The following is a 996528-nucleotide window of genomic DNA, read 5'->3' as shown; positions in this document are numbered from 1 at the left end:
ATATATATATATATATATATATATGTATATATATATATATATCCCTAAACTCCAATGTAAAAGATGGAAACTTCTGAGATGAAATGCTTGCTTCTACTTGGAAGAAGCAAGAGAGAACAGAGAAGAGAAGGACCTCTTATGCTAAATAAACAAGAAATACTTTAAATTTTTTTGCCCCTCAACTATCATATATCTCATAAATTTTTTCCAGTATTGGGTGAGAAGAAAGTTTCATCACAGAATTGTGTTCAAATGACTTCAGGTGTCTGGCTTAGGTCAGTGGAAACTGTAAATCCAGGAGACTTTAAACTCATCCTTGTTTTGTAGACATCTGCAAGAGAAAGAGGAACTTGCAGAGAGAATCGAAAGAGGGAGAGAGAGATGACTCAGTATGCTATCTAGTGACAAAGCAAGATCCAGAGCCCACATGTCCTAATTCTGTGTTGTGAATGGTACACAGGCAATGAACTTCAATGAAAGACGGTCTTTTCTCTGCAACCTTGTTACTCAGAAGAGCTCCCTAAATCTCTCATTCAACTTGACCCAGCTCCCATACATATGACTTCTTCTGCATAGTGGATGTGACTATCTCTTAGGTATTTATTGAAAAATAATTCTTAGATTCATGGTACTTGAACTTGTTTCCTTCTATCAGTTCAGTTCAGTTCAGTTCAGTCGCTCAGTCGTGTCCGCCTCTTTGCGACCCCATGAATTGCAGCACGCCAGGCCTTCCTGTCCATCACCAACTCCCGGAGTCCACCCAAACCCATGTCCATCGAGTCAGTGATGCCATCCAACCATCTCATCCTCTGTCGTCCCCTTCTCCTCCTGCCCCCAATCCTACACAGCATTAGGGTCTTTTCCAATGAGTCAACCCTTCGCATGAGGTGGCCAAAGTATTGGAGTTTCAGCTTCAACATCAGACCTTCCAATGAACACCCAGGATTGATCTCTTTTAGGATGGATTGATTGGATCTTCTTGCAGTCCAAGGGACTCTCAAGAGTTCTCCAACACCACAGTTGAAAAGCATCAATTCTGCGGCGCTCGGCTTTCTTCACCGTCCAACTCTCACATCCATACATGACCACTGGAAAAACCATAGCCTTGACTAGACGGACTTTTGTTGGCAAAGTAATGTCTCTGCTTTTAAATATGCTATCTAGGTTGGCCATAACCTTCCTTCCAAAGAGTAAGCGTCTTTTAATTTCATGGCTGCAGTCACCATCAGCAGTGATTCTGGAGCCCAAAAAAATAAAGTCTGACACTGTTTCCCCATCTATTTCCCAGGAAGTGATGGGACCAGATGCCATGATCTTAGTTTTCTGAACGTTGAGCTTTAAGCCAACTTTTTCACTCTCCTCTTTCACCTTCATCAAGAGGCTCTTTAGTTCTTCTTCACTTTCTGCCATAAGGGTGGTGTCATCTGCATATCTGAGGTTATTGATATTTCTCCCAGCAATCTTGATTCCAGCTTGTGTTTCTTCCAGCGCAGCGTTTCTCATGATGTACTCTGCATATAAGTTAAATAAGCAGGGTGACAATATACAGCCTTGACGGACTCCTTTTCCTACTTGGAAGCAGTCTGTTGTTCCATGTCCAGTTCTAACTGTTGCTTCCTGACCTGCATACAGGTTTCTCAAGAGACAGGTCAGATGGTCTGGTATTCCCATCTCTTTCAGAATTTTCCACAGTTTATTGTGATCCACACAGTCAAAGGCTTTGGCATAGTCAATAAAGCAGAAATAGATGTTTTTCTGGAACTCTCTTGCTTTTTCGATGATCCAGCGGATATTGGCAATTTGATCTCTGGTTCCTCTGCCTTTTCTAAAACCAGCTTGAACATCTGGAAGTTCACGGTTCACGTATTGCTGAAGCCTGGCTTGGAGAATTTTGAGCATTACTTTACTAGCATGTGAGATGAGTGCAATTGTGCGATAATTTGAGCATTCTTTGGCATTGCCTTTCTTTGGGATTGGAACGAAAACTGACCTTTTCCAGTCCTGTGGCCACTGCTGAGTTTTCCAAATTTGCTGGCATATCGAGTGCAGTACTTTCACAGCATCACCTTTGAGGATTTGAAATAGCTCACCTGGAATTCCATCACCTCCACTAGCTTTGTTCATAGTGATGCTTTCTAGGGCCCACTTGACTTCACATTCCAGGATGTCTGGCTCTAGGTGAGTGATCACACCATCGTGATTATCTGGGTCGTGAAGATCTTTTTTGTACAGTTCTTCTGTGTATTCTTGCCACCTCTTCTTATACATGCCCAAATATATTCCATGCTATTTAAGCTGTATCACTCAGCAACCTAAAGGGTTGTCAATTAATCCTTATTCATCTGGCCTCTGAAAATTTGTATTTATTTCTTTAGGTTTTCCAAATAACCCCTATATGTTATCTTTCTTCTTTGCAAAAATGAATGCAGTGTTTTGTTCAACTACCCCAAGTCGATTTGAAACTCAGGTTGTCATCTTGGCTTGCAGATCTGTGTCCCTCATTGTACCAGCCAGTCACATGGATGGATCTAGGGAACTGCTTTTCCATATTTACGTGTCACAAAGTTCACAGGGCATATTCTCCACAAACAATGTATGTTACATGGGGAAAAAAAGATAATTATAAATGAAAACAGGGTCTGACATATTTTTCAGCCACTTGAAATCTCCATGGTTTTATTTCATGTCATTCTCAAAGCACATCTCTTCAGAATGCTGGCTGGCATGTTATTTTCCCATTTGAAACCTACACCTGGGAATTGAACAATGCTTAGCAAATCAGCGAGGCCCAACAGTAAGATGTAATTTTAATTCACTTAGGCAAGAGCTGTATTTCACTGCAGCAAGTTGACAAATCATAGCCATCTCTGTAGGATGTCAGGAGTTATCTCTCAGTCAACTTTAATGATAGCCAGGGGTCTCAAAGTTGGCCAACATGAATTGGGAAGGAGCCAAGACCAGAGAGTAGAGTGCCAACCACGTAATGAATTTCATGCAGAAACTCCGTAGAGGACTCAACCACTTATGATTCCCACGCAGTATCTTTTTCCAGCTCCACATTAGGACAGACGATCTTAAAAATATGTGTTTTTTGTTTGTTTTTTTTTACTCTGGCTTATGTATTCATTTGAGAAGACTTATAAGAATCAAATCAAGTTTACATATACATGAACCATATCACCTTTGTTGGAAAAGCAAAATGACCCAAAATTGAGGCTGTAGAGAAAAACCCATGAAATAATCATTGTAGTCATGTCACAAAAGATTAGCTAGGACATACCTGGACATACCATATTGGCACACTTTCCAATAGGATGCTTCAGAAGAAGTTAAATATCTACCATGTGGAATTTTATGTGCATGACACAAATTTCTTCTTGTTCCAAATGGTGCTCAAAGAAGGATCAATATCAATCGCTTGCTTCAATTTTTCTTTTGGGATTATTTTTGTTTTTCATTTACAGTAGGCTATGTTAGCCTTTATTTGAACAATTCTGGAAAACTGGTCATTTGAAGGGATATTATGCACGTTCAGTTCCATTCAGTTCAGTCTCTCAGTCGTGTCCAACTCTTTGTGACCCCATGAACTGCAGCACACCAGGTCTCCCTGTCCATCACTAACTCCCAGAGTTTATTCAAACTCAGGTCCATTGAGTCAGTGATGCCGTCCAGCCATCTCATCCTCTGTTGTCCCCTTCTCCTCCCGCCTTCACTCTTTCCCAGCATCAGGGTCTTTTCAAATGAGTCAGTTCTTCTCATCAGGTGGCCAAAGTATTGGAGTTTCAGCTTCAGCATCAGTCCTTCCAATGAATATTCAAGACTGATTTCCTTTAGGATGGACTGGTTGGATCTCCTTTGTGTCCAAGGGACTCTCAAGATTCTTCTCCAACACCACAGTTCAAAAGCGTCAATTCTTCAGCACTCAGCTTTCTTTATAGTCCAATTCTCACATCCATACTTGACTACTGGAAAAACCATAGCTTTGACTAGACGGACCTTTGTTGGCAAAGGAATGTCTCTGCTTTTTAATAAGCTGTCTAGGTTGGTCATAACTTTTCTTCCAAGGAGTAAGCATCTTTTAATTTCATGGTTGCAGTCACCATCTGCAGTGATTTTGGAGCCCAGAAAAATAAAGTCTGTCACTGTTTCCACTGTTTCCCCATCTATTTGCCATGAAGTGATGGGACCAGATGCCATAATCTTAGTTTTTTGAATGTTGAGTTTTAAACAAACTTTTTCACTCTCCTCTTTCACTTTCATCAAGAGGCTCTTCAGTTCTTCTTCGCTTTCTGCCATAAGGGTGTTGTCATCTGCATATCTGAGGTAATTGATATTTCTCCCAGGCATCTTGATTCCAACTTGTGCTTTATCCAGTCCAGCATTTCTCATAATGTACACTGCATATAAGTTAAATAAGCAGGGTGACCGTATACAGCCTTGACATACTCCTTTTCCAATTTGGAACCAGTCTGTTGTTCCATGTCCAGTTCTAACTGTTGATTCTTAACCTGCATACAGATTTCTCAGGAGGCAGATCAGGGGGTCTGGTATTCCCATCTCTTTAAGAATTTTCCACAGTTTGTTGTGATCCACACAGTCAAAGGCTTTGGCATAGTCAATAAAGCAGAAGTAGATGCTTTTCTGGAACTCTCTTGCTTTTTCGATGATCCAACGGATGTTGGCAGTTTGATCTCTGGTTCCTCTGCCTTTTCTAAATCCAGCTTGAACATCTGGAAGTTCACAGTTCACGTACTGTTGAAGCCTGGAGAATTATGCTAGTAGCCTTTCATAAAATTTACTGAACTTTAATTAGGGGTGAGCTGAATGAATGCGAATAGTTCTAGATACTGTTAGGTGGGGGGAGGGGGGGAGCTCTTGAGTTAAGAAGTAATGAAATTTTAATCAAAGCTGTTTAAAGGCTGGGGGAAAGGAGAAGGCAGCCCCACCAGCTTAGAATCTGAATAAGACTTGCTGGACCAGCTGAGTTACAGATGTAAGAGCTGAGGCAAACTTTCCAGCTCAGGTCTCCCTCAGGTCTTCCCTGAGATCTCCAAGAGCTCCAGGTTTACAAAGGACCAGTTATTACCACGAATTCTCAAACAAAAATGCCCCTGCTTTTTAATAGTTAAGATAATTGACACACAGCCAGCACATCAGGGCTTCAGTTGCTGAAGTGATTTACCTAGTTTTCATTGGCTGCGGTGAAGGACAAGAACCCTTCAGGTGGCACTGTCATTCTTGGCCAGACTTAACCAAGAAAGCTCTTTTGCTGATGGCCTCATTCTCTCAGGCATGACTGAGGGAGATAGGATTGTTCTGACTTCAGTTCGGAGTGAATGAGTATTAATACCAGCCTGTGACTCTTTCCATCTTAGAACTTCAGCAAGTACACATTCAGTTATTCCCTGACTCCAAGTCTACTTTGAAAGAATGGGATCGAGTGTCTAAGAACACCATGTCTCCTGTCATTTCAGTAATGCTGTCCAGCGGCTATGGCTGGAAAAGCTGCTGTTTACAATATAATCTTGATAAGGAAAGTGACCCCTGAAAACCATCTCCTCTTTCACTCTTTCCAAAAATCACAGGACTTTATTGTTCTAATTTTAGAGTTCTAGGAGGTTTCAGGGGCTTCTCTGGTGGCTCAGTGGTAAAGAATCTGCCTGCAATACAGGAGACTTGGATTCTATCCCTCAGTTGGGAAGATCTCCTAGAGAAGGGAATGGCTACCCACTGCAGTATTCTTGCCTGGAGAATCCCATGGACAAAGGAGTCTAACAGGCTATAGTCTATGGGGTTGCAAAGAGTTGGACACGACTGATAGATTAACACTTTGTCTTTTCACTTTCATGCTCCCTGCCAGGAGCCTAGATGAACTACCTGAATTTGGGACTCCATTGCCCAGTTCCAGAGGAGAGGGAGGCTGTAGTATTCTCTAGAAGAGTGACAAATGGGAACCATCAAGAAAGCTGGCAGATTAGCAGGGTCTCACCTTTGTTTAGGAAGACGTGGTGGCTCAGATGGTAAAGAATCTGTCTGCAATGCGGGAGACCTGGGTTCAATCCCTGGATCAGAAAGATCCACTGGAGGAGGAAATGGTAACCCACTCCAGTATTCTTGCCTGGAGAATTCCATGGACAGAGGAGCCTGGAAGGCTACAGTCCATGGGGTCACAAAGAGTTGGACACGACTGAGCAACTTTCACTTTCACCTTTGTTTAAAATCAAGTCAAGCTAGCCTTTCAGTCACTCTGTTTTTATAATGATTTACCTTTTAGACCTCAAAGCCCGTTTGATTTCTGCAGTAGCTCTCTGTTCTTTTAAAGGAATCCATCCCTTTCCTTTCGACTGTGATTATTATGACAATGAAGGTCATGCAGATGAACTGGTTACATGTAATGAACCTTGTATATTCATTTTGAGAAAAAGATATGTATAGGATTGTTGAGGAGTAAAAGAAAGACATGGGAAACTGGAATTCTTTTAGGTGGCAAGTTGTAGAGAAGAAAGAAGTATACCTTATTTTGTATACGATGTACCTTTGGGACAGTTTTCTAATATGTTGCCAATGTTTTTAGTAACATCACAGGTCTTTGCTGTAGTGTTTTCCCCATTTGTAATAGACTATTATTGAGCTAGTGCAATTAAGCCCTGAAGTGTGTGCATTGAGAGAACCTGCGAGAAAATACAAAGCCATAGATCTTGATTTACTTCACTGACCTGTGTAACTTTATGTCTGGGTTTTCCCATCTGAGACAGATTGTTTTATGTAGAGTGTCACCAAAGACTTTTTCCTTCCAGTTTATAGAAGAAAAAAAAAAAAGAGACATTATTAATAAATGACATGACTTTTCATCTGCGTGGTTTTCCTTCCATCTTTTCTGTTGGCTACAGAAAGATGTCGGTTCTAAGGAGGATTTGATGTGCCAGGGAACACAAAGTGCGGTGGAGATTCTGGGGGAGATTGGAAGGTGAGGTTGGACCATGTGCACTGGGTAGAGGTCCAACTCTCACAGCCTGGCTGCAGCCCAGCGCCCAGCCTCCTGGGGAACATGGTTCTGCCAGCAGCAGCCGTCTCCCAGTCCAGACACACCTGGTACTGCTGGAAGCAGGCCAGGGTGAACAGTGACGATATGCCCAGTTCTCAGCGTTCCTCCACATGGAGTCAGGGACAACGTGGCAGAGCCTGGCCCCAGAGCATCTGGACCCTGACAGCTGTGGCCATTACCCCCTTTGGTTTCAGCTGCTATGAAAGGGTCATGAATTTCTGGCTGGCGAAGCATTTATTAGACTGGCATTTCTCAAAAGAGTTTATAAATGGTTCCAGGTGTGAATGCATCTCCTTGATTCAGGACCACTGTAGTGAGGTTTTTATGACAGCAGTGAACCTCCTCCTCCTCCTCATTCTACTCTGTGCTCCTTCCTCTCCGTGTCTGTTACTTTCCTTCAACCCTCTTTCTTTGGACATGTTTTAGAGAAAGGATATCAGTTACCAACTCCATGTATTTGCAGGGTAGCAAGTTCCAGATTGCACATGGGGTGTTGACTTAAGACATCAGTCAGGTTTTATGTTGTGTATTTCAGTTTGTCCATCTGATTGGTGGCTAAAGTGATGACTTCAGAATATTAATATACAAATATTTTCTGAACAACTCTTATATACAGAACACTGTTTTAGGTGCATCGGAGAGAATAAAGATGGAAAAAATCCTACTCTTTGCCCCAAGCAAGAAGTCAGGGTGAGGTCGGACCAGGCAGGTCTAAGGCAAGTCTTTTGAGGATGCTCAGAAACGAGTTTGCCAAGTCCCAGGTTCCAAACTGGAACGTGGTTGTGACAATGCTACTTGTGAAATCTGGCCACACATTGTGGCTGATGATAGAATCATTCCCAAGGGTGAGGACAAACAAGAATGCTTGTTGAAGAAGTCACTCTTAAGTTCTGGCCAACCCAACATCACAGGTGTTTCAACAAATGCCATGGTGTGCAAAAATATCTTGAGCATACCTGCTGTACAAGTAGGAGCCGGTGTTGACTTATGGTCTGAGCATTTACACCAAGTCTACCCATGACAAAGGAAAACCAGAAGTTATTGTGGATACCTGAGTCATTCTGCATTGGTCTCCTCTACCATTTACTGACTCTGATTTGCAGGAACTCAGAAAGTAGGGGGAACAAATTAGGCTACTATGCCTACTGTTTGAAGCTCAACTATGCCTTGGAGGATACAGAGAAGACACATACCCTATGCAGTGGAGACAAGGTTTTTATTTGCTTTTGATTTCACTTAACTGCCCAAGTGTGCTACGTAAAGTCACAGTTTTGGAACACAACCACCTGGGTTTGAATCCTGATTCTGTCTCTTGGTAGTCCAGTGACCTTATAAAAATTACCTTTCCTCTCTGCCTCAATTTCCTTACAATACTACTCATCTATACCTTATAGGGTTCTCAACGGGATTAAATATGTTAATCAATAAAGCATTCTTAAAACAGCACATGGTATATAATAAGTATATGACTCATGGGCTTCCCTGGTTGCTCAGTGGTAAAGAATCAGCCTGCCAATGCAGGAGACACAGCTTTCATCTCTGGGTTGGGAAGATCCCCTGGAAAAAGAAATGGCAACCCACTCCAGTATTCTTACCTGGGAAACCCACGGACAGAGGAGCCTGGTGGGCTACAGTCCATGGGGTCGTGAAAGAGTCAGACATGACTTAGCGTCAAAACCACAACAAAAAAATCTATAATTTTCCAAAATGACTTTTTTTAGGAATCTTTCCCTGTCTTAGAATCTAAGCCTGTTAAAGAGCAAACGGTCTTAGTTTAATGTTTAGGTTGTTAATACTGATGAACTGGCTTTTCTACTGTCACAGGCACCTCTTGTTTTCAACTGCAATCATGTCTTGGTGTCTATCGTCATGAATCCTCCTAGCATCCAGGAATGGGCAGTCTATCAGTGGAAATTACGTGAACTTGAGTTTTGATGTCCTGGCTGAACTTTGAGGAATGGTCTGTTTTTTATTCTCATTTAATAAAGTATAGATGTGGTAGCTCAAGACGAAAATGAAGTTCGGATGCCAAATATTATTTTTTTTTTCCTCGTGGCTTCAATTGCGTTAAGAAAGAAAACACTCTCTTGCCAATATATAAAGTATTTGCCAAGTTTGGATTTCTCTTCCAAACTGAACTGCAAATAACCTGCTTTCCTTGGCTAAATCTACTTGGGAAATAAACTTAAAATGTGTCTTTAATCAGATAGGACCAAATCGTTACATCTTAGGGTTGAAGAAAAAAGTTAAACTATGAAGAAGGGAACTTGGAGGCTATTTTAACTGCTCCCCAAAGGTCCATACACATATTGTTTTATAACATGCTTTAAAAAAGTTAATATATAGTGAACATATTTCCACACATTCAGTCATCTTGAAGAGTCAGACTGTAACGGATGCATAGAACTCCCTTGTATGACTATTCCACATTTTTTTAACCTAATTCCTAACTATTGGATATTTAGGTATTAATTTTCTTACAGTTATGTGGTAAGTATTGTAACCATCATTTGATCAATTTGGTGTATGCTGTGGTAAATATTCTTAAGATAAATCTTTGTTCACACCCATGACCATTATCTTAGGATAAAGTGTAGACAAAAAATTGACAACTCAAATGTTATAAACATTTTAAAGCCATGTGCTACATATTCACAGATAATTTCAACATATGATAATGGCTACTGAAGGGAAGTTTAAATTAACCCAATAAAAAGGTATGTAGAAAAAATCATAATAATTGCAGTTTGGCACCTAAAATATTTATTAAAATGGAGTCCATGGAGGCAAAAGTAACAAAGGGTAATCTTCAGTGCTCAAAAAAATAATTGAATATTATTCTTCTGGAGGGACAAATTTATTGGTATTAGCCCTCTTGTTGCTAATATGATGAAAGTGAAAGAGGAGAGTGAAAAAGTTGGCTTAAAACTCAACACTCAGAAAACTTAAGATCATGGCGTCTGGTGCCATTACTTCATGGCAAATAGATGGGGAAACAGTGTCAGACTTTATTTTGGGGGGCTCCAAAATCAGTGCAGATGGTGACTGCAGCTATGAAATTAAAAGGCGCTTGCTCCTTGGAAGAAAAGTTATGACCATCCTAGACAGCATATTAAAAAGCAGAGACATTACTTTGCCAACCAGGGTCCATCTAGTCAAAGCTATGGTTTTTCCAGTAGTCATGTATGCATGTGAGAATTGGACTATAAATAAAGCTGAGCGCTGAAGAATTGATGCTTTTGAACTGATGCTTCTTGTTGGAGAAGACTCTTGAGAGTCCCTTGGACTGCAAGGAGATCCAACCAGTCCATCCTGAAGGAAATCAGTCCTGAATATTCATTGGAAGGACTGACGCTGAAGCTGAAACTCCAATACTTTGGCCACCTGATGAGAAGAACTGACTCATTTGAAAAGACCCTGATGCTGGGAAAGATTGAAGGTAGGAAGAGAAGGGAACGACAGAGGATGAGATGGTTGGATGGCATCACCAACTCAATGGACATGAGTCTGAGTAAACTCTGGGAGTTGGCAATGGACAGGGAGGCCTGGCGTGCTGCAGTCCATAGGGTCACAGAGTTGAACACAACTGAGAGACTGAACTGAACTGAGTCCTCTTGTTGCATGCTGGAAGATTTTTCTTTTCTAGGTAACATGTGCCTTATGTCTTGTCTTTAGGTTGAAATAGGAAGTTAAAACAAGGCTTCCTTCTCATATATGGTCTTCATCCTTCTGGTAATATCCACATCAATTACATTTTAATGAAAGTATTTTAAATGGCATCCTCCTTGGCAGCTGCTGCCTCTTGTCTTCCAGTATCAGCCTGTTTTGCTTTTAAGGAAACCCAGCCCTCTTCTTTCTTAGATCCTCTGGTTTGTATGACGCTGACCCCGCCCTTCATCATAACTCAAAGGGAGTTACGTGCCTGTCAGGTCATTGAGACCCAATTCTAGATCGTGCATTGGCACTTTTAAGAAGGAGCTACCATCTTTCCTTTAGCATTATGTGCATAGTGTAAGACAGTAAGGATCACACTAACAATACAGCAAGGGTAGATGTGTTGGAGAGGAGGCATTTAGCATATCTCAAAGGAGACTTCATTGGTGTTGAAGATATGCATTTAAGAGAAATAAATAGCAATTTAACAGAAAAGAGTAAAAAGGGACATGGACCCAAATACCTTCCATCAGAAGTATGTACAGAGAGAAAAGCAAGAGCCTAGATCTGTATGACAATCATCATAACATGAAGATTTGGTTGGTTCAGCTCAGGATGACTGCTTGGCTAACAGCAAGTAGTACTCCCAGCAAACAGTAAAGTAAGTAGGTAAGTAATAACAACAATAATAGTTGCCTTGAGTCCCATTTTCTTTGCTCCTAATGCAAAAGTTTCGATTGCAAACATGGAATTGAGTGTCAGAACTGATTCTGCAGCACTTAACCAGAGAAGGTATGCAGAGGGGAGCAGAAAGCCTATGCTTCTCAAAATCTTTAGGAAAGATCTTGCCCTAAAGACTTCTGAAATGGAAAAACTAGCTTCCATTTCTGGTTAGGATGTAGAAAGTTGCCAAAGATTGTCACACTCATCCTGACAATGAGTACAAGTCTGATAAGCTATATGTCATGGTAATTGAAAGCCTGACAGAAAGATGAAGATGCAAAGAAACTGAAATGAACTAAATCTTGGGAAGAGATAATCCATTCTTAGGAGATGAGTTATCCCATGGCTGCTTTCTTTCTAGTAGCACCAGAAATTGTTTTCCGTCAGAGAGTGGGGTAATGAGAAAACCAGGTGAACTGCTCGTAAACTTTTAGTGTCCATGTGTGGGTTGGCGTGAGGGGTTCAGATTCCTAGGCGACACAGTTACCTGTTGATCTGAGCCCATCTACCAGTTCTTTCCTGGGAGAGCCTCACCAGTTGTGTGCAGCAGGATACTGAACGTAGATGCAGAGCAGAAGGGTTGAGAGAAATCCCCTGGAGGAATGCTGGCTCTTCTCCGGGTAGAAGATAATGGTCCGCCAGTACGCTAAGGAGGCCGGAAACATAGAGAATCCCTTCCACCCCGAGATGTAGAAACCCAAACAGTGGGAGGCAATGGCCCACGGAAGATGGAGTGGGGGAGGGGAGGCAGGAAAGCTGAGAGAGATCTCCCCCTGGAGCACGCAGAACCCCTTCAGGATTCACTGACCTTCCACTGAGGGCATGGCAGTGGCCAACAGAGGCTGGAGGTGAGGCCAGAAAGTTAAGAAAAATCTTCAAGTTCATGGGACCCCCCCCCAGCAAGTACAAGGCAATGACTCCCCACATCTTTGCATAGGCATAAGGTAAGTGATATTTAATATAAAATTAATATGTTCATTTTCTTATTGCCTTATAACTTGACTTTCAAAAAATTCTCTCTCTGTACAGTAGGCTTCTTTCTCAAAATTGGAGAAGATGTGTATCAGCCTAGCATCACAGGTAAGTGTTTAAAAAAATAATAATATATATATATATACACACACACACACTTCAGTATGTCTTGCACATAATTTTCTACACAAATTCTTAGGCAGTGACAATGATGCAGAAACACCTCATACAATTCTTGCCAAACATTTATTAGATTTTTCACATGGAGACACACACACACAAACGAGTTTATTAACTGTATTGTACGATAATTATTTACTATTCACTACATAGAAGTGGATCATCATAAAGATCTTCCTCCTTGTCTCTTTACCCTTGGTAGGCTGAGGACAAGGAGGAAGAGAAGGGGTGGGTCTTGCTACTGTTGATGAAAGTAACACACAGTGAGGTCAAACAAACTGAAACATCAGAATTTGGAGCACAGAAAGTTTTATTGCAAGGCCATGCAAGGAGACAGGTGGCCCATGCCCTACAAGTCTGGAACTCCCCTAAAGGGTTTTGGCAAAGCACCTTTAAAACCCAGGTGAGGGAGGGGACTCTCACTGTCTGTGATCAGCTGTGTACAAGTCCCTACAGAGCTAATGGTTTGGTAGCAGGGTGGTGTCACAGGGGTTAACATTATCAGTCCTTTGGTTCCAGGAGAGGCCTGGGGCTATGTGCTCATGGTCCTCAATAGCTAACACCTTCCATTGGAGGTGGGTGGAGAGTGGGTTAAATCTGCCAAACAACTCAGGAAATGTGCATCAATTACTATTATCTAGGTACTTCAGTGAGGAACTAAAGCAGAGGTTATGTGAGAAGGCCTGTCCTGGGGAGGCCCCATAGGTTCTTGGTGAATTAAACTTTCTCAGGAGTAGAAGAGATGGAGGAAGTGGGAGGGGAGGAAGGAGAGGCGGGCACACTCAGTGTAACTTTTCAGAAATGCATCATCATAATTTCTATCTGACTTTCTTGCTTTTTCGTTTGTCTAAAAATATTTCAATATGGTACCTGTCCTTTTCCCACCGTTTTATTTCATTTCAGTGTGCATATCATGGTAGAGTCCATGTCCTAAGAGAAGTCAGAGCAGCCTTAATAGTCAAACCCCTTCTGCTAGATTGTCTAATGTAAATTTGTCTGCTGGCACTGCTTCTTCTACATCTTCTTCTTTATCATCTGACACTGGTTGGGGAGTGCTCATCTCCATCAAGTTGACTTCTGTTAATTCCTCTGGTGTGGTGTCCATTAGCTCTTGAATTTCTCTGTGACTCATATCTTGAAACTCTTGACACACCCCTAATCCCCACCCCCCACCCCCCACCCCCCCACCCCTTTGCCATGTCTACAATCTCATTCCTGACTTCCTTGATTGGCTCTGTTGTAAATTCTATGCACAACATCTGGAACAGTTTTTTCTGGCCAGAATTTATTATTTCAGGTTTGATGGCTTTCACTTTTTCCATAGAGTACTGTGTGTAATGAGCCTTGAAGCCCCTTGTGATCCCCTGATCTAGAGGCTGAATTACAGACCTGGTGTTTGGGGGCAAGTAGATCACTTCGACTTTGTGGATGTTGGCCGATTGCATTGTCCAACATCAAAAGAACTTTAAAAGTCAGTCTGTTACTGGCAAGGTACTTCCTGACTTCAGGGATGAGCATTGATTGAACCAACCCAGAAAAAGGTCTCATTGTCCAAGCCTTCTGGTTGTACAACCAAAAGACGGACAGTTGGCATTTACTGTCTCCGTTTAAGACTTGCAAGTGAGCAGCTTCATAGGTAAAGGGAGTCCTAATCGTAAACACAGTTGCATTTGCACAAAACAGTAGAGTTCTCTTCTTCCTTCCTATCTTAAATCCTGGTGCTCCTTTCTCTTCCTTAGTAGCAAATGTCTCTTGTGGCATTATTATTTTTTTTTTTCCAGAACAGGACTCCTGTTCAGGCAGAAATCCTTTCTCCCCAATAATTTTCTTAATGACATCGGGGAACTGATAACTACCTCTCTGTTGGCAGAAGCTTCTTTTCCTGTCTTGGTATTTTTTAAGCCAAACCTTTCTCTGAAATGATCAAACCATTCTTTGCTGGCATCAAAGTCTCCAGCTTTAGATCCTTCGCCTTCCTTTTGCTTTTTCTCAAGTTTCGTTAATCTATGAATATTCCTTTCTTATAGCAATCCTGCAAGTACATAAAAGCTGCATTTGCAATATGAGATAAAAAGATGCTTCACAAAAAGTACAGGGTTTTCACACCTGCTGGGATAGCTGCAGTGATGACTATGAATTTTCTTTTGTTTACAATGGTCCTTACATACAATTCTTTTATCTTGAAATGGTGGGAAACTGCAGACCTCAATCTACAATATATATCCTCAAAATATTAAAAATAGAACTGCCATATGATCCAACAATGTCACTTCTGAGTCTGTTTCTGAAGGAAATAAAATCACTATCTGTACCTCCATGTTCACTGTAGCATTAATTACATTAACCAAGATTTTGAAACAAACTCTGTGTCTATTCATGGATAATGAATAAAGAAAATGAAGTATCTGTCTATCTGTCTATCTAATACTTACCTGTCATCTATATCTGTATATCTAGATATTATACATAATAGAATATTATTCAGTCTTAAAAAATAAGGAAATCCTGTCATTTGTAACAACGTAGGTGAATTCTGAGGGCATTATCTTAAGTGAAAGAAGTCGGACAAAAAGAGACAAATACTGTATGGTCCTACTTACATGGCAAATCTAAAGAAGAAAAACAAATTCATAGAAGTAGACAATAGAGTGGGGGTTGCGGGGTGGAGAAACGGGTAAAGTTAGTCAAAGGTAAAAGGTTCTAACAAGTACGTTCTGGGGAAGTAATGTAGAGCATGGGGACTATAACTAACAACACTGTATTCTACATTTGAAAGTTGCTAAAAGAGTAGATCTTAAAAGACCCCATCATACACACACACACAAACTGTAAGTATGTGAGGTGATGAATATGTTAATTAATTGTAGTGTAATCATTTTGCAATATATTATGTAGATAAAATCATTACATTATATACCTTAAACTTAGACAATGTTATATGTCAATTATATCTCAATAAAACTGGGAAGGAGGTCAACATATGAAAATTGATGGCATTTAAGAAAAACTTGGAGACTATCTTTTGATCTTGACCTTAGAATAAGCAAAAATTTGGTGGGATTAAAAAATTGCTAATTATTAAAATAAGTTGGTCTTCATCAAAATTGGAAGTTTCTGTTCATCAAAAGACACCATTAGGAAAACATTTTTATCAAGTTTGAAATAGGCAAAAGTAATATATGGTAATAAGAATAGTGTTTGCCCTTTGCCTAGGGAACAGGTGAGAAATAACTAGAAGTGTTATGAGGAAACTGCTTAGGATAATGGAAATCTTTGTATACCTTGATTTGGTAGGTAGTTATATCAGTGTGTATACTTTCTGAAAGCCAAGGAATTGTACACCTAATGCTTGTACCTTAATATATGTTATTTATACCTCAATTTTTAAAAAATGTTTATTACATGCAAATTCGCTAGCAATAAGAGAAATATGGTTTTGAAAGTAATTAAAATAACATGCAAAGATACCAGTCCTGGCTAATGGAGAGCTTAAATATTAGCCAAGAAGACAAAGCAGCACTTTTACTGAAAGCAGAGTGAGTAGACCTTGGTAAGATATCTGGAACTCAGAAATGTAGGTTTTATGCTACTACAGGATGCAAAAGCAACTATTTTTCAACTATTTTGGGACTCAGATGCCTTTGAGATTCCATCAAAGTTATGATCTCTGGCCCAAAGATATATATATATATACACACACACACATATATATAAAACCTATGTACACTTTGCTGTTCTTGATGAAGAGGGTCCTGTTTCTTTAGTGGTCTATCCAAATACTGGATTGCAATTTTGTAAGAACATTTCATCCTCCAGTCCCTATAGCCTTTCCACTAGCTGCAGCGTGTCAGAGCCCACCAAACCCTCTGCTAGTGTTTTCTATCCACACTGGTGGGAGTGCCCTTAGCTCATGATAATTATCCGTTTGCTGTGATCCTAAAATGGGGTTGAGCTCAGTGGCCTGGGGATTCCCACTGGGAAAATGAACCCACCTCTAAATCCAAGTCACTCTGAGTCAAAGGATCAATCAGTATGTAGACATTACCAAGAATATGATTCTCACCATGAACCACTTGATGGAAATAATTGCCTGTAAGGTCATGTGTGTTAAACTGCTCCTGAATATGGAAAGAGAGCTCAGAGCTACAGGTTGATTGGTATTTGTATTTTTGACCAGTGTGGAAAATTATCTGTGACTAATTTGTTTTTTTCTTGATCCCAAGTCATTGGCCCAGCTCTATCTTAGACTATCTGTGAATGGATGTAATCTGACCTAGTTTTTCCGGTAAATGAGTATGTATTCCACTCTCTGCCTTAGGTAAGGAAGAGAACATTCAGATTTTTCACTAAATATTATATCCACGACCTATCTGTTCCCAACTTTTTTGAAGAAAGAAATCTCTTTAGGCTAAGCATATCTCAGAAGAGTTGCATGTTAGTTTCTTCTTTTTTGCTCCCTAACTCCTTATTTATAGCTTCAAGATATTGGCAGGAACAAATTCCTTCAGCTATTTTTTGCATAACGTTGTCTAAATACTTTATTTTGGGGCCCCTTTTTTTCCTCACCCATCTACTTGTAGTGTCTATAAAAATAGACCCTCAAGCTGCTTAAAGGCAACCACTCTGCAGTATATCCCTGAATCTTTAATTATAACAACAACAGTCGTTAGGTTATTTAGAATACCTTAGGCATGGATGCTGAAAACGACTCCCAAGTTGGCCACCGAAAAACTGAGTAGCCTTTGCTAATTAGTATGGGTCACAGGTCATCCAGGAGGATACCTCCATTGCATGACTCGAGGTGGGTCATGGCTCTTGCATGAAGATTATTCAGTTATGTTTACTCTGTTGTAATCTTCGAAAGGACAGCCACATCCCTACGCGAAGTTAGGATGTCACATGAGGGGTGAGGTCCCTTATGATGTGAATAAGTAAAAGGAAACAGAAAAGGCAGCATGTGGTTGAGTCCTGGGCAAAAGTGAAGGTCTAGCCCTCATAGTCCTGACCAGCAGCCCCTAAACTTAGCTGCCTATCAGCACTAGTAAAGGAAATTTTAAAACATACATGAATTTCTAAGCCCATGTCCAGAGTCTGATTCAGTAAGCATGGGGTGAGTTCTATCATGTGAATATTTTAAAATATGATCAGACATTTCTGATACATGTTCATATTTAGAATTACTTCTTATACCAGTGTCCATAATCCTTTTGGATCATTGATGCTGTTCAGAATCTGATGAAAGCTATGAGCCAATTTCTTAGAGAAATGCATATATACCCTCCAAAAATGTATGGGGGGTGGATCATCTAAACACCATGTCTGATCCCATCTCTCTGTTGCCTACAAGTACCCAATGATTCTCCTATAACTGATTGAGATCACGTTCCTTTACATGGCTTTCTAGGTCTTCCAAGACTGCTTCACTGTGTCATTCCAAGTTTCCTCTAGTTTTTAAGCAACAGTGAACTGTATACTGCTACCTGAACGTGTTTTTAGCCTCTTTACCTTTGTTGATGTGCCTGTTGCCTGGGATTCTATTCTCTTTCCTTCCCCAGCCTATGATAAGTGACTATTCATTGATACTTTTAGATTGAATTCAGACAATTCTTCCTCCAGAATTTCTGATCCAGTCTCCCTAGTCCACTGCCCAAAGTGTGCTCAGTTCTCTTTATCTGTTCTAACATAGCATCTTGTGCATATTTCTTTCTTAGCACATACCATTCTGGAGTTTTCTGTTTCGGTGTCTGTCTGGCACACATGGGGAGATAAATGAGAGCAGGAAAGCTATCTTTGTCATTTTGTCAACCAGTCATTAGATAGTGCCTGCCCAGAGTTTTCCCAGCAGTCATGCACAGATGTGAGAGTTGGACCATAAAGAAGGCTGAGTGCCGAAGAATCGATGCTTTCGGACTGTGGTGTTGAAGAAGACTCTAAAGAGACCCTTGGACAGCAAGATCAAACCAGTCAATCCTGAAGAAAATCAGTCCTGAATATTCATTAGAAGGACTGATGCTGAAGCTGAAGCTCCAATATTTTGGCCACCTGATGAAAAGAGCCGACTCACTGAAAAAGACCCTGATCCTGGAAGGATTGAAGGCAGGAGGAGAAGGGGATGACAGAAGACGAGATTGTTGGATGGCATCACCGATTCAACGGACATGAGTTTCAGCAAACTCCGGGAGATGGTGAAGGACAGGGAAGCCTGGTGTGCTGTAGTCCATGGGGTGGCAAAGAGTCGGACACGACTGAGCAACTGAACAACAACACCCAAAGTTAGCACTCAGTGAGTGTTTGTTGACTGAATACCTGGGAAGAATTTGGAAGGCTTGGGAAGGCAAATGCAGGCAGAATTGATTCAATATGCTCTTTATACCATGGAAGCAGAGTCGGAAGTTGGAAGCAACTTTTTGGTGAGGGTCATGCATTAACGTAACTGAACATTTGAAAGCAGAGGGAACACTGTATCTGGCCAATCAGAATATCTAAATTCAGGCTTCTTTCACTTTTCTTTTGTTATCCCCCAACTTCAGTAAAGTCATATTTAATCATACTAGCTCTTGTTTCTCCTGTGCTCTGAGAAGTCAAGGGCAGAATTTATAACTAGAGCAAAGGTTAAAATTGGATATTCTCCACCCTCCCTCACTCCCCAACTCTCCTTTTTGTGCTACTTGGGAAAGCTGATGTTTTGCTCTTTCGTTGGTTTCCATTAAACAAGGCATGTATGGCTGCACTAGTTGTTCATTTGTTCACATTTATTCATTCGAAGGGACTTCTCAGGTGGCGCTAGTGGTAAAGAATCCACCTGCCAAGGCAGGAGACACAGGAGTCATGGATTTGATCCCTGGGTCAGGAAGATCCTCTGGAGTAGGAAGTGACAACCAATTCCAGTATTCTTGCCTGGAGAATCCCATGGACAGAGGAGCCTGGCGGGCTACAGTCCATGGAGTCGCAAAGAGTCAAACACAGCTGAGTCAGTATTTGTTATGCATGCACATTCATTTAAAAATTATCCGTGAAGTGCCTATCGACACTAATCCTTGACTAACTTAAAGTCTTATTCTCTTCTAGAAAAAGCCCTTAAGCTACAAAAATTTTTTGAAAATTCATCAGAAAGGTCTTTCTCATCCACCAAACCACTCGTACACACACACACACACACATTAAGTGGATCTGGCTGCTGGAGGCGTGACTATGGAAAGACTTTCTTATCTGAGACCCGGATGCTTTTATGTTAACGTAGAAGAGTTCTGAGGCTGCATCTGACATAAGTCTTGGCAAAATGCTAACAGGTGAAGCAGGAAGCTGAGGTCCTTTTGCCTCTTCTGTTTTTGACATTTACTTTCCTCTTCATACCACCAGATGGGTAGTGGTTCATCAGTTGATATATTTAGCAACCTGTAAAAAAATTACTGTACTCTGGAGAGAGGAAGGGGTGAGTATGGGTGGTATTTTTTTAAACTCTATTATTATTAGCGAGGTTAGATTTTTTTTTTCTATTTTGATAGCTGTTATGCAAAGCAGCAACCTTAAAATCATGCAATGAATTATGAATCAGAGTATAAGAGCACAAAGCATTCTTCTAGATAAGTCTGGGACAAGGTTCATTGTTGTGTACTGTCATGAGTGGGATGTGAAGAACACTGATGGTGGCTTATACCCTTGCCTTGCTCCACAGACCATGGTGCACTATGAAGGAACCTCTATCTTAGGTCTGGGGACTGGATGTCTCCTAGCAAGGTGTTTGTCTGCGGAGGTCAAAAGAAGCGTAGGCAGTGTCCACATCATGCAGGGACACATGGTCTTGGTGGACCAGAGATACTGTGGGTCATGTCAAAACTGGAAAGTGGGTAGAAGAATTAGAAAATTCCAGGTGATGAAAATATGTCAGAAGTTAAGAGAATAGGATCATCAGGAACATACAGTGGCAAGAACAGTGAACCAGAACACTTCATTCAAATAAAAGTCAGTGGACTTCTCTTCTGTCTATGGTGGTGTAGCTGGTTGTGGGAAGCTTCCCAGGTGGTCCTATTGGTAAAGAGTCTGCATGCCAATGCAGAATATGCAAGAGATGCAGTTTGGTCCCTGAGTCGGGAGAATCCTCTGGAGTAGCAAATTGCAACCCACTCCAGTATTCTTGCCAGGGAAATTCCATGGACAGAGGAGCCTGGAGGGCTACAGTCCATGGGGTCACAAAGAGTCAGACATGACTGAACAACTGAACACACACACGTGCACGTGCAAACACACACACACATACATACACAGCTGATAGTGGACCAAACCTACCATCAAGACAACTAGAAAAGCAGACAAAAAAGGCTGTTTGAAAAAATGAGTTAGGGGCCTAGACTGAGAGGAAAGAGGAACTTAATTAGGTAAGCACAATATTCCATGCCCCACTTTGCCTGAGGAACATTTGCCTATTCATTAAGCTCTGCAGGGTAAGGGGCTGAGAAGTTAGGCAGAGAAATGCCAAAAGAGGCAGGGATCTGGCAGAGCTCTTGGAAATCTCATGGTGACAAATAGACAAATATCAGGTTTGGGACCATTAAGGCAGCCATGACTTGAGACAATAAGACTGTGGAGATAAGATGCTGAAGGGAAGAGGCCATGGGTAATAAACTGAGTAAAATTCACAGGATAAAAACCAAGTTTTGGTATCCTCCCAGTACTGAGGGGGACACAGATTAAAATCGAGACACCATGAAGGAATAAGGGTCTATTAAACATCCCAAATTCTTAGTTGGGACCCCTGAAAGGTTAGACTCAAGACTATAGACAAACAGAAATAGAGAAAACTTTCGGTCTTAAGTCTAGCTTTGAGATTGCTACTGGGAATGAGATAATCTACCTCACCAGTTTCACCACTCTTCTCTCCTTGAACCTGTTCAGTCAGTCGTGCTCATGTTCAGTCACTAAGTTGTGTCTGACTCTGCAACCCTATGGACTGAAGGCCGCCAGGCTGCTCCGTCCATGAGATTTCCAAAGCAAGAATACTGGAGTGGGTTGCCAGTTTCTCCTCTAGGGGATTTTCCTGACCCAGAGGTCTAACCCATGTCTCCTGCTTCTCCTGCATTGGCAGGCAGATTCTTTACCACTGAGCCATCTCAATGCAAAGAGGCAAGAGACTCTTAGGGAGGTATGAGGCTAAGACAAAATAGTATATCATTCGCCTGCCCCTTTTGGAATGTTCTCTATCAACATGTCCTCTTTGGGAAGCCATTTGCTTCTCAACGTGTCCTACTACCTTGATAACATAATGTGTGGGAAGTGACTCAAGCTAGCTCTCATAGTTACCAGCTGTCCCAGAAAACAAACACATGAGTAACAGAGTCAGCTCCCCAGAAGATACCACATGGAGACGAACAGGGGCCCTAGTCATATGGGTCTGTTACTCAGCCTTGATTCATTCTATTCAGGTCTCATCTCTTTCATTTGAACATACCAAGCTAATTTCTACATCAAGGTCTTTACGTTTTTTTGTACCTTTTGCCTTGAGTGCTCTTCCTCCAAAATATCTGCATGGTTTGTTCCCTCACTTCTTTCAGAATCTCACTGTGACCATCACAGTTAGCGCTTTCCAGATATCTGTATCTAAAATGTCAAAGCCTTCATATAAGGACTTTCTATCTCCTTCCTCTTTACCATTCACCACTATCTAATATATTACAGATTTTTCTTCTTAATATTATTATTTTCCCCTAAGAAAATGTAACCTCTAAAATGGGAGTTTTCATTATTGTATTCCTAGTGTCTCTAGCAAAGATAATAATCTACTTAATAAGGGACTTCCCTAGCACTTCCATTGCTGGGGGCATGGGTTCAATCCCTGGTCAGGGAACTAAGATCCCACATGCTGCGTGGCACAGCCAAAAAATAAAATTAAGTTAAAAAATAATAGTCTATTCAATCAATATTTGTTGAATTAATGAATAAATGAGTTGAATACAGTGGATGGCTTATATTTGAAAAATAGAAGTGTGGATGCAATAGGAGGAAGGTAACATCTCTGGATTTTCAGAAGGTGGCAAGGTCACAACAGGTGAGTATGACCTCCAAGGCCGTGGTATTGGAGCTGAGTTTTAGAGGATGAATGGCAGCTGGAATTGGGAATTTGAAGGGTTTGAGGTACAGACTGATTCTTGGGTAGGAGCTGGAGAGGGAAATGTGAGGTGTGAGCGAGGAATCCTGAGAAGCCATGTGTGAATGAGCACACACAGAGGAGGGTTGGAAGATGAAGCTGGGGATGTCAGGATACCAAGGATCTTGAAGGCTAGGATAGGGCTTGGGGTTTATTTTTGTATGAAAAAAAGACAAGTCTTGCAAGCAGGGACTTGACAGAATTGGAGCTGCGCTGTCTGAATATCAATTCAGCAATCAGGGGAGTGGTTTGAACAGTAGATGGGGGGGGAGGTGGATAGACCAGTTGCGAGGCCATTTTAATAATCCAGGCAAGAGTTAATGAAGGTCTGAATTAGGGTGACAGAAAATAGAATGAAGAGGAAGAGGCAGAAAGAAGAGGTGTCAAGGAGGTAGAATGACAGGTCTTGACAGTTGATTAGGAATGGAGGATGAGAGACAGGACTCCCTCATCCTGACTGTGACGCTTCAAGCTCGAGTGATGGACAGGTGGTGAAGCCACTAATAGAATAAAAGAACTGAGGGGAGGAAACTGCTTTGAGGGTGGAATTGGGATTTAGGTTCTTGTCTGGATTTGAGATTGCTCGTGGCATCTTTATCTTTTGGGGGACTTTACCCCTTCTCCTTCCTGAACCATGTTCCTTTGCCCCATGGAAGTCCACATTTTCTAGTCTAACCTCATATACTAGGTGCTCATGTGTTGTGGGATGTATATAGGGTTCTTTCAGTGAGCCCATCTGGACTGGGGCTCAAGGTTTGGTGTAGCCAGAGTATGGTTCTAATTTCTTTATTTGTCTCGCTTGCTGTCAGCTGCTGCAAACTCTAGAGAGGATCACAATTGAGCCAAATGATGAAGATCAGTTTCCTGGAGGATTAGGTTCAAAGAAAGCAGCCTCTAGTGCCAAGGTTCTGTAGGAAGGATCTAGAGCTTTCCCAATGTGTCTCCACCACACCCCCAGGGATGTTTCACAGCTCAAAGCACAAGGTTGGCTATCATGATGGATTCCTTCTGAGATGCTGGCCAGCAGTTTACTGAGCATTGATTAAGTGTCATGTATATACTTTAATGACCAGCAGAATGCTCTTCATAACAAAAGAGTGGCATCGATAGCTCCAATTGCATTAATTACAGAAAGGTGGGGCAAGGGAGAAGATGGGTTTTATATGAAAGGATTTGTTTGATGTTAATGACTCATTCCTGAAAGTTCTAAGAAAATCAGAATTTTCTGTATCCTAGCTGCTTTTAATTGTTAGTGAGAAGTGCATTAAAGAAACCATGCTGCCATTCTTGTGTAAGAAGAAAGTTGTTTAACAATGGGACCAACCATTTTTTCATTTACTTGGCTAAAGTTTTTTCAGATAAGAAATAGCATGGTATACAGGAGAGAGTATGGCCGTTAGTATGAGATAGACCTTGTTCATGGTGTGGACACTGTTAATTGCCTATCTCACATAATTTCTGCCTTCCTCCTTAAGAGAGCAGCATTTTTTTCTGGTTCTGGAATATGCCTGATTGGCTTAAGACAATCCTGTCCAGTGATTGGTTGATGCCAATGATTGGTTGATCAACGGGCATGTGAACCCCAACTGGACCACTGAGAAATGAGGTAAGATCTGCTGGGGATTCTAAAAAAGTCCTTGCTCACCCTTTAGGGACAACTTCTTAAAGTAATTCTTTCTGACCACTAAGTGTGAAATAAGGAGCCACCATCCCACGACCGTGAGAGGAGCTATCTTTAGGGGTGACACTGAAATCATGAACGTCTGACAGAAGGAATCTGAGCCCTCGGGCATACTTTGGGGCTCCTAGATAGAGTAACCCTAAATTATATACCACTGCTGGACTTGCAGTTCTGCGAGCCAGTAAATTTCCTAATTGTTTACAGCCGCTTGAATCGTGACTGCTTTAACTTGCCCGTGAAAGCAGCTTAATTGATACAGCCACTAACTAATTTAGGACCTAGGCAGATTGTTTTGCCATGCTAGCCTCAGGATCCACATCCATGAAAGGAAAAAGAAAAGAAGAAAAGAATGGAGACTTTTAGAAAAGATGGTAATTTACCAGTTGAGCTAAGGTGTTTGGGAGTCATCAGAGTTGACTGCTTTCATGTTGCATTTCCACTGATGCCCATAGCTTCTCCCAGTAGAGGTTGAGAGGTTTCTAGTTGGACAAGACTCAGCAACATGACAATAAAATTGGCATCTTTTGCTTCAAACATGAGAAGCAGCTGCTGCTTTTTACGTTCTTGATTCTTAAATTCCCCTGGTCCTGACTCCAATGGATGCTAGACAAATTCTGCTGAAATAATGCCTCTGCCCTAGAGACCTTTTGTGCAAAGCCTCTTCTTAGTGTCAGGAAGGATAGAGCTAGGAATCCACTGAACTTCCAGACCTGCTTGTGTGGCTGTTTTCTGCAAGCTGTCAATAAATATCTAGTGGAACTGGGTGTGGTCTGGGATTAACTTTGTTAGGGCTGCCATAACAAAATATCACAGACTGGCTAACTTAAACAGCAGAGATTGATTTTATCATAGTTTGGAGGCTGGCAGTTCAAGATCAAGGGCCTGGTTGGCAGAGTTGATTTCTTCTGAGACCTCTCTCTTTGACTTGTAGATAGCCATCTTCTCCTGTCTTTACATGGTCTTTCCTCTGTGTTCATGTCTGAGTCCAAATTTCCTCTTATTGGGCTTCCCTGGTGGCTCAGATGGTAAAGAATCCACCTGCCATGCAGGAAACCTGGGTTCAGTCCCCGGGTCAGGAAGATCTCCTGGAGAAGGGAATGGCTACCCACTCCAGTAATCTTGCCTGGAGAATTCCATGGACAGAGGAGCCTGGTGGGCTACAGTCCATGGGGTCACAAAGGAACTCATTTTTTAATTTAATTACCCCCTTAAAGATCTCCAGATATGCTCCCATTCTGAAATACTGGGGCTTAGGGATTTAACACATACATGAATTGTATGTTGGTGGGGGGAACTCAGCTGAAATCATAACAGGAATACAGCCCAGCACTAGAAAGACGAATCCTGAGAGGCAGCTTATTTTGAATATGAACTCTTTGCCCCTGATACTCTCTTGGTTTATTTCATGAGCCACCCCTCAGTGAAGTGATGGACTGAAGAGTTGCAAACAGATCAATTTTCAGCAGCAAAAGAGTTCTAGATGGGGTTCTGAATCTTTCCTTTTTTTTTTTTTTTTTTGCAAGAAACTCTGATCCTTTACAAATATATGCCATTACTCACTGACAGTACATCCTATTACTGTTTTTGCTGATTCTATGCAAAGTGATAAATTTAGCCTAACTCTTTCTGAGTTGTAGGTAAAATGCATTGAGTTACAGAAGAAGAAATAGCAAGCTGTCTGCAAAAATATGTTCAGTGGTAGGATGACTATAATCCGTGGAGATTATGTTCTGCTGTAGCAGAACTACAATTGTGGATAGCCTTCATTAAGCATTTGTTCTGTTACAGGCTCTGTACTAAATGGGTTATGTATGCTACCTCATTATCCACGAAACAATGCCGTGATATTATCATTCCCATTTTTCAGATGAAAAAAATTGACACTCAGAGAAGTGAAGGCACTTTGCTCAGGTTTGTTACTCTGTGTGGACCTGTCGCCCATGCTATTATTAACTACTAAACTCACCTCTAGGAAAAGATGGCCTTGATTTTTGTTTAGGGAGGTGTGGAATGGGACATGATAGCTAGTGATACTTTGCTGAACTTTAAATTATATAACTCTAGAGCTGGAAGAGCTCATGAGATCATCGAGTCCTTGCTCAAGGATGTGCCTTCAGTGAGTTAAAAAGTTAGAACAGTAATTCTGGTTTTCTGATTCCAGGAGGTCCCACTGATTCCCCATTTACTGTGTAATAATGATTATAACGGGCTTCCCAGGTGGCTCAGTGGATAAGATTCCACCTACCAATGCCGGAGACACAGGAGGCACAGGTTTGATCCCTGAGTCAGGAAGATCCCCTGGGTCAGGAGAAGGAAATGGCAACCCATTTTAGTTTTCTTGCCTGGAAAATCCTGTGACAGAGGAGCCTGGTGGGCTGCAGTCTCTGGGGTCGCAAAGAATCGGATACAACTGAGCATGCACACACAATAATCATAACAAAAACACGATGTTGTTTTTAGAGCCTCTTTTTTTTCAAAATGTTTCCACCTACTTAAAATTAGAACAACAGTGACTTCCCTGGTGGTTCAGTAGTTAAGACTCCTCCACCTTCCAATGCAGGGGACATGTTTTGATTCCTGTTCAGGGAACAAAGATCCCTCATGCCAAGGGGCAACTAAGCCCTGGCGCTGCAACTACTGGGCTGGCATTCGGGAGCCTGTGCACCACAACTGTAGAGAAACCTGAGCGTTGTAAGGAAGAGCCTCCGTGCCCGCAAAGATCCCACATCATGTCCAAATAAATATTAAGAATGAAAAAATAGAACAACAGGCTTTAATTGGCTACGCAGAAAATGGCCTGGGCTTCTCCAGGTGAAGAGGAAATTAACCTTGATGAACAGGAAATGTCTTAGCAGCCATGTTTCTACCCAGCGCGGGCTGTTGTTAGCCTGGATCCCGCTCCTTAGGATTGACTGGAAGGAGCGGACTGTAACTCGCTTGGTCATCGCCCTGGGGCAGAGAACACAGCTTTCAGAATCAGAACACAAAGGACTAAATGAATGTTAAGAACAGAACTTGTGCACGGAGTAAACTTGAAGGAAGCCGTTATTTCCAAGGTAAAGCCAGAAATTAACATATCACTAAGTATTCTGGGTTGTTGTTTTAGTGGTTAAGCCATGTTGGACTCTTTGGGGACCCTATGGACTGTAGCCTGCCAGGCTCCTCTGTCCTTGGGCTTTTCCAGGCAAGAATACTGGAGCAGGTTGCCATTTCCTACCCTAGGGGATCTTCCCAACCCAGAAATCTGAACCTGTGCCTCCTGCATCGCCTGCATTGGCAGGCGGATTCTCTACCGCTTAGCCACCTGGGTAGCAAGCCACAAAATCCGTTGCTGGCCAAAACCCAGAGAGGGGGGAAAAAATACAAAACAAATGCTTCCTCTTGCTATAAGGCACTTCATAAGCTAGAAAAGAGGGTTGGAGAAATCAGATTTATAACAGAGAGGAACCAGGAAACTCCAAAGAGTCTCTAAAACTAGAATGAACATCTTCTGTCACGGGTTTACTTCAATTAAAACTCCTCAAGAGAAAGTTCAATTGGCTCAGCTTAGATTACATGCCTGCGTGGATTGGTTAATGAAAGCCTCTGTAGGGGTGGCCTCCAGAGTCAGCTTCAGGTGCGAAAGTGCAAGGACAGGCACCTGATTTCCTGCCCTTTCCATTGAGAACACAAAACCATCTCAGGATCCCTTTTTACTCTTTAAAATTATTGAGGACCTCAAAGAGCTCTACTTTACGTAGTTATCTTACTAGAAATTACAACTGATACATCTTTTAAAAATGTTTTCATGCCTTTATGTTATAAATGGCATATTTTAAAAATGAGGATAGTTGTATTCTCTAAAACCAGAAACCTTAGCAGAAAGAGAGATGCCCTTTTATATTTTTTGTTAATTTCTTTATATCTGGATTACTAGAAGACAGATTTTCATACCTGTTTTTGCATCTGCTTTCCTGTAATATTTTATTTTGGTTAAAGTTTATGAAAGAAAGATGTGAAGTAGAAAAGGGGATGAGTATTTTAAAGCCTTCTAGATGATTGCAGAAATTCTTCTTTGATATTATACCAAAACTTAACAAGTAGTAGTTTCTTACAGTCTGAAACCTGGCTAATAAACTTTCACGCTCAGATACTTTAAAATCCATTAGTAGCTGTTGCACATTGTATGGGTCTCTTACCCATGCATGACTTTTGTATCATCAGGCATTGGTCATTTGGGAAATATTGATTAACTGAGTTATGCGGATCTTCCAAATGTTCCCACATTTCACTGATGGTATACAAAATCATAGTGATCAGAAACACCACCATCTCATGCAAAAAATACTTAAGCACTGGGACATTGTCAAGTTTATAGTGGCAGTCACTGTTTTCTATTATTTCTATATTTCTATTTCTATATGTTTTCTATATAGATTTTCTATATCTAATTTTCACATGAAAACTTAAATTTTATTAGTAGCAAAAAATATTATTAGTTATTGTCTCCAAAATGACATTCTCATTTCACTCATTTTTGAGAAAGTGCCCAATATTTAGGTCTGAATAATCATCTTTCATTCTTTCAAGGCCAAAGGGAATTTCGTGCGGGGGGGGGGAACAATATGGCTCACACACAAGCCCCTGCACAAGTGCTTCCACTCAAAACACCGTGTTTCTGCATAGAAGAAGCACTATGTTTCAGCTCAGCTCAGTGGCTCAGTCGTGTCCGACTCTTTCTGACCACGTGGACTGCAGCACACCAGGCTTCCCTGTCCATCACCAACTCCCGGAGCTCACTCAAACTCATGTCCATCGAGTCAGTGATGTCATCCAACCATCTCATCCTCTGTCATCCCCTTCTCCTCCTGCCTTCCATCTTTCCCGGCATCAGGGTCTTTTCAAATGAGTCAGCTCTTCACATCAGGTGACCAAAGTATTGGAGTTTCAGCTTCAGCATCGGTCCTTCCAATGAATATTCAGGACTGATTTCTTTTAGGATTGACTGTTTGGACACCTCATTTCATCATAAAAAAATATTTAAATGACATGTACTTGGGAGCCAAGGCCTAATAAATTAATAATTCATATTGCTTCATCAATGACATTTTAAAATGAAACTGGCTTTTAAAATTGTATGTGGTGGTGAAGAAATGGATACAATGGCTACTAGTATTATTTGGTGGCACTTCTTAAATTTATATAAAAGTACCAGTGATTTGACTTGTTGCTTTTTTTGAGTCACTTCTTACCTAGAATTGATTTAAAAAAAATTTTTTTTAAGGTCACACAGCATTTGTTTGATGCTTTATTTCTCTATTTTTGGTTATGCTAGGTTGTTGCTGTGCATGTGGTGCGTGGGGGCTACTCTAGCTGTGGTGTGCAGGCTTCTCATTGCAGTGGCTTCTCTTGGAGCATGGGATCTAGGGCATGGGGACTTTATCAGTTTTGGCTCACGAGCTTAGTTGCTCCGAAAGGTGAGATCTTCCTGGACCCGGGATTGAACCTTTGTCTCCTGCATTGTCAGGCAGATTCTTAACCACTGGACCACCAAGGAAGTCCTAGAAATAACCTTAAAATTCAAAAAATTTAAAAAGTAAAAATATAAATAACACCTGTATATTTTTTATTTTGATTCACCAATTTTAGTATTTTGTTCCTTTTTTGCCTTATTCCGTTTGCCCTCTTTTTTTTTTCTGAAACATTTTAGAGTAAGTTACACATATAATTGACATTTATTCCTAAATATTTCAGTCTGCATTTCCTAAAAGGATATTCTCCCGAGTAATCCCAGTACTTTGATCAACTTTATAAAGTTACGTTGGTACAATATCTCTATTGATTATATTCCAGTTTTGTCATAGATAACAGAACTAAACACAATACCTACAATTGTGTTTAATTCTGTTATCTATTCAGCTTCTTTTATTTTGGAATATACTTCCACAAACTTTTGTTCTTTTAAGACATTGACATTTTTGAGAGTAAAGGCCAGATTCCCACATTCTGCATTTAAAAAAAAAAAACACTTTTTTTAAAAGAAAAAAGATCTTTATTTTCTGTTCATCTAATGTTTTATTATGATTAGATTCCGATTATGCATTCTAGGTCAGAATCCTGCATAGGTGTCCTTCTCAGGAGCCACATCACGGAGCCCACCCTAGTCATATGTCATAATGTTAATGGTGATCACCAGTTAGGGTGTGGTCTGAGTTATCTTCTGTACAATCACTGTGCTTTATTTTTCTCCTTTACCACAATAAATAATCTGTGGGGAGATACTTTAAGACCATGCAGATATCCTGCTGCTTATCCGTTGATGAGATTTAGCATCCATTGATGATTCTTGGTTGATCTAATGTTTATTATGGTGGTTACAATATATATATACACATATATATATATACACACACACATACATATATCTCCTATCCATCCATCATTTATCTTTCTACCTTCTATTGACATAAATTTATGAATTCTTATTTTTTCAGTTGTTTACAATACATTCTTGTACTTAATTATTTAGTTGCTAAAACTGTCCCAGCTCTTGCCAAAGGGAACCCTCTGAGCTACTTCCTATGTCTTTGTAATGTGTCCCACTCACTTTTCATTCTTCTGAGCACTTTCTTACTTTCTGGCATAAGTTATCACCTCATTTCGTACCTACCTACCTTGCCCTAGTCCCTGACTCAGCTGTTTCTTCAGGGTGGCCTGATTCCTTTTAGATCCCATTGCTCTTGCACCATCAGGGGGTCAATGTCAAGTGAAAAGGGCAAGTAAAGTCTTAACGTTGTTATGAAAATAGTTTTGACCTCTTGGACTCCCTGAAAGTGTCTCAGGAACTCCCAGAAATCTGTGGGCACTTTGAGAACTGTTAATGAGTATAAATTATGCTTAAGTCTATGGTCAGGTGTTTATAATTTATATTGTATAATGTGTGTTAAATCAGCCTCATTGGAGAGCTGAAGATACCCACTTAGCAGCTGTGAGATCTTAGTTACTTGGCCTCTCTGGGTTTCATTCTCATCATCTAGAATTAGGGATGATATTACTTCCCAGTACTGCTGAGGATTAAATCCAATAACTCACCTAAATGTTGGATGAAAGGCCTAATATGGAGTGAATGCTTCATAAATGATGCCTTTAGGGGGCAGGTATCTTGTCTCTTTAGTTCACACATCATCAGATTGAGGAATGGTATTCAGGCATGGAAGGAACTGCACTCACAGATAAACCTTTTTTAGTTGCTAGCTCCTGGACTTTGAGCAGATGCCATAATGGCATGAGGTTTGATGGTCTTAGGAGAAGGATAAATCTATGTTGTATGTGAGAGAGAGGCAAACTGTGGTCAGAGGGCAGTCTCTGGTGAATGTAGTTTCCGAGATGGTCACAGCAAGATCTCCCATCCTGCCCCTTGTATAGTGTGAAGTGCCACTCCTTGCATTGAGAAGTGAGGTCTGTATTTCCTCCCTATGAACCTGGGTAGGCCTTTGGCTCTGGCAGAACGGATGCTCTGAGTCATTCGATGCTATGTCCTAAAAATCAGCGCAGCTTGCACTAGGGTGTCTTGGAATGCTCGCTATTGGAAGCAGCCCTGTCTGTGAGGAAGCAGCAGCCACAGGGAGAGGTCACATGGAGATGTTCTGGTACACAGTCCCAGGTGAGGTCTCCAATCACAGCGCCAACTACCAGACATGCAAGTGAGGAAGCTTTGATTCAGTACCAGCCTCTCTCTGATGCAGCCACGTGAGCAAGCTGAGCAAAGACTGCTCAGCTCAACCCAAATAGCCCTCAGAACCATGAGAAATAAGAAGAAAATAATGTTGTTGTTGTAAGCTACTACATTTGGGGTGCTTACTTATACAGTGATAGATAGCAGTCCCTATCCATAGGTAGAAGCTAAGAATGGGTCACCTCTACCCCAAACATGAGCTATGAAGTAGGTCATAGGTGATGTGAAGACACTTGTCCAAACTTGGCAAATGCCGCAAGCAGAGGCCTGATGAAGAAAGACGCTTCACAGACTTATACATAATGACTATTGCTCTTCTGGAACCGAATTGCAAAGTGTGGGGTTAGTGGTTTCTGGCATGAATGACACCCACTGGGTGCACTTGAGGCAGCTGTAGCAGTCCTTCCATTCTTTCCTTCCTTCCTGTTTTCTTCTTCTCTCCTCTCCTGAACCTCCTTCTCCTCTTCTGCCTTGTCCTCACACTCTTTCTTCTGCACCCATAGCAGTTTGATGAAAAAAGGAAAGAACATGAATGTTGAAGGTAAGCTGGCCTAGGTTTAAACCCGCTTATCAGTAACTTGACTTTGGGCCTGTTCTCTTTTCTCTCCTAGCCTCACTTCTTCCATCTGTAAATTATAATTTACAGGGAATCATTGAGGTGATTAGATGGCATTATTAAAACATTCAGCATGTTGCTAGGCACGTTGACGATCACAATCCACAATCCATGTTTCTCTCACACAGCCAGAGTTTTCTCCTTTGCTTTTTCCAAAGCTCCTCGGCCTCTTTCCCCAGATAATCCCATTTCACAGATGCTGTTTTTTTTTCTGCTCTTAGTTTGCTCTGCCAGTGCCCCCAGCAGACGTACCAATTCCAGATGCTGAGAGAAAAGCCCTTGATTCCGGCTGAATGCAGGGATGATATTCGCTAACATGCAGATGGCACGTTAGGTACCTGTGGGGAGCTTGTGTTCTGGATTGGAAACTGGCAAAGACAAAATCTCTTGGCAGAAATGGGCTCCTGATCACGGGTAGGCAGGAAAGAGCAGAGGAAAATGAAGATTGACTGATGGCACTGAGTCACTCCTCTGGAGTCGAAATCTGCACCCATATCCCAGGTACAAGTGAAGTAGCTGGCCCCTGGGAAGGAGTAGTTTATCTGAATGAGAAGGGGAGCTGGGATTTGGGGAGAGAATATCTTGGAGAAGAGAGTTGTACCCACAGGGTGTTTAATTACCTAACTTTGTGTCAGATGCTTGTGTGGGCTAAATGGGCCTGATCTGGCAGTGAACGCACAAAGTCGACGGGAATTTTGAGGGCAGATCAAATACACCACCAGGAGAACTGTGAACTTTGCAGCCAAACAAGGCTCCAAGGCTGAACCAAATGATGTGACAGAACACGGCATGTATCTAGGCATTTCTAAAGAACAACAACAACGACAAAAAATGGTGAAACAGGAAACTGCATTTATAAAGACCATTGCAATAACCACATGGTGGGAAATAGGACTCCAGGGTAAACAGTGAGAGCTGTTTTTGTCCAGGGAGCCTTTGTTATGGATACTTGTATTTCTATACAAATCTTTTCCTTTTGGCCTTGGTTTCTATTTTCAGACTCCAATCCAAGGGTTCACAGATTGGACTCACAGATTGCTAGTACTAAAGAGATCCTTAGAGATCACCTAGTTACACCCTGTCATTTCTTGGCCAAGATTACTAAAGCCCAGCAAGGTCTAATAAATTCTCTAAGAACACACAGCTAGTTTGGAGTCAGGCCAAGACTGGAAGCTTGGCTGCCTGATTCCCTCTTTCACAGTCTCTCTTTATTCCACAGCTTCTCAGAAAGTAAAGGGTCTGTACTTTCTTTGGTCAACCACTAAGTGTGAAAGTGTTAGTCACTCAATCATGTCCAACTCTTTGCAACCCCGTGGACTGTAGCCCGCCAGGATCCTCTGTCCATGGAATTCACTGGGCAAGAATACTGGAGTGGGTAGCCGTTCCCTTCTCCAAGAGATCTTCCCAACCCAGGGATCGAACCTGAGTCACCTGAATTGGCAGGCAGATTCTTTACCACCTGAGCCACCAGGGAAGCCTCTACACATGAAAAATATTTATTAGATGCCACCAACAGTTCTCTAATATGTCCACATTTTTGCTCTAAGTGAAATCACTTCCTCCTTCAGGAAGATTCCTAATAATCTGAAAGAGAAGTACTCCTTAAATACAGGGCATAGTTCAGTGGAAACTAGCTCAAAGTTGCTTACACATTTATTCAACAAATATTTATTAATCACCTGCTGTGCTCCAGTTACTGTATTTATCATCACAGTTTCAGTTATGAACCAAACAGTCAAGTGGCACAGAACAGAGAGACTCAGTGCATACATGTCCAGTAGATACAGATCCAGCATTTAGAGTTGACCACACCTTTAATACATTGTGGGGAAATAAATGGAATATGTTCTACGAGGGCTGCGAGGTAGTTATTTTTGCTGTGAATTAGTCAGATCTTATAATGTCATATTTGGCTCATAAAAACTGTTGACGAGTCAGAAAAAATTATTATAGCAATTTTTAAAAATGACTCTTATATTCCTATAAGGACAAAAATAAATGGGAGTGAGGTATTTGAATTAGAATTTAGAAACTCAAGAATGGCTTGAAGCTAACTTGAATGTGGGGAAATGTTAACTGGACAGGCTCTATCTTCATAGAGAACTTTGCAAAAGAAAATGAGCTTCAGGCTCAGTGGGAGAGATTGAGGATGGACGTAAAGAAACTTTTCTTAGCATTCGAAGTGATACACCTGGACTTGGGGGTCTAGTCTACACAGTTGGTAGAGGAGGGGAAACTTTCTTTTCTGTTGGTTAGTTCTTTCCTTCTAAGTTCTTGGTCAGAAACTGTGCTGGTAATGTTTTCAGTTTTTTCCCCAATGTTTCGGCAGAATCATGAAATGTTTGAGGTTCTGCAGCCCCTGAGTTCCTGCTCTGTCCCCCTGAGCCTGTCCATCGGCATCAAATCCCTTCAGACTTCCTCTGATGAGAGCAGATTCTCCACATCGCAGTGCCTGTGAGTCTGTGTGGCGGCTCCTCCCAACCACATTCCTCAAGCACAGACATTTAAGATCTTAATCTCCAAGTGTGGTTCTGGGCAGGATTAGCCCTACCCCATGTCAATTGAATATCCAGTGATTTCTATGCATATTAAAGTTTGAGAGGCTTTGTTCTGGAACACTGGCCACTGAGGAGGACATACTTGACTTCAAACCTTGGCTCTGCTGTCATCTGACTCTGTGACCATGGCTAAGTCACCTACTCTACTGAGATTCCCTTTCCTCATCTGTAAAATGGATATAAGAGTTCTTGCTTCTTAGACTCTCAGAAAGGCCTTTCCTGGTTATCTGACTTCACATGCATCCTTCCTATTACACTGACCTCAGTTTATTAAGTTTCTCCATGATCACAGTTACTACAACTTGAAGTTACTAGTGTCTGTCTTGTTTAGAGGGCTTCCTAGGTGGTGCTAGTGGTAAACAACCTGCCTACCAGTGCAGGAGACTTAAGGGATGCAGGTTAGGTCCCTGGGTTGGGAAGATCCCCTGGAGAAGGAAACGGCAACCCACTCCAGTATTCTTGCTGGAGAATCCCGTGGACAGAGGAGCCTGGTGTTCTACAGTCCATGGGGTCACAAAGAGTCAGACACAACTAAAGCAACTTAGCATGCACATCTTGTTTAGAATGTATGTTCTGTGAAGGCAGGAACCATGTCGCTCCTTGATATTTGATATTTTCAGGACTTCACACAGTACCTGGCACCTAAAGGGCAGTTCCATATTTGTTGAATAACTGAATATTATAATGGTTGTTATGTAATGCAAGAGAAACAGCTCCATGTCTGACTTGGAGAAAATGTCCACTAAATGGTAGCTATTGGTAAAACTGACTGCGTAATTGTGAAGCCCAGCATAAAATGAAAGTGCAAAGCCCCTGGTTCAAAAAAATTATGAAGAATTTCAAGATGATGACAACCGAATATTAACCCAAGGGCCCTTCTCAGCCCTTTATGGGTCCAACTATATGGGTTGCATGCCCAGGAGGCTGGCCCTAGGTATCTATAGTGTTGCTATTACTGTGGTTACTCTGTGGTTGATATGGTCACCACCCTAGGAGGGTTGTCTCCCCCTTCTTCTTGCGGTGTGACACAGGCCAAGAGTCCCACAGGGCACCTTGCCTCCTGAGACTCAGCTCGCCCTCCTCCACCTGCTCTGATGAAGAGACTAAGAGATAACTGGAAACTTGACAAATTGCAAAACAGACCCTGTCCAGTCAGCCGGGCCTAAACTCTTCCTCATAGCACAGTGCTGATTTATACCTGATTAGTAAAGGTGGTGTTTATTGAATCAGCAAAAGTTCTGCAAATGTGCGCTGAACAGAATTTCAGATGAGTTTCTGTAGTGCATGTATACATAATGTATGGCTTTTAATTTCCTTGATAATGTAAAAGTACAGTCTGAGATGAGGAACGAGGCAGACAGACTCACTCAGTTCTAATGTAACAACTTCTCTTTATGAGAAACTGAAAATCAGGGCAGGGCTTAGAATATAAAACAGTCAGGAGGAATTGAAGCTGAAAACAGGGAGAGATGAATCCACTCAAAAACAACCAGCACGGTGGCGCAACTGGTTCTCGGATCAGCTGGATGGTGGGAGCCTGATGACCAAAATCAAGGTGTTCCCAGGGGTCCCAGCCTTGCGGGACTTAGCATGACATCCTTACTGGGCTACATTTATCCTTTCAGAGCCCAGGTCCCTTGAGTTGAGCCGTTCAGCAGGGAAAATCACGCACCTCCTGCCTACCTTTGTAGGCAGAGAATAAAGAATGTTACTCTTGTGAAAACGTTTTGTTCAACATGGGACGCAAAAGCAAGGCAGTATGCTCTGTAGAAAGAGCACTGGCCTGGAAGTCAAAAAGCACAGTTTCTGATACATATTTTCCTATTTATTAACTATCCTTCTTCGGTGCCTTGGAGCCAAGTGGCTAGATCTGGGAGAAAATTTCAGAGCTGCTACTATCTGGCTGGGTAAACTTGGACGGAGAGGAGTCCTTTAAGTCCTCTGAGCCTCAGTTTTCTCATCTGTGAAATGGGACTGAACTAAATCCAAGAGAATATGTAGCACACCTGGCAAGTCCTCAACATTTCTTTCAGAGCTCCGTTTTCCCTACTGTTGATTGGGATGTTAGAAAACCTCAAAGCACTGTCCTGCCATCTGACACTCCTGTGTGCTGCGTTCAAGCTGGGGACATCTTATGGCCCCTGTAGCTCCTCATCCTCTCTTCCACCGGCCCCAATTTCCCAGAAGTTTTCTGGTTCTCATACTGCAGGGCCTTTTTTTTCAGAGTTATTTGTCAACTGCACTTGCCAATGGTATTAACTTGTAACTGTGGTGGAAGCTCCCTTGTAGAGACGTGTGCTTGAATTGAAAGATTTTGAAACCAAAAACACCTTCCAGAGGCAAAAAAGCAACTAGCTGGAATTTATATCCGGAGACACGGGCCCTCCAGGTGTACCTTCCAAACACACAGCTCAGGCACTATATACTTGCGAGGTCCATTTGAGCCAAGGTTTTAACTACCTATGGGGTTTGAAATGCAAGAACAGCTTAATATATCTGCTCAGCCTTAATGACTGTATGATTTTGATGATGACCATCTATTGTTTTATTCTACACCATTCTCAGCATTACATAGAAATCTGCTTGTGCTGTGCTCAGTCATGTCCACCTCTTTGAGACCACGTGGACTATAGCCCGCCAGGCTCCTCTGTCCGTGGGATTCTCCAGGCAAGAATACTGGAATGGGTTACCATTTATTCCTCGAGGGGACCTTCCCAACCCAGGAATTGAACCCGCATCTCCTGCATTGGCAGGCAGATTCTTTACCACTGCCATCTGAGAAGCCCAGAAGTCTACTTATTAGACACAGATCATAGTGGCTGTACAGTTCATGATTTTCCCAGCAGCTGTGTGTGTGTTTCTCAGCTTCCTCTAGCACAGACACTACTCCACTCTAGCCAACCCTGTAGACCCAGGACCCTAGGCTTCCCCAACTGCCATAGCTTCCCCTACCATAGTGAATGGCTCTGGAGGTGGCCATGTCACTCAAGGCAGGCCAATTTTGTCCTTTCTCTAGATTTTTCCAGCAAACTGCTAAACACAATGAAAAAATGTGAGGCCAGAGTGATATGCAGCCCGGTTTCCCTGTTGGCATATAGCTATAGAAATGAGACAGATGGACAGTCATATAGATCACTGATGATATTCTAGCCAGTGCATTCCTGCCCTTTCCAAGGTCACGTCACTCACAAACAGAAGTCCTCAAGTCCTCATTGTGCAGTCTGATACAAACATCCATATGGACGAACAACAAGACGTCATTTCTCTCAGAGTTACGATTACAGAGGTGATGTTACAGTGTGTAATAGAGCACAGGGTGTGATTAAGTAAAGGCTGGTGGGTACAGACTACTCTTGCAAGAATGCTGGTGGGAAGAGGAAGAAAGCGGTCAGGCAATGGTGGATGTGATATTGTGATATAAGAAATGCACATTTGGTCTTCCTCCCCAGTTTCTGGCATAGAACTTCTAAACCCTTTGAGTTTCTGGGTGACAGGAAGAGTGACAAGATTCCTTTGCTATCTTTTTTTTTTTTTGACTGTGCTGGATCTTAACTTTTGGCAGCCAGACTCTTTAGATGCAGCATGTGAGCTCTTACTTGCATGTGGGATCCAGTTCCCTGACCAGGAATTGAACCCTGGGCCCCCCTGCATTGGGAGCACAGAGTCTTAGCCACTGGACCACCAGGGAAGTTCCAATGGACCACCAGTTCCTGTTATTTTTAATAAGCTTTTAGAAATACAACGAGTTTACGCTGATGAGGTCACTCTTGGTGGGCTTCCAGGTAGCTTCGGGTGGAGGGCTGGTTGCCAAAGGAACCAACCATGTGAGCAAAGGGCACAGACTTTCAGTCCTACCCTCTGACCTCTCAAGAAGGAGGGGCTGGAGATCGAGTTAACAACCAATGATCAATGATTTAATCAACCATATTTATAAAACGGAACCCCCATAAAAGCTCTAAAGAAAAGGGCCCTCAGAATTTCTGTTTGATGAAACGCATCCATGTGCCAAGAGGGTGGCATACCCCAAACTCGATAGAAACAGATAGAAACAGAAGGATCTCCTACACTTGAGATCCTTCTGGACCTTGTACCTCTTCATCTGGCTGCTGACTTGTATCCTTTCTATTAGCTTCTATAATGAACCAGTACTAGTAAGTAAAGTGTTTCCCTGAAATCTGTGAGCTGTTCTAGCAAATTTTTGAGCCCAAAGGGAGTGTCATGGGAACCCCTGATTTATAGCTGGTTGATCAGAAGTACAGGAGACCTGGCCTTGCGATTGGCATCTGAAGTGTGGGCAGCCATGTGAGACTGAGCCCTTTAACTTATGGAGTCTAACTCCAGTTAGTTAGTGTCAGAATTGAGTTGAGTCATTGTACACCCAATTGGTAAACTGAGAATTGGTTGTTGTTGTGGAAAAAACCCTACATATTTGATGTCAGATGTGTCCTGATGTTGTAAAAAAAAAAAAAAAAAAACACAAAAAACCAAATCTTATTAATAGCATAGCAGACTCAAAGGAAGGTAGATTTTTGAGTCTAAAGGAGAATTATAGCTGCCTATGTTATCTCTCTTCTCTTTAAGATGGGGAGAGGATAACCAAGGGAGCAAAATCTCAGGAGACATGCAGAAGTTGCCGGAAGGGGCAGTACTGTTGGTCAGTATAGACACTTCCCCTTTGAAAGCACAGCAGAGGAAGAGAAAACGATACTAGAGAAAATCTGAGAGATGGAGAGAAGTTGAGGGAACTCATGCTAGGGTGGCCATGATTTTCTCACTGCAAGTGGAAGATTTGGGAGATTAAATTGCTGTTCAGAGGTGTTTCCCTCTGGGGCTTGGGCTCTGCTCCTATGCTCTCTGGAACCACCCAAGGGCCAAGGAAAGGAGAGGGTGGTGGCCAAAACAGATCTCAGGAAGAACAAGGCCTTTGGTGTTGATGTCTACACTGTAATTGATGGGTTGGCATTGACTGTCATAACTCAACCTCCCTCCCACATCAAAGACATCCATTGAGGCTGTGAGAGCCTGCTGTGCACACTGCTGTGGAGGACAGACATGTTCTGTTAAATCAGTGAACCTGACAGAGCAGAGGGAATCAATGGGCTATTTACCCAGGTAATCTTTCTTTCATCTTTTAGTCAACTGCTATAAGGACATTTCCCAAGGGAATGTTTTCTGATGTCCTGATCCCACTGGGATTGTGGAGAGGGACTGTCCTATGGTGCCATGACTCTATATTATCCTCTGGTCTCCAAGATGGCAGATTCATGTGAAGCCTTAAGGGAGTGTCACTTGCCTTAAGAATATTCTACGGCCAACTGAGTTGTTTGCCAACTTAGCTTTCTGTTTTTATTTTGACTTCACAGTTGAGCAAGTATCAAATACAGAGGGTAAGACTCTGATCATATAGGTAGGTGGATCTAGTTTTGAATCTCATTGCAACTCTGATGACTTTGCATGACCTTCACAAAGTTATTTAACTTCTTTACTGTTCCATTCTTCACCTGTAAAAAGGCATAATGAGAACCTACTTAATCTACTGTGAATATTAAATAAGAAAACATATGTAAAATTCTTAGGTATAGCCAGCATGTAGTGAGTACTCACATAGGTGGACTCAAAGATGGCTAGAGAGATAATCTAGTACTCGTTATTCCTTCTTGTATCACAAGATTTGGAGACTTTTTTGGTTTGTTTTTGTTTTTTTAATCTGTCATGAGACTCCAGTGTACTTTGGGCATGAATCGAAGTGAAAGTGTTAGTCACTCAGTCATGTTGGATTCTTTGCAACCCCATGAACTGTAGCTGTTCAGGCTCCTCTGTCCATGGAATTCTCCAGTCAAGAATACTGGGGTGGGTTGCTGTTCCCTTCTCCAGGGGATCTTCCTGACCTAGGGATCGAACCTGGGTCTCCCTCATTGCAGGCAGACTCTTTACTTCCTGAGCTAACAGGGAAGCCCTACTTTGGGCATTTATTTACGTAATTAAGCAAGGAGGTCAATTTAAAGCTTCTGTCATTAGCTTTATTTTTAATCAAGTGACTCGTTGAAAGGTAGACCACTAGGTCTCTCTGGTCAGTAAGTTTTATCATATACTAAATCTAATCTATTGATATTGACCACTTAGGGCATGATAGTGAGGATTTTCTAGGCCAGATTGAAAGAAGTGCTATGATTGATTAGTGATGTCAGGCCAAGACATGGTTAGGATTGTGACTTAACCTCTTCCACATATGTGCTGACTCTGTATAGACCCTGAAGTCATGGATCACAGATGCAAGTCAGAGGCCAAGGAATGTTACATAAATTTCAGAATTGCCAATGCTCATGGAGAAGTTACCTGCTGATTTGAAGAGGCTAAAGCAGTGGCTGTCATTAAAACCAAGGGCACTGAACAGTGGATGGCTATAATGAGAAAGAAACAGCATTTTGCAGTCTTGTACTTAGAGAATTACAGTGCATGGTGCATGTATAAATCTGGAGCCTCTAGAATTGACAGGTTTAAGACTGTGTCTGCACAATCTCAGGGAAATGTTTACAAAGTTAAAAAAAAAAGTGCCGATCAACTGGTTGATGTCATCAGGACTTGCCTGATTTCCTGCTTCATGTCTGTTCCTCCCCACAGTTGGAATTATTTGAGCCCCATGTGCAGCTCAGCTGGGGCCACCCCATACCCTGAACCTAATTCTTCCTGCTGTCAACAGAGATTTTAAGAACTCTAGTGGGCTGTGAGGTCACCTAGTACCACCCACCCTGGCATCTAACCCAGCTGTGGTCTGAGTCTGGTCTTGTTGCCTTGAGCCCTCAAGGGTTGGGATCCACCTTTCTGATGTCCTTGAAGATAGGCCTGTCGTCACCTTGTTGGTCTAGATCTTTAAACATGATTTTTTCCACTGAATTTTACATACACCTGTAAGGGTATCTGTCCTCTTTCCTCTTTCTTTCATGTATCAGAGGCTTTCTAATTATACAGCCTGCACCTTATTAGTGAGGTTTTTCATTTCCACAGGGGATGTTTAGGTGACGGAAACAAGGTGAGCTTTGAAATTAGCCAGACCTAGCTTCCAGTTTCCGCTCAGCGTTTTCTTAACTCTGTGGCATTTAAGCACATGGGTCCATTTTCTCATTTATAAAATGTTAATAACACGGCAGGGTGTTATATCCTGGAGGAAATAGACAAACACATTGGAGGACCTAGCATATAGGAGTTGCTAACACATGAACAACTGACAACAAAATAACACTAACAATAGCTATTATTTATTGAACACTTACCATGTGTGAGACATTGATCCAAATATTCTCCATAGTAAAATTAATACTATATTTCACATTTCATAGACAAAGAATCTGAGGTTTAGCAAGGTCAGTAACTTACCCAACCTTACCCAGAGAATCCAGGGCAGAGCCTGGGTTCAAGTCAAGAGCTGCTTATCCTGATGACCTCCTTTAATCACACTACAGGGTCAACAATAACATAAGTATCTTCCATCCATTGGGGTGAATGTTCTTGTGTTCTCTGAAGCTGACTTTGTCCCAGGCATTTACTGTGCCCCTCTGGACATAAATGATGACAGTTTTCCTCTACCCATTCCCCTCAGTATGCCTCATTCTGTTCCCATGGAACATTTTATGGCTGACCATGTCAAAAGATATGACACTCTCAAGTCTGTTAAGACAAATAACATTTGAGTTTTAAAATACTGAATTGATTTTACAAACAGTCCTGGGAGCAATTTTCAAATCTGGGCTCCCCACTAACAAAGTATCAATAATTTCCCTTAATTAATGGAAAATAAGCATCTCCTTGGAGAAGGAAATGGCAACTCACTCCAATATTCTTGCCTGGTGAATCCCATGGACAGAGGAGCCTGCGGGCTACAACCCATGGGGTCTCAAGAGTTGGACACGACTTAGTGACTAAACCATCACCACCAAACGTCTCCTATAAATGGGTTTTTCCTTCCATGGTCCTTCTCCTCAGACATACAGGACTGAATGGGCGTATTTCATGCCTGAGGATGTCATGTGAGACTAGGTGAACAGGTTGTAGATCCAGAGCAAACCTTGTGTATGAATCTACTTGGCCCTGCCCTATGATGGTGCTTCCTGCTCCCTCTGTTCCTGTTGGATGTTGTTTCTATCTTTGCATTAAAGGTTAGCCAGAACAATGAGAATTTTCTGTGACTCCAGGAACTCAAACTGGGGCTCTGTAAAAACCTAGGGTGATAGGAGGGGGTGAGAGCTAGAAGGGAGGTTCAAGAGGCAGGGGACATATGTATACCTATGGTTGATTCATGATGATGTATGGCAGAAACCAACACAATATTGTAAAGCAATTATCCTTCAATTAAAAATAAATTGAAAAAAATAAAAATTGGAAAAAATTTTTTAAAGTTTAGGCTGTAGTAACACTGATGGACCTTGAGATTATCATACTGAATGAAGTAAATCAGATTAGGAGAAATAGCATATGATATCCTTTATATGTGAAATCTAAAAAGTGATACAAATTAACTTATTTACAAAACAGAAACAGACTCACAGACTTGGAGAACAAACTTATGGTTACCACAGGGGGAGGGTAGAGGGAAGGGATAATTACGGCATTTGGGATTGCCATGTACACACTTCTATATTTAAAATGGATAACCAACAAGGACTTACTATGTAGCACAGGAAGCTCTGCTCAATATTATGTGGCAGGCTGGATGAAAGGGGAAGGGAGTTTGGGGGAGAATAGATACATGTATGGCTGAGTCCCTTTGCTGTCCACCTGAAACTATCACACCATTGTTAATCAGCTATACTCCAATACAAAATAAGTTTGTTCTTTTTTTAAAGGCTAGGCTGGAGTCATAGGGAGTGAAATCTTTTTGTAGGGTGGCTGTAATCAAGCCAATGAATTATGAGGAAGTTGTTAAGATTTGGCTACCAAAATACCAAATGACCATGAAGGTGATCTGGCAGTGGAGAACAGAAAAGAATTTATTGATCCAAATACTATCCCGAGTACTTTGTGTACATTATCTTATATAATTATCCAATAATCCTGGGAGGGAGTCATTATTATTTCCATTTTTACGACACTGTGATTCAGAAAATTAAATAACCTGTTACTGAACAGACTAAACAGTTACTAAATAACGCTACAACCCAACACATTTTATTATAAAACCTACCTTTTGATTCCAAGGTTCAAATAGTGAATAATGAATATAAACTCTCCAAATTGGTGTCAGAATTTCTCACTGATTCAATACCTATTATACCAGATGCATAATTAGAATCTACCCAAAACTGATGTGAGTTTACAGCCAGAGTCTGAAATTGAGAGATGCCGTTCAGCTATTTGCATACAAATAGACTATAATTATTATGAAGGATGGTCCATTACAGAATTCAGTTTAGCTTGCATTTTAGCGAAAACCATAAAGTCAGCTAGGAAAGAGTTAGCTTTATTAATTACACTTTTTGTAAGCACAGTTTTGTTTTTGAAGGTTTCTGAATTGATGTGCTCAAGGAAAAAAAAAAAAAAAATACCCAGGGGCTAAAATTGAATAATCAACATTGTGGGTAATGAGACTAAAGTTTTTTAAAGTTTTGGTCTCTTTCAAAGGAAAGTGCCAGAAATCTCAACCATCATTAGATTTTGCATCTGATTTCAGTGTTAAATCAGTGCTTTACTGTCAACTTGTGGGACAAGTGTTAGGTAGGATAATCTCCTTGGAGCATCAGAAGATTCATGGATTCCAGACTCACCACTCTGGCTCTTTCTCTTTTTTTGTTCTGTACTGACAAAGGTCTGTATAGTCAAAGCTATGGTTTTTCCAGTAGTCATGTATGGACGTGAGAGTTGGACTATAAAGAAGGCCAAAAAACTGATGTTTTTGAACTGTGGTGCTGGAGAAGACTCTTGAGAGTCCCTTGGACAGCAGGGAGATCAAACCAGTCAATCCTAAAGGAAATCAACCCTGAATGTTCATTGGAAGGACTGATGCTGAAGCCAAAGCTCCAATAATTTGGCCACCTGATGCAAAGAGCTAACTCATTGGAAAACACCCTGATACTGGGAAAGATTGCGGGCAGGAGGAGAAGCAGGCAACAGAGGGTGAGATGGTTGGATGGCTTCACTGATTCAATGGACATGAGTCTGAGCAAACTCTGGGGGAGAGTGAATAGTGAAAGAGAGCCTGGTGTGCTGCGTCTATGGGGTTGCAAAGAGTGGGACACGACTGAGCAACTAAACAATAAACAACAATAGTCATGGAGGCCATTCTGCTGAGGTTACCATAAGAGATAAAGTATGGGATTTAGAGTTAGAAAATATGGGTCTGAAAGCTGTATCATTACTTCCTTGTGTCTGTGGAATATTTATTTTACCTCTCTCTGTTTTATAGCCTCCTCTGAAAAATGAGAATTATAATGGCCTATACCTCAAAGGGGTGCTGTAAGAATGAAGTGAGATAAGAAGATGAAGTCCTCAGCATCGTTCATGGCATAAGGTAAATCACTCTGAATAAAAATCGTTAATAATTGTTAGAGGATTGACTTAGTGCATGTAACCTAATAAATTCAGGAATGCATGTGCTCTAGTCAAAGAGTTGTGTGTCACATCCAGGGAAACTCAGTCCTAAACTAAAGGCACTTAAAAGCAATAGAAATCTCCTATTTGCATTTCTTGGAGAAGATCAAAGAGAATGTCATTACTAAGCCACCTTGACACTTTGTAGCATCACTTTTCCTTTTTTTCTCCCATTCACTTACACCCTGTAGCTGCCTCAATATCTCTTTCTTTATAACCTCAACTCCAAAAAAGACTCTTCCTTGATAACTAGGCTTCAAAGTTTTTTGATCTCTCATCTCCTCACCCCTTTTTCTATCACTTTATTATGTAGGTCAACTTAGCTTCTCTCTCAGTAAGCAAAAAATCCTTTCTTAGTAGAATTGAGAAGGAGTGAGAACTGAACAGGCATAGCAGGATTATTTTTAAGGGGCTGGAGGTGGAGTGGGGGTGGCTGTGAGCACTCATGGACAGAAAGCTTTAGTTACACCCACAGATATAATCTCTGGAGCAAGGAAAGTTCTGGCTTCTAAGCTGTTTACCCTATACCTGAAGCCCTACTTTGTGAAGAATGTCATTCCACTTAACTGTGTAGAGAGGGAGTGATCCATAAGAAAATCCTCTGTGTCAATGCATGATCATTCCACATGAACTGGCCAAACTCAGGAATGCTGTGACGGCTGCTTTTAGATATTCAAAAATGGCCAAACTAGAATCAATAGAATTGAATAGAATTGAGAGAAGTAGACTTGTAGCTTGGTTGAATGAAGAATGTTCATCTAGTCAAAGCTGTTGGAAGACAGAATGAGCCTCCTGAGGAGGCAATGAGTATCCAGTGCCATAGATGTTTAACATAAGGCTGATGACTTCTCGGCAGACATATTGTAAATGGTGAAAGCATCTGAGTGGGGTTGGATGAACCACAGAGGTCTCTTTCCTTGCTGAGATTCCATAATCTTAGAACAGAGTTTAGTGCAAACCACCAATATTGACAGCTTATAGCTCCTAATCTATAGTTCATGGCATCTGAGAAGGAATTTTCTGGGGGGTGGGATTCTGTGGTCTAGTACTTTCTCTGATTCTGTCTCTTCTTTCCTTGGCTATAGTAGCATAGTTCTCATCCTCACCCCAGTGCCTGTGTAATTCCTGTGAAATGGCTGGTGTGATTTCAAACTTTATTGATCTCTTCCTGCCAGTCTAGAGGTCAGAGGAAGTATGAGTCCAGGAGATCAATATTATGGGAAGGGCAATATAATGGGCACATGTCTGGACCTTAGGAGCTCTGGGCTCTTGTCCAGGTTCTGGCACTAATTCTGTAAACCCCATCTCATCTCTGAGTCTCCATTTCCTTATCTTTAAATGAAGTACAACATAGCTTCTTTCTAAGGTTCCCATGGTTTTTTCAACTCATGATATTCAGGGGCTAAATGCCCCTCTGATAAGAAGTGAAATGACTTGGGAAAATCGTTAATAAAGTGAAACAGCATTTGGAATCTTAGTATTATGCTGTTACTAATATTCATTATGGGTTTCCCTGGTGGCTCAGTGGTAAAGAATCTGCCTGACAGTGCAGGAGACACAGGTTCCATCCCTGGGTTGGCAAGATTGCTAGAGAAGGAAATGGCAACCCACTTCAGTTTTCTTGCCTGGGAAATTCCATGGCCAGAGGAGCCTGGTGGGCTACAGTCCATGGGATTCCAAAAGTGTCAGACACGACTTAGTGACTAAACAACAACAGTATTCATTCTGCTCCTACTATATGCCACATACTCTTTTAAGGCATAAAATATGTAGCAACTGACAGGGCAGATAAGGTGCCTGCCCTCACAGAGGTTACATTCTGGGATCTATAGAACCGATAGACAGGTGAACAAATAGACAAGCTCATTTCATATTGTGAAAAAGATAAAATAGGATGTTATGTTTGAAACTGATCATGGAAGTCTAGAACAGCCTGTCTGAGAAAGTCCATTTGAGCTGATTTTCTAATTAGGATAGGGACCAACTATATGAGGACATAGGAGAGAGTGAAAAATAAGGGCAAAGACTTTGGGTTTGTTTAAGGAGCAGAAGGAAACTTTCTGTGTCTAGAACATGATGGTAAGGAGGGACCAAGATGCTCTAAAAAGTAGACAACACACAGATCATCATCAGAAGAGTTAATATTTAATTTCATGTGTATGGGGCTAGTGCATTTCTTGAAGGACACCACAGAGAATCCCATTGCTAACTACCTCAGCACTTGTAACTGGCCAAGATGGTGGTAAATTCAGCTGAAGGGCTAGAACTGGCATGATAGTGACCTGGGCCAGGTGGTAGCAAGAGACGTAGAGAGAAGAGGATGCGTTCTAAAAACATCACAGTGGAGCCAGTGTGACTTATATTGAAGTAGGTATGAGGTACGGGGAGTACAGAAGGCGAACTCGAAATATAGAATTACTTTTTCTCTCTGAGCATTTGAGAATGGATGTATCATGGGAGAGGAATAGGTGTTATTAAAAATACGAGAAAAAATAACAGTGGCTATTATTTATTAGACATTTATTACATGAGACCTGTGTCTGCTTTATGTCTCCAGCTCTATAAATTTGTTGAAAGTCATTGTATGTCAGGCATGATTTTAAGAACCTTGCCTACATTATTTTATTTAATTCTTAGTCAGTATTCGTTTACACAGTGACTCAGGAAGATTAAGTAGCATAGCAAATAAGCTATAAAACTAGGGTTTAAACCCAAGTCAGTCTAATTCTGAAATCTGGTTTCTTAATATCTATACATTTATTTCCTAGCATATCAGACCATATAAAGGGAACTGGTAGCTAGTTCTGGGGAACTGAGCAGCCTCCTGAGAGGCATCCTCAGGTTAATACTAGCAGAGAGGCACGCCTACAAGGAATGACTTCAATAAAAATTGAAGAAAAATGGAAGTCGATTTGAGTATCTGAACTAACCAAAGCTTCCATACTATGTACTCTCCTAACATGACCATAGCAAGACTCTAATGCTGTTTTCAAAATCTGGTTTGTAATTCCCCAGTGTTACAGGTACACAGTGAAACCTGAACTATCTGTAAAATAAATGATGACAAGTCTAGTCCATGGATATCTGGCTTTTTTTAACCAACAGAAAACACTTTTTCCATATAGAAAGGTGGCTGAACGTGTCAGTATCATCTAATGATATCAAAGAAGGAGAATTTTTTTTTTATGTGTCATAATTACCAAGAACTAGGCACACTGGGTAATGTGTTCTGATTTTTTATAATTGTGTAGCCAGTCACATCCTCAGAGATCAAAAGAGCCTTTAAGAGAGAAACTTCTAGGCTGATTTCAGGAACAGGAATCAATGTGAAGTTACATATTTAGCACATTAACTCAATGCTAGGAAGATGTACTCTTTTCCTTCCTTTAAGATGTCTGGAATAATGACAAAAATTGATGAAGACATGAGAATTAAGCCAAGTTCTGTAGGGATAGGTTGGGTATATTGCCAGTTTCTCATTGTTTAACCATCATTCCTTGACTGCCCTTCAAGGACTAATGAAAATTGGTGAATCTACCTCTCTTACATCTTTGCCAACTCCTCCTTCTTCTGATCTGCCTTTATTTCTGGAATATTCTTCTACTCAACTAATAAATTGCAGTGCTGTATGATTTCATGTTAAGGCTTGGCTGTGAGCTCTTTGAAGGTTGTTCATATCTTATTTATCTTCATTTATTCTGAGTTAGATTCCTCAACCTTAAACTTATGTACTACATTACATAACTGGAAACCCAGATACAGAACAGAAAGCTGGGTTAATCTGGTGATACTGCCCTGTTTCCCTGTCACTCTTTTGACCCTTGGCTTTCCTGTCATTAAGCTGGTGGCAAGATGTGGGCAGCAGTTATGAACTTCACATCCATATGTGGCCATAACCAAAGAAATAGGTCTTCCTGATGGCTCAGTGGTAAATAATCGCCTGTAAAACAGGAGTCGAAGGAGACATGGGTTCAATCCTTGGATCAGGAAGATCCCCTGGAGGGGGGCATGGCAGCCCAACCTACTCCAATATTCTTGCCTGGAGTATCCCATGAACAAAGGAGCCTGGTGACCTGCAGTCCAAAGGGTCACAAAGAGTAGGACACAACTGAAGCAGCTTAGCGCACATGTATGCCCTTCCTGTGATGGTTTCTTCAGACCAAGGAAGAGCTTTTCCAGAAGCCTCCAAACAACCTTCTTAGTCTCTATGGCCAGTGAAGAATAAGTCACAGTCAAGATGAAAGAGTTTACCATGATCGTCTTAGATGAATCAGCTCCCGCAACTGTATGGCTATTATCCCATGCAGGACTGTAAGAAAGAAAGATCACAATGTTCTCTACCCAGGTCCAAAGCCTACTATAGAACTTGAGGCTTAGATAATGCTCAATGAGTGTTTTTTTGAGTAAATAAGTGAATTACAATGACCCACTGCCTAATAAGCCCCTTTCAGAATGTCTGTATTTATAATCAGTACCATTTACCTGGTTTGGCACTTAATTATATATTTTGTATTGTTCTTTGATAGTGTCATATATGTTAAGACAATTCTTGTCTTAAGAATTGGTATTAACTTTCTAAATACAGGATCCATATCACATAAATATTAGTTGATCGAGTGAATCTTGCTTTCTTGGTATGCTGTCAAGTGTGAGACCAAGAGTGGACATGTAAGACATGTAACAGTTTATTAGTGAGCTTTGCTCTGCAGTTATTATTATATCTCATAGGAAACCAGGTAAAAAGGAGAAAAGTTCTTGTTATATTTAATTTAACTAAAGCTGTATGGAACTCAATTTAGATTTAAGCTGAAGCCAACAAGAAATTAATCACTGGGATAAGAAGGTCATATGTGTATGTGTGTGTTAGTCGCTCAATTATGTTTGACTTTTCGTGACCCCATAGACTATAACCTACCAGGCTCCTCTGTCCATGGAATTCTCAAGGCAAGAATACTGGAGTAGGTTGCCATTCCCTTCTCCACAGGATCTTCTTGACCCAGGGATCAAACCCAGGTCTCCTGCATTGCAGGCAACTTCTTTACCATCTGAGCCACCAGGGAAGCCCTAAGACATGCCTCACTCAGCATTAGGCACAGAGTGTCTGTTTAACAGCAGTGTATGCTCTCTTCACTGTCTGCTGGAGTGAGCCTGGCCTTGGTCATCAGATTAAAGAACCTGGGAGTGGAACAGCATTGAGAGAATGAACTGCCCCAGGTTGACTAAAGTATCCACGTGGCCATAGAGGTGGCAGAAAAAGCGCCTCACAGTTGTTGACACTTATAGCAATGCTACAGTGTCAGGCATTGTTTATTTGTTTTGCATATGAAGCATTTTGTCTTCTCAACAATTCCAGGAGGTAGGTGCCATTATGAGCACCATTTTTCAGTTAAGAACATTGAGGTTTAGAGAATTAAAATGGCTTGCCCAGGGTCATACTGTTAGTAAATGGTAGTGTCAGGATTTGAATTCAGGAAGGCTGTCTTCAAAATCTATCCTCTTTCCCACTGCTAAAGATGGTCTTGAATTCAAAGCTAAATGCAAAGAGCAAGAAGAGGTCAAAAACCAGGTTTAAAAGGTTAAAACAAGGGGACTTCCCTGGTGGTCCAGTGGTTAAGAATCTGCCTTGCAATGCAGGGGACTCAAGTTCGATCCCTGGTCGGGGAGCTGAGATCCCACATGCTGTGGGGTAACTAAGCCTGAGCACCACTGCTACTGATCCCACGTCAAAGATCCCAACACAGCCAAGTAAATAAATAAACATTTTTTAAAAAAGAAAATTAAAACCAGGAAAATTATCAATAGCTCAGGAAGAAAGATTTGAGATGCTGCTGCTGCTAAGTTGCTTCAGTCATGTCCGACTCTGTGTGACCCCATAGACGGCAGCCCACCAGGCTCCGCCGTCCCTGGGATTCTCCAGACAAGAACACTGTTCTTGTCTGAAGATTTGAGATGAGTAAGAGCAAATTGTTCAGGACTCAGTACAAAAAAAAATAACACAAAACATTGAACAAAGGTGGTCTTTTATTTGAAGCCAAGCATTTGTTGAAAGAAGTTGTCTTAATAGCTTAAAGTTATTATATAGAGCTTGATGGTCTTTGCTCTCTCACAAATTTTGATCTAGCTAAGAAGATATGGATGACATATATATGAAATGGGACTTCCCTAGTAGCTCAGATGATAAAGAATCTGCCTGCAGTGCAGGAGACCTGGTTTCAATCCCTACAGTCCATGGGTTCTCAAAGAGTTGGACACAACCGAGGGATTAACACTTTCACGTTCATATATGAAACATTAATAAATTATATAAGAAAGTAGATACTCAAGAGTAACTGAATAGCATATGGACTATTAAAAGATTGTATGAGAGGTCTTTTTCTATGTTGTCATCATTCTGTATTTCATATGGATTGAATTCACAGGCAAAAACTGGGCATTGTCTTCCCTAGAGTTAGACGTTCCAAGTGCCAGGGACTATTTCCCTGCAGTCTATGGAAAGAATCCACCTGTAATGCAGGAGACCCCAGTTTCATTCTTGGGTCAGGAAGATCCCCTGGAGAAGGGAAAGGCTACCCACTCCAGTATTCTGGCCTGAAGAATTCCATGGGCTCTATAGGCCGTGGGGTCACAAAGAGTCAGACAAGACTGAGTGACTTTCACTTTCACTTACGGAAATACCTTTATGAGTGGCACTTTGAGAAGGCAGAACACAGCAGCGCTGGCTTGCCTGGCTGCAGCATGCCCAGCGGTGCTGTACATTGGAAACCTTTTCAGCCTGTTAGCAGTGTTGCCTGACCCTGCTTGTTGAATGTCGTTCATGTGGGCCTTCTGTAAGAAGGCTTATTTCCTTTACTGTATTTGGCTGAGACAGCAGTACCGTGGGTGGCTTCAGTATTAAGTTTGGAGCAGAGGAAGTATTGCAACGCATGCCAAGAATTGAATTTTATTTTTAAAAGCTACTTTTCACAGAATTGAATATCTTGACCCTCCCCAGTTACAGCAGACCCATCACACATGTGAATTGGTAGAAGGTGGGTGACTTGAGCATCCTTTAGTGTCAAGTACATTTTCTTTATAGGACTAATCTCAAGAGAGAACACTTCCTTTTGGGGACCCTTATCTCTCAAACTCTTTTTTATGGCTCCCCCCACCCCCTGTTCTCATTTCCAGCACTGTTTTAGCATCATGACAAGCTTTGTGACTGAGGTAGATTGCTTTGCTTTGTGAAAGAGCAGATGTATTTTGTGGTTTCACACTCAAGTGTCTTGTCCTCTGTGTGACCACTGGGATGAAATAGTTCAAATGTAAATCTGGGAAGTGGGGTTGATGGAGAAAATCAAGACCACCAAAAGCTCAACGCTGCAGACTTCGGAAAAGCATTCACTTATCTTCCCCTTCAAATGGTTCTAGATGATACAGGATGAGAGCATCCTTGGAAGATGCGGTGAAGCAAATGATGAGGCATATAAGACACCAAAGAGGTCTGCAGGTACGAAGCCTTGAAGCATCAGTGGCATCATTACCCTCCTATCTACTGATCCTCGGGCTTTATTTCTTAGTTGCAACAATGCCCAGGTTTTTAGGATATGAGTACACTCCAGCATTCTTGCCTGGGAAATTCCATGGCCAGAGGAGCCTGGTGGGTTATAGTCCATGGGGTTACAGAGAGTTGACACGACTTAGCGACTAAACAACAACAAGAAATGCTCATGACTTAGAGGACAATGAGTAGAAATTCCAGGTCTCAAGAGTGCAAAGGCAAAGCTGACGCACTGAGTATGAGAGGAGAAGGCTTATCTGTTTTCTCAGCTGTAGCAGGGAAATCCTGATGTAGCTCCGTGAAGGCTACAGGCAGGATCAATGTGCTAGTGTGGTTGCGGCATTAGGGAAGCATGTCATAGTGTTTTGGCTTGTGGGTGGTCTACCTTCTCCTTCCTCAGCTTTGGCTCCTAGACCTGGAGGCCTCTCTCTCCAACAAGACCGTGGGCTGCCAAGCTGCCTGCTGGGAAGGACTTTGGAAGCCTTACAAAGCACAGTCTCTATCAGATACCCGCCAGGGCAAGTTTTGCTCAGGATTGCTATCAAGTTGGCTGTGTCTTCCTTTGAAATGTGCTTTAAGAACTGATGTACTTGATCTTTTAAAAATTCTATTTATTTATTTGTGGCTGCACTGGATCTTTGTTGCTGTGCACGGGCTTTCTCTAGTTGCAGGGATTGGGGGCTACTCTCTAGTTGCAGTGCGTCTTCTTGTTGCAGTGGCTTGCATGTCCTAGAGGCCGTTGCATCTTCAGGGAGGTGCATCTTCTTGTTGCAGTGGCTTCTCTTGCTGCAGAGTATGGGTTCTAGAATACGAGGGCTTTAATAATTGTGGCACGTGGGCTCAGTAGTTGTGGCTTCCAGGCTTTAGAGTGTGGGTTCAGTAGTTGAGTCACATGGGTTCAGTTGCCCCTCAGTATGTGAGATCTTCTGGGACCAGGGATCAAATCAGTGTCCCCAGCATTGCAAGGCAGATTCTTAACCAGTGTACCACCAGGGAAACTCGATATATTTGATTTTTGACTTTGCTTAACATTGGGTATTGGAGAAGGAAATGGCAACCCACTCCAGTACTCTTGCTTGGAAAATCCCATGGACGGAGGAGCCTGGTAGGCTGCAGTCCATGCGGTCATGAAGAGTCGGACACGGCTATGCGACTTCACTTTCACTTCTCATTTTCATGCATTGGAGAAGGAAATGGTAACCCACTCCAGTGTTCTTGCCTGGAGAATCCCAGGGACAGAGGAGCCTGGTGGGCTGCCGTTTGTGGGGTCGCACAGAGTCGGACACGACTGAAGCGACTTAGCAGCAGCAGCAGCAACATTGGGTATTAACTCAATGCTCAGTCTTGTTGCCTGTTAATCAGTGCTCTTTGGAGAAAGGTCCTCACGGTAAGGCTGCATCCCAACCCTTTAAACATCTGTCCTTCCTCAGGTGCTTGAAATGTGAGGGGTGTGAGGAGCAGGGAGAGGCACATTTGTCTCTTCCTTTGACGGTTTAAATGTTTCAGAACTTTCAAGTGATTTCAAGGATACTTTAAATCCATGTAAATAAGGTTTCAGAAAAGGTAGAGCCTAAGAGAACAATGCGCTCTGGGTCCAAAAATCATAATTATCAACTAAAGACTAAAGGATGTGTATAGCTTTGATGGTTATTTACGTATGTGTGCATTTATTTATTGGTATCCACCCTCCAGCAAGAAAGACATGAGAAAGGAAGGTGAACATGGGAAGATCCCAGAATTCATTGACAAAAAGGTCCTGTTCTCTTTTCCCAAGACTGGACCCACAGAAGACACCAGATGTGAGGGATGAGTCACACATTGAGTCAAGGTTGAGGTAGATGGGACCGGACATGTAGAAAAGCCAGAAAATGTAGAGCAACAGTGCCGCGGATCAAAATCAGGTAGCAGGTCTCAGGATAAATGTAACTTCAGAGCCATCTGGCCTCTAGGAGATGTTCACAGCCTCTCTCCTACTCCAAGTTCCAAATTTTACCCTCAAGGAGAAATATTGGTAAAGGACCAAGGTCAAGATCATTTATTGTGCCTCAGTGCTAGACGTTGGGACCTCTTTCCTAACAAAGAGGATGAGCCCTGGGTCCCCTGTGGCAGGAGTTTCTCTGGAGTCCTCTGGCATCTCCTGGAATCTCCTTTCCTCTCTTCCTTTCTCAAGACATATGCAGAAGGAGGGCCTGAATTACAGGTTCAGGAATTGCCCTGCTCTAGGAATGTCCTGGAGTTGATGACTAGACCAGCTGACAAGGACAAATGCTAACTCTCTGGCTTGTCTTGGCCTTGATGTGATTTTCTGTGGATCTGCTTTCCCTCTTCATGGCTATGGGCCCAGGGGAAGAAGAGGAGAGGATTGCTTTTTATCCTAGACAGGCCTTCACATTGTCCAGCTTTGCTCTGTGGGAACTGCAGATGGAGATTGATGTTGGAGCTAAATTCTCATGGAATAAAATGTCTTTGTTACACTTTTCTTCTCTGTACTTATCTTCTTGGGTTCCTTGTGGAGGGCATTTGTAGGAAGGCAGGATTCAAGGATTTGGGATTCTGTATCTTGGCCAAATACAATTTTCTCAATGTCTTCCTGTCATGTCATGATTTATGGCCCACAGAAACTGAAGAGGCAGAACAAAGAGTTTGGACACAAGGGCAGGATGCCAGCAACTAGGAGAACCATAGAAATTAAGAAAAATTGGTCATTCATTCTCAGTCATTCAAAAAATACATATGTTGGTGCTGTATAAAATGGAATTGCAGATACCTAAAATGAGATCCCTTTTGTTGAACGGTTCACTATTTAGCAGGGCAAATGTACTTACAAATGAATATTTATCATCATTGGGAGAAGTGCCGTATTGAAGAGGAGTATTGTAGTAAGTTATAACCACTGGGCAGAACTCCAGACTCTCCCTCCCAAAACCCTGCCCCATTCTCCACTCCTTCCTGTCTTTCTATCTTTGTAGTTATAATTTTTAATATCTGTAAATATATAACGCATTTCCATGGATGTAAAAATTCAACTGCTCAAAGCTTTCTCAAAGCCAGTGCAGGGGTGGTAGATGGTAAAGACCAGTCCAACCCTGGGCTCCATTTTCCTTTAGTTTCTTCTTCTTGGATTTCTTTTTTTCTTTCAGAGGCACTGGTTATACACACAACCAAATGATAGGTGTGGTTCTAAGGGGAAAAGGAGAAAGGACACAATAAGGGACTTTAATGCCAACATGGGCACATTCTTGACATGTCATGTGACCTAGGCTGGCTCACCAAGAGTGAGTACTGGCATATGGGGACCAAGCCTTAACCAGTAAGAACATTGCCTTCTCCTGGCCTCATCACCTGTGAACATCAGGGAGGATGCCTGTGACAGGATAGAGGGCTGGGTGTTTCCTCATTGGGGACTCCAGCTCTCCAACGGAACGGAAGTGGGTGGGTTGTGATTGGAGATAAACCAGGGATGAGAATCCTGTGAAATATGATGTGTTGAAGAGAACGAGTTCCTTTTCCTTTCCCTCCTAGAAGAGAGAAGTTGTCTGTTGCTTGGCATCTACATCTCAAAAATAATTAAAGTATACTTGGGAGGTTGGGAAGATAATGTGTAAAGACTGTGGAAAGATGAATAGAATCCCTTTATCCCCGCTGGCAACAATAGCAAAGAAAGAGCTGAATAAATGATGCTTTTGCTGTTGTGATTAAAAGATAGCTTTGTTGGGGATAGCATGGCCTGAGCCAGCCTTCTCAGACTCTCAGTGGAGAGGAAGAGGCAGGCTATCTTCCTCTTGATGGTTCAGAAAGGTGGATATTGGACTGGAAAAGCAGAGTTCACATCTTTGCTGGGTTCTAGGTTCAAACTCCTGTTTTGATTTCCTAAAGCTGTGTAACAAACTACCCCAAAACAGTGATTTAAAATGACATTTATTGATTTATTCATTATTCTGCAATTTGGACAGGATTTAGTAGGATCAGCTCATCTCTGCTCCATGTCACATTGGCTGCCATGGCTCATCCAGAGAGAGTCAAGTGGGGCTAGAAGATCTTCTTCCAAGATGGTTCACTAGTGAGCTGATATTGTCTATTGGTGAGAGCTTGACTGGGACCCTCGGTTAAGACCTCCATTCTCCTCATGTGGTTAATTTGTTCTTGTCACAGCATGGTGATTGGGTTTTGAGAAGGTGTATCCCCAAAGCACACATTCCAAGAGGACAAAGCTCTCTTTTCACCAAGCTTGCTAATATCCCATTGGCCAAAGCCAGTTGCATGACCAAGGCTAGGAAGTTGAAGAGGTGGAGGAAGGAGGGAATGACACCAGTCATGGATGACATCATTAATGGTTCACTGGTGGCCACCAAAGTGAGGTTCACTAAAAAAAAAACACAAAAAAACAAAAAAATGTGAGATGTAAGAATTTACAACTAAAATTCTGAATTCAGAGCAGATTCTCTATCCACTAGCTTCTATTCTTCATTGTAACAAATTCTTATGAATTATTCTCTGTATTGATGCACTCAAAATCTTCAAATACGCCTGGAAGATGCCAAGCAGACTTTGCTAATGTGCTACTTCCCTCACCCTTCATTTTCCAAAATATAAACATTTTAGATGAATGTACAAGGAGTCCAGGGCTGGGTGGATCAATGAATTAGGTCTAATACATGCAGTTTCATGAGTCTGAATTGAACCATCTGAAAACATCCTCAGATCTGCTCACCTCCCCCTGTTCACTCTGCATGAACAAGTTTTAAAAAAATTTTATTGACAAGGAATGAATTCTCTGAAACCAGCAGCAGAACCATTGTATTTTACCAATAGGTGCTCATTACCTGAATAAATGAATAAAATACTTTCTTTGCAAGAGGAAAAAATATCCATTTAGTGATTGAAACAATTTTCTCTTTTATAGCTAGTAGTATTAATTAGCCTCCCCTTTCTCTCCCCTTTTAAAAAGAGGGTGTTTTAATTGTTACCTTTTTCCATATCCTTTTTTTATGTCTGCAGTTTCCAAATTGATACTTGGCCTACTAGTAAGATCTTAAAAATAGGCTTGCATTACTTTTGAGAAAGACAGTTTTCAATTAATTAAAAATGATTTCATTTCAAAACTTAGAAACCTACTGTGAATCCTGAACCTAATATTTATGTTCTGTAATTGCATGAAGGAGGAATGCAGAAATAAATTTGGTTGAATGTGTAATTGGCATGCTTGTAGTAAGATAACTGTTTCAGCCTCTTACGCTTCCCAGGGAATGTACAGAAGTCTCAACTTCCACCAAAAGCTTTTGAATTCTTTGGCATCAAGTGATTTAGGAGTGGAAATGTGCAGAGAGCAAGTGGGGTACCCACTGGTGGGCTGAAGGAAGAGAAGGATCGAGCAACCCTCCCTTGGGGTCCTCTCCAGATTTCTTTGTGTAGAGGAAGTAGTGCTTGTATATGTTCCATGTTTCTGATTTCTCCTAGAGCTAGAGACCTGGAAACAGCTGTAACATTCCCACACAATCAAAACTGTGTTGCTTTCTCCTTTTTTCCTCCAGCTGAACCTCTTTCTTTGCCATAGACCTGTCTCAATACACATTACTCTAAAGAATGGTATTATTGATTAAGTCCTTATGTTACCGGAAGGGGGACCCATTCCAGTGCTTGAGACTTGACACCTGTCTAACACTCTGAAATGAATTGTCCAAGGAGACACACATGTTGGCACAGCAAGAGATTTTACTGGGAAGGTGGAGAGCACCAGGGCAAGGGAACCCAGAATAGTGCTGCCATGTGGCTCGCAGTCTTGGGTTTTATAGCCATGTGGTTAGCTTTCCAGGTTGTCTCTGGCCAATCATCTTGCTTGTGCCCATATTTGGTCCCATTCAAGGCTCTTCCTGGTGGCACACACAGCTCTTTGTCAGATGATTTCTAGCACAAGAATTTCTGAGAAGTTGGTGTGTGTGTGTGCTAAGTCACTTCAGTCATGTCTGACTCTTTGTGACTCCGTGGACTGTAGCCTGCCAGGCTCCTCTGTTCATGGGATTCTCCAGGCAAGAATACTGGAGAGGGTTACCATTTCCTTCTCTAGGGGATCTTACCGACCCAGGGATCTAACCCATGTCTCTTACAGCTCCTGCATTGGCAGACGAGTTCTTTACCACTGCTCCACCTGGGACAATATTATGGGCTGATGTCTTCTCCCTCCTTTTGTCCTCTCCCAGATTCTCCTGGCTGCTGGTAGTTTATCAGTTCTACGTTCCCTATTTGGGTCCTCTTGTTGTGAGACGATGCATGCAAGTGGTGATTATCCTTCCTCGCCAGGGCGGGTGGTTTCAGTCAATGGTTCCCTAACACTTACAGGAACTTGGATTGGATAATGCTACTTACATGTATTATCTCTCAACTCTAAGAAGTAGACGTCATTATTTTTCTCTTACAGATGTGGAAATCAAGACATAGAAAGGTTAGGTGATTGGTCTAAAGTCACACAGCTTGGTTCTGAGCTTAATTCTAGAGTCCTTTTCTCCAACCATTACTTCATTGCCTTTCATGTTAGTAAGGAGAAAGTTACCAAAACACCTAAGGTTCCTTTTCCCTGTGTAGGTGACTTCTCCTAGGAGAGACAAGCTTTGGAGGCAGGATAGTACTTTTGAGAGCATAATTTGGGATCAGCAGATGCTAGATCTGTCTTTGGTTGTCTGTGTGACTGTGGGCAACTAGTTCATTTCTCTGAGCTTCAATGGTCTTGTGTACAAAGTAAGAATCAGAGCGGCACACTGTAATGGTTAAGACTGTGACCTACTTGAAAAATGAAATGAAGTAATAGTACATGCTACTACATGGATGAACCTTGAAAACATGATACCAAGGGAAAGGAGCCAGTCAAAAAAGACTATCTATTATATAATATCCAACAGGGGAAAATCTATATATACAAAAAGTAGATTAGTGGTTGCCTAGAGCTGAGAAGAAAGGGGGAAATTGGGAGGTGACATCTAAATGATATAGGACTTCTTTCTGGAGTAGAGAAAATGTTCTAAAATTTGTTATGGTTGTGCATCTCTGTGAATATACCATTGGCCACTGATGTACACTTTAAATGGTGAATTGTATGGTCTGTGAATTGTTGTTTGTTGTTCAGTTTCTAAGTCGAGTCTGACTCTTTGTGACCCCATGGACCGCACCATGCCAGGCTTCCCTGTCCTCCACTGTCTCCCAGAGTTTGTTCAAGTGCATGTCCATTGAGTTGGTGATGCTATCTAACCATCTCATCCTCTGTCACCCCATTCACCTTTTGCCTTCAATCTTTCCTAGCATCAGGGTCTTTTCCAATGAGTTGTCTCCTGGCATCAGGTGACCAATGTATTGGAGCTTCAGCATCAGCCCTTCCAATGAATATTTAGGGTTGATCTCCTTTAGGATGGACTGGTTAAATCTCCTTGCTCTCCAAGGGGCTCTCAAGTGTTCTCAGCACCACAATTCAAAAGCATCAATTCTTTGGTGCTCAGCCTTCTTTATAGTCCAGTTCTCACATCTGTACATGACCACTGGAAAAACCCCATTAATGGGGCCTGTATGCCTCAGCATCCTCACTTGTAAGATTGGAATCAGAGTACCTACTCCATGGAGTTGTTGAGAGGATTGAACGCACTAAAGTACGCAAAAGCATGGAACAGTGTCTGGCACCCATAAACTCTTTTGTTTTTAATTGGAGTATTTTTAAAATTGGGGTATAGCTGCTTTTGCTACAATACTGGAAAAGGTCAGTTTTCATTCTAATCCCAAAGAAAGGCAATGCCAAAGAATGTTCAAAGTACCACACAATTGCACTCATTTCACACGCTAGCAAAGTAATGCTCAAAATTCTCCAAGCTGGGCTTCAGCAGTACATGAACAGAGAACTTCCAGATGTTCAAGTTGGATTTACAAAAGGCAGAGGAACCAGAGATCACATTGCCAACATCTGATGGATCATCGAAAAAGCAAGAGAATTCCAGAAAAACATATACTTCTGCTTCATTGACTACACTAAAGCCTTTGACTGTGTGGATCACAACAAACTGCGGAAATTTTTTAAAGAGATGGGAATACCAGACCACATTACTTGCCTCCTGAGAAATATGTATGCAGGTCAAGAAGCAACAATTAGAACCAGTCATGGAAATTGGGAAAGGAGTACGTCAAGGCTGTATATTATCACCTGGCTTATTTAACTTATATGCAGAGTACATCATGCTAAATGCCTGGCTGGATGAAGCACAAGCTGGAATCAAGATGCCTGGGAGAAATATCAATAACCTCAGATATGCAGATGAAACCACCCTTATGGCAGAAAGAGAAGAAGAACTGAAGAGCCTCTTGATGAAAGTGAAAGAGGAGACTGAAAAAGCTGGATTAAAATTTGACATTCAAAAAACAAAGATCATGGCATCTGGTCCCATCACTTCATGGCAAATAGATGGGGAAACAGTGACAGACTTTATTTTCTTTGGCTCCAAAATCACTGCAGATGGTGACTGCAACCATGAAATTAAAAGATGCTTGCTCCTTGGAAGAAAAGCTATGACCAACCTAGACAGCATATTAAAAAGGAGAGACATTACTTTGCTGACGAAGGTCCGTCTAGACAAAGCTATGGTTTTTCCAGTAGTCACGTATGGATGTGAGTGCTCAGTCACTTCAGTTGTGTCTGACTCTTTGCGACCCTGTGTCCTGTACCCTACTGGGCTCCTCTGTCTATGGGATTCTCTAGGCAATAATACTGCAGTGGGTTGTCATTTCCTTCTCCAATGGATGTGGGAGTTGAACCATAAAGAAGGCTAAACAGTGAAGAATTGATTCTTTTGAACTGTGGTGTTGGAGAAGACTCTTGAGGGTCCCATGGACAGCAAGGAGATCAAACCAGTCAGTTCTAAAGGAAATCAATCCTGATTATTCATTGGCAGGACTGATCCTGAAGCTGAAGCTACAATACTTTGGCCACCTGATGTGAAGAGCTGACTCATTAGAAAAGGCCGTGATACTGGGAAAGATTGAAGGCAAATGGAGAACAGGGTGACAGAGGATGAAATGGTTGGATGGCATCACCGACTCAGTGGGCATGAATTTGAGTAAACTCCTGCAGTCCATGGGGTCTCAAAGAGTTGGACAGGACTGAGTGACTAAAAAACAACATAGTTGCTTTGAATTCTCAGATGGCTCAGTGGTGAAGAATCTGCCTGCCACTGCAAGAGTCTCTAGAGCTGCAGGTTCGATCCCTGGATCAGGAAGTTCCCCTGTAGGAGGAAATGGCAACCCTCTCCAGTATTCTTGACTGAGCATGCATGCTCCAATAGTTGTTTTACAATGTTGTATTGGTTTCTGCTCTACAATGAAGTGAATCAACTATATGTATACATGTATATGGAGAAGGAAATGGCAACCCCCTCCAATATTGTTGCTTGGAGAATCCCATGGAAGAGGAGCCTGGTGGGCTACAGTCCATGGGGTCACAGAAAAGTTGGACTCAACTTAGTGACTGAACAACAATACATATATCTCCTCCCTCTTGTACCTCCCTCCCACTCCCCTACCCCATCCATCTAGGTTACCACAGAGCATTGAGATGAACTCCCTGTGCTATAATACTTCAGGTTCCCAATAGATATCTGTTTTACACATGGTAGTGTGTGTATGCAATAATTGTCATATTTCTATTATCAGTATTAGTACAATGTCTGACCTATGAGAAATGTTTTGTAAGTGGCAGCTATTGGTAATAGCAACTAGGACATCACTGTTTAAGGGAATTATCTGAATTTTAGAAATCCTGTGATGGAACTGCTTTTGGAAATCAACCACAGTGGACCTAAAGAGTGTTGTGCTCATCCTGCCGAGAAGCCCTGAGTTTTGGGTTCTAGTCTTACTCTCTTGACTCTGTGCCCTTGATCACATAGACAGACATTCAGAGGTGTTTGGCATCACCCACCATCGGGAAGGTCCCAGGGGTGACTTCATCCTGTCAGCCCCCAAAGCATTGTGCCCATGGGCCTGCCGAGTCCCAGGCTGGATGGGAGAGTCCTCTCACTGCCCGTGAAGCTCTCTCAGGAAAGAGATGCTGGGACTTACCTGGTGGTCTAATGGTTAAGACTCCGTGCTTCCAGTGTAGGAGATGTGGGTTCAATACCTGGCTGGAGAACTAAAGTCCCACATGCCACGTGATGTGATCAAAAAATAAGACTTTAAAAAAAAAATAAAAAGGAAAGAGATGCTAAAACCCTCCTCCCAGCTTCTCAATATTTGAATTCTTCAGTGCTGACTTGCACACACTTGCAATCTGTTCCTTTTTCTGGCTTAGCTTCAGGAAAACTTTGAAGCCAACATTTTGCCCAAGAATGATAATCGACTTCATTCAGGCTACAAGTAACACTCACCCCTTCTGTTTCCTTCAGATGAACTGTGATCTGTTTTCTTCTTAAACGGCTAGCATTGTTTCTCAGATCCTGTCAAGAGCAGACGGTGATAAAAATCCTAACTTAATGAAAACATAAACATTTTCGCATCGTAACCTTGTAATATGTGGAAGTCAAAATGATGTAAGGGGAATTATTTTTTAATTCCTCAACACAAAGGCCATTCAGAACCTACACAGATGACTCAAAGCCAAAGAAAGTTGAAGGAAGAGGACAAAGACGAGGACTCAGCTTCTTCACTGTGTTCATGAAACTTTTGAGAGATTTGAACATCCTTAGCCACTTGAGAGCAGACTGGAAGCCCATGCCCTTGGCGAGGCTCATCACTTACCTTGTTATTTACTGGGGAGGGAAGTTGAGTGCCGTATGAATGACTGACAGAGCTGGGCCTTTTATTGGACTGCATTTTTTTTTCTCTAAATGGGTTGAGTTCCTGTGAAATCCTTCGTTCCTCACATGGCCGCTATGAATCATCACTGGAGCCAGATCCGTCATGGAATGCCAAGAGCCTGATACAGGCTGATGCCTTGCCTTGGCCAAGAAATCTGGGAAAGCGGCATTGTGATAAAGTTGCTTCTTATTTGACTGCCTTTCTTTTAAAATAGAAACTTCTGTTACTCACAGGAAGGTGCCAGAGGCTGTTTGCATCTCCTTTTTCTGTGCAAAAGTGCTTGATTTTTAAGTAGCCTATTTTTATCATCCTTTCCCACCATTCCCAGACTTCATAATGCTGTTTTGAGGACATGGGAATATGGCTCCCAAACTTGAACCTTGTGGGTGTGCTGTGAGGCTGAGGGCAGAGGAATGGACCGTGTGGTTTGCTTGGCTTCTGTCCTATTTGGAAACTGGAGAAGAAGTCACATTCACAGTGCAAGTTAGAGTAGCTGAATGTAAAACAATCGCTGGGACCATTTCCCTTGAAACGGAATTCATTTCAAACACTTTCACTGAGTACCTGCTAAGGACCAGGTGCTGTACTAGGGGCTTGGGTATTTAAACATTTGATGTGGTCTCTGTGCTCCAGTGAGGAGGTAATGGTGATGATGTAAAGGACACAGGCATGTAACTAATAGGCGTAAGTTATGTTTGGGGTGCAGAGGGAAGTGTAGTCTGTTCTACCTATGGGGTGTCAGGGAAGTCATCATATTGAAGTGATACTTTGGAGCTTTAAAGAGGAATAAGTGTTCTTCTCATGGATGGGCTTGGAGGGCACTCTTGTTTCAGTGATTCATCCCAATATGATATCAGGGAATTTTTTTTTTTTTAATGCAACAAGGATTCTCCACAGTAAACCACAAGGACCATGCTTGATGTATCATTGGATCCCTGACAGATAGAAATCAAAGAGGGACACTAGGGTTTGTATATGGCAACAAGATTGAACCATGGCATTCTTAACATTTGGGACTGGATAATTTCTTTCCATGAAGGGGCTGTCCTATGCATTGTAGGATTTTTAGCAGAAACCTTGCCTCTACCCACTATATACCAATGGTACCCCACCTCCATCAGTCATGAGAACTCAGAAATGTCTTTGACATTGCCAGATGTCCCCTAAGGAGCAAAATTACCCTTGATTGAGAAACTCTGGGCTGGAGAGTCATTTGGAACAATTCTGGAGCTAAAGAATGGGAAGGGTGGCTGGCAGAACTTTAGAAATACTAGACACATGCAGCCTACATGGGTTGGCTTGGGAGAACTGTTTATTAGTATATAAATAACTCCTTGGGCTGCTCATCTGGAGATCTGCTTATCACATGGAGAGCAATGTGGAGTATGGGGCTTGTCAGGTGGCACTCGTGGTGAAGAGCGTGCCTACCAATGCAGGAGATGTAAGAGATGCGGGTTTGATCCCTGGTCAGGAAGATCCCCTGGAGGAGAGCATGGCAATCCACTCTAGTATTCTTTCCTGGAGAGTCCCATGGACAGAGGAGCCTGGCAGGTAATATTCCATAGGGTCACAAAGAGTTGGGCACAACTAAAGCAACTTAGCAGCAGCAGGAATATAGAGGATGAGAAGCAGCTTAATAATATATTGCTGTGCTGTGCTTAGTTGCTCAGTTGTGTCCAACTCTTTGTGACCCCATGGACTGTAGCCCGCCAGGCTCCTCTGTCCATGGGGATTCTCCAGGCAAGAATATTGGAGTGGCTTGCCATGCTTTCCTCCAGGGGATCTTCCCGAGTCAGGGATCAAACCCAGGTCTCCTGCATGGAAGGCAAATTCTTAACCGTCTGAGCCACCAGAGAAGCCCAATAATGTATTAAACACCTGCAATTCAGAACATCTGTTCAAATGACTTTCCACTTGGAACTCGTAATTGAAATTACCTTTGATTTCCTTAGTCTAAGTCCTAATACATGGAGGAGATCTCTCCCAATTGGCAACCAAACCAGCTTTGCATTGGGACTTCTCTGAAAGCTACCAGCCTTTCTTTAAGAGGTGACCCCAGAGTGTCACCACATGAATTTCCCTTTTGAGTCAGACTCTCAGAAAATGTGCTCACCAAAGGTGACCAAATTCATCTGACCATTTCTGCATGACTTGGTAAGATACAGAGGACGTTTCCATTTTATAAAACAAAGTGTGCATATCTATTCAAAGCATCAAGATAGAGGCCATTTTTTAGAGCCAACCAGTTATGGGGCATACAAATATGAGGGGCACAGAGTCTCTGTTATACAAGGGTTCTCAGAGCTAAGATTATTAATAGAATTCATGGTGATTTGAAAGAAGTTAATTAACCTCTCTGTATCCATTTTTTCCTTTGTAAAATGAGGTAATATAAATACGTATCTTTTTATGGGGTTGGTGAGAATTGCAAGGAAATCATCCAAGAACGATATCAGCAGAGTGCAGTGAGCACTTTACACATGTTAATGGCAATTTATTGTCACAATATTTCAATGCCATCATCATATGCTTGGAAGCTCTGAGAGCATCAAGACGGGATCCTTGATTGAGGGCAGACAGTGGGAATCAGCAAAGGCTCTCTGTAACGGGAGAAACCCAGGAGGAGTCCTGAAGGAGGAAGACCTAGAAGCTGGGCAGAGTGAGCAAGGCAAGGGGGTGTTTTCAGCCTTGCTGTTCTCTCTACTGAACCAACCATCCCCAGATCTCTGAAAGACTCACTGCCTACCTCCAGTGGGACTTTGCTCAAATTTGCTTCTTTCTCATTAAGTCCTTCTACCCACATCCTGCAGTCCATGGAGTTGCAAAGAGTCGGACATGACTGAGCGACTGAACTGAACTGAACCCACATCCTGTGTAAAACTGAACTTTTCTTTCTTTCACAACCTATCTCCTTGCTTTGTGTTTCTCCTGGGAGTATGTCACCATCTGACATTTTGCTTATTGATAATGTTTATTGTCTGCTGGAAGGTAGGCTCCAGGAGGATGGAATATTTCTAAAGTTCATTCACAGCTATGTAACTACTCTCTAGATTCTAGAACAGTGCAGGGCACAGAGCTGGAGGTTAAGAAATATTTGTTAAATAAATGAATTAAAAGCATGTGGTCAGAAGCATAAGGGTGAAAGAGAACATCTGTTTAGGAAAATGAAAGCAAATTGATATGGCTTAAGCATAGAATGTATGATTTGAAGAAAGAAGAAATTAGGCTGGGGAAGTCATAGAAAGCCTTCTTTGACCTTGACCTTTACCTGAGGAACCATTTGAAAGATTTAAAGGATGGTCATATTTTTATTCTATAAAGCTCACTCTAGCATCAATAAGGGACTTCCCAGGGGGGTGCTAGACCTAGAAGCTGCGCAGAGTGTGCAGGACAAGGAGGTGATTTCAGTCTTGCTGTTCCCTCTATTGGACCAACAATCCCCAGATCTCTGAAAGACTCACTGCCTTTCAGATAGGAAGGATGCAAAGAAGAGGAAGCTGACTAAGGACAAGAGGAGCAGTCACTTGATCCTTGTCTGTTAAGATGAAAATGAATGAAGGTCTGACCTGGACATAGGTGATATGGATGAGGGGACATCTTTGAAGTGAGGAAGTTGGAAGGGCAAGAAGTGATGGTTAATTGGATGAGGAAGGTGAATGGTGAGTGGGGAACCTAAGATTATTTCAAGATTTTAGACTTGGACATTGCCCAAGCAGGCAGGTGCCCAAGACTGGATGCATCTTACACTTTATTCTGAGACTTTATTTTATTTGTTTATTTTGTAATTGAAGGATAAAAGCTTTTTAATGTTGTGTTGGTTTCTGCTGTACAACAATGTGAGTCAGCCATAAGTATACATATACCCCCTCCTCTTGAGCCTCCCTACCACTTCCCTCCCATCATACCCCTCTAGGTCATCACAGAGGGCCAGGCTGCCCTCCCTGTGTTATACAGCAGCTTCCTACTAGCTATATATTTTACACATGGTAGTGTACATATGTCACTGCTACTTTCTCAACTTTCTAGAGTAAGGTGTGTAAAGACAATGCACCCCCACCCCCGGAATGTTTCAGGACCCCTGAGTCAACAACAGAGGTAGCCATCCTGATAAGATGATTCTGATTATTTTTCTTTCTGCTTATTTGCCCTATGACTCTGCCTTTGTCTTGGTTTGTATTAGACCCAGGAGCAGATGCTGAGCCTAGGATTTGAGTACAAGCAATTTATTATGGAGATGATGCCTGAAAACATGGATAGAGAAATTGGTACATCTAACAGAGAAGGAAAAGAAGTCGAGAACGAGTGCTTTATTGAGCAGGTTACCATTGTGAGCATCTGGGACTCAGTTCACTGATACCTCTGGAAAATTGGGTAAAAAGTGGTTCTCAAAATATGGACCTAGGTGCAGCAGTATTGGCATCAGCTGTGAACATGTTAGAAGTACAAGTTCACAGGCTCCATGCTGATCTACTGTATTAGAATCTCCAGGGATGGAGCCCATGAAGGTATTTTAACAAATGCTCCAGGTGATTCTTCTGTATATTAAACTTTAGAATCACTGGTATAGAATATGTCTTAACATTAGCCCCCATGCACAACAAAAAACTGGATGTATTTTTCTACCAACTCTGGTTCTTTGGGGTCATTAAAAATAAAAGTAAAGAGTAAATGGGAGATAGATAGTTGTCCTGTAACCTTGAGTGAATTGATTTTTAGATATATTCTGTGCTATGAAGTGTTTTCCATGATTATACCCGAATTTGGCTTACAGGGTGATGTTTTCTAAGTACTGTGGGACAAGTTGAAATTAGTCTTATTCAATTTTATCCCCTTGCTGGAGCCCTGCTTCACTACCTGTCACATATTTCTTTTCACACTGAGACCTCTTTTCCTTGTGCTTGACCTGTGGTGAGTTGGACATCATTTATAAGAGTCATAGAGAAAAAAGAAAAAAAAAAAGAGAACAGGAATAAGTACATATTAAAGTTGGCATAATTGAAACAAGCTGAATGATAAAGACTCACTGGCTCGTGATGTGAAGTTTTGAGTAACCTTGGTCAGGTTTCTGAAAAGTTTCAGAAAATGTCATAGACGCAGAGGTTTTTGAAACAAAGACTTCAGTTGTTGCCTAAAAACCAACCTCAGGACTGGTATACTGTTGGGAATTTGACTCTTCCTTTGGTGATGAACTGTTCACTTTCCTAAAGCTTCTGAGTTGTAGGATTTGATCACTACTCTCTGGCTCCTTGCATGAAGATTTCACTTGGTTAACAGGGGGTACTCATGAGGAGAAAAACCTAATACCCAGAAGTAAATAACACACACCCAACAGAGTATTTCTCTACTCGCATTTAGCAAGGCTCCTTACATCCCAGTGTGCTGTACTTTTGTGGATGAATTTCAGATGGTAGCTGCTGAGGTGACCAAGTCATAGACATCCTCCCTTCCCCCACGTCCTAATCTCATCATTTTAATGGAAAGAACATCTACCCGTTATTCTTTGGGAACTCAAAACCAAGCCCTCCCCAGTGACAGTTAATAATAGTTAATTCTGTTGGTAACCACATCTCACTCCTTCAATCTCTTCTCCATTTTCACTCTCCCTAGAGATGTCCTCACTCACAAGTCTTTAAATATCACCTTACAGTCACTCAGTCACTCGGTCATGTCCGACTCTTGCAGCCCCATGGACTATAGCCTGCCAGACTATTCTGTCCATGGGATTTCCCAGGCAAGAGTGCTGTAGTGGGTTGCCATCTTCTCCAAGGTTGCCATTTTCTTCCTGACCCAGGGATCAATCAAACCCACGTCTCCTGCATTGCAGGCAGATTCTTTACCACTGAGCCACTTGGGATTCCATGTTGATAAATTCAAATTTTCTATCTCATTCATCTTTATCTCAGACTTCTGCTGACAGCTCCTGTGGCTGGCTCCCGAAACTCAGCTCATCTAGAAGGAGGCTCCTGATCCTCCTCAGGGGTCCTGAGTGTGCTCCTTCCGCAGCGTTTCCCATTTCTAAAGAGCATACCTCCATCCATGCTGTTGCTCAAGTCAGAAATTTGGGAATCATCTTTGTCAGTTTCCTTTTCCTCATCCTCTGCATCTCTTCGTTTACTTAAGCTTTGTTGATTCTGCTTCTAGACTGTGTCTTGAAGCCATCTACTTATCTCCATGTCCGCTGCTCCTCCAATAGGGCAATCAGTGGCCTCTGAAGTGCTCTCTCAGTAGTCTCTCTGCAATCTCCTCATCCCACGGCAGCCAAGGTGAACTTTATGAACACAGAACTGATTGTGTCCCTCTCCTGCTTGAAATTCTTCAAGGATTTTCTATAGCTTTTAAGATTAAGTTCTAAAGATCCACAAGGTCCTTTAGAATATAGCTCTCCAGCCTCAACTCTTGTTTCTCTCTCACTCAAATTCTCTCCAAACTCAAGGTCTTTCTTTCCGCTGCTCTTGGTCTGGATAATGCCTATCTCACTCTAAGTGCTGTTTCTCCAAAGGAAGCCTTCCCTCGTTCCAATGAACAGGTTAAAATTGTCCTGTTCATGATGTCCTGCTCACACAACTTTTCTTTTACAGAAAATATAAAAAATGATTCATTTTCCGTGTGATTATGTATTTACTATCTATTGGCCAAACTAAGCTATGAATTTGTAAGGACAGAGACCATGTCTGTTTTGTTTACTTCTAAATTGTTGGCATGTTTTACAGAGCTGGACACTAAGGGAATACTCAGGTGTCAGTTGACTGGATGGATGAGAGATGTTGGCACTAGTTAAATTCCAGAGTGATTAAAGATAATTAAGGTGTCCAGAAAGACTTGGGAGAGAAAACTGACCTAGTGAGCCAGTTGTGAGAGGTTCAAAATGGAGAGCCTGGGATACTTCCTTCCTCCATTCTGTGTACTAAACTATAGAGAAGAGATTTAGGGATCACCCAACAAATAGGACCAGAGTGTCTTCTTAATGAAGCTATTCAAGACTCAGTCATCTCTTACAATTCAGAGCTCCTGGTAACCTGGTTAGAGAAGCATGTTCACTTAGAACATGGGCCTGATTCATACACCTGGCGACTGGTACAAGATGGAAATGGGAATGGAGAAAGAAGGGAGAGGAGACAGGGAGAGTGAGAAAGAAAGATCCCACGTGGTGGAGGAAGCCCTTCCCATACTGAGACAAGAAGCAGAGAAGAAAGACCCTTTCTGCCTAAGAGCCTGGATGTCAAGGGAGCAAGAGACCACATTGAGGGGGCTTAATGAATGGATTGACTTTATGCTGGATGCTAGCCTGGATGCTCCCTTTATTTTTGGAAGAGAGTAAGGCAGTAGTGAGTGGAATAAGAGGGCTAAGTGCTCGTTCTCATATACCTCACTTATTGAAAGTAAACAAAACCTCCTCTCTAAGAGGAAAAGAAATAAGCTTTCTCCTCCTGAGGCCATGAAGCTGAATGTTATCACATGCCCTAGTATCACTTCTGGAGCAGATCCTAACAATTTCCTCCTTTTAACTATTAATTTGGTGATTTCCTATTGTGAAACACTCCATTATTCTTACCTGGAGAATTCTGTGGATAGAGGAGCCTCACGGGCTACAGTCCATGGAGTCACAAAGAGTCAGACACAAGTGAGCAACTAACACTTTCACTTTCCCCATTATACCTTATATCTATATTATGTATATCCCTCAAGAGAAGACTCTACACGTGGACATCACCAGATGGTTAACACCGAAATCAGATTGATTATATTTTTGCAGCCAAAGATGGAGAAGCTGTATACAGTCAGCAAAAAACAAGACCGGGAGCAGACTGTGGCTCAGATCATGAACTGCTTATTGCCAAATTCAGACTGAAATTGAAGAAAGTAGGGAAAACCACTAGACCATGCAGGTATGACCTAGATCAAATCCCTTATGAGTATACAGTAGAAGTGACAAATAGATTTAAGGGGCTAGATCTGATAGAGTGCCTGATGAACTATGGACAGAGGTTCATGATATTGAACAGGAAACAGGGATCAAGACCATCCCCATGGAAAAGAAATGCAAAAAAGGAAAATGGCTATCTGAGGAGGCCTTACAGATAGCTGGGAAGAGAAGAGAAGCGAAAAGCAAAGGAGAAAAGGAAAGATATTCTCATCTGAATGCAGAGTTCCAAAGAATAGCAAGGAGAGATAAGAAAGCCTTCCTCAGCGATCAATGCAAAGAAATAGAGGAAGACAACAGAATGGGAAAGACTAGAGATCTCTTCAGGAAGATTAGAGATACCAAGGGAACATTTCATGCAAAGATGGGCTTGATAAAGGACAGAAATGGTATGGACCTAACAGAAGCAGAAGATATTAAGAAGAGGTGGCAAGAATACACAGAAGGACTGTACAAAAAAGATCTTCACGACCCAGATAATCACGATGGTGTGATCACTCACCTAGAGCCAGACATCCTGGAATGTGAAGTCAAGTGGGCCTTAGAAAGCATCACTACGAACAAAGCTAGTGGAGGTGATGGAATTCCAGTTGAGCTATTTCAAATCCTCAAAGGTGATGCTGTGAAAGTATTGCACTCGATATGCCAGCAAATCTGGAAAACTCAGCAGTGGCCACAGGACTGGAAAAGGTCAGTTTTCGTTCCAATCCCAAAGAAAGGCAATGCCAAAGAATGCTCAAACTACTGCACAATTGCACTCATCTCACACTCTAGTAAAGTAATGCTCAAAATTCTCCAAGCCAGGCTTCAGCAATACGTGAACTGTGAAATTCCAGATGTTCAAGCTGGTTTTAGAAAAGGCAGAGGAACCAGAGATCCAATTGCCAATATCTGCTGGATCATCAAAAAAGCAAGAGAGTTCCAGAAAAACATCTATTTCTGCTTTATTGACTATGCCAAAGCCTTTGACTGTGTGGATCACATAAACTGTGGAAAATTCTGAAACAGATGGGAATACCAGACCATCTGACCTGTCTCTTGAGAAACCTGTATGCAGGTCAGGAAGCAAGAGTTAGAACTGGACATGGAACAGCAGACTGCTTCCAAATAGGAAAAGGAGTATGTCAAGGCTGTATATTGTCACCCTGCTTATTTAACTTATATGCAGAGTACATCATGAGAAATGCTGGGCTAGATGAAGCACAAGCTGGAATCAGGATTGCTAAGAGAAATATCAATAACCTCAGATATGCAGATAACACCACCCTTATGGCAGAAAGTGAAGAAAAACTAAAGAGCCTCTTGATGAAAGTGAAAGAGGAGAGTGAAGAAGTTGGCTTAAAGCTCAACGTTCAGAAAACTAAGATCATGGTATCTGGTCCCATCACTTCATGGGAAATAGATGGGGAAACAGTGGAAACAGTGTCAGACTTTATTTTTTTGAGCTCCAAAATCACTGCTGATGGTGATTGCAGCCATGAAATTAAAAGACACTTACTCCTTGGAAGGAAGGTTATGGCCAACCTAGATAGCATATTTAAAAGCAGAGACGTTACTTTGCCAACAAAGGTCTGTCTAGTCAAGGCTATGGTTTTTCCAGTGGTCACGTATGGATGTGAGAGTTGGACGGTGAAGAAAGCTGAGTGCCACAGAATTGATGCTTTTGAACTGTGGTGTTGGAGAAGACTCTTGAGAGTCCCTTGGACTGCAAGGAGATCCAATCACTCCATCCTAAAGGAGATCAATCCTGGGTGTTCATTAGAAGGACTGATGTTGAAGCTGAAACTCCAATATTTTGGCCACCTCATGTGAAGGGTTGACTCATTGGAAAAGACCCTAATGCTGGGTAGAATTGGGGGCAGGAGGAGAAGTGGGCGACAGAGGATGAGATGGTTGGATGGCATCACCGACTCGATGGACATGGGTTTGGGTAGACTCTGGGAGTTGGTGATGGACAGGGGGACCTGGCGTGCTGCAATTCATGGGGTCACAAAGAGTCGGACACAACTGAACTGAACTGAACCGAACCTCTTTATGAATCAGTATCTCCCAGTAGTCTTTGGGTTTTTTGGAGGAAAGACCACACCTTTTTCACTAGTGTAACTTCTAGGTCTATGAAGAATTTTTTAACTCAATAATCTTTACCATATGCATATGCACACTAAAAAGTGGTCAGGATCTGAAGATGTTGAGATGCTGTTAATAACATTCCAGCTTTGAGGAGATTATCTGTTTTTGTTGGTCTTTGTGTTGTTCCTGTACTGTTCTAAATCACTAAAGTCAATCCATGATCACTATAATTCTGTACTTCTCCAAATAATCCAGGAGTATATATTTTAATTTTCTCCCTAAATAATCCAGGGAGAGACAATAGGAAGCCATGATTTTAGGTATTCAGATTCCACATAGGTTTGCAGGAGCATTTCAAGTTTACAAAAACTCTCTGGAGGTTGTTGCAAATTATTTATAAATAATGAACTGAAATGATTAACCTCTTCATATGCATCTGAATGAGATTATCCTTTTTATTTTTCAGCCCAGGTTTTGTGTGTATATGTGTGTGTTGAGAGACACTTGGAAATTAGAATATTAATAACTATATCCTGCTTTTAATGAGGACCTGGAGATAATGAGATCATGGCAGCATAAACCTAATGCTACACAGCTAATTTAATCCAAGGATTTCTATGCTACACAACAAGATAAAGGCCTTAAACTCTGTCAAGGTCTCTCTCTCTTTCTAATGATGGATTTCCCAAAACACAAGGGTATATGACACAGCCGCTCATGTTTAAACTAAAAACTGTTTTTCTCTTTGCTGTATGATCAGTGAAATGTGTCAGTCCCCAAGACATGACCAAACAGCATCAAAGCAGGAATGAAAATGCAGACGTTGTCTGCATAATACTTTTGAAAGCCACCAGGAGACTATTAAGAGATTTGAGACCAAACACTACAGTAGTAAGATTCTTAAGAGGGGATGGTTAGTTGTTATGAGAGTCACGTCTGTATGTTTGGGGAGTGGAGCATTGTTACATGTAGAGTAAAGAGAAAAAGAAAGCAGATTAAGGTATTTAAAAAGGGATTCTTGGGGATTTTTAAAAATTGGTTGTTTTAATTTTAGATTTTTTTTTTTTAGATCTTAAGATATTTTAAAATTTTATATATCAGATGTTAGGTAATTTTACATATTTAGGTATTTTAGTGATTAAAAAAATATTGGGAAGACTTTTGACACTGAGTTATGTTAGCCATGTATCTGTACATTTTTCTTTTTTTTTTTTGACTGTGCAGTGTAGCGTGTAGAATCTTAGTGCCCTGACCAGGGATCTAATGTGTATCCCCTGCATTGAGAGTTCAGAGTCTTAACCACTGGACCACCAGGGAAGTCCTGGTGTCCGAGCTTCTCGGTGTAGATTGAGAGATGGAGGTCTCAGGTGAGTCTAAAACAAATTCAGGCTATCCAGGCATATCTATGAAGTGGTGGGGGCAGTAGCCTTCAGCACTCTATTTATCTGAGGTGGTTTATGTGAGATTGAGGAGTTTTTCTTTCTTTCAAAAAGCCTTGCTTCATGGAAAACGAAAGGATTGAGGGACATGTGGAACATTCGAGTGTCTGAACCCAGACCCATGGATTCATATTGATGCCCTGTGGTGGCGTGGGGGTGAGTAGAGGGGCTACTCTGCTACAGGTTAGAGGACCCCTTTCTACCAGTGAGACTTGAGAAGATAGTCCTGTTTTGGGGAAATGTGGAATGATGATAGAGTGGAGACTGTGAAAAAGAAATAACTCCCTGCTGCTGCTGCTGCTGCTGCCGCTAAGTCACTGCTAAGTCGTGTCCGACTCTGTGCGACCCCATAGACGGCAGCCCACCAGGCTCCGCCATCCCTGGGATTCTCCAGGTAAGAACACTGGAGTGGGTTGCCATTTCCTTCTCCAGTGCATGAAAGTGAAAAGTGAAAGTGAAGTCGCTCAGTTGTGTCTGACTCTTCGCGACCCCACGGACTGCAGCCCACCAGGCTCCTCTGTCCATGGGATTTTCCAGGCAAGAGTACTGCAGTGGGTTGGCATTGCCTTCTCCTAAATAACTCCCTAGCTCCCTGTAACGTTACTGCTTTAGCATTATAAAGATTTGCTTATGGATCACAAGGAATTAATGGTTGGCATGGACACTAGTGTTAGCACATACCTGGACCACTTGTTTATGTTAGAGAAAGGAGGAACTCAGTGTAGACCTGATGTTCTTAGAACACTATGACAAATGAATGTCATATTGTCAGAATTTCATCCCTCGGACAAGGCTGTATGGACCAGGGTCCATACTCAGCTTGTCACTAGGCTCACACTTTCTTTCATGGAAACTCAGTATGTCTCATAAAACTCCAGGTTGAAAACCACCACAATCAACACGATTTAAGATGGTCATTGCTGGTGATACTTGAGTGAAAATGTTAGTCATCTAAATTCAACAAGTGCTCTACCCAGATTGAGTACATCAGAATACGGAGAAAGACTTCAGCCCTGTTCAGCCTTGTTCTTCACCATCCTCTCCAAACAGGAGGATGGCTGAAGTGAATATTAAAGAGGAGGGATTGTAAGTGGCCACAGTGTTGGCCACACACAGTCTCTTTCTTCCTTGAGATTCTTTTCCTCTAACATGCAATATTCCTGAGATAGGTAAACTACGTAGTCATTTTACTGGGGACATTAGATGATATGAAAAAAAGTGGGACTTGGGCTTCCCTTATAGCTCAGATGGTAAAGAATCCACCTGCAATGCAGAGGACCTGGGTTCTATTCTTGGGTTGGGAAGATCCGCTGGAGGAGGGCATGGCAACCCACTCCAGTATTCTTGCCTAGAGAATCCCATGTACAGAGGAACCTGGCAGGATATATAGTCCACGGAGTCGCAAAGAGTTGGACATGACTGAGTGTAACTAAGCATAGGGGAGTGGAGCATTTGATGAGGAAGAAAGAGTGCAGGAAGAGAAAGTACAGAATAGATCACAAATTTCACTGACATTACAGGTTGGTGTGGGACAAGCTCTGCTCACAGTCATCCTCAGGTTTTAGTGTGTGAGATCCATCTTTGGTGTTTCCACCTTAAGATGCAGTTTTGCCATCCCTGACTTTACATATTCAGAGTAAATATATTCCTGTGAAACTTGAAGCCAATATATTACAACACAGCGTGGGTTTCCCAACATGATCAATTCTGGTTGTGCATTGGCCATAAAGCAGGATCTTTCATCCAAACATGACAAAGTGCTTTATGTGTAGTCTGTATTTTTCTCCACTTTTTACAGTTAATAGAGAGAAAGGTATTGGGTTGGCCAAAAAGTTTTTTTGGGTTTTTTCATACCATCTTATGGAGTAACTCAAATGAATTTTTTTGGGCAACCCAATAGAAAGCTGCCTGGCTGCCTGGAAAACAAAGGCAGAGCTAGAAATAGAACCTAGAAGTCTAACTTCTCTTTTTCACACTCTTTCTAAAATTATGGGGCTGTTTCTTTCCTCCTCCTCCTTGTCCCATTGCTTTTCCCACTTGTGACTGTTGTTCACACCAGAACTTCACAGAAAAGACTTCCCTGGAAGTCAAACACATAGAATTGTGATAGCAAAGTCCTGAATTTTCAACAGCCTATATTCTTGGAATACCAGGGTAGGATATTTCTCATCATTGAGAGAGCTGTTCAGAACTCATTATGAAAGTGTTACTGAGAGGTTTATATTCATATCTAAGCCAGATATTATTGGAATGTATTTCTTATGTTAGAACTTGATATTATGAGGTTAAAATGGGGTTAAATTATATCCTTGGTAGGATTTTCTGAGGATTAAATGGAATAGTTTATATTAAATGCTTAACTACTTTTTATTTTATGGCTGTAGATGAAAGGGGAAAAAGTTACCATACTGAAACCTTCAATTTAACATAACTCAAATAATTTAAGTTCCATAAATATTTCCTGTATATCTATTTTGTGTGAAGAAGTACCTTCTATTCCCAGAAAGATGAGATGTTAACTGAATTATATCACATTTGGTTCTGTGTGGATGGTTATGGGAACCATTGTGCAGGAAAACAATATACCAACAGTAATATTGGTACCATCTTTGTTGGACATTTCTTTAACATAATGGCTCAGAGCATAGGTTCTAGAACTAAAACTGCCTTAGATCAAATCCTGCTTCTGACCCTTTCTGGCTATCTGACCATGGTACGTTTCTTAATCTGTGCTGCAGTTTCTTCATAATATTAATAGTACTTATTTCATAGAATTGCAGAGATTTTACTTTTATTTTTTAAATATTGATTTATTTGGCTGCACTGGATCTTAGTTGCAACATTCAAGATCTCTTAAAAGTTCAATTCATGTAAGACATTAAGAGTCATGCTTAGCTTGATGGTAAGTGCTCATTCACTGTTAACTCATCCTTATGTGTTGCAGCTTGACCAGTCAGGGTGTACTGTCTGTCACCTAGAAGTTTCGGCTGGGTCTCCATCACAGCTTCAAAGGAGGAAGTACCCTGTTGGGTCATGGTATTCTAGAGTCTGTTCCTCCATTTACATGTTCAGACTCACAGTTTTGTAAATGCACTGAAACTTATCTGAAGGCTGATTTATTAATTTGCCACAAAAATATAACCACTGTGTACTGTAATGGTTAAAAGTCTGAACTCCAGAGATGTGTTCTAACTTAGCTTCAAGCTCTGACATAGCTGCCTGTTCTTGGACAAGTTACTTATCCCATCTGAGCTTCAGTTTCCTCTCCTGTAAGGTTAAAATCATAAGTATACCATTTTCTGCAGAATGTGATGAGGATTACATGCTATAAATCATGTAAAGCACTTAGTACATGGGGGGGGGGAAGCTATGAAGATGTCAGTTCCTAGGTTCTCCTTTCTGAGTTCTCAGCTTCCCTTACAGTTAGATGAGACCATGTGCCTGAACTCTGGCCATTGGAACGTGAACACAGGTGATGTGCATCAATTCCAGACTGGCTCACCAAACCTCCATGTGCATTTTCTGTTCTGTTTCTCTATCCACAAGTTACCTTAATAAGTCTCTGCAGACTCAGGGGACAAGAGTGCCAATGATAGAAGAAGCTGAGATTCCTGATTAAGTGTAGGCTAGGGCCTCCCTGTTCTTTCCAGCCAAAACCCACACACAAGCATAAATGAGGGAGAAATTTTAAAACTTTTATTGGGTTAAGCTGCTGAGATTTAGGGTTTTTGAAACAGGATTTTTAGCCTGGCCTGTTTAGCACAGTAGCTGACTGATCAAAATGATCAGCAAATATTAGCTATTAATAATAGCCATCATCAGCAATCAGACCTTGATGCTCATGGTCACAGTTCTCTCCCTGTTTGTGGCTCCATGTGAGAAATTAAATAATGGCGCTCTACATTTCTCAAAACACTTGCGAGTAAAGGAATCAGAACAAAGGGATGTTGATGCTTGTTAGAGCCAAAGCAACAGTGATTCTGACAAACAACGGAGAAACAGTAATACAAACCCACTGCTTCCTCAGTAGTGAACCTGGATTGACCATGATGCTTGTATTTTCTGATTCAGTCAAGACAGGGCTAGGTAAACATTGATACATTTGTTCCCTTTGGAATAGCCATTTAGAGATGGTATGTCCATCATCCTCATAGTGCTTGCATATCCTTTCTTCAAGCAAGGTCCAAAGCAGTTGATGCAATAAAAGGCTCTAAGTTACCAAAAATCTATTTTTTTCTCTGTTACATTGATTCACCCTGACATACCAAATTGATGCTATGTGTATGCAGTTGGAGATATATTAGTAGAACTTATGCTCCCTCGAGGCTCTTCCCTAGTCACCTTGATTGGAATTTTAAGCATTACTCTAAGCTCTTTTAAGAACCAATTTGTTGATGTTGACAGTTGGGTTGGGTCATATTTGAGGGATAGATTTTAGTAATTAATTTTCAGAGAATAACCTTATCTTTAAGTTCGTAAAGCCACCTGACTTTTGCCCATAATATTGTCTCACTGCTTTGGTTTCCATTTATATTTTGTGCCCTTCAAACTTTTACTGAGGCCAGTTGACATCACTGGACATTCTTTTTTTTTCCTTTTAAAATATTTATTTAGCTGGGATCTTCCATCTTCACTGCAGCCTGTGGGATCTTTAGTTGTGGTCTGTGAACTCCTAGTTGTCACATGTGGGAACTAGTTCCCTGACCAGGGATTGAACCCCGGCCCTGTGCATTGGGAGCATGGAGTCTCAGCCACTGGACCACCAGAACAGTCCCCTCATTGGATGTTCTTTTACATCTCACCTTTCCCAGGTATCTGCCACCTCCTACGCTACTTTCAGAAGCTTGATTAAGTCCCTGTGGTAGCTAGCATGATGTATTGGCACAGCCCAGTGGAAACAATGCATTTCTAGAGACTTACCATCTACCATCAGTGGAGTTAAAGAGAGCACTCTAAAAGGGGAAGCATGATAAACTTATGCCCTCATATTACTGTAATTCTGTATCATTTAACAGACTTCCCTTTTGGTTTCATCCTTGGGTCAGGAAGATGCCCTGAAGAAGGTAATGGCTACCTACTCCAGTATTCTTGTCTGGAAAATTCCATGGACAGAGGACCCTGGTCAGCTACAGTCCATGAGATCTCACAGAGTCAGGCACGACTTAGCGACTAAACAACAACAGCAACAACAACAAAGGTGCCAAGAAGTAAGAGTATAATTATGAATAAGTTGCACTTTTGTGCTGGGAGAGCCCATGAACTTGTAAGGGAGAAACAGACATATTATTATTCCATGACTACTGGTTATTTTTAATAGCTAATTTGTTTTTGTTCACTTAAAGAATGCCTGAGTTATACACAACTTTTGTACCTTTTAACGGAGACATGATTCATATACAGTGAAGCACACAAATCTTAGGTATAATGCTCAATAAATATTTACATGGATACTCACAGAACTATCACTCAGTTCAACATACCTAGCACCTCAGAATATGCACCACCCAAAAAGATACCTCTGACACTACAGATTAGTTTTGTGGTTTTGAATTCTGCAGAAATGTACTTATATGAGCCTCTTGTGTCTAGCTTCTATTGCCTAAGATTATCTGTAAGATTGATGTTACTGAGTGTTGTCATAGATTCATCCATCTTGCTCTTGAATGTTTTGGTGATTTATAATTTGGGGACTTTATGATAAAGCTACAGTGAACATTCCTGTATAGGCATTTGCTGGCTATAAGCATTCATTTTTGAGGGCTATAGACACAGGATTGTAATTATTGGGTTACATGTTTGCTTTAGTAGATTCTTATAAACAGTTATACACAGAGTATCAATTTGTATTCCCTCTAGTAATGAGAATTCCAGTTGTTACCCATCCTCACCAAAACTTAGCTTTGTTAATTAGCTCTTTAGTTTTAATTGTGTATCTTATCATGGTTTTAACTTTCATTCCCTAGTAACTAACAGATTTATTTATTTATTTGGACGTTTGGAAAAGGTCAGTTTTCATTCCAATCCCAGAGAAAGGTAATATCAAACAATGCTCAAACTACCGCACAATTGCACTCATCTCACACACTAGTAAAGTAATGCTCAAAATTCTCCAAGCCAAGCTTCAGCAATACGTGAACCGTGAACTTCCAGATGTTCAAGCTGGTTTTAGAAAAGGCAGAGGAACCAGAGATCCAATTGCCAATATCCGCTGGATCATCGAAAAAGCAAGAGAGTTCCAGAAAAACATCTATTTCTGCTTTATTGACTATGCCAAAGCCTTTGACTGGGTGGATCACAATAAACTGTGGAAAATTCTGAAAGAGATGGGAATACCAGACCACCTGACCTGTCTCTTGAGGAACCTGTATGCAGTTCAGGAAGCAAGAGTTAGAACTGGACATGGAACAACAGACTGCTTCCAAATAGGAAAAGGAGTACGTCAAGGCTGTATATTGTCACCCTGCTTATTTAACTTATATGCAGAGTACATCATGAGAAACGCTGGGCTGGAAGAAACACAAGCTGGAATCAAGATTGCCAGGAGAAATATCAACCTCAGATACGCAGATGACACTACCCTAATGGCAGAAAGTGAAGAAGAACTAAAGAGCCTCTTGATGAAAGTGAAAGAGGAGAGTGAAGAAGTTGGCTTAAAGCTCAACATTCAGAAAACTAAGATCATGGCATCTGGTCCCATCACTTCACAGGAAATAGGTGGGGAAACAGTGGAAACAGTGTCAGACTTTATTTTTTTGAGCTCCAAAATCACTGCTGATGGTGATTGCAGCCATGAAATTAAAAGACTCTTACTCCTTGGAAGGAAGGTTATGGCCAACCTAGATAGCATATTTAAAAGCAGAGACATTACTTTGCCAACAAAGGTCCGTCTAGTCAAGGCTATGGTTTTTCCAGTGGTCATGTATGGATGTGAGAGTTGGACGGTGAAGAAAGCTGAGCGCCGCAGAATTGATGCTTTTGAACTGTGGTGTTGGAGAAGACTCTTGAGAGTCCCTTGGAATGCAAGGAGATCCAATCACTCCATCCTAAAGGAGATCAGTCCTGGGTGTTCATTGGAAGGACTGATGTTGAAGCTGAAACTCCAATACTTTGGCCACCTCATACGGAGAGTTGACTCATTGGAAAAGACCCTAATGCTGGGAAGGATTGAGGGCAGGAGGAGAAGGGGATGACAGAGGATGAGATGGTTGGATGGCATCACCGACTTGATGGACATGGGTTTGGGTAAACTCCGGGAGTTGGTGATGGACAGAGAGGCCTGGCGTGCTGCGATTCATGGTGTTGCGAAGAGTTGGACACGACTGAGCGACAGAACTGAACTGAACTGATATTCTCATGTGAACTGCTTTTTAAGGATTTTGTCTTTTAAAATAAAAAAGTATTGTTTCTTTTTCTTATTATATGTAGAAATTCTTTACACATTCTAATTATGAATATTTGGTAGGATCTGTCTACCCATCTATCTATCTACACAAACACACATATATACACACATATATTCACTGTATTATCCTTATAATTTCTGTAAGAACTGTAGTGACGGATTTTTTTTTCCTTCCCTAATTTGTTTTCTCTCTCTCTTTTTTTCCTCTTGATCAGTATTGTTTGGAGTGTATCAATTTTGTAAGCCTTTTAGAAAACATTTTTTGCATTTGTTGATTTTTCTCAATAGCCTTTCTCTTTTCTATTCAGTTGATGTCTATTTTTATTTAATTGGTGTAGATTTCTATTTATTTGGTGTCTACTTTTATTGTTATTAGCTGTTTCTACTTTGGGTTACATTTTTCTTCATTTTTTAGCTTCTTGAAAAAATGAAATCTTAAAGCACTGGTTTTAATTTTTTTTTTTCTTTTTCTAATATATGCACTGTTTTAGCTTTATGCCACACATTTTAACATGTGGTATTTCATTGCTATTAAGTTCAAAATAATTTTTAATTTTCCTTATGGCTTTTCTTTGAATCTTGGACATAGTTGCAGATTTGCTTGCTTCTCCTTTTATTTCTGTTAACTTTGCTTTATGCTTTACACATTTGGAGGCTGTGTTAATTGCATATAAATTTCAGCTCTATCTTTTTGCATTTTCCCTTTTACTATTATAAAATGCTCTTAACTCTTGCCTTGAAGTCTACCTGATATTAATGTAGCAACCTCAGCTTTCTTTTGATTAGGTTTGATTTGTTTAGATGTTAAAAAATGATTTTACTTTCACATTTTTAAATAGACTTATATTTACATTCTGTCTCTTATATATAGCATGTAAATTTGGGTTTAGTAGTCTGAAAACATATGCCTTTAATTTGATTTGAAAAAAATCATTTATATTTAATGTAATTGCTGATATAGGTTTTATGCTTACCATCTTATTTCTTATTACATTTTTTCCCTTATTTTTTGTCTTCTTTTAGGTCAATCAGGTATGTATTTTGTAAATACATTATATGTTACAGACTCCACAAGATATTATTAATGTTGTTACTTTAAAATTTAACATGCATGTTTAAATTTATGGTTGTTACCAGGTATTTTCTGCTAAAAACTTGGGGTCTGACTGCAGCTAGAATTATGATTCTACTGTCAAAAAAAAAAAAAAGACTTTGCTTAATGCATGATAAAGGGGGACATGAAGAAGAAAGAGAGGCAGAGTAGAGGTAGAACAGGAGCTAGTGAGATGGCAGAAGGTCAAAACTTTCTGAAATCGTTTCTCCTTGAAACTCCTAGTTGCCAGACCTTTTATAACTACTACAGAAATATTGAAGTGCCTGCTAAGTATGTATTTTTTATAGAATAATTTATTGATTTATTCAACCATTTTTTCCAGTCATCTGTAAAACATCAACGAAGCATATATTCCAGTTCTGGGCTAATTGCTTAATATAAAATGATTAAAATTAGATAAACATAGTTCCTGGCCTCAAGGAACTCATAGTCTATAGGCAAAGCATATATATATACTATAAACAAATATGGATAAGGTCTCATTTAATTCAGAAAAATGGTTTGAAATTTAATTAGGTCACCCATGTCTCTAAAAATCTCCAATAGATTTCCATTAGACTTGGAAAAACTCTAACTCTTTGGGGTGGTCTGCCAGTGCCTGTCTCTGTCTTCATCTTTTATGACTGCTCTCTCACGCACCTTTTCCCTGGGACCCAAATTCATCGCTCCCTCAGCGTTTCTGCCCTCATAGTTCTGTCAGTTTACAACATTTGTCTCAAACTTGCCATGAGACTGATTCCTTCACACCTCAACTCTCAGTTTAAATGTCATGTCCATAGTGAACATCTGACCACTCTACCTTAATTCTGTCTACCTTGCCAAGTAATTTTTACATTACCAAAACCTGAAATCATCTCATTTATTAATTTTTTCCTGTGTTCCCTCTATTGCGATGTAAGTTTCATAACAGTAGAGATCTGTTTTTCTTCATTTTTGTATCCCAATTTCATTGTATATAGTGGGTGTTGAATTCATGAGGGCTTAGAGTGGAGTGTGACACCTCCCCTCCATGATACTCTCTTCTTACTCTCCTGAAGTTCCTTCATTCCAAGGTTTTGACAATAGTTGGTGCCAGGACTCTGAAGGGCACTTCTTTGCCATAGACTGAAGAAGTTGAGGCATTATTCTACTTATAGGAGATAAGAGGAACGTAGTAAGGGTTGGAGTAAAGAAGATATTAGAGGCAGAGTGGTACACTACTTGTCTCCTTTTGATGCTCTTCCCTCCAAATTATGACTCATGAATAGTTGCTGTTGATTATAGAAATCAAAGTGTTGAATTTCATCACAAAGTGATCTAATGATGGAAAAAAGCAAAGATCAAGGAAGCTAAAGCTTGAGAGATAGAGCAGAGGAGATGGGTGTTGGGCTGCACCAAAAAGGCCAGCAAGCCCTGTACTTGCCCAGCCTCAAGTCCAAAAAAAGAGCCTGGAGTCAGCAACAGAGACATCAGTGCTTTAAGGGATAGGGAAATCTTATATGTTTGAAGCAAGGTCTTAGAGTGATACCCTGCTGTGTGCAGCAGATGGCAGGCAGGACATACAGACATGGCAGCAGTCTTCACTGGGGTATGCTGGGAGGTGGAGAGAGGGGTTACCAGTTACAGGGGGGATTAAAGTCAGGTTGGCTCATTGATTACCATGGAAACCAGCAGAGGAGCAAGCCCCTCACTGCCCTTTTGATAAGCCATTCTGGTGGAGATGTTCTGATATAAATATTAGAAAAATCATTAGCTCTGGCAAGGGCCAGGTATATAGACATTTGCTGATTAGGCTCCATGATTAAGAGGAAAGATCAGTCGTGTGAGTAGGGTATGGGTGAGGCAGAGGCAGGTCAAGTGAGGATGTTCAGAGAGCAAGAGAAAAGTCATCTTGAGTGGCCTGATCATATGCACAAATATTGAAGGGGCACTTCTTGAGGCCACAGAAATGGGAAGTTCAATGCAATCTTGCCTAGCTCTCGTAGGGTAGGGAGAGAATGATAATTAAAATCTTTGCTACATTAAAGAATTGTGCATTAAAAGATATTCTAAAATGGAGGAAATGATTGAGAAATGATTAAGCCTGTCCACTGGATGCAAGAAGGGGGCTGTTCTGTAAAGTCTTTTCATACTGCATGTAATGACTAAGGTAAATCTTGAAGAACCAGTCAGTGTTTTCCAGGTAGACAAAGCAGTTGTGAGTGAAGAGTGTTTCAAGAAGAGACAGCAACATGTGTAATAGCATAATGGTGTGAATCAGTATTCATTTTTAAAAAAAAATCATTCAATCACCCTTAGTGAGTTCCTACTAATTGCCAGGCTCTGCACCAATCATGGAACTGCTGGGATTCCATTTTGCCCTGCAGGCAGCAGACCAAGGTAGAAGTTCAGAGCATAAGTTTTGGTGTCAGATGGACTTGAGTTCAAATCTTGGTTCTACTACTTCTGAGTTGTGCAAACTTGGGCAGGTTATTTAATCTCTTTGTGCCTTGGTTTACTTGCTATGGGTATACATAAGAAAACGCATGTCAGGCACTTTCCCCAGTGCCTCGTGCTTAGTCGTTCAGTCATGTCTGACTCTGTGACCCATGGACTGTAATGCTCCAGGCTCCTCTATCCATTGGATTCTCTAGACAAGAATACTGGAGTGGGTTGCCATGATCTTCACCAGGGGACCTTCCCAACCAAGGGGTCGAGCCTGGGTCTCCTGCAGTGCAGATGGATTCTTTACCATCTGAGCTACCAAGGAAGTGCCCAGTGCCTATATGTGACCAAACATCAGCCAGTAGTCCGTCTGTCATGTTGTTCATTTGGTATAAATGAGTACAAAATACTTGTGTGGGTGTACAAGATAATGAACTTTTTAACTATTGCAGGAAGGGGGACCCCGTCTAGGGCCTAAGAAGGCGCCCTTGTCTAACACTCAGAAATGACTCGTCTGAGGAGACACACGTGCTGACACACTAGGAGACTCTGTGGGGAAGAGGGTGCCTGAGCGGAGAGCAAGAGGGTGAGGGAACTGCCAGAGTTCCTTATAGAACTCTGCCACAAGGCTCACAGCCCTGGGTTTTATGGTGATAGGATTAGTTTCCGGGTTGTCTCTGACCAGTCCCTCTGACTCAGGGCCCTTCCTAGTGATGCACACATCGTTCAGCCAAGATGGATTCCAGAGAGGAGGATTCTGGAAGTTTGGTAGAACATGAGTCATTTCCCTCTAACCTTTCTCGAATTCTTCTGGTTGGTGATGGTTTGTTACCTCTGAGTCCCTTACCAGACCTCCTGTCATAAAATAACTCATGCAAGTTATGGTGAGTGGCCAGAGTGGGTGGTTTCAATCAGTGTTTCCCCTAACATAACCACTGGCAGGTCTTCTTTGTAGTACATCATTATGGGGAAGGCTAGAAGTTTTTCCAGGCTCTTCTCCTGGGGCCAGGGGTGGGGATTCTTGATCTCATTCCACTGGTTAGGAAGAGTTTTCACATAGAGGCAAAGCATCCTTGTACTTCTCTCCCGGGGGTGGGGGTGGGGGGGGGAGTTGCTGGCTGGGTACATCTGCATCACAGCTTTCTGGGTAAACTGGTCACTCCCTACAGATTCGTTATCATGCTAAAAGTGTCTCCTCCCTTCCTTTCTGGAGCTTTTACAGCTGTTCCTGGAAGGAGACCCAGTTGAAAGGATTGTTATAGACCCGGAACAGCTGGGATCTTTAACGATCTGTCAACAGCTCACAGCGGAAGTTCCAACACCCTGAGGTAATGATGAGGGTGGTGGAAGGCTCTGAGGAGGAACCGATTCTGCAATAAGCTAAAAGCTCCTTGGAAATCTTGTGACACAGCTATGGAGAGGCTAGTGGCTGGAGAGGGACATGGGGAAGGAGGAGAGGAGAGGTTCTTCACCAGCGATGTCTGGAGGGCAGACAAATGAGATCCTGGAGGAGACTTCCAGTGTGGGCAGTAGGGGAGACGTCCTGGGGCCAAGAAATTACAGGCTCATAATAAACTGGTCAAAGCAATCAATAGTCACATTGATTGTCATTTGCTCACAAATTGCACACCTGGTGTCCCTCAGCAAATCTTGGCCACAAGACGTAGACTGCTGATTCTGAAGGTTATGGACAGTAATTACTCTCTGTCCCATCACCTGTCACAGTATCAGCCCTAGGACCCTTGGTCTCTTGATTCCAAAACAGGGTACAAAGGACCCAGCAAGTTAGTATGGAGAGTGGTGCTTCTTGCATGGCTGCATGGTCTGATGGCCCCATTTGTTTGATTTTCAGGAACATTAATCATAAGCTAAGAGATCCAAGACCCTGTTATTTTGAACTTTATTCCATTACCCGGGATTACCACCCTGCATTTTTCAGAATTATTTTGGCTTTTGTTTGTTTTGTTTTCCTTGGTTAGGATTAATGACACAAGTCCAGCCATAAGGAATAAATAAGAAATTGTTTGTCAGTAAAAATTTAAGTCAGAAAGGATTTTGTTTGTTGGTAAATTCAGATGATGAAAAGCTCTGGACATGGCTCTATCCAGAAGCACATGATGTCTTCAAGTCTTTGTATGTCTCTATTGTCATCTCTCAGTTTTACATTTTTCTGTTATTCTTTATGTGAGAGGTTTCCTCCAGAAGGTGGCAGAGAAAGTCCCTAGTGGCTCTGAGGCTTTATTCTACTAGCTTCCACAAGTCCAATGTACAGAGGGAACCCCTTGCTGAAAGGCTTTAGTGTAGAGGACTCTCACTGGTTAAACTGCCATGTGTACATCTTGGAACCAGTCAAGTTGCCCCTCATCAGCAAAGTGTGTGTCACAGATGAGTCTATCCTTGATAGGGGTAATAGGGTCATTTGTATATGAACAGTTTTGAATGAAAGTGAGAGTTGTGGTGGTTCTCATGTGGCAAATTGGGGTGCAGCAAGCAGAACATGAGTGAATGTGTTCAGGGGAGGTAAAAATTCCAGATGTTTTACTCCATACTGAAACTAGGTTTCAAGTCTGTATTGCTCTTCCAGCTTTGATAGGCGAACTCTTTACCACTGTGCCATCAGGAAAGCTTGTACTGCTCTTCCAATCATGAGTCCCCACACAGTGGATAGAAAGTCTGGTTCAATTCAATTCTACAAACATTTACCAGGCACTCACTATGTGCCAAGATCTGTGGGAGGCCCTGGGAAAGCAAAGATGAATGAAAATAAACTCCGCTGTCAGAGATCTCACAATTGATGACTAAGGCTGTAATAGTATGGATGAGGTTCTGTAGAGTGGGATGGACAAAATCCCACAAAAGCACAGAGAAGGGAGTATTCATCATTGATCAATGACTGACTGGGTGCTGAGAAGACTCTCTCAGAGGGTCTTCAAGACTTTGAGTCTTTAAGGTTGAGGAGGGTTTTGTTGGAAGAGTTAGAAGCAGAGGAAGCATTCCAAGCAGAGGTACTGGCATGTGCAAAGGTACAGAGGTATGTTGTGTGGTTGAACCTGGATGAGACAGAACAGGGAAAGAAGGCTTGTTAGGCTATGTCAAAAGCTTAAGTGAAGTTATGAATTCCCAAGTTTGGGAGGGGAGAGTGGTAGGCAGGTTCTAAGATGACACCCAGTGATTCCCTTGTATAGTCTCCTCCTCTTGTGGGTGGGTGGACCCTATGTATATGAGGACATATTACTCCATGAGGAGGTTGTGTTCCATGGCACAGTTGACTGTAAGCAAAGGAGACCTAGTGGGAAAGGCCTAATCACATGAACCCTTTACAAGCAGAACATTTTCCCCAGCTGGTAGCAAAAGAGGAAATCAAAGATTTGGATGTATGTGGTCATATGGAAAATTCTGAGAATGGCCTTTGGCAGCTAAGAGCAACACCCAGCTGATAGCCAGCAAGATAACAAGGACCTCGATCCTATAACCACAAAAAACTAAATCTTCCTATCCTTAAAAGAGCTCCAAGTGGATTCTTCCCCAAAGTCTTAGCTCAGCCTGGCTGGCACCTTGCTTTTGGCCTTTGTAAATCCTTCAGCAGAGAACTCAGTTGAGCCTGCCCAGTTTTCTGAGATCCAGAACTGTGAATTAGTCAGTGGGTCTTGTTTTAAGCTGCCAAGTTTGTGATGGTTGGTTCTTTATTAATAGAAAACCAATATAGATGAGAACAATGAAGAGCTCATAATAGAATTGTACCTAATTGATTCCAAAACTCTCACAGAAGTGTAGGCTCCCTGGGTCTGGGATTGTGTCTTGTGTTTACCAGTCTATAACCAGCACCCATTGCTCTGCCTGGTACACAGAAGACAGAATGCAAGAATCACTTGAATGAATGAATTGGTGAACGATCAATTCTAACCACTATTACACTTTGCACACTCTCCAGATGGCTAGTCAATGTATAGCCTGTCTGTGTGTGTGCCACTCTGCCTGTAAGCCTGAATTCCTAAGATGAACCTACAGCAGCCAAATGACTATTTCCTAAGCCAACAAGTTGTTTTGGAGTATCAGTTCTACACACAGTGCTATGCTAGCCTTTCTGCAGCTACAACCCAGCAGCTTAAAGCTCCATCTCCAATCTTGAGGAAGATTGTCGACTTACTGGGGAGTGAAGATCATCAAATGGAATGTAATTAGAGGCAGTGTGTTATGGGGAGAAAATCAATGTGTTTGTAATGAAAGAACCTGGGTTTTAGACCTGGCACAGTCACTTACTAGCCTTGTGACCCTAACCTATTATATAATATTTTTTGAGCCTCAGTCTCCTCATCTCTTGGGCACCATGGTAATATTTATATCTCATTGCTGTTGTGACACTCATACAAAATGTTGGGGAAAAACAATTTGCAAGCTCTAAAGTAATGTCCATATTAGTAGCAAAATGAAATACTAGGAAAGTTAAAGATAACCCTAGAAATTGCTAGAGAGTATGGCTTGTGTTGAGATTTCAAAGAATTCATGGTGGCAAGGATTTGACAGAATGTGGTAAGGGCATGGAAAGGGTGGGGGTGACTTTGGGGCAGAAGTATATCTAGAATTCATTTTTAAAACCATTTAATGCACAACCTTAAGTGGCTTTTCTCCTCCTGGGAATCAACTGCATTCAATGAGTGCTGAAAAATTTGGCAAACGAAGAGCACAGAGACTTTAATATTCTTGTATTACTCAAGGATTCCATCCTTTCAGCATGGCTGGAGCAATCCAGCAGTTACGAAGATTTTAGACAATGACTCTGATCTCAATAAAAACACAAATTGCTTGATTAGGGTAATTACCAAGTGCTTTCTTGGCAGTCTGATGGGGTCAGTCAATAAGGTCAAACTAAATTTCTTTCCTGCCAGAAAAGAATGACTCAAAACAGAGTCCCTTTGTGTGATATCCCCAGGGACTTGCTTCAATTAGTCCAGACTGTAGGTTTGAGGGAGTCAGGAGACAAAGCAGCTGCCCAAATCGGGGGATGCCTACTCTTTTCCTGTTTGGTAAATTCCTAACCACACTTTGATGGTATGGGCCTGGGGCAAAGGGAGATGCTAAAGAAATATTTTAAGGTGACTGCAGAATAATAATAGTAACAAATAGATGCTAAGAAGAAATACAGAATGGTGTGAATCTCAGCCAAAAGCATTGAGCAGACTGAATTGAGGAGGAGCTACCAACTATAGGATGATGACAGACTAATCTGTTGGTTTGTCTATATTATATTCTTTCCCTCTTCTTCTGGTAATGTAACTCTTCTTTTCTCTGGAGGCTGAGTGGGGCTAACTTATCTGGCTCTCCCCTCTAGTTACAGTGTTGGGCATGTGACCTAGGTATGTCCAGTAAAATACCCATAACTTTTGGTCATAGTGATTTAAGAATGAATACACGTCCCAGGCTGAACCAAAAAATCAGAACACTCCCTGATTCCCTTTGGACATAGGTATCAGGGAACGTGTCTTTTGTTAGGCTGCTAGGGTTGCTAAACTAGATCTTGTGCTACTGGAAACCATCATAGAAGAAATACCGTAGAAGACATACCTAAAACATGGAGAGGAAGAGACTGAGCCCTGATGACTTATTTTGAATCTCTGTGTCCAGTAACATTTGAAGACACTCATTTGACTTCCCTGTTATAGAAACTAAAATTCCTTTTTGCATGTGTGTCAAACTTCTATTCCTTGCAATTGAAATTAGCTTAACTTATATAAATACCAAATCCAAGGATCAAAAAGCTTCCCACTTGACAATACTGACATTGATTCATTAGTCTAGAGCCATCTAGGCATTAAGTACAAGGCATTATTCTAGATGTTAGCAGCTACCAAGATTCCTTTAACTATCAGTAAGCATTACTGAGGAACATGCATGAATCAGATGCCAGAAGTTATTGTGACATTCTTTTTTGCCCTTGAGGACATCCCAATATAGAAAGACGTATAAACAAATCACTAAGTCTGCAAGTGTTTTGAGAGTTCAGAGCATGATGCTTCATGGTTAAAGATTACTTCCAAAAGCAGGGGTACAAAAATATGATTAAAATATTTAAAACATGATGCTTGCTGTTACTGAGCTTGCTGTTAAGATAAAGAGGAAAGACATTCAAAAGATGAAAACTCATGTGCTAGAAAACAATGGGAGATTAGAACCCAATGGCAGGTGGTATAGCCAGTGGCTATGGAGTTAGACAAGGGAATGATCCTGGAGAACTCTGTTCATCGGGGAGGGCTTCCTGAACAAGGTTAACCTTGGAAGGGGCTTTCAAGACCAGATTAGATTCTAATTGGTTGCACATGATGCAGCTAGGAACTTTAGATCTAGATAGACAAGTAAGTAAGAGGGTGTACCTTTGGCCTCTGCCAAGATCAGCCTTTTCTGGTGGCTGGGAACCCTTCAGGGAGGCTGGAAATCCTGAAGTGAGGGTTTTTCATTAACAAAGCTTGGATATTCAGAGATCTCCTAACACCTTCCATATTTGATCAAATTTACTTTCATCTACAATTATGAAAAAAATGAATACCTAGAATATCAGTGGTTTAAACAAGAGTGATGTTTATTTCTCTCTCAGATGACTGAACATAAGCATTTGGGGTCTGGCATGGTTTCTCCAGGGTTCAGAGACTTAAGCTTCTTGTTGTCTGCTTTCTAGAGGGTAATGCCCTTGTCCACATTGTCACTGCTATGTTTGAGTCTCATAACAGGGAGTGAGGAAGAACGAAGAGGGGACTCACATCCCTTTCCTATGAAGGCAGGACCTAGAAGTGCATTAGTCATTACTGCTCATATTCCGTTGGCTAGAACTCAGTCACATGGACACAGCTAGCAGCAAGAGAGGCTGGGAAATGTAATCTGAGCATTCATGTATTAAAACCCAGGGATTCTAGACTTAAGGAAAAGAGAAGCATAAATATCAGGACACAACCAGTCTGTGTTACACATTCCTTTTCTAGGAGGCTGTTGTGTTGATGGCTAAGGAACACATGCGCTGAAACCCTTAACAAGAGCTAATCCACTTTCTTCTTTTTCCTAACCCCAGCCCTTAGCTTCCAAACGAGACTGAGAAAATGTAAGAAGAGAGAGAATGTTTGTTAAACACTATTTAAGGAAATTTCTGAAGCAGTTTAATCTCTACATCACTATTATGAAACAGACATAATTATCCCCACTTTAAAAATAATGATCTGAGATACAGAGGTGGGGAAGTAGCATTACTGACCCATTAAAAAGAACCAGGCACTTTATAATCATTAAATATGCCCAGCATTTAATGTTTGTTAACTCATTAAATCCTCACAATTCAGTCAGATAAACATCATTTCTTCTTGCGTATAGGAAAACAAACATTGGGAAGATAAGCCTGGAATTTGAATTCAGTTCTAACTCCAAAAGCCAGAATATTTCCATTGTACAAACATACTACTTCCCACCATTGTCAGCTACAACTTTTTGTCAGTATGAGTTGATCCTTTTATTCACTTACTCATTAATTAATCAATCCATCACTTTAACAAAAGATTTTCAAGCACTCAGAGTGTGTCAGGCTCAAGTCCCTGACCTCTTATGGCTCACATTCTAGATGGGGAAATTGAATCATTGAAACAAACATTTATTGTATGTTTGTTATAACTTAGGTCTGGTGTTATAAAGACAAGTACAATGCTTGGCATATAGTAGTACTCAATAAATATTGAATTAATTAAAGATATAACCCTAAGGGACTTCATGGTCTATTAGTTCAGATTCAGAACAATGTGAATTGGGGAAAGGATGCTACCTGCCTACAGCTGTAAACTGAAAGACAATCTTTAGATGTGCTGGGTGTGAAGAACTGTTGGAGTCAGGACCACCTTCTCAATGTCTCCCTTGTACACTCATCTCTGAGCTCCCTGTGAGAAGCATATGCTCTGAGCTCCCAGTGAAAACCAAGCAGAACCCAGGCAAAAAACACTATTTGAGCTTAGAGCCAGTGCTAGCAAATGAGTTCATTCCTTGGCTTGCAGGGGTTGCCTTGTACTAAAAATCTGGTCATGGTTTCAGGGTGACTAAGGGCAGATTGAAAAAGAGGAAAAAATGACAAGAACCCCTTAAATACATCTGTATCAAATCAACCCTGGATTTGGTAATGAACACAAGTCATTCCTGAATCAGATGGGCCCAACATGGGGAAAATTTTGCTGCATATATTCTATGTATTGCCCTTTTGGTTTTTCCCCCACCTGTCATCCTCCAGGGTACTTCTGAACCACATATCTAAGAGTTATCTGTGTGAGAACCAAGGATAATGATGGCTTCCTGATGGAGATTTCTTAAAAGAAGAATGAATTTTAATATTTGGACGGGTGCCCAGATGGAAAAAAAGTATGAAAAGGAAGAGAGAGCATTGAAGTAGAATGTTTGTAGAATGGAAAATGAAGTGAGAAGGGTGCAAGAATTCTCATTACTCCAGGCACCTCTATGGGGCTGCTGGCTTTTTAGTGGAATGATCGGTATCTCTATTCCTATTGTGCTGCTGATAGTTGACAAGAGAATCTCTGACTATGAAAGAGGAAAAATTGAGGGTAATAATAATTCTCGTTGAACTTTGGGGTCATCTTTTAACCTGTCTCATAATGTAGTTGTGTTTTGAGTTAGGGAAATGGCTAAAAATGATTTCTTTAGGGGTAGAAACTTTTAATTGCAATGTGGGTGCACACCTCCAGAGTGGTGTGATGTTTGGAAGATCTGTAAGGGGGAGAGGAAATAAGTAGAATCAACCCAGGAAAGCAATCAACCCAAATATTTATATCCAAAATGAATGGTGCCATTAACTTAGTCACCTCAGAAAGTTATATACTGATTCCTCTGAAGCTCTCATAGAAAGAGTATTTTTGTAAGCTTTCTTCTCTTCTTTTTTATTATTGTTATTATTTAGAGGAGGAAATGCAGCTATGCTACACAGCATGTGGGATCTTAGTTCCCCAACCAGGGATGAATCATGTGCCCCTTGCAGTGGAAGTGCAGAGTCCTAACCACTGGACTGACAGGGAAGTCCCTTATTTTCTTTTCTTCAAAATGCCTTTATAGCCATTATCTGTGCTCTTCAGTAACATAATTCTTATTGCTTTCTAGTTTCTCTTTGTTTAAAAATACACCAGCATATTAGGAAGGGTGGTAAGGAAATAAAAAAGAAATATAGTTGATATCTTAGCATGAAAAAATCAGTTGCATTCCTTGAAATGATCAAACAACCCTTGTTTATTGTAGGAAATGTCTAAAATTAACAAAGAAAAAAAGAATTTTCTTGTAATCACAGCCACAATAAAAAACACTTGTAACATCTTTCAGGCTTTTTAATGCCTACCTATGTGGCAGATTTGATGACTCATTATCACAGCTGAGGTGGGAGAGAATAAAAAGATAATTAATTCCCCCATTTCACCTCTTTCCTTTCTACTCTCTTCTCTCAAGACATTCAAATTCTACTGAGGGGGAAAAAAGCACTCTTGTCTTTGTCTTCCAAGGTTTAAGCTCATTTGTATTTGGGTTTGTGTGTGTGTTGAATGTGTGTATGTGAATTGGGTTTGAGGAATGAAAACTGAGATGTAACCAACCAAGGTTTTAGTTTTGAAGATTAGGCTTATGGAATTAAGAGAGAATTGTGCTATGTGGGGGTGGAAAGAGATAAATTGGCGCTTTTGTATAAAGGGTGGGGATAGCCCTAGAAGAGAGCTGATGTGCCCAAGGGAGGTTGAAAGGAGACAATGGAGCTTGAAAGGGTCTGAGATCTGCACCCCTCCCACCCAGCACCCCAGAGTGGCAAAATATCTGGTGATGTGTCCCTGGGGAGAGAGCACTGAACATCACTGTTTTGAGATCAGTGGCAGAAACTTCCTGTAGCCAAACCGATGACAAGTCCAGGGCTCTGAGCAGCACCTCTCTTCCCATCTCCAGGACAGCTGCCCTTGTCAGTATCAAGATGTTCTATGAGGAACTGTGGTAACAGAGGCACTTGACAATAGTCTAGAAGTAGGCACCTTTTCCATTTCTCGGTACCACGTTATCCCTGGGTTAATAGAAAGATCCAAAGGAAAGTATGTGTGTAGGTGGGGGTGGGGGAGGGGTATGAACTAACAGTCCCTGACATGGTTCTTCCTTTCAGCTAGGCAGGATGGGACTCTAAACCAGATTTCATCCAATTTAGAAAAAGAAAAGTGGTAATTCTTGCATCTGTATGGAAGGAGCAAATTCATGCCTGATATAGATGTGTTTTTCAAACACAGTAAGAATGGAATCACACTGTATAATGTATCGTGATCATTCCATGCTGTTAAATATTCTTTGCAACATAATTTAAAGTAGCTGCATAATAACTCTTTGTGTAGCCAACATATAATTTATCTACTTCCCTATAGCTGGATATTTAGGTGGTTTCTACTAGTTTTATAAAAATTTCTGAGATTAAACAATTATATTGCTATATGTCTTTACTCACATCCCTTATTTCATTAATTTCCAAAAGAATTCCCAAGTTGAAGGTTTTCCAGAATTCTAAAACTCTTGAACTCTTGATGCATATCAATAAATTTTCCCACAGAGGGAGTGTCTTACTTCTCACCAGTAGAATAGGAAGTTGCCCATTTCCTGGCACTCTGGTCAAACCTGGGAAGTAATGTTTTAAAAATGTTGGCAATTGGATGGGTGAAGAATGGTATTGCCATGTTTTAACACTCCCTTTAAAATAAAAGGACCATCATTTCTGTTCATCAATCACCTTAGTTTTAGACTTTTAAATAATTTGTAGACCTGATCTTCCTCCATAGATCATCGATTGCCCTGCTGAACATAGATCACAAGATGTGTTGTATAATAATAAGATGACTAATAAAATGACTCCACCTAGATGCAAAGAAGTTGGGGGTCAGGTGTAAGACAGAAGTGTCCCTGGCTTAGCTGCTACTACCCAGCCATGGTTCTCTGTTATCAAAGAAGAGACAGGTATCTTGGGGGGCAGGTAGCCATCTTTGTGACAACTACTTGCAAACTATGCACCTGGATGGGTTACTTCACCCCTCTACGTGTCCATGTTCTCATCTGTTAGATGAGAAGGTAATCATTTAGAGAAGGTAATACCTACCTTGTTGGAAGACTAAATGGGACAGTTTTATAATGCTGTGAGCAGAGTGGTGGCATGTAGTAAGATCTCATGAAGAGTCAGCTGCTCGTATAAATATTTAAGTCTTTATTTGGGGATCCTATGTTGGGATTCACCTTTTACAAAATTGTAGACATTATCTGTGCTTCATTTATCTGTATACGTATAATGACTTGTTTTCCTTAATAAAATTTTGGTTTTCAAGAAATGTACATTACAAAAATTTTCAAGTTTAAAATAGAGAAAAAGGAAGAGAAAAAGAAATCCAAAACTGTGATTCTTTTCTGTATTCTTTCCAGTCTTTCTTTATGTGCATATGTTCACATTGCTGTAATCATCATGTGTATATAATTTTGTACCCTAGCTTATGCTTTTATGTTAATTTCATATTGACATCTTGTCCTTACATTTTTCCTTTCTGGTATTGTCTATATTGTCCCCTGGAATGAATGTTCTGTAGTTTCTGTGATGATTCCTGTAATATCAAACATTTGGTGGTGTTTCTAATTTTTATTGCTATCATAAATAGCATGATTGTAAACATTATCTTTTGCATGGTGTTTTACATATTTTGACTTATTCCTTAGGATTTGGAACCAGAAATTAATTGCCAAATTGCATTTACCAACTGACAATGTCCCCAACAAGCTGAAAATACATTTTAGTGCACTCTAGGTAGCAAGGCTTTCTAACTTTCAGTTATAAATATCATACCAACTTGCAAAATGTAACCTCAGTGCCTTTTCTAAAAATTATCTTTCCATTATTTTTTTCTTTTTAAAAAAATTATTTATTTTAATTGGAGGCTAATTACTTTACAATATTGTAGTGGTTTTTGCCATACATTGACATGAATCAGCCATGGGTGTACCTATGTCCCCCATCCTGAACGCCCCTCCCACCTCCCTCCTCATCCCATCCCTCAGGGCCGTCCCAGTGCACTGGCCCTGAGCACCCTGTCTCATGCATCGACTGGTGCTCTATTTTGCATATGGTAATATACATGTTTCAATGCTAGTCTCTCAAATCATCCCAAGGGACACATACAGACTGAAAGTGAAGGGCTAGAAAAAGATATTTCATGCAAATGGAGACCAAAAGAAAGCAGGAGTAGCAATACTCATATCAGACAAAATAGACTTTGAAATATAAGCTGTGAAAAGAGACAAAGAAGGACACTACATAATGATCAAAGGATCAATCCAAGAAGAAGATATAACAATTATAAACATATAAGCACGCCACATAGGAGCACTGCAATATGTAAGGCAAATGCTAACAAGTATGAAAGGGGAAATTAACAGTAACACGATAATTGTGGGAGACTTTAATACCCCACTCACACCTCTGAGAAGGCAATGGCACCCCACTCCAGTACTCTTGCCTGGAAAATCCCATGGATGGAGGAGCCTGGTAGGCTACAGTCCATGGGGTCGCTAAGAGTCGGACACGACTGAGCGACTTCACTTTCACTTTTCCCTTTCATGCACTGGAGAAGGAAATGGCAACCCACTCTAGTGTTCTTGCCTGGAGAATCCGAGGGACGGCGGAGTCTGGTGGGCTGCCATCTATAGGGTTGCACATAGTTGGACACGACTGAAGCGACTTAGCAGCACACCTATGAATAGAGCAACCAAGCAGAAAATTAGCAAGGAAACACAAACTTTAAATGATACAATGGACCAGTTAAGCCTAATTGATATCTATAGGACATTTCACCCCAAAACAATGAATTTCACCTTTTTCTCAAGTGCACACAGAACATTCTCCAGGATAGATCACATCTTGGGCCATAAATCTAGCCTTGGTAAATTCAAAAAAATTGAAATCATTTCAAGAATCTTTTCTGATCACAATGCAGTAAAATTAGATGTCAACTACAGAAAAAAAAAAAAACTACTAAAAATGCAAACATATGGAAGCTAAACAACATGCTTCTGAATAACCAACAAATCATAGAAGAAATCAAAAAAGAAATCAAAATATGCATAGAAACAAATGAAAATGAAAACACAACAACACAAAACCTATGGGATTCAGTAAAAGCAGTGCTAATGGGAAGGTTCATAGCAATAAAAGCTTACCTCAAGAAACAAGAGAAAAATCTAGTAAATAACCTAACTTTACACCTAAAGCAACTAGAAAAAGAAGAAATAAAGAACTCCAGGGTTGGTAGAAGGAAAGAAATCATAAAAATTAGGGCAGAAATAAATGAAAAAGAAACAAAGGAGACTACAGCAAAAATCAACAAAACTAAAGCTGGTTCTTTGAGAAGATAGATAAAATAGACAAACCATTAGCCAGACTCATCAAGAAAAAAAGGGAGAAGAATCAACTCAACAAAATTAGAAATGAAAATGGAGAAATCACAACAGACAACACAGAAATACAAAGGATCATAAGAGACTACTATCAGCAACTATATGCCAATAAAATGGAAAACTTGGAAGAAATGGATGAATTCTTAGAAAAATATAACCTTCCAAAACTGAACCAGGAAGAAATAGAAAATCTTAACAGACCCACCACAAGCATGGAAATCGAAACCATAATAAAAAATCTTCCAACAAACAAAAGCCCAGAACCAGATGGCTTCACAGGTGAATTCTACCAAAAATTTAGAGAAGCGCTAACACCTATCCTATTCAAACTCTTCCAGAAAATTGCAGAGGAAGGTTAACTGCCAAACTCATTTTGTGAGGTCACCATCACCCTAATAGCAAAACTCAGTGCCTTTCAATATGCATTTCTTTCCTGACTTGTGGTGAATAGTTTTCTCTTTTACTTTCTAGAGCTAGTTATTCTTCCTCTTTTGTGATTTTTTTTTTAAGAACCATTATGATAGCTTCTTGAATTGAATTATCTTAAAACTGGTTTTCTCTCTACCTCAGAATGCTATTACATTGTCACCAATGGTTATTTAGTATCCACTTTATACACAGAATTGTCTGGGCATTTGGTCTGGGTAGAATAATGGGAGAGAGCTGGATCTGATGGAGAGATGGGGCTTGGGCATTATAGCAGATGAAACCCAAAAGAAGACATAATGAGGCTGAACACCTTCTTGGATGTTTATTGGCATTTGATTTATTCTTTTCTGAATTGCCCATTTAAGTCATTTGTTCATTTTTTTCATTTTTTTTCTTGATCACTTATGGATACTCTGTATATTTTGATTATGTTTTCAAATGTTTTGCTGTATGTGTATGAGACAAAGGAAGTTATATATAGATTGCATTAAACTATTTTGTTATGGAGCCACCATAACAAAATTCCACAGACTGAATGGCTTAAACAACAAACATTTATTTTCTCACAGTTCTGGAGGCTCAAAGTCCAAGATCAAGGTATCTGCAGGTTTGGTTCTCTGAGGCCTGTCTCCTTGGCTTGCAGGTAGCTGCTGTGAAATAATAGAAAATGTACATATTGGTCTCTGTCTGCATTTGCTGGCACAGACCTCCTAAAACCTTTGTAATGTCCTAAGTGATAAGAATACTACAAACATCTTTTGTTCTAATATTTATCTTTGACCCTGGTTCCTGACACAGAGCTCCTAAGGACTTTGGGATTTCCTAGATAACAGGAGTATCTTTTGTTCTAAAGAGGCAACTCCTGGATGGCTTCAGAATGGGGGCTTGTCACAAGATAGACCAAGTTATGGTTCAAAGCTTGGAAATTTCAGCTCATCTCCCATTCTCTGGGAAAGGAAGAGAGGGACTGGAGACTGAGTTATGCTATGCTATGCTATGCTAAGTCGCTTCAGTCATGTCCGACTCTGTGCAACCCCATAGACGGCAGCTCACCAGGCTCTGCTGTCCCTAGGATTCTCTAGGCAAGAATACTGGAGTGGGTTGCCATTTCCTTCTCCAGTGCATGAAAGGGAAAAGTGAAAGTGAAGTCGCTCAGTCGTGTCTGACTCTTAGCGACCCCATGGACTGTAGCCTACCAGGCTCCTCTGTCCATGGGATTTTCCAGGCAAGAGTACTGGAGTGGGGTGCCATTGCCTTATTATGCCTGTGTGATGAAGTTTCCACAAAATTTCCCCAAGGTCCTCAGTGGCTCAGATGGTAAAGAATCTGCCTGCAATGCAGGAGACCCAGGTCCCTGGGTCGGGACAATCTCCTGCAGAGGGAACGGGTACCCATTCCAGTATTCTTGCCTGGAGATTTCCATGGAAAGAGGAATCTGGTGGGCTACAGTCCATGGGGCTGCAAAGAATCAGATACGATTGATTAACACTTTCACTTTCACTTTTTCATGTGATGAAGTCTCCACAAAAATTTCCCAAGGTTTGGGAAACTTCCAGGTTGGTAAACACCTCAGTGTTCAGGGAGGGCGATGAATCCCAGTCCACGAGAACGGAAGCTCCTGCACTGAGGACTCTTCCAGAGTCTCCCTTATGTATCTCTTCATCTGGCTGTTCACCTTTATCCTTTATCATATATTTTATTATATAATCAATTGCTGAATGTGTTTCCCAGAGCTCTCTGAACTGCTTTAGCAAATAATGGAATCCACAGAGAGGGTCATGAGGACCTCCTGTGTGTAGTCAAGTAAGACCAAAGTTGTGGGTAACCTGGAGACCTACTACTGAGGGGAAAGCCTTGTGAGACTGAACCCTTAACTTGTGGGGTCTAATTTAACTCAATTTAGTTTCAGAATTGCATTGACTTGTAGTTCACCCAGCTAGTGTCAGAGAATTGGTGGGTATGGGGAAAAAAACCCCACATATCTGGTGTCAGAAATACTGTGTTTGAGAAAAAGGAGAAACACAGGGCGTTTTCCCTGGATAGCTGCCTCCTCATCGTGTGTTCACAGGGTTGGCCCTCTGTGCAACTGTTCCCATTTGTCTAATTCCTCTTCTTGAAAGAGTGCCAGTTAGATTGGACTAGGGACCACCCTAACAACCTCATTTTAATCTAGTCATATCCTTTAGGGCCTTATCTCCAAATGCAGTCACATTCTTAGGTACTTGGGGTTAGTACCTTAATACATGAATTTTGGGGGTGGAGTGACACAATTCCACTCATAACATACATACCTATATTATGTATGTATACATATATAGACTTTTATATACATACATACATTCATATATACATAAATAAAAACATCTTTTAAAATTTATTCATGATAGCTCTCCACATAATACTTATTTGCATGTTTATTTTGTTAAATCAGATAGCATAGTTGAGTTTCCTAGAAGCAAAGGCTGGAATGGCAATTTGCATACAGGTAATTTATAAGAGACATACTCCCAGGAGAAAACTGTAAGTGCAGTGAGGGAATTAGGATGGGGAAGGGGAAGAAGCTGGGATGTGATTTGTGGTTAGGTCCAGACTCAGCTTTAAGAGAATGGTAAGAGCAAACAGCAGCTTTGGCTGAAAATGACAATGGTAGATTCTCCAGAGAACATTTGCAGTGGTACCTGCAGAAGCTGGGCTAGGGCACTCCCAAGAGAGAAAAGATCCTGGGACACCTGGACCAGATACCAATAGCATCTGCAATATTTTGCCTGACACTTGGCCCATATATAGAAAATAGTCTCCTATATTTGCTGATATTTTCTTCTGATATTTTTATGGCTTAAAAAATACTTGAAATTTATTTTCCTATCTAGTATGATGTAGAAATATCATATAATCTTTTCCTAATGGCTAATGAGTTTTCTCAATACTAGTCATTGAAATAGATTACTGAGGCCATAGTAAGTGGGAAATTGCTATTTGGTGTCAACAAGGGCACCTCTCTGAGGTGAGAGCACAAGCTTTTTGCTTTTTTATGATAATGAAATATTTCATTTATTCTGCCTCAAATAACTACTATTTGAGAACGCATAATATTTATACTATTAATGGAACTTAATCCCTGTTGGATCAGACGGTAAAGAATCTGCCTGCCGTGCAGGAGACCTAGGTTTGATCCCTGGGTCAGGAAGATCCCCTGGAGAAGGAAGTGTCTACCCTCCTAGTATTCTTGCCTGGAGAATCCCAGGGACAGAGGAGCCTTGTGGGCTACAGTCAATAGGGTCGCAAAGAGTCAGACATGACTGAGCAACTAACACACCATCTAAGAGAAGTCCAACTTACATTTTTTTCACATTTCAATACTGGATATTAATCAGAGAGATAGTCAAAATAATTATGGTCAAAGTTATTAGGTCAAAAACTTACAATAAACGTTGGATGTTAATTTTGTTGTTTTTCCTGTTTAGTCACTAAGTCATGTCCAACTCTTTTGTGACCCCATGTGGCCTGCCAGGCTTCTCTGCCCTTGAGATTTCCCAGGCATGAATACTGGACTGGGTTACCATTTCCTTAACATACAATTCAATTTTTGGTGTACAGTTCTTTGGCTACAAGAAAGAACTTTTGCTTTACTCCATTAATAGAAATATCTCAGTGCTGGAGTGGCCTCTTCTTATTTCTTCTGCTGTTGATTTTTAGCATAGTTATTTGTGATTGCATGAATGGAATTGGGTGGAAAGGTATTCATTGTGTTTATTCTAAATAAGAGAACATAGCCAATTACTATAGTAATAAGGAGGTAGAAGATCAGTGCAATTGCCCAATATTTTTGAAGCCAATGGGTTAGGCCTAAGAGGCTCTGATTAGTTCTTCTTGATCTAGGATCAAACATTTATCCCACTTATGCTCCCAGAGTGAGCAGGTAATAGAGACAAAAGTGATGAAATTGGCCATTAGAAAGGTATTTTATATTCAGCGTTGATGTTTAACTCAAGCAGTGAGGTCCTATCACCATGTCTGGGAAGGTTTGTTCTTAGGGAGTGCCTGGTCCCTAAACTCCTGGAACTGAACCTCTGAGAAGATGGAAGGTTAAGTCTGACTCCATGATCCTTGTTCTATCACTGCTTCTCTTTCCTCTCAGGAGAACTGGTCCACATGAACTTCCAGACTCTCTTCTTCCTGGAGATGCTCTTGCCCCAGTGGTTGTCGCTGCTGCATTTTCTTCATTAAGGAAAGCACCTCTGCCTTGGCTCATGGTGTATTTTCCTCCCTGGGGAATCCTGGGAAGATGCTTTCGTCCATCTTTCCTACAAAGTCCAACTCCTCTGGCAAGTGACCTTCCTTCTAATCTTGGCAAAACCCTGCTGAGTCCTTAGTTGACCTCTTATTCCTTTTACAGTAGAAAAAGAGTTGTTCTATTATTTATCTTAACTTTTCATAAAATCTTCATTTTATTCTTTACTTCACTTTTCTTATCATGTTGGTGCACTCCCTTCACCTCCAGCAAACTTCCCCTTCCTCCCTGGGAAGGCTACCTGCTGTGTATATTTTTATAATTCCTGTGGCTTTCTCTTATCATGGATGACTTCATGTTAAATTAACTCAGTCTGGCTTGGGGCATTCACACCCATGATTGCTTTAGTGCTACAGTGACCTTGCTGGAAATATCTAGTATTGCTGATAAACTCTCTGAAAAATGCTGACTTTAGCTTAGTGTGTAAACTGTCAGGGATGGGAGTTGGACATATCCCTGATTTCAGACCTGAAATTTGCTTGTTCAGTTGAATCAGAAACTAATGTAACAGGGAATGAAGTCTCCTAGCTATAGTAAAGAAGGAAGTAGGGTTACTATCCAATGTAAATTATACCATGCGACCATTAAGTAGGAAAATGGTCAGAGAGGCTGGTGAAATTGAGGCTTTTCCCTTTGAATCAGCCTACAAACGACTCTGTCGAGGTCATAATCAGTGAACGAGACAGGGTCAATGATATTTGGGTCTAGCTGTGGGTACTGAATACCAAACATATCCTGGGTGGCAGACGTTCTCCCTGAAGCTATTTGTTGTGCAGCTCCAGTAGGTCAGAAATGTTTGGAAGGTAAGATCAATACAACCTATCTGATCCAGTCTGTTAACAATTTAGATCTGTTATACTCATTCATTCATTCATTGTTCTTTTTCTTTTTCTTTTTATACAACAGGACCAAGCTAACCCTCAACCAAAACTGTGAAGTAGATAGTTAATTATTTTTGTGCCAATCACCTCCTCTTTTGAAATATTCTGCTTTCCCCCACCTTTCTCAGGTGCTGAGGGTCATCATATTTGCTCTTTCCTTCCTTCTAACATTGCATTGCTTCTCTTGACTCTTGCTACTTCTCTAAAACATACCCCTCATGGTTCTCTTCCCACAGAACCCTGATATTCAGGGTTAGACTATCCAGCTAACCCCAAACTCACTGGACAGTCTGGCTAACCATGTATCTAAGGTGCTGTAATATTGCAAACTCAACAGTGAGTTACTAACAATTTCTGGCATCCAAAAGGGGGCCTTTTTGGAGAAGTCTTTTTTAGAAGGTGCTAGTAAATTGAGAGGGTCAGTGGAGAATATGCAAGTGGCTGCCTACTTTCAAAGCATAATTGTTAAAAAGTTTTTTAAAAAAGACTTTCCTATAAAATACTATGGATTTGGGTTAGAAATAGATATTAGATAAAATACCAAACTGTGTCATATCCTACAGGGCAATGTGACCATAACTTTAGGGATTATCTATACTACTGGGTAGAAGTCATTTGCAAGTGTATTGTATAAAAATGTACAGGTTAACTTGTGAAAGTGTCCCCTCTAAACAATAGCAAGAACAATGTCAAATGGAAGTATTTTCTCCTAGGTAATTAAAAAAATCTTTGGGTAGGCTTGTGAAGCAGTGTTGTAATATCACACTGACAAGGACATATTTCATTTTTTCCAGGGGTTGAAGATACACACACACTGATGTTTTATATGTGTATGTATATATAATAATATATATTGTGTACAGTATTATATATGCTAGGTACATATAAAATGATGTAAATATATATTTATACAAATACATGCATATATATTTCTGTTTCTCTCTATATAAAGCCTACATAACCACTTTAAAAAAATTGAAGTATAATTGACTTATATATTAATTTCAGATGTAAAACATAATGATTTGATGTTTTAATAAATTACAGAATAATCACCATGATAATGCTAGTGACCATCTGTCACCATACAAAGTTACTACAATATTATTGACTATATTCCTTATGCTGTACATTACATCCCTGTGACTTATAAGTAGAAGTTTGTACCCCTTAATATCCTTCACCTATTACTACCGTCCCCCCTACTGCCCCCACTTCTAGGAACTACTAGATTGTTCTCTGTATCTATGAGTCTGTTTCTGTTTTGCTATCTTTGTTCATTTGTTTTGTCTTTCAGATTTCACATATAAATGAAATCATACGGTATTTGTCTTTCTCTGTTTTATTTCATTTAGTATAAGATCCTCTAGGTCCATACATACTGTCACAAATGGCAAGATTTCACTCTTTCTTATGGCTGATTTCTCATATGTGTGTATCTTCTTTCTCAAGATTGCTTTGGCTGTTTGGGGCCTTTTGTGGTTCCACACAATTAGGATTATTTATTCTAGCTCTATGAAAAATATCATTGGCATTTTAATATGGATTTCCCTGAATCTGTGGATTGCTTGGATAGTATGGACATAAGAACAATATTCTTCCAATCCATGAGCACAACATATCTTTTCATTTATTTGTGTCATCTTCAATTTCTTTCATTAAGGCCTTATAGTTTTCAGAGTATAGGACTTTCACCTCTTTGTTTAAATTTATTCCTAGGTATTTAATTCTTTCTGATAGAATTATAAATGTATTGCTTTCTTAATTTCTCTTTAGGATAGTCCATTATTAGTGTATATTAATAGAAATACAACACATTTCTGTATATTAATTTTATATTTTATAACTTTAATGATTTGTTCTAATAGTTTTTTTTGGCAACACCCTTTTATAGTATCATATTGTCGGCAAATAGTGACAGTTCTACTTTTTCTTTTCAAATTTGGATATCTTTTATTCTTTTTATGTCTGATTGCTGTATTTAGAACTTCCAGTACTATATTGAATAAAGTCATTAGAGTGGGCATCTTTGTCTTGTTCCTAATTTTAGAGGAAAAGCTTTCAGCTTTACACTGTTGAGTATGATGTTAGCTCTGGGATTGTCATATACAGTTTTTATTACATTGGCGTATGTTTCTCTCACACCTGCTTTGTTGAGGCTTTTTTTTTTTTATCATGAATGGATGTTGAATTTTGTTAAATCATTTTTCTGCATCTATTGAGGTGATCATAGGATTTTTATCCTTTGTTTTGTGAAAGTGAAAGGTGAAAGTGTAGTGACTCAGTCACGTCCAACTCTCTGCAACCCCAAGGACTGGCAGGCTACCAGGCTCCTCCGTCCGTGGAATTTTCCAGGCAAGAGTACTGGAGTGGGTTGCCATTTCTTTCTCCAGGGGATCTTCCTGACCCAGGGATTGAACCTGGGTCTCCTGCTTTGCAGGAGGACGCTTTGCCATCTGAGCCACCAGGGAAGCTCCTAGTTTTGTTAATGTGGTATGTCACATTGATTTGCAGATATTAAACCATCCTTGCCTCTCTGGAATAAATCCCACCTGATCATGGTATATGATCTTTTTAATGTATTGTTAAGCTCAGTTTGCAATATTTTGTTGAGGATTTTTACATCTATGTTCACCTGGGATAGTGGCCTCTAACTTTATTTTTGAAGTTCCTTTGTCTAGTTTTCGTATCGGGGTAATGCTGGCCTCATATAGTGAGTTTGGAAGTTCTCCTTCCTCTTCAATTTTTTTGGGGGAGTCACTTAAGATGAATAGTTATTAACGCTTTAAAGTTTTGGTAGAATTCCCCTGTGAAGTTGTCTGTTCAAATTTTCTAATTCTTCTAGTCTTGGAAGATTGTATGTTTCTAGTAATTTATCCATTTCTCTAGGTATTGTTCAATTTGTTGATGTATAACTCTAGTACTCACACATAATTCATTGTATTTCTGTGGTATTGCTTGTAATTTCTCTTTTATTTCGATTTTATTTATTTGGGCCCCTTTTTTCTTGATGAATCTGGCTAAAGGTTTATCAATCTTGTTAACTTTTCAAAGAACCAGCTTAGTTTTATTGATCTTGTCTATTTTTTGTCTGTATTTCATTTATTTCCACTCTGATTTTACAATTTCCTAACTACTACTAACTTTGGATTTTATTTGTTATCTTTCTAGTTACTTTAGGTAGAAAGTTAAATTGTTTATTTGGGACCTTTCTTGTTTCTGGAAGGTAAGTCTGTATCACTATGAACTTCCCATTTTTTCTATGTTCCATAGATTTTGGATCATTGTGTTTCCATTTTCCTTTGTATCAAAGTTATAAAAAATTTCCTCTTTGATTTCTTCATTGACCTGTTTTTTTGTTTAGTAGTATATTATGTAATATCCATGTGAAGACATTGTGTATCTTCTCTGTTATTTGTCTTCTCTTGGTGTCCTTGTGGTTTTATAATTGTCTTTACTATTAATATTATGTTTCTCTTGTGTGTGTCTATATCTATTGTATTGTTTTCATTTGTGATTGCCATAAGAATCATAGATCAGTTCAGTCACTCAGTTGTGTCTGACTCTTTGTGACCCCATAGACTGCAGCATATCAGCCTTTCCTGTCCATCACCAACTCCTGGAGTTGCTCAACTCATGTCCATTGAGTTGGTGATGCCATCTAGCCATCTCTTCCTCTGTCATCCCCTTCTCCTCCTGCCTTCAAGCTTTCCCAGGATCAGGGTCTTTTCCAATGGTCAGTTCTTTGCATCAGGTGGCCGAAGTATTAGAGCTTAAGCATCAGTCTTTCCAATGAATATGCAGGACTGATTTCCTTTAGGATGGACTGGTTGAATTTCCTTGCAGTCCAAGGGACTCTCAAGAGTCTTTTCCAATACCACAGTTCAAAAGCATCAATTCTTTGGCATTCAGCTTTCTTTATGGTCCCACTCGCACATCCATACATGACTACACCAGCAAAGTAATGTCTCTGCTTTTTAATATGCTGTCTAGGTTTGTCATAGCTTTTCTTCCAAGGAGCAAGCATCTTTTATTTTCATGGCTTCAGTCATCATCTGCAGTGATTTTGGAGCCCAAGAAAATAAAGTCTGTTACTGTTTCCATTGTTTCCCCATCTATTTGCCATGAAGTGATGGGACCAAATGCCTTGATCTTAATTTTCTGCATGTTGAGTTTTAAGCCAACTTTTTCACTATCCTCTTTCACTTTCATCAAGCGGCTCTTCAGTTCCTCTTCTCTTTCTGCCATAAGGATGGTGTCATCTGCATATCTGAGGTTATTGATATTTCTCCCAGCAATCTTGATTCCAGCTTGTGCTTCATCCAGCCTGGCATTTCACATGATGTACTCTGCATATAAATTAAATAAGCAGGGTGATAATATACAGCCTTGGCGTACTCCTTTCCCAATTTGAAAACAGCCCATTGCTCCATGTCCGGTTCTAACTGTTGCTTCTTGACCTGCATACAGATTTCTCAGGAGGCAGGTCAGGTGGTCTGGTATTTCCATCTCTTTCAGAATTTTCCACAGTTTGTTGTGATCCACAAAATCAAAGGCTTTGGCATAGCCAGTGAAGCAGAAGTAGATGTTTTTCTGGAGTTCTCTTGCTTTATCTGTGATCCAACAATGTTGGCAATTTGGTATCTGGTTCCTATAGGTTGATATCTATGGTCCTCCAGTTACCAGAGGACCATAGATATCAATCTATAAATATAGCAGTTTATTTTAAGCTGGCATTTGTGTTTGAATGTGTTCTAAAAGCATTACATATGTCACATGTACCCTCCCAATATTTTGACATCATTTTTTATATCCTTTTATCTTGTGTATCCTTTATTTATTATAGTTAATTTTACTACTTTTGTTTTTTAGCCTTCATAGTAGCTTTGTAGTGGCTGATCCACTACCTTTACTATATGTTTGCCTTTACCATGAGATTTTTTTCTTTTATTTATTTTATTATTTCTATGTTACAGTAGAAAAATGACCTTTAATTTTCCACTTAAAGAAGATCCTTACAATTTCTCATAAGACCAGTTTAGTTGTAATGAACTTCCTCAGTTTTGCTGATTTCCAAAACTTAGTCTCTCCTTTACTTCCAAATGATAACCTTGAAAAGTAGCAAATTCTTGGTTGTAAGTTTTTTCCTTACAGCACTTTAAATATATTGTGCCACTCCCTTCTAACCTACAAAGTTTCTGCTGAAAAATCTGCTGCTGACGGTTTTATGAGGGTTCCCTTGCATATAACTAATTGTTTTTCTCTTTCTGCCTTTAAAATTCTCCATTTTTAGCATTTGTCGTTTTAATTACAGTATGTCTTGGTGTGGATCTTTTAGGGTTCATTTTGTTTGGGACTTGCTGTACTTTTTGCATCTGGATAGCTTTGTCTTATCTTTGAAGGTTTCCGTCATTATTTATTCAAATAAGTTTTCTACCCCTTTCTTTCATTGCTCCTTCTGAAACTCCTATAATGTGAATGTTAGTATGCTTGATATTGTCCCAAAGATCCCTTAAACTGTCCTTATGGTTTTAAATTCTTTTTTTCTTTTTGTTGTTCTTATTGGGTGATTTCTATTATTCTTTCTTCCAGATGGCTTATGTGTTTATCTAATCTGCTTAGATTAATTCTCTTCAGTTTATTTTAAAATTTCGTTTATTATATTCTTCAGCTCTGACTGGTTCCTTTTTATTGGAATGTAATTGCTTTACCATATTGTGTTAGCTTCTGCTGTACGTTGAAGTAAATCAACTGTATGTATTGGACCTACCCTCTTGGACCTCTCTGCTTCCCTCCACCCCCTATCCCACCCATCTAAGTCATCACAGAGCACAGAGCTGAGGTTCCTGTGCTTTATATTTATAGTAGGTTCCCACTAACTATCTATTTTACACATGGTAGCATACATGTGTTAATCTCAGTCTCCCAATTCATCCCACCCTTCCCTTGCCCCCTATGTCCACATGTGCATTTCTCTAAGGAGATATGGACACAGATAGTCACACACGTACAAACACACACAGAACTCCATGTGAAGACGAAGGTAGAGATACATTGATGCTTCTACAAACCAGGGAACACCAATGATTGCCAGGAAACCATGAGAAACTAGGAGAGAGACATAGAATAAATTCTTCCCTCCTAACTCTCATAAGGAACCAACACTACTGATACCTTGACCTCATATTTCTAACCTCCAGAACCTCCAAACAATTTCTGTTGTTTAAGCTACTCAGTGTGTGCCGTTTGTCACTGCAGCCCAAGGACTCTAATACAGGGACTCCAGAGCATGGGCCCCCGATTTCTCTTCTCTTTGTCCCTCATGTACCAGAGCAGTTTACTCCAAAGTGTGTTCTCTGGAGATGGGAGCTTCCCCAGATCTTCCTGAGGGACCAGAGGAGACCAAGCCAATAGGTCTGTAGGCCCATATCTCAGCAGAGCAGCCCTGCATCCTGTGTTTTTATACCTTTTAGGCCTCCATATAAAAATTTGCTTTCAAAAGCAATTCATTTGTCAAAACAGTTGGAAACCCCTGCAGCTACCCTAACAGTGGGGGCTCCTTTTTTCACCACTTTGTGAAGCTTCCAAATGTTCTTGTGCAGTGTTTTCTCAGTCTGTGCTGGACTATGATAAATTCCCTCTTGTGATCACTGTTTTCAAGGCTGAACAATGGACCTGCTCCTGGAAATGTGAAGTCAGGAAAGAGGAAGTCTCCAGGCACTGAATTAACAGGGCTGTTTTTCCCCACCCAGCTCTAGAAGGCCAGGTTTCTAAGCCCTCCCCAGAGAGCAGGGTCTGCCAGCAGCATGGCTGGGGCAGGGAGCTGGGGGTGATTACAGGCAGGAAGAGGAGAAAGAGAATGATATGACTTGTCCTGACCCCATGATGGTTTTTGAAAAGCAGTTTTATCTGGCTTGGGTTCCTGCCTCACCCCTCTGACCCAAGGTGGTGCTCACCACCTTTGCTCTCACCTGTAGGTACTGCTCTCTGTCCAGAATCAAGGGCTCATTTGCTCCATTGTGTGGTGAGTACTTTGGGTCATCTCCGCTGTCGGCTGGTATGGACCTAAAGACAGCCCTTCTACTAGCCTCCCAGAAATCTTCACTCTTCTCTTTGCCCCATGATCCAACTGCATCACACATTCACGGAGCAACTGATTAGGACTTCATGGTCAAGTCTGTTAGTTGCTCAGTCATGCCCTATTCTTTGCGACCCCACGGACTGCAGCCCACCAGGCTCCTCAGTCTTTGGGGTTTTCCCTGCAAGGATACTGTAGTGGTTTGCCATTTCCTTCTCCAGGGTCATGGTCAAGGGTATTTCCGTAACTACACTTGTGACCACAGGCCATGGAGAGATGAGAAGTAGAGCAGTCGCAATAATGAGATAAAAATTAGCCCTGTGCTATGCATGGTTCTGAGCACCCTAGCAATTCTATTAGGTAGGTACTACTATCCTCATCTATTACTGTTGTTGTTTAGTTGCTAATTTGTGTCTGGCTCTTTTCACAATTCCATGGACTGTAGCCCTCCAGGCTTCTCTGTCCATGGGATTTTCCAGGCAAGAATACTGGAGTGGGTTGCCATCTGACTAATGATGAAATTGAGGCTCAGAGAGGTTAAATAAGTTATCTAATGTTGCATGGCCCATAAATGAGAGAGCAGGAATCCAACTCAGGCAATCTGGCTCCAGAGCCCTGCTCTGAAGCACCATGTACATCACCCTTAATGGAGACTCACAGTAGAAGGCCTCAGTTACAGGCCCAGGAGAATGAATGTTTGGATGTGTTTCTGTGGTCTAAGAGAGTGTTGAAAATAATGGGGAAGGTACCGGTTAATAGTAATCCACAAGTTAAAAAGGATGTTACCTGTTATACAAAGAGCATAATAAGAGCTACAGTAATTACTGAGGTAAATTGCCATGGTGACTTTTTTTTTTTTTTTTACCAAACACAAACAAGTGGCAGATTATTACAACCTCTCATTGGGCCTTAGGCGAACCTAAAGGAAATGTTAAAGTATCAAAGGGAACCCCTTCTCTCAACCACAGTAAGGTGGCTCGGTATCACTAAAGGTGATAAATAGCCAATACATTTTATCATCATTTCCATATCTGATTTTCCTGGGAAGTTAGGAGTCTTTGCCAAGAATGTCCTAGAAATGAATGCAAGCAAAGAATTCTTTTCTCTTCTTAGTACCTATTTTTAATGCCATGTTGGTTCTATGGTCCTTCCTCTGCAGGTTGTGGAGTTGAACTACTTTGCTGGATGGTAGCCTTTGCCACCTGTGGGGTTAGCTGTCCCAACCCTCCTCTGGAGACAGGTTTCAGTGTGATTTCCATGGCAGGGTCCAGATGTGACCTAAAGCTGAGAGACCAGATCATACCTGATTGATGGCCACAGCTGCCTGACTAATTGGTGTGTGGACCTCCCTGCCTTCCTGCCATACCAGGCTCTAGCTTACAGAATGCCATTCTTTGCTTGTCCTCACACTGGTGGAAAGTGCAATTCCCGGCTTCAACATGTGAGACCATGAGCTCCAGTTCACCCAGGCTACATGCCCGTGAAGTAATTGAAGCCGGAGCTTCCAATGGACTCTCACTGCTGGGCTGAGCAGGAGGTTAAAAGACACAACTGCTAATGGGCACTGAAAACATTGCTGTCTCCCTGGAGGCAAGAGGCGCTCGCACAGGAGATCGATATGGCAGCAATTATCCCGCTTCTATCATTGTCCCTTTTCACCCAGACCAGATAATGGGAGGGTTGTCCGCAGAGTCTGCTATTAATATTACGTGGAGAACTGGAGGTGAGACCGGAGGAGGCAATGGCCCCATTTCCAAGTGCCTTCTGCCGTGGACGTTTGATTATAGGACTATTGACCAGTCTATTCTTCTAGACAGATCTTCTCTTTAAAAAAATTCCTCCATGGAAGTTCAGTTTATGAAACAGCAATGAGCAAAGATGGCAGGAGTCATTGATGCGTCATTCCATGTTACCATGGCCCAGCTTGAGTTCACCAGCCGAGGTGGGCAGTGTGTGTACCTCCTTCTCTGTCTACGAGTTTTCTTCTGCAGCTCCTACAGCGGCTCTTTCAGCTGACCCACCAGGGTCACAGGAAATTGAGGGGTTTGTGATGCCCTAGGGGCCACCATCAGGCTTCTCAGGTGGTGCTAGTGGTTAAGAACCTGCCTGCCAGTTCAGGAGACATAAGAGACACAGATTTGATCCCTGGGTCAGGAAGATCCCCTGGAAGAGGTCATGGCAATCCACTCCAGTATTCTGGCCTGGAGGATCCCATGGACAGAGGCGGCTGATGGGCTACAGTGCATAAGGTCGCACAGAGTCGGACACAACTGAAATGACCGAGCACATGCTCACACAGGGCCACCCTCAAACAATTAGGTTTCAGACATGGCAGAAAAATGCTCCAGTTTTCTGTCGCTCAGTGGGAATATTTGAGATGAGTTCTACACAAATCTTCAGAGTGTCTCCAATAGATTGTGGCCCTGCTGTTCTCAGAGATAATCTACTTATGAATACACCCTTTGTGGCTTCTTTTACCATCCTAGTTTTTCTTCCCCCACCTGTGCTTCCTGGGATCTTCTTTCAATATATTATACTACCCATGTCTTAATCACTTTCTCAGGATGTTCATCTAGGGGCATCAAGTCAAGACAGCAGGGAAAGAGGCTCAGAGCTAGATCATTTGGCTTCCTCCTTTTCCCTGGCCCTGGCCCAACACTCCTCCTCCCTGGAACTCCTGTGTAACTCCAAGCATGCTACCAAGGGCTGTCTATCTCCTTTTCACACTGAAAACCCCTAAGGCTTAATTGATGTGTTCCCCCCACGAAGTCCTGCTCTTCTTATCTTTGAAAGGAGAAGGCAATGGCACCCCACTCCAGTGCTCTTGCCTGGAAAATCCCATGGATGGAGGAGCCTAGTAGGCTGCAGTCCATGGGGTCGCTAAGAGTCGGACACGACTGAGCAAATTCACTTTCACTTTTTCACTTTCATGCATTAGAGAAGGAAATGGCAACCCACTCCAGTGTTCTTGCCTGGAGAATCCCAGGGAAGGCGGAGCCTGCTGGGCTGCCATCTATGAGGTCGCACAGAGTCGGACACGACTGAGGTGACTTAGCAGTAGCAGCAGTATCTTTGAAAATGGCCCCACCATTCCTCCAGTTCCCCTGGGCCAGAAACTCTAGTCTAGTCTTATACTTCTTATGGTCCATTGGCTAAACTCCTGTTGCTCCTCATATACAATTAATGTATATCCTCCCAATTCTATCATCTAAATAGATCTTGAACACTATGGTTAGAACCCATCCTAACCATCTCCACTACCGTAATCCTTCAGACCCTACATGTCCTGGGAAGGGTGTTTGCTTGGTGTTGTCTCCAGTAGATGCTGTTGGTGCCATATCCAGTACTCCTTGACAGCTCTTGGTGAGTTCAGTGAGTGCTGCAGGTAACAGCTTAAACCTGTGGACTTCTGCAAAGAATTATGCTTGGCTTACAATCCATCTAATTCAGGGATGCTGGGAGATTAGACCCTCTTACTCCCCAGGAACATCTGATGACTGATGCAGAGTTCAGTGATGCCCAGACCCTCGTGTCAAGGTGGGACCACTATGTGGTACAACCTGAACCCCATCACACTCTGTGGATCAAGTCAAGGGTGGGCTATCTGGGACCAAATCTTTTCTGTGTTTCTCTCCTTTCCTTATTGTTTTCTCTTCACTCACTTATTTTTCCCTGGAGAGCAGTCCATTTAAATAACATGGACCAGAATACTCATCTTGGGCTCTGCCTCTAGATAGCTCAACATGAAAATCTTCATGAACTAGTGGCACTGATCTTACTCTTTATAAAATATTCTCCGCTGCAGTCAAACATTTGGGAAATTTATATAGGCAATGTTATCCATTCTTTGCTTCAGTCCTTCTTTGGAATAAGTTTCTCGCTTGTCCCTTTTTCTGTCTCTTGAATTTTCTTCTTCTCTCCATCCCCTTTGAATCAATGGCCCTGTGGAACCATAAAATTTTCTTGCTAAACTGTGTGAAGAATTTTTATATTTGTTTTTCAAAGTATGTATATCAGTCTATTAGTTTTCTTTTTTTGAAATGTCCTTTTCTGGTTTGGGTACCAGAATAATGCTGGCCTCATGGAATGAGTTGATAAGCAAGGCAAAGTTAGTTTCAGTTCTTCCTTAAATACTTGATGTGTGCACAGTCACATCTGACTCTTGCAACCCCATGGACTGTAGCCCGCCAAGCTCCTCTGTCCGTGGAATTTCCCAGGCAAGAATACTGGAGTGGGTTGCCATTTCCTCCTCCAACTATATACCTGGTTTGCCACTTCTATCTTTTCTCCATCCCCAGCGTGCCGCCTGCCTCTAAATTCCAGAATGCTGCAAGGCCTTCTGTAGCCATGTTATAATGTGCTGGGACTTATTTCCTGCATGTATAAACTGAGAATGGTAAAAATACATAAATTTCTGAATCTCTTGTTGTGCTAGCATTCTGTGTTTTCCAGGTGGATTTGCATGCTGTTTACATTTTTACCTTTTTAAAGAAGAGGATTTCCCATCTATCCCCACTGACCAAGAGTCCTGATTGATAATAGACTGCAGACACACTGCAAGTATATAAAGATCAAACAAATGCACATTTCTAATGAATTATTTACATTGTGTATAAGCGTTAGTGCAAGTGGTTTTGTTGAAATGGAATCACAAGTCAAAAATCAGTGCTGGATGAAGGGATGGGAATATTTCTCATTTCCAGTTAGTTGGAGGAAAAGAGTTCTGGGAAGAGCAGAGATTTTAAGGACTTGTGTACCAGGGCAGGGAGAAGGCCCAAAGGCATTTTAGCAAAGAGAAAAATCTTCCAGTCACAGGATATAGAGCAAGAGAAAAACTAAGATGAGGAAGAAAGAAGTATCTATTTAGATCTTTTGCCCATTTTTGATTGGGTTGTTTGTTTTTTAATATTGAGCTCCAGGAGCTGTTTATATATTTTGCAAACAAACTGATGGTTACCAGGAAGGGAGTGGGGAGGAGGGATAAATTGGGAGATTGATATTGACATATATGCACTATTACTTATAAAGTAGATAGCTAATAAGGACCTATTGTATAGCACAAGAATCTCTAGTCAATACTCTTTAATGACCTATATGTGAAAAGAACCCTTAAAAAAGATAGATATATGTATATGTGTAACTGATTCACTTTACTACATACCTGAAACTAACACAACATTGTAAATCAACTATATTCCAAATTAAAACAGAAAGAAAGAAAAGATGAAGGAAAAAGAAATGGTAAATGTGGTGGGCTCTCTGTCCATCCTGAGCAAAGCAAAACCCAGGGACTCCTGCACTGTCAGTCATGTTGCATTTATATTGAAGGTAGGAGTTATTAGGTGCTTCATAAAGAAAGTGAACTGGAAATATTGTGGAAATAGTAGTAATAGTGAATATAAGTATAGCCAATATTTACTTACTGCTTACTATATGCTAGATTTTGGACCAAGTGCTTTACATGTATGACTTTGTTTAATCACTCCAACATGGAGATGCAAAAGATAATATCATGATTTCCCCTTTATCCATGAAGAGACTGAAGTATATTATTTCTAGCAACTTTTCAAAGGCCATGCAACTGTTAAATGTTGCAGTTAGAATTCAAATGAAGTTTTGTCTAACTCTAAAATTTGATACTGATTCTGATTCACTAACATAAATCCTAAAATAAATAAATAATGTGCATACTTAACAAGTTAGAACAAACTTATCCAGGAGGATATTGACTGAATTCTCTGGTTGAAGTGACCTCAGTTCGAAATCTGAGATTTTCCCCTCTTCTGAACATGAACTATTTAAATCCTCAGCACATTCTAAAGATTCAAACTGTTTTCTCAGAAATCGACCGGTTCATTTCCTCGCTGAGAATTATAATTGGGGGAACTTCAGCAGTGGTAGCCAAACTTTTCAAATTACATAAATAGAAACAAATGTGGATGTGCTTTTCAGAAGAGGGGAGGTTATCTTTTTTTCTTTCATATTTTCCCCTTTCTTCCTCCCTTCCTTTCTACCTTCTTTCTTTCTTGCTATGCCAATTTTAATAAAGTCTATCATCTGCCTTTCATTTTCCAAAATAAGTCTTGCCTTACAAAAGAAATAGTACCAGCATGTTTAATTTTTTACCCTGAAATGATATTAGAAGGACAATTTTAAATAACCAAACATCATTTAAATAACCTGACATCATTCCTTGTGAAATCCTTTTTAATAACTGAGCATCTCTTATATGTCAGACATTGTGCTTAGCACATATTTTATTTCACAACATACTTTAAAACTGAGCACTATTATTCTCATGGGGTTAAGTGATAGTATTCTTTCTAGTTTAAAAAAGAATAAACTGAGGTTGAAGGTGAAAGTGTTAGTCACTCAGTAGTGTGGGACTTTTGTGGCCTCATGGACCATATCCCACCAGGTTCCTCTGTCCATGGGATTCTCCAGGCATTTTCCTTTAATGGAGTGGCCTGCCATTCCCTTCCTTCTCCAGGGGGTCTTCCCCAGCCAGGGATTGGACCCGGGGTTCCCTCATTGCAGGCAGATACTTTACCATCTGAGCCACTAGGGAAGTCCAAACTGAGGTTGATGGAGAATAAATCACTTATTCAAGGTCACACAGATAGAAAATGGTAGAGGTAAGATTAAATCTAAGCTGCCTGATTTTAAGGACTGTGCACGTAATCCTAACATCATATTGTATCTCACCAGAAGAAGAGGTAGTCCTACCAAATTCACAGGAGACATGAGTAATGGTTAACTCTTAGACATCTATGCATCGCTTTGTCCATTCGTTCATCCATGCATGCATCCATCAATCCATCTATCCAAAAAGTATTCATTACATGCAATGTACTGGCTTTCCAAACAAGCAGAGAAATTAGCTGCTTGGAGTTTTATATCCCCTTAGTATTCTGCAGTGTTTCTATAAGATAGAACTTGAGGAAGGATATGCTAGAAGAAAAAAAGTTGAATGCTTTGTTTCTCCAAATAATTAAGATAGTGTGTGACTCTTTTTTATTTTAAAGAAGTTAGATTTATTTATTGATTTATTTTTAGGCTAACTGACTTAGTTCCCCCATCAGGGATCAGACGCTCGCCTCCTGCATTGGAAGCATGGAATCTTAACCACTGGACCACCAGGGAAGTCCCGATAGCATATGACTTAAATAGGCACAAGATTAAGGAGCAGGCAGGACATAAAAAGAGAGGTCAGAAGAACCGATTCAAATGTATTTTTTTTTTTTAATGGCTACTGAGATGGATGAAACTGGAGCCCATTATACAGAGTGAAGTAAGCCAGAAAGAAAAACAACAATACAGTATACTAATGCATATATATGGAATTTGAAAGATGGCAACGATAACCCTATATGCGAGACAGAATAAGAGACACAGATGCATAGAACAATTTTATGGACTCTGAGGGAGAAGGTAAGGGTGGGACGTTCTGGGAGAATAGCATTGAAACATGTATATTATCATATGTGAAACAGAACACCATTCCATGTTCGATGCATGAGACAAGGGCTCAGGGCCGGGGCAATGGGATGACCCAGAGGGATGGGATGGGGAGGGAGGTGGGTGGGAGGTCCAGGAAGGGGAACATATGTAAACCCATGGCTGATTCATGTCAATGTATGGCAAAAACTATTACAATATTGTAAAGTAATTAGCCCCCAACTAAAATAAATAAATTTATATAAAAAAAAAAAAAGAGAGGTCAGAATAATGCATCTCTTACTCTACTAGCACTTTCCTTTAATGGGGACGGAAAACTTGATATCACTCACTCGCTCTGTTCCACTTTCTTCCTGCTGGAGCAGGCTCAACAGATTTTTCCTTGCAAACCCTTGCTTCTGTGGAATTCTTCAACCTGGAATATACTCAGCAACATTCTATACCTGTTATGTGCCAGGTGCTGAGTCATACAGAGTCCCTTCTTTTCTTCAGTAGAGCTCAATAGATGATCATTTTCTCATGTTTTGCTGTGCCTTGCTTTCCAAATGCCAGTCCAACTGGACTCGTCAGAATCACCCAGGGGGCTTTAGTAACCAGTTTCTGTTTTTGAGAATCAATGGAGCAAAATGATTGAAGGCAGCTCTGAAGGCTGAGTGCCTGGGTTCAAACTCAGAAATCGTAACTTGACTAAGGTCCACGGCCTTAGTCAGGTTACTTAACCTTTCTGAGTGGTAGTTTCCTCATCATAAAGGAGAATAGTAATAGTTCCTAATTCACAGAGTTAGGATGTCAGAATTTAGAGAGTTAATGTTATGCATAAAACACTTAGAAGGTGTGTCTGCCAAATAATGTTGTAGTTTATTAACTAATATTATTATTGAAAGTGTAAATCATGAAACTCTGCTCAGATGGACTAGATGAGAATTTCTGGAGGCCAGGCCCAGGATCCTTTTTTGTTTTCCAGATGATTCTGTTTCTGGGTCTTGTTTTAGACTCACTGACAGAGTGAAGTGAAGTGTTCTTAAATGTGAGTCTGAGTCCTAAGTCTGTTTATCTCTCTTTTTAATCAGTGCTTTTATTTGATTAGGTCCTGTTGTATGCTAAGTCGCTTCAGTCTTGTGAGACTCTTTGCGACCCTATGGACTATAGCCTGTCAGGCTCCTCTGTCCATGGGATTCTCCAGGCAAGAATACTGGAATTGCCATGCCCTCTTCCAGGGCATCTTCCCACCCCAGGGATTGAACCTGTGTCTCTTCTGTCTCCTACATTGGCAGGCAGGATCTTTACCACTAGTGCCACCTGGGAAACCCCTATGGATCTCATTTTTTTTCCAAACATCTTTTTCTTGTCTGGATTCTACTGAGTCACCTTCTTAAGATATGAGTTGATCAGGGACTACAACTCAGAAACTATCAGCTGATTAAATCTACCCCTGCATATGATCCATCTGGTTATTATTCACACCGTTTGGTTCCACCTGTGAGATTATAAATCCCTTGGTATAGACCCACATCTGTGGGGTTGTAGAGCCAAAACTCAATAAGTGTCAAGTTCAGTAATGAACCAAACACATAGTTCAAGCAGGTACTCTCATTATATCTGCCACAATCATTTATAAAGTTTTCCTTCCACTGATAGGAATACTTTGCTTGATATTAGTCATGATAAATCAGTATTCTATTTTTATAAATCTTAAAAATATAAAACCAGTGTGAAAAAAAATCACATAGTGAATAAAATATCACATAGTTTGGGTTACCTGTCTCATATATCTAGGACTCTTGTCTTTTGTGATGTTGATCACACAGCCTAAGTAAGACAAAGAAAGAAAGGAGAGGTCTATGAAAAGCAAGTAGGTTGATTAAACTTGCTGGTACACTATATGCCCAATGACTCCAGGGTGAAAAGTGATGACTTTAGGAGATACAAATTGGCTTCCTGGTCAACAGTGATCCCTGTAGGGCAATGGAGCAGTTGTTCCTCTCTCTCCTAAACCACTGATTTTACAAGGGACTGCCATTCTGATTTGTCCACGGTGTCGACACAAGACCCTTGTTGGGAGTTTGAATTTGGACTGCTGTAACAAAGTAGCAAAGATTGCGCCTGCATGTGCATGCTCAGTTGCTTCAGTCATGTCCAACTCTTTGAGCCCCTGTGGACTGTAGCCCGCCAGGCTCCTCTGTCCATGAGATTCTCCAGGCAAGACTACTGGAGTGGCTTGCCATTCCCTTCTCCAGAGGATCTAGATTGGCTTTCTTATAAAGAGCAGAAATTTACTTCTCACAGTTCTGGGGGGTGGAAGTCCAAGATCTGTACCAGTGTGGCTGGTTCTGGTGAGAGCCCTCTGCTAGATTGCAGATGGCTGACTTTTCGTATCTTCACATGGCAAAAAAAAAAAAAAAAAAGAGGGATGAGAGATCTCTCCAGGGTACTTTTATAAAGGCACTTATTTCACTTTTGAGGCTCCATACTCATGACCTAATTACCTTCCAAAGGCCCCACCTCCTATTATCATCACATTGGGGGTTAGAATTTCAACATTGGAATTTTGGGTAGACACATACATTTGGTCCATTGCATTGGTCAAGAAGAGACCTTGCATCAGAGTGCCTTCTTTTTTTAAAATTGTGTTTATGTTTTTTTTTTTTTAATTTAATTTTTATTTGAGTATAGTTGGTTTAAAATCTTGTGTTAATTTTAGACATACAGCAAAGTGAATGTTATATATATTGTTATTTTAGTCGCTAAGGCATGTCCAATTCTTTGGAACCGCATGGACTGTAGCCTACCAAGTTCCTCTGTCCATGGGATTTCCCAGTCAGGACTATTGAAGTGAGTTGCTGTTTCCTTCTCCAGGGGATCTTCTTGACCTGAGGATCAGACTGGCATCTCCTGCAACGGCAGGTGGATTCTTCACACTGAGCTACCAGGGAATATATGCACATATATGTACAGGGATATATGTACATATCCACTCTTTTTAATATTCTATTTCCATATAGGCCATTACAGAGTATTGAATACAGTTCCCTGTGCTATACAGTAGGTCCTTATTCATTGTCTATTTTATATATAGTAGTGTGTATGTCAAACCTAACCTTCCCATTTATGCTCCTCTTCCCTCCGCCGCCACAGTTACCCACTGGTAACCATGTTTGTTTTCTATATCTGTGACTCTACTTCTGTTTTGTAGATAAGTTCATTTGTACCCTTTTTTAGGTTCCACATACATGAGATATCATATGGCATTTTTTGTCCTTTTCTGTCTGATTTACTTCACTTAGTGTGACAATCTCTAGGTCCATCCGAGTTTCTGCAAAAAGGAATTTCTGAATTGAAAATATAGATGAATATCACTGTATGGCCATGGACAGCCTCATGCAGTTGGTGGCTTAAAGAATAAATCCAGCAGGCAGAGAGATGCCTCGATAAGAGACAGTAAAGGGGAGGGATGGAGTCAAAGCAGCATTTGAGGCCCTGATGTGAGTTCTTTCAGCCTCACTCCAACCCCATACTCTCTACAGGGTAGTATGTGAAGTCACTGCTTTCTCTTTTTTGCTTATGTTACTATGAATTGGTTTCATTTGAGGACCATGGAATTCTGACTTGGTAAAGTGGAATTAGGTTTAGAGTTTTACACTTAGTATTCTATTAATAGAACTGTATGCCAGTATCGTATTAGTATACATTTGGATGTCTAAACAGTGTCACATGGTTGGCTCACAACAAAGTTGGGGTTAACTAACACCCCCAGATATTTTTTGGATAACTACTGTCTAGTTCTATTTCTGTCTCTCTGCAATGGGCATTTAATTTTTTTGACCTAATGGAAGATTTTATCTTTATCTTTCTTAAATTCTATCTTGGTGATTTTAATAGCTCCGTATTCTAACTTATTAAAGTTTGAACATTGATTTTTGTCGTCTATCATATCATCTCTCCCTTGTGAGTTATGTCATCTGCAAATTTGACAAATGTATGCTTTACATCTTCAAATGTGTATATGTTATACAATATTAAAATTTTGAAAAAGTTGAGTGGTTTTGACTTTGCAGTTTCCCTTCTAGAAACTTGCATATGCATAGCTTCTCACATATGCATAAGGAGATATGCTGAAAGCTATCCCACGTAGCACTGTTACAGAGAAAAGTGAGAATAACTACCATATCCAGTAATTGATAGATGTGTTTTATTCAATGAACTACATTGTTACAATTAAAAGAAGTGAATTAGAATGTTAAGTATAAACACTGATTGTTTTCGAAACATACTGATGACAAAATCAATGTGCAGAGTGATATTTACAGGGCAATATGATATCAAAACAAAATGTTGTGTCAAAATGGTAAAAGATAGTGAATTTGGGGCAGTAGGAACATGGGTAGTTATTATTGCTATAGACTGAATATTTGTGTTCCCCAGAGTTCATATGTTAAATCCCAACCCCTAATGGAATGGTATTTAAATGTGGGTCCTTTGGGAGTTGTTAGGTCGTGAGGGCAGAGCCCCCAAGAATGGGACTGTTCTCTAAAAGAGACCCCATAGAGTTCCCTTGCCTCTTTCAGCCATGAGCAGTGATAGCAAGAAGAAAACCCTCTATGAATCAGGGAGTAGGCTCCATCAGACATAGAAGCTGCCAGCACCTTGATCTTGGACTTTCTAGTCTCCAGCATTATAAGAAATGAATGTCTGTTGTTTAGGCCACCTGTCCTTGGTATTTTGGTATAGCAGCCTGAATGAACAAAGACCACTATATTATACTTGTGATTTTCTGAATGTAAAAAATTCTGAAATATAATCTTTGGCACTCCAATAGCAGCATCCATCAATGTGATTGACCAAGAAAGCAAATGAACTTGGTTTGATTTGACAAGTTCTACAGAGACTGGCTGGTCTGTTCCCAATTTTTTTCTTGGGCCTAGAGGAAGATTACACTGACCAAGGTCCCTTGCAGTTGGATCAGGGTCACCTGACTGTGTTCTGGTCAATGGAATATAGATCTGGGCATCAAACTCCCTGCATGATCCTCTATGCTCACTCTTCCCTTCCATAGTGACAGTGAAGCCAAGGGATGAAACGAGTTACCAATCAGAAGACAGCCATTTAGGGCAACTGCCCCTACTACATCAGACTATCATGTAAATGATAAACCTTAGTGGTGTTACGTCATTGAGAACCAGGGATGTTATTTTAGTGGTTAGTGCTGTTTACCCTTTAGATGCACTATCTGTTCTACAAAGATTTATTCATTGAGAGAGTAATATTAAAATTATAATGGAAGATAGAAAGCTTTCTACTATCCTGTCATCTTTCAACATTTTCCCCTCTTCACTTTCCACCATAATCTGTAGATGCATTTAAAGAGAGCTGTAATTAACTCATTGCAAAATAACTTGGAAATAACTATTCCCTAGGCAATGGCACCCCACTCCAGTACTCTTGCCTGGAAAATCCCATGGACGGAGGAGCCTGGTAGGCTACAGTCCATGGGGTCGCTAAGAGTCGGACACGACTGAACGACTTCACTTTCACTTTTCACTTTCATGCATTGGAGGAGGAAATGGCAACACACTCCAGTGTTCTTGCCTGGAGAATCCCAGGGACAGGGGAGCCTGGTGGGCTGCCGTCTATGGGGTCGCACAGAGTCGGACATGACTGAAGCGACTTAGCAGCAGCAGCAGCAGCAGCAGGGACAACATTTTTGAAGTTGTCTTTTTTCCTTCTTTTGAGAGTTATTTTAAATCTTTTTTCCTTCTTTTGAGAGTTATTTTAATATACATTCTTGAAGCACAAAATATTTACTTTTTTTCAAAATAATTACATCAATTTGCAATACTATCTGCAGTTTTCCTGCAATATTACAAGTGCTAGCTTTTAGCAATTTTGTTTTTTAAATGAAAATGGTTGTACCTTCCTGTATATTAAAAAGAATATTATAGTCTCCTTTGTGAACTTCAGACAGTACAGAAAAAATTTATGTGTGTGAACACACACATTCATGCACATACACAAAACTGTCAGTTATAAATCTCCATGTAACCTACCTTAGCAATATATTATGGGCACTTTTTATGCCAACAAATACAGATCTACATTATCATTTTAAAACATGAGCTGTCCTTATCATAAACCACTAGCCAATGTGGCTATTTTAATTAAATTAAAATTCATTAAGTAACACAAAATTAAATTAAAAAATCACTTTCCTGTAATACTGCCACATGTGGCTAGTAACTATTGTATAACACAAATGCAGAACGTTTCCATTAATACTGAAAAATCTGTTTGTACAGCACTATCATAAATTTATGAAGGTTTGCATAGGTTTATTGAACAAATCCTCTATTTTTGATATTGTTATCCCCAGTGTATTCTTTTTTTATGTAAATGTTTCAGAGCAAACATTATGCTCTAAGTGTAGTTTTTGGTTCTTATAACTTGGTGATACTTATCTTTTATGATTATTTTTCTTCCAGTTTTATTGAGACATAGTTGACTGCAACACTGTATAAATGTAAGGTGGAGAGCATAATGATTTGACTTCATACGTCATGAAATGATTACCACAATAAGTTTAGTGAACATCTGTCATCTTATATAGCAAAATTAAAAATATAGAAAATAATTTGTGTGTGTGTGATGAAAACTTTAGTATTCACTCTCTTAACAGGTTTCATATATAACATATGGCATTATTAGTCATCTTTGTACATTACATCCCTAGTATTTATTTATCTTATAACTGGAAGTGTGCACCTTTGGACCACTTTGATCTAATTTCCTTTTCCCCGATCCTCTTGCTTCTGGTAAACTCGAATCTGATCTCTTTTCTGATGAATTTATTTGTATGCTTTTGAATTATAATCATTCTATAATTCTAAGTTTATGTTATACAACATGGTGATTTAGTATTTCTATACCTATCAAAATGACACTACAATACATCTTGCTATGATATGTCACCATGCAAAGACATTGCATAGTTTCTATGTTCCCCACACTATACAGTTCATACTCATGACTGATCTATTTTGCAGCTGGAAGTTTAATTTTTCTTATCTATTTCTTTCTTTCCTTGACCTCCTTCCCTTGAGGCAACCACCTGTTCTCTGTACCTATGAGTCTGTTTCTGTTGTTTGTTCATTTGTGTTGTTTTTTAGATCCCACGTATGAGTGAAAGCATGCAGTATTTGTTTTTCCCCGTCTGGCTTATTTCATTTAGCATTATACCCTCTCGGTCCATCCATGTTGTTACAAACGACAAGATTGAACTCCTCAATGTTATGTGGCAGCCTGGATGGGAGGGGAGTTTGGGAGAGAATGGATACATGTATACATATGGCTGAGTCCCTCCGCTGTTCACCTGAAACTATCATGGCATTGTTAATCAGCTATACCCCAATACAAAATAACAAGTTTAAAATAAAAATAAAAGATCATTCCTTCTTATGGCTCAGCAATCTATTGTATAATCTGTCACATCTTTATCCATTTCTCTATTAATGGACAGTTGAGTTGCTTCTATATCTTGGCTATTGTAAATAATGCTGCAGTGAACATAGGGGTGCATATATATTTTCAAATTAGTGTTTTTGTTTCCTTTGGATTAACACTCAAGAGTGAAATTCCTGAGTCACATGGCAGTTCTATTTTTAATTTTCTGAGGCATCTCAGTGCTGTTTTCCCTAGTGGCTGCACCAATTTACATTCCCAACAACAGTGCACAAAGGTTTTCCCCACATCCTCCCCAACACTTGTTATTTGTTATCTTTTGGATAATAGCCATTCTGGCAGGTGTGAGATTATATCTTTCTGTCATTCTGATTTGCATTTGCCTGATGATCAGCAAAAACAAGACCAGGAGCTGACTGTGGCTCAGATCATGAACTCCTTATTGCCAAATTCAGACTTAAAGAAAGTAGGGAAAACCACTAGACCATTCAGGTATGACCTAAATCAAGTCCCTTATGATTGTACAGTGGAAGTGAGAAATAGATTTAAGGGACTAGATCTTATAGAGTGCCTGATGAACTATGGACGGAGGTTCGTGACATTGTACAGGAGACAGGGATCAAGACCATCCCCGTGGAAAAGAAATGCAAAAAAGCAAAGTGGCTATCTGAGGAGGCCTTACAAATAGCTGTGAAAAGAAGAGAAGCCAAAAGCAAAGGAGAAAAGGAAAGATATTCCCATTCGAACGCAGAGTTCCAAAGAATAGCGAGGAGAGATAAGAAAGCCTTCCTCAGCGATCAGTGCAAAGAAATAGAGGAAAACAACAGAATGGAAAAGACTAGAGATCTCTTCAAGAAAATTAGGGATACCAAGGGAACATTCCATGCAAAGATAGGCTCGATAAAGGACAGAAATGGTATGGACCTAACAGAAGCAGAAGATATTAAGAAGAGATGGCAAGAAAGAATACACAGAAGAACTGTACAAAAAAGATCTTCACGACCCAGATAATCACAATGGTGTGATCACTCACCTAGAGCCAGACATCCTGGAATGTGAAGTCAAGTGGGCCTTAGAAAGCATCACTACGAACAAAGCTAGTGGAGGTGATGGAATTCCAGTTGAGCTATTTCAAATCCTACAAGACGATGCTGTGAAAGTGCTGCACTCAATATGCCAGCAAATATGGAAAACTCAGTAGTGGCCACAGGACTGGAAAAGGTCAGTTTTCATTGCAATCCCAAAGAAAGGCAATGCCAAAGAATGCTCAAACTACTGCACAATTGCACTCATCTCACACGCTAGTAAATTCTCCAAGCCAGGCTTCAGCAATACGTGAACCGTGAACTTCCAGATGTCAAGCTGGTTTTAGAAAAGTCAGAGGAGCCAGAGATCAATTGCCAACATCCGCTGGATCATTGAAAAAGCAAGAGAGTTCCAGAAAAACATCTATTTCTGCTTTATTGACTATGCCAAATCCTTTGACTGTGTGGATCACAGAAAACTGTGGAAAATTCTTCAAGAGATGGGAATACCAGACCACCTGACCTGTCTCTTGAGAAACCTGTATGCAGGTCAGGAAGCAACAGTTAGAACTGGACATGGAACAACAGACTGGTTCCAAATAGGAAAAGGAGTACATCAAGGCTGTACATTGTCACCCTGCTTATTTAACTTATATGCAGAGTACATCATGAGAAGCTCTGGGCTAGAAGAAGCACAAGCTGGAATCAAGATTGCTGGAAGAAATATCAATAACTTCAGATATGCGGATGACACCACCCTTATGGCAGAAAGTGAAGAGGAACTAAAAAGCCTCTTGATGAAAGTGAAAGAGGAGAGTGAAAAGCTTAAAGCTCAACATTCAGAAAACTAAGATCATGGCATCTGGTCCCATCACTACATGGGAAATAGATGGGGAAACAGTGGAAACAGTGTCAGACTTTATTTTTTTGGGCTCTAAAATCACTGCAGATGGTAATTGCAGCCATGAAATTAAAACACGCTTACTGCTTGGAAGGAAAGTTATGACCAACCTAGATAGCGTATTAAAAAGCAGAAACATTACTTTGACAGCAAAGGTCCATCTAGTCAAGGCTATGGTTTTTCGAGTAGTCGTGTATGGATGTGAGAGTTGGACTGTGAAGAAAGCTGAGCGTCAAAGAATTGATGCTTTCAAACTGTGATGTTGGAGAAGACTCTTGAGAGTCCCTTGGACTGCAAGAAGATCCAACCAGTCCACCCTAAAGGAGTTCAGTCCTGGGTGTTCATTGGAAGGACTGATGTTGAAGCTGAAACTCCAATACTTTGGCCATCTCATGCGAAGAGTTGACTCATTGGAAAAGACCCTGATGCTGGGAAGGATTGGGGGCAGGAGGAGAAGGGGGCGACAGAGGATGAGATGATTGGATGGCATCACTGACTCAATGGACATGAGTTTGGGTAAACTCTGGGAGTTGATGATGGACAGGGAGGCCTGGCGTGCTGTGATTCATGGGGTCGCAAAGATCGGACACGACTGAGTGACTGAACTGAACTGAACTGATGATCAGTGATGTTGAGCATCTTTTCATGCACGTGTTGGTCATCTGTGTGTCTTGTTTGGAAAAATGTCTATTGGTGTAGGTTTATTGAACAAATCCTCTATTTTTGATATTAAGTAATCCATAATGTATACTTTTATCTATTATAAACAATATTGCCAGGAATATTTTTGTAGCAATCTTTGGGCAAATTTGTGATTACTTTCTGAACTCTGAGGTGAGGCTCCAGCAAATATGGCACAAGCCAGTTTCATCTCTGATCCAGCTCTTGCTACATTTATTTCCTGATTTTCTTTCTTTGACTTCACTTCCTCACTGTTAATCACATCTGGATTCTGTGTTAGTTCATTTGGACTGCTATACCAAAATATCATAGACTGGGTGACTTAAACAACAATCATTTATTTCTCTCAGTTTTGAAGACTGAGAAATCTAAGATCAAAGTGCTACTAGATTCTGTGTCTGGTGATGGTCCTCTTCCTGGATCATAAATGTTTTTCCTCTTGCTGTAACCTCACTTGGTCTAACGAGGGCAAGGGAGCATTCTGAGGTCTTTTTTGTGAGTTCTAATCTCATTCCTGAGGGCTGCACGTTCATGATCTAGTCAACTTCCAAAGGCCCTACTTCCAAATACCATCACACTAGGGGTTAAGACTTATCAAAATTGAGGAAACATACAAATATTCAGCCTAGAGCTGATGCTTTGTCATCTCATTTTTGAGCTGTTGTTCCATAGACCTATTTGACCTTTAATGTCTCTCTAGATATAAAAAACAATAATTGTCTACTTTCTGCTTTTTTTCTGGAATTAAGTTTTCAAAAATATTCCCCTTATTTACTTCTGTATAAATCAGTGTAGATGAAGTTGTGCTACAGTAACAAAACCCCAAACTTCTTAGTGACTTAGCACAACAAGATTTTCTTTTTCACTCATAGCAGGTGGCTGGGGCTCTGCTTCAAGTTATCTTTACTCCAGGATACAAGTAAGATGGAATGCCCACTGTTTGGAAAGAGGAGGGATGGAGGGAGAAAGAGCTTGGCAAATTCACACACTAATTCTTAAAGCTGCCTCCCAAAAGTGTTACATATGAATTCTACTCACATTTCAATGATCAAAACAACTCACACCATCCTGCCTAACACTAAATGAGATGGAAAGTACATGTGCCTAGGAGAACAACCAGAAACACTCAGTAAAAAGCATTAACAATGCATCCAATATTATTTCTCTTTTACTAGTTGTGAAAGTTTTTGCAAAGGCGTAGTAATATAAGGGTGATATTATAAACCTAACATTTACCATGTGTCAAACATTTTGGTAAGTATTTTATATACTTATTCCACTTAACTGCCACAGTCTTTATTTTCCATAGTGATTAACCTCAGTTTATAAATGAGGCACAGAAAAAGCAATTATCTTGTCCAAGGTTGCATGGCTAGAAAATGGTGGAACTTGGATTCTGATTCTAGAACTCACAGGAGAGCTTCCTTCTGTCGTTATTTGGGTGCTACCAGTTTTTTTCCCATAGAAATTAAGCAGAAAGCTGGATGAAAGAGCATCATAAGAGTAGAAAAGTCTTCAGCAACCTGAAAAAAGGGAGAAAGGCCCCATGAGTCAAGGGCATTGGAAACCTGGGTACTTTGCCTAATTTTTCTCTGTTGAAACTACTGCAAAAGTGTGGCCTCACTGAGCTGGAGCAATATCTAGTTCCTTAGGGAGGATTTTTTTCAATTCAGCAGAAGAATAATATTAAAAGTAGTTCAGTTAAGAGAAAAAAAGTCTTTGGCCTTGGGGGTTTTTTGCTTGATGTGGCTACAAATACATTCTCCCAAACAGCTACCTTTGTTATTTATGTTTGATTAATCCCAGTCTCTCTCCAGTATGCCTTTGCTTCTAGACCTTACTCCTTCAAATCACAAGAATTTTTCCCTCTCAAGCCTATAGTCCTCTGACTAGTGTCATTTCATAGTGAAAAATGGCTTGGAATGGCACAATGATTTCTCTTTCCTATTTAGCCAGAAGAACTGTGGCTTGGCCCCAGCTATAGAGAAATTGACTCCAAGTGTGGCCATCTTCCATCTGCTCTTGACCTGCTCATGAGCTTTGTCATGATTACCCTGCTTTCCTTCCTGCAACTGCCTTAGAGGAAAGGTAGTTATTGCTTTTCACAGTTGGTACTGAAGCTGGCAGGCATTCCTCAGTTTGCGGTTCACATGGGGTTGGCACCGTTCCCTGGTTCACAGCGGGTGACTCTGTGTTCCCCCCAAGCCCCGTCTCTTCTTCCATGGTCATTTCAGTGATTTTCCCTGGGGAGGAGTGGAAACTGTGTTTATGTTGTCATCCTTCCTGTAAGTCTGTTTTCTATTTTCTCAAACTTTTCTTTTTTTTTTTTAACTTAACAGATGTTGCAAAGTTGCTTAAATTTGCATTTCTTGATTACAAGTTAGCTGGAACATTTTCCCAGACATTTGTTTTCTATTTGTATTTTCTCTTGTGTAAATTTTGTTTGTTTGAGACTTGATCATTTAGCTATTGAAGTCCTATGGGCAGTTTCTAAAAATATATGAACCCATTCTGAGATCATTAAGGAATTGTTCCTTTCTATAATTTTTGACGGAAATATTTTCTTTTCAGTTATGTTTCCTTTTCATTTTATGTACAGTTTATAATGACTCTTTGGTCATGTTATTACTCTCTTGAATTGTTTTCTTTCCTAATTTGTTTACCTGTTTAGTGCTTGGCTCTTCTGCCTAGAATGCAGGCTCCTTGAGAGCATGAATCTTGTGTGGCCTGCTTATCACTGACAACCTATAATAGTGCCTGGCAGAATAGTTGCTTAGTAAATATTTATTATATAAAAATATATTTAATTGCAAAATAACCATCTCTTCTTAATGGCATAAATGTTGGACCTGTTTTTTCCCCAGATTATTTGATTAAAAGAAAACATTTAGTGTTTTTTAGTTTTCCTGGAATATATCTATATTTTTTACCCTTCATATTATTATCTTAACCCCATATATTATGTTTGTTTTCTTCCTCTTTTATAGGAAGTATTTTAAAATCATATATTAAATTATTGTGTTCTATAACTTTTCTAATTTTGAACTATTACCATATGGGTTGCATAATTATTACTTAAAATACGTTTTGAAATAAACCTCATAAATGTCACCTTTTGTCATAGTTCTTATAAGAATATTCTTTAATAATGATACTCATATTCTTCCATTTTAATTTTAGAATTTTGGGAGGATTATTACTGATAGCTCCTCATAATTGCTACCATCTTTTCTAAATGCCAAGAAACTAGATTAATTTGGTTGTGGATTGGCATCAAACTTACCTGTTTGTCATATCCAGCAGGCCTCTTTCCCCATTTCTAAAACTCTAAATATTTCCCTATCTCTGAACTTTTGTACCCTCTTCCATTTTTCACAGCTGCTTGAATGCTATTAACAATTGCTTTGAGATTGTAACTGTGAGTGTATTTAGTATCCTGGAACATAGTTCTCTTTGTATTGTTGATTCAAATGTATTAAATGAGTGAAGGGCATTTTTGTTTTGTTTTGTTCTTTTTTGAATTGAAAGTATTTGCTTTACAATTTTGTGTTGATTTCTGGGGCTTCCCTGGTGGCTCAGATGGTAAAGAATCTGCCTGCAATGCAGGAGACCTGGGTTCGATCCCAGGATCGGCAGAAACATAATGAGGTACATTTTGAATTGTCTTCATTGATATCTTAAGTTGTAATTTTCATCCCATATGCTTTCCAACCTTCTACTTTAAAAACTTGAACCACAGTTAAATCAGAAAACTATGTAGTCATCCATTCACATTCTCCATTCATTCAATCAAAAAAGTACTTCTTTTCCAGGTTTTATACCTGGCTCTGGAGGTTATGACCATGGACAGTATCCATGCTTTTATGTAGCTTAAACGTGGAAGTCTTTTCTTTCCTCAGTACTAAAAATAACTAGAATAACAGATAAAAAAGGATAAGAAAGAGGAAACCACTGAAATTTTCTTGTCTTTAGATTTTTAATCAGAATAGTAGAATTTTTAGAGACACATTTCAGTTATTTTTCCCCAGTTTTATCTTTTATTCCAAAGTTAACCATCAAAAGTTAGTAGCAAATTGTGGGCTTGATAAACCTTCTTAGACCCTCTGTCTCATCTTGAGTATATATTCCAAGACCACAAACCTACACTATTAATTGGTCAGGTCTGAGCACCATAGAAGGGACTACCAACTAGATGACTCTTTTCCTTTTTTGAGAAACTACCTGTGTTCTTTCACAAAGGATCAGCCTTTGATTTCTTCCTAGCAGTTGGTACAGGATGGTCTTACTTCATCAGGAGGTATGAAATTAACCTCCAGGTGGAAACTCTATTGTGCTTTCCTCATTATCTTTCCTTCAGTCTCTCATTCTTCAACTCTCTTAATCCTTACCATTCATTTCTCTATTCATTATCAATGGCTTTATTGATTTCTGTTTACAATCTTTCTACTGTTCTCTCTTAAGAATCTATCATTCTCTCTTATAAGGGTGGTATGAGAGGGCATTCCCCAACACTTGCATTCATTTTCTTCTCTAACAGATTATATAAATAGCAAATGCAGTTGAGTTTTCAACATGAACTTCCATAAGCCTCTTATCCTTCTCCATCAGAGGGCAAACAGACTGAAAACCACAATCACAGAAAACTAACCAATTTGATCACATGGACCACAGCCTTGACTAACTCAATGAAACTATGAGCCATGCTGTGTAGGGCCACCCAAGAAAGATGGGTCATGGTGGAGAGTTCTGACAAAATGTGGTCCACTGGAGAAGGTAATGGCAAACCACTTCAGTATTCTTGCTTTGAGAACCCCATGAACAGTATGAAAAGGCAAAAAGATAGGACACTGAAAGATGAACTCCCCAGGTCAGTGGGTTCCCAATATGCTACTGGAGATCAGTGAAGAAATAACTCCAGAAAGAGGGAAGAGATGGAGCCAAAGCAAAAACAACACCCAGTTGTGGATGGGAATTGTGACAGAAGCAAAGTCCAATGCTGTAAAGAGCAATATTGCATAGGAACCTGGAATGTTAGGTCCATGAATCAAGGCAAATTGGAAGTGGTCAAACAGGAGATGGCAAGAGTAAACGTTGACATTTTAGGAAGCAGTGAACTAAAAGGGACTGGAATGGGTGAATTTAACTCAGATGACCATTATATCTACTACTGTGGGCAAGAATCCCTTAGAAGAAATGGAGTAGCCATCATAGTCAACAAAAGAGTTTGAAATGCAGTACTTGGATGCAATCTGGAAAACGACAGAATGATCTCTGTTCGTTTCCAAGGCAAACCATTCAGTATCACGGCAATCCAAGTCTATGCCCCAACCAGTAATGCTGAAGAAGCTGAAGTTGAATGGCTCTATGAAGACCTACAAGACCTTCTAGAACTAACACTAACTAACAAAAAAGATGTCCTTTTCATTATAGGGGACTGGAATGCAAAAGTGGGAAGTCAAGAAACACTTGGAGTAACAGGCAAATTTGGCTTTGGAGTACAGAATGAGGCAGGGCAAAGGCTAATAGAGTTTTGCCAAGAGAATGCACTGGTCATAGCAAACACCCTCTTCCAACAACACAAGAGAAGGCTCTACACATGAACATCACCAGATGGTCAATACCGAAATCAGACTGATAATAGTTTCTGCAGCCAGAGTTGGAAAAGCTCTACACAGTCAGCAAAAACAAGACCAGGAGCTGACTGTGGCTCAGATCATGAACTTCTTATTGCCAAATTCAGACTTAAATTGAAGAAAGTAGGGAAAACCACTAGACCATTCAGGTATGACCTAAATCAAATCCCTTACGATTATACAGTGGAAGTGAGAAATAGATTCAAGGGATTTGATTTTATCGACAGAATACCTGAAGAACTATGGATGGTCCAACCACACCATCCTAAAGGAAATCAGTCTTGAATATTCATTGGAAGGACTGATGCTGAAGCTGAAGGTCCAATACTTTGGCCACCTGATGAGAAGAACTGACTCATTTGAAAAGACCCTGATGCTGGGAAAGATTGAAGCTGGGAGGAGAAAGGGATGAAAGAGGATGAGATGGTTGGATGGCATCACCGACTCAATGGACATGAGTTTGAGTAAACTCTGAGAGTTGGTGATGGACAGGGAGGCCTGGCATGATGCAGTCCATAGGATCACAAAGAGTTGGACATGACTGAGCAACTGAACTGAACTAAAAGAGTTACTTTTGTATTCATCATGTTGCTGCTCAGATTAGTGAACTTCCACCACCACCCCCCCAACTTGCTCCATCCACACCTGCTCCCAAGCTTTCTGTAAATCCTGCAAAAAGAGTTTAGAAAAATCAAGTTGTTTTTCATGGAGATTATAAATTTGAGAGATACAAATACGGACTGGGCTTCTGGTATATGTAGGGGTTGATAAAGGAAGTTAGAAGGAGGTTTAAGCTATATAAAAATGGTAACCTTAGATGAGAGAGGCCAGTTGACTCTGATCTGCTTAAAAGGCCAAGGAGAGGCTTATTCTGGTCAGTGCCCCAGGAATGACTGAACCTAGAAAAGTTTGTGCCACCAAAATCACTCTAGAATTGGAGGCAAATCCACAACCAGAATAATTAGCATTGGCCTGGTCAGCACATCTCTTTTTTGTAGTCAAAGTGTATTCATCAGTTCAACACTTTTTCATTCAGCATCTATAAAATGTCAGATATTGTAATAGGTTCTGAAGTTATGGGAGACAAAAGACCCCTCATACAGAAATCTTAAGGAGGTATTGCAGTACTGAGGTGCAGATGATAATAAACTGGATAAGCAGGGCAATGATAAAGGAAGTGCAAGATGCTATACAAACCTACAAAGGAGGCATCAAATTTACATCAGATGCATTAGAGAAGGTTTTCCGGGAATAAATCACTTCTCCAAAACCTAACGGTTAAAAAGTCCTTAGCTAGTCAAAAGTGAGATGGTTATGGGTTTGAGTGGTGATCCTGGCTGAGGGAGAAAGGGTATATTGATGTCATTTACCATTTGGCTATTTATGTTTGGACCTCTGTTTCATCATAAATAAGTTAAAACTGAGATCATTTAAAATCTGTTGTTTTTATCCAGCTACATATTGGAGTTGGGCTTCCCTGGTGGCTCAGAGAGTCAAGAATCCACCTGCAATGTGGGAGACCTGGGTTCAATCCCTGGGTTGGGAAGATCCCCTGGAGGAGGGCATGGCAACCCACTCCAGTATTCTTGCCTGGAGAATCCCCATGGCCAGAGGAGCCTGGTGGGCTACAGTCCGTGGGGTCACAAAGAGTCGGACATGACTGAGTGACAAAGCACACATACTGAGTTGTATTACCCTACTGACTAGAATACTCTGAGTCCAATGGCCAAGGCTCTGTTCTCCCTGGACAGTGCTTGGCTGGGTGCTGCCAACATTGGCCTTGATTGCTTCCTTTTTTGTTTTTTCTCATAATTGGCCAACTTGCTCCCTTTCTCCATCCCCAGCTCCAAGCTGGACATACTCTCAAAGCTATGATAATGTATTCCAATAGGTTGTCTCAAAGTTCTGTTGGCTTAGAAGCTATCCTGCCTCCATCAAGCGTCTCTGTATATGTGTGTCCTGACCAAGAGTTCTTATTTTGCAATTTCTTGGAAGAAAATCTATTGTTCTATTGCTAGGATCAGCTGATTGTAGTTTTCTCATACTCCAAACTTAGGATTTGCTTTCTTTTCAGTAGACAGAAAAGAGCACATATTTAATTTGGAATGAATAGGTCTTCTACCCAAAGGACCACTGTACAGTAATAGATGCTGCTCAACACTAAAAATACTCATTCATATTCAAATATTGTGATTGTCTATAAGAAATGGTACAGTTGTGATTCCAGCAGTTGAGAGGAAATTGACTCTGTTTTCTTAAGTTCCTTTAAACCTTAGATTCTTTTAAATCAATCTCCAAGAGGAAACACTTGTGCTTTTCCCACTTAAAACTAGAAGATAAGTCATCAGAAGATAAATTAGAGTTGATATAGTTCAGTAGCACAGAGTCTCTGAAATGAAGATAAAAATGTCAAGAACAAAGGATTATAAAGACTTGCTCTTATTGTATGGAAGAGGGGAAAACATATCTTTATGAGATTCTTGCCACACTAGCACTGCAGAAAAATCAGGTCATACTGCACTTTAAAAACTCTTAGATGACCTTTCTGGCCTGTCAGAATTAGTGGAGAAAATTTTATTGATACTCAGATCTATTGACGTTTTACGTGCTGAACTTTCTTGAGAAATTGGGACAACATGCCATTTTAAGTTTCAGTTCTACTTTTCTCTTACTGCAATAACTTTTGATCACACCTATTTTTTTCTTTGCCCCTTTTTTGGGAGGGGAATGAAATGCTTTAGAAAATGTCATCCTTGAAAGTTTTGGTTGATGTTATCAGGGACTGTCATTTTTGTTAGTCATCAGATGGCTCTGTGTCATTTATGTCAATGTATGAAAGTAACTAACCAAGAAATTTCATCAACTGACTATGTGGATCGTTCATATACAAGTATCTAGACCTCTCTGCCATAATTTTTTTTTTCTTCAGAATAAAGCACTCCCCATTTTCAGCCCCCAAGAAGTGACTTTGCTCTTTCAGAGTGACATGACTTTTGACCTCTCTGCTTGAGGGAAATGAAGGGTGACTTGTCTGTGGGTAACCACGAAGTGGTCCTTTGGTTATGAACTCATCCAGAGTTGACCTTTGGTTATGAACTCATCCAGAGTTGACTGGCCAGTGTTTGTGTAATAGATACACAGAGCCTCCAACACTGTGGGTGGATTGAGAGGTATCTGGAAAATGTAATATTCTTTAAATTACCAAGAAGTAATTTGATCTGAATAAGGCAACTCCAAAGAGAGCTCATTATGGTTCACCAAAATGCAATTGCAAACTGTAATTGGATTTCTTTTTAAGATGAACAGCACACCCAGGGAAGTGGTGCATTTATCATTTTTGTCAATCCCTTTCTAGAACTTGAGCACTAGGGGCGATGGCACACGGTGTCACCCCCTTAGGAACAGAGCGTGCTCTCTAACTCAGATAGAGTAGGCAGACGTGCTCTTTCCGTACACCGTAGCCAATAGTGTGTTTTGAGCAGAGGAGGCATTATTCAGTGGGCATTTTTAGAAGGTTAACCTGAGAGCAGTATTTAGAGAAGATTGGAGGTCATGAAAGAAATTTGAGCATGGAAGAATATAAGACTGTTGTATAGCCCAAACTTGTCATGATGGGGGTCTGGACCTAAGAGGAGGTGGTGGGATTGGAATGGAAGATGGGGGTGTGAGGGATAATTCAGTGTGACTGCACCCAGAATGATTAATAACTTGTTTCATATTAGAGATAGTGTTTAATGGGAAGAACCCTGGTCTTGGAATCTGGAAGAATAAAGAGGTTTCCAAGGCAAGATTGAGGCTTTGTTTTCTATTTTAAGAAAGAACGGAGTTGAAATACAATGATCTCCAGTTCCTTTCCAGGCCTAACATTTTAAAATGGGAAGACTTTAAGGCATTACAATTTTGCCCCTCATCCCTGTCAGGATGCTTAACATTAGGAGACAGCAAAAGGAACATTTGTTATTTGGTGTATCTCTGACTTCTCATTGGCACCCTGACACCTTTAATAGATCCCTGGATAAGCAAAACCCTGTTTTAAAACCACAACAAGTTTTCTGATCCTTTCCAGAGTCAAGATCAACTGTCTTGTATGTACATATATTGGTGTATGGCATCTCATAAACTAAGTTTGCAGTAAGGAATAAATGGCCTATAATGGCTAAAGCAGAGCTTCAGGTGGTGCTATGGTAAAGAATCCACCTGCCAATGCAGGAGACTCAAGAGATGCAGGTTCAATCCTGCGTCAGGAAGATCCCCTGGAGTAGGAAATGACAACCCACTTCAATATTCTTGCCTGGAAAATTCCATGGACAGAGCAACCTGGTGGGCTACAGTCCACCAGGTCACAAAGAGTCAGACATGACTGAGCATGCACATTCCTCACCCCAATGGCTGAAACATTTTTTTGTTAGAGCTGATAATATTAATAATCTTTGTAGAGCTGACCTAATTTTTAGAAATATCCCCAATCATTTAGATTTCTCAGAAACACTATGAGGCACATCACCATTGGAGGTGCCAACACGTCTATTTTACAGATGAGAAAACTGAGGTGTGGGGCAATTTAAGTAGGTTGCAGAAGATCACCTAGCTAATAAGTGACAAAGAAACTGAAATGCAGACGTTCTTACTCTAAGTCTGTTGCATTTTCCATTCTATTAACATTTTAAGTCCCTAGTCAAGAATATAGAAGAAGTATTTTTGGTCCAGGGGCATTTGAAACAATCCAGTGATCACCATTTGGTCTTTTTTTTTTTCCCCCCACCTACTTTCAGATATAGTCCCTGCAACGGTCTCATTTGAAATGGTTCTGACAACATTCTACCTGGTAATCCATAGCAATAATGATCATAATCACACTTTCTCCCCAACCATCACAAAGAACGTTTAGTATATTAATGCTGTTAATTAATCTTCATGACATCTTAGCAAATGAAGCAGACTGCAAGCAGGAGGTCCCACTTGGCTGACTGGGAAGCTGAGGTAGGAAGGAACGTTAGGGAGCTGCCTCAAGGTGAGAATAAATCAGCAGAGTTGGTGAGCCAAGAATAGCCTTTTCACAGCTGAAGCTTAAGAGTCTATTGGGAAGGGACTTGTGCTATTCTCCTTAGAAGATTACTGTTCAGACACCAGGAAAAATTACCACTTTAAAGCCAAGCTTTTCTTTGCTTACTTATTTTTCAATGCTTTTGAATTCACTGCTTCTTTTCCTTTGGGGTCTGTACCTTTTTTGCAACTGGGGTGATTTCATCTTTCTCTCTTCTGGGAGAACATGCCTAATTGTCCGGCAGATGACAGTCTGTTTGCCCCTGCAGTGGCCATCTCTGAGACCAGAGCACTCCAGTTTTTAATGATTTCTTAGGAATTTGTCCCCTGAGTCTCCCCCTCCTCTGTTCAGGGCCCTAGGGTGTAGTCTTGTCTTTACAGCTCCCACATCTCCATCCGGATGAAGAGCGTTTGTTTCTGATGTTGTATTTCAATAGTTTATTTTCATCAAAGAGAAGATTGAGTGACTTCATCTCTCTTTGTTAGAAATGATGACTGTGTCCGTAACCACGTGCTCGGTCCAGACCCTGTGTGGTTTCTGTGGTTACTGCAGCACTGGGAATGGGGACTCGGGAGCAGTGACGGATTGCCCTGTGGCCAAGCTAAGGAGAGTGTTGTTTCTCTGTGGCAGGGAGTCCGGTTATACTGGGGGGAAAGGAACGGGATTCCTGTAGGCTGACAGGAAGACCATCGTTATCTGTGGGAAAAGGAATGATTATGTTGCTCTGTTGTTGGGAAATGAGGTAGCCTTTAACCTTGAGCCCAAACGAAGAATCCCGTTATGATTTACTTTGGCACTGCATTTAAACTCTCCACAATAATTAACCATCTTTCATATATCACCAGGATATTAGTTATCCAAAAAATATTATGCTGATGGTAAAAGTATCTGTAAAGGCCTAAGCCACTTAGTTCAGCAAAGATAACAGGACCAAAACAAAGCCACACTAAAACATGACCAAAGTATTTGTGCTACCTCTTTTCAAATCATTGTCTGATGTTTTCTTAAAAGCGTCATGAGATCCAGGCAGGTGGTACAAGCATGAGGAAGAGCCTAGGTAATCCCTTTTTTTTTTTTTTTAAACAAAGCATTTGCTCAATACTTATCTTCTATGACTGGAGACAAGTGAAATGGTAGAGGATAAGATTAAAATGCTGGCAGATTTCTAGCAGCTTCAAGGCCAGAGAGAGGGAAATAAATGCTATACATGTTGCCACCTGCCATTCTCAAGTTCATGGCAGACATCACTAATGGATCACATTATTCTTCCCTGCTGAGTCTGTCCTCGGTTCACAATCTGTCTCACTGTGGCACTAAACATAGTCACAGTCAAGCTTTAGGACTTGGTTCCCTGGTTGAAACTTCCCTGGTGGCTCAGATGGTAAAGCATCTGCCTACAATGTGGGAGAGCTGGGTTCGATCCCTGGGTCGGGAAGATCCTCTGGAGAAAGAAATGGCAACCCACTCCAGTACTCTTGCCTGGAAAATCCCATGGACAGAGGAGCATGGTAGGCTACAGTCCATGGGGTTGCAAAGAGTCAGACATGACTGAGCGACTTCATTTTTCCCTGTTTTAGAGCAAGCTGACTTACCTTGCTTTCCTCCAGAGTAAAACCAAAGGTACAGAGAAACTGGGCATGTGTGGTGGGTGGAGTGGACCGTATTAATATAATTAAAATGTTTTTCAAGAAAGCTAGGCTAATCTGCACAGAAGGCAATGGCACCCCACTCCAGTACTCTTGCCTGGAAAATCTCATGGATGGAGGAGCCTGGTAGGCTGCAGTCCGTGGGATTGCAAAGAGTCAGACATGACTGAGTGACTTCACTTTCACTTTTCATTTTCATGCATTGGAGAAGGAAATGGCAACCCCCTCCAGTGTTCTTGCCTGGAGAATCTCAGGTATTTCAGAGCCTGGTGGGCTGCCGTCTATGGGGTCACATAGAGTTGGACACAACTAAAGTGACTTAGCAGCAGCAGCAGGCTAATCTGAAGTCTGCAGCTATGATAGAATTATCTGCAAGTTTAGAACACTTAAAATTGCACCACTAATGAAAGAAATGCAGTTTAAAACATCAATATTTTATCTTTTGAATTAAAAATTTGATAATACAAAGAGTTTGGGGAAGGATTGTGGAAGCATATAACCTCATAGATATAGTATAAATTGATACATAATTTGGAGGGCAATTGAGAAGTAGCCCCCCAAATATTAAATGCATATACCATTTTTCCTAGTAATTCTACATCTATGGATGTTTCCACAAGTATTTAAGAATATATATTTAAAGGGTATGCATGATTTTGTAGTACACTGATTGCAAAATAATTGATTGAAGAATTAAAGATTACAATCTCTGTATCTCTCAATAGAGTACTATGTAGGCATTCAGACTATTGGGATAGGTACAAAATGGTAAATGGCTTTGTTTCTTTACAATTCTTCGATTCCTAGCTGATGTTTCCTGCCAGTTGTCTTCATGCTTGGCCGTATAACATGTGTTGCCCATGAGACGTGAATGGGTATGATATTTGTCACATTCTGAAATGTGGTTGCCTAGCTAGTCTGGGACTCTAGTTCCAACTCTCTGTCACAGGAGCATAATGTCACATAGTGGCTCCTTTCCCAGTTGGGGTTCCAAAATGAGAAAGTGAGTTGAACAGAACTTATTAGAGCACCAGATGACTCCAACTAAGTCAAGCCAAGCCCAAGAACTACAGTTGATCTGCTACTCTTGGTGACATAAGCAATACATAAATGTTGTAGCCACTGAGAGTTTGAGGTTGTTTGTTCCATAGCATTCCTGCAGCAAAACCTGACTGATGTATCTCATGTAGAAAAAAATGTCAGGAATATGCTGAATGAAAAAAAGCTAATTATATAGCAACACAATCAATATGATTTGCATTTAAAATATCTATTTATCTATCATCTATCTATCCATCCATCTTTGCTTGTATTTTTTGTTTGTTTGGGTTTTTTCTGTAACATCTTAAGAAAGTTTGTTTGTTTGTTTTCCTGTACCACCTTAAGAAAAACCCAAATGACCTTTTTGGCGAACCCACTATATGTACAGAAAATATCTGAAAAGATATAGAGAGAACTATCAACCATGGGCACCTCTGGAGTGGTTGGGGGCAGGAGGATGAGAGGGAAGAGAGGCTTAGTATTTAATTCATATTTTTACTATTTGACTTTTTCACCAACATGGGTTACTTTAATAATTAAAATATTAAGAAAAGTTTTCATTTTTAGTATTTGCTATTTCAGGTACTATATTCTAATTTTGAGCTTTGCTTTTACCAAGTCATTATACCTTTAAAATACTATGATTACTGGTGGGAAAGAAATCCACAAGAAATGCTCAAGCGCTGATAAAACAGAAATATGAGCTGTATCCTTTCAGCAGAGACATAATCTCTAACTCTCAGAGATTAGTCCCCAACACTGAGAAGGTCAGTGGAGAAAAGTGAGGGGAAGTGGCAGTGATGAGTTGCTACTGGGTTTGCATTCTTTTGTCACCAAGACAAAGGCAAATACTGAAAAATTTGAAGGCAGAGTGGTAGATACTTTCTCTCTCACCTTCTCTCACTCTCTTTCCATCTCTTAAAGCCAGAATTGACTATTTCCCTGTAAGAAGCAAGAAATCATATTCAGAATGTGTTTAACTTTTTTTTCTTTCTAATTTGAGAAATTACAAAAAAGCCTGACCCCAGAAAAACCTGAGAAGTAATCCTTTCTCTGTTCTATCCCAGACCAAGAAAACTGGTCTTTGTTTTGCCTTACTTCTTTGTGGGAAAAACAAAGATCTCTTTTCCCTTGAGGCCGTTGTCCTACTGTTTCCTCTTGGAATATTCCCCCACACCTTTGCCTTTCACCTCATTACTTCCTGGTCACATTCACAGCTCAGAGGTCACATCATTTAGACACCTGCTGTATCCCCCAGGCCAGGAGTTGTCCTCCTGTGTGTCCCAGTCCTCCTTACCATGTCTGTAACACAAGCATGGAACCATCGTGTGCTGCTTTCAGTGCCTGTTGATTTGTCTTTCTGACCCATTAAGGTCTTTAAGGTCAGGCACTGTGGCTTATTTATCATCATACCCCTAGTAACCAATCTTGTGCATGGAATTTAATAGCTGCTCAGTAAATATTTGTTAAATATTTGATGAAAAAGAGTGCTGATAGGATAAAGTAATTTGTTCCCAGATGTTAATGTCTTGCCCTTTAGGAATGTTTGCCTTTTAATATTGGGTTGGCCAAAAAGTTTGTTTAGGTTGAAAAAAAAAACAAATGAATTTTTTGGCTGACCCAATAGAAAAGGGCAGGCAAGAATTTTGAATTCTTCTACTAACAGGCTGGTAGGGGACCTACTTTTTTTCCAAAAGAGTCTTCTGATTCCTAGGGTGACCAAGGGTCTGGATTTGGCTGAAACTGAGGAATTTCCCAGGATGCGGGACTTTTCACTGCTAATATGGGTGTGCGTGCGTGCGTGCGTGCTCAGTCATGTCTCTTTGTGACTGCATGGACTGTAGGCCTTCAGGCTCCTCTGTCCATGGGATTTTCCAGGCAAGAATACTGGAGTGGATTGCCAATTCCTCCTCCAAGGGCTCTTCCTGACCCAGGGATGGAACCGGGTCTCCTGTGTTTCCTGTATTGACAGGTGGATCCTTTACCACTGTGTCATCGGGAAGCCCCAATGTAGGGATATTCTTGGGCCAAGTAGGATGACTAGTCTTTCCACTTTTAGATCAATCACGTAAGAATTACCAAGTCTTCTTATATACATATCAAGGAAAACTGTGCTATTCTCCTCTCACTAGAATTCAGAAACAATACCATTGTTGACAATATTTTCATTTCTCCTCCCCTCTAAGGATCATCACATCTTAACTGATAAGATTCATTTGGTTACTCAATGGATACATCAAAGATATAAATTGAAGCTTTCCATCCCTTCCTGCTGTGTCCACAGAAGGTTGTCAATCAACATGAGGAATTTAGAGATTAAGTACTTAAAGGGCAGGGACTGTGGCTGTTTTTATAGTGACAGGAATAGTACTGAACCAGTGCACCTTTCTTATCATAGCCCTTTCATGCCAATAGTGGTGATGAGAGAGAAATGGTTTCAAGATTATTAGGCATACTCTGACTTACCATGAGTTATTCAATATGGCTTAGAGTCAGGACTCTTACGTAAACACATCTCAAGTAATCCTCCAAGGGATGTTTATATGCTGGAGCCAAACATACAAAGCCCTTGTCTTTGTTGAATCTGAAGTTTTCTACCAGAAATCAAACTGCTTTTCCCCAAAAGAGAAGGGTTGGCTAAGGCAGCTGCTGGGCACAGCTGTGAAACCCAGGGATTTCTAGATCCAAACTCTGTCAAGAGATCAGCTCTCTGGCCAGCAGCTGTGCCCCAGCTGTGATGAAACATGAAGGGCTCCCCCAGAAGACAGCTGAGACTGAACCAGACCCCTGCTCCCAAGTGCTAAGTCTTCTCGGAACACTGAGGTTTACTCTGGAAGCATCAGATTGCACCAAGTAGGGATGTTCTCCAAACTGTGCCTTGGCCAACCTTTGACCTCTTCATAGACTTCCTCCCTTCTGTGATTTTCTGTAGAACTAGTGATCTGGGTGAAAAGGGACATAAGGAGCACATTAATTAAAAAGAGAACTGCCTTGACCACCTACTCAGTCACCTACCGTCAAGTACTTCTCTGTGGCAGTAGGCACATCATAGGTAGTTTTATCACTTTCCTTGCTACTTCTATCCACAAAGTGAGGCTCTTAAGCAACCTTGGGGAGAACATCAAGGTGGTAAGTTTCTAAGTGGAAGCAAAGTTTACTAAAGAGATATATTCAAAAAACTTTTTTAGGAGAACAGTACAGAGGTTCCTTAAACAACTAAAAATAGAGCTACCATATAACCTAGCAATCCCACTCCTAGGCAGATACCCAGAGAAAACCATAATTCAAAAGGATGCAAGCACCCCAGTGTTCATTGCTGCACTATTTACAATAGCCAGGACATGGAAACAACCTAAATGTTCATTGACAGAGGAATAGATAAAGATGTGATACATAACAATGGAATATTACTCAGCCATTAAGATGAACAAAACAACACAATTTGCAGAGACATGTATGGACCTAGAGATTGTCATATAGAGTGAAGTAAATCAGAAAGAGAAAAACAAATATCATATAATATTGCTTATATGTGGAATCTAGAAAAATGATACAACTGAACTTATCTGTAAAGCAAAAATAGAGTCAAAGAAGTAGAGAACAAACGTACGGATACCAAGGGGGAAAGGAGGAGTGGGATGAATCGGGAGATTGGGATTGACATATGTTTAAACAGATGACTAATGAGAACCAACTGTAGAGCACAGGGAAATCTACTCGGTGCTCTGTGGTGACCTATATGGGATGGAAATCTAAAAAAGAGTGAATGTATACATATGTATAACTGATTCAGGCTTCCCAGGTGGCGCTAATGGTAAAGAACCCACTTGCCAATGCAGAAGACATAAGAGATGTGGGTTCAATCTCTGGGTCAGGAAGATCCCCCTGGAGGAGGGCATGGCAACCCACTCCAGTATTCTTGCCTGGAGAATGGCATGGACAGAGGAGCCTGGCAGGCTACAGTCTATGGGATTGTAAAATGTTGAACATGACTGAAGCAACGTGGCCTCCATGGCATGCAACTGATTCACTTTGCTGTACAGCAGAAACTAATACAACATTGTAATGCAACTATACTCCAATAAAACAAAAACCAAAACCACTGTTTTAAAGATAACATGTTGACAGGATGGTTATTAAAACTGTGATAATAAGCTGTTAGAAGAAGCAGTGTAAATGGATGATAGTAAAACAGAGAGAGTAGGAGGTGAAGGGAAGGACATTAATGACTGACTGTGTAGCCCATCCCTTCCTCCTTTCCTTACCCTCACATTAGGCTTGAGATCCTGACCTTACAACTTGGTTAAGCCACTTATTCCAGGGATGCTTATGATGCCTGCTTTGTTTGCTTCTCCTGTGGCTCTTGGGTAGAGGTGATCCCTTAGAATGGGAGTGATCACTAACCGTGAATGGTGTCATGGCAAGCAACATCTCTCTCCACAGTAAGAGAAAAAGGAATATCTGCTGTACTAGCTATCATTGCTGAGTAACAATCCACCCCCAAACTTGGTGGCATAAGACAACCATTCTTTTTGCTCACAGATTCTGTGGGTAAGGAATTAGGACAGGGCGAAGCAGGGGTGACTTTTTTCTGCTCCATTGTGTCTGGTACCTCAGTTGGGGAGACCTAAAGACTGAAAGTGATGTGATGGATGGAGACTGGACTCATCTGGCTGCATCTTTACTTACATCCTTGGAGGTGGATGTCGGCTGTCAACAGGACCTCAGCTGGGCTATTGGCTGGAGCACTTACATACAATTTTCTCTCCATGTGGTCTCTTGGCAGGGGCTAGTTTGGGTCGCCTTATCACATGGTGACTGGTTTCCAAGACCGAGTGTTTCAAGACAGCAGGAGTGCCTGACATTTTTTATCTTCCCTTGGAGGTCACTTCTGTCCTTCCCTGTTGGTTGAGACAATAGCAAAGTTCTATTCAGCTCGAGGTGGAGGAGACATAGACTTTATCCCTTGATCAGGGGAATTTTAAGGTCACATTATAAGATGAGCATGTTGGATGGTTGGTGTTCCTGTCATCTTTGGAAGATATTATCTGCTGCATCCTTGTAAGTTAAAAGTTTTAGAGAGTGGTTAGAATTTAGGAAAGGTTGGGGGACTGGAAGTCATGATTTTTTTTTTCTTTGACAATTCTTCTGAGTTTTCTTCCTGAATATATCCTGTTGGTTAAGCTCCTTACATTTGTCCTTGCAACTTCCTCCACCATGAATGCACTTTCTTGTCTTCCTTGTCAGACATACTTTGATTGAATGTTCCAGAGAATTCTGTTGGTAACTCATTGGTAAAATCTTTTCTAGTGAACCAGGGAAGAATTAGTCACACATTTCTCTGCGCTTCAAATAATAACTAATGTGTAGTGAGCACTTTTCTATGTACGAGGCACAGTTCCAAGTAATTTGCATGGTTTAAATAATTTATGCTTCCCAGCAAGGCTGTAAGGTAAAAAGACATTATTATTATTTTAACTTTACCAATGAAGAAACTGAGGCACAAAAATGACATAACTCAGCTGAGAACACATAGCTTTAAAGTGGTGGAGCCAAGACTGAAGGCAGAGTCAGATAGTACGCCACTCCTAGAGGGACAGTTGGGAAAAAGACTTCAGAGTGATGTCTATAGAAAATATTTACTAAGTAGTTTGGCCAAAGAGTGTAGGTAGGAAGTGGAATAAAATTCTTGAAACTTTGGTCAGTTCAGTCTTTTCAGTAACCTTAGACACCAACTCCCTCCAGTGAATCAATTAAGATCAGGTGTTGAAGCACTAACAAGAAAAAATTTTCCAGCAGTGTAAACCAACTTATACAAGAGAAGCATACAGGGAGCCTGAAAACACACAATTTAAAAATCATTATTTCATAAATGTTTCTGCAAAGTCAGGGAAGAGTTAAGGATATGATTGTCTCTTTTCTCCTCATGGAAGAGAAGGGGAATTTTAAACAGCTCCTCTTCCCCAGCTTGACAGTATTCTGGTTTTCGAGGATAATTGCTCAGATGCACAACCTTCTCTCCTTGAGAAGCCTGGCAAATGCTTTAGGTGCTTTCTTTTTTTTCCTTTGCGTTCTTCCCGACCCTCCCCACCGCCCTTCCACTCAACACACATCCGTGCATTTGCTAAGCATGAACGTCGTTGCCCGACCTCAGACTCCAGGCATCTTTTTACTTTTAGAAGAGTTTCTAAAGTGAAAGAGTAAGAGGTGGTCCAATGTCATTGGGCCATACTTAATTTTTCTCAAGAGATAATAATAGCAACTGTAGTCTGATTACATGAGTAGTTAGCATCAAATATGCAAATACCTTGTATGTTTGGAGATTGTTAGTCCTCAAGGCGCCAGGAAAAGCAGAAGCTCCAGGGAGGAGAAAACTCAAACTTCTCAGATGCAGAAATTTCATCCAAAAGTCATCCTAGACTTTTATGTCTTGTAAGATGCTTTCCAAAGCCTTCATGGTCCCATTTTTCTGCTGCCCATACTGATACTACTGCCACAGTCCTGAACTCCCCCTCTGACATCTAAATGAGATTATAGGCAACCATGCATTGTTTTTAACTTTGGAAATCCATCACTCACTCTCTGAGGCTTTGAAATGGTCCAGTACCCAAGAGGCAGTTAAAATGATTACCTCCATTCATGCTGGAGGAGCCCATCAGGAGGACATGTCAGCCAGTTGACATTGGAGCTAGACCAGGGCAAGAAGTAAGGTTCTCATTTCCTTCCCTGTTCTTGGAAGGTCTGTTCTGTCAGCAGTTTCCAGAGTGGGAGCTGCTCCAAGGATGCAGCTTTGAGAGAATAAGGGGTTGTTGAAACCATATGGATAAATGGAAGGTATATGTGACTGAATCTAGTTAAGGCTTCTATATAAACTTTTAAGATTCTGCTGGGCAGGTGCAGACATCTATTCATCTTGTCATACCCAAGACAAGCCTTGCATATGAGTTTTCTTGATTGTAAAGACTGCCACCTACCAATATGGAGTAGCTGCCTCTTTCTTCAATCTCTCCTCGCCCTCCATGTATGGGGCCAGTTTATGAACCCCCACATTCCATGTGACCAATTCAAATACTCCCCCAAGCCCAAGATTCCCAGCATGGTGCTCATCTGAATGCCATGCTAGTCCTCTCCAATTCATCTTTTTATAACCCTACTTTCTACTATTTTCCTGTGATTGAATCGTGTAAGTTTATAGAAATAATGCTTCCATCAAACTGTAGGGTTTGAGACAAAATATATAAGACTTCAACATTTACAGAATTTTCATTAAGAATTGAATTGGCCAGAATGTTCAGTAAGATCTTACAGAATACTCCAAATGAACTTTTTGGCCAACCCAATATTCCCTAAGGGAGCTATTAGCCTTCAAAAGTGATCTTTAGAGACCAGCATTTTCTTCTTGATGAGTTTCAGGTTCCAACATGGCTGTTTCAGCCATTTTTGTATGCTCCCTCTCTGGGTCTTTGTGAATTAATTAATCGATTGGAAATTCGTTTTTTGGTTTAAGTATTATCAATGTGCTTTTTTCTGTCTTGATTTTTTTTTTTTTTTTTTGCTATTTATTTGAATCTCAAGAAGAATTACAGATATGCCCTATTGGCTCTGCCTGTGGCTACTTCATGCTCAACTCAATCCAAAGATCCGATTTTGGAGAAGGGACACATGTACTGTACTCTGGGACAAATTGCTGTACTCTGCTCCTTAGCCATCAAATATCCTTTGTTAACATTCTCATTTTCTACTAAATGAGCTATTGTGGCTACAAGTCAGTGGTTCCAATTCAGAATTTGTAGCACAATAAACAAAGTGTAAAATGTATGTAATGAGGACTGCCTCTAATTTCCCTTAATTGCACTTTGAATTACAGCCAGCCCGACCCTGACACCAACATTACTTCCTCAATACATAGCCTTGATGTACAGCAAATTTTTCTTATATGACAGGTTTATTTCTTTGTTGAAGAACTATTTAAGAGGTATTTCACTGTATGTTGCAAAGATGTAATTGGGCTCTGGCTGGTTTAGTCACTTAATAGGTATGGTCATAATGATATGTCACTTCACAGTATATGAGCTCCTCATTCCTTTTCAGGTTGATTGCTTTATCTCAGAGACATCAAATGGAGTCCATCGAAAATAACACCTATGGGAAGATGAACTGGAGATTTATTTCTCACTTTAAGTTCAGGGCTTTGGTATGTTCAGAGAAGGCTGGTAGCTTCATATCAAATAAAACTGAAAAAAGAAAGATAGTGAAATCTATGAATAAAATTATTATCTCTTAAGATTTAAAGTGTATTTTCCTTGAATGACAGGGGAAATCTGTAGAGGTATTGATTACTCACCAATTAACCATCAGATACAAAAGGAGTGAGGTGCTTTGGGATTAAATTTATGGTGATAGTGATATCACTTGCAACATATCATTTAATCCAAAATTAGTTTTTATTTTATTGTTTGTATCACCAACCTTAGTACTAATTTCTAATTCAGTCTGAATGCTGTTCTTCTTCTTATTTTCTTTTTGTATTTGTCTCCATTTGCTTTCATCACTGTATTTATCATAAATGAGCTATATTTATTGTAAAACTCGGAAATAAGAACATAAGTGTTGAGGACAGGTAGATTCAAGAGAAGGAAAGATGTGAAAGTTTGAAAGGGCCAGGTGATTTGGGGCATAGCACAGTAGGACTCAATGAGTAAATCCCCAGGGGTGATCTGATCTGAAAGGACATTGGTTTGTGTGATGGCCAAGTGGCATTGTTTTGAACAAGTGTAACTATAGTAACATTGGTGGTGACAGGAATATGGCTGGCTGTGGTCATCAGTGGTGGCTGCTGCAGTGATCTTGTGGCTCCATACATGTATTCAGCAGTAGCAGCATCAATAGCAGAGCCTCTGTCAGACAAAAGCATTTGCCATGACGTCTTCAGTGGGTGCCAATGACATGATGGACAGTTTTAATGTCAGGAATGACTTATGATATCACCACAGCAGTTAAAGAAAGTGGGGAGGAAAAGAGCTGAAACACTGTAGTTTCCAATTAAACGAGTGTTCCAAGTGAGATACCTGCTGTGGATTGTCAGAGGCTGAGCATCAGGCGTGGGGTTAAGAGGCTATTTTTTCAGGAGAGTTGATAGGAGCAAAGTCAGAGAGGACCAGTATATATCTTGTAAGACTGTATTAAATTGAATAGCAAGGTGTAAAGCAGGAAAAACAATGTCTTGGTTCTTATTACAAATTAGCTAATTTTACTAATATAGTAATAATATTATATTACAGTTTCCTCTTGTTAAGCAATTATTAAGTTCAGGGGCTGAACCAAGGTCTTTGTTTGTAAAATATAGACAACATTTTTGTGCCACGACTCTAGTTTATAGACTATTATAGACTGAATTGTACCCTCCCCATCCCAAATTCACATGTTGAAGCCCTGACTTCCAGTTGAACTGTATTTGAAGATGGAAATTCTAAGGAGGCAATTGACTGAATGAGATAAGTGCTAAGTCAGTTCAGTTGTGTCTGACTCTGTGTGACCCCATGTACTATAGCCTGCCAGGCTCCTCTGTCCGTGGGATTCTCTAGACAAGAATACTGGAGTGGGTTGCCATGCCCTCCTCCAGGGCATCTTCCTGACCCAGGGATTGAATGTGCATGCGTCTCTTATGTCTCCTGCATTGGCAGGTGGGTTCTTTACCGCAGGATTCTAGCGCCACCTGGGAGATCATAAGGGTGGGGCTGTAATCTGACGGGACTGATGTCCTTACAAGAAGACACCAGAGCGCTCTCTCTTTCTGCTCACACAGAGAAATGCCCATGCCAGGACACAGTGAGAAGTCATTGTCTACAAGCCAAGGAGAGATGTCTTGCCAGAAACCAACCCTTCTGCCACCTTGATTGTCAAGCCTCTTAAATGGTGAGAAAACCAATTTCCATAGTTTAAGCCGCTGAGTTGATGGTATTCTGTTGCAGCCGGTTGAGCAGACTAATACATATACCAAAAAACAAACATAAAAACCAACCTTTCCTCCCCAGTCCTTTATTTTCCATAATTCAATTTATTTTCTATGACCCTACTTGCTCTCCTACCCAACTGACAGGAAGAACACTTGATCTAACCAATTAAAGCTTTCTCAGCTTTCTGATTTTTAAAACAAATTTTTTTAAATTAACTTTTACTAGATTATAATTGCATTACAGTGTTGTGTTAGTTTCTACTGTACAGCAAAGTAAATCAGCTATACGTATACATCAGTTCAGTTCAGTTGCTCAGTCATGTCTGACTCTTTGTGACCCCATGAGCTACAGCATGCCAGGCCTCCCTGTCCATCACCAACTCCCGGAGCCCACCCAAAGTCATGGTCATTGAGTCGGTGATGCCATCCAACCATCTCATCCTCTGTCGTCCCCTTCTCCTCCTACCCTCAATCTTTCCCAGCATCAGGGTCTTTTCAAATGAGTTAGTTCTTCTCATCAGGTGGCCAAAGTATTGGAGTTTCAGCTTCAACATCAGACCTTCCAATGAACACCCAGGGCTGATCTCCTTTGGGATGGACTGGTTGGAGCTCCTTGCAGTCCAAGGGACTCTCAAGAGTCTTCTCCAACACCACAGTTCATATACGTATACATATATCCCCTCTTTTTGGCTTTCCTTCCCGTTTAGGTCACCACAGAGCACTGAGTAGAGTTCCCTGAGCTACCTGGTAGGTTCTCGTTAGTTATCTATTTTATACGTAGTATCAGACTTTCTGATTTAAAATGAACTGTTTGGATAATTGCTCTCTCCCCTCTGTTTTCCCAAGATGGTACCTGGGAGCAGAGTGACACTTTTTTTTTTTTTTTTTGCCTGGATTTTTAAAAAATATATTCTTTCCCACTGTGGTTTCTTACAGTAGGACATTGTTGTTTATCTACCCTATGTATAGTAGTTTACATCTGCTAACCCCAAACTCCCACTTTATCCCTCCCCCAACCCCTCGGCAAACATCAGTCTATTCTCTATGTCTGTGATTCTGTTTCTGTTTTGTAGATAGGTTCATTTGTGTCATATTTTAGATTCCACATATATCATACGGTATTTGTCTTTCTGACTTAGTTCACTTATGATAATGTCTAGGTCCATCCATGTTTCTGTAAATGGCGTTATTTCATTCTTTTTTTAAGCTATATATGTACCACATACTCTTTATCCATTCACCTGACGATGGGCATTCAGGTGCTACTATGAACATAGTATGCATGTATCTTTTCAAACGATAGTTCTGTCTGGATATATGCCCAGGAGTGAGGTTGCTGGATTATATGGTGATTCTGTTTTTAGTTTTCTGAGGAACCTCTATACTGTTTTCCACAGTGGTTGCACGAATTTACATTCCCACCAACAGGGACACTTTCTTCTGCTTGAGGTGTTGAGGTCTGAGGTCCTTCTGGTCATCTCCAGGGAAGGGATTTGTGCTGTATCCATTGTCGAAGTATCTGCAGTGGAGGAACTTGTTTGCATGTCGCTTTTAGGGCCTGGTGATTCCCCCCATAGTGGACGTGGGTCTCACCTTAGCTGTCCCTGGGACTGCTGATCCTTAGGGTCTGACTGAGGCTTCTTCTTCCATCACTGAAGGCTCCTGGGAATGTTAGATCCCCCACAGACTCTGGGAAAGGGGTGAGGGCAGGGTTGTGGGCAGAGGGTAGAAGACTAGTCTCTCAGGCAGTTTCATATGGTGCTTTCCTAGGTCATTTCTACACCACCATCTAGACGCCATGTTGATCTTCCTGCCTTATAGACTCAGGGCATCTGTAAAAGGCAGGAGCTCTGGGAGGCAAGGGATACTTGTGTTCCTTTGTAACCCTTGTCTCTAACTGGAGGCTTTTAGATTCCCCCCAACATTATCCTCAGAAGGACAAGGAAATTAATTCACTCGTATCTGTCCTCCAACTTTTCTTCTCTCATTCTCAGGCTCTAACTGCTTATTTTCTACTTCAACTCCATTGACACAAACTGCCCTTCAGTCCAGTCCTCTCCCTTCCTCACCTCAAGGCTTATGCTAAGACCCTGGGCCCTGGTCTTTCTAGCTTTGGCTCTTGATTTATAAAGCTCAGCTTTCAGGGTTCAAAAAAAACACCTCATCAAAACCCAAAACTCTGAAAATTCAAAGCACTATCTTTAGCCTATCAGTCCTACAATGAATAGCATCAACAAATCTAAATTTTAAAACTCAAAGCCAAGCAGTGATTTACTTGATCTAGAGTAGTCTATCTTCCCCCTGAAATATTGGATGTCTCAAGGGTGACAGGGAAATGAGCAATAATTAAGGGTTTAAAAGGAAAGACAATACATTGATTAAATATTTTCAAGATACTCTAACTGCAGTCATTTCTTGTTAGTAAATCTTTCCACATTCAACCTTTCCCCACAAAGCATCTTTGTCTTTATGTCTTTACTGTTTCAAAGAATGTAGGAGCTAATGTTTGTCTAGATTCTGTTTTGATCCCCGCTTCTCCACAGAGTTCAATCAGCAATAGCAGTCAGAGTTTTTGCAGGGAACAGAGATAAGCCTTGAAATGACCTTGAATTACTAGAGGGTCCACAAGCAGCATTTTTTTTGGTAAAATCTAGAGAAAGTGAAGGGTGCCGCTCTGACCCCAATCCCATCACCTCCCAGCCTTAGTTACTGTTTTGTCTCTGGCAACAGGAAGCCAAAAGGCAGCACTGGCTGAGCAGAGGCCACTTACTTCTATGTAACCCAAGTTATGAGTTGACTTTCCAGCCAGACTTTGGAATCTGGTTTCTTTCTCTGAAACACAACTTGTCCAAATCAGTGAATTAATGATGTGACTTGTAGCTGCCAGAATCACCCTTGCCTTTCCAAGAAGGGTCTTGGTTCTTTCAAATATTTAGATTTCAAGAAATCAGCTTTAAAGTTGCTTACGCTGCTCATCCTTCTCTTTTTTCTCTTGGTTGTCTCCGTATACTGTTCCTCAGTAGGTGCATTAATTCTGTTAGAGAAATCCCATTATTGGCAACATCCAATTTCCAATATGGCAGAGTAAGCATGGAGTAGCAATGGCCAAGGGATGGGCATGTGAGGAAAGCTTCAGGTAGCCTCCCAGGGTCCTATCATTCTAGTAGGGTATGAATGAAGTAACTGAGAGTTCCTTAGACTCTCAATGGGGCTACAGAATTGGAGAAAGGACTGATGGATAGGAAAATGTCTGAAGTCCCAAGAAGGAAGCTGAAGAAGGCAAGAATCTTTTGATAGAGGCTTTGGCTGAGAGCGCCAGCAAGACATCACAAAGATTAGACCTGATCAGTCCTATCTGAATGGATGTCAGATCTTGATGCTTAGAGCTTCGTGGATCCAATTTTGGCAGAACAGATGAACAAGGAAAGAGGCCAGCTGCCTGAAAGTCATGCATAATATGATGCCTCAGCTGCAAACTGGCAAGGGTTAGAAGCTAAAACATCATATAATATTCCCTCCACAGACTTACTTATCCTCAGATAGAAGGTGAGATGCAGCAGGGTAAACCTTAAAAAGAATGAATTCTTACCCAGGTGGTCTCGAATTTGAATGGGATAAGCACTGAGAAAGGTATACTTTAATTTGGATTTATAAAAATCACTGAATAAGAATGGAGTGGACTAGAACGTGATAAAATATATCTTTTGCTATAGACAGATGGGCAGTTTATAAAGTTGGTTTCACTGATTCAAAAAAGTTATTTTTTTTTTCAAATTTGAGTTTTTATACTTACCCACTGTATTCGTTTATTACTTTAATCAATCCTGTAAGGAAATTAGGCTCTGAGAGATCAAATACTTTGCTCAAGGTCATAGTTAGTAATTAGCAGAGCCAAGACTTTAATTTATCTGAAATCAAAGCTTGTGATTCTAACTACTGTGCCTATACCTCAGAGTTATATGGCTATTATTTTTAGACCCTGTGTTGTTTTTCATCTGTATGAGGGTGTGGCCTGAAAAATAAGAGCTATTAACTATAGCCTGTTGTAAATGTCCTTTATTTGCCTTTGTTCTTAGTTCTTGTTTTTTCTTATCCCCCACTTCTTTAATCTTTCTGATTTTGTACCCTTTATCATGCTAATCCTCTATTTTGTCCTTTTTTTTTTTTTTTACCACTCCACTGAGCCCCCAAGGGTGATGATCAGTTCCTCTCAAAGCCTTCTATGCCTACAACAAGCTGTATGGCCCTCAGACCATATCACATGGAGCCACCTGGCCTAGCATCTTCCCAAATTTCAAGCAGGAAGCAGAACATGAAGACCACACTGCCATTGGATTTAGAAGCCTCCAAATTAAGAGTTCATTGTGTTTGAGAGGTCCAGGAGGATTGAATTTCAGATGAATGGAATAATCATCTTCCAGAGAAGTAAATTTACTTGGCAGGTTTCCACTAAAATGGATTTTAAAAAATGTCAGATGGAACTAAAACATTTAAGACATATGGTGCATTAACTAAATGTTTAAACATTTGCCTTTAGCTGCGTGAACATATCATTGATGAGATGAGCTCAGTGAGCTATGCTGAACATCTTTGACGGAATCACTGTCCAGTAGAGAGCTCTGTTTCTTGAATCTATTTAATATAAACCATCCCCAGATGCTTACAACAGATACCAAATATGTGTTATAATTTCACTGCTGAATGCAAATGCACATAAAAATGAAAGATCCAAAATGAGAAAATCTATCTGTAATCTCAGTCATTACCTTTTAGTTGAAATCGCTTCTCTATGAGAAGGGTGCAAAGAAGAGTATCATTAGGCATGAAGCAGTGAAAGTTCTGGGGTGCCATCATCCCATTCTACTGTCTTCCAAAAAATCCCTTAATACTTTACTGCAGAGTCAGCTTACATGCAGCAAGTGTGGGAGTGCACCCCCTCACCCCGTGTCCATAGCAGACATTGTTAATCAGACACAACACTTAATTTTCCTGCTGAGCCTGCACTTGGCCTGAGACTTTTTCTCCACCCAGCACTCCAGGCAACCACTATCAATTGATCCAAGTTGGCACTTAAAACGAAATTTATCTGCAGTCTCCAGACACAGAACAATGCTGGAGAGGTGGAGTGTTTCTAAATCTGATGTACCTAACAGATGTGATAATTGTGGGTCCTAGGCCATTGGATACTGTTGGGGTGCCTTGGGTTCTGGAAAAATCCACCAGCAATAGGACTAGCGTCTATCTAATTGTATAAAGGGCCAGTATTCTGTCTTCTAGGCAGACTGATTCCACACATACCTGTAGCCTTTCCTCCTTCACACTCCGTTTCAGATCCTCAAGCTGAGAATTCTAAGCCCATTTGAAATAGAATGAGTCATGAACTACCAGAGAACCTGAAACTAAGGTAATCATTTAAATTCTGGATACCACAGAGAACTTCCTACAGTAAAGGTACATGTATGTTGATGGGCAGATGGAGTGGAACTTGTTTTTAAGATGTGATCTCATATGCGTTCACATTTCCTATGTTGGCTGTAAATAATAACAGCTACTATTTATTTATCTGACAAGGTATTAAGCACCAAAGGACATGCACTTTCTTTGTAAAAAATTAGTTTATTTATTTTAATTGGAAGAAAATTGCTTTACAATGCTGTGATGGTTTTTGCCATACATCAGCATAAATTAGCCACAGGTATACATGTGTTTCCCCCCCCCAGTCCTGAACCCCACCTTCTACCTCCCTCCCCACCCCATCCCTCTGGGTTGTTCCAGAGCACCAGCTTTGGGTCCCCTGCTTCATGCATTGAACTTGCACTGGTCATCTGTTTTACATATGGTAATGTACATGTTTCAGTGCTATTTTCTCAAATCATCCCACCCTCACCTTCTCCCACTGAGTTCAAAAGTCTGTTCTTTATGTCTCTGTCTCCTTTGCTTCCCTGTATGTAGGATCATCAGTACCATCTTTCTAAATTCCATATATATGTGTTAATATACAGTATTTGTCTTTCTCTATGTGACTTACTTCACTCTGTATAATGGGCTCCAGGTTCATCCACCTCATTAGAACTGACTCAAATGATTCCTTTTTATAGTTGAGTAATATACCACAACTTCCTTATGCATTCATCTGCCGATGAACATCTAGGTTGCTTCCATGCCCTAGCTATTGTAAATAGTGCTGCAGTGAACACTGGGGTACATGTGACGCTTTCAGTTCCGGTTTCCTCAAGGTAAATGCCCAGCAGTGGGATTGCTGGGTCAACTGACAGTTCTTTCTTCAGTTTTTAAGGAATCTCCACACTGTTCTCCATAGTGGCTGTACCAGTTTGCATTCCCCCCAACAGTGTAAGAGGGTTTGCTTTTCTCCATACCCTTTCCAGCATTTATTGTTTGTAGACTTTTTGATGATGGCCATTCTGACCGGTGTGAGGTGATACCTCATTGTGGTTTTGATTTGCATTTCTCTAATAATGAGTGATGTTGAGCATCTTTTCATGTGTTTATTAGCCATCTGCATGTCTTCTTTGAAGAAATGTCTGTTTCCCACTTTTTGATTGGATTGTTTGTTTTTCTGGTATTGAGCTGCATGAGCTGCTTTTATATTTTAGAAATTAATTCTTTGTCAGTTGTTTCATTTGCTATTATTTTTCCCATTCTGAGGGTTAGGACATGCAGTTTCATTTAATCTTTATATTATCTCTCTAAATACAACATCCCCATTTTATCACTGATGAAACTGAGGCCTATGATGCTGGGGATCTTAATCTAAGATCATACAGACTGTATATGTCTGTGTTGAACACAGTCTTGATGGAAACAGATGGCTAATTCTAAAAGATAATTGAAGACAGTTTAATGAAAGAACTTTTTACAGAGATGAGGATAGGATTTCTGAGAAATCTGTATGCAGATCAAGAAGCAACAGTTAGAACCAGACATGGAACCACAGACTGGTTCCAAATTGGAAAAGGAGTACGTCAAGGCTATATATTGTCACCCTGCTTATTTAACTTATATGCAAAGTACATCATGACAAATGCTAGACTGGAGAAAGCACAAACTGGCATTAATATTGCTGGGAGAAGTATCAATAACTCCAGATACACAGATGACACCACCCTTATGGCAGAAAGCAGAGAGGAACTAAAGAGCCTCTTGATGAAAGTGAAAGAGGAGAGTGAAAAAGCTGGCTTAAAACTCAACATTCAAAAAACTAAGATCATGGCATCTGGTCTCATCACTTCATGGCAAATAGATGGGGAAACAATGGAAACAGTGAGAGACTTTATTTTCTTGGGCTCCAAAATCACTGCAGATGGTGATTGCAGCCATGAAATTAAAAGATGCTTGCTCCTTGGAAGAAAAGTTATGACCAACCTAGACAGCATACTAAAAAGCAGAGACATTACTTTGCCGACAAAGGTCTGTCTCGTCAAAGCTATGGTTTTTTCAGTAGTCATGTATGGATGTGAGAGTTGCATTATAAAGAAAGCTGAGTGCTGAAGAATTAATGCTTTTGAACTGTGGTGTTGGAGAAGACTCTTGAGAGTCCCTTGGACTGCAAGGAGATCAAACCAGTCAATCCTAAAGGAAATCAGTCCTGAATATTCATTGAAAGGACTGATGTTGAAGCTGAAACTCCAATACTTTGGCAACCTGATGCGAAGAACTGACTCATTTGAAAAGACCCTGATGCTGGAAAAGGTTGAAGGCAAGAGGAAAAGGGGATGACAGAGGATGAGATGGTTGGATGGCATCACCAACTCAATGGACATGAGTTTGAGTAAACTCTGGGAGTTGGTGATGGACAGGGAATCCTGGCGTGCTATAGTCCATGTGATCTCAGAGTGTCGGACATGACTGAGCAACTGAACTGAATTGGATAGGATTGAGGGAACCGATGCAGAATGATTTTAAAGCCTCCAAAGATGGGCAATGATTGAATCCTTTTTACTACTCTAGACATCATGTTGCTGAAAAAGCAAAAACTTGAGTGAGAGATCCCTGAATATGCTGGTGCCTTAAGGGGAGTAAGTTCCTTACTGTCCAAACCAACCATGTCTTGGCTGGCTGCAAAGGATACAGGAGAGGACAGAACCTGTGTCTCCAGATTGGTCCGATCTAACAGAAAGCTAGAGCTGAAGGAACTCAGACCTCCACAGAATCAGCACAAAGCAGAAAGAGAATCTGAGGGGCAATGAGAAAAATGAGCTGACTTGTGGACCAGCAGTGAAATATAGTATTGCTCAAAAAAAAAAAAAAAAAAAAAGAAATATAGTATTACTCTGAGCCCATTCTCATAACTCCTACTGTATATTTCACCCCTTGCCTGAGGTTTAGGAGGTCTCGATCTAGAGGTTCCAGCCAGAGAAGAGAGAAAGACAACTTAACCATCCTGAGCAAACCATGGTAGTACATGCTGTCCTTGGCACATAACAAGTGTTCCATGAATGCTACTTATGATTATTTCTTCCTCTTCCTTTTTCCTCCTTTTGTCTGATTCCCTCTTTTTGTGCCTTAATTACTTGACCAGAGAGTTGGTACTCAGTGCACAGGAAACTGATTTGTAATTTCCAATGCTTTGCTTATAGTGTTTAATTTATAATGAGATGTGAGTGTGTTAGTGTTAGTCAGTCAGTCGTGTCCAACTCTTTGCGACCCCATGGACTGTAAGTCTGCCAGGCTCCTCTGTCCATGGGATTTCCCAGGCAAGAATACTGGGGTGGGTTGCCATTCTCTTCTCTAGGGGATCTTCCTGACCTAGGGATCGAACCTGGGTCTCCGACATTGCAGGCAGATTCTTTACAGTCCGAGCCACCAGGAAATGTGAGGTGGGTATTCATCCCCAATTTCCAGAAGAGGAAATTCAACTTCACTGTTGTGAAAGCCAGTATTCTTCTTCAATGTGAAGTTTCCTGTAGCAAGTCAGCAGTAACATACTCTCAGAGGATGAAAAAAGAAAGAAGATGACTGTTGGAAAAACAACAACAACAACAACAAAATGATAGCTATTTTAATAATTGTTAAATTTACCCAAGATTTATCAAGGCATAGATAACTTAAATTAAATCACAGGAGGTTCTTGGGCCATCACCCCTTCTACATCTCTCTCTGTCTCTCTCTTCCTCAGTCTTTCCTCCTCCTGCTGAGTCACTTCAGTCATGTCCAACTCTTTGTGACCCTGTGGACTGTAACCTGCCAGGCTCCTCTGTCCATGGGATTCTCCAGGCAAGAATACTGTAGTGGGTTGCCATGCCCTCCTCCAGGGGATCTTCCCAATCGAGGACCGGAACCTGTGTCTCATGTCTCCTGCATTCACAGATGGGTTCTTTAGCACTAGCGCCACCTCTACATTTTTACCTTAATCCCATCACCTTCCATTTACCTACCACCTTTCCTCATGCTTTCTTCTCCTTTTACTTCTGTTCCTGCCCTTTCACTAGTGTTGATGAGCTGCATCTTAGGGATGATGCTTGCAAGCTCTAAATTCAAACTGTCTAGATTCAAGTCCTACTTCTGTCATTGTTAAGAATGTGACCTTGTGTAAGTTATTTCATCTCTTTGAGTCTCAGTTTCCTTATATGTAAAATAGGATAATAAAAGTATTCATAATGGAAAAATTAATAATGAATATTAAGGGCTTAGTATCATAATTATTATTTCTCTCTCTTCCTTTGTCTAACTTTCCTTTCCACATTTTCCCCAAAGTTTTAGTCTTCAGTATCAAATCTTTGCTGACTTGTAAATTCATAAAAACGCCAAAGACTGGTGAATTTTATGACTCAGATTGTAGAAGAAAAATGCAATGAGGGAGTTAGCAGCATTGGAAATGTGGTAAGGAATGCTTACAAATGAGAAGTTGCTTGTTCATGTGTGTTTTGAAAATGTGTGTTTTTGTGGTTTGAGAGACTTCTTGAAGGCAGTGTCCCTGTTGCATTCAGTTGAAAGATGACAGCAACCGCCACCTCCAGGAATAGCAGGTATTACTGGAGAAGCATCCTTTCAGATGGGAGCTGCAGAGACCCACGGGTTGACAGAAGAGTTGCGTAATTGCTCAGTATTTAACTCTCCCTGGAATGGCTTAAAGAGGGAGCTATGTGCGAAGTGAACTTGTGGATAAATAACTCTGGCACAGAGCTCTGCACCATCTGCAGACGTTGCAGAAATGAGCAGGGGAAGCCAACGAGCTGTGAGTGACAGAGATTAATCTTCAAAGTCACAAAGGCATGTAGTTCTCTTTGGAATTCAGGCAACACTGGAGAGCGTCACAGCCCCAGAACATTTCTTTGAGGCAATGAAGACATTTATCAGCCATAACTTTCAGGTGACTGCGTGTCCTAGAATCCTTGATACTGTAGAATCAAAAGAACCCAGAAGAAAGACACTTCCTTTTAAAAGCAGGAGAAGTAGGAAAATGATTATGTTCAATTCTTCACTTAAAACGACTCACCGTGGTGCCTTAGAGGAAGTTGACCTACCACATCCAAAGGGCTGGGAAGGACACAGAGAGGTCACCACACCCTACAGGCTGCTCTTCTTTCCAGCTGGCATATGGATTCCCCATTTGGGATGTTTGGGAATTATACTTTTTGGAATATTCACTTGTTGATCAAAATGTGTTTTTAGAAAACACATTTATAATTATAAAATAGTTCTGTTGAAAAATGCTTTAAAAATAAAATTCTAAAAATGAGAATACCACATATCCATTTACATTTAACAAAATAAAAAAATTTTATTATGTTGATTATATGAAACATTAAAAATGATATACACAGAGTAACTGCTTGATATACTTCCCATACACTAATCAATTTCTTGGTATTAACTGCTTCTAATACCATTTTTCTGGGGTTCTCAAAAATGTATTTTCTTTTTCAACTTAGTCTCATTGAAAAATTTTTTTCATAAAATTGCCTGTGGTCTTTTTAAAAATATAGTTTATAGCTAATAAAATGTAAATTATTGGCATATTTAATCAACTAATCTGTGGCCCATAGTATTTTTAGTTGAGAAAATACTCTTTTCAGATACAGAAGTACATAGTAAGCTAGGAGAAAATACTGCTAATGAAGTATATCCTCAATTCTGTTTTTAAAATAAAAATGTGTAATATGTCAGCCCAAATATTTTCATGAATACTCCTTTTTGCCTCCATTCAGAATATTTCTTTGAAAGATATTTTAATCAAAGTATTTCAGTGGTGCTTATGAATGCTTCTCTGAACTCAGATGCTGCAAAATCATAGGTATTGTTACTTTAACTCCATTCCAGTTTGGAATATAAATTTATCCAGAAAAATAGGAGTTACAACAAGAGTCTCACTACAAGTTGAAACATTCCAAAACTACATTATAGAATTTTAAATTTAAATATTTTACACAGCAAGAGGATTCATCCTTTTATTTGTTCACGTCTCACTACAAGTTGAAACATTCCAAAACTACATTATAGAATTTTAAATTTAAATATTTTACACAGCAAGAGGATTCATCCTTTTATTTGTTCATGTCTTGCTGATATTCACAGATATTTAAAAGATAACTTTAGTGATGTTTCATTAAATCATGACTTTCTGGAAAACCTACACCAAATATCTGTTAGGTTTTGAAATCATTGCTGATGTTTTCTCAGCAGATTAGCACTTTACAGTTTCACATGGTCACAGATATCATTATGGCTCCCCAGTTAGACAAAAATGCTAGCACACATTTTGTGCAAGTAATGTGTTCATCAACTTTCTTAAGAAGTTTAGTACTTAAATTTTCATTAAACATGTGATTTCTTTCCCCTAGAATTCACTGCTGCTAAAGAGTTATTCAAATATTTTTAAAGTTACCAAATAATAATATAACTAAAAAGTTATAGATTTAGAGCATATGATAAATAATAAAACCACTGTAGTATGAATTATTCTCTACATACTCTATGGGAGGACTTTCAGTCTCTATTTCCCATATGTTTTACATTCACCTAACCCGCAGATCTCAGGTTTCCCCTGCCCCTGTGCCCTGGTACTCTGGTGGCTTCATGGATCTTGCTTGTAGCGCTGGCCATGGCACCATTTGCACGTGTGCTCATTGACTTGGAAGGGGCGGTAGTATTAAACACTTCTGTCACTAACACCACCAAAGACTGAAGGGGCTTGCTTCCCAAGCCTAGTGTAGAAGATCACTTTATTTCCTTCCAAGAAAGGTATTATTACACTGCATCTAGAAAGAAATAAGAAAGAAAGGTCATCTCTAGTTGGTTTCCAAATACAACCAGCTATTAAGTTGAGAACTCTCTTTATGGCATGTGCAGTTCACATATGGACTAGCTGAAGCCATGGCAGAAGCTAATTGTTAAAGTGGAAAGCCTAGAAAATTCAGAACGTTTTAATACAATTATTAATAATAATACTTTTATGAAAAACCTGAAACACATGCTTAAACAGATTGAGTGCCAGGACACTAGACATAATTATAGTTTGAGGCAAACCTGGATATTTGCGTCCCCTACTTGGCATTTAAGAGGCCAATATTCAGACCATTCTGGACCAAATTCTGGCTGTGTCAATTAATAGCTGCATGACTATAAGCAGATATCTACCCTCAACCTTCTCATTAGCAAGTTGAGAACTAAACTTCCTGCCTTACTGGGCTGTTGTAAGAATGCATGGAAAGTGTCCAGAGCAAGGACCAGGTACACAAAGCAGCTGCTCACTGCTTGAAACAGAGTTGTTATCACCATGCTCCTCTTGTGTTGTGCTGTGTTAAGTCGCTTCAGTCATGTCCAACTCTTTGCGACCCTGTGAACTGTAGCTTCCCAGGTTCCTCCGTCCATTGGGATTCTCCAGGCAAGAATACTGGGATGAGTTGCTGTGCCCTCCTCCAGGGGATCTTCCTGACCCAGGGAGCAAACCCTGTCTCTTGTGTCTCCTGCATTGGCAGGTGGGTTCTTTACCACCTGGGAAACCCATGCCCTCTTACCAATGACTTACTGGGTACAAATGTCATGGGATGATTGTTATCCAGGTTGATTTTTCCTGTGAAATATGAAGCAGGATCAGAAAGAATCAGGAAGAACAGAAAAAGGAAGAAAAGAAGGTGGTTGAGTGATGTAACAGCCCTGCAGTATTGGTAAGGTGGTTTAGATTTGTGTTCTTATTCCTTCAAAATAAGAACAGAAACACTGTTTATCAAGGCCTCTCTAAGCCCAACCCTCGAGTAAATATTTACTCCTTTTCATAATGTCACTGGCATGCTGCAGTCCATGGATTCACAACGAGTTGGCCATGACTTAGTGACTGAACAACAAATCAGTGTCACTGGTGCTTTCCCTATAACTGCCATATGGGGCACTGTTATTATTATCTCCATTTTACAGATAGGGAAACTGAGGCTTCAAGAGTTTAGATAACAAAGGACTTTCCTGGTGGTCCAGTGGTTAAGGATCTGCCTTCCAATGCAGGATATGCTGGTTCGATCCCTGGTTGAGAAATAGGATCCCACATGCTGAGGAGGAACTAAGTCTGCCCACAGTATCTGCTGAGCCTGTGTGCCACAACTAGAGAGAAGCCCATGCATCGTGAGGAAGATCCCCCATGCTGCAACTAAGATACAACACAGCCAAGAGTAAATAGGTATTAAAAAACAGTTTAGAGAACAAGAGCTAACACAGAATGTGAAAAGTGAAAGTGATAGTCGCTCAGTCGTGTCCAACCCTCTGCAACCCATGGACTGTAGCCAACCAGGCTCCTCTGTCCATGGAATTCTCCAGGCAAGAATACTGGAGTGGGTTGCCACTCCTTTAGATATAAAACCCATGCTCCTAAGTCTATGCTTTTTAATCTACATTACTTCTCAGAAGTTACAAGGGCCCCTAGCGCACTCACATCTGGAGTGTCCTACCTATAGTTATGTCCAGCAACACTAAGTAGTATTTTATGGGAAGATTAGAAAATTAGAAATCCTTAAAAGATGGTTCATCTCTAAATTTATCTAAATGGTTTTCAGATGTATTTGTAATTGTTAGCTATTGGCAAATAGCAAGTTTTATAATGTCTCATCCAATAAGTATAAACTATTAATAGTCTATGTTGCAGTAACACATAACCTCCACATATCAGCTGTTATGGTAGCAAAAGATTATTTCTTGGTCATATTACCTGTCAATTGCAAATCCTTAAGGTAGGAACTCAGGAAATGGGATTGATAAGATAGTCACTGTCGGTTACCAGCCAAAAGGAAGAGAACTCTTGAGGATCTCATGTTGATGATCCAGTTTAGAAGTGATACACTCACATCCCCAGAAAACTCACTGGGCAGAACTAGCTGCATGGCCTCAAGCACAAAGGACCTAAGGAGTACAATTCTTCCATGTGTATGGGAAAGGAGAAATGAAAATATTTGGCAAAAGCAACAATTGTTGATACAAAGGAATCATTGATTCCTACAAACGTTGTAAATTATTATTTTCTCTTAATTTTTGTAAAATGTTCCATTTCAAGCTTCATGTGGTTCCCTCTACTCAATGTATTCTATTATTAGGTAAAGAAATCCTTGTTCACATATTTTAACAAAATTTCCACCTTATTTCCAATGGAAGAACATCAGGTTGAAGAGTTACTTCTGTCTTTTTGAAGAAGTTCTATTAAAAAAAAATGACATCAACTCCTACCTAAGGGGGATTCCTTAAGGAAATGTGTCATTTTCTTGTCTGGAAGTCAATGAGCTCAAAGAAAAATAAGAGTAGGGCTGAAAGGATGTGGAATAAAAGATCCAGTTAATGCCTGAAAGATGCCAAATTGGAAAGTGTTACTGTTCCTTGTATCATCCATCACTGCAAATGGCTCAGCAGGAAAAAAGACCATCTCAAGCTGGCAGTCTTGCCATGGAAATAGATCATTTCAATACGGGTGGCAGAACTGCGGAGCTCAACATGGCCAGTGACATTCCATCAACTAGTGATGAACGAAGAAAGGTAAGAACTGAGTGAATGAAAATTCAATCAAGTCCAATCAAAATAGTGTTCAATAAATCTGGGAAATACTCTTGTATTGGATTTTTTTTTTGGTCCCTAAATATTAATCAGCTATAAATTACTTTCAAGTTATCCATTCAGCTTTTTAAAATGGATTGGGCTTTTCATAGAAATCTGTATTCAAAGGTAAAGATGGAATTTAATGTCCTTAGCTTAGATGTACTTCAAAAAGTGAGTGGTCTTTTTGGCTGCATTCTTAGCACATAATGAGGAATGAGAGTGCAGGAGACATTTCAAATGCATGGAGCTGGAGACATGCAGTGTAGAGACTGGGAACAAACTCAAATTTCAGGGCCTTCAACACCACCCACAGATAATTCTTCATTGTTTCTTTATTAAACTCCTATTTGGTGTTCAAGAAGAAGTAGGATAATTCAATTCCAAATATAATTATTGAACACCTATGAATGTGCCTGAAAGTTCTTTGCATACTTCAGTGAACCACATGAGGGGAGAAGTACAATTATTGTTGTAACGGCACCACACTTGAAACTGCAAAGGCAGTGCAGGTCAACAGAGCAGGCAATGAAGAGAAAAGTGACAAAATAATCAGCCGTTAGATTGAAGTATTGATCAAGGTTTATGTTTTGCAGAGTAACTGTAAGTCCAAAGTAAGTATTGGTTAAAAATTAGTTGATGTCTATGTCAAAGCACATTTAAAATATTATAAAGAAAACATTTAAATCTCGTTTTATACCTGTGTAATTCTAATCTGTAAAATATTAATACTTTATCCCATCAGCTGATTAGTTAAGAAGATTCTTTATGTGATGTTAAGTTGGCATTCATTTGCAGCCACATGAATGGACCTAGAGATTATCATACTAAGTGGAGTAAGTCAGACAGAAAAAGACAAATATCATATGATATCACTTACATGTGGCATCTAAAGTATGATATAAATGAATTTATTTACAAAACAGAAATAGATTCACAGACATAGAAAACAAACTTACGGCTACTAAGGGGAAAGGGGGTGTGGCAGGGATAAATTAGAAGTTTGGGACTAGCAGGTACAAATTACTATATATAAAATAGATAAACAAAAAGGTCCTACTGTATAGCACATGAGAACTATATTCAATATCTTATAATGACTATAATGGAAAAGAATATGAAAAGAATATATGTGTATATGTGTGTGTTATATAATCACTTTGCTGTATACACCTGAAACTACCATAACACTGTCAATCAATTGTACTTCAAAAAATAAATTGTCAGCATATTTAGTTATCATTCAATACATAGACATGATTGTGGGTGATTAGCACTTCACAGCTAATAGGTTTTTTTGAGACTTACAGCAATATCAGATGCTCTTAAAAAAATATTTTAATGAAAATTAAAAATTTTCACCTTAAAATCTGTAAATTCCCCAAATTATTATTGATATAACAATGGTACATTAACTATAAAAGAAACTTAATAACCTTACAGTATTAGTTGAAAATATATGATTTCAGCTAATTGATATAATTATATTAATATATGACAAAATATAGTTTAAGAAGGAAGAATTACTGGAGATAAAGATGACCATTAATCAATGATAAATCATTCAATTTACCAGGATGTAATAATTCTAAATTTGTATAAACCCAGTAACCTCAAATATATCCAAAAAAATTAATAGGTCTATAAGAAGGAAGTGGCAATTTCACAGTGTCTGAAATTTTAGTGTTTTCTCTCAATTGACACAACAAGCATATAAAAAAAAAATCAGTAAGGGTGTTGAAGACTGAATGAAACCTGCTAGAGATTTATAAATCACTGTATCCAACAACTGCAGAATACATGTTACTTCTAATTAAACGTAAAAGATTGATGAAATTTTCCATGGTGAAGCCACAAAATTAGTCTCAACAGATTTCCAAGGATGGGTTATCAGTGGCAAAGATTAGTTAGATGGTTACTAACTATGCTTCCTCTTCCTGCATCCACCACATTTCAGTCTCCTTGCACCTAGATGGGAATATGGGATTAGTTCTGGTCAAAGGAAAGTAGGTGAAAGTGATAATGCTATTTTTAAACCTGACCACTGACTATATCCTATGTGATCTCTAACCACTCTCTCTCTGCACTCATCAGCTAGCTCAGTGCAGCAGGGTGTTCAGTGAGGCCCTGGGGGACAAAGCACCTAGGTACATCTAGGCTACATAGATGTAGCCTGGATACCTGAGTTATTATTTGGAGGGGAGCCACTCAGGAAAGTCCACTGAACAGTAGCCTGATGTGAGAAACTTGTTTGTGTGTCAGGCCACTGAGATTTTAAAGGTTCTCATTCTGCCAAGTAGTTGACTAAAATGGTATTGTGCAAATTGCATTCTCTGACAAAACTGCAATTAGGTTAAAAACTTAGCATAAATAATAATGAGAAGAAAAGCTATAACCTCAGAAGTTTCAAAACACATTTTATAAACAACTCAGGTACAAGAATAAATAACGATGAAAATTAGAATGTACTCAAAGCTGCATAATAATTTAAACACCAATTATCTGGATGTGTATGAATAGCTTAAACAGTATTTATAGGGAAAATATTGCCTTAAGTATTAACATTAAAAATAATGAGGGCTCCAGAAATAAATCCATACACCTATGGTCAATTGATCTATGACAAAGGAGGCAAGAAATACAATGGAGAAAAGACAATCTTTTTTACAAGTGGTGCTAGGAAAATTGGACAGCTGCATGTAAAACAATGAAATTAACAATAGAACACCTCACACCGTATGAAAAAATAAACTCAAAATGAGTGAAAGATGCAAATATAAAACATAATTCTACCATTTTACTTTCCTACCAGCACTTCATGAGGATTCCAATTTCTCTACATTCTCACCAACATCTGTTGTTTCTTTCTTTTTTTTTTTTTTATAACAGCCAGAGTAAGTTTGAAGTGGTATCTCTGTGGTATCCTGGATGGGGAAGATTCCCTGAAGAAGGGGATGGCAACCCACTCCAGTATCTTGCCTAGAGAATTCCATGGACAGAGAAACCTGGCAAGCGACAGACCATGGGGTGGCAAAGAGTTAGACACAACTAAGTGACTAACACACACACACAATTTAAATCTTTTTTTTTTTTTTAATGTGGACCATTGTTAAACTCTTTATTGAATTTGTTACACCATTGTTTCTGTTTTATATTTTAGTCTTTCAGTCTCAGGCATGTGGGATCTTAGCTCCCTGACCAGGGATTGAACCCACACCCTCTGCATTGGAAGGCTTAAGTCTTAACCTCTGGATGGCCAGGGAAGTCCTTGTGTACACTGTTTAATGTGAGGCGGTGTTCCCAGCACTGCCGGCCAGGGCTCTGGCCCTCCTCACAAAGCTGCAATTTTTGGCCTCAACACCCTTAACGCAGATGTGGTATAGAGATACCCAGGGGAGGTGTCTGGAGAAGCTAGAGAAACCAGAAGAAACGGCCCTCCCGTTCCCCAGCAAAAGTACACTTTAAAAGGGAAAGACACTGAAAAAAAACCTGAAGGGAAAAACTATTGCAAAAGGGGAAATCAGGATCCTTAAAACCAAAGTGCTGTACATGCTTAAAACATTAAGTAAAAATATTACATTAAAGACACTGAAGACAGAGTACAAATTTCAGGACGCCTTCATCGGGTCTCCCCGCTTGACTGCAGTGCTTTGGGGCCCGAGTGGCACAGAGCGGGCGCTGGGCTCACCCATCGTGCCAATGGACCAGTCCTGTCCACGCTCCTCAAACGGGCAATCGGGGGCTGGTTGCCCAGTCTAGACTAGAGAGCAGGTGGGGCGTCCTTCGGTCCATCCTCGGGGTGCTCAGGGGCACTGGCTGAGACTCCGCATCTCCCCTACAATGTCCCCGGCTCCCTGCCCTGTGGTCTCCCTTAAAATCTAACGCCCCCTCCTCCATTCAGTGTCAATGGGATAGCCCCGGGAATGGGTGTGGGGGAAAGCCTGATCAAGGCGCACTAGCAGCTGCTCCCCGCAGGCCTGTTGGAGCAGGGTCACGGGGCTTTTCCTCCCCCAGCCCACGGGCCCTGTGGGCGCAGCTGCACTTGGTCTCACTGATGCACAGCTCCAGGAGGCTCTTGCTGGCCGGCTTGGCGACCCTGTGTTTGGGCGCTCAGTGGCTCTGGAGCCAGCCCGTGAGGTCCTTGCGCATGGACTTGGGCCACAGCGTGAGTCTGGTGCGGCCAGGCTGGCTCTGGCACCCGAGAAGGCTGACCGGAGCGATGCCACGCATCTCCATCACCGCCCCCCGCGCCGTCACGCCCTTGACCAGCAGTCTGGCCAGCCAGGACGGCAGCTCAGGGGGCGTGGCCACCCGCAGGTGCGGCAGGCAGGTCACGCGCTCTACATGTGCAGCCCGAGGAGGGCGAGGACGCCGCGGGCGGCTCCCCGTAGGTCCCGGTGAGCACGCCCGGCTCGCGCACTAGCTGGACGCCCCTCTCCAGCGCGGTCCAAGAGTGGAAGGGCAGCTCGGGGGCCCCAAAATGCGGGAAGAACTCCCAGCCCTGGCGCCGGGCCAGAGGCCACCAGGTGAGCCGCTCAAGTCCTGTCCGCCGGTCCTCCGGGCAGGGCAGCCAGAGTTGAAGATGGCGTCGCTGGTCAGGTCGCCCAGCAGCACCAGATCCCCAAAATTCAGGGACAGTGTCAGCTCCTCTGGTCACACACATGCAGGATCCAGGTAATCCTGAGCTCCTTAGGGTTCTGCTAGAAGCCGGGAACTTGGTGTCTGTGTGGTAGCGTCCCCTTCCTCGAGGTGGAGGTGGGGGCGGCGCTCGCTTATCTGAGGCCCCAGCCACCCTGGGCAGAGAAGGTCGGGGAAGCCCGGACGGGCCCTGCCGCAGGAGCAAGATGGATGGCTGGGCCCTTTGACTCCCGAGGAACCACCCAGAGGGATGCCCAGGCCCTTAGACTCCTGGTGGAGCCCCCAATATGGAGTAGTGGGCAGCTCCTCGGCTTGAAAATACCCAATCCTCATTCTCATTAAGGTCCAACCCATATAATTTTTTATTTCATTGCTCGTGCTTCTGGTGTCATATCTTTTGTATGTGGTAAGACATAGTGATACAATTTCATTCATTTCATCTAGTTGTCTTAGCACCACTTGTTGAAGAGAATATTTTCCCCCATAGAATTGTCTTGGCACCTTTGTTGAAAATGACCATAAATGGATCTACTTGTCAGTTCAATCCTAGTGATCAGTTTGTCTATTCTTTTGCCAGTACCAGACAGTCTTGATTACTATATCTTTGTACTGTATGTTTTGAGATTGGGAAGTGAGAGTACTTTTAAGTTTGTTCTTAATTTTCAAGATTATTTTGTCTTTGCTTAGTCGTTTTCATGTCCATAGGAATATTAGGCTAAGTTTGTTACTTTATGGAAAAAAAAAGATAGCTGAGATTTTGATAGAGATTCCATCAAATTGGTGAATAATTTGGGAAGAATTGCTCTTTTTTTTTTTTGCTATGTTGGGTCTTAGTTACAGCATATGGGATCTTAGTTGTCACATGGAGGATCTAGTTCCCTGACCAGGAAAGGAACCTGGGTCCCCCACATTGAGGATGTGGAGTCTAAACCCCTAGACCACCAGGGAAGTCCTAAGAATTGCTAGCTTAAAATAGTCTTTCATAAACACAGATGTCTTTCTGTATATTTAGGTCTTTAAATTCTTTTGATGCTGTTTTGTAGTTTTTAGTGTATAACTTTAGTTAATTTTATTACTAACAATGTTATTCTTTTTGTGGGGTTGTAAATGGCATCTGGTCCCATCACTCTATGGGAAATAGATGGGGAAACAGTGTCAGACTTTACTTTTTTGGGCTCCAGAATCACTGCTGATGGGTGACTGCAGCCATGAAATTAAAAGACGCTTACTCCTTGGAAGGAAGGTTATGGCCAACCTAGATAGCATGTTTAAAAGCAGAGACATTACTTTGCCAACAAAAATCCATCTAGTCAAGACTATGGTTTTTCCAGTGGTCATGTATGGATGTGAGAGTTGGACGGTGAAGAAAGCTGAGCGCCGCAGAATTGATGCTTTTGAACTGTGGTGTTGGAGAAGACTCTTGAGAGTTTCTTGGACTGCAAGGAGATCCAATCAATCCATCCTAAAAGAGATCAATCCTGGGTGTTCATTGGAAGGTCTGATGTTGAAGCTGAAGCTCCAATACTTTGGCTACCTCATGCGAAGGGTTGACTCATTGGAAAAGACCCTAATGCTGGGTAGGATTGGGGGCGGGAGGAGAAGGGGACGACAGAGGATGAGATGGTTGGATGGCATCACCAACTCGATGAACATGGGTTTGGGTAGACTCCGGGAGTTGGCGATGGACAGAGAGGCCTGGCGTGCTGCAATTCATGGGGTCGCAGAGAGTCGGACACGACTGAGCGACTGAACTGAACTGAACTGAAATGAAATTGTGTTCTTAATTTCATTTTTGCCTTGTATTGCTAGGGTAAAGAAATACAGTTGGTTTTTGTGTATTGATCTTAAATCCTGCAATCTTGCTGAACAAGGTTTATTAATCCTAGTGGTTTTTAAAGTGAATTTCCTTAGGATTCTCTGTATACAGAATGATGCCATCAGTAAGTAAGAAATTTTTAATTTTTCTTTTCAATATGCAAGCCTTTAGAATTTTTTTCTTAATCTATTTTCCTCACTAGAACTCTAGTATTATGTTGAATAGGCATTTTTGTCTTGTTCCTGATCTTAGCATGAAAGGAATCAGTGCTTCACTGTTAATTATAGTGTCAGCCGTGGGTGTTTCATAGGTGTCCTTTATCATATTGAGGAAGTTCTCTTTTCTTGCTCTTGAGTGTCTTTATCATAGATAACAACAATATTGGGTTTTGTCAAATGATTTTTCTACATGTTTGGAGATGAGTTTTTTGGTCTTTTACTCTATTAATTTGGTGCATTACTTTGACTGATTATATTTTATATGTTGAACCAACCTTGTATTCCTGGGATAAATCCCATTTGGTTGGAGTGTGTAATCCTTTTTATATGTGTCTGGACTCGGTTTGCCTCTGTTTTGTTGATAGTTTTTGCAACTGTATTTATAAGGCATATTGATTTATAGTTTTTCTTTTTTTAGTGATTTCTTTGTGTGGTTTTCGCATCAGGGTACTACTGGGCTCAGATGGTGACTTGTGAAGTGTTCCTCTTATTTTTTGAAAAAAATTTATGAGGGATTGTTATTAATTCTTCTGTAAAAATTTGGTAGTATTCACCAGCAAAATTATCTTGGCCCTGGGTTTTTCTTTGTGGGGAATTTTTTGATTACTAATTCAGTCTTTTACTTCCTTAAGCTCTATTTAACTTTATTTTTCTTTTGAGTCAGTGTTATTAGTTTGCATCTTTATAGGATTTCGCTTATTTTGGTAGAATATTTAATTTGTTGGTATACCATTATTCACAGAATTTCCTTATAATTTTGTCAGGTTGATAGGGAGGTCCTCTTTCTTGATTTTAGTAGTTTTAGTCTTTTCTTTTTTCTTTCGTCAGTTTAGCTAAAATTTTCTCAGTTTTGTTGATATTTTCAAAGATCCAACTTTTGTTTTATTGGCCCCCTGGCTGAGTGGGCTGGGAGCACTGGGGGTGTGTGGGGTTGGCAAAGTAGCAATGGCAGTATTTGGGGAGTGAATGAAATAGGTCGAGTGAGTAGGAGCCTTTGGGTGACAGTGAACACGGGGACCTTCAGGGAGTCTGATCCAAGTCATTGGGCAGCTCTGAGTCCTTGGCAGAGGCCCAGAGGCCTGCATCCCAGGGACTAAAGGCCCTTGGACCCTCAGACTTTGGGGCCCTCAGTGGATCTGAGGCTACTGCCTGCTTTCAGTAGACCTCCCCGCAGAGCGGGGTGCTAAGGCCCTAGATTTCGGTGGCAGTGATCTCCTCCAGGCAGATGCAAGGCATTGGTTCCGCCAGGCCCAGGTCCGCAAGTTCCCGGGCCTCCAGCTCCAGACTGAGTTGCTGCAGCTCCTGCTCCAGCTGCCGGTTACGTCGGTACATCTGGATGTAGCTGTGCTGCAGCTGCTTCTGGTAGCGGATCACCTGCTCCTTCTCTTTTAAATTTTTTTTAATTTCCTTTATTTCCACTCTATTCTTTATTATTATTATTTTCCTTTTGACTTTAGGGTAGTTGGCTTTATTGTTTTATATTTTTAAGGTGGAAAGTTATTAATTTGAGGTCTTTCTCTTTTAAAATACAGGTATTTACAATTATAATTTCACTTTAATCACTGCTTTATCTGCATCCTATACATTTTGGTATGTTTTGTTCTCACTTTTATAAACCTCTACATATTTTCTAATTTCTCTTGCAATGTGTTATTTGACCCATTGGTTATTTAGTATTGTGTTGTTTAATTTTCACCTATGTGTAAATTTCCCATATTTGCTTCTGTTATTTATTTTTGTTCCACTGTGGTCTGAGAACATAATTTGTATAATTTCAGTTCTTTTAAATTTACTGAGATTTATGGCCTAACAAATGGTCTGTCCTGAAGAATGTCCCATGTGCAGTTGATGAGAATATATTTTGCTGTTGTGTGTATGTCAGTAAGGCCACCCAGAATGCTGGTTACCTCTGGATGGGAGGAATATGATTGGGGATGGATTCACAGGGTGCTAAGGGGGTTATCATGCTGGATATCTCTAATCTTTGGTGAGTACATGAGCATTTTATTATTTCTCTATTAGATGTACATATATATTTTTATTCACTCATATATTTTACTGTTAAATGTATTCAGCCAGCCATGAGACTGTATTGTGTCAGTCCCATGTTCTGCTTACAGAGAATATGGCTTAAGGACCAGGATAAGCTACAAGCGTTCTGGATTTTTGAGACTATCAGGAAGAAAAATAAATGTTTGCTATGAGCACAAAAGTGGCTTTTGCACTTGCCTTCTCACAGCTAAATGAGATGGTGTTTTTAAAAGGTAGCTTTGAGAAAACAAGTGCATGTTAAAGGAGATACTCAGTGAATTCTTGCAGTAGTGTTAGAATCTGAGCAGACCTTCCTGTCCCCAGGAGGATTTGATGTCAGGTAGCATACGTAAGAGACTTCCCAGCTGGCTGAGTGGTGAAGAATCCACCTGCAATGCAAGAGACGTGAATTTGATCCCTGGGTCAGGAAGATCCCCTGGTGAAAGAAATGGCAACCCACTCCAATATTCTTGCCTGGGAAATCCCATGGGCAGAGGAGCCTGATGGGCTACAGAGTCAGGCGTGACTTAGTGACTGCGCAGCAGCAGCAGCATGTGTAAAGCTGTGTCACTCTGTAAGTTCCTCTGCAGGTACAAAATGATAGCCAATGCTTGATGTTAGAGTTTTATATTTAGATCGATCATCCTACCTTTCAGTTGTCTGTACGCAAGTGATGTGGACACGTTGTAGGTTTATAGAAGGTTTTCAGAAGCAACCAAAACATAGATACAGGCAAGAGAGGTTGGCTGTGTGACCGAGAGAGTGTGGGCTTTTACATCCTGGGCAAATCAAGAACTTAATGCTGAGAAAATTGATGTCATAAGAAAAGATGATATCCTGAAGTGACTTTTGCAGTGTGAAAAGAATTGAGATAACATAGGGCATTAAATGAAATTTCTGAATAAATATCTAAATGGCCCAGAGAGTTAAATTAATGTCAGATGCCTGTGCATTTTGTTTCTAGAAGCCGTCTCCATTCACAATTCTTTTGACTGCTATGATCAAAGGAAAGATCCTTTGACACGCCAAGAAAAGTTTAATACAGGCACAGCTTAAGAAATATTAATGAGTTACTGGACTAGTAAGTGTGAAAGTAAAGGCTACAGTCAGGCTTCAGCACAGAGCTGAACATTTTTCTTACAAATAACACAGACAGAAAAAAATTCTCTGAAAAAAAAAATGTGAATCAGGAAAAGAGAGTAACTGATACGGAGGTTGATTTCTAATTATAGTGCCACAAATTAGACAAGAAATCTTTACTTACAACAATGCCTAGGGCAAGTCAGTCAGCTTGATTGGAGGGAAGGTTTGGCAAAATTAATGCTGTTAATAAATGACAGAGATTTTAAGTATTATATTGTATTAACATTTAAATGTGAATTTTTCCAGGTTTCTGGGGAAAAGCACAAACAAATCACACGAAAACATTTTATGTACTCAGCACTATAGTAAGTAGTGGGGCAAATCAGATAAACAATGAATGAAATATATTTCCTTCCTGTGTAGACTTTAGAATCTAGTTAAAGAGACACTATCTGGGTGAAATAATGAGATAAAAATATGAGGCAGAATCAGGGTACGTGCTCTTATGGACGATTCTTAGCAACCTCACTCTCTGGGTCCTGGTAAAGAACCAGGCAGTGGAAGCATTTGCTGCTTGACCACCCAGGGATTCGCATTCATTCTTGTACCTCTTTTAGCTTATATGCAAAAATCGCAATGCCTCCTAGTGACTCTTTGTTATAGAGCTTTCTACCAATTAAAAAGAGGAATTTAAAGGAATGAAAATTGCTTGAAGCAGGAGCATTGGAAATGATAAAAGGGCAACTAACATTGAGAAGGGAAACATAAAGTCTTTCATACGCATGACTTGGAAAGCAGAACCAGCTGAGAACATTTAGCAAATGAGCAAGCAAGCAAGCCTTCCCCTCCCAGGCCTTGCTCTGTGCTGTTGTCCAGTGCTATGGCGGATAGCCACGTGCTGACTTCATCATTAACAATACGTTAATGGCTTTTGTATATATTTGATTAAGCCAGAAATTGTGTAATAAGTTTGGGAAATCTTTCCATCAAAATTAGTTCAAACACAACCTTTTGGCATGCAAAGGGAATAAGCTTTAGTTCTCAGGACGAATCACAGTGGACCACCTCATTACCCAACCATACTGGATAAATGAGGCATTACTCTATATCAGTGAGTCTGCTATTGTGTGGTGCAAGACATATTTTCTATATTATTATAAAATAAAATTATAATACTATTTTTGCAATATCGTAACTTTTATAGTGGTTCCTAAGGCAGCAAATTAGCCAGATTTCAGTCACACTAATGGAAGGATCTTCTGGATCAAATGGCTTATTAAATAAACTCAAATGAAAATTAGTATATATTTCATGTAGGTCTTCTGTTTTAATATTTGAATATAGAGTTTTTCAGTGTTCTGCGATAGTGCACAGCACAGTAAAAGGCAATGGCAAAGAATATCACTACCCATGGATATTTTATTATAAAAGGAAAACTGTGCATTTAGATTTGTGATCGGAACAGAGTCTGAGGAGTATTTATCATGATGGCAACACTGATTTTGGAAAAACAAAAGAAGATGAAGGGAGCAGAAACCCAGGCTTAAGCAACAGCATGTTTTTCTTTTATTGATTATTCATTTATTTTTGTGGGATTTCAACAGTGAAAGAGACCTGAGAAACCATAAAATCAATCTCTCAAATTGAAGTTGAAAGAAGTGAATCATTTCTTGCACCCACCAAGTGGTAGTAATTAACTTGCGGGCATCTCTGTTACTCTTCTATTAAGCAGTTCTCTTAGGGAATCAAATTTATTTTAGTTTACTTATTGGATTCATCCTCAGCACTCAAGGTGCTTTTGAAGGATATGATGCAAATTGTTAGCATCATTTAACATTTATTGAATTATAGCATCACATGACTTAGAGCAGACACTAGACTTAATGAGAAAAGCAAGACGTTCCATTCCCAGTTTACAGAGAGAGTAACTAAGACAAGTGCGAGGGGAAAGACTTGTTCAAAGTCAGACAAAATTTTGAGAGGCGATTAGGACCCAGTTTGGTTATTCTTGGTAGATTGCTGTTTTCACTTGTACATAAGCTGAATTTGCTGGGAAATATATATCATGAAGAAAAAGAAGAGTTAATTTTTGAACTTGGGAATGTAGTTGGGATGTGCAAGCATAAATAATTGCAGGAGTGGTGGTTAAACTCCTGTATTTACTTAGCTATCATTCTGTTTGCATTTGTAATCAGTCTCTGCCAATTGGTATTTGTTACTAGCCAACAAGAGAAGGGAGGGACAGCAATGGGAAATAGTAAACCCAAATTATCTTTTATAAGTGTGTAAATTGATGGATATGGTAGATTTTTTCAGTGTAGAAACTCAAAGTTCTGTACCTCATTCTGTTTCAGAAAACATTTTGGTTGTGTCAGTAGACCCAGAGCCAAAGGGTTTATTTACAATTGTCTTTTCCAACTAGAATGAACAAAAGGGAATCCTAGATCACAGAGGATTTTAGTCTCTCAGTTGGGACCCTTCAAACCCCTAACATACACAGACAGAGCTGACTCTGAGTTCTTTCTATGCTGTTTCCCTGGTCACGGCTGCCCACTATTCTGTTCCAACCCAAACTCTGCTATGATTTCGACCCTATGTCTCTGGCTGAAGAAGGCTGCTTGGAGTTCTGGGTTGATGTTTGTGTATATGGAGGGGCATGTGTCTTTCTTTCTTCGGGCTTGGCCTTGCCACTAAGTCTATAAATAGGGTTTTAATCCTCTGGACTTCTTCCTAGGAAATTCCAACTTTGGCTGGAATTTTGTATTTTAGAATTTTCTGTCCATGTGATTAAGTCTTTTTGGCCTCCTGTTCTCTGCCCCCAACATCTTATTTTATCCTTTTCTTTTATTTCAAATAAAGGCATTTCTACTGAAGGAGGAAGAAAGTGGGACTAAGGAATGATGAATACTAGAGATCAATTAATGTATTACAACCCAAAATGATTGTTTTTGACTCACGATTTCTGAAAATATACATGATAGATCTTCAACGTTAGGAAAAAGATGAACAAAAAGAAAGAGAAAATGTTTACTGTGTTATTGATCTTCCTTAACTGAATTCCTTCATCTCAGAAATAAGCTTGCACAAAAGCTTCTGCTTGTGCCTGCTGGGTAGATGTATGCTTCTGAATCCACATCATTCCTATTGCTTCTGCCATTTCCCAGCCCTTGTCAATGGCCACCTCTTCTCATACAAACAGAACCATACAAAGCATCTAAAGGTCTCCTGGTTTCTAAAGGGATAAGAATTTGTTTCTGAACTGAAAGGAACTTTTTCCTGACAAAATCTGATCAGTTGAGGATAAAACATCTAACAGGTCAATACTACTTTCCTGGTGACAGCCCTGAGTGGGTGACCCTGGAAAAAGATCCAGTACAAATGAAAGACAAGAGTAAAAGGAGTTACTGTGCTCAAGCACAGGAGGGGTGAAGAACACACCAATAGTGATCATATATATTCCAAGTTTGGTTAATATCATAATAGATTGACACATATTTCCTTGGAGACATGATTAGAGGAGAAAATTGTGAATGTTTGGGGAATCAAGGAGACTTCAATGAAGAGAGATGGGAATACCAGACCACCTGACTTGCCTCTTGAGAAACCTGTATGCAGGTCAGGAAGCAACAGTTAGAACTGGACATGGAACAACAGACTGGTTCCAAATAGGAAAAGGAGTACGTCAAGGCTGTATATTGTTACCCTGCTTATTTAACTTACATGCAGAGTACATCATGAGAAGCGCTGGGCTGGAAGAAGCACAAGTTGGAATCAAGATTGCCGGGAGAAATATCAATAACCTCAGATAAAAAGATGACACCACCCTTATGGCAGAAAGTGAAGACGAACTAAAGAGCCTCTTAATGAAAGTGAAAGAGGAGAGTGAAAAAGTTGGCTTAAAGCTCAACATTCAGAAAACTAAGATCATGGCATCGGGTCCCATCACTTCATGGCAGATAGATGAGGAAACAGTGGAAACAGTGTCAGACTTTATTTTTCTGGGCTCCAAAATCACTGCAGATAGTGACTGCAGCCATGAAATTAAAAGACGCTTACTCCTTGGAAGGAAAGTTATGACCAACCTAGATAGCATATTAAAAAGCAGAGACATTACTTTGACAACAAAGGTCCGTCTGGTCAAGGCTATGGTTTTTCCAGTGGTCATGTATGGATGTGAGAGTTGGACTATAAAGAAAGCTGAGCACTGAAGAATTGATGCTTTTGAACTGTGGTGTTGGAGAAGACTCTTGAGAGTCCCTTGGACTTCAAGGAGATCCAACCAGTCCATCTTAAAGGAGATCAGTCCTGGGTGTTCATTGGAAGGACTGATGTTGAAGCTGAAACTCCAATACTTTGACCACCTGATGTGAAGAGCTGACTCATTGGAAAAGACCCTGATGCTGGGAAAGATTGAGGGCAGGACGAGAAGGGGATGACAGAGGATGAGATGGCTGGATGGCATCATCGACTCGATGGTCATGGGTTTGGGTGGACTCAGGGAGTTGGTGATGGACAGGGAGGCCTGGCATGCTGCAGTTCATGGGGTCGCAAAGAGTCAGACACGACTGAGCGACTGAACTGAACTGAATGAAGAGAAGGCTTTAGAGACAGGTATAAAAAATGTCTGAGAAGGAAATAGAGGTTGGTAGTTTCAAACACAGAGGTGGTTATGCTGAGTGTGTCTGGGGAAAACAAACTGACTGTAGATACACGGGAGAGTGAAAAATGAGTCCAGGAAAAAAGCTTATTGCAGAGGTCTGAAACATTTATACTTGAATTGGTCGCCAATGGTTTTTAAGCAGGATTGTAAATCGGTTTGAAGTTGGAGAAAATTGAAGGGTAGACCAGAAAGACTGGAAGGGAAGTAGAATTAGCAATCAGGAGAATTTTGTAGTAGCATAAGTAAGAAATCTTGAAAATCTAATACTCAAATTTCACTGGCTATGTCTTCATGAAGCCAACATAGCTAATGATCAAATAAGCCCTAGATCCCTTAGTAAATTTAATAAAAATCTCTGGAAACCCTCCAGAAAAATATCACGTTTGCACATACTTAGAAAACGTTGCTTATATCTCAGAGTGTTATAGATCCCTGGGAACCAGGAAGCATTTAGGAAACTATGAGCTACAAGCTAAGCATCTTTGAGTCTGAATGATTTGATTGGCATTTGAAAAATGAACCAGTTATGTAACAAAAATTGTTTACCATTTTGACATAATGTAGATTGGCATTTCACAACTTTTTTTTTAAATAACCTGATGTGGAGGTTGTGGTCAAACAATTTTGGCAATGACTGCATAACTCTGTTATCCTCTGGAAGATGAATATCACATACCGTCATGTTAAATGTTCTACAGTAAAGAACACTGGCTTAACTCTGTTTACTCCAGGGCTTCCAGCCATTAATCCAATGGTTTTCGGAACCCGACCATGCAGCCTTCACCCAGAGACACCTGCCAAATTGTTTCACAGTCTTTAGATATAAATGGAACTTAGGCTCCAATGACATCAAGTCCCTTTAGATCTGCCTTCACCTCTCTCAACGCTGCTTCCTGTGAACCAGGAGATGTACATTCTGGTCTTACTAACTAGCTGTGTGATCTTGGAAAAATTATGTGCCTCAGAATTCATTTCTGGAAAAGAAGAGGGGTGAATATCTATGCCCTGTATCAGTGGTCCTCAAACCCGAACGTTCATGAGAATCACCAAGAAGACTTCTCAGAGCCCCATGCCAGCGTTTCTGAGTGTGAAGGCAGGGCTGGAAACCTGAGAATGTGCATTATTGTGGAGTTCCCAGGCGATGCCACTGTTGAAGGTTCACGAACCAAGCTTTGAGAACTGCTGCTCAGTATGTTTAACATCCTGTGAAGACTTAGACTCTCTCATTTAAGTAATTTCTTCTCCAGAGCTGGTGACTAACTCACTGCCTGCTAACTCACTGCTCCTGTTTTGGGTCTGCAGGGCCACACAATTCTCCATGTGTTATTTTGTATAATGGTCACTATTGGTGTTTTCTGAGGAAGGCTGTATCATCATTCCTGTTGCTCTTGCCATTTCCCAGCCTTTGTCAAAGGCAGCCTGTCTAATACAAACAAAATCATACAGAACATATGCTTTTTATAATTTATGATGCAAATGAGCTTCTTTGCAAAACAGACAGACTTAGAGCACAAACTATGGTTTCTGGGGGGATGAGATAGTTAGGGAGTTTGAGATAGACAGGTACACATTTCTATGTTTAAAATGGACAACCAACAAGGACCTATACTGTAGAGCACAGGAAACTCTGCTCAATGTCATGTGGCAGCCTGGATGGGAGAAGAGTTTGGGGGAAAATGGATACATGTATATGTATGGCTGCGTCCCTTTTCTGTCCACCTGAAACTATCACAACATTGTTAATCAGCCAATGTGTTTGTAAACTCCAAGACAAAATTAAAAAGTTTTAAAACAACAAAAAATATCAAATGTGTAGAGAGGACACTAATGAAGTATGTTACTGTTGCTGGCATGGTATATAGCAAAGTTTTTTTTTTTTAATTAGAGGATAATTACTTTACAATAGTTGGATGGTTTTTGCTGTACATCAGCATGAGTCGGCATTAGGTATACATATGTCCCTTCCCTCTTGAACCCCCCTCCCCCTCACTCCCAATCTGCCACCCCTCTAGGTTGTCACAGAGCACTGGCTTTGGGTTCCCTGCATCATACATCGCACTCCCCTGACTGTCCATTCATATACTCTGAGGAAACCAGAATTGAAAAAGACACATATACCCTGATGTTCACCACAGCAGTATTTACGATAGCCAGGGCATGGAAGCAACTTAGATGTCCACTGACAGATGAATGGATAAGGAAGTTCTGGTACATATACACAATGGAATTACTCAGCTATAAGACGGAATGTGTTTGAGTCAGTTCTAATGAGGTGGTTGAACCTAGAGCCTATTATACAGCGTGAAGTTAAGTCAGAAAGAGAAAGACAAATATCATCTATTAACACGTGTATGTGGAATCTAGAAAGATAGTACTGATGATCCTACTTGCAGGGCAGCAAAGGAGACATAGACATTTTGGACACAGTGGGGAAAGGAGTGGGTGGGATGATTTGGGAGAATAGCTTTGAAGTATATAGCAGACTTTTTTGGATACTACATATTTGATGAATCAAGCCAACATGCAGTTAGACTTGGTAATACAAAGAACCTATTTACATGACATTTCTGTTAGGGGAACACTGCTCTGTTTAATGTGTATGTGAGTGTAGATGCTTCTCAAACAGGAAGGATTTCCTCTATTCAAAATGCATGGAAGCAGCTTCTGCAGCCAGGGCTGGGACAAAGTGATGACATTGATAAAACTTGACTTTGGGGCCCCTTCACTTTGTGTTCAGTCATTTAATAAATATTTACCGATCGTTGGCGTATAAGGCATTAAGCTATATCCTTTGGGGGATGCAAAAATAAATCAGATCAAATCCTTGCCCGCAATGGAATTTATAACCTAGTGTGAGACTTAAGATGTGTGCATTCATGGAGACAGTGAGCAGGGCTGCTGCTTTATCGGCTGGGCTCAGTGACAGCGAATCTAATTACTAGCTGTGTGACCTTGGACAGTTTATGTAACCCTGTGAGCCTCAGCTTCATAATGGTGGGTGAAATTATGCCCCTTAGGATCAATTATGGCTTCATTGTAAAAACCCATATAAAATGCTTTCTGCCATGTTCAGAATATATTATGTATTCAATAAATGTAGCAGTTTTTAAAACTATCATCCTGAAAGTATAGTGATAAATATAACAGATAATTTTTGAATGCTTATTATGTGTTGGATATTCAACTGAGAATTTCTCATGTATTACTTCATTTGTTCTACACCAACCCTTAAGAAACGGATAGCATTTCGTTTTGAAGATGAGAAACAGAATTCAGGGACCTTAAGTAATTGTCCTAAGGTGCTACAGCTTACAAATGCCTGAGCTGGTACTTTAACAACAGCATTCTGTCGCTAGAGCTTGTGCCCTTAACCACTATGTATAGTGCAACTTAGTGGCTTCCCAGGTGGCTCAATGGTAAAGAATCCACTTGCCAAATAAGGGACATAGGTTCACTCCCTGGGTCAGGAAGATCCCTGGGAGAAGGAAATGGGAACACACTCCTGTATTCTTGCTTGGGAAGTCCCATGGACAGAGGAGAGTGGTGGACTACAGTCCATGGGCTCACAAAAGAGTCAGACACAACTTAGCGACTGAACAGCAACAACTAAATCAGTGCTCGAAGAGGGATAAACAAGATGTTTGAGGAAGTCAGAGGTAGGAGCAAAAACGTCTGTCTAGGAGGAACTGCTACTATGATAAAGCCTTACAATTTGAGCTGGGGCTTGAAAGAGAGGGTATTTTGGCTCTACATGTTCTCACCTGCTCTTTTCTTATAAACATATTTATTGATTCCATAAATACGTATCCAGCACTTATTTTGTGTCAGGCATCGTGGGGCGTCAGAGATGCAGCAGAGTGTAAGAAGGGCATAGCATCACTGATTCAGTGTTCATACCTTCATGCAACCTCTGATCCATAGGGGGAGGTGCCATTCGATAGACATTTAATGAGTAATTATGAGGGAGAAATTTAGAACGTGGACTTAGGAACTATGAACTGAGGGCTCACTCCATCCCAGGCTGTGCTACGTGTCACGGAAGACACAGACGTGAAGTAAAGATGTGGGTCTCTCTGCTCAGTAGTTAGACTTCCCTGGGAAGAACTTTAGGTTTTCTTCATGTTTCTCACAGCTGTGTATTCCTTCTTGCAGTGGAAATGTTTCCAATCTGAAATTCATTCATTGGTAGTCACTTACGAGCTCTAAATTTTTAAATAAACCAATGTGATTGGATAACATTAGAAAACTGTTGACTTATTTCTGCCCCTCCCCTACTTTTATTTTTGATCACTGTCTTCTACCATATCCCTCCATTCATGTAGGTAGAGTTTGGTCCACACATGGCCTAAGAAAATGGATATTACAGGGCAGGAAATAGGGAAAGCTCAGTCTTTCTGGCTCTAGTTTTAAGAGCCTATTCCCTGAAAGGAAGGGATAGGACTCTTGGCATAACGCACTCCAGTTAGAAAGTCTCCCTGGGAAGAGAATGCCATTAGCAATGTTGGACAATGACTGGGATTACATTTCTGCTTTATCTCAGCTGTGACTGAGGCATTGAAAAAATATTCAGTTAAATTATAGAAAAATAAAGGTTATTACTTCTTACTTGATGGCATAAGTAGATAATATTGGAATCCATTGCACTGATTCATGCTAAGATTTATAATCTTTTCCAGGTATCTTTTAATATGATATTCACTCATTCAGCAAATATTTCCTGAGCATCTCTTTACCATGTACCAGGGAAGAGGTAGAGACTAGTATGACAAGTTAGAACAAGAATAGACACAGTTCTTGATGAATAATTTTTATTTTCAAGGCAGAAAGTCATTAATCAACTAATTAAACAAATGGATGCAAAATTACAAGTGTGGAAATAGCCATTGAGGAAAAAGATATAGGGACTATATAGCAAGGGACTCTGACCTTTTCTGAGGGGACTGAGAAGTCTCTCTGGGAAGTGACATTTGAATTGAGATCTTGAAAATGATCAGTAGCTAATTAGGTAAAGAGGAGAGAGTCAATGTTCTTGGCAGATAGGATATTTCAAGCATTTGTGTGATGGCAGAGCCACTAGAAAAAAATCTTGGTTGGAGGGAGGTGAGAGAGAAACTTTTGATCACAGAATGAGGGCAGCTGCTGACATGAAGGGCTTTCCTTGGCGTGAAGACATATTCTGTACGTGGGTGCTGCCTGAGTGTGTCTCCCATTATCTTTGTGTGCGTCTCTCTGAAGCCTCAAAGCTCAAAGTGTCAAAGGCTGAACTCTTCATCTTTCCCCAAATCTGCCCCTGCTCTTGAGCATCCCATCTTGACAAATGATGGCTTTGTCTTTGCATTTTGTATGAGCCAGAACTCTCAGCTTCATCTTTTCCTCATCCTTCTTCATCACCTATGTCCAATCAATCTCCAAGTTCCATCAATTCTGTCTCATTAATTTCACTTGCAACTAATTCACTTCACTCCACTCCCGCTCCCACTGCCTTAATGGGGGTCAGCACCCTTGCACCTGGGCTCTGTGCATATTGAGCTACTTTACAATCTTGGGAGAAGCTGCATGCTTCCCTGTCTCCAAGTTTTTATGCATCTCTTTCCTCTGCCCAGAATCCTCCTTCTGTCCTTCTCCCAGTCTTCAGCTAAGAGCTCCTGTTCACCCTCATGACATCTCTCCTTAGAGAAGCCCACTCTGGCCCTTAGTCACAACCACTATGGAAGATGAGGTTGGCTTTTCCTCCTTTGTGTTCACTCTAAAGTACCTTGTGCTTATTCCCATCAGACAACTGTTTATTTATATAGACCTGGCTGTCCAACATGGTAGTCACTAATTACTGTGGTATTAAACATTTGACACATAGCTAGGATAGAGTGAGATACACTGTTTGTGTAAAATACCATATTGCAAAAAAGTACAAAAGATGGGAAATATCAGTTAATTTTTTAATACTGGTTGCATTTTGAAATAATAGATACAGCAAGTCAAATAAATAATTATTAAAATAAAATTCACCTGATGCTTTTTTACTTTTTAAAACATGTCTACAAGAACATTTAAAACTATAAATGTAGCTCACCTTTGTGCCTCGCATCTCATTCCTATTGGATGTCACTGGCCTACATGCTAAACAGCTAGAGCAGGGGTCAGCAAACTATGGCCCATGGGCCAGATCTGTTCTGTCACCTGTATTTGTAAATAAAGTTTTATTGGAACACAGCCAAGCTCATTCACTTACATATTCTCAGTGGTTCTTTCCCAGTAGGGCAGCAGAGTTGAACAGTTATGATAGAAACTACCTGGCCCCCAAGCCTAAAATAGTTACTCTTGCTCCTTTTTAGGAAAAGTTTGCTGACCTCTGTCCTAAAAGGCTGATATTGTATTTTATTCATCACTGTATCTCAAATCATTGCACAATATCTGGCACTCAGTAAATGCTGAGTGAATAAATATCTAACCAGTAGATGTTTGTTGAATGAATACACATTTGAGATTATAATGACAGGATCGTCACTCACATCAGTTTATCACCCACAGCTTTGGTGACCATGTAACTACAACTAAAAATTGAAATATGACCTGATAAACAGTTATATAATGGGACAAAAATCTTATACAATATTTAAAGTTAGAACTCCCTGTAAAAACCCAGAATACGTGGTCCCCACTTTCATCATCTTGAAATATCTTTTTTTTTTTTTTTTTGACCATACTGTGCAGGATCTTAGTTCCCTGACCAAGGATCGAGCCTGTGCTCCCTGCATTGGAAGCAGATAGTTTTAAACACTTGACTGCTAGGAAAGTCCTCATCATGAAATATCTTGACTTTGGAAGAAATAGATATTTTAATTATGCCTGAAAACAGGGTGGAGTGTTGTATAAATGAGAAAGAGAGCTGTCTCAAATGTTAGACATTAGGATTAAGGGTTTAGATCTTAACAAACTTTATTGTCCCATGGGTGCTCTATTGATATTGTAGAAAGGAACCTGAAAACTAATGGGCAGAGAGATGATGGTGGCTAAAGACCAGCAAAGAAAAGACTCCCAGAAATTAGTATTTCAGTCTCTTTGCAGGAGATCCTGATTCTCCAGAAAGGATTCCCAGATGCAATTTCCCTGTAGGTTCATTCCATGAACCTGCAGGCTTTCTACAGGCAGCTTTCTATAGGCAGGTTTTTGTTTTTTTTTTTTTAACATTTTTTTATTTTTTAATTGAAGAATAATTGCTTTACAGAATTTTGTGGTTTTCTGTCAAACATCAACATGAATCAGCCATAAGTATACATATGTCCCCTCCCTCTTGAACCTCCCTTCCATCTCCCTCCCCATTCCACCCCTCTAGGTGGATACAGAGCTCCTATTTGAGTTCCCCGAGACATACGGCAAATTCCCATTGGATATCTAGTTTACATATGGTAATGTAAGTTTCCATCCCCTCATGTCCATGTATCTGTTCTCTATGTCTCTTTCTCCATTGCTGCCTTGCAAATAAATTCATCAGTACCATCTTTCTAGATTCCATATATATGTGTTAGTACATATTTATCTTTCTCTTTCTGAATTACTTCACTGTGTATAACAGGCTCTAGGTTCATCCACCCCATTAGAACTGACTCAGATGTGTTCCTTTTTGTGGCTGAGTAATATTCCATTGTGTATATGTACCACAACTTCTTTACCATTCCTCTGTCGATGGGCATCTAGGTTGCTTCCATGTTCTAGCTATTGTAAGTAGTGCTGCAATGAACAGTGGGATACATGTTTCTTTTTCAATTTTGGTTTCCTCAGGGTGTATGCCTAGGAGTGGGATTGTTGGGCCATATGTTGGTTTTATTCCTAGCTTTTTAAGGAATCTCCACACTGTCTTCCATAGTGGGTGTATCAATTTACATTCCCACAAACAGTGCAAGAGGGTTCCCCTTTCTCCACACCCTCTCCAGCATTTATTGTTTGTAGACTTTTTGATGATGGCCATTCTGACCTGTGTGAGGTGATATCTCATTGTAGTTTTGATTTGCATTTCTCTAATAATGAGCGACGTTGAGCATCTTTTCATGTGTTTATTAGCCACCTGTATGTTTTCTTTGAAGAAATGTCTGTTTAGGTCTTTTTCCCACTTTTTAATTGGGTTGTTTGTTTTTCTGGCATTGAGTTGTATGAGCTGATTGTATATTTTGTAAATTAATCCTTTGTCAGTTGTTTCATTTGCTACTATTTTCTCCCATTCTGAGGGTTGTTTTTTCACCTTGCTTATAGTTTCCTTTGTTTTTACAGGCAGTTTTTGCTGGAAATGTAAAGCAGCAAATCACATGGAAATCTGAATTGGTTTGTGTACATAGAAATTAATTCTTATATCTTAAAAATGGCATTGAGAATGAGTGTTGGAAGAGAATTAAGTATATCTTCACACTTTCATCCAAATATACTCCTGTCATTTACTCTCTGTTCACAAATCTGCAGCTGTTAGAAGACACAAAATAGTTCTCTGTTGCTTTCCTCTGTCAAATTGTTGGTGAAAATTATTTTACAAAATCGAAACATCCAAACTTACCACAGATGAGAATCAAATTTTGGGTCTTGGTTATGCAACATCATTTCATCTCATAAGAACCAGTTATTTTTAAAAAAATTGTAACATTTCTCAGTGTTGAATTTTTTTTCTTTTTTAGTAATTAAAGTTGTAAAAGCAACTCAATATCTTCATTGGAGCAGGTAGATTCCACAGGGCTTTTCTGAAGGGAGGCAGAGTTTTCCTTTATTAGAGCATATTTGGGGTGAAAACAAAAGAAGAATGAGTGTAATAGTCATTAGCAGCATATGTGATCAGTATAGAAAGAAAATATTAAATATTTGATAGTTTTTACTTCAGCTGGTTCAGAGAAATGAGGGATTATAAAGTTAATAAGATCACAAAACTGACTCTGTTCATTCATCCGTCCACCCACTCATTCATCTATCTATCTAGCAACAGCTGCTTATTAAATTACATTTATTAAAGTACTATTTGTCCAGCTCTGTAGTAGATGTTATAGAGATACAAGGGAAACAAAAGACAGTTCTATGAATCTAAGAGGATTCATAGAATGCTAGGTGTGAAAATGATGTTATGGTAATTCAACACTGTCTTTTTGCCATAAACAGCTGTTACGTGCTTTGTGTAACTGTATTCACAAAGAATTGTATGGTGGGCCACAGAACCATAGTTCATAATCTGATAATTTTCTACTGATACCAGTTGGATAAGTCAGACATATTTATCTATCTACAGAGCTAGAGAGTAAATAATTCCAGGTCATCATGTAAGAAAGTGTGAGATGACTGGATGCACCTGATCTATAGGGCTTTGAAAATTATCCATCATTAATCAAGGTTAAAAGAAGGTTGAAAGGTGGACTGGAATGTGGAGCTGACCATAAAGGAAATACAGAGCTTGGAATCATAAATGGTAGAGAGAAGACATTCTAGAAGACCAACAAGGAAGACAAATGCAAGGGGAGAGGAATTAAGCAAAAGAGAAGGGAAAGAGAGACAGGTTAGGCAATAGTCAACCAAAGTGGAGGGAGTGGCCTTGTGTGGAATAGAGGCCACCATGGGGAAGTTGGTGGGTTGAGGTTGGGTCGGTGAGGTGATATCATTAATGTAAGAAGGTTGAATGCCTATTGGAGAGATTGTTTTCTATTAGTAAGAGGCTAAAATGTAAGCCAGGTTTGGGGAAGATTCATGTGCTGCACTCCCACTCTAGAGAAAGATAGAGGGTTCCTTCAGGACCAGAGAGAAACCCAAAAGGAAAGAAAATCATTCTGGCAAATTAAATAAATATGGCAGTAAGTGTATCATGTTTCCTTTTTGCATATTTTTATATTGCATATCACATCCTGATGTTCAATCAAAATTTACTAGTTTGGTGGGAAAATATAAATGAGAATATTTGAAAAAACCCACAGAAAACTAGTAACATTGAGGATACGCACACATTTATTTTCAGAAATAGTCAATTTCTACTCCACTTGGGTTTGAATTTTTTTAAGGTTTTGATATACTGCTCAAATTATGGTTTATGTAGGATGAAATGCATCCTTAAACACTACACTGTGACAGTAATATCTACAAATCACTCAGAACACCATCACTGGCAGATAGTAAATATTTTATATCTTATTGAAAAATAATATTTTTCTTATAAAGCATTAGAATCATATTCCTTTTAGGCTCTTCCCAAAGTTTTCCCATGAAAAGCATAAAAAATAATTATGCCTATTAGCCAAGGGCTTTTACCAATAGACTTTGCTTCTTCTCTTCTAGTTCATCTTATCTGGCAAACTCTTTCTTTGAGACACAACTGATATATTGAACTAGAGATGGCTTTAAAAAATAACAATCATGCCTAAAGCTTCATCATGCAAATTTTCCAGTGAATTTTTAGGGTAGGAGTTTTGGGTTTGGATTTTAACTTCCACAAATTTGGCATACCATATTCGGTTCTGTGTCATCACTGGGTATTGCCACTGTATGTACATGTGGAATTGGTAGGGAAAAATGGTCTATAGCTCTTTACTTCTTTTCCTTTCTCATTTCTTATAACGTAAGTAGAAAATTTGTGTGTGTTCTCAGTTGCTTCAGTCATGTCTGACATTTTGTTACCCTATGAGCTGTAACCTGCCAGCCCATCAGTCCATGGAATTCTCCAGGCAAGAATACTGTAGTGGGTTGCCATGGCCTCCTCCAGGGGACCTTCCCAACCTGGGGATCCAACCCATATCTCCTGCGTCTCCTGCATTGAAGGGGGATTCTTTACCACTGAGCCACCGGGGAAGCCCAAGTAGAAAATTTATATCTACATGTTGTGTTCAGTTGCTCAGTCTTGTCTCACTCTTTGCAACCCCATGGACTGCAGCGCACCAGGCTTCCCTGTCCATCACCATCTCCCAGAGCTTGTTCAAACTCATGTCCACTGAGTCAGTGATGCCATCCAACAGTTTTGTCCTCTGTCGTCCCCTTCTCCTCCTGCCTAATGCCAACCTTCAGTATTTATCCAACTCTTTTTATAAATTTGCAAAAGATGACCATTCACTGTGATCAGGCTCTTTCAACTCCTTGACAGTTGATGCCTTTATCTGCATAAATAACTTGCCTTTCAGTGAAGTGGGGTGATAGAGGGAAAGCATGAGCATTCGTTGCCTGTTGTTGCTGAGAAAGTGAAGTTGGAAAGTATAAGCAGGGATGTGACTTACCCTTTATCTCCTGAAGGCTTGACTTGAGTAACTGGCTACCTTGAAAGTGAAAGCGTTAGTCACTCAGTCGTGTCTGACTCTTTGCGACTTCATGGACTGTAGCCTGCCAGGCTCCTCTGTCCATGGAATTCTCCTGGCAAGAATAGAATCTTCCCAACCCAGGGATTGAAACCAGGTCTCCTGTGTTACAGGCAGATTCTTTACCGTCTGAGCCACCAGATGGTTTAATATTTCCTTAAACATTGCTCCTTGTTCTTTTCAAGGACTAGCTAATCTAATGAGGGAAACAGACATACATAGACAACTTGTACAATGGAAGGAATGTTATAAAGTGAATTAAACAAAACAATATATGAACATATGAGATTTGCCCCCTTTTCTAAATTGACAGAGAAGATTGCCTCCTCATTTTAGTTTCTGCACACTCTTCTGAACATAAGCATATTTGTAGATTGTGATATGAGGGTACTATTATTCTCCTCTATTCAGGATGGACATCCTGGATAGATATTACAGTTGGCAGAAAGATGTTTCTGTGCTCATTCTCAGTGTGGCTAAGATTGTGGGAAAGTGGGCGCTTATACTTTGTTGACAGCAGAGTGTTTCAGAGGACATCAGTCAACTGATTCTCTTTGAAAGCAGTTTGGTAATATGCTAGATGAAGGTGTTGTGTATCTTGATTACTGCTCAGTCCTTAATGCCTAAAAGTCAACTTGAGCACATTAATAAATGTCAAAATATTCACAAGTTTGCATATGCTTTGATGTACAAAGTTTAAGAATTAGAAATCATATGAATCTACCATTAAGATTTAGCTATAAGAATATACATTAGTGAAAGAAAGTGAAAGTCACTAAGTCATGTCCAACTCTTTGCGACCCCATGGACTATACAGCCCATGGAATTCTCCAGGCCAGAATACTGGAGTGGGTAGCCTTTCCTTTCCCCAGAGGATCTTCCCAACCCAGGGATCGAACCCAGGTCTCCCACATTGCAGGCAGATTCTTTACCAGCTGAGCCATATTTATCATATTAAAACTCAGAACAGCTTAATTAGGTTTAACACTATGAAATTTAATTAAAAAATTATATAACATCCCTACCATGGACTATTGCATACCCACAAGTGATGATATTGCAAAAAGTATGAATGAATGATATAGAAAAGTGCATGAGACTATTTTATAAGTAGGCCATAAAATAGAGCATAGAGTATTAATCCATTGTTATAAGATGATAAACTAAGAATTTTTAAAAGGATGTCAAAGAAGGGAGTTTATTTTTTTTAATTAGTTTAGTTTCTATTTTTTAACTTTACAATATTGTATTTGTTTTGCCATACATTGACATGAATCCACCATGGGTGTACATGTTTTCCCCTTCCAGAACCCCCCTTCCACCTCCCTCCCCATCCCATCCCTCTGGGTCATCCCGGTGCACCAGCCCCGAGCACCCTGTATCATGCATTGAACCTGGACTGGCGATTCGTTGCACATATGATAATTTACATGCCTCCATGCCATTCTCCCATATCATCCCACCCTCGCCCTCTCCCATAGAGTCCATAATACCAGAGGCTTAGGTATTGCCTTAGATAACAAACTCCAAAATTTTAGCAGGCTTGAAACAGTAACTGTGTAGCCAGTTGGCTTTTGTGAATCAACAGGGAAGCTCAGCTTATCATAGCTGGTCAGGTTCTCAAAATGAAGCAAACTCACAATCAATGCTGATCACTATTCCATATGGAAAAGAGCTCTGGAAGTTTCCACACTGGGAAATAAATGCTGTAACATGGAAGTAAAAGATGACAGTTCTGTTCACAACTCAAAGGCGAGATCTAGTCACATGTCCCACCCACCCAAAAGGGAGCAAGTTATTATAATCCTCCCATGTAATTGGGATTGAGAGTTAGAAATATTTGCTGAGTAGCACTAAGGATACCACTTATGGTATCAATATTCGGTACACCTGGTTTGTCTCTAACAAGACAATCCAAAAGTCATATCCAATCAGGGCATCAAAATCCAAGCCTATGATGTCAGGGTGGTGCCGGATGGTCTGGATATGGCTCCTTTTGATCTTCAAACCTACTGAAAAATAGATGATCTTTGCCTTGCAACACATATACAGAGCGGTGGAGTAGGGGCAGGGTGTCTATAGCACTACCATTTGGAAAGGGAAAGTAGCTGATTCACATCAATCCTAATATAACTGCAGGTTCCAGTCTCCTGGCGATAAGGAAACCTTCTTGATTAGTTTCTGATGGGCTCCTGAGAAAGGGTTCTTCAGTCCGTTGTTCCATGTAGCCCTTGGATCTGCCCTTTAGAGGTCTTTTTTTTTTCTATCATTTGTCTTTGCTCCATTTGAAAAGTGCACTACAGAATGTGCCCTGCTTTGAGGGTGAGAAGCTTAGACTGAAAATGCTCTTGGAAGCTCACAAGCCCAACTGTTGTTAAAGTTTCTGTCTTTAGACTACAAAAAACTGTCACAGTCATTTTTAGAAGGCTCATAGCTTCTTTGGCTGTACAATTTTCAAAAAACATTAATCAGCTTCTTTTTATACTTGATTATGGTCAGTTCCTTCTGCTAAAAGTCACATGTGCAGTTCTTTATTGAGACATTCCCTCTCTCTGCTTCACCTTTACTGCAGTTATCTTAAACTGACCAGGCTTCATTGGAAGAGCCACAAGATCAGGCTTTTTTGTTTGGCCTATTTTGTCCAAATGAAAGACTAACTAAGTGCCATCTTAACTCATTCAGATGTTTAAGAGTGGGTGTGAAAACCATACCCTTGGTTTATTCTTTGACATATGGCTATGTTTTAATCTTTCAGTCTTTTCCGCAATTGCTAATAAGAAACAATTGCGTCTTCAAATTATGCTCCCTAGATTCTCTGGACCATCTCTGTTACCCTCTGTACTTGCTTACAAATCACTTAATGGTGTTCTTCACTCATTGCTTTTATTGTCTGTACCTTTTCAGAGGCAGCCAACAACAGTCAACATCTGCTAGAAAAGTTCTGTTTCCCAGTCACTTACTGTAAAACTGCAAGTTCACAAAGTATATTACCTTCCTTTTAAATTACCACAAGTGACATTTTCACAAAATAGATTGTCTGTGCATGAATTGTTATCTTTATAGCTACAACCAAAGATTCTTTGCTGCTAGACACCTGACTGCCAACCCAATGTCATATGCCTTAGGTTGCTGATATGGTATTACTCCAGTTCTAGGCACTTATTTTGTATTAACTACAATAAGAGAGATCTAGTTTTGTAGGTCTCAGTTTTGTAGGTCTCTGAAATTTTATTGTCATCAAATAATTTTGTCCCAGTTTGAATGAAACATTCAAACTCGTAAGAAATGATGAAAAAAATGCTGATTTGTTAATTTAAAGTTGAGAGTCTATTTAAGCAGCTAAAATACCTGTGTTTTCTAACCAGAACATATTCTGAGTCAAGAGATCCTAGAAACTATTACTTTAATCTGAATATTTCTTGGTTACTAAGTGTTAATGGATTGCTTGATCATGAGTAGATATCATTGTAGAATAATACATCCAGTCTCTGAAGAAACTTGACTTCTCTTGTATCACAATAGAGCTCAGCACTTCATTAAGAGGCACATGAAGTGTTAGATAGGGCTCTCCTCTTGTAGCTTATATTCTAGGAGACAGAGACAGACAACAAATGATGACCACAAAATAACACATAATGCAACTGCATTTTAAATAATAAACCTGAGTCATGGGATGTAATGTAACTTGGACGAGGGAGTGAAGGAAGATATATTACCTAGAATGGCCAGTGAAAGTCATTCTAAGTGATTACATTAGAGCCAAGACTCAAATGAGGGGGAAGGGGAGATCACAGAAGATCTGATGAAAGGACATTCTATGCAGAAGAAACAGCAGATTCAAAAGTCCAGTGGAATGAATGGGCTGAATGTTTTGGAAGGATAGAAGAAGGCCTGGGAATGAGAAAAGCGGTGATGAGAGATGTATGCAGTCACGTCTGAGAGATTGACTGGGGATGTATTGTGTACAGTTTTGTTGGTCATGTTGAGAAGTTGGTGTTTTACTCTAAGTCCAGTGGAACCACTGGAGACTATTAAGCAACAGATAAATTTGATCTGCTTTATGCTTTAAGAAGATCACCCTGGCTAGCTGTTTGGAGAAAGAACTCTGGCAGGAAGAGTGGTAATAACCCACTGAAGCCAAGGTAGGAGACATTGGTCACTTGGGTTAGAGCTGCATAGCAATAGAGATAGTATTAAGTAGTGGGATCTTGAAAATATTTTGGAGATAAGAGTTGGCAAGTTTTGCAGACAGATTGAGAGACATGAGGAAAAGTAAGAAAATGAAGGTTATTTCAAGTTCTTTGACCCAAGAAACTTGGGGTAATGATACCATTAACTGTGATAAGGAAGACAGCTAGGGGTAAATCAAGAATTTTATTTTGGACATACTAAATTTGAGGTGTCTATTAGACAGCTACAGAGGCGACGTCAAGTAGGCAGTGGATATATAAATCTAGAGCCCGGGGGGGTGTTAAGAGCTGGAGATAGAGATTTATGAATCATCAGTACAAAAATGTTATTTTAAGCCATAGAGGAGGATGAGATCACCTAGAAAAGGAATTTGGAGAGAAAAGAGGGTGGACGACAGAGTTCAGGGTTAGCAGAGGAGGAGGAACCAGAAATGGAAATTAAGAAGGAGCAAAGTTGAAGTTGGAGGAGCGTCAAGAGTGAGGGGTGTTGTGAAAACCAAGCAGAGATATTTCTGCGAGAAGGAAGTCAAGTGCTGAAAGTTGATAAATACCCTGATCCAGCTTCCTGCTTTATGTTTCTCTTGAGCACCCACAATACCATGTCCATCTCTCTAACTTTTGATCCTCCTGGGAAGAAGGATTAGTTTATGATTATGGAATAGTTAATTGCTTGTATTATTATTCCCTTTTGGTCAATTATATTAAGAAGTGAGTGAGAGGCGGGGCTAAGATGGCGGAGGAATAGGACGGGGAGACCACTCTCTCCTCCACAAATTTATCGAAAGAACATCTGAACGCTGACCAAACTTCACAAAACTACTTCTGAAGGCTGGCTGAGGACGTCAGGCTTTCACAAAAACTGCGCATTATCTTCAAAAGAGGTAGGAGAAATTATAAAAGATAAAAAGAGAGACAAAAGAGTTAGGGACGGAGACCCGTCCCGGGGAGGGAGTCGTAAAAGAGGAGGAATTTCCAAGCACCAGGAAACCCTCTCACCGGCGGGTGTGGGGGAGGATTTTTTATCTCGGAGGGCAACGTAACTGGGAGGAAAAAATAAATAAAATCCACAGATTACGTGCCTAAAGCAACTCCCAGCAAAGAACCCCAGACGCTCGCATCATCCGCCACCAGCAAGTGGGGGCTGAACGGAGAGGAGCGGGCGGCATTGCCTAGGGTAAGGACCGGGCCCGAGTGCCCCGAGGGCAATCTGAGGGAGCTAACGTGAGATAGTAACCTAAACTGTGGGACAGCGAGAGAGAGAGAACTATCCCGCGAAAAGCCCAACTCTAAGGCACTGCCGGCCCGCTCACAGAACAAAGGACTGAGCGATACCAGAGGAGAGCTAGCCGGCTGCGGATCGCCCCATCCCCCGCGGGACACAGCGGGCAGGCGGGGCCCGCCAGAGCCGGAAAGGGGCAAACTCGGCTCCAGAGAGGGCACCCCCTACCAAACTGCAAATAGGCTCCCAGTTTCTAAGCAAAGACTGCCTGAGATCCCGGAGGGTCGACAGCCGCCGGGAGGGTCGCAGCCAGAGACCAGCTCCCCAGAACCGACACAAAGCACACCGGAGCCGGGCGCGCCCGTAAACCGAGGCGGGGACCAGGGAGGTGATAAGCTGCACCGCCCCAACAGGGGACAGCGCCCTCGCCAAACTCCTGGCCGCCTGGGCAGCTCCGACCGGGAACGGCACAAGCCGCCGGCGAAACCGAGTCTGCGCCCTTGTGGAGTAACCGGGAGCCTGAACCTGAGCGGCTTAGACCTGGGAAGTGCACGCAGCTCAGGGCCCGCTCCCCGGCCGAGTAACCTGAAGCCTGAGCAGGGTAGACGGGGAAAGCACACACGCCGTGAGCGGGGGCGAACCCAGTGCGGCCGAGACACTGCGAGCTTACCACACACACGCCAGAATTGCAGTGTTCCTTCCTCCCCACAGCACGATTGAACAAGCGAACCTAAAGAGATCACCTCCACTACTTTGTTGCAGGGCGGAAATTAGATACTGAAGAGATCTCCAAACAGAAGCCAAATAAACAGAGGGAAGCGCTTTGGAAGGGACAGGCCAACAGATTAAGATCCCTGTAGTTAATACCGACTGCATTAAAAAGGACCTATAGATCTTGAAAAGTATAAGCAGGAATAAGGATCTATCTAAAACTGAGCAGATCCCACACTGCTCACAACAGCTCCAGAGAAAGTCCGGGATATATATATTTTTTACTATTATTATTTTATTTTATTTTTTTAATTTTTTTTTGTTTTTAATTAAAAAAAAAATTTTTTTTTCTCTTCTTTCCTTTTTCTTCAAGTCCTCTATTACACCTTTAACTTTCATCTTCATAACCCACTATTAACTTGCAAAAAAAAAAAAAAAAAAAACCCTATTTTTGAAGCAAACTACATACATATATCTTATTCCTTTTGTGTTTTCTTTTTTTTTAATGTTTTTTTCCTGTTCTACATTTTTTTACTGTTTCTTTTTTTACTGTTTTACTGTTTTTTTTTCTTTTTACACTGTTTCCTTTTTTCTTTTTTTTTTTTAGATTGTAAGTTTTATAAGAGTCTAACCTCTACTCTAGATTTTTAATCTTTGTTTTACATATTTGATATCAACTTTGTACATTTAAGAACCCAATCTTTAGGACCCATTTTTACTCAGGAGTGTGATCACTGGCCTGATCACTCTCTCCCCCTATTGATGCTCTTTCTTCTCCCCCAGGGAACCTCTATCTCCCACCCTCCTCCTTCTCTTCTCAACCCAATTCTGTGAATCTCTGAGGGTGTTCTGGGTACCAGAGAACACTTCAGGAACAGGATACTGCCCAGATCTCTCTCTCCCCTCTCAATTCCTCCCTTTCTACTCATGCTCACCTCTGTTACCTTCCTCCCCCACCTCTATGTATCTCTGTGAATCACTCTGAGGGTTCCAAACTGTGGAAAGCACAGAGGGAAGTGCTTACTGGCTAGATTGCTCTCTCCACATTTGAATTCCCCTCTTCCCCTCCTGGTCACCTCAACCCACCCACCCCCACCTCATCTCTCCATGTAACTCAGTGAACATTTCTGGGTATCCCTCACTGTGGAGAATCTTTTCACCATTAACCTAAAAGTTTTATTATTGAGGCTGTATGGAAGGAGAAGTCTTGAGGCTACTGCAAGAATAAGACTGAAAGCCAGGGGAAACATTAATTAATAAGAGGCCATCCAATAGCCTCCATAAATTCACTGAAACCAAGCTCCACCCAAGAGACAATAAGTTCCAGAGCAAGACATACCACGCAAATTCTCCAACAACGCAGGAACATAGACCTGAGCATCAATATACAGGCTGCCCAGAGGCACACCAAATCCATAGACATCTCAAAAATTAATACTGGTCACTCCATTACACTCTAGAGAGCAGAAATCCAGCTCCACCCACCAGAACACCGACACAAGCTCCCCCAACCAGGAAACCTTGACAAGCCACCTGTCCAACCCCAACCGCAGTGAGGAACCTCCACAACAAAGAGGAACTTCATACTACCAGAATACAGAAGGGCCACGCCTGACACAGCAATCTAAACAAGATGAAAAGGCAGAGAAATACTCAGCAAGTAAAGGAAAATGAGAAATGCCCACAAAGCCAAACAAAAGAGGAGGAGATAGGGAATCTATCTGAAAAAGAATTTAGAATAAGGATAATAAAAATGATCCAAAATCTTGAAAGCAAAATGGAGTTACAGATAAATAGCCTGGAGACAAAGATTGAGAAGATGCAAGAAATGTTTATCAAGGACTTAGAAGAAATAAAAAGGAATCAATATAGAATGAATAATGAAATAAAGGAGATAAAAGACACTCTGGAGGGAACCAACAGTAGAATAACGGAGGCAGAAGATAGGATAAGTGAGGTAGAAGATAGAATGATGGAAATAAACGAAGCAGAGAGGAAAAAAGAAAAAAGAATCAAAAGAAATGAGGAAAACCTCCGGGACCTCTGGGACAATATGAAACGCCCCAACATTCGAATCATAGGAGTCCCAGAAGAAGAAGATAAAAGGAAAGGCCATGAAAAAATACTCGAGGAGATAATAGTTGAGAATTTCCCTAAATTGAGGAAAGAAATAGTCACAGAAGTTCAAGAAACCCAGAGAGTTCCAAACAGGATAAACCCAAGGCGAAACACCCCAAGACACATATTAATCAAATTAACAAAGATCAAACACAAAGAACAAATATTAAAAGCAGCAAGGGAAAAACAACAAATAACACACAAGGGGATCCCCATAAGGATAACAGCTGATCTTTCAATAGAAACCCTTCAGGCTAGAAGGGAATGGCAGGACATACTTAAAGTAATGAAAGAGAATAATCTACAACCCAGATTACTGTACCCAGCAAGGATCTCATTCAGATATGAAGGAGAATTCAAAAGCTTTACAGACAAGCAAGAGCTGAGGGAATTCAGCACCACCAAACCAGCTCTCCAGCAAATGCTAAAGGATCTTCTCTAAACAGGAAACACAGAAAGGATGTTTCAACACGAACTCAAAACAACAAAGTAAATGGCAACGGGATCATACTTATCAATAATTACCTTAAATGTAAATGGGTTGAATGCCCCAACCAAAAGACAAAGGGTTGCTGAATGGATACAAAAACAAGACCCCTATATATGCTGTCTACAAGAGACCCACCTCAAAACTAGGGACACACACAGGCTGAAAGTGAAAGGATGGAAAAACATATTCCATGCAAACGGAGACCAAAAGAAAGCAGGAGTCGCAATACTCATTTCAGATAAAATAGACTTTAAAATAAAGGATGTGAAAAGGGACAAAGAAGGACACTACATAAAGATCAAAGGATCAATTCAAGAAGAAGACGTAACAATCATAAATATATATGCACCCAACATTGGAGCACTACAATATATAAGGCAAATACTAACAAGTATGAAAGGGGAAATTAACAATAACACAATAATAGTGGGAGACTTTAATACTCCACTCACGCATATGGATAGATCAACTAAACAGAAAATTAACAAGGAAACACAAACTTTAAATGATACAATAGACAAATTAGATTTAATTGATATTTACAGGAGTTTCCACCCCAAAACAATCAATTTTACCTTTTTCTCAAGTGCACATGGAACTTTCTCCAGGATAGATCACATCCTGGGCCATAAATCTAGCCTTGGTAAATTCAAAAAAATTGAAATCATCCCAGCCATCTTCTCTGACCACAATGCAGTAAGATTAGACCTCAATTACAGGAAAAAAACTATTAAAAGTTCCAACATATGGAGGCTAAACAACACGCTTCTGAATAACCAACAAATCACAGAAGAAATCAAAAAAGAAATCAAATTATGCATAGAAACGAATGAAAATGAAAACACAACAACCCAAAACCTATGGGACACTGTAAAAGCAATACTAAGGGGAAGGTTCATAGCAATACAGGCGTACCTCAAGAAACAAGAAAAAAATCAAATAAATCAACTAACTCTACACCTAAAGCAACTAGAGAAGGAAGAAATGAAGAACCCCAGGGTCAGTAGAAGGAAAGAAATCTTAAAAATTAGGGCAGAAATAAATGCAAAAGAAACAAAAGAGACCATAGCAAAAATCAACAAAACTAAAAGCTGGTTTTTCGAGAAGATAAACAAAATTGATAAGCCATTAGCCAGACTCATCAAGAAACAAAGGGAGAAGAATCAGATCAACAAAATTAGAAATGAAAATGGAGAGATCACAACAGACTCCACAGAAATACAAAGGATCATAAGAGACTACTACCAACAGCTATATGCCAATAAAATGGACAACTTGGAAGAAATGGACAAATTCTTAGAAAAGTATAACTTTCCAAAACTGAACCAGGAAGAAATAGAAGATCTTAACAGACCCATCACAAGCACGGAAATCGAAACTGTAATCAGAAATCTTCCAGCAAACAAAAGCCCAGGACCAGACGGCTTCACAGCGGAATTCTACCAAAAATTTAGAGAAGAGCTAACACCTATCCTACTCAAACTCTTCCAGAAAATTGCAGAAGATGGTAAACTTCCAAACTCATTCTATGAGGCCACCATCACCCTAATTCCAAAACCAGACAAAGATGTCACAAAAAAGGAAAACTACAGGCCAATATCACTGATGAACATAGATGCAAAAATCCTTAATAAAATTCTAGCAAACAGAATCCAACATCATATTAAAAAGATCATACATCATGACCAAGTGGGCTTTATCCCAGGAATGCAAGGTTTTTTTAACATCCGCAAATCAATCAATGTAATACACCACATTAACAAATTGAAAGAAAAAAACCATATGGTTATCTCAATAGATGCAGAAAAAGCCTTTGACAAAATTCAGCATCCATTTATGATTAAAACCCTCCAGAAAGCAGGAATAGAAGGAACATATCTCAACATAATAAAAGCTATATATGACAAACCCACAGCAAACATTATCCTCAATGGTGAAAAATTGAAAGCATTTCCCCTAAAGTCAGGAACAAGGCAAGGATGCCCACTTTCACCACTACTATTCAACATAGTTTTGGAAGTTTTGGCCACAGCAATCAGAGCTGAAAAAGAAATAAAAGGAATACAGATAGGAAAAGAAGAAGTAAAACTCTCACTGTTTGCAGATGACATGATCCTCTACATAGAAAACCCTAAAGACTCTACTAGAAAATTACTAGAGTTGATCAATGAATATAGTAAAGTTGCAGGATATAAAATTAGCACACAGAAATCCCTTGCATTCCTATACTCCAATAATGAGAAAACAGAAAGAGAAATTAAGGAAACAATACCATTCACCATTGCATCAAAAAGAATAAAATACTTAGGAATATATCTACCTAAAGAAACAAAAGACTTATATATAGAAAACTATAAAACACTGATGAAAGAAATCAAAGAGGACACAAACAGATGGAGAAATATACCGTGTTCATGGATTGGAAGAATTAATATAGTGAAAATGAGTATTCTACCCAAAGCAATCTACAGATTCAATGCAATCCCTATCAAGCTACCAATGGTATTTTTCACAGAACTAGAACAAATCATCTCACAATTTGTATGGAAATATAAGAAACCTCGAATAGCCAAAGCAATTTTGAGGAAGAAGAATGGAACTGGAGGAATCAACCTGCCTGACTTCAGGCTCTACTACAAAGCCACAGTCATCAAGACAGTATGGTATTGGCACAAGGATAGAAATATAGATCAATGGAACAAAATAGAAAGCCCAGAGATAAACCCACGCACATATGGACACCTTATCTTCGACAAAGGAGGCAAGAATATACAATGGAGAAAAGACAATCTCTTTAACAAGTGGTGCTGGGAAAACTGGTCAACCACTTGTAAAAGAATGAAACTAGAACACTTCCTAACACCGTACACAAAAATAAACTCAAAATGGATTAAAGATCTAAACGTAAGACCAGAAACAATAAAACTCCTAGAGGAAAACATAGGCAAAACACTCTCCGACATAAATCACAGCAGGATCCTCCATGACCCACCTCCCAGAATATTGGAAATAAAAGCAAAAATAAACAAATGGGACCTAATTAAAATTAAAAGCTTTTGCACAACAAAGGAAACTATAAACAAGGTGAAAAGACAGCCTTCAGAATGGGAGAAAATAATAGCAAATGAAGCAACAGACAAACAATTAATCTCAAAAATATACAAGCAACTTCTGCAGCTGAATTCCCGAAAAATAAACGACCCAATCAAAAAATGGGCCAAAGAACTAAACAGACATTTCTCCAAAGAAGACATACAGATGGCTAACAAACACATGAAAAGATGCTCAACATCACTCATTATTAGAGAAATGCAAATTAAAACCTCAATGAGGTATCATTTCACACCAGTCAGAATGGCTGCTATCCAAAAGTCTACAAGCAATAAATGCTGGAGAGGGTGTGGAGAAAAGGGAACCCTCTTACACTGTTGGTGGGAATGCAAACTAGTACAGCCACTATGGAGAACAGTGTGGAGATTCCTTAAAAAACTGGGAATAGAACTGCCATATGACCCAGCAATCCCACTGCTGGGCATATACACCGAGGAAACCAGAATTGAAAGAGACGCGTGTACCCCAATGTTCATCGCAGCACTGTTTACAATAGCCAGGACATGGAAGCAACCTAGATGTCCATCAGCAGACGAATGGATAAGGAAGCTGTGGTACATATACACAATGGAATATTACTCAGCCATTAAAAAAAATACATTTGAATCGGTTCTACTGAGATGGATGAAACTGGAGCCCATTATACAGAGTGAAGTAAGCCAGAAAGAAAAACAACAATACAGTATACTAATGCATATATATGGAATTTGAAAGATGGTAACGATAACCCTACATGCGAGACAGAATAAGAGACACAGATGCATGGAACAATTTTATGGACTCTGAGGGAGAAGGTGAGGGTGGGACGTTCTGGGAGAATGGCATTGAGACATGTGTATTGTCATATGTGAAACAGAGCACCATTCCATGTTCGATGCATGTGACAAGGGCTCAGGGCCGGGGCAATGGGATGATCCAGAAGGATGGGATGGGGAGGGAGGTGGGTGGGGGGTCCGGGAAGGGGAACACATGTAAACCCATGGCTGATTCATGTCAATGTATGGCAAAAACTATTACAATATTGTAAAGTAATTAGCCCCCAACTAAAATAAATAAATTTATAAAAAAAAATAAAAAAAATAAAAAATAAAAAGTCGTTAAATATAAAAAAAAAAAAAAAAAAAGAAGTGAGTGAAATGGCATCTTGGTTAATCAGGAGGCACTTGGGTCTCTGCTCCAACATTGACATCAGTGGTGGTAACTACTTATTTGCTGGAGGAAGGTCATTTAACATCTCAGAGGCTTGGTTTTCACTTTTGCTTCCTGCCAATAACAATACTCACATTAGAGTCTTGTTGTGGGAATTAATTAATATAATGTATACAGGGTGCTAAGCTCAGTGCCTGGCAAAAGGTAATTAGATCCCAAATGGTAGCTTTTATTAGCTTTTTCCCAGATGCTGATTGGTTAAGTATGGAAATGGTTCACCATCGAGTTATCCTGGGAAGATGAATTGGTGATTGTTTAGGACAGTGTTGAAGAGGTGGTATCTACATGCTGTTGCTATAGCATAGAAGCCAGTCACTCAAACTGTAATTAAATGCCTCCTGCTGCTCCAGCCCTGACTAGCACGCACTCATCCTTTTGAGTAAGGATGTGTAAAATTGAGATAAGTGATGTTTTAAGAGATTGCTCATCAATGGTAGAAACGCATCTCTGTGCTTCTCTGTGAAAAATTATCCAGGCCTGTCGGTACATCAGGCTGCGAGGGAGCAGATAAAGTAGGGGTAGGGGCCTCTGCAGAACCGAGAAAGGATCATGAACTTCATTAAAATAAACAAGCATTTCCCCACCTTCATCAACTCACAAACCTGTCTTAGCCTCTGAAGCCCAACAGAGTGGGTCATGGATATAATTGAGCAAGTGTCTCGGATTCATTTTCCAGAAAATGAGGCTGTTAGCCCTAGCTGCTCTCTGAGAGGTTTTCGTTAAGCTGTGTACGATTCCTCTGAAACTGTTACAGTTCCTCTCGTGGTCTCTCTGTACCAGCCCCTGTCGTGGGTGGAGGCGGCTGGGTGGCAGTGGGTGCCCTGGAGTAGGGTAGGGAGTCGGTAGTAATGGAGATGTAGCAGTGCCTTCCTCCCAGCTGACACCCCCAGTCTCTTCCAGGGTATCTCATCTCGAATTTTGAAATAGGACTTTCACCACATCTCCCTTACAAACGCCTATTTTTTAGTTCAAATTGACCTGTTCGGTTAATTTTCCCTTGAGAGGAGACATCATGTTGGCTTCATTGTCAAGAAGGTCATAAGCTAACTGAGGAACTATACCTCAGTTTGAGTCTTGATTCTGTCACTTAAGATCTCTGTGATCTTGATGAAATTGATTAGTTGCTCTAATCCTGGATCCTCATCTACAAAATGAGACTGATTACTGTTGTTTGCTGCTGCTGCTGCTGCTGCTGCTAAGTCGCGTCAGTCGTGTCCGACTCTGTGCGACCCCATAGACAGCAGCCCACCAGGCTCCCCCGTCCCTGGGATTCTCCAGGCAAGAGTACTGGAGTGGGTTGCCATTTCCTTCTCCAGGGCATGAAAGTGAAAAGTGAAAGTGGAGTCGCTCAGTCGTGTCTGACTCAGTGACCCCATGGACTGCAGCCTGCCAGGCTCCTCCGTTCATGGGATTTTCCAGGCAAGAGTACTGGAGAGGGGTGCCATTGCCTTCTCCTACTGTTGTTTAGCCTATGGTTTAGATTAATAAATTAACCCATATTAAGGCCTTAGTCTTATTTACCTAATGCTATTGAGTCTTTGGGCTTCCCTGTGGCTCAGATGGTAAAGAATCTGTCTGTTCAATTCCCTGGAGAAGGGAATGTCTACCCACCCCAGTATTCTTGCCTGGAGAATTTCTTTGTGACCCATGGACTGTCCATGGAATTCTCTCAGCCAGAATACTGGAGTGGGTAACCTTTCCTTTCTTCAGAGGATCTTTCCAGCCCAGGGATCGAACCTAGGTCTCCCGCATTGCAGGTGGATTCTTTACACGTGAGCCACAAGGAAAGCACAACTGAGTCTCTAGTAAATGTTGAGAAGATATTTGTCTCTATTATGTAAGAATAAGGCTTTCCAGGTGGTGCTAGTGGTAAAGACTGAACAGATGTGGGTTCAATATCTGGGTTGAGAAGATCCCCTGGAGGAAGAAATGGTACCCCACTCAAGTATTCTTGCCTGCAAAATTCCATGGACAGAGAAGCCTGATTGGGCTACAGTCCATGGGGCTGAGCTCAGCTGAGCGCTCAGCTGAGCAGCTGAGCATATGTAGGAATACTGAGAAGCTCATTTTAAGAGCTTCTTCATGTTGTTTTCACTAGTGGTATTTTACATATTGTTGGTGGTTTCAGCATTTTATTCCTTCTCTCTGATGCTCTGAAGAAAGAGATACTATGTTGGAAGCACCTAGGTTTATGATATAGTGGAGGAAAATGACACATCCTCTAGTTTTATATTTATAATAACGGCTAACCCATCAAACAAAATGTCATCACAGAGGTGGAGTCATTTAACTGAATATGTTTATCTTTAGGGTGTTTTCAGCTGCATGTAATAGAAAACTGACAGAAACTGGCTTAAATAATAAGGAAGTGTATCTCACAAAGCTCCAAGGCCAGAGGTAGGATAAACTCAGCCTGGTTCTGAAGGATCCACTGTTTCCACATCTATGCCATCCTGTCCTCAAAGGATGGTCGTTCCTTTCAGACTTGTCCCTCTCTGGTCCCAGACAGGCTGGTAGAATCCCAGGCATCACCTGTAGATACAACCACATCTAGAGAAATAAGGGCCATTTTCCCTCATGTCTCTTTTTCATAGGATCCTACTGATGACTGTAAGAAATCACTAGCATTTGCAACCTTCTGAGCGATTCCTATGCTTTTCACTCACACAACAGCTTCCTTAGGCATGGAGATGACCTCAGGAGTTCAGCTCAACAACTTGCCAGCCCAGCATCCCAAGGTCCTCTCTTCTGTCTGTGTCTATCTTTTTCCACATGGGCAATTGCACATTTTAAAGTCTATTACTTGGAAGAACCTCATTCCTTGTTCTAGTTGTTTTTATCAATCTGGGTTATCTGTCACAAGCAGCAGAAAACAACTCTGGCTGATTTAGGCAGGAGATAAATTTACTTTAAATGTACTAAATAGTTCCAGAATGATCCTTAATTGTCTTCTGCTATAAAGGACATTATGGAGACCTTTGGCAAAATCTGAATAAAGTCTTTTGCAAATTAGATAATAGTATTGTATCTATATTTATTTGGTGATTTTGAAAATTGTGCTGTGATTATATAAGAGAATTTCTTTTTATTGAATACACAATGACATTTTAGGGAAAAGATATCCTGTCTCCAATTTACTACTAAGCAGTTTAGGAAAAATACACACTCAGAAGGATAAAGCAGTGTAGAGTAATATTAACATAGAGAAATTGGCTGAAGGGTAGTCAGAGATTTTTTTGAACTATTCCTGTGACTTTCTGTGTAGTTTCTTATTAATTATTTTTAATTGGAGAATAATGGCTTTACAATATTGCATTGCTTTCTGCCATGTATCAGCATAAATCAGCCAGAAGTATATATATGTCCCCTCCCTCCTGAACCTCCTTCTCACCTCCCAACCCATGCCACTCCTGTAGGTTGTCACAGAGCATCAGATTTGAGGTCCCTGCATCATACAACACATTTCCATTGGCTATCTAATTTTACATGTAGTAATGTATATGTTTCCATGCTACTTTCTCAATTCATCCCACCCTATCCTTCCCGCAGTGTGTCTACAAGTTTGTTCTGTCTGCGTCTGCATTTCTGCCCTTCACATAGGTTCATCAAGTGCCATCTTTCTAGATTCCACATAGATGTGTTAATAGACGATATTTGTCTTTCTCTTTCTGACTTACTTCACTGTGTATAATAGGCTCTAGGTTCATCCCGCTCATTAGAACTGACTCAAATGCATTCCTTTCTATGGCTGAGTGTGTTGGTGTCTATATCCAGTGAAAAAATTATTTTTTAATGACGCAAAGAGATACTGGCTAAGGTAGCAGTGCTGTAGCAAGTCCAGCAACGTGCGTTAATAAATCACTGAAGACAATGAGGACGATATTTAATGAATAGCTCAGGAGTGGCCTAGATTGCAAGAGACTCGGACTAAAGACCTTCAGAGTCAGAAACAGTGCTCCAGATGACTCCACGGAGCTCAGCCCTGTGGACAGAGCTATCACCTCCATGGTGTACTGCTGGCCATTGAGGTTTGCACTGCCACTGTGGCTGGTGCGTGGCACTCTGCTCCGCCATCAGCATGGTTGCAGCTGCTGCTCACGGATGGCCATGGCCATCACTGCAGAGACTTGTCGCAAGGGCGTTTGTATTTTAGTTTCATCACATTAGATTCCAAGTCTGGGATGCCAGTTTAAGAGAGTCCAAGTCATGGGTCTTTACCTAGGCACAAATCATGCTTGTAAAAATGCCCATCAGGAAATTTCAGTCTCTAGAGTGACACACAAGTCATCATGCTTTGCCACAAAGGGAGGGATTCTTCAAGGAGGAGTGGATTTCAGACACCACACAACCCACAAGAATGACAAATGTCCGTTGCATGATAGTGTTTGCAGTCCTCTCCCTTAAAATGTCAGAATTCTGGATGTTGTTCCATTGAAGGTGGGAGCAAAAGAAAATGCATTTCTTTCAAAGTGGAAAGAGTGAATTATTCACAGATGTTGGATCCTAACTGGCATGTATACTCACAGTGGGGGTTAATATGGAAGAAATTACCGTTGGTGAGATTTAACTACCCTCTGACATTACATGGAAAAACCGAAACCTTTGTTTTCAGTTGGATTTCATTTATTCTCGATATTCTTTATTCTGGACATTGTTTTTTCATTCTGTCTCGCGTGCTTTTTAAAATTTTCCCCTCTTCTTTTCTTTTCATAAAGATGACTTGGTTATTTTACATAAGGCTGCCACTTTTGCCTCAGAAGATATTCAGTTCTTGTCTCGCAAAAAGAAAATCCAGTCCACAACTCTGGTCCAGTATTTAGTGCAAAGCAGAGACTCCACACACTTTTGTTTCTTATTCAAACCTTGTTTTATTATGTAATATAAATGTGTATAACATAATATTGAGGTCTTAAGTTCTAATTGTCTAATAATGTGTTAAATGCTGTTTGTGCATTAAGCATTAAGAATACTTTTTTGCTCCTCTTATCTAGTTGGAAAAGAAAGACTCATACTCAGCTAAGGAAAAAACAGCAGTGTCATATAATTCTTAAGAGCATAGTGCTTTATTTTTATAAATGCCCCCAGTAAAGAAGTGATTAGAGGAAAGTAGAAAGATATGAGAAATTGTACTTTAAAAGTATTTGACATCTGGTTGGAATTGTTATGTTGTTTGATGGTCCAAAGTTCCTTCAGAGGGATCGAGGGAATTTTAACATTTCATCTGGCAGTCAGATCTGGAGATGAATTTAACTGGCCTTCAGTAGTCCTGGCCTGTTCCTGAGAGAGAGGAATGATTGAGAGGGAGGGGTGGCGAGGAAGAAGAAGCCTTTACTTACACTCCTTCAGGGATGATTCAGGTGGACAGTCTGAATTATGGGTCTTATTGGCAGCAAGTCAGTATTGCCAGAGTGGGTTACTGCAAGATGCTTTAGCTGGGGACCACTTTGAAAACCACTCATCAATTACAGTTGGTACCTGGCATAGTAGCATGAATACCCTTGATGGCTTTTGTCCAGGAAATTTGAAGAAACCTGTTGTCTCTGATCTCATCTAACCACCTCTTCCTTCATGGATGACCCTTCTTACCTTATAGACCTCAACTGTTGATCCCAGACCTGCCAGTCCAAGCTGTATATCAATTATTAAGGCCCAGTGCAGGACAGTGACTTTACAAATAGTCTCAGCAATGATCAAGACCAACATTAGTATTTGTTAAACCACCGAGTGATTCTGTGGTCGCTAGTCCCAAGTGAAAGGATCAAATTTGAGATTTCTAGATACCTGACTCACGTTAGGTTAAAGCAAAAGTCCAGACTTTTTCAGAGTTAATTTGGCTATAGCTGTTGCTTATTTGGGGCTTTCTCAGTGGCTCAGCTGGTAAAGAATCCCCTTGCCAGTGCAGAAGATAAAAGAGACATGGGTTCGATCCCTGGGTCAGGAAGATCCCCTGGAAAAGGAAATGACAACCCACTCCTGTGTTCTTGCATGTGAAATTCCATGGACAGAGAAGCCTGGTGGGCCACAGTCATGGTTAAGAACTACAGCTGGTGAACTTATTCACAAAACAAAAACAGACTCACAGACTTAAAGAATGAATTTATGGTTGCCAGGCAGGGAGGGTGGGAGGAAGTGATAGGGAGTTTGGGATCGACATGTATACTTTGGTATATTTACAATGAATAACCAACAAGAATATACTGTATAGCACAGGGAGCTCTGATCAGTGTTTTGTGGAAGCCTGGATGGGAGGGGAGTTGAAGGAGAATACATACATGTATATGTATGCCTGAGTCCCTTTTCTGTCCACCTGAAACTATCACCACATTGTTAATCGGCTATATCCCAATATAAAATAAGTTTAAAATTTAAAAAAAAAGAACTAGAATTGAGTAACTGCAAATAATAAAAAATGTTTGTACTCATATATCTGATAAAAATGGAAGAATATCCATGTCATATCTTCTTTCTCATAGCTTCCTGTTCCTTCCTCCCATAGCTGTTCTACACAGGGAAATTCTCCATATTCTCTGTCCCCAGTCCAGGCTACTTGCTTTCTTCTCTGTGGCCTCCCTCTCCCTTCAGCCTTGGTCCTTATTGTGTGGACTGACTTAGTTGCTTTGGCTTAGTCCTTCCTCCTACCTTCTCTTTCTGGGCCTGCCTCTCTGCAGCCATATCCCAGATTCTGCATGACAAATGTTCTAGTACCTGGACTAGGAAAGACTCCTGAGCAGAAGAGGTGAAATGGGGGAGGGGGGAATCAGGAAATACACACTCCTAAAGCTTGTTGCAGTTGCACGTGGCAGAGTTGATTACATGAGATGAGTGATGTTTCTCGTTTCTTAACTTTAAAATCATTTAATATGCCTCCTAGGTAGTTTTCTGATTTGGAAAACCACAGAAGAAAAAAAGAAAATGTGTAATGCTTTCTAGAATTCTTTTGTCAGAATTCTGCTTCAAATTGTGGAAACAAATTTACCAGTGAATCTGATTCTGGATGTAGTTTCATGAAAGAAAATCTGTCTCTTCTGTCTGCACTCAGAGTTGATTGGCTCCTGTGAATCTTCGCACCTGTGCTCACCAGGCAGCGTGCTCGACATGGGTGAAATGGGAATGTAAAGGCTTGACTGCCTGATGGACAGACAGACAGAGGGATGATTGCAGTATGTGAAGAAAAATGTACCAGAGGGGTTGTATGTATCGGGCAATGGGAACACAAGGTAGGAAGCATCTACATTTGTCTGCAGGAGGTGAACCTTAAATTAACTCCCCAAAATGAATCATTCTGCATTACACAGAAAAGGAAGGTATGAGAATACATAAGAGGCTGGAAGAGATGGAGCTGAAAGAAAATAATTGAAACCGAATGTGACTGGTCAGATTCCCTTTAATCTACACAGTAAGGGCTCTTGGTTTTCCTCATGGGGAGTTCAGAAACTTTTGAATCACTTCTACAGTCACCATGGCAGTGGTTCTCAGTGTGGCCTGCTGGCTAACTGGTAGGCTCAGAGGTCAGACTGTCTAGGTTTTCTTCTGCTGGTAGAGTGCCATTGAACAGTGCACCTGGCTTCCCTGTGTATCAGTTTCCTCATCTATGAAATGAGGATATCCCCTTTCCCAGGGTTGTAGTGAAGATTTAATTCATCCCCTAAGACATTTAGAACTGTACCTAGCATAGGTATTAGAGTGAAAAAAGAAAAAAAAATGAACTGTATTGTGCATTCTCTTTCAAACATCAATAAATTGAATGTTCTGCAACATTCCAAGATTTGATCTTCTAACAAGGTTGGCCTTGGGAATAATTAGGTGAATAAGACAGCTCTCTCTATGTTGCAAGAAGGGTCATGTCAGCTGTCCTCTGTTCTGCCCTGCCTCCCTTATTTAGGAACGTCATGATACCCACTGGTTAAACATTACTAGTATCTGAAGATAGTTGACAATTAAATTATTATTAAGCTCTAATATCTGGATGTAATAAAGTTATCAGAGATGAGAACACAGCCTAGAGAGGATGGGTCACAAACCTGGTAAACTGAAGGTACAACATGAAAAATAAAGGAATAAAAATTAACTTTTGTCTGTAGCATAATATATGATTTAAACTTTGTTCACAATATAAATATTAATTATTGTTTATGAAACACTTTAACATGTTATCTCATTAGAGGGTTAAATTTATCTTAAGAGATGTAGGTAGAGCATCTTTCACTATTAAGAATGTATCCAAAATAAGAAAATCGAGGCACAGGTGAATACTAGTCTGGCAACTTTTTTTTCTAGTGTCCCATCTCTGTATGTCGCTCTACAGTGTTTTTATTGATAAGGAAGGAAAAGCCTAAAATCCAGTTTGGAGAGTTTCTGGTGGTGCATTTGCTATGGAAGTGAAAGTGTTAGTCCCTCAGTCACGTCCGACTCTTTGCAACCCCATGGACTATAGTTCACCAGGCTCCTCTGTCCATGGGATTCTCCAGGCAAGACTATTGGAGTGGGTTGCCATGTCCTACTCCAGGGGATCTTTCTGACCCAGGGATTGAACTTGAGGCTTCTGCACCTCCTGCATTGGTAGGCATATTCTTTACACACTGCACCACCTATATTTATCAAGAAATCGTAGTCACTGGTAGTATCTGCTGCCTAGGGTGGAGAACTTGCTTGGGATATATATATTACTCATGGTTACAGGCTAGCCTGTTATAACAAGGCTTTAGAGTTGCTACCTTATCTTTGTAGACACATAACAACAATGATGGACAAAGAAATGGACACAGAATTTATTTCGTGAATATTTCTATAGCCTAAACTGTGTGTAGAGTCACCATGGAGTGGCTCAAGGACCTTACAGAGAAATTGAGGAGGTGTAAACTGCACATATAAAGAGTTCAATAAGAGTAAATGATGAAAGAAAATGAAAGGAAATAAATGAAAATATCTTTAGGTAACATACTTTCTAAAGCCCCTACAAGTTAAGTGGAAATGAGTGACTGACAGAACGTCTCATAAACTCAACTCCCACTTAAAATATGTACCCTATACTCAGGAGGCTACAAATCTCTTATGACTGAACAAAACCCTTATAGAATAAGCATGTGGAGAGAAAAGAGAGACCTAGATGAAGACACCAGAGCATAAGCTCCATGAATTCAGGGAAAAAACTTGAATTATTTGCTGAATCTCTAGGGTTTAGTATAGTACATTAGTAGATGCTCAAAAAATATTTACTCATTTAATGGGTGAGTGGATGCATGGATAAATGCCAGAGACAGCCATAGAAATGAAAGAGTATATTATAAAGTACTCCAAGTTGGTGCAGTGTCTTTTCATGTTTTTATTCTTGGCATGTAACACATAATAAGTGTTCAATAAATGTAGTGGAAGGAAGGAAGGAAAGGAAGGAACATGGGAGTGAATATCATAGGATGGTAAGACTGAAGGGAAATTTGTAACATTTTTGGCCTTTCACTTAAGAAAAGGTCTGAGTATGGAGCCAATCTAACCAACCAATCAAACAAAAAGCCTCATAGAAGTGACATTTAAAAGTGTTAATCAGTCTAACAGAAAGCAAGGGGCTAGAGTTTGAGAAAGAGTTCTGAATTGAAGTCAGTTTGAATCCTCACTTTGCCAATTTCTCCATCTGTGACCTTATACAAGTTATTATACTAATTGGGTCTCAGTGTTCTCATCTCTTCAAGGGGAATTACTGTGCTACAAAATTTTTATAAAGATTAAAAAAGGTCGTGTATTAAAATGTGTTCAATAGCATAGTAAATGTTTATATAAAGAAAGAAATTCCTCAAATATGTTGAACTGCTAAATGTTAATAAATATACTAAGGAAACATTTTCTTTCCTTATTCTTTAGGCTAGAATACTGGAGTGGGTCATTTTTCCCTTCTCTAGGGGATCTTCCCAACCCAAGGATCGAACCCAGGTATCCCGCATTGCAGGCGGATTCTTTACCAGCTGAGCCATAAGGGAAGCCCAAATGTTAATAAATATGCTAAGGAAAGATTTTTCTCTGGAATATTGTAGAAGGAGAAATGGTAACTAAAATTACAAGTATCTTGTCTTAAAATTTAATTTTTGGAAAACCTTAGTTCTTTTGGTTGGTGGCATGTCTAAGAGGATTTTGCATATTAGTGAAAGTGCTTAAAAAATAATATAACGTGATAGTGTAAATTATCTGTCACGTTGTGCCACAAAAATTCTTCAATATTTAATTAAAAGCTCCGATAACTGAGAATTCAAGAATTGTCAAGAACATTCACTGAGGGTTTAGACTAGTGGTCGGAGGACTTTGGCTGTCAACTCCAAAGCCAAACTTTCTCTCCTGGTTCAGATTACTGGGAAAACTTGGAAGGAATGGCTCCAGCTGCTATAATAGATGCCTAGGGTTTCAGCAGGAAGTGTAGACATTAGTGCCTGTTTTGATGTGCTGTCCTATCTGAGTTCCAGGATAGGTTTTTTTTGGAGAGTCAGTAATAGAAGGAAATGAGAAGCCTGTCACAACTAACAACCCCTAGGAGTCTCTAGGGGTTGTGTCAAGGGTAGCCTTCAATCCTGCAGGGGTTACAGCTATGCCAAGAAAAATGTAAAGTTTTAAAAATATTAAATAAATGAGAACAGTCCTTTCAGTTTCTTATACTATACATAGTGCCAGCTCTGGGCTCAGGGACAAATCCACTGACAAGTGATTAATATCAGGGAGAACCACCCAAATCCAGAGACATGCATAATTCTGCCTCCGTCTGTTCTTGGTTGACAATCACTTGGATAAGACACAGTCACTTGGATAGGATATACCAGCCAGGTCAAGTGTGGCCATGGCAAAAGTTGAGTTCCAGTTTATCCTTGCCACTAGTGTTCTGTCATGTAAGGGATCCTAGTGGGGTGGGAGATTTGTTTTCTAGACAGTGTCTTTGTGAGCTAGGATGACACTTTCTCTCTCTTGACCCTTTAATGCAGTTTGGTCAAGTCACACAAGAAAATATCCAGGCACCTTGCCCCCAGGTCTCCCTCTACCTTCTCTGACCTAAAGTAACCCCAGCACTCAACTAAAACCGGAAACACAGAAACAGAAAAAAATATTACAGCTAGCCAGGTCCATTATGGTGATCCAGTTACCTACTCACACTTCATTTTACGGATGAAAAAGATGAGGACTTGAGAGGTAATGTAGTCATGTAACTGGCTTGTGATCAGAACCAAACTAGAGCCCCAAACTCCTGGCAACCAGGCTAAAGTATTTTCCAGCATTCACAGCTTGAGAAGCAGGATGCTCTAAAGATGTTGAGTTGAGTTGCAGAAAAGAAGGAAAATAGGAGAAGCCTACAAAGATAAAGTCTGAGCAAGAGATATTTGCAGACTGAATGCAATTTTAAAAAAATAAAAAGAATTTAATATGCATGTGCATGATGTGAAAACTAAAGGAATCTGTTAATGTTTTGTTGTTGTCGTTGAGGCACTAAGTTGTGTCCGACTCTTTGTGACCCCATGACCTGCAGCATACCAGGCTTCCCTGCCCTTCACTATCTTCCTGAGTTTGCTCAAACTGTTAATGTTTAAATGATATTAAAAGGAGTAAGCACTGATGGCCTTCCAAGGAGATGAATGAATGAATGAACCAAAGATTTCTTTGTCTTGATATTTCTTGTCCTGATAAGTCTGGTACTCAACTAGGTCAGGTATATAAAAAAGAGACAGGGTTGTGATCCTCATGGGTTTGAATCCATTGGACATCAGACGCATGAACCATTGTAGGGAGCAGCTGAGCTGGACCCAAAGATTCAAGTCTGTCTGCATAGGTCTTCTCTAATGTGAAAGGAAAAAAAAAAAAAAATGGAACTGAAAAGATAATGGAAATTTCACCTTGTGTTTATCAAGAATTGCTGAAGATTTAAGTTATATGAGTTGTTGTTGTTCAGTTGCTCAGTTGTGTCTGACTATTTGCAACCCCTTGGACTGCAGCATGCCAGACTTCCCTGTCCTTCACCATCTCCTGAAGCTTGCTCAAACTCATGTCCATTGAGTTGGTGATGCCATCCAACCATCTTGTCCTCTGTCACCCCTTCTCCTCCTGCCTTCAATCTTTCCCAGCATCAGGGTCTTTTCCAATGAGTCAGTTCTTCCCATCAGGTGGCCAAAGTACTGGAGTTTCAGCTTGAACATCAGTCCTTCCAATGAATATTCAGGACTGATTTCCTTTAGGATGGACAGGTTGGATCTCCTTGCAGTCCCAGAGACTCTCAAGAGTCTCCTCCAACACCACAGTTCAAAAGCATCAATTCTTCAATGCACAGCCTTCTTTATGGTCCAGTTCTCGCATACATACGTGACAATGGGAAAAGCCATAGCTTTGACTACACAGACCTTTGCTGGCAAAGTCATGTCTCTGCTTTTAAATATGCTGTCTAGGTTTGTCATGGCTAACCAAGTTTTCTGAGAATAGCTCTAAATTCCCCAGGATAGGCTGATCAGTGGAAATATCATACATCCTCTGCCTATGAAGTGGATTCAATCAGCCAGCCAACTGGTCAACCATTCTGTTAATGGTCAGTTCAATCCAAATGGTTAACTGGTGGGATATGATGAATATAGCCATTGTGTCTCCTCATCTGTAGGTTCTGGGCAATGCCAACTTCCCCTCCTAGTCCTCTGAGGTTGTGATGTTGATATGTACTGTCTTATGTGGTACATCTATAGAGTGACTATTTTAAATGAAAAGTGGTAAGATTTGGCAGTAATCCAGTTTTGAATAGGGAGCCTACCACTGAACCAGGTAGGCTCCAGACTAGACAAATCATGGAAAAATGTTCTTTAGAATAGTGCCTAAGGTTGCAGGCTTCACGTATAGACTGACTAGCTTAAATCATGGCACCATCCTTTACTGGGTCTTTCAGCTAGTCACTTAACCTGTTGCTGTGCCAGTTTTCTTATCTGTAAAATATAGGAATAATAATTCCCCTCTCCTCAGAACACTGTAAAGATAAAATTAGGGAATATTTACAAAGAGCTTAAAAGAAGGTATAACACAAAATAAATGGTTAATGTTAAGTGCTAATATTATTAATCAATTAATGCTAGTGGTTAATATTAACTATATTATTTAAATGTAGAAAATTATGTTGACATAAGGAAATTACAGATGAACATGCTATACTCTTTAAACATGTATGCTATGATATAGAAACATGATATAAGATAATTAGTGGTAATTGTAACATTACTAGAAGCAGTGATTGAAGAAATATTTTCTGGCTGTCTTTTGGGTTATTCAGTCTCCTTAGGACACCAGGTAACAATTAGCTGGAAACTTGGCATCATCTGGCTTTTTCCTTGAGGTTTAAGCAGAAGGTAGTTGACTCACTGGTTCAGTGGGCACAACAGTACAGTGGCAGATACCATGGAGCCTCTGCTATAAGCTCAGAGATGGAAGAAACACAGATCAAATATGGTTCCTGTCACCAAGGTCTATATAGAATAATGAGGGAAAGAACGCTTACACCACTGGCTATAATCCAAAGAGTAAGAGCCATACTATTTTCTCGGAGAAACCCACATTTGGTTCTTTTAACTACACCATCCGCCCCCATGTTTATCCTCCCTTCTCTTTCTCCACCTAGTTTAGGAATCCTTATTGTACATTGACAAACCTCATGTTCCTATCTTTTGTAGCCTTTGTCATCATTGTGATTTAAAAATATATATTTTTACAATTTAAAGTTTAAAGTTGTCCCATCCCACTTGACAATAACTTACCAAAAGCCGAGACCATATCTTCCCTTCTTGCTGCTAAGTCTTCAGTCCTTAGCACAAGGCCAAGTGCAAAAGTACTTTATAATTTTCACTGAGAGAATAAAAGTGGAGGGTCCTGAATAGTAGGACTGGGGAAAGGTCCACAGGGGAGGAACTGGGTCTGAAGGTAGCACAGAGAGATACTGTGGAGGAAACACAATTCAAACCTTTAAAACCAACTGCCTGTTCCCAAATAACTGTCGGACTTGTTCCTACCACATGGGCCCTTGTTTACTTGAATTGTGTAATCATTTTGACATTTTGGAGAAAAATTTACTAGACAAAATAAGCCGACTGCTCCAACTGGGTCAGGCGTTTGAGTTTAACTGCTGTTTCCTCCAGTCAGGAGCTCTGCACATGTAACTACACTCACCTGAGCATCAGCGTCCACATCTACATGAAGAAGCACCATCCATCCCCACTGAGCTGTTGTGGGGACTGAGCTGGTACATGAGGGAGAATCCTGTTGTCAACTGCAAGCACAGATGAGCCCTGCTTATTAGTATTATTGTCCATAACTGTATTTGCAAAAGTAATAACCACAATGAAGCAAACAGCTCTTAACAACTGCCTGTCATCAAAGGAGGTCCCGTAGAAGTCCCAGCAAGTGGCAAGTTGATGTGCTTTACAAATCCAGGTTCTCAGAGAACCTGGGAAGCAGCTCCTCGGCAAGACAGGAGCATGCCAGCTTTCTGTCCCTCTGAATCTGGGCCAGGTCTGATGCCTGAATTTCGTGGATGATAATAAAAGCATTGACATTAAGTATGTTGCCAGGAATCAACAACCTATTCAGGGTAAGATACTATGGCACAGCAGTCCCCAAACAATATGTGTTTTTAAAAATATGCTTAAAACTCCAAGTGCTTTGTGTGGCTGCTTTGCAAAATCACTAGAGCTGAAGTATTTGTATTTTAATGTTTATCCCCAAACTGACCTGCTGTTTTCAAATTGCCCAGGAAACGAAATGTCGAAAATGGAAGGAAACCAGCACAAGCTACATTTAGAAATGCAGTGTTAGTGAGGCAAGCTGCGGGGTTCTGATACCTTAACAGCACCATAAAATGCTCATAATTAAATAACTGTTTTTCTTAACATAGCTGTTCCTATTTTTTTCCCCCAGCCACTTATGTAAAAGCATTTAATGTTCATTCTTTCATTACCAACCAGAGACTCTTGTAAAGAGGTAACTGGTCCCAGAAATTGTTAAAAATGTTTTAATAATGGTGTCCTTTACAAAGGGGAAAATGTATTAGAAAACAAAGTCAGCCTCTAGATACTTCCTGTGGTTATTCTTATTGGCAGTTGGCCCACAAATGATTTCTATGGAAGAATATTGTGCCATGGAGCTACTACATGAACAAAACTGCTAAAAGCAATAACAGAATGCATGCGGATTATCAGTGTCCCAGACACAATGACAAAACGAGGCTGCCAGCGGCTGAAACAAGAGTGACAGGTTTGCTGGGGAAGCATAAGGTGAAGCAGCTAGGCTTCCAAATTCAGATGGTCCGTGACTTACAATGGTTTGACTTGTGAGTTTTCAACTTTGTGATGGTGTGAAAGGGATATGCATTCAGTAGAAGCCATACTTTGGGTTTGGAATTTGATTTTTTTCCCCCAGGCTAGTGATAATGCAGCATGGTACCCTCTTGTGATGCTGGGCAGCATCAAGATCATGAGGGTAGATAACCATTCTCTGTCCATACAACCATTTGGTATTTTGCTTTCAGTAGAGTTTTCAATAACTTAGATGGGACGGTCAACATTTATCATAAAATGGGTTTAGTGTTAGATTATTTTGTCCAACTGTAAGCTAATACAAGTGTTTTGAGCACATCTAAGATAGTTGAGGCTAAGTTGTGATGTTTGGTTACACTTTTGACTTAGGGCACTTTCAACTTGAGGTGGGTTTATCTGGATGTAACCCCATCGTAAGTTGAGGAAGATCTGTAATTAAATGGGAAGAATAAAGGAAGTGGGACCAAAACCAAGCTAGGATTTATAGTCCTCCTACCATGTACCAGCATAATTCTTACAGTATTTTGAAAGCCTCACATCAACTGTGTGAGATGAATATGCAGCTGACACTGAAGTAGCTTAAGTAACCATCTCAAGATTGCACAGTTAAGAGTTGGCGGAGCTGGGATCATGTCTTCTATCTGTGTGACTTAATCCCATTTATTCTCTGTTATTCAGTGAATAATATTGAGAGAGCAAGTTAAGCTATTAAGGCTTGAATGAAATGGGGAAATGTTCTGAGGTAAGTGGAAAGTGCTGTACACTGTTACTTTTCCAAGTATGGTCCTGTGTCACTTGACTCAGAATCACCTAAAGACTTGTTAAAAATGAAAAATCCCAGGTCTTTCTACTTTAGACTATGGAGTTAGAATCCCTAGGTGTGGGGCTCAAGGATATAAGGATATTCATTTTCCCCCAAGAATATAAAGTGGTTCTCATGCCTATCTGGGAACCAACCATAACCACCAAAATGCCTTAAGTTGTTCCCTGTGCTTACCTTAATGGGGGTGTTCTCAAAGAAGATATCTCCCATGGCACTGTTTTTTAGTGAAACACATTTGGAGAAACTGGTTTATACTTAATGCAATTACAGACTCCTCTGACTCATCTACTGTGTGAAAGGAAGTCCTAGAAATCTGAATTTGAGGTTACTGTAGATTTCTGTGGTATGATGGACATCTATAAACGTCATTCTGTGTTTATGTTCCTGTACCCAAATGGAAGATCTGTTTTCAGCTCAAAATCTAACCAGCTAGTAATTTTTCCCACAAGAATGATATATTTATTAGTTGTCTATTGCCGTGTAACAAATGACAACTCAATGACTTATAACAAAAATCATATGAATATGAAAGACACTATGAGGAATGAAAAAACCAACCTGAGAAGATTATGTGTGATTTAAATCATCCAACATTTTTGAAATAACAGAATTATAGAAATGGAAAACAGATTAATAGTTGCCAGTGGTTATGGATGGTGTGCAGGATAGATGTGACTCTAAAGTGGTGGCACAAGGTATATCTTCATGGTGATAGAGCAGTTCTACATCTTGATTGCCATGGTGGTTATACCACATATACAGTGGCTAAGATGACATAGAACTCTACTCTAAATGGTACCTGTTTTTGTTTTTGATACGGTGCTAAAGTTATGTAAGATGTAACTATTGGGGTGAAGTGTACAGGAGGCCTCTCTGTGTCATTCCTGAAATTTCCTGTTAATATATAATTATTTTAAAACAAAAAGTTTAAAAAAAAAAAATTTAAAAACCCACAAAAGTGAAAGTAATGAAAGTCACTCCGTTGTGTGTGACTCTTTGTGACCCCATGGACTGTAGCCCTCCAGGCTCCTCTGTCCATGGAATTCTTCAGGCAAGAATATTGGAATGGGTAGCTATTGCCTTCTCCAGGGGATCTTCTCAACCCAGGGCTCAAACTGGGGCTCCTGCATTGCGGGCAGATTCTTTGCCATCCGAGCCACTAGGAAAACCCATAAACAGTGATTACTTCTTAGTCCTCATTGATCAGGAATAGAATGGTGGGTGTGTCTGCCTCAGGGCCTATTGTGAGTTTTCAGGGAAGTGGAGGACAGGAGCTGAGGAATCATCTGAAGGCTGGATTGGGGGATAATCCGCTTCTAAGCTCATTCATGTGGTTCTTGGCAGGATTCAGTGCCTCAGGGGCTATTGGATTGAGGAACTCAGCTTCTCACTGGTTGTCAGCTGAAATTCCCCATCTGTTCCTTAGCACTTGGACCTTTCCATAAATCAGCTCACAACATGGCAGCTGGGTTTTCTTAAAGCAAGTGAGAGAGAGTGGATGAGTACCTGGGTGGTAGCCACAGTCCTTTTAGAAACTAAATTTTATAGAATCTAAACTCATATTCTCTTCCTTAGGAGTGAGTCAGACAGCCCAGCCAACACTCTGAGGCAGGGTGTTACACAAGGCAGGGTGTCACACAAGTTCATGTAGGAAGTTACATGAACTTCTGGGGCTGGGGATCATGGGGACCCATCCTAGATGTTGTCTACCGCAAGGGCATTTTAAAATATCCTTCTTTTTGACACAATATGGGGGAAATGATAGGCAGAATATGCACAGTGATCATATTAGAGGAAGAATGACATAGCTCGAGCATGAGTAGTCATTCTGAGGTTTATAACTGAGGCAGCCAACTGGTATTTTTCAGTCTATTTAAAGAAGCAAGCCTCCACAGCAATCACAATGTCAAAGACTATACTGGGAGGGACGTCAGTAAACTCATACACAAATTCATAAGCAAATGTCAAAGATTTCTCACGAACAGTGGTAAAGGCCCTTGATATGAAAAGTAAACATTATGGATATTTATTTCAAGATATGCCTGATGATGTCTTTGTAGGTTGAGATGGCCAAAACCAGGGCGAGGATAACCGACAAGAAGTGTATCCCCATGCTTAATTGGCAAAGATTGTTCTCATGGGGACTGGTCTCTTCAATAGGGGGCAGGCCAGTTGTCTCCTTCAGACAGGTGAGAGACTTCTAAAGCCTTACAGTCTTTCTTCTTCTCTAGGTCCCACTGAGACATAAACATACCATTTGGTGTGGCCAGAGTTGAACTTGGACTGAGAATTGGAATAGGGCTGTCCTGCGCCTGTTAGGCTAGGTGGGCCCCTGGTAGTTATGTGCTGTATACATGAGCTGCTGATGGAGTATTTGTGCTGGTCCCCAGACTTTCCCTGTATCAACTCCATGGAAAAGGCTTTGTCCAACTCTTTACCCCAAGATGCTTGATCAATAGTGTGACAGCCTCACCTAACTGTTAGCTATTATAAATGAACTCTGAACAGCCTTCTCTGGAGTATTGCGCATTGAGGAACAACTTGCAGGTTTTCTCCAGAATTTTTTCTAATGTTGCCAGAAGTATTGGATCTACTATAGTGATCTCCGTGGCACTCTGGAGCAGGTTTTCTCTTCAGTCAGTAGGTGCTGAATGCAGTGGTAGAAGGGATTTGCTGACAAAGGGAGCCAGAGGCATGATAATGATAACAAATGTATGTTTGAGTGTGTGTGTGTGTGTGTGTGTGTGACATGCATGCCCCATGTCAGCCACTGTCCACCATCCTGGTGGCAATAGTTGGGAAATAACTGGACACTTTGTGGTTATAAACTTCCAGCTGTGCCTGGAAATGCCATGTGAGAACTGGCCCCTGCTAATCCCTCCAACCACACGAAATACCCCTTTCAGCTTCACCCTTGCATGTTAAGCTCCAGCCACACTGCTCTGGGTTTAGTTCCTCAGACATGCCAAGGTTTTTTCTAGCCTGTGGGCATTTCTAAATGATGTTCCATTGTGTGTTTCCTTCATAGTTGTCTTTCAGAGCAAAAGTTGTTTTTCATCTTTATTCTTAAAAATCATAATTACTGCTTATAGACCTGTTACATTAAAATCACACTTTAAATTGCATTTTTGGAGCTACTGAAATGCAAATTTAAAATGTAATTTTGGGTCCCAAACGCACATATCACTGCAGCTCTCTGGCGTAGTGTCCCTCATAGTTTTTAATCACAACTTACAATTTTTTCACTTGAGTGCTTACATTTGAGGGAGGTGGTTTCTTCCCTTACAGGCTGTGAATTCTGCAATGGTAGGATCATGACCCTCTTGTTTGTCATTATATTTTGGTGTATGTTAGACATTCAGTGAATAAGCTTAATATATTCTTGAGAATCTCACAAACAGTTTCCATTCTTTTAACACACAGAGGCTAGGAGTCTGGGCCAGGTAGATAGCTGACCACTGAGTTGTCTTTGCTAGTGTGGATAGGCAATGAGATAGCTAGAAGGTATAAAACCGGATTAGAGAGAGACAGGGAATCCTGTGAAGGAGGAGGCTGGACATACATTGTCTGGTGTTTCCTGAGCTAGATGCAGAGTGTCAGCCTTACCTTCCCATGATGGCAGACATGATGGTGATGGATGTATGTAAAGGCCTGGCCAGACAAAAAGGAAATGACAATTTAGTTAAATCAGACTGTTCCCAAGCAATAGAAACTTATTTTGTATCAAACTGTGTTGAGCCAGAGGTGCCGAGATTAGCAGAGGTTATTTTCAGAGTGACAGCTATGAATTGTGTTTATCACTCCATTAACAACAACAGGCACACCTTCGAGATACTGTGCATCCTCTTCCAGACCCCTGCAATGAAGCCAACATCACAATACAGTGAGTCACGTGAATGTTTTTGGCTTCCCAGTGCATATAAAAGTTACATTTACACTCTGCTGTAGTCGGTGAAGTCTGCAGTATGTCTAAAAACAATCTACATACCTTAATTAAAAATGCTGTATTGCTAAAAAAAAAAAAAATGCTAACCATCATCTGCCAACACTGGGTTGCCACAAATCTTTAATCTGTAAAAAACTCAGTATCTGTGAAGGGCAGTAAAGTGAAGGGCAATAAAACGAGGTATGCCTTTATCATGATCAAAGCGCCAAAACCGGAACGTACGACAAAAGCTTGAGGGCCTAAATAGTTAACTGCACTATTTTGTTTCCAGAACCTCAAGTGTTAGAAACACCTATTACTGAGATCCATTTGTCTCAGCTGCTTAACACTGCCACTGGTAAAGACAGTTGTGTATTTTGGAGAAGAAAAGAGAATCAGTTTCTTCAGAGGCCCTTCCTCCCGCTGTCTCTGTAAATGTCTCTGGAGGCTCGAAAGAGCACAATACTTAAGTGGAAATTTCACACTGGCAGAGGCAGCTGGCGCTCACAGTGTCTTTGTTTCTGCCTTTCTTTCCGACATTAGTATTAAATGACATTTCCCAGACCCTTCTCGTTTAGGTGGAGCCACGTGCCCTAGCGTGGGCAGTAGGGAGGCATGCCGTTTCCTGCACCGGCCCATAAAACCTTCCATGCATGATCCTCCGCCTGTGATGTGAATAGGAAACAAACTGTTATTGTGCTAAGCCTCGGAGATTGGGGGATATTTGTGACAGCAGTTAGCCTTCCCTGACTAATACAGCCATTGTTCCACGAGACAGGGTCTAAAATCAAACATTTCCCAAAGTATCCGATGGTTCCAAGGTCACGCTTCATTGCCTTGAATATGGGAACACACGGCAGGATGCCCCCAGCTTCTGTCTGCAAACAGAAAACAGTTTAACATAAGTGGGCGAAATGAGTCAGTTCACAGTTGAACACTGTCAGGTAACCCGTGGTTTCATTTGCACATGTGTGTATATCTGTACTCACGTGATGCCAAAATACTGGTGTGATTAAAATGTAGGCATTTCACACCATTTGGTTACAGGCTGGTCAGTCATAATATTTAGTGTGAGAGACATTTTTCTTCTCAAAATGCCCTTTCAGTGTTTCATACCCTTGCTTGTATGAAAAATACAAAGTCGTCTTGAACCTAAGATGCAGGGGTAGTAAAAACACTGGTAATAAACAAGCCTCTTATTTCAGTGTAAAAGGACCAGTGTTAAGCTAACTGGAAATATAGACACTGAAGGCACTGGAGGCAAGTCTTGGCTCATTTTGTACAGGAGTAAAGGGCAGCATTCGAACAACTAAGATCATGGCATCCAGTCTCATCACTTCATGGCAAATAGATGGGAAAACAATGGAAACAGAGAGAGACTTTACATTCTTGGGCTCCAAAATCACTACGGATGGTGACTGCAGCCATGAAATTAAAGGACCCTTGCTCCTTGGATGAAAAGCTATGACAAACCTAGACAGAGTATTAAAAAGCAGAGACATCACTTTGCCGACAAAGGTCCGTCTAGTCAGACCTATGGTTTTCCCAGTAGTCATGTATGGATGTGAGAGTTGGACCATAAAGAAGGCTGAGCACTGAAGAATTGATGCTTTTGAACTGTGGTGTTGGAGAAGACTGTTGAGAGTCCCTTGGACAACAAGGAGATCAAACCAGTCAATCCTAAAGGAAATCAACCCTAAATATTCATTGGAAGGACTGATGCTGAAGCTGAAGCCCCAATACTTTGGCTATCTGATGTGAAGAGCTACCTTATTGGAAAAGACCCTGATGCTGGGAAAGACTAAAGGGAGGAAAAGAAGGGGATGACAGAGGACAAGATGGTTGGATGGCAGCACTGATTCAATGGACATGGGTTTGAGCAAACTCCAGGAGATAGTGAAGGACAGGGAAGCCTGGCGTCTGCAGTCCATGGGGTCTTAAAGATTCGGACACGACTGAGCAACTGAACAACAACAAAGGGCAACTGTGTGCTTACCAGGTTGCTCCGTGGTAAAGAATCAGCCTGCCAGTGCAGGAAACGCTAGTTCCATCCCCGGGTGAGGAAGATCCCCTGGAGAAGGAAATGGCAACCCACTCGAGTATTCTTGCCTGGAAAATCCCAAGGACAGAGGAGCCTGGCGGGCTGCAGTCCAGGGGTTCACAAATAGTCAGACATGACTGAGCGACTGAGCACCCATCCTAGGTCAGGTTCCCTGGAGACTGAGTCTGAGCTGGTGGGTCTTGTGTAAGTGGGTTATTGGGGCTGTTCTCTTAAAGAAACCATAAGAAAGGAGAGAATTAAGATAAAGCAGAGAAAGAAGCTAGCAAAGATATGATTCCAGGGGACGTTCAGTCCCATCTGATCTCATAGAGAGCCCTGAAGCACGAGTGATACCACAGAGTTATTTCACCTCGAGGAACCAGTCATTTACTGTGGGCCATCACCCAGGGTGAGGTGTGTAACTTCTCAGACATTCCCATGCAAGGTGGCTCCCACTGACCAAGGTCAGTTCTCCAAAGAAGGATATGGCCAGGTATCATCATTAGCCATCCTTCACAGGTTTCAGGAGAAGAGTACACTGCCCTTGTGAAGGGACTGTGAATGGAACCCCCATCATCTTCACCAGTTCCCCACTTGGCATTGCTTAGATCCACTTGATTCTCACCTTACATTTATGCCACTCATGCAGAGCTCCGCTAGGAGTCTCACTGATCATAGTCGCTAATAGTCCAAGATCATAATCAGTACACATCATCTCTACTCCACTGCCCTTCAAGAGTCTCCTCCCTCTCACCCAGCATCTCTGCTGGTCAAGATAACGCCTGGTAGGGTGACCTCAATCTACGTCCTACAATCTGGTAGGGTTCTAAGCCCCGGGTTCCTAGCCCTCATCTGGCTATGGTTGCTGTCTTTGCCTGCCATGCTGTGCTCAGCTGAGTCGTGTCCGACTCTGTGACCCCATGGAATGTAGCCCACCAGGCTCCTCTGTCCGTGGGATTTTTCAGGCAAGAATACTGGAGTGGGTTGCCATGCCCTCTTCTAGGGGATCTTCCTGACCCAGGGATCAAACCCACGTCTCCTGTGTCTCCTGCACTGCGGGCGGATTCTTTACCGTTGAGCCACAGGGGAAGCCCTGATGTCCTTGCCTATTTACAACTAAAACTGAGCACCAGGAGGTGCCCAGTTTATCCTCTGAGTTATAGATGTATTATGAACTGCTCTTATGTAGCTGTACCTCTATCTCTTCGTGATAATCAGGGTCAGCTGCCTCTGTCCACATACATTTCTGTTGGTCCACTGGTACAAGGAGCCCAAAGTGACCAGAAACAATAATTTTAAGTTTAGTGAAATTCTTAATGTTTCTCTAATGGAAAACATTCCCCCTCTGGGAACCAGGACCCTCTATAACCACATGAACTGAAGTTACATGGATAAGAATCACAAACTCCTAGCTAGGTCACTGGAAATATGGAGAAGATGACTGTTCATGCTGTATTCTGCGGTTCCTGGACCCATGTGTATTCTACTGCTTGGACGGACACAAAGCACTGTAGCTCTTTCTGCTCTTGCCCTGGGATTTGATATTGTTTTTAATCACTGTCTTGGATGAGAGGTTTCTGCCAACTGCTAAAATATCCATTCTGATTATACATTTGAGAACCAGGTGAATAGTACTATGTGGTTCCATGTTTCCAGTGGACACATTGTGAAATTGTTCTGTACAGGAATTCACTTCTTCTTGCCTCCTTGGGAAACCCTGCACTGTGTGTGTGTGTGTGTGTGTGTGTGTGTGTGTGTGTGTGTGTGTGTGTGTGTGTGTGTGTGTGTGTGTGTGTGTGTGTGTGTGTGTGTGTCTTCAGTCATGTCTTGGGAAACCCTGCACTGTGTGTGTGTGTGTGTGTGTGTGTGTGTGTGTGTGTGTCTTCAGTCATGTCCAGCTCTTTGTGACCCCATGGAGTGTAGCCAGTCGGGCTCCTGTGTCCATGGAATTCTCCAGGCAAGAATACTGGAGTCGCTCGCCATTCCCTTCTCCAGGGCATCTTCCTGACCCAGGGATGGAGCCCAGGTCTCCCACAAAGCAGGTAGGTTTTTTACCATCTCAGCCGCCAGGGAAGCCCTCTGCCCTGTTACACGGACATAGATAGTGCTTTGGGTCTCCAGGTGTCACTATAAAATTGAACCCAGCATCCAACAACCCACAAAGTACTTGGGTATTTTTCTTTCTGCAGTATATTGTTACTCAAGGAAATAACTCTAGGTCACATTGGTGAAGGACTGTGTTTTCTTGCTGTGGTGTCCTAGAGTCCTTCTTCTCCTTTAGTTGTTAGAGTCTACGTTTGAGAACTATCTCCACTTCGGAAACTGGGCAAAGGATTGTGGTTTTTCTCTAGGGCAGCTGACCTCAGCCTTGTGCTTATCCATTCTTGACTTATTTTGATTATATAAGCAGTATCCTTGCTGGTTTTCTGTCTGTCTTTCCCTTAACAACACATGTTCTTTTAGCCGTATCTCTAGATCCCTGTGTTCCAGAACCTCCTTTCTGGCAGCAGCTCCAGCCTGTGTACTGGTTAAAGCAGTTATGCCCACCTTCCTTCTGATGGTTCAGCGCTGCCACCTGACCTCTCTCATTTGGACTGTTACCATCCCCATTGCTACCAAGGAGCCCAGCCCTCTACCAGCATGTCCTGCTGTCAGTCCTGTTCGCCAGAGAACAGACACTAATGAGCTTCTCAGCAATGCTGCTCTCCCCCTCACCAGAGCCTTGGATAAAACAAATCATTCTCTGAGCCCTCCAGAGGAACATAGTTGTCTGACGGATTCCTGGTCATATAGTGTACATACATTCTTGAATGCTCACTTCTTTGAGCTTTTTGGTCCTTTCTTTTATAGTTTGCCACTGAAATCCAGGTATCTTTTCTGCATTTAACATAAACATTACTTTTCCCCAAGCTTCTGAGGGCCATCCCTGCAGTGTATCAAGTAAAGTGCCCAGGCTCTTACCAAGATGTTAGGTCCTGTATCAGGAGAGGTGTCCCTCCATTGATAACAATTATCAGCTGTGTATTTCACCTCCCTTGACAACACCCTCAAGATTCTCTCCTAGGCTTATGCTCAGTGATAGGGTCTAACTTTTTCCCTGTCAGTGCACTGACTTTGGTTTAGGACACTGTGTTTAGGCTGGTATTCAATCTCCTCTGAAGTTTTCTAACTCTTGAAATTAGGTTCTGAGCTCAGTTTTTAGCACAGTCAGCCCTCCAGCAACAGAAGGTAGGGGTCTTTTTGAACATCACCAAAGAGGCTTTCTGATATTCACACCTAGCTTCAAGTAGATGATTAACTAAATCTGCGTTTTCTCTCTTCACAATGCAGCTACCCAGTTCTATAGTCCTTATGAAAACCACTTCCTCAATACCTCTAAGAGGCCAGGGACATTACCCATAAGCCTGTGTGCACCCTTGTACCTGTATCACAGCCCATTTATTCAAGGTGAAAAATACTAGTACACAGCTGCACATGCCAGGGACTCTCAATTATCTGTCTCTGAGAATGAGGCTTTCATTACCATCCAGAGCTGAAAATGGGATTTTTGTGTAATTAATTGATTAAGGAAGTGCTCTCGGGAGACACCTACGATGGCGTGAGGGTGCAGGATATAACAAAGGACGAAGCCAAGCAAAGATGAGGATTGAGATACAATCAAGTCTAATCTTGTTCCCACAGGGAACTACACTGACTGAATGACAACTCAGAATTGCTCCACTTTGAGGCCAAGGGGACTAGACTTTTGTATCCTTGAATCATTCTGTCACTGGCCATCTACCGCTCCCAAGGAGGGGTTATGTAACCTCCTAGACATCAGGTGAGGCATCTCTTGTCAGCTGAGGACAGTTTTCTAGAAAACAGTGTGCCCCCAGAGGCTGACACTGGAAGAAGCTGGAGGATGGGTACACCAGCCTTGTAAAGGGATCTGGGCAAGGTGCCAACAAATCTGTTGTAGTGAAGGAGGTCGCTGCATGCTGAATGGTCAAAGAAGCTGCCATAATAATGGAGAGGCTCAAACTCTGTGACTGAGGACACAGTGTTATGACCACGATTGTTGATGTGCCAATTAGTTTGGTGATACATTAATTAATTCACCCATTCACTTGTGCATTTATTCAGCAAATCCACATTGCGTGCCTGTTGTGGCAGACACTGCCCCTCTCGGCACTGGATATACAGCAGGGAAATAGAAGATGTGGTCCCTGACTTTCTTAAGGCACTCTTAGCCTGGTGAAATGGCACCCCACTCTAGTACTCTTGCCTGGAGAGTCCCATGGACAGAGGAGCCTGGTAGGCTGCAGTCCATGGGGTCGCTAAGAGTCGGACACGACTGAGTGACTTCACTTTCACTTTTCACTTTCATGCACTGGAGAAGGAAATGACAACCCACTCCAGTGTTCTTGCCTGGAGAGTCCCAGGGACAGAGGAGCCTGGTGGGCTGCCATCTATGGGGTCGCACAGAGTTGGACACAACTGAAGTGACTTAGCAGCAGCAGCAGCCTAGTGACAGACATCACTGCACCACCATATCAATGGAGTTGCACTGTGTGTGCATTAACCAACACAAGTCAAACTGTATACGCTCAGAACAAAAAAGATTTAATGCTGTAGATGGTGTGGGCTGTTTTGCCCAATATCAACTCACTGAATGCATTCCCTGAATTCAGTAGGAGACAGCAGATATGACATGGCTGTTTTCTCAATCACAACTTAGCCCAGATAGAAGTTAACCTGCTATGTTGAATATTATTCAATTTAGCCTAAATAGAACTTAACCTGTTATGTTGAATATTATTCTACTGAAACTCATTAAAATGGATTTCAGTTTAATTTTTAAGGTCAGCACATTCCAACTACTGTTTCTAAAACATGAGAACACAGCTTATGAGTGAAGGGATCCAAATTTCTGGAATCTTCCGAGTAGGTCTGTTACATGTAACTGGATGTAAAACTTAAGCTGGATCTAGGTGTCTATGATCTAGACCAGTAATCCTCAACCTTTTTGGCAGTGACTGATTTCACAGAAGGCAGTTTTTCCATGGATTGGGGGTAGGGGGAGTGGTTTCAGGATGATTCAAGTGCATTACATTTATCATGCACTTTATTTCTAATCTAGTGCCGCTGCTGATTTGACAGGAGGTACTGGTCTGCGGGCTGGAGGTGGGGGAATCCCTGATCTAGTCTACCAAATTCTCATAGGTGCCAGCCAGGCCCATTGATGAGCATTTTTCTTTAACTGCAGCCTGTGTGGAGCTATTTGAGTCCTGGAATGGGCAGACTTTGGGTGGGGAGAATGCTAGTTTCTTTAAGAGTCCACATACAAATAAGTTCTCTTAGTTTTGTCCAAGCCCAGACTGATTTGCTGATTCCAGGTCCTTGGCCTCTGCTTTCCGCTGGAGGGAGGGAGCGCAGAATTTGTATCGATTAGTTAAAGGCAAATCGGAGTCAGCTGATGTGCCACAGTGGCAGTATTGAGTTGTTGAGTTGAATTTGTGGCTTGCCTTGAAATGAAAGCTTTTTATTGGATTATTGTGAGGATGGGTAATGAAAGCAAGTAGTCATCGAAGTTATTGATGGCTTTGTGTTTGGAATCAGTGACTAGAGTACACATGGCTAGTTGATTTGCTAGATTAAGACATAAAGGATGAATGTTAATTGGTGAAGTGGTTGTGAATAGATCATCATAATGCATTCTTTCCTTGACGATTGGAGAAAATTTCAGTCCTTGAAAAGGAATTTAGAAAAATCAATATTCTGTTTGAAGCTTATTTTTACAAAAAAAAAACCAATCTATCAGGGTCAGAGAAACTATGGAGTTACATGACATCTACTGACGGTGGGGAGTATCACAATTCAGTCTGTGCTGAGAGACTTTCTCTCCCACCCATAAGTATTTGTAACAAATATCTGTTTGTGGAAATATTGTGGCTCTGGCCCATGTAACTAGAAACCCAGTGCTGAAGTTCCTTCCTTAGTCAGCTTTTACTCTTGCTGGGGATTGGATGGGAAGTTGTCGGGCCCAGGAGCTAGTTTTCGATTTAACTTCTTTCAGATTGAAGGATGATCCTAGCAGCCTGCTTCTAGCCCTGCCAGAGAGCAGCCTGCAAGAGATTTGTGGGCTGCATTGTACACAAGAGCAAAACACATCACTGTCTTTCTACCAGAAGGGTGCTGCGCGCTCTCACAAAACAACCATCTAGTGTTACTTCGAGAAAGCCCTTGACTCTGTATCTAGGCAGAGAAAATTAGATTCTTAACATAGGGAAGGAATTACCATTCTTGCTCTATTGGTTATCTATTGCCACAGTAATACTGCATTAAAAACAGCTACAAACCTTAGCAACATGTATTAATGAACATTTCGTTCTGTTTATGCATCTACGAGTTAGTCAAGTGGTGATGCTAATTGGGTCAAGCTAGACTGAGCTCAGCTGGGCTCACTCATGTGTCCGTGGTCAGCTGGCAGGGTATCCAGGGCTAATAGCCTGGGCTTTGCTCCACGTGGTCGCTCATCCTCCAGCAAATGAATCCAGGGTTGTTTGCCAGGCAAGGTCTAAGAGACCAGAGGAAAGCTGTCACAGCCTGTTGAGGCTTGGAACTGCCAGGGCTTTGTTGTTGTTCAGCCACTCAGTCATATCTGACTCTTTGCGACCCCATGGACTGCAGCATGCCAGGCTTCCTTGTCCTTCACCATCTCCTGGAGCTTGCTCAAACTCATGTCCATTGAGTTGTTGATGCCATCCAACCATCTCGACCTCTGTCATCCCCTTCTTCTCCTGCCTTCAATCTTTCCCAGTATCATGGTCTTTCCCAGGGAGTCGGCTCTTTGCATCATATAGCCAAAATATTGGAGCTTCGCTTCAGCATCAGTCCTTCCAATGAATATTCAGGGTTGATTTCCTTTAGAATGAACTGGTTTGATCTCCTTACAGTCCAAAGGACTCTCTAGACTCTAAAAAAATTTATTTATTTTTGGCTGTGCTGGGTCTTACTTGCTGCGTAGGCTTTTCTCTAGTTGTGATACAAGGGATTCTCATTGCAGTGGCTTCTCATGTTGCAGAACTAGGACTCTAGGGTGCATGGGCTTCAGTAGTTAAGGCTCCTGGGCTCTAGAGCACAGGCTCAATAGTTGTGGCCCACAGATTAAGTTGCTCCACAGCATATGCCATCTTCCTGGATCAGGGAGCAAACTCGTGTCTTCTGCATTGGCAAGCGGTGCCACCAGGGAAGCCCAAGCCTTTATCTTTCGTGTGTTCAAATGGCTGAAGCACATCATAAGGGCAACCCAGATTCACCAAGATGGGAAGAGCTTCAAAGTCACCTGTGAAGGGCATGGAACCACGAAGGGATCAAGAACTGGAGCTGTCGTTGCAATAAACTTGCTGCTAAGTTGCTTCAGTTGTGTCCAACTCGTTGTGACCCTATGAACTGAAGCCCACCAGGCTCCTCTGTCCATGGGCTTCTCCAGGCAGGGATACTGGAGTGGATTGCCATGCCCTCCTCCAGGGATTTTCTCAACCCAGGAATCGAACCCACATCTCTTGTGTCTCCTGCATTGGCAGGCAGGTTCTTTACCACTATTGCCATGTGGGAAGCCCCAACTTATCATACGCAATTGTGCACCAAAGTTCCAGGTGAAAGTTCCAAAGTTCCACTGATTGATTCCTCAGTGGTCCACGATAAGCCCATCAAAATCAGAGTAAGAGGAATCAGTACTTCTGTGTCAGTGTTTCCTGAACTGAATTGCTAGAGCGGTCACTGACTGACACAGGCAGCGTTTGTCTTCTGTACCCTGCTCACCTGTCTTTGAGCTGTCCTTCAGCTATTTTCCACTTTTCAAATCTGCTCTTCAGCAGTGTTTAGGAAAGAAGCTTTTAAATTATGTCCCACTGAGGTGAAAATGACTGCCAAAGGCAAAATGCATGGAGTCTCACTATGTCTTTTCATGGAGTGAACCAAAAGGATGGAGTGCCAGGTATAGAGTTTCAGGCATTGGACAATAATTTGCTATGGGCAGGAAATGTCCTTCTCCTGGAATTGCCTCCCTGTGGAAGAACAGGGCTTTGCTGCCTGTGATGTGGATTCCGATGGAACTAAACTACTCAGTAGATGCATTGGGAATTTACTTGACCTTTCTGAGCCACCCGTATCTTCATCAATAAAATAAGAATATATACTTCAAGACTTAGTGTACAATCCAAAAAGGTGATATAATGGACTCTGCTCTTCCTGGCAAAAGGTAGACTTATAGCAAAGTTCCTTCCTGCATCACCCTATTCTGTTCGACTCTCTACATTTAGCTACATATACAAGGTTGACTCTAGATTTCTGTCTGAGAACCACTGACAGGGTAAGAGAAAGCAGTGATGGGTATCTCCTTGTTGGCATGTTGTAGTTGTTGTTCAGTCACTCAGTCATGTCCAACTTATTGAGACTCCACATAGACTGCAGCATGCCAGGCTTCCCTGTCCTTCACCATCTCCTGGAGCTTGACCTACTCCTTTCCCAATTTGGAACCAGTCTATTTTTCCATGTTTGGTTCTGACTGTTGCTTCTTGACTTGCGTACAGGTTTTGCAGGAGGCAGTGAGATGGTGTGGTATTCCTATCTCTTTAAGCAGTTTCCACAGTTTGTTGTGGTCCACACAGTCAAAGGCTTGAACATGATTAATGAAGCAGAAGTAGATGTTCTTCTGGAATTCTCTTGCTTTTTCTATGATCTAATGGATGTTGGCAATTTGATCTCTGGTTCCTCTGCCTTTTCTAAATACAACTTGAACATCTGGAAGTTCCCAGTTCACATACTATTGAAGCCTGGCTTGGAGAATTTTGAGCATTACTTTGCTAGCATGTGAAATAAGTGCAGTTGTGAGGTAGTTTAAACATTCTTGGTATTGCCTTTCTTTGAGATTGGAATGAAAACTGACCTTTTCCAGTCCTGTGGCCACTGCTGAGTTTTCCAAATTTGCTGGCATATTGAGTGCAGCACTTTCACAGCATCATCTTTTAGGATTTGAAATAGCTCAACTGAAATTTCATCACCTCCACTAGCTTTGTTTATAGTGATGCTTCCTAGGACCCACTTGACTTCACACTCCAGGATGTCTGGCTCTGGGTGAGTGATCACACCATCATCATTATCTGAGTCATGAAGATCTTTTTTATATAGTTCTTCTGTGTATTCTTGCCACCTCTTCTTAATATCTTCTGCTTCTGTTAGGTCCATATCATTTCTGTCCTTTATTGTGCTCACCTTTGTATAAAATGTTCCCTTGGTATCTCTAATTTTTTTGAAGAAGATCTCTAGTCTTAATCTATTGTTTTCCTCTATTTCTTTGCGTTGATCACGGAGGAAGGCTTTCTTATCTCTCCTTGCTATTTTTTGAACTCTATATTCAAATGTGTATATCTTTCCTTTTCTCCTTTGCCTTTTGCTTCTCTTCTCTTCTCAGCTATTTGTAAGGCCTCCTCAAACAACTATTTTGTCTTTTTGCATTTCTTTTTCTTGGGGATGGTTTTGATCATTGCCTCCTGTACAATGTCATGAACCTCCATGCACAGTTCTTCAAGCACTCTATCAGATCTGATCCCTTGAATCTATTTGTCACTTCCACTGTGTAATTGTAAGGGATTTGATTTAGGTCATACATGAATAGTCTAGTCTGAATTTGGCAATAAGGGGTTCATGCTCTGAGCACAGTCAGCTCCCGGTCTTGTTTTTGTTGACTGCATAGAGCTTTTCCATCTTTGGCTTCAAAGAATGTAATCAATCTGATTTCGGTATTGACCATCTGGTGGTCCATGTGTAGAGTCTTCTCTAGAGTGTTGTTGGAAGAGGGTGTTTCTTATGACCAGTGCATTCTCTTGGCAAAACTCTGTTAGCCTTTGCCCTGCTTCATTTTTTTTCCCCAGTGCCAAACGTGCCTGTCACTTCATGTATCTCATGACTTCCTACTTTTTCATTCCAGTTCCCTATGATGAAAAGGACATCTTTTTTTGGTGTATTTCTAGAAGGTCTTGTAGATCATCATAGAACCATTCAACTGCAGCTTCTTTGGCATTAGTGGTTGGGGCATAGACTTGGTTTACTGTGATACTGAATGGTTTGCCTTGGAAATGAACAGAGGCCATTCTGTTATTTTTGAGACTGTACCCAAGTACTGCATTTCAGATCTTTTGTTGGCTATGATGGCTACTCCATTTCTTGTAAGGGATGCTTGCCCACAGTAGTAGATAATTCACCTGAATTAAATTCACCCATTCCAGTCCATCTTGGCATCACTCCTTGTTGGCATACACTGTGTTTATTGATCATTGAGGGTATGAAATGTCTGTATTGTGGTCTCTGCCCATGAGGAATTTATAATTTGGTGGTACTTAGGAGTGAGACTGAGTTGTTGAGCCTCTGGCTAAAGAATTCTTCTCCTATGTCTTCTCACTGACTTTTCCATGTCCTTCACTAAAAATCTGATTGTCTAGAGAACAGAATGCCTCACACTGAGAACTGGCTGAGTCCGTTCGTGAGTTCAACAGTGGGCAGGGACCCAGAGATGGAAGATCCAACTCATGTTGGATAAACATGTGTTATAATAGGGTAAGGCTTTTAACAAGATGCCTAGTATACAGTATGCATACATACCTGTAGTCCATCAAAATGCTGGCTCTCTCTCTTTCCTGTAGTGGCCTCATCTGAGACTAAAAAGCAACAACTTTAGTCCCGATATAACTAATTAACAGTTTAATAAATGCCCAGTCATTTCAAACAGCTGGATTGTGCATTTTTTTGAAGGCCAAGACTTGTATTTTTCTTGTGTTTGTTTGGAGTTGACTTCACTTACACTTTTTAGAAAGATGTATTATTCTAAAGGATAGCATGGGAAAGTTCTTTTGTAGTGATGGAGTAGTTCTGCATCTTGATTGTGGTGATTGTTACACAGTATGTACGTGTTATAAAATTGCATAAAACTATACATACATACACATATGAAAGCCTATAGGCAGATGTAGGCAGATGCTTTACCATCTGAGCCACCAGGGAAGTCATATGTATGTATACATATATACATATATACATATGAAAGCATGCAAAAATCAGTGCAATCTGAATAAATTCCATAGACTATACTAGTGTCGGTGTTCTCACTTTGATATTATTCCATATTCATGTAGGATACTACTGTTGACTGGAGCTGGATGAGAGTACATTACACTTATCTTGTACTATTTTTTAAGCTTACTGTGAGCCTAATTCAGAATGGAAAGTTATTTTTTAAAATGTATTAGTATTTTCTATTTGCTCTTTTAAAAATATTGGAGGATAATTGCTTTATGGTGCGACGGCAACCCACTCCAGTACTCTTGCCTGGAAACTCCCATGGACGGAGGAGCCTGGTAGGCTGCAGTCCATGGGGTCGCTAAGAGTCGGACACGACTGAGCGACTTCACTTTCACTTTTCACTTTTGTGCGCTGGAGAAGGAAATGGCAACCCACTCCAGTGTTCTTGCCTGGAGAATCCCAGGGACGGCAGAGCCTGGTGGGCTGCCGTCTATAGGGTTGCACAGAGTCGGACACAACTGACGCGACTTAGCAGCAGCAGCAGCAGCTGTACAGCAACAATGTTGTGCTATACAACAATGTGAATCAGCCATATGTACACTCCCTCCCTCTTGAACCTCCCTACCCCCCTTCTGCCACACCACCCTTCTAGGTCATCACAGAGCACCAAGTTGAGCTCCCCGTGCTATACAGCAGCTCCCACTAGCTATCTATTTTACATACAGTAGTGTACATACTGAATGGCCTCTTGATGAAAGTGAAAGAGGAGAGTGAAAAAGTTGGCTTAAAACTCAACATTCAAAAAACTAAGATCATGGCATCCGGTCCCATCACTTCATGGCAAATAGGTGGGGAAACAATGGAAACAGTGACAGACTATTTTCTTGGGCTTCAAAATCACTTCAGATGGTGACTACAGCCATGAAATTAAAAGATATTTGCTCCTTTGAAGGGAAGCTATGACAAACCAAGACAGCATATTAAAAACCAGAGATAATACTTTGCCAACAAAAGTCTGTCTAGTCAAGGCTATGGTTTTTCCAGTAGTCATGTGTGGATGTGAGAATTGGACCATAAAGAAAGCTGAGCACCGAAGAATTGATGCTTTTGAATTGTGATGTTGAGAAGACTCTTGAGAGTACCTTGGACCACAAGGAGAGCCAACCATTCAATTCTAAAGGAAATCAGTCCTGAATATTCGTTGGAATATGAATGATGCTGAAGCTGAAGCTCCAATACTTTGGCCACCTGATGTGAAGAACTGACTCATTGGAAAAGACCTTGATGCTGGGAAAGATTGAAGGCTGACAGAGGATAAGATGGCTGGATGACATCACTGACTCAATGGACATGAATTTGAACAAGCTCTAGGAGTTGGTGATGGACAGGGAAGCCTGGCATGCTGCAGTCCATGGGGTCACAAAGAGTCAGACATGACTGAGTGAACTGAACTGAGTGTATATATGTCAGTGCTACTCTCTCAGCTCATTCCAGCCTCTCCTTTCCCCATTGTGTCCACAGACCTGTTCTCTACATCTGCATCTCTCCTGTCCTGCAAATAGGTTCATCAGTAACATTTTTCTAGATTCCATATATATGAACTATTACATGATATTTGTTTTTCTCTTTCTGACTTACTTCACTCTGTATGACAGACTCTAGGTTCATTCACATCACTACAAATAACCCATACCCGTGTGCTCTTATAGGAACTACAGTACTTCTTCAGTGTGACTTAACCTGCTGTTTGTGTGTCTTTTCCTCTTGAACACCAGAACTCTGTCTTGCTTAACTTTGTATCTCCAGGTAGAACCTGGCTTTCAGCAAATAGCTATTGAATTATTGAATGCATACTTTCATGAATGAATGGATGAGTGAGTGAATCTCCCTTTTTGAGGAATCTAAGGTTGGCTTAATTAACTATAGCCAATTAACTAAAATGTGTTAAGGCCGCTTGTCTTGGCTCACATAGTGGCAGTTTGAGGTTTTCCTGACCCTACTGCTCTGTACAGTTCAGGAAGTGACTGTCTTCAGGAGGCAGGTCAGTTACATGGTGTCTAATGACTATGTATGAGTGCCCATCCTGACTGTTCTCCGTGGGACAACGTTTATCTGAAATTAAACTGAAGCAAACAAACCTTTACTCATGCTGTTGTTCTCTTCGCCCAGAATGGTCTGTGCTTATCTGTAGCAGCAGGCAGGACTAAATGATCTGATGTGGGGAAAACACCACAGAAGAAAAGCTGGCCCTGAGGCTCCATCACCTGGCACTGCTCACACAGGGTCGTTTTAATAATATTTTCCATTTCACTTTCCATTCACAAAACACTTTGCAGCCATCAACTAATTAGTCTTCTCTGATCAGAGTCAATAGCTGTCCACTGCATTACCTTTAAATATTTAACTGTGTTCAGAGAAGAACAACAACAGAATCCCCAAATCAGCAGTCGAATGACATTGTCAAATGCCAGATAACACTTTCTGTGTTCCTCTAACCAGGACTACGATGCTCTGCAGAACAAAGCCCTGATTGCGTAGGAGATGCTGTAGGAAGCAGAGAAAGATTGTCTGATGATCATCCTACTCCCAACCTGAAACTCATGGTAGCTTCCGTTTGGTCCCATAGTGGAAATTTCCTGCCAAAGCTCACAAGGTCATAAGTTATGGTCTTTGCCTCCAGAACCAGGTTTTTCCTGTGTCCAGCTCCCAGTTGTTTTCCATATTTTGGATACATTGGACAGTCTTTCCTGGCTTCCACATTCACCTGTCCTTTTCCACCTCTGAGACCTTTCTCCAGGATGCCCATCTGTCTTTTCCTTCTCTTCCTACCAGTTTCTCAGACCTCACATTCCCAGCCACAGAAGTACTTTTTTTTTTAATGGAGTATGGCTGATTAACAATGTTGTGATAATTTCAGGTGGACAACAAAGGGACTTAGCCATATGTATACATGTATCCACTCTCTCCCACACTCCCCTCCCATCCACGCTTCCACATAAGCAGAGTTTCCTGTGCTCTATAGTAGGATCATCTCAGTTATCCATTTTAAATATAGCAGAGTGTACATGTCTATCCCAAACTCCCTAACTATCTCTTCCCCCATCCTTCCTCCCTGGCAACCGTAAGTTCTCTAAGATTGTGAGTCCGTTTTGTTTTTCAAATAAGTTCATTTGTATCATTTCTCTTTAGATTCTGTATGTAAGGGATATCATACGATATTTCTCCTTTTCTGTCTGACTTACTTCACTCAATATGACATTCTCTAGATCCATCCATATATCTGGAGAAGAACATGGTCCAAAAGGATACATGTACCCCAGTGTTCATTACAGCACTATTTACAGTAGCCAAGACAAGGAAGCAACCTAAATATCCATCGACAGAGAAATGGATAAAGAAGATGTGGTACATATATACAATGGAATATTACTCATTCATTAAAAAGAATGAAATAATACCATTTGCAGCAACAGTACATTGTTAGGAAAGACTTCTGAGTCATCCTGTGTTAGATGAACTTACCTTGTGTTACATTCTCAGAATACTTGATATTTCTTTTTCAACCAGTATCATAATAGTATTTAAATAAAATTATTTATATAACTAGCTGTTGGTCAACCACCTTCTCCTTTATACTAGCAGCTCCATGTAATTCTGTGGAACTAGTACAAACAATAAGTATTTATCAAAAAAAACTGTATACATTAATGAACCAATGAATTAATATCATGGACTAAGAAAGAGCATGGGAGGAGGCAGATGATGACCTTTAAAGGAATGTTTCACTTAATCCTCTTAAGCTACTGAGTCAGCTACCTATAGAGAAGTTAAAATTCTTCCCCAGTGAATGTATAAATAAACATGGTACATTCAGACAATGGACTGTTACTCAACAGTAAAAAGAAATGAGCTATCAAGCCCTGAAAAGATAGAGAATGTGTATTACCAAGTGAAAGAAGTCAATCTGAAAAGGTTACATACTCTGTGATTCCAACTATATGACATTCTGGGAAAGGCGAAACTATGGAGACAGTAAAAAGGTCCGTGGTGGCTGGGGTCTGGAGAACGGGGAGGGATAAAGAGGCAGAGCACAGCGGGGTTTAGGGCAGTGAAAATAACCTGTATGATACCATGATGGTGGATCCATGTCATTGTATTTTTGTCTGCATCCATATAATGTGTAACACCAAGACTGACCTGTAAACTATGGGACTTTGGGTGATTATGATGTATCCATGGAGGTTCATCAGCTGTAAGAAATGTTCTGCTCTGGTGGGGGATGTTGATAATGAAGGAAGCTAAGCACCAGTAGGAGCAGAGGTGTATCGGAAATCACTGCACCTTTCTTTCAGTTTTGTTGTGAATCTAAAATGTTCTAAAAAACTGTCTTAATTAAAAAAAAAAAAAAAAAGCTGATTGGTATCTGCCCTGAAGGTTGGGGAAAGGAGGCTTGAGGACTACCTGGCTCCCTGTTGGTGGGTATGAAGTCTTCTTTGAGGGTGTTGAAATGGTTCTGAAAATAGATGGTTGTTCAACATCGTGAATAGACTAAATGCCATTAAAGCATACAGTTGAAAATGGTTAATTTTATGTTATATGAATTTTACCTCAATAAATAATGTGTCTCCCCAGAATCTTTTCTAGCAAAAATGGCCCATGAAACAGTAGTTGCCTCATGCTATTATATCTGTGGAGATGAAGTCAACCTAAAAATATAAGGGAGAATTTAGAAAAGAAAAATGCAAACTGCCATTATAAGCAAATTTTCTGTGGTTTCAGAGCTCTTGGCCTATTTCTCAAAGAATGAGTAAACACGTTGACCAATATTCTCACTTATATTTTTCTGCCCAGTAAAACAGATAATCTTTGATGTAGGAATATACTTTTTTAACATGAGTCTCAAGTGAGTTATTTTTATTTTGAATGAGAATATATAAAGCGAATCAGTTTTAATTTTTGAAATTGGCACTTATATAGAAAAGATTGTTCACTAAACTCTGCAGCCTTACACACTGATTTCTTCCCCGTGGCACTTGTCTTCTTTCCAGCCTCATTTTGTGTCTTAGAAGTCTTGCACTGAATTCTATCCAGGGGTCACTATGTCACTGGAGGTCTTTTCCTCAAAATTTTTTTTTCTATGCATTTCATCTTCTTTCACAAGTCTCAAAAATTCAGCTTTACTCCCACCAAGGATTTGGATGACAAGAATAGTTGTTTTTTTCTCATGTTTTTGTCAGATTTCAAAGCTTCCCTGGTGGCTCAGCAGTAAAGAATCTTCCTGACAATGCGGGAGACGCAGGTTCGATCCCTGAGTCGGGAAGATCCCCTGGAGAAGGGAATGGCAACCCACTCCAGTATTTTTGCCTGGAAAACCACATGGAGGGTTAAAAGTCTCTTACCTCTTAGTTTTCCGTGTTTTGGAATCTGTCATGCATAAACATCCATCATTAACTGAATGAGAAAATGTGTGTGATTGCTTTGGAAATAGCTAATGAAATAAAAGCACATAAAGAATGTAATGAGGATTTGTTGGGAAACTAAATTCTTATCCATTGTACAGAATGAATTGTCTACTGCTCAGATTCGTATGTTGAAGCCCTAACCCCAAATGTGAGCTCTGCCCTGAGATGTGCAGTTTCCTTTTGCCTGTGCCCGCTCCCCTTCCTCTTCTGCACTGGCCTCCCCGAGCCTTCCACCTCTCCAGCCACTGCACACTTCACGCAGTGCCTTATATGACTTAGCTCTGTCTTTCTGTTCTGGATCCCGCGTGCCTCCTCATTTTCTCCTGGTCCTCTTTGTGATGCCAGGCTCAATCCCCATGGTACAGCATCTATTTGCCAACCTTCTCCAAGGTCCTCCTGGGCACAGAGACTGTCTCTTCAGTGTCCACTTGTGCCTCAGGGACAAGACTTCGCTGGCAGATCCTGCACTGGATGACCAGGCTCCTCTGGCCATGGGTGACTTCTATTTCCCATATCCCTTTATCTTAATGGGATGGACTTATTAAGGACCTCCAAGAAAACCCTACTGAATGGAAGCAAATACTTTATGGGAGTTGCTTGTGAAAGTCTTTAAAATGATTCTTTTTAAAAGGTTGGCAGAAATCAAAGGACCAGACAGACTAGGCGTAGCAATACCATGAAACCATCCATATAGATAATCCTTTATTATCTACTGCATGTGGTGTATAAATGCATTTTGGACAGAAAAAGGAGTATGCCAGTATAGTTATTTTGTCCATAGAGAATCATTTTTGTATGACCACTGAGTCAAATTTTATTTTTATTCCTACTGATATGCAAAAACTTCACATTTTTTATGTATGTATTTTGATGAGTTTAGACATAGTCATGTATCTATGAAAATCACAGATATTTTTGAAGATTGTACTTGGAGGACAAGGGAAAAGCAGAGAAGTAAAGAAAATATTCAGTATTTGAAAAGAAAAATCCTCCATTTGACTCTTGGCTCAGAAATAAAATTTCTCAGTTTTAGAGAAAATGTCTGGTATCCTGACTTTACAGTCTTTCAAATAGGAAAAAATATACATCCTCCACTAAATTGTAATAATGGCTAACAATGCATCAAGAGCTTATTATGTGCCTGACAGTGTCTGCTGGGCTTGCCTTCTTATGGAAGTTTAAATGTTACTTGAAAGACTGCTGTTCCTCTAGCTGCAAATTCAGATCCTCTCAGTCAGCCGTGGGTAGTGGGCAAGGCTTACAGCTACTAACTCTGCAGAAATCTGATAGTGTGCCAGCAGGCAGGACCTGTCTGTGCAGCTTTGCTTGTTCACAGTTGGGGAAGGGACTGTCTTACACAATTCTCATTTTGTCATGTCATTTTCCTTGGGTGCAGTGCCCTGCCATATGATGCTATGACATGGGGAGCAGAACCCGAGGTTTAAATTTCCAGTGTCATGGTTGCCAAATGCACGCTCCCTGAGATGTTAAATCAAGAGGAAGTGACTACGTGCTTGGGAGAGACTTCGATTCGTGGGTCCTGAGACGGACACGAATCCAAAGGCAGCTGTAGGCAGCTATTTTGGATTTGATGCAAATGTGAATCACAGTCTGTCAGGCACTCTCTGATTGTGATTGACATATTTACTGTTGACAATACAAGGTGAACCTGGCAGTCCTCTTAGACATGTGGCCCTTTGCCTCAAGACAACGTTCAGGATGAGAATAGAATGTGGGATTTTGTTCCAGATGTGCATCTGCCTGGGTATATTTTTTAAAAACTCTCTTGAGAATTCTCCAGGCTTCTTTTGACTGACAGCTAGCACAGAAGTCTTGTCATCCAAACATGTAAATCTTCGACAACTGGCACACATGTTGTTACAGACAGGGTTTAAGATCTTGAGCGTGAGGGCTCTTCATAGCTGTTGGCTCCTTATACCATCACAATTCTTTGCAAGTTTGGGTTCTTCATTGACCACAGGATACTCTTGGACCAGAGCTGATGAAAGGGCACAAGTTCCTGAAATCATAGTAACAAAGAATGGTCCAGAGAGAGGTTTTTATCTTACTTCGGCAAGGTCTAGTATTCTGGATAATCTAGAAGTTTCTAACACATTGGAAAGATTGAAGGCAGGAGGAGAAGGGGACGACAGAGGATGAGATGATTGGATGGCATCATTGACTCAATGGACATGAATTTCAGTAAACTCCAGGAGTTGGTGATAGACAGGGAGGCCTGGCGTGCTGTAGTCCGTGGGGTCGCAAAGAGCTGGACACAACTGAGCGACTGAACTGAACTGAACACATTGCTCAGGACATGTGGTTTGCAGAATGTTAATGGGTGCCAGGAAAGAACTCTGTCGTCAAGTAAGTCTGGAACTTGGGAGGCTTGTGATGCCTCACTTTTGGAGTGTCTGGTGTATGATATAAGTTCTGAGATGCCCCCAGCTAAGGTACTTGTAAAATGTCAACCATATGACCTCAAGTAATTGTGGAATGCTTTCCAATAGTATCTCTTGTATCTTTTAACATCTGTTAACACTGTGTAGGATGCATTTTGGAAAAAAAAATACATATATATGAAAAAGTTTTCCAGTAGTCATGTATGGATATGAGAGTTGGACTATAAAGAAAGCTGAGCACCAAAGAATTGATGCTTTTGAACTGTGGTGTTGGAGAAGACTCTTGAGAGTCCCTTGGACTGCAAGGAGATCCAACCAGTCCATCCTAAAGGAAATCAGTCCTGGGTGTTCATTGGAAGGACTGATGTTGAAGCTGAAACGCCAATATTTTGGCCACCTCATGTGAAGAGCTGACTCATTTGAAAAGACCCTGATGTTGGGAAAGATTGAAGGCAGGAGGAGAAGGGGATGACAGAGGATGAGATGGTTGGATGGCATCACCGACTCAGTGGACATGAGTTTGGGTAAACAACGGGAGTTGGTGATGGACAGGGAGGCCTGGCGTGCTGCAGTTCATGGGGTCACAAAGAGTCAGACACAACTGAGTGACTGAACTACTACTACTATATGAAAAAGACTTTCATTCCCTAAAGCTAGTTTTCCAAATATGACCTGGCAACTCTGATTATGGAATGAGAGGAGAAGAAATGTGGGATTTGTCTGGAAAAGGCAGGCTAGAAGCCTTGCAAGGAAGTAAGAGGACAGCTGGTGATTTAGCAGCTGGGCACTTACTCTGCAAGGCTCAACTCAGGTCCTCCCTGCCCACGATGGCTTCTCTGATGACCCCATCCTAGAGTCACTTCTCTTTCCTGCTCATGCCACTCACTGGCCACTTGACCAAACTGAGTCATATTCATGAAGAGTAAGCATTTGAAACTGACTTGAAAAACACAATTCCTAACCATAACTTTTCTTTTAAATCCTGAGCTCAGGCCTTTTTTTTTAAGTGATGGAGAACCAGAATAGATATTTTCAGTTACTTTTTATATGCATAGATCACATCACTACATTTTTGTTGATACTTTGAATTACTGGTTAAAAGTGTATGAATTTTGTGAAGACTTTTGCTACCTAGTACCCAAAATCCTTTCAGAAAAGTTTTACCAGTTTACACTTCTATTGGTTTTGTTTGAAAGTGACTCTGTCGGTGGACAGGATGTACCTTTACATATTATAAAGTTATTATTAACTATTTATATGATCATTAGTCCCTGGGAACAAGAAGGAACAAATCGGCTCCCAGTATATACTAGAGGCTGTGTCCTCTCAAGGCTGTGTCCTAGTTACTGACTAGGTAACTCTGGGGCTTTCAGTTGTTTATGGCTGCCTGGTGATGGTTGCTTGGTGATGGCAGGCTGCCATCAGCTGGCTCGGGAATAACCCATTATAGCATCCAAAAGCTTCTGGCATTTCCAGAAAAGTGTTTTCCTTGTCAGGTCCCATCTACACACTTTAACTGGGTCTGCACATGGCAGCTTTACAGTAGCATGATATTTACAAGTTTGATCACCTCACCCTGCAAACCCAGGGAGTACCATCACCAAGGAATGCAGCCAGGTCTGTCAGATCCCATTATCTAGGTGGGCAGCCCATTTGCCAATCTTGCAAGTCCTTCCTGTAAAGGAGAGCTGAAAAAAGAATTTGTCCTGTGGGTCCTGGTATTCCCTAGACCCTATAACACCAAAACTAAGAAAAATAGTAAGAATAAAGCTAACATTTTTCAAGACCAAACCCTATCCCAAATACTGTCTGACCACTCCATATGCATTGTGCTGTGCTGTGCTTAGTCGCTCAGTTGTGTCCAACTTTTTGGGACCCCATGGACTGTAGCCCACCGGGCTCCTTTGTCCATGGGAATTCTCCAGGCAAGAATAATGGGGTGGGTTGCCATGTCCTCCTCCAGGGGATCTTCCCAACCCAGGGTTCGAACCCAGGTCTCCCGCATTGCAGGTGGATTTTTTACCATCTGAGCCCATGAATACTGGAGTGGATATCCTATCCCTTCTCCAGGGTATCTTCCTGACTCAGGAATCAAACTGGGGTCTCCTGCATTGCAGGCAGATTCTTTACGAGCTGAGCTACTAGAGAAGCCCCCATATGCATTAACCAGCAACTAAAGAATCTCTTTATATCAGTCATCTGCTTATGAACCTTTTCAAAAACTTTCCAAATCACTTTGAGTAAAAGCCAAGAGTCCTTCTTAAGAACATCAAGGCTCTACACAGTTCTCCCACCTGGCCTCCCACCTCCCCTACTGTAACCTATAGTAGGTGAGGGATATGAACTCAACCCTCACTCTGCTCAGAACAACTGAACCTCCTCACTTTTCCTCAGATACAACAGACACATTTTGGCCTTAGGACCATGTGCCCTCTCCCCTCTGCCTAGAATATTTTGACAATGGATATCTCTGACTGCATACCCACTTCTGCTCTTTACTCAAAAGTCACCTTCTCAGTGAGGTCTTCTTTGGACAATTTACTGATTTGTTATTCAAATGTGTGTGTGTTTTTAAAAAATTTTATGTATTTTAACTGCATTAGGTCCTTGTTGCTCTGAGTGGGCTTTCTCTAGTTGTAGTGAGCAGGGGCTACTCTTCATTGTGGTGCTCGGGCTTCTCGTTGTGTAGGGCTTCTCGTTGTATAGGGCTTCTCTTGTAGAGCATGGGCTCTAGACTGCAGGCTCAGTAGTTGGGGCACATGGACTTGGTTGCTCCATGGCATATGAGATCTTCCCAGATCGAACCTGTGTCCCCTGCATTGGCAGGCAGACTCTTAACCACTGGAACACCAGGGAAGCCCCTCAAATCTTCCTTTCTTGATTGATTGATTGATTTTTTTTTTCATAGCACTTAACCTGATCTATATGCTTAGTTTGTCTGGTGTAAAGTCTGCTTTCCCTCATTAGAATGTAACTCTCAGAAGGGATTTGTCTCTCTTTCTTGCAGTGGTATCACCAGCAGTTGGAAGAGTGTTTGGAATATAGTAGGTGCTCAGTAAATATTTGTGCATAATGAATAAACTCGCCTAACTCTCATATCAGCCCTGGGGGAAGTTTCTGTTGTTTTCTTCAGTTTTTTGGTTGAAACATCTTAGACTTTGAGAGGTTAAGTAATCATCCCAGCAAGCAGCAGCACTGGAGTTTGAGCCCCTGCTCTTCGCCACACCTCCTCCTGAGAGCTGTGAGAATTAAAATCGTCCCCCTGCACCAGGTGGCACTGGTGGTAAAGAACCTGCCTGCCAGTGCAGGAGACATAAGAGACATCGGTTCAATCCCTGGGTCGGGAAGATCCCCTGGAGAAGAAAATGGCAACCCACTCCAGTATTCTTGTCTGGAAAATCCCATGGACCAAGGAGCCTAATGGGCTACAGTCCATGGGGTTGCAAAGAGTTGGATACGACTGAAGCGACTCAGCACACATGTGCACCTCATGAGGCTTAGCCTGAAGAGCCAAATATTCAAAACTCCAAGCTGGCCCCAACCTAACATTCTGAACAGAGCATCGTATTCTGCCTCACAGGACTTCCCTGATGGTCCAGCGGTTAAGACTCTACAGGTCTTCCCTGATGGTCCAGTGATTAAGACTGCACTTCCAGTGCAGGGGTCATGGGTTTGATCCTTGTTTGGAGAGCTGAGATCCCACATGCTGCATGGCATGGCCAAAAAATAAAATTCTGTCTCACATTCTGACCTTCAGCCAAACAAACTGTGGTGTTTGTTGCCTCTTCTCTGATTTTTCTCACACTGCTCTCTTCCTGTCCAGTGAAGCAGTGAAGTTGCTCAGTCGTGTCTGACTCTTTGCAATCCCACGGACTGTAGCCTACCAGGCTCCTCCATCTATGGAATTTTCCAGGCAAGAGTACTGGAGTTGCCATTTCCTTCTCCAGGGGATCTTCCCAACCCGGGGATCGAACCCAGGTCTCCTGCATTGCAGGCAGATGCTTTACCATCTGAGCTACCAGGGAAGCCCCTCTTCCTCTCAACTGATTGAAATTCTTTCCATACTTCTAGGCTCAAGTCAAATGCCACATCTCCCTGAAGCCCTCTGATGATCGTTCTCTTGTTCACGTAGTTGTACATCATGACCTTCTTCTTTCTACATTTCTTACAGCAGAGGCCACATCTGTTTGACTTTTGTCTTTTCCACAATGTTGTATGGACACTCTAAACCCCCAAAATCTATTTACCAAACACATAGATGCCTCATGCCACAATGGGGTAACATATTCTACTGAAAGTCGCTAAGTTGTGTCTGACTCTGCAACCCCATGGAGTATAGCCAGCCAACCTCCTCTGTCCGTAGAGTTCTCCAGGCAGGAATACTGGAGTGAGTTGCCATTCCCTTCTCCAAGGGATCTTCCAGACCCAGGGATTGAACCTGAGTGTCCCGCATTGCAGGCAGATTCTTTACCATCTGAGCCACCAGGGAAGCCCCAACATATTCTAAGTGGGGAATATTTCCAAACATGGACATCCTAAGCCATGAAAATAGAGTTTGATGCTGAACACGAAGCTCAGTTTAGGAAAGAGAAGGACTAGGTGGCTCGTTGGTTACATAAAAATTGCCAGTCCACTTAATCAGCACAATCTAGAAAATCAGTCCAGCCAGGGGTTCAGTTGTTTGACATTTGTGGACAAAATAACAAATACAGATTGAATTTCCTCTGCTTTATGTGGTGTTTTTCTGCTGTTATATAAAATGCCCTTAGACGCTGAAGGTGCTCTACAAATATGAACCTACTGTTTCTTTCAGGAACACGTAATCGAGTCAGAGTGTGGTGTGGAGAATGAGAAATGAGAAAGGGAGGATATATTGAAAACAGATACACATCTCATGATATTTTGCTGCTGCTGCTGCTAAGTCGCGTCAGTTGTGTCCGACTCTGTGCAACCCCATAGACGGCAGCCCACCAGGCTCCCCCGTCCCTGGGATTCTCCAGGCAAGAACACTGGAGTGGGTTGCCATTTCCTCCTCCAGTGCATGAAAGTGAAAAGTGAAAGTGAAGTTGCTCAGTCATGTCCAACTCTTCGCGACCCCATGGGCTGCAGCCTACCAGGTTCCTCCATCCATGGGGTTTCCCAGGCATGATATTTTACATCCTCATAAATAAGAATGCACTTTAAAGCCATATGTGTAACTTCATTTTACATTAACAGCAGAGTTCAGTGTGTTGGATCAGAAGGAGGACTTGGGAGGCTTACCCTTTCTTGTGACTCTGTTTGTAATTTTTGACTGCTAACTCATTGGGTAAGCATTGTGATCTCAGTGACCGAATGAAACAGGCATGTTTTAAAAACAAAATATATTTTAAAATAAATTATACATATATGTTTATATGGACTTCCCTGGTGGCTCAGGTGGTAAAGAATTTGCCTGTAATGCAGGAGACCCGTGTTCTATCCCTGGATCTGGAAGATACCCTGAAGAAGGGAATGGCAACCCATTCCAGTATTCTTGCCTGGAGAATTCCATGGACTGAGGAGTCTGGTGGGCTACAGTCCGTGGAATCACAGAGTCGAACACAACTGAGTGACTAACAGTTTCATATATATATATATATATATATATATATATATATAACATTTATGAAACAACCTTAAGTTTTTAGCATCAGAAATATCATAAGAAGCCAAATGCAGTTTCCCGCCATGTGAGGTATTGCTTGGCATAATTAATCAATTAATTAACTGATTAATTGTTTAATTAAATTGCCTATCAGTTTAATCCCATCTTCCTACCCCTGCCTTTTCTCACTTTTTCAGGGGTTTTTCATTGCCTGTTGCCTCCTTGCGTCTCCCTCAAAGCCCAGACAACAGACTGATGGGGATTTGAGCAGAAGGATGGGACTAGGCTTCCCGAGAAGACACCCTAGGTGCTGCCTAGATGAACAATGAAATCAGTGATAAGGACTTTTATGAACCACATTACTATTTGTATTGCCAGTGCTATTTTAGAAAATTACATTTTCTAGTAGATCAAAAATATGCATTTACACGTCTTAGCAGAGGTCTTATACTTTAGATCAGGAAACCATGACGGCCAGTCATTTTCAATCCTGACACACCTCTGAATCAAGTTGAAGGTCTTAATTAAACCAAAGTAGTCTTGCCTGAAGCACAAATGCTGACATACCATTAATACACCTTGAAATTGTTTTTCCTCAGCACTGGGCATGAATAAAAAGCTTTAGCATCTGCTTCTGAAGCTAGATCCAAACCTGGGTCTCTAGACCATCATCTTTGGGGACTTTTAATAAAGGTCCATGAAGGAAAGTATCTATTGACAAAATTTATTTATGAAATATGGGGGAAACTCAGTTAAACAGGTTTTTTCCCACTTTTTTTTTTTCTGCTAAATTTCTCTGAGTTATTAACATGCTATGCCAGGCATTGTGAATCTCCGAGGGGAGACTATAGCATGTATGTTCCCAAAGTTATTTGACCAGGGAATCCCCACGCCTCTTTTTTTTCAAGGGCATCTGTAAGACTCATTTCTATGGAGCACATTTTGGAGAATACTTATGAGAATTATAAATCCCATAAAACATAAAATTCTCGTATAAATCATGTGTATAAATAAATCATTTCTGTGTGAGAAATGTGAACAGTAAACATGTCTCTTGTATGGGAGAAGGAGACACCCATGGATGAAAACTCTGGGCACCCAAGATCTTTAGGAGGCAGAGTTGAAACATGAGCCAAGAGAAAGCCAAGTAAAGAGATCCTGACTTTCCTAACAGTACTAGAGAGAAGACAGGACATCAGGTTCAGTTGCTAATTGAATCATAATTAACATGGATTTAATTATAATAAACACAAGGTCAGACAGATTTGATCATGAAATCAAATGATTTCAGAAGACCGTAATCTGCTTTTACAGTACCAGGGTGGAACCAGACCTTTTAATTCTCATCTTTCTTGCAGAAATTAACTACCATTCATTTTCCATCGAAATTCCACGTGATGACAGCTGTAGGATCTGCACCTTCAGTGTCTACTTAAATTCACTGCTATTGAGACAGATGCCTTATGGGCCTCTTTTTGTGTCTGCAGATGTGACTGGTCAGAGCGACTGGTCAGGGTGACTGTTCTGAGACGTTGCTGGAGCTGTGACAACTCAGTATGAATGGAAGATGAGCTCTGATCTGCAGCTTCTCCCACTCCTAATCTAGTGATTTCACACTTTTCAATCCTGTTTAAGTAACGAACTAACTACTTAAATGTTTCTTTTGAAAATAGGTTCATTTATTGGCTTAATAGCTTAGGGTGCATTGTTTGCAAATTCAGCCCTGAGGGCCCAATCAGAAGATGACATATGTCTGGTTTGGCCACTGCAGAAATTGATTGAAGGAGCCTCCTGCAAGCTTTCTGGTACTCTGCTGAACAGGAATTAAAATGCAAACAAGACATTTTCCTTAGCTTTAGCGATACCACTGAGAGGTTTTCCACCTGTTAAAGAAGAAGGAACTGAGGCCAGTTCAAAGGAACATCTTGGCTTTAAAAAATAAACAAAAAATAATAAAGGTTTTCAAGTGGGTGTCATTTTGAAACAGAGCTATGTGTTTCCAAATATGGCAGTTTAGCAGGGATTCAAATAAAAATTGTGCAGCGCCAATTTTACCTTGCCTGTCTGGCAAGGTAACACTGGGTAAGGCTACTCAAGGTCCTTCTTTCTCTGTAAAAATTGGGAGTAGGTTTGGATTGTCTGGAAAGTGTTCTGGCTACAAAGACTGTGTGATGCAAGCTGTAGGGAGTGACCTTCCTTCTCCTCCTGGCTCCTGTTGAAACCAAAGAAAGTGGAGCTTCATGCCTCCAGCTGAAGCAGGGCACCAGAGACCTCACCTGTCTCTTCTCCCACTTATCCCATCTCCCCTGTGATCATGAACTCTGCTTAGCTTCTCAATTCAATCTAACCCATAGTGTTTGAGTGGACCATAGCACCGAGAAAGCAAAAGTCAGTTTCAAGTTCAGAAACTACTCAAATTGATTCCAAAAGAAAAATAGAGAGTGAAAGAGATTATATTATCACTGCTGCTAAGTCACTTCAGTCATGTCCGACTCTGTGTGACCCCATAGACGGCAGCCCACCAGGCTCCCCAATCCCTGGGATTCTCCAGGCAAGAACACTGGAGTGGGTTGCCATTTCCTTCTCCAATTGTATTATCACTAGTAACTGAAAAATACAAGAGTGCGTTTCCTTCAGGTACGGCTGTATCCAAGTGCTAAAATGGCTTTGACAGCATTTTCTTACAGCTCCTTTGCCTTCTGGTTTGGCTTTATTCTCAAGCAGGTTCTCCCTTCATAGGAGTAAAATGGCTACCAGTAGCTCAAGACTTCTATTCCAGTATAGCAACCCCAACGAAAAGAGAGAATTTCTTTCTTCTTAAGTCCCAAGATTCATTTAACATCTGTCGAACAAGTGGTAGGAGGCATAGCCGTGGGCAAGACAGGTGAAGCCTCTGCCCTTGCTGGTTGGAACCTCACTAAAGGAACTTAGGTGGAGTGTATGTCCCTGAACCAATTTCTGTGTTCAGGGGATTGGGGTCTCCTCTCTAGCCAGGTTAGGTCTGGATGACTCCTGTTGCCATCCAGCAAAGCTGATGTTTCAGAGGAGTTCTCCCTTGTCCCCACAACCTCACTGTCTAAATGATGCTTTCTGTTTCTCTCCTCATCATGAGGCTCATTATTAACTCCAGTTTCGGAAGAAATGACAATGATAGTAAATGTTTATTGAATGGCTTTGCACGTAGTAACTCATGCAGTCGTTTAACTATAAGGGTTAATTTTGAATCTGTACTGGTTTCTGCTTCTGTGACTTTAATTCTTATTTTGCTACCTTTGTTATTATTTATTGTTGTTGTTCAGTCCCTCAGTCGCGTCCACCTCTTTGTGACCCCATGGACTGCAGCACACCAGGCTTCCCTGTCCTTTACCACCTCTCAGAGTTTGCTCAGACTCATGTCCATTGAGTCCTTGATGCCATCCAACCATCTCATCCTCTGTTGCCCCTTGTTATTATAGGCATACACAATGGCCTGCCTCAGGGGGCCCTGCCCACCCCACTCTGCCTGACCCTTGAGTTAGGGTGCCTTTGTTTGGCTCACAGGGAGATAGCCTGACCCTGCCCAACTGTGAAGGGCTGTAAGGAAGTGAAACTAACACATCCCCCTGCCTGAGGCTTGCCATTCTAGGAGATAGTTGCAGGAATTAAGTAGTCTTTTCGCTTTGTTTCCTCACCTGTCCCCATCTCTGATCCATAAAAGAACCTGGCTTCCAGTCCCTGACAAGATGGTTATTTTGAGGCACTAGCCTGCTATCTTCTCGGTCAGCTAACTTTCCGCATAAAGTTGTCTTCTTTGCCTCAACACCTTGTCTCACGAGCAGAGTGAGCTTGGATTCGGTAACAGTCCTCACCACAACCCAGAGGTTATGTGCTCTTTATGATGACCACGTAAGGATGAGTAAACAGAGGTACAGAGGGGTAGGGAACGTTGCTGTGGTGCCCTGTGAGGCTGGTTCCTTATTGTGGATAAGCTGAAAGTTATTACTCCTTTCCTCCCATCTGATTCCTTTCCTATAGCAAGGGGAGAAGGTGACCTAGAGAAAGTTCAGGGGAAAAAGAATGTCATCCTTTCTAAGCAGCAACCCCTTGAGGTATATTTCACCTCATGTAATAGGTATGTTTCTGAAACGTATTTGAAACTCTCCCTTCTACAAATCAATTCCTCTTTTCACTTTATAGTCTTTGATAAAACACCCAATGTATCGTAGACTCTGCCTTTAATGGAGTTTTCTTGAATGCATGATGGCTTGAAAGAATTGGGCACTGTTTGGAGCTTGGGAGTCTTTATGAGATGGTGGATTTTGTTACAGTGAGTGCTTGTTAAAAATGGGTTCTCACCTATAAGCATCTAGCTCACCCTAATTGATAAGTTGACTCCATCTTTTATGACTATTGTGCCTCTCTTCTTATAGAATTGGCCACCTTTTGATTTACTCAAAAGCAATAGTATGGCTTTGCACCAGTTTTGCAGATTTTAAATATCTTTTCCGCAGCTCAGAAACATACCAGCTACTTTCTAGCCTCTCTGTAAAGGTCACTTGTATTCTTGTGATGCTTCTACTAGAATAAACTTGAACTAAAGATTAATCCCTTTAATTCTATTCCTGACTAAGTTTGGTGAACCCAGGTGACAACATTGTCTTGAAGTGGCCAGTTACTGAGCCTCTCAACTAGTTAACGATAGAAAAATGAGGGGAAGTAGTTGTTAGATGTCCACTGGCTTTGACTTACTCTTTGAAATATTGATTCCGACAACTGATTTTTGTATGTTATTGACACAGCAGATCGTTCAAATGTGTAGTAAGTCAGTCTCCAAATGTGAGGTGTAACCCATATGAGTAATCATCTTATACCAGATACATTAAAATAATTTTGTCTTTCCTAAGTGAAAGTGTTAGTCACTCAGTCATGTCCGATTCTTTGCGACCTCATGGACTGCAGCCTACCAGGCTCCTCCGTCCATGGAATTCTCCAGGCAAGAATACTGGAGTGGGTTGTCATTTCCCCCTCCAGTGGGTCTTCCCGAGCCAGGGATCAAACCCAGGTCTCCTGCATTGCAGGCAGATTCTTTACCATCTGAGCCACCAGGGAAGCCCCTGTCCTTCCTAAGACCTCTAGAAAAGGCAGACAGAGGTTTTTGAGAAGAACTTATGTTTGTCAATTGATTAGGAAAATGAAAGATCTATCCACTCTCCCTTTAAAGGAGTTGATGTTTCTTGGCGCTTTGGAAACAGAAGACAAAATGCCTTTGACCATCGGGTCATCAATTTCAGAGGCTGTTGTTTTCTGGGTAGTTAGAGTTCAAGATTTGTTATGTTTGACAGTCATTTGTAGCTTCCTTCTGAGTAGAATAGATTTTCAAATTACAAATCACCAGGCAAGCATCAAACTGAATGCAAAAATCAATGACCCATCACAGTTACAAGCATGTCGATGGCCATGGCATGGTGAGTAGACCATCGCAGAGAACGACATGCTTGAAGAAGAACAGACAAGGGCGGCTTTGTTTACCCACTTCTTATCTCTGCCTTCAGCTCCCACCACCCTGACCTGCCATAGAAATGTGTCAGTGAATTTAAGTCAAGTAATAATCTGTGACTAATCTATACGCAGCTTCTAAGCCATTTCCTTCCCTTCATTTTGGCAGAGGCTTCTGCTTTCCACAAATGCCCTCCCTTCACAGACTCCCTCCTGCCATCCTCATCTACATACGGGCTTCCGACAGCTTCTTGCAACCCTGAAGCTCTGTTGGCAAGAAAATGGAACTCTATTTTTTAAGATCTTCAACTGGAAGCCTGTGGCTGCTCAATGGGAAAATCCAAGCTTCTTTTATTATTACTTGTAACAACAGCTGCTGTTTCTGTTACGGAACCAAACTTGGGTCTCCTCACCTGAGCAGTAAAGCCAGTCTACTGACACTGGGTTGTGGTGAAGGAAATTGCAATATTTATTGCACTGCACCAAGCAAGGAGTTCAGGACAGTAAGTGCTCAAAAAAGGCTGAATTCTCTGATGGGTTTCAGCAAAGCATTATTAAAAACAAAGTGAGGGAGCAGGATCTCAGGGTGTGTGAGCAGCTTGTGCGCAGTTCTCTGATTGGTTGATGGTGAGATAACAGGGCTGTGTCACAGGAGTTAACATTATCTAGCCTTAGGCACCAGCAGGTCTGGGGGCTACCTGCTCATGATCATCAAGTAGTTAATTTCTTCTGTTGGTAGTGGTTTTAGCATCAATAAAACAACTCAGAATATGTGCATCATATACTGTTGTCTAGGTGCTTCAGAGAAGACCTACAGCAGAGAATGTTGGGGAGGGGTCTGTCCCGGGAAGGCCCCGTAGGGTCCTGTGCTGTTTCTGTGGACACGTTCTACTTGCAGGCACTGTGGTAGCATTTTTGAACTTTGTCTCATAGATTCTCTGGAGGTGTCTGCTTGGTCAACATGGTTTCTCCCATTCGATAGATAAGGAGACGGAGCTTCCAAGGAATTAAGTAACTTGGCCAAAGTGATTTAAGACCAAGTGTGTACTCTCAACAACAGCACAAAAATCAGAGACTCATAGTTTTTACCTGGAGATGAGTGTCTCTTTCAAAAGGAATGCCTCTTTATGAGAGCTCTTTTTAAAACTTGTTTTAGAATACTTTTAGAGTTAAGCAAAGTTGTAAGGATACGACAGAAAGTTCCTTGACATCTTGAACTCAGTTTCCTCTGCTGTTAACATCCTATGTTAGCTTCATACATTTGTGTAGTATGATACACTTATCATAGCTAATGAACCAGTATGGGCACATTATTATTCAGTAACTTTTCATAACTTTTTTATATTTCTTGAGTTTTTGCCTTATATCTTTTTTCTGTCTCAGCATCCTACCCCAAATACCATATTTCATTTAGTTATCATGTCTCCTTAGGCTCTTCTAGACTTTGCAGTTTCTCAGACTTCACTTGCTTTTGATGACCTTGACAGTTTTTGAGGAGTTGTGAGCAGATATTTTGTAGAATGTCTGTTAATATGAATTTATCTGATGATCTTCTCTGGGATCTCAAGACTGCTGCACAAACACATGATAGCTTCACCAGGAAAACTTGAATTAGCTTTAAATTGTCAGAGCCTAGGCACACAGATGAGGACAGGAATTCCCTGCTGCTTCAGAGTCAGTTTTAAATGAGTCATTTAGGCAAAATATGTATATTTACCAAATGGCTCAGTGGTAAAGTATCTGCCTGCCAAGCAGGAGATGCGGGTTCGATCCCTGGGTTGGGAAGATCCCCTGGAAAAGGAAATGGCAAACCACTTCAGTATTCTTTCCTGGGAAATTCCGTAGACAGAGGAGCATGGCAGACCACAGTCCGTAGGATCGTTAAGACTTGGACACAATTTAGCGACTAAACCATCACCACCACATATATATGTACAGCAAGGACAACTACATTCATCTGGGTGAACCAATAGAAGGACACATTTCATAAGAAATCTTTCACCCCAGAAATCTCTCTCACACCCACACACAATGTACCAGATATTTATATGAAAGTTAGAAGTTTACAGACTAATAAGGTGAGCAAAGCCATGATTTCAGTTAATGATAAAATTGTCATTGTAAATGACATGTGTGGCCAACAAAAACAGATGTCCACGTAACAATTTGGAGCCATCCAATGCATAAAGCAATTTTTAGATAATCTGCTAAGCAGATATAGTATCAAAATGTATTCATTGTCAATTAGATGTACATCCAGGCTGTTTGTCTAATTGACCAGTTAATTTCCAGGCTGTCTCAGGAGCTACTAAACATGGCTTACAATGGAGCCCTTGGTACTGCACCTCAGAGTGACCTAATGTTGATAAACAAAGGAACAGATCCCTGCTTGCTCAAAGTACAGAGTTCAGGGTGCTGCGTTCTGTATGCAGAATCAGATGCTTCAACAAGCTGTTGTTGACTCAGTCTGAATCAGTAATGCAGTAGTGCCATAATGTATCATCCCGTTTGAATGCCTGGCAACTGAAACTATTGTTAAAAAAAGACATCTTTCACCAAGATTGGAGACAGAGAAAAAAAACTTTTCTGTGAAGCTTTTTATGATGGATGTTCTATAAAACAGACCTGATATTGGCCATTTGAGGGAATGACAAGGTCTCTCCCTTTCTCCCCCAGCTCCTGGCTTCCAGGAGCTTCCATCTCAACTCTTGGTGTTCAATTGAAAGTTCTTCTTAATGTCAGCACTGGATTACATTCATTGTCTCCCACTTTGATAACTGCAAATAAAAAGAACAATCCCCCCTCCCCCCAAAAAGAATAATCCAGGCTTCCCAGGCTTTCCAGTGGTTAAGAGTCTGCCTTGCAATGTAGGTGACACAGGTTCAATCCCTGGTACGGAAAGATCCCACATGCTGTGGAGCAACTAAGCCCATGGGCCACAACTACTGAGCCCAAGTTCTAGAACCCGTGCTCCACCGTAAGAGAAGCCGCCGCAGTGAGAAGCCCACACACCAAAACTACAGAGTAGCCTCCACTCGCTGCCACTAGAGAAAGGCCCACGTGCAACAGCAAAGACTCAGTGCAGCCACAAATAATAAAAATAAATTAATTAAAATTTTTTTAAAAAGAACAATTCCAATTTCTTTCTGAAAGACTATTCATTAGAATAAATAGACAAGATTTATTACAAATGAGATAGAATCCTCTGAAGCAGCAGTCAAGGCGAGTTTTCTAAACATCCCACTGATGGCATAGGCTCCTGTTTGCAGTTCTCTCCACTTCTCCCAGCTGCCCTTGGCTCCAGGTGTAGCCGTGATGCTGGAATGCAGCCAGGGAAAGAGCTGGAAGAGATAGCAGGTCTCTGATGGTTGAGCAGCACACGGGCTTTCTCCTCCACTAAAGGGCTCTAAATATTCTTCATGGCGCTTGGTTTTGAAGCCCCTCGTCATCTGGAAGCCTGCTTCGCATCAGAAGTTGGAAGCAGTCTGTTATTGATTGCAGCTGTGTCTTTGTTTGGCAGAGGAAGAAGGTGTAGAAAGCAAATGTAGTCCCATTTGGTAAGGACACCTTCCAGGTGAACAACAGTCAGGAAAGATGTCTAGAGACAAGGTTAAGAGCCACGGAGACAGAACTGACAGGCCCCCGGGTAGATAAGTGCCTTGTCTTTTAAAGGGACCCTCCCTCTTAGAAGTGCGTGCATGCCTGCTTAGTCACTTCAGTCCTGTCCGACTCTTTGTGACCCTATGAACTGTATAGCCTGCCAGGCTCTTCTGTTCATGGGATTCTCCAGGCAAGAATAATGGAGTGGGTTGCCATGCTCTCCTTCAAGGGATCTTCCCAACCCAGGCATTGAACCTGTGCCTCTTGCATCTCTTGAGTCTCTTGCATTGGTGGGTGGGTTCTTTACCACAAGCACCACCTGGGAGACGCCCCCCACCCCAGAAGTACCGGGAACAAAAACCAGCTTCCTGTGTACCCTTTATTTATCAGGACCTAGGACAAATATGTGCATTTGTGTGTGTGTGTGAATGTGAATGTATTACAAGCCCTTAACAAGCTTGTCTCACCTCCATACACACTGGTATTTCGGCGGCTCAGTGTATTTCACACATATCATCAAATGCCATCTCACTTGATGTAGAGAAAACAAATAGTAACTGAGTTCCTCCTCCTGCCTTCATCTCTGAACTGGGCCTGCAGAATGGTATTTGGGGAGTCACCTCAGAGGTGTTCACCACTCAGAAAACTCCTAAAAATTCCTGATACAATGCTCTGCCCTTTTGCTGAGACCCACATTTTAATTTTTTCCTGCAAAGTGTAAGTTATTTATCTGCTGAGTGAACTTAACTGCCAGCCCAGCAAGCACATGATAGTGGAGTTTTGTTGTAGAAGAACAACAGCTCTTAAGATAGAATCATGACTTGATTCCTTTGTTGGAAACAAGAAGTCCTGAAATGTATACCGTTTGCTGGATTGGAAACGGCAATGTAGAGAGAGTCAAGAGGACTTCAGGTAAATGTGGATGATTACGTGTAAGTGTGTATCTTCTCTCCTGCTTGAACAGTTACTGAGGCTGAGGAAGGAAATTTATAAAGTGGAAACTAATAAGAACCAAGAGAACAAAACAAGAGGCAATAGGAGGCAAAAGATGGTAACAATTACTTGGGAAATGTGACTGGATGAAGGAGCAGTGACTGACAGCATAGTAGAGGTAGTTATGTGCTGGGTGCCTGCAGATGCAGGAACTGCATGAGTTAGACGGCCAGCATCTTTGGAAGCAGGAGAGAGGCAAGGACTGAGTGTGGGCGAGGACTGGCCGCAGGAGACATTGTACTATGCATCTGGATTCCCAGGTCTTTTTCCAGTCCTCAGAGCCAGGTGTTTTCTTCCCCCACCTGCCCCAACGCACACACATACCCAACACACACACATACATACACATTCACACGAAAGTTTATTTCTTGGAAAAACTTAATCTCAGGATCAGAACCTGTGATGGAACTGAACCACAAAATGGAACCATGTATAGCAGAAAAAGTGGGTGAGGGTGAGGCTGAAAATGGGGGTGGAGGAACTAAGTGAAAGCTTGCAGAACGGAGGGGCCCAGTCCTCACATCTCCACAGCCTGGTGTACAGACAAGTAAGAGATGCAAGGATTTGCCAGCAAAGAAACTAAACAGCTATAGAGAAGAGACTTGCAGATATTGGTACTTAAAGATCCTGTAATGTTTACGTCCAGTTCACTGCTCAGTCACCCTATGATAAAGACTGCCAGTCAACAAGCCCCAGTTACTCACACAAAATTGGAATTTTAGTACCTCTTCCAAATATTGCCTGATATTTGAGGAAAATCTTCAGTATGAAAGACTGAGGCCAAAATAACAACCAGAAGAAAGGACCTGGGATGAGAGTGACATGAGTGGAAAAAGAAATGCTGGAAGAAAATACACACAAATTGACCTCAGGGAGATATAATGATATATTGCTCCCCTGCTTTGGGACAGGAAAAATCAATGGAAAAAAGAACATGGTTGCTAAAATTAAAAATTTAAATCAAAGTTTTGAAAATAAAATTGAGGAAATACTCTAGAAGACAATAAAAATACAATAAGAAAATTCAAGAAAAATATAAGAAAATTAGAAATCCAGTATAATAAAAAATTTCAACATGTAGAAATTCCAGAAGAAAAGGGAGAAATTAAGTGGTAATACCAAAAATTTGCCCAGCACTGAACAAACATCAATTACCAGATTAAACTGGCTCATTCAATGCCTAACACAGTTAATAAAAGAAAAGCTACACCAAATACAGTATGATAAATTTCAGATACCAGATATACAGAGAAGATCCTAAAATCAGAATGAAGTTGGACCAGAAGACAACAAAAGGATTCATAAACATTCTTGAGGAAGCATGTCTTCACTTTCACATTCCAAGTACTTCTAGGTCTCGGTCAAATGAGAGAGTAGCATTAAAAATATTTTCAGATATGCAAGGACTCAGAAATTTTCCCTCTCAGGCTCTGTTATGTAGAGTGGTACTGGAAGATATGCTCTTACTAAACAAGGTAGTAAATGAGGAAAGCTCAAAATGTGAAATCAAGAAACAGACCATTGAATATAAAGATGAGATGAAAAGAGGTCCCTTAATATCAAGAGAGCTGGCCTAGAAGACAACTGCTCAGATTTGGGAAAGAAGGTGAGGGGTCTGGGAAAGGGTTGGAGCTGACGAAACATGCATGTGTGCTAAGTCACTTTGGTCGTGTCCAACTCTTTATGACCCTATGGACTGTAGCCTTCCAGGCACCCCTGTCCGTGGGGATTCTCCAGGCAAGAATACTGGAGTGGGTTGCCATGATCTCCTCCAGGGGATCTTCCCGGCCCAGGGATTGAGCCCATGTGTCTTATGTCTCCTGGATTGGCAGATGGGTTCTTTACCACTAGCACCACCTGGGAAGCCCCTGATAAACTCTCATGCAAACCAAGTTTGCAGTCAAATGCATTTGACTTTGTGGAGAATTGTGTGTGTGTGTTTGTGTGTGTGTGTGTGTGTCCGTTCGGGGAGGGGTGTAAGGAAGAGTTACTGATTGACACATAAGAAAATTAATTTTTAAAAAAGACAACATAAACTCCAGGAAAAATAAAAAGTTATAAAAGAAAGGTAACTTTGCTTAACAGAGAACAATATTCTTGTAGTCATAACATATAAACACACACTCTGACTTAACCAAAAAATGTGGACAGAAATATTTTTGAAGGACAGACATGTAAGTGAAACTTTGTGTGTTAGTGTCTGCAAGGACTGGAGCGGACCTTTATCTACTGGAATGTAAGTAGTCAGTATCTCAAATTGATGCATGAAAAGATAAAATCAGTACATTTTGAAATTAAGGAGGTATGCTGCTGCTGCTGCTGCTGCTGCTAAGTCGCTTCAGTTGTGTCTGACTCTGTGCGACCCCATAGATGGCAGCCCACCAGGCTCCGCCGTCCCTGGGATTCTCCAGGCAAGAATACTGGAGTGGGTTGCCATTTCCTTCTCCAGTGCATGAATGGGAAAAGTGAAAGTGAAGTCACTCAGTCATGTCCGACTCTTAGCGACCCCTTGGACTGTAGCCTACCAGGCTCCTCCGTCCATGGGACCTTCCAGGCAAGAGTACTGGAGTGGGGTGCCATTGCCTTCTCCTAAGGAGGTATAGTCTAGAAAAATACACCTAAGTGAATCAAAAGTAGTTGCTATTGAGAAGCAGAACAGCTATTTTCTTTTATAAGCCCTTTCCTACAATTTGGCTTTTCAACAATGTTTATATATTTCTTTGATAAAAATAAAAATTCATTAAAAAATTAGGAGCATGGATAACATTTTTTAAAAGGTATTGAATAGGTCTGGGCTTCCCTGGTGGCTCAGTGGTAAAGAATCTGCCTGCAAAGCAGGAGCCATAGGGGCTGCAGGTTCCATCCCTGGGTCAGGGAAGATCCCCTGAAAGAGGAAACCAACTCACTCCAGTATTCTTGCTTGAGAAATCCCATGGACTGAGGAGCCTGGTGTGCTACAGTCCATGGGGTTGCAAAGAGTCGGACATGACTGAAGTGACTGAGCATACAGGCAAGCATTGAATAGGCCTATGCAATTGATAACTGGTTCTTATCTACAACATAGAAGTCTGGAATAAATTAAAAAGTAGAATATGCTATATTAAAAAAAAGTGTCACTTAAACTATTTAGTCATATTTTGGTAAATTTTATTGGGGCCAGAAGCAAAGAGTATGTTATAATGACCCTTTTACATTTGGAAAGTCTTGAAGATCTCTGATTATATCCCAGTAATGTCAAAGATTTATTGAACTAAATCCAAACTAACAAAGCAAACAAATTATGAAGAGATTTTTTGGCATCAGCAAGAATTCCTTCATTTTTTGAAGTGTTTGTGAGGATTCCTTTAAATAGCAGCCTCCTCTGGTACACTGAAGTGTTAGTAGATATCAACCTCTAGTGAAGAATCTAGGGAAGATCGAAAGAAGAGATGCTTAAATCTAAAGAGCTCAGAGTTGCTACTGGTCCTTGATTTCTAAGAAGATAAGATAAATCAGCGCTGGCACTGCAGGAAGAGACTTCCTTCACCAAAGTCTGACATCTGTGCTTCTGTGAGGAGAGAGAGACCCACTGCTTTATTAAGCAGGGTGCATATTTACAGCTGTTGACTGTAGTGACCAAACAGGTGAACTCGTCTCAGCTTGACTTGGAAACTGCTGAGATTAAGAAACTTCCAAACCACTGAAAACATTTTTTTTTTTTTGAGAAAGAAAAATCAGTCCCCTTGAACAGTGCTAAAGGTGAAATTTATGTCACTTTTGAAAAATTTCTGACCCTTCTTGTTGCAAAAGTAATGTAACTGATAGAGTTGCCTTAACTGGCAGGAGAGCAGCAGCCAGTGTTATCTTGAGGGAGTAAACATAAAGGGTAGGTCATCTTGCAGCCTCATTAGGCTAGGCTTGCTAAGACTGGGTCCCCAGGGCCCTGTGTGAATGGATGACAACAACCAGTCCCTTTTCTCTCACTCGAGCCTGAAAATTCATCCCCAAGTAATAAGAGCACAGAACCAGCTAAAGAGCAAAGCTGGGAACAGCTCCCTTGCAGTGCATTTTTATCTCCTTTGTAGAAAGACATCATCTCCTGGACCCGGTACCTCCAGCACATCCAGATGTCTACTCAAGGCATTCTCTTTCACCACCCCACCCCAACTCCCCACCTGCAGGTGAGGCTGATGCATCCAGTTTCCTCAGAGTGTTTGGGAAAAAGAACAAGAAAATCGAAGCAGGCAGCCTCTTTTGTTGACATTCCAGAACAGAAGGACATTTCAGTCTTTAAGACATCTCACCAGGGAAAGAAGATTCCAGTGTAGCAGGAGGGAGGCCGGCAGTGTTCTGCAGCAGATTTAGATTTATGCAAGGCCAGTGAGGAACAGCTGCTACCTCTGTCAGTGCTGAAAGGACACAGGAGCCCTGAGTAGCAGCTGGGCAGCCTCTTCTTACAGGGAACTTAGAAGGAGGCCTAGCATTTTTTCCCTGTGAACCTGGGCAGCCCCCCTTCCCCCACTTCCCTTGCTAATTTCAAAGGCCCTCACAGATGCCAAAGCCAGCAGCCAAAGGTTGCTGAGAAACTTCAGCGAGATAAAAGCTTGAATGATTCAGGATGACGATTCCTTCTCCTTTGACTGCTGGGTGTTAATAACAGTCACTGCTTCATGGGGTTGTTGTGAGGATTAAAGGAGTTATTAATTAAATGGAAGATGATTAGAAGAATGTGTGACCCGATGAGTGTTAGCCGTCTTTAATAATAGTAGTCCTGGTAGTATATGAAAGATCAATGAGAACGTGAGAGATGAAATTGTACTTTGTCTAAGGAGGCAGTTGGGTGACTGGATGACTGGATATTATCTGACTGAAGTGTATTTTTGTTTTTATTTTCATTACTCTAGGAGGTAAGTCAAAAAGGATCTTGCTGCAATTTATGTCAGTGTTTTGCCCAAGTTTTCTTCTAAAAGTTTTATAGTATCTGGCCATATGTAATAAGGTCCTTCATCCATTTTGAAATTGTTTTTGTGTATGGTGTTAGGAAGTGTTCTAATTTCATTCTTTTACATGTAGCTGTCCAGTTTTCCCAGCACCTCTTATTGAAGAGGCTGTTTTTTCTCCATTGTATATTTTTACCTCTTTTGGAAAATATAAGATATCCATAGGTGTGTGAGTTTATCTAAGAGATTTCTATCCTGTTCCACTGATCTATATTTCTGTTTTTATGCTGGTACTATAAATGTCTTGATTACTGTAACTTTGTAGTATGGTCTTAAGCCAAGGAGCTTGATTCCTCCAGCTCTGTTTTTATTTCTGAAGAGTGGTTTGGCTAATCGGGGTCTTTTGTGTTTTCATACCAATTGTAAAATTGAAAAAAAAATATGTATTTATTTTATTTTTGTCTGTGCTGAGTCTTCATTGCTGCATGGGCTTTTCTCTCGTTTTGGAGAGCAGGGCTACTCTTCACTGCGTGCTCAGGCTTCTCATTGTGGTGGCTTCTCTTGTTGTAGAGCATGGGCTTTAGGGCATGTGGGCTTTAGTAGTTGCAACTCTTGGGCTCAGTAGTTGCAGCTCCCAGGCTCTAGAGCTCAGGCTCGGTAGTTACGGTGCACAGGATTAGTTGCTCCTTGGCATGTGGGATCTTCTTGGACCGGGGACTGAATCTGTATCTCCTGCATTGGCAGGTGGATTCTCTACCACTGAGCCACCAGGGAAGCCCTAAATTTTTTTTATCCCAGTTCTGTGAAAAATGCCATTGGTAATTTGATAGGGATTGCACTGAATCTATAGATTACTTTGGGTAGTATAGTTATTTTCACAATACTGATTGTTCCATTGAAGTCAAGTGTCACAGATCTGAATGAGGATTTCTGCATTGGAGGAAATGGTTCAACAGAGACCTGCTACTGAAGTCTAGCAAGGTTATAGAAACTGGACCCATCAGAAGTTGGGTATTGAATACAGAGAATAAATGTTATTAACTTATTCATTTATGAATATTTTGGAGACTTTGGGTGAAAGCCTTCTTGAATAGTTGAGAATATTGAGGGGCAAGGTTAGATCAACTTTTCCTAAGGACATGCCTCCCAAGAAAGTAGGAGACCCTCAGAAAGCCTTTGTCCTTTATTACATGTCATGTTCTCTTATGAAAAGAAGGCTAAGATAAAAACCGAATGATAATCTCAATAGATGCAGAAAAAACCTTTGACAAAATTTAGCACCAATTTATGATTAAAACTCTTCCAAAAATGGGCATAGAAGGAACCTACCTCAACATAGTAAAGGCCATATATGATAAGCCTACAGCAAACATTATTCTTAATGGTGAAAAACTGAAAGCATTCCCCTTAAGATCAGGAACAAGACAAGGGTGTCCACTTTCACCACTGTTATTCAACATAGCTCTGGAAGTCTTAGCTACAGCAATCAGAGAAGAAAAAGAAATAAAAGGAATCCAGATCAGAAAAGAAGAAGTAAAGCTCTCACTGTTTGCAGATGACATGATACTGTACATAAAAAAACCTAAAGATACTATCAGAAAATTACTCGAGCTAATCAGTGAATTTAGCAAAGTCACAGGATGCAAAATCAATGCATAGAAATCACTTGCATTTCTGTATACTAACAATGAAAAATCAGAAAGAGAAATTAAGGAATCAATCCCATTCACCATTGCAACAAAAAGAATAAAATATCTAGGAATAAACTTAAATAAGGAGAAAAAAGAACTGTACACAGAAAATTATAAGGTACTGATGAAAGAAGTCAAAGATGACGTAAACAGATGGAGAGATATTCCATGTTCCTGGGTAAGAAGAATCAATATTGTGAAAATGACTGTACTACCAAATGCAATCTACAGATTCAATGTGATCCGTATCAAATTACCAATAGCATTTTTCATAGAACTAGAACAAAAATTTCACATTTTGTATGGAAACACAAAAGACTGCGAATAGCCAAAGCAGTCTTGAGAAAGAAGAATGGAGCTGGAGGTATCAACCTTCCTGACTTCAGATTATACTACAAAGCTACAGTCATCAAGACAGTATGGTACTGGCACAAAAACAGAAACATAGACCAATGGAACAAGATAGAAAGCCCAGAAATAAACCTATGCACCTGTGGGTACCTTATTTTTGACAAAGGAGGCAAGAATATACAATGGGACAAAGATAGCCTCTTCAAGAAATGGTGCTGGGGAAACTGGACAGCTCCATGTTCATTTCAGTTCAGTTGCTCAGTCATGTCTGACTCTTTGCAACCCCATGGACTGCAGCACGCCAGGCCTCCCTGTCCATCACCAACTTCCGGAGTTTACCCAAACTCATGTCCATTGAGTCAGTGATGCCATCCAACCATCTCATCCTCTGTCGTCCCCTTCTCCTCCCACCTTCAATCTTTCCCAGCATCAGAGTCTTTTCAGATGAGTCAGTTCTTCACATCAGGTGGTCAAAGTATTGGAGTTTCATTTTCAGCATCAGTCCTTCCAATGAATATCCAGGACTGATCTCCTTTAGGATGGACTGTTTGGATCTCCTTGCAGTCCAAGGGACTCTCAAGAGTCTTCTCCAACACTACAGTTCAAAAGCATCAATTCTTCAGCGCTCAGCTTTCTTTATAGTCCAACTCTCATATCCATACATGACTACTGGAAAACCCATAGCTTTGACTATGGTTGGTAAAGTAATGTCTCTGCTTTTTAATATGCTGTCTAGGTTGGTCATAGCTTTTCTTCCAAGGAGCAAGTGTCTTTTAATTTCATGGCTGCAGTCACCATCAGCAGTGATTCTGGAGCCCAAGAAAATAAAGTCTGTCACTGTTTCCACTGTTTCCCCATCTATTTGCCATGAAGTGATGGGACCAGATGCCATGATCTTAGTTTTCTGAATGTTGAGCTTTAAGCCAACTTTTTCACTCTCCTCTCTCACTTTCATCAAGAAGCTCTTTAGTTCTTCACTTTCTGCCATAAGGGTGGTGTCATCTGCGTATCTGAGGTTATTGATATTTCTCCCAGCAATCTTGATTCCAGCTTGTGTTTCTTCCAGCCCAGCATTTCTCATGATGTACTCTGCATATAAGTTAAATAAGCAGGGTGACAATATGCAGCCTTGACGTACTCCTTTTCCTGTTTGGAACCAGTCTGTTGTTCCATGTCCAGTTCTAACTGTTGCTTCCTGACCTGCATACAGGTTTCTCAGGAGACAGATCAGGTGGTGGTAGTCTCATCTCTTTAAGAATTTTCCAGAGCTACATGTAAAAGAATGAAATTAGAACACTTCTTAACACCATACACAAAGATAAACTCAAAATGGATTAAAGACCTAAATGTAAGACCAGAAACTATAAAAATCTTAGAGGAAAACATAGGCAGAACACTTGATGACATAAAGCAAGATCCTCTATGACCCACCTGTTAGAGTAATGGAAATAAAAACAAAAGTAAACAAGTGGGACATTATTAAACTTAAAAGCTTTTGCACAGCAAAGGAAACTATAAGCAATGTGAAAAGACAACCCTCAGAATGGGAGAAAATAATAGCAAATGAAACAAATGACAAAGAATTAATTTCCTTTGGCCACAAGGCAAGTGGGATCTTATCTTCCCCACCAGGCATCAAATGTGCACCCCATGTATTGGAAGACAAAGCCTTAACCTCTGGGCAGCCAGGGAAACCCTCTTGTTTATGTTTTGATACTATCCCTTCATCCAGGATGAAGGCCAGATGTTTAGTTCTTAAACATTCTGAAAGGAACTGTTCATTAGTGGTGAAAAGAGTCGATAAAGAGTAGGGTACCTTCCTGGAGAGGTGTGATTGCATTTCTTCAAATTTTAAGTGAACCTTATTCCTATGTGATAGAGGTCTACTTTAAAGCATGATAGCCTAGCTGTCCATCAACCCTTCTCTGCTTGGGGGTTGGTAAAGGAGGAGGAATTGTACGTAGATAATTCAAAATAAACAGAGGTTTGTTTGACTGATATCTGAAAAAAAACTCATATAAAATTAACTATTGTCCATAGCAGGGCAGTAGATAAAGGAGAGAGGAGCAGTGGTTTGCCTGAAAAAGTCACACTGGTATTAAAAACTTGCCAGAATCAGTACACAAAGTGGATGATCCACTTGTGAGTAACCAGTGACTGAAATACAGCAGTAAGACAGCAGTTGCAGTGAAACAACCTCCAGAGTTTATGAAGTGATTTTTTTAAAAAAGAAAACAAATTGGCTTCAGCCTCCTAAAATAGGCAGGCATTTCAAACTAGAGATGGCTCAGTGGTAAAGAATTCACCTGCCAATAAAGGAGACGGGTTCAATCCCTGGATCCTGAAGATCCACAGGAGAAGGAAATGGCTACCCACGGCAGTATTCTTGCCTGGGAAATCGCATGGACAGAGGAGCCTGGCGGGCTACAGTCCATGAAGTTGCAAAGAATCAGACACAACTGAGCACAACACAGCTAGCTAGTCTAATTCATTTGTAAATTCATACATAGCAAACTATTGATTTAATGATCTCGGGAGGTTAACACAAGCCTTGCTCTGGCTTTTTCCTTCTTGTTGCTCAACTTGTTGCAAAACTGTGGTCTCTGGATTGCTGATTAGGAATAGCTTTGCTTTTAATGGCTCAGAATCCTCCCCATACTGTGGCCTTGATGTGGAGAAATCCCTGGTATTATAATGCCTTTGGACCCCTCTGAATCTCTGAGTCACCAGTGTGTACAGTCCTGATTCCTGGACTTTTCTGCTATAATCATTCTCAGACCTGAATCACAGGCACTGGGTCTTCAGAGGCCAGACTTTGGAATCAGACTATCCATATTTAGACCTTAGCACTGAATCCTGGCTCTATATTTACTGATTGGGCTTGAATATACCTAGATTTCCTCGTGCACGAAATAAGGGAAAATAATAGGGTACTTTTAAGATCTCACTGTAAATACACACACACACACAACAGTGCATAATGAAAAGAGTTTCTTAATGCTAATTACTCAGATTATTACAGATATATGCTTATAGTTTAGTTACTTTTCTTTAATTCCTTTCTTCCTTTTTTTCTCTTCTTCTTCCTTCTTTTATTAAGATTTCTCCCTTGTAGTTTCTTTTTCCTTATTGCCATCATTAATCTTCATCCTGTCACTATTGTTATTGTAGCCAAAGAACAGGCTATAGACCCACTTGATTTTGGCAAATAAAATGGTGCTATGTATGGTGGTGAGTGGAATGTAGACAGGGTCAGTGTTAATACTTAGATGATACAAAGGCTAATAAATATACCTTCTTAACAACCCCTCGCCCAGAAGGAATGTGGGTGGAGGCAGGAGCAAGAGAGGGGAGGCGTGAAAGAGGAGGAAGGAGGGAGAAGATGGGAGGAGAACAGGGTGAAGAAGAGCAACAGAAAACCCTGAGGGAGACATACCCACAATGTCCAGAACATAAGCATGAGTTATTTCCCAAAGTATTTACCATCTTATCGTGGGGAGAATTTACCCTTGATTATAAGCACTACCATAGTTAACACCAAAGTTTAATTATGTGCATCAGGAAAACCTCCTTTTATGAGTGAGTGAGATGGAGACCAAGAGAACAATGGAAGCTTTAGGGGAATGAGATGAGCAGGTTGATACAATATTAGCTAAGGGGGTGAATCTGACACAGATTAAAAGAGCACTGACTCACAGGAGGAAAGTCAGAAGCCATTCCACCTTTGGGGTGGGGAACAGCCATGTCGCCTTGGTCATGACAAGCTACAGTGTGTTCTACTGGCTGGATGGCATCAGTGAGACTGAGAAAGCCTTATTTTGATTTTTAGGTGACACCACGGATTACAGAGTGAAACATTTTCATCTGGAACTGAGGAGATGGATCTGAAACCCAGAAAAACTGACCCATTATTTAAACATAGTGGAATGAGCTCCCTGGCTGGGAGAGGGGTCGGGAGATGGACAGCCAGGTTGGAACTCGGACTTGTGTTATCCCACTAAGCTCCAGCATGTTTCATCAGCCTCCGGACAAGAGTGTGAACTTTCTCCTCATTCGCTTAGAGCCTGGTCCTGTGACCTGACCCTTGGCAGAAGGAGAGTTGGGTTCTGCCCCATCTTACCCTGGAACTTCAGAAAACTGCTTACTCCTTCAACAACTCAGCTTCATCATCTGCAAAACGAGTGATGGAAGAATCCCTTCATATCAGGTTGGTGTTATTAAATTATTTATTGTTGACTGTGCTGGGTCTTCGTTGCTGCGCAGACTTTTTTTCTAGTTGCGATGAGTGAGGGCTGCTTTGTTGGGGTGCGTGGCTTCTCATTGTGGTGGCTTCTCTCGTTGCAGAGCATGGGCTCTAGGGCTCACTGGCTTCAGTAGTTGTGGTTCCCGGGCTCTAGAACACAGGGTCAATAGTTGTGGGGCACGAACTTGGTTGCTTTGGGGCTGTAGGATCCTCTCCCATTAGGGACTCAACCTGGGTCTCCTGCATTGGCTGGCAGGCTCTTTACCACAGAGCCACCAGGGAAGCCCAGGTTAGTGTTAAAAAATTGTGTCCTCTGGAAACCCTTCAAGGACAGCAGTCTGAGGGGATGGCCAGAGTGGGAATAGGTTGTGTTTCAGTTTTCCTTACATCCCGCCTGCCGCCACCACCAGCCGCACCACCATTGAGAGCAGCTTTTTCTTCCATGAACTATGTGTTTGCACTGCAGGGCGATATTCGGTCTGCAAATGGCTTTTCAAGGCTAAGATTGAAAACCCACCAGCGTCGGCCATCTCTAGCATTGCTTCTGCCTCTTACTTTCTGTTTCTCATGAGGTGACATGAGAGTATGCTGTGCTGAAGACGTAGTGGGAAGAGGGCCCAGATAGAAGTAAATTGGAAAAATGAGTAAGTGGGGGGTCCCGGGGCTTTGGCTGAGGGAACCTACAGCGCGTGCTTGGGAGGAGGCGAGGAAAGGTCTGCGTCTTGCTTGAGGGGGTTGTTCTCCCCCCACCTCCTTCCCAGTGGTGTCTCTCAAATGCAGAATTAATCCCTCCTGCTTCCAATTATGGGCAGAATCCCATTTGGAGCACCTGTTTCTTACTAAGAGTGTGCTCTGTAGTCTGTACAAGGACAATGATAAAAAATAGGTGCTGTTAATCGCCCTATTTTGGATACACATTACAAGATTGAGTCACTGCAGGGCTGGTTGCTGTAAATGTCCAGCCCTCTCTCTGTTTTTTTTAAGAATTTTATATATTTATTATGTTTGGTTGCACTAGATCTTCAGTGCTTCACATGGGCTTTCTCTTGTTGCAATGAATGGGGGCTACTCTTCGTTGGGGTGCATGGACTTCTTCACTGTGGGGGCTTCTCATGTTGCAGAGCACAGGCTCTAGGGACTATGGGCTCAGTTAGTTGTGGTGCCCAGTGGCACCCAGGCTTAGTTGCTTGCAGGCATGTGGAATCTTCTCGGACCAGGGATTGAACCCATTTGCTTTGCATTGGCAGGCAGATTCTTATGCACTGTGCCACTAGAGAAGTCCTACTGAGCTTTCTTTCTCTCCAGTTGATGGCAGAGGTTCAGATAGTAGCATATTTTTGTTGATGTAATGGGTTTACAGTGATGAAATTACTGCCATTCAAAATACGTGGATTCTAGAAATCTCATAAATATTGTGGAAACCCTTCTTGTATTTGCATAGAACATAGCAATCCAGGGAACTCAGCAGTCTGAACTCTTCACAGAGGTGCCCACAGCTTGATTCTGAAACTGCCCTTCATCTGGCAATTGTTTCTGCAATTGCCTGATTCATCCTCTAAAATTAACAGAATCTCTGCTTCCAGAACACTGCAGCTTTGGTTTATGCAATGGCATGGTCAGAATAAAAGGGCAAAGTTCTGGGAGTTCATCCAGGTTATAGAGCAGGTTCTATGCCTCTTTTGTCCCTTTGCTGGCTTTGGTTTAAGGCCTGTTTCTAGTAGAACCTGAGAGCAAAGTTTTGGATCAGAAACGTACACGTTTCTGTAAGCAATTTACACGTTGCTACTCAAACTGTGATGGATGCAATCAGCAGCATAGTTTTTCCCTGGGAGTTTGTTAGAACTACAGAATCAGACCTACCCCAGACCTACTGAATCAAAATCAGTATTTTAATGGGATCCCAGGCATTCATGCACGTTCTGTTACAGACTTCACCTACCTTGGAGTTTTAGTTGTTGATACCAAAAGAGTCCATTAATTGTGAAGCATGAGATTGGCTTAGGCCAGTTTGCAACAGAAAGCAAGGAGAATTCCCAAGGATTTTATGCTGGGATCTTTCTGCAAGGAGCTAGAAAAGAAGAGGGGAAGAGAAGCAGGGATAGAAATAAAGCTTAGCTGAGGTTGCAAACTCACAGGCTTCCACAGACAAGGTCAGTAAGGGAAACAGAAAGTAGGGGTCACGGGGGACCACTGAGAACTGGAGAATGCGTGCCTCTTTCAAACACAGCTGCCACTGCTCTGATCTGGATGGTTGCTGCACTGAAATTTGGGCTCAGCGTTGTCAGACCTTCTGACTTTTTCAAGAGCCTGTAACATACATTTTAATGGAGAATTCCCTGATTTTTATTCAGTGAGGTCCAGTAGACTAAATATAATTTTATCAGCTATAACAACTGAGTGTACTCAGTCACTAAATCCTCAAAAGGGCTGTGGCAAGTCATTTCTTCTCTCTGTATTTCTATGTGTGCATTCCTTCCATGGGTTATTATTAGAGGACATGTAATTTTCCAAATGCATTAGGATAATAACCACGTGCTTGGGAGACCTGAGCCAAAGGCTCTGAGAATATATCCCTGGTTTCAGGTGGAGGTGATACCCCTTGGAAAGCCCGTTACCTGCAGTTTTCTAATGGGGTCTCAATTTTCTGATGGTGAATCCAAGGGTTTCACACTACTTAACCATCCATTGCTATGTGAACAGGTTACTAAGCTTTGCAATTTGAGGGTACATAACTGAGTTCAGAGTTGAGGTGTTTGATAGAGTTTTATTTCTGTAGAGAGATACCAGACATGGGGGGAGCAGTGGGAGAAGGTGGGAGGGCTCAGACCCGCCAGATGAATGTAGTGAGCAGCTTCCCTGGGGATGTGCCTCAGAAGGGAATCATTTTCAAGACGTTGTCTAAAGATCCCCTGTATTAAAATAACTTGGAGTGCATTTTTGAAATGCAGACTCCTAGGTCTACAGGAGTAGATAGACACAGACTCCTGCGAATACAAATCTGCTAAATAAAAATCCAGGGAATGAAGCCATGGAAAAAAAAATCTCACAGATACTCCAGATCATTTGTATGTATATTAAAATTTTAGAGCAATAGCATTTCAGTGAGATAATGCTAGGTGGTAGCTGATTGTTCTCTATTTCTACTGAGCATAGAGTAAAAAGAAAAGCACTTAATCTACTGTGAAAAGAATAAGGGTGTGTTGGAAAGGACAATAGGATTGAGATGCTGGAGTGATAGTATCATGCCATCGAGAGAGCACCCTGACTTAGACCAGGTACACGTGTTACACTGGCGCTGTAAGCCAGTTCTCTAGGGGGAATAATGCTCTGATTTGTAGTGTCTCCCTGGTTCTGTTGTATAGATACTCCCACCATGGCCAGTGTCTTGCCACCAACATGTCGTCACTGAATGAGAAGTTGGGAGCGAACATGAAGAGCTTGCTTTCATGAGCCTGTGCCAGCTGACTCCAGCTGACCACAGACAGCTCCTCACAGAGCAGCCCTAGAGGGAAATGGAAGTGCAAGGATAAGGCTTCATAAAGGAAAAAAAAAAAAAAATATATATATATATATACACTATATCCCATATTCATGTATATACACCACATATATATACACACACACATCATATATATGTATTCACATGCCATATATATGTATACACACACATATATATACATATATACACACACCATTTTAAATGGTATATATGGGCTTCCCTGGTGACTCAGACAGTAAAGAATCTGCCTGCAATGCAGGAGACCTGGGTTCAATCCCTGGGTCAGGAAGATCCCCTTCTTATATATGGTGTATTATGGTGTGTATATATTATATATATATACACCATGTAGTGAAACCGCATAGAAATTTGCACTAAATCCCAGTGTAGTGCTTCAGATAGCTAGATTGGACTAGGTGGAAGGCTCCTTTACCTTAATGATATACACACCTGGGCTGGGCTTCCCAACATGTCCATGTGAGTCACCGGTGGATCTGGTTAAAGAGCAGATTCTGGTTTAATTGGCTCTGGAACATGGCCAGAGAGAGTTTGTGTTTCTAACAGGCTTCCAAGTGAGACAGCTGATGCTGGTCCATGGGCTGCGTTGAGAATGTCAGCCTAGAATCAAAACAGGTTAAGTCATTTTGCTCCTTTTCCTTGAACACTAACCAAAGCCTCAAAGCTTATACTCCAAAGGGGTTGAAAAGCCATACTCTAGTTAGCACCAGAGGAAATGGAGATAAAGAACTCCAAACATGAGAAAAATTGTCCTGGTATTTGGTCAGCCAGTTCCACAGTGTTCTTCCTCAGGAAGAGAGTAATTGGAATGGGAAGAAAGGTTTCTTTTGCCTAGAGACCAAAATCAAAAGTTCCCTGCTTGTGTGGGTGACTGAAAATGGAGATCAAGAGCAAAAGCTGACTCTGAAATCTGCTTTGCAAGAGATGGCTGCAAACATAGTAAACTGATTGCCCAGCACGGATATAATAAATCAGTTGCCTATAGAGGTCATATTAGATTTGAGAGGATCAGGCGCATCCACTGTGGTTGGGGGTTCTGCCTGATGTCCCTTTTTTATATGTACCACTTTAGTGCTCCTAAAGCATCTTTGAAAGATTAGCACTGGCTTTTGGAGCCAAGAAAACCATTCTTGCTAGTGAAACAACAGGTCTCTCTCTTTCAATGTCTGGACAATGACGGAGTGAGTGTATTTGAGTGTTTTTGGATGTTAAGCATTGTGGTAGTTATTTCACTCTATTTTTATTCAAATCTCTCACCAATTATGTGGGAAAGGTCCATATAGTCAAAGCTATGGTTTTTCCAGTAGTCATGTATGGATGTGAGAGTTGGACCGTAAAGAAGGCTGAGGACCGAAGAATTGATGCTTTTGAACTGTGGTGTTGGAGAAGACTCTTGAGAGTCCCTTGGACAGCAAGGAAATCAAACTAGTCAATCTTAAAGGAAATCAACCCTGAATATTCATTGGAAGGACTGATGCTGAAGTTCCATCTTTGGCCGCCTGATGCGAAGAGACAGCTCATTGGAAAAGACCTTGATGCGGGGAAAGATGGAAGGCAAAAGGAGAAGGGGGTGACAGAGAATTAGATGTCTGGATGGCATCACCAACTCAATGGATATGAGTTTGAGCAAATTCTGGGGGATAGTGAAGGACAGGGAAGCCTGGCATGCTGCAGTCCACAGGGTCACAAAGAGTCAGACACGACTGAGTGACTGAACAACAACAGATTACTGCCCTAATTCTCAAGTGAGAAACTGAGGCACAGTGAGATCATTCAGTGTGCCTGATGTCAAGGAACAAGTTTCAGAGCCAGAATTTAAACCCAAGTCTGTTTCTGCATTTTCTGTGTATGTTTGTCCTTTTTGCTTCTTAATTGTAAACTTCTGAGAATAAGGATTATGCCTTCTTTCTGTATTTCATCATTGAATACCCAGACAGGATTGTGTCTGTGTGTGTGTCTGTTGTTTATATACACAAAATATCTATACACAATACTGTGTTTCTTGGAGCCCTTGGGGACTGAGAACTGTGCAAATAAAAATGTTAAATCCACATTATTTATCTACTTATATGTTCATATAAGTCAATATGTTATAAATAATTCCAAGCTAGTTTATGATTATTGCATATAATTTTCAGTATGCCACTGGTAGAATTCACTAATAATGTACAAGAAAATACATGTGGTATGGTATGAGCACATATCTGGACCACTTAGGGAGAAGCCAACAGGCCCAACAGCAGAATAGAGTTGGGAAAGCTATGTATATCCCAGTGGGCATAAGACTGGAAGACACTTAAAAGCCTAGCATGATCAGGTCAAGATGATAGAATGGGAGAACCCTGTGCTCACTTCCTCCTGCAGACACACCAAAACTAAAACTGTTAATGCATATACAGGAACTATCTCTGAGAACAACCTGAAGATGAGCAGAACTGATTTTCTACAACTGAGGATAAAAACAAACTGTTATGGATCACAACAAACTGTGGAAAATTCTTAAAGACATGGGAATACCAGACCACCTTACCTGCCTCCTGAGAAACCTGTGTATGCAAGTCAAGAAGCAACAGTTAGAACCAGGCATGAACAATGGACTGGTTTCAAATACTGTCAAGGCTGTATATTGTCACCCTGCTTATTTAACTTATATGCAGAGTACATCATGTAAAATGCTGTACTGGATGAAGCACAAGCTGGACTCAAGATTGCTGGGAGAAATGTCAATAACCTCAGATATGCAGATGACACCACCCTTATGGCAGAAAGCAAAGAAGAACTGAAGAACCTCTTGATGAAAGTGAAAGAGGAGAGTGAAAAAACTGGCTTAAAACTCAACATTCAAAAAACAAAGATCATGGCATCCGGTTCCGTCACTTCTTGGCAAATAGATGGGGAAACAATGGAAACAGTGACAGACTTTATTTTCTTGGGCTCCAAAATCACTGCAGATGGTGACTGCAGCCATGAAATTAAAAGATGCTTACTCCTTGGAAGAAAAGCTATGACCAACCTAGACAGCATATTAAAAGGCAGAGACATTACTTTGCCGACAAAGATCCATCTAATCAAAGCTGTGGTTTTTCCAGTAGTCACGTATGGATGTGAGAATTGGACCATAAAGAAAGCTGATCTGTGTAGCTTCCTATAAACCTCAAACTCAAGTGACACTCAGGAGAGGGAGTTGAATAACCCACACTCATGAGGGAGAATCCGAGGTCCACAGCATTATTGGTCTTCTTGACCACCTTTCATTTGTTCAGGAGCAGAGCACTGATGCTCAAAGTCATGGACTGCTCCCATCTGGGAAAGGGCTTTCCTTCCTTGTGTTTCTGCATGCCATGGGGTAAGAGGTCCGTGCTTCTTGAAATGAGAGCCAGCTCTGTCAAGCTCTAACCTTTGTAAGTGTGCAGACACTGTGGATGTTGGCCCAGTTACTATTTTCTGCTTCCTTCCTGGCAAAGCCAGCCTCCAATGACAATGGCTAAAATGTTAGATACTCACTTGCCCAGTATCTGTATGGCTCCAGGTGGTCATGCCACTCATTCCTGCCAAATAGATTTAAAGAAAAGCATGTTAGGAAGTGGGGCTTCCCTGGTGGTTCAATGATAAAGAACCTGCCTGCCAGTGCAGGAGTTGGGGGTTTGATCCTTGGATCAGGAAGATTCCCTGGAGAAGGAAATGGCATCTGGTTCTAGTATTCTTGCCTGAAAAAGCCCATGGACAGAGAAGGCTGGCAGGCTATAGTCCATGGGGTAGCAAAGAGTCATACATGACTGAGCGACTGAGCACACACACACACATGTGTTAGGGAATTCAGAGTAAAATTTTCTTCCCTGATGAAAAATTGTGCTGTGACCGAAGAAGTCCTAAATCCCCTCTGCCTTGCCTGTGGTCTGGTGGTGTAAACGTGTAGTGTCTGGAACTGTAGCAGCCATCACAACACCAGCATGCGGCAAGAAGCCTAAAGACTGAGCCAACAAGTCAGGGGTGGAAGGGAGGAAGGATGAATACAGCCGGGGTCCTTGATGTCATTGTTCATCTGCTGACCCAACCTTGGGACCCAGACTCCTTGTTCTGGAGGGTAACTAGAAGTGTTTTTGTTTAAGCCATTGTTAGATGTTCTGTTGTTTGTTATTCAAACCATCCTAAGTGATACACAAGTTACATAATCTCTCTGAACCTAAAATTTCTCATCTAAAAAGTGAGGTCAGCACCACCTAGGAGAATTGGGGGTAACTAAGTATTTGGTACATAAGTCACCTGACAAAATGCCACCTCAGAATAGATACTCAGCACATTTTAGCTAAACGCAAAGAAAAACTGGGAGTGTGATGCACTGTATTTGGCCAGATGTGAATATTGCCACAGCTATTTGATGAACCTTCTCATGTATAGAGTGAACATACAATGATTTTTTTCTTTTGCTTTACATCGGTTTATGTTATTACTCTGGAGAAGAAAATGACAGCCCATTCCAATATTCTTGCCTAGAGAACCCCATGGACAGAGGAGCCTGGCAGGCTATGGTCCATGGGGTTGCAAGAGTCAGACGTGACTTAGCAGTTAGAGAGAGAGAGATGTTATTACTTTGTAAATATCATGTATGGGTAAATATGCAGATCCACATTTATGTTTTTATCTCCAACTGTCACTTTCACTGCTTAGTTGGGGAAGAGACTATTTCTCCTTTTTCTGGGAAAGAAGGGAGATTATCGCAGTTGAGTTTAAAGGCTCAGAAAACAGCCTGGATATATACAATAGCTACCCACTTAAGAACTCTTTCTACAGATGTCTAGGCTGGTTTAAGCCTCATCATATCAGGTTTTCCTGCTAACATTTTCCGAGTTTGTATAAGCTTCAGCAGACCAGACTTTACCAGAACCTTGGACAGGATGCTCATTGATCTACTATGCAAACACTATGAAACCCAGTCTTCCTCCCAGATAGAGGAAATACATTCCCTGGTGAAGCTTCCTCTCTTTTGTTACCCATCTCTTTGTCCTTTCAGAAGTAGCTGCTCTCACAGACTCCTGGGTGGTTGCTGAAATTGGCTTTATTTTTCTGTTTCTTAGAAAGCAATCAACTTGTCTATGAAAATCATCTTCCATTGTCAGGCCAACAATGGCTCTTGCAGCCTCTTCTGTGTCTTCAAGTGGAATTCAAAAGGCATCAGTCTCTTCCAATTCCGAAGGGCCAGAAAGCAGCTGAGGCTCAGCTCCTGAAGTATCTGATGAAAGTACTCCCATGTCTTTCTTCCTTCTCAAGGAAGTATACAAAATGGCCCTTTCTCATTGGAAATTTTCAAGAGGGGTGGAGTAGACCACTTCTTGTATGTTCCTCATATCCACTTTTTTTGCAGCACATTACACTTCAAGATGCAGAGACCCACATCTTTGGTAACAGTGGCTGTGGGCTGGTCTGGCATAGGCTGGTGCTGAATTGGACCAGCTTCCAAGGGAGGCAGCCCCAGGCCCCATGCCCATATTTTCCTTGCAGATTGAGGTCACATGGTTATGTGTGTGTATTAGTTGCTCAGTCATGTCCTACTCGTTGTGACCCCATGGACTATAGCCTGCTGTCCATGGAATTCTCCAGGCAAGAGTACTGGAGTGGGTTGTCATACCCTTCTCCAAGGGATCTTCCCCACCAAGGGATCAAACTCAGGTCTCCCGCATTGCAGGCAGATTCTTTACCATCTGAGCCACCAGGGAAGCTCCATATGGTTCTTCTCATCAAATCCAGAACCAGAACGTGGCTCAAAACGCATCTTTTATAACTAGTGTAGACTCCTGGAGGCAGATGGTCAGTATAGACAGTTCAAGTCTTACGACTTCTCAACTTCATGATGGAACATGATACACATTCAGTAGAAACTGTGCTTTGACTTCTGATCTCTTCCCCAGCCAAGGGATATGCAGTGTGATACTCCCTGTGATGTGGGGCCTCTACAGCAAGCCCCAGCTCCTAGTCAACCACATGGTCACAAGGGTAAACAACTGACCCACTTCTACTCCCCCACCACCATTCTGTTTGTCACTTTTGGTACAGAAATGCTGCAGAAGGCAGTCCACCCTCTACCAGGAGGTAAAGAGGAGGTAAAACCCCTTCTCGCTCAGTTTTTTTTTTTTTTAATTCTGTGGCCAGTCATGGCTTAGAAGAGCATATCACTGCCAAGAGCCCTTGGAGCACAGGTCTTAACTGATTTCTAGCTAACAGACCTTGCAGAGTGAAGTGCTGTGCTCTGCCAAAGAATTGCACTCGTTTGCTAGATGCATTTGGATTCTCCTTACAGTGAAATGCCTTGAGTATGCCTGTTGGCTTCTGAGCAAGGATGTAACTAGAGGCAGGAAAAGACAGGAAAACAGGAGGAAGAAAGTGCAAAGGATACCTGGGGGCAGGACATAAAAAGGGAAATGTTGTTTGTTCTATTTTTTGATAAGGCCTTCTTTTACCTTTCCATGACTTGCCTGTTCAAATAGTCCTTCTTACTGCAGAAGGAGAAAATAAGTTACATAAGGTAATAATAAGGTAATATATCTCCTTCTGTGAAAGCAAGCCAGATTCTATTCTCATGTTCTAGAGAGTCATAGTTCTTAAATAATGCTGGTCCTTCCACTGCAGCTAAGGGGAGACAGTGGGCCACAGCAGGAATGCTTGACATTTACTAAGCACTTGTGTGAACCAGGCCTGTGCTAAGTGCTGTACAGATATCATCACACCGAGTGTGTGTGTGTGTGTCTGTCTGTAAGGGTTCAACTGATTGCTAAGGTCGAGGTCTTCCAGAGGCATTCAGATGATAATACTGCATACGTCGGTCTATGTTTTACCCATGTTTTTGCATCTTTTATCTCATATACTGGTTACGAATGAGGACCTCAGAGCCAGACTGAGATTTGAATCCAGTTCAGGTACTTTCTAGCTGCATAGCCTAGGGCAAGTGGTTTAACTTCCCTGAGGTTCCATTTCTTGGTTTATAAAGTAGGAGAATTAATAGTTCCTATTTCATGAAGTGCAGATTAAATGAGTTATTACACAGACTTGGCACAAAAAAATCTATCATTTTCATTAATCCTCTATGATTCATCCTCCAAGGAAAATATAGTCATTGCTTTCAGTACTCCCCTCCTTTCTAGTATGTGCTTCAGGTTCTTCATTTGTAAACAGGGAATACTATATGTCTCATGTGCATGTGCGGAGAAGGCAATGGCACCCCACTCCAGTACTCTTGCCTGGAAAATTCCATGGACGGAGGAGCCTGGTAGGCTGCAGTCCATGGGGTCGCGAAGAGTTGGACACGACTGAGCGGCTTCACTTTCACTTTTCACTTTCATGCACTGGAGAAGGAAATGGCAACCCACTCCAGTGTTCTTGCCTGGAGAATCCCAGGGACGGCGGAGCCTGGTGGGCTGCCGTCTATGGGGTCGCACAGAGTCGGACACGACTGAAGCGACTTGGCAGCAGCAGCAGCAGCATGTGCATGTGTGCTCAATCGCTCAGCTGTGTCTGACTGCGGCCCCATGGACTGTAGTCCTCTAGGCTTCTTTGTCCTTGGGATTCCCGAGGCAAGAATACTGGAGTGGGTTGCCATTTCCTCCTTCAGGGAATCTTCCTGACCCAGGGATCAAACCCATATCTTCTGTGTCTTCTGTATTGGCAGGCAGATTCTTTACCACTGAGCCACCTGGGAATATGATTGTTTTAATGACTCTGCATCCATTTGAATGCAGAGTTCCAAAGACTAGCAAGGAGAGGTAAGAAAGCCTTTCCTCTATTTCTTCCGCAAAGAAATAGAGGAAAATAATAGAATGGGAAAGACTAAAGATCTCTTCAAGAAAATTAGAGATACTAAGGGAACATGTCATACAAAAATGTGCACAATAAAGGACAGAAATGGTATGGACCTAACAGAAGCAGAAGATATTAAGAAGAGGTGGCAAGAATACACAGAAGAACTATACAAAAAAGATCTTCATGACCCAGATAACTATGATGATATGATCACTCACCTAGAGCCAGACATTCTGGAATGCGAAGTCAAGTGGGCCTTAGGAAGCATCACTATGAACAAAGCTAGTGGAGGTGATGGAATTCCAGTTGAGCTATTTCAAATCCTAAAAGATGATGCTGTGAAAGTGCTGCACTCAATATACCAGCAAATGTGGAAAACTCAGCAGTGGCCACAGGACCAGAAAAGGTCAGTTTTCATTCCAATCCCAAAGAAAGGCAATGCCAAAGAATGCTCAAACTACCACACAGTTGCACGCATCTCACATGCTAGCAAAGTAATGTTCAAAATTCTCCAAGCCAGGCTTCAACTGTACATGAACCGTGAACTTCCACATGTTGAAACTGGATTTAGAAAAGGCAGAAGAACGAGAGATCAAATTGCCAACATCCACTGGATCATTGAAAAATCAAGAGAGTTCCAGAAAAACACCTTGACTACGCCAAAGCCTTTGACTGTGTGGATCACAACAAACTGTGGAAAATTCTTAAAGAGCTGGGAATACCAGACTACCTGACCTGCCTCCTGAGAAATCTGTAAGCAGGTCAAGAAGCAACAGAACTGGATACAGAACAATAGACTGGTTGCAAATCAGGAAAGGAGTACGTCAAGGCTGCATATTGTCACCCTGCTTATATGCAGAGTACATCATGCGAAATGCTGGGCTGGATGAAGCACAAACTGGAATCAAGATTGCTGGAAGAAATATCAATAACCTCAGATGTGCAGATGACACCATCCTTATGGCAGAAAGCAAAGAAGAACTAAAGAGCCTCTTGATGAAAGTGAGAGAGGAGAGTGAAAAAGTTGGCTTAAAACTCAACATTCAGAAAACTAAGATCATGGCATCTGGTCCCATGACTTCATGGCAAATAGATGGGGAAACAGTGATAGATTTTGTATTTTGGGGCTCCACAATCACTGCACATGGTGACTGCAGCGATGAAATTAAAAGATGCTTACTCCTTGGAAGAAAAGTTATGACCAACCTAGACAGCATATTTAAAAGCAAAGACATTACTTTGCCAACAAAGATCCGTCTAGTCAAGGCTATGGTTTTTCCAGTAGTCATGTATGGATATGAGAGTTGGACTATAAAGAAAGCTGAGGCTGAAGAATTGATGCCTTTGAACTGTGGTGTTAGAGAAGACTCTTGAGAGTCCCTTGGACTGCAAGAAGATCCAACCTGTCAATCCTAAAGGAAATCAGTCCTGAATATTCATTGGAAGGACTGATGCTGAAGCTGAAGCTCCAATACTTTGGCCACCTGATGCAAAGAACTGACTCACTGGAAAAGACCTTGATGCTGGGAAACATTGAAGGCAGGAAGAGAAGAGGACGACAGAGGATGAGATGGTTGAATGACATCACTGACTCGATGGACATGAGTGAGTAAACTCCAGGAGTTGGTGATGGACAGGGAAGCCTGGCATGCTGCAGTCCCTGGGGTCGCAGAGAGTCAGACACAACTGAGTGACTGAACTGAACTGAATGACTTAGGGACTTAATATATGTAAAGTATTACCCTCTATACTATGTATGTAAAGTATTACACCTATATTATCTGTTCACAGAGTGCCTTCCATAAATGAGTTTGAACTTCTCTTGATGTTGTAGTATGGAAACTTATTATAAGATTTTTGTTTTATCTTTAATTTTGTGGGTGCCAATCAATAATAATGCATTCACTAATGTATAAATTTACTCTTTAATATGTGAATTACTTTGACCTCAAAAGTATTGTTTCTTGCATCAAGTATAATGAAAAAAAAGAAATAACTTTTTAAGGCAATATGCAAAGTTGAAAGGTCATTTCCTAATCCGTAAAAACTTATGAACCAAAATGAACGTTGATTCAAACAAAAGTGAAAGTGCTGGTCGCTCAGTTGTGTCCGACCCCATGCACTGTAGCCTACCAGGCTCTTCTGTCCATGAGATTTTCCAGGCAATAATACTGGAGTGGGTAGCAATTCTCTTCTCCAGAGGATCTTCCCAATCCAGGAATCAAACCCCCAAACTTGACCATACTAATTGAATATCTGTGATGGTCATGGTACTCTGTTGGATAGAGAAAGAGGGAAAATTAATCCAAACCCCAGAGAGCTTTCCACCTCCCCAGGCAGACAAAGCACACACATGAAGCCGCAACATAAAAGCAGAGCGTAGGGCATGATTGACCTACAAGTCCACTGAGTTCAGAGATGGTGGAAATCAGTGTGAACGCTGTTAGGGCCGGCAGTGGGTTCAGAGGAGCCTTGAAGAATTATTAAGGATTTTAACCAGACAGAAGAAGAGTGCTCAGGGCATCCAGGTTGAGGAAGAGGATAAGCCAATGCTGGATTCACCAGCATGTGACATAGGAAGGCTGGAAGTAGAGCCTTCTGAAAGGGAGCTGTCAGCTATCTGGGTCTGTCTCAGGAAGGTTAGCATTTAGAATACAACGGCCAGGGATTGGAGATTGACGGGACAGAAGTGATAGACCGAAATGGATGGAATCGGAAAAGCTCAGGGTAGGGGGAGAGTTGGGCTTCCCAGGTGGCGCTAGTGGTAAAGAACCTGCCTGCCAATGTAGGAGACCTAAGAGGGAAGGGTTCGATCCCTGGGTCAGGAAGATCCCCTGGAAGAGGGCATGGCAATCCACTCCAGTATTCCTGCCCAGAGAATTCCATGGAGAGAGGAGCCTGGCGGGCTGCCATCCGTAGGGTTGCACAGAGTCAGACACGACTGAAGTGACTTAGCCTGCATCAGGAGAAGAGTTAGGGATTTACTGACAGAGAAAATGGCAATGGCAATGCATCTGCTTGAGCTTTGACATTTCCTCAGTGCGAGGAAACTTGAAGGCTGCTTTGTTGGAAGCAGCTGGAAGAAGAACTGGCTGCAGAGAGGGGGAAATAAATGATGATGAATTGCAACCTTATTTTGAACTGAACTCCACATAGAGGTAAGGATATCTAACATCTAGGTATCCTTTCCCTTCTCTGTGGATGACACAAGACTAGACCCTTATTTCATTCTATCCTTGTAAATGGCCAAGTGGATTGTTAAGTGAAGCAGTGGTAGATTTAAAGTATTTAGCTTTTGTAAATATAAACTTTCCAGTTTTCAGAAAACAAAGATCATGGCATCTGGTCCCATCACTTCATGGCAAATAGATGGGGAAACAATGGAAACAGTGACTCCAAAATCACTGCAGATGGTGACTGCAGCCATGAAATTAAAAGATGCTGGCTCCTTGGATGAAAAGCAATGACCAACCTAGACAGCATATTAAAAAGCAGAGACATTACTTTGCTGACAGAGGTCCAATAGTCAAAGCTATGGTTTTCCCAGTAGTCACACATGGATGTGAGAGTTGGACCATAAAGAAAGCTGAGCACTGAAGAGTTGATGCTTTTGAACTGTGGTTTGGAGAAGACTCTTGAGAGTCCCTTGGACTGCAAGGAGATCAAACCAGTCAATCCTAAAGGAAATCAGTCCTGAATATTGGAAGGACTGATGCTGAAGCTGAGCTCCAATACTTTGCCCACCTGATGTGAAGAACTGACTTATTGGAAAAGACCCTGATGATAGGAAAGATTAAATGCAAGAGGAGAAGGGAATGACAGAGAATGAGATGGTTGGATGGCATTACTGACTCGATGGACATGAGTTTAAGCAAGCTTTGGGAGTTGGTGATGGACAGGGAAGCCTGGTGTACTGCAGTCCACGGGGTCGCAGAGTTGGACATGACTGAACAACTGAACTGAACTGAAATATAAACTTTTCAGTTTCACATCTGTTAAAAAATAAGATCCATATAACATACTATTTGGCCCTTGTACAGAGAGGAAAACCTAGTCATAAGCAAGCTGAAAAATTTGCCCAAAGGAACAGCTGTGCATGCATCAGTCACTCAGTTCCATCTCTTTTGCGACCCTTTGGACTATAGCCCACCAGGCTCCTTTGTCCATGGAATTTTCCAGGCAAGAATACTGGAGTGGGTTGCCATTTTCCTCCTCCAGGGGATCTTCCCAACCCAGGTATTGAACCTGTGTCTCCTGAGTCTCCTGCGTTGCATGCAGATTCTTCATGTGCTAATCCATTGGGGAAGCCCAAAGGAACAGCAGGTAAGCAGCAAAGCTGGAATATAGGGATTTTGTCTTTAAGACTCACACCCTTGCCAACTATTCAGGACTCAGTCTCCTAGGGTGAGAATTCTCTAAGAGCTGAGATGTTACTCTCACGATCTGGAAGCATGAGACTCTTCACTATCTTCTCCTATCCTCTTCCCCACAAATACAGTATCTTGTAAACAAGTAAATAACCCAGTACTTGTGCAAAAATCCTTCAGAGATTCAGGGGAAAAAATACATGCTCAAAACAGAAGCTAACAGGCCCAGGAAATTCCCCAAACTCTCTGACCTCACAAGGCCAATAGACTGTATTTCTCGAACCTTGCGTGGATTGACAAGAGCAAGCAACATATAGGAATCCATCAAAATGAGCAAGGTAATAAATGCGCTACAACTCTGTTTTATGCTTTAGTTATTTCTCACATGGACTACTGTTAGCACCTTGGCAGGTCCTTTTCATTCATCCATCTTGTTTTTACTGTCTATTCAAAACATAGAAGCACATTAATTTTTTTCCCCCACCAACTGTAATTCTCAAACCACCCTTTGCACAGGCAATTACACCAGTTTTCTATTTCATCAGAGAATTCAATTTAAAATTTTAGTGCCAGTGGTTCGAATACTTACTTCATACATAACTTCAGGTTTGTATAGTGTTAATTTACATTTATGTTTCCGTTCACACCTTGCATTCTTTAATTGATTTATTTGTTAGCGATGCCATCTGTAGATTTTAAGTACTGAGCTTTCACAAATGACTTTTCTTCCCCCTCCCGAATCTGTTTTGAAAACTATTTCCCTCACCTTATTGCAACTAAAGCTGAGCTACATTCTTGTTTCCTGAGTGGAACATTTTTAAGGCATTGCCTTCTTGTATCTTTAGGTTGTTACAAGTCTGAGCATAGAGAGCAGTAATTTTTTAACCACAGAGATATTCTTTTCCTGTGGAACCCCTGGGAAGGAGACCTCTAGCTTGAGCTCTGTTATCTGCTCTATAGGCACCAAGAAAATCTAACTCCCTGTACTGTAAAACCAGGCCTTTGATTCTTTGGATTGGTTGCTGAGCCTCTAATTTGTAAAGAAGAAGTCATCTAAGAAGCCTGGAGTTTGTGTATATGGACAGCTCTCTTCTAGCCTGTATTCTGTAACCTTTGAGCAAAGGGTCCTTTCTCTCTTGGTTTTATCCACCTCCTAACCTGGTGCCCAGAGTCTGTAGGTGATCTACAAATGGCTGTTAAATGAATAAATTATAAATCCAGTTATTTTATCAGTCTTAAAACAAGACATGGCCATGTTCAGCATGAAACGAGGAACATGAAGAAGTGTCATCTTCCCTTTGTTTTCACTCAACCTCTCTAATGTCTTGAAATGATTATGACCTGTAAGGACAGAAGATCATGCATCAGTCTGCTTTTCCTTTGCCTCTAAAAGTTGTTGACTCGATGTCGTTCTCTCTTCAGTTTTTCCCTCGTCAGTTTGATTGTGACTGAGAAAAGTGAGGGCTCTTTGCCCCTGACACATGAGAGTGTACAGTCAAAAATACCTTGGTTTCCAACCTAGAACCTATTATACAGAGTGAAGTAAGTCAGAAAGAGAAAGATAAATATATTCTAACGCATCATAATCTAGAAAAATGGTACTGAAGAATTTACTTACAGGGCAGCAATGGAGAAACAGACATAGCGAATAGACTTGTGGACTTGGGGAGAGGGAAGGAGAGGGTGAGATGTATAGAAAGAGTAACATGGAAACTTACATTACAATGTGTAAAATAGATAGCCATATTCCTTTGCTGTATGGCTAAGGAAACTCAAATAGGGGCTGTGCATCAACCTGGAGGGGTGAGATGGGGAGGGAGAAGGGAGAGAATTTCAAAAGGGAGAGGATATATGTATACCTAGAATCCCTGGGACAGCAGAGCCTGGTGGGCTGCCGTCTATGGGGTCGCACAGAGTTGGACACGACTGAAGCGACTTAGCAGCAGCAGCAGCAGCAGCATGGCTGATTCATGTTGAGGTTTGACAGAAAACAACAAAATTCTGTAAAGCAATTATGCTTCAATAAAAAATAAAAAAATACCTTGGTGTATAGGTGAGTTTTAGGGTTTTGTCTTCTTGAAGGTCTTTGCTCCAAATATTTAACTGGAAAAGTCAATCCTTCCAGATTATTTCCATGCTCATAAATCTACATACAGCAATGCCTCTTACCTTGGCTGAAGGTTGGAATCACTCGGGAGCTTTAAAATACATTGCTGCCTGGATCCCACTCTAGCCATCCTGATTGAATTGGCCTGGACGTGGCTTCTGCACAGGAGTTTTAACATTTTTCCAGTTGATTCTAATGTTCAAGCCAAGGTTGAGAAGTACTCATGTAGAGCATTATTTTTAAATACTTAAAAGGCTAGAACTCTAAATATGGCATGAAACATTTTATTTTATATCAATACTGCTATTTTAAAGAATTTTTCATGTTAAAATACTCATGACTGTCACTGAACTGCATAGAAAATTTTTTTTTGCAGTGAACTTGTATAACTTGTCATTAAATATGCGTATATTTAGACCCTACCTTAGAGATTCTGATTCAGTAAACTTGCACTAAGTCCAAAATCAGCATTTTTAAAAGTGCACCCAACTTGATTCCTGTGTTCACTGAACTTGACGAGGTATTGCCTCAAAAAGGCATCTGAATAAGTTAAACAAGTTAAGGTAGTTCTAGACTACCTTAGGCACATGCCACTTGGTGATCTTGTGATCCGGTGTCATAGAAGAGTAAGACCTCAAAGTACAGAAAAAATATAGGTTTACTTTTTCCCTTTAAGTTTTGAGCTATTTGGGGAATGCAAATTACATATTGACAACAGTAAGAATTTCCCCCCCAAAATGTATGCATGAATGAATCATCAGTACATTCATACATTTAGTGATATAAATGCATTAGTGTACAATTCAACCCTATGTAAAAATATAGATATTAAAACTTAAATATATTAACTCTACTTCAAGTTTTAAAAAAAGATATGAAAGAATTCAAGACTGCTTCCATGTTAAAAATACATATACATCTGGAATACCTTTCAATTTAGTCTTAAAAAAACCAGTCCTTGGACCACAAATGTTTTAAAGGAATAGGAAAAATTTTAAGGCATCCAGTTATGTTGCACAAATTTAAGAATATTCAGGATAACAGTCTTTGAGCTTTAGACAAAGTACACATTTTAGTTTAAGGCTGAAAGACTCGTCTATCTAGCTTAAACTTCCTTGGGAATTCAAGGAAAAGAAAATGAATTACTCAAACTGGAGCTACATCAAAATGTCAAGTTAACACATTTTGGCTTGTAATGGTGCCAAAGGATCTAATCCCTGAATGATGAGGGCCTTGGGTTTCCAAATCATTTTAAAGATAATTTCATTACCAGGATGCTGGACCTTTCATTTTATTTTTTTCTTAGCTCTTTTCTATTTCTGTTTTAACCCATGCAAGGCTAACCAAGACCTGATAAGATCACATTGCAATTTATTGAAAAACTTGCAAAACAAAAGACCGCAAATAAAAATGTTAACACAGAAGACTACAAATCGAGAAAAAAAATTAACAATTTTCTCATGATAGTCAGTGATGCATTTAGTTTTCTCTAAACTTTTGTTAGGTTTTTGAGAGTTGAATAACTTATATTATCTGAGAGAGTATTAGAACCAAGGAAGAACAGCAGTGGACTGTGGTTGCTGTTGTTGTTAGGTTTTTCTTACAAATTTTCTGGTTGGTTCTTTTCCCCCTAGTATATGTTCTGTGCTCAGTAACTTTTCCATGATTTTCACACCTGATTCCTAGCCAGAGAGATGGGCTTATAACCTGGGTGATCTAATCATAGTACCCATGTGTATAACAGTTGGCCCAAAGGTTGGCTACATGACCCAAGCTGTGCTCATCAGAGTCCACTCTAGTTCTTAACATAGAGTGGGAGAAGGGGCCCAGACTCTGGGGTCAGGGCATGGAAAAGATGTAATAAGCCAGTGGGAGGCTATCTTTTCCAACATATGGAGAAAGCCTGTCTACAGTAGGAAAGGATGAAGCAGAGAGAGAGTGGAAATTAGGGGTAAGCAAAGAGAATCCTAGGGCATTGAATCTTGGTTCTATTTCTTGAAGCCTTAGTTTCTGCAGCTTTTCTATGCTGCTATCAGCACATCTTAAGCATCATTTCTTGCTACAAGAACTAATAAATTCCCTTTTTGGCTTAAGCCATTTTGAATTGGGTTTCAAACATTGGCAACTAAAATTCTAACACAGAATATAAGATCAATTAATCCCACTTAACATTGTACGGACAAGAAAACTGAGATTCACTTGCGCAAGGCCATACATCATGACTGAACTTGGCTGTTCAGTCTCCTGGCATGCTCTCCCTCAAGAAAATGTTGAAACTTTGTTAGGGGAGTCTGTGTTTTTAATAACTCTCAACACATAACCAGGGCTTCCCAGGTGGCACTAGTGGTAAAGAACCTGCCTGCCAATGCAGGAGACGTGAGACATGGGTGTTATTCCTGGCTCAGGAAGATCCCCTGGAGAAGGGCATGGCAACCCCCTACAGCATGCTTGCCTGGAGAATCCCATGGACAGAAGAGCCTGGTGGGCTACAGTCCATGGGGTCGCAGAGTTGGATATGACTGAAACAACTTAGCACAACACATAACCAGTCTCAAGTAGACTAGTGAGTGACTGGGTAAACTGGTATCAGTTTTGAGGACTTCGAGAACAGAGAATTTGAGGTTCTCAGTATTTGGGGCTCCTGCTCTGTAGCTGAGTAGCTGCATTGAATCTTGCTCCATAGAGAGGCTATCTATAGAATCAAGCCCCCAAAGATGCAATTTCCATATTCCCTTCAAGAGATGAGTTTGTGACACCTTGAATGATCTGAAGAGTTGAGTATGATTTTAAAAAAAACAACAGAAAACCCCACTTGGTTAAAACATTTTTTATAACTGTTTCACAAGTTGTTAGTATCAAAACACTAAATTCCCAGTAGTAATCTGCAATCTACTATGCAAAGAACATACAGTGAAAACCTGTAAGAAAAACCCTTACATGTCCACCTGATGATAGGCTAAATAAACTGTAAAACCCTTAGATACTGCAGACTGCTGGTGCAGATTGAATAACTGTCTTCTTGTCATAACCTCATATACCTTTGGGCTTCCCAGGTGGCACTAGTGGTAAAGAATCCACCTGCCAATGTAGGAGACACAGGTTCGATTCCTGGGTCAGGAAGATCCCCCAGAGGAGAAAACGGCAACCCCCGCCAGCATTCTTGCCTGGAAAATTCCATGGACAGAGGAGCCTGGTGGGCTACAGTCTGTGGGGCTGCAGAGAGTCAGACATGACTGAGCGACTAAGCACGCACAGCACACCTATACTTTTACCTTCTGCTTTGTAACTGCTGTGCTTTCCACTGTGGGCAGAGTCATCTCCCCATTTGACTAACACTGTGCTTGCTCAGGAGAACTTGTTCTGACAAATGTACAGTTAGGTCTAAAGATGTCTCCATGCTTTGGCTTGTCTTGTGCCTCCGCCACTTGTTAAAGGTGGGCATCTGCATAACCTAACATGAATAGGCAGTATTTGCAAATGCTGAAAAATCCCACAGGTACCTAAGGGTATACACTAAAAAGTAAGTATCTTCTTTACCCTCATCCTCAACTACCCAGGTCCCTCCCCAGAGGAATTTGGTACCCTCCAGAGATTCCAATTATTACTAAGTCAAATAGCAGTATTTATTGAGTTAGAACCAAGGCCAGAGGGTAGGGGCTACTGGATCAGGCTGGAAAAAGTCCTTCCTGAGGAAAATCTGACTCTCTTATTTGAGGATGCACTATTTATAATCTCAGAGTCCAGCTCCTGCAGGCAGACCTATAAAGGACTTATTTCTGTAGATCAACTACCAAGCTACAAAAGCATTTGTCATAGTGTTATCTCATTTAAACTCTTTAAGAATTCAGTTTCCAAAATTTGCTTAAGGTTACTTTAGGGTATACTTGAAAAATCAGATAGGGGATTGCTTCCTGGCCTAAAGCAGGTAGCAAATAAACACAGTTGGCATTTCAACAAAATTTTCTCTCCTTTTAGAGATAGAGCATGCCAAGTAAGAACCACGATACGATAAAAGAAATCTTAATTTTCATCTACTTACAGCAATAGATAAGCTAACTGTTCTCTCATTCTAACCTTCAGTTCAGTTCAGTCATCAGTCGTGTCCAACTCTTTGTGACCCCATGGACTGCAGCACGCTAGGCCTCCCTGTCCATCACCAACTCCCAGAATTTACTCAAACTCATGTCCATTGAGTCAGTGGTACCATCCAACCATCTCATCCTCTGTCGTCCCCTTCTCCTCCCGCTTTCAATCTTTCCCAGCATCAGGGTCTTTTCAAATCAATCAGCTCTTCGCATTAGGTGGCCAAAGTATTGGAGTTTCAGCTTCAACATCAGTCCTTCCAATGAATATTCAGGACTATTCCTTTAGGATGGACTGGTTGGATCTCCTTGCAGTCCAAGGGACTTTACTGGGACTCAAACTAAAATTTTAAAATTGAGCTCAAATGGTAACTTTTATGTTTAATTTGTACCACAGATGGACTGAACTTTATATTTTCATCTGCAAGAATGTTTAAACCTTTAATTTTCTCCTAAACGGGTAATGAAATGAACAAAACAATCAGTGATCAAATTTAGAAATTTATTTACAAAAGTTAATTATTTTTGCTTTTAAAAAACAATTATCCAATTCATGAAGAGTAACCAAAAACAAATCTCATCAAAATGTATTACAACAGTCTTTTACAGAATAGCTTTTAAAAAAAACCAACAAGTACTTTAAATGTAAAACCAGTGTAAAAAATAAAAACTTTAATTCTAGTGATTAGACTGAAAACAGATAAATCATCTTCTTCAAAGGGAAAAAATACTTGAGGGGAAAAAAAAACGGTGTAACATGCGTAAAGCCGGAAATTTAAATATCAGTTTAGTTCCTCATTGCTAACATGGCATTTATATCCCAGATGAGATTTCGTAATTGATCCATAATTTGCTTCAGCTGTTGATTCTTCTGTTTGAGTTTCTGCAGAAACAAAAGAATTTATCAAAAAATGTTTCATGAAATATAGACTATGAAGATCTAAGATTAAAATGTTATAAGTCAGAACTCTAATGAACCAGACAGAAATTAAGCTATACACTTCCTTAAGGCAGAGTAGGAGTAGGAAATGGCAACCCACTCCAGTATTTTTGCCTGGAAAATTCCATGGACAGAGGAGCCTGGTGGGCTATATTCCATGGGGTCCCAAACAGTCAGACACGACTGAGGGACTAAGCACACACTTCCTTAAGTCAGAAGGTCTCAATACTTTTCTGGCCATGAACATCCATTGAAAGGCATAATAAATTCTAATTCAGCCTACAGAGCCTGTGGCTCCAGCCCCTACCTCCTCTTCCTCCTCCACTTGAACCACCAAAGAAAATAAGCTAAATATTCGATTATAAAACCTAAGCATATAGGTTTCCACAAGGCAGTGTAGCCTAATGGTTAAGAACACAAGCCCTAAAGCCTGGATTCTCTGGGTTTATGCTCAGCTCCTTCACTAAGGAACTATTACTTAATCTCTCTGTGCGTCAGCTTCCACAACACAAAAATGGGGATAATAACTGAACCTATCTCATAAGGGTTGTTACGAAGCGTAGAAGATCTGATTCACGTCAAGTGTCAGCAGTGCACCTGGCATACAAGTAAGTGACAGTGAGTGAGAAGTCCAAGCATTAGCTGCTCAGTTGTGTCGGACTCTCAGAGCCCGCCAGGCTCCTCTGTCCATGTGACTCCCCATGCAAGAATACTGCAGTAGGTGGACGTACGCATTCAACAAATGTTACTGGTAGGCACAGAACATAAACTGTCAATAGAGAAGATAAAGTATAATAAAAATGCAACTGATCTTTCAAACAAGTGGCAGAAGTCACTACTTTCTGTCAGCAATCTACTTCTAATTCTGCAAACTGAAGACAGAATGCCACAGCCCTGATAGAATCTTCTTCATAACTGAGACTTGCTGGATGCCCTGAGTGCACATGGCATTTGTCTGTTATCTGCAGATCTGGCTCTCTACCAGGCCACAGTTTATAAACTTCTTAGTAAGCATCCTTTCTTCAAATTGTATGTAGTAAATGTCTGTGTAGATAAAACAAGATCAAAACAGAGAATTTCAAAGTGTTCACTAGTTATTATAATAATCTTTACTGTTAAGTGACCTCTTGGAAACATTACATTTGGAAGTAATATATTTAGTTAGATAATTTTAAAGACACTACATTAAAATACCTCTAGATCAAGTAGTACACGTACATTATAAAGAGACCTAGAAATCTTAATTTTGATTTATTAAAGAGCAAACTGAGATTAAATAAATTGCTCATATTCTATCTAGAGTTAAGAGAGGTAACAGGAGGAAAGAAGCCAAAAGAGAGGAGGAAGAAATTCCTATTGGTATTTAACTTCTTGAAAGGCCAAGTTTGGTGAAAGAAGTTTAGTGATCACATTTTCAGTACTCATTAAGAAGTAACTAGAAGTAATAAAATTATATTAATGAGTGGTTAAAAAAGAGACTTTCAAATCAGTATCAAAACAGAGGTTACAGATGGCTCCCACAATGGTTTCCTCAATGGAATAAATGCTACTTTCAAGAATACTCACTTGGAAATATAAATTATGATATTAAAAAATTTAGCTTCATTAACTCAAAAAATAAAGAGAACTAAAAAAAGGTAGGATATTTTCAAGGTAATAATCAACTCTAGGGAACAGTAAAAAATTTTTATTTAAAGTATGGCATATTATAAGGCATTAGGATAGTTTGTCTCAAAGAGACCACTAAGTTTTAAATTTAAAAAAATTAGCATGCAACTAAAAAATACCTGGGGCCAAAACACATCGTGAAAATAATCAACAGCAAAGCTGACAGCTTATTAGTGGTTAAACTGTAAATAAATTTTCATGACATGATACAGGATTTAATATATACAATCTTGCCACTGATTGCTTTTAACAGAGGTTGACAGCTGCTATTATCAAAATCCATCAGCTGTGCCTAATTTGTTACATTAACAGGTGAATGTGTAAGTGGAGTACTTGTTTATGCTAAGTAATACTATGTAATTTAATATTCATCCAAAGGCTGTGACAATTGGTCAAAGCAGTCTGTCCTCTATATCCATGGTTCTGCATTTGCAGATACAGTCAGCTGCAGATTGTGTAGTACTGTAGTATTTTATTGAAAAAAATATGCATGTAAGTAGACCCGCACTATCCAAACCTGTGTTGTTCAAGGGGCAACTGTGGTTGAAAAATCAAACCAATTAATTTCAATTTTTAATAGCATCTGTGTAATTATGTAATTAAATTGTTATTTAGTCGCTCAGTCATGTCTGACTCTTTTGGGACCCCATGGACTACAGCCCGCCAGGCTCCTTTGTCCATGGGATTCCCCAGGCAAGAATACTAGAGTGGGTTGCCATTTCCTTCTCCAGGGGATCTTCTCAACCCAGGGACTAAACCCACAACTCCTATACCGGCAGGCAGATTCTTTACCACTAAGCCACCAGGGAAGCCCGTAATTAGATTAGACCAACATTTTACCATCTGAAGGTAGTTATTTAAAATAAACATTTTTCACAGAAACACTCAGGTATGTGTGCCATTAAGGGAGAAAAATATATCAATTGATCATGAGTTTACTCAGTGTTTTATAATTTTTCAGTTAGTATTTTAATCTTATATTCCAGAAGGGAGGTACAAAATTTGAAGAAGTAGAGGAAAGGAAAAAAGAATTAGTAGCACTAATTATACATAAGATAACTTGGTTAACAGGATATATATTATGTCTAATTCACACTTATGATGCTTTATTTAAGGAATGTTAAGGAATGAGTTAAAAAACCTCTTTGGGTCAAAAAATCCACTTTGGTTTTTAGCTGTTAACTTTATTCTCTTTTGCCTTTTTAAGGAGAATTTCAATTTGAGTTAAACAAATCTTAGTCCTCTCCCCTTTTTAAAAAAAAAAAAATATATATATATATATATTTTCAAACTTTAAACTTTTTAGGATGGACCTAGAGCGTCATTCAGAGTGAAGTAAGCCTCCCCCCCCACTGCTTTTTTTTGTCTCTGTTTAACACTTAGTTCTTCAGTCTTTCCTCAAATTAGACTAACAATTTCCAGGAAGTAAGAGAGAGCCATGAGGCCAATCAAATGAATACTTCTGCCACTCAAGAGAAGATACTTTCTCTCTAAATTCTCTTTAAATTTTTTTCCAATGGAAATATAGGGCTAAGCTTTAAATCTGTTTAATTTAAAACATTTATGGATTCTTTCCTTTTTTGTAATAATCTTTAGTTTAATACCATGTTAACTGAAACAAGTTTTACCCCAAAGCCAGAAGCACGTACAAACAGCAAATTCAACAGATTCAAATGGTTTAATCAAAATCAAAAAGCATTTTCAAATGCCTGAAGTAGAAATGGAAACAGAATTTAAAATATGGGCTTTTAGTCGAAAAATAGATAAACTTTCAGAAATACTATTTTGTGAATTGAAATAAACTTATTGCAGATAAACACTGTGGACTAAACACATGTTTCTTTTTTTCTCAAACCCTAATAAAATGGCAGGAGGGGAATGAAAAGGCTATAAATTTATGTGGAGAAAAATGATCAGAAAGGAAACAATAGCAGATGCCAGGTAGCACATTTTAAGATGGGGCATAGAAGGGGAATAGTGAATGAGAGGAATGGTAAATGACATAGGAGGAAACCACTGTACCACCCAGAAGGATGCCACTGAGAATGGCTGATCCTCCGTGAACCGGAGGCAAGTGCCACGGCAGAGTCTGCTGTGAGGCCTGGGGACGGACGCTGGAGGGGAAGAGCTACAGAAACAAACGAGCGCCTAGGGTGCTCATTCCTGCTTCTCACCAACACGGGACTGAGTCCCCTCCCCAGGGTTCCACACCCACTCCCCCTTTCAGGGAACCAGGAGGTTTGTTTCTTATGAACCGAATAGCTGGGGATTTGGGGATTCAGTGCCACCAGCACAGCAGAAGGCAAGAAGACAAGAGACTATCCCTTTGTGTAGGACACTGGAAGATTCTGAACAGCCCTAAAGAAAAAAATCTCAGCAAATGATCCTTGGGGGTCCCCCAAAGAAAAAAGCCAGCTTGTTTCCAATCTTGCTATGCTGAAAGCCAACCCACAAAGCCTATGATTAGTGTCTTAGTGCCTTGCTCCCAAATAGAAATAGCTCATGTTTAAGCATCAGATGCTCCACATATCTTTGATCCTCCATCTACAAAGACAACAAAATATAATAGACAGGGGTTGATAAACTATGGCACATGACCTGTTTTTGTAAGGCCTGTGAGCTAAGGGTGTTTTCTTACATCAGAACAAGGACCACTATGTCTCACAAAGCCCAAAAATATTTATAACTAGGCTCTTTAAAATCTACCAAATGTCATATGAAAAGATTTGGTAGAACACTTTCTAATTTCTGAGGGAAATTAATTTACAACATATAATTTTATATCCAGCCAAACAATCAACTGGACAGATACACAAAGACTAAAAACTTAAGTCCCTGCATTTCTCCTGAAGAAGCCACTGATATATCGACCTTACAAACAAAGGAGGAAATAAACTAAGAGAGGGGAAGATGGGAGACTGAGGAGATAGTAAAATTAACTGAAGAGGTGAAGGAAAGGCCCCAGAACAGTAGTTGAGCACCATGCTTAGTGAGCATTCAATTCAGACCTAGCAAGATGGTCCTAGCATGACGGAGGACTCTGAGGGCGGGGGGTAGGGTGGGGGGAACGAACCTATAAGTCATCTGATAATTTGATGCTGGAAAGCTGGAAAACAGTACTGAGCTGCTCCCACAGATGCGTAAAGAATTAATCAAAATTTTTCAAAATTACAGAACTATTAACTCTAGGAAAACAAAAAATTGTTCAAGGAAATATAACTCTGGTTTCCTATGTGGTGTAGCAATAAGCAGTATCTTATGTGCCAGAATATTTACTGAATCCCAATTATGACATAACCACACTGAAAGAATTGGGGGAAGGAAAGAGGTAGGTGGGTCCTAAACAGAGACCATAAAGAGACCTACATCCTCATGTGGAGAAATACTTTTACATATCATATGCTTTGTATCAATTATATCCTTCTCTTAAAATTCACAAAATTCTAGCTAGTAAGAGTTTTTTGATTACACACTGTCAAGGAATTACTATATTCTGATTATTTGAAAGGTCATTTTAACAAAATCAAGAATAGGCTATTTCAAAACCATATTAGAAAAAGGGAGCAACTTAGAGAAATAGAAAGTGAAATGAAACTTATCTTTAGAGAAATGATCTCATTCTGAAGCTTTTCTCTCCCCCACCCCACCAAAATATCATAATATCTTCTAGGTTAGAGAACAAACTATATTTAAGTCACATGTAGCATTCTGAAATCAAAGTTATCATCACAATGGTGTTTTATTTACATATACATTTCATTTTATAACTAACATCCTTACTACAGAGAAAAATAATAGAACACATGCATTGTGAATTAATATATAAGATTATCAACAGAAACATATAGCATTTCTTAATATATGGATGTCTCATCACTCTGGACTACCAAACACCACTTACTCTTCAAGATCTAATTTAAGTTTCCCCTCCTAATCCCTGCTGTAAATTCTTCATGCTTATTATTGTCAGATTTGCTGAAAATATTCTTAATATATAGTTCACCTCATAAAATTTTCTTAAATGTTATTTTAGAAAAATCTATCAATCTTTTTTTCCTGAGTTTTGATATATATTTTTCTTTTAGTTTTCTAATATTTTGTTTTATAAATCTTATTTTCAACTCTGAAATTCATTTTGACACATGGTGTGATGTAAAAACTAGCTAAATTTTCCCCAAAGTGTCTATTTTTAAAGACTAATTTTCCACATAATCCCTCTTATGTCATATTAAATTCTCATATATTAATATAATAGGAAGACAGTTTTTCTGAATATTATTTCACTAATCTGTCTGTATAATCATAAGGGATTTGATTTAGGCCATACCTCAATGGTCTAGTGGTTTTCCCCACTTGCTTCAATTTAAGTCTGAATTTGGTAATAAGGAGTTCAAGATCTGAGCCACAGTCAGCTCCCAGTCTTGTTTTTGCTGACTGTGTAGAGCTTCTACACCTTTGGCTGCAAAGAATGTAATCAATCTGATTTCAGTATTGACCATCTGGTGCTGTCCATGTGTAGAGTCTTCTCTTGTGTTGTTGGAAGAGGGTGTTTGCTATGACCAGTGCGTTCTCTTGGCAAAACTCTATTAGCCTTTGCCCTGCTTCATTCTGTACTCTAAGGCCAAATTTGCCTGTTACTCCAAGTATTTCTTGACTTCCCACTTTTGCATTCCAGTCCCCTATGATGAAAAGGACATCTTTTTGGGGTGTTAGTTCTAGAAAGTCTTGTAGGTCTTCATAGAACCATTCAACTTCAGCTTCTTCAGCGTTACTGGTTGGGGCATAGACTTGGATTACCGTGATATTCAATGATTTGCCTTGGAAATGAACAGAGATCATTCTGCCATTTTGAGATTGCATCCAAGTACTGCATTTTGGACTCTTTTGTTGACTGTGATGGCTACTCCATTTCTTCTAAGGGATTCTTGCCCACAGTAGTAGATATAATGGTCACCTGAGTTAAATTCACCCATTCCAGTCCATCTTAGTTCGCTGATTCCTAGAATGTGGATGTTTACTCTTGCCATCTCCTGTTTGACCACTTCCAATTTGCCTTGATTCATGGACCTAACATTCCAGGTTCCTATGCCATACTGCTCTTTACAGCATTGGACTTTGCTTCTATTACCATTCACATCTACAGCTGGGTGGTGTTTTTGCTTTGGCTCCGTCTCTTCATTCTTTCTGAACTATGGATGGAGGTTCATGACACTGTACAGGAGACAGGGATCAAGACCATTCCCAAGAAAAAGAAATGGAAAAAAGCAAAATGGCTGTCTGAGGAGGCCTTACAAATAGATGTAAAAAGAAGAGAAGCCAAAAGCAAAGGAGAAAAGGAAAGATATACTCATTTGAATGCAGAGTTCCAAAGAATAGCAAAGAGAGATAAGAAAGCCTTCCTCAGTGATCAGTGCAAAGAAATAGAGGAAAACAATAGAATGGGAAAGGCTAGAGATCCCTTTGAGAAAATTAGTGATACCAAGGGAACATTTCATGCAAAGATGGGCTCAAAAAAGGACATAAATGGTATGGACCTAACAGAAGCAGAAGATAGTAAGAAGAGGTGGCAAGAATGCACAGAAGAACCATACAAAAGAGATCTTCACCACACAGACAACCATGATGGTGTGATCACCCACCTAGAGCCAGACATCCTGGAATGTGAAGTCAAGTGTGCCTTAGGAAGCATCACTACAAACAAAGCTAGTGGAGGTGATGGAATTCCAGTTGAGCTATTTCAAATCCTAAAAGATGATGCTGTGAGCACTCAATATGCCAGCAAATGTGGAAAACTCAGCAGCGGCCACAGGACAAAAAAAGGTCAGTTTTCATTCCAATCCCAAAGAAACGCAATGCCAAAGAATGCTCAAACTACCGCACAATTGCACTCATCTGGTAGGCTGCAGTCCATGGGGTCGCTAAGAGTCAGAAACGACTGAGCAACTTCACTTTCGCTTTTCACTTTCATGCATTCGAGAAGGAAATGGCAACCCACTCCAGTGTTCTTGCCTGGAGAATCCCAGGGACGGCAGAGTCTGCTGGGCTGCCATCTATGGGGTCGCACAGAGTTGGACACAACTGAGGTGACTTAGCACATGCTACTAAAGTAATGCTCAAAATTCTCCAAGCCAGGCTTCAGCAATACATGAACCGTGACCTTCCAGATGTCCAAGCTGGTTTTAGAAAAGGCAGAGGAACCAGAGATCAAATTGCCAACATCCGCTGGATCATCAAAAAAGCAAGAGAGTTCCAGAAAAACATCTGTTTCTCCTTTATTGACTATGCCAAAGCCTTTGACCGTGATCACCACCACAAACTGTGGACAATTCTGAAAGAGATGGGAATACCAGACCACCTGACCTGCCTCTTGAGAAATCTGTATGCAGGTCAGGAAGCAACAGTTAGAACTGGACATGGAACAACAGACTGGTTCCAAACTGGAAAAGGAGTATGTCAAGGCTGTATATTGTCACCCTGCTTATTTAACTTATATGCAGTGTACATCATGAGAAACGCTGGGCTGGATGAAGCACAAGCTGGAATCAAGACTGCCAGGAGAAATATCAATAACCTCAGATATGTGGATAACACCACCCTTATAGCAGAAAGTGAAGAAGAACTAAAGAGCCTCTTGATGAAAGTGAAAGAGTGAAAAAGTTGGCTTAAAGCTCAACATTCAGAAAACTAAGATCATGGCAATAGATGAGGAAACAGTGGAAACAGTGGCAGACTTTATTTTTTGGGGCTCCAAAATCACTGCAGATGGTGACTGCAGCCATGAAATTAAAAGGCGCTTACTCCTTGGAAGAAAAGTTATGACCAACCTACATGACATATTAAAAAGCAGAGACATTACTTTGCCAACAAAGGTCCATCTAGTCAAGACTGTGGTTTTTCCAGTAGTCATGTATGGATGTGAGAGTTGGACTATAAAGAAAGCTGAGTGCCGAAGAATTGATGCTTTTGAACTGTGGTGTTGGAGAAGACTCTTGAGAGTCCCTTGGACTGCAAGGAGATCCAACGAGTCCATCCCAAAGGAAATCAGTCCTGAGTGTTCATTGGAAGGACTGATGTTGAAGGTGAAACTCCAATACTTTGGCCACCTGATGTGAAGAACTGACTCGCTGGAAAAGACCCTGATGCTGGGAAAGATTGAAGGCAGGAGGAGAAGGGGACGACAGAGGATAAGATGGTTGGATGGCATCACCAACTCAACAGACATGAGTTTGAGTAAACTCAGGGAGTTGGTGATGGACAGGGAGGCCTGGCATGCTGAAGTCCACGGGGTCACAAAGAGTCAGACATGACTGAGTGACTGAACTGAACTGAATCTGTCTGTTCTTATGCCAGTATTTCACACGTAATTATTGTTTTTATAATATGCTTCATCTAACATTTTAATTTTTGAAGCAAAGAGTCTGTTCGTTTTATTACTCTAATTGGAATTTTTTTATTATATGTATTTGAATATGTTCTCAAGGAAAAAAGTTCCGATTTTTTATTTGTTTTTTGATTGGTATTGCACTAAAATCTTACTATTTTTGTGCAATCTCAAGAGAATTCACATGTGTACTTGGAGTGTTACTAACACTATTCTGTAAAGCAATTATCCTTCAATTAAAAAATAAATTAAAAACTATGAAATAATCAAGACTGGCATTTTTAGAGTAGTTATTGCCCATGTAAGAACGTCATGTGTTTTTTCAACTGTTCAAAGTTTCTTTATGAGTCTGGCTAAAGGTTTATGAATTCTCTATATCTTTTCAAAGAACCAGCTCTTTGCAATTGTTTTCTTTGTCTCTATTTCATTTATTGCTACCCTGATCTTTATGATTTCTTTCCTTCTACTAACTTTAGGTTTTATCTGATCTTTCTCTAGGCGTTTTAGGTGTAAGGTTAGGTTCTTTATTTGGGACTTTTCTTGGGATGGGATAGTTAGGGAGTTTGGGTTGGACATGTATACGCTTCTGTATTTACAATGGATAACAACAAGGACCTACTGTCTAGCACATGGCATTCTGCTCAATGGTATGTGGCGGCCGGGATGGGAGGGCAGTTTGGGGGAGAATGGATACATGTGTAAATACGGCTGAGTCCCTTTGCTGTTCACCTGAAACTATCATAACATTGTTAATCAGCTTTACTCCAATATAACATAAAAAGTTTTACCAAAAAACAATCCTTTTATATATATTAAGTTCAGTCTCATATATTATGGAAATCCTAACTACTTAATATTCGTTGTTGCAATTGTGAATAGGATCTTATAATCTAACTGGTTTATGACATTTTAGGAAAATGGTATAAATCTTTAAGCTCTTTTATCAAATACTTATTGCCTCTACTTGTTAATCAGTGAGCTTCTTTGAGCTTCATAAGCTTGAGCTATAATGTGTGTACTACCTTAACAAACTTAACAAATTTGTATATATTATAACTCCTGTTTCATAAAACTTTGTTTCACTGGCTATAATTTCTAAAATAGCATCAAACACAGTAGTGTAAGGCATCTTATTTTATGCCTGTTTTTAATATGACTAGTTCTATATTTCACTTCTATGAAAAATGTTGGCTACATATCTGAAATAAAGTTTTTTTTTTTTTTTAAAGACTATCACATTAATAATTTTAAGCATTCTTTGAGTCAGCAACATTTGAAGCCTATCAAATGTCTTTTACATCTGAGGAAAAAAATTTTTTTTCAATTTAGCCTACAGACCTTATATAAGTAAACTAAGTCATCCTCCTCTACCTCAGAAAACCCTCTTTGGCTGTGGTAGATCAATTAATGTCCTGATGAATTCCATTAACTAGCATTAAGAATTTCAGGAGTGAGGCAGGAGGTGGGGGCACTTATGTGTAAGTAAAGCACCAAGACAGGTAGTTTTATTTTGTGTCCTATTTGTTAGCCATGCTTCTATCCCAGGATGGACTGACAACATCCCTTATTTCCCTATGTTTCAAGAGAACTATCTGAACACTATCTTCTGAAAGTACTCAGCAATAAACTCAAGTCAGGAACTTTTGTGGGGTGAAGGGTAGGATGGGGTAGTGCTTTGATAACTCTCAATTTCTTATTCAGCTGTTGAGACATTCACATCTCCTACTTGTAAAGTATTATCATTTGCTGCTCCAAATATGCTGTAACCTAGAGAGCTACAATCCTGCCTAGAAAAGAAAATGTAAATGGGTTGTAACAGTGCCTATGAGGCCTTTCTAAGAGCTTTATTGCCTGAATTCTGTGATCTTCTGACTAACCAGATGGCATTTCTGTTTACCTTTGAGTTTTGGGTTGTACTCTAAGTAGGTTAAATTTGCCACAGAAACAACTTCAGGTAATTCTATAATTCAAATTATGTTTTTGAGTTACATAGGCTCCCTTGTAATTTTTATCAATAATTTGGAAATGTAAGACATACAGACTAGCAACTCACTTTATTGACTTCAGCAATTTCTCGCCTCTCTTCACTAGCAAAACGAGGTGGGCCGGCCCGGTCATCATTCTTCGAGCCATCTTCTTCCACATATGGAATAAGTTGCTGAGAGTGACAGACACAAGTTAAAAGTCAAACATATGACACACAATTTCCAATTATACTGGCATAGATAATGCATCCAATTAAGATCAATTTTTATACTTTTATCTTAACAGTACAAAAATACATTTTAATTCAAATGATGGGCTAAAATAAAAGCATTAGAAGTTTATATCATTTCAATGAGTTCTGTACATTTGCTTTTTGGGTTTCTTTTGCAAAACAGTCCTTTTAGCAAAATTAGTTGTCACATGTAATTAAGTAATATCCTACTCAGTCAATCAGCAAATATTTAATTGGCAGACACTGGATGAGGAGACACCGCAAAAATAATTACAAATAAGATACAAGTCCTACCCTTAAGAACTTTATGTCCATTCAGTTAGAATAGGCTTTCCTTCATCTATACTAGAAAGGAACTTCATAGACGTATATTATAACTGTGATTTACTTGCTATTGAAGTGTCTATGCAGATTTCTAGATGTCTTTTAGTTGGGAGAAAGTTTTTTAAGAGAAAAAGTTTATATAGAAATGAAACTTCAGCAGAATTATAATTAAATACATATGGGTTTGTGATGACATTTGTTTGATGAAACCCCTGGTAGATGCAACAGCGACTTGTCTCTTCCATCTTATATTACCAATGCAGGAACAGGACAGAGGTAAGTAACTGGTATAACCAGTAATCAATCTGGCCAAACTTCTGTGAATTCTTGGGACAAATATAAATTTGCCTACATCCACAACTACTTTCTTCCTTTCCTCTCTCCAAATGCAGACAGTGATCCTTCATCTCAAATACATTTACTCTTCATTCCTATATACTGATTCCTCTGCCCTCCTGTCTTCATTATTTATTTCCCCCAACCTTGCCTGACTATTTTCTTCCTTTTTAATCTAAACAAGTGCTCCCATTTGAAAGGGGAAAAAAAAAATACCCACCAAACCCTCAACTCTATCCCTCCTACCACCTACTGCTTTCTTCTTTTGTTTTTAGTCTAGGCTTCTTGAAAGATGGATATCCACTTGTTGGCTTCAGTTCCTTACTTCCTGTTTAATCTTCAGCTCACTGTGATCTGACTTCTGTTGCTACCTTTCCACCAAAGGTCTGACCAAATATACTAACAATTTTCCTCTAGCAAAATCTGCTGGACAGTTTTCATTCCTTATTTTCCTTGACTTTTCTGCAGCCTCTGTCAGAGTCCACCGTATTTCTGACCTTCCACATCTCTGACCACTTTTTTTCAGGCTGTATTGCACTTTACTGTTTCTCTGTTCACTTCATACATGCTGATCATTCAAATAAGAAAGCACTGATGACATGAAACTGTTCTTTATATGTAGCGAGAGAACATCTAACCCCACTCCTCGCCACCAGCTACCTCTGGTGGCAGAGATTATCGCTTGTCAACAGGAAAGGACCACCTATAAAAATAACCATATACCTGATTAACTAAAATATACCTATGATCCAAGATTAAACTTAAAGAAATATATTTAAAAACTAGAGTGATTCTACTAATTAATTTAATAATGATGAAAATGGTTATAACCTTTTATCTGTAAAGAACTTACATGAAAACCACTGCAAAAGTATTATACAATACTATTAAAATGTCTCCTAAAACATCATGCACTGATTTAATTAAAATGAGACACTGACAGCAATTAATAAAAGTTGCCATAGATAATCTCCGTTAATCTCCCCCAACAACAAAAATTCACTATCAGCCTGGATGCTAAAATCTATAAGAAACTATCAACATGAAAAGACAGTACTATATATATATGTATATATATATACACACACACACATACATACATATACATACACACACACACACACATCTCACAATTTCATCTTTTCTAGTCAAAAGTGAAACCAGTATGATCAAAATCTGGAAATACTGTGAAAATAGAAGAGAAAAAGGGAAAAAATTACAAACATCCTAAGACTCTTACATTCACCTTCCCTCGACCACTAAAACTTGCCTCTACTGGAATGGGATCCATCCCTCCGCAGTTTTCATTGCATTTATCATAGACCAATCTTAGCTTCCTGAAGAGAATAGAAAGTTGGCGAAGATGATCCTGTAGTTTTGCTAACCGGTCTTGATATGTTCCAGTATGGTAAGTGACACCATTTGGCAGCTTCTCGGACAAAAAACCAAAAACGTAAAGTAATGAAAATCAAGATTTTCTTTAAGGAAAGCTAACGAACAGAAACAATCTTTGAGCAATGCATAAAAACAAGCTGTTCCTCACAATGAATCAAGTGCAACTTTAAGAATTTAACAGTAATACATGCTCATTTATTAATTAGCTCCTTGGCATACTGTCAAGCAGTTCTAGAAAAGACTTTGTGATAAGCCTTTCTAATCACTTGAAATGTTTTCTGCCTCTAACTTTTGATTATATTTATACCACGGCTTTGTATTATAACTAAAAAGAATACACAATTTTAATATCACTTATGATAATGTAAAGCAGCAAGGTGCTGAACTCAACCAGGAGCTGAATTCAAACAACTCAAAATACAATTTAAAGAAAAAGAAGAAGAAAAGGAAAAAATGAAGATCAGGACTTTTCAGTAGAAGAAAAAGAAGAGTATGCTGCCATTGTTGCAAAAATAATCTCAAAATACCTTAACTATGATAATTAAGATGCTCTAGGCATGCATTAAAACATAAAGCTGTCACCAAAGTTTTACTTAAAAAAAAATCAAAAGCAGGGGATATATAGCAGCAAATCAATCTGTACTTGAATATCATTAGTAAATTATTGCAAGTAACTGCTATGATCATAACTCTGTCTTGGATGCTTATATATGTTTAATTCAGGAATTTTACCAAAAGAAGCCAAAATACATACTGAAATGACAAAAATCACAGATAAATGGAAAAACTGACTACTACTTCAGTTCAATTCAGTCGCTCAGTTGTGTCCAACTCTTTGCGACCCCATGAACCGCAACACACCAGGCCTCCCTGTCCATCACCAACTCCCAGAGTTTACCCAAACTGATATCCATTGAGTTGGTGATGCCATCCAACCATCTCATCCTCAGTCATCCCCTTCTCCTCCTGCCCTCAATCTTTCCCAGCATCAGGGTCTTTTCTAGTGAGTCAGTATTCAGGACTGATTTCCTTTAGGATGGACTGGTTTGATCTCCTTGCAGTCCAAGAGACTCTCAAGAGTCTTCTCCAACACCACAGTTCAAAAGCATCAATTCTTTGGCGTTCAGCCTTCTTTATGGTCCAACCAGTCAATCCTAAAGGAAATCAGTCCTGAATATTCATTGGAAGGACTGATGCTGAAGCTGAAGCTCCAATACTTTGGTCACCTGATGCGAAGAACTGACTCACTAGAAAAGACCCTGATGCTGGGAAAGATTGAAGGTGGGAGGAGAAGGGGACGACAGAGGATGAGATGGTTGGATGGCATCACCGACTCGACGGACATGAGTTTGAGCAAGCTCCAGGAGTTGGTGATGGACAGGGAAGCATGGCATGCTGCAATCCATGGGGTCACAAAGAATCGGACATGACTGAGTGACTGAACTGAACTATGAAGAGAGGTTAGACAGGTAGCAGATGAGGAGGAATGTTCACTGTAATGTCCCTTTTTATTTCTGAATTCTAAAAAAAGAATTTTTTAGAAGGTATGATTTAAAGCATATTAAAAAAAAAAAAGGTAAGATTTAAAGCATAACAAATAGAACCAAAGCAATACTTTTTCATGCAGGGAATCAACCTAAGATCTAGTGATTTGGGGGAGACATCTGTTAGCCCCATGAAATTTTATTCAGAATGTTTCTTTATATGTGCAGTCTTCTCAAAAGACAGTCCGTAGTTTTCATCCGATACTCAAGAGGCTAAAGGACAACTAATAAAGAAGTACTTCTCTAAAATCAATGCTCAGATATAACCTCAGAAGTTGGTATTTATGGCACGTCATCCTTCTGGATTGATAATATAGAAGATAATTTTTAAAATTTGAACTTAAAAATGTATTAACAAATAGTTTATATGTAGTCTTGTTTGTACCACTTCTCCTCCCAGCTTTCTATAAATTAAGGGGCACACTGTTGCTTCATTTACAGCCAATTATGATATGGCCCAAAGGGTCTTAGTGAGTTAAAACACAAATTTCACAAGAAGCACAAAGAAATAATTATTGTAGTCCTTACAAATTGGTTTTGAATATGTGTCCACATGTAGTCTAGCTATTGATAGTATCTTTTGAAAGAGTTCAGTTCTTTCACTGTCAGTCATGGATGTGTATTATATCTCTGTTAACAATACAAATTGTTGATAGCAAGTTAGTATAAAAGAGGTTAGTAGAAGAAGCTACCAGTCATATGTGATGTTGAGTAAATTCTTCTCTCTTTAAGTCTCAGTTTCCTTAACTGTAAAATAGAGATAAAAATACTTCTTAGAACTCTTCTTATAACAATGTACCTGACTAAATTTGATAAATGTTAGCTATTGGCTCTACTAGTCCAATACAGCAGTTTAAAAATAAATATTTGCTAAGTTCTGAGAGATCATCTAATCTGTATTTTAATCATCTTACATTTTAATCCATTCATTTTTAAAACAATTGCCAAAGATTTCATATCTCCTTGTGGATTCCCTTTTTATCTCACAGTGGCTTATTGACATGGTCTTAAAATATTTCCATACAGTTGTATTACTTGTAGAATCAAGAGGAAAAACACCCCAACCATTTTATTTAAAAAGGCAATAAAACAATCTTTAGTGCAGCAGCTGAAATAAGTTTGAAAGTTCTAAGAGTCTGAGGATCTGGTTTCAAATTTACCCTACACTGACGAGATTTGGATCCAGTGTATCTGGTCTGTTGGTAGCCATGATCATTTTAACTCTATGCAGAGTATCAAATCCATCCATTTGATTCAGTAGCTAAGAATGTATTTGTGAATATATATCAAAGGTACGTTTTATAAAATATCCCAACCATTGAAACACTCAGACACAACTTTTGTATGCCTAAAGCCATGAAATGTATTGCTTACAGATAGATATATGATATGCAGAATGATCATTTGATGGAATATTTTTTCTTACATAAAGGGATATATTTTTCATCCTAAAAGTTCCAAGATAGATTATTTAACTATATACCTTTCCATAGCTTTCATACTAGCTCTAATAAATCTGAAGGCATCCATCTAATCAAAAATTAAGAAACTAAACTATGTGGATCTGATTTACAATGTTTGTATTTTTTGATAGAATTAGTTTTAAAATAAAAATAATAACTAACATTTCAAGTGCTTATGGTATGCCAGATATAAAATTTACGTTAGCATAACTGGACACAATGATTTTCTACAAACCTGATAATAAACCCATTAAATATCTTTTCAAATAATTCTATTATATATAGAAATACTGGGACACCTAACGTATTTTCTTCGATTTCTAAAGTTTTCTTGAGTAAATGCTGGCAAATCTAACTGCATTCAATAACATTTTTAAAGTAAAGCTAATCTAACAATATGTCTGTTTCTTTATGTCAACATGTCTAACATTCCCAGAATGTTAGCTAATAACATATCACCTACATGAATAAAACTAGTATGTGTTGCTTTAAAAATAATTCAATTTAAGTCTTCTAAGAGACTCTACAACTAATTTTGAAATACTGTGTATTTTCTGAGCAGACCAGTATAATTTATAAAAAACAATTTTCAAATACCCCCACTGAGACAGAAACTGACAGTGTATTACCTATTTATAGAAGTTGGAAAATGTATTTAAAATCTTGCCATCATCATACACTGGATCCTGCTTTGCTTCATCCAGGCAGATTAGATAGAAAAATACGTGAGTTAAATTTCTTTGCCTGCTGTCCATTTCTCTTTGTCTATGTCTGTTTCCCTAACCCAAACCTCCTCCTCACCCCCTACTCTATTTAACAAAGAAAAAACCTGACTGTAATAGAATTTCTTATAATTTTCTTATTTTCAGATATTGATTTACCAAACGAACAAGCAAGGTTAGATATATTGAAAATCCATGCAGGTCCCATTACAAAGCATGGTGAAATAGGTAAGGAAATAGCTTATTTTTTATATATTCACATTTGGTAACCGTGAAGCAAAATATTACTGGATATTACCGATAGTCTACCAAATTGAGTTTTAGATTCAGGAAACATGGTGGTCTTGAATTCAGCTAATAGTTTTTGAGCATCTGCTATATGCTGAGTTGTTCTAAGTGCCTAGGATATAGCAATGAACAAAACAGACAAGTTCCTGCCTTCATATAACTTCTCAGGAGAGACAGGTGAAGTGAGTAAAATATTCAGTTTACTCTTGAGCAACAAGGGATTGAACTGTGTGGATCGGCTTATATGGGGATCTTTTTCTCTAGTAAATGCTGTAGTACTACCTGACTGGGTTTGGTTGAATCCACAGATGTAGAATCATGGATATGGAAGGCTAACTATAAGTTATGCACAGATTTTCGATTATGCAGAGAGCTGATGCCTATACCCTTCGTGTTCTTCAGAGTCAACAGTATAGTATATTCAGTTCAGTTCAGTTGATCAGTCATGTCCGACGCTTTGCGAACCCATGGACTGGAGCACACCAGGCTTCCCTATCTATCACCAACTCCCGGAGCTTACTCAAAACTCATGTCCGTCAAGTCAGTGATGCCATCTAACCATCTCATCCTCTGTCGTCCCCTTCTCCTCCTGCCTCAATCTTTCCCAGCATCAGGGTCTTTTCTAGTGAGTCAGTTCTTCTCATCATGTGGCCAAAGTATTGGAGTGTCAGCTTTAGCTTCAGTCCTTCCAATGAATATTCAAGACTACTTTCCTTTAGGATAGAATGGTTGGATCTCCTTGCAGTCCAAGGGATTCTCAAGAGTCTTCTCCAACACCACAGTGCAAAACCATCAATTCTTCTGCACTCAGCTTGCTTTATAGTCCAACTCTCACATCCATACATGACTACTGCAAAAACCATAGCTTTGAACAGATGGACCTTTGTTGGCAAAGTAATGTCTCTGCTTTTTAATATGCTGTCTAGGTTGATGATAGCTTTTCTTGCAAGGAGCAAGCATTCTTTAATTTCACGGCTGCAGTCACCATGGAGAAGGCAATGGCACCCTACTCCAGTACTCTTGCCTGGAAAATCCCACGGACGGAGGAGCCTAGTAGGCTACAGTCCATGGGGTCGCTAAGAGTCGGACACGACTGAGTGACTTCACTTTCACTTTTCCCTTTCATGCACTGGAGAAGGAAATGGCAACCCACTCCAGTGTTCTTGCCTAGAGAATCCCAGGGACAGGGGAGCCTGGTGGGCTGCCGTCTCTGGGGTCACACAGAGTCGGACACGACTGAAGTGACTTAGCAGCAGTAGCAGCAGACTAGATTTGGACAAGTCACTTCACCTCTCAGAGCCATAGAATCCTCATCCATAAAACAAGAATGATATCCACATCACACAGTAGTAAGATAAGCCTTAAAAATGGGTTAGTAAAATAGTAAAATGGTGCTGGAATGACATGATATCCAAACGCGAAAAAAAAAAAAAAACAGATCCACATCTGTAATTATTTTAAAAATGTTAACTCCACGTGGATCATAGACCTAAATGTAAAACCTAAAACTATAAAACTTCCAGAAGAAAACATATGAAATCTTTGGGTTAGACAAAGATTTCTTAGGTATGGAACCAAAACCCAAAATCTGTAAAAGGACAAATCAATAAATTGGATTCCATCAAAATTTGAAATATCTGTTCTTCAAAAGGCAATGTGAAGACAATGAAAAGACATGCCACAGACTGGGAGAAAGTACTGAGGAAACAAAAAGACATACAATTCCAAAAAAAAAAAGAAAAAGAAAGACAGTAACAAGTACTGGCAAGGATGAGGAAACTTTTGGAAAAGTTTCTTAAAATGGTAATCAATCATTTCCCTCATAACCCAGCAATTCGACGCCTAGGCATCTACCTACTCAAGAGAAATGAAACACATGTTCACACAAACATTTGTAGCTGAACACTCAGAAGTATTATTTATAATAGCTCCAAAGTGGATACAAACCAAATGGCCATCAACAGATACACTAATTGTGATACATTCATACAACAGAATACTGTTCAGCAATGAAAAGGAATGACCTATTGATATTTGTTGAGTGAAAGAAGCCAGACCCCGCCCCCGGTCCCCAATCATAGTATATTATTTCATGTGTATGAAACTCTAGAAAATGCCAACTAGCTTATGATGTCAGAAAGCAAAAGAGAGATTGCCTGTGGATGGAAAGCCAGAAGTAAAAATTTAAAAGGGGCGCGAGAATGTGCTCAGTGCGCCACAGAGGGAACTGCGGGGTGATGGACGTTGGTTTCACCAAGTACACATGTGTCAAAACTTTGAATAAATGCATTGTACTGGGAGTCAGTTATACCAAAATAAAGCTGTTTAGCACAAATGGTTAGCAGAATCTGAATTCAACTCCTTGACCCATCACGAAGTATTCTGTGGAAAAATATGAGATTAAAATAACCCAAAGAGCGTGGCGGAATGAGGCCCACCTCTACCTTGCAAGATACAAGAGTTCACCTAGGAGCCTACAGAACCCGGTCGAATCTAGAAAACGCGGCTTCATTCTTTTCAGAAATCCGGTCTGGAAAACATCACCTTCACATCTTGGGCACAGGCACTTTATCGGGGAACGCTTCTGAATGTAAATGGGGGCGACCCCATACTCGAGGTTTGCCCAGGGCAGCCGCGTCGACGCCGAGGGACCCCACGTAACAATAAACCAGCTGCCCCTTCCCTCGCAGAAGCACCTCGCTTTCTCCACGCACGCCCCGGGGCGGGGCCCAGGCCCGCCCTCCTTCCCACCTGCATGTTCCTCAGGAGCTGGAAGATCTCCATGGTGCGGTACACGATGTCTTGGACCGTCTCCTGCCCGATTCGGCAGAGCGATGCAGTGTTGACCTCCCGGGCCGCCTGCTGGGCCTGGGGCCCGGCGAAGGGCCCGGGCGCCATCCCCGACGCCGCCAACGGAGGGGTGGACATGGCGTGGCAGCGGCGTCAGGTCAGCAGGACTGGAGGACAGGTGTCGGGGGGTATACCCCGACGCTGCGCGGCCTCAGGCCTTGGCGTAAACAAGCGCTTGTAAGACCCGGGCGCTCTAATTTCAAAACAGCGGCCGCGACTTCCGCCACGGTGACCTAGCGCGTCATCAGACGTCAGAGGGCCCGCCCACTCGGCCGGTCCCAGGGAACCGGTCTTGGTTCGAGGACGGCCGGGATTGGACTGGACGCGCGGGCGGGTCGGGTAGGACGTGTTGAGCAGCCAATCACCGGGTGCATTCCAGACAGAGGGGGCGGTGCGCATGGTGGTAGGAAGGTGGGCTTTCCCACAGTTCTCCCAATCTCAGCCAGTGGTTAAAATTCTTAATAGAACTCTGACTTCTTGTTAATTTCCTTGCTGATTATTGCCTTGTGACGAACCTACGAAGTTTGTAGTATTACTTTCCTTTCACAACTAGCAGACAGACTCAGAGGGGCTAGTTCGACATGTTTCGTCACAAACAACTTGCAACTGAAAACCTGAAATTTGAGTTTTTTATATTCCAAGCTTCACTGTGACGTGATACTAATTTCCCATTTGTTGTTTACAGCTAAAAAAGTCCGTTTATTTGACAAGCTTTCCTGATCACGGAAAGTATAAAATTAACACTTCTGTCTCTCGTGGCATACAATTCCTCCACTTCCTTCCCTTTTCTGACTTTGGCACTATGTTATATATAATTTTCAGTCTGTTTTCCTTCTGGCTTCTCCTTGCTTTATTCACACACACCAGATATCCTGGACTAAAATTCAAAGTTGACACTGCCAACTGTGGACAAATCACATCAGCTTCCATGTAAAAGCATGGGAATAACCATCAGTTCAGTTCAGTCGCTCAGTCGTGTCCGACTCTTTGAGACCCCATGGACTGTGGCCAGGCTTTCCTGTCCATCACCAACTGCTGGAGCTTACTCAGACTCATGTCCATCCAGTCAGTGATGCCATTCAACCATCTCATCCTCTGTCGTCCCCTTCTCCTCCTGTCTTCAGTCTTTCCCAGCATCAGGGTCTTTTCCAGTGAGTCAGTTCTTCTCATCAGGTGGCCAAAGTATTGGACCTTCAGCTTCAGCATCAGTCCTTCCAATAAATATTCAGTGCTGATTTCCTTTAGGACTGACTGCTTGGATCTCCTTGCAGTCCAAGAGACTCTTCAAGAGTCTTCTCCAACACCACAGTTCAAAAGCATCAATTCTTCGGTGCTCAGCTTTCTTTATAGTCCAACTCTCACATCCATATACATAATTACTGGAAAAACCATAGCTTTGACTAGATGGACCTTTGTTGGCAAAGTAATGTCTCTGCTTTTTAATATGCTGCCTAGGTTGGTCATAGCTTTTCTTCCAAGGAGCAAGTGTCTTTTAATTTCATGGCTGCAGTCACCATCTGCAGTGATTCTGGAGCCCAAGAAAATAGTCTGTCACTGTTTCCATTGTTTCCCCATGTATTTGCCATGAAATGATGGGGCCAGATGCCATGATATTAGTTTTCTGAATGTTGCGCTTTAAGCCAACTTTTTCACTCTCCTCTTTCACGTTCATCAAGAGGCTCTTTAGTTCTTCTTCACTTTCTGCCATAAAGGTGGTGTCATCTGCATATCTAAGGTTATTGATACTTCTCCCAGCAATCTTGATTCTAGCTTGTGCTTCATCCAGCCTGGTATTTCACATGATGGGAAACCTTTGGGATTGTTGACAGTGTTAAGTGAGATTCTGAGTATAAAGTACTTATAGTTCAAAGCATAAGTATTCAATAAATGTCTTCACATGTGTAACAGTGAGAAGAAATAGGTAAAGAGAGAAGTAAGGAATAAAGTTGTCCTAGGACAGAGGCAGTAGGAATATTAAGGGACAGAAACAAGAAAAGGCCATAATAACAAAGTTGAGAATAGCCTGAGAGATTGAAGGAAAATCAAGATAATTTCATACCATGGAAGCCACAGGAAGCACAGGTTATTTCAGAAAGGAGCTCTTGGTGAACAGTGTCGGATGCTGCTGTAAAAGGAGGTTATTTTAATTTAAAGAATAGGAATATTCAGTGGAAAATTCTTGCCTGACATCCTGTACAAAAAATGGTGAAGTGAGACAGCAACTATGTGTTCAATCCAGGAGCTATGCTGACTTTTTCCTTTGCAACAGAATATCTGATTTTAATAGATATCAGTGTGAAGATATGTCTCAATCTTCATTACGTGTTGGCAAGGCTGTTTTACTGGGTCATAGTCATTGGGTTAGAAGCATGGGTGACATGTGAGGCTATTGGCAGTTACATCTAAAAGAAGGGAGCCATCTGAATAACATGATAACCAATGAAACAAACAGGCAACCTGTGGAATAGGAGAAAATATTTTGCAAACCATAATATTCACATAAAGGGCTAATATCCAAAATATATAAGGAACTTATACCACTAAATAGCAAAAGGACAAATAATTCATTTAAAAATTGGACAGAGGCTCTCAATAAATATTTTTCTATAGAAGACATAAAAATGGCCAAAGAGTCCATGGAAAAATGTACCACATCACTAACCATCAGGGAAATGCAAATAAAAATCACAAGGCAATATCACCTCACACCTATTAAAATGGCTGTTATCAAAGATAAAAGATAAGAGTTGGCTACAGTGTGGAGAAAAGGGTACCTTTGTGCACTGGTGGTAGGAATGTGAATTGGAACAGCCACTGTGGAAAAGAGTATGGAGGTTCCTCAAAAACTTAAAACTACCATATTATCTAGCAATCAAACTTCTGAATATATATCCAGAAGAATTGAAATGAGGATTTCAAAGAGATATCTACACTCACATGTTCATTGCAGCATTATTCACAATAGCAGAGATCTGTCATCGACAGATGAATGGATAAAGAAAATATGGTGCATGCATGTATTTCAGCCTTTAAAAAGAAGCAAATTCCATCCCTTGTGATAACAAGGATAGACCTACAAGACGTTATGCTAAGTTAATTTAGTCAGTCACAGAAGATCAAATGCAGCCATGATCCATCTTATATGAGGGGTCTAAAATAGTCAAATATATAGAAGTAGACAATAGAATGTTGGTTACCAGGGAATGGAGACAGAGGTTTATGGGGAGTTGTTCTAATGGATAAAAGTTACAGTTATGCAAGATGAGAAAGTTCTAGAGATGTGCTGTACAATATATCGGTATAGTTAATAAGATATTGTATACTTAAAAATGTGTTAAGAGGGTTAATCTCATATTGTATCCTTAATACACACAGACACACACACTCACACAACCCCAAAGGGACACAAGGAAATTGCTGGAGGTGATGAATACATTTATTACCTTGATTGTGATGATGGTAAAATGAGTATATACATATGTCCAAACTCACCAAATTGTGTACATTAATTGTGTGCAGTTCTTTGTATACCAGTTATTCTTCAATAAAACTTGAGGGGTGGACAAAAAGAAGAGAGCCTCCAATTTCTCCTTCCAACTGGAATGCAGACATTGTGGCTGCAGCTCAAATGAGCTCTTATTTGGGGACATTTTTTGTCACATGGGGCTGAATCTAATTCTAGCTTCTGAAGTGGCAACTTTGGAATTTGCCCTGAGCTCCATTTAGTTCTTCCTGATTCCAACGTAGGTTCTCCTAATACAGTGATTTACCACCTCTCCTTTAAATGATCCAAAAAACAGACCAGAGCCCCTTTTGACCTGGTCCACCATCCCCAGCGGCACCACAAGCTCTTGTGTAATCTCAGGAGTGGAGTTACCTTTGCTTCTGTTACCACAGAAAGTGCTCGCCTCTGCACTTTCTAGAACCTGGGCATGCTCAGTTTTTCAGTCATGTCCGACTCTTTGAGACCCCATGGACTGTAGTTTGCCAGGCTCCTCTGTCCATGGAATTTTCCAGGCAAGAATGCTGGAATGGGTTGCCATTTCCTCCCCCAGGGGATCTTCTTGACTGAGGGATTGAACCCCTGTCTCCATCTCCTCCATTGGCAGGTGAATCTTTACCACTGAGCCACCTGGGAAACCTACCACCTAGGAGATGAACAATTCTGGGATGTTTTGTGGAGTTAGGACACTGTGCTAGTTGAATCAAAGGTTACATGTCACTATTGTTAGTCTGAACCTAAAAGCCAATATTTGAGAGTACACTGACTGGAAAGCAGTGGACACTCAGGGTAGGAAAGAGAGAAATATAGATTATGGAAAGATATAATGGAAGGAAAACCCCTCTCAAGTCAGCACAATGGAAACCAGATTTGCTTTGTGTTTACATAGTTTAGTGGGCTTAAGCTGGTCTATAACCCGTTTCACTCTTAAACTCGTAAACTTTTCATGAACTCACATGTGCCATAGAAAAGCTTCAAACTAACTAGATACATTTGGAAATTTTACCACATGGGACCTAGAAAAGCAAAGGATTGTGTGTAAACCATCACTGACATGACCTTGGCCTGCCAGTAGAGATGTTGAAATGCCCATTTGTGCACAATTTATTCATGACTACAACCTAAATAGCATATTTAAAAGCAGAGACATTACTTTGCCAGCAAAGGTCCGTCTAGTCAAGGCTATGGTTTTTCCAGTGGTCATGTATGGATGTGAGAGTTGGACGGTGAAGAAAGCTGAGCGCTGGAGAATTGATGCTTTTGAACTGTGGTGTTGGAGAAGACTCTTGAGAGTCCCTTGGACTGCAAGGAGATCCAACCAGTCCATCCTAAAGGAAATCAGTCCTGGGTGTTCATTGGAAGGACTGATGTTGAAGCTGAAACTCCAATACTTTGGCCACCTCGTGCGAAGAGTTGACTCATTGGAAAAGACCCTAATGCTGGGAAGGATTAGGGGCAGGAGGAGAAGGGAACGACAGAGGATGAGATAGTTGGATGGCATCACTGACTCGATGGACATGGGTTTGGGTAAACTCCGGGAGTTGGTGATGGACAGGGAGGCCTGGCGTGCTGCAATTCATGGGGTCGCAAAGAGTCGGACACGACTGAGCGACTGAACTGAACTGAATAGACTATATTTTTCACTTCAGCCACTCATGTCAAGAATATTCCGTCTGGATACAGAATTATTGAATTTAAACAAACACTTATTGGGCACCTATAATTGGTCCAGCTAACAAGCATTTAGGTTGATTTAGACTATTGCCTACACCTAATTAGTATTCCAGTTTAACAAACTATGCTAACTGGTCCCTGAAGGTTCATTAGTAAAGGTTTTCTTTGCTTCACAAATGCTCAGTTAGAATTCCATACTTAAGAAATGCATGAATTAAATCACCACTTCACACTGAAGAATCGTTCCTCCCCCAAGTTTAGAGAACTTGTGTGCCCTGGTCAGCTGTTTTAGGTATTTAAGCACTTAATGTCTCTTTTTTCCCTAAGTGTCACATATATTGCCTTCCAAAGTCTGCTATTCAGACACATTTAGCAGGGATCAGGAGATGTTTATAAACACCATTAATGAGAGCATGAGGCTTTAAATAAGCAAACATGGTTTGGGATGGAAAGGTTCAAGCTGTGTATGAATTTGCCTATTGTTTATGGTGGGTTGTCTCACAGTTACATAAGCTGATAATGGTTGATGGTTATTCTTTTCTTGTGCTTGAAGTCAATATTCTCCTTCTTTTCGAGTTGTATAGCCATCAAACTAGCAAAAACTTATTATAAGGGCTTTGTGATCATTGATACTTCAAGGTGAGTTGTAAGTGAGACAGAATAAAGTGAATAATTCACCTGTCAGAATTTTCAGTACCCTTGTCTGCTACGACTTCTTTTGAAGTTTGTTTGTTTCAAACTTTTCATGGAGTACTGGATGGAAAGCCTTCTGCACTACTGTTAATGGTCTAAAGCATGGTCTTCAGATTCGGTGGGATGTTAGAATGATTGCATACTTGTTTAAAAATACGAGTATTGGCTACATTGACTCTGCCCCAATCTACCGCTTCAGTATCTAAGGGGATGCCTGGGAAACTCTTTCACGTTACACATTTTTTTTGTCTCTCTTTCTTACCCCTTCTTCCCTTAGCCCCTCAATTCCATTTGTATTTTGATATAATTTATTTTCCCACTTCCCACCTTACCTTATTTAAAACTTCTGATCTAAAAAACAGGGTCCTTCATCGATTGCTTTAGAGAGAATCATCTTACAACCAATTTTGTTTAGTTAGGGTAATGATGTAAAGTGAAAATACCTATATTTTAAAATGTTAACACATATTCTGAGAGGTAAAACTATTAAGGTATGGTAAGCCAATGGCATTTCTCTTAGGAGAACATCATGTACAGATTGAATTTTGAGCAGATTTTTGAGGAGGAGTAACAGATAATGGTGTGGCGGAGAAGCGGGCAGGCATCTTGTATTTTGGCAAAGGATGAAACAGACAAATCAGGGGCGAGGGATTGAAAACATTCAGGAGAGCAATAATGTTGGGAGAAAGTACTGACTTGTCCCTGGCCAAGTTTTCAGAAAGGACCAATTATGACAACAGCTCCTACTCTCACTCACTTTTTCCCAAGGTCAGAGAGGTGAATGAGTGATGAGACTGGATCTAGGATCAATCAATCAATCAATCTCCCCTCCCCCCACCTTCTTTCTCTTCCTTAGGCTAGCCTCTACAGTGCAGTATCCTCACCACCTCTCCCTCAGGTGCTGTCCCTACCCTGCCTGGGACTGGTTGGCAATTCAAGAGAAAGGCAAAGGAAAACCATATTCTATAACCTAGCTGATATTCTAGGATAAGGCTGATATTTTACCTTCATCCCTTTGAATTTTCTGTACCTATTTCTCATTGTATTTGTTCTGCTGGGTTAAAAGAAAGGCAATAGTATGTCCTTTAAATCTCAGTGCATGGTCTAATTGCAAAAGAAGTAGAGAATTAAGGTAAACCTACTTGTCTCCCTGAAACTCCGCTTTCATCATGTCAGTCTCTGTTTATCTCCTTCATATGATTCCAATCATCTCCACAAAAAGTCTCCGTTTCTCTGACTTCTCAAGGCTTCCCATTTTTTACGTCTACTTTGCTTAAACAATCTTATTTCTCACTGTGTGGAGCAGATCCGTCATGGTCCTTGCCATCCTCAGGGCCCTTTCTAAGGGGAACTGTTGTTCCTACTTAGGCGGCAGTCTTTAGGTATCCATTTCCGTACCATATGACTCCTGGTCCCAGCTAATGATTAGGCATGTGACCCAAGGGCAACCAGTGTGTACACTGACCAGCAGTATATCCCCTGACTTTGTGCAAAAAGCTCTGCTCAAACAAGGATGAAAGTAATAAACTGGGATGATCAGAAAGTGTTTCTCAGGACTTTGAAGGGGAAAGAAAGAGTGAATCAGGCAGTAATCTAAGGGAACAGGGTAGTTGGGAGCTAGACAAGAAATGAACTCGAAGAGAAGCAGAGACTGAGAGAGGCTGGTGGTGTTGGAAGGGATGACTGAAGAAGCTTTCATTTCAGGACCATGAAACCTTATGCACCATCTTTCTACCATAATTTATTTGACCTCAGAAGATGTGCTTTTCCCCACAAGTTGCTCACAAATTTGCACATAAGCTCTGGACTCCTGAACATGCCTGATGGGGTCCTGCATGTTGTGTTCATGTCCTACCTTTTCTCAGCTCTTGCCTCTTTTCCATCCATGCATTGAGCATTGTCACATTGTCCTTGAAGCTTTTCAAAAGTGCCAAGTTATTTCCAACCTTGGAGTTTTCCTACAGGTTCTTCCCACGCTGTGAATTCTTTTACCCCACCTCACTCACTCCCAACACATTTATTTCCCTTCTGGCTTCCTCTTCATTTAAATTCCAGGTGAACTGTTACTCCCTTGGACCTTCCCAAGTGAAATGTGATCTCTGTTTTATTCTGAGCACTTCCTGTTCCATCCTTTCATAGCAATAGTCATCCTTTGCAATGATATCTTTATTTGCACATTTATTTATGTGATGACTACTCCTTCCATTAGTCTAGAAGCTACATGTGGAATAAGGAGAAGGCGCATATTTCTTCACTACTGTGTTCTTAGCATTTAGCTCAATGCCTGGGACATTGTAGATTTTTAATAACCATTAAATGAATGAATGAATGAAATATATTAAATGACTTCCCCACTTTGGCTCAATCCTATCTACCTTTCTTAAATCCAGATGTAAGATCCTTCACTCCTTTCTCTATCTCAGTGCTTCTTTTTTCTTCTGTCTTTTAATTACGTTTATAGTTCAATTACTAAAATGCTTTTGACATATATTATTATATCATTCGTTATTGCTTAATTGTTTTATGCATGCTTGGTTAATTTATCCACTGATGAAAGCAGGGACTGTGACACATGCCATGGATCCCCTCCTTCCTCAAAGTGCCTAACACAGTACCAGACATGTTATAAAAATTTAATAAATACTTGGCAGCCTGAATCGAGTCCATTTCAGTGACTGCACCAAAAGACTGAGATATGGGATGCTGTGCAGTTCTAGAGACTTACATTTAAGTCTCACGTGTTAGGAAAAAATTTCATCAGGATAAGGAGCTGTGCTTTCTGTCATCCTTGTCCTAATGACTGAGAAATAAAGGCTCACAGACGAAGATCTGGAGTAAGCCCTGGGGAAGTTTTAAAGTCCATCTAAAAACATACTCCTAACATGTGTTTCAATTAAAACTTTGACAACTAAGACCTGCTTTATGCTTTGAATACTAATAATCAGATTCATTGGTTCCCTTTGTATGGAAAGGGAAGTCGCTCAGTCGTGTCCGACTCTTTGCGACCCCGTGGACTGTAGCCTACCAGGCTTCTCCGTCCATGGGATTCTCCAGGCAAGAATACTGGAGTGGTTTGCCATTTCCTTCTCCAGGGAATCTTCCCGACCCAGGGATCGAACCCAGGTCTCCCGCATTGGAGGCAGACGCTTTAACCTCTGAGCCACCAGGGAAGTCCAGCAAAGCATAAATGGGGAGAAAGCCCTGCTTATTCATCTGAAAATTAGACTTTAACATTTCCTAGCATAAAATTCAAAAGTATTGCTTTTAGTTCTACTTTTTGGACCTAGCTACCTTAATTTAAAAAATTGTATTTTTATCTCACCTCCATACCTAGATTATAAAAATCTTTGAGAGCAGGCACCATATCCTCTTTCTTTTCAAAGAAATAGTTTTTATTAATGTAGTTTAATTTATTTAAATAAAATTTGCATGCAATAAAGCTGCACATATTTCAAGTGTACAGTTTGAGTTTTGACATGTATTTACACCCAATAACTACCACAGTCAAGATGCTGAACTTTCTTAAAATTTATTTTATTTATTTATTTTTGGCTGTGCTGATTCTTTGTTACTGCTCTGGCTTTTCTCTAGTTGTGGTGAGCGGGGGCTGCTCTCCAGCTGCAGTGTACAAGCTTCTTATTGCAGTGGCTTCTCTTGTTGCAGAGCACCAGCTCTAGGGTATGTGGGCTCTAGTAGTTGGCAGCTCACAGGCTTAGCTGCTCCGGGCCCTGAGGGATCCTCCCAGACCAGGGATTGAACCTGTGTCCACTACATTGACAGGTGGATTATTAACCACTGGGCCACCAGGGAACCCCAAGACACTGAACATTTCTAACACCTCCAAAATTTCTATGTGATCTTGTACCTTGTGCCTCACTGTGTGTCCCTTATGTTATGAAATCACTTATCTATTTCTATTATTATAAATAAATTTTCTTTTTATAGACTTTTATAAAAGTGTAAACATACAGTATATGCTCTTTATTGCCTGGATTTTTTCATTTAGTATAAAAATTTTGAGTCATTACCTCTTGATGCAAATATTAGTAGGTGGTACATTTTGACTGTTGAGTACTATTCCATTGAATGGTCATACCATATTTTGTTTATCTATTCACTCCTGATGGATATTTGGGTTATTTCCACTTTTAGAATATTACAAATGAAGCTGCTATGAACATCTGTAAACATGTTTTCTTATAGAATCAGGATATAGATAGTGGATTCACTGGCTTATAGATAGTGTTTGTTTAAATTTTTACAAATCTGCTAAACTGTTTTCCAAAGCATTTGTACAATTTGACATTCCCACCAACAGTTTATGAGGCGAGATCACCCCCAGCACTTGGTATTACAAGTGTTTTTAATTCTAATTCTTATGAAAAGTATTTAATTTATGTATATCACTGTTTACTTTTTTCTCATGATATGAACATTTTTTTCCATGTGCTTGTTATCCATGTATGTATCTTTTAGGACATGTCTGTCAAATCTTTTGCACATTTGTAAACTGGCACGTTGTTAGAGTTCTTTTTAAAGTCTGGATTCAAGTTCTTTGATATAACTTGCAAATTTTAGCTTCTTGTGGAATTTTAGGTCATTGAGAATTTGTTGTATTTTTCTGCTTCTTTGTGTTTTGGGGTATTTTGGATTCTACCGTAGGCATTCTGAAAGTTTTATTGTATAGACTCTGGGTTCTATTATATTCCTCTAAGAAACTTTGTTGATGTTTCCTTTTTTACCATCAAGTAATTTGGTATAACATAAGCTATAACTCTTTTCTTACTTTCTGTGGGCAGTCATCTAAATTTTAGTTCAATTCTTTAGGCCTTTGCTGTATTGCTTTAAATCTGTCCCATATATGCTTGGTTAAAGGGTCAACCTGAACCTTTTAAAAAAGTTTTCATGCATAGGATTAGGGATTTACCCCTCTGGGATTCTCTTTCCACCGTCCATCCAGTGTTGGCTGTTGTGCAAACTGTTTCCTTGGTTCTTCTTTCAAGAAAGATGGGGCTTCTCTTGTAGTTTTAGCTTCTTGAGTTTCAATAAACTCTGTTACTGCAGCCCAAGTCTGGGGCAAAACCATAGGAAAATGCAGAACTTACCCCATGCTTGTTGCCGCTCCACATTTCTATACTTTCCTCCATAATCTGCCGGCTTTTGTTTACTCTTCAGAATCTTCAGGTTTATTTATTTTTTTTTCTCAGAGTCTATAATTGTTAGAAGGGGGAAGATTGGTCTAAAAGGGAGTTATACCCCCATAACTGAAGGGAACTCCATCATATTCTGTTATCCTATCCCTTGCTCCATCTCTGTAAAGCCAGAGCAGGAGCTTAGAGATCAGGTCTCCATTTTTCTTTCTGCTTCTTCATGAATACACATAGCCAAGACAATTGAAAAGACGTACAGGATTCAAACAGAAGTTGGGAGGTTGGGGATGTGGTTAGGGGAGAGAGCAGAATTGTCAAATTTTCCTAAGTATTGCAGAATAGATATTTTGGTTCTTAAAGTCTCAATTAGTGGACTATGTCCATTTTTTCCTGCTTGTCTATAATACCTACCACTGTTGAACATCTACTATGTGCCAGATATTGTGCTTTACACATGTAATCTTTAATCCATATGTCTACAACAACTAAAGATTTTTTTTTCAACTGTCTCCTCACATTAGGGAATAGGTCTCAGGAAAGTTAAACGCACTGTGCCATAGTCACATAGTTCTAATGTGCTCATGCTTAGTCACTCAGTCATGTCTCACTCTTTGTGATCCCACCAACTGTAGCCCGTCAGGCTCCTCTGTCCGTGGGGATTCTGCAGGCAAGGATACTGGAGTGGATTGCCATGCTCTCCTCCAGGGGATCTTCCCAACCCAGGGATCAAACCCAGGTCTCCCTCATTGCACGCAGATTCTTCACAATCTGAGCCATCAAGGAAACCCAAGAATACTGGAGGGGTAGCCTATCTCTTTTCCAGGGGAACTTCCCGATCCAGGAATTGAACCAGGGTCTCTTGCATTGCAGGCAGATTCTTTACCAGCTGAGTTACCCAGGAGGCATTTGCAGCACAAATCCTCTTCTTTCTGTTACGAAGCCCCATCCCATTCCCCTCATCACCCTACTTTTCAAGCTTGGATTCAGTGTTAGTGTCTCTGCCTCTCCATAATATTTTAACATGGGCATCATTTTCTTTTGTTGACTTAGAGGGCTGTTGATTTCTCCCAGAGGAGTTACCATCTCTGCAACGTATGCCCAGATCTAAATAAAAATTGGGAACTGAAAAAAAGTCTGTATTTGAGTTACAAAAGGAAGGCCAGTCTCATTTCCCTTTTTTATCAAAAAGTGCGCTCCAGGTATTAGCTCAAATAAACCTTCAAAAAATGCTTGTTGAAATGAATTGAGTCCTTGGGAAAGTGTTTAGGAAGATCAAGTGAATCACTGAAATAACCCTGACAGTTCAAAATCATATACAACTTAAGATCTATTAGCTCCTTCAACTGTACTTTAACACATACATTGTAGCAACTTGAAACTCATTAGGAACTTGTTTTCTGACTTGTATAATCAATGGTTTGCTTTCCACTTACAAGATTTTTCTCCTTGCTCTGCTTCATGAAAGAAGAGATGAGAGCTAATGGATAAACATACACAAATCAGGGAAGTTTTATGCACTCTTAAGAAGCTTCTTAACATTTTTTAACATCTTTCAGAGTTAAAAACATAGGGGCTTAAGTCCGTGAGTTCTTTACATAATATTATCATTCTGGTTATTTCTGAAAAGGCTACAGATTTTTCTATGACTCATTCAGTGTTCACTTAACAAACATTTATAGAGCACCTGACTTGTGCCTGACACTGTTCCAAGCCCTGGAGCTAATGTAATGAAGAAAATAAAGAAAAATCCTGGCCCACCTGAGCTTACCTTCTAGTTGGGGGAAGAGATAATAAACTGTTGTTGTTGTTCAGTCACTAAGTCGTGTCCAACTCTTTGTGACCCCATGGACTGCAACACATCAGACTCCTCTTTCCTCGATTATCTCCTGGAGTTTGCTCAGATTCATGTCCATTGAGTAAGTGGAGCTATCCAACCATCTCATCCTCTGCTGCCCCCTTCTCCTTTGGCCTTCAGTCTTTCCCAGTATCAGGGTCTTTACCAATGAGTCAGCTCTTTGCATCAGGTGGCCAAAGTATAGGAGCTTCAGCTTCAGCATCAGTCCTTCCAATGAATATTCATGGTTGACTTCCTGAATACACTAAGACATTAATAAAATGACAGACCAAAAAAAGTGAAGTATATACTATGTCAATGGTGGTAAGGGCTATGGAGAAAACCAAATCAGAGAAAGGAGGTAGACAACGTTGTTTAATTAAACTAGTCAGAGAAGACATCACATGTAGATAATCTTTGAGTGGTGACCTGAAGGAGGAGATAAGGAGTCAGGCTCTGATGTATTGAGTATCAACTTTTCAGCTTGAGAGTGACAGTTTGTCATCTCTCTTACCTGACCAACGGTTTGAGGGCCTTCAGCAGAGAGATACTGAGAAGGGAGCTGCCTGGCATGTTCAAGACCCAGCAAGTAGGTCTGTGGGGCCAGCACATTGCAAGCATTGGCAGGTGGAAAGAGGTTAGCATATCATTCAGTTCAGTTCAGTCACTAAGTCGTGTCCAACTCTTTGAGACCCCACAGACTGCAGCACGCCAGGCTTCCCTATCCATCACCAACTTCCGAAGCTTGAGCAAACTCTTGTCCATTGAGTCGGTGATAAAATCCAACTATCTCATCCTCTGTCATCCCCTTCTCCTCCTGCCTTCAATCTTTCCCAGGATCAGGGTCTATTCCAATGAGTCAGTTCTTCACATCAGGTGACCAAAAATGAATATTCAGGACTGATTTCCTTTACGATTGACTGATTTGATCTCCTTGCAGTCCAAGAGACTCTTAAGAGTCTTCAACACCACAGTTCAAAAGCATCAATTCTTTGGTGCTCAGCTTTCTTTGTAGTCCAACTCTTTTGAAGAAAGTAGGGAAAACCACTAGACCATTCAGGTATGACCTAAATCAGATCCCTTACAATTATACAGTGAAAGTGACAAATAGATTCAAGGGATTAGATCTGGTAGAGTGCCTGAAGAACTATGGATGGAGGTTCATGACATTGTACAGGAGGCAGGGATCAAGACCATCCCCAAGAAAAAGAAAGGCAAAAAGACAAGATGATTGTCTGAGGAGGCCTTACAAATAGCTCAGAAAAGAAGAGAAGCTAAAGGCAAAGGAGAAAAGGAAAGATATACCCATTTGAATGCAGAGTTCCAAAGAATAGCAAGGAGAGATAAGAAAACCTTCCTCAGTGATCAGTGCAAAGAAATAGAGGAAGGCAATCAAATGGGAAAGACTAGAGGTCTCTTCAAGAAAATGAGAGATACCAAGGGAACATTTCATGCAAAGATGGGCACAGTAAAGGATAGAAATGGTATGGACCTAACAGAAGCAGAAGATATTAAGAAGAAGTGGCAAGAATACACAGAAGAACTATACAAAAAAGATCTTCATGATCCAGATAATCATGACGGTGTGATTACTCACCTAGAGCCAGACATCCTGGAATGCGAAGTCAAGTGGACCTTAGGAAGCATCACTATGAACAAAGCTAGTGGAGGTGATGGAATTCCAGTTGACATATCATATAAGGCACTTATTCTAGAAAGACATGGGGGTGCAGAGCTGATTTGAACAGAGGAGGGAGATGGTCTGACTTTTATTTGAGCAGGATTTCTCTGAATGGAATAGACTATAGGAGACCCAGATTGGGGAGGGGAGAGCATAACAAACAACAGTGGAGGCGGCTAAAATAATTCAGAGGCAGCCCATCTTGAGCAATATTTCACACAGTGCACATTGGGATGAAGCTGCATTCCACTCTCACTGACAGTTTTTTTTTAATTAATTTTTATTGGAGTACAGTTGCTTTACAACATTGAATTAGTTTCTACTGTGCAGCAAAGTGAATCAGATTGAGATTGACATCTACACACTACTACATATAAAGTAGATAACTAATAAGAGCCTACTGTATAGCATAGGGAACTCTTCTCAATACTCTGTAATGACCTATATGAGAAAAGAATCTAAAAAGAATGGATATATATATATATATATATATATATATATTATATATACATACACACACACACACATATATATGTGTGTGTGTGTGTATAATTGATTATCTTTGCTGTACAGCAGAAATATAACATTGTAAATCAACTTACTCCAATAAAAATTTTAAAAATTGTTCAGAGGCAGTATCCTGAAAGGTTGGACCAGGGTAGTGATAGGGGAAGAGGAAAGGAGTGGTCACACTCTGGATTTGTTTAGAAGGGAGAGCCAGAAGGAACTGCTGAGTGTAAGGAGAGCAAAAGAGAGGTCAGGAATGCATCCAAAACTGTGGCTAGAGCACCAGGACCAATGTAGTCATCAGTAACTCGGAGAGAGAAGGCCTTGAGAAGAGTACATTATGGAAAAATAAGAGAATAGTTTTAACCTGTAATGTGTGAAATGGCCATCAGACATCCAAATAGTTAGACACAATGATGCAGAGGTTAGGAGAGAGGTTGGCCTAGAGTTATGGTTGTGAGAGTTTTGAGAATATAGATGATGTTTACTACCATAAGGATGATTAAGATTGCTGCCAATTTCTGGAGTGCTATAAAATTAGGAGATCCAAGAGATGAGGAATGATAAGGACAATAGGCTGAGCAGGTGAGGACAGTGATACAGGTGGCAAACAAGGAGAGTGTCCTGAAACCCAAATTAAGAGAGTATTTCAAGCAAGTGAGCAATTAGCGAGTCAGATGCTCCTCACAGGTCAAATAAGGTGAGGAACAACAACACGGAGGTATCAGAGATCATGATCACATAAAAGCAGTTTAGTTAGAGTGAAGACTGGTTGCAAAATATTTTAGAGATAATTGAAAGAGAGGAACTGTTGCTGGTGAGTATAGAGAATGTTTTCCAGGAATTTTCCTCTAAAAGAAAGGCAGAGAAATAGAGGGTACCTGGAGGAAGCTGGATGGTCAAGAGATTTTTTTAAATTTAATAAGATGGGAGAAATTACAATATGGTTATATGCCCCTAGAAATGATCGAATGAAGAGAAAGAAATGATGGTGCAGTAGAAAGTGGGGAAAATTACTGCCAAATTCTAGGAGTGTATGCTCCTAGAAATGATAGAATAAAGAGAAAGAAACGATGGTGCAACAGCAAGTGGGGAAAGAAAGGGGATGGAATCTAGTGCACAAGTGAAAGAGTTGGCCTTGGATGCGAGTTCATCCTAGAGTAAAGAGGAGAGAGGAGGGAATGCTGAGTGTTTGGCAGAGATACAGGCACATGTGGAATTTTCATTCTAATTGCCAAAACTTTTAGTTGGTAAGAGGAAGATTAAAAACTTTAAAACTGTGTAGGCACGTAACATAAAGGCATAGTAAATATTAATAATTTTTAATTGGGAAAAATCAAAGCTGGAAGAGGTCAGCTTCTCAGGTCTTTCATTTTTCAAGATGATAAACCAAGACCAAGACATTAACAAGCTAGTTGTTGCTTGAATTGATTTCATCTCATAATCCTGTGCTTAGCTCATGATGTTGTGTTACTTTGTTACCTAAAAAGGTACCTACCATCTGCATTGGTAAACACAACATTTTAAATGGAGTATCTGTTTGTGAAAAAAATTTACATCAATAAGCAATACATACACCAAGTAAGCATATTGTATTAGGAAATCCTAAATTACAGTCTTTTATATTCTTTCACCCAGCCATCACAACAACCATGAGTTATGCATTATTGTTACCAATTTTGCAGATAAAATTAGCATCTCAAAGCAGTTAGCTAACTTGGCTAAGAATCCGCAGCCACAGGTAGCAGAATCAGATCTGAAATCCAGGTTTTGTGACTCGAAACCTATATATTCTCTAATATATTTTGTTATTTCTAGTAATGAGATCTCAAGTCATATTCCTGAGTTATCCAAAAGTTTCTATTATCTTTAATGTCTTCTATTAAAATAGGAAAATATATGTCAAATGGAGTTAAATGTGCTAACACTTGAGGGAGTCGTTTCAGTTGTCTGAAGATACAGCTTGTCCAGAACTCCCCTTTTCCCCATGATAAATGAGATGTGGAAACATGAAAGAGAACTGATGTTTAGAAGGCAACAAATGAAAATAACTTTTGGGGGATGGATTTAACTTAAAACTCAAACAAACACACTTAAAAGTTACTGATGCTTTATGGTATGGGAACATTTTTAATATTTCTTAGACCTTGAAGTCACTGGTGGAAAGAAAACCTGATATTTGAGAGATGTGGTATAAGAGATGACTCCAGAGTGTGTAGCTTGCAACCCAAGAAGCTGAAAAATCCAAATATTTCAGAATCAAAGTTTTTGCATTAGTTTTGTGCCTGATACTCACAATCCAACTAATGTGAGCAGAAGCTAGATTTCTCAGGACCGCTGAAGTAGAAAGTTGATTGGGTAGCATTACCCTACTTCCTCTCATTTAACCTTGAGACACATGCTATTTATCCCTGGGTCAGTTTATCTCAGTCTGGGTGCTAGACTGTTCCTTTGGATCTTTTGTAGAATTTTTGTGGTCTTCTGGGCCAGTCAGATATCTCTGTGATTGAAACTGAGGTTTTGCCATCTTATTGGTAGGAATGTATCTCCTACCTACTTTCTCATCTTAAACTTTTGGTAGCTTTTCACTGTGGTGAAATGTTTTTGTCAAGAAGTAATAACAATAATGACAGTTTATGGAGTATTTACCAGATGGTAGTCATTTTACAGAACACTTTAAAAATGTTTTAAAGTGTAAAAACCTTTTAAAGAAAAGGTTCATTTTATTCTACCAATGATCTTATATAAGTACTATTCAAATATGGTTGCTTGGTATGTGTTTTGGTTATGCACATTCTTCTTCATGTTCACTTTGATATCTGTATTTTTCTTGGAAGTCCAGAATTTATACCTTGGGATAGTATATGAACAGTGGAGAATCTGAGTTTAATGACTTACTACATCAGAAAATCTTTTTTTTCTTTTAGAATGTAATACACACATACATATACACACATACACATATATGTGCTATGGGTGCATGCTCAGTTATGCCCAATTCTTTGTGACCCCATGGATTGCAGCTCATCAAGCTCCTCTGACCATGGGATTTCCCAGGCAAGAATACTGGAGTGGGTTGCCATTTCTTTCTTCAGGGGATCTTCCAAACCCAAAGATCAAACCTGTGTCTCCTACTTTGGCAGGCGGATTCTTTACCACTGCTCCACTATATAAATACTTTAGTGTAACTCATTGTGATACCAGATTTATTAGTATTCAATAAGTATTTGTGAAACTGAACTTGATCTTGCATGTCTCCATCCAAATGATAATTGTGCTACATTTCCTACCCATTTCATTGTCTATGAAGTAAAGCCTATTCATACTGTATCTACCAAGTCTTATAGGCTACTGAAAACTCAACATATCCAAGAGAAATTCATCCTCTTTTGAACCATAGATGGTTCATGTCATCAACATCTGCCTAATCATGCAAGCCAGGAATTTTGAAGTCATCTTTTCTTTGCTCTCTTTCAATAATCCCTTTCCATCCATTTCTGTCAGGTTTGTCACTACTTCTCCATACCCTTGACCACTGCCTTATTTTAGTGCACCATATTTTTATCCAGGCTTCCACAGCATGCTCCTAAATGGCCTCCGTGACTTCTTTTTTCCCCTGTCATTCTACACCCTGTTACTAGAGTTATTTTTTTCTAAGATACAGTTTTCATCCTTTCCCTTTTGGAAATTTTGTCGAGTAAAGTGTGTATTAGTTGCTCAGTTGTGTCTGACTCTTTGCAACCCCATGGACTGTAGCCTGCCAGCCTCCTCTGTCCATGGAATTCTCCAGGCAAGAATACTCGAGTGGATAGCCATTCCCTTCTCCAGGGGGTCTTCCTGGTGCAGGGATTGAACTCGCATCTCCTGCATCGCAGACAAATTCTTTACTGTCTGAGCACCCAGGGAAGCCCAAAAGAAAGTGTTAGTCACTCTCTCAAGTATAAGATGGAGTCTAAATTCTTCAGCACAACAGTTCAGAAGTCTGTCTCTTTCAGTCCCATCTATGGCCTCTTTCTCCAGCACTTCCTTCAAGCTCACTGAAATTCTTAAGTCCCAGAAACATGCTATAAACATCTCTGCATCTATTCTTTTACTCACACTGTTTTCTCTGGCTGGTGAATTTCTTTTTTCCAGTCTTGGTTTAAACATTATTTGTTGTTCACTCGCTCGGTCATGTCCAACTCTTTGTGACCCCATGGACTGTAGCACACCAGGTTTCTCTGTCCTTCACCATTTCCCAGAGTTTGCTCAAACTCATGTCTGTTGAATCAGTGATGCCATCCAACCATCTCGTCTTCTGTTGTCCTCTTTTCCTCCTGCCCTCAATCTTTCCCAATGTCAGGGTCTTTTCAAATGAGTCGGCTCTTCCCATCAGGTAAAGTATTGGAGCTTCAGCATCGGTCCTTCCAATGAATACTCAGGACTGATTTCCTTTAGGATTGGCTGGTTTGATCTCCTTGCAATCCAAGGGACTCTCAAAAGTTGTCTCCAATACTACAGTTTAAAAGCATCAATTCTTCGGCGCTCACCCTTCTTCATGGTCCAACTCTCACATACATACACGACTACTGGAAAAATCAAAGCTTTGACCATACTGACCTTTGTTGGCAGAGTAATGTCTCTGCTTTTTAATATGCTGTCTAGGTTGTTATAGCTTTTCTTCCAAGGAGCAAGCGTCTTTTAATTTCATGGCTGCAGTCACTGTCCCCAGTGATTTTGAAGCCCAAGAAGATAAAGTCAACATTATTTACTTCTAAATAAAGTGTGGCACAAGTAATGGGTTACCTTCCAAAATTTGGAGATACAAAACTTTGGTTGCTGTCTCGGTGCTCAGCCTCTCTTGCTCTCTCATTTGCTTTCTCTGAGGGAAGCCAGCTGTCAGGTTGTGAGTTGCCCCATGGAGAGGCCCATGTAACTTGAAATTGAGCGTGGCTTCTGTCCATAAGGAAGTGAGACCTTGGGTCCAATAGCCTGTGAGGAACCAAATCCTATCAACAAGTATGTGAGGGAGCTTGGAAGAAGATATTTTCCCAGCAGTAGAAAAGCAATATATTCTCTTTGATATCATGGTATCACTATATCACACTGTCCTTTGAGAAAGATTTATTTGAGGTCTCCTTCCATGGGCTACCCAGGCACTACGCTAGGCAGTAATTCAAAAATCAAAAAGGACAGGTCTCTTCTTCTTCCTCTTCTCTCCAAAGCTGCTTCCTGTCTGCCTGCAGGCAAGCTCTGGTCTTCCCTGTCCTATACAAATAAAAATGAAAACCCTGAAAACTCTTGTCTCAACACTCATCTCTCTTCATCTACTTATCAGTTGCATGATGAGTCCTTAGAACAAAAAGACTGCTAGTGTGACGTGGACAGAATAATAAAGGGAATAATACATGAGGTGGAGCCAGAGGAGAAGGTTATTAAGACTCACCTAGAGCAATATAGGTCATGATGCAAAACTTGGTTTTACACTAAGTACTGTGAGAAGATAGCATCATTAGTGGTAACCAAATGGCAGTTTTATCTGTTAGGCATTAAAACTTTAGTGGCTAGACTAGTATATGACCTTGTCAATAGCTTTTTTAAGATCTGGGAAAAAATTCAGAAGGTTTCTAAAAATTTCAGAAATCTTTCAAAAAATTTTTAGAGAAGCTATATATAACAGGTGACATAGGTGTGATTTTATATGTTTGAAATGATATGGGGTGGGAGCCTCTAAACTTTAGAAACTAAGGAGGTCTCTAAATTGCTGTGGATCTGCTTTCAAATACCTAAAAAGAACAAAGTATCTCAGGGGACAAAAATGAATCAAAAAGTGAATAATATATATGTATATAAGTATCTGTGCATAATATCCTGTAGGTCTCTGAGATAGTAAAAATGTATGCATATACATAATATTGGATATTAAATATTATATATTAAATATATATTTCAGGCAGCTGTCATTTTTTTATTTGTATGTAAGATGCATGGAATCAAGACTTCAGCTACAATATATACCTCACTAATATATAATCCTGCCCCTTGAGTAAGGATCGAGTTTATTTTCAGTGTCGTAACAAGATATATCTGGCAGTTCTTAAAACTAGACCCAATAAATATTTACTTGATATTTTCCTTGACAAGTATCTGAGAATTTATTTTCTAGTTGACTAGCAGACTGGGCTACATTTTCCCTTTGTTAATTTTTGTATCATATTTATTACATACATATAAAAACATGCTCTTATGCACAAATACACACAAACATACATATAAACACACAATTATAAAGATCAGGCATCTCACATTGCCAAAGAAAATTGAAGTGAGTTTTTGCTTTTTCTTTATGTTCCAATATAACTTGGAACCTTGCCAGCCACATCAGAATTGGATACCATCTGTGAAATTAATTTGAAATTCACTAGGTTTAATTTGCTTGCCTCTAAATCAGCCATGGCATCCTTCCAAATTTATTTTTCCAAGTTTAGACTTTAATTTTATTCTGAGATCCTTCTCCTGAGTGTATTTTGGTCCCTTTCACTAGAGAACTCTCCATTTTAACCTTAACCGTTTATATTTCCTGTCTTCCCAGTAGTTGAGTTAGTAGTTTGTGTCTCAGACTAAGCCTTAGTAAAGTTAAGAAGGAACAATGTTCTTTAGTTCAATAATTCCCAAGTCATTAAAAATTTTAGTTTTTTTAGTTGCTGGTTTCTACAAATGTTCAGGCTTCCCCAGTGGCTCAGTGGTAAAGAATCTGCCTGCAATGCAGGCAATTTGGCTTTGATCCCTGGGTCAGGAAGATCCCCTGGAGAAGGAAATGGCAACCCACTCTAGTATCATTGCCTGGAAGATCCCATAGAGAGAGGAGCCTGGTGGGCTACAGTCCATAGGGTCACAAAGAGTCATACATAACTGAAGCGACTGAGCATGCACCCACTCTACAAATGTTTGGCTTGATTTGGAAGCTGTACATGGCAGGGAAGATAATGAAGGGTGAAAAAAAAAAATCAACACAGCCATTTTTAACCTTTTTACCCCAGGAAATCCTTTTCAGGTCTCAGGGAGTTCCTGTATAAAATTATTATTAAATCTATAGCTGTCAGTAAATTAGTTGAGTCAGTGAGTTGTAGATATAGCAAACCATTAATAATCCTCAACACTTTTTTGAGTGTAGAAATGTGTTTTTCTCCAGGTCAGTTTATTTGACCAACGCTTGAGGTATTCTTTTTGTACGGTTCTCCCTTCTCACATTCTAATACTAGTCAGTAGTGAGGGTGCAGTAAACATCAGTTCTTTTGGCTTTTAAATTCTTGCTTGATTTTTTTTTTTTAAACTTCATCCAAATAGGCTTGAAAGGCTTATCACTAATTTCTACCACTGAGTTGCTGAGGATCTATTGTACAAGGCAGATGACTTGTAGAGAGTAGTTTTACTCCCTGCTTAAAACTGAAAATATCTTTGTTGCCAAACTTTCTTAAAAAACTCTAGTAGGTAAGCTCAGTTTAGCTTTTTTGAAATTATTTTTTCTTTCTTTTTAATATTAAAAAAATTCATAAGGCAAAGATAATAAATGTCTGTTAAATAATTGACTTAAGCCAGAAGAGTTTAATTTGTTGAAAAGTAGGCTTGGTAGATTCAATAAAAACCCAAATAGATTTTTTAACATGTCATTCATATATGAAAATTGTTGACAAGCATTATTAATACATTGACTTATTGTACTAACAGTGAAACCTTTACAACTTCTGATACTACATATGTCCTCACATTTTACCCACTTGAACATAACATCCTGGCATTATTAGGTTTTTAACTTTTATGGGCAATACATTCTACCACTGAATAACTTGGCTCCTGCTCCTTTTCACTGGGAAAAATTATATCTCTATATTTCTATAGACATTGATTTTTTTAACAAAAGCATTGGCATTTCATTGTAGTGCCAAACTTTATGCATGTGTGTGTGTGTCTATTTCACTAGTGCAGTGAAATGACTCACAAGATTATAAATCTTCATCAGTAGACATAGACTGTAAACCAAAGACTAGAATTCTTCTCTTTCGCCTTATATACCTACCTTAGAAATTTAAGCACATTATATCATCAGACATGTTATTAAACCCAAACATTAATAATATATAAAATATAAAGGTATAGAAAACCAAATGAGAAAATCACCCAAAGCGTAAAAACTTCATAATGAAATTGAGTTAGAATTTACACAATTCATATTCTGTAACATTCACAATAGCAAAGTGGCAGGGGGTGGCTAGGCCATAAGATATGAAAATTCCTTCTTTAAGATAGAAATTTCTCATAAGTTGGTTGGTGACACATGATGGGAGATTAGGGGAAATAAGCTGACACTGTCAGTCTCCTGTTCTCTTTGCACTTTTGTGCAGTTAAGTGTTCACCAATTATCAGCAACCTCCTTTATCCCACATCAAAAACTGAAAATTGACTTGAGCAGATGAACTCACGATCCTACTGAACCCTCCCATTCAGGACTGACAGACCTATATCAAAATACCTAACAGGGCCATTCAGTCACTACTTAACCTCTGCAAGCACTAACACTGAGTGGCCCAGTAAGTTTAAAAGATACAGTGTTTTGTTTTTTTTCTTTCCAATTACAGACTCTGTTGTAGAACCCTTAACTACACGGAATCCTTCTGAGAAATACTATTTTACAATTGAACAATCCCACCTCTCCCTCCTTCCTTACTTTGACTAAGAAGTCAAAGATTCTTTTGTGCATCTACTGAAGATACACATCCTTTTCTGGTGATCTAGAGCTTGACCTATCAGCCAATGCATTTCTGTGGGTGGATACAAGTGTGGCCAATGTGGAGATGCACTACTCAGTTCTTCTTTCAAGATACAATTCCCAGCCCAGCTGCAAAGGGAGCGGTTAGCTGACAGTCTGCAGTGCCATGCTTCTTCCTCATGCACCGCAGTATTTGAGCCAGTCTTGCTGTTCTCAGGTCAATCCCTGGCCAGTGACGAAGCAGGCTGATGGAATGAGGTGCTAGCCATTTCTACCCAGTCACAAGTTCCTCCAACAAACAATCTTTGTTCCAGAGTTCTCCTTTGGACTAGCAGAGACTTGTGACATCTATATCACAGTTTAATGCCAACCGCCCCCATCTAACCCAGATTCCTTCCTTTTCCTTTTATAGGAGTTAGTCTCTAAAAAACTACTAACATTCCAAAGTCCATCTCAGCCTTTCCCTCCTAGAGGATCCAACGTAGCATAGTTGGTACCAGGAGTGGCTGAAAAAACAGGCATGTAAAATGGTGCTTTGGAAATGGACCACTCACTGACTGGCTGGTAATAAGGATCTTATCCCTCACAGATAACCACTAGTACAAAGTAGTGGCCTAATTGTTAAAATGTTTACCCATGGGGAGCAGGATGTTGAGCTGGGATGGGACCTGTCCTGACTAGGGCAATAGATCAGAGTTTGACATGTACCAAGAAATAATAAAGATTAAGGCAATGGAATTGGATGGTTATTACTATGTTGCATTGAATATCTTTGCTAACTTCTAAAGAAGCCTTCATCTTATGCAAAGAAAGCTGATTGTCGACTTCAAGATTTGATACAGTGGCTGAACTCCAAAGATGAGTGAATGTTTGAATGAGGCAGACCTGTTGTGTCAAAGTCAAAACAAGTTGGGAAATCCTAGGACCCTGGTTGGACTTTTGGCCTAAAGATTTGATTTGCCAGACTTATCTGGTCTTCTGACTTCGAAGAAGTTACCCACTCCTTCCCTTAAGAACTAGCAAGTCCTCCCCCAACTCCCACCAAACTAGAAGACTAGACAATAGGTTTTCCACAAAAGAAACAGCTTCTGCTGCTTTCCTGATTCCAGGTCCTTAATCATGGTTAAGTAGCAGCATAACTCAGCCAGAGATGAGCTGCATCTGATAAAGAAAAATAGAGCTGTACTCCCAAGGAGCCCTAAGACAAGCCATCATGGACAAGAAGGGGCTGGGGTGGACCTTTTCTTTCTTTTTTTTTTAAAAAAGTAAAACTAGGAACATTTAAAAGAAGAATTATGAACTTAATTATAAATAATGTTAATAATAAGAACATTCAAGGACAAAAGGCAGGAAAAGATAAAATAAAAAAAACTTTAAAAAATATTCACATTACAAACCCAAGGTGTACATGGCAATGGATCCACCCACTCCCGCTTAAAAGGTACTATAATCTGAAATATAAATATAATTGTTCTTGTCCCTTTCAAAGAAATTTTTTTCCTCAGTGCCCCCATTCAGTCATAGCTCTGAGTGTGTTCTGGAGACTAAGGGTGCTTGAACAAAGCAGTTCAAACATAAGATTGGTAATTGGAGAAGTTATTGACTCGGGGACACTTGTTAGGGGTACAGAATTTAACCTCATTACAACAGCCCCAGAAGATGGTGCAAACTTGTGGCTAGGATGGCTCCTACAGCCTAGATAAGGCAATGACTCATATAGAGTGAGGTTGAAATGCTTAACATTGCCTAGCAAAATACACTAGAGAAGGGAATTAAAAGGCTGAGTGAAGTAGACAAGCTGAAATGGGTATATCATTTGAGGCAAGAAGAATCAGCAGAGGACTATGTTCCATGGACAGGTCCCCAAATCATACTTTCACCTAGGTGGTCAGGAATTCACTGGTGAGAAGAATATTAACATCACTGTGGAGTCCAGTGTTGGCTGTCTTCTGTAAACCAGAGTTGAAGGCAGAAGAAGCTGTCATTGAAATTGGCTCACTAATAGCAATGCAGATATTTGAGATCCAATATAATGATGTCCAGCACCCCATTCCAGTACTCTTGCTTGGAAAATCCCATGGACGGAGGAGCCTGGTGGCTGCAGTCCGTGGGGTCACTGAGTTGGACACGACTGAGCGACTTCACTTTCACTTTTCACTTTCATGCATTGGAGAAGGAAATGGCAACCCACTCCAGTGTTCTTGCCTGGAGAATCCCAAGGGACAGGGGAGCCTGGTGGGCTGCCATTTATGGGGTCGCACAGAGTCGGATACAACTGAAGCAACTTAGCAGCAGCAGCAGTCTTACATTTAAGTTTTTAACCCATTTAGAGTTTAGTTTTATGTATGGCATTAGGGAGTGTTCTGATTTCATGCTTTTACATGTAGCTGTCCAGTTTTCCCAGTATCACTAATTGAAGAGAAAGTCTTTTCTCCATTGTATATTCTTGCCTCTTTTGTCATAGATTAGGTGACTGTGAAAAGTGAAAGTGAAAGTCGCTCAGTCGTGTCTAACTCTTTGGGACCCCATGGACTATACAAGTCCATGGAATTCTCCAGCCCAGAATACTGGAGTAGGTAACCTGTCCCTTCTCCAGGGGATCTTCCCAACCCAGGGATTGAACCCAGTGTGGATTTATCCCTGGGCTTTCTATCCTATTTCATTGATCTGTATTTCTGTTTTTGTGTCAATACCATACTGTCTTGATCACTGTAGTTTTGTAGTATAGTCTGAAGTCAGGGAGCCTGATTCCTCAAGCTCCATTTTTCTTTCTCAAGATTGCTTTGGCTATTTGGGGTCTTTGTGTTTCTATCCAACCTAGTGTCTGTCATCCAGTGTGAAGTAAGTTAGAAAGAGACAAAAAGATATCATATATTAACGCATATATGTGGAATCTAGAAAAATGTTACAGATGAACTTATTTGTAGGACAGGAATAGAGATACAGAGGTAGAGAAGAGATATGTGGACATGAGGGCCAGGGGACGGGGAGGTGAGATGTATTGGGAGATTGGGGTTGACATATATACATTACCACGTGCAAAACAGATAAACTAGTGGAAACCTGCTGTATAGCACAGGGAGCTCAGCTCTGTGCTCTGTGGTGACCTAGATTGGTGAGATGGGCGATGGGAATGAAAAGAAGGTCCAAGAGAGAAGCGATATATGTATACACATAGTGATTCACTTTGATGTACAGCAGAAACCAACACAACATTGTAAAGCAACCATACCTCAATTTTAAAAAAAAGAATATATTCATTTTATTGTAGGCAATAGGGAGTCATTAATTTTTAAGGTTTTTTTTCTTTTTTTTTTTTGTAGAAGATTAGCTTAGCAATAGTTTCTATAGAAAATTTGATAAAGTCCCATGTACACAATGGACTGAGGATGTTGAGTGCTCTTAGAAAGATAGTTTAGCCTTTTACGATTTGTTATTCCTCCCCCATCTCACCTCAGATATACTCATCCAAAACATTTGTTGAGGATTTCCCTAGTGGTCCAGTGATTAAGACTCCACACTTCTGCTGCAGAGGGCATGGGTTCGATCCCTGGTCTGTGAAGTTCTGCTTGCCACGTGGTGAGGCCAAAAAGAAGAAAGAAAAAAAAAAAAAAAAGAAAGCAAAAGCAAACCATGTGTCAAATCGAGGGCTTGGGAGAAGAGGAGTGAAGATGGAATTGTGTGCATGGACCTTTTCCATTTTGTCCCTGCTTGATTCAGAGCTAATTTTTTCTTACTTATAGTTTGCAATGGAGTGGCTGTTTCATCCCTTGTTCCAAAAGACTGGGAAAGTCGTTTCCATCAGTGCCTTTGTTGCTGCTCAGATCCACTACAACCAAATTGCATGTCTTGGGGAATTCATTAACAGTGAGCTTTTACCTGTATATTGTAAGTACTGCATTGCCTGCAAAGGACTCTTGAGTTCCTTGGAGAATCATGTTAGTATTTATTTTTTTGCAGCTCTTTTAGAACCTCTTCAAAGTGTTTGACTTCCAACAGACTGGAAATATTTTCTAACAGGAAAAGTAGTGCAATTGTTATTAGACACAGAACAGTGAACATTTGTAGTAATCAAGATAATCAAAGCAAATAAGGTCTTTTAATACAAAATTTTGCTTCCATGATCAGGATAATGGAGTTAATCCTGTTGTTTGCTTGCAATAATAAATATTTGTGGAATTAATATATGAGTCATATAATTTGTATTAGAAAACAGTAACACAGTTTGCCTTAATTGAGGCCGAGAGGGAGAAATTACACTTCGCTCTGCAAACTCTCTTGTGTCTCTTAGTGAAATCTTGTTATCAAACAATGTGTAAATATAGGCCTAGAGGTGACTTCATAGGTTGGTATTACTTGCTTTTTTCCTAAATCTAGGTAGTTAAGAGTCAGGAATTGCCTTCCAGTTTCCAGTGCGTTTCTCCTGGGAGTAAGGCCAACTTAGTACTTGCCTAAGAGCTCCCTCCACTGGAGGCTGAGATTTAAAACTTTCTGCCTAGTGTTTGCCTTCCTTCAAGACAGTCCCCTTCCTGCATAACACCTAGTGCTGGCAGATTAACGCAACACAACACTGAGTAATGTCACTCAGGAAAGCGGCACGTAAGCCCATTTATCAATCCAAGGAGGCTGAACTGGAGAGAACAAGAAAAACTCTTACAGCTCATCCTGTCATTCTCAAGTCACATGGCTGCACAGAATATGTTCTTGGAAGCCTAGAGCATAAACTGACTGTAATCACATACCTTCAAGGTCTTGGCCCGGTTTTTCATCAAATGCACTTTTTCATGAATTATTGCTTTCGAGGAAAGTTAGAGGTTTACATCCCCAAAGCTCTATCTCAGGGTCACTCTATTTTCTTTAAGAAAGTTGACAGATTTGGCTGTATTTCTGAAAGAATGAAAACTTACTATATTTAATGTTGTTTTAGGGCATTTGGGTTAATCAAAGAGTCTGGTTAATCCTGAGTGACTGCTTTTGTCATACTTGGATTGCTTATTTTCAATGGATTGGAATAAAATAAGACCAGGTAATTAACACAAACTATATAGGTCATGTTCAACCATTCTTAGGAGGTCTAGGGTTCACCATTATGAATATTCATTACTAGCTGTGTAACCTCTGTTAACTTACATAAGCATTTTGAAAATGTTTCTTTGTCTAAAAATGGAGAAATTTAACACATTACTTACCTCTTGTACCAAACAATAAATTAAATAATGAATGTGAAGTGCTTTGTAAGCCATGAAACCTTTTATAGGAGGTATGACTATGAGGTAGATGTTTTCAGAGTGACTGACTGAACTTTGTAATAAAATGCGTGAATGAATATCATGTGTAGAATTAATATCCTTTCTGTAGAAACACACTCCATGCCATAGAATGTACAAGTGCTGGTTAGTAAAGAGAGGTGGTTAGCCAAATAATATTTGGCCCAATAGAAAGTATTATCTTTTCACAGAATAGAAACACATTAATGATTTTTTTTTTCAACTGATGCTATATTTCTGAACTCAGTTCTTTTCCATTTGAAAGGAAAGAGAAAAGGTGGAATTTCACCTTGCAGAGTTTGTTGTGGTTTGCTCTTTTAAGTGAGCAAATGTTTCTAACCTATCATAGTTTAATAGGGTCTGTGAAATTTGAGTGTCTTTGCATAAATTACACTGTCAGAGTCAACATAAACCAATTAATCCATACAGTCCTTCAAAAATAAATTGGATCCCAGGGCTGCATATGTGTATGTACCCATTTAAATTATCTACTTCCTAACACATTTCTCCTTCCCCCATGTCACAAACCCAATCACATCAGTAGGAGCTCAATAAATCTTGGTTGAAGGTAGTCATTATGCTTACATATCATAGAAATATCAGGCTCCCTGGAAGAAGATTACAATTAATATTAGAATTTTTCAAACATTGAAAAAATCAGAGGCACCTAGCATGTGAGCTACTGAAGTATCCTTCAGGTGTTTTTTCTATAGGGTGAATACTTCTTAACTGGAAATCAGTATATAATTTGCTCAATAAATGCTTGCTGATGGCTCTGATGTTGTATTATTTCAGAATTTATTTCATTTCCTATGACCAAATAAGGTGAGAACCAAACAGTCTCTCTTCAGAGGTTCCAATTTCACTATATTTATGTATTTTTGAGAGTTGCTTCTCATTACCCCCATCTTTTCCTCCTTTCCTTGTCTTTCCTGGTAGAGTGATGGGCTTCCCTTTCAGTGTTAAAATAATTCTTTGTAAATTCCGCAACACATCAAATCTTTCTCTTTTTACTTCTTTTTCAAGGAGACTCTGACTCCTTGGAGGTATTGTTTATGTTTTTACTGCCGAGGGTAGGGCCCCTGTCCCCACCTTGCTGTTGTTTTTCAGTCGCTCAGTCATATCCGACTACGGACTGCGGCACGCCACGCTTCCCTGTCCTTCGCCATCTCCCGGAGCTTGCTCAGACTCATGTCCATATGTCATCGTTGTATAACGAGAGAGTAACAAAAGAAAATATTTTGATTCTCGCACTGCCTTGTTAAAATCCTTGAAATGTGACAAGGTAGTATCCTTGAGAAAATATTCTTAAGATAGGGGCAACCACTCACTTGATTTAATACTTTGCCTATAAAATCTAACTAGAAAAATCTGTACTTCCCCAGGGGATAAAAGTAAACGATAATTTGGTTGTTGTTCTTTAGGGCTGGAACATTTGAAGTGAGCAGCTGGGATGATAACCTCCTTGCACTTTGTTCATACATAAGGAAAAGTGAAAATTCTGAAAAGACATCTGTATTGTAAATCAAAATACACTGCTGAAATCAATGTAGAGTTGACATTCTGCTTGCAAATATTCTTTTGAGATTGGTTCTTGTAAATCTCTTTCCCATCTGGTTTTTATGTCTGCTCTGGGACTTGTATGCACATAGTTGTCTAGGATCTGCTCAGAATGTTGAAATAAAGTACGTGGTTTTTAATAAAAAGTTAGCCGAGAGGGGAAGACACTGTCTTGGTCATGTCTAAACTGCTTGTATATCTTGTGGTTTGGCTTAACTTTTAGAAACTTTGGCACATCTTTTCTTAGAAAAAGAAAACTTATTTGAAGTCATGAAATAATCCTACCCTACAACTTATATCTTTATAAAGAACACTTACCAGAAGGATAATTTCTATTTTTAAACACAGGAAGAGGGAACAGCAGAGAAGAGTTGGTGATTGCAATTTCCTCTCTTAGCATAATCGGACTATTTCCATTAAATTAATGATGGTGAAGAATAATTGTTTATATAAAAGTTTCTTTTGTTATTGAAAGTTAGCTAATTTGAGAATGTCTTCTACTTCCTAGAAGATAAATGCAGTGCTGACAAAGGAAAACAAATCAATCTAACATGTGTCATGATTTTTAAAAGCCCATAATTATAAAGTAACATCTGGAATTAATATTCCTCCTTGAGTTTTATGAAGGAATGGCATTGCGAATGGGCTCTTCCATGTGAGAACATAATCACCATTGTCATCACAGAATGTTTACTCAACTCCAGTCCCCAATTACAGGTTGATGGTTAATCTTTATGCAGCAACCCATCTAGGATTCATACAAAGAAAAAGAGACATCATCCTACTCCTCAGAAGTATTCAGTCGTGTATGTGTCGGGGCATCCCAGAGGTCACCCAAATCTCATAGCAACAGCAAGTCTGTCATGTATCAGGGCCTTAGATTTATTTTTCAACCAAAATGGGTAAACCATTTGCAAAATGGAATATTTAAAAATTCTCTACTGATCCTTCATTTACCGTTAGTGACTTCACAATTATCTTAAAAACAGAATGGCTTTCATGCCTTGACATCTGAATTTAGAGTTCTCTTTTCTTTCTTTAGTGTAGATCAGTTGTTTTCAAACCATCATATCAATCTTGATCATTGTTTTTGTTGTGCATGTCCTACTCTTTGTGACCCCATGGACTGTAGCCTGCCAGGCTCCTCTGTCCATGGGATTTCCTCAGCAAGAATACTGGAGTGGGTTGCCATTTACTTCTCCAGGGGATCTTCCTTGCCCAAGGATGGAACCCACGTCTCCTGCATTAGCAGGCAGATTCTTTACCACTGAGCCACCAGGGAAGCAATAAAGAGATTATTCAATGGCAGTTTTGTCTACATATCCTTTTTTACTTGTTGACTTAAGATTCTCACTGTAATTCCCCATATTACACTTTCCCATGCATCTATATTCTAGAAGCAGTTTAACAGGATATGTGCTCTGTGTTGGTCTTTAGGAGGGATTTTATGGCTGGTATCCCATGTGAGACATGTTCCTATGTCACCTCACAATCCACTGTCTTTACTTACCACCTGTGCATGACAAATATTAGCTTCTCCTGAGCTCAGGAGTAAGCCCAGCCCGCAGCGGGCACTTCCTTCCTAAGCCTAAAGACAACAGTGTCACCACACACATCGTATTCCTTACAGTACGGTTGCAAAAGTGACAGTTATACTGAGACCCTACAAAGCACACCTGTTAGATTAGAAATGCTTACAATCAGGACTCTCCAACATCACACAGAGTCAAAGTGAATGACAAGGTGGGGCTTTCACTCCTAATTTTTAACCACTTCATCCAGATGTCTTGTGAAGTAAATATATTTCCTTGTGGCTACTGTTGTGTTCTTTTTTTTTTAATTTTTTTATTGGAGTATAATTGCTTTATAATGTTTTGTTAGTTTCTGCTGTACCACAAAGTGAATCAGCTATATATATATATATATACACATATATCCCCTCACTCTTGGACCTCCCTCCCACTCCACTAACCATCCCACTCCTCTTGGTCATCACAGAGCAGAGTTGAGCTCCCTGTACTATACAGCAGGCTCCCACTAGCTACCTGTTTTAAACAGGGTGGTGTATTTATGTCAAACCTAATCTCCCAGTTCCTCCCACCCTCATCCTCCCCACCAGGCCACATATCCATTCTGTATGTCTGCATCTCTATTCCTGCCCTGCAAACAGACTCATCTGTACCATCTTTCTAGACTCCAAACATGCGTGTCAACATACAATATTTGTTTTTCTCTTTCTGACCTACTTCACTCTGTATGACAGTCTCTGGGTCCATCCACATCTCTACAAATGGCACAGTTTCATTCGTTTTTATGGCTGAGTAATATTCCATTGTATATGCATACCACATCGTCTTTATCCATTCATCTGTTGATGGACGTTTAGGTTGCTTCCATGTCTTGGCTGTTGTAAATGGTGCTGCAATGAACACTGGGATACATGTCCTTTTGAATTATGATTTCTCAGGGTATATGTCCAGTAATTAGATTGCTGGGTCATATGGTAGTTTTGTACTACTGCATTCTAATTCCTCCTTATTCATTTGTTAGTCTGTCTTTAACTGTGGACTTTACTCACCTTGCTGTCTTCTATGATTCCATCCACTATTTCACATGGCACTTTCTTTACCTTTTTCTTATCTGTCATTAGAGCCACCTGCTCATTGCCCAGTAATCTCTAAATATGGTAAACCTTCTCTGAAATAGAGAAGCTTCTTGTTAACTACTCATATCACCATTGCTTGATATAGTGAGGTTGCTCATGGATCTGTGCTGTAATTGAGATATGATTGAAAGGTTGTGTGTGCATATGTGTGGTGTCAGTGTGCAGTATGCAGTAGTGTGTCTCTATTTTCTTAATTAATGATGTTGTAGAACAGACTCTGCCTGTTTGTCTCAGGAGTTGTGTGGGATGGAGTTTGCACAAACAGGTCACTTTAATGCCAGACACTTTCTCTTTCTATTATGCCATGACATACCCCCATTATGATGGCTATAAAGACAATAAAAGCTAACTTAATATAGATCAAGTCACTTCTGAAGTGGTCCCTGTCCAAAGTAATTGAAACCTCTTGGCCCATTGGGAAGAACCATCAGATAATATAAATGGTGTCAGTGGTTTACCACTCTTCAGAAACTGATTTATTTAAATGCATGTTATAGAACAGAAATATATCCTCATAGTAAGTTGATATAAAGACCTGTTTGTAAACTTGATCCTTCTTTGTTCCTCCACACTTGAATAAATAGGTAAATATTTTGCCCCACTGGGCCTCAAACATCTGGGCAAATGTGCAGATTGGTGAGAGGCACTAAAAGGTAAGCAATAGGGTAGTTCTTCTGTTCAACACTCAGCTTCAAAGGATGGAGATCAGCCTCCAGTGAATGGTCCAGCTATCACAATATTTATTTTGGGCCACGCAGAATAATGGTGTGGAAAGGAGCAAAAGGGAGAATTTGTGAGTGTCTCATCAGACATATAGACAAACACCAAGAAAAACCACACAAGTACGGAGCACATTTTTTACACAAACTTGTTTCAGCAAATGTCACTGCTTCTATCAAAATTCTATTGGTGAAGATGCGATGGACATTTTTTCCTCCTAGATTGATCTGTATATCAAAAAAGCAGAGCCCAGACAATCTCTGTAATAACTTCTGTAGAGGCTCATTTGTCTCATGTCATGGAGCATGGTTTCTGTGAGAGAAATAGAGATGAGGAAAGGAGAGGAGAAGAAATCCTGTGATGTTCTCCAGCATCACGGCCTATTGGGATGCTTTAGGACTTTCTTTCTGTGTGAAGGCTTTTAAGCCCTTAGTGAAATACATGTTAAGTGCTAAGGACAGACACTCAAAATATGAAAAATGGAAATTCTAAGAAGTCTGAATCCAAGCTGTGATGTGTCTCCACACATGTGTGCATATGAATGACAGTGTGTGCGCATATAGTTACTGCCCTATGGATTTTAAAGTTCTTAATATTAAAGGGAAATAATTTTATTCACAAATTTATTTATAAAATTTACATATACAAATATACTTTGTAGGTTTAGTAAATGCAATCAGTTGGCTTTTTTAGGGCTTTAAGAATAATATTGAGAATTTTTATCTTCATAAGAGACATATAGCATCTTTCAAGTGTTAAGTAAGGCTGTAAAATAATCAGTTATTTATTTTAATGCCATACCTTGGCTGCAGAGTAGAAAATAGATTGGAAAAGGATAAATGTAAGTGAAGTAGAAGTGTGAGGAAGCTCTTTGGTGGGTGGCTTGCTTGACCTTGGCCAGTGGAATTGGCAATTTTGAAAAGTGAAGGGTTGTGAGATGTAGTTAAGAGGTGGAATGTACAGGACTTTGGTTGTGGGGGTAGGAGACAAGAAGGTGCCAAGCATAGTTCCACATTTCAGCGTAAGCAACTGGATGAATGGTGCTGAATATTGGAGGAAAATTGCATTTGAAATTTGGGAGGTGTTTAGAAAGAAAGGTTCTGACTGGCGTACATTCAATTTATAATACTGGTGAGATGGTCAAGTGGAGATTTAAAAGAAGTTGGTTGCATTTGTCTAGAAGAAGGCCTTGCAAGGAAACACAAAGTTTAAATGGTATTTGAAGTCACGAGAATGGAAAATATGATCAATGAAAGTGAAGTAAAACACAAGAAGTGATCAAGGGCTTCCCAGTGGCCCAGTGGTAAAGAATCAGTCTGAAAATACAGGAGACACAGGAGAGTTGGGTTTAATCCCTGGGTCAGGAAGATCCCCTGGAGGAGGAAATGGTAACCCACTCCAGTATTTCTTGCCTGAAAAATCCCATGGACAGAGGAGTTTGGCAGGCTGCAGTCCATAGGGTTGCAAAGAACAACTGAGCATGCACGTAAGAAGTGATTGGGCTTCCGTGGTAGCTCAGATGGTAAAGAATCTGCCTGCAATGCTGGAGACCTGGGTTCAATCCCTGGGTTGGGAAGATCCCCTAGAGAAGGGAATGGCAACCCACTCTAGTATTCTTGCCTGGAGAATCCCATGGACAGAGGAGCCTGGTGGGCTACAGTCCATGGGATCACAAAGAGTCGGACACAACTGAGTGACTAACACACACAAGAAGTGATCAGAAATGAGAGAGAAGACACAAAGAGAGCCAAGACCAATGAAGACGTACTGAATGTCAATGTTTAAAAGATCGATTGAGTGTGAGAGGTTTCCAAAAGAAACTGAAATGGAGTGGCTGGAAAGGCAGGAGGAAAATCAGAAGGGCTTATAATTGTGGAATCGAAAGGAGAAGAATATTTCTAGCAGGAAGAAGCTGATGATAAATGGCCTGAGATAAGGACTGGAGAACGTATGTTGGGTTTAGGAACACAGAGGAAGGTCATTTATGAGCTAATAAGCAAGAGCAAGTTGAATGATGGGAACAGATGCCAGGATGGAACCACCTGATAGGAAATATGAAGTGTGGACATGAAGACTGCTTGCAAAGACATTCTTTTGATAAAAGTTGTTAGAAGGAAAGAGGGTTCAGCAGCTTAAGCAGCCTGGATGACCCAAGGAGCCTTTTACTATTGCTGTGCTGTTTATTGTTTGTTTGCTTTTAATGGGAGAGATGGTAACACCTCTGAGTGTTTAGAGCAAGTGTCCAGGAGGTAATGAGAATTTGAGGATATTACCAAAGAGTGGAGAAAGCCCAGAAACAGCTGGATACAGAGGCAGAACAAAAAGTTCCAAGGCAACACACACACACACACACACACACACACACACACATAATTTCTAAGAAAGGAGTATCAGGTGAGAAGCGTTCTGAAGGACACACTTTTCATAGCCATAGTTATCAAATGTGCCAGGGCCACACTAATTTACTTATTTAAATCAGCTCAACCCGTGTAGCACATTAGAATGGAAGTTCTATTTGGCCAGGATTTTTATACACTCTGTTATTTGTTGTTTCTGGTGCCTAGAACTATGCTTGGCACATAGTACGTCCTCCATGAATATTTGTTGAATAACTGAGTGAGTTAGGTTTGGTTGTTCCAACTGTGTAGGCGAAGAGACTGAGTACTAAAGAGGTTAACTAACTTGCCCAGCCACAAAGGCAACAAGTAAGAACATCTGTATTTGTACCTAATCTAGGATTTTGACTAACATATGAAGTTGTCTCTCTTTTAAAATCGTATTAGATGAAGCAGAATTTTTTTTTTCTAGAATTCTTGTGTTTTCACACGCTACCTCTGTAATGTCAAAAGATTTTCAGATATTAGAATCAGATTTATCAGAGTTTTAAGAAAGTATTGACGGTAGTGTTTGTCCAACATTAGTTTGATTATCTATGAAGGGAAGGTGTTACCAAGCCATCCAGGCCCTTATTCCAAAAGCAACCAGCAAGTATAAACCCTGCCTCTTTTCCCTTCAAACCATGGACCATGCTACATTCAGGCATCCCATGTGCTTAGCTGTGGATATACTTTCTCCTCTCAAAGTCCAGGCATTCTAGATACCTTTGCCTACATCTGTTTACTTGTACCCGTAATAATCATTGTCTTTATTTTTCCTTTTCTCTTTCCACCTCTTCCCCAACTCCTATATCCCAGATTACATCCAATTTTTCAAAGAAGCTAACATCTTATAAAATTGTAAGCTCTTGGGACCCCAGAAAACCAGAGATTCTATCACACTGAGCAACAGACTTGATCATTCCCTACACTTAAAATGTGAGCTTTGAGAGGCAGAATCAAAGCAGTTCTTGATACATGCAGATAGCCATGTCAGCAGAGGACAAAAAAGAGAGGAAAGTAATTCAAAGTACAAAGAAGACGGTCAATGAAATGTGAGAACTCCTGATAAAACAAGAAGAAAAATGTTTCCTTTAAACATGCTGGGCTTATTTTTACTGAGGAAAGTTTGGAATTCTAAATATTATTTACAGTTTATATGATTATGTGAAGATTAATTCTACAGCAAACTGTGTTAATTCTCATTCTAAAATGGGGGTTCAGTTCTCAAACAGTTGTTTTTCATTTTGATAAAGGTGCATCAGAGACTTCTTCAGGCATTACATGCAGAAATCTTTGGCAGGTTTCTCTCCAACTGACTCCTGAAGTCAAGATACTTAGGATAGTGTCGTGGACCGTGTAAACAGTAACCTTACAAAATTCTGCATGACAGAGTCTTATTTCTACCTGGATGTACAATGGGCCTCTACAGACTTTCTTAATCCTCTGTTTCTGAGGTAGTAAAAATGGACTCTGCTTATTTCTCCCTGTTGTCTTAACTCTGTGTTTTTAAAACCTCTTACAATGGCCATACCTCCCACTCCCAGGAATTACTATTGTGATGCTCACCTAATAAAGTTTTACAAATGAAAGGTCTCAGATAATCTGGAAAGGAGAAAAAACTGCTTCCTTCCTCCCATCTTAGCTTTACTGAAATATAATTGACAAGTAAAAATTATATATATTTAAGGCATACAATGTGATGATATGTAATACATACGCATTGTGAACTAATTACCACAGTCAAGTTAATTAACACATCTATCACCTCATAGTTATTCTTTTTCTCCCCAGTGGTGAGAAACTCAAGAGCTACTCTTCCAGCAAATTTTAAGTATACAGTAAAGTACTGTTCATTGTAGTCACCATGCTCTATATTAGGTCCTCAGAAATTATTCATCTTATAATTGAAAGTTTGTACCATTTCACCCCAAAATGCTTACTCTTAAAAAGTAATTTCTTCATAGTTGCCAGACTAGACCTTACAAATTTTACAGTTTTTGTGCTCCTGTGATTCAATCTTTGATCACCAAATTATCTGAAAGAAGATTCAGTTGCATTTCTAATTCAGAGATTTCAAGATGATTAAATCCCTAGAGCTGTATGAAATTCTATTATATGGCTTCTTATCCCTAGTTTCCAATATGATCCAATGGCTGTGTGTGTGTGTGTGTGTGTGTGTGTGTGTGTTGATTGTGAAGTAGATCATCTTTAAGAGGAAACACAAGGCTACTGGTTTTTTATGGCATATTTGCCTAAGCTGGTGTAAATTCACCCCTGAATAATTTGGCTGATGAGAGAAGAAAAACAACACGTTTCTTCAAGTGAACAGACATCCATGCATAGATCCCTTGTTGAGGCAAGGTCGTGGTAGGATGTAATATGCACACCTCTGCAGGGAAATATACCTATTTCACCATGAAAACTCGGTGTATGAAATCCCCTAAGACATAGGACACTAGGGAGAAACAGAAGGGAATCAGGAGATTTGATGTCAGAGCCTTGGAGGTGTTAGGATTACACGTCTAAAATAGCGGACTATACAATTTTCAGGAAAAGTTTTGTGATTATGACAGACTCAAATATAAAATTTTGGAGATGGGCAATACTGACTCCTATGGGGTATATGGACACAGTTGGAGAATGTTTTCTGCCTGCCAGAGAAAAATTGTATCTTCATTTAAAGTCGAAAGAACACCTAGGTTCCTACCTGACTAGATTCTAGAGAGGTCAGTTCAAATATCAAAACAACACATATTTCCCTTGCTTTCAAATTTTCCCAACATAATCGGTAGCCAGACAAAATATTAGTTCTTTTTTAGCCAGAGACAGTAGCATAAAAAAGAGATATGGGTGTTTCTGTTATAATGCCGATGTTTGCACTATTGGAAAACCTTCCATTCTGCAAAATTGAACACTAAAAATAACAAGGCCCATGAGGAAAATAAAACAAGGGAAGACCACTTAAAACTTGGAATTCGAAGAGCAGAGCACTAAAAAAATAAAATTACCATCCTACACACACAACCCCCACTCACCCACCCACTCACCCTGGTATCATTAACACACTAATAGCATTTGCACCTGCCTTCAAAGTGAGTTGGTTATTGTTAGTCCTAAGTCCTGGAGCTCCTACTTGTTTGTTCCTTTGAGATGTTGGTTTTCCAAAATGAATCATTTTTCTCAAAACTAAAAATTGATCTACTGTTTAGACTTTTTCATTAATCCATTGTTTTAATACAGAGATTGATATCTTTACAGTTTCTTGATCTGAATTGACAGCTTCACCAGTGAGTTTAACATAGTTACACACCTAGAGATGATCTGTTTTTTCTTCTTTTTTTAAAAAAATTGTTTTTAATTTTGGGGAAATTGCTTTATAATGCTGTGTTGTTTTCTGCCATACAACAACATGAATCAGCCATAATTATAAATATATTTCCTCTCTCTTGAGTCTCCCTCCCCTCCCCCATCCCACCTCTCTTGGTCATCACCATAGAGATGTCCTTGAGGCACCAAAGGAAAAGCCTTCTGTAGACTTTTAAGCTTTTTTTCCTGAAGATCTTCCTGTGTTGCTGTGATTTTTCTTTAATTGTGACAAAACTTGCTTGGGATAACCTTAAAACATTAAGCTACTGGCAGCCTGCATAAGAACCAAGATTACTTCTGATGTTTTAAGAACATCTTTCTCTTTACGAGTCATCCATGGAATAACTTACATCAAAGAATTGGCTGTTTTACAAAAACAAATCCTCCTAATTCATGTGCTGTGTAAGGTTCCTACATCATGTCGTGAATGCCAGATTAGTCTCTATAAACCTCTGTCTCCTTGGCTCTATTCTGAACCTGATTCATCATTAATCCATGCCAGAGTTTTACAATAATAATACAGTAAACAAGATTTTGCGTGTTGACTAGCAGTGTAGAGTTGCTATGCCTGGTGGAGGTGGACTTTAAGAAAGGATGAGGTAATATCTTGGAAAAGAAGAAAGAAACAAAACCACCTCTGTAAGTAGTTCTAGTTTTAACTGTGATGGTATATTTGACACCAAATAATAACACTGTTTCTTTTCTAGCTAGACATTTCATCCTTTCTTCTTTCCCTCTTTCTTTCCTTCATTTTTTAATCTAATGTTTTCTTTTACCTGTGCCATTTTTTTTCTGTATGTACTACACATCAAGTATCTACCATGTGGGAGGAACACTGCTGAAATAATGGCAAAAACAGAGTTTAAAGTATTGTGGGAAGATGTACATTAAACACGTAATCACACAAGCAAACTAACAGGTGATAAGTATTACCAAGAAGAGGCTCTATACGTGACTGTCAGAGGAGGAATAAGTCTTAGATATGTCATCTAGGCTTCCCTGAGGAAATCAACTCAGAAAAATGAGTGGGGTTAATGAGGCTAAAGAATTTCCAAGGTGGCGCTAGTGGTAAAGAACTCATCTGCCAATACAGGAGACATGAAAGACACAGGTTCGATCCCTCGGTTGGGAAGATCCCCAGGGGCGGGGATGGCAACCCACTCCAGTATTCTTGCCTGGGGAATCCCGTGGACAGAGGAGCCTGGTGGGCTATGGTCCATAGTGTCGCAAAGAGTCAAATATGACAGAAGCGACTTAGCACGCACACACTGAGTCTGAAACAGGAGAGAAGGACGTTCCTACCAGAGGGAACTTGTGTGCAATGACCTTGCAGCCCTGGTAAGAACAGTGCTTATGAGGAACTGAATGAGGGCCAGTGGGGTTGGATGACAGAGCACTTGGCGAGGACTCAGGGTAGAGATGAATACTGTGGAGCCTGGCTACCCTGGGGTGAGATAAGGATCTTCATCTTTAACCCCAGAGAAACAGGATTCACTGAAATGTTTCAAACCATGAAATGTATGATGTGATCAGATTTTCATTTTGAAAATATGTCTCTGATTATAACACAATCAGACCAATATATCATTTTTGTGCTTGCTGCAATTTTGCATCTTCAAAATATCTCTGTAAGGAAAGAGCAACCCTGATGTTGACATCCTTAATTTCATTTTGCAGATAGAGAGACTGAGGCACAAAGAAGGAGCCATCCTTTGCCTCATTAGGCCTGCTTTGCTCTTCACATTTTTTCTGTCATGTGGGATGACAGAATAGCTGTGAAGCAAAGCATATATGTATACTCATTTGACATTTCTTTGAACAGAGGTCCCTGAGTCCCTCATTTTCCCTACTTTCAATCCAGTAAACGGCTTTTACTCCTGCCTGAGCTCTCATTTACAAACTACTTCTGTTTCTGTTTAACTGGAGGTGTTTATAGGTTTTTCTGTCACATTAAACACACATCTTTAGGAATCTATCACCAAAAAGGGAAGTTTGAAAGACCACTAGAATTAGCAAAAGTGAAAAAGAAGTTAGAGTTTTGGCAGTAAGTTATCTACCTGAGGCCACATTGGCCCATTCCCTTGGCAGCCATGCTTATTATGAAAAGTTTTCATAAATAATTCAAGCCTCCCACTTACACTCTCCATAATCCCTCTTAGGGAGACAACACAGTATTTGTTTGTTTGTTTGTTGTCTATTTTTCATTTTGTTTTGTTTGCCACACCACTCAACTTGAGGGATCTTTGTTCCTTGACCAGGGATAGAACCCAGGCTTGTGGAAGTGGAAACACAGAGCCCCAACCACTGGACCTCCAGGGACTTCCTGGCAGTGTGCTTCTTTACTGAAGGGTTTCTGGCTAGGCAAGTCATATTCCCACCCCTCCACATTTGCTCCAACCATTAAGGCATAGTATTAAGAGCTCCAGCAATATGCTAGGTGTTGTGCGAACTCTAAAGAAATACTGGATCAGTTCAGTTCAGTCGCTCAGTCGTGTCCTACTCTCTACGACTCCATGAATTGCAGCACGCCAGGCCTCTCTGTCTATCACCAACTCCCGGATTCTACCCAAACCCATGTTCATCGAGTCGGTGATGGCATCCAACCACCTCATCCTCTTTCGTCCTCTTCTCCTCCCGCCCCAATCCTACCCAGCATTAGGGTCTTTTCCAATGAGTCAACCCTTCTCATGAGGTGGCCAAAGTATTGGAGTTTCAGCTTCAACATCAGACCTTCCAATGAACACCCAGGATTGATCTCTTTTAGGATGGATTGATTGGATCTCCTTGCAGTCCAAGGGACTCTCAAGAGTCTTCTCCAACACCACAGTTCAAAAGCATCAATTCTGCGGCGCTCAGCTTTCTTCACCGTCCAATTCTCACATCCATACATGACCACTGGAAAAACCATAGCCTTGACTAGATGGACTTTTGTTGGCAAAGTAATGTCTCTGCTTTTAAATATGCTATCTATGTTGGCCATAACCTTCCTTCCAAGGAGTAAGCGTCTTTTAATTTCATGGCTGCAGTCACCATCAGCAGTGATTCTGGAGCCCAAAAAAGTAAAGTCTGACACTGTTTCCACTGTTTCCCCATCTATTTCCCATGGAGTGATGGGACCAGATGCCATGATCTTAGTTTTCTGAACGTTGAGCTTTAAGCCAACTTTTTCACTCTCCTCCTTCACCTTCATCAAGAGGCTCTTTAGTTCTTCTTCACTCTCTGCCATAAGGGTGGTGTCATCTGCATATCTGAGGTTATTGATATTTCTCCCGGCAATCTTGATTCCAGCTTGTGTTTCTTCCAGCCCAGCGTTTCTCATGATGTACTCTGCATATAAGTTAAATAAGCAGGGTGACAATATACAGCCTTGATGTACTCCTTTTCCTATTTGGAACCAGTCTGTTGTTCCATGTCCAGTTCTAACTGTTGCTTCCTGACCTGCATACAGGTTTCTCAAGAGACAGGTCAGATGGTCTGGTATTCCCATCTCTTTCAGAATTTTCCACAGTTTATTGTGATCCACACAGTCAAAGGCTTTGGCATAGTCAATCAAGCAGAAATAGATGTTTTTCTGGAACTCTCTTGCTTTTTCGATGATCCAGCGGATATTGGCAATTTGATCTCTGGTTCCTCTGCCTTTTCTAAAACCAGCTTGAACATCTGGAAGTTCACAGTTCACGTATTGCTGAAGCCTGGCTTGGAGAATTTTGAGCATTACTTTACTAGCATGTGAGATGAGTGCAATTGTGCGGTAGTTTGAGCATTCTTTGGCATTGCCTTTCCTTGGGATTGGAACGAAAACTGACCTTTTCCAGTCCTGTGGCCACTGCTGAGTTTTCCAAATTTGCTGGCATATCGAGTGCAGCACTTTCACAGCATCACCTTTGAGGATTTGAAATAGCTCAACTGGAATTCCATCACCTCCACTAGCTTTGTTCGTAGTGATGCTTTCTAAGGCCCACTTGACTTCACATTCCAGGATGTCTGGCTGTAGGTGAGTGATCACACCATCGTGATTATCTGGGTCGTGAAGATCTTTTTTGTACAGTTCTTCTGTGTATTCTTGCCACCTCTTCTTAATATCTTCTGCTTCTGTTAGGTCCATACCATTGCCTGTCTATCACCAACTCCCAGAGCTTGCTCAAACTCATGTCCATTGAGTCGGTGATGCCATCCAACCATCTCATCCTCTGTCATCCCCTCAGTCTTTAGTTGTGATCAAATTTTCAAAACTCCCGGAATAATAAATGGACATCATATATACTTACCTAGGGTTAATCACTTTGAATATGAAATGTGATCATAGTCTGATGATGTAAAAATACAAACCAAAACCACAGTTCATCAGGTCAGGGCTCAGCGAGGTCTTCACTGTGCACAAACACACATTCCTGGCAACAGTGTCCAGACACTGAAATGCTTATTAGGCAACGGGTCATGGACAGACCTGGGTAGAGAATGAGTGGGTTTGGGAACATTTTACAACTTTGAAAAGTTAATCCTTCGCCTCTTAGACACTCAATGACTTGGAAATTGGCATGGAGACAGAAGGAAGATAGAATCGAGGTAAGGAATTGAATGAAGGGAGAATGGGAAGAGAAAGTCCAAAAACAGGAAGGATTAAAGGGAAAGGAAACTAATCAAAGGGATGCTTCCTAAAGCAGGTAAGAGTGTGAGGGACTGAGACGATGGAAGACAGCACAATAATTTTGACTGGGACCAACCAAGAGTGTTTCTTGGTCTGAACATGCTATTTATATTTATGGTGTACTGCTTGTAATCTGTTTCTAAATATGAACTATTTAACCCTTCTTAAAATGAGGTACAGTAAAAGTAAATAATTAAAAACATACCTACAATGATTATAATGTTAAGCTATACCAAAAAAGGGCAAATAAAAATAAAAGATTCAAGAAATGAAATGAGAAGAGGCTTTGGTGAACTTCTATTGCATAACTATACACTTAGCTTTGGATTCTGTTTTATAAGGCAAAGGGAGAAGTGATTTTGTACTGTTGAGTTAAAACTGCAAGAGCAATCAACACAATTAAACAGTCTAAAATTTTAGCAGAACATTAATGCTTTTTTTTCTGGTCCTGAAAAAATTATGCAGCAGATAAAATAAAGGGCAATGTTTTCATTATGGTTTTTTAAAAAAGAAAGGAAGGAAGAAAGGAAAAGGAATCTTATGAAACCGTTTTATATGTATATAGTGTCTTATAATTTATGCATTTGTTGTTGTTCAGTTGCTAAGTCATGTCCGACTCTTTGCACCCCCATGGACTGCAGCACACCAGTCTTCCTTGTCCTTCACTATCTCCCAGAGTTTGCTCAAATCAGTCACTATTGAGTTGGTGATGCTATCTAACCATCTCATCTTCTGCCATCCTCTTCTCCTTTGCCTTCAATAATTTCTAGCATCAGGGTCTTTTCCAATGAGTCAGCTCCTCCCATCAGGAAACCAAAGTGTTGGAACTTCAGCAGCAGTCCTTCCAATAAATATTCAGGTTTGATTTCCTTTAGGATTGACTAGTTTGATCTCCTTACTGTCCAAGGGACTCTCAAGAGTCTTCTTCAACGTCACAATTTGAAAGCATCATTTCTTCAGCGATCAGTCTTTTTTACGGTCCAGCTGTCACGTCTATACATGACTACTGGAAAAACCATAGCTTTGACTATATAGACCTTTGTCGGCAAAGTGATGTCTCTGCTTTTTAATACACTGTCTAGGTTTGTCATATCTTTCCTTCCAAGAGGTAAGCAACTTCTAATTTCATGGCTGCAGTCACCGTCTGCAGTGATTTTGGAGCCAAAGAGAATAAAATCTGTCACTTTTTATGTTTTATCCCCTTCTATTTGCTATGAAGTAATGGGGCCGGATGTCATGATCTTAGTTTTTTGAATGCTGAGTTTTAAGCCAGAGAATCCTCAACATAATATTCATTATGTCCAGGATACAACTAAACATATTTGTGATGTAAAATGAATAAGGAAAATATGGTCTATTCTTAAGAGAAAAGACAATCAATGGATGACCTAGATATTGGAGTTAGCAGACAAGTACTCTAAAAAGGCTATTATTACTATGCTTATACTGAAGGGAAAGATTGCAAATCTCAGGAGAAAAGTTATAAAAAGAAATCGAATTCAAAGTACAAAAATGAAAACTACATTATCTTACATAAAGATTCACTGGATGGCATAACTGCAGAATTAAGATGACAGAGGAAATAGTCAATAAACAAAGAAGTCTAGGGAAAAAAGAGGTCTAAATGAAAGTCAATAGATAAATTAAAATGAAAATCTGAAAAATATTTAAATAAGCCAAAATGTGCAGGCAAAGAAGAAAAAAGGAAAAAGAAAAGGAGGGTGTGGCAAACAGAAAAAAAATCCAAAAGACAGATGGAAGTCCAACACCATCAATAATTACATTAAATACTAGTAACCTAACATTCCAATTTAAAAGACAGATAAAATAGATTAAAAAAAAGCAAGACCCAACATTATGCTTTCTAAGGGACACTTTTTTTTTTTCAAATAAATTTATTTATTTTAGTTGGGGGCTAATTACTTTACAATATTGTGGTAGTTTTTGCCATACATTGACATGAATCAGCCATGGGTTTACATGTGTTCCCCTTCCTGGACCCCCCTCCCACCTCCCTCCCCATCCCATCCCTCTGGGCCATCCCATTGCCCCAGCCCTGAGCATTTGTCTCATGCATCGAACCTGGAATGGTGTTCTGTTTCACATATGATAATATACATGTTTCAATGCTATTCTCCCAGAACATCCCACCCTCACCTTCTCCCTCAGAGTCCATAAGACTGTTCTATGCATCTGTGTCTCTAATTCTGTCTCGCATATAGGGTTATCGTTACCATCTTTCAAATTCCATATATATGCATTGGTATACTGTATTGGTGTTTTTCTTTCTGGCTTACTTCACTCTGTATAATGGGCTCCAGTTTCATCCATCTCAATTGAACTGATTCAAAAGTATTTTTTTTAATGGCTGAGTAATATTCCATTGTGTATATGTACCACAGCTTCCTTATCCATTCGTCTGCTGATGGACATCTAGGTTGCTTCCATATCCTGGCTATTGTAAACAGTGCTGCGATGAACATTGGGGTACACGTGTCTCTTTCAATTCTGGTTTCCTCGGTGTGTATGCCCAGCAGTGGGATTGCTGGGTCATATGGCAGTTCTAGTCCCAGTCTTTTAAGGAACAAATAATTTAAGTAAAAGGAGATCAGAATACTTTACTAATATTAGATAAATTATACTTTAAGACCAATAATATTACCAAAGATAAAAATGGAGATATAATTATGAATCAGTTCACTAGGAAGAAATAAAAATCATGAACAGAACTTCAAAACACATTAAGCAAAATTAACAAAATTATAAGGGCACAATAGAGAGTTACCCAAACTAGACTAAGGAGATTTTACCATTCTTCTCTGAACAATTGGTAGAAAAAGTAAACAACAAAGACATAGGTGTCCTGAACAACACTATTACCCACATTGACTTAAATACTACCTCGAAACTGAAAAATATGCATTCCTTTCAAGTCTACATGCTGTGTATAAAGATATCTATTTGGGGGTCATAAAATATATTCAAATTAAAAAAAATTTTTACTTTATATTGAAGCATAGTTGATTAACAATGTTGTATTAGTTTCAGGTGTACAGGAAAGTGATTCAATTATACATATACATCTATCTATTCTTTTTCAAATTCTTTAAATATTCATATAAATTAAATCGTATAATGTGTGCTCTCTAAATATAATGGAATTAAAACCAGAAATTAGAACCAATAAAATGTGTAGGAAAATAACACATATTTGGGAATTAACTAACATGCTCTTAAGCAATTTGTGGAAAATAATTTTAACTGATTGACCATGAAAGTATCACATATGAAAATTTGTGGGATGTAGCTAAGTAAGTGTTTAGAGTAGAATTTATAATTTTTTTCAGCTTTTTTTTATATATGTGTGTATATATATATGTTTTTTCTTTTCTGATTATTTTCCATTATAGCTTATTGAGAGATAGCAAGTATAGTTCCCTGTGCTACGCAGTAAATTTTTGTTGCTTATGCTATTTTATGCAAATAGTTTCTGCTTACCCCTAATTTAGAAATTAGAAGAAGAAAAGCTATGACCAACCTAAACAGCTTATTAAAAAGCAGAGACATTGCTTTGCCAACAAAGGTCTGTCTAGTCAAAGCTATGGTTTTTCCAGTAGTCATGTATGGATGTGAGAGTTGGAATGTAAAGAAAGCTGAACACCGAAGAATTGTTGCTTTTGAACTGTGGTGTTGGAGAAGACTCTTGAGAGTCCCTTGGACTGCAAGGAAATCAAACCAGTCAATCCTATAGGAAATAAGTCCTGAATATTCATTGGAAGGACTAATGCTGGAGCTGAAACTCCAATACTTCAGTCACCTGATGCGAAGAACTGACTCATTGGAAAAGACCCTGATACTGGGAAAGATTGAAGGCAGGAGGAGAAGGGGACAATGGAGGATGAGATGGTTGGATGGCATCACCGACTGGATGGACATGAGTTGGAGTTGGTGATGGACAGGGAAGCCTGGTGTGCTGCAGTCCATGGGGTCTCGAAGAGTCGGACACGACTGAGCAACTGAACTGAACCCCTAATTTATTTTCCCCCCTCCCTTTACCATTTGGTAGCCATAGGTTTGTTTTCTGTGTCTGTGAGTCAGTGTCTGTTTTGTATATAGATTAATTTGTGTTATTTTTTTAGATTTCACACATATCACATAATTTTGCCTTTCTCTGCCTGACTTACTTCACTTAGTATGGTATTCTCTAGGTCCATCCATGTTGCTGCAAATGACAATATTTCATTCTTTTTTATGCTGAATAATGTTTCTTTGTGTATATATATCACATCTTTTTAAACCAGTCATCTGTTGCTGGGCACTTGTTTTCAAGACAGCTATTGTAAATAGATCTCCCTGGTAGCTCAAATGGTAAAGAATCTGCCTGCAGTGTGGAAGATACAGGTTCGATCTCTGGGTCGGGAAGATTCCCTGGAGAATGGAATGGCAACCCACTCCAGTATTCTTGCCTGGGAAATCCCATGGACAGGGGAGGCTGGTGGGCTACAGTCCATGGGGTTGCAAAGAGTCAGACACAACTGAGCCACTAACACTAGTGTAAATAGTGCTGCTGACAACATTGCGGTGCACATGTCTTTCAAATTGGGGCTTCCCTGGTGGTTTAATGGTAAAGAATCTGCTTGTCAATGCAGGAGACTTGGGTTCAATCCCAGAGTCGGGAAGATCCCCTGGAGAAGGAAATGGCAACCCACTCCAGTATTCTTGCCTGGGAAATCCCATGGACAGAAGAGCCTGGTGGGCTATAGTCCATAGGGTCGCAAAAGAGTCTGACGTGATTTAGCAACTAAACAACAAATCTTTCAAATTAGAATTTTCACCTTTTATGAATATTGGCCTACAAGTTGGATTGCTGGATAGTATGGTTTCTCTAGTTTTAGTTTTTAAAGGACCCTCCATGATGTTTTCCATAGTGGCTGCACCGATTTACATTCCCACCAACAGTGAAGAGTTCCCTTCCCTCCACATCCTCTAGAGCATTTATTATTTGTAGACTTCTTGATGATAGCCATAGAATTTATAGCTTTAATATTTGTATCTAAAATTATTTTTCAAAAATTTCAATATAAGAAGTTGGATTAAAAAAAGAGCGGAGTTAAGCAAAGAAAGAACCTGGCGGCAAAGTAACCTTGCTGCTAAGCTGCTAAGTCGCTTCAGTCGTGTCCGACTCTGTGCGACCCCATAGACAGAAACCCACCAGGCTCCACCGTCCCTGGGATTCTCCAGGCAAGAACACTGGAGTGGGTTGCCATTTCCTTCTCCAATGCATGAAAGTGAAAAGTGAAAGTGAAGCCGCTCAGTCGTGTCCAACTCTTAGCAACCCCATGGACTGCAGCCTACCAGGCTCCTCTGTCCATGGGATTTTCCAGGCAAGAGTACTGGAGTGGGTTGCTATTGCCTTCTCTGACATAGTCATTAGACACCATGTAACTGACCTGCCTCCTGAAGACAGTCACTTCCTGAACTGTACAGAGCAGTAGGGTCAGGAAAACCTCAAATTTAAAGCTTAAATTTAAAGCTACAGTAATCAGAGACTGTAATATACGCCTTAAGATCTACAAATAATCAGCAGAACAGAACAGATAGCTCAGGAATGGACCCCTGTTTGTATAGTTATATGATTTTTATGTGTTTTTGTTTCTTTATTGTGGTAATAACACTTAACATGAGATTACACTCTTAACAAAATTTTAAGTACTCACTACAATATTATTACCTATGTGTGCAGTTCAGTTCAGTCGCTCAGTCGTGTCCGACTCTTTGCCACCCCATGAATTGCAGCACGCCAGGCCTCTCTGTCCACCACCAACTCCCAGAGTCCACCCAAACCCATGTCCATCGAGTCGGTGATGCCATCCAACCATCTCATCCTCTGTCGTCCCCTTCTCCTCCCGCCCCCAATCCTACCCAGAATTAGGGTCTTTTCCAATGAGTCAACTCTTCGCATGAGGTGGCCAAAGTATTGGAGTTTCAACTTCAACATCAGTCCTTCCAATGAACACCCAGGATTGATCTCCTTTAGGATGGATTGATTGAATCGCCTTGCAGTCCAAGGGACTCTCAAGAGTCTTCTCCAACACCGCAGTTCAAAAGCATCAATTCTGCAGCGCTTAGCTTTCTTCACCGTCCAACTCTCATCCATACATGACCACTGGAAAAACCATAGCCTTGACTAGACGGACCTTTGTTGGCAAAGTAATGTCTCTGCTTTTAAATATGCTATCTATGTTGGCCATAACCTTCCTTCCAAGGAGTAAGCGTCTTTTAATTTCATGGCTGCAGTCACCATCAGCAGTGATTCTGGAGCCCAAAAAAATAAAGTCTGACACTGTTTCCACTGTTTCCCCATCTATTTCCCATGAAGTGATGGGACCAGATGCCATGATCTTAGTTTTCTGAACGTTGAGCTTTAAGCCAACTTTTTCACTCTCCTCCTTCACCTTCATCAAGAGGCTCTTTAGTTCTTCTTCACTCTCTGCCATAAGGGTGATGTCATCTGCATATCTGAGGTTATTGATATTTCTCCCGGCAATCTTGATTCCAGCTTGTGTTTCTTCCAGCCCAGCGTTTCTCATGATGTACTCTGCATATAAGTTAAATAAGCAGGGTGACAATATACAGCCTTGATGTACTCCTTTTCCTATTTGGAACCAGTCTGTTGTTCCATGTCCAGTTCTAACTGTTGCTTCCTGACCTGCATACAGGTTTCTCAAGAGACAGGTCAGATAGTCTGGTATTCCCATCTCTTTCAGAATATTCCACAGTTTATTGTGATCCACATAGTCAAAGGTTTTGGCATAGTCAATCAAGCAGAAATAGATGTTTTTCTGGAACTCTCTTGCTTTATCGATGATCCAGCGGATGTTGGCAATTTGATCTCTGGTTCCTCTGCCTTTTCTAAAACCAGCTTGAACATCTGGAATTTCACGGTTCATGTATTGCTGAAGCCTGGCATGTACAATGGCATTTAAATTTTGAGAAAGTTGCTGATATTATCCAATGGAGAAGGAAAAGTCATTTCAACAAATGGTACTAGAATGAATAGAAAGCTATATTGGAGAAAAATGAACTATAATTCTTGCTGCACATCATATACAAAGTAAATCAGAAATATCTCTAAATATTAAAGCTAAAACCAGAAAACTCTTAGAGGGAAAAATAGAAGAATATATTAATGATTTAGGCATATGTAACGGTTTCATATTCAGTAACAGAAAGACATAACCATAAGAAAAATATCAATAAATTAAACTACATCAAAATTAAAATACTCATCAAAAGACATTATTAATAATATGAATAGGTAAATGACAGGCTTGGAGAAATTAATGAGGAAATATCTCTTTGATCATAATGCAACATCAAAAAACAAACAACCCAATTAAAAAATTGGCAGAAGATGTGAATAGACATTTTTCCAAAGAAGACATACAGATGGCCAACAGGCACATGAAAAAATTCTCAACATAGTTAATCATCAAAGGAAATGAAAATTAAACCACAATGAAATATTGTCTGACATCTATCAGAATGACTATCATTAAAAAGAATACAAATAACAAATTTTGGCAAGAATGTAGAGAAAAGGCAACTCTCATATACTGTTAGTGGGAATGTAAAGTAGTGCAGCCACTATGGAAAACGGTATGGAGATTTCTCAAAAAACTTAAAATAGAACTACCATACGACTCAGAAATTTCACTCCTTGGTATACATCTGGAAAAAATGAAACATGAAAATACTAATTCAAAAAGATGCATGCACCCCAGTGTGTATAAGTGTTTGCATATATGTGTTTGGAATACTACTCAACTGTGCAAAATAATGAGATTTTGCTATTTGCAACCACATAGATGGACTTGGAAGGTATTATGCTAAATGAAATAAGTCATACTGTATGATATCACTTATAAAATCTAAAAAAATAAACTAGTGAATATAACAAAAAAGAAACAGACTCACAGATATAGAGAGTACACTAATGGTTACCAGTGGTGGTGGTGGGGGACCTGATAGGGGTAGGAGATTAAGACACAAAAACAATATGTATAAAATAAATAAACTACAAGAATATATTATATAGCACAGGGAATACAGGCATTATTTTATAATAAATAACAATGGAGTATAACCTTTAAAGAGGTGAATCACTGTATACCTGTGGGGTATGGTAATTCAGGCCAAAAAGAATCTACCTGCAATGTGGGAAACCCAGGTTCGATCCCTAGGTCGAGAAGATCCCCTGGAGAAGGGAATGACTACCCACTCCAGTATTCTTGTCTGGAGAATCCCACGGACAGAGAAGTCTGGCAGGCTACAGTTCATGGGGTCACAAAGAGTTGGACACAGCTGAGCAACTAACAACACAACACATATACCTGTATCTTACATAATATTGTACATTAACTATACCACCATAAAATATATACATATTTGTTTGACAAAAGGCTTAAATTCAAGATATACATAGAGTTCACAAAACTCAATAATAAAATAAACAACTAATCCAAGGTAAAATGTTTGAAAAGACATTTCATGAAAGAAGATATATGAATGGCCTATAATTATATGAAAATCTGTTCAACATCATTCACCACATTATGCAAATTGTAAAAAGAATAACCACTGAACACCTACTATAATGGCTAAAATTAAGGTCTGTAAACACCAAATCTTGGTGAGGATATGGAACAAATGAAACTCTTTTATACTGTTGGTAGGATTCCCATAATTTTCCATCACTTTGGAAAATTGCCTGGCTATTTCATATGAAGCTAATCATGTACAAATTCTATGACTCAGCAACTCCACTTCCAGATAGATATTTACCCAACAGACATAAAAGTATGTTAACAAAAAGAACATGTATAATAATGTTCACAATAGCTTTATTCATATTCGCTCCAAACTGTCTCAGCTGTTCACCTATATGAGAATGGATAAACAAATTGTGGAACATTTATATAATATGTACCATATCTCTCTGTCTAAAAAGAAATGAATTATTGGCACATGAGAAAACGTGAATATATGTAAAAAAATTATGCTGAGTGAAAGAAGCCTTATATTCTATAAAATAGACCACGTAATGTCTATATACTGCGTGATGTCATATTTATTAAAACTGAAAAAGTCTAATTTATGGTAGAGTTGATATGCATACCATTCAAATGGTGGAATGTTCATAATTAAAAAAGAAAATCAACCTACCTGCTCTTTTAGTTGATATGCTAGAAGGAGTATTGATATCCTTACATGGACCTTTGTCTGAGTGGAAGCACTTCTGATTCTGTATGTGGATGGGCTCAAGAGGTGGTTTGGAACTGCACAAACCCTTGCATTAGGACACAAGCCAGACTTCGTGGCTCCTCACCAACATTTGAGAGCAAATGTTACCAACTATTCATCCACTGTAGAACTTGAGCCTATATTGGAGTGTGATTTTGAATAGCATATTTGCATTGGCCTCTTAGGATGTGGGATGTTGTTCAGCCACTAAGTCCGACTCTTTGCGACCTCATGGACTGCAGCATGCCAGGCTTCCCTGTCCATCACCATCTCCCAGACTTTGCTCAAACTCATGTCCGTTGAGTTGGTGATGCCATCCAACCATCTCATCCTCTATCGCCCCCTTCTCCTCCTGCCCTCAATCTTTCCCAGCATCAAGGTGAATTTGCCACAGAATGTGTCATATATTTGAATATTTCAAGTTGGTGAATGGAATATATCAGTTCTGTTCACTTAGATGTAGGTGTTTATCTGCTGAAGATTACGATTTCAATTTTAAGTATACTTGGTTTATCAATAATATACCAATGTCCTTAGTAAATGTTTTTCTTCCTCTGGGTCTGTTTCTTAGCATAGTCATATATTTGTGTAAAAATATTCTGATATAAATAAAATAGATAACCAACAAGAACCTATTATATAGCACAGGGAACTCTGCTCAATGTTATGTGGCAGCCTCAATGTTAGGGGTGTTTGGGGGAGAATGGGTGCATGTATATGCATGGCTGAGTCCCTTCACTGTTCACCTGAAACTATCAAAACATTGTTAATTGGCTATACTCCGATATAAAATAATAAAAAGTTAAAAAAAAATAGTTTACTTAACTCTTCTATCTGCTTTAATGTTGGGTTGGTCAAAAGGTTCTTTGGAGTTTTTCCATAGGATGGCACAGAAAAACCCAAATAAACTTTTTGGCCAACTCAATATTTACTTACATAGGTTTATTTTCTTTTTTTTTTCCCAGTAAACTCCTCTGTGAACCAAGGCCTATATGATCTTTGCCAGATGTTTATAGTCCTATGAGCTGGGACATTTTCTGGATTGTGTATTACTATTTCCTTAGTGCCTAGAACAATTCATGGCATATAATCAATTATCAATAAATGCTTGTTGAATAAGTTAATAATAAAAGATCTATTTTAAAATATTAAGTACATGTTGTCAGTGTTCTATACCCATTCCTTCTAGAGAAGGGTGTTTTTTTTTTTTTTAAACTGTGCAACATTTTTGGATTACAAGTTTGGTAAAGACCAGTGGATATCATAGGTATATTAGCATTGCTGAAAGGCCAAAGGCTAGTTCATAGATAATGTTCTTCCACTCTGGGCCATAGATGACATTTATTACATAAAAATTCCTGTGCAGTAGAACAAATATTATCAATTAATAGTCCAGAAAAAGGCATGCTCTATAAATGTCTTTTATAATAGTCAGATATATAAAGAACAATACTTGAATTAACCAGAATCTGTTTTCTGTAGATCTCAAACTGATAAAAGTAATGAAGTTGGTGGGCTTCCCCAGTGGCTCAGCGGTAAAGAATCCACCTGCAGTGCAGGAGGTGGGTTCGATCCCTGGAAAGGGAAGATCCCCTGGAGGAGAAAATGGCAACCTACTCCAGTATTATTTGCATGCATGCTCAGTCTGTATATTTTTATAGGAATGTTTTGTTTCATCTAGGCTAAAAACACGAGAGTGGGGAAATAAGTAACCATGATGATGACTATGATTCACAGTGAAGCAGAAGGTGGAGAATTACTCTGTAAAACCCAGAGCCTGGAGACATTTAGTATAAGGACAGACACCTATAGGTAAAGATGGCCTCATTGAGCATCAGGGCACAATATAATGATTACAATTAATAATGAAGACCTCGAGTTATCAAGGAATGACTGAGATTGTAGGCAAATCTGCAGGTGTGTTTCCTTTTCTTTCTAGGCTTCCACCTATACTATGTTTTCCAGCCTTCCTATGCCCATAGTGTTAGTGATGAACAAGGCATAGTGTTAGATGCTCAGTCATGTCCAGCTCTTTGCAGCCCCATGGACTATAGCCTGCCAGGCTCCTCTGTCCATGTAATTCTCCAGGCAAGAATACTGGAATAGGTAGCCATTCCCTTCTCCAAGGGATCTTCCCAACCCAGGGATTGAACTTGGGTGTCCTGCATTTCAGGCAGATTCTTTACTGCCTGAGCCTCTAGGGAAGCCCATAACACTGAGTTTTTTCTAGTCAATAAGGTGTTAATTGGAGGAATATGTATTTCCTATAGTTCTGATCCATAAAATCTTTTACAAACCCTCCAATGGTCTTCCCAATCTAATGTGTATATTTTGATACGTAGTATGATTTGGAAAGCTGCATTTTGAAGATAGCAGAGATACTGTCAGCCTGGATTTTGAATGACTGTGATCATCAAACTTCCATTGCCTCTTATCTAGAACTCCTGTTTTGGTCTTTACTTGAGTGAAAGACAAACTTAGGTTTTGTCAAGCCTCTGAACGAGCTGTCAAGTCGACTAGCCACTAGCTACATGTGTCTTAGAATATTTCAGATTTAGCGAGTGGAGCCAAGGAGGTTAATTTTAAATTTTATTAGATTTAAATTTAAATAGACATTTGTGGTTTATGACTACCATATTAGCACAGATCTAGTGGGGCTTGGCTACATTTATTTTTTCATTTGAAGAAGACTTGGACTAAGTAATGGCAGTTTTTGCCAATAAAACCAGATCCTGTATCTTATATGTGGCATAGAGTATTCTCAGTAGTGTGTCCTCTGTGGATTTCCCCAGCATCCCTTTAACCATGCCTCATCTCACACATGGTGCCACATTCACTCCCAAACTATGAATACTGTTTGTCTAACCCATACCCTTCCCCTCTACTGCCTGACATGCTTTGCTCCTTCATGGCCACTGGCAAATGGCCTCTCATCTTTCAAAATTTAGAGCTCATGTTACCCCTCCTATGAACACTTTCTTTTTGCTGCATTCCAGGAAGAATTGCTCATTTGCTCCATAGTGTCACACTGAAACCTTTTAGATTTCTATTATGTCACCTTCAACGCTCATTGAATTTATTTGTTACTGCATTTCTCCCTCTTTATATTAGACAGGAAGCTTTGGAGAATGGACTGTGTCTATTTAATATTTGTTTTGTAGCACTTAGGACATCAGTTTCAATGTAGATCATCAATAAAAGATACATGAATAGGATATTTTGGAAATAGAATTCTATGATAATCCTCTACTGTTCTCCCTCTTTGGTTTGCATTATCTCCCAAGATGTTAAGAACTGACTAAGCCTGGACCAGTGTTTTCTGCTCTTTATTTATATTCAAAAGGATCTACTTCTGAGACTTTACCCTCAGTGAGCACACAATCAATGGTTGTGGTTCACAGAATGAAACTACAGTTGCACATTGCATTTCTTTCTGTGTTAATTTCAGACTGTGCACATGTGCTGAGTCGCTTCAGTCATATCTGACTCTTTGCAGTCCCTATGGACTGTAGCCTGCCAAGTTCCTCTGTCCATGGAATTCTCCAGGCAAAAATACTGGAGTGGGTTGCCATTTCCTACTCCAGGGGATCTTCTTGACTCAGGGATCAAACCTGGGTCTCCTGCAAAGGAGGCAGATTCTTTACCATCTGAGCCACCAGGGAAGTCCTAATTGTTTTTGAGGAGCCTCAATTCTGGTTTCCATAGCTACTGCATCAATTTACATTGCTTCCGCAGTGCACATGGATTCCCTTTGCTCCACATCTTCACCAACACTGTTGTATCTTGTCTTTCTGATGGTAGCAATTCTAATAGGATGGAGGTGATATCTCAGTGCAGTTTTGATTTGCATTTCTCAGATGATTAGTGATGTTCAGCACCTTTTCATCTACCTGTTGGCCATTTGTATGTTTTCTTTGGAAAAGTGTCTGTTTGGTTCTTCTGCCCATTCTAAAACAAGATTGCTTTTCTTTGTCTGTTGTTGTTTTTTTTATTATTGAGTTACATAAGTTCCTTATATGTTTTGGATATTAATCTCTTCAGTTCAGTTCAGTCGCTCAGTCGTGTCCAACTCTTTGTGACCCCATGGACTGCAGCACACCAGGCCTCCCTGTCCATCACCAACTCCTGGAGCTTGCTCAAACTCATGTCGATCCAGTCGGTGATGCCATCCAACCATCTCATCCTCTGTTGTCCCCTTCTCCTCTGCCTTCAATCTTTCCCAGCATCAGGCTCTTTTCCAATGAGTCAGTTCTTCGCATCAGGTAGCCAAAGTATTGGAGTTTCAGCTTCAGCATCCGTCCTTCTAATGAATGTTCAGGACTTATTTCCTTTAGAATTGATTGGTTGGATCTCCTTGCAGTCCAAGGGACTCTCAAGAGTCTTCTTCAATACCACAGTTCAAAAGCATCAATTCTTTGGCACTTAGCTTTCTTTAGGAGAAGGAAATGGCAACCCACTCCAGTATTCTTGCCTGGAGAATCCCATGGACAGAGGAGCATGACGGGCTACAATCCATGGGGTCACAAAGAGTCGGACACGACTGAAGTGACTTAGCTAGCAGCTTTCTTTATAGTCCAACTCTCACATCCATACATGACTACTGGGAAAATGATAGCTTTGACTAGAAGGACCTTCATTGGCAGAGTAATGTCTCTGCTTTTTAATATGCTGTCTAGGCTGGTCATAGCTTTTCCGACAAGGAGCAAGCATCTTTTAATTTCATGTCTGCAGTCACCATCTATAGTGATTTTGGAGCTGAAGAAAGTAAAATCTGTTACTGTTTCCATTTTTTCCCCATTGATTTGCTATAAAGTGATGGGACCAGATACCATGATCTTAAGTTTATTGGATGTTGAGTTTTAAGCCAGCTCTTTCACTCTCCTCTTTAACCCTCATTAAGAGGCTCTTTAGTTCCTCTCCTCTTTCTGCCATTAGAATGGTATCACCTACATATCTAAGGTTGTTGATAGTTCTCCTGGCAATCTTGATTCCAGCTTGTGATTCATCCAGCTCTGCATTTTGCATGATGAACTCTGTACAGCAGTTAAGCAGGGTGACAGTATGCAGACTTGTCATACTCCTTTCCCAATTTTGAACATTGGCAGACAGCTTCTTTACCACTGAGCTCCCTGGGAAGGCCCTCCATTTTTTATAGAGACTATTTTTTTCACTATTGAATATTCTCAGACTCCTTGTCAAATATTAATTGACCATACATACATGGATTTATTTCTGGGTTTCAGTTCTGTTCCTTTGGCCCTGGTGTCTATTTTTATTCTGGTACCATGTTATTTTAATATAGTTAGTAATATAGTTTGAAATCAGCAATGTGATGCCTCTGGCTTTCTGCTTTCTCAAGATTTTTTTGGCTATTTGGAGTCTTTTTGTGGTTCCATATACATTTTAAGATTGTTTTTCCTATTTCTGTGAAAAATGCCATTGGGTTAACTGAAAGGGAAATACAGAAAACAATCTCATTCACAATAGAATAAAAATGGAATTTTTGACATGAATTTACCCAAGGAGGTGAAAGATCTATACATTGAAAACTGCAAGATTATGTTGAAAGAAATTGAAGAAGGCACAAATAAATGGAAAGATACATCCATGCTCATGAATTGGAAGACTGAATATTGCTAAAATGTCTATACTACCCAAAGCTGTCTATAGATTCAATGTTATCCCTATCAAAATTCCAATGATAGTTTTTAGAGTAGACTTTACTCCCTGTGCACGCTCATTACTCCTACAGCACGGTTCTCCCATGGTTTCAGCTAGAAGGCTGAGATGTTCACAAAGATCTCTTTGCCCTGATTGGATCTGAAATCCAAAATTTTCTCAGTACTCTACAGCCTCAGAAATCTCTGCAGAGCTCCCCAACCTCCCAGTGAATTTTCCCTGCTAAACTTTTTGGGATCTTACCTTGTAGCAACTCAGGAATTAACCAAGAATTCTAGGGGGGAATTTGTCAGGTTTTGATGCCTCTTACCTTTACACCCTTCCTATATAATAACCTGTCTTCAAACCCTAGAGTATTGGAAGCTCCAAAGTTTACTCTGTTTATACAACCCAGCAAGAATACCACTCTTTATGGGCTTTATTTCTGTGCCATAGTTTAGGAAGTCTTATCAGGGAGAAAACCAGGATAAATTTGGTACACTCACCTTTATGCTTCCCTTCTTTCAATGACCAGAGCCCTGTGTTAATTGTTAAATGCTGTCTGCAAATAGTTATTTAATATATTTTGTCCAGTTGCTTATCATGGGAGGTAGATTTAATACCAGATACTCTGCCAAAGGGCTTCCCTGGTGGATCAGATGGTAAAGAATTTGCCTTCAGTGCAGGAGACCTGCCTGGGTTCAATCCTGGGTTGGGAAGATCCCTGCAGAAGGGAATGGCTACCCATTCCAGTATTCTTGCCTGGAGAATTCCATGGACAGAAGAGCCTGACAGGCTACAGTCCATGGGGTTGCAAAGAGTCAGACTCAACTGAGCAAATAACACACACACACACATACACACTGCCAAAACCAAAATACCTTACCAATATCTCTTATTTCCATGGTCATTCCTTGTCTATGCCAAGATCTCTTATTTTCTTCCTTGCTTCTTAACATTTTCCTCATTCTTCACAAGATTAACTTGCTTTTTCTCAAGAGCAAAAGCATTCTACCCACTTTTTCTATGATTAGGTGACTTAGACAAGTTTCTTAACTTCCCTCTTACTTTATTCATCTAAAAGAATCACATAATAGGCCGTGTTTCTCACATTGTGTTCCATGTAAATACAACCTACATCAGCATTATCAAGGGGAGATGGTTTAAATCCCTGAGATCTTGCAAGATTTTCCGAAACAGAATCTTGCTTAGTGAATCCTGAGGATTTGCCTTTTTATCAAGCTTTATGGATGGTCCTTATATAGACTAAAGTTTGAGAACACTGTGATAAGGCCATTGTGAAGTTTAAATAAGTTGTATTTTATGAAGTATCTGAAATATAAGTACTCAATAAATGCTAGTTTCCATCTATCTTCCAACCCATACATTTTAGAAAGATGTTTTAAAAGATGTGCCAATATATGAAATATTTGGAAGCTATTCAGATAGTAGAACTATATACACTCAAATGATTGCTGTTATTAACTTAAATATTCCATTATCCAGCTTTTTTGTTATCTACTGTACCATGCAATGAAAGAGAAGTTCACCTTTAAATCTGATATAAAATATAGAGCTGAAAAGTTAGTAGTCAGAATCCATCAAAATATTTCAACCTTGTGATATATATTGAAGAGTTACTATTTCTTCCCATCCCTGGAAAATGTGGGGTTTCCCTGGTAGCTCAGTTGGGAAAGAGTCTGCCTGCATTGCAGGAGACCCTGGTTCAATTCCTGGGTTAGGAAGATCCCCTGGAGAGGGGATAGGCTACCCACTCCAGTATTCTGGCCTGGAGAATTCCATGGACTATACAGTCCATGGTGTCGCAAAGAGTTGGACACGACTGAGAAACTTTCACTTTCACTTTTCCCGAAAATCTGAAAGGGAAACTAAGATTCAACAGGAACAATACACAATGTGTAAAAAAGGGGAGCGAAATACACACTGTTCTGACTTGTGGTTTATCAAAGTGTATTCTTGTAAAGGAAGAAAATATCAGAAACTGAAAGAGTGAAGTGAGGTCCAACTTCACGGTTCCACACAAAGCTAATTGTCTTAATTGTTGTAAGTGATTTAGAGGTTCTTAATGTTCATTAACGTAAAATAAAAATGAATAACCCCCTAAGTAATATCCTCCTTGGCTTAATGACATAGAGAATCAATTGTGTGCAACAGTTAACATGCGGTTTTTAGAAAATTGGCTTCCTTTTTAGAAATGGCATCCAAGACATAGCTGCAAGGCAATCACCATCAATTACTCAATTATTTCTGTTTTAGTAATAGCATAATTCTCGCTGGAAATAGATTACACTGTTGGGGTTTTAAGGTGATAATTAATCATGCATTTCCTACTCCCAATACAAGTTTGGAATATTTGCTAGGGATCAAAATTCTAGCTTTATATTTAGTAAACATAGATCAGGAAAAGTTTCTTGGATCTATAGCCACAACTGGGTTTCTACTACCTTTTACCCCAATTGAAACAATACAACTGAAGGAGAATTTGGATCTGCCAAGTAGGTTCACTCACCTAGAATTGTTGCCTTACATCTGGTGATCTCTTTTAGTGGCGACTAAGAGAGGAAGGCCTATAGACTTTTATCTAGAAGAAATTTCTTGGTCCTGACCTATGTGTATTTATCTGAAGGATGCAAGCACTGAGCACAATTTGCTTCCCATGGGCAGGGGGATGAACCCATATAATGAGGTAGCACATTTGTTTCCTTTACCAAATATTATGTCATACATTTTTACTTTAGGGTCATATGAGGAAATTAGGATGTAAGGGTAATAAGGTATCATTATACATTATTACTTAGGATTAAATATGAAGCTTTTTTAAAGAACAGAGCACTATACTTGCTGGTTCATCTTCCTGCTTCCCATAGATCTATCCACTCTACTGCCTGTGCTCAGTCGCTTCTGTTCATGTCCGACTCTTTGCAACCCCATGGACTGTAGCCCTTCAGGCTTCTCTGTCCATGGGATTCTCCAGGCAAGAATTCTGGTGTGGGTTGCCATGCCATCCTCCAGGGGAATCTTCCTGACTTAGGGATCAAACCCATGTCTCCTGTGTCTCCTGTGTTGCAGGTGGATTCTTTAACCACTGAGCCACTGGGGAAGCCCACTCTACTGCCTAGTAGAATTTAAAACAACTAAGAGAACTTAGAATAAATAGCTAAAAACAAAATGGTATCATCAAAATACACAAAGACTCATGCCCATATGCCCATACTACATCCATATTTGGATAGATTTCAATGTAGATATATATACCTACTGTATTACTAAAGCCCTCTTATGTGTACTACAGTTATATGTGTAACCCATATGTGAACTTACCTTTGAATTTCAAATGAAGTTGGCTGAAACCTCATCCAGTGAACAGTGGCAGAGATCCTACATGTATGTATGTATGTATGTGTACATATTATATATACATGAATGATTGGGCACTGATGTTGGTCCTGGTCATCTCTGGTGCTAAGACCTTGCTTCTGATCAATCAGTTCAGTGTCTGGATTATCCTACACTACCAGGTGTGCTGTCCAATTCCATGATGTGTACATTGAATGCCACATTTTTCTCCCGTTTCTACCAAAACTATGGAAATGAAAACACTCCCATGAGGTGTTTAAGTGGATTCAGCCTCAGGTGCTTTATTAAGAGTTTGTGAAGATGGAAATGTTTATATAGTCATAAAATAAGCTCAAGTTGAATCTTTGCATTTGTTCTTTACAGATATTTTCATTATCAACACTAGCTTACTTTCCATTCTCCTTTCCTTTCCTTTTTCTCTCTTCCCAAGTATCCTTCCCCTGAGGAATAAACTCTACTCCTCCCAAAATTATTTTCAAGTTTTCTTACAGTTTTTTTCCAGCTCCCATTCTGAACCTCATGCCCAGGCCATCAAAGTCAAGACCGTGGACCGCTTCCTTATGGTCTTAGTTCCTGAGCCTCTGCAAAGATATGAGAGCAGAGGGACCACATGAAGATTCACTTCCCCAGTGATATGAACTATACCATGAGGAATTAGGAGCAAATTCCCCTTGTTTTGGTTTAACTATTAATCTTTTCACCTTTATTATATATAAATTGGATATCTATAGCTCTAGGCTTCCCTGGTGGCTCAATCAGTAAAGGTCTTCCTGCAACACAGGAGACTTGGGTTTGATACCTGGGTCAGGAAGATCCCCTGGAGAAGGAAATGGCAACCCACTCCAGTATTCTTGCCTGGGAAATCCCATGCACAGAGGAGCCAGGCAGGCTACAGTCCATGGGATTACAAGATTTGGACACGACTTAGCGACTAAACCCATAGCTCTATTATTAAAGGGTTGTTAATTTCCACTTGCATACAATTATCCATAGCTCTATAATTTGATAAATGTATTAATAATCATAAGCTCCTAATATCTCCATAAGAAATATGATTACTTATCTAGTGTGATTAATAATTACATTCCTGATATAAATTATGTGATCTCACTATATTAGGATGTCTCACCTTTATGGGATAAAAACAACAAAATTTCCATAACCTTTTTTATAATTCTTGATATTTCTATAACTACAACTAAAGTTATTTCTTGTATGTGCAAGTGACTTTCAGACCCAGATATATCTAAGGTAAATAAATTATATGATCTTTTTCTAAGAACAGGTTTTTATCAGGAAACAGACGAGCAGACTATAAGAACTCTGAATTCTTGAAAGGAAAGAATATCTTGAGTAAGAAGTGAGTTAAAGAAGCAGTCAGGAGTGCTATGGCAAATTTCTTCCACCATACAATTTGGCTGAAAGCTGCCTTCATCCAAGTTAGTAGCATGTTTTTTGGAGTAGATTTAACTCTAGTGCCTTTGCTTCTGAAAATAGAAATTTTTCAAACATTAATGTGGGTTATATTTTCCCTCAGTACTTTTGATAAACACTTTCTTTTGTCTGCACATTTTACAGTTTGATCCAAAATCAGTAATTTGGATACAGACATAGTAAGCCATCTGAGAGGGTTCATAAGGAGATTGGCAGGGTAATTTCCCAGAGTACATAGCAAATGCCCAGAAAATACTTTCTGTGTCTGGGAATACTGATGAGAGGATCCTTGTCTAATCCTATCCTAAACAGAATGGGGATAAGTGTTTCCTCTTGATTGGAGAAAAAGGTCAGTAAATTGATAACATTCTGGGAGCAATTTTCATCTTTCCAGTTAGTTAGTTGTATCCTGTTTTTTTAATATATAGAGAGATTAGATTTTAAAAAAGAAACAGCCTTGGCAACTTTTAACTATTAGTGGAATTCTAGAACGAAATCTAGTATTTTCTATCAAATGTTGAGAGGTAGTTAAAAGAGTCCCAGACTAGCAACTAAGAAATAAGTAGCAAAAATGCTTAAAATTCAAGACTAGTTTTCAAAGTTTTTCTAGAGCTCTATTAGCATGATGGGGGCTTCCCAGGGGACTCAGCGGTAAAGAATACATCTGCAATGCAAGAGCTGCAGGAGACTCCTGTTCAATCCCTGGGTCTTGACATCCCCTGGAGGAGGAGGGCATGGCAACCCACTCCAGTATTCTTGCCTGGAGAATCCCATGGACAGAGGAGCTTGACGGGCTATAGTCCATGGGGATGCATCGAGTCAGACATGACTGAGCAACTAACACTTTCACTTTCATTAGCCTGATGCTAAGAATCACCTGGATGTTTATGACAATAAATATACAGATTTGTGGGCAAACCCCAGACCTCCTGAATCTAACCTTCAGTGAAAGGGTCCAGGAATTTTGTGTGTTTAATAAGCATTCCAGACGATTCTTATAAGGTAAAATTTTAATTCGCTTAAGAATGAAGGATGCATGAGAGTCTCTTGGGTGTGTCCTTCAAATAGATTATCCCTCAAATCAAGATATTGAAACATATCCCCCCATGCCTAAGCAAACCACTATCATTCATTGGATATGTCATATCCCTCAGGTGTTTTGCTTGGTAAACCAATATGTCAGCTGCTATTGAATAAAGTTAATATTAGACAGAGCTTTAGAAAAAAACCACTGGATGCTAGGAATGAAAATTATCTTCCATATTTTTTATTTTTCAGGATGTTTATTCTGAAGTATCACTATTTAAATTTAGCATCCCTCCTTTGCTGCCCCCATTACTTGCTAAACTCTTGAAGGGTGGAGATAGTTCTCTAGTGATATTTGTATCTCCAGCCCTAACAAAATGTTTGGTACCTTTGTTATTGAGTAAGCGAATAGCTTAATAAATACTAAAATTGCCGTGTTAAATACTTTTAATGAAAAAAAACTGGTGCCCAAGGATGAGATGTTCTTGGCATACATTCGTAAATAGCAAGTACACCCCAAGTGAAGGCATTATAAAACTGAGGCTCAGACAGCAAAAAGCAAAGTCACAAGGTGACAGTTTCGTGACAGTGGTTATACACATTAGATTCCATTGCTTAGACAAGTGAAAATTTCCCCAGCTGGGTCTTTACTTCAAATTAACCTTCATCTCTAGCAGCAGGAGCAATTATTTGGACCTGAATTTAGAGAGAGGAAAGGGAAAGAGATTCTTCTTTTATGCCTCATTAGGCTACAGAATAAGTAACACAATACAAATGTCCCTGAAAGGATTAATGATACAACTCAAGATAGCTACTATTTGTGCTAATTGGAAATACAATCATCATTTCCTCTGATCTTCGGATCTGGGGATGAGCGAGGATCACAGCTGAACAGTAAGTAAAGAGGCAGCTGGAGAGAAATGAAATCACCCTGAAGTCAGCTATTACCAGTTCATCCGGCACTGCTTCCCAGTTACACACTTTCCTGGAAGCAAGACTGCTGGGTGCAGTTCCAATACTGAGTGGTAAGCTGTTGTCCTAGAGACTATGAGTACTTTGTGCATGTTAATAGAACCTTGCAAGGGGCCATTTGGAGATTTTGAGAACCTAAGCAGCTGTGTAGATTTTGGGGTGAAATTGTTATTGGCTGATGTGTTCCAATTCCTACAAAATTCTCTCTGTTTAGCAAAAGAATTAAAAGGGAGAACTGGTTATTTGAGACAATCCGCTGTATTTCTGATATGTGTAGGAAGACCCTGAACATGATACTATTACTCATAAAGAGCATAATGATGGGAAACATTTCTAGTCATACTGATCAGCTGTCCAATTACTTTCTATCACATCAACCCATTATAGAATAGTCCTTAAGAGTGTGTCTGAGGGCTGGGTTGCCTAGGCTTAAAGTTTAGCTCCTCCACTACTGGAGTATAACTCAGGACAAGTAACTTAACATCTCTCTGCCTCAGTAGGGCTTCCCTGGTGGCTCAGATAGTAAAGAATCTGCCTGCAATGGAGGATACTCAGGTTCAGTCCCTGGGTTGGGAAGATCCCCTGGAGGAGGAAATGGCAACCCACTCCATTATTCTTGCCTGGGGAATCCCATGGACAGAGGAGCCTAGAGGCCTACTGTCTATGGGGTCCCAAAGGGTCAAACACGACTGAGCGACTAACACGTATGCCTCAGTATTCTCATCTGAACAATGAGGATAACGGTATGCTCTGCTTTATAGAGTTGTGAGAGTCAAATGAGTTGATCTATACAAAGTGCTGAGTCATCTGGTCCCTAGAAAACACTTCCTAGAGGTTGTTAACAGTAAGACATTTGTCCTGTTTAAGTTATTTGCTTAATTGTTGTCAGTATGAGGTACTCCACTGGAACGCAACCTGTGAGAAAGCAGGGACTGCTTGCATCATCACCACTGTATCCCCAGAATTAGGGTAATGTCTAATGGGAGAAGATGATCGATAAATACTTTTGAATGAGTGTGTTAGGAAGAACCATATGGGATGTGAATGTTCAACCATTATTGAACTACAAAAACAGTGGCTTTGTATGTTTCCAATGTCCAGAGGGAATGCCCTGGACTCGGGGACAGTCAGTTCAGGCTCTCGCTATAACTAAGCCACCTACTAGCTATGCGACCTTGAGCAGGTTTTCTCATTTTTCTAATTATGGTTTAGAGACGGTATATGCTTACCTTCAATGGTTGTTATTGGGGATAACATAAGTCATGGATTTAGAAGCAACCTGCACACAATAAACAGTTTTTTGAGGGAGAGAAACCAAGTAAATTCTAACATTAACCCAGCACCTCAGAACTGCCAAAATGCATTTGCAAGTTTTATCTCATTTGTTCCCTATACAATATGAAGTGGTACAGATAAAAGAGAGCTTTATTATGCAAGGATAATTATTCACTAGAAGAGAATCCACTTAAAGCTGCAACAAAAATTTCATAGTATTCAAGAGAAAAAGCTTTCAATTGAGACTTTATCTTGAAAAAATGGAGTTAAAGTAGTGAAAATAGTATCTTTCTCGTAAATAATTTTAGTTATAATGACAACTAAGGCTTATTATAGAAAATAGCAAGTTTTTTTGTTTATTTTTTAAACCATGATTCTGGCAAAGCTGTATGAGAACACAGTGCAAGATCCTTTCATGTTTAATTAACTTTCAAAGCGTTATCAAAAAGAAGGTCACTTTTGAGAAATATTCTTGGACTTATCGGTTTTTTCAAGGACTTCTATTCTTATGTTGATACTGGAATCTTTCTCCTATGCTGCTGTTGATCACCTCACCTTTGTTCTCTTCCAGTTTTGAGCTGCCCAACTAGACTGAGGTCCTTACACGTCTGTGGCTTTGTGTGTGGTTTGCCCTGTTTTGCAGCACTGATCTCATTCATAACTTGAAATTCTGAAACTTTTCTGAGATGTATAGTTTTGCTTGGCAAAGGATTTGCATTATACTTACAGACTAATGATCAAAGACATTGATTTAATGGTTAGAGATAGATACGTATCTTCAGAGAGAAGGGATGTGGAGAACAGACTAATTTAATAAATGATCAGCACATTAGAGAAAATGTTCATGTTTTGATGGCTTTTGCTTTCCTATGAAGTATCATTATTGTGCAGACTCAGATAGTAAAATTTAGATAATGAGGAACTTCTGTATTATTACTATCTTCACTCTATAGATGATTAAAGTGCAGCTTGGAGAAGTTCAATGACTTTAAGGCAACACAGCAAGTAAATATTCTCCCCTAATCCATGCTCCTTATGCAAAGGAATGGATAATATGGGGGTTAAGAGTGAATCTGTTTTCCCTTGTTGTGCTTAGTCACTCAGTTGTATCTGACTCTTTGCGACCCCATGGACTATAGTCCGCCAGGCTCCCCTGTCCATGAAATTCTCCAGGCAAGAATACTGGAGTGGGTTGCCATTTCCTCCTCCAGGGGATCTTCCCAACCCAGGTCTCCTGCATTGCAGGTGGATTCTTTACCATGTGAACCACTAGGGAAGCCCAAGAATACTGGCCTATGCCTTTTCCAGAGGATCTTCCAGACCCTGGAATTGAACTGGAGTCCCAGGGAAGCCCTTGGTTGGCTGCAGTTTGGAATACTGTAATAAGAGTTTCTTTTGTAGAGATACTAGGATTTCTGAGTAGTCTAAGGTTCCAGACTCATGTCATTTCATCTGCAGTTGCTTTTGGCCTCCCCAGAAAGTGAATGCTAACCCCTTGTCTGAGAATTCCTTCTTGAGAAGATTGAATGGATTAATGAAAAGAGCTTTGAACTGAGAATCAAGATTTATGGAGATCTAAGTTTAGCTCTGATGCTGACAAATTGTCAAAAATCAAGTATGACCTTGGGCAAGAAGCTTTCTCATTTGAACTTTGGTTTCCTAAACTTTGAGATAAAGATCCTGAACTCATTTATCACTAAGACCACTTCCATGGCAATATTCTACACGTCTGTCTGTCTCCTGCAATCCGCCATAGGCCAGTAGAAGACAAATACTGTTAATATATGCAAAACATTGGTACATAGGAGAAATTTGGTAAAAACTAGTTCCTGCTGTCCATCTCCACCTTCTCTATACACACACAAGATGTAAAGCACATTTGGTTTAGGGCTACCATACTCCCTTCACTGGGAGAACTTAGAGATGTAAGTGGTTAAGAGAAAAACATAAACTAATTATTAATTGCAATGGGTTTAGATACCTATTTTTAAGCAATGTATATTTAAAAGGAAAAATCTTGAGACTGTCATCAGTTGTATAGGCATCTACTTGGAAGTCCCTGAAGGAAGCACTAATATGATTATGTCTAACTCAGTATCTTTTTACTGAACTTGGACTTGGCTTTCTTGTTATTCTCAGAAAGCTTGATGTTTGTATTTCCAAAGACAATGCAGGGGATCAGATATGCTTCTCAAAGATCTTCTTAGTGTTCCACTCTCTCAGTTCCTTCAGACAGGCCTGAGGAGTCCCTTAGGAGGACTGGATACTAACATTCTTAGCTGATGGTCTTGGCTTCTTCTGGCCTTCCTTTGGCAACTCAGTTTGTATTATTTTTATCTAACCATCCATCCATCCATCTATGTATCATCTATCTATCTGTTATCTACCTATCCCTATCTATGCCTGTACTTCACACTGATATCAAATATTACTTTCTTGATCTGGACCTGAGTAGAAAGCTCATGGATAGGTTTTTGGAGTGAAAAGTAAGCCAATTACTCTAGTCATTTTGTTATCTTTCAGGGTATCTTAATTAAATTTGATTTAATGAAATGAGTTCCTACCGTGTGCTCTTGCCTATGATTTCTTTTGAAGAGATTCAAACAAAATGGTTCCTATTCTCAGAACTCCAGTTTAATTACTTAGAAAATGCAAAGCTGTCCAGGAAGGAATCCAAAGCCAGGCCAGTCTCCAGGTGTGCCCCAGTCCACTTCACTGTCTCTGTCACTGTCGTTCTGCAATTCTGGTAGTTGCATAATAGGGTTCTTTAAGCAGGATTTGGGTTGAAAGGCAGGAGATATGCCTCTGGTCTGGCAATTTAGTGGTTTAATAAGCTTTTTGTCTTCAAGGTTTGGAATAGTGACCCGTTACAAGTGACCAGTAACCTAGAAGTGGTGAAGAGTAGAAAGGTGTATCAAAGGTTAGAGAAGCAGATAGATCAGAAGAAGAGGTCAGATTGGGATAAGGTGAGTTTTAGATACATAAGATCTAGCACCCAGAGTACAGAGTCTGAAACTAGTATAAACAGGAAGCTGTTTTATTCTAGGCACATCGATAACCATCCTTGCCATTACTACCTTTGTTGCTCACGTGATGAGGGAATTCAAACCTACTCCATAATCATGATTCAAAAGAATATAGTAGCTCCTAAGAGTGGCTATGTTTGTTTGTTTGTTTTATACAGCAAATATCAAATATCACCTGTGATATTTTAAATTGTCATCCAAAGACAGTCATTTTCCTCTTTCAAATAAACACATCTTTGACACATTCATGGACTTTAGGGGTAAATCATTATTTTACTGCATTCAGTGCAAGAGTTCAGAGAGCAAAAATGATGCTTCCTTCTCCTTTGAATGCTTTGGTCCCTGGCGTAGACCCATAGGCCCTGGCAGATTCTCTTGTACACATTTTTTTGTTTTTTCGAACTGAGGTGATTAGGTTCCAATTGTTAAGAGCAAATCAGGTCAAGCCATTTCTGTTATGAAACACTGTTGTTTGCCTTAAGCTCTCACTTTCCCTGAGTTGGAAACTTTACTTGATCAATAATGACTTTTTGGAAAGCCATTAGTCCAGAACCCTGTAGAGCAACGTTCAAGGCTGCTGGGCACCGCACATCTGTCACTCCTTTTTGACAGTCTGCAAGATGCGACTGCAGCATCTGTAGAGAGTGGATTAGTAACCCTGTCCTGCTTTGTGTGTGAATCCCCAAGGTAGAATGAGGTGGGGCTGCTCAACACAGAATCTGTGCTTGCTTAGCATGCTGGCTGGAATTAAACACCCCATTTGAAAACCAAGACACACAAGGAAGGAAATGGAACAAATCCCTTGCTTTCAATTGCATTGCAAATAGGACTGAGTGAGGTTTAAGTGTAGGAGCCTGCCTGGATTGTTCTGAATAGAAATGGTTCGTTGCTTGCAGGAGAGGCCTTGGGTTATTTTGATGTTTGAAACGAGGTAGAAACACCAAGCGTATCAGCTAATTTATTCTTATATTTCAACCATTCATTTGCCAAATACCTATTTGACACCCATTATGTGCTACATATGAAGCAGAGAATAAAACAAACCCCCTATCCTCATGGAGTTTATATTCTGGTGGAAATGAACAAAATAAACATCACATAATGTCAGCAATGAGTAATAGCAACTCATAGTGATGCTGATATGTTGTCGCTGTTGTTCAGTTTCTAAGTCATGTCCAACTCTTTCTGACCCCATGGACTGCAGCATGCCAGGCTTTCCTGGCTTTCACTATCTCCTGGAGTTTGTTAAAATTTATGTCGATTGAGTCAGTAGTGTATTTAACCATATTATTCTCTGCTGCCTACTTCTCTTCTTGCCTTCAATCTTTCCCAGCATCAGGGTCTTTTCCAATAAGTTGGCTCTTTACATTAGGTGGCCAAAGTATTGTCTGGTACCAGATGTTCTGATGACCGTGACAAATAATGGTCAGGAATGGCTTTTCTGAGGAAGTGCCTTTGGAGCAGAGACATGAATGGAATGAGGGAGGGGACCATGCAGATATATAGGGAAGAGGTTCCAGCAGCAAAAAGAACTTTCAGAGGCTCTGAGGTGGGAATAATCTTGGCACTTTAGAGACAGCAAGAAGATTGGTGAGACTGTATAAAATTTAATGGGAGAGGGTGATGGGGGGATAGAATAAGGAAGTAGACATGAGCACGCAATTCAGGAGAAGCTTGTTTGCTGGGGTAAGGTTTTGGGTTTCTAAGTGTGAATAAGAAGGCAATGGAGGACAAAAAAAGAGGGAAATGCAATCTGATTTACATATTTAAAGATCATACTGTGTGGCAGGCAGAATAATGTTACCTTACATAGAAAAGGGAAATTAAAATTGCAGATGGAATTAAAGTTGCTGATCAGCAGATCTTAAAATAGGGAGATTATCTTTTTTTTTTTTTCTCGGTGTTCCTTAAAGATAGAAGAAGATGGTAGACAAGGTCAGAGTGGGGAGATGTGTGGAGGACTCAATCCATCAATCCTGGCTTTGAAGATGAAGGACTAAGGTCACAAACCCCTGAGTAAGAGCAGCCTGTGAAAATCGGAAAGAAGGAAGTGGATTCTTCACTAGTGCCCCTAAAAGGGAATGCAACTATCCAACACCTTGATTTTAGCCCAGCGAGACTTATGTTAGATTTCTGACTTACAAAAGAATAACAAGATAAATTTGCATTTATCAAATCACTATGTTTGTGGTAATTTGTCATAGTAATGATAGAATATCAATACACTCTTACTTCTCTCTATGGGGTAATGAACTGTACAATCTAAGTGTGGAAACTAGGAGTCCAATTAGGTTGCTATTGTGGTTTTATAATCTAGGGAAAACAATGGCATAGATTAGAATAATGATGGTGGAGCTGGTGGGAAGTGATCAGATTTGGAATATATTTCCAAAGGGGCAGAATTTGTCTTGAATTATTCCCAGGATTTTGGTCTGAGTCATTGAGTCTGAACAACTGGTCGATGGTACCATTTACTGACATGGGGAAGACCAGGGGAGACATGATTTAGGGGAGAAAAACAAGGGTTCTATTTTAGAGATTTAAGTCTGAGATCCCTTTCAGATATCTGAATGGAACTGTTGATTAAGCAACTAGATAAGCCAGTCTGAAGCTCAGAAGACAGGTCAGGGCTAGAAATACAAATTTGGGATGGCAAAGCTGCAAAATAGGAAAGATTTTTGGCTTAGATATTATGGTGCCACCGAATCAACTCCAACTGCTTATTACTTGAGATGTTATGTGACGGGAAAGAATGGTTCTATTTTAGTTTTTCTTGTTTGTTTTTTAATAAAATTTTCTTTATTTATTTTCGGCTGTGCTGGGTCTTCATTGCTACATGTAGGCTTTTTCTTTTTGCGGTGGGTAGAGACTATTCTCTCCAGTTGCGATGTGTGGGCTTCTCATTGTGGTGGCTTCTCTTGATGCAGAACAAAGGCTCTGGGCACACAGGCTTCAGTAGTTGTGACGCACAGACTTAATTGCCCCATGGCATGTAGAATCTTCCCAGATCAGTGATCAAACCTGTGACCCCTGCATTGGCAGGTGGGTCCCTAACCACTGAACCACCAGAGAAGTCCTGTTTTGTTGAGACCACTGTTATTTGGGATCCTGTAGTAATTGAACTACAGGCAGTTTATCCTAGCTAAACTTCCAAACTCTTTCATCATTTCATATCCAACATAAATTGAACTACTCAAATTGCCCAATTAAGTCCAGAGAACAGGGGAGTCTAGCTTATTTTGTCACAGGCTAGGGTAGATAGCCATAAATCTTTCCTGATTGTATGCTTTTGTCTATATTTGCTGTGGTGAACTGGGTGACCAAGATTACTGTAGTTTCAGTGGAGTGGTAGGTGTCGCCTTTATCTGTGCAGGTGAAAATGGCTTGTCACAATGTTGACATTTGGAGCACCCTGAAGAAGAGATGGAAGGATGCACCACTTCCTTTTTAGGACTTGCACATATCTTTTCCATTCATATCCCATTACTCAGAAATGAATATGTGGTCTTCTTGCTCTATAAGGAGATTTCTAGTCTGTGTGCAGCTGAGATTTGGGAATTCTGTTGCTAAAGGAGGAAAGAGGTTGTAGAACTTGGGAGACAATAGTGATTCTGACCCAGACTGTTTCTCTGACCACGCTAACACTTTAGTGCATCCTTCCTGCTGCTCTGAGAACACACACACCCCTGCCCTCCCACCACCAGCTCCAAGCCCAGGACCTGCAGGTGAAGCATAGTCTTTTCCACCATCACTTGGTATACTGCTCCTGGCCCAGTGAACTGTAACCTAAAAGACCACTTATTTGACCCCCTCACTGATGTAAAATAGCCAATTGGGAGCTGTATAGCTGCAATTAAACATCCCCCTCCAAATCTCCCATTTAGAAAAAGGAATGATATAGTAATCACTTTATGCATGCATGCATGCTAAGTTGCTTCAGTCATGTTCGACTGAAGCTTTTGTGACCTCATGGACTGTAGCCCACCAGGCTCCTCTGTCCATGGGACTCTCCAGGCAAGAATACTGGAGTGCGTTGCCATGCTCTCCTCCTGGGGATCTTCCTGACCCCAGATCGAACCTGTATTCCTTATGTCTCCATCATTTGCAGGCAGGTTCTTTACCACTAATGCCACGTGGGAAGCCCAATCACTTTATCAGTTCAGTTCAGTTCAGTCACTCAGTTGTGTCCAACTCTTTGCGACCCCATGGATACCAGGCTTCCCTGTCCATCACCAATTCCTGGAGCTTGCTCAAACTCATGTCCATCGAATCGGTGATACCATCCAACCATCTCATCCTCTGTTGTCCCCTTCTACCTTCAATCTTTCCCAGCATCAGGGTCTTTCTAATGAGTCAGTTCTTCGCATCAAGTGGCCGAAGTATTGGAGCTTCAGCTTCAGCATCAGTCCTTCCAATGAATATTCAGGACTGATTTCCTTTAGAATGGACTGGTTGAATCTCCTTGTAGTCCAAGGGACTCTCAAGAGTCTTCTCCAACACCACAGTTCAAAAACACCAATTCTTCAGTGCTCAGCTTTCTTTTTTTTAATTAATTAATTAATTAGTTTTAATTGGGGGCTAATTACTTTATAATATTGTGGTGTTTTTTGCCATACATTCACATGAATCAGCCATGGGTGTACATGTGTTCCCCATCTTAAACCCCCCCTCCCACCTCCCTTCCCATCCCATTCCTCAGAGTCATCCCAGTGCACCAGCACTGAGCACCCTGTCTCATGCATCAAACCTGAACCGGCGGTCTATTTCACATATGATAATATACATGTTTCAATGCTTTTCTCTCAAATCATCCCACCCTTGCCTTCTCCCACAGAGTCCAAAAAGTCTGTTCTTTACATCTGTGTCTCTTTTGCTGTCTTGCATATAGGGTCATCGTTACCATCTTTCTAAATTCCATATGTATGTGTTAATATACTGTATTGGTGTTTTTCTTTCTGACTTACTTCACTCTGTATAATAGGGTCCAGTTTCATTCACCTCATTAGAAGTGATTCAAATGCATTCTTTTTAATAGCTGAGTAATATTCCATTGTGTATATGTACCATAGCTTTTTTATCCATTCATCTGCTGATGGACATCTAGGTTGCTTCCATGTCCTGGCTATTGTAAACAGTGCTGCGATGAACATCGGAGTATATGTGTCTCTTTCAATTCTGGTTTCCTCGGTGTGTATGCCCAGCAGTGGGATTGCTGGGTCATATGGCAGTTCTATTTCCAGTTTGTTAAGGAATCTCTACACTGTTCTCCATATTGGCTGTACTAGTTTGCATTCCCACCAACAGTGTAAGAGGGTTCCTTTTTCTCCACACCCTCTCCAGCATTTATTGTAAACTTTTTGATAGCAGCCATTCTGACTGGCGTGAGATGGTACCTCATTGTGGTTTTGATTTGCATTTCTCTGATCCTGAATGATGTTGAGCATCTTTTCATGTGTTCGTTAGCCATCTGTATGTCTTCTTTGGAGAAATGTCTGTTTAGTTCTTTGGCCCATTTTTTTATTGGGTTGCTTATTTTTCTGGAATTGAGCTGCAGGAGTTGCTTGTATTTTTTTGAAATTAATTCTTTGTCAGCTGCTTCATTTACTATTATCTTCCCCCATTCTGAAGGCTGTCTTTTCACCTTGGTTATAGTTTCCTTCGTTGTGCAAAAGCTTTTAAGTTTAATTAGGTCCCATTTGTTTACTTTTGCTTTTATTTCCATTACTCTGGGAGGTGGGTCATAGAGGATCCTGCTATGATTTATGTCAGAGAGTGTTTTGCCTATGTTTTCCTCTAGGAGTTTTATAGTTTCTGGTCTTACATTTAGATCTTTAATCCATTTTGAGTTTATTTTTGTGTATGGTGTTAGAAAGTGTTCTAGTTTCATTCTTTTACAAGTGGTTGACCAGTTTTCCCAGCACCACTTGTTAAATAGATTGTCTTTCCTCCATTGTATATTCTTGCCTCGTTTGTCAAAGATAAGGTGTCCATAGGTGTGTGGATTTATTTCTGAGCTTTCTATTTTGTTCCATTGATCTATATTTCTGTCTTTGTGCCAGTACCATACTGCCTTGGTGACTGTAGCTTTGGGGTATAGCCTGAAGTCAGGCAGGTTGATTCCTCCAGTTCCATTCTTCTTTCTCAAGATTGCTTTGGCTATTCGAGATATTTTGTATTTCCATACAAATTGTGAAATTATTTGTTCTAGTTCTGTGAAAAATACCATTGGTAGCTTGATAGGGATTGCATTTATCTATAGATTGCTTTGGGTAGTGTACTCATTTTCACTATATTGATTGTTCTGATCCATGAACATGGTATATTTCTCTATCTATTTGTGTCATCTTTGATTTCTTTCATTAGTGTTGTATAGTTTTCTATATATAGGTCTTTCATTTCTTCACATCCATACGTGACTACTGGAAAAACAATAGCTTTAAGTAGTCAGATCTTTGTCAGCAAAGTAATGTCTCTTCTTTTTAATATGTTGTCTAGGTTGGTCATAGCTTTTCTTCCAAGGAGCAAGTGTCTTTTAATTTCATGGCTGCAGTCACCATCTGAAGTGATTTTGGAGCCCCCCAAAATTAAGTCTCTCACTGTTTCCATTGTTTCCCCGTCTATTTGCTATGAAGTGATGGGACGGGATGCCATGATCTTAGTTTTCTGAATGTTGAGTTTTAAGCCAACTTTTTCACTCTCCTCTTTCACTTTCATCAAGAGGCTCTTTAGTTCTTCACTTTCTGCCATAAAGGTCATGTCATCTGTGTATCTGAGGTTATTGATATTTCTCCTGGCAATCTTGATTCCAGCTTATGCTTCATCCTGTCTGACATTTCTCATGATGTACTCTGCATATAAGTTAAATAAGCATGATGACAGTATACAACCTTGATGTACTCCTTTCCCAATTTGGAACCAGTCTGTTGTTTCATGTCCAGTTCTAACTGTTGCTTCTTGACCTGCATACAGATTTCTCAGGAGGCAGGTCAGGTGGTCTGGTATTCCCATCTCTTGAAGAATTTTCCACAGTTTGTTGTGATCCACACAAAGGCTTTGGCATAGTCAAAAAAGCAGAAGTAGATATTTTTCTGGAACTCTCTTGCTTTCTCAATGATCCAGTCTCCATCATCCAATCAGTTTCTTGATAATCCAGTTTCTCGATGATCCAATCACTTCATAACACTTATCAAATACTGCTGTGAAGGAATACCAGAGACTCCTGTATCAATTTGCCTGAGCTACCATAGCCAAATACAAGAGAAATTAATTTTCTCACAGTTCTGGAGGATGGATGTCCAAGATCAAGCTGTCAGTAGGTTTGGTTTCTTCTGAGGCCTCTCTCCCTGGTTCGTGCATGATTGCCTTCTTCCTGTGTTCTTTCCTCATGCATGTGCCTCCCTGGTGTCACTTGGTGTGTCCAAATTTCCTCTTCTTATAAGGATACTGGTCAGATTGAATTAGAGCCCACCTATGGGCCTCATTTTCTGTGAGGCTTCTAATCACCTTCTTAATAGCCATAACTCCAAATAGAGTCACATTCTGAGGTCCTGGGAGTTCGGACTTCAACATGTAAATTTTGTGAGGACACAACTCAGTGTGTAATTCCTTTCCTCATCAGTGGAGTTAACTCCTTCTTTAGTTCATCTGGAAGACCTGGTTCTGCTCTCAGGGCAGAACTTTCTGGACTAATGTCCAAGTCTCCCCCAGGGCCCAGATTAGAGTGAGGTGGGGGGGGAGCACTTGTCTCAGACACAAAATATAAGGAGGGCATAAAAATTACAGTAATCAAGATTAAAATGTTTTAATAAAATTTCAAACACATAAAAGTAACACAAAAAATACGTGATAAACAAAGTATCAATTTTTAATAAAGACAGGGTCAATATTACTGAAATTTCCTTTTGCCTCAGGCTCCTATATTGCTTCCTACAGCACTGTTAACTGATCCTGTCATTAAAAACTTTGATATTTTATTCATCAAGGATTTGTTTGCACTAATTTTGATTGTCCAAATCATTTGCATTAAAATATTATTTATCTTGATTACTCACATTTTTTTTTTTTGAAGTGTCTTAAATTTTTTGTACTTGAGGTCAGTGCTTCACTCTCATCCTTCTCCCACCTCCCCCAACCTTTTGCTTTTTCTTCAGGGAATTTTACCTTGTTCATTGTCCTTCTTCACTACATTCAAAGTGGGCATTGGTAAGATAGATTCTCTTTCTTTGCAGCTAAACCACCTTCTGCTGGTGCAGGTTCAAAGATCTATAGGAGTTTTAGTGTAGAATAGCCTAAGGTTTGGCCAGCCATGTTGTCCATCATTTGGTAGCATAATTCCCTAAAAAATCTTGTCAAATTTCAATTCTGTTTGCTTTCATTCCTATAAGGTAGTAGCCAATAGTCTCATGTAAAAGTTTTAAACATGAAAATTTTAGTCTTTTATTTTCTGTCCCCTGTGCTCTGTCCACCTCCACATTGATCTTTTTCTGAAAGTTACCCGAGGCCATTAGAAAACAGACTTGTGTGGGGAGGAAATATTCTTGGTCAAGCTTGTGCCACAGTGTCCCCTCTCATCACCTGGCAGAGGGCACTTACTGGGAAGTACTAGAGAAAATCTTGGGTTATGGGCTTATCTCCTGCTAAGGTTGCTTCTTCAGAATCAACAGAGTAGCGGTGCTATTGCCTCTACAACACTGTGAGGCTCCACATAGCTGGACCCTGCCCCAAACCAATAAAAAAGGAAAAAAAATTTAAAAGTATCTTCCTAAACAGAGCTGAATTCCCTTCCGTCTCTACTTTCAAGTAGGCTGACTCTTTCTAGAGCTCAGCTTACTCTTGCAGGGCTTTGTTGAAAATGGCAAGAAGTAGATAACATACAGTAATATTCTGTAAAAGTTTAACACTTCCCTATGGTAGGCTCAGTTAGCATGGGTTTTGATTTCCAAGTTCTCACAGGAGACATTGTGATAGGCAGAAGAGTGGCTCCTCAAAGATGTCCATGTCCGAATCCCCAGAACCTTGAGTATGTTACCTTATGTGGCAAAGAGGAATTCAGGTAGCAGGTAGAATTAAGGTCAATAATTAACTGATCTTAAGAGAGGAAGTTCATCCTGGACCACAATTCAGTCACTCAGTCGTGTCCGACTCTTTGCGACCCCATGAATTGCAGCACGCCAGGCCTCTCTGTTCATCACCAACTCCTGGAGTCTACCCAAACCCATGTCCAACGAGTCGGTGATGCCATCCAACCATCTCATCCTCTATCGTCCCCTTCTCCTCCCGCCCCCTATCCTACCCAGCATTAGGGTCTTTTCCAATGAGTCAACCCTTCGCATGAGGTGCCCAAAGTATTGGAGTTTCAGCTTCAACTTCAGACCTTCCAATGAACACCCAGGATTGATCTCTTTTAGGATGGATTGATTGGATCTCCTTGCAGTCCAAGGGACTCTCAAGAGTCTTCCCCAACACCACAGTTCAAAAGCATCAATTCTTCGGCTCTCAGCTTTCTTCACCGTCCAACTCTCACATCTATACATGACCACTGGAAAAACCATAGCCTTGACTAGACGGACCTTTGTTGGCAAAGTAATGTCTCTGCTTTTAAATATGCTATCTAGGTTGGCCATAACCTTCCTTCCAAGGAGTAAGCGTCTTTTAATTTCATGGCTGCAGTCACCATCAGCAGTGATTTTGGAGCCCAAAAAAATAAAGTCTGACACTGTTTCCACTGTTTCCCCATCTATTTCCCATGAATTGATGGGACCAGATGCCATGATCTTAGTTTTCTGAACGTTGAGCTTTAAGCCAACTTTTTCACTCTCCTCCTTCACCTTCATCAAGAGGCTCTTTAGTTCTTCTTCACTTTCTGCCATAAGGGTGGTGTCATCCGCATATCTGAGGTTATTGATATTTCTCCCGGCAATCTTGATTCCAGCTTGTGTTTCTTCCAGCCCAGCGTTTCTCATGATGTACTCTACATATAAGTTAAATAAGCAGGTTGACAATATACAGCCTTGATGTACTCCTTTTCCTATTTGGAACCAGTCTGTTGTTCCATGTCCAGTTTTAACTGTTGCTTCCTGACCTGCATACAGGTTTCTCAAGAGACAGGTCAGATGGTCTGGTATTCCCATCTCTTTCAGAATTTTCCACAGTTTATTGTGATCCACACAGTCAAAGGCTTTGGCATAGTCTGTCTCAATGAGACTAAGCCATGCCTGGACCACAAGAGCTCTTAAATGTAGATGAAAGTGGCAAGAGGAGGGTCAGAGTGATTTAATGTAAGAAGGACTTGACCTGCTGATCCTGGCTTCAAAAATGGAGGAAGGAACTATGAGCCAAGGCATGCAAGCAGCCTCTGGAAACTGGAAAATGCAAGGAAATGGAGTCCCTCCCAGAGTCTAGAGAACAAAACACAACCATGCCCATCCCTTGATTTTAGCCCAGCAAGTCCCATTTCAGATTTCTGACCTCCCAAACTGTATAATAATAAATTTGTGTTGGTTTAAGCCATTAAATATGTGATGATTTTTTACAGCAGCCATAGGGAAAATGAAGCATTTTTTAAATGTATATAAAATTTTTATTGGAATATAATTGTTTCACAATTTTGTTTCTGCTGCACAATAATGTAAACCAGCCATATATATATACATATATCCCTTCCCTCTTGACCCTCCTTCCCAACCCCCCATCAATTAAGCTTTTTTACAAAATCTTTTACTACTAGGTTTCTAGCCTCAATTCTTTATATTCTTGCTACCCACTGCTTAACCATTGTTGTTTTTCAGTCACTAAGTCGTGTCCGATTCTTTGCAATCCAATGGACTGCAGCACGCCAGGCTTCCCTGTCCTTCACTATCTCCTGGAGTTCGTCTGTGATGCCATTCAACCATCTCATCCTCTATCGCCACCTTTTCTTCCTGCCCTCAATCTTTCCTTGCATCAGGGTCTTTTCCAATGAGTCAGTCCTTCACATCAGGTGGCCAAGGTATTGGAGCTTCAGCTTCAGCATCAGTCCTTCCAATGAGTATTCAAGATAGAGTTCCTTTAGGTTTGACTTGTTTGATCTCCTTGCTGCCCAAGGGACTCTCAGGAGTCTTCTCCAACACCACAATTCAAAAGCATCCATTCTTTGGCACTCAGCCTTCGTTATGGTTCAACTCTCACGTTAAGCGAATGTAATACGTATTCAATTGTGTTATATCATTATCCTATTCCTAGGTACCAAATTCTGTATTCATAAGTACATTGCTTCATAGCTTGGACAAGACCTAAATTACTGTGACTTAAACAAGATAGAGCTTGTTTCTGTTTTACCTAAGTTGCATGAGAAGCATACCAGAGCTGTTATGGCTGCTCCATGGATTAGTAATGCAGAGTTTTCCGTTGTTCCTCTGCTATTCCTAGGCATTGTTTCCATTCACATGGATGGAGGAGAGTCATCATCAAATTTTAGTTCCTGAGATGAAGAAACAGAAAGTAAAGAACACACACCTTTTCTTTAGGGTCACAACTTGGAAGTTGCATGCATCATATCATTCATGTGCTGTTGGTCTGAAATTAGTTCCATGACGCATATAAGTGCAAGGGAGGACAGCAAAAGCAGTCTTTATTTTGGCAGATATGTGCCCAGCTAACATTTGCTGCTGCTGCTGCTGCTAAGTCGCATCAGTCATGTCCAACTCTGTGAGACCCCATAGACGGCAGCCCACCAGGCTCCACCGTCCCTGGGATTCTCCAGGCAAGAACACTGGAGTGGGTTGCCATTTCCTTCTCCAATGCATGAAAGTGAAAAGTGAAAGTGAAGTCGCTCAGTCGTGTCCGACTCTTAGCGACCCCATGGACTGAAGCCTACCAGGCTCCTCCGTCCATGGGATTTTCCAGGCAAGAGTATTGGAGTGGGTCACCAGTGCCTTCTCCGGCTAACGTTTGAGGATTCTATTATTAATGCTAAAGAAAAAGGGAGATAATGAAATTATTACTTCCTTCTACACATAGGAAGTGGCATCACATTGTGCAAAGAAAGGATTGATTTCAACTTGAATTACAAGTAGGGAAAAAAAAGAAAAACTAGCTTTAAAAACTTTTCTCATGGGTACTGGAGCAACAGGAATTCATCCCAGAATCAGCATCACTGCAAAGATAGTGGGAGTATAGCATGTTCAAACCAGACGATAACTTCAAAGCATTCATCTAAGTGTTCAGATCAAGCAGAACTCATGTAAAGTCTCAGTGAAAAGCTTCTACAGCAACAAGTTGACATCCCATAGCAGACCTTGTGATAGGAGAACAACGTGGAACTCAGAAAGGAGGCTCCAGAGAAGACCAGCCTTTAGGCTTCTGCCTTAGTCCCCGTGGTGAAGACTTATTATAAACCCCTCTGGGGAGAAGAAACCAGAGACTGATGCCAGAACCCACTGTGTATCATTTATGGATTAAACTGTGGATGGCTTTCATCTTAGAGAATAAATTTAATCATTCTCAACAAATCTTTTTTGGAAAATCCTATGGATGTTATCATACATAGATACTTTGAGTAGTTAGACAGCACCTGTTAGAGACCAGATTCAGTTGTTCTGAGAGGAAAAAAAAACCCAGGTAGGCAGCTCCCCTCAAGCATTCTGATCAAATGTGTTACACAGTTAGCTTAACCTTTCCAAATCACTAAACAGCAGTGAAGTGTCCTGGCAGTTTAGGTCACTGTGCTTTTTAACCCACAAAAATTCTGACATTTGTATTAAATATCACTTGTTATCTGCTCATTGATCTATGAAATATCAATAATTCAGAAACATCTCAATGTCTTAGAACTTTCATCATCTTTGTTGGCCGATTGTGTGTTAGCTAAGGGAGGATAAAGGTGCCCAGAGAGAGTGCCCAGTGAATTTTCATAGTAAGTGGTTAGTTATGAACAGAGTCATGCCTGGAGTTTCAGTCTTCTGACTCTTGTTGAAAGAAAGTGTCAGTCGCTCAGTTTGGGACTCTTAGCAACCCCATGGACTGTAGCCCACCAGGCTCCTCTGTCCATGGAATTCTCCAGGCAAGCGGGTTGCCATTCCCTTCTCCAAGGGATCTTCCCAACTCAGGGATCAAACCCAGTTCTTCTGCATTGCAGGCAGATTCTTTACCATCTGAGCCACTAGGAGCTTCAGTCTTCCGACTCTAATTCCACTGTTCTATTCTTCATGTTATGCTTGCTTTTCTAGTTGATCCTTCCCTCTTCCTTCTAAATTTTTGAATTACCCAGGTAATACATGTGTTTATTATTTTTTAAAACATTGCATTATAGCTAAAATTCATGCATTATTAATTTTAGTTATTTACTCTTGTCCTCAGAAAGTCACTCTTATGAGTTGAGTATCCACACCCTTTAATATGTACATGCGTATGTTTGTTTGTGTTTTTCTTAGAAAACATAGGGTATTTCTTGTCAGTTTTGCTTTATTACATGGATTAGATCATACTATACCTATCATTCTGCAGTTAGCTCTTATTCACTCAACAGTATATTTTTATGATAAATCCATACTGATACACAGGTTCAATTTTTGCTTTTATTTAATGTATGGTATTCTGTCATCCAAATAGACCATATTTAATTTATATTATTTATCCATTCTCTTTTTGGCCACATTCCTCTTTTGGTACATAATTTATTTATTTCCAGTATCCATTAATAAAGGTGATTAATTACTCATTTTATATTCAAGATTTTTCTAATTACTCTAAAGCTTCTGAAAGGGGATTGCTATTGCTTGAATGTTTAAACCCCACCCCCTCCAAATTCATATGTTGAAATTCTAAGCCCCAAAGATGCTGGTATTAGGAAGGAAGGCCTTTGGGAGATGCTTAGGTCCTGAGGGTGGCACCCTCACAGATGGAATTACAGTGGTAAAGAATCTGCTGCCATTTCAGGAGACTCTGGAAACACGGGTTCAATCCCTGGGTCGGGAAGATCCCCTGGAGGAGGAAATGGCAAACCACCCCAGTATTCTTGCCTAGTAAAGTCCATGGACTGAAAAGCCAGGCAGGCTACAGTCCACGGGGTAGCAAAGAATCAGACACAACTGAGCACAAGTATGTGCACATGCACACACACACACACCCTTATTCAAGAGGCTCAGACAATTTCCTAGGCCTTCCACTGAGTAAGGACACGGGGAGAAATTGCTGGCTCTGAACCAGGAATACGACCATGCTGGCACCTTGATCTTGAACTTTCCAGCGTATGAATTGTGAAAAGTAAATTTCTTTTGTTTATAAGCTATATTTTGTTATAGAAGACCAAACAGACTGTGATATTTTGTACAGCAGCCCAAACAGACTAAGACAGAGATAAACAGCCAATTAAAATTGTGGTCCATAGAAGAAGACGATTTGAATTTTAATTACTTGGTTTTACATTAAACATGTTAGGAATCTTAGAATCACAGATCATTCAAGTTAGAAGAAACATCAGAAATCAAGTTTTCCCTCTTCCTATTTTAAATGCAATAGTAGGTGTGAAGAATTTAGTGATCCCCACCCCCAAATTGACCATTGGTGGTGTGTGCCCTCAATTCATCTCTGTTTTGTAGGCTGTTTTCCTTGCCATGTTCCAGGTTAGAAATCCATGAGTCACCCTTGGTTTTTTTCCTGTGCCTTCCCCTTTTTAAATTTATCATGCCGATTCTGAAAACCCGTCAGTATTCTGGATAAGTTCTAGAATTCTGTCTTCCATTATGGTCCACCCAGGACTACCTCTCCGTGATAGCAAAAACCAATTCTACTTTGTCTTGACAGATAAGAATATTCTTTGATACTATTATCTTCTCAGATGAATCTTCACAATTACCAGTACAACCCCAGGATCTTTCTCAACATTGTTCTATAAAAAATCAAATTAGCAAGTGTGATGGAACCTATTTTTTATCTTTAATATGAAGTTTTGGCTGTCTCGAGGCCAGTCACTTATGGTTCCCTGCAGATGGTGGTTTATGGTTTATAAATATCACTTAGCTTGTGCCTTTGCTTCATTTTTATTATCCTTTTCTGGCAATACTGCCCCATGAACTTGAATTATTCGAATCTTACCCATTCCCAGGATCTAGTTCAATCCCCTCCTCTCCTTGCAGCCTGCCTCAACTATTCCGGCCCCAAATGCCCTCTTTTCTCTTCATTCCTATATTACTTACATTATCCTGGTGTATAAATAACTCATACATCTCACTCTTCTACAAGATGGTCTGACAATAAAGGCCATGACCTTCATTTTCCTGTCTCCTACGTAACATCCACTATACTATAGAGAACCTAATGGAATCCACTGACTTATTACATGAGCCAATGACAATTGGGTTGAGAAGGCATTAAGTGTAATGTCTTCCATATGGAAATGTGTGCAAAGGACAGATAATAATCTGTCAAAAATTAGTACTGTATCCTGGCAAGTGACTGGCATTTTGAAAAATGCACTAACTATTTAAAATAATTTCCTTTCCTCATAACAAAAGTAAAATATGTTCATTGTAGAATTTTTGGAAGGTACACAGGGAAAATAAAAGTAATTTCTAATTCCATCACCTGAAGATAACTTCTGAGCATATTCAATTCTACCTTTTCCCAAGATTATGCATCTGTATATTTATTTTTTAGTTTTAAGACAGTCCAGAAAATTCAGCAAATACAGTTTTGATTCTTACTCTTTGCAGTTAATATTAAAGTTGATCCTTGGACAGCATGGATTTGAGCTGCATGGGTCCACCCATTTATTTTCAATAAATATATACTACAGTACTACACCACTCACAGTTGGTTGAACCACAGAAATGGCGGGCCAACTGTGAAGTTATACACAGATTTTCTATTACACAGAGGGTTGGCGCCTCTAATACTGGCATTGTTCAAGGGTCAACTGTATATCATCATCATTTTCTCCACTTAATAGTTGATAGAAAGGTTTTTACAGCTACATAATAGTACACTGCATGAGATGTTTCATAATATCTTCAATCACCTACTAGAACTACTAGGTAGTTCTAGTTTTTCACTGCTACAAATGAATGAACTAAGAATTATTGAGCACTTAGTACAGGCCAGGTACTCTGTTGAGTCTTTTATATTTAGTGACACTTAAATGATCCATAACAGCCTTACATGGGAGGCACTTCTATTATACCCTCTTTTTGGATGAGAAAACTGATGAGTATAGAGGTTAGGTTACTCATCCAAGATCATAGTTAGTGATAAAGCCAGAATTTTAACCCAGGTTAGAATGTCTCAAGAACCTGTGCTAACCATTATGAATATAATCATGATAAATCTAATATAGAATTCTTTGTCTATGTCTTTAATAATTTCTAATGAAAAAATGACAACAGTGGAATTACTGAATCAAAGAATATGAAGAAACTTCCCATTGTCAAACTGCTTTTCAAAAAGATTTTGTACAAATGTATGTACTAAATGTTTGCAGTATATAAGCTTGCCCCCTTTCCCTGAGAGAGACTTGGAATCTTTAGTCCTACATGTCCACTTGAAAACCTTTTATTCTAAGTATACCTCAGCATCAGTCACACTGTATACTTTCATTCATATTTCAGTTTGTCTTACTATACTGTGAAACCTTTGAGAGCAAGACTATCTCATTTGTCTTTAAATTCATAGTACCTTGGGCTTCCCAGATGGCGCTAGTGGTAAAGAATCTGCCTGCAAATTCAGAAGATGCAAGTTTGATCACTAGGTCAGTAAGATCCCCTGGAGGAGGACATGGCAGCCCACTCCAGTATTCTTGCCTGGAGAATCCCATGGACAGAGGAACCTGGTGGGCTATAGTTCATAGGATCGCAGAGTCAGACATGACTGAAGTGAGTTTGCATGCACGCACCTACCATTGGTGCCATATACACAGTAGATTCTCAGGATGGCTTTTGTCAAAAAAGGTGCACCATGACTTGCAGTTTTCCTGTGCACAGGTAAATATCACTTCACTTTCCTTTCCAGTTCCCAGGCTTCCTATATACAGAGTTCCAGCTCTAGAAATTGTGGTCCTTTCACTAATCCTATCTGCCCTCTCACCTCTTTCCTTGGTGGTGGTGGTGGTGGTTTAGTCACTAAGTCGTGTCTAACTCTTGCAATCCCGTGGACTGTAGCCTGCCAGGCTTCTCTGTCCAGGAGATTCTCCAGGCAAGAATACTGGAGTGGGTTGCCATTTCCTTCTCCAGGGGATCTTCCCAACCGAGATATCAAACCCAGACCTCCTGCATTGCAGGCAGATGATTTACCAACTGAGCTCTGAGGGAAGCCCAACCACTTTCTTTCCTTCAGCCTAATTCCCAGGGATCCAAATCCAGGTCAAACATCACCTCCTCCAGGAAACCTTTGCTGTATCTTCCTTTGCAGGGCTGAGCTCTCCACTTGTAGTCACATAAAGGATTGATTCTTTATAATATGTACTATGGTAGTAGGTTTGTTTGAATTTACCAATTACCCAGGTAATTTCTTTAATGAATCTTTAATAGTGTAATCTTAGTGTCACTTACTCCTCATACTTTTATTTCTTGCACAACTTAAGCACATTTTAAGACCCTGGGCATTTGCAGCCAGTCATTCTCCAAGCTTTATGGAGATGGTCTACTGGACACACTCACAAATCCCCCAGGCACTGAGGGATGGGCCAAGGAGCTGTCCTATTTCCAGCCTTCTCTCTATATGGGTTTGTGTGTCTTCTGCCATTGAGATATTTTGAATGAAGTTTCAGGAGTCATTGATTTCTCTCAGCTCTTCATGAAAATATTTCATCACAGTTCCAACTAGGGGCTCCTAGAATCCTGTAGATGAGTGTAGAACATTTTGCCATGAGAGGGGTTTAGGGAGATTTTAATTAACTGGTTTCCTTGGCAGTCTACTAGAACCTTGATTACTAGCATCTTTGATCAACATGAAATCAGAATTTCCTGTAGCTGAAAAAATATTGTCAGATAATGAAAGCTGGCTCCAGTTTCATGCTCCTGTCCCCGTGTGAATTTTGTTCCCCATCAGTTTCTATTGCATTTCATGTGAATGTTATTTTTAGCATAGTCTGTATTTCACAAATTACCATATGGTTTTTTTTTTCCTTCTTGATATCAACACAGCTTTTAAAGTTAAAAATTCTTTGGCATATTAATATGCCCTAATAAATCAAGTGCATATGTCTTTAAACCACAAACACAAATACTCCATTTGCCACTAGATTTGTTGATACATTTGATCTGATAATATTTTTCTATTTTACTGTCACCAGAACTTGCCAACTTGCCTTTTGAAATCTGCACTTATGTAAAATTAATATTTTATGTGGAAATTGTAGAGCCTGGAGTTTGGTGGGTATGAAAAGAGGCAGCAGGGGCTAGAGAATTTTAAAAGGAAAAAAGGGGAGGGAAGGAAAATCTGAAGCTAGGATAGCTTTGGCTTGTTGGCATTCTCAAAATAGTGGAAATGAAAGCAGCAGAGACACCACATAAAGAAAGGGGCTGAGGATAAGAAGCCAAGAATGGAAAAGAAGTATTCGAAGTGATGGAAAAGTTCAGAAGAACTGATGGGGGGGGGGGGAAGATGATGGTGAAACAGTTGGCAAAGATGAAAGTCACTGCCAGAATGAAAAAGCATTAACAAAGAATAAGAATTCAGAATTTAAAGAAGAAGCTATACACTTCTCCAGCCTCTAAATTCCAGTACTTTCAGTAATTCTTAGGAATTTAACAACAGCTTTCACAGCCAGAAAACTTTATTAGAGGGAAAGTGAGTCAGGAATGAAATTGTTTACTGACGATTTCAGTAAAGATGCATTCAGATGAATACTACGATTCCAATAGCTCCTATGGCTCCTTTAATGAAAAGATTGATTCCAGATTTTGGCAGAAAATAATCTGGCAAAAGCAATAACCATTTCTTGAGCTTGGCGTGAAACTCCACCACTTTCTCGGCTCTGTCTGTCTACTCTATTTTGCCAGGCCAATTCCATGCTTAGAAAGAGAGACAAGAAACTACTGCTTACACAGGAGGGAGCATTTGTGTTGGAACAGAGAGAGGGAAATCTGAGAGTCGTGATTTAAACACTTATTATATTTGTTATTTGGGCTTCCCAGGTGGTGCTAGTGGTGAAGAAACTGACTGCCAATGTAGGAGACTAAGAGAGGCGGATTCGATCCCTAGGTCAGGAAGATCCCCTGAAGGAGCGCATGGCAACCCACTCCAGTATTCTTGCCTGGAGAATCTCGTGGACAGAGGAGCCTAGCAGTCCATAGGGTCACACAGAGTCGAATACAACTGAAATGACTTACAATGCACACACACATATTTGTTATTTAATTCACTCATGCAGTGAATTATTACTGAACATCTTTTAAGTGTTAAGTTCTGAACTCAATTGTTACAATGAAGAACTCATTGATATTTAAGGAATCATGGTGAATTAGTTCGAGAGGAGAAGGAAATGGCAACCTTCCAGTACTCTTGCCTGGAAAATCTCTTGGATGGAGGAGCCTGGTAGGCTACAGCCCATGGGGTCGCGAAGAGTCAGACACGGCTGAGTGACTTCACTTTCACTTTTCACTTTCTTGCATTGGAGAAGGAAATGGCAACCCACTCCAGTGTTCTTGCCTGGAGAATCCCAGGGATGGGGGAGCCTGGTGGGCTGCCAGCTGTGGGGTTGCACAGAGTCAGACATGACTGAAGCAACTTAGCAGCAGCAGCAGTTCAAGGGTGGACAAACTGTGATCTTTGGATCAAATTCACCTATGGCCTGTTTTTGTAAAGTATATTGGCTCATTTATTTATGTATTGTCCATGGCTCCTTTTGTGTTATGATGGCAATGTTGAATAATCACAACAGGGTATGTATAGCCTGAAAGAATAAAACATGTTTATTATCTGGCTCTTTACAATTATTCTATAACTTATTGTTTGCTGACTGCTGGATAAATGCAGTTGGTATAATGAAGTTATAGTGGAGTTCAGTCCATCTAGTCAAATCTATGGTTTTTCCAGTAGTCATGTATGGATGTGAGAGTTGGACTATAAAGAAAGTTGAGTGCTGAAGAATTGATGCTTTTGAACTGTGGTGTTGGAGAAGACTCTTAAGAGTCCCTTGGACTGCAAGGAGATCCAACCAGCCCATCCTAAAGGAGATCAGTCCTGGGTGTTCATTGGAAGGACTGATGCTGAAGCTGAAACTCCAATACTTTGGCCACCTGATGCGAAGAACTGACTCCTTGGAAAAGACCCTGATGCTGGGAAAGATTGAAGGCAGGAGGAGAAGGGGATGGCAGAGGATGAGATGGCTGAATGGCATCACCAACTTAATGGACATGAGTTTGAGTAAACTCTGAGAGTTGGCTATGGACAGGGAGGCCTGGTGTGCTGTAGTCCATGGGGTTGCAAAGAGTTGGACATGACTGAGCAACTGAACTGAACTGAAGTTATAGAAGAGGAGCCAATGTTAGTGAAAGCTTCAAAGAATTGATCTATGACATTTGATATCAGTTTTCAAAGACATAAAGGAGTTTCTGGTCATGAAGGCACGAGAGTGGTGGTTTGGGACTAGCCATGACAAAGCCAGTATTGTGACATAGTTTGTGAATTTTAGGAATCTATCCACTGTTTATTCTGGGTGAACCATAGGTTCGGGTGGGTGACTAACAATGGGGGATTGAGGCTGGAGGGGCCAGTGGAATCTTGATCATATGTGGAAGGGCCTCAAATTGAGAACTTCATATGCAAACACTCTGCATCGTAAGATACCCAATATTAATAGCACACAATCTCTGCCCTCATGAAACTTAATCTCCAGTAGGATATATAAGACTTATTAAATAAATCACAAGACAGAATGAGCTTGGTACTCTAGAAAAGTCCAAATAAGATACAATAGGAACTCTTTTTAGCAAGGAGAAATCACATTTGATTGGAAAGATCAGAAAATTAGTTTATGTTAAAGCATGCCTTGAAGGATAGCTATAATTTTTCTGGGGGCGATGGGTGGTGTGGCAGGTGAATGCAGGCAGAGAAAACAGCATAAAGAGATACAAGCAAAAAGTAATGTTCAGAAGTTTGGGATGTTCCTGAGCCCAGATTCCATAGAAAACACACTCTGAGGCCAAAGCTTTGTGCCAATGCTTTATTCAGTAGTGCGGTTTCAGAGAAGTAGAAAGCAGGGATAAAGAGAGTGAGCAGATATGACAGGAGCATCTCCCAATTTGGCCACAGCTGTGTAACAAGTGGACCACTTGTAGAGGCTGGATGTAGGGCCACTTCCTAGAGACTGGATGAATTTTCATGTCTCTGAACCATCCATGTGATAGGGTAGAGAGAAGAATAAGGGAAGAATTTATCCATGGTACCATTGCACCATTGACATTGGTACCATTGACATTTCACACTTTGGGACATTAAAATCCCCGCACTGCTGAATTGTGCCAACCGCCCTCTTAGCCACTCGGAAAGTACAAGCCTCGTGTGTTCAGTCTGGTCAGGGTAGCTGCATGCCTGTTTCTCCTTGCCAGTCAGGGCTTCTTAATTTGTAGTGGTGCCATAGTGGCAGAAACAGTGACCTGGTTCCATGACCTTGGGGACAGTGCAAAATGTTCCTAGGGCCCCTCCAGTCAGAGAGCAAGTGGGCACATTTGGGGTGGCACGTAAGCTGAGTCTGGTACAGAGCATCAAATAGTTTGTCTGGAATATAGGATAGGGAACTACTGGGAGTGAAGGTCAGACAAGTTGGAATGCCTCATGGAAGACATTGGTTGTTGGATGGCAACCATGTAATTGATTTATCAGCAAATGAGAAGCAATGGGAAATATTTTCCAGAAGGAGATGACAAGATCAAAAGTGTGTTTTGGGGGGAATTAATTCAGAAGTGGTATGTTAAATGGATTTAGAGGGTATGGAAATTAGAAGCAAGATTATTTGTGAGTTAGAAGGAGTCTTGGCAGATCAAACTGTTCAGTTGCATACTCCAGACGTTTAGAATGGGCCAATGGACTCCCTAAAGAGGCCCCTCCCGAGCCCTGCACTATGAATCATCCCTGTTCTTGAAGGAGGTTGAATAGATACATATGTCTTGTTCCAGGAGACAAAATGACACTCAGCAGTATCTGTTTCTAAGCAGCATATGGTTTTTACATGCTTATACATTGAAGCACTTTAATTTTTAAACACAAAGTAATTAGACACTTATTATTCAGACTGTACCTATTTAAATAAATATACCTAGTTCTTATTTTGTGATCTAGAGTTCCTCCAGCCTTGGGAGACCATTGAACTACACAGTTAGAGAGAAGGAGGCAGACTGGCCACTGAGCATAAACATTTCCCTCCTCCTTCCATGGCGTTACATCTGACTAACGGCCTCAAAGAAAGTATTGGTCAGTCTGTCAACCAGTAAATAGTGGAGTTGTTTGATGTTATTCTGTCTGCGTACCGTGTTCCTAGTCTAAAAGCCCCAAATTTCCAATTTCTGAAACACAGTTGCCCAAGAATTTTGGATAAGGGATTGTGTACCTGTATTACTTAGAAGTGTGAAATGACAATATGAGAATTAAAACTGATATCTCCTATCCATCCTACAACAAAAGCACATTAACATTTCTTGAGAAACTTTCAGTTGCTTTCAAAACATAACCTGGTATGTGAACTTTTGGAAAATATGTTTCTGTATAATATTAACTGAGACAAAAATTTTTATCATCTCCCCATCATTTTGCTCCAGTTTTATCCCATTGATGTAACAACCAATGGTAACACTTCAGTATTTGACTTTTTATATCTTGAAATATTTTTAAGGATATCCTGGATTCAAACAGGGAAGACTATTAATTTAATGATAAGTTCATTTAAAAAATTACATTGTATTTGAGAAAACCCCATTAAGAATTCACTCATAAAAGTTGTTTGATTTCTGTCCTATGGGGACACTTTTAGTGTAAATTTTAATGACACTTCTTAAGTCTAAATATATAGAGTTGAAGGCTTTATTTGACATAGACCGTTAAAACCAATATCATTTGGTTATATAACTGATGTTTCTTTGTAAGAAAGGGCCATTCAAAATGTTCCTCAGCAAAACCACATCTCTGAAACCTAGTAATCAACATTTGGGTTCCTGTACTGCAGCTGGCCCTCAATAAGCCGGGTGGCGGTGAGGGGCGGGGACAAATTAGTTCCAGGACCCTCTCACAGATACCAAAATCCACAGATGCTCAAGTACCATAGTCAGTCCTCTCTACCCATGGATTCCCATGGACTGTAGCCTGCTAGCCTCCTCTGTCCATGGGATTGTCCAGGCAAGAATACTGAAATGGGGTACCATTTCCTTTTTTAGGGGATCTTCCCGACATAGGGATTGAACCCCTTGTCTCTTGCACCTCCTACATTGGCAGACAGATTCTTTACCACTGAGCTTCCTGGGTGTAGTAGTACTGTATTTATTGAAAAAAAAATCCACATATAAGTGCATCCCTGCAGTTCAAACCCATGTCATTCAAGGATCAACTGTATTTGCTGCTTTATCTACCTCAAAGCTGGATTAAAGCCTACTGATGTTGCTTTTTGTCCATCTAAACTGTAGTTTCCATGATAGATGCCAACCAAATACCTGCATTTTCTAGTCTCATCAAATTAAGATATGGGATGATTTTCACCCCAGAATGCTTTCTTCTATTTCAGTTTCCCACTTTACCCTTACCCTAAGTCTTCTAGTTTCTGGAATAAATACTAAATTGATACTTAAGGTTTTATCTTTCATTTTGTAAGTTCTCACAGCTTTAAAAAAATCTGCATTTTATCTTGTAAAGAAGTTAAACACTCTTTGATTATTTTCTATAAATTTACTTTTGGCCAAATTCTCTGATTATCTTATTCTCTGGTCATTCATCAGACATGCCCTAAAGGTGTCTATCACTAATACTCCAAGACATGGGATGGCCTTATAACTTAAAAAAATTAAGGTGATATTATAAGGGGTGAGACCATAATAGGCCTATGTTATTAGATACATAAATGTAGGTATCCCTTGCCTTTTAAAAGTTCACTTTACACTACTTTCATGAAAGACCTACATTAGTACCTGTTTTTGCAAGCCTAAAGGAATCTGAAGAGGTTTTTCACTTTTACAAAAAAAGGCAAAAAGTGAAAATACCATTTAGTGTGAGCCACTACAGAGGCAGTGAGCACCCAGAGCAGTGAGATTTGCCCCGCCGAGCTCCTTCCCCAGGGACTACGCTCAGCATCTCAGCATCAAGCCACCATAGCTTTGAACTGTGCCTGTGAGCATCTGTGCTTTATCTCGATTTGTGCATTCATTAGCAAGATGTGTCCTAAGGTAATTGCTTCTTTGCTTTTACCATTTCCGCTTACAAAAGGTTTCATAGGAATGCTCTACTTTTGGATGGTGGGAGAAACCTGTATCTCCCTTAAAAGCAGTATTTATGGGCTCTTTGGCTTCACTATGGACAGAACTTGGCAAATCTATACAATGTAAAAATTATTGATGGCATATGTTGGGGTTTTAGGCAGCCCAACATATGTTATTTTGGTTCTTGCCTGAGTTCTGTGCTGAAAGAGAAAAGGAATCAGGCAGATGGAGCTTAAAGTGCCTGGTTCATTACTGATGGAGATTTTAGAAAATGAGGCTTAAGCATAAAGCAACAATAAGCTTCCTAACACTTAACCCTGTTAATACAGGCTTAGTCACGCAATGTCAGGTTGTACTGGTCAAACACAGGCCTTCCACACAAAGTGTCAGGGATGCTACTATGAAACTCATTGAATGACCAAAAAGAGAGTAAAGTGTATGTTTCTGAAATCAGGTAGATCCAAAGAAGAGGAGGAGAAGGGAGGGAACTCAGTCGTACATGCCCAGTTTCTTCTAAACTTACAATTCAGATAATTTAATCTTTTTCTTATGAGGGAAAATTAGTGAAGATTTATAAGAAGTTATGAATGTTACACTCTTTGATGTCTCTCTTCATAGAACCATGATTCAATAGTAAAGGCAGTATCATTCAGTAATATATGGTCCCAATAAAGTAAGAGGAAGAGTATAGTCAATACTTACATCAGAATTTCTGCCTCTGCCTTCTGCATCCAAGCACACATACATATGGCCTAGAATCAAGCATTTATCTTCTCGGTCAAAAATTTGAGGCATACACTCTGAAAAATTCCACTAATTGTCAGACACTATTAAGTATAAGTGCCACAGAGTAAAACTCTCCTTTTTTAGAGACTTAGCCATTTAGATTGCTTGGGACATCCTTTAGGATATTTAGATGTTAAATTTCAGCAGCAGAATCCTAGTTTTCAGTTTATACACCATATATGTTCATTTTTCAGGGTACCACAGTAATATCAGAGAACCCTAGCAATATTTGGCTCAGAGAGTGAGCGTGGAAGCTTACACCAGGGCCCATCAAGAAGATACATGATACACGCACTTATTGGAAAAGGGACCCACCACTGTTGAAACTCCCCAAATGCATCTCATTCTCCCAACCTGACCACAGCTGTAATGAAAAATGGTACCAAGGAGCCTGGCTTCTGCTCTTTCACAGAAATATCCTTTTCTACTTTTACATCAAAACCACACCAATAAAATCCCAAAACAGAACATCAAACCCAGTGTAAGATGAATGCCCTTATATTTTTGAGGCAATACCAGCATTCTTGTTTGGTTGAACCATCTCTGGCACAATCTATGACCTACACTTGAGGCTGTTACCACGGAAGGTGATTCACTCTATAATACTGTGGAGACCTATCTCCAAGAAATTGCATGCCCTCTTTTTTCTTGAAAATAGTCCTTTGTTGTACTATAGCAGGTAAAAGAGATGGAGGACGCACAGAAAAAGGAGATGAAAATTTTAGTAGATTTAAAGTACCAGCAAAGCCAGTGTGTCATGTTTAACTAAAAATGACAGATAGCATGTCTGGGAGCAAAATGAGACCCCAGAGAAATATCATGATCAGAAAATAAATCATTCTTCTCTAAGATACTTTTATTGGTCATTCAGATAGAGTGGATACATGAAATACCACACAATTATGCATGACAGGTCTGTTCCTTACAAACAAAGTGAAAGTTGCTCAGTCGTGTCTGATTCTTTGCAACCCCATGGACTGTAGCCTGCCAGGTGCCTCTGTCCTTGGAATTTTCCAGGCCAGAATACTGGAGTGGGTAGCCATTCCCTTCTCCAGGGGATCTTCCCAACCCAGAGATCGAACACAGGTCTCCCACATTGCAGGTGGATTCTTTACTACCTGAGCCAACATAAAGGGCCTTGCTATAATTGTGATGCCACTATTCTCTATTCTGTTTGATTCAGAAAAAATATGTGCTCTGTGTGGTTACACAAACAAAATTTCCATTTTGTTAATAAGCTGAACATTATCCTGCTCTAGTAGCTCCTTACACGTATAATAGCTTCTTAGTAGGTTACTTTCCAAATCATGACTACCAGAAATGCCACTTGTATTTCTTGGGGAAAAAAAATGAGATAATAGATATATTTCGTCTGTGTACATGCATGCTAGGTCACTTCAGTCATGTCTGACTCTTTGCAGCCCTATGGATCATAGCCAACCAGGCTCCTCTGTCCATGGGATTCTCCAGGCAAGCATACTGGAGTGGGTTGCTGTGCCCTCTTCCAGGGGATCTTCTCAACCCAGGGATCAAGCCTGTGTCTCTTTCATCTCCTGCATTGGTGGGCAGGTTTTTACTACTGGCGCCACCTGAGTAACCCATATTTAGTCTAGCACCTGATATGTAGTATATCCTCAAAAAGTAGGAACTGCTAAGCCCCACTTGCCAAACTCAGGCTCATATCATACCCTGAGGTAACTGATGAGGGAAAGAGGTAGATGAGCAGCTTTGCCCTCTCCCCCTCTATACTGTGGCCCTGGAAACTAAGTCTCCTTTCTCAGACCACATATCCGGTGTCTGAGCAATGACTGCATGTCACATGCCCTCCAAGTCCCCTTAATGACAACCTGATACAAAATCCCATGTACCAGGAATGAACTCCGAGCATCTGCAGACCCCTATACTCTCTCTCTATTTTATGGGTCCTAGTCATGGGTTCTTTATTTTTATTTTACCATTCATGGCTTCTTCTTAGTTTTCTTATTTAGTACTCACTTCAGCTTTGGATATTTCTCTGAATTCCAGCCAGCATCTTTCCTGGTTCTTGAAAACCTCCTTCCTGAGAGCTGAATTCTATTTCCCCTCATATTTCTACCTTAATACAATACATTTTCATAGACAAACTTTGGTCCAACTGCTCTTCACCTCTCCCAGGTGTCATACGCTGCTGCGATCTGCATTCCAACATGCCACATGGGCACTGAAAATGGAATCATCTCATTCTCAGTGTCCCTCAGAGTTTCTGTGTCTGAGCTGCTCTCACTCTCACCATCCTGTATCCTGGTGACACTGATGCTCCTGACATCTGGCTTCTCATGTCCCCACAAAAGATGTATCAGTGACTCAGGGTGCACCTCACCTCACCTTGTCTGCTGCTGCTGCTGCTGCTGCTAAGTCACTTCAGTCGTGTCCGACTCTGTGCAACCCCATAGACGGCAGCCCACCAGGCTCCCCCGTCCCTGGGATTCTCCAGGCAAGAACACTGGAGTGGGTTGCTGCTGGAGTCCTGCTCCAGCTGGTCCAGGGGTTCCCTCAGGATGGACGGCGTCGGCGATAAGAATGAGAAGACACAGCGAGTCGTGGTGTTTCTGAGTGTCTTCTGACTTTATTGTTTTCAAGGCAGCTTTTATATTTTTAGTAGCACATAGAAACAAATGTAAAGTGTAGAGTCATGCCAAACCAGACTAATGGGTCAGCAGTTTTTGACCCTTATCAGAACCAGGACACTGTTCGTGTTTCTTAGTTACAAAAGGTTTAAAGTCATTTACATCATCTTCTGGCCTGAAGGCCTGCTAACATTCAGTGACTCCTTTATTGATAAGGGTTGATCAGCCAGGACACTTTTGCATCAGGCACAGAAAGCACCAGGGTTATATTTTTTAAAGAAAACAGGCACAGCAGATTATGACAAAGAAAGAATTCACAAACTCAGAGTTTCAAGGTAAAACCTGTTTTCTGTACTCTATCTTACGTCTTGAGCCTAACAGAGAAGAATGTGATCCCATAAAGTCATGGCACAGCAGCTGAAAGCGCCAAGGTCAGTGCTTAGCAAAATCACCAGCTGAATTAACAATCATCTTATTATTTGTATTAAAGCTAAACTTTTATTTATATAAATCTCTATTATGTTTTCATTATATAGGCTAAATACGTTAAGAGCAAAAACATAGTGAGTAAATATAGACTAAGTAACAGTTTCATAAAGCAATATTTTTTATATTTCCTAATAAGCCTTTCTTTCCTACAAAGGGCTCTGTGCCCATCAAGGCTTTTTGTGTGGAGGCTCTCAGTATTGTTTATTGTTAAGGAACTGTCATGCACATTAGCTCCAAAGGCACAGGTACATTTATTAAACAAACCAATATGCTAGCAAGAGGAATTTAGATTAGCATACTCTATATCCCAGATAATTTTATTAGGGTGCTACCGTTCAGGGGCCTTGTCGATTGAGGTTTCAGAATGATCTATTTTAGAAGTGAATCAGGAAAGGCCTTTTGCCTAAGTCACAGAAAATGAGAAGAGGTTTATTATAGCAAACGTCAGAAAGACAGACATCATCTTTCAGGTGAGCGCTGAGGCAGCCTCCCGAGAATCCCTGAGGCCTGAGAAGCCGTGCTCGATCAGTCCTCTTTCTCATGACTCTGTCATGGATGGGATCTCGTGAGCTGGCTCCCGGCAGGTTGCGATTTCCTTCTCCAATGTACAAAAGTGAGAAGTGAAAACGAAGTCACTCAGTTGTGTCTGACTCTTAGTGATCCCATGGACTGAAGCCTGCCAGCCTCCTCCGTCCATGGGATCTTCCAGGCAAAAGAGTACTGGAGTGGAGTGCCCCTGCCTTCTCCGCACCTTGTCTATGACAATGCTAATTCTCCAGATTGAGCTGCAAATTAACTGAGAATCTCAAAGAATGGGGGTAGAGCTAGAGAGTCATAAGATTCATTACTCAAAGATGATTATGAGTTAAATCCTGCCCCTGGAACCCAAATGAACTAAGAAAGTGCTTTTCCCTTTGTACCTGTTTTCTAGAATCACTTCAATATTCCTTCAGTATTTTATCCATTAGATTTATTTTCCTTACATTTTCTGAACTCAGAACTTCTGTGTGCAATGGACGGAGAAAACTGCAGATGCTTTCAGGCCACAGATCAGGAATTATTTCAATTATTCCTTTTCTTGATGCAACCCAGGATATAGGTCTTGATGATGCTATATCAGCACTTTTTCTGTTTTCCTTACAGAACAAATTGCCAGCAGGGTTCCTGTTTATGAGGGTAGCAATTGCCTTGTACAAATTTCCCGTAAGGATTCTGACAGTAGCTTCTCTCTGCTCAGGCAGAGAGTGTCTGTGTCACTGATGTTGGGCACGACTCCAGAATAAGTCTGCAATCCCTTATGTCTACCGAGATACCCTCCCCCAAAACTGTAAAGTCTGATTTGTTTGAGAAACTCGGCTTATTCCTGTAATTATCTCAGAAGGGAGAAGTCTAAGTCTGTGTAATTATGGTGCTCATGCATATTGAGGATTTTCTCTAGGTTAGATGACAGCAGGGTGCCCAGGCAAGGGCTGAAAGCTGAACGGGAATGCTGAGGCTCCCAGCAAGATAGGGTGGCGGAGGCCCCATCACATGTTAAAGGCCAATTCCACACTGAATAGTGCCACTCTGAGGGGCTGGGAAGAGCAGCAGCAGCAGCTGTGGAACAGCTAGCCATCCTGCCTAGGCTAATTCACCTGAGCAAAAGTAAGAGAAGAATGAGGAGGCTTCTGTGGTGACAGCCCAGATTAGAACAGTGACTGTCTGACTAAGGAAGTCTTGACATATGGCACACAGTGTGCATGAACAACAGTATTCACAGTGATAGCCTTTTAAAAAGCATTGAATATATTAAATTCAATATATTTGAAGCTTCAGGGCTTCCCTGGAGGCTCAGGTGGTAAAGAATCTGCTGCAGTGCAGGAGACCCAGGTTCGATCCCTGGGTCAGGAAGATCCCTTGGAGAAAGGAATGGCAACCCACTCCAGTGTTCTTGCCTGGGAAACCCTATGCACAGAGGAGCCTGGTGGGTTACAGTTCACGGGGTTGCAAAAGAGTCGGATACACCTTAGTGGCTAAACAACAATATTAAATGTTTTATCTATATTGCATTTGCAATATTTTTTTCAAGCTTCTTCTAATTGCCAAACGCTCTTCTTGACACCAAGGATTCAGCAGGGAATAGACAAAATGACAGAAAACAGATAAAGTCAATGCCCTGGTGGATCATCTTTTGTTGTTATTGTTCAGTCAGCTAAGTCATGTCTGACTCATTGTGATCCCATGAACTGCAGCATACCAGGCTTCCCTGTCCTTCACTATCTCTTGGAGTTTGCTCAAACTCATCTCCATTGAGTCGGTGATGCCATCCAACTATCTCGTCCTCTGTCATGCCCTTCTCTTCCTGCCTTCAATCTTTCCCAGTGGGCTCTTTGCATCTGGTAGCCAAAGTATTGGAGCTTCAACTTCAGCATCAGTCCTTCCAATGACTAGGCAGGTTTGTTTTCCTTTAGGATTGACTTCTTTGATCTCCTTGCTGTCCCAGGGACTCAGTCTTCTCCAGTACCACAGTTCAAAGGCATCAGTTCTTCAGCACTCAGCTTTTTTTATTGTCCAGCTCTCACATCCATACATGACTCCTGGGAAAACCATAGCTTTGATTATATGGACCTTTGTTGGCAAAATAATGTCTCTGCTTTTTAATATGCTGTCTAGATTTGTCTTAGCTTTTCTTTCAAGGAGCAAGCGTCTTTTAATTTCATGGCTGCAGTAACCATCTGCAGTGATTTTAGAGTCCCCCAAAATAAAGTCTCTCGCTGTTTCCATTGTTTCCCCATCTATTTGCCATGAAGTGATGGGACTGGATGCCATGATCTTGGTTTTTTGAATGTTGAGTTTTTTAAGCCAGCTTTTTCTCTCTCCTCTTTCACCTCCATCAAGAGGCTCTTTAGTTCTCCTTCACTTCTGGCCATAAGGGTGGTGTCATCTGCATATCTGAGGTTATTGCTATTTCTCCCAGCAATCTTGATTCTAGCTTGTGCTTCATCCCACCAACATTTCACATGATGTACTCTGCATATAAGTTAAATAAGCAGGGCGACAACATACAGCCTTGACATACTCCTTTCCCAATTTGGAATCAGTCCATTGCTCCATGTCTGGTTCTAACTGTTGCTTCTTGACCTGCATACAGGTTTCTCAGGAGGCAGGTAAGGTGATCTGGTATTCCCATCTCTTGAAGAATTTTCCACAGTTTGTTGTGAGGCACACAGTCAAAGTCTTTAGCATAGTCAATGAGGCAGAAGCAGATGTTTTTCTGTAATTCACTTGCTTTTTCTGTGGTCCAACGGATGTTGGCAATTTAATCTCTGGTTCCTCTGCCTTTTCTAAATCCACCTTGAACATCTGGAAGTTCTCGGTTCACGTACTATTGAAGCCTAGCTTGAAGGATTTTGAGCATTGCCTTGCTTGCATGTGAAATGAATGGAATTGTGGGGTAGTTTGAATATTCTTTGGCATTGCCCTTCTTTGGGATTGGAATGAAAACTGACCTTTTCCAGTCCTGTGGCCTCTGCTGAGTGTTGCAAATTTGCTGGCATATTGAGTACAGCACTTTAACAGCATCTTCTTTTCGGATTTGAGATAGTGCAGCTGGATCATCTAATACTCATTAAATACCCCTAAAGTACTTCAAAGTCCAGGTTCTTTCTGCTGGGCACCTCCTCATGGCTAAAGAATATTTGCCACACAGGCAAGCAGGGTCACTAGTGGTGTGTTTTCATTTGTGGAGAGAAGGGATAGAGCAGCTGTCAGTTTAAAGCAATTACCTCTTTCTCAAGGACTAAGTATTGTCCACAGCTGGTAACTTAGCTGAGACTTTAATAGATCTTCCCATCAGTGTATTAGTCTGGGTACTCCTGAGTGAGATGGAATATGGTAAGGTTTCCTAGATTTTATGGTCAGCGGCCCACTGTTGTAACTCCTGAGCTGTAGCTTTTTTAATAGACAAAGCTGTCTGGGATCCCATGTCTATAAATCAGGCATTCTGTAAGCTCTTGGGTGGTGACACTGGGGGAAGCACAGCTAGCAAGGGAGGCTAAGTAAGATATATCTGGAATAAATGTCCATTCATTTAAGGATGAAGTGAGACTCCCTGGATGATGAAAGAGGTCTGATACAATCAAGTTCTGCAACATGGCTGGCAGATATTTGGGGAAGACAGTGCCATATCAAGGAATGAAGTGTTGGTCTTTTGATAGCAGTTTGGGCATTTGACAGTTTCAAAAGCTAGGTCACCCTAGATCAGAGGAACCTCAAACTTTGGGCGCACCCATGACCTCTATCTCTGCCAACATGGCTACTGAGTTCATGGGCCCCTTGCGCAATCCCGGGGGTGGCCAAGGATAGAGGTTGGCTGACAGCCACCGGAGGATACATCATCTTGTCTGCCCGGTTAAACAATGAAGGATCTCTGGTGAACAGGAACAGGAAATAAAAAGGTCTTCATGGTTTTTGCCCACTTCCATTGGTGCATCTATATGTTTTTCTCTGGGATCCCCTGGTGTCTGATCTAACCTTGCTTTCTCCAGGTCTCTGACTAAGTAGATAAGCCTTTCACCACTGCTCAAGAGTTGTATATAGGCTTACTTTGGGTCACTTCTTAATTCATACAGAGTGGATAATCACGTGGAAGCCCATACTGCTACACACCTCTGTCCATTTGGAGGATTTGCCTTACCACTGTCCTTTGGAGTCATGCCTGAATGGGACTGTGCTGAAGTAGCAGTCTATTTTCAGCTCAGACCAACATAAGACACTGTGAACTCAGTTACAGGTTTGTTTTTTTTAATGCCTCCATCATTTAGTCATAGGAACCTCCCCATGATGTGAGATTGTACACATAAACTGTGGGAGAAGCCTGACTACTATGTTAAAGGACATCTTGTAAGTTACATATATCTCTAGACCTGTTTAAGCTTGATCTTTTTTTTTTCAACATTTTTGGAAATGTATTTATTTGGCTGCACCAGGCCTTAGTTGCAGCATGTGGGACCTTTAGTTGTGGCATATGGGATCTAGTTCCCTGACCAGGGATGGAACCTGGGCCCCCTGCATTGGTAGTGCAAGGTCTTAGTCTCTTAAGGTCTTAGCCTTCCCACAAGGGAAGTCCCATGTCTGAGCTTGATCTTAAGTATACAGTTTGTATTGTTCAGTGTCTGGTAGATCATTCCTTTGCCCACCCAGTATTAGGATTTGGAGAACGTGATAACATCCAGCTCATAGTTGATGGCTGCACTTACCTGGTGACTACTGTTAGGTGCTCAGTCTTTACTAGGACTCAGCAGCACTCTAGGAGCTACTTCTCCAATGGCAAGTAGTTGTCTGCTGTGGAAGGAGTCTGTTTCATGTCTCCTCTATTGGGGTTTGACCGAGGTTCCAGACAGCATCCTTATCTCTCACAAACAGTTCTAGAACCATTGGTTCTGCCAGGTTATATAGCTCAAGTAGCAGGTCAGCTAGAACTGTAGCATAGACCTATTACAGAGCTTTCTCTTGCTCTGGGCTCCATTCAAAACTGTCAGTCTTTCAAGTCACCACATAAATGCATTGGAGAACTATTCGCAAATGCAGTCAGAAGTCCCGGATCCAAAGAAGCACACTAAATGCTATATCTCCTGCTTAACAGGAGATGGTATAAAATATAAAACATGTCTTCATCCTTGGAAGGGATGTCCCAGCATGTCTTAGACCATTAGGCCCCTAAAAACATCACTGGTGTAGTAGGCAGTTAATTCTTCATGAGGTTCATCTCCAGCCTTCTGACATGTATTGATCTTACTTGGGATACTTACTCCTTTCTGTTCACCAAGTCTTATTTGCATGATATGATCAGTATTGTGGGCCAATTTGATTCTTGAGGAAGGCCAATATGATCAAGGATCCTGCTGACTATGTTGTCACAGAGAGCAGCAGATTTAATAGCGCCCTGGGAAAAAAAAGTGAGTGTATAATGTTGTCCTTCCCACATACAGGGAAACTGCCTTTGATTGTCCTTCCTGATAGAATTAGAGAAGAACGCACTTATAAGATCAGTAGCCTCATACCCAGTACCAAAGTCATTGTTGTCTGTTTCTTTGCCGACTGGGGACAGCAAATGAAAAATGGTTGGTAAGCATTTACGGTAAGATGGTGCCAGTGAGTTAAAAACCATTAAGAACTCTTTGCGGGCTTCTCTGGTGGCTCAGTGGTAAAGAATCTGCCTGCCAATGCAAGAGAAACAGGTTCAATCCCTGGTCTGGGAGAAGATCCCACAGGCCTCAGGGAAACTGAGGCTGTGCGCTACAGCTCATTGAGCCTGTGCTCTAGAGCCCAGGAGCCACAGTTGCTGAAGCCTGAGTGCCCTAGAGCTCCCTAGCAAGAGAGGCCACTACAATGAGAAGCCTGAACACCACAACTAGAGAGTAGCCCCCACTTGATGCAACTAGAGAAAAGCCTGCTCAGCAACGAAGACCCAGCACAACCAAAAATAATTGTTTTTTTAAAAAGAACTATTTGCTATAATCATAGCTGAGGTCAGAAGTGAGGTCAGGAGAATGTGAGACAGTTTGCTGAGGAATCTGGAATAAATAGGAAGAAGAGGAAAAGGAAGACTGGTCTAAGTTAAGCAGATTGTCCAAGATGATACATCCCATACCTGATAGAGAATTGGACTAGATGTCATCTTAACTGTTGTTTCCTCCATATGCCATCTGTTAAATACTGTTATATCTTTGGAGCACATCAAACAGAAAATACAAGAATGAGCATTTTGACCTTCAAGTAGGAGGCAGAACTTGGCTCAGCAGTCATCTGTGACTGCTGCACCATTAGCTTTCAAGAGCATAGCTGCTTAGAAAGCTACTTATCCAAAGTCTCAGCACCTTCTGGACATCCTGATAAGCACTTACTGCCTTATATGGTGAATCCCCCAAGGAGCTCCATGGTCATTGCAGCCTTCCCTAATCAAGCCTAAGTATTTGTCCTTTGAACACCAAACTTCCTCCCACTCCAGAGTCTTGCTCTACTGTTAACCTCTGTCTGGAACTTTCTTTTCCTGTGCCTTTGCTTGGTGGGCTCCTTCTTATCCTTCAGGGATCTGCTCAAGGACCATCTCCCAGAGAGAGAGAGTCTCTTACTACATCATCTAAAGGAGCACACACCACCCTTTTTGTCTGTTACGCTACACTACCTGGATCTTCTTCATAGACCCAGCACAAGCTTCAGCTATTCTGTACTGATTTATAAGCTGCTTGTTTGATTCCCTCACTACAATACAAACACCTTGGAGACAGGCACTATGTCTAAGTAATTTACCATTATGCCCCTTGTTTTAAATTGCACCAGGCACAGAGGGCTTCCCTGATAGCTCAGTTGGTAAAGAATCTGCCTGCAATGCCGGAGACCCTGGTTCAATTCCTGGGTTGGGAAGATCCACTGGAGAAGGGATAGGCTACCCACTCCAGTATTCTTGGGCTTCCCTTGTGGCTCAACTGGTAAAGAATCTGCCCGCAATGCGGGATACCTGGGTTTGATTCCTGGGTTGGGAAGATCCTGTGGAGAAAGGAAAGTCTACCCACTCCAGTATTCTGGCCTGGAGAAGTCCATGGACTGTATAGTCCATGGGGTCACAAAGAGTCAGACATGACTGAGCAGACTTTCACTTTACTTTACTTTAGGCACATAGCAGACACTCCAGACATAATTGCTGGATGAATGGATGAAAGCCATTAGATAAACAAAATGAATAATTGTTTTCTGCCTGATACCTATGTATGGCTTTCCAGAAATTATCAGATCACTTAGAGACCGTGAAGACATGATAGCATCAGTGGGCCAGGGCTAGTATCACCAGTCTACTGCACAGAATGCAGAACAGACTTTATCCTCTACTGCATATTCTTCTATGTAAACATGACAAAATATGGAGCAATCAGACCAATAATAATATTACCAAATGTACAGACAAAAATTCAGAAGCTTAGCAAAATAGCTGCCGTTCAGTAATATGGTACCAACATTTTATTTCTTTCTCTGGATAAGTGTTGAGGTGATGCTGTCCGTTAGCAGGTGGCATCGTTGTCTTTGGCCCTAAGAATGGATTACAAGAGTGAGTTGCATGCTAAGATGGTGAGTATGTTCTTCTGTGCCTTGCTTTTTAAATCCATTCACACCACTTTTGACATTTCTTGCTTGAAAATGGTCATTTTGCTTTCTTTATTGATTTCCTCCTCAGTTCTTGCTTTGACTTGATTTTGAAACTGGCTCCAGACTATGTTGCCTCATCATTGCCTTTGAAATTCCAGAGACATCCTCATAGATAGTGAAGGACAGGGAAGCCTGGTGTACTGCAGTCCGTGGGGTTGCAAAAAGTCGGACACGACTGAGCGACTGAACAACAGCAACAACAGAAGTCTTCAGTGAGTGTGTGTGTGCTAAGTCACTTCAGTCTGACTGTTTGTGACCCTATGGACTGTTGCCAGCCCAACTCCTCTCTCCATGGGATTTACCAGGCAGGAATACTGGAGTGGGTTGCCATGTCCTCCTCCAAGGGATCTTCCAGAGCCAAGGATCAAACCCAAGTCTCTTTTGTCTCCTGCATTGACAGGCAGGTTCTTTACCACTAGTGCCACCTGGGAAGCCCATAGAGTTACCCTAAACCTCATAATCAACTGAATCTCAGTCCAGCTTCTGCTACTCAGTTTCATAGGGCAGAAATGCATAAATAATAAATAAATAGCATAAATAAATAAGTGCTATTTATTTAGCCTGATAAATAGATGCATATTTTAAAATATTAATACCCAGGTAGTGACTAGGATACTGGGTTTCACATTCAGAAACAATCTTGTACAAATGGTAATAAACTTAGAAAAGATATCACGGGACTGTTGAGTAAACATCAGATTAAAACAGAAAATAGTATTGTTTTGGGAGATGTTTCATTTGGGGTCAAGAGGACCAGAATTCCAATCCACCCTGCCAGTCATTAGCTATATCAACTTGAATATACGACACAAATTTTTAAAAAATATTTTAATATTACTGGCATATAGTTGACTTGCAACACTGTGTTAGTTTCAGGTGTACAGCAAAGGGATTTGGTTATACATATACATATATTCAGACTTCCCTGGTGGCTCAGACGGTAAAGCATCTGCCTATAATGTGGGAGACCCAAGTTCAATCCCTGGGTGGGGAAGATCCTCTAGAGAAGGAAATGGCAACCCACTCCAGTACCCTTGCCTGGAAAATCCCATAGATGGAGGAGTCTGGTAGGCTACAGTCCATGGAGTTGCAGAGTCAGACATGACTGAGCGACTTCACTTCACTTCATACATATATTCATTCTTTTTTAGGTTCTTTTTTCATATAGGTTATTACAGAATATTGGGTACAGTTCCCTGTGCTATATAGTAGGTCTCTGTTGGTTATGTATCTTATATGTATTAGTGTGCCTGTGTTCATGCCAAGTTCCTGATTTATCCCCCCATATACATTTCCCCTTTGGTAACCCTAAGTTTGTTTTTGGTATCTGCAAGTCTGCTTCTGTTTTGTAAATAAGTTCATGTGTATCTTTTTTTAAAGATTAGATTTCGAGTGATGTCATATGATACTTGTCTTTCTGTGTCTGACTGACTTCACTTAGTAGCATATTCTCTAGGTCCACCCATGTTGCTACAAATGGTGTGATTTCATTCTTTTTTATGACTGAGTAATGTTCCATTGTCTGTATGTACCACATCTTCTTTATCCATTCCTCTGTTGATGAACAGTTAGGTTGATTCTGTGTCTTGGGTATTATAAATAGTGTTGCAACGAACATTGGGGTGCATATATCATCTTGGACTATGGTTTTCTCCGTATATATGCCCAGGAGTGGGATTTCTGGATCATATGGTAGTTCAGTTTTAAGTTTCTAAAGGAACTTTCATATTGTCCTCCACAGTGGCTCTGTGACTGTACCAGTTTACATTCCCACCAACAGTGTAGGAGAATTCCCTTTTCTCCACAATCTCTCCAGCATTTATTGTTTGTAGATTTTTTTGGTGATGGCCATTCTGACTTGTGTGAAGTGATACCTCATTGTAGCTTTGATTTTCATTTTTCTGATAATTTGTGATGTTGAGCATCATTTCATGTTCTTTTTGGCCATCTGTACGTCTTCTTCAGAGAATTGTCTATTTAGATCTTCTGCCCGTTTTTGGATTAGATTGTTTGTTTTCTGACATAAAGTTGCATGAGCTATTTGTATATTTGAGAGATTAATCTCTTGTCAGCCACATCATTTCGAGATATTTTCTCCCATTCTGTGTGTCTTTTCATTTTGTTGACGATTTCCTTTGCTGAGGACTTAAACTTTTCTTAATTTTTTAAATACCTATAATTTAGTCTCTTTAGTATGTTCCAGTGTTAAAGATGAAAGTATGAAAATATAAACTAGACTGAAGAGTTCTAAGGAAAGATTATCTTTCTTATGGACTTTTGTATAATGTTCATGAATTTCATGGATTCTTTTTTAAATAATATAAAAATTTATTTTTTCTCATGTCATGAGAAATCTAGGGTAGGCAAATGCTGACATGGGTTTGTTGTTGTTCAGTTACCCAGTCATGTCCAACTCGTTGTGACCCCCTGGACTGCAGCAGGCCAGGCCTCCCTGTCCCTCACCATCTCCCAAAGTTTGCCCAAGTTCATGTCTATTGCATCGCTGATGCCATCCAGCCATCTCATCCTCTGATGCCCTCTTCTCTGTCTGCCCTCAATCTTTCCCAGCATCAGGGTCTTTTCCAATGAGTCATCACTGGAAATGATGACTTTTGAGTTTTCAGTTCCATCATGTATTAAAAAAAAAGAGTAAACATATTATCTAGCTTATGAGGATGAATTGAACAAATGCACATAAAGCCCTTAGTACAGCATGTGGCTATAGAAAATGTTAGTTGATAAATGTTAGCTGTTAGTGATAACAATATAAATATGCTTGGAATATTGGAATACCTTTCCCTATCTCTCCACCAGGAAATCTTCCTTTTGTTCTTAGAAATGGTTTTGCTCTGCTTTCCCCACAGATGGCCTTAGTCACCCTCCTTGCTGTGACACCATTGTTTGTACTTCTGTACTACCAATGATATTGTTATTCATATCTATACTACAGGGGCTAACCCATGATAGTTATTCAATAAATCCTGACTGAATGATGTATACCCTCTCCACATTACCCTTGACCTCACCTGAGTCTAACAGTGGCTTATTTCAAAGTGAGATTTCTGAAGCTCTAAATTGTTGGAGAAATGACTGTTGTACAGAAGTCAGAAACACACAGAAAAGCCTTCACACTCAGTGCCTGGCCAACTCTATTTGTTCTCTGGGCTTTGCATGGGTGGGAAGAGATCTATGTTCCACCCTAGAATAAAGTTTTAACATTGCCGACATATTTTGAAAAATGCTGGCCCAAGAAGCAAAGACAGGATATTGGATCTACTCTTAGTTAAGGCTTCTGCTTGGAATTTGAAAAACAAATTTGCAGTGAAAGTGCCACTAAGTTTAGTAGATAACTTATGCATTTTCTAAAATACCTGCTGCTAAAGTCACCCAGTAGTTCACTCATTATTATAGTCTTAATATTTAATCAATTATCCACCTGGCTAGTAATCATCTCTATCAGCCTAAATCTATTCTCCTGGGCTGTCGTAAGATTCTCACAGGTTCAGGAACACATAACATTCCTCATTCTCCACCATGCTCAAAGCAGAACAAGGACTACATGACCTCTAGGACTCTTTAAACTCTCAAATTCTGCAATTCTGTGATTCTTTCAATCAGATAGCATGTTGTTAGTTTCTGTGATTCACACTTGGATAAGAAAGAGCCATCTTAACCATTCAGAACTAAATTGTGATGCTGTTAAAAAAATATATTGGGTGATTCAAAAGGAGATGACACAGAATTGTTTAAATAGTGCAGCTACACCAATTTGCCAAGAGGAAGATGCTAGAAGAGCCCAAACTCAAACCCTCAAGGATTATCGGAACCAAATGAACTTCCCATGTATCATCTCGAGACAAATTCACATTCAGTGTGCTCAGCTAACCAACTTTGTAAACTTTGCATCCAACATCAGTTTGCCTCTCTTTAGACTATATATTGCCTAGAAATAGCACCAGATGAAAGATCAACAGCAAATAAATCTGATGAATCACTTTGATCCCTCTCTGTTGGTCTCTCTCTCTTTTTTTTTTTTTCCCTGAGAGGTTTTATTTCTGACAGTCTCCCCAAGAGTCATCTCATGAATCATCTTCGTTCCTTTGAGAATATCTGCTCTCAGAGGCAGTGAGCCCTCCAGGGAAACTTGTTTCTGGCTGAGGTACAGGCTGTGCAAATCATGAAAATGATTTAGCTTTAGCTGAGAAAGCATTACTGAACCTGCAACACCAGCTCTTTTTTGGCTGCTGTGTTCAGACATTGCAACTTTGCATTCATTCATTTATTGATACCTTCATTCATTTTTTCATTCACCTTTTACACACTCATTTACTCTTTTAATCAGAGTTCACCATGAAACAACTCCAGAACCTTTCACTTCTTACATTATTCACGTATTACCTGATTTACCGTTTTGTCTAAAACTGGGTATACAAATTAAATGATGCATTTCTGCCTCTTACATCTTTCTTATACATTATACTAGCAATGTGGCTTTTTAAAATATGAAATATATGTGCTTTTTATTGAGTCATTGTTGAGATCCCAACCGCAATCATCTTATTAAGTACCAAGTTCTCTGCTTAGCTGTTCTTATAGGAGCCTCTTGATTTCTACAATAATCTTGTGAGAAGTCTTCATTATTCCTTGTTTCCTTATTAGAAGTTCTGGTGAGGGTAAGATCATTGCCCTGCTCCCCATTCTGTCCTAGATGACTACACCTAGTGCCTGGCAAATGTGAAAGTGAAAGTCGCTTGGTCCTGTCTGACTCTTTGCGACCCCATGGACTATAGCCTGCCAGCCTCCTCTGTCCATAGAATTCTCCAGGCAAGAATAGTGGAATGGGTAGCTGTTCTCTTCTCCAGGGGATCTTCCTAACCCAGGGATTGAACCCAGGTCTCTTGCATTGCAGGCAGATTCTTTACCGTCTGAGCCACCAGGGAAGCCCTTATAGTAGGTGCTTATTGACTTATACATGTGTTTATCAAAAAATGTCACTAGTTCACCATAAACCAGGCACTAAATTGGCCCCCAGGGATGAAGTGCCAGGTGGATGTGGTCCTGTCTTTATAGACCTTATACTCTAGTAGAAGCGAGAAATGTTTGATGAGTGAATAAGTGAATGCAGAGACTAAGGTTAAGAGAAATTAAGTAATTTCTGTGTGTGTGTATATGTGTGCACTCAGTCACATCTGACTGAGACCCCATGGGCTGTAGCCCACCAGGCTCCCCTGTCCTTGGAATTTCCCAGGCAAAAATACTGGAGTGAGTTGCCATTTCCTACTCTAGGGGATCTTCTCGACCCAGAGATCACTGTGTCTCTTGCATTTCCTGCATTGGCAGTTGGATTCTTTACCACTGCGTGACTTGGGAAACCCCAAGTAACTTCTAATAAGTAACAAAATTGAGATTCACATTCAAATCAGTAGGACTCCAGGTCCCTCCATGATATCTCATATAGAACAGTTTTAGGTGGAAAGCTTGACCTCAAGGAGATCATAGTCTAGAGAAGAGGCAAAATGTAAGAGGGGGAGGAAAGTGAGTAACCAAATATTTCCAGTGTAAACTGTTTGATATTTAGTGAATCCCTGTTATGTACCATGTACTGTTTGAATAGCTTTATGGATATGGACTGTTGTCCTATAGCAACCTTTAGGACAGGTAGTATTTTATCTATATTTACAGATTATGAAAAGAGGCACAGAAGTTAAATAAGTTTCCCAAGATCACCCAACTAGTAAGTGGTAGAATTTGAATGCAAGGAATCTGATGCAGCAGTGAACTGTCTTATCATCATTTTGTACTACCTTTTTCAGTATGACAGTGTGCCAGGAACTATTCTAGCCTCTTTGCATTCAAAGACAAATAAGATATTCCCTCCATTCTTTAGTTTTAAAAATTTTTATTGAGTATACTTACTATGCAAAAAGTTGTACATACTTAATATATACACTTTGATGAATTTGAACATATCAATATAACTGTGATACTGTCACTACACACAAGGTAATAAACATAGACATTGCTCCTGAAATATTTTTTTGTTCTCTTGCTTTTTGTGGTAAAAACACTTAACATGAGATCTATTCTCTTAACAAATTTTTAAATTCACAGTACAGTGCTGAAAACTATAGTCACTGTGTTGTGCAACAGTTCAACAGAACTTAGTCATCATCTATAACTTTATACCCAGTGAATAATAACTCCTCAATTTTCCCCTCCCTTCATCTCTTGGCAACCATCACTCTGTTCTCTACTTCTATCAGTTTGACTATTTTTGATACCTCATGTAAGTGCAGTCATGGATTATTTGTCCTTCTGTGACTCACTTACTTCCTTAGCATAATGTCCATTTGTGTTGTCAGAAATGACAGAATTTCCTTCTTTTTCAAGGCTGAATAATATTCCATTCTGTGCATGGATATGCCATATTTTTTAAAATCCATTCATCTGTCTATGGACATTTCATTTGTTTCCAGAAAGCTTGGCCGTTGTGAATATGCTGCAGATATCACTTTGAAATCCAGATTTTAAGTCTTTTGAATATAAACCCAGGAGTGGTATTTTTGGTACATATGGTAGCTCTATTTATAATATTTTGAGCAACCTCCATATTGTTTTCCATAGCAACTGTGTCATTTACATATCTATCAACAATGTACAAGAGTTACTTCTTTTCTATAACCCTTCCTATCTTTTGTCTTTTTGATAGTCAACCTTACTGATATGAGGTGGTACTTAATTGTGATTTTGAGTTGGATTTTTCTATGATTAATGATATTGAACACCTTTTAATATATCTGTCGTTGTCAGCAATTCCTATGTTTTCTTTGAAAAAATGTCCATTCAAGTCCTTTTCTGTTTTCTAATCAAATTGTTTATTTATTTATTGCTATTAAGTTGTAGGAATTCCTTATATATTTAGAATAGCAGAAGGACCAGAATAACCCAAGCAATCTTGATAAAGGTGAACAAAGTTGGAGGCATTACAATTACTGATTTCAAAATACATTGCAAAACTATAGTAGTCAAACAGAATGATATGGACATAAAGGCAAGTATATAGACCTTATTTGATAAGACAATAGATCTTATTTGATAATTCAAAGACAAATAAGATATTTGTCTTTGAATGCAAAGAGGCTAGAATAGTTCCTGGCACTCTGTCACACTGAAAAAGGTAGTACAAAATGATGATAAGATGGTCCACTGTTGCATCAAATTCCTTGCATTCAAATTCTACCACTTATTGGCTGGGTGATCTTGGGGAACTTATTTAACTTATCTGTGCCTCTTTTCATCATCTGTAAATGCGGATAAAATGGCATAGAGAGCCCAGAAGTAAACCCATGCATATTCGCACAACTGATCTTTGAGGACACCAGGAATACATAATACAGAAATGATAGTCTCTTCAATGAATGATATTTGGAAAATGATATCTACATGAAAAAGGTTTCTGAGTTGTAACTGAAACATGTTCACTCCCACCTAATTTTTCATTTCTATGACTTTTTTTTTTAAGTTTCCCCTTGTATTTCTTAGTTGGATGAATTTGTTCTCCAGAAAATTCTTTACAAAGGGCACCTATTTGGTATCCCTTTATTCTTGTGTGTCTAAAAATATATTTCTGTAACCTTGTTAGTTGAAGGACTGCTTGTCTACGTATGAAACCCTTTCTTTCCTAGAGATTTTTGAAAATGTTATTCTATTGTTATCTGTCTTTGCCTATTACTGTAGGTAAATCTTATGCCAAATTGATTGTCTTTCCATTGTAGATGACATACTGTTGCTTATTTATTAGTTTTTCTTGGTGATTTTGTTTTTTAGCTGTAGGCCATGAATCTTTGTAAAGCCTCATTAGGATATAACTCAGATATGACTATTCCAGATCAGATCAGTTTTCTCTACACAGTCCTTTCAGTATATGAAAATGGGCCTTCTTTTACTTTTGGAATAATTTATTGGATTATAGTTTAAGTGGTGCTCTGTTACATTGTTTTATTTTTCTTCTTCAGAGACTCCAATTATATGTATATTACCTCTTCTTTCCCTCTACTAATGCTTTTTCTTGATTCTATTTACTTTCTTATTTCATTTTCATCCTCTGCTAATTTTATTCTCTTACTTGCCTACTTGTCCTTGTTAAAGTTCAATTCAATGTTTTCTTGCTCTGGCAATTTGTAATGTTTTCACTTCTAAGGTGAATTTGGCTTTTTCTATTATTTCTTCCCTGAGTTCAGTCATTTTACCTCTTTCTGGGGGGTTTTGCTCATATCGGTTAGGAGTTTTTCATTTCTCATTTGAGGTATTTATTTCACATTTGTAAGTTTTTGTCTTCAGATATCTAATTCAGGTGAGAATATTATGTTGCGCTATTCTACTCCACAGTTGACATTTTGAGGATCTTTATCAACAGTGATATAGTTAAATTTTCGTTTCTCCACTTTGTTTCTTTTAGCTTTGTATGTATATCATCTACTTTTTCTGTTTATTTTGAATGTCTAATTTCTCATATCAGCAGGGGCAGTTGTATATAGACCAAAGAGAGAGTTTTGAGTGGCTTACTGGATTCCTTAGTTCAAAACTACCCTCTTCTGTTGCCATGGTAAAATGCTTTTTTCTAATTGATTTTTCTGTTTTGGAGTGGAAAAGATTTGTTTGTTCTGATTTATCATTCATTCTCTCTCTCATGTGCACGTGCACATGTGTGCATGCACACGCACGTGTGCACACACGCACACACACACAGAAGTGTGTTTCCTTTTCTCTTCACCACCAAATCCCCAAGGGCCATGTCTCCCTCTCAAATTGCCCATTAAGCTTGCTTTCCAACACTGCTGCTTTGGGTTCTGCTAACATTTAAATCCCTTCCTTTTGATTTATTTGTAACCAGCACTCTGATCTACCAGATTTTAAATGTATTCTCACTGTTTTCCAATCCTTGACAGGTCTCTCATGGTGGGAATTATTTTAGGATAATTGTTATTTGGATTCTTTCTCCCTATAGTCCTTGCTCCTTTTTCTTTGGATCTCTTTAATACCTGTGCCTGGCTCTTCCCCAAAATAGGATTTTTAAGAAAATTTCCCATTTATCAATATTTTAAGTTCATAGTGTTATATATTTTCCATTCCTTAAATGTGCATAAAGCATAGATTAGGTTAGTTTAATTTGCTGCTGTTATCTATCCAGATGAGTTTTGGGGGAAGAGAATCAGATTTCAGAGGCCAGAATTATTCTATGTCAAACCAGAAAGACCAGACAATTACAATTTAAGCAAAAGCATGTCAGAAATAGGACAAGAAATGATAAAGCTTTTGACAGGGCTCAGAAATGTGTTTGACTACCTGTTTGCACCTCTCCGATAAAGAAAAAAAATAAGCTCAGGTGCAAGCAGTCCTCCAGGGAAGCAACTCTTACTCACCAAATCCATCTTAACCTCACCCTGGCTCAGAGGGTGAGGCAGAGAATCAATCTGGTAGGGTTTTCATGAGGAGCAGTACTTCCATTATGCTCATGCCTGACTGTCCAGTTTCTCACGTGTACACTTTTTCTCTTCCCAGGCTAATATTGCCCCAGGTTTTCTCAGGCCCTTTCAATGAGAGTATTTTTATTCACTTTGAGATTCTTTTTAAGTACCAACTCTTTCAGGAAGGCTTCCATGACTTTCTGCAAACTGGATTATGAGTCTTTCTTCTGTGCAGGTAGAGCAAACCATGCACATCCCCGTCACTGAACTGACATGTTATTCTGCTCATGCATGTGTCTTCACCTGTAAGGTGTGAATACATCACGATTCTGTCTTCATCTGTATTTCCCTGGTGTCTCTCACAGAGGCTGACATTTAGTAAATGCTCAATAAACATTGGTGGAATGAACTGATGGAAAAAGAAATGAACATAACTGCTCTAACAGCTACGAGAATGTAACTGCTCTAGGCTGCACTCTGCATGGGTCTAGTCAATGGGAAATGGTCGACCTTAATTTTATTATTATTATTATGGTGGAGAGTTATTGGTCCCTAAAGAACAGTTTCCTCCACTTGCAGCCCTGGCTTCAAGGCCTCTTGAACATAAATGTTGACCATACCTCCCTCAGAGCCTGGGAGGCACAGAACATTTTGCTGAGAGAACTCTCAGATGATCTTTCTATTCTTGTCACCAGCCATGTCCTATTGGGGACATACAAATGATGATGTCTTCTCTATACAGAGCTAACTGGAAAGAGCATATCTACCCCCAAAGTCTGAAAAGGAATTTTTCTCGTAAGATAGAGGCAGAATAAAATTCATGTAACCTAGTTTTCTGCCTTCACTCACTTGATCTTTAATTGTATTTTAGAGAAGTGTTTGATTGCCTGCTTTTGTCCAAGATCATTTTAAGTCTTGCAATTCAAAAGCCTGTTCGTTTCCTCTTCTCTAGAGATACCTAAAACTCTACAAATCAATGAAGCATAGAATTTAGGAATCAAAGGTACATTGTGATCAGCTAGCCTTCTCATTCGACACACATACACTGACTTGCCTGTAATTACAGAGCTGGTTAATGGCAGAATGAGTAGTAAAACCAAAGTTTCTCAACTCATAGTTTTATGTCCTTTCTGTGTGAGAAAGTGTAAGTGTTAGTCGCTCAGTTGTGTCCGACTCTTTGCAACCCCATGGACTATACCTGTACATATCATAAATATAAATATCTCTCTATCTCTCTCTATATATATATGTATGTATTCTCTGGTTCAGATCAGCATGGTAGCCTCTCCTTTAAAGCCCCTGACATATTCTGCTTGCCTAGGGGGTCATGAGAGGAAGTTTTAAAAACTCTCCTTTTTACTGCACTATGTAGCCTCAAGATTATATTGAGTGCTTGTGGTCATACTCAGTTGTTCAGTCCTGTCTGACTCTTTGTGACTCTATGAACTGTAGCCCTCCATGCTTCTCCATCCAAGGAATTTTCTAGGCAAGAATACTGGAGTGGGTTGCCATTTCCTTCTTCAGAGTGATCTTCACAACCCGGGGACTGAACTCATGTCTCCTGCAGCTCCTGCATTGGCAGGCAGATTCTTTACCACTGAGCCATGTGGGAAGCCACTGAGATTATATTGGGTTTGCCAAAAAGTTCATTTGGGGTTTCTTATGAAAAACCCAAGTGAACTTTTTGGACAACTCAATAGATGTTATAGATCTCCCTGCCATGCCCCACCAAACACTGTTTAAATTTTGGAAACATTTTTTCTTCCTTCCCTTCATTTTTATCATGAAAAAGGGAATAAAATATTCTTTTAAAAGTGAGAAATAGCCAAGAATTCTGAGTTTCTCCAGACCTTTACATCACTCTTCATTGGCTACAATTTTCTCTCCCACTTATGCAAGCAGAGTTAATAACCAATTTGGGGACTCGTGGAGAATTTGTCGTCTCAAAATGCCACTTATTCTTTCCACCTGGGTCTTCTCATAAAAGGACAACTACAATTTCTCTGAACATAGAGAATAATTCACAGCCCCAGTTTTGCCATGCTCCAGAGTGTCTTCAGCCATAAAGCAGTGTCAAGAGATTGTCAAAACAGAATTAATTGAAATTGATACAATAAATTCCTGCCATATAAGGTCTTCAGAAGGTGAAAGTCAAGGTGTGTCTCAGAATAAAGCAGGAGACTGAAGGTTTTAAAAGGAGGAAAAACCAGAATTGTCAAAACAAGAAACCACATCTTCTTACTAGTCAGGGCCCTCCACAGAATTTCTGACAGTTTGAATACCAACTGAAGTTTTTTTAACACCAAATTTAACATGCACAGGCATTTCAGATCTGTCACTAGAAGCAGGATGATGTCAGTGAGAAAATCTGGTGTTGTTTCATTTTCACAAGTTTTTCAGGATCCGAGATGGAGCTGTTTGTTGAGCATGTCACCGCAGAGAGGGAGTAATAATTAGTGATCTGAGAAACAAGCTTGTTTCGAGGTTAAGAATCAAAAAAAAAAAAAAAAAAACTTATTAACAAGGAGAAGAGCTGTCAAAGGGAGGAAGAAAGTGCGACAAACATAGCGCCTATTACTCCTGAAAGCTCCAATTTTTTAAGAAGGTTTGGAATTCTATTCTCCGGGCCATGTGCAGTATGAATAGGGTCAGAAATTCACACATCGTGGGGGTGCCATTGCAGTCATGTTTAAGAAACATCATGACGTGTGCATTATGTTATCCCAAACCATTTATTTGTACCTTACCTTTCAAACTAAGGTTGCTTCTCAACTTTAAATTTTTAATTGAAACATGCATGAAAGCTCTGCATGAAACATGCATGAAACTGAAGACTCTTCTAAAATGCATAAGATGATAATGATGATAATGAGGTTTTACGAAATCTTTCATTATTCTGTGCCCACTTGATTCTTTGCATCATGTTAAGGGACAATATTCTTCCTTGTTGAATTTCCTTTCCTCTAAATTAGCATTTACTTATTTTAAAATGGCTTGATTTATGTTAATCTGGTATCCTTATGAAGAATTTGGTGTTTCATGTAATTTAGCTAATATCTTTCTGTGTAAGAAAGGAGTTGGTGGGCCCTCAATAATTCTTTTAGCTTCTTTTCCTTAGTAACAGAATCCAAGTTTTATTTCAGTGTCAATGATTCTGGCTAAAAGAAAACATTTCCCAGCCTATGCATTTTTTTGCTAAGTGTGATCATGACATGGAAACAAAAAAGTTGCATGAAGGTAGATAAGGTTTTGAAAAGTTAACTCATTTGCAAATATGCCCATTTAATTCACCTTTTTCCTCCCTGCAATCTGGTATTTTGTTCTGATGGTTGGAGCTCTAGCAGCCAACTTGATCCATGAGGTAGCTTTGAAATTGGAAAGTATGCTCTAGGATAATAAAGCAGAAAGTATTAATAGAAGAAGGGCTTGGCTTCTGAAATTTCATGCATGACTATGCCTATCCTGGGGCTAAACTCTGGGGCCTCAAGTCATATGAAGAATAAATACTTCATTTGTTTAAACACTGTTATTTCTGCTCTTTGCATTTCTGGCAGCTGAATGTAATTCTTACTTAATACATACCATTGCTGCATATAAGTTCAGGGAAAGCAGAATGACCAATAGTTAAACCTGTCTTCAAAAATCAGGCCTTCTACATCAAAATATGGGAAAACAAATATACTTTTTTTTTACATTTATAAAATATCATTTTATAATTTCTCCTTTTAAATGATTTACAAATCTACTTTCAGTTTTATTTACCTATAATATGAGCCTTTCCTATGTAAAATACATAGCTTTGACATTAAACCACTATTAATTTAGTGTTGGATTCAGATATTTAAGAAAATAGTGATGAAACAGACTCATAAGTATTTACATTGGGACCTTTTTTTTCTTTTTTGGCAAATATAAATAACCTACCTTAGACCTATTTGGGCTTCCTAGGTGGTGCTAGTGTTAAAGAACCTGCCTGCTAATGCAGGAGACTGAGAGATGTGGGTTTGATCCCTGGGTTGGGAAGATCCACTGGAGGAGGGCATGGCAACCCTCTGTTATTCTTGCTGGGAGAATCCCAGGGACAGAGGAGCCCGGCAGATCCTACAGTCCATAGGGTAGCAGAGTTGGACATGACGGAAGTGACTTAGCATGCACAGACATATTTTAAGCTGAAAGGTAATTTATTAGTTTAGGGGCTGGAAAGTCTAAGGTCACATAGGCTTCCGGTGCGGTGAAATCTAGGTGTTAAACTTCGTCAGTCGATATAGTGTTACCATCTTCTAGCTCTGCTTACTAATTTTTTCCCTTTAAGCCTGTTGGCTTCTTTCTCTCTCCTATGGAGAGACTCTCTCTGTGTGAAGGAAACTTTTTCCGTAGGCAATCCCCCAAGCAGTCATCATTGTTGCTCATGTTATTGAGGAAAGAGAGGCTGCTGCTGCTAAGTTGCGTCAGTCGTGTCCGACTCTGTGCGACCCCATAGACGGCAGCCCACCAGGCTCCTCCGTCCCTGGGATTCTCCAGGCAAGAATTCTGGAGTGGGTTGCCATTTCCTCCTTCAGTGCATGAAAGTGAAAAGTGAAAACGAAGTCGCCCAGTCATGCCCGACTCTTCGAGACCTCATGGGCTGCAGCCTACCAGGCTCCTCCGTCCATGGGGTTTCCCAGGCAAGAGTAATGGAGTGGGGTGCCATTGCCTTCTCCGGAAAGAGAGACAGTCTGTCCCAAATTTAATTGGTCCCTAATGGATCCTGTGTTGTTGGACTGTTCATTGTGAACAGATTTGGGTCTCCAAGTCTGTGCATTCAGATTACAGTTGAGCCAGCACCACTTGGAATGAGGGGATGGTAGCCCAGTCCCAACCGCTCCATTGTTTCAGAGGTTTCTATTTCTGGGCCTTGGAAACACTGCCCTTATCCCTCTGTGATTCTGTTTTGTCTGAGATGCTGGGACTATTTGAAATTTTATTAGCCCATTCAAGGGCCAGCAGAAGGTCCCCCCCACTGCACATCAGAGGATTTGTGTGAGTCCTGTGGCCCATTAACTGACTTTGTATCCTTAAGAGTTACTGAACTTTCTGAATTTTAGCTTTCTGGACTCTGAAATGAAGACATTGGACTCGGTACTCTTTAAGATTACTTCAAAGCCTAAAATTCTACAACTGCACCTCAACACTTTTGCTTAAGCCATATATCCTGCACTAGGAATATTTCTGCTTTTCCAGATTTACGTATGTAAACTGTATCTTTGATAAATAGCCTAGCACCCTGCATCAATCTACAAAGACTCTAGGAATAGTTTTTTATTTTTTTCCTTGGCAGTTTTTACTACTTTAATCTGAGAAAAATGGTGCCCCCCTCTATAACATAATCTGTGTTTTCCAAAGGCTCCTCAGGTGGTTCCATGGTGAAAAATCTGCCTGCGATACAGGAAGCATGGGTTTGATCCCTGGGTCAAGAAGACCCCCTGGAGGAGGAAATGGCAACCCACTCTAGTATTTTTGCCTGAAAAATTCCGTGGACAGAGGAGCCTGGTGGACTACAATCCATGGGGTCACATGGAGTCGGACACGACTGAGCAACTGAGCACACGTGTTTTCTAAGTAAATACAAATTAGACATAAAAAAATAGTCATTAAAGAATGAACCATTACAGGAGATCAGAACAGGAATATTGGCAGGTTGGGGAAGAAGCTTGCATATGCTAAAGGTGTGAAGAAACTTCACCAGTCCTTCTACTTTGAAGAGAGAGATTTTTTTCATCCAAAGACATTCAGTATGAACACTGGGCTACTTTGAGATAAGAAAAGGAAAATTAGCACTTAGCATTTACTTTATGCCAGGCACTGTACTAAGTTTGATGGTGGTGTTTTTCTCATTTGTTTTTCACGACAACTCTAGGTGTGTACTGGGTGTGCTCAGTTGCTCAGTCGTGTCTGACTCTTTGCAGCCCATGGACTGCAGGCTCCTCTGTCCTTGGGATTTCTCAGGCAAGAATACTGGAGTGGGTTGCCATTTCCTACTCCAGGGGATCTTCCTTACCCAGGGATTGAACCTGAGTCTTTTCTGTCTCCTGCATTGGTGGGCAGATTCCTGACCACTAGCGCCACCTAGGAAGCCCCATAGGGTAGGTATTATCTTTTAATTAGGACCACTCAGATGAGAAAGGAGTGATACGTGATCAACTAAGCAGTAAATGATAAAGGTGGATTCATCCTCAGGGAACCTCACTCCCAGTTGAGGCTGACCTCAAGCCAGAATGACTTCATGGTTTAGAGCATTTCTATCACATTTCCTCCTTGTTCTCCTCTGCTTCCTGATTTCCTCCTTTAGAAGACAGCCCAACTCCACCCCATTGGAAGGAAGATCTTGAGGCATAAACATAATTAGAAAGCTGGACTTGAAGTTCCTAAAGAAATGTAGCTGCTTAATTATAACTGAAGAAAATGAATGAGTTCGGTACAGGGTCCTCTAGCCAAGGGCAAGAGAAGGAGGATCTTGTTGATGGCCAGGTGGTCCTTTTAGAATGTATTAATATTTATTTGGAAGCTGGTTTCCTTTTTTTTTTTTTTTGGAAAGAGAAAGGAAAGAATGTTTCCATGAGCCTTGCTCTCTTCTATAAGGTCCATCTGGTATCGCAGGTATGCATGCCAAATCACACTATTAAAATAACACATACAAAGGGCTGTTCCTTTTATAAGTTGAAAATCTGTCTGATTTTTCACACTTTCACCAAATCAATGTCTAGAGAAACATTTTATAAGTTAAAATATGTCTTCTGTTGCTGCTGCCTCAAGTTATGATTTAATTAGTCATAAATCTCATTTGGAGGTTTAAAATTTTTCCCAGAATAGGATTCTACAGACCTTACAAGCAAAGTCTTCCCTAAAGGTGGACATTTGAGCCTTTTCTTCTGCAGATTAGCAAATTGCTTCCTCTGCTATTAATCCCATAATATGATTTCTTTTTTAAAAAATCCCTCAGTCTCCACATGCATCTCCCAAGATGCCAGCTTTTCTCCTCTTTCTAGACTACTTTCTCTTGTTACATGTATCACCGGGTACCGTAACGATTTGTTTTCCTACTGAGAGACTGTAAGCTTCTTGAGAAGGTCTATTTCTTGTTCCTCACTATCCTCAGTGTCTAGCACAGCACCTGGCACGTAGAAGGTTCTGTACTAGTATGTGTTACATTGAAATGCTTCTAAGACAGAGTTTGCCTCCATGACCAGGAAGGACAGATGAACAAGTGAACAATGGTTGTGACTATGGGTCAGAGTTCAAAACTAATCTTAAGAAGCACATAAGCAAGAATGACTATACTAATGGTACTAGTGGTGAAAGAGCCTGCTTGCTAATGCAGGCATATGTAAGAGATGTAGGTTCGATTCCTGGGTCAGGAAGATCCCCTGGAGGAGGAAATGACAACTCACTCCAGTATTCTTGCCTGGAGAATCCCATGGACAGACGAGCATGACAGACTGTAGTCCATGGGGTCACAGAGTCGGACACGACTGAGTGCACTTCAATGTCAGTGAACAATCAGCTTGGTTTAGCTGAACTCTAGTCATAAAATTATTCCCCTTGATAGGAAAGCTCAGAAAGGCCCTTTCTCCATTCTGTGGTTCAGGCATTTGGGAATGTGGTGGTGGGAACAGAAGAAATTAAACTTCACAAACACATGGAGAATGGATTTTTACTGTTTTGGTTTGAAGTGATGTGTTTGCCTCGTAAATATAGAATTGAAAAGATTCAAAACAGAGAGTGGCCCAGACAACAGTGATTTTGACATTTCTATGGAAATATCTCTTCAAGCATCATGTGGGGAACAATCTTAATAACAGTTGTTAGCCCCCTGTGTTATTTCAGGGCTTGAGATTCCTGTCCCACAAATACAGCTTTCTATCATGAGATAATATTTTAAAAACATTTTCCAGACTTCATGTTACCTCATGATATATTTATGGCTAATTTAAATGTCATGATAAAAGAAGTTTTTCATTCTGTTTTGTTTGGTTTTATAAATGTCAGATACTTTTACAAATAAATACAAGGAGCAACCAATTTTTGTAGTATCACTTTTTAATCAAATATAGTTTCTCTTATGATAACCCATTTGATCAACCAAGTTCTGTATTTGCCATCTTCTAAGTGACTAATTCGGATAAGTGATTTAACTTCTCCAAACCTCCGTTCCTTCTTTTGTTTTTGTTTTATATAAGATATTTATTTATTTATCATTTGGCCACGCCAGGTCTTAGTTGCAGCATGAAGGATCTTAGATCCTTATTGCAGGGCATGCAGAATCTTTTAGTTATGGCATATGGGATTTTTTTTTTTCTTTTAGCTGTGGCATGCGAACTCTTAGCTGTGGCATGCGAACTCTTAGCTGTGGCATGTGGGATCTAGTTCCCTGACCAGGGATCAAATCTGGGCCCCCTGCATTGGGAGTGCAGAGCCTTAGCCACTGGACCACCAGGGAAGTCCCACCTCTTTTGTTAACTATGGTTCTTATGATGATATCATGAAAGAATATATGTAACGCCCATGGTACAGTACATAAAATATATTAGAAACTCAACAAATGTTACTTTCTCACTTGGCTTATGGCCCTTCTCCTCTAATAGCTGTAAGAAACTTGAGAAATGGGGTGAGAAGTGGGCGTTACCCACCCTTCTGCCAATCTGAAAACTATTTTCAATTTGCATATTCTTTTCTAGCCTCTGTGTATATGTTTTTATGCAGCTGTAACTATAGCTGTGGATGATTGTTTCCTGATTTTTCCACTTAATAAATATTATTATAAAGTCCAAAATATGGTACTTTGTCATAAAAAGAAAAAAATAAAAGGAATGATCACTATGTTGTCTCTGAGCCTTCTCCCCTTTAACTAAATAATTCCTTTTAGATATTCTTCCAGGTTTCCACTACTCTTATTATTCTATTCTATCCTGAGCCACATTTTTTTCCTCACTGCTGTGAAATTTCATAATAAGACAGAGTTTTCAGCCTTTAGACAACTGAATTTTTTGGAGCCAAAATTGAAATTAAATAAATTGCCCAAGTCACTACATTTCAAGTAGATTAGCGTTGGCTAAGGGTGCAGCATTTAGGAAAACTGAGCAAACCATCTTTTTTTCTAAATACCAATAATAAAACGTATTGTATAAATTTACATTCAAATAATTTAAGTACCTTTTCATGCCTTCTCCTAAACTGGGGTCACTGAGGATCTATAAAAGTATATTATGAGATAAACCCAGAAAAAAAGATGATATTCCTGGACTCTGGCTCATAACGAAAAGGGAAAGGGAGATGAGAATGTGCCTGTGTGTGTGCATGTGTGTGTGTCCACACGTGAATGTCAAAATCTATAGACAGCCCTTTCACCCAACCAAACCACCTGTGACCAGAATAGTTATTTAATGTCGTATTCTACCTCAAAGATGCTCCAGGCAGCCACCAGCGCTGTAGAGGCAGTTTATCAGTATGTGTGTGAGAACATTGTGAAATAAGAATAAAATCACTCAGAGACACGACGCTTTGGTGAACAGCATTGTGTTTCAAGTCCTCATATTGATTTCTTGCTGACCATCTTTGCTCATTTCTAGCCTTTAGATGATTTCTATATCTTCAGCAGATTTGAGACAGTGTGATAATTTAGGGAATTGTTAGTGAACTTAACGTTTATGCTGAGTACCAACCCTTCCTGTAGAAAAATTAATATTATGGCAGTTACTGCCACATCCCTAACACAGAAGAAGGTAGTATGTGTCATAGCATAAAAGCAGTTAATAATAATTAGCATTAATTGACTGATTTTTTTAATTTATTTTTAATTGGAGGATAATTGCTTTACATAATTGACTGATTTTGATTCCATTATACTAGATACTGTTTCAAACTCTTTGCATGTCTTATACAGCTGAATCCTCAATGACCTCTAATTAACATAACCCCCATTTTAAATGTGAGAAAATGAAGAGCAGAGAATTTAAATAATTTTCTCACAGTGATATAGTGATTAAGTGATAGACTTATCATTCAAACCCAGGTTATCTGACCCCACAACATAATTTCTTAATCTTCTTTGGCAACCAAATATTTTGTATATTTTCACTGCAGGGATCTAGGACTTAATGTGCTCATTCAAGGCATCAGTTAGATTCTCAAAAGGAAAAATTTTCAGAGACCTGTATGCCTTAGTCTCAACGTAGCTTTCCAACCCTATCTTATAACTCTTTCATGAATGGGATGGTACCAAAGTAGATTACTGACTTTTTCTCAAATCTGTCCTAGGCTTTCATATACATTTGTAATGTCTTTTGCTCTATTTTATATGTTTTTTGTTTATTATCTCTATCAGTATGATTCCTGTCCTTATCTACAAACCTTCCTTAAGTATAGATGCTTTCTATAAATTCTTCCAAGTCTTTTTTTCCTCTGTTGAAATCAACTTCTCCTCTTTGACTTTGCTTGGACCTCTCTTGAAATGGTGATCTGTCTCATTTGTGCTCCCATCTGATCTGCTTTACTAGGTTATAAAGTCTTTATAGCCAATGCTGACCCTTAGGCAGAGTTGGTATCTAATGACTTGAACTGATGCTGAAGATCCTGGCTGTGTTCAGCAGTTGGGTCACACAGGCGGTGGGAGAGCAGCCAGTAACCTCACCCTCCCACGTCAATGCCAAGAAAACAAAGCCAAGTCCTAATGTGTGATGGGCCAGGGCAGCAAGTTCTTGTTCTTGTTCAGGGGGCTTTCCCTGGTGGCTCAGATGGTAAAAGTCTGCCTGCAATGCAGAAGTCCCAGGTTTGATCCCTGGGTTGAGAAAATACCCTGGAGAGGGGAATGCCTACCCACTCCAGTATTCTTGCCTGGAGAATTCCATGGACAGAGGAGCCTGGTGGGCTACAGTCCTTGGGGTCACAAAGAGTTGGACACAACTGAGTGACTAACACTTTCACTTTTTCTTTCACTTTTCTCAGTCCGTGAGGGGCTCTTTCTCTTCCCTGCAGCACAGGGAACATCATCTGCTCTCTCTTCTTTAGCGCTCCCACTGTCCATTTTATTCTTTGGGGTTCTTATTTCACAAGAAAGAGGTCATCCCCTAGACATTATCCTCTGTTTTTGTTTTTGTTTCATGTTGTCTTATGTGCTGGAGTATAACTGTTTTACAATGATGTGCTAGTTTTTACTACAGCAGTGAATCAGGCACATGTATACATGTATCTCCTCTTTTGGGGGGTTTCCTTACCATTTAGGGCACCACAGAGCACTTGAGTAAAGTTACCTGGGCTATTAGTTGGTTCTCATTAGTCTGTTTTATACATAGTAGTGTATATGAGCCAATCCCAATGACATTATCCTTTTTGTTGCACCCGAAGACAGGCTCATAGTGTCTTATTGCTGTAAAGGTCCTTATTTTGGAGAATACAGGGGATATAAAACAAAATGTGAAGAAAATAAAAAGCTTAAGTAGTCTGTTGTGTTTGTTTCAGTGCAATCCCTGATGAGTTGGTCTTCTCCCATGCTAAAGTTAAGGAGCTTCCCTGGTGGCTCAGTGGTAAAGAATGTGCCTGCAATGCAGGAGACAAAGGAGCCAGGCCCGGGTTTGATCCCTGGGTCAGGAAAATCCCCTGGAGGAGGACATGGCAACCCACCTCCTCTTGCCTGAGGAATCCCATGGACAGAGGAGCCTGGCAGGCTACAGTCCATAGGATCGCAAAGATTCGGACCTGACTGAAGTGACTTAGCATGCATGCTAAAGTTAGAGATTCAAAGTTACCTTGGACTTTTCTGAGTCTTTATTCTTGGGGGAATGTTTCCTGAGAGACACAGTCTTGGAGGAATGGAGATAACCATTCAGATGCCCATGCACATCTAAGGAGGTAGAATGGTGTTATGATTAGAAGCATATGTTTGGGGACCTGTGTTTGAATCTTAGCTCTGCCACTTTTGTAGGTATGTAACACTAGGAAATTTGCTTAATGACTAAGACTGAAGTTCTTTATTTGTAAAAAGAAAGTGATATGGTGCTTGCTTCACAGAGTGGTGGAAAGTTTAAATGAGATATGTAAGTAGAAGGCTTCAGGTAGGCATGGCTACTCTTAACTACTGTCTGGTTTTCTATTTCTAGGCATAGGGAAGTTTGTCACTTGCCCATGCCCTTGAAACTAGGAGCAGTTATGTGAAAATGGTCAGTGAAATATGAGTGTAAATAGCATGTGTCACTTCTAGGGAGACATACTTAATTGCTGGTGCCAGTCTTTCCCATCTGCCTTTTCCTGGGCAGAGATACATATGACAGTGCCATGAGGTTAAGATGCTTGGAAAACTGAGAAGTCCAGAGGAGACTGCATGAGCAGGAAATAAAGCCTTGATGTCCTTAGCTTCTGGAATCATAGGTTTATCTGCTATCTCAAAATAACCTAACTTATCCTAATACAGTGTTCAACGAAATCTAAGACAGAGTAAATATTTCCCTGGACCTCTAGAGTGGGAAGCGCCTGTGTTAATGGGCCCCCAACCCAGTCCCACACAGGGATATTTCCTCATACTTAGCATCAGCATGTTTCCCTGACAACCTCGCCAGCAAGCCCGTCAGCATTATATAGTATATTTCCTGTAACATTCACCTGCATAGAGTTTCTTTACTTTGTTTTGTATTGTTTTACGTGTTGGAGTATAGTTTCTTTACAACACTGTGCTAGTTTTTACTGTACAGCAAAGTGAATCAGCCACGCATTTACATATACCCCCTCTTTTTTGAATTTCCTTCCCACTTAGGTTACCGCAGAGCATTGAGTGGAGTTCCCTGTGCTCTACAGTGGAGTCCCATTAGTCATCTAGTTTATATATAGTGCTGCTGCTGCTGCTGCTAAGTCATGTCAGTCGTGTCCGACTCTTCGCGACCCCATGGGCTGCAGCCTACCAGGCTCCTCCATCCATGGGGTTTCCCAGACAAGAGTACTGGAGTGGAGTGCCATTGCCTTCTCCCTTATACATAGTGTATATATGCCAATCCCAGTGACATTATCCTTAGAATTAGAAACCTTTAGGGGTAAACCTTCTTCTAGGAAGACACAGTAATATTTTCCTTGCACACAAAGACCATTAACAGTCCTCCTGACCACATCTCTCTGGCAGCTTCATTCCATGCTGTCCAGAATTTAATCTTTTTTCTTCTTTCTTCATATGAAAAAGTCATTATGTGTCACTTGCCACAAACATCCTTAGTAAATCTAGTGTTTCATTATTTTTGTAGAGGAAAGTGATTTTTTTAAATCTTATGGAATTCACAATTTATATGTCAGTGGATTTCATGACTGGAGTTGGGTCACTCTTTCAAGTGAATGGTATGGATGGTAATTTCGTGGCTTAGAGGGAAGAACAGTGGCCTACTTCTCAGTTGCAGGTTATAGGACTGATTCTAGCACAGTGTTGCTATGTGACCTTGGTCAATTTCTTTCTTCCTTGAGCTCCCTAGAGATTTTCTTATTGAATTGTAAAGTCTTTAACACAGTATGAGCTTTAACTTCTAACTCCTTATGTTTCTTGCTATCTCCTACACACATATGCACCTTGCAGTTTGCTTTCTAATAATGCTTGTATTTTTGTAGAAACAATCTTGTTTTGCATCCTATCCCTGCCTTTGCTAACTTAAGTAATCCCAGATAAGCAGTTTAACCTCCGAGTCTCTGTTGCTCCATCTATAAAATGGGAATAATAATACCTAACTCCCTAGACTGATGGTAGAGCTGCATGGAGCGACGTTGGAAATTACCTGATATTGTGGTAAGAAGTTAACACATAGTAGTTTCTCTTCTCTTGGTTTCCTCTCTCTCCTGGCATATAAAGATTCTGGACCTCCGTATTCTATACAGTCTAAAGAGGATAATTACTAATGATTGTTCAGTTTTAAAAAGATCTTTGAAAAATTATTTTTGGAAAAAAAATTTTTTTAAGTCTTTGATATTTTTCATTTCAGAAAATGTAGGTAGATTTAACTCCTTCCACTTTGTATAGCTCTCGCTTTTTTCGTGCCTTGCAATTTGCAATTCAGATGTACTCGTTAGCCATAGTCAGCCAAAACTTTTCTACATCAAGATGCCAGTTCTGAGCAGTGCTATGAATAGTATTACTGTTAATAAAAATAGCCAATATTTATTGAACATATACTATATGCCATATGCTATTCTAAGTACTTCATATAAAAATATATTTATATGGTGATATATATATATAAAACATAACTATATAGAGAAGTGTTTGGAGCATATAAATTTAAAGCATATGTATTTTACATACATATACAAACAATTCTATGAGTGTTACTGTTGTCCCCATTATCTCAGTCTGGATTCAGTCAGTAGAGTTACTTATTTTGACAGAGAAACAGAAATTTTAATACAAGTGACAAAAAAAGTGACACTGATTTATCACAATAAGTGTACCTCTAAGGCTAAACTTAGAGGAGAATGGAAAAAGTTGGAATTATTTAAACTAAAGAGTTTGAAGGAAGGGCCTTGTGGATCCGAGACCAGACATCTGTAAGGGGATGCTGTTTCGGGTTGTATTTCTAGTCTTGAAAAAGTATGCTCAGCTGATTCTAGGAGCCAGGAGAACCGCACCCTGGAAGCAATGCCGCTGCACAGACTGTTACTGAGGAGCGGTTGCTGCAGGGACAGGACAGGAACAGGAAACACAGCAGGAAGGAGTAGGTGCTTCTTCTCTTCCTGTCTGCGAATTTGCCCTCTGGCGTCCCCGGGTGGAGAGCACAATGGAGATCCAGCCTGCAGAGGAGACAGGTGGCTCTCACAGTTCTAAGTCCAGCCTCAGAGAACAGAGTAGAGCAGCCGAAAGACAACTCTCAGTAATCAACACACTCCAATAATAATAATCAACAAACTCTACCCCTTTAGCCATTTGCAATCTATATATACACCCTTGAATACAGTTAGATTTCAGTACAATAATAAAACAGCTTTATGCTTCCATGGAAGAAGATGCAACTCTCTCTTTATACAACAAGATGTTCTCCCCCTCTCAATAAAGTGAGGAGATGCAAAGTTCCAACAGTTACTGTGTGCATCTCTGAGAGATGGTCACAATATTCACCTCTGAAGTTATGAAAAGTAAGCCAGGTAATTTCCATCGGGTTGTGCTGAGACACCTGCATACAATTTCAAGAAAGGGATCCAGTGAACTGTGCTGGGAAGGAAAACAGTTCTTCACCATGATTTCCCTTGTCCATTGACTTGTAGATAAGTTTAAACACCTGGTGCTTGGTGAAGCTCTTCAGGGCGTTCATTTTCAGATTTATCCTCAGCTGCATGTCATCCCCAATGCTGTCACTGCCATTTTCTCCTTTTCCTCTTCTTCCCACCCCCCATCCTCTTCCTCTTCCTCTTCTTCCTCCTCCTTCTTCTCCTACTCCTCCCCTTTTTATATTTGTATATCCTTTAAATCAACTTGAACATTTTTTTCTGGAACAAATTAGTGTAAGAGTATACAGAAAACAAAATATTGCCATTTTTTTCCAGAAAGGTTATGTATTTGAGTACACACCTAATATGATAAAAAATGTTTGTGGTGCGAGTGTGCTCATCCATGTCCGATGATGCAACCTGATGGACTGTAGCCTGCCACGCCTCTCTGTCCATGGAATTTTCCAGAAGAAAATACTGGAGTGGGTTGCCATTTCCTACTCCAAGGGACTCTTCCTAACCCAGGGATCAAACCCAAGTCTCTTGAGTCTCCTGCATTGGTAGATGGATTTAGGGAAGCCCTAAATAAAATGTTTATCTCACTCTAATCCTGTCAATAACATTTTCACATCCTTACTAATATGATGGGTAAGTAAAATGTATCTCCTAATTTCTATTACTTTGCTTGTAAAGTTGCACATTTTTCATGTAGATGCCATTTCTCTTTTCCTCTTCTAGAATTTTTATCTTCAAATCATTTAAATACTCTTCTTCTAAAGTCCTTAGTAGATTGTTCTTAATAATTTTTATGTGCTCCTTATATATTAGAAACACTAGTTCATCATACCATAGTTGCAATTTTAAACCCAATTTTTATTTCCCTTAAAATTGCATTTCTATAGTTTCTGCTATATTAGATTTGCGTCTTGGATTGATCAAAGCAGTTGAAATGTCCGTGAAGCTATTGTTGATATCAGTGGAAGGATATAGGTTAGCGATTACCAATCAGACATTCAACCTATTCTGAAGACTGTCAACATGATGCTGAGAGACATGTTAACCATTTAGATGTAGTTTTCTAAGTTCTTGGTCTATCAGTGGATGACATTTTACCATTTAAAGGGAAACTTATGTATGACTATGTGGCTTCATCTTTTAGAGTGATAACATAGCAACAGCTTTTGTTAGTCTGCAGGAACCAGAAACAGATTGAATTCTTGGCAAGATATAAGAAAAGAGCTTTCACAAACTCAGCTGGCTATGGTGCTTCCTGTGTTGTGAGTGCCACTGAAGACAAGCCCTGTGAGTGAGGCTTCCCATACTGTGAACAACACACCACTCAGCAACAACCATCCTCTCACGGGTCTGACAGGGAGAGTGAAACATGCCAAGGTGAAGATACTTTCAGAGGGCAGAAACACGGGCAAATTGCTTTCTTTTCTAAATGGAACACTTAGGAGCAGCAATAAAACGTAAACAAACACACACATCACCAATCTATTTTCACTATTGAAGGTGAGCAAATTCACAACAAGGCTATCCATAAAAACCGAGTGTCTGTTTCATCACAGGCTAGAGGTTGGCAGAGGTGAAAAAGGTGATTTGGTTTCCCAATCAGGATTAGGTCAGCTCTGAACAATACTGAAAGATAAACTTGTTAGTTTGATTTCCCTGTCGGTGACTTATTTGATATTCTTAGGTGCCTATGCCATGCTCACTCAGTGGCCACTCTTTTTCAGTAATAATATGTAATCTACCTATCATCAATGATTCATTGATCATCTAAGCATTTGCTATCTATCTATTGTAGGCACCTCTACTATGCTAGGTATAGAGAGTTCAGTATTACAGATGTTAGGTCAGAAACCTACTCAAACCCTTTTCTCATGTTTATTCATGACTCATAACTTGGTGACCAAGATAAAATTCCGGAGTTAAACTATGCCATCAAGTTTGTCTCTCTTTCTCTCTCTGTTTCATCTCAGGAAGTCTCTATGTACATGACAGCAAAGCAGCTAAGTATAATTATATAGAGGAAAATTTTTAAAATCCTGTGTAGGCTTCACAACAAAATGGAGACTACGAAGGAAACAGTCTGCAAAAGAGAGTGCCTTGAGGCCTGAGGGACAATGCCCAAAGTCTAATTCATGCGTAACTGGAATTGCAGAAGATAAGAAAGATACAAGGAATCAAAAAAAAAAAAAGAAGACACAAAAGAGCAAACAAAAAGATAAAATAGACTACATCAAAATTAAAAACTTGTACATCAAAGGACACTGTCAAGAAAGTGAAGAGATAGCCTATAGAATGGGAGAAAATGTATAGGTTGCAAATTATATATTTGATAAGGGTTTAATATCCAGAATATATAAATAACTCCTATAACTCACAACAGAAAGGCAAATAACTCAGTTTTAAAATGAACAAAGAACTTAAATAGACAGTTCTCCAAAGAAGGTGTGTGTGTGTGTGTGTGTGTGTGTGTGTGTGCACGCAGTCATGTCCAACTCTTTGTGATTCCATGGACTATAGCCCACCAGGCTCCTATGTCCGTGGAATTTTCCAGACAAGAATACTGGAGTAGGTTACCATTTCCTCCTCCAGGGGATCTTCCCAACCCAGGAATTGAACCCGTATCTCCTGTGTCTCCTGCACTGCAGGCGGGTTCTTTACCAACTGTACCACCTGGGAAGTCCACAAATGGCCAAAGAGCACATAGAAAGATGTTCAATATATTTTGTTATTAGAGAATTGCAAATCAAAATTGTAATAACCTTTCACACCCAAGAGGATGGCTATAAAAATAGAAAACATGTGTTGGTGAGGATATGGAAAAATTGAAACCCAAGTACATTGCTGATGGGAATGTCTAATGGTGTAGCTACTGTGAAAACGTATTAAAGGAAGAGGTATCACAACAAATTCTGGTATATGAATGCTCATAGAAGCCCTAGTCACAATAGGAAAATGGTGGAGACAATCTAAATGTCCACCAATGAATACATGGATAAACAAAATGTAGTATAGCTGTCTAATGCCATATTCAGCCATAAAAATCATGAAGTACTAATGCATGCTAGCATATGAAAGAACCTCAAAAGCATATTATGCTTAGTGAAAGAATCCAGACAAAAAGGTCAGTTGTTGTACAGTTTCATGTATATGACATATCCAGAATAAATAATCTAATCCATAGAGACAGAAACCAGGTTAGTGGTCATCAGGGGTTGGGTAGAGGGAAGCCTGGGGACAGGTTGCATAATGGGAACAGGATCTCCTTTGGGGTGATGAAAGTATTTTGGAACTAGATAGAGGTGATGGCTGCAAAACACTGAGAACAGACTAAATGCCATCAAAGGGTACACTTTAAAATAGTTAGGATTATGTAGATTTTGCCTTGATATAAATTTGAAGAATAGATGGTGGACATTTTCCCAAATTTTGTCAAAAACTTAAATATGGTGATTCAAGAAGTCCAATGAACCCTTAGGAGAATAATTATGAAGTAAACCATGCCTGAGAATCATATTCAAACTACTGAGAACCAAAGATGGAAATAAATCTAAAAAAGCAGCTAGAGAAAAATTCACAATGTTGAGGAAAGCAGTAAGTCAAAGAATGGATTTTCATCAAAAACTAAAAAGACAGTAGAAAGACATCTTTAAAACTTGAAAGAAAAACACAATTGTCAATCCAGAAATCTACCTTCAAAAATAAAGGCAAAAAATAAAGACATTTTTGGATATGATAAGACTAAGAGTATTGATTGACAGCAGACACAGACTGCAGGGAATGTGAAAAAACATTCTCCAGGCTGTAGGAAAATGATACCTGGAGGAAACTCAGAATTTTTATAACAGGCAAAAAGCATAAATATTCTACATTGTTTTCTTAATAAATTTTTAAAATTAGATTTTATTATTGAAAGCAAAATTATAAGATTTTATTATCAATGTTTAAAATAGGAACATAGGTAATACATATGATATCTATAGCATAAAGAATAGAGTGGCGTGGGCGGTGAAAGTGAAAGTCAGTCATGTCCGACTGTTTGGGACCTCATAGACTATGCAGTCCATGGAATTCTCCAAGCCAGAATACTGGAGTGGGTGGCCTTTCCCTTCTCCAGGGGATCTTCCCAACCCAGGGGTTAAACCCAGCTCTCCCACATTTCAGGCAGATTCTTAACTAGCTGAGCCACAAGAGAAGCCCAAGAATACTGGAGTGGGTAGCCTATCCCTTCTCCAGCAGATCTTCCTGACCCAGGAATCAAACTAGGGTCTCACGTTGCAGGCAGATTCTTTACCAATTCAGCTATCTGATGGGTGTACACAATTTTAAGCTTTTCACATTTTACAAGAAGGGGACAATTGTAACCGAGGCGCTGAAAAGTTAAGGACGTATATTGCATTCACAGAGTATCAACTTTTAAAAAATTACAAAGAGGCATAACTAATAATCCAGTAGAAAAATTGAAATGAGATTCTAATAAAATATTCAAATGGCCCCAAAGAAATCAAGAAATGCAGAACAGAGATGAAAATAGAGACCAAAAAAAGCCCTTCTTTTCCAGCCTCTTCTGACCCTTCACATTTATCTAAATTGTTGTTGTTGCTTAGTTGCTAAGTCATGTCCAACTCTTTTGCGACCCCATGGACTGTAGACTACCAGGCTCCTCTGTCCATGGGATTTTCCAGGCAAGAATACTGGAGTGGGTTGCCATGCCCTCCTCCAGGGGATCTTCCTGATCCAGGGATTGGACCGGCATCTCTTGCATTAGCAAGCAGATTCTTTACCACTGAGCCACCAGGGAAGCCCTTTCATCAAAATTAGAGAGACTATATAGTTTTCCAGAAATTCTCTGCACTTTCCCCCCTCTGCATCTTCAAGCTCACCATCTCTCATCTCAAATGTCTTTCCTTTTATTCCTGTGGAAACCCTAAACATGGCACAAGTCCCACTTTACTGACACTTACGAGATGGCAATTACTTTATGCTGAAAAGACCAGAAAAAAGTTCAGTCTTCCTCCAAGCAGCCTTTCCTCTCTTTTGTTTTGCCTCATCCATTTCCTTCAGCCCAATAGAATTTACCACTTCTTTAAATAAAATCCCATAGTGTCTTCTTAAGAGAGTGTTTAGGGCAATTCTCTTGTTTAATCTGAGCAATAAGTCTGGGTAGGAGTTTAAATTCTGTTTACTTCATAAGTTGCTTTCTTGCCCAGAAAGGTGCCTCAGGAAAGAGAATAATATTAGTACTTAAACAGGGACTTTTGGGTAAAAATCTCAGGGTTTGAGTACCAAACTGACCACTCGTTAACTCTATGATTGTGAGAAATTTCCTAACTCTTCTGAGCCTCAGCTTGCTCATGTCTCAAATGGGAATAATTTTAGTCTCTAACTTATAGATCTGTTGCAACACATAAGTATGATAATGTATCTAAACCTTTTAGCACAGTGTCTAAGAGCTCAGTAACCATAACGATTATAAAGGCAGAAGGAATGAATGATATCAAAACAACGGTGAGGATTATCACCTCTCACACCCTATTCACATCCCTATTCTCTGTTGCCCAAATGGCTTTTCAATCTCCAGTAATCTTCAACATTTTCCAGAACTCTGAGCTGTTGCATATTTTTGGATTTTCTCCTAAATCCCTAAATCTCCTTGGGCAACTGGCAGAATCTGATTTCTGTTGAGCAGGTGTTTTTTTGTCCCAGTAGTCTAAGTTCTGTCAGTGCTTGAGAACCTCTCTTTATTTTCTTATACAAGAAGATTTTTTTCTCTTCTGCCCACCCCCAGGAGCACATCAGTGCTGGCATCGGGCCAAGGTTTCCTGGTGGAGTCTGGCATACTGGTTTGGAATTGATGCCAGTCTTTAATTTTCCCAGGCCTCTCCCTCAACTACTGACCCTGCAGCTCTGTCATTGCTTGGGTACTTTTATTTTGGTTCTTAATGTAACCTTTCAGTATAGCGCAAATGGGCTTCAAACACAATTAAAATGTTCATACAGAGCCGTTGGTCTACATTGTTTGGTCTTACAGCTCAGTTGTGTGTCCCATTTTTTTTATCAGGGATCTGATGTCAAGTTGACAAACACCAGTTTAAACCCCAAAGGTCACTACCAAGTGATTATAGGTGAAACGATCTTCAAAATATATCCCCTCCTCTCCAGCTTCATTCCAGATTCCTCCTATAGCCTTTGCTCAATCCACATTCTCTATATAATGCAAAAAGATGATGACAGTTCAGCTTCAGAAGGAACCTCTTCAGCAGCACCTGATTTCACATTGTCAATGTTTTGTACCTGACTTGCCTTCCTGTTCTTCCTCTCTGGCAGACTGTTAGATACAAGTCACCATGCAGGCAGAATGAGATAAATTAGAAGACTCTGTTGGCAATTTATCAGGAAACTGCCGCAAGGCAGACCATGAATTTCCTTGCTAACCCTCCACTTTCCATTCTCCACTCACGCTACAGTAATAATGCTTTGTAACTACGTAATGGCACTCATCCTTCAATCTCCAGTGACACTGCCCACAGCTAATTGGCTCTTATAGCATCCCTGTAGGGTAAGCAAGCAATGCTACCACTGTCCCCAATTTGCCAATAACTGAGATGCAAAGTGGCCAAATGTCTCTTGTAAGGCCATAAAGAGAGTAACTCAGAGAATTCCTCCAGTGTTACCTGTTTGTCCCGTTCACTAGGTTTCCCTGTAGCTCATATATCCTGATGAAAGCCTGCTAATCAGAGAGTCTCCAGACAAACCCAGGGAACAAAGAATGGATGCTCCTCAAAGTCCCTTAGTTTTTGTTGTTGTTTTACATTTTTAAAGTTATGGTCATTAGAAGCTTCGGAAAGGACATAATCTCTCATTCTCCACTGTGGCCTTTATTGTAAAAGGAACTACTGAAACTCATGGAAGAAAAGGAGTTACTGAAACTCATGGGAGAGATGTATTTCTGACAGCTGGGAGAGGGAGACTCATTTTCCCAGACCCAGAATGAAGCCTGACGTGTCTTCTGGCCCCCACAGCTCTCCCTCTACCAGGAGATTCCCTGTCCCAATCAAACCCAACCCACTTGGGTCCCCGGGAGCAGTTCTGCCAGCTCAGGACTCCAGGACTCAGCTTCAGGTGTTCTGGTTATATCTATTTGCCTGGGGACCTTACCAAAATTGGAGTAATTAAGAGAGGCCAAATTGGATTCTTCCAGGACACCAAGTTACAACAAAGACCAGTTCATGAGTTATCTATTTATTCTTAGAATAAAGCATCCATAAAAAATAAGCATCCATAAAAAATCTCCTGTATGCTGGGCACTGTGGAACAAGAGCGAATAACACGCACAGTGTTTCCCCTCATGAATCTTCAATTCAATCCTTCCCTTGTTTCCTTTATCCTCTTATTCTGGCAATGCTAAGTAATGTTCAGTCATCCCAGAATTACCTTTCTGTTCTCTTCTGAACATGGGCTTTATCTCAAAATTCCAAGCACAGTAGGAAGATGGCATGTGTAGTGGGTTACATGGTGACTCCCCAAAAGATATGTCCATGTCCAAATCCCTGGAACCAGTGAACATGACCTTATCTGGGAAAATATATAATTTTATATGTTTATATATCTTAATATTATATATATATATATATATATATATATATATATATATATATATATATATAAATTTGGGGAAATATATAATTTTCCCAAATATATAATTAAGATATAATTTCCAAAGATATAATTAAGGATCTTGAGATGTGATCCTCTTGGATTATCCAGGTAAGCCTAGGTCCTATGACACATGTCCTTAGAAGATACAAAGGAGAAGACACAGAGAAGGAGGCAGTGTGAAGATGGATGCAGAGACTGGAGTGATGCAGCTATAAGCCAAAGACTACCAGAGATTACCAGAAGCCGTGAGAAGTTAGGAGAGGAACGTGAAATGCATTCTCTTCCTAGAACCTCTAGAGAGATGTGGCCCAGCTCACACCTTGATTTAGGATTTCTGGTTTCCAGAACTATAAGAGAATAAAGGTGTTCTCTACCACCTAGTTTGTGGCAACTTTTTTTTTGCCCCAGTTACAGGGGCTTCCTCGATGATGCAGCATTAAAGAATCTGCCTGCCAGTGCGGGAGATGCAAGAGAGGCAGGTTCAATCCCTGGGTTAAGAACGTCCCTTGGAGAAGGAAATGACAACCCACTCCAGTATTCTTGCATGGAAAAAAATCCTATGGACAGAGGAGCCTGGCAGGCTACAGTCCATGGGGTTGCAAAGAGTCAGACACGACTGAACGACTAAACATAGACACAGACAGGCAATTAATACAGCATGGCACATTGGCCTTAGAAGATGTACACAGAAACATTTGTCTATGACCAGTGGGCACACTCGCGTGACTTTTTCAAAGTCAGAGTCCTGACTCTTTTAACACATGTCCTGAGGCTGAAGTGATGAGCCACAATAATATCCAGTCATTAATTTTGTTCCATCTTTTGAAAGACGTTCTCTCACTTTTCTCTAAGAGCAACTTAAAAATAGAAAGCAAGTGATGTTTTTGAACTGTGGTGTTGGAGAAGACTCTTGAGAGTCCCTTGGACTGCAAGGAGATCCAACCAGTCAATCCCAAGGGAATGTTATCCCAGTCCTGAATATTCATTGGAAGGACTGATGCTAAAGCTGAAACTCCCAATAGTCTGGCCACCTGATGCAAAGAACTGACTCATTAGAAAAGACCCTGATGCTGGGCAAGATTGAAGGCAGGAGGAGAAGGGAACGACAGAGGATGAGATGGCTGGATGGCATCACCAGTTCGATGGACACGCGTTTGAGCAAGCTCTGGGAGTTGCTGATGGACAGGGAAACCTGGAGTGCTGCAGTCCATGGGGATGCAAAGAGTTGGACACGACTGAGCAACTGAACTGAACTGAAAATATCACACCGGTTACCAAGAAATACATATTCCTTTTGGTTTGCATAAATTATTCTCTGGGAAAGGTGCATACAGATTATAGTACAAATTATGTTAACAGTAATAGGTCAACAGCCACAATTTGCCAGTTCCACCTATTTGTTATCCAAGAGAAAGGCAAAAAATAAATATTCATGGGACAAAGGTTGGGGAGCTCCCATGTCTGTAAAAGGGCTTGTGTGAGTCAGTCTCCCAGAGCACCCCTCTGTAGATGAGGAGAATCGTCTGGTATTGTTTCTAACCAAAACCTAAGTTCCCCAAGGATGGGGGCATCTATGTTGCTTATCATTGTACCCCTCCCCATGCCTACTATAGTTTCCAACTCTTGCTATTAACATTGTTAACTATAGCTCACATTTCTTGAATGCTTAATATTTCAGATTTATTCTAAGTGCTTTACATGTATTGACTAATTTGATCTTCAGAGCAATCCTATGAAAGAGATTCTTATGTGATCCCTATTTTACAATAAGAACACAAAGTCAGGTTACTAAATATTTCTTTTGCTCATGATGCAAATTATCTCACTGATTGAATTTCTAAGCATCTCTAGCTACTAGGTTGTGTATTGCTTTTTACTCTCTCAGTTTATAGACAAAATCTCTCCCCATAATTGTTTTATCGTATCAATTTTATTGAGGTAAAATTTGTACACAATAAAATAATACAAATTTACTTGTACAGTTTAATGAGGTTTGAGAAATGTGTTTGGTTATTTCCAGCACAATAAGCATAAAAAAATATTTTTGTTATCCTTAATTTTTCCCTTATGCCTCTTTGCAGCCGACTCTCTTCTCAAAACCCAATCCAAACCACCTTTTCTGTATATAAAAATTAGTTTCATATGAATAGAATTGCACAATGCTGTTGTATCTAACTCAGCATGCTGTTTTTGAGATTTATCTGTGTTGTGTGTCTGTCTGTGTGCTCAATCATGTCTGACTCTTTGCAACCCCAGGGACTGTAGCCCGTCAGGCTCCTCTGTTCATGGAATTTTCTAGGCAAGAAATACTGGAGTGGGTTGCCATTTCCTTCTCCAGGGGATCTTCCCAACCCAGGAATCAAAACTGCATCTCTTGCATCTCCTGCATTGGCAGGTGGATTCTTTACCACTTGCGCCACCTGGGAAGCCCTAGAGATTCATCTTTGTTGTATATATTAGTATGCTTCTGTAACTGCTGGATAATAGCTTGTTGAATGTATATACCACTTCTTGATACATGTGTGTGTTGCTTCCAGTTTGTGGCTATTATGAATAAAGCTGTTGTGAACACTATGTGTAGACAAGTGGTTGCATTTCCCTTGGAGTGGAATTTCTGGGTCACGCGTAAGTATATGTTTAACGATAGAAGAAACTGCCAAGTTGTTTCCCAAAGTAATTATACATTTAACACTTCCATTGACAATGTATGAAAGTTCAGACCTTGTCCACATGTAATAGTGTCAGTCTTTTAAACTTTCAGTTGTTCCACAGAGTGTGTAGTATCATTGTGATTGCATGCCTTAATTAGTAATGTGGTTGAACATTTTTTCTTCTTGTGCTTATTGGCTCTTTAAATATATTATTTTATGAAGTGTATGTTCAATCTTTTGCCAACTTTTTATTGGCTTGCTCATCTTATTACTGAGATGTAAACTTTACATACTTTGAAAATGTCTATTGCCAGATGAGGTTGCAAATGTCTTTTCTCAGCTTTCAGCTTGCCTTTTCATTTTCTAGACAGTGTCTTTTAAAGAGAAAGTTTTAATTTTGATGAAGCTCCAATTTATCAATCTCTTCCTTCCATTGTGAGTGATTTTTATAATTAAAAAAAGCCTTGCCTACCCAAAGGTCGCGAAAGATTTTCTCTCATGTTTTCTTCTAGGAATAATATAACATTTTAAAATCGAGAGGTCATCAATTTTAAGATTTTATTGTTGTTTGAGATAATCGTGGTCTGTGTTTTTGTTTTGTTTTGTTTTTTCCTATATTGTTATTCAGTCGTTCCAATACAGCTTATGGAAAAGAGTATTCTTTTTCCATTGAATTAACTTACAAACTTTCTCCCAAATCAGTATTCCTATCTACTGACCTGTACTGCTGTGCTTCTGTCCATACTACAGTCTTCTGACTACCACAGCTTTGTAATGTGTCTTGAACTTAGGAAGTGGGAGTCTTCCAACTTTGTCTCATTTTTTCAAAGTTATTTTAATTTTTCTACATTTTTTTTTCACAGCTAATCAAATGTTATAATAAGCTTGTCAATTTCAGGAAAGTCTGCTAGGATTTTGATGGACATTATGTTGAATTTAGACATCAATTTGGGTAGAATTGACTTTTTAACATACTGGATTGTCTGATCCAGGAATTGGTCTATTTCTTCATTTATTTAAGTCTTTATTCATTTCTCTTAGGAGTGTTCTATTGTATTCAGTTTAGAAGTCTTGTGTAACATTTGTCAAATTTCTTCCTAGGAGCCTCATAGGGTTCCAAGTGCCCATTGCTCGTATGTGGAAATATAATAGATTTTTTTTTTTTACATATAGTCACCTTTGTTCGGTAACTCACCAAGTGGTTCTAGTAGCATTTTGTAGGTTACTTGGGATTTTCTGTTGTCTGTAATAAAGATAGTTTTTGTCTTTCTTTCCAATTTGGTTGCTTTTTATTTTTTATTGCCTTATTAGACTGACCTGGACCACCAGTACAAGACTGAATAGCTGATTCTGCTCATGTTAGATCACTTGATACTGTTCCGTGGTTAGTGAGGCTGTATGAGTTTTGTTCTGCCCTTGTATCTCTGTGATTCAGTTTAGGCGATTTCTCTCACTATGACTTGAAGTCTAATAACCTTTTCCTCTGCAATAGAATCTCTTACATACATTCAGTGAATTTTCCAATTCAGTATTGTATTTTCTACTCTATAAATTTTATTTCATTCTTTTTATAGTTTTTCACTTTTCTCTTTACTGTGTTCATGTTTCTGTCTATATCACTGAACATATTTAAAATAACAGTTTTAAAGTCATTAATATTTATATTATCTCTGTCATTTCTTAAGCTCTTTTTATTTACTTTTCTTCTGTTTATGGATCCTGATTTCCTGCTTCTTTCTGTACCTAGTAATTTTTTAATTGGATACTAAGTATTATGATTGTTACCTGGTTGAATACCTGCATTTTGCTTTCATCCTAATTAGAGTGTCATCTTTTGTTCTGGTAGCCAGTTACTTTGCTTCTAGGTCAACTTGATCCTCTCAAGGCTTGTTTCTAAGCTTTACCAGGGCTTGTTTAGTGAAGTGTCAGATCTTTGGCTAGCATAACACTGTTCTGAATGAGTTCTCATTATGGTATCTCCCTCTTAAATGCCTCGAGTGTTCAGTGAGGTCTTGCAACTCTTCTTGGTCAAAACTCTAATTTTCTCAGCCTCGTGCAAACTGAATTAGTTGTTTGTTTTACAGTTAGGGTGCACCTCATTTGTTTTCCTTTGTTTGGGAATTACACGACTTTATTGTTCTTCGTCTAGTGTCGGAATATTGGTTTTTTGTTTCATGAATTTAGTCCAGTTTTCTGGTTATTGTTGGTGGAATGAGCAGTCCAGTCTTTCCTTTGTTTGGGAATTGCAGGGCTGTGCTATTCTTTGCCTACTGTCTCTGAATATTGATTTTTGTTTTTGTTTTGCTTTTCATGAATTTAGTCCAGTTTTTTAGTGGACTAGATGGTGGAATGGGTAGTCCAGTCTTTTCATCATAGTCAAAAGCAATGTACTCAGCATAATTGTTGAATGAAGACCCTCAAGTTCTCATTTCATGATCTAGAGTAAGTGTAGTACTTTACCCCAAATTCCCAGTTTTCTGGGGAGTCTACTTATTTTCTTGGTTCCTTATCTACTTTCCTTCACTCCTGAGGAATGTTTTCATCTCTCTTAATGTCTTTTGTCCAATTCCCAAAAGATCACCGATACAAGTATATTGTATATGACAGTATATTACTGAATACTGGTTAACAGAACAATAATACACTATTCAGTTCAGTTCAGTTCAGTCGCTCAGTCGTGTCCTACTCTTTGCGACACCATGAATTGCAGCACGCCAGGCCTCCCTGTCCATCACCAACTCCCAGAGTTTACCCAAACCCATGTCCATCGAGTCGGTGATGCCATCCAACCATCTCATCCTCTCTCGTCCCCTTCTCCTCCTGCCCCCAATCCTTCCTATCATTAGGGTCTTTTCCAATGAATCAACTCTTCGCATGAGGTGGCCAAAGTATTGGAGTTTCAGCTTCAACATCAGTCCTTCCAATGAACACCCAGGACTGATCTCCTTTAGGATAGATTGGTTGGATCTCCTTGCAGTCCAAGGGACTCTCAAGAGTCTTCTCCAACACCGCAGTTCAAAAGCATCAATTCTCCGGCGCTCAGCTTTCTTCACCATCCAACTCACATCCATACATGACCACTGGAAAAACCATAGCCTTGACTAGACGGACCTTTGTTGGCAAAGTAATGTCTCTGCTTTTAAAAAAAAAGCAAAATGGCTGTCTGAGGAGGCCTTACAAATAGCTGGGAAAAGAAGAGAAGTGAAAAGCAAAGGAGAAAAGGAAAGATATTCCCATCTGAATGCAAAGTTCCAAAGAATAGCAAGGAGAGATAAGAAAACCTTCCTCAGCGGTCAGTGCAAAGAAATAGAGGAAAACAACAGAATGGGAAAGACTAGAGATCTCTTCAAGAAAATTAGAGATCCCAGATAATCACGATGGTGTGATCACTCACCTAGAGCCAGACATCCTGGAATGTGAAGTCAAGTGGGCCTTAGAAAGCATCACTACGAACAAAGCTAGTGGAGGTGATGGAATTCCAGTTGAGCTAGTTCAAATCCTGAAAGATGATGCTGTGAAAGTGCTGCACTCCATATGCCAGCAAATCTGGAAAACTCAGCAGTGGCCACAGGACTGGAAAAGGTCAGTTTTCATTCCAGTCCCAAAGAAAGGCAATGCCAAAGAATAATACACTATACCAGATGACAAATAGAATCTTAAAATAGAATATTTGACATCCACAGTCTTGAAGGTACTTGCCTGTCCTCTGCAGGAAATTTCTTTCTGTACATCTGCCCCACAGAGGCCTCAGTCTGAGCCATTCCTTGAGATTCACTCATTTTCCTTTTATAATTCCTATGGCTATATTTTCTCTTTATCCAATTCCATAATTCCTAGCCCTGGTCTCTCAAGTTATCAATCCCAAACTAAGTATTCTTATAACTTCCTTGAACAGAGCAGTGCAGATTTTTCTCCTTAAACTTGTCCTTCTAGACCAGCCCTTTTCAATTCTGGCGGCTCTTTAAAAATCACTAAAAGATAGGAATGTAAATTCTGCTCCTAGGTCTTATCCAAGCCCAACAACATCAGAATTTCCTGGTGAATCCTGGGCATTCTATTTCTACTTTTAAAGATTCTCTGGTGATTTTCAGTTGAGAACCATTGCTGGATATTATACCCATAGGGCTGTCTTTCTCAGCTGGAAAGACTTTTTCAATTGTGTCTATCAACCAAATCACCATATACCTCATCTCTCCATCCTGAAGAGCACAGTGAATCAGCAGAAAGCTTGACATTTTGTTTTTGTTTTTAAGGTTACCTTGTCCCAGATCAAATATTTAAGCTGAGTATCTTCTTCTAATGTTCTGAAAATGAGAGAAAGGGAGTGCATGTACGTGTGCTAGTTAGCTTCAGTCATGTCCGACTCTTTGCAATGACCCTATGGGCTATAGTCTGCCAGGCTCCTCTGCCCATGGGATTCTCCAGGCAAGAATACTGGAGTGGGTTGCCATGCCCTCCTCCAGGGGATCCTTCCGACCCAGGGATCAAACCTGCCTCTCTTACATCTCGTGCATTGGCAGGAAGTTTCTTTACCACTAGCGCCACCTGGGAAGCCCAAAGGAAAGGGAATAGAAAGATTTATTTCTATAGAGCAAAACCTATAAATCGTATTTTTTCTTATGTATATAGTCCTCATGTTTTTAATCTTTGATGTGCTCTAAAATGTAAACAGATTCAATTTAAGCACTTCAAATTCTGTCAGTTTTTAGTCACTCTTAGTCTATAAAAGAAGTTGATGTAATTATCTCATGGTGAAGTTTTCTACAGTTGCCTAATCCTTAGTTTTATCCAAAACCAGAGAGGGTGCATCACGTCTCTGTTTTCACCACCTAGTTTTGGGCCACTTTCTTAATCTGAGTATATTTTAGAGGGTGGGATGTAAAGTCCTTGGGCTGCAGGTTTTAAACCTTAAACTTACCTTTATCTAGACTTTTTAATTTATTTCTAAGAGAAGAAAGTGTGAGTCTCCAGATAACCGTCTTGTCAAATTTTTACACTATTTCAAAGGCTCCTTGGAGAAGTGTCAGTGTTGGCAACAGTAGATGGAACATTCTTAAGGATTTATACCAAGGAATGCACATTTCCTTCACTGTATTTCATCTACAAAGACAGCACATTTGGACTCTGGAATTGAACTATACATTAACTAGTTCTTTATTTGAGATTAAGGGAAAAATTGTTAATTGTTGTCAATATATTCCTTCAGTAGGGGGCTCTTTCCCTATCACCTGATGGTAATACTTAAAAAAATTCTTAAAATACTTAAGAAAGCTGAGCTTCAAAGTATCTGATTAATTTTGTTATTGGTCTCTCATGTGAGCATCAGCAAAGTTACTGATCTTGTGGCTCCAAGATAATATTCTTTCCACTATAAAATTGTGATGTTCATTTAACAGATTTTTTTTAAAAAAGCTTAAATGTAGCACAGTGGTTCTTAAACTTTGGCATCTGACCAAAATATGGTCCTCCTTCAGCAAATACCCTCACGTGCACACAGTATATGTATGCCTTCTTACAATTTGCACATACTTTCAGGGAGTTCTGAGGTCTTAAAACCCATTCGTGGATTCCTCATAAACAGCTCCTCATCCAGATGTAGGTTCAGAGCAAGAACAGAATATCAGATATTTCAGCACTGACTTTCTGAGAGTTGTGGTGGAAAGGGTTATCTCTCCAACATCGTCACCTTAAGAGTCAAGCAAATTTTCTTCCCAGAAGGCAAAACTGTTTTGTTTTGTTTTTTATTTGATGTTTTAACCTCAGCTAGTTCCTTAAATATTAGCCAACCTGGAAACATCAGCCAGCCAATTGACGTCAAGATAATTCCTGGCTTAGATTGTGTAACTTTTGCAGAATTTCCTTTTCACACCTTTGTTGGCCCTTCTGTGCATGCACATTTTTTTCCTTCTTTTCCCTATTTTTTAAAATAAAAAGTAATTCTAGTCTGTATTCTTAAATGTATTCTATCTTCATTGGAAAAGTTTCCTCCAAGAACTTTGTTGTTGTTTAGTTGCTTTGTCGTGTCTGACTCTTTGCGACATCACGGACTGTAGCCGGCCAGGTTCTTCTGTCCATAGGATTTCCCAGGCAAGAAATACTGGAGTGGGTTGCCATTTTCTTCTCCAGGGGATCTTCTTGACCCAGGGATTGAACCCATGTATCCGGCATTAGGAGGCAGATTCTCTACCACAGAGCCACCAGGGAAGCCCTTCCAAGAACATTAGCTAATGAAAAATCAAAAAGAGAGGGTTAAGAAACTGTTTCCCTCCACCAAAGGCAAGAATGATAATATTCCCTCAGTAGATGTGTTTTGAAGTGAATCTGAGTCATTCTCAAAAGATATTAAACAGTATCAGTGTGCCCAGAAAAGAGGTAGATTCTCACTGTTAAAGGTGACTAAGATACAGGTAAAGAATATTCTGAGGACATAGGATAGAAGCACTATTAATAGCAGAATAACTCTCCTTAGCACTTCGAGACATAGATTATTGGATAAAGAAGATGTGGTATACAGACACACAAAATGGAATACTACTCAGACATAAGAAAAAATGAAAATTTGCCATTTGTTACAACATGGATGGACTTGGAGGAAATTATGCTAAATGAAAGACAATAGTGAAAGACAAATACTATATATGTGGAATCTAAAAAACACAACAAGCTAGTGGATGTAACAAAAAAAAGAGGCAGACTCACAGATAGAGAATACAAACTAGTGGTTACCAGTAGGGAGAGGGAAAGAAGGAGGGGAAATACAGGTGTAGGGGAATAAGAGGTACAAACTACAATGTGTAAAATAAGCTACAAGGGGAACGTCCCTGGATGGTCCAGTGGTTAAGAATCTGCCTGCCAGTGCAGGGAACATGGGTTTGATGCCTGGCCCAGGAAGATTCCACATGCTGCGGGGCAGCTAAGCCCATGGGCTACAACTCCTGAGTCGGTGTGCTGCAACTACTGAAGCCCATGCCTCCTAAAGCCTGTGCTCTGCAGCAAGAGAAGCCACCACAATGAGAAGTGCACACCACGGCTAGAGAGTAGCCCCCACTCGCCACAACTGGAGGAAGCCTGTGCACAGCAGTGAAGACCCAGTGCAGCCAAAAAAGAAATTAAATTTTTAAGAAAGCTACAAGGATATATTGTACAACATGGAAAACAAAGCTAATATTTTGTTATAACTATACATGGAGCACAGCATTTAAAAATTGTGAATCACTATATTTTACACCTGTAATCTATGTAATATTGTACAGTACCTATACTTCAATTAAAGTAATAAAAAGTAAAATGTAGACGAAAAATCTAAAAAAAAAGAAAAGAAAAAGACAAGAAAGTGGAACAGTTTCTCTCACCCTAACAATGCTGGGATCCTGTGGGTCTGTAGGGACAGATCGCCAGTGAATCAGGAAGGGGAGGGAGTAACTCAATTAGTTGGTGCTTCAGGGATCTGAACCTGAGCGCCTCTCACCTCTCACCGGGAGAACGTGGCTTCCCTAGCTCCGGGTCATTTCTTCATCCCTAGCCTCAGGCTGATTGCTGACCCTTTGCACTTCTTTCCTTATTTACAATGACCTTTAATGTTCCTTTTCTGTCAAGCTTCACCTTGCAAATGCAGGACCTTGAGGGTGAAGGAGGGCCTCCTCACACTTTGGCCTCTTCTTTGTCCTGCATGCATGCTCAGCCTTGTCTGACTCTGTGACCCCATGGACTGTAACCCATCAAGCTCTTCTGTCCGTGGGATTCTCCAGGCGAGAATGCTGGAGTGGGTTGCCATTTCCTTCTCTAGGGGATCTTCCCTACCCAGGAATCAGACCTGGGTCTCCTGAATCTCCTGCATTACAGGCAGATCCTTTACAGCTTGAGCCATCGGGGAAGCCCACACTTCAGCCCCAGGTGCCTTGATTGTCTGGCCCTGCCTAGAATAAAAGAGCTGAAGAGGAAAAGTAAGAAGGGACAGCCTTCTGTCTAACACCCTGTAGCTAAGGTTTATGGAGGACAGATGCGCGTTCACAGATGAAAGAACTGCTCCCCTTTTTCTTCCTATGCCCTCTCTCTCTGCCCAAGTTCAAGTTCTCCTTGGGCATTCCTGCCACAAAGAGTAAAAAGAGGCTCACATGGAACCTGCCAGAAATTTGCCAAGATGATTGTTGCTGGCCTTCCTGTTGGCCTTGGCTGTCTTGGTTTTGAAGCAGCGTCTCAGAGTCCCTTCCTTACCACTTGATAGAGAGATTGAGTTTGCATCAAGTGCTACAAAGATTTTTCTTTCCACTTGAAGATAACTTCTGTTTTCCTAAATCTAAACTTTATGTGGGAAGACTACAGATAAGTCTTTGAAGGCTTCAGTACCCAGACTCACTTACAATGGATCCATTTAACTCCCAAAGAAAATGTGTGGCCCTCATTTACATGGAGGTGATGGGAGCATTGCATGTTTCTGTTTCCCAAGGTAATTCAGAGTTTAGAGGAAGTAGTGTTGCAGAAACCAGTACTGGAGAGACCAAGCACCACACTCAGAGAGTTGCAGAACTCAGGTTTATTATGACGGTGGGCCCAGAGGAGTTAACACTCCAAGTTCTGAGCCCTGAACACCTGTTCTCTTTCTGCTCCTGAGCGCTGTCTTCTGCACTGAGAAAGGGCGTTTGTGGCAGGAGCATCCCTGGTGTCCTATATCCCTCACAATGGGGAGCAGTAAGTTTGACTCCATCCACGTTTATGGGATTCTTACTTTGCATGTGGTGTTACACTGGGAGCTGAAGATGCACTGAAGAGTCAGATTATCTTTCCTGTTCTCAAGGAATCTACAGAAGAATAAACAACCACTCTTTGGGGATTCATTAAGTTGCATGAATTTATTGAGGTATATAGCATTTTATGGGCTTCCTTGGTGACTCAGATAGTAAAGAATCTGCCTGCAATGCAGGAGACCCAGGTTCCATTCCTCAGTCGGGAAGATCCCGTGGAGAAGGGCATGGCAACCCACTCCAATATTCTTGCCTGGAGAATCCCGTGGACAGAGGAGCCTGGTGGGCTACAGTCCATGGGGGCACAGAGTCACGACTGAGCACCTAACACTAGCTTTTCACCATCCGTGGGACTTTGCTGTTGATAAGCGGCTTATCTTTACACTGGACTTCATGCCTTCATCTCCTGAAACCTTACTATGCCCAGCACAACCCTGAAACAAGGCAGGTGCCCATAAATATGAGATTAATTGACTAAATGGAGGTATCAATAACAGCAGATTTTTGCATAAGTAATCATAGGGGAAGTTCTGCTTTGGTACTTTTTAACATTCTGATCCATTTCCTAACTCCCCACTGTAAACAAAGGCATCCTTCCTGGTTCTGGGAGATGCACAGGCCCTTGCAGCCCAGTGACAGACAGCCTGAAGCCCAGCCTGCTCTTGCTGCTCCCAGGCAGACGAGGGTCCGGGTGGTTAGAAGGAGGGTCCAGATGCTCTGCTGTGGCTCCAGTGCATCCTTGAGACGCTCACACCCTTCACTGTCCCATCTCTTCCTCTGCCCTCCATCCCTTGTCAGTCTGATCTGCCAGCTCCCATTCCTGTGTTTATACATCAGCTCTGGGATCAATGCCTTCACCAGCACCTCTGGAAACCTTAACTAAAGGAGGCCCGTCTTTGAAGACCGTGTCCGTCTTCAAAGAGATCACAGAAAGGAAGCCTGTGAGGGGGAGAACGGCCGGTCATTGCAACTATTCTTCCTTTTGATCCTCTAAAATAGATTGTGAGTGTGACTGCCGGGCCTCTGTGCCTTGAGCCCCTCCCCCTTCCCTTTTTAATGTTGTACCGGTTACTTCACAGCCTGAGCTGTTTATGTGTTTGGCACTGAGATGGCGGGAGCTGGGAGTGGGGTAGGCTGGGGGCTGGGGAGGAGGAAATGTTGAGAGAGAGGCCAGACAGGGCGGCAGGCCCCTCAAGATGCTTAAATCCTTTCCTCTGCCCCTCCTCCCCCCACACACCACTGCTACCCCAGGCATGAAAATATCAAGGAGAATTCCTCCATTTCTAAGGAACTGCCGGCTGACAGTTCTCGAACCTCTCACCTTGGTTTCCGGTATTATTGGCACATTCTCTAATTTGTCCTCCGGGATGTGGATAATTAAAGGTTATGAGGTTTGGGCAATTATCCAACATCGTGCTTCTCCGTGAAGACTGCCGATATTAAAACGCCAGCCCGCGCTCTCCTCCCTGCCATCAGCCACCGGGTTCCCTTTCACGGGGATCCCATGCTGGAATGCGGCACTTAATTGAGAAGGAAAAAAGCCCTTTCAGGCTCTCATTCACCTCTCTGGTTTTCAGACCTCGCTTTTCATCTCCTGGGGGAGGCGTGCGATCTGTGTCAGCCCCGCTGTGCCTCCTCGGTGCTGGCTGGCCTTGCTCTATCTTATTGCCCCATAAATATTTTGCACTTGAGGGGCTGTATGTGCCTTTCGCTTTTATTTTAAGAAAGCTCTTCACATGCCCAGCCTTAGGATTTTGCCCCTGGAGAGTGGGAGACAGCACACATTTTAATCAGGTCTTATAGGTCCAGCTGCCACTCTGCTCTGAGGCTCCCAGGTCCTCTGGGGGAGCTCTCGGGCCACAAAATCACCTGCAGGCTCCCTATGCTGTTTCTTAAAGTTTGGGGTGATGCCTTACTTTTTCTGTAGCAGACTGTCCCCCTCACCCATTCCTAATGGCTCTCTAAAGCCCATCAGTGGATGAATGAAAGAAGTTGGTTGTAATGAACTGAGTCATTATCCTTTATCAATGGTTAGCGTTTATTAAGCTAATGTTGACAGACACTTGCATTGCTCCCCTCTTCTCAGCTTTCCTACTGGACAGGGGTATTTTGCCTCCATTTTACAGAAGAGGAAATGGAAATGGAGCGGTGGAAAAACTTTTGCAGGATTGCGGAGTAAGAGATGGAGTTAAGAGCAGATACAGGTTTCCTCCTCAACCACGTTATGATGAGGCAGGAGTAGATGATATGTCTGACTTGTTGTTGTTGTTGTCCAGTCACTAAGTCGTGTACGTCTCTTGGTGACCCCATGGACTGCAGCACGCCAGTCTCCCCTGTCCTCCACCATCTCCTGGAGTTTGCCAAAGTTCATGTCCATCGAGTTGGTGAAGCCATCCAACCATCTCATCCTCTGTCGTTCCCTTCTCCTTTTGCCTTCTGATATTTCTGATACTGAGACCCCAAAGATACATTTCTCCTTAGAAAGCATCACGGAGCTGAAATGCACCCTTCCTGTCTGACATGTACAGAAACTGTAACTTTTTTCTTTTGAATAACAGGCCTCATATTGCTCTGAAATTCTCATTTCTGATGATTGTGTGTGTACGTGTGTATGTGTGGTGTGTAGCTGAAGGATGAGATATGGGAGGGAATACTTAATAAATGTGACTTAGTCTTCCTGGTTCAAAACATTCTCTCTGATGAAAATTAGCATATGCACACAACACACATACTATATATACACACATACATTGAATGTTGTATACATGGTGTACAGATCCATGTTTAACAGTCAGCTTTTGTGGGGGGGAATTTCTGATTTATAACATTTACCAATCTTTGTGGTGTAAATACCCCCATTGTTGCCAGTTTCAAGCTATCAGTTTGATGTTGCTAAATGTGTAGCTGGGAGATGTTTTCAATTGGCTTTCACTAGCCAGTGTGCATTGGCTCCACAATCACAATAAATAAACACACATATGTATGTACATATGTATATGTAAAACAACTTTTAAATATATATTTAGTATATATATATATAGAGAGAGAGAGTCAGACACGATTGAAGTGACTTTAGCAGCAGCAGCAGCATACACACATACATGCACACATACACATATGTGTACCAATGGCCCTCCATATCTGGTTGAACCAATTGTAGATTGAAAATATTCAGAAAAAGAATTCCAGAAAGTTCCAAAAGCAAAACTCTAACTGCTACCCACCAGTAACTATTTACATAACATGTACAACTATTTGCATAGTATTTACAACCATTTAATAGCATTTACATTGTATTAGGTATTAGAAGTAATCTAGAGATGATTTAAAGTATAGAAGAGGATGTGTGGAGGTTACGTGTAAATATTATGCTATTTTGTTTAAGGGACTTGAGGATCCTCATTTTGGTATCTGCCTCCTTAGATACCAAGGGACACCTGTGTATGTGTATATGTATGTGTGTAAATATATATAAGTATATATATATATATATTCAGTCTCAAGTTGAAACTCCGTATCACAACTGTTCACCCCTTTCAGGGATTGTCCTTCCGCTTCCTCCTCTGAAGACATCATCTGGGTACAGACTTGGTTAAGTACCTTCAGATGAGCAGAAGGACACCATACCCACTGGCGCAGGGGTTGTCCTCTAGGAAGGCTTGCACTAAGGGGTGCCAGGTCCTTCTCGGTCACTAGTGTCCTGTGCTGGGTGTCGCAAGACTGCCCCTGACCCAAGTATCTGCTGGATTTTATCCTGCAGTCAGGCATTCTGCCATCACCTCCAGTTAAAAGGTGGTTGCTTTCCACAGTTTTATTTCGCAGCCCCTTTGGTCTGCCAGCCCTCTTAGATGCTTTCTCTGCCCAGTGCTGCTGGTGCAGTAACCTATGAGGCACCCTCCGGTCTTTACTTAGCCACTCCACTCTGAGCCAAGTCACTGTGGCATCTTCCTGAACCTGAAGTTTTTCTGAGGGACTTTTACACTATCTCAATTCCAGGATGGAACTCCCACCAACCAAACCCCACCTAGATATTTCTAACCCAGCTTTTGATTTCTACCCCCAAGGAGGAGGGGGAAGAAAGTGAGGCCATTTATTTCTAAGGCTATACTCAAAGCTCCTCCCCATCTTCACATTTGATAAAGGGTTATACGTCTCTTTTGTGTTTTCTCTGAATTCCCCCCTCTCCTATCTGTTCTAGTGTCAGTTCTCCAGTGTCTGGCTTGTCACAACTCTGAATCCCTTCATCACTCAGCAAAACTTTGGCTCTTGCAGTGTAAAAACACTTGCCTTCTGACCGCTGGCTGGTTTTAGACTTCAATAATTTCAGTTTGAAACCCAAAGCTTGGGAAACAACTTTATTCTCAGCGGTGCTATTTCCCCCTAAGTAGATAAAATGCCATGTCTGTAATGAGTGTGAACTGGCAGGACAACATATTTCACAGGGGTTGAGAATCCAGCAACTTAATATGACTAAAGATAGGATGACCTCTGGGCTTCCCAGGTAGCACTGGTGGTAAAGAACCCGCCTGCCATTGCAAAAGACGGAGACATTAATTTGACCTCTGGGTTGGAAAGATTCCCTTGAGGAGGGCATGGCAACCCACTCCAGTGTTCTTGCCTGGAGAATCCCATGGACAGAGAAGCCTGGTAGGCTGCAGTCCAGAGCTGGAGCGACTTAGCACGCATGCATGATGACGTCTAACCATGATGAGATCAGATCATCACTTGCTTTTAAGAAAGCAAGAAATGGCTAAAAAGTGAAAAAGTTCCCTAGATATGATTTAATTGTGCCTGATGTATGGAAACTCCAGAGCTGACAATAGGGAAAATACTTCTGACAAGTCCAAAGTGGGTGGGTGGCAGCCATAGGCTTGTTGAATTCCCAAGAGAAAAGAGTGTCATCCAAAACCCAAAAGCACACATAACTTTGTTACTATCCAGTTACTAAGTCACCTGTTACCATGCATCTCTGGTCCAGTAAAGCCCTCCTCTCTTAGCTCCATTCTATTCTGTTTGGCCTGTGATGCTGTGAGAGCTTTGAAGGTGGCCACCAAGTCTTTTGTGTCTTTATAATTGAGCATCTAAGAACAGTGTTGGACACATAAGCATTTGTCAAATGGATGTCCCACACAGCAAGGGAATGTTGGGCCAATTCTGAATCATGTCTCACAGACTGTAAGAATTCAGAACAAAACCATCAATCCATAATAAGGCAAGAAGGGAGAGTAAGAGGTCCAGGGTCAGCTCAATATAGAGCAGGGGTAAAAATAAAATCTTGACCTACTTTACTGTGGTTCCCTCCAGGTGCCAGCCTGTCACTCACAAGCTGCTTCTGGACGACTGAGGGTCTGATAGGGACTCATTCCTTAATCTCCTAGGGTCCATTACCATGGACATAAGACAAAGCCAGCGCTCACTGTCTGTTATGGAATGGATCAGGAAATTTCACTCACTGGATCAGAGCCGGCAGAGATGTCTGGGTCTCAGAATCATCTTTGAACACCCTTAAAAACACGTACACATCACATTGGTTGGAGAAAGAGATCGCAACCCACTCCTGTGTTCTTGCCTGGAAAATCCCATGGACAGAGGAGCCTGGAGGGCTACAGTCCATGGGGTGGCAGAGCATTGGGCATGACTTAGCAATTAAACAACAGCAACAAAAACACATACACATCAAATTGATAGTTAATTTTACCATGGCATATACTTACATAAATCAATCCATTGGTGAAAATATTTTTCAGTTCAGTTCAGTTCAGTCGCTCAGTAGTGTCCGACTCTTTGCGACCCCATGAATTGCAGCACGCCAGGCCTCTCTGTCCATCACCAACTCCCGGAGTCTACCCAAACCCATGTCCATCGAGTCGGTGATGCCATCCAACCATCTCATCCTCTGTCGTCCCCTTCTCCTCCCGCCCCCAATCCTACCCAGCATTAGGGTCTTTTCCAATGAGTCAACCCTTCGCATGAGGTGCCCAAAGTATTGGAGTTTCAGCTTCAACATCTGACCTTCCAATGAACACCCAGGATTGATCTCTTTTAGGATGGATTGATTGGATCTCCTTGCAGTCCAAGGGACTCTCAAGAGTCTTCTCCAACACCACAGTTCAAAATATTTTTGCAGAAGGTTAAACCAAATAGTCCCTCCAAATACATGAGACTGAAAGTACAATTTTATTCATATTCGTCTGTGTGTGTGTGTCTAGCGATTTTTTCCAGCTTGGACTAAATTCAGGAGGAAAATCCTGCTTTTAATTTGGAAAGTCTCTGGCCTGTTAGAAACAGCCTGTCTTTCTCCACAGCTGCCAGTAGGGAGAGCTCATGCTTCACGCCCAGCTCGGGGACCAGCCTGCCTTCCTGCCCAAATGCCAGAGCCAAGAAGAGAGCGGAAGGCTGAGGTGGTCAGGAGAAAAGAGACGAGATGCACATTTGTGGAAGGAGACAGAATGTACTTGCAAAAAACCACCTGTTTCTCTCAAATGTCGCCACTTTGGTGAACTGTTTTCTGACAGATAGAAAATGAGTTCTAGCTACAGAAATAAGCCTGTCTCTACCCATCTTCTTTCTGCGTGGCTTCCTTTTCCACAGAGGAAAGCACTTCTTCCTGCAAAGTGTGTTTTTTTTTTGTTTTGTTTTGAGGGTGTGTGTGTGTGTGTGTGTGTGTGCTGGAATTACATGTTTTTCTGAACTGTGTTTTGTAAGTTTCTCTGACATTTACCAATGTGGTTCTAAGTGCTGCCCTGGTAACTCTTACCGAAAGTGCTTAAAGACAGGAGAAAAAAGTGAAAGTGACAGTTAAAGTCGTTTAGTCATGTCTGACTCTTTGCAACCCCATGGACTGTAGCCTGCCAGTCTCCTTTGTCCATGGGATTCTCCAGGCCAGAATACTGGAGTGGGTTGCCATGCCCTCCTCCAGGGGATCTTTCCAACCCAGGGATCAAACCCAGGTCTTTTGCACTGCAGGCAGATTCTTTACCATCTGAACCAACAGGGAAGTCCTAAAGACAGCAGGCTGGTACCCAAGTAGCATCAGAGCCCGCTGGGATGAAGGTGCAGACTTTGCCTGTGAGTAGCTTTCAGGAGAGGAGGATCAGGCAGGAACCTCCTCCGCCACGGGACATGGAGCCCAGTGCATTGTGATTCAGGTTATCCAAAGGACGGGCCTTTGTGTGAGAGAGTGTGTATATGTATGTTTTCTTAGTCAACAGTCAAGCGCTGCTAAAAATCCGTGGTAGAAACTCTGCCAACCAGTTCATCTCCCCAGCCCCCAAAGAGAAATATGAATAAATAAAATTCATCACAAGCCTGGAGAAATTTCTCTCAATAGAAAAAGCATCATTGCTTGCTTTTTGACTCAGAGGAACAGTGTCTTAGAAACACAGCATAAAATCTTTCATGAAAGTGGTTTATGGTATTATTCTTTTCGATAGTGAAAGTTTTGGATGCCATGTGTTAAAAGATCTATGATTAAATATTTACTAAAATTCAGGATGAAGTAGCTCATAATTTGAATATTTTATTTTTCTTATGTCTTAAGCCTCCTGTAAAAGCAGAAGTGGCTGATTTATGGTATCATTCAGTCAAGGGGGCAAAAAAAAAGACTGGGACAGCTCCCTGTGTTTTTTGCTTGCAGCTCTTCTGTGTACCTTGAGGCCCTGCCCAGAGCTCTAAGTTAACAGTTGGAGAGGAGCGCCACCTTGTGGCCACACGAAAAATTAACAAGTAGCTGGCAGAGGAGCCTGGCGGGCTAAATAGTCCATGTGGTCCCAAAAAAGTTGGATATGACTTAGCGACTAAACAACAAAAACATAGTGGCCAAATATTTGAAGTACCTCTGATTTGTCAGGTTCTAAGGCAGAATCAGTTAAGTTAGAGTCCCCTTCCATAGCCTGGCTAAGAGGCCCTTTTTCTAGGAAACCTGGGTGTTTCTCACCAATTCTGGTGACTAGCCTTTCACTTATGTGGATTAGTTTAAGTTTTCTTCTTTATTAAGGAGAAAGTTAAACTTGTGCTATGAAGACTACTCATTAGGCTTTAAAAGCCACTTTCCAGTTTTTGTTATGCAGTCGCCAAGTCATGTCCAACTCTTTGCGACCCCTTGGACTGCAACACACCAGGCTCCTCTGTCCTCCACTATCTCCTGGAGTTTGTTCAAATTCATGTTCACTGAGTCAGTGATGCCATCTAACCATCTCATCCTCTGCTGCCCCCTTCTCCTCCTGCCCTCAACCTTTCCCAGCATCTGGGTCATTTCCAGTGAGTCGGCTCTTCACATCAGGTGGCCAAAATATTGGAGCTTCAGCTTCAACATTAGTCCTTCCAATGAATATTCAGAGTTGGTTTCCTTTAAAATTGACTGGTTTGATCTCCTTGCAGTCCAAGGGACTCTAAAGAATCTTCTCCAGCACCACAATTTGAAAGCATCAATTTTTTGGCACTCAGCCTTCTTTATGGTCTGACTCTCACATCCGTACATTACTACTGAAAAAAACCATGGCTTTGACTATACAGACCTTTCATCACCTTCACTAGCTTTGTTCGTAGTAGTGCTTCCTAAGGCCCTTTGCCAGGAGAAATATCAGTAATCTCAGATATGCAGATGACACCACCCTTATGGCAGAAAGTGAAGAAGAACTAAAGAGCCTCTTAATGAAAGTGAAAGAGGCTTAAAACTCAACATTCAGAAAACTAAGATCATGGCATCTGATCCCGTCACTTCATGGCAAATAAATGTGGAAACAGTGACAGACTTCATTTTTGGGGGCTCCAAAATCACTGCAGATGGTGATTGCAGCCATGAAATTAAAAGACGCTTGCTCCTTGGAAGAAAAGTTATGACCAACCTAGACAGCACATGAAAAAGCAGAGACATTACGTCGCCAGCAAAGATCTGTCTAGTCAAAGCTATGGTTTTTCCAGCAGTCGTGTATGGATGTGGGAGTTGAACTATAAAGAAAGCTGAGCACCAAAGAATTGATGCTTTTGAATTGTGATGTCGGAGAAGACTCTTGAGAGTCGCTTGGACTGCAAGGAGATCCAACCAGACCATCCTAAAGGAAATCAGTCTTGAATATTCATTGGAAGGACTGATGCTGAAACTGAAACTTCAATATTTTGGCCACCTGATGCAAAGAACTGACTCATTTGAAAAGACCCTGATTCTAGGAAAGATTGAAGGCGGGAGAAGAAGGGGCCGACAGAGGATAAGATGGTTGGATGGCATCACCGACTCAATGGACATGAGTTTGAGGAAACTCTGGGAGTTGATGATGGACATCTCCATCTCTGCAGCCTGGCGTGCTGCAGTCCATGGGGTCGCAGAGTCGGACACGACTTAGCGACTGAACTGACTGACTTACTGACTGAAGGCCCCTTGATTTCACACTCTAGAATGTCTGGCTCTAGGTGAGGGACCACACCTTTGTGGTTATCTGGGTTATTAAGGCCGTTTTTGTGTAGTCCTTCTGTGTATTCTTGGCACTTCTTACTCTCTTCTGCTGCTGTTAGGGCCTTACCATTTCTGTCCTTTATACTGCCCATGCTTGCATAAAATGTTTTCTTGATATCTTGCATAAAATGTTCCCTTGATATCACACTTTCCACTTAGTGTGAGTTTAAAATCTAGTCCTGACAGTAGTTTCTGATAAAAGGAGGGGCTTCTTGTTGAAGTGGGAGGAGACTCAACATATTTGAATTGGGAGTGAGACCTGAAAGCAGGTAAAGAAAAGGAAACCTCATATACTGTAGGAGGAGCTGTTGCTTCACGGTTCACTTTACTTGGCCTATTTTGTTTTTTCTTCTTTTTAAATCTCAAAACAGAACTGCAGAATTTTTCTCTGTTAAGTGTCCTGAAACTGGAAGGTTTGTAAGTCTATATTGTGAAGTTATTCTCAATAGGTTGTATTTTCAGATCTGTTTATCTCACCTGATAATATTTGTCAACATTATTGACAGCAGTTTTCTGAGACAGGCTGCCTTCTTGTGAAACCAAGTAATATTTAGAAATCCTTAGAGAGCACACCCTTTCTTTGTGAAAGATGTTGGTAACACATTTTCTGCTTTGTTCTATCGTATTGCAAGTTCCTGATCGCCAAGCTGTGAGACTTATTTTTGATCAGCAAGCAATATTTTTCTTAATGACTGAAAATTTAAAAAATTTTGCAGCTAGGTATTAGTGATGGATGTTAACTAGACTTATTGTGGTGATCATTTTGCAATATATACAAAGATCCATTCATTACGTTATACACTTGAAACTAATATAATGTTATATGTTATTTATGAGTAGAATTGACATATATACACTGCTGCTGCTGCTGCTGCTGCTGCTGCTAAGTCGCTTCAGTCATGTCCAACTCTGTGTGACCCCATAGACGGCAGCCCACCAGACTCCCCCGTCCCTGGGATTCTCCAGGCAAGAACACTGGAGTGGGTTGCCATTTCCTTCTCCAATGCATGAAAGTGAAAAGTGAAAGTGAAGTCGCTCAGTCGTGTCCAACTCTTATCGACCCCATGGACCACAGCCTACCAGGATCCTCCATCCATGGGATTTTCCAGGCAAGACTACTTGAGTGGGTTGCCATTGCCTTCTCCGATATATACACTACCATGTGTGAAATAGATGGCTAGTGGAAAACTGCTGTATAACAGAGGGAGCTCAGCCTGGTGCTCTTTGATGACCTTGAGGGGTGGGATGGGGGGTAGAAGGGAGGCTCGAGAGGGAGGGGATACCTGTATACTTTTGGCTGATTCACGTTGTTGTACAGCAGAAACTAACATAACATTGTAAAGCAATTATACTCCAATTAAAAATTAATTAATTACAAAATTTAATCGCAAATAAAGGGAGATAAGTGAGAGCCTTTATGTTCATTTAAAACATGTTCCTATATAGTCTATAGATGCACACAGGTCCTCTTGCAGAGCTGGAAGAGGGCAATACAGCACTGGGATCCCTTGGAATCAGATGAAACCTATTCACGTCTCAGCAGAGTTAGTGAACTAACTGCGTAAATCTGGACAAATTGTGAAAGTGTCCAGCATCTCACTTTGTAAAACTGGAGCAATATTGCCAATCACAGAGGGCTTATGTTGTTTTCTTTTTTTTAAATTTTTTGTCATTGTAAGATCCAAAATCAAGGAATGGACTTCTGTGTCAGTTAAGATAATGCCAGCTGCTGTAACAAAACAAAACAAAAAAACTTCCAACCCTTAATTCCTTAACAAACAAACATTTATCTTTCCTTCCTGCAACAGCCAAAGAGGGTGGATCTAGTCACATGCTCTGCCTCCAACAGTGATCCAGGATTTCAGGCTTAGTCCATTTTATGAGTCTGTCATACTTAGAATTCTCTGGGGAATCTCCACTTTGTCAAAATGAGGTTCAAAAGAGTGGATACATATTCAGAAAGGTTTTTTTGGCTCAGTCTGGAAGTGATAGCAATCTCTTCTGCCATATTTCATTGATTTCATCAGAAGAACTCAGTGACTTGGCTACAGAGAGCTGCAAGGGTGGAGGTCCAGACATCCAGACTAATTGTGGGTTTTGGTGATCATGGTTGTTTAGACCGATCAAACGGGTTTTCTTTTTTTTTTTCCATAAAATACTGTTGTTCTTTTTTCTAAACAACTCTGTTGAGGTATGTGCATTCATGCTATGTTGCTTCAGTCGTGTCCAACTCTCCAACCCCATAGGCTGTAGCCCACCAGGCTTCTCTGTCCATGGGATCCTCCAGGCAAGAATACTGGAGTGGGTTGCCATACCTTCCTCCAAGGGAACTTCCTGGTGAGGTATTGTACCCATGTCTCTTATGTCTCCTGCATTGGCAAGTGGGTTCATTACCACCAGCGCCACCTACACGCCATAAAATAAACGATATATATTTAAATATATCTAAATATATGTATGTAAATATATTTAATATATTTATTGTATATAATGTATGTATGTAATGTAATGTAAATATGTGTAATGTATACATATGTATAATGAAATTTAAATATATGTAAATATATTTACAATTTTATAAGTCTGAGAGATATGTGAAACCATCAACACCTTCAAGAAAATGAGCATGTCTGTCATCTCAATATGTTCCTTGGGCCCCTTCGTAATCCAATTCTTCCCCACTGATCTGCCTTCTCTCAGTCTAAATTAGTTTGTGTTTTCTAGAATTTTATATAAATGGAATAATAGAGCACACTTTTTGTGTATAATTCATGTAGTATAATTATTTTGAGATTTAGCCATGCTGTTGTATATATTCATAGTTTGTTTCCTTTTACTGCTGAGTGATATTCTGTTATATCCATATGTCACAGTTTAGTTATCTATTAATGTGTAGTTTTTAATTATTTATTTCTTTATTTGGCTATGGTGAGCCAGTCAGTCTTGAGGATTTGATATCTTCAGTCTTTGCTCTGGCATGGGGGACCTTTATTAGGTATAAGCAGCATCCTTAGTTGTTAGGATTAGATAGCATTTGGGATCTACTTCCCTAGCCAGGGATTGAACCTGGGCCCCTTGTAATGGGAGCACAGATTCTTAGCCACTGGACCACCAAGGAAGTCTCTATTCATTTGCTAGTGAATGTTTAAGGTTTGTCTGTTCTTTACTATTACAAATAAAGCTGCTGTGAGCATTTGCCTATAACCTCTTGGTTAGACATTTGCTCTAATTCTTTTGAGTAAACACCCAGGAATGGAATGCTGGGTCACAGGAAGTTATCTTTAATTTTTAAAGACACGTATACATGTTTCCTGACCATTTTACATTTGCATCAGCGATGTATGAGAATTTAGTTGTTCTGTATTCTCATCAGCTCTTGGGATGGTAACTTCTTTTAAATCAAATCAATCTAAGTATGTGTGTTGTGGTGTCTCATTGTTGTGTTCATTTAATTTACACAATATTTGCTGAGAATACTTCATGGGCTATTTTGCCATCCGAATATGTTTATTCAATTTAATTTTCCTCTTTTTTTTTTTTTTCTGCCATGCCACTTGGCTTGCAGGATCCTATTTCCCAACCAGGGATTGAACCTGCGCCACAGCAGTGAAAGCACCAAATCCCAATCACTAGCTCACCAGGGAACTTTCTACTTGCCTCTCCTTTTATCAAGTTGCCTCCCTCTTCATACTGAGGTATAGGAACGTTTATATATTCTCCTGAAGAGAAAACATATTTAATTTTGATTAAGTCCAATTTATTGATGCTTTACTTTTATAGTTTGTGCTTTTGATGTCCTACTTAATAAAGCCTTGCCAAATTCAAGGAAACTAAGATGTCCCCCTGTGATTTCAACTGAAAGTTTTATAATTTTAGCTCTTACATTTAGGTCAGTGACTCATTTTGAGGAAATTTTAATACAGGGAGGGAGGTAAGGGTTGAGGCTTCTTTATTTGCAGGTGGCTACCTGATTGTCCCAACATCATATTATTGAAATGATTAGCTTTCCCCCATTAATTAATTCAGCACATTTGTTGAAAGTCAATTAACCATATATACATGGGTCTATATCTGGACTCTATTTTTTGTTATTGAGTAATCTAGGTCTTTGAACATTTCCACTTAAGTCTTAGAAACAGCTTGCTAGTTTACATGACCCACACCCTCACCACACACACACATACACAAAGCCTCCTACAGTTTTGATTGAGATTGCATTAAATCTATAAATAAGTTTGGGGAAAATTGATATTTTAAAAATACATGATATAATGTCATTCTTCTTCAATTTCTCTTTCCAGTGTTTTATAGTATTCAGTGTACAGGTTGTACATATCTTTTGTCAGATTTATTCCAAGTATTTCCTATATTCTGATGACACTGTGTTTAATTTTACTTTGGGTGTTTTCAGGATGCAAAAATACAATTGATATTTGTGTATTAATCTTCCATTCTAAAATCTTACTCAATTTATTTGTTAATACTTGTGATGAACAGGTTTTTGGTGAAATCCTTAGATGTATTTATATGGTATTCTGGTTTCCCTCACCTTTGTGTAGATCCAGATTTCTATCTGGTATCATCTTCTTCTCTCCCAAGATCTTTCTTTAACATTTCTTATATTTGAGGCCCTGGTGGCTCAGATGGTGAAGAATCTGCGTGCAGCACGGGAGGACCTGGGTTTGATCCCTGGGTTGGGAAGATCCCCTGGAGGAGGGCATGGCAACCCACTCCAGTATTCTTGCCTGAAGAATCCCCATGGACTGAGGACCCGGGTTGGGCTATGGTCCACGGGGTCACAAAAAGTCAGACATGACTGAGCAACTAAGCACACACACTAATAATGAATTATTTCACCTTTCATTCTATCTCAAAAAAATTTTATTTCATCTTTAGTTTTGAAAGATATTTTCACGGGGAAAAGAGCTCTAAGTTGAAACTTTTTTTCAAATCTTTGAGGATGTTACCCTGCTATTGTCAGGCTTGCATTCTTTCCAGTAAGAAGTCCGAAATCATTTTTTCTTTATTTTTATTTTGGGCATGTCTAATATTCTCTGTTTTTAATATTTTCTGTTAATCACTGACTTTATTTTATTTTGATGTCCCTTATTGTTGTCATCGTTCAGTCATTAAGTGGTGTCCAACTCTTTGTGACCCCGTGGACTTCAGCACACCAGGTTTCCCTGTCCTTAACCGTCCCCCAGAGTTTGCTCAAACTCATGTCTGTTGAGTTGGTGATGCCATCCAACCATGTCATCCTCTGTCACCCCTTTCTCCTGCCTTTAATCTTTCCCAGCATCAGGGTGTTTTCCAATAACCTGGCCCTTCGCATCAGGTGGCCAAAGTATTGGCATTTCAGCTCCAGCGTCAGTTCTTCCAGTGAATATTCAGGATTGATTTCCTTCAGGATTGACTGGTTGGATCTCCTTGCAGTCCAAGGGACTCTCAAGAGTCTTCTCCAGCACCACCATTTGAAAGCATCAATTCTTCAGCACTCAGCCTTTGTTTATGGTCCAACTCTCACATCCATATATGACTCCTGGAAAAAACCATAGCTTTGACTACACAGACCTTTGTTGGCAAAATGATATCTCTCCTTTTTAATACCCTGTCTAGGTTTGTCATAGCTTTTCTTCCAAGGAACAAGTGTCTTTTAATTTTGTGGCTGCAGCTGATGTGCCTTGGAGTAGTTTTATTATGGTTGGGGTCAATGGGATTCTTATATCTGAGTTTAGAGTTCTCATCAAATTTGGAAAATTTTTGATAATTTTTTCTTCTTATATTTTTATATCACCCCACTTTAGCTTGTCAGGCTCCTCTGTTCCCCACTATCTCCTGGAGTTTGCTCAAATCCATGTTCACTGAGTCAGTGATGCTATCTAACCATCTCATCCTTTGATGTCCCCTTTATCTCCTGCCTTCAATCTTTCCCAGCATCAGGGTGTTTTCCAGTGAGTCAGCTCTTCGCATCAGGTGGTCAAAGTATTGGAGCTTCAGATTCAGCATCAGTCCTTCCAGTGAACATTCACGGTTGACTTCCTTTAGGATTGACTGGTTTGATCTCCTTTTCAGTCCAAGGGACTCTCAAGAGTCTTCTCCAACATCATAGTTCGAAAGCATCAATTCTTTGGTGCTCAGCCTTCTTTTATGGTCCAACTCTCACATCCAGATGTGACCACTGGAAAAACTATAGTTTTGACTATGCAGACCTTTGTTGGCAAAGTGATGTCTCTGCTTTTTAATATGATATCTCAGTTCAGTGGCTCAGTTGTGTCTGACTCTTTGCAACCCCATGGACTGCAACACGCCAGGCCTCCATGTCCATCACCAACTCCTGGAGTTTACTCAAACTCGTGTTCATTCAGTCGGTGATGCCATCCAACCCTCTCATCCTCTTCTTCTCCCGCCTTCAATCTTTCCCAGAATCAGGGTCTTTTCAAATGAGTCAGCTCTTCTCATCAGGTGGCCAAAGTATTAAAGTTTCAGCTTCAGCATCAGTTCTTCCAATGAATATTCAGGACTGATCTCTTTTAGGATTGACTGGTTGGATCTCCTTGCAGTCCAAGCGACTCTCAAGAGTCTTCTCCAACACCACAGTTCAAAAGCATCAATTCTCCAGCACTCAGCTTTCTTTATAGTCCAACTCTCACATCCATACACGACTACTGGAAAAACCATAGCTTTGACTAGATGGACCTTTGTTGGCAAAGTAATGTCTCCGCTTTTTAATATGCTGTTTAGGTTGGTCATAAGTTTTCTTCCAAGGAGCAAGTGTCTTTTAGGTATACGAATATACCCCCCTTTTGATTTTCCTTCCCATTCAGGTCACCACAGTGCATTAAACAGAGTTCCCTGTGCTACACAATATGTTCTCATTGAGGTTGTGTTAGTTTCTCAGTCATGTCCAACTCTACGACACCAGGCTCCTCTGTCCATGGGGTTCTCCAGGCAAGAATACTGGAGTGGGTTGCCATTCCCTCCTCCAGGGGATCTTGCCGACTCAGGGTTCAAATCCAGGTCTCCTGCATTGCAGGCAGATTCTTTATCATCTGAGCCATCAGGGAAGCCCATGTTCTCATTAGTCAATCTATTTTATACATAGCATCAATAGTGTATATGTGTCAATCCCAATCTCCCAATTCCTTCCACCCCTCTTTCCCTTTTGTGAGAAACCATTATTTCTATGTTTTGTTTATTTAGTTTTTTTTTAAGATAACAGAGTAAATCCTCCCCCTCGTACACAATCACAACAAATGTAAAATTCCTTAAATACTTGATGGATAGTGATATCTTGAGGAACATAATAGCCTGGAAATAGCTCTCCAGAGAATGCCTCATAGGGTGTCACTACATGTGACAAGCCTATCTTATCCCTGATACCCATTTGCAAGTTGAGGTAAATACTCAGAAACCATCTTTTTCACTTTGGTATCCACTTTCTCTGAAAGGTTCTGTTCTATTTGAACTCTTAACACATGTTATAGTGGCTTGCATTTTTGTTCACACTTTGCAGCATGAAATCACCCTCTCTCAGTCTGAAATGGGCTGAATGCCAACCTATTGCTTGGATCAATGCCTACTTCGATTTGGCTGTAAATATAAGTAAAATACAGGTTTCACACCTGGTTATTTTTGGCCTTTATAATATAAGCAGATACAATCTGCTCCTGGCTGAGTATTCTGATGGTCACTAGTCACTGTAGAATGTCACTATGGTCATGCTTTATAGAGATGACCCTTAGTGTGCATAATCAATTTTTTCTGGCGTTGTGGAACTGGAACACACCTGCCAATCACAGCTGGCAACTTTTCTGGTTAATCTAGGCAAGTGAAACTGGGCCAGAGAATGGACATCCAAAAAGAAAAAAAAAAAAAATCCAAAACAAACGAAAAAGCCCAAAACATAACTGGAACCAAGAGTTGATATAGAAGTTCCAGTTTATGAATTCATTACCTAACATCTCCTTGAGTTACTATGTGTATAATGGTACAATACAGTAGAATGTATGAAAAGCCTGTCATAATGAATACACAAAGTAGTATTAAGCAATGTTGTATCTTGCAATCCTAGGCTTTCCTGGTGGCTCAGACAGTGAAGAATCCACCTGCAATACAGGAGACCAGGGTTCAATCCCTGGGTCGGGAAGATCCCCTGGAGAAGGGAATGGCAACCCACTCCAGTATTCTTGCCTGAAGAATTCCATGGGTTCCAAAGAATTGGACACAACTGAATGACTAACAGTTCCACTTTTTCCCCGCTAGCACTTTCACTTTTTTCACTATCTTGCAATCCGTGGAACAAGTACATACAGTTATAAAGGAAAATAATTTTGAAATATCAACTAATGTAGGTTTGTGGTTGTTTTTCTTGGAATTGCCTGTTGCCCTTTGACACTTTAACCAACTTAGGCCACAGTTAGAATTTTGCATACTCAGTGTTTCAAGGTAGTAAAGATTAGATCAAAGAGAGAAAAGAAAAGTTGGTCTCAGCTTTTGAGTTTCAAAAGTCTAGATCTCTCAGCACAACAGCAAAGCTCTTCAGCTCTGCTAGAAAAAGCCCCCCAAGAGTCAAAAGAAATGAGGAGAGTTAGAATAAGACATTTTGAGTTATTTGGGTTCCTAAGAAACAGGATGCTCCTCCTGCTAGAGTCCATGCTCAGTCCAGGCAGAGGCCTCAGGAAGTCTAGAGAATCTGCATGCAGAGGAACCCATGCTCCCTCTTCTGAGAGCTGAGGCTGGAAATGTCCACCTGGCACTGCCAGACAGACATGTCCAAGACCAACGCTTCTTCACCCAAGTGAACTGCAGATACTGTAGAACAATCCTTGCATGTCTGTGAGCAGCTCCGAGCTCCCTTCAGCTAAGAATAATCATAGGCTTCCAAAAGGAGGTTAGCTGAAAAGAAATCAGATCCTGGACCCTTGCTCACATAGACCAAGATATTGCAGCAGAGACCTGAAGAGATTGACAACGGGAAAAATGAGGTCCAGATGGTCCCTCCCAACCCCTGGCTCCTCCTCCTCATGCTCTATGAAAAAACTCCAAAATTTAAATTCAGCCCTAGAGGGAGAAGAAACCCGGCACTGATCTAGGGATAGTTCTGCTACCCAGAAGAATGAGGGATTTATAATAATAGGGGATTTATAATAAAAGTAACACAAAATAGGTCTCATCATAACAAAGCTGCTTTTCTTGCACACCTGAATTCAGAAATTAAGATTTCAAAACTATTATACAGCAGAGGTTTAATTTAAGATTACTATTTTCCAAGCCTAATCTGTAATATTAGCACTGCAAAAGATTCATTCAGTGAGTCCTGGGTAGAGCATGCATGAATGTGCATGCTGATTTGCTTCAGTTGTGTCTGACTCTTTGTGACCCTATGGACTGTAGCCCTCCAGGCTCCTCTGCCCATGGGATTCTCCAGGCAAGAATACTGGAGTGGGTTGATCCACCCTCCTCCAGGGGATCTTCCTGACCCAGGGATAGAACCCACGTCTCTTGTGTCTCCTGCACTGATACGTGGGTTCTTTACCACTAGTGCCACCTGGGAAGCCCCCTGGGTAGAGATGTAGTTACAACTCAAGAGAGGGAATGTGAGATCACATGCTTGTGAGATACTGCAACCTAAACTAACTGACCTCAGAACTCAGCAGTTTCAAACATTCCTTATCCTCACTCAGATGTCTTTAAAGATGTTGGATGGAGTTTGAATGCTCTGGGCTTGCTTGACTTGGTGGCTCTGCAGATGGGCTAGGACAGCCCTGCTCCGTGTCTCTTTCATTCCTTCTTGGACCCAGTGGGGAAGCCCGTGTATTTTACTATAGGAAAGATGGAGGTGCAGAGGGCAGCTAGAAACGTGTAATGCATGCAAGGCCCATTAAGTCTTTATCTCAGTTACACGTACACTGTTACATGTGCCCACATCTATTGGTCAAAGCAAGTCGTGTGGTCAACCCCAAAGCAAGGGGCAGGAAAATGCACTCTACCAAAGATGCAGTGAATTCAGGCAGCGTGAAGAATTGGGGCCGTTTATCCAACTGACCACAGATGGAAATGGACATTTTTTTTTTTTGAGTGCCTACTAGTAGCCTGACACTTTGCTAGGTTTTTAACATCTGTGCACCTAAAGTCTGTAAAACAGTATCGTGTATACAGTTCACATTATTTTACCTCTTTTGTCAGTATGTAGGGAAACTGAGGCTCAGAGAAGTCAAGTGGCTTGACTGTTGTGTACAGTGGATTTGAGATTTCAACCTATGTCTGTTAAAATTCAAATCTTGTGATTGGTTTCTTGACTTCCAATCAAGTCCCTTTTTCCTAAATGACCCTCACTCTTTCAATTTTTTTTTATTTTTTAAAATTTTAAATTTTATGTTGGAGTACAGTTGATTAATAATGTTGTGTTAGCTTCAGATGTACAGCAAAGTGATTCATTTATATATATACATGTATTAAGTGAAAGTGACAGTTTCTAAGTCATGTCTGACTCTTTGGGACCCCATGGATATACAGTCCACGGAATTCTCCAGGCCAGAACACTAGAATGGGTAGCCTTTCCCTTTTCCAGGGGATCTGCCCAACCCAGGGATTTTTCAAATTTTTTCCCATTTAGGTTGTTCCATAATATTGAGCAGAGTTCACTGTGCTATACAGTATGTCCTTGTTGGTCATCCATTTAAAATAATAGCAGTGTGTACATGTCAATCCCAAACTCCCTGACTATCCTTAGTCCCCTCTTCTCCCCTTCCCCCCAGTAACCATAAGTACTTCTCTAAGTCTGTGAGTCTCTTTCTGTTTTGTAAATAAGTTAATTTGTGTCGTTTTTATTTTAGATTCCTAGTATAAGCAGTATCATAAGATATTTGTCTTTGCTCAATGACCTTGAATTTTGATTAAAGAGCCCTGAGTTTCCTTCTTTTTCTTCTTTCACATACAGTCATGCTTCCTTTCCTTTTTGACTTGCTAATTAATTCAGTTACTTTTCCTTGAATCCTATTAGCAGGTAACACCATGATAGATACCATCTGGAAAACATTTACCCAAGTCTTGAGTGGAAAGTTTTACAGAACAGGAGATGTAAAAGCAGACCCTCCAAAGGAGCTCTGCCTGTGTAAGTGATAAATTACCAGCTCTTGGATTATCTGCCAGGAGCTCTCCCTCCAGGTTTAGGAGCAGCACCTTTCCTGCTGCAGTGCCAGCTGTATTATGTACCAAATGTTCAGTAAAGCATGTGCCCTCGGAATAAAGCAGGCAGGGCAGAACCACTACGCTTGCGTAAACCAGCTTTCAATAGAATCTGTTTCCCTCCAATTGTCTCAAGTGCCTTCTTCCTGGATAATCATGCTTCATACTTTTAGAAGCCCAGATCCCAACAGCTGGAAGTAAAAGTCCCAGTGTAATGGAAGAAAACATGTTGATAGTTTTAACTGGTCCCTGAAGTGAAACCCAAGGAACGATTTATTGGTTGATGGATTTGAGGCTTTCAACTTAGCAGAGCTGGGAAGCATATTGTAAAGATAAACACATTAGAAATTTGCAGCTAATTATTAGTTAATTTTATTTCATTCAGGATATGATAATCAAGTGAACAGTCAGTTTAATTTATTGCTGTTGAAGTTAATGATGCGTCCACTTGTACATAGGCATGGCCACCTGCATCTCGGACCATTCTCCAGCTTTCCATCAGTCTTGAATCCTCTGAAGGTCTTGAACTCAAAATAAGCAAGTCTATTCTCAGCCATATGAATCCATTGCTAAAGTGGGAAAGATTTGGTGAAGCTGAGGATCTCTGAGAGCACTGAGAGGCTGGCCATCAAAGATGCATGAGAACTTTAAGTACTACACATTTGTAGTATCAGTCAACAGTTCTTACAGTCGTTGTTGTTTAATCACTAAGTTGTGTCCGACTCTTCTGTGACCCCGTAGACTGTAGCCCACCAGGCTCCTTTGTTCATAGAATTTCCCAGGCCAGAATACTGAAGTGGGTTGCCATTTCCTTCTCCAAGAGATCTTCCCCACCCAGGGATCAAACCCGTATCGCCTGCATTGGCAGGTGGATTCTTTACCACTGAGCCACTGGGGAAGCCTGGTTGCAATAACACTGTATAAAGGAAATCTCCATGTCAATGGCTTATAACAACAAACATAGCAAATACTCTTAAGTACTTTCTTACTCGTGAATATGTAAATTAGTTTTTGCTTACAGACTGCAGGTCAGTTGAGCCCAGCTTCTCTTCAGGTTAAAGGTCAGGTTCATATCAGTTCCTTGCACCTATCCTTCCAGGATCCAGGATCATGGGGCAGCACCTACCTGGGTATGCTCTTCCCATGGCAAAATGCAGAAATGCATCAAGGCTGCAAGAAACTTGCTATATATACTTTTTAAAACCTCAGTGTGGAATAGGTACAGCGTCGCTTTCGCTCATATTCCTTTGGGCAAAGCACATAGTATAACCTTGTATCAGTGGACCAGGAGAAATATACTTCACTCCAAGGGAGGGGAAGGGTGAATATTTGCTGAAAAATAATTCAATAATATATATAGCTTTATTCATTTTTATAGGCTATGACCTTTCTTTTCCTCTTCTACATGGTTTAGGGGAATCGAGTGTACATTAGTAGGTATATAGGCATTTGAAATAATTTAGGAAGAAATAAGCAGAATAAGAAATGTATAAAAATTGTGCAGTGTCATGCAGTAATTTTCTTCTTTGTGGTTTCTTTGTTTGGTTTTGGTGGTTTTGGTGTCAGGGTAATGGTAGCCCCACAGAAAGAATTTTGAAATGTTCCCTCATCTTCACTTTTTGGAATAGTTTGGGAAAGATAGGTATTAGCTCTTGTTTATGTGTTTATTAGAATTCCCCTGTGAAACTATCCAGTCCTAGACTTTTGTTTGCTGGGAATTTTTTGATTAGTAATTCACTTCACTACTAGTGACCAGTCTGTTAAATTGTCTATTTCTTACTGAATCAGTCTTGAAAGATTGTTTCTAGAGATATGTCCATTTCTTTAAGATTGTCCAGTTTGTTAGAGTGTAACTGAATATGGTATTTTCTTATGTCTTTTTGTATCTCTGGGATTCAGTTTTAATTTGTCCTCTTTCACTTCTTATTTTGTTTATTTTGGTCTTTTCTCTTTTTTTCTTAATGAGCCTGGCTAAAGGCAATTTATTTATCTGGCCTGGCAATTCTGTTTATCTCTTTCTTTTTTATTGAAGTATAGTTGCTTTACAATTTGTGTTAGTTTCTGCTGTACAGCAAAGTGAATCAGCTATATGCTTACATATATCCCCTCTTTTTTGGGTTTTTCTTCCTATTTAGGTCACCACAGAGCACTAAGTAGAGTTCCCTATGTTATTTGGTAGGTTCTCATTAGCTGCAGTCCATGGGGTCGCGAGGAGTCAGACACAACTGAGCGGCTTCACTTTCACTTTTCACTTTCACACATTGGAGAAGGAAATGGCAACCCACTCCAGTGTTCTTGCCTGGAGAATCCCAGGGACGGGGGAGCCTGGTGGGCTGCCGTCTATGGGGTCGCACAGAGTCGGACACGACTGAAGCGACTTAGCAGCAGCAGCATTAGTTATAAATTTTATACCTAGCAGTGTACATGTCAATCCCAATCCCCCAGTTCTTCCCACCCTCCCTTCCACCTTTGGTATCTGTAAATTTGTTAGCCATGTCCGTGTCTCAATTTCTGTTTTGCAAATAAGTTCATCTGTGCCATTTTCCTTTCTGCCAATCTCCAGTTAGTTTTCAGTCAGAACTGATCCACACGTAGACGTATTTTTGATATGTTCCTGGAGGGAGTTGCTGTCTACATCTTCCCACTCTGGCATCTTCATCTCTACTCCAACTCACTTAAAAAAAAAAAAAAAAAAACACCCAAATTTTCTATTATTTTTTGGAAGCAGAAGGCTCTTTACTGTTTACAAGTTTATTTCTGAATTGCAGAACTTCCCCCTCCTTGTTTTTCCCTGTGTTATTCTGATTTTCCCCGTCTTTCCCCGTTCAGCCTTGTCTACCACAATCAGACAGACAGAAAGCACAAGGACAATTTTCTTCTTGTGTATTAGTAGAAACTTTAGGAGAATATAGTAACTGCCCCACGTTTGTCAAATAGATACATTTTCAATTGATTTTTGAATTTTCAGCATCCTTAACAGTGCCTGACCCATAGCAAATACTTTATATTTGATTTTGTTTAGTCACTAAGTCGTGTCTGATTCTTTTGCAACCCCACGGTCTGTAGCCCACCAGTTCTCTGTCCACGAGATTTCCCAGGCAAGAATACTGGAGTGAAGTGAGTTGCCATTTCCTTCTACAGGGGATATTCAGGACCCAGGGATCGAATCTGCATCTTCTGCTTGGCAGGTGGATTCTTTACCACTGAGCCACCAGGGCGGTACTATAAATATTTGATAATGAATTTAATTAAACACTTGGATGCCTAGTAGGCTTTGGGTATACGAAAAAAGACATTAGAAATATATACATATCTTGGAGTATCTTGAAATCTAGTCAGGAATCATTATGTAAGTAAAAAATTATAATAAAACATGAAAATGTCCATAATAAAGATATACAAACAGGTTAACAAAAATATGCACTGTGAAAATAAATGAAAGGAAATCAATGGACAGGAATCTCAAGGACCACAGAAGATTTCCTGAAGGAACATTTGCAGTGAACCCTGAAAGATGGATAGGAATTTACATAAAGAAACATAAGCTCATTTGAATGTTTGGAATTTCTCCCCCTACTTGTCCTATGCATGTCATGTGACTTGCCTCAGAAAATTCTATGTGATGGAATCCAGTTGCAACCTTTCCTGACTGCTTGTCAAGAAATGAGTTAATTTTCAATCCAAGAGATCAGTGTCTTTAGGGACCAGCAACTCTACAGCATCAGTGACAGAGAAAGAGCAGGCTGGGAGGAGCCCATGGCCTTAACACAGAAATTGTTGGTGTGTTCCCAAAGGTGAAAACTGCCTAGTAAGTAAAAACCTAAGTAAACAAATCTGAAAAGAACTGGGGAAAAATTAGAACAGTCTTCAGAAGGTTCCTTTTTGCATGAGTAAGTGCAAAAAAAAAACCAAACAACAACTGTGGGAAACTATTACAGAAACCACAGGAAATTCAAGCAGTGCTGTAGCAGCCCATGCTTCAAGAATCCCAGAACATCCTATCAGTAGGACATAGACCTATGCTGAAAAAAACCTACTTGGAACCGAATTCATGTTGCTTAAGGTGGAAACACCATTAATCCCAGTGATAATGCAGGTACAAATACTTGTGAGACAGAGAGATCCAGGGGGCATAGTCCAAAAAAGAACTGTAAAAGCTGATACAGGTGAGGATAACACTTTGGAAGACAAAGCTTTAGAAAAGAAGATGAGAGAAACAGGAAGCTTTGCTGAACTAGGCTTAGCCCAGAGAGGCAGAGAAACAGATTTTTAAAATGCCATTTTTAAAATACTTCTCTGTAACCATAGAAGAGTGCTCCCTTGAGCTGTGAATCTGAGAATGCTTCCCTGGCCCACCTTCAACTTCTGCAAAAGAACTTCCTCCTAATAGTGCTATTTAAACAAGGAAAAAGAAAGAATTACAAAAAGATACTATAAGGTAAAAGATGAAGATGAACCACAGACCTCTATGCACATAAAAACATTGGGGAAAAAACACATATTTTTGTCCACGAAGAATATTAAAATCGAAACCAGGTATTTCAAATTCAATAAAAAGAAATTTAGATATCACCAAAACTGTGTAAGAAAAACAGAAACAAGCATTTCAGAAATGAGGTAGCTGGACAGCAGAAGGAGATTTTTTTTTTTTAAAAGAGATGAAAGAAATTGTGTGAACTGTTTCAGAAAAAAAAAATACTGAATTAGAAGGAAGGCAAAAGCAAGTAGACAAAGAAAGCTTAATATGGGAGCTATACGTTCAAGGAAAAAGAAGTGAAAATAATGAAGTGGAAATAGAGACAAAAAATATTCAAGAAAATGTGAAAGATAGGCAGAATAGAACCGTCATATATGCTATTGGAGATCCTAAATGAGAACAACATTTACAGCAGTATGTAAAAAGAAAAAAACTTTCCTGAAATGAAATAAATCACAAACCTACTACTAAAAGGACACTTTGTGGGTGATACAAACTTTGTACTGAGTCCAGTAAATTGTTTATTAAAATAAAACACCAAACTCCTCAGATACTCATACCAGAATTCAGAGTTGCTTTATAAGATATTCATTTTAAAATGTTTTATTGAAGTATAATTGTTTTACAATGTTAGTTTCTTCTGTACAGCAAAGTGAATGAGATATGTATATACATTTCCTCTCTCTTTTGGGTTTCCTTCCCATTCAGGTCACCACAGCACTGAGTAAAGTTCCCTGTGTATACAGTACATTCTCATTAGTCATCTATTTGATACATAGTATTGATAGTGTATATATGTTTATCCCAATCTCCAAATTCATCCCACCTTCCGTTCCTCCTTGATATTCATATGTTTGTTCTCTAAATCTGTGTTTCTATTTGTTTTTCAAATAAGACCATCTATATAATTTTTCTAGATTCCACATACATGCATTAATATACAATATTTGTTTTTCTCTTTCTGACTTACTTCACTCTGTATGACCATCTCTAGGCCCAAGCACATCTCTACAAATGACCCAATTTCCTTCTTTTTTATGGCTGAGTAATATTCCATTGCGTATATATACCAAAGCAAGAACATTAAACAATTATCTTGCCTTTCTGGTTTGAGGTATATTTCAGAAGGTAACACATAGCTTTCATGGATAAAGGAAAGTTCTACACAGAATAATTTCCACAGACAAAATGCAAACCAAAGGATAAAATTAGAAAATCATCATTTTACAAACCCAATGAGATGACTGATTCAGACAGACAGTAGTAATCAATCATTTCACAAGTGGCTTTCAAATTGCACTCTCCGTTAAGCATCATCTGAGAATTTCTTAGAAATGAAAAATGTTGGTCCCTAGCCCAGACTTACAAATCAGAAACTCTGGGGGTGGGGCCCAGGAATTCTGTTATAACAGGTTCTTCAGTTAGTCCTGATGAACTGTAAGGTTGAGAATGGCTTTATGCCACACTGGCTCACATGACTTCATTCTTTAGAGAAATCAAGGAGGATTAGGGCTAATCCAGGGGGCTTCCCTGGTAGCGCAGCTAGTAAAGAATCTGCCTGCAATGCAAGAGACCCTGGTTCGTTTCCTGGGTCGGGAAGATCCCCTGGAGAAGAGATAGGCTACCTACTCTAGCATTCTTGGGCCTTGGGCTTCCCTGGTGGCTCAGATAGTAAGGAATCCGCCTACAGTGCAGGAGATTTGGGTTCAATCCTTGGGTTGGGAGGATTCCCTGGAGAAGGGCATGGCAACCCACTCTAGTATTCTTGCCTGAAGAATCCCCATCAACAGAGGAGCCTAGTGGGCTACAGTCCATGGGGCCTCAGAGTCAGACACAACTGAGGGACTGAGCACACAGCACCGGGACATCCGAGTTTCCTGCTGAAATCTCTGATTTCAGTGCTTTCTTACTTTGGCCTGAGTGTTCAGAGACGATAGAAATTTCTTTGTATTTTGAAGGCTCAGTATTGCTATTATGTCTCTTCTTCTGTTGGCTCCAACCCTTCAGGTAAGATCACGTCTCAAAAACAAACACAGAAAGGTCAGAGAGGTCTTTTCAATTCAAATTGACTATTTGGACTATTAAACAGTGATTTTGATTTCTGAAGCTTCCCTAAGGAACTGGGGAAAATTGAGTTAATCAAATTTTCTAGACTGTTTTGATTCCCCTACAGCCACACAGACCTGGCTCCTGTCAGTTTGAATTTCTTAGCTTTTATTTCTGTCAAGAAAATTGCATAATATATTCATGTGCTTAAAAGCAGCTTACAATCCTCTTAGCAAAATGACCTATATGTGACAGAAATGTGCCAACAATCTGTGTATTGCTTTGAGGTTTCTATATGGCTGTTAGGATGTGTACAGGTATTTTGAATTTGTACACATTCCTAGAGGGCTGAGGCTGAATTCTGTGGCGTTCCCTTTGCAGGAAGCCAAATGCTGTAAGCCCTCAGTTCTTCAGTTAGTGCATTTTGATGATTAAGCTGCTATGAAGAAAATACTCTTTCTTTTTTGAAGTATACTTTGTGGAGGTATGTGTTTCACTGGGGGTCCTTTAGGTGAATGTCCTCAAGTTAATAAAATCTTCAAAATGCCTGCAACCTTAATTTCTCCATCCTTATAAGATATATCACACTAATATAATGGCATTTCTTCTCAGCTCTCCCCAAATGCTTCCCAGAAATTCCTGCAAACAACCCCGGTATTTCTCCCAAGTACTTCTGTGAGTTCTCAACTGGTGTTTCACTTGTGAGTGATTAACCTTGTTCCCTACTGTGCCCTGTGGGGTCTGCCTTTTATTTGTCTCTCTTGTCCTACTCCTGTTTCCTGCAGTGACATCTCCCAGTGGAGTCAATCCCAAAGCAGCAGCTGAGTCAATGGTGCCTGTTTAGAAAAAGGATGAAAAGTTTCAAAATAGCTTTTGCTACCCGGTGGCTCAAAATCTGCCTGCAATGCAGGAGACCTGGTTTTGATCCCTGGGTCTGGAAGATCCCCTGGAGAAGGGAATGGCAACCCACTCCAGTATTCTTGCCTGGAGAATCCCATGGACAGAGGAGCCTGGTGGTTACAGTCCATGGGGTCACGAAGAGTTGGAAACAACTTTCTCTTTCAATCTCTGGTCTCCACCCACACTGCCAAAGAGCCTCGCTGACCATGTGGATAAGGGACCCCAGTGCTTGATACTTGCATCATATCATGATTGCTTTCTCGAATTAGCTTTTTTGTAGTTTTTACTGGATCTTCCATTGTAGCCCACTTTCACTTAGAAGGTGGCAGGTCAGACTGGACTGACGAATTATCAGTGATGAATTCAGTATTCATGATCTTACCTCCCTTCTATTTTTTTTTTTTTAATTGCAAGTATTTTATTATTCTTTTTTTTTTTCTTTGTTTTTATTTATTTATTTTTGTATTTGTTTTGCCATAGATTGACATGAATCCACCATGGGTGTACATGTTTTCCCCTTCCAGAACTCCCCTCCCACATCCCTCCCCATTCCATCCCTCTGGGTCATCCTGGTGCACCAGCCCTGAGCACCCTGTATCATGCATCAAACAATTATTTTTAATTGGCAGATAATTGCTTTACAATGTTGTGTTGGTTTCTGCCATACAACAATGTGAATTAGCCGTAAGTATCCATATATCTCCTTCCTCTTGAGCCTCCCTCTCGCCCTCACATCCCACCCCTCTAGGTCATCACAGAGCACCAGCCTGAGCTCCCTGTGTTATATAACAACTTCCCACTAGCTATCTAGTTTAAATATCTCTCTGTCCTCAGTCGCTCAGTTGTGTCTGATTCTTTGTGACCCACCATGCACCTCTGTCCATGGGGTTTCCCAGGCAAGAATACTGGAGTGGGTTGCCATTTCCTTTCTAGGGCATCTTCTCAACCCGGGGATCGAAACCAAATCTCTTGCGTCTCCTACATTTTCAGGCGCATTTCTTACCACTAGTGCCACCTGGAAAGCCCCAGTTTTAAACATGGTAGTGTATGTATTTCAGTGCCATTCTCTAGATTGATGAGCCTATTTGCAGCTCAGGAATAGAGCTGCAGAGGTAGAGAACAGATTTGTGGACACAGTGGGGGAAGGAGAGGGTGGGACGAATTGAAAATGTAACATTGAAATGTATACATTCCTTTCTATTTTGACTAGTTGTCTTAGATCCAAACTCATGTACTCAGATTACATGCTTTGGAATGCAATTCTGAGACCCACTCCACCAGTCCTCCAGACGTGTCCAGATGTGCCTGAATACTAGGATAAACCCAGCTTGAGGGCAACATATTTTTATCCCTGCTTTAGATAATGCTGGAGGGTAGTATGATGCATCTAAATTAACCATACTGGATCTGACTCCTTGGAATCCATCTGAGAAAACATAAATAAATTTAAAAAAAACCACTCTAAGTGCAAGGGGGAAGGGGACCAGTGAAGTCCCATAATCTCTAGAAGCATGTCTTCATTTATTTGTGCATTTCAACACATATTTATTAAATGCTTACAATGTTCTAGACCAGGGATTGCAAATAGATTCCATCTTGTGTGCCAGCTCTGATCAATTGGCGGTTACTGTCTGGAGCAGTCTGCGTCTACATGTGGGCTCAGCAGGAAGATGTCGTGAGTGATTAGTGATGTCAGCTAGCGAGGAAGGAAAAGGCAGGAGTGGCAGCAGACTCACCAGGTGTTTGCAGTCCCTTTTCCAGTCCCCAGAGACACAGCAATAAATAACACACATGCATATTTTTAAAATAGCCAAAATGCCCTGGCAACTGGAATTCACAGGATTTTAATTTTTTTTTTTTTTGCTTATGTTCCTTTTCCAAGAACTGTCCTCAGTCACTCAAGCTCTGCCCATCTTGGCATGCACCTGTTTTTGTCTCCTACTATTCCACATTTTCATCTCAATCTACAGCCTCTGTAGCCTGTCTTATTGCCTCCCTCCTTGTGGTTAATGCACAAGACTAGTTCATCTCCTGCCCACAGAAATTGGAAAGAAAAATGGACATTACGAAGAAAAATTGTCCCCCCAACTCAATAAAAGCCTATCCTAGAACAATCTCAAAAAGTTAAGCTCCCTGCAGTATGATACAATTTGACATCCTAATTAAAGTAAGCTCAAAGAAGAGTCAAAGAGGGAATTAAAGGAAGAAATTCCTATTTCAAGCAGCAGAGGGAAATCTTTTAGCTGACTTGCATGCAGATGAAAGAGACCTCAACGCCCAGAGCTAATTACCTACAGCATTAATTCAGGATGTGAGAGACAAAGGATGCACCTTTTTTAAAAAAATGCCCCAAGATAGACAATTGAAGCTGATTAGCAAAAGCAAAGCTGGTAGAGTGGGCTGGGGAATGTGTGCTGTGAGTTGTGATTCACAATGTCTTGTCTAGTTTCTCAAAGAAATTGCCAGCATGTGAGTTCTATAAAAATCGATTAATCATTTGAAGCCAGATGCATCCTTTATTGAACCTGGCTCTTCCTTATTAAATATAGTGATTAGAACCAGAAATAAGGAAATAATACTTAGACTGATCCATCATTATCCCTATATACTTTACTGCTAATGAGGCAAAGCTACTTTTTTTATTCAATAGGTATCAAGATAATCACATATAAAACCAAAGCGTCTCTTCAATTTCCTGATACAATTAATGGATAAATACAATGTTCATTTAAAAGCAAGGCTCTCCTTCACCTCCACAATCACAGTAATTAAGGCATCTGGGTTGCTTTCCTTTTGATTTTTAATAAGGGAAAAAAATCATCCTGGTTTTGTAGTTGGCAAAGTTCCATATTGTGCTTGATCTGCTTTATAAGGAAAAAAAGCCTTTGCTAATGAATGTATGTTGTCTGTGTTATGTCATCACACTGTTTCTTCCATAAAAACCTCCTGGTTTTTTTTTTACTAGCTTCTCTTCCTTTTTTCCTGGGGCAACACCACCCCTGTCCCTTTTTCTGGGAGTGCTTCTCCTCCCCTCACTTCCGGTATTGTGATTTTCAGTGGGAATGCCTGTAATTCAGTCATGATCCTACTCCTCTCATCCCCACTATAACTCCAGGAGTGGCACTAGACCCAGGATGGGTCAGAGTTCCTTTCCTGGTATCTTAAATCTTGGAAACAGACAGAAAGATGCAGGCTTGGGTGAATTCTTGAAAGACATGTTTCCTGCCAGGTGACATGCCAAGGCAAGGGAAGCTAATGTATAGAAAGACAAGAAAGAGAAAACTCAAAATGAAAGGCAGACTGTCCTGATTGAACCTCACTTCCTGTAGAAACCTAGCGGTATCCACTCCTGTGACTCGAGTGTTCAAAACTTATATGAGATGCACCAGTATTTCCTCTGTTAATTCCTCATTTGGATTAAGTGAATTTAAAGTGAATTTTGGTAGCAAAGAGCCCAGACTATTGAACTATCTACTAAGCATGCTAACAGTTCACCTGGTGTCAGTAATACTGAGTCATTGGGACCATTTCATGTAAACAGTGGTTGACTTTGGTTATTAGGAGGATGCTAAGGGATGGTGAGGATCTGGGAACATTCCCAGGGATAGCTGGGAATGGGTAAGGAGGCTAGGGTCTCCAAGCACAGCATGACGGTTGGCATTCAGATGACCAAAGCCCACGCCCTGACCATTGCAGGATTAGTAGGAAGCCCCCAGACCAGGATTTATACAGCCGAGAAGTCGGGTCATGTATCTCTTGCCTCCTATCCCTCCCCAATCACTTCCTCTCCATGCCTTCCTCTAAATTTGGCATCACGTATTTGCTTTGACATCCAGATTCCTTCCTCATCATCCCCTTTGATCAAACTTTACCTTGCCCTGACTTTCAGCTTCCTGGGTGAATTCCCCTCAGGTTGCATGCCCGAGGCATTCATCCATAGCCAACTGACCTTTGTCCCACAACTGCCCTGATCAATATTGTGGCCACTAGCTGCAAGTGTCTGTTTAAGTTTATATGTTTATTAATTAAAAAATGTTTATAAGTTAAAAATATTCTATTCAGCTACATTTCAAGTACTCAAAAGCCACATGTGCCTAGTAGCCACTGTAGTAGATGTTTTCATTATGGCAGAAAATTCTGTTAGTCAGCCCGGTTCTATCTGGTGACCTATCAAGTAGCCCATGTTTGTCCAGGCCACCCTTGGTTACTCTCTCAGCAGCTACAGAGAGGAGATGTGGATAGAATAATGAAATGCATGCATGCTAAGTCACTTCAGTCATGTCTGACTCTTTTCTGTGGACTGCAGCCCACCAGGCTCCTCTGTGCATGGGATTCTCCAGGCAAGAAGACTGGAGTGGGTTGCCATGCCCTCCTCCAGGGGATCTTCCTGACCCAGGGATCAAACCCACATCTCTTTTGTCTCCGGCATTGGCAGGTGGGTTCTTTACCACTAGCTCCACTTGGGACACCCCTCCCCTAAGGATAGCAGGAATGTTACAAGTGCCTCTGTTGCCTCACCCATCTGCCCTTGGCAGACATCACTAGTCAATCACAGCATTGTTTCCCACTGAATAAGATTTGGCTTTTGCAGTCTTTTTGAGGACTAGGCTCCTGGAAGCCTCCAACAAAAGTGATCAGGGTGGGCATTTGAGATGAACCATTTGGAACCTGATTCATCACTAGCTAGAGCTAAAGAGGACATGAACGTCCAGTGAAGCCAGTGAGTAAATAGAATGTAGACTAGCATTGAAGCCTTCTGATTAAAAGCAGTGAAGCGTGTGGTAGGGTAGTAAGTTCTAGAACGAAACTGCTGGGGTTCACATCTCAGTTCTACTTTTTAATTTCTGTGTGGTCTTGCACTAACTGTGTTGATCACCAGTTTTCCCATTTATAAACTGGGAATTTTAGCAACAATACTTTTCTCATATGGTTGTTTTGAGGAATAAATGGGATCGTGTAAGGTGCCTGGCATAAAGCACTGAATAAATGATAGTTAGTATCACTACCTGTGTGGCTTTTAGAGTTCCAGTTATTATTCCCATCATATAGACGAGGAAGTAGACAATAAGAGATTAGCCCACATGTCAAGGTCGCACAGCTAGTTTGCTGGAGATTAGGGGTTTTATCTATTTTTATTCCAAGTCTACTGCTCTATTTACTAAAAGATGTTCCCAAAATAATTCCTGATTTCTTACATGTGCTATTTTTTTTCACCCTTCCAGTGTAAGATACTAAAAAATTCATGTATTTGTGTACTTACATAGCCCTTTGACATAGCTGACAAAGATCCCGACAGATAAATTGGTTGTGAACCTTTCTTATGGAGACCTTTTTGAGTAAACTTTTCCCACAGTTTGTCCATGAGCTGCTTAGAAATGGACATTAAGGTCATGGTCACAGTCAGCTTGCTCCATTCCTTCCCAGGTCGATGACAGTTGCAACTTACTAGGTAGAACTAATAAACTGCTGACATTCAATTGTTCCTGCCTTACAAAAATTGCATTTTCTAGCCTAATAATTATTTTTATTTTTACAAATAAGGAAAACCGGCTCAAAAAATGTCAGTAATTTGCCCAAAGGCAAATAGCTAGTAGGTAATGGAACTGAGATTCAAATTTAAATAGGCCTGACTAGGTTAACCACAGTTAGTTGCTATGCTTGACCTGGAGGCTGGACACCCTGTGACCAAAACCTTAAGGGTGTCATGGGGGAGGGGTGGAGTGGCCAGTCTCAGCAGAAGAGTATCACTGACTCTTTGATGACCACAGCCATCACTGCAAAAGAAAATCAGACATCTTGCCTGACAGCCTGTTCACTGAAAATGTCATGCTAATGTAACTGTATTCTAAGCCACTTGTTCATTACCTGCCATTGCAGAATTTACAGTGAAGCCTAAAGCTTTTTGCAACTTGGAGTTTGTTATTTAAGCAGCATTTTGATTCCTTCTACATTTCTCGAAAAACCTTAATCCAATCTTTATATTCTTACTGGAATTTCTTCTGAATTTCCTGCTTTGTGGCAAGGAATACCTACTGCTCTTTAGGAGTAAGGCTGTCTGCCCATGAGATGAATGGTTGGTTGATTTATCCTTTTAAACATGAAACTTTCTCTAAGGTGTCTTGTGAATATGAGTGCTTTTACAAACCGAACATCAGCAATCATCTTTTATTTGTCTAGAAAGATAAAGTTGATAATTTGTCCTACAATCGTATGTCCTTACCTAGCAGAATGACTTTCCCAGACTAAGGAGACATTCAGCTGGCTCCAAAAGAGTGGTTTTTATACAAAATGGAAGTATCCCTTGTTTCCAGCCAAAATCTTGGCCTTCTCTGCTACCAAAGCCGAATGAAAAATACGGAGTTTGGAGGAAATAGAAAGGTGGTTTTTGTTCTCAGCAGGCAGAGATGGGAACACAGTAAGCTCATGCCTCAAGAACTGTGCCCCCTCTCCATGAAGAGTCTAGGGGCTTATATAAGGCAAGGGATCGAAGTCAGGAGTCAGTGATGAGCAACAAAGGTGATAGGATCATGATTTCTCCCTCTTGCATTGCTTCAAAGACAGACATAAACTGGCACCTGTAATCCAGTAATGGAGTCTGGCAGTTTCGTGGCTCTGTGGTCTTCTTTCTGATATGTAACTACAAGGGGAAGGGGGTTGTCAGGGTAGACACCAGATGGGGGTGTATTTAGCAGAGAGTCAAAGGAGAAAATGTGAATTGTAGCTCCTGCAGAGTTAGGGGGCAGGAAAGCAAACTTAGTTACTGACATGCAGAGTTAGGAGCAGTAAAGGTTAAAAAAAAAACTAGGAAATGTTCAGGCCTGCTCACTGTTCTCTTTATCTTCTTTCTTTCAGGAAAGGGAAAGAGAAAAATTCGTTCCTCTATTTTTCTTTTCACTGCAACACCCTCAGCTAGTTGCCAACCCAAAGATGGTGTTGACTGAAAAAACGCACAATGTTAGAGTGGCAAGTTAAAGTTAATTTGGGGCAAAATGAGGACTATAGCCCAGGAGACGGCGTTTCAGATAGCTCTGAGGAAGTGCAGGGGGCAGCTAGGGTACTTAGGAACATTGCAACCAAGGGCAGGTAGTCAGAACGTCAAAAAAATTGTTGTTTAAATTAAAGAAAACTAGATATCCTGTTACAGAATTTAGCACTTTTCTGTGGATGGAAAGATGCAAGAGTCTGGGCTCACCTTTGATATGCACCTCAGCTCTCTGGGGCCCATATCCTGTGTTTTCACATCCTGAGTTCCCTCAAGGCTCATGTAGGAACAGTCTGATGGCTGCTAGATGGCAAGTATTCTTTGCTTCCTGAGATCCCTCAGGACTCTTCTCACGGACTGGCTTCTGTTGGAGGGCTGCAAAAGTTGATGACTGTGACATTCTTTGTTTACCGATGTGGCAGAAAATATTCCATTTCTCAGTAGTTCTTTATAACATAGGCAATGTCAACATGGTCAGACAGCTTATTTAAATTTTTTTGATGAGCAAGTGAATTGATTCTTTTATAGGATATCAAACATTTGGATGAGCTGATATTTTTTTTTTCTTAGAAACGCATCTATTTTTAAACTCAATTTAATGATTCTTGTATCTTTCAGGCAGGGCCCATCCCCTTTACATGTTTTACTAAACAAGCAGCAAACTTGTTTCAATAGAGACTCTACAGGAAACAGGAATCTCATGGAACAGGTGTAAATGTGAGTCAGCTGTTAGCGGGTTTCTGCTGTGGGTCTCGGCGCTGTTGGAAGCTGTGATATGCATACAATGAGGAGCACTGGGAAAGAAAAAATCAGTTTTTAAATCAGCTGCAGTCTCTCATGAGTTCATTTATCTCTGTCCCCATCGCTGCTCTGGGTGTCGGTTTTTTGTAGAGGCAGGATGTAAGTTTTCTGTATAAGTAAAAATCTATTTTCTGCCTGAGAAATTCTGCTTTCCTCCAGCTGGTGGTGAAGACTTTTGTCCCTTCTGTGTGGCTCTAGGCCAGTTGCTGCTCTGTTGTCTTAAGAATCGCTCCAGGCTCGATCTTCTCTGGCATAGAGTATGTGCAGACGAGACCCGTGGATGTGATTCTGTACAGCTGAATCTGTCCCAGTTTACCACCCCAGAGCAAAGGGAGACCATTAATATTTTAATGAATTACCTTAGGGGCATTGTGGAAAAAAAAACCCAAAAAACAGTAAGAGCGCCAGCTTCCCTCCGGGACTGAAACCAGGAGCATTTCATCCATTGCCAGTCCTGCTCCCTGAAATGTTTTCCTTGTTAAATCTCAGCACTGTCATCTTTGGTTATTTTCAGCATTTGTGTGCCAGAAGTAACAGACACATTCTTGGCCTTTTTTCTCTTAGTTTTGAAATTCTCTAGTTTGATGTTGGGGAAAGATAATTTCTAGGCAATATTTGCAACTCATTTAGAACCATTTGCGAGAAGGGAGAAAAGCATATTCAACCCACCAATAAGCTAAAATCATCTCTCGTTTCCCAGTGAAATAAAAGCTAGTTCCAAATGTGATTTCAGTCTGACTTCAGTTGTGACACAGCCTTCAACCTTGTATTCCGTGGAACACTGGTTAGGATGATCTCTTTTCAAAAGATCACAAAGGACAAAGGGACAGAAATAACAGTGTGGTTTTCTGATGTTGGTGGTACTTGTACATTATTTTAAGTCTAGCTTCCTGGTTTGGTTCTGCTTCTGCTGGGTTTTCAGTACAGTAGATCCATTTCTGCTCAAGGCATTTCGGAAAGTGTAAGGAACCACTAGATGGCAGAAGTGCACTGCCTAAAATCATAGGGGCCATCGACCCAGCATCCCCATGGATGCTGGCTGGGAGGGAGGTGGGGAGAAAGGTACACTGATTATTCACCAATCCAGGGACCCCCGTCTCCCCCTTCTCTACTCCGACTCTAATTGCAGTCCTGGGTGCTAGTCTCCTATAGCTTCTCAAACACACTATTGGGATGGATGGCTCTGAGACCATCCTCTGCAAGCAGATTTGCTAGACAACACTGCAGCTTTAGTTTAAGGTGGCCTGAAGGTCTTATTAGCGTTCCTCAGCATCCCCAGCAGTGTGGTCCTGGCAACTGTTTGGAAAAAGCCCTAAAAATGCCTAGGATGAGGATTCTTAGCTTCTTCTGGGAAGAACACAATAGGTTGATAAGGCTGCTTCGAATAAATAACTTGTTCTTTGCCACCATTCATTTTTCTCCTTCCTTAAATGCATAATTAACTCCTACCATGATCTAGGCACTAAGGATGTGAGCCTGAGTGCTCTGTCTTGTTCGACTCCTTTGTGACCCCCTCCACCCCCCATGGACTGTAGCCTGCCAGGCTTCTCTGTCCATGGTGTTATCTAGGCAAGAATACTGGAATGGTTTGCCATTTCCTCCTCCAAGGGATCTTCCCAACCCAGGGATTGAACCTGCATCTCCTGCACTGGCAGGTAGATTCTTTACCACTGAGCCACCTGGGAAGCCCCAGGCACTAAAGATACAACTGTAAATAAGATAAATTCAGGTTAGGCAAGAAACCTATAGTTCAGTTATGACAGACACCTAGGCAGTTAATAGGCAATTAAGACAGGTGATGGTTGCTACAATAAGAATGAATACAGGACACTTTAGCATTTTCTACTGGGAGTGAAGACTAAGGGGAGATCTCAAGGCCAATTAGGAATGAGCCAGGGGGAGCCAGGTGGAGCCTAAACTGGAGAAAAGAGGATGCTAACCCAACTACTATGGGAGAGAGAGCTGTCACTTGGGCACTTAAGAAGCTGTCTGGCTGAAATTTAGAGCGGGATGATGACAGTGGACGAGTAAGGCAAGCACGTACCAGATTAAGAAAGGTCTTGTGTGCCATACCAAGGAATTTACATCAATGAGAAGCCATGAAAAGTTATGTTAAAAGGCAGTGTCTTGATCACATATGCTCTTAGATGGGTCATTCTGGTAGCACTTAGAAAATGGATAGGAGGGAGGCAAAGGAGAGCAAGTTAAGGTGAGCATTTCTGATAGTCAAAAGGTAGTGGCAAGGTATAGAGAAGAGAGTGAACGGTTAGCATTATTAGGAGGGTAGAAAAGATGTCTGCAGGTTTACTGTATGTGTGGGGGCAGGGAGCAGTGGACTCAATAATAATCCCTTAGGCTTTCTCTGGGGTAACTTCAGAGACTATATCACCATTAGTCAATTGTAGTACTGGGCATATAGTTCATACTAAACCCCAACAATGTGCAAAGAATAGCATGAAACTATAATTATTTAGTATTCATTGATCAGTTCATTTATTCAAACAATATCTGTGGCTCATCCAGTCTACATAAGGGATTACGCCATGTCTTGTGTATATCAGCATGAACAAAAATGATGTTTTCCAATCTTAAATTTAGAGAACATTTTTTTTCCTTCTGAAAGTGTTTTTCCTGGCTTGTTTATTGCTACTATTATACTCTTTGGATACGAATTGTGTTATTTTAACAATCATTATTTATGTAACTCTCATTGCTTTACCTAGACTAAAAACTGCTTGGAGGCAGGTCAGCAACCAAAACCTTAATTGTTTCACACACAAAAAAATATATTGAAAATTTTTGTCAAATGAAGTAATGTAGCTTTAATTCCTAAAGCTATTTTTGACACACAGATTGGAACACTCCTGCCGTTAGTATCATCATGGAAAAGGTGTCATGAGAATATTTGCTGAGCTCCTGTGTGTCAGCACTGGTGATACAAGGTTAGCACAATAGGCACAGACTTTCTCCGGAGCTTGAGATCTCATGGGGACAACAGACTGTAAGTGAGAAAACACACGGGCAGTGTATTCCTATAATAATATGAACCTGTGTTAACTCTCCGAGCTTTGTCTCCCTTGCGACAACACATTTGTGGAGGAAATGTGCAGTTACACTTAGGAGACAGGGAAAAACTGACTGGGTTCTGAGGGCCTGACTCTATTGCCTTGGTCATTGTTACTGAGCTAGATTTTTGGCTGAATTCATGGTCAAATGGAATAATCAGCTAATAAGAAGAGACAGGGAATCTTCTAAGTCTTTAGGAAGAGCATCTGTACCAGAGATGGCAATGATGCTAGGCTTCATCTTGTGTATCAATTCAAACTGGAAGTGGCTGCCTAGAGGGCCCCACCGAGCAGGATTTCAGGGGAAAGGGGTTGTTTTCAAATGAACGATTGCTCGATTGCTCAGGAAGGGAGGGTGGTGACACATGGTATCTATTGGTGCATCCTTCACAGCTTAATCAATAATATTGACATATCTTGAGAAAGAAGGCCAGAGAAATTTAAGTGTACCACATAGAAACATGGGGTTCAGAGAAGAAGCTTTGGGTAGAAACTGCTCGTTTCAGAATCTGGGAGATGCAGATGGTCAGAGTGAAGGCTGTCAAAGGTCAGTCATATTTGATTAGCCTTCGTCATGTCACTGAGACCCTAGAGTCTACTTTTCTTTGCTCAAATACTGGGCTCAGGAGGGCCTTTGGATTCATCTGTCAATCTCGCCAATACCAGAAAGGAAGATAGTCTATAAGAAGTTTAGGATTCATTTTTTTGTTGTTTAGTTGATAAGGTATGTCTGACTCTTTTGCCACCCCATGAACTGTCACCAACCAGGCTCCTCTGTCCGAGTGGGTTGTCACTTCCTTCTCCAGGGGATCTTCCCAATCCAGGGATCAAACCCGAGTCTCCTGCATTGGCAGGTGGATTCTTTACCACTGAGCAACCAGGACAATTACTAGAAACAGCTAAGATCTGCTCTCTGGAATTATAAGCCTGAGGATTAGGCCCCTGGTTATAGTAGATTCATTCTAAGGTTATGTTCTCCTAAGGTTTGTTGGCCAGCTCGGTATGGCCACATGCATTACCTGGAAAATGCCTTTCTTTTGACTTTGATGAAACCCACATAACGTTTTATCAGTTAGCCAAATCAGCTAATTTGTCAAACTTATATAACCCATGCAGAAAACTGATAACAACAATAAATTATTCAAAAAACTCATACTTCTATTTTGAGCCAATATACTCTTTAAAAATAAATGTGACAATTAAAGCATATATAAATTCAGTTTCAATGATTTTTGGCAAGAAAGTACTATTTTCTTTCCACTGGCGTCTTCCCCTGATCTACTTGCAAGTTTTGCAGAAATTTTTGTTTTTGAATGTGTTTAAATGCAAATTTTAAGTTTACCCACACATTCTCTTAATGATGTGAGAGTTCTAATGTATTTTATTTCTGGCTTAAAAGATGAAGCAAAATGCAAATTTGAAGAACACTGAAGGAGTTTTCTTTCTGCCTTTTTAAATGCCTCCAAAAGGTGCTACCCGTCAGGTTAAATACACAGAAAAAAATGCCTAATAACAATTACTGCTTGGCCTTGACAGCTGGCATTGTATTTCTTGCAAATGAATATCTCAGGATTGAGTCACAGAACTATTGCCACATAAAAGTGCATGGGTACTAACTTCCTCCAAGGGAAAGGAAGGCTTGAAAACACTGTTGGGTCTGTAAAGCCCTCATGGTCCAGTGGCTCAGCGGTCTGAGAAGTTCACTTGGAAGCAGTGCTCAGATGGAAAAGAATGGGAAGAGGAACACAGTTGGGAGAAGGCCAGAGGCAGATGGAGAAGAAAAGAAAGAGTCATAATCTGAATGTTAGCTGTAGCAGAGTGGTGACTGACTTAGACGTCATGGAATATTTGACAGAGGAAGATCGAAACTTTAAGCACTAGGCTAAGAGACTGAATCAAAACGTTAAGATTTTTTAAAACAGAAGCCAAGTTACTCATATAGAACATATTATCTCCCCTGAGACAGATTTAATAGCCACAGTTTCCTGCCATCCCAACGTGCAAACTTGAGACTTCACCACTTTTCCCTTCAAGAGGTGGAGTCACAGTCCCTCTCACATTGACTCTGGGCTTGACCGTGTAACATGTTTTGGCAAAAGGGATTTCGCACAAGGAGCTTTGAAAGTATTATGTGCAATTTCTCTCCCTCTCTGGAAACACCACTCAAGACATGATATAGCTTATAGAGAAGAGGCTGTGTTATTTTCCTATTGCTGTTCTAACAGAGTACCACAAACTCAGTGATCTAAAAGACCCCGCAAATCTATTGTCTTATAATTTTCAAGGTCAGAAATCTGTCATGCGTCAGCAGGGTTGAATTCCTCCTGGAGGCTCTATGGGAGAATTCATCTCCTTGCCTTTTCCAGTTTTTAGAACCCATCTGCATTCCGTGGCTGGTTAACCTCTTCCTTGCCTCACTGTGACCACTCTATCTTTGTCACATCTCCTCTGACTCACCTGCCCCCTTTCTTAAAATAACTCTTGTAATTAGATTGGGCCCATGAGCATAATCCAGGATGATCTTCCCATCTCAAGATCTTTATCTTAATCACACCTGCAAGATCCCGTTTCTCCTGGAAGGTAAGGTATCCATATTCACAGGTTTTGAGGATTAGAACTCATTAGATGTCTTTGGGGGACCATTATTCTGTCTACCACAAAAGCCAAGTACAGGAAAACCAAGGAGCTCCATCCCACAGCCAGCAGCAAAGTACCAGGTATGGGAATGAGGCCCTCTGGGCTCTTCTAGTGCAGCCCAGAAAGCAAGCATGTCAATGAACCTGGCTGAGATCAGCAAAAGAATTGCAAGAAATGATATGCCATTGATTTTTTTAAAAAAAAATATGTATTTATTTGGTTGTGCTGGGTCTTAGTTGTGGTACACAGGATCTCTTAGTAGGAGCATGTGAAATCTAGTTCCCTGGCCAGGGATAGAACTCAGGCCCCTTGCTTTGGGAGCATAGAGTCTTCACCACTGGACCACCAGGGCTGCTGCTACTGCTGCTAAGTCACCTCAGTCGTGTCCGACTCTGTGCGACCCCATAGACGGCAGCCCACCAGGCTCCGCCGTCCCTGGGATTCTCCAGGCAAGAACACCGGAGTGGGTTGCCATTTCCTTCTCCAATGCATGAAAGTGAAAAGTTAAAGTGAAGTCGCCCAGTCGTGTCCGACTCTTCGCAACCCCATGGACTGCAGCCTACCAGGCTCCTCTGTCCATGGGATTTTCTAGGCAAGAGTACTGGAGTGGGTTGCCATTGCCTTCTCCGCCTGAACGCTAGACTCTGTTGCAAACAGAATCTGCCTTGAAAGAAGAATAAATCTTTGGACCACCAGGGAAGTCCCTTCTATTGATTTTTAACTCGAGTTTTTGGGTGGTGGGCTATGAAGACCTCAAATCCTAAATTAAATAATTTATTTTCACAGTAATTTAAATCAACCGTCTGGAATTGAGGCATTTTACTGACACGGGTGAAGTTTGAAAGAGGGAAAATCACTTTATGACTTCCACAAATAGCTCCCTTCCTCATGGTATGAGAACTCTTACCTGTTATATTTTCCAACCTATTTCTGAATACCATCAGATGTCAGAAATGAAAAGGATTTTTTAATTCAGCATCGTGATTGATTCCCTAGTGAGTGATTCTTTTCTCCTTTTTTGACATAGTTTAACATGCCAAAAGGTGTTTTCGACCCTTATCAGTACCATTAGCAATTGTTCCAGTTTTCCAGTTTCTGAAATCACAAATGCTTGAAAATATTCCCTTATTCATCTCAAATGTTGGATTCATAGAAGTCTATAGTACAGGCTCCTTGGTGTCTTTATGGACCGAGGTATTTACTGACTACTCTGTTCTATCATCTATCATCTATCTGAAACTTGTTAAGCACTAACCTCCACACTGGGCTCTATGGAATGCCATACAAGTTAAATTTAAAAGACAGAACCACCACTCTCCAAGACATACCATAAAATTTAATTCAACAGGCTCATGAGGGGAGTGATAAAAGGTCTCTTTGGTCTTTGATTAACTCAAATGTGAAACACTTGATTTGCAGCTCAAGTTCCTGACCTTAAATATTATTATTTTGCCTTCTATGTCATCTCCTTTTTAGAACTTTATGCTGAATGTCAATCCCATTGTCTTGGAAACTAGGCAAAGCTGAATTAATCACTCAATTACATTTCCTATTGTAGGGTGTTAAGATGATAAACAAATGGAAGAGTATATGTCCTAGTTTCCAGTTTCTTTGGTGGGTGTAGGCAACTGATCAGTTCTTCTGGCTTTATATCATATCTCCTAACTAACCTGAGATATCACTCTCTGTGACCCTATGTGTGTGTGTTAGTTGCTTAGTCGTGTCCAACTCTTTGCAACCCCATGGACTATAGCCCACCAGGCTCCTCTGTCCATGGGATTCTCCAGGCAAGAATATTGGCTTGGGTTGCCATGCCCTTCTCCAGGGGATCTTCCCAACCCAGGGATTGAACCTGAGTCTCCTGCATTGCAGGCAGATTCTTTACCATTTGAACAACTGGGAAGCCCTCTGTGAGCCTCTGGTCGTTTTTAAAATAAGTCTACAAGTTATCTAAAAGTATTCATACCAAGAGGGGGGTTTCCTTTCCTCCCTTGTATCTAAGTGGGCCTTAGTAATTTGCTTGTGGGAGAAGCAATAGAAGCGAGGGTGCATAACTTTAAAAAAGTGATGTTGCATAATTCTGCAAAGCACTTGTACCTTCTGCCTGGATAATTCAGCACCCTTGCTCTAGAGGAAGCCAGTCTCCACGAGCGAGCATCTGAGATGAGCATGAGCATGCAGGAGGGGCCATGTGCAGATCCTCTAGCTAGCAGTCTCAGCTGAGCCCCCAGAAGATCTCTGTACCCATCGCCACCCATGTGAGTGAGCCCTCCTGAAGAATCTGCACAGTAGACCTTCAAATGGCTGCAACTCCAGCCAGTATTTGACTGCAGCTGTATGAGAGACTCCAGGTACCACCTTTTCAGACAAACCCTTCCCAAATTCTTGGCTGCAACACCTTGAGCAAAAGAAAATGATGATTGTTTTATGCCACTACTTTACAGGGCAATTTGTCATGAACAATGATAAAAATCATTTTCAAGAAATCGTTTTAAAAAGAAAAGACACCACACCTGAGTTGGTGTCCAGCTGTGTTTAAACCAATTTCCCAATCAAAGATGGCCTGGTGCGAAAACACTTAGCTCAAGTTTCAGGTTTCTTATTGAGAAGAGGCATGGATATCGGATATCAGGAATCTAGGGTTTTAGACCACATATTTCTACTCATTGCTCTGTGAGTCTGGTCAGATCACTCTCTCTCTAGAACCTACTTTTCTCATCTCTAAAGTAAAAAATTGGGACTAAATAATATGCAGGGTTTCTTCTATACTTTAAAATTTTATATTCTAAGGACTTTTGAGAACATGGAGATAGCCACATCAATAACATGAATTGACTTGTAGTATCTCCTAAAAGAATGCAGCCAACTTCCTGGTAGAGTGGCTCACCTATAAACCTGCAGTGAATTCTGTCCAAAAGTGTTGAAAAAGCTTGACTCCAGGTTTAGAAGATACAGGTGTTATCTTAAAAATTTTTATTGAACTGAAAACAGTGAGCTTTTCAAAGATGACAGTAATTAGAAAAATCTTTCCTAATTTCAGCATCGTTCACTCAAGAAAGGTGTTATATGCCATTTGAAATGACTTCAGTGTAACATTTGCTTAAATTATTTGTCATAAGTAGCACAATCATTCCTTTTCTTATAAAATAGTTGAGCCCTCCGTTTTCCAGATCATTTCTATTTGGAACATGACCTTCTTGTTGGGGACTGAACTACCTTGAAGATGTAAGAAGAGATTTACCCCCACACTCCAGGCATATAGGGGAGAAGGAAATGGCAACCCACTCCAATATTCTTGCCTGGAGAATCCCAGGGACAGAGGGGGCTGGTGGGCTGCCGTTTATGGGGTCACAGAGACTCGGACACGACTGATTGACTTAGCAGCAGCAGCAGCTAGGCATATAGAGGAAGTGTCCTTGTAAATTTTTTTATGTCAAATGTTTCTATAATATTTATAACTGTATAACAGGTAGACATTGTTTTTGTAATAAAAACAATAATATTTATAACTGTATAACAGGTAGACATTGTTTTTATAATAAACACAATGAAGACTTAAGTATATATTCTTCACCTAAAGAGATAAAATAGAAATCATTTCTCATAGTTTTTATTCATTCTTTGTACTGCTTGCCTCTTCAAGTTGAATAGAGTTTTTTTTTTTCACCTAAGTATATTATTGCCTAACATTATCTTACTGTCTGTGAAGATTAATCAAAGTTTGGTGGACAGTGGCTGTTTGATTGAAGGATGTTGTATTCTGTGACAAAGGAAGTGCTGTACTGAGATGTTCACAAAATGCTAAGCGAATGAAGAAAAGGAGATAATTAATTTTGAGTGGAGGAAACAGATCAGGCTTCTGAGGGGAGGTGACATATGAGTTGGGCTTGTCAATGGCAGAGCTAGAATTTTAACCCTTCTGACCACTCCACCCCACCCAGAAAAACCTCAAGATCTTAACCCTGCCTGCACTGTCTCCTCAGCCACTCCACCACCCCCACATCCTCCTGCCAACCGCGCAACCAGATCTACTGTCTCTAATCTGATGTCTGCACATCAGAACCAGCTTCATTCTTGTTGCCTTCATGACTGTGGCAGGTAGGATAACACTAATATTTTAACATTAGCAGTAAAACTAATACCCAGCACTAATTAAGCACTCCCTAGATGTCGGGTCCTTTATTAATAGAGAGAGCTAATAATTTATCACCAACCAGAGACGTCTTTTTATAAAAACAATTCTCCTAGGATATTGTTGATATATACAATAACCTATGTATGTTAGAATATAGAATTTAATAAATTTTGGTTTGCGTATTCACCCTTGAAGCAATTAACCACAATCAAAATAATACTATTACCCCTGAAAGTTTTCTCATGCTTTTTTATAATCCCCACCCACCACTCCCCTCTGTCCCCAGGCAACCCCTCATCTGCTTTCTGTCACTAAGGGTTAGTTTTCATTTTCAAGAATTTTATATTGATGGAATTATGCAGTGTTTACTGTTTTTTGTCAGGCTTTGTTGATTCACTCCAAGTTGTTGTGGGGACCAATAGTTTCTTCCTGTATGTTGCTAGGTAGTATTGCACTGCATGAGTATGCCACCGTTAATTCATCTATTCACCTGTTGATAGGCATTTGATCTGTTGTCAGTTCTTGAATATTGACAATAAGGCTACTATGAATATTTATGTTAAAAAAGTGTTTCGTTTTGTTTTTTTAAAGCATCCAGGTTTTATAAGCAGAAAAGGGTAGACTCTTTTCAGACCCTTGCATCCATCATTTCCATCTTTCTCTGGGTCTTAGCAGATGCCATTTTCCAGGCCTAGAACGCTCTTCTCTGAGTGCCTCCTCTGTCCCCCATCTTTCATGTGACCAGACCATTTTACTTTTCCTGTCTCTACAAAAGCCTCACTTCTTTCTAGAATAACTCCCCTGACTTTCTGTCGTCAGTGAGTTGGGTACCACTGCATATATCCTCCCATAGATACATTTTGTATCTTCCCCCATTATAGGACTTTTCACCAGGTATTTTAACTGCTTCTTTACATATCAAAATTTCTCTAGAATTAACATTGTCTGGCTAAATACATGTTAAATGACTGAATAAATAAATGAATGAATAGTAAAGAGTAAGATCAAAATAAGCACAGAAGGGAATTAGTCGTCTATAATTAGATTGTGGTGACATTGCACAACTCGGTGAATATACTAAAAATCACTGAGTTGTACACGGCAAGTGAGTGAATTATGGTATATGAACTATATCTCAATAACTCTATTTATAAAAAGGGAATTGACAGGAAGTCATCCTGATGGAATATACATTACATTACAGTGAAAGTTGCTCGGTCGTGTCTGTCTCTGTGACCCCATGGACTATACAGTCCATGGGATTCTCCAGGCCAGAATACTGGAGTGGTTAGCTGTTCCCTTCTCCTAGGGGTCTTCCCAACCCAGGAATTGAACCCAGATCTCCCCCTTTGCAGGTGGATTCTTTACCAACTGAGCCACCAAGGAAGCCCAAGAACACTGAAGTGGGTAGCCTATTCCTTCTCCAGCGGATCTTCCTGACCCAGGAATCAAACCGGAGTCGCCTGCATTGCAGGCAGATTCTTTACCAGCTGAGCTACCAGGGAAGCCCCATATTACATTAAGGAGTGACCAAAAATGAGGCTGGGAAGAATTCTTACCTTTTCAGTGTCAATTGAATGATCAAAACTCAACTTACCACCAGGTTTTTAACCCCAATATTCTTTTCTTACTTGATTCACTTATTTACTTATTCATTTTTGCTATCAAGTTTCAAAGTATGTTAAGATTAGTTTTCTAACAGCTATTGTGTTAACTGTCCCACTGTGAGTAGTAATCTAATCTAGAATGGATAGCATAATAAACTAGGAGCAAGGAGGAACTCATTCTATACTTGCAACCATCCTTCTCCAGGAGACCTGATGCAAATCAGGACCCATATTTCCTGTCATGAAGGATATGTGAGGCTTTACCATGATGATAAAATTGAGAAGTGCATTTGAAGCTGAGCTATAATCTACACACACACACACACACACACACATGCACAAAGGCAGAAAGACATTAACCATCAAGGTAATCACTGGAGGATTTGTCCTGTGGTGTTCATCTACAGAGTGAAGGTGGGTAGGGGCAGGAATATAAGACTAGAGAGGTGAGTTGGTATAAATCTCTTTGCCCTGGAAAGTTTTGGATTTCATCCCATGGTCAAGGCAGAACCAACATTTTAAAAATTAGCTTTGTAAGGAGAAATGAAGGACCGAATGAGTCATTGTGAGGGTAAATGAAATCACAGATATGAAAGAATTTGGCACCCCTGGGGAGAGAATGCAGTTTAAACCAAAATCTCCTTCACTCAGCTAACTTGAGCATAGCATTAACTTAGCCTCTCATTTGGATTCAGGCTTTCTTATGTCCACCTCTGTTCTCTCTCCTGCCTTCCCTGAAACCCTCTGGTTCCAAGCATAGTTCTGACTGTGTGCTCAGGGGTCTTATTTTGCATGTGTGGGATCAAGAAGAGATGTATACTCTGGCTCTTGTTTGTTGAGGACTATCTTTTATCATTATCTTTTATCTTTTATCAGAAATTCCACCTTGAATTAAAGGTATCCGAAACAGTCAGTCTTGGAGGGAACAATGTTTTAACCACCCTGATTTTTTTTTTTAATTTATTTGAGCCTGTTTGACTTTTATCTGTAACTATTTCTTGATTTCAACGCTTTGTAAGAGAGAAATTTATACCTGTCAGTAGGCTATGTGTGAGACAGTGTATGTGTGTGAATTTATGTACATGTGTGTGTTTGTATGGGTATGTGGAGGGTTGTATTCAGTTTTTATTACTCCCTAACAAATGTCCACAATCTTAATGATTTCAAAGAACACCCCTAGGTATACATAAATATATACTTGTGGCTGATTCATGTTGATGTATGGCAGAAACCAATACAATATTGTAAAGCAATTATCCTCCAATTAAAAATAAATATTTTTTTTTTAAATCACTCATTTATTAGCTCACAGTTGTGAAGGTCGGAAGTCCGGGCTGACTAAGCTAGGTTGTCTGGTTAGGATTTAATAAGACAGAGTTCAGAGGATTCCAGTGGGCCAGGCTCTTACCTGAAGGCTTTGGGGAGAAATCCACTTCCAAATGATTTAGGTTGTTGACAGATTTCAGGACAAAGAAATTCTCTTATATAACCGCTGTGCAATGATCAAATTCAGGAAATTAAATGTTGATCAAAATATTACGACATCATCCACAGTCAGTCAGTCAGTTCAGTCGCTCAGTCGTGTCCGACTCTTTGCGACCCCATGAATTGCAGCATGCCAGGCCTCCCTGTCCATCACTAATTCCCAGAGTCTACCCAAACCCATGTCCATCGAGTCGGTGATGCCGTCCAGCCATCTCATCCTCTGTCGTCCCCTTCTCTTCCTGCCCTCAATCTTTCCCAGCATCAGGGTCTTTTCTAATGAGTCAACTCTTCGCATGAGGTGGCCAAAGTATTGGAGTTTCAGCTTCAACATCAGTCCTTCCAATGAACACCCAGGATTGATCTCTTTTAGGATGGACTGGTTGGATCTTCTTGCAGTCCAAGGGACTCTCAAGAGTCTTCTCCAACACCACAGTTAGAAAGCATCAATTCTTCGGCGCTCAGCTTTCTTCACCATCTAACTCTCACATCCATGCATGACTACTGGAAAAACCATAGCCTTGACTAGATGGACCTTTGTTGACAAAGTAATGTCTCTGCTTTTAAATATGCTGTCTAGGTTGGTCATAACCTTCCTTCCAAGGAGTAAGTGCCTTTTAATTTCATGGCTGCAGTCACCATCAGCAGTGATTTTGGAGCCCCAAAAAATAAAGTCTGACACTGTTTCCACTGTTTCACCATCTATTTCCCAGGAAGTGATGGGACCAGATGCCATGATCTTAGTTTTCTGAACGTTGAGCTTTAAGCCAACTTTTTCACTCTCCTCTTTCACTTTCATCAAGAGGCTCTTTAGTTCTTCCTCGCTTTCTGCCATAAGGGTGGTGTCATCTGCATATCTGAGGTTATTGATATTTCTCCCGGCAATCCTGATTCTAGCTTGTGTTTCTTCCAGTCCAGCGTTTCTCATGATGTACTCTGCATATAAGTTAAATAGCAGGGTGACAATATACAGCCTTGACGTAGTCCTTTCCCTATTTGGAACCAGTCTGTTGTTCCATGTCCAGTTCTACCTGTTGCTTCCTGACCTGCATACAGGTTTCTCAAGAGACAGGTCAGATGGACTGGTATTCCATCTCTTTCAGAATTTTCCAGTTTATTGAGATCCACACATTCAAAGGCTTTGGCATATTCAATAAAGCAGAAATAGATGTTTTTCTGGAACTCTCTTGCTTTTTTGATGATCCAGTGAATGTTGGCAGTTTGATCTCTGGTTCCTCTGCCTTTTCTAAAACCAGCTTGAACATCTGGAAGTTCATGGTTCACGTATTGCTGAAGCCTGGCTTGGAGAATTTTGAGCGTTACTTTACTAGCGTGTGAGATGAGTGCAATTGTGCGGTAGTTTGAGCATTCTTTGGCATTGCCTTTCTTTGGAATTGGAATGAAAACTGACCTTTTTCCAGTCCTGTGGCCACTGCTGAGTTTTCCAGATTTGTTGGCATATTGAGTGCAGCACTTTCACAGCATCATCTTTCAGGATTTGAACTAGCTCAACTGGAATTCCATCACCTCCACTAGCTTTGTTCGTAGTGATGCTTTCTAAGGCCCACTTGACTTCACATTCCAGGATGTCTGGCTGTAGGTGAGTGATCACACCATGGTGATTATCGAGGTCGTGAAGATCTTTTTTGTACAGTTCTTCTGTGTATTCTTGCCACGTCTTCTTAATATCTTCTGTTTCTGTTAGGTCCATACCATTTCTGTCCTTTATCGAGCCCATCTTTGCATGAAATGTTTCTGCCAATAAGTCTATTATAACTATCTTCTTCTGCTTCAGGATCCTACTCAGAATCATACATTGCATGTGGTTGTCACGTCCTGTAATTTCCTTTCATCTGTATTATTATTTCCTCAATTTATCTTTTTCCTTCTTTTTAAGGCTTTACAGATTTTGAGGTTGCAGCATTCTCTCTAAGGTAATAATTCTTGGGCGTAGATCTATCTTTATTTTAGTCTTTAAATTTTTTTATTTATTTATTTTTGGCCATGCCACATGGTTTGTGGGATCTTCGTTCCCTGACAAGGGATCTAACGTGTACAGCTTGCATTGGAAGCTCAAGATCTTAACCACTGGACCACCAGGGAAGTCTCTCTTTATCTTTCTTGACACTGACATCTTTTAAAGACCAGTTATTTTATAGAATGCTTCTCAGTTTGGATTTTTCTGCCTTTTTTGTTGGTTAGATTCAGGTTAAGTACTTTTAGCAGGAATAGCAGACATGCAATATAATCATATCAGAAGGCCTGTGACACTAGTTCCTCCCCGTGTTGGTGATGTTTGCGTTGATTACCTGCCGACAGGGGTGTCTTCCATGTTTCTCCACTGCAAAATGTCTGCCTTCCTCTTTGTAAGTAATTTATGGGGAGTGGGTTTTTTTTTTTTTTTTGATTTTTATATATATCTGTTCCTCATCAAACAAATTTAATATCCAGTGATGATTTTTTAAGTCATTCATTTTCTCTCTATTTATTAGTTAGCATTCTACTGTAGAAAAACTGTTATTTATTTATATTACTACGAAATTATATTCTTTTTATTCAGTGTATTAATGCTATAAACTGTTTATAGCCTCATTTATGTTGAGGCTCAGTTTGACTCAGGTTTGGCCAGTGGAGTCCTTTCAAGCTCACTCCCACGTTCTGTTTATATTCTCATCATCTTCCGTATTTTTAGGTGTAGAAAAATATTCCAGGTTTGTCTTGCACTTGAGCCCTGGAATCCACCTTTTCTCCGAGGAGACTTGTTACTTTTTAGAGGAGAATGTAATTAGAAACCAGTCACTAGGTATGCTTATTGCTTCTGGAGAGTTATTACTTTTGTGACTTCTCAGTAGAGAGCTAGGATATAATATACAAATACACACATGTATTCCTTTGTTTCAACAACTAATAGCTTTGTTTAATTTTAGAAAATGAGTGGATATTTATATTTCCACTTTGCAGAAAAATAAGATTTAGAACCATTTTCTTCATGCTGAAATAGCTTTATTCAGCAATCATAACTAAATCTATTTTTTTTTTAATAGACCATATTTTTTTAGAACAGTTTTAGATTTACAGAAAAACTAAGATTTGGGACGGTAGTACAGAATACCCTTTTCCCTATTATTAGGGAAAAATGTGTTCCATGCCCATTTTCCCTATTATTAACATCTTACATTACTGTAGTGCATGCTACAATTAATGAACTAATGTGGATACATCATTGCTAATTAAAATTAGTAGTTTATTCAGATTTCCTTAGCTTTACCTAGTGTTCTTTTTATGTTTTAGAGTCCCATCCAAAATGCCATATTACATTTTAGTTATCATGTCAATTTATGCTCCTCTTGATTTTGGTGGTTTCTCAAACTTTTCTTATTTATTTATTTTTATGATCTTGACAGTTTTGAGGTCAACTAGTCCAGTATTTCATAGGTGGCTCCTCTATTAGCACTTGTCTTTTTACCTTATGAATACACTTGGGTTGCATGTGTTTTTAGAGAATGAGCTCAGAGGTCCATTTTCATCATATCATATTAAGGGTACATACTAGCAATATAATTTTTCACTGTTGATGTTGACCTTGATTACCTTGCAGAAGAAGTTTCTCCATGGTAATGTTATCTTCCCACCCCTTGTATACCGTACTTGTTGAAAGAAGTCTCTACCCAAAGCCCACATTGCTTCTGCTTCTTGACAGTGGAATATCTACATAAATTATTTGGAATTGTTTTGTGAGAGGTATGTCTCTTTTCCTTTTACTCACTTATTTATATACGCATGGCCTCATGAATATTTATTTTGTGCTTTGGGTTATAATCCAACACTATTTTGTTGCTCAGTCTCGTTCACTGTGAGCACCAGCAGTTGGCCGCTCTGTCCCTTTGGCATAGCGTTATAAACGTGGTTTTTGTTTGTTTTTGAGCACTTATTTTCTGGCACCACCAATATTCAAAGCTCATTTTGTGTATTTTCTGCCCCGTCAGGCTCACTTTTCATAACGATATTTGTTAGTCCTTTTGAAACTATATTCTGTGTTGTTGTTTAGTCACTAAGTCGTGTCCCACTCTTTGTGACCCCATGGACTGTGTAGCCCACCAGCCTCCTCTATCCATGGGATTTCCCAGGCAAGAATACTGGAGTGGGTTGCCATTTCCTTCTCCAGGGGATCTTCCTGACCCAGGTACTGAACTTATATCTCCTGCATTGGCAGGCATATTCTTTAGGTTTAGGCAAATGAGTAGTATTTGGTGGGGAATGGAAGCCAGGTTTCTCACTCCTTTGGAAGGGAATTAGAAATGTGGAAAGGAGAAAGAAAGGAAGGTAACTTGTGGATTTGGATTGAAATTTAACATTTCAGTATAAATTCATGGTTTTAAATTTATAGATACTGCTTGTCTCAAAGTCTGTTTTGTCTAATATTAAGATGGCCACGCCAGCTTTCTGATGCCTACTGTTTGCCTAATATTTGTTTTTCTCTCTTTTCATTTTTAAACCCTTTTTGTCTTTGTATTCAAAGTGGACTTGTTTTTAGATAGAAATATTTAGGTCTTATCTTTTTAGTGGAAAATCTCTGCTTTTTAATTAGTCCATTTTTGTTTTATGTGACTACGGAATCCCTGTGCAGTCTTTATCCCGCTCCCACCCCCATTTCCTTGCAGCTCTCTCTTATCAGGTCCTACAAATTCCAGCCACTTCAGAAACTGGCACTTCCAGTCTCTGCCTCCTTCACTAGCTCAGTGAAATCCCTACCCCACACAGGCTACTTCTCCCTAATCTGCAGAAGGTAGAAAGTCTGGGTGATCATGGTATAACCTTGATACCTCTCTTGTGTATTTCCCTACTCATGAGATTGCAATACTACACTACTCATTGTTCAATTAAGAAAAAACACCCAAAAAACAGAGGTATCACATATATTATATATTTTTATTTATTATTGATTTCAGTTTCCTAATTTGTAGCCCCATTTGTTGTGAGAGCAAATTGAGTTCAGCTACTCTATTGTGCCTGGAAGGAGAGATACCCAAAGAATTCACTAAAGCACATCAATAAAAATACCATAGACTGTATTATAGTCAGTTATTCTGTAACTTGTGCTTTCTTTTTAAAAAACTTTTTCCAGCTTTCTTGAGGTATGATTCACAGACATTGTACATGTTTAAGGTATACAGGGTGGGTTTTTTTTGATATATATACGCATTGTAAAATGTTTTTCCCAATTAAGTTAATTGTGTAAGTTATGTTTTATAGATAAATTGCAAAAAAAATTTTTTTCTACTGCTGAATTACCTCAATATCCTCAGATAAAGTTTCCAGTCCTTTCAGATAACTAAAATTCTGACCAAAGACAGAAAAATAGAAAGATGTGTGGTGAGAAAGGAAATGGAAATTGTATAACACAGTGGCACTTTGTACTTTCCAAGTTCTTTCACGTTTCTCTGTAAGCACTCTGTTGGTTACAAGTGACAGAAACCTAACCCAAAGTGAATTAAGCATAAAGGAGAATTTATTGGATTGTATAACCAACATCCCAGGGTATCTGGCTTTGGTTATACTATCGGGAGTCTGTCCCTCTCCATTTCTCAGCTCTCACTTCTCTTGTTGGCTTTTTAGCTGACAGTTTGACACTAGCAGCTCCAGCCTTATATCCTGCCAACTTAGCAAACCCAGCCAAAGAGAGCTCCTCCTCAGCCAACAAATAGTTATTGAGAGCCTGATGCTTATGAAATAGGAGATGCATGCAGTGATCAACTAGATAATTAATGTTGTTGCCTTCAGAGAGCTTACATTCTGATCATATGAGAGAGAATAAATAAGTAAACAAACAAATCATTTGGGCTCTGGTCATTAATATGAAAAAATAATGCAAAGTAATGCGGTAGAGGGCTTCCGAGATGACTCAGTGGGTAAAGAATCTACCTGAATGCAGGATACGAAGGAGGCGTGGGTTCGATTCCTAGGTCAGGAAGATCCTCTGGGGGAGGATATGGCAACCTACTCCACTACTCTTGTCTAGAATCCCATGGACAGAGGAGCCTGGTGGGCTACAATCCATAGGGTCACAAAGAGTCAAACACAACTGAAGTGACTAAGCAAGTGAGTGAGCAAATGTGGTAGAACATAAATATGGTGTCTATTTTTGTGTCATTATCCCGGGATTCCTATCATCTTAAGGGGCATTTGACTTAAGACATGAACTATTATTAGAAAAGGCAACCAGGTGATCTAGAATATTGCATGGAGAAAGTAAAGTAGATGCACAGCTTCTAAAATGGAAATTGGCATAGCCTGTTCTAATTAAAGCGAAATGAATGTAAAGAAGTAGCAGATGATCAGATACACGAGATAGGCAGGAATTAGATTGCAGGGGCTTTATAGGTCATGGTAGGTGTTTGGATGTAGTCCTGGTTACAGTGAAATGAGGACAGCTAAGAAATATAATGTGACCTTTTAGAAAGATCATTCTGGAGGCTGTGTAGAAAATTTGCCAACCATGAACCAAGACTGAGAGTGTTAGTCTGGCCTGGATAACTTGCCCATCCCTAAATCAGTCGATGTGGCCAGGGTGATGCAGTGCTTTGTTTGGTCCATCTCAGGATATGCTAACTCCTGAGGTCATCTGAACTATATGAACTACAAGTAGGAAAAGGGTTACCTTCTCACACTGAGGTGTTATTTCCAGAAGAAAGGTGAATGGCTAATTACAAATAGCAAAACACCTGTCCACTCCATTATCCAATGTATCCAAAGCATAATTGCCATTATTGGAAAAGTCCTGGAGCCCTGCAGTGTTCTGGAACCGAGTACTCCCCACGTCAGACTTTCTCACCAGCTTCCAGGGTAGCATCTGAACACTGGGCAGGAGTCTGAACTCTGAGCAAGGTCATTTGGGTCCTAAAATAATATGCGAATGTAAAATATGTCATTAAAAATTATGTTGTCTGATATTTTGTTTTTGTAAAAGGTGGCCAAAGATCCCAGGAGAGGCCACATTTGGGGAAAAAACATGTTTGATACCATGTTCTAATACCATGAGTAGAGGCTGAAATCTTTATATTTCTTTTAACTCAAATAGTCTTTATAGGAAACTCGATAGGAAATTCGAGTGTGTCTTAGTCTCTAAGGATTCAGTTCCTGACTAACTTTAAGGAACTCAGATACAGTAAATCCCTAGTATCCTCTGGTATTCATCTGAGAATTCTTGAAGGAAAGAAACTGTGATACAGTGGTACTGCCAGTCAGGACACAAGATGTCCTCTATAAACAGCAACTCTCAAAGCCTAGAGGAAAAAAATGCTAATGCTTCACTCATCAGGGGAAAGGGGCAGGGGAAATAAAAGGAGATTCCATCAATTTCAGGTCATTGGATCTCATCTCATCATTTCAGTTCCCAGGAAGGTGATTGAGGATTTAATTAAGTTTGGATAGTCGAATAAGTATAACCAGAAAGTTTCACTTGCAGAATTTCCATACAGCATTTGGATTTGTATAACAGAACCTGTCTTAAGGGAAAACCTGCTTCCTGGCTGGGAACTTTTATAAAATTGGTCATAAAAATGTATATAAGAATGTTTGGTTTCTTTTATGTGGTCTCCGCTGCTGCGGATAAAGTCAGAGCTTAGATATTTCTCAACACTTTTTGTTTCTTAATAAACAAAGTGTTGGGGATGCCAGTGATCTAGGTTGTTACATTTGCTAAAGCTCCTTGTCTGTTACAAGTTTGCATTATCTAATGGTCAAAACAGGTAGTCATCAATTATCTGCAAACATTTATTGAGTACAGATCCATGCAAAGCCTTGTGTGAGATACAAAGGCAGAAAGAAATCTGCTCCCAATCTTTAAGAAATCTAAATCATTTGGAAGCAAATATTTTTCTTGATTCTCTTCTCCCTTCAATAGCTATGTGAAGAGGGTAGGAGTTACAGGTGTTTCTAAGTACACTAAAATGGCATAAAACCACATATTTCATGGGGTGGGGGGAAGTGCATAACAAACTAGAATTACTGACAAGAGGACTTTCCAGTATGTCCAACATACCAATGCACATTATAACTAAACCTAATATAATAGTAATACCATAAATACTACCCTTCATTTTCTCCAAGAATTCATTTTATTCTTTCATTTATTTAATAAATATTTACATTATGTTCCTTAAAAAAAATCTGGTGACAAAACAGTGCATGTACTGCATCCTGAGAAGAGAGAGTAGCATGGGTATTGGCAGTTATGTGGGTGTCATTGAGAAGCTGGGATATGATTTAGGTCTTAAAGAAATGAATAACCTGAAAATAGAAAAAGGCTGAGTAACTGGTGCTGTGTCATCTTTGCTTTTTCTCCTGTTTCTACCTGCTCCTCCAGGGTTATCACTTTTATTGCTACCATTTCAAATACTCTTTATATGTTCTTATGATGTCCTACTTTATATTCCTATATTCCGGCCCTCTCTCTGGAGCAGATTCACATTCTCCTTCCCAGTGTACATTACTACCATAAAAATTTTAATGGAACAGCCATTATGGAAAACAGTTTGGAGGTTCTTCAAAAAATTAAAACTAGAACCATTGCATGATCTAGCAATCCCTCTTCTGGGTATGTATCCAAAGGAAATTAAATCAGTACTTCAAAGAGACATCTGGGCTCACATGTTCATTGCAGCATTATTCACAAGAATCAAAGTAGGGAAACAACCTAAGTGTCCATTCATGCATAAATGAATAAAGAAATTGTGGTAAATATTTTTAAAAAGGAGATTTTGCCCTTTGCAGCAATGTAGATGAAACTGGAAGACATTATGCTAAATGAAATACGCCAGAAACATAAAGGAAATATGTATATAATCTCGTTTGTATGTGAAATCTAAAAATGTCATTTATATGTGGAATCACAGAATCAGGGAGTTGAATGGTGGTTACCAGGGGTGAGGAGGCAGGAGAGATGGGAGATGTGAATTAAAGAGTACAAAGTTGCAGTTGCACAAGATGAGTAAATTCTGGAGATCTAATGTACAGCATGGTGACTCTTGTTAATAATATTATATCATATATTGGAAATTTGCTAAGAGAATAGATCTCAGGTGCTCTCACCACACATACACACACACACACAACTGTGTACAGAGATTTAATTCACTTGACTGTACTAACCTTTCACTATATATATGAAAACATTCATGTTATATACCTGAAATATAAACAATTTTTACTTTAAAAGAGAAAAGAAAAAAATGACCCAATGTGTCTTTTCTCTTAGACTTGCATTTCCTTCTGTATTGCATATCTTAGCGGATGGTACTACCAGTCATTACCAAGCTACCAACCTCACAACCTCATTCTAGGTTCTGATTCTTCCTATACTTCCTTAACTCAGGCTTCCTAGGTGGCACTAGTGGTAAAGAACCCACCTACAAATTCAGGAGACACAGAGATGCAAGTTCAATCCCTGGGTTAGGAAGATACCCTGGATCAGGGCATGGCAACCCACTCCAGTATTCTTGTCTGGAGAATTCCATGGACAGAGGAGCCTGGCAGGCTACAGTCCACAGACTAGCAAAGAGTCAGACAAGACTAACGTGACTTAGCATGTATGCACTTCCTTAACTCATCACCTTCCAAATTTAGCTGTTTGACTTCCATTTGTTTCCAACACTGTCCTTTGCATTTGGTATTTACTTGTTGCTGCTGCTAAGTCACTTCAGTCGTGTCCGACTCTGTGCGACCCCAGAGACGGCAGCCCACCGGGCTCCCCTGTCCCTGGGATTATCCAGGCAAGAATACTGGAGTGGGTTGCCATTTCCTTCTCCAGTGCATGAAAGTGAACAGTGAAAGTGAAGTCGCTGAGTCGTTTCTGACTCTTAGCGACCCCATGGACTGCAGCCTACCAGGCTCCTCCGTCCATGGGATTCTCCAGGCAAGAGTACTGGAGTGGGGTACCATTGCCTTCTCTGGGTATTTACTTGTATTGACACACTAATCATGTAGTGTTACATATATGTATTAACATGTGTGTGTGAGTTCTGGGTAGCCTATGGCTTCTTAATCTTTGATTACATTCTCAGTGACTAATGAAGACTCTTGAGAGTCCCTTGGACTGCAAGGAGATCAAGCCAGTCAATCCTAAAGGAAATCAGTCCTGAATATTCATTGGAAGAACTGATGCTGAAGCTGAAGTTCCAATACTTTGGCCACTTGATGCAAAGATGACTCATTGGAAAAGACCCTGATGCTGGGAAAGATTGAAGGTGGGAGGAGAAGAGGACGGCAGAGGATGAGATGGCTGGATGGCATCACCAACTGGTTGGACATGAATTTGAGCAAGCTCCAGGAGTTGGTGATGGACGGGAAGGGAGGCCTGGCATGCTGCAATCCATGTGGTTGCAAAGAGTCTGACACAACTGAGCGACTGAACTGAACTGAATGCCATATCCAGAGACCTAACGTACATGGGATGTATGCAAGGAATTGTATGTCAAAGGAATGTTTGTCAAAGGAATTGTGTTAGATGTCTATTGTCTAATCAGTTATCTAACAATTCACCCAACACCCATTTATGAAAGACTTGCTTTGTTATTCGAACTGTGCTTACTTGATACTGAGGAGACAAAGATGAAGAGACACACCGTCCTTGCTCTCTGGTGGCTCACAGAGGACAAGGAAGAACAAACATGTAAATAAGTGATATTGAAAAATTAAGATAGACCCAATAATCTTAACCATCTATCGTTTTTAGTCTCAACATATATGTATATGTGTGTTATCTTGTTTGATAGTGATGTTGCAGATTTTGCAATGATATTCTCTCTCTCTGGAATATTATTTCAATGCATAATTAGTTAAAATTTGGTAAGATCTCAAGTTGAATTATCACTAGCAAAGTACTTGGGAGACTAAAAACATTTCCTCTTTAAGGAGTGTGTTCCTAAGAAGAATATGATCCTTGCTAGGAAAACAAAAACATCATGGGATCCTATAATTAAATCTAATCCTAATAGAAATACAAATTCACCTCATGGCTACCCAGGCTTGAGCATAAATCAAGATACAGTGAACTTAAGGATTGTAGCCAAAAACTAGTGATAAAACAATGAGAGTACTGATTATTCCAGGTAGACTGAAAAACTGACTTAAGAAAATTAATTAAACACCCCAAAAAGGCCAAGAAAAAAAAAAAGCAGACCTTAGAGTTTTCCCCTGAAATCATCTTATCTCAACCACTTTTTTGTAAGCTTATGTTGAAAAGGCTCTTTCAGGAAAGTGCTAATGTTTACCCCAAAAGTTTCACTTGTTGTCTGACTGCCTCCAGATTCACTTTGAAGATTTTTCTGAGGTCAAGTAAGGTTCTAGTAGCTCTTTTGAAGTACGAAAAAGGAAGGATGTTCTTTAGGTTGAACCAGCTTGCAGGTTATTATTATTACCACTGAAAAATTGAAAAGGTTCACGATGAACTTTCAAAATGGAATTAGTCTGCACAACCACAAAAACCAAATGTAATTTATGTTCAGAAAGGGAGAAATGCTATCCAATTTTTTTCAAAGACAGGTTATAGCACAAAGTAGGCAAGGTACATTAAATTAGGAGTTAGCACAGTATTTTATTTTAGCACACCATTAAAGTGATTAAAAACCTCTTTTCTCCAAGCCCTACTACACTCAGTCTCAGTAGACATTCCCACTTTCTTCATCCTAAAAGTTGAAGCCATCAAGTTTAATCTACTTTAACAGCCCTACCTCCCTTCCCATAACTTATCTATATCCACTCCCATCTTCTGATCCTCTTCCTTCATTTCAGACCCTGTGGGAAGGGAGCAAGCACTACATTGGGCACTTCTTTGGCTGTTCAAATAGAGTCCGAAAAAGCAATGGCATAAACAACTTAGGGCTTTCTTTCCCCTCATATTACCAAGATTTGAAAGAGACATTCTAGGTCTGGTACAGAAACCCTGTAGTGGCACCAGTGGCCAAGGCCCCTTTGATCTTTCTGTTCTTCCTTGCTTTGCACTTGACTCCCTTCCAAAGAGATGCCTCTTGATCAAAGAGTGGTCACAGCCATCATGTCCACATGCCTGAGAGTAGGAAAGAATAAAGGGGTGGAATATCAAAAGGACATCTTACAGCTTAGGTAGTCATCTTTTGAAGGATAGTCCCTAGACCCAACAATTTCTTCTTATCTCATTGATCACCATTCTGTCATAAGGGCAGTAGTATCTCCAAGGAAAGACAAGAGACAATTTTTCTGAAACTTGGCACATTGCTTCCTCCAAAAAACCAGGATTCTGTTAGAAAGGGGAAAGATGAATAAACACCTCAGTCACTACTATGGTATCTTAAATCATTTCTTCTACAAAGTTAACCCTTTTGAAATGTTACAAAAGCATAGTGAGGCAAAGGAGCTGAAACTTGGGAATCAGACAGATGTTCAGTTCTCAGTTCATTGCTAATTAGCTCTTGGATCTTGTTCAAGTTATTTAACATTCCCAAGCCTTAGTCGATCTATAAAGTGGAGATAAGATTACCTATTGGGAACACCTGTTTGGGGAACTAAGTATAAAGAACTGCTATAGTGCCTGGAACACAGTAAGTCATCTGTCATTTATAAATATATGTTGTTGTTCAGTCTCTCGGTCGAGTCCAGTTTTTTGTGACCCCACAGACTGCAGCACACCAGGTTTTCCTGTCCTTCACTGTCTCTCAGAGTTTGCTCAAACTCATGTCCATTGAGTCAGTGATGCTATCCAACCATCTCATCCTCTGTTGCCCCCTTCTCCTCCTGCCCTCAATCTTTCCAAGCATCAGGGTCTTTTCCAGTAAGTCGGCTCTTTGCATTAGGTGGCCAAAATAATGGAGCTTCAGCATCAGTCCTTCAAATGAATGTTCAGGGTTGATTTCCTTTAGGATTGACTGGTTTGATCTCCTTGCTGTCCAAGGGACTCTCAAGACATTTAGATACCATGAAACAATGCTTTGATTTTCTTTGAAACATCTATATCATCTTATTGCCCGGTAGGCACCTTTTCCACTGCTGTTAACCAAGTAAGTATTTATACCCCCGGTTTTGCTCTTGGCTTCCTGACACCCTTCCTTCTATGTTTCTCATTCATTATCTTGGTTTCAATTACACTCAAATCCTGATGATTCTCAGCTTACTCACATCCCAGCTTCTGACTCACCCCTTGGGTATTCCCAAAGTATCTGTATGGGTTAAAGAATAATCCCCCCAAAGAAATGCCCACAGAAACTCCAAATGTGACCTTACTTGGAAATAGGGTCTTTCCAGAGGTAGTTATGGTAAGACTCTTAAGATCAGATCATCCTGGATGAGAGTGGGTGCTAAATTCAATAGCAGATGTCCTTGCAATAAACAGAAACGAAGAAGACACACACAGATGTGGAAGAGAAAGCCATGTGAAGACATAGGCACAGATTGGAGTTACCTACCTCCAAGCCTAGAAACACCAAAAATTATTGGCAGCCACCAGAAGCTAGGAAAGAGACATAGAACAAATTCTCCCCAAGAGCCTCCCAAAACAATTAACCCTGACACCACCTTGATTTTGAATTTGCCCAACTATGAGAATAGAAATTTCTCTTGCTTTAAGCTCCGTGATTTTTAGTAATTCATTGTGACATCCCTAGGAAACTATTCCAGTGTCTCACGCTGAACTCATTGACCTCTCTGGAGGTTTCTTTGCCCGTATTTTCTAACTTGCAGCACCACTATTCATGTAGACAACTCAGCTTGTTTTCCTTAACATCACCCCTACCATCTCCCTCATCATCCAGTCAATTACCAAACCTCATATCAGACCATTTCTAGTATCTGGCCTTCTTTCTCCAAATTCATCAGCCACTTTTTTGGTTTTGAGCTACTGATGTCTCTTATGTGGGGTTATACAAGCCTCCCAGTGTGTCCTCCTGCGTCTTAGACTATGCCACTGAAAGAGATCTGGCCAAAGCACATAACTCATCATGAGCCTGACTTACTCTAAACTGTGAGGGCACTCAGTGCCCTGAAAGTGAAGCCCAAGAACCGAGCTGGTGATGACTCTACTCATTCCCTCTTGTCCATGTGCCTTCGTCCACACTGTCCCCACTGGTGCTGCGTCTCTCTGCTCACCACTGTGTAACTTCCTTGCCAACTGATGCCATTTATTACCCAGTACATCCCATGTATGCACCCCTCTCAGAAGCCTTCTTGATCCCTGTTTCAAGTAGATACCTTCCTCTGAGCTCCTATAATACCCTGGATGTTTACCGTGAGCTGTGGAGTTTACATATTGTATAAAGTGTAAGCAGATTCTTAATGGTAAGAAATAAAGAATCTAACTCCCCTGCTAGTTTGATCTCCTTGAAGGTAAGAGCTCTTCTCCTTCACCTCTCCAGAAACCTGCACAGTACCAGGTAGATACCTTTGTCTTCAATCATTGTTGAATGACTGAAGAGCTTAAAGATTTCTCCTGTGAAACTACCAATTCCCTTCACATTGTTTTACCGCCATTGGTAATCATGTTCAGTTAGTAATTTTGAAATGATCTTAAATCCTTTTTCTTGTTGGCTGTTGCAGTCAATTCACCCAAGTCCCTCATTTCCTCTTTAGTCACACAGGGTCTCTACAGAGACCTAAGGGGCAGTGGTGTACAGGCTCCAGAGTCAGTGGAGTATGTGCATGCTCAGTCGTGTCTGACTCTTTGCGACCCCATGGATTGGAGCCCACCAGGAGCCTCTGTCAATGGAATTTTCCAGGCAAGAATACTGCAGTGGGTTGCCGTCTCCTACTGCAGGGAATCTTCCCGACCCAGGGATCGAATCTGTGTCTCTTACATTGGCAGGCGGATTCTTTATCACTAGTGCCACCTGGGAAGCCCCAGAGTCAGTGGGGTTGGGGTCAAATCCTGGCTTTACCACTTTCTAATTCTGTAACCCTGGTCATGCTCCCTGAGCTTCATCTGTGTATTTGTAGAACAGAAATGATCAGAGCACCTACATCATAGGATCACTGCCCTTTACTGATCACTAAAAAACACATGCGTGAGATAAAGATGGAGAATGTATCAGATGAACTGAGAACCACACCACTCTCCTGGCTTCAGTTCTCTTAAGTTCAACAAGTCTGTCACAGAGACATGGACCTTGAGCTAAACGTTAGATTTTACTAGTTATTGTTTCTCCAGCGGTGCCTAGGTGACTACTACACCTGACATCTCTTCTTGCATATGGTCTGCAAACCTTGTTGAGGTCAGAGCCCTTTTTTCTCCCCCCAGAATGATTTAAGTAGACTCTGAGGTACTCTACTTCCGTTTCCTCTGTTCCCTTCTTATCCTCAACAAGATTCCTGTCCCAAAGTGTCATTTCGATCATAATACCTCTCTTCATGGAAGGGAACAAAATCTTCTGGTTCTCCATCAAAGGCAACTCCAGTGTTGTCTTGTAGGCTTCAAGGTCCTCACCCAAATGGTTTTCCTACCACACTCCCCTCCCCTGCTTGTTCCTTTTACCTTCTAGCCAAGCAGACTTACCTATGGTCCACTTCAAACAGCATGCCTGATGGTGGCCTCAAGGCCACTATACATTTTCAATTAGGATAAGATTCTGGGAAAATATTAACGTGCTTTTCTCCTTTGCCTCTTCAGGTTCATGGGCCTTTCCCTAGTGGGGCTGAGGCATCCATCCACCAGGAAGAAATCACACTGTTACCATTGGGAGGAACTGAGAAGGAACAAGGTAATGCTGAACGTCTGTTTTTTTTAAATATTTATTTATTTTGCTGTGCCAGATTTTAGTTGATGAATGTGGGGTCTTTGATCTTCATTGCAGCATGTGGGATCTCCAGTGGCAGCATTCAAGCCCTAACTTATGGCATGTGGGATCTAGTTCCCCGACCAGGGATCAAACCCGGGCCCCCTAAATTGGCAGCACAGAGTCTCAGCCATGGGACCACCAGGGAAGTCTCCTGAACTTCTGACACTTCAGATAGTACTATCAGGAGGGAGAAAACTTGTGACTAGGTTTTCTGAGAAATACGGAATTTTCAAAATTCCTCTAGTTCTATTCTTTTAATAAGAAAAACAAAGCCCAAAAGCTGTGTGAAGTGTCTTCTGTGATGGCCAAGCCATGAGGTTGCTACTCTGTCTGGAAAGAACGTATAACAGTGAAAGAGGGAAAAGCCCATCTTTTTTGGCTCTCCTGGCTCCTGAGAGATGAATGGTAGCTGAAGCTAAAGCAATCCATTGAGGCTCTACAGTTAAGACATGGGTGGAAAGGAGGGTGTCTGATAAATCGAGGCATATACTGCCCTGGTTCCCGGCTCCAGTTCTCTGAATCATTTAAGCAACTCCATCACATAGATAAAGCTTAGAGGTTTTGTCTTTTCAATTTCATTCTCTTCCTTCTTGTAAAGCTGTAAGATACGTCAGGGCAAAGAAACATGTCCCACGTCCCATAGTTCGGTCTCTGATTTATTGGTGCCACAGAATGGGAAGTTCTTTCCAATAGCCACGCAAATCATCATTGAATTACCAGGTCAAGGCTTGAGCCGAAAACACATCAGTAAAACCTAAAGGAAAAAGATGCAAGGTTCTTATTTATACCTTCAGGCTAACAAATGTCTGTTGCCTTCCAAAGAACTGTGGTCATGATCAGGTGCTAGTGAGGAAAGACCACAGATTGGTTTAAATCTTACTGAAAAGCTATTTAACTTGTTGCATTTAAGAGCCTCAAGATTGACCAAGAATCGAAATAACTGTTTATGCTAAAAGTTGCTGCAATGATTATGGAGACTGTGGCCAGACAGATTCAGTAATAAATAATTTATAAAAAAGCAAAATGGGAAAAATGTATTTTGAGTGAATTGATTTTTTATTTGCTGAGTGTGAACTGTAGGCCAGGAATTGTGCTCAGGGTAAGCTCATAGAGGTAAATGATGTTTGGTGCCCTCACATAGCTAATATTTATGGAACACCACCCTAAATACTTCATGGGGATGAATTTGTTAATACTAAGAACAACTTCATATGAACTATTATTATTGCTTTTGCCAGATGTTGAAGGTCATATAGTTGGTAATAAGTGAAGCTGGAATATGAACCAAGGCAACTGGCTTTGAAGTTTATGGTCTTAACCAATATGCTTTATAGTATGTACTATGGTTTTATGGCTACATGCAGAGGGTTGGCGTCAGAGAGAACTGAGAAACCACCAGAAGAAAATTTAGGAGGATATTTTTTATATGTTGGAATAGGGCAGGATTTCCTAAGCATGGGCCAAACCCCAAAGCCATGAAAGAAAATACTGGCATATATGGCTATATGACACATAAAAACCTTTGTATATTAAAAGAAGCCATATACGAGCCTAATGTGTAATGACCTACCTGGAGAAAAATATTTTCTATATACTTAACATACAAGAGGTTAATGATATTTATAGGAATTCTATAAATCAATGAGAAAAAAATTCATCAACTAAAGAGTGAAAAGGTAAATTCAGTTCAGTTCAGTCACTCAGTCATGTCCAACTCTTTGCGACCCCATGAACCGCAACATGCCAGGCCTCCCTGTCCATCACCAACTCCCAGAGTTTACCCAAACTCATGTCTGTTGAGTCAGTGATGCCATCCAACCATCTCATCTTCTGTCGTCCCCTTCTCCTCCTGCCCTCAATCTTTCCCAGCATCAGGGTCTTTTCCAGTGAGTCAGCTCTTCGCATCAGGTGGCCAAAGTATTGGAGTTTCAGCTTCAACATCAGTCCTTCCAATGAATGCTCAGGACTGATCTCCTTTAGGATGGACTGGTTGGATCTCCTTGAAGTCCAAGGGACTCTCAAAAATCTTATCCAACACCACAATTCAAAAGCATCAATTTTCAGCTCTCAGCTTTCTTTATAGTCCAACTCTCAAGAGGTAAATTAAGAAAAGGCAAATATTTAAATACAATGACCAGTAAGCAATATTAAAAAATGCTTAGTATCACTGGTAATCAAAGCAATGCAAATTAAAGTTTTGAGATACCTCCAACTGTGTAATTGAAAGTATCCAAAAGTTTGATAGGAAATAAAAGACATATCCTTGTTTGAATCAGAGATTGCAAAGACCTCCATCAAAATCTCAGAAATGAGGCAGATGGCAGATTGCAGTGATTTTCATACTTACTGAAAGAGCCATGTTCCTTTTTCTCTTTCCTTCTCACTCAATTGATATTTCTTCATTAATAAAGCTCATAATAAATCAAATCAGAAAGCTGAAACAAAACACGAAATCAAAATACCTTCAGAATGCTTACTCCATTCTGTCTATTGTGACTTGCTTCCTCCGCACGGTACATCTTCACAGAGAGAGCATTTGTTACCACAGGCTGTTTTCTGTTTGATCTTTATTTTTTGTTTTGATTTATTTCTATTCACAAGTCATTTGCTATTCCAGAGACCTAAGTTAATCAGGAGGTTCTGAAAATCTGATGAGGTGTGAGGAGAATGTGAGATTGGCACTTGTTCGTGTTATTCTGAATAACAAAATCTCTTGAGTTTTTGTAAGGAAGATAAGAATGTACTTTAGGTAGAGGCCTCAGACCCATTTTCTCTAGGAAGCAGAGAAAACCAGGAAAGAGAAAAAGTTGGGCACAGCAGAGAACTTTGAGAACTGCTAGCAACAGATAAGTAATCACTATGTGATAAACACCATGCATTTCACAGAGCAGCTCTTTACCGAGATTCACTTTCTGCTGACTCATTCAGATCTACCTAGTGGTAGAACTTCAAAAATAAAAAATGAAGAGAATTAAGGCATGATCCCATTATCCTCCCGGGAGAACTGCTGACTTCACTGGCATCAGTCCTCTAAAGACTTATGTAAATTTTCAATTGGGTAGCTAGAATTCTTTTTTTTTTTTTTCTTGTGTTTTTACCGAGATGCTCTCTGGATAACTTCCATCTTCTAACATTTTCTGGATGCACACCCTCAAGAAGGATCAAAAAGGTTTTTATTCAGTTTGGCTTTCTTCAGAACTTAAAGAAAAATAACCCTTTGTAAGATACATTAACTCTTTCCCAAAGGTATCACCGGGCAGTGGTAATAACACAAAAAGGCTCTTAAGAATAGGGTTAGAAAGTGCTAGGCTGAACCTTGATAGATGGGGTATTTAACATTAGTTCTGCCCTTGAGTTGCTGAAATGCCATGGGAAAATCAGCTTACTGCTGCTAACCTCATATTTTTCATCAGTAAAGAAAGGAGGTCATTCTTGATGACCTTTGTGATCGCTTTCTGAAGGCTGAGGAAATGAGCTCTAAAAAGTATCCAAACTCTCTGAAATATGAATCTCATAACTTCAATTAGATGTGCTTTTAATTGTGCTTTTATATAGCATCAATGGCTTTTTCTGTGAAACTTGACATTACCAAATTTTATCCAAAGCATTTTCTCTGTTCCAAGTTTTTTTTTCTTGTCTTTGACATTATTTCTAATTAGTTTGAGCCTGCTTATAAAGTCAACAATTTTGTATGCCAGAAAGATGATTTTCTGGCCTCAAATATTTGTGTTACAAGGGGCAGAATATGCTTGGTTATGCTGCAGAAACAAGTTAACTCAATAAAATCATAGTTTATTCACAGTCTGGTGCGAGTCCTGTAACTCCAGGGCAGGTTTCTGCCCCGGGAATGACTTAGTGTTCTTGGATCCTCCCACCCTGTGGCTCTTCTGTCTCAACATAGGTCCTCCAGTTATTGCCACAGGGCGAGAGAGGATGCGAAAGTCATTCACTGACTCTGGCTGTTAAATGCTTTGGGCCAGAAGTCACATACATCACTTCTGCTTATAGCTACTGGCCATATCTAGTTACACAATGCTGCTGAACTGCAAAAGGGCTGAGAAATGTGGGTCTGAGGGCAGAGAGAGTCAATGAATGATATATCTTACATTTCTTCCATACCCTTCTTTTTTTTAATTTTATTTATTTTTGGATGCTCTGAGTCTTTGTTGCTGTGTGAGGGCTTCCTCTAGTTGCAGCAAGCAGGGGCTGCTTCTTGTTGTAGTGCATGGGGTTCTCATTGTGGTGGTTTCTCTTATTGTGGAACATGGGCTCTAGGCACTTGGGCTTCAGTAGTTGTGACAAATGGGCTTAGTTGCTCCTTATCTTGTGGAATCTTCCCGGACCAGGGATTGAATCCATGTCCCCTGCACTGACAGGTGGATTCTGAACCAATGGACCACCAAGGAGGTCCCCCTTCTTCTTTTTTATCCACCATCACCTCAAGCTTGTCATCCATCAATCCGTTCATTGTTCTCATCTTCCTTAAACACAAGGTACTTACTAGATACCTTAGGTACCATTTAAAAAAATGGTATAGAATGAACCTATTTGCAGGTCAGGAATAGAGATGCAGACATAGAGAAGAGATAGGTGGACACAGAGGAAAGGGGAGGGTGGGATGAATTGGGAGTTTAGGATTGACATGTATTCACTACAATGTGTAAAATGGATGGCTAGTGGGCAGCTGCTGTATAGCACAGGGAGCTCAGCTCGTTCTCTGTAATGACTCTGATGGATGGGATGGGAGGGAGGGGACGTATGTATACATGTAGCTGATTTACTTTGTTGCACAGTAGAAACTAACACAGCATTGTAAAGCAACTAGACTCCAATAAAGAAAATAAAGATGAGTAGAATCCATTCCCTTCATTCAGACAAAGTAAGAAATCTACCATGAACTACATAGATATGATCTCATTTACTCTTCCCATTTAACGCTAGTAAGGCATCAATATTTTTTTCATCTTTACAGATAAGAAGCTACTTAAGAGATTAAGTAAACTGCCCCAAATCACATGGTGAATATGTGGCTAGTCTGTAATTCCTGCTCCCGTCTGTGTGAAGCCTGTGGCTTTGCCTTTTCCATCATAACCCCTGACTTGTCAGTCTTCGGTTAATTAACACGACAGACTGGCTTGACTTGGAGGTTAGATGAATCGATTGCTCTTGTTTTTCTCACAAAGGGACACAGTGGAGTGGGAGATAGGTCACTGAAGTCGTCAAGAAGTCAAAATGCCCAGAGTTTCAAACTTACTTTGTTTACTTGGGCAAATTATTTAACTTCTCTAAGTTCTATTTTCTTCACCTATAAAATAGATTATTCAGATAATTAAATGGAAAAATAATCTGATTTGAAGTGCTTGACACACGCCTAGTGCTCAGTTGGTGTCATCGTCAGCATCACTAGTGTCACCACCTTTTTAATTATTGCTGTTATTGTAATTCAAACTCTTGCCTAAGGTGCAGGGCTAAGGGTCCTCTGCGTGTGATTCTGTTAATCTCAGTTGTGACACAGTTTCTTATGGACTTTTTTTCTTGGAGCCAAGACTCAGCTTGCTGTTGCACGGGGCATTGTTAATTTATTTCAGGTCTTTAAGTTCAGGTAAAGGGTCCCTATTGGTCTTTAAAGATTTTAAAAAGTTAGAATTCATCTTATCTTATCTGGTACCTCATGCTAGCTTTTATTTATTTTCTGTTAATTTTTAATTCACTCTTAAATCTTTATTCTTTTACGTAGGTAAACAAAACACACTAATATAAGAAGGCATATGGAAATCTTGACTCACAACATGAGAGGGCTGGGGTCTTTTTACCCCAATAGCTTCACAAAGATTGAGGAACTTGAAACTTTTTCAGGGACATGCTCTTGACCTCATCCTTACCAAATGCCCGATCTCTGACTCACTTTCTGACCACTTCCTCTGGTACTTCCAACACCCTTGTACCAAGATTCTAACTGCCATTTTCAGATCTTAATGAAATCTCTAATCTTGGCCATCACCGCATGTTCCTATAACCTTTTCATATTTCCACAGCTCTCCTTCCTAGCTTCAATTGTTCATTATTACCATCACATCCTTGCAAATACTTTAACTTCTTGGCAGCTCTTTCCTCTCTTCCTATGTTGTGCTCACTTGGCGAAGTCTCAAGTCTAATTAAATCAAACTATCCACCTATTTTTGCTTGTACTAAGTAACATTTGCAGAGAAAAAAACGAATTTGCTGATGACTGCTTTCATCTGAAACTCATGGTTCCAAATGACATGGGGTACTCAAGACTGCTGTTCAGGTTTACATCACTTCCCTAGCTTTTCTCATTTCCAAGACGGCTATGTGATGGCTTCTTTTCTCACCTCAAATCCTTTGACCTCTTCTTGCCAACATCAAACTCTCAGCTACTGTCTTTACATCATAGAAAAACAGAGGAGCTGCTAGAGAGAAACAGTGTCTTTTTCCTACTGCAGCAGCTACAGTGCCACTCGCTTCTGTTCCTATGACCTCTGCCTTCCCTTTTTTTAACTCTGAAAGAAATGCCTTCACTCCCATCAAAAGCCAAACCCGCCACTTGTGCGCCAGGTCCCGTTTCCTATAGATTCTGCAAGGATGATATATCTGAAATTTTATACTTTCCCTTTGCATTCTCAATTTATTCCTGTCTCCTGAATGATTCCCATCAGCATACACACCTATTGTAATTTCACCTATATCTGCTTTTGTATGTCCTCCTGAGAATTACACCTTTTGTTAGCAGTTTTCTTTGATTCTTCCATGTGTGCGTTTCCCATGTAGCATTTGGAAAATGTACACATGGAGGAATCAAGGAAAATTGCCAACAAGATGTCTAATAATTCTCAGGAGGGCATCCAAAAGTAAATATTGTTGTTCACTCGCTCAGTCGTGTCTGACTCTTCGCGACCCCCATGGACTGCAGCATGCCAGGCTTCCCTGTCCTTCACTCTCTCCTGGAGTTTGCTCAAGCTCATGTCCATTGAGTTGGTAATGCCCTCCAACCATCTCATCCTCTGTCAAGGATGAGAAAGCCTCTTATTCTCTGTATTAAATCCCTTTTCTTTAAATACCTAGAATGATTATTGCTCTCCTATCCAAATCCTGACTGTGATACGTATGTCGATCTTTATTGTCTTAAAACTTCACTCTGTCTGGCCTTTCTCTTAGAATGTTTTTTTCCTCTATCTTTACATAATGCAGCTGATTAAAAGTCATTTGGCTTGCAGCTTAAGTAGCACTCCTTTGTGCAGCCCATTCACCATCATGTTATCTTAATTTGTGATATACTGTTTATGACTATATATTTTTTCTTGTTTATTTGCTCACCAGAAGATAAGTGATCTCATTATCTATGCATTCCCTGTATCTAGGACAGTGTTGGACACCCAGATGGTGTCCAATAAATATCTGTGGAATAAATAAATGAAAACTGACCATCGTATAGCTATCTTCCTAGGAATATCAGTGATTGAAATTTTAGGTTCCTCAATTTTATTTATTTATTTATTTTTAATTGAAGCATAATTGCTTTATAGTATTGTGTTGGTTTCTACCAAATGTCAACATGAATCAGCCATTAAGGGAAAATCTATTAAGGGCAAAATGCTATTTTAGGTCCTGTGAGAGATACAAAGTTGAATTAGAGCTCAGTCCTGCCTTTGAGGAACCAGCAGAGGAAATAAGGAGCGTGATGCATATGTGGCCATTGTGTAACATAGAATGTGGTGTCATTATGCACATGTTAAATCTACAGGAATTCAGAAGCAGATATTCTGCTTCCATTTGGGAAAACAGAGAAGGTAATCTGAAGGAGTTAATGTTTGAATTGTGCCGGGAAAGATAGTTAGGACTTATGCATGCAAAAATGGGTGGGGAGAACATTCTTGAGCAGCCATTATCAGTGGCTCAAAGTGGAGGTGAAGCACATTCAGAATATAGGGAATTTGGGATCCTTTCTCTTGGCTGGAAAGTAGGGTGTGAAAAGTGGAGGAGTCTAAGATGAAGGACTACACTCAGAAAACAAAACATCTCAAATAAATCCCCCAACAGGCAGGGGATCTACCGTTTTTCATTGAAAAACCTTTTATTCAGATACACATGCAGACTTTAAATTAACTTAAGGTGGGTATTAAGTTTGCAGTTAGAGCTCATTTATGCTAAAAGCCTTGAGGCTATAGGAATTCTGTTTATTTGTTAGGAGCCACACCATGTTTTGCATTCTAAATGCTCTGGTTCTAATTCCATGTTGTGAGTCTCTGCTCCCTCTGAATGTGAAACAGGCTGCATGCAAATGCATTTGTTCATAATGAGCTTTTAACATTTCCCCCCTTCTCTGAGAATGAAATTAGTGTATATTCTGCTTTAGTCACGTCAGTAATCCTGGAGATAGCAGAAGATGATTAAAACTTACTCTAAATCATTATCAGCCCATTGAAAGATATTCTCCTCTTGAACTTATGCTTTCCTCTAAAACAACTCAGCAGTTGAATTGGAAAGTGTCTGAGGGTGAAGTTCAAAGAACATATAAATTTTCCTTGATGTTCTTTAACATCTAATAATAAAGTGATTGTTGCTGTATCTTGGCTTTATTAGTTTCTTAGACATTCTCTTCTTAGTCACCACCAATAATCATCCTTCAAATGTGCATTTTCCTGCCTCGTTGTGCTAAACAGACTGCCTTCAGCAGTTGTGTTACAGTATCAGTTAAAACAGTGATTCCAAGTTGGCTATTTGTTTAGAGTGATAGAGGTAGAATAGATCAGTGTATTTTGTTTCCTGTAGGCTTTTATGCCACTAGATATGAGTACTTATATGCATGTAGACAAAATTCACAGCTAGGACTCACAGGTTTTAAGTTAATCACTAAAGGTCAAGTACTCACTTTAAAAAAAAAACACTTAAAATACAGTATCACTGGGAATGATGATGGAGAAGGCAATGGCACCCCACTCCAGCACTCTTGCCTGGAAAATCCCACGGAAGGAGGAGCCTGGTAGGCTGCATTCCATGGGGTCGCTAAGAGTCGGACACGACTAAGCGACTTCACTTTCACTTTTCACTTTCATGCATTGGAGAAGGAAATGGCAACCCACTCCAGTGTTCTTGCCTGGAGAATCCCAGGGACAGGGAAGCCTGGTGAGCTGCCGTCTATGGGATCGCACAGAGTCGGACACGACTGAAGCGACTTAGCAGCAGCAGCAGCAGGGAGTGATGATACCAGTAAAAAAAAAAATACAGGTTCTGCCTTTTTTTCAGTGCAGAAAATAGGACAGTTAATTATATATTCAAATACGTGTACATGTTCTCATTTAAAGATGCAAATATCATACCAACCAATGCAGGTGGAAGAGGAGGATCAAGACAAGTTGGCTATTTGCATGTGAAATGCTGAGTTTCCTAAGTCCAGGGAAGAATTCCAGGGAGTCATCAATACCATGGAATTCTAGTTTCCTCCTTGAAAGCAATGAAACATGATTCATGGTCTGAAAATGACCTTTTAGAGACATTCCATTCATCACTCTTCCTCTTAGGCTGTAGTGTAGATAGGCTGTGTCTTTGATGATCTCCACTGTTCAGAAACTGTAAGAAGTTTTGATTCTTACAAAACATCAGCAATAATAGGCAAATTGGGCTCTGTGAAAGGGAGTCTATTAAAGTCATTTATCATAGACAAAGCCCGTTTCTGATGAATCCTAGCAGGAGGAAACTAAAAAGATCATCAAAGTGAAGGCTGCTGGTCGGACCACTTTTCTAAAAAAATTTAAATTAATTGCCAACATAATATCATATCCAACTGGGTTTTAATCCCTATAATAATACTTTCTATTTTTTTGTCGTTGTTGAGGAAATAGATTCTCAGAGAATTCAAGAGTTTCATTCCAAGTCACACATCTCATTGATAACTACAAAGAGTTTATTAAGATGGAAAAATTTAGTATGTTTTATTCCATCATGTTAATACCCAAATTCACATATCTTCTATTTGAATTACATAGCTATGAGTTTGAATATTTGTAAACTAGCAATAGGTTAGAGTTAGGGAAAGTTGACTGCTTTTCCAGTAGCTGTCACTTGACATATTATTTCCCAAAGGAAAACAGAAAACCAATTATCCTTTTCAAATTTACCATGGGTCACATTTTAAAAATATTTATTAGAGAAACATGCTGGGAGATATATAAAATGCCTAAACCAAGTCAGCACAGCAAAGAGATAAACACAGATAACAGAGTAAATACCTACTTATTCAATCTCAATTGTTTCAGCATTTAGGAAAACTAGGACAAGACTTAGCTTATAAGTGGAAAATAACATCTTAAAAATTTCCAGCTGCTAGGTTCTGTGAATACGTTATCTCATTCACACAACAATCTCTCAAGGAGAGTACTTTGTCATCATTTCTCCAGAAGAGGAATCTGAGGCTTCAGAGAGTTTAAGGAACATCCCAGATTCCACCCAACCAGGCAGGGGCAAAGTTGGAATTGGAACCAGGTGAGATTCCAAAGTATGTCTGATTTCCAGGACACAATGTCCATCTCTCCACGCTATTTTCTTCCTTCCTTCCTTCCTTCTTCCCTTCCTCCTCCCTCCATCCCTTCCCTCCCTCCCCTGACCGCATATGGGATCTTAGTTCCCCAACCAGGGATTGAACAGTGGAAGCATGGATTCTTAACCACTGGACCACCAGGGAAGTACCCCCATACTATTTTCTCAGACACAAATTTTATGTAGTTGAAAAGTGTAAATAAGTTTGTAGAAGGAGTATTTTTTTTAAACAGTGAAACAAAGCGTGGGTCACATTGTTAAAGTGCCCCCGAGAAAACATGTCCTATGTTACTTGGAAGTTAATCTAATTTTAAGCAGTCCTTTTTTACCCCTAAAAACCAGTTCCCTTAGGACTTTCATTAGGCACAGTTTTCTTAGTCTGAATTAATTTTGTGCTGGGAAGTAACAAAAGGACATTTCTTTGGTGCTGAATAGTCCTTAATTCAAACTCTTTCAGAATATTCAGGGAGCCTTATTCAAATTTATACAAAATTTTGATTCTTTTCTCCCTCAAATATTGAAGTGATCATCACACACACACACATTTGTTTCTAAACACACACACACTCACACACACATGTTTCTGAATTTCCAGAAACATGTCCAAGTCACTCACAAAAACATGTAAACGTGACCCATTTCTTTATAGTCAACAACACATCTCCTTTCCCGGAGGGCTGCTGAAAATCTTTTCTTTGAAACTCCTTTGACTGAGAGCTAAATCTCCCTAGACAGGCTGAGGAGGATTAGAGTATATATTCCTTTGGGTAACAGCCTTTCAGAGTCAAAGAACGATAAGAGGATTTTCAAATAAGGTTCTGATGAAGAAGGCATCCAGAATGAGTGGTCTAGGGACACATAACATCTAACCTCCGAGTCTCTCAACCCCAGTCAAATCACAGAGGGGCTTCTCTTGCAGAGAGCTGCATCCTTTCTCCAAGCCTGCTGACTAAACTCTGTGCCCCTCTCACAATAGATGTGAATGGTGAATTTCCCCTTTTGGAGACGGAAAAAGAGTAAGAGAGCTTTTCTTTTCCCATGAGGCAGCATCTCTGTTTATAAACGGTAATGAAATTGACACTGGTAAACTGATTATGCTAAGCACGCTGAGTACAGAGCACCACTGAAGACTGTTTCCTTTGCCTGCTCTTTGGGGTTTAAATAGAAACTTGTGATTCTGGGGATCAGAAGCTCAAGTCCCAATCAGTGAATAATTTATTAACCTTTAATAAGTTGCTGATCTCTTTGTACCTCAGTCTGAATGATAAAGTAATAGCCTTCTTAGTAAATTGTTTTGAGATCTCTTGTCGAAAGGATAAATATGTAGTAATTATGAAGCCTTTTTAGCAACATTCTGACAAGGGATTCCAAGGTAAACCTCAATGGACAGGGACTGTTTATTTTTATAAAGCTGGAAATAAACTACTTTGAAATAGTGAAGGATGAAGCATAGTTGGAGTGATTTGTTGTTGTTCAGTCACTAAGTCATGACCAACTCTTTGTGACCCCATGGACTGCAGCACACCAGGCTTCCCTGTCCTTTGCTATCTCCCAGAGTTTTCTTAAATTCATGTCCATTGAATTGGTGATCCCATCCAACCACCTCATCCTCTGTCTCCTGCTTCTCCTCCTGCCTTCAATCTTTCCCAGCATCAGGGAATTGGAGTGATATTCCCTCATAAAAAATGATATAGAGTCATTGAAAGCAGAACGTAGAAGAAAAACAATAGGTATTGGGCACTGACCACAGGCTAGCTGCTGCAGTTAAAGGTAGATAATACACCATCCCTGACCTCAGGGGGCTCACAGTCTCGAAGGACTGATAGGCACTCAAGCAAGTAGGTACAACAAGGTCATATACACACCCAGCACCAACACCGAGGACAGTCACCAAGTAGTACAGCATATCAGCTGGGTTTTCATGTCCAAAACCAAGAATTTTCAAACTGTAAGGGATCCTAGAAATATTTAATACAACCCTTAATTATCTGAAGGAAGACCATTCAGTTCAGTTCAGTTCAGTTGCTCAGTTGTCTCCGACTCTTTGCGACCCCATGAATCGCAGCACGCCAGGCCTCCCTGTCCATCACCAACTCCCGGAGTTTACCCAAACCCATCTCCATCGAGTTGGTGATGCCATCCAACCATCTCATCCTCTGTCGTCCCCTTCTCCTCCTGCCCCCAATCCTTCCCAGCATCAGGGTCTTTTCCAGTGAGTCAGCTCTTCACATGAGGTGGCCGAAGTATTGGAGTTTCAGCTTCAACATCAGTCCTTCCAATGAACACCCAGGACTGATCTCCTTTAGGATGGACTGGTTATATCTTCTTGCAGTCCAAGGGACTCTCAAGAGTCTTCTCCAACACCACAGTTCAAAAGCATCAATTCTTCGGCACTCAGCTTTCTTCACCGTCCGACTCTCACATCCATACGTAACTACTGGAAAAACCATAGCCTTGACTAGACGGACTTTGGTGGCAAAGTAATGTCTCTGCTTTTAAATATGCTATCTAGGTTGGTCATAACCTTCCTTCCAAGGAGTAAGCGTCTTTTAATTTCATTGCTGCAATACCATCAGCAGTGATTTTGGAGCCCCAAAAAATAAAGTCAGCCACTGTTTCCACTATTTCCCCATCTATTTCCCAGGAAGTGATGGGACCAGATGCCATGATCTTAGTTTTCTGAACGTTGAACTTTAAGCCAACTTTTTCACTCTCCTCTTTCACTCTCATCAAGAGGCTCTTTAGGTCTTCTTCGCTTTCTGCCATAAAGGTGGTGTTATCTGCATTATCTGAGGTTATTGATATTTCTCCCGGCAGTCTTGATTCCAGCTTGTGTTTCTTCCAGCCCAGCATTTCTCATGATGTACTCTGCGTATAAGTTAAATAAGCAAGGTGACAATATGCAGCCTTTACGTACTCCTTTTCCTATTTGGAACCAGTCTGTTGTTCCATGTCCAGTTCTAACTGTTGCTTCCTGACCTGCATACAGGTTTCTCAAGAGACAGGTCAGATAGTCTGGTATTCCCATCTCTTTCAGAATTTTCCACAGTTTATTGTGATCCACAAAGTCAAAGGCTTTGGCCATTCAAACCTGAGAAATTAAGGGGCTTGAAAAAAATAGAGAAACACATCTTCAGACTTCCAGTCTAGTTCTTTCTTTGTTACACAGATTGAAACCAAGTCAATTAGTCAGGTCTATGAAAAAAAATACTGTCTGAACTTCCCTGATGGCTCAGACAGTAAAGAATCCGCCTGCAATGCAGGAGACCTGGGTTTGATCCCTGGGTTGGGAAGATCCCATGGGGGAGGGCATGGTAACCCACTCCAGTATTCTTGCCTGCAGAATTCCAGGGGCAGAGGAGCCTGCAGGCTACAGTCCAGGGGATTGCAAGAGTCAGACACGACTGAGTACACATGAAAAAAATACAGTATACAGATTGAAATATACTGATATTTATATATCATAATATGTGTGTATTATGAATATATATTTTAAAGGGCTATGTAAAGTGGAACATTCATATCAAATTATTTATAGCATATATGATATATTACATAATATACTGTGCCTTACATTAAAAGATATTAGTTTTACTTGCAATATTATAAGTAACATGATAAACTTACTTATAATGCATTCTATTATATATTATACATAGGTGTTATCATTAAAAGGAATAGATATGCAACAAAAATGTTGCTTGGCAATAAAGAGAGAAGTTACTAGGCGATAGCCTGGAGTTTTTCCCATTTTTTTCCCATTATTGAAGCCCGAGAAGACACCCCGTCTTTCTGTTTAAATCAGGTACTTCCTCCTAACTGCCAGGATAAATGACAGTTCCTCTGTAACCTCTCTTGATGACCTTAAATCACTTCTGGCTGTCAGCAGTCTGTCCCCATCCCACACCACTAGATGGTGAATGCCTGATGAGACCCTTAATTGAGAAGCAGTCCACACACTCACTGAGAACCTGACCTTTAGAACAGGCAGATGCATAGGTGGGGGTCCACTCTGCTATATTCCAGATACAAGAGTTAAGAGCAGTTTCCCTCACGTCTCTAGACCTCTTTATTTCTTCATCTATAAAATGATAAGAATTGTACCTACTACATTGGGTCTCTGCAGGATTCTAGTGTACAGGGGAACCAAGCACTCAGCAATTTTATAGTCTTTGTTTTTTCGCACACTCTGACTGCTCAATAAATATTTGTTGGGCCAAATCAAATTTTATGTTTTCCTTCAAATATTTTTTATATGTCTCTCTCTTCAGTCTTGGTGTTATTCCTTTAATTTTGTCACGCAGAAACAGTCAGATAGATCATTAAAAAAAGCTATTTTAAATTATTTATACTCACCTTTGCATCCTCCATGAAAATAAACAGCCAGCTGCATCAGACTTTGCCAACAGCGTTCTCTTTCTTGTCAACACAGAGCAACAAAGGCAAGCTCTGGAAGTTCGCAAAAGCAGTTTTGTGGATTTTTATTTCTGGTGGCTCATCTGCAGAGATGAGAGACACAAACATCAAATGGTAACATGAACCCCCTAAATAAGGAAGAAACAAACTGTGGAGCTTCTGAGTCTTTCTCAGTGCAGAAACGCATCGAGTAAAGGAATGATGAGGTGCAAGAATGCCAAAATGAAAAAAATCCCTTGGAAATTGCCAGATAACAATTGGAAAAAATGGTTGTGGGCTGCTTTAGCCTGAATTCTCTAACTGCCCTCATTCTGCTCTTGATTCTTCACTAGAGACTGCCTTCCCTCTCAGCTCTGTTTTTCACCTCTCTGGATCATTATAAGGCTAATTCCTGTCATAGCCACTCTCAGATTTTGGGTTGGCCAAAAAGTTTGTTTGGGTTTTTCTGTACTATCTTCTGGAAAAACCCGAACTTTTTGGCTAGTCCACTGTGTCACAGTTCCATCCACCATCTCAGCTTCTTCATCTCTTAGAATTACTGTCTGAGCAAATGAGCCTGTCCTAGCTATGCCTCTATTCCCAAGCCACCCCACTCCCCCCGCGCCACAAGAGTATACCACTGTCATCTCACCTTCTGCTCAAGCCTCCTGTCTGTCTCTTTCTGTTGTTTAGTCACTAAGCTGTGTCCAACTCTTTTGCGACCCCATGGTCTGTAGCATGCCAGGCTCCTCTGTCCACGGAATTCTCCAGGCAAGAATACTGGAGTGGGTGGCCATTTCCTTCTCCAGGGGATCTTCCTGACCCAGGGATTGAACCTGCATAACCTGCATTGGCAAGCTGATTCTTTACCACTGACCCACCAGGGAAGCCCGCCTATCTCTTGCTACTCCTGCCTATTACCACCTGTTCTCCACTCAGCTGCCAATGCAATGATATTTAAATTATATAGAGTCTCCCTATTATTTCTGTTTTATTTATTTTTTAGACTTTTTATTTTGTATTGGGGTACAGCTGATTAACAATGCTGTGATAGTTTCAGATGAACAGCAAAGGGACTCAGCCATACTTATGAAAGTGAAAGTCGCTCAGTCGTGTCCAACTCTTTGCAACCCCATGGACTATAGCCTTCCAGGCTCCTCCGTCCATGGGATTCTCCGGGCAAGAATACTGGAGTGGGTTGCCATTTCCTTCTCCGGGGTATCTTCCCAACCCAGGGATCGAACCCTGGTCTTCTGCATTGCAGGCAGATTCTTTACCAGCTGAGCCACAAGGGAAGCAGCCATACTTATACATGTATCCATTCTCCCCCAAACTCCTCTTTTGTCCAGGCTGCCACATAACATTGTACAGAAGTCCATGTGCTATATAGTTGGTCTTTGTTGTTTGTCCATTTTAAATATAGCAGTGTGTACTTGTCCCTCCCAAGCTCCCTAACTCTCACTTCCCCTTGTCTTTTCCCCCAGCAACCATAAGTTCATTCTGTAAGTCTATGAGTCTCTTTCTGTTTTGTAAGTTCATTTCTGTCATTTCTTTTTAGATTCCACATATAAAGGATGTCATATGATATTTCTCCTTCTCTGTTTGATTTACTTCACTCAGTATGATGGTCTCTAGGTCCATCCATGTTGCTGCAAATGGCATTATTTCATTCTTTTTAATGTTCAAGTAGTATTCCATTAGATATATGTACCGCATCTTCTTTATCCATTTTTCTGTTGATGGACATTTAGGTTGCTTCTGTGTCTTGGCCATTGTAAACAGTGCTGCAATGAATATTCAGGTACATGTATCCTTTCAGATTATGTTTTTCTCCAGATATATGCGCAGGAGTGGGATTGCAGGGTCATATAGTAACTCTGTTTTTAGTTTTTTAAGTAACCTCCATACTGTTCTCTATAGTGAGTGTTCCAGTTTACATTCCCACCAACAGTGTAGGAGGGTTCCCACATCCTCTCCAGCGTTTATTGTTTGTGGAGTTTTTGATGATAGCCACTCTAGCTGATGTGAGGTGATAGCTTATTGTAGCTTTTATTTGCATTTCTTTAATAATTAGCAATATTGAACATCTTTTCTTGTGCCTCTTGGCCATCTGTATATCTTCTTTGGAGAAATGTCTATTTAGGTCTTCTGCTCAGTTTTTTGATTGGGTTGTTCATTTTGATGCTGTTGTGTGTCATATACTGTTTGTACATTTTGGAGACTTATCCCTTGTCGGTCACATCATTTGCAAATATTTTCTCCCAGCCTGATAGTTGCCTTTTCATTTTGTTTATTGTTTCCTTTGCTGTGCAAAAGCTTTTGAGTTCAAGTAGGTCCCAATTGTTTTTATTTCCATTATTCTGGGAGATGGATGAAAAAAGATATTTCTGTGTTTTATGTCAGAGAATGTTTTGCTTGTGCTTTCCTTTATGAGTTTTATAGTGTCCAGTCTCACATTTAGGTCTTTAATCCATCCTGAGCTTAGTTTTGTGCATGATGTCAAAGAATGATCTAATATCATTTTTAAATATTATTTTGAAAATAGAAGCAAAGGGCTCAGATGGTAAAGAATCTGTCTTCTATGCAGGAGACTCAGGTTTGATTCCTGGGGTGGGAAGACCCTGGAGAGCAAAATGGCAGCCCACTCCAGTATTCTTGCCTGGGAAATCCTGTGGACAGAGGAGTCCGGCAGGCTACAGTACATGGGGTCGCAAAGAGTCAGACATGACTGAGCGACTAACACACAGATATACAAACTTGTTACCCTGGCCTCCAAAGCCCTACATAATCAGGTCCCCTTCTGTTTGACCTCAACTCTTGTTGATTTTTTCCCCTATTGTTTCCAGAAGTTTCTCAAATGCACTAAGATCTTGAGCCCAGGGCTTTTGGTCTCCTGGCTTTTTGCATGGCTCACATCTTTGATAATTCAATTAGAGCATAAGGAGGGGTTTTGGTTAGAGTGTTCAAAGGAGCACCCTAAACTAAACGCCTTTCTTGGTGTCTCATTACCCTCACCTGAGTTTATTTTCTCATTATCATTTGTTTTCTGAAATGAATTAATAAATTATGTGTTAACATTGTCTGGCCTGCACTAGCCCGTAAATGCTCTGAAGTGTTAGCACTGGGGCCTACCTAGAACAATGCCTGGCACATAGTAGGTGCTCTAAAAATATTTTTTGAATGAAGTACATGAAATATTTGTAGTGTTTTGTAAAGTTTTAATATTCGTAAAGCTACAAATATTGAAATATTTGTAAAATGCTTAGTAGATTTTGGGCATATGCAATAGAAACAGTTCTTTAAAAAGTAGGCAATTTGAAATATAAGATCAGAGAAAATCCTACCAGGATGGGATGACCTCAAATATCAGGCAAGGCAAAAATCTCCAGATGTCAGTAAGTGGAAAAGAGGCCACTGGTGATTTCTTTGTTTATATTCATTCCTATGTGAACTGGATTCCACACAGGCTGTACTAAATTCTACCAGACAAATGTTTTTGTATCTTAGATGTTGATCGGGGGATAAATCTGATAATAGTTTGCTCAGCTGCGTCTGGCATGTACTGAGATAGCTCCTGGGCCAGGCCTGACTCTGATGCTGCTAGTAGAAAACCAGACGCTCAGATCATCTTCAAGGCCAAAGAAAGTTCGATCTGGCACCCAGATCTTCTTGTTTTATGTAGACACTTCACAGATTTAACAGCGAAGGCATTTGGCGACAATGCACAAAGGCTCAGAAAATCAATTTCTATCACCAAAAGATGAAAGAGTACGTTTTTACCAACTGTGAGCCTGCGAACGACATTTCCTCTCCTGCCACCACCTTTGAAAGCTTGTTCGCCCTGTTACGCAGGCAGAGGCTATTATTTCAATTTGCATCTCTGGAAGACAAGCCTGACCTAGATTTCCTTCTAGTGTAGTGTCCGTGTGAGGCTGTGATTCTTGTGGCTGCTCCCTTAAGCCCCTGTAGAGAATTAGCTACTCCTCAGCCTGAGACAGAGTAAAAAGAACAGGTAGGGAAGAAAAAAAGAAATGTGGCCTTGCCTCATGCTACCTCTGGAAACGACATGTATTTGTTTCTTTGACAAAAAAAAAAAAAAAGGTCTCCCACGTCCTTGGCAGAGGGCGCCAGGTAGACTTTCATGTACGTGTTGGAAGTTGTCTGCAGTCCAAGACCCAAGGACTGCAGTTCAGCGTGTGCGAGATCAAACACAGGTGCAGCTGAGCTGCTGCTGTGCGGTTCAGCCAGTCACCCTGGAGAGAGAGCCAAGCGAAAGATTGGTGGGGGGAAGCTTTTCATATTTAAAAGACATTGAAGTACTACTGCCTGGAGATCTGAAGTATTTAAGGGACCTCTTGGAAAATGCCTTTTCATAAAATGTTGGGGATAAGATGCCGAATAAGAATCATTCCTTCAGAGAAGCTCTGTTTTCACCTCCACCACAGCCCTTGCGGAATCGGGGGTAAAAATAAACCCAGCTAAAATGTGAGATCCCACAGCTTCGTAAGGAGAGCTGGAAACTTCATTCCAGTGACATAATTGCTTGGGTCGCATGTACTTTTTGTTCATGAAGTACTTATTCACTGCCTGCTATGTGCCCATAGGTGGTGGGAAGCAAAAACTGGATTTCCCTCATGGAGTCTACAGTCTAATTTCAAAACAGTGAAGGTGCCTTTGCCTTCTTGCTCCAGCTGTGGAGGGTGATGGAATGCCATAGGAATCCTTGCCTGTTATGTTAGTGCCTAGTTACATCTAAAGGAATGGCATCTTAGTTCTGTTTCTCCCTGCTTCTATTATCATTCCTCTGCATCAGCTTCTTCCCTAGCATTTGCAGATGTTAAATTCAAATACTTCCCTCAGGAGCCTTTCCTCCTTGATCCAGTGTACTCCCAGAGCCCTTGGGTGTCCTTCAAGACATGGGGGAAAAGAACATGGATATTGGCATCAGATGGAGTCAGGTTCAGATCTTGGGAGTCTTCAGAGGCTTACCACTTACATGCTATGGGACTGTAAGTAATTAAATTTGAATCAATGCGCTATTCTTCTAGTGTATAAATTTTAGCTGCACTTGAATCTTGTTCCCCTGTATACCAGAATTATTTTTTTCAACCAACTTTTATTGTGTCCTTACTTTACCCAGGCACTGGAAATACAAAGCTAAGTGAGATGCTTCTGACTCTGAGAAAGATCATTATGTTCCAGTGTGGTTAGTGGAACTGACACCGACAGGAATTCACAATTTACAGTGTGGCATGTGTACCTGTATGCTCCGTTGCTTCAGTCATATCTGACTCTTTGTGACCCCTTGGACTGTAGCCTGCCAGGCTCCTCTGTCCATGGGATTCTCCAGGCAAGGATAGTGGAGTGGGTTGCCATGCCCTCCAGAGGCTCTTCCCGACCCAGGGACTGAGCCTACATCTGTTATGTCTCCTGAATTGGCAGGCGGGTTCTTTACCACTAACGCCACCTGGGAAGCCTGTGGCATGTAGGGGAGCATAGCCAATTCTGTCATTATAAGGGGTCAGTGGAAAGGACTAGGGCTGGGGAGAAGCAAGATCAGGAATGACTATAAGAGTTTATCTTACGGACAAAATGGAGAAGGATGCTCAAAGCAGAAGGAACAAAGGTAGACTGAGACGTTAGAGGTTGGACAGCCTTAAGTATTTGGAAAGGAACGAATATTTGAGTTTGGATAATGCATTGACTCTTACTCTGTGTTTTGCAGGATTTTACCTTAGTCACTATGTTTATAATCATACATATACCAACAGGTCTGAAATTGTTAACTCATTTACTTATTCAGCAGTTATCTTTGAGTATCTGCTATGTGTTAGGCAATGAAAAAACTTTGGTCCCATTCAGTTCAGTTCAGTTTAGTTGCTCAGTCGTGTCTGACTCTTTGCACCCCCATGTTCTTCAGCACGCCATGCTTCCCTGTCCATCACCAACTCCCAGAACTTGCTCAAACTCATGTCCATTGAGTCAGTGATGCCATCCAACCATCTCATCCTCTGCCGTCCCCTTCTCCTCCTGCCTTCAATGTTTCCCAGCATCAGGGTCTTTTCCAATGAGTCAGTTCTTTGCATCAGGTGACCAAAGTATTGGTCCCATATGTATAGTCAAATCTCACAATTATAGTCCAATACTTAAATGAGTAATAATCATAAAAATAATTTTTCAAAGTTTTACACAAAGTTTATGTGATTCTGTTTTACAGGTCAAAATCAACCTAGCACTTTCCAGTACACATCAATTCTAGCACAATAAATATACTTTGAGACAGCCCTGTGCTCATGTATGTACTGAGCGAAGAGTGAACTCAATAGGTACCTTCTCCAGAGGGTTTCACAGAAGACCAATAAAATAATTATCAAGTGTTTTTATAAGATGTAGAGTGTTCAGTAATAGCAAAAATCCTCTTACAAATAACAAAGCCCCTTCGGAAGTGAATATTTCTAATCAGATTGTGGTATCTTTTCAAACAAGACACCTCAAGGCCATAAGTCAAATATATATGCTTTCCAGTCTCCCAGTGTATACAAAATTTCTGCAAATAAAGACCCAAGATATTTGGGTCTCACTTAGAAATAAACAACCAAGGTATCACTCTCCTGGGCCTGCAATTTTGAGATGTTAATAGCTTCTCAGATTGTCTCCACCTGGCATTGGGGAGATGATGACATATGACAAACTGTGTGCATGCTGGAGAGATAGAAATATCACCAAGGCAATGGTTATCATGACCTGACTTGGTTATTTACACTGGTAAGTTGTAGCCATCCTCCCACCCTTCCTAACTGCCTACCCCAACCATATGTACCAGATAGACCTCATTTCCTGCTATGAGCATCTCTGTTGAACCAGATCACTAGCTGCTGTTTATGCCTAATAAGAATCTATATGGAAGACTCGCAGTGATGAATGTTTCTTTGTAGCTATCAGGGGTACAGAGCAGAAGATCCCTGCCTTCTGGACCTCAAGTTTTAAGAGGGATGTGAGTTGGTCTGAGAGTTATTTAATAAACACTGAGTGGAACTAGGAAGTAGCCATGACCCTCAGCTATGACCCAGGGCCAGAAATGAATTTTGTCTTTGTAAGGTAAACAGCCTCTCTCATCTATCTTGCACCCAACCCGTCATGAGGTTAGTTGTAAAGAAGGAAGGATCAAAGACATGCACTGTTTAACCCCACAGTAACCAGTCAATTCTCGTTAGCAAATTAAGTCTTGGTGAAATCACCAAGTGTGCTCCATATATAGCCATTTCCCCTTAATTTATTCACTTAATTATTCATCCTCAACACTCGTTTATCACTTACTATGTGTTAAGCACTATACTAGTTTCTGAAGATGCAGTGAAGGAGTCTTCACATTTAAAAGATCAAACTTTAGTATGAAAGGAAGATATGTAAATGTACAACTGTAATACAAGAGGATCAGTATGATAGTTTGTTTCAGCAGACATCAATTTGGGCATCTACTGTGTGCCAAACATATGTCAGACAATGTGGATAAACTCAGTTTAGTAGAAAATGCATAAGGAAAGAAAGACATATTATAATAGAGTATTGCAAGTCCATGAAATGTATCTCAATGATAGTGAGTATATTTAGAGATGACTCAAGAAGACTTACTAAGTGAAGTAACACCTGTTTCTGTTGTGAGATGCATAGGGATTCCTTCCTGGACTGTTGAGGGAGGGGTTCAGCATGTGAACAGCATAGGTTCTGGAAATCATTGCATCTTTCACCGTAGTGATGAAAGTAGAGGGAACCACTAAACCTTGCTTACGAAGGATGAAACATCCTGAATTCTCTTCTGCAGATGAAGGTAAGGTAAGGTATTTAAAATGAGGAGAGATGTAATTGTAATTATATTTTAGAATAATTTTTTCTGATAAAAGGGTAGAAGTTGGACTGCAGAGACTATCCCTTCTCTCTGCCCACATTAATTGATCCAGAGGTCATTGTGGGTACTTGATGAAAATAAGAATCATTTCTGGGATGGTTTTATTCTGAAGCTAAGAGAGGTATCCTCTCTATCTTCTTGCTTTGCTAAGTTGGGTCAACAGAGTTTGGTTCCACAATGTCTTCGGCTATATAGAACAAGCCCATCTGCAGTAAAAGAGAAGTAATACCAAGAGAATGTCAGGGATAAGAGAAATAGGGGTGGAGAAAAAAGAGAGAAAGCTAGCTGAAATCATTCTCATCTGCGGATGCTATTGAGTCTCAAGATTGCTCCACCTCTGTCCCTAAATTCCTTTCTGTTTAAATGATTCAAGTTATGTGTCTGTCACTTGCAGCTAAGGGTCCTGACTCATCTAGAAAGGTTAGACTTGATTGATGTGTAGAAATTTAGCAGCCAACTGAGAATATAAAAGGCAGTCCGGGCAGGAGAGCCAGCATTTGTGAAAGGACAGTGCCTGTGATTTTATATGGCGAGAACATAGTGCTGTGAAGGGAGGGGAGGGGCAGGTGGTGAAGCTGAAGAGCTGCAGAGTCGTGCAGGGATCAGGACACCTGTGACCTTGCAGGTCTTACAAAGAGCTGGGACTTTATTCTGTCAATCAACACTTCTCAAACTTTTTTGGCCAAAGACCCATTTTTATTTCTTAAATTTTTATTCCATCACTGACCAATCAAATATATTTGTGAAACACAGTAAAATGGATAATAAGGAAAAAAAAGAAAGACACAAAATACTAGCCAAATCTTTAAATATGAGATTCAACTGACATAAAATCACTCTTTCCACTAACTATACTTGTTCTCAATTTCTGAACTGACCTTGATGCAGACTGCAAATGAGCACCTTATCACACTGAGTAAAGTAATTTAGACAGAGAAGGATAGATACCATATGATATGGTTTATATGTGGAATATTTTTTTAAAAGGCTACAGATTAACTTATCTACAAAATAGAAATAGAGTTACAACTGTAGAAAACAAATTTACAGTCACTGGGAGGTAAACGGGAGGAGGCATGAATTAGGAGATTGGGATTGACATACACACACTGTTATATACAAAATAGATAACTAATAAGGACCTACTGTATAGCACAGTGACCCTACCCAATACACTGTATTGACCTATATGAGAAAAGAATCTAAAGAAGAGTAGATATATGTATATGTATAATTGATTCACTTTACTGTACAGCAGAAACAAACACAACATTGTAAATCAACTATAACTCAATAAAATTTTTTTAAAAAGGAAATTAACAGCTTGCAGTCCAACTCTAGTTCATGGAGCACACTTCAGTTACACGAGTGGAGATGATGGGAGCCATTGAGATGGTTCAAGCAGAAGTGCCGAAACATAAGTTGAGCTTTTTAGAATGACTGTATCCAGAGTATTGATTAACAGAGATGTCTTCAGAGGTACATTACCAGCTCTGCTGATAATGTATATGATATATCCCATCCAAGATTATGATATATCCCATCCAAGATTTTCTCAGGACCTTTTCTATGAACTCACAGAAGGCATCACGATAAAAGACTGATGACACAAGCTGTTAGATCTTGCAAGATTTTGAATGGCTGAGTTAGAATTTGATCTTTTCAATGGTTACAGGTACCCAAGCTCTAGTGGAACGAGCTGACTTGTGAAGTTGCCACTTGATTCTTGGCAATGGCAGTAGAAAGAGAAGTAAGAGATGGAAAGGAGGAGTGAGTGTGTATGTGTGTGGGGGGGTTGTGCAGGCGCAGATGTGTACACGTGTGTGTGTGTACAGGCACATGTTTGCTGGATCTAGAGGATGGACTCCTAGTGAAAACAAATGTGTTCTCTTCTCAGTTCTGCTTTTAATCAGCCTGACTAGGAAGCCATTTAGTCACATGTGTGGGGGAGAAAGAAGGATGCGCGCCATGTAAGTCTTTCAGGCCTGATCTAAGTGGGTGTGTCTTTCTTTCAGGGCTGAGAAATATGGGCAGTAGGTTTGCATCCCTAGTATCTGGTTACTTGAAACGAATGCTTCCACATGCGGGAACCAGTACCTCAAAATGGCCACTCTGCGTTCTTAGTCACTCAGTCACGTCTGACTCTTTGTGACCCACTGGAGCTCCCCCGGCTCCTCTGTCCATGGGATTTTTCAGTCAAGAATACTGAAGTGGGTTGCCATTTCCTTCTCCAAGTTGCTCAGTACAGTACAGTTTCATAAAAGTTACTATTTATTCTATGGCATATATTCTATGTTGAAAATATTGTCTGAAGGGCAAATAAATACCCCAAGCCCCAGAGGTTGAAACACAAATCTTCTTGGAGTGAATTTTGAAGAGTTATTTTCAAAACTCTGCAGGTAACGGGAAGAGTTTTTCACATGAGGTTATCACATAACATCCGTCTTGTACAGAACTCGTAATTCAGTGAAAGTGATCCCTCGGCCTGACTCCTCCTCCTCCCCCCGCAAATGCTGACTGATTTTCTCAACCACAAGCCGTCAGAGATATTTTTGGAGTCATCTTTGAGGATGATCTTGATTGAGTTAATCAATCAATTTCCCACAGTGTTGATAGTCTGACTTCCCACTAAAGGCGTTAGCAGGAAGGTACATAATTAGACTCCCGGCACACAGGTAAACTACACTATTGCACTAGAATACACAATCTGCTTCTCAGAATTTTTAAGTTAGTGGAGTGTCTGGAACGATTTTCAGGTCATTTAAAGTTAAATATACAAAACATTAGTAATAATCACCACCTACTTTTTATGGGTGTTTACTGTGAGCTACACAATATGCTAAATATCTGAATGTATTAGATTTATTATCTGATTAAATTCTAACAGTAACTCTGTTAAGGAATATTTCACTCTCGACTCCTTTCTACAGATAGGGAAATTCAAATATACAAAGATTCAAATATTCAAAGGAAAATTCAAATATTCAAAGATTAGGGAACTTACTCAAGGTGAAAACACCACAATATAAATAGAAATGCATTGTAAATTATGAAACTTCTAAGTCATTAGAGGAGGGAAATAAGTGGATAAAGAAAATGAAACAGTCTAATAGAAGGCAAAAAAGAGAGAAAAAAAAAGTTTCTTTAAAAAAGCCCAAAATGTGATTTGAGAAATAAACTTGTATTGATCAGTGACAATTATGAATGCATATAGAGAGATATATATTCTTTTAGAGACACAGTTAAATATAATGACCCCCAAATATCGAAATAAACTATTTTTAAATATAAAAATATAAACTATTTTATAAATATAAAATACTAACCTAAATAAAGGTGATATGACTCTATTATTAGAATATTGCTTTAAGGCTAAAATCAGTGTTAGGGATAAAGAAAATTATTATGCAATAGTGAAAGAAATAGTCCAGTATAAATATATATGAGGTGCACAAAAGATAAGATTGAAACATGGAAGGTAAGAAAAATTAAAATAATAGTGAAGAAAATTTCCACAACTGAAATATATCAGTTTTTATTTTAAAAGGGTCATCAAGTGTCTGACACAATGCACATAACAGACCCACACCACGGTGCTTTATAGAGAAATTTCAGAACACTGGGGACAAAGAGAACATCCTATAAATTTCTAGAAGGACATAAAAAGTCACAGTTAAAAGATTTTATCAAAAGAAAGGCTGGTAACTAGAAGGTGATAGACAGGTACCTTCAAAAATCTAAAGGCAAATTATTTTCAACTTCAGATTTGAAGTTGAGCCAAACTGTCAATTAAACATCAGGATAGACTAAAAATATTTTAAGACATACAGAATTTCAAGAGACTTATTTCTCATGCAGGATTGCTTTGAAAACTACTGGAGAATATGTTTCACAAAACCTTTGGAGAAAATCCAGGGTAAAGAACATGCCAGATACAGAAGATCGGCATGGAAAGTATATAAAAGTATATATACATATACACACACACACACATGTAAACTCTATAACAAGTATATAAAAAATAAGCAAACAAGACCAAACTCATTATTCACTACAGGCAAAACAAAAAGTGATCATAAATGGCTGAGCTGTGAATATCATTTGCGTAGTCACAATATGTAAGCAGTTACCGTTAATGCCGACAAAAGGATGATATGAGAGAATGGGAGAATGTGTAGGGCTCATGAAGGGTTAAACGTCTAGAGAGAACCGTATGTCTTATAGTGGTAATTCAATAGATAAAGCATAAAATTAAAATTGTAAGGAATGGCAATTCAAGGATGTTATTTTGAAACATGGAGTTAAATAAAATAATCAGACAAAGAATTAAAATTTTGTCTCTGAGGAAGGCAAAGAGAGGAGATGAACATCATCTTTTGGGTCCTAGAGAGTCACTGAAGTTTTCAGTAGGGGTCTAAATGATCAGATTTGTGTCTTAAAAAAGACCCCTGCCGTAAAACAGTTGATGTACAATGGGTGACCTGGATTAAAATATTCAGGACGGGAATAGCAAAAATGGATGAATGTGATAGAGGCTCAGGACCCAGTCTCCAGCAGTGGTTCTCTACGTGTGGCCTTCAAATTAAAGCATCACATGGGAAGGTGTCAAAAACCCAGAAGCTCAGGCCTCATTCCAGGAACTCTAAGGCTGGGCCCAACAATCCGCCCACTGGGTGATTCTGATGCATGCTAAAATTTGAGCTGCTGAGCTGTGGGAATGGGTGATTGACTGGATGTTTGCATTGAAGAAGAAGAGAAAGGAGGATAATGTCCAATTTCTGGCTTGAGCAACTGGGCAATAAAGAGTAAAATAAAATTCAAGATAAACAATGCTCAAGTGCTTTGTAAGTGGAGTTATACGCACAGCCCACTGATATCTGGGCAGGGACCCGTTCAGTCTTGAGCAGTCTCTGAACAACAGTCTACCTTCCAAGCCCATGAAAATGCTGGTGGTTTTACACCGTCTTTCACATTTGACTTCCCCCATGCTAACTTCAGTTGAAAGTCAATTTTTGTTTTATCACAAATAGCTATGAAGCCAGAATCCTTTACAATTCCTGTTCCGATGTGGGTTCTGACCTGCTGCTAAGATGCCACATGGGAAAGAGTTTAAAGAGTCAGGAGATTGTTAATGACAGTTTCCAGGAACTTGATCTCCCTTCTTTCAATGGTCTGTCTTGGGCTTTTAAATGCATCCCATAAATCTCGTCTGGTCCAGTAACTTTGGGGCACCAAGGAATGAACAATGAATGAATAAATAATTTATCTGTTTTAGTGACTAGCACAGGTTTTAGATAACAAATCACTAAAAGAATTATTATTATCCTTTTCAAAGCCCAGTACAATAAGCATCTCTGAGCATGTCACATCACTCCTGGATTCCAGCAAACACTCCCTATACGTTTCTTCTCTCTGCTTCATCTGTCTTGCACATCAATGCCAGACTCATCTTCTGGAAGCCCCTGGAACACAAGTAACTCAATAATGGAGTTTTTGTGGCTCTTCCCTTTTCTGAACACAACATTAAAATGGGGGGTGGCGAGGGGGACGTTGTACGTCCTAGCAGGTGAGGAGTAGGCCTTGATGAAGACTCAGTGAATCAATAAAAAGAGAGAGTTTAATTCTTAGCTTTTTTTCACTCTTATTTGAAAAATCTGTCAGAAAACTCTAAAGAAAGTTTGGTTAGAAAAGTGCTTAGAGTATTGGAAATTCATATACAAGTATAATATGGGACATGTGCACCTGAAAGACATTTCTGCCTTGGGTGAATTGATCAAGCATGTTGCAAAAATATGAAGTATACAGCATTGGGGCTGGGGTTCTGGATGCCAAGGGGAGGAGGTGAATAGGGAAGAAGTAGACAGGGGCCAGGCAGAGTGTCAGGGCAGAGAATGGAGACATTGCTTTTGACTCCTTTGGGGTGATCACGGAGCAACATGCTATTGACCATCAAAAGACAGGAAATGCAGCTTTGAGGCAGCAGCCCTTAGGGGTTGACCAACCCAATGGACCTCATGTGTCACCTCAACCTCCCAAGGGCTTTTATCTACGGATGATGGGTGGTGCCCTCTTGAGAGGAGCCTGGTGACATGCACGTCTGGATCTTCTCACAACCTGCGCTTCCTGCAGATCCAGCCTTATTGGCTCAGACCATCTAAACTTATATACGTGAAGTTGACTCTAATCCCTTTAGCTCTTGTCCTCTCCCACTTTCTCCTGGGTCCAGTGAATCTTTTTTCCCCTCCCAGCTAAGAGAGGGGTTGATTTATTTATTTGGTTGTGCCGAGTCTTAGTTGTAGTGTGCGAGACCTTTCTTTGCGGCATGTGGAATCTAGTTCCCTGACTAGGGATCGAACCACGGCCCCCTGCATTGAGTGCTCAGTCTTAGCCACTGGACCACCAGGGACATCCCAGAGAGTGGTGTTTTTTTGTTTTTTTGTTTTGGCTTGTGCCTAAAATATACTTTTGCAAACTTTTACCTGTTCCTTAAGTTTATTTTTTCCCTTAAAGGTTCACCCTTTTGAGACCTAAAAAGGCAAAAAATGTTCTTTATCTTCTGCTTTCTGTTATCACCTTTTATTATGGGGACTGAGGCAAGTAGTTAGCTCAGACCAGCACAATTTCTTGAATGAGAGGAAGTGAAAACCAGGAAAAAGCAATCTCTACAAAAATGATGGTTAAGATTGAGCTGATTCATATGAAATTGCTGATATTCAGCCCTTTTTACTTACAAGATATTGATTTCAAATTGTTTAATATTTTAAAAACCATTTCCTACTGCATGAAGGTGTATTCAAAAGCCTTCACTATAGTAGCTGCAATAAAATCACTAGTTTCAAAAAATGCAACCCAACATGTGCAAACTAAGAATTAGTACAAACTAAGAATTAAGAACCCATTAGTCTAAAAGTGGGGTTAATTAAGGTAGAATTAATCAAGAAGAATTTTCTAGAAGACGAGAGCTTTCCTGGTCTTAAAATAGAGTTATGGGCTAATGGGAAAAGTCAGGGCACAGTAGGGGCAGGAGTGGCCTTGCTTTCAGAGGCAAATTGATACAGTGAGAAAAGGGACTTTGTATTTATTGCTATCAAAAGATGTGGTTAGGGGAATACCCTGATGGTCCAGTGGTTAGGACTCTCTACTCTTACTGCCAAGGGCCTGGGTTCAATTCCCAGTAAGGGAACTAAGATCCCATGAGCACTAAATGGAGAATCAAAGACATGATTTTCAACCCCAAGTTTCATACAATGCGCTAGGAAAGCTCAGAAAACTCATTGTGTGCATGTGTGCATGCTAAGTGGCTTCAGTCGTGTCTGACTCTTTGTGACTCTGTGGACTGTAGCCCACCAGGCTCCTGTATCCATTGGATTCTCTAGGCAAGAATACTGGAGTGGGTTGCCATGCCCTCCTCCAGCGGATTTTCCCAACCCAGGGATCAAACTCAGGTCTCCTATATTGCGTGCAGATTCTTTACTACTGAGCCACCAGAGAAGCCCCTGGAAAACTCATTAGACTTTGTAAATCTACATTACTGTGTGTGTGTTAGTCACAGTCATGTCCAACTCTGCGACCTCATGGACTGTAGCCTGCCGGGCTTCTCTGTCCATGCAGATTCTCCAGGCAAGAATACTGGAATGGGTTATCATTTCCTCCACTGAAAAAAAAGTGAAGTTAATAATACCTCCTTTGCCCCTCACACAGGGTCATTGTCAGGATCCAATAAAATCATGTTCAGTTCAGTTTAGTTGCTCAGTCGTGTCCGACTCTGTGTGACCCCATGGACTGCAGCATGCCAGGCCTCCCTGTCCATCACCAACTCCCTGAGTCCACCCAAACCCATATCCATCGAGTTGGTGATGCCATCCAGCCATCTCATCCTCTGTTGTCCCCTTCTCCTCCTGCCCTCAATCTTTCCCAGCATCAGGGTCTTTTCCAGTGAGTCAACTCTTCGCATGAGGTGGCCAAAGTATTGGAGTTTCAGCTTCAACATCAGTCCTTCCAATGAATACCCAGGACTGATCTCCTTTAGAACGGACTGGTTGGATCTCCTTGCAGTCCAAGGGACTCTCAAGAGTTTTCTCCAACACCACAGTTCAAAGCATCAATTCTTCGGTGCTCAGCTTTCTTTATAGTCCAACTCTCACATCCATACATGACCACTGGAAAAACCATAGCCTTGACTAGACGGACCTTTGTTGGCAAAGTAATGTCTCTGCTTTTTAATAAGCTGTCTAGGTTGGTCATAACTTTCCTTCCAAGGAGTAAGCATCTTTTAATTTCATGGCTGCAATCACCATCTGCAGTGATCTTGGAGCCCAGAAAAATAAAGTCAGCCACTGTTTCCAGTTTCCCCATCTATCTGCCATGAAGTGATGGGACCAGATGCCATGTAAAGAACTATAAAAATGCAAGAATTTCTTTATTTAGAGTAACAGCTTTTGAGGCCTCATTTAGGCATTGTGTGGCTTCATGAATATTATTGATATCAAATTCAGAAAAAAATTAGGCTCATCTTCAGATGCCCAAGAAATGTCAATAACATTTGAATTATGAATGATAAAAGAGAAACAAGAGCAAAACCTCAGGTTATTACCCCAGGCTCAGGCTTGATAAACATGCTTCTTGGGGGGAAAAAAATACAGTGTGATGGTTTTGCTCACAAATTTCTTTTCCCTGTTCCTCTTCTTTCTCTTCCCCTTTCTTTTCTTTTTCTTTCCTCCTCCTCCCTCCCTTCCTCCTTTCCCCTTTTCCTCCTCCATCTTAATTTGTTGGGCATCACATGAAGTCGGAGTCTAGCTTAAGTACCTTATACAATTCTTTGCTTTAATTATGTATTATTCTCTTTTCAGTGTTTTTTTCCATTTCATGAGCTAGTCTGTTGTGCTGTTTACTTCAAAATGCAATGTATTTCAGTTCAGTTCAATTGCTCGGTTGTGTCCGACTCTTTGCGACCCCATGAATTGCAGCACACCAGGATTCCCTGTCCATCACCAACTCCCAGAGTCTACCCAAACCCATGTCCATTGAGTCAATGATGCCATACAACCATCTCATCCTCTGTCGTTCCCTTCTCCTCCTGCCCCCAATCCTACCCAGCATTAGGGTCTTTTCCAATGAGTCAACTCTTCGCGTGAGGTGGTCAAAGTATTGGAGTTTCAGCTTCAACATCAGTCCTTCCAATGAACACTCAGAATTGATCTCCTTTATGATGGATTGATTGGAACTCCTTGCAGTCCAAGGGACTCTCAAGAGTCTTCTCCAACACCACAGTTCAAAAGCATCAATTCTGTGGCACTCAGCTTTCTTCACCGTCCAACTCTCACATCCATACATGACCACTGGAAAAACCATAGCCTTGACTAGATGGACTTTCGTTGGCAAAGTAATGTCTCTGCTTTTAAATATGCTATCTAGGTTGGCCATAACCTTCCTTCCAAGAAGTAAGCATCTTTTAATTTCATGGCTGCAATCACCATCAGCAGTGATTCTGGAGCCCAAAAATATAAAGTCTGACACTGTTTCCACTGTTTCCCCATCTATTTCCCATGAAGTGATGGGACCAGATGCCATGATCTTAGTTTTTTCTGAACGTTGAACTTTAAGCCAACTTTTTCACTCTCCTGTTTCACTTTCATCAAGAGGCTCTTTAGTGGGAAGAAAATACCCTATTTTAGACAATCCGTCCATCTCTTTCTCCCAGCAAAGCACCCCCGCCACCCCACCACACTCCGTGGGTTTCTGCAGTCAGTCAAATTGTCAGGGTCCATAACTGCCAGGGTCCGGTTCTGCAAGCCTGACTTTCCACCCCTTCAGGGGAGCTTGGCCTGAGCTCTCAGGCACAGCCTGGCCGGGTTTGGCCCAGGTCCCGTCCTCCACAGCTGTCCTGTGAGCCCTGTGGGCACCCCTGCTGCTGTGAGGTTATCTCACGAAGCCCTCGACACAGCCTTCTCTGTGTTATTTCTCTTCTACCTTATTCAACCTTTCATGTTAGTGGCAGTAACAGTCTCTTGGATGTGGGAGGACATCTGTGAGGGGCTAATTGATTTCCCTCCGTCATTCCATATTTATTTTCCTTCCCCTCGCCTCCAGAAGCATGCTCTGAACCAAAGGCCATGGCAGCAGCAGCAGCTCATGCTGGCAGAATCCTGCTTTTATTATTTCTTCCCTGGCAACAATTATTTATCCAGCTTGTCAAGTGACTGAGGACATCGCAAGGACCATCTGTTTCCCTCTGCCTGAATCCTCTCATGCGGTTCAACTCCACGTTCAAGACCATCTCACTAGCACAGCTCGCATTTTTCTCCATTTGCCTGTGCCACCTTTGGCAGGATTTCTTCCCTTGGGTTGGCATTTTCACTTCACACTTGCTCATTTGATTAGCATCCTTCTCCGATATTAACTGTTTAGTTTCCAGCAAGCTTCTCTTGCTTAGCTTCCCCTCCATCCTTGAAGAGGTTACTTTCATCACATCTCTGCTGATATCATCTTTCTTCGGAACCAAACACTGTGGGTTTAACCTCCTAAGAAGCTCTCATCTGCCCTCCCACTTCTCCTGCCCATGGCCTCAGTTCCGACTCTCATGTCTTCTTGCATGGAGGGCTGAAACAGCCTGTTCTCCTTGCAGACATGCCTGACCCTCTGTGAACCACTGCTGCCAAGTGATTTTCCCAAAACACAAGGCTGTGTTCATGGCCCTGCTTGGTTTCAATCCTTCAGGGATTTTCCCACTGAGCTCAGGGTAAGCCCATCCACTTTGGCCATGATGCACATGTCTTTTGACCTTTTCCCTCTGCCTTTTCCTCTAGCAGTATCTTATGTTATGTCCCCGTATTTTTTTTCTCTTCACTGGAAAAACCCTGGCAGTGGGTCTGACTTGGTAGGGGGAGATCATTTGGCAATGTCTGGGGGCATCTTAGATGGTCAAGGTTAGGGATGAAAGGGGGAATTCCCTCTGGTATCTACTGGACAGAGGCCTCGGGTGCTGCTAAATATCCTGCAATGCATAGAACAGCTACACACGACAAAGAATTAGCCAAAATGTCCATAGTGCTGAGGCTGAGAAACCCTGCTCTAGCCAGACCAACCTACTTGGAATTGCCTGCATGCACTGTCCTCTCTCATGCCTCCATTTTTTTGCCCAGTGACCTTTCCTCTCCAGTGCATCTCTCTCTCCCACCATTGGCCTGTTAATGTCCAATCATCCTTCAAGGCTCAGCACAAGGATCACCTTGTTTTGATGTCTTGACCACGCACAATATCTGGAGCTCCTCTTCTGAGCTTTTAGTGATTCCAAAATTTCAGGTAAGGTATATTTATAGGATATCTGTTAAGAACCAAGACAGTGTTAGGTTTTAGAATTAAAATAGTTAGCAAAATTAGCATAGTCACCGCACTGATAAGCTCAACAATCTGGTGGGGGAGACAGAAAGTTGACAGATAAACACACAGATAAATGTGCTACTCACCTGTCTGAGCTCCTCTCCTCTCCATGTGGAAAGATCCCTGACTTTTATTTCATTCTTGAGTTTTGTTTAGGGGTCTCCCCTAGGCCTGCTTGATGTTGGCAAAGTCTTTGCTTGCTTGGTTTTTGATCACTTGATTTTGGGATCTTGTGTTATATCTTCTTAGAAACCTCTCTTGAACACACAACCAGAATTCAAATTCTGTCCCATTGTGCCCCAGGCCATTCCCAACAGGCCTGCCCATTCCTGTCATCCCTGCCCCCTCTGTGCACCCACAGTCCTGTCTGCTCACGGTCACACCTGCCTGGCTTTGAATGCTTCCTCCTCCCCTTCATTCTTTGGCTGTTTTCCTTCTTCTGTCAAGACCCTGCTCATGTGCCGCCTCCTATCCACAGGTTCTGAAAACACAATGATTTCCACTGTATGTGGGCTCTCTTAGCACATGGTACATATTTGTATCTCCAGCACTCAGTAAAGACAAATGGTAAAAAGCATAGTTTCTGAAGTCTGACGGATGTGAAGTTACTGAATCTTTCAAAGCCTTAATTTCTTCATCTGAACAATAAATACAAGTTTCTTGAGTTTCTTCAAGAACTTATGTCTACCACATAAGTTTCTGAAATGATTAAATAAAGCAGTCCATGTAAAATGCCCAGCATAGTATTAAGGACTCAATAAATGTTAATAGTTATTACTATCTCTAACCATATTGTAGGCTATATAAAGGATTCTGTATCTCTCCCCTGGTCTAACTGCTTGCTCTCTGAGGATAGGCACTGTAATTTATTCATCGCTATAGCTCAGAGACAAGAAAAACTTGGATAGTAGATGCCTGTTGCATATTTGACTCAGGGATGGGAATCCAATCACAAGATCTCTCCCACAGCAGTTAAACACTTAACATTAATTGAGCTCTTACTACATACAGCAGCAGGTGGGTAAACACACAAACTGCCTCACTGAATTCTCATAATCACCCTAGGAGATTGGTACCCTTATCATTACTTCCCATTTTATAGAAAACTGGGGAACAGAGAGATAAACAGCCCGCCCAAGGTTACACAATTAGCAAGTGGCTTATTTATAAAACACAGAGAATTTAAATCATTAGATCTTTACTAAAAATTTAGTTAATATTTATTTTAAGGATTTACTGATGATGTAGTAGAATAGACACAAAGAAGGATTTTGTCTAGATATAGATGATGTAAAATACTGACTTCTCTCCCAGAGCCACCAAATTAATGCAAGTTTCAGAGCCCCTCCCAGTAAGACTCGGTAGGGTCTAGGATGGCGGGAGGTGTTTATCTTCTAATCCAAACCAGACACTCAGACAAGGCAACTGCTCATGTTTGCCTTCTCTGTTTTCAGAGATCTCCTAGACTAATGTGCTGCTGCTGCTGCTGCTGCTAAGTCGCTTCAGTCGTGTCTGACTCTGTGCGGCCCCATAGATGAGAGCAGGAGAGAATTAGAGAGATGAGTGTGTCACAGCAGGAAAATTGAGAGAAAAAGAGTTTATTTGCAGATGAATAAGGACCCATCTAGTAGAGTCCCTAAACAGGGATGACTCTGTCCCCTAAGAATACAGGCCACCCAACTGCTGAGTTTTTACTGGGAAGTCGGAGAGAGAAGTCTTAATAAAGTGTCTTAAAGAAGCACTCTCTGCGGCATTTCGGTCACAGGTAGCTCCTCTACCAGGAGTTTTCAGAGCATAACTCAACCGTGAAGAGGACCCAGGGAGTTCTTAAACTACCTGGGCTCCAAAGGCACCCATTTAAATTCTTAATTTTAGCCAAATGAGAATTATTCCTGCAGCCAAGTAAAGTGAGCTGAGGAGTTTCACAATTTGCTCTTAGAGAAAACTGTAATTAATCTCCGAAAAGTCACTGGGATGTAAAACTTGCAGTGTAGCAAGCAAATGTTATTAAAGCATCAAGCTTCTCCTGTGGGTGGATGATGCTGCCACCTCCTCCTAGGACACAGCTCTGGGGTCCAGGCTGCAGGCTTGGGTTACAGGTGACACTGTATACCGAGGTCTTTCAGCCTAACCTGGTGATTGGATCTCCCAGCTCAGGGAGGACTGATAGCTCAGGTATATCCCCAAACGTATCAAAAAATTTCTGAAGGGGAGCCTCAGGGATATCCCTGTTTAACAGGCTGACGTGTCTCATGCCATTATCAACTTCCTTTGTTCTTTACTTTTCTGATTGAGGAGAGTGAAGGTCACAGAGACGCCAGTAAAGGGAACTCAGTGGAAATAATGAGCTCTCAGAAAAGAGGGGTGGGGGGCGAGGCAGATAGACAGGAAAAGAAACATTTGTATTATGAACTTGAGAAAAAGATTGCCCCAGCAGCCTCAATTTCATTGATTTGTGGGGAAGAAGGAATGTATTGGGAAGATGACAAAAGGGCAAATAATCCAAAAAGAAAAATGAGTTAATTGTTCGTGGAGGCTATTTGATTATATATTTATCCTTTAAATATATATTATATCACTGCTTGCAATGGGGTAGGGTAGTTCTCCAAAGATGAATTGGGACACAATTCACAATGAGGAAGAAGACATGACGGGCAGACAAAAGCAGCAGATGTACCTTGTACAGATTATAATATATCAAATCATATGTATCATTCAATGTACAGCCTTCAAGAACCAAGAAATGAAAAACCAAATCTGATCCTGTACATGCATTCAGATCTTTGATAATTAAAATACAATAAAATATTCTTAACATGGAAACTAACTGAACACAGTTTGAAATTCCAGGTTTTATTTTGCACACACAAGTTTCTTAAATCTTTGGTGAATGATGAATGGATTTCTTAGGTTATCAGAGATATGCTTTGTAGTTTAACTGAACCACAAGTTCTTTATTACGACTATTTGTATTACATATTACTAATTACATACTCAATTTTACTAGCAAGGCGCCAATAGTTACATATTATAAATGCAGTAGATATAGCATATGATATATAACTATATGATATAACACATCCATACTATATGATTATATGCCATGTAATTACATATACATTACATATAGTATATATCAAATTATACTAGCAAAGCACCAATAATAGAGATTTCTGACTAATAGAATTCTCTGATTGACAGAATTTTGGTAAGAGGGGTTATATTTTTACCATTGGACAAGCAAATGGCTTGAATGATCAGGGAGTCTGGGAAGATGAATTTTACTCCAAGATTTATGTCCTGATCCCAGTTATACCTGAGAACCTAACTCCTTTAGTATCATCCGTAGACGCACTCTTCCCTGGAAGCTGCACTTTTTGGCTCTGAACCCAATTATCCTCCATAGTTCAGCCTTTGCTTTGGTTTCAGAGCTCGTCCAGATGAGTGCTTTCTCTGGGATACATTTATTCCCTTTTAAATATGAACAAAATGAATCAGCAATCAGAAAGACAGCCAGGGTATGATTAGCCAGAGTATACAGGATAAACAGTGTTTTAGTTCCCCACATGTTGACAAAATTTACAATATTGCAAATTACAAAATTCACTATGGGTTATTCAGGGGAAATTAACATTAAATACTGAGCACCATGACTTTACTGCCCTCCTGGCCAGAGTTGGACATCCAGATGGCAGTGATTCATCTGGTAGTACATCATCATGGGCCTCGCGGAGCCCTTTATTGGGGATTATCAGTAGCAGCACCTGGCTCCCATATTTATTCCAACAGCGCTCCTGTTGTAACCATAAGACCCTGATGTGAGATGATGGTACTGCCTCAAGCATTAGGATGGCGTTTCAGTCCCTGTTTAAAACCTTCAAATGAGGCAAAGACCGAGGGAACTCACTGGATAAAACTGGATGGAACAGGACCAAGCATGCTATCAAGTGGGCTCTTCCATCAGTAAGGAGGCAGGAGTGGGAGAGAGGAGAGAGGAAAGAGATGAGACAGGATGCTTGTAAGGCAGGCAAGGGGAGGAAAAGGCAGGAAGAGATTGTAAAAAGGAGGAGGGGGCTGAGAAAAACCTGTTCTATCAGGCACAGGAGAAAAAGCCAAGACGGAGAGGGGGAGGCAGTGATGCCACAGGAGAGGGAGGCCAGAGGAACAAGACAGCTTTGACCCAGCCTGCCTGCAGGGAGCAAGGCTGGGTGCTCTTCTGCACGTGCATATCTGCGTGTGCATGCGTGCCTGGGCCCCAGCTTGTTAACTGAGCAGTAGATAGTCTGGGACTGGTGCAGGAGATAGGCTGGGACTGGTGGCTGTGTCCAAGCTGGTGGTGACAGTAGGGGGAATCTGAAAGTAAGAGCATCCTGAAAATAACAGCAGTAAAACAAAAGCAAAGCGGGGACAAGTTGTATATGTTTCAGTATAAAGAAATGTAAGAGCCTGAAAGAGGAGTGAGAAGGCCTCTAGTCTTAGTTCTGCCATTAATAAGAAAAACAGTAATGGCAATGTTTGTTGGGGATTGCTATTTTCCAGGCATGGTGTCGAGGGTTTCACTTATACCCTCTTGTTTTATGCTTGTACCGAGTCTGTGCAGCAGGCACTGATATCTTCCTTTGTGGGCACAGGAGGACACAGTGGGGTACCCAGCTACTTGCCCAAGGTCATAGAGCCATGTGGTGAGGGGAAATGGGGGATGAGGAGAAAGCTGGCCCAGGGTCAGAATCTACTTCACTTATTCCAATCTGGTCTGCGTTTTTTTTTTTTTTAATGTGGACCATTTTTTTTTTCATCTTTATTAAATTTGTTGTAATATTGCTTCTGTTATTTATATTCTGGTGTTTTGGCCACAAGGCATGCGGGATCTTAGCTCCCTGGTCAGGGATCAAACTGGCATCCCGTGCATTGGAAAGCAAAGCCTTAACCACTGGACAGTCAGGGAAGTCCCTGAGCTAAGGTTTTCATCTGGCAAAATGTTTAGCCATTACCAACATCTTGAGATCACTAACCAAACACGTGCTGAGATTCCTTCTGGCTTTTTAAGCCAATGCAACACATAAAGTCCTTTACTACCAGGTGGCCCAGGGATCCTTTTCTAAATCCTTTCTTCTTCAAAGCAACTTTTCATATCATGAGGGAAGAGGGTGACATGCACACAAGTAAACACCAGAACTACTTTTCCGATTTGTTTTAATCAGGATGGCTGATGAGGAGAAAGCTTTGTTCTAGAACTATAAGCGGCCAAGTTGATACACAAGCTGTGATGGACAGCTGATAAGGTTTATGGAAGAGAGGAAAAAAGATAATTCCTGAGTGTGAATGAGGCAATTAGTGTAGGAGTAGAAGGAAGTACCACGCTCACATCTGGGAGCTCTGGTCATGCCCACTTGTTCCCAAATCTTATAAACAGCTTCCTTAGCAGAGCACCAAAGTCCTGCCTGATGCCAGAAGTCTAAGCCAGTGCAACAGTGGTGCCCACACCAAGCACTGAGCTATGAGTCCCATGTCTCTAAAGTAGACCCTCCATGAAAATGTGACCCACGATAGTTCCTGTCTCTGGTGGGATCTTTTCTTACTGGTGTGGGCAGTTGGGACTGTTCAGTTCAGTTCAGTTCAGCTCAGTCACTCAGTCTTGTCAGCCTCTTTGCGACCCCATGAACGGCAGCACGCCAGGCCTCCCTGTCCATCACCAACTCCCGGAGCTTACTCAAACTCATGTCCATTGAGTCGGTGATGCCATCCAACCATCTCATCCTCTATGGTTCCCTTCTTCTCCTGCCTTCAACCTTCCCCAGCATCAGGGTCTTTTCCAATGAGTCAGTTCTTTGCATCAGGTGGCCAAAGTATTGAAGTTTCAGCTTCAGCATCAGTCCCTCCAATGAATGTTCAGGACTGATCTCCTTTAGGATAGACTGGTTGGATCTCCTTGCAGTCCAAGGGACTCACAAGAGTCTTCTCCAACACCACAGTTCAAAAGCATCAGTTCTTCAGCTCTCAGCTTTCTTGATAGCTCTACTATCACATCCATACATGATTACTGAAAAAACCCATAGCTTTGACTAGACAGACCTTTGTTGGCAAAGTAATGTCTCTGCTTTTTAATATGCTGTCTAGGTTGGTCATAGCTTTTCTTCCAAGGAGCAAGCATCTTTTAATTTCATGGCTGCAGTCACCATCTTCAGTGATTTTGGAGCCCAGAAAAATAAAGAGACTGTTCAGTGGATCGAAATTGGGTAAGGGCTTTGCAGGGAGACATGAGAGCAAGAAATACAGCCTCTCTTTAGCATAGGTTTTATTGAAGAAAGGACTTGGCAAATCACAGGAAAGCAAACTAAGATCTCATGTGCTCATCTTCCTGAAGTCTTCATGGGTGTTCACAAATCTCTTGTCCCAGATTCTCCCAGGTGGTCTGGGTCTGCACTGTGCCCCCAGCGCCCTGGGCATCCCCTCCACTTCTTTCCTGGTCACATCCCGCTCCTTCCAGAGCCATGGCATTGGCTGTCATGTTGCTGCCCTGGGGCTGTTGCCAGCATTCAGGAAGTCTGGTCAGGTCTGATTGCTCATCTCTGTCTGGGGGCATCCCCCTGGAATATTGGTGAATAGAATTTTAAATCACATTATAAAAAGAAAGGAAGGAGCTAAAAATAGAAACTGATAAGAAGAAGACTTGGAATTCTGAGAGAATTAACAAGAAGGCTTAGGATCAAAATGATATGCAGATTAATGGATTTTTAAAAAAAAAATAATTTTATTTATTTATTTATAATATGTGCTGGGCCTTCATTGCTGCATGGACTTTTCTCTAGTTGTTACAAGAGGGGATGACTCTCTAGTTGTGGTGCACGGACTTCTCATTGTGGTGACTTCTCTTGCTGTGGAGCACGGCTCTAGAGCACAGACTCAGTATCTGTGCACAGGCTTAGTGGCTCTGCAGCATGTGGGATCATCCCCAATCAGGGATTGAACCCGCATTTCCTGCACTGACATTCTTTACCACTGAACCACCAGGGAAGCCCCAGTGGGTGTTTTAATGAGTGGTAAGTTGGAATAAGGCAAAGAAGAGACAGAAAGAAAGAACAGTTAGGGTATTTTAAACATAAAATAAAGCAAAAAGAACTAGAAAAAACTAACGTCTTCTTGTTTCTCTTAAAACAGATTAAACAAAATGACTATAATTTTACATAATATAAAATATAACTATAAATGTTATTCATAGTATCAAATAGAAAAATTATATTTTAGCCTAGGTGCCTTTAGTGGAATTGAAAAAGATGACCCCACAGTTTGCTACCTTTGAAAAGAGATTTGTAAGAAACTCATAGAAGAATTTAATGATACAGAGCCTACACTGCGATGGTGTAGGGGAGGGGACCACATCTGCACTTAAGTACTTCCTCCTTCCTCCCTCCCTCCCATCCCTGCCAAATGGAGATCAGACACGTGTGTCAAGGGGACTCGGTCACTTTGTCTGCATATTAACTGTTATATTAAGATTTGCTGCAAAAAGACAGTCCATTAAAGTTTTGCCTCTGAAGAGGGAAAGGAGTGGAAATAAATTATCAGCTGAAGGACATTTTTAGAAGAGATCTTTTAGCATCCTTTATGACTATTTAAGACTAATTGAAATCAATTGTTCCAGTGACTCAGCTCTACCCGGTTAACTTTTGCCCTTGGGAGAGCTTGATTTCTTCCCACCTCTGGATCAACAAATAGTGTTCTGATTTGTTAGCTTTGTAAAAAGATCCAAGAGGCCTCACTGAAGTAATTCAGCTTTTAAAACAGACTGTTTCACAAGAATGCAGAACTGGGATGGACTCCCATTCTCTTGAGAAGAAAGGGGCAGGCCAGATGCTGTGGGTTAGGATGGAAACAAGACGCTCAATGAAAAATAAAATTGGCCAGATCAATGGCACACAAAGCTGAGGGCAGTTTCCTGAAGCAGCATCTAGATGGTACCAAGAAAGCCATTTGCAAGGGAGAAGTTATTCATCCTATGTCTTCCACAAGCCTACTCAGAAAAGTACAGCCCAACATCACTGGGTCGTTCTGTCTTTATACTTGCTGTACTCTTGAATTCATTTTCCTAGTCTGATGTACAGTTGGATTATGAGATTTGAGAGCAGCGAGGAAAAGCTTACAATTGAAATGTAACCTATATGATCTTTCCTTTGTGCCTGATTCATTGTTAATTGAAGCTGAATTACATTATCATATTAATTATAGGAGAGACCAGGATGAAAAAGAGTGGGACACAGTTTTGCTGGGAAATTAGAGGGTATGTTCTTCCAGAAGAGTGGGTACCGGAAAGAGCATTGAACCAGGAATCAGGTCTGGGGTTTGAGTTTTTTATTTGTTTCTTATTAATTATATAACCTTGGATAATCCACTTGGAATTTGAGAATCTCTATTTTCTCATTATAAAATTGGGATACTAGTATCTCCCCTAACATCCTTACAGGGCCACTGTGTTTATAACTCAGGGTGATCAAGGGAAGATCCAGGTTCTGTGGAGTCTGAAACTTATAGAATTTGGGGTACCCTGGTTAAAAAATAGAATTACCAAATCATAAAAACAAAATTACATATAATGTGAAATTTAGAATAAGAAATCACCGTTATGTTATGAAAACCATATTCCCACCTCAACTTTATTTTAGCCAGATGTCAAAAATATTTCAAAGAATGTGGCCAGGAAGAGACACTTGAAAGAGGAGTCAGAGTAAAGAGAAAGCGTGGTCATAACAAACTGCAGTTAAAATACCTGCTTTTGCAAATTTTACAAAAACACAGAGCATGTGAACATATTGCCAGGGTCTCGAAAGGGACTTGTGCCTGTGAGAGACCCAGCAACCAAAGAGTTTTTCGCTTCCTGGTAAATCAGTTTCTGAGATGATGTTTGTTAAAGATCTTTGTGAACTGTAGAGCACAGCATAGATGAAAGGCATTGTTTCCCCTTTTCCATTTCCAGAGTTGTTGCCTGCTGGGAAGTCTATTTAACTGGCTACTATTATAATTCTGTTATAGTAAACTTGATGCAAATTGGGGTTTAGATGGATGATATGTATCACAGCCACAACCTAAATTATTTGGTTCAAAGAGCATATTTATTTAAATTTTCTTTCTCTGAATATATACACCCAATTGCATTTATAAAGCAGGCATTAGCTTTATAAATGGCTCATTTACAGTTTCTAAAACACTTTTTATTTGAGCCTTGTTTTATCTATCATTAGGTAACAAATCATCCCCAGACTTCATAGCTTAAAACAATAACATCATGTATGATTTCTCATGCTTCCTGGGGGTCAGTTACTTGAGAATGGGTTAGATGAGTGATTCTGGCATGAGGTCTCTCATGTTGCTACAGTAGGATTTTGGTTAACCAGAGCTGCAGTCATCTGTAGGCTTAACTAAAACTGAGGATTTCTTCCAAGGTGCTCACATAGTTGGCAAGTTGGTACTGACTGTGGGTCACCAGCCCAGTTTTCCACATGTGATACTTTCCCAGGCTGCTTAAATGTCCTCACAGCATAGTGACTGGCTTCTCCCAGAGCAACCAATCTAAGGGAGAGAAAGAGAGAGCCCATAGAAGTCATTTTACCATTTATGACCTAGCCTAGGAAGTCATCAGCATCATTTATTTCCCTTGCATATTTTTGGTTCAGGAAGTTAGAAGTCAGTCCAGATTCAAGTGAAGGCAACAAACACCACATGGTCGAAGAAGAGGTTACAATGCAATATAAATTGGAGCAACCATTTTTGGAAAAGGTGTATGTACAAGCCTCATATAAACTTGGGAGATTGGTCGAGTAAACATTTTCATCTTTATTCACCCACAGGGAAAACGTCAAAGCACTTTGTCAGGAAGAAATCTAATATGCCTGGGTCCAAATCCACCCTCTATACTATAGCTAATTTCTCTGAACTCTTCTGAAAGGAAGATACTTAACCTCTCAGGATTTCTCTTGACATGTTTGTTAACATGATTCTCATAAGGCTTAAATGAGATAAGTTCTATTAGGGGGTCGGCCCTGTGCCTGGCACAAGGTACATGCTCAATAAAATGGTAGGTATGGTTTGGAGATGAGAAAACACCAACTGAAACATTAAGTAATTGCTCATTAAATAATTTCTCAAGGTTATAAGCTACAAAAAAATCAAAGTATCAAAAATCTTTTAACCTAAAGAGGAATAATTTCATCATAATAGGGTCCTTCACCAAACAAATAAATGACTGACCTTTGTGTTTGCATGTAATTCATATATAACTTGTTCATATAGCTTGATTATAAGGAGAAGCCCTTCTTTTAGTCTAACTTCAGACACCAATGGGAAAGTTAAATCTCTTCAGTTCCAGATGCCAATTGTTTATGTTTGGATGATAAATGTGATTCACATTATTGATGAAGGAAGCACTAAACTTGTGAATCACTTTTTAATTATTCAATTGGATAGAATACACAATATGTAAAATTGATAGGAGCCTCAGTCTGGAGCAAATTTCCATTTTTTTCTCCTTAGTTAACAGACTCGGTATAAACAATAACATAGCTGAGTTTAGCACACAGGAACATGTGGCCGTAGTTTTCAATTGTTAGACATATTGACTAATTAGTTTCTCTTTTCTTGAATATTAAAGGTGATTAAGGGGCTTTGTTTACCTAACATTATTCTGGCCATGTTTGTTGGGAGGTTGAGGGGAAGGGTTAGCAGAAAGTGTTTAATGCACTAAACATAAGGTTTCCATCATTCATTAGCTCCACTTTTGCACACCTTCCTGTGCATTTATAGAGTCTGCATTCATTACACAGTGATGGATGGGATGCTGATTAAATACTGTGTCTTACTCTTGTCCAGAATACATTTTTTCACATTAATTTAAAAAATTTTAAAATTGTGTCCTTAAAAATGACTGAATGTTTATACCAGAATTGAACAGCAGACTTAACCAGAGTTATCATGAGTTTGACAAATAAAAAGTTTGCTTTCCCTTGACCTCTGTTTACTCTTTCCCATTAAGACTAAGAAACAATGCACATGAAAAGATGAAGCCTTGAATTAAGCTTTCAGCAATTCTTGAGTTCTTCACAGTGTTCATAATACCGTGAAGGTATCTTCCATCCCTGCGGAAGTTAGTGATACTTGGAAAGCTTGCCTATTTCATCTCCCTCTAGGAGAATCACTGAGTACCTTCACATATTAAAGGTTCTCAGAAATCAAGTAACAAAATCCATTCAGTGTCTCTGAAGTGTATTTGAACAGGGAGTTCTTTTTTGTTCTTTGTTTTTTCAAAGAACTTCAATTGACACCTCCTGGACTCGCATCCTCTTTTGTGGGCTACATTCACTATTCCAGTGTATATATGTAATACCATTTTACTTAGCAAAGCTGATCCTGATGGATATTTTAGTTGTTAGCAAGTTTTTGCTATTTTCAACCCCCAGTTTGTAAATGGTAGTGTATATTCATAATTACTGTCACTAATAGATGTCCACAAGTAGGATGCACGGTCTTGACCCGGTCTTGATATATAAGCCACAAATCGGCTTCCTGAAAATCACAAAAGTTGCTCCATGGAAACCCAAAAACAATAATCTCCATTCTGCAGTGGGAATGTCATGGTGGTTCCATAGTGACAATTAGAGCAAGAGGTCCTGATGTTCAGGGACAGACAAAGCCCCATATGCTGTATTTCTGTGGAAGCCAGCTCTCTGCTTCACTCCTGCTTCCACTGTGGGTGTGGATATTTTGTTTTCATCAATTGTAAAGTTTGCCACAGAGGTATCAGCTGAACACCTCTGACTTCCTGGCTGAGAAAACCTTGGGATAATGTGCCCTACGTTCACTCAAGTAGCCCCTGGAATGCATGAGGTAACTGCACAAGGCATCCAGTGAGCACTCTCCTTCTGCATTGCCCTCTGTCCAGTACTTACTCATTTTCTTCTGTTGGCTGGTTACAAAAAAACAGCAGTGCCTGGAGCTCAGGAAACAACTCTCCAAAGACCATCTGTTTCTGAGGGCACTAGCAAAACTTGTCTCTACTCGGTTTACAGCTCCTGTTTCCATTGGTGAATATGCTTTCTCAGTGAGCACTTGGCCAAATGATTTGCAATTGGGAATCAGATATATTCTTATGTATAAACAGGATCATCATTTCATGTATTTTGGAAAAAGTCTGAGCCCATCTAATTCTCATTATGGCTGTGACTTTGCATAAACCCTGACCTAACCAGATGACTGATTACTTTCCAGAACAAGCCTGCTTTGTCTGTGCTGCTGTGTCCCAAATCACTAGCTGGCATTGCACTCACTCTTGTATCCGAGCATCACTAGTTGACACCATTCCTTCTTCCCGAAATAAACTGCCATGCTTCATCCCTTTTCCTCACCCCATATCCTTTCTCTCCAATGTTATGAGTTGTATCCGTTCTTCAGGACTCAGATCCTGTCCACAGCCTTCCAGAAGCCTGCCCTGCTCTCCTTATCCAAAATGATCATTATTTTCTCATTTTTTTGGCCTTCTCCAAATTTAGACGCATATCCTCATTTATCTTTTTAAAAAAATTCTATGTACTTTGTCTTCAACTGGATTGTGGGCATTTTGAAGTCAGTGACTGTCTTTTCATCGTTTCAGATTGAAAAAACATACATCTTCTCTCATTTCTAGAGAATAGCAAATAATCCCCAACATTTTTGGCACCAGGGACTGGTTTCATGGAAGACAGTGTTTCCACAGACCATGGGAGGGAGGGGGATGGTTTCAGGATGATTTAAGCACATTACATTTATTGTGTACTTTATTTCTATTGTTATTACATCAGCTCCACCTTAGATCAGGCATTAGATCCAGGAGGCTGGGGACCCCTGGGCTATAGGACAAAAGCACAGATGACGTATGCTCAAATAGACATAGAAGCTAACGAGTGAATCTTACGAACTTCTGTAGCTCTCTTCATCTGTATTTGAATATTTGAAAATAACATATGGCATATTCACACTAAGCCACAGTGCTTGGAGTTTTCTTTCATTTTCTCTAAGGTGGAAAATGTTTTCCCCCTTAGTTTTCTATCCTTAAAAACTATGTTTATACAATCGGAAAATTAGAATGTCTCATTGCAAATATTTCTCAGAATTTTAAGCCAAGAGATTGATAGGGGTACTTGTCTCACGTGTTGACTGATTTACTGAGTCAAACATTTATTGAGTCCAAACATTTATTGAGATCCTGCTATATATCAGAACCCATCCTAGGTTCTGGAATCCAGCAGTGAATAAGAGAGACACAGTCCCTACCCTCAAGAAACAAATGCACTGAAGATCTTTTGCTCTTGAAAAACTATGAACCCAACCTTGAAAGCTAAGAGAGAAAAGAAATATGAGTGGCCATTTGGAATTCTGGACATAAAATATATGCATCACCTATTTTATGCATACGTGCTAGTACGTGGATGCATAAAATGGAGCTTTTTTTATTATTCTTTTATGGATTGGCCATAGACTATGCAGTGCAAGTGGGACATAAAAGAATAATGGAAAAGATGAGACCTGACTAAATAAATCCCTTGAAAGCTTTTTTTTAAAACACTCTGTCATGAGAATAAATTCCCCTTGCACCATTTTTTTTTTTTTTTGCTTTTGTTCTTTTCTAGGTCACCAGAAATGAAAATATATTAGGAGAATGGCATGTGCATTAAAAATCTTTTCAGTATCTCCAAGTCAACACTAGACCTTTAAAAACCCAAAGGATATACTCAGAATGAATACACTCGGGGAAGGGCACTGAATAGCATTTGAAAATCTGAAAATATCTATGCATTTGTCTAGACTGGTGGTTATTACTGTAATAAGCAACTGAAGCCAAACAAATGAGACCATTTTTTGTGACAGTTTTCAGATTGTAATCATGCACATTGAGAACACAGAATGCGCGTTAGATAAACTTCACGATAAGGGATTAGGGAAATAGTCTGCAGAATAAATAAAATGAGGGGTTTAGAGCCAGGCAACATTTACTGTAAATTTGGGCATATATATGAAACATCAGGCTGCAGATGTTTCATTTCCATAATATGCTATAAAATAATTCTTCATCGTTAGAAATTTCCAAGCCACAGTAAATGATAGATGAACGACTGGGAGGTGGAATCAGAAGGCTCTATGATAAAAATGAGGTATTGATTCTGTGAGATTTTAATTTAGATTAGTTCACTTAGAAAAAGTAATAAATTGATATGTACTCTGCACAGCTCATGTTTGAAATGACTTATCAGGATTCCAAAACGAAACCTTAAGCAAGCAATAATTTTAGCTGTAGTTCTCCCCCAAGTTGCCCGCAGTAAATTGCAGCATCTTTGCAAATAATTTGGACAAGAACAAGACAAGTAGTATATCTCTGGATGACAGATGGGAGTTTGAGCTTCAATGCCAGAAGAAAAGATGGGAAAAGAACTGGAAAGAAGTGTCTGGCCATAATAAATTAGGAAGATAAACATCTGAACTATTAGAAAAGTGATTCAACATAAGCCATACCATATATTTGCTCGAAGCTGAGTTCAGTTTGGTTATTTCAGATGGTCAGATGTGAGGCATTATCTGTAGGCAAATACAGAATTGGACCTTTTTGATTCATATCTAGATTTCTTGAGATTTTAATTTGTTGGTGTTCAACTTCATTTTGAAAGAATGTTTCATTCAGTCTATGCAATTAGATCAAATAGCACATGTAAATCTGCTAACACAAAGTTTGGTCTATAGGAAGATAATAATCATGATAGTTAATAGTGTTTGAGCTCTTATTACAAGCTGGGAAATGAGCTAAATATTCTTATTATGGCATTTCTTGTGAAGTTCAGAAACCATTATGTCCCCTTCTGTGCAATTATATCTCACTTTGCATTTAGTTTTACATTTTCTATACTGAAATCATGACCACAGAACTAGAAACTCTTTAATGTTTTATTTTCATTCTGCAATTGAAGGCTCTAGGGTCATTTCCTATGCATTTATTGTTCTCCATTGCTTTTTCAGTCAATTCATGCCATTTTCAGGATGAATATTTTGCTTACACGGCACACACAAATACACACATACACGCACCGGTGTTCTTATAAATCTTCCCAATTTAAGTGTTTTTTCCTCCTGACCCTTTCTGTGCATCTGTTCACTTTAAGATTCATTTTTTGCCAGGGGACCATGATGAAGTGATTTTCCCAGGATCCACAATTCGTAGTATCTTATCTCTGAAATTGTTAACTGCCCTTAGTGAAGAATGACTTAGCTTCTGTTCTGGCTCTTTATAATAGTTCAGCTTTCTAATCTCTCCTTTAAAGAAATTTTCTTTTGTAGGTTCAATACTTACCTCTTAGAAGTGAAGTTCTTTCTTAAAGGTTTACCTTCTGTAGCATCTCAGGATGCTTCGGGGGCCATTAAGCTTAATGAGTTAACAATTTTTTCCCCAAAGTGTATATGAGGTGCCTACTGAAAGTAAGTTTAACAGGTCCTCCTGATTTATTACAAAGAAAGTCTCTTTCAACAAAAGCTTTCAGGCTGAACTTTCATTCTAGTCTAAGAGAAGCAAACTTTTGGTCTCAAGTGCTGCATAATACATCACATGCTGTGTCTGTATTCTTGGGCTATTATATAACCAAGCTATCAGTTACATCAAAGCTTGTCTCCCCACATAAAGATGCATTGACAATAGATAAATCCCCTTTCTCTCCAGTTGGATTTTTTCCCCCAAAGAATTCCATTGAACAAGGATCACTTTTCCCCCTTTGAAATGAGATTTTAAATTTCACACATATTTATCAAGAAACTCAAAGCAGAATAGGTAATTTTTATTATAAAGTTTTTTTTTTTTCTATAGCGCCTCTAAAAGACAAACCCCATGGAACCATCAGAGGGCTTTTTCAGAAATAAGTCTTCAAAGCATTCTTTTAGTCCAGTGGTGCCTATCTCATAACAGAGACCCCAAAAGTCCCTCACATCCTACCCACCGTATTTGATACATCAAAGGGAACTCCCAACCCAGAGGAGGGCAGAAGCAAAGTCTCTTCATGGAAAAAGTAGGAGGAGTCCCTTTCCGGCTGGTGGAAGCTGACATCCATGTAAGGCAGCTCTGGAAGGGGTGGGGGATCACCATCCTACCGCCTGTCATGACAATGGGAGTCCATTATTTCCAGGACTCTAAAGGGCTACGCTGATCTTTGTCAGCCCTCACTCCAATTCAGGCTCTAATATTTCTAGAAAGATGTGGTCCAACATACAGCCTTCAGAGTCATAAACTCTGTCTATAGCCTGTGAAATAAGCAGCCAAGATAAGCATGGCATACAAGCCTCTGTAGCACCTGGAACAAGCTTCGTACTCCGTGACCCTCATTTGTAAAATAGCAATAATTTATTCATTTTTTGAGTGCATATTTTGTGTCAGATTCCTGGGTCGGGAAGATCTGCTGGAGAAGGGATAGGCTACCCACTCCAGTGTTCTTGGGCTTCCCTTGTGGCTCAGCTGGTTAAAGAATCCGCCCGCAATGCAGGAGACCTGGGTTCAATCCCTGGGTTGGGAAGATCCGCTGGAGAAAGGAAAGGCTACCCACTCCAGCATTCTGGCCTGGAGAATTCCATGGACTGTATAGCCCATGGGGTCACAAAGAGTCGGACATGACTGAGCGACTTTCACTTCACTATGTGTCAGAAAATGTTTTGTGTACTAAGAATATATCAATGACCAAAAAAAAAAAAAAAAAATGAAGATCTCTATCCTAAATTAGCTTACTAACTACTAAGGGGCTGTTTTTATTTTACTGTGCCGGGTCTTTTTTGTAGTGTGCGGTCTCTTCATTGCTGTGCGCAGGCTTCTGTAGTCACAAGTAAGCTGTCGAGTTGCAGTGTGCGGACTTAGTTGTCCCACAGCATATGGGATCTTAGTTCCCTGACCAGGGATTAAACCTGTGTCCTCTGCATTGAAAGGCAGATTCCTAACCACTGGACCACTAGGGAACTCTCAGTCAGTTTTTTAAGTTAAATGAGCAATATATTATGGTGAAGAGTAAAACAGGGACAGAGGCCATCGTGTAGGTGAGAGTTGCAGTTTTAAATAGGGGACCTGGTGGCCTGTCTTTCTGAGCTTGTGACATTTTAGCAAAGACTGGAAGGAGGTAAGGGGATGAATCATGGAAATTTCTGGGGAAATGGCAAGGAAGGAAAAGAGCCAGATTGGGAGGGTGTCTGAGTTCCAGGAAAAGCAAGGAGCCTGAGGTGATGGGAGAAAGTGGGAAGTTGGGAGAGGAATAAAAGAGGAAATTGAAGGGCTGACACAGGAGCAGATTTTATAGAACTTGGCATCCTTTGTACTACTGGACATTGAGTGAGATGGGGCTATCTCAAGGATTCAAGCATAGTGATATGATCTTAGAGTTTCAGCGGGTTATTGTGATGATTGGTTTGGGAGCAGAAGGGGACAAGCCAGGACAGAAGCAGAGAGAGAGCTTAACAGGTGGCAGTAGTTATCTAGACAGGAGGTGATGGTGGCAAGGGCCAGAGGATCATGAGAAATTCTGAATGCTGGGCATAGTTTCAGTGGAAAATCAGCAGGATTAACTGACAGTTAAGATACATGATGTGAGGGAAAGAGAGGAATAGAGAATGGCTTAAACTTGAGCAATTGAATATATGAAGATGCTGTTTACTGAATCATAGAAATCTGCAGAAGCAGCAGGTGGGTGCGGGAGAACAGGAGATGGGTTTTATATAGGTTGTTTAAAAGGCCACATAGGCTTTCAAATGGAAATATGGAGGTGACATTTAGATAATAGTAGTGCTTATTATTCATGATGGTATTGAGGATTAAATGGGCTTTATCATCTTGCCCTGCCTACTTCTCCAATCATATCTGCCACTCCATCTTACCACCCACCCAGCACTCCTCATGTCAAACATTTCTTGCTTTCTCCTATCTCCATACCTGGGTACATGTAGTCTCTCCCTTCTCACTCATTCCCTTCCTTCTATTGGTGATAAGAAATTCCCATTTCATATTGCCAATACTTCATTAGATCTTTCCAGTTCTTCCCTTCTTGTATGTTGTGCGTGCTCAGTTGCTTCAGTAGTGTCCAACTCCTTGTGACCCTATGGACTGCAGCCCACCAGGCTCCTCTGTCCATGGGATTCTCCAGGCAAGAATACTGGAGTGGGTTGCCATGCCCTCCTCCAGGGCATCTTTCTGACCCAGAGATTGAACCTGCATCTCCTGTCTCTCCTGCATTGCAGGTGGATTCTTTACCACTGAGCCAACCAGAGAAGCCCCTCCCTTATTGTCCAAGTCTGAGAAGAAGAAACAATTGGTATTCTTTGTCTAAGACGGCAACTATTACCTCCTCCAGGTAGCCCTCCATGACCTCTCTGGGTAGAGAGATGAGATGTCCTCCTTTGAGCATTCACAGGGCCTATCTAGAGCTTTAATGATGATGTTTATTATACTTACTACTAATTGTTGTTGTTCAGTTGCCCATTTGTGTCCCAACTCTTTGTGACTCCATGACTGCAGTATGCCAGGCCTCCCTGTCCCTCACCATCTCCCAATGTTTGCCCAAGTTCATGTCCATGTAATTTTTATTAATTACTAACTTATTACTTATCACTGTACTTTAACATACATGAGTGTCTCCTAATAGGCCTCATGGAAGATGAAATCGTCCCATGTTATAGTAAGTATTTAATAAATATTTGCTGAATGAATGAGTAAACAAACGAATGTTTCGTGTGGCAGAAATAAAATGGAGAAGTCATCCCTTGAAAAGGATTTTTGTAATCAAAACTTTTGTCATGAAATTGACTTAAGTGGCAAGTGTTGAGTGAGCTTCACTGTTGAAGCCTTCCCTGAGCCAGTCTGTTTAGCCCTGGCCTCTGGCATAGTGCCTGGTACCAAGGAGATGCTGATTAGAGTTTGTTGAAGGAGGGGTTGAGTGAACTCCGGAAGTGACTCCCAAAGGAAGAGTCTACCCCCACGGTCTGTGTCAGTGAGGGCGATTAGTCACCAGAACAAAATTCAGAACTGAAGTCTCAACCACTATGATTAAAGGTAACTTTTGGAAATTATTGCACAATAGCAAAGTGTCCGTCTAAAAAGAACTTATTCTTAAACATTTCTTGAAACTGCCAGGCATCAAAGCCACCTGCCAACGTGGGTTTGCCAATACCAGATAGTTAAGAAGCAAATGCCTTTATAAACAACAGCTGCCAAGCATTTCTGAACGAGGGGTCCAGGTGTTCCGATGAATACTGAGCAGCAGCTCCTCTCCTTCCCTAAACATGCCTCGTTTTTCTCTCGGGCCACTCACCTACCCAGAGTGCCCTTCTCTTCCATCTCACCTGGCCAACTCCTCCTCCTCCCGGCTTCAGCCTGGTGCCACTTTCACTGAGAGCTCTTTCTTTTTACGTTTTTATTTATTATTTATTCACTTATTTCTGGTTGCTCTGGGTCTTTGTTGCTTCCCATGGGCGTTTATTTAAGGCAAGCAACGGCTACTCTTTGTTGCCACGTTCGGGCTTCCCACTGTGGTGGCTTCTCTTGCTGCAGAGCGCGGGCTCTGGGCACACGGGCTTCAGTGGTCGCAGCACTCAGGCTCAGTAGGTGCAGCACAGGGACTTTAGTTGCCTCACGGCATTGTGGAATCTTCCCGGACCAGGGCTCGAACCTGCGTCCCCTGCAGTGGTAGGTGAATTCTTACCCACTTACCACCAGGGAAGTCCAGGAGTTCTTTCATGATCCTCCAAGACGCTGGTGGGGCCCTTCCTAAGTGTCACCACAGCACCCCCACACATCCCCCTATTGAAATGATGATCCTTCTTCATCATATATTCTTGGACAGTGGCCTGAATTTTCCCCTTTTTATAATTTTAGCACATTTAACCCAAAGACTGAAATATTGGTAGTACACAGGAGTCCTGAAATAAACCAGTAAGTTTGGATGGATGGGGGTGATTGGGAAAACGTTGATGAATCGGGCTCTTTGAAAGGATTGACTTACACATGTTTCAGGAATCAGAAATCATGCTTTTCCTGTTCTCCAATTCAGTCTCGGCCAGTTCCACTAATAACACCCTGTAAAGCCATGGTGGCTGAGTGGCTATTATGAAAAATTCCTTATATCTCTTTTAAAAGGTATTATTGTTGTTCAGTTGCTAAGTCATGTCCAACTCTTTGTGACCTGATGGACTGCAGCACACCAGGCTTCCCTGTCCTTCACTATCTAGTGGAGTTTGCCAAACTCATGTCCATTGATTCAATGATACCGTCTAACCATCTCTTAATTATAGAACGCAAAGGCCTAAACCATGTTGTTTCTCCTTTACGGCCCTTTAGGGTTTTCAAGATTGAATAGGAATATCTTAAATTCAAATTTGACAATCTCATTTTTCCCATGAAAGAAAATTTTATAATCACTGCCACAAAGCTTCAGAGATTTCTAAGACTTTCCAGCTACATCTGTTCTAAAACTGGAGTGTTTCCCCTATTTTTTGTTCCCATTCACTACACAGAGGGTCATTTCAAACTCTAATTCGGGGTGAAAAAGGGGAATAGTAGCGCATTTCGTAAGATTCCTTCTCCTGATGCACATGTCTTCCAGAATGCACCTGAGCAAAACTTGTCTTTGAGTTTCTTTGCCTCTTTGCCGAGATTGTTTACACCCGCAGCAAATAATGTATGAAGTCCTTGAAACTACTGAACTCACATTAGTTGTTAAAGCAGTAGACTGAGTACAAACTGCAATTAGGGCACCACTGGAAAAAGAAATCAGTTATAAAGCAACCCTAAATCCATTTAACATAATATTTGGTGTTTACTATAAAATAGGTGAGGTCATTGCCATGTTGTACCAATTATCTCATGATTCATGCAGAAGATATATGGGCTCAGCCAAACAATACATTACAGGACAAGTTTTCACAAGAAAACTCCTGTTAGTCAAGCTGAAAATTCCCACAATTTGACTATGGGATAAAATTTGAATCAGATAATAAAAATTTACCAAATTTAACTTGGTGTTCATAAATCTATTCTTGAAATAGGCATTGTTAAACACACACATACACACATACTACATGTGCTAAAAACACTAAAGCCTCTTATGGGATAAATAATCCAGAATTAAATTCTAATTCCTGTAAGACATAGATTAATAATACGGACCTCTTAATTTATAAAATTTTATTTTCAAGTTAGATATGATATTTGTATTTATCGCACCTCAAGAGCAAGAGAAACGGTAGCATTAGAGCTTTCTGAGAATGATATTGTAAAACAGAATGTGCTACATTATTATTATTTTGATTTATAAATTACTATTATTTATAAATAGTTGGAGTATGTGTATATCGTCACAGTGTCTTTACCATTTCCATTGGTCTTCATTCCTCTGTGTACATTCATATTTCCATCTGTAGATCATTTTCCTTCTGTTGGAAGACTGTATTTCTGAAGTATAGGTCTGCTGGTGATAGTTTTTTTCAATTTTGTATGTTTGAAAAGTCTTTAGCTTCCTTTTTGAAAGATACTATCAGCAGGTATGAAATTCTAGTTTAAAAGTTTTGTTCCTTCATTATTTATATATTTGCAAAGAATGAGTATTCTCAAACTATTGGATACTGGATTCCACATATGTTCTTAGATCTAATTGTTAATGGATTCATTCAGATATTTTACTGTGTTTTTAAAATATTTTACCGTTACTAATTTTTCTCTACTTAGTCCATCGATTCCTTGAAAGCATGTGTGAAAATTTCTTTCTCTGGTAGTAGATTTGACATTTATTTTTCTGTTAAATGTACTAAATGTTACTTTATATGAAGGGATGTTGTTAGGTGTAGAAATTTTCAGTTGCTCTTTTATAATTATGACAGAGGTTTCTAGTGCTCACCCTTATGTGGTTCTTATTGCCTTCTGGGTCCACTGGAACATTATACTTCCCTGCCTCTTTGCAGTAAGGCAAGGCCAGTGACCAGGTCCCACCAAGAGGCTGTGAGGTGAAGTGAATGTCAGTTCCAGGATGAAACATTTCATGCATAGCATGTGACCCTCTGGTGCTGTCTTACCCTCCATGGCAAAAAAGGCTGTGTCTTTCGGAGATGGTTGCTATGAGATGACAAAGATTCTATCATCTTGGGTTCCGAGTGATTATGTTGAATAGAATACCACACTGACCTATTACAGTTGTAAAATGTGAACAAAACATGTAAAACAACCAGGATCCGGGTTAATTTTTACTGTAGCAAAACCTATCCTGTCAAACTAATTTATGTAGTGATACTCTGTCCCTAATGATACTTTTATCTCGAAACTTTTTAAAAATTTTATTTAAAAGATTCGGACATGATCTAGCTACTGAACAATAATGACAATTTATTTGTTTATTTTTGGCTGTGCTGGGTCTCCACTGCTGCTTGTCTTTTCTCTAGTTGCAGGCACACAGGCTTCTCATCGCGGTGGCCTCTCTTTGTTGCTGAGCTCGGGCTCTAGGGTGCTGGGACTTCAGTGGTTGTGGCACATGGGCTCAGCAGCTATGATTTGCAGATTCTAGAGCACAGGCTCAATAGTTGTGGCCAATGAGCTTAGTTGCTTCACCGCATATGGGATCTTCCCAGACCAGGGATCGAACCTATGTCTCCTGCATTGGCAGGTGGATTCTCTACTACTGAGCCACCTGGAAAGCCCTCTAACCTTTTTAAAAACTGTATTTTGTGTTATTCGTCTATCTACATTAACTTCCTTTTCATTAGTTTGGGGAATATTTTAACTTGTCCTTTATTTTTATACAATTTTGTATTTTCTCTTTTTTCATTTTAACTATATCTCTTGTAAACAGAATATAATAGGCTTCCAATCTGATTTTTAATTATTTCAATACACGTGAAAGTATTCATTTAATTCCTTCTAAATGTTAACGTCTATTTCTGCATGCTAGTGATAAAGCAATGAAAAAAGTAGATTTTTTTTCTTTAATGAAGCTCTGAATACCTTTTATAGTAAGCTTGATTTGCTAACATTTATTCCTATTGATGTTGAATTTTTATTTATTATCTAATTTTTAAAACTTTTCACTTTAATGGGGGCTTTTTTTGCTTCTTTTTTCTCATTTCTACCTACTAATAGTTTTTTCTCCTTTATTCACTTAGATGTTATACATTCAGTTTCTATTCTTCTGAGAATACCATTAAATTTTTAATGCTCCTTCATGTTTGAAAAATATATAAAGGAAGCCACTACCTTTATTCTTCTCAACTATGTATGATTCTTAGAACATTTGTTACTAAATTTCCTTTCTTCTAACTTCATGTAATTATTGTTTAGTATTTTAGTTATTCTTTGCTTTTATATAGTCCTCATGAGTCATTATTTTTGACCGTTTAATGAAGTCAATGGTTGTTGAGATGTCACCCTATCCATGTTAAATTTCTTTGTTTAGTTGCTTTCTGCACTCCTCTCTGTTCTCTGACCTCACTTTCCTTTTTCTGAATTATAATCTTTCTAAAAGGATTTGGGATGAAAAGTTCTCAGTCTTTTTCTGAAAATGTCACAATTTTACCTTCACTATTGAATAAGAAGTTGTATGAATAAAATCCATTTTTGGTTAAACTATATATGACATTGCCATTTTTGTAGGTGTAAAGCTTTAATATCTGCAGTTTTATACAGTTCAAGCTCACTAGATTATCAGCTTTTTTCCCCTCAGTGTCTAAGATCTTTGGCCTCTGTTACTGGTATTGAGGAGTTTTATTTCAATGTAACTATTTTTGTCTAATAGGAGTGATTTATTTTCTCTGATTTTCAAAGAATTATTTATTATTCTTAGTTTTGCTCTGCTTTTGTTTATTGAAGGATTGTACTTTTATTATTTTTTCTTTTTAATTTAATTTTCATTGGGGTGTTATTGCTTTACATTTAGTTTCTACTGTACAGCAAAATGAATCAGCCATATATATACGTATATCCCTCCCCTTTTGGATTTCCTTCCCACTTAGGTCACCACAGTTCGTTAAGTAGAGTTCTGTGCTATACAGTATGTTCTCATTGGTTGTCTATTTTATGCATAGTATCAATAATATATATGCATCAATTCCATGTCCTAATTCCTCCAACATTCCTCTTCTACTTTTGAATTTGTGGATTCTTTCATTAATTTTGAGAAATTAGCAGCTATCTCTTATACCTATTACTAGTCTCCTATTTTTTTCTACTATTTCCATTTGGAATTCCTGGTAGATGTATTTTGGACCTTCTCACTCCATCCCCTTTATTTCTAAACATTGCTTTCCTAGTTTCCACTTCTTATCATTCATGATATATTGTTGACTTTCTTCTCAAACACGTTTCTGTTTGTTAATTCCATGTGTTTATCTGATGTTCAACACATCTATTGAATTTTTAGTTTCAATTATTGTACTCTTCTACTTCTTAAAGATTTATTTCATTTTCCAAATCATCTTATTCTTTTCATGTAATATCTTGTATGTGTTTGGTGATTTTGATTCCTTCACTTAACACTTATTCTTCAATATGATTTTACTTTCAGGTTGACATTCTAATACCTCAAATTTGTACAACACAAATTTTGTTGTTATTTTGTGTGGTGATGCTAATGCATTTGAATTGATTCCTCACAATCTTTCTTAAATAGGCTCATGCAGCTAATCTCTTTGGTTATTGCTTTTTTAACTGGGTATAATATGTGACATAAATTAAGAGTTTACATTTGTTTTTAGAAGGTACTTCCTGGGGCCACTTTTTATGTTAATCTCTGGGATTGGAGTTCCCAGACCACACAGGTGGTATAAATTCAAAATATAAACCTGAAGGATACATAAATCTATAGAGTTTTAAATTATATTTTCCTACCATAGACCAGGCCTAGATAGACAAAAACCTTTTATTTCTTTCCCTGTTCCAGCAAGTTGGTGTCTTCTAAGTCTAATACTTCACAATGTCTAGTTCTTCAAGGTTCCCAGAATTATGCAACAGTCATAACTTCAGCTCACAGCCCTATAAATATATAAAAGTGAAAGTGAAAGTCACTCAGTTGTGTCCAACTCTTTGCTACCCCATGGACTGTATATGTGTAGTCCATGGAATTCTCCAGGCCAGAATACTGGAGTGAGTAGCCATTCCCTTCTCCAGGATCTTCCCAACCCCGGGATCGAACCCAGGCCTCCCACACTGCAGGCAGATTCTTTACCATCTGAGCCACCAGGGAAGCCCCTAGATATAGATATAGATAGATATAGATAAATATATATAGATATAGATATCTGAGACCTTTTTGCCTGTGACCATCAGGGCCCTAAAATTCCATATAATAGATCACTGATACTATTATCTCCCTCCCCCTTCTCTCCAGTCACAACTGCATCACATTAGCCTTTAGTTCTTTGTTTCTGACACCTGGAGATTTCATGTCATGTGTATGTCTATGTCTATGCGTGCGTGTGTGTGAGCTCACAAATGTATTTGAAGAATGTTGTGCTTTAGTCAACTTTCCAAGTGTTTGTAGCACCTGTTTTCAAGTCTAGACTTAGTACATAAAAATAATGTAGAAGAGAAAGGAAATGAAGGAGGGGAGATGGAGGAGAGGCAAAAGGGAAGAAAATTCATAATCTGGTAAGAAAATTGAGGAGTAAACAGGCAATTAAATTTGGAACAAAGATGTGAGGAGATGAAATGCTGCCAATTCCTGACAGTACAGGATTAAAATGAAAGGAACAATCTCTGCAAAGTTGGTATAAGCAAAGTTTTCTTGGATAGAACCCAGAAGGCACAAATAATAAAAGAAAAAATTAATAAATTTGACTTCATTAAAATTGGAAATGTCTGCTCTTTGAAAGACAGCATTAAGAAATTAAAAATACAAACCACTGACTAGAGTATATCTGCAATGTATATATCTGACAAAAGACTTATGTCCAGAATCTATAAAGAACTCCTACATGTCAAGAGTGACAAAAATAGGCAAGATTTGAACAGATTTCACAAAAGAAGATAAACAATACACTAATGAAAAGATGCTCAAAATCATTAGTCGTCAATGAAATGCTAATTAAAAGCAAATTGAGATATCACTATATATTGATTAAATGGATACAGTAAAAAATTAAAATACCACGATTTGATTATGATATGCAGGCGCTCCAATTCCCAAATATTGTTGATAAGAATGTAAAATGGTGTACTCACTTTGGAAGGGCATTATCAGTTTCTGTTAGACATACATATGACTTAATAATTCTAGGGTTTTTTTCCTGAATAGAAATGAACACATGTCTACACAAGAACTTGGAAGCTTTGTTCAAAATAGCCAAATGATAGAAACCACTTAAATCCCTGTCAGCAGGTGAGTAGATTAACAAAGTGTGGTACAAGTATTCATTGGTCTACTGCTGAAAAGTGAAATGAACAAACCTCAGATCCACACAATAACATGAGTGAATTGGAAGAAACACAATGCTGAGCAAAAGAAATCAGAGCAAGAGAAGAGGTACTATATTCTTTTCATTTGTATGAAGTTCTAGATCTAAGGTATAGTGGTGGAAATAGATCAGTGGTTGCCTAGGGCCAGAAGTATAAACCATAAATTCCCTACAACTCTGTACCAGGGTACTTAGGGGAGTGATAAAGTGTTTTATGTCTTGAGATGGTAGTAGTTGTATGGTGTGCAAGGTTGCTCAGGTTTGAGCCATTTGAGACCCAGAACAGCCAAGATAAAACAGAAAATTTCCTTGATAATGACAGACATTGGCTATCCCACCTCGGTTCTGTGAGTACTCAGAACCATTTAATTTGATTTTGGAAAACAAAGCAATGAGATGTTCCAAGTGCCTGAATATTGTGAAGCAAACATCTGCTGCATGCCATTGATTAATACCATCTTTCCTGAACAAGAAAAGGGCTAATCCACAAGCAGGATAAATACTCCATGCAATCCTGTGATATTCTCCAGACCATGCACTGTCTTGTAGCCAGGGCAACTAGCACCAAATGAGCAAAACTCAGTATTTTCTGTGTTTTTCCCCAGTCTGTGTTCCCTTAGGGATGAAAAGAGCTTTATAAATTTTAAATGGCATTATCACCATCGTGGTATAAAGGTGCCATCCAACTTCTCATGATATTACAATAAAGCAGCTTCAACACTTTGCTTGTCAGAGACGTCTGTCAGCCTATACTATGGTGACTGCTTCTATTTGGGGGTCTTATTATTTTTCTTTCTGTTATTGAAAGTGTGCACCCCTCCATCACAGCCTTCTCTGGTGTTTGGTAGATTCTGCCATGGAGACGACACTGGCAGCTTGAAGCCTGATGTGTGAAATAACATGTCAGTGTCCAACCTTGCTTGGCAATGAGAAGTGGCATTTCTAGGAGCTCAAATACTCTGGCTCAAATTCAGAGCCAGAGCCTTTTGCTGAGAGGGGATAAATATATAGATGGAAAGAGCCCTGATCACTCCTATTCCTTATCTACTTGATTGCATATTGTATTGTTTTGATTTACAACCCACTCTCAAATTCCTGCTTTGATAGTATCTATTATCTGTGGTTGTCACTTGCAAGAATTGAATTTTATTTTCTCTTGCTCTTACATACCTGGAGTGTATGAGAAATGGCCTCCTCTGTACTTTCATTTTCACAGACTTTTCATAAAAATGTTGACAGGGAAGTCCCTCAAATGCACATATATAGTGTCTGTAACTAAGGGGTGGGAAAGCCTGGAAGGAAAAATAATGAATAGACCTTGAGCGCTGAAATAAAAGGAGAGAGGGAAAACATGCTGCAGTGAAGTTTTTATTGTTTGGAGCAAAGAGAGGTTAGATAAAGAACTCAGAACAGGGTGTCAGGCCACCTGGGCCCCCTGCCACTTTCTAAGTTAATTAATGTTTCAGAAATGAATATTTTTCATGTTCAAAGCAGTGATTCCTACCCACAATTTTGTTTTGAAGATTAAATCAGAAAATGTGCAGTGCCCAGCACTGTCTAAAAATAATTAATTAATTGATTAATTAATTTATCTTTGGTTGCACTGGGTCTTCGTTGCTGTGTGCAGGCTTTCTCTAGCTGTGGCGAGCGGGGGCTCCTCTTTGTTGCAGTGTGTGGGCGTCTCATTGAGGTGGCTTCTCTTGTTACGGAGCAACAGCTCTAGGCTCATAGGCTCTAGAGTGTTGGCTCAGTAGTTGTGAGGCACCGGCTTAGATGCTCCATGGCGTGTGGAATCTTCCTAACCAGAGATGGAACAAGTGTCCCCTGCATTGGCGGGTGGATTCTTAATCACCAGATCATGAGGGAAGCCCAGTGCTCGGCACTTTGAAAGTATTATTTCAGCTTTGTGCATGTGTGCTCAGTCACTTCAGTCATGTCCAACTCTTTGTGACCCCATGGACTGTATGTAGCCCACCAGGCTCCTCTGTTCATGGAATTCTCCAGGCAAGAATACTGGAGTGGGTTGCCATTCCCTTCTCCAGGGGATCTTCTGAACCCAGGGATCAAACCCGGGTCTCCTGCACTGCAGGCAGATTCTTTACCCTCTGAGCCACCAAGACTCTGGACCCTTTTAGTAAACAGCACATCAGACAGAGTCAATGTGTGATGTCTAAACATTGGACACATCACAAAGATAAGGGTAAAGTGTAGGGCATTAGGAAGGGAGCATACAAAATCCCAGGACTGGCAAGAGCGGGAGCCACTACTGGTCCCAGCCTCCAGCAGGTGAGGGTGGTTACCTGTGCTGAGTAGAATAGCAGCCCATCTAACCAGAGTTGGAGTGTAGTAGAAAGATCTAGTTGACACATGATAAACTAGCCCACCATATTCCATCCTTTTTCATCTTAACTTTTCTGGAAAGGGAAATCACATTTTCTTTATCTTTAAAGACAAAGAAATTTCTCCTAATCTGCACCAAAGGAAAAGAAGTTCTGTCTTCCCCTATCATTTAGTTTTTGTTTGATTTATAGACCTGACGACAGTTTCCCCCTTCCTGCTATGTGACTGTGCAATTCTAATCGTTTGGATCTTTAATGATAGGGATGATGTCTTTCTCATCTGTGTATGCTCATCAGTGTCTAACAAAATTGGTGCTCAATGAGTTGAATTGGACACAAAAATTTGATTTACCCACTGGACTTTCACGAGCTCACTGAGAGTTACGTCAGGACTGATGAAAAGATAAAGGCATCAGACAAAATCACTGGGGATAAAGTAGCAAAGATGAAAATTCGTTTTTCCAGTTTTATATGGGACAAGACAAGTATATTGGCCATCCATTCATTTATTTGTTATTTTCACTAATATTTATGCACTGATCAAGATAAGGAATAGGAGAAAGAGTGGTATATCTAGTGTGGATCAAGTGTGAGGTGGCTTTCATTCAACTTGATGAAGACCAGAGGTAAAGAAAGAGCGCAGTGAACTCACATAAGAGACTAGAAGGGCATGACCGTTAATGCCAAAAAATTAACACTTCTTGTGGGCTCTCAGCTCTCTCTGAGCATCTATGATTAACAATGAGAAAGAAAGGCAACAATGTTTATCATGAAGACAAACCAACTACAACCCCTATTAACACAGAAGAAGGGCAGACAGAGGAAGCTTCTAATGGTAATTCAGGCAGAAGCAGTGACAGAAGCATGGCTGACAGAAAAACAAACAAATTGATGATGACAGCAAAACCTCCCAGATGTAAAGTGAAGTTTCCTGAGTAGGAAAAGGAACACGTTCAGAACACTCAAATGAGATTGTTCTAGTGTGCAGGAGGCAGAAATTTTGAGTTTCCAAGGGGCTGAGATAGACAGCTACTCCATTTCTAATGTCTTGAGTCATTTTTAAGGACTAAAAACCCTGGACAAGACTTTCTTTGATAAAAGTTGTATCAGGAGAAGATCTCATAAATGAGATGTACATACAGATCAGATTTTGACTGCAATTTAGAATCATGCCTGGAAACAGCTACCTTGAGTCCTGAGGGGTTCCTCACTCTGAAGAGGATAACTGCCCTATCTCTGGGGTGAAAGCATTTTGTTAATAAGTGTCTTAAGGATTGGAGTTTCCCATGGAATGGTCAGCAGAATGAAGTTAATTTCCCATCCCTGGAGATGAGTTCATTCAAGGGAAACTACAGACATCCTGATTCTGGTCCTCTTGAGGGAATCAAATGGAAAAGCCGGCTTTGGGAGCGAGTGCTAATGTCTGTCACCGCTAGCTGCTGTGGCAGTGACAAACAGATCTATTAGCTCAGTGCAGCGCATGACCTCCGTGCCCTGAAATAGAGCTTCTGAGAAGAGCCAGTTGAGCATCCTTCCTTGAGAAGCAATATTCCTTGAAATAGAAATGGTGTGATAGCCAGGCAGACATGGGATTGAATTCTGACTCTGACACATTCAATAGTTCTATAACCACGGGAAAGAGGGGCTGGGGCTGCTGGAAAGAGCAAACAAACTAATATGTTCATGTAGTCAACTTCTGTTTATTTAGTGAGTAAAGAATCTCCCTGACAATGCAGGATACACAAGAGACACAGGTTTGATCCCTGGGTCAGGAAGATCCCCTGGAGGAGGGCATGGCAACCCACTCCATTATTCTTGTCTGGAGAATCCCTGTGGACAGAGGAGCCTGGTGAGCTACAGTCCATGGGGTCACAAAGAGTCAGACATGACTGAAGCAATTAGCATGCACACGCATGCACACATGTTTGGTGCTGGGGACACAGTGATGAACAATAGAAAAGTTTTAAAACACACCTTTGGAGATTTTATTTCAATTTTAATCAGATATCATGCAAGAAAGTGAATAATTATGATGGTGCCTAGAGCTATGAACAAGATGTGCTCAATAGTAACTACTTAGGGGCGAGGGGAAGGGCACCACTTTACATAGTGTGAGCTTAGCTGTGAAGTTGTAAATCATGGAAAAGACTGCTGCTGCTGCTGCTGCTGCTGCTGCTGCTGCTGCTAAGTCACTTCAGTCGTGTCCGACTCTGTGCGACCCCATAGACGGTAGCTCACCAGGCTCCCTCGTCCCTGGGATTCTCCAGGCAAGAATACTGGAGTGGGTTGCCATTTCCTTCTCCAATGCATGAAAGTGAAAAGTGAAAGTGAAGTCGCTCAGTCATGTCCGACTCCTAGCGACCCCATGGACTGCAGCCTACCAGGCTCCTCTGTCCATCGGATTTTCCAGGCAAGAGTACTGGAGTGGGGTGCCATTGCCTTCTCCGATGGAAAAGACTGAGGGAAAGTATATTCTCAGCAAAAAAGGAGCAGTAATTCCAAAGACGCCTTGAGCAGAGTTATCTGTATTCTCATGCTCATTGCAGCACTACTCACAATAGCTGAAGCACGGAGACAACCTAAGTGTGCATCAACAAATGAGTGGATAAAAGAAATGTGGTATATCCATAGTGGGGATATTTTTTAGCCTTAACAAAGAAGGAAATCCTATCATTTGTGACAACACAGATGAACCTGGTAGACATTATGTTAAGTGAAATAAGCCAAACACAGAAAAATGACTACTACATGACCCCACTTGTATGAGGTATCTAAAATAGGAACTCAGAAGCAGAGAATACATTGGGGAAGGGAGGAGGTTGGAAATGGAGAGTTGTTTACAGTTATACAAGACAAAAGTTCTAGACATCTGCTGTACTAAACATAATGCCCACAGTTAACATACAGTGTTGTGCACTTAAAAACTTGTTAAAGGTAAATCTCATGTTAAGTGCTATTGCCACACATACACACAAAACAAACAAAAGCAAGAGGTCACAAGAAATCTTCTGGAGGTGACAGATATGCTTATTACCTTGATTTTGGTAGTGTTATCATGGGTATATGCTTATGTCTAAACTCATCAGTATATATACATTGTGTCTGTACTAAGTCGCTTCAGTCATGTCCGACTCTTTGCGACCCCATGAACTTTAACCTGCCAGGCTCTTCTGTCCATGGGATTCTCCAGGCAAGAATACTGGAGTGGGTTGCCATGCCCTCCTCCAGGGGATCTTCCCTGCCCAGGAATAGAACCTACATCTCTTGGGTCTCCTGCATTGACAGGCAGGTTCTTTACCACTAGCAACACCTGGGAAGCCCCATGTATATATTAAATATATGCAATTTTTTGTATATATGCCAATAAAGCTGTAAAAAAGAAAATAAAAATTTAAAGTATATAAAATAAACAATTATATTTAATAGCACATTCTGGATTTTTAACAAAAGATTACTACTACTACTATTACATTGATAATATATGTATGTTTAATTCTAGTTTAGAAAAGAACAAAATAAAAAATAAATTAAAAAATCTTAGATTTTCACACTACTACAATTTTTTTTTCCCCTCCAAACTCTTCTGCATTCTCCTTTCCAAAGCAAAATCTGAGAAAATTACCCATAATGTGCATTGGGTCAACACTATGGTATCATGCTACATTAGGTGCCAATGTGTCAACTGGCACCATCTGGACTGAAGCACGTTTTCTTTGCTTGATGTCAAAAGAGCAAAGACAGCAGAAGTCATATTTAGTGTACTGGAAACTTCTAAGTATCCATCCACAGAAGGCTTCTGAGGTTGAGAAAGCAGAAACTTAAGAGTCACAAACAGCCTGAGAGTCCTGGAGTTGGCCAGGAAGCTTGATGGAAGACACGGACAGAGAACACAGCCTGCAGTCTTAGGTGATATCACTTCCCTAACCTATGGATGAGAAGTGGAAAAGCTGCATTTGTCCTCCACCCCTGGTATAGACAGCCCCAAATGGGATCTGTGAGTCGAGGGGTTAAATGGAGACCGGAATCTCCATAGTTATGTTGGGAGGAGGGGCTCTAGAACTTGCTTTGGGATTATTGTCAGGCTGTAAGGACTCCAGGCCCCAGTGACTTTAATCCCATGTGTGGCAGCTACCGTTTCCCCATCTTGTTTTAAAATGCTTTTAAACATATTTTATTGAATTTGTCATAAATGAATAACCTCTTTGGTGTTAACGTTTTATGATTTATTTATTTTTGGCTGCGCCTGGTCTTTGTTGCTGCATGGCAAGTTTTCATTCTTTTTTATGGCTGAGTACTATTTATTTCATTGTAAGTATATTTCACATTTTATCCATTCATCTGCTGATAGATGCTTATCTTGGCTATTGTAAAGAATGCCACTATGAACTTTGGGGTGCGTTGTATCTTTTCAAATTAGGGTTTTTATGTTCTTTGGATATATACCCAAGAATGGAATTGTTGGATCATATTCCAAGTAGCCCATTTTTGAAAGTAGTAGGGCTGAAAGTAATTTTAGCTATTGATACCCACATTCCCCTCTTATTTTGTATTCAACATAGTAAAAAATTACAGGGATTTAATGATCAGCTACCCCACTGACAATTATATTTTCTATATTTTTTATAGCTCCTTCTCCAAATTTCTATATGCTTAGCTTATTTTGACTTATATGGTGACTTTTCAGAATGGTACTTACAAATCCCTAAGACGCACACTTTGTTGGATCCCAGAGTGGGGCATCCTGATCATGCTAAACAAGACTGAGATGAAGCACAATGGATCAGACTACCAGGGCCCTTAAGAGAGAGAACTCAACCAAACCAATAGTTTCTAGCCTCCAGGTACAACTGTGCTTGAGCAAGAGTGCTCATAACAATTTAAAGAAACAGTCCAACCTGACCTACAAGTTCTCTGAAAGATGAAATATAAATCATCATGATGGTGGGTCCCTTGTCCAGAGGAGGTGAGCAGGGAAGCCCCACAGGTAGATAAAGTAAATGTGCCCCTAACCTAGTCTCACATCTCAAATAGGTAGTCAAGACTTGGGTCAGTCACTTTACCATTAACACGCATGCCCAGCTGAGCAGATAAAAACTTCAAACAAGCCATCCAAGATGGAAAATTCTGCATGTACCACTCTATCTTGAAATTCCATAAGAAACACCCTTATTAGTGGCTCCTCTGCTTTAGGAGCCTAAAGTGCTGCTCAGACTCTAACACTGGGAGAAAGGCCCTCCATTTGAAGGCTACAAGTCACAATTTGGCAGGAGGGCAGGGTGACAACCATCTCTAATGAAGGTCACCATGCCCCTGTCTCTGTTCTCCACTGGTCCCAAGAGCCCTGGGGTGAAGTTTTCTATGCTTTCAAAGGATAATTTTAAAAATCAACTCCCAAACAGGAGCCTATATGTTTGTACAGGAGGATGTATCATACGTGTGTTTATATACTTACAAAATGGATTATTATGAAAAGGAAGAGTATCCACAAGAAACTCACCAAAATCCTGCTTACCGCTGACTTGCTAGTTGGTGGAACTAAACTTTTAGGAAATTTAAAAAGCACACTAATTTGCAAAATAGACAGCAAGGGCTTCCTTGTGATTCCCAACTATAACTTCCAATTTACAAGTCTTTCATCTGTCTTCACTTATTATCTGCCCTTTTCCCCTTCAACATTATTTGAACCACAACATTCCCATCAGCATGGAGATTCTGAAGAACTGCCTGAAGTCTTCCCTAAGGAGTACAGAACCATCTATTCAGATATTTTAGGGTACTTTCAACCACAGAACTATGGTCTATGGATACATGCAATATGTCATATCGATTGGTGAAATCCAATCAGCTCAGGATCAACTTGAAATAATAATAATAATCATAGTACATATTAATAATAGTAGTAGAGGTAGTAGTAGTAACAGTGGTAGTGGTAATAATAATAGTAATAGTAGTAATAATACTTGCCACCATCTTCATCATTTTATACACATTGTCTCATTAAATGCTGTTGACAAGCTGTAAGACAGCACTTTTAAAAGTGGAAGAAATCTACTCTGACTTCTAAAGCCATGTAGCTAATACATGGCAGAGGCAAAATTAAACCCAGGTTCAGTTACCTGTGCTCTTAACTGCTTCTCCATGTTGTTCCTTGAGAGACAAAGATCAGGCTAATTTGCATGTTGCACAAGTACTAGACTGATAGCCTGGACCAAGATTATTGGCGGCTTTAGCCAAAGATGCTCAAGCCACAGCTCTTAGGGACCCAACAGTCACAAGGCAGGCAGAACACAGATAAAGATGAACCATACACCCAGCGTGAAGCCCCATCGTGGAGCTTAGATCACGCCTGGGAAGAAAGACACACTGGAGGGTGTGGAAAGTTGAGAGAGGCTGACTCCAAGTGGAAAGTATTTTGAGAGCAACCAGAACAAAGGAGCAGAACGAAGTGACAGGTGACATGCAGCAGAGGGCATGGTCCTTACCAGGAATGTGGCATGGCCAGGTCAGATGCCATGCTCTTAGCCTTGGGTGCTATCAGCACTCAGATCATTGTAAGTCACAACACCCCTAAAATGTCAACTTCTAATTTGAGTTCATGCCCATTAGACTTTCCTTTATAGCTGTGATTGTTGTTCACTAGGCCAGGTGGCTGTGTAGAACACAGGTTAACCAACCTTGTTATTATTTTTCATTTAAATGATTTCTGCATACTTTATATTAGATTCAATATATTTCCACCCCTGGCTTCTGTCTTTGAAGACTACAGAATCTAGTGGGGAGTTAGACACATAAATAGCTACTAGGATCTATAAAACATGTTAGAAGCAGTGTAGTTGAATTTTTTTAGAACCACTTTCTTGAGTTATGGTTGACATACAAACAGCTGTACATATTTAATGGGTACAACCTGATGAGTTTGGAGATAAGTGTACACCCATGAAACCATCACCACAATTTATGCAGTAAAGCTATCTATCATGTCAAAAAGTTTCTCCAAAGACTTGTAATAACAGGTGCATATTGATAAACTGAAAACTATATTTATTATTATGTAACACAGGGTACCAACCATAGCCAAATAGCATTTATTTATTCATTTATTCAGCCAAAATGTATTTCTCAAGTCTCTGTTAAATGTCAGATACTGCATTCATTGCTTGTATATACTTACAGTCAACATAGGGTGACAGGGAGCAGACATTTTTAAGGTCTATATTTAATTAATACTACAGAGAGAAGTTCAAGAAGCTATGGGGGTGCAATATGGGGGATCTACACCAGGCCTAATTGAGTGTCGTTTAAATCAAGACTTGGCTGAAAATTTAGCCCCTTTTTTGTGAGAAAGAAGATAAGAATCTTCCAGGCAGAGGAATAGAAAATGCCAAGTCCCTAAAGGAAAAGTCTGGGATGAGTAGAAATGTGGCTGAAGTAAGAACAGAGGCAAAGAAAAGAGGCACCAGGTGAGGCTGGAGACAAGGGTCATGGAAGACATTGTCAACCGTAGTTTATCCTATGGTTGACAAAGGACTTTATTCTAAGGGCACGTTATATATGTTAACTCTACGGGTGGAAATCTGATCTTCTGTCGTTTGTACTTGGGGAAGCTCATCCGTAGAAAATTTTAGTGAGAACTTGGATTCACACCAAAGCAGTCTGGCTCCAGAACCCAGCTGAACTGTTACTTGACGCGGCCTCTAATGATTAGCTTTGTGTTTCAGAGAAGAGTGCATGGGTAAGCATGTTCTATACATCAGTCATATCAGTTGGATATGTGAGTGAACAAGAGTAGACTCAGATTTCAAGAAGAAATCACAGTTCATCTATCTGCCTTGAGTACATAAAGCTAGAGGAGACCTTTTGACAAATGCAGCCATCACTGGCCAAAGTACTTTCTGTGTCTATAAGACATTTTGCACTTAAGAGACTCTGCAAAAATAGGAGTAGTCCATATTTCAGCAACTTCCATTAAGCTGTCATACACCTTCTCTGCATTTCCTCCCTTATAGCAAACCTTGGATTAATAAAATTTTCTATACTTAGTGAGGGTTTTCCCTTCTCACCTGCCCAGCCATCCGGTGTTCTGCTTCTGCTACCACAGTCTAATAATTTTAATGTGAGCTGCACAAGATCAAACCCAGATTTTGGGCCCTTGAGTGATTGTGAATCATTTGGCAACTGCAAGCCCATCTTTAAGGAAGGCTGGAAAGGATTGAAGGTTTTGAGCTTTTCTTTTCCCCAAATGAACTGTGCCATAGAGTAGTGATAATCATTCTGATAAGCAAATGTGCCTTTTTTGCAATTCTGGATAAAACTCTTCCCCACCCCAATACCTGAGTATGAGAAATTCAGGGAATACAGTAAAAATAAAGCCAGTCATTTAATTTTGTTTTGTGTATTTTATGTATATGGGAAAGTTGAGACACTATAGATACTCTAAATAGATGTAAATGTACTTAATTAAGCACTTTAAGCTATTGAAAGTGACTGGGTTTCAAAGTTTATTTTTCAATAAGTAATGCAGTCACTCAAAACAATTTTCCACCTACCTCACTGAAACATTATATATATTTACATCCAAATACATATATATATATATATATATATACACCTATGTACATAAACAAAATTCTAGTTTCTCATTCTTTAAGTAGAAAAATTGGGGCCATATTTAAGATAAGCAGGTTATTTAGGTCATTCATTGTTTTCAAGACATTGCATGTGTGGGTTGCATTTATAATTCTATAGCTAATGACCCTCAGTAATATTGTGAGTATTATTCAACAGCTGATAAAATTTTTCTCTTAAGCTGTATGGTCATCATCATCACCATTATGATCAGTACAATTGCCTTTTTCAAATGAGGCAGAATTCACTACTCCTCAGGGTGGTGGGTCCAGAAGACAGAATGCAAAAAAAAAAAAAAAAAAATCATTACTTGACTTTCTTCATTTCTAGTCTACTCACCTCAATCCCACCTTGTCACCTCACCAAGAAATTTTGCTTCTTTAGTGTTAAATAAGGGAATTGAAGGCCATCTCTCTCTCTCTCTCTTTTTTTTTCCGCACTGTGCAGCATGTGGGATCATAGTTCCCCAACCAGGGACTGAACCCCCACCCCCTGCAGTGGAAGCACAGAGTCTTACCCACTGGATAGCCAGGGAATTCCCTGAAGGCCTCCTCTTGACCCTCAAGTCAGTTTTCATGTTATTTATGTAGCTATAAGGAGCTGGGTGAGGAGTATAAAGTTTTAGAGCATGCAGTTTGGAATATCACAAACATGGGCTTGAATTAGTTCTATTATGTGTTAGCTTTGGGAAGTTCATTTATACCCTCTGAGCTATTTTCCATCTGTAACATGGAGGTTGGGCTTCCCAGGTGGCTCAGCAGTAAAGAATCTGCCAGCAGTGCTGGAAACCCGAGAGACTCGGGTTCAATCCCTGGGTCGGGAAGATTCTCTGGAGGAGGGCATAGCAACCTACTCCAGTATTCTTGCCTGGAGAATCCCATGGACAGGGGAGCCTGGTGGGCTACAGTCCATGGGGTTTCAAAGAGTCGGACACAACTGAAGCGACTGAACACGCACGCACAACATGGAGGTTATCATACATACGTCATGAAATTTAGTTGAGAGTCAAATAAGAAATTTTATTTAATTTCTCAACCCAGTACCTGACACCTTGACGGGCCCTATTATGTTATTATCAACGTTATTGTCAACAACATATCACTATTGTGATTATCCTTTAGAAAAGGTTAACCCTAGTCTCTCCTTCTAGCCATCAATTAGTATCTCCAGTCCTTTCCCCAAGACTTTTGAAGAGACATGCCAATTTCAGGATGTTAGTGCAGACTTACTGAGCACTGAGATGGGGTGGCATTTGTGGGGCACAGAAGGAGGTGGGGGCAGCCTCTCTCGCTCCAAGTGAAGCTGGAACATGAAGCTGGCTGGATGTGTGGCTGAGGGTAGCACAGCCAAAAAAGGCCATCTGGACCAGTGCAGACAGGGCTTTCAGGAAGCCTGTGGGGCCTCTGACTAAATCAAGTTATTTGGCTTCTAATCAACTTAATGTTAAAATTCTCCAAGCCCTCCTGTCTGAGATGCTAATTCCTCCTAAAGAGGTGTGTGATATACAGAAGCCCACATCAATCAGGACGGTGATTTTTCTTCTGCTTCACTTCACTCTTGTCAGCTGGACTGATTCACTGGAAAGCAGAGATTTTCCTTCATAATAAAGCAAAACCCTAATTTGAATAAACACCGCTGCCAGACCCTCGCTTTAAGAGCCTGAACACGTTTGGGGTTGGGGCGGGGGAGGGGGCGGTGGTTTGTAGCTTTGTCACTCCAATAATACTTCTCATAGAATAGATGCCAGGTTCGTTTGTTCGTTTTCTTGTTAGGAAAGTGGTCAAGCTTTTTTGAACCAACCATACCTTCTGGAAGCACTCAGCCCTTGACTTCCAAACTTTCTAAAAATTGTCTGAAGGTCAAGAGTATCCTGAATTCCAATGTAACATTAGTATAGAAGCTGTCTCCTCCAACATGTTAATTAGTGGTAGGATTCTATTTTAAGTCACAGAATGCATCCTGCAATTGCTTTCTTTACTTCATTACCTATTTCAGCCAGGTGTATGACATTCAGAGATGTCTAATTGTGTCAACATTCCCACAAGTTAATCAAGACCTTCCTATTAGAACCCTGTATTATAAAGTTAGCCTCTGGTGCTGGGGCAGGGGGAATTTGAGATCAGACACTCTACCTCATTTTCCATTGCATCACCTTGAGTTCCCCAGATACAGGGCCAGGTATATAAAACTGCTCAGTCAATGTTTACTGAAATGATAAGAACAGTTGCCGCCAGAAGAATTATTTCTGAGTCTCCATGGATTTGCAGCCTTATGGTCAAGTAGCCTTAAATGAAGATCTCAGTAAGCAGTTCTCTGCAACTCAGACAAGCAAATAGTGTGTATGTGTGTTTTAGGTAGATTGAAGGTTGGAGAGGGGAGGCAGATATACTCTTGTGGAAAGAGATAATCTATTATATAATCTCTACAATATAGTGCCTATAGTAATTGCTGCAATTAGTAATAATAATAATAGCTACTTATTATATGATGGTTTGAGACTTCAATATGCAGATAACACCACCCTTATGGCAGAAAGTGAAGAAGAACTAAAGAGCCTCTTGATGTAAGTGAAAGAGGAGAGTGAAAAAGTTGGCTTAAAGCTCAACATTCAGAAAACTAAGATCATGGCATCCGGTCCCATCACTTCATGGCGAATAGATGGGGAAACAGAGGAAACAGTGGCTGACTTTATTTTTTGGGACTCCAAAATCACTGCGGATGGTGACTGCAGCCATGAAATTAAAAGACACTTACTCCTTGGAAGGAAAGTTATGACCAACCTAGACAGCATATTAAAAAGCAGAGACATTACTTTGCCAACAAAGATCCGTCTAGTCAAGGCTATGGTTTTTCCAGTAGTCATGTATGGATGTGAGAGTTGGACTATAAAGAAAGCTGAGTGCAGAAGAATTAATGCTTTTGAACTGTGGTGTTGGAGAAGACTCTTGTGAGTCCCTTGGACTGCAAGGAGATCCAACCAGTCCATCCTAAAGGAGATCGGTCCTGGGTGTTCATTGGAAGGACTTATATTGAAGCTGAAACTCCAATACTTTGGCCACCTGATGCGAAGAGCTGACTCATTTGAAAAGACCCTGATGCTGGGAAAGATTGAAGGCAGGAGGAGAAGGAGACGACAGAGGATGAGATGGCTAGATGGCATCACCGACTCAATGGACATGAGTTTGGGTAAACTCCGGGAGTTGGTGATGGACAGGGAGGCCTGGCATGCTGCAGTCCATGGGGTCACACAGAGTCGGACACGACTGAGCGACTGAACTGAATTGAACTTGGGGCTTCATAGGTGGCACTAGTGGTAAAGAACCTGCCTACCGGAGATGTAAGAGATGAGAGTTCAATCCCTGGGTCAGGAAGATCCCCTGGAGGAGGGCATGGCAACACACTCCAGTATTCTTGCCTGGAGAACTCCAGAGAAGTCTGGTGGGCTACAGTCTGTAGGATCGCAAAGAGTCAGACAGGACTGACGTGACTGAGCACGCACACGTGCACATGTGATGATTTACAGTTCGCCTATGACATCCCATTTGGTCTCCATAACAACTGAAGGGAGATTCTTATTCCCATTTTAGTTGTGGGGAGATAGAACTCCAGAGTTAGCTGTGAATAATTTACAGAACACAATGGCTCTGTTGACGGCTATCCTGATTAACTTACTTCCACCTATTGCCGTCTGCTCCCTACACTCCCTTTCCTTAAGGGTGTGATCAGAGATCATGAGCCATTCCTATGTTTTAGAAGTAGATGATGTGAACTTGGGCAAACTTCGGGAGATGGTGAGGGACAGAGAGGCCTGGCATGCTGCAGCCCATGGGGTCGCAGAGTCGGACACAACTAGACGACTGAACAACAACATGTTCCATAATCATTCATTTGACAAACTATCCCATGATTACTTAGATGCTAGGCAAAATGGTAGTTTCTAGGGGAAAATAAAAAGCTAAATAAAAAGCTGCCATGGGCTTCCCTGGTAGTTCAGCTGGTAAAGAATCTGCTTGCAATGCAGGAAACCCCAGTTCAATTCCTGCATTGAAAAGATCCACTGGAGAAGGGATAGACTACCCACTCCAGTATTCTTGGGCTTCCCTGGTGTCTCAGACGGTAATGAATCAATGCAGGAGACCTAGGTTCTATCCCTGGGTCAGGAAGATCTCCTGGAGACTGGAACAGCTACCCACTCTAGTATTCTGACCTGGAGAATTCCATGGACAGAGGAGCCTGGTGGGTTACAGTCTACTGGGTCGCAAAGAGTGACTTTCATTTTAATATAAAGATAATTGCTTTTAAGGGACTCAAAATCTAATTGGGAAAGTCATAATTGTAAATAAATATTTTTGTGGAATGTGATAAGTGCCTGCTGCTGCTGCTGCTGCTAAGTCGCTTCAGTCGTGTCCGACTCTGTGCGACCCCATAGACGGCAGCCCACCAGGCTCCGCCGTCCCTGGGATTCTCCAGGCAAGAACACTGGAGTGGGTTGCCATTTCCTTCTCCAATGCATGAAAGTGAAAAGTGAAAGTGAAGTCACTCAGTCGTGTCCGACTCTTCGGGACCCCATGGACTGCAGCCTACCAGGCTCCTCCATCCATGGGATTGTCCAGGCAAGAGTACTGTCAAACAAGCAAGGAAGATGGATGAACTAACTTTCTGAGAGAACAAGGCAGAAAAACTTCAGAGTCAATCTTTGGCGAGACTCTGGAGGATTAATAGGAGTTTTTGTTGCTTTGGTTTTCTTCCAGTTTTAATGAAATATAATTGACATACAATATTTTGTAAGTTTACGATGTATAACGTAATGATTTAACATATGTACATGTTGCAAAATGATTACCACAATAATTTAGTTAACATCAATCATCTCACATACTCACTTATTTTTTATTGTATGGAGAACTTTAAAGATCTACTCTTTCAGCAACTTTCAAATGTATGATACGTTATTGTTACATATAGTCACCCTATTGTACATTATATCCCCAGAACTTGTTTGTTGTATAACTGGAAATCTGTAGAATATGAGTTTTTTTAGGAAGAGAAAAAGGGAAGAGAGGGCTTCTCAGGAAGGGAAAAGAGCCAAAGCCCAGAGCTGTGAACTGTGATGGCCTGCTCCTGAAGAGGTGAGATGCTCAGTGTGTTACAAGTACAGAATACGTGTGAACAGTGATAATAGATTAAACTGGAAGGCTAAATAAGGCCAGACAACTTCAACTGAGCAGTCTAGTTTTTAACCCTGTGTGAGATGAATATGTTCAGAATGTAGTTTCTCAAAAGGCAATAAGGTTTGTAAATAATAAACTTCACAATTCCTTCTCTGGAAAAAGGCCAAGTTGTCCCAGATCAGGTATGGATAGGATGTGGGCCTTGAAGTCAATGGTGAGGATTGTCTGGGTACTATGACTTTTCCTTGGTGGTTGCATGGAGAAAGGGGACAGCTCCTACAGACCCAGAAGAGGAATTTATGCTTAAAATGCACACACACACAGAGTAAACCAAACACTACACTCAAGGAACTATAACCCACGACCAGTGTCAGGAGGCTCATTAAGTGGAGGTGGGAGCCAGGTTGACTAGTGAACCTGCACGCTCCAGAGATGCATCTCCCCTTTGGAGCTTTTGTGCTGTCTGCCATCAGCACCATTTAAATAAGATAATAATAAAATAAAGGCTTCCCAGGTGGTGCTAGTGGTAAAAAACCCACTGCCAATGCAGAAGACATGAGGGACACAGGTTTGAGCCCTAGGTCAGGAAGAGCCCCTGGAGGAGGGCATGGCAACCCATTCCAGTATTATTTCCTGGAGAATCCCATGGACAGAGGAGCTTGATGGGCTACAGTCCACAGGGTCACAGTCAGACATGACTGAAGCTACTTAGCATGCACACACACACGTAATAAAATAAACCCATACTTGGTTTTATTTTTCCCTGTTTCATTTTATTTTCATTTTTAAGGCCTATCTGTGTCTGTGTGTGTTTGTGTGTTAAAAAGCAAAGCATTTCTTTACAAGGGATTTTTTGATTCTTGGTAAATCTTTGATGAATTTGTTTGAAAACGTATTTTGCCAAAACAACAAAGCTGCAGAATTGTAGCAAACCACATTTCTGCTCAGATTGTAAAGAATCTGCATGCAATGCAGGAGACCTGGGTTCGATCCCTGGGTTGGGAAGATCCCATGGAGGAGGGCATGGCAGCCCACTCCAGTATTCTTGCCTGGAGAATCCCATTGTCAGAAGAGCCTGGCGGGCTACAGTCCATAGGGTCGCAGAGTCGGGCACGGCTGAGCGACTGAGCACAGCACACACAGCACGTTTCTGCTGTGATTCCTCCTTCCATCCAACGGATGTCTCCCTTTTACTAAACTTCCAACTTTTCTCCCTGTGGTGTACAGGGCTCTGTCCAGCTGAGCCCAGTGTGTCCCTCTTCTCCTGGCCTTATTTTCTTTTCTTCAGACATGCCCAGTTCTTCCTGCCTCGTGCCTTCACACATGCTGCCTCCCCTTCCCTCCACCATTGTGCATAACTGGCTCCTTCCTAACATCCAGGCTCAGCCCAAATGTCATCTACTCATAAAGGACCTACATGATCACCCTGTGTAGATATCCCACACTAGTCAGTACCATATCATCTGCTTTAAATTTCTTCTTACCACTTGGCACCATCAGAAAATGTCTTATTTAAGTCTTTATTTCTTTATTGTCCATATCCCCTACTAGAAAATGGGTACCATCATCATCCCTGGATCCTGATGTCTACCACAGAGCCTGGCACATATTAACCATTAAAATTTCATTAAATAAACAAGTAGATTAAAAAGCAAAATCAGTTTTAGGGTGACTTAAATTCTGCCCTACCCTGGCATTAGTATTAAAATGCTCCAATTTCTATTGGCTTTGCTAGTATGGAGGGAAATGGCTGTCTGTTACTATACTTGCATAAAGTTATTTCAGTGTCCTCCATCCAAGATATGTGTAACTTATGAATCAGTTTTCCTCTATATCCTCAACCTCTTACCCTTCTGTCTACTGTATCCCATTCTCCATCCCATGTCCCCACTTTCCCAGTTTATTCTATTTTTGTGCACAATAGGAGAGAAATTTACACTTATTATCTGGACTAGTGACCCAGCAAACTAGACACTATGCTAAGCATTTTATATGCATGATCTCAATGCACTTTACTTTAAACCCCTTCCAAATTTTGTCAAGTCCTACAAATTTGCATTATAATAGCCTTCAGGATTATATCCAAAACAGTTACTGCCCAAACCTATGTCAAACTTTTTTCCCTATGTTTTCTTCAAGTAGTTTTATAATTCTTGATCTTCCCTCTAAATTTTAATCCATTTTCAGTTGCTTTTATACACAGTGTGAGATGAAGATACAATTTCATTTTTCTGCACATGGATCTCCAGTTTCCCCAATATCATTGATAAAAGAGACTATACATTCCAAATTGTGTGTTCTTGGTGCCTTTCTGGAGATCAGTTGGCCATAAATGCATGGATGTATTTTAGGGCCTTTATTCTGTGCTGCTGGTCTATAGTCTGTTTTTATGCCAGTACCATATTGTTGATTCATGTTTTTTTGTGATGTATTTTGAAATCAGGAAGTGTAATGCCTACAGTTTTGTTTTGCTCAAGATTGCGCTTCATTTTTTCAGGGTCTTTTGTGGCTCAGTATGAATTTTAGGATTTTTTTTCTATTTCTGTGATAAACTGCAATGGAATTTTGATAGGAATTACATTGAATCTGTAGATAATTTTGAGTAATATAGATATTTTAACAGTATTAATTCTTTGCATCTATGAACACATGATATATTACCATTAATCTGTATCTTCTTCAGTTTCTTTCATCAGTATCTTATGGTTTTCAATGTACAGATTTTTTTTTACCTCCTTAGATAAATTTATTACTAAGTATTTCATTCTTATATATTCCAGCACTAACATTCCAAGCTTATCTAATCCTCAAGTCATTGCCCAGTAATTTCTATTGTACAGTTAGAGGCACTGATATCTTAGTAGTTGGAAAGAGAAATGAAGTGAAATATTTTAGAGCCATCAGTAAAATTTCATTAGGAAATGGGACTGATTTCATGATTTGATTGCACCTGAGCAATGCCTCTATAAAATACATTTTTAAAGGAAGAATGCAGATATGTTTACTTCTCAGAATTGATGTCTAACATAAGAGTATTAAGATGTTTTTCAGGACCTCTGAGGTTTATTCAGTCATTTCTTAATCTTCGATATAAAAAAAGTCTTCTAGACTATGTATCTAAGCAACATTATACTCCCTTACACTATGCCTGGTGTGTTTGATCACTAAATATTAGTAAAATCAGTTGAACAAATGGATTACATAAGTTAATGAATTAATGAAAAGTTTCAGAGTGGAATTAGAAGTTTTCTTTAAAATCTGTATACTGAAGTATATATTGTGCAAATGTTTATACCCACATAAAACACCATCCATAGATGGGGTATAAATGGTAAAGTCTAGGGTGTTTAAAAGCTATCAAAATAATATTAATTATGATAATAATAAGAAAAATAATTGCCCCCCTCAGAATTTTCTCTTTAGTCAACATTAAAGATGATCTCATCTCAAGATCCCGAGAAATCTTCTCCATGGTTTTCTGTTTATAAAGGAATGGTGATTGAATGGAGAAAGAATCTGCTTCTTACTTATGAATTCAGGGCTTACTGAGCCAGGGAAATCTGAACTGTCCTTTCCTCATCCAAATTCATACAAGGTGCTGAACTCTATGAGACAGTAGAAACCAGAAAAGGAGGCTTCATCTTTCTGGGCTATTAATTATTCATAGAATGTATTGCACTAATGAAATGTCAACACAGGTTACTCATATTTTTCTGGTTGTGGATTCTGCCATGTCAGAGACACATTTGGAGTGGAGAGTGGGACAGTAACAGAAATTATTGTTGATAAATCCCATGTTCAGGCCAAAGAAAATCCCCTATTCATCACTGCAAAAAATAGGAGAGGGGATGGAAAAGAAACAGGGCATTAGTTGAAGTTCCTACTGAATTCCATTTGAAAAATGCAGTTCAACTTCAAACAAAACCCCGAAATCACATGTGATGCTGATTCTATTGTACAGGTTAACTCACCATGCTTTACAATGTCTTCAGTATGGCTGGCACCCTTTCCTCTTCTGTAATAACCCCAAACACTCTGAAACTCTACAGGACTAGGGACGTAACCTTTGACAGTACCACTGGACTGTGTGCAATGATCACATGGTTTTAATGGCTGCAAATAGGACAATTATGTTTTCAGCAAATGGGCACCCCTTTGAAGAAAGGAAATGTAGGGCAATTATATTGATACATTGTCTCCTGGGGCTTTCTTGACACACCTGAAAAGGATGCAGTTCAGCTTGACATCTCTCAGCACTTCCTGACCTTTTTGGCCAAAGAAGCTCACGTGAGTTTGAGTTTTTAACAACTGTCAAGGGCTACCATAGCTTCTGACCACCATCGTCTAACCCCCACTGGGGATTCATAGCAATGACCAGCATTGTTCAAAAGTGCCTCTGATTCTTAGATCACCTTTGATCTCTCTTAGACCAATCTGCTCCTCAAATGAGTTCTTCCCTCCATTAAAAGACTGAGAGTGGACATTTATGTCCTCTCAGTACAGTCCTGATTGGTGTCACAAGAAATATTTTCTGTCATGATTTTAGTGATCAAAAGATGACGACTTAATCCAAACTCTCTTTTTCCTCATTTTGTCTTAAACATACATTAACATTTTAAAATAGAATTTAAACAGGTGCCCAGTAACAGAATGACAAACATTAAGTGTGAAATCTGAAAGTTAGGAAACTGAACCACATATGGTCACCTTTTTTTTTCCCTTAACATCCGCCTGCGCTGGACTGTTAAGTGGTTTCATCACTGTCAGGCCGAGTAGGACTTGTAAAACTGGAGATGTGGGTATTCAAAGAAACATTTGCTTGGTGCCTTTAATGATTTCTGTAATTAGTCATTTAAGCAGATTGCCCTGTGATCCCAAACAGGGAATACAGGGAGATGAGCTGAGAAAATCATTTCCTGAAGGTACTTGAAAGCTAATTGTGGAAAATGAGGTCTGTCTTTTTGCAGGGTTCTCTGGCTCCCATTTCATTGGGTGGGGATGGCGCTGGAGAGCAACATTCTCCAAGAACCTATAAAATGTGTATGCCCAGGAGCACTATTTTTTTATAATACTAGAGTGCTAAAAGCCTTTGTTGGCTTTCAAAATTTAACAGGTAAATATGTAAAATAGATGACCAGTGCAAGTTCAGTGCATGAAGCGGGGCATCCAAAGCTGGTGCTCTGAGACAACCCAGAGGGATGGGGTGAGGGGGGAGGTGGGAGGAAGGTTCAGGATGGGGGGACACCTGTACATCCATGGCTGATTCATTGTCAATGCATGGCAAAACCCACCACAATGTTGTAAAGTAATTAGCCTCCAATTAAAATAAATTAATTAAGTTAAAAAAATTAACAGGTAAGTAAATGATCCAAATACGGCAATGACAATTTAGAGACCAGCAGAAGAAAATGCACCTAGCAAGAGCAAGTCTCAACTCCATGAGACACCAAAAGAGATACCAAAAAATACCAAGGAAGTGATGTTTCATGGCAACAGGGTACAAGGTCTGGTCAGGGAGGGGGTCCTGTGACTGCCTTCATGGAACTGGACAGTTAAACAGTGCTAATAAATGCACTCGGAACGCCTCATTCAGCTTTTACTTCAAAGATAAAAGTAGAAGTTTTCAGAGCATGTCAGAAAGAGGCTTAACTATTTTAATGACTCCAGGACTCCCTTACTAGGTAACGCTCCCTCAGATAAGCCTTTATCTCAGCAAGCCTCAATCGCTCCCTGTGAGAGAAAGGGCTGTTTAATTCTCACCAATAATTTGGCCACTCTCTTGTGGGAGTGTGGTGATGACTCAAAACCTTTTAAAAGTTGGCATGATATGAATCTCTGTGACACATACATACAGACTCACTTTGTACATAACAGTAATAGTTAAGATACTGAGTGCTAACTACCCACTATACACAAATCCAATCTTTGAGTCCTTATTTACGAAATTCTGATACATCTCAATAGGGAGGTTTTACTGATCAGGAAACAGGGCCAGAGCATTTAAATCGCTATCTGGAGGTCTCGGAGCTAATGAAGGGAAGTGCTAAGATTCAGACTCAGGCAATCGACAGAACTGCTGTTCAAAGGATAAGCATTCTTTCCTTCATATCCTTCAGCACTCCCATTTTCCACCTATAACCAAACATATGGAACACACACATTTCTTTTCGGGGCCCTAACCTTACCACAGAGCCCTAGATAAATCTTGACCAGATACTGGATAACAGTGAAGCATAGTAAGGATGGAGGGTACAGTAGAGTTGGCTTGATTTTAGTATTCTGCAGAATAAAGCTTGTTTCTTTGAAAGACATGAAGGATCATTGATGTTTCAGTAGCCAGAGAAAATATCATGCCACAAAGTAAAGAATTCTACTGCACTATTGCAGGAAGTCCAATGGCCTGGAATTCTGACCACACCACGGAAGGGGGCAGAGAGAGAGGGGTAGACCTTGGGCACTGATGCCTGACACATGAAATCCCTTGGTGGTCAAGCTGCTCTTTCATCTCAAATCCTTAAAACCCCCACTTCAGGTTGTCTTGACTTTAACACAAAAACATCTACCATCCAGAATTCTCAATTTAGTTGACTAAAGAAGGAGAATTTCAGGGAAAGAGCAGAAATGGCTGGGAGCCATGAGGCGCTGCCTTTGGTTGACATACAAGTCCATCTCCCTGGGGGTGGCCTGGCATTCGGTGTGTTTCTGACATCGAATTGACTATTAACACAATTTCAGAGAAAAGCAGAGCAGACAGTGCCCCTAGAACTTGTGTGTTTGCCAGGTCGTCTGTCCTTTAGAGCTCCGTCCTGTACAAAGTATGGAAAAGCAAAACCACACAGCAGCCCTTGAGACGGGAGACTGAGTTGGCATGAACCATTCCTTCTCTTTAGAGAGGCAGCTGAGGCAGAAGCCGCTAGGAACCCCAGCACCTCTTGTTCTGGTTGCCTAAGCTTGTTCCCGAGGTGGGGGACATGCCTGGCCGTCTCCACCGAGCAGGGCAAGCCCTCAGCAGAATGCTAAGTAGGTCTTTCAGCAGTGTGGATTGGTTTGCAGAGATGGCACACGTGTGACCTCCTCAGTCAAAGTCAATGTTTCCTTGGCCCTCAGAATTTCAGAAAAACACAAACGTAAATAAAAAATAATGACAAGGCCCCGGAGTCATTGCCTCAGCAATTATTAATGCCTGCTAGGTTTCCAGCACCCTGCTAGACGCTGACAATGTCAGAAAAATCATCAAAGGCAGAACTTCTGTTCTCCTCAATGTTAATAATGATAAAGTACCAAAGATTACATTTTTAAACATCACAGAGTTGATCGTTTTCTTTGCCACATATATTCTGCTTTTCAAATTAAAAACCAGCAAGAAAACACAAGCATGATTTACACGTAGCCTTCTCTGTCTAGAAGACCTTTTTCTTCATCTGCCTGAAGAACCTTCCTATATCATTCAAACTCCAGTGTGGCTGTCAGCTTAATGATGTGAAGTCTCAGGTGCCAAGCCCACAATCCTCACCACTCTGTGCTCCCTTCCTACCCCATCCACATGGATGTAACTTAAGATATCATTGTAGGTCTCTGGGTGTGTGTCTGAATCCCCCACTTAGTGACCCCCTTTGGCTGAGGCTCTTCTAGACTCTGTCTGTTCTCTAGAATCATCTCTGGGTATGTTAAAACATACAGAAGTTCAGGTTCCAAACTAGACCCACTGAGGCCTGCACATCTTTATTTTATGTTACTCTCCACAGGTGAGAGCCACGCAGAGAATAATAGCAGAATACAAATCAAAGTTCCACATCCTTAAAATCTGAGGCAGGACCCAGTAACCCAGTGAAGGGCTTCCTGGTTTAGAACACACTGCTCCACCTGGAAGCTGAAGTGAGATTTCCCTTTCCTTCTACTGCTTGAATCTGAATCTTGAAACCAGCACATTCAGTTCTCTCTGTGCAAAGACGGAGTGGGCTGGGGAGGAGAGATGGATGGCCAGATTTGCACAGAAAGCCTTGGCCTAACTTACCCACTCAGCTCTCTGCTCAGAAGGGTTGGAAAAGGAAAAAAAAAAAAAATAGAGAAGCATGCCTGGCCTGGACCAAGGGGACACTTTTGTCTGGGTTTATCTACCAAGGAAGCAAGGAGAGAAAAAATGAGATCGTGTGTCCGTGGTTGTAGACATAGGAACCCTGTCTAGGAGAAAACCACAGCCCAAAGAATGTTCACGCCTCAGACGAATCATGTTAAATACTCCTATCCCGTTGTTGGAGAGTCTGGAACATGCACAGAAGTGGACCTGGCATGTAAGGAGCAGCCTCAGATTACCTCTTCTTATCCCACTGACTTCTGGTCAAAAGGCACTTTTAGCAGTGCCTAAAAGTGCCACTTTTGAGTCATCCTGAGTGCCAAGACCTCCATGCCCCAATCAACTGCCATTTTCCCTTTTAGTCTGTGTGTGTGTGTGTGTGCGCGCACGCGCACGCACGTGTGTGTTGGAGAATGCTAGCAGTAATTAGTGGGTAGAGCCCAGGGTTGCTGCTCAACCTCCTATGATGCACAAGAATAACTTTCTGCCATTGTGTTATAACAGTCCATCCACAACAAAGAGTGATCCAACCCCAAATAATGATTCCACTATGGTTGAGAAACTCTGGATTGGGAAGAATATGGAGCGCTCAATTTTTACCACACAAAGAACCTTGGTCTTTACATTTTTACCCCACATAATTTTAACAGAAACCCATTGATGCAAATATAATCCCCATTTTCAGATGAGGAATCTGAAGCTCAGAGAAATGGAATGGCAGTGGAAGGTCACAGATCTGGGAGGCAGCAGAGGGGACTGATCAGATTTCTCTTTCCTTCTAACGTTCACTCCCCTACGAGAGAGCCCCCTGTTTCCCCCGCCTCACCCCTCTGTCCCATGTCACTGGCAGGACTCAGGGTCTCCAGGGTCGAGGTTGGCCCACAACCACTTCCAGTACTTTAGATCTCCTCTTTCTTTAGCAGACTCCTGTGTGGACACAGAACTAGTGCCACCTAAGACAGGGTGTATTACAGAAGCACCTGTCAGGCCTTTACTTTTAAACGCAGCAGTTTGTTCATCTCATTCTTCTGAGGAACATAGGCTCCTCTTTTGCAGGCACTTCTGAAATAATGACTAATTGTCAATGCAGATTACTTGGTCCAAAAGAACACCCCCCCCCGCCCCCCAAATAAAGCAGGAGTGTTCAAAGAGAAAGTATAGATGGGATTTTGGTCAAAACATACCTGGTTTCAGCTACTTTCTTACTTGGACTTGCTTGTTTCTCCTGCCCCCCCCCCTTTTTTTAACTTTTTTAGCCATGCCATGTGGCATGTGGGATCTTAGTACCCTGTCCAGGGATTGAACCCTTGCCCCCTACATTGGGAGCATGAAGTCTTAACCACTGAACCACGAGGAAAGTCCCTCTCCAGCTTCTGGTCCTTCATATTCTCTAACTCACTCTTTACTTAGTACATTCTAGCTACAAGGACCTTCCCCAGTTCCTCAAATGCACCCACTTCTTTCTTCGGGGTGTCCCCTTGTTCTCTTGCTTCTTCTGGAAAGTGCTTCCTTCTACAGTGCATTTGGCTATCACCTACCTCCTCCTTCAAGTCTCAACTTAGATGCCGTTTCTTCAGAGACGCCCTCCACTGACCTCCCCAACCTCAATCAGCCTCTCTTCTTTCATATCACTTCCTGGTATTTGTAGTATATTCTTGGTGGTGTTTATTAGTATAATGCGTGTCTCCTCCCAAAGGGGAAAGAGCTCTGTGAGGGCAAAGAACACGTCAGCTTGATTTACCAATGCTCTGCCCATAGCCTGTACTGAAAAAGATTTTTAAATGAAAGAATAAATGACATTGGTTGATTCACTTAACCTTTATGGCTTTATCTATACAATGATAGTATTAATTTCAACTTTTTAAAAGTCATTAGAATGAAATAAGGGAGCATATCTAAAGAGCCATGCATGCATACTTGTGTGCTCAGTCATGTTTGGCTCTTGCAATCCCATGGACTGTAGCCTGCCAAGCTCTTCTGTCCATGGGATTCTTTAGGCAAGAATACTGGACCTCCAGATTTGCTTTTATCCCTGACTTGGCTCTCCTTACTTTTGCTTTTCATGTTTTGGAAAAAATTTTGTGACTCTTTCCTTGCCACTGATTCCTGGTAAGACTCCTTCCTGAGTTCAGCTTTGCCCGCTCAGCCTCGGGATGCGTTACTGAAGGGAGGTGAACTTTCTATTATCTGTGGTTACAAACAGCTGTTATTTCAGCCCCAGTCAGGAATAATCCGGAGAAGGCAATGGCACCCCACTCCAGTACTCTTGCCTGGCAAATCCCATGGACGGAGGAGCCTGGTAGGCTACAGTCCATGGGGTCGCTAAGAGTTGGACGACTGAGCAACTTCACTTTCGCTTTTCCCTTTCATGCACTGGAGAAGGAAATGGCAACCCACTCCAGTGTTCTTGCCTGGAGAATCCCAGGGACAGTGGAGCCTGGTGGGCTGCCGTCTATGGGGTCGCACAGAGTCGGACACGACTGAAGTGATTTAGCAGCTTAGCAGCAGCAGGGATAATCTATACATACATTTCTAGAATGAACACAGCTACCGATGGGTGGATAATCCAATTGACTGATGAATCTAAGCACGTTTCCATTTATGGTGGATGGAGCTAAATAAAGGATACAGTGTGCATCGTACTGTATCATGAGTTTCTCAGACTTCTTCTGTTGGTTTCTTAGAAACTGTGGAGCAGCACGCAGTGGCCTGTCAAACTTGGGGAGCTGGCAAAGCAACTGGCTAGTCCTGAGGGTCTTCGCATAAAAGACAGTCGGGGTCCTGGTCGGCTGACAACTCCATCTGAATGGTGAGTGAGTGCACAGGAAAGCGACTGCTGAGGACTTTTGCAATTTCTCTCCGAACCACCTGGCTCTCCCGGCTGGCTGCTGTTGATAAAAAACAGAGAGATTGGCACTGATTGCACACACAGGGGCGACAGCTCATCCCAAGCTTCAAGTACTTTGTCTCTGCTGCTGGGGTAGGGCACAGACGGTGCACTCGAAAGGAGCCATGATGGCTCTGACAATCAGCTACACTTACACAGACACGGCTGCAAAGCGCCCTGTCACTATGAGAACTTCCTGCCCACAGTCCTCTCTGGGGTCTGGCGTCCCTAGAGGCTGAGTGTGACAGAGGAGCTAAGCCATGAAAAAGCCAAGTCAGAACTACTGTTTCTTATACAGCCCTGCTCACTGGCTCCTTGGGTTCTCTGAGTTGCCACCCTTATATCTAATCACAATTTATTTCGAGGAACTAGGAAACATTTAGAGCAGCAACCCTCTTTGCCATCTTTTCTCTTTTCCCAAAAGGTATCAGGAGGCTGTGAAGTTCCCTCCGTAGTAACCTGAGTGTTTACTAGATCCTTCCATTTGCCATGAAATATTAGTGTAGTGGAGGCTGTAAATTCCATGCAGCCAGATCCAAGCCTCTCAACTGAGATGAGGATGTCTGAGAAAGCACAGTCCTCCAATGACTCTTCCTGTATCCTGCCTCTAAGTAACTTCATGAGTTATTTCTCAGCAGCCTAATATATCGTTCTTGGTCTGAGCTGTCTCCTGAGCCATTGCCCATTTTCTCAGCCCTAGGATGTATCATGAGCAAAATCACCTTCTACTTGACAAAGTAGTTTTTTAGGGTAAACCTCACATCCCAAGAGTTATCGCACATGGTTACAGAATTGCTAACCATCCAGTAAAGGAACCACCATTAATTCTGACTAGTACATATTTTACCTTTTTGGAATCTTAAGGATGGGACCTGTGTCTCCTTCACCTTTCTCTCTTTGATGTTCTAGGATAGAACATCTCACACGCCAAAGATAATCAGTGAAGGTTTCTTGTTAAATTCATTCCACTCCTTTAACCAATAGGACATTGAGTCAAACAGAGTTTAAGGCCTTGAAGCTTGGGTGGCATTTTATCCTTTTGGTCTACTCTCTAAACCTCTACGGTCGACCTCCAGCATGGTCATAAGTAGCACTGTTGCCATGACGACATTGGCACGGGGAAGGGGGTTTAAACTGCCCTTGGTCACACAAAACACATTACAATTGTTTTGGCATGCAATAGACACTCAGGGCTGCTCTACCAAGAGGAGGGAAATTACTGATGTTATGGGATAAAACTGAATTTTTGTCCAGGATGTTTACCAAACTCACTGACCTGCAGCAACATGAACAGAGAGAATCACTTGGTTCATTGTTAGTGACCAGACATGCAAACTGTGCACAGACACCACCCCATCCACTGCTAAGATGAGCTCTTTCACACCATTGTAGCTCAGGTGCTTTGGCACACCTGCCAAGAGGAGAGAACAGGAGGCTGGGGTTAGTAGGTTATCTCATGAAATATGGCTCAGTGCAAAGATTAATTGGGGCTGCAAAGTCCTTACTAAAATACTACCTTGCCCTCTCCATCTATGGTTTCTCTTTTCAAATGTTTACAAAAGCAGATTCACCAGTTTCAAAGGTTTTCCCATCAGCCACAGGTTCACAAAGAGCATTTGCTGATTTTACTCTGCGACCATTAAGACAATCATCACCCTTCATTTCCAGAGTGTATTATTTCCCCCAATTATGTTTGCAATTATCTGGAAAGCAAAGTGAAATCCCATGGGATTTGGTATTGCATAATCTTGGGTTGCCATTCTGACTACAACTATTGTGAATTTTACCCAGCACTTGGAACTTCTTTAATCCTCAGAATATTTGTAGTAAAATAGGTATGATAAAAACAATTTGTAGTTGACAGAGTCCTTTGGGGACTCTGAAAACATCTCAGAAAACATCTGTCCTTTGTAAACTCTAATGCTATACAAATGTTAGTTATCCAACCAGTGCCTTAGCGAACTTTGATAATAGGAGATCGTAATGTTATAATACCATTTCATTATGCTGTCTGTAGAATTTCCATTATTTTAAGTACATTAGTAAGAGTTTACTATTCAAGCCACAGAATGTAGTAGTTTGATTGTCATCATTGTTTCTAGAGGAATAGTGTGGGACATGCACGAAGGTGGGGAGTTTGCAAGCCGGTCAGCTATGTTTTGGGGCTGAAGAAACTGGAGTGTCTCTACCTGGAGATGGGAAGGTGAAGGGAAGTAGAATCACTGTTTTCAAACATTGCAAGGATTGTCACATAGAAGATGATAGGATTTGAAAATATAAGGGCACTTGCTTTGGCTGGCTACAGAGAGAAAAACCAAGTCAATGGTTGGTTAAAATCATAAAAGGTATTGGGTTGATATAAAAATTAAAAAAAAAAAAATCAACTCAATTAGCACCACTGTGGTAAAGCCATTTGATGTGATAGGAAATCTCTGTCACCTAAAGATGATCCAAAGAGGATTCTGTAGAAAAGATTTCTAAGGATGAACACTTTTTAGCTTCCACTTCAATTATATACATACAACACAAACACCTGGTGTGTTGGTTATAAATAAATATGCCTTGGCTCCATTAAAATTCTCCTAAAGAAAACATCTATGGATGACGCTCTCAAATCTATATGCTTTCAGAGTGGCTCTTGACCTTGGATGCACATTAGTGTCACCAGAGTTTTAAGAAATCCCAATAACCAGGTTATACCCAAGACCAATTAAATCAGATTTTCTGGGGATAAGACCAGCATCAGTATTTTCTTAACTCATTTGTTGATTCTAACAGAGCCAAAGTAGAGAACCATTGCACTAGTATTTACAAGCTACTGGGCAGCCCTACTTTGCAGTGGTTCTCAAGCTTGCCTACATGTTAAAAAAAAAAAAAAAATCAAAACCAGCTTCTATTAAATCAAGATCTCTGGGTCTAGGGCCTGGGCATAAGTATTTTTCAAAATCTTCTCAGATGATTGTAATAAGGTGCCAGTTTAGAACCACTTTCTTAAAGGGAATAGGGAATCCTTAACCCTCCTTTTTTAGGATTTAAGAACCTTGCTCATAGGGATTCCCTTCTTGGAGCTAACTTAAAATTCAGTACAGTTTGAGTTTAGTTTTATCCCATTTTATATCGTTTCATAGAACAAAGAGCTGGTCAACATGATTTTTTACTCTATGAGCTCCACAAAGCTCAGAGTACTAGAAACAAATTAAAGAAGTTCTTGTCTCAGATTAGCCATAGAATGTGCATATAGTCATGGGTGAAAATGTTATACAATAATAAAATAATTAATAATATTAGCACCTTTATTGAGAACCTACTATAGGTCAAGGTTTGTGCTAACCACTTTATAGTAATGATCTTATTTAATGGTTATAAAATTTTGAGATCTAATCAGTGTTAGAACTGTTTGACTGGAGAAGAAATTGGGAGTCAGGAAGGTTAAGAAAAATTTGTAAGGCCACATGGGTAAGTGGGATGCCAGACTCTAAGATCTCTCCTCTGGGTGTGACGTGTTATGTAAACATTAGACCCCAGGTATTGTGACCCAAAGGTGACAATTATGCCTAATGAGTCACCCCTGGAGAGTTTCCTTTAACCTTATGCTGTCATTCATCTGGGACTCTTGGAGAAGGGAATGGCACCCCACTCCAATATTCTTGCCTGGAGAATCCCATGGACAGAGGAGCCTGGTGGGCTTCAGTCCATGGGGTCACAAAGAGTCGGACACGACTGTGTGACTACCACCACCACTTGAGATGAAGTCAAGATCCCACTACCTCTTTTTCTCTTGCCTCCTTTTATCATTTTACTTTTATGGAGAATGCAAGTGTACGGCTATTTATTTTCCTCTATGAAATAATATTGACAAGCAAGAGGATGTGTTCCCGTGGACCTCAGTGTTCATCACATCCTAGAAACCTTTTTCTTTCTGATGGAGAGCCTGAAAAAATATTAATGCATCCAGAAAAATACCCAAATTAGTGTTCAAAAAATAATTACTCAGGCTAATAGGTATATGAAAAATCACTCAATAGGTTTCATAATTAAAGATTCACATATACAATCAATAAGATATAATATATTCACCTATCAGATCAGAGGAGAATCAACAGTTTGATAATATCAGTGGTGGTGAGGATGGGAAGAAATGAGCACTCCCATACACTGTTGGTGGGAAAGAAACTGATACGGTCTCTTTGGTAGAAATGACAGTATCTATCAAATTTTAAAAAGTCTATAACTTCTGAAACAGCAATACATGTCTAGGAATTATTCTACAGATATAAGTGCTAAGCATATAATTGAAGCATTATGTGTAATGTCCATCAATAAGCAAGTGGGTGCTAACATTAGAATACTTTTTACCCATGAAAAAGAAAGAGGTTATCTAGGTATTTACTAATATGGAAAGATTTCTAGTTGAAAAAAACAAGATGCAGAACAAAATACATGTGTAATCTTGTTTGTATGAAAAAGAGACATACACACACACTATATATATGTACGTACACACATACTCATGTATATATACACACACATATATATGCACATATTTAGGGTTTCCCTGGTGGCTTGGTAGTGAAGAATCTGCCTGTCAAGCAGGAGACACGGGTTCAATCCCTAGGTTGGAAAGATCCCCTGAAGATGGGAATGGTAACCCACTCCAGTACTCTTGCTTGGGATGGGGTTGCAAAAGAGTCAGACACAACTTAGTGACTAAGTAACAACAGCATACACACATGTATGTGTGTGTGTTTTATTACATATACATATATGTATAAATGCATAGATGTTTTTGGAAAGATATGTGTCAACTTTTACCTTACTAATAGATGTTAGGCTTGAAGAATAAGATTGAGAATTTAAAGGTGAAAAAATGAGGAGAAGTCTTATTATCTATGCCTTTCCATTTACACATATATGTGTATGTATGCCTCTCCATATACATGTATATGGGTTTCCCTGGTAGCTCAGCTGGTAAAGAATCCACCTGCAATGCAGGAGACCCTGGTTCAACTCCTGGGTTGGGAAGATCCCCTGGAGAACAGATAGGCTACCCACTCCAGTATTCTTGGGCTTCCCTGGTGGCTTACACAGTAAAGAATCTGCCTGCCATGTGGGAGACCTGGGTTTGATCCCTGGGTTGGGAAGATCCCCTGGAGGAGGGCATGGAAACCCTCTTCAGTATTCTTGCTTGGAGAATTTCATGGACAGAGGAGCCTGGCGGGCTACAGTCCGTGGGGTTTCAGAGAGTCCGACATGACTGAGCGACTAAGCACACAGCACACACACACATATATATATTTAAATTTTATCAAGTACAAGTATTATTTTATGCTAACCTAATTTGAAAACCTAATTTAAAAATAAGTATATTTCATGTAGGAGTTACCTGCCTATCTGATAGGAGTTTCAATAATTGGCTACACTTTTCCTTACATAAAAAAAGATAATCACGAGAGAAGAGCTGTACTGAGAGAGAACACTGAATATAGTCATCGTAAATTGTATATGCATTTGCCTCTTTTTGATAGCTTCTGTAAAAGCAGCAAGAGCTGCGGCTCGGCACTCAGCGCCCAGGAGAGGAGGTGGAGTCATCTGGGACCTAAACAAATACCCTGTCCCCTGCCAGGCAGGGGCGTTCACTTGTCACACAAGGACTTTCAACTCCATTTCCTGTTTCACTGTGGTCAGCACAGTCGCCTACCAATGATTACAGTGCCGGCCGAGAACAAAGCCCTTCATGTGTCCTCTGCAGTGAAGGCTAAGCTAGGGACGGGTGAACTGTTGCGAAGGCAGCTGCCCTCTGAGACTGTGTCCACCTTCGATCACAGTGTGCTGGACAGAAGAGAGCAGCTCAGCCAGCATCTGGGTGTTTTTGATCATCTGAATGTTTGATAGGATGCAAAGCTCTAGCTGTGATTGGATTTTCCAAGGACCGCTCCCCGTGCCCTCAGGGAGGAACCCCTTAAGTGGTATGAAAACACTAGTCCAGTGGTTCTCAAAGTATGGTCCCCAGGGCAGTAGCATCAACATCTTGTTAAAATTCAGATTTCTCAGGCCCCATCCCATCCATGTCTACTGTCTCAGGAACTGTCCAGTGGGCCTCACAGTCTGTTTTAACAGACCCTCCAAGTGGTTCTAATGCCACTAATGTCTGAGAATTGCTGGCCTAGTCTAACAAGCATTTTAGCATTTCAGTATCATAGTAGCTATAAGGCTGCCCAAGAGACAGAGTTGCACAATCTTTCTTAAGTAATTTCCATGTATTTAGGGATAAACGTATAATTTTGCTGTTTCTCCATCACTGTTTATCTCTAGTATTTGTACATACTGTTTTTATACTATGCCATATGATATGATAGTTGCTAGAGAAGAAATAGAAGCCAATTCTTTTTTATTTATTCCCGTTTGAATAAAACTCATAGTACTTGTTTTCATAAAAATTCCTTATAAGTTTACATTTTCCTTATAATGCAGACTCACAGTGAGCATGCCTTGAGGTCATTTTTGTGGTTATAAGGAAGAGAAAACACACATGCTGGAAATAATATGAAAATCACTCCTACCTTCCATGAGTAAGATGGAGAAGTCCTTTAAGATAGTGATGGTGCTGGCCAAAACCAGGCCAGAAAAGACAAATGTGCAGATCGGGTCTGCCATCTTATACTCTGGCTAGAAAATACAGGAATTTCAGTTCATTGAATCCAGGCCTCCCCTGCAGAAAGTCTGATTGGTAAAATAAGTAAACCCCCACGGTAAACCCCCACGCTTCCTTCCTTTCCTGTCACCCATTCACCCTCCTAACACTTACCATCCAAGACTTCCTAAAGACATAATCCTTCTTCTAAGCTTTCAACTCTCAATGACTGAAGAGACGGAGACCACAGGACATGTTCTCCCCACAATTTAAGAAGTAAGAGAGGGACCTTCCCAGTGGTCCAGTGGTAAAGAATCTACCTTCCAGTGTTGGGGACTAAGGTTTGATCCCTGGTCAGGTAACTAAGATCCCACATGCCATGGAGCCACTAAGCCCACACAGCGCAACCACAGAAAGCCTGCTCACTGCAATGAAAAGCCAGTGCTGCCAGATTTTTTTAATTAATTAATTTATTTTAATTGGAGGCTAATGACTTGACAATATTGTGGTGTTTTTGCCACACATCGACATGAATCAGCCTCGAGTATACATGTGTCCCCCATCCTGAACCTTCCTCCCACCTCCCTCCCCACCCCATCCCTCTGGGTTGTCCCAGTGCACTGACTTTGAGTGCCTTGCTTCATGCATCGAACTTGCGCTCTGTTTTACATATGGTTATAGACATGTTTCAGTGCTACTCTTTCAGATCATGAAAAGCCAGTGCTGCCAATTTTTTTTTTTAATGAGGATAAAAAAGAAGTAAGAGGAGAGACATCCTTGAGTGCTCCCTCAAAAGGCCTTATTTAATGTCTCTCAAATTAATAGAAGTAGAGAGGATGGATGAAAATATGCACGCATGGGCACAGCATTCAATGACTTCTCAGCCTTAATTATGGTAAGAAAGGGAATCATCTGCTCAGAGGTTGCGTGTGACCAAGGTATAGCCAGAGCTTGGTCTTGGCAGATGGGGTCAGTTTATATCTTTCTCTCTTAAGTATGTTACAGACTCAAGGTAGGCATCTTTGATACAGTCCAAAAAGTATACACTGAGGCCTCATTCTCATGCTCTCTCACCACTGGAGCCCTTGGCCTCAGGGTGAAACATCTGCTCTTCTGCCCTTGATGAAGTTCTGTGCCACAGAAAACTTTGTGCCTCATTACTTCTAAGAAACTCAGCCAGAGCGACCTTGATAAGAGTACTCTCAAACTCTACTCACCTGTACAACTTGAACAATTTTGCCTTAAACTTAAAGCTTTCAGTGAGGATTTACTCAGTTAAATTCAGACATGTCTTTGTAATTTTTGCTTACATGTTTTAATTTTTTAGTAAAACAATAGAGTCTCTGCTAAATGGACAGTCTTGACGCAAATGGACAGAGATAAATGCCCCTCTCCTCCATTACCCGCCTGCCTGTATCTCTGCCCTCACCCACCTCTTTTAGTTCTTGTTATTACCAGAGAGCTATAGTGAATATTTGTTTAGGGTCAGAGGCTCACTCAGATCTACTCCAGGTTTCCATTAACACAGTTCTTTTGGGAAAGAAGTTCTCTCCCTCCCATTGTGGAAGAGTCAGTCAATGGTTCTACCCTCCCCAACCAAGCAACAGATACAAGACCCAGTCTACATCAGTTGGGTTCCATTTCCCGGAAACATGAATCTTCAGCAGAGTGACAAGAAGAGGAAAAAAAATTAGCTGAATCACATTCATTTCAGGCTTCCCAGGTGGCTCAGTAGTAAAGAATTCACCTGCAAATGCAGGAGATGTGGATTTGATCCCTGGGTTGGAAAGATCCACTGGAGGAGGAAATGGCAACCGGCTCTAGCATTCTTGCCTGGAAAATCCTATGGACTGCGGAGCCTGGTGGGCTACAGTTGATAGAGTTGCAGAGTAGGACACCACTGAGCGACTGAGCACGCACACATGTACATTCATTTCAGCATGGTGCCTGGGACAGAAGTTGGATAGTTTCTGAAATCTGAATACCTAAAGTTTCCCTTATTTCTTTTTTTTTTTTTGCATAATTCATGTAGATTTTTATTTTTATTTTTTTAATTTTTTTTAATCAATTTATTTATTTTAGTTGGGGACTAATTACTTTACAATATTGTAATAGTTTTTGCCATACATTGACATGAATCAGCCATGGGTTTACATGTGTTCCCCTTCCTGGACCCCCCACCCACCTCCCTCCCCATCCCATCCCTCTGGGTCATCCCATTGCCCCGGCCCTGAGCCCTTGTCTCATGCATCGAACATGGAATGGTGTTCTGTATTTCTATCTTGCTTTCTTAGAGGAGTACCTCTAATAAATTTCAATCAGTGAATCTATGTTTTGCGTAAGTGAGGTAGAGACCTTTTCTGTTGCTTATAACCCAAGAACCCTAAGTTTTTCATGGTTCGATTGCTGTCCACCTTAACCCCAGGACACAAGAACTGCTTTCTTAAAAGACTGGCAGCCCTATAGTTAAAGACATAGCTCTTATAAATTTGGAAAATCTAAGGTTTCAAGCTTTGAATGTTTGTTTGTTTACACCTTGTAAAGTAATTTGTGCAGGGAAATCGGCTGTCCACCCCCCATTTAAGGTAATAATGGAGGGCCAGATCATGTACCACCTGATCGATAAAGTCACTGGAACAGTGAGTAGACTCCGACATACTCACCTTAAAGTAGATAATAAGCGCACTGGTTAACACACTGATGCTCTGAAACAGATCTCCAAGGGCATGTACAAAAGCAGCTCTGACACTGGCATTGGCTTGCACTTCTTTGTGATTGTGGGCAGGGCGTTTCTGGTGTAAAATCACACCTAGTCTGAAAGAAAAAACAATGTCCTTGGCACACATGAGATTAACCCTTAAACATCTTTTCAGTGTCACGGGGGAGTTGATGACAGCCTGTGTTATCCAAAATGGCAATGGATTGTAACATTACTGCTTTATAATGGACTATTTTGGAGTAATTTTCAACACAGGGGTATCACAGAATTTTAAAATTTTCACACAAGGACAGACATTGATGATTCACATCAGTTTTCTCTTTCTAATTAGTGCTGTGCTGGGCTTAGTCACTCAGTCATGTCAGACTTTTTGTGACCCCATGGACTGTAGCCCACCAGGCTCCTCTGTCCATGGGGATTCTTCAGACAAGAATACTGGAGTGGGTTGCCATGCCCTCTGGGGATCTTCCCAACCCAAGAATTGAACCCAGGTCTGCATTGCAGGCAGACTCTTTACCATCTGAGCCACCAGGGAAGCCCAGGAATACTGGAGTGGGTAGCCTATCCCTTCTCCAGGGGATCTTCCTGACCCAGGAATCAAACTGGGGTCTACTGCATTGCAGGCGGATTCTTTACCAGCTGAGCTACCAAGGAAGCCCAGTTAATGCTACTGTGTTTCATTTTAAAACTGGAGGGTAGCATGTGTTAGGTAAATGCCAAGTATTTGACAATGAGGAGGGGAAATATCATTTATCAAGTGTCTACCGAGCTAGACTTAAAGCTGAACTTTAGTGGGAGCTTAATTAAATGTGCTGGTTTCCAATGCAAGAAGCAGAAGAAAGCAATACAACAAAATAACCAGTGAATTTCATCAAGGTTGACTTTTTTTAATTTTTATTTTACTCGATTTTATTCATTTCCACTAGAACTTGAAATGTGAATAATTCCCTAATGGCCAATGATGAGAGTAATGTGCTTGTGTAAATATGTAGCTATTTATCAAAACTGCAATATATTCATGTATATAAATGTTTTATGTGTGTATAACATATTGCAAAATTTAACATCTCTAATCCAATTCCAAGAGATTAATAGTGGGCCCTATAAATTATGTAGCCAGTTCTGTTTATCTACAACTTTAGGAGTAATATCTCTTATGTTTTGCCTAGAAACACTTTCTGTGCATTATGGAACAAAGGTGTAAAAAAATGATTTCTCAGTGCCACATACCCCAGTCTATTTGCAGGTAAAGTGTCTATTAAATCTCAGGCTATCGTCACAAAGCAGAGTCACTTCTATTCATTAAGATTTGATCATTACATAATCTACAGGCTTTATATTGTTAGTGTTTGAGCAGAAATTCACCTTCTATTAGCAGCTACCATTTAGAGTTCTTCAGACAGCTGTGTATACCTGGCAGTTAATAGACTTTCTAGGCCTGCCATGTATGCTCATCCCATTGTGATTCATTCTTTTACTCATTTTATATTAAAAAAAAAACTTATTTAGGTATTTTGTATGCCAGGCACTCACTGTTAAATACTTGGAGCATGACGGTGAAAACAGACATGGCCCCTCCCCATTATAACTTTAAGTATGATGGAGATGGTGGAGATTCTAAAAAGACACACATAAATGGAAAATTCTAATTATACTAAGCCTATTAAGAACTGGTGCTACAGATAGTACAACAAGGGAGTCTGATTTAGTTAGACAAAGCAATTGAGTTGGATTTGAAAGGTTATACTAGAGTTAAATGGGCTAGGAGAGGAGGAAATGTTTCAGGCAGAGAAAACTTAGCCTTAAGGCTCTATCAATAACCTTCATCCTAGAATCCCTTAGCAACTTCTGTTAGAACTTTATGCCCTGATTGTGGGCTCCCAAGGAATAGATTTATTCCCAAATTATGGTTCAGATATCTCTGTAGTCAGACAATGCAGCATCTAGCACTTGAAATCTGTAATCCCCGTTCTCTAAGTAAACATTTTAGTCACTCAGTATGTTTATCCATAAAAACTGCCTCCTTGTGCAGGGAAGTCAATGCTTTTCAATTCCCTGGTCTTTGTAAGTTTGAAAATCACCTGCAATGTTAGACTCAGAATTTGAAAGCAGTTGCAGTGAAAAGAAAATGTGGATGTTATCTATTTAGAGTGTCAGCCTTAATCATCAAGGTGCCAGATTTATGTGGTAGTTAACTGGGTGCATCTTCCTCTTTAGGCAGCATGGACACAGCCTATGTGACAACAACTCTTGGGAAATTATTAATATTTTTATTGCTACTGCTGTCCTGGGGACATATTGTTCTTCTTATGCAAAGATGATGACATTAACCCCCAGTCAGCTGGACATGTCATCTGGCTTATTTGTCTCCTAGGTGTGATAGACTTGTATTGATCTCTCCATACTTTTTCTCCCACTGCCAATGTGAAATGCATTTTCAAGTTAACTGGGTGGAATTAGGGATCTCATCAGTGACAGTAGATCAAATACCACTCTTCTGATTGTTTATCTTAAAGATTTTGAGCAATGGGTCCCAAACTAAGAAGTAAGGAACCGAAGCAGGTACAAGGTCAGGATGAGAGTACCTAGAGGAGCTTACTCAAAGTATGCATGCTCAGGTTGTCCTCTAATTCCAAGGACTCCTTTGTACCTTCTCTTAAAAAAAAAAAAAAAAAAAAAAAACACTGTTTAAAATGCCACCCTACTCTCACTGTCTTCTTTACTTTTATGTGTGAACCTACCTGATTGCATGTATCATGTTACATCGCATGATAGGTGATACATAGATGGTATCTGGGTTTCCCATTGCTGCCGTAACAAGTTACCACAAAGCCTTTGTGGCTTAGAACAACATAAATGTATTATCTTATAGTTCTGGAGGTCAGAAAGTGGGCAGGACAGCATTCCTTCTGGAGCTTCCAGGGGGAAATTCATTTTCTTACCTTTTCCAGCTTCTAGAGGTCACTTCTGTTCATTGACTCCAGGCCCTTTCCTCCATCTTCAAAGTCAGCAATGCATCATCTTCTCTCCCCTCTGATCTTATGCTTCCCTCTTATAAGGACTTTTGTGGCTATGTTAGGCCTATCTGGATAATCCAGGATAATCTGCCCTTCTCAAGATCCATCCTTAACTTAACCACACTTGCAAAGTTTCTCTTACCATGTAAGTTGACATATTCAGGAGTTCCAAGGGTTAGAATGTGGAAACCCCTGAGGGGTCATTATTGTGTCTACCATAGATGGTAGGTAGGTAGGTAGGTAGGTAGGTAGGTAGATAGATAACAGAATTTTAAGTAAGGTTACCCCAAATCAGACTATCAAATAGGAAATAGCAAATCAACCAAAAAGAGTCAAAGTCTTGGCCTCAACTCCCCATTGTCGTGAGTAACCAAGCAGTTCATCTAAGAAGACCAGAACAATATGGCAATGATTGGATGTCCTATGAGAATGATTTAAGACTGCCTGGAAAAAAAAAAAAAAAAAGACTGCCTGGATAAGAGAATGGACCAAGAGATGGAAACTAAAGAGGGAATTTAGCTAACACAGCTTAAGGAAGAATTTTCATGCAATCATAAAAATGATGCAAACATAAGATAGGTTGCTCTTGAGAGAAATAAATTCCCTGTTATTCTGTTAAAATATATATGAAACTAATGACTATTTTATGGGGATATTGCAAAAGGGAATTCAAAAGTAGAAAGGGGCTGAAGTAAACAAAATTTACTATCCTTTCCAACCCAGGTCTTTGGGAACCCATAATGTGTTCATGTAACAAAAACAGGAGAGGAGTAAGTCACATCCCACGTGGAACTGTCAGTTTGCATGAGAGCGTAGAATGGCTAGAAGCTCAATTCTGGGTTTGGTGGATCTATTTTCAAATCCTCCTCTGCACTACCTCATTGGCAATTTATTTAACCTTAGTGAGCTTCAGTTTTTTAATCTGTAAAGTATTTGTGTTGTGAACACTGAGCTTGATAATGTAGATCAAAAGATCTTAGCAGTCTCTGGCATACAGGAAGCATTCCAGATGGTAGCTATTAGAAGCGAATATTAAGATGCACGTTAACTAGCACAAGCAGCCTGATCTTCGGTCGTAGAGCCATTTGGACACTCGGTCAGGTCTCCACCATCTTCACAAGTGGAGGAATTAGAAAGAAGCAATAACAACAACAAAACCCCCACAAATCTCTGTCCTGACAAGCTTCATGGGCAGCGTGGGGGGCTACTTACATAATGTTGGCTGCCACTGCACAGCTTGAAACGATGATCATCAGAGTCGCCTGGATCTGGTAATCGGGGTACAGCAGGCGTTCACATGCCAGGTACACCAGCACGCCTGTCACCACCCAGATGCATAGGATGGATAGCAGGGCACCAAGGATCTCTAGGGACACAAGCACACAGACACCCATGCACAAAGAATCTGTGAACCACCTTAATCTCCCCAAGACTCACGAGACACTAATGCTCCACCTCCCCACCAAAAAACTGAGGCCTCACGGTACTTCACTTAGTCATTTACAAAGCAGAAGTGTGGATGAATGTTAGTACTAAGATGAGACACTTTCTTGTTGCATTCATACAATACCAGTTCATTATGCTCCATATTACTAAGTAATTTTCAGCAAATTTGTAAAGCATATTAATTGCTGCCTGCCCTTGCTGTTTTCCTAAGGGATTTTAATTTAAACAGGTGCTAAAATGATTGAAAGTTATTAAGAGATGAAATAATGAGACACAAAGGGTAAAATGTGTTTAGAAACTCTTAATTCTGCCATAAAACATTTACAACTTGCCAGCACTGTAAAATAGTAAAAAGGGAAGCTTTCAGAGGCTCAATGAAAATGAGTTTCATTTGCCAACCCAACATACTATAAATACAGAGGCAAACTCCAAGGTATCTCAACACTCTAACTGCGTTTTATCGGCAAGAGTAAGGAAGAAAAGTATCAGAATAGAGACATTTACATGAATATTTAAAGATAAGACAGTGTTCAAGCCTCCCACTGAGCAAAGCATGCTTGCTTACTTAGAAGCTCCTTAAGCCTCACCTTGATCTTTCACTCAAACCTTTTAGATTAGTTCTAAAACCCTAGAAGGCTCTAGAAACACTCTGTGAGTCAGTGGTCAGGCACATCCCATAATTTTGACCCTCCCCCCTTTTAAGTAGAGCAGTGTAACATATCATTCCCCAGACTTCAGTTATTTACATACACAATTTATGATTTTTGCTATACCTACATGCCGCCTGTCTCATTGGCCACTTAACACTCTATTCTTTTATTGAGGTATGGTTGATGGACAAAGTTATGTAAATTTCAGGAGTATGAGATAGTGATTCAAAATTTTTTAAAGTTATATTCCATTTATAGTTATTATAAAATATTGGGTAGATTCCCTGTGCTGTATATCTTTGTAGCTTATTTACTTTATGTATAATAGCTTGTACCTCTTCATCTCCTATCCCTATCATGCCCCTCCCCCTTCCCTCTCCCCTACTTTGTTTGATTTTTTAGATTCCACATATAAATGGTGTAGTATTTTTCATTCTCTGATTGATTTCACTTAGTAGAATGTCCTACCAGTCCATCCATATTGATGCAAATGGCAAATTTCCACTCTTTTTATGGCTGAGTAGTATTCCACTGTGTGTGTGTGTGTGTGTGTGTATGCCCATCTTATCTTTATCCTCTCATCTGTTGATGGACACTTAGGTTACTTTCATATCATGGAAATTAAAATAATGTTGCTATGAACATTGGGTGCATGTATTAACATTATCTTTACCTAAACTCACTTTTTATACTTAGCTTCTTCCTAAACAAAGTTATCCATGAAATTACATGTTTGACGTGCTAGTTGATTTTCACCTATATGTCTGTGGAGGTGCTGCCTAATATGGTAGCCATCAATCCAATATGGCTGTTTACATTTAAAGTAAAATTAAATATCCAATTTTTCACTAACACCAGCCATATTTAAATTGCTCCATGGCCACAGTGTACTATCTATTGTGCAACATTTCTCTTGAAACAGAGAGTTCTGTTGAGCAGCCCTGGCCTTCTGGAGTGTCAATTCTCACTGACCTCCATGTCCAGGAGGAGAAAGTTCAATTAACAATCTAAATTCTGAGTCCTCCCTGTGTTTACAAAACAGCTTTGACCAATGGTATCAGAAAGGGTAAAATACATGTAAAAATTTATGAGGATCAATGATGGGTACTCAGTCAAAGGCACATGTTTTCCAAATGTAGCCCTATTAGGGACTGAAAAGCATCTTCAAATCACAATGTCACCAAGTCATTTTATTGATGTCTATTGCCTCAATTCTCGTTCTCCCTCTCTTTCTCTGAATGTTAAAGGAAAGATAGTGCAAAACACCTCTGATGATAAATTGTTTGGCATGAAATTGTTGTTATTGTTCAGTCAAACCAAATCATATGCAACTCTTCACAACCCCATGGACTGCAGCATGCCGGGCTTCTCTGTCCCTCACCATCTCCCGCAGTTTGCTCAACTTCATGTCCATTGCATCAGTGATGCCACCCAACCATCTCATCTCATGAAATTAGAACTTTCTATCATTCTAAGCATGAAAAACCACTGTTCATAATCATCAGGCTACAACCTGTGGTCTGCATCTAGTGGCACCTTTTAGTGAAGGCTGTCTATGTTAGCATGTTGGCCAAAGCTCTGCCATCAGATCTGTTTCACATTGATTTTCTCAACTGGTGTGAAAATATGGAGTTGTAACTCTTAGTATAAATGATTTTTACATTCAGCCAGAAGCTCCTCTTATTCCTCTGACATAAGAAATAATACAGAGGAGGAGAAGTAGAGAGGGAGTGTGTGTTGAAGAGATGGGTGGATTGTAAAAATGAGCCACAGTAAAAATTTCCCAGACTGTAAAGCCTCATCATACCTGGTCCCCTTCCTAGACAAGAGCAAGCCATCACTCCATCAAAGACCCAGCTCTAAGAAAAGAGGAAAAGTAAACTTTCCTCCCCTCTTCCTCCTCTTCCTTCTCCTTTTCTTGTGGTTGTTGATGGTTGTTTGAACAAGATATCCAGCCGAGCCATTCACTGAATGGCTAAATGCCATGTGAACTGGAAAGTCCATATTCTGTTCCCAACCCCTCTGTGAGAAGTTCTTCAATCTTTCCAACTCTCTGGGCTCTCTGTGCTTTATTTTGCAAATTGTCAGAAGCTTCACCCCGCCCTCTCTTCCAGATGCCAAGTCATTTAATGAATAACATCATGGCTGTTACCACACACTGAGATTCTTGGGCTGAGGTGGCTGCTAAAATGATGTGTGTTCCTGCATGTGTTCCTGTTGTCCCATCGAAGTAGAGGTAACCGCCATTAATCTGGCTATTAGTGGAATTAGCATTGAGAGCACACATTCCCATATACACATCTATTTCACTCCGTGCACCAGAGATGTGCCTCTAAGGGATTTTCAAACAAAGCTTTGCTTCATCCCTTCCATTTTCATCCTTGATTTGACTCTGCAGCATTACTCTGCATCGATGCTCAGTTGATGAACTATACCTGCTCGGTGCCATCCAAAGGTTAGCCGCTTGGAGGGGCGTTTTGATGACAACCACAAGGAGAAGAGACTGAGCAGGAAACTGGTCAGGTCAATTAAGAGATGGGCAGCATCCGTGATGACAGCAAGACTCCCAGCAATGTGCCCACCTAAGGGATACAGAATAGGATATGGGGTTAGGGCCCCACGGTGCCACCAGATCGTATGTGTACTAACCACAGTTTGGTGAAAATGCCTCAGACTCACAGAACTGAAGACGAGAAAGGGTCTTAACTTGGATATAATCGACATCTTTTCCCCATTTTGACAAGTAAGGAAACTGAGATTGAGAGGGTGAGTAGAACTTGAATATGTAGAAATGAATTGCACAAGAGAGGCCGTTCCTGGGAAAGCTGAGGTACAGAGATTAGAAGACTACTCCAGTTAGATTGGGGCATAAGGATTCAAAAAGGGAAGTATAAAAGGGTGAGATGGAGAGGTGCAGGCTGGATTGAAAGGGTCTCCAGACTGAGGACCTGGACTTTGTCTGTAAACCAGATGACACAGTCTGGCCCACTGATGTGCTACTGTTTGATGTGTAATTTTACCGTAGTCTTCACTATTTCCTTCTGCTCCATTAATTTATCTTAACCACTTGGGCTTGAAATCACTGTTATGAATATTGGGGAGGAGTAAGAAGAAAGGACAGGCACCTTCCAATGAGATTCTTTTTTAAAATGTTTATTCTATATTGGAACATAGTTGATTTACAATGTTGTGTTAGTTTCAGGTGTACAGCAAAATGACTCAGTTGTTCATATACGTATACCTATTCTTTTTCAGATTCTTTTCCCATATAGGTTATTATAGAATATTGAGTAGAGTTCCCTGTGCCATACAGTAAGTAGGTCCTTACTGATCATCTATCCTATATATAGTAGTGTGTTTATGTTAATCCCAAACTCCTAATTTATCTCCCCCCTACCTTCCCCTGGCTTCCCTGGTGGCTCAGACAGTAAAGCATCTGCCTGCAACACAAGAGACCCGGGTTCGAGCCCTGGGTCAGGAAGATCCCCTGGAGAAGGAAATGGCAACCCACTCCAGTATTCTTGCCTGGAAAATCCCATGGACAGAGGAGTTTGGCAGGCTACAGCCCATGGAGTCTCAAGGAGTCAGAAATGACTGAGCAGCTAACACACACACCTTCCCCCTTGGTAGCCATAAGTTTATTTTCTGTGTCTGCAAGACTGTTTCTGTTTTGTAAATAAGTTCATTTGTATCATTTTTTTAGATTCCATGTGTAAATAATATCATATGATATTTCACTTTCTCAGACTTACTTCACTTGGTATGATCATCTTGAATGCAGCAACAATCCAGTAAAGCATAGGAAGGGAACCCAGACCATAGGAGACCTACCTTGTTGTCTATTTGGTTTGTTCCCTGCACTTCCATTTAGTTCTCCGTTGAGAAAAGACCTCCAACCTCTAAAACAGAAGTTAAAGAACAGCCTTGTCTTTTCTCAAACAGGGCTTGTTGCTGGAGTGCAAAAATCTTTATTGCTCTTTTTCCATCTTCCCAGCAAAGCGCTTCTGCTGATGGATTAGTCCTCCCCGGAGCTGTTGATCGCCTTGTGTATTGCAAAGTGACAGAGTCTGTCAGTCATCAGCCCCTCCCTCATCAGACTCACCTTGTCTCAACTAATGATTTAAAAAAATTACATATAAGGTTCATAATTGCAGTAATCCCCACAGATCGCTGGCTCTAGCTGTAGTTAATAACTGGTTTGTCAAAGTTTAATGGTCTGAAGCAAAATTGTCTTCAAGCTTGTTACTGAGCTGTCAGGGCAAAAATCAGAATGATTCATTAGCCAAAAAGCAACATTTTGCTAACAAATCAGCTGTCCTTCCAATTATCCTCTAATGTTGCTCTGTCTGCCAAACTTGGGCCTGATAATAAAGCTGTGTTAATAATGCATTATTTCTTCCCAGAGGAATGACTACATGCAGATAAGCAGCGTGCCACAATCTTAGCAATGAGTGATGGTGATGATTCTGTATGCTGGGCTAAAATTGTAGCTTCAGTCAAGGAAATGACATCTTATAGGAGTTCTTCCACAGACTCAGCCGAGTCAGGAGACACCTGGGAAAGAAAAAGGACTTACTTTGGAAGAAGCATGTTTGTATGGAGACCCGGGAACTGAGAACCATTTTACAACCATCTGAGCTTCTTACAAGAACAATCTTGAAAACTGGGCCCTCATGCTGAATCTTATGGAATAAATTGTTTTTAAGAGGTCATCTTGGCTGAACTTGCATTTGCTTCTGAAAGCTTGGGGATATTATTGACAATTAATTCAATCATCCAGCCTGGATGTATGGAGCCCTTACTGTGCACAGTGCAGGGGTAGGGTGTACAAAGATAAATACAGTGAAACGAAGCACAGGCCCTCTCTACAGTGATCTCATTGTTTGATGCTCACTGTCCTGAAGACAGGCGACATGAGCAAGGGGAGCAGAAAGCCACTGTCACTGGGAGCCCTGAAGAACTTTCCACAGAAGGGATAAGAATTAACTAGAAAGGGAGTGTTTTTCAGGAAGAGATAAGAGCAGGAACAAAAACATAGAGAAACGAAAAAAAACAGGGCACTTTTGTTGAAAAATAAGAGTGGTGGACCTTTGCTATATGGTCAAAGCTGTGGTTTTTCCAGTTGTCATGTACAGATGTGAGAGTTGGACCATGAAGAAGGCTAAGTGCTGAAGAACTGACGCTTTCAAATTGTTGTACTGGAGAAGACTCTTGAGAGGTCCCTTGAGAGACTGCAAGAATGTCAAACCAGTCAATCTTTAAGGAAATCAACCCTGAATATTCATTGGAATGACTGATGCTGAAGCTGAAGCTGAAGCTCCAATACTTTGGCCACCTGATTGGAAGAGTTGACTCATTGGAAAAGACCCTGATGCTGGGAAAGATTGAAGGCAAAGGGAGAAACGGGTGGCAGAAGATGAGATGGTTGGATAGCATCACTGACTCAATGGACATGAATTTGAGCACACTCCAGGAGATAGTGGAGGACAGAGGAACCAGGCATGCTGCAGTCTGTGTGGTCACAAAGAGTCAGACACGACCTAGCAGCTGAACAACAACAACAGGAGGGGTGGAGCGTTGGAGGAATAATGGGCAATGAGACAGGAAGGGTGGCATGGGCCCTTTGTAAGGTGCTACACGTCACACTAAAGGATTTGAATGTTATCCCGTGGGAGAGAGGGATCTTTTTATGATTTTGAGGCAAGGTTATGCCATGCTCAGGTCTGTATTTAAGCAGGAGATCTTTGCCAGTGATAGGGAGATGACTCAGAGCAGGGAGAAGCTGGAGGTTAAGACACAGCAGGAATAACCAAAGGGAATTGCGATACAGGCATGAAGTGAGGCAGCAACAGTCATATTCCTGGAGTACTTGACACAATGTAGGAGAGGTGCTAAGGACTGAGTCCTGGAAACAGACTCTTCTAGGGCCTGGGGGGTGGAGATGACCATAGACAAGCAGGGGAGCTGTTGGGCCTGGGTCTCACATTCACCTCAGATCTGGAGAGTTCGTGTCAAGCACTCGTGATGTTTTTCATGAAGAACAGAGAAATGCTGACAGGACTGAGAGAACTCTGTTCATCTGACAATTGTATTCTTGTGTCCTAGTACTAGACTACTCCCAATATATGTTGTTAAGTCATATTTTAAAAATTGTTTGTTTTATGAGTAGCATTATTACACTGTATATAATGTTATGTCAAAACTTCATGATGTCATTATTTTAAAAGTATTTCAAACACATCACAGTTTGCTCTGGCACATTTTCTTCAATTTTTAGTACCAGGAACCTCAAAAAATATAAGTAACCTAAGCCACGGAGACACTCTGGCTCTAGTACAAAACAAGTACCCTTATTAATCAAGCTTGTGGTTGTCACACCACCCAGGTTTGGCTTTCTCTTACTAAGAGAGAATTTTTTCTCCCTTTGAGATACTTACCATCTTCCCCAGCCTGCTCGCAGCTCTGTATTCCTGTCTAGCAAGCTAGTGCTTCCTCCATCCTTGCTTAACTCTTAACAGTCCTACCTCAGGATGTCTTTCCCTGGCCACTCTCATTTTCTTCCAGAAATGGCCATACCTGAGCTTACTTTTGTGGGTTCTCTGTGTGTGTATGTCTGTCTTCTTAAATATGAATGCATATTTACATATGCAGTATAACTCTCCTTAATGGTCTTTCTACAATTAGGACCTTTCATGAGCAATCAGAAAGTATTCCAGTTCGGTGGGTTCAGAGGCCCATTCACAGTGGACACTCTGATGCTTGTAGCCTTCTTTAATTCCTTCTTCCTATCTGCTCTGTACCCTGTGGCCAGTTCTTTCTCTAAACACAGCTCTATGACCTTGTCCTCTCCTGTTCTAAATGTCAGTTACTCCCCAAGGCCTGCAGAGTCAATCCAGATTCCTCAGCCAGGCCTCACAGCCTTCTGGAACCCTCAACCATCATTCTAGTTTCATTCTCCACTAACCATGTTGTACCCCATACCACTGCCTCAGGTTCTCTCAGTTGTTAAGTCATAAACACCCAATGCAAACTACTTTAAACAGCAAAGTGATCATTTATTGGCTCAAATAACAGAATAAATCTGGGTGGGATTGGATCAGGTACAGCCTAATCATAAGGTTCAAAAAATGTTATTGGAGCTCTGCTCTGGCTCTGATTATTGCTTTTTATTTTTCTCCTGAAGACAAACTTTCTCCCCTTCAGCAAGAAAAAAAAAGTGGGTCTCTGGGTTTATATCATTTCAGCATAGTATTTTAAAGGAAAAAGAGAGAGCTTTTTTCCAAATCTCCTTTATAGACCCAGAGACCCTGATTTATCCAGCTTGGCATCTCACATCCCACTGTGCCTGTGAACTTGAAGTGCTTGGGCCAAAAGGACCAGAGCTGCCACCAGGACAATAAGTATGAGAAAACATTATTGGACAGGTAATGCCAGTCCACTGCAAACAGTGGCACCCAAATATAGCTACACATCAGAATCATTTGACTCGCTTTGTAAGAATACAGATTTCTTGTCCTGATGCTGACCTACCCACTCAAAATCTTTCCAGGTAAAGCTGATATTTATGATCTTCTGGGCCACCTGCAAGCCCCTGTATGTGAAAGGCCCTTCTCATCTTCCTCTTCGCCACCTTTCAATTCCTACTCATCCTTCAAGGCTTTGTTCAGACCCCACATCCTGCAAGAGGACCTCCCAGATTCCCAAAAGTCATCTGATAACACTACTTGCTTTCTCTAAGTTGGTCAAAAATGGTTTTATAAAGGAGGTGAGCTGTGAGTTGGGGTCTTGAACGATGGTCAGGGTTTTGACGAGTAGAGAGAATGAGAGGGCTTTTCCATATAAATCAAAAGGCATAAGCAAAGGTTACAGAGACCTTAAAGTGAAATGATTATTTTGGATAAAATGAATAAATAGCTGAAACAGAAGAAACGTCATATAGGGAAGTAGTAAAAGATTGATAGTCAGTTTGGCAGCCAGATGGTAGAATAACTTGAAAGCCAAAGTAGAATTTTTCACTTTGTCCAGGATGCCAGAGTTTTCCAACGTATTGATCTCTTTTCACTTGGGACAGCCAAGTAGAGCTTAACACAGAGAAGGCCCCTGAATCAGTTTCTTTCTGCTGCAAGTATACTAGTCAATTTATCTCTGTGCTCGGTAAAATTTCCTGTACTTGCGGTGATGGGGAAAAGGTTGTGAAGGACTGAAATGGCGAAGGTGAGCCAATGGAGAATTTTGAAGACAGAGTTAACACAAAGAGAGCAATGTTTTAGGACAATTAGCTCAATATCAATACAATTCAAATTCCAAAGGATTTTCTGTCAGTATCCATTGAATTCCTTTACTGACAACATCAGTCTCTTCTGACTCAAAAGCCAGATTTGAACTCATAGACTAATTATTAGAAATGAGAAGGCAAGGAGGAGATTGATTTGCTTTCTCAAAGTGAATAGCTTCTCATTTCCCCTCTAAAAATATGTCATTTTAGAAACAAAGTGGCAGGGCTTATGGAAAGGCACAAAGAGCAAACTGAGTTTTGTGAATGAGAGACAATCTCATTCCAGAATATTAATTAGACATCACCCGGGGAGATTATGTGTCTGTTCTCAGCATCCACGTGATTTCAGGGCAAAGCAATAGAAGAAAGTTGTGGAGAAAACCAGCCAGTTTATGCATCCTTCGAGGTGTGTTCACATGGGGGTGGTATGTGTGTGTTCAGTCGCCAAGTCATGTCCAGCTCTTTGCAACCCCATGGACTGTGGTACACCAGGCTTCCCTGGTCACTTACATGGTATGGGGTGGTATCAGTACTTTCTCTGTAAGGCTATGAATTTCCAGAATGTCACTTTTTCATATCATGTTTCAAATGGATTCTGTTTTTTAGATTTTCCATTTTGTTGATCTCTTATACAAGCAATTGAAAATTGTGCACAATCTCATGAATTTCCTTAATAAAAAAGAATGCCTCTCCTAGTATAGATATCAATGGATTTTCAGAGGGAGCTTTCCAGATTGGAGCTGCTAAAAGTAACTTCTTGGCAGCTCTATCAAGTTATTAAGTCATTCATTCGAAAGACTTACCCTGGCTCTAGAAATTATATGGCATTATTTTTTTTTAATTTGACTAGAAGGTTATTTACCAACTCTGGATTCATCTTGAATTTGATTAAGGGCCTAGGCTCTCTTCCCTGATGCTGGGAAAGATTGAGGGCGGAAGGAGAAAAGGACATCAGAGGATGAGATGGCTGAATGGCATCACCAATGCTATGGACATAAACTTTGGCAAAATTCAGGAGATGGCGTGCTGCAGTCCATGCAGTCGCAAAGAGTTAGACACAACTGGGTGACTGAACAACAACAACAAGCTCTCTTCAACTTTTCCAGTTTTCAAAAGCTATGGAAGTCTATGTGTATAGGTCAGAAAATTCAGTAGCTTGAAGAAACAAATTAATTCTCATTGCTTGCTATTGTAGTACAAAAAAATTAGCTTAGCAAATTCTCCTTTAGCCTTAGATTATTATTAATTTAGCACCCATTTGGGATAATAAAGAGAAAATGAAGCCAAAATATCAGTAAGAGAATGTAACAAGTAATAGTGGTAAGAGTGGTATTGACAAATGAAAGTGTTAGTTGCTCCTAACTCCTTCTGACTACCTGGACTGTAGCCTGCCAGGCTCTTCTGTCCATGGAATTCTCCAGTCCAGAATCCTGGAGTGGGTAGCCATTCCCTTCTCCAGGGGATCTTCCCAACCCAGGGATCAAACCCAGGTCTCCCACATTGCAGGCAGATTCTTTACCATCTGAGCCACCAGGGAAGCTCCAAGAGTACTAGTAGCTTATGGCGAAAACTTTATAGGTGGTTTATAATGTTATTTTAAATCATTTTGGTAAAAAAATTATAAATAAGATAACATACCATACCAAAACCTTTAGATTGTTCTTAACTATACATAGCTTTGTTATTAATAAAAAAGGATACAAATATATTAAATAAGAATATAACTTAAGATATTAAAATATGCAATAAGACTAAAGCTCTGACAAAAGAAGCACAGAGGAAGTAAAAATATTTTTAAAGCCAAGGATTGTGAATTAGAAAACAGAAGGAAAATTAAAATAATATATTCAATAAAAATATTTACCAATAAAATAAATAGACATCTGCCAAGTTAAAATTAAGGAAAAGAAGTAAAAATATACAGATAGTATTACAATGAGAAAGGAACTGGATTAAAGAGAGTACCAATATGAGACTATCATGTTCCATTGTATGATAATAAATTTTACAATTTCTGAGATGAATGAATTTAGAGGTTTATAAATAACAAAAATTTACTTAAGAAGTAGAAATTTTTAATATGTCTGTGAATGAGGAAGAAGCTCAAATACATCAAAAGATTATATCCAAAAATGTCTCTGAAGTCAGAAAATTTATTAGGGAGTTCTTTAAAAAGAAAGATTAATTATAATGCCATTTAAACTTTTAGCTTTTTTATATAAAAAGGAAATTATTAAAACTATATTTTTCATTTCAATATGCATAACTCAAATTCAAAAACCTAGAGAAGTAGTTCCAAACAGAAAGCTATAGTTAAATTTCAATGACAAAAAAAGGTATAAAAATCCTAACAAAAATATCAATGACTCAGATTGAGCAATGCATTGAGAGGATGGTCCACCAAGGTCAAGTTCAGAGGCACCATATGGGAGCCTAAGAACATGAGCTCTGGAGTTCAAACTGCCTGCCACTGATAGGTATGTTACTGAAGTCAATACTTTACTCTTTGTGCTTCAGATTTATGGTCTATAAACTGCAATTTATAATAGGACCTACCTCTCAGGAATGTCATCAGGGTTAAGTAAGGTAATTCATGGAAAGCACTCACCGCAGCTTCCAGCACATAGTAAGCATAAATACATATTAGCTGTTGTCATCATAATGTCAGAAATGCACGGTGATCTCTTAATACAATGCACATTGACAATAGGTCAAACGTTTTAAAACAGAATGAACTTAAAAGAAAAGGTTTTTGATAAAAGGCAATACTCATCCTTGATTATTTGTTAACCATTAAAAAACTAGGACAAGAAGAATACTTTGTTAACATAATAAAAATACTTAACCCCTCAGGAAATATGTCACTTAACAATTAAATAGTTGAACATATGACTTGATTTAACATATTATTTAACATGATAAAAATATGAAACATACAGAAGATATATAACTATTGAAAGCGAGGAGAAATAAAATTTTTTGCACAAAAGAGGGTTGTCTCCTAGGATGGGGAGAAGGGATGACAGGAACAAGGAAAATTAACTGAGATACATTTAGAATGGCAATAGTTCAAATACATTATTGAATTCAAAGTGAATATACAAAATGAAAGAAAACATGTACACCCATGGTGGATTCATGTTAATGTATGGCAAAACAAATACAATATTGTAAAGTTAAAAAATAGAAAATAAACTAATTTAATAAAAAAATTTTAAAAAAATAAAAAAAGAAAGAAAACACTGAAAAAAAAAAAAAAAGCTTTCCAAAATACAATAAACAACGATCTACAAAGCAGGACGTGTAAAAAGGGAGACCCCACTCACCTCTGGAAAGAATAACCAAACACACAAAACTACTATAAACCTAGCAAGAAATAGATTGTCCATGTCTTTAAACAAGCAAACTAAAACCACAGAACCTTGAGGAGAGATGTAGAGTGTTTGGGTAAATGAAGAAACATACCATATTCCTAGAGGGAAAAACTGAGTATTTTAAGAAGATTTGTGTTCCCAAATTAATTCGTATACAGTGAAATCATAATTAAATTTTGAAGGAAGCTGAACAAAATTATTTTCATGTTCAATTAGAATGATAAACAGGAATGAACAGCTTTATATTTTTTTTCTGTTAAAGGATAATGAGGGAAGAACAACAGACATTACAACATGTAAATCTACATTAAATATGTTAACTGCTGACAGATTAGCAACACAGGTCAATAAAACACCTTAGAACCTAACTCTATTAAGGGAGGTGATATATGTCTTCTTATGGCTGATTTACATTGTTGTACAGCAGAAACCATCACATTGTACAGCAATTATCCTCCAATTAACAATAAATTTAAAAAAAAGAAAAAAATAATATGGAGAAAAATCAATGGAGGAAATAATGAACTATTCCATAAATGATGCTGAAATCTTTGTTAGCTCTTTAGAAAGAGAATTTTTCAATCCTGAGAGCATATATGATTTCATATTGATTTAAAATTAAATGTGAACAATTGAACAACATGGTGATATTTATCTTCTCAGTAGATAGGAAAGGCTTACTGAGCACTAAAACAGTGGTAGAGTAGTATAATAAAATAAATCAGTTCAAAATGAAATGTTTGATAGAATTACCTATATAAAATTTGAAACTTCTCTAAGTCAAGCCAAAAATTAAACCAAAATTAAAAAGTAAACAACAAACTAGAATAGTGCTTATAACAAATGTGACAGAAGTTTAATATCCTAATATATAAAGAGCTCCCAGAGATCAAGATAGAGAATTACAAATTATCAGACAAAATACAGATCACTAATATATTAGCAGAGGGAAATAGAGATCACTAATACACATACAAATAATATTAACAGTAACAAATGAATGCATATTAAAATAAAGCATATTCATCTATACGTTAGCAAAGATTTTTTAAAGATTGAAATAAGTTCTAGTAACGATTTGGAGAGGGTCATTCTGCAAAGCTGGCAGACCCAGGAATTGTTTCAAGTTTTCTAGATAGCAGTTTGACAATGTGCACAAAGAAGTAATAAAAATATTCTTATTATTCAACCAACAATTTCCACTTTCAGGAATCTCTTTGAAGGGATAAACTAGAAAAGCAGGCAGAGTTTTATTCAAGATTTTTCACTGCATCATTGTCCATAAGCAGGGAAAAAACTCCCTAAATTTCTAACAATGGAGAGATGGTTATGAAAATCACAAGAAGAGCATATTATAGAATATTGTTCAGGCATAGAAATGTTTTTTGAAGAATATTTGATGGCATGGCAAAAAGCATTCAGCATGCTCTCAGTTATATTTTAAAAAGTTGTGAGCTATGAATAGAAAATACACTGTACAAAAATACTCCATAATGTTATTGGAGATTATCATTCGATTGTGGGATTTTGATGAATATTATTTTGCTTCCTTCTATTTTCCAACTTATCTACAATGAGCATATTGTTACTTTAAATGTACAGAAAATATTCAGTCTTTTTTTAAAAGAAGCACTTTAGACAACCCTCCTGTAATGACGCGGGGGTTTCGTTTGTTTGCTCGCTTAATCAGAGACATTTTGAGAAATACTCACCCACGACCTCTGCAATCATGAAAACTAAGCATATTCCCGAAGCAGCACAGAGCTTCCACTTGGCGTAGATTTGCTCCTGCGCCCTGTCCTCTGTGGCCTTGCAGTTGTGGTGGCAGTGATGGATGACTCCTGACTCCAGCTCCTCTGGCTTTTCTCCAGGACACTGATCTTTATTCAACGGTTTCTGCTGTAGTTCCACACTGTAGAGGAGTTTGACAGAAGCAAGAAGTGAACATGGTTGCAAACAAACTTCTCACTGACAGCCCTACTCATTCTCAGAACAGCTACGAGGACATTTGCTGACTAGCTCGGAACTTAGAATTCACAGTTCCTTCTAGGTGAAACATCCAGTATAAGGAACAAGCAAGAGATTTTCTTCTGAATTCTAAGTTACAAAAAAGTTTTGTTTTTATGTAAGCAAACTCATGTTTAGTCTATACTACCCCTGATTAGGTAGACTCCGGGAGTTGGTGATGGACAGAGAGGCCAGGCGTGCTGCAATTCATGGGGTCGCAAAGAGTCGGACACGACTGAGCGACTGAACTGAACCCCTGATTAGGGCTTCCCAGGTGGCTCAGTGGGTAAAAGAATCTGCTTGCAATGCAGGAGACGCAGGCAGACTCAAGTTCGATCCCCGGTTCAGGAAGATCCCCTGGAGGAGGGCATGGCAACCCACTCTGGTATTCTTGCCTGGAGAATCCTATGGACAGAGGAGCCTGGTGGGCTACAGTCCATAGGGTCACAAAGTTAGACACGACTGAAGCGACTAAGCAGGCACACACACCCACACCTCTGATTAAGAGATAGCAAAGGAGGGACTTCCCTCGTGGTCCAGTAACCACTGGATTCTCAACCGAGAATCTGCCTAACAATGCAGGGGACACAGATTTAATCCCTGGTCCAGGAAGATTCCACAGGCAGTGGGGCATCTAAGCTTGTGAGCCACAACTACTGAGCCCAAGCACCCTAAAGCCCATGCTCTGCAACAAGAAAACCCACTGCAGCAATAGAAGCCACCACAATGAAAAAAAAAAAAAGCCTATGCACCTGCAACAAAGAGTAGCCCCGGATCGCTGCAACTAGAGAAAGAAAGCATGCACTCAGCAAGGAAGACCCAATGCAGCCAAAGATAAATTCATTTTTTAAAGAGATCCAAAAAAAAGGAGAAAGGAAGCAAATACATTTTGATTCATTTCCTTCCCAGTTACTTCACTGAAAAGATTTTGGACACTGCTATAAATTTAGAAAAGGGCAGTGATGAGATTGTTATTGTTAATGAATAATATGTGTATGAGCCAGCCTGGTGATGGACATACTCACTGTGGCGTGCCATCACCGTCTTTCTTCCCAACAGTCACATTGTTAATAGGTTATCGCACTTTTTCCTGCTGAGTCCATATGGACCCTTAATACAGTTTTGCAGAAATCTCTACCAATCTATCAAAGTTGTAATGAGAGTTTGTTGTTGTTCTTTAGCCGCTAAGTCATGTCCGACTCCTTTGCGACCCTGTGGACTGTGTAGCCCACCAGGCTCCTCTCTCCATGGGATTTCCCAGGCAAGAATACTAGAGTGGGTTTCCATTTCCTTCTCCAGGGGATCTTCCCAACCCAGGTATCAAACTCATATCTCCTGCATTTGACAAGCAGATTCTTTACCACTGAGTCACTAGGGAAGCCCAATGAGAGTTAAACCTACTTGTACTTCCCAAAAGAGGCTGTGCATTTTTGTTCTGTTCAAGTATAAAGCATTCATAGAAATATGGAGCCATTTATAGACATACAGAATTTCACAGATGCAAAGATTTTGGATGACATTAATCCAGTGCCACAGAGAGGAGCCTGTCAGTTACAGTCCATGGGGTCACAAAAGATCGGACACAACTGAACAACTAAACAACAAACAACACAGTTTCTTACTGAAGTAACTAAGATTCAGAGACTTTAAGTAATTTCCTGAGGTCAGATAGCTGGGAAATGGCAGAGCTGGGACTCCAAGCTCAGTCTTGTTTTCACTGTACCCACATTGCCTCTCTATCTGAACATCAGTTTGCTTAAAACCAAAGTTTACCTCCACAGTGATCTCGAACTACTCAGGCTTATAATTTTAATAAACTTATTAGAAGACATAGAGAAAGGCATAAAGATGGAAATAAATTATTTTCCTTCACTTGAAGAGTTACTTCATTGGTCTTATCACCATCCAGAAAAAGATCTGATGGTTTTGGCCTAAATGATATTTATGATTATAATTCTAATTATCATTATATATTTTTCTGAATAAAATAACATACATATTCATTATAGAAAAACTGGAATTACAGAAAGGTACAAAACAGAGGGGAAAATAACTAATAAACATACTTCCAAGAGACAAATATTATTGATAGTTTTTTGTTTAGCTTTGTAATACGTAAATGCACTTTTTTTTTACTTAGTTGTTGTTGTCGTTCACTTGCTAAGTCATGTCCAACATTTTGTGATCCCGTGGACTGCAGCACACCAGGCTCCTCTGTCCTCCACTATCTCCTAGAGTGTGCTCAAATTCATGTGCATTGAGTCGGTGATGCCGTCCAACCATCTCATTCTCTGCCACACCCGTCTCCTTTTGCCTTCAATCTTTCCCAGCATCAGAGTCTTTTCCAGTGAGTTAGCTCTTCACATCAGGTGACCAAAGTATTAGAGCTTCAGCGTCAGTATCAGTCCTTCCAATGAATATTCAGGGTTGATTTCCTTTAAGATTGACTGGTTTGATCTTGCAGCCTCTCAAGGGACCTCTCAAGAGTCTTCTCCAGCACCACAATTTGAAAGCAGCAATTCTTCAGCACTCAGCCTTCTTAATGGTCCAACTCTCACATCCGTACATGACTACTGGAAAAACCATAGCATTGACTAAGCCCACTAGGGCTTCCCTGGTGGCTCAGATGGTAAAGAATCGGCCTACAATGCAGGAGACCCAGGTTCGATCCCTAGTTCAGGAAGATCCTCTGGAGAAGGAAATGGCAGCCCACTCCAGTATTCTTGCCTGGACGACTCCATGGAAAGAGGAGCCTGGCAGGCTACAGTCCACGAGTTTGTAAAGATTCAGACATGACTGGGAAACTCACACTTTCACTTTCTTTAACTATAGACCTTTGTTGGCAAAGTGATGTCTCTGCTTTTTAATATGATATCTAGATTCCTCATAGCTTTTCTTCCAAAGAGCAAGCGCCTTCTAATTTCATGGCTGCAGTCACCATCCACAGTGATTTTGGAGCCCAAGAAAATAAAATCTGTCACTGTTTCCACTTTTTCCCCTTCTATTTTCCATGCAGTGATGGGACTGGATGCCACGATCTTGGTTTTTTGAATGTTGAGTTTCTAGCCAACTTTTTCACTCTCTTCTTTCACCTTCAGTGAAAGGTGAAAGACCTCTTTGGTTCTTTGTGAAGTTATTTTCTTTTCTTCAGTGAAAGAACTCTTTAGTTCCTCTTCCCTTTCTGCCATAAGAGTGGTAATATCTGCATATCTTGAGGTTGTTGATATTTCTCCCAGAAGTGTTGATTTCAGCTTGTAATTCATCCAGCCTGGCATTTCATATGATGCACTCTACATACAAGTTAAATAAGCAGGGTGACAATATATAGCCTTGACGTACTCCTTTCCCAATTTTGAACCAGTCAGTTGTACCATGTCTAGTTCTAACTATTGCTTCTTGACCCACATAGAGATTTCTCAGGAGACAAATAAAGTAGTCTGGTATTCCCATCTCTTTAAGAATTTTTCAGAGTTTTTTGTGATTCACTTTTTTCTTAGAGTCCATATTAATTAGAATGGTTTTCATTGCAAGTACAGAAAACAAAGCTCATGCTAGGTATATCAATACATGGGAATTATTGGTTTTGCAGCTGAAAACATCTATAGACATCAGACCTGATTTATCAAAGCTCCAGAGCCATTGCTCTGCAGTTTTCTACTACTCTTTTACCGCAGGCTAATTTTTATCATAAAGTGGAATAGTTGCCCAAGGTAATCAGGACTGTGTACTTGTATTTTCTTATACAGGGAGAAAGAGTGTTCATTCTCCCAACTGCTAAACAGGAGTCCTGAATTGCATGCTGATTCGGCCAGCCTTTAAAGCCAGAGGAATATGGATGGGATAATTGGCTTAGACCTCGTTTACAGCCAGAAGACTGGCTCAACCCAACCACACTGACTCCTAGAGCTGAGAGTGGGGTAAACTCTACCCAGATCACATGACTGCAACTCAGTGGGGGTGGGCTGGGGATTCCACCAAAGATACAGATTTGGGACCTAATTTTTAGCTGTATATATTATTAACATTTTCTCAATTTAGTAAATATTCTACATCATTAGTTCAATATAGAGAGCATTATATTTAGTATAGATATATCACAGTATTTCCTAAAATTGAATAATTGACTCTTCCAATTATTTGCTTGTATAAGCTCTGCTGTGATTCATATCCTTATATTTAATCTTTACTCAATGTATTATTATTTCCTCAAAAGGTAATCCTGAAAGGGGAATTACTTGGTTAAAGAATATCTACATTTTTAAGGAATTTCATGTATGTTGACAAATTGGCTTCAGAATGTTTTTGCTAGTGATGTTAATAGCACTCAGGATTTTGAAGAGTTCTAAATAATCTAATTGGAATATGAACCATCTGGCAAGAGACACATGTAGTTCTTACATCTATAGATTTTCACCTTTGTAATGTGATACACACTGATAATTAGCAACCATATAGCACAGCAATGTTAGTCGCCAATGGTCATCGACTCAGAGGAGCCAGAGAACTAATAGCAGAGCGCGGTGGAGGTTTCCTTTTTCTTTGTGCTGAGAAGGCAGTGTGAGAGGGACAGGGTCACTGAATGTTCTGGCATTGTTCTTATGACCACTGGTTTACTCAGCTTTCTTTTCTGTTTTTCATAACCATGCAGGCAGAGAAAACCAGGTGGTGAGTGAACTTACCCTCCTACCAGGGGCACAGCCTGTGTACAATGCCACAAGAGGAAAAGTGCACAAAACCTGGCCAGTTTTTACTTTTAATACTGCTACCTGGTCCTAGACAAGGACGAGAGCTGAAATTGTTTCTTGAAGCACTAAGCCAGAAATCCAAAAGTGGTACTGAAATTGGATGCAGTGTGTTCATACATGTATATGTATGTGTTTTATGGGGAGAGGCAGGAGCCCACCATCTTCACTAAACTCCCCAAAGGGTCTACAATTCCAAAAGAAGTTAAAAACTGAAGTTAAAATATATTCCTCATCATCTCATAAGACCAAAGTGATCTGACTATCTCTAGATGAAGGACAGGCCCTCAATCTGAAAGTGTTACAAATTCTAAGAATTTTAAAACATAGGTTCTAGAAAGCAAGTGCTAGAATATATCAAAAAATGAAATGTGAATCTGTCAAAGAGTAAATCACCAGAATTCCCACCCATTCACATATGGCTGAGACTTTGAAGAGCAGGAGCAATAGGGTGGAGCAAAGAAATTTCTTGTAGTATCAGAGAGAGAAAAAAGGGTGGGGGGGAGAAACAGAGAAGAAAGATAAGGAAATATTGGAAAATTTGACATCAGTAGCCTAGAACTTTGAGTTCATCCCTTTAAAAAGGAATTAAAGAGTGGAGCTTTATTTTGTGACCTTGGAGAATCTTTTTTTTTTTAATTTTGTATCTTATTTTCATTTGGTTTTAGAGGTTAAACATCTTTGTTTCTATACTTTTGAAGTGGAACTGGTAATATTGGGCTGGCCAAAAAGATTGTTCAACATTTTTGGCCAACTAGATAATTTTTTAACCTCTTATTTATATGCTGACTACATAAAATCACTTTGTTTTTGTACTTTAACATTACTTTTCCCAAGAAACTCAAATCACTAGTCCTGTTGGGAGAGGAAATAAAAGCTTAGGTCTCCCCATGACGTTTCAACCACTTCATGAATTCATCCATTCAACAAATGTACTGCATGTCTACCATACATCTGCCCCATCAAAGATGCTAATGATACCATGTCCTTGATACAAACTAAGCTCTTGATCTAAGAAGCTTTATGTCCTAGCAGAGGGGGGACAGGCAAACCAGCTGACAGTAACAGAGGCTATGTGGTATCATGGGCAGTGACTGGGAGAGGAAAGGTTAAAAAGAGTGGTATATGGGAAAGTTGAGAGACTATAGATGTAAGTGTATTTTAATTAAGCACTTCAAGCTATTGAGAGTGACTGGTTTTCAAAGTTTGTTTTTAAATAAGTAATATAGTCACTCAAAACAATTTTCCACCCATCTCACTGAAACCTTATATATATGTGTGTATATATATATATATACGAGCAGCCTATCCAAATAGGCTGCTTCCCCAGTGGCTCAGTTGGTAAAGAATCTGCCTGCAATGCAGGAAACCCCAGTTGGATTCCTGGGATGGAAAGATCCCCTGGGGAAAGGATAGGCTACCCACTCCAGTATTCTTGGGTTTCCCTGGTGGCTCAGACAGTAAAGAATCCACTTGCAATGCGGGAGACCTGGGTGTGATACCTGGGTTGGGAAGATCCCCTGGAGGAGGGAATGGCTACCCACTCCAGTATTCTTGCCTGGAGAATCCCCATGGACAGAGAAGACTGGCGGGCTACAATCCACGGGATCGCAGAGTCAGACACGAGTGAGCGACTAACACACACTCAAACAACCATCACCACAATCAAATTTAGAACATTTTCATCACCCCAAAAAGAAATTCCATACCCAGTAAAACCCCACTCTCCTCACACACAGTACTACCTCAAGAAACCACTAGTCTACTTTCTGTCTTTATAAAATTGCCTATTCCGGATATTTTCTATAAAGAGAACCATACATTATGTAGTTTTTGTGGCTGGCTTCTTTCATTTAGCATAATGTTTTCAAGTTCATTCATGTTATAGCAAATATCAGTATGTTAGTACTTTATTGCTTTGTATTTAGTGTGTCTGCAGAAGAGTGGGAGGGGAGGGGAACAGAATTCACAAACAGGAGGCGTGGGTCCACATCCCAACTCTGCTATAATCAAACAGATGTCTAGCCTTAAGAATAGTATTTATTCTCTTTGGAATTCCCTTTACTATTTGGCAAAATGCTACTACTACTACTAAGTCGCTTCAGTCATGTCCGACTCTGTGCGACCCCATAAACGGCAGCCCACCAGGCTTCCCCGTCCCTGGGATTCTCCAGGCAAGAACACTGGAGTGGGTTGCCATTTCCTTCTCCAATGCATGAAAGTGAAAAGTGGAAGTGAAGTTGCTCAGTTGTGTCTGACTCTTAGCGACCTCATGGACTTCAGCCTACCAGGCTCCTCCGTCCATGGGATTTTCCAGGCAAGAACTCTGGAGTGGGGTGCCATTGCCTTGGCAAAATGAACGATTAGTATGAATAGTGTTATGTAGGTTCAAGTGTTTTGGAGGTTTTTTTGTTGTTGTTGTTGGCAGTACCCATGTGGCTTGTGGAATCTTAGTTCCCCCACTAGGCTCTACCCTTGGGAGAATCAGGCCATAAGAACAGAGAGCTATGCATCTTTCCCTTAGAGGACTGATATTACCTCAGCTAAAAGTTTCCTTGGCAGTTAAAACAAGGAGTCCTATGGGTTCTATTGTTTTTATTTGAAAAGAAAATAAAAATGAGCTTGACAGTTTTTATCATCACTGTATCCTGAAAACTGTACCCATATATGAGGTGAATTAGACCCTATAACCATAAACAGTTGCTTTATTTGCATCCCAGAGAGCTAAATGGTCTATTTTAATGAGAAGGGAAGTACTATTAATTCAATCATGTAGAGATGCTCTATTAATAATGTCCAGTGTTAACAATCTGTTGTTTAAAATTTCTGCCGACCTAAAATGAGGCTTTATTGTTTATGATCTTAGTAAATCACAGCTAATAGTATATTCCAAGAAAAATAATTCTTATAATATGAGATAATGTGCTAGATTCTTTGTTGTATATTTTTTAAGCAAAGTTATAAATACTCTAAGGAAAAGTCCCTTTGCAGTTGCTCGAATATTTGATGCTATCAAACACAATGCCACTACTCTTTGGAATATTAATTTAGCTTCATGAAATGCACAAAAACATTAAACATACTATTAATGGGTATGTATTCTCTTAAATTCCACTCCTAACATAAATTTTTTTCAGGTTCTCATTCGTTTATCTATGTATTCTGAGTACATTTCTCTTGGATTGAATTCCCCAAATGCGCCAAAATCTCATTCTTATTTTCCTCTATCTTTACCAGGAAATTACCTCAATTAGGAAAACTTTTGTAACCCTACCTCCTATGTAGGGTTTCCCTAACTTCACTCTAACTCCTTTTTCTTTTTCAATTCTCAGTCTATCACTGCTGAAAAGCTTTCTCTGGCTCCCAAAGTCCAGCAAAGACCTAGGTTCCCTTGAGATATTCTTACTGAACGCTCCTAGAAAAAACACATGCCATATTGTAATTGCCTATTTCTCAAACACATTCTACATTAGACTCAAACTTTCAAGAAGACAGATATCTGTGACTAGGAATGTTTTTGTTTCCATTATATATCCAGATGTGTTCAACCAATGATTGCTAAATAAAGGGGAAATGAATGAATACATTGCACATGGCACTGTGGAAGATAATAAAAAGAACTAGAGCTAGGTAGAAGGTTAAACTCAGCTATATTTATTCTAGGTGTGAACATTTGATAATGGTATTATATAATTAAGAAAACAGCAATTAACTTAAGATCAGTGTAACCACAATTTGCTACATAGTTGAAAAAACCTTAATTCTTTCTAAATATGATTTACTAAAATTTACTATCTTAAAAGTGGGAATAATTGAGGAAAAGAAAGGTAAACACATTAGATTGTATATATCAACTTTTTAGAAAATCTACAGATAAAAATATATTAATAAGGTGTATCCTTCATGCACTCAGAATATGTAAGGGATCGAATCAACTATACAGAGTATGACCTTTTCAGAATATAAATTATACAAGTCGATCAACAGTTGATAAAGTTTTGCAAAATGCCCCTGGGTTGCAACAGCAGAAGTCTCCAATTCTAAAGCAGTAGTATCTAGGGACTTTGTGAATATTCAAGACACAGAAAACTGTGAAGCAGAATCAGATGTCTGTTACCTGTCTAGTGTGAAGGCGTACATCTTGGTGGCTTTGTCATTCACAAGGTAAGTTCTTTCAAGAAACTCCATGGTGGCCAGGATAAAAGCTTTGGCTGTTGTTGTTATTGTTGTGTCAGCGGCAGCTGCTCTTTAACTCACTGTCCAGTTTTGGAAGCGAACCAGCGTTACAATTATTCTCACACTTTCCAAAGAAAAAATGAAAAGACTTGTGGGATTACAGTAACAAGCCTCCCATATCAATGTTCTTGATAGATCTGCTAAAATTGCACTCTGTTTGAAATATCACCTGGCCTCATTCTCTCACCCACAGAAACTTGTTTCCTGCAGGTAGGAACATATGGTGTGTGTGTGTGTGTGTGTGTGTATGTGTGTGTGTGTGTGTGTGTACCTCCCATGATATCTGATTCTGTTGTGCCTTCTGGGAGGTAGAGGAGCTCAAGGGTCAACTACTGATTGCTGATGTAGGGGGTTGGTCTTCAGGGCACACCTCAGTGAGCTGCAAACAGTGACCTTCTGTATGCTACTATTCCCCCCCTCCTTTTCATTTTCTTTTTCTTCAGTGGTGAGTGGGGAGGTCTCTCTCTGAACCTAAAAGCATTTCTCCTGGGACTTAGTTCTAAAATGCCCTCTAAGCAGCTATCACGATTTACTTCTCTTCTCTTCTAGGACCATTTGGGGATTTCACTACTGAAGCGGGGACACGGGTCGTTAGTCACTGAAGTCTGTAATCTGAAAGTTCCTGGTGCAGCAGCTTTGAAACCCTTTTGACAGGCAGGAAGAGGGCAGTCTCAGCTTCTAAATAAATAACAGCCCTCAGTCACACAAGAACCAGAATGATCTGTGCTCTCCCTGGCCAGGGGGCCCTTGGCTGAGGATAAAAGACGGGCCCAAGCCAATCCTACCAGGCAAACCCATCACAGATCTTAGAAATGGAGTCTTCTCACTTGATCTCGAGAGAACTTCAACCCCCAAATTCCTGTGAAATGACCTTTTATTTCATGACAAAGAACTTTCCAAATAAGAGAAAGGACCATGGCCCAGTGACAACAGCCTGGTCACACAGCAGACATTTACGTGTGAACCAAAGAGAACCCAAGAACTATGGAGATGCATGCAGGGGCAAGGGAGGGCAGAGTGGAGAAGAGGGCATAGACTCTCCATCTCTGAGTCCTTTGCTCCTTCTCCCTCTGTCGAGACTAATTCCCTAGTGAGAAAACTCAAGAGTGGTGTAGTCCTGGAGTAGCCCAGTGGCCCAGCATGCTGGGGATTTACCCATGTTACTGAGCAGAGATCTCCCACCATTAAATCAATATTATCTCCTGGTAGGAGAGTGGAATTCAATGGCAATGACTATAGACAGTGAGGGGAGAAGTCACCTTTCATGGAGTGGCCGAGGTCTCCTATGACATCTGCCGTGAAGCTGTACCTCTTGTCTCTTTTAAGCTTTCAAACACTCTCCTCTCTAACATGAATTCTAAGGTCTCTTCATGTGGCTTCACAGTCTACCTGATCATTAACTTTGCTCTGACAGATGGAAACCAGAGAAATGGCTCTGGGAGGCCATTTTTCTTCACAGGAGAAATTCTGGGTCTGGTGTTAAAGTATTTCCTTCTCTTACATCCTTATTCTTAACTTTGCAAAATAATAGGTTATTCTGTGGAGGCAAAAGTAAGAAACAAGGAAAGAATGACTAATTGATCGTGTGACCCATTGCCATACTTTACAGCTTGAATCATTTGTGAGTAGTTTCTAGCATATAATAAAAGAAAGAGAATTCGAGTGTATGCGTATCAAAAAAGTGAAGCAACTACTTAAAACCAGGCTGAAATCCCTTAAAGATAAGTGCCAAGAAGAGGAGATAAGTATTATTCAAATGCAGGAATTAGAGTATTTACCTATAGCTTTCAACAGAGAAAAAAGCAATCTGGAAGTTTGAGGTTTCACACGATGAGTTTGGTGGCTGACACGCATACAGATGCATAGATATATTTGTACCTGTTTGTGATTCCATGGACCTTCCTTGGTGGCTCAGACAGTAAAGAATCTGCCTGCAATGCAGGAGACCTGAGTTCGTGATTCCATGAGGATGGAGATATATACATACACGGTTATTAATGTGAATTGCCAGTGAGAAGAGGATAGCGTGGGGATATGTGAGAAGGGCAGAGTACAGCTGATATAAAAGTAAGGGTAAGGTGAAGTGGGGAAAGAGGAAACAAGGATCCAAGCAAAAACAGGTGAGAAAAAAATGTATTCTCTGATCACTCATGAGTTGAAGTATATAAAATTGCCATTTTTGTAGACCCAGCAGTTTTATATGATTTTGCTTAAGTATATATGCACGTGTGTGTGTGTGTGTGTGTGTGTGTCTGTTAGTCACTCAGTCGTGTCTGACCCTTTGCAACCCCATGGACCATAGCCTGCTGTGCTTCTCTGCCTATGGAATTCTCTAGGCAAGATTACTGGACTGGGTTGCCATTTCCTTCTCTAGGGTTTCTTCCCCACCCAGGTATCGAATGTGGGTCTCTCGCACTGCAGGCAGACTCTTTACCATCTGAGCCATCAGGGAACCCCGCACACATGTATCCATACTTCTAAAATGCATGTGTGTGCATATGTGCCACATTTAAAAATAAAAAGTTAAGTGTGCATATACTTTAAAAGTACTGGGAAATTAGGTACTATTTCATCAAAGGTTTGTGAATTCCCAAGTACTACCCTTGACGATAATTACTTGACTATAAATCAAAGCTTCTAGTATAAGTAGCATAACATCAGGGAATAGTGGATCACAACAAATAAAATTTTGATATTAAAGAAAAGTAAGTTTTGCCACTGTAAATTTAGATGTAAAGTTATGATCAAGAATTGCATGCATATTATGTAAAATATGCATCTATTGATTATCTTATCTTATAAACCCCTTTTAAACTGCACCATAATTCCCCTTCCCCCAATATGTTATCAGTATATTGTTTATAAAAAATGTCCCACCCTCCTCGACTAGCCTTTGGCCCACTTAGGCCTACACTGACCACTAGGGGTTAATGGCCCAAATCAGATGCCACTCCATGTGAGTCATAAAATATGTGTTTGGAAAGCAACACAGATCAAAAAAGAAAACCCCCTATCTTGTTGACAGTTGGTTTGGGTGGGCATTTTGCTGCTTATCCCAGTTTCCTAGGCAACTGGCTTTCAAACCATCCTGAATTACAGGTTGTCCTCTCCGCCTACTCTCCATCACAAGCTTGTAGCAACTGAAGGGGCAAAATGCAATTTATAACAGTTAACTCTGGGAATAAATATTCTATCAGCCACAAGAACATAACTGACACAACCAAAGATCTGGTTCTGCTCCCCAATGTTAGCTGTTGTCAACAAAAATTTCTTAATAGGATTTTACAAATGGTAGCTAACACATCTGGAAAAATAATTTACATGTGTGTCTTACACATGGTTTGCTATTTTACTTGCAGAAAGGATATGTGTACGCAAAAGCATTGTAATCATCCCTACACACTAAAGTACTGAGTTCTCACAATCTGCATTCCCCAAATTTAAATTCTTATTTCAGGAACACTTCATGTTATCATTGTTTGCATATAACTGTTCTTTACAAAGACATATGAAAATGTGCTTGTTCTTAAATACAAATGTGGATTTTTGTTCTGTTTGTATCCTTGTTGTTTGTGTGTAGAGACAGTGGAATGGAGTGGTTTTGTTTGTTTGTTTTTTAATTTCTCTCGTCCCCTTGTCCAGACAGTGTCCTACCCCACAGAAACAATAGCTTTGATTTCTGTCACCATTGATTAGTTCCACCTGTTTTTGAACTTCATAAAAATGGAATCATATGGTATTGACAGTGTGTAATATTTTGTATATGGTTTCCTTCTCTCAACATAACGTTTTGGGGATTCATGCATCAGATTGGTTTAATGTATCAACTTTCAAATGTATGCGTGCTAAGTCGGTTCAGTCGTGTCTGACTCTTTGCAACCCCATGGACTGTAGCCCTCCAGGCTCTTCTGTCTATTCAAATGTATAGACAGACTTAGTTTCATTTTCTGGTTTGACCTTTTTCTTCTTTCCTTGAACAAGTTCTCTGACCTCTGTGGTTTTCAATTTCTCATCTGTAAAATGAGGACATTATTTAGAATCAATCTTACAGAGTTCTTATGAAGAGTAAAAGAGATACTGTGTATAACAGTACTCCATGTAGTATCTGCCATGTAACCAGTTTTATCTAGATGTGAGCTGCTATATAATTGGCCATGTCTAAGCATAATACCTTGGGTGTCCAGTAGAAATTGACCCCAGTCTTAGTAGAGGCTAAGAATAACTCAAGGAATAGAAGTAGAGGTTTCTGGGGAAAAGACCTGGGAACTGAACCTGCCATTAGCTGGATGACTCGGAGTAGATGCCTCAAATTCTCGGGCATGAACTTTCTCAAATAAGAGATTTGTGCCTGCCCTATCTTTCCCATGTGGTAGTAGAGTGCCATTCAAGATGTGTCCTCAATAAAGAGGACACAACAGGAGAGAAAATGCACATTCCATCAATATAATCACCTAGTAAAGACTCTGGACTTATGCATTCCCACACAGACTATGAAGGTATTATTTCTAAGTTGGGTAGCATTTTCTTAGCAAGGTGGTTTTATGGTTATTACTACAGTGTGAGTTTTTCAAAAGTTCCATCCAGGAGCTTGTAAACACAGTGGAAATTTAATTGGATTGTATTTTAAAGAACATTATGAAAATTTCATTTTACTTTAAAGTAAACATGTATAAAAAGCATCTGCCAATATTTCATACTTTACTTGAAAATGTACCGAAAGCCATCTGAGTTTTATTTTTTTTCTTGATAAATTGGGACTGTATAATTCCTTGGGCAGGGGAGGGGGTCGGGCATTTTTATTTTTAAAGAGATGAGCTGTAGCAATGTTCCAGTGCAAATGCAACTTGTATTTGTTGAGGAAAAAAAGACTTGATAAAATATTGATACTAAAACAATAAAAGAAATATTTTATTAAGCTTGATAGATGCAAATAAATAATACAAAAATAAACAAGCAGTGTTTTAGTGGGGAGAAATATTGAGGCTAGGTGGTTAAAATGTTTACAAAGTGTATATTTTATTGATTAGTCTACATGTCTCATGCTTCCTTTTCCAAGTCTTTTGCAACTTAAACTAATTAACCCTTAAATGCACCTCCCAAGTTACATATGATTGTGTCTTGCAAACTCTGAGGCAGTTTTCTGCTGGCTTCATATTCTCACCACAGTGCATGTCTATCTTCTTTATTTTATTTGCATTGGCAAGCAAGAGAAGGCCCCAAGGACCTAAGCCATGATTTTAAGGTGTTGGAATAAGAAAGGCAAACAAAAGCATGCTTCCTGATATTCCAGCTCCTTGATCTTTAAATGCAAAGAACATCACTGAAAACCAAAGCACTGAATTCCTGAATCTAGAAAAAAGAGAGGGAGAAAGAAAGAAAGCCCTCTTTCATTATCCAGAATGCTTCCATTTAATTTTCATGAGTACAGTTTACTTCCCTTTAGTGAAGTCTTGAGGGGCTGATAATTCATCCTAGGAGAAGGATTTTCACAGCAAGTCCCCAGATGAATGCCAAGAGAGCAAAGGCATAGCTCATCTTCTCCTCCAAATCATGAAGCCTGGATTTATTTGACTTGAGGCTGACAAGCCTGCCTCTCAGGAGATAGTCCAGGAGACAAGACAAAAGCCTCCTCAAAGCTTTCCCCTGAAAGACTGAGCCATCGCTTTTTACTTCAAACTCAAAGTGCATCAGGGGACAGCAGCTGGGTTTTCTGCTTGGAAGCGCAACTACAGGGCATCTCAGCTAACTCATCTCTTCTTTTGGTATTAGTGAATTTGCATCCAGTGAATCCACGTTTTTAAATGCTTCTAATCCAATTGTAGCAAAGCTCACCACCACTGCCAGGGTAGGAGTCCTTTGAATTTGCATCCAGTACAGCAAGTGAGGCATCATATTACCTTTTGCACCCCAAGACTCACTATTCATTCACCCAGATATTGTCAGTGAGAAACGATGGGAATTTCCATTTCCTTCACAGTCAGCTAACTTTGAAAAGAAGAAAAAATATATAATTATAACAAGCCAACAAATAGCACATCATTGAAAAATATTGTCTTTGGCAGCGATTTTTATGCGCCTAAGATAATATTCTCCTTTAGCCTTCAGAATCTAAAACTAAGATTTTTGTCTGAGTTTGCACCAAAATTGTGATAATTCATCATTCACTGAATAAGCATTTCATTTTAAACTTTATAAACATTCAGATTAAACTGCTACAGAAATGATACCCAAGACAAAGACAATGGCAATTAATGTCCTTCTACAGTTTAAGCTGTATTTATGCAACAAAAATCAATATGGCAAAACAGTCTGAAGAATTTTTGATAGAAGTTGGTTAGAATGGAATTTGTCATAACCTGCATTTCCGAGTCACAAGTTAGTTTCCAAGAGAGCAGGTAAATAGTAAACTCAGATGCCCCTTGGCCATTTTCTACTGAAGGAAACAGAAGGAGAAATGTATTCTATGATTAATGTAATGTCCCAATGAGTACTAACTCTCCATCACTTCTTAGAATCATCATTGTTATGGATGTTGCTGTCAGCAAATGGGGAATAGTTCTTTTTTAATTTATTTTTTATTGAGGCAACATTGGTTTAAGCGTTATATAAGTTTCATGTGTACAATATTGTATTTTTTAACATTATTTAGTTAATACTAATTTTGGCTGTGCTGGGTCTTTGTTGTCACATGAGCATTTCTCTAGTTGTGGTGAGCGGGGGCTACTCTCTAGTTGTGGTGCATGAGCTTCTCATTGTGGTGGCTGCTCTTGTTGCAGAGTATGAGCTGCCGGGCGTAAGGGCTTCAGTAGCTGCGGCACGTGGACTCAGTAGTTGCGGCTCCCTGCCTCTGGAGCACTGGCTCTGTCGTTGTGGTGCAGGGCCTCAGTTGCTCCACAGCATGTGGGATCTTCCTGGACAAGGGATCAAACCTGTGTCCCCTGCATCAGCAGGCAGACTCTGTACCACTGAGCCACCAAGGAAGCCCCTAATTTTATATTTTTATTTCTGTATATCCTATAGCATGCTTATCGCCCCAAATTTAGGTTTCATTCTGCACTACATATTTGATTCCACTCTACCCATTCCCTGACCCCCTTTTCCTTCTGGTAACCACTACTCTGTTCTCTGTATTTATATGCTTGTTTTTGTTTGGTTTGCCTGGCGTGCTACAGTCCATGGGGTCGCAAAAGAGTCAGATACAACTTAGCGACTAAACAACAATATGAAATAGTCATTTCTCCTTTTTAAATAAAGACCAGGCCCCCCACTAAAGTGAGGTATACTGGTTAGTTCTAATATTTGAACATAGTGGAGTCATTGTCTGCCCAAATATACCCTTTCCAATATTGGCTGATCAGATTACAGGCCTCGGGCATCCCACTCTAACTCACTTGGTCATTTCCTACTAATTCAAACTCTTTGCTTTGAAGATGCAATTTAATTTCTACCTAATGGCTTAGACAGTAAGATATACTCACCTGCGTTACCCTCTTCTGAGAAGATATTGCCCTCAGGGCTAGCTTATTTGACACCTGCATCCAGCCCAGCCACCCAGTTTTAACTGATTTCACTGCTACCCCGACCATACTGTTGTGCTGAATGCACCCAGTTTGTAAATTTGGCTGCTGCAAGTTCTCATTCTGTCCTTTTTACAAATTTTCGATGTGTCAGTGAATACATTTGCTCCTTCCTACCCCAATTTCCTAGCCAGAAAATATTGAGTGATAGTACTAAGCCACTTCAGAAGACTCTTCTGAGTAACAATAATCCCTTTCTTCCTTCAGAGATAACAAAACACTTCCAAAATTTTTAATATTGTTAAATACATTAAATATTGAGAAGTCAGTTATGGATAAAAGCAATAAAACATACCAGAAGTTAAATACCACCTATATAAAAATTAACATATTTTAAGTTAAAAATAATACATATACACAGCAAAACATCTTTAAAATTCAAGAAGATTGACAATGGATGGTAAATCCTCCTACCTAACATCCTAGGCTAAGATAGAGGCAATAAACCAAGTTTAAGAATATTCTGAATATCTTCATGGAATTTTTTGTGCATTTATGGGCACACAAACTTTTTTGCAGTCCATATTAATGTATATTTGAGGAATGACTTATAAGCTTGTCAGCAGTTGATTATTTACATGTCATTTCTTAATTATGAATAGACTTTCTTTTCTTTGATGGCTCAGATGGTAAAGAACGTGCCTGCAATGCAGACCTGGGTTCAATCCTTGGTTCAGGAAGATCCCCTAGAGAAGGGAATGGCTACCCACTCCAGTATTCTTGACTTGGGAATTCCAAGGACAGAGGAGCCTGGCAGGCTACAGTCCTTGGGGTTACAAAGAATCGGACATGACTGAGTGACTAACCACCTTCACTTCACTTTTTTTTTCTTTTCTACAACAGTTTTAGGTTCACAGAGAAATTGAGTGAAAGGTACAGATTTCTTGTATACCCCTGCCCCACACATGAGAAGCCTCCCCCATTCTCAACAGAGTGGTACATCTGTTTTACACCCAAAGTGTTTCCATTAGGGCTTACTCTTGGTGTTGTCCAGTCTATGGGTTTGGACAAATGTATAATGGGATGTGTCCACTATTATAGTAACATACACAGTTTCACTGACCTAAAAATTCTTTCTCACACACTTTATTTTTAAATTTTTAAAATTAATATATGTATTTATTTATTTATTTTGGCGGCACTGGGTCTTCATTGCCTCACCTGGACTTCCTCTAGTTGCAGTGAGTTGGGGCTACTCTCAAGGTGTGGTGCCTGGCTTCTCATAGCAGTGGCTTCTGCTATTGTGGAGCGAGGGCTCTAGGGCCCACGGGCTTCAGTAGTTGCAACGCGGGGGCTTAGTTGCCCTGCTGCATGTGTGATCTTCCTGGGCTAGAGATCGAACCCATGTCCCCTGAATCGGCAAGTGGATTCTTATCTACTCTACCACCAGGGAAGTCCTACACACACTTTTTAAACCAAATTCACCCAATCTTTATGAGATTGCTATCTGGTGAATCCTAAGGTTGCATCAATAATAAAGCTATTGTCTTTCCTTTTGCTCTTGCTCGGGGACTCCCAGGCCTGTCCTCTCCCTACTGGACCAAGGCAATCTGATGGTTGTGGCTGCTGTCCCATAACCTCCACGAGCCAGCAAGTCCAGTTCCACATCCCACCTCATGTCTTGTTTACCAGCAAACTGAAAAGGCTAAAGTTCACAGCAGTTCCTCTTCATTACGGAGCAGGCAATGGCAACCCACTCCAGTACTTTTGCCTGGAGAATCCCATGGACGGAGGAGCCTGGTGGGCTGCAGTCCATGGGGTCTTGAAGAGTTGGACACAACTGAGCAACTTCACTTTCACTTTTCACTTTCATGCATTTGAGAAGGAAATGGCAACCCACTCCGGTGTTCTTGCCTGGAGAATCCCAGCTCTTCATTAGGAGAAAAGTAAAAGAAGACAGCCAGAGGCCCCCAGAGACAACTCAGCTCTTTGTTCAGTCCAGCAGTTGACATTCATCTCATCCTCCTCTTCCTCCCAAGCCTTGATGAAATTTCTGCTGCTAATGGCTAAGCCCCAAGCTCATCCTAAGCTCTAGTGAATTGGACAGACATGGTTCCTGCTTTCTAAGAATTTATAATCTAAGAGAGAACTGCCTTTGAAAAGCAATCCAGAGACTTCCCTGGCAGTCCAGTGGTTAAGATTTCCTTTTCCAATGCAGGTGATGCGTGTTTGATCCCTGATTAGGGAACTAAGATCCCAATGCCTATCAGCCAAAAAAATAAAACATAAAACCAAAGCAATATTGTAGCAAATTCAATAAAGACTTTTAAAATGGTCCACATCAAAAAATTTAAAAAAAAAAGCAATCCATTTGGCCCAGTACTGGATGATATACCATAGTCATTACAAACCAGCAACCACATCCCAGGACATATTTATACTTGAATATATATATTTATATATATATATATATATATATATATATATATATAATGGGCTTCCCGGGTGGTGCTAGTGGTAAAGAACCTACCTGCCAATGCAGGAGACGTAAGAGACATGGGCTCGATACCTGGGCAGGAAGATTCCCTGGAAAAGGGCATGGCAGCCCACTCCAGTATTCTTGCCTGGAGAATCCTATGGGCAAAGGAGCCTGGCATGCTACAGTCCATGGGTTGCAAAGAGTCAGACACAACCGAGAGACTTTACTAACTATATATATATATATAAAACACTCTTCCACAAAACCTGAACAGAGTGACTATTAAAGTAAATATCACCATCCCCAGTCATCTGGTACACCAACATTAAAAATTAGCAACTCTTATCTTAGCCTCTTGGATTATCAGATCTGGCTCTGTCAATCAAAAATAATACCACACATCATGCATTATCTTACAGTTGCTCACGGCTCTGAAAAGAAAATCTCTCTCTAGAGCCTGAAATGACAGACACTGATGCTTATAACATTGTTCTGAAAGAGTTAGACAATTTAAAATGAAACATTTATTTTGTCATATGAATCCAAATATTTTCCTGTCTTTCAGGGAAATGTCACAAGAAGGTGAATCTTGTCTGGCTTCCTCTAATTGTGGAAGTAATGACAGTGCACAAGATACAGTATCTCTTCCAACACCCTAAGGGCAAAATTATCCCATCACTCTACATTGCAGATCTCTTTTATGGAGAATTTCAGTTATTACTCTTTAGCACAGTGTTTACAAACACTCTGCAACTTATTATTCAGTAGGTGAGAAGAAATGGGAAGGCTACCAAAAAAAAGTAACCAAGACATTAAATAATGTGAAAAAACTAATTAGATGTGTGACTTGCCCATTATTTTCCCCCAAGAACTCCCACACGAGGCTGCTCCTTTCTCCTAGGTCTCAGAAATAAATGTGGTACATACAGTAAATAGGCTTCTGCTGCTGCTGCTGCTAAATTGCTTCAGTCGTGTCCTACTCTGTGCGACCCCATGGACGGCAGCTCACCAGGCTCCACTGTCCCTAGGATTCTCCAGGCAAGAATACTGGAGTGGGTTGCCATTTCCTTCTCCAGTGCATGAAAGGGAAAAGGGAAAGTGAAGTCTCTCCGTCATGTCCGACTCTTAGCGACCTCATAGACTGTAGCCTACCAGGCTCCTCCATCCATGGGATTTTCCAGGCAAGAGTACTGGAGTGGGGTGCCATTGCCTTCTCCGAAATAGGCTTCAGAGCTATCTAAACTGAACACCTGAAGGTGTAATGGTGGCCTTAATTTAATCAACAAAAACTAGAGGACACATTCAGTGACCTGTCTTCTAGAGAAGAGCATGGTGTAGAATTGATTGTAGATAATTTCCACTGAACTAGTTATCTGGAGTTTTAAATGGGCGCTCATAAGCTTCCATTGCCTGAAACTGGCCTTCCTAGACACCTCCCCAACCCTGCCTGCTCTTCTCCTCCTTTTGGCCATGCACGTGGATGCCGCCTTCTCATCTTGAGGGTCTCAGCTCAGTTAGCCCCTCTTCAGAGAGCCCTTCTCAGACCTCCCTGTGAAAAGCAGTGGGGTCTCAGCCACACCTAATCTCTCTCCTTCACAGGGCACTCTTCATTCCTTTCAGAGCTCTTCTCACTATCCATGTTACCCTCTTTGTTTTCTATTTCAGTTCTCATCTACTCCTTCGAGAATGTAAGCTCTTAGGGGATCAGGGATTTTGCTGTTTCACTCTGTCGTATCCCCTATTCTTGGTACACAGTATCCAGTATATCGTGGGAGAGTGGGTGAATAATAAGATTTTTTAGAAATCAATGAATGGAAAAATACATGATTGCGTGAATGGTTGGATGGATGAATGAAAGATAGTAGTAAGAATTACTCTCTGAGTACTGTAATTACTGTGATTCAGAGTAAACCTTTTTTTTTTTTTTTTTTTAGTGTTGAAAGTAAAGTGTTAGTCACTCATTCGTGTTCGACTCTTTGTGACCCTATGGACTGTAGCCCATCAGGTTCCTCTGTCCATGGAATTCTCCAGGCAAGAATACTGAAGTGGGTAGCCATTCCCTTCTCCAAGGGGTTTTCCTGATCCAGGGATCAAAGCTGAGTCTCCTGCATTGCAGGCAGATTCTTTGCCAGGGATCTCTTTATTCATGTGTTGATGAAGTTAAAATTAATTTGCATGATACCATCTCTGGGAACTCTGCTTGCCTGCTAGTTTTTTTTTTTTTTTAACTTTTTATTTTATATTGGAGTAGAGCTGATTAACAATATTGTGATAGTTTCGGGTGGAGAGCAAAGGGACTCAGCCATACATATACATGTATCCATTCTCCCCCAAACTCCCCTCCCATCCAGGCTGCCACATAACATTGAGCAGAGTTCTCTGTACTATACAGTAGGACTTTGTCAGTTATCTATTTTAAATATAGTGGTGTGTACATGTCGATCCCAGAGTAAACCTTTTGAACTCATGTAGACTTGTGTATCTCTCTACTCACTAGCCAGGCTATCATAACCTTTATGAACCTGTTTTCTTATCTATAAAATGGGGACAATAAAATTTTTCTCATAAGACTGTTCTAAAGATTAAATTCAGTTATTATAATAAACGAATTTCACATATAAAGCTAATAATAATTGCTCAGTAAACAAAGGATATCCATATTAATTCTTCACGTGTAAAATCAGCCTACAATCAGATAGGCAATTGTGCCTTATCAAATATGAAAAAAAAATCACAAAGTATTTTCAGATCTAGTTGTCAAGTTTCAACTAGGATGGAAAAAAGCTATAATAGAGTGGACTTTTCTGCCTTAAAAAAAAAAAATTGGAGCTGGCAAGGGTTCAGTTCAGTTCAGCCACTCAGTCCTGTCTGACTCTTTGCGACCTATGGACTACAGCATGCCAGGCTTCCCTGTCCATCACCAGCTCTCGGAGCTGGCTCAAACTCACGTCCATCGAGTCAGTGATGCCATCCAATCATCTCATCCTCTCCCCTTCTCCTCCTGCCTTCAATCTTTCCCAGCATCAAGGTTTTTTCCTAATGAGTCAGTTCTTCCTCAGGTGACCAAAATATTGGAGTTTCAGCTTCAGTGTCAGTCCTTCCAATGATATTCAGGACTGATTTCCTTTAGGATTGACTGGTTTGATCTCTATGCAGTCCAAAGGACTCTCAAGAGTCTTCTCCAACACCACAGTTCAAAATCATCAATTCTTGTATTAAACCTTGAAATCGCACTGCTAGCTGGTAAATCTTAGATACATCTATACTTCCTTTGGATGCAGATGGAGACAGAAAGAGGGAAGAGAAGATCATGAAGAACATATTTATGGAAGCAAAAAAAACCCCACAACTCTGATATTTACTAAATTACTATACACCTAGATCATATTATAGTTAGTTTTCTTCTTAAAATTCAGAAACTTTATTGCTTATTTCCTTTACTTTACTAAAACTTACAGAATATACTTTATTCCAATGCTATTTAAATTCTAAGTACATTTGGATAGTATATACACATCTTAAAAATATATGTGAAAAGAGCCAATTTTATAATAAGACATGAGAAGCTCTGCATTATTTCTCATTGGTGCAAAACTAATTGGCTTTTCCCATTCATTGCACAAATACTTGTTTTTCCATTTTATTATCCTTATAATTGCAGCTGAAATTAAAAGAGGGTACAACTACCTGCCAAAATCTGGTGCAGGAAGCTTTGCATTTCCAAGTGTCCTAGCCAAGTTGTTTTCCCAAGTCTTGGGAGCCATTGGTGATAGAAGTCATTACTCCATAATGCCACCCCATTGATGGCACTAGTTTTCCAGGTGCATATCCAGTTACAGTAGCATTTGGTGAATTTTTTTGAGCTGAAAAGAAACTCCTAAAATATACCTGTTATCTAAGACTCCAGAAGTAATGATGAAAAAATGGTGGCATAAATTCTTGGTTGCTCCACTAGACCACATTAGAATCATGCAAATCTGGGGTGGTGTCTCTTCTTGTGAAGTGGAGAGGAATAATGAAAAGTATAAGAGGGTGGAAAAAAGTAAAACAGAAAGAACTATAACCCATAAAACCAAGTTACATTTCTAGATTTGGGGACTAGATCCAAGAATCTCAATAAATGCAACAAAAATCTTTCTTAAATACCCACATTTTTTATCCTGATAAAATCCTGAGTTTATGTAAATATAACCAACCGGGAATCTCCTGGCCCCTTGAAAGATTTGGCTTTAACCCCAAATTCCATAATCAATGGAAATCTATAATCTTCCCTTTATTTTGGCAACTTTTTGTGGAACAGAAAGGGCATGAGGAAGAATGGGAGAATGTCTGCCTTCAGGTTCTGCTTCTTTGTTAAACCAGAAAAGAAACTCCCCTTCATTTTTTCACAGAAGAAGTCTGTGCATACAATGCATAGATGAAGGTAGCAGAATTACTGAAAACTGAAGACAAAGATGAAGGAAGTTAAATTGTAGCCATGTGAAAACTCTAAACTGGAACTGTAATCATCATTGTTCTCATGACTTCAGTTATCTTACTAAAGGGTTTAAGGTTTTCCATGAACTTATACTCATCTCATCTGTCTCTGCATCTTGTTGACATCTATCTCTTTATTCTTTTTCTTTCCTCTTCTTCCTCATGGAATCATAGCAAAGTCTTAAATTTATCACACTTGGAGTAAACCAGGGATTATTTTCTGTTGCCTGGTTAGTCAGCTCTCAACCCTCACGTTGAGATGCTTATTGAGGTATTTTCCCAAATGAGAAGAATTTTCTTACTGAATGTACTTCTGATGCTAGAATTTTAGTATTACAATATTTCCCCTCTCATTTCATTAAATAGTGCTATATATGTGGTGATTTTACTGCCATTTCCTGATATTTGATTCTCCTCTTTCTGGACACATGGGTGGACTTCTCTGCCCCCTTGACACTGGATGATAATTCAGTGCAGTGGGCTGAGAATGAAAGTCACATGAATTACTTTCTGTTTGAGATATTGAAATGCCAGTGTGAGGTCCCCCAGTACTGTTTTCCCTGCTGTGACATCCATAAAAACCTGTGTATAACTTGAATCTGCCTCAGCCTGAGTGCCTGAAAGACAACAGTGAATCATCAGAGCCTCCCTACTGACCTGCACTAGATTTATAAAACAAGGAGAAACAAATCTTTGCTGCTGTGAGCATCTGGGATCCCTGGCTTGTTTGCTTTTGCAGTGTTATCTGGCCTCTTCTAACTTATACAGTTAAGTCCCCCACATACAATGAGTTCTGCATGTTTGTAAGTCCAACTAACTCAATCAGCGATACAGTACTATACGGTAACAAGTTTATAATACTTTTCACCCAGTTCAGTTCAGTCTCTCAGTCCTGTCCAACTCTTCACAACTCCATGGACTACAGCACACCAGGCCTCCCTGTCTATCACCAACTCCTGGAACTTACTCAAACTCATCTCCATCCAGTTGGTGATGGCATCCAACCATTTCATCTTCTGTCATCCCCTTCTCCTCCCGCCTTCAGTCTTCCTCAGCATCAGGGTCTTTTCCAATGAGTCAGATCTTCACATAAGGTGACCAGAGTATTGGAGTTTCAGCTTCAGCATCAGTCCTTCCAATGAATATCCAGGACTGATTTCCTTTAGGATGGACTGGTTGGATCTCCTTGCAGTCCAAGGGACTCTCAAAAGTCTTCCCCAACACTACAGTTCAAAAGCATCAGTTCTTCAGCACTCAGCTTTCCTTATAGTCCAACTCTCACATCCATACATGACTACTGGAAAAACCATAGCTTTGACTAGATGAACGTCTGTTGGCAAAGTAACGTCTCTGCTTTTTAATATGCTGTCTAGGTTGGTCATAGCTTTTCTTCAAAGGAGGAAGCATCTTTTAATTTCATGGCTGCAGTCACCATCAGCAGTGATTTTGGAGACCAAAAAAATAAAGTCTCTCATTGTTTCCACTGTTTCCCCATCTATTTGCCATGAAGTGATGGGACCAGATGCCATGATCTTAGTTTTCTGAATGTTGGGTTTTAAGCCAACTTTTTCACTCTCCTCTTTCATTTTCATCAAGAGGCTCTTTAGATTTTCTTCACTTTCTGCCATAAGGGTGGTGTCATGTGCATATCTGAGATTATTGGTATTTCTTCTGGAAATCTTGATTCCAGCTTGTGCTTCATCCAGCCTGGCATTTCACATAATGCACTCTGCATGTATAAGCAGGGTGATAATATACAACCTTGACATACCCCTTTCCCGATTTGGAACCAGTCTATTGTTCTATGTCCAGTTCTAACTGTTGCTTCTTGAACTGCATACAGGTTTCTCAGGAGGCACGTCAGGTGGTCTGGTATTCCCATATCTTTCAGAATTTTCCACAGTTTATTGTGATCCACACAGTCAAAGGCTTTGGCATAGTCAATAAAGCAAAAGTAGATGCTTTTCTGGAACTCTCTTGCTTTTCTGATGATCCAACGGATGTTGGCAATTTGATCTCTGGTTCCTCTGCCTTTTCTAAATCCAGCTTGAACATATGGAAGTTCACAGTTCATGTACTGTTGAAGCCTGGCTTGAAGAATTTTGAGCATTACTTTGCTAGTGTGTGAGATGAGTGCAATTGTGCAGTAGTTTGAGCATTCTTTGGCATTGCCCTTCTTTGGGATTGGAATGAAAACTGACTTTTTACAGTCCTGGAAAAGTGGCCACTGCTGAGTTTTCCAAATTTGCTTGCATATTGAGTGCAGCACTTTCACAACATCATCTTTTAGGATTTGAAATAGCTCAACTGGAATACCATCACCTCCACTAACTTTGTTCGTAGTGATGCTTCCTAAGGCCCATTTGACTTTGCATTCCAGGATGTCTGGCTCTAGGTGGGTGATCACACCATTGTGGTTATCTGGGTCATGAAGATATTTTCACCCAAATAACACATAAAAAACAAACACAAAAAATAAAGAAAACATTTTAAAATCTTACAGGATAGTACCTTGAAAAGTATAGTAGTATAGCAGAACAGCTGGCCTACAGGGGTTGGCCTTGAGTAAACAAGCAAGAAGAGTTACTGACTGGAAGAGGGAGAGGAGGTGGGAGACAGTATATGGTCAGCAATAGGAGATGGAGGACAAGGTGTAATTTCACTCATGCCTGACATTGATGACACAGGTTCTGGCGCCTTGCTAGAACCAGATGCACAGTCATGTCTTTGAAAGTTCACAAATTGAAGGTTCATTTCTAGGGGGCTTACTGTTCTTATCACAAAGGCTTGACACAACCCTTACTTACCTCTCCCTACAGTAAAAGACTACATCCCCTTACACCATATTTTACTCCCAGGGGGCTGAGCACCAAAAACAGTTTCTACCTTTTGACAATGTTCTCTCTGAGTCTCAAGGTCTGAAAACACATCATTTTTGGAGAATTTGTTCATGGGAATTAATGGATCATTCTGCCCATCCATTGGCTTCCCGAGCTTTGCCTCTGCTTTGGACATTGCTTATCAAGAGCCTATCAAGTTGCAACTAACCAAACACTTGATTCTCAAGCGCAAACAGAAGGGAGGTTTCCCCACAGCAAGTCAATATACAGGTTTACTGGCCAATAAGATCCAGTGCAGGTTCTTTGTTCATTTTCTTCATCGATAGTTCCCAGTATCTTCAGTGTACATTCAGTGACTTGTACTATCACATATCAAAGTGAATTGAGAAATTAAAATAAGCAACCATCTTGTATGTGAGGTATGTTAAGAATGAAACTCTAAGTTCTAAATTAGACAGGGACTATATTGCATATCTGTATAAATGTACCAGAAAGCCTTGAAGTGAACACATAAAACAAGTCATAAATCATACCTCAAAAAATCTGTTAAACACAATGAAGTGAAATATGTGATTTCTTTAAAGTATAATTTTAAAAACCAAATACTACTCTATGTTATGAAACTTTCATGATGCTTTACACACAAAAAATACCATAAACTTTCATTTCAGTATTTCAAGAAGTATGATCATGTCCCCAAGGTATTAGTGACTAATAATAAAATTAGTTCAGGTTTCTAATTAATTTACATTTAAAGATTCCATCATGTTATTTTCATATTGATGGTCTGTTTATGTAAATATCATTAATCTCATTCTGATGTCTGTTTATTCATTGCATAAAATCAGGAAGTCACATTTTTAAAACATGAAGGCTGATGGTCAGGTGAATAGACCTTTAGTCTCTGTGTCATCTGAGTAAATGGGAAAGCTTAAAAGTTGGTGCATCATTTCTATTGTCATGTATTAAAACTTGAGCCCAGGAGAGGGTGGTTAATTATTCAGTGGCAAGGAGTAAATAGTGAAGGTGGAGGAGATGGAGCCTGACCTGAAGCCCGCCCTCTAAGGTGAGACAGAAAATGCAAAGCTTCTCTTTCATTCATTTGACAAATGTTTGTTGCATGTCAACTCTGTGCCAAGCAACATGCTCACTGCTGATGCTGCAGCGGTGACCAAGTCCAGCAGTTCCCTGTGCTGTGCAGCGTGTGTTCTGATGGTAGAGACAAATGCCCAGGACAATATCAGAAACCCTGGCAATCTCAGTCATGATTTAGGGAGCAACTGATTCAAGGATTCCCATACAGAGGAGCAGAGCTCCATGGAGGGGAATGGAGACTGAGGTCCTCTGTGGAATAAAGGCAGACTATGATCATCATTAAGAACACAAGGACCCTGCAAGGCTCTTTGGTCCACACTTGTCAGAAGGGAGACTTGGGCTTCCATGAGTGATTAGGAGACCACATAGAGATCAAGTGTTGTGTAGAACCTAATACCAAGTCCTACTAAATGAGAGCATGAAAGTCTTCAAATTTTCCTGTCTCAACTATGAGTTCATCTGGGGCCTTCGATGGATGTCAGACCTCTGATGAAGAGTCAGATGGTGAGCCCAGCTGGTGGAGGCTATGATGATACAGACAAGGAAATGCTGTATGGCAGTGGTTAAGGGTGTGAGTCATAGGAGCAGAAAACCTGGCTTGGAATCCCAGTTCTCCCCTGCATGAGCTAAGTAACTTTGGGCAAGTGGTATATTCAAGGTCTTTAGCTGTAAAAGGTCAATGATTATGACAGAATCTAATTTATTGAATTGTTGTGATTATTAAATGAGATAAGGGATGAACAGTACTTAGAATATTGCCTAACCCTCCACAAACTCCTAAGATATATTACCTGTTATTAAACATGCCAGGGCCCAATCTTTGCAGCTGCAAATAGGTCTCTTGATCTCATTTCCCCCACATTAAGACCCTAGTGTAAACCAATTAGAGTATGTAGGCCACACAAAAGCCAGTCTCATCATTACTTATAAGCCTTAGTTACTAAAAAGTAACTAGCATGAGTATAAACACCCAATGAAGCAGCATCAATGCAAATGGCAATTCTGATACCCTGTTTTCCATTTCAGTAAAAGCCCAACACACCATAGACAATGCTGTAAAAACACCTGACATTTTATGTTCACATAACACCATGCCTTCCTAGTACTGTAGCTTGTACCACCTCTCAAGACACTAGGCCTCCTGAGAGCATCTTAAGAATGGGGTGTTAGCCATGCAGAATGAAACTTAGGCTTAATGACCTCACTTAGGACCAGATGATGTGATATTAGAGTGGGGATCAGGGAAGGTTGCCATACAGAGGAAGGAAGAAGGGCTGAATGGGTGGTCAGGTTAAGACGGTAAAACAATTCCTGAGAGAATATATTCTTCTCACATTTCCCTTAGCTTCCTTTTTGACTAAAGTGAAAGTTGCAAATGCAGAGAATTACTTCAGCAGCCAGAGCCCTGAGACTGGCCAGAAGTCTTTCTTGTTTGCCAACTCAGTCTAAATTCTGCAGATGAGGGACTTCCTGGTGGTCCAGTGGTTAAGAATGTGCCTTGCAATGCTAAGGACACAGATCTGATCCCTGGTTATGGAAGTATTAATAAGATCCCACATGCTGCTGAAGAAAAGTTATGACCAATCTAGACAGCATATTAAAAAGCAGAGACATTACTTTGCCAACAAAGGTCTGTCTAGTCAAAGCTTTGGTTTTTCCAGTAGTCATGTATGGATGTGAGAGTTCGACTCCAAAGAAAGCTGAGAACTGAAGAATTGATGGTTTTGAACTGTGGTGTTGGGAAAAACTCATGAGAGACCCTTGGACTGCAAGGAGATCCAATCAGTCCATCCTAAAGGAAATCAGCCTTGAATATTCATTGGAAGGACTGATGCTGAAGCTGAAACTCCAACACTTTGGCCACCTGATGTGAAGAACTGACTCATTTGAAAAGACCCTGATGCTGGGAAGGATTGAAGGTGGGAGGAGAAGGGGACAACAGAGGTCGAGATGGTTGGATGGCATCACTGACTCGATGGACATGAGTTTAAGTAAACTCTGGGAGTTGGTGATGGACAGGGAGGCCTGCCTGGTGTGCTGCAGTCCATGGTGTCACAAAGAGTCGGACAGGACTGAGTGACTGAACTGACATGTCGCGGAGCAGCTAGGCCTACCCAACACAACTGCTGAGCCCGCGCATTCTATATCCCAAGTGCCGTCAATGCAGCCAAAAATAAATCATGAAGATGAAAAAGAGAAGTATGAACTGACTCCCAAAGAATTCTAGCTCAGGGTTGGTCTCAAGTGTTTCATTAGCATAAACTGAATGAACTAAGGGGGTTGAAGACAGTAGCTAACGCTGTAAAGTGCTTTGTGAACATGGTGAACTCTGAGGTCATTGTTTAGAAAACACTTTTAGCTGCTCATCTCACAGTTTATCAGCACCACATTCAAGTTCTCTTAGCTTGTAAACAGAGCCTACCTGGAACCTTTTCCAGAACACTCTGATTGATAAAGGTGATCAAAACTGGAGCTGTCCTTTTGAAGTTAAGGCTTCATTATTGCTCACCATGGAAGCCAAAGAGAAGGGCCGATACTTGTCTTCTACCGTTTACTCCCCATGACACTGGGCCTGTCATGACTTTGGGCCTCAGAGGTACTTGCCTGATTTCCAAACTCTGAGTGAGTTTCAACTTTAACTGAATTGTTTCCACTATTTTCTCTACATAAATTCACCAGAATTTTATCATCACCTAATAGCAGTGAAAAGATGAATGACTTAGATTGTTGTTTAGGTAATAAAAGACCAGGCCGATGAATGGTTTCACACATCAAAAGAAAATGATGATGTCTTTCAAGTGAGAAGGTATGCATAGAGAATGAACAGGATATGTTTGGAGACGTTTACACTTTGGTTGACTGATCTCTTTTAATATGTGTGCGCAAAAAAGAGAGGGGGAACGTGTAGTGAAATACTACTCCAAATCTACATTAGTTTGAGGGTTGCTGTAGGCTTTCAAGTTCTGAAAATATGACTTATCCAGACTGGTAATGCATTGAGAATGCTCTGTGGTTTAAAAAAATGAGCTATTGATCTTAGAAGATTTTAATTTAGATTAGTTCACTTAAAAGTCTAATAAATGGCAGGGCTCACATGTTGAATCACTAAGGCAGCAATTATTTTAAGAGTATCAGTTGTCTGTGCTTTGAATTTAATAAAATCTCTTTATAGAGCTTTTAGACAGTATTTGAAATAACCACATAACCTGTCTGTGAAAAGATGTTTTGAGTTGTATGTCAAAAGTTGCAGAGAAATTATAAAGATAACTTATAGTTTTCTGAGACCAATAATAACAGATGGGCAGTTGCTTTTACTCTATTTGTGAGCAACTGTTGTTTTGAAAGGTTTTTGTGTGTGTGTGAGAGAGAGAGAGAGAAAGAGAGAAAAAAGGGAGAGGGGGTACAATATCTGGACCCAGAAGGTTTCTGAGTTAAATTTGCAAGAGCTAAAATTCTTTACAAAGATATGATAAAAGTAGTGAAACAGTTTGGTAACCTCTAGCAAATGAATTCTTGCTCATGTTCATAAGGAAAAGGCAAATGTAATAAAAAGAGAAAAATGAGAGATACCTTGCTGGTAGCATTAACTTGCAATTTTACCTTAAAAGCCAAATATTTAGGTTGAAAGGCCTTCTACCTCTGACCTTTTTAGGTTTCAATGAAGATTTCATCATCATAGTTCTTGATATGCTAGTGGCTCCCTGCTGAGATAAAGCCAGGGGGCTCTTCATCTCTAAGCTGAGAACTCTGGTTCTCCTTTTCATCTTATAAAATTCATTTAGAGCCATCTTTCCTGACATCTGTACATAAAGCAATATAAAACATTACAATATAAATTACATCTGAGGGATTCATCTGAAATTCTATTTCACTGTTTAATAATTAAAAGTCAAAAACCTCTCTGTGGCTTTATAGCACTCTCTATTGAGAATAAATTTTCTTGATAAGGCATCCTCCTCCCAAACAATGGAAGCCGTTGGCATATTCTGCCGAAATGAGTTTGGTTGTTAATAAATCCTATCATCTGGAATGTGACTCCATGTCTGAAACTCTTTGGAGGTGATGTTACATATTCAGAGTTCCCAGATTATCCACCCATTTACAAGTGTTGGAATTTAACATAAGTACCTCCATGTTTTTCATTCACAAAATGATGTTGGGCAGTTACCCATTACACATGGTTGTGCAAGGATTGAATGAGTCAATATGAATGAAGTGCTCAGAATAGAGCCTGGAAAACAGAAAACGCTAGGTGCTGGCTATTATTTTAACTGTTATGTTTCGTGTTATTCAGAAGAACCTTTCTGTTTCACATGAATGAGAAATTCTCCAAAGGAAAACCCTTCCAGGAGGACAAACATGATGATAGCTAAAACATTGTTTTTCATTGTTTTATGAATCTTAAGCATTTCTATTTGGGGGGAGGGGAGGGGATGATTCCTTTTTTATTGGACTATAATTGCTTTACAGGCTTCCCTTGTGGCTCAGCTGGTAAAGAATCCACCTGCAATGCCGGAAACCTGGGTTCGATCCCTGGATTGGGAAGATCCCTGGAGAAGGGAAAGGCTACCCACTCCAGTATTCTGGCCTGGAGAATTCCATAGACTGTATAGTTCATAGGATCGCAAAGAGTTGAACACAACTGAGTGACTTTCACTTTCACTATAATTGCTTTACAATGTTGTGTTACTTTCTGCTGTACAATGAAGTGAATCAGCTATATGTATACATATATCCCCTCCCTCTTGGGCCTCCGTCCCCACCCTCTTCTTTGCCACCCCCCCCCCATCTAGGTCATCACAGAGCACCAAACTGAGTTCCCTGTGCTTTCTAGCAGCTTCCCACCAACTATCTATTTTACACATGGTAATGTATACATGTCATTGGAGAAGGAAATGGCAACCCACTCCAGTGTTCTTGCCTGGAGAATCCCAGGGACTGGGGAGCCTGGTGGGCTGCAATCTATGGAGTCGCACACAGTCGGACACGACTGAAGTGACTTAGCAGCAGCAATGTATACATGTATCAATCCTAATCTCCCAATTCATCCCACCCTCCTTAAGCATTTCTAGAATGACACAGCATTAATCTTTGAGAGCCTAAAATCCACAAAGTAGTAGGGACAGGTAGCAGTGTCCTAGGCTTTGCACCTGCCATTCCTGTGTGAAAGGATTTTCTCCAAATCACAGGATGCCTGGCACCTTCTCATCACTTACTTCTCAGTTCATCTCCCACAGCCTCAATGAGCATTTACCCAACACTCTAGAAACTGACTCCCAACCCTTATCCCATCTTCAGTCCTGTAGCCATAGAACTGTCCTTCTACTTGTTGCTAATGAAAAGATTTCATCTATTTATTTGGCATCTGTCTCCCTTGCCCAAAAAGAATCTCAGGGAGAGAAAGGACCTTGTCTTCTGCCTAACACATAGAAGGTACTCAATCCCTACTTGCAGAGCAAAAGAAAGAGACAATCATGAAAGAATGTATATGATGTGAATACATACTGCTCTTAAAAATAGTACAAGGCTCTTGAAAGACTTGGGGGTGTGACCAGAAGGATCCAGGGTGAAGGGTGCAGAAGGGAAGAAGTGAGTTCCCTAAAAGGAACCAAGAGACCTGGAACAGAAGACTGATGGGAGGGCAAAGTAGGGGTGATACTTGGCAAAGGTAACCTGTAGCTGTTTTACAAGTTTGCCTGCAGTACTAGGGAAGTCCCTCTTGCTGGTGTTCCACTTAGAGAAACAAAGATGGTGATTATCTTATACAGCCTAGAATGTAATTCAGATGTCCTCATTCTTATTTCTGAGGCTTCCCTGGCAGTCATTCTGGAGGGATGACTTGGTCATTTTCATATAGCAATGGGATATTCCCTGCCCAGGGAAGCATAACCTACAAAAGAATGGCTTTCCGTCACCCTGTCCCTACTCATTTTCTCAGTAGCTCCCAGTCTCGGGGGCTCGTGTGGCTGAGAATCTGCTGAAGTCAGAATCGTGAGCCTCTGGCTTGGGAAACAGCCAGTTAATTCACTTTTTAAAAATGAAACACTGTGTAATAGGAGGGCCAGGGATTTAAGGCTGACAGAGGTCAGCTTAATCTTGGATGGGAGAATTCTCTCTAGTGATTACCCCACAGCGTAAGTGTTCAGTCATAATACTTAATTCCTCCAGATTGATTTTCCAGATTCTATCATCACCAGATCGTTGCTGCTCCACCAAGTATACTCCCTTGGGTTCTGGCCCCCTGCTGTGGAATCTGATTAGCAATTCAGAAGAAGGGGGTGGCAGGGGAGGGTTAGGTACCCAGAATGCAGGGGTTCCATGATAGTCCTTGTCAGATGAACATTGTTTTTCTCATCCAGATTTTAATTTAATTTCCCCTAACAATTATTTCTAGCTGTAGACAGGCAATATGATAGCACTTCCCTGGGAAACTTTATGAAACAGAGGGAAGAAAAGAGCCTCTGTTTTTAAGTGCTATGTGTCTGAATTCTCTAATTTGATGATGAATAAGACAAGTTGTGCGTTCCCACCTGAAGCTGGGTCATCACTTTCTAGAGATCTAGGGATGGACTACTCTACTGCCTGTGGATGTCCTATGCCCCAGCTGCGCTGAGAGCTTGTTAAGGGAGCAAATGAGGAAAATATAGTCTCTCTAATCTGTCGTGTTCTGGTTTTACAAATCTCTTTGCTTTATTCTTCTACCAATGTCCTCACCTATTGTCTGACCCTCTCCCAGAGCAACTGCATTATTGTACCATGAATTTTAATGATTTTATGTATTATTTCATCATCCTAAAATAAACTTTCTATGGATGCAGGGGGAATCAAGCCCTTATTACCCAAGAGTTTTTCCCAGTAGTCAAGTCCTTAAAAAGTTTTACTAAAATGAGTTGAATACCTAAAATGTCTACCAGGACTCTCTCCATAAATGCATAGCTAAAAAGCACTTAAACCTAACAGCGTTGCTGGCACCTTAACAAACCCGTTATTCACATCTCTGAATCCGAGAGATAAGAAGGCCTTAACGGAGAATCATAATGCAGGCAATTGTTAAATCAGAATCAAATCCCCCTTTCTGGCAATGCAGCCAGGCACGATACACAGAAACTTCTCCAAAACTTCGATGTTGTATACAACAGCAATCCCTTTCTTTTGGGTGGCACTAACACTTTTGCAACTAGTTTCTCATCTGATCTTCACAATAGTTCTGGAGAGAGGAAAGGCAGATATTATTATCTCCATTTTGAAGATAATACATTGAGTTATAACATTGATAAGTGACTTGGCTTCAGTTCTATAGCCAGCATCAGAGCAGAAAGTTGGCAACCACTAGCTCCCAGGGTTCTGGACTACTAGTCCATTCTTTTTCCACTAAACTCCATTATGACATATACTGTCCTAATGCTGCACTTTTCATATTTTCATGGGCACACAGACTGCCTGTGGATATTGTGAATACACAAATTCTGAGTTAATATTGTCTGAGGTTGTACCTGAAATTCTGTATTTCTGTCAAACTCCTAAGAGATATTGATATCACCATCCTTCATATCTTTATATTTCCATTGCTTGGCTCATAGCAGGTGCTCAATAAATATTTGTTGCATTAATGAAATAAGGAATGACCAACTTTTCCTGACACACTTTGGGTGTCTCTAGTGCTGCTTGAAGGACTTCACAGGTGGCATTAGTGGTAAAGAACTGGCCTACCAATGTAGAAGACATAACAAATGCATGTTCGATCCCTGGGTTAGGAAGATCCCCTGGAGGAGGGCATGGCAACCCACTCCAGCATTCTTGCCTGGAGAATCCCCATGGGCAGAGGACCCTGGCAGGTTTCAGTCTATAGGGTCACAACGAGTCAGACACAACTGAAGCAACCTAGCATGCACAGTGATACATAAATAGTCAAACACTCAGGAAATAATCCATGAATTAATGAATTTATCTAGCAATCAGTGAAACAAAGTGCCAACTGTGTAGAACTCCATGTGATCATAATTGATGAAAAAATAAAGGACTCACAGAGCAGGAGCATTCCTGGGACACACCCCAGTGTTCACCCTGTGATAGCTTGTGAGTCCATACTAACACATTTTGCTTACATAATTGCATCCATCAGAATATATTCTTGACCCCCTAAGTAACATGAAGATTTTTTTTCCCCAAGTTCTTTTTATGCTTTGAAGACACTGTCCCCTGATACCCGCTGCCAAAGCTCAGTGAAGTAAACCCATTTCAGCATTCTCATTTTTACTCTGGAAAAGAAATCTGAGTTGCCCCCAGCCTTTCAGGCAGTGCTGACATTAGAGCTTGGGCTTTCTGCCTTTCAGACCAGATCGTGACACTTGGCTGAATCTCTCAGAGTTTTTCCTCTGTTCCAACACTTTCATCTCCCAATAAGTCAAGGTGGTGAACAGGGGTTGCACTTCAAATGAAATATTTAATTGTTCTGAACTGAACTATGAAAAAAAGGCTTGATTCAGAGAAGGGATGCATACAACAGAGCTTAATTAAAATGTCCTTAACAGTTGGTGAGATAGAGCGACAGAAACCACAGCAAAACGTTTTCTAAGAATCCCGTCTCTCAAGGTCTGGGGCACAGGACACTCTAGCAATGTGGCTCTGCCTCAGGAAATCATTTATAAAAAGCACTTGCCATTTATAAATTAACCCAGGAACACTGTTATTTTCGCAAACACTTAGTAGCAGGTACATTTTTCTGGAAGTGTGGTTGGCAGGGATCGGGGAGGACAATAACTAGAATAAAGGGGACGAAAAGTCACCCCCTTTTTACAGAGAGACCCAGGGCGGCTGCTTCTGGCTATCTAACTTCCACAGCCTTCCTCTCCCCGACCTGGGCACAAGTTAGTCTCATTATCTAGGACATTTCCAGATGTTATGCAAGAAAAACATTTTGGAACTGAGAATTAAAAACTCTTCAATTATAAAGAGGAAAAAGAAGCCTCAACCAGGAGCAGAGCCGGTTTGCTGTCCAGATTCCTCAAACTGTGTAACTGGGACTCAGTTTCCCTACATCCGTCAGCTCTGCATTCCTCCAGGTCGACATCACTATTAGGAAGGCATCCCCTCAGGTGGCTGTACTTCCTCAGCAGCCCCAGTAGGAGAGAAGGGCCTCTTTTTCTACTCATTCACAAGAAAGTCTCAGGACTCACTGTAACTGGGTTAGCCTCATCCACCTGTTGCTGTTCAGTTGATAAACTGTGTCCGACTCTTTGTGACCCCACGGACTACAGCACACCAGGCTGTCCTGTCCTTCACTATCTCCCAGAGTTTGCTCCAACTCATGTCCATTGAGTTGATGATGCCATCCAACCATCTCATCCTCCGTTGCTCCCTCCTCTTCCTCCCCTCAATCTCGTCCACCTGCTCAAGGCCAAACTCATCACCAGAGCCAGCGTGTGGTTTCTGTGTAGTCAGGTCTGGAGGAGTGTCCAGCCCCCTTGAAGCACAGCCACCGAGAAGTTGGAAGGAGGAGGACCCTAAAGAAACTTGGGGAGTGTGACTGAAAGAAGAGGGAAGAGTGTTGAATAGGCAAGCAACAGAGGCCTTCTACTTAATCTGATCTTATATTTTGCCTGACTTCTGATAACTAGCTTTCTCCTTTGTTCCCAAATCCCAGACGCTAACTTGAACACCACTTCTGATAACTGAGTCCTTATCTTTCCTATCTTTCCTACCTTGTTAACCTGCCTGAAAATAACAGTAATAATAGCTAGTCATGCTTCCCAAATACTCACTTTGTGTCAGACTTTGTGCTAAGTGCATTATGTATGTAATTTTATTATCCCCAACAGGTCTGAAGATGTGTTTTATCGTAACTCCTTGTTTAGTTGAGACAACTGGGGCTCAGACTGAGGTGCCTTTCCAAAGTAGCATGACAGTTATGGGAGAACCAGGACATAATGTCTAAGCAATTAGACTCTAGACTTGATTTCAGAGTCTAAGTAATCACTATGCTATGTTTCCTGACTACATTTCATAGACTCGTCTGCAGTTAATGCTGGCAAATCAGTTAACATCAGTTAATCTGTTAACATCAGTTAACAGACCTTAGCATCCTCACTTGTACAGTAAGAATGGTGTTTCCTGCCCTGATCTGCCTATCTTATCTCTCAGGGCTATTGTGAAGCTCCAAGAAGGGGATGTACATGTAGTTTTGTGATTATGATTGTTCCTTAAATAGTCAGGCAAAATTGCAGAAATGGATGTAAATTTGAATATAGAAACACATATACCACATCGGTCCTCATAGTCACTTACTTCGAGCTTTGCCAAGAACACACACTTTTCAGCCAGTTCCCTGCTCCCCTTGGAAGCACTGGGACTTGGTGTACTTTATCCCCCTAAGAAACTTTGTTGTGCGCCGCATCGATGTCCTGGTGTCTTATCACCTTCTGAAGATCCCTTACTCCCAGCTTTTTCTACATTCTTTCCCTGCACATCTGCTGTCCACACCTGGGAGAGCATCTTGTCGTTCTCTGGGTCACCGTGCTCTGCCTCCTGGTGCACAGGCACACATGGTAACCTGATGGCATTGGTCCTACTTGTATTATCTTTTTTGGCATCTATACCCATCGGACTGGAAAGAAGTCCTTGACTCTGGCACCCTGAATGAGCAACAGTGAGAGAATGCACATGGTTAGACTACTGTTTCCACCTATTTGATGGCTTTTCTTTAAGTAAATGTTGCTGAATTCCTATAAAATTCAGAGGAGAGGAGAGAATTGGAACAAGTCACAGCATCTCTCTCTGGAGCCCACCCCAAACATCAGTAGCAGCCAGGTCTTCTGTCATCCTCTCAAGGAGGGTTTTAATCAACATATTTTTATTCTAAGAATCTTACCAGGTATATATATCTCAGAAACTGTAATGGGGACAAAAAAAATTTCAGAAATTCTCTAAGTGAACAAAATGCTTTGCACTTAAGCTTATTTTTTTCGAAAACAGAGAGGGCTTGGAAAAGTCAATAAAGAAAGGGTAATTCTAAGCATCTTAATCACTATAAATGCTGAGCTGGCTCTTCTATGAAGCTGTTTTCTGAATTATATCCAGAGTGGTAATTCTTCTTAGATCATCCCCTCAAAAGAATGTCTTCTTTGAATTCTCAGTATTTGTCCTTAACAGCACTAAGGCTTTCTGTTAATGACTTTTTACCTTGGTAGGCAAAGTTGAAAGCACACAAGACTGTGGAGATAGCAATTTTTCAACTTAATAACAGTGTGTCTTCAGCAAATGTAAATACAGATGTTGTAGTTTAAATGAGTGCTTCAGCATTGTCAAGTAAGAGGCCATTCGTTAAACATGGTGAACAAAAAACTTTTCAACCAAAATAAATTTGGGACTCCTGGATGTTTATAAAATCTCGTTAGTTACTACTCTTGTTTTTACCTATGTGCAGTGCATGGATTTAAAAGGTGTTGTTGTTGTCCAGTCACTAAGTCATGTCCTACTCTTTGTGACCCCATGGACTGCAGCATGCTAGGCTTCCCTATCCTTCACTATCTCCCGGACTCAAAAACTCACGTCCATTGAGTCGATGATGCCATCTAGCCATCTCATCCTCTGTTACCCCCTTCTCCTCTTGCCCTCAGTCTTTCCCAGCATCAGGATCTTTTCCATGAGTCAGCTCTTCACATCAGGTGGCCAAAGTATTGGAGCTTCAGCATCAGTCCTTCCAAAGAATATTCAGGGTTTATTTCCTTTAGGATTGACTGGTTTGACATCCTAGCTGTCCAAGGGACTCTCAAGAGTCTCCTCCAGTACCACAGTTCAAAAACATCAATTCGTCAGTGCTCAGTCCAACTCTCACATCCATACATGACTACTAGAAAAACCATAGCTTTGACTATATGGACCTTTGCTGGCAAAGTGATGTCTCTGCTTTTTAATACACTGTCCAGGTTCATCACAGAGGATGAGATGGTTGGATGGCATCACCGACTCAATGGACATGGGTTTGGGTGAACTCCAGGAGTTGGTGATGGAGGGAGGCCTGGCGTGCTGTGGTTCATGGGGTCACAAAGAGTCAGACAACGACTGAGTGACTGAACTGAACTGAACTAGGTTCATCATAGCTTTTCTTCCAAGGTGAATGAAACACTTTTTCTTAATCTCAGGAATCAGGGCCTCAGTGATCAGGTCCTTAGTACTAAGGACTTTGTCTCTACTGATCATCACTGTCTTTTTCTTAGTCAAGCTATTTGACCCCTCTGAGTTTTGTTTTTCTCATTTATAAAATGAAGATTGTTTTAACTTAACTCTAGAGGGCTGTTGTTCCCTGTCCCATCATTATTCCCTCCTTTTTCTGGTAACAATATCTCAATTTTCTTTGGGGAATCATTCCTTCCCCATTCTAATGAGATTAGAGAGTTGCCACCTCCTGGAGAGGGCCTGCCAGAGTGACACTGATACAGACAGAAGAGAATTATCAAATGAAGTGGTGTCACTGACACCAGGAGTGTAGGTTTGAAGTAGCCAACAGCTCCTAAATAGGATTTCTTTTAACAATAGACGTTCAATTTGTTAGTGGAGTCCATAAGAACATTTTCAGTCTCGTGTTGCTCAACTCTTAGAAATGCTGCTCGACATCCTGACAATTGTTTTATCTTCATGCATGGAGCCAACAGTACTAAAAATCAGAGGTCCAACCTCATCCACCCAGTGTCAAGGTTTCTCAGCAGCTTTTGGAATCCTCTGTCCCAAAGAAATTGTATGAGTGAGGCAGGCTACCTACCTGATCCTCACTTTGGCTTTGTCATTGCTGAAGGAGGGGTAGCAGTGGTTTTCTAAACTTTTTTAGGATAGTTGTGAGGATCTAATGAGACAGTGAGGGGAGGAGTCATTCTCCATTCATCGGTTCAGCAGGGCCCCTCCTTTGAGCATCATCCAGTCGCTTGCTAAAGCAGTACTTGCAATTCACTCCTTGAAGCCATCTCTGGAGTTTCTATCTAAATTAAACAAGGAAAGACTTCATGTAAAATATTACACCAGCTGTGGCCATTGTTACATATCACTCTAAACGCCATTCTGTTTATTCTTGTCATCTGGGAACATTTGATTTTAATTAGCCTGTTTAAATATTGGCCTCCTTTATAGATTTCCCATCCAGCAGTCCTTATGCAGGCAAAACTTGCATTAACTTAAATAAAAGTTAAAACATTAAATATTGTTAGGAGGTGGTTTATATTTTATTCATACTGCTAAAGATTATTTTCAATGTTTCCATTGTTCCATCGGTGCCCCAAGGTTGGTTTAGGGAGAAAGATAGTTTTACTCACCAAAATAAAACATTACACAAATATAAAATGATGCTGATAAATATTAAACAATAAACTCAGTTAAATCTTTTTGCCCTAAAAAGTCAGGCACCTTATACATCATTAACTATTTATTTCAGAGCAAACTGTTAAATAGATTTAAGGGACTAGATCTGATAGACAGAGTGCCTGATGAACTATGGATGGAGATTCGTGACATTGTACAGGAGACAGGGAGCAAGACCATCCCCAAGAAAAAGTGATGCAAAAAAGCAAAATGGCTGTCTGAGGAGTCCTTACAAATAACTGTGAAAAGAAGAGAAGCAAAAAGCAAAGGAGAAAAGGAAAGATTTACTCATTTAAATGCAGAGTTCCAAAGAATAGCAAGGAGAGATAAGAAAGCCTTCCTCAGTGATCAATGCAAAGAAATAGAGGAAAACAATAGAATGGGAAAGACTAGAGATCTCAAGAAAATTAGAGATACCAAGGGAACATTTCATGCAAAGATGGGCTCGATAAAGGACAGAAATGGTATGGACCTAACAGAAGCAGAAGATATTAAGAAGAGGTGGCAAGAACACACACAAGAACTATACAAAAAAGATCTTCACGACCCAAATAATCACGATGGTGTGATCACTCACCTAGAGTCAGACATCCTGGAATGTGAAGTCAAGTGGGCCTTAGAAAGCATCACTACGAACAGAGCTAGTGAAGGTGATGGAATTCCAGTTGAGCTACTTCAAATCCTAAAAGATGATGCTGTGAAAGTGCTGCACTCAATATGTCAGCAAATTTGGAAAACTCAGCAGTGGTCACGGGACTGGAAAACATCAGTTTTCATTCCAATCCCTAAGAAAGGCAATGCCAAAGAATGCCCAAATTACCACACAGTTGCACTCATCTCACATGCTAGTAAAGTAATGCTCAAAATTCTCCAAGCCAGGCTTTAGCAATACATGAACCGTGAACTTTCAGATGTACAAGCTGGTTTTAGAAAAGGCAGAGGAACAAAAGATCAAATTGCCAACATCCACTGGATCATTGAAAAAGCAAGAGCGTTCCAGAAAAACATTGACTATGCCAAAGCCTTTGACTGTGTGGATCACAATAAACTGTGGAAAATTCTGAAAGAGATGGGAATACCAGACCACCTGACCTACCTCCTGAGAAATCTGTATGCAGGTCAGGAAGCATGGACATGGAACAACAGACTTGTTCCAAATTGGAAAAGAAGTATGTCAAGGCTGCATATTGTCACCCTGCTTATTTAACTTATATGCAGAGTACATCATGAGAAACGCCGGGCTGGAGGAAGCACAAGCTCAGGATTGCCAGGAGAAATACCAATAATCTCAGATATACAGATGGCATCACCCGTATAGCAGAAAGTGAAGAAAAACTAAATAGCCTCTTGATGAAAGTGAAAGAGGAGAGTGAAAAAGTTAGCTTAAAGCTCAACATTCAGAAAACAAAGATCATGGCATCCGGTCCCATCACTTCATGGCAAATAGATGGAGAAACAGTGGAAACAGTGTCAGACTTCATTTGGGGGGGGGGGCTCCAAAATCACTGCAGATGGTGATTGCAGCCATGAAATTAAAAGACGCTTACTCCTTGGAAGAAAAGTTATGACCAACCTAGACAGCACATGAAAAAGCAGAGACATTACTTTGCCAACAAAGATCCGTCTAGTCAAGGCTATGGTTTTTCCAGTAGTCATGTATGGATGTGAGAGTTGGACTATAAAGAAAGCTGAGTGCCAAAGAATTGATGCTTTTGAACTGTGGTGTTGGAGAAGACTCTTGAGAGCCCCTTGGACTGCAAGGAGATCCAACCAGTCCATCCTAAAGGAGATCAGTCCTGAATATTCATTGGAAAGACTGATGTTGAAGCTGAAACTCCAATACTTTGGCCACCTCATGCGAAGAACTGACTCATTTGAAAAGACCCTGATGCTGGGAAAGATTGAAGGCAAGAGGAGAAGGGGACAACAGAGGATGAGATGGTTGGATGGCATCACCAACCCGATGGACATGAGTTTGAGTAAGTTCCAGGAGCTGGTGATGGACAAGGAGGCCTGGCGTGCTGCAGTCTATGGGGTTGCAAAGAGTTGGACATGACTGAGCAACTTAACTGAACTGAACTGAAACTGTTGGTGATGGATGGTAGAGGTGATGAGAGTGAAGGAGAGGTCATTTGAATTGACTTGGCTTTGCTACACTACTATAACTCTTGAGACTATTGCATAAAAACAAAATGAAAATAGCTATCTCAACTCCAAACCACTCTCTTTAAATTGTAGTTGATTTTGTAATGACTTATCTCATCCCATAGTTTTTTTTGGTTTTTTTTTTTTTTTTTGGTGTTAGGTATTGCTTTTTTTTTTAAGCCGAGCAGATTTGGAAGAGCTGAGCTTATGGCTCAAATATCCAGTCTAAATTTGGTTCTCTGATAGCAATGGATGGATGACTCACCTCTCAAAGAAATGAAGGAACTCAGATCATTGTGTCAATCACAGATAGTGGATTGGAAGTCTGGCCCCAAATCATAAAACTCTGCATCAACAGATAGTATCACCTCCTTCCCTTAAATAACAATCCTTGTTTCTAGCTGGTATACAAATTTCATCTTCAATTATTGATCACGGATGACAGAAAATCTCTTGTTGGCAAAGCATGTTCAAAATGATATTATTTAATCGGTCTCATCCCAGAGATATGGTCCATCTGCTTCTCCAATCCTGTGCACATTCCAAGACATGAGTCCATTCATACAACTACAGATTTCCATTATTTTTTTAATTTACTTTATCTAAAAAGAGTGAAAGCAAACTTTTCTCTGAGTGATTTGTGACCTATATTTTGTACTTAGATAATACATTAAATGCAGAGTCAATATGACACTCCACTTTGGTACAATGCAAAATAGTTTCTAGTTTATTTTAACAAGGATGTTGTCCAGGCAAAGGTAACTATCAGTGTAAATCTGTCCACTTCGCCCAGTGGAAATGAATGAAGAAAGATTCTTAGTACAAGAAGGTCAATCAGTAGCCAAGTGAAAAAAAAATTACAAGAATCTACAAAAAGAAAAAAAAAATCTGTTTGTTTCTATCACTTAGAGATTTATCAAAGAAAGTACCATGTCAAAAACTGTGTCATGTGGGCCAAGTAGCATTTTCTTCAAAGAAAATGCTGAAGACTAAGTCCTATGCAGATAGAATGGTTTTCTGTCTTCAATAAAGCATACAGGGGTCACACATGGCTAGAGAGAACATCCTACTGGCAACAATGCAGAGGTGATACATATGTGATAAACCAACTGGCTTCTGAAAGATAAAATGCCAAATCATTCCACAATGTAATCATTCTGAAACCATGTGTGTGGTTGAATTACATTTTTAGAAGCATTTGTTAGTTTTAGTCAAAATGGACTGGAGATTGAAAGTGGAAAATCAAATGATCTAATTAGATGGAGAGATAGTGCAGATGAAGGGAATAAACACTGGAGTGAGACTTAGTTAATCTAAGCTCTGGGTTCTGCACAGCTGCTAACAAGCTCTAACCTTCAGCAACTCGTTTGACTTCTGTATCCCCATCTATAAAAGCAGGTTGGCCAAATGACCCCTGAAGTCCCTTCTAACTCTGACATTCTCTGGAGCAAAAATTAGAATCCAATTTATGCATAGATCTTAGTAAAAAGAAACTCAGTAATTTAGAATTACACTGCCTAATGCTGTAATCTCATTTGGGCATGTGAATGTAATCTAAATTAATTAAAATTAAATGGAAATTAAAATCCAATTTCTCGGTCAAAAATAGGCATATTTCAAATGTTCAATAGCCACATGTGGCTAGTGGCTACTATATTAAATAGTATGGGTTAAAAACATTTCCAGCATTGCAGAAAGCACTGATTTGTGACGACTTTTCCACCCCCTAGAGCCTCGTGGCATTTTAATAAATATTTGTGGAATGAATACATGAGAGAATGAGAGATGAAAAAAAGCCAATACCAATACCAGCTCCCAAAAGAGCTACCACTGAAAAAATATCCCCCAAATAATGATGTGCATTGAAAATGGAAAGAAATTTCTATTCTATTCTTAAGATTCTTGACGAAGTCATTCCTGAACTGTCATGTGTGGTTTTCCTTTTTACAAGTTAAGGAGAAGTAAGCAGGATATGGAGAAAGTATAGAAACAAGCACATATGATGGTTAGTTTTATGTGTCAACCTGGGTAGGCTCTGGTACGTAGTTATTTAATCACTACTAGCCTAGGTGGTATTATGAAGATGTTTTGCAGATGTGTTTAACATTCCAGTTGATGTTAAGTGAAAGAGATTACTGTCAATAATGTAGATGGGCCTTATCTCATCAATTAAAAGGCCTTAAGAACAAAAATGGAGATTTTCCAGAGAAGAATTTCTGCCTCAAAGCTGCAGTATAGAAATCCTGCTCGAGTGTCCAGCCTGATAGATTTCAGGTTTCCCACACAATCATATGAACTATTTCCTTAAAATAAAGTGGATAGTTAGATGGATATATAGATATGTAAATAGCTATGATACTATATATAAAATATATTAGCATCATATATAGCACATACATAGCATCATAAATATAGGATATGATTATGTATGTGATTATTTCATACTTAACCCACTTCCTGGTACCAAAAATTGTATCAGAAACTGATGATTAGCTCTTAGAGGTCCTATTTATAATTATTTTGGTAAAACTTATAGAAAGCCCAACCATTTAGCATTCTATAACCTGGTGGCTCTCACAGGGCCCCGTTTATTTTTGCCATAAAGCTTTCTTCAGGATACCCCAGATGATGATTTGTAGTCTCCAGGTACACTTTCTTTTGGATTGACCTTTCCCAGACTTATGATGGGAGGGTCTTACATCTCTGTCTCCTATGATATCGATAAACTATTCTTTCTTTCATTGAAATATTAATATGTATTTCTTATGGAGTAAACCAGCATTGAGACTGGAATTTGGGGGTTTTAGAGTGAAACACTGTGTGATACTTGTCAACTTACTCAACCACTCAAAGCCTCATTTTAAAAGATGGGAAGGTGACATTTTCACAGAACCATGAGACCTGAATAGGAAGAAGGAGCCAGTCTCTCAAGGGGGAGGGAGATGAGATAAATAAGGACTAATCTGGACAAAAGAAACAGCAGGTGCACTCAGGAGAGAATAAATATTGTTTGAGAAAAAAGAAAATGGTTTGGTTGGAGGCATCCCATAACTGAAAGTGTATGTGAAAAGGTACATATCTTATATTTTATAGGAAGCTGCTCCTACTTCTAGCATGGTGACTCAATTTGCTGATAAATTGATTCTGTCTACTAAAACTTTAGCCCTAGTGTAATCTATTTTCTGATATTTTTAACCATATGCAATCATTTTCCACCAAATCTCTGTGCATCCAAGTAATTTCATTCCCCACTAGGTGTCCCTGGTTTCTAGCATTGTCACAGGCAACTATTATGATAGTCCCTCAAAAGCGTTATACATTTTCACCTTTTCCCCTAGAAGCCGATTATTCATCTCATTCATCGCTCTGCTCAGAAGGTCCCCCAATTCATCTCCATCCTTCTGCTGCTGAGCTGACAAATGGAACAGCATTTTTTCTAAGAAGTGTATTGCCAAGGACCAGAGGGACAGTCTGCCCAGTGTGCTGTGACTTGGAGTTTTATTGTGCCCCATCCCGCACAGTCTGTTTATTTTCTGTGACTGGATCCCATGACAAACATAAATGTGGTTTTCTGCCCTTGACTCTCATGCTGTTCTTGCAGCCGGCTTTCCAGGATTTGTCTCGCCCACTTATAGTCTGTTTCAGACATCCTTTCCCCAGGGGGTGGTGCACATTTTCCAACTGAAACTCAACTTCAATTCTGCCCATACTTTCTGCCATTTTATGTCTAGAGGCACTTCTCAATTATTTCTGTATTCAGTAGTGTCTTAGGAAATCCAGCCAACCTAAGCATCTAATCCTAAAGGAATAGAATCAGAAATTTTTGACTGTGTTGTCCCTCAGACAAAAATCCACTAGAAAAGCTGCTCTTCCTGAGAAAGAGTTCGAAGCCAGAGGCAGAACATTTTGAGGTCAGAACTCCAACTTGCCTCGGAGTCTGGAGGCCTGGGTTGGGTTTGTGTCTCACTCTGTGTTCTGTGTGGCTTTGATCAGCTGATTGTAAAACAAGGGCTGGAATGCTTAGTGATTTCCAAACATTCTTTTAGCACTGGACGTTTTTTAGTAACACATTGATAGGCTATCCCAGTTGAATTCGACAGACCAGAATGGCACTGTTGGAATTTGGATTTGGGACAGGTCAGTCCGTATATCTCTTCATCCTCTGGATGAGTTCCCTGGGAACCCTCAAAATATAATTTATAAACCACTGGACTAAATGATCCTGGGGGCCCGTTTCCACTCTCAGGGTCTGTAAGTAATAGGTTATACCTGGGGAAAAGATATATGCAGAAATGAATACAAGGGGGAGCTAAACAGTAAAGGGTAAAGAGGCAAGCTAGCACTATTTGAGGATTTCTTATGTCCAGGCATTGGTAAGCTTGAGAGGTGGCCATATGGCTTTCACTAATAGAAGGAGATTCATGTGGGTTGATTCCCAGCAAATGTTTATACCATTATCATGGATCTCTCCTAACAGATAACCAAAACATCCCTGATGTAAAACCTAAATTATATTTCAATTATGTATCCAGATGTTTCCTTGATTACAATATGCCATGCACCCTCCCCTATAAGACCATTACTGAGCAGTTATTGTTCACGTAGTACTTTCAATAGCAGCTTGGCCCTGATATGGGTTTGGGGAAGGGAAGAAGCCATGTCCTTTCCCAAGACTCTGGTTCCGTATGAGGACAAAGGTTTAAAATAGGACTGATGCAAACAGAGTTTCCGCCTTCATGGAGCTCAGTCAGCTCATAGTCTAGTGGGAGGTATATAAAATTTTCAACTGATCTTAAATTGAAATACAAACTGTGCTTAGTTCTATGAAGTAAATGTATATATATATATATATATTTTGAAAATTCCTGTAGTATCATAGAATGGGCTTCCCTGGTGGCTCAGTGGTAAAGAACCCGCCTGCCAGTGCAGGAGATGTAAGAGACACAGGTTTGATCCCCTGGAGGAGGGCATGGCAACCCACTCCAGTATTCTTGCCTGGAGAATTCCCAAGGACAGAGGAGCCTGGCAGGCTACAGTCCATGGGGTTGCAAAAGAGTAGGACATGCCTTTGCAACTAAATAGCAACAATCATAAAATTATTGACTATGAGGTCAGACTAGCAGAGGAAAGAGTTCAGGGAAAATTTTCCTAAGGGTGTGTGACAAGCTAAAATACTGAGCCACTGTAGAGAAAGCAACTCTCAACTCTTCCTTTGCACATTTTTGAGCTCATCTTTTCATCATCTTTTTCTCTTATACCACCTCTGTTACCATATTTTTGGCCAGGGCTTCCCCTGTAGCTCACACAGTAAAGCGTCTGTCTGCAATGCAGGAGATCCCTGCGTTGGGAAGATCCCCTGGAGAAGGAAATGGTAGTCCACTCCAGTACTCTTGCCTGGAAAATCCCATAGATGGAGGACCCTGGTAGGCTACAGTCCATGGGATCACCTGGTAGGCTACAGTCCATGGGGTCACAAAGAGTCGGACACATCCGAGCCACTTCACTTTCACTTTCACTTTCTGGAAAAAGGGAAGGGAAGTCTTGATGTTACCATCTCTCTTCTGTGTAAATAAGGTTTGAACTCCACCCTTTTCCAGCTGTGTGGGAAGGAGAATTCATCTTCTCTGCAGAAGTGCTAGTTTTGGTGAATTCAGTAGGAGACCGCTGCCCTCCTCATCCACGTGTGTGGCAGACATTGTTAATCAATAGAGGTATTTATTCTTGCTGATCTGAGATAAGTGACTCTTACAATGCCCAGGTTGTTGCTTCCAAATAATTAGAGTCAAAAAGGAATAAAGCCTAGATCACATCCACATCCCATATTTCTACCTTACTTGGAAACTGGAACACAATTGATTCCATCTAAGCTTGGGACAACTGGATGCTTCTAATGTCATGGTACACTCCTAACTTAGGGGTCATTTAATCTTCAGGTCAAGGAAATCTCTTTCAGATTTCTGCAAGTCAGACTCTGACATAGTTCCAGCCTCCAGGGAACACAAACATGTTACTTAATTAATAGTATAAACTGCTTAGAATAGTATTTGGCACTTAGTATTTGATAAATTGACATAAATTGGGCTTCCCAGGTGGCCTAGTGGTAAAGAATTTGCCTGCCAATGCAGGAGGTGCAAGAGACACAGGTTGAATCCCTGGGTCGGGAGGATCTTCTGGAGAAGGAAATGGCAACCCACTCCACTATTTTAACCTGGAAAATCCCATGGACACAGGAGCCTGGCAGGCTACAATCCATGAGGTTACAAAGAGTTGTACATGAGTGAGCACACAGCACAAACACTTATTAAAAAATAATAAATAAATATCAGTTTAAACTCTCATCATTATTAGTAAAATTATTGTAAGAGAAAGGGCAATACTCCCACGCAGCAGTGAGAGTGGGGACCAAAGGCAGAGCTATAGCAAAGAGTGAGGCATATTGTCCTGTAAGCAGAGGCAGAGTTTTCTTATCAGTATTTTTTTAATTGATTTTTATTGGAGTATTGTTGATTTACAATGCTCTGTTCATTTCTCCAATACAGCAAAGTGAGTCAGTTATACATATACATATAATCCATTCTTTAATAGATTCTATTCCCATATAGGTCATTACAGAGTATTGAGTTCCCTGTGCTATACAGTAGGTCCTTACTTTTATTTTATATATAGCAGTGTGTATCTGTCAATCCCAATCTCCAGTTTATTCAACCCCCTTTCCCCCTTGGTAACCATAAGTTTGTTTTCTACATCTGTGACTCTCCATTTTGTAAACAGATATACTTGTACCATTTTTTTTTAGATTCCACATAAAAGAGGTATCATATGATATTTATCTTTCTCTTTCTGACTTACTGCACTGTGTGACAACCCTAGGTCGATCCATGATGCTGCGAATGGCATGACTTCATTGGTTTTACGGCTGAGTGATATCCCATTGTGTATATGTCCCACATCTTCTCTATCCGTTCCTCTTTTGATGGACATTCAGGTTGCTTCCATGTCTTGGTGTTGTAAATAGTGCTGCAATGAACATGGGGTGCATATATCTTTTTGAATTATAGTTTTCTCTGGATATACGCCCAGGAGTGGGATTGCTGGATCATATGGTATTTTTGATTTTTTGAGGAACCTCCATACTGTTCTCCATAGTGGCTGTACCAACTTACATTCCCTCCAACAGTCTTAGAGGGTTCCCTTGTCTCCAGACACTCTTCAGCACTTATTGTTTGTAAATTTTTTGATGATGGCCATTCTGACCAATATGAGATGATACCTCATTGTAGAATTTTGATTTGCATTTCTCTGATAATTAGTGACATTGAATTCTTAGCAATATTTTAACTTCACATTCTACTTGTGCTTGAAGCCTGCACCTCTCCACACCTCCCTTCCACACATAAAACCCAGGGGTCCTGGATATTCTGGCCTCTTTGCTTTTCCAGGGCCACCAGGAACTGGGAATATTAAGGAAAATTATCCTAGCCCCTGTCTTTAGGGAACTCTCATTCTAGTGCATGCAGAGGGAGAGAAGTAAAAGAAAATAGTGAATAAAATAGATTCTGTTTTTTCCTTCATGGAGTTGGCAGTTTGGAAAAGGAAGAGGTATTAAATAAATAAACACATAATTTAAAAGGTACATAATTTCTATGAAGCTCAGTAACAAGAGTGCAAGAGAGAGAATGACAGGAAGATCTAATCTAGAATTTGAGTATCTGGTTAATGAAGACTTCTCTGGAGAGTAGAATTTGAGCTGAAGATGGTCTCTCTCTTTTTTTTTTTTTATGAATACATGGTTTGTGGGATAATGTTTTCTCAAGGTGTTCCAATAGTTTGATCACGTATAAGTTCATAAACATGCATTCAGATCAACCAGGACAAGTCCGTAGACCCTGTTCTCTTTGTCCTTCCCCGTGATGTTAACAATGGGAATGTTATTCACACTCTATTATAAAGCTCTGATAGAGTCTGAATACTTTCCACCTCACTGCCCAGCAAGCCCTCAATAAATATTGAGTATGTGACTAAATGAATGAATAAAGCAATGGAATTTTAGAAATGCTTGCTGAGAGCTTTTGACCCTCTGACTATCTCATGGAACATCATTTGTACAGCGTCATTGTCTTTAGATTCACTTTGTGATTAACTCAGTTTGGAAAAGTGAGGAAAGCAAAATGAATGCCAAGTTTGCTTATACCAAACAAGTACCCTTCTAAGAAAAAATAGGAGCATTTTTCTAACAATATATCCTGTCCCAAAAAAGCTTTAGTTCTTAGTACTACTGGAAATTATTTTAATAGGACAAAACAGTTGAGCAAATAAAAAATAGTCCACCACTAGCAATAATCAAACTTTAATAGTATATAAGGCAATATAAGTTCCTGCATCTGATTCAACAACTCTGGGGCCTATGGGCCATTGAGGAGAGAAATCTTCTAGAAGAACCATGATCGGATAGGACTATAAGAATGGAGATATATTCAGCTTATTTGGTGAGGACTCAAATTCCATCTCAACTTCTTTAATTTTTTTTTCTATTGATAAGTAAGCTGCTGAAGTCAAGGATTCCAAAACTGTCAGCCTCAGCCTAAGAGGAGTCTTGTAGTTGTCACCAGCTGCTTTCATTCTAACAGAGGGAGGATATCTAAGCCAGGAGAGTATCTTACCTCGTGACTAAGTGTTACCGACCAAGGTTCTTGACCTTTCTTTTTTTTTTTTTAAATAAATTTATTTATTTTGGTGGGGGCTAATTACTTTACAATATTGTAGTAGTTTTTGCCATACATTGACATGAATAATTAATAGAAATTGACAAGGAAACAGACACTTAATTCAGGCAAAGCTGAATTAGGGCCCCTGCTGCAGCAGAGAGAGCAAAGACCAGTAACAGGTTCCCTTGCTTGTTCCCTGAGAGGGGCACAGTGAGCTGGTTCCTTTTATGGGTAAGGGTATGGGTGGATCCATGGGTTGGGCTGGAGGGGTAGCTTAGGTGGTTTGCCAACCCCTTTGGTGGTATTATGTGCAGGGGGCATGCACTGTACCCTGCTTTTGCTGTGGCAGTTGGGTTTTTGGTCTTTTTGTATCTTGTTGTCTATAGTTTGCCCCAACTGGGCATGCACACGGCTATTGTTAGTCCCATATGATTTCTTTGTATTTTCTTGTACCAGAAGACATTTGTCCAGGTGCAAGCACTGTGGCAAAGTGTCCCAGGTCCCAGATCCCAGCCTTTCTCAGAAGGAGATTAGGAGAGAGAGGAGGCTGACTATTTAACTCAAGGAAGCAGGGCCCTGGACTTCCCTGATGGTCCAGTGGTTAAGACTCTGCACTCCTAATGCAGGGGGCATGGGTTCCATGCCAGTCCCAAACCAGGAGACTCAGCACAGATTCCAACACTAAATGGAGCCTTGCTCCAGGCAGCATCCATAGGAGTCTTCCCTCAGTGTCTCCCAGGGGCAACAGAAACAGCCACCCCAACTTATGACAGAGTCTCACCTTAAGGACACTTGTTTGTGCCCCCCAGGTTCAGCTTCTCACTTTCTACTTCATAGACTCAGTTCTCCTTCTCTCATCTAACTCCTTGGGTCTGGGCACTAGTGGTCACTCATTCAATGTCTGTTGAGTGAATGAACATTCTCATCACCAGCCTAGTAACCTGGGTCAGCAACATAATTTGAATGTCCCAGTGCAAAATGGAAATATGGGGTCTGTAGTTTGAAAGTCCCAGTGTAAAATGAAAATGTGGGGTCTGTAGTTTGAAAACCAGAAGGCAAAGTCCCTTTCTACCATGTCTTCTCTCTCACATTGTCATGATGTTTATTTGCTACTTAATTTGTTCTCAGCAAAGAAAAACTTGAAATCAAAATTATTTGCATGAATTTTACCATTTATCTTTTATGGTGCAATGACAGTTTTAAAACACAAATATAAGAGCATTTAGCTCATACATAGAATCACTGAAATTACGCAATTCCTATTTCTGTAGCTCATACAAGCATTTGTATTTTATTCTCAACAGAACAGTGGAAATTGTGCACAAAATGAACTCAACAGTTTTTCTTCCCCTCCTTGTTATAATTCTACCACCTCTCTACCTTGGGCTGTAGATGATTACAGATGAGTAAGGAAACTGAAAGAAAAAGAACAATGGGTCATCCTATCTCTTCCCATTCTTCTGTTATTATTTAAGCATAGGTGATTGGCTAATACAGGGAAGTAAAGGAGCAAAAAATGTATAATAGGATTTCTTCGTTTTTTCTATTTCTTTGAACCCCTTTACCAGTCACAGTGAGAACCCTGTGAGCACTCAATCTAATGCTCCATAATATACACAATATGTTAGCAATTGCATCAGCCCCAAATGACCACCAATGTCTAATCAACTGTATTGTTTTCATATAACCCCTAGAAATATCTTCATTGTTTTATAAGATTTGTGTATGTGGCTAGAGATAAAGAGGAGAAAGACGATGAGGGAAATACATGATGAGATTGCTGTGGCCAATTTTTATCCATCATATTTCCAGTCCCAAGGGTTCTAAATTGATTAAATATAAACATACCTCCTAACCAATGTGGATTTTGGAGCTCTACAGAGTTCATTTCCCTTACCACCAAGATAATTCAATTCAACAAATATTTATTGAGTTTTACCATATGCTTGCTGTGAGACTGCCAAGACCAGCTAAGGAGGCAGGGCACTGGCTGTAAATCAAACTTTCCTCCCTGGGAACCACACGAATATTTATTAGCAAAGGGGGAAAAAAAGGCTTCTGAAAAGTAAAGGGAGCTGCTGTACAGAAAACCATGTCCCTGTCTTTAGTGTGTGTGTGGTGACACGCTTTCTCATCCTAACGTTGGCTTTATTAGTACTCTTTGAAGATAAATTACAGAAAGGAAAGGGGACCTAGGGGCATGTTAGGAGAGCTTTGACTCTCTGTCTTTGGACTATTAAAGCTAGAAAGGTTACATCTGTCCTTGGACTCTTTTTTTTTTCTTTTTAATTTACTTTTTATTGAAGGATAGTTGCTTTACAGAATTTTGTTGTTTTCTGTCAAATCTCAACATGAATCAGCCATAGGTATATATATATATCCCCTCCCTTTTGAATCTCCCTCCCATCTCCCTTCCCATCCCACCCCTCTAGGTTGATACAGAGCCCCTGTTTGAGTTTCCTGAGCCATACAGCAAATTCCTGTTGGCTATCTATTTTATATATGGTAGTGTAAGTTTCCATGTTACTCTTCCCATACATCTTACCCCTTCCTCCCCGCTTCCCATGTCTGTAAGTCTATTCTCTATGTCTGTTTCTCCATTCAGTTCAGTTCAGTTCAGTCGCTCAGTCACATCCGACTCTTTGTGACCCCATGAATCTGGTTCCATCACTTCATGGGAAATAGATGAGGCAACAGTGGAAACAGTGTCAGACTTTATTTTTGGGGGCTCCAAAATCACTGCTGATGGTGATTGCAGCCATGAAATTAAAAGACGCTTACTCCTTGGAAGGAAGGTTATGGCCAACCTAGATAGCATATTTAAAAGCAGAGACATTACTCTGCCAACAAAAGTCCGTCTAGTCAAGGCTATGGTTTTTCCAGTGGTCATGTATGGATATGAGAGTTGGACGGTGAAGAAAGCTGAGCGCCGCAGAATTGATGCTTTTGAACTGTGGTGTTGGAAAAGACTCTTGAGAGTCCTTTGAACTGCAAGGAGATCCAATCAATCCATCCTAAAGGAGATCAGTCCTGGGTGTTCATCGGAAGGACTGATGTTGAAGCTGAAACTCCAATACTTTGGCTGCCTCATGCGAAGAATTGACTCATTGGAAAAGACCCTAATGCTGGGTAGGATTGGGGGCAGGAGGAGAAGGGGACAACAGAGGATGAGATGGTTGGATGGCATCACTGACTCGATGGACATGGGTTTGGGTAGACTCTGGGAGTTGGTGATGGACAGGGAGGCCTGGTGTGCTGCAATTCATGGGGTCACAAAGAGTCGGACATGACTGAGCGACTGAACTGAACTGAACTGAATAATGAGTGATGTTGAGTATCTTTTCATGTAAACATCTTTTCATGTTAGCCATCTGTATGTCTTCTTTGGAGAAATGTCTGTTTAAGTCTTTTTCCCACTTTTTGATTGGGTTGTTTGTTGTCCTGGTATTGAGTTGTATGAGCTGCTTATATATTTTGGAAATTAATCCTTTGTCAGTTGTTTCATTTGCTATTATTTTCTCCCATTTTGAGGGTTGTCTTTTCACTTGCTTATAGTTTCCTTTGCTGTGCAGAAGCCTTTAGATTTAATCATGTCCCACTTGTTTACTTTTGTTTTTGATTCTGTTACTGTAGGAGGTGGGTCATAGAGGATCTTGCTTTGATTTATGTCATTGAGTGGTTCTGCCTATGTTTTCCTCTAAGAGTTTTATAGTTTCTGGTCTTACATTTAGGTCTTTAATCCATTTTGAGTTTCTCTTTGTGTATGGTGTTAGGAAGTGTTCCAATTTCATTCTTTTACATGTAGCTGTCCAGTTTTCCCAGCATCATTTTTTGAAGAGACTGTCTTTGCCCCATTGTATATTCTTGCCTCCTTTGTCAAAAATAAGGTACTCATAGGTGCATGGGTTTATTTCTGGGCTTTCTATCTTGTTCCATTGGTCTATATTTCTGTTTTTGTGCCACTACCATACTGTCTTGATGACTGTAGCTTTGTAGTATAATCTGAAGTCAGGAAGGTTGATTCCTTCAGCTCCATTCTTCTTTCTCAAGACTACTTTGGCTATTCGGTGTCTTTTGTGTTTCCACATGAATTGTGAAATTTTTTGTTCTAGTTCTGTGAAAAATGCCATTGGTAATTTGATAGGGGTAGCACTGAATCTGTAGATTGCATTTGGTAGTATAGTCATTTTCACAATATTGATTCTTCCTACCCAGGAACACAGAATATCTCTCCATCTGTTTATGTCATCTTTGATTTCTTTCATTAATGTCTTACAATTTTCTGTGTACAGTTCTTTTTTCTCCTTAGGTAAGTTTATTCCTAGATATTTAATTATTTTTGTTGCAATGGTGAATGGGATTGATTCCTTAATTTCTCTTTCTGATTTTTCATTGTTAGTATATAGAAATGCAAGTGATTTCTGTGTATTGATTTTGTATCCTGCAACTTTACTAAATTCACTGATTAGCTCTAATAACTTTCTGATACTATCTTTTGGTTTTTCTATGTACAGTATCATGTCATGTGCAAACAGTGAGTGCTTTACTTCCTCTTTTCCCATCAGTATTCCTTTTATTTCTTTTTCTTCTCTGATTGCTGTAACTTGGACTTCCAAAGCTATGTTGAATAATAGTGGTTGAAAATGGACACCTTTGTCTTGTTCCTGATCTTAGGAGGAATGCTTTCAGTTTTTCACCACTGAGAATAATGTTTGCTGTAGGCTTATCATTTATGGCCTTTACTATGTTGAGGTAGGTTCCTTCTATGCACATTTTTTGAAGAATTTTAATCATAAATGGCTGCTGAATTTTGTCAAAGGCTTTTTCTGCATCTCTTGAGATTATCATATGATTGTTATCTTTCAATTTGTTAATATGGTGTATCACATTGATTGATTTGTGTCTGTTGAAGAATCCTTGCATTCCAGGAATAAACCCAGCTTGATCATGATGTATGAGCTTTTTAATGTGTTGCTGAATTCTTTTTGCTAAAATTTTGTTGAGGATTTTACATCTATGTTCATCAGTGATGTAGGCCTGTAGTTTTCTTTTTTTGTGTTGTCTTTGTCTGGTTTTGGTATTAGGGTGGTGGTAACTTCGTAGAATGAGTTTGGAAGTGTTCCTTCCTCTGCAATTTTTCGAAAGAGTTTTAGAAGGATAGGCATTAGTTCTTCTCTAAATGTTTGATAGAATTCTCCTGTGAAGCCATCCGCTCCTGGGCTTTTGTTTTTTGGGAGATTTTTGATCACAGCTTCAATCTCAGTGCTTATAATTAGGCTGTTCATATTTTCTATTTCTTCCTGGTTCAGTCTTAGAAGACTAAACTTTTCTAGGAATCTGTCCATTTCTTCCAAGTTATCCATTTTATTGCCATAGCTACAAGGGAAGCCCATTGCCATAGAGTAGTTCATAATAGTCTCTTATAATCCTTTGTATTTCTGCATTGTCTGTTGTAACCTCTCCTTTTTTGTTTCTAATTTTGTTGATTTGATTCTTCTCTCTTTTTTTCTTGATGAATCTGGCTAAAGATTTGTCAATTTTGCTTATCTTCTCATAGAACCAGCTTTTAGTAATCCTTACTATTGTTTCTTTCACTTCTTTTTTCATTTACTTCTGCTCAGATCTTTATGATTTCTTTCCTTCTACTAATTTTAGGGTTTTTTCTTCTTCTTTTTCCAGTCGTTTTAGGTGTAAAGCTAAGATGTCTATTCGATGTTTTTCTTGTTTGTTGAGATGGGATTGTATTGCTACAAACTTCCCTCTTAGACCTGCTTTTGCTGCATCCCATAGGTTTTGAGTTGTCGTGTTTTCATTGTCATTTGTTTCTAGAAATTTTTTTTTATTTCCCTTTTGATTTCTTCAGTAACCTGTTGGTTATTTAGAAACATGTTGTTTAATCTCCATGTGTTTGTGTTTCTTACAGTTTTTTTTTTGTAATTGATATCTAGTCTCATAGCATTGTGCTCAGAGAAGATGCTTGATTCAATTTCAATTTTCTTAAATTTACTGAGGTTAGATTTGTGACCCAAGATGTGGTCTATCCTGGAGAATGTTCAATGTGCACTTGAAAAGTGTATTCCTCTGCATTTGGATGGAATGTCCTAAAGATATCAATGAGATCCATCTCATCTAATGTATCATTTAAGACTTGTGTTTCCTTATTAATTTTCTGTTTTGATGATATGTCCATTGGTGTCAGTGGGGTGTTAGTTCAGTTCAGTCGCTCAGTCGTGTCCGACTCTTTGCGACCCCATGAACCGCAGCACGCCAGGCCTCCCTGTCCATCACCAACTCCTGGAGTCCAACCAAACCAATGTCCATCAAGTCGGTGATGCCATCCAACCATCTCATCCTCTGTCGTCTCCTTCTCCTCCTGCCCTCAATCTTTCCCAGGGTCTTTTCCAATGAGTCAGCTCTTCGCATCAGGTGGCCAAAGTATTGGAGTTTCAGCTTCAACATCAGTCCTTCCGAAGAACACCCAGGACTGATCTCCTTTAGGATGGACTGGTTGGATCTCCTTGCAGTCCAAGGGACTTTCAAGAGTCTTCTCCAACACCACAGTTCAAAAGCATCAATTCTTTGGCACTCAGCTTTCTTTATAGTCCAGCTCTCACATCCATACATGACCACTGGAAGTCTCTTCTATTATTGTGTTACTGTCGATTTATCCTTTTATGTCTGTTAGTGTTTGTCTTATGTATTGAGGTGCTCCTATGTTGAGTGCATAGATATTTACAATTATTATGTCTTCCTCTTGGATTGATCCATTGATCATTATGTAGTGTCCTTCCTTATCTCTTGTAATATTCTTTATTTTAAGGTCTGTTTTGTCTGATATGAGGATTGCTACTCCAGCTTTCTTTTGCTTCCCATTTGCCTGGAATGTATTTTTTCATCCTCTCACTTTCAGTCTATGTGTATCTTTAGGTCTGAAGTGGGTTTCTTGTAGACAGCATAAATATGGTTCTTGTTTTTGTATCCATTCAGCCAGTCTGTGTCTTTTGGTTGGAGTATTTAATCTATTTACATTTAAAGTAATTATTGATATATATGTTCCTATTGCCATTTTCTTCATTGTTTGGAGTTGATTTTATAGATTTTTTTTTCTCTTGTATTTCTTGACTATATAGGTCCTTTTAACATTTGTTGTAAAGCTGGTTTGGTGGTACTGAATTCTCTTAACTTTTGCTTGTCTGAAAAGCTTCTTATTTTTCCATCAATTTTGAATGAGATCCTTGTCAGATACATTAATCTTGGTTGTAGATTTTTCCCTTTCAGTACTTTGAATATATCCTGCCATTCCCTTCTGGCCTGCAGAGTTTCTGCTGAAAGATCAGCTGTTAAGCATATGGGGTTTCCCTTGTATGTTACTTGTTGCTTCTCCCTTGCTACTATTAATATTCTTTCTTTGTGTTTAGTCTTTGTTAGTTTGATTAGTATGTGTCTTGGCATGTTTCTCCTTGGGTTTATCCTGTATGGGACTCTTTGTGCCTCTTGGACTTGATTGACTATTTCCTTTTTCATGTTGGGGAAATTTTCAACTATAATCCCTTCAAAAATTTTCTCATATCCTTTCGTTTTCTCTTCTTCTTCTGGGACCCCTATAATTTGGATGTTGGTGCATTTGATATTGTTCCAGAGGTCTCTGAGACTATCCTCAGTTCTTTCCATTCTTTTTACTTTATTCTGCTCTTCAGAGGTTATTTCCACCATTTTATCTTCCAGATCATTGATTTGTTCTTCTGCTTCAGATATGCTGCTATTGATTCCTTCTGGAGTATTTTCAATTTCAGTAATTGTGTTGTTTGTCTTTGTATATTTATTCTTTAATTCTTCTAGGTCTTTGTTAATTGATTCTTGCATTTACTCCATTTTGTTTTCAAGGTTTTTGATCACCTTCACTATCATTATTCTGAATTCTTTTTCAGGTAGTTTGCCTATTTCTTCTTCATTTATTAGGACTTCTCTGTTTCTAGTTTGTTCCTTCATTTGTGTAGTATTTCCCTGCCTTTTCATTATTTTTTTTAACTTATTGTGTTTGAGGTCTCCTTTTCCCATTCTTCTAGGTTGAATTCTTTCTTTCTTTTGGTTTCTTCCCTCCTAAGGTTGGTCCAGTGGTTTGTGTAAGCTTTGTATAGGGTGAGATTTGTGCTGAGTTTTTGTTTGTTTGACTTTCCTCTGATGGGCAAGGCTGAGTGAGGTGGTAATCCTGTCTGCTGATGATTGGGTTTGTATTTTTGTTTTGTTTGTTGTTTAGATGAGGCATCCTGCACAGGATGCTACTGGTGGCTGGGTGATGCCGGATCTTGTATTCAAGCGGTTTCCTTTGTGTGAGTTCTCACTAGTTGATACCCCCTAGGGTTAGTTCTCTTGTAGTCTAGGGTCTTGAAGTCAGTGCTCCCACTCCAAAGGCTCAGGGCTTGATCTCTGGTCAGGAATAAAGATTCCACAAGTGGTTTATCATGGCATTAATGAGATTAAAACAAATATCCAAAAACGAGAAACCAAAGATGAACCCCAGACAAATGACAGTTACAAAATCAGGCAAATAATAATTAAAATAATGGAATATACACATATACATATACACCCATGAGCAAAGTCAAAACAGTCCAACAAAAATAAAGTACAGTAGATTGACCCAGCGAACAAAGGAAATAAAAAATTATATTTACCAGTTAAAAACAAAACTAACTAAAGCACAAACTGGAAAACAAAACTAAACCAAGATGCCAAGTGAGGAATAAAGCAATGTAACAAAACTAACAAATATGTTGAGAGGAAAGGAAAGAATGAAAAGAAAGAAAGAATAGATATGCAAAGTTAAAGAGGTAGATGAAGAAGATTTATATACATTAAAGATTAACTGCAAGGGAAAAAGAATAGTAGGAAAGGCAAACAAAGGAATAAATGTAGAAAAAATATAATAGGTTTAAAAAAATTAAAATTATAAAAAAGAGAAAAGAAAAAAACAGAAGAAGAAAGAAAAAAAAAAGGAAAACTCCACAGAACTGCAAAGCCCAACATAGAAACAGAGGCTTATAACAACAATAAAAAGTACGACTAAATATGCACATATACATATACACCCATAAGCAAAATCAAAACAGTCCAACAAAAATAAAGTACAGTAGATTGACCGAGTGAACAAAGGAAAACAAAAATTATATCTATCTGAACAAAACTAACTAAAGCACAAACTGGAAAACAAAACTAAAGCAAGGTGCCAACTGGGGAATAAAGCAATGAAAATAAAACTAACAAATATGTTGAGAGGAAAGTAAAGGAAGGAAGAATAGATATGCAAAGTTAAATGGAGGTAGATAAAGATTTATATACATTAAAGATTAACTGCAAAAGGAAAAGAACAGTTGGAAAAGCAAACAAAGGCATAAATGTAGAAAAAATAATAGGTTTAAAATATTAAAAATTAAAATTAAAAAAAGAGAAAAGGAAAACTCCACAGAACTGCAAAAGCCCAACGTAGAGGCAGAGGTTTATAACAACAATAGAAAATGTGACTGAGAAAAAAAAAAAGCTCAAAAGCTTTATTAGATTTCATAGTGGCAATAAAATCGACAACTACAACAGAGGGAGGAAAAAAGGGGGAAAAAATCCAAAAGCATCTACATAACAATCCAAAACATAAGAACAGTAAATGTTTTCTTGAGTCACTGTTGTCAGAGTCCTTTCTCTGGCTGGGAGTCCCAGTCCACCTCACCTCCCTAGGATGCCCTCCATCACTGTGCTGATCTCTGGACCTGTTGTGGGGGCAACTCAGATTCTAATCTGGACCTACTCCTGTGTGTTCTTGCCTCCAATGTCCACAGCTATCAGAACTGGTGTTTTCTTTTGTGGGAGTGCTCAATGACATTTTATATATTCCATAGACACAAGAGTCAGCCTAGTTGATTGTGTGGATTTAATCTGCAGCTTGTACAGCTGGTGGGAAGGCTTGGGGTCTTAGTCCTTAGGCACACTGCCCCTGGGTTTCAATTGTGGTTTTATTTCTACCTCTACATGTGAGTCATCCACTGGGATTGGCTCCTGAGGCTGCCCTGGAGGACTTGGGTTTGCCCCTGTGAGGGCCAGGTGTGGAGGTGGTGCAGCTGTTTAGGTTTCAGGGGTTCTAGCAGCCCCAGGTACTCAGGGGAGTTGGCAGCTAGGGCAGCAGGAAATATAGTGCTCTAGAAGGGTATGGCAATCAGCATTGGCCAATATGCACCAGTATTCTTGTCTGGAGAACCTCCCTCCCTGACAGAGAAGCCTGGCAGGCCACAGTCTACAGGGCCGCAAAGAGTCGGACACTACCAAAGCAATCCTGTGCGCATAGACACAAGACATTTTTTGCCTGTGGCAGCTCTGCCCCTGTGAGAGTTGAGCGTGAAGGTGGTGCAGCTGCTTGGCTTGCTGGGACCCTGGCGGCACCAAGTGTACAGGGACACAGACTGTCTCCGCCACGGGAGATATAGCCCTATCAGAACCTTTTTTGGAGCCTCTTGTAGCTGGCGATCAGAAGGCCTCTTTGGCCAGTCTTTCTCTGTAGCTCCACCTGTTCAGGCACTTAGAGGGCTCCTGGGGGCCTTCTCTGTTGTTCGGCCCATCAGGCACATAGAGGGCCCCACCCTGGCTGGGGTCCTACTCTGTTGTTCAGTGCGTCTGGAGTTTGATGGGTCAGCTACTCTATAGTTCAGCTGCAGATGCTGGCGTGTGGGGAGAGAGAGCTATGGTGATGGCTTCACCCGCTATGCATGACTCAGCAGTATCGCCTTGCTTCAGTAACTGCCTGGCTTTCCTCCACTGGCATTTCCCATCACAGTCTCCTCCCTCACATCCCCTCGATCCGTCTCTCCACAGTCAACAGCAGCCCTCACCCTGGGATTGCTCCACAATCCCTAAACTCCAGCTCCCAGACGCTGCAACCTCCAGGGGACCTGCATCCCTGTCCGGAGTATGTATGGCTGTGCCAAGGATTGTCTGATTCTCATTCCATTTAGGCTGCCACAGATCAGCTGTTTCACTCTAAGCCTTAAATGTTTCTCCTCTGACTCAGACAATTGCCCTGATGTGGGGGCCAGACCCCTGCTTCAGTTCCCCCACCCACCAAGGGCAGGTCCAGTCCTACTTACACTCCTGTTTTTCCCTCTAGTTCCTTCGTCCTACTGAGTTTTGCGTGGTTCTATATATTCTTTTCTACTGGTCGGGTACTCCTGTCCACTCTCAGCTGGTGTTCTGCATACACTTCTGTGTCTGAAGGTGTATTCCTGATGTATCTATGGAGGGAGATGTACTCCACATCCACCTATTCCTCCACCGTCTTGTTTTCCTGCCTGTCCTTGGACTCTTAAACCTAGGAAGGTTACATCAGGAAGAACTGGCTAGAAATTCTAGAAGGACTGCCATAGTTTTACCTGGAAGGCAGGTGGCCAAACTTCTGCTGAATTAAAGGGTTCTTCTAACATACTGGCAATAAAAATGAAAAAAAAGACATTTTCAGATTAATTGTGAAAATAATCTGATTGGTTATCTTCTAGAAGTGAAGGAAGAATTTGAAAAGGAATGGTTCTTCCATCCGTTCATTCTAGAAATATTTTCTGAATTCCTATCCTTATGTCAAGCATTGCAACTTCAAACAAGACATTGTGTTTTCCAAGATGGTACTCTCAGCCTAGTGGGAGAAATGTTTACATAAAAAGCAAATTCAGTACAATGTAACAAGTACATAGAGCTAAATGTGGGCATTTTAGGACATCCTGGGGGCTGACCCAAAACTCTTGTCCTGGCACTTAGTAGCTTCCAGCAGAATGGATGCTTAACAAATATTTGGTGAATACGTGAATGAACAAGTAAAGAAAATCTTCTTGGAGGAGTTAGTTACGGTTAGTCTTTCAAAAATGTGTTAGGAGTTATCAAGATTGTTCTATGCAGAAAGAACAAGTGCAAAATTCCGGGTGCCAAAGACAGAAAGGCATGTCAGAGAAAATCCAAAGAGATCACTATGGTGGATTATAAAGTGTGAAAAGGTGAGAGATAAGAGGCATGCCCGCTGAAGTGAGCTTTAGATGTCATCTAAGAGGGACTGGACTTTATACAAACAGCAAGGCAGAGCTCCTGAAAGGACGAAAGCAGGAAAGGGATGTGATTAGATTTGTTATTTAGGAAACTCACTCTGGCTACAGCATGGAGTATGGACTTTTGAAGCTGGTGCGCACTCTTGGAGAGCAATGGCCAAAATGTCACAAGTGTATAGGCTTCCAATTCCCTTCTCCTAACTTCTCCCCAGGAACTAACACACTCCTCTCTGCAGTAGAGCCTTAGAAGGAACCCTCATCTTCTCTCAGCAGGATTAAGCTTCCTTGCTGAGCTATCTCTTGTCATATATTTCCCTCACTGTCTTTCTCCTCTTTACATCTGGCCATATAGACAAATCTTATAAAATAACAAGGATATTTCTATGGGTTATATGAAAACACAGGACTTCCCTGTAGCTCAAGTGGTAAAGAATCTGCCTGCAATGCAGGAGACCAGGGTTCAATCCCTGGGTTGGGAAGATTTCTCTGGTGAAGGGAATGGCAATCCTCTCTAGCATTCTTGCCTGGAGAATTCCATGAACAGAGAAGCCTGGTGGGCTAAGTTTGTGAGGTTGCAGAGTCGGACACGACCCAGTGACTAACACACACACACACACACGTGAAAACAATTAGTTCCCAGGAAGATGAAAAAGAGCTTCAGAGAGATGATCTTGGAGTCTCTGGGGTTTTCAGACAGTCAAGGACCAAGTGTAACAAACCCATCCTTCTAACAAAATTTGGTTTCAGAAATGGAGTGTCTGATTTTAGCTAAAAGTGAAAGTCACTCAGTCATTTCTGACTCTTTGCGACCCCATGGACTGTAGCCCACCAGGCTCCTCTGTCCATGAAATTCACCAGGCAAGAATGCTGGAGTGGGCTGCTGTTTCCTTTTCCAGGAGATCTTCCCAACCCAGGAACTGAACCCTGGTCTCCTGCATTGTAGGCAGATTCTTTACCGTCTGAGCCACCAGGAAACCCTGAATTTTAGTTAACTCTCTATTTTTTGGGCATCAAATGTGAGAAACAGCCTCAAAAGAGCCATGACTAGACTCAGTTCATGTATAAAGAAGAGAGGGAAGTTCCAGACTGTTCATGTGTCCATCATCCTTTGTCGAAAATCCTCAAATTCTGTTGAAGTTACTCTGTTTTTCATGCTTGCCCAACAATATCTTAATCTTTCTTATGTATCCACAAGAACTTTTCTTTTTTTTTTTTTGAGATGAGAAAAACTGAATTTTATTGTGAAGGAATTTAATTTTTAATAAACTTTTTTACATTAGCACAGCTTTCAATATACAGAAAAATTGTGAAGGTAATACAGAGGGTTTCCATATACCTCACACTCAGTTCCCCATCTTTGTAGTGTATATTAGTATACATTTGTCACAGTTAATGAACCAATATTGATACATTATTGTTGATGAAAGTCCATCCATTATTCATATTTAAAAACCAAAGCACTTTTAAATTCTTTGTACAATTATCCTACAGAAGCTCCTAATAACTAAGGGCACACATTTGGAGTTAGACTGCCGAAGTTCAATTCTGGGTCCACCTCTTAGCTCTGTATGCATGCATGCGAAGTTGCTTCAGTCATGTCTGACTCTTTGAGACCCCCATGGACTGTAGCCTGCCAGGCTCCTCTGTCCATGGGATTCTCTAGGCAAGAATACCAGAGTGGGTTGCCATTTCCTCCTCCACGGTTGCCACTTCCAGACGCAGGGATCAAACCTTCATCTCTTATGTCTCCTGCATTGGCAGGCGGATTCTTTACCAGTGAGCCACGTGGAAAGCCCCATAAGCTATATGACCTATATAATTCAACACTCTGTATCTCAGTTTCCCCATCTGTAAAGTGGGAATAATAACAGTTCTTATCCACTAGGATTGTCCTGATAATTAAATGACAATTCATAAGAACCCTTTGGCACAGCATTAGCCACAGAATAAAAGCTCAGTAAGTGAAAGTTATACAGCTGATGGTATTTGTCCAGTTAGAAGTCGCAGATTTTTCTCCATATTTTTTTCTGTACATACTGTTCTGTCCTGTGATATTCTAAAGATAGTTTTAAAGTAAGGTGCTTCAGGTTTGAGTAACTGTAATTGTACTTCTCACACTCAGAAATAACTTGCAATCCCATTTAACGTAGACATCAGTAATGAAATCTCTAAAGGATAAGTGATTCCTACAAACTTTTTATTCATTACAGAGAGGTGAGTGGGTTTAATGGTGAGAAGGATTGATTAGTAGATAAGAGAGACATGCATTTTAACACTCACTGTGCTGAGTACAATGAATAATAGAGTGACCTTAAGAAACTTAATTACCCTCTGGTTTTCCCCATCTGTAAAAATGAGTTGCTGTGTATATTTAATAATAAAGTATATGTAAACTTGCCAGGTGGCACAATGGTAATGAATTTGCCTGCCAATGCAGGAGACACAGAGATACGAGCTTGATCCCTGGATTGGGAAGATCCCCTGGAGTAGGAAATGGCAACCCACTCCTTTATTCTGGCCTGGAGAACTCTGTGGACAGAGGAGCCTGGCTGTCAAAAAGAGTCGGATACAACTAAACAACTGAGCACATACACACAAACTTCCTGGCACATAGCAACTACTGGATAAGTAAAATTATAATTGTTTCTTAACTTACCAGAGATCCAGGGGAAAAATGAAGATTTTGTAGCCTAAGCTGTTTCTCTTTCTCTGTAATGTACACATTTGTTGCTGAAACAGAATGAATTCCCAACACCTCATCAAAAGAAATATTTGAATGTAGAAAAATAATCAATCTCTTTGGAGTTGATGCCATTTATTTCACATAGTTCAGAACTTCTTTGCCTAGTCAGAACCTTTATAATGTCATCAGGAAGGAATCAGACTTCCTTAATCCAGTAATTCTTTGGTTATTATTTCAAAGGAGAGGAGTCAAAGTTAGATTCTCATAAGGACTCTCCCTTCTTCATTATCCACGTGATAAAATGTACTTGACTCCAAATAGCTCACGTAGTTATAAATACTTGGTGAAGAGACCATACTGGAATCAGAGAATCTTCCCATTGGCTTTAACTCTCCCATCTACCTACTTTGGAGCAACCATTCACACCTAGGAAAAGACTAAAATGCAAGGGTTTACAAAACACAAGAAGAACCAAAGAGCTGAACTTCTACCTGGAATAGGTAGTCCTTCCTTAAGGGGACAAGAAGAATTTCTAGAGAACACAGCTTGGCATGACCAAGGCTATACAAGGAAGAACAGTGGGTGGGGGAAACCAGATGATATATTCCCTTGGAACACCCTAATAAGACTGCAAGCTCTTCCTTATTACTTATTTTAGTGTGAAACAAAGGCCAAATTAGATATATAAAGTCTTAATACCCCACCTGTACTGCTCAGGAATTCAGCCCTATTGCAAACGTTGGGGATGACTTTACTCCTGCCACACTCAGGTGAAGGGCCATCAGAGTTCTTCCTACAGATAACTCAGAGAGAAATTCTGACTGCCAGATGCTGTAAGCATTGAGGCATAGGGAGCCAATTGCCCTATTTCTCTCCTCTTCTCCACCTATCCCCCTCCTCCAACAAACTTGGGAGAATCACGCAATATAGAACAGACAAGAGCCCTGGTGTACTTTGTTGGCTTGCAGTGATCTTGTCTATTAAGTCAATCATCACATTACTGACAGAGAAAATTATAGCCAAAATTATTTGAAGTCTCATGGCAGAACTGAGTTATATACAGGCTCTATTACTTAATCTCTGCATTCTTGTCTTGGGACTGACAAAGGCTAGTGGGAACATTTTGAAGATGGCCTGAAGACAGGGACTCAGATGCTACTGGCAGAAACCCACCCAGAGGATCAAGGACATGGGTAATACTGTGAATATATGTATTAGTCAAGACAGGCAAGGTTAGGCTGCAGTGGCAAAGTAACCCCAAGTCTCAGTGGTTTAATACAATAAGGTTTATTTCTCACTTATGTCACATGTCCACTGCAGATTCCACTCACAGACCCAGATGAACTGAGGCTTTGCCATTTCATAGCTGTATCATCTGGAACACTTAGCTCTCTTGTCAGCAAGAGAAGAGAACTATCTCAGGTCAGGCTACCTTGGAAACAAACCAAGATGATTCTGTGCAGAACAGAGTTAACTCAAAATTGAAGTCTATGAGAAAAAGGGAAATTGGTTGAGCAAAAAGAATTACTGAACACAAGGAACAACAAAGGTCTTGGCAACATGCAAGGAGTTCTAGAGCTGAAATGGTTGTTCAGCATTGTTTCACTTTAGGTCAAAGGATCGGAGCACTTATTACCCCACATCAACCCTCTCCATCAATTCAGAGTCCTGGACCCCACATTATTCTGTGAGTGAGTGAGTGACAGTTGCTCCGTCGTGTCCGACTCTTTGTGACCCCATGGCCTATACAGTCCATGGAATTCTCTAGGCCAGAATACTGAAGTGGGTAGCCTTTCCTTTCTCCAGGGGATCTTCCCAACCCAGGGATTGAACCCAGGTCTCCCACAATGCAGGCGGATTCTTTACCAGCTGGGCCACAAGGGAAGCTCAAGAATACTGGAGTCGGTAGCCTATCCTCCAGGGGATCTTGCCGACCCAGGATTATTCTAGTATGTCCTGTCACCTGGCTTTCAGTTCTGTTCAAGTTGCCTACTCTCTTACTTCACATCATCATGATGAACATCTTTGCCTGGACACCTACCAGTTACCTTCTGTTGCATCTTTCATACAAGTCTCCCTAACCAAGTACCTTTATGAATTTCTGATACCCCAAACCCTGAAACCCCAGAATTCAGCGAAGACCATTAAACTGGGAAAGAAAGAAAAACTTCTCCACCTTAACATTCTTTGAAAGTGCATTTCTGTGATGAACAAGTTTTTTCTTTTAATCACTTGCTTCTTTCTCACTGTACCTGCATATACACATTACTTTTTTATCATTAGGGAGTCATTACTTACTTCATCTAGACAATGCCCTGTGTTTTAAGGACCTAGACCAATCATAATTAAAGCAGGGTATGGATCACTGCATACACAGCATTAGTCCTTGGACATGCAGTAGCTATTAACCTACTTTAATAATTGACTGAGACTATTGATTCTTTAAATATAGTATATGTTTCTATCTTAGTGGAACCAATTATAGTTTATAAGTCTGTTGAAGAATAGCTGACTTCTCAAAACTCAACTTACTCAATCTCAGGGACTTGAGAGATAATGAATGACAACTAAATGACCTCTGACCCATGGATGAGAGGGGCTGGGCTACTGATTGAGTACAACTCAAATGCTCTATGAGTAATCCCACTGAAATGGTACCTAGGGATGGAGTATGTGAGGAGCAGGACAGTCTAATGGGACAGGCCATCATTATAAATCTACTGTGATTGCCTACTTAAACCAGACTTCACAAACGAGTAGCCAGCCACAGACATAGTTTTGAATTAGTGCCGATCTTTAAAATTGGAAAATTTTTCTTAACGGTTTGTATTCCAAGCATGAATTAAAAAGTCAGCCTTGACAGTGCTGAGCCATCCTTGTGGCAGTAATTGAGAGGTCAAGGAGTGGCTGCTTCCCACAGGACACTCACTCTCCAGGTCACAATGGTGCCACTACTCCCCAGGGTTATGGACTGAACTATGTCCCCCTCAATTCCATATATTGACGCTCTAACCCCCAGTATGACTGTAGTTGGAGACTGGATGCTTGAAGAGATAATCAAGGTTAAATAAGGGTGGAGCCCTAATCCATTAGGACTGATGTCCTTCTAAGAGGAGGAAAAGACACCAGGAATGCGTACACAGAGGAAAGACCTCGTGAGGACACAGCAAGAGACAGCCATCAGCAAGTCAAGGAGACAAGCCTCAGGAGAGAACAAATTTGCTGACACCTTGATGTTGGACTTTCTGCCTCCACAACTGTGAGAAATAAATTTCCATCATTTAAGCTGCCCAGCATGTGGTATTTTGTAATGGCAGCCTGAGCTGACCAAGACAGCCACTATGCTACCCACACAGTCCATCACTGGGCCTGTGCTGTAGGGTTTTTGCTCACGTCCCAATCATCTCACTCATTCCCTCTCTGGGTCCAGGAGGAATTTCATCTGTGACCCATGGGACAATTACTTTGAGCAACAATAAAATGTAGATGGCTCTGCAGTTTAAAAAAAAAAAAAAGTGACTTTGGGAGAAGATATTGAAGTAGGTAAAATGAAAATCAGGTTAAATATTTAGGTAAAAACAGTTTCAGCAAAAAAACATCCCTCATACAAAACACACCTTCATGAACAAAATTTTAACAGTTTGTAAAATTATATCAAGTTTAAGTTTCAGAAGAATATAACAGTTACGATTATTGATTTTGAAACAGAAAGTGGAGGAAATTCTGAGTCCGTGTCTTGTCTGTGCCACCTTCTGATGCTGTGCTCTTGATCTCCGTAGTACAGGGATGTGTATTAGCCATACAAGGACCTAGCAAGGGCCTGGAACATGAAAGAGCAAAGTAACTGAACCTACTCATTCTCTTAGGATGCTTTCAATTACAAATAACAGAAATTCCAGCCTAAGGCGGTCTAAATAATAAGGAATTGGCTCAAAGGCTGGAAATCCAAAATCGGGGTGGGTTGCAGGGTTGACTTAATCCAGTATCTCCAACAAGCTCTGCTTCTCTGCAGTTACCTTAATTCTAGTCTCATTACCATGGGTCAACCTCATCCTCAGACTGGTACCTAATGGCTATCACAGATCTGGGTTCTAAAATGTCTAGAAGAAACAAGTATGTTTTTTTCTATGACTTTCTCTATAAGTACCCACAAATTTTTTTCATGCCCCATTGAGTCAAATGCCCGTTCTATTTCCTTGTTGCTAGGGAAATGTCATTATCTGATTGGCTTAGCCCTGGATTCCTGAAAGTGAAAGCCAAGTCACTCAGTCGTGTCCGACTCTTTTCGACCTCATGGACTGTAGCCTTTGAGGTTCCTCCATCCACAAAATTTTCCAGGCAAGAGTACTGGAGTGGGTTGCCCTTTCCTTCTCCAGGGGATCTTCCTGACCCAGGGATTGAACCCCGGGCTCCAGCATTGCAAGCAGACGATTTTACCGCCTGAGCCACCAGGGAAGCGGATTCCTGAACCCATCATTAATAAAGAGAGTGGTACTATGAGTAGTTTGAAACAAAGATCACTCCTAGAGTGCTGATCGGTTGGAGGGAGAGGTGGCAGATGCCTTAACAAAATCTGAGTCCTGCTGTGAGGGAAGTGGGTATTAGAAGCAGTTCAGGTGACCAACAGTGAACACTATGTTAATATTTTCTTAGTGAAAGAGAAATCATAATTTGTGGAACTGAGGTCTTCCTTAGACCATTTTTTAATCTTCACATCAGTACCGTGAGGTGGGTTTTTTAATGCCCGTTTCGTAAGGAACTACCAGAGAGAGGAGTATCCTGGGTCACAAATCTAAAAAGCCATCAAGAGTGAGAGTCTCACCTCTGAGACTTTGCTCCTTTTCTGTACGATGAATGTAGCAGCGGCACTTATTTCACAGCACGTTGTGAGAACTGAATGAGTTAATACATGTGACATGCTTGGAGAGTGTCTGGGACACAGTGAGGATGCAGTAACATCTAGCATTGTCCTAACTTCGTTTCATGGGATCTGAGTTCATCAGTGGTAAGAAACTCCATTGTTTTGGTGAGAGAGAGAGAGGAAGGGAGGAAAGGAAAGAAGGAAAAGAGAAAGGAAGAGAGAGGGAGAGGAAGAAAGAGAAAGAAAGAGGAAGGAAGGCTATTAATTAAACTGTAACTTAAGGCATTCTTATCCCTTAAAATTTTATATGCATTGGCAGAATACTTTTGACTTAATGAAATATAGATTTCCTTATCATAAATCATCTTTGTGTATACATTAAGAGGAAATGTAAGTGAAATAAATTGGTTAAGGTATTCCTAAAACTACTTCAAAATTCAGAGCTATAATCTTCATCACTTTTCCACTTAGTCATCAGTATCCAAGTTCTTCCCATGATGTCATCCCTCAGTGCCATGAAGAGTACTTTACTTCTAAATTAACTCCTAAAGTCATAAAAAGCCTTTTCTGAGGGCTTTCCTTAACATGGTTTTGTAGCTATGTAGAAGTAATCTTCATGGACTCTGGCTGTGGAGCAACTGCCCATAGTCTGAACAAAAATTGGTTTCTAGCAGTTGAAAGAGTACTCCACTCCTGCCTCCATGATTTTCTTGCAACCTTTTGACACCCATTCATCAGGTTTTCCTGCTGACACTTTTTTAAAAATTAATTAATTAATTTTAATTGGAGACTAATTACTTTACAATGTTATAGTGGGTTTTGCCATACCTGCTGACATTTTGAATGCATTATACATGATGCCAACCACCTCACAATAGCTGCCTTCCTAAGAGAGATTATAAACTGCCATCAAGTAAACCAGTCCATCCTAAAGGAAATCAGTCCTGACTATTCATTGGAAGGACTGATGCTGAAGCTGAAACTCCAATACTTTGACCACCTGATGCGAAGAACCGACTCATTGGAAAACACCCTGATGCTGGGAAAGACTGAAGGTGGGAGGAGAAGGGGATGACAGAGGATGAGATGGTTGGATGGCATCACCAATGCAATGTACATGAGTTTGAGTAGGCTCCAGGAGTTGTTGATGGACAGGGAAGCCTGGCATGCTGCAGTCCATGGGGTTGCAAAGAGTTGGACACAACTGAGCGACTGAACTGAACTGAACTGAACTGAATCAGGTAAAAGATGTATTCCAGTTTCAGAGTTCTTAAAATATGAATGATGTGACTCTTGCAGTTGATAAAACAAAGCACTCTGATTATTAGTTTTATTCTTGTTTTTAGCTGTTTATCTACAAAGAATATAAGCCTAACAGTAAAACCAAAATCAGATGCCAAATAGCAACAAAGTGGTAATCAAATACAGACAAAAGTTGAAAACAAGTTGAGTTACACTTAGCTGTTACTGAGAAATTTTAAAAGTCAAATGATAGAGACCACAAAAAAGTTTATTTGAAGGACTTCCTGGTGGTACAGTGGTTTAAGAGTCCACCTGCCAATGCAGGCGATACAGGTTCAATCCCTGGTCTGGGAAGATCCCACATGCCTCGGATCAACTAAGCCTGAGTGTCACAACTACTGAGCCCATGCTCTAGAGCCCGTGCTCTGTGACAAGAAAAACCACTGCAATGAGAAGCATCGCAACTAGAGAGTATCCCCTGCTTGTCACAACTAGAGGAAGCCCGCACACAACAACGAGGACCCAGTGCAGCCAGAAATAAATAAATAAATAATTTTTAAAAATCAATCGGAGAAGTAGCTTATCTTATTGGTTAGAGATAGTAAGCACAGAGACTGACTCTAACAAGTCATCCTGAGACTGTTTTTTTTCTTTTGTAAATAGTGAAAGGAATCAAAAACTTGAAGTGCAGAAGCACTGAAATGTCCATCTAAGCCCATCCCTGCAAGAGCCCTGATATCTGTATTTTTGTTTAAAAAGGACACTTACTTATTTATTTTTGGCTACACTGGGTCTTCGTTGCTGGGCATGGGCTTTCTCTAGTTGCGGAGTGCAAGCTTCTCATTGTGGTGGCTTCTAGTGTTGTGGAGCACAGGCTCTAGCACACTAGGTCTCTGTAGTTGTAGCACATGAGCTTAGTTGCCCTGAGGCATGTGGGATCTCCCCAGACCAGGCATCGAACCCGAGTCCCCTGCATTGGCAGGCGGACTCTCAACCACTGGATTTCCAGGGAAACTCTGATATCTGTATTTTCAACAAGCTCCTCAGGAGACATTGAGGCTCAATGTGTAGGGTGAATGGACTACCAGGGGCCAGTATTCAGCTAAGTCACTTAGGGGACCTGAGACAGGAGACACCTGCAAGAACAACCCAGTGAGAAGGGGCTCTGCTCCAATGCTTTAGTTCATGGAGCACTGATGGAGAAGGAAAGACATTGCTTCTCACATTTACTTTGTAAAACCTGCTCTGTAAAATAATAATAAATCACCTTTCTGACTTACTGTGAGATATTTTAATGAGAAGATTTAAGATCTGTCCTTTGAATGAAAAATTGGGATAGTTCAAATTTTGAAGTTCACAGGTAGGATGATACCAGTGTCTGACAGATATAACTACCAACATCTCAAGATGCATAACGAGAGACAGGTCTCTTAAATGCCACATCTGTTAATAACTTTGCAGAGTTCAAAAACATCTCTGTAGTTCTTTAAAAGTCTTGTAATGAGTTATGTCAGCCGAGAAGATTTAGCAAAATAGAACATATCCTACTAAGAGTTGCTGTGTAAGTAGAATGTCTCTTCTTTTAATAACAAGATATCCCTTCAGGAAATATTTCACAGATCTCAAGATCATGTTTATTAATTTCTGCTACACTTCATTAATTTAGTCCATCAGTCAGTCAGTCCATCAACGAACATCTTTAAATTCCTACTCTTTGCCAGACACTGTAATTGGTGACAGAATAGAAAAATGACCAAGAGTTGACCCTTCTTCCTTAGGAGATCGGAGTTTAGTAGGGACATATAAATAGGATAATGATGTAAAAAGAGTATGGTGTGTGGTTTGCTAAAAAGAAGCAGAAGAGGCAAAGAATTAACGGATCACATACTTAAGAATTGGAATAAGTCTGTCTTAGAGTAAAGAATACTCTTTGTGGTTAACTATAGCCTGGTTCTTTCTGAAAATGCCCAGTCCATATTTCCTTTCTTTCTTAGGTAATCTGAATATAAGAAAAGTGGTATAATGACTATGGGCTTCCCTAGTGGCTCAGCAGTAAAGAATCTGCCTGAATTGCAGGAGACCTGGGTTTGATCCCTGGGTTGGGATGATCCCCTGGAGAAGGGAATAGCTACCCACTCCAGTATTCTGGCCTGAAGAATTCCATGGACTGTATAGCCCATGGGATTGCAAAGAGTCAGACATGACTGAGAGACTTTCACTATCCACTGTGAATTTGAAAACGTTGATCCTTGTTTTTGCCTTTTCCCTATAGACATATTTCTTTTGAAAAATGCATAATTCCTAGAGATTTATTCTAAACCAAAAAGTTTATTTCTTCCACAGTGACAAAGATCCTAACCTAAAACACAGATGGTAATGGAGAGGAACAGATAGAGTTAAGTGATGTTATAGAGGCAGATAAATGGGTCTGACTCATTTATAGGTGATGAGTGATAAGAGAGAGTAGAGGATACTTCCCAGGGACCTGCATCAAGTGATGAGGAACATAGTGGTGTCATTAACCAAAATACAGAAGCAAGAGAAGCTTCAAAAGACAACATGTGTCTCTATTTCTATTTTGCAAATAAGATCATCTGTACCATTTTTCTGGATTCCACATATATATGTTAATATACAATATTTGTGTTTCTCTTTCTGACTTATTTTACTCTGTGTGACAGTCTCTAGGTCTATCCGCATCTCTACAAATGACCCAATTTCATTCATTTTTATGGCTGAGTAATATTTCATTGTATATATGTACGACATCTTTATCCATTCCTCTGTTGATGGACATTTAGGTTACTTCCATGTTCTGACTATTGTAAATGGTGCTGCAATGAACATTGGGGCGCGTGTGTCTTTTTGAAATATGATTTTCTCTGGGTATATGTCCAGTAGTGAGATCACTGAAACATATGGACACCCAGCCAGTAAAGTGGAGGTAGGACGAATTGGGAGTTTGGGATTGATACACATACACTATTGATATTATGTATAAAATACATAGCTACTGAGAACCTACAGTATAGCTCGGAGAACTCTTCCCTTGTGGCTCCGCTGGTAAAGAATCTGCCTGCAATGCGGGAGACCAGGCTTCAATCCTTGGGTTGGCAAGATCCCCTGGAGAAGGGAAAGGCTACCCATCCAGTATTCTGGCCTGGAGAATTCCATGGACTGTATATTCCATGGGGTCAGAAAGGTGGACACGACTAAGCAACTTTCACTTTCAATGAGAGTCTACAGTATAACTCAGAGAACTCTACTCAGTGCCCTGTAGTGACCTAAATGGGAAGGAAATCCAGAAAAAAGGGGATATGTGTATACATATGGCTGATTCACTTTGTTGTACAATAGAAACTGATACAACATTGTAAAGCGATGATACTCCAATAAAAATTAATTTTAAAAAGTTAAAAAACTAAAGGAAACCAAAGACAAAAATAAAAAAGAAAGTGCACATTGTTTGAGGCATATCAAATTGAAAGCGCTTTTAGTTACTATCATTCAAGGGGATGTTGAACAGATAATTTGAAGTATGGGCTAGAGCTCAGCAGGGAGAATGAGTTAGCCCTCAAGATTTGAAGATCATCAGTGTATTAGTGATAATGATATCTATGACATCGATACCCACTGAGATAAGAATCCTTTGCATTTGATGGCATGTGGTGATTTTCTAAGCACATTTAAAATATAATATCCATCTGAGGTAGGTGGTTCAAAAGCAGTTATTCCCATTTTACAGATGAATACAGTAAGAATAAACAGGTTCATACTTGCCCAAATTCACATGTCCACTCCAGAACTCAGATGTACTGGATCCAATTCCGGTGTTCTTTTATTGTTTCATGTTGACTCATAATGAAACCATTGTCTATAAAGTCATGGGTAAGGCCTTGGGGCTAAATACTGTGCTCTCCAACTTAGGTAAACCTAATCAGTCAGAAACAAATTTCAAATTCTCCATTGCATAAGCTCATAACCACTTAAACACACACAAACTTACATGTGCTTCATTCTGAGAGTACTGTGGGTAATTACCTTCCTCCCACAGTTGACATCTGCCTGCTTCATGTTGTACTTTTAGAAGTCTCCCACCTCCTGTCACAGGGAAAAAAATTTCCCAATTAACCAAGTGTTATGGCTCAGACAGTAAAGAATCTGCTGGCAATGCAGGAGACCTGGATTTGATCCCTGGGTCAGGAAGATTCCCTGGAGGAGGGAATGACTACACATTCCAGTATTCTTGCCTGGAGAATTCAATGGACAGAGGAGCCTGGTGGGCTACAGTCCCTGTGGTCGCAGAGTCAGACACGACTGAGTAACTAACACTTTCTTTTTCACTTTATATTGCCCTCTACTTGCTTTCCGGTGGCAAGAAGAATCCAGTTGTCTTGTGCTGTGTACCTGAATTCATAAACATGCTAGAGAACAGACCATCTGAGTAGATTTTCAGATCCCACATTCCATCCTTCTATCCACGGAGGGCTGACGGGGAGCTTGTTGTTGCTGTTGCTGTTTAGTAGCCAAGTTGTGTACAACTCATTGTGACCCCATGGACTGTAGTCCGCCAGGCTACTCTGTCCATGGGATTTCCCAGGCAAGAATGCTGGAGTGGGTTCCATTTCCTTCTCCAGGGAATCTTCCTGACCCAGGGATTGAACCCTCATCTCCTGCATTGGCAGGCAGGTTCTTTACCCCTGAGTCATCTAGGAAGCCCTGACAGGGAGCTTAGGTGCACAGAAGAGCAATGTTAGTGACTGAATCATTGGGTGTAAGATTCAAGTGATTCAGATCAGAATATTCTCTAACCTAAAATATATTTCACGAGAAACCAGTTACAACTCTTAAGGAAAAGGTTATTTATTTTCCAGAGGGAAAGAGTTTTGAATATTTGAGGTGAAATGGTATTGAATGAATGGGATGAATAGGATTTCAGAAGGAATTTTTTTTTAAGAATTGGCCTGTCTCAAAGCAAATACCGAGAACTATTTGTGGAGTAGGAAGAGGCAGTGAAGCAGCTCAGAGAAAGAAACAAAAGCAGGACTACCCCGCCCCCAAACCCACTAGTCTTAGAAGCAGTGTGTGCTCAACCATAAAGAACTACATCTACTTTCAAAAGTGCAAAGTGAACATTTTTCAAGTAGAGCCACAATGGTGGCTAGTGAACAGCAATAAAATGATCGAGAAATCAAAAGATACAAAGCAATTTCAGCAACTGAAATAAAGCTCCAGACATGACACTGCTGTCACATCACAAGTAAATGTCAGACACTGTATATTTTTATATACAATGCCATTAAATTTAATGGGAATTTTGCATGCACAAAGGCCCTGGAGTTTGGGTACATGAAACAGTGGTTTGAATTGCTAATACCAAAAATGGATCAGAAGGGCCTCTACAGCCTTGGAAAGGTAGTTTGGGATATGAGCCATTTTTCTTGATAGGGGTGGAGTGAGGGCTATTGGGCTGTTGGTTTATTAGGATAGTCTCAGTTGGACTTCCTTTATTTTAAATTTTTTATTTATTTTTGGCTGTGCTGGGTGGTCATTGCTGCAAGCAGGCTTTCTCTAGTTGTGTCTGGCAGGGCTACTCTTATAGAAGAGCACCAGTTCTAGGGCTTGCGAGCTTGACTGCCCCGCAGCATATGGGATCTTCACGGACCAGGAATAGAAACCATGTCCCCTGCATTGGCAGGTGGATTCTCAACCGCTGGATCACCAGGGAAGACCCTGACCTCCCTTTTTTATTACTAGATCCCTTTAATGTAGACACTGACAAAACAGCTCATTTAGATGGAAGATGAATGAGAAAAATGAAATCAAAGATAGGCACTGACAAAAAAATAAAATACTTTGTGGGAAACATTGAAGGAGAGTCAGAAAAGGGACTTAGGTAAAGAACATAAGGGCTTCCCCGGTGGCTCAGACGGTAAAGAATCTGCTTGCAATGCAGGAGACCCTGGTTCAGTCCCTGGGTGGGGAAAACCCCCTGGAGAAATAAATGGCAACCCACTCCAGTATTCTTGCCTGGAGAAGCCCACGGACAGAGGAGCCTGACAGGCTACAGCCCATGAGGCCGCAAAGAGTCAGACACAACTGAGCGACTAAACCCACGCACACAGAGAACACTAAGAAATGGACAATTTTTTTGTGGTGATTTGGTAAATTTTATTCTTGATTAGATATATGATGGTATTAAATAAGAGCTATCTCTTTCAAAATACAAAAAGAAATAAGCATAAGCATATTCTAATAGTGTCATTAGGAATAGACTTTTTAATGCCTTTGCTATAGTTTGCATTTTCCAAATAAGGATGTTTGTTTCTATGATGGGAAAATGACCTAATTTAAATATATATGATTACTTTCTAAGTAAAGTCTTAAAGTTCAGTCATCATCAGCTTTTTATAATAATGGAACAGCCCACAGCTTTAGCCTCCACAACCTCCACATTGCAGAAAAGAGCTGAATATGAGATGGAAGATCTACTTCCAATACCTTTAACCAGCTATAGCATTTGGGTAAATCACTTTAAGTCTCTAAGCTCCGGTTTCCTAGTAGGTAAAATCAGGACAGCAGTGGTAACCCCCTCACTTCATAGAGCTAGAAGATAATCTGTGTTTTCAACTACAGCGCCATCTACAAAGTGTTAGTTGTTGTATAAACAATACTGAAATGCACATTAGCTCAATCTCAAAGAGTCAGTTTATAAAAATCTTTATCTTGTTTTCTTTTCATAATGCATTATAATGTATTCTTGTGTAAAATAAAAATGTGAAAGTACAAAAAAATATATAGAAGGAACTAAGACTCAACCATAAATACTGCCATCCCGGAAAAAAAAAAAAAAAAAAAAAAAAAACTACTGTTCATGTATTCTTTACCTTTATATATTGATTACATATGAATGTTGTGTCAGTCACAAACTTGGTAGAAAATTGAATTCAAATAGAGATAGTTCAAACAAAGAGACTTCATGAAAGGACTGCTTTCAGAAGTGTGGACAGGGAAGGTGAGGACACCAAAAATAGTAAAAATGGCAAGCTATTGCATCCATTTAGCCAAAGACCAAAGAAAGAGAATACAGCTAGTCAGCAGGAGTTGTAGTCAGAAAGTTACAGATTTGATGCCAAGGGAGAAAGAAATCAAACATCAGAGCACTTTCTGCTCCAACCGTCCAAACTTAAGCCCATACCTTCCACTGGTCACAACCAATTGGAAGGCCATTGATAAAGAAGCACCCAAAATACAGTTTACAGAAGTCAGCCAACTCTTCAGGGCACACAGCAGGGCAGACATGAGAGTGGAAAACCAATCTGACAGGGGACAGGAAATTAAGGATCAACTAGTATGTACACAAAAATAGGAAATAAAATATGCAGATACCTTTGCAAATTACACTTTTGGTTAACATTACATCAATGACCATTTTTGAATGGTATTACAAGTTTTCCTGTGGCAGAATTTTTTATGACTTGTAGCATTTTGTCAACAGAATATGTCATAATTTATTTGAAGTATGTAAATTATTTATTTTTTCTCCTCCAATTATCATGTATCAAAATTTTTATATTTATCCCATAATTGTATTATAAATTCCTAGAGTTACTAGATTATAAGATCTGAACACATTTTAAAGTTCTTAGTACATATACCAAATTCTCCTCCATATAATACACAAGAGTGCCCATTTCAGTACAAATTCACCAGTAGCAGTCTTTTTTATATATTTAATTTTGCCACATCAATCACTGAAAAAAAAATTGATCTTATTTTACAATTTTAATTTATTTTATTACTAGTAATATTGAACATGTTTTCAATTTCACTATTTCTTCTCTAGAGAATTGGTTCCTGTCTTTTCCTGAGTCTTCTTTTAAACAAGAAATCATTTGAAATAAAATATTTTGGTGTCAATGTATTCTCTAGATGTTTTAGGTGTAAATGTCTTCCTGCCACAAATTATTTTCTACCATTATGGTTTTATTTAAATGTTCAAAACATAGCTGTGCTATGCTTAGTCATATCTGCCTCTTTGTGACCCCAAGGACTGTAATCTACCAGGCTCCTCTGTCCATGGAATTTTTCAGGCAAGAATACTGGAGTGGGTTGCCATTTCCTTCTCCAGGAGATCTTCCTGACCCAGGGATCAAACCCACATCTCTTGTGTCTTCTGCATTGGCAGGCATATTCTTTATCACTAGCACAACCTGGGAAGCCCATATATTTATAGGTGAATTCCAATTTTTCAAAATCTTAGAAACTTAAAATTCTGCATTATTTTGTAATCATTGAATCATAATTTTGCTATTAAAATCCACCACTGGCTTCTGAAATGAGTTTCTTTACGTTTAAGAAGGTAGAAATATAGAATGATGATGGGAAGGTGATTTGCTGAAACCATCTAAATTATACTTTTAAATAACCTTTTCTACAGGTAAGCAAAGAAAGAGACTAAGATCCTATGGCAGGTTGGAAAAACATGGCCACAGTATTTTGCGACTACTCCTATCAAAAGGCAGAATATATTCCCCACCCTTAACTATGGGCTGGCTTGTGCCCTGCTTTGACCAATAAATAGAATGTGACAGGAGTGACATTATGGGGATTCTAGAGCTTAGGCTTCAGGAGACTTCACAGATTCTGCTTTTGCCTCTTGAAACACTACCCTGACCAGCCATGAAAGGAAGCTGGTTTAGCTTAGCAGAGGCTAAGAGGCCACATGGAGGAGAACTGGGCACTTTTGTCTGCAACCAGCACCAATAGCCAGGCATGTGACTGTGCCCATAGTGGACCTTCCAGTACAGCCTGCTCTGAAATTGAATGCAAACCTGTGAACTGGCTCAGGCAAAACAAGCAGTAGAAATGTACCACCAGTCAACAGAATAATTGAAAAACAAAAGTCATTGTTTCAGCTGCTCGATTTTGGGGGGGACGGTTTCTCAGCAGTCATTAACATATATAGATCTCCTAAGATCTATATCTGAGCCACTAATTAATTCCAGCTTTATCCTGCAATAAAGACACTGAAAACAGTTGAGCATGAAAATTTTCTCCCAGGAATAAATGAAACTGAATGTGAAAGAATTATGTAGAAGCAAATAAAAGTCAAGATGTGTTAGTTTGGGAGAGGAAGGAGTGATTAATAAATTTAATTATATGTGCAAACCACGCCACAACTGAAGAGTAAACCCACCTCCAGGGTGTGTGTAAGCTTCTTGGGGTCTCTCTGCCCATGGGCAGACCACACTGCCAGTGCACTCAACTCTAAGCAACCAAAGTGCCTCAGAGCTCAGGACACAGCCACTATGGGGAGACAAAGCCAGTGATTCATGGTTTTCCCCAGCACCATCAAATTCCAGAGCGGAAGCCTGAAGAATCTGAGAATTCTAAATCCAATCTGGCCTTGCAAGGTATGATGAAGGTGTACTTACCAAGATAAGAAAACATTTGAAGTTTGTTCATTGAATTTAAAACTGAAAAGTTTAAACATGTTTTCTAGGCCTCCATTGTACCCTTCTCCAGGCACCCACAAATGTTAGAAGTAGTCCCTAACCCTAAATCAGGGTCCACTGACCCCTAAGACCCCATAAAAAGATTATTTCATGTTCAAGTGATAACTTTTCCATCATTTGAATTTCAGTTGAACAAGTACTGTCCTAGAGATTGCTATGTGCTGAAGATTCTGAAAGGTAGTACTTGGTAATTACTGAAATAACTCTTTGGTTAAAAGTAAATACCTCCATATTTTAAATTTTGAAAAACTGTGAGATAGTTTTGCAATAGTTTATAAAACTTTAGGCAATTTTGTTTGTTTTAGAATCTGATTTCTAATCCTTTTTAAAGAGGAATCTGAAATGTAGATGGGGTTATAGCTGTTCTTTACAGTTTTCTATTATTGTGTGTGTTTTTCTTGTACGTTTTTTAATAATACATTTACATTGCTCTGTAATAAAATAAAAAGGTAAAAAAAACACTCAAATAGTATACAAAACTAGGAAAGTATTCTATGGCTAATTTCCTGAGCCAAGAAAATATCAAAATGGATAGCAAGAAAGGAAGGACTCAAGAAATATTTGGGAAGAAAGTCAGACAGGTCATGGAGATAGCTGGTGAGAGTTGAAGAGCAGAAAGAGGAGGAGTCAAGGGCAGCTGATAAGAAGACAGAGTGGTTCATTAAGATGGGGCAAACCGTGAGTCGGAAAGTGATTGAGAAAATAAAAATATTAATTAAATCCGCAAATGCTGCCTGTGCAGAACAGATGAGGTGGGAGAGAATACCACCACAGTACGACTCCTTCCAATTATTTAAAGCCATGATCATCCTCGTTTTAAAATAATTGCCCCATTTGCTCACTTTTAGCAAGTCTATTTGGACCTGAAGCCCTTTCTTGCTTTTATTTGGCCTGACGTTAGATTTTGCTAGTGAAATCTCCTCCCCATGCAACACTGCAGGCAGGCTCTGAGGAGCTGACTCCTAGAACCCCTGATGGAAACACCACAGGGAATGAAAACCGGGTTCAAGTCTGGCCGGCTGCAGTGCCTCCTATTAATGGGTAGAAATGCAATATTCATTAAAAAGAATTCAGACTTCAATCGTTCTAATGATCATGAAACTTCTTTCATCAATGCATAATAGAACAAAAAGATTGATTTTCATTAGGAATGACTTTCAACATTTTTTTTTTACTTCTTATATAAAAAATAAATCTGTTCAGAGTCTTATAAGGTCCAAGGTATTTCTGATCTGCTTAGAAACAGTAGGTAGGTTTTTATGGAGTTGTTCTCCTCTTCTCCACTGTAGTCAATTTGGAATATTCCAGTAGCTGGTGAAATTAGTCACCTAGAATTACTTTCCGTTAAGAAGTCCCTCACTTCTCTCCCTCTGATCATTAAAATATTACTTTTGTAAAGGACGTTTGGTTTGACTAGGACATTGCATAATTTCTTTTTTTCTTCTACAGAAGAAATGAGGAACAGGAGACAGTCATCAATGCAATTACTACACTGCCCATATGTAGCCACCCAAACTTAGAAAATGACTACTTAACATTTTCTGTCAACAAAAGAGTGAAAAGCTTCATCAGATTAAGACCTTGCTCATCAGCACCTGCATTTTCGGGGTGTGAAATGTGCGTCCATGACCACTTTAGACTGTAAAACCCTCCCTTCTGCTGTTAAAATGGATTCTTGTTAAACTTGAAAGCCAATCTATTTACACACTTAAAAGAGTAGAACAGAAGGGCCCATAGAAATCACACAATCTGACTTGGTCAATTAGAGCGCCACATTCTCCCGGCCATGGTGAGTGAGCCAAGGATTGACACGTGACCCAGATCAGTGAGACACCTGAGGCCTGAAGCTGGGACTCTAGGGTGGGAATCATGCATGCTGTCCTCTTCAGTTTACAAAAGTTCTGAGCGTGGTGAGTGAGTAATGTTTGTTGGTGGTTTAGTCACTAAGTCGTGTCTGGCTCTTGCAATACCACGGACGGTAGCCTGCCAGGCTCCTCTGTCCATGGGATTCTCCAGGCAAGAATACTGTAGTGGGTTGCCATTTCCTTCTCCGGGGGATCTTTCTGACCCAGGAATCAAACCTGGATCTCCTGCATTGCAGGCAGATTCAGTGTCCTAAGAACTCCCAATTTAACATAAGGCCTACGTGCATGGATATAAATTATTTTTCTTGATAGCAAGAGCATTCAGTGCCCACTCACTAATGTTTGTTAGTATGTACTGAAGTTTTATATATAGAATGAAGGAATGAAAAACTTGAGCCCTGCGGAGATTGCATATATTTCCCAACATCACAGTAAGATGATGAACTGATGGAACTCTTTTAAAGAGATTTTTCTTGAAGTAAAAACATGGCTTCTGTGGTGGCATAGTAGGTAAGAATTCACCTGCCAATGCAAAGGACATGGGTTTGATCCCTAGTCTGGGAAGATTCCACATGCCTCAGAGCAACTAAGTTGGTGAGCCACAACTACTGAGCCCCAGTTCTAGAGCCCACGAACCACAACTACTGAAGCCTGTGCACCGAGAGCCTGTGCTCCATAAGGAGAGAAGCCCATGCACCGCGACCAGAGAGTAGCCCCTCCTCTCTGCAACTAGAGAAAGCCCAGGTGAAAAAAAGCAACAAAGACCTTAGGGCAGCCAAAAATAAATAAATATTAAAAAAAAAAAACAACACAGTGACTCCAGCATGAAAATCATCTGTTGATTTGTATGGTTAAAATCCAGCAGAAGAGGTTTGCAGGAAAAACTGGATACAAGAGCTCAAAAGATGTTATCAAGCATTGGCTTCTCTTTATCTGTCAACTTTGCCTTTCCAGATCATTGGGAATTAGCTTCAACCTCCACGAAGTAATCCCTGAAAATCTAGGCCAGCTTCTTCTTTATTGCCAGAAGTTCCAGAAGGAAAAAAAAAAAAAAGTATATGTCTTTCCCAGACGTCCTAGAACAAGCCTCATTGGATCTCACTGACACTTGTGGGTCATGTGACCAGTCTTCCATCAGTCACTCTGGCCAGAAGATTGCATGTTCTGATTGGTCCAGTCTGTGTCACATGTTCTCACTGATCCAATGGTAGTCAACTCCATCTGAAATACATGGAGTGAGGGTGGGATCAGAGTGGTTCTTCAAGAGGAAAGCATCGTTCTGTTACCAGAAAATGCTGGGTGGTTTCCCAGGTGGCACTAGCAGTGAGGAACCTGCCTACCAAAGCAGGAGACAAAAGAGATGCAGGTTTGGTCTCTGGGTCAGGAAGATCCCCTGGAGGAGGAAATGGCTACCCACTCTAGTATTCTTCCCTGGGGAATTCCATGGACAGAGGAGCTACAGTGGACTACAGTCCATGTGGTCACAAAGAGTCGGGCACAGCTGAGCAACTAACACACAGAAATCACAGAAGCCCACAGCAAGAAGCATCTCGGTCACCCGGTCCCTGACTTCAAGAAAGGGACTTTCTTATCTTGTGACTAAAAATCTTTCAATAAGCATTGAGAAAGAGAAGATAGCAAATCAGCAATCAGGGGATGGTGTAGGGAGACTCGGTAGACTAATTCCTAAAACCACAGAGCTCTCTAACTACCTTACTTATTCCTCAGGACCACGGAGCAGTGGGACAGAGAAGGAAAGGGATCTCCTTCTTGCACTCACTTCCTAGTCTTGTTTGGGCTGGTGTCTCTTCCCCTGAATTGCTGTTCCACTCAATGTGAGGGTGCAAGTTTGACATCGTGGGTCTATGAGAGTTAGAAAGAAGATGGTTCCCCTTATACTCAAGATAAAACCTTCCTGTATTCTGTATTATGTGTTTCACTAGTATATGAATTAATAAGTAAAAGCAGAGAGCTGAAACGTCAGTTAAGAGTGAACAGGGGACCCAAATGAAGTGCTGAGGAAAATATGGTAGCAGTGACAGATGGGGCAATGGGATCCATCAGTAGCAAGCTTCCCAGTTTTGTCAGTTTTGCTGAGGGCCGGTCAGACCAGCCCCTGCCAGCCCTAGTCCTGTTCATAATTGGGAGTTCTATATCCTACAGGGCATCTTCTTCAACCTCTGCCTCGGATTCTGTGTGCACACACCGGATCATCTGCTAACCTGCTTTTGAAGGCTTGGATTAGCCATAGAGGAGACTGAGCGCTCTCTCTCTTCCTTCTTGGTTTCTGCATTCCTGCAGAAGGAACCAGTCAGCCCAGCCTGTACCGTTTGTCCAACATAGACCACCCAATTGTAGCCAGAGAGTGAGAACATGGGGAAATTGGTTGCTCTCATGGTGACAGTGTGAATCTAGGGAGAGGATTTCAAACAACTGGAATGAGAGAAGAGCAGGTAGTACAGAAGGTGTCCAGGTCAGGGCAATTCCACTGCCTCTGGCTGGTGCTCCTGTGGCTCCTGCCAGCAGAAAACTTTAGATCTTAGGTCAGGACAAGCTATGCACCAAGCTAATAATTAGGGGTCCTTTCATTTATTTACCATGTGCTGTGCTTAGTCACTCAGTTGTGTCCGACTCTTTGAGACCCGTTGGACTGTAGTCCGCAATGCTCCTCTGTCCATGGAGATTCTCCAGGCAAGAATACTGGAGTGGGTTGCCATTTCCTTCTTCAGAGGATCTTCCCAACCCAGGGATTGAATCCAGGTATCCTGCATTGTAAGTGGATTCTTTACTGTCTGAGCCACCAGGGAAGCCCTTATTTACCATAAAAGGAAATAAATATTTTGTATTAATATGAATCATATTCTTCCTTCTTATGTTGCAAATAAGTAATTTATTGGGCTTCCCAGGTGGCACTAGTGGTAAAGAACCCGCCTGCCAATGCAGGAGCTGTTAAGAGATCCAGGCTCGATTTCTGGGTCGGGAAGATCCCGTAGAGAAGGGCATGGCAACCCACTCCAGTATTCTTGCCTGGAAAATACCATGAACAGAGGAGCCTGGTGGGCTACAGTCCATGGGGTCACAAAGAGTCAGACGAGACTGGAGCAACTTAGCACTTAAGTAACTTATTGCATGATTTTTAACTCCCTTAGTTTTTCTATCAGAGAAAACTCACAAATATTAGACACACATTCTTACTAAGTATGTATATATACCTCTCTGTATATGTACACATACTGCAAGCATAAGATTTTTAAACTTCATTTCCAGGTTTAACGTTGAAACATCTTTCTCACTTTCAGAAGACATGTCTTTCACTTCTTTGTAGCTCACAGTCTCCAGTGTACTTTTGCAATTTTTTTTACCCAGATGACTTCCTAGGAGATATATTAAAGTTCTTAACATTTAGATGATAAAATAAAATAGAAAAGTAAATAGAAAACATGATTGACATAGTGACTTAAAAATTAATAACACACATTCAGATGTATAAAGACACTGAGCTTCTGCATTTCCCAGTTATCTTCCTCACAGGCCCTTAACTTATTGGATGGTAGAGGAGAAACAAAATCAATTTTGCCTATTAAATTTGACCCACCCTGATAAACAGTCTCTTTACATGATCCTAACTTGGGCAGATAAAATTCCTTCCCCTTGCATACTTCCTTCCCGCCCCCTTGCTTCTCTCCAAGGTGGCTGCTGATTGTTGAGGGCGTGGGGAAGGAGGGCTCCCGCAGCCTTCTAGAGGCAGGGAGAGGAAGTACCATTTTCCCACACATAAACCCTTGTGTTCTCTGGCGAAGTGGATGACTGGGATAGTGGTCTTTGGCAGCCTGGTTACAAATCACCCTGCTGGCATCAAATGATAAAATCTGTGTGGGTTCTCTGACTTTGATCAGTGTCCTCTGATCACTCCTGCTGAACTGGCCCCTCCTTGGCAATTGCTGGTGTTGTGTAACCCCTGAGGTCTCACTGTAGCTCTCTTCTGATCCCAAGCAGAATGGTCTTCTCACCAGTAGTCAACTGTCAGGCTCACTTTACACTCTGTGACATCCCTCCGGATTCACTCCCCAACAAGCGCCAGCATCCTACATCCCTGCAGAATGTGTGAGAATGTCTTGATACCTTCCATGCTGCAGAGATGGAGTCCCCCCTTTGCATAAACACTGTCCGTCAAGGATTTTATTCTGAGATGGCCACCACAGGTTGGCATGGGAGGAGTTACTGTGAAAATTGGTCTGTCCTCAGACCCTGTGATGGAAAAGTAAGTCAAAAAGTACCTCAACTTATAGATCTCACCTAACTCACCTAATACGTCTGTATTAGTTTTTTTTTAGTTTTTCTTTTATTGAGGTATAGTTGATTTACAGTGTTGTGTTAAGTACTGATGTACAGCAAAGTGATTGTTTTATATATATATGTGTGTGTGTGTGTGTGTGTGTATAAATATATATATATATATATAGCTTCCCCAGTGGATCAGTAGTAAAGAATCCACCTGCAGTGCAGGAGTCGCAGGAGATGCGGGTTCGATATCTGGGTTGGGAAGACCTCCTGGAGGAGGGCATGGCAACCCACTCCAGTATTCTTGACTGGAGAATCCCATGGACAGAGGAGTTTGGTGGGCTACAGATCACAGAGGTGCAAAAGAGTTGGACACGACTGAAGTGACTTAGCATATATATACACATTCTTTTTTAAATATTCTTTTCCATTATGGCTTATCATAGAATATTGGATACAGTTCTCTGTGCTATACAGTAGGACCTTGTTGTTTATCCATTCTCTATATAAAAGCTTGGGCTTCCCAGGCTAGTGGTAAAGAACCCATCAGCCAATGCAGGAGACATAAGAGACACAGGTTCAATCCCTGGGCAGTATTCTTACCTGGAGAATCCCATGGATAGAGAAGCCTGGCGGGCTACAGTCAGTCCATAGATTTGCAAACAGTAGGACACAACTGAAGTGACTTAACACACACACACACACACATAAGAGCTTACATCTGCTAACCTCAACCTCCCATTCCATCCCTCCCCCAGCTCCCTCCAGATTGAGACTGGCAATCACCAGTCTCATCTCTATGTCCATGATTCTGTGTCCCTATCATAGATAGGTCCATTTGTATCATAGTTTAGATTCCACATATAAGTGACATCATATGGGATTTGTCTTTCTGTTTCTGACTCACTCTACTTAATAAGGAATCTCTTAATCTCTAGTTGCATCCGTGTTGCTGCAAATTGCATTATTTCATTCTTCCTGAAGAGTATTCCATTGTATATATGTACCACTTCTTTATTCATTCATCTGTCAGTGGACATTTAGGTTTTTTCCTTGTCTTGGCTATTGTATTCATAGTGCTGCTATGAACATAGGAGCGCATGTACCTTTTTAATGATAGATTTGTCTGGATATATGCCCAGGAGTGGGATTGCTGGATCATTTGGTAATTCTACTTCTAGTTTTCTGAGAGACCTCCTTACTGTTTTCCACAGTGTCTGTATCTGCTAGATTTTTAATGCAGAATGAGAAAGTTGGGACAAATATGTTTTACTTCCATTCTCTTTTCCTTTTGATAATGAACTGGGAGGTGAAAGAATGAAGGTTTCTACATTCTCTTCTTTTCAAATCAGAAGTCCCTCTGCACTCCCTCCTTCTTATTCGCAAGCTAGAATTTTCCGTGCCATTTTCTCTGAGTCTGTACCATCAGGTGGCTACCTGGGAACAAGACATGTGAGAGTGAGGAATAGAAAAACACACTATTTAATGTGTTCAAGGTATTACCCCATTTACACATATGTGTTTGCTCTCAAGTTGCCCTTTTCTTTTCATGTGAAGCTGTTGCCTCCTTTGGATGGTGCTATCCTGCTTTATATTTTGCCTGTTTTGTAAGGAGTCACCTGTGGAATCCTGGATAAAAGAGGCATTTCTATTTGATTCCTGTGGGGTTTTCATACCCTTTTATAAATGGACACCAAGGAAAAGCCCTCTGGCTGACCCTCTCTTACTCCAGCTCTTCCTGCCTCATAACTTCTCTGATAAAAAGAGAGCTTTAGCAACTGCTAAAGAAAAAAATGAGACATTCTCCCTACAGTAATTAAATGAACTGAGAAAAGGCAGCATTTGGGAAAGATGCTTTCCAAAGGTGAGCATCCATCCAAAGCATTTCTGCCAAGAATAAATATTTATGCACTTGTGTATTGATGGGACACTCTAGCCCCTGATTATCATCTGGCTGGGGTTGGTCTCTAAATACTTCCCCAGAGCTCACGTTGTTGGGCATGAAGTGATTAAGCATTATTTCAGCAGCAGCTGTTCCCTGGAGACCTCTAATGGTGCTGCACAGGCAAGGTCTCGCACTGAGAAAGTGGAAGGGATCTGTTTTAAGTAAGGTCTTCAATCAGGAAAAGATTATTTCCGCCAAAGGAGCTTTAAATCCCCTCTAACACCACCACTATGAACCAAAAGCATAGGTTAAGTCCAGGAAGAGATCAGAGGCATCTGAGAGACTCTGTCCTGAAGTAAGAGAGAGGAGGACAGCCCCACTCAGCCACCCCCAGGGTCGACTCAGACTCTGAAGTCCACACGCTTGCTGCCTCTCCTCCCTCCAGTCTCCTAGCTCTGACCTCAGGTTCATGGCCACATCTGTGTGTCGTTCTGCACAGAGGCTGCTCCTCTTCCGTGTCACTCCTACTGCCAGCTCTCTGCCTTGCATCCAGAGAAATTCACATTCAGCCCTAACCCCAGCTCTCTGGGTCCAGTGGTTTAGTATCAACATCTACCTACCTGATCCCCATCAACATTTAGCTACCTGCTTGGGTTTCTTTATGAAGACCCAGCTCTTTCCCAGGCTATGTCTCTGCTTTAATAACTCCTATTTCTTTTTTAAAAAAATTATTTATTATTTTATTTATTTTATTTTTGGCTGTGTTGAGTCTTTGTTGCTGTGCGCAGGCTTTCTCTAGGTGTGGTGAGCAAGGGCTGTGCTCTAGTTGAGGTGTGCAGACTTTTTGTTGCAGTGGCTTCTCTCGTTGCAGAGCATGGGCTCTAGGGTGCACAGGCTTCAGTCGTTGGGGCACGCAGGCTTAGTTGCCTCACAGCATATGGAATATTCCTGGACCAGAGATCGAACCTGTGTCCCCTGCATTGGCAGGTGGATTCTTAACCACTGGACCATTAGGGAAGTCCAATAACACCTATTTCTAAGATACACCTAAATGGTTTCAAGAATGTGGGGGAAAGTGTGAAGGTAGATGGGGACCAAGGCCAGGAAAGAGGTTAGTCCTAGTCTCAATAACATAACACCCCACCGCAGTATTCACTCCACCTTGTGAAGATGTTGATGGTTGCTCTGCTATCCTGTAATGTATCAGTATTCTGTACGAAGAACTTCAGTCTCGGCTTAGTGGTATAAATAAGAAGTGTAAATTTCAACTAACAATGCAGCCATTCAGTCAATGCAACGTCTGCAGATTCAAACTGTCTAGGGAAAAGTTAGTTACGCTGTTGGATATTCAGTCTTCCATAAATGTAACTCTGTATAAAAGAATTGCACATCTTATTTTATTGTGCTGCATTTTAATTATGAGAAGCAGGGACTTAGAGGATCCACAGTGGTGTGAGATTTCTGCCTTCATGACTGGGCTGGTGAATTTGGCTGAGAGAGTAACTAACCATTCTCCAGACCCATGATTCCAAGATCAGCACTGCTGGGATGACTCTCAGAAACTGGACAAGTAAAATTTTAGCCATTTGCTGATACTTCCTTCTAGATCTCTGACAAAGCTGGTAGCTGAACATATACCCAGGTCTCTGCCAAGGATCTTGGCAGTGTAGTCCACAGCTTGGACAGCCCAGATCTGGGCTTATAAATGAGAAAGACTTGTGCTAGTTATTACAACCTAAAGGAAAGTCATTGTCCAAGGGGCTTTTTAATATTTTGATATTATTTCAAAATGGAAATAATGTTATTTTCATCTTTGCAATGGAAAATGCCTAGGGTCTATTTTATGAACTGCTGAAGAGCTGCTTCTGAGATGATCTTTATTTTAAACAAGTTCATATTTGTAGGACTCATTTGTAGGGTAAAGATAAAGAGGCAACAACTTGGTCTGTGAATTTTCTGTACCGTGCCACTTATCAGTAATAAGGAAGCTGAAAAGGCTTATCTGGCTAGGTTTGCCCACCTCTTGCCACTGACACCACATGAATACATGCATGCTCACACATTTGTGTGTTTGTGTGTGTGTGCACACCCACATACTTTCCCAATCCACTGAGTATATACAAATAGATGATGAGCAGTTAGATGGTTTCTCGTTTTGCTATTTAGACTTTTATCACCGAAAAATCAAACTAGAGTCATAGTGAGAACCACTGAAAACAGACTTTAATCATGAAAACCATAATCTGATGTAATTGACCAGAGAGCTCATCAATTTCTGCTGCTTCATCTATTGATTAAAACAATACTGGCTATCTCTCTAAACAAAAGAGCAAGCTTTCTGAGTAAAGCATGGTAAATAGCAGGACCCCCTAAGTCTTCTAACTCTTTACAGTCCCAGAAACCTCAATTGTCACTCAGAAAATAGGGGAGGGGAAAAAAAGCAAGCATGGAAAAAGAAATATGAGCGTGAAGCTCATTTGTAATATATCCATTTCCCAAATGTACTCCAAACTAAAAGAACAAAAATAAAGTGATGGGAAGCAGAGTACCAGGGGAAAGCAAAGCCTGCTATGAACTACCTGGTGGTTTGATAGAGGAAAAGGAATGTTTTCCTTTAAAAAATTCACTTCCCCAACTTTTGGCAACTGGGAAACATATGTGATAAAACAAAGACATAACTGAGTCAACAGGGAATTTCAGTCTAATCAGATTTAAGAAAAGCCAAATTGTCTCTAGAGTGGAGAGATGGGAAGAAGAAGTTTTATAGAGCACGTTGGGAGAACATTATTTACTTCTCTCTGGAACATTGATGAGCAACTAGGTAATGAAATTTTTATTGCATTGTTTACCACAAACTGGCTTTGTTTCGCACATCTATATTTCGACTTTGTGGAGTCCCTCTGCTGACCTGTTTTTGTTTGGCCTTGTGTTCTTTACAGCTCTCCCTCCCCATGCCATCCTCTCCTCCACAATTTCTCTTTCTGATCAGCACTAACACTTCTAGCTTGTCCTTTCCTTTGTTCATTGGGTTTCCTAAGGTGAAACTCTTTAATCTTTATCTGATTTCCTAGTTTGTTCCCACTCTCTTTCTTCCTGTCTTGCTATCAGCACCTGAGCTCAGTGTCAGAGTAGACCTGCCCCTCTTTTTCCATTCTCTACCAATATCTCCTGGTCTCTGGAATGGCTTCTCCAACCTCTGTTCTGACCACTCAACCTGCATGTCCTGCTGACACTTTCAACTCAACATTATCCGAAACGAAACTTACTCTCTCCCTCCCAAACCAGCTCCTCCTCATTCCCTTGCTTCCATTAATGGCATCCATCGCTCAAAGCTCTTTTTCCTTAACTCCCACGTTCAATCAATTGCTTCTGCAGTGATTCTTAATATCTGTTCCCTCCATCTTATCCCCTCGGCCCCCACACTAGTTCAGAGCCGCATTAGTCTCTGCCTGGTCTACTGGGCAAAACCACTCCATTGATCTTCCTGCCTTCACCCACTCCAATCCATCCTACACTCACAGCTATCAGATTAATCATTCTGAAATACAGCCCCAATGTCCTTGTCCACCCCCAGTTATAAAACTTTAAAACACCTCACTGTCTTTGGAATGAAGCACAAACACTTCACCCTGCCACTCAAGTAACTTGACAATGGAACTTCAACCCATCTGTTGAGATTTATCAACCACTGCTGCCTTATCGCCCATCTGAACCAACGTGATAGGGAAGAACTAAAGAGAGGTCCAGAACTGGGCTTTTGCCTAGTTCAGGCATGCATATTATTCATGGATAGGGGCGTGGGAATGTCAAGCAGTGGCCCAAAGGCAAAGAGGGTTGTCCAAGACAAGACCTGCCAATTGCATATTTCTTTCCTCAACCTATTACTCTGGAAACAGTAGACACTCCAGGAATTCTTGCTAAGCAACTTGCTTTTACTACATTTTAAGCTAGGATGTTACATGTGGACAAATCTCAATCAAAGAGCAGATGTTTTCTTATGCTTCTATAAATCAATGTGGCTTATTATTCTCAACTTTCTGTTAATATGCACTGTGTTACAAATACATTCCCCAGGCAAGGACTCAGCTATATTTTTAATGGGGAAGAAGGAATGACTTTCACTGCAGCCAGATTAAAAACAGCAGTCCTTCTCTCTTTCATCTCTCAACAAACAATTCATGCAGAAATCAATGAAAAGTCTGCAGAGTCAAATTGTTTAGGGATCAGTTAGTCATACTGTTGGATAGTCAGACTCCCATAAATGTGATTCCAACATAAAAACAAAAGCAATAGTAATAATTATAATTTCCCAGGGTCGTAAGTGCTTTGCATGATGAAAAATTCTTTCACAAGCTTTGCAGACTTTTCTCCTATCAGCTAGTTTTTAAGTTAGGCAAAGAGGGTATAGTGAAGGGTTTGGCAAACTTTTTCTATGAAATGGCTAAGTAGTAAATATTTTAGGCTTGTGGGCCAGATGGTCTCCCCCTCAATCTCTTTTGGAGCACAAAAACAGCCACAAACAATATGTAAAGATACAGGTATGTCTGTGTTTCCCCCAACATGTTATTTATGGATGCTGAGATTTGAATTTCATCTGATATTTTTTCTTTTTTTTACAATTTTTTAAAATATTTATTTATTTGGCTGTGTCAGATCTTTAGTCATGTGGGATCTCTCGTTGCAGCGCACAGACTCTCTGATTGTGGTTACAGCATGCAGGCTCTCCAGTCGTGGCACACAGGCTCTGGAATGTGCGAGCTCGGTAGTTGCACCAAGGCATGTGGGATCTTAGTTCCCCATAACTGTGTGCATGCATGCTAAGTCACTTCAGTCATGTCTGACTCTTTGTGACCCTGTGGACTGTAGTCCTCCATACTCCTCTGTCCATGGGATTCTCCAAGCAAGAATACTGGAGTGGGTTGTCATGCCCTCCTCCAAGGGGATCTTCCTGACCCAGGGATCTCTTGGCAAGTGGGTTCTTTACCACTAGCACCACCTAGGAAGCCCCTTAGTTCCCCAACCAGGGATCACACCCACGTCCCCTGCATTGCAAGGTGTATTCTTAACCACTGGACTGCTAGGGAAGTGCCTTCATCTGATCTTTATATGTCACAAAATATCATTCTTCTTTTTATTCAACCATTTAAGGATATAAAAAATAGTCCTAGCATATAGACCATATGAAAAGAGGAGGTAGACTGGATTTCACCTATGAGCCAGAGTTAGCCAACTCCAGGGCTTCCCTGATAGCTCAGTTGGTAAAGAATCCACCTGCAATGCAGGAAACCCCAGTGCAATTCCTTCCTGGATTGGGAAGAGCTGCTGGAGAAGATATAGGCTACCCAGTCCAGTATTCTTGGGCTTCCCTTGTGGCTCAGCTGGTAAAGAATCTGCCTGCAGTGCTGAAGACCTGGGTTCGATCCCTGGGTTGGGAAGATCACCTGGAGAAGGGAAAGGCTACCCACTCCAGTATTCTGGCCTGGAGAATTCCATGGATGGTATAGTCCATGGGGGTCACAAAGAGTCTAACACAACTGAGTGACTTTCACTTTGTGGTTATAATGCTTTCCTCAATCTACAGATGAGATTCTGTAGCTCAGAAGTTGAAATGACTTGTGTCTGAAATCACACAAGATGACACCAGTATTAGGTGTCTAGGCCATGTCATCTGACCAGAAGTCTATGCCCTGGCTTTCCAGCAATGCCTCCCTACATTGGTAAACATCTAAGAGTAGCTGCCAATTTTCTAAGCAAGGAACGCTACACCCAACATGAAGAAGGGCATCTGAAAGAAGATCAAAGAATCACAACATTTCATCTTCCCCCAAAAGGCTCTTGGGTGGTCTGTGACATCTCCCCAAAACTAAACGCAAAAATGATGTGTGGGTTTTCATTAACAAAGACTCCCTCCTTGATCAGACTTTAGCCCAGCTCCTCTGGATCTTCTCCTCAATTAGACCTCATTCTTGGCCTGCAGCCTTTGGCCTGCCATGCCCAGTTTTAGGGAGGGGAGGGAAAGGAAGATTGAGCTTGTGCTGGGATCTACCCAGTCTTCTAGTCAGGATGGTAAACTCATCCTCCAAAGGGACTGAGAGTGTTGAAGGCCCAATGGCACAGAGCCCTGACTTTGGCCAGAAGCCTTTACCCTAATAGTTACCACCATGGTGTTGGAAAATGAGCATTGATGGGGACAGCAGCAGAACTAACTGGTTAGCATCAACTTGGATGACAGTGATGGAGGCCAGGGAGGAGATTGGGAGAAGGGGGATTCCAGAATCACCCTGAACCTGAAGGGTTCCCCTTGATAGGATTGATTTTATCGTTCATGGTCAGATGCTACACTATCATTTGAAAACGGGGCTTGGTAATATGGAGAATGCACTAATATCCTTCATAGTGGGCTTAAGTAAACACAAACAGGGCTTTCTAGAGATATTGCTCAGGTACATGGAGGATGAACAGACTGCACAGACTGTGGGTACACTGCACAGCTATGTGAAGACAAATCATTACTTTCCTGACACATTTGATGTTTGATCTCCCAGGCTACTACGGCTTATGGGCATTGAATTATTGTAAAAGTCCTGACTAGTCAGATCACTGAGAAGAGCATGTCCATGATTAGGGTCTGCAGATCATTCTTCATTTATTTCTGTGTTAAGTTTGAGTCTTTTCCTTGAATGGCAGAGCTGCTTCACTGACTCCTTTTATTAGCCATTCCTTCTACTTCACTGTTTTCCCAAAACAGGCTTCCCTAGACCATGCTGTCAGCTTTTTGTGTTTTAAGTAATCCACCCACCCACCTGTTAATGGCAAGTTTATGCCATGTAGCATGATATAAATTTTTAAAGGTCAAGAAATTAGTTCCAGCCAATAAAAATCTTAATGATATCTGGTGGCCTCTATCAGGACAATGAACTATTTTGGAGTCTGATAATATTATTTTAATAAGGAGAAATGCTTAGACATGTTTAGAGCCTACATAAGTGAATTTGGGTATCAGGGCTGTGTGTGTGTACACATGTGTCAGGGAGTGGGGAGGAGTGAAAATGGTGTGGTCCTTCTCTTGGTCAGAAGGGGGCGACAGAGGATGACATGGTTGGATGGCATCACTGACAGTGGACTGTGAGTTTGAGCAAACTCAGGGGAAGCCTGGTGTGCTGCAGTTCACGGGGTTGCAAAGAGTTGGACATGACTTAGCGACTGAACAACAATTCTCTTGGTCATGCCCAAGAGATCCTCTAATTAACCTTGGCCTTGCTTCGATCTATGTCTCTCTGGAGACCTGACTGCTACCACACACTGAAAAAACAGAGACAGTTGCTAGAATCTCCTGACTCTATTTCTGGATTGGCCTGACCAGAGATTGTTTTTCCCCTGTGTTGACCCTTAGTCTTTTCCCTTGGTCAGAGTTTTGTCCTTGACCTTCATCTGCCTCCAGTCAGATTTGGATCCAAAGCCTAGTCTCCAGACCCACCTCTCACCCTCAGCTGCAGAAGGGGCTGGATGAACTTCCCTCCCCTCTATTGCATGTATTCCTCTTCTCACTTAAGATTTAGCCCCCTTCTCTTTTTAGGGAACTTACATTTGAACTTTCTTGTCCATAGCATACTCTACATTAGGCCCTAAGGGCAGGCATCAGTTTTTTCAGGTAGATGCTGATACTACAGACATTCAATCAGTAAAACTAAAAACAAGCTTTCAGTTGCATTGTGCTTCTATTCTGCAGTGTGTTTGGTAAGTTACAGGACAGAGGTAAATCTTATATTCTACCTGTCTGAAGGAAAATACAAGCTAGAGCTGGGAGGTCAACATGAGCGTGCATTAGAATGTATATGTGTGGATTCAATCATAGGGTAACTGATCTACATCTTACAACCACAAATATAGGTAGAATTCCTTTACGCTTTTTCCTTATGCCTTTATACCCCAAACCCTAGTGAATGTCCTTACGGAAGGACATATTTACATACATTCTCTATTACACTCATTCATATTAGTGGTCATTTCATTTTTTTCATTATCTCGACATTTCATGTGGGATGCTCAAATGGCTCTCACAAGTCCTATTGAACTGAAACAATAATGATGATCACAATAGGGTGAGAATGCACAGAACGTAGAAAAGAAATGCTGGCTAACTGAAGAAGTAGCAAACAAGGAATGCAGATTTGAAGTGACATTTGGGATCCGAATCAAAGTAATATCCTAAAAGGAGCGGAAGAGGGGACCCTGCTGGCCCTGTGACAGCTGTTGAGGGGATCAGAAGTCACTCTGTGCAGCCCAACAAATGCTGCTATGTTTGGGGGAGCCAATTTAGGATGTGCTTCAGTAGCTGTAATTTAAGAATAAGGGCATTGGGATTTGAAGCTGAGCTCTCCACATGCATATAATAACCAAGGAGATTTCTATCTGAACTGCAGAACCTTGGGCTCATGCCACAGCTTTTCTATTCTCTGTCATCTTTTTGCAATTAGAGAGAAGATCGCATATGAAAAAATGATCACCCACCAGCCCTATCTGAAAAGCATCAGCTCTGAGCCCCTATGTTAGCTTTTTAAGTTCTGCTCCCTGGAGAGGGACCGGTAACTGGGCATTTCCAAGCACTGATTGAAGCTCATTAACACCAAAGTGGTTCTGTAGTTCAATTTTGCCCACCCCATTTCACAGATGGCCAAATTAAGGTCCAGTGAGGTTAAATAGTTGGCACGGTCTCCTAGAGACTGAATTTCAAGGACCTTGAACTGGAGATCAAGGTCTGCCTTTTCCTCACCAAAAGCTATTTTTTTCCTCCCTCATCAAAACATTTGGAGAGAATCAGAGTTAAGTTTAAAAAAAAATGCAGTAGGAGTCTTAGGGCTCTGAATAAAATGCTCTGCAGAATCCACATGAGATTTGATAGCAAACATTTTCTGTCGAACTATCAAAAATAGACTCTTGTGACTCTGACTAGCTCTGGATAAAACTCTTTCCCTTCTCCTCTGCAATCTTTTACCATTTTCCTGGCATGCTTCATATCTAAGTAATATTTTCTGTAGTTCTGACCATTTTAATCCTTTCCCTCCGTTGTTCTACTCTCACCACTCTCACCAAGGTGAAAGGGGAAAAATTTTCTCACCAGTCATACTTAGTAACTTGTTGAGTATTGTTCAGTCCAACAAGGCAGGGATTTGAGCATTGTCCTGTCTATTTGCAACATTATCATTGTCGGTAATGATGAATTGGATTCTATTTAGAATTGCACATCATTTGCTCTTATCAGTTGTCTCACCTACAAAATGAGGTTCCCACCCATAGGGCTGTTTGAAGGTTATATTCGATATTCCTGGTGATACAGTGGGTAAGAATCCACCTGCCAATGCAGGGGACACTGTTCAATGCCTGGTCCAGGAAGATTCCACATGCTGCAGAGCAACTAAGCCAATGTGCCACAACCACTGAGCCTGTGCACTAGAGCCCTAGGGCTGAAACTACTGAAGCCCTGGCACCCTAGAGCCTGTGCTCTGCAACAAGAGAAGCCACCACAGTGAGAAGCCCGTGTGCCACAACTGGAGTAGTTCCAGCTCGCCGCAACTAGAGAAAGCCCATGCGCAACAAGAAAAACCCAGCGAACCCAAAAGTAAATACATTTAATTAATTTTGGCCACCTGATGCAATTCATTTGGCCACCTGATGGGAAGAACTGACTCATTTGAAAAGACCCTGATGCTGGGAAAGATTGAAGGCAGGAGGAGAAGGGGATGACAGAGGATGAGATGGTTGGATCACATCACCGACTCAATGGGCATGAGTTTGGGTAAACTCCGGGAGCTGGTGATAGACAGGGAGGCGTGGTGTGCCACAGTCCGTGGGCTCGCAAAGAGTGGGACACAACTGAGCAGCTGAACTGAACTGAATTAATTTCAAAAATCTGATGGTATATGTAAAGTATTTAGCAGCACATCTGCTATACACTAGGCATCTTTCAAATATGTATTATTTTTAATGAACCTTTCATGGATGCAATATGGTAGAAAGAGCATAAAGTTAGAATTAATGCAGAGATTTGTGTTCCAGTTGTGGATCTGACATTGAATGCCCATTTGTGTAACTCCAAAAAACCTCCTTCTCTGTCTACCATGGGAACCAATCCCTGTTCAGTCTCCTCAAATTTATAGAAAGGATCAAATATGCTGGTAGTTTTCAAGTACATTTGAAAACATTTAAAGTTTATACACACAAGTGTGTGTAATTATTTTAGTCATTCATGCTATTGCTGTGTGTGATAACAATGAGTTCATTCCCTTCATATTGGAGGGTGTGAGTCATGGTAGGATAATGTAGCAGACTTGGGCTCCAGACAGAATGGAATTCAATTCTAGTTCTACCACTGACATCCTCTGAGACCTTGGGAGTGTCATGAACCTTTCAGAACCTTGATTTGAACATATATTGAGTGGGGATAATAAGTAGTAGTAAAAATCGCTCAGTCATGTCCAGCTCTTTGCATCCCCATGGACTGTAGCCCACCAGGCTCCTCTGTCCATGGAATTCTCCAGGCAAGAATACTGGAGTGGGTAGCAACTCCCTTCTCTAGGGGATCTTCCTGACCCAGGGATTGAACCCAGGTCTCCTGCATTGCAGGCAGATTCTTTTCTGCTGATCCACCAGGGGATAATAAAGTCCATAGTAATAGAGTTCCTAGAACAGCTTGGTTAGGGCTAAGGCTCAGACATCCCAGAATATGAATCTGGACAACACTGCCTTTGTTTTCTGTGTGCATCCTCTCTTTGCCTGAGACACAGAGAAAACTTGAATCCAGTCTACAACTAGGGGTTAAATATACACAGTTATGATTCTCTGACTGGACTGGTATGGGTGGAAGTCAGATTCTAGAAAAAGAATATTGAACCCCTAGAGAGAAAAATCTTAGCAAGAAAGAGCCACTACAATTGACCACTAAAAACAGAAGGCTTTTCATTTCATCCTGAAATGAGATTCAGAGATAATAGGACCTATCTACATACGTAATGTTTTTTTTTAAATCAATAAAATGGCCTACCTATAATACAAAGAAGTAAAAAGGAAAGTAATTTATAATAAAATCCTTTGCACTTCATAAAGTAACAGCTGGGAGGTGATAATACTGGGAAATTAAATGAAATAAGCAGAAGCTTGTACCTTTTTATAGAATCACACTGCTACAATCCAGCTGACCCACAAGTCTGTAATATTGGCAACTAACACTTCACAAGTAGTGTTGCCACAGGTGATGTAATTTTCTGAGCTAAACAAATCCTAATGATGTTATGAAAAGACAAAATGTAATGTTCTCTCAGTTTATATAGTTGAATTGTAACTCCTGCTGAATTCTTAGAAAATTCAATGTATATTAAAAGAATGCATTGTGCTGACAAAAATAAGTTATTGCTAGGCTTGGAAAATGATAAATAGGCTTTCTTTATCTAATAAATGTCCAGGTGGACTTTCAAAAGTTAGACGGGTATGGGACAATTCATTTGGGGCAGGAGTGTAACACATATCACAAGATTTCCAATATTTCTGCCCCAACCACCAAGAGCTTCCATAGTCATTGTAATAACCAAAACAGTTCCATGAATTTCAAAAACACTCTTTAGGAGGTGGTATCCTCCCCATAGAAAATGATTGTTCCAATGAGTCAGTACAGTCTGACCAAAATTTAAAACTATAGTAATCAAGTAACTTCATAATCTATCCCTTCCTCTGGGCTTCTGTCTCATCCTAACAATCGCAGACCACTGTCCCTCTTTCTGTCTCTATTTTTATGTTAAATGATCTTCTTAGATTGTGCTCTAAACACATTGAGATCATATTTAGCAAGAATACTGTGCCTTTTCTCTGACTCGTGCATCTTCCATGATCAGTGGGTATCAGGACCCAACTTGTCAGTAATTCTAGTCCCATTTCACAGAGGAGAAGCCTGAGGAAATGAATGCAGATAATTCACCCAAGGTCATGCCATAACCTGTTTGTAGGGATTGACTAGACTCTGTATCTTTCAGATCTGACCACTGAACCCCTGTTCCACCCACTTCCCTCATAGACCTGTGACTTCATTAGCCCTTTAAGGAGGAGTGGGTAGGGGCTTCCCTGGTGGTTCAGTGGTTACGACTTTGCCTTCCACTTATAGGGGCCACAGTTTCAATCCCTGGTTGGGGACCTAAGATCTCACATGCCTCGGGGGCCAAGAGAAATAAAACATAAAACAGAAACAATATTATAACATATTAAATAAAAACTTAAAAAAAAAAGAGAGAGAGTGGGCCAGCAGGTAAAACCGCAGTCACTGTTTGGCTCTTTGTCAGCTTGTCTGGTAAGAAATCAGTGATGGAGGAGGAGACTCCCCATATGGGTTTCCATTCATCCAAGCTCTTGCCCTCCATCGTGTGCGTGATTAATTGCACCCTAGCTCTTAGAGAACTGCTGGCCACCACCAAGGCTGCGACTCCAGTGAGTGCAGATCCATCATGGAACCTGCTTAAGAGGAGGAGCGGATGATGAACACATCCAAATATGCTGAAGCAGGGTCAAACCACAGACTCATTCAGCCCGGCAACAAGCAGTGTACCAGGTTTCCCATCTCCCTCCTTTGCAGAGATGTGGCCGAGAGTGTAATAAAAAGTAATGATGTGGAAGAAAGCATGCTGTTGCCTTCCAAGGGTCAAGTCAGTACAATTTGTGCAAGGTCCTGACATTTTAACTCTTTTCCAGTAGAGAAATACTGAGCTGGAAAAAAATGCAGTGCCCAAAGGAAAAAAAAAAGACACAAGCCAGGGTCACTTCACACAGTTTAAAATAGATCCCATATGAAGCATCCCAATATATCATGAAGATTGCTTTACAGAGCAGGAAAGGAAGCTTGGGGGGACTGCCACCCAGCACCACCTCCGTGAGTGACGATGGACTCACTCTTCTTAATCACCGTGGGCCGTTCTCGTGAGCAGTTATACATCAGCTCTCACTTCTGGAAAAGCCATTTTCTAATGGAGCAGCTGGGTTCTTGCTAATTCTGACAAAGAGACCTATCATTTCATGAAGTGAGTCAAAGGATTTATTCAGTGTTTTCAGAAGGAGAAGGGCACAGTGCCTACTTGGAAACGCACATCATACAGCAGGTAAAGAAGATGGCAATTTGTAAAAGCATTTTCAAAACCTCCAAACAACTGATGTATTCCTGAGGGCTCTAAAATGATAAGTGGAAGTTTGCAGCCTCCAAATTGCAATGGTTGTAGCTGTGACCTCCTTGGAGAGAAAAGGGGGCTTTTAAAGGCTTCACTGGAGACTTTATTCTGGTATTATTATCCCCCAGATGGTAACCTAGCTTTTAAGAGCCACTGTGTGCGTGCGTGCATACATGCAAAGTCACTTCAGTCGTGTCCGACTCTTGTGACCCTATTGGCTGTAGGCCTCCAGGATCCTCTATCCATGGGGTTCTCCAGACAAGAATACTGGAGTGAGTTGCTGTGCCTTCCTCCAGGAGATCTTCCTGACACAGGGATGGAACCCACATCTTCGTGTGTCCTGCATTGCAGGCAGATTCTTTACTGCAGAGCTACTGGGGAAGCCCTTAATCTTAGTTAACCCACCCTAAAATCCTGTGAAACTATCTAATATGATGCTAATCAGTAAAATTCTCCAGTCTTTTAAATTAAGATGTATGTTTCTATTAATAAAAGCCCTTTTTAAAAATTTTCAGTAAGGTCCACATGGATGGGAATTTAACTATCTCCATGAAGGCAGCACATTAGGATCGAGATTTATTAATCTTTTTGCTATTCTGTGCTCTACTTGTAAAAGAAATGGAGCTGGGATAGTTTTCTAATCCAATAGGGAATGTTGCAAGGGTAATGATCTTAGAATAACACAGTCTTATTTTTAGCAATGAACATTGTGTTTTTAGGTGAAGATTTATTGCATTCATTCATTCAGCAGATACTTGTTGTGTACCCATGCCAGGCACTTTGCCAGGTAGTGGGGACAGAACGGTCAGCATGTTTGCCCAAATACCTACAAGCTATTGGGCCATCCTACTAAACCAGACAGAAAAAGAAAATTAGGAAGAATAAGGTCAGACTGTTTTGAAGACATTGAAAATAATCACAATCAGCAGGATCTAGTGATTAATGAGGCAATTCCACAGAAAGATGGGACACATGAAATGGTAGCACCAGAGGTACATCAAGATGCATTTTTGAATAATTACGGCAATTAAAACACCTGAAATAAAACTTGAAGGATACAGAAGGAGAGCATGAGAAAATATCCTGATGCTTTTCTAGTCTTCACTCCTCCTCCCCCGCCTCCCCCAACACCCCTTCCCACCCCCGGCCCAGCCATCTGATTCTTGTTCCAATAATTATCCACTTACTAGCCTCCTGACAGCAAATCTGATGAACACGTTCAATCAATTCTTTCCATTCTGGTCAGTCACACTGAACATACGCAGTGTGACTGCCCTTGGGAAAGAATGATGCACCAAGGTCAAATGAGCCTGAAAGATCTGTGGCCTGCAGAGCCATTCTCAGATCCTGATCCTTTTGGCTTCTTAATCGTAAAGATAGAGAGGGACCATCTGCAGTACTTTCCAAGGTCATCCTCCTTGCTGGGCTTGGGAATTGATGTCCATCACCATGAAACTGTGCCAACTCAGACTCCTCAAAAGGGCTCTCAGATTCTGAACCTCCTGGACTACATAGGACCTCAAAGCATTTTTATAAATATTATTTACATCCTCTTCCCTCTGTTTAGGGAGGGATTGGGGAATAGAGCTTGAGCTTTGGACCAAATCCAGGACCTGTCACTTAATAGCCTTCTGGTCTCAAGCAGGTTACTTCACTAGCTGAGCCTTGCTCTCCTCATCTATAAAGCAGAGCAAACTCAGCTACACTCAACAGGTCATTGTGAAGATTAAATACAGCAATACTTGGGAGGATACTTTCACAGACCTCGGCATCTAATTTTCCAGACATGCTTAAAGTACCCATCCCCCCACTTCCCTCCCACAAAGGGAAACTGAGGCCCTGTAGTCTCTGCAGTTTCGCAGTATGATGTCTGTGTTGATGCTCTGGGATGCCACCTTCCACTCATCCACAATGATTGGACCAAAGTCGTCATCTGACCCCAAAGCAGACAATGCATAGGCTAGTCAGCAGCCATAGCCCATTGGCGCAATTCAAAAACAAGCATACAAATTAGCGAGCCGGGCTGATCAAATTCTTCTCTCTGGATTTTTAGATTTGGAGAAAGAGGAGGATGAAATAGTTAACAATGAAGGAGAAGGTTTAAAAAAAGAGCAAGAGGGCTGTTTTGGTGGTATGACATGCCAAAATCATGGATAGGCATGCTTTATGAACAAGCAGAAAACAGAATGGAGACTAAGAAAGACATCTATAGAAAGAAGAGAACAAAGCAGACCTGCAGAAAAAGAGAATGAAAAACGGATACAACTTTCTCTCAGTTCCTGAGTTTTCTGTTCTGATTCCATTTCCAGTCTATGGGAACCCTTAGAACAGCTTATTTTATTGAGATAACTTGGGTGGAACAAACGAGGTCTGATTAGGCACTCAATAAGTGTTACTTCCCTTGTCTTATTTACTTGTCTGGTTGGTTGTCTCATCACTTATTCATGCATCCTTCCCTGGTGACTCAGGCAGTAAAGAATCCACAGTGTAAGATACCTGGGTTCGATCCCTGGGTTGGGAAGATCCCTTGGAGAAGAGAATAGCTACTCACTCCAGTATTCTTGCCTGGAGAATTCCATGGACAGAGGAGCCTGGCGGGCTACAGTTCATAAGGTCGCAAAGAGTTGGACACGACTGACTAACACTTTCATTAAATTATGTATTAAATAATTCTTGACCACCTACTATGTTCCAGGTATATCATGTCTTCCATATTTATTCTGAGGGTTTAACTTGTAACCTTCCCAAATGCTATTTTTGCATTTATCTGGGCATAGGAGAGAAAGACAAGACACATACGAGCGACTCTCATGGTGAGGGAGATATTTAGAGAATCAGTGGAAGGTGTATTAGATTGTCCCTGGGGGGAGGGGGGCGCCCTCTCTAATTCTGAGCAGCTGAGCCCAGAGAGCTTCCACATCAGCCCCAGAGCCCAGAGTAAACTACCTGGATAAAGTCAAAAACACTCTTTCTTCTATGTCTCTCCCAACATGCCCAGGCTCAGAGAGGGACCTTTACAACATCTTCCTCTCATCCTGTCCTCCATGGCTCATAAAAAGTCTCTTTTCTCCTGCTCACTCCTCAGACTTCCTCATATACCATCATCTGTCACAGGGATGTTGACAGCTCAGAATAAACCTGCTTTAATTCTCTGGATTAGTTTCCTCTGGGTTTAAGAAAGAAAGGGAGAAAATCTCAGTCTCTCTTAACCCAGAGGCACAAAGAGACAGTGTCAGAGATCTTGGGGAAACTGTCTGGCCTGAAGAGGTCTACCAGTTCAGGTTCACGTTAGTGTCCACATGTTAGACAGATGGCTCTCCTCGTGAATGGTGATTAGTCTTACACTCTGCATTGGCCATGCATTAGAAGAACTGCCACTGACAGCAGAATAGATGTCGTGGTCCGCCCCTGCAGAGGCCTGGGGTCCACACACCTCGGTCAGACACTCCAACCTGGTTCTTCAAAGATGCCACTGGAAGTGTGTGGCCTGTTCTCAGTATCTCCCCAGCCTGACAGATCCAGCCTGTGTAGCCACAGTAAGGCTGCACAAGCTGCCAGAACGTCAAACCTTTTCACTTTGGCCTGAAACGGATTATTAACAGGCTGGCTGAGTTTGTCATTGCCAAGTAACTAGAAACCTGACTTGGCAACAGGAGCCTCTTTGATTAATACCAAACAGGCAGTCAGTGAATCGTTCGATTAAATAGAGCTGATTTGGTGGATAGGTGAAAATCTCTCCAAGATAGGATGGGACAATAAAAGGAGAGCTTGGTGGAGAGAGAGAGGGAAATATGCTTTCAGGATTTTATCGATAGAGCAATTCACCTTTCCTGAATTCAGGCCATAAAAAGCACCCTCAGGAGATCCCTGCAGGCAAAACACGAGGCCCTTCCTAAGGGGGAAAGAGTGAAGTTAATGGTCTGAACTACCACCCTCCAGCATGCTTTATAAGGTCAAATTGTGGCTTCATCAAGCAAGCCTGGGCTGGCTTCCAATCACGCAGCTGAAAGAACGAAATTCTGCTTTTTCAAGACAAAAGAGGAGGATGAAGAAGGGAATATTGTCAGCGGGGAATTTAACTCCTGGCAGGTCACGAAGTGTTAAATCCTCTGCTGGATTCTCTGCCTTGTATTTGTTTGAAGCGTCTTGCTGATGGAGCCATAAGGAGCACAAGGAGAAACAGCAGGCAGTTCCCAGCTGGTGCTGAGGTGGGGCGAGCCTTTCCACCACGAGATGGCAGCACGAGCCTGCATTTGAAGCAAAGGCTGTACCTGAGGGCGGCAACCCACCCCCCGCCAACCGCCACCCCAAGAGGTTTTTATTCCCCTTGAATTTAAACCAATTGCATTACATCTTTTGTCTCCAGAAGGACAGAAATAGGTTTCATTCCTTCCCTCTAAATGATTTTAAGTTTTCTTTTGTTCAAGCTCTGCTCAAAAGAGAGAGCCCTATTTCAAGGGTTGACCTGCTTGAGACTTATATTAAGTGGGCCAAATGATTATACCCCAAAGACAAACATGTTCTCTGAAAGGCACTCTCCGTATTGTCAGGAGCAATGCTAGTGCTGCGTTAACCCGCCGACAGGCCGCCAGGGAGCCGTCATCTTCCCCCAGGGAGGTTTTAGCCTTCTCTCCAAACCCAATTGTTTGTTTATGGAACAAGAATCACCTGCTGTTACCTTCCTCTCAGGACTAGTTAGCATGTTTTAAAAGGCGATGAATTTGCCCTTTGGCTTCAAGATTCTATGACTAGATATTCCATTGCCTTTTCTTTTTTTTTTTTTTCCAAGTAATAGCATCACTTAATGAAGATACATAGCCTCAAATGTGTATTAGCTCTTTATTCAATAAATAAGCAATATTACTGTTTCCATGGTCTCCCTCCATACTGATTCCCTGTTGCTTGTAACAGCAGCCCCCAAAACACAGAAGAAGCCTCAGACATAGCTCGCTCTAACTTCCAGAGCTTTCTGTGTGCAGTTACACTCTGCTGAAAGCACTCCTGCCCCCTCTTCACTTGGCTACTGTCACTACCTCCTCTAGCTCTCAATCCAAGTGTCACTTCCTTTGCTAGGTATGTCAGTTGTCAAGGCCAAGTCCAGATGAGATGCCCTTCGTGTGACTCTTGTAACAGCCTAAACTTTCATCATTTCAGTCCTTCTAACATTATGGAATAACCTTAGGTTGATGAACAACCTTAGGTTGATGAAGCAGTGGTCTATCTCCCTTCCCCCATCGAAGAATGTAAGCTCCTCAACAGAGGCATTTCCACCTGGCTTAGCTTGCCCGACAGCCCATAGCATGAAGGTGCTTAATCAGTAGCTGCTGAATTAAAGAAAAAAAAAAACTGTAGAATTAAAATCATACTAAAATTTGTGAACTTACTTTTATAATTTGAAGAAATATTTTACTTTGGTAACCTATCTGCAGCCCTTGTGCTTATTCTCTTACCTCCTAATGTTTTTTATTCTTTTGTGTAATTTTCAGTGCACACGCAATGTGATGCAAAGCCTAATTTGCCTCTAATTACCAGCTCTAGAAGAATCTGCTGTGACCTTTAGCCTGCTGCAGTGAATTAAGATCACTTGTGTTCTGCTGCTTGTTTTGAAAGATCCAGTCTCCTTTCCCCTTGAAGTCTGCCTAGCCATGGCGTCAGCTAACCTTGCTGATTTGAAACTTCAGGCAGAGTTGTCAGGTTATTTGAAAAGCAGTAGACTTTTAAAATTCATAATAATAAGGGGCCAGCTCCCAATTTTGAGTTTAAGAAGTCTCAGCATATGTATTTGTTCACTCTGTTTTGCCAGCATGGAGGGATCTACCATTTGCCTTCCTGAAATGACTAGCTTGAAGAACTGCAAGGCGTGATTGTAGCTACATGAAGCTCGAAGCTTTGGGCTCCAGGCCCTGCAGGTCGCCACGTGGTGGATTACCTCGACCTGGATCCTGAGGATGTGGAAGCTATGCTGGAAACTCACCAAGGGCTTTGGTGCATCTGAAAGGATACATGGGAGACAAGGAGGTGAGTGGGGCTGTGAGAATGAAGGATACAGATACTGTCTACAAGGTTCAGCTTGGCAGAGAGCGTGCTGGTGTGGAATGGAGGAGTCTTGGTTGTGTTTGTAGCTTCAATTCATGGTGTTTGTGAGCTTCACGCTTCAGCTGCCTGGTGAGTGACTGATGAACTAAAGGCTGGTTTTTTTTGTTGTTGTTCGTTGTTTTCTTATTGGAACTTCAAGCTACTTGCTGGTCCGAGTAGTGAATACCCCCTTGTCTGGAAGAATGCAGCATGGTGCTACCCACGGTCTTCTATTGGGTTTGAGTTGCCTCGCAATTTCAAAAGTAGTGGGGTTGTCATGGCACCCCCAGGAATAGGAGACCAGTCTCCTTGTTTTTTTGGATGCAAATTCATCTTGAGAGAGCATGGAGCCAGGAAGAAAGAGATCATTTTGCTAGTTCTTGTGTATTACAAGGTGTTGTGGTTTTCAGTTTAAAAATATGGAGAATTCTGAGGCATTTGAGAATCAGTGTGGTGTGATGGAAACGGTTGAACTATGAGACAGAGGCCTAGGTGTGAATATTTCTCTGCTAACTTTGTGAGTCCTTGGGCAAAGCATTTACGGTTTCAGTTTCCTTATCAATAGAACAGATAATTATGTCTAGTTTAGAAGATAATAGTAGGATTTTTTAAATGATGTATATCGATGCTGCAAATGGATGAACCTTGGAAATACTATATTCAGTTCAAGAAATCAGTCAACGAAAAGGTCACGTTTTGCTTGCTTTTGCTGACATGGTGTGTCCAGAGCCAGCAAATCACAGAGACAGAAAGTAAATAGAGGTTGCCAGGGGCTGAGATGTTGGAAAGAGTGGAAAGTGACTGCTAAAGGGTATGAGGTTTCTTTTTAAGGTAATGAAAATGTTCTAAAACTAGATAGTGTGGAAAGTTGTACAGTTCTGTGAATATACTAAAAATCACTGAATGGTACACTTTTAAAAGGTGAAAACTATGGTATGTGAATTATATTTTAATGCAACTGTTGTTTCAAAAACTCTCTGCCACATTAGGAAAAAAACAACGTAAGTCAAGTATTTTGTATGTGGCACATAGTAGGTGTTCATAAATGTCTGATTCCTTTTTTTCATATTTTTCTTATTTTTCTATTAAGGGATAATAGATTGCCTTCTAGTAGTTTCAGGTGTGCAACATAACAATTCAATGTTTATATTATGAACTGATCACCACAGGTCTAGTTAATATCCATCATCTTATAGTTACAATTTTTTTTTCTTGTGATAATTCGAGAACTACTCTTTCAGCAAGTTTCAGATATGCAGTATAGTATTATTAGCCATGCTGTGCATTACCTCCCCATGACTTACTTATTTTATAAGTGTGTACCTATAAAAGTGTGCCTCTTTTGACCCCCTTCCCCCATTTCACCCACCCTTGCCCCTGACAACCACCAATCTGTTCTTTGTATTTATGAACTTGTTTCCTTTGTTTTCAGTTTAATGGGTTTTGGTCTGTTTGTCTGTGTGTTTGGATTCCACATATAAGTGAGATAATACAGTATTTGTCAACTCTGCCTTATTTCACTTAGCATAATGCCCCCAAGGTCCATTCATGTTTTCAAAAATGGCAAGATTTCACCTTTTTATGGCTGAATAACATTTCATTGTCTAGGCAGATAGATTAAATAGTTTGATAGCACATTATCTTTATCCATTCATTGGACATTTATGTTTCCATATCTTGGCTATTATAAATAGTGCTGCAGTGAACATAATAACACACATGTGCTCTCAAATTAGTGTTTTGTTTTCTTCAGGTAAATCTTAGAAGTGGAATTGATGGATCATACAGTAGTTTTGTTTTTCATTTATTTTTAGGAACCTATGTACTGTTTTCCGTAGCGGCTGACCGATTTACATTCCCATTAATGGTATATGAGAATTCCCTTTTCTCCATCTCCTCACCAACACTTGTTGTTTTTTGTCTTTTTGATAATAGCTGTTCTAACAGATGTGAGATCTTGTCTCATGGTTTTGATGTGCATTTCCTGGATAACTAGTGATGTTGAGCATCTTTTCATGTGTCTGTTGAGTATCTATATGTCTTCTTTAGAAATATGTCTACTTGGCTCTTTTTAAATCAAATTGTTTTTTTTTTTTATTGAGTTGTGTGAGTGCTTATATCTTTTCAATGTATCAGACATATGATTTGCAAAATTTTCTCCCATTTAGTAGGCTATCTTTTCATTTTGCTGATGGCTTTCTTTTTTGTGCAGAAGCTTTTTAATATAGTCCCACTTGTTTATTTTTGGTTTCAGCTTCAAAAAATCACCACCAAGACCTATATCAAGAACCTATGTTTTCTTCTAGGGATTTTATGGTTTCAGGTCTTATGTTCTTGTGTTTAATCCATTTTGAGTTAATATATGTGTGTGGCCTAAGATAGTAATCCAGTTTCATTCTTTTCTTGTGGCTGTTCAGTTTTCCCAACATCGTTTATTGAAAAGACTGTCCTTTCTCCATTGTGTATCCTTGGCTCCTTTATCATGAATTAATTGCCCATATATGTGTGTCTTATTTCTAGGCTCTCTATTCTGTCCCATTTATCTATGTTTCTGTTTTATGCCAATGTTATCCTGTTTTTATTACCATGGCTTTGGAATATAGCTTGAAATCAGAAGGCATAACGCCTCCAGCTTTGTTCTTCTTTCTCAAGATAGCTTTGGCTATTTGGGTCTTTTTTGATGATTCCATACACATTTTAGGATTGTTTGTTCTATTTCTGTGAAAAACGCCATTGGGATTTTTGACAGGAATTGCATTGAACTAGTAGATTGCTTTGGATAGTTTGACGTTTTAATCATATTAATTCTTCTAATATGAGCACAGAATATCTTTCCATTTACTTACATTTTCTTCAGTTTCTTACATTAATGTCTTTTACACATTAGTATATGGGTCTTTTACCTCCTAGGTTAAATTCATTCCTAGATATTTTATTCTTTGTGATATAACTGTAGATTACACTCAATCAAAGGAAGATGTTTTAGTTTCTCTTTCTAATAATTCATTATTACTGTATAGAAATGCAAACAATTAATATATGGATTTTTTTATTCTGCAACTTTACTGAATTCATGTATTAGTTTTAATGGTTTTTTGATGGATTTTCAGGGTATTCTGTAAGATCTTGTCATATGTGAATAATGACATTTTTACTTTTTCTTTCTAATTTTGAGTCCTTTTGTTTCTTTTTATTGCCTAATTGTTCTGGCTTGAACTTCCAATACCAAAGTGGCAACAATAAAGGGGCAAGAGTGAGCATCATTATCTTGTTCCTAAGAAGAAAAACTTTCAGGTTTTTTACTGTTGAGTATGATGTTAGCTGTGCAACTGCGATATATGACTTTTATTATGTTGAGGTATATTCCCACTATGCCCACTTTTTTGCATGTTTTTATCATAAGTGGTTGGTGAAGAACTTACTTTTTCAAAAAACCTAACTATGGATCCATTCTGTTATTTTCAACAGCTCTCACTTGACTTTTAATATATTGTTTTAACTGAGTGGAGGGGTTATAATTAGAAAACAGAGAATTGCGAAAATCTCTGAGTAACTCATGGGAATGCATCACAATATCATCTGCATTATATTTTTCTACAGGGTAAAAAATGTCTGAATAACATAGCTCACAGGATCAAGTAAATTCCCTGCTCAGCAGTTGATGAATTCTAAAATCTGGCCCTATCTTTACCTCCACCATCATTGCCCACTTGGTACTTTTTCTATCAGATAACTCTCGTTTTTCCAGACATACGCCAGTCTCCTCTCACCTTTGTGACATGTTCTGACCACTCCAATTTGAATGACTTCCTGCTGTCTCTCTATTCATGCAGTTCCCACTTAGCCTCACAAATGTGCTTAGGTCCTGTCTCTGCCAAGAAGCTTCTCCTCAGTATTGAAGCCCGCAGTGATCCCTCATCTCTGAAAGCCTACACCTGAGGGTCTGTATCCAGAGACTGTGACTTCTGAAATCAAAATCTCAGCTAGATTAAAATGGATTACGCTTGCATCCCAGAAAAGCCTCCATGCTAACTGGAAGTATAAACTGTTCATTCTGCAATTATTTCCTGCCATAAGCATACTCTCCCCAACCAAAACAGTAAGCTACACATAGAAACCTTTGTGTTATATGTTTTTGATATCCAGGAAGCTCGTTATTTGAGTCTCGGCATCAAGTAAGCACTCCATATGTTGATTTGTATGGAGCAAGCCACTCTATTCAATCTGTACATTGACTGATTCATACAAAAAAAAAAAAATCTATCATTGTTTAGCCTATTCCAAATCTTGGCCGTCTTATCGCAAGAACAGAGTTGGACCTAAGAATCTGAGAGGTCCCAAGCCTCTTCCTGGTCCCAGGAGGAGTTTGGGCTGTAACAGGAGTTCAGTGTCTCCCAGAGGGCAACACTCAAAGCATCTTAAAAGCAAGGGATGGAACAGCAGTGGATTGCATGGAGACAGACCAGAGGACACCTGAGATGCCTTTCCCCATCACTGCCCCAGCTCACAGATACAGATGTGTGAGAGTCTGCAGCATCCCTTCTGATTTAGGCAGTGACCCTGCCTGTTAGTGGATGGTCACTCCATTCTACTCCATTTTCTGAACACTCAATCAAAGGAAGAGTAAAGTATTCTGGCCATATTTCTAGAGAGCTCACAAATTAAAAACCTTAAGGTTTTCTGTAGTTCCCAAAGCAAAACCAGAAAAGCTGAAAGATGACTGGTATGATTAATACATTTATCAGCACTAGGACATTGTTATTTTATTGCTGGTATCAGAGTGACATCATTTTTCATAAAGACACCATAATTGTCTTTGAATATCATAAAAGGTGAAATTCATTCTCATGGTATTTTAAGAGAACATTGCAAAGGCTTCCATCAAAGGAACTAAATGATTTAGATGATAAAATATACTGGCTTTAAATTTCTGTCTGTAAACCAGGAGTGAAACCACAGAGAATTAGGCTTGAGATGAAGATTGTAATAACCTGGAATTAGTTGGGGCATCCCTCTAATCTCATTTTTTCGTGGACTACAACTATTCATTGGGAAATCTGTTTTCTTTCACTGGCCAATATTTCAGCTGTCTGCTTTCCAAATGAAAATACTAGAAGGGGGAAGAGATGAAGATACTAACTTAAATATGTCTTATTGGAGATGGCAGAAGCAACTCACTTCTCACTAAAGCACACAAAACTCAAGATATAAAGCAGCTTATATACATAAGACCTCTGCTCATAATATTTATCCTCTTGTCTGCTAAGTGATCAGAAATTCTTAAGGACAAATCCTAGAACCATCACATACAAATTCATTTTTAACAGGCTGAGATGATGAAAGCTGGACAAATATTTAGGAATTCCTTGCTATTATGTTATATGTTAAACTTCCTTCCTTTTCCACCCCCACCTCAATATGAACCCACTGGAAATTCCTTCTGCTGCCAAGAGCCTTAGAAAACCTTTACATTATTAATTTTTCCATAGATTTATCGTGTTTTGGAAGCCTCACAAGAAGCTGAGTGCAGAGTTTGAGGGCAATAAAACAGTCAGAACAAATAGCAAACCTTTCAGTTTGGCACTGCAGAATGGAGCATGCATCTGTGCATTCCTCTCCATGCGGCTAGAAGGCTAGAAATGTCTCAAATTTGGCCCTTGGTTTATGTTACTCTGGCAAATGGTCTTTCAGTTATTCTATGGGGAGAAGCCCTTTAGAAGAAAGGCAACATTCGAGGGGAAGGATGGGGGAAGGGACAGTTAGGGAGTATGGGATCAACATGTACACACTGCTACATTTAAAATGGATAACCAACAAGGACCTGCTGTATAGCTCAGAGAACTCTGCTCAATGTTATGTGGTAGCCTGGATAGGAGGAGAGTTTAGGGGAGAATGGATACCTGTATATGTGTGGCTGAGTCCCTTCACTGCTCCCCTGAAACTAGCACAACATTGTTAACCAACTATATGCCAATATAAAACAGCTTTTGAAAAGATTTAAAGAAAATAAAGGCAACATTACAGGCCAGTGATTCTCAATTTCCAAGTGCATAGATATCTTGCTAAATGCATATTCTGATTCATTAGGTCTATGTGTAAAGCCTAAGACTCTGCATTCCTAGCAAACTCCCAGATGATGCTCATGGTTCAGGTTCATGGACTACACTGCCCTGGTGGCTCAGTGGTAAAGAACCCACCTGCCAATGTAAGAGACATGGGTTCAATCCCTGTGTTGGGAAGATTCCCTGGAGAAGGAAATGGCAACCCACTCCAGTATTCTTGCCTGAAAAATATGGACAGAGGAGCCTGGTGGGCTACAGTCCATGGGGTCGCAAAAAGGAGTCGGATACAATTTAGTGACTAAACAACTTGCCCTATACCAGGCTTGGTTTCCAGCAATTTAATCAATGCTTATATTTGACTTAAAATAAATTTGAAATTAGTCCAACTCAAAATGTTTGTGAAATAAAATCCATTTGATTTCCATTTGAGGCCAGTATTTACTGAGGAATAAAATAGGTTATCAACAAACCGAGGGAATGAGGTGGGTGTAAAACAAAGAATTCCTTGGTCTTTTACTTAAGCATTTTTCATTCTCACTTTGCAACTGTATATTTTGCTTCCTTGTTAAAAGTAGCTAGTGCCAATTTTATCTTGCCTTTTTATTAACAAGCTTATCTTCACCAAGTACAAATCAGTCCCAGAAATGTCACTGCAGCTCATGTGCATCAGGCACAAGGATTAGATAGGGGAAAGCTTGGCATGGCCTGTTTTCTTTTGCTCACCCGAAAGGAATCTCATGCTCAGTTCCAAGTCAGATGTCATTTGGGGTGATATTATATAGAAATTCTAGTAATTAAACTCACTAAACTATGACCAGCTGGTATTAACCCTCTTGTTAGGTCACAAATTGCTTCCTTCTCTTTTGTGTGAAAATATATCTAAGAGCTCCTCTGTGTTCTGAATTAGTTATAAGTTCTCAGAAGAATGTCCTCCAAAGGCATGAGTTTGACATACCATAGTGATCAGAAAGGGATTTGTGTGGGTGTGTCTGCTGTCTGTGGGTTAATGCACAAACCGGGCTAAATGTGTTAAGACAAAACTTGTAAAGCTTGAATTTCAGATGTTGGTGCAGAAATGTTAGCATCAGAACCTAAAGAGAGCATCTTTCTTGGGGGATGGGGTGGGGGGGTGGTGCATAAGAAAGTAAGTTACCAAAAGATATGGTAAAGGCCAGAAAAGGTCAGAACAAATCCAAAATCCATTAAAAACTGGCATTGGAGACCATTTTGCCTTGTATCCCAGACAACACTTAAAAAATGAGGGTATTTACTAAGCACGGTGTCATATGCGTACTAGTCATAGAAGGTAATGACACCCCACTCCAGTACTCTTGCCTGGAAAATCCCATGGTTGGAGGAGCCTGGTAGGCTGCAGTCCATGGGGTCGTGAAGAGTCGGACATGACTGAGCGACTTCACTTCACTTTTCACTTTCGTGCATTGGAGAAGGAAATGGCAACCCACTCCAGTGTTCTTGCCTGGAGAATCCCAGGGACAGGGGAGCCTGATGGGCTGCCGTCTATGGGGTCGCACAGAGTCGGACACAACTGAAGCGACTTAGCAGTAGCCGCAGCAGTAGCATTCAACTGTAGTAGCACCAAAAGCAGAGTAGACTGATGTGCTCATTCAGCTAATACGTACGGATGGCTGCCTTCCACTAGGCATATAGCCACTGCCATTAGGGGACCTCTGGATAAGGGCATTGTTTAAGGCCTCAACAATGTCTTTTCCTGATCTCAGCAACTGGAGCTCAAGGAAGGTGTGAGTTCAGGACAGCTGTGTCACATGTCTGTATAAGGTTTGGAGCATACGTTACTGTGGCCATACATGTCTGGATTCAAGAGTGAAGTATGACTTGAATGAACTCTATAAAATGTGCACAGTAGAAGTAAAGAAGTAGCAAAACTGATAAATATTTGCCCATTGGGATAGTTTTATCTATTAAAAAAAGACAAAAATAAAAATGCATATGACAAAACATATATGTAACAATATAAATAATATAATGTGTGTGTGTAGTGTGCCTAGTCGTGTTCAACTCTTTGCAACCACGTGGACTGTAGCCCACCAGGCTCCTCTGTCGATGGGATTTTCCAGGCAAGAATACTGGAGTGGGTTGCCATTTCTTTTTCCAGGGGATCTTCCCAACCCAAGGATTGAACTCGTGTCTCCTGAATCTCCTGAATTGGCAGGCAGATGCTTTACCAGTGTGCCGCCTGGGAAGCCCATAAATAACATTATATATATATATATATATATAATAATATATAAAACATAAATTATGTATAGATATAACTAAGTACTGTGCTGTTGACAAGAAAACAAGTGTGCTCTCAGAAAGATTAAGCAAGTAAAATGATGGCAGGAAATATATCTTTCTCACTCTTCTAGCCTCAACATCCAGCACAGGGGCTGGTATATAACAGGTGCACAAGATTGTCTGAATAATTAACATATAGATCTTCATTTATTCATGAGTTAGGTCAGAGGTGAGATGCTCCATGCGTATTTATGGACTCACTCCCCCAATTCCTCCCCCACCCCCACTTGGGGGCTTCTAGCTTATCCGTCTACTATTTTAGCAGCCACTGCCTTCCATTCATCAGTGGCAACTTCAAATACTCTACAACCACACTGGAAGTTCCTGAAAACCAAGAATGATTTCTGATGCTTTCTCAGTGATCCCTTTAAACCACAAGAGCCAAATGCTGGTGGAATGGTTGCAGTGACCGAATTATCTGCTGTCTTTTAGTTTAAGATCATTTGATTCACTATACAAGGCAACTGGGGCTTCCCTGGTGGCTCAGCAGTAAATAATCTGCCTGCAATGCAGGAGACTTGGGAGACACAGGTTAGATCTTGGGTCAGGAAGATCCCTTGGAGGAGGAAATGGCAACCCACCCCAGTATTCTTACCTAGAAAATCTCATGGACAGAGGAGGCTGGAGGGCTATAGACAATGGGGTCACAAAGAAGTAGACACAACTGAGCTACTGAACACACACACACACCGGAAAATTGTGTTGAAAAATATGGACAATGCAGAAAGAAAATAATTCTAGACAAAGTACCTTAAGATTGGCAAGGGTGTTGACCACCATTCTCAAACGTGATTGATAGAATAGCTTCGTCTCTTTGGTGTGCAGTCTTACTATACCTGTTACAAATTTAATACTTTTTTTTTTAATATTCCCACTTCTAGGAATTTTTTCAACAGTTATGCCCAGCATTGCTTATGGTAGCAAAAATCCGGAAAGTAAACTAAACTGCATTAGTGTAACAATGATTGAATAATTTCCAGTATGTTCATCTAGTAAAAGATGAAGCAATCAAGAAAAGGAAGGAAACAAGCTCCAAGACACATTGTTAAACCGAAATCAGAGTGCAGAGCAGTAGACATCCTTGGTGGTTCCAAAGGAATATATGCAGTACATAACTAATTATAAGTGCACAGAATCTGTTTTAAAAGATGCACAATAAACTGGAAAGAATAATTGCCTCTTGTAAGGGAAACTTGGAGTGAAAAAGAGAGCCTTAAATTACCGTGTGGACTTTTTGTATTGTTTATATAGTTTTTTTTTTTTTAACCATTTATCTACATTGATCTTTAAGATCAATTTTATAAAACTACTGCTTAGGAAAATAGAACAGCTTGAGGATATTTCAATACCACGGTAGGTGCCAAATTGGGCTACAAACACTCCGGCAGCACTTCAATTACCATTTCCTAGCATTCTGCCTCAGGATGGCAGTCTAGTTCTTCCATTTCTTTCTTTCTCCAGCAAAAATTTAATTTGGTTTCCTCTGAGTGGTCCCTGGCTTCACCTGCAACTTCGGAGTCCACAGTGAATTGAATTATTAAGGAGCTCCTTTCCCAGAAAGACAACTTTGGGTTTATTATATTTAACTCACCCCATCTTTTCCTCATCTAACTTTTCTTTCTCTTTTAAATTCTCACAACACAATCTGGCTTCCCCCACCACGGCACGTACAGTGGAGTTTTCCCCTTAATGGCTTGATGGGTGGTCAGCTTCTAGAATTTTGCCTTAGCTGAGGAATACTGTTTAGATGCCCATCTTAGATGTATGTGCCTTATTTTCTTACTATTCTAAGGGGTGTTTTTATCTTATTCCCTTCTAACCCCAACTTCTCTGGTTCTACATATTCTTCTTTACCCACAATGGTATTTTTTTTCTCAATAAAATATTTTCTTCCAACAACTGTGGGAAGATCCATAGAGTTGGGCTTCCCAGGTGGCGCTTGTGATAAAGAACCTGCCTGCCAATGCAGGAGACACAAGAGACCCAGGTTTGTTCCTGGATTGGGAAGATCCCCTGGAGGAGGGTACACCAACCCACTCCAGTATTCTTGCCAGGAGAATCCCGTGGACAGAGGAGCCTGGTGGGATGCAGTCCATGTGGTCACGACGAGTCAGACACAACTGAAGAGATATAGCACACACACATCCATAGGGCCAATGCGGCTTCTCTAGGTTAAGTTGGGGGTGGGGGTCGACGATGCTGACCCACATGCATGCCTTTTCTGCCTGCTGCTCTCTTACCCCTGACTCTCGGCTCTCCTCACCCTGACCCTAGATACAATTTTGAAATGTCACCCAGGGTGCCTGAGGGTGCACAGTCGAGTTTGAAAACCTCTGTCTAGAATAAGGAAAGGCAGCTGTAAGGGAAACTTAAGTCACTATTGTCACTGTTGTCAGAAAGAAGGCAGAGTTACTCTGGTGAGATAGGAGACAGTGTAGCTCCAGGACCCGGGTCTTCTGGCCTGAGCTACAGAGAATGCCTCCAAGCATTTTGTGCACCAGCGTTCTAGCACAAACACAACACAAACCTTTAAAGGGCAGCTGAACAGATTTCTGCTTTCCAAAAAATCTGTATTTTTTTTTAAGAGAAAAGAAAAGTATTTTAATTTTTTATGACTCCAAGATAAGATGTTATAAAAAAAAATAGACCTTTAAAGCCTGTTTTTCTGGTTTTAAAAACACATTTGAAAAAATATGATGTACTAGAAAACTCTGGTGGTGGTTTTTTTTCTAGAAGGCTGTTACCTTCAACCAGCTCTCCCTCTCTAATCCCAGGCAGGGTTCTCTCCCTTCAGCGGACAGCCAGTTTCTGAGGCAAAAAGATTCAGCAGAGAGCTCCAGAGCCTTAGGAGCTTCCCAGGTGGCACTAGTGGTAAAGAACCCACCTGCCAATGTGAGTGGATGCAAGAGAGGCGGGTTCGATCCCTGGGTCAGGAAGATCCCCTGGAGGAGGTCATGGCAACCCACTCCAGTATTCTTGCCTGGAGAATCCCAAGAACAGAGGATCCTGGCTGGCTACGGTCCATGGGGTCCAAAAGAGTAGGACACAACTAAAGAGACTTAGCACACACCTATGCCAGGGCTTGGGCTCAGATCCCAGCCTGGCCATGAGTGTGGGCATGCTGCTCGGCCACAATGAGCCTTACAAAACAAAGTTAGTGTTTGTAAGTAGTGTGATGTCGTAGTTAACAGCATGGAGTCCAAAGCCAGATGGTCGCAAATTCCAGCTCTAGCACCTTCTAGATACATTATGTTTACCACGCCATGTAGAGTAGGGGAATACTAGTACCTACCTCACAGAATTGTTACACAGATTCAATGAGTTATTTTCGCAAAGCACTTAAGAAGTGCCTTAGAAGTACCTGTTAAATATCAATGCATAGTAACATTATATTATAATGTTTAAGTTATACTAGAAGCAGAAGAAGAATTAATAAGTGCAGTGGATGAGGACTGGGTTTGAGATGTATTAGAAGTGGAAAGTAAAGGCTTCCCTGGTAGCTCAGCTGGTAAAGGATCCTCCTGCAGTCCAGGAGACCCCAGTTCAATTCCTGGGTAGGGAAGTTCCCCTGGAGAAGTGATAGGCTGCCCACTCCTGTATTCGTGGGCTTCTCTGGTGGCTCAGACAGTAAAGAATCAGCCCACAATGTGAGAGACCTGGGTTTGATCCCTGGGTTGGAAAGAAGATTCCCTAGAGGAGGGCATGGCAACACACTCCAGTATTCTTGCCTGGAGAATCTCCATGGACAGAGGGCTACAGTCCATAGGGTCGCAAAGAGTTGGACACAACTGAGCGACTAAGAGCAACACAGAAGTGGATGCTATTCCTCATAAGTCCTTCTATCTGCTATGATGTAATTTTTTTAGTTATCATTCATGTACCTTCATTTGATATTTTTAAACACTTACAACACAGTATTAGATTTGAAATAATGGTCAAGTTACTTAATCTCAGTGAATTTGTTTCTTCTCATAAAATTAGAATAATAACCCCATTCATTGTTTCTTCTCTTCCTTTCTCTTTATTTTGAGAAGGAAACAATGTTGTTGTTTTTTTAAATAAATAGGATAACTAGCTATGTGACCTTGAAAAGACCATCTTTCTCACCATATTTCCATCAGGATTGTACTAGATCTGGGAAGTTCTTTTCAGCTGTGACGCCAAGGCATGATATTTTGTTACCTTTTTTAGCTTCAAAAAATACAAATGTATTATTTTACTGTGCTGGAGATTAGCTGTCCAACACTGGTCTCACTGGGCTAACATCAAGGTGGTGGCAGAGGTGTGCTCCTTCTTGGAGCTCTAGGGGAGAATTTGTTACTTGCTTTCTCCAGCTTCTAGAGGCTACCTCCTTCCTTGCTTTTATCTTACTACCTCTTCAAAACCAGTATTAGCTGGTCAAGTCCTCACAGCATAACCCTCTGACCACCTTTTCTACTGTTTTTTGTTTTTTTTCTCTTTAATCCCCTTTTATTTCTTTCAATTCAGGTCATATTCATATAATGTAAAATTAACCATTTTTAATTTAAGTGTAGTTGATTTACAATGTTTCGGGGGTACAGCAAAGTAATTTAATATATATATTCTTTTTCAGGTCCTTTTCCATTATAGTTATTAAAAGATACTGAATATAGTTCACTGTGCTATACAATAGGTCCTTGTTGTTTAGCTATTTTATATATAGTAGTATGTATCTGTTAATCCTGAATTCCTAATTATCCTTGCCCCGCCCAGGGTTTTTTTTATTTTATTGAAGTATAGTTGATTTACAATGCCATATTAACTTCTTGTATACAGCAGAGTGACTCAGTTATATTTTTTCTTATTCTTTTCCATTATAATTTGTCACAGGAAATTGAACATAGTTCTCTGTACTATATACAGTAGGACCTTGTTGTTTATCCAGCCTGTGTATAATAGTTTCTCTCCTAACCCCAAACTTCCAATTTTCCCTCCCCTACCTGCCCCCTTGACAACCACTAAAGTTAACCATTTTAAAGTGAACAATTCAGTGCATTTTTGTGCGTTCACAATGTTGTACAATCATCACTTCTGTCTAATTCCAAAACATTTTATCTCTAAAGGAAATTCCATGCTTATTGAGCAGTTGCTCCCCATTTTCTGCCCTCTCTACCCTCTGCAACCATCAATCTGGTTTCTATTTCAGAGGATTTACCAATTCTGATACTTCATATAAATGGAATCATATAATATTTGACCTTTTGTTTCTGGCTTTCACTTAATATTTTTGAGCTTCATCCTATATTACCATATACAAGCACTAATTCCTTTTCATGGTTGAATAATATTTCTGAGTGAATATACCACAATTTGTTTATCCATCCTTCCATTGATGGACATTTGGGCTATTTTCACCTTTTAGCTATTGTGAATAATGCTGTTATGAATATACTTATACATGTTTTTGAGTACCTGTTTTCAGTTCTTTTGGATAGCTACCAAGGAGTAGAATTGTTGGGTCACGTAGTAATTCTGTGTTTAATTTTTTAAAGAACCACCTATTTTGCACAACCGTTGGGCCAAGTTACCCTTAATTTTAATACATCTCCAGGGAGCTACACTCCCTCTCTCTAATGTGACCCTCTTTTGCTAATACCTCCTGTGATTGCAGGGGTTCCTCTGACATTTACTAAAGTAGGAAACCCTCTTAATGAATGTTCTACACGTGGAAAGCTGCCAGAAACTCCTAGGAGACTGGAGGGCCCTTCTAAGGGGCTGTTGACCTTTGGACACTTTGATGAAACTTCCCTGTGCTGTCACAGACACATACTCAAAATACAGTAGATACTTTGTGAGAAGCGGCGTAAGGTCAAATGAGTTAGCTGGCTTTTAGAAGTTGAGAAGGAAAACAACTACAATTTCACAGTCTTCATAAAATATTTATTTATATCAAACCTTTTATTTGCTTGGCAAAAGCATATTAACTGCCTGCCATGGTGCTTAGCACTGATTAAATAACATGATCTGTGTTGTCAGAGAATTCATGAGCTAGCAAAGAAAAACAGATGGTAAACAAATAATCGTGTTAGAATCTGACAAATGCTAAGAACAAGACTGGACAGAGTGTTGTGGGGGTACAGTAGATGGAGGAGTTTATCATACCTAAGAAGCTGAAGAGCTGACTCACTGGAAAAGACCCTGATGCTGGGAAAGATTGAGGGCAGGAGGAGAAGGGGATGACAGAGGATGAGATGGTTGGATGGCTTCACCGACTCAGTGGGCATGAGTTTGAGCAAACTCATGGAGATAGAGAAGGACAAAAAAGCCTGGTGTGCTGCAGTCCATGGGGTCTCAAAGAGTCAGACATGACTTAGTGACTGAACAACAACAACAAAGCTGAAAAAAGGCTTGACAGGAAAAGATTGTCAGCTAGATCATAAAGCATGGTAGGAATGTGGTCCTCAGAGAGAGATGCTATGATTGAAGGCTTGGGAGTACCCAACCGCAGGACACAGTTAAGTGAATCTTTAAATAATTCAAGAATATCTAGGAATAATAGGGTTATGAATGTGGGGATGAGAGGGTAAAATTGGCAAGTAAAAATTTTATCTTATTAGCAGCCAGAAATGAACTGACCCTACCAGCCTGAGACTGACCCCTTGGAGAGCAGCCCCCTCCTGACATTCAGAGTCCTCCAGGGTATCACTCACCCACACTGGCTAAGCATTGCCATCAGGCATATGTAGCAATGTATGACTTACTTCTAGGGGTGCCATTTAAAAGAATTCAAGACCTCAGAATGGCATTTCTCTAAATTTCTAAATGCATTTGTCAAAATCCTAGAAAGCTCTGCTGTATACATAGAAGCCTTGCAATAAAACAGCCTTGAGTGACTGCTTTTATCCCTCTAAGCATCAGTTTTATTATAAAATGGGCCTTATGAAAATACCTGCCTTGTAAAGTTGTAAGAGGATTGAATGACAAAAATGAATTAATTAGTTCTAATGTGATGACTCTGGTAAAGAACCTGCCTGCCAATGCAGGAGATACAAGAGATGCAGTTTGCATCCCTGGGTTAGGAAGATCCCCTGAGGAGGGCACGGCAACCCATTCCAGTCTTCTTGCTTGGAAGATTCCGTGGACAGAGGAGCCTGGCGGGTTATTGTCCATGCGGTCACAAAGAGTCGGGATAACTGAGCACGTGCACGCACACAATCACATAGTAAGCATTTATAAGTGTGACTTAATATGAATATTATTCTTAATGACAAGCTCTAGGAATTCAAACTGATTTGATATCTCGGGAAAACTATACACTTCACCTCTCTTTTAGGAAACATTTGGATCAAGGGGTCAGTTCTAGTGACAAAATCTTTATCACCAATATCCTGAAAAGATCTAGACTTTTTGTTGGTTGGCTTGGAAAGGAAAAAAAAAAAAAAATCTGTTATTTCTGGTTCTTTGTAGCACCCTAAACAGATTGCTTCTCTTGGGAATTTCCCAAGACCTGGTCTCAATAGAGACAGCACTTATCTCTGTGATGACAGTCCTCTCTACTTCTTGAAAATGTCCCTGGAAAAAAAGGTCAAGAGTGACTAAGGGAGAGAACTCAAGGTTTGAATAACAATAGTCTTCTGTCAGCTAACAGAATTTCACATATATTTCATGAGTGCTTGCTATTCAAATCCATGCAACTTGGAGAAGTTTTCCATTCCAGGCTACCTAAAGAACTCAGCAAAAGCTAAACCTACCTTGACAAAGCTCTATCCCAAGGTGAAATTACATTTAGAAATATGGAGATTATTCCGACACAGCTTAAAGACTTTTCTCCATAATCTGTCACATTTAACAACTGTGACCAGGCAGATGTTTACACTTTTCAGCATGACAAAGTAGAAGAGAGACCAAGGAGATCAAGTTCAGACATCAAGCATACCTTGGCTTCACTCAAAAAAGAACTGGTAAGAGCATTAGAAATGTTATTAAATTTACATAAAGGGAAATATGTAAGGCAACATAAGCAGATAAGGGGAGCCATACCTGGGAATTAGGAAACATGCCTAGTCAACAATTAGGAACAAGTTTGAGAGAGCAGAAAACATTGTATTTTTACATGCAGAGCATCTTTTTCTAAGGAAAGGTTTTTTGGGGTTTTCTTGTCTGTTTGTTTGGTCTTCGTTTTGTTTTTAACAAAAGCAAGAAATGCCTACCATAATGGCAATGTATAACTGACTGATGTGCTTAAAATTCGACAATTTATATAGTAATTATATGATGGCACTTGTGGTAAAGAATCTGCCTGCCAAAGAAGAAGATATAAGAGATGCAGGTTCGATCCCTGAGTCAGGATGATGCCCTGGAGGAGGGCATGGCAACCCACGCCAGTTTTCTTGCCTGGAGAACTCCATAGAGGAGTCTGGTGGGCTACACTCCTTAGGGTCGCAAAGAGTCAGACGGCACGCACATAAAGTGGGCCGTATAATTCACATCTTCTGATAAACCAGTGAGTGACCCAGGATCACTTCTTCATGTGCTCTACTGCTGTTTCTAGGCTATTCTTAGATCTGTAATCTGTCGGGAACTTCCTGTGCTCTGAAAATGTCTAAGAAATCTGCTCTTATTATTCGCTGCATTTTCATCAAACTTAAAAAATGAGGCATAATGAACTTCAGTTTAAAAATCAAACAAATGCTGCAACCTTCTGGAACTTCCCTACCTTAAATCTTGCCATTATATTTGTAAAATCATCCCCATCGTCCTGTTTAAGAATTGATTTCCTGATGACTGCTCAAAGAGTGATTTTTTTTCCTTTAATGTCAAATACTCTGACATTGGACTGAGTCATTTTGAATCTGTTCAGTCTTAGAAGACTTCAAAGAAACAAAAATTTTGTACTGAAGAAAAATCATGCCCTAAAATTGGTTTTCCATTAAATTCCAGTAATTTACTTCTTTATACTTATCTTTTCATTACTTTGGCTGTTTGTCTTTTTGTAAGAGACACTGAACTTCATTAGCTTTTGCAGTGAGTAAAGAAAATGTAGAACTATTGATCCTCTACCAACAAAACATCTGAGTGATGTAAAGATGTTACAATTGTGGGTTGATGAATTTTAGAATTTTCACTTTAGTTTTCAAAGCAAGTCAAAATTTTTTGAACAGAATAGTTTCTGGGGTTGTCTTTTTTTGGGGGGGGAGGGGCAGGATTTGTGCTGATGACCTAACCTTTAAGATTTATCTCTGAAAATAAATTTCTGATTATGCTCTAATTCTCTTTAATAAAAAACTAAATAGTCTATGCACTATAAGCACTAAAAGCTCACAACTGGAAGGTGAATAGATCACCAGAATACAGTGTTATACTTTGTATGACAGTTGCAAGGCCCTGAATAGCGAAAAATCAGTCATAGGTCCATCTTGTAGCTGACAGAAAGGTTCATATCTTATCTATTGTTGTTGTTCAGTCTCTCAGTAGTGTCTGACTCTTTGCAACCCCATAGACTGCAGCACACCAGGCTTTCCTGTCCTTCACTATCTCCCAGAATTTGCTCAAACTCATGTCCATTGAGTCAGTGATGCTATCCAACCATCTCATCCTCTGGTATCTTATCTACAATTCTTATCTATCTTATAAAGTTTCACATCTTATAATTAAGATAATTAAATCAATGGAATGACACTTCCTATGAGTACATGGAAAAAAACAGTAAGAAATCCTGGCAGAGACAATGCAATTTACCTTAGAAAAATGGATAAGCTCAACACCATGGGCAGAGGACACCCATCCCAGTTTAAAATGTTGGAAATAGCAGTTTTTCCCTTACCTGGCCTTGCTGTATGACATTTCTTTAAATGAATGTGTTTTTCCCATCAATATTAATTTCTTTTCCGGTCACTTATAGGAGATAAAATGATTCTGGCATTATTTGTTCTAGAGGAAATAACATGGTACATGAAAACTAGTTCTGATTATCTTCTTTTTTAATTTCATGTTTTAAATGAGAATGTTTTTAATTTTTATTGGAATATAGTCACTTTACACTTTAGTTTCTGTTTTACAGCAAAGTGAATCAGTTCTATGTATATAGGTGTCCCCTCTTTTTTAGATTCTGTTCCCATTTAGGTCACCAGAGAGCATTGAGTAGACTTCCCTGTGCTATACAGTAGGTTCTCATTAATTGTTTTATACATAATATTGTTTATAGGTCAATCCCAACTCCCAATTCATTCCACCCTCCCTTTCCCCCTTGATATCCATAAGTTCTCTACATCTGTGTCTCTTTTTCTGCTTTACAAATAAGTTCATCTACACCATTTTTCCTAGATTCCACATACAAGTAATATTATACAATATTTATTTTTCTCTTTCTGACTTACTTTACTCTCTATGACAGTCTTTAGGTCCACCCATGTTTCTGCAAATGGCACTATTTCACTCCTTTTTGTAGCTGAGTAGTGTTGCATTTATGTGTGTGTGTGTGCGTGTGTGTGTGTATGTACCACATCTTCTTTATCCATTCCTCTGTTAACAGACATTTGTTGTTGTTCAGTTGCTCAGTCATGTCTGACTCTTTGCAACCCCATGGACCGCAGCACACTAGGCTTTCCTGTCCTTCACCATCTCCTGGAGTTTGCTCAAACTCATGCCCATTGAGTGGGTGATGCCATCCAACCATCTCGTCCTCTGTTGTCACCTTCTCCATCTGCCTTCAATCTTTCCCAGCATCAGGGTCTATTCCAATGAGTCGGCTCTTTGCATCAGGTGGCCAAAGTATTGGAACTTCTATGTCTGGGCTATTGTGAATAGTGCTGCAATGAGCATTGGGGTGCATGTGTTCTTTTGAATTATGGCTTTTTCTGTATATGCACAGCAATAGGATTGCTGGCTCACTGATTATCTTCTAAGTTGATACTATCTCAGCTTGTCCTTCACAATGTCATTTACTGTTACCTTAGAGAGACTTATCAGTAATTTGATAACCTTTGTCTACTAAGTATATTTGTCCTTTATTTATAAACCTATATATCATATGCATTTTCCTTTATATATATATATATATATATGTACAGGTACATATATATATAAAGACATGTCTATCATATATAATTCTTTCACCTGCTGATTTAAGCTAAGAGAAAGATCCCCATGTTCGAAGACTTGAGGTTTTTATAGGATCAATGTTGGAAGGATTATCACTTTTTTCTCTTCAACAAAATAACTCTTTCTCTTTAATAGTCTTCCTAAACTGTACGACATAAACAAAAAAGAACCTGAATGTGTTAGAAATTTGTAGAAATCCATACATGTCAGAAAACCCCAAGAAAGCATTGAAACTAGATAAGTTTGTTTTTTCTTTTTTTTACGTTTTATCAAGATACAATTGATAAACAAAAATACTGCACACATGTAATCTATACCTCTTGATGATTTTGGACATATGCATATACCTATGTTACCGAATCCCAAGATTCCCAGTACTGTACATCAGCCCTTTGAGGTCTAAAGACTGTCCCCAAAGGCTGGGGACAGGAATGAGATGTTTGTACTTCTTAAGCTTTTTTTGTTATTGAAACCATTTCATAAAATCTTTGTTGTATTCATATTTTAGGGCAATAATTTAATTTGTTCCTTAAACAAAAGATTTAAAAATTTTAGGATTTTTTTTAAATCACTGTCTAAATGTCTCACTGTTTTTCCATGCCTATTAATAGCCTAACATGTATCAGTGATGTTGATATGAGATCAGACAAAACTGCTTGCCCATCAGGAGAGCATAATATCATCTATAATCATCCATTGTCTCTTCCTCTACTCTTTGTTTCCTCCAACATAAACAAATTAAACAATAACCAACCGACAGGCAGAATCCTTCAAGATCAAAATTTATTTTCAAGAAAGTTAAATTCCTTGGGTGAAAGGAAAAAACAGTATGTCAGACTCTGTTACGAATGCTTTGTATACATCTTATTTAAGCAAAAATAATCCTTTGAAACATTTTATACATAAAGAAACTTAGGTTCAAAGAATTTGAATGACATACCCAAGATCACACTATAAATGATAGAACTAGGATTTAACCCCAGTTCTGTGTAACCTCAAAGGTCCTACTGCTCTTTCCTATAACTGACACCTTCTCCAAGGACAATGACAGGAAGCAGGATGGCAGGTGAACATTAGAAAGGAAGGAAAATCTATTCAGAAGTGAAGAAATGAGAATTTCATTATCTTGTTCTTCAAACAGAAATGATCAGTAGGAATCCCAGTGAGACTTACGGGTATAAGTTAGCATGACCCCGGGACCTAGGTTTCACTGGTCTCCTCTGAAGCACTGCCATTAATTTCTTCACTCAGCACTAGTTTATTGGGTGTCTAATATGAGCCTAACACTGTTCAAGTCAGTATAGTATACTAGTATTCACTAGTATAGCACAGTGAATAAGGATCTCTGTTCAGAAGACCCAAACAATTAACAGGTAGACAAACAAAAAATAAACAAAGTAATTGGGTTATCTGGGCTTGTCTGTGACGTTGATATTTGGTTTGAGATCTGAAGAATGGAAGGAAACAGAAAGGTAGAAAGGCTTTCCTGGAAAGAACAGCAAAGGCCCTGGGGCAGGAAGAGCTTGACTTGGAAGAAACTGAAAAGCAGGCCAGGGATGTAGCCTTGTGAGCACCAGGGTGGGTGGTAGGAGATGATGCTGGAGTGAAAGATGGGTGCTGACCCCAAGCCAGGACTTCAGGCTAAAATGGTGGGGTCATTCCTCTCCCTATATTCTACTGTCTTCCATTTGTCAGTGGCCAGGCACAAAGCCTTTATTTTGGACAGTGCCCGCAATCAGGAAACACACTGTACTCTTGTTCCTTTTTTGTATACATTTACTTTTATTTGGCTGTGTCAGGTCTTAGTTGCGGCACATGGAATCTTCGTTCTGTCCTGCGGCCTCTCTAGTTGTGATGTGCAGGCTTAGTTGCCCTTCGGCATGTGGGATCTTAGTTCCCTGAGCAGGGATGAAACCCTTGTCCCCTGCATTGCAAGGCGAATTCTTAACCACCGGACTACAAGGGAAGTCCCTGTACTCGCATTCTCATTACCTCCTGCAGGACCAAGCCCTCAGTAACCACTCTGAGTGTTACTCAGTGATAATGCCTCACATTTTGGTGGGATTCATTGCAATCGACTTCCTGGCACCCTTTCTTCTTTCTCACGACAACCAGAATAAGCAGCGTAGTCTAGCAGCCATGTGCCTGGGCTGTCACACATGGACACCAATAAAAGTTCTGTTACTTCACAGTTGTGCAACTTCTAACAGGTCACCTCACTTCTCTAGATCCCAGGTCCTTCATTTCAAAAAGGAAACAACTATCTTGCTGCATTCATTCTGTGGGGAACAAGGAAGATAAAGTGTCAAGATTGTGCAGCATAGGGCCTGGCAGGTAGTAAATGCACAATATACTTGTACATATTTCATTCCCAGGCTTCCCTGGTGGTTCAGATGGTAAAGAATCTGACTGCAATGCAAGAGGCTTCGGTTCAATCCCTGGGTCAGGAAGATTACCTGGAGAAGGGAATGGATACCCACTCCAGTATTCTTGCCTGGTGAATTTCACAGACAGAGGAGCCTGTACCCCACCCCATTCTGTAGATAGAAGAACCAAAAGTCAAAGAGATAAAGTGACTTGTCTAAGCTTGCACATTTAGGAAACACTAGAACCAAAACTTTGGCTACTTCATCTAGATGCTTTTTTCTCCCTACTGCCATGAATCACTGCAAAGTGAAAGGAGGTTAATAAACGTGCTTCCACCATCACGGAAGAGGGTATCATGTACAGGGAGAGGGAGGTCAGTTTCTGGGAGCATGGGATTCGTCTGAGCATTGATCTAAAAACTCTTCAACAAGAATTTCTTAAGGGCATACTTGCTTCTATTAAACATTTCTCTTTGCTATTTCTGCTGAGCAAAAGAAGGGAAAAAACCAGCCTGCCCTATGCTTTCTTAAAACAAACGAAAAAAAAAACAAATAGAAGTTTGATGAAATCATGTGGGTGCTCTTGACTTGTGTTTATCCATCACCTGAAAATGTGCCCATATGGAAGATAAATAGTGCTATTACATCCAGTTCTCTGTACTAAGTCCCAGAAATGCCGACAAGACACTAATCCCAACAGAATGTATGGAAGTTAATTATAACTGAAGCGCAACAGAAGTCAGCCAAAAGATTGCAATCAACAAGATTCATGGAATGAACACTTTGTTCTTTGCTGGGAAGGAGACATGCCGCTCTCTCTCCTCAATCCCCTTCTGCAAACCTCTGCTTTGCCTACAGAACTCCTAAAGCATGACTCCATCCTGGGGGCAAGGATGGAAGCTGGAAGCTAAGCAGGAAAGGAAACCTTCTCATTGGCTCCAGCTCAGGGGATTGCAGAGACCCTAGTGCTATCTGTGTCACCTTAAACTTGAAGCCATTTACTGCCACTTTTCTTATCCCAAGAAGGAATCCATCAAGCATTCAGTGTAGTAGCATCTTTCTCTGAAATATGATTGGCTGTAAGGCCACCAGAAATGCAAGTTTGCTATTAAAGCCTTGTTAGGAAAGCTAGTCAGATTTCAAAAGCTGTGGTTCTTGTAAAATAGGCAACTGAATTTTCTGCCAAAAAGAGAGAAGGTCAGGATTTCCCTAGTGGTCCAGTGGCTAAGATGCCGTGCTCTCAGTGCAGGGGGCCTGGATTCAATCCCTGGTCAGGGAACTAGATCCCGCATGCCACAACTAGGAACTGGCATAGATAGAACTGGCAGCTTGGCAACTTGGATAGAAAGAGATCACAGAAGACTTTGTAGAAGAAATAGCATTTGAGACAGGATCCTGAAGGGTTGGTAAACATATTTGAAAGTCACAAGGCTTTTGATTTATAATAGATTAAAGAATTAGCTGAAAATTCCAAAAGAAAAGTACAATGTATCCGAATGGAAAATATGAAAAAATATTTCTCAAGATTATTAACCACTTTAAAACACCTTTCATTTTTGCAGTGTTTGGGGGGAAATAGCATCATGTAAATGTCTTTCTCTTCAAAATATCTCAGCAGTTTTATTGGCTGAACAATATCTACTCAATAGCAGTTTATACTCAATATCTAACACTGGACATTTAACTATGAGTATAGATTTTGCAATTGCATTATTAGCAATGCATGAGCAAGTATTACTCATGGTTGTTCTTCTACCTGAATGACTCCATGTACAGACGGAAAAGGAAAGGCAAATATGTTTATATTGGCCAACAGATCAGCCAAACTAGTCACTTTGGAAATTTTTTGAGTTAGCCAGAATGATAATGTTTTTGTTTTTTAGTGATATTTTATGAAACCAGCTCCTCTGGTTATCAGAGAGCCCAATAAGGCTCTCTGGTTTATAAGAGGGACCTTATAAGGTCCCTCTTATATGTGGTTTTATAAAAGGGACCTTGGTTTTATATATATGGTTTTATGAGAGAGACTATGGTTTATAGGAAAGACCTTAATGCATCTTAAGAGGGTTGTTTCTTCCATCCCTCCCCTTCCCCTGTTTCTTCCCCTGATTGAGTCTTGCATATAATTCCTTGCACTGGGGCTAGTTGCCGGAGTCCTGCTCCAGCTGGTCCAGGGGTTCCCTCAGGAAGGACGGCGTCGGCGATGTGAATGAGAAGACACAGCGAGTCTCAGTGTTTCCAAGTGTCTTCCGACTTTATTATTCTCAAGGCAGCTTTTATATTTTTAGTTGTACATAGAGACAAATGTAAAGTGTAAAGTCATGCCAAATCAAATCAATGGGTCAGCAGTTTTTGACCCTTATCGGAACCAGATCACTGTTTGTGTTTTTAGTTACAAAAAGTTTAAGTTGTTTACATCATCTTCTGGCCTGGAGGCCTGCTAACATCTGGTGACTCTTTTATTGATAAGGGTTGATCAGCCAGGACACTTTTGCATCAGGCACAGAAAGCACCAGGGTTATATTTTTTTTAAGAACACAGGCACAGCAGATTATGACAAAGAAAGAATTCACAAACTCAGAGTTTCAAGGTAAAACCTGTTTTCTGTACTCTTATCTTATGCCTTGAGCCTAACAGAGAAGAATGTGGTCCCATAAAGTCATGGCACAGCAAGCTGAAAACAATGTAGCGCCAAGGTCAGTGCTTAGCAAAATCACCAGCTGAATTAACAATCATCTTATTATTTGTATTAAAGCTAAACTTCTATTTATATAAATCTCTAACTATTATGCTTTCATTATAAAGGCTAAATACGTTAAGAGCAAAAAGCATAGTGAGTAAATGTAGACTAAGTAACACTTTCATAAAGCAATATCTCTTACATTTCTTAATAAGCCTTTTTTCCTACGAAGGGCTATGTGCCCGTTGGGGCTTTCTGTATGGAGGCTCTCAGTATTGTTTATTGTTAAGGAGCTGTCATGCACATTAGCTCCAAAGGCACAGGTACATTTATTAAACAAACTAATATGCTAGCAAGAGGAATTTAGATTAGTATATCCAATATCTTAGATAATTTTATTAGGGTACTACTGTTCAGGGGCCTTGTCGATTGAGGTTTCAGAAAGATCTGTTTTAGAAGAGAATCAGAATAGGCCTTTTGCCTAAGTCATAGAAAATAAGAAGAGGTTTATTATAGCCAACATGAGAAAGACAGACATCATCTTTAAGGTGAGCGCTGAGGCGGCCTCCTGAGAATCCCTGAGGCCTGAGAAGCCGTGCTCGATCAGTCCTCTTTCTCATGACTCTGTCATGGGTGGGATCTCGTGAGCTGGCTCCCGGCAGCTAGTTAGCTATTTTCTTTCATCTTGTGCCTGGCCCATGCCTCATTTCACCTGCATGATACCTTACAAAACTTGAGACCTTAGCCTTCAGAATTAAGTCTTAAAATGTTGTTATGCCCAAAAGTCCTTTGGAGATGTGTGCCAGACCAACCTCTGGGCTTCATTTCCTTTATTCCTGCCTGTCCTGCCCTCGACCTTCCAGCCTATTCCAACATATTCCACTATTTGCAGTTTCCAAAACCAATCTTGATTTCTTACGACGTGCTCTTCAACGCCTTTGCTAATGCTATTCACTCTGTCTAGAATGGCCTTCCAGCACTTCATCCCCAGGGATCATTTCACAGATTTCAACATTTTTTCAAACAGTCTATTCAACATAAAGCATCTTTATATAAATCTATTCAATTTTTTAAAACTATGTTGAGCTTCAGCTCTTTCCAGGCATTGTGCTGATGACTAGGGAAAGATAGTGGAATAAGATGGATCTTATTTTCTGGAGCCTAACAGTCTTTGTGGTAGCTATTGTGTTTATGTATATCAAGCATCTGAAATTGTTTTCTTTAAAGGCCAGAGAGTAAATATTTTAAGTTTTAAGGGAAAACCAAAGCTGATATGTAGATAGGTAGATGGCCATTTAAAACTTAACCACGTCTACTGTGTAGCACAGGGAGCTCAACTCAATACTCTGAAATGGCCGAAGTGGGAAAGAAAATCTGAAAAAACATAGCTATATGTGTATGTATCGCTCACTTTGCTGTACACCTGAAACTAACACAGTATTGTAAATCAACTGTAATACAAAATAAATTTAAATTAAAAAAAACAATTATGTTAAAATGTAAAAAAAAAAAAAAAGATGCTTGGCAGGTAGGTCTTAAAAAACAAACAAACAAAAACCAGGTGGTTTTCTAGACTTGGTTCAAGCAACCAAATTCTATCAACCTGTGGTCTAGACCTGCAGTGTCCAGTAGCAGCCTCGCACCACCTGGAACTGCTGAGCACTTACAAGTGTTAAGTCCAAACTGAGACGTGCTCTAAGTCTCCACACACACTTGATTTTAAAAACTAGTACAAAAGAAAAAAAAGAATATAAAATATCTCAAGATTTTTTTCATGTAGTTATGAGAATTGGACCATAAAGGAGTCTGAGTGCTGAAGAACTGATGCTTTGGAATTGTGGTACTGGAGAAAACTCTTAAGAATCTCTTGAGAGACTGCAAGGACATCAAACCAGTCCATCCTAAAGGAAATCAGCCCTGAATATTCATTGGAAGGACTGATGCTGAAGCTCCAATACTTTAGGCCAGCTGATGTAAAGAACTTCATTGGAAAAGACCCTGATGCTGGGAAAGACTGAAGGTAAAAGGAGAAGAGGGCCACAGAGGATGATATGGTTTGATGGCATCAGTGACTCAACAGACGTGAATTTGAGCAAAATCCAGAAGATGGTGAAGGACAGGGAAGCTTGGTGTGCTGCAGTCCATGGGGCTGCAAAGAGTCAGACATGATTAAGCAACTGAACAACAACAAAGTGCATTAAGATAATATTTTAGATACATTGTTTTAACATATATTATTAAAATTTCAATTCTTTTTTTTTTTTTTTACTTTTTAAAATATGGCTGCAAGAAACCTTAAAATCATATAGCTGACTCACTCACATTAAATTTCTGTTGGACAGAACTAGTCTGGATAACTTCTGTATTGGGCAGAATGCCATAGTTTAAAATGAACTCATTAAAAATAACAAAAAACAAAACCCCAAACCTCATCTTTTCATAATTCCCTTCCCAAAAAACTTCTTAGCAAAGTTTTCCCTAGACTGGGAAATTTGAACTTCTCTCTGTGATTCAGTAACCGTCATATCGTGTTTCTTTACTTTCTTCACATATGTTTCTGGAATTTTCATATTTGTTGGTTTCCTTACTTGTTCTCTGCCTCTCTGAGTTAGAATGTCAATTCTACAAGACAAGACCCTTTTCCAATCTTCTTCACTGTGGTTCCAGGACAGGTCAGCCATCTGGTACTGCCTTTTGCCTTGCTTCCATTGGTTCTAAAACTATGCCCTAGTTGGTATTATGTTTTATTTCACTGGTGTTCTAGAAATGGGTACTTTTGGAATAGTCGTGGGGTCATTAATAGAGTATTCAGAACAAAACACAGAAACATCCATTTAGTAGTTTAGTAGTCAACTTTGAGCCCAAGAGATGTATGTCTAATGGTTTCGGTGAAGAGGAAGGGGAAATAATGGAATGCACTTGGATAAGAAGCACCAAGAACAGACATTGGGAAGAGAAGGGAGATAATACTGGAAGGATGGTGGTGGTTTAGTCACTAAGTCATGCCTGACTCTTGTGACCGCGTGGGCTATAGCCTGCCAGGCCCCTCTGTCTGTGGGATTTTCCAGGCAAGAATACTGGAGTGGGTTGCCATTTCCTTCTCCAGATCTTCCCAATCCAGGGATCAAACTCAAGTCTCCTGCATTGCAGGCAGATTCTTTACCAACTGAGCCAATTATCAAGAGTTAATATAACCCAGTGGAAAATAAACCATCTTAAATCAGGTAAACTAATCCTGGAGAAGTCCCCCAGGAGACTAAGAAAAATTTAAAAAGAGACTCAAGTTGGTTTTGAAGCAAACACTTGTCTTTTCACCTCTATCCCTCCTAAGACAATTCCTAGGTCCCTTTAATCTCCCCTAAGAAGAATTTCCAGTTTTACCAAAAAGGCTGGCACCAGCTCTAGATATATTTATGGTTGTAATTTTTAAGCTGTAAAATGCTGTATAATACACCTACCACATTGTTGGCAACAGATAAATATTTATTTAATGAGAAAAATAGGTGAATAGTATCATTATTTTCCGTCTTATGTATTTTATTCTTTTATCTATCTAGAACGAGACTAGGGACTGTTCAAAAAAAGGTACCTAAATGATTTGATAATATTTCCTACTTAATATTCCTGTTGCTTAGCCCTTGTATCCTACGTTTGGTCACTAAATACTTTGTGCTTTGCAAAAATTATTTCTAGTGTGGAAATGAGAAGGCATCATGCAGTGGAGACAGAGGTACCTGAGCTGTAGAAAGCAGAGTTCTCATAGAAACAAATGCTACAATGGCAAAGAAACATTCTTAGATTTTCCTTATACCATATTGTCCATTCCTCTACTCTTTTATATTTCTAGACTTTCCTGTCCTTACACTGAAGGAATATGAATCCATGTTGCTAGTATTCTTTATATGATTGAATTCTCAAAGCTATACCTCTCCTGACGAGGAGGTAATGAAATTTCCAAGAAGTTATAAGAAAAACTGATAGTTAAGGAGACAGTCAGAGGAAGTGCCAGGGTTTGCCTGCTCTTTCATCAGACATAGACCTGTTAGAATGAGAAAGTCATGCCAATGTTGAATTATTAGATGTTTTTCTTAAATCTGCAAGATAATGCATGTTCATCATAACAACTATAGTTAAAATACTGCTTACTGAGTCCCTACAAAGTGCAAAGTATTATTTTTGGCACTGGGGAGTCAAAAACTTACATGAAATACATGATTTCTGCCATCGAAAGTTTACAGTCTATTTGAAGATACTCTGTACATGTATGTGTACAAGTGCATATATGTATATGTAACTTGGGATTGTATGCTTTATATTTAATTATATAATTGGGATACATTGTCTATACATGATTATAATTGGGAAAATTAACTTTGGAATTAGAAAATTAGACTTGGAAGAGTAACTAGTAAAATATTATAATCGACCACCATTTTAAAAATAATACTAACAGAAAATGTAGAATAGAACAGTCTGTACAAATTAAAAATAAAAAATAAGGCAACTAAGCTCGTTGTAATTTTTGTATGCCTGAAGTTTTGCATACCCTTCAAATTTTGAAAAAAGTTAAAATGTAAGAAGCATATGCTAAGTATGCGATGAGTGATGTTTGTACAGGCAACTACTACAAAAGCTCAGAAGCAAAAGCAGTTTGGGGATTATTCTGGATTCTCTCCAAAGTAAGCTAAGTACATACAAGTTCTGTGTGTTTTATGGAGAGTGAAACCCTTTACTCCATACTTACCCACTATGGAACCAGAATGTGGAATCAGAAAACCTTTCATTTAATGAAATCTACATTGTACATAGTCTTTGGAAATTATTCAATCTTAATACTTCCATAAATATATATGTGTGTATATATATATATATGTAAGAAGCTTTAAAAATATTAAGTAGTATCCTGTTTATATGTTATTTAATAATTTAAAATAATTTGCTATTACCTGATTGTTCAGTTCAGTCGCTCAGTCGTGTCCGACTCTTTGCGACCCCATGAACTGCAGCACGCCAGGTCTCCCTGTCCATCACCAACTCCCAGAGTCTACCCAAACCCATGTCCATGGAGTCGGTGATTCCATCCAACCATCTCATTCTCTGTCATCCCCTTCTCCTCCTGCCCCCAATCCTTCCCAGCATCAGGGTCTTTTCCAATGAGTCAGCTCAGGTGGCCAAAGTATTGGAGTTTCAGCTTCAACATCAGTCCTTCTAATGAACACCCAGGACTGATCTCCTTTAGGATGCACTGCTGGATCTCCTTGCAGTCCAAGGGACTCTCAAAAGTCTTCTCCAACACCACGGTTCAAAAGCATCAATTCTTTGGTGCTCAGCTTTATTTATAGTCCAACTCTCACATCCATACATGACCACTGGAAAAACCATAGCCTTGACTAGACGGACCTTTGTTGGCAAAGTAGCGTCTCTGCTTTTTAATGTGCTGTCTAGGTTGGTCATAACTTTCCTTCCAAGGAGTAAGCGTCTTTTAATTTCATGGCTGCAGTCACCATCTGCAGTGATTTTGGAGCCCAGAAAAATAAAGTCAGCCACTGTTTCCACTGTTTCTCCCTCTATTAGCCATCAAGTGAGGGACCAGATGCCACGATCTTTGTTTTCTGAACGTTGAGCTTTAAGCCAACCTTTTCAGTCTCCTCTTTCACTTTCAGGAAAAGGCTCTTTAGTTCTTTTTCACTTTCTGCCATAAGGGTGGTGTCATCTGCATATCTGAGGTTATTGATATTTCTCTCAGCAATCTTTATTCCAGCTTGTGCTTCTTCCAGCCCAGCATTTCTCATGATATACTCTGCATATAAGTTAAATAAGCAAGGTGACAATATACAGCCTTGACATACTCCTTTTCCTATTTGGAACGAGTCTGTTGTTCCATGTCCAGTTCTAACTGTTGCTTCCTGACCTGCATACAGGTTTCTCAAGAGGCAGGTCAGGTGGTCTGGTATGCCCATCTCTTTCAGAATTTTCCACAGTTTGCTGTGATCCACACAGTCAAACGCTTTGGCATAAAGCAAAAATAGATGTTTTTCTGGAACTCTCTTGCTTTTTCGATGATCTAGCGGATGTTGGCAATTTGATCTCTGGTTCCTCTGCCTTTTCTAAGTCCAGCTTAAACATCTGGAATTTCATGGTTCACATATTGCTGAAGCCTGGCTTGGAGAATTTTGAGCATTACTTTACTAGCGTGTGAGATGAGTGCAGTTGTGCAGTAGTTTGAGCATTCTTTGGCATTGCCTTTCTTTGGGATTGGAATGAAAACCGACCTTTTCCAGTCCTGTGGCCACTGCTGAGTTTTCCAAATTTGCTGACATGTTGGGTGCAGCACTTTCACAGCATCATCTTTTAGGATTTGAAATAGCTCAACTGGAATTCCATCACCTCTACTAGCTTTGTTCATACTGATGCTTCCTAAGGCCTACTTGACTTCGCATTCTAGGATGTCTGGTTCTAGGTGAGGGATCACACCATCGTGATTATCTGGGTCATGAAGATCTTTTTTGTACAGTTCTTCTGTGTATTCTTGCCACCTCTTCTTAATATCTTCTGCTTCTGTTAGGTCCATACCATTTCTGTCCTTTACTGAGCTCATCTTTGCATGAAACGTTCCCTTGGTATCTCTTACTTTCTTGAAGAGATCTCTAGTCTTTCCCATTCTATTGTTTTCCTCTATTTCTTTGCATTGATCACTGAGGAAGGCTTTCTTATTTCTCTTTGCAACAAAATGCCGTAAAACTTCCTTAAGAGGATTGGGTATTTTATTTTTCCCAAAGAAGTCCAACATCAATATTACCCTTAGCTTTTTTTCATCCTCAACAAAATAGCATACAGGTTTTTTGTCTTTTTTTTTGTCAGTGCCCACGGGTAGTGTAAAATTATCCTTCATCCATCCCAAAGCTGCAGAGTCCACCCAGACTCTGAATCAACAAGTCTAAAGCCCTGAGGCTGGCAAGGAGTAACTTCTACTGTCAGCTCTCCAGGCTTCTCACTGACCCAGGCTTGGAATGCAGAGCAGAGTGGAAGTGTTTAATTTGGAAGTTATCTGCTCCTTTGCAGGTTTACCTCAGGGGATCAGAAATATTGAGCTGCTTGGCAATAGAAGGAACCTCCCAATTAGAAGGCAGGCTGAAAATATTAGTTTCACTGAGGCAAGGAGGACAAAATCTGAAATATGAAACACTGGTCACTACTCTTGATCTCAAGTGATAAAAACCCAATTGAAACAAGTTTAATCAGAAAGAGAATTGGTTCATGTTATTGAAAAGTCCAGGAGAGAATCTGGCTTCAAGGTCTCTAGATGATCAAAAGTTTTGGCTCTCACTATCTCCCGCTCCCTTTCTTGCTCCTGTTCTCATAGCTGTTTCTCCAAATGAATTACCTGTGTCCTCTCAGACTGTAACCTGAGGATGGAGCAGACAAAGAGTTGAGGATAGGAGAGTGGACTTAGGGGGTTTGAGATCAACAGGTATACACTGCTGTATTTAGAATGGGTAACCAACAAGGGCCTACTGTACAGCACATGGAACTCTGCTCAATGTTATGTGGCAGCCTGGATGGGAGGAGAGTTTGGAGGAGAATGGATTATATGTATATGTATAGCTGAGTCCCTGGTGGCTCAGATGGTAAAGAATCTGCCTGCAATGGAGACCCCGGTTCAATTTCCTGGATTGGGAAGATCCCCTGGAGGAGGGCAAGGCAACCCACTCCAGTATTCTTGCCTGGAGAATCTCATGGACAGAGGAGACTGGCAGACTGCAGGTCATGGCATCGCAAGGAGTCAGACATGACTGAGAAACTAAGCACAGCACAGAACTGAGTCACTCTGCTGTGCACCTGAAATTATCGCATTGTTAACTGGCTATACTCCCATGTAAAATAGAGTTAAAAAAAAAAAACTGCGACAGAACCAGATATAAGAAGTAAGTCAGCCATCAGATATATGAGTACAGAAGACAAAAGTCTCAATAATTTTCATAGATCTCCATGAAATAATGACAGCAACATTTATTGAGCACCACCTGCATGCCAGGTACTTTACCAAGCAGTAAATCTCATTAAACCTTCAAAATTCTGTGAGAGTCTCAGAGATCTAAATGTCTTGCCCAAATTCACATAACTATTAAACCATGCAGCTACCATATTTGAAAACCCAGGTCAGTACATATGATTCCATTACTGGACACTCTGGACATTGGCCAAAGTGTTGACTGCTACAGACTCATAACTGCCTTCTCCTAAAATCTCCCTTCAGAAAGGAAGTTCCCTCAAGAAAGGGAGATGCTTCACCCAAGGGTTTTCCCCCTCAGTAAAAGGTACCAAGATCCAGTCACCTCACATTAATTTGAGAGACTGCAAAGAACTTCCCATGGGATCTTCAGAGGCCTCTGTTACAACTGTGTCACTGTTAAACTTCCATTTCGGCCCCATTTCACTCCCCACACTTCCTTGTGTGTGTTGTTCCCAAGCGTACCCACAGTAAAACTCACATGCACAAAACTCCGTTTCTGATTCTGTTTCCGGGGAACCAACCTAAAACAAGTTCAAAGCCTGCGCTGTTGACCTTTGTCATAAACGCCTCTTCACATCAAGTTTGTTGACTCTGCCTGCTTAACTCTAAAGAGATAGTGGGAAATGAATCATGAAGTTTGGAAAATGAGCAATTTCCAAACAGGGAACCAAAAAAAAAAAAAAATGTTCCCATGACACACTCAGAACGGTAGCATAATTTTATGTGAATTGTGAACCTAGTCAACAATTTTTCAAGGTAAATATTTTATGTTCTCTATTACAAAGCTGAGCAGAAGGCCTTCATCATATTGGTTTACTCTTTCCTGTCTTCTTGGCAAATTAAACTGTTTGATGAACAGCTTGCATTTAGCAGTTTCTCCTTTGTGGTGTTTTACAACATCGAGCTTGCCTGCTTGTCAGAAATGGTTTAGATACAAATTGTTTCCTTGAGGAGTAACCATGCAGTCCTGTACTCCTAGGTCACTGGGAATTTGTTAATATTCATCAAGTCCTGTGGTATGTCAAATAGACACAAAATTAGCAATCCTCAACTTCAATCTGAGTTGCAACAGAAACCGCTGTAAGAAAGACAAGAAACCAAGATCACTTTGTCCATCTAGTCCTTGAAGGATGTTTCGAGTTCATCTAGTCCTTCTAGAATTTTTAGAAAATGGTCATTTTTTCCCTTCCCTCTCAGTATTTTTCAGTAAGGAAAGACTGGCCTCCATGTTTTGATTTCTTGAGAATATTTGCAGTTCCACTGTTAGAAATTCTTTCTCTAGTAATCAGTCAAAGGTGACTAAGGCAATAGCAAACTTTTAAACCTTTTTATTGCAGTTAAGTATAAGGGTGATTGAGTTTATCAGCAACTTTAGAAACAGGTGGTTTTGATGACTAAGTTCTATAGAGGTAGGAAGGGTAGGAAGCCAGCACTGGTAGAACAATTCAATTACTTATTCATGATACTTTGCAGACATGACTTTATTTAGACCCCAGCTAACCGTAAATTATTCATGTGTTATCCCCCTTTTGGGCTTCCCTGGTAGCTCAGCTGGTAAAGAATCCACCTGCAATGCAGGAGACCCTGGTTCGATTCCTGGGTTGGAAAGATCCCCTGGAGAAGGGAATGGCAACCCACTCCAGTATTCTGGCCTGAAGAATTCCATGGACTGTATAGTCCTTGGGATCGCAAAGAGTCAGACACCTCTGGGCAACTTTCACTATCCCTCTTTTATTGGTGAGGAAACTGAATTCTAGAAAAGTAGATAGGTTGTCCAATATCACTTACCTAGCAAGTATCAGACATGGGTTCCAGGTGTGGGCCTGCCTAATGGAACAGCGTCATCCTCTCAAAACATTGGACTCATCAGGGGAGAAGATCATGTAATCATGGTAGAAAAGTGAAGAATGAAGAGGAAGTACGAACCAAAACACAGTTACTTGGCCTTATGAGCATCACTGTACTAGGCTCTCGGGCCTAAGGTAACACAGACTACACAAAGCATGGCGTGAAGCTGAAAGGACCCTGGTGAAAAAAGCTCCTTCCCAACAAATAGGCTAATAGTTCCAATGAAGTAGAAAGGTCATCTCCTGTGCATCAAGGCCAAGAACATCTGTAAACTCGTGAAATTCTCTGGTGCCAGAGAAAGTCCAATCTGGTTTATAGATTTGTTGCCATTTGGTGCATCAGCCTGATATTTCCTCAGCCCACACTGAGAATTAGGATGCTCAGAAAAGGACTGTGAAGATACTTGGAGAGGGGAGTCACCTGAAAGTATCTGATATATGAAGTTCTCTATAGGAGGCTGGGCTTCCCAGGTGGTGCTAGTGGTAAAGAACCTGCCTGCCAATGCAGATGATATAAGAGACACGGGTTCAATCACTGGGTTGGGAAGATCCCCTGGAGAAGGGCCTGGCAGCCCACTCCAGTATTCTTGCCTGGAGAATCCCATGGACAGAGGAGCCTGGCAGGCTACAGTCCATAGAGTCACAAAGAGTCGGGCATGACTGAAGCAATTTAGCACACACACTATATGAGGCTACAGATTCATTCCCAAATAAAACAGCATTTTCTTTGGGACTATCTACTGCTACATTATCCACAGTGTCTCTCCCTCAAACACCAACAACACTTAAGTGTTTGAAGTAGAAAAGGAACTCCCAAGTAAGGTACAACGAGCTTAGTTCTCCAAGTATAATAGGTTTTACTTATATCATTGGATTTAGACAAAGTTCACTCAACTTAGTATAAATTCAGAAGAGCCATGAGAAAACATAACTTTCACTGTATTAAATGTAAGAGAAAGCATAATTTTTTATCTCTATTTAAAGACAGCATTTCGGTCAAACCTTTTGATGATTGAATGATTGATTATTCACCATCAATAAGTGGATTTTATTCTAGAGCTCCTTTTCTGGCACCAATTTCCCATGGTAAAGAAGGAGTTTCACAGAGCACCAGGCTGGGCTCCCTGTGTTGTAATAGCAACTTCTCATCAGCTATCTGTTTTACACATGGGTAGCGTATATATGTCGGTGGTATGAGTTCACATGCAGATGTACGTGTAATATATATGAGTGCTAAGTCACTTCAGTTGTGTCCAGGCTCCACTGTATGGGGTTCTCCAGGCAGGAATACTGGAGAGCGTTGCCTTGCCCTCCTCCAGGGGTCTTTCCAACCCAGAGATCGAACCCAGGTTTCTTACATCTCTTGCACTGGCAGACAAGTTTTTACTACTAGGACCACCTGGGAAGCCCATATATATATATATATATAATGTAATGTAATGTAATACATGCAGTTTTGTATAAATAATTCAATTCAGGAGTAAAGTAGCATGATACCTGCAATTTATATTCAAATTGTTTAGTTAAAAATTGTGTTACTTATATATAGAAATGTAAAGGTGACAAAAACAAAACCCGATAATTAAAAAAAAAAGTTTCTGTCCACTGAGATGGGGACATGTTTGTGGATGCTGTCAAAGGCTCTTGTATTGATACATTTGATGACTCATGTCAGAGAAATCAAAGATCCCAGGAGGAATTACTTTCTACCAACTCATATGTGCCCAGCTTAAGTATGTATTTCCCAGGATTTTCTTCAAAGACAAGACTTTATGACAACTATTTTGACAAGAACTGAAAAAGATACATTCAGAATGTATCTCTCAGCTCCTTGTCTAGTTAGGTTTATCCTACAATACCTTTGTGATATTTTAAATAGCATATCTTTTAGCTGTGATGGGAATTTCACAAGGAAATCTCTTGAAGAACCGAAAGGAGTATGTGTACAGATTGAAAAGGCAATTTAAAGGGCTATTGTTACCTTGAATATCCCACCGGATTGGATACAGCTGTGTAAACCTCAGGTGGGAGGTGTGTAAACAGAGGTTTGACAACGAGATGCTGCTGAGTTTGGCTGGAGCTCAAATCACACACGTCAGGTTTAATTATCAGTATCTCCCACCATGTCTTTGACCTAAACAGAATATATGGTTGTCTCTTCCAACACATCTGTGTAAAGTCATATTGGATAAAGTGAGTATTTTGACATACAGCATCTGAAATTTTGACTTTAATGGAGGCATTTGTCTAAGGATCAAAGATTAACAAAAAGGAAAAAAATACTTGTACAGAAGAGTAAGCGAAGGCAGAGATGCCAGAAAAATTTCCTTCTGGTCCACTAATCAATACCAGCATTCTGTCAATGAATTATTGTAAATAAATTAGTAGGGAAACCCATTTGTCATTACTCTGTATGCTACTGAAATTCTATAGAGCCTGAAGATAAGTGCTGATTCATTTCACTTATCAAAATCCTACTCACATTTTAAAACCCAGATCAAAGATCATCCCTTCCATGAAACCCTGAATGTCCGCACCCTGGAATAGGTTCACCCTGCGCCAAATCCCACCATGCCAGTTTTCTGTTGTATGTAAGAAAATCGTCTGAATACAAAGGATATCTTGGTAGACTTTATATCAGAGTTTGAATCCTGTCTCTTCCACTCCTAGCAGAGTAACACTCAGCAAGTAAGTTTGCCTTTCAAATCTAATAATGAAAACAATGATGACATGTATTGAAACCTTACCATACACAAAGCCTCATATGCAATATAGTATTTCTAATCCTCACCACAACCTACAGTGTCATCAGCACTGTTCTCCACTGAGGAAACTGAATGGTTAAATAACTTAAGGTAGCCCATTTAACAAGCTTATCTTCAAGCTTCAGCAACTAGGCATGTGTTGCACGTTATCCTACCTTTCTCACTTCACCTACCACTTAGGGAGCAAGTAACAAATAGTAGCTCTTATTACATCCATGCTGACAATACCAGGCTGTTTATTGATTAACCACATAGGCTAGGTCCTAATGGGAAGTTTTAAAGACCATATTAACTACTGTGGTCTCTCGGGACCTGGGTTCTTCATTTACTGTGGACAACCTGGACCTTGAATTTTACACTGTGCAGCAAATGCTGCAGCATCAAAGGCTATAAAATGCAACAAGAGCTCATACATCTCATTTCTCTCTTTTTTTCTTGATGAAAATAACCACTCTCGTAGATGTAGAACACTTTGACCATAATTTACTATATGAGTTCCACATTGATTAATCTGAGCATGATAAAATATTTCAAAATATTGTGATCTCAAAATTAACAGATGCTTAAAAATAGACTCTATCAATTCCGACATTACTGAAACATTATAAATTGAATATTTTTATTCTAGATTTTTATTCTAAGAAAAATTGAAAGAAGTATATTTTTATACTCATTTCAAAGTTGGATAAGAATTCCAAAACTTTATTTAGAATAACCATTCTTCAATCTGGAATACAAGTATTTCAGCTCTTTTTAAAGTCCTTGAGCAAGGTTTAAAATGTCAATTTAAGGCATGTAATTTGTAACAGAAAGAACTCCTTGGGGGACTACAAACTACTTGAGCTTAGCAACCTGGAGTTTATATATCTTTTCTTGCTCTTGGCAGTGATCTCAGACGTCTACCTTCTGAAAAGATAATAAATGTGTTCAAATTAGGAACTGACCTTGATGAAGCTAGACTTTCTCCATTGGTAGCTACTTGCCTCAGACACCAATCCAGTCAATTAGACCTGTGAACACACTTACTAATAAGGGTGGAACTGTTCATGCGTAGAGGCATGACAGTGACGGGAGCAAAGACTTTGAAAGAAAGAAGACAGAGGTCTGCACCCTGGCTTTGTAAGTGTTAGGAGAGTTAATTATTTCCCTGGTGGCTCAGCAGTAAAGGATCCATCTGCCAATACAAGAGATGCAGGTTCAATCCCTGGGTCAGGAAGATCTCTTGGAAAAGGAAATGGCAACCCACTCCAGTATTCTTGCCTGGGAAATCCCATGGATGGAGGAGCCTGGTGGGCTACTGTCCATGGGGTCACAAAAGAATCAGACACAACTTAGTGAATAAGCAGCAACAACAAAGAGCAGTTAATTAACATGCAGGAATGATTTATTGAGAGCTTGGCTTGTGCTGGGTACTCTTTTGGGTATTAGGCCTTATAACCATTCTCTATGCTTCTTTTTCCTCATATTAAATCTAAGAAACAGTTCTTGAAATAAAGTAGGTGACTGATAAATAGTGGCTGATATGATATTATTGTTTCCATGGCCATGGAGGTTGTCTGAATGAATCTGACCTTTACAGCTTGATTTTTCTTTCTTCTTCAACTCCCAATCAATGTGACTAAAGCTCAATTTATTATTTCAGAAATATGATATTAAATGCTCACATGGAAAAGTAAAAATTAGTCACTTGAATATTTTGCCAGTAATATTAACCTGAAGTAATATTTTGCCAATAAGTATCATCGTTTTAGAATGAGTCAGTTATTCAGCATGTTGTAATAATAGTACTTGGATCAGGATGCTTTCAGCTGCAGTTAAAAGAAAAACTCCACTCAGCACAAACAGTAAAGGAAATTTATTAGCTCATGTAATTGAAAGGTAGAGATAAACAGTATATATTATCACATATAAGTCTTACAATGTACCCATTTATCATCTCCATTTTATAAGAAATAAATGAAGCCTGGAGAGGTTAAATAATTTATCCAAGGTTCACACAAACATTGTGTGGGAGTCAATAGTTGAGCCCACATTGTCTGACTCCGAAGTCCGTTCTAGATTTTAAGCCACTTAGAAAAATTCCTGGCATAGAGCACACAACTAACATCCCCTTTTTGTAATAACCACTAGGCTCTTTTGTGAAATATGGTGACTTTTTCTTCTATTTTCTATTTTAATAGTACAGTATCATATATATATAACCAAAGAATTTGGATTAATATAGTACATCACAATCAGTTTCATTATTCAGGCCACAAATACCTAGATCCAGGTGCAAAGCCAAGTACTCTGAAGGAGATAAGGTACTTGCTCTTCATTTTAAGCTTACCGTGTTTACACTTACACACTTCCATCGTTTTTCAAGGTTGACAAGGCATAGGACCTGCATTATAGCAAAACTGGTCAGAATTTCTACAAGCCTGATCTGGACTGTCAGGGGTCAAGGCCCACAGTAATTGTGGGCTGGCTAGGAATCTTTACATGAAATGTGAATATGTGCTGTAGCCCAGGGCTAGACCACTGGGTCATGGTAGTTTTTGCCAGTTTCCCTCCTCACTACCCACCCTTACCTCACTTGCCCAACTCTTAAATCTAAAGCTAGTGCTAATTTCAAGAAATGCCAACTGCATTTGTAACACCAGAGTCAGACTAACACTCCTTGGATCTGAGTCAGACACTTAAAATAGAACAACATGTTCAAGCAGCTTGAAATGGAAGCTTGTTTCATCATTTCTTTTCCTTTGTGTGGCTATAAAACCTTAGTTTATCTCTTCAAACATCCTAAACATAATTATTTTAAAGTCCAGATCAACATAAACTATCATAAAATATATGGTGTAAAATGTGGAAAATATGTCTTTGTCAGACATGCTCTAGAATTCATTGTATCTCTAGTACATTCATGTCTGTATGTTGATTTTGTTTCTTAAAGCTAGTTTTCTTTATGTGTTTATGCATTTGGGCTTGCAGGCTTATTTTGAAAGGAAGCCTTTTGGCTGGGGGTTTGGAACTGACTTCGGTTCTCTCACATCTGCCTGTGAACATGCTTTCATTCACCTTCTGTCTGGATCCCCCCGGTCTTGCTGCCTGCTCTCATCTCTCCCCAAGTCCTAGTGTGTCTCCCTCTATATTGCTTCAACAAAGGCTAGAGATCTCTTCAGGAAAATTAGAGATACCAAGGAAACATTTCATGCAAAGATGGGCTCAATAAAAAATGGTAGGGACCTAACAGAAGCAGAAGATATTAAGAAGAGGTGGCAAGAATACACAGAAGAACTGTACAAAAAAGATCTTCGTGACCCAGATAATCACGATGGTGTGATCACTCAGCTAGAGCCAGACGTCCTGGAATGTGAAGTCAAGTGCGCTTTAGGAAGCATCACTACGAACAAAGCTAGTGGTAGTGATGGAATTCCAGTTGAACTATTTCAAATCCTAAAAGATGACGCTGTGAAAGTGCTGCACTCAATATGCCAGCAAATGTGGAAAACTCAGCAGTGGCCACAGGACTGGAAAAGGTCAGTTTTCATTCCAAGCCCAAAGAAAGGCAATGCCAAAGAATGCTCAAACTACTGCACAATTGCACTCATCTCACACGCTAGTAAAGTAATGCTCAAAATTCTCCAAGCCAGGCTTCAGCAATATGTGAACCATGAACTTCCAGATGTTCAAGCTGGTTTTAGAAAAGGCAGAGGAACCAGAGATCAAATTGCCAACATCCGCTAGATCATCAAAAAAGCAAGAGAGTTCCAGAAGAACATCTACCTCTGCTTTATTGACTATGCCAAAGCCTTTAACTGTGTGGATCACAATAAACTGTGGAAAATTCTGAAAGAGATGGGCATACCAGACCACCTGACCTTCCTCTTGATAAACCTGTATGCAGGTCAGGAAGCAACAGTTAGAACTGGACATGGAACAACAGACTGGTTCCAAATAGGAAAAGGAGTATGTCAAGGCTGTATATTGTCACCTTGCTTATTTAACTTATATGCAGAGTACATCATGAGAAACGCTGGGATGGAAGAACCACAAGCTGGAATCAAGATTGCTTGCTGGGAGAAATATCAATAACCTCAGAAATGCAGATGACACCACCCTTATGGCAGAAAGTGAAGAAGAACTAAAAAACCTCTTGATGAAAGTGAGAGAAGAGAGTGAAAAAGTTGGCTTAAAGCTAACATTCAGAAAACTAAGATCATGGCATCCGGTCCCATCACTTCATGGCAAATAGATGGAGAAACAGTGGAAACAGTGGCTGACTTTATTTTTCTGGGCTCCAAAATCACTGCAGATGGTAATTGGAGCCATGAAATTAAAAGATGCTTACTCCTTGGAAGGAAAGTTATGACCAACCTAGACAGCATATTAAAAAGCAGAGACATTACTTTGCCAACAAAGGTCTGTCTAGTCAAGACTATGGTTTTTCCGGTGGTCATGTATGGGTGTGAGAGTTGGACTATAAAGAAAGCTGAGTGCCGAAGAATTGATGCTTTTGAACCGTGGTGTTGGAGAAGACTCTTGAGAGTCCCTTGGACTGCAAGGAGATCCAACCAGTCCATCCTAAAGCAGATTAGTCCTGAGTGTTCATGGGAAGGACTGATGTTGAAGCTGAAACTCCAATACTTTGGCCACCTGATGTGAAGAGCCGACTCATTCGAAAAGACTCTGATGCTGGGAAAGATTGAGGGCAGGCAGAGAAGGGGACGACAGAGGCTGAGATGGTTGGATGGCATCACCAACTCGATGGACGTGGGTTTGGGTGGACTCCCGGAGATGGTGATGGACAGGGAGACCTGGCGTGCTGCGGTTCATGGGGTCTCAGAGTCAGACACGACTGAGCAACTGAACTGATGCCCCACACACCCACCCACCCCCACTCCAAAACAGGTCCTTTAATGTTTGGAGATTTGGGCTATATATTAATTTCCTAAGGGTACCACAATAAACTGCCATAAGCTTGGTGCTTTCAAACAATAGAAATTGATACTCTCATAGTTCTGGAGGTCAAAAGCCTGAAATCACGGTGTCAACACATGCATGTTCCTTCTGAAGACTTTTAGGATGGAATCCTTCCTTGCCTCCTCCCAGCTTCTGGCAGTTACTGGCATCCTTGGCTTGCAGTAGCGGCGTCACTCCAGTCTCTGCCTCTGTCTTCATGTGACCTTTTCCCCAGTGTGTCTCTGTGTGTCCTGCTCATCCTCTAAGGACATCTCAGTCACTGGATTCAGGGACCATCCTAAGTCCAGGATGATTTTGTGTCTCAATACTTAACTAATTATAGCTGCAAAGAGCTTATTTCCAAGTCAGGTCACATTCTGAGGTTCTGGATGGCCATGGAGTTTTGCAGGGTTGGGGGAATGTCTGTTCAGCCCAGTGCAAGTCACAGGCCCTATAATGATATTGAGAAGAACACAGACACAGTTACCAAGCCCTTGGATGGTTTCATTCAGCTCCCAGTCACAAAGCTGTTTATAAGTACCTTGACCCAGCCAGTAATCTACAGTATTTTTTCCAGCTTTTTTTTTTTTGTTTTTGGCATTGAAGGGATGCCTGCCTCACACAGAGGACACTCAGTCCCTTAAAGAAACCAAGTTCCTGGCACCACTGCCAGTTGAGGGCACAGTGTATATTCATTCTAGTCCTGCCACCTGTTCACGTGTCTATTACATTTCTACTTCTTGAAGATACTTGCATTGTTTTTGAACCCAGCTATGTCTGCTAAGCTTGCTTTCTTTACATTTTCTCTCTTCGCTGGATGTTTGAGTACATCGAAGCATCAGTGACCACATCATCTTGATGGGTTTCCCCTTTCTTTTTTTTAGTGCGTTCTGTGTAAGTCAAACAAAGTAAGCATCTGTCACTTGGCAACCTCTGCTAAGGTCAAGTGTCCCCAACTCTGGCAGATCTTTTCAGACTCCATAGAGACAGTTCACTCTGCTTTTTACTCAGCTTCTTTGCAGCACAGGCTAAAGGTACCGCTGTTTCCAGCAGCTTATCTCCTCTTTGGACTGTGGACCACCTGAGAGCAGAGACCCTATTTTCTCATCTTTATATCCCTGATATGTAGCATAATACACGGTTCCCAGCAGTTGCTTATATGCTCAGCGAATGAATAAATGAGCAGAGCAACTTCAATAAGTTCATGAGTCTTGGGTCTCATTTTATCCCATTTCTGTCTCTGTTCACCTTCCAAAGAAAATTCCTGCAACAAATATTCTTCATTTTCAAAACACCATCTGGGGTATTGTGCTCTGTACCCTGACTCACATAAAATTTCAAAGCCCTCTTTTTAGATCAATTTCAGTTGGCAATTAGGTTTTGGTAAATAAATTTAATTCTCCTGTTCTGGTTTTAATTCAATGCAAAAACACCTCAGAAACAGTTACCTTTTTTAAATGGCTTTAATTTTCTAATGGCTAAATTGTTATACCTATTCATTAACCCCTCTATAAATAATCTAGCAGCTGTGAACACTCTATACATCTAACAAAGGAATACTTTTAATAGAGGACAGGGGAAATGTCATAAATAATGAGGGTTGCTGTAAAAATTAATGTTTCTGCATTTTACAGTTCATCTGCAATGAATTGTAGATTATATTTTAAAGCGTGTTCCGGACTTCCACCTCATAAAAACCATCTCCAGAATAACAGGCAAAATGTTCAGTTCTTCATTTTGTAACCCACTGCCCTCTGGGTGGTCTGGCTTCTAGAGGTGAATGGTAAGAGAGAGATGGAGTATTATAAAGCCTATATATGGGGGGTGGGGTATTATAAAGTCTATATATATTCTTAGCCTTCTGCTTCTGGCAGTAAAGGTTCTCAGAACCTATGCCCAGATATTCTGGTCATAGACTCCTTTCGAAACACAAATGCTGCCTATATTTTCTTTGCTAAATTAGACTTTGAAAGGTGAAGTTATGCTTAAGGACATCTCCACCTGAATGAAACACTCCAGGTTTCTATATTTAAATTATTTTCTATTTAGGAAACAGCACAAATAATGGAGTTTGGGAGTTGGGCCATGTTTTTCTTTGCTTTTGTGCTTTTCTTCTAATGAGAAGGTTCTGTATGCCTTTCCAAATACCTGAATACCACTGAGTAGGAGCCATAGGTACATGCAGAAAACATCAAGTTCTCAAGGTTTTGAAGCTAGCAAATAAATATACTGCTACCAACATGTCTTTCATCCTACGTGTTCTCATGGAATAGTGTACACAGAGTGTGCCTTGTGGGGTATGTATGGTGGTGGTCTGTGACCTGCACAGGATAAAAATAAGATCATCCACTGTGGCTGGGAAGAGAGAGAGAGAAAGACAGAGACAGAAAGAAGGATAGTTGGAGTGGGGGGCAGGAATGTAGGAAGGTGGTGGGAACCTAGGTAAAGATAAATTTAAAAGGATGTGATTTTTCCCAAGTATCTGGGACTGAAAGCCTAAAGCATGAAGTCCTTATCCAGCTCAGTCTCTGAGCCTCAGTTTCTTCATGTAAAATGAGAGCTTTGGATCCCGTTGGATCCAAAAATTTAAAATTACCATCTATTTTACTTATTAGAAGCTTTTCTATCTATTTACACTCTGCTGTATTTAAAATGGAGAACTTACAAAGACCTGTACTGTATAGCACAGGGAACTCTGCTCAATGTTATGTGCAGCTTGGATGGGAAGGGAGTTTGGGGCAGAGCGGATACATGTGTATGTATGGCTGAGTCCCTTCGCTCTTCACCAGAAGCTATCACACAATCAGCTATACTCCAGTATAAAGTAAAAAGTTTAAAAAGGAAAAAGAAAAATCCATGGGGAGACCCAGGAGGCAAAATTAAAAAGTAAAGATATGAAGACTTGGAGATAATGGCTGCTTAAATACTGTCCCCTCCACTGCCCTCCCCGGGCCTGAGATATATCCAGTACCTGCCATATCAACCTCCCCTCTAGGCTCTAGTCACATAGAATGTTCTCGCCAGAGTGGCACATGACAGTCACCAGAGGAGCTTTCTAAAGAGACACATCCCCTGGCTTGCACCTCCAGATACAAATCCCATAGCCAGGGAAGGGGCCAGGGCTCTCATTATGATAAATGTGGTTCTTACATATGTCAATGATGAATCGCGTGGGAAATGAAGTCCTTGTACGTTTAAGGCATCATTGGGATTTAACTAAATACAGATAGAAACTTGGCCCTAAGCGACCTATTTGGGTGGCTTATTTGGCTGAAGAACACTTTAGGTCCAAAGTCCACATCTCTTTCAAATGAATTCTTGGCATCTCAACAGCTCCCATACCTGGACATCTCCCATTACTTTACAAACACATATTGAACCTCATTCTAGGGCAGAAAATGTCATCACAGCCATGGTGGGGGAGGGCAAAATCAGTTTAGAGGTGAACTCTCTCTCCTAGGGAAGCCCTGTGTCAGGTGTGTGCCTACATGTTTTGTCATCAGCATTTGAAGAGGCATTGGAATGACCTTCCATGCCTTTACTAACCACAAACAAGAACATGCATACGCAACTGGAAAAAGGAAAGAAAGAGAAGCAAACCAATAAATTAATGTTAATCATACTACATGTTAGCGATCATCTTCCATAATCAGGCTTAGTAATTCATTCAGGGAGATCCCTTCTAAAACCAGCTAAGACATATACATGTCATTTTCCCATGGCCTCAAACAGTAGGGATTATGCATGTTAAGATTTTGAGGATTTACTTTGCTTTTGGAAAGGAGAGGAGAAGGGAATTTCTTAAAGAAGTGTAATACACACAGAAAAGAATTTGTAAGTCATTAGGTTACAACTCACTGAGTTTTTACAAAGTGATTCAGGTGTGTAACCCCCTCCTGGATCTAGGTATAGTTTATTACCAGGAGCCTGGAAGCCTGTCTCTTCATGCTTCCTGGAATTACCTTCCAAGTAGCATGAGTTTTATGTCTGTGGACGCATGTATACCTGTGGCCAATTCAGGTTGATGTATGACAAAAACTGTCACAATATTGTAAAGTAATTATCCTCCAATTAAATTAATTTAAAACAACAACAGCAACAAAATGTGAACAGGGCTTCCCAGATAGCACTAGTGGTAAAGAACCTACTTGCCAATGCAGGAGATGCAGGTTTGACCCCTGAGTCGGGAAGATCCCCAGGAGAGCATGGCAACCCGCTTAAGTATTCTTGCCTGGAGAATCCCATGGACAAAGGAGCCTGGCGGGCTACAGTCCATAGTAGTGCAAAGAGCTGAACACAACTGAAGTGACTTAACATGCATATTAACATGAACAAATAGAATCCTACTGCATTTTAGGCTCTTTTTGCATCTGCCTTCTGTGACAATATTTCTGTGAGAGTCATCCATACTGAAATATGTACTGTAATTTATTTTTTTAATGTGGATAGTATTCTATTGTTTGACTATACCACAATTTATTTATCTATTTGACTCTACCTAAACATATGAGTTATTTCTATCATGAATAACGATGCCATGAATATTCTTGTGCATTCGTTTTGATGCACATATCTAACTTATATCTGTTGGATCTGTATCTAAAAGTAGTATAAAATGATGACGGTGGCTCCGTAGTTCTGGTTTGGTGGATAGTGTCAAATAGTTTCCAAGACAGTTGCATCAGTTTACACTCCCACAAGCAGTATATGAGAGGTCTAGCTGCTCTGTATCTCCTCTATTTTATGTTCGCTTGAATAATTCTGTGAGATTAGTTTTATTTCTTCTTTAAAAGTTCTGAAAAATCCACCAGTGAACTTATCTGGGCTTGGAGGATTTTTTTTTGTTTGAGGAAGATTTTTAAATACAGATTCAATTTATTAAACAGATGTGGGAATGTTACGATTTTCTTCTTTTGTCCGTTTTGGCACATTATGTTTTCAAGAGATTTTTCCATTAACTCTAACATTTCAAACTACTGTCAGAAATATGGGGGTCACCTTTTATGCTTTCCTTCTCTCAAGAATTAAAGCCCTGTGTTGGTTGCTATCCAGTGGCTGCAAATAGTTTTTTTACGCATTTTGTCCAGCTCTGATATACGTTTATAACAATAGGGTGAGTCCAATACCAGATAAGAGATGTCTCCTCTCCGTAGGTATTAGCCTCTTTGCTGTCTCTTAGTTTCTGAGCCTCTTATCACATGCATGCATCCTATTGTAACTAATAGATGCCTCATGGGGAGACTGCATATACTTTGGGGCTCACATTTTTGTGACTGCCATGGTAGGCTTGCTCTCCAATTTTTGTTTTCCTGCATAAGGCTGTCACAAGTTTCAGGAGATCACTTTTTCTTAGCATCTAAAGCTCCTATTATCAACAAGTATAAGCAAATGCTCTGAGAGGATAAGACCACGATAAATTTAGTGCTTACTGTGTGTGTTCATTCCTGTCTGAATCATGGCCACATATTTCTGGTCATCTTAGTTGATTTCCAGTACTTTCAAACATCTTCTTTTTCCTTTGTTTTGTGCTTTAACTCAACTTATGGAGTTATTCTCAGCAGACGAGTTAGTCGGATACAAGTTACTGTCGAAGCAAAAATCCCTCACTTGCATTTTCATTGTAACTGCCTACCAGAACCATTTTTTTAGTTCTGGCCTGGAAGTTAAACTAAAATCAAATCAAGGGAAGAAATGGCATAACTGAGTTTTCCAAGCTTTGTCGTTCTGTTATTTTTTAATCACCTCCTACGTAATTTATACTGAGTTTCACCTATAATATAGTTCATTGATACAAGCAATTTCAGTGCATTTTAGGCAAATAAATCTCCCCCGTGAAATATTCTTAGTTAATAACTAACACATAAAAAGTCAGAAGTACTTGCCAGAACCATAAATTTTGAGTTAATTTTATAGCTGTTGAAGAGCAGGATGTTATTCTAGGCTGTAGACCCTGCACTGCCAGCCTCAGGGCCACAGGACACTTACTGTGGAATTAAATGGACTTTGCTAAGTGTCATCAAATGTGGCTCTTGTGTTCCTCTATTTCCATGTTAGCAGCAGACCTGCACGTCATGTCTCAGGCTGCAAGTCAGAAGAAATATATTTTCTAGCCAGGGAAAGTAATTTAAACTCCAATATTATGAATCTGTACCAACTAATGTCAGCAGGAAAGTTGAAGATAAAACAGCTGAATTTACATATCTATTGTCACACCAAATCTTTTATTTTGCTCACAGATTAAGATTCACAACTGATGTCATGAGTGATAAAAGTGTGTCTGAGTTTTGCAAGTAAATTGAAAGAAAATAGAAACTAAAGCAGTTCAGAAAAACATATAAAGATGCATGTGAACATCCAGAAAAGAGAAACTTTTGATAGAAGATAGCAGAGTAGTATTCGAAATTAGAGGAAGTATAAGAGAAATAAGGGAAATGCTGAGTATTCTTCTAGTACTTCATTTATAAAGAGGAAAGGAGGAAGAAAAATTCTAATTATTATAAGGTAAAGGTGACTTAAAAAAATTGAATGGTAAATATTGGGTAGGCCAAAAGTTAGTAACTAAATAAATTACCAAAAGCATTTCCCTGGCAAAATTCTCCCCAAATAAAACTGTATTCTGAAGCCTGAATTTCATGTATATTATTTGAACAAGGTTTTAGTTCACACACACACACACACAAACATAAACATGCACACCCCAAACAAGAGTACATATATCTCACTAATAAATGTTGTGTAGTGGCTGGTTAAGTGAACTTTTTATTTTAGAATAATTAGAGATTTACAAAAAAATGTTGCAAAGATAATAAGGAGTTCCTATGTACCCCTCACCTAGTTCTCTTAATGTTAACATCTTCCATTACCTATGATACATTTGTCAAAACTGAAACTAACACCAGTACGTTGCTATTAACTAACTTCAAATTTATTTGATTCACCATTTTCCACTAATCTTCTTCTGTTCCAGGATGCCACATTGCATTTAGACATCTTACCAGCTTATACAACTCTTGGCTCTGATGGTTTCTTAGTCTTTCCTTATTTTTGCATGACTTTGACAGTTTGGAGAAGTACTGGTCAGATGTTTTGTACAATGCTCCTTAACTTAGGGTTGGCTGATGCTTTCTCATGCTTAAACTTGGAATTAAAGGATTTGGGGAAGAAGACCACAGAGGCGAAGTACCCTTATCACATCATAACAGAGTACATGATATAAATATGGCTTATCACTGGGAATGTTCACCTTGATTACTTGGTTAGGGAGTATTTGCCAGTTTACTTGCCATATGTGTACACACACACACACACACATTTTTTTTTCCCTTTCCATACACTATTCTTTGGAAGCCAAACTCAAGGGAAATGATAGAGATTAGGGCTCTACCTCCTTACAGGGGAAACAAATGTTTTCAAAACCTAGATTTTTAGAAATAAACATAAAAGAGCCAATAAAGGGACTTCCCTGGTGATCCAGTGGTTAAGAATCAGCCTGCCATTGCAGAGGAAATGGGTTTGATCCCTGATCTGGGAAGATGCCACATGCTGTGGAGCAACCAAGTCCCTGTGCCATAGCTAATGAGCCCACGAGCCGCAACTACTGAGCCCACATGATGCAAACAGTGAAGCCCGCATGCCCTAGAGCCCATGCTCTGCAGCAAGAGAAGCCACCACAATGAGAAGCCTGTAGACTGCAGCATGGAGTAGCCCCCACTCACTGCAACTAGAGAAAGCCCATGCGCAACAACAAAGATCCAGCACAACCATAAATAAATAGGCAAATTAAAACAAGTACGAACTTTTACTCAGTGTTTTATAACACCAAAACTAATACATAGTATATCTTATTATAGAACCCAACAGAATGAAAACTTAAATACCATGGTTTCAACCTCAGGCACAGGAAGTTAGTTTTCAGTTCTTGCTATCCAGTTGAATGACAAGGAAGATGGCACAGTCCTGAGATGGTAAAGATATGAGCATGCCCTCCTCGTTTTCATGGCAGATACCACTGATCAATCAAGAAATCTTGTCTAATTTTATCCAGTGTAATTTTGGAGTTCTTTCATTGTCAACTCTGCTGGCAATAGATATTAAATAAAAGCCTAACACCCTTTCTTATTTTGTTTCTAACACTGAAGAACACAGTCACAAAATTTATCATTACACTTCAGCAAACATTTTAACATTGGCCAGTGGTTTTTCTTGAGGAGCTGTAGTTGTGTGGCACATTCAGAGTTATCTGCATATCTCTATTTGTCCCTTTCTCCACATTTAACTCAGCAAAACTATGCTTTAATTCTCAGAAATTGACAAATGTAATCCTGCTTATTATCTATTTTTTATGCATTCAAAATTATTTTTTGCATATCTACTTCATTCAGTGACTTGTGTTAGATTCTGTGGGGGCCATAATTTCACCAAATAGCATTACTGCCCTCAAGGAGTTTATATGAGGAGACTTTGCATAAATCAGGGAACACAGTGAAAAGTCTGTATGAATGGGAGAATGTATTACAGGCCTTAGGAAGATAGGGATCACTTTCCCCAGAGGGAGAAGCAGAGAAGGAAAGTATAGTTTCCCAAGGCAAGCCTGAGTTAATCCAGTCATTCTACAAAAGTAGAGGCTAAGGATTATAGTACGAGAACAATAGCAACTATAACAATACGAATAATTACTCTTAATTCAAGCTTTCTTTGTGCTAGATGAACAAACAAAGACGCGGTCTTTGACAAGTGTTCTGAGAGGAGCATGAGAAGGGTGCTAAGGAAATAAAGGAGTATCATCTAAAAAGGAATTCATGGAAGAAAAAGGCAAAAACTTTAACAGATTTCCCAGAAGAGTGACTCCAGCCAAGTTTTTAAAGATGAACAGGAGGTAGCCATCTGTGTGGGGCCAAATCACCACCCCCAAAGAGAGAAGAGCTTGGAGGAAGACCCTAAAGCAAGAGAATCCATGGTGCATACTGAAAAAGACTGGATAAGTTGAGGGAAAGTGCACAGTCCCAAAGGAAGATGGGTCTGGAGGGATTTTCCTGGTGGTCCAGTGGTTAAGAATCTGCTTTCCATTGCTGGGGATGTGCGTTCGATCTCTCATCAGGGAGCTAAGATCCCACGTGGCACAAAGCAACTAAACCCTCACTCTGCAACTACTGAGCCTGTGTACTCTGGAGCCCATGCGCCACAACTAGAGAGAAGCCTGCACGCCGCAACAAAGATTACTGCATGCCACAAGGCCTTATGCAGCCAAATTAAAAAAAAAAAAGGTAGGGCTGGAGGATGGGGCAGTATATGGAAGGAAAAATGAAGACTTGAGCTTCATAGCATTTAACCTTGTCAGCTGACTATGTACTGTAACATGACAACATTCAAAGTGAAGTTTACACCTGCCACATGCTCCACGGGATTACAGGATTGCCTCCACGTTGCCGTTTAAGTGAGTTGCCCATCAAGATCACCACATCCGCAAGGATGAGTTTGTCAGAGGAGGAGTGAGCAGAACAGGGACCCTGATAGACAAGAGGTGAGTCAGGGAAATCCCAGTGATGAGGAGTGTCATCCTGTCGGATAAGTCTAAACACATGGACCTCAACCCCACTAGTGAAGTGCCAAGTGGGGATATCTAAGTTGAAGAGTGAAGAGAAAGAGATCACCTACCAACCAAAAAAAAAAAAATTAAAAATAAGTAAAAGTATTAGAACACTCTTCATCTAGCTCATAGGCAATGGATATTTTCTTTTTGGCCTATGGTGGTAAGATGCCTGGGTCAGATGATAATTGAACAGATATGAATTCAAGACTTGAAAGAGGAGTACAGAGACTTCAAGGGAGAGGAATTTAACTTCCCTAAATCCAGTCTTTTTTTTCTTGGGATGGTCTTGATCACTGCCTCCTGTACAATGTCATGAACCTCCATCCATAGTTCTTCAGGCACTCTGTCTATCAGATCTAATCCCTTGAATCTATTTGTCGCTTCTACTGTATAGTCGTAAGGGATTTGATTTAGGTCATACCTGAATGATCCAGTGGTTTTCCCTACTTTCTTCAATTTAAGTCTGAATTTTGAACTATGGTGTTGGAGAAGACTCTTGAGAGTCCCTTGGACAACAAGGAGATCCAGCCAGTCCATCCTAAAAGAAATCAGTACTGAATATTCATTGGAAGGACTGAGGCTGAAGCTGAAATTCCAATACTTTGGCCACCTGATGCGAAGAACTGATTTATTGGAAAAGATCCTGATGCTGGGAAAGATTGAAGGCGGGAGGAGAAGGGGACAACAGAGGATGAGATGGTTGGATGGCATCACTGACTCAATGGACATGAGTTTGAGTAAACTCCGGGAGTTGGTGATGGGCAGGGAGGCCTGGTATGCTGCAGTCCATGGGGTTGCAAAGAGTCAGACATGACTGAGCAACTGAACTGAACTGAAGTCCAGTCTAGAAGATATTTATTTTAATCTTCTGTTTTTAACAGAGCTATCCTCTTATTATAAAGAGACTTTCAGAAAAAATACCCTGTAGAAGAAGTTCTATTCCATGACATGAACAGAAATTGGGTTCTCAGACTTAAGCAATACTTACCCTGTTTCTCACTCTAAAAATGAATTTTTCTCCTATGTCGATACGCTATTGTCAGTGGAGTTTTATACTGTGTAATTTACTTAGAAATGTGTTTTAATATATAAAGACTAACAGTGATAATACAGACCAGTAAAAAACTGTGTGACGTATCACTTTATTTATGTTCTCTCTTTAGAAAATGAAAGGGATAAGAGGAATATCAAGTAATAACTGATTTTTCTCAGGTCTAGATTTTTTCTTTATCATAACCAGTTTTTTAAAAAATAGAAAATATTCATTCGCAAAGACCATCCTTGTAAGTTGCAGTAAAAATCCACTTTACACCCCGTGCTTGTAAACCCCCGTGTGCCTGCCCTGCCTGTCTCCCAGGCTTACACTTGTTTGCTGATAGCTGAGAAGGTGATCATTCTTTATCATGCAGATTTCTTGGCTGGGGAATGACAGATGAGCTGCTAATTTGCTTGTTTTTAGGTCTATCTCTGATTTGGTGATTGATTCCTACCGCAGATTATCAGTGGAAATAAAGTGTTCTGATCCAGCTCTTAATTTGTATTTTAATTAAGTTTTCGATCCAGCAACAAAAATCTCCAATAGGTAGAATTGCCCTTTCTCTCTACTTGTCTGCTCATCATTATGGGATTTAAGTTCACCCTGTTCTGTCCTTGCTTGACTCCCTGTCCAGGATTCTTTGAGGGCTCTTAGCAGACATCTGTGCAGACCCATTCACTCTGTTTTGTCTTCATCCCCACATCGGACTGTGGGTCTGTGGACACAATCCTTATGTCTCCAGTGCCCTAGGCCAGTGCCAGTTAGGTGGTAAATAAATATGGCACAGTGGTAAAGAAAATGCCTGCCAATGCAGGAGACCCAAGAGATGTGTGTTGGAGCCCTGGGTCAGAAAGATCCCCTGGAAAACAAAATGCAACCCATTCTTGTATCCTTGCCTGAAAAATTCCATAGACACAGGAGCCTGGTGGGCTACAGTCCAGGAGGTCATAAAAGAGTTGGACACAACTGAGCACGATAGCAAATAGTTAAATAAATAAGCAGAAAGATAAATGGATGACTAAACAATAAAGAAAACTAAAATGATACTATTTATTAGGTATTTCTCTGTTTACAGACAAATCTTCCCTCACTTGAAAACCTGTGGGTGATCGTTAGACTTCTGGAATTACGTGGTGGCTGGGACATTTCCTACTAATGACACCAATGATGAATCCCATCCTCTCTGTTAGCACAGCGAGGTGGAAAGTTGCTGACTCTCCAGAAAGTAAAATTCACCTCTGTTGGCTTTAGAAGCATATCCTTTCTTTTACTGTAAAAAACCTTAGTCAGCACATATTCCAAAGAATTTGAATTTTATAGGGTGAAACGTAAAATTGTGTTTCTTAACAACCTTGTACTGATACAAACACATACATGCACACAAACTCACCATCTCTTAAGTCTATTTAGAATTCAGAAAAACGAGAACAGTTTCTTACTTCTCAGATAGGCAAAGAATAAAAGCTTAGGTAGTTCCAGAATAGGTGTGAGGATATTGGAAAATTGGCACTTCCATACATTGTTAGCAAGAGTATATTCTGATGTTTCACTTTTAAAGGACAACTTGCCAATAATACCAAAATTGTAAAAGCACATACCCTGCAAATTAAGAAACTTACATCCAGGAATATAGTCTTCATAAACACTTGTATAATAATATGTACAGGAAATTTTATTGCAACTTTATTTCACATGGGAAATAAAACTTCTGTAAGTAAACTAATTGTTTATTATTGGTAGAAAAGTTCTATAAATTGTGGTTTGTCCCTGCAGCTGTTAAAAATAATGAGAATGATCTTTACTGATGTATCTCTTTACTGTAGAAATACATCAAGTGGGAAACAGTGTTACAAAATAAGACATGCATTATGATCCCCTTTGAGTTTAAAAAAAAGATAGTTTGTGAGTTTATGTGTGCAGGGATGTGTGTGTATGTGTCTGTGATTGTGTGTGCTTAGAGCAATTCTACAAAGATACACAAGAAATAATTGACAATGTCTACTTCAAGAAATAAAGCAGGCAGAAGTAAAGGCAACTTTTTCTTCAAATTTCACTTTTTGAAATTTTACATTTTGAAATTTCTAATGGATATGTTTACTTTTATGGGCTTCCCTGGTAGTTTAGCAATAAAGAATCTGCCTGCCAAGGTGGGAGACCTGGGTTTGATGCCTGCATTTGGAAGATCCCCTGGAGGAGGAAATGGCAACCCACTCCAGTATTCTCGCCTGGGAAATCGCATGGACAGAGGAACCTGGTGGAGTACAGTCCGTGGGGTTGCAAAGAAACATGACTTAATGACTAAACAACATTTACTTTTATATGTTTAAAAATAAGTTAATAAAAAAGACTTGTGTCCAAAATAATACATGCAAAATAATGTTTATATCTGGGGGTAGAGAGGGTCTTCCTGTGAAACACACAAACCCAGAAACCATAAATCAAAAGATCAACAGATTTGACTACGTTTATTTTGAAATTTTAACACCAAAGGGAAAAAATTAAAAGGCATTGTCCAAGGCTGGGTCAGCAGTTTTTAGAGATGACACTAAGAGTAAGATTCATAAAAGGAAAAAAAAAAAGATAAATTGGTTTATATCAAGATTAAAAATTTCCTCTGTAAAAGACCCAATATAGAGGATGAAAAGACTAGCTGTAGACTTGGAGAAAATGTTTGCAAATTACATATCGGACAGAGATTATATCTAGGACATATAAACAGCTCTCAAAGCTCAACAGTTGTTTTTTTTTAAAGAAAGCAAATGGCCCAATTAAATGAGCAGGTTTCTCACAGCCCTCTGCTAGCCCCACTGGTCTTCAAACCATCTCCCGGGTGTCAGGTCCCAGGACTGGGGCACCCAGGATGTGGTCCAGCTGCTCCCTCCCCAGGAAGGGTCTCTGAGCCTGTGTGGACCCCTCCTCTTCTGTGTCCTCTCCTAGGGTTGCAGGTCCTGATCTGATGGCTTCTCTTCCCTTCCTGCTTGACTCCATATGGGTCTCTCTTTAGAGCCTCGGTTGTATTAGGGTCTTTCTGGCAGTCTTCAGTTTGTTTTCAATGAGAGTTGCTCCACATGAAGATGTATTTTTGAGGGCTTCATGAGAGGAGGGGAGCTCAGTGTCCTCTTTCTCCACCATCTTGATCTCCTCCCGGGACTGTTCTTGCTTCAATTCCCTGTTTTCTTTTCTCCCTCAGTTTCCTGCTCCTGAAAGCACTCCGCTAACAGATCACTTGAACAAGAATCCCCATCTCAGACTTAGCTTCTGCAGAACCACTGTAAGATAAATATGTGTCATTTCTATAACCCAAACATAATAACAACAAACCAGAAGCAATAAAAATTTGTCAAATCAATTTCCATAGAGCCAATAAAACGAAGGCAATAAGCACTTACTGGAAATTTCAGTGGTCAACCCATAAAGTCTAACTAAGTTTATGTGAGGTAAGAATACTGGAGTGGTTTGCCATTCCCTTCTCCAGTGGACCACATTTTGTCAGGCCCTAAAATCACTGCAGACTGTGACTGCAGCCAGGAAATTAAAAGACGCTTGCTCCTTGGAAGAAAAGGAGCAACTCTAGACAGCATATTCAAAAGCAGAGACATCACTTTGTTCCAGTAGTCGTGTACAGATGTGAGAGTTGGACCATAAAGAAGGCTGAGCGCCGAAGAATTGATGCTTTTAAATTGTGGTGCTGGAGAAGACTTTTGAGAGTCCCTTGGACAGCAAGGAGATCAAAGCAGTCAATCCTAAAGGAAATCAACCCTGAACATTCATTGGAAGGACTGATGCTGAAGCTCCAATACTTTGGCCACCTAATGCCAAAGAGCTGACTCATTGGAAAAGACCCTGATGCTGGAAAAGATTGAGGGCAGAAGGAGAAGGGGGTGACAGAGGATAAGATGATTGAAAGGCATCACTGACTCAATGGACATGAGTTCGAGCAAACTCCAGGAGATAGTGAAGGACGGGCAAGCCTGGCATGCTGCAGTCCATGGGATCACGGAGAGTCCAACACGACTTAGCAACTCAACTCAACAACAACATTTATGTGCAGTTTCCCATGCCTCAGAAAGAGCGGTGATCAGGAAATCATGCCCACCATAGTTTTCCTTGTTTTCATAATGCAATTTTTAAAGTATTGGTGTTCAGATTTCTATACAAATTCAACCTCATGTTAGGCCTTCTTCTTTTACTTCCTCTAAGTGTTCTGTCCCTTTAGAAATGATTCTACCTTCACCTTATGAAAGTTTTTAATTTTATTTCTCATCTTACCTCTGCTACCATGGAACTGATTTTTGTTGGCATAGTTCAAGCAACCAAACCCCTGGGGAGTCGTGTCCAGGGTGTATGATAACAGCCTGCTTTCACAAGTAGAAGCATCTTGAAAAGGTGATGTCTGCAGTGGTCCTGGAGGGAGGCACTCACTCCTCCTGGGGCAAGTGAGTACGTGAAGAACTCACTCGGGCTGCCCTGTGCTTCTGCTGTGTGTTTCGGTAGTCCCCTTCATCGTTTGCCGTGTTTTTTCTCAGCTAGCTGCTTGCGTACAACATAAGGAAATTCAATCGTAAGGCTTTCAAGATTCTGATAAATATCTCCCAGGAATGGACCTCAGACCACTTGTTCCCAAAGATGCATTAAAAAATCATCCTAGGGCAATTAATCTCCTGTCTTGTCTGACCTCGGCAGAATGGAAACCAATGACAAGGGATGGGAAAGGCATCCCACTCCATTTCCCAATTCCCTGAGACATTCAGTCTCTCTCCCTTCTCTGTTACACAACTTTATAGGTTCTTTGGGGATGTGTGATGTTAGAATGAATAGTACCTGAGTCACCAGGATTGGGCTTCCCTGGTGGCTCAGTGGAAAGAATCTGCCTGCACTTTAGGAGACAAAGGTTCAATCCCTGGGTCAGGAAGATCTCCTAGAGAAGAAAATGGCAACCCACTCCAGGATTCTTGCCTGGGAAATCCCATGGACAGAGAAGCCTGGCAGGCTACAGTTCATGGGATGGCAAAGAGTTGGACATGACTTACCAATTAAACAGCATCTACAATCCATAAGGCCACTGGCTAGGTCTCAAATTTTTCAAGAAAAATTAAAAATCTCTCCAAGGAGAAGTACAGATTGTGTCTGAGCATTTGGACATATTTCTCCCAAATAAATAGCATGTAGCTTTCTTTCGTAGCATTTTTTGCATGATATTTTATTTAAACTTTTGTACATTTACTGAGAGAGAGGGAAAATGAAGGGAAAAGAGAGTAACAGTTATCACTGATGAGACTTACCAGCATTTGTATCCTTGGTTTGAAATATGACTGATCATCTCAAATTAAGAGCCTGCTAAGAGGAGGTCATAGTTCTGGCTACATTTTATAAAGCATTAAGCATCGTACATGCTCAAAATGAACCTTGTTACTGCTTCATGGCCAGGGCTTTTTATTTATTCTGTTTTCTATAAATGATGCAAATGCTGTTCAAAAATTTCCACCTACCTCTAAAAAATTTTAATGGTGATATATATTTTGCATATCTGTTCTTCATTCAGTCAACAGGCATATTTATTACTCATAATAATAGCAAACATTGAGTGAGAACATAAAATATGAGAATATACAATAAAGTCCTAGACCAGTGCCAGCTTCTTCTCCTTCTTTATTAGCTGCTAGCTCAGCTCTCCCTATTTCAAAAACAACTAACTTGATGCCTGGTTCAGAAGGCCATAATTACCTCCTGATAGCTGAACTGTCTTATGGAACTCCCTTGAGAAAGGCTATGAATGAATCTACCTCCTGCTATTTCAGGTATAAATAAAATGGACGTTCCAACCTTGCAGGCCCCAAATTTCTAGACCTGAGATTTAGCCTATAGACCAAAAGCAGGGGACTTCCCTATTGACTCAGATGGTAAAGAATCCACCTGCAATGCAGGAAACCCAGGTTTGATCCCTTGGTCAGGAATGTCCCCTGGAGAAGGAAAAGGCTACTCCCTCCAGTATTCTTGTGTGGAAAATTCCATGGACAGAGAAACCTGGCAGACTACAGTCCATGGGATTGCAGAGAGTCGGACATGACTGAGCGACTAACACTTTCACTTTTCACCAAAAGCAGAAAAAACCTCCATTAGTATAGTTACACTCTCTTCCATTTTCATTTACAAAGTGGCCAATAATTGTCCAAGCTCATTTCTTTCTTCTGAAATCTTTGTAAAATCAACAAGAAACATTCAGCATATCTGATAGTCTACCTTCTTCTAACCACTTCTCTAAAGTTAAGTGCTCTTTCTTTCAAGTCAATGCGTATAACAGTTTTACCAAAAACATTCTCAAAGTATTTCAGAAAGGTCATAAGCCTTCCAGCCTTAATAAATTTCTTGGCCATCTTGCTTCTGACCACTAAGGCCATATATTTGAGGTTTTTGTTACAGCTACAATATAGTTTCAGATACTAATTTTTATAGTGAGTAAAGTACAGGTGAAGATTTATAGCAAAGATACCAAAATATAAAGTGTTTTAAATAAATACAATTTATTTTTCCTCTGTATTACCCCAGAACTAAGTGGTCTAATGCTGCTTGATTAGCCCTGATATTCAAATTGTTCCACTAGTTGCCAGTTTCCATAAGGAAAAGAAGGTCTAGATAAAGCACCTTAAAAAAAAAAACATAAAGGGACCTAGAAGGTACATATAGCACTTCCACCCTCATCTCATTGGTCCGAATTTAGTCACATGGCCCCACTTAACTGCAATGAAAGCTTTGAAATGTAGTCACTAGAGGGTGTTCATATGACCAGATAAAAATGAGGGGGCTTCTTATTAATAAGGAAAACAAGAGGGATGGAAACCTGTAAACACTTAGTGGTCTCTGAACAGGCATAAACAGAAAACAAGACATTGTTTTTCATAGATCAGCATCTGCGTATCGGCTCCAGGAGGCAGTTTTCCTCTGACAATTTGGATGAAACTTCAGGTCAGCCCTATGATTTTTCTGGTCACTCTCAAATTCTAAAAAGTCTACTGGTGACTTTGGAAAAAAAACAAAGTCACTCAGTCATGTCCGACTCTTTGCAACCCCATGGACTGTAGCCCACCAGGCTCCTCTGTCCATGGGATTCTCCAGGCAATAATACTGGAGTGGTTAGCCATTCTCTTCTCCAGCGGATCTTCCCGATCCAGGGATCGAATGCTTTGCAGGAAGATTCTTTACCATCTGACCCACCAAGGAAGGCCACTATTCTCAGTCAGTTCACTAATTCATATGTGCAGCATAATAATTAAAACTCAGACACTCATTAAAAGTTAAGGCTTTTCTTCCTGTGAGCCCAGGTCTGCTGGAGGTGAGAAACACGCATTGAGGAAAGAGTGCATAGTTATCTTCTACTCCTCTTCCTTATAGCCCTAACCATCTTAACCACCATCTTAACCCAGCTCAAAAACCAGCAGTCGTGTATTCCTCCATGACTGAAGTCACTCACCCGTTGACTCACTTCTCGGCCTCAGTTCTGCAAGAGTTCACAGACTCTTATTTCATTTGTTTGTGGGGAGGCCAGGTCCCAAACCTCTGTTTCAATCCCAGTGTCTGGATGACTTTTTCAGCAAGTTTGTAAATTGTTCCCAGATGCCTGAATCCCATGCCAGGAATAGGAAGAATTAATGATTAGAAGATAAGTTGTGGGGACTTTCCTGGTGGCCCAGTGGCTAAGACTCCAATGCAAGGGACCTCGGTTCTATCCCTAGTCAGGGAACTAAGATCTCATATGCCACAACTAAGACCTGATACAGCCAAATAAATTCATTAAATAAAGAGAAAGAATTTTTAAGAAGGTGTAAATGTGCAATTAGACATGATTCATTGGAAGAAGATGAAAAGAAAACCTTTTGAAGTAATATAATTGTGTAACTGGTTCTTTTCTTGTGCTTTTGTAGTATCTGTTGTTATGAGTCAGTCACTAAGTCGTGTCTGACTCTGCACCCCATGGACTGCAGCGGGCCAGGCCTCCCTGTCCTTCACTATCTCCCAGAGTTGGTAGTATCTAAAATGAACAATTATGGGATTTGATCTAGTTTTTCCTAGTTTGTTCATTTTATAATACAAAAGGTCATTATTGTTTTAGTTGAAACATTCATTTATATATATATACATATATCAGTTTATAGATACCTCTCCTTATCTAGTAAATTTTGCAGGGACTATTTAAAGGAAATTAAGGTTAAATTTTCAAGCAGAATCTGTATATAGATGGAGGAAATTAATCAGACACAATTTTCTCTATAGAATTTCCATCATTATGATAGTGAGGAAAGATGGCGATGCTTTACTACTGTTGCAGTGTTATTTGGAGAATTACCTGTTTGATTATTTCTCAAAATAGAGTATTAAGATAGTGGAAAGATGCAGTACTCACTGTCTGAGAAAACAAGCTCATGGGGGGAGAGAAGGACTCATGTTCATTATCAGAAACCAACATCTTTCTATATTTTTTAATTAGTTTATGTATTTTTAATTAATTAATTTTTCATTGGAGGATAATTGCCTTATAATATTGTGTCGGTTTCTGCCATACATCAACATGAATCAGCCGTAGGTATACATATGTCCCCTCTGTCTTGAACCTCCCTCTCACCTCTGACACCATCCCAACCCTCTGGGTTGTCACAGAGCACCAAGTAGAGCTCCCTGTGTTATACAGCAACTTTCCATTAGCTATCTATTTTACATATGATAACATATATATTTCAATGCTACTCTCTCAATTCATCCCACCCTTTCCTGCCCCTGCTGTGTCCATAAGTCTTTTCTATATGTCTGAATCTCTATTCCTGCCCTGAAAATAGGTCCATCAGTACCATTTTTCAAGATTTCATATATATGCATTAGTATATGACATTTGTTTTTCTCTTTCTGACTTACTTCATTCTGTATAACAGCCTCTAGGTTAATGCACCTCACTAGAACTGACTCAAATTCATTCCTCTTTATGGATGAGTAATATTCCAGTGTATATACGTACCACATCTTCTTTATCCATTCATTTGTTGATGGACATCTAGGTTGCTTCCATGTGCTGGCTATTGTAAATAGTGCTGCAATGAACATTGGGATACATGTGTCTTTTTCAATTATTATTTTCTCAGGGCATATGCCCAGCAGTCAGATTGCTGGGTTATATGGTAGTTTTCTTCCTAGTTTTTTTTTTTAACATCTTTCTGTATTTTATTCTTTGAAAACATGGAGAAAAGCTTCTCTCTGCCCCTAAAAAATTACTTTCCCTAAAAGCTATTGAAAATGGGAATATCAACAAGTGGTCTCAAGAAGAGGAAACAAAGTTAGTAGCTTATGCCATAGTGTTAGCCATCAAATCTTCCTTCTGACTTTTTCTGCCAGGATATCTTCAAAGACTGATGACCAAAAAAGAAAAGAAAGTGGTAAAGAATCAATGATATGGACCAGTTGAATTGTGTAGAGAAGGTCACTTTAAGAGATGTGGGAAATTTTTATACCATTCTCCTACCATAGCTACTTTAATTGACTTCTTTATTCTATAAGAAATGCCTATTTAAATTTACTATCCCCTCAATATAACCAGTGATAATAATGGCTAACACATATTACTTACTATGCATGTCAGTTTTCATTCTAAGTATATATACATTTTTATGTATTTATATATACACACAAACTCATACCAGTTTCTTAATCATCCTATGGGAGGGGATAAATGTGGTTATTATCCAAATTTTCCTAATGAGCAAACAAGCATAGAGAGGTACTTTGCCCAAATTCCTATAGCAAGTAACTCTAGAGGTAGGATAAAAACCCAAGTTCAGAGTCTATGTTCTTACCCACCACCCAGTGCAGCCTCTCTAGTAATAGCAATAGCTATTGTGGTAATAATGTAATGCACGTGTATTCAGTCATATCTGACTCTTTGTGACCCCATGGATTGTAGCCCTCCAGGCTCCTCTGTCCGAGGGATTGTCCAGGCAAGAATGCTGGAGTGGGTTGCCATTTCCTACTCCAGGGGATCTTCCCAACTCAGGGATTGAGCCCAGGTCTCCGGTATTACAGGCAGATCCTTTACTGTCTGAGCTACTAGATGTATTATTATTCCCAACAATTCACTCCCACTTCCTGTAAGAGATTAAAATATATTTATTCGTTGCCATGAGACTTGCAGTGGCTTTGGGGGAGCAGTGTACTTCACTTCTTCATTAATGGCAAGCTTTGTCACGTAACTTACTTTGGCAGTTTGTTTGTTCCCACAAGAGCATATAGAAGCATAATGTACTTTCTCTAATTCTCTTTCTCCCTCCGCCTCTGCCTTGAATAAAACAGGTCTCACATAGATGCTGCTCATCTGACCTGCAGCTATTGACAAGGATCACGGGCAAGAATAAATGTTTGTTGTCCTAATCCACTAAAACGTGGTGGTTATTTGTTGTTGCAGCACAGCTGATTAATACAGTTACCTCTCCTGTGTGCCAATAGGAGTTCAAATGAATTCTCAGATCTTGTAAGTATAATATGTCATCCTTCAGAATTCACAAGGGTAGTTAGTGTGTATTTGAATAAACCAAGGGGTTTCACAGGTTTTATCAGGAAAGTATCATTACTCTCACTTTATAAAGGAGAAAACAGTTTTCATATTAAGTGATTTGGCTGACATCACAGAATTAGTATTGAGAAACTATCCCCACCCTTTTTTGGACTGTCATATCAAGGCCTTTTTTATGATAGTATACTGCATCTTCCTCCAGGAGAGAAAAGATCCCAGAAGACCCGTATTACCTTTAGAGAGTTTATGCCACTGAAGGTTAAAGACTTTGAATCTCCACACTTCAGCTAGCCTGCCCTAAAATTACTGGGTGTGTCGCACAATTTGTTCCTTTACTAATCTAAAAAGTACAACTGTAAGTTATATCTTATCATTTGGAAAGAACTATCACTTCTAACTGTAGCTGGTTATACTTTATAAACATATATGCTACCATGAGGAAACTACAATATATTTTAATCAATATGAATCATCTTCATGTATGGACTTGGTTTACTCAGGTACACACAATTACGTCTGTGAACTCTGAAAGACAAACCATTACCCTTTGAAGATTAGAAAATCCAATTGAACTTGGTGGTTTCAAAGTTATAGAGGTGAAATGTAGCTTGATCAACGTAGAAATCAGAACACATCAATCCTTGTTAACTATCAATGTCCTGAGTGGACAATTTCCATGACAACATGGAGAAATGTATGACTGAACAACATGCTACAAGTAGATACAGACGATTCAAATTAAAATAATTTCCTGTGTGCTTAGTCACTCAGTTGTGTCCGACTTTTTGCGACCCCATAAACTCTAGCCCACCAGGCTCCTCTGTCCATTGGGATTCTCCAGGCAAGAATACTGGAGTGGGTTGCCATGCCCTCCTCCAGGGGATCTTTCCAACCCAGGGATTGGACCCAGGTCTTCCACATTGCAGGCAGATTCTTTACCATCTGAGGCAAAATAATTCCATAGACAATTTAAAAGTTATATAGAAAAGATAAGGTGGTTCTTCAATTTTTTTATGCTTAAATTCCATTACCAACTCTCTTCTCTTTCATCTGCTTTTTAACACAAGCTAAGTTGGACTCACTAGGATTACATGTTTTTTATATTTTTAAATTTAGACTACCACTTCAGACAGAGAAATCTTAAAACTGTATTCACTCTACATTTCTTAAAGTTGATTCCTGAATCCTGAGGGATATTTGTTTGAGTCACAACACTGTCTTAGTCCTTTATAAAATGCACATCCTTACTTTTCTCTTGTGACAATGACAAAATATAGCTGTTTATTATTTTTCAAGGTTTAAAAGAACCAGCTGAACAGCCAAAAACGTTCAGGGGATGAGGATAGATTACTGCAAATTGTCCCAAAACTCCCTTTGGTGAATGAGTCAGAGACTTGTGTTATTCAAGTCTGGTGCTTGTATTTAGACACACGTTTAAAGATGGGAAGCTAGCAGTAAACTGGTTTTTGGAACTTAGCGTCATTGCCTTCATGGCACTAATGGGCTTTTATTGACATCATTTTGTACTTGAGAGTTAACACTGTCTCCTCTGGTAACATTTTTTTTAATTTTTAAAATTTTTATTGGGAGTATAGTTGATTTAAAATGTTGTGTTAGTTTCCAGTGTGAATTAGTTATACATATACATATATTCACCTTTTTAGATTCTTTTCTCACGTAGGCCATTAGAGAGTATTGAGTAGAGTTCCTTGTGCTATACAGTAGGTCTTATTAGTTATTTATTTTATATATAGCAATGTGTATATGTCAATCCCAATCTCCCAATTTATCCCTCCCCTCTCTTTACCCCCTGATAACCATAAGTTTGTTTTCTACATCTGTGACTTTGTTTCTATTTTGTAAGTAAGTTCATTTGTATCATTTTTTTAGATTCCATGTATAAGAACTATCATATGGTATTTCTCTTTTCTGTCTGCCTTACTTTATTTGAACTTCCCTGGTGGAAAAGTGTCTGCCTGCAATGTGGGAGACCCAGGTTCGATCCCTGGGTTGGGAAGATCCCCTGGAGAAGGAAATGGCAACCCACTCCAGTATTCTTGCCTGGAGAATCCCATGGAGGGAGGAGCCTGGTAGGCTACAGTCCACGGAGTCACAAAGAGTCGGACATGGCTAAGCTACTTCACTTTCACTTTATTTAGTATGATAATCTCTAGGTCCGTGCATGTTGCTGCAAATGGTGTTGTTTCATTCTTCTTTATGGCTGAGTAATATTCCATTATATGTAAGTACCACATCTTCTTTATCCATATTTTAGTAACAACACCCTCTCCTCTCTTATTTACCTGGTAATTTTTTTTTTTTATAATTGAGCTAGTATCTCTTATGATCACAACAATATGACAAAAAGTAAACTATAAGAAAAAACTGCAAAGACACATGTGGGGTCTAAACAATATGCTACTAAACAACTAGTGGTTTGTGGAAGAAATCAAAAAGGAAATTTAAAAATACATGGAAACAAATGAAAATGGAAATACAATGATCCATCTAAAGGATGCAGCAAAAGCAGTTCTAAGGGGGAGATTATAGCAAAACAAGACTACCTCAGGAAACAAGAAAAATCTCAAATAAGAATATAACTCTTCACCTAAAGGAACTAGAAAAATAAGAACCAAAACACAAAGTGAGTAGAAGGAAAGAAACAAAAAACAGAGTAAACAGAGACAATAAAATAAATAGAGACAAAATACAATAAAAAAACGTCAATGAAAATAAGAACCAACTCTTTGGAAAGAGAAACAAAATCAATAATGCTTTAGCCAGGCTCATCAAAAAAATAAAAAAAATAAAAAAATAGCAAGAGCCCAAATCAACAGAAAAATCAGAAATGAAAGAAAAGTTACAGCCAACACCACATAAGAGATAATTGTGAAGACTTATATAGCAGTATAAATGGACAATCTAGAAGTATTGGATAAATTCCAGAAATGCACAATAGAAGAAGAAATAGAGAATATAAACAGACCAATTACTACTAATTAAATTGAGTTGGTAATAATTAAAAAAAAAAAAAAAAACTCCTGACAATCAAAAGTTCAGAACCAGATTGCTTCACGGGTAAATTCTACAAAACATGTTAAAAAGAGTTAACATCTATGCTCCTCAAACTATTCCAGAAAATGGCAGAGGGAGGAACACTTCCAAACTCACAAGGCCAGCATCACGCTGATATCAAAACCAAAGACTCCACAAAAAAAGTGAAATTACAAGCCAATATCACTGATGAATCTGGATGTAAAACTCAACAAAATATTAACAAACTTGAGTTCATAGATGCAAAGATGGTTCAATGGCCAGAAGTTAATCAATGTGATGATAGACAGCTTTAACAAATTGAAGAATAAAAATCATGATCATCTCAATAGATACATAAAAAGCTTTTGACGAAATTCAACATTCATGATTTTAAAAAAAGAAAAAACCTCTCATAAAACGGTGTAGAGGGAAAGTTGTTGTTTTCATTGTATACTCACTAAGTCTTGTCTGAGTAGTTTGTGATCCCATGGACTGTAGCCCCACAGGCTCCTCTCTCTTGGTATTTCCTAGGGAAGAATACTGGAGTGGGTTGCCATTTCCTTCTCCAGGGGATCTTCCCAACCCAGAAATCAAACCCACGTTTCCAGCACTGGCAGGCAGTTTCTTTACTGCTAAGGCACCTGGGAGGCCCATAGAGAGAAAATACCTCGATATAATAAAGACCATAAATGATAAGCTCACAGTTAACATCAGTACTCTTGCCTGGAAAATCCCATGGATGGAGGAGCCTGGTAGGCTACAGTCCATGGGGTCGCTAAGAGTCGGACACGACTGAGCGACTTCACTTTCACTTTTCACTTTCATGCATTGGAGAAGGAAATGGCAACCCACTCCAGTGTTCTTGCCTGGAGAATCCCAGGGACGGGGAAGCCTGGTGGGCTGCCATCTATGGGGTCGCACAGAGTCGGACACGACTGAGGTGACTTAGCAGCAGCAACATAAAAGCTGAAAGCATTTTCTTAAGAACAAGACAAGGATGTCCACTGTTGCCACTTTTCATATTGGAAGTCCTAGCCACACCAGAAAAGAAAAAGAAATAGAAGGAATCCAAACTGTAAAAGAAGTAAAACCATCGCTGTTTGCAGAGAATATGATATTATATATAGCAAATCCTAAAGACTGTCAAAAAGCTGTTAGAGCTAATATATAAATTCAGTACAGTTATGGTTACAATATTAATATACATATCTATATTTTTATACACTAACAACAAACTCTAAGAAACAGAAATTAAGAAAACAATTCCATTTACAAATTCATGAAAAAGAATGAAATACATGGGAATAAATCTAGCCAAAGACGTAGAAGACTTTTTCTCTGAAAACTGTAGGACATTGATGAAAGAAATTGAAGATGACACAAACAGATGGAAAGTATCCCAGGCTCATGGATTGGAAGAATTAATATTTCAAAACTAAAATAAATAATTCTAAAATACATATGGAAACATTAAAGACTGAATAGCCAAAGCAATTTCAAGAAAGAAGAACAAAACTGGAAGTATCACACATCCTGATTTCAAACTACTGCAAATCTACAGTAATCAAAACAATATGATATAAGCACTAAAAACAGATATATAGATCAGTGTAAGAGAATAGATAGCTCAGAAATAAACCCATGGTTAATGGTCAGTAAATCTATGACAAAGGAGGCAAAAAATATAGAATGGAGAAAAGACCAGTCTCTTCAATTAGTGATGCTGAGACTATTGGATGACAACATGTAAAAGAGTCAAACTGGACTATTTTCTCACACCATACACAAAAATAAACTCAAAATGGATTAAAGACTTGAATGTAAGACCTGAAATTATAAAACTCCTAGAAGGCATAGAGAGTACTCCCTTTGACATAGATCTCAATTATATATTTTTGGACCAGTCTCCTCAGGCAAGGGAAACAAAAGCAAAAATAAATGGGACTACATCAAAGTAAAAAGCTTTTACACAGTGAAGGAAACTATCAACAAATGAAAGGTGAGCCTACTGAAGGGGAGAAGATATTTGCTAAATACATAATAAGAGGGTAATATCCAAAATATTAAAAAAACTCATACAACTCAATATTTTTAAAAAACTGATTAAAAAATGAGCAAAGGACCTGCATAGATAGTTTTCCACAGAAGACATAAAGCTAGCAAACAGTCTCATGTAAAAATGCTCAACATTGCTAATCATCAGGGAAATGCAAATCAAAAGCATAATGAGATACCACCTCAAACCTATCAGAATGGCTATTATTAAAAAGACGACAAATAAAAAATGTTGGTAGGGGATGTGAGGAAAAAGGAAACTCTCATTAACTGTTGATAAGATTGTAAATTGGCACAGCCACTTTGGAAAACAGTGTAGAAACTCCTCAAAAAAATTTAAATAGAGCTTATATATGATCCAGCAATGCCACTTCCGAGTATTTACCTAAATAAAACAAAGATACTAATTGGAAAAGTTATATGCACCCTTGTGTTCATAGCAACATTGTTTATAATCACCAAGATATGGAAGCAACCTAAGTGTCCATCAACAGATGAAAGAATAAGGGAGACACAGTAGCCCACCAGGCTCCTCTGTCCATGGAGATTCTCCAAGCAAGAATACTGGAGTGAGTTGCCATGCCCATTGCAGTTCTGCCTGCAATGCGGAAGACCTGGGTTGGATCCCTGGGTTGGGAAGATCCCCTGGAGGAGTACATGGCAACCCGCTCCAGTATTCTTGCCTGGAGAATCCCCATGTACAGAGGATCCTGGCTGGCTACAGCCATGGGGTTGCAAAGAGTCAGACACGTCTGAGCGACTAAGCACACACAGCACATATATATTACTCACATATGTATGCATATGTATATACATATTGGAGAAGGCAATGGCAACCCACTCCAGTACTGTTGCCTGGAAAATCCCATGGACAGAGGAGCCTAGTAGGCTGCAGTTCATGAAGTCGCCAAGAGTCAGACATGACTGCATAACTGAGCACAGCACAGCATATTTTAAAAAAAAAATAGACAAAATTTGTTACTATTTTACATTTTTTATTTTATTTGAAGGTAGCTAACATTAGCAAAGATCTCAGGCTTTTAGAATAAGTTATCCTTTGGTTTGTATTTCAGCTTATGTCAATTACTTTTACTATCTACTTACACAATTGTTGTGAGCATCTAAAATAAGAAATGTAAAATGCATAATACATAGTAGCACTAAAAGACTTAATGCTTGTACAGGTTGTTTATTAGGTTAAGGTGTGTGAAGGTACAGGGCTTCTCTGATGGCTCAATTGGTAAAGAATCAGCCTGCAATGCAGGAGACTCCGGTTCCATTCCTGGGTCAGGAAGATCCACTGAAGAAGGGATAGGCTACCCACTCCAGGGTTCTTGGGCTTCCCTTGTGGCTCAGCTGGTAAAGAATCCACCTGCAGTGCGGGAGACCCGGGTTCGATCCCTGGGTTGGGAAGATCTCCTGGAGAAGAGAAAGGATACCCACTCCAGTATTCTTGCCTAGAGAATTCCATGACTGTATAGTCCATGGGGCCGCAAAGAGTAGGACACGACTGAGCGACTTTCTTTTTCACATGTGAATGTACCTCCTTTCCCAACAAGGTGCTTGAGTAGGTTATGGAGAGATTTTATATAGCATCGGGTATTTTTAAATGATAAAGAAAAATTTAGACAGGGCTCTTGATGTCTTGTTTTTGCTTTTGGGCCTGCTGTTTGTGCTTCTACTGCCACCTTGATCCACTGTAGCCAGTCTGGGATTGATTCAAGCCTAGGCTACAGGTTTTTCTCAGAAAGTCTAACATGCAGGAATCCAGATGGTGTGGGGAGTGGTCTACATAAATACTTTGTTAAGTTGATGATCTTTCCTAAAGCACCAATGTGAGCCAAGTATATAATAGGAGCTCGCACAAATATGTAATTGCCTGCTCTTCTCAATAGAGTTTTCAAAACAGTCTGAAGCCATAAATAGTTAAAATTTGTTTTTTACCAGCTTATCGCTCAGAGACCATTATGAAAGTTGGCTGGAACTGTGCAAATGTCATTGGTTCATCCATGCTTCAGCTTCTACTTTGGATTAAAGCAATCTTGGATTTCAGTTCATTAGAATGTCCTGAATAAAGATAGATTAATTAATGGATTTAACAACTGCAGTCAGCATGCCTATACTTCAAAAGAATTGCACTTTTTTGTGCTTCCAATAGCTCATTAGGAAAAACAGGTCAGATGGTGGCAAACTAATTCAACTCAGTTTGTCTCCTTTCAGCTTCAGGTTTTCTAAGATTATAAAAGCTCACACCTACAGATATTGAATTTCATGTAAATTTATTGAACTATCAAACTTCTTGTACACTACACTGTAATGAATGCCTGAATACATAATACCTCTAATTTAAATATATAAAGTCTGCTTTCAGAAGGCCTTTAATAGTTTCACAAAAATTAATCCTCCAAGTGATCTTTTAAAGTCAAGAGAGAAAAAATTAACAAAGCACATGGTAGCCTTGAAAGAAATGCTTTCTCATTAAAAGTAAATTCAGTAAAATACTGTAGCTGCTGTGGCAAGTAGTTTGTGGTTCTATCAAAAGCTAAGTATAAAATTACCATGTGGCCCAGCAATTCCATTTCTCTTTCTAAACTCATAAGAACTGAAAACAGGTGTTCATAGAAAAAACTTAAACACAGATGTTCGTAGCAGCACTACTCACAATAGCTAAAAAGTTGATCCAGATGTCCATCAACTAATGAATGGATCAGTAAAATGTGGTATATCCATAAAATGGAATATCATCAACCACAAAAGAAATAAATATACCATATGCTGATATATGATACAATATGGATGAACTTTGAGATTATTATGCTAAGTGAAGGAAGTCACACACAAAAAGTCACATATTTCATGAAATATGAAATATTCATATCATATATTGTATTCATATCATATGATATGAACTATCGTTCATATCATATCATCAAATATTACATATCATAAGAAATATCCACAATTGGCAAATCCATAGAATACAGAAAGTGTTTTAATGGTTGCCAATGTCTAGAGGGAAAGGAAAATGGGGGTGTGACTATTTAATGGGTATTGCATTTCATTTTGGAGAAGGCAATGGCACCCCACTCCAGTACTCTTGCCTGGAAAATCCCATGGACGGAGAAGCCTGGTAGGCTACAGTCCATGGGGTCGCTAAGAGTCAGACACGACTGAGCGACTTCACTTTCACTTTTCCCTTTCATGCACTGGAGAAGGAAATGGCAACCCACTCCAGTGTTCTTGCCTGGAGAATCCCAGGGATGGCAGAGCCTGGTGGGCTGCCGTCTATGGGGTCGCACAGAGTCGGACACGACTGAAGCGACTTAGCAGCAGCAGCAGCAGCATTTCATTTTGAGCTGATGAAAATGTTTTGGAACTAGATAGTTGTGATGGTTGTACAATATTGTCAATGTGCTAGATATCACTAGTAGTAAGTTTTATGTTATGTGTATTTTAACCACTATTTTTTAAAAGAAATTATTTCTGTAAGTTTTATTCTCATGTTTCTGGAAGGGTATAACTACAGTCCTGCCTGAAATCTAAGAGGGAAACTTTAAACAGCCTCATGGTTCCCTTCAGACCTGGTGTTTCAGGGAAATAAATGAAGCCCAATTTAAGTAATTTCCTCAATTCCATGAAATGAGCTTTCTCTGTTAGTCTAAAGACCTCCTAAATTTTTAAGTAAAGCCTTCCCTGACCTCCCCAACTCCCAATCCAATTTAGATGCCTTATGTAACACCTATTATACAGTACCTATATTAATACCATCATATTGCATCATTCCTGTTTGCTGGCTTGTCTCCCTTCCCCACCAGACTCTGAGTTCCTTGAGTCTTACAGTCTTTTCTGTGCTCCTTGCACTCTACCTTGGCACATGGGAGGGATTTCAGAAATTACTCTCCTTTGTGTATAAAGTGAAAACTGTATGCTGTTCCCAAATTATGAGCTGTTAATGCACTAAGTAATATTCATAAAGCAGTGTGTCAGTTTCCATAAACTCAAATCAGATCTTTGCTGGACAGTGTCGTAAATGAAGTGCCTTTCGACAGGGATATGGTTATATTTTTTACTACCTGGTGAATAAATGTGTTTGAAGCAACATGAGATTTTTGTAACTTGTATTGATCTTGCTTTAATTTTTAACTTTTAATTCTGTGACAATGAATCATCTCTTGGATAAACTGAATAAACTCAAACTATTTCCAGGCTATTGATGCTCATAAAATGACTTTAATGTCATGGCCGAAGTGAGTATCAGTAGGAATAGTTTTGTGATGAATTGAGGAGAGTGAAAGTTACAATGGGGTAAAATCTATGTCAAGGTCTTGACATCAGTGTAGAATAAGAAAGGATAAAATGGAGGCAGGAAGAAAGAAGATTATTTAAAATAATTAAGATAACTTTTTTAATATGCAGGTAGCATGGCTTTTATTTTTTGTTGTTGTTGTTCACTCACTAAGTCATGTCTGACTCTTTGTTACCCCATGGACTGCAGCACACAAGGCTTCCCTGTCCTTCACTACCTCACTGAGTTTGCTCAAATTCATGTCCTTTGAGTAGATAATACTATCTAACCATCTCAGCCTCTGCCGCCCCCTTCTCATGCCTTCGATCTTGACCAGTGTCAGAGCCTTTTCCAATGAGTTGGCTCTTTGCATCAAGTGGCCAAAATATTGGAGTTTCAGCTTTAGCAACGGTGGTGGTGGTTTCGTTGCTAAGTCGTGTCTGACTCTTGCGACCCCATGGACTGTAGCCTGCCAGGCTCCTCTGTCCGTGGGATTCTCCAGGCAAGACTATTGGAGCGGGTTGCCGTTTCCTTCTCCAGGTCAGCAACAGTAATTCCAATGAATATTCAGGGTTGATTTCCTTTAGGATTGACTAGTTTGATCTCCTTGCATTCCGAAGGACTCTCAAGAATCTTCTCCTGCACCACGATTTGAAAGCATCGGTTCTTTGGCACTCAGTCTTCTTCATGGTCCAATTCTCACATCTGTGCATGACTACTAGAAAAACCATAGCTTTGACTGTATGGATCTTTGTCGGCAAAGCGGTGTCTCTGCTTTTTAATATGCTGTCTAGGTTTGTCATAAGTTTTCCTTCCAAGAAGCAGGCATCTTTTAATTTTGTAGTTGCAGTCTCCATCTGCAGTGATTTTGGAGCCCAAGAAAAGAAAATCTGTCACCGTTTCTACTTTTTCTCCATCTGTTTGCCACGAAGTGATAGGACCAGATGCCATGATCTTCGTTTTTTGTATCTTGAGTATTAAACCACCTTTTCCACTCTCTTCTTCTACTCTCATCAAGAGGCTCTTTTAGTTCTTCGCTTTCTGCCATTAAAGTGCTATCATCTGCATATCTGAGGTTGTTGATATTTCTCCTGGCAATCTTGATTCCAGCTTGTGATTCATCCAGGCCTGCATTTCACATGATGTACTCTTCATAGAAGTTAAATAAGCAAGGTGACAATATACAGCCTTGACGTACTCCTTTCCCAGTTTTGAACCAGTCCATTGTTCCATGTAGTGTTCTAACAGTTGCTTCTTGACTCACTTACAGGTTTCTCAGGAGATAGGTAAGGTGGTCTGGTATTCCCATTTCTTTAAGAATTTTCCTCAGTTTGTTATGATCCATACAGTGAAAGGCTTTAACTTGTCAATGAAACAGAAATAGATATTTTTCTGGAATTCCCTTGATTTCTCTGTGATCCAGTGAATGTTGGCAATTTAATCTCTGGTTCCTCTGACTCTTCTGTACCTAGTTTGTACATCTGGAAGTTCTCAGTTCATGTACTGCTGAAGCCTAGCTTGAAGGATCTTGAGCATAACCTTGCTAGCATGTGAAATGAGTGCTCTTATGGTAGGTTGAGGGATTGCCCTCCTTTGGGATTGGAATGAAAACTGACTTTTTCCAGTCCTGTGGAAGTTGGCCTAAACAAATATATGTATACATATAGCTGACTCATTGTTGTACAGCAGAAACTAACACAACGTTGCAAAGCAATTATACTCCAATTTTTAAAAATATTGGTTCTTGTTTTTAATTATAGCTATATAAGGTTAGTGTTCCATGCTAAAGGCAAAAGTCATCATTCTGGAAAGCCTTCATTGAACCCAATTGTTTTCCAGTTAATGAATTAATACAATGAGCTAACTTATTGAGTTCCTAGGCATATGTATTGTAAATAATTTGTCCTTGATGATTCACTAGAAATAGATTACAATGTTAGTTGTTGGAAAACTTAGGCTCAATATTTGACCTATTGCTTAAAAATACTCAAAAATTAATATTTCAAGTACTGATCTTACCCTGGTGTCAGTTATTCACCCCGTTTTATTTCTCTTTGTCCCACTTTCTCATTTGTATCTTTTTTTCTGCCTTTACATCACATATATCTTTGTAGGTTTCCATAAACAAGGTATAATATTATATATAAATAGAAGAGATTCAACTGTCTCTTGAATGAATGAGTGAATAAATAAATAGCTGTACTTAGCTTTTCTTTCTTCTTTCCATCCTTCCTTCCTTTATTTTGTGTTTCCTTTATTTTATTTTCCTTCCTGAGGATATTGAGGAAATCTTAAGGGTATTTATTATTTAAGATACAAGAGCCATAAAAAGTGGGAGCATAAATCAAATTACAAAGTATAGAAGCATTAATATCCTCCACATTCTTTAAGACAAAAAATCAAGAGAGACATTTTCCTAACATTGAACTCTCATTAAAGATGTGAAATCTGCATTTCCCTCAGTTCAAGTGTGGTTGCTTCAATTTCTGTAAAATTCTTCTAGATTCTAACCATTTCAGTTTCTTAGCTAAGTAGACAGAAATTATGAGCACACATATATTATCCCAAAATACTTAGCCAATTATCTTAATGAACTTATAGAGCTGTTTTAAGAATAGCTGAGCTATGACTAAATCCAAATTTCAGTATTCCTTACTATTGTGTTGTGTGTGGAAACCTGCCTGTAGACTTCTACAAAAAGGTATATTCCTCCTCCCACCCCATTTTAATAATGAGAAGAGTAAAGGGATTAGAAATAAGAGAGCTAGAATTCTTCTCTATCATAATAAGAAAGCACACTGTCCAAAAACAACAAAAGAAACAGGCATTATTTTGAAAGTAAAAGAATTGACAGTGGTTTCCCCTGGGATGGTATCAGGGCAGGGGTACCATTAGGGCACTGAAAGTTTTTGAGTAAGGCTTTTAGACTATACTGTTTTTATATATTATGTGCGTGTATTATTATAATGAAAATTGAATTTTAAAATATTCTTTAATGGCTACCCTTGCTTTTAAGGATAAAGTCTGAAATCCAAAGGGAAGCTTGCAACGTTTGTCATCATACAACCACCTCTCCTTACGACTCAAGCCATATTCCTCTCATCTTACCCTTTCCTTCTAAGCTCCAGTTATACTGAGCCTCTTCACCTCCTCCTAGTAAATGATGACTTTGCTCACCCCTTGGCTTTCCATGAGCAGTTGCTTTTGCCAAAGACTGACTGTTCCTCCTCTTCTCTCCCCAGCCTCCTCTTCTGGAAGACTTTCCCCTCCATCTCACCCAGGTTAAGTGTGCTTCCTGTTTACTCCCTCAGCACTCTAAATTCTCCCCCGTTACAGCATTGATCACATTACACTATAGTATCTTAATCAATTATCTACCCCCTCATCCAAGGTATAGACCCATGAAAGCTAGAATGCCTTCTTTCATGTTCATTCTCCTATGCTTAGCATCAGCAAGATGTTCATTTCAGAGTTGATGTTCAACACATGCCTAGAATAGTGCCTGGCATCCAACAGGCATAACAATAAAGTTAAATGAAAAAAGGAAGGGAAAGTGGAGGGAGGGAGTGAGAAAAAATAAACAAAGAATATCTGGACTATTAGATTCATGCCTGTCAGTTAAACTTAAGGCCAAATTATAAAGTGCAAAGAATTTAAGTTTTGTATTTTTCCTTTTTTTCCTATTCTTTTCTTTAATTGTTCACTACAGATACTCTAAAGGTCAGAGTTTTCATATCACCACCTAAACTGATCCACGCCAAAGACACTGGTGGCAGCATGGTTTCCAAGGGTGATTCCAAAAGCATCAGTTGGAGACAATATGCTTAACCCCAAGAATCTTAAAGATCATTTTGAGTTCAACCTCTGACTTTATAAATGAGGAAATTGAAGGCCAGAGACATCAACAGTTCCCCACATATCACACAGCAGGTTCAACTCAGAGCTGACTCCCATAGCTGGATTTTCTGACTCCCAAAATGGTACTTCCTCCTGGAGGTAATACTGGCCACTTAGGGAGAGTGACATCTTGGGAAGCAGGATGAGGATGATGTTCCCAAAGCCAAACAAGCTTTCTTGCTGCCCCTCAAATTTCAACAGCCTCAAGCAACATACCCCCAGAAGGTTATTGTGGGTTTAATGAACATTTGGCTATGACAACAAGTGGTCAATTATACACCGTAAAGAACTCAGTAAGCTGTAGGGTTCAGGGTAAACAATAAACCATCAAGTCATTGGTTGTGCTCTCAGTAACCTGACAATCTCACCTCGAAATCTTGAGGAATTTCTTTGCATGACAATCCCTGAATGAATCCTTTAGAAGTTTACAGAGAGGAGCATCCTTAATACCAATTCAAAAGCAATTTCTGCATAGACTCGATTTTGGCTGGTTTTTATTTTTTGTACAGTTTGCTAAACTTCCCTGAAATAATATTTTAAAGCTGATGAACAGTTTACTGTATTTTGCTGCCAGTTCACTCTTCAAACACTTTAGGAAATTATTTCATTCCAATTTATTTCAATTGCTGAACAATAAAATGACTTCTGTGACAGAATCAGATAGGTGGTAGGTTCCATAGGCATTTGGGTATCCTTGATAGAGTGTGTTAAAAGATAAACTGAGACATATTAAAAAATTTTAAGAGTTTATTTGAGAAAAAATCGATTTGAAGCAGACAGCATCCAATCTTGCGAACAGGAGCTCAACAAAATGAAAGACTTTTATAGCCAAAAGGGAGTAGAAACAAGGAAGTTATATTAGGCCAAAAAAAAAAAAATGGGTTGATTATTGCAGGGTCACTTTCTTTTAGGGGATGGCAGGGGTCTGACAGACAAATTACCTGATTAGTGCTGATCACATGATTACTGGTTGACTAGTTTCAGCTTCCATTTCTCAGAGGCCCTAAACTGTAATTGAGTTAAGTCTCAGTTTGATGGCATGGGGCTTAGCATAAGTGACTCCATTTTGGACCTGTTGTCTTTCCCTTAACAAGTGTGAGCACGTGGAAATATTTTCATTAGAACCTTTACTGCGGAATTCCAGAGTCTCCACAGCATTAGGGAGAAAGTCTCTCTCAGACACATTTTGCTCTGATATGCTTTGATTGGTCTCCTGTTGCATGAGGTGGGTCCTCATTACAGGCTTTTAAGCAACTAAATGATGCTTCTGGAATCCTTTGCCTGTAGCTTCTGATATCTACAGTTTCAGTCAGATAATGCATCGTCCTGAGGCTTCATCCCAGGAGGTTGTTGGGATTCAAGTGTGTCAGTTAGTGATCCTTCATTGTGTTCATGGAACTAAATACTTAAATAAAAGTGATGAATAATTCAGTTTTATCGATGTTGCTCTTCTATTAGAGATCAAGACTAGCCACAGGTAGGCAGTCTCAGGGCTGGCTCAGGACCTCACTGGTGGCATCAGCAACATTGCTTCTCTTCATCTTGCTATCTTCCCATCCTCAGAGAGTCCAGGTACCTCCCACCTTGGTCACAGGGTCCCTGCAGCAGGTGCAAGCTTTCCCGCCTTGTGTGACAGTGTTCCTCAGCAAGAAGGACATAAGGAGAAAGAGAGCTTACTCCTATTCCTGCTTTTGGAGGAAGAGAAAATGGCTCTCAGAAAGTGAAAGTGAAAGTAGCTCAGTCGTGTCTGACTCTTTGTGACCCCATGGACTGTACAAACCATGGAATTCTCTAGGCCAGAATACTGGAGTGGGTAGCCGTTCCCTTCTCCAGGGGATCTTCCCAACCCAGGGATCGAACCCAGGTCTCCCGCATTGCAGGCGGATTCTTTACCAGCTGAGCCACAAGGGAAGCCCGGTTCTCAGAAAACCCCTGCAAATTTCCTTTATGTCTTATTGTACAGAACTGGATTTCATAGCCATCTTGAGCTCCCTGAAGATCTGGGAAAAGTGAAACTGTCCTTCTCAGTCTCTCTTGGAATCGGGCACTTCCAACAGACAAGAAGGATGAGCAGGATGTTTGTTAGGTGGGCTGTTAAAATAATAAACACTACTTGAGAGCATTCTAAACACTTCTCATACCTTGATCCATGAAATCGCCACAAGTCCATCAGGTGGGTAGGTGTGACTATTATCACTTTACAGAGAAGAAGCAAACTGAACTTCAGCAATAAGAACACAGTGAGGCATTGAAGAAGCCAAGATTTCCACCTCTGTCAACAGACTCCAGAGACTGCACTCCTAGCTACATATTACACCGCTCTCAGCCTGCAGTGTCCCCCTCGGCAGGCAATCTGCCGGGCTGCTTCCAAAATCTAACACATAAAAGGTCTGAGCAATGATTGTCTCCTTGTGAAGTGCAAATGTGACATTTTCCCCTGGCTGCAGTCACAGCGTGGGTGAGAATAGCAGAGAGGCATCTGAGAGTGACAGAAATTGCTTCCCGTTGTCATCAAGGCTGCCACAGCCAGGGCGTGATGGGGTCAAGGACCGGGAGAGTACAACTCACAGCCCAGGGCCAGTGATTAACAGCCAGCAGCCCGCCTCTGCCTCCCTCACCCCAACCACAGGTGTCAGGAAGTCTGGCTGAGTCAGAGGTAAGTGATGGAGGGTCCAGGTACAAGCAGGCAGCATTGGAATAGAGTCTCCAAGTTAGAAAAATGCTTTAGAGACTACTTTACTCTCTCATTTTCCAGTGAGTAAAGTGAAGGTCGCTCAGTTGTGTCCGACTGTTTGCAACCCCATCGACTGTAGCCCACCAGGCTCCTCTGTCCATGGAATTCTCCAGGCCAGAACACTGCAGTGGGTAGCCTTTCCCTTCTCCAGGGGATCTTCCCAACCCAGGGATCGAACCCAGGTCTCCTGAATTGCAAGCAGATTCTTTACCATCTGAGCCACCGGGAAGCCCTCCAATGAGTAAAATGAGGCCCAAACAGATTGGAGTAGTGTGTTCAGATCACCAGCTTGTTTATGTAGAATGTAAGGCACAGAATGAGGGCTTTTTTCCAGGTGAAACAGAAAGAACTTAAGAGCATGTCCCCAAGGAAATCTTGTCTGACCCTTGCAGAAAATATACCTAGCACCTGATACAGGCTTCCATTACACTTTCTGTTTCAGTATCAAATTTATCCACTTGTGTCTGGGTCGCCCTCATTACCTTGAAAGTGAAAGTCACTCAGTCGTATCCAACTCTTTGTGACCCCATGGACTATACAGTCCATGGAATTCTCCAGGCCAGAATACTGGAGTGGGTAGCCTTTCCCTTCTCCAGGGGATCTTCCCAACCCAGGGATCGAACCCAGGTCTCCCACATTGCAGGCAGATTCTCTACCAGCTGAGCCACAAGGGAAGCCCTTGGGAGGGTCTCAAAAACCACACTACACCCAGCCCTGGACCAGAATCTTGACAGTTCCACTCACTTAGCCTCCTTGATACTCATCTCCTTCTAGATAAAATGGGAAAAGCAATAGTTCCAACCTCACAGTGTTACTGGGATGACTGAGTTTTAAACGCACATGGCACTGTGTGCCAGGCAGATTCAGGGGTTGGTAAGTAGCAGTTACTGGTGACTTCATATCTCTCTGGTGTCTCCTCTCAAGTTTGGTAAATCAGTTTACCAACCAGCAGAAGAGGCAACGTCACAACGGAGAGCAGGCAGCAGAACATTCGAGAGTCACAGTGAAGACATGACGAAGAAAGAGGCACAGGAAAGGTCTGAGTCCAGAAGTGTAGTACGATCTTGTAGAACTGAAGATGTAAAAGAAAGAAACACAAGAAGTGAAAGAGCTTTTACCACTCAGTCTGTCTCCCAAGCCTGCTTCAAGGTTCTTTAACTTGAGCTCCTCAGGTTTTAAATAAGACAGATACTATTTTGACTTGGGGCTTCAGTGGCTCAGCAGTAAAGAACTTGCCTGCCAATGCAGGAGATGTGGGTTTGATCCCTGGGTCGGGAAGATACCCTGGAGAAGGAAATAGCATCCCACTCCAGTACTCTTAACCGGGAAATCCCATGGTCAGAGGAGCCTGGTGGGCCACAGTCCATGGAGTTGCAAAGAACAGGCACGACTTGGCCACTAAACGACAACAACCCATTTTGACTAGCTTCTTTCGACAGATCTAAAGAGAATAAAAGCAGTTTACTTTAGGTTATAAAGCTGGCAAGTGACAGAGCCAGGCCTAAATACCAAGGCCAGGTGACTCCAAAATCATGGTCTATGTGCATATCAATCATCGTGGGACTGAATAAGCTCACACATACTGTTCCATTGCTGGAACAACACTGGTCACAGAAGAGAGTGGCCCGTGTCACTGCTGGTTTCATTATCATTACATCCCAAGGGTCCCTCCTGCACTGCTCCCTGCACAGAAGGATGGTAGCAGTGTGGTTCTTTAAGAAGAGTTAGAAATTTGTAAGCCCCAGCATTCATCAGAGGCAGGACCCAGAAGCACTAATGGTACATGGCCCCCTGAGAAGTGGTACCTGGCTCGGGCTGCTGTGAGAGGTACGCGCCCATCTCTGAGTTATAGCACCTGGTCCAGGTGAAACAAGAGGCTGCCAGACGCAGAGCGAAGCAGAGTGGCATAGGTTCAATCTGAAACCTACCCGTATTTCTAATCTTCCCATAACCCTCGTTAATGACACAGCCAAAGAGGCAGGAGAGGTGGCGACAATGAACGAGAGGAAGCAGCTGGCACTGGAGGGCCCTGTGCCAGGCTCAGGGCTGGGAGGGACTCCGGCAGTGATAACAGTGGTGAATACACCGAACTGATGGTTGCCTGATGCCCGGCACCCTGCCAGGGTAGGGACCAGGCGAGACGGCATTCTTGCAGTTACACTGGTGCAAGCTCGGCCGTCCCAGGTTTACCCACATCAGACTCTGCCTGGGCTGGTGCTCCAGAAGCACCTGTTATAGCAGAAGCAGTCTGGCAAGCAACCAAAATGTGGATTCATCCAGGCCACCTGTAAAGGGATTTAATGCCTAACAACCTGTGCAGAGCTCCTAAGTGTCATAATTAATTTGGCACCTCTTCACTGGTAGGTCCTAACCAGGTACCATAGAGTGAAAGCCTGTTCCCAACTAACATGGCTCCCCCTGTAATCAAACCTGTGAGAAATCAGTGTTTTGGAAAACCTTAACAGTTTTTTCCTCACTAAACTGTTTTTTCAGTTCTCTTCTTTGGCACTCTGTATCTACTACTGGGATGAACATCTTACGTACTTTGACTTACCCAGTTACTGCTTCCCTGATGCATCATTTAGGCTATAATTATTTTCTCATTTTCCCCTCCAGCTGGCAGTAGTTTGGTCCCTTCCACCTCCTATTTCTTTAAAATGTCACACAGTTGCTCTCACTTGTTTAAACACTCTGAAAAGTGGGGAAGTGTAGCCATTGGAAGTGCATTCCCACATCCTATAGAAAAGAGCCTGTTGTCTATGTGCAGCGAACAGACTCAGAATTCAGCAAACAATAAACAGCTGAGTGCAGTTGCAAATATATATCTATATATGAACACAATCTGGCTTCTGCTACTTAAAAAAAGATGAGGGATATGGTATGAGAGCAGAATTCACTTCAAGAGAGGAAACAAAGCAAAAACATTTAGTAGCAATAGTGTCCCATGTATCAAGTTCTCAGTGTATCTCTCTGTTCAGCTAATACCACAAGCAGCCTCCTCTAATGAGGGTTTCAAAAAATAAGAGATTTTTGAAACAAAGAGTTTCTTGTTCCTGTTTCTCCATCTGTCATTCCTAAAAGATACGGTGATCCAACGTTTATCACTGAAAGATGGGACAAAAAGCTGGTGACCAAGAACTTTACAATAAATTGTGGACTTTTTATCTGACAATGTGAAACACAATGCATCCATTTCCAGAAGTTCTCTTTTTAAGTTTCTTTTGATTCCCAACAGAGCACATTTAGTGGAATCAAATCATTCACATGAATGCTAACTAATGTCAGTTTCTCTGCATTCTGTAAGGAATTGCACTTATAAAATGAAGCATCTTGAGTATCTGCTACACACAAAATCTCAAGATTTTATAAATGTTAAATTGTAAAATGTACTTTAGAATGACTGCTCCAATATCTGATTAGTCTCTTTTGAAGAACAGATCATGAGGAATTCCACTGCCTCTTTCTTCAGAATTTCTATAACTTTGATGAAGAAACATATAAGAAATCTGTTTTACAAATACAATTTAAGAAATCAGCCTGTATATTTGGAAGGCAGGAGCACATATGTAGAATATCTCAAGAAATCCAGGGATAGGTCTCAGGATATTGCTGACAGCTCATTGAAAATGTCCTGGAAGTTGAACCCTAGTGGTACCTCAGTTTCACAGAGAGAAGAAATTAAGTACCAAAGAATTTAAAGAATTCATTAATAGTAACCCCAAAAAGTTAAGGACAAACTAAAACTTGTTCAGAAAGTCCTCAAATCCTCACACACATAAAACTTGTATTTAAGAGAAAGACCACATTCATTCTGTTCTCCTTTGTCTTCCAGAACTAATTTTTATTGTTAATTAAATGTGCAAATGACCTGTTTTATAAATTCATTTTTACAGATGATTATTATGAATATGGCAACTATTTTTTAAATTAACTTTATTTTTTGCATCCAGAAGGCAGCACTTTTAAGGTAGAGATAGCTATTCTAATTCAACATGAGCCCTTTAACTACTAACAGATTAATAACAAAAGAATTGTGTTAGTTAGGAATCTTTGGAGTATAAGTCGTAAAACTCCAACTCCAAGTTGACTTGGCAAAAGGAGATTGTAATAGGAGGCTACTAGAGAATTTTCATGTATCCTAATGACAGCCAGTACTGGGGATTTAAACAGCTGGACCCCAGAGCCAAGGAAAAGCAGTTATCTCTCCCCTTTTGGGCTCTCAGGGGTGCTGTTTCAACCTTCTGCAAAGAGCTCACACCTTCTCACTTGGTAGCCGCCAGCAGCTTCCAAGCCCCTCTGTCCCACAGCTTCCTCCACCACCTTCTAAGACTCATCTGCTCCCTTAGTTCTAGTTCAAAAGCTCCCGAGAAAAATCTGACCAAACTGCCTTAATTTGCATGAGTAGATCCAAGGTGGTGAGTCACCCTTAATGGCAGACTCTACCTGAAGGGTATGGTTGGAACTTAGGCAGAAGTAATTCTTCAAAAAACGGGGGTGGGGTAGGGTGCGGAGGGAAGACTACTGAACAGCTGACTGGGCAGACAAAGGAAGAATAATCAAGTAGAACAAAAGCTAACAGAGACTCTGATGAAAGTTCAGGTATGGTCAGAAAATTAAGATAGCACAAGAGAAAATGCTGGAAATTGGCACTAAGACATTCTTCCGTACATTCTTCTTTTACAGTTTATTTATTTTGGCTGTGCTGGATCTTCATTATTATGCAGGCTTTCTCTACCGGAGGTGAGTGGCTGTCACACAGAGAGTTGTGGCACTCGGGCTTCTTCTTGCAGTGGCTTCTCTTAGTGCAGAGCACGGGCTCAGAGCGCGTGGGTTTCAGTAGTTGCAGTGCATGGCTCAGTAGTTGCAGCTCGGGGCTTAGTTGCCCCACAGCATGTGGGATCTTCTAGGACCAGGGATCAAACCCGTGTCCCCTGCACTGGCAGGCAGATTCTTAACCACTGGACCAACATGTAAGTCTCAGTACATTCTTTTACTTCTATGTCCCACACAAAACAATACATAACTTTAAAACTTGTCAACACATCATTTTCTCTCTCCCCTCTCATAGCACTGGCACTTCTCCATGGCCTAGAAGATTTTGTTCTAAAAATTGCCCCTAAAATCTTATGCTAAGCATCCATCATGTTACTGTTAAAACTATTTTGGCGTTGTCTGCATTATTCTTAGGGTTCAAACCTTCATCTGTGTGTTTACTCATTCCAGATTCTGAGCATTATCTTCAGAGCTTTGCGATTCTGACGCAGTTTCCATTTCATCCTCCTTTTTCAGTTGTTGCATTTTCTTGTTTAAATCCAGCAGAGTTCTGGCCAGCTGGCGATTCTGGAAACGCATTTCCAGCTGAAAGTTAGAAAAAGAATAAGGGTTTTTATTAGCCTGAGATATGGATCAAATGAACCTGCTCTCTGCACAGGAAAAATATAAGGATTTTGTAGGAAAGGAAAATAAGATATCAAGAAAGATGTATTTCTCATCTTATTGTCCAGTTCTGACTATTTGGCCTGACTATAAAACTGACTTTCTTTATGACAAGGTAAAATTCAGATATACAAATAGCTTTTGAAATGGCCTTGCAATGAAAACAAAAATAGCTGATGCACAGAGCTATCCATTTGAAAAATTCCTGTCCTTGGAAGGCTGTTTCCAAGCAATGGCATGTGATCTGCGAGGAAATCACTTATCTTTATGAGCTTTCTGAGCTCCAAGATAACTGCCCAGGACCACCTGAGCTTTCAGGACCTGGGCCCATTTACTTGATTACTTGTCATTTCAAGTTCTTAGGATTTTAAACGGTCTCTCTGTTGAGCAAAACATTTAATGACCCCTTAGAGGCACATGTACAGTTATGTGTACTTATAGAATCTAACAATTTTCACTCTAGAGTGAAATCTGTTGTAGAGCAAGGTTGACTTATAACTTCCCTCGAATGGGAGCTTGTGAAGGTCCTCGTGTATTAAAAAAAAAAATTGATCTTTCGGGCAGTGTACCTAAGAGGCAGTCCAGCATAATCTTTGCATTATAGTTGAAAACTAGTAACCAACTCGGCATATTTCTTCAATTAGGGTCTTGTTTAATGCAGTTCAGGAGAACCCTGTTCTCTCTGCTGAAAACCCCACATCAACTCCCCATCAGAAACCATCCAAGGGTGACACAGGACATTCCATTGGTAGAAAGCAAACATGGGTGGTCCCCTCCTAATTTGCAAAATAAAATCATTGGATATAATTTCTTTCAGTTTTCCTCTGACATATTTTTCATTCTTCAGCACTTGGAACCATTTCTCTAATAGCAAGAATTTGCAGAATAAAGTAAATGAACATCCAGGAAACAAACAGTAACAACACAACTGCCAGCATTAGAAGCCCCTACACTTTGCCTACAGGAAACTTCAGTTCTCCAGTGTGGCCCAGAGGCCCTATAAACCTGCCCTGCTCTTCCAGCTTTATTTGCTGGCCCTTTCCACACACCCACCCACTCACCCCTGGGGCAGCTGGTCAGAAATCTTGCCTGTCCTGGAATTAACATGTCATAGTGAGCCACATCTTCTGCCCTCTCTGCCCTTTGCCACCCACTTCCCGTTGAGCCCAGCCAAATGCCAGCTCTTCTTAGAAGCCCTCTCTGTCTCACCTTATCTGTGCTTCCACAGCATTCTGTACATGTCCCTCTCCTAGCACACAGCCTACACTAAACTGGTGATTTTGAGCACAAAGTCTGTTCCTATTCTTCATTGTATCCTTAACCACGGGTGCACTGCCTGCGCACACAACATGTTGGGTTCTCTGTGTATTTGTTAAAAGACTGAGTGAAGGGATAAATAAATGGATGAACTGATGAATACCCATCCTGTACTTTCATGCCAAGAATCAGTTAAATTATTGATAATGGCTTACCATCTAAGTTAAAAACAAAATAGCACGTGTAATTCATAATTCTTTAAGCAAGCTGAACACCAATGGTTCCTTAATTTTCTCTCCCCTTGGATCCCATTGAGAATCTAATGAAAGCTATTAACTCACTCTGGGGAAAGATGTGCATTTTATGTGCACACAAAGCTTGGGATACAATTTGAAGTATACAGAACCCCTGAAATTCACTCTCAGACTCCCAGAGCTCAATGCATCCCATTAAGAAGACCAAACAACAAGTAATAGGATAAATGACATCTCAAAAATAGCAACATGAAAACAAAAACAGCAATATGTCTAAATTAACTGAACCTGTTCATCATTATTCCTTACACAAATACCACCCTGACAAATGAGGTGTGGATATACACATATGGATGGGTGTCAGTTCCTACAGAAATCTGGCTAAGAGACCGTTATCAGAAATGGCTTTTTCTAGTGGTGATAGTGTTAAGGATCCACACTCTTTTGCTTCTTCTTCATGACTGGTCACATACATTGGTGAAATGGTTGGCTAAGACAATGACCATGGTCTGTGTCTCAGGAACACAGCATCTGTTTGACAATCTCTGCCTCTTTCCAGCAAAACCCTTGATCTTTCGTGCCTCTGTATCTGCCATTTGGGGGGCACAACCAAAAAAATAGTAAAAGCCACTGAATAGTGTCTATATTCTAGGCACTTCATGTAACATTATCTCGTATAATACTTAGAGCCATCCTATGGGTTTATTATCTCCATTTTACAGATGAAACCTAAACTTGCTAAGGTACCTTACTTCTTAAGGTAACAGGAACAATAAGAGCAGAGACTAAATATTAATGCTGTGCTGTGAACACTCACCTGTTTGAAATTTTATTCTCTGCTTTATCCCCACCCTGGTACATTACTTGCTTAAACTCCTGGTGGAGCGACTAATTAGAATGCTAACGTTCAAAGTATCTCGGAGCTTCTTGAATATACTTTCTTCACCTGATTTAAATATGAGTCAACTGAGGTGTGAAGGGGTGACACCCCAGGTCAGCAGCAGAGGGGTGGCTCAGCCATCCAGTTGGCATACTGACCCACAGCACACCCCTCCAGGCCATCTCTTCTAATAAGGGGTCTCACCCACTCACTGCTCAGGTGTCGGAAGAAATCATATGTTTCTTTGATTTGGCTGGGTCAAAATTAATACATTCTTTGTCAAATTCAAATTGTTAACACAGGTAAAATTAAATGAAAATTAAATGTACTACCTTCTTGCCCTTCTTAAACACAGAAACAAGGTAAATTTTTAAGGTTCAGACAATTAACTGATGGTCCAATCAGTTCTAAAGTAGTAGTGCTTGCTATTTTACTACTATGCAATGCAAAAGAGTGTAACTTTCCAAATCTCCACTATGCATATTCATGGTGATGGTGGTTTAGTCGCTAAGTCGTGCCCAACTCTTGGGACCCCATGGATTGTGCAGCCTACCAGGCTCCTCTGTCCATGGGATTTCTCAGGCAAGACTGCTGGAGTGGGTTGCCATTCCCATCTCCAGGGGATTTTCCCGACGCAGGGACTGAACTGGGTCTTTTGCATTGCAGCTGTATTCTCTACCGCTGAACCACTAGGAATTCCCACGCATAATCATAGGTAGCACCATTTTAAAGCTTAAATTGATCTTATTTCAAATTTTGCCTAACTCGAAAATAGTTTAAATTACAAAACAGTAACTAAAATATTGACCTACAGTTCCTCCTGCCTAATGTTAAAAAGCTACAACTTTATAAAATTCCTTATTACCATTTCCTGTTTTCTGAATTCTTACCAAGGAGAAAGGTAATAGTAAAACTTTCAGAATAAAAGAAACATTTGCTAATGGCTTGCTAAACATTCGCTAATGGATTCCACCCATCCCCTGAGTTTATTTCATTGAAATTTCCGCCCCAGCCCCATTCATGCGCATATACTGCAAGTGCCCTAGAGGGAACTTGCTATTTGGTAGAAAAAAAATAGAGAACAAGCTGAGGAGTGGTTACGGGGGTCTTGGGTATGTCACCAGCAGACTCAGCCCTCGGTGGAAACAGTCAGCCAGCACCTCAGCTCTAAAGGGCCGGTTCCCTCCCGGATGCTGCCTGGGAGGCAGTAGCATCAGCGCCGTCGGGGACCCAGCTCGCCCGCTCTGCACGGCCTCACCGTCTCCCCGGGAAAAGCTGCCCTCGGCCTCCCCAGTCCTCGGTGGGGCACGTGCGCGGCCTACAGCCGAGGGCCGAGGGCGAGGACCAAGGCGAGGTGGCCCCCAGAGCCCGCCACGGGCACGCTCACCAGCTCGGCGCGCAGCCCGGCCAGGGCGCTCTCCACGCGCGCCCGGCTCTGCGCCTCCCGCGCCGCCCGCGCCGCCGCCTCTTCCCGCAAACGCCTGGAGCTGCCGCGCAGCACAGCCCGCTGGAAGGCGCGCAGCAGCCGCCGCTTGAGCTCATCCAGCCGCGGAGCGGCGGCCTGGGCCTCCTCCGGGCCGTCCACGCCCCTGCCGCCTTCGAGGAAGCCTCGTGAGGGCCGGGACCCGGCCGCGTGGAGGATGCTGTGGGGCCCCCGGGAGGTCCCCTCTCTGCGGCGGTCGGAGTCCTCTAGACCCATCTCGGAGGTGCTGTTTCTCAGGCTCCAGGGCTTGTATGGCTAAGGGTTTCTTTCCAAGTGTGAGAATTAGGGCGGGTGAAGGCGGGGGCGGTGAAACTCGTGGAACCCGCGGGACCCCTGCCAAGTGGGACGGGGCTATCGCTTGCTACTCAGAGGCGCTCCACTCCTACAGCCTCACGTCTGTCCTTCTTCCCTTCTTAGCAACAAACGAAGGAAGTAATTCCCATGACTCTGAGAAGAGTTTTCAACTGGATCCCTTTTTCTCGCTCCTTGAGTGTCATTCCAAGGCGAGACTGGAGTCCATCTAGGTAGGTGGAAGTGAGGTCCGGATGGGATGTCTGAGACCCAGGTTACCTTGATTATTTAATATTTCAGAAGCACTTTAAAAATGTTTTTCTCTGGCTTTCTACTGACGCCCAGGCGTTGTGACAGGTGTTGAGGATATAAAGTTTCATTAGACCCCTTAGCCATCCCAGACAGCCTAGTGGGAGAAGCTTGGCCCTATTTGCAAGTTAGAATAATCTTTCCACAATTCCAGGCTTGTGGGAACCCACAAGGCTTCCCTGGTGACTCAGCTGGTAAAGAACCCACCTGCCAATGCAGGAGATGCAGGTTTGATCCCTGGGTCAGGAAGATCCCCTGGAGCAGGAAATGGCAACCCGTTCCAGTATTCCTGCCTGGAAAATTCCAAGGACAGAGGACCCTAGCAGGCTGCAGGCCATGGGGTCACAAAGAGTCGGACACAACTGAGTACACACACTTGTTTCCACAAGCCCAACAATGCAGAAGACACTTAGTTTCTGAAACTCCGTGTTCTTTTCTGTACTTGAGACCATTGTGCCACTTTCACATTATAAAGGGGTTAAAATGAAAAGTAAACCTGGTGTGATGCAGTCCACGATGTCGAAAATAGTCAGATACAACTGAGCAACTAAACAATAGCAAAGTCCTTTACTCCGAAGTGTGTTATTTTCTAAATCCCAATTCAGTGTAATCATGTGCCAATATTACTTGTATATCCTTTATCAATGAACATAATCAGCTGCCTCTTTGGGGTCTAATGAATTTCTAGGGTCTAATGAATTTCTAAAAAGGAATAAACAATTAAAAGTTTTATGTGATCATAGAAGGCAAATACCTCCCCCCCACACACACACAAAAAGGGCAAAAATATCTATATAGTACTGTCAGAATTAATCATTTGTTTAATAAAGATTTACAGGTTACCCGCAATTCCCACAAACTGTTCCAAGTTTGTGATTGGCATTGAGGGCAGTAAGAGCTAATTGCTATTAGTGTTTACTGTGTGTCAGGCCCTTTTCATAGATTAACCCTTTTTATCTTCAAAGTAACCCTGTGAGAAAGGTACTGTTAGTTTCTCTGTTTCACAGGTGAGAAAACTAAGGCAGTTGTTAAGCTGTAAGTCTTCCCAGGTGGTACTAGTGGTAAAGAACCTGCCTGCCAGTGCAGATGTTAAGAGACACGTTTTCAATCCCTAGGTTGGGAAGATTCCCTGGAGGAGGGCACTGCAAACCACTCCAGTATTCTTGCCTGGAGAATCCCATGGACAGAGGAGCCTGGGCTATGGTCCATAGGGTCGCAAAGAGTTGGGACACGACTGAATTGATTTAGTAAGGTAAAGATCATCAAGCTGGTAAGTGGTAGGGCTGGGATTTGCCCCGAAAAAGTCTAGCTTGTATTCTAAGCCACTGAGACACACCTTGGATCCACACTACCTCCCAAAGAGGAAAGACATTGCTCAGTTTACATGTTGCATGACTGAATGTGCAAATTCCCTCTGCTCATAAAATTCAACTCTACAGAAATGGATTAAGGCTATAATTGGATAAAGTGGAATGCAAGTTACTGCTTCTGCAGATAATCTGCCAATTTCAACACCTTTCAGTAGTTTACAACCTGAACACAGCCATATACCTATCATTGTATATTGTTCTATCAAGATTCTCTAGAAATATTTGAAGACGTGTTCTATTGGTGGAAATTATAAAAATCCATATGGTCTACTATGAACCAACTGAATATGAATTTAGAGATTTAGGGGTTTCTTTATTTTTGTGTGGTTTTTATTGTGTGTATGTGATAGGTGATGGGGCTTAAAAACCAGCACCCGTCAATGTGCAGTATAAATGTTTAAAATTAGTTTTCTGCCATGATTTTTCACTTCTGCTTCTAGATCATTTTCTTCAACAAGGATTTCAGCTAAGTTTGATTTAATTCAACAAACAGTGAATGGAGCATGTTCAGTTAAGCATTGTTTCATATGGGATAAAAAGGGAATAAGGCACAGTTTTTGTCCTCTAGAAGCTTAAAACCTGAAGGAACAAATTCATTCATTCATTCATTCATCAGCAATATTTATTTAATATCTCATTATAGACCAAGTATTAGAGTGTTCAAGCTGTGAAAGTAAACCAATAAGACAAAGTGGTGTTTTAGAAGGCTGATTTTTACCACAAATTAATAATTTTCTCCCATAGATAGATATTTTTCAGTTGTGCATTTTGTTGCATTTTAATGTTGAATTTTACAGTATTTTTTCTCTTATACAAATAAAGTGAATTAAAGCGTTGATAAATCAGAGTGAATATAGCATGCAGAGACATTTAAGAGATGGATTAGTTATTCATTGCTGCATAACAAATTATCCCAAAATTTAGTGGCTAACAACAACAATAAACATCATGTCTCATGGTTTCAGTGAGCAAGAATTTGAGAACAGCTTAGGTAATGATATGGAACTTTAATGACATTGAAGTCAAATGTCAGCCAAAACTATAGTCATCTAAAGTTGGGTGTGACTGGAGCTATAGGGACTGCACGCAAGGTGGATCATTCACATAGCTGGAAGTTGGTGCTGGTGTTTGGTGGGAAGCCTCAGTTCCTCTTTTTTATAAAAAATTAATTTTTTGTTTATTTATTTGGGGCTGTGCTAGGTGTTCTGTAGTTGTAGAGAGTGGAGACTACTCTCTAGTTGCAGTGCACTGGCCCCTCGGAGTGGTGACCTCTCTTGTGGAGCATGGACGTAGAGTGTGCAGGCTTCAGTTGTGGCATATGGATCCAGCAGGTGTGGCTCCTGGGATTAGTCGCTCCAAGTTATGTGGGATCTTTCTGGACCAGGGATTGAACTGTGTCTTCTGCTTTGGCAAGTGAGTTCTTTACCACTGGGCCCCCAGGGAAGCCCTTCGGTTCCTCTCTGTGTGCATCCTGCACCAGGACTGCTTGAGTGTCCTTATGATGTAGTGGCCAGCCTATCTCAGAACAAGACAGAGAAAGAGACAGTCAGATGGAAGCTCTGTATCTGTGTTCTATTTTATGATCTAATCTTGGAAATCACACAGCATCACCACATTCTGTTTACTAGAACCAGGTATCTAAATCTGGACCCCATTTAAGTGGTGGGGGATTAGGTTCCATGTTTTGAAGTAAGGAGTATCAAAAAATTTGTAGACATGTTTTTACTCTGCCACAGGAAAAATATCCACATATGTAAACGATGATCAAGTGACTGCTGACTTACTGTCAGAAAAGAAAATGAAGGCCAGAAGATATTAGAACAATGTTTTTTGAGATTCAGAAGAAAAAAATTAACATAGATTTCTGTATCCAGGAAAAATAGCCTTCAAAGGAAAAATAAATGTGTTTTGACATAGAGAAAATTAGGAGAATCTGTTAGTAGCCAACCTGAAGTGAAGTGAAAGTCGTTCAGTCGTGTCAGACTTTTTGCGACCCCGTGGACTATACATTTCATAGAATTCTCCAGGCCAGAATACTGGAGTGGGTAACCTTTCCCTTCTCCAGGAGATCTTCCCAACCCAAGGACCGAACCCAGGTTTCCCGCATAGCAGGCAGATTCTTGACCAGCTGAGCCATGAGGGAAGCCCAAGAATACCGGAGTGGGTAGCCTATCCCTTCTCCAGTGGATCTTCTCGACCTGGAGTCTAACCTGAGTCTCCTGCCTTGCAGGTGATTTCTTTACCAGCTGAGCTATCAGAGGAGCCTTTGGCTATTAGAAATACTGAAGCAAGCAGCTCAGGCTGAAATACCCCCACCCCCAACTCAGTAAATGGAAATTCTGTTCTGTCAGTCACCCAAACCATAAACCTGCGAAGCACCCACACTTTTTTTTTTCTCCCTCTTTTCTTCCTGCCTGAAATTCATCAGCATATGTTGTAGGCCCTACCTTGCAATATATCCAGAGTCACAATGAAACTCTTTTAGTTCATCTCATATCCTCCCTCTCTCTCCTTTGCTTACACCATCCTGCCACCCTGTTCTCTTTACTGTTCTGATTTCAAGGCCTTTCCTAGGAGTCTCTTCCATATACGTGAGTGGCTAGTTCCCTTTCTGGGTTTGGGGCTCTGCCCTAATGTCACTTCGTCAGAGAAACCTTCCTTGATCTAAATTAGCATATGTACCCCCCTCGATTCCTGTCATTCTCTGCGTCTTTGCCCTGCATTGTGTTGCTTAATACCTATATCAACTGTCATATATTTATTGTTTTCTCATGTATTTTCTGCCGTCTGCTAATATAATCTGCATGAGAATAGGTACTTTCTTTTGTTAACTATACTGTAACCTCAATACCTAAAATGACATCTGGCATTTAGTTGTTGTTCAGTTGCTAAGTCATGTCTGACTCTTTGCAACCCCATGGACTGCAGCACACCAGGCTCCCCTGTCCTTCAGTATCTCCCAGTTTGCTCAAACTCAGGTCCATTGAGTCGGGGATGCCATCCAACCATCTCATCCTCTGTTGCCCTCTTTTCCTCCTGCCCTCAATCTTTCCCAGCATCAGAATCTTTTCCAGTGAGTCTGCTCTTTGCATCAGGTGGTCAAAGTATTGGAGCTTCAGCTTCAGCAATCAGTCCTTCCAATGAATATTCAGGGATGATTTCCTTTAGGGTTGACTGGTTAGATCTTGCAGTCCAAGGGACTTTGAAGAATCTTCTCCAGCACCACAGTTTGAAAGTATCCATTCTTCGGTGCTCAGCCTTCTTTATGATCCAACTGTCACATCTGTATGTGACTACTGGAAAAACCATAGCTTTGATTACATGGATCTTTGTCGGCAAAGGGATGCCTCTGCTTTTTAGTACACTGTCTAGGTTTGTCATAGCTTTCCTTCTAAGGAGCAAGTGTCTTTTAATTTCATGGCTCCAGTCACCATCCATAGTGATTTTGGAGCCCAAGGAAATAAAAACTCACTGCTTCCACTTTTCCCTGTCTGTTTGCCATGAAATGATGGGACCAGATACCATGATCTTAGTTTTTTGAATATTGAATTTTAAGCCAGGGTTTTGCTCTCTTCTTTGACCCTCATCAAGAGGCTGTTTAGTTCCTCTTTGATTTCTGCCATTAGAGTGGTATCATCTGCATATCTGAGGTTGTTAATATTTCTCCTGGTAATTTTGATTCCAGCTTATGATTCATCCAACCTAGCATTTTGCTTGATGTACTCTGCATATAAGTTAAATAGACAGGGTGACAGTATACAGCCTTGTCGTACTCCTTTCCCAATTTGGAACCAGTCTGATGTTCCCTGTAAGGTTCTAACTGTTGCTTCTTGACCCTAGTACAGGTTTCTTTGGAGACAAGTAAGGTGGTCTGGTATTCCCATCTCTTTAAGAATTTCCCGCAATTTGTTGTGATCCACATGATCAAAGGCTTTCATGTAGTCAGTGAAGCAGAAATAGATGTTTTTTCTGGAATTCCCTTGCTTTCTCTGTGATCCAATGAATGTAGGCAGTTTGGTCTCTGGTTCTTCTGCCTTTTCTAAACCCAGCTTGTACAGCTGTAAGTTCTCGGTTCATGTACTGCTGAAGCCTAGCTTGAAGGATTTTGAGCATAACCATACGAGCATGAGAATGTAGGCACTGTGTAAAATTTTGTTAGATGAATGAAAAGAAGGGAGAGAAAGAAACGGAGGGCATCAGAACAAAGAGAAGGATGAAGGGGAGAGAAATAAGGCAGAAGGAGTGGAGTAGACCAAGCAGAGAGCTAAAACAGATGTGAAGTAATCATGTCAGCTTATGATATTCTCCAGAGTGACTGCAAATTGATGAATCAGGCCTGCTTAAAAAGAGCACAGCAACCTCTAATGAAAAGAAAAACAGTTCCTGTCCTTGTAGCATATTTCTTCAGTGCATTTGTGCAATATGGATCGCATGATGCAGTGACAGGTCATGACAGCAATCACAAGTCTATCCAGCTGACAGTACCTGAACCTAGAAGGCTCAGCTAACTTTTTGAAACCATGTGATGTCTGGAATCATGTGGTCTATATGTCTGTTTCTTCTTTAGCTTCTTAAGGACTGTGTCTCTGTCTTCATCACCTTTTCATCATCTTCAGAAACTAGCACAATGTTAGCATGAAGCAAACACTTAAATATTGGTTAAATGTGTTAGTGAATTGATTAATACAGCAAGGCAGAAAGCAATTAACATCCATAGAGCAACTCTTAAGTAGTATGTAGATATAGATATGGACACAGGTACAAATGCAGATATAGATATATTTATAGATATACACATAAATATAGGTACAGATATAAATAGTATACAGTTTACTTAATCTTCACAAAAATCCCATGTTAGGTTTGTTTTGTTCTGTTTTTTGTATGGGAACCTGGAGTTCAAAGAAAGTAAGAGACTTGCTTAAGGTCATATAGTAGGCAAAGAAATGGCTGAGGTAAGATTTGATACCAGATCTGTGTGTCTCCAAGAGCTTTGCTCTTTTCTCTATTCCGTGTCAGGCAATATACAGTTGCAGAATCATTTAAAATCTGCTAAAGAAGGTTAGAGCTTTGAATTTCTTTTATCCCAGTTACCTAAACCAATTCTTCCCTAGCCTAAGTGCCATCCTGCTTCCTCCCTTGTGTTTAGCAAGACCACCTTCTCTCAGCCCTTTTGAACAGCAGAAGGAGGTTGAATGCACGTGTGTGTGTGTGTGTGTGTGTGCACGCGCGCGTGCGCTTAGCCGTGTCCAACTCTTCATGACCCCATGGACTATAGCCCGCCAGACTTCTCTGTCCATACTAGAATGGGTTGCCATTTCCTTCTTCAGGGGATCATCCCAACCCAGGGATCGAAACTACGTCTGTTAGGTCCTCCTACATTGGCAGGAAGATTCTTTACCACTAGTGCTACCTGGGAAACCCTGAATGCACTTGTCATCCTTCTAATTCATACAGAAGAGCAACAAAATAAAAGTAAGAAATTCCTTATGCAAAATCTTTGTCTCCCCTCTAAATCCTTTTATGTAAACTGACCAGTTAATATTCACTTTTGTTGCAACTCATTTCTACTTTTTTTTCCTGCCTATTTGCTGTTCCCTGGGAAACCTGGATCCCAGTTCTTTTATGTGTTCTTTATCTGTACCTTGAAAACCTTTAGCTCTAATTTTACTTCTTTGCTTCATCTTCAACCATCCACTCTGAACAATTATTCTTTTAAGCAACGGGTTCTCTGTGTTCCCACTGCAAACAGAATGTCCTCGAGTGTTCTGTGCAAAATAGAAACAAATATTTCTCTATCAAGTGTTCTGTGCAAAAAAGAAACAGATATTTTCTGGGCTTCAGAGAAAGGAGGTTTTCCTTATAAGCCTTAAAATAAGTATTTTTTAGTTTATTTCAGTGAACATGTTAGTGATTTGAATCACTTGAGAGCCTATGGGGAACATGGTCATTCTGCTTCCTGGCTAACTAATAGTTGGCAAAAATTTCTTTTGGGTTGTGGAATGTCTGGAATGTAGTCACTGTCTTTCCTGCTTAATTTGCCAGAACCCTGAGGTCAAAATGTTGGCTTCAGATCCCAGCTTCACCCCGTGCTGGCTGTTTGACTTTGTGTAAGCTCTCTGGGTCAATTTGTTCACAAGTAAAATGAAAATCATCTTTTCCTCCTCACTCATTTACTAAGTAGATTAACTAAAGCACACAGGCGCACACTGAACCATTTATGGCCATTCATATATGTTATCCATGCTTCTCACATGAGGGATGTGATGGGGTTCCTGACGTAGAGATGTTTCTGAACATTACATCAGCAAAAATCAGCGCCATGAATCTAAAAGATACAAGAGAATTGGTATTAGGATTGCAAGGGAAGCTAAGTCAAGTCTGAACTACAAAAGTGAATTCAGCCTGGACACAGACCATTCTGATGGGTCGGATGACCATTTTAATTTGTCACTGATCACATGGCATCAGTATAATCATCTCATTCACATCTTTCAAGTGTGTTTGGTGAGTTTTTGTTTTATTGCTCACAATGTTCTCTGCTTCTTGCAATGGAAAGATTATATTTCTACACTACAGTGACTTCAGGCTTGGCCATAGGACTAGCTTCAGCCAATGAACTGTGAACAGATGGGGCATTTGTGATGTGCCAGCGAAATCTGTAGATGGTGTCACACAATCAACCCTCTTCTGTTTTCCAGCACTGTCCCTGGGCAGGCAACTCCTTACCCTGAGTCGCAGAAAAAAGATAATCATGAACTAGAGGGGAAGCTGGCCTATCGTGGCTATACAGTTTGAGTGAGAACTAAACAAATGTAGAAATCCAAGAAGATGAGTGTATTTTCTTTTTTGAAAGCCTTGATATCTGATTATCCTTTTGCTTTATTTCCTTTTTCTAAAAGTAGAGTGCAGATGTAAGCATCCAGAGGACTGGGAGTTTTGGTAAATTGAAATTTGACTGAATCATTTCTGAGCAGAGATGTGCAGAAGCATATTTGCCTCAAACAGGAAAAATCTAGTTGTTGGGAGGTACAAAAAATTTCTAGTAACTGTTCAAAAACACTTCCTCTTTTATTAGGTTAAATGAGTTATGAGTTACATATGAAATATAGGTAACAGTAACTTTTTTATTGACAGACTATATAGAAGCAGATATACAAGACACTGTAATTTTAGACTGTCACTTTATAGTCTGAGTAGAGCATCACAGCTTCATTTCCACACCAGATATAAAAGGGGTATGTTATTTTAATATAGATTTGACTGTTTATCTTGTCTTCAGGCTTTGTTTCTTGAACACATTTCAATTACAACCTTCTTTTAAGATTCAACTAAACATGACACCAGAAAAATACAGAAACTAGAAAACTTATGACATTTTTCTGCCTTTTATGTACTATGATATTCAAGAGTTTTGAGAAATAGAATAAGTGTCAAATGTGTCCAACAGCAACTTTGATACCCATTCCAATAGATAAATTTTTACATAAGATACACGAGTTAACTATTTTCTATGGTAATTTCAATTTTCAGAATAATTGTAAATACCCAGGAAGTACTCAGGAAGCAAAATCTGCTGGAGAATATTATTATCTTCTTTTAAGATTGAGCTTTCCAGTGAAATTTAAATGTTATTCAATCAACCAACATGTTCGTTGAACCGTATTTAGTGCAGTGTGCTTCCAGATGGCTCAGTAGTAAAAGAGTCCGCCTGCCAATGCCGAAGACACAGGAGATACCAGTTCAATCCTAGGGTCAGGAAGATCCCCTGGAGGAGCAAATGGCAACCCACTCCAGTATTCTTGCTTGGAGAATCCCATAGACAGGAACTTGATGGGCTACAGTCTATGGAGTCACAAAGAGCCAGACACGACTGAGCAACTGAGCACACACAGAAAACACTGTTCAAAGAACACACGAGCAGAAGAAATATGCTAGCAAATGCATTCTTTTATGACTGATGACACAGATCTAAATTGAAATGCTGGTAATTGTCAGAAACATTTTTAGTATTTGGGGGTGTGCATGCCTGGTGCTAAGTCGCTTCAGTCGTGTCTAACTTTTTGCGACCCACTGGACTACAGCCTACCAAGCTCCTCTGTCCATGGGATTTTCCAGGCAAGAATACCGGAGTGGGTTGCCGTGCCGTCTTCCAGGGGATCTTCCTGACCTAGGGATTGAACCCAAGTGTCTTACATCTCCTGCATTGGTAGGCAGGTTCTTTACCACTAGTGCTGCCCTGGCCCCTTGAAACGGGATGTCACTTCTTAGGTTGTGTTCATGCTCAGTTGCTTCAGTTGTGTCGAACTTTTTGCAACCCCATGGACCGTAGCCCACCAGGTTCCTCTGTGCATGGGATTCTCCTGGCAGGAATACTGGAGTGGGTTGTCATGCCCTCCTCCAGGGGGTCTTCCTGACCCAGGGTTCAAACATCTGCCTCGTGCATCTCCTGCATTGCAGGAGGATTCTTTACCACTGCCTGGCGCCTTGAAATGGGTTGTCACTTCTTAGATTAGGTTATAGAAAGACTGAGTTTGACCTTGCTCAGTCTTTTGTACTTCCTTGCTTGCTTCTTCTGAAGGAAGCGAGTTGCTATGCTGTGAGCTGACCTGTGAGAAGCCATGAAGCAAGGGCTGGAGGACAGCAATGAGCCCTCTGTCCAGCAGCGCATGAGAGACTGAAACTTGACACAACCACGTGAGTGAGCCTGAATGAAAACCTTCCCTTAGCCAAGCCTTCAAATGACGGCAGCCCCATCCAGCACCTTGACTGCATCCTCATGCGAGACCTGGAGGCAGAAAACCCAGCTGAGTTACACCAGATTCCTGAACACAGAAATCTTGAGATAATAAGTGTTTGTTATTTTAAACTTGTACTTTTCTTATGTTGATTTTTCTGTGAATTGCCTCTTCTTACCTTTGAAATGTCTCTTTTTCTATTGGGTAATTTGTCTTTTATTTATTTTTAATTGGAATATAAGTGCTGTACAATGTAGTGTTAGTTTCTGCTGTACTACAGCATGGATCAGCTATACGTATACATATATCCCCTCTCTCTTAGACTTCCTTCCCATCCCACCCCATCCCACCCCTCTAGGTTATTACCGAGCACCGAAGTGACTTCCCTATACTACATGGCATAAGCTTGTACTTATTTTAAACTGTTTTCTTTTATCTAAAACAAAAAAAATAGCATTTTATTGAGATATGATTCACATACAGAAAGCTGTGTACAACTTGATGAGGTTTGTTGTTGTTCAGTCGCTAAGTTGTGTCCAGCTCTTTGCAATCCCACGGACTATATATAGCAGGCCAGGCTCCTCTGTCCTCCACTATCTCCCAGAGTTTGCTTAAATTCATGTCCATTGAGTCCGTGATGATATCTAACCATCTAATTCTTTGCCGCCCCCTTCTCCCTTCTCCTTTTGCCGTCAGTCTTCCCTAGCATGAGGGTCTTTTCCAGTGAATTGGCTCTTTGCATCAGGTGACCAAAGTATTAGAGCTTCAGCAACAGTCCTTCCAGTGACTATTCAGGGTTGATTTCCTCTAAGATTGACTGGTTTGATCTCCTTGCAGTACAAGGGACTCTCAAGAATCTTCACCAGTATCACAGTTCAAAAGCATCAATTCTTTAGTTCTCAGCCTTTTTTATGGTCCAACTCTCACATCTGTACAACTACTGGAAAACCTAGCTTTGACTAGATGGACCTTTGTCAGCATAGTGATGTCTTCGCTTTTGAATATGCTGTCTAGGTTTGTCCTAGCTTTCCTTTCAAGGAACAAGCGTCTTTTAATTTCATGACTGCAGCCACCATCTGCGTGATTTTGGAGCCCAAGAAAAGAAAATCGGTAACTGCTTCCACTTCTTCCCCTTCTGTTTCCCATGAAGTGATGGAACAAGATGCCATGATCTAAATGTTGAGTTTCAAGCCAGGTTTTTCACTCTCCTCTTTCACCTTTATCAAGAGGCTCTTGAGTTCCTCCTCACTTTCTGCCATTTGAGTGGTATCATCTGTCTATCTGAGATGATTGATACTAATATTTTTCCCAGCAGTCTTGATTCCAGTTTGTGATTCATCCAGCCTGGCATTTTGCGTGATGTACTGTGCATATAAGTTAAATAAGCATAGTGACAGTATACAGCCTTGACATACTCCTTTCCCAGTTTTGAACCAGTCGGTCGTTCCATGTTCGATTCTTTTGCTTCTTGACCTACATACAGGTTTCTCAGGAGACAGATAAGGTGGTCTGGTATTCCCATCTCTTTTAAGAAAAATAAAATTCTTAAAGAACAGTTAAAAGGCAAGATGGAATGTGAGATTGGCTACCCATTGACTCTGTGACCTTGGAGATGTCACACATCATGCAGGTCTTCTCCTACAAAGGAAGGTGTGTTAGTTTCCTACGATTGCCAGATCACCACAGACTGTGATTTATCCTCCCACCGTTCTCGAGGCCAGAAGTCCCAAATCAAAGTGTCAGCCCTGCCGGGATCCCTCCAGAATCTAAGGAAAGATTGCTTCTTCTAGCTGCTGCTTCTAGCTTCTGGTGGTCACTGGCTATCCTTGGTGTCCTATGGCTTGCGCTGCACCTCTCTAATCCCTGTCTTTTAAACCATGACACCAAATGAGGCTCAGTTCAGTTCAGTCACTCAGTCGTGTCCAACTCTTTACGACCCCATGAATCGCAGCATGCCAGGCCTCCCTGTCCATCACCAACTCCCGGAGTCTACCCAAACCCATGTCCATCAAGTCGGTGATGCCATCCAACCATCTCATCCTCTGTCGTCCCCTTCTCCTCCTGCCCTCAATCCTTCCCAGCATTAGGGTCTTTTCCAATGAGTCAACTCTTCACATGAGGTGGCCAAAGTATTGGAGTTTCAGCTTCAACATCAGTCCTTCCAATGAACACCCAGGACTGATCTCCTTTAGGACAGACTGGTTGGATCTCCTTGCAGTCCAAGGGACTCTCGAGTCTTCTCCAACACCACAGTTCAAAAGCATCAATTCTTCGGCACTCAGCTTTCTTCACCGTCCAACTCTCACATCCATACATGACCACTGGAAAAACCATAGCCTTGACTAGACGGACCTTTGTTGGCAAAGTAATGTCTCTGCTTTTAAATATGCTGTGTAGGCTGGTCATAACCTTCCTTCCAAGGAGTAAGCGTCTTTTAATTTCATGGCTGCAATCACCATCAGCAGTGATTTTGGAGCCCCAAAAAATAAAGTCTGACACTGTTTCCACTGTTTCCCCATCTATTTCCCATGAAGTGATGGGACCAGATGCCATGATCTTAGTTTTCTGAATGTTGAGGTTTAAGCCAACTTTTTCACTCTCCTCTTTCACTTTCATCAAGAGGCTCTTTAGTTCTTCTTCACTTTCTGCCAGAAGGCTAGGTCTTAGCTTTTGCCAGCAAGAAGAAAAGTGAGCAAAGTACAAAAAAACAACCAGGAGCCTTGCTTGCTGCTTTCCAGTACCTGGGGGCCCCCTGCTGTCCACAAAAAGACATTGCAGCCTTTCCGCAGGCTAACAGAGGAGTGTTAGATACTTAACACGCCATTTCCTGAAAACTTACTTTTACCACTTCACATACCAGATCATTACTATCATATGCTTTTATCAACCTCATTCTGGATCAGCCAAGTTCTCTATGGGTTGCCAATTTTTCTTAATGGTACCACCATGATCCAAACCCTCCTGGCCCCAGCTCTCCTTCCTGCTGCTCCTTTTTCATCAGTGTCATTGTCATGTATTAAACTTCTGCTGTATGTTGGGTACTGTGCCGAAATCTTCACATACATTATATATCATTTAATCTCTCAATAACCCTTAGAAGGCAGACAATTTTGTTCCTTTTAGGGAAATGAAAACTGAAGCTTAAGATCGCCAAGTAACTTGGGTTATAAATATGACAGGGGTCAAAGCTGGACTTGAACCAGGAATTCTAGCTGCAAAGCTGTTAGTCTTCCAAGCCTATTGCATCCAGCCTGAGTTCTACTGAATAACTAACTTCCACCTGTGATAGCATTCACTAAAGGTGTTTTGTGAAAGGTGATATATAAGCATGCAGAATAATCATTAGATAAACTAACATTGTAAAAGAAAATATACATGACATTAATAATAGTTTAGGTTTTGAATTGTTAAATTGTTTTACTAGCAAAATGCATTAATACGTGCATGCCAGTTGACTATATTAATAGATTGAACAGTTATTCACTTTGCTAATTTTTAACCTGACATCTTTTAGCAGGTAATTTCCAGTGAATGACTAGCACACACACTTGAGCATTTTGATTTGATTTTTTAATTCTCTATAGAGAATTACATTTCAATACACATGGGTATGCTAAGCTAAATCTTCTCTCTCAATCCCCAAATCACCTTCTCATTCCCATCACATATACCAAGATGGCTCTAGAGTTCTGCATCTAGCCAGAAAGAGGGGATGAGGGGTAGGAAAGAAGGGACCACGTGATGGACAAAGATGGTCTGAGGCTGTCAATATTGTAAACCCCTTATAACTTTCCAGGCTGTCATAAAAGTTTTGTTTGAGAGGCAGAAACCAACCTGAGAACACCTAATCAATTCTAAGTTGCTCAAATGTATTATAGTGACGTGGGTAGTAGTGAGTCTAGCTTTTCTGTCTGTGGTTGCCTGTTTTAAAGCACCTTTGGTTAAAATTGTATACCTAACTTTTGTTTTCTTATCGACTGCCTCCAAAGAAAGAGGACCTGGATAAAGAGAATGTTAGACGAGGACCCAATACACATGTGGAAACTGTGTGTTTGTTTGATGTTTATTGTTGAGAAATACCTTCCTGGTGAATGTGTTGTTGGAATGGGGACTGGAAAGTGGGACTGAATGTTCCATAAGTTGGAACTTGACTTTGAAACTTAGAGTCAAGTATCATATCGTCATTTTTTATCAAAAAATACATGAAAAACAGCGTGAGCTTTGGGTGATGTTTACTACTCAATAGTGATACCTATTCATCACTAAAACCACATCTCCTTCCAGAAAGAGGCAACATACGAAGATTTTTTAAGTTTCCATCTATGGCTCTATGAGAAATCTCTGATGGTAGCTCACTGAGTTCTAGGAAAATCTAGAGAGGGGGAAACTGATGCAGACTGAATGAGGGTCAAGAACTTAGAAGAATTGTGAAGAAAAGTCAAGGCCAGATGAGGAAGCAGAGGCCAGTCATGAAGACTTCTTTCTACCAAGCCAAGAGGGTAACGTAAGTAACCAATATACAAAACATGCTTTCATTAGTGATCAGACACCAACTCTGTTTGCCATTTTGTTTTTTTTTATTGAAGTACAGTTGATTTACAATGTTGTGTTAGTTTCTGCTGTACAGCAGAGTGATTCAGTTATACATTCTTTTTCAAATTATTTTCCATTATGGTTTATTACAGGACTGAATATAGTTCCCTGTGCTATACAATAGGAGCATGCTGTTTATTCATTCTGTGTATAATAGTTTGCATCTGCTAATCCCAAACTCCGAATCCAACACTTCCCTACCCCTGCCCCCCTTGGCAAGTCTGATCAGTGAGTCTGTTTCTGTTTCATAGATAGATTCATTGTGTCATATTTTAGATTCCACATATAAATGAATCATACGATGTCTTTCTCTTTCTGTTTTACTTCACATCATATGATGGTCTCTAGTTCCATCCATTTGGTTGCAGATGGCATTATTTCATTCTTTTTGTGGCTGAGTACTATTCTCTAATGTGTGTGTGTGTGTGTGTGTATCTCACATCTTCTTTATCCATTCATCTGTCAGTGGATATGTAGGTTGTTTCCATGTCTGGGCTATTGTCAGTAGTGCTGCTATGAACGTAGTGAAAGTCGCTCAGTCGTGTCCAACTCTATGTGACCCCGTGGACTGTAACCTGCCAGGCTCCTCTGTCCATGGAATTCTCCAGGCCGGAATACTGGAGTGGGTAGCCAGTATTCTTCCCCTTCCCCAGGGGATCTTCCCAACCCAGGGATCGAACCCAGGTCTCCTGCATTGCAGACGGATTCTTTACGATCTGAGCCACCAGGGAAGGCCCTGAACACAGGGTGTGTGTGTCTTTCTGGACTATCCTTTTGCCCTGACATATGCCAGGAGTGGGATTTCTGGATCACATGGCAACTCTAGTTTTTTGAGGCACCCCCATATTGCTCTCCATAGTGGCTGCACCAGTGTCCATTCCCACCAACAGTGTAGGAAGGTTCCCGTTTCTCCACACCCCCCTAGCGTTTGTTATTTGTAGACTTTTCAATGATAGCCACTCTGACCAGTGTGAGGTGGTACCTCATTGTGATTTTGATTTTGTTTGCCACTTTGAATAATCCTCAAACTGGCAAGTAGCAACATAAAAGTATCTCCCAGGGAATTCCCTGGAGGTCCAGTGGTTAGGACTCTGCACGTTGACTGCCAAGGGCCTGGGTTTGATCCCTGTTCTGGGAACTAAGATTCCACAAGTCAAGTGGAGTGTCAAAAAAAACAAAAAATTATCTTCCAGTGGTCAAAAAGTCTTACTTTCTTAAACAACAGTATTGTGTGCTGATCTTGGGATATCAAAAACCTAAGCTTCCACAGGCTCAAGCATCCTCAGAGCATACTAAAGCTATTTTTATCTGTTCTGCCTGTTAACATTCTTCACCAAGGAGAGGAATATTGGCTGATACATTTCAGAAGATCTCAACAGGGATTTTTTGAGTTTTCTAGTTAATTTTAAGTTAGAAAAAAAATGTTTCAAGTTATCTGGGTACCTTATTTTTCTAGAAGGGTTTCATCAAAGTTTTATTTCAGTGATTCAGGGCTTTAAACTGAACCACTAAATATTCATCTGAGCTAGAATAATGGGGAAGATTCTTCATTACAGGTTTAAGTGATCAAATAATTAGAAAGAAAATGTTATTAAAAAACAAGGAACAGTATGATGACTGTAGTAATAATACTGTATTGCGTATTTGAAAGTTGCTAAGAGAGTAGATCTTTTTTTAATTGAAGTACAGTTGATATATTAGTTTCAGATGCATATCAGTGATTCAACATTTTTATAGATTGTACTCTATTTAAATTTATTTTAAGATAATGGTTTTATTTCCCTGTGCTGTACAATATGTCCTTGCTGCTTGTTTCAGTTCAGTTCAGTCACTCAGTCCTGTCCGACTCTTTGCCACCCCATGGACTGCAGCACGCCAGGCTTCCCTGTCCATCACCAACTCCTGGAGCCTACTCAAACTCATGTCCATGGTGTTGCTGATGCCATCCAATCATCTCATCTTCTGTCATCCCCTTCTCCTCCTGCCTTTAATCTCTCCCAGCTTCAGGGTCTTTCCCAATGAGTCAGTTCTTCGCATCATGTGGGCAAAGTACTGGAGTTTCAGCTTCAGCAGCAGTCCTTCCCTTGCTGCTTGTTTATTTTATGCATAGTAGTTTGCATCCCTGATCCTCTGTCTCTATCTTATCCCTCTCCTTATTGATAACACTAGTTTGTCCTCTGTATCTGTGAATCTGTTTCTGTTTTGTTACATTCATTTGTTTTATTTTTTATATTCCACATATAAGTGATAACACAGAGTATTTGTCTTTCTCTGTCTGACTTATTTCACTAAGCATAATACCCTCTAGGTTCATCCATGTTGTTGCAAATGGCAGAATTCCATTCTTTCCTACGATTGAGTAATAGTCCATTGTAGATACATGCAAAAGTTCTCATCACAGGAAAAAAATTGTAACTCGAGTTACTGTGGTAATCATTTTCTGATGTATACAAATATCAAGTCATTATGTTGTATATCTGAAGCAAATATAATGTCTTATGTCAATTATGCCTCAATGAAAAAAGAAATTTTTTTTTTACAAAAAAAAAATAATAAATAAAAAAGAAGAAAGAAATTTTTTAAAAAGTCAAGTCATAGAAAAAAGACTGACTATAGGTATTACATGAAAAGTAAGAAAGCACTCAGTAAATGCATTTTGTTCTCTAAAAGAAAGGTTTGTGATTCTACAATGTCTTTAAGTTTTCTGATAAAAGATAATAAATATTTATTGAAGATAGCTTGGAAAAAATAGAGAGATAAATAAATAGCACCCAAATTTTACTATTCACACATGACTGATGTTAATATTTTGATATAATCTTCAAAGTTCCTTAACCTCTCTGAGCTTCAGTTTCTTTATTTGTCAAATGAGGTTAATAATGGTACCAACCTCATAAGGTTATTCAGAAATTAAATAGATAATACATCTGAAAACTTCATCTTTGGTACAGAATAAGCACATGAAAAAAGATTAGCTGTAGTTATATTTTAGTGCGTATATCCATTTTATATTTTATAAATTGGGGCCATATTTGTTTAATCCTGATTTTTTTACTAAAAATATTTTGAACATTTTCCAAGGTCATTAAAATTCTTTACAAGCTATCGTTAATAGTTTCATAGTATGGTATTCCAAGTGGCTCAGAGGTGAAGAATCCACCTGCCAGTGCAGGAGATGCAGGTTTGGTCCCTGGGTCAGAAAAATCCCCTGGAGTTGGAAATGCAGCCCCACTCCAGTACTCTTGCCTGAGCAATCCCTGGACAGAGGAGCCTAGCAGGTTACATTCCATGGGGTCACGAAGAGACACAACTGAGCATGTGGTATTCCATCCTGTAGACCAGTAATTCTCAGCAAGTGCAGTTTTGCCCCCAGTAGACATTTTACAGTGTCCTTTTTGATTAGAACAACTGGGAGAAATGGAGTACTACTGGCATCTAGTGAGTTAGAAGCTGGGCTGCTGCTAAACATCCTTCAAAGCACGAGACAGTCTCTCCCAAAACAGAATTCTACAGCCCGAAATATCAAAGTGTTGCCATTGAGAAATCCAAGAATGTGTCAGGATTTCCTTTTTGAACCAAGCCATTCTTACTCAACTTTAATTTTTTTAAATCATTGTAAGTAACACTGGAGTGAAAAGACTAGTGGTGTCTTTTTGCTGAGGCTGTTCTATGGCCTGTGTGATAATTGACTTTAAGTTACATCAGTATAAGAATTTTGTGGTGAGTGTGTGTGTGTGCGTGCACCTGTGTGTAGGCTTGTACTCGGAAGTATAATGCAAATTATCCCTAAGCCACATCCTTTGTTCTTGTTCAGTCGCTCAGTTGTGTCCAACTCTCTGAAGTTAAATAAGAGGGTGACAAGACAGCCTTGATGTGCTCCTTTCCCCCAGTTTTGAACCAGTCTATTGTTCCATATCCGGTTCTAACTGTTGCCTCTTGACCTGCACACAGGTTTCTCAGGAGGCAGGTAAGATGGTCTGGTATTCCCATCTCTGGAAGAATTTTCCAGTTTGTTGTGATCCACACAGTCAAAGACTTTAGCATAGTAAATGAAGCAGATGTTTTTCTGGAATTCCCTTGCTCTTTTTATGATTCAACAGATGTTGGCAATTTGATCTCTGGTTCCTCTGCCTTTTCTAAATCCAGCTTGTACATCTGGAAGTTCTTGGTTCATGTACTATTGAAGCCTGGCTTGGAGGATTTTGAGCATTACCTTGCTAACATGTGAAATGAGTGCACTTGTGTTGTAGTTTGAACATTCTTTGGCATTGCCCTTCTTTGGGATCAGAATGAAAACTGACTTTTTCCAGTCCTGTGACCACTGCTGAGTTTTCCAAATTTGCTGGCATATTGAGTGCAGCACTTTCACAGCATCATCTTTTAGAATTTGAAACAGCTCAACTGGAATTCCATCACCTCCACTATTTTTGTTCATAGTGATTCTTCCTAAGGCCTACTTGACTTTGCACTCTAGGATGTCTGGCTCTAGGTGACTGATCACACCATAATGGTTATCTGGATCATTAAGATCTTTTTCGTACACTTCTGTATATTCTTGCCACCTCCTAGGGACAATTAAATGGCACTTGAGATGTCCTAAAAAGAATCAACATTTTCAGAGTAGATTATTTGGTAAAGTATTCTTATTGACATCTACCCCCAGAGGATGTGTTAATTAGCATTTTTGTTGTTCAGTCGCTAAGTTGTGTCTGACTCTGCAACCCATGGACTGCAGCACGCCAGGCTTCCCTGTCCTTCACTATCTCTCAGAGTTTGCTCAAACTCATGTCCATTGAGTCAGTGATGCCATCCAACCATGTCATCCTCTGTCCCCCTCTTCTCATCCTGCCCTCAGTCTTTCCCAATATCAGGGTCTTTTCCAGTGAGTTGCCTCTTCTTATCAGGTAGCTAAAGTATTGGAGCTTCAACTTCAGTATTAATCCTTACAGTGGTGTAATGACTGATGTTTCCTATAAGTGAATGATAAGAATTTAAAAGATACACTGCTCTTGGATGCCAGGAATAGGATAAGCCCAGAAATTCAGTACCATCATTAAAGTATTTGAGATTAAGAGTCCTTTTGGCCACTAATCCCTCCATCCATGACAGACCCTGAGATCTGTTGGATTCTACACTCACAGTCCTGCCTTCAGGCCATATGGTATTAGCCTTTCAACCAGGGTGCTGGTGACCTTAACATAAAAGAGAGAGCCAGCCTCTCTGAAGATTGTAGATGGAATGTATTTGGACTGGTTTTGGCGAAATATAACTGACATCAAAACCATGATTTCCTTGACGTTGTTGCTTAGGACAAAACTACTTTGAAACAAACACAAGGACAGACACACCACACACACACACACACACACACAAAGGCTGAACCCAAAAGTCAAGGTCATCAGATAGATTTTGAGTTGATCTAGACTTTACTTCATAGATTGGTGACTTGGGGCAGTTTCCTACTTTGAGCCTCAGTTTCCCTCGTAAAATAAGGATTACATCAGCAACCTCACTGACGTGAACTACTAGCACATTGTAACTGTGCTACAGATGTTTGTATTATTTGCATGTTTTGGCACCCAACTCTACTTCATTCCTTAGGACAGATTTCTAGAAATGCAATTTCTCATCAGTATATCACCTCTGAATGGAACATGACCACCAGTATTTTCTCAATAAAGCACTAATTGCCTCAGTGATTTAATGATTTTTTTTTCTTTTCTTTTTTTCATTTTGTTCTTTTAGGGGAAGAAAAGGTCAGTCTTAGGATTGTTCTTCTCTTCTGATGGGAGTCAACTCTTCTATTTGGTTTCAAAAATGTCTTTGGGGGGCCTGGTATTCCCAGTTGCCTGCTACCCACCCAGTGTTCGAGTACAACCAGCACCCCGCCACCTGCCTCCTGGGATAGTTTAGAAAAGCCTCACACCAGGTCTTGCCCATGGCAGGATTAGAGTATGTGGGACTAAGAGAAGTAGATCCTGTTCTTTGCCTTCAGAAAAGAAAGTGTATTTGCATTTTACAATGAGAAAGACAAGACACATTATACAGTCCTTCAAAATAAAAAAACTAGTAATGAAAAGGTCAGCGTGTGTGTGTGTGTGTGTGTGTGTGTGTGTGTGTGTGTGTGTGTGTATAATGATGTCATTGTGGGTTCATCAGTTGTAACAAATGTCCTACCCTGGTATCTGACAGTGATTGTGAGGGAAACTGCATGTGTGAAGTTGTGTGTGTGTGTGTGTATATACTTCTGCATGCATAGTGGGGTTGGGGACAGGGTATAGAGGAACTCTTTGTACTTTTCGCTCCATTTGCTGTGAACCCAAAAATTCTCTAAACTAAAGTCTGTTTCTTCAAGTGTATTTATTCTTTTGGCAGCACTGTGTGGCACATGGGATCTTCGCAAGTGACCAGGAGATCGAACCCATGTGGCCTGCAGTGGAAGCATGGAGTCTTAACTGCTGGACCGCCAGGGAAGTCCTAAAGTCTGTTATTTAAGTGATTAATAGTAGGCTTTAGGGGGAAACAATTCAATTGGGTAAGTATGGGCAAAACTCTTAGCACAATGCCAAGCATGTAACTGCTCAAGCAGTGTTTATCATTGTTATAGGAGAAAATACAAACAATGGCAGGAATTGCTTTAGTCAATACATATATTTCCCCATAAAAATAATAAAATAATCTGAATACTTTAAAAAAAAAAAAAAACAAGGGGAAGGAGAGGGCTCTATGTGCAATATTTGGTACTAAAACTCAGATGTCCTGCCTATAAATGCCTCTATCATTTCTTCATTCAATAGACATTGGTGGCCCACCTGCAATGTGTAAGGGACCCTGCCCAGTGCTGAGAATATAAAGATGAATGAGACACAACCAGTCCACTAGGCAAATAAGTGTGAGTAATCAAGAGTCACAGGGCGGGAAGTCTGTGTCAGGCCAACTGCATTTTCAGATATTAGTCATTTTAAAGTATCAAGGTAGAAAAGATCTGATTCAAGTAACTTAACAAGAAATTGGGAGAAAACTATGATATTTTACTATGGGATAGAGTGATAGTGATGGAGTTAGACGCTCAGTCATATCTGATGCTGCAACCCCATGAACTGTAGCCTGCCAGCCTCCTCTGTCCATGGAATGCTCCAGGCAAGAATACTGGAGTGGTTGCCATTCCCTTCTGCGGGGGTTCTTCCAAACCCAGGGATCGAACCTGGGTCTCCTGCATTGCTGGCAGAGTCTTCACCATCTTAGCCACCAGGGAAGTCCACTAAGGGATATAAAATAAGACAAATACATGTCCATCATCATTCCCTTCAGTTCAGCTCAGTCGTGTCCGACTCTTTGCGACCTCATGAACTGCAGCATGCTAGGCCTCCCTGTCCATCACCAACTCCCGAAGTTTACCCAAACCCATGTCCATCGAGTCAGTGATGCCATCCAACCATCTCATCCTCTGTCGTCCCCTTCTCCACCTGCCCTCAATCTTTCCCAGGATCAGGGTCTTTTCAAATGAGTCAGCTCTTCGCATAAGGTGGCCAAAGTATTGGAGTTTCAGCTTCAACATCAGCCCTTCCAATGAACACTCAGGACTGATCTTCTTTAGGATGGACTGGTTGGATCTCCTTGCAGTCCAAGGGACTCTCAAAAGTCTTCTCCAACACCACAGTTCAAAAGCATCAATTCTTCGGCACTCAGCTTTCTTCACCGTCCAACTCTCACATCCATACATGACTAGTGGAAAAACCATAGCCTTGACGGACCTTGGTTGGCAAATTAATGTCTCTGCTTTTTAATATGCTGTCTAGGTTGGTCATGACTTTCCTTCCAAGGAGTAAGTGTCTTTTAATTTATGGCTTCAGTCACCATCTGCAGTGATTTTGGAGCCCAGAAAAATAAAGTCTGACACTGTTTCCACTGTTTCCCCATCTATTTGCCATGAAGTGGTGGGGCCGGATGCCATGATCTTTGTTTTCTGAATGTTGAGCTTTAAGCCAACTTTTTCACTCTCCTCTTTTCACTTTCATCAAGAGGCTCTTTAGTTCTTCTTCACTTTCTGCCTTAAGGGTGGTGTCATCAGCATATCTGAGGTTATTGATATTTCTCCCGGCAATCTTGATTCCAGCTTTTCCTTCTTCCAGCCCAGTGTTTCTCATGATGTACTCTGCATATAAGTTAAATAAGCAGAGTGACAATATACAGCCTTGACGTACTCTTTTAACTATTTGGAACCAGTCTGTTGTTCCATGTCCAGATCTAACTGTTTCTTCCTGACCTATATACAGGTTTCTCAAGAGGCAGGTCAGGTCTGGTATGCCCATCTCTTTCAGAATTTTCCACAGTTTACTGTGATCCACACAGTCAAAGGCTTTGGCATAGTCAATACAGCAGAGGTAGATGTTCTTCTGGAACTCTCTTGCTTTTTCGATGATCCAGCGGATATTGGCAATTTGATCTCTGGTTCCTCTGCCTTTTCTAAAACCAGCTTGAACATCTGGAAGTTCATGGTTCATGTATTGCTGAAGCCTGGCTTGGAGAATTTTGAGCATTACTTTACTAGTATGTGAGATGAGTGCAATTGTGCGGTAGTTTGAGCATTCTTTGGCATTGCCTTTCTTAGGGATTGGAATGAAAACTGACCTTTTCCAGTCTGTGGCCACTGCTGAGTTTTCCAAATTTGCTGGCATAATGAGTGCAGCACTTTCACAGCATCATCTTTTAGGATTTGAAATAGCTCAACTGGAATTCCATCACCTCCACTGGCTTTGTTCCCTAAATTAATCCATAAAATCAATGTAATCCAATTAAAATATGCCCAACAGATTGGTTTTTTTCTTTAAGGAAACCAGTTTTTAAGTTCAAATGGAATCATAAATATCTAGAAAACCTAGAAATAAATAGAAAATCTGAAATATCTAGAAAAAAATTAAATAGCATTTATTAAATACACTAGTATATTCCATTAAAAAAAGGCTGAAGCCACATGGATGTAGCTGTGTGGATTTATGCACTGTCTTGATTTAAGTAGGCTTGCTGGTGTGTTTTCTCTTTTTACCCTAGGGGCATTGCAACACAGTAAGATTTGTGATGGATGAAAAATATGCCTCTTCCTCCCCGTCCTCTTCCTCCTTCTAATGTTGAAGAATTACTTTGAACTTCAGCGGCTTCTCCAGAAGATCATGTTGAGAATCTGGAATCTGACCATCGGTGTACATACCTCAGTTGGAAGACTATTAACTTAGATGAAAGAGAGACTGATGTGCCAAGCAATGGAATTTTCAACTTATCCCCATTTACAAAAGTTTCTGAACCTCCACACTGTTGACATTTTGGAAATTGGGGGAAATTCTTTGCTGTTGGGGGAGGTCATCCTCTACAGTGCAGTAAATAATGTTCAGCAGTGTCCCTGACCTTTAACCACCAGATGCCAGGAGAAAGCACCCCACCCCTCCAGCTGCAACAACCAAATGCCTCCAGATATTGACAGATGTCCTCTGGGGAATGGGATAGCCCCTACTTGATCACCACCACAGTAGGCAAAAGGTAAGTCATTGAAGGGCTTGAGGCAATAAGACATAATCAGAATTGTAAGATTATTTGTATTGCTTTTAAAAGTAATTGCAAAAAAAAAAAAGTAATTGCAATATGAATATGGGGGAAGGCCTAATAAACTTTTTATAGACCTGATGAAAAAGGAGGAATCTTTGGAGATATTTGGCTGTTCAATATCAAAATACACTCTAAAGCTTTGTTGTTTAAACTGTGGAGTACTTGGATAGGAATTGATAAAGAGATCTAAGAAATGGAGCAAACAGTCCAGAAATAGACTAATGTTAGAAAGAAGAATCGGAGAAGGCAATGGCATCCCACTCCAGTACTCTTGCCTGGAAAATCCCGTGGACAGAGGAGCCTGGTAGGCTATAGTCCATGGGGTCGCTAAGAGTCGGATACGACTGAACGACTTCACTTTCACTTTTCCCTTTCATGCACCGGAGAAGGAAATGGCAACCCACTCCAGTATTCTTGCCTGGAGAATCCCAGGGATGGCAGAGCCTGGTGGGCTGCCGTCTATGGGGTCGCACAGAGTCGGACACGACTGAAGCGACTTAGCAGCAGAAAGAAGAATGAAATAAGCAGTCTCATAATATGATGGTGACATAATGGTGCAAGTTGGTACAATCTTTGGATAGCTATTTATATGCATCAAGTTAAAAAGTTTTTTGTATCTTGGGATTGTATACACTAGTCAGAATACCGTGAATGCGTTAAGAATTATCTTTATCAACAGGATGTTGTAACATGCAAGCATGCTTATATTACACTAAGAGAATAAAAGTACAAAAGACAATATATGTATATACAAACATATCAGATACAGAATACAATATACATTTTGAATGTATATTCAGTATAGGCACAGTTAGCTTAAAGAAAGAATGAACGTTTGGAGAGGTATAGAATAACAGAGTGCTTTTCTGTAGTAAACATTTCACAGGCTACTTTTCTGCTTTTGGTTTCTCTTTATTTTTTTTTCTAAAATAAACCTAGTAATTTCCTCTTACTAATTAAAGGGAAATTTTGCAAAAACAAAAGTTTTTTAAATAAATTATAATTTAAAATTGAATGAAAATTTAAATAAAAATAGCCCTATGTAATTTTTTTGCTTTTCTTGAATGTGTCGTTTCACAATTTATCATTATTTACCATAGCCTTCCTGGGGAGACATTTGTTTTTGTTCAAAGACCCCATGCTTACTGACAATTGAAAACTGAAGAATATATAACAAAGGCTTATTTCAACCTGATTATGAGTCAGTGTTTTGAGGATGCTGGTGATACACATTAATTTTACACTTAATTTGTTTTCTGTTCCCTCATATAGATGGCATTCTATCCTAGGAGGAGTGTCCTGATGGTTTAATTTGTCTTCCATTGTCATTCTTGACAGTATTCATCAATAAATGGAGACATATTGCTGCAGCTCAGGGTAAGAAAAAATCTAAATTGAAATTTGTCAGCTTGAAATTAAGTCTAGTAATAGTTATGAATTTAAAAATTTCTTTATCTGGAACTCAACTCTACCCATTCACTTGCTAGATTTAGAATGCTATTCCTCTTTTTTATTTGACATTCACATTTTTCTTCAACTCATGTAATTTATTTTTGTGATTGGCATCTTGGTTAGATTAATTTTTTTTCTTTTACTCTCAGATATGTTAACACTCACACATAACTTTATTATTTCCTATCTTGACATAATACAATTTATACTTAATTAATGAAATATCCTACCTAGGCTAAATGATATTCATAGAGAATTGTAATAAAAGTATCAGAGAAATGAAATACATTAAGAGTTATTTTAACAAAGTGAATCAAGATAAATTTTAGTCATGAAAAGCATTATTTTATATATCCACCCAACCTTAATAATACTGTCTGATTCCTATTACTATTAAACCTGTCTCTACAGTGTCTCTTAATTAATATAATAAATCATTTCTACTGGATTTCATAATCTCAAGTAGTTATTAGAAAGACAAAATTTGATTCCATCATCCAAGAATCATAAATATCTACCGAGAGGTGCTTAATAATTAACTCCTGGAAGAACATCTTTGGCTTTTAACTTTTCTATTTAAGTAGAAATGTTCCCACTCCAGTGAAGAATTTTAAAATATAACATAGAGCCTATTTATAATGCTGGCATTAGGCTTCCCTGGTTGCCTCAGTGGTAAAGAACCCACCTGCCAATGCAAGTGACACAGGTTTGATCCCTGGGTTGGGAAGATACCCTGGAGAAGGAAATGGCAACCCACTCCAGTATTCTTGCCTGGAGAATTCCAGGGACAGAGGAGCCTGGCGGACTACAGTCCACGGGGTTGCAAAAGAGTTGGACACGACTGAGTGAGTGAGCACACACGCATGCTGGATAACTCTTCTTAATCATCATCATCATCTGTCATTCAGGATACACTGCTGTGGTCTTGTTTTCCTAAGGCAAAATTGATTTCCCCGCAGTTTTAATATCTTGCAGGTTTTCATAATTTTGAACTAGTCCTTACTGGACTGAAATGTAATGTTAACACTTGCATTCTTTCTATTTTGTTTCAACATGCTCTGTCACACCTGCTTTTGTCATAAATCATCACAGTGCTTGAGGGCACAGTCTTCCTGACCTTGATTCCATAGAGAGAGAGTGTGAAGCATCCACACACACACACAGTCTCTCTCTAATATTCTCATAAATACATACCTATGACCTCTAAATGTGGAGAGCTAAATTTGGGTTCATTAGTAAGACTGAACCAAACCACATATTTTTTAAAAACCAGAGTTGTAATGCATATATATGGAATTTGAAAGATGGTAACGATAACCCTATATGTGAGACAGAATAAGAGACACAGATGCATGGAACAATTTTATGGACTCTGAGGGAGAAGGTGAGGGTGGGACGTTCTGGGAGAATAGCATTGAAACATGTATATTATCATATGTGAAACAGAACACCATTCCATGTTCGATGCATGTGACAAGGGCTCAGGGCCGGGGCAATGGGATGATCCAGAAGGATGGGATGGGGAGGGAGGTGGGTGGGGGGTCCAGGAAGGGGAACACATGTAAACCCATGGCTGATTCATGTCAATGTATGGCAAAAACTATTACAATATTGTAAAGTAATTAGCCCCCAACTAAAATAAATAAATTTATAAAAAAAATAAAAATAAAAATGATACCAAAATTTCAAAAAAAAAAAAACAAAAAAAACAAAAAACCAGAGTTGTTTATATATACAAGACCACATTACGTCTGTAAAAAAAAAAAATTGTCCAAACTTGGTATGGAACAGAACCCTATTTTGTTTTATTATTCCAATGCTTCCTCTGGGTAGAAATTAGCACTCCTGATAAAATGCATAAGCAATTTGGGACTAAAAGAGTTTAAGACTCGTTCTGAGAAACGAGTCAGCTGACTCTCACTCAGTGATTGTTATGAAACATTATTTTCTGTAGTTCAGCAAAGGTTAGACAACCATCCTCTTTTCCTATAAATGTTCTTACCAATAGTGGATCATTGAACTGGCCTTCTGTTGGCCTTTTTGCGTGCATCATGCGGATAATTAAATCCTCCAAAAATTTCTTTAAAAACATCTCCAAACCTCCAATAGCAAGTCAGAGTTTACAAAAGATTCTTCTAGTAAAGAAGAGAGCAAAAATAAATTGATAATTAAAGTGCAGCATGATAAATTCCACTTCACAGATACACCCATTGTGCCATGAGGATGGAGGGAAAGTGTTGAAAGCAGACTGGGACCAGCTTACCACAAGAGAAACTGAAGGTAGGAGAATTTTTGTAAATATTTTATGAAGCATTTTACATTCATTGTGTGTGTTTGATTTAATTATTAGTTTTAAGACAAGTACCATTTCCTGTTTTTGCTAAAAGCACGTTGTTTTAGCCACATTACAGTTCAAACAGGCTTTTGTTGAAATAACTGGGAATTTAACCACCATGGTAATATCATTACTAGGGAAAATATGTTACAAATTCTAACCCAAACAATCCCAAATTGGCATCTGAATCACAACCAATTGGTAAATCGGATTTCATGTTAATCTGTATGAGTCAGTACAAAAAGATGAAATAATTCTTAGGTATATTAAACTTGATTTTGCTTTGCAAGATCATTTGCAAAACATTCTTTTCTGATTATTAAGTTGGAGTCCCAGATATCTTGATGATAATAAGAAGAATTTCAGCTATGGACATGAAGATAACATTAGTCACAGCAGTTAAATCTTCTGTTACAAATCAATCCATTAACCTTCTGGTATGTGAATTAGTCTTTTGTTAGAAAAGTGTGCATTAATACTGAAGTTGGGTCTATGTAAATATACATATGGTAACAGAATCTAACTGCTTTAACTATATATTGACTCTGTCCTTGGTCCTAGCCAGTTAATATTTATTTGCTTCATTGTTTATTGTTAATGACTTGGATAAAGTTACATACCCCAAATTTCTAGATGATACTGTTGACAAATCGAAAGTAAAAAATACCAGTGTGTACTAAGATGAACCAAAATACACTAATAGGAAATTAAGGATAAATGTAAGAAGCAGTTGCACAAATATGGAAAGATATGACTTAGCAGCAGGTATAATAATTTTTTTTAATCAGAGAGGCTTTTATTGACAGTAAGCTTAGTGTGGGTTAAAAGTGGTCAGAAAACTAATATAAATTCCGCCTGTTTTCAAATGCAATTAAGACTCAGTCTGTTCTTATTTTGCATTGTGTTTGGGTCTTCCATATCATTAAAGGTTTATAATGAGAGAGAGGATCAATCAGGTCTTTTCTGTGAAAGTTGGACCCCATCCAGAGGACAGTGCTATGTTGAGAACAAAAGGGAAGAGTCTTGTATGTTGGAGTTGCATGCTTGGGCTTGCAAGGTTTTAGTGAAATAAACTTTCGCACAAAATGTTTAAAAGAATATATATTATAGGAAGCTTTTGAGAGAGAATTTCATGTTTACCAGATGTTTTGAATTCTAAAAGGTGAACTTGTAATATAAGGGAAGAACTCATATGGAACATTGTTCAATTTTTACCATCAGAAGAGTGCTCTTGAAAAGTCTCTCAATCTCAGGTCACTTCAGCCTGGCAATCTAATGACTGGATCAACAGTCTCTGATATTAGCTAATAACTAATTCCTCCTGCATCATATCTGTTTAAAAAAAAAATTCACTTCATCCCATAGAGACATCATCTTAAAGTAAAATAGAATGAGAATCACCTAATTAAATCAATGTGCAAAATGCAGTCTTGAGCAAAACCAATCTCAGCACACCACTGAAAGTTTTCCATCAGGAAAAGGGACTTTCATTCTTCTGTGAATTTAGGACAAACTACAGTTCATGGAATTCCATGAACTGTTAATTTAACAGACAAGAAGTAACTCCCAGATGTTTCATGCTATTTACAGTGAAAGATTCATTTGGCTCTGAGCTACACTTAGAAAACTTCAGATAGTAAAAGGCTCCTGAACTGAAATGAACTAAGAAAATTACAGGAAAGTCAATTTGCTTTCCTACTTGGAAACTTTTGATTTCTGAGATGAAGAAAATGAGTATAATTTTCTATAAATTTATGGATTCAACTCTGAAAGCAAGCATCAATAATACATGTTCATGGAAACATGGGAAGTTATTACTGGCATCCTCCACTTCCCCATTAGAAAACCAAAGGCTCCTCCTGCCATCCCATGTTTCATGAAGCAGACTACTTAGTCTCTGTGGCCTGTATTTATTTTTTGCGTGATTTTTTTAAAATTAATTTTTTTAGAGTATACTTGCTTTACAATATTGTGTTGGTTTCTATTGTACAGAAAAGGGAATTAGCTATACATATACATATATCCTCTCTTTTTTGGATTTCCTTCCCAGTTAGGTCACCACACTGAGCATTGAGTAGGGTTCCTCAAGCTACACAGTAGGTTCTCATCTGTCATCTATTTTATACATAGTATCAGTAGTGTATGTATATCAATCCTGGTTTCTCAATTCATCCCATCCCAGTTGGTGTCCATACATTTGTTCTCTACATCTGTGTCTCTGTTTCTGCTTTGCATATAAGATCAGCTGTACCATTTTTCTAGATTCCACATATACACATTAATATATGATACTTGTTTTTCTCCTTCTGACTTACTTTACTCAGTATGACAGTCTCCAGGTCCATCCATGTCTCTCCAAATGACCCAATTTCATTTCTTTTTATGGCTGAGTTACATTCCATTTGTATTTGTACCACATCTTCTTTATCCATTCCTCTGTTGACGGACACATAGGTTGCTTCCTTATCCTGGCTCTTGTAAATAGTTCTACAGTGAACACTGAGGTGCATGCGTCTTTTTGAATTATAGTTTCACTAGGTATATGCCCAGGAGTGGGATTGTTGGGTCATATGGTAGTTCTGTTCTTAGCTGGTTTTTTTAAAGTACTTATTTTTTTAATTTTTTGGCTGTGGTGGGTCTTCGTTGCTGCACATGGGCTTTCTCTAGTCGTGGCAAGCGGAGGCTACTCGTGGTTGCAGTGGACAGCTTCTCACTGCGGTCGCTTCTTTGCTGTGGAGCACAGGCTCTACGTGCCTGAGGTTCGGTAGTTGCAGCACGTGGGCTTAGTTGCTTCAAGGCCTGTGGAATCTTGCCAGACAAGGGATTGAACTGGTGTGCCTTGCATTGCAAGGTGGATTCTTAACCACTGAACCATCAGGGAATCCCTATTTTTAGTTTTTAAAGGAAACGTCATACTATGCTCCATAGTGGCTGTATCAGTTTACCTTCCCACCAGCAGTACAAAAGGGTTCCCTTTTCCCCACTCCCTCTCCAGCATTTATTGTTTGTAGATCTTTTTAATGATGGTCATTCTGACCACTGTGAGGTGATACCTCATTGTGGTTTTGATTTGCACTTCTCTAATAATTAGTAATGTTGAGCATCCCTTCATGTGTTTGTTGGCCATCTATGTGTCTTCTCGGGTGAAATGCCTACTTAAGTCTTCTGCCCATTTTTTGATTGAGTTGTTCGTTTTTTTTGATAGAGTTGTTTGGGTTTTTTGATATAAAGCTGCATGAGCTGTTTGTATATTTTGGAGATTAATCCTTTGTCAGTTGCTTTGTTTACAAATATTTTCTCCCATTCTGATGGTTGTCTTTTCATCTTGTTTATGATTTCCTTTGCTGTGCAAAAGCTTTTAAGTTTAATTAGGTCCCATTTGTTTATTTTTAGTTTTATTTTCATTACTCTAGGAGGTAGGTCAAAAAAGATCTTTCTGCGATTTATGTCAGAATGTTCTGCCTATGTTTTCCTCTAAGAGTTTTATAGTGTCTAGCCTTACATTCAGTACTTTAATCCATTTTGAGTTTATTTTTTGTGTATACTGTTAGAGAATGTTCTAATTTCATTCTTTTACATGTAGCTAGCTGTCCAGTTTTCCCAGCATCACTTATTGAAGAGGCTGTCTTTTCTCCATTGTATAATCTTGCCTCCTTTGTCATAGATTTGGTGACACAGGTGTGGGTTTATCTGTGGGTTTCCTATCCTGTTCCATTGGTCTATATTTCTGTTTTTAAGCCAGGACCTAGTTTTGTAGTATAGTCTGAAGTCAGAGAGTGTGACCTACAAGAGTAATAAATGCACTCTGGGATGAGTTGTAAAGCCACATTGGATGTCCTGGAATTTTAACAATTTAAAGGAGATTTTGTGTTTTGACCTATCTTTGGACTCAGGCAAAAGAGTTGCTTTGTTTCTCTTTCTTAGGAAAGGCCTATATGTTGCAGGAGAGACCACTCATAAAACTAAACCCCCTAAAGTTAAGTAGTAGCTGACAGCTGAACCCATGGGTTATGGAGTCAGACAGACTTCTGTTCAAAGAGTACATCAGCCACTTACTAGCAGATGCTAAACCTCCCTAAGTCTTAGTTTGTCCATCCGTGAAATGTGGTGAAAAATATTACCTAAGGCATAATAAATAATATATATGCATATATACATATATAATATATTTCTTTTTAGAAACTAAATGGTATCATGTCCAGTTTAATTCACCACCCCTCAAAATGCCTTTAATATAGCAAAGCTCAAGAAATAGCAGTGATTACCAGTATCATTATTATACTTATTGGCAAGAATTACTGGTAGTTAAAAAGTATAGTCTACAAAGCTATACTTTCATTTAAATATAACTTCTACCCTTTCCTAGTGATTTTTGATATTCCTCAGCCTCTGTGCTGTCAATTTCCTCCATTCAGTAAGTAGTGTTGGAACAACTGGATATCCACAGGCAAAAAAGAAAAACAAGTAAAGTTAGACATAGACCTTACACTCTACACAAAAATTAACTCAAAAATGGATCACAGACCTAAATGCAAAACACAGAACTATGAAACTCCTAGGAGAAAATACAGAAGAAAATTAAATGACCTTGGGCTTGGTAGTGACCTTTTTAAATAATTTCATTTCTTTTTTTATTTTTGGCTATGCTGGGTCTTTGATGCTGTGCAGGCTTTTCTCTAGTTGCTGTGAGCAGGGGCTACTCTCTTGTTGTAGCGTGTGGACTCAGTAGTTGCAGTTCCCTGGATCTAGGGTACAGGCTCAATATTTGTGGTGCATGAGCTTTGTTGCTCCATGGCATGTGGAATCTCCCTGGATCAGAGATCAGACCTGTGTCTCCTGCATTGACAGGTGGTTTCTTTACCACTGAGTCCCCAGGGAAGCCCTGGGGATGACTTTTTAGATAAAGCAACAAAGCCACAGTCCACAAAAAAAAACATTGATAAGCTAGACTTCATTAAAATTAAAAATTCTTGCTCTGCAAAAGATATTGAGAAAATAAAAAGACTAGGAGAAAAAAGCTTGCAAAGTACGTATCTGATAATGGGCTGTTATTCCAAATACACAAAAAGCGTTAAACTCAACAGTTAGAAACCTAGTCAATTGTCACATAGGTATTTTGCAAGGTTTTTCTTCTAGTCTTTTTATTTTCTTGATATCTGTAATAATGCTAGTGTTAAAAAAAAAACCCACTTGCCAGTGCAGGTAGATGTAACAGCCACAGAGTCAATCCCTGGATTGGGAAGATGCCCTGGAGGAGGGCACAGAAACTCACCCCAGTAATCTTGCCTGGAGAATCCCATGGACAGAGCAGCCTGGCAGGCCACAGTCCAGAGGATCACCAAGAGTCAGACACAACTGAAGCGACTTAGCGCGCGCGCACACACACACACACACACACACACACACACACACGCACTCAATTATAAAATGAGCCAAGGACCTTAACAGATCTCTCACCGAAGAAGATATGTAGATGGGCAAATAAGTGAGTGAAAGAACGCTTCACATCATCGAACCCAGGTCTCCCGCATTGCAGGCGAATTCTTAACCAGCTGAGCCACACCAGAGAAGCCCTACTATGTCATCTAGAAGATACCAATGAAAATGCCAATGAGACACCACTACACACTTATTAAAATGACCAAAATCCACAACATTGCCTCTACCAAATGCTGATGAGGATATAGAGCAATAGGAACTTGCATTGATAGTAGGAATACAAAATGGTACACCCACTTTGGAAGACAGTTTGACAGCTTCTTACAAAACTAAACACGTTCTTACCATATGATCCAGAAATTCTACTCTCTGCTGTTTACTCAGAAGAGTTAAAAACATGTCCACACAAAAATTTGTACACAGATATTTAACTAATGATTTTTACCAATAATTATTTAACAAAGGTTGCAAATAATATTAACATTGCATCTAAGATTCAATTTTAAATTCTTTAGGTCTCTGTTCAGAAAGTCCTTTTGTTCCCAGATCCATAGGTGGAGATTTCTCTTCCAGATTTCAAACTCAGATCAATTTTTTAGGTTGTTTTACTCTTGTGATTGTAACTCAGTGGTCCTCAAACCAGAGACGCTTGGGGCTGTCACGTAAGGAGAGAGAGGGAGATATTGCTAGTAGACAGAGGCCAGAAATGCTGCTAAAGACCCGGAGCACTAGACGGCTGCCACAGACGGCACAAGGACAGTCACACCGAGTCTGAGAAAGCCTGCTCTAACACCTTCTGTCTCTTAGATGTCTTCTGTCTTGTTTCCTCCTCAGCCTACCTCCCATGTAGTCCTCTAAATCCCTAAGCTAATTCTTGATTATAATGGCAATGCAATAGTTCTTACAATAAGATCACTTGTGTCTCAGATAAAAACCAGTATTCTTAGAACATGCATGTTATTTCTGAAAGCATTTTGTCAAATGTAAGTTTCTATCTCACACAGATATGAGTTCATTATTTCACATTTAGCCTTCTGTTGAAAAGAGATAATTGTCAAAGCTGGCCTACTTATTATTCTCTATCCTTAAGATGTGTGTTTCAGTAATGCATCTGACAACTTAATACTTAGATTTTCTTTCGGATGTAATAGTTGTACCATAATAAAGATGAAGCCAATTGTAAGAATCTTCCAAAGTGTAGAATTCAATCATATAACTGATTAATTCTTCACACAAAACCATTCCATCAAAGATGGGTGTTTTTAAATTCTTTATGGTAAAACTTGAACAATACAAAGAAAAAACACCAAACTAGATATGATACCTTAAGTACAGAATATTATTTGAAAGCACAATAGCTTCAAAGAAATTAGTATTAATAAATCTGTTCTTTCATTTCAAGAACTATGTGTTAATTTAAAATCTGTCCAAATCTTTAATATCCTAGTTCAAAATACATAGTCTGTAGAGCAAACCAAGCAATGAATTATTTAAGAAGCATCTTAAGAAATTTCTACTTTGGAATAAGTCTGACTGTCTCTTAGAAGGCTTATCCCCTCGCTCCACTCCACTCCAGCCACGCTAGTCTCCTTTCTGTTCCTATTGTCTCAGAACCTTTGTACTTTCTGTTCCCTCTCCTGGATACTCTTTCCCTAGGAACTCACAGGGCTCATCCTCTCACTTCCCTCAAATCTTCACACAAGTATTAATATCATTGTCATTCCTTTTTTTAAAATTTTTGGCCACAGTATGTGGCATGCGGGATCTTAGTTCCCTGATCAGGGATTGAACTCGTGCCCTCTGCAGTGGAAGCGCAGGGTGGTAACTGCTGGACCGCCAGGGAAGTCCCAAGTATCAGTTTCTTAGGGAGGCTTCCTTCACCCACTCAGTACTCTCTAGTTGCCCTACGCTATTTTTCTCCATGGCACTTATCACCTTCTAGTGACAGTCTCTCAGTCACGTTCGACTCTTTGCAACCCCATGGACTCTACAGTCCATGGAATTCTCCAGGCCAGAATACTGAAGTGGGTAGCCGTTCCTTTCTCCAGGAGATCTTCCCAACCCAGGGATCAAATCCAGGTCTCCCACATTGCAGGCAGATTCTTTATCAATTGAGCCACCAGGGGAGCCTTATCACTTTCTAATGTGCTATATATTTTAGTCATTTGTTTTAGTAAGTACTCAATAAATATGTGTGTGTTCACTTAGTAAATGAAAGGAAGGAAAGGTGAGGATGCCAGTAACGTGGTTTTGCTGGAGTGGGTGTAGTAGACATGGTCTGTCTCTGGAGCTCTAATGCTGGAGGAAGCTTCTGACTCCAGTCCATAGCTAATGGAGCGTGATTCTGGAAGTGTGCCAACAGTGCCTTTCTGATTCCCCAGCTTCCTGACAGTTGCAGAGGTAGCCCTTGCTTTGGAGAATATTCTAGGAGTCTCTCCTGGAGACCCAGAGAGAGTCAGGTCTTCTTCACCATCTATCTCATTCATCTGAGTTTATCCAAATGTGCCCTGTTATCTACGACTGAACCCTGACTAATACTACACCCCCATCTGACGTCAAGAAAGCTGATCATCAGGAACACTAAAGGACCGCAATAAGTCATGCCCGAGTTTATATGATCCCACAAACTAAATTAACAATTCTAGATTGCTCTTCCAATGACAGAGTAACACCTACTCCATTCCAGAAATTTCCTAATCCCTCAGAAACATGGGTTTCTGGAACTGATGGAAAAATATATTCTTTCCAGCCCAGCCCTCTGTCTGGAATAGTTTGCACCTGCTGTGGATGACTGTTAAGACTGCTCCCCGGGGGCAAGAAAATTTTGCATCTCAATATTTGAGCATTTTGCATAATGTATCCTGTAGGATATTTTGTGGAATTTTCAAGATATGTTGCATTGGGTAACTCAAATTAAGTCACAAAAACCAGCTGTTTGGTTATAAACCATCCATTGTGGATTTACAGTGCAAATTATGGATTCAAATCTTCTTTCAACTAAAAATGGCTTGTTTTCCTTTTCTGATTACTCAGTTGATGACTTGTGTGATTTGGGACAATCAGAGCCTGAGAATCTGGCTGGTGCTTCCTGTCTTCTGTACATTCTGTTGAAGCAGCTAAACTCTGTCTAGTGTGGGTTTTTTTTTCCTTTTTTTTTTTTTTTGGTATATCTGTGGTGTTTGCCTTTGAAGCTGAAAACATTTTTCAAAGAGAAAACCATCTCAGAAAAACATCATAAAGGGAAAATCCTCTTCATTGTTTGTGTAATTTTATAGAGGCAAGCCAAGGACAGGCTACTCCTCTGAAAAGACAAACCTGGTAAGAGGAGATTTCTTAATACAGAAAGCGGTTGAAGCAGAAGGTATCAGAGGATGGAGAGGGCCAACATATTTTTTGATGGGTATGAAAATTTGTAATACAAAGTTATTAAATAACATGTGAGTTAACTATATTGCACTTTTAACACACTGTGGGGTTTTTTTTTTCTATTCGTTAAAGAGTTTATTGTATGAATTTTTAAGAGTTGGTTCCCAGGGAATTCCCCGGTGGTCCAGTTGTTAGGATTCCGTGCTTTCACTTCTAAGGGCCCAGGTTCAGTGCCTGGTCAGGGAACTAAGAACCCAGAAGCTGCACAGCACAGCCAGAAAAAAGAATTGGTTCCCAAAAAGTGCAGAAGGGACTGTCCCTTCTAAAGTTGTAATTTATATCATGAGAAATTGTCATTATTATTGAAAATTATTTTTCAAAAGAGAGTTTCTCTTTTGGTTGTCCTAGTCGGTATATTTCCCACTTCAGATGAAAGGCAGACCCTAACAACAAAAAGAATGCTCCTTAAAAATGGCAGTCTTATATCATCTAACATAATAGCTTGTTAGGTTTTGATCAGAGAAGCAGAGAGAAAGCAGGAGAGAGAATAAATATTTTGACTACCGTCAGTAAAATTTATATTTTTAAAAGGGTTTTACATTAAGGAATTCTGCCACAAAACATCATTACATAAAATAATATCCTAAACATATGATATAGTGAGTATAAATAAGGTAACTCCCAGGATATACCAAGAAGACTGAGGACAGAAGAACATTCCTACTGTGAGTATGCAGGGGTTCAAGACAGACGGTGCTTTGTGCAGTCAGGCATGAATGAGGCAGGAAAGGGAACCCTCGGAAGGAGAAGCCTCATATTTGAACCTGTAGGATTTGTTAAAGGGCCCAGAATATACATATTTTAATGAATCACTAAATTCCACAGTCTGATACGTTGCCACACACATGGTGTCTCAGTAAATGTTGGTGAAACAATTTGATACCAACGATGCCTGTTGAGCACATATATAGATGTCAATTCCTTTCTTCCTTCTTCTTGACTTGAATGATGAAATGATACATACCACAACAGGCATCATATTCCAGCCATGAAGCCAGTATTCTTAGGTTGATAGAGCAGGAAGATGTAAGAGATGTGAGGCTTTGAGTTTATCAAGAAGCTGTTTGCTCCAGATGTTTTCTTATATTAATACTTAAATTTTTTTTTTGCTTCCAAGTGCAAATTTATATTTCTATTTTTTTTTTAATTGAAGTATAGTTGCCCTACAATATTGCATAAGTTTCAGGTGTGCAAAATAGCAATTCACAGTTTTTAAGAGTTATATTTCCTTTATAGTTATAAAATATTGGCTGTATTCCCCATGTTGTACAATATATCTGTGTAGCTTATTTTATACCCAGTAGTTTGTGTTTCTTAATCCCTACCCCTATATTGCCCCTCTCCACTTCCCTCTCCCCACTGGTAACCACTAGTTTGTTCTCTGTATCTGTGAGTCTGCTTCTTTTTTGTTATATTCACTAGTTTGTTGTATTTTTTTAGATTCCATACTTCAGTGATAACATGTAATACTTGTCTTTCTCTGAATTATTTCACTTTGCATAAAGTCCGTCCATGTTGCTGCAAATGTCAAAATTACATTCTTTTTATGGCCAAGTAGTATTCCATTATATATATGTGTGTGTGTGACATCTTTCTTTTTTATTTCATTCATCTTGTTGATCGGTACTTAGGTTGTTTCCATACCTTCGCAATTGTAAATAGTGCTGCTGTGAACATTAGGGTGCATGTATCTTTTTGTATTATGGTTTTCTGCAGGTGTGTGCCCAAGAGTGGGATTACAGGATCATATAGCAACTCTATTTTTACTCTTAAGAAACCTCTGTACTGTTTTTCACAGTGGCTGCACCAATTTCCATTCCTACCAACATCGTACAAGTGTTCCCTTTTCTCCACATCCTTGCCAACATTTGTTATTTGTAGACTTATTTGTTTGTTTGTTTTCAGCCACACCACACAGCATTCAGAATCTTAGTTTCCTGACCAGGGATCAAACCCATGCCCCTTGAAGTGGAAGCACAGAGTTTTAACCACTGGACCTCCAGGGAAGTCCCTGTAGACTTTTTATGATAGCCATTCTGACAGGTATAAGGTGATATCTCATTGTGGTTTTGATTTGCATTTTCCTGTTAATTAGTAACGTTAAACACCTTTTCATGTGCCTGTTAGACATCTGCATTTCCTCTTTGGAAAATATCTATTCAGATCTGCCCATTTTTTAATTGGGTTGTTTGGGTTGTGGTTTGTTGTGTTTTTTTTTTTGATGTTGAGCTATATGAGCTATGAAGATAAAAAGAGCTGTACTCAGAAAACTATAGCACACTGATGAAGGAAATTGAAGATGGAAAGATATACTGTGTTCTTGGATTGGAAGAATCAATATTGTTCAAATGACCATGTTACCCAAGGCAATCTACAGATTCAGTGCAATTTCTATCAAAATACTGATGGCATTTTCCACAGAACAAGAACAAATAATTTTAAAATTTGTATGGAAACACAAAAACCCCAAGTAGCCAAAACAATCTAGAGAAAGAACAGATCTAAAGAAATCACACTTCCTGGCTTCAGGCTATGCTCCAAAACTGCAGTAATCAAAACAGTATGGTAGTGGCACAAAAACAGACTCACAGATCAGCGGAACAGGATAGACAGCCCAGAAATAAACCAAAACACTAACGGTTAGTTAATCTATGAGGACGGAAGCAATAATTTACAATGAACAAAAAAAACACTCTCTGCTAAGTGGTGCTGGGGAAATGGAACAGCTACATGTAAAAGAGTGAGATTAGGACATTCTATAACACCATATACAAAAGCAAGAGTCCAGATACTGTAAAATTTCTAGAGGAAACCATAGGCAGAACATTCTTTGACATAAATTGCAGCAATGTTTTTTTGAATCTGTCTCCTAAAGCAAGGGAAATAAAAGCAAAAATAAACAAATAGGGCCTAATTAAATTTTTAAAAGCTTTTACACAACAAAGGAAACCATTGGCAAAATGAAAAGGCAGTCTACTGAATGGCAGAAAATATTTGCAGATGATATGACCCATAAGGGATTAATATCCAGTGTAAATGTTTTATTCTTTGTCCCTGAAACCACTGTTATTGTAGAAAAAAAGGAATTCTTCATTGATAAACCCCTAAAAGGTAGAGTGCATCTTTTTTCCAGGTCATGAAAGCTAGGCCTGATCTGATGTAACAACAGTCCTCCTGGATAAAGAGAAACACAAAATCATTTGTTTGCTGATGTCTCCAATTCTTCATGCAACAGAACACTTTATCTAGAACATGTGATATTGACTCATAAGTAATTCTATAGTACCTATTTTGGCATTATCTTTGGGTATGTTCCAAGAGAGAATTTCCTGTTTGGGGAAGTTCTTGGCTCACAAATTCAGATAACCTGCAACATAATCTATTTTTCAATTATTACAGGTTTCCTGCTTCAGCCATTGCTAAGCTTCTGTTCTCAAACTAATCACAGTGCTACCATGTATTCCACAAATGACCACCTCTAAAACTTTTCTTCACAAACCATACACCTGGGTTCTCCCCTCAAATAGTCACAGGTCACTGTCCGTGCCAGTTATCAATTTATCGTCTCTGAGCTTCTAATTCACCTGTTTGTTTTGCTTTGTGATAGCTGGACCCTGCAAACATTTCCCCATGTCAGCTAGTGCAATGTTAGGCTTTGTCAGCAGAGGGCGAGGCAGTGACATTGCTGGAGGCAGGGACCGCTCTTTTGGGTTTTTGTGTGAAGATGGAGCGTTGGGGCGGTGGGGGGAGGTTGCTCCTACAGCTCTTGACAGAAAGCAACATATAGGACACCCATGCAGCACATAGGCACTCATGCACCAACATGTTTTGCCAGCGATGTGCAAAATCAGAAAGTGACTTCCCAGTGAGTTTGACCAGCATCCCAGAGGGCTGATTCCCAACTAGTTTTACTAGGGCCCCAACAGGTGGTTTACCAGCCAGCCCTGGCTGGTGGCACTTCAGCAAATTCTCTATCATTAAGTAGGCCACAGCCACACCCTGTCCAACAGGGCCTGTATGTCAGTGTTGGCTTATTTCCAAATCTTCTCCTTCCATGGGTTTTAGCCTCAGCTGTAGAGGTAGTAGCCCCTCCCTATATCTGCTTTTCTTGTATTCTTTCAAGTTCACTTTATTGCTAAGATGTCATCTCCTCTTATTTAGTTAACTATTAATTATTTATCCCTTAGTTACTCCCTGCCATTAGTAGTTCATTATTAGATAATAATGCTTTATATTTAAATGTTCCATTCAATTTACTGAGTGGTTTCTATCTCCTGGCTAGACCCTGACGGACACATCTTCTGTAGGTCATTCATAGCAATTCTGCATGGGCTGTCTTTATTTTACAAAAATTTCAGGAGTCTACTAACTCCCAAAATAAATCAGCCTGTCAGTTGTAATGTTAGACATGTACAACCAAATTTCCAAGCCTGATAATCCATTACATTAAATTTAAATTCTTTTGCAAAGGTTCAGAAATCAGGAAAGATTCGGAGACATTGAATTTCTGTTGGTGGCCCTTCTTAAACCCATTAACATTTATTTTAATTATGGTTCCATGGTAATATTTCAAATAGTCTTGAGAACTAAATCGCATGTGTAAAAACTCCAATGTTTAGGGAAATATTTGGATATTAGATATGGGCTCTAGAATTGCATACAACTAAAGGATTTGAGAGGATGAGAGTAAAAAAGCTGGCTTAAAACTCAACTTTTAAAAAACTAAGATCGTGGCATCTGGTCCCATCACTTCATGGCAAACAGAAAGGGAAAAAGTAGAAGCAGTGTTAAATTTTATTTTCTTGGGCTCCAAAATCACTGTGAACGGTGACTGCATTCATGAAATTAAAAGACGCTTGCTCCTTGGAAGAAAAGCTATGACAAACCTAAACAGCATATTAAAAAGCAAAGACATCACTTTGCCAACAAAGGTCCATATAGTCAAAGCTATGGTTTTTCCAGTAGTCATGTACTGATGTGAGAGTTGGACCATAAAGAAGGCTGAGTGCCAAATATTTGATGCTTTCAAACTGTGGTGCTAGAGAAGACTCTTGAGAGTCCCTTGGACAGCAAGAAGATCAAATAAGTCAATCCTAAAGTAAGTCAACCCTAAATATTCACTGGAAGAACTGATGCTGAAGCTGAAACTCCAGTATTTTGGCTGGTGACATGATGCAAAGAGCTGACTCATTGGAAAAGACCCTGATGCTGGGAAAGATTGAAGGCAAAGGGAGAAAAGGGTGGCAGAGGATGAGATGGTTGGAGAGAATGACTGACTCAACGGACATGAATTTGAGCAAGCTCCAGGAGATAGTGAAGGACAGGGAAGCCTGGCGTGATGCAATCCCATGGGATTGCAAAGAATTGGACACAACCTAGTGATGGAATGACAACAAAGGATTTCAAAATTTGTATCTCTACTAATAATAAGCCTATAGGCAAATGAAATTAAAAAAGAAAACTCTCCTTTCAACCCACACAGTTGAATATCACAACATTTGAGCTTATTGGGTACTGTGCTAATCTTTGTCAAAAATGACCCATAGAGAGAAAATATCTACAAATAATATACCGAATGAGAACTTAGAGTCCATAATATATTAATAATTCATACAATTCAGCAACAGAAGACCAACAATCCAATTAAGGATGGACAAAGTATTTAAATAGACATTCTCTAAAGAGGAGATATAAATGGCCAACAAGCAGATGAAAAAATGCTCAATGTCATTAAAGAAATGCAAGTCAAAACCATTTCACACCCACTTGGATGGGTAGAATTAAGAAATAAAACAGAAAATAACTAGTGGTGGTGAGCATTTAGAGAAATTGGAACCTTGCTGGTAGGAATATAAAATAGTACAGACACTGGAGAAAGAGTCTGGCTATTCCTCAATAATTACCATATGACTCAGTAATTCCACCTCTAGGGATAAACCCAAAAGAATTGAAAACGGGTGTTCAAACAAGTGACTGTAAGCAAATGTTGATAGCAACACTATTCACAATAGACAAAAGGTGAAAACAAGCCAAATGTCCATCAGCTGATAAATGGTTAAACAAAGTGACATATCCATACAATGGAATATTACATAGATATAAAAAGGAATGAAGTACAGATATACACTACAATGTAAATGAACGTAGAAAACATTATGCTAAGCTAAAGAATTAGGTACAGAACATCACAAGTTGTATAATTCCATTTATATAAAATATCCAGAACAGGAAAATCCAGATATTAGTGGTTTCCAGGGGCCAGAGGGAAGATGGAATAGGGAGAGATAGTTGAATGGGTATAGGTTTTCCTTTTTGGTTGATAAGAAGGTTCTAGAATTAGATAGTAGTGATAGTTGTATAACATTGTAATTACACTACATGCCACTGAACTATGCACTTTAAGGTGGTTAACATGGTGAATTCTGTATTGCATATATTTTACTGCAGTGAAAAGATTGTGGAAAGGAAGGAATTGGTGTAAAACATGAGCAATTCTTTAAAGAAATTTTGATGTAAAGAGTAGTTGAAAATAGTGCAGTGGCAGGAAGGGGATGTAGAGTGAAAGGAAAATTTTTAAAATATTTAAAAAAATTTTTTAAATATTGAAAAGTGTTGTCATATAGTAATTATCAAATAGGTACTTGCTGAATGGTAATTAGGTGTTTGGTTACCACACAGACATAGAGGGTGGTAGCACTGGATGAAGAGCCATTGATCTATTAGGTCTCAAACATAAGGTATGATGATCATCTTTGCTGCTGATTCTCATGGTCTCACTGCATGAAAGAAATGAATGATAACAGAAGGGAAGCAAGATAATAGAAGACTATAGAGACTAACTGTGCATGCATAGTTACTCAGTCATTTCTCACTCTTTGCAACCCCATAGATTGTAGCCCACCAGGCTCCTCTGTCCATGGGATTCGCCAAGCTAGAATACTGGAGTGGGTTGCTATTTCCTTCTGCAGGTGATCTTCCAGACCCAGGGATCGAACCCACCTTTCCTACTTGGTAGGTAGATTCTTTACCACTGAGCCACCTGGGAAGCCTCAATCTCAGTGGTTGACAAACTCACATTCCCACCTGGCCCAGAGACCTGCAGCATCCCTGGGGCCACTCCTGGCCCCTGGTGATATTTCTTTGCAGACACCTACCTGCCTGAACAGACCCTTTGCGTGGCCTTGACAGGGATGTTTGCAGCCCCTCTCCAGAGCAGGATCCTGATTCAAACCCACATGCCTGAAGCTGAGCATGTGATTATGAATGAAATCTACCATTTCTGTGATTTAGATAACTTAATATCTAGGATATTAAGAATTGATATTTCAATACCAATGTTTTGTCCTTAGTCCCACTGCTTCTTAAATATATGCATCTGATTATAACATTTCTGACTATGACTGTTGTCCTTAGAATGTGTTCCCTTTTTGATCAAAATAGTACCATCCTTTTTAGGGATAAAAAATATTGTTGACATTAGAAGAAGTCAGAATCTAAACAGAGAAAACTGGACAGATAATGACTGGAAAATGTTTATCCCAAATCTTAAAGGGTTTATTCACTCTTTCTGGACTCTAATGAACTTTAGCAACCTCGTACAACAATTTTATACTTTGATTTTTTATTTATTTAAATAACTTTTAAATTCTGTTACAACATACTTAACACTCCATTATTAATACTGAAATACTCCTGAAAATCTGTCCATTTGCCTTATTGCTCTCTTAATCTAACCTCTCCTACTTTTAATCTAACCTTTCCTACTTACACTATTTTATGTCATAAAGAATTATGTTTTGAAAGTCTAGCAATTCTGAGGATTAAGTCTACGAAGTTGTGTTTAAATCTTAAAGAACTCTGTTACTATGTGCTGATCATCTACTTCTGTAACAGTTTTGGTTTTGTTTTGTTGGCTGAGCTGGGTCTTCATTGCAGCACACAGGCTTTCTCTAGTTGTGGGCAGGGGGGTGGGGCAGGCTACTCTCTAGTTGCAGTGTGTGGGCTTCTCGTCATGGTGGCTTCTCTTGTTGAGCCCAGACTCCAGGTGCGCAGGCCTCAGCAGTTGTGGTGCCTGGGCTCAGAAGCTGCAGTTCACAGGCTCTAGGGCGTGGGCTCAGTAGTTATGGCACATGGGCTTGGTTGGCACCACTGCATGTGAAATCTTCCCAGAGCAAGAATCGAACCCACATGCCCTGCACTGGCAGGTAGATTCTTAACCACTAGACCACCATGGAAGTTCTGTAAACGTTTTAAACATTCAATCTGTATTGGTTGAGGGAAATCACATTGAAAATAATAACAGTGCTTGCACCCCCCTTCCCTACTTAGCTTGGAATTTCAACAGCTATCCTTATTGCCAGCCTCTTAAAGTCCCCATTAAAAAAGACAGAAGAACAAATTAAAAAATTGCCCAACTAAAATAGAAGTGACCTGATGAAGCTTTGAGTTCCAGCTGCCATTACCACTTGGCTAATGGACTCCAGCTTGTGAGTTGAACCCTGCCCCAAGCCAAAATCAGGTGATCCAGAATAAGGGGAGGAGAAAGCTGCCCACTTGCTTATCCACCTGTTGCTACAACACAAGAAAGTTAAAAGTGAGTTGTACTGTATAGTGTGAAAACCCTGGAAGGGTCCAGGGCAGCTGGAAAACTAGCATACAACTGGGCTGGATTAAAAGTGCTAGGTGTCCACATCCAAAGATGATGCTCATACTAGACTCTGGCTTGGAGCATTATGTCTAGCTCAGGGTGCCATTCTTTAGGAGGAAAAAATTATAGGGGAGAATAATTTTGATAATGATAATGAAGATAGTAAGTAATAAAACTTAGATTACTTGTAATAGGCCATGCAGCATTCCAAACTCTTCTACACGTACTAATTCATGAATCCTCACAACAATCCTCAGGTGATAAACCAAAAGCACAGAGAGAAGCTGTTACTTACTCACGGTCATACAAGCAGAAATGTGCAGGGCCATGTTGTAAAGCCCTTAAGTTTGGGATAGGATGGAGACCTTTTCTTATAGTAATAGTGTTATCCTAAATAATACAGAGGATCAGGGAAGACTCTCTTGAGGGAGTGGCTTTTCAGCTAAGATGTGTAAGATTATCTAACAAAACAGAAATAATGTAGGAAACAAACTTACGGTAACCAGCGGGTAAGAGGGTGGGGGATAAATGGAAAGATTGGGATTGACATATACACACTACTATATATAAATTAATAAGGACCTACTGTAGCACAGAGAACTCTACTCAGTACTCCGTAATCGCTATTTAAGGAAAGAATCAAAGAGTGGATAGATGTGTGTGTGTGTGTATAACTGATTTACTTTGCTGTATACCTGAGACTAAAACATTGAAAATCAACTATACTCCAATAAAATCTTTTTAAATTAAAAGCAAAAGAAATTAGACAAAAGGGGGAGGGATGGAATTCTAAGACTGTTCTAAGCACAGGGAGCAGTGAGTGAAAAAATCGTGAGGCAGGAGCATTCGTGGTGCATTTGGTAATTTAAAAGGCGGAATGACTGGAGCAGAGTGAGGAGAGGGGCCAGGAAGCTGGAGCAGGAGGCGGGGGCAAGACCATTGTATTTTCTTAAGCACTTTGGGTAATAGCACTTAAGCAGATACTATCTCATTATATAGTCATTAGATTCCAGACCCTAGCATGTGTTTCAGAGAAGACCGTCTATAAATATAGGTTGACTGAATGAATGAAGCCCTACATTTTAAATAACTTATTTAATGGTTTTATGCTACCTTAGTTGGTACAGAATCATTAAAATGAATGTGTCAGGGGCACACAAAACTGCACAGAGACAGGTTGTTGTCTCTTTTTTCCCCTTTAAAATAACCCCAAGAATAAAACTGAATCCAATTAGCGCTTCACTGGCAAGCACTGCGCGAAAGCCACTTGCCAGTGTCGCGAAACTACAAGACCCTCTAGCAAGAGAATCACCTTTGCGCTTGCTCAGTCCGGGGCTGCTCAACCAGAGGGCGGGTTCCTAGGGAAAGGAAATGGTCGCTGCGCCTGCGTCGCTCCTTCTGGGTCCTAGGCTGGCTGCGCAGGCGCACAGGTACCATTTTGACCGTAAACATCCTGCCGATTTGAACCGAGGATTTGGGCGGCAGGAAGAGCCGCGGCGTAACGGCAGCCATCTTGTTTGTTTGAGTGAATCGGAAAAGGAGGCGGCGGCTGTGGCGGCAGCGGGAGCTGCTGCAAAGCTACACCGTACTAGGGCTCCCCTCCCTTTCCCCGCCCCCTCCCCGACCCTTTTCCCCTCCCCAGGCCACCCAGCCCGCCCAACTCCCGGCGGAGAGCAAGGTAAGATAATCGGCCGACCCGTTCTTTTGCTCCAGCTCCCTCCCCCCCCAGCCCGTTCCCCGCCGTCGTGCCGTCGGAGAGCCGGGCTCCGGAGAGGGGCGGGAGGGCGAGGGAGACCCGCGGCACGGCCCACGGCCCGGGACGGAGCCGTGCTGCCGCTCTTCTGAGCCCCGGGACGGCGGCGCCGCCCGCCCCGGGTCCCTGGCCCCAGGCCCGCCCTCGGCCGGGACCCGCGCCGCCTGGGCCCGCATCGTCTCTTGTTGGGTAACAAATGGTCTAGGTCTGTTTCTAGGCCAAAGGAGCCGTTACTCGGCGGGTTCCTCGGGGAGCAGGGGAAAGCCTGGGCCGCGGAGGGCGAGGAGGATGTTTGAACGAGCCCGCTCTCGGACCGGGCCGCCTACTCCTCGGGTGAAAATGGCTGTTGGGGAGAACGCGGGATTCGGGGCGGGAGGCGGCGGGCGCCCGCGATGCCAGCTCCGAGGGGCCGCAACCGTTCTCCGCGCGCGAGTGCGGGGATCGGAGACACGCGGGCCCGGAGGATGCGGCGGGCCGCCAGCCGGGGACTGCTGCTGCTCCCCCTTTCCCCGTTTTTTTTTTTTTTTTTTTTTTAAAGCAAAATGGTTACGATGGGAATAGCAAATGTTAGACCAATAGAAAACGCGACCAAAGGAAGTTGCCTCTGATTCTTGGGAAATTAGCATAATTGGTTTTCCTCCCCAGACTTTTCCTGGAGATTGAGGATATTGAATGTTGTGTTTGGGAGGGAGGTGTGTGTTTCTGACAAATAGGTGGTGTCTTTTTTCCCTCGCTGAGAAAGGCTTTGAGAAGGATCTGCTGTGATAGTTTGGGGGTGACACTGTCGAGCTGTGCTGCCAGACTTCGCGACCTTCTTCAAAGAGGAAAATGCTGGCCACCTTTAGATTTGATAGTTAGGCTTCCAGCGTTCAAAAACGCGCTTGTGTTTTTAAGGGTTTCTGGTAAAGGCTAGTGTTTATCGGCTTCTCTTCGCAAGCCAAAGTTTAACATCTGCTCTCCTTACGCTGTTTAGAGTAATCATTGAATTCCAGAAAATAAATTTCTATTTTCTTCCAATGAATGTCAATGCCAGTGAGCTGTGTGATTGTGCAGAATGTTGAAGACAGATTGGGGAAGCTTTTCGTAGTTGTAGGGTCATTAAATTTCTTTGCTTATTGTTGGAGGCTGCTAATCAATTACTTTTAAAAAGACGTTGATGGGGACCTGTGCCATATCCACTGATTAAATTATTTAACAGTTTGCAGATGAGGTGACAGTAGTGCATAACTCAGTGGACTTTGTGCTTTTTATATACAAGTCAATTACGCTGGTAGCGTAATCTTTACCTTTTTTGTGTTTAGAGGCAACACATTACTGCACTCTAGGATTAACTTCTTAAGGATGAGATTTTCTTTCCTGGTGAGTTCCCATTTATTGGAACAAAGATTCTGAGTTTTATAATTTGGTACAGAAAGGAAAGCTCTTGATATTGAAAATGAAGATTTTGTGTTTAAATGTTGTGATGTCAGAGTTGTTAGGCATGATCTTGATAACTGCTATATACTCTGGAGGAGATTTTTTCCCAGAGTAACTGCATCTATAAAGGCATTGTGTTGGGTATGATGTTTTATTTAATTGTCAAAATCCTGTTTGGGAAACATCCCCATTTTAGAGATGAGAAGGCCGAGGCTCACATGTTAAATCGCTTTTAACAGTTACAAAACAGCTAAGGAGGGAGCTGAACTTGAACCTAGGACTATCTGGTTGTAAAACACTCCTTCAAAGAACTTTAGTATCAAAAAGGACGCAGCTCTAATGTGTAGCATTACAAATACACCTTTTGTTCTGGAGACCCTCCCATCACCCCCCAGAAGAGGGTTCCATTCTTACCTGAGTTAGATGTTGATGTTTTCCAAGGTTAGTAATCACTGAATTTCCACCTTCCAGTTTTTTATGGTTAGGAAAAATGAACACCACAGAATAACCAGCTTAATTCACTTAATTACTGGGAAAGCACTCCCAGTAGAATTGTTTTTACTTTGAATAGGTGACATTTGTGTATGCCTTAAGTTAAAAAACTGAACTAAGTTAAAAAAAGCCCAGCAGTGCAGAGTTCAGTTCAGTTCAGTCGCTCAGTCGTGTCCGACTCTTTGCGACCCCATGAACTGCAGCACGTCAGTGCAGAAGGGTAGGCCTTACTTTCTCACTGGACCTACTTTTCAAAGGTGACCAGTTTCATCAGTTCTCTTTTCACTCTGCAGATATTTTATGTTCCTGCAAGTGCGTGGTAACATACATGTATAGAGAGAACTCTCTTTTTTCAATACTTTATCATTGTTTTGAGAGTGCATAGAATTCTATTGTATGATTGTATTGATTTGCTTAAAATCACTTCTTAGGGGCTAGATAGGTTTTTTTCTAATACTTTGTTGTAGTTGAGCTGGCAAGGCAACAAAACAGTTAGACTTGTGGGCTCTGAAGTTCAAGTTGCATTTGCATTGAATACTGGTGACCTTTGCCAAGGTCCTTATACCTCTCCTTTTTTTTTTTTTGGTCTATAAAATGGGCCAGTATTTATCTTCTAAGACTGTCACGAAGAGGATGGACACATAAAATCCTTAGAGCTTAGTAAATTTTTGATCTGTCATTATTATACACCCTCAAGTATAGCTTTGGCTTATTAATGGAAACCCAGTTTCCAGCTGGAGAGTATAAGATGTTGCCAAATTGCCCTTCAAAGAGGGCATACCAGTTTATACAACCACTATCTTGCCCTGCTTTCTAACAGATGAGTGAAATATTAGAATGATTTAACATCTTTGTAGAAACATGAGCTGTAATTTGACTTTGGTTTTTTCGAAATACCTTAAAGATATTGCCATTTTTCGCGTTCCTGAATATGTTCCTAAATACTAGTCTGCCATTTCATATCAAATTTTTTAAATTACTTTTTAGGATCGATTTTTAAAAGTTGTTCGCTGCTTTAGAAAAACATTGAGAAATTATGAAATTGGTAAGCTATGTTTCTAGTAAGCAGAAACGTAGGCTTTCTGCTAAGATCTATTGTAAGGGATTTCCAAAATTTAGAATCTTTATAGAACTTTTAATCAACCTTTTTTGTGAGGGTGGGGGGCAGGCTAAAGGTTTGGTATCAGTAAGGGAAATAAATGCTGCAAAAGGTGAGGATGATCAAATTTTACTCTTATTTAGATATAAGCCAGTAAGTTGATCACTACTGTCCATCAGGCTTCCTTTAGTTATTAAGGTGATTTCCTCTTGCTAATTGTTTCCCAGATTAATTTTAGCACCACTCCGCTTTAGTTACTCCCCATCCAGTGCCAAGAAAGCATCTGTTCAGGAATCTCTGCCTGGACATAGCTGGGATATTTTAAGCATGGAACTCTTAACCAGCAGCTGAAGTGCTGGCCGTGCGCTCCTGACACCTGTTGAGACATGCCAGTTTCAATTTCTAAAATTTTCAGAATTTTTTACATGTATCAATCATGAGATCACTCGGTGTATTTCATTTCCATTTTCATTAAACATATATATAGTATTTGACATGCAGGAGAGTATTGTAGGAGCTAAATAGTAAGAGTTCTTTTAACTTATTTGGAACATGACTGTCTTCTGTAGTAAAACTTGGGGCTTGTTGTGCGTTAACAGCGACTATATTTCTAAGTCAAATGTTTTTAGTGACATTTCAAAGCCATATTGGATTTCTGCAAAATCCTGTGGATTATATTTATAGCGCTATAGAGGCAGCCTGATTTTTACACTAACAAACTTCAAGGCGTGAAGTAGAAGTGCTACAACATAAGAGGCTCTTTTTGATTATGGGAAGCATATTTTGATCTACTAGGGTATAAGGTACACTTGAGGTGCTGTTTTTTTTGGGGGGGGGTTAGTCCTTTTACCTTAGAGTGACCTGAATTATTCTTTAGTTCTTAACTCCACATGTGCAAGAAAAACTTCACTACTTTAGGCAGTTGATGAAGCCTAATTTTTCTTTTGAAAAAATTTTCCCAGTGTGAATTAATGATCCCCTGAAAGCATCTGGTTCAGAGAATGAAAATTCCATCAAATTATGGAAGATGAAGATGAGGCAAACCTGACCGTATTACTCTTCTACCACCACCCTTCCAAACATTTTTGACAGGAGTGAAATCTCTTGCCTGGAATATGTTTAATATATATGTATTTTCTGTACCTTACTGGAAACAATGAGCACAGTTTTTAATTGAAAATACAGTAAGCAAAGTTCTTGTTTAAAATTAGGGTCCCTTTATGAAAGCATGAAAATTCAAGTTGACTTAGTCTGGATCTTTTTTTCTTAAGCTAATTCAAAAGGAAATTTTCCATTCCCAGTAGCCATTTATGAGATATGCGGCTTCTCTGTACCCTCACCAGCATTAGCTGTCGCCGTTATTTTTTATTTTAGCTCTTAAAAGAGGTGTGCAGTGATATCACATTGAGTCTTAATTTGCATTTCCCTAATTAGCGATGCTGAGCATCTTTCTTGTTCTTAATTTGCCTTCAGTATATTCTCTTCCTTGAAATCCTCCCCCACCCTTTTCTAGTTGGATTTTTTTTTTTAAACTCTTTAGTTTTGAGATTTCGTTATATATATTCTGGATCCAGGTCCTTTTCAGAAATGTGGCTTGCACATATGTTTTCTCATTTTCTCTCTTGTCTTTGCATCCTCGGTGGGTTCCTTCATAATAGGTTCTTCTCCTTTATGGGACATGTTTCTGGTGTGATGTCTAAAAATTCTTACAAAGCTTTAGGTGTTAAAGGTGTTTTCTTGTGGGTTTTTTTTTTTCCCTTAAAATTTTATAGTTCTATATTTAAGTCTAATTTAATATTTATATAATGTGTGAGATTTGGGTTAAGGGTTTTGTGTTTTTGTTGTTGTTTGTTTTGCCTGTGGGATGATATCTAATCACCGAAGTGTCATTTGTCAAAAGGACTAGTAGACTACCTCCCTCCTTTGAATTCTGCATCTTGGTGAAAAATCAGTTGGAGTTAATTGTGTGGATCTATTACTGTGTTCTCTACTCTGTTCCATTGATTTGTGTGTCTTTCTGGTCACACAGTAACTGACTATTACACCTCTAAAATAAGTCTTAACATTGGGTAGAATGAGTCTTCACAGTTTTTGTTTTTCAAATTAGTTTTAAGTTATTCTAGGTCTTTTGCCTCTCCTTATGAATTTTAGAAAAATCTTGTCGGTAGCTTATTTTAAAAAGCCTCACTAGAATTTTGATAGGAGCAGTGTTAAAGTTTCTTTAAAAATTAAAGGAATATTTATTGTTCTGTCCAGTCAAAGCTCAGAATATTTGTCTTGGAAAGTGAAAACTTATATTCACCAAAAGTCTGTATACACAAGTATTTATAGCAGCTTTATTTGAAATAGTCAAAAAACTAGAAACAACTGAATGTCCTTCAATAGGTAAAATGGCTAAGCAAACTGTGGTACCATACCCATTCCAGGGAATGCTACTCAGCAAACTATTAATACATGCACCAAACACCTTGATAGAGTTTAACATGATGCTGAATCCAGGAAGCTGTTTCAAAGTCAGATACTGTATGAGTCCATTTATGTAACATTCTCAAAATGATAAAGTTTAAAGAACATTTGGTGGTTGGCCAGAACTTAGGAATGGTAGGGAGCAAGGGATAGGTGTGAAATAAGTTTTAAAATTTTACTTACTTTTCATGCTTTCTGTAAAAGCATGACTTAACCTTTTTCCAGTTACAGACATTTTAGAAAAAAATAGAAATTCATTTGGTGAAAGATTTTTAAAAATCTGTGGAAAAGAAAAACTACATGGTATAAGGGAAATTACCTTTTTACACAGTTCATGTGTTCTCTGAGCTAGAGTATTTCAGGCTGTTTTTTTGCCTTAGGTATATATGCATTAGATTACTAAAAGGAAAATAACATACTTGTATTTCTACTAAGAATATTTCAGTCATGATGAGCTGTATACGGTATCATTGTTCTCAATTTAGTGTTTAAATTACAAGAGGGCAAGTGCTTTTCAAATTCCTGAGTTGAGAAAACAGGTAACGCTTCATCTTTTTAAGGCAAAGCTTTTCTAAACTACTCACTTGTAAAATGGGGCCAACCCACTTACTTATCAACTTGGTGAAATGTAAAATGCTTGACTTGAGGTAGCAATTATTGTATAATGCATTTGGCTGAGAATCTTATTTTTAAATGGGATTCTAAAATGGAAATTTCCTTATTGATTAATATCTGTGCTGGAGTGTTTTTCTTCTTGGACATTTTTTTCTTATCATGAATAAATTTTCTAACTTGTGGCCAAAAGCAAACTTACTTCTTACTTTCACAGTTAGTAATCTGGATAGGAATGGAATTAACACTGGATGGAACTTCAAAAAGAGTAGGCTTTCTGATGACAATTTTTTACTTAAAGTGAAAAACATACTAGCACTTTTATTTTAAGATGACAGCGTGGCATGAAAGTGATCTGACCTTTGTCTTCACCTTAGTATGGGGGGGCAGTCTTTTTTTTTAACGCTATCAAAATTAAACAATAGGTTTTTTTTTTAATTCATAGTCTACTTCACTTGAGCCTTTCATACATAGTTCTCAGGTTTAAAAGAAAAGGAAACTGTCTAGATTTTTTGTGAAAGTTGCTCAGTCGCGTCCGACTCTTTGAGACCCCATTATACAGTCCATGGAATTCTCCAGACCAGAATACTGGAGTGGGTAGCCTTTCCCTTCTCAGGGGATCTTCCCAACCCAAGGATTGAACCCAGGTCTCCCACGTTGCAGGCGGATTCTTTACCAGCTGAGCCACCAGGGAAGCCCAAGAACACTGGAGTGAGTAACCTATCCCTTCTCCAGGGGATCTTCCTGACCCAGGAATCAAATCGGGGTCTCCTGTATGGCAGGTGGATTCTTTCCCAACTGAGCTATCAGGGAAACCAGATTTCTTGTACATCTTGATAATTCAGTTCTCATGTGGTATTTGTATTAATTTTTTCCCCCTCAGGTTTCCTCCTGTTTCATAGTCAGCCAGAACAATGTTCTACGCACATTTTGTCCTCAGTAAAAGAGGGCCACTGGCCAAAATTTGGCTTGCGGCCCACTGGGATAAGAAGCTAACCAAAGCCCATGTGTTTGAATGTAATTTAGAGAGCAGTGTGGAGAGTATCATCTCACCAAAGGTACGTTTGATGTTGATATTTTTATTCACTTTGTTGATTGTTCGCTGATGTGTGAAATAGAATACTATAAAAACGACGTCTTAGGCAGGCATCTATGTATATTGAGGGTAAAGAAAATCCATAGATTAGCCAGAATTTCAATTTGATTAACTCTTCTCTAAAAATTCTGTTGTGAATACAAAGATAATTTTCATTTGCCTCTTTTAATGACAGATAAGCATAGTCTGGCAGTACCCAAACATTTTATATTTGACTTTCTAGATGTTTTTATACTAAATATGTGTATAGGTGTTTTTGATTGAGGAATTTATAGAATGTATATAAAGTTTTCAAAATAAGGACCCATTATTTGGAAGATGTTGCAGGGGCCAGACCTAACTACTTGTATCCACATAGTGAACAGTGTCCAGAACACCTGCTCCACCTCAGCTTCACAGGCCTGCTTGCTATTTCTTGAAGATACCAACCTTTTTCCCATCATAGAACTTTTGTACTTTGCCATGCACTTCCTAAATATTTAATTACTGTGTACCAAGAGAATGGAAGCCTTGTCAATGTCCTAACCTTATCTGCCTTGTTTGCTGCTCTGTTTCTAGAGATGTTCTTGATATCCTCTGAAACTTCTGAAGCAGTGGTTTCCACCCTTGGATTTCACAAATAGTATGACTTAATACATGTTTTTTGTGTTGCCAAAGGACCATTAAAACACACAGACACAAAGCTACTAACATCATTAGCATTTCATTGAGGAACAAATAGGTTGATTTAAAAAATATATGAAGGGCTAATCTCAAAATAAAGGTATAGTCCTTGAATATAATTTTTTTATACATATATTATGTCTGTGTTTTAAAGGTCCTTTCCTGGATGTTGTATTTATACAAATGCATATACACATAGACCTACCAGTTTGCCTGTTTTTAAAGATTCCAGATTACAGGTCTCTGAATCAGCATTGGGAGCTACTGTTAGAATTGACAGTTTAATGAGAATAGTTCTTTATTGCTGAAAGAGCAAGAGGATCCCAGGAATAAAGCTGGGATATAGCAGAGACTTGTTCAGAAAAGTTATGTGGAAAAATGTTTTACAGGGAGAAGTGAAAGTTTGATTTGGAATTAGAGTACATTATAAAGTTTCTATGGAACTTCAGCCAGTTTTAGAGTTATTAGTATAGAATTTATTGGTGTTAAAGATGATTTATTATTTCTAAGACAATACTAATTAGAAAACTTTCTGCAAATGGGAAAATAAGTGAACTTTAGTTCTACCACCTAGAGAAACCCTTAGTATTTTGGTATGCCTTCTAGACTTGCATGGGTGCTTGTGTTATACATGTAATTTTTCTCCTTTTTAATGCATGTGTACAAAAACTGCATTGTATGTTTTGTAACAAGACTGCATTCGGGAGAAGCTCTGTTCATAACTCTGTCATCATTTTAGCAGTTGTATTGTACAGTGTCATAGTGCACAGAACTTAAAATACACACAAAAACTCAGAAACACACTTGACTGTAATTGAAGTGAGGTCATTTGTGTTTCATAAATTCACTGTGGAAACACTAATGTGTATGATTATGGGGGGGCTGTTGCAGACACTCCTGGGAATGTTTTGGGAAATGGCATGTGCACTGCATTAACTTTATAATATTGAAAAAAGTTTTTGAATTCCAAAACACATTTGACCCCTAGGACTTCAGACAAAGGATAATGGGCCTGTAATTTATTGTGATTGTGCATGATTTATTTTACTAGCTGCATGTTTTGAAAGGAGGGAGCTAATCCATATTTTTCCCAAAATTTTTTGAATTTAATTCCTCTGTCTTTTAATGCAGCCATTAAAAATTACAATAATGCTATGGACAGAGCTTTTCCTGGATACAGGCTCATTATAAAACAATATGCAGTTTTATGTACACATACACACACAAAAAGAAAAATTGTGTGTATGCACATATAAAAGCCTAGAAGGCATGTTAAAATATTACTAAAGATTGCTCTAGGTGGTATAACTACAAGTTTTTATTTTTCTCTTTAAAAAACAATCATTTGTAACCTTCATTTGTAAAATCTTTCGTTCTGTGTCTTTCCTTGATGTTTTCGGAATATGATTGTTGGAGCAGGTGATGTACTTATTTTTAAGATATCTGATGCATTAACAATGTATTCTGTGGGGAAATTGTACTAGTGTGCACTGCTGCTCAAGTTGAGAAATGTTTTCTTTTTATGGGTATGCTTACTGAGTTAAGTAAATGGAGAAAAGGAGAAATTGAACTCTTCTGGAAATAGATATGTGTGGCTAATCTTTAACAAAACCCATAAACAAATACTGAAGCTGATTTTGGCTTTTAAAAAAACATTTTTTCATAATACGTGCAGAGTACTTTGTACGCCATTAGGGACAGTTATAACTTTAAAATCATTTCTGTTTTTCTTTGATTTTGGTTTATTGTGATAGAGTGTATCACAATAGATATCTCCACAGGGTGAAATGTCCTAAAAATTTCTAATGTTTGCTCTCCTGGCATAGTTCTTGTGAGGAAATGTTGATTTAGTCGTTTAGAACAAGTGTCAGACAGATGGCCCACTCAGAACTCCATGCCTTCCCCCGCTCTGGTTGGAATGGTTCCTCTTAGCCCCTGCAGAGCTGTCCTTGGATGTGTAGCCTGTGTTCGTCATCATACCTACACACTTAATAATGAGCAAGCTTAGCAGTGAAAATTCCACACCTCATTTTACCTCCTTGTAGACTAAAATCTGGACCAAACTAATCTAGGAAGAAAGAAAGCCTTTGCCCAAACACTACCTTTTTTTAAATGAGGTAACTATTATCTTCATTTTTAAGTAATTTACTTTGAGGTAATATTGATTTATAACATTATATAATAGAGTTTGTATTTCTACTTTTGTATACAATGCAACGTGCTCACCACCTAAAGTTTTGTTTCCATCCATTACCATACAGTTGATCCCTTTACCCCTTTGCCTTTCCCCCGTCCCCTTCTTCTAAGGTAACCACTATGTTTTATGTACACCACCTGCTAAAAGTTGCTAATTCTGGACAAGAGAATGGCATGCCACGGTTGAGTTTTTTGCCTCCTTTTTTCTCAGGTGAAGGGTTAGGCGTAGTCATTATTAATTTCAGATTTCCTAAGACAAACCATAAAGGGAGAGTCTCATTTTTACATTAAGAGCAACGTTTTAATTGGGTAAGAGATAACTCTAAACTTCATAATTCATGCTGTCATGTGATGTGACCATAAATGTAGATCCTGAGTTATTGTTAATAGAATCCTAGACTGCTATAGGGAGTACACATACTAAAGAAAACAAAACATTGTATTGTAAGTTATAAGTAACATAGTATACTAATCATAAGTTAAGCTATAAGCAGATATTTAACAGCTTTGTTTGCTACCTTAGAATTTGATGCTTTTGTGGTGTGATCTGGAAAACAATCTGATAAAGTTCCACTCATGTTTTCTTGTGCTTTTAAAAAATCTTATTGTAACCAGAGGAATTCTAATTCTGTTTAGATTGAGGGTTTAATTCCCTCATTCTTTTCCCAACTACTGTGTCTCATCCCACATTCTAGACCCCCCATAAACACTGATCAAGATCCACCTTGATAAAATACAGGCTGAGGAGTATGATTTCTTGTTTAAAAAAAAGAGCACTGTTATCCTTGATTGGTTAGTGTGCTTTCCAGTCAGATACTAAGTGAAAAGTGACTTAAACAGGAAGGAAATTGGCAGTCTTGTTTAGAAGTTTTAGAAGTAGGAAGATCTAGGATTGGTTCAGCAGTTCACACATGTCATCCAAGGACTCACCTAGACACACCTTGCTTAGCTTGTTGGCTTCTTGTCCTTGTCTTCATGCTTATGTCCTGTGGTTACAGGGCTACTGCAAGCAGCTATAAACCCCACGGAGAAGGAAGAGAGGGGCGTTCAGTTTTTTTGTGGAGATTTTTGTTTTGTTTTTTAATTAGGAAAATCTAAGAATTCTCTGACCTACTTAATACTCCTTGTTAGTTGAACTAGGTTATATGCCCACTCAGAAACAAGCCATCAGCAGAGACGAACAAGACCATCATCTTTCAAGTCTGGGGACGTTCACTTCCCACATAAAATCAGAGTTCAGTTAACTGAAAGGGAGCAATGACTCTGGATTGGCATCCAAGAGTGTCATATACTTAATGTGCTAATGATAACAATTCTTGGGTTGCCTTAATACTTGCTTCAGAGCTACATTCACATCCATGTTAATTTTAATTTATGGATTTCTGTCAGTCTGTTCTTCCAGTATACTCAGGAAATTTACAGGTGAGAAAATATATACATGATTATGAGGTAACTTCAAATAGAGGGTTAAAAGTATTGAGAGATATAAACTGCCTATAAATTGCACAACATACAGGCTTTGAAATTTTCTCTAAAACCAGAACATTAATGTTAATTTGCAGGTGAAGATGGCACTCAGAACGTCGGGACATCTCTTACTGGGGGTAGTTCGAATCTACCACAGAAAAGCCAAATACCTCCTGGCAGATTGTAATGAGGCGTTCATTAAGATAAAGATGGCTTTTCGGCCAGGTACTGTTGACTTTTTTGTTTTAACTTTGAAGTTTATTGTGTGCAGGGTGAAAAACTGCTAAGCACATATTTCTAGATGGGCATAGTTTGTTGTAATTGCAATACAAGGAACCCTTCAAAAATGGGCAAAGCTTGGAGAGGCAGTGTTTCAAGGGAGATAGCCCATTTATTTCATTTTTGTTCTGTGAATGGAATTATGGCAGACCTTTTTTGTTATTCCTTTGGAGCTGCCCTTTTAACTCCTTTTTCAGCAGTCATCAGAGTTGAAGTGTTGAAAATTCATTGTTCTATGTTTTTAAAAATACAGCTTAGAAAAAAATCTTAGAATTTTAACGTAGTCTTAAAATCAAACTCACTTTTAGCTGAAGTTGTTAAAACTTTATTAAATGTTCTCTATATTTCTTTGTTGTTTTGTTTTAAGTAATGGTTGATTTCTAAAACTGAACTCTTGCAACCAAACTTCCATCTGCATAGATAATTACAATTGTACAATTTTTTTTAAGTATTGATGAAATTTTATTCTGATTAAAATAATCTCTGTGTAGGAGAGCTTCTTTATACTGTTACTTTCTACTGATGTTGTATTCTTCTATTTCAAATTATTGTAACATATAAATAGTGAAATCTTTGAGATTCTAAGATTTGATTAAAAGTAAAATGCTTAGGCGGAGGCCGTGATACTTGATTGTTTTCTGCTTTGTCGCTACTAAGTGTATTTTGCTAAAGTAACATTTTGTTTCTTTTTATCTTTTAAATCAGCACGTTTATTATAGACCACTTTAAATGACAGGGGAAGATGTAAAGAAAATAAAAATAATCCCACTTTTCTAAAATAACGAATTTCTTTTAACATTTGGGATACTCTTTTGCAGTCATTCCTTTTCCTCATAAATTTCATGCTTACATAGAAAGCTGTTACTAATACTTATTTGTTGCTATGTCCTTTTATTAAAGATTTCTCAGTTTAATTCATAATTAGTGTTTTGACCTTTTTCTTGTGATTCAAGTAGTGTGACTTATGATTATAGAAAAAGCTCAAGTCCTTGTGCTTCAGTGGTACTGAAGCAACCCTCCTGGAATATAACCTTAAGAAATTAAACTGACATTTACCTTCCTTGACCCCTTGATAATCTTTGGTGTAGCCAGGGCTTGAAGCTTACTATTACTTTTCCAGGTGTTGTTGACCTGCCTGAGGAAAATCGAGAAGCTGCATACAATGCCATTACTTTACCTGAAGAATTTCATGATTTTGATCAGCCACTGCCTGACTTAGAGTATGTCTCTCTCTTTTCCTCTTTTTTTTTAATTGTTGACTTGGTGTACCAAAAAACATTATTGGCTTATAAATACATAGTTTTCTTGGGATGTTTGACATTGAGTTAGCGTGTAGCCAAAATGCATATATGCTGTATTTATGATAGTATATAAATATGAAACATACAACCCAGAAGTGTTTCTGCTATAAGAAAACCATATAAACGATGTCAGCTTTAACACTGCTAAAGAGAATTCTGATTAGCTTAGGCCATTATGTAAATTGAACAGCTGTCTAGCTGTTTGCTTTACATGATATCAATAAACTTGAACTGTAGCTTTATGATTTTTTTTTTTCAGAGGTATTTACTAAAGTCTTCTACCATTTTATCATCTTGGCCAAGCTATACTCAACCACAAGTTTTGTTCTTGTTTTTTTTTAATAAACATGTGAGATAACTTTATACAAAGAGTGAGTGAAGGTCATTGTCACAACACACATTTGAGAACAGAAAGTTGTACAGAGATGACCATTATAACAAAGTACTGTGGTACTTTACCATTTACCTCTTCTCAAGTCTTCAGAATCCAGCTGTCATTACCATGACAGGGAATGCGACTGTTACTAAGTGATTAAGTAGCACAGTTAACCAAGAAATGCTCTACATGAGGCCCCATTTATTTTTTAACTTTTTTTTTTTGCTTTTTTAAAAAAATCTGTGGCTTAATTATAAATTTATTGCTTACTTTGAATTTATTGTGTTAGTGCTAGGCACTATTTGACTGCTTTACTTTTTCTCTTTATACTTCGATGTTTTTTTTGTTTTTGTTTTTTTTTAATTTTTATGGTGGAATTTTTCCTTTTTAACACAGCTAAAAAGTAAGAGTGATGAGTATTATGAACTCCAGGTAGTGATCATCCAGTTTCTTTCATTATCGATACATTGCCAGTTTTATTTACTGTGTACAATTGACCCTTAACACCAGTTTCACCTGCAAGGGTCTGCTTTTGTGCAAGTGTTTTTTCCCACTAAATGTGTGCTACGCTATCACCCAGTCTGAAGTTGCTTCATATTAAACAGAGTTCCAGAAAAGCCAGTTAACCTCAGTGTTCACGTAACCTATAAATTGCAGGGCCCTGATGAAAACCCATGGTTCTCTAACCCATGCATCTCTAAGTTCTTCCTCTCTGTGTACCATGTTGCTTTATGTAGTGATTTCAGCATACTATATTTTGTTCACTGGTCATTAACATTTTTAAAATTTAAATACAAATGAAATTAATTCACTTCTAAATCATTTAGATTCTTGGATTGTATTTATTTAATGTCAAATATTTAGGCTCCATAGGTTGTGTGTATGCTTTTTGCCCCCCTTATAGAATAGAATTGAGATGTGTTTTCCCTTATAAATACAATACCATGAGAATTGAGATGAAAGTGTTTTTGAAATTCTTTCACAGTGACATCGATGTAGCCCAGCAGTTCAGCCTGAACCAGAGTAGAGTGGAAGAGATAACCATGAGAGAAGAAGTTGGAAACATCAGTATTCTACAAGAAAATGATTTTGGTAATAGAGAAAGAAATCATTAGCCACTAGCTGTAATGTTAAAGTTATGTCACTTAACATATTTAGGATAACCTAAATTTGGATCTTATATTTGAGTTTTCTGATCATGCCCTAGAATCGATTTATGCAATGTAGATGCTGAAGATTTAAAGTTTAAACCAGATGTTTTAATATTCAAACATACATAAGACTTTATTAGGCAAATATGGCGTTATAATTAAATCATAAGGCATTTTCTTTTGTGTCAGCAGTATTTCTAACTTTTTAAACTAATGACTGACTAAAATTTGTTTAGGTGACTTTGGAATGGATGATCGTGAGATAATGAGAGAAGGCAGCGCTTTCGAGGATGATGACATGTTAGCAAGCACTGGTGCTTCTAATCTCCTATTAGAGCCTGAGCAGAGCACCAGCAATCTTAATGAGAAAATTAACCATCTAGAATATGAAGACCAATATAAGGATGACAATTTTGGAGAAGGAAATGATGGTGGTATATTAGGTAAGTCACTACAAGGTGATTACTCTAACATAATTTATTTAGTTGCAGTGTTTTAGAGTGGCTGCTAATTCTGTCTTGAGCATCTCTCTAGGTATATATGTATGAATTGTGACCAGTTGGTTCAGTTAAAGTTTTCTGTAAACCTGTAACCTTAAAATGTTAGCAATACCTAACTTTGTTTATAAGCGCTCATTTTGGAATTTTAAGTTTTACTAAATCTTCAGGCTTCTCTATTTGTGTCTGTAAGTGTAAGTTTTAAAATTAAGAAGGAGACTTTTTTTCATGTGTGGAAGTATTTAATAATTCTGTATACTACCATGAAGAGAACAGATGCATATTGAATACAGATTTAAATTTTTTAAATTTAATACATTTTGACATAATTTTATTTTCCCAGTGATTGGATATTGTTCTTTCAGCATTTCTATTCTAAACTGCAACTAAGTTACATTCCCTATTTCAGATGACAAGCTGATTAGTAATAATGATGGCGGTATCTTTGACGACCCCCCTGCCCTGTCTGAGGCAGGGGTGATGTTGCCAGAGCAGCCTGCACATGATGATATGGACGAGGATGATAACGTGTCAAGTAAGCATTTCATGCTCAGTGATTGCGTGTGATTGTATGGCATCCAAAAACATATTTCCTGTAGAAGACCAAAAACTAAACATTTCAGCTTTTAATGAACTATAAATCTTAAAAAGTGCTTATGGTTGATTCTCTTACGTGTTTAATCCTATAATCCTGCCTGTGTTTTGGCCAGTAGGTCAACTGGAGAGACCTTATAATTAGAAAAATGTTTTCTCTTTGGTACCAGTGGGTTTCAGTTACTCAGAGGGGTTTTTTTCCCTACCATTTGTTGGACGTATAGTAAATTCCCAAGCCTTTTGTGACCCAATTTCTGCTTTTATAGTGGGTGGGCCTGATAGTCCTGATTCAGTGGATCCTGTCGAACCAATGCCAACTATGACTGATCAGACAACGCTTGTTCCAAATGAGGAAGAAGCCTTTGCTTTGGAACCTATTGATATCACTGGTGAGCAAACACACTTTCCAGTAATCTCATTTTAAATAACTTTTCTCCTTTGTCCGTCACCTATTGTAGAATCTTTAATCAGTGACAATTTTAGTATCTTACAGAATGTTTTTACAAGTTGCTGTGAAATAACTTCCAAAGGATGAAACAGGCTTTCTGCAAATATGTATCTCAGTCTTTGGGGGTTACAAAAATGCGAACAGGTCACATGTATAATAGTTTAAAAACACTGCAAGGCATTTTTCAGTAAAATAACAAGATTGACTAGTTATAGTGCTTAAATAAGAAGCATAGCAAAGTATAATTGGAGGTACCTCTTATGAGTAGAAGAGGCAATATGTAATTTGGCTGTGAAACTTAAAAATTTCTAAATGGTTTATGGGTATAGTGGGATAGAATAAGTCATTTACAGTGTGACTCAAGATATTGTTATTACTTCTAAGTTAAAACAAGATTAACTTTCGAAATTTCCTACTTACAATCTGATCACCAAAATTGGCACTTGGCTTCTGGTGTAAAAAGAGTACTTTCTGTGTAACGAACTTGATTTAGAACTGAAAATATAAAAATGAGCAAGTCTTTCCTCACGGAACTTCAGTATTAGGGGACCCTTGGTAATTAGGTTAATTATGTACTGTATTATTGACAGATATCACAGAGATCTATAAAAAAAAAAGTAAGGACAAATACTGCATTGTTTAAGACAGTTGAGCTTAGCCAGCTGTTACAAGAACTTGAACTTTTAATTTCAAGAAAGGGAACTCAGTAGCTGGAGGACAAGGGCTGGACAGAGGCTGTCACTGTGTAACATCTTATTGAATTTTGAACCACGTGCATACTTTATCTTTAAAACCAATAGAATTATATTATGTATGACAGAATGAAATCTTGAGGAATTTATTTAATACCTTGAGCCTTTCTGTATCTTGAGAAACTGAGATAAAGTTACCTGCTTTGTAAGAATTTAGTAAGGATTAGAAATGAACACACAAAAAGTGTATAGGATAGAGTTTCAGGTTCATCTAACTGGGTTTGGGCTTGTTTCACTTCATCAAGCTGCTTATGCAGCTGCCATATATGAATTGTAACTTTTCTAATAAAAATCATAGTTAATGGCAACCATTTATGGAGTCCTCAATCTATGCCAGACGCTATACTAAATATTTTACAATCCCTTGTAAGTAGTTGGCCATATTTCAGATGAGAAAATAAAGAGGTTAGCAAAGTGAAGTTAATTTTTTTTTAATGGTCACTTACCTAATCAGCAAAACCTAGCGCTTGAGTCTAACTCCGAATGAGATGTGGTACGTTTTGTGTTTACAGTATAAAACTACATGGGCGCGCTTGAGTCTAACTCCGAATGAGATGTGGTACGTTTTGTGTTTACAGTATAAAACTACATGGGCAAAAATGAATTGGTTCTTACAGTTTTTTTTTTTTTTCCCATTTTGTGCTAAAAGTCTATACATATTCATTCAGCAGATTTTTATTGAACATTTATCATATGTCAGCTTCTATATGATGCTTGGGAAACATCAGTTAAAATAGATTCTGTACTCATGAAAGTTTAACATTTCTTCTAGGCATGTAGAAAGGCAGAAATACAATGAGACCAAAGTTGTACGGTTCATGCTGGCCTCTCAGAAAGATGACCTTATTTTCTTTTATCATGCCAGTCAAAGAAACAAAAGCCAAGAGGAAGAGGAAGCTCATTGTTGACAGCGTCAAAGAGCTGGATAGCAAGACAATTAGAGCCCAGCTTAGCGATTATTCTGACATTGTTACTACTTTGGATCTGGCACCACCCACCAAGAAATTGATGATGTGGAAAGAGACAGGAGGAGTGGAAAAACTCTTCTCTTTACCTGCTCAGCCTTTATGGAATAACAGACTACTGAAGGTAATAGCGTAATAGCGTTTGCAGGATTTTAAATTTCATACAGATTTTGATCATTTTTGATCAGGTATTGTTCAGCCAGCCATGTGGCATCTTCTTTTTTCTCCCTTAAACCACAGCATACTGAACATAAACCTGATCTGAAAGATTATGATAAGTGACACCTACATTTCTAAAAGATCTGGAATGAATTTTCACTAGTCTAAAAAGCCACTGGTGTTTTTAATAATAGTTCTCTCTCCTCAACTTCCTATGATAAATTATTAGTTCTGTTGCCTTAGTGTGTACCGTGGTTCAAGTCTACATTCTTTAGGTGGTGCTTTCTGGCTAAAACATGGGTTGGTTCTACTTTTCCCACAATACAGATTTCTGGCTTTATGAGAATTTCTTTTCATTTACAGGCCCTTTTCTAGAGTTGAAATATTCTTAGAACTGATTGATTTTTTAAAATAATCCAAAGTCTTTAAAGCAGCAAGGCTTTGTTAAAACTGCTGGTTTTTTGGAAGCACAATCATAATCATTTGGAAGAAGGTTCTTAAGATTTCATTGTTAACTTAGTGGTTTCATTGTCAGTAATTTTTCCTGAGGAGATAATTTAAAATATGGGGAAAAAACTACTCCATGAAGATGTTAAATTATTATTTACAGTTAAAATTTTCTAAAGAACCTTAAAATATTAAAAAATCTTTCAAGCATGGCATATATACACACATATATATTTCCACTCAGTGGAATATTCAGTCATTAAAAATACTAGAAATAATAGTTAATGAAATTACCATATCATTAAGTGAAAAAGGTACTATGTAAAGCTATTGGGTATGATTTCAGTTAGATTGAGTTTTAAGTGTATGAATGTGAAAATAAACTGCAGGTAAATAAATTTAAAACTTTAGTACTATCTCCAAGTTAGACAATGGATAAAAAAATTTCATCCTCAAATTTTCTAAAATTGCTGCAATGAAAATCTTACAGGACTTCAAATTACAGAATGGAGTGTGAATATGGTATAACATGAAGGGAAATCGTGCTCAATTTTATATATGTATATACACTGACTATTAAGACATTGTAATGTTAGTGGTAGGTTTTCATTTCTTGTGATCTGTAGTAGAGATTTTATCATTGATTTTTTTTTTTTTAATCTTTTATAGCTCTTTACACGCTGTCTTACACCACTAGTACCAGAAGATCTTCGAAAAAGGAGGAAAGGAGGAGAGGCTGATAATTTGGATGAATTCCTCAAAGAATTTGAAAATCCAGAGGTTCCCAGAGAGGACCAGCAGCAGCAACATCAGCAGCGTGATGTTATCGGTCTGTTCTGTTGGAATAGTTACCTCATAAAGTTTAAGTGGACATTTGGCTTAAATTTTACGTACATATTGCCAAAGTAAAAGACATCAGGAACAAAGAAGTGTACTCACATTTTTGAACAGGGAAATACATGCTTTATATTCTCTGATTGCTTAGTTTAGATGGGAAGCTTTCTGTTTCCAGAAAGTTTAAGGTTTAGGACTTGGCTAAGTGCTAGTCTGCTAACAGATTGTCCTGCCTTGAACTGGAAGTGGCACTTGTCTTTTTAAAGCTCCCTCCCACTTTTAAATGTATTGTTCTAAATTGAGTAACTTTTGTGGAGGTAAAATTTTATTCTGCCTTCCTTACTTGGGAAAGTACCTATGTTGTAGCATATTAATATTAAATGGTTCTAAAATATTGTCAAGGACTGTATGACCTAAGTCTTCGCTTCATATGACCAATTGTAGATGAGCCCATTTTGGAAGAGCCCAGCCGCCTCCAGGAGTCGATGGAGACCAGCAGAACAAACTTGGATGAGTCGGCCATGCCCCCACCACCACCTCAGGGAGTTAAACGAAAAGCGGGACAGATTGACCCAGAGCCCGTGATCCCTGTAAGCACATCTCTCCATCAAAATGGGATATTCAGACAATATTTTAGATCCCTAGCAGTAGCAAATGTTATTTAAGGAGACCTTTTGAAGTATCTTGGTTTGGGCAGAAAATAGCAAGGAATGGATCCAGAGAGAAAAAATGGCAGCCAGGGATCTAAACACAGTGTGCCCTGAGTGGGAGTTGTTTTTAGTTCAGGAGTTTTTGTTTTTACTGACTGTCGGATAGTCTTCCTTCAGAGAGTGGCCTGAAGTGAACATCCTTGGCTAATATGGAATCCTTGACACTGAACTTGGTTCTAATTTTAATTTTATTTCTCAAACATTAGCCCATGGTGAATGAGACAATTCTAGATAGAATAAGAAAAGCAACATATAAGGAACCTGTTAAATACATTTTGAGTAAAACAGAACAAGCTTCCTGCTAATAAATAACTGTTAGCAAGATGGAACATTTTTCCTCCATTTTTATTGAGATAAAGTTGACATATAAATTGTATTAGTTTGGGGTGTACAATATGACTTGATACGTGTATATATTGTGAAATGATTACTATGATAAGTTTAGTTACTATCCATCACTTTACAGAATGAGATTTTTTTCTTGCCACACAAGATCTATTCTGAGCAATTTTCAAGTATGTAATATAGTTGGTTGAACCTCCTTATCCAATGTATGTATACTGAGGGCTGTCTGGAATAAGTGTTTTATGTAAGATACTTGAGCATCCATGAATTTTTCTATTTAGAAGCGATCCTGAAACCAATCCCTTGCAGATATGGAGGGACAATTGTATTGTTAATTGTAATCATCATATTGTGTATTAGATCCCCCAAACTTACTTATAACTGGAAGTTTATACTCTGACCAACATCTACTACTACATCTCTTCCACCTTCTCGCCTTCATAACCACCATGTTACTCTCTGCTGCTATGAATGTCAGCTTTTTAAGATTCCATATGTAAGTGATACAGCTGTCATATAGGACTCATCTTTCATTTCACTTAGCATAGTGCTGTCCAGGTCCATCCATGTTGTCACAAAAGGCATAATTTCTTGTGGTGAATAATATATCTGTGTGTGTATATCATATTTTCTTTATCCATTTATGTGTTGATGGGCACTTAGGTTGTTTTCACAGCTTAGCTGTGAACATGGAAGCATCTTCTCCAGATGATCGTTTCATTTCCTTTGGATAAATACCTGGAGGTGAAATTTCTGTTTTAAGTTTTAATTTTTTGAGGAACTTCCACAATGGAAGTTTCCATAATGGCTGAGCCAATTTACATTTACACCAGCAGTGCGTGAGGGTTCCCTTTTCTCCTCATCCTTGCCAGCACTTGCTCTCTCTCCTCTTTTTTGGTGTTCTAACAGGTTAGTCATTCAGACAGGTGTCAGGTGATGTTCTTGTGTTTTTTATTTACATTGCCTGATTAGAGATGTGTTGAGCACCTTTTCTTGTACCTGTTGGTCATCAGGTATATTGTCTTCGGAAAAATGTGTGTTCAGATCCGTTGCCCATTTTCGGTTTATTTGTTTTGCTCTTGAGCTATGTTGAATTGTGTATATATCTTGAATATTAGTCTCTTATCAGATAAATGATTTGCAGGTATTTCCCCATTCTGTAGGTTGCCTTTTCATTTTATTGATGGTATCCTTTGTAGTGTGTTTTAGTTTGATGAAGTCCGACTTGTTTATCTTTGCTTTTATTGCCAAATCCAAAAAAGTCTGTCAAGACTGAAAAGTTTCTTACCAGTGTTTTCTTCTAAGAGTTTTATGGTTTCAAGTCTTAGATTCAAGTCTTTAATCCATTTCATTCTTATATACATGTGGCTGTCTAGTTTACCCAACACCATTTATTGAAGAGATTATCCTCTCCTTGTATACTCTTGGCTCCTTTGTGCTAAATTAATTGACCATATAGTGTAGAGTTATTCCTAGGCCTCTGTTCTCTTCCAGATCTTGGTTTCTTGTTTAGCAAACATTCCTGCATATCTATAGTACAAAGTAGTTGCAGGCTATCTTGTTAAGATATATATCTAGAATATATTTGTCCGAAAAGTAAAGTAGCATCTTGCTACTTCATTTAAACTCACTTTTAAGTTCACTTCGGTGTCTTATTGTAAGTGAAAAGGAAGGAGGTGGTCTGGTTTGAAGCTTCCCAAGCTTAAGTTTATAGAATACATTAATTTGGACAAAGGGAGACTTTTTGGTACCTTAGGCTCTTGGTTCAGCCTCCATCAAGACATTGGCAAAAGAATATTCCTTTCAAATTTTAGGAACTAGTTTTCTGAGCCCCTCCTGGTGTTAAGGAGTTGTAAAAGGCTGGGCGCATTTTTCTTTCTGGGTTCAGGAAGGGGAGCAGGTAATAAGTGGGTTGCTCTAGTACCACTCTGTGAATAATTGTTCCCTTGTCAGTATTTTAATGTTCTCATTTGTTTGTATTAAGTCAGAGAAGAAAATACAAGAAATGGACCCAGAAAAATAGTCTCCTCATTTGTATTATTTGCTTCAGGAAGAGCCCAAAGGCCTATTTAGCACTCAAGCTGAGTTGCAATAACCTTAAGGCAGTCTTATACAGTAATGGTTGCCCGTACCAGGCTAATTAATATTAGAGCCTTTTTGCATTGCCCTGGAGTCAGTGGATTCTGTTTATTCCTAAAATGTTAATACAGAAAGTTTTGAGGGTTTTTTGTTAGTGTTTGCAAATAGTAAGTATAAAAACAAAGCACCTTTGCTCTAGAATAATAAGACAGTGAATGGATTTTCTTCTATAAACTAATGTTGAGACTTGTAATCAGTTTTTGATTATGAGGAAGTGTGGAGGTGTGACCCCAGTATTTATTTTCATTTTGAAAACTGTGGCAATTACATACTTAAGAGAAGCTACCCTTAAAATGTGCATCCTTAAATTGCCTTGGTTTTATTGCTTTAAGCCTCAGCAGGCAGAGCAGATGGAAATACCTCCTGTAGAGCTGCCCCCAGAAGAACCTCCAAATATCTGTCAGTTAATTCCAGAGTTAGAACTTTTACCAGAAAAGGAGAAGGAGAAGGAGAAGGAGAAAGAAGATGATGAAGAGGAGGAGGTAAGGAAATGTAACAAAGATCTGATGAGTAAATTCCCACTCCAGATTTAGTGAAAATCTTCAACCAGCTTGTTATTAGTTTTCATATTGGAGCTGAGTTAATTATCAGAGTGATGAAAAATGTTTGAATAAAAGCAAAACTTAGCTAAATTCTTAGTGGTCTAGACCAGGGGTCCACAACCATTGGTCGTAGGCCTCACAGCAGGGGGTGAGCGGCAGGTGAAGGAGTGAAGTTTCATCTGTATTTATAGCCACGCCCCATCCTCATACCACCTGAGCGCCACCTCCTGTCGGAATGCAAACCACGGTGAAATGCTCATGCGAGGGACCTAGGTTGTGCGCTTCTTATGATTATCTGATACCAGTAGAGCCAAGGTGGTGATGCCAGTGCTGGGGAGCGCCTAGTTGGAGGCAAACAAGCTCAGGGCCCTTACTGCTGGACATTATGGTAAGTTTTACAATTATATCACAGAGTAGTAACAGAAATAAAGGATACAATAAATGTAATGCTCTTGATTCATCCCCAAATTATCACACCCTACCCCATCCATGGAAAAACTGTCTTCTACAAAAACTGGTCCCTGGTGCCAAAAAGGTTGCAGACCACTGCTCTAGACCATCAAGACCCTCAAGTTCTATGCTGTTAAATAACTCACTCGGTCCCTTGTGGATTTTTGAAGGACAAGAGGTTTGCCCTTTCACTGATTTCTTGACTTCTAAATTGTAAGCTGCTCTTGTTATTTTGTGGTCGAGGGTCAGTTCTTACTGCTTACTAGCATCTGCCTCTCATATAATCCCTCTATTTGTGAGGGATTTGTTTTTTCATTAGAGTGGAGTGGGATGTGACTTGGCTAATCTGATTTTTATTTTTTAAAAAATTAGAGGTAGTTTGGGAACAGATTTCCTTTTCCTCATGCACACTTTGGCTGTTCAGGGTCTTTTGTCCTCCCTCCACCCCCCCCCTTTGTTGGATCTTTAAGATTGTTATAGAAGACTTAGATATTTTTCTATTTGATGTCCTGTCAAATATTTTATTTAAACCTTTATGTTTAAAGTTTCTTCCAAGACTGATTCTCATTACCATCTGTTCATATTTGTAATTTATGCCAGCATGGGTTTCATAACCATTTAGGGCTTGATTATGAGCCTTACATGGTTTTAAAGTCAGAATTTAGCCCCATAGTTCTTCCAACCTGTGTTCTAGAGTATCTCAGACTATGCTCAATTAGTATTTAAAATTATACTTTCTGATATTTTTGAAATTGTTAACTCCTGGTCCTTTGGGTATTATGTATACGTTCAACATAGTTGGGGAGTATCTCAGCTCTTGCCCAGTGCCACCCTTAGTCTTGCAGGTGGCTGGGAACCAGGCTATTACAGTTGAATATATATTATAAATTATAGCCCATTGCGTTTGAAACACCTGATACAAGTTTCTTAGCAGCGGCCAATAACCCATTGCTTGCCAGCATTAGTCCATGGACCACACTGTGTAGATCCCATGCTTCTAGAGCAGTACAGAATCATATAATCAGCTAAATGCTTACAAAGGACATTCTTTTGTAATTTAAAAAGACTTTGAACTAAATGTTAAGTGTTTTTTCCACTAACCAAAATACGCAATTTAATTTAGAGCTTTCAGGAGGTAACAGAAGTGCTTCATTTTGTAGCAGTTTTGTCAGTCTGTTTTTTGTGTGGGGTCATTTTCACTTAGGATGAAGATGCTTCAGGGGGTGATCAGGATCAAGAGGAAAGAAGGTGGAACAAAAGGACCCAGCAGATGCTTCATGGTCTTCAGGTATGGTATGCCAGTGAAGGCTTAGAGAAAAAATTTCACCAAAGGCTTTTGGCATTGTTTCCTTAAAAGGAAAAAAACTACATGCTATATAACCAGCAAGTCTGCCTTTTGTGAAACGTCTTCCAAAACTACATACCTTAAACTACTTTAATACATAAGCTGTTAGGCTAAAATCAAGCCTGGGAAACATCCAGGTGAACACTTTCCCATTGTTACTCTGCAAAGCAGAGCTCCTTGGTGTGTGTATACATCTTAGTTTTGGTTGAGCAAATTTAATGTGCTGAATCATTAAATTTGTTAAATCATTGTACGGGGTTAGAGTGTCACTTATCCTTGGGCTTCATGTATCAGATACAGAGGCGCTAGCTTGAGTGTCTATGAAATACCAGGCAAGATGCTCAGGGTCTCCTAAAATAGATTCAAATGATAGTTGAAAGTTTGCAAAACTGTAAGTGCTACCATTTACTATTTTATCACTTCAGTTAAATCTACAAAGAAATGAGTCTGTATTAACATTGTGCCTTCGCTTTTTTTTAACATGAGAAATATTCACATACTATCCAAAAATAGTATGCTTCTAAAATTGCTACTTTGGTTTGCTGATTACTTTCATTTAATCCTTCCTCTTTTTTTTGTTTTATTTCAGCGAGCTCTCGCTAAAACTGGAGCTGAATCTATCAGTTTGCTTGAGTTGTGCCGAAACACTAACAGAAAGCAAGCTGCAGCAAAGTTCTACAGCTTCTTGGTTCTTAAAAAGCAGCAAGCTATTGAGCTGACACAGGAAGAACCATACAGTGATATCATTGCAACACCGGGACCAAGGTTCCACATTATTTGAGCAGCTAGAAGCATTAGAGCTAGTGTTTATTTCACTAGTGTGTACAAATTGCCCCCATGTGTAGGGCACACAAAACCCTTCCAGAAAATTTACATTTGTCTGTACAAAGTCTCTGCCTTTTTTCATTTTTTCCAGTATTTTACATTTACCCATTTCCCTCTTTAAGCAGAACTGCTTGTATGGTGTTTGTATTCTGGTGGAGAAAGCAAGCACCCCAAGATTAGTTTAACAGTCCAGACAGATGTGTGCAATATTGGCGCATATAATTGAGTAGCAACAGAAGGTTGGGGTTTTTATCTTAGTTCTCTGTTACTGCATTATAAAGGAGAACGTTTCAGGAAAAAACACCTGACAAGAACAGTAGTGTGAATCTTTGACAGAAATAATTGTCTTTTCCCATCAGCAACACCCAGCAGTCTCAGGGTGTCTTTCAGGGATGGTGCCCCAGAGACCATCCCTGTCTTCTCGGGATAAGTTTTAAAGTATAAAATTTCACAATTCACCGGGGTGGGGTATGTGAAATTATACTGTAACTACAAAAAGATAGGACTTGGTTTAAAGTGCCCTATTTTGTAAATCATTCCATTTGAAACTTTTTAATGAATCTTACTATGCTGAAATCTGTTGTTTTAGTGAGACTCTAAAATGAGCAGAAATAGACTTTTTAGAGTAGAATGAATATAAAAAGCATCTATAATTTTCCAGGAGCTATAAAATAAGGTTTTTAAAAGATGTTTGGACATATTGGAGTATTCAGATCATGAAAATAGAAATTGCTAGCTGAAAGGACAGACTGATGGGAAATTGTACAAGTGGTAGACTTAACCTACAACTGGTAGACTTAACCTTTAAGCAGACAGTGCTGTAAAAACTAATGGCTTCTTTGATATTTATTGTAAGTTTTAGTACTGATCTTTTTTTTCCAAAGCTTGCACACTCCTTTGTTTGGAACTGTAATAGCTTTGCAACAGAAATCCAGTAGTTTCCTATAATTTAAGTGAAGAAAAACATCCAGATAAAGGCTTTAAATGTTAACAGACCAGGTAGCACCAGAAATTATGTGACTGTCATGATTATCAAAACATGTCTTAACTTTTTAGGGCAAAATTACACACTAAAAGTTCTAGCTTAAGTGTTGGCACTTGTGTGGGAAAAAAAATCACTCAGACTTCAGTGTATACCCAATAATTTTAAATTATGTGAGATGTTTTAAATTTGTGAACTCGTAATCACTGTTTTGATGATTCAGTTTCTTGAGAATGGTAATTGTATAAAATTGCTATTGCCGCTTTATTTCAGTATCATGTGCCTGTAAACCATGGATTTTTCTCCCTTTGTATAAAGACATTGTAGATAATTGAATGTTTGATTATAGAAAGGTCATTAGTTTCTCGTTACACATTTTGTTAGTCTGGTTTTTGTTGCTTATTGGGTTTAATATTGTTCTTGAAAATAGTTGATGCTATGTTATGTATAACTTTTCTAATAAAAGTTGTGTTATAAGCTGTAAATTTTGGAGTATTGGTATTCAGTTGGTGGCATTCCCCAAGAATATTGCTTCATCTTTTTTGCCTTAACTAGAATAATTATCCACACAAATAGTAAGTGAATTTTTCAAGAGATTTTTAGAGTACAAAATAATAAATCTTTACAATGTGTATTAGAATGTATTAAGATTAAAATGAAACCAATAAATGGCTGATGCTGAGGAATCTTTTGAGGCATAGTTGTTATAGTCTTGTAATTGCTAAGTACATACGAATTATGACATGCTTGGGGGTAGGGCTGGTGTGTCCTTGGGGATCTAAACAAACATAGCCAATTAACAATGTCCTGGAGATTTCCTGGATCCATCTGAGAAACCTACTTTAGCCAGGGCTTTCAATAGGTAACTTGCAACATACCCATCTTTGCATTCAAGCATCTGACTTGTCCCACCACCAGCTGTGAACTTTTAAGACACTTAAGACTTTATGCACTCAGGAAACAGACAATGAAAAGCTTCTGTTTGAAAGCTGATACTTGGTAGAGATGCGGAGGTACAGAAGCACTCGTGCAAACAGCAGGGGAAGAAGAGGGGTGGAGCAAATAGAGTAGCACTGACATACATAGAGTGCCGTGTGTAAAACAGCTAGCTAGTGGGAAGCTGCTGCATGACAGGGAGCTCAGCTTGATGCTCTGATGACCTAGAAGGGTGGGAAGGAGGCTCAGGAGGGAAGGGATGTATGTATGCATACAGCTAATTCATGTTGCTGTACGGCAGAAACCGTCACAACGTTGTAAGGCAGTTATATTAAAAAAAATTTTTTTTAATACAAATACACAGGGGAGAGAAAAAGATGATGCTTAGGGTTCAGGCTTCTAATTTAGCACTCCTGTAGGAGCTGACTGGGATCCTCTTCAGAGACTAGGAAAACCAGCAGACACTAGCTTGCTTCAAGTCACCAGTATATCCCTGAGATGAGATCATTCACATGTCTGATGGCCCAGCTTTTATGGCTGCTGTCTGAGGGAAGGACCCTTGATCAGCTAATTCTGATAACCAACAGGATTCACAAGTGGACACTCAAACCACAGGACTGTAGCAAACAGCAAACGAATTAACTGACTCAGGAGTGTGCGTGCACACAGACCCAGGCCCAAATCAGGGAGCAGACACAGTGCCCACCTGGAAGGCTCCTAGATCCAGACGACCAGCCAGTTAACTTACAACAAAGCAGCCAAGAGGACACATTTGGGAAACAACAGTCTCTTCAAAAATGGTATCGGGAAAACAACAGCCACACACAAGAATGAAGCTGGAAATTACAGAATTTACTATAAATCAAATAAAATTTGAATGTAAGACATAGAGCCATAAAATTCCTGTAAGAAAACAGGTGATAAGCTCCTTGAAATCAGTCTCAACTAAGATTTTTTTGGATCTGACCTTAAAAGAAAGTGACATGACTACCAAGTAGGACTATATCAAACCAAAAAGCTTTTGCACAGCAAAGGAAACTGCCAGTAAACTGAAAACAAAATTGGAGAAAATACTTATATTGTATACCTGAAAAGAGATTAATATGTAAAACATGAAGAAGTCATACAACTCACTAACAACCATTTTAAAATGGGTAGAGTGTCAGAATAGACATTTTTCCAAAAAAATACAGATGGCTGACAAGTACATGATAAAAATATGCTCATCATCTCTAATAATCAGGGAATGGAAATCAAAACCACAATGAGGTAGCACTTCACACCTGTCAGAATGGCTATTATCAGAAACACAAGAAATTACAAGTGTTGGTAAAAGATGTGGAGAAAAGGGAATACTTGGTATGCTGTTAGACTGAATAGGAAAACAGTATGGAGGGTCCTTGAAAATAGAGTTGACATATGATCTAGCATATCTGCTTCTGGATATTTATAGGAAGAAATGAAAAACACTAACTGAAGAAGACACACATCCAAATTTATTGTATCATTACTTACAATAGCCAACATATGGAAGCAACCTAAGTGTCTTATGATGGATGAATAGATAAAAATTGTGTGTCTTATACACACACATATAGACACACAATGGAATATTCTTCAGCCGTAAAAAATGATATGAAACCTCACCATTTGCAAAAACAGATGGAACTTCAGGACAGTATGCTAAATGACATAAGTCAGAGAAAACTAAAGACCATGGGATATCACTTATATGTGGAATCTAAAACAACAAAAACTCCCAAATTCACAGATACAGGGAACAGATAAGTGGTTGCCAAAGGTACGTGCGGAAGGAGGGATTGGTGAAATGGGTAAAGGAGGTCAAAATGCATAAACTTCAAGTTATAAGTCACAGGGATGTCATATATAGCATGGTGACTACAATTGTTAATACTGTACTGCATAACTGAAAGTTGCTAGTAGTATATCTTGAAAGTTCTCACAAGAAAAAATTTGTAATTATGTATGATGATGGATGTTAACTTGTGATCATTTTGCAATATATACAAATATCAAATCATTATGTTGTGCACTTGGAACTAATGATATATTCACCTCAAGAAGGCAAAGTGATTGTCTGAGGAGGCCTTAAGAATAGCTGAGAAAAGAGAAACGGAAGGCAAAGGAGAAAGGGAAAGATAAACCAAAGTAAATGCAGAATTCCAAAGAAAAGCAAGGAGAGATAAGAAAGCCTTCTGAGTGAACAATGCAAAGAATGAGAAAAGACTAGAGATCTCTTCAAGAAAACTGGAGATACCAAGGGAACGTTTCATGCAAAGATGGGCTCAATCAAGGACAGAAACAGCAAGGACCTAACAGAAGCGGAAACGATTAAGAAAAGGTGGCAAGAATACACAGAACTATACAGAAAAGGTCTTAATGAACCAGATGACCATGATGGTGTGGTCACTCACCTAGAGCCAAACATCTGGGAGTGTGAAGTCAAGTGGGCCTTAGGAAGTATTACTATGAACAAAGCTAGTGGAGGTGATGGAATTCATGCAGAGCTATTTCAAATCCTAAAAGATGATGCTGTTAAAAGTGTTGCACTCACTATGCCAGCAAATTTGGAAAACTCTGCAGTGGCCACAGGACTGGAAAAGGTTAGTTATCATTCCAATCCAAAAGAAAGGCAACCCAAAGAATGTCCAAACGACTGCACAGTTGCACTCATTTCACATACTAGGAAGGTAATGCTCAGAATCCTTCAAGCTAGGCTTCAACTGTATGTGAACTGAGAACTTCCAGATGTACAAGCTGGATTTAGAAAAAGCAGAGGAACCAGAGATCAAACTGCAAACATCCGTTGGATCATAGAAAAAGCAAGGGAATTTTTTTTTAATCTATTTCTTCTTCACTGACTATGACTATGTGGATCACAAAAAAACTGAAAAATTCTTAAAGAGATGGGAATACTAGATCACCTGACCTGTCTCCTGAGAAACCTATATGCAGGCCAAGAAGCAACAGTTAAAAACAGACACGGAAAAATGGACTGGCTCAAAATTGGGAAAGGAGTACATCAAGGCTGCATACTGTCACCCTGCTTATTTAACTTATATGCAGAGTACATCATGCGAAATGCTGGACTGGATGAAGCACAAGTTGGAATCAAGATTGCTGGGAGAATTCTATCAACAACCTCAGATATGCAGATGATACCACCCTAATGGCAGAAAGTGAAGAGGAACTAAATAGCCTCTTGATGAGACGTTAAAGAGAAGAGTGAAAAAGCTGGCTTAAATCTCAACATTCAAAAAATGAAGATCATGGCATCCAGTCCCATCACTTCATGGCAAACAGATGGAAAAAAGTAAAAATGGTGATATTTCATTTTCTTGGGCTCCAGAATCACTGCAGATGGTGACTGCAGCCACTAAATTAAAAGACGTTTACTTCTTGGAAGGAAAGCTATGCCAATCCTAGACAGTGTATTCAAAAGAAGAGATACCACTTTGCCAACAAAGGTCCATATAGTCAAAGCTATGATTTTTTCCAGTAATCCTGTATGGATATGAGATTGGGACGCCAAAGAATTGATGCTTCCGAACTGTGGTGCTGGAGAAGATTCTTGAGTGTTCCTTGGACAGCAAGGAGATCAAACCAGTTAATCCTAAAGGAAATAACCCTGAATATTCATTGGAAGGACTGAAGCTGAAACTCCAATACTTTGGCAAAGAGCCGACTCACTGGAAAAGACCCTGATGCTGGGAAAGATTGAGGGCAAGATGAAAAGGGAGTGACAGAGAATCAGATGGTTGGATGGCATCACCGACTCAATGGACATGAGTTTGAGCAAACTCCAGGAGATGGTGAAGGACAGGGAAGCCTGGGGTGCTGCAGTCCATGGGGTTGCAGAGATAACACCTGAATCTAAAACAAAGAAATAATAGCTGAGAACTTTCCAAGTCTGGATAGAGAATTATATATCCAAGTATATAAAGCTAATATAACCCTATTAACTCAGTGCAAATAAAACCATATCTAAGACACATTATAATGAACCTGTCAAAAATCAAAAAGAGATAATCCTAACAGCAGCCAAGGGAAAAAGATAATAACCTATAAGGACATTCCCATCAGGCTCTGAGCAGATTTCTCAGCTAAAAGTCTAGGTCAGGAGAGATGCAATGACATATTCAAAGTTGAAAGAAAAATAATTGCCAGCCCAAAATTTTCTAGAGCAGAAAAAAAATCTGGGGGAGCTCATCAGCCCTAGACCAGCTTAGCAAGAAATGCTAAAAGTAGTTTTTCTAGCTGAAATGAAACAATGTCAATCAGTAACATGAAAATGTACAAAAGTATACAGCATATGGGTAAAAGTAAATATTCAAACTTAGAAAACTAATTCTGTAGTAGGACGATGTGGTAGCCACTTAACTACAGTATAAACATCAAAAGAAAAGAGTATTAAAAATAATTATAGCTAGTATAATTTGTTAATGAACACACTAAATAAAAAGTAAATAATGCATCAAAAATTTAAAGGAGGAAAAGCAAAAAGGTGAAGCTCTTGTAGACGATTAAAGTTTCTATCATCTTAAAATAGACTGTTTTATTTATCAGATGTCTTATGTAACCATCTTAGTAACCACAAGGCAACAGCCTATAGTAAAAGCATAAAAGATAAAGAAAGGGGAAACAATATACAATCATAAAAAATCACCAATTTACAAAAGTAGCCAGAAACGAGGTAAAAATAAACAATGGAAATATAAAACAAACTGATAACTATTAATAAAACTGCATTAGTTAAGTCCTTACATATCAATAATAACTCTAAATATGTGTGAGTTGAATTCACCAATGAAAATACCCAGAATGGCTGAAAGGATTAAAATCTAGACCCAAATATATACTAACTACAACAGACTCACTTCAGAGTTAAGGGCACACATAGGCTCAGAGTGAAGGGATGGGAAAAGATATTCCTTACAAGTAGAAACAAAAAGCATGTGGAGGCAACTAATCTTGTACCACACACAACAGACTTTAAGCCAAAAACATTAATAAGAGACAAAGAAGGTCAATGTATAATGATAAAGGGGCTCAAGTCATCAAGATATAGTAATTATAAATACTCACATACCCAACATCAAGGCACCCAAATATACACATTATGCATGCTCAGTCACTTCAGTCATGTCCAACTCTGTGACCATATGGACTGTAGCCCTCTAGGCTCCTCCGTCCATGAGGAGTCTCCTGGCAAGAATACTGGAGTGGATTGCCATACCCTCCTCCAGGGGGTCTTCCCAACCCAGGAATCAAACCCAAGTCTCATGTCCCTTGTATTATTAGCAGGTGGGTTCTTTACCATAAGCACCACCTGGGAAGCCCTTGATTTACAGCAAATATAAACATCTCTGCAGGGAGAAAGAGGCAGTAATAGTAGGGAGTTTAGTACCCCACATTCAACACTGGATAGATCACCTAGACCAAAGTTCAAAAATGAAATGTTGGACTTAAGTGATACATTAGACAAGATGGATTTAGACATTCACAGAACATTCCATCCAAAAGCAGCAGAATACACATTCTTCTCAAGTACACATGGAACATTCTTCAAGGATAGCTATATATTAGACCATCAAACAAGTTAACCAATTAAAGGAAACAAATCATATCAAGCATCTTTTCTGACAACAATAGTATGAAATTAGAAATCTACTGCAAGAGGAAAACTAGGATATTCACAAACATGTGGAGATAAAACCAAATGCTCTTGAGCAACGAATGAGTTGAAGAAGAAATTGAAAGAGAAATAAAAAATAAATTGGAACAAATAAAAATTGGAAACAGATCAAACCAAAACTTACGGGATGCAGCAGAAGCAGTTGTAAAAGGGAAGGTTATAGCAGTAAATAAAAATACCTACATAAGAAAGAGAAAGATTTCAAATAGCCAACCTAACTTTACATCTTAATAAACTATAAAAAAGAAAAAACTAAGTCTAAGGTTAATAAAATGAAGGAAATAATAAATTCAAGTGGAAATCAATGAAATAGAGACTAAAAAAGATGTTCGGGAAAAAAATGAAACTAAGAGCTTTTTTTTGAAAAGATAAACAAAATAGACAAACCTCTAGGCAGATTACTAATAAAGGAGAGAGGACTCAAAATTAGAAATGAAAAGGGAGACAAATTGGTAACACAGAAATACAAAGTATTATAAGGGAATATTATAAATAATATATGGTAACTTAGAATAGTGGATAAATTTCTAGAACCTACAAGACTGAAATAGGAATAGAAAATCTAAAAATAAAAGTCACAAGTGGTGAGATTGATGAGTAATCAAAAACAATCCAATATCAAAAAAAAAAAAAAAAGCCCAGGAGGAAATGGATTCACTGGTGAATTCTATCAATCGTTTGAAGAATTAACACCAAACTTTCTCAACCTTTCCAAAACATAGAAGAGAAGGAACACGTGCAAACTCATCTTACCAGGCCAGCATTACCCTGATACCAAAAACAAACAAGGACACTACAAGAAAAGAAAACTATAGGCCAATAACTCTGAGGAATATAAATGCAAAAATAGCAAAATATGAGCAAACTGATTATAACAGTATATTAAGAGGATCATACACCACAACCAAGTTAGATTTTTTTCCCAAGGATGTAAAGATGGATCCATATCTGCTGATCAGTCAATGTGATACACTTCCAGAGGTACAGAAAGCATTTGATAAAATTCAACATCTTTCATTATCAAAACTCTCAACAAAATGGCTATAGAGGCAATGTACCTCAACATAATAAAATCCATATATGACAGGCCCACAGCTAGCATCATACTAAATGGTGAAAGGCTGAAAGCTTTTTCTCTAAGATGAAGAACAAGGCAAGAACACCCTCTCTTTGAACTTTTATTAGAAACAGTACTGGAAGTCCTAGTCAGAGCAATTAGGCAAAATAAATAAATAAATAAAAACCATCCAAATCAGAAAATAAAAAGTAAAGCTGTATCTACTTACACATGATAGTATATATAGATAACCCTAAAGACTCTCCCCCTCAAAAAACAAGTTAGAATAAACAGATTTAGTAAAGTTGTAGGACACAAAATCAGTACACAAAACACACTAACAATACATTATTAGAATGAGAAATTAAGAAAATTATCTGATTTACAATTATATCAAAAATGATACACTACCTAGGGATAAATTTTATTAAGGAAGTGAAAGAGCTATACATTGAAAACTATACAATATTGAGAGAAATTGAAGACATGAATAGATGGAAAGATACTCTGTGCTTATGAATTAGAAGAATTAATATTGTTAAATATCCATACTACCTAATGTAATAAACAGATTCAATGTAATCGCTATCAAAATTCCAACAGAAATAAAATAATCAGAAGAAAACAGTAGAATGGGAAAGACTAGAGATCTCTTCAAGAAAATTAGAGACACCAAGGGAACTTTTCATGCAAAGATGGGTACAATAAAGGACAGAAATGGTATGGACCTAACAGAAACAGAAGATATTAAGAAGAGGTGGTGAGAATATACTGAAGAACTGTACAAAAAAGATCTTCATGACCCAGATGATCATGTAGGTGTGATCACTCACCTAGAGCCAGACATCCTGGAATGTGAAATCAAGTGAGCCTAAGGAAGCATCACTATGAACAAAGCTAGTGGAGGTGATGGAATTACAGTTGAGCTATCTCAAATCCTAAAAGATGATGCTGTGAAAGTGCTACACCCAATATGCCAGCAAATTTGGAAAACTCAGCAGTGGCCGAAGGACTGGAAAAGGTCAGTTTTCATTCCAATCCCAAAGAAAGGCAATGCCAAAGAATGCTCAAACTACTGCACAATTGCACTCATCTCACACGCTCGCAAAGTAATGCTCAAAATTCTCCAAGCCAGGCTTCAATAGTACATGAACCGTGAACTTCCAGATGTTCACGCTGGTTTTAGAAAAGGCAGAGGAACCAGAGATCACATTGCCAACATCTGTTGGATCATCAAAAAAGCAAGAGAGTTCCAAAAAAAAAACTACTTCTGCTTTATTGACTATGCCAAAGCCTTTGACTGTGTGGATCACAATAAACTGTGGAAAATTCTTCAAAAGTTGGTAATGCTAGACCACCTGACCTGCCTCTTGAGAAATCTGTATGCAGGTCAAGAAGCAGCAGTTAGAACTGGACATGGAACAACAGACTGGTTTGAAATCGGAAAAGGAGTATGTCAAGGCTGTATATTGTCACCCTGCTTATTTAACTTATATGGAGAGTACATCATGAGAAACGCTGGACTGGATGAAGCACAAGCTAGAATCAAGACTGCTGGGAGAAATATCAATAACCTCAGATATGCAGATGACACCACCCTTATGGCAGAAAGTGAAGAAGAACTAAAGAGCCTCTTGATGAAAGAGGAGAGTGAAAAAGTTGGCTTAAAACTCAACAGTCAGAAAACAAAGATCATGGCATCTGGTGCCATCACTTTATGGCAAACAGATGGGAGAAAAAGTAAAAATGGTGACAGATTTTATTTTCTTGAGCTCCAAAATCACTGCGGATGGTGACAGCAGCCATGAAATTAAAAGATGCTTGCTCCTTGGAAGGAAAGCTATGACAATCTAGACAGTGTATTCAAAAGAAGAGATACTGCTTTGCTGACAAAGGTCCATATAGTCAAAGCTATGGTTTTTCCAGTAGTCATGTACGGATATGAGAGTGGGACTATAAAGAAGGCTGCTGCTTCTGCTGCTGCTAAGTCGCGTCAGTCGTGTCCGACTCTGTGAGACCGCATAGACGGCAGCCCACCAGGCTCCTCCGTCCCTGGGATTCTCCAGGCAAGAATACTGGAGTGGGTTGCCATTTCCTCCTCCAGTGCATGAAAGTGAAAAGTGAAAGGGAAAAGGGAAAGTGAAGTCGCTCAGTCATGTCCGACTCTTCGCGACCTCATGGGCTGCAGCCTACCAGGCTCCTCTGTCCATGGGGTTTCCCAGGCAAGAGTACTGGAGTGGGGTGCCATTGCCTTCTCCGAAAGAAGGCTGAGAGCCAAAGAATTGATGCTTCCGAACTGTGGTGCTGGAGAAGACTCTTGAGAGTCCCTTGGACATCAAGGAGATCCAACTAGTCCATCCTAAAGGAAATAACCCTGAATATTCATTGGAAGGACTGAAACTGAAACTCCAATACTTTGGCAAAGAGCCAACTCATTGGAAAAGATGCTGATGTTGGGAAAGATTGAAGGCAGGAGGAGAAGGGGACAACAGAGGATGAGATGGTTGGATGGCATCACCGACTCAATGGACATGAGTTTGGGTAAACTCCAGGAGATGGTGAAGGACAGGGGAGCCTGGCGTGCTGCACTCCATGGGGCCACAAAGAGTTGGACACGACTGAGCGACTGAACTGAAGTGAACTGAAAATTTGTATGGAATGACAAATGGCAGAGTAGAAGGACATGCACTCATCTTCTCCTGTGAACTCAAAAATTACAACTCGCTGCTGAACAACCATTGACAGAAGAATGTTGGATCTCACCAAAAATGATACCCCACATCCAAGGGCAAAGGAGAAGCCCCAGCAAGATGGTAGGAGGGGCGAAATTACATTTTGAATCAAACCCCATACACACCAAAGACGCTTGGAGGGCTCAAACAAAACCTTGTGCACACGAGGAGACCCTACAGAGACTGAGCTAGACCTGCCTTTTAGTATTTGAATGTCTCCTGTAGAGGTACAGGTCAGCAGTGGCCTGCAACAAGGGCAGGGGCTCTGGGGGCAGCAGTCCTGGGTGTGGCATAAGCCCTCTTGGAGGAGGTCACCATTAACCCTACCATTGAGCCACCAAGCAGATGACCCACAAACTGCAGAACAATTATATCAAATAAATCCTCATACTGTTCTAGGACCCACAATAGATTTCCCAACTTGAGGATCTGGAAAAGGGACTGAGAACCCCCAGGGAATTTGACTTTGAAGACCCTGAATAGCTAAAGAAATTTTGAGGAAGAGCAAAGCTGGAGGAATCGCACTTCCTGATGTCAAATTATATTTCAGAGCTGCTGCTGCTAAGTCACTTCAGTCGTGTCCGACTCTGTGCGACCCCATAGACGGCAGCCCACCAGGCTCCGCCGTCCCTGGGATTCTCCAGGCAAGAATACTGGAGTGGGGTGCCATTGCCTTCTCCAGTGCATTAAAGGGAAAAGTGAAAGTGAAGTCGCTCAGTCATATCCGACTCCTAGCGACCGCATGGGTCTGCAGCCTACCAGGCTCCTCCACCCATGGGATTTTCCAGGCAAGAGTACTGGAGTGGGGTGCCATTGCCTTCTCCGATTTCAGAGCTATAGTAATTAAAACAATAGAGTATTGGCAGTAAAAACAAACAGATCAAAGAACTAGAATACAGAGCTCAGAGATAAATTCACTCATATATAAATCATTTGATTTACAACAAAGGCACCAAATAAATAGCATTGGGATATATGGGTTATTGTTTTTTATTTCCTAAGTCATGTCCAACTCTTTGCGATCCCATAGACTGTAATCCACCAGGGTCCTCTGTCCATAAGATTTCCCAAGCAATCTGCAAAAGAATGAAAATGGGCCCCGCAGAGAAATTTACTCAAAATGGATTAAAGACTTGAACTTAAGACCTCAAACTGTAAAACTCCTAGACAAAAACATAGGATGTAAAGTCCTTGACACTGGTCTTGGCAATTTTTTGGATTTGACTCCAAAAGCAAAGGCAACAAAAGCAAAAATAAGTGGGACTACAAAATAAAAAGCTTCTGCACAAAGGAAACCATCAACAAATGAAAAGGTAACCTACAGAATTGGAGAAAATATTTGTAAACCATCTGTTTGATAAGTTAATATTCAAATTATAAAAAGAACTCATACAACTTCAAAGCAAAGAAGAAAAAATAGAAACCATGATGAAATATCACCTTGCACTAGCTAGAATGGCTATCACCAAAGAATAAGCCAAGATATAGATTGCAGCCATGAAATTAAAAGACACTTACTACTTGGAAGGAAAGTTATGACCAACCTAGACAGCATATTAAAAAGCAGAGACATTACTTTGTCAACAAAGGTCCATCTAGTCAAGGCTATGGTTTTTCCAGTAGTCATGTATGGATGTGAGAGTTGGACTATAAAGAAGGCAGAGCACCGAAGAATTGATGCTTTTGAACTGTGGTGTTGGAGAAGACTCTTGAGAGTCCCTTGGACTGCAAGGACATCCAACTAGTCCATCCTAAAGGAGATCAGTCCTGGGTGTTCACTGGAAGGACTGATGTTGAAGCTGAAACTCCAATACTTTGGCCACCTGATGCGAAGAGCTGACTCATTTGAAAAGACCCTGATGCTGGGAAGGATTGGGGGCAGGAGGATAAGGGAACGGCAGAGGATGAGATGGCTGGATGGCATCACCGACTCAATGGACATGGGTTTGGGTGGACTCTGGGAGTTGGTGATGGACAGGGAAGCCTGGCATGCTGCGGTTCATGGAGTCGCAAAGAGTCGGACACGACTGAGTGACTGAACTGAACTGAACTGATGGAAACCACTTCAGTGTTTTTCGACAACAACAGCAAAAAAAAATGCGGAAAGAAAATGTATGTAAATACACAACGTAAATACAAATGTATATAAATATACAACACACACAATGGAATATTATTCAATCATAACGAGGAAATCCTGCTATTTACTACAACACAGATAGACCTTGAGGACATTATACTAAGTGATGTAAGTCAGAGAAAGACAAATACTGTATGATATCACTGACATGTGGAATCTAGGAAAGCTGAACTCATAGAAGCAGAGTAGAATGGTAGACCACAGGCTGAGAGGTGGGGGAAAAGGGGAATTATTGATCAAAGAATAAACTTCAGTTATGAAATGAGTCTGGGAATCTAATGTATATGATGGTGATTATCATTAATAATATTTTATTATATCCTTGAAAGTTGCTGACAGTATAGATATTAAATATTCTCCCTACAAAAAAAGAAATGGTAATTATGTGAAGAGATAGAGGAACTAGTGAACACCATATTAGTAATAATTTTGGAATAGATAGGTGTATCAGTCAACATGCTGTGCTCTTTGTACAATGTTATATATCAATATTATCTCAATAAATTTAGAGAAAAAAATGAATGAAATGAAAGAATGATCATTATAGTTAATTGGCAAAACTTTCCCACTTTCTTTGAAAGAAACTGCAGATTTTAATACAGCTTCTTTTAAGGATCTTTTTCCAAAAAATATTAAACTGTACAATGCTAAATAGTTGAAAAATAATTATAAATTCTTAGAAGTTAGAATGAGTCACCTGTGACCATCCTAATCGAAAAGCAAGTAAACATTCCTATTATTTAGAAAAATGCTGTTAAATTTCTAAGGTGGCATGACCTACTGGTTAGTATAACACAATCCAATAAATACCATTATATACGTCTTTGACCATAACATGTCTCTTGAAACCATAAAAAAAAATGAGAAAATATAACATTAGACTCCCTGGTAGAAAACCTGCTGACTTCACAATCAGACACAGTTGAATTAAAAACCCCAGCTCTGTCACTTTACCTTTTTACACAGAAGAAGTGTACAAAAAAGATCTCAGTGACCGTGATAATCATGATGATGTAATCTCTCACTCAGAGCCAGACATTCTGAAGTGTGAAGTCAAGTGGACCTTAGAAAGCACTACTGCCCATAAAGCTAGTGTAGGTGATGGAATTCCAGCAGAGCTATTTAAAAATTTCTAAAGATGATGCTATTAAAGAGCTGCACTCAATATGTCAGCAAAAAAAAAAAATTGAAAAACCCAGCAGTGGACACAAAACTGGAAAAGGTCAATCCTCATCTTAGTTCCCAAGAAGGGCAGTACAATTGCACTCATCTCCCATGTGAGTAAGGTTATGCTCAAAATGCTCCAAGCTAGGCTTCAGCACTACAGGAACCGAGAACTTCCAGATGTTCAAGCTGGATTTAGAAAAGGCAAAGGAACCAGAGATCAACTTGCCAACATTCACCAGATCATAGAGAAAGCAAGGGAATTCCAGAAAAACATTTACCTCTGTTTCATTGACTATGGCAAAGCCTTTGACTGTGTGGATCATAACAAACTGTGGAAAACTCTTAAAGAGATGGGAATACCAGACCACCTTACCTGTCTCCTGAGAAACCTGTATGCAGGTCAAGAAGCAACAGTTAGAACCCTGCATGGAACAACTGACTCATTCAGGATTGAGAAGGGAGTATGACAAGGCTGATCATTGTCACTGTTTATTTAACTTAAATGCAGAGCACATTATGTGAAGTGCCAGACTGGATGAGCTACAAGCTGGAATCAAGACTGCCAGGGGAAATATCAACAACCACAGATATGTGAATGATACCACTCTGATTGCAGAAAGTGAAGAAGAGCTAAAGAGCCTCTTGATGAGGGTGAAGGAGGAGAGTGAAAAAGTTGGCTTAAAACTCAATATTAAAAAAACTAAGATCATGGCATCCAGTCCCATCACTTCATGGCAAATAGAAGGAGAAAATGTGGAGGCAGGGACAGATTTCCTCTTCTTTGGCTCTGAAATCACTGTGGATGGTGACTGCAGCCATGAAATTAGAAGATGATTGCTTCTTTCCAGGAAAGCTATGACAAACCTAGACAGTGTGTTAAAAACAAAGATGTCACTTTGCCGACAAAGGTCCATATAGTTAAGGCTATGGTCTTTCCAGTAGTCATGTTATGGATGTGAGAGCTGGACAATAAGGAAAGCAGAGTGCCAGAGAATTGAAGCTTTCAAACTATGGTGCTACAGAAGACTTTTGAGAGTCCCTTGGAAAGCAAGGAGATCAAACGAGTCAATCTTAAGGGAAACCACCCTGAATACTCTTTGGAAGGACTGATGCTGAAAGCTTCGCCAATACTTTGGCCACATGATGCGAAGAGCCAACTCATTGGAAAAGACCCTGATGCTGGGAAAGATTGAAGGAAGAAGGAGAAGAGGGCAACAGAGGATGAGAAGGTTGGATGGCATCACTGATGCAATGGACATGAACTTGAGCAAACTCCGGGAGATGGTAAGGGACAGGGAAACCCAGCGTGCTGCTGTCCACGGAGTCGAGAAGAATTGGACACAACTTGGTGACTGAACAAGTGTCACTTACCACTAATATGCCTTAAGCAAACCTCTTCTTTTCTCTGAACCTCAGTTTCCTCACCTTTAAGTTTGGGTAGCAAGATCTACCTCATGGGGTTTGTGAGAATCAAATAACATACTCAAGTATCAAGCCAGACCAACAGCTGGTACCTAGAAAGTATCAGAAGTATGTAACTACCTGCGTCAAAACATTTCTTTGTCACTATATACACATTATCACACATACACACACAAATTCATTTCTACAAGTCTCTAAGTCTCTTCTATAACAGTAATTTATGGCTTTCCTGGTGATAAAGAATCTGCCTGCAATGCGGGAGACTCAGGTTTGATTCCTGGATCTGGAAGATCCCCTGGAGAAGGAAATGGCAACCACTCCAGTATTCTTGTCTGGAGAATTCCTTGGACAGAGGAGCCTGGCGGGCTATAGTCTGTGGGGTCATAAAGAGTTGGACGCAACTGAGCAACTAACACTTTCACTTTCATAAATGTAATTTAAGAATTTACCACTTCAGGAAAACAAATATTGTATATTAGTGCATATATGTGGAATCTAGAAAAATGACATAGATGATCTTATTTGCAAAGCAGAAAGAGACACGGATGTAGAGAACAAACATGGACACCAAGGGTGGGGGGGATGAACTGGGAGACTGGAATTGACATATATACACTTACCACACATAAAATAGATAACCAATAAGAATCTACCGTATAGCACAGGGAACTCGACTCAGTGCTTGGTGGGGTCTAAATGGGAAGGAAATCCAAAAAAGGGGAAATAAATGTGTATATATGGCTGATTCACTTTGCTGTACAGCAGAAACTGACACAGCAGTGTAAAGCAACTATGTGTGTGTGTTAGTCCCTCAGTCGTGTCCAACTCTTTGCAACCCCATGAACTGTAGTTCGCCAGGCTCCTCTGTCCATGGAATTCTCCAGGCAAGAATATTGAAGTGGGGAGCTATTCCCTTCTCCAGGGGATCTTCTCGACCTAGGGATTGAACCCAGGTCTCTCACATTGCAAGCAGATTCTTTACCAACTGAGCCACCAGGGAGGCCCAAAAAGCAATTATACTCCAATTAAAAAAAAAATAAAGTAATTAGCCCCCAACTAAAATAAATAAATTTATAAAATAAAATAAAATAAAATAAAAAATAAAAAAAGAAAGTAAAAAAAAAAAAAAAAGAAGAAGGATTTATCGCTTATAAAACCTGGAGGACAAGGACATACATAGACAACTAGCCTTGCTCCATAAATATGGGAAGCAACCCCTGGATGGATGTGACCTCCTAGGTGGAGTTGAGGGCCCTGGGCATTAGGAGGTGACTGGAGCCACTTACTGTGACTACCTTCTGGTCCTGCCTCGTCATCTTGCTTTCATGCTGTTTCCTCTAAACATTTACATTTTTTTCAGCTAGTGAGTCAACATAGGAATTTAAGATGGTGAGGGGCTCTTATTCTAAGAACATGCTTCCAGGAGCCTCTGCTCAGGATTCTTCCCACTTCTCTCCCAGCCATGCATCGTCAGGAGGGTACATGCTTAGGCACGTCCGGCAGGTAATGGAAATGAGTGACAATGTTGGGTGTGCAGCAAGAGAACAGGGGGAGGACAGTGGTGAACTGGACAAACAGAGGTGGAAGGGGTGGGTGGTATCTGTTAAAATTTCATCAACTGCTAGTTCAGAAAACAGGACTCAACGATGCCACATTTAGGGGTTTATCAAAAGAGGCCATGAATCCAGATTTTCTTGAACACTGATTTTTAAATGTGATATATGATCCAAAATTGCTTCCAACATCATGCAGATCCAGCCTCAGCTGTATGGCTTCTGTTGAATGGAGTATAAAGGCTGGAAGGAAAGCACACTAAAGCAAGGCTTCCAGGACTCTTTTCTCTGTCACCGCTTCAAAGACCACAGGCTGGCTGCTTCCTCTTTAAATAACATTGTCTTTGTTTCTCCCAGGGCCTTTATTTGATTCTCCAAGCCCAGCAGGAGAATTCTTACTTGACTTTATGCTTCAGCTCATGGCCTCTATGACCTTGTATGATAACCACTGTATAACCATTATATAAGCATATAACCTAATAGAAACCTCAAAGAAGAGGTTTCTTCTAAGAAGAAGCAGGGCTAGAAAAAAATTACACATAGGGACAAAAGTCTCACCCCCTCAAATTTCCAAAAGCCCAACAATGCAGTGGTTCTCAGATGTTATGAATGCAAGAGGCATGTGGGAGATTGTGAATCTATAGGCTTGAAATCTGGCCCAGTAATCTGCATTTTTAACAAGCATTCCTGTGGTACTGAGGCAGGCAATTCCCAGATGACATTTTCAGATACCACAAGTTAGCCCCAGGCTTAGAGTTGCCATGTCAAACACTTGGCCAGCATCTGGCGCCCCAACTGGAAGGAGGAAGAGCTCTCCCCGTGGTCAGTTATTATTTATGCTCCAGGACTAATTAGCTCTCAACTGGCCAACAGCTGTGCAGTGGGAAATTCCCACACAACTCAGAGATGGAATGAAGCTGTCCAAGTTGAGCAGACTGATACAGTGTTATTTCCACAGGGCATCTGGCCAAAGGGGCTCTCAAGTCCCACTCTAATTATCCCAGTTGCTGGCAGTCTCCTACACAGTAGGAAAATAAGAGAACCAACTCATGGATGGATAATAATCATGTCAATAGCAATCATCAAAACATTGATGGGTATACTAAGTAAAGTCAGAGAAAGACAAATGTCATATGATATAATTCATACAAAGCACCTAATTTAATGATATAAATGAACTTATTTACAAAACAGAAATAGACTCACAAATTTCAAAAAAAAATTTATGATTACCAAAGGGGAAACACTGTGGGGGAGGAGGAGTAAATTAGGAGCTTGGAATAAACATACACTACTATATAAAAAATAGATAACCAACAAGGACAGGGATCTCAAGGTAACATTCCGTAATAAACTATTAGGGGAAAAGGATCTGAAAAAGAATAAATATATGAATCTGTATAACTGAATCACTCTGCTATACACCTGAAACTAATACAATATTGTAAATCAACTATACTCCACTACATTTTTTTTAATTGATAGTTTCTCTTTATTGAGTGAGTTTGGCTGAGCTGAGGGCATGAGATTGGAATAAGAGAAAGGTGAATTGAGTAACAGCTCTGTCTCTAACTAGAAACCAACCATGGGACTGCCTTCACTTCTCTACATCTTGGTTCTCTACCGCAAAAACTAGTCAAGGATCCTATGAGGATTAAATAATATAATGCAAGCAAAGCACTTATAGTGCTTGGCCTGCAGTCACTGCTCTTTATCTATTAACTATTATGCAGGGTACATCATGAAAAACGCTGGGCTGGATGAAGCACAAGCTGGAATCAAAATTGCAGGAGAAATATCAATAACCTCAGATATGCAGATGACACCACCCTTATGGCAGAAAGTGAAGAAGAACTAAAGAGCCTATTGATGAAAGTGAAAGAGGAGAGTGAAAAAGCTGGCTTAAAGCTCAACATTCAGAAAACTAAGATCATGGCATTTGGTCCCATCACTTCATGGGAAATAGATGGGGAAACAGTGGATGACGTTATTTTGGGGGGCTCCAAAATCATTGCAGATGGTGACTGCAGCCATGAAATTAAAAGACGCTTACTCCTTGGAAGGAAAGTTATGACCAACCTAGACAGCATATTAAAAAGCAGAGACGTTACTTTGCCAACAAAGGTCCGTCTAGTCAAGGCTATGGTTTTTCCACTAGTCATGTATGGATATGAGAGTTGGACTACAAAGAAAGCTGAGTGCAGAAGAATTGATGCTTTCGAACTGTGGTGTTGGAGAAGATGCTTGAGAGCTCCTTGGACTGCAAGGAGATCCAACCAGTCCATCCTAAAGGAGATCAGTCCTGGGTGTTCATTGGAAGGTCTGATGTTGAAGCTGAAACTTCAATACTTTGGCCATCTGATGCGAAGAGCTGACTCATTTGAAAAGACCCTGATGCTGGGAAAGATTGAGGGCAGGAGGAGAAGAGGATGACAGAGGATGAGAGGGTTCGATGGCATCACTGACTCAATGGTCATGAGTTTGGGTAGGCTCCGGGAGTTGATGATGGACAGGGAGGCTTGGCGTGCTGCAGTCCCTGGGGTCGCAAAGAGTCAGACACGACTGAGCGACTGAACTGAAGGTTAAACCTTGATCTACAAGTCAATTTCACAGATGGTAAGGGAATACCATATAGTTAGGGAACTAAGTCTGTGCACCACAACTACTGAAGTCTGCACCCTAGAGCCCATGCTTCCCAAAAAGAGAAGCCACTGCAATGAGAAGCCTGTGCACTACAACTGGAGAGTAGCCCCTGCTCGCTGCATCTAGAGAAAGCCTATAGGCAGCAACAAAGACCCAGCACAGCCAAAAATAAATACAATTTTTAAAAAAGAAGAAGGGCGTGGAGGTAAAAAAGAGCAGGGTTGATTTCAAAGCCAAATGTAAGGAAGCAAAGCCTAGGTAGCAGGCAGTGGGCAGGATTAACTCTCGGGCTACTCAATCTTGCTAGACTTTGTAGAGAGTCTAGGCTCAAAGGACCACTTGCCATTTCTCCTTCCTTCAGTATAGTCTTCTCCACATCCCTATATTTAACAATAAATAGGGCCTCTCAACAGACATTTCTGCTTTTAAATGAGGTCACGTGGGATCTTCACACCTCAACAAACCAGACAGAAAAGAGAAAGTTGAAAAACATCTCCAGACAAGAGCAAGTCTGCTTGTTGAGTACAACCATTTTTATAAGTCCACCTCATTGCATTGTTTACATGGGAGCCTGACTGCCAGGAAAACTGAGCCGCCCCTGCAGCCTCCCATGTCTCACACTCGGAGAGCCTGGACGTGTAAAAAGTGCTCTGGACCCTGGGAAATCACTTATGAGGAGAAAGAGCTAAATGCTTCCAATATCTTCAGACTTCTTCCTGGGTTGCTGATAGAGGCATTTGTGGCCATGAATACTGGCAGAAGGGGCAGGCCAAGGAAAGAAGGTAAAGAGAAGCCGTCTTCAATTCCAGTTTTCCTGGAATGTTTTTGTCAATGGCCCTTGTCTTGATCCTAAGCCAACTTCAGGGCAGAATGAGTTTACAATGGCCCAAAAGTGACAAATGGTTAAGGGCTTAGGCAAAATCAGTTTTGCTCTTAAGAAAATCACAAAATGATGATGATAATAACAACAAGAGAACAATTTATTGCCCACTTAATAATAAAAATAAGTCATATCCGACTCTTGGATCCCATAGACTGTAGCCCACCAGCCTCCTCTGTCTATGAGATTTCCCAGGCAAGAATACTGGAGTAGGTTGCCATTCCCTTCTCCAGGGGATCTTCTCAACCCAGAGGTTAATCCCAGGTCTCCTGTACTGCAGGCAGTCTTCTGCATTGCAGGTGGCTTCTTTACCAACTGAACCACCAGGAAAGCCCTATTAATAATAATAATACATTTACCATGTCTAGAACTTGTCCAACATTTGTTAGGAGTCAGGCTCTACATTAAGCATGTCACCTGCATTATCTCACTTAATCCTAACATCTGAGATCAATAATAGTATTATTATGAGATAAATAATCATATCTCCATGATAATAATGACAGTATTGCTATTAATCGTATCAACAGATATAGAAACTTAGTGTGACCTAGACTACAGTGGTCAGTGAAGATTTCATTTGTTTCTTTATGCTTCATGACTTGACAATAGTTAGGTGAGGTCACAAAACTAGCTTTCACCCATGGGCTTTGTGCACAAATGAAGCATAGTTCTTCAGAACTGAGGAAGTGAAAAACCCATTTGCACTTTCTTCTCCCGGTCCTGTTCCTTTCTTCCCCTGAGCTCAAGGGATGAAGGAGGGTGGGAGTGCATCAGAAGCTACTAGCTGGTGGAACCTCCATCAAGCTGGTTCCTGAGTAACTAGGGAGAGTAGAGGCTGCTCATAAACTTGGAATAAATATATACCAGGAGCAAGGGATAAGCCTTTGTTGTGTTAAGCCACTGAGATTTTAGTGCAAATTTATTAACAGCTGTGTAATCTAACCTTTCTTAATAAAACACTAAGAAATTTAGTAACTTACCCTAAATAACAGATCTAATTAAGTGATGGAGTTAGTACTAGAAACAAAATCTTCTGGTTCCCAGGCAAGTCTCTGCTGTATGAATTCCAATCTGACTGTGATAAAGGTCATAGTTTCTACTTCTCCATTCACCATGTGTGTGGCAATGACTCCAAAAACCTATCCATGAAAGACCCAGCCCAGATGGGATATCTCATAAAGCAGCTAATAGATTAGCTCTGACAGGGCAGGCTGGTTAGAGGCACATGTGAAGACTGAATTCCCAGGCAGGCCCTGCACATGACAAAGCCAAAATATCATTAAAAGCAGATACAAACAGAGGGATTGCCAAATAGCCTCATAAGGTCACACAAATTTACTATAGTCCAAGGTCTGACCCTCATATTACCCAATTTGGTCAAGAGACCCAAAGCAGTTTCATTGCTCTGGGTTCAACTTGGAGTATCCAACTCACAGAAGGTTTGAACCAGAAATCCAGTTTGTCATTTTATACTCATAAATATTATTATCACATGGTCAATAATGATTTTGCTGGCCTGACAACAATGATTTTGTTGGCACATTTGCTCATTTGACCACTTGGTTCATCTTTGATATATATTCCTGACCTGACTTCTGGGGTATTTCACATTCACTTTCTTGCTGTTTATTTTTTCCACTTCACTAGAAGCTCATTCTCAGATTTCTTTGTTAATTCCTCCTCATCTCCCTATCTTTAGCATTGGAATACCTCAAGACTCAGTCCTTGAAAGTCTTTTTAATTTGTGCACATTCCCTGGGTAATTTCTTCCAGTCTCACGGCTTTAAATAGCATCCACATGCTGATGACGCTCAACTCTATACCTCCAGCTGACTTTAATCTTGAGCTCTTGGCTGCCCGCTTGACCTCTCCCCTGAGATATCTATCGAACATCTCAAATTTAACATGTCCAGAGCTGACCTTCTGAGCTTCACCTACAAACAAGCTCCTCCTGTAACTTCACCATCAAAGTCAATGAAACTACCATTTCCTCAAACCCACAACCTTATGCTCCCTCCTTGACTCCTTAATCTCTCATACATCCTACATCATACCCTCCAACAAATCCTGCTATTTTGTTTTCAAAATATAGCCAGAATTCAACCACTTTTACCACCTTTATGGCTACCATCCAAGTTCCTGTTATCTCTTCCCCTGGATCATTGCCATAGCCTCCCAACCGGTTTCCCTTTCACCTTAGCCAACTCCCCTGCCTCAAACAGTCCTCAAGGCAGAAGCCAGAGTGATTCTGTTAAAACCTCTGCCAGATAGATGACGACTCTGTTCGATACCTTCCAATGGCTTCCTATGTCACTCAGAGTAAACGCCAGTCACAGTAATGGCATTGGTCCCAGGTAACTTCACTCTCATCCATTACCTCCCTGATCACATTTCCTACTTCCTTTTCCCTTGTTCACTGCATTCCAGTCACTCTGGCTTCCTTGTTATGCCTGGACCAAGTCAGGCCCATCATACTCCAGGAATATTATGCTGGTAACTTTCTTTGTCTGGAATGGCTTCCCCTCAGATGACTACATGGTTTGCTGCCTCACTATCCTCAGAAATTAAGGCTTGATTCAGTAGGGATGGCTCAATTCTGCTCCACGTGGTGTCATCCTTGCTCACTCCTATTTTCATGGTCAACTGGTGGTCAGTGACCTCAACGGTTCACTGTTTGTAGAGACAATGGGTATAACTAGGCCATGCCACTCATAATCTAGCACATTTACCAGGCTTAACAGGGTTCTCAAGAGCAGTGGGTGAAGGTAAGCCCCAATGCCCACATGTTTCAAGCTTCCGTTTTGTATTATTGTCCAACTGGCCAGAACAAATCAAACCACCAAGCCCAGAGTCAGTGCGGGAGGGAACTACTCAACCAGTATGGATTAGTGGCACTAGTGGAGAAGAGATGTGGGTTCAATCCCTGGGTCAGGAAGATCTCCTGGAGGGCATAGCAACCCACTCCAGTATTCTTGCCTGGAGAATCCCATGGACAGAGAAGCCTGGCAGGTTGATCCATAAGGTCGCAGAGTCAGTCATGACTGAGGTGACTTAGTATGCATGCATGCTAGACTTGTTAAAAAGAATCTAACATGGTGTTAGATTAAAACAAAAAGTCCTGTAGTTGGGAACACCTGTACTATAAATCTTTCCTTCAAAGTAATTTTTTAATTATAAGGGTTACTACAGAGGAAGGGACTTCTTCCCTATATAATTTTGTAGGAAAAAAAATTTATTAAAAGTTACTTTTATTCTATAGTGCTTATATACTATTTTTATTGTCCTAGAATCCTTTCAAGAACCACTCTTTTCTTCTCCCTGTCGATGGTTCTGGTGAGGTTGTTAGTGCCATATCCTAATTCCTTCCCCCCAACCTCACGACCAATCAAATGCCTTCCCTGGGAATGATATATGGATCTGCAGTTGGAGGGGGTGGGCAGGAGACAGAAAGCCCTTTGTCTCCTAGAGGATATAAATCTGGAGCTGAAAGTCAGTAACCATATTTCCCAGCACATAAGGGAAACCCACCTATAGAATGAAACATCAAAAAAAAAAAAACAGAGTGGGGAAAAGGGAGGCAGTGACCTAGTAAATTCATTGAATTCTGGTTCTAGTTTGTGAGGTCCAGGTTCCGAAGGTAATCCCTCCTATCCTGATTTACCCTTTCTGATACGTGAACCAATAAATTCCCTTTTTCATAAGCTATGTGCATGCATGCTCAGTTGTGTCCGACTCTTTGCAATCCTCTGGACTGTAACCCATCAGGCTCCTCTGCCCATGGAATTTTCCAGACAAGACTACTGGAACAGGTTGCCATACCCTCCTCCAGAGGATCTTCCCAACACAAAGATCAAACCCACGTCTCTTGTGTCTCCTGCACTGGCTTACAAAGCCTTTACTACTGTGCCACCTGGGAATTCCTTTCTTAAGCTGAGTTGATTTTCCATCATTTGCCACCAAGAGCTCCAATGTGAAACTCATCTTCTCATTCAGCCCCATCACCATCTTCAGCTGTCAACTCCTGTAATGCTTCAAAACTTCACTAGAAAAAGTGCTGTCAGGAAGTGGGGCATGGAGGAGGAAGAAAAGGGAGCCTGAAGGAAATGAATGGACCACTGGGATAAGGAAACAGACAGGATGAAAAATTACCACTCAGAATGGCCTGACACAAGAAAAAAGAGACAGATAAATGGAAGATGCTTGGCAGCCAAGAAAGCAAATGATGGGATAAGAAAGATGACATTGAATACTAAGAACAGTATTACCTGAGAGGCTCATAGGAGTCAGAACTCTGAACAATGGCTTTAGGGTTGTCAGTGGTTGCTTTTTGGAAAAATATACTTAGGATCGTTAAGAGAAAGAAAAAAGAAAGAGTGAGAGCAAGTCACTGTACAGCACATTAAAATAAAAAATGAGTTATGAGGAGAATTACTTCTTGATAGAAGCATAGCCTTGTTACTTTAAAATTTTGGTATTCTATCAAAAATCCATTAAGATGATACAGGCTTATCCTTACACAGAAGTTATATACAGCCAGCTCAGAGGATCATATTGTAAAGCATAATCTAGGGCAATTATGTTCCAACCCTCTGTTCCCTTTGGCATATAACTAAATTCCTTTTCAAGCTGCATATCTTGTTTTCTAACACCACCCTGATTTTTTCTCTGCAATGTTTACATTTGTTTGACAAAGTTTCCCATAATCTCACTAGCCTCTCACTCATCAACCAACCAGGTTCAGACCAGATTTTTACTTTTAGCACAACAGCTTTCATCCCACCCAAGCCATTTTTATGATGATGCTCACATAATGTCAATACTCTGCCAAACTTATCTTCAGTATGAATACTATTGACTGATTTTTTAATATTATTTTTTATTCCATCATTCCTCTCTTTTAAAATTGTATTTGTTTTTAAATACTTATGATCACTCTGTGTGGCATGCAGGATCTCAGTTTCCCAACCAGGGATTGAATCCACACCCCGTGCAGTAGAAGTGAAGAACCCTTTTTTATAATTTTTATTTATTTTTGGCTGCGCTGGGTCTTCATTGCTGCATGGGCTTTTCTCTAGTTGTGGTGAGCAGGGGTTACTCTCTAGTTGTGATGCAAGGGCTTCTGATAGTGGTGGCTTCTCTTGTAGATCACAGGCCCTAGGGCACAGGCTCAGTGGTTGCAGCGTGTGGGCTCAGTAGTTGTGGCACAAAGGCTTAGTTACTCCGAGGCATGTGGGGTCATACCAGACCAGGGATCGAACCCATGTCTCCTGCATTGGCAAGTGAACTCTTTACACCTGAGCCACCAGGGAAGCCCCAAAGTGAGGAGGAGTCTTAACCACTGGACTGCCAGAGAAGTCCCTATTAAGTGATTTTTTTTTTTTTTACAATGTTTTAGTAGAGAGGAAGGGATTCTTGACAGTCTGTAGTGAACATAACACACAGCAGCTATTAACAATCTCTGACCCACTTTAAGTACAGAATCTCTGCTTAAGCTATCTGTAGTTTACACACCTGAGCATGAAATAAAACCACATACACAAAATTGCTTAGGAAAGTAACTCCAAATGATATATCATAATTATTCATTACAGTTCCTACTTTTATTTGTTTACTAGGCATAGCTTGTTCCCAGAAGTCTCCATATGGCAGTTCCCGGCAGGTGCCCCCAGAAGCTGCAGCTAGGTCCCTCCACCTTACTCACCTGGTATTAACCCCACCCTATATGCTGGTTCAAGCCTCAGGAGACATGACCAGGCCAAGATCTTTATTCAATGAAATATTAACAAATCATTGACCATAGTTGTTCATTTGCCAAGTTGTATCTGACTCTTCAGAGCCAGACATCCTGGAATGTGAAGTCAAGTGGGCCTTAGAAAGCATCACTATGAACAAACCTAGTGGAGGTGATGGAATTCCAGTTGAGCTATTTCAAATCCTCAAAGATGATGCTGTGAAAGTGCTGCACTCAATATGCCAGCAAATTTGGAAAACTCAGCAGTGGCCACAGGACTGGAAAAGGTCAGTTTTCGTTCCAATCCCAAAGAAAGGCAATGCCAAAGAATGCTCAAACTACCGCACAATTGCTCTCATCTCACATGCTAGTAAAGTAATGCTCAAAATTCTCCAAGACAGGCTTCAGCAATACGTGAACCGTGAACTTCCAGATATTCAAGCTGGTTTTAGAAAAGGCAGAGGAACCAGAGATCAAATTGCCAACATCCGCTGGATCATCCAAAAAGCAAGAGAGTTCCAGAAAAACATCTCTTTCTGCTTTATTGACTATGCCAAAGCCTTTGACTGTGTGGATCACAATAAACTGTGGAAAATTCTGAAAGAGATGGGAATACCAGACCATCTGACCTGTCTCTTGAGAAACCTGTATGCAGGTCAGGAAGCAACGGTTAGAACTGGACATGGAACAACAGACTGGTTCCAAATAGGAAAAGGAGTTTATGTCAAGGCTGTATATTGTCACCCTGCTTATTTAACTTATATGCAAAGTACATCATGAGAAACGCTGGGCTGGAAGAAACACAAGCTGGAGTCAAGATTGCCGGGAGAAATATCAATAACCTCAGATATGCGGATGACACCACCCTTATGGCAGAAAGTGAAGAAGAACTAAAGAGCCTCTTGATGAAGGTGAAAGAGGAGAGTGAAGAAGTTGGCTTAAAGCTCAACGTTCAGAAAACTAAGATCATGGCATCTGGTCCCATCACTTCATGGGTAATAGATGGGGAAACAGTGGAAACAGTGTCAGACTTTATTTTTGGGGGCTCCAGAATCACTGCTGATGGTGATTGCAGCCATGAAATTAAAAGACGCTTACTCCTTGGAAGGAAGGTTATGGCTAACCTAGATAGCATATTTAAAAGCAGAGACATTACTTTGCCAACAAAGGTACATCTAGTCAAGGCTATGGTTTTTCCAGTGGTCATGTATGGATGTGAGAGTTGGACGGTGAAGAAAGCTGAGTGCCGCATAATTGATGCTTTTGAACTGTGGTGTTGGAGAAGACTCTTGAGAGTCCGTTGGACTGCAAGGAGATCCAATCAATCCATCCTAAAAGAGATCAATCCTGGGTGTTCATTGGAAGGACTGATGTTGAAGCTGAAACTCCAATACTTTGGCCACCTCATGCAAAGGGTTGACTCATTGGAAAAGACTCTAATTCTGGGTAGGATTGGGGGCGGGAGGAGAAGGGGACGACAGAAGATGAGATGGTTGGATGGCATCACTGACTCGATGGACATGGGTTTGGGTGGACTCCGGGAGTTGGTGATGGACAGAGAGGCCTGGCGTGCTGCAAATCATGGGGTCGCAAAGAGTCGGACACAACTGAGCGACTGAACTGAACTGAACTGAACTGATCTGACTCTTCATTAACCCAACGGATTGCAGCACACCAGGCTTCCCTGTCCCTCACCATCTTCTGGAGTTTGCCCAAGTTCATGTCCATTCAATCAGCGATGCCATCCAACCATCTCATCCTCTGTTACCCTCTTCTCCTTCTGCCTTCAATCTTTCCCAATCCTGGGGCCCACACGTGAAGATTCTGACTCAATGGATCTGTCTGTGGCATAGCCCAGGGTCATGTATTTTTAAGAATCTTCCAGAATGTTTACAATGGGCGTCCAGATTTGGGAACAACTGTCTCCATAAGGAATCACACACTCAAATTTCTACACGACCCAGGCAATTACAGCTAAAAATAAACAAACTTCTCTAGGCCTCGATTTCACTTTCCCACTTTTGAGATATGAGTTTAAGAGTTGTTTTCCACTATCTCTTTTAATTCTACTATAAGAAAAATAGAACAAAGAGAATAATAAATGACAACTGATATTCAGCCTCAATGCCAGGACTCCACAGGGAATGGTGGGGACTGCAGCAATCTCAGTAATTCACACATCATCTAAAAGAAACCTAACTACTCAGCTCTACTTAATTGTTGCCTTGCAGTATTGTATACCCTACATATCTAGCCTTGTAGTTCATCCAGAGAGGAAAAAATTCAGGAACCTGGATTTTGATGTGAAATTTACAAATTTCTAAATGTTAGGAATTCATATGAATTCTTTTAAAACATTGTCTGAAAGAAACAAAACCTCAGTGCAGAACACCAACAGCCAACAAGTCTCAAGCTTGAGCATTTACTTCTTCCTACAGTACAAAGCTTCCCAGGTGGCGCAGTTGGTAAAGAATCTGCCTGCCATTGCAGGAGACATGGGTTTGATCCCTGGGTCAGGAAGATCGCCTGCAGGAGGAAATGGCAATCCACTTCAAGTATTCTTGCCTGGGAAGTCCCAAGGACAGAGGAGTTCAGTGGGCTGCAGTCCATGGGGTTGCAAAGAATCAGACATGACTGAGCATGTACATCCATAGACAGCAGAAAGTACAGGGCAGTGAAACTGGCATTGCCTCTGGAGTCAGAAGTCTTAGGTTATCTTCCAGCCAGTGCTTTTATAGAGATAGTCTTAAACCTTTCAGGGCTCAGACATCTCCTCTGTCAAATGGGAGCAAGAAAATTTGATGGACACGATTGCTCTGCGAGTAAATAAAATCATAATTAAGAAAGCACTTCAGGACTTCCCTGGTGGTGCAGTGGATAGGAATCCACCTGCCAATGCAGGGGACACAAGTTCAATCCCTGGTCCTGGAAGATCCCACATCCCATGGCGCAACTAAGAACATGTGCCACAACTACTGAAGCCTGCTCTCTAGAGCCTGCATCTTGCAACTATTGAAGGCTGTGCACCCAGAACCTGTGCTCCACAACAAGAGAAGCCACCGCACTGAGAAGCCCATGTACCACACTGAACAGTAGCCCTCACCCACTGCAACTAGAGAAAGCCTGCATGCAGCAATGAGGACCCAGCACTGCCAAAACAGTAAATAATTTTTTTTTAAAAAAAAGGCACTTCAGATATTATAAAATGTTAGTTCTCATTACTACAGTTAAAACAGAAGATGGAGTTGCGTGCAGTAAAATGTTCTTAGGTAGCAGAGACTGGAAAGTCTTATTTTCAGGTTGATCTTTAAATAAGGGGGTTCTGGATCAGACAGTTTTGTGTTAAAAAAAAAAAATGACAAGATCAGAGACTTCGGCTCAGCACAGCCTTTGCTTTCAGCCTGATTTTGATTCCATTCTCTTCTTCTTAGATGGTGAAAGCTGATAGCTGGTCCTGGCAGGGGCCTGCAAGTCTTGGATGCTGGAATCCTCCAGCCCCTTGGCACCATCACCTGCCACAGCTGGAGGCGATGTGGACAGAGAAGAAGGCATTTGAGAGGGCAGAAGCAAGGAAGACAATAGAGGCCTTGCGCCCTGAATGCAGTGGATTCAAAGACAGGATGGAACTGGTGCTGGTGAAATGAGAAGAGGCCCCAAGCCCAGAATGTCAGCTTTAAAAATATTTCACTGATATGAGAAGTCATCTTGGCACCAGCTCACAAATTAAGAAGAGAGGCAAATTTGTCAACAGCCAAGGCTTGCGGAGCAGTTTCGGGCCCTCAGACTTAGTAAACACTGCTCCTGGTGGAAGCTGTCAAGTCAGACAGATAAAGGGCTGGGCTCCTGCGGTTTATTGAGCCTGAAATGACTGTAGAAGGTCAGATCGTCTCAGAGTTAAGTTACATCCTCACATCTTCTGGCTGAGGAGGAGCTGGAAAAGAAAAGCTAGGAGCTGCCTTATTGCTATCTTGTCTCTTTTTGAGGTGACTCCAGCCTGGAATTTAACCAAACAGGCACCCCTAAATTGTTTTATGCAAAGAACATATTTTACTATCTACTGAAGCCTATGGGCCATTTGTCAGAATATGTTTGCAAATGCTCAAGAAAAAATATACGAACACAAAGAAAACAAATTATGTTCAAATAAAAATTACCAAAATATTTAAAATATTTGTGATATAGTAATAGTGCTTCCTTGTTAAATAAATAAGAACATCTAGCAATAAATCTAGAAACTACCACAATTTTGGGCTTCCCTGGTGGCTCAGTGGTAAAGAATCCACCTGCCATTGCAGGAGATGAGGTTTCGATCCCTGAGTTGGGAAGATCCCCTGGAGAAGGAAATGGCAACCCGCTCCAGTATTCTTGTCTGGGAAATCCCATGGACAGAGAAGCCTGGCATGCTGCAATCCATGGGGTCACAAAGAGTCAGCTACAACTCAGCAACTAAACAACAAGTAGTAAAGAGTATTTTGATATACCTGCAGTAACTGTATTATGAGATGAAAATCTGTGTGAGGTCTATTGTTGATGAAATGATAAGTATTGCTAACACTTCCAAGGTTTGCTGCCTACATTTATAATAGAAAAAAAAATTCTGTATTTCATTTAGAAGTTACTAAAGATGTAATCTTTTTGCCTTCCAATTTTCTAGTGATCTGAGGGATCACTTAGGGATCTAAGCATTCAAATTAAAAGCCCTGTGATAAGGTGATAGAAACAAATTCAGTTGAGCCACCCACCCTCTCTTAGCAGACAAGCAAATGAATGTATCTCTTCAAATCCCTCAGTTGGGAAAGCTACAAATTTATGTTAACCATTGCTCATATTTGTAAAAAAAAAAAAAAAGTAGATCTCATCTAAATGTATAAGCCATATTTATTTTTCTATAAACTAAACTTCAAATTCAAGACTCTACACAACCAAGTTGGTAAGAAACCACACGACAATCATTCCTGGTGTTTCTACCCAACCAGCTTGGGAATCTTTCCTGATTCCAAGTTCTTCCTCAGTCTCACATCATTCAGGAGGGGCTCTCTGGGTTGATCATCTATCCACGCAAGCTGCCCTTATGATATCCACTGGTCCTCTCTGATGGCTTCTTCAGGTTCAGTGGTTCTCTGTTGCTTGAGACATAGAAACTTTCCCCTTATAAGTCTGCTGAAGCTTTTTCTTGCTAAAAGGTATCATATAGCTATTTCTCTCTAGAGCCATCAACCTTCCCCTGGTTGGTCATAGCAGATTTCCTCCAAGGCTGTAAAGTATAGAATAGACTCCATTTTTTTTTTTGATCACACCACATGACATGCAGGATCTTAGTTCCTTGACCAGCAATCAAACCCATGCTTGCTGCAACGGAAGCATGAAGTCTTAACCACGGGACTGTCCCCAGACTCCCTTCTTAAGTGGGAAAAAGAAAGGAAGGAACTACAGTAGGAGGGAAAGTTCATATTTAAAAATATTATCCAGCTACATATTTCTAAAATTCCACTTTGGAATCAACTTCAGAAAAATGTATGCATTTGACATAAAAACTAATCTCTTGACTACACAAAAACATTGTGATTTAATCAAAATTGTCATTATTCAATATGCTGTCCTACCTTATTCATCAGATTTTATTCCAAATAATTTTAGGCTATTGGCAAATATAACATCCATTCTCAGTAGGCAAAGAATTTCAACTCTGAGGATATTAAAAATATGCATGAGGACGAGAAGTCCTTTCTAATATGACTCAAAATCCAAATGTAATAAAAGAAAACATGAGTAAATTTTACCTCATAAAAATGAAAACCATATGCATGGGATAAAAAGACACCATAAACAAAGTGAAAATATAAACAAGATACTGGAATAGGTTTACAACAAGAGGGGGCTAATCACCATATCTAAAAAACTCAAAGAAATGAAGACAAAAAAATGCCAACTCCTCAATGGGAAAAGAAAAGTCAAAACATACAGAAAGGCAAATGACCCTTAAATATAATACAAGACTTTCAATCTCACACATAATAAAAAGAAAGCAAATTAGAACCTCATTGAAGGATATCTCCTAGCCAATAAGGAACACTGGAGTGTGCAGCCCTTCCCTTCTCCAGGGGGTCTTCCTGACCCAGGGATCAAACCCAGATCTCCTGCATTGCAGGCACATTCTTTACTGTCTGAGCCACTAGTGAAGTCCATATATATAATGGAATATTACTCAGTCATAAGAAAAAAAAACAAAATTTTGCCATTTGCAACAACATGGATGGACCTGGAAGATATTATGCTTAATGAAATCAGTCAGAGAAACACAAATAATTCATCTTATCACTTATATGTGAAATTCAAAAAAACAAAAGGAATGAATATAACAAAACAGAAACAGACTTGCATATGCAGAGAACTAACTACTGGCTACTGATGGGGAGAAGAAAGGGGTGAAAATAGAAAAGGAGATAATTAGGAGCAGAAAATCATGAAATAGTCCAGAGAAAAATAATAGAAAACATTAACAACAAAAAATATAGACCAATATCTCTCATAATCATAGATGCAAAAATTCTCAATGAAATGTTAGCAAATTAAATCTAGTAGCATATAAAAGGAGAAGGCAATGGCAACCCACTCCAGTACTCTTGCCTGGAAAACCCCATGGACGGAGGAGCCTGGTGGGCTGCAGTCCACGGGGTCACGAAGAGTCGGACACGACTGAGTGCTTTCCCTTTCACTTTTCACTTTCATGCACTGGAGGAGGAAATGGCAAACCACTCCAGTGTTCTTGCCTAGAGAATCCCAGGGATGGAGGAGCCTGGTGGGCTGCCGTCTATGGGGTCGCACAGAGTCGGACACGACTGACGCGATTTAGCAGCAGCAGCAGCGTATAAAAAAGTATAGCACACAATTACCAAGTGGGGTTTAATCTCAGAAACTCAAGGTTGTTTCAATATTTGAAAAATCAATGTCACTCACCATTTTAACAGACTAAAATCAAAATGTCGTATCATCATTTCAGTAACTACTGAAAAGGCTTTTATTTAACAAAATCCAAAATCTATTCCTGACAAATATTCTCAGCAAACTAAAAACAGAAGAAAATATCCTCCACCTAATAAAGGGCATGTATAAAAAATTGATAGCTATATTCATAGGTGATGACTCTCTGTGTAAAAAAGTCCCCAAAATACATATTAAATTAGCTTTGATAAAGTTACAGGAAACAATATCAATACACAAAAATTATTTATTTTTTATGTGTGAGCAACATATAATCATAAAATTTTTAAATATCTTTGACAATAGTATTTAAAAATATGAAAAATTAGTGACATATTTGGCAAAAGATAGGTAACACCTGTGTGCTGAAAACTACAAAACATTGCTAAGAGAATTTTTTCTTTTTTTAAAATTTGTATTGGAGTATAAATTTAAAGAAGACATAACAAATGGAGAAATATACTGTGTTCTTGCATCAGAAGACTTCTCATTTTTAAGATACCAATTCTTTCCCAAATTGATATATAAATTCCATGTAGTCCCAATCAAAAGACCAACAGGATATGGAAACACAAAGAACTGAGTATAGCTGAAACAAGTTTGCAAATGAATTAAAATGTTCAAGAATATACACTTTTTAATTTCAAAAATGTGTGTGCTCAGTACTCAGTCGTGTCTGACTCTTTGCAGCCCCATGGACTACAGCCTGCCAGGCTCCTCCAACCATGGGATTTTTCAGGCAAGAATACTGGAACGGGGTGCCTTTTCCTTCTTCAGGGGATCGTTCCTACCCAGAGATCAAACCCCTGTATCCTGTGTCTCCTGCATTGGCAGAAAGATTCTTTACCACTAGTGCCACCTGAGAAGCCCTCAAAGATATTGCAAAGCTACAGTAATCATTACAATGTTATACTGGATCCAGTTAGACAAATCAGGAGAATGGAACCCAGAGTCCAGAAATAGACCAACAAACACATATAGTGTAAATTGATTTTTGACAAAAGTACAAGGACAATGCAATGGGGAACGGATAATCTTTTCAATAAATGGTGTTGGGGTAATTGGGAAGCCATTTGGAGGGAAAAAATGAACCTCAACACCATACACAAAAATTAACCTAAAATGAATCCTAGACCTCAATAAAACTAAAACTATGAAACCGTAAAAAGAAAACACAGGAGAAAACTGTAATGATCTTGGGTTTGGCAAAGGTATCTTAAATACAAAAAGCATGAATTATAAAAGAAAAAATCAACAAACAACTTCATCAATATAAAACTTATGCTCTTCAAGAATTGTTAAAGTGAAAAGTGAAATCATAGACTAGAAGATATTTTATACATACACACATAGAAATAGATTTGTAAACAGAATATACAAGAAGCACAACTCAACAGTAAGACAAGAAATCCAATTAAAAAGAGACAAAAGATTTAAATAGTAATCTACCAGAGAAGAGAGACTTGGAGAACAAAAAATGCCATGAAAAATTGCTCAAGATAATTAGTCACTGCTGCTGCTAAGTCGCTTCAGTCGTGTCCGACTCTGTGCGACCCCATAGACGGCAGCCCACCAGGCTCCCCCGTCCCTGGGATTCTCCAGGCAAGAACATCGGAGTGGGTTGCCATTTCCTTCTCCAATGCATGAAAGGGAAAAGTGAAAGGGAAGGCACTCAGTCGTGTCCGACTCTTAGCGACCCCATGGACTGCAGCCTGCCAGGCTCCTCCATCCATGGGATTTTCCAGGCAAGAGTACTGGAGTAGGGTGCCATTGCCTTCTCCAATTAGTCACTAGGAAAGCACAAATTAAAACCATAATGACATATTGCAACATATAACTTCTACTGCTGCTGCTTAGTTGCTCAGTCATGTCCAACTTTTTGTGACCCCTTGAACTGTAGCCTGCCAGGTTCCTTTGTCCATGGGATTTCCCAGGCAAGAATACTGGAGTAGGCCATCATTTCCTTCTCCAGGGGATCTTTCCAGATCAGGGACTGACACATGTCTCCTGCATTGGAGATTTTTTACCACTGAGCCACCAAGGAAGCCTCTGGAAAAGTTTGGCAGTTTCTTAAAAACTTGGATATTTACCTACTATATAACCAAGTCCTTTCAATCCCAGGTGTTTACCCAAGAAAAATAAAAGTGTAGGTCAATCTATAGACTTATACACAAATGCCCATAAAAGTTAATTAACAATGAAAAAAACTCTAATGTCCATCAACAGGTGCCTGGATCAACAAATTGTGTTATACCTATGCAGCAGAACACTATTCAACAGTTAAGAAGGTTTAACTATAAATACACATGATGGCATAAATGAATCTAAAAGCATCAGGTTAAGTGAAAGACACAAAATGGAACATACTACGTAAGTTAGTTTATATAAAACTTGAAAAAAATGTAAACAACCTACAGTGACAAAAAAGCAGGAAGGTGGTTGCCTTACCTGACTAGGAGAATAAGAAAGGATAGATTGCAAAGGTCCACAGGAAAATTTTTGTTGTGATGGAAATTTTCTGTATCTTTATTTTGGCAATAGTTTCACAGGTGTGCATATTTGTCATAATTCATCAAAATGTATACTTTAAATTTGATTTATTGTATGTAAATTATACCTCAATAAAGTTAATTTTAAAAAAGAAGAGATGTAGCAAACTATTAAGAAAAAATCATCTTAAAACTGAAAGGCAAAAGTTGAAAAACACTGAGCTGTTTTTATCAAAATATAAACTTGCTGAAGACAATTGTCAAAATGCCAATATATTTTAGATAAATCATAACATTGTGATTTGGGGGATAAAATATTCCCCAAGGTGACTATTTTGAGGACAAAACTATTGGAAAATTTTTAAACTATATGGACACATTTATAGTCTACTCACTTTTTTAGGCATGTGCTTCTGTGAGTGGGTGAGTACCAACACAAAATAATCAATCATCAGATCCACCACAGAATCAGACCTTAGAATCTTAATACCCAATCTTATCCACTGAAGTTCAAGGGTAATAAAGAGTCTGATTCCATTTTTGATATTTGACTGCTGACAGTTTTCAAGCCCTACCACTTCCTTTTCCCCTTCTGCTGTACATCTGGGAAAACAGATAAGAAAGCCCACACGTGGCCTCCTTTGCTGCCAGCAGGCAGTTCAAACCACACAAGACTTGACCCACACACAGGGACCCTCATCCCACCCACCCCTTAACGACCATGAAACTTCACATCAGTCTCTCAGTCTCTCTTCCTTTCTCTTTCAAGCCTTTTTTTTCTTTTTTTAAACTGGACCATCTTGGGAACCAGTCCTGATCTCCCTAGAAAGCATCATTATGTGAGCAATAAATCTTATTCTCCTGATGCATGTGCCGTGCCCTCAGTTTCAACATCTGAACCAAATTTAGTGGGGTGAAGGCTGGGAGAGTATAGCTTGTCTATGCAGAGTGATGACAACAATCAGCTATAGCTGATTTACTGTTGCTGGTTGCAAGGGGTGGTGGGGGGAGACAGCAGTGTGACTGTGGCAGGCAGTTCCAAGAATGGTCCCCAGAGAGCCTCACCTCTTTTTGTTCTTATTTATTTATTTGACTGTGCTGGGTCTCAGGTGAGACATGCAGGACCTTTAGTTGCTGCATGTGGGATCCAGTTACCTGATCAGGGTTCAAACCTGGGCCCCCAGTGTGGACAGTGTGAAGTCTTAGCCACTGGACCCCCAGGGAAGCCCTACTCACCTCTTGATATTCAAGTTTCTCCCTCTACTTGAATGTGGGCTGTACCTAGTGACTTATTTCTAATGAATAGAAAATGGCAAAAGTGATGAGATGTCACTTCTAAGATTAAGTTACAAAAAGACTGACTTCCATCTTTCTTGCCTTCTCTTCCTCACTGAGGAAGCCAGCTACCAGGTTGTGAGCTGCCCCATGGAGAGGTCAGCATGGAAGTAGATGCTCCCCCAGTAGAACTTTTGGGTAAGACGGCAGCCCCAGCCAGAACTCCTTTGCAGTCTTGTGAGAAGCCCTAAGCCAAAGCCATCAACTAATCTGTTTCCAAACTCCTGGCATGGTAACTATGAGATAATAAATGCTTGTTGTTTTAAGCATCTAAATTTGGGGTATTCAGCAATACCCCAATAATTTTGGTATTTGCTGAATAATTTTGGTATTCAGCAATAACTAATACAAACAGTGAGTTCCTAAGTAGGAGAATTCCTGAAAAACAGAAATGATTGTCAATAAGAATGAGAAAAAATTAGTGTATCAGAATATTGGGAAGATAAAAAAAGAGGGCAGAAGCAAATTTTGAGTAATAAATTAGAAGCAGATGTTAGGGTGACTAGAACAATGTAGTTGGTGATGTTAGTTAGTACAGCATCTGATTGCCACAAGTAACCAGGAATCACAAGTGACCTCCTGGTCTAAGAAAGTCAGTGACTACATACATCTCTTTGGGAGGGAAGATGTCCTTTTTCCAACTGTCCTGAACATTTAGTTTATCCTATAGTAACATCAAGGAATGAAGCAATTGCTTTGTTCCAGTAAAAGTAGTCAATGAAAACAGCCTACGTCGGTGCTCTTTTATCAAACAAGACCTTCTTTTCCAGTGTCACAGAGAGAAATTTCACACTAATTATACCCTAGTCTTGACTACCTGTCATTGTTATTGACTGCCTACATGAAATGAATGTGCTAAATGAGGTGAAGTTCGGTTCCCTGTTCCCTGTTTCAGTAGTGGCAAACCATCATTTTTTAAATCAGAGTTTTCTTCAGTATCATCTGCAGAGACCTTCATCCTGCTATTATATTGGGAAAATCAAGGGAGGGCATGCAATAGGGTCTTTGTCAATTTCTCTGTACTTCAAATCTCTCTGCATTATTATCAGCCATCACCTCCTCTTGCCCTGTTTCAGAAGCAGTGGCAGTCTTCCACCTTCTCCGAGGTTGGCCCCTTCACTGGCTCTCTGAACCAGTTCCTGACTCCCTTTGCTGAGTCATCAATCACCTCCACTCACATCTTCCTTCCTCTTAGTCTGTAAATCTTTCCACCCACAAATAACTTCTTCTACCACTGATACTCCTTCCAGCTACCATCCTGTTTCTTTCCTCCCCTCAGCTGAGTTACTTCTTGACTTCTTATGCATTCTTTAGCCTAGAGAAATCTGTTTTATATACCTACCATTCCACTATACTGTATTCAAAAGCACCGCTGCAAGCAGAATTACAGCAGGATGAATCTGAATAGTGGCCAGATCTGATGAACTTACAGACATGCCCATGATTCAATCATTCTCATTCAGTGCAGGGCTATTCACTGCCTACCGTGTGCCAGGCACTGTTCCATATTTACTAGTAATTCATAAATGTGTCAGGAATAACAGTGTCAGGGACACAGCAGTAAATAAAGAAGATAGAAACCTCTGCCCTCTTGGAGCTCATGTTTTTAATGTAGGAAGATAAACCAAAAAGGAAAACAAACAATTAAACAAATATAAAGTATGGCAGCATTGAGAAATGCTATGGTAAAAATAAAATAGGGAAGGGCCTACTCATTGCAATGGAAGTGGGAGAAATAGTGAGGCAGGATTTTATAGAGATGCTTTAGGGCACAATGGTTAGGGGAGAAGATTCTGGAGCCGAAGGACATAGGCTTTTATTCTCCTTCTCCCATTTTCTAGCTGTGTTCTTGGGGAATTCGTTCAATCTCTTGGTACCTTAGTTTCCTCATCCGTGAAATGGGAAGGATGTTAGAACCTATCACATAGAGCTGTTATCAGGACTAAATGAGTTTGTGTGTATGTGTGTGTGTGAGTCGCTCAGTCGTGTCCAACTCTTTGAGACCCCATGGACTATTGCCCACCATGTTCCTCAGTCCATGGGATTTCTCCAGGCAAGAATACTGGAATGGGTTGTCAATTCCTTCTCCAGGGAATCTTCTTGGCCCAGGGATTAAACCCAGGTCTCCTGCATTGCAGGCAGATTCTTTACCACTGGAGCCACCAAGGAAGCCCCTAAATGACTTTACCATGTATTAAATATTTAGAACACTGCCTGAGTTCCCAGTTAGGGCTCAAAAAATGTTAAATATTAATCCTATTATTCATTCAATAAATGTTTACTTAGCACTCATTAACCTGCTAGATGCTATGAAGTATATTAAAATAATGAGATGCATTCCTGATCTCTCAAGAAATAATGTATGTGTACATACACAAAAGCACAATACAAGGTGGTATAAACCCTCCACTCTTTCAGAGGGAGACGCCAGCTAATATCGCCACTCTTCACATAATATCAAAGTACTCTGAAAGTATCTTCTCATCCAAGGTGTCTCCGGTCCTTCACCACAATCACGACAGATACTACTGCCCTCATCATGCCTGTTGCGGAATAGCGACACATAGGTATCCACTGAATCTTTACCTGACAATATAATGACTCAGCCTGGAGGCAGAGTTGAGGTCAAGTGGCAAGTTCACTGGCTCATAGTATGACCTTTTACACAGCACAAGACTGTATTTAAATCAAGAACTATAAAGTTAACTGTTTGACCTTGGACAAATTATTTCACCTAGAAGAGCCTCAGTTTTCTCATGGGCAAGATGAAGACAATCAATTCTAGCCTCATCAATCTCACGCAAGGATGAAATGAGATGTATATGAAGCACTCTGCAAATCCTTCAGTCCTTAACAAGTGCCCAGCAGAATGGTAGCTTTAAAAGAAAACAAGGCAAACCCACACATTTCTCTCTCTTGATTCTGTGAGCTTGTACTTGTATGAAGCCTCAAGTCACCTTCAAATTCATAGGATGACACCATGAATATGTCAATGTGTTAAAAAATGAAATACAGGAACTATACTGAGCCCATGAGAATTCACTTCCTCTCAAATCAAAAATTTTGTGGACTTATCTGCTTGTAATATGGAGTACCAAAAGACCACATTTTAAAATACGGATGTAAGGGATTTTTTTTTTTTAGATCTGCATTTAAACTATGCTAACCAATGATTTCAAATATAAATAATAGTATTTTACTCAAAATGTTTCCCAAGTGGCACTAGTGACCAAGAACCTGCCTGCCAATGCAGAGATGTAAGAGACATAGGTTCGATCCCTGGGTCAGGAAGATCCCCTGGAGGAGGGCACGGCTATCCACTTGAGTATTCTTGCCTGGAAAATCCCATAAACAAGGAGCTTGGTGGGCTATAGTCCATAGGGTCGCACAATTGTGTCCAACTAACTGTGTCCTGCAACGGCACAGGAGTGGCAGCTGCCACGGCGCAGGAGCAGCCAAGAGCAGCTACCCTATGTCCAAGGTCAGGAGCGGCAGCTGAGAGGAGATACCCCACGTTCAAGGTAAGGAGCAGCGGCGGCGCTTTGCTGGAGCAGCCGTGAAGAGATACCCCACGTCCAAGGTAAGAGAAACCCAAGTAAGACGGTAGGCGCTGAGAGAAGGCATCAGAGGGCAGACACACTGAAACCACAGTCACAGACAACTAGTGAATCTGATCACATGGACTACAGCCTTGTCTATCTCAATGAAACTAAACCATGCCGTGTGGGACCACCCAAGATGGACGGGTCATGGTGGAGAAGTCTGACAGAATGTGGTCCACTGGAGAAGGGAATGGCAAACCACTTCAGTATTCTTGCCTTGAGAACCCCATGAACAGCATGAAAAGGCAAAAAGATAGACACTGAAAGATGAACTCCCCAGGTCAGTAGGTGCCCAATATGCTACTGGAGATCAGTGGAGAAATAACTCCAGAAAGAATGAAGGGATGGAGCCAAAGCAAAAACAACACCCAGTGGTGGATGGGACTGGTGATAGAAACAAGGTCCGATGCTATAAACAGCAATATTGCATAGGAATCTGGAATGTTAAGTCCATGAATCAAGACAAATTGAAAGTGGTCAAACAGGAGACGGCAAGACTGAAAGTCGACATTCTAGGAATCAGCGAACTAAGATGGACTGGAATGGGTGAAGTTAACTCAGATGACCATTATATCTACTACTGTGGGCAGGAATCCCTTAGAAGAAATGGAGTAACCATCATATCAACAAAAGAGTCCAAAATGCAGTACTTGGATGCAATCTCAAAAACGACAGAATGATCTCTGTTCATTTCCAAGGCAAACCATTCAATATCATGGTAATCCAAGTCTATGCCCTGACCAGAAATGCTGAAGAAGCTGAAGTTGAACGGTTCTATGAAGACCTACAAGATCTTCTAGAACTAACACTCAAAAAAGATGTCCTTTTCATTATAGGGGACTGGAATGCAAAAGTAGGAAGTCAAGAAACACCTGGCGTAACAGGCAAGTTTGGCCTTGGAGTACAGAATGAAGCAGGGCAAAGGTTAACCGAGTTTTGCCAAGAGAATGCACTGGTCATGGCAAACACCCTCTTCCAACAACACAAGAGAAGACTCTACACATGGACATCACCAGATGGTCAACACCGAAATCAGATTGATTATATTCTTTGCAGCCAAAGATGGAGAAGCTCTAAACAGTCAGCAAAAACAAGACCAGGAGCTGACTGTGGCTCAGATCATGAACTCCTTTATTGCCAAATTCAGACTTAAATTGAAGAAAGTGGGGAAAACCACTAGACCATTCAGGTATGACCTAAATCAAACCCCTTATGACTATACAGTGGAAGTCAGAAATAGATTTAAGGGACTAGATCTGATAGACAGAGTGCCTGATGAACTATGGACGGAGGTTTGTAACATTGTACAGGAGACAGGGATCAAGACCATCCCCAAGAAAAAGAAATGCAAAAAAGCAAAATGGCTGTCTGAGGAGGGCTTACAAATAGCTGTGAAAAGAAGAGAAGCAAAAAGCAAAGGAGAAAAGGAAAGATATTACCATTTGAATGCAGACTTCCAAAGAATAACAAGGAGAGATAAGAAAGCCTTCCTCAGTGATCAATGCAAAGAAATAGAGGAAAACAACAGAATGGGAAAGATTAGAGATCTCTTCAAGAAAATTAGAGATACCAAGAGAACATTTCACGCAAAGATGGGTTCAATAAAGGACAGAAATGGTATGGACCTAACAGAAGCAGAAGATATTAAGAAGAGGTGGCAAGTATTCACAGAAGGACTGTACAAAAAAGATCTTCATGACCCAGATAATCACGATGGTGTGGTAACTCACACTCACCTAAAACCAGACATCCTGGACTGTGAAGTCAAGTGGGCCTTAAGAAGCATCACTACGAACAAAGCTAGTGGAGGTGATGGAATTCCAGTTGAGCTATTTCAAATCCTGAAAGATGACACTGTGAAAGTGCTGCACTCAATATGTCAGCAAATTTGGAAAACTCAGCAGTGGCCAGAGGACTGGAAAAGGTCAGTTTTCATTCCAATCCCAAAGAAAGGCAATGCCAAACAATGCTCAAACTACTGCACAATTGCACTCATCTCACACGCTAGCAAAGTAATGCTCAAAATTCTCCAAGCCAGGCTTCAGCAATACATGAATTGTGAACTTCCAGATGTCCAAGCTGGTTTTAGAAAAGGCAGAGGAACCAGAGATCAAATTGCCAACATCTGCTGGATCATCGAAAAAGCAAGAGAGTTCCAGAAAAACATCTCTTTCTGCTTTATTGACTATGCCAAAGCCTTTGACTGTGTGGATCACAATAAACTGTGGAAAATTCTGAAGTAGATGGGAATTCCAGACCACCTGACCTGCCTCTTGAGAAACCTGTATGCAGGTCAAGAAGCAACAGTGAGAACTGGACATGGAACAACAGACTGGTTCCAAGTAGGAAAAGGAGTACGTCAAGGCTGTATATTGTCACCCTGCTTATTTAACTTGCATGCAGAGTACATCATCAGAAATGCTGGGCTGGAGGAAGCACAGCTGGAATCAAGATTGCTGGGAGAAATATCGATAAACTCAGATATGCAGATGACACTACCCTTATGGCAGAAATTGAAGAAGAACTAAAGAGCCTCTTGATGAAAGTGAAAGAGGAGAGTGAAAAAGTTGGCTTAAAGCTCCATTCAAAAAACTAAGATCATGGCATCCAGTAGAAGCACTTCATAGCAAATAAATGGGGAAACAGTGGAAACAGTGGCAGACTTTATTTTTCTGGGCTCCAAAATCACTGCAGATGGTGATTGCAGCCATGAAATTAAAAGACACTTACTCCTTGGAAGGAAAGTTATGACCAACTTAGACAGCATATTAAAAAGCAGAGACACTACTTTGTCAACAAATGTCCATGTAGTCAAGGCTATGGTTTTTCCAGTAGTCATGTAGGGATGAGAGAGTTGGATTATAAAGAAAGCTAAGTGCCAAAGAATTGATGCTTTTGAACTGTGGTGTTGGATAAGACTCTTGAGAGTCCCTTGGACTGCAAGGAGATCCAACCAGTCCATCCTAGAGGAGATCAGTCCTGGGTGTTCAGTGGAAGGACTGATGTTGAAGCTGAAACTCCAATACTTCGGCCACCTGATGCAAAGAGCTGACTCATTTGAAAAGACCCTGATCCTGGGGAAGATTGAGGGCAGGAGGAGAAGGGGACGACAGAGGATGAGATGGTTGGATAGTATCACCAACTCAATGGACATGGGTTTGGGTAGACTCCGGCAGTTGGTGATGGACAGGGAGGCCTGGCATGCTGCGGTTCATAGGGTCACACAGAGTCGGACACAACTGAAGCGATGCAGCAGCAGCAGCAGCAACAACAACTTAGCACATACTCAAAATATAAGTTCTTGAGAAGTTTTGTGTAAATTAGGTTTTCTAGATCATCTCAAAGCTTCAAGAAAAGCTTTTAATGTAAAGAATCTCTGGAGTGAATCTTTTCAGAAAAGTCATGGATTGCTGCTACATTGACCCAGTTTATCTGTTTTGTCTCTCTCTTTTTTTTGCTATGTAGATTTTCAAATATCCAGGAGTAAGACGGCACACGTGAGACTTGGGTGGAAACCAGATTTCTTTATCTGGAGAAAATGACATGAGAGACTGCTGAAGGTTGGCTATGTCTTCATGAGAAAAACACGTGTTTTGATGCAAAGCTTAGAAAACTCAACTTCCACAAACTTAGGAAAGCTGTCCATAGCAGACTTTTTGCTGGAATAGGTCCTAAGTCTGCTCTGAGATTATAAACAATGACCTGGGATGGTACAAAGTTCTGACTTCAGTGCCCTGGAAATAAGCTATATCAATAACTTACTCCTAAGTTCCTTCAAGAGTCTTAGCTTGCAATCGAAAAAGACAGTGTGATTAGTAATATTTCACACTTGTATCAAACAGCCTGTGATCTTTGTGCATAAAATAAAGCTACGTGAAAGATGGCAACATCCATCTTAACACTCAGCAGCATAGGCAGAACTTAACTGAAAAGCACAATGAAAAATGAGACCTGATATTTACCAAGTTCCAGTAGGACATGAAGGCGATGATGTGGAAATGGATAGCAGGTAATGTGTATTCAAAGTATATTCTCCTCTAAGAGGCTTATACAGTTCAGCTAAACGTGGTTGAGGCAATTGCCATTTGAAACCTTTTCTAGATCATAGTCATATAATGTTTTGCAACCTGCTAAACTGGATCTTTTGTGTTGAGGCTTCTACAAGCAGGTCTAAATCCCTGAAAGAAGAGGATGAGGAGGAGAGACAACATGATGGACAGGACGTCTGGGAGAAGAGATAAAGGGAGAAGTGGGATCAATTCTCCTGCACACTGAGGGAAGGACACCTGCTAGGTCCCAGCGCATCCTCCTGTGTGGCACTGGACTAAGACTCTCAGAAATCCAAGGCAGCTCTGGCTGTTGGAATAATGAGACCCTTCCAGCCAGTGTCCTACTAGAAATGACTCGCTGCTCTGGTCACTGGCTGCCCGAGCAACAGCCTGGATTATATCCATGGGCATTAGAGCTAGGCAGTCCTGTTTCCTCTACTCACTAGCTGTGGGATATGGGGAAGGCTGCTCACCATCTCTCACCTCTGTGTCTTTATATGTAACACTGGATCATGACACTGTCTGAACCCAGGGCCTCCTGACTCTGTTGTGCAACTGAAGGAAGGAATACACTCACAGCTGTGACACAGAGCACGGGCTCTGCATGTCAGCAACAGGCACACACGGCATTCAAGAAGCATCAGGGACTCCGAGAAGAGCTGCTTCGCGGAGGTGTTCTTGGCATGAAAATAAGAGATGCAAGTCATAGAGTACTTACTATGTACCAGGTAGGCCATGTTCTAAGTGAGTTACCAGAGGTTAACTTATTTAATCCTCACAATATCCCTATGAAGTAACTATAGCTGTGATAATCATTTAATAGAGGCAGGGAGACTCGGGAATGAAGTAGTTCTATTTCTTGACCCAGGTCAGCCTACAAGTGAGGCATGGAGACAGGGTGTGTGCCCAGGTGGTCTGGTTCCAGATCCTAGGAACATAACTTCACACCATACTGCTGCAGTAACATATCATTAAAAATAAAGTGATATCGGCTTCCCTGGTGGTAAAGAATTTGCTGGCCAATGCAGGAGACACAGGTTCAATCCCTGATCTGAGAAGATCCCACATGCTGCGGAGCAACTAACCCCATAAACTACTTAGCCTACGCGCTCAGTAGTTTGCCACAACTACTGAAGCCTGCGTGCCCTAGAGCCCGTACTCTGAAACAAGAGAAGTCACTGCAATAAGAAGCCTGTGCATCACAACTAGAGAAGAGCCCCAGCAGCAAGGAAGATCCAGCATAGCCAAAAATAAACAAATAAATAAAAGTTATCTTTAAAAAGTAAACAAAGTGATACTCACAGGAAAGGATTTCAAAAGTAGTGGCTGGCACTAACCAGGCAGGGGCTTTAGCTCAGTGTAGAAGGAGTTTAAAGACCAGGTGTCTGGGTTAGATCTGTTTCTAAGTTAAATTTGGGAATAGTTTAAAGCAAGTACATAGAATATTAAATGTAAAAGCAGATTATTAAACGGTAGGAAACCCCATGAAGTAATGCAATTTCAATTTTAAGAAGCAACATTTAAGTATTTATCTACCTGTAATTTTATATATTGTCTGTATCTTCATGGAAAAATCTGGAAATCTTAATGTGGTTATCTCTGTATGGTGCTATGTTGATTCTTTGTTGTGCTTCTCTGAAATTTCCTGTTTTTTTGTTAATAATGAACATGTATTACTTTTGAAATTAGAAAACCACAACAAATATTTTAAAATGAGGAAAAAAATAAAGTGGTGGTATCTATAAACACGTGCAGTGGTCACTTAAACAAGCGGGGTCAGTATTTGGTTAGGTCATATATATACATATAGGTATACATACTTGAAAAAAAGTGAAAGTTGTGTCTGACTCTTTGCAACCCATGGACTGTAGCCCACCAGGCTCCTTTGTCCATGGGATTCTCCTGGCAAGAATACCGGAGTGGGGAGCCATTCCCTTCTCCAGTGGATATTCTCAACCCAGGGATCGAACCCAGGTCTTATATGTCAAAACTGTCTTCCTAGCCTAAAAGGACTTGCACAAGCCAACTAGCTGTCTGCCTGCACCATGGACAGTAATGACTTCTTCAAACAACAACCTGAAAATTAGCAAAGGCACATACAGGATAATTTCCTATGGTCTCTTTATGATACCATCAAGTATCCACAACTTAAGTCACTGAAACCAGACACTTAGGATTCACTAAATTCACCCCTTCTAATACTCCTGAGTGAAGTCTCCAAAAAACATTCTAAGGTCTACCGATTTTATAGCCAAGATTTCTCTTGAATCCATTCCTTCTTCTCTGTTCTCAACTCCACTGTTTTAGTTCAAACACTTATCAATTTCCTCTTGGATAACTGGATCAGACTCCTAACCTAACCTTTCTTTCTGACAACATTCTTGCCCACTTTTGTTGCAAAGAAATCCATTCTTCTCATTGCTACTGAAAAATCATTCTAACATATAAGTCTCACAGTGTTGAGCCTCTGCATCTAGAGAATGAAGTCTAAACTCCTTTTTAAGGTACATAAATCCCTTTCTGATCTGATCTTTTCTTCTCTTCCCACTCCCCTCAGATGTAATCACACATGCATCGGCAGATGCTGTTTCCTCTGATTGGAAAGCCCCCTCTCTCCCATCCACCCTCCCCTATAGCTTCTACCTCCATAGCCTTCATTTGCAAAGACCCTCCTCAAACATTGCTGTTTAGTCGCTCAGTCATATTCAATTCTTTGTGACCCCATGGACTGTAGCCCACCAGGGTCCTCTGTCCGTGGGATTTCCCAGGTAAGAATACTAGAGTGGATTGCCATTTCCTTGCCAGAGTATCTTCCTGACTCATGGATCAAACCTGAGTCTCCTGCATTGCAGGTGGATTCTTTACCACCAAGCCACCCAGGAAGCCCTACTCAACCATTAAAGCTTAGCTTAAACATCACCTGCTCTAGGAAGTCTTCCATGATTTCCCCAAGGAAAGTTAGCTGCCATCACCTCTATGCGTGTAACTGCCAAAACATAATTCTTCCCCTAACACTAGCGTATGAACTCTTGATGGCAAGTGCTGCGTGTACACAATATAGTCTCAGCTCCAGAACTGTCTCTGGCATGTTGGAAGAGCTCAACAAGTAGTTACTGTGTTATTACAGCTCTGTCATATTATAGTAGAGTTGTCGGTTGACGAGTCAGCGTTCTCCACAGAAATGTGAGCTCCTAGGGTCAAAGACCATCCTTACTGCCTCTATTCTAGCACCCCTGGCAGCATCAGTGTCTGGCAAAAATAAGTGAATACTTAATGTTTATTGAACAAATCAATGCACAGGCCAATAGATGAATAAACCACACAGACCTCCAGGATCCCCTTTCCTGTCAACAAAACCTAAAATTATGTTCAGTAGTACGTCTAGAGGCCTAGCAGTTTCTCTAGTATATCTACTAGTGTTTAGGGGGAGTTCTCACCAGAAACAAATCAAGTCCTGTTGGAAGATGCTGTCATAAAACAAACCAGATTCCAAGAGACCAAAAGGTACATTGGTTGCCTATGTCATGAATATAAATAAAAATGTTTATAAGAGAAATCTAAATTTTAACTTGAAAAAAATGCAGCTCCTTTAGGATGTCTATCCAGGTGTATCAAAAAGGAACTGGAAAACGCTGTGATTTGAAGCATGGTCTACAAAGGACAAAAATCCCATTCAGGTGAGGGTTTACAGAAAACTCATTTCACAATGGCTCTTGAGAATGTTCAAGATGTTCAAGACTGTTCATTTGTTACATCATCTCCCTGTGAGGTGGGTGTTAGGATCGTCATCACTGCAAATGAGTAAATGAAGACTCAGAGTTTCAGGTTACAGAATAAATTCCTGGTATAGCAGAGCTTGGGTTCTATAATACATAGGGTGTCAGTGGACCAAATAAATTCAGCTACGTCACCCAAACTCCAGAGTTACAGGTTGTTGGATAGAAAAGTTGCCCTAAGCTGGGACCTCATTTTCTGAAAGAGGTCTTAGAACATCCTGCCTTAACATTTGAGCTCACTGTGGGGACAAGTAAATTGTTCAATTCCTGTTACTTCACTGAGCACCTACTGTGTACATGAAGCACCTACAGCGCCCAGCCCATGGTATGATTTCTATAATCCGAGGAGGGCATAAATGGCCCTGAAAGACATGGAGGCTGCACCAAAGAATGCGAAAAATTCTTGGTAACAGATTGCTGGACAGGCAAAGACAAACTTCAGAGAGTATTTAAGGATAAAGGAAATTTAAAAAATTAGAAAAACAAGGGTATGTTGATAGTATATTTTTAAATGTAAAACTTTGTAACAAATCTGTGAGTATAATAGTCTTATATACACATATGCTATACAAACACAGACATGTACACACACATAATGACAGGAATGGAAATGTACACACCAAAATGCAATCACTGCTCTCTCTGTATAGTGAGATTACATCATTTTATGGGCAGATGAACCCATAACAGCATTTTTATGCTGTTTAGTAGTAACAGCATTTTAATGCTGTATCAGTTTAGTAGGTCTCAACCAGTATTTCTTAAATAAAATACAATGAAAAAAACAATAAAAAAACAAGATAAATGTATGGAAGCTTTGCTTTAGTTATACACATATGGGTGTACGTCGCATATTACATTGTGATCAAGATTGTTTTTCACTCCAGGCTGCTGCCAAAATATTTGAAAACCACCACTTGAAGGGACAGTTATCAAGGACCTACTGTATAACACATGGAACTCTGCTCAGTGTTATGTGGCAGCCTGGATGAGAAGGGAGTTTGGGGAGAATGGATATATGTATATGTATGGCTAAGTCCCTTTACTGTTCACCTGTAACTGTCACAACATTGTTAATCAGTCATGTGAAAGTGTGTTAGTTGCTTCAGTCATGTCCGACAATACAAAATAAAAAGGTTTTAAAATAATAAAAAATTACAGTTATTATGAAATTCAATTTACAGAGGTTCAGAGATCTCAAGTAATCCACCCAAAGCCACATGGTTAGTAAGTGGCAGAATCCATTTTTATCAATACACACAATATACCTTAATTTCTTGGAGAGGGCAAGCCTCATGATGAATAAATAAAAGATGCCTGTAGAAAGATGATATAAATGTTTTAATAATTATTATTTTTAATAACACTAGTCGAATGAAAGTATTGCTTCCTAATTTTATTGTTGAGACTGAACATTTTCCAGATGCACTGATTTATGAACTGTCATAACCCTAGCCACAGTTTGAACTCCAGCTAAAATTTTCTTTTCACTTTCATCACTTCTAAGCTTGGTTGGAACTCCTATGCTGCGGGTTTGTTTTGTTTTGATTTCTTTCCTTTGTTATTCCAGGCACATCCTCTCTCCACAAGGAACCACAGGCCACCTTCCTGGCCTCCCCCTACCTTCCTGTGAGGTGCGAGGTACAACCCACCCCTCACCCCCAGACTAAGCCAACCAGCCCAGGGCACACCTGGCTGTCTTGGCAGACCCTAGTGGCGGAGCGGCTGAGTGCACACATTTGCACACAAGTGCTGCACCTGGACAAACAGGACTCAAACCCTTCAAGTCCAAGGGCAATATTTCTCCACTGGATCATCTTACTGACTACAACCTCAGCACTCTCACTGAGAAATTCCTTCCCAATCCAGGGTCTGTAAAACCCCAAGAATGCTTCTCCTTAGCAAGAGACACTTCAGAGTGGTTTTGACAACTTGGAAATACCACTAAAGTGACAATTTAATGATTTTATGGGTTTTTCTTCCTGAACCTGCTCTGTTTCTTCAAGACCCATAGAGTCTCTCTTCTTTTTTTTTTAACTGTGGCAAAATAGAGCCCTGGTCTTGTCCAAAAAACCCTTCAGCCTAATAAAAAACTGATCAAGCACAAGTACCCAAGCCCACAAATTTGGAGGAAAACCCTCTACAGATGACCCCACCCATACTCATGAAACCAAGAAGGTTTCTACTTAAGGGTAGGCGTTACTTGTGGGGGTCGGGTGGGAAAGTATCTTTGAATGAGACTTGGGGCCGTGGGAGAACAAGTCTGGGAGGAGAACTCCCTCTACTTGAGTTGAACATACTTCCCAGGGCTATTGGGGAAAAGCGAGGGAGGAGGCGGAGGCTAATCCATTTTTTCTTCTCCAAGGGGAGATGGGATTTGATGAAGGCGGGGACAGGTCTGGCTATGTACATTTTGGGGACACGGCAAAAATGGACTCCTTGTTAAAAAAAATTGATAAGAATTTCAAGATGGTGACCATAGCACATTAAACCAAACAGGGGACCCTGGGGGAACTGTCCATACAGGTCACGTACCCTGAGGAGAAGGGTTACATTTTTAGTGCTCATGGCATTTGGACATTGAGGCATTAAATAAAATGAATCTTCTTTCTAATCTACCCCCTGCTACCATGCATACACACTTTTTACATGGATGTGCTGGTTACCATGTCACAATAGGTTGTATAACTAACATTTAAATAGAATTTACACCTACCGTATAGCTCAGGGAACTCTATGCTGTGTGGTGACCTAAATGGGAAGGAAATTCAAAAAAGAGGGGATATATGTACACATGTAGCTGATTCATTTTGTTGTACAGTAGAAACTAACACAACATTGTAAAGTAATTATACACCAAAAAAATTTTTTTTAATAAAATAAATAGAATTTGCTATATACTAGGCCCTGGACTAGTTATTTATATGCATTACCTTGCTTAATGTTGACAAAAACCCTAGGAGGTAATAATTACAGTCATTCCCATTTTGCAGATAAGGAAACTTAGGCTTAGGGGACAATCATTTGTTTGCTAAAGATTATTTACTAGAAACTGGCATTTAGTTTGTGTGCCTTTGGTGTGGAAGAGGCAAGAGAGGCACTTTTCATGGGAGAAAAATCCAACGGGATGTGAAAAAACTCAAGATAACTACTACTTTAATACAATCTTTCAAACTTCTGATTTTGAGATTCCTATAGATTGATATGCAATTGTAAGAAATAATATTCTTGGTACTCTTTACCTAGTTTTTTCCAATGGTAACATCTTACAAAACTATGGAAAATATCATAACTAGGTGATAGATATTAAAACAGTAAAGATACAGACCATTTTCATCCACACAAGGATCCCTCATGTTGCCCCGAATTTTCTCCTCTTGCCCCACCTCTGGTCCCATCCCACCTGTGATCTAAAACATCCCCATGCTTCATCTCCAGTTGGGAGAATTAGAAGGAAAATAGGGTGGGATGCACTCACTAAAACACCTTGTTGTATTTCTGATGTTATTTCTATCTCTGATAATAAGATTTGGTCATTTTCCAAGAAAAACCATCAGAAAATCTCTTTGTTAATATGAGGAATATTGTTAGCAGGATTGTTCCTTCTTTTTAAATCTTTCTCCAGAGCCAGAGAACATGGTCACTGCCCAAATTTTGTAGCTATAAATGCCATGCTGATGCCTCATAACAGACACCACTGGTTGCCTCCCCTACATACACCATGCATTCACCTGCCATTTCTTCTTTTCTAACAGAATCCTACTTTTGTTTCATTCATCCTTCTCTGAGCATCCTATGTTGCTAGAAAGGCTGGTCCCATCTTCAAGTCCATTCAGTATGTCTTTATCTGTCTAAGCCAATCATGAGGACCCGTTTTCTTTGCTACTGGTGTAAACGTGGACACGTGATGAAATTAGGACCAGTGGAATGTAAGAACTGATGTCTGAAACAAGTGGCCATCTTGTCATTATTCTGAAAGTTGCTTAGTCGTGTCCGACTCTTTGGGACCCCATGGACTATACAGTCCATGGAATTCTCCAGGCCTGAATGGCTACCTGAGTGGGTAGCTGTTCCCTTCTCCAGGAGGATCTTCCCAACCCAGGGATAGAACCCAAGTCTCCCGCACTGCAGGTGGATTCTTTACCAGCTGAGCCACCAGGGAAGCCCAAGAATAATGGAGTGGGTAGCCTATTCCTGCCCCAGCAAATCTTCCCTACCCAGGAATCAAAACAGGGTCTCCTGTATTGCAGGCAGATTCTTTACCAGTTGAGCCACCAGGGAAGCCCAAGAATACTGGAGCGGGTAGCCTATCCCTGCCCCAGCAGATCTTCCCAACCCAGGAATCGAACCCAGATCTGCATTACTCTGAACACAAAGCAAACACAAAGGATGGCAGAATGGAAAAAAAGAGACAAAGCCCAGACACCCGGTGGCTGGAGCAGCCCTCCCTCTGAACAACTGTTAAGATTAGAGGCTCAATGCCCTTATTACTTAATCTGGTTGGATTATGAGTTTTCTGTTACCTTATCTCCGGAACTCTAGTGCTAAGTCACTTCAGTTGTGTTCGACTCTTTGCAACCCTGTGGACTATAGCCCATCAGGCTCCTCTGTCCTTGGAATTCTCCAGGCCAGAATACTGGAGTGGGTTGCCATGCCCTTCTCCAAGGGATCTTCCAAATGCGGGATCGAACCTGTGTCTCTTACGTCTACCTGTATCAGCAAGCAGGTTCTTTACCACTAGTGCCACCTGGGAAGCCCTGTTACCTTACCTGATAGATCCTAATATCCTCTCTAGGCTTTGGACCCAGGCACAGAAGATTCTGTATCTTGACTCTGACAATACAGCTACATCAGATGCCAAAGTCCACATTGTCCTGTACTAACCCATATATGTGTTATCAACTTTTCGTGTGTGACTGTGCCACGGAACATGTGGTATCTTAGTTTCCCAACCAGGGATCAGACCTGTACCTCCTGCATCCCTGCATTGGGAGCATGGGGTTTTAACACTGGACTACCAGGGAAGCCCCATGTTACCAACTATTTATTATACTTTGGGGTCATTTTTAAGTCGTCCTGCAAAGTCATGTAGTTTTATTTTTAGGTTATTATTCAAAGATGGACATTTCCTGGGTAGCAAAAGTTTGTAAACAACATGCTTTTTAACAGGAGAAGAATCACAGCAGTCCCAGATTCAGGTGTCCATAGGTGGTTTGTGTAGAATAGGAAAAAGCTCATGGGTAATCCACAAAATGATACTATATCACCCTTGACTACCCACTGTTTTTACTTTAGTAACAAACATACAGGAGGATGACTTAGCTGATGCTCTGGGTTAAGCCAGGCAGGGACAGAGCCCAAACCAGAGGGACCCAAGATTTACTTGGCAAGGCCATATTTTCCTGGGGTGCTTTAGACAAATTTTGGATGCCACAGCTGCAGATGTTGGCTATTGTAGTTTAGTTCCCCGTGATGTTAGAAACTGTTGTGCAGAGGTAATGATCAGTTGGTATGAGTATGATTCTCAATGCCTGGGAGCTGCTTGTTTTCATTGTCTCACTGGTCCATCCTCATAGCTACAAAACTTGATTGCCAGTCAGTCGACACAGGATTTGTTAACATCCACCAAAAGAGAAGCATAGAAATAAGTTACGATAACAGTGCTTCTCAAACATCCATGGGCATGCAAACCACCTGGACTATTGTTATAAGGCAGATTATAAGGGTGGTCCCATTTTATAATCTATAATCAGCCTTTCTAGAAACACAGGATGCTCATTATGTCCTGAGTGGGGCCTGAGTTCTGGATTTCTAACAAGTACATTTCTAACAATGATACTGGTACTATTGGTCCCTGAACCATTCTGAATAGCAAGGACCTCTACCACCAGGACCTGCAGTTGAATGCCCTGAGATGAAATTCAGACTTGAATTAGACTGGAAGTTTGCTTTCTGTTAGGGGATTTGCACTGGCCAGGTTAGACAGAGAGCTTGTGGACATCCAGCCCCTCTCAAGTGGATGAAATCATGACATGGGGGAAAATAACAGGCTTCAATGAAACAGTATTAAAAAAAATAAAAATAAAACAGGAAGATGGACCGGGTCCTGGCACTACTGGAACCCCCTAGTTTCAGAGGCTCCTGAAGCCCTGCTGAAAACCCACAGAGCCTGGTTGTTCAACCCTTCATGCTTCAGACTGCCAGAGCCAACTTCCTCTCTGTTTCACCAACTAGAGCTGACTTTGTATTACTTACAATCAAGGTTCCTAACAAAAATTATAATATAACGGCTAAAAAAAATTACAACATAACCCCATTGAAGAATTATGCTGCTATCAAAAAGACATTCTTTCAAAAATCTATATTAAGATGAATAAATAATATAAGATTAAGTGAAAAAGCATAAAACTGGGGGAGTTCCCCGGTGGTGGTGAAGACTTTGCCTTCCATTGCAGGGGGTGCAGGTTCAGTCTCTGGTTGGGGAGCTAAGATCCCACATGCCTCCCAGCCAAACAACCAGAATATAAAAAAACAGAAGCAATAGTGTAACAAATGCAGTAAAACTTTAAAAAATGGTCCACATTTTTAAAAAAGCGTAATACCAGCGTAGGTATACAGAATATTCTGAACTATACAAATTTTTGAAGAATATTTAAAGTCAATTCTGAAACATATAAATAGCAGTTATGGTACGCTGAATAATGGGCCCCTGAATATGACTTAATTCCCAGAACTAGTGAATGTTACCTTATTTGGCAAAGGGGACTTGTCAATGTGATTAAAGATCATGAAGGGGAAACATTATCCTGGAGTGCTCGAGTTAGCTTAATATAACCACACTGGTCCTTGTAAGAGGGAGGCAGGGTCAGGAGAGACGACACGATGACAGAAGCAAAATGAGAGTGATGTACTTTCAAGAGGGAGGAAGGAAATTACAAGTCATGGAAACTGGTCACAGAAATTGGAAAAAGCTAGGAAATATTTTGCCCTCAGAACCTCTAAGATGGAACCACCCCTGCCAACACCTTAACTTAAGCCAAATGAAAGTGATTTCAGACGTCTGACCTCCAGAATTCTAAGATAATACATTTATGTTGCTTACAGTCATCATCCATGTGATGCTACAGCAGCAATAGAAAACAAATATAATGGGTGTCTCTGTACTTTCCTTTGATCAACATCTTACTTTAAAAAAAAAACAACACAAATTAATTTTAGAGAAGGATTAAGTACAACTTGCTATAGGAGGTGATATTAATCATTATTTTTACATTTTAACATAGTTTGGTTCCTGTTGTTTTCTGGGACTGTAGAATGTAATCAGATTGAAGTCTTATTTCAATATATATTTCAGGAGAATCTTCTCCGCACTAACACAGAAGCCACCGCAATGAGAAGCCCTTGCACCATAACGAAGAGTAGCCCTGGCTTATGGTAAGTAGAGAAAGCCCATGTGCAGCAATGAATATCCAGAGCAGTCAAAAAATAAATAAATCTTTTTTAAAAAATGCACTCACAAGACTAACACCTGATAAAACCCTAAAGGCCCACTGACATATTCAAATCACAAAGCACATCAAAGGCAAACTCATAATACCATGTGGAATTCTCCACTCTCCTCTCAGTGACTCTGGGGCCACATATGGGATCACCACCAACACCAACAATGTGGCATAACTGCTACATGCCTGGGAGCATCTAGCATAATTGACCAAAGACATATCAATATGTTTTTAGAGAGTGATATAATTAACAGCACCATGCAAAGTCATTAGAGCTTAAAACTGATCAGGGGTTCATCATACACCTTACAATTTTTGTTATCATTCACATTTTGCTCCATTAGATTTTTGTTCCAACCCTGTGTATATCATGATACACGCAAAATTTTCAAAAATGACACATCGCAAAATTTTGAGTGAGAAAGAATTTTTCAGTGAATTTCACACAGATACTTTCTCTGATTGTCTGAGTGACATATGCTAGTGTCTCAGAAGACGATAGTTGTTCAGAATATAGTTCTGATTCAGGCGATGTGACTATCAGATTGAATCTGATTGATTCTGGTATAGAAAGTGAAAATGAAACTCACGGTTCTGGAGAGTGCTCCTCTGCTTCTAGAGATGAGTGGACTGAAGACAACGTTTCACAAAAAATTAGAAGACTTTGCAGATGTGTCAGGTGAAACTGTTGAATATAATAACCCACAAAGAGTTAGTGGAATAAAATTAATTTGGGGCCAACCAAAATAAAAATCACCAGCCATAGGCATTAATTTCTGCAAAAATGAGTTAAAGGTCAATAATAATAATGAGTTAAAGGTCTTGAAACTCTGACCGCGGCTCCTGAAACCAGCTGAAGAGTCCTGGTCTAACATTCCCAACCTCAGGCCAGGATTACTGGCTCCCCTCTTTTGAACCCTCACAGTCCTCTGTGCGTATTTGTTCTGTTGTATTTAGTCTGCTGCTGCTGCTGCTGCTAAATCGCTTCAGTCGTGTCCGACTCTGTGCGACCCCATAGATGGCAGGCTACCTACCCTATCATAATTATCTGTTTATGCATCTACCTCCCCAATTGGACTTTGATGTACTCTAGGGTGTGGTCTACATCTTACACTTCTTTGATTTCCCAACCTAAGTGCCTGGTGTAGATAGAGCATTGAATTAGCATTGAATAGCAATAATGTCTATTGAATTAAATTAAATTAAATCCTAGCCTTAACAACTGAGCTCTGAACTCTTACCTAAGATAATAAGAATTCAATTTTCTTGATTCTATTAACATAGAATAGAAAGAACTTGCTGAAGTAGAACTACACGACATCCTGACCAACTCTCCTCCAGGCCTTGGATAAACATGAGATGCCTTCTAGAGGAAGCCTGACAATCTGTCTGAGATGAGTTTAGATTTCAAAGGAGAAAATCCAGACTGTGCCCTGGACGTCCAAATGAATTTATGATGAATGAGAGCTCCATCAAGTCCCTTAGTTTGTCTTCTCCAGGACTGATTCAAGCCAGGCAAATACTGGTTACATGACAACTTCCTCCTCAAGATGCTTTGCAGAATTTGGGTACCAAAAAACATCCCAAATTCTTAGTCCCTTAGCATCTTCTCCAGAGGAAACTAAAGTAGCCAGCTGGAGTTCCTTCAGCATGCCATAGTACATAAGCATTTTGGCTTTGGGATAAAACTGATTTGGGTTTAAATCCCAACTATAACTTTCGATACACAAGAGACATGGGTCATTTTATTTATCTGAATTTTGATTCCCTCATTTAGAAAATGATGATAAAATACCTATCCACAAAGATTGTTGTGTATTTACATAAATTGTTTCAGTTCAGTTCAGTTGCTCAGTAGTGTCTGACTCTTTGTAACCCCATGAACTGGAGCACACCAGTCTTCCCTGTTCATCACCAACTCCAGGAGCCTACTTAAACTCATGTTCATCGTGTCGGTGATACCATCCAACCATCTCAGGAATTCCTGCACATAGCAAGTACTCAAGAAGTAATAGTTGCTATTGTCATGAATAATAACTATTATCCCACACAAGAGGCTCCAGAGATAGTAAGGCCTGATCCTACACATACCCAACTGCCCCTAATTTTTTTGAAGGGTACATAGAGGTTTATTACTTCTTCATTTTTTTTCTTATTTTTCTTACATTGAAGTACAGTTAATTTACAATGTTGTGTTAGTTTCTGGTGTACAGCAAAGCAATTCAGATATATATATATGTGGGGGGGTATATGTATATATCATTTTTCATATTTTTCCATTATAGTATATTATAGGATATTGAATATAGTTCCCTGTGCTATATAGTATGACCTTGCTTTTATCCATTTTTTTATTTTTAACTGTATTTTATATTGAAGATTAAAGTATAGCCAATTAACAATGCTGTGATAGTTTCAAGTGCACAGCAAAGCGACTCAGCCATACAAACACATGTATCCATTCTTCCCCAGCTCCCCTTCCATCTAGGCTGCCACGTAACATTGAGCAGAGTTCCCTGTGCTATACAGTAGGTCATTATTGGTTATCCATTTCGAATTTTCCAGAGGATCTTTCCGACCCAGGGATTGAACTCAAGTCTCCTGCACTGCAGGTGGATTCTTTACTGTCTGAGCCACCGGGAAACCCCTTGAATACAATCTCCCCAGGTATTTTTTTCTCCCACATGGCCCCATCTAGTGGTGAGACCTCAAGTAAAAATGATTTCATCTCGGTCCATAGAATGTCCACCATCAAAAAGAGAAGACTCATTCCTAATAGTCCAATAATCCTAATATTCACATTTGGATTCACCTTATGCATATCCACACATTTCCTCCCCTTCTTTGGAAATTAAACCATGATTGACCTCTTTCCTCTAGCTGCTGCTGCGCTGCTGCGTCGCTTCAGTCGTGTGCGACTCTGTGCGACCCCATAGACGGAAGCCCACCAGGCTCCGCTGTCCCTGGGATTCTCCAGGCAAGAACACTGGAGTGGGCTGCCATTTCCTTCTCCAATGCATGAAAGTGAAAAGTGAAAGTGAAGTCGCTCAGTCGTGTCTGACTCTTCGCCACCCCATGGACTGCAGCCTACCAGGCTCTTCTGTCCATAGGATTTTCCAGGCAAGAGTACTGGAGTGGGGTGCCATTGCCTTCTCCATTCCTCTAGCTATTCCTTTCCAAAGTTTACCAGCATTTTAGGAATAACGTCTCAAAAGCACTACACTTGAGAAACTTCTATTTCTCTACTCAGCCATAAAAGAGAATGAAATAACGCCATCTGTGGCCACATGGATGCAACTAGATTTTATCATGAGAACTGAAATAAGTTAGAAAGAGAAAGACAAAGAGCATATGATATCACTTATATGTGGAATCTAAAATATGACACAAATGAACCTATCTACAAGATAGCAACAGACTCACAGACATACAGAAGTAACTTGTGGTTGCTGTGGGGAAGGGGAAACGGAGAGGTATGGACTGGGAGTTGGGGTTGGTAGATGCAAACTATTACATTTAGAATGGATAAACAACATTCTACTGCATAGCACAGGGAACTATACCAATCTCCTGGGATAAACCACAATGGAAAAGAACATAAAAAGAATGTATGCATGTGTATAACTGAGTCACTAGGCTGTACAGCAAAAATTAACACATTATAAATCAACTATACTTCAATAAATAAAAATAAAATAAAATAAAAAAATTTAAGTAACATATTTCTAACCAAGATAGAATAACAGCAACTAGCACTCTTTCACCTCAAATAACTGAAAAACAGGACAATATATATGAAACAATTGCTTTCAAGTCATTGTACATCAGCAACAAAGGACTATGTCCCCTGAGAGCTGGAAGAAAAAATTTCCTATAACTGCCATGGCTTTCTGCCTGGAGACACTTTCTAGGCTCCAGGGTATGAAAAAGGAACCTAGGAAGAACTCAGCAAAACTTCTGGAAGGAGGAGATGAATTAGGGAGTCCAGAGACTAGAATTCAGAGGACAGAGAACCAGAGATGAATGAGAAGCAGAGAACAAGCTTCAGAGATCTGCAGAGGACATTCCTTGAGTCTTCAACTGAGTAACAATCAGTACATGTATGTAAATAAACTACCAAGGGCAGGAAAAGAACCATCTGAAAGCATTACAGGGAACAACTTTTGGAATTCAAACAGGGCTAAAATATAGTTCCTACCAGCCAGAACAGAGAATATCATAATTTACAGGATACTGTGCTGATACTCAAAACAGATCTGTCTCAATAGTGGGACAGAATTCGCCTTAGACTAAATATTGCTTTGGTCTTACCTAACAATGCTTTAAAAATACATACTTTAAAGGATTACATTTCTTCCAAGGAACTCAACTGTATTTTAAAAATATATTTAGCAATATAAAAATATCTAGTTATTCAACAAGGTCTAACAGTCAGTGTATGGAATTCAATTTAAAAAAATTCTAAGCCTGCAAAGAAGCAGGAAATACAACCTGTGACAAGAAGAAAAAGAAATCAATGGAAACAGGCCCAAAAGGACATAGATATAGAATTAGTAGAGAGGGGCATTAAAACAATTAATAGAATATATCCCATTACTTTAAGAGCTAGAGGGAAGATGAAACACATTTAGTAGAGATGGAGAAAAGAATTTTAAAGACCTCAGTCAAACATATAGAAGTGTAAACTATAACGTCTGAAATGAAAAATCAGACAAGCAACTGAATGGGATTAACAGCAGATTAGACATTGTGAAAGAAAGCTTATGAGCTTGAAGCTATAGCAACAGAAACTATCAAAAATGAAACAGAAAAACTAAGTATCACTGAGCTACTGACAGTAGCTCAGATATCCTGACAATATCAGGAAGCACTATGTACATGTAATTGGAGTCTTAACAAAGAGGGGAGAAGGTCAGAAAAAACGTGTGAAGAAACAATGGCTGAAAACATTTCAAATTTGATGAAAACTGAATCCACAAACCCCAGACTTGAACAAAACTGAGCACAAGAAATATGGTGAAAAATATACCAGTGTATATCGTGATTAAACTTTAGCTAACTTGTTTTAAATAGAAAAACCTTAAAAGCCATCAGATTCAGAAAATAAATTCTGGAATTCTGCAGTGGTCTGGTGGTTAGGACTCTATGCTTCCACTGCAGGGGGCATGGGTTCGAACCCTGGTTGGGAAACTAAGATCCCATAAGATCCCCCATGTTGTGTGGTGTGGCCAAAAAAAAAGCATTAAATACAGATAACCAGAAAAGAAGACAGAAGATCACACACTGAAAGCAAGGAAAAGCCAGGAGAATATGGATCAAAATATTTTAAATCTCAAAGGGAAAAAGACGTGACTTGAAGAGAAGTAAGAGACAAGCCACAAATTGGGAGAAAACCTTCCCAAAAAACATATCTAACAAAAGACTGTTACACAAAATATACAAAGAACTCTTAAAAATCAATGGTAAGAAAATAAGCAACCCAATTTAAAAATGGGCCAAAGATCTTGACAAACACCTCACTGAAGAAGATACACAGATGGCAAATAAGCATTTGAAATGATGCTTATCGTCATATAGCATCAGGGAGACACAGATAAAAACAACAGTGAGGTACCACTATACACCTGTTAGAATGACCGAAATCTAGATCACTGACACCACCAAATGCTGGTGAGGATGTGAAGCAATAGGAACTCTCATACACTGCTGTTGGGAAAAGAAAATAGCACAGCCACAGTAGAAGGCAGTTTGGTGGTTTCTTATAAAACGAAACATACTCTTACCATACGATCCAGCAGTTGTGCTTCTTGGTGTTTACCTACAAGAGTTGAAAACGTATGCCCACACAAAAACTTGCACAAGTACGTATAGAAGCTTTATTCATTACTGCCAAAACTTGGAAGCAAACAACATGCTCTTCAGGAGTAAATGGGTAAGTAAACTATGGCACATTTAGATAATAGAACATCATTCAGTGCTAAAAATAAGCAAAGTGGGACTTCCCTGATGATCCAACGGCTAAAACTCTGTGGTCCCAATGCATGGGGCCGGGGTTGGATCCCTGGTCAGGAAACTAGAGCTCACATGCCTCAACTACAAGTTCATATGCCACAGCAAAGATCAAAGATCCTGTGCGCCCCAACTAAGACCTGGTGCAGCCAAAGAAATATTTTAAAAAATAAATAAAATATTAAGCTAGGAAAAGACATAGAAGAGCCTTAAGTGCCTATTGCTAAGTGAAAGAAGCCACCTGGAAAAGCTACATCCTGGATGGTTCCAACTATATGATATTCTGGAAAAGGGAAAACTATGGAGACAATAAAAAGATCAGTGGTTGCAGTGGGTACAGGGAGATGAATAGGCAGAGCACAGAGGACTTTTAGGGCAGTGAAAATACTCTATATGATAGCTTAGGCATACCTAGTTTTACTGCACTTCACTTCATAGCACTTTGCACACATTTTTTCTGGATGTGTCTGGAGAGTATTTTCAGAAAAGATTAGCATTTTAGCCAGTAGACTGAGTGAAGAACGTGTCACCAATGGCGATGTTGTTGCTGTTCAGTCACTGAGTTGTGTCCAACTCTTTGTGACCCCAAGAATGGCAGCATGCCAGTCTTACCTGCCCTTCACTATCTCCTGGAGTTTGCTCAAACTCATGTCCATTGAATTGGTGATGCGATTCATCCATCTCATCCTCTGTCTCCACCTTCTCTTCCTGCCCTCAATCTTTCCCAGCATCAGGGTCTTTTCCAATGAGTTGGCTCTTTGCATCATGTGGCCAAAGTATTGGAGCTTCAGCTTCAGCATCAGTCATTCCAATGAAATCCTTCCAGTGATGCCTTTCAATGGGGATGTGAGTGTGTTAGTCAGTCGTGTCCGACTCTTTGCAACCCCATGGACTGTAGCCCACCAGGCTCCTCTGTCCATGGAATTCTCCAGGCAAGAATACTGGAGTGGGTTGCCATTCCCTTCTCCTGGGGATCTTCCCAACCCGGGGATCGAGCCTGGGTCTCCTGCATTGCAGATAGATTCTTTACAGTCTGAGCCACCAGGGGATGGGCATCACCTAATTCCTTCAGGGCCCAAATAGAACAAAAATGTGAAGGAAGGGTGAATTCCCTCTCTCTTCTTTAACTGAAATATCTATCTTCTCTTGCCCTCAGACATTGAAGCTCCTAGTTATCAGGCCTTCAGACTCTAAGATTTAAACCAGCAGCCTCCAGGTTCACAAGCTTTTGGACAAGATTGAACTATATCACCAGCTTTCCTGGTCCCCAGCTCATAGAGGCAGACTGTGAGACTTTTTGCATCCATAACTACAGATCTCTTCTTATATGTATTTTATTGGTTGTTTCTCTAGAGAACCCAGACTAGTATACTATGGATATAGAAGACTTGAACAAGACTATCAACCAACTTGACCCAACTGATATTTATAGAGCTCGTGACCTAACAACAGCTGAAAACATCTTTTCAAGTGCTCATGGAGTATTTACAGAAACAGATCACATTCTGTTCCATATAACAAGTCTCAATAAATTTTAAAACTTGCAAAATACACAAAGTATGCTCTCTAAACACAATAGAGTTAAATTAGAAATCCATTAAAAATGATATCAAGAAAATCTCCAAATATTTAGAAACGAAAAAATTTGGAAAGTAAATAATACATTCTAACCCAACCAAGTGGGAAATTACAAAGTGTTTCAAGATAACAGAAAATAAAAAACACCATATCAAAATTTATGGCATACAATCAAAAAAGAACTTAGACGGAAACTTACAGCATCAAACATCTATACAGGCATATCTTGTTTTATTGCACTTCACTTTTTGTGCTTCACAGATGTGTGTGTGTGTGTGTGTGTGTGTGTGTTTTAACAAACTGAATGTTTCTGGCAGCCTTGTGTTGAAGTCTACTGGCAACAAGTTTTTCTAAAGAATTTGCTCACTTTGTGTCTCTGTGTCACGTTTTGGTAATTCTTGAAACATATGAAACTTTTTCATTATATTCATTATGATGATCTTTGATATTACTATTGTAATTGCTTTATGGTGCCACAAACCACTCCATATAAGACCACAAATTTAATGGATAAATGTGCATGTTCTGACTCCTCCATCCACCAGTCAATCCTGTTTCTCTCCCTCTCTTCAGGTTTCCCTATTCCCTAAGAAACAACAATATTGAAATTAGGCCAATTAAAAACCCTACAATACCCTCTAAGTGTTCAGAGAAAGGAAGAGTCACATGTCTCTTACTTTAAATCAAAACCTAGAAATGGTTATGCTTAGTGAGGAAGGCATGTTCAAAGCTGAGATAGGCCAAAAGCTAGGTCTTCTGCACAGTGAGCCCAATTATGAAGTTATAAAAGGAAAAGGAAAAGTTCTTGAAGAAGAGTAAAAGTGTTACTTTTAATTAACACACCAGTGAACATTAAACACACCAACTGTAAGAAACAGTTGGAACACACCAACTATAAGAAAGTGAAACAGCCTTATTGCTGATAGGGAGAAAGTTTTAGTGGTCTGGAAAAATCAAACCAACCACAACATTCCCTTTAACCAAAGCCTAATCCAGAGCAAAGCCCTGACTTCAAGTCTATCAAGGCTCAGAAGGTTAAGGAAGCTTCAGAAGAAAAGTTTGAAGCTAGGAAAGGTTCATAAGGAAAGAAGTCATTTCCATAACATAAAAGTGCAAGGTGAGGAAACAAGTGGTCATATAGAAGCTGCACCAAGTTATTCAGAAGATCCAGTGAAGATCATTAATGAAGGTGGCCACACTAGACAGAGGGCTTCCCAGGTAGCACAGTGGTAAATAATCTGCCTGCTGATGCAGGAGACGTGGGTTTGATCTCTGGGTTGGGAAGATCCCCTGGAGTAGAAAATGGCAACCCACTCCAGTATTCTTGCCTGGGAAATTTCATGGACAGAGGAGACTGGTGGGCTACAGTCCAAGGAGTCACAAAGAGTCAGACATGACTGAGTGACTGAGTATGAGCACAAATACACTAGACAACAGATTTTAAATGTAGATAAAACAGCCTTATATTGGGAAAAAATGCCATCCAGGGGTTTCATACCTAGAGAAAAGTCAGTGTCTGACCTCAAACGTCCAAAGGATAAGCCGACTCTCTACTTAGGGGTTACTGTAGCTGGTGACCTTAAGTTGAAGCCAATGCTCATTTACCATTTCAAAATGGCAAAATTCTTAGGGTCCTTAAGAATTCTTAGGGTCCTTCAGTTCAGTTCAGTCACTCAGTCGTGTCCGACTCTTTGCAACCCCATGAACTGCAGCACGCCAGGCCTCCCTGTCCATCACCAACTCCCAGAGTCCACCCAAACCCATGTCCATCGAGTTGGTGATGGCATCCAGCCATCTCATCCTCTGTCATCCCCTTCTCCTCCTGCCCTCAATCTTTCCCAGCATTAGGGTCTTTTCAAATGAATCAGCTCTCCATATCAGGTGGCCAAAGTATAGGAGTTTCAGCTTCAACATCAGTCCTTCCAACGAACACCCAGGACTGATTTCCTTTAGGATGGACTGGTTGGATCTCCTTGCAGTCCAAGGGACTCTCAAGAGTCTTCTCCAAGACCACAGTTCAAAAGCATCAATTCTTTGGCGCTCAGCTTTCTTTATAGTCCAGCTCTCACATCCATACATGACCACTGGAAAACCATAGCCTTGACTAGACGGACCTTTGTTGGCAAAGTAATGTCTCTGCTTTTTAATATGCTGTCTAGGTTGGTCATAACCTTCCTTCCAAGGAGTAAGCGTCTTTTAATTTCATGGCTGCAATCACCATCAGCAGTGATTCTGGAGCCCAGAAAAATAAAGTCAGCCACTGTTTCCACTGTTTCTCCATCTATCTGGCATGAAGTGATGGGACCAGATGCCATGATCTTAGTTTTCTGAATGTTGAGCTTTAAGCCAACTTTTTCACTCTCCTCTTTCACTTTCATCAAGAGGCTCTTTAGTTCTTCTTCAATTTCTGCCATAAGTGTGGTGTCATCTGCTTATCTGAGGTTATTGATATTTCTCCCGGCAATCTTGATTCCAGCTTGCGCTTCATCCAACCCAGCATTTCTCATGTAGTCTGCATGTAAGTTAAATAAGCAGGGTGACAATATACAGCCTTGACGTACTCCTTTTCCTATTTGGAACCAGTCTGTTGTTTCATGCCCAGTTCTAACTGTTGCTTCTTGACCTGCATACAGGTTTCTCAAGAGTCAGGTCAGGTGGTCTGGTATTCCCATCTCTTTCAGAATTTTCCACAGTTTATTGTGATCCACACAGTTAAAGGTTTTGGCATAGTCAATAAAGCAGGAAGAGATGTTTTTCTGAAACTCTCTTGCTTTTGGGATGATCCAGCAGATGTTGGCAATTTGATCTCTGGTTCCTCTGCCTTTTCTAAAACCATCTTGAACATCTGGAAGTTTACAGTTCACGTATTGCTGAAGCCTGGCTTGGAGAATTTTAAGCATTACTTTACTAGTGTGTGAGATGAGTGCAATTGTGTGGTAGTTTGAGCATTCTTTGGCATTGCCTTAAGAATGGTAAAATTCTTAGGGTCCTTAAGAATGTTCTGTCCGCTCTGCCTGTGTTATAAATGGAACAAAGCCTCGATGACAGTATATCTCTTTACAACATGGTTTACTACATATTTTAAGCCCACTGCTGAGACCTACTGCTCAGGAAAAAAAAAAAAAAAAGATTTCTTTCAAAATATTACTGCTCATTGACAGGATTTCTGGTCACCCAAGAGCTCTGAGGGAGATGAATAATGAGATTAATGTTGTTTTCATGCCTGCTAATAAACAGCCTTTATGCATCCCATAGATCAAGGAGTAATTAAGACTTTCAAGTCTTATTATTTAGGAGATACAGTTTGTAAAGCTACCACTACCACAGACAATGAGTCCTCTGATGGATCTAGGAACAGTAAATTGAAAACTTTCTGGAAAGGATTCACCACTCTAGATGCCATTAAGAACATTTGTGATTCATGGGAAGAGGTCAAAACATTGACATTAATAGGAATTTGGAAGAAGTTGATTTCAACCTTCGTGGATGAGTTTGAGGGGCTCAAGACTTCAGTGGAAGAAGTACTTACAGATGTGGTAGAACTAACAAGACAACTAGAATTAGAAGTGGAGCCTGAAGATATGACTGAATTGCTGGAATTTCATGATAGTTACTGAACTGTTGCAATCTCATGATAAAACTTTAATGGATGAGGAGTTGCTTCTTAAGAGTGAGCAAAAAGTGGCTTCTTAAGATGGACTCTACTCCTGTCAAAGAAGTAGAAGATTGTTGAAATGATGACAAAAGGATTTAGAATATTATGTAATCTTCATTGATAAAGCAGTGGTTGGGTTTGAGAGGACTGATTCCAAGTGTGAAAGAAGTTCCACTGTGGGTAAAATGCTATTATACAGCCACTGCATGCTAGTGAGAAATTGTGCATTCAAATTTTTAGATTCCACAAAGCTGGAGGCATCGCATGTCCTAATTTCAAACAATAATACAAAGTTACAGTAGTCAACACAGTATGGCACTAGCATAAAAACAGACATATAGACCAAGAGCGGAGAAGGCAATGGCAACCAACTCCAGTACTCTTGCCTGGAAAACCCCATGGATGGAGGAGCCTGGTAGGCTGCAGTCCATGGGGTCACTAAGAGTCGGACACTACTGAATGACTTCACTTTCACTTTTCACTTTCATGCATTGGAGAAGGAAATGGCAACCCACTCCAGTGTTCTTGCCTGGAGAATCCCAGGGACGGCAGAGCCTGGTGGGCTGCCTTCTATGGGTTGCACAGAGTCGGACAAGACTGAAGTGACTTAGCAGCAGCAGCATAGACCAACAGAACAGAATGAAGAGCCTAGAAATAAACCCCCATATATATAATCAAATACTGTTAGACAAGGGAGCAAATAATCCTCAACAGGGAAAGGACACTCTTCTTAATAAATAGTGGTGAGAAAACTGGATAACCACATGCAGAAAAACAAAATTCAACTCTTATCTTATACCACTCATACAAATGAACTTGATGTGGATTAAAGACTTAAGCATAAGACCAGAAATCACATAACTTGTAAAAGAAAACATAGGAAAGAAGCTCCTTCACATCCTTGTGAATGGGTTTTTGGATAGGACACCAAAAGCACAAGCAACAAAAGCATAAATAAATAAGTGGCATTATATTAAGTTAAAAAGTTTCTGCACATCAAAAAAAAAAAGGCAGTCCACAGAATGGGAGAAAATATTAGCAAACCATATACCTCATAATGGATTAATATTCAAAATATATAAAGAACTCATATATAACTTAATAACAAAAAATGAATGATTAGATTTAAAATGGAAAGAGAAACTGAACAGATATTTTCCAAAGAAGACATCTAGATGACCAAGAGGTATATGAAGTGCTCAACATCACTAATCATCAAGGAAATGCAAATCAAAACCACAATGACAGAGCACCTCACAAATGTCAGAAGAGTGATCACCAAAAAGACAAGAGTCAAGTATTGGGAAGGGTGTGGAGAAAAAGGGAATCCTAGTAAAGGGAATCTCATCCTCTGTTGGAGAAGGGGATGACAGAGAATGAGATGGTTGGATGGCATCACTGACTTGATGGACATGAGTTTGAGCAAGCTCTGGGAGTTGGTGATGGACAGGGAAGCCTGGTGTGCTGCAGTCCATGGGATCACAAAGAGTCGGATACGACTGAGCGACTGAACTGACTGACTATGCTGTTTGTGGAAATGAATATAGCTGTAGCCAGTATGGAAAACAGCAGAGAGGTTCCTCAAGAACTTAAAAATAGAACTACCATAATATATAACCCAGCAATTCTACTTATAAATCCAAAAACTAAAACAGGATATCAATGAGATATCTACCCTCTCATGTTCACTGCAGCACTATTCACAATAGCCAACATATGGAAACAGCCTGAGTGTCCATCAACAGATGAATGGATTAGGGAGATGTGATATATAGTAGAATGCTATTCAGCCATGAGAAAGATGCAAATTCTGTGATTTGCAATATGGATGGACCTCAAGGGCATTATGGTAAGGGAAGTAAGTCAGACAACATGCAGACGTAGAGAATGGACATGTGGACATGTCGGGGGATGGTGGGATGAATTGAGAGAGTAGGATTGACATAAATATACCACCATCTATAAAACAGAAGGCAATGGCACCCCACTCCAGTACTCTTGCCTGGAAAATCCCACGGACAGAGGAGCCTGGTAGGCTACAGTCCATGGGGTCGCTAAGAGTCAGATACGTCTGAGCGACTTCACTTTCACTTTTCCCTTTCATGCACTGGAGAAGGAAATGGCAACCCACTCCAGTATTCTTGCCTGGAGAATCCCAGGGACGGTGGAGCCTGGTGGGCTGCCGTCTATGGGGTCGCACAGAGTCGGACACGACTGAAGCGACTTAGCAGTAGCAGCAGCATAAAACAGACAGCTAGTGGGAAGCTGTTGTATAGCACAGGGAGCTCAGTACAGTGCTCTGAGATGACTCAGAAGGTTGGAATGGGAGGGTGGGAAGGAGGCATAAAAGGGAGGGGATATATGCATATGTATAGCTGATTCACTTTATTGTACAGCAGAAACTAACACATCACTATACTATAGTAAAGCAACTATACTCCAATTTAAAACAAAAATGAATACTAAATGGTATTACTTCTATATGGAATTTACAAAAATCTAACTCATAGAAACTTTTACTCAAGGAAAAATTATAAGATCTTAAAAAATTATATAATTGGTTTTAAAAGACATCCCTAAAGAAAAATAAGTTTTTTAAAAGACGCAAATATAGAGGAGGGCAGTGAAACTACTCTGTATGAAACTATCATGGGATCACATCTCATGCTACATTTATCCAAACCCACAGAATGTACAACACCAAGAGCAAACCCTAGTGTAGACTTTGGACTCATTGATAAGGATGTGTCAATGTAGCTTCAGCAGTTGTAACAAATATACCACCTCACTCTGGTGAGGGATATTAATAATAAGAGGAGCCTATGCATGTGTGGGGACACAGAATACATGAGAAGTCTCTGTACCTTCCATTTCACTGTGAACATAAAACTCCTCTAAAAAATAAAGTTTATTGGGAATTCACTGGCTATCCAGTGGTTAGGGCTTGATACTTTCACTGCCGGGGCCTAGGGTTCAATCCCTGGTCAGGGAACTAAGATCCCACAAGCTGCTAAGCTACATGGTGGGGGGAAAAATAGAGCTTATTTAAAAAAAAAAAAAAAAAGAAGAAAAGCAAACAAAAACAAACAAGAAAGTCTCATGTTATCCCTCTCATTTTCATTCCATTGTCAATCATTGAGCACCTTTCCCTTCCTGTTTCTATTCATTTATAATATATACATGCAGCTCTGTTTTTTAAACAGATATGGAATGATACTACAGTAATGTCTCGATAGTTGCAACTTTTATTTTCCAACTCTTATTTCTAAAATACTTTAATTTTCCCTATAAATGTATAATGCTTATGTTTTTTTTTTAAAAAAAAGCCTCTCTCAAGAGCTGACAGTCTGGTCTTCCTTAAGTACTGGAGATGCCACCAACTGGCACCCCAGGCATTTCAGTCTTGTCCGCCTATATGCCCATCCTCCGCAAGTAAGTTATTTAGGACAATCACTTCACATCCCTCAAATCAGACAGACCCTCTGGTTCTAAAGGCCTTGAGGTACACGTGAATTTTAAGAGCATTCAACCTGTTACAACCAACCTTGTCATTTATATGTGCGTGCATTGTGGCTCAGTCATGTCCGACTCTTTGCAACCCCATGGACTGTAGCCCACCTGGCTCATCTGTCCATGGAATTCTCCAGGCAAGAATACTGGAGTGGGCTGCATTTTCCTCCTCCAGGGGATCTTCCCGACCCGAGATAGAACCCACATCTCTTGTGTCTCCTGCATTGCAGGCGGATTCTTTACTTGTTGAGTCATTAGAAAAGCCTGTGTCATTTATAAAACAAGGTTAATAACACATCACAGAGTTATCAGGTGAGAAGAGGGATGAGGTAAAGGGTGGCCTCCTAGGACAGGGGCTTTGGTATGGCTGCCCAACTGCTAAGAAAGTCAGAAACTACAGAAAGTGTACATATTTCTTTTCTCTTTCCTAACGCATCGTAGATTTGACCTATATAATCATAGTCACCTAGGGTGCTTATTAAAAATCATACTTTCTAAGCCTCACAAAAAAAAAAAAATGGCTTTTACTTGGTTGGTTTGAGTGGGGCCAGGAATCTACATGCTAAGCAGGTGATGCTCCAGGTGATGCTGATGCTGCTGGTCCATGAACCCCATTGGAGAAACACACATTGGTCCCACTGGAGTTAAGTCAGAACAGGAGTTATCCTGCTGTAATGGTGATGCTCAAGCTTAATGAAGTGCGAATGAAGAAAAGAGTGGCCCAGCTCTTGTTATGATCCCGTTCTGTGACTTCATGAGGAAGGGCCTGAAAATACTCAGAAAATTAGCACTAAAGGGCAGTTAATCTTGAGCAAATACTGAGTATGTAAGCTAGGAAAGTGTTAAGTCCCTTAGATCTTGGCTTAATTCTAGAAAGTCCTTAGAGATGATTTAATAAAAAGGCCAGGAGCATGAAACCAAGGCTACTGGACCCTGATGATAACTGTCAAGGTTCTAGTGTGAGCAACATAAATCCATTTGGCCTACATTTGGTAGTTTGTGCTATTAATACACTCATTTATTCATTCAGTTAGCCAACTGTGCCTACTTTAGAATGAAGCTTCAAAAAGACTTTTTCTACCAGAGTACACATAATTTAAATAGGGCAGTCAGCTTTTATAAAGGCTCAACACTCTATATACCAGCATCAAGATAGACTGGTACTTCCTTATGTCACTGATTTAAGAAACATTTATTGAATACCTCTTTGTCTCTGGCATATATCTGTTTTTTCATTTACTATTTTTTCATTGGAGGATAATTACTTTACAACGTTGTGTTGGTTTCTGCTGTACAACAAAGTGAATCAGCTATATGTATATATACATCCCCTCTCTCTTAAACCTGTCTCTCCATCCCCACCCCACCCTCTAGGTCATCACAGAGCACCAAGCTGAGTTCTCTGTGCTATACAGCAGCTTCCCAGTAGATAGCTATTTTACACATGAAAGTGAAACTGAAAGTCATTCAGTCGTGTCCAACCCTTTGCGGCCCCATGGACTATACATACAGCCCATGGAATTCTCCAGGCCAGAATACTGGAGTGGAGAGCCATTATCCTTCTCCAGGGGATCTTCGCAACCCAGGGATTGAACCCAGGTCTCCCACATCACAGGCAGATTCTTTACCAGCTAAACCACCAGGGAAGCCCAAGAAAACTGGAGTGGGTAGCCTATCCCTTCTCCGGCGGATCTTGCCAACCCAGGAATTGAACCGGGGTCTCATGCATTGCAGGCAGATTCTTTACCAACTGAGCTACCAGGAAAGCCCATTTTACACATGATAGTGTACATATGTCAATGCTACTCAGTCTTCAAATACTGCTTCCCCTGTCAAGCCCTTCTGAAAGCCCTCAGGTTGAATGAATCTTTAAAATTTATTTTCTTATTTATAGGTATACCTTGACTTTTGCCCCCTGAAAAAAATTCAGATTGATATTACATATTATATAATCAAAGAATTTTATGGCTGAAAGGAATTTTACTATAACACTAATCTCAATGTAATAAAATTTACTCTTTATGTATCTGTTCCCCCAGACAGATCACAAACTTCAGAAAAGGAGGCTATATCTCATTCACTGAATCCTAGCACATAAGGTACTAAGTAAATGAATACATGTACATACATAGGAGCACCTCTACACGAATGCTGTACAATGTCACAAACCTCCGTCCATAGTTCTTCAGGCACTCTATCAGATCTAATCCCTTGAATCTATTTGTCACTTCCACTGTATAATTGTAAAGGATTTGATTTAGGTCATATCTGAATGGTCTAGTGGTTTTCCCTACTTTCTTCAATTTCAGTCTGAATTTGATAATAAGGACTTCATGATCTGAGCCACAGTCAGCTCCTGGTCTTGTTTTTGCTGACTGTATAGAGCTTCTCCAACTTTGGCTGCAAAGAATATAATCAATCTGATTTTGGTATCGACCATCTGGTGATGTCCATGTATAGAGTTTTCTCTTGTGTTGTTGGAAGAGGGTGTTTGCTATGACCAGTGCATTCTCTTGGCAAAACTCTGTTAACCTTTGCCCTGCTTCATTCTGTACTCCAAGGCCAAATTTGCCTGTTACTCCTGGTATCTCTTGACTTCCTACTTTTGCATTCCAGTCCCCTATAATGAAATGGACATCTTTTTTGGGTGTTAGTTCTAGAAGGTCTTGCAGGTCTTCATAGAACTGTTCAGCTTCTTCAGCATTTCTGGTCGGGGAATAGACTTGGATTACCGTGATATTGAATGTTTTGCCTTGGAAACGAACAGAGATCATTCTGTCGTTTTTGAGATTGCATCCAAGTACTGCATTTTGGACTCTTTTGTTGACTATGATGGCTACTCCATTTCTTCTAAGGGAATCTTGCCCACGTTGGTAGATATAATGGTCATCTGAGTTAAATTCACCCATTTCAGTCCATTTTAGTTTGCTGATTCCTAAAATGTCGATGTTCACTCTTGCCATCCCCTTTTACCACTTCCAATTTGCCTTGATTCATGGACCTAACACTTCAGGTTCCTATGCAATATTGCTCTTTAAAGCACTGGACTTTTACTTTCATCGCCAGCAACATCCACAACTGGGTACTGGTTTTGCTTTGGCTCTGTCTCTTCATTCTTTCTGGAGTTATTTCTCCACTGATCTCCAGTAGCGTATTGGGTACCTACTGACCTGGGGAGTTCATCTTTCAGTGTCCTATCTTTTTGCCTTTTCATACTGTTCATGGGGTTCTCAAGGCAAGAATACTGAAGTGGTTTGCCATTCCTTTCTCCAGTGGACCATGTTTTGCCAGAACTCTCCACCATGACCTGTCCATCTTGGGTGGCCCTACATGGCATGGCTCATAGTTTCATTGAGTTAGACAAGGCTGTGGTCCATGTGATTAGATTGGTTAGTTTTCTGTGATTGTGGTTTTCACTCTATCTGCCCTCTGATGGAGAAGGATAAGAGGCTTATGAAGCTTCCTGATGGGAGAGACTGACTGAGGGGGAAACTGGGTCTTGTTCTGTTGGGTGGGGCCATGCTCAGTAAATCTTTAATACAGTTTTCTGTTGATGGGCAGGGCTGTGTTCCCTCCAGTGTTATTTGACCTGATGTCAAACTATTGTGGAGGTAATGAAGATAATGGTGACCTCCTTCAAAAGGTCCCATGCATACACTGCTACGTTCAGTGCCACCAACCCTGCAGCAGGCCACTGCTGACCCCTGCCTCTGCCAGAGACTCCTGGACACTCACAGGCAAGTATGGGTCAGTCTCTTGTGGGGTCACTGCTCCTTCTCCTAGGTCCTGATGCACACAAGGTTCTGTTTGTGCCCTCCAAGAGTCTGTTTCCCCAGTCCTGTGTAAGTTCTAGTGGCTCTATGGTGGGGTTAATGGCGACCTCCTCCAAGAGGGCTTATGCCATACCCAGGTCTACTCCACCCAGAGCCCCTGCCCCCACAGCAGTCCACTGCTGACCCGTACCGCCTCAGGAGACACTCAAACACAGTTCTGTCTCAGTCTCTGTGGGGTCTCTGGGTCCTGGTGCACACAAGGTATGTTTGAGCCCTCTGAGTGTCTCTGGCGGGTAGGGGGTTGGATTCTAAACGTGATTTCGCCCCTTCTACCATCTTGCTGGGGCTTCTCCTTTGCCCTTGGAAGTGAGATAGCTGGTTAAACATTATTCTGGGTGTGTCTGTGAGTATTTCTGGATGAGATCAACAATTGAATTAGGAGATTAAGTAAAGTAGATTGCCCACCCTAACATGGAGGAGGGGGCAAGG

General features: G+C 40.2%; 6 protein-coding genes, 3 long non-coding RNA genes and 1 other non-coding gene across 22 annotated transcripts; 4 read left to right on the top strand and 6 right to left on the bottom strand.

The window, feature by feature from the left end:
- The first annotated feature begins 26919 nt into the window (after positions 1-26919).
- Positions 26920-164332, top strand: LOC145511666 (uncharacterized). Its single transcript, XR_014058038.1, has 7 exons — positions 26920-27452; positions 35056-35180; positions 45681-45785; positions 153408-153517; positions 157750-157982; positions 158889-158961; positions 163472-164332. It is a non-coding gene; the product is annotated as an uncharacterized LOC145511666 (long non-coding RNA).
- An 8278-nt stretch (positions 164333-172610) lies between these two features.
- LOC145511662 (uncharacterized) lies at positions 172611-875832 on the top strand. Of its 3 annotated transcripts, XR_014058033.1 has the most exons (9): positions 847617-847723; positions 848915-849051; positions 857751-857866; positions 862192-862411; positions 868876-869035; positions 869298-869392; positions 871552-872034; positions 873373-873477; positions 875754-875832. XR_014058033.1 is itself a non-coding variant. In XM_081505273.1 (7 exons), exons 2-5 carry the CDS (start codon positions 275234-275236, stop codon positions 621126-621128), a joined length of 321 nt encoding a protein of 106 aa, XP_081361399.1. In that variant the 5' UTR covers positions 172611-173110; positions 274879-275233; the 3' UTR covers positions 621129-621191; positions 758382-758596; positions 767916-768256. The 3 variants fall into 3 exon arrangements, 1 of the variants encoding a protein (XP_081361399.1); XM_081505273.1 differs by lacking the exons at positions 847617-847723; positions 848915-849051; positions 857751-857866; ... (4 more) ...; positions 873373-873477; positions 875754-875832 and adding exons at positions 172611-173110; positions 274879-275256; positions 345816-345960; ... (2 more) ...; positions 758382-758596; positions 767916-768256; XR_014058034.1 differs by lacking the exons at positions 847617-847723; positions 848915-849051; positions 857751-857866; ... (4 more) ...; positions 873373-873477; positions 875754-875832 and adding exons at positions 172882-173110; positions 214418-214595; positions 274879-275256.
- TRNAC-GCA (transfer RNA cysteine (anticodon GCA)) lies at positions 252348-252419 on the bottom strand. The gene has a single exon. It is a non-coding gene; the product is annotated as a tRNA-Cys (tRNA).
- MED30 (mediator complex subunit 30) lies at positions 297645-318538 on the bottom strand. Of its 4 annotated transcripts, XM_081505267.1 has the most exons (5): positions 318187-318538; positions 311294-311452; positions 309199-309303; positions 307765-307880; positions 297645-298039 (listed from the first exon to the last, which is right to left on the bottom strand). In XM_081505267.1, exons 1-5 carry the CDS (start codon positions 318361-318363, stop codon positions 298012-298014), a joined length of 585 nt encoding a protein of 194 aa, XP_081361393.1. In that variant the 5' UTR covers positions 318364-318538; the 3' UTR covers positions 297645-298011. The 4 variants fall into 4 exon arrangements, with proteins under 4 accessions (XP_081361393.1, XP_081361394.1, XP_081361395.1 ...); XM_081505268.1 differs by lacking the exon at positions 307765-307880 and having other exon boundaries at positions 311294-311455; XM_081505269.1 differs by lacking the exon at positions 307765-307880.
- Positions 576974-587837, bottom strand: LOC145511663 (uncharacterized). The gene is made up of 3 exons (XR_014058035.1): positions 587744-587837; positions 582246-582308; positions 576974-577277 (listed from the first exon to the last, which is right to left on the bottom strand). It is a non-coding gene; the product is annotated as an uncharacterized LOC145511663 (long non-coding RNA).
- Positions 621125-658318, bottom strand: SLC30A8 (solute carrier family 30 member 8). Its single transcript, XM_081505263.1, has 8 exons — positions 658248-658318; positions 649094-649293; positions 638168-638314; positions 634849-635002; positions 630564-630714; positions 627830-627935; positions 622546-622680; positions 621125-621270 (listed from the first exon to the last, which is right to left on the bottom strand). Exons 1-8 carry the CDS (start codon positions 658316-658318, stop codon positions 621125-621127), a joined length of 1110 nt encoding a protein of 369 aa, XP_081361389.1.
- AARD (alanine and arginine rich domain containing protein) lies at positions 841710-847452 on the bottom strand. Its single transcript, XM_081505271.1, has 2 exons — positions 847104-847452; positions 841710-843247 (listed from the first exon to the last, which is right to left on the bottom strand). The coding sequence occupies exons 1-2, from the start codon at positions 847413-847415 to the stop codon at positions 843104-843106; spliced, it is 456 nt and encodes a 151-aa protein (XP_081361397.1). The 5' UTR covers positions 847416-847452; the 3' UTR covers positions 841710-843103.
- Positions 875833-894640: 18808 nt separating the features above from the next.
- On the bottom strand, positions 894641-895426 carry LOC145511661 (uncharacterized). The gene is made up of 2 exons (XM_081505272.1): positions 895096-895426; positions 894641-894852 (listed from the first exon to the last, which is right to left on the bottom strand). Exons 1-2 carry the CDS (start codon positions 895326-895328, stop codon positions 894708-894710), a joined length of 378 nt encoding a protein of 125 aa, XP_081361398.1. The 5' UTR covers positions 895329-895426; the 3' UTR covers positions 894641-894707.
- Positions 894927-922285, top strand: RAD21 (RAD21 cohesin complex component). 8 transcript variants are annotated; one of them, XM_081505259.1, is made up of 16 exons: positions 895392-895485; positions 898048-898105; positions 901901-901948; positions 902121-902295; positions 906755-906884; positions 908059-908158; positions 909601-909707; positions 910003-910209; positions 910673-910798; positions 911124-911246; positions 912923-913146; positions 914298-914457; positions 914907-915052; positions 917989-918138; positions 919853-919936; positions 920583-922285. In XM_081505259.1, the coding sequence occupies exons 4-16, from the start codon at positions 902152-902154 to the stop codon at positions 920772-920774; spliced, it is 1893 nt and encodes a 630-aa protein (XP_081361385.1). In that variant the 5' UTR covers positions 895392-895485; positions 898048-898105; positions 901901-901948; positions 902121-902151; the 3' UTR covers positions 920775-922285. The 8 variants fall into 8 exon arrangements, with proteins under 8 accessions (XP_081361383.1, XP_081361380.1, XP_081361386.1 ...); XM_081505262.1 differs by lacking the exon at positions 898048-898105 and adding an exon at positions 896454-896511; XM_081505257.1 differs by lacking the exons at positions 895392-895485; positions 898048-898105 and adding an exon at positions 894927-895077.
- A 47517-nt stretch (positions 922286-969802) lies between these two features.
- Positions 969803-979317, top strand: LOC145511664 (uncharacterized). The gene is made up of 3 exons (XR_014058036.1): positions 969803-969913; positions 977367-977446; positions 978799-979317. It is a non-coding gene; the product is annotated as an uncharacterized LOC145511664 (long non-coding RNA).
- The last annotated feature ends 17211 nt before the right edge of the window (positions 979318-996528 follow it).

The sequence above is a fragment of the Giraffa tippelskirchi genome, chromosome 6 (genome assembly GCF_054371585.1).
Source record: "Giraffa tippelskirchi isolate mGirTip1 chromosome 6, T2T-mGirTip1v1.2.pri, whole genome shotgun sequence".
In the NCBI taxonomy this organism is placed as follows: Eukaryota; Metazoa; Chordata; class Mammalia; order Artiodactyla; family Giraffidae; genus Giraffa; species Giraffa tippelskirchi.
The sequence above is the reverse complement of the archived record's forward strand: the minus strand, read 5'-3'. Positions and strand labels throughout refer to the sequence as shown.

Coding starts and splice junctions, on each gene's coding strand:
- LOC145511662 (XM_081505273.1), top strand. CDS start 275,234: ATGGAAGAATCCCTTCATATCAG. Junction 345,961..533,310: donor TGAGCTTTTACCTGTATATT/GTAAGTACTGCA, acceptor TTGCCTCTTCAG/GTTCATGGGCCTTTCCCTAG. Junction 533,402..621,066: donor AGGAACTGAGAAGGAACAAG/GTAATGCTGAAC, acceptor TTGGTTTCTTAG/AAACTGTGGAGCAGCACGCA.
- AARD (XM_081505271.1), bottom strand. CDS start 847,415: ATGGGTCTAGAGGACTCCGACCGCCGCAGAGAGGGGACCTCCCGGGGG. Junction 843,248..847,103: donor CCGGGCTGCGCGCCGAGCTG/GTGAGCGTGCCC, acceptor TCTAACTTTCAG/CTGGAAATGCGTTTCCAGAA.
- MED30 (XM_081505267.1), bottom strand. CDS start 318,363: ATGTCCACCCCTCCGTTGGCGGCGTCGGGGATGGCGCCCGGGCCCTTC. Junction 311,453..318,186: donor AGCTCCTGAGGAACATGCAG/GTGGGAAGGAGG, acceptor TTGTCCGAGAAG/CTGCCAAATGGTGTCACTTA. Junction 309,304..311,293: donor TGGATCCCATTCCAGTAGAG/GCAAGTTTTAGT, acceptor TGTCACTCTCAG/CAACTTATTCCATATGTGGA.
- SLC30A8 (XM_081505263.1), bottom strand. CDS start 658,318: ATGGAGTTTCTTGAAAGAACTTACCTTGTGAATGACAAAGCCACCAAG. Junction 622,681..627,829: donor CTCCATCTTACTCATGGAAG/GTAGGAGTGATT, acceptor TCCTCTTGGCAG/GTGTGCCAAAGCACCTGAGC. Junction 621,271..622,545: donor CTCTGTTCATGTTGCTGCAG/GTCAGTGAGTTT, acceptor TTTTATCAACAG/CAGCCAGCCGGGAGAGCCAG.
- LOC145511661 (XM_081505272.1), bottom strand. CDS start 895,328: ATGCGGGCCCAGGCGGCGCGGGTCCCGGCCGAGGGCGGGCCTGGGGCC. Junction 894,853..895,095: donor GAGCTGGAGCAAAAGAACGG/GTCGGCCGATTA, acceptor TCAAATCGGCAG/GATGTTTACGGTCAAAATGG.
- RAD21 (XM_081505254.1), top strand. CDS start 902,152: ATGTTCTACGCACATTTTGTCCTCAGTAAAAGAGGGCCACTGGCCAAA. Junction 918,139..919,852: donor AAGATGATGAAGAGGAGGAG/GTAAGGAAATGT, acceptor ATTTTCACTTAG/GATGAAGATGCTTCAGGGGG. Junction 919,937..920,582: donor AGATGCTTCATGGTCTTCAG/GTATGGTATGCC, acceptor GTTTTATTTCAG/CGAGCTCTCGCTAAAACTGG.